This window comes from Columba livia, chromosome 20 (genome assembly GCF_036013475.1).
Source record: "Columba livia isolate bColLiv1 breed racing homer chromosome 20, bColLiv1.pat.W.v2, whole genome shotgun sequence".
NCBI lineage: Eukaryota > Metazoa > Chordata > Aves > Columbiformes > Columbidae > Columba > Columba livia.
This window is the reverse complement of record NC_088621.1, coordinates 2,332,779-3,442,032: the sequence shown is the minus strand read 5'-3', so window position 1 is coordinate 3,442,032 and position 1,109,254 is coordinate 2,332,779. Positions and strand designations below refer to the sequence as shown.

General features: G+C 46.0%; 43 protein-coding genes, 5 long non-coding RNA genes and 3 other non-coding genes across 141 annotated transcripts in view; 30 read left to right on the top strand and 21 right to left on the bottom strand.

Moving 5' to 3' along the window:
• The first annotated feature begins 2,814 nt into the window (after positions 1-2,814).
• Positions 2,815-22,713, top strand: TRPV3 (transient receptor potential cation channel subfamily V member 3). The gene is made up of 18 exons (XM_065036339.1): positions 2,815-2,955; positions 5,885-6,007; positions 8,183-8,287; positions 9,864-9,950; positions 10,696-10,853; positions 11,215-11,391; positions 11,593-11,733; positions 12,177-12,457; positions 12,764-12,940; positions 14,031-14,189; positions 14,648-14,749; positions 15,274-15,347; positions 16,028-16,193; positions 16,670-16,736; positions 17,097-17,368; positions 18,178-18,290; positions 18,923-18,993; positions 20,597-22,713. The coding sequence occupies exons 2-18, from the start codon at positions 5,889-5,891 to the stop codon at positions 20,689-20,691; spliced, it is 2,364 nt and encodes a 787-aa protein (XP_064892411.1). The 5' UTR covers positions 2,815-2,955; positions 5,885-5,888; the 3' UTR covers positions 20,692-22,713.
• A 1,325-nt stretch (positions 22,714-24,038) lies between these two features.
• ASPA (aspartoacylase) lies at positions 24,039-99,717 on the bottom strand. Of its 3 annotated transcripts, none has more exons than XM_065036374.1 (8): positions 99,319-99,717; positions 90,703-90,841; positions 30,851-31,103; positions 29,516-29,711; positions 27,588-27,681; positions 26,699-26,806; positions 25,030-25,139; positions 24,039-24,490 (listed from the first exon to the last, which is right to left on the bottom strand). In XM_065036374.1, the coding sequence occupies exons 1-8, from the start codon at positions 99,598-99,600 to the stop codon at positions 24,278-24,280; spliced, it is 1,395 nt and encodes a 464-aa protein (XP_064892446.1). In that variant the 5' UTR covers positions 99,601-99,717; the 3' UTR covers positions 24,039-24,277. The 3 variants fall into 3 exon arrangements, with proteins under 3 accessions (XP_064892446.1, XP_021142792.2, XP_064892447.1); XM_021287117.2 differs by lacking the exons at positions 90,703-90,841; positions 99,319-99,717 and adding exons at positions 31,801-31,900; positions 32,805-32,932; XM_065036375.1 differs by lacking the exons at positions 90,703-90,841; positions 99,319-99,717 and adding an exon at positions 32,805-32,820.
• On the top strand, positions 33,631-90,731 carry SPATA22 (spermatogenesis associated 22). Of its 5 annotated transcripts, XM_065036390.1 has the most exons (15): positions 33,631-33,807; positions 34,925-35,017; positions 35,421-35,549; positions 36,231-36,291; positions 36,427-36,522; positions 37,131-37,461; positions 37,785-37,911; positions 38,777-38,874; positions 48,260-48,342; positions 59,502-59,630; positions 61,038-61,191; positions 68,347-68,436; positions 80,173-80,288; positions 89,444-89,484; positions 90,596-90,731. In XM_065036390.1, exons 2-9 carry the CDS (start codon positions 34,975-34,977, stop codon positions 48,272-48,274), a joined length of 900 nt encoding a protein of 299 aa, XP_064892462.1. In that variant the 5' UTR covers positions 33,631-33,807; positions 34,925-34,974; the 3' UTR covers positions 48,275-48,342; positions 59,502-59,630; positions 61,038-61,191; positions 68,347-68,436; positions 80,173-80,288; positions 89,444-89,484; positions 90,596-90,731. The 5 variants fall into 5 exon arrangements, with proteins under 5 accessions (XP_064892462.1, XP_064892463.1, XP_064892461.1 ...); XM_065036391.1 differs by lacking the exons at positions 59,502-59,630; positions 61,038-61,191; positions 68,347-68,436; ... (1 more) ...; positions 89,444-89,484; positions 90,596-90,731 and adding an exon at positions 55,189-55,358 and having other exon boundaries at positions 33,632-33,807; XM_065036389.1 differs by lacking the exons at positions 48,260-48,342; positions 59,502-59,630; positions 61,038-61,191; ... (2 more) ...; positions 89,444-89,484; positions 90,596-90,731 and adding an exon at positions 39,830-42,724 and having other exon boundaries at positions 33,632-33,807; positions 36,237-36,291.
• Positions 99,718-105,075: 5,358 nt separating the features above from the next.
• Positions 105,076-124,691, top strand: AKAP10 (A-kinase anchoring protein 10). Of its 2 annotated transcripts, XR_010467260.1 has the most exons (16): positions 105,076-105,464; positions 109,622-109,669; positions 111,354-111,536; positions 111,839-112,393; positions 113,861-113,959; positions 114,406-114,490; positions 114,823-114,946; positions 115,777-115,913; positions 116,952-117,096; positions 117,824-117,997; positions 120,029-120,138; positions 120,920-121,002; positions 121,193-121,386; positions 121,575-121,627; positions 122,245-122,340; positions 123,362-124,691. XR_010467260.1 is itself a non-coding variant. In XM_065036346.1 (15 exons), exons 1-15 carry the CDS (start codon positions 105,287-105,289, stop codon positions 123,365-123,367), a joined length of 2,076 nt encoding a protein of 691 aa, XP_064892418.1. In that variant the 5' UTR covers positions 105,076-105,286; the 3' UTR covers positions 123,368-124,691. The 2 variants fall into 2 exon arrangements, 1 of the variants encoding a protein (XP_064892418.1); XM_065036346.1 differs by lacking the exon at positions 121,193-121,386.
• A 398-nt stretch (positions 124,692-125,089) lies between these two features.
• NLE1 (notchless homolog 1) lies at positions 125,090-132,035 on the top strand. 2 transcript variants are annotated; one of them, XM_065036372.1, is made up of 13 exons: positions 125,090-125,183; positions 125,439-125,582; positions 125,656-125,873; positions 125,964-126,043; positions 126,318-126,394; positions 127,598-127,695; positions 128,855-129,047; positions 129,476-129,611; positions 129,944-129,990; positions 130,143-130,345; positions 130,971-131,130; positions 131,226-131,296; positions 131,770-132,035. In XM_065036372.1, the coding sequence occupies exons 1-13, from the start codon at positions 125,175-125,177 to the stop codon at positions 131,780-131,782; spliced, it is 1,449 nt and encodes a 482-aa protein (XP_064892444.1). In that variant the 5' UTR covers positions 125,090-125,174; the 3' UTR covers positions 131,783-132,035. The 2 variants fall into 2 exon arrangements, with proteins under 2 accessions (XP_064892444.1, XP_021142798.1); XM_021287123.2 differs by having other exon boundaries at positions 125,140-125,348.
• A 5,997-nt stretch (positions 132,036-138,032) lies between these two features.
• Positions 138,033-175,177, top strand: ULK2 (unc-51 like autophagy activating kinase 2). The gene is made up of 28 exons (XM_065036321.1): positions 138,033-138,788; positions 139,998-140,090; positions 141,132-141,173; positions 149,439-149,471; positions 149,845-149,881; positions 151,049-151,222; positions 152,302-152,375; positions 153,254-153,355; positions 153,708-153,766; positions 154,074-154,156; positions 156,080-156,130; positions 156,507-156,595; positions 157,528-157,699; positions 158,532-158,592; positions 158,836-158,928; positions 161,839-161,976; positions 163,066-163,211; positions 163,441-163,521; positions 166,154-166,440; positions 166,554-166,747; positions 167,224-167,333; positions 168,144-168,296; positions 169,017-169,225; positions 170,524-170,702; positions 171,606-171,724; positions 172,075-172,232; positions 173,105-173,240; positions 173,338-175,177. The coding sequence occupies exons 1-28, from the start codon at positions 138,696-138,698 to the stop codon at positions 173,403-173,405; spliced, it is 3,234 nt and encodes a 1,077-aa protein (XP_064892393.1). The 5' UTR covers positions 138,033-138,695; the 3' UTR covers positions 173,406-175,177.
• A 4,023-nt stretch (positions 175,178-179,200) lies between these two features.
• LOC102085205 (aldehyde dehydrogenase family 3 member A2) lies at positions 179,201-187,356 on the top strand. 18 transcript variants are annotated; one of them, XM_065036358.1, is made up of 12 exons: positions 179,201-179,548; positions 180,483-180,655; positions 180,859-181,090; positions 181,191-181,276; positions 182,114-182,322; positions 182,450-182,567; positions 182,702-182,843; positions 183,011-183,177; positions 183,666-183,765; positions 184,636-184,886; positions 185,548-185,671; positions 185,959-187,356. In XM_065036358.1, exons 2-11 carry the CDS (start codon positions 180,494-180,496, stop codon positions 185,626-185,628), a joined length of 1,548 nt encoding a protein of 515 aa, XP_064892430.1. In that variant the 5' UTR covers positions 179,201-179,548; positions 180,483-180,493; the 3' UTR covers positions 185,629-185,671; positions 185,959-187,356. The 18 variants fall into 18 exon arrangements, with proteins under 18 accessions (XP_064892430.1, XP_064892428.1, XP_064892426.1 ...); XM_065036356.1 differs by having other exon boundaries at positions 179,201-179,569; XM_065036354.1 differs by having other exon boundaries at positions 179,201-179,590.
• Positions 187,357-187,789: 433 nt separating this feature from the next.
• Positions 187,790-192,758, top strand: LOC102085381 (aldehyde dehydrogenase family 3 member A2). 2 transcript variants are annotated; one of them, XM_065036370.1, is made up of 11 exons: positions 187,790-187,950; positions 188,493-188,665; positions 188,869-189,100; positions 189,202-189,287; positions 189,374-189,582; positions 189,710-189,827; positions 189,962-190,103; positions 190,271-190,437; positions 191,053-191,152; positions 191,539-191,774; positions 191,888-192,758. In XM_065036370.1, exons 2-11 carry the CDS (start codon positions 188,504-188,506, stop codon positions 191,903-191,905), a joined length of 1,470 nt encoding a protein of 489 aa, XP_064892442.1. In that variant the 5' UTR covers positions 187,790-187,950; positions 188,493-188,503; the 3' UTR covers positions 191,906-192,758. The 2 variants fall into 2 exon arrangements, 1 of the variants encoding a protein (XP_064892442.1); XR_010467261.1 differs by lacking the exon at positions 191,053-191,152.
• A 133-nt stretch (positions 192,759-192,891) lies between these two features.
• On the bottom strand, positions 192,892-200,199 carry LOC102084022 (multidrug and toxin extrusion protein 2). 2 transcript variants are annotated; one of them, XM_065036347.1, is made up of 18 exons: positions 199,828-200,199; positions 199,402-199,572; positions 198,984-199,085; positions 198,743-198,811; positions 198,351-198,499; positions 198,203-198,245; positions 197,842-197,886; positions 197,369-197,466; positions 197,093-197,190; positions 196,456-196,569; positions 196,256-196,323; positions 195,635-195,743; positions 195,392-195,467; positions 195,248-195,317; positions 194,842-194,974; positions 194,422-194,516; positions 193,808-193,952; positions 192,892-193,438 (listed from the first exon to the last, which is right to left on the bottom strand). In XM_065036347.1, exons 1-18 carry the CDS (start codon positions 199,975-199,977, stop codon positions 193,218-193,220), a joined length of 1,956 nt encoding a protein of 651 aa, XP_064892419.1. In that variant the 5' UTR covers positions 199,978-200,199; the 3' UTR covers positions 192,892-193,217. The 2 variants fall into 2 exon arrangements, with proteins under 2 accessions (XP_064892419.1, XP_064892420.1); XM_065036348.1 differs by having other exon boundaries at positions 199,402-199,607; positions 199,828-200,193.
• Positions 200,200-200,865: 666 nt separating this feature from the next.
• LOC102094502 (multidrug and toxin extrusion protein 2) lies at positions 200,866-209,431 on the bottom strand. The gene is made up of 17 exons (XM_065036349.1): positions 209,286-209,431; positions 207,387-207,488; positions 206,793-206,861; positions 206,317-206,465; positions 206,121-206,163; positions 205,406-205,450; positions 204,909-205,006; positions 204,575-204,672; positions 204,324-204,437; positions 204,043-204,110; positions 203,674-203,782; positions 203,513-203,588; positions 203,120-203,189; positions 202,816-202,948; positions 202,361-202,455; positions 202,046-202,127; positions 200,866-201,684 (listed from the first exon to the last, which is right to left on the bottom strand). Exons 1-17 carry the CDS (start codon positions 209,394-209,396, stop codon positions 201,449-201,451), a joined length of 1,698 nt encoding a protein of 565 aa, XP_064892421.1. The 5' UTR covers positions 209,397-209,431; the 3' UTR covers positions 200,866-201,448.
• On the top strand, positions 206,349-209,402 carry LOC110365882 (uncharacterized). The gene is made up of 3 exons (XR_010467267.1): positions 206,349-206,488; positions 206,729-208,813; positions 208,904-209,402. It is a non-coding gene; the product is annotated as an uncharacterized LOC110365882 (long non-coding RNA).
• Positions 209,432-215,625: 6,194 nt separating the features above from the next.
• Positions 215,626-259,758, top strand: NXN (nucleoredoxin). 3 transcript variants are annotated; one of them, XM_065036301.1, is made up of 8 exons: positions 215,626-216,006; positions 247,088-247,205; positions 248,426-248,559; positions 248,899-248,999; positions 249,520-249,626; positions 254,230-254,409; positions 256,026-256,150; positions 258,630-259,758. In XM_065036301.1, exons 1-8 carry the CDS (start codon positions 215,689-215,691, stop codon positions 258,810-258,812), a joined length of 1,266 nt encoding a protein of 421 aa, XP_064892373.1. In that variant the 5' UTR covers positions 215,626-215,688; the 3' UTR covers positions 258,813-259,758. The 3 variants fall into 3 exon arrangements, with proteins under 3 accessions (XP_064892373.1, XP_021156149.2, XP_064892374.1); XM_021300474.2 differs by lacking the exon at positions 215,626-216,006 and adding an exon at positions 216,197-216,520; XM_065036302.1 differs by lacking the exon at positions 215,626-216,006 and adding an exon at positions 223,394-223,500.
• Positions 259,759-260,920: 1,162 nt separating this feature from the next.
• MRM3 (mitochondrial rRNA methyltransferase 3) lies at positions 260,921-263,375 on the bottom strand. The gene is made up of 4 exons (XM_065036303.1): positions 263,071-263,375; positions 262,277-262,521; positions 261,727-261,894; positions 260,921-261,559 (listed from the first exon to the last, which is right to left on the bottom strand). The coding sequence occupies exons 1-4, from the start codon at positions 263,331-263,333 to the stop codon at positions 261,015-261,017; spliced, it is 1,221 nt and encodes a 406-aa protein (XP_064892375.1). The 5' UTR covers positions 263,334-263,375; the 3' UTR covers positions 260,921-261,014.
• On the top strand, positions 263,363-268,339 carry GLOD4 (glyoxalase domain containing 4). Of its 2 annotated transcripts, none has more exons than XM_065036305.1 (9): positions 263,363-263,496; positions 263,710-263,759; positions 264,240-264,360; positions 265,124-265,268; positions 265,447-265,583; positions 265,897-265,983; positions 266,216-266,329; positions 266,417-266,503; positions 267,082-268,339. In XM_065036305.1, exons 1-9 carry the CDS (start codon positions 263,407-263,409, stop codon positions 267,145-267,147), a joined length of 897 nt encoding a protein of 298 aa, XP_064892377.1. In that variant the 5' UTR covers positions 263,363-263,406; the 3' UTR covers positions 267,148-268,339. The 2 variants fall into 2 exon arrangements, with proteins under 2 accessions (XP_064892377.1, XP_064892376.1); XM_065036304.1 differs by having other exon boundaries at positions 265,049-265,268.
• A 151-nt stretch (positions 268,340-268,490) lies between these two features.
• Positions 268,491-271,994, top strand: GEMIN4 (gem nuclear organelle associated protein 4). Its single transcript, XM_065036297.1, has 2 exons — positions 268,491-268,620; positions 268,703-271,994. The coding sequence occupies exons 1-2, from the start codon at positions 268,518-268,520 to the stop codon at positions 271,894-271,896; spliced, it is 3,297 nt and encodes a 1,098-aa protein (XP_064892369.1). The 5' UTR covers positions 268,491-268,517; the 3' UTR covers positions 271,897-271,994.
• A 384-nt stretch (positions 271,995-272,378) lies between these two features.
• On the bottom strand, positions 272,379-277,859 carry TLCD3A (TLC domain containing 3A). The gene is made up of 5 exons (XM_065036306.1): positions 277,547-277,859; positions 276,910-276,993; positions 274,881-275,094; positions 274,611-274,706; positions 272,379-274,182 (listed from the first exon to the last, which is right to left on the bottom strand). Exons 1-5 carry the CDS (start codon positions 277,666-277,668, stop codon positions 273,913-273,915), a joined length of 786 nt encoding a protein of 261 aa, XP_064892378.1. The 5' UTR covers positions 277,669-277,859; the 3' UTR covers positions 272,379-273,912.
• An 86-nt stretch (positions 277,860-277,945) lies between these two features.
• VPS53 (VPS53 subunit of GARP complex) lies at positions 277,946-338,121 on the top strand. Of its 2 annotated transcripts, none has more exons than XM_065036298.1 (22): positions 277,946-278,119; positions 281,351-281,431; positions 282,867-282,916; positions 283,747-283,813; positions 295,543-295,629; positions 295,911-296,026; positions 297,124-297,243; positions 303,089-303,167; positions 304,080-304,223; positions 305,335-305,477; positions 306,402-306,543; positions 307,983-308,084; positions 310,749-310,843; positions 315,099-315,341; positions 316,788-316,935; positions 317,822-317,904; positions 321,388-321,466; positions 326,229-326,377; positions 331,464-331,533; positions 333,863-334,000; positions 335,815-335,919; positions 336,273-338,121. In XM_065036298.1, the coding sequence occupies exons 1-22, from the start codon at positions 278,009-278,011 to the stop codon at positions 336,441-336,443; spliced, it is 2,523 nt and encodes an 840-aa protein (XP_064892370.1). In that variant the 5' UTR covers positions 277,946-278,008; the 3' UTR covers positions 336,444-338,121. The 2 variants fall into 2 exon arrangements, with proteins under 2 accessions (XP_064892370.1, XP_064892371.1); XM_065036299.1 differs by lacking the exon at positions 277,946-278,119 and adding an exon at positions 281,139-281,263.
• Positions 338,122-341,379: 3,258 nt separating this feature from the next.
• RFLNB (refilin B) lies at positions 341,380-347,316 on the top strand. Its single transcript, XM_065036309.1, has 3 exons — positions 341,380-341,656; positions 343,139-343,248; positions 344,508-347,316. Exons 1-3 carry the CDS (start codon positions 341,453-341,455, stop codon positions 344,836-344,838), a joined length of 645 nt encoding a protein of 214 aa, XP_064892381.1. The 5' UTR covers positions 341,380-341,452; the 3' UTR covers positions 344,839-347,316.
• A 643-nt stretch (positions 347,317-347,959) lies between these two features.
• LIAT1 (ligand of ATE1) lies at positions 347,960-351,217 on the bottom strand. Its single transcript, XM_065036307.1, has 3 exons — positions 351,147-351,217; positions 350,611-350,775; positions 347,960-349,494 (listed from the first exon to the last, which is right to left on the bottom strand). The coding sequence occupies exons 1-3, from the start codon at positions 351,187-351,189 to the stop codon at positions 349,037-349,039; spliced, it is 666 nt and encodes a 221-aa protein (XP_064892379.1). The 5' UTR covers positions 351,190-351,217; the 3' UTR covers positions 347,960-349,036.
• A 4,542-nt stretch (positions 351,218-355,759) lies between these two features.
• RPH3AL (rabphilin 3A like (without C2 domains)) lies at positions 355,760-395,537 on the top strand. Of its 10 annotated transcripts, XM_065036804.1 has the most exons (11): positions 355,871-355,996; positions 359,043-359,200; positions 359,445-360,524; positions 363,848-363,958; positions 365,050-365,193; positions 367,146-367,275; positions 370,800-370,886; positions 379,910-380,084; positions 385,740-385,853; positions 386,283-386,465; positions 392,742-395,537. In XM_065036804.1, the coding sequence occupies exons 4-11, from the start codon at positions 363,882-363,884 to the stop codon at positions 392,774-392,776; spliced, it is 945 nt and encodes a 314-aa protein (XP_064892876.1). In that variant the 5' UTR covers positions 355,871-355,996; positions 359,043-359,200; positions 359,445-360,524; positions 363,848-363,881; the 3' UTR covers positions 392,777-395,537. The 10 variants fall into 10 exon arrangements, with proteins under 10 accessions (XP_064892874.1, XP_064892873.1, XP_064892879.1 ...); XM_065036805.1 differs by lacking the exon at positions 359,445-360,524 and having other exon boundaries at positions 355,864-355,883; XM_065036803.1 differs by lacking the exon at positions 359,445-360,524.
• A 14,403-nt stretch (positions 395,538-409,940) lies between these two features.
• DOC2B (double C2 domain beta) lies at positions 409,941-440,513 on the top strand. The gene is made up of 9 exons (XM_005511946.3): positions 409,941-410,477; positions 421,082-421,161; positions 427,355-427,429; positions 428,694-428,803; positions 434,883-435,009; positions 435,180-435,337; positions 437,421-437,502; positions 437,720-437,816; positions 438,387-440,513. Exons 1-9 carry the CDS (start codon positions 410,147-410,149, stop codon positions 438,521-438,523), a joined length of 1,197 nt encoding a protein of 398 aa, XP_005512003.1. The 5' UTR covers positions 409,941-410,146; the 3' UTR covers positions 438,524-440,513.
• Positions 440,514-443,586: 3,073 nt separating this feature from the next.
• OPNP (pinopsin) lies at positions 443,587-446,138 on the top strand. Its single transcript, NM_001310050.1, is given in 5 exon segments — positions 443,587-443,935; positions 444,493-444,675; positions 444,957-445,102; positions 445,314-445,553; positions 446,007-446,138. Coding segments are annotated over 5 exon segments (1,050 nt in total).
• Positions 446,139-447,944: 1,806 nt separating this feature from the next.
• Positions 447,945-475,821, bottom strand: TEX14 (testis expressed 14, intercellular bridge forming factor). Of its 7 annotated transcripts, none has more exons than XM_065036782.1 (31): positions 475,781-475,821; positions 474,800-474,938; positions 469,300-469,414; positions 468,826-468,991; positions 468,412-468,548; positions 467,676-467,757; positions 467,082-467,212; positions 466,868-466,981; positions 466,320-466,443; positions 465,815-465,993; positions 464,844-464,995; positions 463,850-464,040; positions 463,475-463,625; positions 462,212-463,179; positions 461,389-461,492; positions 460,812-460,891; positions 460,003-460,263; positions 459,338-459,438; positions 458,716-458,809; positions 457,916-458,006; positions 456,811-456,873; positions 456,179-456,303; positions 455,656-455,843; positions 454,741-454,792; positions 454,289-454,360; positions 453,393-453,470; positions 451,754-451,871; positions 451,463-451,561; positions 450,483-450,592; positions 449,199-449,262; positions 447,945-448,954 (listed from the first exon to the last, which is right to left on the bottom strand). In XM_065036782.1, the coding sequence occupies exons 2-31, from the start codon at positions 474,933-474,935 to the stop codon at positions 448,921-448,923; spliced, it is 4,380 nt and encodes a 1,459-aa protein (XP_064892854.1). In that variant the 5' UTR covers positions 474,936-474,938; positions 475,781-475,821; the 3' UTR covers positions 447,945-448,920. The 7 variants fall into 7 exon arrangements, with proteins under 7 accessions (XP_064892854.1, XP_064892847.1, XP_064892848.1 ...); XM_065036775.1 differs by having other exon boundaries at positions 451,463-451,558; XM_065036776.1 differs by having other exon boundaries at positions 455,656-455,840.
• On the bottom strand, positions 469,907-470,119 carry LOC135575937 (small nucleolar RNA U3). Its single transcript, XR_010467390.1, has one exon. It is a non-coding gene; the product is annotated as a small nucleolar RNA U3 (small nucleolar RNA).
• LOC135575936 (small nucleolar RNA U3) lies at positions 472,621-472,833 on the bottom strand. Its single transcript, XR_010467389.1, has one exon. It is a non-coding gene; the product is annotated as a small nucleolar RNA U3 (small nucleolar RNA).
• Positions 473,690-473,902, bottom strand: LOC135575928 (small nucleolar RNA U3). Its single transcript, XR_010467381.1, has one exon. It is a non-coding gene; the product is annotated as a small nucleolar RNA U3 (small nucleolar RNA).
• A 79-nt stretch (positions 475,822-475,900) lies between the features above and the next one.
• RAD51C (RAD51 paralog C) lies at positions 475,901-493,969 on the top strand. Its single transcript, XM_065036788.1, has 9 exons — positions 475,901-476,079; positions 477,822-478,080; positions 478,339-478,505; positions 479,473-479,606; positions 482,056-482,187; positions 484,350-484,416; positions 487,443-487,503; positions 490,023-490,083; positions 493,648-493,969. The coding sequence occupies exons 1-9, from the start codon at positions 475,962-475,964 to the stop codon at positions 493,747-493,749; spliced, it is 1,101 nt and encodes a 366-aa protein (XP_064892860.1). The 5' UTR covers positions 475,901-475,961; the 3' UTR covers positions 493,750-493,969.
• On the bottom strand, positions 485,600-503,918 carry LOC135575904 (uncharacterized). Its single transcript, XR_010467334.1, has 4 exons — positions 503,696-503,918; positions 502,342-502,397; positions 495,145-495,236; positions 485,600-486,753 (listed from the first exon to the last, which is right to left on the bottom strand). It is a non-coding gene; the product is annotated as an uncharacterized LOC135575904 (long non-coding RNA).
• On the top strand, positions 503,719-561,073 carry PPM1E (protein phosphatase, Mg2+/Mn2+ dependent 1E). Its single transcript, XM_065036787.1, has 7 exons — positions 503,719-504,551; positions 549,267-549,385; positions 552,988-553,187; positions 554,484-554,672; positions 555,252-555,395; positions 555,697-555,790; positions 556,042-561,073. The coding sequence occupies exons 1-7, from the start codon at positions 503,854-503,856 to the stop codon at positions 557,115-557,117; spliced, it is 2,520 nt and encodes an 839-aa protein (XP_064892859.1). The 5' UTR covers positions 503,719-503,853; the 3' UTR covers positions 557,118-561,073.
• A 630-nt stretch (positions 561,074-561,703) lies between these two features.
• Positions 561,704-584,796, bottom strand: TRIM37 (tripartite motif containing 37). 4 transcript variants are annotated; one of them, XM_065036786.1, is made up of 25 exons: positions 584,575-584,796; positions 582,917-583,018; positions 581,578-581,618; positions 580,778-580,894; positions 580,088-580,175; positions 579,511-579,633; positions 578,745-578,868; positions 577,815-577,882; positions 577,387-577,511; positions 576,510-576,560; positions 576,032-576,113; positions 574,513-574,589; positions 573,889-574,068; positions 573,053-573,167; positions 572,617-572,823; positions 572,010-572,146; positions 571,216-571,313; positions 569,879-570,082; positions 567,559-567,870; positions 567,257-567,382; positions 566,108-566,300; positions 565,283-565,401; positions 563,538-563,651; positions 562,682-562,766; positions 561,704-562,319 (listed from the first exon to the last, which is right to left on the bottom strand). In XM_065036786.1, exons 1-25 carry the CDS (start codon positions 584,593-584,595, stop codon positions 562,316-562,318), a joined length of 2,913 nt encoding a protein of 970 aa, XP_064892858.1. In that variant the 5' UTR covers positions 584,596-584,796; the 3' UTR covers positions 561,704-562,315. The 4 variants fall into 4 exon arrangements, with proteins under 4 accessions (XP_064892858.1, XP_064892857.1, XP_064892856.1 ...); XM_065036785.1 differs by having other exon boundaries at positions 561,704-562,338; positions 584,575-584,785; XM_065036784.1 differs by having other exon boundaries at positions 563,538-563,690; positions 584,575-584,782.
• Positions 584,797-586,030: 1,234 nt separating this feature from the next.
• SKA2 (spindle and kinetochore associated complex subunit 2) lies at positions 586,031-594,451 on the bottom strand. Its single transcript, XM_065036793.1, has 7 exons — positions 594,302-594,451; positions 591,247-591,336; positions 589,751-589,927; positions 588,275-588,361; positions 588,028-588,067; positions 587,015-587,147; positions 586,031-586,535 (listed from the first exon to the last, which is right to left on the bottom strand). The coding sequence occupies exons 1-7, from the start codon at positions 594,332-594,334 to the stop codon at positions 586,409-586,411; spliced, it is 687 nt and encodes a 228-aa protein (XP_064892865.1). The 5' UTR covers positions 594,335-594,451; the 3' UTR covers positions 586,031-586,408.
• A 331-nt stretch (positions 594,452-594,782) lies between these two features.
• PRR11 (proline rich 11) lies at positions 594,783-599,410 on the top strand. Of its 2 annotated transcripts, none has more exons than XM_065036789.1 (10): positions 594,783-595,013; positions 595,563-595,674; positions 596,063-596,216; positions 596,742-596,864; positions 597,153-597,413; positions 597,537-597,635; positions 598,109-598,218; positions 598,327-598,386; positions 598,472-598,568; positions 599,010-599,410. In XM_065036789.1, the coding sequence occupies exons 2-10, from the start codon at positions 595,565-595,567 to the stop codon at positions 599,076-599,078; spliced, it is 1,083 nt and encodes a 360-aa protein (XP_064892861.1). In that variant the 5' UTR covers positions 594,783-595,013; positions 595,563-595,564; the 3' UTR covers positions 599,079-599,410. The 2 variants fall into 2 exon arrangements, with proteins under 2 accessions (XP_064892861.1, XP_064892862.1); XM_065036790.1 differs by having other exon boundaries at positions 595,005-595,337.
• A 645-nt stretch (positions 599,411-600,055) lies between these two features.
• SMG8 (SMG8 nonsense mediated mRNA decay factor) lies at positions 600,056-605,607 on the top strand. Its single transcript, XM_021300467.2, has 4 exons — positions 600,056-601,786; positions 602,396-602,541; positions 602,923-603,798; positions 604,665-605,607. Exons 1-4 carry the CDS (start codon positions 600,118-600,120, stop codon positions 604,860-604,862), a joined length of 2,889 nt encoding a protein of 962 aa, XP_021156142.2. The 5' UTR covers positions 600,056-600,117; the 3' UTR covers positions 604,863-605,607.
• Positions 605,608-606,376: 769 nt separating this feature from the next.
• GDPD1 (glycerophosphodiester phosphodiesterase domain containing 1) lies at positions 606,377-622,416 on the top strand. Its single transcript, XM_065036792.1, has 10 exons — positions 606,377-606,623; positions 611,195-611,237; positions 614,376-614,511; positions 615,169-615,214; positions 615,526-615,644; positions 616,269-616,358; positions 616,923-617,056; positions 617,684-617,743; positions 618,579-618,630; positions 619,192-622,416. The coding sequence occupies exons 1-10, from the start codon at positions 606,488-606,490 to the stop codon at positions 619,312-619,314; spliced, it is 939 nt and encodes a 312-aa protein (XP_064892864.1). The 5' UTR covers positions 606,377-606,487; the 3' UTR covers positions 619,315-622,416.
• Positions 622,417-625,725: 3,309 nt separating this feature from the next.
• YPEL2 (yippee like 2) lies at positions 625,726-661,404 on the top strand. 4 transcript variants are annotated; one of them, XM_065036796.1, is made up of 6 exons: positions 625,742-625,861; positions 635,957-636,089; positions 638,924-639,236; positions 654,076-654,119; positions 654,904-655,012; positions 656,160-661,404. In XM_065036796.1, the coding sequence occupies exons 3-6, from the start codon at positions 639,120-639,122 to the stop codon at positions 656,247-656,249; spliced, it is 360 nt and encodes a 119-aa protein (XP_064892868.1). In that variant the 5' UTR covers positions 625,742-625,861; positions 635,957-636,089; positions 638,924-639,119; the 3' UTR covers positions 656,250-661,404. The 4 variants fall into 4 exon arrangements, with proteins under 4 accessions (XP_064892866.1, XP_064892868.1, XP_064892867.1 ...); XM_065036794.1 differs by lacking the exon at positions 635,957-636,089 and having other exon boundaries at positions 625,726-625,861; XM_065036795.1 differs by lacking the exon at positions 635,957-636,089 and having other exon boundaries at positions 625,779-625,876.
• Positions 651,112-651,920, top strand: LOC135575905 (uncharacterized). The gene is made up of 3 exons (XR_010467335.1): positions 651,112-651,247; positions 651,439-651,565; positions 651,685-651,920. It is a non-coding gene; the product is annotated as an uncharacterized LOC135575905 (long non-coding RNA).
• Positions 661,405-677,920: 16,516 nt separating the features above from the next.
• On the top strand, positions 677,921-692,860 carry DHX40 (DEAH-box helicase 40). Of its 4 annotated transcripts, none has more exons than XM_065036279.1 (17): positions 677,921-678,190; positions 678,887-679,032; positions 679,381-679,500; positions 680,619-680,849; positions 681,039-681,105; positions 681,719-681,850; positions 683,143-683,242; positions 683,663-683,749; positions 684,241-684,423; positions 684,944-685,024; positions 685,684-685,841; positions 687,892-688,006; positions 688,294-688,402; positions 688,710-688,804; positions 689,316-689,385; positions 689,797-690,025; positions 692,365-692,860. In XM_065036279.1, exons 1-17 carry the CDS (start codon positions 678,052-678,054, stop codon positions 692,502-692,504), a joined length of 2,202 nt encoding a protein of 733 aa, XP_064892351.1. In that variant the 5' UTR covers positions 677,921-678,051; the 3' UTR covers positions 692,505-692,860. The 4 variants fall into 4 exon arrangements, with proteins under 4 accessions (XP_064892351.1, XP_064892350.1, XP_064892349.1 ...); XM_065036278.1 differs by having other exon boundaries at positions 677,937-678,186; positions 692,368-692,860; XM_065036277.1 differs by having other exon boundaries at positions 677,937-678,186.
• A 2,597-nt stretch (positions 692,861-695,457) lies between these two features.
• On the top strand, positions 695,458-726,286 carry CLTC (clathrin heavy chain). 2 transcript variants are annotated; one of them, XM_065036270.1, is made up of 33 exons: positions 695,458-695,697; positions 703,529-703,736; positions 705,839-706,107; positions 706,426-706,587; positions 707,366-707,479; positions 707,859-708,032; positions 708,446-708,643; positions 709,243-709,443; positions 710,010-710,162; positions 710,470-710,592; positions 710,840-710,977; positions 711,104-711,268; positions 711,388-711,568; positions 712,369-712,532; positions 714,192-714,317; positions 714,888-715,030; positions 715,428-715,662; positions 715,994-716,116; positions 716,213-716,358; positions 716,525-716,708; positions 717,052-717,244; positions 717,584-717,741; positions 717,852-718,016; positions 718,111-718,218; positions 718,346-718,513; positions 718,646-718,795; positions 719,073-719,204; positions 719,355-719,465; positions 720,170-720,340; positions 720,622-720,843; positions 721,929-721,949; positions 724,886-724,961; positions 725,275-726,286. In XM_065036270.1, the coding sequence occupies exons 1-33, from the start codon at positions 695,656-695,658 to the stop codon at positions 725,397-725,399; spliced, it is 5,049 nt and encodes a 1,682-aa protein (XP_064892342.1). In that variant the 5' UTR covers positions 695,458-695,655; the 3' UTR covers positions 725,400-726,286. The 2 variants fall into 2 exon arrangements, with proteins under 2 accessions (XP_064892342.1, XP_064892343.1); XM_065036271.1 differs by lacking the exon at positions 721,929-721,949.
• A 1,608-nt stretch (positions 726,287-727,894) lies between these two features.
• PTRH2 (peptidyl-tRNA hydrolase 2) lies at positions 727,895-729,371 on the bottom strand. Of its 2 annotated transcripts, XM_065036294.1 has the most exons (3): positions 729,239-729,328; positions 728,796-728,939; positions 727,895-728,539 (listed from the first exon to the last, which is right to left on the bottom strand). In XM_065036294.1, the coding sequence occupies exon 3, from the start codon at positions 728,518-728,520 to the stop codon at positions 728,002-728,004; it is 519 nt and encodes a 172-aa protein (XP_064892366.1). In that variant the 5' UTR covers positions 728,521-728,539; positions 728,796-728,939; positions 729,239-729,328; the 3' UTR covers positions 727,895-728,001. The 2 variants fall into 2 exon arrangements, with proteins under 2 accessions (XP_064892366.1, XP_064892367.1); XM_065036295.1 differs by lacking the exon at positions 728,796-728,939 and having other exon boundaries at positions 729,239-729,371.
• On the top strand, positions 729,284-788,051 carry VMP1 (vacuole membrane protein 1). 6 transcript variants are annotated; one of them, XM_065036287.1, is made up of 13 exons: positions 729,284-729,419; positions 733,513-733,641; positions 738,084-738,185; positions 740,429-740,564; positions 742,363-742,453; positions 743,640-743,750; positions 754,270-754,437; positions 759,908-760,039; positions 772,071-772,151; positions 775,628-775,744; positions 777,032-777,093; positions 785,928-786,030; positions 787,244-788,051. In XM_065036287.1, exons 3-13 carry the CDS (start codon positions 738,110-738,112, stop codon positions 787,385-787,387), a joined length of 1,221 nt encoding a protein of 406 aa, XP_064892359.1. In that variant the 5' UTR covers positions 729,284-729,419; positions 733,513-733,641; positions 738,084-738,109; the 3' UTR covers positions 787,388-788,051. The 6 variants fall into 6 exon arrangements, with proteins under 6 accessions (XP_064892359.1, XP_064892364.1, XP_064892361.1 ...); XM_065036288.1 differs by lacking the exon at positions 729,284-729,419 and adding an exon at positions 729,760-729,779; XM_065036292.1 differs by lacking the exons at positions 785,928-786,030; positions 787,244-788,051 and adding an exon at positions 784,873-785,237.
• On the bottom strand, positions 772,800-777,402 carry LOC135575888 (uncharacterized). Its single transcript, XR_010467259.1, has 3 exons — positions 777,249-777,402; positions 773,682-774,133; positions 772,800-772,983 (listed from the first exon to the last, which is right to left on the bottom strand). It is a non-coding gene; the product is annotated as an uncharacterized LOC135575888 (long non-coding RNA).
• A 2,331-nt stretch (positions 788,052-790,382) lies between the features above and the next one.
• On the bottom strand, positions 790,383-806,609 carry TUBD1 (tubulin delta 1). 8 transcript variants are annotated; one of them, XR_010467254.1, is made up of 12 exons: positions 806,414-806,608; positions 805,052-805,246; positions 804,306-804,453; positions 803,889-804,105; positions 803,137-803,368; positions 802,184-802,348; positions 801,346-801,486; positions 800,665-800,848; positions 799,661-799,945; positions 798,312-798,445; positions 792,858-792,989; positions 790,383-791,000 (listed from the first exon to the last, which is right to left on the bottom strand). XR_010467254.1 is itself a non-coding variant. In XM_065036282.1 (9 exons), exons 1-9 carry the CDS (start codon positions 806,595-806,597, stop codon positions 799,843-799,845), a joined length of 1,569 nt encoding a protein of 522 aa, XP_064892354.1. In that variant the 5' UTR covers positions 806,598-806,609; the 3' UTR covers positions 799,374-799,842. The 8 variants fall into 8 exon arrangements, 2 of the variants coding, with proteins under 2 accessions (XP_064892354.1, XP_064892355.1); XR_010467255.1 differs by lacking the exon at positions 790,383-791,000 and having other exon boundaries at positions 791,700-792,989; positions 799,767-799,945; positions 806,414-806,609; XR_010467253.1 differs by lacking the exon at positions 790,383-791,000 and having other exon boundaries at positions 791,700-792,989.
• A 152-nt stretch (positions 806,610-806,761) lies between these two features.
• RPS6KB1 (ribosomal protein S6 kinase B1) lies at positions 806,762-823,132 on the top strand. Its single transcript, XM_065036284.1, has 15 exons — positions 806,762-807,006; positions 810,028-810,077; positions 810,978-811,098; positions 811,412-811,480; positions 811,747-811,894; positions 812,528-812,585; positions 813,349-813,449; positions 814,544-814,634; positions 814,827-814,917; positions 815,225-815,332; positions 815,625-815,687; positions 816,219-816,296; positions 817,862-817,969; positions 819,182-819,294; positions 819,843-823,132. Exons 1-15 carry the CDS (start codon positions 806,935-806,937, stop codon positions 820,078-820,080), a joined length of 1,509 nt encoding a protein of 502 aa, XP_064892356.1. The 5' UTR covers positions 806,762-806,934; the 3' UTR covers positions 820,081-823,132.
• A 1,879-nt stretch (positions 823,133-825,011) lies between these two features.
• RNFT1 (ring finger protein, transmembrane 1) lies at positions 825,012-833,817 on the bottom strand. Its single transcript, XM_065036286.1, has 9 exons — positions 833,622-833,817; positions 831,358-831,773; positions 830,962-831,038; positions 830,251-830,351; positions 829,462-829,615; positions 827,224-827,382; positions 826,624-826,689; positions 826,194-826,295; positions 825,012-826,002 (listed from the first exon to the last, which is right to left on the bottom strand). Exons 1-9 carry the CDS (start codon positions 833,720-833,722, stop codon positions 825,868-825,870), a joined length of 1,311 nt encoding a protein of 436 aa, XP_064892358.1. The 5' UTR covers positions 833,723-833,817; the 3' UTR covers positions 825,012-825,867.
• Positions 833,818-844,796: 10,979 nt separating this feature from the next.
• Positions 844,797-850,058, bottom strand: LOC110365885 (uncharacterized). Its single transcript, XR_002425795.2, has 4 exons — positions 849,920-850,058; positions 848,102-848,144; positions 847,491-847,554; positions 844,797-844,932 (listed from the first exon to the last, which is right to left on the bottom strand). It is a non-coding gene; the product is annotated as an uncharacterized LOC110365885 (long non-coding RNA).
• A 6,986-nt stretch (positions 850,059-857,044) lies between these two features.
• MED13 (mediator complex subunit 13) lies at positions 857,045-908,297 on the top strand. Its single transcript, XM_005511932.4, has 30 exons — positions 857,045-857,323; positions 859,230-859,464; positions 867,322-867,490; positions 879,830-879,975; positions 881,071-881,268; positions 882,143-882,337; positions 882,884-883,046; positions 883,343-883,453; positions 884,384-885,067; positions 887,302-887,518; positions 888,479-888,563; positions 888,845-888,966; positions 890,141-890,231; positions 890,405-890,619; positions 891,069-891,265; positions 892,469-893,385; positions 894,809-894,976; positions 896,052-896,275; positions 896,831-897,020; positions 897,523-897,988; positions 898,632-898,851; positions 899,473-899,664; positions 899,811-900,034; positions 900,481-900,623; positions 900,853-901,011; positions 901,107-901,292; positions 901,819-901,967; positions 902,203-902,376; positions 903,513-903,613; positions 904,295-908,297. Exons 1-30 carry the CDS (start codon positions 857,258-857,260, stop codon positions 904,425-904,427), a joined length of 6,540 nt encoding a protein of 2,179 aa, XP_005511989.2. The 5' UTR covers positions 857,045-857,257; the 3' UTR covers positions 904,428-908,297.
• An 86-nt stretch (positions 908,298-908,383) lies between these two features.
• Positions 908,384-924,489, top strand: INTS2 (integrator complex subunit 2). Its single transcript, XM_065036276.1, has 24 exons — positions 908,384-908,733; positions 909,151-909,289; positions 909,969-910,071; positions 910,315-910,428; positions 911,356-911,486; positions 911,582-911,755; positions 912,288-912,514; positions 913,068-913,193; positions 913,760-913,831; positions 913,925-914,039; positions 914,804-914,872; positions 915,102-915,236; positions 915,416-915,592; positions 916,261-916,369; positions 916,894-916,998; positions 917,435-917,599; positions 917,782-917,983; positions 918,530-918,655; positions 919,907-920,096; positions 920,332-920,574; positions 921,697-921,804; positions 922,188-922,293; positions 922,456-922,632; positions 922,922-924,489. Exons 1-24 carry the CDS (start codon positions 908,441-908,443, stop codon positions 923,089-923,091), a joined length of 3,576 nt encoding a protein of 1,191 aa, XP_064892348.1. The 5' UTR covers positions 908,384-908,440; the 3' UTR covers positions 923,092-924,489.
• A 279-nt stretch (positions 924,490-924,768) lies between these two features.
• BRIP1 (BRCA1 interacting helicase 1) lies at positions 924,769-971,650 on the top strand. 6 transcript variants are annotated; one of them, XM_021300432.2, is made up of 21 exons: positions 924,769-924,915; positions 925,457-925,560; positions 926,337-926,465; positions 927,072-927,183; positions 927,648-927,842; positions 928,143-928,270; positions 929,143-929,277; positions 934,715-935,008; positions 935,508-935,729; positions 936,257-936,456; positions 938,741-938,873; positions 939,357-939,508; positions 940,050-940,221; positions 940,338-940,475; positions 940,874-941,035; positions 956,973-957,132; positions 957,846-957,967; positions 965,995-966,107; positions 967,208-967,290; positions 968,938-969,156; positions 969,976-971,650. In XM_021300432.2, the coding sequence occupies exons 3-21, from the start codon at positions 926,373-926,375 to the stop codon at positions 970,845-970,847; spliced, it is 3,705 nt and encodes a 1,234-aa protein (XP_021156107.2). In that variant the 5' UTR covers positions 924,769-924,915; positions 925,457-925,560; positions 926,337-926,372; the 3' UTR covers positions 970,848-971,650. The 6 variants fall into 6 exon arrangements, with proteins under 6 accessions (XP_021156107.2, XP_021156104.2, XP_064892344.1 ...); XM_021300429.2 differs by having other exon boundaries at positions 929,140-929,277; XM_065036272.1 differs by lacking the exon at positions 925,457-925,560 and having other exon boundaries at positions 924,805-924,915.
• A 48,813-nt stretch (positions 971,651-1,020,463) lies between these two features.
• On the bottom strand, positions 1,020,464-1,077,686 carry TBX4 (T-box transcription factor 4). 4 transcript variants are annotated; one of them, XM_005511931.3, is made up of 11 exons: positions 1,077,399-1,077,686; positions 1,062,215-1,062,407; positions 1,058,122-1,058,210; positions 1,053,322-1,053,480; positions 1,052,352-1,052,446; positions 1,040,627-1,040,746; positions 1,038,777-1,038,924; positions 1,027,237-1,027,389; positions 1,025,201-1,025,289; positions 1,024,439-1,024,680; positions 1,020,464-1,023,090 (listed from the first exon to the last, which is right to left on the bottom strand). In XM_005511931.3, the coding sequence occupies exons 3-11, from the start codon at positions 1,058,131-1,058,133 to the stop codon at positions 1,022,468-1,022,470; spliced, it is 1,641 nt and encodes a 546-aa protein (XP_005511988.3). In that variant the 5' UTR covers positions 1,058,134-1,058,210; positions 1,062,215-1,062,407; positions 1,077,399-1,077,686; the 3' UTR covers positions 1,020,464-1,022,467. The 4 variants fall into 4 exon arrangements, with proteins under 4 accessions (XP_005511988.3, XP_064892844.1, XP_064892846.1 ...); XM_065036772.1 differs by lacking the exons at positions 1,062,215-1,062,407; positions 1,077,399-1,077,686 and having other exon boundaries at positions 1,058,122-1,059,237; XM_065036774.1 differs by lacking the exons at positions 1,058,122-1,058,210; positions 1,062,215-1,062,407; positions 1,077,399-1,077,686 and adding an exon at positions 1,056,156-1,056,305.
• A 3,198-nt stretch (positions 1,077,687-1,080,884) lies between these two features.
• On the bottom strand, positions 1,080,885-1,090,776 carry TBX2 (T-box transcription factor 2). Its single transcript, XM_065036763.1, has 7 exons — positions 1,090,271-1,090,776; positions 1,089,296-1,089,563; positions 1,086,727-1,086,873; positions 1,085,473-1,085,549; positions 1,085,222-1,085,391; positions 1,083,314-1,083,927; positions 1,080,885-1,082,472 (listed from the first exon to the last, which is right to left on the bottom strand). The coding sequence occupies exons 1-7, from the start codon at positions 1,090,633-1,090,635 to the stop codon at positions 1,082,026-1,082,028; spliced, it is 2,088 nt and encodes a 695-aa protein (XP_064892835.1). The 5' UTR covers positions 1,090,636-1,090,776; the 3' UTR covers positions 1,080,885-1,082,025.
• A 12,793-nt stretch (positions 1,090,777-1,103,569) lies between these two features.
• BCAS3 (BCAS3 microtubule associated cell migration factor) overlaps positions 1,103,570-1,109,254 on the bottom strand; it is a 284,160-nt gene continuing 278,475 nt past the window's right edge. For all 13 annotated transcript variants that reach the window (XR_010467329.1, XR_010467330.1, XM_065036752.1 and 10 more), the window contains one exon: positions 1,103,570-1,104,447. Coding sequence is in view for 9 of the 13 variants with exons in the window: in XM_065036752.1 (XP_064892824.1) it covers positions 1,104,299-1,104,447 (149 nt within the window). In the remaining 4 variants the exon portion in view is untranslated. The remainder of the gene's footprint in view (positions 1,104,448-1,109,254) is intronic.

The following is a 1,109,254-nucleotide window of genomic DNA, read 5'->3' as shown; positions in this document are numbered from 1 at the left end:
CAATGTTTTAATACTTCAGCTGTGGATTATTTTTAAGGAGCTTGGAGAATGAAATACTGACAATAAGTAATTTACAGTTATCCTCACTGTTACCAGCTAATGTTAATAATACTGTTTAGACAATGGCTTTCCCCCTTAGTGACTCCCTGTTGGAGTATTGAAAATCTTAGATTTAAATATAAAATCTGAATAATAATCCCAGTTTGACTGGGGTCATGGCATGTGTCAGCAGAACAGAAAATGCAGCTCTGACTTGCTGATGTCAGATGGCAGATCTCCAAATCCATCCCATCTGGGCTTTCCTTCGTCTAGTTCATTTTAGTTTCTAGTGAGTCTAGCACTTGATAGAAAAACAAAATAATAATGCCAAATAGGGCTTCCGCTGCTTATTCATACTGTGCAGATTATCCAAAGCTAATGTTTTCTAGTAGTTTTTCGTAGGAGACGCATGCCCAGTTATTAGTTTTCCTGACCTTTATGGTGTCTCTGTTACTAAGTGAAGCAGCTGGTAACTGCTGTACAACTCTGTAAAGTGGTCTGCAGAGCCATGATGGAGACTCTTGCAAAACCTTCCATGGCTTCTGAAAGCCTTGTCAGAAATGTCAGGGTGGAGCAGGTTTGGGAATGTAAAGGTTAAGCAGGTTAATGATTAAAACCGTAAGAAAATGTTTGCACAGATGTGACTTACTGTAGTTCTGACTCTTAAGTCACCCCTTAAAAATAGCTCAGTTCAGGCTCACAACACCTATATGTAACACGTGATGTTCTCATCTGTTTTCCAGAGATTAGCTAGAAACAGTCTGGGCTCGCGTTTCCTAAATCTGACAACTGCGCAGGAAAAGCCGCGCTTTGCTTAGTGAGGCAAGACTGTCCTCACTAGGGAACAAGAAGCTGTTAACACAGAGCAGGCAGGATGAAGTGTAATTCTCGTGCATGTGAACTGTTACAGCGCATACAATTTCCCACATGTTTTCATAGGCAGGTTTGAAACACAGCTCTGACTCTCTTGCTGTAGCTTGTCCCAGTTTTTCTTTTTGGGTAACTGCCACATTATAAATAGACCACACAGCTAGGTCCTATATTCTGCTAAACCGCACAGATCTGGGTGCTTTCAAATATAGCTATTTTCTGAGTTCAAAGTACTGCTTGCTGCCAAATTCATTTTCTCTGGAAAAGAACTTTTTAAGTGGCCTTTTACTGTGGTTGGTACGAGGGCTAAGGCAAGAGTCCTCAAATGCACCTTCACACAGGCTTTGCCTGTTTTCACATTTCCATCCTCAGAGTGGCTTCAGGTAAACAGTCTCTGTGTTGAGAACAAAGCTGATGTTCTCCCCAGCAAGATTAAATGGCAGCATTCAGTCCTTATTCCAGGTCGTTAGACCCAGCAGGTAAGAGACCATCAAAGCAGCTGACTCTAGATTTTAGCAGATTAGCTTAGGCACAGTCATTTGACGCGATGTGAACAACCTTTCCTGGCACAGACTTCGGAATATATCATCATGAATTTGTGTCAGGCGAAGCTGGATGTGTGCTCAGCACATGCAACCAAAGGTCTCCTCTCCTGCTGAATCAAACTGGCCTCGGCGCAGCCTGTTTCACCACGCTGCTCTTGGGAAGCTGATTCATTACCAGAAACGGTGTAGTGCTCCTGGTATTTCACACCGGAGATTTGAGGCAAACACAATACCCAGCAGTTCTGTCTTTAAAGATACCTGCTTGATGAACTGGAGGAGTTTACCTGCAGTTCGTAGATATATATTAAAGCCGCATTCTTCAGGTTAAAATGTCTGCTTCTAGGTCTTAGTACCCTAAGATATTTTCTGTTATTATTTCAAAATGTTCTGTCTACCTCCTAAAAAATCCCCAAACTTGACTCTTTCTTCCCTTGTCTACAGCTGGAGAAAAATTAGTGTTTTGCTGGCCTGCAGAGTTCACCTTAAACTCCCATCTGTTAATCAAGGAATGGAAAGACCAGCAGCTGTAAGTATATCTCTTAGGCCTCACTACAAGTTTTAAATATACTAGTTCTGGTGGTAATGGAAAGACTCTAGTAGGAGAGCAGAACAACTTACGATCGCTCTTCTGGTATGTCCCAAACCAGAAGTCTGCATTAACCATTGCTCAACAGCTCAAAATTAGCAAAGCTGAAAAATGCAATTCCCTGTAGTTGGCAAAGCAAGAAGTAACACCAGTACTGGTTGTGCGAAACACCCGTTTGTATTCTCCCAGATCCTAAGGGTACACATTCATCAAAAACTATTATAGATAGGGAAAGATCTAAACACGCCCACCGTGTTTTCACTGTGAAAGGGGAAGATTTTCTAAGGCATTTCTACCTTTTCAAAGTAATTGCAAAAATTTTTGCTTTCTGGAGCACTTAGCGTGATCATTTTCTCATTTTTTGCTTTGCGATTTCTGAATAGTTCTGTAATACATAATAAGCTAAGCATGACATAGAGGGATGTCATTTACAATCCAAATGCATGTGCATAACCATTTTCTTTTGAAAACGATATGTAAACTGCAGAGCAGTGATCGTTTTAGATATTCTACTGCTGCCATTAAGTCATCCTTGAGCGACTCAGCTTTAGTAATAATTCAGTGTATAATTATTGCGTGTGTGTGTGTCATCCCACTTTGGCAGCTATGAAGTAAAGAGTTTGTTGTCTAGCGAGTTTCTCTCTGCTCCCTAATTTCAGACGTAGCAAACCCTGCGAGGCTGCGCTACGCCGGCACTGTACTTATCTCTGCTTTCCAACAGCCGAGCAGACCGGATGACTGGAGAAGGGTGGTTTTGCGTTTTTAGGATAGTTTTGAGCTTGAATGTAGTTTTACTCATTTGACAGATTGACTTCTTCGGATGTTGTCACGGCGCCAGCGGGTCCCTACTCTGAACTTCATTTCTACAATTCAGAGGTGCCTGGTCTACACCAAAATGCAAGTTTCGTAAGCAGGGTAAGTTTTCTTGGGAGCTTCTGTGGGTGTTTGGTGTAGGTGTGATGCTTTTGTAGAGAGTGAAATCTTCAAGAGACAGAGACTAAACCTATCCTTCAACTGGAAAATGCTTTCCTGTTGTGCTTGTTTCTGTTTTTCTAATCTATGAACGTGTCTTTCTCCGGAGCCATGCCACGCTGACTGCCTGGGCGTTCAGAAGTGAAGAAAGATAGACCCAATTTCATTCGTATTTGTCAGCCTGATGCACTGTTACGCTTCCTAATTTCTGTGCCAAGGGGATCCAAAATTTACTATCATACAAGCTAAAGTTAAATAATACATTCATCTTCCGTGAAAGTCTCAGTTACTGCAGTGACTGTTGAAAGTAGAACACCTAGCCTAGAAGAACAGTTTTTATTTCAACTCAGTACAACTTTTTCATTTAATTTGGAGATGGGCTGATAAATAATCTTTTCCTTAGGCAAAAACATTGCTTTTCACAGAGTCTTTTTAAAGTTCTGTTAGGAAAAACCTTCATTGGAAAGAACAAATTTTTCACCAAGAAGAAAATGACTTTTTGATAGTACCCGATGTCTGCTAATGCCACTCAAAAGTTTAAAAATCTTACAGAAAGATGAAACTCTATCAAGTGTAGCTTTCTGCTGATAGGATTCTATACCATAAATAATGCACAAAAGTAAAAATGAAATTGTATCGTCTTTCCCCTCGGGGAGGGGATTTCTTTTTTAATAAGCTAGGAAGAATTAGGTCGTAGGTTCTGGAAAGCGTTGTGGTCTGTGCTGTGGATGTTCGAGGGACCGTGTGAATGAAACAGCTCTTGGTTGTCACTTCCACCCCTCTGCCCCAAGGAAGAAGAAAAGACCTTTTTCCCGTGATATCACAGCTGAGCGTTTCTTTTCATTCGTAGGATTCTCTCTTTAGCCACTTTGTTTATACTGTTTTTGAGTTACACAGATAGAGATGTCTGTGATTTTTCTTGTTCTCAGATAAGCACGATGTGAGTCTGTGATAGTGTGTAATGTCCCACTTACTGTAGGAGTGGCAGAGTTCCGTTCACTATTACAGATAAATGTCTCTTCTTATCCCCAGCATGCTGAAGGTGAGATACTAAGTGCTCAATATCCTCAGAATCCCCTTCAAAGTAATTCTTAATACTATAAATCAGTGCAGTATTTTTGTCTCATTGTCCACTTCAAATAAGCCACTTCGCTGTGGCCTGTAAGTAACAATTAACTAGATAATGGGAGCGGAAAATAGTTAGAACAAAAGCCGACACACCATATCGGGTTACGTAAGCTACACTGCTTAAGATTTGTCAGTCTTCAGACAGTTGCCCTATTTTTTTCTATATGCCATAGATTAGAGAAAATGATAGTGCACTGGAAGATGATGATGAAAGCCATTGGTCATTAAACTAAAAATACACAGAGTAAGGGAAGAAGCTTCTAAGCATAAAACAGCTCCATTAACTCCTGTGAGATTTGCATGGATATGGTTAAAACAAGAAGTGAGCTCCGTAGGCCATATTGTCAAAAGCTTTAGCTTGGTTTTCATCTAAGCACGCAATTAATCATGATTAAAAATGAGAAGCAGACGCTACCTCAGCGCTGTAGCAAGGTACTTCTACTGTTGTGCCCGCAGTTATTTACTTGCGCAGACTCCGAGATCTCATTTAAAATAGTCTTTGTAGCTGAGGCTACACAGTCAAATCTCTGATGTGCTTTTGAAAGCTGTAGACTATGTATACAAAAGGGAATCTTTCCTCTTTTTCCTTCTCAGATTGTTTCCTTAAATCACTGCTGGTTCAGCAGTCTTTCATTATCCAGTACGACTCCAGTGCTGTCTTTGCCTGCGTTCACATCTCCTCAACGATGCAGCCTGCTCGCAAGTCACTGCTAAAATCTCTGCAGTGAAAACCGGCTGCACGTGGGGCTTTGACTTGTTCCCTGCACAGAAACCTGTTGCTGAATCTCAGGAGCTCCAGCATTGCTCACAAATGAGAGGCTCTTCCCTGGGTCCTTTGTGTGCTTTAGAGATTTTAACCTGGGTCTTTATTTTGCCAGCTCTTCCTGCTACTCCCACTGACCCCCCCATCTTCACACACATACCAGCTGAGAAATAGGAAGAGAGTTACTCATTATTACTTACAGAATTCATGGTGTGGGTGTTTATAAATGGATAACGTGCATTAAGATCCTTTTGTGTCACGTGGTGGTGATTGTTCCCATCCAGAAGAGGCGCAATGTTTTCTTTTTCCCTGAAGAAATGTTGAGAGGTGTCACTAGGATACAAAAGTCCTTGATGTCATCTGTGTGTTTGCTGGGTTTTTTGGTTGTGTTTTGTTTTGGGTTTTTTGTGTGTGTTTTAGCTGAATTCAGCCTGGGTATCGTATTCAGAGTCTGTGCGTTGCTCTGCTCTTCTAATATGGTGAAAAACTTAAGGGCTTTTTCTCTGTTCACATCTGAAACCTTTCTTCACACCTTGTATCTGTTGCACGGATTTTCCTGGAATTTACAGCTTTTCTGCAATTATCTTGGATGAGAGGAGACCACTTAGATTAACTGTAAATATGCACAGACTTTAGGGCTACTTATAAAAGTCATTGTGCTCTTTTTGTTTCTCTGATGAACATATACTGTCATTGTGATTGGCAGACTCTCTTCAGTTTAATTTAGGTGCATGCTTGAATTGATGGTTCTTCTGGATTTATGGTATCACTGTTAATGGCACTTTTTTAGAACGTAATTGAATCAGTCCTGAATATAACTCTCCAACCTTGACCCATAAATTGGTGTGTATGCGCATAATACCTGAAAAATGAAAAACTTTGAAGAAATACCAGAAATTGTACGAAGAGACTGTAAATAGGCAATTTGGTTGCTCTACTTCATATGAACAGATCTTAAGTAACTGCTTTTATCCACTGTAGAAATATGATTAAAGATCACAGTGAAGTCGTTCCACTAATGGGCAAGAAAACAAATCCATCTGGTGTTCCTCCTTCAAACCAGCAAGAGAAAAAGCCGACTGAAAGCACTCCCACAAAGAAAAGGTAGGACTCTAGCTCATGCAGAATTTGTGCTAGAGAATTAATACAAGGATTAAGGTTTGTGTTTAATATGAACAGGGAAATATAAGCAGTAATTCATCCCCGATACTATGCTATTGAAGTCACCTAAGCAGAGTGAGGATGAATTTTCATTCCTAAACTTTTCACTCTGTGGCTAATTACTAGCTATTACGGCGATTTTTGAAACTCTGGAGGCCTAGGCAATTGTGGCTGTTCTGACATCTATAATTCTTAATAATCAGAGGAATCACTTTCCGCAGAAAAGGCGTCATCAGTTATTTGAGACCCACTGCCTGGGTGGCCCAATTAGTCCTTCTGTCACTAAATTCAAGAAGAGAAGCAATTTGGTTGCGTAAGGGGGAGCTGAGGTGTCTGAGCAGCCCACAATACAACTTATTCTTCAAGAAGGGGCAATTTGATGGGAGATTGAGTAGTTATAACAAATGCTGGCAAGTATTATCCTAGCCCTCAATTACATAAGCTCATACCTCTCAATCAGTTTTGTGGCTTCACTAACACTAACCCTGGGGTTTTTCCCACCTCTCAGCCAAGAGCTCGGGGTGTGGCTGACAACATCCCTTAACGTCAGGAACGAAGATCACGTGAATTTTAATGCAGAGGTCTAACGTGTTCTATTAATTATATGTTTCTATACTGCTGCACTTCTGTTGCTTCAAAAAATTTCCTTCTGCTGTTCAACCGAGCAGCGACTGCACTTCCAGGGGTGACGTTTCTCACTTGACAACTTGTATCGGCAATATGCACTTTCTCAAAAGACAGCGACTTCCCCTTCTTGAAGGTCCTGGTATCTGGGTGGACTAACAGCATATAATTAAGTACAGGAAAACCAACAGACATGGTGGGAGGAGTGCTGCCAACGCTGTCAGAGCCTGACTATGTTTGTGGGCAGCGCTCCTGAGCGTGCACCACGGCCACGTAAGCACTTGGGTATTTGTTGGCAACTGTCCACCTGCTCTGCACGGTGGCTTTGAGGTTTTTTTTGCCTCCCGTGGTATCCCCAGATAACCCACATGCTGGGAGAGGTGAGGTATGTCAGCCTCCAAAACAGGGTCCACTTCATAGCTGCTGGACATCTCTTGGATGTCAGAATTTTCCGTATGAACTCGCTGTTGCTGAGCCAAGGGCAGGTGATACGGTCCAGGAAAGCCCAGAGTGTGGCACTTCGGCCTTTCTGGAGCTTCACTGTGGTCTCCAACAGCTGTTTGCCTGTTGGGACAGCTCCTGCACATCATGGTCAGGAAATGCAAAAAAGCAAGATGAACCCATGTTTCAAATTGGAGACATTTTCCAGGTGACTACTGGAGCACTTTAGAAATGGAAGACAGTTTCTGAACAATAGGCCATGGGGGAGGCGCTGCATCTACCACTGAAACTCCTCTGTCTTTGGTGAAATGTAGCAATGTTTTAATGAGATCTCGTAATACCAAGCCATTGATTTTGCCTCTCAATTCTGCAGTCTTTTAAAGGGTGAAATCTTCCTTTTCTTCTCATGTTCACTTCTCTGTGTTTTTTCAAATTTAATTTATTTTCCCTATAAGTAGTAATTATTTATAGAGAAAATAAATAGTTAAATGTCACACACTGATTGACCAGTTACACATTCAGTCCTGGATGGTGGAAATGCCCAATGTCATTGAACATGTGACCTTTCAAACTTTCTGACTTAAAGATTATCACTGCTGATGTGTTTGAAATGATCTGTCCTGATGGCTCCTGGCTGGAGAAATAGGAATTAGAATGCAGTAGATTAAAAAACAGACGCATATATGTGTGCAGGCACATATGTATGGCGGTTCAGTAAATGCCTGTTGTTGCATTTAGATATTTGCACAGATGTTGGGTGCAAGGCTGCTGGGGTAGCTGCTTTGACATGTCAGGATCTGATGCCATTATCTTAAAAGATATCTTGGGATATTTTGCCAATCTGCCAGCGTGAAAGTGCTGGGCTTGGTGTTGGAGGTTGGGATTTCCTCAGGGGAGAGTAGATAAGCCTCTCTTCCAGCATCCTGCTAGGCATAAAGCCAGAAAATATAAATTGACAGCCTTGTTCTAGGCATGTGCGTGTAGTGCTTTGCTCATTTTATGGCTGAGCTTGTTTTTTTAACTAATATTTTTTAAATGCACTGTGTTCAACAGTTCACACTTTTTTCTGGAGATTGATGGGTTTGAAAGCAATGCAACTCCAAACAATACATCTCCGCCTGTGTTTTCAAAACCAATGGATTCAAATATTCGTCCATGGTAAGTTATAGATGCATATTCAATAGTCTTTCTTTTCAGCAGCTCCTTTTTACTCTCCTTAGACCTCAGAGCTAAAATGTCATGTGGCTTTTCTTAGCTTTGGGTCACTTCAAAGGCAGAGCTCCACTGGAGCTCAGTTGTTGCTAGATGACTTACCTTTATCTACTGCGGTCATTTACACTGAACGAATCAGGCCTAAGATTTGAATAAATTCAAATTCAGGCCTGTCTTTTTTTATCTTAGCCTCTGATGATATGTTAGGACAAGATCCATGCACCCATTTGTGTATTTTCTACTCCTTGAACACCACAGCTTAATTTAGCAAACCCTGTTCCCAGCTGTGTGCTGACACACTCCCTCTATTACTCGTTACCAATCAAACATCACGAAGATGCCGAGTCTGAAATATTTAAACACAGCTTTTTATGCTGAATGAATAGAGAAAAATTACGAGTGGGAAGAATGCATTTAATTTTTTAAAATGCGTGGGATACTAACTGCCAATAATTACGAATAAGGGAAATACGCATCAAATCTAGCGGAAGCGCAGGATGACCGTATGTTTTTGTGTCTGAAGGATGTCTGGTCAGCTTTTTGGAAGTAGCTGAGAGTCTTATTTTGGTTTCAGAGGAGAGGTGTCCAAATTCCTCCCTCTCACAGATCTGCACAAGACACATAGGCTTTGTCACCAAATTCCTCACTGTTTTCTGCAGAGAAGTGATGGACTGAATAAGAATGGACTCTGAGCCACCAGCTTCATTTCAAAGGGAAGGGATTATCTGCAGAGCAACACAGGATCCTTGCATTACTGTCCATATATCAATTTCATCAATAACTAATAGTTCATACTCTCTAGGTTATCAGCCTGAGGCAGTTCATCAAATCTGAAACTTACAGAAAACAAAAGTAAATGTAAGAAAAATTGTAATAAATGAATTTTTAAGTCAGATATGCTTTTGGAAATGTCAGGAAATCATGTGCAGCAATTACAAAGTACCAATGCCTTTGAAATCCTTTAAATTTAGGGCCCCGTCCTCTGTTTCCTTTAGCTGAAGTTTCATTCAAGTCAGCTGCAAAATGCTCTTGAGTTGCCTACAGTGTACTGGGTAGTAAATCTTTAGGTAAATCACTTTCTTTCTGTGCTTGCAACCCATCCATTGTTACAGATTTGCCATTTGTTTTGTGGCAGATGATAAATTGTACATATGAAAAAGAAGAATGTGAGCTGAAAGCATTCAGGATGATACATAAAAGGCAATGATCATTAAAAAAACCAACAACTTCCCATGGTTTCAGAATCTGTGATGAAATAACATTGCAAAACCCAAAACTAGTTGCTTTCCTAATAGTTTTTAAAAATATAATAAAATCCTGTGGGTCTCTTTGTTTTTACCACTTGCTGTAAAATACACAGGGGAGATAAAATGATAGAATTAAAAAGAACAATGTCAAATTAGGCTAATTTCAGCTCTGCTGTAGATTCTGCTTCCCAGTGTTGACTGATTCTTCATGCAATTTTCCAAAATGCCTTCCAATATCTTCTTGTCTTAGCACTTTGCTTTTCTGTTTCCTGTAGTGCATCTGGCAATGGGGAAGATATGGATTCCCCACAGTCTCTTCAGGATGACGTGACTGAATACAGCCCTAACGTAGACAGTTGTTGGTGAGTGAAGACATCAAAGCTATTTTCAATGGATTAAATCTGTGATAGGGTAGATACTACTTATTTTGCCTGCCATGTTTTAGAAATAAGGTCATATGTGTGCATGCATTTTTGATTTTTCAGTAGTTAAATTTTGAGATAGAGAACTCCAACCTCTGCTTTTCTCAAATCTCATATTTAGCGTGAGGATTCTTCGCATATAATGTCTGTTTTCTAGATGACAACGCAGGACCTAAACACCATGCACAACTAGGCGTGAGCTAGGAGTATTTTTGAGGGGAAAATACTAAATCATACTTATTCATGAATAATGTATGATCAGGAAAATTGTGTGCGGAGATGTGAGGTTAAACGTTCTCTTCTGCTGTGAGCGGGGTGGGTGCAGCTGGAGTGCAGCATCACGTAACTTTAGGCATTGAAATCAGTGAGCTGCGGACAGATCAGAGAAGCAGGCAGGTATTCCTTAGCCTTTGTTGTAGAAGAACAGATAAACTGGAAAAAAATGCAAACCAAATGACTTGAAAAATGTATGTTTTTATTATAAAAACCCTCTCAATAACAACTTATCTGCAAATAAGCAATCTGCAGAAACATTCTGAGATTCATGCCAAAATACATATGGAAGGGGGGCAAGTGTATCTGGCTGGGGCAAGTAATTGTATTTTTGTTTTCCTCTTATGTAAAAAAATAAAATAGACCATAGCAAAGTGAATCAGCAATTTCATTATTATTTCTTATAATTCAGTGCTAACATATCTCAAGGACCTGAGCAGACTCGTGCCCGGAAGAAGTTGAAAAGATACATATTTCGGGCAGTGTCTGAGGGGAATATAGAAGAGCTGCAGTGTCTGCTCGCAGAGCTGAAGGAACGAGCAAACGCGTGTACAAACATGACTGTGCCGGGTAAGCTGGGGAGTTACCTGAGGGAAGATTGTTCTGGTGGCATATGTGTAGTTCAACACTTGGAAATATCTCTGTGCAAAGAGTTTTGGGTCTGTCTGGAGTTATTGTGGCAATGGGATGTCCAAAAAAGAACCCAGTTACATTGGCTGCTTTATTAATTAGCACCACATCTCTGAATGTATCATCTTGCCAAGCATATGTAGCTTAAATACAAAGTGAACAGGATGGAGTAATTGTCTGGCAAATAATTTATGTTCATATATATCCCATAGTTTCCACCACTAATAAACAAAAGATTAGAGTTATTTTCCATCCACCTTAATAAATAATGATGATCTGATCTTAAAAATCACTCTTGTAGATTATCTGATGAAAAAATTCACGGCTTTAGACACTGGCAAAACTTGTCTGATGAAAGCTCTGCTGAACATCAACCAAAACACAAACGATATAGTGAATATGCTACTGTCCTTCACAGAAGAAAATGGTATTTCGGAGAGATTTATCAATGCAGCATACACAGAAGAGGCGTATAAAGGTATTGCCATCTGATACCAATTTCAGGTATATGGTTAAATATACCACCCACAAAAGTAATGTTTTCTTCAAACATTGTAATGATGGTTTAAATTCCTAAAACAACTTTTGTTCATTATCACTGGTGCTATCCGTTGTGAAACATCATGATTGTTTTGCGTATAAGACATTCAACGCTAAATACCTGTGTGTGTTGTTGCAGGCCAGACAGCTCTAAATATTGCCATTGAAAGGAGACAATATGAGATAACTCGGAGCCTTATAGAAAAAGGAGCTGATGTCAATGCTCATGCCCAGGGTATTTTCTTTAATCCCAAACATAAGCATGAAGGCTTTTATTTCGGTAAGTGGAAATGCGATCTCTCTGGAAAAGGTGGGAAGGAAGTACCCAAACAGTTCAGACAGTATGAAAGGCAAGTGTGAATCATTTACTGCAGCTAAACCTAGATTAGGTAACTTGTATCATAGGATTTAAAAGTGGCATAGTACCTTTTGTGAAAGTGACTTGTAGTGTATTATCAGCACTCAGAAATAATGGCAAAACATTTACCAAAACAATGTAAATGCTTGAATGACAAATAAAGTGCAACAAGTCTGATTCTGACTATTTTTCTCCAAATGTTTTCATGCAAATTAAGAGTTTTTAAAACAAGAACTAAATTCAATACAATCAATATGTAAATGCACTTTCGTATATTAAGATGTGTAACACAGCCACTATTTTATAATATCATTTGAGTGCTTGTAATAAAACCTGAATGCATGTTACATTTTATAATTTTGTAGGTGAAACCGCACTGGCGTTAGCTGCATGTACCAATCAACCAGACATCATTCAGCTGTTAATGGACAATACCAGGACTAATATTTCTTCTCAGGATTCCAGAGGAAACAATATCCTCCATGCATTAGTTACTGTGGCAGAGGACTTAAAAACCCAGAATGACTTTGTAATCAGAATGTATGATATGATTTTGTTGAAAAGTAAAGACAAAACTTTGGAAACAACAAGGAATAAGGAAGGTTTGACACCACTACAATTAGCTGCAAAAACTGGGAAATTAGAGGTGGGTATCATTTCAGTAACATCTGAAAGATATTAAATTTGAGTTAAAGCCAATTATGTACTCTGTCGTGTAGTTTTCCATGCTGGTTATGCTGTAATTTTGTTCAAAATACAAGCAAATATTTCTATTGCAATGTTGCTTCTACCCTTCAAGGTTTCCCTCACTGAATAACAGAATTACAAATACATTGAATTTCAGTACTGTAGCAAATGTAATAGTTAAAAAGTCGGTGGTTGGCAAGTGTGTATGTGCTTTCTCCTTTCCCTTGAACACATCTGCTTACAAATGGTTCTGTTAATGTTCTAGATTCTGAAATACATCCTGAGCAGAGAGATAAGAGATAAGCCTAACAGGAGCCTGTCAAGAAAATTCACAGACTGGGCTTATGGTCCTGTTCAATCTTCTCTTTACGATCTGACAGAACTAGATACCACCGCAGACAATTCAGTGTTGGAAATTATTGTCTATAATACAAATATTGGTGTAAGTTGCCTCTTTCTATTATTTTTTTTCTAGCAGTACACTCACTTCAGATGTGTTGGCCTCTACATTTGACTGAATTAGTTCTAAAACAGTAATATTTGGAAAAACAGTAATACTTCCATAAAACTTCTGTAGGAAGCAAGACCAGAAGTTCACATTACAGTCTTAGCTCAATCATAATTTACCAGGGTATGGCAGGTTATCCCAGCATGAGTCAGATAATTGTCCCATTGTCAGGTTGAGGTTTGACATATCACAGAATCCCAGAATGTCAGGGATTGGAAGGGACCTCGAAAGCTCATCCAGTCCAATCCCCCCATGGAGCAGGAACACCCAGATGAGGTTACACAGGAAGGTGTCCAGGCGGGTTGGAATGTCTGCAGAGAAGGAGACTCCACAACCTCCCTGGGCAGCCTGGGCCAGGCTCTGCCACCCTCACCCCAAACAAGTTTCTTCTCGTATTTAAGTGGAACCTTTTGTGTTCCAGTTTGAACCCATTACCCCTTGTCCTACCATTGGTTGTCACCGAGAAGAGCCTGGCTCCATCCTCCTGACACTCACCCTTTATGTATCTGTAAACATGAATGAGGTCACCCCTCAGTCTCCTCTTCTCCAAACTAAAGAGCCCCAGCTCCCTCAGCCTTTCCTCACACGGGAGATGCTCCACTCCCTTCAGCATCTTTGTTGCCCTGCGCTGGACTCTCTCCAGCAGTTCCCTGTCCTGCTGGAACTGAGGGGCCACAACTGGACACAATATTCCAGGTGTGGTCTCCCCAGGGCAGAGCAGAGGGGCAGGAGAACCTCTCTGACCTACTGACCACCCCCTTCTAACCCACCCCAGGTACCATTGGCTTCCTGGCCACAAGGGCCCAGTGCTGGCTCATGGTCACCCTGCTGTCCCCAGGACCCCCAGGTTGCTTTCCCCTATGCTGATGTATGATGTGTTAGGGCCTGAGCATCCATGTGTTTCTAGATCAGCAAGGACAGATACTGAATGCAATACAGAAAATAAATGCCTGGAATGATTTCAGTTTCCTTACAGGCGGCAAATTCAAATACTTTTTTGTTTCTTCTCTCCCCACCACCCCAGAACCGTCATGAAATGCTGACTCTGGAGCCTCTGAATTCACTCCTGCGAATGAAATGGAAGAAGTTTGCACGGCACATGTTTTTTATATCATGTTGTTTTTATTTCCTGTACAATGTAACACTGACGTTAGTTTCCTACCACAGGCCTAATGAAAATGAAGTGAGTCCAGCAACTTAACCTTGGCAAATTTTACTGCTTTAAAATGCAAGAGTATTTCCTGAGTTGTATTTAAAATGCTGAACCAAAAACATATATAAGAATATCTGTCTGTAGTGAGACCAGGTTCTCCCACATCAGGTCTTCATATCTGAAAAGTGGTAATAGAGGAGATAATTGCATTTACATTTTGTGAAAATGACCCAAAATACAAATACGTATTATGAAGACAGGTAGTTAAATTTCTAAAAGTGTGAAGAGACAGTTGGGGTTTTTTTTTAATTTTAAGAAAGAAACTTATGCTATTTCATATATATGTGTAGGGGGCCATTTCTATAAATCCAACATGAAAAAAAATCTCTGTGAAAGGGAAGAATTTGGGTACCCAGAGAGCTACATATGTGAGGCTTCCTGTTCACTTTGCCCTTTGCTCAGTCTTTCTTTTTGGACATGTCTTGCAGGCTCCACCGTATCCCCTGGCTCTGACGCGTGGCGTGGGGTGGCTGCAGTTATCAGGACAGGTGATGGTTATGTTAGGAGCAATATTTTTAGCCATAAAAGAGGTGAGTTTATTTAATAGCAAAACCACGACAAAACAGCTAAAGAACTGCCCTAGATTTATGAATACACCGCTGATGATGTTGGAAATATGTTTGGACTATCTTTACATGTGTAATGTCTATAAGTCACTTGTCTAAAATGTCTAAAAGCACAATATGTCACTTATTCAGAATTACTAGGAATATATATTTGAATATAACTGTATTATTCCGTGAAACAATATGAAGGGTTTTTCCTTTCAAATTCTCAAGATGGAAATTTTATATTTGTATAACATCCATGTTGTCACATAACTGGCTTTAAAGACACGGTTGAATTAGAACTTGTAATGGGGAAAAACCCTAGGGTATAATTTTTACCATATGCTATATGTAATTAAAACCAGTAACTAACTGTTAAATTCTGCCAGAGATGGCAGAAATTTAAACTTGGAGCTTACAGCCCTATAGAAAGATGTTGAAAAATCAGCTTTGAGACCCGTTTTCTCTTACTCCCGTCTCTGTATTTTCTGTATCTGTCTGCACAGAGTGTCGCCATCTTTCTGCTCAGGCCCTCAGACCTGCACTCAATTCTCTCTGATGCGTGGTTCCACTTCGCATTGTAAGTCTGTCATGCATGTATTTCATACTGTATATAAAATGCTTATTTATCTCATGGTCGCAGAGAACATACCCCTGTAGCAGATGCTATTTTTTTTCTCTAGATTATCAATTTTTAGCAGGATGGGTGTAATCTTACATACAGCTTTTCTGTAATACACATTAATGGCTGTGTAGGTCAGTAACAATACTGGGGGTTGATGTGGACAGACTGGAATCTTTATCCAAACTACAGTAGTGTCTTTAGCTTATCTTTGGAGCTGTATAGAGAGAAATGTGTTTAAGAACCCTGGTTAATAAAGCAGATCCAGTTTCACACTCCTCTTGACTCCTTCAAGGAGGAAAAATACGTCTTCAAGATACAATTAAGAATTATTAATGTCTTTGTCAGCAGAATCTGCATCGACCAGCTGGTTTGGGGAGAACAGTTCCCTTAAAGTAGCTTTAATAAACATAATACTACCTGTACTGATCTATAATACATAATACTACCTGTTCATATACAACCTGTTCTTATCTATTTCATTGTGAAACTATAATGGTAACATTAATGGGGGGAAAAGAATGCAATATGAATTTAGAATTGGGATGCAAAAAGTCTTGTTTTCATAATTTTCCAATATGTTGTTGGTTTTGTGCTAGTAATGTCCTTTTTACATACATGTGTTTATTTTTTAACAGTTTTATACAAGCTTTGCTTGTGATCTTCTCTGTCTTTTTGTACTTGTTTTCCTACAAAGAACACCTGGTGTGTCTTGTTTTGGCAATGGCCCTGGGATGGGCTAATATGCTCTATTTCACCAGAGGCTTCCAGTCCATGGGCATTTACAGCGTTATGATTCAAAAGGCAAGTTCGTTTTGTTTTGTTTATCTGCCTTATGATATGATACAGTCCAAATCAAGCACATTCAGCAATTCAGATGTATTTTATAGCTCATACTGGAATTTCCTATTTTCAGTTTATACATATTATTTCAGTAGACTACACTATATAACTTCAATGGCAGAAACGAGTTTATATCTTAAAAATAAGATTTTATTATATTAAATACATAAGTAACTTATGTTTTTTCGGCTAATGTAATTCTGCTATTTAATTGCATCATATGCTATAATGCCTATATTGTACCGAGTTACTTGCCTTTGGAAGTACACAAAACAGCGGCTCTCAGTCATGAGAGAAGAAATCAGAACTAAATCTTCATTGGTTTCTCACTGATACTACAGCCAGTTTGCGTAATGAAAGTTCCTTTAGTGTGTAGCACACCTGCAGAATTCATAAGCACAAAACTAGTTCTGATAAATATTTAATTCAATTTTTAGGTCATCCTGCAAGATGTGATAAAATTTTTAGTTGTCTATATCGTGTTTTTGCTGGGATTTGGCGTAGGTAAATATCACGGGAGAAAAGCGCTGATGCTCTGTGTGAGTAGAAATTTTAGCATTATTATGAATAAGAACCCTATTGTCATGCTGAGAGCTCGTGTTGGGATTTCTTCTGGATATTAAAAAGCCAAGTTTAGAGATCTAAGCTGTCTCGAGACTATCTGAACAGATAAGTAATTTGTCTCTTTCTCGGTTGCCTGCAATTTCATCTGGACGTGGGCTCTTTCTGCTTCCTGGGTATCCATCGTCTGCCTGCTGTGTTTGTTGCTGGGCAGCTCTAGCTCACTTTGAATTCTTTAGGATAAAATGCCATGTATACATAAAGCATTATTGTGATTAACATTTTCTTGTGCTTTCTTCTCAGCTCTTGCTGCACTGATTGACACTTGTCAAAATGGCAGCGAATGCCATTCCAACAGCAGCCTGGGACCTGTTCTTATGGATCTTTTCAAGCTCACCCTAGGACTGGGGGATCTGGAGATCCAGCAGAATTCCAAGTATCCTGTACTATTTCTTCTGCTCCTTATAACTTACGTTGTGTTGACATTTGTTCTCCTCTTGAACATGCTGATTGCGTTAATGGGAGAAACAGTGGAAGATATTTCTAAAGAGAGTGAGCACATCTGGAAACTTCAGGTTTGTTTGTTAGTTTGCTTAGTGAAGTATAAATGTATTGGCTGAGCTCGTTTGAGCTGTACCTATGGTAACTTGTCACGCTGACAGCAGGGTTTAGGTACTAACAATGATAATCCCCATTTCTATACGTGTACAAAGAATAGAAATCGCTAGTTTTAGTATTAGGTTATCCTACTAACTTCAGAATTAACAACTATCTTAAAGGTAATCTTATGGCTCAGATTTTCCGCCTCATGCACTGTCCCATACCTTTGTGACTGTCATTCCCCTTGATATATCACCAGGAAGGTGCATTTCATTATCTGCCCAGAAATCCGTAACACAGCATGCTCGGCTATTCCACCCCTTGAGCCTGAGCAGTGCATGAGTTCATTCCAGTTTCTCACACCTTCTCCAAGCCTGGTCTTTACCAAGGCTACACAGCTCCGAGTCTCAAGCCGTCATCGAGAACACAGTCATAATTAGGGCTGGGGTTGTTTTCTGCGGCGGGCAGCATCCCGCTGCGGGTTCTGCATATCCCTGCGGCCCGGTGGTGCATGAAGGTGTCACCATTAAACCCTGAACACCAAATTTAGAGAGAGATTTCTTGATTCTTGTCTGGGTGTTCCTTCTGTGCTGGGGCTAACTAGAGAAAACTGTGGGCTCCCTACCTGCACACACCAAATAATGAGTGTTGGAATCAGTGTTAATTAGGGATGGTGGACGGAGGCAGGACATGTAACAGTGGAATGCGCAAACTGGATATGCTATGGAATCAGACCATTTTGACTATAGTTAACCATACTCGTGTTACTGTTTGTTGTTAATAGAGAGCAAGAACTATTTTGGAATTTGAAAAATTCTTACCAAAATGTCTGAGGAAAAAATTCCAACTGGGAGAACGGTGTAAAGTGGCTGAAAATGACACCAGGGTGTGCTTAAGGTAAAGCGAAGGTACAATACTGTGCTGTCAGTTCTGCTCTCTATGTTTCTTCAAGGATATTTCTCCTCAAAGGCCTCTTGAAAATATTTCTACATCCCTACAAATTATCTTAGATGTACAAATATCCAGTTATTTCTTTTCACTTGTAACCAATTGTTTTAAAAAAGGAAAATTTATAGAGTTTTTTATGTAGACAATTTTTGGTAAGAAAACAGATTTTCACCATCATATGTTTTTAATGTAAAGCATTAAGCCTGCTTGCAGTAAATGTCACTTTGTTATAATCTCTTTTGAATGTTAGCTTAAAAGTAATTGCATTTAAATTGATTGCTAATTGATGATTCCTACATTAAAGAAAATATTACTATGCTGTTTTATGATAAATACTTAAAGATTTAAGGCGAGTTTCAAGACACTACTCATAATATGTGAAATTATAAAGTAGTCTTAGTATTATTCTAATCTTCATATAGTACATAACACTGCAAAAGACGTTCAGCCTTTTAGCAAAGCAGGTGTTGATAGTGAGGTATGACAATGCCAAAAGGAATAAAGAAATAACAGGAGAAGTGCAGCTGTGTAGCTGGGAGATAATGCATGCTAATAACACTATTTATATACAATATAAACAGGATTAATGAAGTGAAATGGACCGAGTGGAAAACACATGTTTCATTTATTAATGAAGATCCAGGGCCAACAGGTACTGCAGAATTTTATGACACCCTATTTGTGAAATTGTTTTTTTCTTATAAATCCTTTGATATAGTTTCATACCTTTAACAATATAAACTCTCATAATCTGTATATTCAACCACACTTTACTGCTAGGGAAACTCATGGCTAATACTGTAGGGGTGTTAAATTATTTTTACAGATTTGGAGAGAGGGTTGATTACAAACTCTCATTATTTACACCTTGACACCAAGACATTGGTTTTACCTTTATTTTTCTCTAAGCAGTTACACTTGATCTAAGTTTTACATTCTGCTGTGGCATTTGAAAGGTCTGAGGCCAGAGAACTTTTTAAGAGACAGAAAATATTATTGTTAAGAAGTTCACAGAATCCCAGAATGTCAGGGATTGGAAGGGACCTCCAAAGCTCACCCAGTGCAATCCCCCCATGGAGCAGGAACACCCAGATGAGGTTACACAGGAAGGTGTCCAGGCGGGTTGGAATGTCTGCACAGAAGGAGACTCCACAACCCCCCTGGGCAGCCTGGGCCAGGCTCTGCCACCCTCACTGAGAAGAAGTTCCTTCTCAAATTTCAGTGGAACCTCTTGTGTTCCAGTTTGAACCCATTGCCCCTTGTCCTGTCACTGGTTGTCACTGAGAAGAGCCTGGCTCCATCCTCATGGCACTCATCCTTTAGATATCTGTAAACATGAATGAGGTCACCCCTCAGTCTCCTCTTGTCCAGCTCCAGAGCCCCAGCTCCCTCAGCCTTTCCTCACACGGGAGGTGCTCCACTCCCTTCAGCATCTTTGTTGCCCTGCGCTGGACTCTCTCCAGCAGTTCCCTGTCCTGCTGGAACTGAGGGGCCACAGCTGGACAGAATATTCCAGGTGTGGTCTCCCCAGGGCAGAGCAGAGGGGCAGGAGAACCTCTCTGACCTACTGACCATCCCCTTCTAACCCACCCCAGGTACCATTGGCTTCCTGACCACAAGGGCCCAGTGCTGGCTCATGGTCATCCTGCTGTCCCCAGGACCCCCAGGTCCCTTTCCCCTACGCTGCTCTCTAATAGGTCATTCCCCAACTTAGACTGGAACCTGGGGTTGTCATAAAGTACTTTTAGTCCTTGAATAGTTACATCTAGAATTGCAAAATTGGGACCTGATTCAGCCTGATTCTCCCTGACAGCGCTATAGTCTGCTGGTTTTAACCCTAGAACATTCACATTTATGTTTTGCGATATATATTGGACGACAAGCTGCCCCTTGTGAATGTTGACCAGGAAATTCAAGATCACCACCTGCTGACGGTGTTGGAATCGTAGCAGAGACATCAGCCGAGTTTGGGGTGTCGGGTGTCAGAGTGAGCGACGGGGACTTCTGAGGACCTGGGAGCCTTGTTCTGGAGTTTGTTCTTGAGTCAGTTAGTATTTATATTGCTTAGCAGAATGATCTCGGTAATAGCGAAAAGGGGCAGACAGAAAAATTCCTGTATAAGATATGGTAGTAAACTGACAACTTGCTGCTTAAATAAATGCATGTTTTTTAACAAAAAATAGACGTGCAAAAACTTGATCTTCCGTGTACAGTTTCTACCATATCCTGTTTGTTTATAATGCATTTTTTTGCAGATCCAAGCAAAGTTCAAGATAATTCAAGGACTAATAGCAAAAATACCCTGAATACGTTTGAAGAAACGGATGATTTGCCTGAAACTTCTGTTTAGTTGTGCTGGTTTTGAAATGCGGTCGTTCTGAAGGTTAAAAGCATCAGCAGGGGAGGCTGAAAGCTTTGTTGGTATTTTGGACAGCTGTAACCAGCTGGAACACAAACTTTCAGTGACGCGGTCTGATTACTTTAACCCGTTTAATCAGGGCAGCTAAAATAAAATGGACTATTTCACTGGTTCAGTTTTGAGCCTCTTGAAAGCCGTTGCTGTCCAAGTTTGTGTGACGCTACTCAGATTTGGCCCTAGACTTTTTCCTGCATTATAAAGGTCAAATGTGAGATATTTCTTCCTTTTGGGGAACATTAAGATCGTCGTGATCCCAGTCGGCTGTCTTTAGTTTCGGAATCTTAACTCATGAGAAACATTTTGTACACTGAAAAAAGTTGTTGTGGTGAAAAGAAAAGCATTTCAACTCTGAAGACTACCCAATGAAGTGCGTTATTCTGAAATAACAATGTTCTGGATACATTTGAAGCTTTTCTATTGACTGTCAGTGTTACTGGAGGCTTGATCCCGCAAGCTGGAGAAAACCTCGTCAGGTCTCATTAGCTTTGCCTGATGTTTTCCTGTGTGTAAGCTCTAGGGTATCACGTGGTGTTTATTGCTTTTTATTTATTCCTGTGTATATATACCTTCCTATAAAATAATGGGGCAGAAACATAAGTCATGGTGGAGAATACTTGTGAGTTTGTTCTGGTCACCAGGTCTTTACTTTTCTTACTCAGCTTTTCCACGCTCTTGCATCTTGCTGCATAAAGAAAAGTTGTCTCATCAAGCACTTCAGGAAAATAAGAAGTCAGTATTTCTTCCCAAAATTAACAAAAGAAGTTAAATGCAATGCAGTCGCAGACTTTTAAAGCTTTTTAAAAATATATTATTCAGAGGACTATGTAATGCATTTCTGTAGCACTTTTTATTTCACTGCCGGTGATGACCTAGCACTATGAATTACATGTTTAGTTTTCTATTTTATGTACATATAAGAAGAAATATTTGTTCTATGTACTTTTAAATTTCACTTAATACATCATGCGTCTTCAGCATCATGGGCTTTCATCACGTATACCCATTCGGTGCCGGTTTTAGAGGTGCTATTTAAAGACTCAGGTGAATTCTGTATTTGAATGATAATATGAATTGCATTGGATTCTTGCAGCTAAGCCTACTGTGGGCAAAATGATGCTAAAGACTTTCTTAACACAGAAGAGAGCGCGAGGGAGCTCTGCAGCGGAAAGGATAGTGCAAAGCTCTTTGCAGGGATGGTGAACGTGGATCTTGGCTGCCCAGCCGCTCTCCTACAGATGCTGTATCCTGCGTTTCCTACCACGTATGGCCTGGATGGATGGGACCAAACTGAAATCTTCAACTCCGTTATGTTTTTGCAGGGACATTAATGCGTATCAAGAGACCAATGTAATATCTGAGCCTTGTTTGGCCTTCTGGGTAGGATATGTGAGCATGAGAAGAAAAATGCCTGTGGTCTTAGAATCTTTCATCTTTGCTCGTTAATTGTGCATTGAAACGGGCAACAGAGAACGTTGCCTTAGGACTGTGCCGTTCCGTTCGGATTCTTCTGAGTGCCAGTTTTTGTACAAAAGAAAAACATACCTCTTCACATCTACTCAGGAACCAGCAGAATCTGGCCCGTGCTGCGCTCTGTGCTGCTGTGAGCCGCTTGTCACCAAAACCAGGTTCAGGTGTCTGCGCTGTACTGAGGTCGCTCGGTAGGTACAGCCAGAAACCAGGGGAGGCACAAAACCACGTCGGGAATGTGCTGTGTCAATGTCCAGGTACAAAAGGGTGTGATAAAGCTCAGGAAGAAGCCGGGGTGTTGTTTCTTAAAGTATTTTGCTAAGAAAATGACCTCCTTTTGTGGCCACAGAGCCCTGCCAGATCACACAGCTCCTATCTCAAGGTCCTTGTCAAGTACACTATGAATAATGACTAGAGCAGATAATTCTGTACCTTTTATACAGTGTTTATTTAAATATAAAGAAATAAAGCTTGTAATTCAATAAACATTTTGTCCAGTGGTTTTATTTTATTGCCATAGGAGCTACACAAACCAAGAAAAAAAGGATTTTGGCTTAGTAGTGAACAAGAAAGACATTGCTTTTCAAAGGTTATCATTGGGGGTTATCTAGACAATTTTAAAAAGCTTTACATTTCATTTTAGTGTCTTTTTCTAAAATGTCATATGCTTTTGGCTAATTTATATCTTTGCAAGTATAAAACAAAACAAAGCCTAAGGCTTCCAGTTCAGCGCAGTTGGGGTTAGTCACAAATGCGGATAATACAAAAGAGTTTTAATGTGTGTACCCTCGCTCTGTTTCTCTCTCCCTGGTTTTCTTTTGTCTCATATTTTATATGTTTATCCAAGGAATTAGTTTCAAGGATCCCCTCATTTAAAAAGTGATGGTTATTGGAGGTTTGGGGTCATAAAGTAGAAAACCTGATTTTTTTTTTTTTATATATGATGTAGTTTTGTGGATTAACATCTTTCTATGTGACACTGGATTTAAGCTTTATAGCCTCTACACCATACGTGGTGCACTGTTTAATCATTTTATATAGTGTGAACAAGGGCAAGTGTAGAGTCTTGAATCTGGGCAGGAACAGCCCCAGGTTCCAGTATCAGTTGGGGAATGACCTATTAGAAAGCAGCATAGGGGAAAGGGACCTGGGGGTCCTGGGGACAGCAGGGTGACCGTGAGCCAGCACTGGGCCCTTGTGGCCAGGAAGGCCAATGGTACCTGGGGTGGGTTAGAAGGGGGTGGTCAGTAGGTCAGAGAGGTGTACGGAGAAGCCTTTTTTGGGTTTTTTCCCCCTCAATCGGGCACTTTCGTCCTCGAGAGACCCGGCAGCCCTTGCGGGAGCAGTGACGTCAGTGGGCGTTACCGCGGCGAGGGCGGGTGATTTAAAACCCGTCCTAACTCGACACCAGCACTCGGCTCCTGAGATCGGCTGAGCGGGGCAGCTCGGCGGGTCCCGTGAGCTTGGAGGAGACTGAGGGGTGACTCATTCATGTTTACAGATACATAAAGGGTGAGTGTCAGGAGGATGGAGCCAGGCTTTTCTCAGTGACAACCAATGACAGGACAAGGGGTAATGGGTTCAAACTGGAACACAAAAGGTTCCACTGAAATTTGAGAAGAAACTTCTTCTCAGTGAGGGTGACAGAGCCTGGCCCAGGCTGCCCAGGGGGTTGTGGAGTCTCCTTCTCTGCAGACATTCCAACCCGCCTGGACACCTTCCTGTGTAACCTCATCTGGGTGTTCCTGCTCCATGGGGGGATTGCACTGGGTGAGCTTTCCAGGTCCCTTCCAATTCCTGACATTCTGTGATTCTGTGAACCAACAAACTTCATAAAAGTATTTATTCTTCGCATCTATAGTAATGTATTAGAACAAGTAAACAATCATAATTAACATTATGACAGTATGTTTCATCTTAGAAGTCCTCAGTAGTGTTAATTAAATTGAAATTTAAAAGTAGATTTTGTTTATTCCATGAATTACGACTGAGTGTTGCTGGATTTCACAGAGAAGTATACCTTTTGTATGGAGAAATCTGTCATAATTTTTTAAGGAGTGTTCTGGTTTCGGGCTGAGGATCTGATGTGGTTTGCAGTGAGTTTCACTTTTACTGTTTTTACAAAAGCTTGTTTCTTTTCATAATATGCAGCTTCATTAATAAATGTTGGATAGACTGTACAATCCCCTTTATATGCAATTACTTCTCCATCAAGAGTCAAAAATAGAGGGTCACCATTGTTCAGTGGCTGCCAGTCTTGATCCTTAGAGAAAGAAAATAAACAGGAAATATTTACTTTCATGTTTTTGTATATTTCATGTGATTTCTGAGCTTATGCTCAACAATTACATTCTCTTCAGTTTGTGGCAAAAGCTTTAAAAAGAATTCCTTTTAATCTTCAGTCTGTAATTGCAGGTTCCTGGCCCTCTCTTTCAGGCCTGTATAGAACTCACTGGTAAAGGTGAACTAAAAGGAAATGGCATATGCTCACAATTGATTAAAAACAGACCCTCATTTTAGAATACAAAGTCAGATTTGCATTTTATAATATAAGATATCCTATTGTCTTTTTCTTTTCAATTGTAGGTGCAAAAGCGATTTTAGATTCAGTGATTCCCAAGTCAGTTATTGAAATATTGTTATGACCTTAGTGACAGAACTTACTATTGGCAAGGTCTAAAGTATTCATTGGCAATATTGTAATTTTAAATATTTACCATTAAAATATACTACGATGTAGCAGAAGCAACAGAGGAAGAATACTTATAAAATGTCATACATGGAAACTGTTTTAGAATTTACCTGCAGTTTAGGGTGAATAATAGCAATAATTTCATCGTTCTTATTCCTGGGATAATCTACTTTCTCCATTATTTTAAAAACCTCAATCGTACATGGTGGAAAGTCCTTTCCTAGAAAGAATAAATGTAATTTAATGTCAAAAGGAGCAACTGCCTTTTAAAAAGAACAACGCATTATTTATTCTCTTTAGAATGGCTTAACTCATTAGGTTGTACCTCATTGAAGTTTCCACACGAGTGATTAGCTCATATATCACAAAAACGTCCAGCTCCAGACTCTGGGCTCTCAAAGCCAAGCTGCAGAAAGGTTATCCAGCCGTGTATGGCACCATATGAAGCCAAGATCTAAATTTTGTGCGGAAATGTGACTTTTCACTGTATACTTTAAAAGATATATTTGGTAGATTAAGAAATCAGCGAAAGGCCTGTGTTTAATAGAGCTGCACAGCACTGAATGGTATCAGTGGTATTGAGTCTTTACCATTCCAGCACAGTAATGGAGACTCTGACATGTACAGCTATATTATTTTCCTGCTACTTTCTGACAAAATGTACTCTGACACAATTTTAAACACCTATTTTTGTCAGTATGTATTTTAGACAGTACACAGGTGTAACTAAATCTTACAAAATGTATTGACTTTAATTTTAGATAACAATGCGCAGAAGGTATGTCAATTAAATGTTTCTTTCTTAGGAATAATTTATGTATATTCTCCATGGGGGTCCTGGGGACAGCAGGGTGACCATGAGCCAGCACTGGGCCCTTGTGGCCAGGAAGCCAATGGTACCTGGGGTGGGTTAGAAGGGGGGTGGTCAGTAGGTCAGAGAGGTTCTCCTGCCCCTCTGCTCTGCCCTGGTGAGACCACACCTGGAATATTGTGTCCAGCTGTGGCCCCTCAGTTCCAGCAGGACAGGGAACTGCTGGAGAGAGTCCAGCGCAGGGCAACAAAGATGCTGAAGGGAGTGGAGCATCTCCCGTGTGAGGAAAGGCTGAGGGAGCTGGGGCTCTGGAGCTGGACAAGAGGAGACTGAGGGGTGACCTCATTAATGTTTACAGATACATAAAGGGTGAGTGTCAGGAGGATGGAGCCAGGCTCTTCTCGGTGACAACCAGTGGTAGGACAAGGGGCAATGGGTTCAAACTGGAACACAAAAGGTTCCACTTAAATATGAGAAGAAACTTGTTTGGGGTGAGGGTGGCAGAGCCTGGCCCAGGCTGCCCAGGGGGTTGTGGAGTCTCCTTCTGTGCAGACATTCCAACCCGCCTGGACACCTTCCTGTGTAACCTCATCTGGGTGTTCCTGCTCCATGGGGGGATTGCACTGGATGAGCTTTCGAGGTCCCTTCCAAGCCCTGACATGCTGTGATTCATGTATATACTACTATACAAATATTGTTAACTAGTATTTCAGATTCTCAAAACAACTGTAAATTAAGGCCAAGTATACTTACTGAATCTTCAGGAAGAGGAAATATCCTTAAGGAGCTCTACAGGAATTCTGACTTTCTGAAGCCACATTTAAGTGGTCTAGAGAACATCCTCCCACACCCTTTTACCTGTTTCACTGTAAAATGTTGTAGCCCAACCTATGTTTTTGAAAAATATTCTCCTGAATTAGTCCACTGACACGACACAGAGGGCCATATTCTTTCTTTACTTACTCTACCTTCATTAAAAAGTTGCACAAAATCCAGGCCGTGTTTGACAATCCTCCTCATTTTGTCCAAAGTATCGGCTCTAACAACGCTTTGTGGCTGGGGACCCACCTCCACACCTGTTTGCAGGTACAGGAAAATATTAATATAGCCATAATATATCTAAGTAATCTGTGTAATCTAAGCTTGCTTAGATTACACAGCAAAACTAGGAGCTCAACTGAGTCTGTGATTTATGTTTAAGAGGAATTACAGTTATGTGATTTTGTAAGGCAAGCAGAAAACTTAGCTCACCAGTCAGGTTTAGTTTAAAGAACTCTAAGTACATTTTTGAGTGTGCTACTCGGGTAAAAGAAAGAGTCACTATATGTATTAATTTATCTAATTCTTTTCCTCCTCCTATCTTTCCATGCTGCATTTTTGAGAACTCATTGTTTAACATGAAAAGCAAACTACTGGCGTTTTTTGCCTATAGTTATGGTTTTGATTCCAGAAATTCACCAGTTCCATGCAGAACATTTCCCCCTTTATCACGTCATCTCTTTTCCCCTTCTTGGCTAACAACCCACATTTCAGCCAAGGCTTAGTTAGAGGAAGTAAACATTTCTTTTCTGAAGCTGTTATTTCTTCCTTATCCTCATATATCATAAACATTTTTGGCCAGCAGTGGGTTAACTGAGTTTAAGGATTTCCATCCGGCTTCTATATTTTGTAAGCTAAGTGTAAACCAGAACTCTTCAGTAGAAGAGATAATCACACACATTTGTTTAGTAAATGTATTGTCAAGTAGCTACTGGTGATCAGAACATTCTATAGGATGTAATGAACAGATCTGGAAATGGGCATTTTTAAAAAAGAATGTATGGTGGGTTGAAACAGTCTTTTATTTTTCATATTTACCAACAGGATGTTTTGCTACAGATCGAGTTGTTGCATATTTCAAGCTAGGATGTTCAATCAGCAGAACAGGACAGCGTTCTGGAGCCAGAGCGTTCTGTGGAGATTGTTTAAAACATTTCTTGTTATTCAAATGTTTTAAAATGTTGTGCCACAAAAGATTACTGATGCAGAAGTGATTTATACAATGTCTTCAATATGTTGCCTTTATTCCCTAGCCCTCAAAGAAGTAGGACATCTTTAGAAAACGTACAAAGCTGGGTTTGTTGGTCTCTTTTCCATTAACTCATGCCAGGCGTGCTCCGCTGAACTTTGCTGTCTCCTAATGTAACTGAACACAGCTCTGGTCTTCAATTGCTAATAGGAAGAAAAATCTATTCATCAGTGCTCTGAAACTTAGAACCAAAATACTGTAAAGCAGATTTCAAGTATTTTTTGTGTTAAATTCTCTTATGGGGACATAGATTGTGAGTTAAGCCTTATTTTAACTTTTTTTTTTACATAGAAACCTATTTCAGGCCTCTTTCCTGATGAAGTGCCTACCATTGCTCTTTGTATAATTTTAGTCATAAGCTTTCTATAACTCAAATATATTATAAACCTTTAAATGGGATGCATGTAAAAAATTTTAAAAATCAAATGTTAAAATATACTTTCCAAGGAAAAATAATTAAAATTCCACACATTTGGCCTAATTTCACTTCATCAGTCAGTGTCTCAGTCACTCAAGGCAGCACTTTGCACACCTCACTCTATCAATACTTATCGGCTTCAGGAGCGGCAGAATCAAACAGCTTCCAAAGACAGATCACTGTTCCTAAAAAGTCTGATGAATGGAACATTTGTCATTACCAAGTTCCATTATTTTTTCCATGTCTTTATTTCATAAAATTCACATTTGACTATTTAGCACGTGTGACCCAAATTTATCCAAGTTCCTGACAGATGTGGAGTTCAGGATCTCCTGTGGCAGGAACAGGATAGCAAGCACAACTGCAACCCTGGATTCCAGCAGGGCAAACTTTGGCCTTTTCAGGCAATTGCTGGGGGAAATGCCATGGGCAAGGCTGCTTGAGGGTAAAGGGGCCCAAGATAGTTGGTTAGTGTTCAGGGACTGTTTCTACCGGGCACAAGATCAGGGCATCCTGACACGTAGGAAGTCAAGGAAGGGAGCCAGGAGACCTGTGTGGTTAAACAGGGAACTGCTGGGGATGCTCAAGTGGAAGAGGAGAGTTTATAGGTCATGGAAGGAGGGGCTGGCCACTTGGGGAGAATCTAAGGCTGTTGTCAGAGGGTGCAGGGAGGCAACTAGGAAGGCTAAGGCCTCCTTAGAATTAAACCTGGCAAGAGGGATCAAGGACAACAGGAAGAGCTTTTTCCAATATGTGGCAGATAAAACTAACAGCAGAGGCAATGTAGGCCCACTGATGAACGAGGTGGGTGCCCTGGTGACAGAAGATACAGAGAAGGTAGAGTGACTGAATGCCACCTTTGTCTATGTCCTGAGGAGCCCCGTACCACTGAGGGCTTCCTGTGTAACCTCATCTGGGTGTTCCTGCTCCATGGGGGGATTGCACTGGATGAGCTTTCGAGGCCCCTTCCAATCCCTGACATTCTGGGATTCTGTGAGATCAGTGTGAAAGCAGATTAAATTACATTCATTTTCATAGATATTATTCCAAGCATTCCTCTTTGCCCATCAGTCTTACTAATAGTAATTTTAATACACGAAGATTATGAGTTCAAATCTGAATTACCTGATATTATAATCAAATTAATTATCTGATTAAAAAAAATCCTATGAGTGATTAAATATTTTAAAAATTTGAAAAAGAAGAAATAGTATATTTAAAGAAACTACAAAATCTTATATAGTAATACAACATTACAACTAATAATCTATTTTAATAGTTCATTTAAATTAGTTTTACCTTGATATAATGAAACATTTGAATTGTAAAGTCATCCCTGGAGCTTTCAAGAATAAGGGTACCACCCATGTTAGAAGTGGTGTTGTGAAGGTCAAAAATAAGGTCATACGCATCATCACTACCTTTGGGACCAAATATCTGATTGATTTCCTGAGCCCTTCTCACTTCATATGGAATATCTTCCACCACTGTCCTGCTGTTAATATCAGTACAAAGAAATTAGTACACTCATTCCATGGCTTTACAGTCAACAAAATAAGTATACCCTTTTCTTCTTACTTTAATTCCATAACTGACTGGAGTTGAAATCACCTATTTAATTACCAAACTGTCAAAACTGGATGAACTTGTGCTTGAAAAAAGCAAGTAGGATTGCTAAACTGGTCTTACTATGATGTATCTCATACAGAATTTTTCAATCTGGTTTTAGCTGGAGGTTATTTACTTCTTATTTCTTTACATTCCAAAATTTCCCTCTATGCAGAAAACTAACTCAAAATTCATCAGCAAGCCTGGATCCACCTCCTGCTGAAGACAGTATTTGGATATTGAATGCCCGTGCCCTTTTATCTTGGACATCAGTCACAAGGTCTTTTTAACTTGCTTTATCTCCTGTCTTATCATATTCCAATCAGACCTTTGCAGTCAATTGTTTTGAGCCCTCCTGACCCTCAATGCTCATAGAAGATTTTGCTGCCTCAAATCTGTTCCTCTAAAGTTTAATGCCTGTAATCTCAGGTGACTACATCTGTCCTACTCTTTAAAATAATGGACTTAGCCTAAAGAAAGGTCTGAGCTCTGCTTCCTGTCTGAATAAGGGCTCTATAGGAAACTGATGTATGGCACAAAGGTATCTATTAACGTATTGACAGTGTACAGAGCTGTAGACTCAGTCTTGTTCTGCACAGACAGCAAATCTGCTTTTGATGACAAGCTTGGGATGTACAATACAAGTACAATACAGAAACACCTAATATCTTGCTGCCAGTATAACTGTATTCAGAAAAGCTCCAAAGCTGAATTGCACAAGATGTGAGAAATAATGACTTTGCAACTGAGAACAGCAACACTTCAGTTTACACAAATACAGCTAATCTAATACTAGTTTAAAGTGCTGTGTTTAAGATGCCGTGTTGGTCTGAGACTTGTTCTACTGGCAATAGTTTTAAAATGAATCTGTGCAATTTGTTCTTTTTGGGTTAAAGGTCAATAATCTCAGTTATGTGACAGTGAAAATAGTAGTGGAACTAGTGTTAACATTTTAATCTGGAAAGGAAGCTCCTCACAAGTTTAAAAACAGAAAATTAAAGCAACAGAAAATACAACTATTCTTACCCAAGATTATCAGGGTCAAAAACACGGTTCAGATCACAATCAATATATCTAGTACACTTCTTCACAGCTCTTGGGTTGGCGAGAAAGGGTTTCACCTCCATTCCCGTTCTTTGAATCTCAGCTCCATTCTCTTGCCAGTGCTTGACCAAAAATACCCCCGACAACTCATTGCCATGAGTTCCCCCGAAGATCGCAACCCGTCGGACCGGAGGGTTATCAGCACCGGAGGAGGAAGTCATGCTTTGCAGCAGCTCTAGGGATTGCAAAGGCAAAACAGAAAATAATGATCAAGTAAAAAAAAGAAAAAAACCAAATATTTTTACTCCTTTTAATAGGAAAATCTCTAAGCTGTTGAGGTCAGATGTGAATGAAAGCAAATTAAAGTTTCTCTAACAGTTTTAGACTCCCGTTGCGAGGCGGGGAGTTGCCAACCTGACCCTCCTCCCTCTCCGGAGCCCTCCCCTTCATTGACCGTATTTAGTAATATCTCAGAGACTGTTAATGGGACAGTTACACAGTTCAAAAGTTAACTTCTTCAGGCGATCTCTGCTAATATTTGATATATAGGTAAATCTTGTACTAATGGCAGTATTAAAGGACTTTTGAAATGTAAACTTCAATAACGCACTTAAATAACTCTGACTTTTTGCATTACAAACTAGATGTAACAAGTATTCTCACGTATGTTTGAAGTTACGTAAACATTACAGCACACAAGGGCAGAATGATTTAAAGTGAGCAAAAACAGTAAAATGTGAATCACGTCTTGGCTCTAGATCAACAAAGAATGCTGAAACATCAAGCACTTTCAGCTAGAAAAACAACAACAGCTGAGTTCCTCAAAGCATGTTGTTGCTTGTGTGACCTTTTTGTCTTGTAATATCTGAAGAACAGCGATGAGAAGGAACAGCAGCTGAAATTAAAGTGCGGTTTCTCCACGACTGACTTACGCAGCGTTCCTGGCTCTAGTTCTGCCTCGGGATCTGCTGACACAGACCTTGAACACACTGGAACAACTGTCAGTGCCGACCCTTCTGACTTCTGCAATCTCTTATTAAAAAGGAAACAGGTATAGATCACAATGGGAAAATAATTGTACTGTCCCCCCACCCCCAAAATGTTAATCAGCAACTTGACTCCTTCCATTTCCAAAAGCACTTGGGCTTCTGAAGGGAAACTTCAGCTGAAGAGCAGCTGTAACTTCCATTGCGAGGATCAAAACATTTAGAATAAACGGTCTTAATAGCAGAAAATACTTTTTACTGCTGTAAATGCCAGAAGTATTTGCAATTAGAATCTGACGCGCAATATAAATACAACAAAATGTTACATTGTAAGGGAATAAAGAATGTTTATTGAACATTTTTATTAAGATTATACTCCAGTGACTGAGTATTTGGTGAGTGCCTGGGAGAAGCTTTGTAACCCAGGCCGATGAACTGTAGGTTTACAAAAAGAAAGCTAAACATAGGACTTGTCTAGCCAAATTCTGCCAGGAATTTATTAATATTTCCTACAAAAGTTGCTCTCTATCTTTCAGCTTATGCAAACAGCTTTGCTGAACTTTATGGTGAGTTAATATAGACTGTTTACTTAAACACTCAACTGTGTTACTGCTGTACTTAGAGGCTGTCAGATATTTAATCATAGTAAGTAATTTATTAAACAAAGCGGTAAAGTTGTATTTTCCAGCACTGGGCAGTCCGTCCCGTCCTTTGACCCCGGTCTCTCGGTTGTGGTGCCAGAACGGCTGTTTACAGGCTGCTGAGAAAAGGACTCGCTCTCCGTCTTGGTTTGCTGAATTGAACCACCGCAGCAGTTTGAAGAGTTAACAGCAAAACGCAAACACGCAGGACTGGTTCATATAGTTTATCTTCCATTGCTGGTGGTACTGGAATGGTTATAATGCCTTACAAAGCCCCGAATGAAATACAGAGATCGTTTGTGCACTCACCTCATTTAACATGCAAGAAGTCTGGCTCCCAAGAAGAGCTTTTTTAGGACAGATACAGCGTGTTTCCGAACATGAGTTTAGGAACTAAAGCCATGGAGCCTTCTTTTATACCCTTAGAGCAACTTAACTTGCAAAGAGCTTTTAACTCCTGGTCTCCCAGGGCATTACAAGCACCCACAAATTCATGGCATAAATGCAGACACTTGAAAAGCTCTCGCTGTTCTGAATTAAACACTGGGGCCAATTCCTTATTCCTGCGCTTTACCAATACTTACACTTCAAAAATTCTGCAGGATCGTGTTTAGTTTATTAAGAATTCAGGTTGGTTTTATGTATTACAAATATCTGGTAGTGCATCTGAAAGCTTAGAATGTGGGCCATGAGCTGAAAAACGTATGCAATAAAAATAATGTAAATGAAATTATGTCTAGCTATCCAAGCTACAAAGCTACACATATAGTATGTGTAACGTGGCCCATCAAAGCCTTCCAAGGTACTGGCTTAAGAAAACAGATTGCAAAGGACAAGCTCCAACCCTGCCTAACGCCAAGATTTTACACAGGGACCTGTCAGAAGTTACACGGTTGAAAACACCCACATCTAGTTTTATTTATCCCCATGTTTGTGTGCACACATTTGTGCATATTCACCTCCTGGCCCCCGGTTCTCTAGGTGCTGAACCTGACACCACGTGGGCCGCCACCACCAGAGGTACGGAGATAATTAATTAAATCCTGCAGCCGACCAATTTAATTGTTCCCACCCCTGCCCTCCCCAGCCTGGCCCAGGGTGGGTCCCGCCCGCCCAACTGCGCATGCACCGGCCCCGCCCCTTCCCGCCCTTTTTCGCTCCCTCAGGCCGTTCGGTGCCTTAGTTTTGGCGGGAGCCACCTGAGCCCTTTTCCTTCGGACTCCAGCAGAGACTTCAGGCTCCTTTAGCCTCTGGCTGCTGCTGTGCAAAGCCCTGCGGAGGCTTACCCTGGTATCCCCTCTACTCTGCCCTGGTGAGACTACACCTGGAATATTGTGTCCAGTTGTGGCCCCTTAGTTCCAGAAGGACAGGGAACTGCTGGAGAGAGTCCAGCGTAGGGCAGCAAAGATGCTGAAGGGAGTGGAGCATCTCCCGTGTGAGGAAAGGCTGAGGGAGCTGGGGCTCTGGAGCTGGACAAGAGGAGACTGAGGGGTGACCTCATTAATGTTTACAGATATCTAAAGGGTGAGTGTCAGGAGGAGGGAGCCAGGCTCTTCTCGGTGACAACCAATGACAGGACAAGGAGCAATGGGTACAAACTGGAACACAAGAGGTTCCACTTAAATTTGAGAAGAAACTTCTTCTCAGTGAGGGTGACAGACACTGGCCCAGGCTGCCCAGGGGGTTGTGGAGTCTCCTTCTGTGCAGACATTCCAACCCGCCTGGACACCTTCCTGTGTAACCTCATCTGGGTGTTCCTGCTCCATGGGGGGATTGCACTGGATGAGCTTGCCAGGTCCCTTCCAATCCCTGACATTCTGTGATCTTCCATTCTCCATCACTAGCTTATGTTTTTTTCTACAGCTTTTGCTGTGGGGTTTGGTTGCTTATCTTCAAGAGAGGTCAGAAAGCAAAACAACACAGTCTGAAAATCCTGTGCAATGCCGAAACTGCCTTCATTAATGCTAATGTAAAGTTTATGGAGCTTTATTTTACAACTGTGTCACTTACTGGTGGCCATTAGGCTTCATAGCGCTAGCAATGCTGTTTAAATGGTCTAACAGCAATGAACTAGAAGCTGTTGTGACACCTCTTACTGATGTACTCACAGAAATAAAGACTAAATTATCCGTTAGTCTAGCTGTGGTAGATACTTACGCTTAATTCTTATAAATGTGTTTAACAGCTGCATATGGTTAACTTGCTACAGGAAAATGAATGCAGAGGTAATGTCTTATATTATTTATGTGCACCAGTGAGTGGTGTTATTAATATGCTGCTAAAAGCGATATGCACCAGTAGCTGACTGTGATAGAACAGCAACTAATGCTGCACAATTGTCTGTGTAGTACCCTCAATGTATGTGGTAATTCGGATGTGTTGGCAACATGAATTTGTTTACTTTGTCTACTTATCTAACTTCCATACAGCAAATCTGGAGTAACCAGTCCAGCATTGCCTGTTAACATACAGCAGAGACATGAAAAGGAGTTTGGCTGACACTTCAACTCGCAGCACAGCAGGTACCATCCATTCTTTTGTGTTTTACACTTCAGACCCCGTTGTGCTTTTATATTTTATATGTATAAATACCCAGCTGCAGTTTTCGTACAGGATGTTTGTTATTCAGCCCTAGAGCCCCATTTCCTGAGTGTCTCGTGGGCTTTGTCTGTTTCAGTGCAGCACAGATTTTGAATGGAGTTGGGTGACTGGTCACTGAGGGAAAAGTTTCATTCACTGGATTATTTGCAGGACAGAGAGCTGGGAATGTGAATTCTGCGAGGCAATGGCTGGTCTGCTCTGTGCTTATGAAATGTAATTCCTATGGGTGCTGTAAAATAAGTGTTAAGTAATTTTATTTACATATGTTACATGTAGATTGTGTATCCTATTGCTATAGTATTATTATTTCAATCTTAATTTTAGGTTGTCTGCCTGTGCCTCTGTTCAATCAGAAAAAAAGAACTAGACAGCCCCTCACTTCAAATCCAATTAAAAATGAGCCAGGTACCAGTTCTGGGACTCATGCTTACGACTTTTCTCCCACATCATTTGGTAAATAAGATACATTTTATTTTTTGTATGGCCTTTATGATTGTATTCTATTAAATTCGACATGGTCTTTATCAAGACCTATATGCATCCATTATGTTTATTTCTGAAAAGCTCATTGTGTAAAAATTGTCCTCCAGGAAATTTCTTTCTCCTCAATATAATTGAGCTTTTTATACTTTGTGCCTAGAGGGAGTTTGACTCTTTGTGTGTTAGAGAATGAAGTAGCACTGGCATTTAAATAGAGTCTCTTGAAACTCTGACCTTTTGTTTTCAGTTGATCTCAATCAACATTCAAGTCCTGTGTTACAAGAAGAAACATTTATAAGATGTCTTTCTTGTAATTCAGAAGAGAACTTCTGTTCTTCAAATTGTGCTCAGAAAGAATTCTGCCTTTAGTACTTTGTTTGTTTTACTTACAATAAAGTGAAAAAGTGTATTCAAAGTAAAAGCCTCTGTGCTAATAAGTCTAATGTCTGTAACTAAACCATTTTCTAGAGGAGCAACCTACTAGTTAGTAGTTGCCTTGTAATTACACATATCAAAGGATCCCATTCCTTTTATTTTTGACTTCTCATCGCTATTTGTGGAACATTAAGCAGATAACGAGCAGAAGCCCTAAGCAGACCTAATACCTGTCAGTCTTTTCAGTTTGTATCCATATTCAGTCCTTTGTCTTTTGAGAATTAGGCTGGGGAACTGCAAACCCAGAAGTGGCTGGACCACAGGAAGGAGCAAACAGTGGGTATGTAAAAGCAGATTATTTGTTGCTTATTGATTTTTATTTAAATGTTAATTGTTTCATAAACTGTGATCCATCTGTTTGGCTTACAATAAAGCTGCTACTCTGTCACTGATACTTTAAACTTCTGTTTGAAAGCCGAACAGAACATCAGATGGCTCTTTCCCTTATGAAACCACCAAATGCATCAAAGGCTAATTTAGCAAATGCTGGAAAAAACTTCTATGCTTGCAGGTTGGTGAAATCTTTAATTTTTATTATTCTTCCTTAACTAAATTTAAGTGAAAATATATCTTACATTAATCTATATTCTTGTAACATTCAGAGAGACCCTTTTAATTCTCAGGTTTTTACTGTAGTGCTTTTGAGCCAAAACCCACTGAAATGAATTACCTTTCTAGTGTACCTAATGAGGCCCATTAACTAGACCTAAAATCCAGCTTTATTATCAGGCCTAAAATTCAGCCTTACGATGTAGTTTGAGATTTGCCTTTACTTGAAGCTTTGCCCACTTCCTCGTTCCCATCCTTCCCCCTCCATTCCATTTTGCCTTTGAAGGAACTTGATTGACACATTCACACTCCTTTTGCCATTGGAAAGGAATAGGAGGAAAGAAAAAAAGGACAATTAAAACATTGCTGGAAATGTTCCTGCCAGCCCTAGGCTTCTGAATCTGTAAACTTCTCCTTGGTTTACAAAAGCACAGAGTAGTCTGAATATTTAACAGATATTTTTAAAGCTATACTAACAATACATAGGTTGCTTTTACATACTTCAGTTACATATCTGAGTATTCAGAATAGATATTGTAATACTGACCTGCGTCTTATGTTGTACTACAGGGCAGAAGAGAAGACTCCCAGTATGAAAGTTTGGAACAGAAATGAGTATACTCCTTTAAGTAACACAACAGATTCAAGATCTGATAGTGGATTTATTCGAAAGTTTGAGAACCTTTCAAATAGTCTGAAAACCGTACAGCAGCAAAAAACCCCCGATAACCATAATTCATCTCAGTATATCAAACCAGAAACAAACCAAACATATAAATCTAAAGGACAATGGCCAGTGAAACCTAACACTGTTTCAAAAAGTCCAGCATACAAGTTTAGCCACAATATTCAGCAAAATAAAATGAATGAAAAAATGTATTTTCCAGAAGACAGAAGTCAGGTAAACTTATGGAGAGAGTTAATATGAAGATACAATGCAGAAAACTGTAAGGAAAAATAAAATTGTGGAAAGATGAGGCTTTCATTAGTCCTCGCTGTCTTTGTAAACCCTTAAGTTTCTGAGAATTTAGAAATGAGATTTCCATACTGTAATAATCCGCAGTACTCAGCAAGATCGTATAAATTGGCAGGGAGTTGTTTTTATAGTCTGAACAAGTACTCTAATTTTAATGTAAGTATAGGATATCATAACATATAAATGTCTGTGTGCCTTTTAAAATGGCGTGTGTATCTCTAACTTGAATTTTCATCTTCCTCTGAAAGGAAGTTTCATCTCAATTAAAAATTAAAGAAAAAAAGAATTCTTTGCGAATCATATCTGCAGTCATTGAAAGCATGAGGCACTGGAGTCAATACACTTATAAAACTGCACTATTATTTGAAGTTTTAGGTAAGCATGGTAGATTGTGCTGTGACTGATAACAATGGTAGGACAACATCCAAAAGAAAATGTTATTAACTGTGGGAACAACTGCTGAAATACTTAAACACACAGAATACAGGCATGAGCACCACCTAATTTTCCTGCTGGAAGATCCATTCAGCTATTGAATATGACTAGAGTAGCTACAAAATTACTAATACAGTTATCCTTCAGCATTTAAGCTCTTTCTATCCTGTTTCTTTTATTGTTTTTAGTATGTGTTGCAATACATTTTCCTATTAAAAAGGAACTTCTGTAGGGAGGTACAGTTTTGCAGTAATTTTTAATGCAGTTAATCTGGGAATAAATTCAAGTCTGGAATACTTCTGAACACAGATGACCTTTAGTGTGTTTCACTTTGAATTTAATTGACGTTATCTGAGAAATGAACATGACAAAAGACTGAAATGACTAAACTTTAAATCAAGGTGAATAAGAATATACAATGTAATGGCATCTCAGGAAACTATTTTGACAAGGTTGCAAATATTTGAGGTTGATTTGTGTGTGAAGATCAATAAAACTTAGAGAATTGTGTTGTGCTCTGCTTAACAAGGGAATAACCCATTTACAGTGATGGTTATGAAAACCACACTTGGTCGCTCAGTTTAGACAGACATCACGTACAATGTTACTATTCGATGACTATGTAAAGCCCGTAATTTGTATTGGAACTTCCAGTGCTGCCAGCACAAGTTCCCACAGAAAGCTGATGCTGACTTGACATATTGTAGTGCTTTTGTGTAGTAAAAGTCGCCATGGTATCTTGGTATATTATAGTTAGTACTGCTCTGATGTTTACATCATGATTTATTTTTGCGAAATGGTACAGGCACCCTTGATTCTGCAGTCACACCTGGAGCATATGGGGCAAAGAATTTTCTTCTGAGAGATGGAAAGGAGACTCTGCCTTGTGTATTTTATGAAATTGTAAGTATTCTGTGTCCATACATAACACAGGCACCACTAGCTATCATCTCTTTTTTAAAGCTAATAATATCACAGAATCACAGAATGTCAGGGATTGGAAGGGACCTTAAAAGATGATCCAGTCCAATCCCCCTGCCAGGGCAGGAACACCCAGGTGAGGTTACACAGGAAGGCGTCCAGGCGGGTTTTGAATGTCTCCAGAGTATATACTAGAACCTGGGGTTTGCACTCCCTCAGTTTAGCTGTGAGGATGCTGTGGGAGACTGTGTCAAATGCCTTACTCAAGTCAAGGTAGATCATGTCCACTGCTCTGCCATCATCCATCCATCTTGTTATGTCCTCATAAAAGTCAATGAGGTTGGTCAAGCACGACTTCCCCTTGGTGAAGCCGTGTTGACTGCCCCAATGACCCTGTTATCCCTCATATGCCTTGAGATGGCACCAAGGAGAAGTCCTTCCATCAGTTTCCCAGGGATGGAGGTGAGGCTGACCGGTCTATAGTTGCCCAGGTCCTCCTTCCTGCCCTTTTTGAAGACTGGAGTGACATTTGCTTTCCTCCAGTCCTCAGGCACCTCTCCCGGTTCCCAGGACTTGGCAAAGATGATGGAGAGTGGTCCAGCAATGACCTCAGCCAGCTAGGTCATATGTCGTTCTGATAAAACAAAACATTACTATGTAGAAAGAAAGATGGATACTCATACTGTGTTGTTCACAAACTGGTCTAGAGCAATAATCCGGTCATTATTTAGGCATCCTCAGACTTCTGTTTCAGCAAAAAAGGTGGGACTTTCTGTTCAGCTTCGAAGTAACTGATAATAGCAAAAAAGCTGATGTAAATTCCTTCCACGTTTGAGGTAGTCCTCAGAAATCCACTAATATATAACAACTGGACCTTTTGAAAGCTTTTATGTTACAAAGGTGTGTAATTTTGTTTTTTATCATGCTTTCGCTGAAGGATCGGGAGCTTCCAAGACTAATTAGAGGCCGAGTGCACAGGTGCATGGGAAACTGTGATGCAAAAAAGAATATTTTCAAGTGTGTCTCTGTAAGACCAGCAACTATTCAAGAACAAAACACTTTCCAAGAATTTGTTAGAATCGCAGATATTGAGATGACAGCATTTGTAAAAACAGTGAATGAAATTTAATAGTCAAAATGGCTGTCCAAAACAGGTTTTCACTTCTCGTTACCCATAAAGGCTGGACATCCTAAAGCATTTAACCAAGCTAATACTGAAAATCTGATTAAATAACTGAAAATATCACTATGCCGTGTTTTCTAACAAATGCTAGTTACAATGTTTTGTTTCTACTGTTACTTTTCATAGTTTATCTTTCCCAGTTAAATATGCAATAACAGGGTTTCATTACTTAGTAGATCATCAATACTAATGCAGATTGCCATTGCTTCCTTCAATACCTATTTCAAAATGTTGACTGTATAGTTATTTTGAGGAGTACGTGGTCAAAATTTACTAGCTAACGAACATCAGAGTTCTGTTTGGCTCTGCGTATTGCATTAAAATTGCTCTTTGGTAGAAAGTTGGCTTTATTCCACTTCAGTTCCAACTAACAGGTTCCCTTTCCTTTTCTGGTTTACAAGAACATGTGTAAGGGCTTTTATTGAAATGAACATTATAGACACTACAGAAAGATTTCACAGGATGCAGCTGTGTATATTAGGTGCTCATATGGTTCCCGTTGATATGTTATCAGATTCATGGTTTTTAAAAATAATCAGTATAACACCTGTATAAAATAGCAACAGACCCTGAAGCTATAGCAGGATTGCCCAAGGACACAGAGGAAGCTGGAGGGAAATAATTATTTGAACACAGAACTTCCTTGCCTTTGCCATAGACGCATCTTTCATGAGGGATGGACCAAGTACGTGTTTATGTCTTTGCTTTCAAACATTAACTTGCAGAGATTTTTCCTGCTGTTTCTATTTCCTTTTCCTCTTAGCTAGTTCCCCTACTTCAATAGCTTTGTACCAGACCTGTTGGGAATTGTAAAACAAAAGAGATGTCAAGAAAATAGTAAACAGTATGATTCTTTTTTTCAGTTTTATTATACAGTGTTGGCAATTGGAAACTTCACATTTAAAATAATTGAAATATTGTATCCAACAAGTCAAATACAGAAAACAGTTAATATTCTAAAAAGGAGCCAGCTAGTCAACGCAGAAACACATTAATGGAAAATACAGCTTTTAGTTACACTTAAAAAATTATATATTTAGAATAAAACTTGAACCTGGTCCAGTAAATCGTTTGACTTGTAACAGGAAAACGCGTTTACACAGTTTAATGCGCAGACAGTCTTTATATTTTAAAAAAGTGATCTGTCAGTGTTAGCACATGGATTGTTAGCAACACCTCCCTTCATGTTCCAGGCGGGGACCTAAAGTAAATGCTTTACTAACTGTTTGAAGAACCACTTGCGTTATTGTCTTTGCTTTCTGTGCTAAGCTGGTTCTGAGCGTGGATTCAAGGACAGTCTTGCCTATCCAGTTGTAGAGGTCATATACATATATTTGATTTCCCTTATATATTATAAAATATTAAAGAAAGTTCCAAATGGAAGGATTAGCTTAGCTCATAAAAGGTGCAGAATATTACAGGGTGTAGAGCCTGATGATGTTCCCAACAGAAGCTGACTTTTACAAAGAAAAGGATTTGGTGCGGCAGTATTGTATATTGTAAGACTCCATTGTAACAGTAATTTAAAACTACAAAAGAAGCTTGAACTATGGGACCAGACCTGCAAGCATCTGTGCGTGTTGTCACCACCACACAAATGTTGTAGCTCTACTGATTTCAGCTGAATGACTGATGGTTCCAGTTCTGCACATGTGAAAGTTACGTTAACGAGTAATGACAGGAATAGGTTTATTTGTATCTACTAGGTATGTTATGGCTGTTAATAAAAATCTAAAATAATTTTACTTTCAGTAAGTGTTTAGATCTTTGCAAAAAATGTTTTCTACTTTACACTAACAAATCACTTTTTCTAGTGAAACATTAAGTGAACAGTCGTAAACGTTACACATAACAGAAAAAACCCTACATAATACAGTTTATACACATTACTCAACATTTTTCAGTTGTTGCTTGTTTTGTTTTCTTTAATTATATTGATCCTGTCTTGTATAATGGTTCTAGTGTAAAGGCACAGGTTGGTTAGGAAAGAAAAGCCTGCATCTCTGTCTCTCTGCTTGGCAATGATGATTTTCTTTTTGCATGTTGCTTGTTATTCCTCACTTTTCTGACTCTTATGAAAATGATCAATTTCAGCCGTTCATAAAAGAAAAAAGTAGAAGACGTTACTGAGAAGTGTATTATTCTACAGAAGTGACTTAAATATATTCTTCTTACTTCAGAGGTATTCCTTCCATCTATTTTCTTAAATATTTGGAAGATTTAATTCCTTAGTCACTGTTAGCAAAAATGCATAACATGGGCTCTCTTCCTCAGTGTACTTAACTCTATATTGAAATCTGTATTTTCAAAGGTTAGTAATGGAACTTGCCATGTTTACGTGTAGAATTTGCTTTTAGAATGCATGAAAATGTAACAACGGACAATTATTTCAGAAAACAATGCAATGTTCCTTTGAAGTTTAGAAGGGTGAGGAATGTAAACAAGACTGCAGAAGTCTTTGACATTTATTAAAATAACACAGTGATTGTTCTATCTGTTTGTGTTTTCTTACACGTCTTCAACGTGTCTCTGTCTGTCCCTTCATGTACAACTTCCATTAAAAAAAGCAATCAGGAATCAGTTGGACTCAGCTAAGTGAAGAATAATAAATTTGACCACTTGGTTTGTGCCAAAATACAAAACTAAGAAGTACAGTTATGAATTAAATAAAATCTATGTGATTCTTTCTTTTAAAATAAATAATAGAAAATAAAAGATAATAGAATTATAATTCAATTTTTATTTCAAATGAAAAACGTAACAGTGGGGTGAGATTAGAACCCAATGTTTCTTTTGCTTAAGGCAATCAAGTGCACTTATGTCAATGCTTGATAGTAATGAATTCAGTGCTATTGTGGAAATCAGACTTCACAAATTTCACATACAAACCCATGAACTATGGCCATTTGCTAATTCTGATGCAGCATCAGATTATTTTTATTAGTCTTGTCCAGTAGCATTTCTCCTCACTTTTTTTTTTTTAATAATAATGGGCTCTTTAATAATGGGTGGGACAGCACACAGGACTGGAATGTGGGCATGGATGGCTGTGTCCTTGTCAGGAAAGACAGGCCAGCCAGGCGTGCTGGTGGAGTTGCTCTTTATGTGAGAGAGCAACTACAATGTATTGAGTATTGTCCAGGCACGGATGAGGATCAAGTTGAGAGTCTATGGGTGAACATTAAGGGGCAGGCTGGCAAGTGTGATACTGTTGTGGGTGTCTATTACAGGCCACCAGATCAGGGTGAAGAAGTTGATGAGGCCTCTACAGACAGCTGAGAGCAGCCTCACAATCACAGGCCCTGGTTGTGGTGGGGGATTTTAACTTCCCTGATGTCTGTTGGAAGGACTGCTCGGCCAGCCACAGTCTAGGAGGTTCCTCCAGTGCCTTGACAATAACTTTCTGATGCAAAGGGTGGAGGAGCTGACTAGAAGAGGTGCACTGCTGGACCTCATCCTCACTAACAGGGAAGGCCTAGTTGAAGCGGTAAAGGTTGAGGGCTGCCTTGGTTGCAGCGACCATGAGATGGTGGAGTTCAGGATCGCATGTGGCAGGAACAGGATAGCAAGCACAATTGCAACCCTGGATTTCAGCAGGGCAAACTTTGGCCTTTTCAGGCAATTGCTGGGGGAAATGCCATGGGCAAGGCTGCTTGAGGGTAAAGGGGCCCAAGATAGTTGGTTAGTGTTCAGGGACTGTTTCTACCGGGCACAAGATCAGAGCATCCTGACACGTAGGAAGTCAAGGAAGGGAGCCAGGAGACCTGTGTGGTTAAACAGGGAACTGCTGGGGATGCTCAAGTGGAAGAGGAGAGTTTATAGGTCATGGAAGGGGGGGCTGGCCACTTGGGGAGAATCTAAGGCTGTTGTCAGAGGGTGTAGGGAGGCAACTAGGAAAGCTAAGGCCTCCTTAGCTTTAATTAAACCTGGCGAGAGGGGTCAAGGACAACAGGAAGAGCTTTTTCCAATACGTGGCAGATAAAACTAACAGCAGAGGCAATGTAGGCCCACTGATGAATATGCAGGTACTACTAATACATACAGATTAAAAAGAAACTTCTTTCTTGTATACAATTCTTTTTAGATATCCGGCTTAATTTTAGGCCGTGGCTACTGGTAGGTGCTTTTCTCACTAATCAAAATAATTGTACCAAAATATCATTATTGGTTTTAAAATTATTGGGTTCATAGAAGTTTTGACATTTAATAATATATAAAAAGTGAATTGAAGCTTTTAAAAGACTTAAGATTTTGAGACACAAAAGAAACTGGGAGGTAGACAGATGTTTTGAGGATAAACAGATTTTTGTTTTCCTAAGGCATTATGCCACTATATGTTTAGAGCAGTAAAAAGGCTGCTGATTAATCTTATTTCAATTCCAGAGTGTTCGCTGCTCGTACTTACGGAAGACTATCAATGCACTTCTGGTCTTTGTGAATCTGACCTTCTCTTCCCCATCTCCTTTGCTCTCTTTAGCAATACAGCTAAATGGAAGTGCTAGAATAATTTCTGCCCATTGCCTGTAGACAGGAATGTTCTGTTCTTAAACAGTAATAAAATACTATAAAATAGTAGGTATTGGAGTTGGAGATATGTGCTCTTTTGGTGCATATTTTGCAAAGAATGGTAAAAAGACAGACAACATGACCCCAACAATTGCCAGCATGTACCCCCAGCCAATCTGGCAGTCTCCTGCATAGTAGATGTCTGAGTTCTCACAGAATCTCTTCACAGTAGCAGAGTTGAAACCAAAAGGGTAAACCAAAAGCCCAGAAGCCATTATGAACACTGGAGAGGAGAAAAAGAAATACAACAATTATTAAAAATTCCTTGTTTTAGAAAGGCAAATAGATGTTATATTAAAATCATTTGAAAAAGTCATAGCTTAAACCTTCTGATTGTCAGATTCTCTTCACAATTACCTCTTATGGACAGCAGCATCCTAACGTGGTTGCAAGTTGGCATTGGGGTTGTTTTGATGAGAACTGTTGCCATCCTTAATTCCTTCTAGCAAATACACTAGCAGGTTAATCCAGTGCATAATGAAGAAATATGTCTAAGATACAAGCAAAGCTTAAGCCACCTCTTGATGTTGGAAATCCAGACTTGCCTCATGCAATTACACCGTCTGAATTATCTGTTAGCTTTTAATAGAACTTCACAGATTTTACAGTCTTTAATGAATATATGTTCTATTTAAACACCATGTCTTGTGCAATTAATTTAATGAAGAGCAGAACTAGTTTTCCAGCTTGGAAAATAAGACTGCCCAAGGTATAAATCATGACTACGATAAAGGTGCGTTAAAATACTCCGGGTACAGTTCTCAGAGCCTGGTTTTGCCCCCTCAGAAGTCCAAGGGGGCTGAGTTGGCCAATGCGGAGGGTTCTTCCATCCCACCTCTTGTGGGCACGAAGGAGGACCCGGGTAACTATAGACTGGTCACCCTCACCTCCATCCCTGGGAAACTGATGGAACTGACAGCCAATGATAGGACAAGGGGTAATGGGATCAAACTGGAACACAAAAGGTTCCACTTAAATATGAGAAGAAACTTCTTCCCACTAAGGGTGGCAGAGCCTGGCCCAGGCTGCCCAGGGGATTGTGGAGTCTCCTTCTCTGCAGACATTCCAACCCGCCTGGACACCTTCCTGTGTAACCTCATCTGGGTGTTCCTGCTCCATGGGGGGATTGCACTGGGTGAGCTTTCGAGGTCCCTTCCAATCCCTGACATTCTGGGATTCTGTGACTGAGAAACCATTTTTTCTTTTCTAGCCTTTCTGCTAATGAATAACCATTGTATATTAAATCTCTAGTCTATTCCTATATGGTTCAATTTTAAAAAGCTTTATTTTATGTACCACAAAGATCCCAGGAAGCAGTCCATTTTTCCTACCTTCCCATTCTTCCAGGTCGGTGTTTTGTTCAAATTCAGGGTGGATTTGTCAGTGATTCAGGAATAGTGCTAATCAGAATTAACTGTTATGTGTGAGCTGATAGATAATTCATAACTAGCAAACACCTAATGAAACATTAAGATTACAAAACAAACACTACATGCTATTCTCTGTAATTACATTTCAGGCAGGGCATGTGCATATTACTCCAATTATAATATTGGAGAGGCTTAATCTTCAAAGAATCCACTAAAAAAGGCCAATAACTCATTAGTCTTTTCTAATTTAAAAATTTTTTAATAAGCTTGGGTGCCAGATGAAGTAAAAAAGTTTAACACACTCAGCCTGTAAAGTCCCTGAATGATTTGAATAAAACCTTTCCTTATAATCTAAATGGAACCACCGAGTTAATCCCATGTAAAAAAAAGAGTAAGACTAAGAAAATTGAAATTAAAAAGAGAGAAACTGGAAGAGAAGCAAACTTGCCAGTCTTTTTCGCTCTAGGGTAACCCATGTGTGGGTTCAGGGAGAAACTGCCCGTCAGCGAGCGGAGGTCTCAGAGCAAGGTGCCTTTACCTGCCCTGGCTTACACAACCGCTCTCTTTCCCTTCACGCCTTTATGAACTGGAGGTTTATGGTGGTTCCCGAGCAACCGACACCGTGACCTCCCCCTTTCTCCAGCCGTGTGAAGGTGACACTGCAGGAGCCGGTTAAGGGCAAGGTCTTCCCAGCACAGACAACATCCTGAGCAAGTCCCACACTCCCTGAATTCAACCAGCTGTGGGTGCCTGGGGCTCACTAAGCTCAGCACCGGGTTCTCCGCAGCTATGCTTGTGCCTTTAGGCTCTAACACTACATAAAAACAGGAGCTAAAGCTAAATACAAAGAAGTAAGTTGCATTAAGCAGATCTCCCTTAACTACATGCATAGGACACCACTAAAAGCAACACGAAGCAGGACCTCTGTAGGCAGAAACAGAGGAAGCGACCTTGGAGAACAAGCAGAAAAAAGGGAGACTTTTCCTACTGCTGTTGCACAGTTTGTGAGTGTTAAACCACTAAACTGAGCAACAAACTAAATGGTCTTAATCCCTAGACCTGTGTAAATTGTGGCATTCACTCGTGGCTAATCCAGGTGGGAACAACGTGCTACCTAAGAGACTCTGATGTGCAGTGGATACCCAGCACAGCCCCACGCAACACCCAGGCTGCTCGGCTGCATGCAGAATCTCAAAATAGCCCCACGGTGCAAAACCTTCTGTAACATTTTGGCCCATTTGCCAAGGAAAGTGAGCCAGTTTTAGGAAAAACAGCAAGTGCTCTAAGCAAGAAGCAAGTCTAAAATTAAGATTTCAGTTTCATAGAATGTCCTGAGTTGGAAGGGACCCACAAGGATCATTGAATCCATGCATCTCATTCGGCAAAAGAAAACATTATATGGAATCGGAAGAAATCTTTTTATCATAAAAACATTTTAAACTTTGCTAGCTCTTAAAATTTGCTAGTTTTCTGACACTATCTCAACCCCTTCCTCCACTTATCTGTCCATATATATGTTTTCTTTGTGATTGGGTTACACAGAATTATTTTGAAGGTTGTGCTTTACAGTGTTTTGATTACCACTTGGCGCTGATGTTGTATGATTTAATGGAAGAAGCTTTTTTGAAGGCTAGAAATAATTTGTCACAGTCGAATGTAATGTGTTCACATATCAAACGGACTAAAAAGTTGCCCATGGTTTCATATCCTCAGGCATGTCAGAGAATGACCTCATTATTCTCATTTAGGTGCCCTCTTTCTTACAAAGGCTCAAAATATTGAATAGCCTGTTATTATCAGCAGAAGCCAAGCTTTCAGACGCAGTGCTAATGACTGCTTAATAGTGCTGTCTGTCAGCTGTGCAGTTAGCTGGGAGAGTGCACAAAGAAACAGTGGGGCTCCATTTAGGCTCCTCATGTAACACTTATGCCTCTGCATGGCTTTCCAACAACAAACATCACTTTTAAAGGTGTCAGAATACAGTAGCGAGTGCATCTTACCGTTATGTGTGGTGTAATCCTGCTGTCATACAAGATGACGAGAAGGCTAGACAACATATTTGGGTCTGTTCTATAGCATGAAGTATATGGAGTATAGAGGGGACTTGCTGGTAAAATGGATAGTTGGGGTTCTTTTGCCCCTCATTGCTTGACTGATCATTTGATTCATCTCCATCAGCTGTTGGGTCTTGTTAAAAACATGCATTTTTTGGTCTTAATATCTCACACATGGTGTTTGTTATTTTTAGGCCCTCAGCACCTGAGTTCTCAGCAGTAAGTTACAGCCACTGCAGGGCAGTTTGAAGTCAAGTCCACATGTGTTGCTTCAACTGTAAGTCACTTTTAATTTCTGCTTTCTAATCTGCCCTCCTGAACGCTTACAGTCTCATCCTCTCTCTTTATGTCACTGGTGTCCTACAGCCGGGCAGTCAGTGGCAGCTTTTCCTTTGCAGGGTTTGCTGGCCAAGGCAGCACCTCTGTGCTGAGCTCTTGCTCCTGGTGCAGGCCTGAAGCTTAAAAAATATGGTTTACCTATTTCTTTTTTAAAAGTAGATTCCTGAGTCTGTCGATTTTTAAATAAAATAACTTTAACAGGAATAAGGTATTATTAGAAAGGAGGACACTTCTTTTGAGGGAAGATGCCACTTTTGGTGATGGTAATAATGCTGAATCAATGACACTTCTACTCAGGGAAAACATCATTTTCTGCTATTTTAAAATCAAACTGTGACTCTTTATCATTGCAATGGTCCATTTATTTCATTAAGCTCCTGAAATACTGCTTAATTATTTACATCTATCACATATAAAGTTTATTTTAAGCCAGAAAAACTATAGCAATGCAGTTCTCTGGAGTGAGTGTAGAGGGCACCAATGTACAGCTCTCTTAAATGCCATGCACAAAAATGGCTATTTCCATTTATTTTGGCAAGACTGATGGAGTTTTTAACATATGAAACACAATAATTGAATATTTTTCTGTATTGTGAAGCTGGAATGTGAAAACTTGGCTAAGCTTACATATATCCTTAAATACTAGTGTTGAGATGGATGGAAATCCAGAGGTAGACCATAAAAATTACAGAGATCAGAAAAGGCTGGTTTATTTTATTGTATTTGTTAATATGTTTAAATGATCTGTAGTAGTAACACTGATCACTAAATACTAGTAAAATATGCTGTGTGCATGAATTATCTTCCTGAAATTACCTGCTGTAAGAAGATTAGTTAATCTTAGAAGTTTAATTTCTTGTGACAATGATGGATTAATTGCAAGACTGTGGGACATATCAGACAATCATTAGAATTCGGGCTGAATTGTGGGTGAGCAAGAGTATTATTCCAACCCTATTACAGATTATCACAGTCTTATCTCTTCTTGGAACATTTTTATTGACAGAGTTTAATCTACCAAAGCAGTTTTACACTCATCAAGAAGTTTCCTCTCACATATAATGCATTACCTCCCTCCCTAAAGCTGGCAGTTCTTATGCACAATCAGCTGACTTTGAATACCGCGTTTCCTCTCAGGTTTATACATTTCATTAATGTAATTATTCTATTAGCTCCTCATAAGTGTTTCTTTATGTTTACATGATTTTATTTACATCATTTTACACAAGATGCTGATCTAAAGCCCCAGACACCCTAACACAAAGCCAGAAATACAGCTAATGTGAGCAGCAATAAGAGAACCTTTCAACCAGTAACACAGCCAGATACCTTCAAACACATCATCTCTGTCCTCCTGCACTGCCTGGCCTATACTCAATAATTACCACTATCCTTCCCAAGCAAATATTCTTGTAGCACGCCTGAAGGGTCACTACAAATAGGATATTTTGGTGTACGTGGTGCAAGTTCTCTTGGACAAAAAGGAGATACCTACACGTCTTTTCCAACAATCGGAAATCTAAAGACAATACTAAATAAGATCCAGGGTCATAGTTGTTGTTGTTCACGGTAATAGCTGTGCAAATGGAAACAAGGTGGAATTTTGGGCTATCTGCAAATGAGGAATTTCCTTTTGGCTACTTCATAAAAGCGGGATTACCTAGAGCAATTTTGGTGAGAGCTGAAACGCATCTAAAATCAGCAGGCATGGTTTTAAACGCCAATTACGTATAAATAAAATGAACAGGAAAGTGACCTTGTCAAAGATGAAACAAACCAGACAAAATCCTACTGTTCTGGAAGCAAAACTTTGGAGGGGCAAAGCAAACAGGGACCACCGTTAAATGCCATTGTGCTCTGAATGGCAGGTGCACATCAGGAACCTATAGTTCAGCTCTTGAAAGCAGCCCTAGCAATTATTCCCTCCAAGGAAAGCAGAATGAAGAGCAGGGAAACGGGATAATAACACCCATAGGCTTGGTATCAAAATGTAGCTGTCTTCTGTTGTAACTGAACAAAGAGCTGGAACTCGGAATAATGATACAGCCACTTCGAACATATTACAGTTTAGCTCTTTTCCTTTGTAAAGAATTATTCCATTGGCTTCATTTCAGTCAAACATGTTGTGATTTGAAGAGCACGTATCAGGGCTGGGCTGTTGCCAAACAAGTAGATTACACCAGTTCCTTTTCTAGCTTTTCTAAATGGCACAACTCAGAAGTTAGCACTTAGCAGCTATAATATACATGTGGTTATAACAAAAGCTATGTAGCTTGTCAAAACCCTCTGTTAGCGAACAAAGGAACTGTATTAGTCTGTACAATGTCTCCAAACTCTATGTTAAAATAAATGCTGAGTATGTGACTACAGCTCACAAGCTCAAGAACTGCATCAGATATAGTAACTTGTATTTTTTATATGCATATATATGCAAAACTGCTGGGAAATATATGCATATAAAAAGCTGGACAATGCTTTCCATTTCAGTTTATTTGGTTTTAGCTGAGGTGGAACAGAAACAGGTTATTTTAAATAAAACTAGCATTGAAATAAGAGTGCCCATGCCCCTTTTTTGCACAAATCATTTTCTTACTGCTTAAATACCCCATTCGAGTTCAGTTGGCACAACGTCTTCACTCAGACCGGCCCTTATTGCCCAAATAGCCTTGTTCAGAAATGGCCAACAATTGTCCAAATAGCTGAATCTACCTCATTTTTTAACGGAAGGGAGTGCTATCTAACTATCCAGACCTGGGAAAAGAAATTCTCTGAAGCCAACACAGAGGTAATTGGGCTTGGTAATTGCTGCATTAGCTGCAAGTTTATTAAGGGCCACAAAAAGAAATGCCATCCCGGTGACCTTTGAGGTTGCATTTCACAGCATGTTTTCTACATGAGAACAAATCATGAACCGTCACTATTTCTGCCAAGTGAGTGGTAGCTATGGTGAAGATTTATAGATGTAATCTGGTAATCTATGGGCCTAATCAGGCAGTTATAGAGTTGTGTGTCATTTACTCAAAAAGGCTGAAATGATCTAGCGCTGTGTGGACTGTCTCTGGTGGAGGAGTGCGTTTTGTCATCTGCAAGGTTAGGAGATATACAGTCTATTTAGCAGACTGTGAAAGGGAGAGACAAGAGCTAATGTTTCTCAAAATAGCAGATTGTTACACAGAATTTTACAAGACTCAGCTAAGAAATGGGGGCTGTCAGATGTACTCTCATTTGGAAGCCATTACCATTTTCCTTTTTCGTGTGCCTTCGATAATTATGTAGATTTTCTGTTTAATTTTTTTGAAATTATGTAAGTCATGCTCACTTAATCTCTTTCAGAACAGCAAACACAGAAGCAGACTAATAATATCATATTAACATATTTAAGTGTTGGATTCTTTAGATGAGAGCAGCATGTTCAGAATGTCTTGTGCCTGTAATGTGCCTCCTTCCCTTATCTCTGTATTACATTTTATTCAGCAGTTAAGGAGTGCTAATAAAAAGTGCATATTTCAGTCATTCTATTTTAGGTAAACATAATACAGTGCACATTTTCTAAGCGATGCACATTGGTTAACTGCTCAATTCCATTTCTACAAATAGAAATATAGGTGGCAAACACTTTGCTTTTCAGTTAACCTATACAGGCCAGAAGCAGCGTGTACTCCAGCACAGGCAGGGAATGGAATAGATGGCTGAATATTTAAATTAATACTACTTCTTGCGATCTTTTGTCTAAGAACAAGTGCAGCTTCACCATGTGATGCGTTCCCTAGCGAGGAGCAGTGTCAGCCCGGGTCCGAACGCAGCTGGTTGTGGCGAGGGAGCAGACGCGTGTCCTTGCAGCATATTGTCTCTCCTTTGGACCCCACTCGCCCGGGGAGGGGAGATGCTGCCCAGCCTACAGCAGGTCTTGGCTCCTGCTCTGCCTGTCAGTTCCAAGCTCTTAAATAGCTATTTAGAGCAGGGGCTGAGGTCCAAAAGACAGGCAGTGATGTGTAGATCACCTGAAATGTCATGATTTGACATGACACATTTGCTCCCTTCTCTTCCCCACCTGCTCACCTCACAGACCTGTTTTAAATCAATCTTTTCACCTCTCCCAAGACTCACAATTTAAGCAGAGCAGACTCTCACCAAAACAGATTTATAATGAAGCTGGTGGCCATTAAATACTAGCCTTACATCAGAGGTGACCTTATTGTAAAGCATTGTATGGTGAATTTATTTTGACTTTGCGCATTCTATACCTTGTCTCCTGCATAGCGGAGACGCACGATGTGGCAGCCGAGTCAGTGGTGGTGGGAGGCCTGATGCCTGAGAATAATGCCCATGTCTCACTTCGTTACGGCTGCACTTCACATCCCAGCAGTCTTCAAGCCTCAGGGATATCGCATTCATTACCTCTTTCAGAGACACGTATTTTACATAAATGGCTGAAAGGTGATTAGAATCCCTGACAGAACAGCATTTTATCTGGAATGCAACCATGAAGAATACGTGCTTAGAACAAAAAAGGCATCCTACATCCTTCTTCTAATTGATTTAAGCTACAAAGGACAGATTCAGTTTTCCTAGGGCACAGGAAGTACCAGGAAGACAGAAATGGCATGTTTTCCTATCTCCTAATAAAAACTCCTTGACAGGGGGTTGAAACCTGAGTTTTCTGTTTCTCAGATGTCCCTGTCCTGTGAATGTCATCACTCAGCAGACGCACACGTGCTGCCACCTGACCATAAAAAACAGTTCTGTAACAACCCTCATTTCACGCTGCTGATTCCAGCCCACCATAAATCAGCAGCACCACAAGTAACAGTGGAAATAATTGTCTGTTCCTGAGCTCCCCTCTTGTTATGGCCCAGGTGCCGCACAGCTGTAGCCATACGGTAGCCTGCATCCTGCTGAAGTGGGGTAGAGCAGCACCTCCTACAGTAAATACCACCTGAATACGGGAACCTCTTGGATGCTGCGAACTGGGCAAGTGCAGCTTGTACTCATGCAGTGGTTTCCTTCACCTTTAAAAACGTTATAAAAGGCATCACCTCTGGCTTAAACCGGATGCTCATTCATTGAAAGCTGCCTGGAAATGCAGCAGGTGATCCCAGGGCTGATCCTCAGACAATCTGTCGGTGTGCTGCGCTCTGACCCAGCTCCCTCTCGCAGTGCACCCTCTCTCTACCATCCACCTTTTTGTTTTGGTTGGTTTTTCCCTGAGCAGAGGTTGCTCATACTGATTCCCAGCCGTGCAAATGAATTAGTGCAGCGCAGCCAACACTTTGACTTCAGCCGTGTTTCACCCCTCTGTTCTTTAGCCAAGTTTTACACGGGAACTTTCAGAAATGTGTCCTGTTAAGGCACAAGGTCAAACCAGCACCAGGCTGGTGGTGCTGGTCAGGATGCACAGCCAGCAGCAGAATGGTCTGCTTGTGAAAACCACCAGCCACATCTCACACAAGAAGCTGCTGAAAGAAAAGAGCCAAAACTCACCTGGCATCTTATTACTGAGAAATAATGTAGAAATCCAGAGCAGTGATAGAAATGCCCCAAATTACTACCTAAATAGAAGTGATTTGGGATATCTGATCATTTTTATCAGGTTGGCCCAGCTGCACCATTTCCCATCTCCAATTATACCAAAAGGGCCCACATTTCCTCCTTCATTAATACATTTGAAGGATTTAATGAGTTACTTCATCAGGTTAATAAATCCCTTCAATAACTTTATTACATTTTGATACAATTATTCAAGTAGTGCAGCTAACAAACGATCATCATTTATATTTCTTGACAATAAATTAGTTAATATATTTGGACCGTGAAATTCAAAATCCATAAATAAACTCTGGGGACGACTGGATGTCTTTGTGGGGGAGGGTGTTTTTCTCTCCCCACTTAGGGCAGCTTTGGAAACCCTCTGTCTCTTGTGCAAGTGACTTCAGGCAAGTGCTAAGGAGAACTGCAGGAGGTTGGTGCCTCCCAGCAACGTTCTGCTTCCCAGCGAGTGCCGAGGGAGGAGATGAGCTGCTCTAGGACATACCGCTGCCCATAGGGAGGTCCCTTAAAATGCATCAGGAGGGACATAACCCGTATTTATTTGCTCCAGCCCTTTATCAGGTTTAAAATCCAGCTTCATAAAGGCTGTTCCATTTCTCGAGGTGAAGATCTTTGGCTAATTTTGACAAGGTGCAGTGACACCATCAGAAAATAACATTATATTCTGGAAATTATTTTAAAACTAAATTGGATTGGTTGCCATGCCATTTGTTTTTTCCTGTGGCATCATAGTAAATTACATCATCAACAGAATAACCTGAGGGGCAAGGATGTTTTCAGAATCTTAACCTTCGAATGGCCAGCAGTATTATAGCTTCCTATTGCCAGAGTAATAATATTTATGGTATGTAGACTGCAAGAATGGAACCGTACCATTTATTTACTTATACTTGATAGCCACCTCCAGCAAGAACAAATTTCCCATTAATCACCACCTTATCTCTGTAAGAAACGTTTACTCTCAAGGACATCTGTATTATTCCCTTTGTTTTATTAATACAGAGAATAGCACTGCCGTGGATCATTTGACGCTGAACTTTATTTATTTTCTAGATTTTCCTCTTTAAGGGGCGCTGAACTGCTTAAATAAAATAAACATTGATCTTTCTTAATAGCCAAACTACTGAAGACCGCAGTCATAGCGAGGGACATGTGCTTTGGAAATCAATCTGGATATATTTTTATGTAAAGAAACTGCAAATCAGTTTCTCTTTCTTCTCTCTTTTTTAATCTGCAGAAAGTCCAGTTATAAATGCTGAGTTCCTCCCGGGGGTGCAGATGACCTTGTTAACATGTGAGAGTGCCAGAAAAGCAGCGCCCTCCACCCAGGGGGTCAGGGAAGTAAAGCCAGTTCCTACGTTCAGATCTTCGCTTGTAATAAAAACTGCATATTTCTCTTCCCTTTCACACAGTCTTTAGTTAGCATTTTTAAAATTACACATTACATTGAGCTCCGGGCTGGTTTGTTTTCCTAATTTTTCAAGAGCACTGCATCATATATTTTCATCTTTAAAAAAGAAATCGATGTAGGCCCAGCAGGGGACAATATCAGACAGCCAAATTCTCTTTCATGTGAGAAAAGCATTAGTGGAAAGACTTCCGCAAGCTGAAATTTGTGGAAGTTTCTCCCAGTCAGTGGGTTTGGTTCTGTTCGGTTTTCTAAACTAGAAGACAATCTCAGATAAGCACACACAGGTCGTGGCTCAGCTCGGGAGGACTGCGGCTCTTCCCGCCAGCAGCGGACTAACTTGTGTGCAATCTGCTTTGAAATAATGGAGTCGCAGTTTCCCATTTCCTTTCATTTGGGCTGCGAGTGCCGTGCAGCGCTCAGGGCAGCGGGGCCACTCCAGCCCTGTGATTGCACAGGAGACGCAAGCGGCATTTAATGGCTGCTTTCCCATCCAGCCGCCTCTCAGCTCTGTCTCGGCGAGTGATAACTGTTGGCAGCCGGAGCTGGTGATGCTGGTGTGTTTTAGACAAAGCAAAGCCAAAGGTTCCATCCCCAGCCAGCCCTGTGCCCCCTCTCCGTCTGTCTCAGCCCAGGACACAGTGACAGTGTCCACATCGCTTGTCCTGATCCACCCTGCAGGTCTGAGTGTCCTTCCCATGGAAACCAGAGCCTGAAGGGAAGGGGAAAGGAGAGGAAAGGAAAGGAAAAGGAAAGGAAAAGGAAAGGAAAAGGAAAAGGAAAGACCCGATCCATGCCCTCTCTAGCATGATGGCCCCTCTTCAGAAGTGCCCAAGTGCTTGGCAGGAAGGAGATATGCCCTGTTGCCCAAAAGCAAATAATTTATCTTACATTACGATAAACCTCATGCGGTACCAGAATTAGGTGGCTGGGCTCATGGAAGGGGGACCTATTCATATTAATTTGCTGTTTAATTAGGTGTCCAATACCATACAATGGTGCGACACTTGCTTGGATGGGATGAGACACCTAATTGTCAGGTGAACACGCCGTCACACCTGCCTCCTAAACTCAAACGCTGCTCACAAAGCAATTACTCTGCAGTCTGTCAAATGCAATTTAACCAGTAATTTGCTTGCAAAGTGAAAGCTGCGCTTTCAAATATAGTAAAGGACTCTATCCTCTGTCCTGCCCCTGTGCCACTGCTGGGTCCAAACCACGCTGGTCCTGCCGAGGATGCGGCCCAGCACAACCGTCCCATGTGGGATTTCGGGAACAGGTAGGGTTGGCTGAGCCATTGAGCACAGAGCACCCAGGGAACCCTTCAGTGACTCTGTGCCGGTTTGTCAGGTTACGGTGACCCCGTGGATCGGTGTGTGACAGTGGGGCTGTGAGGATGCTGCTGGGAGGAACGCCAGCTGTGCTACTGGGTTTCTCTGACTCCAGCGAGTGAGCAGAGCCCGGCCTCGGGCACCCCTGCTCAGCTGCGCCTGCCCAGTGCTCGGCCACCCTGCTGGGAGCTGGGACCCCCATTTGTCACGGGCATCGACACCGAGACTGCCAGCCCCACAGCACAGCAGTGAGAAACGCCCCAGGCAGGCTGGTGAGTCCACCGGCTTCCTTCAGGGATGACAAAAATAACCCCAGCGCACTTCCATCCTCCTGCATTTAAATGCTTGAGTTAATAACATTTATGAGGCAGCACAGAAAAATGAGCTTAAATACATCGTCTGTCATCTCAGGGTACTGAGTTACACTGTTACTGAAAGAGATACAGAGAAATGCGTCTAATAAACAGAGTATATTTTGCACAATTTACTTTGCATTTTCCTGCAACAAGCACAGGATAGTAAGGCTTCTAAATGATCATAATATATGTGCAGAAAGAGCAGTTCCCTGAGGGCTACTGATTAATCAGGGCAATGCTCATTTGTCCTGGCAGAAGTGATGTGCATCTGGGCAGGGCAAGCGGTGAACCCCAAGTGCATACAGCAGCCAGCAGGGGCCAAAAGTTTCCATTCATTTCACTAATTTTCCCTCTATGAAAAGAACGTGTTTCAGTACAGCACCAGGACATAACAGCACTTATTCTCTGTCCTAATTCCTTTAGGGTTTGGTCTGACCGAGGTATAAAGAGGCCCCACATTCATTTTAGAGACTATAAGTGCGTAAGAGCTTCCAAACTAAGACATCCCACAGCTACGCTGTTCAGGGGAGGACAGAAGGTCTCAGCTGCAATATCTGGTTACTGCACAAGGGACTTGGGAACAAGTTAGAAGATTTAAAGGCTTTTTCATCAGCTGATTTAAATCCCTGCCTGGATTTTTAGTACCCAAGAAACACGGCATGCCCACTGATTGCAGTCCTTCCTGCACTCCATCATCGTCATATTAATTTTGCGGTTTGGCACGGTCGTTGCCACCTAGAAGTTTGCAAGCCAGTGTTTGCTAGTAACGACGTGCAGCCCCTGTGCTGTACACGTGTTGCTCTAGTGTTCATTTTCAAATGAGCCACAGAAAGGACAAACTAAAAGCAGATGTGTCATACTTTTCTCTGTACGTTTGGAAGCTCAGCGATGGAAATATCTTTGTCAGATAAATGAATTTCAGGTCACTTGGATAAATAGATGCAATAAAATACTTTCTTTGTAGATGAAACCCGTACAAAAATGTGATCCAACAACTCTTCAAGGAAATTGCCGTGTAAGAGATCCAGCTTTGAGGCTTACCTCAGGCTTTTGCATAACAGGATAGTGAGTACTTTAAATTGGAGAAAATGCGATGGCATCTTCCAATTTCTTCCCACTTGCTTTTTCAATTTCATGGGATCAGCAGAAAGTGAAGGGAACCAAAGCTGAACTAATGCTGTGCCTTTGACTCCACCGCTGCCTGAACAGAAGGCAGGGATTGTTTGGCAGAGGAAGGAGAATGCGCTACCCTCTTATGGGCATCCCAAAATCGCCAGAAAATGGGGATTTTTGACTTGTTTTCAACATAGCATGAGAAAGAGGAAAACCAGGAATAAATGGAAAGGCTGCAACATAATGGGAAAATGGTAGTTATTTAGTTTGGCTACCGATTTATTAATGCATTGTAGTTATGCACTCAGGAATAAACCCTCACTTAAAAATGTTCTTCAGCTCTCACTGGGATTATTTACAGGAAATAAAAACAGTTAAAGAATTAGAATGAAATTCTGCCCATACTGAGTCAACAGCAATGTTGCCACAGGCCTCATCAGGCCAGGTTTTGCCCCAGATATCTACAAAGAATCACTTCTGTTGGAGTAGCAGATTAATATTCGACAACACCAGTTTATCTTTCCCTACAGAATCCTTCATTTTGATGCATCTGGCCAAAAATTTTGCTCCACAGGTTTGCATTGCAGTGCAAGACAGACACTGACACACTGTCCTCCTTAGCCTGTTCGCCCAGCGTGCCTGGTCCTGCTTGATTTAAGCACCTTCTGCAATTCTTATTGTATTTTATCTCCATGTTCCTTACAAGAATTCTCCCCTCTGAGGTATCTGCTTTCTCAGCAGCAACTTTAAGGCATTTCAGGCTACCAAAGAACTATAAAATTGACACTGTGCTCATATATATAATAAAGAACATGCTCCTTTCACCCTGTCCTTCAAAAACCCATAAGCATTCGCTGTACTTGAGTAGTTTGCCATATGCTTTTGCAAAGGAACAGTTTGCACCTGCCACCACAATACAGGAAAAATGCCAGCTTTGTAGGAGAAAACATTAACTAATTTACACAAAGCCTTAGGTGGTCTATTAGCCCTGCATAAAAGCAAGAACGTATAATTACTGGATCCACAGATAGAATTAAATTTGATGGACTACAAAGAAGCAATGAATGGAGCAATTAACAACAAAGCCCAACTCCTCTGATCAGGAACCCGTGGCCTGGCTGAATGATGCTGACAGGACAGAATCTACCCCTACAGTCCCAAAAGACACATCCACACTAAACCTTTAACTCAACGCAAACAGTTAAATTTCCATCAACAACACCGCAGCCTTCTCCTGAACTCCTGAGGATGGTGTAAGATACAAACCAATAACAACATAACCAATTCAGCACAGAACTAGTTGTCCGGCATAATTAATTTTGCCATATCATTCTTTCTCCAGTGTTTCTGGACTTGGATAGCAGCCACATGAGATGGTGCCTCCTCCACAGCTGATGCTGTTTTGGGAGAACACGGCGTTGCTCACTGGAGCACCACGTGCCCGACGGTCCAGTGCAGCAGACGCGGTCCTGTAAGTGTCATGGAATAGTTGCTCCGTAGGCTTAAGTTCATTAAGATAATTGTGACCAGTCAGAGGCACAAGCGCACAGTTAAATTTGGGCTGGCAAAACCCAGCCGAAAGAAAAGCATCTCCACTTCGCAGCTCTCCAGCCACGCAGGTTAACTGCAAGTATTTTGGCAGCGCCTGCAGCCAGGCGGGAAGCTGGGCTGTTTCTGTCACAGCTTCTGTCCACGATTTGATTTAATGCCCTCTATGAGCAATTGCATCTTGGTGCTTGTAATAAGAAAATGTCATAAAGGTACCTGCTGCCTGGTCCAACATCTTTTGGCATTGACAGTTCAAATTTACAGCTTTAATTCAGGAGTCTGGAAGCCTGGTGTTCTGTACACACTTAGGGAAGGGTTGAAGGAACAATGTTTTATAAAATATTCACCTGTGTTCAGTGACCCATGGAGGATATAACCCATTAGACCTTGTGAAGTGACTTGCAGGCAAATTCACAGTCCAGATTGTCCAGTGGCAAATTGTGAAGTCCTGCTTAAACCCCTGTGTGCCGCATGTCCTGACTTGAATGTTTTGCTTCCGTACAATAAAGAGCTGAGCTTTCAGCAGCTTAGTTGAACAAGTGCCCAAATGGGTTCTCCCAGCCTCTTGTAAGAATTCTCTCAGTCTTGGTTTCTCGACCATTTATACAACAAACTGCATTTCAAAATTGCCTCCTGTTCTTACCACTTCTTTCCTAACAAATATTTTGCTGAGGGATGAAGTAGCTGAAATACACAATTATCAATAAATTCACCACCAGCACCTGAATTGCTCTTGCTGTTTTTTGGGCAACTTCAGAGCTGGATGATGCTCCTCTATGGTCCCAAAATATGGGTGGTGCTGCCCCCATGAGATGCTGGGCTGAGGGTGTGTGTAGCTCCAGGTGTCTGTGGCATCCTCATTAAAGCCTCAACCTCCCACTGAGTCAGGAACTAACTAGCTTTCTCTCTCTCTCGACTAAAACCAGTAGAATTTAGAGGGTTAAGCTCTGACCTCTGTTGACTGCTCCATTTCCCTTATCAGCACTGGCACAAGCCCGTTTTCCAGGGGGTTCTGCATATTTCGGTGAGCCAGAACACGGGTGGCTCTGGGGCCAGGGGCAGGACAGTTTGCATGCTGAGAACAGGTCAGATTTGGTGCGCAAGAAAGACAGCTGGTTTTATCAAGCAGTTTCTGTAGCAATGGTTTGATTTTCCAGGTATTTATTAGCATTCTTTGAAATAGTTTATCAAATACTGTGGAGGTGTTATCTGCACAGAGCACTACTATAGATGTATAATGCTGGCACGGTAAGCCTAACGTAGCCCTGGATTTCTAAAAACTGAAAAATACTTCAGAGGAGAAATGCATATATAATTTCACAAATTTCAGGAAAGATCAGATCCTTTCTCTCCGTTCTACAAAGTCAATCAAGACATGATGTGCCTCGAATTTATTGGCGCCAGACCAGCTTGGAGCGTGGGGCATGGCAGAGAGGTGACAGCCCAGCCGCAGGACACGCCACGAGCATCCAGAGCAGGACGAGGTGAGTGACCTTCAGAGCAAGTGGGACCTTCCTAGTCCTGATAACCGGGTGAACCAGGCAGCTCATTACACAGACGCAGGGAAGACAGAGACAGAGAACACCCCTGCAGGCAGGGACTTGCTTTCTGCAGGGGTCATGATAGGTTTCACAAAAATGGTACAACTGAAACACAGAGCTAAGTGTGCCCATGTGAAAGGCGCTGACACGCACACCCCACTTGGGAGACTGGACAAAACGGCTATGGGATTTCCTTTAGGAAGAGCCGAGCTGCGCGTGTGGCTGTCACGCACAGGACAATGTCACCCTGCTGAGCGCAGCGGGTCGCAGGAACTGAGTAACGACGCGTTGAGCAGAGGCGAAGGGCGGCAGCGCCCCGGCCATTGCCCAGACTGCTCCCCCAGCACACAGGGAGCCCAACCTTGACACTCCTGCTCCCTTTGCAGCCCAATTTCACTCCCTCGCCTCTCTTACCGCTGCGTTCCCAGGGGTCACGTTTGGGACTGTTACAAAACGCAGGCACACTGGCATTACAAATGTCCCCAATCTGTGCTGTATATGCAGCTGTTTAATGAGGCCTGCTGTCATTACAGCAAAATGATTCGAGGACTTTCTTAAAAAAGCCTCTTATTTATAGTATCATAGATTACCTTATTACCTCTTTACTGGGAGGTGCTTTGAAATACTGTGCAAACATTTCAAGCTGGTCCCGAAATAATGTGCATTTAAATAGAATCTAACAAGACAAACAAAAATATTGGATGGAAGAAAAAGCATTTGTTGAAATTTGCTGAAATCTTCAGCAAAGAAGTATTTTTATGAAAAGTATACACTTCTGAGCAAGAGTTTCACAGTGTATCTTGCACATGGGAGTCAGTGCAAGTGATTAGTCAGAATTTGCTCCTACCAGAAAAACTACCTGAAAAATAACATTACAAAGCAAAGTTATTATTCACTCATAATATTCAGAAAGTGAGAGCTGCTTTTCCAAGTTGTTTTTCAAGAGAATATAAAAAGCCTCTATTGATATCTAGTTCTTTTCAAAGCTTTCCGTAACCCTGTGTATGAGCACTCCATGAACTCCAGCTACGCATCCCTGTTTGAACAAGAAGAATATCTGAAGTACATATCTGGTGAATAAAGGAGATAGCCGGGGCATGCTGATTTAAACCTGGCCAGGTCCTCATGTTCCTACAGTGGATAATTACAGGTGGAATCTCAAACAGAAATGTATTAATCAGAGTAGGATCTGCTGCCAGTGCCTTTCCCGTCAAGACTCAAACAGCAGCGAGGAAATGAAGCGGTAATGACAGGGCTTCCATTTAGCCTCTAAATCTTTTTTTTCTTAGGTATCCATATATTAATGAAATTTATATGCTTTTTAATGCAGGAGACATTTTGATGATCTTAAATACAGTCTCTAATTAAACATTCTGTAATTAAACTTCGTGGTTTATCTATGTAAAATGCCCAGGAATTACAGCAAGCCTTATTCCTCCAGGTTAAGCCCCGCTTTAACTTGAAAGACATGCAGGGAAAACACGCAGAAGACACAAGTTTGAACACTGCGTTTTAAAAGTCTCCATTCTCACATGCCAATGGATGACATTGCACCCCAGAAAAATACATTTTAAATAATAATTGTAATTAATTTGTGGAGGGTCTGGCTCCTGTCTTACAACAGATCTATGCCATACTCGCCTTTGTTTGCTACATCTGTGAAACATCCATTATTTTTCCATGGTGTAAACAATACCGTTTCTGTTGCTTTCCCTGCAACACAGTGCCATGTTCATTCCTCCTTCGAAAATTTCAGAAAGAGAAGCAATTTATAAGAATGACAAGAAAATGGCTTCTCATTTGTGTACACCACAGCAACGTGACACGCAGAAAGGGGCGCTGGTGAGATTCACAAATCCTCATTCCCACTGAGTTCCAAGCAGTCCAGATTAATCACATCGACCAATTTGATCATAAAGATTCTAATTCAGCACAGGTTAATTGAGAAGTCAGATTTCCTGCTATCACTTCTGGAGAGGAGGGAGATAAGCGAACACAATGACTCTTTATCAACAATATGGGGACTTCATTTAAAGAGAGAGCATTAGGTTACAGGCTGGAAGATTAGTAGCAATCAGGCCGCTCTCAGAAAAGAAAATGCACTGGGTAATAAAGATAGAAGGCATGAAGCTGGATGCATAGAAATGAGGTTCGATGCCAAATATTACAGATCAGATCTGAGCTATCTGTCAAGTTGGCACTGATCATCACCGATGCACAATTATTATTATTCACCTGTGATCAGGTCATTTACCACTATCAAGTCAATGGCTCCTCCCACCCATTCCATTCGTTAATGACATTTTAATGAAAAAAAAGTCCATCTATTACCTCTTTGAGATCACTAACCATTGTGTTATGGTACGTAGTATATGAAATACATTTACTTTTTCCCAGTCACCCATAAAAAGATACCAGCTATTATTCTGTTCTTTAGCCACAACTCCATAAATCTGAGTGCAGTTCTGCATTTAAAGGTGGCAGGCTTATTTTTCCTTTTTCTTTGTGTGCCATGTGTTTTCCATACCAAAAAGTGCCTGTTTTGTTGCAAGTGACAGAAGGAGAATTTAAAGGGATGCTGGAGGATCATAAAGACTCCCCTCTACCCAATCCCAAGCATGCATTTGCTTTATTGTTCTGCTGACTAAAGAATTAGAAACTATTAATATTGTCTCTGCTGGCAGGTCAGAAAAATACTTATTCTGTAGTCGAGCAGATTAATCCGAAGGGGGAAATAACCCCGCAAAGCCCTGCAAAAGCTGCCTGTCTCACCAATCCATTTCCCAAACCCAGATGTTTTCAATCTGTTAAGTGTTAATCTCACGATGCTTCTTTTTATGCCTAGTGAAATGATTTCAAGGTGTATTGCGCTATTAGAGAATTCATATAATTAGTGCAGTTATTATTCGTTATGAAGGAGCCTTTAGAAGGAAACCCTGCGAGTTTCTCAGTTCTATGCTCACATTAATTATCAAGGCATGTCAGGACCTCTTGCCATTAGCTGTTTGATGGGCTCTGGATACTGCCCAACTTTGGCTACACTTTCCAAAGAAACAGTGAAATCAGAGGCGGCAGCATACTAGGTAAGTTATAAATAAAATGCTGGTGTTCTGTGATGAGAGCCTGAACGAGCTGAAATTCAGCCTTCAGAGACGATGATTGAAGAGTTTTTGGTCAGGGGAATACACCGAGCACTTGGCCCCTCTGCACAAGGGCAGGGAATTTCTGGTGCTCGGCGCCCTCCCTCGAGAGCCGATCCGGGGGAAACAGTTCAATTGCAAAGCAGTTATCACAACATTACACCCCATGACTAATCGAGGTTCCTGGACAGAGCAGGCGTGGGCAGAGACTGAGGTCAGAGGTGCCGATTTGCAGAGCCTGTGATGGGTATGTCAAATACATTTGCAAATGAACACACTGGAATCCAGTCTCTGAGATTTACTCCAGCAAAAAATGGGTGACTCTATGAAATGTGGTTATAGTTAGACATTTTTCCTGAAAACTGGAGATATATTTTTACTTCTTACACACACCCTTCTTATGTCTTTTCTTGGCGTGACTTTGGTCCCCTCTGATAAGGCACTGGTTCGAAATACAACAGCTAGACTGTGGGTTTTAAGCTGAGACCTCTTCTGTGACAGGTGCTGACGGGCCCTGCTATCTGGGCTCACTGTGTGAAGAATAATGGCTTGTGAAAGGAAGGTTACAAATAAGGTCAGGAAGCAGCTCAGGACGCCTTGCATTCCGTGTTTGGGGATCTTAAAGGTTATAGGAGGGCTGCAAAACTTTCCTCCAGGGCTGCTGACTGACAGATCAGTGTCATGATTATAACCTCATTTTGATAAATCGTGTTGATCTACCATTTGCAAAAGGCTTTAAGAGCGCTGTCGGTGAGTCACGCGGTCCTGTGAAATACTAGATCAAATCCGTAGGAAAAAAATAGCGGTATATGCTTTGCTGTATGTCCTGCTGGTATAGATCTGCGGGGTAGCTGGTCTGGGAGCAGGACCTGCAACCCAGGGAGCTGCCCAGCCCTCAAGTGCCGCACTTGGGGGAGACTGTCCCGGTTTTGTGCATCTCCATGGACATCCCAGACACCCTAAGGGCCATTTAGCCCCCGAATCCTCAAGCAAAGTCCCTTGGTGGAACAAGCAGGCTGCAGATTCCGCCTGTGGGAACCGGCTGGCGTGTGGCACAGGGCAAGGGGGGCTTAAGGATGCGTCTTTTATAAGTTTGGTATGAGACGAGGGAGAGGAATCAGTTTTAAATTAAAATGAGCATTTTTCAACTCCTCCTTAATATTTATAAGGCTCTTTTTGCCTTACAGACAAATGCTCAAAGAGAAGATGGAAAGCTGTTCATCCTTATTTCTTGTGCCTTTAGCTCAGCTTCTCATTGTTTATACTACTCTGAGCAAAATAACTGTTCTGGAAATGCAGTCATTTACAAAATCCAGCCTACTAAGCCTTAAACAGCAGAGACATGTCCTGCTATGTTTGTTCCTTTGTTGTTGCTATGGCATCACCACACATTTTTCCATGTAGGAAAGGAAATCCCATGGAGACCAGATAATAAAGGCTTGAATTTCCAGGGCACAGTGTCCGTCTCGCCTCTTGACCTGTTTGACACCCTCTTTCACCAAACCCGCATTCACTGAGTCCAAATAAACAGCCAGCCATCAAAGGAAATATTTTGAAAGGATTGCTTGTGGTTAGCCTTGATGAAATATACATTGGAAAACCTGCATTTTAATCACATTTGGAGTTCTGCATTTCAAAAATGGTTTTGTTTAACTACATCAGACTTGTCACTCAGGGAAGTTTCCTTCCGTAGGATGCCTGCGTTTAAAAGACAAGTTAACCGAACCCAAGCAAATTTCCCAGGAGGCTGTAACAAACCAGCCCGGCATCTCACACGCTCACGTCTGAGCTCTGCGCTGCACCAGGTGCGTCTGCGGGCCGTCTGCAAGGGTGGGAGATGCTGCATGTGTGTACGACATCACCAGTTCACCACAGAGTCATCAGGATTCATCAAAACATCATCACTGCATCTTGCTTGCTGGGAAAACCTTGGCTTAGACTCTCCGCTTGACACTAGTTTACAAATATTGATCCTGTGTCTGAGCCAAAGTCTGCTCTGCCTAATAGCCCTGGTCATTCTGGGTCACACAGAATCGTTGTGCCTTTTTTATTCTTAGAAACAGCTATTTCATGGTCTTACCTAAAATTATCATTTGCACATGTGTCAAAATTCATGTGTTAATCCAAGTTTGTAAAATGCTCTGGGATGTTAATCCTATGTGATTTTTCATTCAGGTCAATATATAATACAAGGTGATTGTCATACTCAGTACCATTGATCTTCAACGTATTTTAATATATAGCTACTTATCATTTAAGTGTCATTTGCTGATGTAGCTATTTGGGAAGAATGGACATTTCATGACTAACTAAAGAGCAAAAGGCTCAGAATCGTCCTGATGCAAAATGACATAGTGTATTTTGGGTCAAATTTCTTGGCCTTCATTTGTTATCTGTCTTCCACTGCTGTCATTTTTGTGTAACATAATTCAAAGGCACTGGCCCAGCCATCCAGGCATATTAGAAGGGCCTTGTATCCCCTCGTCTTTCAAAACCACATATCCATATTGCATATAGGATATTGCAGCCAAAAGACACAGCCAGCCAGCACAGGATAATCTGCCACAGGCAACGTACAGCTTGTGGCCTTCCAGATTCTTCAGACAACACAGGAACACAAACACAGCCTTACAGACTTAATGGACTCTTAATGGATTTGATGGATTCTGCATCAGCAGTTTCTAATGGGACATCTAAAGAGGAAAAATCTCCTTCCCACAGAGATTCCGAGGAGGCGAACTCACAGTGCAAAGGCTCCTGTTTGCAATGCTTCGATGCTGTGTGAACTCAATGGCAAGACTCAAAGTCTTCGTCTCTTCTGAAAAGTCATTGAGTTTTCAGGGGATAATAACCAAGCCGTGTCCCCGCCATTGGCCCGTCACACATCGCCGCAGGCAATGGTGGCAAAAGGCACCGGGACACCCCGTGAAGTCTGTGACCTCCTTGGTCAGGGACATTTAACTCCCCAGAGCTGCTGAAGACGAGGCGCAGAAACTGGGGCGAGAGGTCTGCTCCTGTGCCCGGGGGAACGCTGTGGTTTTACACAGGGACTTGCGCTGCAGTTATCGAAAACAGAGCCTAAAATTCCATTGTTGAACCCAGAAAGGCAGCAATGACAATGTATTCCTCCTAATCACATATCCTTGACCTAGTTATTTTTGCATAAACTTCAACTATTGATAAATAAATTGGTTTACAAACCAGAGAGTAAATCACCATTCACTGCTGAGCTACTATTGTGCCTCTCATTTGTAAGGCAGCTTTCAAGCTTGCGTTTTAATCAGTTTGGCTTGGCATTTTGTTTTCCTACTATTATTTATGAACTGTATCTTATGAATGGATTATGTAAAGTAGTTTAATTCCAGTTGTTGCAGTTTCTCAGATGCCATCGCACAAAAACTTGCTTTGAGTAGAACACGCAGGTCCAGATTTTGTTCTCAGTTGTGCTGATAGACGTTAGACCATCATCCACTGAGAGCAAAAGGGATTTCCTCAGATTTACAACCGTTATGAGCATTTCGGAAAAAATCCAAGCAACGCTTTTCTCAGGGTGAGCAAAGGCACATCCCTGCCTCCCACCAGCACATTTCACACATGGGCTTAACCCACCTATCCAGTGTCTTCAGCTCACTAACTGAACCTGGTGACTCTTGTTGCAAGGAATTATCAGCTGCCTTCAGCTGTGACTTAATTGCTTTTGTTAGAATATGTCAGACACGCTGTGTGGATGGGTGGATTTTGCAACATTTGCTTTCTAAGATTTTGGATGCACCTAGTCACTCTCAAGCAACTAAAACCTCAGTGGCTAATTAAAGCGAGTGCGTTAGTCCCCTTTTGATGGCAGGTGTTAGCTCTTTTCTGTGGGTGAGCAGACAAACCAGCAGCTCTTAAGCTTTTGCTTGCAAAAACTCTCTCCAGATGCCAAAATTCTTGCCAATTATTACTCTCCATTTCACAGGTTTCTCTGATCTCTCAGTGTCTGACTTCGCACCTGAGCGTGGAGCAGAGAATGTGTGAAAACAAGAGCTCTGTTGCTAAGGGGCATTTGGTATGTATTTTTGCTATTTATTTCCCTGTACTAAATGATAGTTCATCTCTCAGGATGGAGTGTACAACGGGGTCTGCAGCAGCTGTAGATAAGCTGCAGCATCACACAAAGGAGGGAGAAAGAACTGTTATTACAGATGTCTTGGCTTGCTCAGGTTATTGCTCTGTGGTCACCTGGACTCAGCTCACTCGGCCAGGTGCCCAGTTCCCGCACTTGCCCAGGGTTTTGCTCACTCACCCAGTGTTTCATGCACTTGCCCAGCATTTTGTGCACTCATCCAGCATTTTGCTCACTCGCCCAGCATTTTGTGCACTCATCCAGCGTTTTACCGGAGCCCAGCCTGGTGTCGGAGCGGCCCCTGGTCCCTGGGAAGCCTCAGACAGAGGCAGCCTGTGCTCTGCCACTCGCACGCCAAACTGGTTCCGTTTTTCATCTCAGCACACGGAAATAGGTACAGTTAATTTGTATGACATCGTTGTGACAACACAGAGCTGTGAAGGTGACGGATGGCACAAACGCCATTACAGAGCAGTTTTTCACAGGTGACTGCAAGCATGGTGCAAGGCAAAAGGCACAGGGCTTTGTGCGTGTAAATGAGGCAATTACAACCGGAGGAATGCAGGCTGTGCATTTGCAAAACTGTGGCTCCCTTGTCTGAAGAAGTGCCTCTCAGCTGAGTTAGGCCTGGCTTTCTGGGCTTGCCTGGTTTTGCGTTCAGACAAGGAGAGCAGGCAGGACCTGCAGGGCACAAACTGGTGCCCGAGGCCTCACGCTGCACGGCCAACGAGTTTGGCTGGTGCTCCACTGGAGCCAGCGCATCTCCCCCCTGCTTAACACAAAGGTCCCAAAGACCAGCTTTCCTGGGAGCGGGGAGTAATCCTGCACAAGGCCTTCAAGATTCATTCATCCTTATTTAGAAAGGCATGTTATTCTAATGGCATTCCATGCTAGGCATGGTACAGTTTAAATGTTCTTCACTGGTTACAAATGTGACCTTCATTAACTTGTCTTTGTGCGCCTAGATCTACAGGAACAGCTCATTGCATTTTCAATTTAATTTAATTTGAATGATAATTTAAAAGTTGTTTGATGCAAATGTGACCATCTGCATCCTCGCAGCTGACAGAGTTTTTAAAGACGAGTTTGTTGGCAGGGCTGGAGGAGAGCTTGGTGGAGAATAAGAGCCAGGAGCTTTGCAAGGTGGCTTCTTGTGGGGTGTGGAGCCCCCCAGGAGCAAACTGGGAGTGCCTGTGGGCTGAGTGGGGAAGAGGAACCAAGCAACTGTTTGTTGTCAAAGTTGTAGGTGACCACTTAAGTGTGGAGCAGTGACCACAAGTCCTCAAGCCATCCCAGCCCACGGTGCCGCTTGTCATCTGAGCCACAACAGTAACTGCCCCGACCAGGCAAGTACTCACAACACAAAATGTGGGGGGATTCAACAGCAGGGAGGGGCTGAGCCGGGTTTTCCTCTGCCTTATCCAAAGACACTGGCTGTGGCTCTTGTTGTGGTTTAATTACTGTCAGTAAGACACTGTCCTCAAACTAAGAGCTCGCAGCGACTTGGGAGGGGAAGATGTAGAAGTCTTTTGTTCTGCTACAACTAAATCTAAGCTGTAGGTTTCTCAGAACAAGTATCTGCTTATTCCTCCCCTCTGCTGTTCACCAGCCGTCCTAGACACTCAAAAGTGGTAAATAATAATAATCACAACGGTGCTAATGGCTGTTTGTTCACAGTCACTACTCAGCTGCCACACTATGAGTAACTTGATAAAACAGAAACCCTGAAATGCTGCACTGACTTTTCTAGATTGTGGTCTGGGTTGACTGCTGGCTTCCTCCTAAAGTAATATGGTAAAATGGACTCTGTGTCCAACTCGAGCTCTTGAAAAGGAGCCAGAGGAACCATTTTGCCCCTAATGCTTCCCTGCTGGCAGCCTCGGCCAGGTAGGATGGACGGGGAGGTCCTGGCTGAGCCCTCGCACTGCAGCAAAGAGCTTCTACCTGCACCCAGGGAGTCATGCTTGGAAACTGGCATCCCATGGGGCTGACAACACCCAAATAAGCTCTACTGGAAGGGCCAGCAAAGCAAAGGGAGCTGGGGAAGGAATTCAAACCAGCCGCTTTCTGTCCTGTACCCTAAAAATCTCTTGTATTTCAAATAATGCCCTCTTTGGCACCTGTGTGCAACAGCTATTGCGCTGGTGCTCACGGGAATGTGGTTGAAAGCTTTTAGCTAAATTTGAAAAGCATTTTCTTCCTTGCCATTGCAAATATGCATGAGGGAAATGAGAAAAGTGACCCTTTCTAATGAGTGGTTGGGTTAGCACTGTCTGTGGCTCAGGAGACCTGGTTTTAGTTCTTAGCACAACCCTGTGTTCCTGAAAGGCTGAATTATCTTTTCTGATTTCTAGTGAAACTCAAGCATTACCAGCATTACCATTCCCATAAGAGCAGACCATAGACATCCCTGGTTTATTTTGGGGATGGTACTGTGTGTTGCTGTCTCCTCAAAAGCAAAAAATGTGTGCTGCTTTAGCACAAGAGCTTTAAGTGTGGTCTGTGCCAAGGCTCTATGGAGGAAGACAGATCCCTTGTTAAAATGAGTGTGCATGTTATGAACTGCAGAGTTTATTGTCTTAAACCTAGGAACTGGATGAAATATTGTTGGAAAACATCAGAGCAGCTTTCTGTTTGAGAGACTTAACTACTGATGCATTTATCTCAGACTTTTCTTGCCCTTCATTTAAAACCATGTTTTCTGCTGTTTCTCTTGTGCTCCCTAAAGCGCGACATGAGAGATCACAACATCTTTGACAGCAAGAGCAACTGCCCACAACTCCCCATACAGCTCAGCTGTTGTATTGCGTTGTGTTTCGGGCACCTCTAAGAGCTGCAAGAGCGGTCACCCAGGAATCCCAAATCCTGGAGATACTTGTGTGGCTGCATCTGAGGTTGAAAGATGCACAAGTGACTCTATTAAAACTCAGTCCCATTGGAAGTTCACCTTACAAGCAGTCTGTCAGCATCCCTTCCTTTCTGTCTGACAGGAGAAAACTAAATGTAGCACCCTGCTTTCCAACGGATGGCTCTTTCTCTGCAAATTATATTTTACCTTTATTTATGGGCATTAAAAATATTATTTAACTCAGCTTTTGGCAACAAGTAAGAGGTGTGCCTGGTGCCTGGTTTTCCTGTGAGATCAGGTTGAGTGAATAAGGTGAATAGAGAAGCTGAGGAGGTGGCTGGGAACAGGAGCTTTAAGTTGTGGCTGATTTCTGATCCTTCTGCTCTGTGTCAGTGCTGCTTCTCACCGAATCCATTAGAGAAACACTTAACAGAAAAAGGCAACCCCCCCGGGAGAGCCTCCACCTCCTGTAGAGATCTGGAAGAAAGCTCCCATCTAGCCATTAGAAAAAAGTACTTTTAGTTTTTAAGTTCAAATTATGGATCCAAACAACATATGCTGGAACTGAACACAGCCTTGCTGGGAGGGGATTTGCCAAATCTAAGGCTGCTCTAGCAACAAATAATAAACCTAATTAGGCTCCTTCCCTCTGGAGCATCCAATTTTGTGATAGTGATACAACAGGGCATCAGAGCATCTCTTCTTAAAAGATATTCAGAATACCAGTGAAGTGTTAAAAAACAAAGGCAAAACAAAAACCCCTTTTCTTGAGACAGTCAGTCACATTGTTTGTGGTTGTATTTTTCTACCACTGTACATCAGCCGCTTATAAAACATAAAGAAAGGAAAAAAATGAAACAGCAGCTGGTCTGACTCTATGTGTTGCTACGCAAGACAGAGAAAACAGCTATTTTACATGAATACTGATTGCAATGTAAGAAAACTATGGACTCTATTTTTCTCACAATACTTGGTTTCCTGGTATCAAACATCTCTTTGATAGAAACCTTATAGTTCGGCTTTCAAGAGGCAAAATCACTTTAACTGGTGTGTTAGAAGGACTGCAGATTTCATCTGTCACTGACAATCCTTCTGTGCTTCCTCTGCAAACACACAAACATCAAATGGTGGAGCTCTTCCAAGGCTGTCAGCTCAAATATCCTTTTCTGGCCTGGAAGATGCTTAAAATGGGAAGTTTCAGAAACAGAGATGAGAAGACTCATGTTTCACCTTCTTCACGCTTGCTGCAAAAACTCCCACTGTGTGCGTTGCCCCTCGCTGGTAGTTCAGCTGCAAGGCCCCGAATTCATCTCTCTTTTCCCTCTGGATCTCTGTGCTTTGGCTCTTCCCTCTGCATAAGCCTTGAAACCCGTCAGAGGGAGCGGATGGAGCTTTTCCACCCGCAGTTCTGCACACCCTGGTTGGCGAGTTGTGGCTGATTTAATCCAACGAACAGCCAGTAACGCTGGTGCAAGGGGGCTGTTAGTGCCTTTGTTGCAGGAGGAGGATTTTTGCCCTGCTAGGGCAGGAACCCCCCAACAGCTTGGTAGCCGAGCCCTTTCCCCCTCGCATCCTCATAAATTAAACATAACGGCTGCCGCCCGCTCCTGCAGACAGCCGTATTCTAATAAATCACATAAATAGAGTCTGGGAGATTCACTGCCCTTTATTTCGCTTGAGTCCTGTAACTCAGCTGTTAATTGGATCTGAGATAAAATCTATTTTACCGCCTGTTCCCTAAACAGGATTCTGGAAAACCCTCTCCAGAAGAATAACCCATAGCACTGCCCTCTTTGTTCTGCTCCTCTCCTGCGCCGTGCTGGAGAGCGCTAAGGCAGCATGGCCAAGCTCAAGAGAAGTTTCCTCCCCCGTGGCTCTCCTAAGCTGCTCCTGTTTGGCCACCTGGTGAAGATTCACGCTGGTTTTTGCAATGGCAGCTCAGCTGCTCCCACCTCCAGTCCCAAAGCGCCGGTTGCCAAGGGGCCTGGCAAAGCGTAACCCCTCTGGAGCAATTATACGAGGCTGTTGGGGATGTTCTAACCAGCAAGGACTTTATCCGAACAGTAAGCTTGTTTTTCAGAAGGATCTTAGGAAGTTCTGGTGGTTTAATTGGTGTAATGCACCTTTTCAGCTGGGAGTTTCAGCGATGAAACAGACATGGGATGTACGACCAAAATAGTGTTGGGAGTTTTTGGGGTGTTATTACCTTGAGGAATGGGAAGCCCAGATCTGTTTGCTTCTTGCCTTCCACTAATTGCAACACCTAAGGAATTTCAGGCCTTTTTAGGATGGCTTTTTAAAACCCGCACCTATGGAACTAAGGAAAGGGTTTTTTTCCAGCATTTTCTCTCAAAACTGAAATCCTACACATTTTTTAGCAAGAAGATTTGCTGCAGGGTCTCTTTTCTAGGCATTGTCACCTCTCTGGTCCTGTTCTGTGCGGAGCGAGTGGCACCACGTCGCGATGTCCCTGGTCTGTGCCTGGTGCTCACAAAGCATCGGGAGCAGAGCGGTGCCTTCGGCCGTGCACGGGTCACCGCAGCCGAGCTACAGCGCTTTGGCTACTGGTTTTATTGTTTATAGACCTCACCTGAACCAGTATCTAGGAGCAACAGCAACATAATTAGCTTTGGCAATTAACACTGCTTAACTGGAGCTGCTGCAGGACCAAAGGCACTTTTCGAGACCGCAGAGGCAGCAATTAGCATTTCATTAAAGTAACAAGCCTAGCTAGACTTCTGAGCTGGGGCTGCTGATCTAATTTTGGGACCCATCAGTAAACCCTGGGGGCACTGAAGTGAGATGCATCGAGTCTTTCAGCATCACGACTGAAAAGCGGGATTGGAAAGTGACAGGAAGATGTTGTTGTTTTCTTGGTTAGTTACTGGTGATCTCTGTGTTCTTGTGATGTACAACTCAGCAGCACCAACTCCATAACAAGGAGATGGGTGCGGTTGGGTCTGTACACCCCAAAGATTGAAACTGGGGCCTTGAGGGAGCCTGGGAGGCAGAGCTGGTTCTGGGAGGCTCTTCCACCTCCAGCTTTCAGGTTCAATCTAGTAGTAAATCCTGCCGTACCACTGCTGGGCATGCATTATATGCATCTGGAGCTTCCACATGCCAGGTTTCAAAAACCATTAGCTATAACGCGGTGACTCACATCTTGTGAAACCATCTTTCGGATGCTGCCATTATTTTGCATCCACGAATTGAGTTAGTGACCTTCAACAAGTTGTTAAAGTAGTTCCAGATCCTACAGAGAAGGCAGTTTCTCTCTCTTAATTCATGGCTGCTTTTCCTTGTATTTCTTGCTTGAAATACCCAAAACATGAGAAGCGTAACAGGATTTATTATTTGCAGTGATTCTCTTGATGAAAATCATAATGTAGCAGTTTATTGGGTTTTCCCTGGAAGAATCTCTAGTGCCCCACATTTCATACAGTGTTTAGGGCAGTGTTCATGCCATGTTAGCCTCAGATTGTGAAAAACACTTTGTATTTTGGCATATTGACATTTAAAACTGGACTGGATAAAAAAATGCACTGAAAAAAACGCTGAAAAACATAGTATAGCTGAGGAATGAGATGTATCTTTATAGGTATTCCTGGTTTGGAAGGTCCATGATAAAAATTTGCAGTACACATCCATCTCCACCATCACTTGTGCATATTAAACTCCAGCTAACATACCAAACAGTATTTAGTGGTTTTGCTAGGAAATACCACTATAGAATCAACAGACTGATTTTTTTACTGTTCTCTGGCATAACACAGGGGGTGGAAAAATCCTGCTATGAAGCTTTGTGATATCATAAGGGTTATTACCCAACACAGCTGTCAGTGTAACCTCTTTTCCTTGCAGCTTGCTTTGCTGTTTTCTGTGCTTTACTATAACCAGTAATTTTCAGTAACCCGGATCTCGCTAAAAAATAGGGACAGAGCTGTACTTCTGCAAAAGAGACAGATATGATAAAGCCAGGAACTTTCTAAATAGCAGTTTTATTGGGCAGTGTTTCTGTTGCAGCCAACAATGGGGAGAGCGTTGGTGTCTCTCTTCTGAATCAATGCTGTTGGGGTTTCAGAAGACATTCCTCTGGGATATGCACTTTGCGTTTCCATAAAGGCTTTCTCCAACGAGCCTATTTCTGTACATGCCAGAAAAATAGGAATGCTTTCCTGCTTCCTGAAGACAAAAACTGTGTGTTTCCCCATTCACTGTTTACTGTGAGAAGTTTTTATTTATGTCTGTTTATCACGCATGGAATTTTCGAGGCGGGGGAATAAGACAAGAGTCTCTAATCTGGTTTCCGTGAAGTTTCTGCCACTGAGCTGTGCGGAGGGGAAGGCGCTTGGCAATGGGACACCCATTGCCTGGCTGGGGACAGGCTCGCTCCCCGTGACGCTGGCGTTCAACTCTCTGACCCCGGCCCCGGTCACCATCGCAGCGTTTGTCACAGCTCATTACACAGCAGGAATGTGGAAGCCCAGTGACCTTTCCCAGAGGGACAGACAGAAAAGCTACGGCACAAAAGAGGGAGGAAAATGTTGTACGCTTTAGAATCATTGAATGTTATTGTGATGGAAAACACTGGGCTGACAACGGGCAGGGACAAAGATTTGCCTTTTAGGGTGCTGGCTGTGGGGTTTGGACATCTAATCGTTCAGCTTCCCTTCCTGTGCCCCCTTGGCTGCCAGGGGTTTGGCAGGCTGGGGAAGGGGTCCCGCTGACACTGGGGCACGTGGGACCTGGCGCTTTGGTGATGCACTGGAGCACAGATCAGAGGTGCGAGAGCTGGAGACACCCTGCGTGGCCTCCTTCTGCCAGGCAAAGGAAGAGGCTGAAATGTGACATTTCTAAACCTATTAACGAAGTCAAGGCAAACTTTCAGCCCTTCTCCCCAAAGCTCCTCAGGTTCTGTTGCGTGGGACCAGAGCCCCTGGGACTGCTCCCAGCTGCGACTCCAGAGTTTCTTCTTCAAACAGGTCCAGGTTTCTAACCGCCCTGTTCCCCCCTTCATTTCAGTTCCAGTTTTTATTTAATCTGACTTCTTCAGTCTTCTGAGACAAACTGATTAATTCTTTTCCCCTTCGTAGTCCCCTGAGTCCCTTGTTCAATCTTTCCCGCCTCAGTGAGATCTTAATAAATGCTGCCTGTGGCTGGAAGTGGAATTGGGTCTCAGAACTGTAATTAATTCTTTACTTCCTCCATTGCTTCAAGATGCTATTTCCAGCCACCAGCCCGTGCAGAAGTAGAGGTTTGCAGACTGCCACCAACTTTTGCTTCTGATTAATGTGTTGTATCCACCTTTCTTCCTTCTCGCTCTCTTGCATTTCTTCGTTTGCTTTGTATCCAGTTTACTGTCAACATATGAAAACACTGATGGGCTTCCATTTAAAATGCAATCTCAGAGACAATTGCTTTTCTCCTTGCTCAGTTATTTGCAAGCCTCTTAGTCCGGGCTGGCTGCTCATGACAGGACATCCAGACCCACTGCAGTAGCGTGACCGTGGGCTGACTATAATCTCCCTAATTGCCCTCTGTAGCCTCCTTTCCAGTAGTAGCTTGCAGGATTTTAACTCCAGCACACGGACTGTCAGCCCAGGGAGTGCTTTGGAGGCATTGCACAGCAATTTGGAAGGAGCTGCGTGAGCCACAGCAGAAATAACCAGGAGCATCAGAAGGTCTGAATGAGAAAAAGTGATTTAAAGGGTTTGTGGTTGCTGGCAGAACAGTAGAGGGGAGCACAGTGGATGCCTGAAGCCTGCGAACACTATGGACTTATGTAGGGTGATACCTCAGAATATAAATAGGAGTGGATTAAAATTAATCTAGGGATAATTGGGCTGAGTGGGGAAGCTGTTCCTTGCTGGTGTAGGAGCCGCCTCCAGCAGGGCTGGAAGCCCCCGGTGCTGGCCCTTCTGCCTGGGACCTGCTCGGGGTTTCATTCAATATGCCAGCGAGGGAGCGAATGCAAATGTATCTCTCTTTTGGGTGAGATTTATGCCACCTCCACATGCACAGCCTCCTGGCAGCAATAAATCACGGAGGGGGAGGGAATGCTGCAAGGAAACGGTTCCCCTGCAGTTTCTGTGCGACGGCAGGGAGATGTGGGGGGCTCAGCTGGCTGCTCCCAGGTGCCCCAGCACCACAAACGACACCAGAGAACACCCCCAAAAGCCTGGGGAAACAGAGAGAGGCGGGGTTTGCTTTTTAGCCATCCACCTTCCCTCCTGTGCCAGTGTTGTGTGTGTGCCCAGGTACCGGAGGCTGCGATGGAGCCATCAACCTCAACTTGGCAGACAGGTTTATTACAGAGATCAGCGCTTCCCCTGCTCTGTGCCAAAGTTCTTCCCAGCGTGTGATGAACTGGACACCCCCCAGATCCCCAGACATCCCCCAGACCGTCGGGCATCGGCTGCAGCGCAGACCTACAGCTAGTGCATCAGCAGGCGCCTCACCCATTGCAACCAGCCATAAATACACATGGGATGGAGAGCCTGGTTCAGCCCGAATCGTGGCAGACACAGGTGTACCCATAACTGGTACAGGAGCCTCAGCCACCGCCAAGCCACCTTACCTTACAGCCCTCCTGCTCCTGGGACTCTGGCTGGGCAGATGGCAGGACTAGAGACGCAGGAGATGCTGAGTCCCCTACACGCTGGCCACAAGCAGCAGGCACAAGGAGACACAAAGGGGACAAGTTCTCTCCAGTGTGTCATGCTGAGCCCGACGCAATGGCCAAGCTCCGCTTCCCACCAGCGTGACAGGGCTTGGCTGGGGGGACGAGCTCTGGTCTTTAGGATCTGGGTTCAACCTCTGGGAAAGGCATTTGGCTGCTGCCTGTAAGCACCTGACCGGGGTTTAATCCACTTTCAGCACAGAGCCCCGACGAGCCCCCAGCAGAAGTAGGACAGCTAAAAATACTCAATGCACAAAGAAAACGGTGATTCGGGTAGGGCTGAAGTAAGCGATTTATCTCAAATCAAAAGGTTCAAAAGGTGTGAAACGCGGTCTCGTCGGGTCAAGCATAAGAAAAGGAGCAAAGATATGAACCAGTCACAGGGCTTAAGAAAATCAGCAAAATCTAGAGATTTTGCTAAACTTCACAGCAAAAGCAGCAGAGCCTGTACCAGCAACACAGGGAGGTGCCTACTGATTTCCCCACCATATGCTGACTTTACCTTTACTGTCAGTCTAAATTCTGCCAATTATTAAATTATCCAACTTGCAGCAGGAACGCAGTTAGATGTGATCCAAATGGTGTCACTACAATTATGGTAATTATCTGAAAACAAGCCAATTACTTCCCTCCTCTTCATGCCAGTTGGTACCAAGATAGCAGCTGTTCGAGGCAAATTTGTTATCGCGTTACTGTACATTTGTTAAAGGTTGAGGTTATAGATTCTAGCCTTCTTTTAAATATTAAAAATGCTATAAAGTCATGGAGTGTATAACTTATTAGGATTTTTTCTAAATGTCAGGAAGAGAGAAATTTCTCTTATATGCCAAGAGAACTGGTGGGGAAGTGATTTACTAATGATTCCTTGCTGGAAATGTGTACTTTGCAATCAGCATACAACTGAGCTATAAATTAACCTATGTCAGCTTGTTACCTCTACCTAATAAACTCAAAGCACAAGTTTTCTGAGGATCTTTTGTATTTCTCCTTTTTCAGTTGTAGTATTCAGGGTGCTCAATGCACCAGGAGGCATCTTGCAGGGTTGGCCCCTACGCTGGATTCACGTTGAGCAGCTCAGTTTGTCAAGTGCTTTGGCTCATTTAAGCGTGTGAGAAGCAGCAACACCCACTCACGGAGCGTGAATGCGAAGGCTGGTTCAGCCCCACGAGCGCTGCCCCAGGCAAAGCAAGGTGGGCCAACACTGGGCAGAGCCATGGGAAACTCTTTGCCCGCATGAAGAGGCTCCTGAGAAGTCCTGGTATCAAGGCATCTTTTACTTTTAAACCCGTTCATATTAAGGATGGCCTTGATTAAATTGCCGGTGTCACAACATACAAAGCCCACCACAGCGGCTACTGTCAGAGGCGCAAATGAAGCGCCCTTGGACCACAGATCAGCGTAACCTTGTTTTGCACAGACCTTCCTTGTAGAAACTAGAGTCTTTCACCTCATGGTTGCTACCATATCCTCCCTTGCACTGACCTTACTTTTTTTTTCATGTGATGTTTTGAAATCTTTGGCTTTGATGTGCGTAAAACACTTCTTTCAATAAATGTCAAGGGCAGATTAAAGAAAATTAAGCGGCTGGAAGAAGAGCTGCTGCCTTTTGGCTTGGACAGCACTTTCACGACAACTGAACGCATCAGCTAGGAAGAATGTGTGTTTCCTTGTCCATGCTCAAGGTACACGCCAGTAGGATCTGTTTATATCTGTGGGCTTAACATCCATCCCCGTGCATCTGGAATTCCCTGCAGCTCATGTGCAGCTACACAGCCGAGGCACAGGGCAGAACTCGGTTCCCGGGAGCAGGGTAGTGGCATTACCCTGCTGCTTTGCTTGAAATAATTAGCTTTGCTCACAGATGACCTTCCCAGCAAGCCCTAAAGGCTGACAGATTTGGGTTATACTGGAGCAGCAGAGAGAAGCACGTTCCAGAGTGCTCCTCCTGCAGAAATCCCTGCTGCTCACTCCACCGCCAGCCTCAGGAACCCGCGCTGGGCATCACGGTGCCCACGCACCCACAGCAAAGGGGCTTCTCGCCCCCGCGGACCATGGGGGATGGAGGCAGCCTGGGCTCTACCACCTCCCTGGACATCCCCAGTACCCTCCTGCTATTTAACTGATACCATCTGCTTTCTGTTTTCCTTTCCAGAAAAGTCCCTGTTGCTGCCAGAGTGACCTGCCAGGACTCTCTCTGCACCTGGGGTTGTGTCCAGATCCCACTAACTTGGCAATATATGAAATACCACCTTGCACAGGAGACTGCAGGTACGCTATTCCTTACTGATCACCACTTGATTCTTTCTTATTACAATTTAAGATTTACTCATTACCTTTATCGTTTTGCTTCACATGAAGCTATTTTCACATTTGTTACCCATTATAACTACTCCGTGCAGATTTCTTCCTGTTAAGCAGCAACAAGATATTCAGCCACTAGGATTACATTTGATAGTGTTTAAAAAATATATAAAATGCAGGCAGCCCCTGCCCAATTGTAGCATTAGGTATGAGTGAGTGTGTAAACAGGTTTCTGCTTATCAGTCCCGCTGCTATCTGCTGCACACAAACTGCTCAGCCCCGCTAAATCCAATTTCCAAGGGGTTAGAGGAGGAAACTGTTTGCAGAAACACAGCAATACAAACCTGCAAAGCCACAACCGTCATTACACTGACGTTGAAGGGAGAAATGCCTCTTGACTCCTTCTGGCACCCGAAGGTGACATTTACTTTTGTGGCTTTGATGAGAATCAGCCCAGCTTTGCCATGGGATTGTTTCCTCCTATTCTCCCCTGCTCTGTGGTAGGTGGGTGACAGTGGCTGAGCCAGCGTGCCCGGAGCACATGCTGGTCATGGGGGTCTGCAGGGTGCCCCGGCCCTGTGGCACAGCCATCACCTTCTATTTTCCCCAAAACAGCTTGGAAACTTGATTTAGAAACACCAGCCACACACCGGCAGGAGAGACAGGAACAAGGCTCCCCTGGGGTGCCCTGCACTGGGCACAGGGCGAGTGGGTGAGGTCCTGCATTCAAGGTTCTGCATTTCGGAGTTTTTGCCAAAGGCCTGGCAGCGGACAGACACTGCAGCTCCGTCCTGGAGGAGCTGAGCCCTCCAGGTGCCCTCCAGCATCAGGGAGGAAGGAACACAGCACTGGGGCTGGACCCTCTGACCTGGCTGCTGTCGGGACAGCAGGAAGGACCCAGCGGCAGCAGGGCTGGGAGGTGCAAAAGGCAAAGGTGCCTCAGCCCCTGACACAGGCACGAGACCTTTGTGTGTTCCCAGACTGAGCAATCAGGCCGCCCACCTCTGCCCCAACTCCTCCTGTGTGAGCTGCTGCCCAGAAGTTCACTGCATCAGTAAAAATGCAAACTGTAAGCTCATTAGATATTCATAGATACTCTTTCTTGATTAGCTCACCATTAATACTTCAATGTCAGAGCTGGATGCATACTGCCTCCCTGCTCTCTTCCTTCCTGCTTAATTAATTTTGACCATCACCAACAACAGTCTCCGACAGATAGCAGAAATTAAAGTGGGCTGTTCCGTGACTTTGCTTGCTGTAAACAGCTATTTGCAATTCTTCTTCATACATCACCCACCCGCGACAAAGAGATCATGGTAGCAGAAAATGAGTCTCCCTCATAAAGACTTCAGAGCTCCAAAAGAACATTTGCTTGTTCGATAAAAATAATCCAAAAGACAATGCAGTAGGCACAACCCAGCAACGAGATTTGTGTCTCACCTAGTAATCAGCTGGCTGTTATGCCATTTAAAAAAAAAGGGGGGGGGGACAGAATTGTTAATTTATCTTTAAAAAGAAAGGGCCTTTGATTTAGGGTAGCTCATAAAAGCCGTAGTACCGCTCAGCTGTGAGGGGATGTGATAATCGCTGCAACCCCAGCAGTGGTATGAGCAGCTCACTTCATAAAATGCAGGCTGCATGGCTGCCTAATGCACAGCGCGCACGTCCACGGCTGATAACACGACATGCTGTTAATAGTCTGTTTGATTTTATTGACGTGCTCAAGATATATGGGGGCAGGAGAAGCAGCGAGGCAGAAATTAGACAGCAGCATTCGCTCCAGCTCAGCCCAGGGGACTGTCTGTCTTCATCCTACCTGCTCCAGGGCCTGGAGGGATGGGCAGTTCTCCTGCGTGACAGGAGGGCATTTTGTCACCTCCACAGCATCCTGACATGACACACACTGGGATTGCTATCGTAGTGTGTCTGTCTGGCACCAAAGCAGCACTGGATTTGCAGAACCAAAATTTTTGCCCTTCTTGGCTGCCACCCAAGCTGCACGCCACTGCTGCACAACAAGCCCTCTGCTGCGGGACATGCTCCACATCTCCATCCATTGCTGCAAACCATCCTGCCCCATCCTCCAGCCTCTCCTTTCCCAGGGAACAGACCGTGATGGTGGCCCAAGGCGAGCAGAAAGGCAGGAGCAGGGCGTTGCAGCTCCATCCCCTCCACGCAGTAACTCAGGCTGTTAAATGCCTGGCCAGAGCTCGCCATCTGCTTCCAGTCTTCTAGGAATACCGCTGCGTAATTCAATCAAAAAGGAGAAGATCCTTGTTTCACTGAATCGTAAGTCACTCTTCAAGTAATTATATTTTTATACCCCTATCAGGAGCAACAGGGGCTGTTCATTTTATGGGCTTTAGCAGCCGGAGCTGTGCTTCTGCCAAGGTTACGGCTGGGAGGAGAATGTGATTTAACATTTCCTCAGCCACCCAAGGCTTACCCGTGTTTTTAGCCTTTTGGTTAGGCAAGTGAATAAGGCCCTGCAGGACCAGGGCCTTTGCCCAGGAGTGCTCTTATTGTGGAGCACAGAAAATGCTCTGGCTTGGAGCAGAAGAGCTGACCAGACCATCAGTGTGAAGCTGATTCCCAGCAGGTGAACATGCCACACCTGCCCTTCCAGGGCAATGCACAGAGCAGCTCTGCAGCACAGCGACTGCTGCCTAACCAGGGAGCAAAACCCTGCTTATCCAGCAGCTGGAGGAGACACAGGGCTGCATCCCTCATGTGCTGCCTTAGAAAGGTCAGATCAGATTAGTGCAGGGGAAAAACCTACCTACTTGCTCCATCTGAAGTGCCTGGGATGCAAAAACCAAAACCACAAACCAAAAGGAGTCTTTAAAAGATTTGAAAAGGTAACCTTGCAGGAGCCTTCTGGTGCTCTTTGGGTTAATTTCCCCACTCTGGACCCTTCCCTACCCGACAGTGTGTGCCATCTCCCCATACAGCCATCCCTTAGCATCACTGTCCTTTCCTGGGTTAGTTTTTCACCTGCTCTTTCACCGCCCCAGATGTTCAGTCTTTTAAACAAATTTATTCCCTTCAATTTGAAAAGGGCTTCACCACGTTTCCATCTGTGTTTACACTCAGTGCGGGGTAAATTCCTCCTCCGAGCAGATCTGTTCCTTCTCAGCAAAGAAACACGACTCAGCATCGATTCAGACAGGAAGGCGGAACAAGAGATTTCCGAACCAGCTCTCACTTGGAAGCTGTGCTACCTGCCTGCACGAGGACAGACACCTCCACCAGCGAAAGGAACCAGGACCTGGCCCAGGGCCACCGCTGACACGTCTGTGCTCAGGTCTGGCTCCCCAGCTCACCCAGCAGCCCAGATCACACAGCACCGTTATTCAGGATGCTGAAGCCAAATGTTCATCTAGAGCAAGCAAAGCAGGACTGAAACACCCACATCCCAACGAAGGGTCTGTCCCAGGCTGCCAGGGCTGGAGGTGTTGGAAAAACCCATTTTATCAGACTTTCACAGCTCCTTTCTCAGGGAAACGCTCTGTGCATGCCTGCCGTCTCTTACAGCAGGGCTGGCTGATGAATTGACAACTGCCTGGGCAATTTGCAACAACACAAAGGACAGTGAGCAGCTGCAGCCCAGATTTATCACCTTGCTCACCAAGGCCAGGCCAACACATCTCCGCTGTACAACAGCAGCCAGTCCCCGTAATGACTTCCCAGGCGGATCTACGGATAGCACGAGCTTCATCTAATCTCAAGAAAACAGATTTTGAGGCATTTGGGGGCTCACTGCTTCACCCTAAACTGATCTCAGCCTTGAGGTTTCAGGGCAGCACGTTGCTGCTGGCAGGCGAGCGGACTGGCTGCTCCCATCGCTCTGCACTGCCCTGCTCGGTGTCCTGACAGCCCCGTGTTTGGCTGCCTGTTAAATTACAGCCAGGATCCAACCAGCTCAGCAAATATTTCTGTCTGACGCCAAGACCAGACACTGTCTTCCATGCTGTTTCTGTGCTTCCATGTTTTAGTAGATTGTAACAGGGCAAAAACTTCCAGCATAGACAGAAGGCTGGACACTGGGGCTGACCAAGACTCCCTGAAGTGCACGCATCCTTCTCTTGAGCAGAACAAGCTGGAAACTGCTCATGACAGTCCCCAGCTCCCTGTCAGTGTCAGAGAGGATGGGGAGGCTTGGGTTTTTTTCTCGGTATTACATTATACACTCAGTCCAGATGGATGAGTCAATAAAGATGAGGTGACCTCTACACAATTGCTTTGGGATGCATGAAATTCAGCTAGGAGCTCCATTCCCCACAGCAAGGGAGGATATCCAGGTGGTCCTGGAGGGGGGCTGCAAGGGTCTGTCTCCATCTTCCCAGCAACAGCAGATACAAACAGGAGGCAAGCCAGGGGGAAAAAGGGACAAGTCAAATCATTTATGAAGAGAAACATCAGCTGAAGCACGTAATCATTATAGGAAGGAGATAAAGAGACATGCTTATTCCCAATATTGTGGGCATGCTGTTAATGACAGCTATTAAATGAGAGATGCTCTGAAGCCTTGCAGGATCCCGTTTATCACGTCCTGCCTGTGCTACCAGCAGCCTGACCTTGCAAGGAAAGAAAGACCAATAAGCAGTTAAGCCCCACGAAAGGTGAACCATAATCAAAGCCATCTCTCCCCAAAAACTCACATGAGCGAGCCTGCTTGGAAAGGTATGGCTTGAAGAGCGCTGCGATAGCAGCCCTGAGCATCACACTGGTACCTTGGAAATGCTAGAATCGGGTAAATGTCCTGCATTGTAGAAGAAGGAACAAGTGCCTGCAAACTGAGCACAGGCAAAGGGAAGCAAATTCCCTGTAAAATCGGAGTGTGGTTTTCCCATCTGAAAGGCTCGGCTGTGGCACAGTGCTGGGGTGCTTGGGGCAGGCTGGTGTTTCCTCAGGGGCACTTGTTATTTTTTTGTTCCCATTTATTGCAAAGCACTGCTATTATTTACAAAATATACTTCTTTTTTAATGGACTGTTACTGCATTCAAGTGCAATAACTGGTCTCTAAACTCAAATCCCTAAGAGAACTGTTGAAAGAGAAGCAATTCAGCCACATATTAACACGACAAGGATTTCCCCAGGTTTAAGGGAACGGAAAATATGTTTTGTAAAAGCAAACTAGTTTTTTCTTGCAGCATGAAACTGCTCTTTTCCAATGACAGCAATGAAAGGATATTGCTTCTGTCATTGATGCCACTGGAAATGTATTGCCCCTCGCCAAGAAACCCATGAAAGGACATGGCTGGTTTATTCTCTAAACGAGACTACTGAGAAATAACGCTGCTCCCAGCACTAGCCAGGCCCGGCCTGAAGGGAGGGCAAAGCCACCAAGTCGGCAGGTTTGTGCCAAATGGCAAAGCCACACCTGGAGAAAATCAAAGCATATTTTGAGAACTAAACAGAAGAAGGCAAGCTGTCCAAATGCCAGATGGAAATGAATCCCTAGCTTCTCTCTGACATGAGGCTCAGCTGCTGTGCAGCACAGCCAGGATCTGGCCCCTTCTCTTTCAGCAGCTCTGCACCTTGTATGGAATGAGCTTAAAGCCTGGGGAAGGCTAATCTACACTTAACCTGTGGCACAGAGCCTGGCCGTTAGGAAAGCTGCCAGCCCTTCTACTGCTAAGTTTAATGGTCTGGCTCTCCGCTAAAGATTTTAGGTTTTAAAAGTGAAATAACGAAATGGCTCTCGAACTAAGATGATCTGTCACTCGCATGTATGCACTGAAGTGAGTGTGGAGAAATTACTGTTTCAGCAGAAGTAAAAACTGTGTCTGGTGAAAGGCTGGAGTTGATGTTTGTGGTTCCACTTTCACGCTCGTCGATCTGCAGATCTGGCAAGTTCATTTTGTTCCCTGCAACGTCCTCGCAAATGACACCTCCCAGATGGGAGCTAGACATGAAAAAAAGGTCAGTTGCTGCTTTTAACATGGGAATTCATCAGATTCTTAAACATGGTAGAATAATATCATCTGGGCTCAGGTGCTGGTGCCCAGCATCTCCACAGGGTTCAGAGGAGCTCCAGGACACACTGGCCCAAGGCCCAGCATACTGATGGGTTTTACTGAGCTGAATTCTGGAGCAAATTGGCAACAAAATGCAGCAAATCAGAGGATTTGCATCGATGCAAGTGAATAAAAAATGAGAGCATGTGTCAAGTCAGGCGTAAGCAATATTGGCGCCAGCGTGAAGCACCTCTCGGGCTGGGCTGTGACAGAAGCCCCTCTGCAGCGCCCCGGCAGCGGGCTCCTACCATCAGATATTTATTAGTTGTGTCAGGAATTAGTGAGAGTTCACTGACTGAATAATAACGTGCCAAAGGCAGCTTTTTGACTTTGCTAATGTAATTAAAGAAAGCAGGGGGAGGAAAGCCTTGCACTGGGGAAGGAACCAGGGCTTCAGATGTTGTTGGCCGCTTGTCTCTATTGCGAGGACAAGGTGTGAAATGTGGAGGGGAGAGGGTGAAGATGGCAATGACGACCTGGGCAGTGATGAGCATCATGCGGTTCCTCCCAGCTATGGACAGGAGAGTTGCTCTTTCCAGAGAAAGACAAAGGGAGAACAGAAAAGCTTCTGCAAGCAAGAAGGATCTTGGCTGCAGAATGCAATCAATTTTTGCAGGACGAAGCTCTTGGGACTACCATGAAACTTGGGATTAAAGTGCAGCTAAGTAAGGGAATTGTGTAACTGGGGGTTTCTGCCTGTCTTGCTGGAGCCTTAAGACTGTTCTGATTCTGTCGCAGCGATGCTGTGAAATTGCTTTTTGAAACCAAAAGAGCCTTAGAAAGGCCCAGGCAGGTCAGGATCATTTGCCCTCAGCACTGGGTTTGTCTTGAGCAGTGAGATGATGGTGGTAGGATTAGACAGAGAGCAGCGTGGGGTGAATGCAAAACTGCCCCAAAAGGCATCCCTCAGGCTCCACTGTGCCCTCGCCAAGGTGCAAAGCTCCACAGCCCCCTCCCGTCAGGCCACTTTGCTGGCACGTCTCAGGGATCAGGGAAAGGATCAGCAGCCGTGGGGCGACGGGGGGTGCACCCAGTTACTAACTGCCAATGGATCCAGTACCACTCGCCAGCAGAGCAAGAACCCTTTGCCTGAAAACTGCACGGTGAAAAGCTTCCAAAAAGCAACACAGTCCTGGTTTTTATCGAGGCTTTTCGGGTAGCAAAAGGAGCTGCGGAGGGAGGCTGCGAGTCCCTGCTGCCTGCCTACGAAGGCTCATTGTGTTTCCTAAGCAGCAGATACAATCTGCTTTGGTGCCAGAGCCCGGTTGCCAGCAGCTCAGTCTAACAGCAGACCCATTATCCTTCCCTCGGTCCCACCTGGAAGCCACTGGAGAGGTTGTAGAGGCACAAGCAGCCCCAGAGAAGATGCCTTTCCCTTACAGCCCTGGATGGTAGGAGACAGTTGTGCCTGGAACAAACTCCTATACTTAAAACACCAACAAAGAGGCTTTTGCTGACAAACGACTGTGGCAGGATCTCAGCTGCGCACCCATGTGCCCTCCCTGGACCCCTCTCATCAGCAGCGATGAGCTGCAGCTGGGGCTTGGGGCTGCCCCACACAGAAATGGGGCCAGCTCAGCCACCCCAGCTTTCTGGAGATGCTGCTGTGCAGCTTTAGGAGCAGGTATCAGAGCAGAAGTTTAATTTCAGTGAGCCAGCACCATGCTTAGGGAGCGAGCCCCATCTCTAATCTCTCAGGGGCAACTTTGACTTTGCTTGTAGGGTGTGAGAGCTGAGCAAATGTTCTGTATTTTATCCTTCCCTCTCTCCCTGTTGCTCTGCTGCTCATTTACTCTTTCATTAGCGATCATCTTCTTGTCATTTGTGTGGATATGTTGTTTTTTTTTTTCTAAGAGGTGGGTGCCAAGCATCAAGAATCATGTGTTCAACGTATGGTGGCAATTAGCCCAGCTCTGAACCCTGATGGCGTGTCTGTGTCTGCAATTAATGCTCTTCTCTATCTGCATGAGGTTTCTATTTTCCTTCCTTCTGGGGCTGGAAAAGACACAACTTGGATCTCTATAAAACAGCAGGAAAATGTTAAAGGCGCAGCTTGAGCCTGACTGCCCCTTGCTGTGGGGCTGCTCTTAGGACTGGGTCTTGTGTGGTTCTGTGCTTGGATTTATGCGAGTGTGGGTCAGGGTGTCCGTCTGATACAGTGCAGAGCCTGTGGAGATGGATTCTGGCTCTGTCAGGCATATTTTGGCATGTTTCGTGCTCCTGGCTGGATGCACCTGGCTCTTTATTGGGAGATTAGATTGCCTGATTCAGTGTTTTATAGTACTAAGCTTCTTTACTCATGCCTTTGGTGCTCTGCAAAATAACTCAAGTTGTTTTTGTGGGATGGGAAAACGGGAGCAAAATTTGGCTTTCAGGGGGAAAGTGAGGGTGGAGGTGGACGGAAGGTGCCTGTGGGACCTGCTGTGCTCCAGGGAAACCTGGGATTTGGGAGAAATGTGCCCCCCTTTTCCCCCCCACTGCTCTGCCAGCATCTCATGGTGGTTTTACAGGGTTCCCCTGGTAGAGCTGACTCAGCAGTGGGGACAAAGCTGTCCCCCCATCAAAAGTTGCTCTACCAAACCTCATGGCCTTGCTCAGCTTTCCTTTCTCTTCCATATAAATTGACCTACCCTAAAAACCCTGCTTTTTTGGGAGGAGCTTCTCTTGCTGTCACTCAGCTTCTTGCTGGGCTGCAGCTGATTTCTAATTAAGAGCTTCCTCCTGGGGGTGGGAAGAGAGAGAGGAACTGGAGGGGGGGCAGCATTTCTGAATCCAAATACATTAAACCATTTAATTCTGTTGACTCAGGGCTGCCTGACTCTGAATGGGAATTAATCCATAGCAAACCAAAATTAAAAAGCGCAATACAAAATGCTTAGCAAGGCACTGACAGGGTTTAAAGCAACCCATTAGCTTGCTCGAACGTACCCAGTAAATTTTCATTTGTCAATAATGCTTAGAGCCTACAGTTTATTTACAGCCTGTTCAATATTACCAAAACCCCTCAGAGCGCCTCATTTGTATTTATCTGCCACAGTCAGTTTCCTTTCCAGAGACTCTTCCTAATCCTTTGCTTTGCATCCGCTTGTCTCTCGTTGCAGAGTCAGACGCGGCAGGGATGTGCCACCCCCGTGGAAAAAAGGTAGGGCAGGGTCACCCCTTACCTCCTGCACAGGACACCACCTGCAAGGCCACCACAAGCCACCTCCCAGTGACCCAAACTGTCCCCAGGTTGGGGCTGAGACCCGCTGGCATGGGGCTCCTCTGCCCCACACCCAGGGGACCGTTGGCCACTGACACCAAACAATACAGAGGGGTGATGTGAATCTCCAGATTGTGGCCTCCAAGTGACACACCCGTCACTTGCGATGGGGACGGGGACGTGCAGCTGCCGGTGCCCACCCGCAGCCCGGCTGAGCTGGAGCAGCCGTGGCCAACGGGCCAGGCCCCTCCATCTGTTCCCAAATCGGCTCCCGCGGGATCAGCCCTGGCGAGGAGAGCACGTAACAGGATTTCCCCCAAAAGCCGCTTGAATGCTGCTGGGCAGACAGCGAAGTCTGGCCGGCCCTAAGGATTTCTCCAAAGAAAGGAGTTTATTCTCGGGCACAGACACGAATGGGCGGTTTAATCTCCTGTCATGGCTTGTGTCCAGTGCAGCTACAGGGACATCACTGGGGAATTTGGGGTTGTTTAGTCCAACAGTTCAGCTCCCGGAGACACGGCTCCCCGCAGCGGAGACTGCTCTCAGCGGGGGGTTTGTCCCTTGGCAGGGAGCACGGGATGGGGACAGGCCTTCCCCTGCCTCCTCCCCTGCGTTAGCGCGTCTCCAAGGCTGAAGTACAAGCAATTGCAATGGAAATATAAGCAAATGCAGTATCAAGAGTGCTGCCGGGGGAGATGCAGGACAGGCTGAGCAACAGCCTGCTGCAGCTGTAAGGCTGAGAGATGGAAATCTCTCCAGAGGCTTAACCGCAAAGATGGCCCCAAATGGGACCGCAAGCTTCACTGGAGGCACCTACTAGAGCTTGGGGGTTCAGCAGCACCCTGCCCGCAGGCAGCCTGGTCTCCCTGCAGCCCCTGCCCTACACAAGAGCCTGAGCAGGGGGCAGCGAGCAGGACCTGCACCTCAGGTCTGAAACAGAGCTGTGTATTTGGGTGGAGGTGATTTCTCGATAGATTTTGTAGGCATGGATACAGGAGGCAACCGCTAAAGCAAAGGGCTGATCTCTTTTTTTTCTCCTGGCAATGGGTAGGGGTTCCAAGTGCCTCTTGCTGCTGAGATCCAGGATGCTGTGAACCGGGCAGCACCCCAGGGAAACCCCATCTTTCCACCCCAAAGAGCGAAGTCCCCGTCACTTGCCTGCTGCTGTCTGCATGTAGCCAGCCAGGGTGCAGACTCTCTTCTCGCAGGCTCCGCCGGGCAGCAGGATGGCGACGACGGCCAGCAGCGAGCTGAGGGCCAGCAGGACACAGCCGCCCGCACACAGCACGGCGCTCGTCTGCAAGGACACGCGGGGATGTCAACGAGGTGATCCCCGCCACCGTCCCCGTGACACCTCCCCACGCATTTCCCCTCTTGAAGTGAGAAGTGGGGACCCACCATGGGCAGCTTCTCGCACCCATTCCCTTCCACCTTCTGTTGTTTAAATTCACCGTTAAGTCTTGAGCCTCCTGGCACGTGGCCCCATGGGGAGAGTGGTCACAGCCCCACTGCTCCCAGGGCAACAGCACAGCGAGGAAATACGGACTTATGAAAAAAAGCAGGATAACTGTTACTCTGCCCAGCGTCTGAATTTCACGTTCCACCCGGCAACAGGCAAAACCATCCTCCTTTGCGAGGACCATTAATTATTTAGAGCGATGAATTTTTCAGCAGAAAGGGGTCTTGGGAAGCAGGCTTGTTCCTCTCTCGTGTGAAGCATATTCTTTTTAATGATCTAGGTTCTTCTTAATTATGGCAGCACAAATCCCCTAAAAACTCACAGCTCCTGCTGGAAACAACCTATGAGCTGCTCAGGCTGATAATCCCCGCAGAAAGGTGCAAAGATGTTTTTCAGGACATAGCACTAAGGAAAAAGGCACAAACAGGATGGGTGCAGGTGAGCGTTACACTGAAAAACACGCTGGGTCTGGTTTGGGAACTGCCATCGGGGTTCATACAGGTGGCAGCAAGACTGTGGGGTCCCAGGGCCAGCAGCACCCTGGTGTGCACAGTGGTGGCCAAAATATGATCAAATCCAACCAAGCCTTGGCAGAGAGAACTAAGGTCTCATTTTGAATAGATGTGTTAAAACTTGTGTGGGCAAGGTGTAGGTAAATGGGGAGGTTTGTTTTCTGCCACATAGGCCAGGGATGCTGAGCCACTGAACAGCTGTGGGGCAGCTCTGGGGGCAGATGGGGCGAAGGTGAGCGGTTTGGTGTGGGGCACAAGGGACGTCAGTGGCGGAGCTGGCCCGAAATAGGTGGCAATATAGAAAGGCCTGGGTCATTTCAGGGCAGATTGCAAGACCTTGTTGCAAGCTCGTGGTGTTAGTCCGGCTCCCACATTACCCTGGTGTGCAATGGCCAGGGATGCTTGAGCACAAGGTGTGAAGTTCTTTCCCTAATGCTTTGACATTACTTGCCAAAACACTGGATAAGCTCTTGTAAAACAGAAATTTTGCTTTTGTTGTAACTTTTCCAGGGCCTTGGCTGGGAATTATCCCAAGGGCTCCTGCCCTGCACTGGAATTGCACCTGCAGATCAAACAGACGCTTCCGAAGAAAAATAACAAGGCCCATGGAGCAAAGGTACCAACAGTAGCAGCTAAAACCCCTCTCCTCCCAGCTGCGCAGCACCTCCCTCTCCCTCCCTGTTTGTGCCTGTTGCATCTTGAGCGGAAAGGAAAGGATGCAGGAAATAGGATACAAAGGTTGAAACCCAAAAATAGACGGGGGGGTAGAACAAACGGGATGCATTGAGGACGTCTGTGAGAGCCCAGCTCAGGCTGGGGCAGGAAAAAGCCCATTTATCCCAGCAGAGAGCACGGCTCCCACTGCAAAACCAGCCAGGGAGCGGCGGGACGTGGCTGCAGCTCCCCCAGCACCACAGACCCCTGTGACCCCCCGGGGACCCTGGGGCTGTGACCCATCTCGCCTCTGCCGCACTGGGAAAGACATAAAACCGTGTCAGATTTTCTGCTCCCACTCCCAGGGAGATTAATTGTTTATCCCCAAACAAATTAATAGTCCCTGGTGGGCCTGTAAATATGGCTTTATGTAGCATAATAAATTCCGATTAACAACAATCCCCTACGCATTATTTTAATATTTTACAGGTCTGACGTGCGCCATGGATGTGCCATTCACCAAGCAATAAATCTGCTGGAAATACTGTTTCATTCACCAAAAAAATCAAAATTAAAATGTTATACAATGACCATCCCGGGAAGAATCACTTATTATCCCTAATGAAAATTTTAAAAGTGAACCCATCTTTTGAAAGCAGCATCCACAATTTTTACAGTTTAAAGTGAAAAGGGCAAAGGGAGAAAAAATGGTCCAGTCCAATGAGTTAGTGCTGAGAAATGGTGCCCGGTGTGTGGCTTGGTGGAGAAAACCAACTTGGCAAAGCTCCTGCCATCGCGTCCTGTGCGCTGGGTCACACCACGATGCACATTAGTTTATTAATGCAATTTATTAATTGGAATTTGACCAACCCTGAGAGCTGCCATCCCAGATGGGCCCTGTGGTACCCAGAGCAGGAGGCTGAAGGCAAGTATTGGGTATTTCAGCCCTGCTCAAATGCTTAAGCACCTTTGCAAATGGCAGCAGAAAATGAATAGCCTAAATAATTAAGAAATAGGCTAAATGAGGAAAAGAAAGAGTGAAGGTGACTGTGTGTCTGGCTTTCTGGGGGTGTTTGTTGAGGCAGAAAAGGTCTCAGAAACCTTGAGTGAGCTGGGACAAAAATGGCTGTAAAAGCAACTGTAAGGGAAGAGGGGGCAAAATGAATCAAACCATTCTCTTTTCTTCACATGCAGTCCCTTCCTCAGAGCTCTATGTGATTAAATATTCCTTCAGAGAAGGTGTTTTAGGCTTAAACTGGATAGTGCTGTACCTGGAGAGGCAGAAACTGAATGGACACCAGGGTTTTTAACCTAGCTTAAAGAGCACACCAGTGCTGGATGGAGGTGCTGTGTGGGGACCTGGGTTTTGGGATTTGCAGCAGTGCTGGTGAGGACCCGAGAGGCCACCCCAGGGGCTGATGCTGGGAGGTGGATGCAGATGTTGGCAGCTGGGTTTGGTTCTGCTGTGTGGCTCAGGTTGGCCCTGGTCGGGCTCCTGCTAGAGGAGGAGCGGTCGCCACCGCCTGTGGGAGGGCAAATAAAGAGGGCTGGCAAGGATCAGTGCAAACACTCAGAGTATCTATCCACAGGGCAACAGCAGCACTGGAGCAGCAAAGCTGCCTCCTCTGGACCCCAGTGCCCGATCGGGTCCCCGCGTGTCCCTGCGCCCCAGGAGTCGCTGCCACCGGCACCACGTGGCCACCAGGTCCTTCGCTCCCCAAACCTTCCCGTGAGTTTTGCACTGGGACCTAAAACCCCTGATTTCATCCACACCTCGCTGGTGAGTGCCCTGCACCTGAAACAGCAGCGCCTTCTCCTCGGGCAAAGATGCAAGAGATCCTGGTAAAAAGCAGGAATGACCCACCTGGGCACAAGAGAGGCGGCTGCCTCTGCGGGAGACGCTGCGTGCACAGGGGTGGGTGGATCGAGCCTCGCAGCTTGTTCATATTTCCCCCACATAAGTCACAGAAACAAACATCCGCCATCTGGTCGGCATTAGAGCGACCGCCAGGAAGAGGATCCCACACATCCTCATCTTCTCCTCCCTGGCAATTACCTTCCCTTCGGCGCCATCTGAGAGCCGTCTCCTTCCTATTTGATCTTCCTTCTCCATCCCGCTCCCGTGCAGATGCTGTCCCCTGTCCCACGTCAGCTGATGGGAACGGTGGGAGCGGTTCCAAGCTCCCCAAACCAGCCTGGCAGTAACACGCAGCCCCAGGCACGGTGCTGCCGGGGAGGTGGCTGATGTCTAAGAGTCCCCTGAGCCCGAGTGGTTTGTGCTGGGGCACGGGGATGCAGAGGAGGCAACGAGGCTCCAGTCTGCATCCTTCAAATGAAGGATTTGGTTGATGTGGACTGGCCTGCACCGCAGCACATGCAGGGGGGTATTTTGCCCCAGCCCAGATTTAGCTGCTCATGCACAGAATTCATAAACAAAATTTAAAAAGCAAACAAAAAAACAGACATAGCTTAGCCAGTCCTGGCCTTCCAAGTAACACTTTTCCACTTTCAAGCTGATCAGGGTATTCAACAAAAACACCAGAGGAGTTAATGCCCAAACCGGTTCAAGGGAAAAAAAAGGGGGCGGGGCATTTTTTTAATTAGGGAGAAAATAAGGGACATATAATATGTCTGATGAATTATGGCTGTCTTTCTTCCAGTGCTTTTCCATCCAGGGATGCTAGAAAGCAGTTTCTAATGGCACTATTTTATCTAAGAGAATGATGGATAGAGGTGAAAAAGAAAAAAAAAAAAAGGAAAAAGTAAGACATTAGCACATCAATGGTGTGCCTGTGACCTCCATCAAGGGATGCAAACCAACTTAATGAAATTTTAATTAGGCAGCAAGCAGTGCGCTGTCACTGGGTACCAGATCAGACCTTCTTACTTGCACTCTGTTATTATCCTTCCTTGGGATAAGCCCCTTCCCAGCACCAGTGGCCAAGCTGGGCTCAGCATCCTGGGCCAGGCAGTGCCCCGCAGGTCACAAAGCTCTGCCATCTGGCTTCTCCTCACAGAGCCTGCAGAGAGCGGGACTTGCAGCCTCCAGAGGATGGAGGGAATGTCCCACCATCAAAATGTCCCTGCCATGTCCCCACCACCCAGAGCCGGACTTCGCTCAGGGCCCTACAAAGGGGAAACACAACATTCAGTCCATGTGGCAGAGCTGATAGAAATAATCTAGGGAGCAGCCTGCCTGTATTTTCCATCAACTTGATCTTCCATGGCCAACCCATAAACTGGTCCTGTCTCAGCACCCATTTCAGCCCAGTTTAGCTCACTGGTCAGTGAGTCCTGGTTATGGTTTGCTACTCAGGCACTGAAGCACAGGAATTACAGGTTTCCCCAACCCCAGGTATTTTCTGTTCTGTTAATGTAGGTCAAAGAACTCTGGGTGGCTAATGAAAGGAGATAACGTCTACTGCAAAGTAATGTGCATAAAGTGGAGGATGATTTCAAGACTTGCTGAGCACTTGCACCTCTTGCCAAGGTTGTGTAAGTGCAATTAAAAATCAAACTAACAGGTAGACAGGGTAAGCTGGGAAGGATCTGTTCTCTTGGGAAGTTCTTAGGATGAGAAGCTAAAAGTTGATTTGCTGATAATCCCAAATTAACACACTGGCCTGATACACGGCCTCTGGGAGTTGAGCAGACTCTGCTCCAGAGCCAGACTCGCATGTGGCTCCCTGCTTGGGTCACGTCGCAGGCTGGGAGCTCCCAAAACGCTGAGCTCTCCTTGTGCCAGGGCCTGTGCTAGAAGAGGAGGGATGGATTTCCCAAATATCTTCCCACCTCCATCAGCACCTCATGCACTTTTTCACCGGGAACAGGGCTGCTGCATATCTCCACAAATCTGACCCCAAGAGGCAAAAGTCGGATTACGTTGGGAACCCAGTGCTGAACTGACAGAGCGAGAAACCAGCAATGAAGGTTTATGAAAACTTTCAGTGTTTTCTAACAAAAGGTAAGCAGGGTTACTGTGCATCTTCACTAGGATGAATCTTTTCAAGTCTTGCTATGGGCAAAAACCCAGGAAAGACCCACCCAGGGAGTTCCTGGGGCCATGCAAAGCCCTCACCCTGTCCTGAGTGGGTCCTTTCATGCTCTGCTCCAGCAAGGCACCACTAGCTTCATTGGCAAATGGTCCACGTGGCTTTAACCTGAATACCATGGACTGACCAGCTCTTACGTTGTTTTAGATTATATGCTTGGCAAAGCCTGAAAATAATTGGAGGCTATCTGGAAAAATAAAAATAGCAATTTGAAATGAAGCAGCACTAGCTTCTGAAGTGCAGCATGGAGATGGGAACCCATGAGCCAAATGCTCCCACTGAAAAATAAAATAAATTAGCTCAGGATAAAGCACTATTTTGCATGCACGCAGGGATCTGGCACCGCAAAAGGTAGTGAGATGCAACAAAGCAGCTTGGAGCTCAAAAGCTCACCTGTTTTTCCCAGCTCTACCCACTGGCCTCCTGAGAGCAACTCCCTTTCCCCACAGCACATGCATCCCTTGGGATGCTGCTCTCCAGCTCTGACAGCTCTGGTCCCTCCTTTCCATTAATTGTCCGTGTAAGAGCCTTGCTCATAAATTGGCCAATATCACCATCACCTTCCTCTCTCCTCACCTGGCTTCAGCCAGACCCTCCCCAGTTGCCATCAGCTCCTGCAAAGTCTCAGTCTGCACAAGACAGCCCGACCACAACATCTCCAGGAGTCAGGGATATTTTATTATATCCCACCCCGTCAAATAACCATCGTGATGCTGAGCACGGCGCAAAACCCCAACAGCCTGAGCACTGACAGGGTTAAATTAAAGGTACCCATGATATTAAAGAGCTGCAAAGTAATTACGAAAGGAAGCAGAAAAAAGCCAGCAACTCTAAGCAGACATGAAGGCCCTCTTAAGAGAAGAAAGGCATGTTAATTAACCTCTAGACATGATTCAAAGCATCATTTGTAGCATGATTAACATAATCCCCCAAGTGCAAACACACAACTGGCATTAGCGATCATTTGCAGGGCTGAACGCTCCCCCACCCCTTCATCAAATCGGCACATTTGAACAGGGAAATATTCGAAACGTGGTAAGCGTGCATGTTTCAGGAAACAAAAAGAACAATGTTCCCCAGGGATGGACATCCCGGCTGCGGGCTGCTCCCAGCCCCTGTGTGCTGCAGGTGGGCATTGTCCCCAGGTGTGCTCTCAGCATCCTCCCCAGGTGTGCTCTCAGCATCCTTTCCCGGGTATGCTGTCAGCATCCTTCCCAGATGTGCTCTCCTCATCCCCCCAGATGTGCCTTGGCTAGAAGACCTCCTCATCCCTGTGTTGGTTTTTGCTTCTTTTGCCCTCCCATATTCACAGTTTCACACCCTTCTCGCCAGCCTCCACCGCTTCAGCAAAAACCTGGTGGCTGTTTTCAAAAGCTCCCGGATTCCCATCCACGTTAGGCTCTTGGCTTTCATTTAAAGAAGGAGCTGCCCACAAGGTTGCTTGAAAGATTGGAAATGAATGTCACAAGTTCTGAAAGCGAAGAAAAAAGAGTCGCTATTTCCTTGTCTCTCAGGAAGAGGAGAATCTCCTGGTTGAACTGGCTGGGGCTCGCAGTGCTCAGCTCCCCCTGTCCTGAGCACCGAGGCGTGCGGATTCACAGGCTGCTCATGCACGAGAGCCAAAGCTGTTGCCTGTCTTAGCAAAGCTGTCAGGAATATTTTATTCTATTCCACCCCATCAAATAACCATCACAACAGGTATTCTCATACTCATCACGGCAGAAAGCTGGTAGGGGAGCGCTTTCTCCTGAAAGAGACCGCGCTGTTTGCAGTTCATGAATTATTTGGTTGGCATTAATAAAGGTGACAAGGATGTGTCGCCAAAATCCCCTGTAAACTCCACTTGGTACCATGATATTATTCGTGCTTACCACAGCCCCAGCTCAGGAGCTCAGAGGCTTTGTGTTATGTTATTTTCTGGATCTAAAGTGTTTTCAGAGGTTATTAGATGGCTGAGGTTGTTCAAATGAGTCACTGCTGAACTTCACTCTTTAAAGTTTGTTATTACTTGGAAGTGTTTATCTGATTTACGTTTGCAAAAACTTCTGAACAAAGGCCAGCTCATGGAAATGACAGCATTTTTGCACGTTTTTATATAAATAGGAAGGATTTTATGCAGCCGGTTCTTTTCTTTGCAGTTCACAATATTTGCCTTCAATGACAGTTTTAAGGACCATGACAGGATTTAAGGAACCGCACGCAGACCTGCCATCCTGGGAAAGATAACAGCGCAGCTTCACGGCAGGCTGAGAAATTCAGCTCCTGACACCCATTGTGCCCAGCACAGCCACGACCTCTTGGGGATTTACCCCTCATGTTGGGGTTTCTGCAATGAAGCGACCTGGAGCAAGTCAAACCTTGTGTGTTTTCAGAGGTAGTAGTGAAATCACAGTTACAACCTCAGGGTAAGAAGGTAAGAATAAAAGGAAAGGACACGCACCACGGCCACGCTCAGACTGCACCGACCACCACGCAGGCACGAAAGCACCTTGGAGGTTTCCCTGCAGCATCCCAAAAAGAGATGCAGCCCCACGGGGACCACAGGACACACATGGGGTGCTGAGGGGATGCTCAGGGGTAGGATGAAGTGATGCAGGGGATGAAAGGGACACTTGAGAGCAGCAGGGGGTGATGCAGAGGATGGTCGGAGGCAGCATGTGGGATGCCAAGGATGCTCAGGGTGGGACAGGGATGCTGGGGCAGGTCTGGGAGACAGGATGAGGGGGTGTGGGGGAAACCTGGGTCAGAACGGGGCGTGTTGAAGTGATGACAGGAGGACCTTGAGGAGGTAAGAAGGACAGAGAGACGCTGACAGTGTGGGGCAGGTCTGGGGTGATGTAGGAGGGAGGTTGGGGGGGTGCCAGGGAGCTTAGGGCACCTCGAGGGGATGCCGGGGAGGTGATGGGGGGATACCAGAGAGCCCAGAACAGACAGGGAGGATACCGGGGAGATGATGGGGGGACACCGGGGAGCCCAGGGAAGGGCAGGGGAGATGCCAGGGAGGTGATGGGGGATGCCAGGGAGCTTGAGGCATGTGGAGGGGATGCCGGGGACCTCGGGGTAGGAGGGGGTAACGCGGCGCGGGGGAGGCGCTCACCTGCCAGGAGCCGGAGGGGATGTCTCCGAAGCCGCCGGGGCCGTCGGAGCCCTGGCAGCTGCGGGGCGGCCCGGTGCAGCGCCACAGCAAACCGAAACCGGCGGCGGAGCGACCGGGAGGCAGCAGCCAGGCCGGGGAGAGGAAGGCGGCGGCGCAGGCGGCCAGGAGGCCGGCGGAGAGCAGCGCCCAGAAGCAGCCGACGCCGCTGCACATGGTGCGCCGGCGGGGCAGGGAGCCCGCGCCCCGCGCCGCCCCCGCGCCCGCCACCGGCACCGACAGCATCGGCGGCGCCGCAGCGCGGCCGCGCAGCCACCGCGGCGCGGGGCGGCCGGCGGGGCCGGCAGCGCTGCCCGCGCCCCCTGCGCGCTGCCTGCGCGCTGCCTGCGCGCCGCCTCCCCCCGCCCTTCCCGCGGGGCGCGGCTGAGCCCGGGCGCGGTTGCGACACCCGCGGCGGGCGGGGGAAGCGGGGTCCCCCTCACCTGCGCACACGTTTCGGGGGCTTTTCCGCGGTTTGCTCTGCCCGGCTGCGGAGCGGCCCCTAAAGAGTCATTTTGTTCCTGCCGCTACCGTTAATATTTTTACCCCTCGCAGGTGGCCGCAGACGGCGATGCTACCGCTCTAGGGACACGCGTGGGGGCTGCGGGTTTGCGGGGAATTTCTCAGTCTCACCGTGGGGGGATTTAAAAACGCACACCGGAGCGCACGGCCCCTCTCTGGGCGATTCGTTTCTCGGGGTCTGCTCGTTCGAGCAACGTTAATTTTATCCTTTAATCCCGTAGGTTTCTCCAAAGACTGTCAAAGGCGGGGGGGCTAGCCAGGCAGAACCGCCGCCCGCGAATTTGGGTTTGCTTTAGGTAAAAAAGCTGCGCCTCCCAGTGCAGATGGATTTTTATAACAGCCATTCTGAAACTTCGTGGGTCAGCCAGGTTTTATTCCTGCTAAACGTCCCGCTTGTTTTGCAGCACTAATTGATATCTTATGCTTGTGCCTCGCAGATTTCACGGAGTTTCCTCCATCTCGGCTGTCCCCCTGAGCGGTACCACCAGTCGCAAGCCAAAAGAGACAGACCCTTTTACTAAAAAGAGCAAAAAAATCTATTTCTCCTGCCCTAATGTCCTCAGGCGGCTTTCACGCACTTACTGCCCATACCGCTGAAACAGAGATACGGTATTTGGGCAGCTTTTGGCTAAAGAAAAAAAAGGAGCTTTCCGTTCATCCCTAGCGTGCGTTGGTTGGTGTTTTAAGCCCAGACCTTGCAGGATGGCTCAGATGCCGGACTTGCCCCGGTGAGATCTGTGCAGTGTGGTTGGTAGCGCAGAGCTGGGGTCCTGGCACCCCCTCCTGGCGGCTGCCTTGGGGTGCGGGGCTCCCCGGGGCTGCGCAAAGTGCTGGGCAAACAATTTGCACTTTACAGCTGAATTCATGGACAAAAAGTCTGGGATAAAATGCTGCGGTTACACCTGGGGACAGCGGTTGAGCTTCACGGAGGAACATGTATTTTTCTTGCATTTAAAAGTGTTGGGGATGTTTGTTTTCCTGTAATTTCCAGGAAAGTTTTGAAGGAACAAAATCACACCTGGTCTTGTTTTTCCCAAGTATCCCTGGGTTGCAGAAATATCTGACTGCCATGTGCTGCTCATTCTCTTTGAAGAATTTAGAAAAACAAAAGGGAAAAACCAAACCAACAAACAAACACCAAAAAAACCCCCATATCAACAGAGATAGTGGTTTAAATCTAGATTTATCTTTTTTAAAAACTTGGTTTTATTCGACTGTTTACAACACCATAAATGGCCAAGAATTTGGGTAAAACACTGTGAATTGGTGAAAGGTCATCTGAGGTGAGTCCCACGTGACGCTGATGATACCACCTGGGTAGACAAGGTAGGAACGATCCAGTTTGTTTTCAGTAAACCGGAGTAGTTCCAGAGTGGCATGAACACTGCAGAAAAAGCCCTTTCTGCTGGGAGTGAGGCTTTTTTTCCCCCTTTTTCTCCCTATTTTGTTCTACATTAGACTTCAAGGTTCAGGTTTTAACCCACCCACTCACCCATGGAGAGTCAGACCGAAAACCCTCACTCCTTGTGCCCAAGAGCCAGGTGTGGAGGAACAGACCTTCCTCCTTGGGCATGTGCTCAGTGGAAAGAGACAAGGAGGGATTACAATGTTTTAATAAAATCAGTTAATTTATGCCAGGCTGGGACGTGGGATAATTCCCTTCTTTGAAACCCTCAGCACAGATGAGAAGCCAGAACCAACCCTCCCGTTCCCATTAAAGCTAATGGACTGAGGTCAGCCACATCCAAATTTGCGATGAATTTTACGTGCGCATGCAGCCACTTGTTTTCCCATTTGAAAAACAGAGAAAAACACAAGTCTGTAAATGCAGCTGCTGCGATGCAGTTTGGGAGCACCCCTGCTGTGATGGTATCTCTTGTGTCTTCTCCGTTTTACAGCTTCCCCGGCATCCCGTTGTGCACCATCACATGTGTGCGCCGCATCTCTCCCGTTCTCTCCCACCATTAATTCTTGCATTCTTAGTGATTAGTATCAGTATTGCTTATTTTGCAACTTCATCTAAGGTGTCTCATTATTTCTTTGAAATAATATTTGATAATTTTAAACAATGCTAATGGAAGTGTTTAGAATATATGATTTTTAAGCTTGTAGTGTGTTTCTGTACAAAGGCATCTTTGACTCCTTATACATTTTGGACATTATTATTGATTCCAGAGAATCAATGTCTAGGCTGTTAAAGTCCATAGTCATAGCTTTTATTATTCGTACTCCCAAAGTATCAAGAAGTCTATATATGAGATAGAATCCCGACATCATGTAAATACATGTAGAAAAAGTAATAGACTGTCCCAAAATATGAGAAATGGCAGCGGCCTGTAACATGGTTTGTTACATTCGTGTTTTTCTAAATGCTGTAATTGAGCAAAGCAGTTCCCTGTGATTAATTATCCGAGTCAAAGAGGCCAAGCTATCAACAAAGTCTTGTTCTGCTTTATTAAGTCTGTCCAAACACGAACATCCCATTTAGTTCTTTTCAAATATTAAAGTTTGTTTATTTTTCTAACCATGGAGAGGGAAAAAACAGCAGGCAGTGAGGCATTTTTATTTTCTTTGTATATGTTAATTCAGGGAGGTGTTCCCCAGCTCCTCTGATGTTGGCCAACCTATGTCCCGAAGTCATATTTCAACTGATTGCTCAGTTAATTAAACTGTCACGTTCTGTTAAAAACTCCACAACCTGATGTTATTTGTGCTTCCAGTTCAGATCTCCAGGGTCCAAGGCTGAGTGACTAACTGGATTGCAGCTTCAGCCCTTCTGCGTGCTCCCAGAACAGCGAGAAAATTTCAGTCCAGGAAATATAATTCATGCCAACCATGCCTGTAGCTCGAGGTTTCATCAATTATCTAGAATCTGATGCACAGATAATTGAATTATCCCAAAGACTTTGGCAGGTTGGATGAGGTTTTGGGTGAAGGAGCTGCTGCTTGGAAGTTAATTGCAACATAGAAGCTCTTCCTCGTCCAGTGTGATGGGGGTGCCTACAATTTACCCACCCCAAAATCACGTTGCAGTGCGATCTCAGGATCAGCGTGTAAGGTCAGAAAGAGTGTCCAGAATGCAGATTTCATGGGATTTTTACCACCAGCTGCAATGTGGGCAGCCTGGCAGACCAGGACTCCTTAATACATCATGTCCTGCTTCAACTCCAACGTATAAATTGAAACCTAAAGCTGGATCTGCAAACCCAGAGCCTTTAACCACACACAGTCACATGTAGATAAAGAGCAATCTGTGTGCAGTGTACTGGAGAACAAGGCTGGTTCTATTAGGGCTTTCTTTCTACTGTCAGTTATTATATTATGCATGTTTGTAGAGGACTGGGTGCAAACTTTTGTGACAGGAGATGTTAATTTAGTGGTCCCTGAGTCATCCCATTCTTTCAAATTTTCTCACCTTTTGAATATTTGATCTATTACCAGCCTCTTAGGTGATGCGCCAATTAAATAATTCAGTTAATTATGCAAAAAACATATATAATAGTTCATTATCCTCAAACCAGCCTCTGGGCACATGTACACAAATGTATCAAAGAGCATCAGCTAAGGAAAATAACATCAAAAGAGAAAATGCAGTTGGTGTGTCGATCAGCTGCACCATCGTGCCCAAGAGATGGCTCCAGCTCGGCCCTGAGAGATCCCCGTATACCTTTTATGCAATTTATAATTTATGAGCTTTAATTACTGAGCGTTTGTAAAGAGCTTCAGAACACGGATGAAAGATGCTGCAGAAATCTACGTAATGATTATTAACGACATAATTTTCTCATGGCTCAAGCACCGAGGGCAGGATAGTCACATCATGGGGGTGTGACACTGCATCGATCCATCATGACACCGGGATGGAAAGGGACAAACCGTGGCTCCTCCCTGTGGTCCCTGTGCCGCCCATGGGGGCTGATCCGGGACCCTCGTGGTGTCTTGCTCACGGGGAACACGGGACAAACTGCTTGGGATCAAGCCCAGAAGTCTTGTGGCAATTTGAAAGGCACGAGTTTGTGCGGTTTGCAGAGTGGATCAGGCGCGGGGTGTGATTTGGGGAGAGCTGCTCTCTGGTGCTGTGCCTCAGCTTCCTCACGCATGAACCAGGGTTTATAATAATAGTCTTTATAGCTTGTAAAGCATTCATACCATACACTGCTCTTCAGAGATCGACGTAAGCAATGTGTTATAACTACAAACATCCTTTGTGGCTGAGAGAAGGATAATTAAGAGTATTCCCGCGGCAGGATTCGGATACAAACGGAACTGGTTTATCTGACACTGCGGTGTCCCCAGGTCCTGACCCACGCCACGCTGCTCGGGAGGCTTTTCTGGTGACGCCGCACCAGTAACGGGGTAGTTTGCAGTGGAATGATGGAGCTACGGGAAGCCCAGCCACATTTTTTGGTGCCACATGAACGTGCTGACTGGTGCCACCTCACACACCGGGGGTGGCCTTTTGGCTTTAGGGGCCCAAGCCTTGGTCAGACATGGACCTGCGGCCTGTGGCTGCTGCTGTTGGCACTGAAAAGCCCCCACACCTCATACCAGGGCTCTGACAGATGTGGGGTCTGTTGGACTGGCACATGTTCCCTGTCCCATTCCCTGTGGCTGAAGGGGACATTTTGAGTCCACATCTCAGAGGTCTCCAGGCCACTTCGCACAGCACTTCAGCTCTTGCCAGTCCTGCCATGCTGCTCCTTCCTGCCCTCTGGGGAGACTGTCACCCTTCACCCAGGGGACGTGCAACTGGAACACATGCAGTTCCACTTAAATTTGAGAAGAAACTACTTCCCACTAAGGGTGGCAGAGCCTGGCCCAGGCTGCCCAGGGGGGTTGTGGAGTCTCCTTCTCTGCAGACATTCCAACCCGCCTGGACACCTTCCTGTGTAACCTCATCTGGGTGTTCCTGCTCCGGCAGCAGATTGGACTGGGTGACCTTTTGAGGTCCCTTCCAATCCCTAACGCTCTGTGGTTCTGTGTGCTCAAACTGCAAGAACGTCCCCAAAACACCTTGTTAAAACCCCTTTGCCCCCATCAAAGATGGCTGCCCCGCCGCCATGAAGCCCCGTGAAGCTTAATGCCCTTATCCAAGATGGCCGCCCCGGCTCGCGGATTGGCCCGCCTGCCCGACGCCGGGGCGGCCATGTTGAGTAAGGCAAGGGGCCGCGTCCGCATCCCGTCATGCTCGGCGGGCCGCCGGCTGCCCGGAAGAGGGAGCGGGGCGGTTGTTGACAACATGGCGGCCGCTGGCGCCTCCGCCGGAGGAAGAGGCGGAGGGAGAGGAGGCGGCGGGCGGAGGAAGGAGTCTCATTCATAGGGAGCCCAGCTCGCTGCCCTTGCCCTCTCCCTCCCCTTCTTCCCCCCCCTCCCCGTCCCCAGCGGCCGCCTGCGCCCCCTCCCCGGCACCATGTCCTTCTTCAGGCGGAAAGGTAGGGGGGCGGCGGGCGGGAGGCCCGGGGCTGAGGGGCGCCCGCCGGCCTCGTCCCCCGCACGGCCGCTGGGCCCCGGCCCGGCCCCGCCGGGGATGGCGACCGGGCCCCGGGAGGACGCTCGGCCCCTGAGGAGCGGGCTCGCTGCGAACGACGGTCAGTCCCGGGATCCCGGGGCCCTTTTCCTGCCTCAGGGTCGGGGAGGGGCAGGGGGGGTATAAAATGGAGCGGTATAAAATGTCTCGTGCAATTTTTGAACCTCTTTGACTGTTTGCAGAATGTTTTCTTCACAACGCCGATATACATTTTTTTCATAAAAACATAATAGGCTTAACTATGTTGCAGCAGTAGCTGGAAAACCTAATTGGAAGAGGGACTGCACCACATCGCACTGAGTTCTTCCTGAAAGCCAAAGAAATCGTTGACCATATGTTTTCTAACGCGTTTGTTGCTCTGGAGTAAAAGCTCAGGTTTTAAATTTAGGACTGCTGAAATATTTATAACATCCCTATAGCAGAAATGGATGTAGTTTAAATGTTTTTTGCGAGTGAAATGTTTCGGAGGCGCCCGAGCTGCGGGCTGAGATGTGCTGTGGTGCCCTCTCAGGCTGCACAATACGTGGTTTGAGTGGTTTTTGCTGAAAGTGGCACCTTTTAGGAAGGGCCTCTTGGGGAAGCAGCGCTGTTGTCTGTAATGCTGTAGTTCAGGCAATGCGACCATTGCTCCTCCAGCAGCGGCTCATCCAACGCCCTCCCAAAGCATTTCTCAGTTACTGAAGCCCAGAATGCGCGTCTTGGGAGGCAAGGCTGTAAGTTAGGAGGAAAGAAAGTATTATCTGAGATGATGTGTTTGCTCTTGACCGACATGTCCTGTTGTGAACTTGCTCAGCCAAAGTAGCAGCATCAAAAATATCATTCTTTGTGGAGGTTTTTGCAGTAGTCTTGGAAGAAATGAGGTTAAACTTCTGTTCATGTCAGCAGTTTTGAAGTCCACTGAAGGTTTTGCAAGTATCACAGTATGTTTGGGATTGGAAGGGACCTGGAAAGCTCATCCAGTGCAATCCCCCCATGGAGCAGGAACACCCAGATGAGGTTACACAGGAAGGTGTCCAGGCGGGTTGGAATGTCTGCAGAGTAGGAGACTCCACAACCTCCCTGGGCAGCCTGGGCCAGTGTCTGTCACCCTCACCAGGAACAAGTTTCTTCTCAAATTTAATTGGAACCTCTTGTGTTCCAGCTTGATCCCATTACCCCTTGTCCTATCATTGTTTGCCACCGAGAAGAGCCTGGCTCCATCCTCATGGCACTCACCCTTTATATATTTATAAACATTAATAAGGTCCCCCCTTAGTCTCTTCTTCTCCAAACTAAAGAGCCCCAGCTCCCTCAGCCTTTCCTCACACGGGAGATGCTCCACTCCCTTCAGCATCTTTGTTGCCCTGCGCTGGACTCTCTCCAGCAGTTCCCTGTCCTGCTGGAACTGAGGGGCCACAACTGGACACAATATTCCAGGTGTGGTCTCCCCAGGGCAGAGCAGAGGGGCAGGAGAACCTCTCTGACCTACTGACCACCCCCTTCTAACCCACCCCAGGTACCATTGGCTTCCTGGCCACAAGGGCCCAGTGCCATAATCCTTTTTGGAGTGTTTACATACTAATGTTAAGCTGCAAAATAAAACTTTTGTATTGCATATAAACCGCTCAAAAATAGCATCTGCTGCTTCATTGCTGGCGAGGATTGTGGAGCTGATGTTCCACCGTGATGCATAATCACAGGAACAATGTGAGCTTTGGTGAAAACTTTCTCAGGGAGAAAGTCATGAAACGTCTAATTGAGTATCTGTGTTGCTGTGATTAAAGGATCTTTGGTCAGAGAAGCAGTCAGGACTAAATGCCCGAGAGAAGCACTGTTAAGGACAGAGGAAGCTTTCATCTGGGTATACATAAAATAATATTGCTTTGTATAATCTCCATTTCAGATACTGCCTTTTAGAGAAGATCTGAAGCTGCAGCTGGGAGAAAAGCAGCAAATTAAGGCTTGTGATACAGTGTAGACTAGAGGCATGCAGTCCAAAACAATATGTGTTCTTGGGTTGAGCCTTTGTTGTGCAGGAGAATATAGCATCAGATAAAAGTTGAAACCACCTTTTAAATGAAATCAGTGAGGGTCATAAAAACATGACAGACAAAAAAATAAAAAACAGTAATGAGACTTTTTTAGCCTAGACCTTAAAATAAAGGTCTAGAAAATGGAGGATGGATATAGGTTGAAAAATTACAACAGTTGGGTGCATGAGGGCAGATTATGAAAGTGTTATCGGTGAAAACAGCCGGACTACACGCTCATTCAGTGGAGATAACGTGGAAGTAACGCACACAGTCCTGTGTGGCTGATCTCTGACGTTATGTATTGGTTTTTGTGCACATACATGTGTGAACAGTTTAGATTTCTTCATTCTTCTGTATTTCAATACATGAATTAAGATTCTTAGGTCTCGGGTGGCCGGCTTGCGGTGGTTTGATGCATCACCGCTTTGTGAATGGGATTTGCTGCTGGAAATTGTCACAAACTTTTAGCCCCCGGTCATCAGGTACCGCAGTTTTCTCTCTGGTTTTGCACAGACACCGAGTGACATCTGCTTTTTGGAGGGAAGCGAAAGGAAATTCCTCTGGTGCAACTTCGCTCTCTAAATTTTGGGTTTGTCGCATGTTGGAGTTCTGGTTTGTCCTCTGCTGTTACTTGTTTGGTTTTGTTCTGCTTGAAGCCAATGGGGACAAAAGCAACCTGTGTGTGAAGAGGTTGGAAACATGCACCAGGAGTTTGTACTACAAGTAGTAAGTAGGTAATTAGACAGGGAGGAACAACTGAGTAGTTAGTAGGAAGGAACAGATGTATTTAAGCTGAAAATAGGCATATGGAGGACTCTGAAACTTGAGAATCATTGCCGATAGGGATTGGTTTGATGAACCAACTATTGGAATAATTTTGGAAAGATAGTTTATAATACTGTATGGGGGTTTCTTTGTCCCCATCGTCCCTCAGCATTACTTCAGATGTGCAGATTTTTGCAGTTATTTTCCACCTGCATATCAGCACGTCCCCAGTTATGTAAAAGCTGGTTATTCGCACTGTCCACGGCTGCATCTGGCTGCACGAGTCCGGTTTTAGCAGAGTCCAGCTGTTGTAACGGAGGCTGAACCCTCTGTATCAGGTGGGGAATGTGCCGGCCGAGGGTTTGAATCCGAAATGCTGCGTTGCCGGTTCACAGACCTGCAGCACGGGCAGAGCTGCAGCCGCCACCCAGCAGCTCAGTTATGTAACAGGAGACTGGAGTTTCCCTTTAAAATATTTAAAAAAACATAGGTCAGAAAAGGAAGGGATTATTTTTCTTCTCTTTTTTAATCTGCTGGTGCTTTGTGATGTAAATGTTGGATTGTCTGGGTTAGGTGGCGGTTGGGTTTGGAAGGGCTGGCAATCGGTGTTCTGAGGTGACCTAGTTGTAGGAATAATCCCAGCCTGGAGCGGCCGGAGGAGGTTTCCCTGGTAGATCACGTTCTTCGATATCACTGCTTCATTTGTTCCTCGTGCTGTCCTGTTTATGTCCTCCTTCGGTTTCTTCAGTCTTAAACACATTTCCTCAATCACTTCCTTCAGGAGCTTCCTATTAAAAAACCCAAAGCTTTTCCATTACAACTTTTAACTGTTGTCTTCCCGTGAGTTGCTCGCCGTAGGCAGGTCGGTAGTTAAGCAGGATTATTTGTGAGCGAATTAACTATTTGCAGTTTGTTTCCGGGCTGTTTCTGTGGTACCCACCGTGTGTCATGGGCTGGCTCTGGCTTTGTGGGGCAGGTTCCATGTCTGTCTCTGTGCCCAGGTGTATTTTACTGCTCTTCCTCTAACACAAGGGAGACGTTGGGTTGAGATGTGTGATTTCTAGTTCACAGAGAGCATCTGTCAGTGTCCCACACTTAAAACACATCTATGCCATCCTTTCCAGTTATTGCTGTTCATTAAAGTAACCTTGAACATGGCCTTGCTTTCATCATATAGACAACAAGCATCCTAATGTTAATTTGAACATGCTGTATTTCATTAGACTTAATTCACAGATGATACGGCTTTGCTTTTGAAAGTGAACCGACAGAAGAACTTTGAAAGTCTCTGTCAGTGACTAGATGTGCAGATTTAAATATGATAGATAAATTATAGTTGATTTGCCTTTGGTACTTGCTGAAGTTGGGAATTGTGTCCATTCTCTGGTAAATGCCATTAGTCACCCAAAATAACATTAACATTTTCCTGTGTGTTTTACAGTGAAAGGCAAAGAACAAGAAAAGACCACAGATGTGAAAGCAATTAAAAGTAAGATCAATATTTATTTTGTCTATAAATTGAGATATCTAATATAATTTGCTATTTTTCTTTTAACCAGTGGAATAATTTCCTTATGACTGAGCACAGATGTGACCTATGCATTAATACCAAAATAAACCCCAAACTTAATTCTGAGTATTTATAGTAACTAATCTTTCCTGGTCATCTTGCTGAATCTGGAAGTACAGGAGGTTATTAAATTAAGTCAGACATCAGCTTTAATTCACAGTGATCGTGTAATTCAGTCACCTTTCAAATAGTGGTTATTTATCTGTAACAAATCACTTCTAAAGTTTCTTGCTGACGTGTAGCATCCTTTGCAGTTTGAAAAATGCAGCTTCACTGTGTCTAGTAGAGGCTGCATTGTCTGATTTAACGTTGATGTGGCTGTTGAGACTGAAGATCTGAATCTTGGTCTGGACAGCTGTTCCAGCGCTGCTCTGGGGGATGCAGAAATCTCGCTGCTCAGTCTGCTGCGGGAGAAAGAAATATTGACGGGAGGGAGGTTTATAAACCGTGGGGAAACAAGATTATTTACCCTGACAGTTTTTATTGCAATACTAAGAGGACTTGAGGTAATTTGTGTGAATCTGACCTGTTCCTTTTATATCTTCAGCCAAAATCCTGTTTCTGTACTTGTTAATGTGTTATCTAGGTATTGAGAAAATTAAAGGCGTTTTTCACCTTGTTGGTGTGTCTTTCGAGTCAAATACAGGAAAGAGACCTTTTAATAGCACAGCCTGTGATTTCAGTGCAGCTACAGTCTCCAGTAACTGACTGGAAGTTTAGCAGTAAAAGGCTCCGGTATGGTGACCCTGTAAATAAAAATAAATTTGAAAATGTATTGTATTACACCTTGGGAGCTGCCGCAGACACAGAGCGTTGTTCCAGTTTGGCAAGCAGCTACTCCGTGGGCTGTTAGGTCAGCAATGTGCTGCTGTCTGGAGGTTTTGGAACTGGTGTTTGATACTTAGATTAATTTTGCCTCAAATGTTCATGATATAAAATTAAATTTGAATCTCATTCATGAAAGCCTGAACACATATGAGGACCGTGGCTCTGGTTCTACATGAGAAGCCTCCAGCAGCTTTTCCCCGGTTACTGGCCTCAGCCAAGCAACTGGCTGCCACCCTTTGGCCTGATCATCTGAGTTTTGTCAGAGATTGCCTTTCTCTTAAAACCAAACAGAGGCAAATAATGTCTTTTTGAAAAATATTCTTGTTAAAACTCAATTTTCTCATTCAGGCTTTTGTGACACGTTTTAGCCTTCAAAAAGTTAATGGAAATGGATTTGCAAGAACGTCGCAACTAAGCTCTTAATCAAGTATTAAGCCGTTACAATAGCAGTGATAAAGGAAGCGGGAAGACCGGGGGATAATATTTCACATATAAACTTAGACTTGCTGTCTTTTAGCTACTGAATAAGGAAAATACAGGTGGTGGGTATCACTGATCTATTGGAAGCAAGTTTATTCTTGCCATAATAAAACTTGTTTCTTTCTGTGGTCTTTTATCAGACCCTTGATCAATGGCGAGACAGTAGTACGATGAGATTTTTAATAAGATTGACTCTGGAAAACTCTCTGGCGTGTCTTGAGGTGCTTGGCCTTGGATGCTGCTTGGGAGAGGTCTGGGGATCCTTGTCTTTTAATGGTTCCCGTCTTGGTTCCAGCTGCAGGACCAGTACATTCCCCTCAGAGGAGCACCAGGAATCACGCCTTGCTGGAGGCCGCAGGACCAAGCCACGTGGCCATTAACGCCATCTCTGCCAACATGGACTCCTTTTCCAGCAGTCGCACAGCTGCCTTGAAGAAGCAGCCAAGTCACATGGAAGCTGCTCATTTTGGAGACTTAGGTAAGGCTTCCATAACGCTGTCAATATTCCTTTTTATTCTATATTACTGGTGTGCTCGCCATCCTTTGGTTCTCAGGCAAGTACATATGGTAATTAAAAATGTGACTGTTCCAGTAGCATCTGTGTTATCTGAGAAGGGTTTTAATGGGGACAGCACATTCATTTGTTAAGAGGTTTGTTTACCTTGTGTACCACCATTAAGTTGGAATTGTCTCTTCATCAGTTGCATTGCAGGGCATTTTTGTATCCAATATAAGTGTCTGTAGTACATATGGAATTATTCCCTTTGTATTTTTCTTTAGGCAGATCGTGTCTGAATTATCAGGCTCAAGAGACCAAATCAAGCCTTTCAAAGACCCTTGAACAAGTTCTGCAGGACAATGTAGCGCTCCCTTATTTTATCCAGTTCATGGAACTGCGCAGAATGGAACATTTGGTTAAGTTTTGGCTAGAGGCTGAAAGCTTCCACTCCACAACATGGTCCCGTATAAGAGCACACAGCCTGAACACAGTTAAGCAGAGTTCGTTGGCGGAGCCGGTGTCACCCTCAAAACAGCAAGAAGTCGCGTCGTCTTCTCCAACTGGATTGCTCGAGGAGAGACTGGAAGATTCCAGCATGGTCTCTCTGCTCAGGACCAAGCCGGTGGCTTTGGACAAGAATGACAGAACTGGCAGCAGCCAGAACCACGTGCTCTCGGGTCAGGAGAGCGACAACTCCAGTCTTCTTTGTCTAAGAAAATCAGAGACGGGGACCTATTCTGTTCCAGCTGATCAGCAAGAATCTTCCAAGCTTACAGTATCAAATAGAAACAGCCCTTCCTCTGCACTAAAAGACTTGTCAGGAAAACTAATGAAAAGTAAGTGCCGTGGGTTTCCTTTCTTTAAAATTTGGGGGCATGGGGAACAGACCTGCTGCTGCTTTGTACCATGAGCTGCCGCACTCCTCGCTTGTTCTTAGTGAGTGTGATAAGATGTTGCAAGGAGAAAAATAATCGTGTATATCAGTAATGTTAACTTGCTGCTAAGCTAATGGTCAGTTTGAGCTATGTATTATTTGACTGTCTGGTTGTTCAAAAATAAATGTGCTGCTGAAGAGACTTCAAAATCATTATGTACTCTAATAAGCTTAGGTTACTTCTGTTCCTACACGTGTAATATTAAGAAATGAAGATGAACATTGCAATGTCCCCTCTTCCCTCACCCATCCCAGCCCTAGCTTAAAGGAATTGCAGAGAATTTGGATGATGGGACTGAGAATTGACAATTAACCTTCCACAGAAGGTAAATATCCTGTGCCATACAAAATGACAGAAGTAATCGTTACAACAGACTTGTAGAGATTCTTGTGTGGAACATACTGGTTTTGTTCTTGGATTTATTTGATAGAGTTCCTTCCCTTGTAACTGATCTGTTCTCATTGGGAGTCCACCTCTGCAGAGGCTACAGGCAGTGAGGATGAAATTCAAGTATTTACTTTTGATAGAAAGCTTCACACACAGTAACCTGTTTCTCTACTTTGCATCTACTCGGTCCTCCCTCATTTGTGCAAGTCTATAACAAAAAGGAAGCGCTCTGTTCTTCACACTGGTTCCTTTTGTTTGCTCAACAGTTTCCTTTTGTTGCATCCCTTTCTCTTGCAGTTTGTCTTGCTCACATAGTTACTGATCATGTAGCTCCACAGTACATAACCTCAGCCCCAAAGTATCTTAAACACAATGTTACTGTAGTCATGAAAAGCACAGCTGCTTTCTGACATGTGAAAAGAATTTGGAAGAACGAGGTTGATTTGGGGAAATCTGGAAAGTCTGGAGTATAATTTCTTTTCTTCTCTTCCAAAGCGATGTCCCAACTCTCTTGAAGGATGACATGTAAAGTGTGCATGTTTTGAGGCTTCCCATTTTCAGGTTTTTCTTTTTCCTTTTAATTCCTTTATGATGCGAGCGCTTTCTGTTCTCTGCGACGAGAGCGAGAAATTGGGAATTTCACTACAGTTCTTGCCAGAAGGGCATTACTTCTGGGACTTAGGGGTGCAGCTGAGGAAGAGGGTGCTCGTCTTGCCTGCTGGAATTCTGAGCTGTGTTCCTTTGTTCCATCTCCCATGTCCCTCCGTGCTGGGCTTGTTGTGACCTGGCTGGAGATACCATGGGCGCTGCAGCTTGGCACTAGAGAAGTATCAAGGAGTGGACTGAAAACCTCATTGGATGGAAACTTGTCACTGATGATTAGATACTTGCTTTTCTGAAGAGTGGGCCTTTGTTAGTAACTCCTCATTTTAGACATATGCCAAGGAATTTAAAGTTTTATTCTGTATTTCTTCCTTGTAGGTATAGAACGGGATGCAGTTAGTACTTTTACCAAATATATTTCTCCAGATGCTGCTAAACCAATACCTATTACAGAAGCAATGAGAAATGACATAGTTGGTAAGAATTCCTACTGCCTCCTCATTTCAGAGCTTCCTCTGTCCCCATCAAAATGTACCTTTATTACCACACACACTCATATTTCTTTTTATTTTAAGAATTTTAAAGGCGGTTGTAAAGAGATAGTGGATCCCATTACATGCATTGGTGGATCTGACCTTTCAGTAGTGCTGTGCAGTATCCCCAGAATAACGTTCAGAGACTTTGCTTAAATTAATGAAAGAATTCCTGGCAGTTGTGGCGGGAATCCAGATTTGAGTCTCAATCCTGTTTTTTAGCTGTAATATCATCATTCAGCTATCTGCAGTACTTTGAAAGCTCTTTTTGCACAGTCAGAACCAGCTGGTTCTAGTTGCACTGCAGTTTTTCATTAACTACTCATCGCTCGTGTCTTCCAGCTTGATCAGTCAAACACACGTTAAAATTAACTTGGTCTTTCATTGCAGCAAAGATTTGCGGGGAAGATGGACAAGTGGATCCGAACTGTTTTGTTACAGCCCAGTCAATAGTGTTTAATGCCATGGAACAAGAGTAAGTTGATTGAATGGCTCGGTTTCTTGTGCCTACTATCCTTTTGCAAAAGGTGGTTCTGTTAAAAAAGTGTGTGGAGGCAAAACCATATCACTTTTTTTGAGAAGTTTTCCTCCAAATCCATTCTCGTGATCATTTGTTGGAGTTGCACGTGTGCCCTGTTAGTGCGTTCTTGATATCTTCCTTGTGTCATTTGTAAACCTGTGCTGTTTCTTGCTTGTTTTTCCTGTATCTGACTAAAAGTATAAGAGTTCTGGGGCAAGAATTGGTTCATAAGGTGCCTTGAATGCTGTTGACCCTTAGTAACTAATGGTTATTCTGTCTGTGTGCAGGCACTTTAGTGAATTTTTGCGAAGTCATCATTTCTGTAAATATCAGATTGAGGTGCTGACTAGTGGGACTGTTTATTTGGCTGACATACTTTTCTGTGAATCAGCCTTGTTCTATTTCTCCGAGGTGAGTGTTAGGCTTTGTTTTGTTTCAATAATTCCTTTCTATCAAATGGAGAAAGCTATTAATTCCCTCATGGCTCTAATAGATACCTCAGATATAACCAAAAAGATGAGGTCTGTCTTTTTCTTGGAGAAAATGCATTAAACTTTTCCTGTCTGTGTGTAGAAGTATCTCAAGTGTTCAAACCTGCACACTGAGTTGTAGAACGAGTCAGTGAGTGTTTCCAAGCGCTCCTCTGCTTGTAGAGCCTTTCACATAGTCCCCTTAATCTTGCCAAAAGAGGCAGTGACTTTGAAAGCCTTAAGTGTTATTACAGATAACAAATAATTCACTCGTTTTACAATGGAGAGGGCACCAGATTGGAGTGCGGTAGGTTAAATGTATGATTTTGCAGTTGTGGTGTCCTGGGCCTTTAGGGAATCATCTGTGAGTCGTAAAATACTTGTCCTGAGAGTCAGAAAAGACGGTGTAGTTTGAAACAGCAAGCTGGGAAGCTGAGACAATACGCTCAGTTCAGTGTAAGCTAAACATAGCATGAAATTTGTCCTTCCTCTGTCTTTAGTATCATACAAATAGTTGTTTGGAAGCTTAATGTGAAAATCAGTACAGAAAACAAATGTCAGGAGTTCCTTTGTTTTTTTTAAATGAACTAAATCTGTCTGTGACACTTCACCTGAAAATTCAGAATATTTATATGCCCCAGTGACTATTTTGCATCAATATATGGACTATATTTCTTGTTTTAAATGGGAAGGAGCAGGTTTTTCTGTTCTTATTAAAGGTTTCTTGCTAAAACTTTTGAAATTTATCCTCTTTTTTAATTTCCCTTCTAGTACATGGAGAAGGAAGACGCAGTTAACGTATTGCAGTTCTGGTTGGCAGCAGATAACTTCCAGTCTCAACTTGCTGCCAAAAAAGGCCAGTATGATGGGCAAGAAGCACAGAACGATGCCATGATTTTATATGACAAGTGAGGGAATTCAACAGTTACTTGTTTTTGAAGCTCTGATTTTGTGCTTGTACTTTTGCGTTGCACTGTGCAAAAGGAACTTCTCATCTGCAAACCACACTGTGCAGTCGTGCACTGTTATGCTGAAATGCATTTTATTAAGGTGGCTTTCGATGTCTATGCACAAAATAACGTTTAAATGTTTTTATACATGTGGAGAAAATCCTTATAAGGACTCCGTTCTTAAACACAATTCAGAATTTTCATTACTCAATTACTTGAGCCAATTGATTGCCAGTTAAAAAGGTAAAGGATATAAACCCAATAGCAGATGCATCACTATAGAAAAACCTTAAGGTGCAGATGCTGCTATCAATTTAAAATAGGCTGTAGGAGCTGTTATCACACATAGTAAAAGCCAAATAGGACTTGTTAATATTTAAAAGACTTTCCTTTTTGTTAAGGAAGTGACCAGATCCCTTTTGATGTCAGACTTTCAGTACTGTAACTTTTGTCCTTTATTTTGTACTTAACCGTCACAGTAATGCAACTGGAAGATGGACATCAAAACTGCTTCCAGAAAAAACTTTGTTCTTAAGCTGAAGTGTGTGAGACTCATTGCTGTGAGCTTATTATTACCCTAATAGGAAATAATAATTGGAGAGGAAGCAAAACAATTCCCTCTGATCAATCATCCCCCCACTTCATCCACAAATTCAGTTTTCAATGATGTGATTAGTAGAGAAAATGCCGCTTCAGAGTTTCAGGTGTTCCCTGCTACAAAGCTGAGTGTGTCAGATTCTGCTCATCAGTAGCCGCATCTTGCTTGGTTTCTTTTTTCTGTGTCTTAAGGCCAAGGCTTTATCAAAAATATTTCTGTGAATTGGGGATGTTTTCGCCTGTACTTGGTGAGGATCAGTTGTACATATGATTTTGAAGCCAGCACCATCTGGTGGCTGCAGCACAATGAATGGCTTTCGGTGGGAAGGCAGGATACCAGCCACCTGCAGAGTTTCACAAACCCTTTGTGTTGTCTCATTCCCCCGCCCGGCGCTGCAGGTATTTCTCCCTTCAAGCCACACATCCCCTGGGGTTTGATGACTCCGTGAGGTTGGAGATCGAGTCCAACATCTGCAGGGAAGGGGGTCCTCTCCCCAACTGTTTCACGACTCCCTTACGGCAGGCGTGGACCACCATGGAGACGGTGAGATACCTTCTTCGGAACGGATTTTAAAGATTCTGCAGCGTGTTGAGCATCCACTTTAGCGTCTCTGATTTGTTCTGTTCTTTTCCTGACTTCCTCTTTACCTGACTAATATTAGATAAGAGCTTTAGCCAAATTTGCTGGCCTGTTTTCACCAGCCTGATTTAAAAAGATACCACTCACTGACTTCCGTTAATTCGCTGTGAAATGTTTGTCTTGGATGATTATTGCATTTTAATGGAAGTAACAGAATTTCATCCCATGTGAGTAGCTATCAACATCTTATTATGTACCTTTAGAAAACTGTCCTTCCTGCTAGCAGCAGTTGTTTGCAAATCCAGTACCAGTGGTGTGGCCAGTAGTGTAACTCTGGGCTGTGTGGGTACTGGAGCTTAATGGTTTGATTCTGGAGCTGCTGCTGATTTTTGAACAGTGTAGCAAAGCAACTGTAGAACTGTTGGGCTGTCAGGCCATTCTGGAGATAAAAAATACACTGAACTTCAGTTCCAGCTACTGGAGATTTTTGCTTAATACATAGTTGTTTTGCAGTAGGATTCAAATTTAAAGCAATGCAGTTGCTAATCCAGAATAATTCTGTGTGTGGACACTTTTACCAGTGTAGCATCTACACAGAGACTGAGACGTTTGTGTGTCCCCTCTGTTCTGCAAACGATCTACAGTAGTTGTGCAGCCGTGATTAAAGAGGATTCCTTCTTCTGTCTCTCAGGTTTTTTTACCTGGTTTCTTGTCCAGCAACCTTTACTACAAATACTTGAATGACCTCATCCATTCAGTACGAGGAGATGAATTTCCAGGAGGGAATATTGCCCTGAGTATTCACGGCCCTGGTAGCTCTCCTGACAGCGACTCTGTTGGGGGCCCGGATGGATCTGCCTCCCAGGTATGAGTTTTAGGGTTTGATGTGTTAGAGGAAATGCTGTGATCACTTTTCTGTATCAATATCAAAGTTCCTGTGCTGTAAGGAAGCATCTTGTAATTTGAAACTTCCCGTTCCACTTTAACATGAACCTCTGTGTCCTCAGGACACGTTTGGTTTACTTGCTGCTGAGTTCCAGCAGTGTTGGCGTGGAAGGGTGTGGTAGCCAAAGTCTTGTACTGCTTTTAATTCTGTACATCAAAGTTACATGTTTATTAAGCTGTTAATATTCACTGAAGGCTATTTTATGGCGCTATAACATTTCACGATGCTTTTTATTATAAATAACTCTTTTTGGATCAATATCATAGTTATAACTTTAGGCAAAAATTGACACTTGTGACTATACTATAGAACATAAATATAAATATACAAGTTTTGAGTGCTCGGTTCTATTAAGGTGTCAGATCTTCTGTCCCAAAGAGTCCACTCAATTGTAGGGCTTAAGGCATTTATTTACTCACACACAGAGCGATGAGGGTTAATATCTGACCGGAGGTGTTCACCAGGTTATCTCCGCAGACCTTTTCCTCGAGCCAGCTGGTCATGCTGCTCTGCCAGATAATGACCAGACTCCTGACCTTGCCACAAACTTCTCTGACACTTTATTACCACTGAGATGCTCTGAGCTGGGTGGCGATGCCTGAATTTTATTTGCATGTGTATAGTTTGATGTAAAGCTGAGCATAAAAGTCCCTTGCTGGGTAAGGCGTCCTGATTGTTCATTAAGCATGATTAGAGCTCCTTGGCTGCTGCTTTGCAGTACTGTGTAGCAACAAGAATGCAACTGGGCTCCTTTGGCATGTTCGCCCTCCAGAGTCACTGGGAAGTGTTTGCTCTGCGCTGTGCCCTGGCTGCTCTTTCCTTTTTGCTGCCTTTAGTGCTGCTTTTTGAGAGCTGGGTTCCCGCGTGGGCCCAGCCTCAGGAACAGAAACCCTCCCAATAATGGCAGAGATGTGTTTTTAACCACAAGTTGTCTGTTCCAAAAGCTCTCGCTTTGCTTAATTCATGTGTGAAAGGCGAAAGGAGAAGCAGATTCTAGCTTGTCCGTAACCGCGTCAGCTTGCAAACCACAAGCCCAGCTGAGAGCAGAAAAGCTGAGCGAGAACTGCTTCTGCTGAGTTGCTTTTATCAACGCTGCAGTGCTACTGTGGGTTTTAAATCCAGCATCTAGACCAACATTATTGATGTGCTGTGTTTCAAGCGACTTGGAAGCTGTGCTACCTGCTCGTAATATTTTTAAACCTCCTAATTTGCGAGGAGGAAATATTCCCCCCCTAGTCGCAAAGTGGGAATTAAAATCTGTGTTCTGACCATCTTGGAATACGCTGCTGCTTGAGAGGCTGAGCAGGAGGAACTGCTGGTAACTGGCTCGCTTGGACAATTTAGGAAGTGAAGCTTTGCAATTTATGGTGTGCATTCCTCCTTATCTGAACAGGAGAATCTCTGAGTCCCCGCGTATTTTTGCGTAAAGAACGGCGCTGACGCAGAGCAGCAGGTTCTGCGTTGAGGTGCTAATAGATTGCTGTGCGTTTGTGCTCTCCCTGCTGTTTGCTTGCGTTTTTTCATAATCTTATATAAATACTCCAGGTCAAAAGACGGATGTTTGTTCTTGGCGTATGGGGGACGCGCAGTGCGGTTGGGAGTTGCTCCCCGAGTGCATGGATGAGCGAAGCTGCCGCAGCTTTTCAGGTGGTTCGGTGTTGTGCACTCACAGATCTGTTTGGTCGATAATGCTCAGACAGCCCCACACACACATACGCTGACCTGTACGTTGTGTCGTTGGCTCTGCTCCTTTAACTTTGCCATCCTCTGTTTAAAAACAATGTCATACTGCAACGGGATTTCACTGCTGTGTAGATGCCCTCTAATCCTTTTATGCTTGCTTAGAGACTTTATGGAGGTTTATCTAAGTGTAAAAGCACTAAAATTGCAGTTTTGATAAGCCATTGGTTGTCTGCATTGGGCACTAATGCTTAGAATTTTTATTTGTAGTCCAATGTCAAAAAGGCTAATGTTAAAATCCTGAAAAATTTTGATGAAGCAATAATTGTAGATGCTGCAAGTCTGGATCCAGAATCTTTATATCAACGAACATATGCAGGGTAAGGTTCATTCAGCGCATCTCATTCTTTCTAGTTGTGTGTTTCACCTCTCTTTCGTTTCTGCTGTGTCCTCCTGCACTGAGAGGTCTCATAAATGCAACATGTTGCAATCTTAGTACGTCTTAATATTTGAAAGTTAATTTATTTCAGTATTGTGGTTTAACACCAGTGTCATAGTGAATGTTTCCCTGACCAGAAAAATATTTCCAATTGTTTTTTCTCTTTCTCCTAGTTATTATTCCTCTTTGAGTCCAAAATACAGCAAAGTAGTTCCTATTTGGGGTTGGAACAGAATAGAATAAGCTCAGGTGCCTTTGATAATGTAATGTGCGATTTTTATTGCTCCCTACCCCCATAGTAGAGAAGGGCTTGTGCTTCATTTCTTTAGCAGATTGCAAGCTATTCTTTTGTTTCTTAAGTTGTTCTTTGTTGTAAAGCTCTTCTGCTCTGTGGGTCTCATACAGAAATTCATTTCTGTAAGCTCTTTTCTCCCTAATGATGTGCTTTTACGATAGATTGAGCCATTGAAGCATTTCCCTACTTCTAGTTTCTAGAAGAATTTTTAAGATACATTTCTAATTCATATACGTGAGAAGAGCGGGAGTTTTTTTCCCCAATATATGAATTTTAGGTGGAAAAGGTGGTAATTGGGAAAATGCCAGTCTGGGGACACTAGAGTCTTCATTGTGATGGCCTTTCTTGTTTTCTTGACTGGTAACTTTCCACGGTGCCCAAGTTCTCTTGGTAACCCGTGCGGTTCTTTTCCTCCTCCTCTCTTCAGGAAGATGACGTTTGGCCGAGTCAGTGACCTGGGACAGTTTATCAGAGAGTCTGAACCGGAGCCTGATGTCAAAAAATCAAAAGGTTTGTTTTGCTCTTTCTCTCCATTTCTGTAAACATCTGCAGAACCGCCCCTACTGCAGTCAAGATAAACAAGGTTCTTGACTCTTTCCAGATGTGTTTTAAGGCAGAGATGCTTAGGGGATTGTCCTGTACTGAGGCAAAACGCATCTCTGGCCCAGTTTCCTACCCAAATTCTGCTTTTCTGGTCCAGCTGGACTCCTGGGAGTATGAGCAGCCTGTGGGAGTTGGAGCTGTCGATGGAACCTGGCAGGGATGAAACCCACTAACAGCTGAGCTGATGATCAAACCTTCAAAGATTTGGTCTCGAGATGAAAAAGAACTTCAGCTCTCCACACGCTTCCCACCCAGTTTGGGATCTGCTGTCAATGCCGCTTTGTGGCTCTGGTAAAGAGAAATGGCTGGGGCTCGGTGTCCCGTGAACCATGGCTCCACGCCATCCCTTGTCCTTCCCGTCGCTCTCCTGGCTTCTGTATCACCAGCAAACCCGTCAGAAGGATGTAGCAATTAGCGTTTGTAGAGCTGTGCCACAGTTTGCTAATATACCCTCCTTGCTGTTTTTTTATCTCGACCAGGGTCCATGTTTTCACAAGCAATGAAGAAATGGGTTCAAGGAAACACAGATGAGGTTTGTCCTCTTTTATGTTGTCCTTGTGACTTACTTTGCAGTGTATATTATGGAAGTGGAGTATTGAAGTTCCTAATCCTGCCTGTTTCTCTGAGGATCTTTTTGATGCTCCAACAAGAACTGTCAGACTCTGTGTGCTAAATATAATTTAATGTGTGAAACTAGTTTTATTTTTGCCAGTGCTTGCTGATTTAACTAATATAATGGTGAACTGTGTGCTTGCAGTCAAGGTTTTTCTTACTGTGGTGTTAATAAGATCTGCAAATAGGAGTGGAGATGCTGTTGTTCTTGGGTTTTTACTGTGGAGTGACCACTGTATGTGGATTACAGGCTGCATTTCTTCTCCCTTGGAGGGGCTTGGAAAACTGCCCAACAGATAAATATAAAAGCTTCACTTTGGAAGTAGCATCAAGCCATAAATACGATAGTTGAGGTTAATGCTGTACATGGAAACCTGGTGCATTTCCATCGAGGGAGGATACGTTTACTCCAGGTTGCTGAGTTGTGAAGGTTAACGGCGTCTCCAAGGCCGAGTGTGTGAATTGTACTGAAAGCATGGTATTTTTACTGTAAGAACATGAAGCTATCTGCCTTTTGGGATGTCTTTTCTCCGGCAGGCTCAAGAAGAGATGGCGTGGAGGATAGCGAAGATGATCGTCAATGACGTTATGCAGCAGGCGCAGTGTGAACAGCCTTCGGAGAAGGTCACGAAGGTAAGAGGGGGCGGAACTGCCTGCGTCTGAGTGACGCCGGCCTGTGGGGTGAGCAGAGCTCTCGCCTCTGGAACCCACACTGCTAAGTGTTCAAACGACACAGCGTCATGTGAAGAAACGGAGGTTGGAAGCGTTTCAGCCCATGTATGATGTCGGAATTTCTTAACAGTGGTTCTCTTGTGCAAGCAGTAAAATTGTCTTTTCATTTTGAGTGTTTACAAACTGCCGTGTCGGTTAAAAGGGTTATTTGTGTTGCAGGATCAATACTGTAATTCCTGTTTGAGTTCACACTTGCTGTTTCATGTTAATGAATGCTGGTGCAATCACCTAAAGTGTCAGTACAGCTCAGCAGCTGGAGCTTGTCTGTTGGGTGCAGTAACAGACACAGCAGCCCTGTCTGTAGGCTGATGGTTTAGTGTTGGACATTGTTGTTTAGCTACTTGTTGTTGTACAAATCCACACATTCTCTGTTGGTTTTAAAACAAAAAGGTTCTGATGCAACAGTTAAATTTTGTGACAATGATGACAGCAGTCCACCAAGTTAATGTCTGATGCTTTCTGGCTTCCAGGCATCTGACTGTGCTAAATTAACCTGTGCTTTTATTATTATTGAAGGTAAACATGTGCCCGCACCCAGTGATAAGACCCAAACAGATGGATCCATAGTTTCACTGTGTGACTGTTTTATTTTTAATAGAGGAGTTACAGTTAAATGATTTGTATAATGATTTCACTTAATAGCTCGGCTGCGAATGACATAATTCCAGGCTGGCTGGATGAAGAGGTCTCTCAGCACAGTATTTAGAAATACCAAGTGGCTGCAGATGCTCTGGATTCGATTAAGCCAGGACAGTTACAATCGTTGGAAGGTTGAGTGTGTTGTGGGATTAGTGGCTTTTCCTCTCCCAAACTCAAGGGTACCTGGCTGCAGCATTTTTAAACACAAAACATCTTCCTGTTGAGCGATTGCCTTGTACGTTTTAGGTTAGAATGAACTCTAACCCTGTTCTTCGTTTTCCAGCTATGATTTTAGAAACACCAGAACAGGAAATCTGGTTTTCCGCTTCGAGAATGAGTGAACTTTCCCGTTTGGTGGATTCTTTAACACAGCCAATAAAAACAAAGCACTGTTACTCCAACCGCCGAGAGCTCCCTCGTTTATAAGGAAGAACTAAAAAGAAGCAATCCTGTACCTCCACTGTAGAGCGTGAAGAAACACTTTTTCCTGTTGTATGTGGCATCACAATAATGATGGTTTTTAAAGAGATGAAGACGCAGTTTGCAGATGTGTCACTGAGAAACTGTGATCAGCTTCACAAATTCTTGACCTGTCTCCAAAAGACTTTTAAGCAAAATATCTGGAATGGGACACAAGCCACAACAAAGAGGGGAAGGTTTTGCTGTAGTTTCTAGTTCCACTACTTGTAATTTTCGAACACATAATTGGAAAGGCCACGGGGCGCATCCCCAAATGGGCCGTCGGAGAAGTGAACCTGAAAGGGTGAATTCGTTGGCAGCGAATGACCTAAAAAGTTTTAAGGTTTATTTTTCCTTACTTGAAATAGGTGCGTATTCAACTGTAAGATAAATGTGTTTGACTTCATAACTGCATTAACTCTGAAGGCAGCGCAGAATGAAGGGAGCGAAGCCTTGAGCTCTTCCGCGGGCGAACGCCCGTCCTGCCCTCCTGCCGCCCTCCCGAGGAGCCGTACCCTCCACACCACTCCATTTTCTTTCCTCTCCATCCCACGAGCAAGGAAAACAGTAATTGCTGCCATTCTCCATAGCTTGTTGTCCTCCAATCCCCAGAGTATCTTAATTCCAGATGTTTGGTTTACAAAGAAATAATTTTAATGACCTCTGGCATTTTCCTTGGCATTATCAACATTTGCAAACCCCTTAGCTGAAGTAAAAAAGCCACCATGTTACACAACACCTCTGCTTTGATTTGGTTTCTTTTCCCAGTGAATTGATTTTGCAGGGTATTAAAACCACTCAGTGTGTCACCATTATGTTATTGCATTTTTAGTCTACAACACTTTGATTTTGGGATTTCTATTTTACGATTGCTTTTTTTTCTCAAACTTGTGCAAAAAACAAAATCACTTTGCAAAGAACTCAAATCATCTCCAGTGTTCAGAATATCTTGATTGACTAGCAAATGTTATTCTGTTGCAATATTCGATTGTATAGAGACACTGTATTGTCTATTAAAAAAGCAAAAAAGGCTGTGTATAGGTTTTTGGTACTATGTACCACCTCTTATTTCTCTCATGCCTGAGTATTCATGTACTTAAAACATACTATATTTAATTGTGTTTTGATTTAAAATATATAAATATTAAAATTTGTGTCCGTTTTCTGTTTTGAGGGGATTTGACTTTACAAGTTTGTTTGTTTGTTTTAAAAGTAGGTTTTGGGGGCTTATGAAAGACAAACAAATCCTTAAGCAGTTTGTTCTTAGTATATTTGCACATTTTTCTTTATGTTTGAATGAATGCCCAGCCCAAGGAGCTGGTGTTGATGTGAATAAACTGTGTCTCATTGCAGCCCCGGCCCTTCTCACACGCAGCAACTGGGCAGGCAGCGGCCTCGGCTTAATTTCTTAGCGGAATGAGATATTTGGGATATTTTTTCCTGGTTTTGCTGCTATTTAGGAACTCGATAAAAAGCGCCTCTGTGGTCACTGTGGAAGTTGCCCCGGAGCGGCCTCGAACCCGTGGCCCTTGGGTTTTGCGCTGTTCCCACCGCCGGCCGCCAGGGGGCAGCAGCGCCGCGTGCAGGGCCGCCCGCCGGGAGGCGCCGCTTCCGGCGCACGTGGGGCCCGCGGACACATGGCCGTGGTGAGCGGGACCGGGATCGGGACACCGGGAGCTGTGCTGGGGGACCTCCTGACCCCCGGGTTCCCCGGCTGGGCTCCTCCTGCACCCCGGTCCCTTTAGGGTGTTTCTCCCCTCCGCAGGATCCACGCCGCGTTCCCCCGTAGCGGCTCCTTCTCCCCCCCGCGGGTACCGTTTCCCGGGTGGGGTGCTGTGGGGTTCTGTGGGTTATCCCCCCTCCCCGCGGGGACTCCCGGTCCTGAGCCCGCTGTCCCGCAGAGCATGTCGCCGGACGAGGACGTGCAGCGGCTCCTGATCCAGTTCCGGGACGAGGCGGGGGAGTCCCTGGGCTCCCCCTTCGACGTGCCGGTCACCATCACCCCGGACAAGCTGCAGCTGGTCTGCAACGCGCTCCTGCAGAAGGTGAGACCCCCCGGCACCCCCGGAGCCCAGCCCGGGCCACCCCTCGCTATGGCGCCCACCCTCTCTCCCGCAGGATGAACCGGTGCCTCTCGCCTTCTTCGTCCACGATGCCGAGATCGTGGTGTCGCTGGAGAAGACCCTGGCGGGGCAGAGCGTGGAGACGGAGAAGGTCCTGGACATCATCTACCAGCCGCAGGCGGTGTTCAGGGTGCGGGCCGTGACCCGCTGCACCAGCTCCCTGGAGGGACACACCGAGGCCGTCATCTCGGTGGCCTTCAGCCCCACGGGAAAGTACGAGGGTCCGGCTGCGGGTGGGGGGCTCGGGGTGAGGCGGCAGCCGCTGGGGCATCGCGCTGAGCTGGGTGGTTCCTCCCCTCCCAGGTACCTGGCGAGCGGCTCCGGAGACACCACCGTGCGCTTCTGGGACCTCAGCACGGAGACACCGCAGTTCACGGCCAAAGGTGGGTGTGGGGGTGTCCTGGGAGGGCAAATCCTGATCCCCCTCCCTCATAGACCCCCTGCCTGTTAGTAGGGACTGAGCAGAGCCTGGGTGCTGCCTGAGCCGCACAGCAACCTCGGCTCAGGAAGAGAGTGGCTCTATTTGACTAACAAAGAGGAGGGACACGGAGGGTTCCCCCCACCTCTGGTCCTGCCTCAGAGTGGCTGCAACGCCAGGACACTGGGGACAGACAGTCACAGGTCTCCACTCACTCCCGCTCGCGCTCTCTCTGACAGGTCACCGGCACTGGGTGCTCAGCATTGCCTGGTCACCCGATGGCAAGAAGCTGGCCTCGGGCTGCAAGAACAGCCAGGTACAGCTTGCCAAAATCTTTCTTTCTCTGGGACATGAGGGGTGTATCCCGTTGTTCTGAGCGGGGTCCTGTGCCCCAGAGGAGCTCTGCACATGGATGTGTTGCAGCAGTCTCTGAACTCTGCCAGGCAGGGCTCCGGCTTTGCCACCTTTGTAGACCTCGCGTCACTGAGCCCTGATATCTTGGGGCAGATGCGTTTCCCTCCGCGCAGGGAAGAGTCCAGGCTTTGGACGTGGTCCTTGGCAGACGGCTCCGTCACGAGGGAGGTGTCTGGAGCGAGAAGGGGTATCGCCCAGCCAAGCCAGGGCTGCAGTTTGCGTGACCCAGACGTGCAGCGGCAGCCTGTTTGCAGAGCTCCCGCTCAGACACAGCCGAATTCCCTCTTACAGGAGCGTAAAGGGGACTCTGCCCCAGCCCTGGGGCAATATCTGTGAGATTAAGGTGTGCACAGAAACGCCTGGGGAAGCGGGAGCACTTGTGTGCAATTCAGAGTGAGTCAGCGCCTTGCTGAGCCGCAGGCGGGCACACGCTCGCTCTGGCTTTTGAACAGTTCGGGAGCTGCCGAGCACTGCGGTCCCGCACTCGGTTTCTGAGCAGCCGCTCCAGCCGGCCGCTGCGATCCCAACCCCAAGGAAACGGGCCAGGCCGGGGTGGTTCTGCCCTGGTTTGGTGCTGTTCTGGCTTAAATCTAACCCAGGGAGCCGCTTGTCCTCCGTTTCCCTATTTCTCCCGGGTTCTTAAAGAGATGACTAATGACTTGGCTCTTTGGATGAACATTTATGTAGAGAGAGAAAAAACAAGAGAAAACCAGCATGTGTCCCACCCACAGAATCCAATAATAAGGAGCATTTAGCGCGCTCTGGTTTTCGTAGCGCTCTGCAAACATTCACTAACGCTCTGGCACGGAGCATCAAAGGCTCAGGCTGGCTTTTTGGGGACCCGGGTTGGTTTTGAGCAGAGGCAGATATTTTTGTAGCACCAGCGTTTTAGGCAGAGAGGAGGGCGATCGGGTCTCGTGGCTTTGAGATGTCAGCTGATTGATGCCGGGATCTGGAAAAGCATCTGCCCCCCTCCCTTCCCGCTCCTTGCCAATGTAAATGCAACCCCAAGGACACTTACGCTTTCTAAATGGAGCCCGCGCGTCCCTGGGGTTCACATGATGCGTGTGGCCTGACGCGACCCTCTTGCTTCTCTCCTGGACAGATATTTCTCTGGGACCCGGCCACCGGCAATCAGATCGGCCGGGTGCTCGCTGGCCACTCCAAATGGATCACATGTCTGTGCTGGGAGCCGCTCCACATGTAAGTGAAGGGGCCAGCCCAGACCTTCCCCGCGCTTGTGCGGAAAAGAGCAGCCTGACCTGGAGGGCACAGCTCCCATTGTGGGGTGCGGGCAGGACAACAGCTCCCAAAATGGGCTGGGAAAAAGGCACCCAGCTCGGAGGCAGCTGCTGCCCATGGTCCCCACGGGGAAGTCACTGCCTGGCTGTGCTGCTTTTCCGCTGCATAAAAGACGTACCTGCCTATAGAAAATAATGTTTTCATGGTGCTGGACAAAGATTTGAGATGCTCCTCCCCAGCGTGCTGAGCCGGGAGTAGGAAAACTGCTCACGTGTGCCCCCCTGCATCCTGGTTGCCTCTGTCATCCTGTTTATTTATTGTGAGGGCTGATCAACGGTGCAATCCCCTTATCCCTTCGATCAGCTCAAGCTCTGCAGGGGAGGGGTGGGTGGAGGAGGTCAGTTGTAGCCAATAATCCAAGACATTATAGAAATAAATAAATAACCGAAAGAAACGCCCCTGCAGAGCAGAGCCCTGAAATTTAATTTGCCAGTAGGAAACTCCAGCTGTTTGCAAGCAATTAACTGAATTAGCAAAAACTGATTGTAAAGGAGGATGAGGAAATGGAGAGGAGCGGGTGACCCTCCCAAGGCTCCACTTGTCTGTCTCCAGCCAGCTGCTCTCCCTGCTCGGTTCCTGTGTGACAGGAGGGGCTGAGCTCTTCCTCACTGCGGCCGGTGCCAGGGACAACTTTCTTTGATGTTAAAACCATGCTGAGTGATGAAGATGTTTAAAGGACAGAGGGCTGTGTCTCCCCAGCCCAGGCCCAGGGAAGGTGCCAGTTGTGGTCCCCTCGGTAGCCAGTGGGTTGAAGCTGCCTCCTGTGGAAACAAGGTCATTGCCAAAGGCTCGGGTGCCAGGTTTAACATGGATTGATGCCTCCAGCGTGCAACCCAGAGCTGGCTTGGAGGGAAGCTCTGTCTGCCTCTCCCCGGCCTTGTAGGATCCTGTTCTCTGTAGGTCAGCGCTCTGCTGCTCCCCAGCCTCTCTATGATCTTAGGCCAGAAGAGAAAGTTGTTTTTTATTGACTTCTGGGCCCTCAAATGCTCGGGGGCTGATGGGAAGAGCTTGGTGGAGCAGCTGTGTGCGCTGTGCAAATGGATTTGATCTTTTTGCACAGAAACCCAGAGTGCCGCTACCTGGCGAGCGCCTCCAAGGACGGCAGCATCCGCATCTGGGACACACTGATGGGCAGGTGTGACAAAATCCTCACGAGCCACACGCAGTCGGTGACGTGTGTGAAGTGGGGGGGTGACGGCTTGATCTACTCCTCCTCCCAGGACAGGACCATCAAAGTCTGGAGGAGCCAGGACGTAAGTGTGGCAGGAAGCCCCGGGGCTGCTGCAAAGGGCACTGGACACACTGTGTTGTAGCTTTGTCTGCTCCTCCTGGCACAGATTGTGCCCTCGAAGATGGACGTGCTGTGTCCTCTTGACCTGGCAGAGCCTGTTGCTTAGCGCTGTTTGGAAGGGTTAGCTCTTCTGCAATGCTTTTATCCCTAAAAGCTTAAAATGGGGTTAAAAGCTGAAAACGCCCCTGGAACGACCTGTTCTGGGGAGTGCCCTGCAAGGCCCTGCAGGAAACTGGTCTCTGAAGCTCAACAGCGTCTTTTCTCCCTGCTAAGCCTTGCTGCAGGGTTTGGAAGTTCAGGGCTGGTCCCTGCAGTGCGATGGGTCTGGGGTCCCGCACAGTCTGGCTCTGTCCTCCCCGTCCCTCTCTAAGCGGGTGGTTTTGTTTCCAGGGCGTCCTCTGCCGCACCCTGCAGGGCCACGCTCACTGGGTGAACACCATGGCCCTGAGCACCGACTACGTCCTCCGCACCGGTGCCTTCGAACCTGCCGAGGCCACCATCAACCCGCAGGATCTGAGCGGCTCCTGTGAGTGCAGCACCCGTGTTGTGGGCTGGGGGAACCGGTGGGGAGGAGAGCGAGGAGACCTGATGTCTCTTCTTAATGCTGCCATGAGTCAAAACGGTCCTGAGAGCTGGGAGCAGGTCCTGTGCTGGTGTCGGTCATGCTGGCAGCCATGCATAGGGTTGACCACCCTGTTTTCAAGGGCTTTTCCTCCCTGTGACAGAGAGAAAACGGGTGAGCAGTCACAAACGCATCTGCTTGGCCCACAGAGCCAGGGTTGGAATGGGCATCACAGGGTTATAAAGTTTCCTTTGACCAAATCTCTCTTCCTTCTCTTCTCCCTTTCCCTTTCTCAGTGGCAGAACTGAAGGACAAGGCACAGCAGAGGTATGACCAAGTCAGGGTAAGTCACTTTTGTCCCTCTGTGGTTTCTAACACAGTTACTGCTGGAAGCAGTCAATGCGCACCGTTGGCCATTGACCCCAACGTTGATGTGCTTCCAAGCTCTCCACACTTGGCTTGTGCAAGACTTGGGCTCTTTCATCCCTTTTTCAGGGCCAGGAACCAGAAAGGCTTGTCTCGGGATCGGATGATTTCACGCTGTTTCTTTGGAGGCCAGCAGAAGACAAGAAGCCACTAGAGAGAATGACGGGCCACCAGGCATTAATTAACCAAGTCCTCTTCTCGCCAGACACCCGGATAATTGCCAGCGCTTCCTTTGACAAGTCCATAAAGCTCTGGGATGGCAGGACAGGGAAGTGAGTTGGTTTGTTCGGTTACAAGGTGGTGCTCCTGTGGGGTCTGCATGTAATGCAGAGGTTATGCAGAGATGGGCCCCGATGTTGTCAGCAGCTCCCCAGTGTGTCCAGCACCTCTGTAGCCTGAACTCATGCAAATTCTGGGGCGTTTCTGCCCTTGGGAAGTCCTTCGTTGGCTCTTCTTGTGTGACGGGGTCTGGAGTGCTGGTGAGCTCGCTGGGGCAGCAGTCCTGCCCTTGTTCTGCCTTCTACTGGTGAGCTTGGGTTCCACGTTAGTAATTTTAAAGGTCCTTCACAATGCAGTCTGCTCAGCCAGAGAGGGGAAGGACACATCTGCACAGCAGGGCTGTCGTGTTGCCTGCGGGATGAGGGTTCTTGGCAGAGATGCTGGGATGAAGAGCCGTCCTCTAGAAGCCTCTGAGCCCATCTGGGAGGGTTTTTAGACAGGCTGAGCCGCCTATGGATGCTATAGCAGTTGAGTGCCTTGTGTGTGCTGGCTTGGGGTTTGCTGGGCATCTCGTGACACTGGCTGGGGAAGAAACATGAAGACTGGGAAGAAGGCAGGTTCGGAACAAACTCAGCTGCCTGCTCCTCTAACAGCTGCTTCACGTCTCCTTCACACCAGGTACGTGACGTCGCTGAGGGGACACGTCTCGGCTGTGTATCAGATCGCCTGGTCAGCCGACAGCCGCTTGCTGGTGAGCGGCAGCAGTGACAGCACGCTGAAGGTCTGGGATGCCAAGACGAAGAAACTGGCCGTTGATCTGCCCGGCCATGCAGACGAGGTGAGGTGTCTGGTGGAGCTGAGGTGTCTGGGAGAGGCAGGAACGACTCCTCCTGCCATGAAGGCAGAAATAGCTGAGTCTTTCCCCAATACTAGGTGTACGCAACAGATTGGAGCCCCGACGGACAGCGGGTGGCAAGTGGAGGGAAGGATAAGTGTTTGCGGATGTAAGTAACCTGTTGTCTGTCCATAGAGGATGTTGCAGCTACTCCGTGTGTCCTTCAGAGTCGCAGTGTCTTTGCAGAGACCTACATGGTTATGGCATGATCTTTCCTTGGAGAGAGCACAGGGCTGGGCCAGGTTCCATCCCGGAGACCTGACCTCCCTCGAGGCAGGAGCTGCTGCTGTCCCCTGGGACATGACTAGAAAGCAGAGTCCCTCCAGCTGAGTAGTCAGGGGTGAAATTTGACTCAGATATTTGGCTCCTGGAGAGGAGAAGGAGCAGTTGCAGCAGTCGGTCAGACCCGCTCTCACCTTCCTCCATCTCCCAGTTATGCAGACAGACAAATTCCCTTGAGCTGGTTGTCGCTCGACCTTGGCTGATGAAGGAACCTGGTCCCCAGGCCCCCGCTGTGCTGCTCTCGTACGGTACCACGTGGCATCGCTGGGGCTGGACCACAGCAGCTCTTTCTGTTTGCAGATGGCGCCGATAGGAGCAGCGACACGAAGCTGCTGGTCCCGTCCGAAGCTGCCTGTCCTCATCACAACCTGCCCGGGAGATCTGCGAGGTGATGGGCGACGGAGGCCGACCGGAGCACAACTCCCTGTTCCTCTTGGCTGCTCTCCCTCATGGACTCTTTCCTTATATTTATTTAAGGAAATTTTAATTCTAGTTCTTATTAAGAGCTGTGCTTTGCAGGATGGTTTCCTCTGAACATTACAGGAGGGTTATCTCATCTGCCTCCATCTCAGCTGGCATTTTATTGAGATTTCAGCCTCATGGCAGCCTGCTGCCTTGAAAGGGGCAAATGAAGGGTGGGGACAGCTCCTGCCCCTTCTTGCTGAGCGAAGAATCTGCAGAGAAGAGGCTTTTAGCGGTAACAGAAAGGGATGTCCTTATGTGACCTTCAGAGAGGGAGAGAGGAAGGGCACATGATTACACTGCAGGGTTGTGCTCGGCTACGTGACTGGGACAAAGATCTGCTGAGAATAACTTCTTGGGGCTTCTCGTTCTTCCAGTGAGGTTTTGCCTTTCCCCTCAGCCCGTTTCCCTGTGGGCTGTGCTGAGTGTTACCTGTTAGTGTTACCTGTTAGTGCTTCTCCGCATCCACAGCAGGTAACTCATTCACTCATCCATTCAGGGTGCAACAGGCATGGACTTCAAACAGCTGGTAGAGCTGTGCTGAGTTTTCAGATCTCAATGGCTCTTCGAAATAGGGGAATGAAGCACTTGTGCCTCTGAACAGGGGAGGGAGTGCCTGTTTCTCATCCACTGCTGGCTCGGGAGGGAGGAAGGGGGAAGGAGAAAAAGGGAGCAGGCATTTTGGGTGGTGTTTGTCCCTTGCCCTGGATACGTGCTGACAGCAGGGCTGGGACGGTCACACTACATGGCAAAACTTCCATTGCGCAGAGTTGGCTCCTTCTGGAATTTCCCAAATGCATTTACTCGCCCAGTGGGTGAGAGGGATTCAGTCTGTTATATATTTGTGCACTTGCGTATGAGCCTTTTTGTAAGTCAGTTCAGGCCTTCAGCAATCATGAGGCAAATAGACCCAGATTTAGTGTTTATTTCCAGGATGGTTGGAAAAAAAATCAAGATGTGATGAATAAGGCATAAGAATTATATTGTCAGATTTAGCATGAAGGCCAAAATATTCTCTGTAACCCTCATACTGCAGTTTCTTCTCCACGATTACTACAACTCAGAATAGGAGTCTGGGTATCAGATGCTTCCCAGCTACAGAAGGTGTATTTTAGGACTTAATTCCTGCTGGCAGGATTGCTTTGGAGAATTACGAAGGGATAGCACAGTAATGGCCATTTGCTTGTCTGCAACTGTTCAGGTGAACAAGAGACTGGAACAAAGGGTTAAATGTTTAATATGACTGAGAAGAAATTGTGGTTCCTGTTGTTGGTGTCTCTGCCAGCCAGCTCAGCAGGCTCCGTCTTCATGGGATGTTTTGGGAAGAGCTCAATATCCTGTACCCCGTACCTGTGCTTTCACTCATGTGCTTCCTCCAGCTGATTCTTGCTGACAGTCAAGGCCACGTTGCATCCATCTGCATAAACAAAACCTTTCGTAATTTGTTAAGGCAAATGTTGTGGGACAGGGTGGTTTAAAACCATAGCTGATAATTCTGCCTCCCCAGGCTGCCGTGTCCTTGGGAAGGAGAGGAGCACACATGCAGCTCCGGATCTCTGGTAACGGCCGAGAAGTCTCCCTGTTCCACAAGGTTTTTGGGGTTGCCTGTGCTAACGGACACATGCAGGAGTTGACCTCTGAACCTGGGTTTGGGCTGCTGAAAGCAGCGGTTCCTGCAGCTCCTGGTAACTGTGGCTCTTTCTGAGGGAAGCAGCATCGCTCCCTGCTTCCTCTCCCAAAGCGCTGCCTGGGGTCACTGCGCCCTGTTAATCCACGGTGTGTTTTGTGTTAGAAGTGGGGATGGATCAGGTCTGGGGGAAGCGATCCTGCCTGCGGGGACTGGCTGGGACATGTGCGTGTGTCTGTGTTCCTCAAGACCATTTCCTTGCCCACTGATTTCCAAACCAACGCTGTTACCATGCTCCTACCATCCCTTCTGACCCTGCCTCTGTAGCATTAAGCACCAAGCAGAGCCTGATTAACCCCCACCTTCCTAACGCAGGAGCAGAAAACTTCCAAAGCAAAGCATGACCGTTTGAAGAAAGAGAAGGCCTTGTGAGTAAGTTTACACCAAAATAAGCCATCTCAGCCTTAATCTTTCTGTGACCTGATCGTGGGCAGGTTTTGAACCGTGCTGTGTGATGGGTTTGCACGTAGACCAAATCGTATTTTCCCTATCTAAGCAGCTGCTACTATTTTTATCCTTCCTACGGTACCAGCCTGCGTGCATACCAAGCGCTGGCCCCGTTCCAGCCCAATTCCCAAGCAATCCCGTAACTCTCCTCCCAGTTTGATTCGAATGCGGCGTTTCCCAGCCCCGCTCTGCAGCCGGGGAGCAGCTCCTGCCCTTCTCTTCGGGGCTGGATCCTTTTTGGCAGGAGGCGAAGCGAGTGTGTGACCTCCCTCGCTCTCCTGGTGGTGGTGACGTGAGCTTTAATTAGCTAATTTTTAGAACTGCGGTTGCAGATTTGGGCTGATGGTGTTAGTAGCGGGGAAGACGTTGCGTTTTGTTAAAGGACAAATCTAGAAGGCAGGCTGGAGCTTGCTGATTGCTTTTCTGGGAAGCACATTGCTTACAGGAAACCTGCTGAAACACCTGAACTTTCCCTGTACCGTGTGATGCGAATATCAGTGTTGCTGCTGTGTTTCAATGCAGTTTCACCCAAATTCCTGGTTGAGCACACCGCACAGGTATGCCTACCACAAGGGCATCATTTCTCACTGGTAATATAAGAATAATTTTAAGCCTATCTGGAAGATGTCCCGCGGAGCCCTCTTGACACGCTGTGATGGCTCAGCTGATGCAACCATTAATTTTGTTAGAAATCCCCAATGAGAGGACAGTGAGGATAAGGACTGGGAAATGTGCCAGTCCTCTGAGAATGGTTTACCTGGCTCATAAATTCTTGGGTATGATGGAGGAAGGGGAGAAGAAAATGGTCAGATCACCTGAGTGACAAGAGCTGTGCGGTAGCACTCAGGTGAGCGGGACAGTGCCGAACTCCAGCCTTTTGGGTAGACTTAGACCTAATTCAGGCCTTAGCATCCTTCTGAAAATTATTTTCAGGGCTGTGTGTTCTGCTTACCCGCACAGGATCACTGGGCAAGCAGCATATGTGTTGTGCATGGGTCCTTGGAGCCACATGCGCATGTTCTGGTCAGCTCAACTGGTCTCTTGATTATTTTCCCCAGGTCAGTAATTTAACTTCTGTGTGCATGTTGATAGCCTGGGGAGAGACAGAAGAAATAAACTTTCGGTGAACAGGAAGAAAATAATCATTCATTGTTTTGTGAGGATGTGAGGAAAAGCAGTCATCTTTCTGCTTTTCTTTGGGTCAGCCCAGGCACTGTTCAGGTGATATTTCTATCTCAGAAAAGGCTGAATTTCAGTGATATGTTGGAAAAAGGCTTTCTGTGAAGACCATTAGCGCTTTTGAGGATGAAAGGTGTGGTGGAAACTCAGAACAGTGTTGTCTGTGTTCTGGGGAGCCGCTACCAGATGAAAGTGTACTTCTGTACACCTGAAGGTGCTAATTCCTTCCAAGATCTGTTGTGCTTGTGATCATGAGTCCCAACTCACATCTGAGGGACTAATTTGACTGAACCAACGTAGTGCAGCTGGGACAGAGCCACGAATCCACCTCCAGTGCTGTTAACTCTGTTTTCTCCTCCCTGGCCCCGCGGTCCTTGCTGAGCTGTAGGCTGGTGGGCTCTGTCAGTGGGCTGCAGCTCTTACACAGTACAATGTTAAAAATCAACAAACTCGGTGCTTTCACCCTGTGCTTTTGCGGGGTCACCGTGGTGGGTCAGGCACGGTGCTGGTGCTTTTTGAGCATGCTGAGTGTTTTATTGCCCTGCCTCGGGGCTTGTCGGTGCATCCCTGTGTGTGCTGCAGTGCTGGTGCTAAATGTCGAATATCTGTGTGTATTCCTGGAATATCTGTGTGTTGGTCGGGCGAGGGAGGAGCAGCACAAGCCCCGCAGGTTTATCCTGCATTGTTCTCCCAGCATCTCCAGTAACAAGGCTCCCTTTGGGGAAGGCGGGCAAATACAGTCTGCTTTGTCTCGCACTTCTTTCTGCAGCAGAATTGACGGTGCTGTTCATAACCAGGTTTATCATAGCCCTCCAGTGCTGGAAATACTGACAATTAAAAACCTTCCCAGAGAGTAATCAAGGACCCAGCTCAAACGAGTGTCTCGCATGCAAATCCCGCGGCCCTTCACCAAGTGGTTTTTCAGACTTCGGCCCTTCAGATCCCGTTCAAATCCCAGCGCGACAGCAACATATTTAGTTATTCTGGTCAATCCTCCCCACCGCTCCTGCCTGTTTTGTCCTTGCTGTGCTGAGACAAACCTGCTCGAGGGCTCCAACCCCGTTATGGGGACAAAAGGACATCAGATGTGTCTCGACTGAAGCAAAATGTGTCTCGTTTTTGAAGTGTAATGCAGAATGGGTGGCTTAGAAATTCCTGAAGTGGCTTTCTCTGTCCAAAAGGCATCTTGCTGGATTTTTGGGTTTTTAGCTTGCTTAAAATGCGGCTTGCGACATTGACTTTGGGGTGAGGATGCATGCTGATGCTCAGAGGATTAATACTGAATGTGGGAATTGGTGGATGACAATGAACAGCCAATTCTCAGGGAAATTATTTTCTGAATCAGAATATTTAACACATTGAGACTTGTGGGCTTTTTTCTGTTTTTAAATGGGCACTGTGAACGCACACTAGAAAGTGTCTGTGTTACTACCAACACATTAATATATGATTAACTTGGAATATTTTTACATATCATTTATTCCTTCCACAGGGCTGTTCTGATCTGCAGAAATTACTCTGTCAGCTTTGCTTTCTCTGTTTCATTTGCTAGGTTAGTGCTGTGGATGGATTTTGGATGGGAGCTCAGAACTTCAGAAAATAAAGGGAGGATTTGGTCCTGAGGGAGTTTAAAGCCCTTCGGTTCTCTTTGGCACGAAATAGATGTCTTAGGATTCTTCTGATGCCTCCATACAATGTCTAGAGCTTACAACAGCTTTATAAAGCTGTCGATATTCGCTTAAGTGTCTCCTGATGAATATTTTTTTATGCAGGTGTGTTGCCTTTGGGGAACTCTTTGGCTATGGAGGTTTTGAAACAGCAGGCAGCTCCAGTAGTGCTTGATTTGAGTGCCAGAAAGCAAAGGGACATAAGTGAAGAACAGGGAGAAGACTGTGTAACTCTGCTCAGTCTCTATTTTGATCTAATGGTGCTGGGGATGCTGGGGAACCTGAAACAGCTTGTGCAGGTGAAACTGGGATGGGGAGGTGGTGTGATGGAGAATGCAAACAGAGAGGAAGGGGAAGGGAGCAGTGGGGAATAGAAAGCAAAGGCAAGGAGTGTCATTATGTAGATCTGGAGGTGAAGGTCAAAGGCTCCACGTGACTGGTGTGTGGTGGCTGGTAGTTTGTTTTTTAGTGTTTGTGTGTTGCTTTCGGCAGCCCCAGGCTGATCTAAAAGTGCTGGGGGGCAGAGGCTGTAAATTAAAGAGGTTGTTCTCATAGGGAGACTGAGCAACTTGGAGTGTCTTTGGCTTACAGCACCTAGCGGGCTTGTTCCTCCGTTGTGTCTCCACTGATTTAAGTTCCTTGTACTGGATCTGATGTAGCATCTTGCTCCCTAACGGTGAGCACTATTGCTGCCCTGGCCCTCGCTGGAGCCCCCGGCCCTTCCCACTCTCCTCAGCTTCGTCCTCGCTGCCGGGTGGGCCTGAGGTGGCCGAGAAAACAGCTAAAGCAAAATAGAACAAGCATTAAGTGCGATAGCCAGGCATGGTGGGGCTGAACTGGAGTTTGGCCTCTCTGCTTGGGTGCTGGGCTGAGGACAGGGAGTTACGGGGGGTCCCCTGGGCCTTGGGTCACTGACCGACCCCAGCAGCCGTGGTGGGGTGTGGGGGACCGGAGGGGTCCAGGGGTCAGCGGGGCCGGGCTGGCCGCGCTCCTGAGGGGATAGCGATGACAGAACGGCGTCTGGCACTCCCGCCGGGTGAACCGGGGTGAGGCACTCTTTGACCGCCGGCGGAAGCAGCCGAGCGCTGGGGCCTGCGCGATGCGGCCTATAAAGTGCGTAGGGTGGCGCGGAGGTCTGGGCAGTCGGAGCCGGGGCTGGCGGGGAGCGGATCGCCTAGGGGAAGCTGGGGGAGCAGTGGGAGCCTCAAGAGGCGGTGGCGGCCTGAGAGACCCCCCCCGCCCCGTCCGCAACCTCCCTCCTTACTCTTCTCTCGCAAGGGGTGCGGCGGCGACAGCGGCAGCCACCCCCGGAGCTGCGGGCCGCACCTCTCCCCGCCTTGCTGGATGCTCCGGGGCTCGGTCCCTGAGAGGGGCCGCGGCGCCGGCAGCCCCCGCTGTGGCGGAGCCATGGGGGCGGGCAGCGGCAGGGCACGGAGCTCCCTTCGCCGCTGAGCAGGCCCCTCGTCCCGGCGCCTATGCCGCGCTGTGCCCTCACACCCGGCCCCTGAGAGCTTTCCCCCCGTCTCCCCTTCCCCGCCTTGCCCTCCACATGCCAGACGGAGCCCCTCGCCTCGGAGACGCCCTGCAGCAGCCCCGCCGGGCCGGGGGTCTGCGGCTGCCCCCGCGGGATGATCGGAGCTGCCCCCGCCGCCGGGGGCAGCCAGCACAGGGGCAGGATCCCGCCCCGCCGCCCGCTGCCGTGAGGCGGCTGTAGCTGGAGGAAGAGCCCCTTTGTTTCCCCTCCCGCCTTCTTTCCTTCCTGGGGCTTCATGCCCCCCTGAGGGATGATGGAGGTGGTGGGGGACTTTGAGTACAGCAAGAAGGACCTGATAGGACACGGAGCCTTTGCTGTGGTCTTCAAAGGTCGCCACCGCAAGGTAAACAGCGCTGGGCTTCGCCCGCAGCCGGGCCGGTTACACAAGCCCTGCCCGGCCGGGGCCGCTCCCGGTGGGTGACAGCTGGGGGGGGGGGGGGTGTCCTTTGGGGGAGTTTTGTCGTTATTTGGGTGTTTGGGGAGGAAAAATAAAGGCAGGACGGGAAGGTGTGGGGTGGGCTGAGGTACCGGGCGGGGGAACTCGGGCCTGGGGCTGCTGCGGAGCTCCGCAGCTCCCCCCATAAACCCCTTTATTTTAATTTATTTTATTTTTAATCCCCCTCCCCTATAAAACCAGCAACCGCTCTGCGTTCCCACCTCTCCTCTCTGCTATTTGGTAGCTCCCTGACATAACGGCGAGGGGAGAGTTGCAGCTGTATGGGAGGCTGAGCCCTTTGTTTGTCGGGAGGGTCATGTTTATCTCGCTGTTTGACGAGGGATCTAATGGAAAATTGTCTCCTTTGGGATTGGCTGAACATTTCTTAAATTCGGAGGTGTCTGGTTTCCTGGCGTGGCTTACTAATCGCCCGCAATATTCATAGTTACATTATGGTTTCTTGATGCTGTGGGAGTTTATTCTGGTGTTGGTGCCTAAAGTCCTCTGCTTTCCAGAAAAAAAAACACTTCAGATTTACCATCTTGGAGCGCTAGGGTAATGTTCACAACTTGGAGAGGCACAGTGCAGTGATTTTGGGGTAAAAGAATAGGGAGAAAGGAAAACAAACTTTAAAGGCCAGTGGAGATGCTTCCACATTATGAATAAATAAGTGATTTATTTTTAGATAATATATATAAATAGACAATATATAAGTTTACCTAAAAACTCATTGTCAGCTGCACAGAATAAGGCAGCTGTAAATGGGAAGTCCTTAAAGGAGAGTAAAAGTAACTTGATCACTGAGAGAGGACTAAAAAGCAGATACGTAGCAGCACTACCAAAAAATAAATGGGATATGATTACTTACCCCCTTTTTTTTTTTTAAATGCTTTTAAGTCCATGAAAATGCAGTGTAGCTGCAGCTGGATTTTAATAGCTGTCTGAGCTATTGTGGAATGAAATCGTTCTTGATGGTATCATGTGATGCAGTAATCACTGGTGGGTAGAGTAGGGGTGATCTCGCAACGTTTTCTCCAGTGGTTTGCTAGCTAGCTGTTAGTAGATAAAGCTAAAAATATATAAAACTGACAATAATTTGTGTTTGTTTCCTTCCAGAAAACTGACTGGGAAGTAGCCATAAAGAGCATTAACAAAAAGAACTTGTCGAAGTCACAAATCCTACTTGGAAAAGAAATAAAAATCTTAAAGGTATGTTAATTTGTAGTGATTTTTAAAGCTGCTTTACTTGAACAGGAAAAGAGACTTTTGACCTGGTTCATTCCAGGTCATGGGTAGTATCACAGTAATGGCTGTTCTGCCTGTTGTGTCTTTGTTAGTTCCAGAGGAAATCCAGTACTAAAAAGACCAAGAAAAAAGGAGAAAAATACACTTTTTTTTTAGTGCTGGAAATGGTCTCAGAACAGGTTATGGGTGTGCTTTTGTAGCTAAAATTGGAAAATTGTTGTAGAACCAGTCTCTGTGCTTTGCTTATTGCACATGTAGAAAACTTTGTCCTTCAGGATGGTTAATGTGACACTTCCCTAGCAGCGCATAAACAAAAGCCATACCTGAGGGTAGAACATCAGTCTTTGATCTTTTCCTCATCTTCTTTGCTCACATGCCTTGAGAGTTGGAATTGTCATGCTGAATTTGATTCCTGAAGCAGCTTTCCCGCTTCTGAGTTGTTAATTGACTTAAAATTTGTAGTGTGACTCTAATGAAGGAAAGAAGACAGAGCATCATTTAGTTTTTCAATGCTGTTTTACACAAATGTCTTCTTGAATGGTCTCTTGGTGTTCTTTGCTCTGAACTTCACATCTCATTTTACGTAGCTTTGCAGTAATAAGTAGTGCTGCTTTCTTGCCATGTTTCCAAGCTTCTTGGGATATGTCAGTATTTTAAATACTAATATCTACATACTATATTCTAGTATATTTATTGTATACCAGAAATTGTAGTGCTGGGTTTATTACTGTGCTGCAAGTACTTAGCAAAGACAGATGCTTTTTTTAACAGTTAAAATTCACAGGACAACTCATGCAATTACTTTTATTTGATGTTATTTTTGCCCAAATTCGTGTTCCTGTAAATATTGTCTAAATAGCTGGGATTTCCTCCAAATTCCATCAGATAGTCTAAAAAAGATATTACCTTTCTTTGTAAAATTTGGTTCACTTTGATTGTCAGCTGGCATGTTAAAATAATAACAACAACAGGCTATTTCCATAATATAAATATTTTGTTTTATAGGAACTTCAGCATGAGAACATTGTAGCTCTCTATGATGTCCAGGTAAAATATATTTTGATACCGTTTTCTTCCTTAAAGTTTACGTATGAAAATACAATTGGCCCTTTAATTGTAAAGTGGGTGTTTGCGGATAACGGCTGAATACACCTGATGGAAAGTGTACCAGTAGGAGTGTTCCCAGGATATACGTTAGGCAGACTCAGGTTTTATTGTGTGTAGCGCTAGGGAATGTACTAACTTCTGTTGACTTTTGGTACAAAGCGATGGTATTCATGTAGTAACAGACTATGCATCAAAACTTCCCATTTGGATGTATAGATTCTCTTCCTTCTGGGTCTTGTCTTCAGAACGTTGCATTCTGAATTATTTTAGCTGCTCTGAGAGGGAAAGTATAATCTCTTGTGCTTCTCAAAGAGACTGGGCTTTCCTGTGTATTGCTAAGTGGAAATGATCTCTCAGCATCCTAAATTTAGTACATTCAGACATATTAAAAGAAACTGGAATTGTTGACTGAGGGTGTTGGTGTGTGAGTAAGCAGCTGAATTTCAGATTTATCATTTACAGTTGTTTACACGTGAAGATTACTTAGTAAGCTTTGCAGCTCAACCTGAGGGTAGTTGACTAGATATGTATTTTGATAATTTAATATGGTGTGTCTTCCAAGCCTTGGAGAGGCTCTTGCTTCTTTTGATTTATGCACAGATGATCCACAAGGGAAGAGAGGATAGAGCTGTACACTTGTCAATGATATTTTCTTTACTTAAAGGTTATTTAAAAGCATAACTTCAATGTTTTTCTCTTATGCCACAAGAAAGGGTGTCCTTAGAGTGACAGGACTTCTTGAATGATCAGTCCTGTATTCACCTTTTGAGAAGGGAGTGTTCCTGCTTGTCACTGACTTGCATTTAAATAATATGAACAGTTAAAGCAAAGAGAAGGGAAAACCTGTGTCTCATACCTTGGATATATTTCAAATACATTCATGGCAAACATAAAGCTTGGCAGTATGATGCTACTTCTATGGAAGAAATTGCTTTGCAAAATGTGGTCTAAAGAATGTGACGCTTGCACAAATAAGCTTTTCCCTTTCTGCACAGGGTTGTGTTTGTGAAATATTATACATCATTAACTGGTACGATTACATTAATTTATAACCCAGCAAGAATGAACACTATGCAAGGCATTCACATGTCTAGTGGGCTGTCACACCTACTAATTTTCTTTAGCATGTCATGTTCTAGCATGTATTGCCCTTTTTGTTTACCATTGTATCAAGAACATAGCAGATAAGACTTGAGGATTTCAAGCAATCTATTTTCTTTCCCGCAGTGCTGGAGCCGGTGGAGTCTGTGTCACAGTAGGAAGTTCCCAGTGAGACTGGAGTTTTATTTTTGTAGTTCTGTTGGTCTGAAGGTTTTCTTAGCCTTAGACAGTTTGAAATAAGAAGATGCTTGTGTTTCAGATGCACTGTTTGCCAGACCATTTAGCTGAATAATCCAAGAACTGATTTACTGAGTTTTCAGATAGAAAAGATGGTGTGCAATGTGTGTGGCAATTTAATTGCAACAAATAATATTTTTACATCTCATAATACTAAATGAAATTCTTTGTACTAATGGCAGTACTACTTGATATCTGTAAGGTGGTTGCATGCAATGGTGACAGGTTTGATCTGCATTTAAGCATTTTACATGAGCAGAGCATAGGCCATTGGTGGTTGTGTCATCTCAGAAGGCCGGGGAGATGCACACACCAGGTGTGGAGACCAGCAGTTCTAAGAGTGAAGGCATTTATGGAGATACTTCAATGTGAACTCTCGATCTGTGAGAGACAAATGTTTTGCCATAGCAGGTCTACAAAAAATAAGAAGGTGCAGCTCACATCTAAATGTGAAATTAATTTTTCATGAAGTCAAATGCTCAAAAAACACACGAGAATATAATAGATGTGTAGCGAGGTATAACCTGCTGAGACATTTTTTACTTCTTGGGGAAGAGCTCTTTCTTTCAGGAATAAAAAGCTCTTGACTCTCTAAAATGGTGTGGGAATGCAGCTCTTTTCCCATGGTGTTGCTATGGGATATCATTCATTCTGCAAAGAAGATGAGACAGTCTTGAATCATGTTAATTGAGGAACTGGAGCCCACTGTTTCTCACAAGCAAGAGGAGTCTAAAATAACCTCTTAACTCACCAGCATGAAGTACATTGAGGTCCTTGGATAAAGTATTATACTGAAGTATAAAGGTATCAGTAAGTTATTTGGAATGTGCTATATTTAGGGCATGAATTTACAGTTTTGTGCAGTTCATGATCCCAAGTGTGTGCTGAGTAGAACTAATCTCACACAGTGCCAGACAGTGCCTGTTTTAGCAAATAATTTAATTCAAAACCTCTTTAGAATGTCAGCCATCAGAATGAAAGCCTGTAATGTATCTGGGAGAGAGCATTTTAGGAGACTGAATTAACGACTTCACTGCATGGAGTCTGAAGTTTGGTATTTGAACAGTAGTTTAGGGAGAACTAATTTCTAGTGTGTTATTGGAGAAACAGTATCTGAACAGAAATTGTTTCTTGTCTTAGCTTGTTGGTACATAGCAGAAAAAATAACTGCAGCTGTTCCTGCTGCCTGTGAGAGCTGGTGGGAACAAAGCCCGTTGTACCCGCACCTCAGCCTTTGCTCGTACACAAGTGTCTGTGAGTTCCTATCGGGGTGCTTGTGGAAAGAACCACGTTTATGTGTACCTGTTGTTTTACCAGTGGGAATTAAATATTGCGATTTGGATTACCCAAGGACTCCAATTGGTCTGGCAGTATTGCATATATTTCTTGAGGTGGTTCCTTCAAGCATTCTTGTGTGTGCTCTTGATCTTGCTGTCTCACAGCTCGGTCTACCTTTGTACTCTCGTCACAGCTGTTTCTGAACTGTCGTCTTTTTAAGGAGAATGTCTCAATATCTTTACGTTTTTTCCCTCAGCTCCTTGATTAAGGCCCTAGTGTTTCCACTGTGTGTGGAAATAGTCATACGAAAACATGCTGTCCAGACAAGTTTTCAGATGAAAAATCCTGCTCTGTAGAAACCGTGAAGGTTTTGAAATGCTCCCTGGCAGCTGATGCTCACTGCAGGTTTGGTTGTGACAATATTGGACTGCAAGGAATGACACCAGTGTAGGCGTTGAAGGTTGGGGACAACCAGTTCCGATTTGTTTTGGCCCACAGAACCCCGGAGCTGAAGTTACTACATAGTCCTTAGCTTACCTGTGGTGCCTAAATGCTGTAATTTGTATTTCAAAACTATTTGAGAAGATCTTAAAGTGTGCGAGCATGTTAAATTCTTCGGTGTGAACAGTTTTGCTTTTCCTTTGTGCTGTGCAGTGGGCCAGTCTCTTTCACTACCTCCCATATATATGAGTATCTGGGTAGGAACAGCCCCAGGTTCCAGTATCAGTTGGGGAATGACCTATTAGAGAGCAGCGTAGGGTTAAAGGACCTGGGGGTTCTGGTGGGCAGCAGGATGACCATGAGCCAGCACTGGGCCCTTGTGGCCAGGAAGGCCAGTGGTACCTGGGGTGGATTAGAAGGGGGTGGTCAGTAGGTCAGAGAGGTTCTCTTGCCCCTCTGCTCTGCCCTGGGGAGACCACATCTGGAATATTGTGTCCAGCTGTGGCCCCTCAGTTCCAGCAGGACAGGGAACTGCTGGAGAGAGTCCAGCGCAGGGCAACAAAGATGCTGAAGGGAGTGGAGCATCTCCCGTGTGAGGAAAGGCTGAGGGAGCTGGGGCTCTGGAGCTGGACAAGAGGAGACTGAGGGGTGACCTCATTAATGTTTACAGATACATAAAGGGTGAGTGTCAGGAGGATGGAGCCAGGCTCTTCTCGGTGACAACCAATGACAGGACAAGGGGTAATGGGTTCAAACTGGAACACAAAAGGTTCGACTTAAATTTGAGAAGAAACTTCTTCTCAGTGAGGGTGACAGACACTGGCCCAGACTGCCCAGGGAGGTTGTGGAGTCTCCTTCTCTGCAGACATTCCAACCCGCCTGGACACCTTCCTGTGTAACCTCATCTGGGTGTTCCTGCTCCATGGGGGGATTGCACTGGATGAGCTTTCGAGGTCCCTTCCAATCCCTGACATTCTGGGATTCTGTGAGTTAAGTACAGCATTTCACATAACAGAAAATGAGTGCTCGAGCTATTGTGGTACATTTCTCCATGGCTGATTGCTCTTTTTGCTCTTTTATGTGACTGATTGGCAGCTTGCATGCCATTTGAATCCGACAGGCACATGTCAACTGGCATTTAGGCTGAGACTTAACATGTAGTCAGAACTAACAAAATGTTCAGCCCTTTAGACATGAAAGCAGCTGAACACGTTAGAAGCTGCTGCTGTGGTGCACTCGCAAAGCACAACAAGAGTATCTGTAATACAGTAAGAAACAGCCTTAAAAAGATCTGGACCAGTCCTTCTTCAGTAAATCATTAGAACGTTTGCCAAATGTATTTAATGCTCAGAAAAAAATGAGTGCATTCCTGGTCAAAAAAATTAAGCAAATATAGCACAAATTAACATATCAGAAAATTAATCAGATAATAGCAGTGTACAAGCTGTCAGGTTAATTCTCATGCTCTTGGGAGTCCAATCATAAACTGCAGCTAAACAGAAGCTGTAAACTTGGAGCAAAAACCTAGTTAACTATTTCTGTGCCACTGTTTCTGCTTGGGCAGCTCACTAGACTTCCAGCTTGTTCTAAAGGAGGACTCCCTAATCCAAAAGAAATCCAGGGTATGTTCCTGGCAATATGTTAGAGTTCTAGCAACAGCTGTCAGCAGTAACCGTGGATGTTTTGACTTCTTTTTCAATTAATGTCTTTAAAATGGAACTACCGTGCTGAGCCTGTGATTTGGGTTGGAACTTCACATCCCCTGAGACAACTGTTGGAAGTCTGGGATTAAAACACAGCATGTTTTGGCAAATACATGGCCTCTTAATATCTTTCTAGTAGGTTTATCTGTTAGCTTTCAGAGTTGTAAAATGGTTTCCTATTAACCTTTGCTATCTTTTTCTTCAACTTGCAAGTAAAACCTAGATTCAGAATAAGAAGGAGCAAAAGTAGGTTTTTGTCAAGAAAACTTTAGGCAACAAAGCAAGGCATGCTGGGCAAAACTGTTCTGTAATTGTTGCAACACAACATACATTTGTTTAGCTTGATTATTTTTCTAGGTGGAAGTGTAAGCCAGAGCAACTCTGGCTGCAGGAATTTTGTGAACTGTATGTCAATGTAAATTTTTGAACGCCTTGTTTTCTGTTTCAGGAAGCAGTTTAAAATAGCGTGCTGGGACAGCTTAATTCCTGAGTGTTAGATCTGAAACATGCTGGTTTACTGATCGTTTCCTATTTGAGCACTTTGCTTAGCAAGTCAACAGAGACCACAAGTCTGGAGGATGATCATGGAGGCAGCTTTGTTTTTCAGCAGAATAATTTAGAAGGGAAAAATGCATCTGCAGAATTGACTGGTGTTTTCTGAATGTATTCTGAAAATGGAGATCACATTCCCAGTCAGGCTCGCTGAGAACGGTAATGCAAAATGTGAACAACTGTGAAGGGGTGAACAACTTCAGCTGTTTTGAACTAAAGTTTGCATTGGTCGGATGTTGAAAAGTGTCTGGTTATGAGTTAAAGTTGGGATGAGATGCAGGTGGGGAGCTTGGTACCAGTACTGCGTAAAATATTACTTCTGCAATACGAATTAGATGTGACTTTTGACCAGTCTGGGGTTAAACTCGTCATGGGGAAAACTCTAATCTGCTCTGCTAATTTAATAAAAAAAGATGATCCCAGCTACAATAAGGAAACACACTCTACTTCTTACTATGACTTTAATGCAGTGACTTTTTTGTTATTATTAATCAAGAATCTCAGTCAAAAAAAGATGAATAATGCTGTTTGCGGGAAATCTAGTGTAGTTTGTAGGAATGACTTTCTATAAACAGGTGAGGACTAGCACAACAGGACAATTTGTCAGCTCCGTGTTTCTGAAGGGAGCAGTTTCATTTGAAAGGACTTTGTTTCCAAAGGAATCCAGAAAACACATTCTCTTAGTTCTGTGATGGATGAATAAACGTCTGTCATGAGCTAAGCATTACATACTGCAATAAGCTGCTGTTTTTGTACAGAGTGTGTTGTGAGTGGAGGCACTGACGCTGTGGAACATCTATTTCTGATTCATGGGATTGCAATGTTCGGCTGGAAATCCACTTGCTGAGCTGCTTTCTCGTCACTGGCAAACGGACCGTTTCCCTGCTGTTTAGTTGTGTTATTCTTGTACACATCACAGTTATCTTTAAGTGGAGTGATCCTGAGCTGGCAGAATTTTCAGTTTGATAAATGGGGATCTCAGAGTTGCTGTTTGGCATCATTGGGGTTCCCGAAAGAGAGTTTGTGTCTTGGAAGATGTTGTTGGAAAGGAACAATGTAGAAAGGAACAACCTATATCATTATGTATCCTCAGTAATTTACAGAGCAAGTAATTACTTACCTTTTTTTTACTTTAATGTATACACTTAGGTTTTGAGGTATTTACAGGATTGCAAATGATGGTTCTTGTTGGCCACAGCTGTTACAGAAACACTGAACAAATGGGACTTCTGAAATGTGATCTACTGCTGCTTTAATATTCTATATTGGTTGGAGTTTGCCTTTCATTTCCAACAGATTTGACTAATGTTCCTAGAAACTTGCTTTCTTTGAAGCTGATTTCCAAACATAAACAAATCTGTGATGTGCTTGATGTTCTGAGCTGGAAAGAACCTCACATGCATTTCTGTAACACAGACGAGGGTGGCTGAACTAAATGTTTCCAGAAAGTGAAGCAGCCTAATACAGTCTTGAATTAACCTTAAAACATCCAGTTCATCTTGAACCGCACTTACTGCAGTTATTTGCGGTTGATACCTGTATCTGTGATGGATTGGTAGAAATCGACTTTACTGGTTTGTACCATCCATGTGCTCTGGGCTGTGGTTGGTAGTTGGTTTCCATAGCTTGGACCCATGGGCCCATTTTTCCTTTATTTTTCTATTGAAAGACACTAATTATCAGAAAACAGACCATGTACAGTTCCACTTCCACCTGGGGCATGTGCCCTTGTCTGCTGTGCCATCTCTTTTCTTTCAATGGTCTTAAAAACATATTTTCCCACAAACTGTCAAGTTTTGTTTGTTTTTGAAGTGAAAGGGAGGTAACATACTACGTAACTAAAACCATCACCCTGTTTATTGTCTATTTGCCTTATGTTTCCTTCCAGTTCCCTTTGTGTTCCTTCCTTTCAGTCTTACCTCACAGGGAAAAAATGCTTTTACTTTATAGATCTCCGAGTGTCTCCAACTTTGTAGGCTTAGCAAAACTATTTTATGCAGGAGACTTTGTGGAAAACAATGTTGATTATTGGCATAGACAGGTAGGCTCTTTCTTCCCTCACACAAAACAAATATTTGTCAAAAAGATAAATGTTCTTGTTAGTCGGGTTTACGCACAGACGTTTTTACTGCGTTTTTGTGGAGCCTGTAGATAATTTACAGTAGAAGTTAGCTAATCTGTCTTTCAGTAACTTCCACCCAGTTATGAGGGAGGGAATTCAGGTTGTAAATAGGTCAAAAGGGGTCAGTGCTTTGGAAAATCTGAGTGCAGAATATCCCGCCTTGGCCATAAGGCATTTAGGTCCGTGGCAAGAATGCACTTCTGCCAGTGACTTGCTGAGAGAGATAGTTTACAGATGTATCCGTTTGGGAACCGGTTCATTCCGTTAACCTCTCTGTGGTTTGTGACCGACCTTCGCCTGCTCAGCTGGCAGAACCAGAGCTCGTGTGACCCAGGAGCGGGGAACCACACTTTGGAATTCCTCCCTAGAAAACTGCTGGTCGTAGTCAAATTGTCTTGCTTGTAGTTTTGTCTAGTATATTTGTGACTAAATATCACTGTCCTGTTAGTGACTCATTTCAGTGATGTCTGATAGTGGAAGTTCATTTATTTCTAAGAGCTCTTAATAAGAGGTGTTGTTGATAGAATAGTCCAAGGCAGCTGAAAGCTAAGGGAGCAACATCATTTTTTTTTTTTTAATCTACTAATGCTTTTGAAAAATGCGAAATACTTAATGGTGGGGAACGTACGTATTTGCTACCCTCTGAAATAGTGACTTTAACATAAGGTGTCTCGGTTGATGAAAAATCTCATGTTACACTTGGTTAATGCAGGTAGTGAAGGCTTTGTCTTGTCACATTCTTAAATGGGATTTGTTGTCTTTCTCTTTTAGGAAATGCCCAATTCTGTCTTTTTGGTAATGGAGGTATGTGTTAACATGTATGTTTCTTTCTGCCTGATTTTAAAGATGATTTTTAGACAAAACTTCTGTTTTTCACAACCGCGAAATAGCCATGACTTGTTAAAACAAGCAATTCGGAAAACTGCGTTATTAATTTCCTGTGCACTGCTGAATTTATCAGCAGTGTTTGTTCCATGATTTGGTTTCGTTTTATGATACTATAAGTGTTGATGAAGTGTTACACCTTAAATTATTAATTATGAATAATTGACAAAACAATTCTAAGGCAAACAGCTGGAAAGGATCTTTTAATTTTCATGAAAATATTACAAAGTAAAAATTATATAGCAAGCATTTTAGTCCTTGTGTTTTGAATAAAAACCTTTCTTTTTAACAGTACTGCAATGGTGGGGATTTGGCAGATTACTTACAAGGTAATTGATTGCTGTATTTCCCGGTTAAGAAGCTGTTGCGTTACGTGTTTATGTTTTGTATTCCTGTGATCCATCGGTGTTCCTCTGAGGTTGTTTTTGCTGGTGGTTTAGATGTTTTTCAGTCCATGGAATGTCTACGATTCCACAGTGTGTGTCCACCCTGGTGTGATTTTAGAGTAATTGAATTGCCCAGGAATCTCTTGAGGGTCTGTTCTGTGTCCAGCCAAGGTCAGCAGCAAAGAGCTGTTGGTTGTGTTTGTGTTCCACCTTGCAAACCTGAAAACTAAATTTTGAAGCTGCAGGAAGACAGGAAGTGTTGCATTTATTCCAAATATTTCCCAGTGTTTTTAAATGCAACTCATAATTGCAAATAAAGCCCACAAAGTAGCAGTGAGGTGAATAAAATAACGTGCAGACAGAAAATGCTTTTTGCCACTGGTTTCAAAACAGCCGAATGTAACATTCCTTTATTTGTAAATGAGGGGGAAGGTGTAGCTAACCATAAATAACGTGCTGAAAAACATATGGTTTTCTCTTTCTAAGGTTGTACTTTGGGGTCTGCTCCCAGTGTTTTGATTCCACCTGCTTTCTTTTCCTATATGTGAACATAAAAATACTGAATTACTTATATAATAATGCTGTCTACAAAGAGGCATTTCTTGCTTAGGAGAAATTTCATCCTTCAACATTGCTCTGCCCAAAGTTACAGAATCATGACAAGTGGATTCTTTATTACAAACAAAATCTTGAGCAGAGATGTTCATATTTTTCTTGATGAAAATATTCTTCTCCTTGTGTTGTATCTCAGTATGTTGAAGGAATCTTTTTGTGAACAGCTATTGTTATGGTAACTGTGTATATTAAAAGCCTAATTCACTTCCCATTAAAATCCTTGGTAGGACTCATACAGTATTATCCTGTGTTCAGTACTTTTTCAGCCTACAGAATAAGATAATACCTTCTGAAGAGACTTCTTGAGCAGAGTGGTTATCTGCATCCCCATAATTTGTTTAAAGAAGAGGTTTTACAGCTTTAGGCTGTAACATGATTGTAGATACATTTAATGTTCTAAATTGTCAAGTTCTTTTATTTTCTTGACTCCTTAGCCTAAATAATAATAATAATGGTATTTATTTTCTCATCTGCTAATGTGGATGTTCTTTCCAGCCAAAGGAACTCTCAGCGAAGATACCATCCGAGTGTTCCTCCAGCAGATCGCAGCCGCCATGCGGATTCTGCACAGCAAAGGAATCATCCACAGGGATCTTAAACCACAGAATATTTTGTTGTCTTACGCCAGTCGCAGGAAGTCAAGCGTCAGCGGCATCCGCATCAAAATAGGTAAATACGCTTTTCTCTGATCTAAAGGTAAATCGTCACTGGTTGTTTCTGTACTCAGAAGTGTCATTGTAGTGAAAGCACAGAGGGTGTACTGGATATAGTGTGTATTAAATTGATGCAAATCAGACTGTAAGTCTAGAATGATGAGCTTTGTGCTGTAATGCAGATTCTCACTATTAAAATGATTGAGTCATAAAGACGTTTTTGATTAAATCTGTAGGAAAAAGAAACCCATTTAGCTGATGTTTCTGCTATTAAACCACATTAATTAGACATAAATCTGTAACCTTTGAGACTTCGGGTAGCCTTTAGCCCGTTTCAAAACTGTGTGCGCGTGAACTCCAGTTGCTATTCCAGCTGGGGGGTTTTGTGCTAGAACCTCTGAAGGGTTATTTGAGAAGTTTAGAAATGTAGGTTATGACCTATTTTTGGCAGATGGGGGTTTGGCACTGTAACTGGGGCGAGATGTCATCTCCTCAGGATGCTACCAAACTCCAGAGGACACTGCAGGAGTTCTAATTTCTCATTGTCTGTTAAGTGTCTGTTTAAAAGCACCTTGTTTTTACCAAGTTTCTATGCTTTTGCTCAACCAAAACATGAGATCTCTTCCAACTCCATCTTCTGAACAGCACAGAGCAGACAGAGCAACTTCTCTCACTGTCTCTACTGAATAGTTCCAGACTATTTGCCTGTGTGGAAAATTCAAGCATCGGAAACTTAAACTTCTACCTGATGTGATTTCACTGAAGCAGATTCCTCATTTTTAATGAACCATTTATATTTAGCGACTGACTTTAATCCTTTCCTGCTGATGCCAGACAGCCCGCTCTGCAGCTGGGGAGATGGCTGAGCAGCAGTTTGTGCACATTATGCCACTGCTGTTTCTTGGCTTGCTATTTGGAATACATCATGCTTTCAGTGGAACACATATTTTATAATTCCATGTAGTTTGCTTTATATTTTACCTGTCTTTTTCTCTCTAACTGATAATTGTAGCGGATTTCACTAAGATCATTTCTAGACTTTAAACATTTTAAAATGATCTTTCTTTTCATTGACAAATGTGTTTCTTTACATAGCTGACTTTGGTTTTGCTCGTTATCTGCATAGCAACATGATGGCTGCAACTCTGTGTGGTTCCCCTATGTATATGGTAAGCGACAGTGTATTTCAGATTATGGTGTTTATCTCAAATGTTCTCCTACCAGAACAAAATAATTTACTGCTTGCAGATCCACAAATGCCTAATGTTGCTTCAGAAGTATTGGGGAGTATTTCTTGAGATCGTTAAAAATCAGAGAGACGTTGAACATTTCTTAGCGCTGCAGGGAGGAAAAATCTTAGAGAATTAAAAGGCAATGCATTTTAGAATTCATTTTTTTGGCAGCATCATTCCCACTTACGTACTTTATTTTCCCTGAAAACAGGGCATTATCTCCTTCTCAGTTTCTAAGAAAGTAAAAAGCGATCAAGTACAGGCTAGAAGAGCTTTACACTAGTAGTTAAAAAACTACTTGATGTTTTCATTCTAGTTAATGTATTCTCTCACATGTGTGGTTGGTTTTGTTTGTTTTTAAAAAACTATTTGGAGTTAATTGCCATTAATTTTTACTAAATGTTGTGGTAGTCAATCAAGCTCTGAACTGTCTGACTTCGGCACTACCGCTACTGTACTGTACGGTCATGGGAAGATCATTTTGCTTTCCCTTGTTTTTGTGTATGTAAAATGGTGATAATGATATTTCTTACAAAACGCTTAGTTATATATCCACAAGGAGAACTGCTTAAGTCACTTATCTCTTATTCCCACACATACCGATCGCTAGATGCTTTCTTTAGAACATCAGCATTTCTAGTTTTCTGTGTTTTGAAGCTCTCATTTTAGATAGAACTGTTACCATTCAAGTCATGTGATGCAGATGAAAATGCCAATTTTGTCTTACAATAAAGTGGTCTCTGCTAATACTGTAGAATTCCTCTTGCTGTGGCTTTGCTTTCTTTTGCCTTCTGAGATTTTGCTGTTCTTTCCAGGCCCCTGAAGTGATTATGTCTCAACACTATGATGCTAAAGCAGACCTATGGAGCATAGGAACTGTGATTTATCAGTGTCTTGTTGGAAAACCACCTTTTCAGGTAACACTTTATTTCTTTTCCCTCTTTTTAGTCTCATGGAAATTCCTAGGGCTCTTCCTTCCGGTCATGAAAACAGAATTAGTGATGTTTGGGTGTAGTGTTGGAGCTTCAAAGGCCAGATCGCTTGAGGATCCTGAGGGAGAAGTTGCTTGTATTTGGTCTGTAATGTCCGTGTGTTCAATCCAGAGGAAATATGTAAAAATATGCAATACTGAAGTCACTGCTGTGCTTGGGGTTTTCTCCTTTAATGCCCGTATGCCAAAGCCACCTTTTTGTGTATGTGCGCATAGGTACGGAAGCTACTTTTCTCTGTGAAACTGAGCTTTAATTAATGTGCATTTTTATTTGACAGGCCAATAGTCCTCAAGATTTGAGAATGTTTTATGAAAAGAACAGGAATTTGATTCCTAGGTATGTCACCATGGCCTTTCCTGTCACTTAAATCTGTTGATTAAACACTTTTTCACCTTTGGGAATGCCTGGGATTCATAAAGATGTTGGATGTTGCTGGCTGACAGGGATGTAGTACGATACCAGTGACTCGTGTTGCATCTTGCCTTTGTACCTGGCTGAGTTGAAAGGGTCCTGTACAGTATAGAGTGTGTGTAGTGAAGACTTAGGGACCTGGCAGAATGCTGACTCCTGAAATGTAACGTGCTATGCATTATTTAATACAGGTATTCAATTTAATGCGTGCTTTGCTTTCTCTTGTGTGCAGTATTCCTAGGGAAACATCAGCTTATCTGGCTGACCTGCTGTTGGGTTTGCTTCAGAGAAACCAAAAAGACAGAATGGACTTTGGTATGTAGCTTTTCCTTTTGCTCTATTGACTTTCCCTGTTACTTGTATTCATGTCAGGCATTCCCGGGCTTTGTTTTTGCTTATGAAACTTCAGCATTGCTCTTTTTTTAATGCATGCAAGCTTGGTCGTGGTGTACTGAAAAACACAAATTGACTCATTCATCACATGTGGTCCTTGTGTATTTGTGATAAGAAGACTGTTTGGTTAGGCTGTGGAGAGAGAGGAGGATTCAAAAGGTGTTCTAGTTCTTCACTTGAGGCTCAAGACTCTCCTAGCTACAGTTGTTTTTCCTTTTCAATTCCTGCTGTGTTTTGCTCCAATAAATATCAGACCTTTTTTGTTGTTTGTTTTTAGTAATTTGGAATGTAAAACATCCATACCAGCATAATTAGGTGCTGCTCTTCTGAGAACCAGACAGGGGTGTTTGTGTGTAGATGTGACTGACGCAACTCCATTTAACTGCTCTATGTAAAATCCTAAGTAGAACTCAGATCCAGAAAAAGCTCATGAAAATTGGGTAAAATGTCTCAATGATAGTGACAGTATTGGAGGTTGATATATAAATCTGTATGTGTAGAAGTAATACATCACAAACGTGGACTTTGAGTAACTGATTCCACTCTGCGCTCTGGATGTGCTGATCCCTACAGTTTCTTCAAACATGGGAAATTCCCTGTGTCATTTGTGGTAGTGGGAGAACGCGTTTGTGCTAGAAAGAAAAATAGAAAGCAGAGTGGCCGTGATGAAAGTCGTGTTTTCCTTGGCTGAGCCTCGTAAATGGCCTCAAAGGGGCTGCTCTGGAATGTGCTCAGCCAAGAGAGTGAGAGGGAGAGTGCAGAACTGAGCCCAGTTGCCTGTTGTCAAAGTAAAAATAGCATTGGAAATCTTGTTGATCTTCCAGCAATATAAAGTAGAACAGCAGGTGTTGTACAAAAGCTCACGAGCACCTGATCCTTGTGTAGAAGTTAATCATTACATTGTTCAAGCGTTAGAGCTGGCCTCCCTTCTTATCGGGTGGTGGAAGAAAGTGGTGTTGAAGGAAGAGGAGATACTGCAGGTCTCAGATTCTTTCTTTTTCTTCCCTGTTATTTGCTGGGGTCTGATGAACAGCATTGTTTTTCCTCGACTGTCAGAACGTTAAAGTTCACAAAACTCAGCAGCTAGCTTCTGCCAGCCCCCAGTTTCTCCTAACTAGCTGGAAGTTGCTTCCTGGAGAATGCAACTTTCCGTGTAATCTCCTAGCCAACTGGTTATGCCAGGTCGATTAAATACATCTCAGCACGCCCATTTACAACAAAAGCAAAATGTTTCTGTTGTAACAGTAACAAGTTAATTGAGGAAATTGTTGAAGAAATTGTGCTTAATTCGGCTTTAAGCTGTGAACCAGCTGCTCAGGTCGTGTTTTGTTGGGAAGTGGGAAGGAGAACGGCTGCTCCTCCCTTGTGAGTTTTGGCCACCTAAGAAGTGGCATTAACGGGTTCAGAAATAAGCATTCAGTCCTTGGGAAAGGCAGAAGTGAAAATAGTTTCAGTGTTCGATGTGTGAGATGCTCATAGTTTTGAAGAGAAATTACAACTGAGTTAGTACCATATTGAACAATAAGGATGTAATTTCATGGTGAGTATAGAATGGCTTCTTGTGTGCATGACTCTTAAGTGCAGTCATAAAATGCCCCCCAGTAATTGTCTGATTTGCCTTGCTGCCTGTTGTTTGAAGTTATTCAATTGATTTTTTTGTTTCCTTTCCAAATGCTATAGCAGCATATAACATAGAAGGCTTTAATCTTTTATAAGCTCTTCACCCTCTGGCTGTGAAATATTGATTTTGGGAAGGCAACCATTTATCACTATCTGCAATGTAGTCTGTAAATTCTGTGCCGTTTGTACCTTCACTCACCACAGTTGTTGTTTCTTGTTCTATAGAGGCATTTTTCAACCACCCTTTCCTGGATCAGATTTCAACCGTCAAAAAGTGTAAGTAGTTTTGTTATTCCCCTTATTTGTGTAAATGGTGAATGGTAGAGGCTGGAATGGAGAAAGATCTGCCAAGTGTCACGCTAAGTGTTCATGGGACATTTTCCTGAGTCTGACTTGTTGTTGTGCTCTATTGTGAGCCTAAGTGTTGAATCCTTTTTTGTATTATGCCAGACTGAAATGTGATACTTATTTACTAGTTCCTTTGGCATTTCAAATGAACTTAAATACCCTCGTGTGTTGAAGGATGTGCTGTGCTTTTAAGTTGCATGAGGGTTTATGAATGAAAAGCAGTGAGGAAATGAGTTTGTTTGAAATTCAGCCTTTCAAAATCTTTGTCCTGTTTTTTTTTTCCCCTTGGGTTTTCCTTGTGTAGCGTGTCCTGTCCCAGTGCCCACGTACGCAGGCTCGGTCTCGGGCAGTTCCTGTGGCAGCTCGCCTTCCTGCCGCTTTGCTTCTCCTCCAGTAAGTTCTCTGTTTTACAGAACAATCTCTAGAAAATATTTTCTATAATGTTTATCCAAGAGTTTTTCCAGTTCTGGGCCCCTCAGTTCCAGCAGGACAGGGAACTGCTGGAGAGAGTCCAGCGCAGGGCAACAAAGATGCTGAAGGGAGTGGAGCATCTCCCGTGTGAGGAAAGGCTGAGGGAGCTGGGGCTCTGGAGCTGGACAAGAGGAGACTGAGGGGTGACCTCATTCATGTTTACAGATACATAAAGGGTGAGTGTCAGGAGGATGGAGCCAGGCTCTTCTCAGTGACGACCAGCGACAGGACAAGGGGTAATGGGTTCAAACTGAAACACAAAAGGTTCCACTTAAATTTGAGAAGAAACTTCTTCTCAGTGAGGGTGGCAGAGCCTGGCCCAGGCTGCCCAGGGGGGTTGTGGAGTCTCCTTCTCTGCAGACATTCCAACCCGCCTGGACACCTTCCTGTGTAACCTCATCTGGGTGTTCCTGCTCCATGGGGGGATTGCACTGGATGAGCTTTCCAGGTCTCTTCCAATTCCTGACATTCTGTGATTCTGAGTTACTGAATTTTAGATCTTTCCCATTCTTCAAACAGCACAAACTGTCCTGTTTGAGAGCACAGAACAAGGAATACCCCTGTCTTTTGCCAGAAGAATGGCATTAGCATTTTAGTTCTCTCTTGCCCTTATGTTGTACTTTCTGGGTTTCTTATTGTTGTTCTTTTTTGTTAAAGAAAAAAAATACATATGCATTTCAAATGCTACAGTAGCAAATATTATAAAATGCTTGTCAGTGTAATTAATGTTAGAGATAATTTTAGGGATGATGATTCTTACTCTAAAAGCTTCATATTTAAAAGAGCAATTCTACCTTCCATACCACTGGATTTACAGTGGGTTTTTTCCTTTCCTTTGTCCACCACCCCTCCAGTCTCTGCCAGACATGCAGCATATTCAAGAAGAAAATTTGTCTTCTCCTCCGTTGGGTCCTCCTAACTATCTTCAAGTCTCTAAAGACTCTGCCAGTACCAGTAGCAAGAATTCCTCTTGTGACACAGACGACTTTGTTCTTGTCCCACACAACATCTCTTCAGACCACTCATGTGAGAACCTTCCTTTTTTTTACATTTTAAAACCATTTCCATTCATACCTTTACATCTTGTTACTTTTTGGCTTTCGTTTCTCTAAATGTGCCTCGGTTCACATTGGAACTAATTTCTTTGATTACTCTTTGAATATCAAGGTGATTTAAAGTCATGGAAAATATTGGGGTCAGTTGTAACCAGTTGCTGATGAGAACCTGAGGGTTCTCGTGGTGGAGGCGGGACCAGTGTTATGTCCAGACTAACCAAACATTGATAGACAATGCTGTAGAGCTTTAGATAAATGGTAAAAACATAAGAAAAACATTTAATGTGAAAGGTAAGGGATAAAACTGGTCTTAATATAGTAGAAAGACTTGAATGTAGCACGTTGCCGTTTTATGACATCTCTGACAGCCTGAATTTTCACTAGGAAGCTCATCAGCTCATTCTATACAATGCCACCAACCCATGCTAAATATTTGACTAAATGAGTGCCTTGATTTCTGAAGGGTTTCTGTGATTTGTTATTGTAAATTTCCCAATGCTGATACCTTGTACTCTTAAACAATGTAGAATTATTATAACTAGTATAGAAAGAAACAAACCAACCGCCCACAAAAAACCCAAACCGAACCACAAACACTTGTTAAAGAAGTGCCTTCCCCAGTCACGTTTTTGTTGGTGGTCACATTTGAATTATTGTCATACATAAAACTGTTTGTGGGAAACTTAATATGTTAATAGGAATAATCACTTCTGACAAATTTCTATAACAGAAATATTGGAGATGTGTGGTTTTTTTAAGATTCTGCTCATGCTGAGGGTTTTACTGTCTTGTGCTTCCTGTAGATGACATGCCGTTGGGCGCAGCTGGCAGACGAGCTTCGAGCGAGTTCTTGCTGTGCGGAGGGTAGGTGTGCTGAGCTCTGTCCAAAAGACGTCTCATGTTCTAAAACGGATACTGCAGCTGGAGAAGGGGTTGCTGGGGTGTTGGCACCGATGGGATTACATAGCTGTCTATGGGTTTAAAGGACTATGCCAAATTGTATGTGGTATGAACATGTAAACAGCTCAGATTCAGAAAGTCTACGGCAAAGTCGGTAGTTTCTCTGATGGAAGACCTGCCTCTTGACAGTGGTTTTTGTTTCCACAGGCAGTCGCCACTAACTATTTCAGGAAGCTCAGGAACTGTGCAGAAACCATCCTCGGCCTCTTCTCGAAGTACTGCTTCTGGTACTCCTAACAGGTGCGTGATGTAGCGTTTTCTCTTTTAAAAGGATTCTCTACTGATGTATGTTGGGGTTTTTTAATTGTGGATGGCTATTGTAATCTGAGTTGAAATAGAAGCTCAACCTGATTTTGCAGGCACTCTGCACTTAGTGCATTGTCATATCCGATGGTTGCGTAGCTGGCTTCTGGCTCTGGACCCCCAAAAGATTCCTTAAGGGAAGAGCAATCTTCTGTCTGTTGAAATATTGACCTGCTTGAAAGCAGAAACTTCAGAGACATAACTGACTGGTCCTCTTTGGTGTTAGAAAGCACAGCACAGTCTTTGCTTAGTGAGTCAGGATGTTGAAAGCAGTAGTGTGCATTTTAAGAAGTAGCTGTGAGAGGAGAGGAACTTAGAAATCCCAGATTGCTCTGGATTTGTGTCTCGTGGCTGGATTGTGTTTGGTAACTGGGTGTGGCTTCTGTGCAAGCGATTACTGGGAATTTCGTGTTTGTGTCTCACAAGATACCAAAGAAGCCACACGAAAGAGATAAACATGGATTACAGCTTTTTCATCAGCAGGACCATTAATAAGTCCTCTTTCTTCCACATAATTGTAGATGTTTCTGCTATTTTGAAATAAAACCGGTATTCATCAGTGGTGCCCAAAATCTTTATTATATTGGAAAATGTAGAACTTAATCATGCTGTTTAACTACTTGTGTAATATTGAAACAGAAGGGTTAGATTTGTTATTTGACCAAGTGATGAATTTCATCATGTTTTCAGTATAAACAGAAAGAGGATGAGCAGCCAAATGAGGAATAAAGCTATTATGTTGGGTGTATTTTTGGCTTATGCTAATACTACAGGGCTGCAGGTCAGCATTATTTGTTTAGAAATGCTTGTCACAAGGAAAGTTTGCTACTTTGTGCTGATCTTTGTGCAGTTTGTGAAATGTGCTGACGTGGACTATCAATACAGCTTTAGTCTTACCTATTATGTTTAAGGGCAGATAATAGGGGTGGTTTCTCTGTAAAGATCTGTCAGCTCTGGGTTGGCCATGTACAACATATTAGAAATACATTATAATTTCCTATTTTAAATTGTGTTAAGCGTCACTGTTTAGAGTTACAGGTTTTATGAAAATCTGCCGGTTAAACTATTGGTACATCACTAAGTTAAGAGCTAAATAGTTGTATCATTAGAAACAGGTGTGTACTGTTCAGACATTTGTTGTTTGTACTATAACAGCTTGATTTAGTTTTTGGTTGAGTAAATTTGACTGCTTGGGGCACGGCCTGGAGGAAGCAGAGTGTGTGTCTGATGTTCTCCAAGATGCTGCTTTGGGGTTTTGGTTTTTGATTTCCTGAGAAATGTCATTTCATAGTGTGTGATTTTTTCTTTATCCCCCGCCCAATGAAACAGTGCATCTTTCTGATTAGTTGATCAAACTGAATGAAGTGTCCCCTTAGTTATGCTGCTTTATGTCAAGTAGAAGCAGCTGGAACACTTCTCAGGCTCCAGCCAGAATGTGCAGAATAGGTCGAGGCGGTTCATTCCCCTGTGGTTAGTTGCTAATTTTATTGTCTGGATCTCAGAGAAACAAGATTTGCATGCGACTCTGCACGCATCTGTGTTGCGTTTTCTCCAGCCAGTAACAAACCACGTCAGACCGGGGGATGCTGGAGCTGGGGAGCCCTGATGGGAGGGCAAGTACTGTCCTGTGCCTGCCCACCACGCCAACACAGCATTGCTGCCTCCACATCGCTCGTGGCTCACAGAGCTTGCTCGGCTGTACCTGCAGTGCTGCGGGAGAGCAGGAAAAGGCATTTTCCATGCTGAGGCCTTTAAAAGTTGAAGTGCCTTTATGGCCTCCTCTGTGTCACTGCCACAGGTTAAATAACATCTGCTTCTCTTCTGCCCAAGGTCGGGCTTCAGGAGCCACCCTGTGCCACCTCGGTGCGTTTCAGATCTTCCACTGACTCTGCTCACTGCTGACTTCCAAGTTACTCTGTAGTATCTAGAAACTGGGTAGCAATTGAAGGACAAAAAACTTTTCCTAAGGAAGTTCTCTTGCCTGTTAGGAAGTAGTATTTCATTTGCAGAGGTAGCAAAGCGAAGGGGACAAATAGAGTCAGAAACCCAGCTGTAGCCATGCAGTGCGTGCTGTAACTGCTTGTTTTCTAGAGATTGTGGTAGAACTTTTTTGACATTTTCTCTCTCAGAAGAGCTGATCAATAAAGGAACAGATATTAATTATCTTCCAAAAAAAGCCCATTAGATTGAAATTTATTCCACTGAATTTTCTCTTCCTTTAAAGTGTTGGTAACTGATTACATTGCAGTGGTATGATTTCCTTATCAGCCAGTACACTGAGGTAAGGCAGGGCACTGACACTGAGGTTGAACTTGGGTAATGTTAATCTGCCGTTCTGGTCTGTGGATTTAACGTTCAGGTGTGTGGCTTTGGTCATTTTATCAGGGGTTGCTTACATAACATGTTTTCCTTTTGCAAGTTCACCGTGTCTCTTGGGATATCTCTGGCTGTGCTTTAGTGGCTTTTGTGCACATTCCAGCCCCGCGGCTGAACTTCCTGTTCTTAGCGCAGCGGGTTTTCCTAGAATGCTATTTTGGAGTGTGGTAAACAGCGCGGGCCGATGGGCAGGAAACCCGAGGGACCTGGAGGTGGCTGCGGTGCGTGACCGAGTGCCTGGGCTGGTACTAACCGGTGTGAGAGAGGCAGGTAGTAACACACAGTTCCTGATCTTCTGCGAAGTGTTAGAGCTAGACGAGGAGAAGCTAAGACCAAGTTACATCCAGCAAGAGCAGAAGCAGCTTATTTGCCTGTGTCCCAGATTCTCTGAGCAATTCCAGCAATGGTACAATTCGGAGAGATACCTGTCTACCTGTATTCATCTCCTGTCTCCATACCTTTCAACCTCAGGCATTGTCAGCCTCCCGTATCCCCCCGCAGCGAAACGGCACCCATCCCGGTTCCCACTCAGCTACGGAATTACCAGCGGATAGAGCAGAACCTCTCCTCTACTGCCAGCCCCATGTCAAACCCCCACGGGTCACCAAGGTGAGTTTGGGCTTGTTTCTGTGTTGTTTTGTTTCTGTTGTTTGTTTTTAACTCCTTTTTCTTGGTTCTAGTTTGTGTTTGTACCCTGACAGATGTCCATGCTTTCTCGCTGATGTAATTTTTTTCCCCACACACAAACATACTAAAGAGATATTTTAATGATAACAAATAATGGTCCTTCACAATCTCAAGATTGCTGGGTGGGCACTTGACATTTTTCATGAAAACAGAATGAGCTTGTTCTTTCACTCAAATGCAACCCAAGAAGGTAAAAAGATGAAGTCTTGCTTCTTTATTCCTCTTTGTGTATTATATGGCATTACATCATAAAGTCAGTAATAGGTTATGTTTTGTTTTCACACATGTAGTGATGAGATTAACGCATTGTTCTGTAGAATATCAAGGAAACAATTTTTGGCATGCTAGTTAACCAGTTCGTCTTCTTACAAAGCTCCAGTGTGCCCAACTTATCCTCTGCCTTGTGGTCTACAGGACCAGGGTGGTGAAGGTTAAAGACTCAGACTACTCAGAACTCTAGAGATCTTTACAAAAACAAAACCTATGGGTCCTTGCATTTTTTCAGGATATCTGATTTTGTAATAGTTGCCTCACTTGGAGAAGTGTCTTTCCTCTAAATAATTGGTTTTCAGTTATCTGACCTGCATCCCAGACGAAATATTTAAAACTTTATCATAATCCTTGTTGTAGATTCCTTCCTTTTCCTACCATAAAAATGGGCATTTGTAGCAATACATTGCACTTGATTGTAAAATTAAAAATTTGATAATTGAGTTGTTTGACAGTTAGGAATCCATGTACTTAGGGATATCTGTTTTCATTTTCTCCAGTTAACAGACTATTATAGCATTAAAAATTAAAAACACTGTGTGAAAAAAAGGGAATTAAATCTTGCTTGTTTTCAGTATGGGAAGTTTAGCTGAAGTTATTAGCTTAATAAGCTTCAAGTCATAGTTTTCTCTTTAAATATCAGTATTTAACCGATCATTATACTGCTTAGGGGATTCTGAAGCTTGTATTGAGGAACCACGGTTACTATAGTGTGCGTAACCGCACTTTTCACCCTCTTAGAGCTGGAGTTGTGAGACGCTCAAATACCAGCCCAATGGGCTTCATGAAGATGGGCTCCTGTTCTCCGGTACCAGCTGACACGGCCCAGGGCATCGGGCGCAGGCTGTCCACAGGGTCTTCTAGACCATATTCTCCTTCACCACTAGGTAAGCCCGTCCAATCTTGGCAGTTAGTGAAGACTTATCTCAAGCAGTAATTCAGAAAACTAATTCTTGCTTGAAATTCTCTTAAAATCTGCCCAGCTAGGTCACATCTGCAGAAATAATTTATGTTAAATGACTTACAGAAGTAAACCCAGTAGGGTTTATTTTGCTTCGCCTTCACCTGTAGGTGAAGTATAAAGTATAAATTCACGTTTTGATGTTGTTTGCTTAGTTGGAACCATCCCCGAGCAGCTTGGACACTGTTGTTGTGGCCAACTTCAAGGACACGAGTCAAGGAGTAGAAACTTCTCAGGTGAGTGACTTTGGTCAGTGCGTCCGGTGCTATTTTGATGGAGTTTCTACAGCGTTTCGTTAAGGGGGAGGAGAGGCAACAATGCACGAGTACAGGTTAATAGGGACACTGGGTGAGCGGTGTGCCGAGTTTCTGTTGAAACATAGCCCAGCAGTGGCTCTGTCAATTCACTTTTCCCCATAACTAATTCCCTACACAACAAAAGTGCAACTGAAGTTTGTGTTTCTCAAGATGAAAAAGCAACTGTGACGATGTCTGTCTTTAAACAGGGATGGAGGTGGCTGGATTACCGTGAATGGTAGTAACGTGCTTCCCAGAATCTGGTTTTGCTAGAGCAGCTCTGTCATACTGCTCCTTAGAAAAGGGAGGAAGAACTGTCAGTGTACAGCGTGCAGCGTGTTTTCATCATTCCCCTAGGAAATCGACTGGGATCTGATGTTAGTGTTGCTAAGCATTCAGCAAGCTTTCCAAGTCGTAAATTATCGTGGCATGCCAGCAGGAAAAAAGAAAATCAAGGAGAAATAGGACTTGAAGATGTTCTGAGACTGTTCAAGATGGAATCACACTGTGATGCCAGAAGGATTAGGCATAAGAATTTGCAATTCAGCAACATGTTCTTTTGCTCTGTGCATATTTTGGGTGCAGTTTCTTTAACTAAAATACTAGGTATACTGTTTATTTTGACTTTCTAAGAGGTGGTGTTTGAAGCTGCATTGTGGGTTTTTTCCCTATTTAAACACTTTCCAAAATCATCTGGAGATGACATGGCCTTCAGTCTTGAAGTAGACACATTTAAAATATCTGGGAATGGTTTCATCCATATGAAATAAGATCTATGATGTCTCACAAATTGCCTTCGTAATTGCTGTGCCATTGTCAGTCTCAGCAGAAGACGAGGAATGAGCGAATCCTCAGATTTGAAATAGTCTCTTGAAAAAAGTATGTGAGGAGAATCCAAAGCTGTGTATGCTTTTTGTCTGTGTCTTTTCTTGGGATAGCATTTTGTAGGGCTGTTGGTTTAGTGACTTCGCCAGTGTCAAACTGACTTGTAACAGACCACAGCACTGTTTTTATGGCTCTAAGGGTGTTTAATGTTTCATTTCTTCATCTGCTTCCTGCATTCTTTTCCTCAATTTCAAATGACTGCAGTGGTATTTCTGTTTGTAACATACCACAAATTGCAGCAAGTCTGTTTCTCAGCGTTTCAGTGGCTCTGGGAAAGCTGTCTTTTGCTTCTGGGTGAAGTGAGGTCATCTGTACTGAGAGTTTCTAAGGACTGGAGGTTCTGTCGTAATGTAGCTTCTGAACTAATTGAGTTGCTCTCGCTGCCAGTGGCAGCAGAGGCCAAACTTCTAATTCAGAAGCCTTCCTATGGTGGCAGTGACACAGAACAGTAACGGGTGAGCTTTAAGACTGGTTTCTGAAACAACAGGTGAGGACTTTCGGTGCTACGAGAGGGATTTTGAACAAGCGAATTCGTGGCTGGGAAGTTGATGAGGAATAGACTCAGTCCCACTGCTGGAGCTGCAGGCGGAAGGGCTGTTCTAAAACCTACTGTTTAATGGAGTGGAATGAAATCAAGATGAAGTAGCTCATATTCGGAATCTAACTGGCAAAAGCATAGGCTTAAGGAGGTTGAAAGATGTGTCTTAACAGATGGGCACTTCACTGAGCAAACTGCAAAGGGTTTGTGATAGTTTTTTTGAGCATACGTGTACGACACGGAGCCTATTTCAAAAGATTGTCTTGGCCAGCTCTTGAAAATCTCGTTATGGTTCACTTTCATTTTGCCTTTTTCTTTTTTTATAGTGCAATTGTCACTTCAGTGTCAGCTCTTTGGGGCTGCAAAGACAGGCGTTTTATCTGGGAAGCTGTGGCCATAAAGCTGAAGTCTTATGTACTGTTTAACTGTGCACAGTTCCTCATCATGAGACATAAACATACCAGAAGGAAGAGACCATTTCATCAAATTTCAAGTTCCTTATTTTGAAAGGAGAAGGGCACCTTTGAATATGTGAGATGTTTGTAAGATTTGGTCTGGCAGGCTGAAAAGTAAATGACTGCCCAAAGTAATGATCCCAAACTGTTTCATTGGAATAATTTGGTTCTTTATAATACCCAGTTTTGCTGCAGGAGCCATGAGATGAGCCGCCTTTTGTGGCTGCAAATGAAGTCGTTATGTACAAAACAAGTCATTAACATGCGATGTTGCATTCATGCACTTGTTTGCAAGACTATAATTCCAGTACTTTAGAACCTCTATTCAGCCTACAGTCTTGGCGGCTGCACTTGAAATTTCAGTATCGGTTATGCCATTCCTGCCAAATCCAACCACTTTATTTGTCTCGATGCAGGTTGCCAGAGGTACCGCAGCTGCCAGTACAGCTGTCACCCTGAAATCTTGCCTGTTTGGCAGCTCAAACGTCTCATCAGTGTAATGTAGCCTTAGTTCGAAGAGCCGACAGGCTAAATCCGTTCTCCTTGCCATCTAGCGAGCTGATGATCACACACATCTCGCGATATTTACAGTCCCATCTCCTTTCAGTTTAATGTTGATCTCTGGCATTGTGGGCTTCATTGATACAGTTTCCAAGCAAGTAGAAATTTCCTTCATTGTTTTCCATCCCCACAGGTTCTCCGATACCACCATCTCCGTCTCCTCAGTCACTTTTGATGGGAGCGAGGTTGCAGAGTGCTCCTACTCTCACAGATATTTACCAAAACAAGCAGAAGCTCAGAAAACAGCATTCAGACCCAGTGTGCCCATCCTATGCTGGGTATGGATACAGTCATTCTCCACAACCGAGTAGGCCGGGTAGCTTGGGAACATCACCGACCAAACACATGGGATCGTCACCCAGGAGCTCAGACTGGCTGTTCAAAACTCCCTTACCAACCATCATTGGCTCTCCTACTAAGGTTTGTTAAGTTTGTCACTGTCAGTAAAATGTGAAGTGATGACACACTGCTTGAAACAATTCCCAAGAACATTTTGGGGTTCTGACTTTGCTTCTTGGTCTTGATTCTTAAAGGCAACAGCTCCTTTCAAAATACCTAAAACTCAAGCGTCCTCAAACTTGCTGGCCCTGGCTAATCGCCAGGGCTTGGGAGAGACTCCCTTGCAGCCTAAAGACATCACCGACCCAAGGGATTTCACGCACTTCCACTCGACCCAAGGAGCTGAAAAGCAAGCAGGAGAGCAGCACAGTAAAACCACGTTTGGCAGGTGGGCACTGTAGCATTTATAACTGTAAAGCTGGGTGGGTGACTTGACAGAAGAATGTACATTGCATGCAGAAAGCTTGCGGTGAGGAGATGCTGAAGTTTGTGTACAACAAAAACATTTTGTACTGTGTATAAATATAGCATGGACTTCCTGCAGCACTTTGTGTTGCTGTCTAGTTCTCTTTTGTTTTGATTATCTGAATATGGAATTTTCATTGCCTCTGTCCTGTTCAGTTTTTGCTTGAAAAATTTATACGATAAAGTTTGCAATATAAATTTTTGAGACAAAGTCTCTATGGTTCGCTCTGTTTCACTAGATCCATGATGAACTGTGAAATGTTGAGATTTTCTGCATTTTTGTTGAAGAGTTCTCTGTAATAAATACCAAGAATCTGAAAGTCAGCCTTGGTTTCAGGTCGGTTAGGAAAATCTTGCTGAAAAGAACGTTTTTGTGAATTCATGTGTTTTTCTGTCTAGGTCTGTTAGTACTGGGAAGCTGTCAGATCAACAGGTAAAGACGACCCTTGGTGGCCAGTTGTATCAGGGCAGTACGGACAGTCTCAACACAGAGCGGCCGATGGACACAGGTAAGGAACACACTGAAACATACAGATTGTCTTTATGTGCGGGGTTTTTATGGAGTGCCAACCAGATGCAGTTCTGCTTCCAGCTTTGGTAATGGGCTCTGACAATTTTTAGTCTCAGTACAGAAGGCTTTTTAAAAAAAAATCTTTAAGGGAATATGTTCCGTTTCTTTAGCATAGCCTTAAACATAACTGAGACGATAAAATACCTATTTCTGTGCTAAACACAGAAATATCTCAACTGCCTATACTGGTTAGAGGGGTTTGGTTTTTCGGTTTGGTTTTATTTTTAATACCATGTTTGTTGCTGTTTCATTTCCTAATTCTGCCTTGTTTTCACATGAAAGCCAATTTATGTAATTCTGGGTCATTTTTCTCCTCCTCCCTCCCCCAGCTTGTCCCTTGCCCTAAGTGGCCACCAGGAGTTCTCACCTTGGTTCTGCAGACAGGGCTGCTCTGTAGCCCCCAAACCTGTTGTGCTCTGCCTTGAGAGTTTTGCTGTTGTGTTAATATTTTGCTGCGGGATGGCATTGTCCTCAGGCTCTCACAGAGCCTCTGTTGCTCTTTTTTTAGGCAGAGAGAGATTGGAAGTAAAAAAAAAAGATACTTGAAGGCTGCATCTCGACTCTTTTTGTGTATCACCAAGTCTGTCCACTCAGCTGGTTTTATTTGCTGTCAGAACGTCTAACTAGTCCAAGTCTTGGATTAACATCAAAGCACATTGTGTTGCTGTGTTCCAGTTTGCTGCACATAATTACTTAGTGGTATGATTATATGTAATAGAGACTCACTTGCTGCAATTTCCTCTTGCAGCTCCAGCAGGGGCCTATGGAATTGCAGTGGCACCTCCTGCCGTGGGAAGCGGGGCGAGTTCTCGGGCTGTCATGTTTACTGTCGGGTCCCCTCCGAGCAGTGCCACCCCTCCCACCTGCACCCATATGGTCCTCAGAACAAGAACCACCTCAGGTAAGACTTTCCTAACTATAGGCTGTCCTCAAGCGGTATTTAGGCTTGTCCACTTCTGCTTACTGCCTCGTGCAGCAGCTCCTCTAGGCCATACAGTAAAAGTGCTCTGTAAAGTAGATTAATATCAGACAACCTCTGCCTTTTCCTCTCCTAAAGAGAGGGCCAGGGGTGTGGATTTACAATACAGTGGTGGGCAACCTCCTGTGTACACAGCTTTACTCCACCACAGGACATAGAATAGATCTTTGTGACAAAAGTGGAGAGGAAAAGTTAGATTTCTGATGCTGCATTTTTGCCTGCTGCTGTTCATTGTACCAGAAGCAGCACATAAGGGCTGTGAGCTGCCTGCATTTCCGCACGTGGCAGCTGTGTTGCCAAATCTCAGAGATCTGAAGGCGAAGGCCTCTGTCTGCTCGCGATGAGCAGGGCTCTGCAGCAGCGTGCTGTTGTGAACTGTAGCACAACCTTTGCTCTGTACCATTGGACTGTCTGCCTTGGAATCCCTGTCAATCGTTTCCCAGAATGTGTGTTATAAAAAGTCACTTCTCATTAAAGTGTAGCCCTTGCATTCTCTACAGAGCGATGCAAGGAACGGTGAGGAGAGCCTGCCGAGAATGAATCGGTGATGACTACTGATTTTCATTTGCTGTCATCCGCAGCCCCAGCGCTGTGAGATGGAACCACCTTTTAGACTGAATGTATGTGTTATTTTTCTTGTAGTTGGATCAAACAGTTCTGGAGGGTCTCTCTGCTCTACTAGTGGCCGTGTATATATGGGCTCTCCTCCTGGTATTTATATGGGTTCTTCTCCTCCGGGAGCCGAGGCAGCTCCGAGTCTGAAGTACATGCCTTATGGTACTTCGCCTCCCAGCTTAGAGGGCTTTATCACTTTTGAAGCTCCCGAATTGCCTGAGGAAACTTTAATGGAGGTATAGAAAAAATAATTTCATGTTTTATAATGTATAATGCTGCTAAAACAGAGACATGGTAAAAATGGGACTGCTCAGTGCACTTCGTAGTTTCCTCTTCACTATCTCACGTATTCCTTTTTAAGATCTCAAAAATATTCCTGTGTCAACTGTGGCTAATTTCTCTTTGGTAGTTACTCCTGGTATTTCACGTGTTCAAATAGGTAACCAAAGGCACGTGGCTGCTTTTGTTCACCGGAGCCTTCCAGAGAGGCCTCTGTTTTAGTGCCAAGTCTCTGGACGTGGGTGCTGACAGCAGCAATGTTCCTCTGGCCATTGTTTTTAACCACTTCTTCACAGCCAGTGGATGACATTAAATCCTACTTGTGGGAAGAGTGTCCTCTATTTTTCAAAATGTGTGGAGGAGTGATACTTTAAAAACACAAATTGGGGTAATCTTTCACCAGAATGTTATCCTTGGACTGTAAATTTCACAAGGCAGATTGCTGTTCTGGTTTGTCATTCACATCTTGCTGGAAGGTGTTTGGATCCCTATCAAATCTATATGTTATAACATGAATGTTTGACAGTGCACTTTATTCTTCCCACAGGCAGAGTTTAAAATTTATTTAGATCTGCATTGCTAATGAAAAGATTATAAATATTGCTAAGATATGTTTGATTAGTTTTGATGGCTAATTTTTTTTGAGCAGGGACTATGAATGTAGTATGTGTTTAGTCTCCAAGCAGCAGTGAGTTATCTCCAATTGAAGTTGTTTAGTTTAACTTGTAAAGTTTGGCAACAGCCACCATTTAAGACAGTGTAATTCCAGATCTAAGTGTAAATTAGAGTGAAGCAGATCAGTATGAAACTTTACATCAGTTCTCTTGTAGGTATCAGGTCTGTTATATAATAAAAACCAAATGTTCCTTCTGGTTTCTCATACAAGTGCCGAGCATATTTCTGGGTTGCTGATAATACAGTAAGAAGTAATATGTCCCGCTTGTGATTTCTTTAGTTGCTCAGGTTTCAACAAACATAGAACTCCATGTCCGAATTCCTTTGGCTTTGTTGAAAGACTCTTAAGGATAAGCTACAGTATCTTGAAATCATTAACAAAGACAGAACAAGTTACTATTTGTTGGTCTGTTTGGACCCGTTTGGTTCTGGAGTCCCTAGTGCTGTCTCTGCTACAGTGTGATTTCTGCCTAGAATTGACATACCAAGAAATCCTCAAATGATTAGCAAGAGTTTTAAGTGTACTCGTTTGCCTTATGGCTGATAATGGTTAAATTGTTGTCGTCTTTCCCTCTGACAGAGAGAACATACAGATACACTGCGTCATCTAAACATGATGCTGACATTTACAGAGTGTGTTCTGGATCTGACGGCAGTACGAGGAGGAAACCCAGACCTGTGTACTTCTGCGGTGTCGCTGTACCAAATCCAAGAGAGCATAGTTGTTGATCAGATCAGCCAGCTAAGCAAAGAATGGGGGTAAGTATGCGGTCAAATAGTATCAAGAGAATTAGTGAATGTTGAATACATCAAAAATGTATTCAGGCAAACTGTGCCCTCTTTTTGTTGGGAGTGGTTGTTTTACTGTATAGAACGTTTTATAGGAAAACATTTTTAACAACAGAAGACAGATCGGAAGGATAGAGAGACAGCTAGCAGACAAAGAAAAGGACAGTGTTTTCTATCCTGGCACAGAAGTTGGGGAAAATGGTGAGGAGTTTGGGCTGGAGGAGCAGGAGAGCATTTCTAAGCCTGGAGCTTGTGTTCCAGGTTCTGTCAGGTCTGAGCCCTCTCTTGTTCCTGCTGGAGGGGCTGAAGCGGTAGCACTGGGGTTGAGGTTGGGAAGGGGGAGACTGTGTCCAAATTTGACCTTTCTTAGTGGAACCAATCAACAAAATGAGAAGCAAGGAGAAATATGAGAAATTTGGAGTGGTGGGAAAGGGCAGTTCCACTTCCTGCCTTCTTCCTGCAAAAAAACATAAAATAACAAACCACCTGCAAAGTGTTTGCTTTTCACAACTCAGAATTCCAGGGGCATAGGAAATGACACTGTGAGAAAAATACACCCAGTCGCTTGTGGTAAGATGTTGACCTCGGACAGTGAGTCCCCACAAATAAATGTTCCTTTTTAAAGTGTCAGCATTAAAGCAGTTCGTATTTGCTGCTGCAGCTCCTGCAGGAGCAGATGTACTCTCCACTTGTGACAGAGCGTTTGTGAAGGGAAGGGTGGAGTTGCATTTTAAACATCTGTCTTCCTTTGCTGCCGCTACTGGGCCCTGTGTAGGGTTGTGATTAAAAAGTGCTGCCTGCCCATGGCTTGAATGTGTTCAAGAAAGGTCTTTTGATACATAAACCCTTTTTTTTTCCCCGCTTCCTCTCTAGACAAGTAGAGCAGCTGGTGTTATATATGAAAGCGGCCCAGTTACTCGCATCTTCTTTGCACCTTGCCAAAGCACAGGTCAAATCGGGGAAGCTGAACCCATCCACCGCTGTTAAGCAAGGTATACGCAACATAATCTAATTTGCTTTGCTTGTGGATTTTCGTTGCTGATCCATCACTCAGAAAGCTTAGGTTGCAACATTTGTTTGTTTTCTTCTGTACAGGAAGGTTGTAGATATGTAAAATTGCACAATTTTGATAGTTAACAAAGATACTGCCAGAAAACATTAAGAAATGGGCAGTTATTAACTTGAAAATGTTTGATACACACTGAGTTCATAGAAGAGACAGAGTAAATCAATAAAAGCACAAGTTTAAACAGGTTGACTTTGCTAGTGCTGGGAAAAGCTGAACTTAGGTTATGTTGTTGGGTTAGTTTTTGTTTTTAATTTCTTCTTACCTTTCTTTTAGTTGTGAAAAGCCTCAATGAGAGATACAAATTCTGTATCGGCATGTGCAAGAAATTGACGGAAAAGTTGAATCGGTTCTTTTCGGACAAGCAAAGGTTCATTGATGAAATCAACAGTGTAACTGCAGAGAAACTCATCTACAGCTGTGCTGTAGAAATGGTAAGCCACTCCTTTTACCTAAATGAGAGGACATTGAGATGAATTGCTTCCTTCTCTCCCATACCTTTTCTACATAACAGGAAAAGAGAAGGTATGTTACCAGAATTCTGCTCGTGGTCATTTTTGTTAGTTTTTTCACTCTCTTTCCTGCCCTGCCTTAACTGTGGCTGAAGTTCCTGGCAGATGCTGTTCCTCGGGGACGTTTCCCCCAGATCAGCACATTTGGTACATAAACACCAGGAAATGAGTTCCTCAGCCTCCCGGCCTGTGCGCTGAAATCTCCCCCACTAACGCTCACTAAAGCCTGGAAGCAACAATAGCAGCTTCATCCATCTACCAGCTCAATTTGAAGAACATCGGCCTGTCCATACAAAGCACAACCAGTAGCAAACGTGGAAGACTTTTCATGTAATTGATAAACTTTGCCGTGGAGCAGATGCAGTAACCATATAGGAAATTTCACTGCTTTTGTGGTGAGAGGGACGTCTTTTTAACACACTTGTCACACAAAAGACACGGGCAAATATTGTGTTTCACCCTGATAATGGTGTAGTCATGCACAACTAACTTGTCGTCTTTAAAGGAGAATGTAGATATAAGAACAAGCATATTTATTCAATATTGTAACACACCGAAAAACGAAAGATCAAAAAGCATTTATAGCTTACATGTGCGGAATACATTTAGTTAATACAGCACAGGTGCTCTATTCTCTCACACTTTTTGTTGTCTTACAGTTATAAAAACAGATCAGCTAAATAAAGGATCAAAAATAGTTTCATAATGACACTTTCATATCATTCCATTTGAATTTTTCATTTCATTACTTGCCTAACGCAGTTTATGTAACTGAATCCTCTGATTGATTCCAGGTTCAGTCAGCAGCTCTGGATGAGATGTTTCAGCACACTGAGGATATTACGTATCGATACCACAAGGCAGCCCTGCTGCTGGAAGGACTGACTAAAATACTGCAAGACCCTGCAGATATCGAAAATGTACACAAGTGTAAGTTTGTGGAATAATGAAAGTATTGAGATTTGCATGGAATTAATGTAAAAGAACACTGAAGTCATCACCTATTTTTTTACCCCTCTGTTTGCAGATAAATCGAGCATCGAGCGAAGGCTTTCCGCGCTTTGCTATAGCACAGTGGCTGTGTACGAGCAGTAGGGATATCCTGAGGACCAGATGGTGTGAACATAAGGGACCACATCAGTGATACTGCACTTTTTTCACTACGGCTTCATTGTTGTCCTTGTTCTGCCCCACGTGGAAGATGCTTCTTATATTTCTGTGGTGACTACCAAAGAAACAGCAGCGTATTCAAAGAGGAGAAATTCCAAAAGTACACTTGCCTTACCAGTCCAGCAGCTCCTTTTTCTTCCTAAAAGAATCTCTCTTCACATTTCAAATTGATCCTCGTACGTGTGCTTTGAACTTGAATGATCAGGTTTGTTGGTTGGCTTTTTTTTCCTTATGAAGTTTATAGAGTGGATCCTTCTGCATCAGGTACAAAAAGACATTTCCCTCAGAAGATTCCCTCAAAAGTTTGTGGAAAATACTTTTTAAGTTGTCAGTAAGATGTGGCTGAGTGAATGTGGGAAACCCGAACCACGTGCACGTACTGTCGGAAGCTTTTGGGGCGAAGCTGGCTCGTGTTGGAGCTCACATGTTGTGAACGTGGCTCAGCTTGTCATACGAAGGGATGGTAAGAAAGCGCTTTTACACTGGGGAACGGTCGTAACGGAAGAAATTGCGTTCCATCCGTGCAGAATCCCCGGTGGGTTTTCAGCTGATGCGGATACAATTTGATGATCTTCTTCCAAAATATTTTGTTTTGCACTAATTTACTAAAGCAACTGTATATTCATTTTCAAAGAACTATATATATAAAAAAAAAAATTAGAGAAAGAAGGCACAATGGACTTGGCTGAATTTCATTTCAGTGTACATAAAATTCTTTTCAGAATTTCAAATGTAGCTTCTAGAAGACTTTCAAACAAACTGTAAAAACTTGTATTCATGTGAACCTTTCCATTTTATACCTGTTTGTCTAATACTTGAGTGACTACTGCTCTGGACTTTCTCTGTAATAGCGATGTTGAGCTGGTTGTTTGCTTTTTATATAGATTTGGTTGCATCTTTTGTTGTGCATGCAATAGGTGCATTAGTGCCTGCAGTCTCTAGGGGTGTGATGACAGTTCTCTGTAGTTTGTCTCTCGGGCAGTATTACAATAAATACTGTAAACTGAAAGGTTCTGCGAGGAACCATGCAAAATGGGAAAATAATGTTGAGGTTGGAGATGCTGATAAATTGATGTAGAATGTCTACATACAGTGTGTGAAAAATCAGGATTATTATGTGTGCATTTGGGGGGAGAGGTGGGAAGCGTCATTTAGCCTTATAGGCATTATCATTCTGAGCATCCCATGAGATCATCCAGACAGCGATTTGCAAAGTATTTAGGCAGATCAGCTTCTCTGGAAATGGTTCCTATACTTTATTTTTGGGACTTATTTTTTGTTACTCAACTGCTTGAATACTTGAATAAACCATTCTCCAGGACAAAATCATTTTAATCCTCTTAAACACAGTGCTCTGAACTGTTGGACAAAGTTGTACAGGGCTTACACATCAAAATATTGTTTCAGTGTTCGGATAACCATGTGTTTCCTTTACTTTGACAAGAGTAATGTACTTTTTACCTTATTTATCTGTATGAAATTCCAACAGTTAATTTGAAAGTGTTTGTTTATATAATGTTTGTATTTTTAGGTCTTTAATACGGTGTTTCTACCTCTCCTTTGTAATTGCATGCATCATTCTCAAAACTAGGTAATAACTCACTGAACTGTTGCGTAATAGCCTTTTTATTATGGCCTGTATAAATGTATATTAAGGTAAAATAAATACTGACACTAGAAGTGTTTCTATGGTAAAACCAAGGTTCTGTGTCTCTCTAACCAAAAGCCAGTGGTGGTAACTTTGAAGAAATAACCTGGTGGACCTTGGTGCTCCGCTCAGCAGCTGGATGGGGCAATTTGCTCGAGTTTGTTATCTCTTCCTTTCACTTGCTTTAGGAAAATAATGTACCATGCCTTTTTTTTTAAAAACTTGGATTTGAAGACAAATCTGGTGAGTATGTTCCTGGGTAACAGCTGTATGTTCTTTCAACACGGTGTTTATTTGTTGCCTCTAGCAAAGAGGAGCTGTCTGGGCTGCCAGAGCAGCAGATACAGAGCTGACTGACAAAAGTGGGTGGTAAGTTACAATTTCCATCCAAGCCTTACAAAAACCAGGCTTTGTCCACCGTGTAGCCAATATCCTCGTGCAGCTGAGGTGTGCTGTGGGAGCTGGTAGGTGGCTGTTCTATTTCTTAGTTGTATTATCAAATGTTTATAATTTCTTTTTTTACAAAACCCCTTTACTTCTGCCTGGCACATAACGACAAAAGAGGATGAGGAAGGAGTGAGCGGGGAATGCAAATGATATGTCTGAACACGAATCCAAGAACAAAGCGAAAGCCTTAATGCACAAGTCTAGGAGATAGGCTGCTTTTCCCAAGAACTCACTGCTTTTTGTTGGCTTTTTCTTTCTCAGAATTCAAGCTCCTTTTCCTTCCCCTCTTGCCAGCGAGAGAGACTCCAGCTGCACAAACAGGAGGAGAAGAAAGGGGCTATTCTTGTTTGCTGCGTTCAGGAGGAGGAGACCAATGTTCACGGCCTGTCTTTCTGCATAAACTCATTCCACAAAGGTCCTGAAGCCGTCCTCTGTCTCCAGCTCTCCGCTCTGAACAGCAGGTGCTTGTTTCTACCAAATACTTCTATCTTTTTTTTGCCAGTCTTTTGAAAGATAGAGCTTGAAAGGAGGTATTTGGTGCGCTGCTTTTCTAGTTCAGCTCTCCACCATCTACTCAAGCACCACATTCCGTTCTTCTACTCTCTCCATAGTGTATGATGTTGACAGAGGAATCTAAAACATTTTCATTTTGACATTGGCTGCTTTTTATAAGCAAGAAGTTGAACTCTGGGCCCTTCCTCTGATGCAGAGAATGAAATCTAGTTAATTTAACTTGCAACTAAGATGCTAATAATTATTCTGAGCAGCATTTTTCAGCTGAGAGGTGCGAGTTGTTCCTGGCACTCATTGTGTTCTGTGTAGTTCTTGCCGCTTCCTTGTGCAGCAATGTCAGGTATTACTGTTGTATCTTCTTGTGACCCACTGGTGTCACAACCCTGTGCAGGACACAGCCCGGCTGCGCTGGAAAGGGACACTTGTGTTTTTGTCTAGAGCGGGTAAAGCTGGAAGCTGCTGCTTTTGAAGCTTGTGGAGGCTTTGAAATTCGGATGGGCTGGCTTGGGACCCGCCTCCTTTGGATTCCTACTTTCTCTCCTATTTTATGTGTGCTTTTTGTAAAAACTTTTGATCCTTTGACTTTTTGTGCCTGCTCTGATCTCTGCTTTCCACTGGTTTTTGACTGTCTAGGATGCCTTTCAGTCTTTAAGCAGATCTCTTATCCTGAACTTCCCTGTCCAACCTGTGCCTTCTTAGTAAGCACCGACATATCATAGCTCCTCCTCTCTGCAGATCAGTGAAGTGTAGCTCTGTAACCCCTCTCTTGAGGTCTTTAAGTCAGCTGGAGCCCAGTCTAACTAAATCTTGGCACCGCTTCTTCGGACAAACACCTTTTCAATAGGCTTTTGTATGTGGCAGGCTCCCCCCTCCTCTCTGGCTGAAAGCAAACGAAATGCCAGCGGTGCTGTTGAGTCTTGTTGCGGTCTTTGTGCCAATCATTTCCATTGTTTCTTTGTGTCGCTTTCCCATTTTCCGTGGCCCCAGCTCCCTCCACAATGCAGCCCACAGACCAGGGCTCTGTACTACACAGTATCTTGTTCTTGCAAATGTGAGATCAGCCGCAGCTTTCAAAACAAGTGATGCCATAAATGAACTGAGCTGCATTTATTCATGTGGGTTCCTTAAAAACCTCTCTGTGTTGTTAATCTTCTGTGCCTGCTTTTATGATTGAGTGCTGTTTGGGCTGCTGTATCCACCCATCTTCGTGTGCCGCTGGCCGGATTGTGTGACTTTTAGAAAACGCTTGGAACTCGGGACCAGGTAGACATTTAAGCAGAAATTGAGGATTGTCAGCCTAGCTAAAATCTTGAAGTTCTGACAGTATGGTGTGTGAGCTAAAAATGATTTCTTGATTAGATGTTATTTGGTGGACTCTTGAAACCAACTACTGCACAGCTTATCTTCTAAACCAAAGTCCTCCTTCCCCAGGCTCTGCTGGATGCTCCCCCAGCCTTGTCTCACCACAGTGCTTTGCTAAAACAGAGCCCAAGAGGGGAGCGAGAGCAAGGGGGTGTGAGGAATGGAGGGAGAGGGGAGTCTTGAGCTCAGCTTCCTCACAAAACATCTCTCGCTGCTCTAAGTGCTGCCCTGGGGATCAGAGCACCCCTGGCACCGCTTACCTCCCGATTCCTCCGGAGTTCAATTACTTTCCCATAAATAGTTCCCTTCCTTATTGTTTCTTAGTGACTGAATAAAAATAGAAACTACCGTCAGCTCCGAGGCGTGGGGAGCACGCTGCAGACCGTGTGTTTCACAGGGTGCCGTCTGGGGGATTCTTCGGTCTCACTCGAGATCCCACACTGCCCTGAAATCCACGTGTCTGGCCCAGCTGCTTCGCAGAGGATCAATGATATTTTGCAACGTTTAAAACATCCTCAGCTTGTTTCTTGTCCACAATTGGCTAAAAGATGTTCCTGACAAGGACCAGAAGGGACCGTCTCCCAGGGTGCAGCTGCTCTGCTGCTGTCCCGTTCCTGCGAATACCGAGGAGCCTGACGAGCAGGTGTCTGTGACAGCACGGCACTGCACCAGCCTGCTGGCCACGGGGATGGACTGGGAGCCGGGACGTTTGCCTCCTGCGTGCGATGCCAGGCACAAGCAGCACTGCTCCAGCGTGAAAACCCTCGGGCTAAAGGCTGAGAACAGGCTCTGCAGAATGGTAAAGAGCATCTCCCTGTTCCTGCAGAGGGTGACGTGCAGCACCATTTCCCCAGGCGCACAATAAGCGCAAGGACTTTTACTCTGACTGCAGCAGCATTTGTTCCTTATCTAATTTTCCTTAGACCTTCAGACAGCGTGGTGCCTGGACAGAGCTCCTGCCTGCAAGGATGCTAAAAGGATGGAGGCGAGCACGTTTGCATCAGGTAACGCTCCTGCAAGGAAAGTTACTATTTCTACCCACGTCTCCTTGAACACAAACCCAGCTCCTTTTCACGCACCACAGTGCAAGGGCTCTGTCCAGCCCAGCCTGTTTTTCTTTCACGTGTTGCCTCCTGCATGTGAGCATTGGCAGTTGCTCTTGTCATTCTCTTTCCAGGCTGTTTACTGCCGAGATTTGTGCAATAGCTTGTGAAATGTTCACGTGGTTGCTGAACCACAGCCCACGAGTTGCAAAGCTCAACTGACTTCACAGAAACCAGGCTTTGTGTTTGAGGGTAGTCACGGCTCAGGCACAGACTGCTGAGCGAAAGGGCAGCCCCCAGCCTCGGAGAGACACGCTGATCTGGGAAAATGTCATGAAATTTTGGGAGAGGAGCATCTGCTCCACAATAGCCCCATGCCCAGGGCAGGAGCACCCAGCTGTGTGCGGGGCAGAGATTTTGCTGGGTGTAGTTTTGGCTGAGGAGCATTAGCAATAGATGGCTTGTGTAAAAACACGGCAGAAATGGTCCTGCATAACAACCCGGGAGGAACTTTCAAATAATCCCCTTGTGTTACTTAGAACAAGTTGCAGCAGGACTATTTTTAACTGGAATGAGCCCAGCCTTGTCTCGGCTCCTTTCCCTGCTTTTTTTTTGGCTTGTTTCCCACGTGAGCGCTGTATCAAAGTTAATTTGACTGTCCTGGCCAGGCTCTTCCTGTTGCCTGTTCTGCCTCCTCCCGAACACCGACTGCACCCAGTTTTCCTTCACCGACTTAGGTCTCTCCCCCGACCCCCCGCAGGAGGTTGGGCAGGGGCACCACGCTCTGCGCTCAGCCAGTTCATGTGCTCTGCAGGGGAAAACCGACGGGTGAAGCTTCCCTCTGTCAATGACCTTCCTTAGATAAGTAACCCCGACAGGGGGACTTTGTCCCCACCCCGAATTCTCAGGAAATACGTTTCTCTGCCCTGTTCTGCATTGCACAACCTGCTGCTCTTCCCGCCCCCGCAGGGCACCGGCACCTTCTGCGAGCAACGGGCGCTGCTGCAGCAGAGCCGCCGGGAGCGGGGAAGGAGCATCCCGCCGTGCGGAGCCAGGTGCGGGCTGCGTGGAGCCAGGTGCGGGCTGCGTGGAGCCAGGTGCGGGCTGCGTGGAGCCAGGTGCGGGCTGCGTGGAGCCAGGTGCGGGCTGCGTGGAGCCAGGTGCGGGCTGCGTGGAGCCAGGTGCGGGCTGCCTGGAGCCAGGTGCGGGCGGTGCAGCCGCGGCCCTGGGCTCACGTTCCTCATCCGCCTCTGCTGTTCCGTTCTTTCCTCTCTCCACTTACGCTCTTCCCACACTCCCTGATCTCCTGCCTGCAGCTTTCGTGCTTCGGCCCCTTCCACCCGCCGCCGCGGCTCGCACCGCGCTCTGCTCCCCCGGGGGGCGATCGTTGAACCGGGGCCGAGCGCTAACCCGCGGCGGAGAGGCGGATTCGCCCCCTGGCCCTGGCCGCTTCCATTCTGGTCCAGCCCGGGGGGAGACATGGGTGTGGGCGGAGCGTGGCCTTGCGGCCTCTCCCATTCCACCTCGGGCGGCGTCACGTGGGCGGAAAGCGGAAGCGGCTGAGGCAGCGAGGACCCGGGTGGGCGGAGGGGCCGCGGGCGCTTCCCGGGAAGAGGGGGCCGAGGGGCCCGGTTTGCGATGGGAGGCCCATGGGGTTCCTCGGAGGGGCCGCCGCCTCCCGGCCGCGCCGCCCTCGGGGGCCCTGCGCTCGCCGCGGCCTTGCTGGGTGATGCCGGGACGCGGGGGAGGCGGCCAGTGTGACAGCCCGGCTGTGGCTCTGGGGTTCGCTCCCCGCGCTGCTCCTTCTCAAACTTTTCTAAATGAAACAGTAGGAAATTATTTAAGACTTGAGAAGCATTAGGGCTGCGTGATAGTGGGTATTGGGAGGTGGGGTTATGGGTGGGGGTGAGTGGCCAGGGCTGTGAGGCAGTGGCAGCTCCAGCCCGCGGGAGGGACCCCGGGCTGAGCTGGGTCTGTGTGTCCCCGCAGCGTGAGCGGCCATGGAGAGGATGCAGCGGGTCGTCGGGCAGGCGAGAGCCGCCTTCAGGTCCGGCCGGTGCCGCTCGCTGGAGTTCAGGTTGCAGCAGCTGAAGGGCCTGGAGCGGATGGTGCGGGAGAGGGAGCAGGAGATCCTGGCAGCCATCCATGCGGATCTGCACAAGGTTAGGGGCGGCGGGAGGTTCCTCCCTTCTGTGCATGGACCACGGTCAGCCCTGAGGAACATGGAAACCACAAGGGCTACCTTTGCGGTGCCAGGTGGCTTTTGCCGGTGTCCCCCTTTGTCTTGGATGATTTTGCCCTGCTGCGGTGGGTGCAAGCGGTGAGTGTCTTTACTGTCCTCTCCCCAAGCTCCCTGTCATTGCAGAGCGGGCCCAACGCATTCAGCCATGAGATCCTGGGCTTGCTGGGGGAGCTGGCCCTGGCCATGGACAAGCTGAAGTCCTGGGCAGCCCCCCAGCCCGTGAAGAAGAACCTGCTGACGCTGCGGGACGAGGCGTACATCTGCCCCGAGCCGCTGGGGGTGGTGCTGATCATCGGCGCCTGGAACTACCCCTTTGTCCTGGTCATGCAGCCTTTGGTGGGGGCCATTGCAGCAGGTGGGGACCCACAGCAGCCCCATCTGTCGTGGGATCATGGGTAGGCGCTGCAGGAAGCAGTGTGTGAGGGTTCAGGGGCTGCACTGGGTTTGTCTTTCAGGTAACGCCGTGGTGGTGAAGCCGTCAGAGATCAGCGAGAACACGGCTCGGCTGGTGGCCGATCTCCTCCCCCAGTACCTTGACCCGGTGAGTGCAGCCCCATGATTGTCTTGGCACCTGTTGTGCTTTCAAAGGGCTCCTGCTTGTTGGAGTCAAATCAGTTGCCCATTCTCTCCAAAGGAGCGTCAGCAGGAGATACGGGAGGGATTGAATTACTCTTACAGAGACACGTTGATATGTTCTTCCTGTGTTTGTGTAACCTAACGTGCTTATGTAACATTACTGCAACGTGACAGTGTTTTGGCATTTGTAACCCTATGAAGAGGTGTGTGTGTACATCTTGCTGCAATAATTGTTCTCTTGGACACTGTGCTGGGGTTGCCTCTAGGTAAGCACAAATTTGCATTGGATGCAGCTGTGCTCGTCCCTACCTGAGAACTGGCTGCTGTTTGCTCAGTGGCACTGTGTCCTGGGTTTTCGTGTCCTGCCGAACCACCATCGTAGCAGGAGGGGTGTTTCTCCTCTGTTTGTCTGGCAGTCGTGACGTCTGTCGCACTGTGTTTCTGAGGCTGTGGCTCTGACAGCAGAGTCCCACTGTGGGGCTCCCTCCAGGGAGTTAGTGCTTTCTCTAAACAAGGGGCAAGAGCTGAGGAAGGAGGTGCCCTTTGTTAGAGCCCAGTGCTTGTATGTGCCCTTGGTCTTAAAGTGTGGGAGAAGCTCTCCAGTCCTGGCCTCAACTTTATTTCTTTTACTTCATGAGGCTCAATGCAGCAATTGAAATGTCATTTCAGGGGAAGGAGCAGTTACCGTTCTCCTTTGTCCAGATCCCAATGTAGCTCACAAGAGAGTGCCCCGTGCAGAGCTGCTCCCTTGATGTCTTTGCTTTAAATCAAGGTAACTGTAAGGCTCTTGTTTGCCATGCAGGAGCTGTACCCCGTGGTCACTGGAGGAGTACCTGAGACCACAGAGCTGCTCAAGGAGCGGTTCGATCACATCCTCTACACCGGCAACTCCACCGTGGGCAAAATCGTGATGGCAGCGGCCGCCAAGCACCTGACGCCCGTCACCCTGGAGCTGGGCGGGAAGAGCCCCTGCTACATCGACAAGGACTGTGACCTGACTGTCGCCTGCAGGTCAGGCTGATGAAGCCCTCGGTGGGCTCTTGTCCCCAGACCGTGGGTGTTGCTCAGGGATGATCAGCTGGGCTGTGGGGTCTGGAAGGGGCTGATTGTAGAGAAACCATCTCCCTTTGTCCGGCAGGCGGATAACGTGGGGGAAATACATGAACTGTGGGCAAACGTGCATCGCCCCGGACTACATCCTCTGCGACCCGTCCATCCAGAGCAAGGTGGTGGAGAACATCAAGGCGACTCTGCAGGTGAGCGTGGAGTCCCTGGTGCTGCGGGAGTTGTCCCCGTTGCAGCCCAGGTCTGAGTTCAGTGGCTGCAGCCCTGGAGCTGTGGCTGTGGGGAGGTGTGTTGAGGGGTTTGGTTCTGCTGTGCCCTTTGGCAGGAATTCTATGGGGAAGATGTGAAGTCGTCTCCGGATTACGAAAGGATCGTCAACAAGCGTCACTTCCAGAGGATCGTGGGCCTGCTGAAGGGGCAGAAGATCGCTCACGGGGGAGAGGCTGATGAGGCCACCTGCTTCATAGGTGCTTCTGGCAGCTGTTGGGGGGCAGGTGGCAGCGGGTGCCTTTGGGGGCTGCGTGTGTCTGTGACCTGGTGGGTGTTGCATGCATGTGGTTGAAAGGACGAGGTTCTGTGATGGGCCACGTTCTTCTGTCCTGCTCACACCATCTCTTGCCCTTGTTTGCCTCAGCACCGACCATCCTCACTGACGTTTCTCCAGAGTCAAAGGTGATGGAAGAGGAAATCTTTGGACCGGTCCTTCCCATTCTGACCGTGAAGAGCGTGGACGAAGCCATTGAGTTCATCAACTGTCGGGAGAAGCCCCTTGCCCTGTACGTCTTCTCCAACAACAAGAAGGTGGGTCTGGGCTGTGCTCCCCTGCGGAGGTGTCTGTGCTGTTCCTTCCTGAACGTGGCCGGTCCGGGTCACAGCTCCCTGCAGGGCCTGTATTGGCCCATTTTTGCTTCTGAATCACAGCATTTGGCTCATGGGGATGCTGAGCGTCCCCAGAGCTGCTGGAGGCTCCCCGGCTCCTGTTGAAGTGCTTTGCCTTTGTTTTATTTGTGAAGTAGAAGCGTAAAAGGCTGAATTTTCTCTTTGGTGCTTGTAGTCTTTTTTGATTAGTTCATTTTAGTACATTACTGGGGAGGCAAACTCCCGGGTTTCCAGCTTTCACCTCCTTCCTCTGAGCTTTCCCACTGTCTTTGTGTTGAGGTTGCGTGGACAGGGCTGATCTGGGTCGTCACTTGGAGGAGGTGAACCCAATGGGGTGTCCTGCACAGTTACTGTTCTGGTCTCTTCTGGGAACTCTAATGTTTTGTTTGGTTTTCTCTTTCTTTTGTCAGTTAATCAGAAGAGTCATCTCAGAAACCTCCAGTGGGGGTGTTACTGGCAACGACGTCATCATGCATTTCTTCCTCTCAACATTACCCTTTGGTGGTGTCGGTAAGTTACTGCAGCTCCTGAAACATCACTTGATTCACAGTGTGACCAGGGAACAGCAGCAGCTGACTTGTTTCCAGGTTGCCCTGAGTCTGTTGCAGCTGCAGGGTCTCTGTCTCACAGCTCTCGATAATAAATGCTGGGGGTACATTAGGAAAGGGGCCAAAAGAGAAAAACCCTTGGGCGTGTTTTTGGGAAGATGGAAGCGTTTAGTGCAGATGGATGTGAAGGGTGCATCAGCTGCCATGGGACCGATCAGCAGTAATTGCAGGAGGAAGGGTGGGAGCTTGGAGAGAACTGGAACAGGTTACGGAACAGCCTGCGGGACCTTTGCAGAGAGGGTTTGGGTGTTGCGGTGCTCACAACCTGACTGAACCATCAGTGTGAGCAGAATGAGCTGTCCTGGAATTGTTAAACAGAGGTGTAACCACGGGGCTCCTCAGGAAACCCTCTCGCACAGCACTGGTGGGATCTCAGAGCCTTGGCGTGGTGCTTGGAGAGGGAGCTAAACCCAGGGAGGAGCTGGAGGCAGCTCAGGGGTCCAGGGAACAGCACGCACAGGGACACAACAAAGTACTGGAGAGTATGGAGTGAAACTGGGGTGAGGAAGAAGGATGAAGGATAGATGGACATCTTAGAGACTGAGAAATGCTGCAGAGAGTAAGGAGCAGTTGTCCCCTCTGAAGGAATATAGAGGAGAAGTTGTGCTTTAAACTGCAGCAAGGCAGATGCAGGAGAGGTAACAGGCATGGCTGCTGACAAGCAACTGGAATTTTCCTGTGTTGCTTCTTGCCCTGCTGGTGGCCTCCAGTGGCCAAAGGTTTGACTGACCGAGCCCTTGGTGTGACCCCCAGCCTGGGTTGTGTCCCTCAGGGAACAGTGGGATGGGCGCCTACCACGGCAAGCACAGCTTTGACACCTTCTCCCACCGCCGCGCCTGCCTGATCAAGGACCTGAAGATGGAGAGTACGAACAAACTGCGGTACCCACCTGGCAGCCAGAAGAAGGTGGATTGGGCCAAGTTCTTCCTCCTGAAGCGGTTTAACAAGAGCCGAGCGGGAGTGGTGATCTTTGCCGTGCTCATCTCGGTCCTGCTGGGGATCGCGACAGCGGTGGTGGCGAAGGTGAGCTCTGGCCCTTTGCCCTCTGCATGAGCGTGTGTGCAATTCCCTGAACTTTGGCAAGTTCCCTCTTGCCAGCTGCAGTCCTTTCTTAGAGCCCGACCTGTTTTATCTGTCTTGAGACTAAATATCTGTCCCGCCTGAAGTTACCAACATCTGCTTCTCACCCTTGGAAGTGCTGTCTAGAGTAGAAATGTCCTCACAGAAGTGTCCCCCACTGCTGTGCTGTTGTTGCTCTGCCTTGGTGGGTGACACCACTGGGGAGCTCCCTCCAGAGGCAGAGCTCGAGATGTTTTGGACAGGTCTTGAGAGCGATTCTTGATTCCTGGTCTTTTTTCAACGGTGTTCTGCGCTGCTCCACAGCCTTGTGGGTCTGTGCTGCAGGGCTGTTGTCCCCCAAACTCCAGGGAGGTGTCAGGGTGGATCAGGACTCTGCCCCTTGGAATGCTCGGTGCTGTCAGTGCTGTGAAGAGACATGCTGGAGCCCCGCAAGCTAGGGGAACAACCTGCTGTGTGTCTGAGCCCAGGAGAGGGTGTAAGAGCCAACAACTGGCTCAGGCCTTGAAGCCCCAGCCAGGGAGGGAGCCAGGCCCTGTGTAGCTGAACGCCTTCTCAGCAAAGCGGGGAAACTCGCGGCATCGTGAAATCCTTTGGGTTTTCTCAGAACCACCAGGCTGTGCTGAAGAGCAAAGCCCTCTTGCTGGTGCTGGCGGTTCAGAGCCTGGGCGGGCGCAGGCTGTGGTAAGGAGGAGCAGGTTTCAGAGCTCCGCTGTGGCTGTCACGCTGAGGTAGGAGCCTTTTTCTTCTCCTGTGTGTAGACCTGAGTAGAGATCGGGCAAAGCCTCATTAGAGTATGAACGTGGGGCTTGTTTTCCCTGGAGCAAGAGCACGGTGCTTTCCCTGTCCACAATGACCAGCAGTCAGTGCATGCTGAGGGGGCAGGAGAAGGGTGAGCTGGACCCTGGGGACGTCACCCTAAGCAGAGGGGTTTTGCTTCAGGCTGCTCTAGAGAGTTGGTTTTCCTTTCTTCAGCAAATCCTTCATAGGACGTCAGTGTTGTGTTTTGCTTTCACAGATGGTTTACTTCTGAAGAGAGGAAAAGGCACCATGTGCAAGTCATACCCTGAGCGCTCGCATTGGGTCTGTTTCCTTAAGCTGAGAAGTCACTTTTTCTTTTGTGCTGGATTATTTCAGTGGGCTGTCGAGCACAAGGAGTAGCCTGAGAGAGACACTAACCAAGCGAAGGCTCGGACTCATATACTAAAACACTGCGCTGAAACAGAGGGACCAGTGGGCACCAGCTCTCCTAAGGAGGACGCAGAGCAAGAAATAGCATCCCTACCTCCACCCTGTGCCGCGGCTCCCAGAGACACACACGCTGTGTCTGGCACCAAACCGCTCCCTGCCCTTCAGCAACAAACAGGAGCTCGAGTCTCGGCCTTGACCGTTGACGGTGTTTTCCCCGCAGTTTTCGGGATGGTCGGTTGTGCTGCGAACAGCCACACTCTGGGTGATGAGCCTGAGACAGACTGTGCTGGTTTTTACCAGTTGTGTTAGTTGTGAATCAAACTCACGAGGTTCCCACTTGCTGTTTAATTGAGGTGAAATATTCGTGGATCCCTACGAGCCAGGATCATCCGTGGCTGGTCAGGAGATGCAGCTCATGCCCTTTTTGGGGCTCCGGGTTTCATCGTGTGCGTGTAACAGTTAGAAAATGACAAAGATGGTACCTGCGCTGCCTGTATTTTGCTGATAAAGGTGTTTTATGCTCATCCAAAAGAATTTCCAGACCTGTTTATAGAAGCGGGAATTGCGAAGTGCCTTGTTGTGGGTTCGTCCACGTGGACGCCCAAGCCCTGCACAGCCACGCACTTGCTCCCCTAGTGGGACAAGGGAGAAGATCGGAACAGTAAAAGTGAGAAAACTTGTAGGTTGAGATAAAGTTTCATAGGTAAAGTGAAACCTGGGCGCATGAGCGAGCAAATTAAGGGATTTATTCACTACTTCCCCTCGTTGGGCGGATGTTCAGCCATCCCCGGGAATGCCGGGCTCCATCACGTGTGACAGCACCACCCTGCGATGAAGAAACTTAGCGACTATGATGAAAATTAACTCCATCCCAGCCAAAACCAGTACAAACCTGTTCTGGTCCTCCAAGGGAAAACGATTGGTGAAAGAGTGTGTACTCCTGTGTGTTTTTGCTGCTGGGTCTGCTGTAATCTTGCATTGGGAGATAATATGGGGCTTGGGGCAAGGATGCTGGAGAAATTTAAGGGGAAAGGAACTTAGAAATATTAATGCTTAAATAAGATAAAATTAAAAATTATTAAATGCAATTACACACTATGGAGTAGAAAATTATATTTACTGTGCAATAGGTGGGATTTCACAATGTCTGGTGAAAATCCATGCACTAAGCCTTTTTAATAATGATGCGTTTTGCAAGTACTAAATAAACAGAATTTAAATAACAGAGCGTGGTAAGTCCCTGCAGTCTCCTGGGGAATCCTGCCCGTCTTTTGCCTCTCCCGGCTCTGGCCACAGCTTGGCTGAACGTCACACACGTTGCAAGGTGCCTCTGTCCCGCAAAGGGCTGCGTGTCCCCAGTGCGGTGACCCCTGCTCGTGGGGCGGGATCCCCCGGAGCCAGGCGAGGCTGGGGCTGCTTCTCCTCTGCAAATCCACCCCCCGACCGCCTCTCATCTGCTGGCACCGCCAGCCTGGGGTTTGTTGGGATCTGGATGACAACGGGGGCTGTGTTCGGCTGCAGCCGCCTGTTGGACGCGCTGCCCCGGCCTTGTGTGCCCAACTTGGGCAAAGCCACATGGCCTCTCGCAATCCTGTGCGGGCAGCTGAGTCCCTGTCCCATCTGAATGCGGGGACCCGGGGCTGGTGGATACATCTGGATGTCTCTGGGTAAAGGGCGGTTTGTGTTTGGCAAGAGCCCTGGGCCCGGGCCAGCTCTGCGCTCGTGGGAGGAGAGATCGCTCCGAGCCGCGTCAGGGGAAGGGCTTGCGCCTGCTCGCGCTCGCTGCAGGAGAACGGCACAGAGAGAGGCTCCTCTGAAGGTAACTTGCTTTTTTGCCTTCTTTTTTAATGAGTCATCTGCTTTCTCAGTCAGGATCGGGGCAGTCGCACAGCTGTGTCAGGGGGCAGGGAAGAGCAGAGTTTAATGCTTGCGAGGGGACTTTGGTGTCTCCTTTGGTCAGGCAGGTCTCTCGTCCTGACCGAAAGCGAGAGGCGGCTCCCCGGAAGCAAAATGAAATCTCTGCTGTGTTTTGTCATGTTTCTGCAAAGCCACATGAGGATCTTGTGGTTATGGGGAAGATGGGTGGAGGCTGAATCTGGGCACGCAGCTCTGCTTCCAGCCCAGCCCACGGTTATCTCCGTGTTTTGGCACCTTGAGAGCAGAGGGTGGGGTGGCTGGTGGGTTTAGGGTGTCCCTGAGCTAGGAGAAAATCTACAAGCTGTGTGGTTGCCATGGGAGGTGCCCAATGCTGGGGCATGGGAGGGGGTGATCCCCAAGCAGGCAGCCACCGAAGGAGGAGAACATCTGATCTGAGCAGCCCCTGATGGCCCCATAGTGACCTGTGTCTGTGTGTCCCCGCAGCGTGAGCGGCCATGGAGAGGATGCAGCGGGTCGTCGGGCAGGCGAGAGCCGCCTTCAGGTCCGGCCGGTGCCGCTCGCTGGAGTTCAGGTTGCAGCAGCTGAAGGGCCTGGAGCGGATGGTGCGGGAGAGGGAGCAGGAGATCCTGGCAGCCATCCATGTGGATCTGCACAAGGTCAGGGGCGGCGGGAGGTTTCTCCCTTCTGTGCGTGGACCACGGTCAGCCCTGAGGAACATGGAAACCCCAAGGGCTACCTTTGCGGTGCCAGGTGGCTTTTGCCGGTGTCCCCCTTTGCCTTGGATGATTTTGCCCTGCTGCGGTGGGTGCAAGCGGTGAGTGTCTTTACTGTCCTCTCCCCAAGCTCCCTGTCATTGCAGAGCGGGCCCAACGCATTCAACCATGAGATCCTGGGCTTGCTGGGGGAGCTGGCCCTGGCCATGGACAAGCTGAAGTCCTGGGCAGCCCCCCAGCCCGTGAAGAAGAACCTGCTGACGCTGCGGGACGAGGCGTACATCTGCCCCGAGCCGCTGGGGGTGGTGCTGATCATCGGCGCCTGGAACTACCCCTTTCTCCTGGTCATGCAGCCTTTGGTGGGGGCCATTGCAGCAGGTGGGGACTCGCAACATCCCTGTCCTTCATGGGGCCATGGGCAGAAGCCGTGGGAGCGGCGAGTGAGGAGCTTCAGGGGCTTCAATAGGTTTGTCTTGCAGGCAATGCTGCAGTGGTGAAGCCGTCGGAGATCAGCGAGAACACGGCTCGGCTGGTGGCCGATCTCCTCCCCCAGTACCTTGACCCGGTGAGCGCGGTCCCATATCAGTCCCCAGGTTTCTCTGCTGCAGTGATGCGCTGGGTTGGGGTGACCCCGACACCCTGGTCCCACAGGAGCTGTACCCCGTGGTCACTGGAGGAGTACCTGAGACCACAGAGCTGCTCAAGGAGCGGTTCGATCACATCCTCTACACCGGCAACTCCGCCGTGGGCAAAATCGTGATGGCAGCGGCCGCCAAGCACCTGACGCCCGTCACCCTGGAGCTGGGCGGGAAGAGCCCCTGCTACATCGACAAGGACTGTGACCTGACTGTCGCCTGCAGGTCAGGCTGATGAAGCCCTCGGTGGGCTCTTGTCCCCAGACCGTGGGTGTTGCTCAGGAATGATCAGCTGGGCTGTGGGGTCTGGAAGGGGCTGATTGTAGAGAAACCATCTCCCTTTGTCCGGCAGGCGGATAACGTGGGGGAAATACATGAACTGTGGGCAAACGTGCATTGCCCCGGACTACATCCTCTGCGACCCGTCCATCCAGAGCAAGGTGGTGGAGAACATCAAGGCGACTCTGCAGGTGAGCGTGGAGTCCCTGGTGCTGCGGGAGTTGTCCCCGTTGCAGCCCAGGTCTGAGTTCAGTGGCTGCAGCCCTGGAGCTGTGGCTGTGGGGAGGTGTGTTGAGGGGTTTGGTTCTGCTGTGCCCTTTGGCAGGAGTTCTATGGGGAAGATGTGAAGTCGTCTCCGGATTACGAAAGGATCGTCAACAAGCGTCACTTCCAGAGGATCGTGGGCCTGCTGAAGGGGCAGAAGATCGCTCACGGGGGAGAGGCTGATGAGGCCACCTGCTTCATAGGTGCTTCTGGCAGCTGTTGGGGGGCAGGTGTCAGCGGGTGCCTTTGGGGGCTGCGTGTGTCTGTGACCTGGTGGGTGTTGCATGCATGTGGTTGAAAGGACGAGGTTCTGTGATGGGCCACGTTCTTCTGTCCTGCTCACACCATCTCTTGCCCTTGTTTGCCTCAGAACCGACCATCCTCACCGACGTTTCTCCAGAGTCAAAGGTGATGGAAGAGGAAATCTTTGGACCGGTCCTTCCCATTCTGACCGTGAAGAGCGTGGACGAAGCCATTGAGTTCATCAACTGTCGGGAGAAGCCCCTTGCCCTGTACGTCTTCTCCAACAACAAGAAGGTGGGTCTGGGCTGTGCTCCCCTGCGGAGGTGTCTCTGTGCTGTTCCTTCCTGAACGTGGCCGGTCCGGGTCACAGCTCCCTGCAGGGCCTGTATTGGCCCATTTTTGCTTCTGAATCACAACATTGGGCTCATGGGGATGCTGAGCGTCCCCAGAGCTGCTGGAGGCTCCCCGGCTCCTGTTGAAAGCCCCTGGGTTTGCAGAGCTCCCGTGTGTCTCCCACCCACGCTGGTGATTGCTGGTTCCTTGCACATCTCCTGCCCCTGCTCCAGGCTCTGTTGTGCCAGCTCAGGAATTTGGGTCAGGGCTTTGCCCCCACACAACCGCCCTCAGTGTGGGTGGGAGGACTGAGGAGCACCCAGGTGCTGGTCGATGCACCACCGCCTCCAGCCCATCCTGCTGAGATGGAGCCTTTTCATTTCATGGCTGTTCCAGCTGGACAGATCTTGTCCTTAAGTGACATAAACCTGCCCCATCTCAGGGAACAAGGCACAGCCTGCTTCCAGAAAGGGGGACACGGGCCTCACCCTGACACCCCCATCTCTTGTGGACAGCATGGTGTTGGTGGCCTCTCTTGATTTCCCTCTGTTCTGTGCCATCTCTCACCCTGGGCAGCTGATCAGACGGGTGATATCGGAGACCTCCAGTGGCGGCATGACGGCCAACGACGTCCTCATGCACTCCCTCGTTCCACACATGCCCTTCGGTGGTGTGGGTGAGTCCCTGCCTGTCCCCTACGCTTGGCCTCAGCCTTCCCACAGCAGCCTGTGGCCCAGGTCCCCTCCATTTGGAAATTCAGGAAATTTCGGCTGTTTTCTCCCATTAATACTATTCACACTGCTGATTCTCTTTGCAAAAAGGCTCATTAGTCATGGAAGCAGTGTGGTGGTACATCTGTCCGCAGCTGTGGTTCTGCTGTGGGATGAAGTTGGCCGTGGCCAAGTGGCTGGTTGAGTTTCCACAGTCACTGTAGAGCAGCTGCTCTAGGCATGAGAAGCACCACGACCAAGCTTTACGTGTGTCCTGGGGGCTGCTAAACAGAATTTAAGAGATGCAGCTGTCTCTGTGCACGGTGTGACCCGCCTGGGTTGTGTCCCTCAGGGAACAGCGGGATGGGCGCCTACCACGGCAAGCACAGCTTTGACACCTTCTCCCACCGCCGCGCCTGCCTGATCAAGGACCTGAAGATGGAGAGTACGAACAAACTGCGGTACCCTCCTGGCAGCCAGAAGAAGGTGGATTTGGCCAAGTTCTTCCTCCTGAAGCGGTTTAACAAGGGCCGAGTGGCATTGGTGATCTTGGCCGTGCTGGGGATCGTGGCAGCGGTGGTGGCAAAGGTGAGCTCTGGCTCTGTCCCCTGAGCCCCACCTGGTCTCAGCTTCCATCACCCTGTTCCCTCTGGCTCTGCTCCCTCCCTGTGCGACTCATCCTCATTTCTGTGCCTCTCCAGATGGTGTCCGCTGGATGAGAGGGGTGACCAGCACCCAGCAGCATGCCGGACCCGTAACCCATCACTCACGCCTTGCAGTCCTCGTGCTGAACGTTCTTTTCTGCAATTTCTTTTCTTCCGAGGCAGCCAACGCACTGAAGAGGTAGAAGCAAGTAAAACACACCTAAAGCAGAGAAGCTCTGACGTGGGCGTTCCTGTTGCTGCTGAAACTCCAGAATTGATGCAGACATACAACTGGTCGTGCAGCAGCAGGTGGAAGGGGGCAGAATCTGTCCCGCTCTGCAAACATGAGCCCAGCTGAAAGCTCTTGCGGAATCATTTGCCACAAGGATATCAAAACAAAGCCAGTTGTTACTGAGCCCATTGTCTACGTAAGGTCTCACATGATCCCCATCAAAAGCTGTTTCACAACGTTAAGCCTAACAAGGTGTGGGTCTTACTGGTGGGGACAGTCCAGGCTCGTTGTCCCCAGCAGAGAGGGAAAGAGCCTCTGGGAGCCTGCAGCATCCCAGCCTTGACAGGACTCTCGACAGGGTGATGTCTCATTGTAGGGGACCGACATGTGCACAGGCTCCCTGAGGTGACAACCAAAGTCTTCTGAACGGTGGCCACACTCTGCCCAAGGACTCAAGGAGCACCAGGGAGTGTGGCACTGCTGGTGCACTGTGTTTGGGGCTGCTGGGGACAACAACAGGGGCATTAGTGTGATCAGAGCCCCAGGTCTGGGAAGTCCTTGGTCTGAGCAGCCAGCCGTCTCATCTGTAATTTAATTTTGATTTTTTTACTGGTTTACTGGTGGGCTTTTACCTCTGAACGTGTAACTGACGGCTGACCTTGAGCCTCGCTGAATAAACCCCGTGTGTCACTGTGACGGCCGCCTCGGGCAGGGCGAGACCCGCGTGTCCTGGGTTCCCGCAGGGGCTGCAGCCCCCAGGTTGGACATTTCCCTGTGCTGACCCGAGCCCGGCCCCCAGCCTCCTCCCAAAGGAGCCAGCCCAGTCCAGCGGGGTTTATTCTTTATTTGGCGTTTGTCACGGAGCAGCGGTGTGAGCCGGGATGTGCTCGGCTCCGGTCGGGGGGTGATAGCGGCAGCGCAGGCTGGATGGGGTCGCTCCCCAACTTGGGGTGCCCAAAGCAGCATTTTGGGTGTCAGAGCAGCCACAGGGCCCGTTCCCATGTCTGAGCAAATGCTGCCGAATGAGCTGACCCTTTGACTGCTGTGGGACAGGCGTGTGCTGGGTTCTTGCGCTGGCCGGTCTGTGCTTTGTACATCCATCTGTCAGGAGGGGGTTTGTCCCGAAAACAAAGTCCCCAGCGTCCCTGGTGCGAGTCAGTGTTTGCTGGTTATCAGCTTTATGGCAATGCTAAGCACGAGGACAGCGATGGCAGCAGCTGCCGCCAGCCCACGCCGGACGAGCAGCTCCTTGGTGACCACAGCAGTGACCGGAGGGGACGTGGCCAGTGTGGCTTCCTGGGCCTCCAGCTGGTATGTCGGTCCCTCCGTCCTGGTGATGCCCGTGAGTACGACGCCGTTCTGCGCATCCACTCCCGCTGCGAGGAGAGCGGGGCAGTGTCACTGAGGGCTTTTCAGGGATTGAGGGGTTTGTTGGGAGGGTTTTGTCCAAGGTCTGAAAGCACTTTATGTGCAGCACAGAGATCTCCAGCCCTCGGCAGAGCTTCGGTGGGACCTCGTGTCTGCAAGGTGAGACCTACCCAAGGTGCCCCAGGTTGTCCCCGTGCCACCCCCCATCACCCTCCCAAGCCCACCCTTGTCATCACTGTTTTCCCAATAACCGAGGGCATCCCCAGTGTTATACTGCACCCCCGCTTCATGGGCTTGTTCCTGGCTTATGTGACTCCTTGGGGACTCTCCTGGACCCCAACCCCCCACCCTGCGCGGTGCCCAGCTCCTGGCCGTACCTACGCACCCCTGCAGCACCGCGGCGGGGGGGTAAGCGTGGGGTGGAGTGGCTGGCCCCACACTGGGAGGGGCTTTGCAGGAGGGTTCGGGGCCTGGGCTTGCCTCCTCCAGCGATGGCTGGGTCACTCCTGCACGACGCTGAGCCTGGGGAGGGAACACAGTGGGTTTATTTGGCAGTTCATGGTGCAAGAAAACTCCACCCAGCAAAGCCAACATGTCATCTCTCGTGAGGTTCATCTGGCTGGAAATGGCACAGGCAGGTGAAAGATGCCTGAGATGAGAGATGGAAACCCCAGAGCTGGGGCACAAGGCGATGCTCAGGACTGTAGGGTTGAGGTACATCTCTGTCACCCTGTCTGCTTTGAGCTTCATGTCCCCAGCCCAGGTTGGCACAAGGTGCACAGAGACACTTTGAGGCTGTCGAGTGCACATATGGGGAGGAGCTGGATCCATGGATATGGCCACAGTCCCAAACATGGGAGCGCTGAGTTTTGCTGGGGACCCAGGGCAGCCTGCAGGGTTGAGCCCGTGGTGCTGTCTGATCCTGCTGTGATCCCAGCCACAGCACCAAGGACCTTCCCGCTGGTGGGGCACAATGGGGTGTGTGTGTTACCTCCTCGGCCGCCTTCCTCCAGTCCATGCGGGAGATGTAGATGACGAAGCAGGTGCAGAGCATGGAGACACAGACCAGCATGCTGAGCCACAGGCCTGCGGGTGGCATGCCGGCGTCAGCCAGCCGCCATGGCTGCACCGGACCCAGCCAAGATGGCATGTTGGGATGGCGAGCCAGGAAAGGGGACGTCACCAAGGTCAGCAGGGACATGGGGATGGGGTAGTGGTGGGTGCGTGCTGCTGTGGGGCTGCCTGGCAGACCTGGCAGCAGTTGCTTTTTCCCAGTAAAACTAAAAGCCAGTCCACCCCAGTGTGCCCAGTCCCCAGGCAGGAGGGTCATGAGAAGCCATCGGTGGGGCTGGGGGTGACCCGCATCTACCTGCGGGGGGTTTTGGGGGATGCAGAGGGTGGGGGTCGGTACCTATGACGCCGATCCTGGCCACGAAGAGCAGCACGGCTGCCAGAGGCAGGCCCACGCCGTAGTAGCTCACGGCGTTGAGGATGGCACCAAATTTCTGCTTGCCTACACCACGGAGCACCCCGCTGCAGGCGCCCTGCGGGGACAGGGAGAGCAGCTGGTGCCAGGGCCGGGACCCCCACCTGCACCAAATTCAGGGCTCTGCCAGGTGGACCAGCTTCCTATCTCTGCCCAGTTATTTCTGTGTCCCTGCCTGGTCCTGTGGGTCATTGTCTTTTTATGCATTTGGTGTTCTCTAAGGGGTGACCCCAGGAGCTCTGCACGGTCCTGGTGCCCACCCTCGACCGACCAACCTGCCGCTCAGCACTGAGGTCCCCTCCTGAAAACAGCAGCATCCCCAGGGACTTACACACGTGGCTTCAAACAAGTGGAAGACAACGTAGACCGGCATGACCCAGGCCACCAAGTCAACGATCTCCCTGGGGACAGACAAGACAATGATGGCTTTTGGGAACCAACCTCCGTGCACCGAGGCTGGGGCAGGGGCACTCACTTGTCACTGGTGAAGATGTACCCCAGCACATCCTTCGTGGCTGCTAAAGTGGCCCCAATGGCTACACAAAACCCCCCTGAAAAACAGCAAAGTGCTGCTCCCAGCTCAGCTGTGATGTGGAACTGGGGGGCAGCTGAAGGGAGAAGAGGGGACACGGACAGGGGACACAGGCAGGGGATTGCGAACGCTCCCTGCTCTTGCTCTGGAGCCTTGGTGAAGGCTCCTTTGCGCGGGCAGCCTGACCTGTGCAGAGGAGGCTGATGGAGGACGATCTCTTGGCCGTTTGGACGTCACCAGCACCCAGCGCGTTCCCCACCTGCACGCTGGCGGCCATGCCCAGCCCCAGCGGGATCTGTAACCACAGGGCTGGGGCTCGCATGTGCGTCTGGGCGATGGGGACATCGCAGTGACAGCGGAATAACCACCCGGAAGAGAGGGGGACGGAGTTTGGGATTTAATTTGATGGGACAAGGGGTGATGGTTTTAAACTAAAGGAGGGGAGATTCAGGCTGGACACAAGGAAGAAATTGTTGCTCCTGAGGGTGGTGAGAGCCTGGCCCTGGTTGCCCAGAGAGGTGGTGGATGAACCATCCCTGGAGACATCCCAGGCCAGGCTGGACGGGGCTCTGAGCAACCTGAGCTGGTGAAGATGAACCTGCTCGTGGCAGGGGGGGCACTGGATGAGCTTGGAAGGTCCCTTCAACCCAAACTATTCAGTGATTTTATTATTCTAATTTAAAGCACCTCAGCAGGAGGGATCGGCAGGAGCAGGGACAGGCTTAAGTGCAGAGGAGTAAGACTGAGGTTTGGTGGAGCTGATTTTTGCTGGGTGTCTGGTCTGAAATAACAACCCTCAATCCTTACCATGAATGCAACCACAGACACCTCATAGATGATGGACTGGGCAGAGAGCTCGACAACGCTCAGCAGGCCTAGGGGAATGGAGAGGGTCAGCACTGGGTTTGGGTGCCCAGCGAGAGCCACTTTTGGCCCCCACGACTGCCATGGACACCCCTCTGGTTCACACCCCGTCCATCTCCTTGTGGTTCCCCCTCTCCACTGACCTATCAAGAAGCTCCCGATTTCGTAGGTCCACCACTCGATGCACATCATGAGCATGCTGGGGATCGCCAGGGAGGTGAAGCTGTCCCACTCCAGCAGGCACTCGCTGGACCAGCCTACAGAGAGGAGGAATGTCACCTGAAGGATGACCAGACTGGCCACGTGTTACCTCCTTGAGAGCCCCTGAAGCAGCTGGAGGTGCCGTTCCTGTTTGCAGAGCCACCAGGGCAACGCTGCTCAGCTCCATAGGACCCAGAACACGCACATATGAGCTCTGCTGATGCCATCCTGTGGGCCACAGAGCAGCGCAACCCTCAGCCCATCCCTCCTGGAGAGGAGCATCTAAGAACAACCTCGTGCTTATGCCTGTGCTCATCCGGCTTTGGGGCTGAGCCCTACAGAGCCTCAGCAGAAAGTTTCATTTCTGCAGAGTTAATGTTTACTGCCCATCAGGATGCTCTGCCAGTGCCTCGCGCATGACGTGCTGCCACCGAAGCAGCACCACGTTCCCACGGTGGAATGGGCTGAGGTTAATATTTCACCACCAGGACTAACAGAATTCACTTGATAGAACTGGTGGAAAATTCATGAACATTTAGGTAAAGCAGAAACTGGAGGGAGCTGGTGAGATGCTCTTACCTCCCCAGGTCTTCACATGGAGTTTCTTGCCTATAATGTACAGGAACAAGAAAATGGTTTGTGAATATTGAGCAACGGTGTTGGCCCAGGCAGAGCCCCTGCAAAGGGAATGAGAAAGGTGGTTGGCACCCTGCTCACACCTCCTTGGCCTCGCAGAATCGGAGCATAAGGTCCCACTGTGCCCCCGCGAGCGCAGGTGGTGCCAGCGTCCCTGAGAAGTCCTTCCCAGTGCCAAGTGTCACGTTTTCCCCTCCATGGGATGCAGGCGCTACTCACGTGATGCCAAAGTGGAGCACGTAGAGGAAGATGCAGTTTGCGATCACATTGACGATGTTGCCAATGATCCCGCTCAGCACCACCGGCCACGTGATCATCTGCAAACAGGAGGAGATGGGGCTGTGGTGGCTTCGCAAAAGCTTCAGGACATGCAAAGGTCCCCACCAGACCTGTGCTCAGCAGGTTTCCCATCAAAAAATAATCTTCCAGGAAGATGGAAAATGAGCGTATTGGAGGTAAATCCCTGGCGTTGGGAAGTGGGAAGGGAGGAAGGGAGGACCATTAGGTAGATGGATACAGCTGGCTGTGAGTTGGGGTGATCTCCAGGGTCAGAGCTGCTCTGGGGCACCCGGGCTGTGGTGGGATTAACGCTGCCTCTCCACAAGGAACAGCACAAAAGCCCCGGGTGTGTGGTCAAGGGGAGCCCGGAGCCAGAGCTGCCTGTCCGTGGGTGTGAGGGCTGCAGGACGCACCTGGTTCTGCAGGTATCGTGTCTCCAGGTTATACAGAAAAACTGCCTGAAAAGGAAATTGGTGGATGTGGTGAGGCCAGCGCCGAGCAGTGGCTGTGCTGCTGCAGTGGAGAACAGAATCATAGAATAGCATCCAGTGCCACCCCTGCCGTGAGCAGGGACATCTTCACCAGCTCAGGTTGCTCAGAGCCCCGTCCAGCCTGGCCTGGGGTGTCTCCAGGGATGGGGCACCCACCACCTCTCTGAACAACCTGGGTTGGTGTTTCACCATTTTAATTGTAAAAACTTCCTTCCTCTTGTCTAGAAGCAGGGTGGCTGGTCCCCATGCACAGCCAGCATCTGGGGTTTCCGCAGGGACTCACCGGCAGAGCGGGAACAAACGCCATCACGTAGCGCTGGGTCAACCTGGGGGGACACAAGCAGTGCAGTCAGTGAGGAGCCGCCGTCCCCCAAGCTCTGTTGTGCAGGGAGGGACGATGCAATGGTGTCTGGGCCACAGGACCACCTGACCTGGAGACCTCTGGGTCCTGGCGGATGAGGAGCAGGAGCTGCTCGATGTTGATGAGGATGGCGCAGCAGGGGAAGCAGCAGAGCAGGAGGATGAGGATGGCACGCTGCAGGATCACCCCCACGCGCAGCAGGTTCTTGCTGCCGTAGGTCTGCGAGGTGAGAGGGGGGTGAGCCCTGCACGGAGCACCCCTGACCACCCTGTGGGCTGCCCAGGGAGGGATTTGGTGTTGTATTTCAAGGATATATGGAGCTCCCTGTTCTGGGATTGCTGCCTGGGGATGAGTTTTCCCCATTCACGGGTGTAGCCAGGGCTCTGGGCAGCGCCTGGGCAGCATCAGCTGACGCTGGAAAACCCCATGTCTCCAGGATGAGTGCCAGCATCTCTTACCCACCTGTGATATCAAGGTGTCACATGCTGAAGACAAACCATAACCTACAGAGATGGCAGTGACGTTTATAACCTGGAAACAGGAGTTAAAAAAAAAAAAAAGCAAATGTGAGCGTTTAAAACTTTTATGAAGGGAGAGAGGCCAAAAGGAAAAATGGGAGTCTGAGATCTCTGTCCTTGTCTGCCTTCGTTCCCGTATCCCGTCCCAGTGTCAGCGGGTGGGAGCTGGTGCCAGGAATGCTTACAGCGATGGCCAGCGTGACGGACGCCAGCTCGACCTTGCCCAGGTGGCCACAGAATATGGAGCTGATGAGGTGTATCAGGAAGATCAGCAGCTGGATCAGGATCTAAGTGCAGGGAAGAGGAGAGACGGAGGTGAGCAGAGCAGGCTGTGCTGGGGGGACCTTTGGGACAGAGAGCGGGACGGGAAGGCAGCTGTGTGTCTACAGCTGAGTGCATATAATCGGCCAAGCTCCCCAATCCCCCCAGCACACCAGGTGAAGCTGCTCTGAGGTTTTGAGCCCTTTGCCAGGTGTTTAGCAGCACTCTGTCTCTTCCAGGAGGTGTTGGGCTCCGCTGCCTGAAAATCCCACTCCCCAGGGTCCCTGTGCCAGTGGGCTGCGGACACAGCCCCCCAACACACCATCCTCCCAGGTTCCTTACCAGTGGCCCCGCCAGCACCAGTAGCTTCTTTGCCTCCTCCCAGAAGTTGTCCGGGACCAGGCGCTGCAGCCAGCGGCGTTTCTTCCCGGCTGTGAGCTCCTGCTGGCCGGTGGCCATTGCCGCGCCAAAGTCCTTCTCCTCGGGAACACTTGCCTGCTTCGTGCCACCGCTCTGCCAGGGGAGTGACACAACCCTCTTCCTCCGTGCTGGTTAAACCCCCCAGGGTGAGCAATGTGTAACCATGGTGGGGTGAACTTCAGCCGGGACTGGACGAGCTGACCGCCCACTCCTTGCTGCTGCGACGGGGATGGGGAGCACCAGCAGCGGGTCAGGGCAGGACAATGAGGGTCTGTGCAGCGTGGAGGAGCCAGGACGTGCGATGCAAGGGATTGAGCCTTCCCAAATTGCCCCTAGCAGCTCTCATACCTCTCTCCTGCTTTCCTGTGGCTCCACCAGCCACGGGGCTGGACGGTCATCCTCTTCCAGCAGCGACGGAGGGTTCATGGGTCCGAGTGCGGTGTCCTGTGAGCTGCTGCCGGCAGTGACGGGGCTGCTGCCTGTCCCGGCCCCTCTCATCACAACACGGAGGTGGCCAAGACAAGCGCCTCCAGTTGTCAGCCTCGCACAGCGTCGGGTTTCACCGGCACTGCTCAGCCAGGACAAATATAGTGTTGTGCCTCGTCCCAGTGCAGGGCAGGGAGGTGGAGAGGAGCTGCCACCGCGAGACCCTCTCCTGCAGAGCAGAAGGTGGTCTGCGGCGGGATGGGGCAGCCCATGGGGCAGAGCAAGGGGGACTTCCTCTTAGCCCCAGGCTTCCATCCCAAAACTAGTGAGACTCTGAGTCTGCCACATCCTCCCCCCATCTGGGCAGAGGCTGCTGAGACAGAGGTTGACAGCTGGTTCAAGCTCATTTGTGTTACATCTTTTCATTTCCAGCCCACAGGCAACCAACACCATGTGCCAGGAGAGCTGTGGGGTGGCAGGGAGATGCTGTGCACTGATTGTACAGGGTTTCATCTCCAACAACTCAACTTGTGCCACACCACGGTGGCTTCACTGCTGTCGCACAGCTGCAGGTAAGAGCATGGGATGGGTCCCAGGGGCTGGGGTGGGCAGGCAGTGCTGGGGTGTTTGCATTAAGCCATATGGCAGTTCTTTGATGGCTCTGTAGGGCTGTGCATCCCACCACCCTCCTGTGCAGCTCATTAATAGTGTGGGAGCAACCCAGGAGCACAAACCCTGCTTTTGTACCTGAGGGGAGCAGCATGCTCTGTCAGCCCAGCTAAAAACAAGCCCCTGGCTGCTGTTGCACCCCCAGCCAGCCCCAAACGGTGGGGCTGGGAGGCTGAAGCCGAGCCCTGTGTGAGCCCATGATGCTGCACAAACCAGGCACACATTTCCCCTCTCACAGCTCAGTCGTGCCAATGACCGGGGTTATGCTCACACCACGGTAACAGCCCAACATTTACTCAGAAAACTTTATTGTATCAAAAATCCCACCCTACGAAAGTGCAAAGAATTGCTTTAGGCCCTGCGCCTGCCACGCTGCAGGGAGAGCAGGGCCAGCACCCAACACCCAGTGCAGGCAGAGCAGCCGGCCATCTCCTGGCAAAACTGGCATTTCTCTGCGTTGTCACAGCAGTAACCAGTGGGCTCTGCCACACTGAGATACTGGCACAGACTGGTGCGTGAGGAAATGTGCTGTGGGCAGCACGAGCCTCTGCCATTAGCAAACGACATGGACAAACACCCCCAGGCAGCAAGATAGCAGCACAAGGTCCCTGTCTCCTTCCCGGGCCAGTCCCAGGACACAAGTGACATCCCAGTGCAGGAGACGGACCAACTCTCAAGCACTTTCTTCCCAAGTGCTGCATCCTCACCCCCTTTACGAACTCTGCGTGTGGGATAAAACATTGTGAGCTAACCAAAAACCGAGCAAAGTGACTCTTTCCAAGGACCCGAGGGGGAATTCCTTCCCCCGCACCGTTCTCCTGGGACATCACCACACATGTCCTGCTCTGCGCGCAGCTCCCCGGTGCCACTGGCTCTACCGACTGCTGCTCAGGACCCGCACCAGTACGCCCAGCAGCAGGACAGCCACGGCGGCGGCAGCAGCCAGAGCGCGGCGGATGATCAGGGCCCTCCATGGCACAACGGGAGCAACAGGGACGACAACGGGCTCCTCCTGCGTGATGAGCTGGACATCAGATTGCCTCTCGCCCCCCGCCATGCTCGCGGGTAGAACCGTGGTGTCTGTGGTGTCCGTGTCAACCGAGACGTAATCTATGGGACAGAGAGGTGAGCGCTGCAGTGTTGGGATCTCAGTCTGGTGCTGCGCTAGTGACAGTCCTAAGCGTCCCTTCCCAAGGCTCAGGGACATTGGGACATGCCCAGAGCAGATGTTCCCAGGTAAGACAAACCAGGCTCTTCCCTGGCACAGCAATGGTGGTGACAGGGCTAGCAGGGTATCTTGTAGCCCATTGCTAAGTACAGATGTGCCACTGGGCTGGGACCAGCACCAGACCCTGTCCTTTTTCCAGCCATCTGGGCCAGCAGGACAGACACAGCTGCCACACTATGAAGGAAAGGAAGGGTTGGGTGGAGAATTTGGGCTCCCTCCCTGTTCTCAGCCCTGGTTACATACCCACAGCAGATGTTTTGGTAGCAGCTGTGCCATTGGAGTTCACGTCTTCCAGCTGTTTTTTCAGCCCAGCTCGCACTTGAGCCTAAAAACACACAAAAAAATTGCTTTTCTCAGAGCAAAGGTGTCCTGCCCAGCCAAGGAAACCTGAGCCTCCTCCCAAAGCAAATGTGCTCAGCACCAAACTGCTCCTCTGCTACAGGAGAGGGACAGATCCCATTTTGCTTTTGCCTTCCCAGAGGGCTGTGGCACTGTCCTGGGACAGGAACTCGCCTATAACACTGTTTAAGAGTTACTAGAGAGAGGCACAAGTCTCACCTCATCTGCAGCTTTCTTCCAATCAATGCGCACGACAAAAGTCAAGAAGGACAGGGCTTGCAGAGAGATGCAAACGACCATCCCTACCCACAGACCTGCAGCGATGGAGAGTTATTTCAGGGGGAGCTTGAAGAAATCCTGGTTTTACGAGATGCTGCCGAAACGCCCAAGGACTCTATGGGGTCAGATATTGCCCCATGTCTAACCCAGTCTTGATGTTCCTGAGACAAAACAGCTCCTGGGAGGTCCTATGCTGGGACTGAGCCTGGATTTACCGAAACATCTCAGCCCCGATTTGATGGAGGCTACTGAGCCTCTGCCAGACACTTCAGTGTGCAACTCAGCCCCACTGACACAAAGGAAGAGCTGAGCACAATTCCAGGCTCAAGTCAGAGGGATTGGTCCAACAGAAGCAGCATCAGCAGCTCATAGGATGTCAAACAGAAGACACGTACCCAGCACCCCCATCTCGGCTGCAAACATCAGGGAGATGCCAATGGGGAGGCCGATGGCGTAATAGCCGACAGCGTTGGCGATAGCACCCATCTTCTGCTTCCCTGTGCCCCGCAACACACCGCCACAGGTCGCCTAGGAGAGCAGGCAGAGGAGTCAATCCATGGGAAAGCATGTGCTATGGAAGGTAACGCCACAGGAGCTCTGGGGTACAACTTGGGGACTCCACAGCACTGTCCTGCAGAGCCCAGAGGGGCTTTGTGCTCTCCATTGCACCCCAACCCGCAGGCATGTGGGGATACTCACTGCTGCTGCATCAAACAAGTGGAATGGAGCAAAGATGGTCACCACTTTGGACACGAGGATCACGATCTCCCTGTTGGGAAGATGGATGTGCTGGTCAGTGAAAGCAGCACAGGCTGGTCCCAAGGGACTCTGGTTCTGCTACATCTCCCTCAGACAGCAAAGCTGGATCCCAGCCCATGAGACCCGGGGGGATGTGGGCAGCTTGGGTACCACTGCGGTAGTGTCCCAGTGCCAGCAGCATCTGTGTTGCCCGGCGACACTGGGCAGTGGGGAGGAACCCTTGAGGAACATGGTTGCCAGATGGAGGTTTATGAACTCTTGTCAACAGCTTCTGGGATATAAATCACATCCCCTGAGAAGGTAACAATACTCAAAAGAAAGCTGTTAACCCACTTGTCATTGGTGAAGATGTATCCCACCATGCCCTTTAGGGTTCCCAGTAACGTTGCAACTACCACAGCAAAAACTTCTGAAAGAAAAAGAAATAAGTCATATTGCTTCGCCACAAGGGCAGCAAGTCCTGCTCCTTTTCCCCTCCTCATGCCCTGGCTGACCTGCACACAGCAGCGCGGTGATGCAGGCGGTCTTGGCTTGCACCATGTCCCCTGATCCCAAGGCATTGCCCACTCTGACACTCACGGCCACGCTGAAGCCCAGAGGCACCTGAGAAGCAGGAGACAAGGAGGAGGTGAGTGGCGACAGAGCCTGCAGCAATGTTGTTCTTCCCCAGTAGGGACTTAAATTTGTATTGCTGCAGGAAAGGGATTTCCCGTGTGCAGCACAGCCCTGGATGAGCACAGCAGGTCTGAGAGTCATCACCTGCCTGGGACCGACTCCTGCATCCCTCCCCAGCCCTGGTCTGCAAGGCCATTGCTTGGGGAATCCTCCCAGGCTGACCTTGGTTTAATTCACCCAGCCCTTACCATGTACGCCGCAGAGGAGAGCTCGTAGATGACAGACTGTGCGCCCAGCTCCACCACACTGAGCAGCCCTGCAAAACATCCACCACATCCTTCATTATGTTGGAATTAAACTCCTCCTTTGCTAACAAGGAGGCAGCAACTACAGGGTCCCCATCAGAACCAACCCTGCAGTGAGGAGGCTGCTGGCAGGAGGTGCTCTGGGGACACAGGCGCAGCCACCAGAGCAGGGATGGCTGGAAGATGACCTGCTGAACCAGAGGAAAAAGAAGATTTGGACTCACCTGCCAAGAAGCTCCCAATCTCAAAGGTCCACCACTCAATACACATCATAAGCATGCCGGGTACCGCCAGCCGGATGAAGGAACCCCAGTCCAGGAGACAGTCCCTGGTCCAGCCTGCGGTGAGGAGCAGTAGAATGAATGCATGCTCTCCCTCTCCTCCTCCACAGACCTGCACCGTGGCTGCTGGTGACAGTGCCAAATCCCCAGCACCAGCCACTGGTATTTTTGAAGGATGAAGATGTGAACAGTACCTCCCCAGGTCTCTACATGGATCTTCTTCCACCACACATAAAGGAAGAGGAGAATGGCCTGGGTGTACTGAGAAACAGTGTTGGCCCAGGCAGAGCCCCTGGGGAGAGACAGACAGACAGATTTCAAACATCCTCCTCCGCCATCTCAGCTACAGCAGGAGGATGGCACCCATATGGGTGGCAGCCATACACGTCTTGCTGCAGGTATGGGGCAGATCCCTCCAGCTTTATCCTCCCAGGTGGGTTGGCTGGGGGCAGAGGACGGCAGAACTGAGCCCACAGGACACCCCCAGCGCCCTGAGCAAAGCCTGCCACCACCTCCGCTCACACTTACACCACGCCCAGCTTCAGCGCGTACAGGAACAAGGCGTTCATGGCCACATTGAGGATGTTGGCTGCGATCCCTGTCAAAATCTGAGGCAAAATGATCGCCTGGAAGCCAAGGAGAGATTTTTGGAGTTTGTTTCCCCAGCATTGCCCAAGCTCCCATGCAGTGAACACAGGGGACACCTTCATCACCACCCAGGGAGAAAGCCAAGGCAGCAGCTCCTGTTCCAGGCAAAGCTGGAGCGGGTTAGACATGCAGATGGCAGCGTGCAGGGCTCAGAGACGCTGCAATCAACCCAATGCAGAGTCGGGAGGCAGAAGTGGGGAAACGCAGCAAGCTAAGGGTGATTTCCACGAGTTCTCCAGGCCCAACTGAGGGTTGTGCATCACCTATTTCCCAGCCCAGCTCTCCCCAGAACAGAATGAACTTAGATGCCCAACTTTATCCGTGTTCCTGGGAATATCTTTAACCTATCACCCAGAACCTGGTTAGTTATACAATACCTGATTTAGCAAATATCTTGTCTGCAGCTGGTACAGAAACGCCGCCTGCAAAAGTCAGGATTCATTTCATCAGCATCGCTGCACTGTGGTTCAGTAGCCAGCTACCGTTCAACACACAGGCAGGTCCTTCCCTCAGCTCCTTCCCCCAGCTTCTCGGGGTGCCAGACACCCTGTTCCTGAGCTCTGTTTGAACTGTGGTATCAGCCAGGAGCATCCCCAAGCCAGGATTAACAACAGGCACCTCCCGTTCCCACTGGGAAGAGACCAGTTTCCCAATAAGCAATCTCCCACGCTTCCTTATCAGCATGAGAGAGCCTGGAAACCTTGGAAGCAAATATTAACTTGTACTTATTCCCCAGAGAAGTCCCTCCAGAGACAGAGCGACCAGCCAGGGCCCAGCAGCTCTGAGTGTTTGCAACAAGCAGCTGGGAGGTAAGAACAAGCCCTGGAGCACCCAGTTCCAATGTCCATCCCCAGTTACTTGTGCAGAGACATGCCCTGCAGTAAAAGCCTTTGCACAGCAAGATGAACAAGGGCATGTTTGCTGGTCCAGCAGCTGCTGGCCAGTGCACACCTGTTAAAGTCCAAGATCAAGGGGCAGGTTGTAAAACCCTAAACCATGCTGTTCTGTGATCCCCAGAGCAAAGATCCTCCCTCCTTTCCCTAAATGTCACTGAGGGATATGGAGCTTCTAACAGTTTTAGCAGCAACTTACAGGAAGCGCTGGGATAAAAATCATCACGTAGATCTGGGTTAACCTGGAAAGAGAGTCATTTCCCCAGTTAATGACACAGCAGAGCCAAGCCAAGCAGCCTCATACTCGAGCTCCACAGAGCCTCGATTCCAACACAACACAGCAAACCAGCCCCAGCCAAACACCTGGTCCAGAAGGACTCAACCTCATCCCTGACCTGGAGACCTCAGGGTCCTGTTGGAGAAGCAGGAGAATCTGCTCGGTGTTGACGAAGAGCGCCCAGCATGGGAAGCAGCACAGCAGCAGGATGAGGATCCCTTGCTGCAGGATGGTGCCCACCTGCTTCAGGTTCTTGCCACCGTACGTCTGAGATGGGAGAGAGGACCGAGGTGAGCGTCACAGGGAACCAGGGGGGCCGGGGCGGCGATGGGCTGGTTCAGCGCATTTCCCATGCCCTGCAGTGACTCATGACAGGCTGGGTGGGTACAATTGGCTCTTGGGGGGATTGCACATCCCTTTGCTACCCAGGCACAACCTGGGGAAGCCACAGGGAGGGAGCAGGCTTCATCCAGGACATCTGTAGCCCTGTGTTGGCTGGAAGCTGCCACTGTCCCACCCTTTGTGCACAGATCACAGGAGACACACCATCAATCCAACCCCGACAGCCACAAGAAAGGGGGAGCTGCTACTGACCTGGGACATCAGCGTGTCGCATGCTGAGGCTAAACCAGAGCCGATGGAGATGCCCGTCACGTTGATAACCTGGAGGAGAGACAAAGGACGTGGGTTGCAAGGGAGGGTGACAGGGGACCTGGCGCAAAGCACCGTGTTCCTCCCATCTGGGTGGGGAGACAGTTCTGCTGTGAGTTTTTGGGAGGTTTCCAGCCCTTCTCTATTTCTCAGAATAACATGTTCTTGTTACCTAAACAGCCTCTTCTCTGGTGTGGAAAAGAATCCTCTGGCAAGGGCTGAATATCTAAAGGACCACAAACAGTGCTGATCCTGGCCGCACGCTAGGTCTGGTGGGTTCTAAGAGCTTGTCCCAGGCTCCAGGTCCCTGGCCAGGTCTGGCCTTGCACTGGCACAGCCACCGACTGCTCAGTTCCCATCTCCTGCCTGTGCTCAGGGCAAAAGAGCGAGCAGTTTGCTGGATGAGATGTTCGCCTCACATCAGGCTCTGCTTACACACAGGGTCCTCACATATGTATTCCTCCAGGTTTTCTTCTTTTTTTTGGTGATGTGTAACTTACATGTTCTAGATCAGAAGGGAATCAGAGCAATACGTACGGACACGGCCAGCGTCACAGCATCCAGCTCAGCTTTCCCCAGGTGGCCACAGAAGATGGAGCTGACCACGCTGATCAGGAACCCCAGCAGCTGGGCGACAAACTAGGATGAGAGGAGGAGAAGACGGTGAGATGAGGACTGGTTAGGACTGGAGGACCGCTCCTCCCCCTGACCTTGGACTATGAACAGTCGGGGTTCCTGGTGTCACCTGTTGTCTTGGGAACCTATCCCTGCTCCCCATGGCTGCTGCACCAGATCTTGCGCAGACATCTGGTGATTTTGTCTTTCAAAGCAAGCCTCTACCTGCCCTGTGGTGTTTTGGTGCTACACAGCCAATCTGCCACATGACCTTGTTTATTTGTGGCTTAACAGCTTCACTAGAAATCCTCTTTTCCAGGATGAAAGATGCATAGAGAGGGAAAATCAAAAATCCTTATGTTTTTCTGCACTTCTGTGCATCTAGGAAAACTCCCCTCCTAAACCACAACGTCGTCTCCTCCTAGAGAGATGCCAAGTCTAGTCTGCTTGTTCCTTAGCTTAGCGATGCTGTAGCAGAGATTACACTCCAAACCTCATTTCCCCTTGGCAAGGGGACAGCTCCTCTACAGGCATCTGAGGCATGGAGTCATGGCACAGCTAGAAGCAGATGGTAGGAGTTAGAGACATTAATACCCACTGAAGGGTGGGCATGGCTGGGGACCATGCCCAGGGTCTGCTCACACTCCTTTCCACCCCGCAGCTGGCAAGCCAAGAGCACAGCGCTGCTGGAGAACCAGCTCCTGCGGGGTCAGAGGAAGAACAGAATAAAAACCTTCTCCTCTCCAGACCTCCCACCGCTGCCTGCAGATGCAGTTCATCTCCTCCTGCCAGGTCTGGGCATGCTCAACCTGCTGCTGGGAGTAATTCCCACTGGAATGGTCTGTACCTCCACAATTGTTCAGTGCAGGGTTTGCCATTAAATGAGCGTTAGCTAATGACAGCTGTAGGTTTTGTCATGAGGTTGTCTGTGCACATGGAGAACCAGGCTGTGCTGCAGATGGAAAGGTTGAGGGCACTGAGCTAGAACTGATGTCTTCAGCTACAGAAACCGAAACCCATCTATACTTCCTCTGCTGCCCATTCACAGCAGGTTGGTGCTTTGATGTCAGGGAGGGCATCTCTGAGTTCATCAGTTGTTACTTATTTACCAGATAGATTAGAAAATGCAAAGCACAAAGCTTCATGTGTAATGGATTTAGACCAGGGCTGTGGTGCACACTCCCCTCTGCAAAATGTGACTCCCACGGGATGCGTGTCCTGGCAGACAAACAGCAGCCCGGGGAGGATTTTGAGACAGCGGGCTGTAGGTACCTTTGCATCCAGAGTCTGCTGGAAGGCCTGCCCAAGGAGTTGGTGTCCAGCTAACTGACCTGCTTGACACCCAAGGGGTAAGTGGCAGTGCTGGAGATGCAGACTCATTCCTAAGAGCAATTTAACTGTTTATCTCCCCCTCCCCAAATCCACTGCTCTTCTTTCAGAGCCATGTAGGAGAAGAGCACTTGGACCGAGCTGGACAGCAACAGGAATTGCTGTGGTAAGGAATAAGCTCTTGGATGACAATTAAGGAACAAATAGTGGAGGTTAAAGTCTGGCTGTGCCTCCGGCAGGCACGGCCGGCGGGAGGGAGCAGAGCCATGTGCGAGGGAGCTGGAATCCCGTGCGGAAGGGCGATCCGGGGCCCGATGGCTCCTCCCAGCCCGGGATACGCTGCCAGGCTCCCGGTGCCCGAGCCCCGGGACGCTCCCCGGCTCTCACCTCCGCTGCGCCGCCGACGTTCCCCCCCGGGACTGCCGCCGCTCCGGAGGGGAGTGGGGTCCTGTCCCCATCCCCTGTGCCCCCCCGCCCGCTCCCGGCTCTCACCACGGGCCCCGCCAGCCGGGCCAGCTCGCAGCTCTCCCGCCGTGCGCCCGCGGGCAGGAGGCGCCGGGCGCCCCGCAGGCACCGCGCTGCTGCTCCCGCCGCCGCCGCCATGGGCCGCTCCGCCCGCCGCCTCCGCACACGCCTTATGGGCACGGCCGGGACCGCTCCCGCCCCCGGGGCTGCCGGCGGTGGGCGGTGCGGGCCGGCACGGTGGGGCAGGGGTCGCCCCGGGCTGGGGAGCCGCCGCCGGCCGAGGAGGGGGAGCCCCAGCTCCGTGCGCCGGCCCTGGGGTCGGGGAGCGCTGCGGAGGAGGCAGGAGCGGGGGCAGAGAACGCGGGCAGCCAGCAGCACACAGCGGTGTGTCACTCCCCTGGCAGAGCGGTGGCACGAAGCAGGCGAGTGTTCCCGAGGAGAAGGGCTTTGGCGCGGCAATGGCCACCGGCCAGCAGGAGCTCACAGCCGGGAAGAAACATAGAATCCTAGGATCATCTAGCCCTAAACTGTGTCCCTAAGAGCCTCATCTACACATCTGTTCAACCCCTCCCGGGATGGTGACTCCATCACTGCCCTGGGCAGCCTGTTTCAATGCCCAACAGCCCTTTCCATGAAGAGAAGCATCTTAATATTCACTCTGAACCTTTCTTGGCACAACTTGAGGCAGTTTCCCCTCTTCCTATCACTTTTTACTCGGGAGAACAGACCAACACCCTCCATGCTACAACCTCTTTTCCAATAGCTCTAGAGAGAATAGAATCACAGCATCATTTTGGTTGGAAGAAGCACCCCTACATGTTGGCTGTGGGGTGGGGACCCCCCGGGGATCCCACACACACTGACCAGGGGGGTCACCAGCAAGAGTGCATGAGCTTATAACCAAGTAGCTGTAATCAAACCTATTTCTAATGCATAGAAAATTACAGTGGAAAGTGGGGCTTGGGTTTACAGCTGTTCAAACGCTGCCTTGGTGCCTTATAGCTGTGGTGTCACCGTGCAGAACTGTAAAGTCTCGTTAATGTTTCATTTACTCCCTTGCTCCTTCAGATATAAGCTGACATAATGTGTAGTAGTAGTGATGAGTCACAGCCGCTTTGATTTTATTAATATGAGCCGTGATGAAATCAGTGTATTTCAGGACAAAAGAGTGCCTGATGCTGCTGCAGTCTAGTCTGAGCTCCTCCTGATGTTGCTGGTAGTCAAGGGGGAAAGAACAACTTGCAAAATCCACCTGGAGTTGTTTCTTCAAGAACTGCATGTTTCAGTGTAGCCAGAGGATTCCATTCGCAAATCACCAAAACCTTTTCACAAATGGGTAAGGAACAACGTAAAGTTCAATGTAAAGTTTGGGAGTGTATTTGAACTTTGGAACAGTTTCTTCTTCCTTTGGTGCTGTTCACATCACCATGACCCACCCTGGGTGGCTCAGGCACCCTGATGTACTGGCCAGCACAGGCTGGGCTCTGGGAAACACTTTGCTCATCTCTGTCGGGGCAAAGGAGAGGAACAAACGGACTTGCAGAACGGAAACATGCTGGGCCAGCGTTTTCAGACACAGATACTTCCAGTCGGATTCTTATATTCATGTTCCAGAGACTTAAGGCCTTTCTTGCCCTGGTTGCTGAGTGCTCGCACCATCCAGAGTGCTCAGTTGCAGACGGGACTGCTCACCACTGAACAGAGGCTAAATAGAGAATTTGCAAGCTGCTGTTAAGACAGCTAGTGTGCAAACCTCAGGCACATCTTCTGAGGGTAGAAAATGGACAGAAGAAATGAAAGATAAGCTGTCACTCCAGTCTTGTGCTAGGGAAAAAGCAGCAAATTTTGCTGGCGGTTGCTCCGAAGGGCATGAGTTTGTGCAGGGCTCGGTGAACCAGGGCTACGTGTTTTCTCCGTGATCCTTCCACCCCTGTGGCTGACAGAGCAGTGGGATGGTTGGGTGCTGGTGCTGGAGCCTGTGCTGCCTGCGGGATGACACTTGAGAAGCAGTGATGAAGAAATACAAGTAGTTAGCGGCAAACAATGTGTGTCCTGGCTGGTAGTGTGACCACGGCTGCCAGCCTGGCTGCGAGAAGGCCAGAGGGTTCCTGCGGTGCTGTTATCTCACGGGGAGGCAGGAGGGGCAGTGATAAGGCTCAGATGGTGCCTTCATGTTCCTTGACAAGCAGTGTGAGCGTGAGCCCCTTTGAAGTTTACTTGTGACCCTGCTGAGTTCAATACCCTGGGCTGGCAAAGAGGAGGCAAAGAATCAGGCAGAAACCTGGGGAAAAGAACTTTGAAAAGAATACTGGGAACTTTAAAAAGGCTTAGGGGAGAAATGTTACCTCCTGGCTGCAGGAGCCAGGCAGTGGACTGGCGCCTGGAGACCCAAACACATAAGATGGTCTGGGATTGAAACCCTCTTGTGTTTTGCTGCTGCTGTTTGAAATAAAGTCTATTTGCTTTCAGAAGAGCTGTTTTCTGTGATCATATCTGGATCTTAGTCTTGCTGGGAAGGAGCACGAGCACTCCAGGACCTGGTCTGATGAGCTGGGGTGCCCTGAGGTCTCTCCCATTGCCAGCACATCCCTGGCTCTGCCTCAGCCTCCCCACTCTCAGACGAGCCTGTGAGCCACCGAGGGGAATGTGGGTTGGTGCAAACTTGCAGGCAGAGCCTCGCACTGGATGCCGGCATGTTTGGTCCTTCACCTTCTGTGATGGGGACAAGGACCTTGCCAGCTGCCTGGTGAAATTCAGTGGGGTTCACGTGCTAGAGCCCCCAGACAGATGGGGAGGGTCAAAGGTACCGCTGGCCTCACACCGAACTGCCCTCAGCCAGCGAATATTAACAGTATTGCAACACCGGTTGGAGGAATTCAAAGGGTCAAATTCCTTTTGAGTGGAACATCGTTGAACTCGGTCACTTTAGACGTCCGGTGAATTTGGAGCAGGGCTTGGGAAGGCTGATCCCTCACCACAGGCCTGTTCGAAGGAGTTAATGTGTGACAGCTACGAACCATCTGGAGCAGGCGGCTGGTCCTGCTGGAGCTGGTTTCAGCAGCCAGGACCTGTGCAATTCTCAGCGATGCTGACGGGAATCCAGAAGAAAGCAGCTGACGGGAAGAGGATTTCTGTTTCTTGCATCATCTGTAGAACAGAATTACACCATTTTTTTCTGCAGATTCCCAGCAGGATGACTACCCAGGGCTTTCTCTAGATATGTATGGCCATATTGTGAAATGCAGCCAACATCCCGTTACTAAAATGTACCCCACAAATGTACCATGTCTGGAACCATTGCAATTAAGAGCTACCAAATAAGAAAAATGTCAGAACACAATGGATTTATGTCAAATGCTCAACTATATGAAGAGTGTCCCTTTCTTTTAAGAGACATTGCCGCTGGCTGATGTCCAGATACCGTGGAAAATCCATTCTCCTCCATGCTATCTGGAGTTCTGAATACAGCTAAATTAAAAACTAAAGAGCCTTTTGCAATCAAAGTAGTTTTTATTTAAGCGCTGCAGCATAGGATCAGATGATCAAAGCCCTCATGGATACAGCACATGAATTTGGGCCTTTTCAATGGGGAGAACGAACCAGAACACCCGTCTTTAAATAGCTCCCCTTGCGTGATGGTCTGACAGCAAAGAAAGTTACTGTATTCCGGAGTAGTGAGTGCATCAGCAAAACATGCAAATGATTTTAGACTATAGTGACCCTTACTGCAGGGCAGCATCTCTACTGGGTGCACAGGGATTCTTTTTTTCCTGTTTAACCCCATGTAAATGCTCTGAAGTCCATCCTACAGATCAACGAGGCTTCCTTGGACCACTGCCTGCATCTCCAAGGTATAATTAATGTTCAGTAATGTCAAAAACCATAATGCCTAATATTGTTTTAAATGCTGCTGGCTGGTGATGCAGCTGCTGCACTGAAGCGCTTACAGGACTTGCAGTGACATGGTGACCAGAAAAGTTGAACTCTTGCCTGTGAAGCAGGACAGTGGGCAGCTCCCAGTGGTTTCTAATAATCCTGGGTGTTCTTACTGCTAGTTTTCGGCACAGACAGTCACATAAACAGGTCTGTTCACACCACTATTTGTCCTAGCGTGCTAGTGCAGACATGCCTCTGTAAGAGAAGCTTGACACTGACGTTTATAGTGGCTGGAATTTGTCCAAAAGGCAATTGCCTGTTTAAAAAGAAAAGCAATGAGAAATTCGGTGTCTCGCTGGCGGCCGCACACTTTGCACGGTCCCCGTGTCTGCATTGCTGCGCGGCCGCCGCTGTGTGCTGCTGCCTGCCCGCGTTCTCTGCCGCCTGCGCTGCGATCAACCTGGAAGATCCACGTTAACCGCGATGGGGTTTCTTTCTGCTGTTGGTAAATTGGATTTTTCTGCTGTTTAAAAAGCGCGTTGAGCGTATCTTTCTTTTCTTCTTTGTGCCGCCGTGGGTTTAATTTGCTTGAGCTGATTGATGAGTGTGTATCCCACAGCTTGGGCTCATCGAGGGGTGGGAACGGGCCCCCTTTTCTAGCCGCTTTTCCTTCCCCTGGCAGCAGCCTCGGGCTCAGCACTTTCACCCTGATGCATTTCCCCAGTTTTTATCCTAATAAACACTGCTTGTTGGGGAAACAAATCCAGGCAAACAAATATTTGGCAAACGCTTTGGCAAAATATTTGCCAATTATTTAGTGAAAAGTACAACATATAGTAGTCAAAGGGGACACAGTGTGAAAAACAGTACTCAGGAAAGATGAATCAGAGTTAGGGATGTGCAGACTGGCAGCCCTGCAAGAGTTCGCATGGTTTAACCTCAGTTTAGTCCCCTCACATTGTGATGTTGTTCGCTAAGAACAGCTGTTTTCTCATTTTATTTTACTGTTGTTTAACAGAGATAAATGCTTTTTACTTGCTCTGTATTTCAGAGCATCTTCGTTCTGCTTTGTTCACTAAATAAGGGGCCAGACAAATTGACCGCAGCCACAAGTATTATTCTTACAAGAGAATATTTATATTGCCACATGGGTTGGTTGAGTTCAGGGGTGCAGACTTAAAAAACAGCTTCCCTGCCCCGAAGAGCCCAAATACTTAATTAAGGCAGATAAGGCAGGACAAATAAAAACAAGACAAAACTCCTCTTGCTTTGATCCACCTCTAGGGAGCAGGTCTTGGCGAAAGAAAAGAGAGATTGTAAAGCTGTAATAATAATAATAATAATGATAATTAATTGTATTTATAAAGCATCCCCTAATGGCTCTGGATGCTGTACAACAATTTTAAATACAACTGAATGCAGCAAGAAGAAGCAGCCAAATGAGGAGGCAAATAAGGAAGTGTCGTAAAAGTACAGGTGTCTTTTGCAGTAGCTAGCAAGATTTCGGAGCGCTGCTTTGGGGCTTTTTCTAAAGTAAAAACGGAGGCGGTGTCCAACCTGTGCGCACACGTTGTGTCCGTGCTGTGTCTGTGCAGCTGCGGGGCTGCAGAGGAGACCAAAAGCCTCCAAATTGAGCCCCCAGCCCATAATTTGGACTCAGCCTTGCACATCCTTACACATGTATTTTGTTTTTACTGGTGTGTGTGCGTGCAGAGGTGTTCGTGAGTGGGGTCAGTGGGTCAGGCTGTGCCGGACGGACACACGGACACATAAACACCAGCCTAAAGAATCCATGCCGCAGTAAATTCTCCAGGCTTGCAGATGACAGGCTTTGATTACAAAGAGCAAATCCATTTCAAAGCCTGGTTTGCATGTCACCGTTTATGCTTTATTTCCTTTCTGTATTCCAGCCAGCTAGACAGCGTAATTCAACGCAGCCGAATTTACTTGTGTTTACACTTCTGGATTGGCTTTCAGTTGTTTTTCCGCCCGCCATTGATAAGGGTAAACACGTATTTACATGAGATTTTGGAAACAAAGAAGGGAAGAGCCCTTTGTAAAGCTCGCTCGGGCCAGCTGGACACTGTGATTTACGGACGGGTGTCCCGGCCGGGGGAGGGTGTTTGTACCGGGAGCGGGGGCTCAGGGTGGGTGACGCGGGGCTGTGACCGGGACAGACAGAGCCGAGGCTGGAAACCCCTCCTTGGGTTGTCGGTACCGGTCACCCCCCGGGCCAACCGGGCCCAGCGGGGGGGGCTGAGGCGCGGGGGTCTCCCCCAGGGCTATACCCACGGCCGAGCCCGGCACCCACCCGTGCGTGGGGAGCCGCGGGGTGTTCGTGGGTGACCCCGGGGTGTTCGTGGGTGACCTCAGCGGGTCCCGGGCCGGAGGGGCCGGGCCGGGCGCTGGGCGGCGCTGCCGGAGGCGGGGGCGGGCGCGGGGGGCAGCGCGTCGCGGCAGCGCCCCCTGGCGGGGCGGGGCTGGGCTCGGCCGGCGCGGGCTGCGGCGGCTGCGGGCGGAGCGGGGAGCGGAGCGGGGAACGGAGCGGGGCGGGATGGCGGGCGCCCTGTTGGAGGTGCTGGGCGAGGTGCTGGTGACCGCGGATGGGGAGGAGGTGGCCGTGTCGGCGCTGGCCGCCCGGGGTGTCTCGCTGGTGGGGCTTTACTTCGGCTGCAGCCTCGGCGGCCCCTGCGCGCAGCTCGGCGCCAGCCTGGCCGCCTTCTACGGGCGCTTCAGGGGGGAGGCGGCGGCGGCCGGCGGGCAGCGCCTCGAGATCGTCTTCGTGTCGGCCGAGCAGGAGCAGCAGCAGTGGCAGGAGGCCGTGCGGGCCATGCCCTGGCTGGCGCTGCCCTTCGCCGACAAGCACCGCAAGGTGAGACCGCGGGGTGGGTGTTTGCGGGGGGAGCCCCCGGGCTTTGTCTGTGGCCGGCGGGGCTCGGCCGGGCCCCCCCGCGCCGCCGGGGCGGGTCCCGCGTGGCGGCGGGCGCGTGGCGCGGGGTGGGCGCCTTCCAGAAAGTTCCCGGGGGGAAGCGGGTGTGGGTGTAGGGGGGGGCGCTCAGCTGGTGTCCCGCGGGGCGATGCCGCCTCGCCCGGTGTCCCCGGTGCCCCGCAGGCTCCGTCCTCCGCGGGTGGGGGCTGAGCGGGGGAGCCCCCGCCTGGGGGTCGCGGTTTTGGGGAAGGGGGGGCGCTCGGGTCCCTCTGGGCAGCGGGGCGGCCCCCGCGGGACGTGGCTCCTACGAGCCCAAATTGCGGACCGCACTCTGCCCCGCAGCCCGAGGGAAGGAGGCCTCGGGGAGGGCACACAAGGGGCCGTGGGCTCCATCAACCGTGCGAGGGCATCGGGTGCTGGAGCCCGGCTGGGCTGGAGCTGCTGGCGGAGCTGCCAGGTGAGCTGGTGCGATGGTGTTAATTATTTGTCTTCATCGAGCAGCCGGTGCGTTCAGTGCTCTACAAGTTGCAGCCTCTTTATCTGAAGAGTTTAATCCGAAAGCCAGATACGGGACAAAAAGCGCTCCGTGAGCCACAGCCAGGGCCGGCGGGGAGGGACAGGAAGACAAGGGCTGGGCTTTCCATCCCAGCGAGCTCACAGCCTTGGGAGCTTTAAAAAAAGAAAAAGAAGTCTTTACAGCTCTAATCTCTGGAAGCTATTGAGGAAGAATTCAAAAGATGGTGCCCCACAGTGCCATTTCTAAACATCTTTCGGGCGAGTGATTGCGCAGCCGGTCTGAAAGCTGTTCTCCGTGGCAGCAGGGACTGGGGGGACCCTGGTACCCGTGGGGCTGGCTGAGCCCCCTCCGACATGTTTGGGCTCTGTGAGGCTGTGTGGTGACAGGAGGGAGCATTCCTCCATGAACCAGGCTCTGGACCATCCTTGCCAGCACGTTCGTTAAGCAAAGGAGTCGTTTAAGGGAAAGCTGGCTGTTGTCTGGCTGCGCTGTATGATGTTCCCTCTGCTCAGAAGAGCTGTAGCTGGTTTGAAACCCGCATTTGGCTTTTTTTTTTTTTTTTGCTCGTTTGCTGTGGGTTTTGGTTGCTAAGCCCCCAGTTCTGCAAAGGCTCTTGTGTGTTTAATGCCGTGCACCTGGATGGTGCTGCCAAAGGGCCCCAGTTTCCCCCTTTGGAGTCCAGACACTTCTAACTGGGAGCCTGCATGAGTGGTCACAGCTTGGGCTCTGAGATCAGTTTCATTATCAAGGGGATTTGTGACAGAAGCTTCATCCTTCACAGAAATTACAGCTTCATTCTGGTTTCTTTAAAACCAAACCCTTTTCCTACAGCGATGTGAAAATACTGTGGTTCCTATTAGTAGCTGTTCATTTCCCTACAGAACATTTCAGATTATTTAGGTGGTGGGATTTTTGCTTGGTGTATTTGCCTTAAAAGTTCTGCTGCAATGTAGTTTAGATGGTTGGGAAATCATAGAAGTGGAAGGTGGCATTAATTTCACATGCCAGCCAATGCTTCCATCTATTAGCTTGCAAGAAAACATGAAATAAAAAGATTATGGGGTCTTAAACTCTTATTCCAAGAAGCCCTGAGTTAAATTCAGGATTATTTTTGTGCAGAGTGTAAAGTAATTGAAGCTTGTGCTGTATATTTTCAAAACTAAGCAGATGTGATGTGGCTTTGGAGGAAGCTTAATCTATGGATAACAGAGAACCTATTTGTAAGTTATAAGGGCAATTATGTCAGGATATCAGATTTCTAAACAGGAGATTTATAACCTGAAGTGCAGGCAGTTGGAAGTTTCCTTGTATAATAGGCTGATTTTTAAATAGTTGGGTTAATGACCCGACTCTCCAGAAAAGAACAAACTTTCTGTTTTTCAAAAACATGCCAGCAAAAGCTGTGCGTGTCCAGCATATGTTCAATACCTCGCAGGCTTTATTTGTTTAAAAACAAAAAGCATTAGAAAAACGTAGGCAGTCCTTTTGAGTTATGGTTCCTTTGCACTAAGGGCTGCTCCTCAGCCCGATGCGAGACAAGCCCCACAGAATTATATAGATTTATGGGAAGAAAAGGATCTTGCAGATACAGAGCAGAGAGATGGGAGCGTTGGTCTGGGAGCTGAGCTCTGTTCTGAGCTCTCAGCCCATGGAAAGGCTGCGGATCCTCTGTCCTTGAAGGTTCAGGGCTTGCCTGCATGAAACTGCGGCCGATGGGGTCTCATATTGGTGATTATTGGGCTCCAAGAGCTCAGAGGTCCCTTCCAGCCAGCGCCTCCCATTGCGACTTGGTTCATTTATTTACTGAGGTTGTGAAAGATCTGGGGAGAGGTGTTTCCCCATCCCATATTGGCTGTAGCATCGTTGTTGCCCAGAATTATTCAATAATATGGTTATTATGGTCCTGATTTCCCGCTGAAACACTTATCAACGTGTGCTTTGTCTTTTCTCCAGCGTTTTCTGTGATTTTTTTTGCGTTTCTCCCTCTTCTCAAGCCTGTGCATGGAATGCTGATAAATCTTAAAAACCAGGCTCCTTTCTGGGCGTGCAGTAAAATTCCCACAGTCTTAAAAGTAAAATAGCATCTTGCTCTCATGGTTATTGGTGAAAGTAGTTTGGGTTGTCAAAGCAAACAGCCACTCTTCGTTGGATGCCTCAGTAACTCAATAATGCTGGGGTGCAGTTACCAAGGGCATTACAGCCTGCGCGTCTTGCTACAACCGGTTGAATTTGGGTAACTTTAGCATACAGCAATTTCTGTCTCCAGTAATAAAAGAGAGCAGCACAAGTCAGCAAACATCTGGATGTGGGGAAAGCCTTTGATTAATGAGGAGGATGGCGTTGTGCCTCCGTCTGAGCCACAGCCAGCCAGATTATTGGGTTTTATTTTCAAGAACAAAACCATAACACGCCAAATGGGATTGGAGGATTTTAACGCGTGATGCACATCCCTCAATTAAGCCGTTGGGCCCCGGATTCGGATAGCTATACGCAGCTGTCGATAATTGATTTGCCTTCTGATAATGCCTGGTGTTGCTGAGCCGAACTGGGGGGAGGGATGTTGCCCTGTGTCTTTTGTTTCGTTTGGGGTTTGGGTTTAACATCACCCTGTTGTTATCTGTTGGCGTGAACAGCTGCTCGAGTTCTGGCGGGTTGATTTAATAACAGCTTTAATTCCCCATTGCTACTGAGATCCTTGGGAATGTAAACAGCCCCCATCTGCCTACGTGCCCTCGTGTTGCCATCACCCATCATGGGGCAGCCCCAGCTATTGGGGGGACCCCAGACTTCTGGTGAGCTCCAGACGCCCATGCTCAGGGTGATTTTTGGGTCATATTTAAGGGCTTTCAGCACACAGGCTTTTGGAGGAGAGCGGGAGGGTGTTGTGCTGCTTTGGTGTGGGGTATCTTGGTAATTTTTGCCAAAAAACCCTAAATTTGGCCACATTCTATGTAGAGCAGGTCCTGTCACACTGACCAATGTAGGAGTGGCAGGAAGGAGGGTCCAGGTGCTGGTGGAGGAAAGGCTGTAAATGGGTCTGTGCCGGGAGAGAAGCGGTTTCTCTTCTGCTGTTATTTGCCTTTGCTTTTGTTTTTACATGTTACTTGGCCCAGTCGTCTTCCTCATTCCTTTTAATCTTGACTTTCCCAGTTAGTCGCTGTGCTTTGCCTCTCGTTCTGGGTTTACTTTCCGCAGTATTTACGCATCTGCTTGAGCGTTGCCCAGATCCTTCTTGAGAAGGCAAAGCTTTCTGCTCTGGTTTTAAATAAATGCAAAACATGTTGCGTATCTTTCTGCGATACCCAAAAAAAGGGCATTTGCTTTCCCTCTGCTTAAAAACGTTGCCTATTGTGGGAGCCTCTCTTAATAAGGTACCAGGTTTTTTGGTAGGATCTGTGCAAGAAATGGTGGGGAGGAGGTAGAAATGTCATTAAATTAGACTGTACACATTTTTTGGGGGAGGAAAAACCCTTGATTACTGTTTAAGATATACCCTTTTTTAGAGGGAATTGTAACTTTTCTTTTTGAAATCACCATCTGCTGAGATCTGGGAGGCAAGTGGTCAGCACAGATGTGGGATTTGTCTAACAGAGAATTTAGTAAATCACTTGAAGCAGCTTTTGAGTTTCATCATATAAAAATATCTAGGTAATCACTTTCAGCTGTATTCCCGACTTTGCGTTTCTGGGGTGGGAATGTATATGAAATCTTTGGCTCACGGAGATGCAGATTTGAAAAATATGGTCTTTTCATGACATAAGGCTATTGAGTAAGAAGCAAGGCATTAGCAGCACCAACTGCTTCTTTGTTTGCTTTGAAACTCGCTGGTTCTGAAACATAAGAAAGGGAGATGTATGAAAGGAGCGGAGAGAAGCCTCTGTGCTGTTTTTCATTGTGGCATCTTAATCCAGATGTTGAAATGAAAACGCTCATTTAAAAATGCGTGGTTGACAATTTCATTTGTTACTCTCAGGTTGCAGAACTAAGCCAAGCAACTTTGCTTTTTAAAGTAATCAGCGCATGGTTCTTCTCCAAAAATGCATTCTTTTAGGAGCTGAACATGTAAGAGCTTTACAAAAGAAGGTACAAAATACTGGAGCGTTTTTCTGTGTGATTTTGGAGAAGTACAGCAGTGAACTTCAGTTATGACTGAGGAATAAGCTATTCAGCATTTCCACATTGTGCGGACGGCGTAGGAGCCAAAACGTTCTCTAATTCTTGTTTTTGATGCTGCTTTTCAGAATTATTTCTGAGTATATTTTGCAGCTTTGCAGTGACCCTCCGTGCAATTAGCAGTCACCTCTCGTGCCTAATCCTTCAGTGAAATCCTGGGAAGCATCCACTGCTATCAGAAAGCTGCAAACCTGGGGCTGTGGTTTAAATCCAGGTCCTGCAATAATTGCAAAACCCATTGGCGCCCTTTGAGGTTGGATTTTCCTGTATATCCAAACTGTGGCCTCCCCGAGTGCTTTCCTTGGAGAATTAGTGTTTTAAATGTCTTGCTGATGTGTCATCTGTTGTGCTGTTCATCCTTCAGTCGGTGATTGCTCATGTTTGAGGGCCAGCTCTGAAAGTCCTTGGGCATCTTTCCATCATCAGGTTCCCCCTTGGACATCTTTCCATCATCAGATCCCCCCTTGGACATCTTCCCATCATCAGATCCCCCTTGGACATCTTCCCATCATCAGGTCCCCCCTTGGACATCTTTCCATCATCAGATGCCCCTTGGATGTCTTTCCATTCTCCGATCCCCCCTTGGACGTCTTTCCATCATCAGGTCCCCCCTTGGACGTCTTTCCATCATCAGGTCCCCCCTTGGACGTCTTTCCATCATCAGGTCCCCCCTTGGACGTCTTTCCATCATCAGGTCCCCCCTTGGACGTCTTTCCATCATCAGGTCCCCCTTGGACGTCTTTCCATCATCAGGTCCCCCTTGGACGTCTTTCCATCATCAGGTCCCCCTTGGACGTCTTTCCATCATCAGGTCCCCCCTTGGACGTCTTTCCATCATCAGATCCTCCTGACTCTGCAGTGGGGATAAGCAGCCGGAGCTTTTGCTGCTCGTACACGGTTGGATCTTGGACTGGGCTCTGCAAGTCCTGTCCTAAAAACTGCCATCAGGATTGTGACGCCTTTGGACAGTGGCTTCTTCAAGCAGTTTGATAACGCTTTAGTTTGAAATGCATTAAGCTGCCTCGTTTAATACTATAAACAGTCCTTTTGTACCATTGCCTATAGGTACTTGTTGTAGGTGTTTCTTACTACGGGGAAAGTGCGGTTGGAATTCATGGTGAGTTCATCGTACGGGCTTTGAGAATCGAGGGGGTTTGGAGTTTTTCAGTCCTTTCTCATGGACTCTACTGAATGTTCCAAAGCGGGTTAGCTCATGCGCTGGGGTAGGGTTTCACTTCTGAATTGCATCTGGGTAGAGCTCTCTGGTTTGCATTCCTGTTGCGGTATGGTTTTAATCTGAGTCAAGGCAGAAGATATTGCACTTTTTGGCGATCAGACCAGGGGATTCTTGCCCCAGTCCCATGCACCCTCCTCCCCGACAAGGCAGATTCGACGTAGCGATCACCTGCTTCTCATTGCTGCAATTTTGGTGTGAAATGTAGGGATGTAGAGAAACTGAGGGTGCACGGGAGGCTCTGATGGAGCAGGCTGAGCTCTAAATTCAGGAAAACAAGCTCGAGCAGAGCTTGTCTGAGCATTTGCTTGATGAGAGCTCGGTGCTGTGTGTGGGTTGCTGCTGCCTCCTCTCCTTCCCCTCCCACTTTTTATCAGGGAAACAAGTTCCAAGCAAAATATTCCAAAGTGATATTTAATTACTCTTTAAAATGCAACTATTTGTCTTATCAGCCATGTGGATTTCTCTTCGCTGCTTTGATTTGACAGTTAGTAGTTTGTCATTTTTAAGAAGCTTACACACTCCAGGAATCTGTGATATTTTTCTTTTAATGCTTTTGAAAGTAGAGATGTTGAATTAACTGCAGCTTTGAACTATTCACGGATAATTTCAGGCCCCCTGCTTTCAGCAAATAACAAGCTGACTCCTGAGCTTTCGGGATGGGTTGAATACTGAATTATCACGACTTTTTAGCTGCGTGTCTTCTCTAAGCCGGTTCCATGGCACATCAGAGCGTAATGCACGATGGATGTGAAACATTTTTCTAGACAGATCGCTTTGTGCTCCTGCCATCTCCAGATAAGAATGATTAGGAAGGGGGGGTGATGCCAGCGTGGGGAAGGCGCTTGGATTCGTTACAACTCGGGCTTCTTGCTCATTAATTACACGGTTCTTGGGGTGGGAGCCCCGGGGTGTTCAGCAGGGGATGGGGTTTTGTCCCTGGTGCTCTCTGCAGTGTCCCCTGTGCTGTCTGGGGCTGCTGCTTCTCTGCTGGGGCTCTGCAGGTAAAATAAAACACAATTATAGTTAAATCTGTAGGTTTTAAGGTAAAGACGCGGCCAGTGGAGAAATGGGGAGTGGGACAAGTTGACAAGTAAGCAAATTAGATGTATTAAATTCTCTCGTGGGAAAGCGAATTATACAAGTATTTCAGATTACGACATGAGCGTCTCGTGTGATGGCTGGTCGCATTTTCATCATCTCGGTTTTCCAAAGAAAATGTGGTGTTGTATTGATTTGGCTTAGAGAACACACGGTTAATGGAAGGGTGGAACTAAAAAGATGCGGGAATGTTTTCTGCATACTCTCACATCTGCCTTTCAACGCTGTGAACAATTGCAACCAACAATTAATATGTAGAGAATTTGCGGTCTTTATTCAGTGTGACTGACTGCTTCGGTTGCGTCAGGGCTTTGGCTGAGCTTTTGCAATCCGATCAGCCCCCTGCTTGGAGCCCAGCAAGTCCTTCTGGCCTCCAAACAAAGCGATGGAGCCCCCGGTGGGAAGCAGGGAGGTGGGTACTGGGGGGGTGAGGAGCCTGGTTCATAAAGGATGCGCTTCACATGAGAGGTGCCATCGCAGCTGCGGATACCAGGGGTGGTGCAGGGAGGGAGAGCATCTTCAGCGGGGTGAAGCAAAGTCGGGGCAGAGCAAACCGGGAAGCCTGGAGCAGCAGGGAGATGTTGCTGTGTGTATTTTGCATTCTTTGAAGATCTTGCAGCAGTTTTCTGCCCAGCCAAGGAGAGAAACTCCAGGGTCCTCTGGCAGCGTTTTGTCCGTCTTTGCAACTGTGGCTGAATCCAGCCTAACTTTAAAATACTTCAACAGAGAAAAGGTGCAAAGATCCATATTTAAAATGGATTTGACAAGGGTTACCAGGTTGTTGTTTCGTGACTGTGGCATAGAAAATAGCTGGTGGCATCTTCAGGTGCAGGTGGGGGCTCAGTGTGGCTGGTCCTGGCGAGGGGTCGGGTCCCACTGGAGGGGTCTCTGCGAGGCTGCGCTTTGACAGCGGAGAAGGGAGCGTTGTTTTATGTTTCAGTGCGAGGATTTAAGAATCTGGGTGAGAATTAGGTAATGTTTGCAGAAGAGAGTAGAAGGCAACTGGAATGAATCGCAACCGCGCCGGAGAGAGAAATTCTAGTTCTCCTTCCTCCCCAAGAGGTTCCCACTGGAGAGATGAAGTCATCGCCATTACTTCATTAGCGTTAATTCAGGATGCTGACAAACGGGCCCTCTTGATTTGTGCCGGCCCGATTGAAGGGACCGCGGCACGGCTCTCGCCCCGTGCCCGGGCAGCGCCGCGGCGTTGGCAGGAGCTGCCGCCGCGCTGATTCAGCTCAGCCTTTTCTTCTGAACCGCCTGCCAGCTCCGAGGTGGCTTTTATATAAATCCTGCTGCGCAGAAGCTGCGGGCAGACGGGCCGGCGAGCGGCAGCTTCTGCTCTCCAGGACCTCTCCATCAACACCGCGGTTCTTAACGGTACCCGGCGGCGCGAGCCCGGCTTCCAGAGCACACGCACGGGTGGAGGATCTCGCCCTCGCAGCATTGCTGCGCGAGTCCCCTTTGGAAAATGTGTGAAGTTTATTGTAATACGCGCCGAGGATCTTACGGTGGGATCCAAGCCGCTAAACCCTCTAAACCTGAGCCCGCGGCTTCATTGACAGGGCCTCTCGCTTTCCGCGGCTCCAAGCTTATGGTTTCACTGCTCCAATATTTTTCCATAGATGGAAGCATTCCTGCCCCAGCCTGGGCTAATCCTGACATGCCACTGCATCTGGATGTTAGCTCATTTCTCGCAGCTGACACCGTGCAAAGGCAGATGTCTGAACTTACTTTTGTTTAAATAGACTTAATTCAACCAGCACAAGTGCCACCCCATAGGTAAGCTGGGAGAAAAAGAAAAAAATCAAGTGTTTTTCCATTTTAAATGTGTGTAAGGTGCTCCGCGATGCTCTGCTGAAAGGCCCTGCGTGAGGGCCATGCCTTTGAATAAAAGCTGGAGACCTTTGCCACCTGTGGGGAAGGAATTGGAGCTGAAACAGTGAGACCCAAGCAATTGAACCTGAACAGATGTTGGCTCTCCGCCACTTTGATGGTTCAAAAGGATTATTCTGCCTCTCCAAAAAAATAAAAGGAACACAGTGATTTTATTAGCGTTGCCAGGGATCTCGGCTCCATCCCCTCCTGCTCGTTAGGAGTTTGCACGCTGTGCTGTTGGTGTGCGTGGAACTTTGGTCCTGGGCTGTGCTGTTGTGTTTGTGGTTCAGCATCCCCTTGTCTGGTCCTCCCTGGGCTGCTGGATATGCCGTGGGCCCCAGTTTGTCCTCCCCTCGCTTGGCCGCTGCTGTGTGCGGGAAGAAGACGACTTGAGCTCAACATGGAGGAACGCAGCAAAGGTACAACTGGTTTTAAATGAGCCCAGTTGTGTGATGGCATGGCAAGGAGAGGACAGTTTCCAGGTTTGTTGTTGGAGCTGTGAGGCAGTTGAAACCTCCTTTGTGTGGCTTTTTCAGCCCTCAAGAAGAGCTGTTGGGGTCTGTGGTGTCCCCAGCCCCACCGAGGGACCCTCAGCCGCTCCGTTTGCCCCTCCACGTGCAGCCCAGGGTCTGCAGCACTGTGGTCCTCGTCCTTGCACACGTACTGGGCTCTGATGGGATTTCAGCATCAGATGGGTCACCAGGGTGTTATAGAAGTGTTCTTCCCCACCCTGTTTTCCTGGCTGCTGTTCTGTCACTCTCAAGCGAGTCAAATCGAAGGGCACCAGGCGACAAATCCTGCCTTGCAAGTACAGCCTGGGTGTTCAGCTCGCAGGAATGCACTCCTTTTATCAACTGATAGCTGGTGATTTAAGAGGGCAGGGAGCTGTGCTTATTTCCTTCTGAGATGTTGATGACTCTACAAGCTTATTTTTTAGGGTGCTTTTTGATTTGCGTTTGTGGTTGTAAGGCAGAGGTTGCATCGCTGTAATGTTTGAGGCTACTTCTAATGAGCTTTTCCCTGTAATCTCGGTGCTCGGGAGCTTTGCACATGGCTTCATGCATTACAGAGGAGTCCTGATGTCTTCATCGGATGGGTAGGGAAACTGAAGCAAGAGAGGTTTGGGGACTGGATGCCCCAGACACATGAATTTGAGCTCTGAGTTGTGCTTTATTTCCCTGCCGCAGCCATTGCCCCCTGCTGCTGCCGCCGTCGTGCCGCACGCTTCCAAAATCGCTTCGTTCCAGCCTTAGAAAAGACCCATTTTTGTGTCCTGAGCGCTGGATTTCACAGATACAGAAGGGGAAGGTCTTAATGCCTGCAGCTTGATCTGCTAATCGGAAAGCATGGGACGTTTTTCCCAGCAAGGTTTGCTGCCTGGGTTTTTCAATGCAAGTTTGCACAAGTGTGGTTTATTCCTACAATGGGTCGTGGCAGCTGGATACCTCCCACCAAGATTACTGATAGTTAGGTCTGATTTTGGCGGAGACACACAGCAATAAATAAATTAAATAAGCGGGGGAGTTTCAGAGAGTAGTGCAGATGGTGGGAAACTGAGGGCAGGGACTGTTTAAGTGCTAACGTATGGCACAGCTTTGACTCCTTTTTTAGAGGTATGGAAGTAGCTATGAGCTGCTGTACAGACAATTTTACCTCCCCTTTGTCTTCAAAGACCTGCAGGCCACCATTATCACAATGTTTTCTGGGGATCCCCTTCTCTGTGTTAATTCGCTGTGTCTCCTGACTGATGGTTTAATTATTGCGGGTGACAGGAGCATCCAGATCCCCACTTAGCAGAAGGTGTTTATCAGTGTGGTGGTGCACCCAGGTGATGTCTGCCACCCCAGCTGCCCCCAGGATGGGTTTTTGCCTAGAGAGGCAGTTTTCAAGGCAGATAATTGCCGCGTTGTGAAGCAGAAGGGCTGGGAAGGGCTGTGTTGGGAAGAGCTGTCTCGGCAGGATGGTGAGTGTGGGAGGAGCGGATGGATGGATGGATGAATGGATGGAGATGTGAGCACCAGGCTGGAGCAGAGAGCGCTGTCTTGCCTGCACTTTGCTCCAGACAGCCCGGATTTGAATTGCAGGAAGGCTCCAGATTTTAATCCGTTTTAAAAATTAAACACCCTGGGAGCCCTGCTTGGTTTATGTTGCTTTTTGGCTGCCCCACGTTGGGCTGCATCCAACCTCCTCTTCTTGATGTTCGTCTCTGCAAGGATTTGCAGGCTTCACAGCTGAAAAAGTGGAGTTGTCTACCCACTGACTCTCCAGATAAGGAGGCCACAGAAAACTACCTCTGTCTGTGGCCATCCCTCTAATTATTAAAATAATTACCCCAGGCAGAGCCTGCAGCCCCACCGGTGGCTCAGGGTCTGTTCTGTTCAGGACAGGAATGCCCTGTTGGACATCAATCATGTCACTGTTTGCAGATGATGTAACTGGCGAAGATCAGGGGTTTTTAGGATTCCTGTGCCAGAAAGTGGCGGTGGTGATTGCCAGGCTTAGTAATGAAGAATTTGAAGTTGTGATTCACCCCTCAGTCCGTGTCTTAAGTATGCAGTGGTAAAGCTAGGAAAATCTGTGTATGTACAAAGTGTTTCCTCTTAGGGAGCTGAGAAACCCTTAAGGTACAGCAATTGTTTAATTGAGATTGATATATGCTCAGAACGTGCCAAGTCACGTCTTTTGTGGGAAAAACTCAGTTGCGCAATAGAAATGTCTTCTCACCCTGACACATTGAGGAGAAAATGAGGTTAAATCCATTGAAAAGAAAAATTCCCGACATTTTTTTTGTCATCTGCTCCAATGGCTGTTTGGGCCAGTGGAGGTTGCTCAGCATGGATGGCTCTTGGTGGGGAAGGTCATTTGTGAGAAGCAGCTCCTGGGAAGGAACATGGTTCTTTGCTGATGCTCAGGCTTCTGGCATTTAGTTTGCTCTTTTACTTTTTAATTACCCCAGCAATTAGCACAGTTACAGATTGCGTGTCTTGCCTTTGCTGTTGTGTATACGCACGGCGTTTGCCGGCCCCGAGGACAAGCAGCCTCGTGCAGAAGCGCATGGGCGCTGCGGAGACGTCGCTGTGCGTCCGTGAATCACCGTCCGTGTGGATGTTCGCTCTGAACAGCTCGTGCACAGCACCATGCTTTGCTTGGAAATGGAGAAATAAACTTAACAGCAGAGTTAATTATCCTGTTAAACATCATTCTCTATTTTATCAGTGCTGGGGAGCTAAAGGAATCATCCTCCATAAGTGCTGGATGCTCTTGCATTGCTTATATTCACATAATTATTACATATGCATTACAATTTTTGAAAATTTTGACATACTAAGAAATAATTGATGATGTTATAATTTTTTAGTTTCTTACTTACATCTACTAATTATTAGTTAAATATAAACTAAGCACTCTGTTTGTAAACAATGTGTTACTCAGTCTTCTCCCTCCCTCTTGTCTTGCAGAAGGGTCTAAAACTTTAAAACTATCCCCTTGATTTGCAGGTGGTTAGAAAGCATTTGTCACGTCAGTTGGTTAATGATGGATACGTCATTTATAACTCAATCACAGCATACGTTAAGTTAGCAGCTTCTCTTCAGCTTGTGCTGCCTGGGTGCACCTACAGACAGGCAAACGATAGGCAAAGCAAAGCTGTGCCCGCTGTTTTCCTCCACTTGATAAGTAATTATAATCAGCTTCGTGATATTTGAAGGCGAGTCAAAGCCTGCGGGTGACCCTGGGGTGTTGGTGCTTCGTTCAGAGCTTGCAGCCGTACGAACCGGTGTGTAATTCCCGTGGGGGTCATGCCACGCTGACGCTTGGTTTCAAAGTTAGGAACTACCATTTACTCGCACGTTTTCGGCATTTCTTGTTCCTGCTGGTGAAAGCACCGACCGGCAGGGAGAGGGATATTGATGGGAGCAGCAGCGCAGAGCCTGTTGTTGAGGTGAATGAACAATCTCGCTCCAGCTTCCCCGTTGGGAGCCGCCAAAGAGCACTGCAGGGCTTTTCCCCCCTTGCTTAACTAAATATTACTAAAGAAAATAAGTTTAATCAAGTCCAGACCTTGTTGCAGGAATCACCGTGCTCTTTTCCCCCCGTGCTCTCCTTCCCCTCGCCTGTTGTGTTGGAAGAGCCTCGTTTGCTTGGTGGGGTTTAAAGATCCTGCAGTGACTGAAGAAAAGAGCAAAATCCCTGGGGTTTTGCCGCTGTTACTCCTCTCCCCTGCCTGTCGCAGCCCGTCCGAGCCCGATTTCTGCTCAGGTATGAGCTCTTTCCCATCCTGTTCACACTCCACTTACTGAAAGAGGTTGGATCCAGATGGTTTTTCTGCAGAAAATATAATTTCATTGGAGAGAAGCAGGAGTTTGTAAAACAATCTGTGGCATTAGTAGCACCCCAGCTCCTGCACAACCTCCCTGCCCCCTTCTCGAGTCTGATTTCTGTTCTTTGGGGGGTGGTCAGTAGGTCAGAGAGGTTCTCCTGCCCCTCTACTCCGCCCTGGGGAGACCACACCTGGAATATTGTGTCCAGCTGTGGCCCCTCAGTTCCAGCAGGAAAGGGAACTGCTGGAGAGAGTCTAGCGCAGGGCAACGAAGATGCTGAAGGGAGTGGAGCATCTCCCGTGTGAGGAAAGGCTGAGGGAGCTGGGGCTCTGGAGCTGGAGGAGACTGAGGGGTGACCTCATTAATGTTTACAGATACATAAAAGGTGAGAGTCAGGAGGATGGAGCCAGGCTCTTCTCGCTGACAACCAATGGCAGGACAAGGGGTAATGGGTACAAACTGGAACACAAGAGGTTCCACTTAAATTTGACAAGAAACTTCCTCTCAGTGAGGGTGACAGACACTGGCCCAGGCTGCCCAGGGGGGTTGTGGAGTCTCCTTCTCTGCAGACATTCCAACCCGCCTGGACACCTTCCTGTGTAACCTCATCTGGGTGTTCCTGCTCCATGGGGGGATTGCACTGGATGAGCTTTCGAGGTCCCTCCCAACCCCTGACATTCTGGGATTCTTTGAAAGCAGAAATTTCCATTGCTGCTGATGCCAGGCACTCTAGCAGGGTTGCTTGCCCTTGGATGCAGTTCAAGAAAGCATCGTTCCTTTTCTCCATCGTTTGTCATCAGAGCGAGGGGAGAACCTTTCCCTGCATGGCCCTGCTGCCACGAGAAGGTGCCCATGGATGCTCCTCAGGCCCACTGCGCTAGAAACGTGGATTAGGAAAGATCTTGGTGGCGGGGAAGCTGAAGCATTTGTGTCCTCAAGAAAACATACTTCAACTTGGGGAAAAAAAAAAACCAAAACAACAGAAAAACCCCAAAACAAAACAAAAAAATCTCCTCCAGACCAACAACAAACCGAACAAAACCAAACAAAAATAATAAAAAAGCCCCAAACCACAACCAAACAAACCAACCCAAAGCAGTGATCTGAAGTGGAAAGGCTCATCTTTGTCCTGTGCTTTAGGTTTGTACATTTGTATGTTTAGTGGCATAAGGACTTCCAAGAGACTCGTAGCATGAGAGTTTTATTTTAGTAAACACTACTGAAGTCAGAGGTTTTAGTTAAAATCTCCTGGGCCTCAGGACGGCTTAAAAACTGGGGTGATTTGGGGTCTGCCCTTGGCTGTTCTGCTCTGCCAGGTACTGACACATGGGTGCAGTTACCAAGGGGACAGATGGGAGGGGAAACCCAATGATAGTGTGTAGATTTTAAAAAATAGGTTTTTTTAGAACTAAAATGGCAAAAACCAAAAGAGAAATATGTCTAAGAAGAAAAAGAAAGCCTAAAAGTAACTTTCTGCTGCTTGTAGGAGAAGCTGGACCGGGTGTTTTCTGGGTGCTGCTCCGTGCATGTCTGTGGGATCTCTTCAGTCTTGGTGGTGATCTCTTCAGTCTTGGTGGTGATCTCTTCAATCTTATGATGATATCTTTAATCTTGGTGATGTGCATCATTTAAGTAGATTCTGTTGGGTGAACTGATGTGTCTCTGCTTCCTAGATATCCACCTGATTTACCTGACCTCTCCTTATCCGCTGCCTCGCCTTGGCATAATGAAACTGCAACAGGTTGTTGGGGGAAAACTCGTTTTCCTAGAGAGAATATAGAGGCTCTCTGGATTTTTAGAGAAAATGTTTGAGCTTTACTGGCAGAAGAACCGGCCGAGCAAGTTCGCTGTGGCTTCGAGATGTTAGCTTTGTGGCTTTTGTCTACCAGAGCCCAGGCAGTATTTGATGTGCAAACATGTTTTCAGACATTTCTCATAGAGAAGGTGTTGGCAGGTCTGTTGTTAACACCCTTGCCTTTAGGCTCAAACTATTGAAAATTCAAGTTCAGCTTGAATCTCATTTCAATGGCTTGGAAGGCTGCAATCTGATGGGCTGAAAAATCTTGTCCAACTCCAGCCCTTATTAGGAGCTTAATCTGAAGCGCAGCCAAAGCCAAATGAGGGGGAGGGGAAAGGGAAAAAAAAAAGACAGTAAAATGGAACAAGAAATGTGCATCCAATTTACAGTATTCCTCTGCAACCTTAATTCAGCCCCCTGTATGCGTTATGATGCAGTTTCTAATTACGGGATCACGCATGGCTGTTTTCCATGGCACCCCTGCCCTCGCTTCTTGGGGAGGGCAGCCGGGGTGGTTTGCTGAGGGCTGGGGTTGTATGCGTAGGAAAACCAGCAAGGGTAAAGCGATGGTTAAGGAGACGGGATTCCTGCTCTGCTCTGCCGCAGGGCTCGTGTATGGCGCCGGGGAAATTGCTTTTCATGCACAACGAGGGACTTGATTTCCTGGGTCCCCAGGCTGAGCTGCACAAGTGCCAAGTGCTCTTGCTGCAGATGATCTCATGGGGAGTTGGTACGTCAAACATTTAAAATGCTGCTCGGTGCTATTTATTTTTTAGAAAGGGAGCTGCAGGCTGATTCTGGAACTGGGTGCCCAAAGCTTCTCTGTGCCTCTTTTGGCTGTAAACCGGAGGTGTTGTGAACGTAGCTCCCTAGGACTTTATGCAAATAAATACATGGTCGTTTGAGAAGTATCCCAGTCTGCAGCGGCAAGACGCTTTCATTTTTGCCTCGGAGCAGCACACGAAACGTATGAAGTGAGGAGGGCTGAGTGCCGCGCGTTAACAACTGCTCGGAATCCAAAACAGAATAATTCCTCGCTTGTCGAGCATCTTCTGTTCTCAGTACGAACTGCGTCAGGGCTGCGCACACGTGGTACGTGGCCATGTTTGGAGAGACCCTACGCAAGCAGACCAGATTAGAGCTACAGAGAAAACTCCTTTCCAGCACATCCCTGCTTTTCAGGGCTTGGCAATGGGAATATTTTCTTAATGCAGCCATTCAGATGTAATATGGTATAAATTATGGGACTGGGCGAATAAGGATTTGTGTGCGGGGGGTACGGGCATCGCTGTGTAGCAAACCTTACAATGAGGAGGAGGTCGAATGCCTTGATCCTGAAGGTGGTCATTAATTTGCTTTTCTGTAGCAGAAAGTGGGAAGTTTTTGCGTCATCCGGGAAGGACGTGGTGTGTAGTTGAGGCTGCTGACACCACGTGTCTGCTTTTGGCTTATCTGACCGTGGGTTTCATTTGATCTTCGGGTTGGACCGCTGTTGTGCGTTGGAGCCTTGCTCGCAAAATAGCTCCTGTGTCCATCGAAGAAAGAGGTTTTGAGGAAGTTTTATTTTCCTGTGGTTTTACGGAAGTCTATACCGTTGTCTGTCTCTAAGGAAGATGTGACGCACGATGGCTTTGCAGCTATGCAGCTCAAGAGAGGCGCGTAGCTGTCCCAGGGATGCTCCCGCACGAGGTTTGCGAAGCCGAGAGGTGGCCAGCATGCCTCTTCCTTCTCCAGCACCCCTTGGACTTGGTTCCAGCTTATCTCCGTCCCCTCAAAACACGGATGAGGACCTGCAAAGCTCTCTGCAGGAGGAGCAGCACGTTTCGTACCAGCCTGGCAAGAAGAGCCCTGTCAGCCGTGCCGCTGGGAGGACGGGCTGCGCTCCGCCGGGCTCTTCCAGGGCTCCGCGAGGTTCTGAAGGCAGCTCGCTTAAATCAGCAGATGCTGTCAGGCATGCACAGGCTAAATCTTGCTCTAATTCACTAATTATAAAAATTCCTGGCAGGAGCTCCGTGTGAGTCAGCTACAAAAAAAAAACTACTTAGGAAAAATAAAAGAAGTTTATGGTAGAAGGCTGATTTTAGCATGCAAAAAGAAGGAAGCTGAAGCCTTCTCTAAACCAGTTGGTCGCTCGGCGTTTGCCCAGCGTGGCTGTGTCTGGAGCGTGTGGCGAGGGGACAAGCAGAGCGGTGAGAGCCAAGGGCTCGTCCCTCCCTGCCCGCAGGTCTCTGAAGCTGGTGGTGCTGCAGGGGATGGATGGACGGATGGACAGATTCCTTTCCCCCGCCGCAGGACAGGCGGTGCCCACCGCGGGAGCTGGCATGGGAACACAGCAGCCCCGTCCCTGCCAGCCCTGGGGACGGGAGGGAGATGCTGCTGCCTGCTCGGGCTTTGCCTTTCATTGGGGAACCGAGGATGCCCGGGATCTGGTCAGGTCTTGAATTATCTGCAGAAGATGTTCGCAGCACCGTCTCCTATGGGAGCTGCCTTTTTTTTAACTTTATAAATGTTAGGTTTTCTTTTACTGTTGTTGTAAAACCCACATAACTAATTTCCCTTGGAATCTTTTGCAGGCGTCTGCTCTGAGTGTGTTTTGGCCTCGCCGCCCAGTGCTGGTTTTGAATCCCAGTCTCAGTGGTGGGAAGATTTTAGAATTAATGCCAGTTGTATTTTTTTTAAATAGAATCACAGTGTCCGCCTGCGGGTTTTAAACAAATATCATTGGCTTTATGTTTTTCTTGCAAGTAGCCGGTATCCAAAGGGTGTGTAGCCAACAACAGCAGTTCGGCAAGGACGCAGCTTTTCCCTCTTTGTCAAAAACGACCTAGTATTTATTTTGGTAACCTCGCGTGCGCCGCCCCGACCCGCTGCCGTGCCGATGTTCTGCTCCACCATAGATGGAGCAATATGTGGCTTTGCGTGGAGCTGAGCTGCGTGGCAGCCTGTCGAGGGTTTAGATTGTGGGGTGACAGTAAAACCCTGGCAGATGTATTGTTAACCTCCTCTCCCCCCCACTTCCCCCTTTTGCTCCTCCTTCGCCCCCCTTCCCACTAAGCACAGGCGATCGGGAGGGAAAGAAGGACAGAGAGAAGAGAGTTGGAAAAACTGAAAATGTTTTACTAAGGCTACTACTAAGAATAGAGAAAATAATACAAAATATACAAAACCAATCCTGAAAGTCTCAGCAGCTGCAGAGCCGGCACCCAAAGTCCTGGACTGGACTCTGCAGCCAACCGGAGCTGGATTCAGTCTGTCAGTGGGCCTCAGTTCACAGGGACGACTAGCAAGGTCCTCTCCTAATGTCGGCCATAAGCAAAAGGGACGAAGAAGGAAAAAAGGGACGAGATTCTCGTGATCTCCCACTTTTATATGAAGTATTCACGTGAATGGAATGTTGTACAGAGTTTCTTGGTCACCAGTTTCTCGTTGCCCCTCTCGTGACATGTCCATCCATGCTTATCAATAACTTCGCATTCCATTGCTAGGTTTACCAAAACATGTATCTGGTTCTCCAGGAAAATGCAGCTCATATGAAGCTTTAGCTGACAGGCAAATTCATTAAAAGAGAAACTTGTTTTTTAACAAAACCAGGACACAGCCCCAGCAGCAAGTGATTTCAAATCACACCTGGGGAATACGGAGTGGGAAACCACCCTGCCCGGTGCCTCTGGGGATGGATGCGTCTTTACAGGATTGACTTCTCAGCTGGGCAGAATGTCTTTACTTGCGCTGAATTTTGTGCCTCTGCTGGCTCGCTTTTCGCTTTTGTATTAGTAGAGGAATGAGAAGCGAGCAGAAGGGCCGTGCGGTGGTTGCACCAGCAGGAACACCCAGCAGTTGATTTTGGTGGGTTAAGGTTGGTATAAACGTGCCTTTCACCTGAGATGGGAGACAGAAAGCCTGAAAACGCGTTTGTATCTGCATGAAGCTTCTGTACCCGAAGAGCCGTCCGTATTCTGGAAGAGGTTTTTATTTATTCCTTAGAGTCTGGAGTCTAGAAAGCACGTGTTGGCCATGTAAACCCTCAGCTTTGCCATAAATCTGTGTTTTGGCAGTGCTTGTCCAAATGGAATATTATCCAGATAGGAACAGATAGGGGATTAAAGCAGAATCCTTTGCTATTTATGGACTTCCTTGGGGAATACGTTGTAATATTCTTTTGAATTGACAAAGAGGTAACCACAACAACCCAGTGCCGCACATGCTAAATCTTCCCTTGGCCCTCCTGTGGACCTGCCGAGTGGAAGGGGGGATGCGGGAAGGCATTTCAGCTTCTCGATCTGAAAGAGTGTTGCTCAGGCTTCAACCATCTGCCACCTGACGATTCCCCAGCATTCACAACAGAATGTGGGACACATGCTTATTTTGTTTTCCACAAATGGGCTGGATTTGGAGCTTTAAATCTCTCATAAACAAGTGCAGACTTGGAAAATATTAGTTAGTTTGTACTGTCTGTTGCAGCCTCTTTCTGTAGAAGTAGCTGAGTCCTTCCCCCCCATTTCCTAAGTGTCTTGACAAACTAAAGTCCTGCGTATCCCAGCGTTGTCCCCGTTGGTGTGGTGGTGGAGGAGCCCAAGCCTGGAAGGGCTCAGTGGAGCTCAGACCATCCTGACACCCTTCAGCGAACTGAGTGGCTAGAAGTTACCCAAAGAAAGGCTTTTCTCCTCTTTTTGAGAGTGTCCGTAATCCAGAGCGTTGTGTATTTGTGCGCGGGATTTACCTTTCGGTCTCCAGCTCTGCTCAGTGGAGCGAGTGGGTCATCAGCCCTCCTGGAGAAAACACAAAGACCCGGTCCAGCTGTGTTTGAATTTTATGCTGCTGTATATTGGGGCCCTGTAGAAGGGTCTGTGCAGGTTGGACCTGGGCCCTCGGCTGTGTCCTGGCAAGCACAGGGCAGCCGGACCCTCAGACATCCCATGGTTTGCCCACCGCCTTGCAAAACTATGTGTAGTTCATAATATGCAGAACGAACGCCACGAACTTCATAAACTGCAGACAAGCAAAGTTATAGTGTAGGGATGCAGCTTTACAGGCCAGCTGGCTCTGGTTTGGTTTCTCCAGGCTTGGGAGTTTCCCAGTTTTGGGTGTTTATTCCAGCTGCCCAGCCCCTGGGTTGTGTATTGCAGGGGGTCGGGGTTTGCTCGTTGTGCTCCGCGGTGGGGAGGGCGATGCAGAGACTCGGAAATGCTGGTTTCCCTTACAAAACCCTCTCAATTTTACTCAGGAGCAGCAGGTTTGCTCTCGGGGGACGGAGCACACCTCGCTCCGCAGGGCTCAAGGCAGCCCGTTTAGTCTGTGCTCGCTGAGAAACAGCAAACATCAGGAGCAAGTGGATGGCCGGTGCTCTCTCTCCTTTACGTGCCCATTTAATTGGGTAATACGCATGGCCTTGCCTTTCTGTTTACCTTAGGGTTTGTTATGACAAAGGAGATGGATTTTTCCTGGCTCTTGCACATATATAATAGTATGTAAACCAGGATGTTGCAGTACACGGTGTGAATCCCGCCGTGACCTGGGAGCTCGGGCTGTTTCTTCGGTGCAGCCCTCGGTGTCAATTCATCTACCTGCACCTTCAGCTCTTGTTGTTCTCTCCCCTCTTAATACAAACAAATTGCCCTCTAATCTTGGGATGATTTTTTTCCAGATTTTTCCCAGAGTCTCCGAGCTCTTATTTGCCACCTGGGGAACTGGCATTTTTCCCTTGTGCGTCCTAATTCCCGGGTGATTTCTGTAATTTATCAGTGCTAGCTTGTCAGCAGAGACTTGGAATAAAAGGCTTTGTAGTGTGCTGCTTAGCTGGCTGTATAAACATGAAAGCACCGGGATTTTAACTAGCTTGCTCGCATGGCTTTCCTCTGCAAAGCTTCAGCCAAAACACTCCACTAGATAAAAGAGATGCTGAGAAAGTCCAGGTCAGCTGGAGATTGTCTGAGAAGGGCTATAACATTGATCTTTGTTTTGCTTTTACTTTTATTTCTTGTAACTTCTCAGTAAGAGCGGGGAAAGAGGATAAGTTGTTTTCATCTTCCGGTGGTCAAAGATGGATGAGGCAGTGGGCTGCCTGGAAGGAGCTGTTAAGCAGGAGCCCAGTTGTGTCCCTCCCCTCCTGCATCTCGGGTGACGTTGGCTCCATGGTTCCTGCGTCCCAGCTGCCCTTCCCCACACCCCTCCTCAAATATCTGAGCTGGTGAGAGATTGCCTTGAGTTTTCCAAGCTCTTTGAACTCGAATAAATGAGGAGGGCCCTGGGGATGAGGCCTCTCATCAGCCGCTCGCCTTTCACCTCCGAGGGCAGGGCTTTGCGTCAGGTGTGGCATTAAACGCACAGGCTTTGCTGCCCCTTAGGTCACGCCCTGCTAAGCCTGACCGAGTCACCGGGTGTTTGCCATGGCGTGTGCAAATCCGGGAAACCAGAGTTTTAGATCTGAGCGTCATCCTGTAAGGTAAGCCTGGAAGGAAAAGAGATTGGCAAAAGTAGTAGTAGAATGACAGAAAAAAGTGATATCCTGCTTATCAAGTAAAGAACTAATCAGATATGGTGAGCAGCGATTTGTATACTAAAGACAACACTTAAAAGCAGAGGAAATGTGACATTTTGCCAATTTTACTTGTGACCTTATTTGGGAGGTCGATAAAGATGCATTTAAAAAGTGTGAAACAGTTCCCAATACAGTCTATGAGTGGGTCCATAGCTTGTTCTGCTCATGTTGGAAACCAGCTTGGAGTTACAAATAGATTATGGAAGGTTCTGGAGGAGCATATTGTTTAGAAAGCCATTTCAAAGTTGAGAAACATTGAAAGAAAGCAGTATGGGAAATGATTACTGATTTTTGTTCTCAGACTGACAGTAGTCTTAATAGTAAATAAAGGGCGAAGGAGGCTTTGGGGAGAAGGCAGGGTGATGTTTGGGTTCAGGCTCTGGGGTTTCAGGGTCTTCGTTTGCCGTTCTTTGTGCAAGTTTTCACGGCTCAGGAGCGTGTCTCATCTGCGTCCCAGATTCAGGTCTGCGGGGAGAAGTTTCTGGGAAGCTTTGGACAATATTCATCCTATTTTGGTCGGGTACCGGAGGGGTGTGCTGCTGGGTAGTGGGGTATTGGGGCTGGCATCTGTGAGAGCAGAGGCACGGTGCTCGTGGTGTGGGGTGCACTGTGAATTCTGTTTGTAAAAGTGGAGTCAGTTCATCAGCACGTGGTGTTGAAAATGCGAGACCCTCAGACAGGGAAAATGGTTGTGTCAGAGCCCCAATATTTTGCCCTGGTCATGAGAAAAACACCGTATTTGAGGCAGGGGGGAAGGTGCTGCTGTTTGGCACCCACGCAGGTGTAATTAGGACAACTTTACATGGCAGATGTGAAGCTGCCGCGCTGGGGCAGGGCAGGAGTGGGGCTGGATGTGCTCTGCCCCAAAACCTGGGGCAGCAAGTCCTGCCTCCCGTGGGTGATTGAGGGGCTCCCAGCACCCTGTCTTTGCACAACACTCTCTTCACGCTGACATTTTGTTAATGAGCGGCTGAAGAAGGTGCAGGTGAGGATTGCCAGGCCCTTGTGTTCTTCTTTATGCTCAGGCACCGCTGGGGAAGCAGCATTGGGGAAATGCTCAGCTTTCCACCCGACAGATGCGGCTCCCTGTGGTGCGGCAGTAGCTGGACTTGAGTTTCGAAGCAGCCAGAATATTCCTTACAAAACCATGTTACTGCTGGAATAGCCCTGGCTGGTGTCTGTAGTGTCAGTAAGAGGGGACTGAAGCTTGAGGAGGCCAATGTACTCACCCTAAGCCAAAATGTTTGGGGTGGGGAGGAGGCGGTGGGTGCGGGCTGGGTGCATGGCGGAGCAGCTGCCTTCCTCCTTTTGATGTGCCGCGGGGTACGTAACGAGCATCTGCCCTCTAACAGAAAACAGATTTGAGTTATAAAGTTGAAAAAAAGGAAAAAAGAGAGGGGGCAATTTTGCTTAATCATTTTCACACAGATCCAGAGGCGTTTGTGTCAGAGCGGGCGGCATCTGCTGCAAGGGCCGCTCCGAGTTCTCCTGCAGCCCAGGCACAGATGGATGTTCCAGATGCTGTTCCCAGCAGTTGGATCAATGACATGCTTATTCAGACTTTTCATTTTTTCAAAGAAAGAAAAAAAGTAGATCGTATTTCTTAAGATCATCTAAAGCATCAAGGATCTGTGATCCCTTTTTTGCCGGGGTAGATGTCACGGGTTAATTTTTCCCCGTTCAGGGTCTGGACACTGCATGAGATACAGAACAAAATTCCACAAAGTGAACCGGAATTAAGTTGCAGGTTTTGTTCTCATTAGTATAAAATCATAAAATCTGGTGTTTCTGATGTCTCTAAGGAAAGAAGGAGAATTAACTCCTGGAGAATGTAACTGGAGGACACTTAAAAGGCAAATTGTTCGCATACTTTCTTTAAAATTTGCATGAGTGTAGTAAAAGGTCATGGTAACTGCGGAGTCTTCTCCTCAGATCCTCGCCCGCAGTGGCTTATTGCAGGAGCCTGTTGCTAAGTGTTCCTGGAAACGGAATAGAGATGAAGCAAGATAATTGAACAAGAAGGAGGTGGGGGGGAATCTTGGAGCTTGTGGCCGAGCCCCAGAGCTGCCAAACGAGATGAGTATGTTGGAGTTTGATTTGGTGGCTGAATTTAATCAGTTCTGACCCAAGGGTGGAGAGAAGGGGGTGATGGAGCCTGAAATTCCCTGGCAGATCCTTGGAAAAATCCGCTTGGGTGAGAGCGGGTGATTTCGTTGTGTTTCCTATGGCCGGTCCAGCTCCAAACCCTTGGGACGGGGAGGCAGATCCTGCTCCTCGGCACTTTGTGCTCATTCCCTGGATAAAATCTCTGTTCTGCAGTGTGCATTTGGTTAGCCTGGGTTCTTCTGGATGGTCAGTAGTCACGGAAAGCAACGGGCTGAAAGAAGAACGCAAACAAATCAATCCAGGTCTTGAGTAATGCAGAAAGCCCTCAACTCCAGATGACGTAGAGCAGTATTTTCTGCCCATCTCTGGCCAGGCTTCCCTCTGAAGAACAAACTGCTGGTTGTTCTGGATGCTGCAGAATCGGATAAACCCCCATGCAGTTCCTTTTTCTTGCTGAGAAGACAAGGAAGCAAAAATTCCTCCCTAACTTTGGTCTTTCTCTATTTCAAGGTCTTGTAAAACACCACAGACTTTCCCTGTCTCCATGGATCGATTTCCTGGAAACAGTTTTAATAACTGTTTCTGGAGTGATTTCCATCATCCCAGAGCTTTTTACAAACTCTGAATATAGTAACAACTGAAACACAGCCACATCTGAGGAAGGTCGCTGCCAGCGCACAGCAGCCTTCGGTGTTTTATGAAAGAGCACACGACCGGCTCTTCATTTTGCACAGAACCTCCCTTTTTCCCCAAAAAAGCAGGATGACCATGAGCCAGCACTGGGCCCTTGTGGCCAGGAAGCCAATGGTACCTGTGGTGGATTAGAAGGGGGTGGTCAGTAGGTCAGAGAGGTTCTCCTGCCCCTCTGCTCTGCCCTGGGGAGACCACACCTGGAATATTGTGTCCAGTGGTGGCCCCTCAGTTCCAGCAGGACAGGGAACTGCTGCAGAGAGTCCAGCGCAGCCACCAAGATGCTGAAGGGAGTGGAGCATCTCCCGTGTGAGGAAAGGCTGAGGGAGCTGGGGCTCTGGAGCTGGACAAGAGGAGACTGAGGGGGGACTCATTCATGTTTACAGATATCTAAAGGGTGAGTGTCAGGAGGATGGAGCCAGGCTCTTCTCGGTGACAACCAAGGGGTAATGGGTTCAAACTGGAACACAAAAGGTTCCACTGAAATTTGAGAAATGGGCTGAAAATAGAAGAGGCAGCCCCAGCCTCCTGTCTCCCTGTTTCTCCCCGGTTGATGGCTCTGGATCCAGGACCCCCTTGTGTCTTGGTGCTGGGTTTTGCGGGACAAATCGAGTTCCCCTGCGTGTCCTGCACCCACCCACACTGTATTTCACAAATCCCCCATCCCCTCAGACCCCTCTGGGCTCATCCAGCGCTACTTGTTGGTCCGATTGTGCAAGGTTCCCTTTCAGAGTGACCACTGAAAACAAACCAGAAACCACACTAATACAGCACTGTGTGTATTAAACAACAACAAAAAAACAATCCCAATTTTCCCTGCGGGTTTAAAAGAGTTTTGTGTTTGGTGGGAACTCTGTCTAAACTCGGGGCTTTTCAGAAGCGCTTGTTTCTTAATGACCGGGGATTGCAAGGCGGTCGAGGTTGCTACCAGTGCTCGGTGCCTTGGAGCCAACGGTAGCGGCACATGCGAAGGAGACCCGGCGGGACGTGCGGTGGTGCTGGCAGCCGTCCCGCTCCCGGTGACGGATGAGCCCGGGGACCGAGAGACACCCTGAACTTCAATTCTACGTCCCAGGCTGCCACCCCTCCCCATAAACAGATGGAAAAAATACCCCTTCCCCGTAGAGAGAGAGAAATTATTATTTTTTCTTATTACCTTTGTGTTTACATAGCTGTTTCTTACTCAGTGCTAGTCATTTGCAGGCATAATTTATAGGGGCCATGTATGATACACTTCTAACATGTGTCTTAATTTTTTTCCCACAAACTCCCTCCATTCTCATTACTTTTTATGTGTTTGTCTTGCTGTCTTACCTACTAGGAAAGGGTGAAAAAATGCCAGTGAAAACAGGTAACAGAAAGTGGGTTTGAGGTGCTGGCAGAGCCCCTGGGTTCTGCACCCACCTTTGTGGGAGAACAAATCTTTATGATGTATCTTGAGATGCTCACACGCAATCCTGATTTTAAGAGGTAAAGTAAGGTTTGCACATGGAGAGGAAAAATAATATATATTTGAAATGCACGGAGGTGTATTTCCTAGTTCTGGGTACGATGCTGTGTCCTTAAATTCTGGATTATGTTTTGAATGCAATTTGAGGAACACCTGGAAAAAATGAGGTTTCTAAAAGACATCCTTGTTGTGTTGATAGACCAGCCTGTCTTGTAGCATCCTCCCTGCATGATTTGCTGCCTGCCTTATTATCTGTATGTTTAGACAAATGCTCCTTCACCCTGATCCTGGGATCAAATCAAGCTGCCAAGCCCAGCGCCGCTTTGAAAGTTGCACATACAAACCAAACAGGTCACTTCATGTGTCAGCTCTGGGCCCTGGGGCTTCGCTCTCCATAGATCACATTAACCACCCTTCAGTCCTGCTCAAATTAAATGTTTTCCTATCAGACGGGGGCTGCGGAGCATCCAGCCTGTCAGCCAACGTGTGTCCGGAGCGGAGGCGGCTCGTGCTGTGTGCCAGCCAAATGCTGCGTCACCCCCGAATAAAACGCTCAAGTCGCAGTCGGTTGAACGGGAAATCACAAAGAGGGATGGTGCTGGGTGACCGTGACGATAAGAGGAAGATGAAGGGCTGGGATGTGAGGTTGGGCTGGCCCGGGTCCCTCACCCCGGGGCTTTGGCCGCGGAACTTTTCAGGGGAACAAAGCGCAGCCCACGGCTGCCAGAAAACCCCCGCGGAGAGGATTTCCTCCTGATTTGGCTCCAAAGCTTTCGCTGTCGTGTTTTCACGGCTGGGAAGAACAAAAGCTGCGGGGTCGGCTCCTGCCAGGGGCTCCGCAGACCGGGCTGCGCCGTGCCGGGCTCCTGCCACGGAGCCAAAAACAAGGAGAGGGTGGAGGTGACAAACAGGACTTTGGGTTTGTTCTATATTTTGCTCGCGCTGAGTCGTATTGCTGTAACATGAGTGGTGAGGGGACCCTGCAGCAGCTGAGTACTGGGGGAAACTGGTCCTAAGGTTGGTTTTAACTGGGTTTTATCCCACCACAGGCAGCGTGGGGACTGATAACGCAGCAGCCTGTCCGTGCCAGCAGCCTCGGTGCCCTGCGCTGTCAGTCTCAGCCATTCACATCAATCTTGTTTATTGCAATTCCAAATCCTTCTTCCTCAGCTCATTAACGTTCTCAGAGCAGACGTCTCTCACCATTGTGTTTTGTAATTAGGTTTTGATTTGCTTTCAGAGAGAAACAGCAGCACAATAGACACTAATTCATTCCAAGCCTTGCTCGATCTCCTCCGCGTCGCAAGGTCAGACCTTGACGTGCACCATCTGCCCTCGGCGCATCCCCTGCGATTGGATTTCTTGTCGTTCCTGCTCCATGTCCCCTTTGGTTAAGGGGTTTCCCTTACGAACGAAGGGAGAGAAGCGGCAAAAGAGAGCTGGAAGAGGAGCCTTCGCTTGAGCTGAGCTTGAATCACAGGGACAGGCGTGACCTGGGTTTAAATCGCTGGGGCAGCCTGTTGTGGGGCCTGCTCTCTGCAGAGCCTGGGTGGCCACTGGTGCTTGTAAACCCTTTAAGGCACGACGTAAAAGCCTCAATTTAACATTGTGAGCGAGTGAGGACAGAGAGGTTCCCCGCAGTGCCGGGTTGTGGGACCGCGGCGGTGGGGACAGCCGTGGCTGGCTGTCCAGCCTGGAGCCGCTCTGTGCGGCGGAGATGGGCTCTGCTGGTCACAAGGGCGCTTTTCCACCCAAATCCTGCTTGTGAATTCCTCGGGCAGACTTCATGTTCCAGCCTATGGCTCTGGAAGGAGAGATGGGCAAGAGCTGAGCTCGTGTCCGTAATGCAAACCCTGCTGTGCTCCCGTGGGGCTGCTGGAGAGCGGGGTCTGTCCAACAGCTCCCCGGAGGAACTGCCCAGACCCTGGGGTTGGATTTCTAGAAGAAAATGAGCTTTGTGTTTCATTTAGGAGAAAGCAGCAGCCATCTGCGTTAGGAACACGTTCATTATTGCTGAGGGATTTGCTTTTGAGCTTTGCCTGGGTGTCCCCGGTCAGGGGGAACCAGGGGGTGCAGGATGAGCAGAAGCAGTGTCTGTGCTGCTGCCGGCCTGGACAGGTGCCTCCAAATCCTCTGGGTCTCCTGGGCAGAGCCAGCTCCGTATCCTATGGAGGATGGATGTACAGGACCTTCTACAGTCCAGGCTCGAACAACCAGGCAGAAACGCATCCCCCAGCGAGGGTGGGGGGACCACCTTCCCACCCGCCCGGGCTCATTTCATCGCAAGCAATTTCCTTTATCTTTGGCAGCGTTAACCGCTGCGGCTCAGGATTTATGTTAGCAAGCAAATGCGACCAAGGGCTGATAAATCAGTCAGCACAACCACAAATAGCGCCTGGCAGCTGTTGGGAGACGGGGATCCCTTCCCCGTCAGTACGTGGTGGAGCAGGAGGGGGCTTCATCCCTCGGCCGGGTGCCAGCCCTGCGCAGAAACAGCCCTGGGCTCCTGGGGACACCTCTCGTCTGACACCTTTATCTGGAAAAATTACTGCGGCTGCCTGCAGACTTCTCCCTAACGTGCCTCTTGGACAGACCTTTCCAAGTCACCAGGGTGGGGGATATAACCAAACCGCCTGCCGGTGTGGAGAGTGGCTTTGCAAGCGATGCAGCGTGGCCTGATGACTTGGGATCGCAAGTGATCATTTTCAAGCCTCTCGTGACTGGTCGTGGGTGGAGTTGCAGAGGGAGCCTGGGCTGTGGTTTCCAGGTCCTCCGGCACCGCATGGTGATGCTTTGCGCAGGGATAAGGTTACCGGAGGAATCTGGTGACTCTGGTTTTTCCACTGGACTGCGGCACTTAGCCACCTGCACAGGAGCCAGGGAGGTTTCTGTGAAGCTGATCAGCCCATACGGTCTTTATTTCTTTGCTCCTTCTCCAGCGGCCGTTCTGGGGTGAGGATGGAGTTTAGCAGGCGTGTGGCTTGAACCAGGAGCGAAGGGCACTCGGAGAGGATCAGCTGCTTTTGGGCTGAATAGTCTGTAGATTATTTCCACATCTGTGTTAGCTTTGGCTTGATCCTGCAGATTTGCAACAGCTGTTGGGAAGCGGAGCAGAGATCCCCTCTTTAAATGGATGATCAAATCCTCGGAGTGCGGAGTGTGTTATTTCTATGTCATCCTCTTCACGGCAGGAAAAACATCTTTTCAAAGTTGCTGAGGCAGCACTCTGCCCTGCAGCCTGAGCTATCATCCCGTCATCCTGCGGTTTCGGAGCAAGTCGTAATTTGCTTTCCGCATCCCACGCCCAGCCCGACACAGGACCCTTTGCGAGGTGGGCGGTTGTGCAGGTACGTGTACCAGAAGTGCCTGTTTTATTTTCTCCTGGGCTCCCTTTCGTGCCTGGACCACAACGAGTGGAGCGGGACCAAGGAGGAGCTCCTCCGCTTTCCAGAGCCTGCGTGTCTGCAAACCCTCAACGTTTTACCCTGAGAAAAACTAACCGGTATGATAGTTTGCCACAAGACAGATTAGGTCATCCTGGTGTTCAGATGCTTTAGGTGGAGATTGGATGTTTTTGCTCAGCTGCAAAAAAGTGGCGTGTGGGAATCCCACAGCGAGCTGTCTTATCCAAAAAGACCAGCTAAAATGAGCCAGGCTTATTTCCTATCAAAGTTCTGCTCTTTCAAGGTCCTAGTAGATGGAGATTAATAAAATCTTCCTAGATGGGCATTAACGCTTTCCTTCAGACCCAGGAGGGTTTTGTGAACGCCCCGTTGAAAGCAGGCTGGCTCACACCGCTCATTCAGGTCTATCTTTTGTAAAAAGGTATTGGAAGAAATATTTAATACAGTGCTGTTAAAACCTGAATGTGGACGTGACTTTCTCCCTCAGCTCCATCTCTGGTGAGCAAACCGAGGGCTCTGGACGTTGCCTCCCTTTCCTGCCCTCAATCGCCTGCTGCCCAGATCGTTGCCTCTTTGGAAATCGGGGATGGGGATACACAGAGATGTGGCCTCTTCTGGGAGGGAATCAGTATTTTCCGTACTGATGGAAGCAGCAATATGTTGTGTGAGGGTTTCTCCAGCTCTCACGGGTGGGATTCTCCATCCCCTCCTGCCTTTTGCTGGGTTTTATTCTCCAAACCCCAGCGAGTTGTAACTGCCCGCAGCCCGAGGGGCTTTGCAGAGCAGAGCTTAGGGGAGGGAAGGTTGTGATTCATTTCCTTCCTTTCTGGCTCTCGGCCGTGGTTTGGCTTTTGTTTAAGAGTTTGATAACTCACTGCTTGAAATTTTTGGAGGAATGTAAGTAAGGTGGCGATGGCAGCAGCACAGCGGGGAGACTGGAGCCAGCCAACATCTGCAGCCTTCGTCACCTCGTTCCTCCCCATCCCCATGAGCTTCTGTACATGAGTTGAGCTCCAGACTACCCTGTGCCAGCAGCACGTGCTGAGAAGCGTCAGCCCAGGAGCGTGTGACGCCCAGAGCATCGGTCACCGCCGTTGTGTGGAGCCGACCGAGCTCGCTGCAAAACACAGTGACCATCAGACAGCAACATCTGGAGTGGGGCATCCAAAACGTGGCCGTCGCGGCCCCTGTGGCAGCGTGGGATGGATGAGTTGGGCTACGCGGCCCCTGGGCTGGTGTCAAACCCGTCAGTCGGCTCCTGGGAACAAACCCGGGAAGCCTCACTTGCAGAGGAATTGTGTTTCTGTGCGTTGGCCTTGTTTTCAGCGCGGCTGTGTCTTGGCAGGGATTGCTGGTTTGTTTAATTAACATTGAAATGGGAGGGGAGGAAACAGCCAGGGAAGTGTTACCAATTACTTCAGAACAGTGGCGTTAAAAATATTTGTGCTTACCAATGTCTTCTAAACAAAGACCTCAAAGTATTGTAAATATTTAGCCCCATTTCACTTGCAAAGAGGCGAATGCAACAGGAGGAGAAGCTTTACTGGTGTTCATGGGTAAGGCCATGAGACAAATGCTGGTCTTGCCCATGGTACCAACGGGACAGTGGTGACAGATCATGTCTGTGTGGGCACTGGAGGTCCAGACTGGCCCAGCAGCTCTGCAGAGATGTCCTCACATGCCTTCAGATCCCTTGCTGAAGCACCAACTCTGCCCCTTTGCTTAGTTCCCATCTGAAAGATGCTAACGCCCCAAAATCTTCCTCTTTGCACCGCCAAGTTCACCTTTCTTCTCTCCCCTCCGATCTCTTTTACAGCTGAAGCTGTGGAACAAGTACAGAGTCTCCAACGTTCCTTCCCTGATATTTATCGATGCCGCCACCGGGAAGGTGGTTTGCAGGAACGGCCTCCTGGTCATCCGAGATGACCCAGAAGGTAAGACTGGAGTCCTCTCTGCCAGAGAAACGTGGGCACATGGCTGCCTGTTTATTTTTAATTGCCTTGGGGGGGGGGAAAGGAAACAAACAACTGTTGTCATACTTAACTAATCAAGGCACTGTATTATTTTCAGCATAAAATTTTCTGCGTTATTCCTGCCAGATCTTGTGTTTTGGTTTTGCCTGTTGAAAAGAACAAAGATTTTCCCTCCAGGATTTTTTTGTTTGAAGTGCTAATGAGGAAAAAGTCAGACTAACCGAAACGTTAGGTTTGGATTTTGCCCTGCTGGAGGCACATGGACAGAGAGACCGAGGGCCCAGACTTGCCATACATTGGGAGCAGAATCCTTCCAGAATACTGAGCGCGACTTTATCACTGACATCACACTTTAAGGATAACGAATTCCCCGTTATTTACAAATGCAACAGAGTAATGCTACTATTCTCCATTTCTGAGGTTTACTGTGCTGGGGGTTGATGCTAAATCCATCTTCTTCCGATTAGCAAAAACCAAAACGAGTAAAACGTGTGCCCGTACTCACAGCCCCATCATTCATCCATGGACACGTATTACCCCTCCATCGTTTCTTCACGCAGTAAACGCCGAGTGCAATGACTGAGTGTTTAATTCAGGTGGCAGGAACTGTGCAGCGAGTACAACCGTGGCCTGAGCCATCTGGGACGTTTCCTCCTGCCTGGCTGAGCAGAGATGTGCTGCTCGGGGAGCTGGCAGCAGACGGTGCCGAGCATGTGTTTGTGTGTACGCACACATGCTTGCTTTGGGGTGCAGAGGGTTAGTCTAAGTTTAGTTTATATGTATAAAAATCTCTATATAAACCACCCTTTATATATAAGGTTTTATAAATAAATAAGTATATATATATATATATATATAAATGAGGGTAGTATCGTTACAAGGCGAATAGTCTGACTGCATTCCTGAGCGCGTACCACCTTGCCTTGTAGAAACAAATGCTGTAGATAAGGAAAAGGTGCCTCACCAGGCACAGAAACAGAGCAAGCTTGATCAAGCCAAAGGTGCCTGTTTGAAAGAGGTGGCCCTGGCTCTGCTGCAGATCGTGGCTTCCCCGGCTCCCCCGTATCTTTGCAGAATGCGGGATGAGTTTTTTTTGGTGGTACTTTTTGAAACTGTGAATGCTGCTTGTGCATCTTGCTGTTTTGTGTCTCCTCTCCACCCCCATCCCACCCACTCCCCAGGTCTGGAGTTCCCCTGGGGGCCAAAACCCTTCAGTGAAGTTGTTGCTGGGCCTCTGCTAAGGAACAACGGCCAGACGCTAGACAGCAGCGCCCTGGAGGGCTCACACGTTGGCGTCTATTTCTCTGCACACTGGGTGAGTGTAGATGCTTGGAAGAGCAGTTGGAGTGAGCTTGGGTTGCCCTGGGGATCCCCCTGTCGCCTTGGGAGAATGAAGACCTCGGGCCAGTTGGCGTTGAAGCAGTTAAGATGCTCCAGTCATTCTGGAAGAAGCTGCAGCATTGCAGTGGCCTGTCACCCTCAGCTGGCTTTTCCGAAGTGGCCAGATTTTAAAAATGGATGAGGTTTTGTGGGCACCTTATGGACCATAAGCCTCAGCCACATCCAGGGCTGCTGCTCCAGCACAAACGAGGTGACATCTGGCTTTTCCTGGTCACTGGAGATGATGTCCTTATGCACATGTTGTGTTTTGCAGTGCCCGCCGTGCCGGAGCCTCACCAGGGTCCTGGTGGAGTCCTACCAAAAAATCAAGGAGGCGGGACAGAAGTTTGAGATACTCTTCGTTAGTGCGGACAGGTAGGGAAGGCGCTAACGCCCCGTGCAGGCAGAGCTGGCTGTTCCCCAGCCGGGAAGCTCTGGGCATTGCTGGAAATTTGATTTGAGGAGGAAATTTGATTTGAGGAGGAAATTTGATTTGGAGTATCACAGATTGGGCGTGATACCAGAAAGGCTGCCTGAATCTTTGCCTTCTGCCCAGCAGCGAAGCGCAACAGGGGGTTAGCAAGGAGCAGCTCTGTAATTTGCTTTGTGGCTTGTGGATCTGAACGATGCTTGAGCTGCTGCTGTCACCATGAGTTGACATTCAGATGCCCTGGAGAGTTTGGAATATTTTTTGGGGGGGGAAAAAATGCACCATGGATGCCTTCTTGAGGCTCTGGGGGATTTAAAATTGGTCTAGTGCTCCCCCGGTTGTGTCTGCCAGCAGCCCTCACTGGTGGGCTTTGGTGGAAGGGATTAAGGGCTTTGCAGGCCAGGTTTTTAATGAAGAAAGAGCCTTACAAGATGGATCCGTGCCCTGTTCCCCTCGCACACACAGGTCAGAAGACTCCTTCAAGCAGTATTTCAGCGAGATGCCCTGGGTAGCCGTGCCCTACGCCGACGAGGCCAGACGGTCGCGCCTGAATCGACTCTACGGCATACAAGGTAGGACGGGCCGTGCCGACACGCAGTTCTGCTCCTTTCGGTGAATATTTGTAACGTCTCCTTTTGTTTAACTAAAACACAAGAGCAGCAAAGCACAGCACAGTGCCCCAGGCAGAGCCGCTTCGTGTTCCTGCTCTCCATAAACTCACATTCCTACCACCTGCCAGGCAGGCTGTTAGTTGAAACAGGACTTCCATAAACAACCTAATTCTTCCTGGAAACTTGGAAACTGTTTTTGGCTTGGATGTTTTTTGCCTAATTACTGATTTATTTATTTTGCTTTTTCTTGGAGGTTTAAATTTCTTTTTCTTGCTGTTTTATGTATCGCAAAGGCAGGCCATCGTTCTCTGCAGGGGCTGAGGGAGATGGCATCTGGTTTGTGTTAGTGACATGAGTTACAGAAGAGCGTGTGTTTGATGTAAACCATGGCTGTGCCTTTACTGTACGTGCCAGTGCCAGAATTCCAGCAGCCGCGGCTGCTCGGAGGGGCAGGGGAGGGCTCTGTCTGTCTGGGTGGCTTCAAAGGGTCCCAAAGGCTGTAAAAACTCGCAGCAGCCCCCCCGGGGACCAGCACCTTGTTCCTGCAGGGCACAAACTGCCGTGCAGGGCTGTGCGAGGTGAACAGCCCGCAAGGAGCTCTTCTGTACGCACGTGTGGATTCTCCCTGTGGTTAAAAGGTCTTCTTGCAACTTACCGGTTTCTTACCCATTTCCATGTGGCACTGGTGAGGTGGGCACAGGCTGGTTTGTAAGGTCTGCAGGTGGGGAAGGGACAGAGGAGGAGGGGGAGCGTTGCCAGAGGTGGCCCAGGGCTTGGGGACAGTGGCAGGACAAATAATCCCTCCTCGGAGTCCCCTCTGAACACCCTTCTGAGTGAGCTCAGGTGCCGTCGCTCAGCTCCTTTCCCTGACCTTAAACCAAGAATAACCATTCACCTGCTTTAAATAGCCATCAGTGTGCTGCTTAATTACCTTCCCATGAGGCAAGAGCTTTCCAAGTTCATCCATCTTTTCCCCAGCCCTCTCACAAACCTCTCCAGTGCCGGTTTCAGCTGCAGGACTGCTGCCCGTCTTGCTGTAAATAAGGTGTCGAGCCCTGGAAACTGGAGCAGCAGGCATGCTGTAGCCAGGGAAACAGCGACAACAGCTTTCCCTCCGACTCCAGCCGCTGGCTCCTTAAATGTCTCTCGTCATTGTGTGCTGACGTGAAAATGTCAATATTTGCTGTCCCCCTGGGCCCTGGCCCCTTCCTCTGCCAGGGAGTTCCTGTGTCACCCCATGTTTTCAGCTGCTCTCCCAGGGACGCCGACCCTGGGATTTGGGCATGTTGGAGTGCAAACCTTTCTGCGTATCTATCACGGTTTTCCTGTGGAGTGGGAACCTCTGTCCAAGGATGATCCCACAGAGTCACATTGAAGTACGGAGACGGGATGAGTGGCACCTTGTCCTTGGCATTGCTGTCCCACGTCCTTCCCCGTTCGGGAGCTGGGCAGGCTTTGCAAAGCTGGGCTTGTGTTTCTGCACCACATCTGGAACAGGGTGCTGGGTCCCCTGCTCTGCTCCCCAGGGGCTCCACATTGTCATTGACCCCCACACGGGCAGCAACTGGGGATCTTCTGCACCGGTGTTGGGCTTGCCCACCTGTTTGCGGTGAGGCTGCCGCACCACCGGGGGCGAAATCTTTCTACAAGCACAGCGAGACGTCATGGGCTCAGCTCATCGCCGCTGGTGGTTATTCCACCTACATGGAAAACAGGATCTGTGTGGTCTCACATTTTCCCATATTCGTGGCTCTGATGCTGCGAAGCATCTTCAAAGCCCATTGAGCTGCAGCTCTGAGCCAGCGAGAGCGCGTAGCCCATTCAGCATCCCGGTTACCATCCCGGCACTGCGTCGGGTTGTGAGCACTGTGCACGTGGGGTGGTTTTCCTGCTGTTTTTTGTAAGGCTGGGAGCTGAAACAACAGCAGAGCTTGTCTTCTCCGACTGCTTTAAGTTCCTGAGTGGTGGAAAGTAGCAAGAGAGTCAAATCTCGTGTTGTTTTAGTGCTGCGTTGGCCCCTACAGCACTCAAAAACTCAGTGTAAAATGCAAGTTGAGTTATTGGCCTTTATTTGGGTTTACTTGAATGCCTCTATTCATAACCCCTGCGCAGTCGGTGGGCTGGACTGTACCCACCTATATTAAATTGCCTCTGGGTGCAGCACTATCTCGAAGAGACTCATGTCTTGTGTCCTGGCTGCTTAGAAATAATTCTCCATTTTGTTTGCTGCTCCCGGTCTGCGTGGTCCTGCCTCGGGTACAATCCCCTGACAGATGAGATTTCCATGTCAGATATGAGTTTTAATATATAAATAAGTAGAAGTATCGCCAGGTTTGGTAACAAATCATTTGGCCTCCGTGTTTTCATAAAACGCTGGCCCCGCGGGAACCGAATCCATTTTCTAATGCATAAAATCCAACTGAGCCCGTCTATGCTAATTCTCATCCAAAGCTTATACAATATTCATTGCAGAGCGTGTGATCCGTGATTCTTCTTGATAAGTAAATTCTGGTGTTATGACTCATGGCAATTACCAGGGCCCCCAAAAGGCACTAAAATAACATGTAGTGGCTGGGATGAGCAGGAAGGGGGGAAGTATTGAGGTTAGTGGGTGTGCCTAAGGTTACAGAGGGTTCCCCGGTGCTGCTGCTCTGTGTCCTGTGCAAAGAGGATGCATTTGCCAGGGGAGCAGTAACAAGGTTCACCATGCTAGATCCAGCATGAATTATCTTAAAAATCTTTGTTTTCCGAGTCACTTCTGCGTTTGCAGTTGGAGGTTGGGCTGGGTGCTCTGGGGGATGTGTGTGGGTCCACATACAAAAATCAGGTGAAGTCTGAAAGGTTTGAATAGCGGCTCTGGGATTGCACAACGATCTGTATCTAAATCAGGCGCTTAATTTTCTCAGATCAGCAAAGCTCATTTGAAATCCCTGCCCTGGAACGTGCTGCATTGTTCAGGTGACGGGGAGGGGTCTGGAGAGGATGGAAAAGGCGGCATTTGGAATCATAAATGGATAAAGACCCGAATCCTGCGGGATGCCAATGGCGTGCGCTTCTCCTGGCTTCAGTAGCACTTTGTGCCTCCAAGGGCAGGGCCAGGGTGTGATTTCCCAATTCCTTCCACGCTGTTTAACCCATCCCTGCCCTAGAGCTATTTGGAATACCAGCAGGTAATGAATAAGCCTTTTTTGTGATACAAAAAGGTTTTCTTGGCATACCCTTAGGATTTGCAAGCCCAGCCGTCCCCTGCACCAGCCCCGGCACACCGGCAGGAATGTGAGCAGCGCTGCCGGGCTGGAATGAGGGGAATGCGGCCGCTCGCCCGGACCTGCATGCAGGCTGCGACAGACAGACAGACATGTATTTCCTAGAGAAATGCCTAGAATTCAGGGCACTTGTGAGTAACCCGCTGTCGGACAAACACGGGAGCACATGGACGCTGGTCGCTTGACCTGTCTCTTGTGGTCTGATCTCAAACTCCCCCCTCGTCCTTCCTTGTGGGATGTTTCTTTGCCTCCTCGAAGAGAGAGGAATGGTGTGCTTTCCAGATGAAGACACCAACATGAGCCACTCGTGTTGACTCTCCCCGGGCTGTTTGGTGGCCAGAAAGCGTCACTGGTGCTTTATCAGATGGGACAGTCAGCAGCTGGTGTCCACCTGGCCAGGTTTGAACAGGGGACTTGGGCTAAGTCTCTGCTGCGAGCACGTTTGCCCCCCTTTTCCAACAGCAGCGGCCAAGCGAGGTGGGTGCCGGGTTCATTTGCGAGCGTTGGATGCGGTTTACGTGTGACAATTTTGCTGCGTTAGTCTGCAGGATCCCACTCCGCCTCCCCTCACAGAGGGGGATCCATGGCCCTGAGCACTAAATCGGTGGTGGTCTGGGGGCCTTTCCTTCACCATTGGTGTCAGATGCCTATGTCACTGGGCTCTGTGGTGCAAAAAGCATCCAAACCAGGTAATAATGTTTGTGACTGGTCAGACACAGCCCTGTGCTCTGGAAGTGGATGGGTGGTTAGCGCTGAGGAGGGGCGTGGGGGTTCACGGAGGAGTTCGTGGCTGCAAAATAGATGGTGTTGGTTCTGGGAAGGAACACACCCTACTTCTGGCTGCCATTGTCCATGATCCGCCCCACAGAAAGGTTTGCGTGTGTTCCTGCGAACCGGAGCTGGGCTGTTCCAGCGGCAGCCACGTCTCAGCACGAAGGTGACGGTGCCTGTGGGGCAGCGCTGGTCCCACTGCGCTCAGAGGCGTCTGTCCCGCGCTTGGCGAGAGGGGATGTGTGAGGAGGGTCTCTGCCTGGTCCCTTTGCATCCGGGAGCATCAGCGTCCGATGGCGGTGACGTCTGCCTGAGCTCGGGCAGGGACAGGCCGTGCCAGAGCCTGAATTCCAGCACTCTGCGAGGACGGAAACAGGATCCCGGGACCCCAGTTGTGCACCCGTGCGAGCTGTGGAGAGGCAGCGGCTCCCTGGGCTCCTGCCAGAGCCGGGGCGATAGGAAAGGGCTTTTCTGCCGCTGGCTGGTTCGCGTTTTGTCTGATCCTCCCCAATTTTTTCCCATCGCAGGCATCCCAACCCTCATCGTGCTGGACCCCAAGGGGGAGGTGATCACACGGCAGGGCCGGGTGGAGGTGCTGAACGACGTCGAGTGCCGCGAGTTCCCCTGGCACCCCAAGCCCGTGCTGGAGCTGACAGATTCCAACGCCGTGCAGCTCAACGAGGGCCCCTGCCTCGTCCTCTTCGTAGGTACGGAGCGTCCCGGGGGAGCGCGGCTGTCGCATGGGGGGGTTTGCTGGAGAACCCCCCTGTCCCCGAGCCTGCGGGGATGGTGGGGGGCCTGGCCTGGGGCAGCGCTCTGTCCCGCTTCCTCGCACACCCTTTGTGAGCAGCACACCCTCCTCCGCAGCGCTGATAACGTGGCTCTCGCTCTTTCCCTTCTTCCCTTTCAGATTTCCTTTTGACCCTGATTATTTATTCAGCAGAGCCCAGCAGGGAACGTAAGCACAGAGCCAAAAATACTCCCCTGGCGCGGGGAGGACCGGCCGGCCACGCCAAGCGTGATTGATTGGGGCCGGCGCTGCAGGCCTCTGGAAAGAGTTATTTTTATCTTGCTCTGAGCAAAGTTTTTCTATCACCTTGTTGCAAACCGGGGCTCTCGCTCAGCGCTGGAGGGGATGCCCGGCCTTGGTGAGATGAGCCGGGGCTCAGATGAAGCTGGTGCTGCGCCGAGGCAGGAATTGGGGATGGGAGCTCCTGTCAGCCCGTGTCCTGCCGGGAGACCCCCCAGCAGAGCGGTGCCCACGCTGTGCGAGTGGCAACACCCCCAGGAGAAGAGAGGCTGAGCAAGAGCCGGTTGGGAGTAAATCCCGACCGATCTCCATCTGTCCCCGGAGGGGCTGGCGCTGGGTTAGCCAGAGTGTGCAGGGCCGCCTGGAGCGCTGCCAGCAGCGCTTGTTTGGAGAAGAATCAATCCTTGCAGGCACCCCACAGCTCTGCAGGTTTCTCACTGTGGCAGGCAGGGGACAGACCCCAAAATGCAACGTCTCTGGTGTCCCCCGCTTTGCTTGGAGAAGCCAGGGAGGAGGGCACGGAAGCGCAGAGCAGGGACAGAGAGCGCTTCAGGTTGGGGCTGGTTCGGTCATGTTGCGTGGTGACATTGGGGACAACCAGAGCAGCACGAGCCGTATGTGACTGGGAGACCAGGGGCCGCTCTTCTGCCTTTTTTTAATGCCAAAAGTTGTCCCTGAATTGAAATGGTTTCATTTCGATGCTGCTCAAGGACACAGTCTTTCCTCTTTCCAGCTCGGTATTTGAACTTCAGTGGTGGCTGGTGTTTGATTGATGTTGCCATCTCTTTCTGCTCTACCTCTGTCAAATCAAAGCTGCCTTCAGAGCGCTGCTGCCGCAGAGACTCGAGCAGAAAAGCTGCCGAGCAGCCGTCCCGAGGCGGAGGGATGGTGGGTGGCGGGCAGAGGTGGCAGGCAGCCTCAGATCAGCACATTCGTTTGGTCTTCAAAACATCCTGACGCTTCTCAAACTGCAAAGCGGCTTTTTTGTGCCTGTTTGTCCCTTCGCTTCGTTGGCGGCACCAGGGAGTGAGCAGGGAAGTATTTCGGGAGCAGGAGCTGCTCTTCTGTTACGTGTTTCCCTGTCTCACATGAAAAGCGCGTTTCAGCGGCTCCCTAATTGCTACAGAGCCGCGCAGCTTTGAAGTTCGGCGCTGCGCATCCGGGCTCTGGTTTCCTGCGCGGTGCTGCTGTGGGACAGAGCTGCCAGCGCCCGCCCGCTTTGCATCCCTTTGATCCTAACCTCCTTTTTGACTCGCCTCTTTTGTTTTGCCGCCCCACCTCTGTGCCCTGCAGATTCAGAGGATGACGGGGAGTCAGAGGCAGCGAAACAACTGATTCAACCCATAGCTGAAAAAATCATCGCCAAGTACAAAGCCAAAGAGGAGGAGGCACCGTTGCTCTTCTTCGTGGCAGGCGAGGTAAGCGGGAGGAGAGCACAGGGCTGCATCCCGCTGTGCCTTTGTACGAGGACAGACTTTAGTTGGGTACTGCTATTGCCACCTTTCAGGTGGGTAAACTGAGGCATGGAGCTATTGCAGGTGGTTGGGGATGGCAGAGCAGAGCCAGACCTGAGTCCTGGCTCAGTCCCCGTGCTCAGGGCTGGATATTAGTGCTGGTGAAGGGGTCCAGCTGCGTTTGCTCAGAGGTGGAAATGCCTGACAGAGGGTGAGGGAGCACTGGGGGTGGGCAGAGCAGCACTGGGGGAGGTAGGGGGAAGCAGGAGCTGCCACACTGGGGCTGCCAGCCCCATGCTGCACTGCGCCCTCAAACCCTGCAGCCGTGCGGGCAGGAGTTGTGGCTGGGCAGGGGGAGAGGAGCCAGGGTTTGGGGTTTGGGTTCAGCACGGCCCCAGCAGTGCTGCCCTTGGGTGCTGCCACCTCCTTCTCCCCCAGGAGGAAGGCAGGGATGGGTGCTCCAGCCTCCCAGCCTATCAGAGAAAATGGGACATGAGAAAATGGGCCTCTCCTGGCCTCCCTTTCCCCCACACAGGCACTGCAGCAGGTTTAAATGTGAGGAAGGCTTTAGTGTAAGGGTCAAAAAAATCTCCTGGTTCCCCCTAGCCCTGTGGTTTCCTCCCACGGCACCGCTTGGGTGTGCGCAGGTGGCGGCCGCTGCGTGGCCGTGCGGCTGCTCCGTCCCCCGTGCCCACGTCACAGCCGCAGTGCGCCACGAGCGGGGCCCTCCAAAGCCACCCTGCGCACAAAAGGGTCCCCACGCCACACCCCAGCCCCCCGCCAGGCAAACCGCCATCTCCCGCAGCCCTGTCACCCGCTCCAGTCAGGTCCCACTCTTGCTGCCGTAACGGGTCTCTGAGCATCCCAGCTCAGCCCCACGCCCCTGAATGAGCCTCTTGTTGGAAAGGCTGGTTTGGGAGGGTCCATGACCTGCCCCCCTCCCCCAGAGCCTGCGAAGCATTTTGCTCCCGCTCGCCGGCTGTAGCTGAAACATTGCTGCTATTCATCCGGCTCCCGACGTCCCTGTGGCGGCCGGGCCGAAGAATGGGGAGCGTCCGGCACGTCCCATTCATCCGTCACCTCAATAGCCGGGAGCGCTGGCCCCGGGTCTCGCTGGCCCCCGTGCACAAAGCAGCTCGGCCGGAGCAGGCGCCTCCCATTCGTCTCCCAATGCCGTCTGGGCTGGTTTCGCATTGATTAAAAATGGGTTTTGGTCCCTTTGCAGCAATCGGAGAAAGGATGAGGCATCCCAACACCTGGCGGGAAGGGTGGGGGGCAGCTGAGCACCCCGGCCCCGCTCGCCCTTCCCTGCCACGTGGTCCGGCTGCGCCAGAAACCCCTGCAATGGAAGGGGAGGCGCGACAGCCGCCGCAGAGCCACCAGCCTGATTGATTCCTGTCACTGCCCTCGCAAAGGGGCTCAGAGAAACGCCCCATTTGCGATGCCGCGCGTTGTGGGCTTGGCCGGGAGCAGGAGCTCAATCGCCCCGGCTTCAGGTTTTGCACCACGCAGCCTTGGCAGAGCCAGATGGGTCTTTCCCTGTTGCCCAGCATTGTGTCTGGCTGAAGGGAGGGCACCCCCACCCCTGTGCAGCCTGATGCTGGGGGGCCTGTGCCTCTGTGTGCCCTCAGACACTGGAGTCTGCTGGGGAGGTTCAGCGTTGGCTCAAAGCTCGGCCTTTCAGCCCATTCCCCTTTTCTGCTTCGTTCTGGTGTGCACCTGGGTCCGTTCAGCCTCCACCACAGTGAGCGGTGAGGCCGCGGCCGTGCCGGCAGAGAGCTGGCAAGTCCCCGCGTTTGGTGCTTGCCCCCAGCTCCTGAGCTGTGGATGCTGAAATCTCTTCTGCCCCAGAGGCTCTGGGGTGGCCCGGGGAAGCAGCTCAGTCTGGGGGTGCTGGGAGCTCCGCCGGGTGCAGAAAGGGTGGGAAGAGCGCATGGTCCCATCCCAGCCTTTGTCTCTTCCGACCAAAATGATTCTGTGATGGGACAAGAGGAAATGGCCTCAAGTTGAACCAGGGGAGGTTGAGGTTGGATCTTGGGAACAGTGTCTTCCCGGAAAGGGCTGTCAGGGATTGGAACAAGCTGCCCAGGGCAGTGGTGGAGTCACCATCCCTGGAGGGGTTGAACAGACGCAGAGATGAGATTCTCAGGGACACAGGTCAGTGGTGCTGTTGGGTGAGCAGTTGGGCTCGATCTTGAGGGCCTTTTCCAACCACAATGATTCTATGATAGGACGTGATGAAATGAGCCCAGTTTGGTTTTGAGACAAACCGCAGGCAGCAAGGCAGGTGCTGCCCGCTGTACCCGGGTTCTGCAGCACTGGGGCAAGGCCCAGGCTCTCCGGAGGAATTTGTGGGCTGGACAGTGGTGTGGAAGCAGCAAACTGCTCCTGGTTGTCCTGACGCTGCTGACAGCTCCTCTCTCCCTCTTGTTTTGGCCTCCAGGACGACATGACCGACTCCCTGCGGGATTACACCAACCTGCCCGAGGCTGCACCCCTGCTCACCATCCTGGACATGTCGGCCCGGGCCAAGTACGTGATGGATGTGGAGGAGATCACGCCCGAGATCGTGGAAGCCTTTGTCAGCGACTTTCTAGCAGACAAGCTAAAACCTGAGCCCATCTAATAGGGGGCTTCTGCACCAACAGACGTTATTTAAAACTAGGTCTCTCTTCCGCCGCTCGTGGATTCTCCAGCGTGTCCTCACGCCCGACCCAGTATCCAACCTCCTTGTGGTGCCTTGTTTTACGCAGTGAATCCTTCTCCTAAGCAAACTCCTTGAGATGCACTTTCAGCAGGGAGTCGTTGGCGTTTGGAGACTTCGCTTGTGCTTCATGGTGATATATTCTCTAATAACCAGGCCAGAACTGTTCCGTATCGTTATTTTATAGACGGCACTAGCTAGCAGGCAGATCTTTTTTGCATGGTGTTCTTCCCAACGTATGCATCAGGCAGTGGATGGGTTTCTCGGGGCTCTTTTCTTTTTCTTCCCTTTCTTTCCTTTCCCACCACCCCTGCTGACTAAATGACTTTAAGGAAGCAATAAGGAAGCTGTCCCCTTTGCCCCTGGCCTGTCCTCCTTTTCCCCGTGCCCAGTGCCCTGTCGAGGCCAAGACAAAGTCTTAACTGCTGACAACCTCTGAAAGGCCACGGCGCAGCCGAGCTCTTCCTCCTGGGGGTGGGACCTTTCTGGGTGTGATGCCCACCTCCCACCCCGAGCACTGGTGGTTGTGCATGTCGGGGGGACATTCCCGTCCCCCTTTTTGGAGTCAGGAGGAGATCCAGCACCCCCGGGCTGCCCTCGCCTCTCCCTTGTGCTCTCCCCATCCCCTCTCTCCTCTGGTATGGATTGTCCTGTCCTCTCTATGTTAGTTGATTGAGCTGTTTTTCATAGGTGTGTCCCAAACCCAACGTTAATGGTGCTGTTCTTTAAAAAAATAACCAAAAAAAAATCCCAACAACTAAAAAAAATTCCTTCCCTAACCCAAGCAGCACAGCCAAGCCCCCCAAAAGTGACATTGTAAAAACTGTACATGGTGATTGGAACTTTGTAATAAAAACCGTTATAATAAGCTCGTCCCCGGAGGTGCCGCTTCCTGTGTCCGGCTGTGGGTAGAGGGGGCCATCCTGAGACCCGCGTGGAGAGAGGAGCCCCCAGCCCACCCAGGGTAGGTGTCGGTTCCCTTCATGGCGTTTCACTGCACATCACCCAGGGCTGGTGACACCCACAAGCTGTTTGGGGACACCGACACCATGGAGTGGCAGCGTGGCCTCGCTGCCCCACACTGTGCCCATGTGCCCCCTGGGCTCTGCTCACCCCCAGCCGAGGGTCCCTGGGACGAGGGCGTCCGGAGGGGTGTGTGAACAGCTGGTGTTGTGCGAGGCTCCGCTTTTCCTTGCAGCTCGTCAGGCAGCAGTGGCGGGATTGCGGCCACTCCCTTTTATTGCTGTTGCAGGAACACCCCCGGGCTGGGAAAAAGAACTGCACAAATCCCCGCGTGTGCAGGTTTCAGCTCCTGTGTTCAGTGGTGATTCACTGACCTGTGGGCTCACCTGTCCCAGGGAGGGCAGAAGCAGAATTTGGGCTGTGAGCAACCTACCCTTAATTAATTTATGTCCCCTTTATTAGAGATTTTTGAGGAAATACTCTTTTCAGTGACTCACCGCAGGGTGAAGGTCTCTGCAGTGAGCTCTGTGGGGCTGGACTTGGTGGTGGTGCTGCCCAGGTGGGGACAGACACCATCACGCGTGCTGGAGCTCGGAGACCCCAAACGGCAGCCAGCCCAGGCACCCCGGCAGGGTCACAGAGCACGGGGTTTGGGTAAGCACAGGCAGCTGTTATTTGGCCTTTCTCACCCCAAAACCAGTAGCGGTAAGGCCATGCAGCCCAGGGCTGGGAGAGGAAGGACACGTGTTGTCAGGGGCATCCGGGCCAGGCCGGCACAAACGCTGCTGTGGCAGCTGTGCCCTGACCCCGCGGGGGGAGCTGAGACCCCCCCAGATCTGCTGGGTGGGCCTGGAGGGGCCTTGCCCGGGGCTGTGACAGGAGGGAGGGAGAAAAGCGAGAAAAGCCGAAAAGCCGGGCAGTGGGAGGTGGCTGCTGGCGAGGGCCCCCCCGCCATCCATTCCCTTCTCTCTAGCATCACCGTGCGGCCACAGCACCGTGGGGCTGGCCCGGGAGCCCAGCGCTCGTCAGGCACAGCTCCAACCCTGCCAGAGCTGTTTGACATCCACTTACTGCAAACCAAACAGCACGAGCTGCTCTTTTATTAACAACACAGCGCGCCAAAGGGAAGAGATGCTTCTTCAGCACCCGAACCTCAGTGGTTTATCCCACTACAGGAAGCGTCTGCCTTTCGTCCTCCCGCTGGTGCCTCCGCAGCAGCTGTCTCTTCCCCTCAAACAGCAGGATGCCCGCGGCGATGGCGGAGTTCAAGCTGTCCACGCCTGGCACTATGGGAATGACCAGTCTCTTCCCCCCGGTGCTGGCCGCGAGGTGAAGCGCCTCCAGACTCGGGCCATGGGTCTCCCCACCGATCACCACGGCCACTGGAGTCTGCGTCCAGTCCTCATAGTAACACTGTGTGGCCAGGTTTGGGACACAGACATTGTCCGCTCCCTCCTCATCCTCATGCTCCGGAGCAGACGTGGGTTTGGATTTCCCGGGAGCAGAGCTGGCCTTGCCAGCTGCCCTCGGCGCAGACGCGGCCTCGGCCCGAGCACCTGGGTCCTTGTTGTCGGCCACGCAGACCCGGACACCGGCAGGAAGGTTGCTGGGAACAGATTCCCAGTCCAGGTTGGCGAGGACGGGCAGACGGAAGTGAGCGCCCATCCCTGCGCGGAGCACCTTGGGCTCCCATGGATCCACGCAGCCTGCAGCGGACGGGAGAGAAACAGCCATGCTGCGGCAGCTCCCACAAAGCTGGATCCAGCAGCAAATCACATCTGGGCTCTCTCATCACCTTCCAGCACCTCTTATTCCCTGCCTTACCCCCAAATGACTCAAAGTAAAATTTTTCCCCCCAGAGAAAGGCTCTTACCTTTGGTGAGCAGCACCTTCTCGCAGCCAGCGCCTGCTGCAGATCTCAGAATAGTCCCCAGGTTCCCCGGATCTCGGATGTTGTCACAGATGAGGAGCAGCGGCACAGAGCGGCTCAGCTGGGCGGCAGGGTAAGACATCTTGGTGTGGTCGGGCTTGGAAAAGATCCCTGAGGAGACAAAGCGCCAACAGGCTCTGGCTGACACACCCCAAGGAGAGGCTGTCTCCAATTTAGTTGGCCCAAATGTCACTGAAGACTAAGAACATCTCTTAAAAGAAGTTTTAGAAGAGTTTGTCACTTTACGAGGTTATTTCCCAGCAGAGCTGGGGCAACGCACTATTAACAATGAGCATCAGCACCTTCAGTGCCCTCTGGGAGCCACTTCCCCTGCTACCAGGCCAGAGAAAAGGGAATTCTCTCAAATGATGCCACTCTCGACAAGCTGCCAGAATGTCTAGAGCAGGGTTATGAAGAGACTCATTATCCTCTTATTAAGTGTGAAATAAGTTTCCCTTTGAGCAATGTTGTGACTGTTTCTAAGGCAACTCACCTATAAGCCCCTGAGGAGTCACCAGGTCAGACCAGCTCTTAATCTCCTCAAATTTCACCTTAACTAAGTTGGCTCGTTTTAGCGCCGCCTCGGGCAGCTCCTTCAGGTGCCCCACAGTGCTGAAGAAGAGAGTCTGCAGCACTGCTCCTGCCTCCAGAGCATCCTTGATCAGCCTCTGACCCTCCAACAGAACTTTCCCATGATGATCCCGAAACTTCTTTGACTTGGCGATGGTCACCACTTTTCTGCAGAGGAGTTAATGAGAGAAAACAGCTGTGACAGTGACAAAACCTTCAGTCTGATGCTTGCCCGTCACTGAATCACAGAGTCATTGTGGTTGGAAAAGCCCCTCAAGATCACCGAGTCCAAACGTTACCCCACCCCTGTCCCTGCCCCATGTCCTGAGAACCTCATCTCCGTCTGTCCAGCCCTCCAGGGCTGGTGACTCCAGCACTGCCCTGGGCAGCCTGTTCCAATGCCCCACAGCCCTTGGGGGAAGAAACTGTTCCCACATCCAACCTCAACCTCCCCTGGCGCAACTTGAGGCCGTTTCCTCTGCTCCTGGCGCTTGTTCCTGGGGAGCAGAGCCCGACCCCCCGGCTCCAAGCTCCTTCCAGGCAGTTGTAGATCCGTCCGCTCCAAGTCTCTCCAGAGCAGCGGTAACTGGCACCGCGGTGCCAGTCCCACCCAGAGCCCCCCATATCGGCGTCTGCCTCAAATTCCGCAGACCCGACACGGGCGGTTCCGCGGGCCCAGGCGGACACACGCACCCGGCCGGTGGGTCGCAGCCTCACCCCAGCCTCTTGTCACCGGGCGCCGCCTTCTCGTACCACAGCCCCGGCCCGGCCGCGCTCCGCTCCACCGCTGGAGGAGGCGGCGGCGGCGGCTCCCGGGGCCTCCGCTGCGCCTCAGCCGCTGCACCCCGCTCCTTCTGCGGCGGCAGCACTCGGACGGGGCTCCTCCGCAGCGCCCGCACCCCGCGCCGCCCCAGCGCGGCCTCCCCGGCCCGGCCCAGCACCGGCACCAGCACCGGCACCACCCGCCGCAGCGCCGCCATCTTGGCGCGACGGGCGCGCCGCGCGTGACGTCACCTCCCGGCGCCAAAGGGCGAACCGGGGCGGCTCGCGACCATGGCGGGGCGGCGCGCGCTGCACTTCGTGTTCAAAGTCGGGGATCGCGCGCGGACCGCGCGCTTCTTCCGCGAGCTGCTGGGCATGAGCGTGAGCGCGAGCGCGGGGCGGGGCCTGAGCGGCGGGGGCGGGACCCTCGGCCCCGCTGTCCCGGAGCGGCGGCTCCTCCGCGGCCCCGGCGGCCGTGAGGGGTGAGAGGCGGCACCGCCACCGCCTGCGGGGCCGCCGGCGCGGGGTGGGGCGGGTGTGGCGGCTGCCGAGGGGCCCGGGACGCGCTGACCCGATTCTCGCCCAATTCGGCAGGTGCTGCGGCACGAGGAGTTCTCGGAGGGCTGCAAGGCGACCTGCAACGGGTGAGTCACGAACCGCGGAATGTGAGGGGTTGGGAGGGCCCTGGAAAGCTCACCCAGTGCAATCCCCCCATGGAGCAGGAACACCCAGATGAGGTTACACAGGAAGGTGTCCAGGCGGGTTGGAATGTCTGCACAGAAGGAGACTCCACAACCCCCTGGGCAGCCTGGGCCAGGCTCTGCCACCCTCACTGAGAAGAAGTTTCTTCTCATATTTAAGTTGAACCTCCTGTGTTCCAGTTTGTATCCAGTATTCCAGTTTGTCCCCCTCCTCACCCCGCACCTGCCACCCCTGTGCCCGTATTTACACCTGTCCGTTTGGGTTTGGTTTGGTTTCTCTTCAGTACTTCCCTTGAAATCGAAACTTTCCCTTTTTGTGCAGCTACAACGTTTCCACTGAAACACAAATAATGCTGTATGACACCTATAGGCTTCATAAAATTATTTATAAACTTGCCTTCAGTTACGTTGTTTTTGTTCCAGGCCTTATGATGGAAAATGGAGCAAAACGATGGTGGGGTACGGGCCAGAAGACAATCACTTTGTTGCAGAACTGACTTACAATTACGGTGTTGGAGAATATCGCCTGGGCAATGACTTTCTGGTAAGGACCACGCTTGGCAGCGAAATCTTCCTTTGTACAATCGCCTTTTTTACTTTTATGATTAGGAGTCTGTTCAACATATAGGTGATACCAATAGCTTTTTTATGTTGTTCGGCCCCTTAAATGCTTTTTGTTCTTGTTTTTGTATTTGTCTCCGAGTTGGAAGGGCACAAACTGGAGCAGCTTTGTGCTCACTTGGGATGTAGGAAATGCTTCCTCGAGCTGCGGTGTGCGCAGGACGCTGGTGTTTGCTGCCACACCTGAGGTGGAGTGGTTGACTAAGAAGGGTTCGCTGTAGGAAAACAACTCTTATGCATTATTACTTATTTCTTTGTTTTTTACTAACTGACAGCCAATGAAGATCTTGTGTTTCATCTATGAATACGTGTAATTGTGTTTTCTCATTGTTGCCCCTGAGCTAATATTGCTCCCTCAGTTTTTGGGGTGTCGGGGAACAGCCGCATGAAGCCACAGACCCAGTAGGACAGCGAGGAATTCCCTTTTCCATTTCTGTACAACGCATTGAATCAGAGTTTTAAATTCCTTTTGGTGTGAAATGTGTAGATTAATGCATTCCTAATCTATGTGTGTTGCCCGCTAAAACTGTTTCATAGGAGCAAGACGCCTGGTTCTCAGGAGATCATATGGTTCATCAAAACTAATCTGATTTATTTCTGGTTGTTTGTAGAGGCAAGTTATTGAAAAGTGGGACTCAGGCACCATCCACCCTGTGAATTCTGTGTGTCCATTCTGTTCTCCTCAGGGCATAACGCTGGTGTCCAGCCAGGCTGTGAGCAACGCTAAGAAGCTGGGGTGGCCCCTCAAAGAAGTTACAACCGGTATTTTTGAAGCTGAAGCCCCAGGGGGATACAGGTTCTACTTGGAAGACAAGGAACAGCTCAGGCAAGGTGAAACACGCACCCTTGCTCCTGTTGGTGTTCATGAGAGATTTACTGGTGGGATGTTGGAATGGGCTGTGCGTTTGTCTCCGTGGAATTTTATGCCATTTCCCTTCTCAAGAATGGACAACTGAGTTTAAAACTATAATATGTTTGTAACTGACTTTACATTATTGCAATTTTACAGATCCTGTGCTGAAGGTAACCTTGGGTGTCTCCGATCTGCAGAAGTCTGTTAACTACTGGTCCGGTTTGCTCGGGATGAAAATATATGAGAAGGATGAAGGAAAACAAAGGGCTTTGCTGGGCTATGCAGATAACCAGGTTTGTCCTTAGAAAACTTTCTAGGTCTGATTTTTGGGAGTTGTATCTCATGATAGAAACCTTTCCTTTCTTTGGAACAAAAGCTCTTAATTAAAAGTAACTGCACTTCATTCTGTGCACGTTAATTAAAGCTTGTGTACGTTTAACTGCATTTTTTTAAAACAAAAGCTGTGGTTTGCTCTAGTAATTCTGGCTTGTTGGGAAATATGCATATGGGTGGTTTTGAAATCATCCGCACAACTGAAAAACGGGAGCGAATGTAACGCTGAGAGCAGCGTCCTTGCAAGTCAGGTTTTCTGTTTTCCTGTTTCAGTGCAAGCTGGAGCTGAAGACCGTTGCAGGAGCGGTGGATCACGGGACAGCGTTTGGGCGGATTGCCTTCTCCTGCCCAAAGGACGAGGTAACGATCGCATTTCCCTTACCCCTTTCATTATGCAGAGCTGACCAGCAGGAGGTTAATTGCTAGTACCAGCAAAGTATCACAGATGTGAACAAAATCATACTGAGCAGATACTTTGGTCGTATTTCTCGCAGTGGGAATGCGGTGGCGTTGTGGGTAATGGGGAACTGTAAATGAGAACAACCTGGTCTTCATCTGGCTAGGGTTCATTTTTGCTTGTTTTCTCTTCAAGTTGCCAAACATCGAAGCACTGATGAAAAAGGAGAATCAGAGAATTTTAACACCTCTGGTTAGCTTGGACACACCTGGCAAAGCCACAGTGCAAGTGATTATTTTGGCTGATCCTGTGAGTAATATTGGAAACAGTGATTAAATTAGATTGAAATTTCTCTCTCCTGGGTATCTAACTTACCTGCTCTTACATTTCATTTAGGATGGCCATGAAATCTGTTTTGTGGGAGATGAAGCATTTAGAGATCTGTCCAAGGTGGATCCTAATGGTGACAAATTGTTAGACGATGTAAGTGATGCCGTCTACACGTTCCTTGTCTTCCCGATTATAATTACCCGTAGAATCTGATTTTCGCTCCACGTGGGGTTTTTCTGAGAAGAAAGTTGTACAGTCTCATAGCTCAGTTTGCTTTCTTGCTAAGAAAAACAAATTGGGTTTTAAAATTCACTTAGTGTCCTGGCTGATGTTTTCCAGCCTCACTGTTGGGGACGTGTCTTGTTGGATGCGTCAACAACGCTTTGGTGTAAGTTCCTACAGGAGCGGTTTGTGAGCCGCAGTAACACCAGCGCAGAGGCTCCGGTGTGGAGTGTGAGCTCTGTGGGAAGGCTGCATTTAAACAATGCAGTTTTACTCTTGTATTACCATCTCTTTATTTGCTACAGCGGAGAAAATTGGTTTTCAGTGCCTGTTTTCCTTACTAGTATGTAAAAACAAAAATGGGTTATCCATCAGAACAGCTTTCCTCCAAATTAGAAGGTGTCCTTGTGATCGATTTGGGTTTGTGGGCAAGGCTGGTGAGCGTGAGTAGCCTGATGTGTGGCGACTCAGTTGCCGTTCTGAACATGTCGACGCTTTTCTTTGTGCAGGCCATGGCGGCGGACAACAGCGACAAGTGGTTTGCTGCGCAAAAAATGAAGAAGGCTGCCGCTTAGCTGGAGAAGAGGACTGGACTGCGCGTTCGTGCCTTGCTTTTCATCTGAGAAAAACGTTAATCCTGTGTAACGTGTTGCATTACCCCTTCCTGTAAGAGGGGGCTGTAATGTCTCATGCTGGTTTGTTTGATTTACGCTTGCATCTCTTGCTGCGTGTCTCTCCTTTCAAGCAAAGGTCATGTTCCCCTGCAGAAAAACGAAGCTGTGCCATAAGGAGCTGGTTCAGCACGTGGCTTCAAAAACGGGCCATCCGTTAAGGGGAAAACCTGACATTTCTGTGTTATACTTGAAAAATAGGTTGCTAGATTCATCACAGTGTCTAATTATCTAATTGGCTTTAGCCGTCTGGGGTTTGCAGCTTAGAGAGGAGATCTTCAGGTGGCCGTGGCTGTACTGCAGGGAGGGCTGTGCATGGAGACCTCGAGCAGCTCAGCTCTCACAGTGCACACCTGATTCTTGGGAACAGAAAAATCATCTCGCTAAAGCATGTGAATATTCTAGTTGGGAACAAACCCTCTTTCCATTCCAAGGTGTTTCCCCAGCGTCTGGGGTGAAGTATTCACCAGAGAAGCCTGTGGTGCGTTTCTTACTGGGGACACATCATTGATGTTGGAGGTATCGTGCCTGTCTCCTGCTGGCAGCACACAGGCCATGCCTTGGGGTGCATGGCAGCATTGCGCTGGCTGCTGAGGTGCTGGGAGGTGATTTGGAATTAACTAATCAGGGTTTTGCAATTAAGCTTTTGACGAGAAATTGCCTTTGGAAGTAACAGTTCGGGGTTCGTTCCGTTGGAATGAAGTCACTCTGCTTTTGCTAGTGGAGTAAGGGCTGGGAATTCGGGGAGCGATTGGCAGCGCTGTCCGTGTCAGGCACGCCGCCGGCTGTGTCATCATGCTTGATGAAAACCTGGAATAACTCGCAGGGAAAGGAGGCGAAATCAGCAGCGTTGGCAGTTCCCGAGGCATGTCGGCGCTTGCAGTCGAAGTTGTGAGTTCCAACAGCAAAACGTTCCTCGCTGCGGTTTTGTTGTTGGAGCTTTTTGGTTCAAGTTCCTCACTGATTTTGTTGTTTGAGATTTTTGGTTCAAGTTCGCTGATGATTTCCAGTCGTGTACCGTTGCGGTTACAAATGTCATGTCTGAGCTGCCGCTCACCAGTGTCCCCTGAACCCAATAAAAGCGATGTGGAAGGACGCTCTGAGTGCCCGCCTTCATTCCAGCCCCCCGCCCCGGCGCCGCACCCCCGTTCCTCTCCCGTCTAATTGCGTTCGCCTTTTTTCTGCGCACTAATTAATCCCGCGAAGGGCAGGCAGCGCCACCGCCGGGCCGCCAGGGGGCGCTGCGGAGAGGGGGGGGGGGCGTGGCCTCCAGCATGGTGTCAGAGCGCGCCGAGGCGCGCTGCGAGGGGGGCGTGGCTTCCCGCATGACGTCAGAGCGCGCCAAAGCGCGGGCCGGTCGCGCCGCCATGGACCCCGGTGGGTGCGGGAGCGGGGCCGGGGGCGGCGGGGGGAGCCGGGGCGGGCCGGGCCGGGCCGCGGTAACGGTGTCTCCGCGCAGGGCCGTGGGGCGTGTGCGAGGAGACGGCGATCCTGCAGGGCGGGTTCCTGCTGGCCGCCCGGCTCAGCCAGCGGCCGCTGCGGGAGCTGCGCAAAGCCGAGTGGCCACGCGTGGGACCCCCCATCACCGACGCGCTGGGGGAGATCGGGGCCCGCTGCCCTTCGCCGCTGCAGCACGACGCCTGGAAGAAGGAGGCCGTGGCCATGGTCTGGGCTAAAGTCCTGCTGCCGGGCTCCACAGCCACCTCGCTGGACGAGGGCTGGAAGGAGGACGGGTTCTTCTCCGTGGGCAGGATGATCCCCGACGTTAACCGCACCATCCTCTTCGAGCTGGTCAAGGCTCTCGGTGCACCCCGGCTCTTCGTGCAGCTGCTGCTGGCGCTGCCCCGCGACATGTGCCGGGACGAGCTGGAGCACATGGTGGAGTACGTCACCAGCGAGACGTCCCCGTCGGACATCACGTTCTTCTTGGACGTGTGGTGGGAGGTGATGAAACACAAGGAGGGACAGGAAGACGCAACGGCCTCTGCGTTCAGCGCTCTCATACGCCAGCACGGGCGCGAGTCGTCTCTGGATGATGGTTTCCACCCTGCAAAGAGGTTCAAGGGTGACCCTGCCTCTCTGAATGACCCCCCCGCTGCCACCAGCCTGCTCACGGTCCTGATGGAGGGGTTAAAGCAAACCTATGGGAGCATCGCCCTGCCCCGCACGAGGTGCTATGCCTTGGCCAACCTGGTGGAGCTGCTGTCCGTGTTCACTGAGCTGGAGCCGGAGCGCAGCCCCATCCCCATCGCAGAGTACCTGGACAAGGTGAGCTCTGTGGTCAGCCTCTGGAGCAGAGACGCCGAGAGCCAGTTCCACCACAACGGAATGGACGAGAAGGTGAAGGAAGCAGAGAGGAGCATGAGCCTCTTGTCCGCCACCAAGCTGTCTCGTGAGGAGCTGATTGTTGGCTTGGAATTTCTCTGCAGCTTGTTGCGTGCCTGGGGAGAGGAGCTGCAGGGCACCCTGAGCAGCTCTGAGGGGCTCTGCTATGAGAGCTACCGGCTCCTGGACACTCTCACCGCTTTTGGGAAGAACCTGATTTGCTTCTCAGAGACTAGAGACCTGGGTGAGGATGAGACACAAGTAGTGTTGGAGCTGACACAGATCACCAAGGACTTCCTCAGGGAGGTCAGCGCCAGCCTGAAGAGCAAGGCTTTGGACACCAACCTTGTGCCTTCAGTTGCCATGACAATCATTGAGCACAAGCTGGACCGACACGTGGAGATGTGCTCTGTTTTTGCATCGCAAACAACCTGGGCCTTTTCGAAGGATTGGCTCGACTGCCTTGTGAAAAACAAAGCTCTCTTCCAGAAACCAGAGCTAGTTTTGAAATTGCTGGAGACACTGGTAAACTTTGGCATGTCCCACCAAGACAGGGAGGCCCGAGAGCTGCAGATGCAGGTGACCCAAGCCATTGTGGAGTGTTACACTGAGCTTTCGTTAACTGACAAAAACAACGTGATCTCAGGCGTCCTGGCGTCCTGGGGTGGGCCAGGTCTGTCCCGCAACTTGCAGGTTGTCATGGAAGGTTTCCAGGAGGATCTGAATGTGACGTTCAACCAGATCGTGTCTGATCAAGGCCTGACCGGGGCCGTGGCTGCTGTGGCCAGGCTTGCGCTGCTGTACCCTGAGGCCACCGTGAAGCAGGTTTGTAATCTTGCTGTCGTCAATGTGGGGGCTCACCGGTTCCTCGCACAAATCCTCTGCTCCTTCCCAGCGCTGAGCTTCCCGGAGCCCCACGGCGAGCCGGGCCGGCCGCGCAGCCTGGTGGTGAGGGCTCTGGAGGAGGCGGTGTGGGGCAGGCTTTCCTCTGAGAGAGAGGAGCAGCAGTTCCTCGAGTTCCTGGCCTTTCTTATGCAGCCAAACTCAGCTGTCCCGCTTGTGTCACCTGCAGAGCTGACCAGAGCCTTTGTCCTTCCCTATTTGACATCAGACTCTGCTCAAATTGAGCTGAGCCTGCAGATCCTCGGTAAGGTTTTGGGGATACAGTCCTGTGCGGAAGAGCACTGGATCAAGTCCTGTCACCCGTTCCCACTTCTCCTCAGCCTCTGCAAGCTTCTAGATGGTTACACAAGGTACTGGCATCGGAATAGGGACCAGCCCTTCCCTTCACTGGAGACCAAGGACCTGCTGCTGGACGTTCTCTGCCAGCTCTGCGAGGTGCTGGGACCAGAAGCCGCCCCCTCCCCTGAGCTGTGGGTCCAGTCGCTGGCTTGGCTTCACAGGAAGGTGGCATCGCTGGACTGGACTGTCGGTCTCCGGCTGAAGAAGCTTTATGGAGACCACTTCAAGAACGAGGTCCCGGCAACGCTGTTTGAGATCTGCAGGCTTCCTGAGGACGAGTGGACCTCCCAGCCTTTGCCAGCTTACGGGCCGGGCAGTGGGCTCCTGGCGTGGATGGAGTGCTGCTGCGTGTCCACAGCGCTCAGGGACACGATGCTGGAGCTCCTCACGGTCAATGTGGACAACCCTGAAGAAGTGAATCTCTTCAGCAAAGGCTTCCTGGTGGCCCTCGTTCAGGTCCTCCCTTGGTGCAGCCGCAGTGAATGGAAGAGGCTCACGCACGTGGTGGAAAACCTGCTGCAGAGGCAAGTCCTGCACGTGCCCTACACGCTGGAGTACGTGCAGTACATGCCCTTGCTCAACCTCCGCCCGTTTGCCGGCCACCTCCGGCTCTCCGTGCTCCTCCTGAGGGGCTTCCAGCTCCTCTGCAGCTCCAGCTGTTCCACCTGGCTGCCGGCAGACGCTTGGCTGCACGTGGTCCAGCTCTACTGCAGCAGCCTCACGGACCTGCTGGGCTCCCTGAAGAGCATCGCGGGGTCCCCATCTCACCCCGCCGAGGACGAGGTGTCCTTTGCTCAGGAGGTGTCCTTCGTCTGCATCCAGATGTTCTGTCACCTGCTGCATGTCGCTGCCATGCTGCCGGAGAAGGGCTGCGGCGAGCCGCTGGTGGTGGTGGCTTTGGAGATCCTGTCGCAGTACGAGACGTTCAGCAGCGCAGACACGTCCCCCAGCAACGCGCTGCGGAGAGCCAACGAGAGGCACTTTCTGGAGTCCATCACGGACAACGGCAGCGACGCCGCCCTGCGCAGCACCCTCCTGCAGAAGCTCAGCAAGATGGGAGCCCGCTCGGTGGAGGAGCTGGCGTGAGAACCGCAGAGGAGAGCACGGACCCTGCTGCAGGGGCCCTGTGCCTGGAAGGGTGTAAGATCTTAATAAACCTTATCTATTTTTCTCTTTTGAACTCATTTCCTCCCACTGTGTTTTCTTCCAAGCAGCGAAGGGGCTGTGTAAGGATGGGGAGGAGCAGCCACTCTGATTTTCCAGCTGTGCAAACAGCTGCTGGCTGCACAACTCCAGCTGTGCCTGCTGGCGCTCTGGGTTTATACAGAGACGCTCGGTAGCCTCCGGCATCGGGGAAATCGTCTCCCTCCGCCTGCCCCGTGCTGTTCTGTCCCCGTCCCGGCCGCATCGCTGGGTTCACACGTGGAGGTGCGTGGGGTGAGCTCAGGACTCGCAGGTGTCTGTCCCCAAGTGCTGCTCCCAATCCTGCCCGCGGGCGGGGGTGCAGCAGGAACCCGCGTGGCCACACCCACACCCCGAAACGAACGGCACGTGTGGGAGACGACCCGTGGTGTGACTCAGAGAGGAAATCTTTATTGGTCTCCTGATAGGTGCAGTGGTAAACAGGGCAGTGTTAGTGCAAAATGAGATGCCTCATTGGCTTTTTTTTTTTGGCCTTACATAAGGCACATTACTTGGAATGAAAACAGCGAGATACAAACATTTTTAACAGGTAGCAAGCGTTTTATAACATCTGCTGGTCTCGGTCGTTAGTGTGACAGTAATGTTTCTACAATAACCGACTGCACGGTGGAGAAGGCCCTTTTATTTTATTCTTTCCAGAATACATCCGTGGCTGGGACATCTGACACCTAGAAGACCTCAGCCCTTCCAGCTGTGGTTTGTAGACAGAACAAAAGGCACCAAGTGGCCACAGGTCTCTGGGCACGGGGGTGCAGGGGCTGTGCTGGTGTGGTACCTGTCCTGGGACAGGGACCCCTGGAGACTGCAGGGAAGGGACCGAACTGCGGCTGTCTGACCTGCCCGCACCTGCGAGGCTTGGGGACCCCGTTTCGCTGTGACCAAAGGTGGAAATAGGCTGAACTGGTGAAGGACACAGCTCGGTCCCCTGCTCTGGGGTTGCTGGTTCTTCCTGCAGATGACTTTAAATACCCGTTGGGGGGATGCGGGGCAGATAAAAGTTTGGGGAGGGGGTTGGAAGCTGCATCTCCTGCCGCAAAGGGCTCTGCGTAGTGCCCGTGTGTTAGTGGGATGAGGACTTGGCAGTCTCCTGTCCCCGTCCTGCCCTTCAGCCGTGGGCGCTGCACATGTTCTAGGACAGCAGAACCGTTCCTCTGTCCTGGTGTGAGCTTCTCTCCCCTCCAGCCCCACTGGGGACACCAGAGCCCCCCAACCCCAGGACCGCCAGCCGCAGACACCAGCCAGTTGTAGTGAAAAGCACCTTTGGGTAAGTGGAGTCTGAAAAGCCTGGAGCCCAGCAGTGGGAGGCGAGCGGCCGAACGCGGCTGTGGTGTGGAGGCGAGGTCGGGAAAGGTCAGAACGGGCTGTGCAGCACTTTGCCACAGCTCTGCCCGAAGCTGGAGGCTGTAAACCAGAACCGGAGCGAGCTGGAGCGGTGGCGGGTCCGGCCCGCGGCTCCCCCGGTCCCCAGTGCCGCTGCCCGGGGCTGGGCACGCTCCAGCATCGCCTCCAGGCTCCCTCACAGCCCGCTCGGTGCTGGGGTCAGCCCTGAAAGATGGGGGATGGTAACAAACCCCTCTCATGTGACCATCGGTCCAGTGCCACGGTGTTTAATCCCAGGCGGAATGTCGTGCTGATGGGCAGATCTCCTCCTCGCTGGCTCCTGCTCTGGCTCCCGCATGGGGACACACACCAGGCACTGGTGCAGTGTGGGGACAAATCCTTCCCAGCCCCCGGGCACGGCAGTGGGGATGGCAAAGCTGCTTCCAGCGATGACAGCCCAGTGGCATCGCTGCATCCACCGCTCTGCTCCTGCACAGTCCCTGCAGCGCCGACGGTGAAGGTGGAAGAGCCAGGGGGGTCTGACCCGTCTCCAGCCCCCGCGCTGGGCCGCCGCTGCCATTATCTGCTCTTGCGGGCGGGCGAGCCGCCGTAGAGCTGGGCAGCTTTGCGGCAGATGAGCCTGAACCAGTAGAGCTGGGGGGCGATGAGGGAGGCGTTGGCGATGTTGCAGTGCATGGGGATGCGGAAAGGCACCAGGTAAACAGGGATCCCCGCCTGCCTGGCGTAGGCCGCGTACATGAAAGGGAAGAGGAGGATACGGCAGAGGAAGAAGGTCACCGGGATGAGGATCCCGTTCACCTTGTGCAGGAGCGTGTCCTGCATTTTGAGCTGGGGAAGCAATGAAGGTGAAAGTGAGGCGAGCAGCACCCCAAGGGCCCTTGGGCACTGAGCACCCAGCCGGGGTGGGTGGGGGAGCAGGAGTGTGGGGTGGGAAGGGATGGAGGGGTGCAGAGGGCTGGGGCAGGAGAGTGCGTGGTGTGGGGGGGTAGAGACAGCACCAGGACATGGCACAGCCCCCAATTTGGGGATGCTCCTGGGCTTGCTGCTTACTGGGGAAGAGGGATGGGACCCTAACAGGAGAAAGGTAGCTCTGTGGGGTAGCTTGGGGTTACAGCTGTGGGGCTGCCCCCATTTTGAGACCCCCCCAGCCCAGCTCTGTGTGAACAGGCGCTGATGGAGAAGGGCAGCCTGGGGCGGGGAAGGGGCACAAACTGCTGTGGGTTTCCCAGCCCCGAGCCCTGTCCTTCCTCACCCACCTGCATGAGGATTTTGCCCAGCGATACGAAAGGCGTGCTCAGCTCTGCTGTGAAGATGCAGCCCACGAAGAAGTCCCCCAGCTCTCCCCTGAAGTGCTGGAAATAAAGACAGCAGGGAACATGGGGTCCTCCCGGAGGGGTGGCCGGGAGCTCACACTGAGCATCTCCATGGGATCAGGGGCTCCCGACCGGCAGAGATGCTTTGCCAGACACAGCGTTGACCGTGAGCACTTTCAGATGGGTGTCACAACTGCCATGCCTGGCCCTTACCTGCGTGATGGGGGTGAGGATGATGAGGATGAAGAGGTGGTGGGTCACCATCAGCCGCTCCTGCAGGAGGAAGCTCCGGATGCTGGCCAGAGAGTGCTTCTTCTCAGCAATTCCCTTGTCCTGGCTCTTGTGCCAGTGGCAGAGGTACATGACGTAAATGTCATAGGTCATGTAGGGAACCAGGACCCAGATGTACTCGACCGCCAGCCAGTGCCTGGGGAGGAGCAGCACACACGGGCATCGCAACGGCTCAGAGCACCTCGCGATGCTCTAGAGGCTGGAAGAGAATCTTTAGGTTTGAAATAGCAGCAGCGGATTTGGGAGCCGATGGTAAGCTGTGAGGTTTTAACGTGATTTGGCTGTGCAGGGAGCAGGTACCTGGTACGGGGAGGACGGCTCCGTGCCAGGCGCCGAGCTGGGCTGAGCACAAACACGGCACTAACGGGAGATGGTGATTAGCCCTGCGGCCGGGTGTTTGCTGTGGGGACAGGGGGCACAGCGCCACTGGGATCCTGCACTAATCCAACGCCTCTGCTGCAGGGAATCCCCTCCCTTAAGCCCTGGGACACCCAGAGCTAAACCTGGTAGGAATAAAACCCGGGTCCCCCCTGCAACTGCCTAACCCCGGGGGCCATTTGAGAAGCACCCGGAGACCTCAGAGTTAATTAGAGATGCCTGGCCCAGACTTTGGAGAGTGAAGTGCAAAATATCCAATAGAGGCAATAAACCCCCATGAGACGTTTGTCTGTTGGGAAATAATTGCAGGCAGCTGCCTGTTCCCAAAACATGTCGGAATCCCGGTTGCACAACCCGGGCAGCAGCAAGCGCTGCTCCGCGGGGAGACCGGGCTCCTTAAAGAGTCCTGAGTGAAATCACACTCAAAAAAAAGAGAATACATAGCTTGGGGCCCAAATAAATCTGCTTTTGCTCTCCTGCCGACTCACAAAAAATGTTGTTGCCCGTGTTCCTATTTTGGATAGAAAGACGTAAGTGATGTAAAACAGGGAGGGGAAGTGACCAGCTATTGTGTTTGCAAAACCTGCCGAGGGCTTTGGAGGGAAATTATAGTGCCAGCAATAAAATGATTGTCTGCCTGTGTAAATAAATTGGCAATTTTTGCTACAACCTTTGTGATGCTTCCTGGCTCTGTGTCTTGCTGTCATTCTCCAAAGCCTTCCCTGCTGAGCACTGGGCTGTGTTTCCTCCAGATTGAAAGAAAATCTGGGTCTCTGACCACAAAGTGTTTTAGAGCAAAAAGGTAACACATCGGACTGCCTGGGTTAAGTGGGACTGAGCAACTGGATAGACCTTGCTAACTAGAGCAAGGCAGGGCATTTCACATCTGTGTATTAAGAAGTCTGCAATGACTGAGAGGACAGCCCTCCCTAAAATCTGGTGTGATGGTCAAATTCCAGCTCAGCATAATTGTGTTCTTCCCTCCGACAATCTTCCCTGCTATTCTGGATAACAGCTCTGGTTTTAAGTCTCCTGACCCAGATTGCGCTATCACTGCTGCCCAGAGCCGCTTCTGGGGCAGTTTATCTCGGAGCACTGAGGATGAGGTGATGTGGTTTTCCTCCAGAGCCAACTCCATACTGATCGTCTAGTTTCTGGACTCCTTCAGAATCCATTGGGCACAGAGAAGGCGATGCACCTCTAAAATCCGTTCTCACAAGGCCTGCTTGACTCGTTAGCAATTTCAGCTTCCAGCAAGGGTACTCCCTACCCCTTTAGAAGCGACAATGTCTCCATTTTTTGCTTGTACATTGCCCATGTTACAGCCCATCCCAGGAGACCCTCAATGCTGGCAGAGCAGCCCCAGCTCTGAGAGCACTGAACAAACCGGCGCCTTTTGGGGGTGCACAGCAGCGCATTGCCCCACCCGAAGCTGAGGAAAACGGAACATGAAACTGGTTTCTTTTTTTGTTTTCTCTCCCCTTTTCATGTGCAAGCCTTTGGCATAAAACAGGCTGCAAGGCGGCCAGGCACGGTGTCCACGTGCTGGACGGTGAAGCTATCGGACAATTACCTGTCATGCACCACGTCCTTGCAGTTAAGGACAACTATGATCCCCGATACTGTAGCCATCGTGGCTTGGACCGTTGACACCAGCCTGAAACCAAGAGAGAGGAAATGGGTCACCCCAAATGTCACCCCAGCAGGGCCACGGAGCAGGAGTGGCCCCAGCGTGGTTGCACCAGCAGAGCTGTTGGCACCAGACGCCCACTCCGTGCACACCCCGAACGCCTCGTCGCGGCGAGGAGCAGCTCTGTCCCCAGCCCGGGCAGCGTGGGACGGGACAGGGTGGCTGTGCCAGGCGCTGTCACCCGGGGACACGGCGGGGGGATGTTTCCAAGGTCTCGTCCCTTCCACGCCCGTGGATCAGCGGTAACTCTGCCCGGTTCCCCGCGGGCAGAGGGGGAGCAGCACCGGAGCATCCCCGCTCCCCGGGAGGGTACCGAGGGTTCGGCCGGGTAGAACCACCCCCGGCCCCTGCTCCCCGCGGGGGTCTGGGCTCGGCACTGCTGGGGGTCCGGCCCCCCCGCTTGCAGCTCCCCCCGCCGGGGCTCGGAGCTCTTGGCCCGTCCGGATCGCTCCCGGTCCCGGCCCGGTGGCGATAGCGAACCGCCGCGCTCCGGGTCACCTCCCGCCGATCCCGCCCGTACCTGCCGCTGAGGAGGATGCGGTCCTTGAGGCTCCATCCCGGGGCGGCCCAGCGCAGCAACCGGATGCAGAAGGCGAAGAGCCCCGGGAAGAAGGCGGAGGCGAGGGCCAGCGTCCGCCACATGGGGACGACCGCCGCCGCGCTGCCGACCGCCGCCGCTTGTCAACAGCGGGCCGGGCGGCAGGAGGGTCGGGCTCGGCACGGAGCGGCACGGCTCGGCTCGGTACCGACCAGGCTCGGTACGGACCGGGCTCGCCACGAATCGGGCTCGCCACGAACCGGCCCCGCCGCGCCCGCTCCCGCCGCCGGGACGCGCCCCGCTCCGCCGGGCGGCAGGCCCCGCCCCCGCCGCATGGAAACCCCGCCCCGCCACAGACCACGCCCACGCAGATTCCCGCCTACCCTCTAGTCCCCGCCCCTTCGGCCGGCGCGGCGGAGGGGGTGTGTCCTCCCGCATCCCGGTATGCCCCGCGGCCCGGAAGGGACGGCCGCCATGGAGGAGGACGAGCCGGAGCTGGCGGGTGGGCTGGAGGCGCTGGAGCTGGCGCCCGCCGTGCAGGCCGCCATCGAGCAGGTTCGCCGGGGCCGCCGCCGCGGGACGGGCGGGGTCGGCTGGTTCTCGGTGGGGCAGGGCCCGCCCGGTGAGGGGCCGGTTGCGGGCGCGGCCCGGTGCCCGCTCCGTGAGGGCCCCGGCGGGCTCTGCCCCTCAGCGAGCTCTGGGCCTTCCGCTGCTGGGCCCCGCGGAGTCCCAGGGTGGATGGTCCTGGGGGCGGAGCCCATTCAGCCCGGTTGCCGCCGCTCGGCCCCTCCCGGGTCACCTCAGTGCCGGGGGTGTCACCGTCCCTGCAGTGCCAGCCTGGGCCTGCGCTGCCCGCAGCCGAGCACATCGCTCCCCATTGCTTCCCCGTGGCTGAGGGACACGGGACATGCCAGTTCTGGCTCCTCTTTGTGCCCTTGGTGCGTAAAGTATCTCAGTGGTGTCAAACGGCACTTGACTCGCTTGGAGTCAGGGTAACCTGAATGTCTCGGCTTTTGTGATCATTATTATGTTCCAGCCCAAGTCGTCCGGTGTTCTCTGAAACCCTGTGTGGCACCTGGAGCCCAGCAAAGTCCGTGAGAACTCAGGGTAAAACCGTGTGTTGGTTGGAACCTGTGGCAGAGCCTGTGCCGACTTCAGCCAACCCTTCAGCATGAGGAGCTGTGTCCCATAGCAGGGCTGCGGACAGACACAGGAGCTGGCTCGCTAAGTATCACTCAAGAAAGTTTTCTCACTCTCTTTGAGTCTTGCAGATCACATTTGGTGGCTCTACCAAGAGAACCAGGGCAGAGCTAGTGAGTGCAGCACCAGAAGGCGAGGAAGGTTTCAGTTTCTCTGTGGGTGCTGTGCCAGATTTGGAATATTGTTGCTCCAAAGAGACACTGCACACAGTCCATCTTTGCGTGGGTTTGGCGCACCTGGGTAATTTTTGCTGAAACCTTGAGAATTGCTAAATTAAATGCCAGCTTCTAAAGGAGACCTGGACCTTGTGAAAAAAGGTCGTAGGTAGGCGCTGGATAGAGACTCGAACTCTTGTGGGTTACTCTGAGCAGTATTTATTGTAGAAGATTCACAGGAACAGCAGCGTTGGGTCACCTCCTCAGAGAGTGACAATCATACAGCAGTATAACTAGTCATTATATAGGGTTCTAACAGGTATTATGCAACTAAGCAAAATTTATCACTGTCTATCACTGTCGATATCTATCACTGTCAATATCCTCAGGTTCCTTCCGTTCCAGTGGTCTGCGGGTTCCACTTCTTCTTTCTTGGCAAGTACCGAACGAAAGGTCATCGGGTCGCAGGGCTAGCTTCTTTTGAAGTTCCACCTGTCTCATTTGTTATCCATAGTTCATCAGTCTAGCATAGAAATCAGCAACCCTAAGAATAGCATTTGTCAATGTCTTAACTAAGGGTACAAAGCAAGCATAAGGTAACCACGCTCGTGGTTCTGGGTAAGGACTATACAGGGGACAAGCTGAGACTTTCAGCCTTAGCAGCACAGCTTATAACACTGATATAGGCCTAAAATCCTAATTTCCTATTTTCCTACAACACCTTGTCTAGAAAAAAAGAATCATCTGCCTGTATGTTTGAAAGCCAGAGAAGCCTGGTGTGCTTTGTAGCATTGTACAACAAAGTGACTTTTTAATCAAGCAGAAAATGCCTCTTCAAGGTAAAATGCATCTTTTAAAGACAGTCTTGACTTGAGGTTGTGAGCAGTGGAGAATGCACCACATCCCTGGCTGAGTTATTGTAACAAGCAGTAAGGCTGTGGGCAGATATTCCCATCCTGAGCAAGGGGAGGTGTTGAGGATGGCGCTGCCTCCTGCCTCTCATCACTTCCCAACCCAGTAATCATCTTGTTTTCCTGAGTGTTCCTTCGTCAGCTTTGGGCAGGACCTGCCAGGTTCTGGTTAAATGAGCAGAACTGGCTGAGCTGACTGCTGCGCGGAGCAATGTCAGAGCACACGCAGCCTTGTTGCTCCACCAAACCTGGGGTGGTTGTTTCTGGTTAACAACTAGGACAAAGACCTGGGAGTAGCAGTCTTTTGAGCCAGTACAGCTGCCTGCAGCCTTGATCTCTGTCTGCAGTCTGGGAGAGGAGTTCCTGACTGGCCTTTATCTTCCACACCCCTTGCATCAGCTGCTCATAACGCTGGTGAGATCTGGGGTTAATGGAAGCTGCAGGAGCTGTGAGCCCAGAGCAGGACAGGCTGGTTGTGGTGCTGTGGGGTGATGTCGGAGTGGCCTCATGCATATTGAACTGCTGCCTGCTTCTCCTTGGCCGCAGGAGTAGCTTTGGGAAAGCTGCCAAAGAGGCGTCTTTCAGGGAGAGGTTTCTCTCATTTAAATGATCTGGAAAAAAACAGTGCTTTTACAATGCGAAATGTGTTAAACGGTGTAAATGCTGAGTGTGCCCAGGTGACGCAGGTTTCTGTGAGGGCTTTTGGTGACGGGGGTGACGTGTGGAGGTGACGCTGCGGGGTGAGCTACACTTTACTGGCTGGGGTTTGACCATGGAGCACAGAGCTAGTGGCTGTATAGATACAGAGTGAAGATGGTAGCAGAGAAGGAACGCAGCATATTTTAGTCTGCGGGGACAAAAAGCAAAGCCTGGCAGGTGCGCTTGTATCGTTTGATCAGCTTCTGAGGAGAGATGAGATCTGTTGGCACCACAGCTGCTCTTTTTCCTTTCCCGTGGGCAGGAAGAATCATTCAACAGATTCTGTTTCTCTCCTTCTTTTTCATGTGAAAGTGGCAAACCCAAGTCTCCAGGGAACTTGTGCAACCATTTCTTAATTCATCGTGTTTCATGTGACACGGCTGTGAAAAGCAAACCCTCCGTCTGTCACCACGGGGCCGTGCAAAACCCAGGCAGAGAAAAGGGAGCTGCCTTGGCGGGGGGGGTTCATTTCCAGACACCAACAGAAGCATCGCAATGGTTTGGGATGCATAATTAAAGCCTTGCATGTCGCAGGAATTCCTTGCACATGATGGGTTGTGCTGGGGCTGTATGTGGGATCTACATGGATATTATCTGCCTTTACCCAGGCTGATACGGAAGGAATTTTAACAGATCTGAGATCTCCAAACCACGGAGCTGCTGCACTCCTGGCCGCTCTCCGTGCACGTTTGTTAGAACAACACTGGGCGACGCCATCGGAACTGGGTGCTGAAGTAATTAAAGCAGGAGATACTGCTTAAAGTTACAGAAATTAACCACGATGGATTGCTGATTGTATTTGTTTTGCTCCCTTTCTCCAGGTGTTTCCCAGCCAAGATCCACTGGACAGAGCAGATTTTAATGCTGTGGAGTACATTAACTCTCTCTTTCCCACTGAGCAAGTAAGTAATTCTGGCAATGTGGCCCTCTCAGAGCAAGGGGTAACTTGATAGTAAGTGATGGAAGGCGTGCTTAAACCTGCACCCAAACCATTTATTTTAAAGGGTAGCACAGATAATAAGACTATAACATAACAATAATCGCTTCTTAAATTTGCATCTCACAAGCTTCTCTGTCATGATGTAGTTTCTTTCTACCCAAAGTGCTTGCTGCAGTAAAAATCCTGCTTTGATCTGTAGAAATAAGTTTTCTGTATAGAGGTTTCTCTTGCAGTAAATTTCATAACTTGCCTTATATTAATCATTGACCCCTCAGCGGTTTCAACCAAATAAGGCAAGTGTTGCCTGTGAAATGTCACTCGAGGGACATCTGTGTCTGAAACCTCTTGTTTCTTTTGCGGTGTGAAGACTGAGGTTGCCGTGGGCTCATATCTGTACTTTATGTGCCCCATATCATCTCCGGGGGCAGTTTTGGACTAAGCTATCGCAAAAAGCAGGTGTTTCTGCAGCTGGAGGTTGAGTTGTATGCAGCTCTGACATTTACCATGGTTAAGATCCTCTGCAGCACTGGCTTTTTTGGCTTTCAGCTGTTTCTAGGCAGTTTGCTGGTGGTGGTGGTTTGGCTCTTTTCCCTCTGCCAGTACTGGAGTCATTTCCCTGCCGTCCCCTCCTATAGCTCCAGCAGCAGCTGTGTTTCCACCCGTGTGCCGGATTTCTGGGCTCTGCAGGAGGGTTTTTTGCCTGGGGAAGGCGAGGGCTCTGTCCCTGTTGCCACTGGAGGTCACTGTCACCACGTCTGCTGACGGGGCAGGGCTCAGGGCACCCTGTGTGCCTGGTGCTGGGTGGGCACTGGGAGCCCTGGGACCCACGGGGCTACTCCCTGTCCCATCTCTTGCAGCTCTTCATTAGGGACGTGATTGTCCCCTTGTGCTTGGTGCTGCTGAGGCCACACCTCAAAGTCTGGGGTCAGTTTTGGGCCCCTCATGCCAGGAAAGCCCTTGAGGTACTGGAGCGAGTTGAGAGAAGGGAATGGAGCTGGTGAGGGGCTGGAGCACAAGTGTGATGGGAGCGGCTGAGGGACCTGGGGGGTTCAGCTGGAGAACAGGAGCTGAGGGGAGACCTTCTGATCTCTGAACTGCCTGAAAGGAGCTTGGAGCCGGGGGGGTCGGGCTCTGCTCCCCAGGAACAAGCGCCAGGAGCAGAGGAAACGGCCTCAAGTTGCGCCGGGGAGGTTGAGGTTGGATGTGGGGAACAATTTCTTCCCCAAAGGGCTGTGGGGCATTGGAACAGGCTGCCCAGGGCAGTGCTGGAGTCACCAGCCCTGGAGGGTTGGACAGATGGAGATGAGGTTCTCAGGAACATGGGGTAGTGCCAGAGTTGGGTGTCACAGTAAAGGTTCCTCTTTTCACTTCTCTCTGTTTTTTTTTCCATCTTGTAGTCTTTGGCAAACATCGATGAAGTTGTGAACAAAATCAGATTGAAAATAAGGTAAATATTTCTCCATTTCATTGCATCTCAAGTGGTGAATAGTCTGATTGTATTTATGAAGCCTTGGTGACAACATCTGTGCTATAGCTGGTAGGAATTAATTTGCTTAAAAGGCTTGAATAGGGTCACTCGCAAATCTAATAGTGAGACAGAGACAAAAATGACTCACTGTAACTATAATTCTTTTTTATACCTTTCCCTGTTGTATAATATGTGCCTTTCAGGTTATTTTAGCTGATGGTTTGCAAAGTAAAGCTTTGAATAAACCAATAAACTAAGAATGAACAAATATGACATTTTAATACAGTTTTAAGGCTCAGAGAACAAACTACCCAGAAGATAGTGTTGCCGAGAATTTAATCTGTTTGTGAGGTCAAAGTAGCAATTGTAAAAGCTCTCATTATGTATATTTTTATTGCTGTTATTGGTACTAAAAATACAAAATAAATATAAGTAAGTGTACAGGAAATACTTACATTTTCTGTGCCGTCTGCCATTACCAACCTGAAATGATTGAGACAGCACTTTAATATGTGGAAAGTGAAAATGGAAACGGACAAGGGATAACTGACAATATTGCTTAAGGGAAGAGAAATGCAGCAGGCCCTGATTAAATTAGGAAATGGATGGTGTATTTTTGCAGCAGGAGTTTTAAATTATGGAAGATCGCAATGTCCTACAGAGAGAGAAAGGGAAAAACCCTGTGAGTTTAGCATTGGTAGCACCAGTTTTCTTATTTTAAATCAGTTCTGTTGCTCTCAGGGTTCCCACAAATGGTTTGGGTCAGGCACACAAGGAATGAGTTTGACATTTTAGATTCTTTTCTCCAGGAGGCTGGATGACAACATTCGAACTGTTGTGCGAGGACAGACCAACGTGGGACAGGATGGCAGGCAGGTATGTGTGTCTCGTCTCTGGTAATGCCAAGGGTTCTCGTCTGGCAACTCTAAATTGGGGCAGAAACCCGCTCTCATCGTCAGGGAGATGTTTCTGTTGGCTCCTATGGTCCTGACTGCGTGAGCTGCTCGGTGAACAGCTGCTGTAACCTGCCTCTGATCGCCCTGCAAAGGGAAGTGAATGAGAAATTGATTTAAAAATCAAAAGCAAAACCAGGAGGCTTGCGGTTGTGCTGCTCTGAAGCTAATGATAAAATGAGCAGGATTAAATAGGTACAAGCACATTTGCTACTGAGTAAGGATCAATAAAAGGATATTTAGCCTTTTAACGAGGTTGTTTGCTGAAGTATCCCGGGTTGCCTGTGACTAAGCCTGATGACCAACTGCCAGTTCATCTTGCACGTCTCATTCAGCTGTCAGGTTTTCGCTTGTACTTGCTTGACAGATGCGTTTGCTCAGGGTACGGTATTGAACAGCACAGCCACGGCTGCAGCGTTTGTGAACGCTGAGCTTGCTCTGTTGCAGAATATGCCTAATCAAACTAACTTTTAAGTTGCATTCTCATCTTTTAGCTGTATTCTTTTGTTTGAATAACCTATTTTAGCATGAGTAGCCCAACTTGGCCTGAGTGGCGGTCAGGCGTTATCAGATTTTGAGGTAACACCCAGCGCTGCTGCATTTCCTGTACCTGTTCTGGTTTAGAACAGGAACATTGATGTCTTGAGTCATCAGCCATTCTGCTTCCCTTGTTGTCAACATTGACTCATCTTTTTAATACCAGATTTAAGACTAGGTTGCTGGGATGGGATCGTCATTCCCTCACCAGCGTGGCTGGCTGTATTTTCCACTTATGGTGCAGTAGCCACTGGTTACTAATCCCACCTCTACCACAGAGTCCATGGCCCTGAGTGAGCTATTTAACTGCTCTGTGCCTTCGTATTGCTTGCAAAAAATGCAAGAATTGATTGTTTTTATGGTTCCCTGACTGCTGCTGTTAAACTGGGGATGTGCTTGGGATGTGGCGTAACCAGGAGTGGAGCTGCCTCTAATCACCATGCGGGCATGAGATCCAAAATCAAGCAGGGAGGCAATTACAGAAAATGAGAAGGGAGTGGAAACTTGTGCCATACTTGGAGAGTTTGGGTATGATTGGAAAGCTGTTTGGGCCCATTTTGGGTGACAAATTTAGAGCAGACTGCAAAAAAGCAGGATCACAAAGAGCTCTGTCTGAGAATTGCCCGGATCGCCTCAGGATCTCAGGTACTGAGGATGAACGTGGTGAGAGATGAGCAAGCGGTGCTGTGGTCAGCTGTGCTTGCAGGATAATAGAAGTCTCTCTGTGCTGTGAGTGTTCAGGGAGCTTGTTTAGAGCTTTGCTTTATGTCTGTGCTTTCTCACTCTTTAATCCCTTCGAAGTTCTCCAAAGCACGTACAACCGGACTTGGACAAAATCCTGCTCTGAACCACAGGGGAGGCAGATCTGGCTGTGCAGCCCTTTGGTTAATTTGGTTGCGAAGGAGCCAATTAAACTTCTATCCAAGTAAAAACCTTCGAAGATGCATGTGTATGTGGTGTGTCTGTGCAGGGCTGCTTTCAGGCATCCTGGAGCTGCAGTTAATCACCCATATTCCTGTCTGTAGCTGTGAATTTTCCAATTTTCCATCACTTTGCTGCTTTTCAAGGTAGAAGCGGACTTCAAGAGACACCAGAGCTTGCGGCTGCACGGACAGCATGGGCTAAGACCTGACAGTCACCCAGAATGTCAGTTGTTTCTTACTTTCAGAGGTCCTATTAAGTACTGAAACCATTCAGTTATTGAAAGTGTTCATTCTCTGGTAAGAAAAATTGTTTGAGTCTGAAATGCTGAAATCATTCGCACCGTTTCGCACTCATACTTGCAATTTGGATGCGAATTGCTGGAATATGAGTGTTAAGAGTGGCAGGACTTGGCTTGGCCTCGAAGTTCGAAGCACTAAAGGAGCGTCAGCGAGCTCAGGCATCGTGTGTGGGCTGGTTGGAGGCACCCGCAGCACAGGAGTCATTTACAGTGCTGGGAAATGCACTGCAGTTTGAGACAGAATTTTGTATTTGTTTCCCCAGAAGCAGACAGGGGAAGCCTAGAGGAGGCATCTCCTGTCACCCCCTGCACGGTTTCTCTGAGTAGTTTATCTTGTGCGTAGGCGGGGACTGAGGCGGCCTTTTGGTATGCTAAGAAATTCTTTTGAAGCAACTGAAAACAAGGTGCCTTTAAGACAGCTCAATGCTGGGAGTTGGTGCTACTGAAAGGGTCTTTTCTTCTTATTTACCTTTTCTGGTAGTAGTTTGGTCCCACAATAAAAGTAGTTTATTCCTTCTACTGATCTTCTTATTAAATTTGTGAAAAAATTGTATCCTCAAGACCAATATCTCCTTGCAAAATTTGGTTGAAGTGTACACAGGGTTAGGTATTGTCTTGTGAAGCCCAAGATCGTTATTGCGTTTTGTCATATTAACCACAACTGCAAACCACCCTTGATGAATAAAGAAACAGTTGGCAACCAGCCTTTGCAATAGGCTTGAAACAGCAAAAAGTTTAATCTTCAGATACCTTTTCCAATTTGTAACTCTTTCTTGCCATGTGAGGTGTCTATAGCCTGTAATAAACAGCCGACCAGCTTTTGAAGAAGCCGTTCCTGGCTTTTGACTTGTTTTCACCCCTTGACGCACTGAGAACGATGCAATCCATCGTGGCCTTGAAAACGCACACCGTAAATACAAACGCATCTAAACTCTTGGATTTCAGTGGGAGTTCAGTGTCTTTGTGTGTTTATTGCAAGATTGAACCTGGAAGGTGTTTTGCAAAAGCCTCTTTGGTCACGTTCTCTCGTAACAACTCACGATGCAAACTGTGATCAGCGATTCACAGAACTGCCTGGTGTCGGAACTGGATGTGATGCTCTTGTCTGGAGAGTGAAGAATAGTTTTCATAAACATCCTTTCAAGCTCTGCCTTCCTTCCAAAGGAAACATAAACCTCAGATGCAGCGGTAGGAGAAAAAACAAGTTCTTGTTGAAGCCAAAGCAAGGCAGGGGGGGTTTCCCTGCTGAGCTCTGTTCTCAGTTGTCCTGGGGCCGTGGAGCTGCTCATCTCCTTTACCGACAGCATGTTTAGAGGCTGATGATACCAGACAGATTGCTAGAAGACAAACTGAGGGTATTAAACCTTTAGCAGCCTGCTTTTTCTTTGGGGAAGGGGTCAGTTGAGCCCAGCAAAGCAGCTTTCCCGCTGCGGAGGAGCTGGGCTTAACTGGGCCTTGTTGGGAGCTGCAGCTTCGCGGCCGTCCAGGAGAGGGGAGCCCAGCCTTGGTTTTGAGACCAGAGCGATGTTTTGCTGATAATTGATGGTGAGGGAGCGCTGCCAGGGGAGACATGTCTGAATAGTGTTATTCGCCCAGTTAGAACAATCTAAATCCCAGTTGGACCCAGTGGGGAATGCGCAGTACGCGGCTGTGGAAATGTGCTCGCCGTGCTCCATGAGGAAAAGGGGACCTTGGGGACAGCACATTCAAAATGTTGATTGCAGATCCAGCCCCGGCGTCCCTGTGATCGAGTCTCTCATCCCATCTGGCTGATCGGGTGGCAGTGGTGACGTTGGGGACACTTTTGTGCTCCCCTGGGTGCTGAGATGATCAAACTGGTCTTCAAGGTGAATTGTAGGTGCGACAAAGGTGTAACAGTAGCTTTTTATAGTCAGTTTTTGACTTAACTGTCTCCCAAATAGTCTTGATCACACACACTTTTGTATAAAATAGTATTTAGGTGTCTGAAGAAGCAGATTCTAAATCTGAAAATAGTCAATCAAATAGACGGTGGCCCCAAAAGAGTTATTTAGACATCTCTAAGGGCAGGAATGCTCCCTTCACAAAGCGTAGCGTTTCCCAGTTCAAAGCATCTGCCTTTTTGAAATTTTGCCCTAGAATTTCCTCCAAATGCAAAAGGCTTAAAATAGTCTGGCTCATTTGGCTTCCCCTTCCTGGTGCGATATTTCAGTAAATCTGTAGACAATACCGCGAACTTCAGAAATTGTCTCACTAATGATCCTTTTATGGAAGGAAACGACAGTCGTGGGTGGAACATTCCTCTGCAGGGCGTAACAAAGTTTTTCGTTGGGAGTCCCAGACTCAGGCTGTTTCGGATGCCTTGGGAGAGGCTGGGAATGCAGGAGCTGCCGAGGTTCAGCTGTAACAATACGCGGTTCCAGCTGTGCCGGCAGTCTCTGGGGAGCCAGAACGACCCGGTTTTTCCTCCGTTAGGTTTTCCTCAGAGCTGCCGCTGAGCGGGACTCTGGGCTGACCTTGTGAAGAGCCACAGTCCAGTTGTGGCATCATTTCCCCTCTGCCCCAGGGTGTCGTATAAAAAGTTCCCATAGGTTTTTCCACTGAGCGTTTAACACGCTCTGTATGGTTTTATTTGTCACTCTTCAGTTGTGTTTATTGCTGAACCTTCTGCATGGGCTGGCTGTAATTTTTTTGACAGTTGCTGACATGTCTTTACTGGTTGTTTGGCTGAAGCTGCTTCACCTACCAGGGTTTTGTCCTTGGAATAAAGTGGCCTCTGCATTTTCAGTCTAGTTTAACCCTTGATGGTACCTGTGCAACCAGGATGTGGGTGCCTGGGTCAGGAAAGGTGAGGCAGCTTCATACAAAATCTATTTTGGAAGGAATTGAGAATTCAAGAGGAATCCCAAGATGGATTGTGTGGATTGAGGATCCCAAATGGATTCGTGACTTCATAGTTTGAATCTTAAATATATTTTTGTTATCTCTGATCCATTTTTCCTGCCCTGTGCACACACATACATAAAGTAAATTACTAGAACTGAATGAGTAAAGATTGTGCTTTAAAGAAAAGCTTGGTTTATTGCTTAGTATCTCCTACTTTATTAGGGTCTGGCTCAGTTAGCACTAGAACAAAGTTAAGCGTTAAGGAGAAGAGGGATGTTTTCTGGGCTGGGAAAAGCTTTGCATGTTTCTCACGGCTGAAGATGCTGTTTGATAACTGGGGTTGCTTTGCTTGGCTCCTGCTTCTTTGCTCTGTGAGAACAGTAACAGTATATTTTTTTCATGACTACAGCAGTGCAAGAAGAGCGGTGGCAGCTGCCGTGGCTAAAGAATACAGATATACTCTCACTGCCCAGCCTGAACCCAGCACAGCAGCAGAGTTCCATTCGCCATCCCCTCCTCTGGTAACCGGTGCCGTCCTTCCTCGTTGCGTGTAAAAATAAACATCCGAGCTCCGCAGCCGTGGGGAGCTGTGCCTGCCCTGCCCTGCGCGCGCTGCGGTGTCTGTGGAAGGAGGAGGATGTGTCTGGCGTAGAAAAATGCCCACAGGTTATTGGGTTTGACAAGGTCATAGATGGAAATATGTTAAATACTTTTTAAAAAATTTCTTTAAATAGAGATCACGAAACGCTTTGCAGAATCGCTATAGGGAGGAAGAGGGAGATGAGGATGGGTGGTGAGCAGAGGACGGTGATGTGGGTGCCCGTGGTGGTGAGCAGGGTACGGTCCTCTCCTGCTCACGGGTCATCCCAGCTCCTCCAGTGCCCTGAGCTGTGGGGCAGCTGGGGATGGTGCCTCGGGCTCGGTGGCTTGTCCTCTCCTCGGCTCTGGGTGCTTCAGCCTCTTCTGACCTCCACCGGTTTGCGTGGAGGCGGCTTTGTTGACTGCAGGTTCTGTTTCACAGTAAGCTGAGGTAGTCAGTGTTTTCAGCTCTCCCACCGTAGGCACTTTTATTTCATTTTTTTAGTTAATTTAAATATATCTTTACTTGCTGGGCTCACGCGGTTGGCGTTGATTTGTCTCTGCTGCATCGCCATCCTCAGCCTTCAGAGCAGACGGGGAAAATCACCGCGAGCTCTTAACTGGTGAAGTCTAAGCCTATAAAATATTTGGAGGCTTTTTTGTGACACAATCCCCGATGTTGTAGGTACCATCTTTCACTTACATTAATTCTCTCTTGCATGGCTAAGCTTTATCTCCTGTTGTTTTGATGAATGGGCCATTATTCTGAAATATGAACAGACTAGTGTTAGATTTCAGGGCATTTCAAGATGGTGAGTGGATGAGGGTTAAATATTATGTCTTAAGCTGTGTAATTTTATATATTTTAAAAAAAAGGTCATGGCACAGACTCTGTAAGACTCCAGTCGAGTGATTAAAGTCCCATAATATTCTTTTGTAACCAATGAATAATAAACAGAAGTTGAGCTGCCAAAATAAATCAAAAGCGAGTTTCATTTAGTCATTTCCCTAGTGAATTATGACAGTTGGACAATGCCCTTCCCATCTAAGAGACGCAGTGAGCTTTTTTTTCTAGCCTAGAACATATTTATTGCAAAGGGTTTCAGGTGAATGGCATGCCAAGAAGAAATAGTGCTGTTTGTTATCCCGCTGGCTACCAGGCATGAAAACTGGCATCTGCAAGTGTATGAAGAGGTCAGGCATAACTTTTACCATCTGCTGCAAAGCCTGGCTCAAGGCAGAAGCAAGTCTGAGCTTGACCTTGCCTTGTGCTTCTGTGTGTTGAGGCGGTGGATGCTCCTTGTCGCTGTCCTGAGGCTGGAGACCGCCTCTCATTTTGGGCTGGTGAAAGGAAACGTTCTCGTGCTGGTGGCGTTGAAGGCAGCGCAAGTTGCAAAATCAGAGTGGGCTGTTCCCAGCCAGGGCCGTTTGGTTTTCATGTTGGCAAAGCGAGAAGCCCAGCCTGAAAATAGAAACATTGACAACAGGCAGGAGATTTTGTCTTGCTGCAGATCTTTTTTAGTATTTTCTTTCTCTTTCTCTCAGGCTTTGCTTAGAGGATTGTGCAACTTACACAATTTATGTTTAAATGGCCATGGCACTCTGGTGCACATTAGATGCATGACTAAAATGTGTAAAATCACACGCTGGAGCGAGATGGTGCAGAGCAGTGTTGCTCACAGCACATCGCCGCCTTCCTCTGTGGGGCAGCTCCGGTGTGCGGGGCTGGGCGGTGAGATACAACCGACCAGCTTGGAGGGTGTTGGAGCAGCACGGGAATGCGCTTCAGGAGTTAAAATGCAGGGTTTCGACCAGCAAACCTGGAAATTGCCTCTCGCTTCACCCCCCGTGTCTGTCAGTGTTCGTGGAGCTGTTCAGCGCCGGGGGGTTGATTTCTAAGCACCATGTGGGGGGTTAAGTGAAGGGGCAATAGGAGCAGCTTTAAGCTTGGTGCAGTGCTGGACATAATCTGCTTTGTTGATTTAAAGTGCAGCCTTAGTGGTGAGGACTGGAGCTGGTAACAGAAAACTCCGTTCTTTAGTGACAATTGCAGTGGTTATGTAGCATTTGATGAACTCCTTGGGTAGAAATCTACTAAAAACAACCCAAGGGTGCTGAGCCCTTGGGGTCTGTGTGCCGGGGCCATCGCGGTGCCGCGTCGCCCGGAGCTGTAAAACCAAAGAGTTTTCTCTAAAACGAAATCGGACGAAGAATCAGAGCGTATTTCCGTCCTTTCTCAACCTGGAGGGACTCATTTGTGGCAGAAATTGTTGGGCTGGTCACAGCGCGCAAGACTTGCTTTGAAACCTCTGCAGCTGGGGCTCCGTGGGGAATTGGGGATGGGAACTTATTTTTAGTCGTGGTCTAGGTTCTCATTGATCTGGGCTGTGAGTGCGGCAGCAAATGAAAGAAGCATTAACGCTCTGTATTCAAGAGTGGGGACCGATCCAGGAGCATTAAATTCTCAGCATCCTGACCACAGCCCAATTTGTAACATTAAAAATCCATTTGGATGCTGTGAATTTGGCAGATGTGTCAAGTGTCTATAAAATCCTTAGTAGAGGGCAGCTTTCTGATGTGAGTAATAATATCCAATTGAAACGTATATTGGCTAGAATCAAATAAAACTAGCACATTTCTAGCACAACACCAGTCAGCATATGGAAACTATCGAGGTATTTTAACCATAACTGGGGACAGAATAGTGTTAATTCAGTCCTCAAGCAAGCAAACTCTGCAAATTTGCTTCTTACCCCAGTCTTGTAGTAACACACAGCCCTCTTTTGATTCCTCTCTTTCCATATTTCCAACTACCTCAAAATTTGCTTGCATGAGGTTCCTGATAGGGAGAATAAAGAGATATTTAGAAATCAGCCCACCCGCTAACGAGGAGGAGGAGGCTCCATCCGCCTGTAGCGGCCGTGGGCATTCGGAGAGACCCGCTGTAACTCACTGAATTGTTTTCTTGGCTTGACTATTGTTGCTAATGCTGGTTTTGCGAGCGTTAATGTCAGCCTGGTGCTGTAAATCCCTGGAACGTGACCTTTGAGAGGACACATCGCTTCAAAATGGGATGAATTAGATGTGGTCTCGTCACACCTCTTACTTGGGTTATTTTCTTTCCTCTTTTTGCTGCTTGGAAGATCCGGTGTGAAAAGGTGGCACGAGGGATGACTGCAGGCTGACCTGAGAAATTGCTCAGGGTAATGCCAAGTAAAGCGATCTTTTAGGCCGTCTTTTTCTTAGTGATTCACGCTTTACCTTTACTCCCGATTCTTTTTCACTGGCGTGTTTGGACTCTCCCTGTTGCATCTGGAGGTGAAGAAGATCGGAGACCCACAGCTGATACAAGTGCCGTGTATTTCCCTCTGGCTTTGGAGAATTTGATTGAAACCCGCATAGCGGAGGATCAGACACACTACACCGGCGGAGGAGGAAGGTGATACGGAGCCGAAACCCGCCTCATATTGAGTGTTCTGTCTGGAGTCTCTCGCTGGTCCTGCCCTCTGCTAAATTTACTGGTTTGGGAGCAGGCGGGTACCCTGGGGACAGACATTACGGGTGTAACGGACGGGGTGAGCGATGGCTCTGCCTCTCCCGAGCGGTCGAGTCCTCCCCGTGCCGGGCGTTCGGGGACCTCGGAGGTTGCATGAAGTTTAATAAATAATGCTGATGGGTTAATTGTAGCTTGCAGGCTCAGTTGTTGATTAGAGTCATATGGTGTTTTTCCAGTACATCGCAACCTTAATTTCAACATCCTCGTTTCGACGGATTCTGTCTCCAGTCTCGTTTATTTATTTGGGGTCCTCTGCCCCCGAAATGAACTGCTGTTGTAGGAAAGGAAACACAATAACTTAACTTTTGTCCTCGTTTGGGGTGCATACATTTACATGTTTCCCAGTTGCGCTGGCGAGGAGATCAATAAATTAGTGATGCGAGGTGAACGCCGCGTCGAGCCGCAGATGTGAGATTGCTGGGTGTCGTTCATCACCTAAACCAGTTTTGCTGGAATAAGAGTAATTCTGAGTCTTTCTGTTGTTTTGGTTTTAGAATTTCTGTCCAAAACAAACCATCTATTTAGACAATAATAACAAATGCGGTAAGAAAATTCCCTTAAAATTCACAGTTCAGTGTCTTACTGGGAGCAGAGTGTGAAATGGATTCTCCCCAGTGCAGCTACGGTTTCCCCTCCACCATTTTACAGGTGAAAGAAGAATCGTTAGATACGTTAATAAACTTCTGTATTACACTTTGAACAGTTAGACCTACTTTCACGCCCTAGTGCTGGTTTATAATCCCTTAATAATGAACACCATTTATCAAATATGAGGTGTTTTCTCGAAACTCAAACTTACATTTCCTTGGGTTTGTTCCTTGCTTTACTCCATCTTTACAGCAACCAGGAAGGTGAAGATCTTTTCCATTATTGGTTAGTTTTCTTTGTTTCCTTCCTCTATATTCAGTATTTTACTTTCAGATGCTACAGTTGGAATGTTACAGCCCACAAGGGTTCATAGTTTTATTTATAAAGAACCATAGGAAAGTTTAATTGTGGTTTTAATGTAAGAAGTAACACTTCTAATTTGGTTCTGAACTTCCCATCAGGTCGACTTGACAGTGTCCTCTTGACTTTTCACACAGTGTTACTTTCAGCAAACCTTATGTAAGTTTGAAGAAATGTTTTCCTCTCTAAATGTAGACTATATAAAAGCCAAGCAGGTCGATGAGTTAGTGTGTTGTGACTCAAATAAGGAATAGGCGGCTCTTTTTTGGGAGAGCAGCTGAAGATTTATGTCTTAATGGCTGAGCAAATATTTGGAAGCAAGTTTTGAGACGTAAAATGAGTGTTTATGAGCAACTCGGATTTGCTCGGGTCTAAGTTTGCTCTCGAGTTCCGTGCGTGTTTATCTCCAATGTGGAGTGATTCTGTGAGGTGGCCTTGGCCGTGGGTGTGAAGGGGGTGACGGCTCTTGTTGGAGGATCCTTTTGTCGGCTGGTGAAATCCTCATCTCCTCTGGGGATCGAGCAGCTCTGCCTTCCCGAGGACCGCGCACAGCAATTAGCGTTTCACATTAGTGCTGAAGCAAAGGGAAACGCAGCAATTGGCGTCTGTGAAGAATTTCGGTTGGCCTTTATTTTTTGCAGAGCTCTCCAAATTGCAGAATATGCGGGATGGTTACTTGCTTAATAACCCACTTGAGTAACATGCTGCAGCCGCGGGCCTGAGTACAGAGACGTAGTGAAATCTGTTGAAAGGAGCATTCTTTAGTCCTTTGGTTTACACTTAATCCACATGCCTTTAAATGGAAGAGAAGGGAAATTCTCATTCTGAAACGTGGCTGAAGGAGAAGGTAGGTGGTGGTTGTTTCTGATCTAGATTCCCCTGCAGCACATCAGTGTGTCCCTGGTCACTACACGATCGCGGTGTGACACTAACAAAGCGTTAACTTTCACATCATTCAGAAGATATTTCAGAGTCTTTTTTGTTTTTCCCCCTCTGGAAAATGAATTATAAAACGTTTCCAACTTTTCTACTTTTATTATAACGCAGCTACGTTCCAGCAAAAGCTCCTGGCAGATTGTTCGCTCGTACGTTTCCAAATGAAGATGTGTTAAATTTATTTGCTGAAGGAGCTTGTAGCTTGTGCTGTAACCTTGGTCATGGGACTGGATATAAAACCAGAGGGACGGGAGCCTGTTTAACAGCGGGAAACAAAGCGGAGCTGGAAATATTATCAGACTTGGAAGGCAAAACGTGTTGAATTACTCCAGAAGTCGAGTTTTGGACACGTGATTTGGGACACGCGGCTTCGCTCGTTGAGTCCACGTGTGGTTCACGCTGGTTGTGTGAGGTCGGGATGCACCGCGGTTCTATAAAGGGGAGCAGGTGCCCCAAGAAGCCTTCAGAAAATAGCACAGAAATCCAGGCAAGGTCTGTTTCCCATACTCGACCCCCTTCACCTGCTGAACCCAAGGATGATATCCTGCTAATTCAGTGAGACGTTTAGGCGAGCACTCAGCGTTCTATATGTAATGTTGCATATTTTTTATTTAGATTTAATGGTGAGCATAGAGGTTTTGCGAAGGTTTCATGTTCCTTCACTAAATACATATCGATTGGCAGTAAGTTCTATGTGTTTTTCCACACTCAGAGAATCAAAATTTATTGCAGTAACCTTAAACCTATTCATAGTTCATATTACAGAAGGGCTTTCAGAGAATATATTGATCAGCTTTTGCCAGAGCGTTATTGTAAAATGGATGCTGAAAATCTCGCCTACTCGGGTTAAAAATCGCAACGTGGTACATTGACTTCTGATGTGCTGGCTGCATTTTCTTTGTAATAAACCAGCTCCCAGCCCAGGGGCTGTAGGTGCAACCGTGTATTTCTGAGAAGGTGAAAACCGAATGCAGGTTTTCTTTCTGCTCCGATCTTGTTTCTTTTCCAGGCCCTGGAAGAAGCCCAGGCGGCCATTCAGCAGCTCTTTGGGAAGATTAAGGATATTAAAGACAAGGCTGAAAAATCTGAACAAATGGTGAGCGGCTTTCTTTCTCGTCTTTGAAAGGGGAGACACTGACTTTTGCTTCCCGTTCTCATTAAGAAGGGAACATCTTTGTCTTTGCTCCTGCTGACTGGTGGGTAATTTGCTGTCGAGCGCGTGTTGAACCTGTACCCGTGTCCACGTGTTGACGTGGCTGTAGAACTAACGCATCTCTAATCCCAAAAAAGAGGAGAGCGTGTTTCTTATCTCCTTAACATTTTGTTGCTGTGGCTTGATGTTTAACCAGAGTCTTGTTTGTTTTTTTCATTCATTAGGTTAAAGAAATCACACGAGATATCAAGCAGCTGGATCACGCCAAGCGGCATCTGACCACGTCCATCACCACCCTCAACCACCTGCACATGCTGGCGGGGGGGGTGGATTCACTCGAGTAAGTAACGCGAATTTGTGGTGGTACTCGGCTGGCACAGCTGAGTTCTCCAGTTTGGCGCAGTGCTCTGAATGGGTCTGTAACAGCTGCTTGTTCTTCTGGAGGGATATTTGCTTAAGAGGTTCCAGTCTTGATTTTTGCTGGCTTTCTGTGCCGCTCTGAGTGACCTGCAACCTGTGTTGCTGTATTTAATGGTTTGCGGCCATCGATTGCTCGAATTGCTGTGTTGATCCTTGACGATAAGGACTTATTAAAGAGTAAGCTAGTCTGTCCAGTTTAGCATCTTCATTGCGGTGTTCTCTTCAGGGATTTGGGGGTATTTTTATCACTCTTATGTCTTAAACTGGAGTGAGGTTACTATTTCAGCAAGGTCTACTCTAGTTCTGAGAATGAATTCAAAGCAGCCTTACAGCTTGTACTGTGTATGAAGTGGGGTTAGACGTTTCTAATAATCCTTCATGGGTTTTTTTAATGTGCTCGAGGAACACACAAGCTAAGGAAATTCAGTTTTTTACATATTGCATCTGTGAAGCATCGTAGCAAATTCTGCATGAACGCTGGGTTGTTTGGAGTAAAATTTTACTTAGGCTCTATTGGAATGATCCTAAAGGATGAAGTAAAAATAAATAAACTTGATTTTTTTTTTCCAGTCGGTTCCCTGTGAAAGTTATTAACAGAAAAGTCAAGGCTAACAGCTTTCCAGCATAATGATTCTCCTCCCTGTGAAGCCTTAACTCGCACTTTGTGTGTGATGACGAATGGCTTAACTCAGGTCATTATAGTGAAATAACATTTACTGCCTCCGGACCCACACTGGGAAGCGGATGCATTCAGTAGTTTACATGTTCTTTGCCAAGTGTTGCTTTTGACATTTCTGCTTTTTGAGGCATTGTTAGATGTGTGCTGGATTGGTTTATTTTAGCTTGGTTAAGTAAAATTTTAAGGCTGCGTTGGAATGTTAATGAAGAGTTGTGTATTTTAGAAGAAGAAAGGTCAATAGGGACCGGCATGACGCAGTGTGGCTGAGGTAACCCGTGGAATTACCACCCAGGATTTTCGTTGAACCTGCCTTTGTAAATGTTCCGTTTCCTCTGCAGGGCTATGACCAGGAGGAGACAATACGGGGAAGTTGCCAACCTTCTCCAAGGTGTCGTGAATGTGTTAGAGCACTTCAACAAATACATGGGGATTCCTCAGATTCGACAGCTTTCCGAAAGGTAAAGTGATCAAACCCTGAGCGCTCGCATGCCTGCTGTGAAAGAAGGTCAGAAAATGCATTAGGTAGAATGGGTTTCTCAAGGGTCTAAAGGCTGGAGATGGTCCTTTGAGCTTCTTTCCAGCCAAAACAAACAAGTTAAAATTGGACAGAGTTTGCTCAAGTCTTGAGCAGCCTATTCTGTTAAATATCAGTAATCAGTACGCATGTAATCCATGAATGACCTGCGCTTCTCGTTGATGAGCTTTTTAATTTACCTATCTGGAGTCATTTGTGGAAGTGCAAATTCTTTTGAGATCTTCACGTGCAGGAGTTTGTGGTGAACCCTGAAGTGATGCCTTCTCCTGTCTTCTTAACAGCATGGTGATGCGGTTCAGCAGCATGGCATGAAGCAGAAATATATACATTAACATCGTGGTGCTTGGGGCCCCTTTCTGCCCAGACATCTGCCTTGCTGCTGTTGAATTGTGTCAGGGCGCAGAGCTGCCCCAGGGTTTGGGCAGTCAGGGTTTCTTTTGGTGCGTTTGCCATACTCAGTTATTCTGAGCACCCTGAGTTTCTTCTGAGCACCCTGAGTTTCTTCTGAGCACCCTGAGTTTCTTCTGCCCAAACCTGCTCCCATTGCCCAATTCTGCTGAGATTTGAGGCTTCCAGCAGATCTTCCCAAAACCACCTGCAGCACTGCTCTAAACATTTGTGCTGAGCTTATATAGTCTTGATTTTGTGAAGTTACATGTTGGAATTTGATGAGTTTAGGTGCAGCTCCAGCAGCCAGTGCCCACTGTTCTCAGCAGCAGGTGGGGGCTCAGTGGTGACTGAGCCACAGATCTCCTGGGGTCTTGATTTTGTTTGGGACGTGACTGTTGGGTGTCAAGGGAATGAGGCCCTCCCTGTTCTAGGGGCCAAAACCTCCCATTCCTGTATTACAGCTGGCCTCTCACATCACACATGTTGTTTGCTTTACAGCCCGTCGTAGTGCTGAGCGCAGCTCCGAGGTGAAAACAGCCTAATAACGTTAGGGATGAACCTTCTTAATGACAGGACCATACCTGATAGTGTTTCTTTTCAGTGTGAGAATTGCAGATCTGTCAGCACCATCCTCTTGATGCCAAAGATGACTTTGCTTGTTACAGAGGAGCCTTCCAGGCACAGTAATTAATGAATTTTTCTGGTGACTCCCTTTGCTAAGACAGCAGCTGGCTGCCTGTGCTGTTTAGTGATGGAAACAGTGTTTGAGTGATTTGTTTGTAATATTTTCATGTAAATCTGTTGGACTTTTCTTTACGGTATAGATCCCTCTTCCAAAAAACCCAGATGGAATCCATGAGACGGAGCAAAAGAAAAATCCACCCTCAATCTAGAGAGGGAGATGGGGCTTTGTTTCAGCAAAGCATTTGACTATAAGCATTTGCTTAAATGAACATGAACATCAAGGAAATATAAACATATGTCAGTGCTTTTCTGAATGTAGGCTGTTGTCTATTCCAACCTCATGCTCAGAAAGACAACTTGCTTCATTTTCTTCCAGCGTGGTAATGCCCTTGGGCAGAAACCTGCTGTCATTTGGCCATTTTAAGGCCAAATATAATTTAAGCCCTAGTGCAGAATTCTGGCTTGTTTTCCCTTTCTGATGGATGATTATTTAATACTTTTGCAGTTGCTGATAACTGGAGAAAACAATTCATGCTGCTGCTAAAAAGCCCAGTGGTTTCGAGTCACGCCAGAGAGACTGGCAAGGACACGGAGGAAAACTTCTTTTGTTTTATTCTCCCTTCGAGATAAGGATCTGAAAAGCTCAAGAAAGTCTGTTCCTCCTATTTTTAGAGTTGCCTCGACAGGGTTTTCCTTCCAGTGTTTATACAGGGAGAGTTGCACCATCTGGTAGCGATAGAAGCGGCTGCCTGTGGGGCGAAAGGAGAGCTGTGCGGGGTGGTGCTGGGATCGCTTTCCTGCTCTGACAATCGCTCCAGGGAGGTCTACGGCTCGGCAATATCTGCTCTGCAGTTTGACTGCTACACGTGTACGTATTAGGGCCCAATTTGGAGTTGGCTTTTCCCTCTCTGTGCGTGGAAATACTTCCACGATTCCTGCAAAATCAAAGGGATTTTGCCCCTCTGTGGAACTGCTGGGGTTTGGTATCTCCTGAATTGGGTTTAATGGGACAAGTGAAGCCTCTTGGATGTTTATAAAGGCAAGAAATGCTTTACTAGGTGTTGGCACAGACCCGTGACAGTAACCAAGGTCTGTTATATACAATAACTCTATTATATACACTGCTAAACAAGCAGATTCTGTTGCTTTCTTTAATAAAGAGCCTCTTTTTCTTGGTGTGAATGGCGTGAAGCCAAATACGAATGGGACACCATGAGAAGTTCCTGCTTGGTGGTGTTGGATGTGCTCTTTGTCATGGGCTGTTCAGTTTACGTTCCCGCTCCTAGATGCTGTGAAACCTGAAAACTAATGTGTTTTTCCTGTGTTTTCCACCTGTTCTGTCCCTTTGGAAATAACCAAACAAAACCCCACTGCAAGGATTCATTGGAAACCTGACCGAACTCTCAATTAATTGGCTTCTTGTGCGGATCCTGTTGAGTGTTGACATGAAAATGTCACAGCTCACATCCAAATGTAAATATTTTCCTAATCGTGTTCCTAAAACAACTTCTCTTATGGTGCATTGGAAGTTGTTTGTTGTAGTAAACAGGAATATTCTCTTATCTCTTGATCCTCTTCTGTTTTCTGCTTGTGGAGGCGAGGGTACAATTAGTGGTCACAAACCCACCCATGAAAGTGGTCGTGAAAGCTTAGCAGATAGTGGAAAAAAGCCTGGAAAGTATTTAGGAGAAAGATGATTACAAGTTTGCCACAGAAAAACAGGCTTGCTCAGCCTCTTTTTATCTCAGCAAGCTGCCAGGCGTAGTTTAAGATTTCTAGTAGCTTTGGCTGAAGGAATTGTGGTTTCTAGTGATTTAATGTCATTTGAAACATAACAGTGGGTTTTCTTGGGTTGTTGTTTTTAAAGGCGGGGGAAACAGAGAACAAAAGCCACTAATAATAAAACAAAAGTCAGAGGAACAGAAATGGCTAATGCGTGGGTCGGCAGCGGTTTGGCACACACGAGCAGCCCCAGGACGAGGCAGCTCCTGCTGCGGCGGCGCTGGTGGCTGCTGCCACCCCAGGGAGGGATAACGCTCATCAAATCCACCTGAGAAGAGGTCCCACATCTGGTATCAGAGGTCCCACATCTCAGAGATCCCACATCTGGTCTCAGAGGCCCCACATCTGGTCTCAGAGGTCCCACATCTGGTCTCAGAGATCCCACATCTGGTCTCAGAGATCCCACATCTCAGAGATCCCAAATCCACATCTCAGAGATCCCACATCTCAGAGATCCCAAATCTGGTATCAGAGGTCCCACATCTGGTATCAGAGATCCCACATCTCAGAGATCCCACATCTCAGAGATCCCAAATCCATATCTCAGAGATCCCACATCTCAGAGATCCCAAATCTGGTATCAGAGGTCCCACATCTCAGAGATCCCACATCTGGTATCAGAGATCCCACATCTGGTATCAGAGATCCCACATCTGGTATCAGACGTCCCACATCTGGTATCAGAGATCCCACATCTGGTATCAGAGGTCCCACATCTCAGAGTTCCCAAATCTGCTATCAGATCCCCAGTGCGTTATCAGCCCAGAGCGCCCGAGGCTGCTGAGCCTTAGCAGGTTAATTCACTTTCCATGAGTGGTTAAACACACTCTGTACATGTGCAGAATTGGTCCTTCAGGAGTGAATCCAGCCACAGGTTGAGGCTTTTACCGCTGCGTTTTCCACCCCGTGAGGATTATTCTGAATTATCGCGGGGCTCACAGCTTTCCACAGGGAGCGAAGTGTCTGTGTTCTCTGCCTAAAGTGATCGCCCTCTGAAGAGCTGGCACAAAGGTTTCCATGTTTCTGGATGGGTTCTTATGTAAAGAGCGATAGTTCGTGGGAGGGCAGTGAGGCTCCTTGTCATTGCTCACACCTACCTAAACATTCGGCTACTCTGATGCCTATTCCCTATCCATATCTTACAAAATATAAAGAAAAGGCTAAATCTCATTCTCCTGGTTTGCTTTTGAGAAATTTTAAAGCAGGACATATTTTTTTTTAAATATATATTTTAACATGCCAGTTCAGCGAGGCATTCCTGCAAGTTTCTTGAATTAAGGATATGAGAATCCCCGTTAAGACTGTCCTTAAGTACTTTTCTGAATCAGAGCCTAAACCAACAAAGCCCGCGGACGGGGCTTATAACTGCCTGACAGTGCCTGTGTTAAATTTGTTTAGTCTTTAGGAATCCAGCTGCCTCCCTGTGCCGTGCAGCTGTTGTCGAACGGGAAGGTCCCCGTAGCTGGTTGTAAGGAAAGAAAAACCACAGCTAACACATCCAGTTTATACAAACTCATTCATTTCTGTGACTCCTAATACTAAAGGCTTCTTGTTTCTCCATTATTTAAAAGATACAAATTTTCAGTCCATGTTTAGTGTCTTTTGTTCTTCTCTGCTTCCTAAGTTTGGAAGGGTTTGGTTCTGTGGTGGCTTCTCACATGAATTACTAGTGTTTATGCAATTTAGGCAGGATTATACCTGTAGTTGTGGCTGCGGGGCTGAGTTCCTCCTTATTGCTTAAATTTCCCACTCTTATTTCAACATCTAGTGAATCCCTTTTGTTTTACAGTTCTGAAGGTGTTAACTGGGGATCTGTTACACCTGGAGGGGTAGAGGAGTTTCTAAACATTCCTGTGAAGCAAAGAGCCTAAGTTAGAATTAAGTTTGACATTGCAGGCAGGAAGCTTTTCCAGCAAAATCCCCATCAATAAATCCTGGATAAGGCAGCTCATACATCCAGTTAAATCACAGATATAAAGTTATATTTCAACCGTCACTTTTAAAGGACTAGAATTTGCATTTGGCACCGTTAAAGATCATTCCTTGATAAGGTGGAGGAGTCTTAAACCAAAAAAAAAAGTCCAAATTCTTCTCCTCACAGTCTGAACAAACATTTTCAGAAAGTAAATGTAGCCACTCTTTGTAACAAATCAATCTAATGGAAAAATCCACTGCTTTGAATGATCATTTTAGACCTTAAGGCATTTCCAGTATAATAAAAAGTGATGGAAGAATTCAAGGGCTGCAGTGGGGTTTAAGTGCTGAACTGTTTGTTTTGGCTCTTTCTAGCACGTGTAGGCATTTCCATTTCCCTAAAAGTACCAATTAAGCCATATTGACTTTTATTTCTGGAAATTGGAAGCTTTATTCTCTCAGCTAAATAAAGAGCAAGATTGTGGTTTGTTCAAAACTTTTTCACCCATTTCGTACCTTCGCTCTTTTATGCTTCTTAAGACGTGGAGGATTTATGGGGTAAAACCGCTGCCAGCACCATTCACGTGGATGCGTTTTAAAGTAGGTCAGTGCACCTGGAGCCGCGAAAGGTTCGCGGTGGAGATTGAGGCATCGTGGAGCTTTTTCCATGTCAGAAACATACTCTTGTTGAAATGCGATCAACATGTGTAAAGATCAATTGATCACGTTGGCATTAAAGGAACCTTGCTGATCTCTCAGCTGATTAACTGGCCCTTACTCACACACTAAATTGCAGCGAGGACGGTTCTGCTGGAGCTCAGGCTGTAGAGCTGGAGTTGTCATCCCGGTGTGGTTCAGGGAGCAAACGCTCTCCCAGTTTTCACATACAGACCTTCTTATTTTGGAGATTTTTCTTTAAAACCCTTGTGTAGCTGTGAGTGTTTCAATCTTTGTAGTAAAGTTTGCAGCCGTGAAACAAGTCGTTGTCCCCTCCACAGGGTGAAGGCGGCGCAGAATGAGCTGGGCCAGCAGATCCTGGCTGACTTCGAGGAAGCTTTTCCTACTCAAGGTACAAAGGTAAAGTTCTCACTTCCCCTCTTCCTCTCATTTAAAAGTGTTGCTGAAAACCATTCAATATAATTCTCGTCGCGTTGAATCCCATTTTACTTATAGCTTGGATCTCTCTCTGTTTCAGGAGTTGTCTTAGAAAGCAAATGAGTCTTTCAGACTGAAGGGCTAAGGCACCAAATGTGCTTCCCCAAAATTATGCATCCAGACATTTGCGAACAGTTTTGGGGGAGGTGTGAATTTGAATTTATTTTAAAGCCAATACTAGTTCTGTCTTCCAAAGTACCAGCTCTGCTGGTTTCTTCATCAAACTAACAAGTTTAGGAATGAGAGAACTATTTGGAGAACAGATCTTTGATGAAGGGCAAATCTGTGTCCACGTGAAGTAGCATCAAAAGAGCATTTTTTAAAAACTTTTCTGAATTTTCTGCCTTCTCCACTAACGTCATGAAGTGCACAAAACAGACCAACAGATGCTACTTCAAGTGTAGCAAACTGATCATCTCTAGGCTGCTTTTTTCCCCATTAAAATGACCTTCAGGTTTGCAAACAAGGGTTTTGCTTGTCCCACTTGTCAGCTGCTTCTCTTTACTGTTCTTCGGAATATCTGCACTGATGAAAAGCTTTGTAAGAAGTGATGGGACAGCAGTTCTTCCTGTAGACGGAGCAGCTGCCCTTCTGCAGTGAGGAGCTTCTTGACTCTTGAGCTTCAGAAGAGTTTTACAGCCAGTGGAATGGAGGCTGCTCAGTTTTCATCCAACAGAAGATAAAGAATTGATGATAAAGAGTAGCAGCAGAAGCATCAAAAAAGAGAAGAATGATGGGAAAGGATAAAAACAAGAAAACCTGGATGCAGTACAATTTACAATCACCGGTTCAGCTATTTAACCTTAAATCATTTGTTCCTGTTTATTTCAACAGAGGCCTGGTGGACCCAGCAATGTCCTACGTGATGCGTGTCTGGTCGCCAACGTCCTGGATCCCAGAATCAAACAGGAAATCATCAAGAAATTTATTAAACAACACCTCTCGGAGTACCTGGTCCTTTTCCAGGAAAACCAAGATGTAAGGGAAGCTTGGCAAGCGACATTTGGATGTTGCACTTTGCTCCGTTGGTGTTCGTGAAGTTCACGTTTCCCCGGGTTCCTGTGGTGAAGCGTTTCTGAGCCGGTGGCTCTCGGGTGTGACGTGGCCCGAGGAGCTGGGAGGCAACGTCCCCTCCGCCAGGGTGATTTCCTCCCCAGCTCTGCACATGTTTTCCCCTCCTATCATAAATATATACATTCGAGGGAGATATATATTTTCTACCTTGTAAAGGGTTGAAAGATCAGACTCTGAAAATTGCAGACCCCAAAACATTTAAAAACAGCACCACCTCCCATCAAACAAACCAAAAAATATACCCAAAATGCATGAGAAGGCGGGGAGGGATTTCCAGGAAGTGGATTAATCTTTGTAGTTAATTTATAAACTTCCTGTCTTGATGCTAACAGTTCTTTTAAAATTTACTATAATCATCTTGGACTTGAGCAAAAAAAAACCCAATAACCAAACAAAACCCACTTTGGATCAAAGTGTATTTCGGCGATTTTGAAATTTTGACATTTTGTGACAGGAGAAAAAGGCTAAAATGCTTCATTTTAAATAGCATTTTTTCATCAAAGATTTTTGGTTTAATCTTTTTACGTAATGATGATAAACACTAATATTAGGGGGGGGAAAAATCACATCCTGCTCAGGTTGTATCAATTCTTGTAGAAGTTTGCAAGTCCACAGTCCCCAGAGTGTGAAAACCAGCGGAACGTGAGAACCCAGGAATTCCTGTGTTCTCATCCCACTGTTAACTCTGATTTCTCTGTCTGCAAAACAAGGAGGGTGGGAAGAAATAAATTATTATTGAGTTTTCAATAGTACCCCCATGATTTAGGAGTCCTGCAATCCTCATTTTCAACAGAACTTGCTCTCTTAATTGGCACAAGATGGTGTTTGCAGTCTGGCATGTGTTTAAGCGCTTTGAAGAACGACTGTTAGCATTCAAAGTATTATTAATAGTGGTCAAGTTGGCTTTGATCGATCGCCCGAGCCGCTCCGCGGAACTGCGGCAGCGCCGTTAAGCAGCCAGGCTGAATGTGAGCAGCTGCCGTTGTTAAGGATGCTGTTCTCTGTCTTCTTTCAGGTGGCGTGGCTGGATAAGATCGACAGGCGCTACGCTTGGATCAAGCGTCAGCTGGTGGACTACGAGGAGAAGTATGGGCGCATGTTCCCGCAGGAGTGGTGCATGACGGAGCGCATCGCCGTGGAGTTCTGCCACGTCACCAGGTGAGCGTTTTAAACACAACAGGTTGGCTTGTCTGCCGCCTGATTGATCGTATATCCATTTGTCCATAGACAAACATCTGTGTAGCATTGTCTGTGATTAAAAGCGAGTGGAGGGTGAGTGCCATGAGGATGGAGCCAGGCTCTTCTCGGTGGCAAACAATGATAGGACAAGGGGTAATGGGATCAAGCTGGAACACAAGAGGTTCCACTGAAATTTGAGAAGAAACTTCTTCTCAGTGAGGGTGACAGACACTGGCCCAGGCTGCCCAGGGGGGTTGTGGAGTCTCCTGTGCAGACATTCAAAACCCGCCTGGACATGTTCCTGTGCGACCTCACCCAGGTGTTCCTGCTCCAGCAGGGGGATTGGACTAGATGATCTTTTGAGGTCCCTTCCAATCCCAAACATACTGTGATACTGTGAGAGCGCGGACCCTGAGAAGTGTCACTGAAACGGCAAGTGCTGTTTGTTGAGAGAGTGAGGTGATGTGGACAGTTTTCAGTGTAACAGAGGTAAAAATCAGTCGTATTAGAAGCTGAGTGAAGTAGCGTGAGCTGACCACGCTGTGGCTGCCTCTCCCCGAGCTCTTTGCCAGCCAGAGACGGGACCAGCTGTGTCCCAGTAGCACCATCGCCTTTGTTCTGGGACCCCAACAGGGACACTGCGCTTCCTGAGCTTTGGTGCTGCGGGGTACGCTGGGTGTCAGGAGATGGGGTCCTGTTACCCACAAAGCTGTAAACATCTGTGGTTTTGTTCAAAGTGTGATCCAAGCAATTTTATGCCAGAGAGCATCTTAGGAATTAGCTTGAATTTTGTGGTGAAAAAGTCACTAGGGAATAGACTGAACTACAAAGTTAGGTTTCAGATCTTTCTATTTATCGAAAACCACATCTCTTTTTTTTCTGTTTTCACCCTCTCTCTTTCAGGACAGAGCTCGCTAAGATAATGCGCACAAGAGCAAAGGAGATTGAGGTGAAATTGCTTTTGTTTGCAATTCAAAGGACAACCAACTTTGAAGGACTTCTAGCTAAACGCTTCTCAGGTTGCACCCTCGCCGATGGGACAGCGGTAAGGGGATTTCTAAAGAGCAACTCCTTAGTCCACAGCTGCTTCGGGGGGAAGAAGCTCCCTCTCACAGTGGCTGTGGCAATGGGAAGTGGCAGGTTAGACCAGGCTCAGTGGGTTGTAATTGGGAACGTGATTCTTGATCTTGCAGACTATGATAAAGAAGATGGCATAAAGCTCAAAAAACTGCACTGTTTATGTGCTTTTTTGGTTCTCCTGGGCGCTGTGCTGTTTGCAACTGTTTGCTATGGAGAACCACAATGTAATTATGGCATGGTGACTGCATTATAATATTTGTTCTCTGCATGTCGATGACACATTATAACTAAAAGTCCCTTCTTCTCTTCATTTCCAGTTACCACACATTCACCACACGGTACCAGCTCTCAATGCCACACTGTCTGCTGGGTTAGTCTTATTTTCAGGGGCATTGGTAGCTTCTACTTTTCAGTGTCTCATTTGGTAGATCATAAAGGCAGAGCCAAGAGAAACAGCTCAGTGAGTATCTGGGCTTTTCCTGCCTGCAGTCTCAGCCAAAAGCTCTGCCAGCCAAGTGTCCTGGGAGCACAGAGTCCACGTGTGGCTCAGAAGCCACTGGTTTGAGGTTGGCTTCTCTGTCCAGCTGGTGTCTTCAAGCCTTCTTGGATGTGCTAATTCAGCCTACCAGGCAATCCTGCTGAAGCTGTTTGTAATTTACTGCGGATCAGTAGGTGCCGCTAATTAAAAAGAAGAGTCCTGTAAGGTTTTCCTCCTGGCTGAATTTAGATCTCTCAAGGATATGGCTTTATTTTTTTGACAAATTTCATACGAAATTTGCAGCTTTAATTAAATTGGCTTCGCTGGGTTGTTATCCCTTTGGAGAAGGTAGGTACAGAAATTGTTATCACTGAGAAAAACAGAAGGGGAACGCGTGGCTTGAAATGAAAGAAAATCCTCTTTGTCCCCCTTTGTGAGCTGCCTAGAGGCTACGGCACTCTGGATGTCACCATCTGACCTGTTTTGTATACAAAATGAAGGCCATAATTATAAATAGCTGTCTGGGGAGCGCACAGCGGGGACGAGTAGTGATGCAGGATCCACTGCAGCAGCAGTTTTGGGATCTGCTGTCGCGGGTCCTCCTGGCAGAGACCGCCTGCTTTGGCATGTGCGGTTTGAGAGAGTGGAAATCCAGCACTGGTCAAAACACACTTTCTAGGGACAATTCAGGGGGGTGGGTGGTTGTGTGTGCAAGAGGAGGGGGCTGTAAGAGGGTGCTGAAGATGAAGGGTGCTGGTGGAGTGATGGAGAGGGAGCCAGACCCCATGGTCATGTGCTCTGGTCTTTTTGGAGAGGCACAGCCGCTGCGGTCACCTCCATGCTTGAAGGGCTTAGTAAAGCAAAACTGTGTGTGAGAGGGGTCAAAGCAGACCATTCTCTGAGGAGATTCCTCTTTTTTTTAACAGAAGAAACCAGAAGTGCCACCTCCCTCCACCAACCCATTTCTGGAGGATGAAACTGGGACAGAGACAGATGAGATTGTGATTGAGAAAAGTGATACGGACAAAGTAAGTCTTTGAAGTTCTCCAGTTGTCAGGGGGGCAGTCTCTGTGTCAAAATCTCTGGTGGTGCCTAAGCTTTTCCCATCACATTGATTTGAAAGGTTTGTTTTTCACAGCAATTAATTTAGTGCAGTTTTGATCCTTCGTGCAGCATACAGGCTCCCAGTACGACCATGGTTTGTTCTGGCTCACTTCCCTGAAACCAAAGCAATCTTTATTTCAGTTAATAATGTGGAGACAACCCTGCCACGTGAGAGTGAGTTGGATTCTGTTCTAACCCGTGCAGCAACAGCTCAAAAGTAACTACAGGATTTCTGTCAAAGAAAGATGAACTAGCATAGTTGGGTTTTCAGACCCCAGGAGAAGCTCCCACTGCAAGGAGTTGCAATTTGTATTTTGCTTTGTCAGCCAAACAAACAAAGTCTGGAATCACCAGGCAACTCATTGAACTTCCAAGTGTCAGTTGCAGATTTTCACTCCTAATATATTACTTCTGGGATTTTTTTATCTCTATAGCGTTTTTCAATCCAGTACCTCTGCAAAGCAGGCAACACCTCACTGCTTGTAAAAGCACTGGTTTCCAAAGCCCTCTGCAAACATTAAAGGACTGAATAGCAAAAGCAATTGTTTTAATTGGCACCAGTATCAAAGCCTGTAAGCCCCGTATTTTTTGCTCACCAGACAGACGTTTTCTAAGTGCTCGCTTGCGCGTTGCTCAGGGCAGGTACCCTCTTTGTTCGGGGAGTTCACAGCCCTGTCAATGGGCCACTTACAGGCAGTACTGATGGGTGACCAGGGCCCCAGGACCCACTCCTGTCTGTGTTTTTGGGGTGGTAGCTGTTCACCAGCACAGCTGGGTGCAGCACATCCCCTCCAGATTTGCACACAAGCAGGGCAGCTCCCCTCTCCTGGGCGGGAAAGGTTGAAGATGAAGAGTTTTGAGTAAAGCTCTTCCGAGACACAAGTCCTGCGAATTTGAGACACTTGGGAGTGTAAGAGGGAGCACAAGAGTTGGGGGAAGGGGGATCCATGTTAAAAAAGAACCTCTTTTAGTGATCCTAACAGTTCATTTTAATCTGTTTACTTTGGATAGTAATGAAAGGAAACTGGGCCAGCTGCAGGCCTCCTTACTGTGACAACAGTAACCTTTTATTATTTCCATCAAACTCGAGGAGGAAATAGCTTAAACATCTGCAGCTTTTGGACAGGATTGCACACTCAAAAATATAGCTTCACTGCTACTGTTAAAAGATTTAGTATTCACTCCACCAGACATGCTGGGAGCAGCACGGTGCAAAGACACACAGAAAACCAGTCCTGCAGTAGGAGTTGGCTTTTCCAGCCTGGTAAATCATAAACATCATGAATCTGCAACCTTTGCCATCCTGGGGACTTGGCGACCGGTGGGTTTCTGTAATTCCCACCTATTGTTTTCCTCCCGACTCCAGTGAGCAGAGGGGCTGGGGCACCGGGCAGTGGCTCTGTCCCAAAGCTGTAAAAACATACATTCTCCAGCCATGCTGTTGTGAGAAGGTTAATGAAGACAGTCTCATAGAGGTGGTCTGCTCTCCATAAACCCACTTGCTCATTTTTGGCTTGCATGTGTCTTTGAGTCTTAATTATTTCTGAGAAGCGCTTCCCTTGTCATTCTTCGCTATTTCTGCAAGTGAATTCGCGCCACCTCCTCTGTCGTTTAGGAGAGCGTGTCCTTTAGGCTCTCTTGTTTTGCTTTTCTTATTCTAAAAAAGAAATTGAGCTGGAAAAGTTCATCTCCTCGTTGCCTGGGAGCTGCTCCTGGCTTTTTGCGGAGAGGCGGGAATTCCATTGCCGATCACCGCAGCCCGCTTTGCAGGCTTCGCAGTGAAAAATTGCCAGTTTGCCAGGAAACAACAAGAAAAATTGTCTATCAGTGAAAATAAAATCTAGCTGAAAATGAGCCTAAAGGCCCTGCCCAACCTGGTAGTTAAACGTGCACAAATTAAAGCATGTGAGTAGTCCCGGTGGCTTCAGTGTGATGTGTTTGGCCTCTGTGTAGAGCGCAGCACTAAAGTAAAATGAGAGTAAACCGGATGACTCCCCAATGGCATATGTGCTTAATGCTCTAAATGTGATTTTAAAATAGAAGTCTTTGCATCCTCAGAAACTTGTTTCACAGTGAAAGCAGTCCTGTAATGTTGCCTGTATAATTCCAGTTCCTCCGGTAATTTTGTTCTGTTTATCTAATAGAATTTGTCCAGATGAAATCTGGAACTTTGAGTTATTAATGTTCTAAAATGTAGGGATTTCTTCAATGCTGCTTCCAAATAACTGCTGCATTTCATTTCAGAGGTGGCTAGTGGAGTCTTGTTAGTGTTCAAAGGGTGCAGCAAAGTTTTATTTCCCAGCTGCATTAAGATTGTTCTACTGAAATCTGTTATCATGCAGCAGGCTTCTCTTTAATGATAAGAATATTTTACAAGTGAAAAGATATTTCCTTGGAATAGTAACAGCTTCGTAAGAGCAAGGGGAGGCTTGGACACACTGGGGCTGTGTATACTGTTCATTACATACTGTCCATGATTTGACAGTAGATTTATGTGTTGTAGTATTTCTAAAGAGTTAGATCTTTCTGGGCTGTTAGTTAATATTTCTCCTAGGTCTTAAACCAACACTCTGAATGTTTCCTTACAGCCAAAGAAGCCAAAGGTCCCTGACAATCCTTTCCATGGCATTGTTTCCAAGTGCTTTGAGCCTCACCTTTATGTGTATATCGAGTCCCAGGACAAGTGAGTAACCAGCACGCTCTTTTGGGTTTGTTTTTGAGTGCGTATTGCAGTTGGATTGAACTAGAGTCTGTACTCAAGCTGCAGAAAATGAATTTATTGCGAGTGTGTTTTCTGGTCTCAGCAGGAGCAGTATTTGTGGTTCGAGAAGGAACGAGCAGGGCCTTTTCTTGGGCAGAAATGAGCGTCCGGAGCGCTGTGGGTGCCGGGTTGTCTGTAATTGCGACGGCCGGCAGGAGCGGTGCCCGTTGCTGTTCTGCGGAAGAGGCTTTAGTGCTTCTGAAATTGCTTCTGTTCCCTCTGCAATTCCCGCTGCAGACAAATGCTTTTCTTTCGTCTCATGTCTTCCACAAATAGCAGGTTTGCTTTTTCTGTAAAATACACATGTGGCTTCGTGGCAGAGGAGTTTGAAGATTTGCTTTGTAGAAATAAGTTATTTGAGATCCTTAGATGAAAGCGGCTGTAGATGAGCTGGCAGTAAGATAACATTATCATCGCTCACAGATTGGGCTTTAATCCGCAGAACCCTTCTTCATCTTCCTCTTTGACTTGCAGCAAAATAACTGGAATGAAAGGAGCTTTCAGCTTAGAGCTCTGAGAAGTTTTGAGAGCTATCACCTTAGTTTTCTTGTGCACCTCAATTCACATCATGGTTTAAATAACAACTGCAGAGCCAGTGGGGAAAGGGCATAGTTGGAAAAGGTTTACTATGGTCTTTTAGTGCAGGTTAGGGGCTGGAGAGGAGAAAGAGGAGCCAGTTGCATGTAACTCATCTGTCTATGCCCTTCTATTTTCCAAGGACTTACACATGAGAAAATGAATAACCCAAGGCTCGTACTGCCCTGATTTTTCCATCTTGAAAAAGGTTTCCTATGTCGCATCAACATTTTATGCTTAAAAAAAAAAGAAACAATAAAATTAAACCTTGCACAAGGGTCTGTCGTGCTGGCTTTAGGTTCCGCTCTGCAGTATAACAAAGGGAACAGATATTTTCTTTGAGCACTAACTTGTATAAATATTTCTTCCCATCTCACTGGGGGCCGTTTTATTCACCATTTCCGTAATTCTACCCCGCTGTTCTCCTGGCCCTTTCCGTTGATTTCTTTTTGTCCTTTTCTTTTCCAATCTTGAGATGTTTTATATTAGCTTTATAGCCACGGGCTGCAAGGAGTTCAAAGAGAAACTGCCACAGTATTCCCCATGCTGACCCTGCCTGCCAAAAATTGTGCTCCTTCGTTATTTTCCTGTCTTCTTCCTCCTTCGGTTGAACTTTTGGGGAATCTGTTGCTGATGTCTGAAAGTGAGGAGTTGCTTAGGTAATTAATTGTATATTTGGGCTCTGAATAGTGTGTCAGTTTTGTTCGTCATTGCCTCAAGTCTGTGGCAGAAAGCAGCCCGGACCTTTTCTCCTGAAAAATTGTTTCCATACCCATTTAAAGAAGCACATTGCCAAAATTTGCAGCAATTTAAGAGGAGACACCTGAAAGAAAGACTTTGAAGACGCTGCTGTCCGCCCTTAGCTGCGCTGTAAATATCAGATTTCTGAGCAGCGAAGCAGGTTCCATTTCTGCCCCTTTGGGATCGGTGTCTTGAGCTCTTTGTGGTGTGTTGGAGCCGGGTCTGCAGCCCTGGGAGGACGCAGAGCTGTGCTTAAACCTGAGAAAATGCACGTGTGCTTTCAGATGGTTTGGAAAACGGGCTCTTTGTGTCCCTGGAAACTGTCCTACCAGGTGTCTCAGTGCCGTTGTCCTTCCCGTACCCACCAGATACCGACTGTTCACAGCCCGACTTAGCGAGCACCGTGTTCTCCCGTGCTGCTCAGGAGTTGCCTGGTTCCTCTCCTGGTTGCCAGAGATGCAGGAAGAACACTGAGTAGGTTGAGTGAAAGCAAAAAGCAAGAGGAATATAGGAATTAAAGGACTTAAGACCCAGAGTAACATTCCCTTTATATGATTTCATATTTTCTCTTGGTTAGATTTGGAGAGTTCTTGCTCCCAATAAATACACTACGGTTAGGAAATAGCACATCTGTGTTACCAGAGGATCTTCTGTGAGCTTTTTTGTAGAGCCTATATAGAGAAAATGCCCATTTTCTGTAGCTCTCCCACCTTCTTCATGTTTCATCTCCTGCCAAATTCTTTGTGCTCCCGTTGTACCACGCACCGGTTGTAAGAATTCCTGTTGTATTTGGGCCAACTGAGACTGATGTGTAAGTCTGAGTGACATGGACTGAGGTGTTCATTAGTAATATATTAGTTCCATTAGCGCACAATATCCTGCATTTTTGCCTGTATCAGCCCCCTGCTGAAGGAAGAGCAGCCCTTTGACAGGCCGTTTGTCCAGGTTGGGATCAGAACACAGCGCTGCTCTCCCAGCTATTCTGGACAGCTGCGTTTGCTCCCGCATCCCAGTTGACAAGACCTTGGGGAACCAGGAAAATGTAGATACATTTCATTTTGTTCATCCGGGAAAATGTAGATACATTTCGCTTTGCTTTGGAGAAGAGGAGAACATGTGGATAAGCATAAAGATACAAACCCACTGACATTCCTCACCGCGTCTTGAGACGGAGAGAATGCGAAAGAAGGAAAAGCGGCTGGTGAATGCAGCGAAAGCTCCACTTTTTCTCAGATGGAGCAGCGCAGAGGTGGAAACGCAGCTGGTTGATTTGGTGGGACTTTTGATGAGGAACGAGCTGCGGCCACTTTGCTGGAGAAGCCGAAGGGACGTGCAGCACGTGGAGCCCCTGGCAGCAGCGGCTGCTCGGGTCCCGCAGCTCCAGAGGGACGTTTTCCTTCTCTGTGGTCAAACACAATCAATACTTCGGTTCAGCCTTCAATTGCTCGTTCCAGAGTAGAGATTTATCACGTCAGTTGAGCAGCCTGATGTTTTTACAGTTCTTGTAACAAAGCCGAGGAACTGTGCGTATCTGTGGAATCGGAGCTATGTAAAGTGCTCACAGCAGCAAGAAATAAAAGCATGAAAAAAGGGGCTACTTGTCTTTGCAATAGCCTTTGAGCCTAGCCTAAGCCAAGGCTTAAGGTTAAGCCTGGTGATTTAAAGCCCTGATATTGCCAGCACATTTCTGTAGGTGAGTTTGGCGCAGGGGATCATCCAGGGTAGGAGCTCATCCCTTTGCAGCAATCTGTCAGGGAAGAGCCAGGTCACCTTTTCTACTTGTGTTGAGCTGGAATCAGCGGTTTTCTCTTCCACAAGACTAAAATAAATAAAGGGGCAAGTGGAGCCGAGACTGGTGTTAAACAGGAGTGTAAAATCCAGGAACTTCTTGCCTCCTTTTGGCCAGCAGAGTTGCCATTCTGTCATCTGAAATGTCTTTATATTCCTCAAAAGACTTCCTTGTGGAAGTTTGTGTGCATTAGTGTGTCTGGGGGAGGAGGTTTATTGCTGTAATTTAGTTCGTCTGTGCTGAGCTCCAGTGTCGGGAGGGCTGCTCTTGGTTCCTGACACGGATGTGCTGTTTCTGGGGGAGAAGGAGCAGAGGAACACACCGGGATCAAGAGGCTTCTCTGATCCCGTGGTGATGGTTCTGGCCCTCTGCCATGCTGAAAAGCCTTTTTGTCATGATGAAATGGTGGAGTGAAGTTTATTGTTGCCTAAAATCCAAAATATTTGAGTAAGGACCGGGTTATAATGAATCACTTGAGACAACAGGAGGGCTTTTTGTGCTTTTAAAAGGAGTTTGAGTCGGAAGCGCGCTTTGTGCTCACGCTAAATAAAACCTCTTTAAAGGATGTGTGAGGTTCTGCAAAACCAGGTGGCATCCAAATGGGACCAAGAAATGGCCAATTGCAGACACCATTCTGAACACATCCCTTTAAAAGCTGAGTTCCCCGGGCTCTGTGCCGGAGGCTGGTGATTTGGGAAGCCCGACTGTTACATTTGCCGGTGCCAGGAACGAAACTCGAGCGTACGCTTTATGCACTTGCATCAAATGTGCTGAACCCAGCCCTGGCAGGTTTGCGAGCTTTTATGTGCGACTGGAGAACAGATCGAAGCTGCCACTAAAACTCTGGAGTACAAAAGGTCGTTACTCATCGGTCCCATCCGCGTTATTGCGTGAGCTTTGTGCTGAGAGGGTGGAGATAAGAAAAGGCTGGAAAACCCAGCTGTTAAAACCTAAATGCATTTGCTGGTGTGTCACAAGATGGGGCATCTGGTTTGAAGCGTTATTCTCTCTCTTCTCCCCATTTCCTCCTCTAACATACTGAAATATCTTTCTGTTGTTCCTCCACATCAGGAATCTCGGCGAGCTGATCGACAGGTTTGTGGCTGATTTCAAGGCTCAGGGTCCCCCCAAGCCCAACGTGGATGAAGGAGGCGCCGTCCTGCCCAGCTGCGCCGACCTCTTTGTGTACTACAAGAAGTGCATGGTGCAGTGCTCCCAGCTCAGCACCGGCGAGCCCATGATCGCCCTCACCACCATCTTCCAGAAGTACCTTCGGGAATACGCCTGGAAAATTCTCTCTGGAAACCTGCCCAAGTGAGTTTCCCTTCCCAAACGGTCTCAACTGTCTGGCGAGACATCCCAGGGAGGAGCGGATGCTTTGTAAAAATGATTAATAAATACATCCTTGTGGACACTCGTGTTTCACTGTCAAATCAACACAACTGCATTTACTTCACGATTTCCTCAAAAGTTCAAATCATTGCACTGAGAAACAGGGAGAGACCGAATAGACAGTCACAGTATTGTTTTTCTTTTAATGGCCCCTGGCAAATAGCTTCATATTTGGCTTTGATTAGCAGTCAGATTTGCAGTTTCTTGAGGTTCCTTTTGAAACGCCAGCCCAAGTCTCTTCAGAGAGGTCTGGCTTTTAGAATTGCACTTACCCTGCCACTTGGGCAACAAAGTCGTGCTGTCTTAACTCAGCATTATAGGTATCACAATTTACAATCAGGGTGGTTTATCTGTGTGATGCTGAAGTGCTTACTTGTAACTCCCTCTGCTCTGTAACTTCTTCCATATGTATGAATAAAATATGTAGATGTAAATCCAGTGCAAGTAAAGGAAATCATTATGGGTTTACACCAATATGGGTAAGTGTGCAGGCTAAAGGAGCTCCCTGAGATATTGCCAACCTTAGCTACTGATATTTTATATGCTATTTACCATCTCCAGTTTGTTTCCCTGGTAAACCTGGGAGCAGCCGAATGTATTTCTGAAACCAGTAAAATCTTTTACAGATGGAAGGGGAAAGGGTTATATCCAGACAAGTGGAAAGATAAATTTAATGTGCATTCTCCATCAGACCTCAGTTGCATTCTTTATACACATTTTTTTGTGTGCTCCATTTTTCCTGTCCAAGATAAATATCACTGTCCTATTTTTTTTAATGGATTTGGATTATAGAGTTGAGAGGTAGGGAATTTCCTGACTCTAAACTGTTCTGAGTCCTTCTTTGTTGATACACAGCCATTAATCACTTGAAGATGGTGGAAAGAAGCCGTATCTTTTATAATTTACTGTGTCGATATCATCAGTTTTTAAAACAGGTTACCAGAGTTTCAAATGCATGTTGACATCTGTTTAGGGTGGAGAAGATAAATATGACAATGTGCCTGATAGCTACTGAGATTTTTCTGTAATCTTTAATTGGATTTTGAGTAACTGGCGGTGAAGGTGAAGGTAACTGGGGAAAGCTGTTCCACTCGCATCCTGATCCGCCGTGTTGTGAATGAGGGAGTTGTCCTTTGCCTGAAGACTTGACACAGAGTTCTGTTTGTCTTTCTAAAAGATATTCCTCAACAAAAATAGCAGCTGTGGTTTGATGTGGAGTGGCGCTGACCCGTGTTGCACAGCACATTGGACTTTGTGGTCATCAGGGCTTTTTATGGCGTTGAAACCTTGCGGTAGTTCTGCGATGTGTTTGTCTGCACACCCGCCAGCCTTACGGGTTTTGTCTTTTTTATATATTTCTTTTTCCAGGACAACCAGCAGCAGCGGCGGGCTCACCATCACTAGTTTGCTGAAAGAAAAGGAAGGCTCCGAAGTGGCCAAGTTTACTTTAGAAGAGCTCTGCCTCATCTGCAGCATCCTCAGCACCGCCGAGTACTGTTTGGCCACCACCCAGCAGGTGAGCACCCCTGGGGGGCACCCGGCAGCACCCCCCTCTGTCACACGGTGCTGGAGGAGTCAGAAGTACTCAGGTATCCCTGGTGGTGTCTGCTGCACATAGCATCCCGTTGATTATTGAGCTCTGCATTATTAAATCTATATTTCAAAGAAAGAAAAGTATTGATTTTCCTCTTTCTACATGAGAAAAGTCATTTGCTGTAATCCTGCTTTGCAACCTCAGTTTTGGATTCAATCCTTTTGTACTTGTTATGTAATCTGTTTTGGATTGGGGGCCAATTGTTTTTGAAGACTCTTCTCGCTGTCCGTGATCCCTTTTTTATAAAAATAAGAAAACCAGTAATTCAAAATAGGTTTGGGAAAATGCTTGCATGAAATATTGGGGCAAAGTGGAGTGAAGAGAGGCAGTATTGATGCTGATATGGTTTGCAGCCACAATGCTTCTTACATCCAGGTGCTTTCAAAATGCAGTGGGTTAGTAGATGAGCTGCGATGTTTGGCCGTACCAAGGCCTCTCCACCACGAGAACTGGCAATCCTCCTCCTCTGCAGTTTGGGCGCAGACAGGGTGTTGGAAAACATCTTTATTAGCAGGACAGGTGCCACGGTGTTAAGCTGGGACATTAGCATGTCAGACTAGAGTTACACAGATGACCTTGGAGGTGACTCCTCTGAGGACGCGGTGCCGCTGTAGCCTGTCCTGGCAGGTCCGTTTGTCTGGGGTGTCCAACAAGGAGAGACATCCACCATTCACTGCCGGAGTTTTGGATATAGTCTGGGCTTAGATTAGGTTTTAAGAAGCTGACATTTCCAGGACAGAAGTTTTCAAAAGTGATCATTTCAAATAAGAAATCTGACCTTTCTGTTGCTTGTTTTGTTTCTTAACAGCTGGAAGAGAAACTCAAAGAAAAAGTGGACGCAAGTCTAGTGGAGAGAATCAACCTGACGGGAGAGATGGACACATTCAGCATGTACGTTCAGCAGGTGCATCCTCCCAGAATATCTCAAACATCCCAGTTTGTCAGCCAGATGGTGCTGGAGTAATACAAGCCCAAGATCCCGTGTGGTAGAACCCACCCAGACACGCAGCCGTAGGCACAAGCGTTTCCCTGGTGAAGGAATGGTTGCCCTCTGGCCAGTCCCAGAGCAGCAGGACAGACTTCAGATGTAGTTGTTCCTCATCGTCCTCGCCAAAGTAGCAAAAGCACTGGAAAGGGGAAAGGAAATAGTGAGTTTCCATTTGAAACATCATTTGCATCTTGGCAGCTCAGGGAGGTGGCTGTTACATTTCAAGAAAGGAAGCTATTTCGGTACATTCCTTCCTGCTTTAACTTCCCACTGTTAATCAGCAGCCTTGTCAGTGTGATCAAACCCCATTTCAGATGACATAAAAGACTGATCCAATCTTATATTTGGGGATTATAATTGAGAGAAGATTATGACTCATTAAAATAACTTTTCACGTAACGATGCTAAAAATACTCCCCTCTAACATCCTCTCCTCTCTGCCACTGACAAACAGATTGAATATTCTTTGAGAGGAAAAAAATAATAGTTTTGCCTCACCTCAGACAAACTAAAAGCTTGGCAAAGCTGGGAAAATAGCCCCTATCACCAGCTCTCCTTCTCCCTAAAACTAAGAGTCAGCCCAGGCAGCAGAAAGACCTTTTAGAGACTTCCTTCCTGCGATTCCTCCTCTCTTGCTCCAGTGGGCAGGATCCCGCTGAATCCCCATCCAGGTTTTTCACGTGGTCTCGGGCTCCGTTCCAGGCTGCAGAGACTCCCTTCCTTTAGATATTTCTCAGAGCTGTTTAAGAGCGAATCCTTGACCAAAAGCTGGGGTTGCCGTGTCCACTAAGCCAAAGCAAGCAAGGTAGCTGGGGACTAGAAATAAAATACGCCATATGATGGGTTTTTCCCAAGTCAGGGGTGAGTTCTGTGTTTTCTTGTGGCGTCTCTGGCAGGAGCCACCTGCCCTGTGCCGCTGCTCTGTTTGCACAGTGCCCGTCATGCGAGGTGGTCGATCATAGGAGGCCAATATGACATGTTTCAGGAATTGTTTACATGTATAGTTCACGTCTGCCTTTTTGGACAGCTTTAAAGTTAAACTGACAGGCCTGATGTATCTTGTAACAAAGGCTTTTTAATTGACTTTCAGTCTGTTCCAGGATAGTGCTTTGTCCAGCCTTCTGTCAGTGTAAGTCAGAGCTATAAACCTCTCTGGCGTTTGCTCATTCAACATCAAACAAGTTGTTTCTTCTGGGATTTGATGTCTTGTTAAGCAAGGTCATAAAGAAAGTGATAAAACGTTGCTGCTGAAGCCTGGAAAGTGCTGCTTCCTTCACAGAAAGGAGGTGCAGAACCACCCCAGTGTATATAAAGGGGGTTTACCCTTGGGGTGGTGAAGCATTTTCCTTGGGAAATGTGGAAAAGATAATGAGCTCTTCTTGAAGCTCAACATGTGGAAAGATTTGTTGTGTAAATCCAGAAATCCACGGTTCCCACACCCCTCGCCCTATTGATCTGTAGTGAGATTATGGGCAGCGTTCAGAGACCCCCTGAAGGCCTGAAGTCTTGAGTTTACTATAGTAAGAACTTACTATACTACAGCTTTACTACTGCTTCCCAATCCATCGGCTTCTGTGTGTCTGTCAGAGATTGCGTGGGGATTCATTAACAGCCACTGAATTCCTGTTCTGTGCTGCCCAAGGCGAAGGTTGGAAGTGGCTTCTAACAGCACCAGGATCCAACCCTCCTGCATGTCACGGTGCTTTGTGTTTGCAACACACTTCTTGCTGCACCATTACCCATCTACAGCAGGTATTTACTTGAAAACACAGACAAATAGGTTTCTCTCCCTATTTGCAGTTTTGTGGCTTTCAGGCGAGAGCCCGTAGTTGGTGACGCAGCTTGGGACAGACTCCTGACGTGCGCAGACTGGTGATGAAATCACTTGCTTTCCCCTGTGAGTGTTGTGTTTCATTTTGGTGCTGAACCACAGCTCTTTGCTACGAGTCGCTGCCAGCCGTGCAGCAGTCAGCTGTGCCCAGGGGACAGTGGTTTCGGTCCGGCTCCCTTGGCATCGCTCAAGCTGGTGGAATCCCCCAAGGGAGTAAATCCCATAGCGCCCAGCAGAAGCACCAGCAGAAACAATCACAGGCTTTTTTTTTATCCTATTGCAAGTTCCAGATCATGTAACTTGGAGCCAGTGGTCACTTCATCTCCCGTATTAATTTTTCCAACTGATTTTGGATGAGTTTGCCGTTACAAACAAATTATTGCTCTGAAGGAACAGTCTTTACTTGGCATCCTGTGCCAGTCTTTGTGTGCTGTAGGAAAGGGAACAGCCAACTTCTGCGGCTTGTGGTAAAGAACAACACCCAGACGCCAGCAGCGGTTGTACTGTATCTCAATGAGGATGCTTAAAAATATTTTAAATAGTGAATTCCAGAGTTGTACCCAGAACTGCACAAAGAAGACGAGGGGGAGGAAAGTTGGTTTGAGGAAGCGCTGGTCACATTTCGTACAGGTCTGTGATTCCCATCTGCGCTCCCATCACGAGAAGAGCAAAAGGAAAATCCAGTTCTTACATACCTAATCCTGAAGTTGTAAACAGGCATGTGTGGCAGATTTAAAGTTTACACTGGTTTTTTAAACTGTACTTACTTAGTGAAATGGTCACTTATTGCTTCTAGCAGAAGAGGTCTGCAATGCGGGTGCTGGGTTACATGCCCCTGAGGGTGGGCTGAGCGTCTCGGCTGCTGGTTTAGGATCGGTTGCACCTTTGTGCATGTTGTAATATGGTGGCATCAAATACATCTCTAAGCAATATCATGCTGTTTAAAACAGGAGGAGGAAGGGAAATGTGTTTGCCTAATTTGGCCTTTAGCCTGGTGTGTGTGTCTGTGAAACCCCAGCGATGGATGGCGGCAATCCTAGACATAGTGTAAATAAGACATCTGCCTAATCTGCTCGAACGGGAGACACGTTCAGAACTCACACAGATGTGCTTTGTAAAATCCTCTTCGCAAGTTTCTGTAAGTGGAGAGATGATAAAATGTTAGTTTTATGCAGACTGGATTAAATTTGAAGCCAAGTCCCGCTCTGGGCTCCGTACTCAGGGGGTTTTCCTCTTTCTGGTGTGTGGGTGGGGGGTTACCCCGTCTGACACCCTTGATCTCCAGCTCCTTCGATGTGTCAGCACAGAGAAAAGTCAACTATAAAAATGTCGTCTCCACACCAAAGCTGTTTGTGCAGCTCCCTGATGAACAAACAGCGTGCAGAACTTCCCGGGTTCTGTTCCGTACGAGTTTTATCGGTGTGCATTCACAGCACAACGCTACTGTCACCTTGGAGGTGATTTTCCTGCTCTCACAGTCAAACCCGCCGGTTCTGGTGCTGTGTTGCTGAGCACTCGTCTCAAACTCCTGCTTGATTTTGGTTTTCTTTTGCAGTGTGATCTCCAACAGCATCCAGCTGTTAGTGCAGGACCTGGACGCGGCCTGCGACCCTGCCCTGACCGCCATGAGCAAGGTAGGGGATGGATTTGCTTTGGGAACGGGGACTCTTGTTTGCTTTGATCGCTTGATTTCACTATTGACCTGTCCTTTTATGCTGCCTGGAGACTTACCCATGTATTGATTTCTTGTTTTTTAGAGCAGCAATTGCTGTGTTTATAAATATATCCTTCACTCTAAAACCTCTTATTATTCAGATTAGAGCTTTCAGTCTTCTGCAGCGCAGTGAAACACACAGACAATTAAATACTTTCTGTAAGTACATAAGGCTTTCTCTTTCCCTTCCTAATGCTACTGAGAGCCTTTAAAATTGGGAAAACTTTTGTTAGTGTGAAATTTCAAATGCATCTTCTGGTTTGCTATCCTCTTTGTGTTCTTTTTGATTTTACTAGCCTGCTTGTTTGTGGTTGTTAAATGGAGGTACTCAAAGGGGAATGTGGAACTGAGATTGAGCCCCGTTGCTTCTGTGATCCTCTCAGGGACATATGGAGCCGTTCCTAGAGAGGCCCATGCGATTAGTGCTTAAGGATTTTGTTGCAGTTACACTGCTGGCTTTTATACGTTTGAAATGCAGAGCGGGGTTTTCTTGCCAAAGTATTGTGAAAACCCAGACTGCTTTAGGCAGAGGTGAAGACAACAAAAGTGGATTGAACTTTTTTTTTTTTTAATTAGAAATATTAAACAGAGAGCTCCATTTTTGTAGGATCAACACACTGTCTCGCTGCCATGAATTTTAATAGCTTTCTGCTTTATGATGTATTCCAGCTGTAGCCAGCCCCGCCACCCCCAGCTAATATTGGAAGTGGAATGCAGCTGGTAATAAAGCTTGTACGTGTTCCAAAGGAAAAGAGGATTTCATTTTCCCCAGTAAAATGACACGGTTAGGAAGGGCTCGGCGCTTCAGGTGGTGTGTGTGCTGTGTCGGTCCCTCAGATCTCAACCTACGCGGCGCAGCAGTAGTTGAATCACTTCGCTCTGACTGTTTATACCCAAGTAAACCACAACCTTGAGAAGGCAGCAGCTGGTAGGCCATTTATTTTTGTCTTTGGAGCACTGGTAAAATGCAGCACATGTGATGGGGCTGATGATATATAAACAAGTTAAGTGTTATGAAATTAGCTAAATAAATACTTGTCACTCGTGCACACATTCCTCTATTTGCATCAGACAGAGTTGCTTTTATGTGATTTTTACTAGACCTGGGTTTGGTGCAAGGTTTTTTTTCCTTCACCCTCCTCCTCCTTTTCCCTCAAGGCTGGGTTATTCTCACAGTTGAATAAGAAATGCATATAATTACTTAAAAGCAGAATTAATATTTGGAATATGTAAAATTTCAGTCTGTATTAAAGGAGAGAAGACTGTGTGGCAGATCCATTCCAGTTTTCCTGTACTGGGAAGGCACGTCCCTGCTCCATTAGGGCTCTTCCTTTGTTTAGCTTCTTTTCATTTACTTCATTCTAGTGTCCTCCAAGATTGAACGTTCCCAGTCCTTTGGATTCTGGAGCTTTTTTTCCCTTGCAAAAATGTTCAGTAACTACAGAGGTAAATTAAGAAATACTTAAAGCTCTAAATCCACTTTGGCTGCAGGCCACTTTGAGAGATTTAACACAGAAAATGGCATCATGGAAATTGCTCTCAGCTGGGAATGGTGCTCAGTTTCCCCGATTCTTTACCTTGTGTGTTCTGGAAGAAATGGAAAATGACAAGAAGGCCCCATATTACCCAATTTGGAGGCAGTAATCTTTCCTCAGACTCTACAGCAGGTGTAGAATGCTGAGACGTGGCTGTAGATGGGGAGCTGGGATGTGGGGTGGGAGAGGAATTTGCCCTAAACCCCTGTTGTCATATTCTGGATAACAAAGTGCTGTGAATGTGTTGTAGTGATCTGTAGCGGGCACTTAAATTGCCTGATGTGCTTTATTTTTAATTGCTGGGATGAGGGAACCGCTCATCTACATGGGATGTTTTTGTCCCAATTAAGTTTATGGATTGCGCTGGATAAGGTTTGATTTACTGCTGAATTAAGCATCGATTTATATGCAAAACTGTGCTTGTAAGTGGGGCTGGGGGACGTTTTAGTGACTCATGTCGATCACTTGCTGGTTTTTTATATTTTGCTAAAACATTCTGGCACAGCTGCAATTTCCTCACAACTCAGTGGACAACAGCGAGCGCTTAAAGACGGAACTCTAATAATCACTTCAGTACATACTAGAAGAGCCCTGAGAGCAGAGCAATCAGAGCTGCCAGCTGCTAATTAACAGTCAGCGTGAGGGTGTTTTAACCATGGCACAAGGTGCGGTCGGTGATGGCGCAAACCAGAACTCGTATCGGAAAACAAGGGTGGTGGTTTCAGAAGCTGCAGCACCCGCCGGTTCCCCTTCCCTCCCACCTCCTGCCCGAGCACACGAGGTCGAGGGAGGAGATGCTGGTTTTGGATGCTCCCCATGCCCAGTCTGGAACCAGTAACGACCCCGGCAATGGGGTAAGACTGGGCATGGGGAGACTCAGAGATCGATTAATCCTCCATTAAATCACAAAGCAACTCCTGTTGCTGGAGACCCATATCAGTGCTGGATGCGGAAAAGGGACCTGCTGGTTCCTTTTTTGGCTTGGCCACCCCCCTCCCAGCTCTCTGGGGACACAGGGACACGTGGGGACCCACAGCTGGGCAGAGCCAGGAGCGCCCTTGAGCCCCCGCCGTGCCCAGAAGGTAACGCAGCCCTTGCGATGTGCAAACCTCCCCAGTCCTGCTCAGGGTTTCTCTCCTCCTCTCCTTTTTAAGAGAACACCCTAAAATCTTGACAATCCTGTTTTTGTTGTGAAAACCAGCTCTGGTCCCGCTGTGTCCCCCGTGTCCTCGTGGGGTGCGGGTGCCTTTTGGCTGTGCCGGGGCACCCTGGGCACAGGGCTTCGCTGCTCCTGCTTCGAGCTCCTTTTCAGCGTGTGTATGTAGTCTGTGTGGATATCCCAAGAAAAACATAGGATGAGGGAAAAAGAGGAATAAATTTAAAATGACAGGAACAAAGCTTTACCAGAAGAGTTGGGCTCGTGTTTCTTTTGATGGCTTTTCAGTATGTGTACTACGTCTTTCATTGCAGCTACTGGTCTTCTTTTTTTTCCTCGGGTGAAACACACCCACATACACACACAAACAGCTATTTTTACTGTTCATGCTTTAAAGGTTCAGTTGTAAAGTATTACTTTTGGAACGAATACCAACAAAATGAAAAAGCTACTGTTTTATTGTTGTTGCAATAACTCATCTCGGCAGTTCCTTCCCACTTTCTGGCCGTTCCTCCCGTATGGGGATGGTCTGTTTGTTGAGGATCGCGGTCTGTCGAGAAGCGCCAGCCCTGGGGGTGTGCGAGTCCATCAAGGAGACAGGCACAAAGTGTTTTCTTCGGATGCAACAGGTACCACGAGGAGCAGAAAAGCAGTTTTCTCTTGAGCAGTCTTCTATATGAAAGTAAAATGGAATGAAAGCTGTAGAGCAGGCGGTGAGAGCGCTGGCCCTTCCAGCCACCCGGGTATTGCGAGATGAGCAGCTGGGGGTTGGTTGGGTTGGTTTAAATGAGGACAGCTTTGGTAGGACACATGGAGATGCTCTCAGACACTGAGGTTTTGCAGAGAATTTGGCTTTTCTTGCCCATTAAGTCACTCACGCCACGCGTTGTTTGGGTAGAATCGAATCAGCTGTGTTGCAGGGGACAAAGTAGCCGTCATTAAATTAAAACCTTACATGCAAAATCCAGAACTTGAGAAAACAAGTTTGAGGAAAAACACCCCCTTGAGATAAAAAGATCATCTCCTGCATGTGCTCCTTCTCCTGTCCAAATTTCACATCCATTTTCCTCCTGTTTCATCTCCAGCATGAGGAACAGCATCTCCAAACAGCTTGTGGGAGCACATTGCAGAGCGCATGGTCTGTGAACAATAGCAGAGCTCAAGCACTTCTCGGGATGCTCCTGTTCCTCCTCAGACGCTGGTATATACATGGGCGCTTGGCCAGGCCTTACCCAGTTACCTCTTGAGTTTTTCTTCATGTGGCTTATCCCATGTACTCCCTATATTCTGCACATCAGGCTCAGAGAAATTCAAGACAGTCGCACATCTGGCTCCCAGGGGCTATTCGGTTGCGTTTCTGCTGACGGTAAATGAAAGCAAAATGGGAGGTTGAGTAACTCTTCTTGTTTTGTTGGGTTTATGGGGTTTTTTTTTCACATGCGTTTGGGCTGAGCTGAAGTTGGCATCCCAGCTTGTACTGTTTTCAGTGTGAACTATGCTGGTGTAGAGCGCTTTGGATTTTAAGACTGTTTCTACCTCTTCCATCTATCTGTCATCAGTCTCACCAGTATTAAAGTCTTGGCTGCTATACAGGAGTCCAGACTTTGCAAGCTTGCAGATATTTTCTCAAATGCCTGTAATCAGGATTTATATGGGCACTTCATCCCAGCAAACTGGAAACTGTTAAATATTAAGGCAGTCTGGCGTGCTCCGAAAGCTTTTTTAATCCTCGTGGTCCCTGTTTGTGGAGGTTGCTGGTCACAATCTCTCTCTGCTCTGTTGCAGAAAGGGCCATTGTGGGTTTTCTTTGTGTTTAGTCATGGAAGGGTTTTGCTCAATCAATATCGTGACCTTGGTGGTGAATTGCGGAGGCGTCTCTTGATGATTCCTTAGAGATCTTTTGGCAGGAAGTTTGTCCAGTTTTCCTTACCTATCGCTTGAATCTTAATGAATTAAACAGTCTTCTCGGTTGTTTTTTCCCCTTTGTGCAGATGCAGTGGCAGAACGTGGAACACGTTGGTGACCAGAGTCCTTATGTCACCTCGGTGATTCTCCACATCAAACAGAACGTCCCCATCATCCGTGACAATCTGGCCTCCACGAGAAAGTATTTCACTCAGTTCTGTATAAAATTTGCAAAGTAAGTTACCAACAGGGCACAGAGTTTGTTGGGGTCTCTGGTTCTCGGTATTCTGTCTGTAGATGATAATCTGCTTTCCGGCTGCCCCTCCATCCAGGTGAGGTGGGACAGCAAACACCAGCAGCTGGAGAGGTTAAAAGATACTTGAATTTCTTGCCTCGAGCTTCCTGCTGAGACCGATTTTCTCAGACATTTGTATTGATTGGGTCCTTTTCACGTGCCTAAACCATCCCATGAGATATTGTGATGATCACTGTCCGCTCTTTGGGGTTGGATGTCTGAAAAAGGCTTTGAATGTCTGAATGTGGGCATGACTCCTGCAATGGGAACCTATTTTCCTCCCAGTGATAAGAGGCTGTGGTGCTTCAACATTCTGAGAAATGCGGTTCATCATTTGCCTCAAAATGACTTTTATAATAGGTATAGCACTGTAAGGAGGGCTGGTGTGATGAGTATGTTCTACTTTCACAGTCTAAAAGCTGCTTTTCTCTGCCAAAATAGTTTGGTAAGGGAGGGGAAACAGACATTCTGATTTTGGGGGATATTATGAGCGTCTTCCTGGAAAGTCACTTAATGTTTGTGCAGCATTAGAGAACCAGAGGGTGAAACAGGAATTCCCCTTGCCTCTGGATCCAGGGTTGAGGGTGCAGCTCTCCAGCATCTCTCGGACATCCAAACTTTGAAGCTGTGTGTATCCGAAACAAAAATTCAGTTCTTTGGGAAGATACTTTGGACTCTTCCCTGCTTGCCTGTGGCCAGCTGAGCTCTGCGTGCCAGTGGCCCCAGAAAAGCCCTCGGGAGGGCTCTGCCAGTTGTAGCTGCTGCTTTTGGTGCTGCATGTGACTGTGCTGGTGGACTTGGGAGCAGCACCGTGCAGATCATGTGTCACTCTAAAATACCTTAACGTTTCATTCATCTCTAATAAGCTAATCATCCTGAAATAAACCGTGTGGCCTGGCAGTGACTGTGTGGGTTGGAGAGCGGAGCTTCAGCAGGGAGGATGCAGGAGGCTCCCGAAACCACGAGCTGTCGCAGCAGGGAGCCCAGCCGGAGAGTTTCATTCCCTCTCGCTATCTCAGGGTACTCGTTAGTTTGCATTAAGGAGCAGTTACTGATAAATCATATTATAACGTTGCCCGTAATCACCATTTGAAATGCTGTCTCAGTGAAAATTTATTGCACTTAAGCCTTCTATGTGGTTATGCTTAAATTTTATATCACTAACACAGTGATAAATAAAAAACCCCATTTACTCAGCTGTTCACAGAACACTCTTAATACCTCAGCTTAGTTGCCTGCCTTTTAACTTTATTGCTGAGCACATACCAAGTAAACTCCGGATAAAATACTCGGCTCTCACATTTGAGAAAAATTCACATCTGAGCTGAGTGCCTTCGTCCCAATTCGTGCTGTAGAACAGCACAGAGACCCACAAAGCTACCGCTCTGCTCCAAAGCCCTTTTAGCACAGCTACAGCTCCGATCACAGCACAGTAACATTAAGACACTGCCCTGGGTTCGCTGTGCTGTGGTTCGGATGCAGAAATGAAAATTTGCTTCCTGAAGATTGTTTTTGCAAGATATGTAGAGCCTTTCTGTTCAACTTGGTTTTAAGGAGAACTAGCCCGGTGCTAAGGGTGCGCTGATCTACTTAAAATGCCGGTGCCATTTCAATACATACAAACATTTGTGTTTTGGAAGCTCTGAATTCTTATGGGATACGCTGGCTTGCCCAATATAAATACCTGGCTTTTTGTGTGCTCCACGCTGAAATTCCTTTTAACAGGCGTTGTGCTTGTCCGTACGCTGATGCCTGTATCTTTTTGAACCGCCAGCCACTTCTCAGCTCTAATGGGTTGTGTAAAGCGCTCGTGTTGAGTTACAGGACCACGGGGGAGAAGGCATCTAAAGTCACTAAATTTAAAACTGAGGGATCTGAGCCAAGTCTGGAAGAAGAAAAACGGCCATCAGAAATTGCATCAATCCTCTAACCCAATTTGTCATTTTTGCTTTGTTTTGACCAAGACGTAACTCTGACTCCCTTGAAACGGCGAGAAGCAGCCGGCTTTCCAGGAGGCACTGCGGGCAGGGCGAGGGGCTCTGTTCTCACCGCACCTCGCTCCTTATCCTTTGAAATCAAAAACCATAGCGGTGGAGCCGTAGCTGCTACGCCGGGATGTGTTTGGAAAGTCTGTGGCCTGACCTCAGCGAGGAAGAGATTAGAACCAGGAGGCAGAAAAAACAAACAGCTCTGCCCCTCGGCAAAAAGCAGCCGGTCCGTCCCGCAGGGCCAGGCGTGGTGGGTGACGGGAGCAGCGTCCTCCCAGCTCTGCAGCATGATCTTAGCAAGCTGGGTGGGAGAAGATGGTGATGAGGAGGCTCCTGGGGGTTTAGAGCTGAGCTAAGCCTGCGAGGGCTGGTCCCCGCCTGGGAGGAAGGCATAAAGCAAAACCCATTTCAGCTGCGGTGACACCAGGGTGCATTTGGATGGTGGCCTGGAGGAGCTCGTGTCCCGCCAGACGGACAGACAGACAGACAGTGGTTACATCTGTCTGCCGTGCTTAGGAAGGTGTTGTGCTTGATGCATCGTCAGTGCAGGGGATTAGGAAAACCCAGCCTTTGGCAGAGCTGGGGACGGGAGCCGCTCAGATGCTGTGGTTGCTGGGCATTAGGTTTGTGATCTGTCTTGTGCTGCATTATTGTTTCACTGGGGACTTGTCTGCTTCCCTGGAGGGTTTGCTGCTTTCAGTTTTATAGCCACAAATGAATTCTGGCATCCAATCTAGCTGTGTGGATGTGCAGGTAGTCGAGGCATTTAGAGTACAAACCCGCGTACAGAGCGTTACCATTGAATACACGCGTATTATTCACCTCAGGATTGCTGCTGCGTGCTCAGAGAGCCAAGCGTTGAGTCCAGCCCAGGCAGGAGACTCTGGTGAATTTTCCAGTTAGGTGCAACTGCTCTTGATGGTCTCTGCTAGTTAAATAAAAAAGAAAAAAGGGAAAAATATACCAGAGCAGCCCTTGGATCTTATGGTTTGACTTGTCTATCCTGCTGGAGTTGGGAGCTGTTTCCAATAAGGCAGCACGAAATAACAGACATGTGGGGATAGAAGGTCGCTTTACCCTCTGCATTGCTCGTGGGTGGCCTGGGAATTGTTTCATGCAAGACAGAATGCTGTCTATGGGAGACCATGTGGTTATATAGAAAATAAGATTTAAAGAAAAAGAGGGGAGGGGGTCCTTTGGCAGCTGGTCTGCCACCCTGCAGAAAGAAAGGCTTGTTGCCCTGTTCTCATACGCATCAGCTCCACACCTGACCGTACAGGGAGAGGGAGACTTGGACCTACGTGCAAGATCAAAGGTACAATTAATCTCTTCTGCTCTTCCGCTGGTAGCAAGCTGCCGCATCCAGAGCACATTGATCATGTTATAGGATTGCCTGAGCTCCAGCTGTGCTTGGCGCTCTCTAATTGCCCTCTGGGAATTAGCTGTACGCCCAAAAAATGGACTTCTAAACCAGACAAGTTACATCTCTGCTGCAATGCTTTCGTGCAAGAGGAGCCAGGGCTTGATTTCCTCCTCTAATTTATATTTTGTTGCCAAGGTTGTTTCTCTGGTGGCCAAATTCAGAGCTGTTTGGGGCAGCCCAGTAGCTGGTTCTCAATAGTAGTTTGAAATTGTTCTCCAGGAAAAGATGATTCACTTAGAGAGGTCGTGGTTGTGTCTGAGGGAAGGGAAGGAGCCTTCACTTGGAAGGACTCTTCCTCGAACCATTTCTTTCGATTTGCTCAGCAGCTTGGCACGCTCTGTGCCTGAGTTACACTTTTGTCATTCTTCCATGAGAAAGGGCAAAAAATAAATGTCCTGGCTTGGAAAACAGGTGGCAGGACAAACAAGTTGCTGTCCGTGCTCCTTGCTTTGTGGGAAGGGAACAGATGCAAATGGGAAGCCACCCGCTTAGATCATCACCATAAACAGCACCTCGTTCAAAGTGAGAGAAAACAGACTGATTTACCTGAGCTTGAGATAGAGCCATTAAATTCTAAGACCTGCCACCAGGTCACGGACAAGGTCCTGGAAATGTGAGCCTGGTAGGCGCTCAGCCAAAGGCGTGAAAGAAGCAGAGCACGTGAAAAAATAAAACAACAGGAGGAAGACAAGAGGACGAGCGGTGTGGTCCTAAGGACGCGGATTGTGTTGCTCACGCTGGTCCCTCTCCTCGTGTCCGGCCCCTGGTTTGTCCTGGGGCTGCGGCTCGACGGGGTCGGTGGGGCAGGACCTTGTTTTGCAGGTTCTCGGCCTGCGCTTCTCCAAAAGGGAGATTCTGGTTCTCCACCAGAGAATTCAACTACTGCAAAGCCTAAAATCGACAAGCCAAAACCTGAAACCAAAGGTGACACTCTGGGGAACATGGGCTAAGATGATGAATATTGGGCTTCTGTCCTTCCCAAATTCTCCCCGGTTTAGTGCATGTTCCTTTCTGAGTCTGAAGTCCGTGTTAGTGAAATCGCATGCTGGTGTTTTCCTTTTCACTAAGCTTTTTCTTGTCTTGATTGTGTTGGCAAGAAGCGCTCTGGAAAAGTGCCTTTGTGTGAACGTCCGAGGCCCAGCAAACCTCCCGCCTTGGCTGGACCTCGAGTGCAGTGTGGAACATGCACGTTATGGAATTGCTGGTGTGCGGTAAAATGCAGGGTCTGGATACAATCAGGATACTTCTACTCCATGAACAGCTATTCTAATCCTGGAGTGTTGCTGTTTTTATTACGTACCATAGTTTGTTTGCTTGTTCTCAACCTTGTACTGGAATACTTCATGTATAGTTTACAGCAACTTATTTACATAGAGTATGTGTGCAGCTTCTCAGTTAACTTAGAGATTGGTATGGGTTAAAGCACAAGTATCGTACCTCAGGTTGGTTTGTTTGTTATTTAGTGGATTTAATGTGGCTGGAATCAGCTTGAGAACGAGGCACTCACAGTGTCTGTGGAAAGCCATCCTGGTTGGTTTTTGCACGGTGTGTTACCCAGAGGACTGTATGACTCCAAATCCATGTAATTGTGTCATTTTCTCTCTGTCCTCCGCAGCTCCTTCATCCCCAAGTTCATTAACCACCTCTTCAAGTGCAAACCGATCAGCATGGTGGGCGCAGAACAGGTAAGAAAAAGTGATTGCACTGGCTGTAATTCAGTTCCGAAGTGTTTGTTACCGTCAGACTGTGGGTGCAGCTGCAGGGTGACCCCCCCATCTCCCACCCTGCCCGTGGGCTGGGACCCCACTGCTCTGCGAGGATGAGGGTTGGATGAGGCAGCGTTCAGCTGTCCCCGCACATACAGCTGCTCCCCCGTGGGATGATTCAGAGTAATAAAAGCAGGATCGTCCCTAATGGGACTGCTGTGAACTTCAAATCGGTGCCTTAAAAGCTGCTTGGGTTTTAGGGATCAAAGATGGGTTCTGAGCGGTGTGTGTCTGCAAAATGAAACAGGAGCTTTACATCAAACCCTTCCTCTTTCTTAATGGAAAGCAAATGAGCGAAGCACGGTTTCTGCTCATCTTGTGCGATGAGCAATAACCTGAGAGTGATTAAATGAAGTCTTTTCTTAAATAAGCATCTAAAGTGATGAACCCGTTGCCAGCAGTGGGCTTGTGTCTGATGTTAAAAGGTTTTGATATTACCATATTGGAATAACAGGCCCAGTTCGGTTCTTTAAGGCAGACTGGGAACATTTTTATTAGCCTGATTCACAGCGTGTGTATCTGATGAAAGTGGGACATCCCTTCCTGGGTTTGGTGTGCAGAGATCTGCACAAGCTGCTCTCCTCTCTCTGCAGCACGTAGGTCCTCAGTTGCTTCAGCATCTTTTGAACGCTGCCCTGGTCACTCACCAGCATCTTTCCACACACGTTTCTCTCCCCTGGTGCAAATGTTGCTGTAGAATTCGCTTTCCCGGTCCTACACGCAGCTTTTCCTGCTCTTTGCTAATTATCACATTGGAAAACTGGGCACTGGGGTCGTATTTATAGAGGTGTCTGGCACGGGGAACGAGACCTCTGGAGTTTTAAACTTTCTGTGGGTTTGTGTCTCTGACTTAACAACAATTCTCCATCTCGGCGAGCTTTGGCAGCGAATTGGCAACGCCTGGGACGGGTGATTGGGAAACAGGTGATGGGACAGAGCCTGTGAGTGCTATGGCTGCGGAATGCACAGAATTCCTGCTACACATGAGAGGGTTCGTGTGGGAAAGATGTGAATTCCTGGGAAAATCTCCCGTCTGTGGGATCCCTGGTAGACACGCAGGATCCAGCTGTGACAGCCGGGGCCGGTGCCGGGCTGCAGCAGCTCCGGGGCGCACAGACCTGCTGGTTGTGCTGTGGTTTCCTGGCTCCCCAGGGTGAGGTTGATGCCGTCGGTTCATCTCACGCAAACCGCGGAACAGGCAGCGCACGGCGATGAGACGCTGCCGCAGATAACGGGGTCCAGATTGGAGCCAGTGCGACCCACCGCCCCCTCCTCGGCTCAGTCCTTTGCATTTGAGATGAATTCCCACGTGTCTGAAAGCCGTAAATAATTCATGTTGTGACGGCTGGGGGTTCTGCGGTGCCCATCACGTTGTGTGTTGCTCCAGAACGAGCTTCCACCTGCTCCTGATAGCCCTTTGGCAGCAACTGCCCTGGCTGTGCCAGCAGCCCGGCGAGTTTCCACACTCGCTGCTGTGTCAATAAATCGTGCTCCTCGTCATCTAGTTTGATTTCAGGTTTCTGCCTTTCACTGCTTTTGTCTCACCTCTTCAAACATACCTCGTGCAATCAGAAGAGTGCGGTATTTGGGCTGATTTTGCTCTAAGAAACCTTAACCCACAGCATTTTGTCATTAGACAGTGCTTGTCTGTCTGGGCTGAATTTCGTAGCTGCTGCTTGTTTAGCTGCTGGTCTGGTAAAAACCAACATGCAGGTTGTGAGTTTCAGTGTACCTGTGAGCACAGGATATTGAGCAGTTCTTCATGTGGCTGTATTGTGTTGCAGTTTTCTTTTTAAAGAAAAAGAATTAAGTGGTTAAGTAAATGCAGAAAACTTGCCCTAATGGGTGGCCAGGTGCAGGAGGAAGCATGACGTTAATTCATTTGACATCAGTATCTAAGTAACGATATGGCTACAGATGATGGATATGGTTTCACTTTATCCTGTGGAGGGGAAGAGGGCTGGAAATCCGTGCCTGATGTGCCAGATGTTGAGCTGCCATAAGTCATTTCAAGCCAGCAGAGCAGCGCTCGGTTAAAATCAACGAACGCTGCTGATCTGTAGCCACGGGTGATTGTGTGTCCTTGAGCATGATTACGTGGGTCAGGCCCTCCCGCTCCTGCAGCCCCGTTACCAGGATTCCGTTCAATGCGGGACGTGTTAAACTCGTAAGGATGTTGGGTTATTATAGTGGTTAACGGAGCTTGGTGCAAAGGGCCTGAATAACAGGGTGTGATGAACTCTTGCAGCTGCTGCTGGACACTCACTCGCTGAAGATGGTTCTCTTGGACCTGCCCTCCATCGGGTCCCAGGTGGTGAGGAAGGCTCCTGCCAGCTACACGAAGATAGTGGTGAAAGGCATGACTCGGGCTGAAATGATCCTGAAGGTAACTCAAGACTTTTGATAACCTGCCAGCCAGACTGCTGGACTGGGAATCGGAGCGAGCGAATTCCAGGGGGCCCTTCCTTTGAACGCAGCAAAATCTGCAATCGCACATGAACGTACGCGAGCTCGTCCGGGTGTGCTGCCAGCTGTTCTATAGAACTGGCTCATTCGCCTTGGGTTTGCCCCCACGCTCTTTTAACATCACATTTGAGTTTTCATCCTCATTTTTCAAGGTAACCAAGGGCTCACTTTCTGCTTACTAGGAGATGTGGGGCACCAGATTCCCTCAGGAGCTTGTGAAAGTCAGAACTAGCATCCGTAAGCGTCTGCTTTGGGGCAAACCCTCCAGTTCAGGTTACTCCAGGCCTTTGTGCAGACTCCATCGCGCCGGGGAGCCAAGCCGGGCTTGAGTCACCTGTTTACTGTCTAGTGTAACAGCCAGTGCAAACATGTCTGGGTTACTGTATTCACCAGAGTCCTTTTTCATTTTCCAGACCTGGTGCCTGGAAAATGACCCAAAAGCGATGTGTTGTCTTCATAAAAAGTAACAAGCAAAGCAGTGTCCCTTTCCCCGCTGTTGCTGGAGTAAGAAGTGAGGTTTGATCCCAGTGGGAGCTCTGCAGTTGTACCCTTGGGGGCGATGGGATTGTCCCCTGCTCACCACCAGCTCTGGGAAGATGTTCCTGTGGGCGACTTAGAGGGACATGGGGACGGGCAGGACAGAAATGAGTTCTATGGTTCCATGCTTTTGGACTAAGGTGACTGAGATGTTATTAGATACATTAAAGCAAGTCTAAGTTTTTTTAGGAATGACCTGAAGAAAAATACCTTGGTACTGCTAACAGAGGAGCAGGGCAGACCGGTGCCTGTCGCATACAGAAACAGATCTTTCCTTGGGTTTTGTATGAGAATCGGAAAAGTCAGGGACTTAATTTGTCTGCCCTTAACATCACGTTGGCTTCATGGGGTGGGGGGGCACAGGCTGGGGGTGCTGCTGGTCTCTGTCAGTGCTATTTCAGATGTCCCTGCTGCACAAAGCACTTCTGGCCCCAGGTGAGAGCTCACGTCAGTGTAACGAGTAATTAAACAGCGATACAGGCACATACTGGTGCAGCTCATTCCATAGGAGCATCACTGAGCCTGTCGATGGCACAAACAAATTCATTCAGCCCCACAGCACAGCTGCAGGCGGGGAGGAGGGTGCCGGGGTACGCACGTCCCGCAGAGCTCTTTCCTTGCTACGCTGTCTGAAGTTCCAGCTTTTCATCTTGGCAGAAGATTTTTACAAGGGCTGTAAATTAAGGCTTTATAAGTGTATACATGGCTATGATGTTTCATTGGTCTGAAGTGCAGGGAAAGAAAGAAATATCTCGGTGACAGAATACAGTGTGGGGTGAGCTGGGTCAGTGGAAACATATGGAAATGTTTTCAGAGACGGGGCAGAGTCTGGTCCGGTGCACACACACGTTCACACACACACGGCTCCCCAGAGGGATGGGTTTGCTGCCCAGCGTTATCAAAAGATGTGTTCTCTGTGGAGCCCGCTGCTTATGTAATGAGAATATAACAATGAATAATCATCTTTCCAGCTTCAAGGCCATTTTAATTCTTTTTCCTGACTCGCCTGTTGCTGGGACTAAGAGGGTGTGAGCTCCGGGGCAGGTGGCAGCAGGGGGGTCACAGCCTCTTCCTTATTGCTTAAGCATTATATTTTAGGAGAAGCCAGTCCTGCTGTCACTCATGTACTTGAGTTGACTGAGCGCTGGTTTTAACTCGTAGACTTTGCCCGATCTCTTTTATTTCTTGTCTTGGCAGGTGGTTATGGCCCCACATGAGCCGCCGGTTGTGTTTGTCGACAATTACATCAAGCTCCTTGCTGACTGCAGCACAGACACTTTCCAGAAGATACTAGACATGAAGGTTAGAACCAGTCCTACAGAATTTCTGCTCCTTCACTAGTGCTGCTTTAAGATAGTTGGTGATGTTTTTCTGTAGAAATATAGAGGGATTTGGGAGTGGGCAGAACACTCTAAGGCAAGAGTATCCTCTGTGCTCTGAGACAAACAGTTTTTCAGTTCACGTAGTGTGCTCAGAGCTGCTTTGGCTCCTGGGGCTGGGCTCAGTGGTCTCAGGATCACCCAGAGATCACACAGCTCTTGGGTGAACGAAAGGCTGTGGTTTGAAACGGGCTTTCCCGCAGCTGTTCCCGTGCACGCCTGTTCCCAGATGGATGGCGTCCAGCCTGATTGCTTCTCTCTCCTTCGCTCCCGCAGGGCCTGAAGCGGAGCGAGCAGAGCAGCATGCTGGATCTGTTCCGCCAGCGCCTGCCCGCTCCCCCCTCGGGCACCGAGAACTCCGGCTCCCTCTCGCTGAGCGCCCCCACGCCCGAGCAGGAGTCCTCGCGGATACGGAAACTGGAGAAACTCATCAAAAAAAGACTCTGAGCAGCAGAGTTCCCTTCTGCTCACTCAGGACTAGCTGCAGTGATTGGGAGTGAAGCTCGTCAGATTTATGATTTATGGCGTGCAGCTGAAAAATCTGTGTCCGTCACTCCCGTGCCCTGTGATCTCTTAACCATTCAGACCAAGGGAGGATCTGACCAAGGTGTTTGTCCTTAGCTTAGCGGGAGTGAAACCCAGGACATGCCTGGGGCCACGTGGTGGAGAAAGCAGAGGTATCGGGAAGTCAGCAGCTATAAAAACGATTTAGGTGGATTCAAAGAATATCTGGCTGTGATTCACTCGTGTCCCAGCCTTCAGCCTGGCTGAGCTCCTGCAGCAGCGCCGAGGATTTGGCCTGAGAGTTTGGTGTTTCTGCTCACTCCCTGCTGCAGAGCTGTTCCTCTGTTTCATTATTTATTGGGGAGGGGGGACCAACCCCAAACCGTCACCACCACCAAACCACCCCCAACCCTTTAACAGCTGGGATCCAGGCATCTGCAGCTCAGCTGCATTAACGAGATGCCCAGGAGAGAGCCCCAGAGCAGGTTTCTCCTCTGCTCCCAGGACAGGCACGTACATAAACCACCAGTCAGACAGCACGGCAAATCCTTTTCAGAAGAGGAGGAAAGGGCTGAATTAATGCTTTCTGCACCTTGGCAAACCTCCTGCCAACCAGCCGGCAGCCTCGGTTGCTGTTAGAGCTTAAAGGCCAAACCAGACATGTGCAGAGTTCGTCTCCAGCTGCTTGTTACTGCTCTCGTGTGTGCTGGACTCGCCCGCTGTCCTTGCCCTGCAAAGAGAGATGCTGGAAATGTTGAGCTGTTTCCCAGGACAGGCAGCTCACACCAGCCTCAGCCTTTGAGAGCCTTCCTCTCCTCATCCTCCTCTGAGCCTCAGCTTGCAGCAGTACGGAGAGGAGGAGAACCAGAGGTGAGGTATTTCGGATAACACAGCCCCCTTCCTGGGGGAAGGCAGCTGCCGAGAGCTGGAGCAGCGACATCCGTCGTAGAGCAGCAGTAACAACGCTGGTGGGGAGTGACGGCAGTTTCTCATCACTCCAGTCGCACAAATCTTCCCGAGTCTGCTGTTGCTTCATTTATTTCCTTTCCCGATTTCACATCAGGTGACAAAAAAAGGAACAGTGGCTGAAAACACGTCAGGATGACGAAGAGCCGTTCCCCCAGGATGGATTATCTCAAGATGCACGTGCAGGATGGTTCACACGTTATCAAAGGCGATAGCCAGGGAGGAGGGAACATGGGTTTGCACAGATTCATTATTCCCATGGAGGGATGAATAATTTATTTGAGATTAATTTTTCTTTGTCTATGGCTGACTCTCTTAACTAAATTAAGAATAGCTGAAGACGATGTTAGAGTTATTGTCACGTGTCTTTCCCCGAAGGCTTCCCCTGTTTCATTCCCTACATTTCATTCTGGAGATAAGAGGAAATAAAACACAAAATGAATTTTTAGTTTCAGCCTTTGGAGAATGCTACAGGTCTGGGTGTTTGGAATTCCACTTCTAGAGGGAAGTCTGTGTTTTTCTGCTTACGGTATAAGGGTTTTGTCCCCCGGCTCTTGGGAATTTATCAGATTGGGCACGTCTGTATGCGTATGTTCACTGTTTGGGGTTTACATCTCTGAGGAATAAAGGATGATTTTTTTTTTTCTGTGCAAAATGCTGCTTTTTACATTTTTTGGCTGAAGTGTAATTCTGGCTGTATGTCGGAGTGTGACACTAAAATGAATTCAGTTATGACTGATGTTCATGGGCTGGGTGTTTTCTGTATGACCGCCACGCCGCAAACCCCCGGGGCCAGACCTGACCCCAGTCCCACGGTTCCCAGGGCTCCGCGTGTCCCTCTCCTTCCACTCCTCCCACAGCTTCTCTCTTTCCTGGCTTTTCCACCTTCCGCTGCTCCAGCTCTCCACCGGCAGCGTCTGCGTTCGCAGCAGCTCCCACACCATGCAGGCGGTTCAGCAGAGCCGACTTTGTCCACCTAAATAATCAGATCATTTCTGATGACTTCAACAGCTGGAGAGATTTCTGAGAGATCCTAATTTTTTCCTTTGAAAATTAATTAAGAGGTAGTGCCTTCTTTTCTTCCACGATGCATGACGTACGAGGAGTTTCTTTCACTTGGAGAATTAGTGACTCATTTGCTTTTCTCCTGCCAGTCCTGCCCCCTCCGCCCTTGGGCAGGAGCAGCCCATGCCGGGCGCTGTGGGTGTTTATTTCTTTTGCCAGATTTACAGCCGCGGCTTCCAGTGTCTGAGCCACGGTGGCCAAGTCTCCACCAGCCTTTCCTTGGCCACGGGCAGCAGACGCGGATGCGCATGGCTCTGCTGAGCTGAGGGCAATGAGCTGAAACATTTGTGTCGGGAAAGGCTTTGGCAAAAGGCGTTTCTCTGTGTGCCTGCTCCGCTGGAGTCGGTTACAGCAGCTCGTGCTGCCCTCACCCAAAATTTCCAGGTTACAGCCTGCGCTCGTTCCCTTCTCCCAGCCAGAGCAGCTCCAAGCCGGAGTCCAGGTGGGCTCAAGGACTTTGCCGGCCTTGTCCTTGAGAGATCAGGGGTGGCAGGGGCCTGGGGCCGGGCTATAAAGCTGATCAGAATTCAGCAACTGAGCGATGTGCCATCAGAGTTCACCCTGCAGCCGGACCCCTCTTCATTCCCATCAATCCCCCTGCTCAGAACTGCGTGACTCCCACACCCCGTGGGTCTGTGGTCTGTGCTGCAGGAACCAGCCTGGCGTTCCCATCGTTTGGAAATAATTTTCCATCGTTATCAAATAACACAGGGTCCTTCTGACTTGCTTCCCCCCCACCCACGGCGCTGACCCCCACACCACATCAATGTGCCTATTGTTACTTGCTGATTCAGCTGAGCGCACCCTGCCCTGGTGGAGAGTCCTTTATGGAAGGAGGATCCTGATAAGATACCGGTATCTGCTCTGTCCTGGCTGTGCGTAGGCAGTTGAAATGTAAATAACGTGGACAAACAGGCTGTGCTGTACAGGGAAAAGATTTCCAATGCCATTGGGGATTGCACAGATTGGTACGGTTTGAGAGGCTTATAAAAAGACAGGATTTCCGAGAGGACAGAGTACACACACCTTAAAAGCAGAGCTGCTGTGCACGATGGCTATCGATAGTACTTTAGTTATCCAGTAGTTAAAACTGGTTAAACGCTTCCTTTTCATGCTAGCAGGCAAATCTGCAGCTCTGGACATCAGTGCTGCAGGGGCTCCTCATGTCCAAGCCGGGTGTGAGACAGGACGGGCTGCGGCGCCCCTGGGCTGCTCCATTTCACCTGCCAAGCCCAGAAATGAGAGCCAGTAAGGGCACAAAAAAATAGTCGTTTGTGTCAAGCCACACCAAAGTGAGAGGTTTTTTGCTGGTAAATAAAGAGCAGCAAGATTTCCAGCTCTGCCCACCCCGGCAGGGCTGGCTGCAGCCCCCGCAGCTCCCCGGGCACCGAGACCCCTGGCACTTGGACCCCGATCTCCACAGAGCAGCCCTGGGGACACCCACAGCCCCCGGAGGCGGCTGCTGGGGGGTGCCACAGGTGTCCCCCCCGCTAAGTTGCACCAACACGGTTATTGGCGGTGTGGTTTTTAGCCCAGGAGCTGCACGGCAGCTCTGAAATAATGATCGTGTTCATCTGGAAACGGCTCCAGCGCCTTCTGAGGCGTCTAATTTCATAAAGGGCTTTTATGGGAGATTTTGGAGTGGGGAGCGATCAGCTTTCCCATCGCTCGCAGAGACCAGAACCTCTCTTTTTTTGGGATGCATTTAAATCAAAAGGAAGAAAACACCTGTCCAGCACATTTGCCCAGACCCCAAAGATTTCAGTCAAAGTTTTTAATGTTCTTTTTCTTTCCATCTGCATTTTTCAGCAGAGACAAACAGCCTCATAGTATTTCTTCAAAGGAATGTAAATTCCTTGAGGAAGTCTCCGGAGTTCCCAGCACCACATAGCTGCAAACCACAGACGCCTACGGCTGAAAGCTCTGCTCTGCTTTTAATTTTGGGGCAGGGAAGGAATTCTTTTCAGGGCCCTGGGCTCACTTGTGCCGGGCCCGTCAGGCCAGACTGCTTGTTGCTGCACAAGGAGTGTTGACTTTGGCCGCTGCAGGCAGTTGCTTTCCCTCCGCCAGAGTATTCCCCCACCGAATCTGATGACACGGCGCAATTATTTCATTAGGATTTTCCAAAAAACGTTCCCTCAGTCTCCTCTAGTGCTAGAAAAACCTTTTCCCTCTGTTTTCTTTTTTCAGCTTCAGCAGCTTGGCCTGAAAAATGCAATTAAGGGTGGCAGCGGTCTGCTGCCCGAGTCTGAATCCTTGGTGGAGGGGGTGATGAGAAAGAGTAGCGTGCGGGGGGAACTGTGGGTTTTGAAGGGTGTTACACTCCCAGGGGTGACGGAAGCCTGAAAGCTGCTGCTTTGCAGCCCAAACAAGGCCCCCGTTTCTGCTGCGAGCTGCCCGCTGAGAAAGCCGGGGCAGCTGCTGCTGGGGCTGAGCAATGGGACAAGGCTGCCGAACTGCAGAGGGACCAGTGTCGCTCTGTTTCCTGCCTCAGTGCCCTGTACTTGTGCCAGCATCAACCACCGTGGTCTGTCCCGGGCCAAACTGCACCTTACTTTGGGCAGAGAGCGAGGTCAGGCCTGGTCTCAGTGAAAATGCTTTGCTTAATAAATCTGGTGACACTATTAATAATTCCCCGTTGCTTTCCTGTACCCTCCAGCCCAGGCAGCTGTGGGGCTGGGAGCGGGGATGCAGGGATGGTGGCACAGGGATGATGGCAGCACTGGGATGATGGGGTGCTGAGATGATGGAGCACTGGTGGGAGACGGGACGGCGCTGGGTGGAGGTGGGGGGTTCAGGCCCCGCCCCTTCTTTGCCCCGCCCCTCTTCCCGCCCCTCCGCGGCTCGCCCCGCCCCTCCCGCCGCCGCCCGGGGCAGCCGGCGCAGGGCGCGGAGCGGCGGCGGCGGGCGCGGGTTCCGCCATGGTCGGGCGGCTTAGCCTGCGGGAGGTTCCTGACCTCCCGGACATGAGGAAACGGGGCGACGCGGGGCTTGACAGCCCCGACTCCGGGCTGCCCCCCAGCCCTGGGCCCGCCCCCTCGCCCTGGCTTCTCTCCTCGGGCAGCCCCGACCGCGCCGCGACCAACGGGCTACCGGAGCCCGACCCGCCCGCGCCCGCCGCCGCGGTGAGTACCGGTCCTCCCACCCCTCCTGCCGCCGGAGTGCGGGACCCTCCGCCCGGGACTGCAGCCCGGGGCAGCCACCCGTCCCAGGCTCGGTCCCACCGCGGCAGGTGCTGGGCCCGGTGTCCCGGGGGCTCCCGGCGGCCGGGGAAGCGGAGCTGCCTTTCGGAGCCCGCCGCGATCATCCCCCGGGAACCTCTTCTCCCCGGCCCTCCCGCCCCGGCAGCGCTCCGGGCGCCGCAGCGTCCTGCGGGGAGGAGAGGGTGGAAAACCGGCCCGGCGGTGCCGCGGGTACGGAGGGGGCTGCAGCGGGGCGGACAGGTGGGAAACAGCCGGCCCCCGTTTATCCCTTAACGGCCCCGCGGCGGGAGGGACACCCCCGGGGCACCGGGGCCGTGGCGGGTAAGGGGACCCGGCGGTGATTTCTAAAGCCTCCGGCTTTGGGGTGGTTCCTGCTGCTGCACGGGGAGCCCCTGTCGCTCCTGCCCCAGGTTGGGACAGCATCGCAGCACGTCTTTGGAAATCCCAGTGGAAAATGAGCTCACGTTATTCCAGAGACTGACCGGAGTAGGAAGTTTGTATATTGAACTATGGTTTCAGTTAATAGTATCAGATAGAGCTGTGCTAGTTTTTGCAAAATGATGTTTGAATGTTGATGCTGAGCTGTTGGTACAAATACTTTGGGAACTACAGGTCTAGAGGAAGGATCCCTTTCCTACAGGAGTGCTGCTGTGAAATTGAAAAAAGCCATAGGGGAAGTGTGTGTTGAACAGCAGAGATTGCCACAGCCCACTCGTCCCTGGATAGCAAAGCACATGGGCAGAGGTGGCATCAGAAATGTGGGTTACTTCCCTCTGGGGCTGCTTTGGCTTCCCCTGGCTGTGGGATGTTGCTGGGCTGGTGTCGGCTCATAGCGCTGCCCGTCTAGGACAGCAGCACCGGGGCACTCCACAAATCAGTGCTCGGCAGGAGTGAGTTAGTCCTTCCCAACGGATTGTGAGTGAATTAGGTTGGATTTAATGCCTTTGAGTAGTCGCCGTGGCGAGAAAGGAGGAGGTTGCTCACGGTGAGACGCCCTGCAATAATTTCCTGCTGTGATCCGCCCATGTGGATATCTGATGAACCAGCAAGGAGAGCTCTTTTATACACTCCTATAATGTTCCCTATAAATTGAACGTGAGTTTAGCAAATGGGCTGCAGTTCATGCTGTAAAAAGCTGTCCTGCACCAAGGGGCTGTATTTCTCTCCCATTTCCCAAGGTGGCTCCTCTGAATTAAGCTCCTGGAGTTAGGACTTTGGAAAATAGACGTTGCCACATCCTTGGCCAGACCCACAGGTTGCACCTGCAGGCATGTCTCAACTAGCACATCCTCTTGTGCGTAATGTGAACCTGGGCAGCTCTGTACCAAGGGCTGCATAAATGCATTTTCTTGAAAATATACTGAATTGTGACATAAGCAGGATTATTTTTTGCATTTTTTGCAGAATTGCGTGTTCTCTCCCAGCCCCATTCTCTCCAGCTGCCCTCCAAGGCTGTGTCCTTTATCCTTTGGCGAAGGAGTTGAGTTCGACCCTTTACCACCAAAGGAAATAAGGTAAATATTACGTTCCCGTCACCTAGTTTTGAAGGACTTAGCATGTCAATGAGTAGTTAGGCCTTATCAGTGCCTGTGAGTAAAGTTAATTTATTTGCGGTGCTATTGTTCCTTGCAGCTGTACATTCCTGGACCTGGACCTAGAGGAGTGTTCTGCCTCTTTTAATCCTATATGGTTATTTTCCAGGAAGACTTTCCTGTGTTTTACTCTCCCTCTTTTACTTCTTTGCACTGCTCCAAAATGTTGCCTTTCAACTGATTAACTAGAAGGTAATAATGAGGGAAGATCTTCAAAGCAGACATCTTTCTAGGACTGTTTTATTAGTGGAAAGGAATTTTGCTCTCGGAACCTTATGGTTTTATAATAAGCACTTTCTGTCTTATCAGCTGTGGCTGGTTGTGTGAACTAAGAGAAAAGTTAATATTCAGAGAGTGCATAATTATTTTTTTAATGCGCTGCATCACTTCACAGCCTGTGAATTATTCCTTTGAACATCATGATTTGCAGTAATGAGAAATGAAGTCTCCCAGGTGATTACTGTGCAAGCAGAGGTAGACTGATGCTGTCAAACGGAAGCATTAGCGGGGAGGGTAGGAGCCTGCACTGTGGCTGGGATTGAAGACAGCGCCATGGGAAAGCGAACACAGAGTTGTCACAGTGTGCAGGAGATGAAAACTTTCTTTTGCGATCCAGGCACAGAGGATTTTCTTACCAGCAGAGTTTGATGTGCACATTGTAGTATTTTCCTGCCAGCTGAATCTTCAGAAGTTTGCCTTCAGAGAGAGCCCCATGCCAGGAGCGATAGCAGTGAATGCTCATGTGACTCTTGGCGGAGGAGAAATGAGAAAATAATGTGTGCTTCCATGGACTTGGTATTCCAAGGAATTAGGATGCTTATCTGCAAAGCCTAAACGTGGCTCTAGGCCTCTGGGTTTAGGCACGGGAGTTTGAAGGAGGTTCTTAGGTTCATAGAGCTCAGGCTTCAAATGATGGGCGTGAGGACTGAGAAGGTGTTTGGTAGCACTGGCAGCTGGACAAAATACTGACAGCGTTGCACGTGTTGCTGACATAAAGCTTTTCCTTCTTCCCGTAAGTGAGCAAGACACCAGCAGCAGCATTTTTGTGATGCGGCTTTGCCCATGCTGAGGTGGCAAGTGCAGGGCTGAGGAGCCACCCAGGTATCCAGCAGCTCTGCTTTCCAAAAAATTGAGCCTGCTGCTCCGGAGCAGAGCTCACACGCATCTCTCTTGTATTTCAGGTACACGTCCTCGGTTAAATATGAGTCGGAGAAGCACTTCATCGACGACATCTACATGCCAGTGGGCTTAAGCGTTTCCTCTTGCAGTCAGACGGTCATCTGTGTCCCCAACTGCACGTGGCGCAATTACAAAGCGGAGGTCCGCTTCGAGCCCCGTAACAAGCCCCAGCGTTTCACCAGCACCACCATCGTCTACCCGAAGCACGCCAAGACTGTGTACACCACCACGCTGGATTACAACTGCCGTAAGGCCGTGCGGCGGTTCCTCTCCAGCATAGAGCTGGAAACGTCGGAGAACCTTGGGAACGACTGTGTCCTGGATGGTTGCTGACTGACAGCTGTCTCTCTTGCTCCGATCCATCCCAGTCCTGTGCTAACCCTCCACTAGCTAAAGCGGGTGCAGACCCCAACTTTCCGGTCAGGCTAAGGGAACCTTACCTGTCGCCACCTCTTTCTCAGCTCTTAATTTCTGCTTTAAGCATCAGAGTGGCCTGAACGCAGTTTTCTATGGGAGCATAACTTAGTAAGGAACCTTGTTTCTTTGCCTTTGAAGTTGTGAGTTCCCTCCCCTTCCCTGCAGTGCCGTAATCAGATAAAAATAAAGGGAAGTATTTTCCCAGGCAAAAAAAAATTGGCAGGTAAGAAAGAATGTGGGGTGGTGCCTGGCAGGTGGAAATCCTTTTGGTGCTTTGTGGTGATGTGCAAAAATAAGGGTGGTTCACTCTCCTGCAGAGAATCTACCTGGTCATTTGGTTACAGATAGCCAGCTGTCACTCGTTTCAGTTTAGATTGCGAGACTGTTTTCTCTAGAAGAACCATCTCTTGGAAATTGCTGGAAAAAGCTAAGAGAGAAAAATCTGAAATTCTGTATTCAACAGATACAAAAATTTTACCCTATGGCATTCATGTGTGGTTTGAAAGTTTTGAGTCAGAAAGAAGAGAGATTCTGAGTAGAGCAGGAGATAAACTCCTTTGCAGCTCCAGGCGGCAGAGAAGGGATCAGGTAGTTCAAGTTCTTTAGATGAGTGGCACGATGTGTCTTCTGTACTTATAATGACTTGTATAGCACTGCAGTCTGACACACTAGCATTTGTGTGTGTGTGGTAGGACTTGGAATGAAGAATATCAGGCCAAAAATGATCCCTGTATTGTTGGAAAGTCAGGACATGACAGTGCAGTGGTGGAAAAACACCACCAGTGTCTAGTTTTTACTGACGTCGTTCTGTCTGCACTAAGGGAGTTGTAACTGGGCAAGTTTCAGAAAATGTGTCATGTATACAGGGACCTGGAGTTGAAAAGGAGATGCTGGGATTGGGTGGGAGACACTGTTGTAGAGGTTGTGAAGAGGTAGATGGTGCAAGGGATGGGCAAATTTTTATTGCGTAGCAAAGTCCACAGCTGCAGCTCTGCTTCTCTGTCATTGCAAAGGTCTGTGTCCTCTCTGGATTTAATATTCAGGACGTTGCTGGGATGGGGCAGTATTTGCCTGTCTGTAGGCTGCTGTATAACTCCTCCAGTCCCAAGCAGCTGATGAGTTTGGGGACCAAAGGGAATAATTTCAGATCCTATGAAAGGCCACCTGGATGTTACATGCATTAATTTGTCATGCGCTTTGATGAAAATAAGACTGAGAGGTTTGTTACTTAACCCATATGATTTTTTGTATATTGATGGAGAGCAGTGTAGTATGGAGAGCACCTGCTTTGGGGAACGTGGCTTACATTGGCGGCAAGCATGGTGTAGCAGCTCAGAAACACTTTGTAGACTTGACTTAGCTGGATACAGCTTTTCCATATATTCCAAAACTCCTCTGAGGTGCAGGTCACCTTCTGGTGCAACTTCAGCCCTGGACCTGCTTTTAAAGAGGACTTTTCTAGTGCGCAGCCTCGAGGGTGCATTTTGTCAGGGGCAAGTTAGAAACTCTGGAGCCTGTTCTTGAGCTGTACCTAGCGTGTGTTTGTGCAAGTGTGACCAATGGTGTGGAAGTGTATTCTGGTGTGAACTGAAATGATGTGGGGGACTGAAAATGCAGCAGGAAGGAAAGTTTGAGTTTGTGTGCTTTGGGGTTTTTTGTTGTTTTGGTTTTTTACTTATTTATTGGCTCAAAACAGAATGTCCTTAATCTTTGATGCTTGCCTCAGAAAACCAGGGTGACAGAGGATGCCAAAGTCAGGTGGGCGTTGCTCCAGAGTTGTTAAGAGCAGCACAGTCTTCACTGACTACAGTATTTAGGAGATGTGCCTTAAATATATGTCGTCATTCTCCCCTAAACATTGCCCTAAGACATACTTGTATAACACAAGGCACAAATCGTCCCCTTGGTGCGTGGGGTTTCAAAAGGACAGAAGTCTTGTTTTGGGGAGGCTATTCTATCACGGCGTGCTTTGCAGTTTCATGTACCTTGCTCCTGAAGCACCTGGTGCTGGTCACTGTTGGACACAGGACGCTGGAAGAACTTGGACCCTGGATCGCTCCGGCAATGCTCTTCCAATGAATTCGTTTGCAGGAGACCTGAGAGATTATTTTAAGTTGTAACCATTAATTGTCTCTAGTTAAATTAGAAATTAAATTACCCTTACACTATGGTTTTAAGATAAAGCGCCTAATTTTTATAAAGCAAACAAAACGATGTGCCTCTTAAAAATGTTTTAATTGGTAGAGATACCTTTTAAATTATTTATGTTTCAACATTTGCAAAGCTCTGATTGGCTCTGTGCAAGTGTTCTGATGTCTGTGACATTTCCCACCCCCTCCCTTCTAATTTTCATTTTGTCTTTTACTTTATTGGTAATAAATGATTTGAAAACCATTATATAGGGAAGTCTCTTTATTTTTAATTCAAAGCTTTTTGGTGTTCATTATGGTGTTTACTTAGTAATAAATACATAATATATCCTGCCAATGCCAGCTCCCCTCTTGTTTCTCTTATATCATGTGTTGCTATTTACATGATCAAGGAAGGTGTTTCCTATATGTATTAAAAAGAAAAGCGGTTTTATCAGTTTAGTAAGATGCTTGAAAAAGTGCCTTGAAGACAGCTGAAAATCCTCTCCAGTGTGTACCGAAGTCTTTAATCTGCTATAGTTTTATTTTTAAAGAGAGTTTCTGGTATGAATTTCTGCATATCCTGCAAGTGAAGCACTTATTCTTTTCAAATACAACAAATATTTAACCACACAGGGATTTATTTTAAATTTTGGTTAGAAATGTGGATGCTAAAATTCTACTTTAGTAAATACAGCATAAAAATAAGACTAGAATGTGTTATGCATTAAAATTATTAAAATAGATGGTTACAACGGTTGTTCTGAGAGAAACGCTGTGGTGTTTTTCTGGATGCTTAATCTGTTCTTTCAACCCTTCCCAATTTGCAGGCGTGCTGATTTTGTTAGTATCTCTGGCCGAGTAGAAATGGATGCAACTGAACATCAATTAATTAATTCATAATGGGATTTTTTGCTTACTTTTTATTGTTCATCTGGTTATCTGCTTGCAAGAGCTCTAGATTTGCATGTAATGACATTACTGGAATCTGGGGAGCTGTGAAGCTATTCTAAAGCACGCCGCTGCTCCTGTGAAAGTCTGTGCAAGCATTTCAATATTGTGCACTGTTTAAACAGGAGAAAAGCCGTACACGCACATTAGTTGTTATATAATAACCAGTCCATTTGAAGAGCCATTAAGAAAAAACTTTAAAAATCATACCGGTATGTTTCAGGAGAGCTGCAGGAAAAACTTTTGCTCCTTTCAGATGTGCCGTCCAACTTGCAAATAATTCCTTTAGTCTGGCCTGGTCTGGTTTCCTTTAATATTGCAGAGACACTGGGTATGAAAGATGTTCCTTTACTATGAGTGGCTGAAGTAGGGGAGTACAAGGCTTGATTTTTAATTCATATTGGCCAAATGGGCTTCTGGTTGGTATGTACCACAACAAGGATAACCCCATTGTTCTAAGTGTGTTCAGTTTTCCTTGTGTGTGTGCTGCGCTGCTCCAGGATGTCAAATCTGAGGGTTTGATATAATTAATTTTTGTAACAAAATAAAATACCTGGCAATTAGATCACAAGCCAAGAGGCAAGCGCTGGATTCCAATCCCACTTCTGCAGATGGCACAGTTTCACGTACCAGGTAAGTTTGTGTGCCTGTGAATAATTTCAGCCTCGTTCAGCTGCCCACACTCCATGTCCCCACCTGCTGCAGGGCTGTGCTTGCTGATTTCAGGACACCAGGTGAATACCTGAAAAGCTCAGGTGCAATGCGGTGCATATAATTTTGAAATAAACCAAGAGCAATAACTAGGGATACTCCAGAACAAAGGGGCAGTGCAGAAAGGAGCGCTTTTAATTGCTGAAGTAGTCTGAGTTGCACCCATACTTTAACTAACAGATTGGTTTGCTTTTAAAATACAAATGTCCTGTTTTCCACACGGATATAGGACGGTGAGTAATCAGTACTAATCTACAGAACTCGTGAGATGTTGGGTGACACCACTGGTTGCAGCTTTGAGATTCTGCTGGCTCGTTCAGCGTTCAGGACCAGTTCACACTTGCTCCCCCCGGTAAACAACTGCAGAAATCTTCTTTACATACTGTGTGAGCGCGGCTTGTGCGTGACGGCCTGCGGGGAAGCAGCGGGGAGCGTCTGACAGTTGGGCACGGCTCAGCAGGCAGATGTTGCTGGATATAGGACTCGTACCGAACCCGTCTGTTCATCTTGTAGATCCGCAGCCTTTCTTCCTCTGCTGCAGGATCTTCGAGAATCCCGTCCCATCGAAGGCTTTTGTTAAGTTGAGCAGAAAGACCTTGATCTGTTTGTTTAGAGTCCAAAGTGGTGGAAGCTGATACCACAACCTTGTTTATTACTTCTGCATCCTTCTGATTGTTGCCTGCGTTATTTTGGGCCGAGTCAGGGTTCCTCCCAGGATCTGGGGTTTCAAGCGATGAAGGGGAGCGGGACTGCTGCTTTCTGCTTTTGCGGTGCTGTTTATCTGTTAAAAAGATAAACGCTGTTAGCAAAAATGTCTGCGTTGCCTCTGAGGCTTTCCTGCCTATTTCATAAAGAGGATGATGAGACAAGTTCTTGCTGTGCCTTTACATGCCCATTAACAAGAAGCCAAATCGATAAGAAAATATTAATGGCCTAAAAATCTTATTTTTAAGTGGGGAACATATTTATCTGAATGGCTAACATAATGATTCTCACACCTGTAAAATGTATTTATTGAGGCTGTTAATGCATTAATAGCACTTCTACACTGGCATCAGGTTCGCTCTGCTTGCCTAACTCAATTGAGGCAGGAAATTGATTCTTAGTTGTTGGGGATTTTTTTAAGCTGTTATCCATTAATACCGCAAGCAATGTGATTTTTTTTTTTTTAATAGTACAATTTCTGGAAACGTTCAGGCACCTTCTGTACTAAGATACTGGAAGTGAACAGCTATTCCTTTGCATGGAAGATTTTTTGAAATGAACCTCCCCTTTCTGTAGCTATAACTGATGGGAAGTTAGATCAGTGCTGTGGCTCATGCCCATGGAATGTCAAATATTTAAACTATAACACTGTAGCTCACCAAAAGAAAACCACTAAATATTTACAGCATCCCAAATCTCAGGCAGTTCAGGAAATTTCCTACTTCTTGACAGATGTCTTATGCCTCCTACTGCTTATGCTGTGTAGTTACACGTACTCCATCTTTTTCTTTTTTTGGACAGATTTGTAACTATATGTGGAAGAATACATATGAACAGGCTGTAGGTTCAGTGAAAGGTTTTGAAGTGCAAAGATGATTTCCTAGGGAACCTGTTTCTTTCTCTCTGTGGCAGGATGGAGGGAGAGCCCCGCACCGCATCCTCCAGACGACACAACCATGAGTCCCAGCTGCACACGCTGCACGTCCCTTCATGTCAGCTGCACAAACATGCCACGTTGAGCAGTGATCACGTACTACCCTGGTGCACATGTGGCTTTGCCCACTGACCCTTTCCCTCCCCGGGACCCCTGGACCCTGTGTGGAGTGTTTGGGGACAGCTGCGGGGAGCATGGTGGCTTTGTGTGCGACAGTGGCCTTTGCTCGCGGCTGCTGTGGCAGCCAGCCCAGCTCACCTGCCCGCACGGTGGTGGTAGCACTCCTGCATGGTGGCTGCTGCTTCTTCTTTGCCCGTGCTGGCTTCACGCCATGCGGTGGAGGGGGGCACGGGCAGCCCTTCGTCCTCTGCTGCCTGCCCGTCGCGGCAGAGCTGGCATGGCCCCCCACGGCTGTCCCCGAGCCTGGCAGGGAGCAAGGGGAGGAAGGTCAGCAGCCCAGCCAAGCCTCCCACCTTGTCCATCGCTCCCTCCACCTTCCCTCCCCTCAGTGCCTGTCCCCTCCACCTCTCCTCAGCACCTCCTTTCCCTTCAGCACCTTCCCCCTCCACTTCCCCCCAGTGCTTCACGTCCCCTCAGTGCCTTCCCCCTTCATCTCCCCTCAGGTTTTGCCCTTCCGGCTCCTGTCCCCACTACACCTTCCACCTCCCCTCAGCTCTTGCCTTCAGTGCCTTCCTGCTCCACCTCTCCTCCCCTCAGTGCCTTCCCGCTCCATCTCTCCTCCCCTCAGTGCTTTCCCTCTCCATCTCCCCTCTGCTCCTTCCCTTCCACCTCACCTTCCCCCTTCACCTCTTCTCCCTTCAGCACCTTCCCCTCCATCTCACCACCACCTTTCTCCTTCCTTTCCCCCTCAGCGCCCGCCCTCCAGCGAGGTCTCCAGGGCAGCCATGGCACAGCAAGCCTGAACCTGCCCGCTTGGCCAGGGGCCCAGCGCCATTGCTCTGTGTGAACCGCCCTGTCCGGCACAGGTTTCCTCCCCTGTGCCATCTGCATGGAGGGGTACTGGGGCTTGCCTGAGGCAATATGGCCACACCAGAAAGTATTGGCTTGTGAAATATTGCAGGGCTGCGGGGTTTGCAGCACAAAACACAAAAATCAAACCCGAATCCATTGCAGGGAGAGCAGCTCTCGGGGTCCTGCCTGCCCTTTCCTCAGACCCCAGCTCTGCAAATGAAGGCGCTGAAGGAAACTCCCCTCTCCCTGCCCTCCACCCTTTCCCACATCAGGGCAGCGAATGTACATGTGAAACAGCTTTCTGAGGTGGCAATAGCCCTCCTGAGTGTTTTGGCATAGGGCAACTCTCAAATCTTCAACCCTTGCTGCTGCATTGTGGTGGTTGGGTGTTTTGTTGGCCCCAGCACCAAGGGAGATGAGTACATTGCATTCTGAGGTGAGCCTGAACAAAACACATTCATGAGAACTCTAGCAACAGTCACTGAAGCAATGCACTGCTTATTTATCCTCCTCTCCCTGGAAATAGAGTGGAGGTTTAATCCTGGTTTGGTGGCTTTCTCCCCACTCCCCGCCTGTTTCTTTCCTTCTCTCCTTCTGATCTATTTAGACGTGAAATTTGGCAGACGCCGGTGGTTGCGTTCAGACAGGTTGTGATGAAATCAGGCTCCCGGGAGGCTGCTCCCGCGGCGGCTCCCGGGGCTGCAGGCAGCACTTCTCCGGCTGCCGCTAATGGGCTGATTTCAAAGTGTCAACAGCAGGGTTTCGTGGTGATGGTTATTACTAATGCTGTACAGCAGCCAGCAGGTCTCCAAAGCCCGCGTGTAGATGAAAGGGACGGTGACACAGGGCAAAAAGGCAAGGAAAACAGGAACGGCAGCGATGGGATGTAAATAATTCATCCAGACTGAAGAGTATAGTATTTTTAGAGAACAGCTGAGGGGATTACTTGTAGCTGCTGGTGGTTGTAGTTAATTTTATTATCATAAAACCTGACTTGCCAGCCAAAATTAGAGCCCAGTAGTAGGGGCTACACAGAAAGAAAATCTGCTGCTGCAGTTGGGTGGGTGCTGAGGTGCTCCCCAGCAGCAGATAATTTTGTTCTGAAAGGACATAATCTCCAGGCAAATCCTTTACCCTCTTGTTGCTTTCTGTCACTTTTCTCCTTGTCCTATATTTCTGTTTAAACCAAGTCTAAAACTCTGCTGTGCCCGGCACCACCAGACTCCAGTCCCAGTTGATGTTCTATGGGCAGTTCACAGTGAAAATACTGAGAACAAACTTTCCACAATCCTCCAAAGGTTTCACTTTGTCTTGACAGCAGGCATCTTTTGAAAATAAGCATATTATGATTTCATAAAATCTAAGTTCAATTTGTAAACCCTTGCCAGGCAGGGTAATTGCATTCAAGCGGTAGATCTAATCTACATGTATAAGGTTTGTTAGATTTGTCTTTCAATTTGCTTGAATATTCTTAATGCCCTCTCTAATTTTAGCTTGAATGTAAAATGAAGTAAAGGTACCATTGTACTTGTTTTCTTTGGTGAGACGGAGTGTTACGGTGACCTCCCATTTAGTATAAAATCTGGGTAATGCAACAGGCAGGTGCCTCTGAGAGGAGATTTGTGAACATGCCTTGTATCCTGACTGGAAAAATTAGTAATTTTATAAGCAACTATGTAGATCTGGTGACATGAGGAAGAATGGGGAGTTTGTCTTTAAAACAGGTTAAAAAGCAGCTTAACTTGCTATGAATCATCAGTATTTTTTAAACATTTCCTTTGTCATATATTCTTGAGCAGGCGTAGTCAAGAAGCAAGATTTATTTTGTTCAGATTAGGGACTGGATCATTGACCTTTTTCTTGAGGAATTAACTTAGAGGGACAAGTACAAATGGAATCACTGAGGACCAAACCGGAGAGAATTGCGCTCAGAGTAACAGCTTGGAGAGCAATCCTGGCCCTGCTGCGGGTTGCAGAGCAGCTGGACTGAGCTGGGGCGGTCAGGGCGATGCGATGGGGCTGCCAAATGTCGCCTTGCCAATTTTGAGCCTGTGTCCCTAGCAAACAGTCTTTCAGAGATAAGCAACCAGGCAGTTTGGCCTTTGGTTATTCTATGTGTTTAAAATAGCTCATAATAAATACTCAATATTATTTGTGTATTAAAACACCAACTGTCCACCTCAAACTCTTGTGTCAAATGCCGAACACACAGATAATGAGAATCCTTGCCTGTGATCTAACCAGAAGCAATGGCCAAGCTGTGGAAGGCAAAGCAGCAATGCAACACCTCAGATTTGATTGCCCAGCAGGACAGGGCTGAGAGCAGGAGCCCAGACCCCTGGGTGCCAGTCCAGTGTTCAAACTGGGAATCATTTGCTGCAGTTCAGGCTGCTTTTAAGCATCCCGAGTTCTTCTGGAGGGCACGGCCATGAGTTTAACATCTCTCCGAAAACGGTGGTCTTTATTTTTCGTTCCTTGAGAAGTGTGCCTGTCCAAGGGTGATACAGAAAGGCTGCTCCCCGGCGAGCAATTATGTGCAGTGCTGGAAGGAGCCTGGATCAGCTCAGGGCATCAGTGGTGCAACTGTCAGCCTCCCTGCTCGGCCTGCGGGAGAAGGCTGCTCTCCGTTACGGTCCTTGTCATGTGTACATTTAAAACCTCTGGCAGCTGTGATCTGGTGAATAATTCAGTGGAACCCATCATCGATAAAAGAGAGATTTTTGAAGGGTTCTTTGGGTGGAATTGGAAGTGCCTGCTTTCTGAGAAACGAGTATATTAAAAATTGACTTCCCGCTATCAAGCTAAAAGTCATATTTAGCCTTTTAAAATTTTTAATATAATGTCATATTTATTCTCTGTGACTTCCAGCTATCAAGGCTCAGCCTTGCAGTCGGACTCTGAAGCATCTGTGGTTCTGTGGGGAACCTGACGAGCAAATTCAACAGCAGAATGGATAGAGGCTCTGAGATGTGTGTCGTTCCCTGTGCCTCTTGCTCCCACCAGCACAGCTGGTTAAATAAGGTAATTTATCTTTTTCCTGAAGTCGTTTGAACCATGTGCTTAATTTATTTATATTATTGACTGTATGGAGAATTACCCTGGTGCGAAATGTCATCTTCGAGTGCTTTCTTCCCCAGGAATACAGGCTCTGCATTAATGCAAACACTGTTTCCTCTGGTGAATTTTTCAACACTTGCCTAAACCAAAAAGCAAAATATATACTCAGACTTGAATCAGATTTAGGTAAAAGGTGGCTCAGGGTGCCTAAGATCATCCTGTGAGGTTGGTGGGTGTGTGTAAATGACAGGGCTTGCAGGGCCACTGGGTTTCTCAAGAGCCAGCTCTGAGCAGGCAGTAAAATACCAGCTGAGAATCTCTCTTCTCTTCCTTTCTGTTTTCCTTCTCCCATTTTCTCTCCCTCCCTTCCTGTCACATGGCAAATTTACTCCCTGCATCCACTGGACATTTAGACAGTAATGAGCCCTAATTTCTGCGTTCACAGGCTTGTGCAAAGGAATAATTGTTTTCCTGTGATTTTTCTGGTGACTCACTGAGTGATCCCAGGCTGTCACCTCTTCCCCGTCCCCATCCTCTCTGTGCTGCATCGGGCAGTAATGAGCATTTGTACAGATCTCCAAAATGCAAATTGAGATGTATTTTATTAGGCTGAACCATGAGGGAGTGGGCTACAAGTGGTTGCTGGAAGTGGAAGAAAAGCCCCGCCAGCCCCCCGGTCCATCCCTCCCTGGGCAGCCAGTTGGTGGAAGCAGCTTGGCCAGGTTTATCTTGGCATGTTGTGTCCACGTTGTGTCCACACTGTGCAAAAGCGAGACCAAATTTTGCTGCTGATCCCAGACATCCTTCTGTAGCTGGTGTCTGCTGTTAGGATCACTCTGCACATTTGGGCCCTTAATTTCTAAAAGTCATGAGCTCCCTGTGGTGTTACCAGGCCCAGCAGCTCACCTGGCTTTGCTACAGGGTGTTCCTGTTCTGAAGTTTCTTTTTCCTTCAAAATTTTTGTTTCAGGGTTGGTGTTTGCTGTGGTTTGTTTGTTTTGTGCCGTTGTGGTTTATTTTATTTTATTTTGCTTTGGGGTTTTGCATTTGGTTTTTTTCTTGTTGTGGTTTTTGTTGTTGCTGTTGTTTTGGGGGGATTTGTTCTGTTTGGGTTTTTTTTGTTGTTGTTGCGGCTTGTGTTTGGATCTTTCTGTTTTGTTTTTAGATGTGTGTTGTTTGTTTGTTTGCTGCTGTTTTCTTTTCCTTCTACCGGCTTTCCGTGTCTGTAGTTTGTGTTTCTTTTTTTTCAGTGAGTTTTTCTTCTGCTCTGGGGGTCCCGGGCCGCTCCCAGCCCACACCTGCCCGCACTCCCGCCGGGCGGCTCCGCTCCGAGCCCCGGCGCTCCGGACCGGGCCTTGGCGGCGGCCGGCGGGGCGTGTGCAGCGCCGCGCCGCCAGGGGGTGCCCGGGCCCGCGGGGGGGCGCGGAGCGGAACCCGGAGCGGAGCAGCGCGGGGCGCGGAGCGGGCGGCGCCGCCGGGGCTGGAGGCGGCGGAGCGGCGCAGGTGCGCTCCGTTTCCGCGTTGTCCCGGCGTGGGGTGCGGGAAGGGGGGACGGCTGCTCCGAGTCCCGGCGTGGCCCGTGGTAGAGCCGGCAGCGAGGCCGGGCCGGAGGGCAGGTGGGTGTGCGGGGGCCGGCGCGACGGGAGGCGGGCGGTGCTCAGCCCGCTGCGCTCTGCCTGGGGGACGCACGGAGGCTTTGTGCGGAGTTTGGAGCAGAGTTTCAGGTGTTTGTGCTCGCTGACTGCCTGCACACCTGTGTCCGGGGCCCGGGGGGTGTGGCCCCTTCTGGCGAGCTGGGACAGGGGAGCAGCTTTGGGGGTGCCTGGGGCACCCAGAGCCGGAGCTCCGCTGGTGGGAGAATCTTACCTAAAATGCTGCTGAAATGAGTCTGGAAATACAGCCGGGTGAACTGCACAAGGCTGGATTTAGGTGGAGTTCTGCCTCCTGAAGGTAACTGAATAATGTGACACAGGTGTGAGGGAAAACAAGCCAGAAGTGGGAGGCTGAAGGCAACACACTCTGTCGAGAAATGATCGGCCCCAATGTACTTTGGAGAGCTGTTGCGCTTGTGCAGATCATTGTGTCTGTGTGGTGGGAGCAGCCACGTGCATCCTGTGCAGGATGGATTGTCGTGATCCTTTTGGGTGCACTGACACGGGGTGATGGGTACCTTTGTATGTGCAGGTGAGAATGACATGCTGTACCTACTTCCAGGATTTTCAGCTTGCTGCAGCTTGCGTCAGGTACTCCCCAGGGCATGGTCAAAGTCCATGGCTTTCTTTTTGCACATACTGACAACCTTCAGGGTGATAAAGGTCTTGGTGTTACTGCTGCCCGTGCTTGTCTGTTGTTCAAAGATGCCTGAAAGATCCTCACATGCCTAAAACCAATGCTATAGTTTAAGGATGGTGAGAAAGGACATTTCATCCCCCATCAGATGCAATGGCAGGCCTGTGGCTCGGAGCTGTGCTGCATAAGGAATTTTTGGCAAGGTGTGGGGTCAGGCTGCTCGGCAGAGTTTCTCCACTGGCTCTGAAATGGTGCTTTTCCTGGTTCACTTGAGGTTACCCGCAAAATAGGCTGGCATGCGGTTCTCCTGCGAGGATTCCTTGACAAATGCTGGCCCGTGCTCAGTATTTCCTATGTCCAAGTCTTTCTAAGAAACTCGATGCTTCTCTGCGGGCTGGGAGGTGCCACCCTGCCAACCTCCACCCAGGAGGCCTCCTGAGCTTTTTAGCATATCAGAATAGTGAAATGAGTCTCTGTAATTGGCCATTTAGATGCTAATTTGCTTCTCCTAGGCCTATGCCAGATCAACCTGCCCCAGAATGTGAGTCAGAAAGAGCCTGCTGTCTTCATGAATTATTCACTTTGCACAACGCACCTGCCTGGCTAGGGATCAGAAGGAAATAGGGCCAAAGCCTGATAAATAAAGATACACCTTGGCAGGTGGAACAGTGCTGGCTTTCCTCCCCAGCATTGCAGGGTGCTGGGGAGCCGGCAGACTGGCTTTGCTTGGGCAAAAACTGGTTCTTTATAGCTTACCATATATCAAATAGCCACGCTAATAAGTGCCTCTCATTAATACAGGATTGTTGATACCATGTGTTGGTTTTCCTGTGGAGCTGATTTTATCTTCCTGCTCACAGGACTGGCATGGACCTCCAGGGTATTGTATTTTATAAGCTTTTTAACAAGCTCAGTCTTAAAAGCAGTTAGGCTTCTTGCCACTGCTGCTAGGATTGGGAAGCAGCTCTTGTGCATGGGGAACCTTCTTTGTTTCACCCCCTCATCTTCACTTGTTCTTTTTCCAACTTGGCCTTTTGTGATAATGACACCTCTCACATTTCTATGTGCTGTGTTTAATTTGGGCTGGACCAACCACATCCGAGTACACGGCTCTGAATGATGTTTTCCCTATTTTGCTGGCAGTGGTACTGCTTAGATTGAGCTTTCCTGGTGAGACGGACTGGAGAAAGTCTGTCTGATTGAGTTCTTAAGTTGTTGTCCCAAAGCTTGCCAAGGCTTTGTGGTATTTGTTTGGACATTGTGTTTTCCTTGTCTCTGTTGGGCCAAGCCGCAGAGCTGCAAGTCAAGTCTGATCATATTGAATTCCTTGTGTTGCTTGGCTCCCCATCTGCTGCTGAGGCATTGCGCTCTTGTGGGGATTTGTCACAGGAAGAAATGGCAAAAGGCCGTTTCTCAGCTGGGTGCTGTGCACCAGCCCAGCTCCCTCCCTTCCTGAGAACAAGGAGCAGGAAGGCGATGAGGATCCTTCGGCTCCACGTGTGCCTCCTGCCCACATAGCCCTTCTGAAATGTCCATGCCCACAGCAGGTGCTGTGCTGCTGGAGGGGCTGACAAACTGCTAGAGGTGGGTGTGAAGAGGCAGTTCTAAGTGCTTAGTGTGTGAAAGAACTCTTATAAAGCCCTGACTGAGGCCAGCGCTTACACAGGCACAATTCCTGCCCTTCGCTGTCTCCGAGACTTGGCTGGATCCTCAAAGTCAAGTGTGTGTCTTCTGCCACGCTTCTACAGCCCCGAGGGTTATTCTGTCACTTTAAAGTTGTCGTGTGCTTTGAAATACAACTGTGGCACTAGGATCTTTAAAACATGAGGGAAGGCTTGTGTCTGGACTAAATAGCTTCTCCCTCCCTGCTGTGACTGGGAGGAAAAGGGACTGGCCGGCAGTGGGTGGGAGGCTGCGGCTGGGTTAACCTTATCCATCTCCACTAGTCATTTATCCTCTGTCATAGCAACAAGAGCAAACACTCCCTTAGTTGCTAAGGTTTCCCAGGCGTAATGGGGTCTGGTGCACGGAGCAGAGAGTAATTACTCTGCCTCTTTGAGGGAGCAGCAGCAAAAAGGGAAAACAGGGCAGCACGGTAACCTGGTGCAGGCTGGGAGTCCTGGGGGAGGTGACGCCCTCAAAGCAGGCGAGTTAATTACACCGGCACAGCTCGGCTGGGAATTGGGAACTTGTCTCCAGCCAAATGTTTAATTTTTATTTTTTAAATGAAGTATTTAAAAAAAAAATGCCTAATTAATTTCCTATAAAACCAAATTAATATAGACACGAACTGCTTAGCTGAAATAACCAGGCAAATGAAAGCTGACTGGAGAGCTCCTTGTGGGCCTGCATAGGACATTTTTGTATTTGCAGGGCTCTGAGGAATTCATGCTTTATGGGCACCTGTAATCAGCCCCGCTGCAGGAGGGCTCGTGCAGGCTGTGCATTTGCTGCCGTGAGGAGGTGTTTCTGCTGCAATCACTACTTCAATGTCAACAAGACCCTTCAGTTATAACTTTGATGTAGTCAAGGTAAAGTCAGAATGTGTTTGAGGTGGAGGAGTGGGGAGGGGATTTTGTGTAGTGAGATGATGCTGGAAGGGCACATGAGCTGAAAAAGCAAGCTGATAAATTTGGAACAGAAGGATGCTTAGGGTGTTAAATAGAGTGCTACAGTCTGGCTCAGGGAGTGTGTGATCCAGGAATCTCTGGAGGCTGGGAGGGTGTTCTGGAAAAGCATTGCTGTGCTGTGCTCTTTTCTTACACTCTTCTTTAGGATCTGCTCTTGGAGCTGGTCTGATAGCAGGTACCGTGCTTGCTGGAGCATTGACGTGACCTACTACGACTGTGCTCTGGGTGAAGATACGTGATACTCATGTTGCTGTTCTGCTGAGAAAACTGGCCTTCTTTTACAAAAGAGCCTGAAATTGTTTGAAGAGTGTCACGTCAAAGGGCTGTGTCCACATACTGCTGTCAGCGGGGGCTAGGTATGGGACATGCCAACAGGGCAACCTGCTGCCATCGCAGTCACTGGTGATGGTGCCAAATGTGCTGGGTGTTGGAGTGGGGATTGGGAGTATGTTCAGAAACACCTCCTGCTGCTGTTGTGCTGCTTTGGGATGATGTGCCGGGTGTGGCTTGGTGAGGGGAGTGTAAGGGTACTCGCCTGTCCCCTGCCTGTCCCCTTGGGGGTCCTGCTCTCTTTGCCATCTTGTGGTCACTCAGCAGGGATGTGGGGCCAATCAGCAGTGTCACCCTGTGCTGTTCCCTTTACTCAGACCCCACTGGGAGACTTCTCCTTTGCAGACTGAATCCTTGTTTTCAGGTGTCTTGTTCGGTGGCTGCAGAGCCCACATCTCATCATGGAGACAACAGAAGCAGCGTGGTGTCAGGGCTGCAGGCAGAGATGTGCTCAGCTGTGCATCCTCCCAAACGCCCTGGCCCCATGCAAAGGACTGGCTCGCTGCGGGGCAGCTCCTTCCTCATAGTGCTCCCCAGGCTTCTGTGCCAAGGGCAGCCAGGTGGACGCAGATTTAATGAGCTTTTGTTTCACATGACTTCCTCCATCGTAGGAAAGGAACAAACAGGTGGAGGGCTTTTAAAGCAGGTCATAGAGTATTGGTAAGAGCTCCCTTTTAATTCTTAATTCAGGTAAAAAGCGGGATCTCGGAGTGGGAAGTTTTTCTTCTGTAACATTGAGTACTTGTGCTTCCCCTTTATTCTGGATGCAGTGTACCTGCAGCTGGCCCAAGAGCTGGGGGTTTCTCTTGTGCTCTCGCTGCTGGAGACCAGCTGCTTCTGCCCTTCGTTAGCTTGGAGAGAGCTGCGGAGGACAGGGAGGAGACGGCTCGGTCAGGTAGGTGCTAGCTGGGGTATTTTTGAGGGAGAATGCGGTGAAGCCTGACTGCAAGAGAGGGATGTTCCACCACCGCCCTGGCTGGCGTGGCTTTGCTATCTTGGTGTTTCTGATTAGGCTGATTCCACTGTACTTCTTGTCCTGTACAGAGATAAGAGGGAGGATGCTTCATGCCTTCCAGATACTGGTGGCATTTCTCTGGCATCGTTCCCGTGGCCATGCAAGATATTCCTTTCCCTCCAGTCCTGCTAGTGCTCCTGTTTCTGTCCCAGCAGACCGTGTACTGCAGTCCCATGTCATTCTTCTTTCCTTTTACGAGGTAGTTGTGTCAAACCACACCAGGGTTTTTTCAGAGGAAAGGTGCAAAACCCTCTGCAATGCTGGTTTACATCAGAGGGAGCAGCAGACAACCAGTGCTGCTGGAAGAAAATGCTCCTATAAATGTTTTAGGGAATAATCCATCAGAAAACCATTTTGGGATATGATGGATCTCTAGGCTGCGTTTTGTTTTCCTTCTGTCTTGGCAGATGCTACTCAGGCAATGGTGGAGAACAGAAAGCGTATGCTGAGTAACAAGAGGCAAAAGAGCATGACACTGCTTGTTTTTGTTCAGTCACGCTGAGAAAAGCGCAGTGTGGTAGGAGGCTGGAGAATGTGTTCAGGTCTCTCCTGAGAAAAACGCTCAACTGATGTGCTCTATTCTGACTTGCCTTCAGCTCTGTTAGAGCAGATAAAGCTCTGCAGAGGGGGGGCAGATGTATTCAGTGCTTCCTTCCACGCTGAAAGCACAGCTGCTGGCAGAGCAAACTCCTCTGCCCTGACCGTGGTATGGGGCTCATCTCCAGTTCTGGCTTTTATGCTAAACATGGCACAGCTGCCAAGCGCCCGTCGTGTCGGTGCGGCTGTGTGCGTTCAGCCGCGCCAGTGGACGCGGAGTGTGTGGGCTGTGCTGCTCTTCAGGTGTGCGTGAGTGGGAGGGAAGAGTACGTGGTATATCTCCAGAGTAATTTAATATATGCATTTGTGTGGGGAGGTACATGTGCGTATAATTCTGTTAACAACACATCACAGGCTTGGAAAATCTCTGGAAAATCCAAGGTTAGCAATTCTGCGTGAAACTGTAGCTTCTTCTCTGTTTCTAACGCTGGCCTGGGGGCGGGAGCCTCCGTATTCTTTTGCTGTTAATTCTTGATTGGTCCCCTGTGAGTGAGCTGCTGTGGGATGTGTGTGGGGACTGCGTTATCTCTTTGCTTGAGATCGTGAAGAAGACGAAAAGTGCAGGTATTCTGGGACAGAATGGAAATGCAAACCCACAGCTTGTGTGGTACTGAGCAGAGCAGGGAAAGTAGTTGGTAAACTGAAGATGCTAGGGTACATGCGTTTCTTCCAAGCATGATCCCTTTCAAAAATTATCACCTTAACTAATGTAGTAAAAGTTTAAAAAATGGTGTGTGACACTTCTGTCTGTCCTGCCTGTCTCAACTCTGTGCTGAACCTTCCTTGCAGCCTCCCATCTCCGTGCCTCCCTTTGCTGTATGCTCAGACTGTGCTGCTGAGCGTTGTGGTGAATTGTTAGAGCCTTCACCCTTTCTATACATCTGTCCTTCTGCACTGAAAGAAATCTGTGCTTTGTGTGGAATTCCTCCTCTTCTCTCCTACCTGTTGTGTAAGTGCTGAGTTTTCAGACTCTCCAGAAACTGGATGGTCAGAGAGGAGGGAACTGATTCATTGCTTGTCACCGTTGTGGCTCTCAAGGCTGGCGTGGGGTTTGGCAGGAGACAGCTGCCAGTTCTCCGACACAGGTTAGTGTTTTCCTATGGGAGGGTGTCTGTGACACGTGAGCTCAGCCTAGGGAGAGAGGGTGGATTTGCGCAAGCTGAACGCCTGCCTAAGAGGCCAAGGCCGCGCAGCCCGCGATGCCGCTGTGCCTGGCACAGCAGCAGCAAGCTCGGTGTGGCAGCCACAGATAGCGAGCTCGGTGCGGCACGCTGGACCGCGGCACTGCTGGGGTGAGCGTGCTGCGGGCTGAGACTGGAACGCATGTTTTCTTGGGAACTGCTGCACGGTTTGCAGGTGATATACCCTGCATGCTGTTGTACCTGATTGGTGTTTGCCAAACAGCATTAAACACCTTATCTCTGCCCAGCAGGTGTGGTTTCAAAGCCGGCAAGTGTCTCTTCTGGGGAAGGTAAGGATTATTATGCATTAGGGCTTGTGAGACGCTTGCTGTGCTGGAGAGCAAGGCCAGCACAGGGCCCCAGTGGCCTAATGGATAAGATGGTGGGTTTGAGTCCCAGCTGCGGTGACTCACCACCTCCCAGCAGGTGCCTATGAGAACCTGGATGGGGAATGCAGGAATTGAGGAGCAGGGGGCAGCCTTATGCCCAGCTGAGAAGGAGGAGGGTCCATTCCGCAATGGGAATGGACCGGACTGAACCTCCCGAATAGGGCAAGCAAAACCAAACTACAACATTGTGGAAGGCAGTTAGAGGTGACTCGTTCACCCTCCATCAAAACAGCAAGCACAAAGCAAAAGTGGTCATGGCAAGAGCCTCCTTCCTAACGGCAGCGAGAAGGGTCAATGTGTTATGCAACCCTGCACACATTCAGAGCTGCCTTTACTGGTCAGTTCACGGTGAAATTGTTGTTGAACACAAGGAACCGCTGGTGTGATCGTGCCTGTTACAGGAGCTGCAGTAGGAGATGTGCTGCAAGAGATGCTGTCTTAGACATCAGAGAATGCAAACAAGCTGCTATTGTAGGCTGTAGTTATAAATATCAGGCTATTATGGAGGCAGTTTTAATGAACGAACTGACTTGCCGCTATTCATGCTGATTGTCGTGTGGGTTTTTGTTTGTTACCCCATTAAGAGGTTAAAAAAAAGGCAACTATAGCTTCTTTGTGTCCTTTAGGGTGGCATTGTCTGTCAGTGCCGCAGCACTGGGGTTCTGGACGTGATGAGGCGGAGGTTATTCTTACAAGCAATGCTTTTCTCTAGTTTGAAATGAAAAATCAGAACTGACAAAGAGTCTTTGGCATTTTTTCTGAGTATCATAAGATCTAAACTTCCAGCCTTGTCTTCAAGATATTTGAAGATGCTTATTGGCTTATGTTTTATGAGGATGATGGTATGTTTTTATGGCTGTCTGTGGGTGGCAGTCTGTCTGCTTCCCGTGTGTGTGACACCAGCGGATCACCACTGTTTTGCTTGCCCGAACAGTGGCCCTTTGGGATGGTTAATAAGGCTGTGCCAAGCACTGCCTTGTGCTTTCTTGAGGCCGGGGTGGCAGCTGTGCTCAGAGCTGGCATTTGCTTCTTACAGGTGTGATCCTGCAGCTCGTCCCCAGCCTGGTGCCATGGCCGACACGATTTTCAGCAGCGGGACGGGACAGTGGGTATGTCCCAACGACCGGCAGCTCGCGCTTCGTGCCAAGTGAGTCCTCACCCGCCTCCTCCCCTTCCAGCCTGAGCTCTGGCCTGAATGGTTTCCTGGTGTCTCTGTGGAGCACTGACCCACCAGCCTTATCCACAGCCTAAATATAATTGATCGCATCCCTCAGCTGCCAGCGTTCTTTTGTTTTAGGGACTTGTCATTTGATCTCATTTTCCCCTGAAGTTAAATTACTGCGTAACCTTAAGTACGAAAGGGACGGAGATGAGTCAACCACAGGAATTGCATTTATTTTTTTGGATGCTTTCCTTCTCTGGCAGCCATTACTCTGCCACTTCTTGTCTGAACGTCTGGGGTCAGCCTGCTGTGGAGTGTTAGAAAATAGGGGGTCACCCTGTGTCTGAGGGGAGTGCCCGAGTGTGAACAGTGAGCGCTGCTGCCACTTCTCCAGCCTTCACCTGAAAGCCTTGTTAAAACAGCTGTGTCTGATAGCACCCTGCATTCTGTTTGCAGCTGTGACTTTATCCAGTGACCTCTAAAGCCCTGCTGAATGGTAATTAATTGAGCTGTGAAAGCTTCCGCCTGTCCCCAAGTGAGCTGAGGAGAAATGTTAGCTGCTGATGTGAGGCACGGAAAGTGGCTTGCTAAAGTCCTCATGCAGGCCTGGGTTAGACCAGTGGAGGATGTTGCCCAATTTATATTTCTAAGCATGCCTGGTGATTTGTGTGTTTGAACCGAGGACCTTAGAAATGTGTGATCTGGAGGAAGGTGCAGATAATCCCTGTGTTCTGGAGTCTGCTGTTGGCATTTGTGGTGTCTGGCATCAGATCCCACCTCTGCAAGGGTTCCCCCAGGGCAGCCAGCCCCAGGGACATCGGTTGTCTTTACGAGTGGTAAAATACAAACTGGAGCAGAAAGGGGAATGAGAGGGCAGGGAGAGATGGCACAGCACTTGGTGCTGCTGGAGGAGTGGCATGGTGGTCTGGTCAGTGACAAGATATTCTCACTTTGGACATTAGCCAGGGAAGGCTGGTGCAGGCTCTGTGTGCCTGGCAGGTTTGGCCTGTGGGGCAGGTCAAAGGTTTCGTGCTTTCCTTTCACAGCTCAGTTCTTCCCTCCGCTCCCTCCCACAGGCTCCAGACGGGTTGGTCAGTGCACACATTCCAGACTGAGAAGCAGAGGAAGATGCAGGCTCTGAGCCCACAGGAACTTGAGGTCATTCTGGAAGTCATCCGCAAGGCAGAGAGGTTGGACATCATTGAGCAGCAGCGCATCGGGTATGGTCACGTTCGTTTGTCCGCTTTCCTCTGAAGGAAAGGTCAGTGCAGACAGAGGAGTGGCTCTCCTGGCTGCCTGAGCTCAGCCTGCATCAGTCTGAGCATCCCTTAGGTCAGTTATTTTCCCCTCCCATGTTGCTTGTTTGGAGGAGATGAACATTGGGAAGGAATTGTGATGTTTTCCTTCTCCTCATGTCTTCTTTGAGCCTTGGCACTTGCTGTGGTTGCAGCAGTCCCTGGTAAATGCTGCCTGTGCAATGGCAGCTGGGCCAGTGGCTCTGGAAGAGGCTGGGGAAGATGCGGAGCTGTGCCCACGGCTAGTGGACGGCACGGCTCAGAAACCGCTGCTGGCAGCCCAGTTAGGTTTTCCCTTGTCTGCAGCAGCCGCCTGGGATTTTTCCTGGAGTAGTGAATGAGTTTATGTTCTAGTTGGCTGAGCCCTCTGGAAGGGGGTTGCTAGCTTGAATTATTTAATTTACAGGCATCCTTTTGCTGCTGCAGATTTCCATTTGCTTTCAGTCCTGCTGGAGGTCTGGCCTCAGCTGTGTCTGTGGTTGTCCTACGCTGATTGCCTTTCAGGCTGGGGAGCTGGGCAGTCCTGCAGGGTTTCCCAGCAGCGTTATGTGTTTGTGAGACAGGAAACCCCAGTGACTCCCATCCTGTGTCCGGCAGGCCCAGCTTCCCGCCCCTGCGCTTTGCTCTGTCCCTGTGCAGTGCACAGGAGTGTTAACGAGAACTGGCAGTGATGTTTGTGTGATATGTGGGAGGCCCCAGCAGCACCAGGAGCAGCTGGTGACCCTGAGGGGCTGCTCCTTCCTGTGCAGTTCTTGGTGTAGCTGCAGAAAGCGATGGCCTCGCAGTTCCCCTGCTGAAGCGTTCTCTGAAATGCCTTGGTTAACTCCTGGGAGTTCTCTTGTGCTGAAGTCAAGGCTCATAAATCCACTAATGACGGCTCAGCCCGGCTGTGCTGTCTGACCTCATCACCACAGGCTGTACCTCTTTCAAACACACCTTGCCTTCCTCTCAGTATGGGACTTGGTTGATGGGACATTAGCACTAATGAGAAAGGGGGTTGCATGGGTAGCAGGACTGTGTTTTCTCCCTGAGCTGCGTGCACGTGCGTGGCTGCAGCTGGTCACTGCCTCTGATGAATGGCCCGGCTGTTATCATCCCCATCTACAAATGGATGCCTGGGCATTGCCAAGCAGCGATTGCATGACAGCAGCCTCGCTCTGCATGCTCTCCACATCCTGCATCCTAATTGCTTACCCCGCCTTCCTTCCCTTTCGGAGTCCTGCTGCTACGGACATTGTGCATACATATGTGCTTCTGTCTTCCAAGCAGGCTGTCGAGTGAAGCAGGGAGCAGTTACTGGCATTCCTGTGCTGCAGTCAGGTTCATTTTGGTCTGATGGCTTCAGTCTGGCCTTTCTGCCTGCAGTGCTGTTTTCAGGGAGTATATGTAAAAGCAGAGCAGGGCTTGGCAGGTCTGAGCCCTTTCCCGGTGCTGTCTGACTTTCCCTGAGCTGAGCACTGAATGCTTTTCTTGCTCTACAAGCAAGAAGTCCTTGTACTGAGACTGTGTGGCCTCGGTGACACTGAGCTCCTGGAGGGTGTGGGACCAGACCCCACTTGTGAGCTGTCTGCCCTGCACCCACTATCTGAGTCAGACCTGTCAGTGGTATTTGCAGTTTTGATTATTCTGAGCTTGGTGAGTGTTGGTAGATGGATTTTACAGAGGTTTGTATCCCCTGAAGACCAAGAGCCAGCTGATAAGAAACAGAGTGCAGAGGCTGAAGTGAAAGTCCATGTGGTCCCAGCAAGGAGCCCAGAACCACACAGAAGCAAAGGCGTCTGAGTCTGGAGCACATCTGTATGTTTTTTGCCTTAGTGCCATGGGCTTCAATTCCCAAGGTGAGTCCTGTGACCTCTGCTCTGCCCCGTTCCCCGCAGGCGCCTGGTGGAGCGGCTGGAGAACATGAGGAAGAACACGATGGGGAACGGCCTCTCCCAGTGTCTGCTCTGCGGCGAACTGCTTGGGCTGCTGGGCAGCACCTCGGTCTTTTGTCAGGATTGCAAAAAGGTGGGTTTGGTCACACAGGTTCTGCCTGTTCCTAGTAGCAAATCTGTCCAGAAAAGATCACTAGGCTTCTGGGAAACTGGATAGCTCTGCAGAGTTAACTTATCTTAGCCTACTTGTCTAGGTTGGTGCTGTCAAACCATCAGGTTTTCTTTTCCACACTGATTATCTTATTCCTTGGGATCCTAAAGTACCTAAACTGCACTGCATCCAGGAATGTGTCTCTTCAGAGGACTCGAGTCCATGTTCGAGTTCCAAAGCAGTGTCAGGTTTCCAGCCCTGTGCATCAGTGCCTGTGTTTGTGTGTGTTGTTGGCAGGATGTGCGGGTGCTGTTTGAGAGGCAGCATCAGTTTGCAGGGAGACTCCTGTTCTACCAGTGCCCCGTGGGACGGTCATTTCTTGTCTAGAGTCTGCATCCAAGGGGTTAATGTGGATTGCTGTGGAGATGATGATCTCCAAGGCAACCACCTTATCCTCTCTCTGCTGGGAGGCTGTTTTTCCTGCACTTGAAGCCCATCTTTCCTTGGGTAGGTACCTCTGTGAGTGACTTTGCCTCAGTGTGTTGCCTGGGGAGAGCTGAGGGTACTTGCTGGGCGCAGGAGTGTTTCTGAGCTGCTGCTGGCAGGGTGGAAGAGAACAGCCTGTGCTGGCTGTGTCCCTTGCCTGTGTCACCCAGCTCATCACTGAGGAGAAGCACTGGGCAGGGAGCTGCTGGGAGCTGCGCTGGGTTTGCTGTCCAGAGAGATCCTCCACTGGATCCAAGTTGCAGAAGGCACTCGACTGAGGCAGGGGTTGCGTAGAAAACTGCTAGTAAGGTGGTGATGGAGAAAATCAACACAAAACTTTGAACCTCTGTGTCCTAAAGCAGGGAGAAAGTAGTTTTGTAGGAAGGGCTGGGGAAGGAAGCAGCAGGAAGGTCTGTGCCATACAAGGTCTGGTTGGAACAGGAGCCCCAGGGCAGCTCTTGGGGAGCAGCGTGGGCTCTGCACACACACGTCTGCAGAACTCGGGCTGGGTGGCAGACAGGAGGCGGCTGGCTGCTTCCTGCAGTTCAAGCACGTGGAATAACAGGATGTGCTGTGCTCTTGCCGCCTTCCCTTGGCGGTTCTGCTCTCACCTTGTCAGAAGCCAGCGAGGTCACGTTGCTACAGTGCTCTCTGACCTCCTCTTTGTGAGCCTTGTACAGTCGTGAGGAGGCACGAGCTGCACAGACACTTCTGTGCCCTGTATGTTTGTGGTTGCAGGTGACGACCCCCAGCTGGTGGGGCTGTGTGAGCCCAGCGCTCTGGGACGGCTCTCACCGTTATTTTTTTTGGTGGTTATTCCCTTTGTTCCTTCAGTCTTTTGGGCAGTTCAGGAGGATTCATAGCCAGGGTGATTTAAGGTGAGACCCTACTTTTGCAGTGTGTGTTTCGCAGCTGCTTTCAGCTTGGCTGCACTTTCCATGTGCGTGTGAGCTCAGGGTGAAGCTGTTGGGGTGCCATGGGCTATTCCCCTTACTGCGTTTTGACGTTGGGGACTCGGAGAACAGTCAACCCTTCGGCAGAGCACACAGGGTGGACCGTTACTTTAAGCTTGTTCCCTCTTGTCCGAGGGTATCCATCACTTGTGCAGTGTTGTATGCAATAAGCAATGACTTGTCAGGGAATTATGGATTTTTAAAGTTCATATTTTTTCTTGCTAGCTTTGCTCTGTTAGCATCTCATTGCAGCCTGTTTAATTCAATAACAGGAGTTGTTGTAATGATGCATCTGAAATGTAGCAAAGAACTTACCTTCAGCAAGTCCCTTCTGCTGCATAGGGGTTCTATATTTCCTGTAGCTTGGTGGATTTTTGAAGCACCATCTTTTGCTTTATGGAGAATATTTTTGATATTAGTATTTATTACCTTAGAAATAAATGCATTATGGCAAGACAAAGATGTATGCAAATGCAGGTGTGTTAACAATAGCGGTAGTTAGATAAAGTGCAGTGTGTCATTTGCCATGCAGGATGTATCAGTATCATCTATAAAAGGTGAAGTATAAGCAGGAGGAGAAAGTGCTTTATCGTGTACTTAGTGAGGAATGGGGCTGTGTTTAATGTCCTTGATTTTTATGTCTTCTTCTGAGGGGTTGTGAGTGATGCTCAATTTTCCAGCTAGTCTGCAGAGAAGGGGAGGAGGAAAGCCCGTTTTTATATTGGAACTTTCAAAATTTATGGCCGGGGATAAAATCTCTTGGAAACTTCCACTAGAGGGAGTGATTGAATGTGCTATACGCGTGGGGATTGGGATCTTTGAGGGTATTTAAGGTGAGTTGCTGCATCAGGTTTTGGTTGGAGGGAGGGAGAATTTGGGGTAGCTCAGGTGGTGTCTGCTAATTGTATCTGCAATCCCCCTTGGCTTGGGTAGCGCCATGTTGAATATCGATGCACCAGACTCAAGAGGTTGTTCCTTATTTCTCTGGGGGCATGAGGATGAGGCCAAGAACAGAGATGGAGGGGCACCAACCTCTGCGGGGCTGCTGGTGCTGCCTCTGCTCTCTGTGCAGCAGGAGTCGGGGACAGAGCTGCCTCCGGACTATGCTGGCCAAAAGAGTTGGGTGCATTTATTTGTGTGATGAAGCCATCGCCTCAGGTACCATCGTTCTACCACTCTCCTTCTCCAGGGCTGAGTGAGCTGCTGAGACTTTTGTCGCTGGACACAAATCTCCTGGCTCAGAGGAGCAGCCTGGTTAGGGGGATATGTTAAACCTTAGCTGGGGGGATTAAGTTCACATGTCTCTCTAAGCAAGGTTTTGCTCTCCAGGGCTCTTTTGTGAGCGGCTTTTGCTCTGTGAGGATCAAAGAACTCATTCCATTTCTCATTCAGGCTGTAAGCCAAGCCTGATACACATCAGCTTCATTATATAATATTAGGTGATTCAGGTTGTAAATGGCTTGTAATGCCAGCGGAGACGTGAAAGTTCCCTCGTGCAGCAACAGAGGCCGTATGGCGCTATCAGGCGTTCTGCTCAGGAAACGTGCACACTGGCACAGCCGTACCCGCCTCCTGAGCAGCCACAAATCCACAGCTGCCCAGCGTGTGCCGAAAGAGAGGGGAGACCGTGGGGTGTGAGACATGGGGTGAGGGGAGGAGAGGCTTTCCAGTCCTGCACAAACTCATGCTCGTTTTGTACTTGGTTACAGCTGCTTTCCATGCCACGCTGATTTGGGTTTAGGATTTAGATGAATAAAAGACATGCTCTAGAAATATGCCTGTTGCTCACGGGTTTGATTTGCCCTGTCCAGTTCTCACCCTGCAGTCAAGGACTGCGCTGTAGATTTCCCTTTGCCTCATGTCACTATGGACCTGAAGCAGCTTCCTGCCATCAGTGGTTCTCCAAGATAAATAAGAAGATTGTGCCATGTTTAGGTTTTTAAGGCAAGAAAACCAGAACTGTTGGGACAGATGCTTCTTGACTTTCTCTCTCCCGTGGGCTCTGTGGCTGTGGGGAGCTGCTAACATCACCTTTTTTCTTCTTATTTTCTTCTCTACTTGTTTCAGAAAGTTTGTACCAAGTGTGGAATAGAAACCTTTGGAGCTCAGAAACGTCATCTTTGGTTGTGCAAGATCTGCAGTGAACAGAGAGAGGTAAAATGTAGCTGTGGAGAGATGGGGCTCAGCAGCATGTGCCTACCTGCCCCATGTCTGTGCTGAGTGTGTGTGCTCGTCCCTGTCCCTTCCCTCCCATGGGGAGAGGAGCTTGGGATGGGCTTTGGGAGGCTTGGCTGGAGGCCACGCAGGGTCAATGAATACACACAATGATGACAACTTCGCTTTTTGAGGGGGTGGAGGGGAAAAAAACCACCAGTCCCTACAGCCTGGGTGGCTTTGTGGGGATTTTCTATCTGTGGTCATAAAGAGACTGTTAACTTCTGCTGCTGAGCTCTTTCCCTCCTAGCTCTGTGGCAAATAAACTTGGCTAGCACTGGTTCTTTAATACAACTGGAGACTTCTAGAGCGTAGCTGCAATATTTGTCCTTCTAAAAATAACTAGGATTGCAGCTTTTAAGTCTGTTTGCCTCCCTGCCTGCAAAATCCCATAACTTGCCAGTGTGTGAGGCTTCCAGTGCAGGTCCCTACGTTTTTGTATCCTTCATCCTTGACTTTACACTGCAAAAGTAATAGCCTGCTTCAATTTCTGTCTTCCAGCCAGCATCCACCAACATCAGGCTTGCTGCTCTACAGTGAAGTTCAGTGAATTTGTTCTGTGGTTGCAGAAGGATTTTCAGTTGTTCCCATCAATTTATTTTGGGCTTTTGCTTGTGGTCCTTGAACATCAATCCAGTGCAGGTGCTTCTGACCACTGCAACCAACTGTGAAGCCGGGGAGCTTTACTAAATCAAGTTTTGAAGTGTTACGAGAGCATTTCTGTGGGTGTTTGAGGCACTGATTTTTTTTTTATACTGGTTGTGGAGACTTAGCATTGCTAAGGTTTTATGTAGGAGAGGTTTGTCTGTGTGGGAGCACTGGCAAAGTTCTTGTTCAGGTAAGATGAGAGGTACATGGATGCTGCTGGGCTTTAACTTCTGAACAGCAGCATGGGTAGGACAGGCAGAAAGCATTCTAGCTCCTTGGATATTGCTAATAATTTCATATACTGAATCATCCAGGTGTTTTGAATTCCAAATGAAGGTCCCAAAATGGAGAGCGAGGAAGGTCAAGATATATTCTGTGTTCTGCAGGGAGATGGATATAGGACTAAAATTGACTTTATTTCTTTTATTTTATTATTTCTGTATATTTCACATCCCACACTATATAATTGGGTTTTTCCCTATTTCTTATAAAAATGAGGAGCGGTGGTAACTGGACAGAGAAGAACATTGACCTGTCCAGTAAGTGTTATGAGTGGCCAGTGTGTGTGAGGGTACAGTCACCTTCAGAGCTCGCTCTCTCTGTGAAACCTGAGATACAGCCAAAGCGCTCCCCTAATGAAAATGAATGGAACTTGCCCTCTTAGATTAACTAAAAATTGCCTCTTCTTACCTCCCTGCCCTAAGCTTCATCCTTTTTCTTTTTTAATTCTCTTTAAGAGTGGTTCAGGTCCATCTCCTTTTCTGTTTGTGGTGATGCTGGTGCCCTGACCAGGAGAAGGTTGGAAGAGTCACAGTGTGGACATGCAGACAGGCATCGAGTCATATATCTTGTCTTCCCACATGCTCTACTTTTTATCCAGGGGGAAGGCAGGGAGGCATTGAGAATTAGCAGAAGCCTTGAGGCATGTCGGCCAGGGTGAGGAAGCTGAAGCAATATCAGAATAAATGCCTGGAAAGTGGCTTTGATCAGCTCCTCTGTCAGAGTCTGTGTGAGGAGGAGACGGGGCTCTTAGGCTGCTGGCTGGTACTAGTGCAGTTCTTGGAGCTGGTTCAGGTGTCATGATATTACAGAGTGTGCACTAAACTACCAGGTTTCTTTTAAGCGCTTGTGTTCGCAACCAGTTCCTTGTTGCCATCTGCTTCTGTGATCTGGATCTGTCTTGTGTTGCCATCTGCTCTGGACCAAACCCATTTGGCCATGCTCTTTGCTGAAGGTTGCATTTGCTGTCAATGAGTGCAGATGGATGTCTGCTCTTTGCTTCAGATATTCCCATTTCTGCCTAACCTGCATGGTGAATTGGTATCGGCACCATTTCATTTCCCGGGATGAAGGCAGGGAGCTTCAGGAACCCACTGAAGCACTTTGGGTTGTGTGACGCAGTAACAAGCCAATATCACCCTTCTCTCCCCTTCCTCGTGCACAGTGTCTGAGCAAGGTTCTTTAGCCCATGCCAACAAAGCACGTGCTTAAGTAGGCTTGTCCTAAGCCACAGAGCTTTGGCAACATCTCCCAACTTGTTGGGCTGTGCTCAGGCCACTAAATGTGGCCGTCTCCAGTGGGTGAATGTTTGGTGCTGGTCAGGAGTGCCCCCCGCAGCAGATGTGTTGAGATGGGATGTTTCCAAGCGGGGTGATTCCCTCCACATCAGCGCTTTGATCGCCACCTAATTTTCTGAGCCACTGCTCAAGCTATTTGGGGGTGATATTTGTGGAGCTCTCAGCTCTGTTAGTGAGTCTGTCAGACACTGAAATGAGAAAGGGCGGTCATTTGGAAACTTGGGTGGACTAAATAATGTCGGCTGGAGTTAATAAGTGTCATCTGGCTGTGACAAGAGCCTAGGACTAGAATTGTCCCCTTTAGCCTTTGCCAGGCACTGAGTGAGCACGTGAGTCTTGTGGCCCACCAGGATCCCGAGACAGGATAGTGAGGTTGGACATTCACACACACCAAGCTAATGTGTGCAGCATTGTTCACACATCTTGAAGCTTTCACCCCTCCATCTTCCATGTTATTATTTATCCCTGTAGGCTTGATTTAAGCCAGCGTAAGTTTGGTGACACATAGTAGTCATCGTCTTGCTGTGTGGACAAAGTCTGTGCTGGCTTCAGTTATGATTAAATCATCAGTACGCCTGGGTCAAAATGAAGACTAAAGTAACAGTCTCTTGTTTACATCAGTTTTTCAGCTGGCGTCGAATGTTTGATGCCCACAGGTCCCTTTCAGAATCCCAGCCTCAGCCACTCAGAAGTGTTCTTTGCTGCTTTCGGTTTCCTTGAAAACCTCCTCTGGGAAGGCTGTGCTGCGTAGCGATGAGGAACAAGTTGCTCTGACACTGTCTTATTTCTGGAGAGTGGAGCTGATTAATGGATTCTGCCTGCTGCTTGCGTCCCAGTGCTCCAGAAGCAAAACAGTGTGTTCGGCAGCACTCGAGCTGCTGAGCGTGATGGGTGCATGCAGGGTGAGGGTCTCCAAGGTGCCAGAGAGGTGCTGGGAGGAAAGTACTGTGTTCTGACAGAGCCTGGATGTTCCTGATGGCAAAGAGAACATCCCTAAGGACCAGCAGACACCCCTGTGCTGTATGCGCATCTCTTCTTCCTGGAGTAAGGTAGACGTCATCTGCTCTAGGCCAGAACTGGCCTGTTGGAGATATCATTGTCCCAGCTGTTTGCAAAAGTATCTACTAAAATCACCCTTTTGTTCTTCTAGGATTCCAGGGATGTTTTCCTTTGCAATGTCTTCTGAGGGTGGTAGAATTAAAGCAGGTGTGGATTGTGTTCTCTTGTCCCTGCAAACAAGGGAAGAAGCAAATTCAGTCAAGCTCACATGCACTTTTGGGGGCAAGAATCTCTTCTTCCCTCTTCCATGTGCTGATCCCTGACTGCAGCAAACGTTGGCCACGGGTTTGCAGTGAGCCTGTTTGCTAATTTGGCAGTGAAGCAGTGATGCACCCACGGGAATGAGAGTGCAAGGCAGAAAGGGAGCAGGTCCTCCAGCAAAACAAGCTCATTGCAGCGGCTGTCAGAGGAGCAAAACTGCCTGGGAGGAGCTGCGGTGCAGCTGGAACGATTCCCTGCTGCCGGGCCTCTGGCAGAGCACGTGAGCTTGAGAACAGCTTGGGCAGCAATGCCCGTGTTGAATTGGTCGCGTGTGGCTGAGATCCACCCGTCACCTCCTGGCCTAAAGGGGACATGGGACCTGCTGCGTTTTGTCAAGTCCCTGCCCAGCCATTCAACAGAGCCTTGTTTGGACTGATACCACCAGGTTCTGCAAAGAACCTTCCTGAATTACCACTTTATATCTATATATTTTTTTTATATCCATAATTAGCGATGCTATCATCGTAATTAAAATCCTCTTGGAAGCGTTTGTGCGCATTTACATTTGAATTGACACATCCAGAATTGTAGCGATAATGAAAACAGTTTAAGTAGGGTGGGGGGAGATAGCTTTTTTTCTTTTAACCCCCATCAAATATGAAAGAGAGTGTCAGCTATTGGGGACCTGTTAAAGTTTTAATTTGCCCCTTCTGCTTCCCTTTCCCTTTAGTTTCTTCTCCTTCACTAAATGGCATTTTCATGGCTGGCTGCATTTCTTGGTTTATCACAATAAACCATGCAGAGGAAGAAGATTATTGCGCTGGAGGAACGGAGTTGTCTCCTCCCTTTTTGCCCCAAGGGCTTCCCTTTTCACAGATACACTCATACCCTTTTGGACGTTAGAAACCAACATAGCCCAGGGTTATTCCTGCCTGGCATGATGATTTCTTGGCAAAACACCATGGTGATGGAGGGGAGTGTTTATTTTGGGTGACTCTGGATGGAATCGAAGTGATGTGCACCTGTTTGCAATTCAAAGAACTCATCAATAGCCTGCCATATTATTTTAGGGGGTGGTAGCGAGTGGTTAGACTCAAAATAGTGTCCTCTAGAATAGAGCCACAGGAAAAAAAGAGGCTTGATTGAGAGGGGAATGATAAATGGTTGGAGGCTGGCAGCCATTGCAGCTCGAGAAACGTTGGGGTCAGAGGTGCAATAGATTTTGCTATTCCGGAAACAAAGCTCCAAATAGCAATTTCACTGCCTTTTAATTTTCTTCATCCTCAAGTGCTGAATGTGGGAGTCGACAACAGATTGCTGTAAATAATGTAATTGGAAATCTCTGTGTTATGGAAAAGCAGATGAATGCAAGTAACGAAGCTGAAGAGCGCTCGCTCTTTCTCCCCGGCAGCGGTTTGCATCGTGCCGGAGCCGCGGGGCCGGGACAAAGTGAGTGTGTGGGCACGGGCTGCGTGAGGGCAATGGCAACCACGTCCTCCCGGGGCGGTGGCATTTGCAGGTGCCTTTCTCTCCATTTAAGCATTGAAGCCCACGAAAACCTGCTCCCTCGCCTTTCAGCTGCTGGGGGTTTGAGGCATTAACGCTGGTTATCAGCATGGGATGCTAAAGCTGCCTGTTTTCCTCCCGCCCAGCCCGCGCTGCTGTGAAGGAAGGGGCTGCAGGAGAACAGCTACTGCCTGGCGAACAGAACGTGACTTTGCAGCAAAGAGCCTCTCTAAGCATCTCTGCCTGGGGAGCTCATGGCTTGGTGAAGCAAATTCTAGGGTGACTGCAAGTATTTGTTGTGATTCCTTCAGCTGTGACCCCATCCATTCAGCAGCAAGTCCTAATGTTTTCTCTGTTTAGGAGCTTGTTTTAGCACTTGTCTGTTCAGAGGAGAAGGGAGAAGCCTGAGCAATAATAACATGCTTCTCACCAGAGCCCAGTGATTCTCTGTTAGGTCCCATTTAGAGGCTGCACTTGAATGAGCTAGATAAAAATACGCATCTGTTTCTGACTGTCTCATCCTGTAGCTGTAATGATGGCTTGATGCAACTTTAATAGGTATATTATCAGGGTTATAAAAGGCATTGAGCTCTCTGGACTTGTCATGGCCATGGCTGTTAAATTGGTTTGAAGTAATAAAAAGAGGAGTCTGTTGCTAAAGTAGCTCTTCTCTTCCGTGTCCTCCCCTGCTTTGCTTTAATGTAGTTCAGGTGTCAGGGGATGCAGAGGGACAGGAGCCTGAAGGGTGTCAGTATTTAGCGCAGATTTTGGTTGCGTTTGTGCTGTGGCTGCTCTGTCCCGAGCCACAGGCTGGGCCAACTTGTCCTGATCTGGGATAATGCAGATCCGGATCTTTACCCCTCTCTGTCAAGCACTCAGAGCGAGGGATGATCAATTTACTTAAAATGGGATTGTTGTAAGAGACTGGCTGGCGGTCCCTCTCCATGATGAAGTTCCAGCTCCACCCAAACTCAGGCTGCCGTGGGGGCAGGATTTTACCTTATGTGCCAATGGGACTGCTGGGAGCAAAACTCTCTTTTCCTTGGAAGGAGCAAACTCCTGCTAATAAATAAGAGTATTATTCTTTAATCACTGTCATAGATTTATTAATTTAAAAGCAAGCAAGAACTTTGCTGTCGGGCCACTCTTGCAATCAATGAAACTACCATCAATAGCAGTCAGCAGCATCGATTTGTTTTGATGCATGGATGCTAAAGCTAACCTGTGTGCCCGTGTGCAGAGCAGAACGTGAACCGCGTCGCTTTTGGATGGAGCGCGCTGCTGCCCCGGGGGGAGCAGAGGTACTGAATTAATATAGCAGAGAGCGTCTTGCTGCAGCTGTTTCAGAGCTGATCTCAAAACAATTTCAGTGCTGCTGTAACGAGACCGAACTCTATTAGAAGCACCAATTTATAGTGAATATATATGCATAGGATCAATTTTATATTAGTATTGCTACATCAGAGCTGGGTGTATTATATCATTAACTCTTTCTATAACTGGACTTGCTTTGGGGTAGTGAGAATCCTTGGGGTGACCAGCCTTTTCTTACAGCAAGTCTTGCTGTGTCTAATTGGTTTTATGGTGTGCCTAAATTGTAGTTCGCCTGAAGATAATAGGTCTCTCCAGTGCTTCAAATTAAATTACAGATGTTGCAAGGTCTGTTCAGAGAAGGACTGCGAGAAAGGGTTGTTTCCTCCGTGGCGGTTTGTGCAGGGAAGCTACGTGTGTCCCAGCTGCCCGGTGTGCGCAGGGAATGGACCCCCGCCCTGCTCGAGCCGTAGTGCTGATCGGGGCGCAGACCCCGTGGCCACAGCTGTCCCTGGTCTGCCCACAGTTGTCCCCGTTCTGCCCGCGGTGTCCTGCACGTGCAGCTGTGCCCAGCGCCTCCTGTTTTCCAGAGACTGGGGCTGGTGGCTCCAGCATCGTGCATCTGCATCTGAGTTGAGGTGAGCTGAGTTTCATGTAGAGACATCCATCCCAGATTTTAAAAATATATTGAATTTCCCGATTCTGGGGTTTGTGGCGATAGCAGAGCATATTCTTCCAGGTCTGTGTGGTACACTGACGAGTGCTGTTGTACAAGCTGTACCAAATGCTGTGCAGTCCCTATGTGCTAGCGGAGGGGACAGAAGCAGCCATGTCAGCTTGTGCCTTGACTGGCTGGGTCACTGATTTTGCTGTTTGGACACTGGTGAAGGAGCTGGGAAAGTGTCCTGCCTGCCAAGGCCCCTGCTGTAGAAGAGCTTGCAGCCATCTCTCCTTTGAGGAATCGACTTCCCAGCAGGAAAACGTTGGTGTAATTACAGGCTACTCTCACCTCCTTGTTTCTAGATCCCTCTGCGGTGCACACAAGCATCTCTCTTGCACTCTTACAGTAACTGGTGTGTGTGTGTGCTGGATCACAGTGATGCTGTGCTTTCTTCTGCTGGGTGCTCTTCTTTTAAAAAGCAAACTACCAGGTTCCCCTCTGAGTTCAAAGCACTTGGTGTCCAAGACCCCAAACACAGAGATTTTAGCTCTCTGTGTTGATGACTCTGGACTAGGAACCAGGCAACCTACTGAGCAATCTCCTCCCATCAGTGGCATGATGATGGTGGTGTGCTGCTTTTTGTGCCTGCATGAGAAGAATTTCTCATGAGTGCCAGGTGTTGTCACTGCCCTCTGCTTTGATTAAGCCCTAAATGCAAATTTCAAACTTATTACTATAATTAGGGATATCTGCATTTTCACCCATTGCCATCCTGGTGATACTATTATGCAAAATGCTTTGGGAACTCAGAGTAGAACACTGATGATCTCCTTCACTCTGGACAGAAGCTCAAGGTTTCTACCCTACTGCATGAAATAGAAAATTATATTTTTACTATATTAACTTATTTTTGCCCTGGCTGTCTCATTAGCTCATTATTAGACTGCTGGAAGGCACAAAAGAATTAGGTTTTGAGAGGCTGTTTCTCCTTGTCTGAGCTGCCATCCCTTTGCCTTCCTCTGGCTCACAGCAGGCTTTATATTAAATATACTTAATAGAGCTCCTTCATCATAACCTGCATTGAAGCTAAATTGGGGAGTAGAGGGTGTTCTTACAGGAAATACTGTAGTTTAGCGCTCGTGGTCTGTTTCCTGCTGCAGGTTCGGGTTATTTGAGTATCATTCTTCTTGTTCTGGGATTTTCAAGCACACTCGTTAAATTATCTGCCTTAGCCTAAATTGGTCTGTGAAACCAACAACTCCAAGGTTGTGCCATTCAGTGCCACAGGAGGTGGTGTTGCTGCTGTCCTGGCGTTGCTGCCCGCGTCCCTCAGCTGCTGCCGCTTGGTGACCCCGCAAAGTGACGTGACCCAGGCTGAGGGACCTGGCCCAGGAGGAGACTTGTCGGAACTCGCTGCCCTGCAAGGCTTGTTTTACTCTAAGTACAGCGTGTGCTTTTGCTGTTGCCACCCGTGGCACCTGCCTGCTCTCTTCAGGAAGCTCTTCTTTTTGTGAATTCCATATGGGAAAGTAACAGATGCGGAATCTGAACTGCCCACTGCTTAGTGCAGGGCAGGGAACTGCATCCCGGTGTCCTTGTAGTGAGCCTGGGAATGTGGGTTTGGCTCAAACGTGGCATCAGAGAAACATCTAGTCTTGAGCTGGGGAACACAAGAAGCTCGGTGGTTTGCACGGTCACTTTCAGCTCCTCCTTCAGTCTGCGCCTGTTGCTCATTCAGATTCGTGGTTTTTAGTGGTGGAAGGAGGATGGAAGTGAAGCTTGGCTGATGTGGGGGAGGCATTTGGGATGCTGTGGTGGTTGCCCGGTACAGGGCACCGGTAGTCTGTGTGAGCTGGAAGGTGACGTGTCCACAGGCTGTGTTTGAGTGGGGTCGAGGTAGCTCAGAGGGGATGGCTGGGCTGGGGAGCTCATGTGGGGCTGGTTGTGCTCTTTTGCTGTAAAAACCCAGGCTTAAGGTGTTGTGTCTCTATCTCCAACAGGTTTGGAAGAGATCTGGTGCATGGTTCTACAAAGGGCTGCCCAAGTATATCAAGCCTTTGAAGAGCAGTGGCAAATCCAGTGAGCCGCCTTCACAGCCGTGGCAAAGCGAGCCAGCCGTGCCGGAGGCAGAGAGCGTGGGGACCAGCCGATCCTTCACCTGGGCCAGGGGAAAAGGTTGGTTGTCTGCTCTGTGCCCCCGAAACGAGCAGGGAGCAGGGGAGAAGGACCTGCTGTTGCTAGCAGGATTCAGCTAACACGGGAGGCTCTCTGTTAGAAATAAGGCATAGTGAAGAGAATGTAATGTGTTTCCCATGTGGGCAGTGCTGAGTTTTGTTGGCTATAGTATATTTTTCATGTTTCAGTGTTATTTAAGTGCACATTGGTGGCCCAGACCAGCCCCAGTCCTCCTGGACTCCCTGTGCGGTGCCTGGAGCCTACAGGGGGTGAAACAGCAGCTCGGCATTGAGGAGCTGAGCACTTGGGTCGTCAGCACAGCAGTGGGTGGATGCTGCAGAATTAAAGCTGCTGCCAGTCTGCTTTGATTTCCCTTTGTTCCTTTCTGGTGTGGATTAGCAGAACTATCTGGCCTCTGTCGCCTTCTGTCTTTTCCTATTAGACCCTTTCAGTTGGAGAAGACCTCTTCAGTGTACCAGCAGCATACGCTCTTCCACAGCAAGTTAAATCTTATCAGCAGTGCAAGGGGAAATAACATTTTAATAGAGGACTCAGGAGGGTCAGGTTTACAAACCTCTTCAGGCCCCAGCTAGGAGAGCAGTCCCAGGCCTACTGTAACTTTTGTAATAAAAGACAAATTAGATCAACAATAGATGGTTGTGCTTCCCTCCAGGAGATGCTTGGAAGGAGGTGTCTTAGCAAATTAATTGATTGATGAGGTATTTTGTGTTCACACGATACAAAAACCATGATAAGTCAAAGATGTTGAGCCCAGACCTGGTCTACATTTTATTTCAGCTTTTTAGCTGAGTTTAGTTTTGACAGAAGGCCTCCCCCCAGATACTGGCAGGAGCAGGGGGAGAACAGCAGCGCGGCCTTTGGTCAGCTTTGGTGTGGGTGGCGAGCTGCCTTTCTCCCTGTGCTCTGCTTTTTGCCTGGCTGCTGTTTTATGGGTTGGATAATATTAATTTACGGTTTTATTTTCTGATGCTTTCTTGTTACCCTTCTCTGTTTGGCCGTGTGTCCTCTGGACAACTTTCTGTGGGCACTGCGGGCTGTAATTTATCCCTGAGGCTGGGAACATGTACACTTCACCCCTCTGGTTAACTCTTTGTCACCTGCCAGTTCTGGGACTTCTGCTGTTTGTCACTGAAACCTCAGCAACGTGCAGGGCAGCCGCCTTCCCCCGTGGAGATGATGTAGCTCTGATATTGCCGACGTAAATCTGCAGCTGGTCGTAGTCTGAGCTTTACGAGGCCGTAGCTGACGAGGCCGCCTGCCTAACCTCTGCGTGGCTGATAGCGTGTGTCAGCTCACGCCTCGTACGCCTTCGTCTGAGCGTGTCCTCTCGGCTCTGAGTAAAGCCCTGTTGCGTGTTTGGCAGGATGTTCTCGGGAACGAGCTCTGGCATTTAATGTGCCTGATGCTGACAGGCTGCTCTCGGTGGGGTTTCTGTTATCTTGGCCAGCCCTGTCTAACCGCACCGCTTGCCTCCCGAGGTGATGAAGGAGTCGGCTCTCAGCTATTAAGGGATTCAAGTCAGGTGGGACCAGCACAGGTGTAGCCGTGTCCCGGCACAGCCCCTGGAGAGCTTGGGAAAGAGGAACCAGTGCTGTCCTTTGACCATCCTCCATGCCAGGAGCTGCTTTTCCACAGGGATGTGACAAACCTTGAGTGTCCGTTTTCCCCCCCAAAAAGAAGGGATCAGAGCCAGGTCCTGGGTACCAACTGCTCCTCCTGCAGGAGGGTGGGAAGGCAACGGGACTGCAGGAATGTGCCTCTTGGAAGAAAAGCCAAACCCACCAGGAAGAAGTTTTATTTTTACATACCCATTATTTCTCTTCTGCTCACTGACACTGGGATTTGCCATTGCCTTTAGTTTTTCTGTAATAAACAAGCAGTTGCCATGGGAACCGTGCTATTAGTTAAGGCACAAATGTATTGTCGCGGGGAGAATAGCAGTAATATTTCTCATGCTGGGGAGCAGCTCTGCTCCGTGTGGCGGAATGTGGGTGGGTTTCTGCACTGGCTCAGGTGGGACGGGGCCGTCGGGGTGGGGAGCAACACGCAGCAGGGCTTTCCTTCCCCTGAACTCTGAGTTCTGCAGCAAAAAAATGTAAAGCATCTGGGTGGAGAAAAAACAGAGAAGTGTGATCCCTGAGCTGTTGCACTGTTTGGAATGGGGGCTGCCTGCTGCTCTGCTCGGTCTCTGCTGGTTTCTTCTGTTGCAATGGGCTCTGGTTGTCTTGCCAAGCGATGTGACGCCCTGGACTTGGTGCTGTAGAGACGCAGGAGCAGCGGGTTTGTCTGGTGTCTGTGCTGGATGCCAGATCCCCAAGTGATGGAGCAGAGGGGAGTGTGCTGGGGCAAGTCAAGCATGTTGCAGGTCACTGAGGGCTCATCCAATGAGTTTTGGCAGTGCCAAAGCTGTACGTGTGCTGTTTCTGTAGGGGAGAGCAGGTGGGTCCGGTCCCATCCTATTGCTTGTAGATGTCCCTCAGACACTCAGTGAGAAGCTTGGGTTGCAATTAAATACTTCATCTTCAACTCTTCCTCGCACAGTGACTGGGAGATGTTGGTGTTCTGGTGTTTGCAAAGGCTGATGATACGGGTGCCACAGGGGAAGATCTTTGTCCAAGGGCACGTGTGGCTGTTCAGAGCTGTTGCTGCAGGATGCCTGTGTGTTCCCATGGGTTTTTTTTCTGTATTTTTGGCATCTGCAAGAAATGCCAAGCTTGGTGTGTGCAGGAACTGAGCTCTGTGCTGTGATGGGCAGTGTGGCTGGCTTGTCCCATCACAGGTGTGCCCGTGCCAAACACATGCATTAATAATAGAGCACAACCCCAGCAAGTTCTCCTTTCCCTTGGCCTCAGCACAGCCTCCCCGCATCTGCTGCCAGGGTTAAGTGCAGCCCGGTAATTCTCCGCCATTCCCAGTGTCTCTGTGTGCCACGAGGCTCTGGTACCTCTGGCTTGGAGGTTGAACCACGTGTTGGAGGTATCTCTGGCTCCGGCAGCAGCTGCAGGGGTTCAGGCCCTTGATGAGGGACCCATTCCCTGTGGCAATAGTGCTTTTCTTGCAAGTTTTATCTCAGCATATTTTTTTTATGAGCTTTTTTTCAGTCAGCTGGAGATGGAAAGGAATAAATCTGTTACGTTCTCTGAAAGTACAGCTGTCCAACGACTCTTATTGATATATCAGCAACTGCTGGAACACCAGATTTATGACTTCTGGGCTCTGGAAAGTGCCAGCAGAAGGTCTGGGAGCTTTGTGAGAAAAATTGCCTTAAAGGGAAACATTGGTGCAATGGGTAAAATACATTCTTATTGGCAGCAGAGGGAATGAAAGCAGACAGGACTGCTCCTGTGGTGCCAGTGCCTTTGTGTCATTAATACTTTCCTCCTCTTGCACTGGTCCTCTCTGAGCTGCTGAATGGCAGAAGGGAAGGCAGCTAAAGTCACCTCCACTGAGTCACTGGGGCCTTCTCCAAATAAATCCTGACTTCCAGCATTTTTAAAGGATTCATGCAGGAAGGAGCTATTCTAAAGCGATGGGTTTTATGAATCAAGGAGGCCAAAAGAAGATGATGCCGAAGGGGGACAGGAGTGCATTTGCTGAGGGAATTGGGCAATGGAATGGTCAGAATGATTCTCACAGCTGAGATTTGGATTTTGTAGCAAAGAGCCTGGTGTGGATGGGTTGTTATTAAGAGTATTTGTATAGACCCCACCTCTCCTGAGGAGCTCTGGGGAAGCAGTGAAGCTGCCATTAAGATGGCAAAGCCCAAAACCAAACCTTTGCTTTGAGGACTTTCAGCCCTGTTCGTAACGGGGCTTCGCTCTGCCCGGGTCAGCTCGCAGCCCCTTTCATCACAGGTCTCAAGTCCCATTTCTGACAGTGCCTGGGGGATGCTGGTGCCCAGGGGGGCAGCACGGGCAGCCCCCGCCTCTGCACAGCTCTTCCCAGCAGTGCAGCAGCTGCCTGGCCAGCTCCAATAACACTGCAATAACACTAACAGCCAGCTTTAATATCCTCAGAGATGTTAACTCCAGAAAAGCTCTATTTCAGATAATAATTTTTTTACTTTTTAATAAATATTTTGTGTAGTACAGATCGCTACCTGAATACAGGAGTGTCTGCAGAGGTCCTTGGCAGGAACGTTTGGCAGCTTGTGCTCGTCTGTGTGAGCGCAGGGACACCCCATCTTCCCGCCCCGGGCAGCGTTAAAGGGTTTGCAGCTCTGCAAACCTCGTGTAGTGAATTTTAGCGCTGATACAGAGAGGTGGGCTGACAGATCTCTTTGCTGCCCGGCGGTTGTCACCTTGTGCCACCCACTGCACCCGTGTCCCCCCTGCGCCCCACAGCACCGTGGGGCCAGGCACCATGGGTAACGGGAAAGGGGTTTGATCAGCAGCAGGATGGGGAACTCATCTCTCGTAGAAATGTGAGCTTACAAGTACATGCTGGTGGATACAAAGAAATAGTTGAGGCTTTTTCTGCAACAGAGACTGTAGGTTGCAGTGTTGCCTGCCCTGTGGCCCACTGGAGCCAATATGGTACTTTCCACCAGGAGTTGTGACCCGCTGTTTGAAATGGCTTCTTGGCTGCAAGGAGAGCTGGTACCTGCCTTGGTCGGATGGACAAATGCTGTGGGTGCAATCCCTCAAACAAAAACCAGCTATTTTCTCGTTGCTTTCCTTCTCACCACCATCATTTCTGTTCCGAGATCAGGTCATTACAAAAACCCAGGAGATGGAAGAACACCCTTCTCATTTTACCCAGAGCAGCTGGCAGTCGAGTTATCTTTTACACTGGTGTAAGCAGGAGAGGTACTTGCATAATTGCGTGGAAAAGTGGAAATAACCTACCAATTTGGGAAATTGTGTCTGGCAAAATGAGGCTCCTTCAGCTCTTGTGGAAACTGGAGGGTGGAAAGCATCAGGATTAGGGCCAGAATTCAGGGAGGGAAAAAAGAGAAGAAAAAAGCAACCTTGAAATGGGGCAACAGTCTCCTTGAGGAAGAGGAGTGACCCTTGTTTTTAAACCGTGAGGGCATGGGAATAATATAATGCTGGGCGGTGTGCTGATGGGGATGTGTTTGCTGAATGGACAATGAGCTAATAAAGCTGGTTCTTTGTGTAATCGCTGCAGGGTTTTTTATTCAGTATTTGGTATTTATTTGGTGTTTTCCTTGTGGATCCCAGAGCCTCTACAGAGACCCTGCTGCACTTGCAATGCGGTTTGGAGCCAGCCAGCCCCCTCCCCACGTTACCCATGCTGGCCCAGCCATGGGGCTCTGGGGCTGGGAGCTTTGAGCAGCAAAGCACAGCACAGGAATGGTGTGGTCCCCATGGTCCCAGTCAGGTTTAGGAGAAAAGCACCGGTGGTGTGTGCATCTGCTTCAGCTGCTGGCACCACCAGAAGTGTGTGTGATGGAGTTATAAATCATCTGTGAAAAGTAAAAGCACATCATGTTTGAGAGGAAGGGCGAACAGCTGTGGGGGAACTGCAGGTAGGGCTCCTTTTGGAGAGGGAGACCGTGATCGGCGAGTCAGCATTTGTTTGTGTTTTATTTGGATCCATCTGGCACCTTCTTTGGTAAGTTATGAACATTGTGAATAACTGTCTCTCTCCTCCCCCCGATCTTTTCTGCAGTGGTTTCTAGCGACAGCGAGAGTGACTCGGAGTTCAGTTCCTCCAGCCTGGACGACAAGTCGTTACCTGCCGGGTCAAGAGGCTCACAAGGCAGAAAGCACCGACCAGGACTGGGTGAGGAGTTGCTGTTCCTCGTGACTGGAGGGTGGGAAGTGTAAAGTGCTTGAATGTCTGGCTCATGGTATGGTGGGTTTTGGCTCAGCCACCTGCCTGCCCCATGGCTTTAGCCGTGCCAGGTGAGGATCTGGTCCCTTCTCACTGGAACAGGAGCAATGGTCAAGCCGGTGGTGGGTTGCCCCATTGCCTGCAGCCTTTCAGGGTTTGCCACCTGGCAGCACATCTCTGCTCAGCTCCTTGCTCCTGACTTCATAGCACCGGCGTTGATGGTGCCTTTTTAGGAGCAAAACAAAGGAACTGGGCTTAGACCCTGTTCCGAGGGGCCCTGGCTGAGAGCGGGTAGGCTGCTACTCTTTTAGAACATGGCGCAGCATCTGCATCCTCTTCTCCATCCCACAGCAGCATCTCTCTGTTGTGTCCCCACAGCACCCATCAGGGAGCCCAGCCCAGCCGTGGGCAGCATGCTGGGGAGCACCCACTCCCCAACACTCTCGGGGAGCCGCAGCAGCCTGGGCAGCGAGCAGGGGGCTGCCCCCAGTGCCATGGAGAGCTGCCAGAGCAACCAGCCAGCAGATGGGCGCAACAGCGATGCTGTCAGCAGGGCCCCTGGTAAGCTGAACCTTCTTTCTGAGCAGATCTGTGATTCTGGGGCCAAATTGCCCGAAAGCACAGCTTTCTCTGAGGCACACCTGGCAAAGCCGCAGCCTGGGATCACCTTTCCCTGCTGCTTTTCTCATGGCAGATGCTGTCACCGTGTTACAGCTCACTCCTTCCTTCTTCCCTGAGTGCAGAATCTGTACTGCAACGTGAGTAATTGTCTGGGGTGGGAGCTGCCTACACCCACCCCCACAAGCAGCCATAGCCGGGTCTGTCCCTCTGCAAAGGCCTCGAGTTCCGATCTGCCCTGCAGCACAACAGATTGAGCTTTCACTGGAGCAAAGCAGAAGTCCAGCAGCTTTATGAGACTGAATAAAAATTGTCCTCATGTTAGATGGCTCTTAAAGCCAAACATGGCTCTTCCCAGAACTCTGCAGTGCAAAAAAAACCCAAAAAAAAAGATACTTTTTCCCCCTCAACAACCTTGGAACAATTAAGTGACTGTGAGAGCAGAGGCTGCTATCACATCTGATCTGGAGCAGCTGAAAGAGATGCAAATGTGTTCTCTCTGCAGTTCCCGCTAATCTATTCAATAACCCCTTAAGTTATCGTTTAGCGCCGCTCCCTCCAGAGCGTTCCTGCTGCCCTGTGAACCACCACTCCTTTTGTTCCTGAGCCTGTTTTGTGCTGTGCATGTTGAGGCGTAAATTGGATTAGAGGGAGCAGGTTTATCCGTTAGTGCAACATGGAGCCATAGTGCCGCTCCCCATGCTTCCCGCTAGAAATACCCAACATAAAATTGCTTCTCTGCTCTTCCATCACTTCCCAAGTTTCAGGGATTTGCAGTTTTCTTTAATTTTACTTTTCGCAAAGTAAGTCACATGAGTGATGCTTCTGCTCTGTCTCTCTCTGGATTATAGTGCTGCCCCAGACTGGGAGGTTTATTTTAAGCCCCCGCTGGCTGTGGTGTTAGAGACGACTGAGTCCCGATGTGTGTTGGCTCTGGTGCCTATGGGAACTGCACAGCAGGTTCTGCAAGATCGTTGCAATAGGACAAGGGGTAATGCTTTTGACTAAAAGAGAGAAGATTCAGGCCAGACATGAGGAAGAAATTGTTGCCCCTTATGGTGGTGAGAGCCTGGCCCTGGTTGCCCAGAGAGGTGGTGGATGAACCATCCCTGGAGATATCCCAGGCCAGGCTGGACGGGGCTCTGAGCAACCTGAGCTGGTGAAGATGTCCCTGCTCATGGCAGGGGTGGCACTGGAGGAGCTTTGAAGGTCCCTTAGCCCAAGCCATTCTGTGATTTTATGATTCTAGACTTGAAGCGGTGGTGGTGGACAGTGGGTGTGACCCCTTGGGGGCTTTTTCTGCTGGTGCTCCATGGCCATGCTGAGGGCCAATGGGTACACACCTGGACAGTGTGTTTGTGTAGCACTCAACACTTAGAGCTTTCCTGCCAGCTGTTTGAACTAACTGCTGCCTGGCCATGACAGCACAAACAATATCTCAGAGGCAGAAAATGCCTTTTTCCTGCTAAAAAACTTGCATGCAAAGCTTGGCACAAGGAGTTAATGCTTTCCAGTGAGGTCTCTCCTTGCTAGGCAGGGGAAAGCTAGAAATGACATGTATTTAAAAAATGAAAACTAGAGTAATCTCATGAGCCCTGTTAAAACAGTCCCTGAGATGCAGAGAGGATCCTGCTAAGGAAAAGGTTAAGCCAGGTTGGCTGCCTAGAGAATATCTGTAAAGATCTTTATTATGTCTGAGGTCATTTATTATCTTTCCCAGTTCCTGCAGAAGGGGCTGCTCTGCTCTGCTCAGCCACGGTGCCTCAGTAGGAGGGTTCCATGGCCCCAGGAGCTGGGGAGGGAGTTGGGGCGGCAGCGACGAGTATTTCTGCTCGTGTGTGCTGGGGGAATGAAGCTGGTGGTGGTTGCAGTTGGCAGGGGCGGCCTTGGGAGCTGCTGGAGGGTGGCAACGAGGATTCTGTGTCGTGTCCCATTAGGGAATCAGCCACCAGCTCTGCCAAAGGTCTCGGTGAGGAGGTGAGGCTGGAAGCTGAGCATGTGGTGTGAGGCAGGTGATGTGCCTGCGTTGTGTTTGCCATGGCCCTGTGCTCTGCCCTGTGGTGTGGGTCATCTTCAGCACCTCGAGGTGGGGAGGGGAGAAGGAAAGTGAGGTTGTTTTCCCTCCACACAGGAGTGAGCATGGTCGGTGTTTGTTTATTTCCAACAGCACTTAACGTGCCCAGCTGGAGAGACGCTGCCACAATGTGATCTATGCAGTGAACTATTGGCAATCACGATCCATTACGTATGAATTTAGTAATCAGCATTTTGCAGTGATATGAGTTGCGTGGCCTCGTGTTCTGTGCAGCTCCGTAGCCGGTGGTTTGAGCAGATCAGACATCCAGGAGGCTGCGATAGTGAATGGCCTGTGCTTTGCCAGCAGAAAATAAAGAGAAAAGCAAAATCAGTGCTGTAGCCCCTTAGGAAGTGTCCTGCTGTCCAGAGGAGCTCTGCCAAAGAGCAGAGGCCACTCCGGCTGTTCGTGTCTTTAGGGGGTGCTGGAGGTGATGGATGCTCTGTGTCAAAACTGCCAAAACTCTTGGCTGCATCCACCTGCCTGTGGGACAGTCCCTGAGCTCCACTCTGACACAAAACCAGAGCAAGGGGCAAAGATCCTTTCTCATTTAAATTGCTGATCCCCCAGCTGCAGACTGAGGATGTTAAAGGGAGATTTTGCTATAGTTTTTCTGAAAGACTCTGCAACTTTATAACACTGCGTTGAGAGCAAATTTTTGCTTCATATTAGCACCTCAGGTGTTGTTCTACCGGTGACTTTCTTTTCACTTCTTTTTCTCACCTCTGCTCTAATTCTGCTCTCAAGTGCGACTTTGCAGAACACTTTAGCATCCTTAAATCCCAGGCTACAGCTGGAACAGGGAATTAGGGAGTGGTACTGCAAATGCAGCTGCCCTGATAGTCCACAGCTCTTTTAAGCCCGAAGGCCAAGATGACAGCGTGGTTGTGCGGTCAAGGGAAAACAAGCAGCTATTAAGCAGAGGGTGTAGGTTTCCAGAGTGTTGCTCTGGCTCCGGCTGGGGTTTGGTGAGGCAGATAATGAAGCCTGGGGTTTGTCATAAAATGACTCATTGTCAGAGCTGCATTGGGATTTAGGCAACCTTAGCCAAAGTTGCAGAGAGTGTGTTGAGTTGAGAGGCTGCCATTTTTTTTATATATGTATATATATACAGATAGATAGATAGATAGATATATTTTACCACCTGCTTTCAAGCCCTTTCAAAAGCAGCATCATTTCTGAGGGTCTGGTGTTTCTTGTTTTTCTGAAGCTTCGGTTCCTGAAGGTGCCCGCTCTGACATGATACCTGTTAAGAAGAAGGTCATGCTCTGATTTTCCTGGAGAATATTTTATCCTAAGGAGAATGAAATTTGCACACAGGAAAGAAGCACAATCTTTCTTTTTCCCTCACTTGCCCCCAGCTAGGGATGTGACTCACCTTGTTCTGGCCGTACAGCTAAATATGTTAAGAGGTTCCTCAGTTAAAAAAGAGCAAAATGCTCCCTATTGTTAATTATGACATCTTTATTAAAGAAAGGGAATATTAAACAGAGTTAATCAGCATCTTACAGTGGTTTTCATAAGCCCATGGAGAGCTTTTAATAGAGATAATGTCTTTAAGCTTGGACCTGGCTGCTGCAGGGGGTAAATGAAGAGCAAAAGGCATCTCAGATGACTACCAAGTTCTGCTTTGGTGGGTCCCACTTAATGGCACTGTCCTCAGTGTCTTCTGAGGAACAGGTCAGTCCCGTTTGGTATTTTGTGGATCACCTGAACAACTTGCTGGTAGGGAATGGTGAGTGAGCTCGGCGTGGGCTGTGGGGCTGGAGAAAGCTGTGATTTGTGCTTCAAAGAGGAGGTTTGAGGAACAGCCACAAGATAAGCTAATGAACAAGTAGCCTATGTCTGAGTGCAAATCCCAGTCTCCACATCTCTGCTTGTTTGCCAGTGTTCTGCCTAAATCATTAATACTTCAAGAGTGGCAGAGCAGCTAGTGGTTAAACAGAGCCACGTTAAATAGCGGTGGTGCTGAGTCCGGGAGCTGAAGTGATGATGGCAGCACCTGGTGGGGTGTAGGAACCGCTGTGGCTCGTGGTGATGGGGTGGACCGGCTGGAAGGACCAGGAGGTCAGCAGGTCTGGCCTGGACCCTTCTCCCAGGGTGCTGGAGCTTCTGGATACCTGCCTGTGGCTGCTGCTTGGCAGCTGTCAGGGGAGAGGCTGAGCAGAGCTGAGCAAAGGGCCTGGAGCTGAGAGATGGGCAGGAAATGCTGCTTCCAGCTCTCCTCATTTGGGGAGATTTATGCCCTGTCTTTCAGGAATTCAGTGGATTTAGAAATGAGGTGGTGTCACTCTCTCCGTGGCTCCCTGGCTGGGGTAGGCATCAACTTTTGCTCATAAATATGCAATCTGTTAATACACGAGACAGGCAGAGCCGTTCTGCATTATTCTCAGGGCATCTTTGAAGTTAAAGCATTAACTTCTTTTTTTTTTCATTCCCTTCTGTTTCTCAGATGTCTGTTTTGCTCCCTCAGGGACGATGAGTAGGTAACATTTTGCTTCAGTGGGTCTAACTACTCCATTCCACGTAGGAAAAAAAATTGTCCTAACAGTAATTAGGCTCCGAATGGGATAGTAATTTCTTTAATGACTTTTCTTCACGGCAGTCTTTGGGGAGGTGACTTTTGTTTTCCTGCGCTTGGTGAGAAAGTTGCTTAAATGTTTTCAGGCTGCTCGCTCCCTCATCTGTGTGATCTGCAGCCAAACAACGTAGTCTCGCAGGGCTGGCTTTGCAGTGAAATAGGTGGGTATTTGGCTGCATTTATAAATAAAATATGTTTTCAGGTAGTGGCAGCATTAAGAAATTATTCAAGGTTTGCATTCTTGATACAATGCATATGTAAATATGAACCTCAGAAGAAGCACAGGCCCTGTTCCATGTTTTAAGGAATTAAAGTATTTTTGTCCTCGAGTGGTAAAACCAAAACATTTTCATCTCCTTTGAGCCCGCCTTGGAGTTAAGTGAATAAAGGCTTGAGGACGTAAAAAATAAATTACTTTCACTATTTCTGTAATTCTTTATGGAGTTTTAAATTGAAGACTTTTTCCTTGAAAATAGAGGAATGACAAAGACTCATTCTCTTGCCACTTTCACTCAATATATCTGGAAACAAGTCTGCTGCTGAAGATGAAACTCCTATTTTTGTGCCTTTTTTCACATTACAGAGGTCTCTGCTTTGGTCTTTGATCAAACAGCCTGTCTGGCCTCCTGCCCCCACGTCCTTAGACTTATTCTCTGCCCTTTGCAATACATTTACTCCTTGCGCTTCCAACTTTCTATTCAGCGTTTTGCACAAAGCACTGAGGGCAATAGTTGATGTAATCTTTCAAACGAAAGCATAGGGGAAAGAGCATGGGAGGTCAGTAATATAGAAGTTAAAAGTCTGGATTTTGGAGTCTTTGTAAACACATTGAGAGGTTTGATGGCGCGGGAGGTTATCTTTCAGCTGGGATGTCGGCCAGTAGCGGGTGGGAGGAATTTGCAGGACTCCCTGTGCCTTGAACATTCCGCATGAACGTAGTGGCTGGAAACACCTCCTGTCCTTTCTCCAGGAGTCAAGGTAATTGGTGGCCACTTCAGTTCAGAGTGGGAGAAATTCGTACTGGCCCACCGCCACCTTAGAGCCCCCCTGTTGCCAACCATGCCTGTCACCCAGTGATGAGCTTGAATCCATTTAGTCATGAGCCAGGGTGCCTTGTGCAGCAGAACATCGCTCTCCTGCGCCCGTCCCCAGACACGGGCGACATTCTGCTGTGGCTCCTGTCCATGGCCCGGACATGTGGGGACAAGGGGGTCACATGCTGTGTGTCATCTAGGTGCTGTCACCTGGTTTGGAAACCTCTGAGAGCTGAGGCTTGGCTTTCTGACTCAGCCCTCTGAGTGAAGCGTGTAGCAGAGGACTAGTTCTAGCAGTACAACTCCTTTCTCCTTCTTTCCTCATTTCTTTCCCCTGTCTTTTCTTTAATAAAGTTTAATGGGCCCTGACTGCTGACAGAGTGTGGAGTAATGATGCACAGACGTTCTCTTCATTATTATTTTTAGGAAGCATTTAAAGTGGCACTGAGCATGGAAAAGCAACCTAAAATAACTTTGTCAAGTCTCTCACTTCTTTCCAATCAAAACTTTTGTCTTTGTATATTTTGAAGGCAAACGGTCCGTCCACACCAGAACACGATGCTGATGAAGGTGAAGATGGAGCTGCTTTGCGTGGATCCACCATTCGCCCCTTGCCCACTCCTCCAGACCTCACTCCGGATGGCAGTTGCTGCTGGTGGTGACTTTATGGTGCCGGCTCTTGCACAGGCGTCAGCAATACGATGGCACCTGGGAAAGCACCTGCCAGTCCTCCTTGCCTCGCTGACCTGCTCTATGGTTTGGTCTGGTCTCCCCTTCTGACTGACACACACTTTGGGGTGCTGCTCGGAGAGGGGTGCCGTGCTGTGCGGTGCTGCCGTGTGGTCCAGAGCCGTGTTTGGGAAAAGGGGCACACAAAGTGCTCACGGGAGCTGCAGAAAGGTGCATCACCTCTGCTCTTTCTGGCTTGCCCAGCCCAGCGCTGCATTCAGCTCCTGGCTTTGCTGTCCTCAGGAGAAAGGGAAATTCACCCCAATGCCCCTGAAGTGGGGTGTGAGGAGACCACAGCCCTTCTGCTCCTTCTCAGTCCAGGGATGTCTTTCCCTCTGGGAATCCCAAGGGTGACACCAGGGCTTCGATTTGCACTTGATGCCCAGGGTGCCACCTCTTGTGTTTCTTGTCATCGTCGTTCTGGTTTGAGTTGGTGTGTGTTTGCTGGTGACATCCCAAACAAGCTGGTGAAGTTGTCTTCACATTCACTTCCCTGTCTGCTCAGGGAGACACTTGAGTTCATGAAGAAACTCTCAAAGAAGTTTGCTATGCATTTTTCAGTGTCCTGGCTCTGTGTGTGTCCTGTGGTGAGTGTGATGCTTTGGCAGGGGGGTCATGGGGACTGTGTGTGCTGCAGCTCCTGAGAACACCCACCACCCCACAGCCCGGCCACCTGCCTTTGCGTACCCAAATTCGATAACAGCTTTCAAATTCCTTTACCTTGTTAAGCTGTGCAGATTTCTTCTCCCACATACACACCTTGGCAGCTCTTGCATGAGCAGGGGCCTTTGGTGTCATCGTGAGTCAGGCCATAGAAAGCCGTGTGCCCCGGTCCTGCTTATTCTCTGGGATGGTCAGTTTTCTCATCTGTCAGGCCTTGGAGGGAAAATGGAATTACTTGACATATCTAGAGCCATTAAATCTTTGAAGGCCTGAACAAAACCCACACTAGGCAAGTAGGAGTCTCTGGATTTTTATTAAATGCTTTGGATTTGACCCGTCTTTTACTGAAAAAAACAAAGGATTTCAAAAAGTTCCCCCTGAAATCATAGCTTTAAAGGCAATTTGTGTCTGTTAATGTCAGCCTTTTCCCTTGGTTATTACTCTTTTGTTCTGTTCTTTGCTGCTGGGCGCTTTGTGTGCATGTAGTATATACTCTTACAAATGGCTGCAGTATGAAGATAAATGAGATTGGGTGCTGGAACGCCCTAACAGGAGATCGGAAATCAATCTTTGGCTTTTTTTCTAAATGAACATGGTCCAACAGAGGACCGTTCCCTTACTGCTGTTCCATCTAACATGCTGTGGCCGGTTGCTGGGAAAATCCTTCTAGCTCTTCCTCCGTGATCTGTTTCTGCCCTTTTAAAAAGGAAAATGAAACCTGTGGATGACGTGGACTCTTTGAGATGGCATGAAGAGGAACCGCTCAACGTGAGCTTCACAACATCAATGGTGGAGAGAGCAAGGGATGAAGGTGTTCTCCACTGCGGGATACTTTATGTCATGGTCTGTGCCTGGCCATTGATACTCCACCAGCTGCATTTCTGAAAGGGGAGATGCCAAAATTATTAGCTGCTTCTGGACAAGTAAATCCAGAAGTCGGCTTTTGCTGAAATACCGGTATGATTTCAGAGCTGAAGTCATGCTGTTTCTTCTGAGAGCTGTAGGGTCTTCAATTTCAGAAGTGTTTTTCCACCAAAAGAAGTCCTGTCTTGCCTTGGAGCTCTTGACAGCCCTACTGAGGCTGCCTTGCTCACACTGTCATTACCGCAGTGCCTCAGACAGCCTGGCCTGCCAGCCTGAGTTAATGCCTTAGAAGAAGGAAAAGGAAAAAAGACGCTTAAGAAATGACTCAATTTCCTTTAAACCTGTTACTTTCCCATCAAAAACTCTATGCCGAGTTGGAAAGAGTTTTTAAAATTGAGCATGGCATTTCTAACTCTTCTTGATTTTCTTGTGCTTCATTCCAGGGCAGGTCAGGCGTGTTTTCCCCCCACCTCGTGTCCCAGGGCTGTGGATTGTCAGCTCTGCGCAGGGACCTGGTCATGCCTGCTGGCTTACTGTGCCCCTTTGAGGCATGAATTTGGTTTTTAACTGAGACTAGGTTTTGTAACACACTCTCAGAGATAAATGTGGGACTGCCTTTGTACCAGTGAGACTGGAAACTTTTCTTTTTTACCTCTGTATTTCACCTCCATGGAGTAATTCCACCTGGGTTCGAACCAGAACTGTTCAGTCATCTGTGGAAAGAGTCCTCTTGGATCTAGCCCAGGAGAATGTGATGTAGTCATGTTTGAATGGGATAGAGGAACATCCTCAGCTCTGTGCACATTTTTTCTGTTAAAGATCGCTTTCCCCTTTGTTGCATCTCTCTTGGTTGTGTTTTGTAGCTTTGGGTGGAATATTATCCAAAACTTGTACCCCTTGACTGCCTTTTGAGGTGGCTCAAGGTGCACAAGAAGGTCTCAGTGTATGGTGTTCAGTCTGCTCTGGTCGTTTGTGTTTCTTTTATTATTTTGTTGTTCTTGTCTCCATCCCTTATAACTTTTATGTAGTGTTTTACTACTGGAAACAATAAAGCTTTGGCTCAGAAACAACTGCTTGCCGTTCTTGAAACAGTAAGAAGTTCTTTTTCCATTCCCAGGTTGCAGATACTCTCCGAATCTTTGGGCGGGCTCCAGCAAGGAAAGAAAATAATCCAGCCGGCGGAATGGTGATTCACACGGCTGGAGCATAATTGAATTCTGCATTTGAAAGTCATCTTTTGTCTTGCCCCTCTTTGGTACCTTGTGCTGGCAATGGCACGAGGCACAGGTCTGCTCCTCAGCCCCTGTGTGGAAGGTTTTGTGTGTTGTAACCACTAAGCATGAAGCAGCACCGATTGTCATTCTGTCAAGTGCTGTCCCCGTGGCCTCCCAAGGCTTGTCACTCGCTCCGATTTGACAATCAGGGTCCATTTAGCTTTGCCGACAAAGAAGCGTCTCCGCATTGTTCACCGAGCGTGTACGGCCCTGGCTGCTCGACGTTCCCTTCCACTTGGCATTCAGCTTCAAGGTTTCAAATGGCTTTTTAATCTGTTTTTGCTTTTCCCATTTTAAAAGCGCCTTGATAGTTGCTGTTGGGATTGTTTTGCTGGGGAACTGCCATTAGTCCAAGGATGGAGCGTGTCAAGGACTATCCACCTCTGTTGTTCCTTCTCCGCTCTGCTTGCCATGACAACAACCAGTAGATGGGAAAGTTCACTGCAGGATCTCTCTGAGTCAAAAACACTGACCGTGAACTGCCAAGTTTCCAGGTTTGGTTTTCACAGTGATAGTTTGAGGGGAAGGGGGATGCTTTCTCTGTGGGAACAGTGTGTAGTAGTGCAATGTAGCTGAAGCAAACAGTCTCCCATTGTTTAGACAATGTGTTTCTGCCATTACTGAATCGGACAGAGGAGGCCCTGGACTCTCAGCTGGAGTGTCTGGACAGTGGCACTAAATGGCAGGTGATCTGTGGAGATGCCTGAAGTTTATTTGTGCAATAAAACTTCCCAGCAGTTGTTCTTCTCCCTTCCTCCCCAGCCCTCCCAGAAGACGTTTCCCTCCAGGGAAGGGGTTTGGCGGCAGCGATGTCTCACCAGCCCACCTCTCTCATTTCTTCCTGCCACCGCTCCCATTGCTTTGTTCATCTCCGTGCTGCAGACTGCTCTTCCGCTGATAGCGCCTCGTTTCCTCAGGTGGGTGCGATTGAAGGAGAGTTCAGGGAAGTTCTTCTGAAGGGCTGATGCTGCGATCAAATAATGAGACTTCCAGCAGGCGCAGGATGGCAGGTGACAGGTAAGCATGTTGCGGGAAACTTTTGTCTTGAGCTGCTCATTCAGATTCCTTCCTGACCATTGCCTCTCATTAGCAGTATATTCAGGTAGTGCTAGAAACACCTGCCGTGCTTGAGAGGCATGAGATGAGGATCTTGCTGTGTAGCTTCATGGCAGCGCGGGGACAGGAGCACGGTGGGTGCTGCCTGGCAGCGACGTGTGTCCAGCGCACACCAGCACCAGGCACAGCCTCGTACACCCCTGCCCTGCACCTCCCTCCCTGCAGAAATGATTTCTTTCATTATCTGCATGGCAGAACAGAAAAGTCGGTGCGGTGCTGCGGCCGCCTGCACCCCACTGCTGAGCAGTCCCCATGCAGCACCCAAGGGTGCTCTGACCTGTGGCTGGGAGCTGCGCCTTTGAGGGGGGAATTCAGACCCCTTGAGGCAGAGGGATGCGCACTCTCACCTCTGTGCTCCGCAGAGGTTCTGTGGGTTGGTTTGAAGGCACCCGTTGCATTTCTTTTCCCTTCCACTCGTTTTGGTCTGGCACTAGGCGCTGTTTGTAAAATCTTGGAGGGATTATTGCTCTTGTTTTCCCTCTCTGGAATGAGTGGCTCTACATCATGTATTTATGTTTTGCCAGGAAAGATGGATTGTGGCTTTAAAGTATTTTTGTTGTGGACTGTATCAGTTTAACAGCAACTGTCTCAGCCCCCACCTCTCCCAGGTGCTTCCCTGTCACTCTGTAGCTGACCCAGTGCAGCAAACGGGCGTCACCACCTCCCTTCCTCATCAGCTCTCCTACCAGCCTAATCAGCGTAAGCAGTTATTATCTGGGGCTGGAGACTTGCTGCTAATCAGGGCCTTATCAGCACCATCTGGGCAAGGGGTGCTGCCAGGGACACCCGCCCCCTCCTGAGCGCCACTGGCTTCTGCTTTCAGAGGTGCCCTTGAGTGAGTATCACAGGACTGGGGATGCTTTTAATTGTCTGCAATTAAACATCCCACTCTGGCTGTCCTATCCCATCCCATCCCATCCCATCGGAGCAGCCCCTCGCGTGTGGGAGCTGCCCTGGAGCAGCTGCCTTCTGGGCTCTGTTTTTGAGAGCTGGGTGGGAGTGATCACATCTCAAGACAAGGCTGCTCTGCTCTGTGGTGACAACCCCCCACAGCGTCCCCCAGCTCAGCTGCTGGTGCTGGCTCTGCGGTGGGTATTTCTGAGGCTCATTCACCCCCAAAACAGACCGATACACACCCGGCCCCTGGACAGGGACAGCAGCTGGATCACTGAGAGCGGCTGAGCCCAGTGTTATTTATTTTTCTGCTGGTGAAGCCGAGCTCAGGAGACCAAGAAAATCTCAATGAACAGCTGAGCCCCGCTGCAGGAGAGCAGGGGTGAGCGACCATCAAGCCGCTGACGGGACAGACCTTCATCTTCAAATGACACTCATGCAAAATTAAACTCCTCCAAGCAATCATACCATGATCATTAAAATGGTGCCTCGGAGGACAGAAAAATAAACTGAGAAACGCAAATTAGGGATATAAATCTTTCTGGGTATGTCTGGGAGGTACCTTTTTAATTAGCATCATTGAACAGCCTTGATGTAGTAAGTGCTAAGTAGGAAACTTGCCAAAATTCTCCTGTTTTGATAGCAGGTGACTTGTGTTCTGTTTGAATTTCCACCTTGTGATTGTTTTTCTGTACTTGCCGGAGTTGCTGTGTTGTCTGTAGCGTTAGGAATTAGCTGCTGTCACCTGGGCTTATCCAATGCCACCGCACCGGGGACGAGCTGCCTGCGCCCTCCTGCCCCAGCCCTCTGCGCCTGTGGACGGCTTTGCAGCTGAGGCCTGAGGGACTGCAACGCTATTTCAACTAAGTATTGTGTGCTGGAGTTAATAGGTTTAGTTGTGGTTTTTGGTCGCTCATACAGAGCCACACGCCTCAGTCCTGTGCGAGGGACCATCCTTGGGGCACGGAGGAGCCTTCTGTCCCGTGTGCCCCCTCTGCACAGCTCCGCTCTGCGCTTTGGGGATGTATTTGCGTGATGAATGAGAATATCTGTGCGAGGATTTGGGTTAGGGAGTTACTGAGCTTTTGTTTTTATACCACCCCTGTGCATTGCAGCGCTCTGACGCTAATTGGTGCCATCGTAGCATGAATCTTTTTAACACTGATAATGATTGTAAGTTATTGGATGCTTGGCCTGGACCTGCCTGGGGATTGCAGGCAAGATGTCCAGAGGTGCTGCCGTCTCCCAGGCGTTGCATGGTTTGCATCCTGCTGTATGTATTCCAGCTGCCTCTGTATCATGCTATTTAGCAGATCACTGTTCCTGACCTGTCACTGTGGGAGACGGTGGGATTAGGATGATGGAGTGGCTGGAGAGGATAAACAATCATGATGCTACATCGGTGCAGCCCAAACAATGCTTTGCTCTTTCATGTTTTCTTCTTCTGTAGGTTTGCCATTCAAGTGTAATAAGATCAGTGCAGATAATTTGTGTATTCGTACAAAACATCATTTTCCCTCCTGTGCTTTACCAGCTGCACTGCAGTCAGAAAGGCAAATATGCACTTTCTTTTGCATGGCTATGAATGCGTGCATCTGTTCCTCGAAGATAGGGAAAGGAGGCCGAAATGTTTGGAAAGGAAAGGAAGAAATCAGATGCAGCCTGTTTCATTGCCTCTGTGGAGTGGGAAGTGGACAGGAATCGGATTTCTGCAGCACGGACTCAGTCCCACACTGAAGTCTCAGGGAGGTGGATGAGACGCCAGCCTGTGGGGAAGGCAGAGAAAGGGGGTTTGTTTGGTGGGGGAGCAGCCTGTGGAGGCACAGCCGCCCTGCTGCGGGGTGGGGATGCTCAGGGGAGCTCAGCCCCCTCGGTCGGGGTCTGCAGACCACCACGCGTGGGCACCAGAGCCGGGCATGGGGCTGGTCCAGCTGCCTGCTCGCCACATTGGCTCCGCTCTTGCCGTGCTGCTTCGCTTTGCCTCTGTAGAACTTGTCTGGGAATATCAGAATGCAGGCTGGAGCCGAGCTGGGCTGTGCTTGGTCCTTCCTAGCTGGAAATCACAGTTTCCATGCTCCCTGGGCTCTTTCTCTTCCTGCACCAGTGGTTGCATCCCTGAGCTTTCATCTCTGCATCCTTGAGCCTTCATCTCTGCATATCCCAGGCTCTGCCTGATGGTCCAACATCCCCAGTGATGGCAGGAGAAGGCTCAGGGATAGAGGTTATATGGCAGTGGACCTAATTTACTGGGCTGTCCTCCCTCCTTTTTCTTTTCTGAGAGAGGTCCATTGGAGAGGCGAGGGGAGGGAGGAAAAGGGGTTTAATTTTCTCCTGTTATCTGGTGTCTCCAGCTGTGAGCCATGCTGACAGCCCTGGCCTGATCAAACACTCGAGCAGCCTTGATTCAGCGTCCCATCTACGTGGTCATAAATAATGTAAGTGCTGTGCCCCTGCCTGAGCCCAGATCCTGGCAGTGATGTGCCAGCACATTCCCTCCTCCTGTTGCCACAATGTTGGGCTCCCACCTTCATTGCTTGTGACATGGAGTCATTAGGCATTAGCAGCTGGCATCAGTGCCTAATGACACAATCATGTGGAAACGTGTTCTTCCTTCAAGCAGGATTTTTTCAGCCAGAAATTCTGGTTCTCTCCCTCCAATTGAGATGGAGCCCCTCCGACCCCTTTGCCAGGCTTGTCTCTATTTCTCTTGTGCTTTGTGAGTCCAAAAGGTTCTAGATATGGGAACTGAGCACTGCTTCGGAGCAAAATACAATGCACGCTACTTAAAATAGAGGATAAAAGTTTACCAAAGCCACTGGGAGCTTCTCAGCTGCCTTCCAGCCAAGGGTCTTGACATGGTTTTTAAAAGTCTTTAAATGTCCCCATTTAATAGCCGGATGGTTAAAGCAGAGGGATGCTAAATGCCAGGCTTTGAAGCTGTACGAGGCAGGTGGCGCTGGGAGCTGTGCAGGGCAGGGACCAGGGCTGGTCTGTGCTGCGCTGGGGAGATGCCGTGCAGCCTGGCTGGTGAGTGAGACTGGTCAGATTCTCCCAAGCGAGCAGCTTCTTCATGCTGCTTCTTTTCTTTCCAGTTCCTCCAGCTGCTGGAAGTGGCAAGAAAACAAGTGGACACGAGTTGACTTGGGTGAATAGACCCCCAAAATATCAGATTATCTCATCTGAGCAGTGCTTTGATTTCCATGGCAGCATTGTTACCTGCACTAGCTAAGGGGAGCAAGGGCATCCCAGCAAACTTCCCACCCAGCTCCCCGCAGGATTTGCTGCTCTCGTTGCTGTTGATTAGTTCAGGCATGTTTAATCCCAAGGGCACTTCGAGGTTTAGCTCTTTGCATCTTGCAGGCCAGCGCATGGAGATAAGTCACTGCAATTTGGAAAGCTTTCAGTGGTGGCCAGGCTTGTGGTTACTCCAAGTTTTGATAGAAATGGTTTGGACACCAGCAGGCTGGTCCTTTAGTCTCTTTTCTTGTCAACAGCAATTTCTGGGGCTGGAGATGCTCAAGGAGTGAGTGGGCGCCTCCTGGTCACTCCTAACTTGTAATTGCTGGGTCTGCGAAGGGATTTGGTGACTCCCTGTGCAGCTCTGCATTCAAAAAGCACTCAGGGGCATTTCGTCAGCCTGCCCGCTGGACGCCTTGTGCCCTGTAATTGTGTGGGTGGGCTGCAGGACTCTGTGCTCAGATATTACCGCTCTGCTTCAGTGCTGGAGCAGGTTTGGCTGAGGAGGATGGGGGAAAACTGCTTCTTTCTTACAGCCCTGTTAATTGTGATGTTGCCACCAAATTGTTGCAATGCGGCTTTGAAGGGATTTTTGCCTTTCTGTTGTCTGTGGTTGCAGAGTCCAGATTTCTATGTTAAGAAATCAGGAATCAAGTAATTGAATCTCTCTCCCCCTTCCTGTACAATCAAGTAATTGAATCAAAGATCATGTGATTTTGAAAAAAAAAAGACAGAAAAGAGTTCATTTTGGATTCGCTTTATTTGCCTCTTAAATCCTGAGCTTTGCAGCCTGCTGGGAATGTTCTACTGAGCTCTTTCCACAGCTGTGAGTAGGATGGACTTAACTGTCCATTGTCCTGGGAGTTGGGCTCTCCGGAGGTGACGAGTCCATGGGGATTGGGAAGGGGACAGTTTTAGCCTGGGTGACCCCAGTGCTGGGGCTGTGTTGCTCCTGAACCCTGCCTGTCCCAGGTGAGGTATAACCTGTGTAAGACCTTGAGGAGGAGAAATGCTGCTGTGATGTTGGCATCTGAGTGGCCTGGGCTTGTGCCTGACAGCAGGAGACGATCCCTGGGGTTGAGCTGACAATGGCCATGACTGGTCACCCAGAAAGCTGCCGAGGATGCAGTTGGACCAGCTTCATTGGGATGCAAATGGATGTAAATTCATGTAAACATATGTCTCGGTGCAGGTAGCAGCTCGTGCCCAAATTATGCAAATGTTCTAATCCAATAATGCTAATGTCATGATTATCCAGCAACACGATGTTCATTAATATGGTTCCCTGGCTCTTACACCCATCACTGTCAACATGATTACGCTGAGGCAGAGACTTGCAGTGTCTCTGGCAAGTGGAGCTGGTCCCAGCAAGGGAAGGGGACGGCGGAGTCGTGGTGGGACCGGGAAGGATCATTCATCTGCCTGGCGAGGCCCAGAGGTGCCACATGTCCTGGGGAGTCCCCTATGTGTGCGTGGCTGCGGTACCACCCAGCTGCTGCCCTCTCCCCGGGAGGCCTTTCCTCCCAGCAGCAGACTGGGAGCAGACTTCGCAGTCCCCAAAAGCCTGCAGAAGAGCTAGACGAGCTTTTCCTAATATCCATCGCTGTGATCAGATGAACAGGACTAGCAGGGCCATCTAGTGACTCCTCTTGCTGCTTAATGACCTGGGAGGTGCCCCCCCTTACATGGGTATAATTTTAATGTTTGCAGTTTGAAGCGTGATGTGTCCACCTCACCCTCCATCTCCCTGTTTTTTTTGCTGATGGTTAGCCCTTTGCAGTTTTGTTTTCCCTTGTTCCACTACAGGGCTAGAAAATGTTTGGACTTCCCCAGAGTGGAATGGAAATTTGTCCTGCATTGCCTTGGGTTGGGTGACATAAGGTCAGACAGCTAAACAGCCCATAGATCGGAGAGGAGCGGGATCCTGCAGGCTGCCTTGCCTTCCTCAGTGCTGCTGGTAAAGTTGCTGTCTGGGCAGAGTCTGCTCATCTTGGCTGTGGCCTCAATTTCTCTGCTGTGAACCCGCAGGTGTCGGTGTAGCCGCTTGCCGGGGCACGGCAGGGCGTCCTCGTCACCGGCTGCTCCTGCAGCGTCGTGCCGGCTGACGGCCGCGGAGCTCGGAGCTGCCGGCCCCGGGGAAGGGCTCAGCGCATCACCCCGCTGCCTCCCCAGCCAGCAGGATTGCTCCCATGTACCTCCGGTGGGTATGTCCACGGGGCTTTTTGCAGTCCCAAAAAGAGCAAGTTTGTCTCCGTGGTGCAAATGTGGGCAGCCCTGCATGGTTCAGGGAAGCTGGGGCTGTTTTTCCCTCCAGCAGCCAGACCCCATAATAGGAAATTTCCCCTTCTTACACGACTCCAGGGTTTTTCATTTTGCTTTTATTTGTGTTGCATTTTGCATTGCTGGCATGATACTGGGATTTGTGGATGGGGCCAGGAAAATGCCCTGGCAGCGCTGGTGGATGGTTCCCTTGCAGCTCAGTGAGGTTCAGCCTCATGATCCAGGGATGGGCAGGAGAAGCCCCAGTCACGCCGGGAGGAGCAGCAGCCGGGGCAGAGCTCCGCCAGCCATCGCAGGGCTGTGACAGGTACATTTACTGTATCAGCTCAAACCGGGGGCTTTGGTTGGATTGCTTTTGACAGGATGTCGTTAGCCTGATGTGTATGTGGGAGAGGAGCAGCTCTAATGCTCTCTTAATGCAGCCAAATTGCTCTTTAATTCTGCAAAACCAAGATGTTATTTTGTGAATCCCCAGAGCTTGCTGTGCAGCATCTTGATGCTGCTGGTTATCGGTGGCCTTTTCCCTCTGCATCCAGCTCCAGCTTCTGGGAGCGTGGCGTGGGAGCAGCCCTCCCCTTGCCCCCCCAAAGCTTGGTCGCTTTCTGCCCTCACTTGACTTCACGCGTGTTAACTGTGGAAGCCCGTGGTGACTCCTGCAATGCCTCCTCCCACCAAAATGTGAGCAGAAAGCCTACCAATTTCCATGGCAACGGGGCCAGGCCCTAAATGCTGATGTCACTCCGTTTCTGGACATGTGTGTGGTCTGCAGAGCCGGGTGTGCAGGAGGCAGCGGTGCCCAGCCGGAGCGCAGCTCCTCAGGCCGACACTTATGCTTTGTCCCAGCTATCGTAGCGTAACATGCTGCTGCAGAATCAACATCAAGTTTTGCTCTTGGCTGCCTGGAAAGTCTCGAGAAGTGGTGTTGTCATCCACCTGCAGCTGGGAGACAGTCGGGAAGAGGTAAGAGCAGGATAAAACTACTAAGACACGTCAGTTGGATAATCTCAGAGGACGTTGACTCCAGCTCGGAAAGGCACTGAGAGCAGATAAAATTAGCGTAATAAGAGTTGATGCTACGCAGAACTCTCCCCTCCCTAGAGTGCAAGGGATTGGGTCTGCATTTAGCTTACAGACACATAACGAAAAGAGCCAGCACAATGAAATGTGGCTTTGCCTGATCTCACAGTGGCAAAGCCCTGCTGAGGCTCTGGGCTTAGGGGGAACCCAAAGACCATGAGGGAGATTAGTGGAAAAAAGTCAAAGGAGGCTCATTCCTAAGGAAATATCCCTGAGGACTGTCCCTGGACAGTGAGATGGGATGTCAGTGTGGGTGAAGCAAGACAAAGGCAGTTCGGGGAGGGTTTGTGCAGGAGGCTGTTTTGGGTCATCAGGCTCAGGGTCCTGCTTTGCCCAGGGCTGCGCTGGTCCCCTTCTCACTGTGCACAGATTCCCCCCTAGTGAACTGGTGTGTATTTAATATGTGCTCCATGTAACCCCTATTTACAAAAACTGATTATCCACTCTGGTTGATTTGCAGGTGAACGGTGTGTTGGAAATGGTATGTGATGGTGCACAGGCACAGCGTGTTCCCTCCCTGAGCAGGAGAGTAGACATTTCACAGGACTCCAAAAACCAGTGCATTAAAATGATAAAACAAAACACCAACTATTTTGGGATTCACATTGAAATGGCAACATATGCTACACATTGAACATCAGCCTCTACTGAAAGTTTAGCTATTCTGGGCCCATCCTGACTGGTGCAGAAGATGCACAGAGAGCAGATGCCTCCCAACCTCCTCCTGGCCTGTTGGAAGCTCCTTTGCGAGTCAATCTACAGGTACCAAAGTGCTGGTAAGGAGAACACCATCCCCCCTTGCCATAAGTTGGGTGTTTCATGAGGTCTCTGGGAATCTTAAGCAATATTTTGAGGGGAGCGGGCTCTGTCTTGCTGGCATTTGCCCTTTGCCTGGCATTCTGAAAGGGTTTGTTTGTGTCTGGTTTGTAATAGAGTGTGGGCTGTATTTTACCACAGCGATTTTGTTCGCAGCTAGTAATTGCTAGTTAAATCTGGTCAAATGATGGTTGTTAGCAGGGCCTGTTTGAGCACAGATAACCTCGAATATTATTTGCACAGGGGAGCGGTGGAGGCCAGGGTGCACCGGGATATCGGTGCTGCTGGGGAGCCTTAATCTGCACAGCCTGGAGTAAGCCTCTTAGGATTATTTAGCCAAGTTTCCTAGTTATCATTATTATTATTGCTTTATTTAGCAAATGCAAAGGGTTTTTAACCAGGTAGGGTCTGCAGTGCCCTCGTCGGGCTCAGCCAAGCCCACCCAGCAATCGAGGGCAGAGATCTTTCGGTGGAAGCAGCCTTGTTGCAGGCTCTGCACATCAGCCAGAAGACAGTGCTTTGTGTGAGCCAAGGAACAAGGCACATGTTGCTTTTCAATTAACCCCCTTCCCATGCGCACAGCCATGCCAGGGCTAAGCTCATTTGAAGAAGAAATAAATATGTTTCGTACCTAACAGTGGGGTGGACTGAAGATAACGTAGGTCCCGAGTCACCCCACAGGGACAGAGAGGTTAGGGATCCCCTGGTCCTGCCCTGCAGCCAGGCTGAGCTGGCACTACCTGCTGGCACCTTCCCATGCCTAAGGCTGTGGGTTCTTGCTGTGGCTTGATACGGGCTTAAAAATGGTTGAGAATAAGCAAAAAGAAAGCCAGGGCTGGTGCTGCCTGGTTGACGGTCAAACCTCCCTCCCAACCTGCAGTGGGTCCCCCTGAGTTCAAGGCTGAGTGAGATCCAGAAGTAATTCCTCCAAACGGAGCCTTTAATTTGGCATCAGCTCTTCCTGCACTTTTCAGGCTTGTGTCTTCTTCAGCAGCAGAGGGTTTTCATGAGGTCATTTGAGTTTGAGCTGACAACATATTAAATAAAGAACCAGTGTGTCAGTCATTGAATATCTGGTAAGTGATGGGGATGTGCAGTTCTGCTGCTACATTTTTCGTTTGGAAAGGAATTTATTAAACTGGCATCAACCATTGTTCTTGTAGATTTAAACCAGGAGTAACTAACAGCAGAATTTGATGCTTAGTGTTTGAAAGAAATTTGGTTGAACAGTGTCCTGAGGACAGCCGGTATTTTTGGATGTGTTTAATCTACAAGCTACTGTTCTGTTTGCTGCAGGAATGCTCCTTGGCAGGACGGCTCCCTGCTGGCATAAGGAAGCCGGGCTGATGTGTTGCGCCACTCAGGGCACGGGGTGAGTTAGTGGCACAGGCTTTGTTTGCGATGTGTTTCAGTCTCCGCTTGTGCCCCTTGTTTAAAGATAACTCCTGCATCCCACGTCCCAGCTCTTGATATTGGATGCTTTTGGCACACCAGCCCGTGGCTCCTTCTGATGTGAGCAGCTGAACCAGTTTGTTGCACTTCAGAACAAGCTGCTGAAGTGCGATGTTGCTTGTGCTGAGCTCGGGACATTGTCACGACTTGCGAGTGCCACTGGGAGGAGTCACAGCTGTTGACAGGGACGATGTGTTCATCTCCATCATCCTGTTCCTGCATTGATGTTGACCCTGTGATGACGATCTTCACCTTCTCCAAAAGAGGTCATCCCTTCTTCCAGGGATGGAGCATCCCCCTGCAGAGTGGTTCTGCTCCCTGCCAAGGCAGAGCTGTCCATCCCATTGCTGAAAGCAGCTGTGAGATGTTTAAATTCTCTCTCCCTCCCCTCTTCTTGGCCTGGTGAGGAAGGCAGTGTCCCCCTTTTTGGGAAAGCGAAGGCCATGTACGTGGGCAGTGCAGCAGGTCTGAATCACCCCAGCAGAGCAAGGGATCAAATCAAGTCACATTCCAGGGCATTAGACAGACGGTGGGAATTAAAAGCTTTACCTGGAAACTGGCTTTGTATCTCCAAGCCCTGCTTTTGTCTCCCAGCCCAACTCTATTTTTGTCCCTTTTACCTTCTGTGTTGTCAGTGTCACGTATGTGAGTGCCTGGTTGAGCAGCCAGCCCTCGCCACATTGGGGGAGCCCTTGGTAAATATTGGGCCATGCAGCCAAGGAGAAAACATTCAGACAGTGTGAGATGGTAGGAAAAGTGCTGTTTGTCAAGAATGAGCTGCTTTGGGACTCATTAAAATCTATGGAAAGGCTCCAGCTGCTTTCAGTAGGCTTGGGATCGGTCAGAGACTAGAAAGTCCCATCTGGGCTATTAGCAGTAAGTCTTGTTTTTATTTCTTTCAGTCTTTGGGGTCTGGGGACAGCGCTTCCCTTGGGGGCTGCTCCTGCCCTGGCAGCAGGGAGAGTTGCGTGCTTTGGCTTTGCTTTGCCCTCAATCTGGCCCCACGTGCACCCTACCCCATCATCACCCATTGCTCTCTGCATCCCAGGCTGAGCTGAGCGTCTCCCCTGGGCGCTGCTGCACCTTGATCCCGGCCGGGGCAGATCACAGAATCACAGGGGCTGGGATACTGCACCCCACGGGAGGAGGCAGAGTGCAGGGGTTCACCTTCATTCCCAGAGCCTCGATCTTCCGACCTGAAAAACAATCCTTTTCTATTTGAGTCCTGTGCTCTTTGAGGAAACATTGGAAATAATGATGCTTCTGTAACAACACTAATGACATTAGGCTCTCATATATAACTTGATTTTATTTATTTATTTGTTTGCCCTTTCTCAGAGGGAATTGCTGCTATTTTCTGGGCATCAGGCCCAATTTTTGCTTCGTTCTATCTGAGTCCACAGCGCATCCTGGATGCTGCACCCAAAGATGAAGCCTGTGTGGATGAGCACAACCAGGCTGCTCCAAACCCGGCAGCAGCTCTTTGTGTCGCCTCATCTTCTGACCCATCGTCTTGCCATCGAGGTTTTCAGCCTCGACCGCAAGAATGGGAAGCAGGTGGCATTTCTATCTGAATTAATATACCAAGGCTTCATATTTGTTTTGTTTTGTTTTCAGGGAATACTGTTTAATTTAGTTGTATGGATATGGGCTACGGGGGCTGGACTGTCTCAGGCCGGGTCCACTGTTGGAAAGCAGTTTGCAGTGCAGATCACCTCTGTGCAGGACGCAGGAGCCACCTCGAAATGAAAATACGGCAGAAGGAGGCAGGAGCGGCTGAGCAGTCTCCTGTTCTCCCAGGTCATTAGAGCATCCGTGTGCATCATGCCCAGGTACAGAGCGATGACAGGTTTAGATGCTTCAGGAGAGAAATGTTTGCTTCCCAGCAAGAGGCAAATTAGGTTAGTTTGCCTAGTGTCAGTATGTTGTGAGTCAGGGACATTCATTAACATTTACCGAAATCTGAATGAAAATTGAATTCTTCATGAGACAAAAAGGTTGGGTGTCATTTTGCTGGGTTCTGGGGAAAATCCTCTGAAGAAGGAAGCTTTATTTTTGATAGACATCTGCATGCCAGCCTGCAGGAGACTGCAGTTCGCTGTGCATTGCTACGGGATCTGTGTGTTGTCAGGTTACCTGGCGGTACCGGCTGTGATCAGCAGACATGGTGGTGGGTGACCAGCATACACAGGGTGTCCCAGCTTCGCGCCTGAGCCAGCAGAAGGTGTGCACTGGGGGAGTTGCCCCTATGAAATGTTTCAGACACATTTTCTTGGGGAGGGTGCATTTCTGTGCAGCATTTTGCACCATGTTCTCATGGTATTTCTCTTCTGGCACTCCGTGCTCAAAAGTCCACTGCCAGTAGCTTGTGGAACCGCAGATTTGTTCATTTGAACACAAGAGAAGATCAGGTAAAAGCACCAGTTTGAGACCAACTCCCTGAGCAAACCAGAGCTCAGCATTTACCGTGGAGCCTGTGGCAGGCTGTGGGGAGCCTGTCCCCTTCCCAACTGGTGACAGGGTTCTGTCCCTGCCCGGAAAGGTTTGCAGGGGGATGCTGAGTGTGTCCATGCTGGCTGTGGGCCCTAGCCCAGCCCATCGCTTGCTCCTCTGTGATGCTTTACCTGCTGCGTTGCTCTGTGCTGGCTGTGGGAGGCTGTGCCGGCCGGGCTGTGAGTGAGTGCCATGTGTTGCTTCAGTCCCCGGTGCGTTCCCAGCCCCAGAAGCTGCGAGCAGCTCGTGCTGAGCTCCGGTGGGGACGTTGCTGTGGGCTGGGGCCAGCTACAGCAGGAGGACACGAGATCTGGGCTGTCCCCAGGAGCAGCGGTGTGGCTGGAGCCAGGAACGGGCAGCGTGCCACCCGCGCCCCTGCTCAGTATGCGAGAGAGCATCTCCCGGCATGGCCCCACAGCCAGCGGGGCGGCACGGGGGCTGCCATGGTCCCCAGGGGCTGGGACAGCCCCATGTACCCCTCTGGGTATGTGACACAACAGGACAGCACCTTCTGACCCTACACCGTGACCTTCCCACTCCGGAGCGGTTTGGTGGGGACAGACCCCGCTTTGGCAGGGAGATGTGGGAGCGGGTGTGGAGAGGTGGGCTGCCACCCAACTTCTGCGTTGCTCCCCCCGGGCACGATGGGGCTTTTCTGGGGGAGGGGCAGGGGGCTGGTTGCCCACGCTGGTGGCCGTGTGGCCAGGACGTTGGGCTGGCCACAGCCCTCATTCCTCCGCTGCTGGGTACCGCTTTGTTGCTAGCTGGTGACATCACCCGAGAGCCCACCCCCTGCCTCTTATCCGTCTCTCTGTCTCGCTCACTTATTCACAGGCAGCGCTGGCAGGAGCAGGGGCTGTGCGAGAGCCGGCGGCAGCAGCATGCGTGCGGCGTCTGGGGCTCAGGGCGCGAGAACCACGTAAGGTGCCCGCCGGAGCCTCCTCCCCCGCCTGCCTCTGCTTCCCCCAGCAGAAACTTCACGGCTCCCTCCTGCGTGGTCCGGGCTTCTCCGGGGGGGCTTGACGCCGACAGCCGCATGCATGACACTCCGAAAAGGAGAGAAAATGACCATAAGTATCCAGGAACACATGGCTATTGATGTCTGCCCCGGCCCCATCAAACCCATCAAGCAGATCTCTGACTACTTCCCCCGCTTCCCCCGCGGGCTCCCCGCCGCCGTCGGCCGCAGCAGCTCCCTGCGCTCCGCTGTCAGCCAGCCCTCCGTCAGCCCCGCCGAGGCCCCCCGCGAAGAGGACGAGGACGTAGACCAGCTTTTCGGGGCGTATGGCACGACACCCGCCGAGCAGCCAGCCAAGTGCCCAGCGCCTGAGGAAGTGGTGGACCCTGAGGGCTACGAGTCAGATGACTGCAGTGAGTTTCTAAGTTTCCCTGGGAGTTTGGTGGGTGCTGGGAGCAAGGGTGGGTCTTGGGACTGGTTCCCCATCTCGCCGCCTGAGCCGTGCGCCCTTCCTGGCCACGCTCTCCATCCTTGGGGTTACATTGCAGCAGTGAGAAGCCCTTGGCTGCAGCCGGGGAGGATGTCACAGCACCTCGGGTGCTGCCCCTGGGTGGAGGGAGGCCCTGGGAGTGTCCCTGCTGCAGCCAGACTGGCCGCTGAACCCAAACTGGGGAAGTCTCCCAAGAGCCACCAGTTGCTGTGATTTGCCGTTGTGGTTGATGCACTTCTCTGCCTCGTCCCTGCTCAGTTCTGTGCCTCCAAAGGCTGCCAGCTGGGCTCAGCCCCTGTGGTTAATCCCTCACGGTGGTACAGCCTGCTCCAGCCACCCCGCTGATTAGCTGGCGATACGCTCCAGCATCGCCCAGCTCCAGATCGGCGAGATATGTTTGGAATGACAAATTTCGCCTGGAAAAAATCTCTGCCCTCTCCCTTGGCAAACTCCGGCGTGTCATTCCTCACCCTCCAGCTGCAGACAGAGCCCTGCACAATACCAGGGGGCTGGAATTTTGAACGGAAGGTTTTGGTTCTGGTCGATGCAGGTGTTTGCAGTGAGGTTTAACCCCTCCCCACCCAAAACGTCCTTCCCACCCAGCTCGGTGGAGCTCTCAGGCTGCACAGCAGCTGCTGTCTGGTTCTGCCAGCCCCGCTGGCTGGGATAGCATCTCTTTCCTGGAGGTCGGTTGAAAACCAAGGTCTGTGTTCAGCCCAGCCCTCAGGAGCCAGACCCTGCGAGAGGCTGAGCACCAAGTGTGAAGGCAGGAGAAGCCAAGGAAGGGAGCTGGTGCTGCTGAGCCATGCTGCGTGCTGGTCCTGGGGGAAGGGGGAGGCTGAGCTGTTTATGGCCCAGCGCCGGGCAGGCGGTGGCTTTCCTTGTGCAGAATGTCACAGCCCTGTCTCGGCATTGCTCCCTGGCTGCCGGGCACTGGGCTGGCCTGGGCTGCTACCTGCAATGCCGGCAATGCCGGACTCTGGAGCATGACCCCAGGGAGAGCTCCCTGAAGGGCTGCGCTTGCTGGAAGGCAGCACGGCCACCCCCATGTCCCCTGTGCCGAGCCCAGCCGTGGCTCCGGGAGAGGCTGTGGCTCTGGGTGTAAGCCCAAAACAGACACTCCCTCTATCCCCATCCCGGTGCTGGGGTCACACTCTCTTTGGAGGAGGCGAGAGCCGCTGCGCTCCCAGGGAGAGCATTTCTGCTAAGCCGCATGTGTCCCAGCCAGGCAGTTAACAGCGACTTTAACCAGATTTGGGCTATTTGCTGCTCTAATTATTAGGTTGTGTTTGCTCATCCTGGCAATAGAAATGGGAGCAACTGGGCTTCAAGGCCAGAGGTGTGTGTGGGAGCTGAAGTGCTTGGGGACAGCACTTCCCCTGGGTGGCTGGTGGGGAGCTCACCCAGGGTGCTGCTGTTTGCATTCAGCCTCACCAGCGATGCTGGAAGTGGCTCAGCTCGGTGCCAGGAGCTGGCGGGTGTTTGTCTCGCCCTGGCTGGTGGTAGGAAGAGTGTTTCTTGCAGCGTAACAGGTGTCAGGCAAACTGCTGTGGCTGTTTTGCCAGATGCAGTGGGTTTTTCTGGGAGATGGGACTGCCGGTACCACATCTCTGGGGACAGCACGGGATGGTCCCAGCTGCTCCCAGGGCCCCGTTTGGCATAAATGTGCAGGATGAGACTGTTTCTCCTCCATGTTTAGCAGCCAAGTTGCAAAGCTGGATAAGGGCTCTCTGGCCCCATTTCCCAGGCAGGGAGCCTGGAGGGGGTTTGTGCAGCCTGACTCGAGCCATCGGCTACGCTGGGGAGAGTCTCTCAGCTCCCCCATGGCCCCAGCAGTTGATTCAGGGCTGCTGCATTAGTCACCTGCACTAAATTTCCCCTGGGAAACCTGTCTCTGCCTGTACGGCAGGACAGCGTTGGGGTTTAGGTGGTGTCAGTTCCCTCTGGTGACAGAGAGAGGGGGTTTGGGGAGTTGACTGAGGTCTCTGGGGACAGTGATGTTGGAGCCCGAGTGCAGCAGGCACAAGTCGAGGGTTCCCTGGGCAGGAGCGTGTCTTGCCCAGAGATGCTTCCAGCGCAGCCCCCAGAGATCTGCAGGCAGAGGGATTTGGCCATGGCAGGTCCATTTAGGAGGAGGGGACGGCTCCTTCTCATTTATCCCACCTGCCTGCAGGTTTCCCTTCTCAGATGCCAAAGCAATGGTGCTGGCTGGGAGGAGCGGAGCTGCCCCTGCCTGGGGAAATGCAGCATTTGTCTGGGTTTCCCCTGCCCAGGGTAACTTGTCCGCCTTGGTGTTACCAGCAGCGCCCGGCTGGCAGGTGACAGGGGTGGGGGACATTGCTCAGCCCCCGCAGTGCTGCCGGGTGGTGTCGGGCAGGGGCTGGACCGGAGCTGCCGCCGTCCCTGCCCAACCTCAGCGCTGCAGGGTGGGTCCTGCCTGCCCCTGCTGCAGCTCACCCGGGCTGGCTCCCGGCACCGTATTCCTCAGTCCTCTGCTGAATGGTTTTACTGACCCCACCAGCAACCCCGGGAGGTGCCTGCGGAGCCGCAGGAGCTCCTGTCCTCCCGACAACCTCTGCCTGGGGTGGGGGCAACCCTGGGAGAAGCATCAGTGGCTGCTCCCACCCAAGCAGAGCAGCCTGACCCAGCAGTTTGATATACAGAGGGAGCAGGGATGTGTGTGTGTGTGTGTGCACGCGTATGTTTGGTGCTTTGGAAAGCCAAGAATCCCAAGGCTGCAGGAGGCAGGTGGAATCCCTCCAGAGATGGGCAGGGACCTAGCCAAGGTGTGATGGGAGGGCACCCATTGCCATGGATGGGTGGTACCGGTTGCTGGAAGGCTGATACAGAGGCTCGGGTTGGTGGTTCTGGGACATGTGGGGCACCACAATGCAGCCCTGCAGAACTCGGGAGCTGCAGAGATGCTGAGGAAAACAAGCATGGTCCCTGTGGGACAGCCATAACCAGCCTGTTGCATGCAGCGAGAAGCAGGGAACAGGCAGGGCCAGGGAGCTAACAGAGCAGATAAGAGCAGACATCGGGGCTGGCTCTGGGAGCACTGGGAGTCATGCGGAGCCTGCCCTTCCCATCACACCTGCCAGCAGCACGGCTGCGAGGGTTTGCAGGGTTGTGGTTGGCACCGTCTGCTGTCCCAGGGCCCTTGGGAGAGGGACTCATCGCTGCTCTGTGCCCCCTCTGCAGGGACACTCCAGGACTGAGCCCAAGCTGCACGGCGTGGGGCTCGTCCCACAGCAGGTTTGTCCGCAACGGAGCTGCTGAGGAGGGGGAATGGGGCAGGAGAGCTGGGAAAATACACATTTGGTGCAAATGCCATGGAAGGGCAGTTTGGTGCCCTTGGACCTGCACTGACTTCTGCTGTGAGCTGAGAGCACCAGCCCAGATTTAGGGCTGGAAAGGGGAGGATTCACTTCTACTGCCTAGGGACACCCTCACCTCACCTTTGGTTCCCCTGGGGTCCCCAGTCACCAGGGGTGTGTCCCACCCGCTGCCAAGGGAACTTGGCTCACAAGGAAAATCAGCAAATGCCAGCTAGGTGGCAATGTGCCACCTGCGAGGAGCTGGGTCTCGCCTCCCATCACCCCAGTTCCACATAAGTCGCTGCCCCTCGGGTGGCTGTGATCTCCCGGCTGCAGCACCAGTGGGAATTTGTACCAGAGAGATCTTTAAAGGTCTCTGAAATCTTGTGCAAGCTAGTTTCTAGCCCTTGACAAAATGTTCTGTTCCCCAGACCCGCTGTTCGGTTTTGGAGTGAGGCTGCGGTGCTGGAATTTCCTCCCTCCTCTGTCCGGGTTTGGCTCTGGGTTTTCAGATGGGGAGGCAGCCCGAGAGCAGGGGCTGCAGCGGGAGCTGGCGTTTCTGGCAGAGCTGCCCCTTACTGTTCCTGTCAGTGCTCCGGGGCTGGTTATACGTGTACAAACGCAGCCAATTGTACAGTGTACCCAGCTGTATTCATGGGAGGAGTGGGCTCGTGAGCTCCTGAGCTGCAGCAGCCTAAGACAACTTCTCCAAACTACAGCTGAGAGGCCTGTCCTGGTGCGCGGCTGCTCGTGGCGCCTGCTGCAAGCAGCGCCACAGAAGTTATTTAGGAAGACTCTGATTTTTAACAAAGAAGGTAATTAGGCAAGCAAAGCCGTCATGCAGATATTAATTACTGGCTGCCTGAAGATGTAAAAAAGAATGAAGGTCTTAAGGGGTGCAGGGTTTGCAAGTCACCTCTTGATGCTTTTGGCCAGTCGGGAGGAGGCAGGAGAGACAACGAGGGGAAATGTGCATTGAGACGATGAGGATATTTACTTCTGAAACGCAGCTCCTTAGCATATGCTGCTACTGCTATTTATAACCTTTGAATCGTCTTTTCAATCCAGATAAGGCCAGAACAAGTGTTTTTTACTCAGGAAACTAAACAAGCCACCGCTGATTTCAGCAGAGCCTGGAGGGTGGCTTTGCCAGGCATTCCATGGCTGGAGCTGCCCGCACCAAGGACGTGTGTTTAGGTACCAGGTGGTGTTGTACCCCAGTTTAAGGGCATCAGGGAGCTTGTAGCCCTCCCAAGGGAGGTGCGGGTGTTAACTGAGGTGATTTGAATTAGCTCCTGTCTGGTTTCTCACGGGATACGCAGGTATCGGGACGGTGCTGGCATGGGGTGAGCTCTCACCCTCTCCTGCCCTGCCAGTGATCTGGGCAGAGGCTGCACATGCTCCTGGTCCACTGAGGAGCATTCAGCCCCCGATGGCTGATGAAGAGCCATCTGCTAATGAAGGAGCCACATGGCTCCTGGTTAATGAGGGGCCTTGCTCCTGCCTGGCTCCCTCCCTCCCAGCAGTGTTCCCAGCCCTTCACCGTCCCCTGGTCCCCATGTGCAGGATGATACTTGGCTGGAGGAGGATCCTCCCTTCCCTGCTGCTGCCCTCATCCCTTCACTGACACCCCTTGCTCCAACGCACTCGAGCCCAGGGGGTTCCCGAATCTTTCATCTTTGTATTTAACACTGAAGGCAATTTTGGGGGGGTTGTTAATTGCAATACCGTATTTCATTAAAGGGAGAGAGAGGAAGAGATTTGAAGGCCATCTCTAAATTGAAATTGCTGAAAGTCTAATTGCCGCTGACATCAGGGACCATTTAGTGCTGTAAAACATAATTGCATCTCTGAACTGTTCTGAGCAGATAAGTGTTCATCTGAACACTCCTCCTGGAGAAGACAGAAGAGCTGATGAGCATCCATCAACCAGCCTCACAAAGAAGCATCTCCCTGCTCCAGAGCTTGCCAGGGGCTGGCGCTGTGTCGCCAAAATGAAGAACTATTAATTGCTGTAGATTTTAAGTGAAAAATCCATGACAAGGCAGGGAGCAGTTACAAGAAAGAGGAGTTGTACTCATTCCTCACTCATGGTTATGTTGAATTCAAGCACTTCCATGGAGCTCCTGAGGAAGGAGGTTCTCCTGCCTGTGTGCTGGTCCCCACTGGCTTTTTGTGCAGGACTGGGAATGTCCTGCCCTGACCAGAGTCCAACTGGCACCACACGGTCCAGATGCCGATGGGGATGTCTGTGTCCCAGCATGGTGAGCTCCCCCTGGACACATCCCAGAACCTTCCACAGGACACATTTTTAATAGAGTAGCTGCTGGTGATGCTGACTTTCAGAAGTGTCCTGTTTCCACCTGCCTCCACCACCTTCTCCAGCCGATGCCAAAACCCTCAGTGGTGCCTGTGGCTGTGGGTTTGTGCCACAGGTCGGTGCTACTGTCAGACCTGGGGACTCGCAGCCATCAGGGTCTGCAGCACTTCGACTCAGCACCTTGCAGGATCCATCGCTGAAAAGACCCGTAAAGTAACACGAGTCTTGAGCATCAGCCCAAACAGGTCTGTGCAGGGAGCAGGAGCACTGTGGGTGCTGGGCAAACTCAGGAGGCTGCTGGAGCCAATGGTGCTGTTTTCTGGGGGTGACCCTGAGGGCTTTTGGGGCTCCCCATGGCCCAGTGGCTCAGTCCTTGAATTGTCCTGGTGCCGATGGGCTGGGCTGAGTTGCTGCTGCAGGTGGGAAGGCAGGAGCGCACACAGCCACCCAGCAAAGCGATTTCAGCAGCCCTGCTTGGAAATGGCAAGAAATAATTTCTGTTCCTCTTGAGGAGTCATTTACCGACATTTTACATGGGGCTGTAAGTGCACAGAATTACTTGCTGCCTTTCAGGACCTTTAAAATTATCTCCATTGCAGAGGAAAATTAAAGCAATGGAAGAATAGGGACCTATCTTTTATAGTGCATTAAAAAATACCCAGCCTGAAGGTTACTGAACCTGTGCTTTCTGTAAGGGAGAGCTAATCCAGACAATCCCCAGCAGTCTTTTTACTGCTCCACTCTGATCTCCCTGGCACAAAATCCATGAGCAGATTATCTTGGGAGCAGCAATGCTGATAAGCAGGGGGACTTAAGGCTTTTGGACTTCTTTTTAATTAGTTCTATAGTGGGTTTCTTTGTGCACACCTCAATTTCTGCCAGTGTAGAGCCTTGCTGGGCTTCCTAATGGCAGTCGCGATGCGAAAGCTTCCCAGACTTTCCAAGGTAAGCAGCACACTCAATCATCGCTTCCTTCTTTGCCAAAGCTTTTGGGTCTGTTCTGCGAATGTTGGTGCCTCTTCCATGTCTTGAGCATCTCTTGTGCTGAGCAGCTCTTCTCCCTGGGGTGTCCCAGGCCACTGAGGGGGCGCATCTGCCACCATGCGTGGGCCAGACAAGGGCACATCGCCTGCAAGGACAGGGGCTGGCTAAGGGAGCAGAGCACAGATTTATCGCCTCCTTTTGCCTTTCATCCCGCAGGTATAAATAGAAGCTACTTCAGCCTCCCCATCACCCTGGGCGCTGATGGGAAATGTCAGTTAATAAACAATTTCTGCCGACTCCACCAAGAAGGGGGGTAGCGGTGCTGTGCCAGGACGCGGTGCTGCCCGCCGGCACGCTCGCTGTATCCCGCGGCTAAGCCCAGAGACACATCTGCCGGTTATGCTGGCCTCTCATAATTTTGTGGCCCACTGAATTAATCAAAATGCCCAGAGGTTAGTGGGAGAAGAGACTGCATTCCTGTGCAAGTCAGATTTATCTTCCTTTTTAGAGCCCGTGTTAAATGCCAAACCCTGGTCAGCATCTTCCCATCAATCTCTCCCAATTCAGGGAGGGGAAGGAGGGTCAGAACCTGCTAATGAGTTCAGTTCTCCTAATGGTTATTTTATCATTGGAGCAGAATAATTGTAATAATAATGATACATCCTGCCTGCTGTCTGGAGAGTGCAAAGCTGCCTTTGTAATGCCTGACAAACACATTTATTTGTATTTTTTTATTTGCAGCCTGTGTGATTAGAGGGCAGTGTTCAGAATAGCCCAGTCGAGTTAAATACATCTAGGAAGAGCGCTTCGAGTCTAATTGCTGCCGTTTTCTTTTTTAGGCACTCACTCTCCTAATTAAGAGCACAATCGAGTTGCATCTCAGCTGCGAGGACAGGTGGGAGGGGGAAAACAAGTGGAGAAGGTTTGACTGCTTTGTGGGGGCTCTTTTTGGAGCTGGGTGCATCCCTGCAGCGTGGAGGCTTTGGGCTGGAGATGGTGGGTCTCCTGCAGCTGGGCTGGATGCGCTGCTGGTAGGTTGCAGGAGCGGTGAGACCTGTGCTAGTGTATTGGTGTTGTCTTGTGTGGCCACTGGCTCGGCGTGCTGCCCGCTCCAGGAGCCCAGGGCTGGCTCCCAGGGGGTTTACATGGAGCTGCTGTGGGCTGCGGGGAGGTTGAGATTGGATATTGGTAACAATTTATTCCCAGAAGGGGCTATCGGGCATTGGGACAAGCTGCCCAGGGCAGTGGTGGAGTCACCATCCCTGGAGGGGTTGAACAGACACGGAGATGAGGTTTTTAGAGACATGGGGTAGTGTCAGTGTTGGGTTAATGGTTGGAGTTGATGATCTTGAGGCTCTTTTCCAACCAAGATGATTCTGCAATTCATGGCTGTGCTGATCCATCGCCCAGTGACACATCCCTGGGAGGTAATGGGGACCACAGACGGTCTGCTCTGGCGGGGACGTGTCCTCAGCATCAGCTGCCCACTGGGTCCTGGCTCGGGCAGCGCTTCCCCTCGGCACCGTCACGGCACCTTGGCTGCCAAACCCCATGTTACCCTGATCCCTCTTGTCATCTCCATACAGCCGCGTTTTAAAGCAATTAGCGCACATTCTGCTGATGTTCCCACATCCCTCTTTGGAATCAAGACTCGCCACCAATGAAGAAACATCCCTGTGTAGAGGAAAACCCCTCCAGGGCTGGAGGAGAGTTGGGGTGGGAGCCTGGCAGGGCTGGGGGACCCATGCAGCCCCGTCTGTGCCCTCCCATCTGCTGGCAGCTCCGAGGTGAGTGGGAACTGCTCCAGGTTTCCTCGTGGACCACCAGGACTTTAGTCCCCAACTGCAAAACAAGCATCTGCTGCCATGTGACAGTGCTTTTGGGTTTTGCCCATCTTGCCAGAGCGGGGTCCCCCACTGCCCTCGCCCCTGGGGCAGGTTGCAGCGCCGAGGGGACAGGAGGCTTTGTCAGTATTTCCTGCCCTGAGTCTGTTTTCACACCAAGCTTTTAATTTGTTTTAAAAATTGCCAAATCCAGCAGGCTAAGCCATGGGCCCCCTTCTGTGATAAAAATAAAATAACAGCTTGAACTTGGGAGGACCGGGCGGCGGGGCTGGGAAGCAGCTGATTAAAGGGCAGGTGGAAATGCTGAGGCTCTGAAACCGGCGGCTTCATCTTCCGCTCTTGAGCAAAAATGCAGATTTGCTGAATTTCGCTGACTTAGCTCTCGCCCGTGTGCCACGGAGCCTCCTGCTACACGCTGGGCTGTGCTGGTCCCCAGGTTTGGGCTCTGATGTTGTTGTACATGGCCGTGAGCTCCCCATCGCCGGGTCTCTGCTGTGCCTTCCTCCTCCTTGCATGATGTGGAGTGAGTTTGTTCAGTAATGGGTCTGGAAAGATCCATTTGGGCCAAACCCAGAGATGACACACGAGGTGTTGCAGTTTTGGCCTCATGCTGTATTATTTCCATCTCCCCTGAGCCCTGGCAGGTAAACCCCACTGATTTATGACTTGCCTAAACTGATAACTAATGTGCCGTGAAATTACTCCAGAGCAAGGAGGGGTACATTATTCTGCCAGAAATCTCTGAATATTTACTCTGCTTTGAAGGCGAGGTATTTGCTCCGGCGCAATGATTTTTATTTGCTAGCAGGCAAACCTGTAGCTCACTTGTGTTAGGGCTGGAAGATCGCTGTGAAATTGCAGCAGGAAGGTTTCAGCCCCCTGAATATCCACTGCCTCCCAGGGCACCTTGCTGCAGAGGCTATTTACACTGGAAAAAGGTACCTTATTTCCTGCCACAAAGTTCATCTAACTTACCTCCCAGGCAGCAAACCCTGCTTTGATATTAAGCAAAATTGTTCTGGTTTTTATTTGGGTATTTTTCCCCCTGCTCTCAACCCGTGTGTGCGGTGGGAAGGTGCAGTTACCTTGGAAACAGCGGTGGGATGCTGCACAGGGCCAGGTAGACCCCTTTTGTGGACGGTGGGTACGGAAAAGTGCGGGTTGTGGGGTCCAGAGCCACCCTGGAAGTTCCAGGCTGGTGGCAGGTGAAGCTGTGTCGGGGAGATGCTGCTCCGTGTCCAGGCTTTGGTGTGTGAATCAGATTCAGGAGCCTTTGAGAATGTTAAGTCATGTTTTTGGAAAGCCAATCTTTTTAAGGCTTTTCTTCTGCTTTGCATTAGCGCGATTTGTTCAGGTTGTCCAAAGGGAAAGAATTTCTCAAGTCAAATGCTCTTCTGCTGCTGAGACTCTTGTGGTTTGTTCTGGTCTCCTGCCCTTTCCCTGTGGTCCCATCTCAGGAGCTTCCTTGTTGCTGCATTCCCGGATTGCGGATGCCATGAGAAAATGCTGCTCTGGTTAAAAACTGTTGGTGTTTTTCACTTTAACCATAAAGTTATTTCTGTTCTCACTGGGTTTAATTTACAGTTTGCAACCAAACTGGAGCTGGGAAGGGATCCCATTGGTGGCTCATTTGTTTGAAGGTGTCGGTGTACGAATACGTGTTCTGGGAATTCAGCGGCACTGGATGGGGGAGATGTGCCAGCAGCGGGTCTCGGCCGTGTCCCAGCCGTGCCTGCATCTTCCCAGGGAAGGTCCTTCAGGTCCTGGGAACGAGAAGCTGCTGATCGATGGGGTGACCTGTGTGGAAGCCCAGCGAGGCAAAGCCATGTGCTGCAGCCCTTCATCTCTCTGGCTCCTCTCCCAGGGCTGCGCCAACCCCCTCGACCACCAGCCTCCCAGCATGGAGCTGTGTTTCATAACAGGCGTGACAGGAGGATGCATGATGTTTTACAACATCTGCAGCCATTCTCTAGCATCTTCATCCCCTCCTCCTGTGTTCCGAGGGAGAAGCGGCAGTGTTTGCTGGGCCCCGCGGGTTAATCACATATTTTCTCCTTTGCAGCCACGCTGGGGACGCTGGATTTCAGCTTGCTCTACGATCAAGAAAACAACGCACTGCACTGCACGATCAATAAAGCCAAGGTATGTCTGAGCGCTGGGCAAGGACCAAGTATGCCCGGAGCTGCCACCGCTGCCACCTTTGTCCTGCATTACGGGGCCACCAGAGCCTGGCCAAATGCCACAGTGAGGGCAGCATGTGGGGACAGCTGGGTGTCCCCCGTCCCTGGGCTGCACTGGGGGCTCTGGTGTCCCCAGCTGCAACCATCCCTTTGCAGCTCCACATTCATCCCAACACCCAGTGCCGCTGCCCTCTCCTTCCCCTCCAGCTCTGCCTTTCTGGGCGTTTCCAGCAGGACAGTGACAGCTGCTCGTCCCTGTGACGAGAAGGTTGCAGCTATTGATGCTTTTTAGAAGAGCACCCAACCCAGTGTTGTTATTTACTTGACCGGCTGTCAGTTTATAAATGGCTCTTTTAAATGCTGCTAATCGTTGCCACAAAGTGCTCTGCCTCAGCGCCTTTGCTGTCTGCGTGATTGAAGCAATTAGGGGTATTTTTTGGCACATTTTGGAGGAGAAACAGATAACTGAGGTTCTGATTCTGCCTCCAGGCCTGTGGAAGGTGCCTCTGGGCACTGCTCAGCTCCTCTCTGCTCCACCAGCACCAGGTCCAGAGCAACGAGGGCTCCAGGTCATCTAAGTCCCTGTAGATGTTGGGAAGGGGTGGAGGGTTTTTACAGAAGCCAGGAGAACCTGCAGGAGAATGGGCTGTGAGCTGAGCCCCCAGAGGATCAGCCCACACCGTTTGCCTTTGTCGGAAGCTCCTCTCCCCTCCAGCTGCAACTGGCTCATTTGCAGCCCCCACCCCAGAGCCCCCTGTGCTGGGGACTGGGACGCACGTCTCCACCCCACTGTTCTCCCTGGCTGGAATAAGACCTTGAGCACAAAAGCTCGGTTTGGGGGCTGAGCGTGGAGGCTTCTGCCCCTGGAGCTGCTCCTGGCTGGGGGACGAGTGCAGCAGCCCCGGCTCCTGGGGCAGGGACGGGACAGGGATGAGGCAGCTGCTGGGTTTTGCTTCCCTCCCCGCCACCCCCCTGCCTGTCGCCCATGAATTCTCCACCAGCCTCTGGGTCAGGCTTCCCTCGGCGCACTCGGGAGCGGTGCCAAGGAGGAGATTTCTAATTGGGTTTGCAGTGGGTGGAAGACAGCGAGGAAGGAGACCTGCGAGCGGGAAGTGATAGATCCAGCAGCAGCGAGAGCAAAGGCAGGGCCGGCAAAGGGAAACCCCGGTGCCCACCCGGCTGCACAGGAATAGTGGTCACAGACACCATCCCACGGGGCTGGGGGCACCCTGTGGCACTGGCATCGCCCCTGCTTATGGGGTGTGTAAAAAACCCCCTCACCTCTCTGACATTCAAGTGTTTGAATCCTGTTCATTTCCATTCTGCTCTCATTCTCCCATTTTTCTCTTTTATTTACATTGCCATCTGCTCGCTCTCATTTCATCTCTCGCCTGGGGAAAGCTGCCAAAACTTGACTACAAAAAGGTAAGGGCCAGGACCCCGGCTGCCGGCGCTGGGAGCCGGCGTTGGCTGTGTAGACATTAGAATTAGTGCAGACATTGGAATTAGTGCTGTAGAGGAGGCGACACGGTGGCCGGGACGCGCTGGGTCCACACACACGTGCACAGCATGGTCACGGTGCGTGACCCTTGGGTCTGGGCTGGGGCTGGTGTGGCCATGGTCTTTGGTGCGATGTCTCAGGCCCCCAGAAGGTGCCCTCAGGACGTGTCCCAACTCCAGCAGCCCCCAGAGCCTCAGTCACTCCTGGATTATTTCAGTTAAGGGAGAAGTGTTTTTCTTCCTCTCTTTGATAACCCTCCTAGACCCCTCTCTCCATTTAGATCTTTTTGCTTCTGTTTATTTTATTTGCCAGCAGTTTTATATCAGCCAGTGTCCCTCCTGAGGCACATTATCGGCTCCTGGGGAGCGGGAAGGGGGTTAGTGGGCTCTTAGAGGCACCAGTGACAGGTTAAATCCAATCAGTCATGCTCTGCCACCAATTTTCTGCTCTGCAGCCATCAGCTCCTGCATTGTGCAGGAGGTCGGGACAACCAGCGGGGTTTGTCCTACTGCCTGGGGACAGCTGGGGTGCTTCTTGGACATTCCCAGTGGGATCTGCGAGATGCTGGGTGTTTCCAGACCCTCAGGCCAGCCTGTATCCCAGGTTTGGCTGGAGCAGGAATAGGAAATGAGAGAGGTTTGCTTTGTTGTGGGAGTTACGGAAGCTGGTAGGGGTGGGACTGTCCCCACACTGTCTGCTTACACCAGGAGTGAAGCGCTTGGTGCCTTGGTTTCCCTAATAGCATACACAGATCTTGCCTGCTGATTTCGGAAGGCAGCGAGCACCCGGCATCTCTGCAGGCTCCAGCTGCAGCAGCGAGGGTCCCGTGTCCTCCCGGAGATGAGCGTGTCGAGTGCAGGGCAGCTGTTAACCACATCTGGATGTGAGGCCAGTCCCACCTCTGCGGGCTGAGGGGAGGCCATGGCACGCTTGAGGAGCATCCACCTCCAGCCTTGACCTCTTAGCACAGTCCTACACTTCTGCGTTGCCTTCAGCGAGTGCAGTTTAGTCTTGGCAGGTGGGGCAGTAACTGTGCCTGTCCCCACAGCAGCTGGTTGTCACCTTCACTGTGCTGTGTGGCACTTCAGGCACGGCAGAGCTCAGGCACATTGCAGCTCAGCTCTGATCGATGGGGGAATAAATCGGGGCGGTGTGGGAGCCCGTTTCTGGGTGTCAGCAGCCGCGTGGTAGGAGGGCTCTCCCCTTGCTGCCGGGTACGAGCACCGTGTGCTCCCCCGGGTGATGGTGATCTGTGCTGTCATGTGTGAGAAACAGCCAGGCTGCCCTGGGCTGCGCTGGACATCGCCCCCTCCTAGGAAATGTGACGATAGAAAATGATATGATGAATATGCCAACACCAGGATCTGTGGCCTTGCACGCCCTGCCGTGGTGCGGGTGGAGGTTTCATTTTCTGTTCCATCCTGCAAAGCCTGAGCTGCTGCATGGAGCAATATCATAACGTGCTACAGGGGATCTGCAGGGGTGCAAGGCAGTACAGATGCTGATAGGACAAGGGGTGATGGTTTTAAACTAACGGAGGGGAGATTCAGACTAGACATGAGGAAGAAATTTTTTCAGTGAGGGTGGTGAGAGCCTGGCCCAGGTTGGCCAGAGAGGTGGTAGATGAACCATCCCTGGAGACATCCCAGGCCAGGCTGGACGGGGCTCTGCGCAACCTGAGCTGGTGACGATGTCCCTGCTCATGGCAGGGGTGGCACTGGAGGAGCTGTGAAGGTCTCTTAACCCAAACCATTCTGTGATTCTGTTCTATGATTCTATGAGGCTCTGCTGTCCTGTAGCTGCGTTGGTCAGGAGGAAGATGCCCTGGGTGAGCTTCAGGCAGTGGTTCAGGCAGCTCCATGGCCCCAGGCAGGGCAGGCGCTGCCCATACAAGTGTCCCTGGGCTGCAGCCACCACTACAAAACACCCAGGAGTTCCCTTCTACCCTGCCAAGCATTTGGATGCTCCCCCCTCCAAAGGAAGCCAAGCGCTGGAGGTCTACACTGAGTGTTGCTTGTGAATTTGTTCATCAATATTTGTCACTGCAGGGAAATTCCTGTCTGCATGTCTCCTCTCGGCTGTGCAGGGGGAAGCACGGAGTTTGCCCCGTTTGGAATGGGATACCCTGACCTGGGAATAGGTGCTCAGGCTGGTTTTTGGGCAGCAGGGAGCCTGTTCACTGGGCGGACAGCTCATCCTGGGGCAAATGATGGAACGAATCTGTCTCCTGTGATTCCTGTATGCCTCAAGCGTGGCATTAATCGGCAGCCCCATTAGCCTGACTCGTAATTAAATCCTATTGATTAGCTAAATGTCACTGGCACGGAGAGCAGCTGGCAGCGGCTGGGATGCAGCGGGGCTGTTGCTCTCCGTAGGATTTCAGCGGGGTTGGTGGGGTTAGGTAGAGGAAGGGAAAAGATGAAACTCAGGCTCGGCTCCATCACCCATGCCATGATGTGCAATGCCATAAATTGGTCCCAGTAGGCGGACTGGTTGAAGCCAATGGGAGATGCTGCCCCCACGAACGAGCCTTGGGATCTCCTCTGTGTCTTGGCTTTCTTGAAGCAGCTTTAGTCTGGGGGTCACTCCAAGCAGGGGACACAACAGCTTTGGTCCCCAGTGGGTCCCTGGTAGGGGTGACCTCACATGGGAGCAGCTTTGGGGACCAGAGCCATCAGGGCTGTGCTCATATTAAACTCAGCCGTGTGCCAAATTTGTATCAAGAGACATGGGAGGAAGGTAGATGTGACTTTAGGAGCCATTTTCCAGGCTGCTGTCACTCCGTCTTCCACAGCACATCTGTTAAAAAAGCCTTTAATAGCCTCCTCAGAAGGTAATTTAATTGAACTGAATTGACGGGTGAATTACAGAGCTGCCTGTCTTTCTCCATCTATTTGCAGGGGAATTTGCTTGGTTGCTTCTGATTTCATTTGCCGTGCAGCAATGGGCCGGTGGAGCCTTTGCTTTGCCCAGCTGTGGCGGTTTTTGTGCCCAGTGGGTCCCCTCCAGAGCCGGGGGACAATCCCAGTCCCTGGCTGCCCATCCTGCCCATGGAGCCGTGGCCAATGCCACCACCTTCCTCCTGTCCTCTGTACCCACTGCCTCCCTCTCCAGGCCAGGGGCATCACTCCAGAGCACAGCAGCTGAAGCCGTTCAGCCTCCATTCGCTGCTGATATTTTTATACTTTTGGCTCTGCTTTAGAAGCAAAATCCTCTTTGCTGTGCACCATTTGGCCTCCCTTGCCCCGGGGCAGCATGCTCGTCTCCTGACCAGAGCCCTGACCAAGGTCAGGAGCAGCTTGGACCCTCGACCGAGTTGTAGAATAAGGGAGGGGGCCAGAGCTGTCCTGAGGGGCTGCTGTGGTGCCATCGGCTCAGCTGGGTGCGTTATCTCTTACATGTAAGTATGGAAGTGATTTGCCCCAGCATTTCCCTCTCTGATTTGCCCAAGCCCAGGCTTCGCTGTTTACATTTTCGTGGCACGCAGCCGTTCCACCAGCAGCCCAGCCGAGCGCTTTCCTGCCAGGTGGATCCCTGGCAGCTGCACATGCTCATTAATCCCGGGCACCGAATTCTCTGCTCGTCACGCAAAGGGAATGATGAATCTTTAGCATCACCCAGCCTGGTTTCTGTGCCTGGGTTGGGTGGGTACCTCTGCAGAGGACCCCTCCTCTGATCCAGGCAGAGAATTGCCTTCAGACAACTGAGAAATAACTCCTGCCAGGCTGGAAATGATCCAAGGACTTTTGTAGCGTAGCCATTATAATTTTCACTTAGGACCAGTAAAAATTAGGCTCCATTTTTCACGTTCCTGTGTTGTTTCCTTTCCCCATGGAGTTTGTTCCATGCGGTCTGTGTCATTATGGCTTTGGGCTGGGTTTGTGCATCACCCTTAGATGATTTTCAGCCCGTTGGTTGTTCAGAAGAAGAGAAGGTTTGTCTTCTCCCTCTACCCAGAGCAGGATTAACTCAGAGCATCTCTATAACAAACATGATCCCTATCATCTTTTAAGAGCTGTGAAGGTCTAGTAGAAAATGCACCAGGAGCGGCCACAGCGAGTGTTTCCTTGCGTTTGTGCTCTGTTACCCCCAGATTTCCCTGCAAATGCCATGACAGTCGGCTGGCACAGCCTCCTGCTGACCTGAAAGCTGTTCTGCCTTCAGCTGTGCCTTAATAGCGAGGAGTAGGTAGGTGCTATCGCACCCTCTGGGAGCGCTCAGAAGTAACACCACAACAGCAGAGGTGTGTGTTTGCTCATAAGCAATTATTAAATGACAAAGCCCTGTAATTTTAAACCTTGAAAATCACTGTGTAAATCTACTTAACCCCCAAATTAATTGTCGTCCGGGTGTCAGAGGCGGCTGCTGGAAGAGCAGGAGGTGCTTTGCGGCCGATGCCAAGTGTGGATGAGCAGCTTTCCCGCAGCTCCTCGTCGTCACAAACCGCAGACGGTATTTGAACGCTGAGCGTGCTCGGCTTTCGCTGCACAGCCCAGATCCTGCACCAGCTGTATTCTCCTTGGGAAACTGTGCAATGGCTCCGTGGACCGATGACATCCCGGGGAAACAGGCATCATTTGATGGGCTCCATGAAACCACCTGCCCAGCATCTCGCCCTTGTCCTAACTCCTGTGTTTTGCTCTTTCCTCTGCAGGGCCTGAAGCCGATGGACCATAATGGTTTGGCCGATCCGTACGTCAAATTGCACTTGCTTCCCGGAGCCAGTAAGGTGAGATACCATTTTGCTTCTCCTTCTCTTCCTGGGGCTGCACCTTTCATTTTGGAATCGGACCAGCGAGCTTCCCCAGGGGAAGCTGTTCACCGGGAGATACTGGTTGCTGCAGCTGGATCTCAGGTCCCTGCCTGGCTCTCAGGTGAGCAGGAGGGAGCGGTGGTGGGAGGTAAGAATTGGGTAGCAAGTGCCTCTCCAATAAAGCGCTGCCCAGGAGCGCGACACGAGCCCGACCCCTCGCCCTTGGAGCAGAGGGTGCGACCGTGGCGCTCGAGAAGCACCGAGTGAAATGATCTGGTGCTACAAACAAACCAGCTCTTTTTATTTTTACCCCTTTCTCTTTTGCATTTAAAACCCCTCAGATTATAATAAAGCAGAGTATAAATTGTAAGGGTAGTATTTCCATCTACTTAGGTTCAGCACTTGCTGGAGAGAAAAGTAATTAAAGATATTGATGTGTAGTGAGAGCTTGGTGTAACTGATGGGGATGTTGAATTTAAATGCTAAAAGTATGTGTTGCGAATATTAATTGCACTCTTATTTTACGCTAAAGGAAAGACCTTTTTGGGGGAGGTATATTTACTTGTTACGGTTCAGTTGAATTAATTCATAATGTTCAGGGCGGTAGAGGGAGTTTTTAACCACATTTCAGGTTCTACTGGAAACGGGAGAGCCAGGAGCGCTTTCATCAGCAATATTACCTTTCATTGCCATGTTTTGCAAATGCATTGATTAACATTTCTGCTGGGGGTGATGGAGACCAGAGAGGCAGGAGGGAGGCTCAGAGCCAAGGGTGGTGTGGGAGCTGCAGACTCTACCAGCCTGGAGTAGCCATGGGGACACAGTCTCCTCATCCTCACGTCCCTCTGCCTCTGTGGTTGCTTTGTCTCTGTGCCTCGTTTCCCAGCAGCGCTGCCCAAATCTGCTCCGGAGAGGTGAGCAGATCTGGGGTGATCATGGACGTGCCCTGGGCTGGACGTTTCTATACAATCGTCCCAGCAGCAGGACAGTCCCCAGGTCACCTCGTGTGTTCCTGTCCCAGCCTGAGCTGGATGGCTTTGCAGATGTGTCACCGTGTCTCTGCCCCTCTGCTCGTTGCTGCAGTCGGGGTGGATTTGGGTCACCCCATCAAGGACTGGCTGGGTTACAGGTTATAGCGCTAGGGCAGAATGACAACGGCACTGATTACCCCTTCATCCCCAAACTGTGCTTCCTTTTCTGGAAGGTGCCCAAATGATCACCGTCTCCTTTGCTTTTCCAGGCGAACAAGCTGAGAACCAAAACACTTCGCAACACGCTGAACCCCACCTGGAATGAGACGCTCACCTACTACGGCATCACTGACGAGGACATGATCCGCAAGACCCTGCGGTAGGGGCGGGGTGGTGAACAGGTGCTGAGCCTGGTGCTGGGGGGATGCGTGTCCCTTCCCCTCCCCTTCGGGCATCCTGCCCATCCCAGTGATGATTTCCTGCGGGGTTCATGGGGTCCCCCACACCCCAGCTCCCCAGGATGGTCCTGGCGGCTGCTCACGGCAGAGTTATTGCCCACCAAAGCCTGTAACACCCACGTGCTCTGTGCGCATCCATCACCCCCGTGGTGACTGACCCTGGATTTACGGGAGCCTGGGCTAGAGCAGCCGGTGAGAGCGTGGTCCTGCTTTGTCATTAACTTCATCACTCACTCGCTGGGCTTGGAGGTGGTGTGATTTGGTTTTAACCTCTCCTTGCCCAAAACTCAGGCACACATTAAGGCTTTGTGGTCTCATCTTGCTGAGCAAACCTCCCAGTGAAAGCTCTGAGTCCCTTTTGGGGATGAGGTTTTTAAGAAAGCTGAGGCATTGCTGAATTATTGTCAAACTGAATTAAGGGAGTTTGTATGAATGTATTGTATTCTCTGGGTTTGGTTCCGTCTCTGTGTGTTCAGCATCTCCCAGGGGCTGGGCTGCATTGTGTGGGGCTGGAGGTGAGCAGGGACGGCGCCATGGGGCCGTACGAGCTTGCAAGTGCAGCTTTGTGGGGAGCAAACTCCTGCGGATGCAAAGATTTCCATGTCTTGGCCACCGTCACACCTGGGTGAGGGCAGCGAGTGACCCGGCTCCTGCGTGGGGAGGGTGTGGGGCAGCCTCGGTCGCTCCATCCCCGCTCTGCTCTGGGACTGCTACGCAGGAGGATTTGCTGTAAAATCTGCTGTCAAACAAAGGAGGATTTTGCATCCTGCTCTGAGGGCTCTGTCAGCTCCGTGGCTGGAATCCGACCCTCCTTATTTGCAGGTACTCTGGGAGTTTATTATTTTCCCCACGATGAGAACACTAAGTTGCCTTGTAAGAGGTGCTGCTCGGAGGTGAATTTGGGCAGAACCTACCTGTTGTCTGCAATGTGCATAGAGATGAGAAATTTAGCACCGCGGATTATTATTTCGCATGGAAAGTATTAGTCATGCTGAAAGTGCTGCAGGCTTGTCGGACTGGAAAGCCTCTGGTTTATTATTATTATTGGTGGATTTTTTTTCTTATTATTTGTTCACTCCGGGCTTTGAAATTTTCAGCCTCTTCAAGCGTGGAAATCGGTTTGTAGAGGGATGTTCGGCTGAGCTGTTTGCAGGAATGTGCCAGGGAGGGGAAGGGCTTGACCCCCCCACCTTTTGGGGGCTCTGGAGGGGCTGCACTCAGCCATTCTGCCCATTGGGTCTGGCAGCGTTTCATGTGGGAACACAAACTCATGCCCATGGCCCAGGGAGTTCCTCTCCTTAAAAAAAGCCTTCTGAGCACCATGGCTCCATTTTATATCTTGCATGGGGGAGCCAGAGCCTAGAATTAAAGTGCTCTTCATTTTCCTTAAGAGCAATTCCCCAGCCCCCTGTTTTCTTTTCTCCGTCTTCATGGTTGAAGATATTGGCAAAGGAGATTTTGTTTATCCTGAGGCGGGTTTAGATGAGATGAGACTTCTCGCAAACCAGCCACAAGGTAGAAAAATCCATCTTTTATTTTAATTCCTTGTTCGGATTCTTTTCAAACACTGGGTATTAAATTGGGTAGAAGGATGCGAGGCTGGGAGATGTCGCGCCTCCTCATTTAGATACCTGATAAATTGTGTCGTCGCTGCCTGGCCGGGGAGGGACCTTTGTTCATATTAAGAAGGATGGATGGGCTGGGGTCCCTGGCAGCTGGGGCCTACAAGTGACTTTTTGTTTTGCTGTGGATTGTGCTATTTCTCCTTCATGAGCCTCTCCATAACACCAGTGACAAGCAACCTTTGCCCTCCTGGTGCCGCTTCTTGCAGGAATCATCTCCTGTGGTGTGTATTGTCCTGCCTTCGCTTCTTCGCTTCACCCACACATCGTCTTGGCAAAATATCTCTTTCTCTGCCAGGAAAAAACTGACTTCAAAGCTGCGGGGACGCTGGCGTTCCCTGCGCTAATCAGGCAAGGCTCCCGTGAGGCAGCAGCAGGTAGTTGAAAGAGCATCAGTGATGCTCCCCTCGGTCTGGGGGGTGATCGTTCCCTGGCTGCTTCCTTGGTGCTGAAATTCATGGAGGGGCAGGGAACACGATTGCAAAGTCTCTTTAATGTAAAAGTAATGGCAGAGATCAAAGCCGCCACCAGCCTTCGCCTCCCCGCTGCCTGGAGAGCGAGTGATGCAGCGGAAAAGCTGGAAAAGGACCTGAAAGTCTTCCCAACCCACCTGGGCTCTGGGTAGGACGTGTCCAGCATGGGTTGGTGGGTCAGCTTTGGCATGGAGCATCTGCTGCCTGCTGGAGAGCAGAATGATGGATCTGAGACACCCAGCCCCACGCTGTACCCCAACAGGCTGCCCCTGGTCCCTCTGCAACCTCGGCTGAGCTGGACAAGTGACTTTGCTGTGACAGCCCCAAGCCCCAGGAGCTGTCGGGGTTCACCTCCCCAGGCAGGGCCACCCCGAGGGAGAAGCGGAGGTGAAGGCAACCCAGCTAATTGTGCTGGCAAGCAGGATTTTGTTAATGAACCAACCCCCTCAAAAAAACACCAGATACTTCAGATTTCATGAAACACAGCAGGTGGGAGGATCTTGAAAGGTCTCCTCTGTTCATTGAGCTAAATATCCTTGAGTCTAGCCCAAGCCTTAATCGCAATGAAAACACCCACCAGCAAATTCAGAGCCGCTCGGAAGATGCTGGACTCAGAGGGATGGGGTGTCTGGGCTTGGGGACAGGTTCCCTGTCAGCACCAGGGGTGAATTCCACCCTGCAGACCCCGTTCCCATCCATGGTTCGAGCATGACCGTGCTGCAGCTGCTCAGCCGTGGTCCCTGGTGGTGGGCAGCCAGGGTGCAGGCAGGGGGGAGGCAGAGAAATGCTGCAGAGGAAATTGGAATAGGCAGAATACAATCGCCTACATTTAAATAATACGTGTAATATGCAATAAATAGATTGTATTCATAATAAATATCAGAGCTGGCCAGATATTGGATACAATTATTCATACCCAGATATATTGGCGAAGTGATGCATTATTCATATGATGCTTAGCTAGCCCACGAATGCCAGGGATTCTTTGTTTAATCATGTGTTTGACAAACATCATGACTCATTAAATATATTATTCAGAAAATAGTATTTGATCAGGTCTAATAGACGTACCGCAGACACTTAGAGATTTGGGGTCCCAAATCGCTTTACTTCAGCAGTGCTGAATGAGGTTTGCTCTGGAACTGCAGGCACACTCCTCGCTGCTTCTACCTCGTGCTGTGGTTTCTGTGCTCAGACTTTGAGGTGTTTTGTGATGGAGCCCAGCACTGAATCCTCCTTTTGGTTTTAGGAGAGCTGGACAGTCCCAGGACGCCACCTTTTCCTATTTTCCTTTCCTTGCCAGGTGTTTTCTGCCCGTCAGCCAAGCAGACATCACCTGCGAGTCTGCTCCCCCATCGAGAGCCTCCCAAGTTGCTATAGGGACCGTAGGGGATCTTAGATACAGGAGATGTGTCTTCAGGCTCCACTAACTATTATGTGCGTGTGTGTTGTGTAAGAGGGTCCTTGCTGACCCCCATTTTCCCTTTTCCATGGTGGGAAAGGGGCCGGAGCAGCGTGTACGAGCAGAAGCCGTGAGTCAGCGGCGCGGGGCTTGCAGTGACTCAGGGCTGGAACCCGGGAGCCCGGGCTGAGTAGGAGGGGGAATAAGTTTAATGAGCGGTGATTGCTCACTTGCTTCGTTTTCTTCCAAGGTGGTTTTCACAGCCCTTAACGGAAAGATCAGGACCCCTCACTGGGAGTTGTCAAATCAAACACTGAGCTCGAGGGATTTGGTTTAATAAAGAGAGACGAGGGATGGGGGGATGTTGGCGTTAAAGGGCTCGGGGTGGTGGGTGAATGTGGCTGCCAGAGGCATCTCTCGCTGTTTGTCATGGAGCTGATTTTCTAACCCAAGGCATAAAAATTCCATCACATCGATTTCTTGTAATAAAATTCAAGCCGGTGTAATTGCATTACGCCTGTTTCCAAAGGGAGGGCTGGAGCTGCCGGCTCCTCCGACTCCCGCTCGCTGCCTCTGCGCTGTGCCAGCCTGCCCAGTTACACACCCATCCCAGTGACGATGACCCACGGGCAGCCCGCGGCACCGGGAGGGCTGACACGGACCTCTGCATCTGAACCACCTCTGAGCATCACACACACACAGGCACAGAACGTGGGGATCCACGGGCAGTGGCCAGAGATGCTGGAGGGGAGATGGGGCAGGGGGTGCGGGGTTGTGCACGCCTGGCAAGCGCCGCCTCTTGTCTGGAGCTGCTGCTGCTGTTTTTGGTTTTGTTCTTTAAAAGAAAGAGGTGAGAGGAGGAAAAGAAATAGGAAATATTGCACTTGCATTTCAGATTCTTTTTGAAGATTTTACTGTTGCGGTGGGGTGTTTTTTTCATGGGTATCTATAGTAACGCTGCATCCAGCTATGGTTTTGTGGAAAGCAGCATTCCCGGTCTTCCTGCTTGTATTATTTTTTTCCGAACCCCTTTCCTCTGCCAGTCCCCAGCCCTGACGCTCCTTGTGCTGTGTGGATGAGCCATCCCCGTGGCTCCCTCACCACCTGCTTGTTCACTTGTGAGCATGAGGATGGCCAAACATCCACGGATAAACCACCCACAGATAAACCATCCGTGGATAAACCATCCAGGCTCTGCGCAGGCCAGAGGCGTGGTGTGCAATTAGTTACTCTGAGGTGGGATTGCAGGACGCTATTTATGTTTAATTACTTTAATTACCCCTCCTGAATAGGTCCTGTTTGTCAAAAACCTGGCAAGGTGAAGTGTGGCCCCCAGAGGCAGAGGTGCTACCTGTGAGAAATGGGCACCGAGGGGAGTGGATGAAAGAGAGGGAAAAAATCAAGCAGCAAAAGGACCACAAGCTACTGTAGGAAAATGTAAAAAGAGGGGAAAAAAGGAGAGAATGGAAGGGAAACGCCTTTTCTTGATGGACAGAGAGCCCAGCGTGGCTGCGGTATGGATACAGTATACGGGATGCTCCCTTTGGAACGGGACAAGAGGGTCTGGCTGTCCCCAGCTCCAGGCAGTGCTGCTGGGGGACGGCTGGTCCCTCACCAGGCAGCCAGAGCCCTCCTGGCCCCTCGCTGGGATTTTGGGACCTGCGAGCAAAGGCTCCCTGCAAGCTCTAACTTCCCTCTTCTGTTGTCTCTCCTGGTGCCCAGAGCTGGCTGGGAAGCGGCAAAGAAATGACTCACAAGCTTCCAGCTCAGGAAAAGGCATTTATAGCTCTTGCACCGATAACAGCCTTCTCTTGGCATCACCGTTACTGCCCTCAGCTGCCATCACAGGGCGCATCCCTGCCCTGGCCCCACGCAGGACCCCGGCCAGGGCTGGGAGAGCTTCATGTGGGCTGGGTCTGCAAATCCCTCCCGGTCTTGTCTGTGTGGTGGGAGGGGAGGTGGCGGACCCCTCGGTGTCCCAGACCACACAGCCAGGTCCCCAGCGCTGGGGGACACACAGAAAAGTGCCCAAAGCCTTTGGGTGGGTGAGGAGGGAGCCCTGGGCGGAGGCACGTTCCCCCAAGTTGTGCCATTGGAGACCAGGTGTAGGAAGAGCTGCCTCGGCTGGGCAGGATGCAGCTGGGCCGGCAGCAGCTCAGAATAGTTTTGCTTCCGTCACTGATGACTTTGTTGTTTTAATGGAAGAGCCATTAGGATGCTTGAGGCCCCAGGTTGCTTTTCCAACAGTGCCTGGGCTGGTGAGTGCACTGGATGCAGACACTGCAGCACTGCGCTGCTGCTCGGGGCTCAGGAGCATCTTCCCAGAGGGGGCCTGGTCCCCAGGGGGTGACAGCCACCCTGGCCAGGATGGGGTATGAGCAGGACAGGTGGCTGGGGGGGTCTCGAGGTGTCCCCTCGCTCTGGGGACCTGCAGTGTGACTGGTCCCTCATTCCATCACCTCCCCTCTCCGCAGCAGCTCCGCTCACCCTGTGCTTTTTGCAGGATCTCAGTCTGCGACGAGGACAAGTTCCGCCACAACGAGTTCATCGGGGAGACGCGGATCCCACTGAAGAAGCTGAAGCCCAACCAGACCAAAAACTTCAACATCTGCCTGGAGAAGCAGCTGCCGGTGAGTGGGGGGTTCTGAGCAGCATCCCCTGCCATGGACCCATGGACCCTGCGGCACATGGGAACGTGGTGTGGTTTGACCCCTCAGCCGTGACTGGGGATGGGGAGAGCATCCACAGCTGGGGCTGTGTCCCGGAGCAGCCCCCGGACTGGTTGCGTTTCCTCCCCCAGATAGATAAAACAGAAGACAAGTCACTGGAGGAGCGTGGCCGGATCCTCATCTCCCTCAAGTACAGCTCGCAGAAGCAGGGGCTGCTGGTGGGCATCATCCGCTGCGCCCATCTGGCCGCCATGGACGCCAACGGCTACTCCGACCCCTACGTCAAAACGTGAGTGCTGCTCCGCGCCGGCCCTCGTGCTGCCCCACTCACCTCTCCCCACAATGGAAATTAATTGGTCTCATTATGAGATGCAAATGAAGGCACCACGGCAGCAGCTTGCGTTCGCCTGCAAGGATATTATTCCCTGGTGATTATGTTACTGCACTTCAAAGTAAGGCGGATGCAGCATCTGTCCCGTGACGTGTGGCCGTGCTGGCACAGCCCATCGTCCCTGCCAGTTTGGCAGCGGTTGGGTGACCGTGGTGACCCGCTGCCGGGCTCAGCACCACCCGCAGCCACCACCCTGCCCTGGGAGAGGGTCTGTGTCAGGGACATGGCCCCGGGTCAGAACTGGTGGTGTGAAGCAGATGGGTACAGTCGCGTTTTGCTGGTGGCGACCCAGTGGTTGGTGGGTCTCATTTGTCAGTGTGGGGACAGGGATGCCCTGAGCAGGACAGTATCTGTGCCCAGCGGTCCTGGGCTGCGCTCAGCACCTGCGGGAGCCTTCACTTTCCTTCCCAGTGATACCCCTGGACTTTTCGCTCGTCAAACCCAGCGCTGCCCCTGCGGCATGCGGGTGGCTACTGGGTCAGGTCTGGTCCTCCCGCTGGTGGCACTGGGGTACAGGCACCCCCCTGCTGGGGACGGGCAATTAATTGCTCCTTTCCCCAGGTCCTGAGGGAGAAGAGGCTCCCAGCCCAGCGGCAGGGCCACCACCCGCACTTTGGAAAGGCTCTAATTACAACATGCGTGTAATTAGGCCAGACAGCAGTTTAATTGCAACCCATGGCTCTGGTGGCTCGGGGGCCTGGTTAACAGAGCTGAGGGCACATCTGCAGGTCCCGCTGATGCTTTCCAGTGTAAATGACTGGGAGCACCTTCCTTATTTAGAGAAGAAAATAAAAAAGCCATTAAAATCGCTGTAATGGGCCGCTGTGACGTGCCCTCAGCCAAGTGATCCAGGGCAGTTGGTGGCACCCAAGGGCTGTTTGGGGCTGTAGGTGATGGTTTGCTGGCGCTGGGCCCTGTGCCGCTGCAGCTCCTGGCTTGGTTTTTGGGGGGACAGCATTTTTCACTTGCTCTCTGCAGAGCAGGGGACTTGGCGAGGAGGGGCTGGCAGACCCGCACCCCACACACCCCGCGTCCCTGTCCCCAGCGCGCTGGCCAAAACTTTGCCACTTTCAGGGATGGTATTTGTTAAGGCAGATCTACTGGGATAAACTGCACCTGGGAGGCCAGAAATGGAGTTTATCAGCAGCACAATTTTACCTTCCTAGTTAATTGTTCTTTTGGAGTGGAGGTGTTTGCATAAAAAGCCACTCTTGCTTTTTTTAAATGCTCATGGGAGGCTCAGTCCCCAGTAACATAGTTCCCTTTGTTGTGCACAGTCGTTTTGTAGGTGCCTTTGTGCACTCTGCAGTAAATTGTATCTGCAGGGCTTGAATCAGAGCAGATAGACAAGTGATGCTTCTTGCGGTACAAGCCCTAATTTTTTAATTATGAGCAGGATCTGGAAAGTGTAACAAAGAAGCAGAACTGATGTTTAAAGGAGCAGCACCCAGATGAAATGATGATGGGTTGACTTTGGCCTGGCCCAGATTTCGGGTGCTCTCTCTGCTCACAGGCACTTTAACCTCAGTTGCTTTCCAGCCCTGCTGCTGCAAAGCATCGGTAGGAAACAGCCGGGTACGGAGCTGCGGCCGCTGCACTTGCTCCTGCTCCCCCTCACACACCTGCCTGCGGTTTCTGTCTCCTGGCAAAGCTCTGGATGAGCACACTGGTCCCAGTCTGGGCTGGTTCTGGGCTGGCAGGGATTGATTTCGGGAGCTGGGTGCATGTGTGCGGTGCCAGTGTCCCCTAGGGACTGGAGCTGGGATAATCCGTGCTCCCTGCTGGCAGCCGGCGACTCGGCTGGTGCCAACGTGGGGAAATGCGTTTTGGCAGGGGAGGGAAGCTGCAGGTCAGGGGCTCAGCACCCACCTCAGCCCCACTCAGGAGTTGGTCCTGCAGGTGTCCCCGCCCGCACTGGGGTGCAAGGTGGTCCTGGGCAACGGGACATGTGTGTGAACCTGCTGTGTTGGTTTCATTGCAGTTACTTGAAACCAGACGAGGACAAGAAATCAAAGCATAAGACAGCGGTGAAGAAGAAGACGCTGAACCCCGAGTTCAATGAGGTGGGTTTTTGCCGGTTGTGGTTCTTGCCCATGGTCTTTTCTCAGTCCTCGGACTTAGACGGAGGAAAATAAAAACCCAACCTCAATCATTAGGTGCGGGATGGAGTTGAGTTCCCTGGGGGTGGCAAAGGGCAGCAGCCCGAGGAGGAGGATGAACACCCGAGCCCCTCAGGAACCCGGCACAGGTTCGTCCTGACTCTTTCTCTGCTCCCAACAGGAGTTTTGCTACGAGATCAAGCATGGTGACCTGGCAAAAAAGACCTTGGAAGTCACAGTGTGGGACTACGATATCGGGAAATCGAATGATTTCATAGGTGAGTGGGGCACTCCACGAGGTCTCCTTGGCCTCTTTTTTTGTTTTATCTTCACCTTCTGTGTCTCTTCTTTTTTCATCTGCTCTTCTGCACTTCCTTGTCCTCCCAGCTTGTTTTCCATCCCCCCTATTCCTTTTTGCTGGGTTTCTGTTTTGCTTTTATCCCTCTCCTGATCTCCCTCTTCCCTTCTGTCTTCAGATCTCTTATTCTGAATAAAAAACAGGTTTACTGGGGAGGTTTCATTTATCTCTGTTGGATGTCTATGCTTGTTGTGATTTTGTTACTGGTCACTGTGATTTATTGCCAACAAGTGCCCGGTGCCTGTGACAGCCGCTACGATCGCAATGAGCATCCAGCCCTTGGCACAGGAACAAGCTGCCCGGGGCAGATCCCACACTGCAGCCGGGACGGGCTGGGAAAACTGGGCTGTGATCGCCCGTGTGCCACATCAGGTCATGGCAACAGATGCTGTGACAGAGGCTGCATGGTGTGGCTCCCTCCAGCATCCCTCAGCTTCCCCTGCAGGGCCACTGTTCACCCCCACCTCACCCTCTCTCTGTCTCTCTCCAGGTGGAGTCGTGTTAGGAATTAACGCCAAGGGCGAGCGGCTGAAGCACTGGTTCGACTGCCTGAAAAACAAGGACAAGAAAATCGAGCGCTGGCACACGCTAACGAACGAGCTGCCGGGGGCCGTGCTGAGCGACTGAGCCCCGCGGGGCTGCTCCCTCGGGCACCGCTCTGCCGCCCGCGGCCTTGGACTCCTCTCGGCTCCGGCTTTGGGTGCGGGGGCTCGCGGTGCCGGGAGAGCGGGACACCCCGCACCACGGCCCGGCGGCGGGGACACCCTGCCAGGGAACGCGGCAGCGGCCGTTTGCTCTGCTCGGCAGGTCCCGGCCCCTAAGGCTTTTCCAAAACGCCTCTTTGCACCCTGACACACTCACACACACACTCACGAGTGTGCACACACACACACACACACGTGCGTGTGCTCACGCACACAGACACCACACGCCTGCATGCACTGCGGCTCCGGCTCCTCTCCCGACTCTTCGCTCTACTGAATTACCTTCTTGCTGCCTTGCAATTCAGTGACAAAAATGAATGCGTCCGCCTCTGTTTGCGTATCTAATATGAGCAAAAGGCGTCACTAAAACCCGGAACTATTTTCTCAAGGCGATTGTGTCATATTTCTGGTGGTTTGTCAGTCTCTGTGGTTTTGGGCCTAAACAGTCTTTTATGCATTTAAAGCTCCTCTGTCTGAATGATTGTGTCCCCTGATCACCTCGGAAGACTGTTTGCTTTTCTTCCAGGGATGTTGTGCTCGTCCTCTCCGATAGCCCGCGTGATTTAGCCAGCAAGCTGGCAGGGCTCTGCAGACCACGGCTTCCCTCTCACGGTCCCCGTGTGCAGAAGTTTGGGACAAAACAAAAAGCTGAGCAAAGTCACTGACCAAGCAGCGAAGCCTCACGTCAACTGCTCTCCCAGTAAACCCAGGCTTCGGCACAGGTATTTTTTTCAGCAAAGACGACTTAAGGCTAAATTTTTGTAGCACTTTTCCTTTATTCATCCTTTTCCATTTCATGCCATTACTTAAAATCACTGGGGGCCAAACCAGCATCGCACTTGCAGATGCTCAGCTGCAGCGTGGCCGTCGGGTTGATCCATTTTCTGCCTCAAACAGCATCCAAAACAATTTTTTTGCGTACAGCACGGTAATAGTATAACAATATAATATAATTTAATTATAAGAATTTGTGTTCTCATCCTCCATCACGGTTGGTTTCTGCATCCTCATCCCACCGGGCGCCACCTCTTGTGCACACACGACGTGGTCGGCAAGAGCCAATGCCCAGTGGGATGAGCTAAAATATCTGTTAACTGCTACATCTTGCCAGAAATTTTTGAAGCCTTTAAACCATGTTTTCTTAGGAAGAGCTGCTGTTCGGTCTGAATTACCTCCAGCTTCTGAGCCCTGTAACTCTGTGTGTGTGTGTGTGTGTGCGTGTATGTTGCCAACTTCTGGTTTGGTTTTGGGTTTCTTTTTGGAAAGCAATTGGGTCTCTGGAAACCTACGTTTACTTTTTGAAGTGACGATCGTGTTACACCTTGTTTGATATGGGGAGGGGGGAAATAATAAAACAACATTCATAGGGTCTTTTTTAATAACTTGATATTTGTAATGCATTCTACAGATATGCATGGATTTTATTTGAATGCCGGCAGCGTGTCATGTAGGATGTTCCTGATAATTTTCTCTCTCTTATCACTGGTCCAGCACCTTAAAACCTGGTTTAGGTCTGAGCTTCCAGGAGAGCTATGGGGGCACTGGGTCTCCTGTGCCTCCCTTTTCTTGCAAAGTTACTTTTAATCCATCACTTGTTTCAGCACATTTTGCCATAAACCTGGTTTATGCCTGAGGAATAGGACATTGTTTGTGTGGGGGGTTCCTTCACTTTGTATCCCAGTCTTTTCTAAGCAGATGGTCCGTCTGTCCATCCATCCCAGCTGCATGCAGAGTGGTGGCCTCGTGAAATGTTTGATACCGATGTTTTGCTACCATGTGAAGGCTGCAGAAACTGCCCTTACCTGCATCCTAAAAGACTTTTTGTATTTAAGTATTATCTATCTGTGTACTTTTTGTCAGATTTGTTAATATTTATAATGAGAACCCCAAATAAAAAGGGGAAAAAAAGTGCATCCTTTCGATCTCCTTGCGTCTCAACCAGAGCATCAAGTGACCCAGAGACATGGGATGAAGAGCTGGGGCCGGGCGATGGTTGGGGAGGTGGGGTTTAAACCAGAGCACTGGGTGCTGCTCGGCTCTGTTCGCCACTTAAAATCTCTTGCTGCAAAATAAAACAAACACCAAAACCGAAACAACCCCTAACGGCAGGGGCTCCACGTCTCCTAGTTTATGTGGGGACCCGCTCTGCCTCGCTGGGGGCTGGGAGGGAGACTATTCAAGGAAGGACTAAAAATAAAATAATAAAATAAAATAAATCTCTTTTTTCCTGAAGTTTCCATTAATGTTGCCTTACTCAAGGCTCCTGTGGGTGGGTCAGCGCCACCTCTACCTGGATTCTTGACATGTCGGACACTCGAGCATCCTCCCCATGGCGAGGGTGCAGAGACGTCCCTGTGCTGGGCCGTGAGCTGAGGTGCCCCCGCGGCTGCTCCAGCTCTGCTGGTTAATGTATATTGTTTCAATCATTTTGGATTGATCGAATGTGCATTTTCAGAGGTTCACGCTCAGTGGGAGCAGCCGGGCTGCTCACTGGCGCTGAAGGTGATTCGCGCTCCCCTGGGAGCCCCGATGGTGTTAATTCACTTCGTTAGCACCGCTTGGCTGCACTGAAATCAAAAACCCGCCCCTGGTCCTGGCCGGGGGGACACCGGAGCTTCAGGTTCCAGCAGCACATGAAGATGGGCTGGGCAGATGTGGCACTTCCCTGCCCTCGGCCCAAATACCTGCAAATATGGCCCAAACTGAGCTTCCCTCATAGACAGATATATAGATACAGACACACTTTACACACAAACATTTTATATATACACACCCATATATATATATATATATATAGACACACCTCTGTTTGTGTCTATATATATATATATATAGACACACACACCTGTATATATATATATACATAAATGTACATATATATGTATACATATATATACACATATATATACACACACACAGACCTATATACATATGTATATATACATCTGTATGTATACATACACACACACACACGTATATACACACTCCCCTATATATATATAGATATAGATATATAGAGAGATATATATGTGTGTGTGTATATATATATATATGTATACACACACGATCCTACCTCTATCTATGTATAGATATAGATATAAATATATAGATATATGTAGGGGTGTGTGTGTGTATATATATATATATATAGGCGTGTATATGTAGATAGATATAGGTGTGTGTATATATATATATATATATATATATACACACACACACACTCACCCCTGTATATATCTATATATAGATATAATCTCCCTACAGCGACACAAATATACATCTGTATACACACACTATAGGTAGATGGATACTCACACATATACATGCATATGTGCACATGTATATGTGACCGAGTTAATTAATTATATGCCTGAGTCTGTACATTTTCAAACATTAAAGGCAGGGCATCTCTGTGCCACTTGGACCCACTGACGAGGTGTGGGAGCCAGACGAGCATCATAAATAGATATGCATTTATAAGTATATAAATGCAATTCTTGCATTATGTTTTATATGATCTATGTTGTAGTTGAGCAGGCAGTTAAACTCCACACACACAGCCATTCCCTCACCAATCCCCAAGCCCCTCACCAGCTACAGGGAGACAATTCTATCCCAACCGCAACCAGGACAGCATTACATATCTAAATATTTTATATAATTCATATATATATATATATATATATATGTATAAAATATTTACGCAGGCTATATTATATAATCTAGAAATACATGTTAAATATATACTATAATATATGCTGTATATATACATGTGCTGTAGATGTAACTCTCTACACACACGTATATGTATAGCTACACATTCACTTCTATAACTTATATTTTATTTATTGTAATACTGTAATTAGTATATCTGTTCATATATGTATAATAAAAATTTTAAGTATCACCTTTATATAATAAATATATGTAGGCAGATATTTCTAGATACATGCCCTCATATGCTATATATTTATGCGAGTATATAAAAATACACATCTTTGTGCAGACAGATACAAAGATAAATATGCCTGTGTATGTATTTATATATATACACACTGTATATATGATGATATTATAGATAAAAATACAATCACATGTATATAAATGTTTGTATTAAATAAGTGTATACTATATACAACTTAAAATATGTATATATCAAATATGATATATAAATATATATGAGTGTATACATTATAGAGCAAGGTACAGATACAGGCAGCTACAATTAATTGCACACACATGGGTGTGTATAGTAACTCTTTTATACTATAATATATAATATTTGTATATGGTATATATAGTACAAGAATGTCTTTATGTAATTTAATATGCATACATAGGTATACAAAATATTTTTATATACTAGATTACATAAGTAGATATTACATGGCATCTGTGTAGCATATATTGTATCACAGATATGTGTGAATTAGTTACAGATACAGGTAACATGCTCTCTCATACTCTTTCTTGTGTGCTCTCTCCACCTAGAATCTATTCCCTAACAATACACATGTACACATGTATATACACACATCAATTATTCTATAGAATATTATAAATAAAATAAAATGTATTTTCTATATTTTATGTTATATTTACTATCTATAATATATTAATCGATGTATTAATACCATTGCTATATTTAATAGCCATTTATCGAGCACATTTAGAACCAGCGCAGCTGAACGAGATGGGACCAGCCACACTTATGGGGGAAGCAGGGGGGCAAAAAACCCCCTATTTACTTAATTAAATGATGCACCGTTCAGATATATTTTTTTAAAGTCACTCTTTATCCCCTCCAGAATAAAGAGCTGATTATAAAAAGCAGGGGGGCAGGAGGACAAACCTTTCAGATTAAACAAAAAGCTTAAGGTAGTTTAATGCAAAGCTCCTCTGGGTCACGTCAGCCCCTCCAGCTTTATAAAAGAGGTTTTTCTTTGGGGACGGTCCCCTGAAGGGGCTCTGGTTCTCCAGCTCGCCATGGACCCCACCAACAGCCCCCAGGAGCCCCCGCACACCAGCACCCCGGGGCCTTTCGATGGCCCCCAGTGGCCCCACCAGGCCCCGCGGGGGATGTACCTGTCAGTGGCCGTGCTGATGGGCATCGTGGTGATCTCCGCCTCGGTTGTGAACGGCTTGGTCATCGTGGTTTCCATCAGGTACAAGAAGCTGCGGTCGCCCTTGAACTACATCCTGGTGAACCTGGCCGTGGCCGACCTGCTGGTGACGCTCTGCGGCAGCTCCGTCAGCTTCTCCAACAACATCAACGGCTTCTTTGTGTTCGGCAAGCGGCTGTGCGAGCTGGAGGGCTTCATGGTGTCCCTGACAGGTAAGGACATGACCCGGGAGACCTGTCTTGGTCTTTGGTTGGTGCCGTTGCGTTTAGCAAAGAGGCTTTGGGGAATGTTTCATCAACTCGCGGCTTCTTCTAAATGCAATGCTGTCTTGTGACATAGAACTCGTGTCCTGCAGCTGTTCTTTAGCATGAGGGCTTGAGTAGGCAGCTGGCTGACACCAGGTCACCACACACTCCATCTTGGTCTCCATAGGGAGAAATATCACTGGACGCATCATTGTCCTTGCTTGGGATGTGCTTTGCGGGTGCTGTGTCAGCACACAGATGTTCCCATGTGGACCAGAAACATGAAATGCTGCACAAAACCTTTCACTGAACACACTCCAGGGCAGAAACCATGGTCAGAACCACAATGCATCCCAGACACACCATTGCCAGCTTCATTTTCAAGGGCCAAATATCCTCCCAGCTCTTCCTGCTTTAAGAAAAACACCTGACCCTCGTTACATTTACTTCAGCAGCTCTTACTCACTGTCTGCAGGGCCCAAGCCCAGGCTGTCCCTCAGACACCAACCTCCTCCTCTCCCCAGGCATCGTGGGGCTGTGGTCCCTGGCCATCCTGGCCTTGGAGCGGTACGTCGTGGTCTGCAGACCCCTGGGAGACTTTCGGTTCCAGCACCGTCACGCCGTCACCGGCTGCGCCTTCACGTGGGTCTGGTCCCTGCTCTGGACGACCCCACCGCTCCTGGGCTGGAGCAGCTATGTGCCTGAAGGTGGGGAGATGTGCTTCAGATATGAGCTCAACTCCACAGCTGCTTCTCGTGTGTCATTTGCAAGGGCAGGGTGGTTGGAGAGCAGCTAGTCTGGTATTTAAAATGTTAACACCTGCATGCTCAGTCAATAATCCTCTCTTGGAGGTTGTTCCTCTGAAGTTTCTCACTGCAGGACACGCTGCAGCCGTTCTGATGTGTCTGGTGGACATCGGAGCCATGAGCTACTCTGGCTGTTATCAAGCTCATAGCTTTAGGTTTGTTTCACAGTTTACTTGTTTCAGGTCTGAGAACCTCTTGCGGGCCCAACTGGTACACGGGTGGCAGCAACAACAACAGCTACATCTTGACCTTGTTCGTCACCTGCTTTGTGATGCCCCTCAGCCTGATCCTCTTCTCCTACGCCAACCTGCTGATGACCCTGCGAGCGGTAAGTACGACAAGTACGGGTGAGTTCATGGTTTTCTGCTCTCAAAATGCTGGCAAGGCATATCTCCATCGGGATGAAGAGCCTCATGGCCACTTTTCTGACAGTTGATAGTGCTGACATCTCCTGGCACTGCTGTTGGGGCACCTGAGGGATGGAAATGCTGTTGGAAGTCGTTAAGAAGGGATCTCTCCCTCTTCAAAACTCCCCGCAGGCTGCAGCACAGCAGCAGGAGTCGGACACGACGCAGCAGGCGGAGCGGCAGGTGACGCGGATGGTGGTCGCGATGGTCATGGCTTTCCTCATCTGCTGGCTGCCCTACACCACCTTTGCGCTGGTGGTGGCCACCAACAAAGACATTGCCATCCAGCCGGCTCTCGCATCCCTGCCCTCCTACTTCTCCAAGACCGCCACAGTTTACAATCCCATCATCTACGTCTTCATGAACAAACAGGTGAGAGGGAAAGCCAGTAGGTAATGAAACCACAGCTTCACTGGGGCTTTGCAGAACAACTTAATGGCCTCATACATCATGGAGGAACCATCTATCCTATCTGGAAGTTTAGATGCAGGTTTGATCTGGGAGTTGCTGTATAAGCAGCAGGGTTTTGGGGAATAAAATGGAAAGGGAGGGAGCAGCCTCCAAGACCAAACAAGAGCTCATTTTCTGCTTCCAGGATTTTATGGGGTCAGGCAACTTAATTTTAGATCACAAACTCTCCATTGAACACACAAAATGAAATGTTTATTGTCAATAAACTGCCAGGATCTGGGAAGAGTTGGGCTGGGAATTAATACAGATCTCACCCAAAATACACCGAGCACCCACCCGCAGCCTCTGTCTCCAAGTCTCGAGGCAGACACCAGGTTCCTTCCACAACACGTACCCTGTCTCTTCCCTTTCCAGTTCCAGAGCTGCCTGCTGAAGATGCTGTGCTGCGGTCACCACCCCCGGGGGACAGGCAGAACCGCTCCGGCTGCCCCCGCTTCCCCCACAGACGGGCTGCGGAATAAGGTGACACCATCTCACCCCGTTTAACCGTGGCCAGATCCAGTTGTTAATATTAAAAAATAAAAAAATAGAGTAATATTTCCTTGAGGCAAAACATCCCAAGTTGTACTTTGGCCCCAGACCAGGCCGAATGCACTCAGCTGTGCCACCAGCTCCAAAGCTGCCTGTGGGACAGGGCTGTATATTGACCACCCCAGACAGACCCAGTCCTACTCACATTCCAGATCTCGCTGTGAAGTTCAAGGTCACACACAAACTCAAGGTTTACACTCACAGTAAAAATCCAGCAGGTATGTTTAAGCACAGACTCCGCTAATAAACATTAATAAACATTGACGAGTTCACATGCATCTGTTTTACCGGCTGATACCGACAGAAAACGCTTCACCTCCTGCTGCTACAATGGCTCTTCTCTCACAGCAAACGACACATGGGCCATTATAATGGATAGCAAGACATAAAACAGTTTGAAGACACAATTACATATCTTATTTGTATTTAAGGCAATAAGGAAGGGTGTTAAATCTACTGATTTTGCAGCAAGCATGAAAACCCAGGTTGTAACCGGCCCTGTGGACCCTGAGGGTGAGGCGGAGCTGCCGTTACCCGAACAGCTGCGTCCTGCAAGTGCCTCCAGAAATGGAGAGAAATTCAGAGACATTCGGACCCCGCAGGCGGGGGACAGGACACCCCCCTCAACCCAACCCGTGTGTCTCAACCTCCTTCTCCCCACTTGCTTTCCTCACATGCTGGCAGCTCAGAAAGGAATTAGAACAGCTCAGTATCACTGTTTTAATTTAATTAATTGGCCTTTAATTCTCAGGGAAGCTGAAAAGCATTAGATGGGCCTCCTCTGATCCTCTCTGCTGTCTTTCACTGGTCCTTGTTTAATTCTTCGTGTTAATTACAGCTTCTGTGTCCATGCTTTATGTTATCAGGATGATTTACATTCATGGTAAACTTAAATCTGGAAAAGTACAAGTAGCTGAGAAACAAATCTCTGCTGCGTTCCGGCCTCAATAAGGAGATCAGACAGGCTATGGGGCTACATGAAAGGCTCTCTACCAACAGAAATAAAAATTCTCCACATTAAGATTTAAAAAAAGATGGGGAAATGGTTCACAGTCTGCTCGGCATTTGGTCTGACAGATAAAATAGAAAAAGAAATCCAAGAAGCTGAGATTTCACATGTTGCAAACCAAGGGGATATATAATTACGTGCATATAAAAACGCACGTGCGCTTGCTCCACACCACCACGCTGCTGCAGCCCTTCAAGATTTAATTACTTTTTATTTAATTGAGCAAGCCTAGGAAACATAACAAGACATTGCCCAAAGTGAGAGGGAATGTCCTTTGCCTATTTGTCAGTTGTGGGTAACAAGCTGCTAAGGACAGAATCAGACAGCGAATCTGCCGTGTAGCTTTTGCTCCCATTCTCGTTGCCCTCTGCAGCTGGGAAGAACCTGCCTTGGAAAATATTCAACTTTTGCCTGGCCAGAATTGTGCAACACACAAACGTGAGCCCCGTCTCCCACGGCTGGCACTGCAGTTACCTGAGGTGCACAACTCAAGCTGCAGCCTCCTTGCTGCTGCTGCTTCTGCTCTGTCACTAAATGGAACAAAGATCTTCTATTTTTTCTTGATTTCTTCTGAAGAAAACATCTTCCCTGGAGTAGCTCTATCAGCAGGTAGTTGTATCCATAGTCTGATGATGGGAAACGTAGTTATTAACAAGTAAAACCAAAACAAAAACCCAAACCAACAGCAAAACACCAAACGACAAACCCAAAAAAGAACCCCCCAAAACCAGAAAAATAACCACATAGCACAATAACCTTGAAAACTTTTATTAGTGTCATTAAACTGAATTAACTAACAGTTACAGACAGGTGGAATTTCCCTTCACACGGTTAACACCCAGCTGTACGAAGGCACTAAAATCAGTGTCTGTTAAAAAGGGACAAGGACAAACCTCACACCTCCTGCACCTGAACAGTATCTATCACAAGAAAAGTTAAACGTGAAATTGCTGTGCCCATCCAGATCCTGACCCAAAGCTCTATTATATCCACATACTTTGGTTTTTGTTTTGGATGCGGCTGACCAAAAGTGTGGTTTAACCGAACAACAGGTATCTTTGTAATACTAATGAGGTTTTCTCACATTCTTGTCTAATGCTGGCAGGGAATTTATTGCTGCACTTGCAATCTCTGGAGAACACTGTCTTTTTCTCATTAGCTTTCTGCACAGCAATTAATCCCCTTAATCAGTCAAATCAGTTCAACACTAGATCACAAAAGCACTAAGAAAAGAGAAAACAAGAAATTACCTTGTTAAATTTAATGAGCAAGGAAAAACAGACACTACATGGGCTGTCGCAGCACTCTGCACTCCAGCATGGAAAAATTTAACAAGAGCCTGAGCAGAAACCGCAGCCCACAGAATTACAATCATTTTGTCTGTAACACTGAAAACTGCATAATGCAACAGAGCAAGAAATTATTTTGCTTATGAAAGCGTGTATGCGCAGAACAAAACCCCACCGGCCAGTGTCGTATCCAGCAAACAGTCCAATTCTGCAACATTACTGATGCTGCCTTCACATGCAATGATGGTGTAAAACCAGTTCAGACTGTGTGACAGAGTCAGTCATTGGATTTTCTTCCGTACTCGCTGCTGCAGTCCAAGGAAGTCTGAGCGTCACAATTTTTACGTGGTCAGAAAGGGCTGCAATTCACAGGCTGCATATACTGTACAAGCAGCAGTAAGCAGGTGCTGCATTAGAACTTATTCACTATCCATGTTAATCAGGCAGGAGAGCTCTGGTCCAAAACAATTATCCTGCAGGGTAAAAAAAAAAGGAAGAAAAATGACACATTTGTTGTTGTGGAGGTTTTGTTGTTCTTGTTTTCTTTTCTCTTTTTTTTTTTTCTTCTATCAAACTACAAGTTGAAGGGAATAGGATTTCATATCAATTTCATATCACCCCTTTTGCCTCCCGAGGATGCAAAACAATGTATCTCACACAGCCAGAGAATACACACATTTCTGCCAAAAGCCCAATATAATTCACCGAGAGGCTCACCTGAACGGTGAAGATGAAGTCAGCTGTTTCTGTAAGTGGAATTTCTGATCTTCAGGATGCCTGTCTGAAGAAACATGTAAATTCAGCTCAGAACCAAGAAGAACATATCCAGCCACTCAGCACTTCAAAGGGAAATCTCTGGTTTCGTCGGCACGCAGCAGCGTGTTGAACAGGCACCACAGACCTCTCTGACAGATCATTATGTTGCACCGGTAATCAGAAATCATTCTGTTTTCAAAACGTGAAACCCAGTCCCTACCAGCCCAGTTCTTCCAGACACCTGACAGAAAGCAGGGTCATACATGCTCACGCTGTGCAAATAACAAGCACGATGTTACCTCCAGATTTCTCGGTTTAAAAGTTACCATCAACATTTCCAAAAGTAACTAATGATTTGGGATGCTTCAACTCTGGGTGCCTTTCTGGAAAAGTGAAACGTGTTGTAGAGCTGACTGCTGCACAAGTGTTCAAAACCCACCACACTGATGATCAGTTTCTTTTAAGACATCCTGTGCTCCACACTGGGAAATCAAACCTTCTCTCCAGAAAGACAAGGCTGCTGCCTTTTTCTTTGCAGAAAAAAATGCCAGTTGATACTTTTTGCATAGTACTAAATGCACATTAACTTAATAGAAGTATGTCAGCCCTCTCCCTGTAACAAGAAACATCTTTAATGGAGAAATGTTGAAAATTGCAACCTTTTACTTTAGCTGCAGAGTATCAGTCAGCTTTGACAGTTCCTAATGGAGATCTGGACTTTTATCTCAAGTCTTCCTCCTAACTTCTAATTCCTATTAGCGGAAAGCCATGGGGGATGAGACCAGGAGACAGACGTTTAAGGGATTTGATGGCACTAGCACACACACATCACAGGTACGCACCAAACCTCACTGATAGTAACCAAAGTCCTTACAGTGTGAAGCATTTCGGTGCCTCAGCCAGAGAGGTTGAGCACTGATCATGACACACATGGTATTATCAGTTGTCTTTTTGGTGCTTTTGAGTAGAGGAAATGGCACTCTCGCTGTGAGAGAGGCACTCTGCAGCTCCAGCAAACAGTGCACAAAGCCATCAGTCTTCACTGACCAAAATTATTAGAAAAGAGTTTAAGACTAGAGCAGTTTCCTCTCCTTTCAAAGCACGGGGTAGAAACAGCACCCAGATGGCAGAAATCAAGAAAAGCAAAAAACTAGTCTGTGCGAGCCTGACAAATTCAGTGCTAACGATAAGATAAAGGTGATACTGCCCAGCACAGCACCCAGCAGCTTTACAGACGGAGAGGACCTTCTGAACTCCCTGCGCGGCGTTCCAGTGCTCCGCCTCGGGCCCCGGCTCCACCTTCCTCTACTCCCTTCTTCCTTCCAGCATCTTCCAGATCTCGCAGGCTTGCAGCCCTGAATGACAGAGTTTTGTGTATCACTCCATTTTTTGTATTTTCTGTTAGACAGGATGAATACCGAGCACTAAACCAGAAGCCTCTGGAGATGTCAGACACCTTTCTATTTTTACCCTGACCTATAATGAGCATCTTTCCCGTCTAACCCCCAAACCGCCTCTTCCCTCCAAGACTGCAGATGTGCTTTAGCTTTACATCCATACGGAGGCTCCAACGGTTCTGTACATTAACAGCATTAAATGCAGCCTGACTATGAGTGTGAATGGGCTTTGGATCGAGCCATTTATGAACGTGGCAGTTCATACACTGCAGGAACTGGTTTGTCCTGTTGGCAAGATCCTCCCGGTTATTGTAACATTTGCCTTCTGTGTTCAATGGAGAAAAAAATCCTGATGCCCAACACAACAATATCTTGTGTTCCTTAGTAAGATGCATGTTAGGAATTACTTAGGACTGGCATTTACTGTGGAGTTGGTCAGAGTCACTAGGCTCTGATCATTGGTTGTAAGAGGAAAAAAATTATTTGGGCTATTAATCTTTTCCTTAAAGTGACGGATATATGAATTCTGCCATTTGCTTCATTTCCTCCTATATGGCCATGACAATATAACCATCTTCCCAAACTCTTATTTGAAGTCTTGGCTAAAGAGCTTTCGTGATTCTGTTCTTATAATACACATTCTTCTCTATCTCAAAAAACCCACCATTCCAGTTTAGCTGGAGAGTTCAGATTGGTGTCTCCAGGCAAGTTCCCTGACACAGTCCTGCCTCTAGAGTGGCAGCACATTTTCTGACAAGTCCTGCATAGGTCTGTGCACAGAATATAAACAAAACAAACTAATGAACAAAGTAGAAATGATCAGCTAACCCAAGAGTGTGTCCCTGAGGTTGTTCTTGGATCTCCTCATCTCCAGGAACTGAGTGGAGCATTCGTTCTAAAACATCATCAAGAGTGGAGTGAGCCCTGCTAAATAAAAGAGTTAAAATACACGCTGGCAAGTTTAATACTAAACATTTAAAAATAAAACAGTCATATTATCAGGGTTCTTAAAAAGTTTGGCTTACTGTAGGCACTGAATCCTGTTAAAATATACTGGAACCATTATTCCAAACATTTGTAAATCAAAGCCAAACATGCCTTTTTGTACTTTTTTCATACCTTTCTGTTTCCTCTGCTAGATGAAATGACTCCTTTGTCCATAAACTCTCATTTCTCTTCTCATTTCTCTCAGATTCTTTTTTTGACTCTCTGTCTTCCATTTGCATTTGATCGGGAACTATTGACATAAACAGAAAGATTTTAATATGAAAGTTACGAAGGAAGATACTAAAGAAATTAAAATGTGCTTTTATTTACTGCGCTTGGGAAACTTCCAGTTGTTCACTTCTCAGTTATTCTTTCCTCCATAATCTGATTCTCTGCCAGTTAAGCAAATTCACATTATCTACAGTCAAAGGTGGCCAGTAGCAAGACCTAGATAAATATTTTACTGTTACACATTTTTAGATTCACAGGACCGAACAGTTTGCTTCACACTAAAATGAAAAATTCATGTGGAAATTAATCTTTAATCTCTCCCCTTACAATCCTAGATATGGGAGAAAAATCAAAAGAAAACCTGTGGATGTTCGCTTTGTTACTCTACTTAGCAAAATCCAATGATATTCCCCCTCCAAGACTTATCTCGCTAAGTTCTGTTCCCTACATCATGTGAATATATTCAGCCACCTTCTGCTAAGCTATGATAAGCAGGAAGCAGTAGGCTGTCACAAAAATGGAGTCTGAAATAGCTGTACTTTATGCAAATACAACAAAACCACAGCGACGGAACAGCCAGCAATACAGGCTGCTGCATTCCCAACCACCTGAAAACAAGATACTCCTATGAACAAACTCACAGTAGTTTCTATCCTTTGGGTAACAATTTTAAACGGGAAAAGATCTAACAAAGCTGTAGGATTAACACAAACAAGTGCCAGTAGCATATTCCCAAGTCATTCTGCTATTTAGCTTTTTTACAGACTAACTCATGTTCTGCCTTTTTTAAAAAATCTTTCTTTTTTAAAACTGCACTTTGGTTTCTGACTCACTGGAAACAATTGCAAAGCCTATAAAGATTTACGTTTTCTGTTCTTCTGACGTTACTTGCTGTACACCTAAAAATTATTCCCACTTATTACTATCTGCAGTTTCAGAAGCACAAAGATTCACTACCGCTATCTTTGTAAGAGAACAGGAAATATCATCCTGCTTACCCCAGTGGATGCTCTTTTCTTACACCATGAAATCAGAGGCATTATTTCGTTATGGTGAATAAGAAACATGAGCCATTAATGAGCACCAGCCACTTTCTCAACTGAACCACCCTCCCAGAATGGAAACTTCAGCTCTGTTTTCCATCAGCTGCCCACCATCCACACTGCTGTGGGTTTTGTCACTTCGGTTTGCACACAGCATACATGACAGCAGCATAATACAAGTAGAGGATTAATTCTGATGGTTCAGACCTGCAAGCCCTCCAGAGCAGATCCCTGTAGACTGTAGACAGTGAGTGCACAGCCAGCAAACACTGGTGCAGGGGCTACTATGTGCACAAACACGGCACATAACCTTACCAAGAAAGGGAGAATCCTGTCAAATTTCTGCTGAACCACAAATACCAAAAAAAAAACCAAAAAAAAAAAGGAAGTTTATAATATAACCGAACAAACAGTGATAAGTATTCAGAGTTATTTTGCAGCAATGCGAAAGTAATTTTCTATTTGCGATCTCTACGGTAGGACTATGATTAACTAACCATTTATTTGCACCCTGCAGTCATACAATCCCGTCTCTTTAAAGTCTCGAGTGATGGATTCTTGCTGCTTTAAATATTCTGTTAAAAACAGAATATTTCCTTATTGATCTGAATATTCTTTCTAAATTGACTCTATACAATCTGAAGTACCATATTACTTTATCCATCTAAATTCAGATGAAAACCTTTACATAATCTATAATTGGTTCATATAGTACATCCTACAAATTGTCTCTGGCCATTATTTATTCACTTGATGCCAGTGTCCGCATGTCCTTGTTTTGGTGAATGAGGAAATAGAAAGATCAGAATATGTCTGGGTGCCTCATTTCTAGAAGAACATAGAACCTACATACATTTAATTATCCCAGCCTCTGGTGTTAGTTTAGGAAGAGTTTATAGCTGAATAACCAAAGGAAATTCTTCTGTAAAACACACACCAGTAAAAATAACGCAGCATTTTTACACAGTGTTCTGTGTGAAGATATATGTGATTACAAAAAGAAACATAAATCACTGAGACTAAACTCTGCAAAAATACCAAAGGGATGTGGCCGCCTGGCTTGCATTTGTTTTAATGGAGAACGCACGTTGCTCTGGGACACCTTCGCAAAATTCAGTCTACACAAAGCTCACCTCAGTGTTAAATGCCACCTGTGCTCCATGGGTTAGTGGCTGGCAGCAGCAACTACCCATTACGTGAAACGCAGAAACTTCAAGGACTAACTCAAATAATTGCCAGTTATTTAAGTTGTTGATGCCTAACTTCCTAATCATTGACTTGACTGCAACTAATTTGGAAGCTCTTGGGTATTTTAGCAGTGGATGATTTGGGAGAAATCCTGATTGAACACAGCTGGCAAGCCTCATACCATTGTGGGTGAAGTGCCTCTTACCAATTTCATCCAGCAGCTCTCGGGCTGGTGGAGGCAGCTCATCAGTGCAGTGCTTGGATGCCTGCGAGAGCGCTGGGATAGAGAAAAATAAAGTCTAGTTAATTAGCAGTGATTAATCCTTAATAACTGTGATATAGACTTATATTATGACAGCATCTTGCTGACATATTTCATTTATCAACCTGCACGAGCAGGCTCGTTCATGTTTTGCCAAATATTCTCAAATAATTTCATAATGGAGAAATCATTTAGAGCTAGACTTTCACAGTCAGTTCTCACTCTGGTGTTGCAAAGCCAATAACATTTACACTTCAGATGTAGGCGGATGAGAGGTCAGAGTTCTTAGTCTGCAGGTACAAACACAAAATCTTTAACAGCAAAATTTATTTTCAAATCTGTTTCTCCATTTATTGATTATTCTATTTGGGCTGCGTCTGGGTTAAGAGACTTACCAGATGCCTTCCTGGTGCTTCTCAAGGTTGGAGCAACTACTGGCAACCCCTCCTGTGTAAGACCATGAAACACGAGAAGGTAAATTGAAGAACTGCTGGTCTTCAATCCTCCCCTTCAACATACTAAATCCCACATAAGGTACGGCCTTGATTAAAGCCTTAGTTGACCATTAAATTTTTAAATAAGCTCTTCCCTCAGTTCAGAATATGAAAACAGGGGTAGCATCCAGGTAAGCCAGATGTATCAAAAATTTTGCTTAGGCTGCTCTGCATTCACCTTTTGGCCACCCATAAGATACCGTCAGCAATGAAATCTTTATCCACTTCAACACTCTGTACGGACAACTGGACAGGAATTCTCTGAAACTACAGTTCCAACATCTCTTAGTATCCCATTCTCCGTTTTGTATCTTTATTATTAAAGCCAGGCACACTTATCTACCCCAAATCAAGAATTTATATTCACAGGCAAGTCCTCGCTGTCCTCAAAATGGAAACAGGTACTTCATGCACTTAACCCTAGGGAAAGATTTTAGACAAGGAAGTGACAAAATAAATATCTCCACAGAGCCAGTCAAGGCAGTGCTGCGCTGTTAATGAGCTTAATGAACTCCAACCGCCTGCTACGCAAGCAGAAAGCCACAGACCTGACCTAATGACAATGAACACAGTCACTAGTGTTCTGGTTGCACAAACTCTAACTTAATCTTTAAATGACAACTCCGTCAATGAATAACAATAAGAAAGGCATAGAGGCTACTATTTTATATATAATTATCTGAAAAGGTCACTAAAGTGACCTTGGAAATTGTTAACTCCAAAGAGAGAGGATTTTTTGATACAAAGTTGATAACATTGTGCCACATCTGTGCAGAAAAAGGACAAACTGGCGTAAGGTAAATTTTCTAGACTTACTGGCTTATTCAATTCAGATGAGCAAACTCCTGAAGCAGAGGGGAGTTCGGTGTTCCTTTCTTCTTCATAGGCTGTAGCAAATGTCCTGGATGCTGCAGAGGAAAGTTCTGGAGAACCACAAAAGGAATTATCTGAAGCTACTTCATGGAGGTGTTTGCATTTCTCAAAGGCTATTGGAATTTTTCCTTCTAGGGAAAAAAAAAAAGTACATTTATTTTTCTATATTGGTCACATTTCAACAGAAGCAGAAGAAAAAATTCTTGTATTTAACAGGCATCTGCACAAGGAACTCTGAGAAACGACTGTCCATACATGATCTCTAAGCAGAAGTCCAAACTGACTACCTAGGAGTTCCACCTCAGACATTATCTATGCAAAACTTTGATTACTTTATTGCACCAAATTACTGAAAGTACAAAGCAAATGATAATTCATTGCTCTTAAACAACAGTAAATTCAACGAACATTGAGATCAATTTATCAACACTCAAAATATACTGATTGATCTGTCCTCCCAGGGTACCTGAGCTGAGCGGGGTGCTGACGCTCGGTGTGCGACTCACGCGGGGCGTTTTACAATCCGTATCTCCGTAGTAGTTCTCCGGCTCGTAGGGGATACTCGACAAATCCTGAATGTCTGTCACTGATCTGAAGCATTGAAAGATGTTCTGACAGTTAGAACAGCCACTGCTTATACTTGGGAATCACTAAATTCTGCTATTTTCAGATTCTTTGAAGTTTAATTGTGTTCAGTCTTATCTAGTTTTCCAAAAGGGAGATATTCCATTTGAAAACTCAAAGAATTCTTGGAAGTCTAAAGATCGCTATCTTCAATGATGTTGCAGAGACACAAAAGGTTAATTATTTACTTTCCCTTTCTTTACAGGATTCATTTTAATAATTCTATAAACGCAGTCTCAGGAAACCGCCCCCAGAAAAGGCACAAACTTCAAATGTGAGCCACACTGCAGAAAACTCTCTTTTATACCAATCTCCCAACTTATCACAAGAAAATACTCCTTCGATACATCAGATAGTTTTCCCTGTCTCTGCTTTGGTCTGTCCCATCTTCCCGCTTTGCATCAACACAAAACTTTTACAATGATAATAACCAGCTTGCTGAAGTTTTGCTATAAAATGGTCTGTGGCTCTTACACATCTTTTTCTTTGCGATCTTCCCGCGGCTCCCACAGTATCCCTTCTTGCGCTGCTTCAACACTGCAGTGGGGGAAGAAAGGTCACATTCATTGATCCTCTCAGAGAATTATGAAGATAAATGTATTTAGTTTCCTCTCTCTCTAAAAGTTTAAAGGACTACCTTCCCTCGGGGGCAGACTGCAGCTCATAAAAACCTTTTGCATGAAACCTTAGAAGATGGAGCGTGCTAGGAGAAAAGGAGCGAAGAGCGCAACCAAAACCATTACCTTTTACATTAAAGCCGAGTGTTTACACACGTGCTCCCTGCCTCTGGTAACTCGGTTCCTCCTGAGAGGGAGGGAGCGCAGCACTGACAGTGGTACCAGCAGCTCTCGCTCCCACGCTTGGGAAACGTGAATAAAGGCTGGAGTACACACAGAAAGCAGAGCTACGGGCTGGGGGCTCTTCAGACCCCCAAAAATCATGGTCAGGAGACCAGTAAGGCGAGGACTGTTCCTCTAAGCAGAAGCACCCCATGCAGCAGGAGCTGGTGATTCCAGACAACATCTGTGCACGCTAGTAGAATACTAAATTGACAAAAATATTGGATAGAAATGCCTCATGTTTGACAGATGAGACTGCAAATCTCCAAGCACAGGCTAATGTTACCTCCAGGGAAGATGTGGTGAGCGTTCTCGCATCGCACTGATCCCACGGGAGGGGACAAGGCATGGGCTTCATGCCACTTGAGCTCCAAACCCAAAGCACAACAAAACTAAATCAGACAACCGAAGCCTTAATTTGAATTATCTCTGCTCTGTTTAAGACTGTAGTTTAACAGTGTAAAAGGAACTGTAATAGATACATGACTTATGTTTCCTATTTGAGTCCCTCGTTAAGCAAAAAAAATAAAAATACTGAATGCTGTAAAAAACAAAACTCATGAGACTTGTGAAAACCCTTTTAGTATTTTCTTGGCAAGGAACTATGATATGTAGATAATAATTTAAAACCACCATTGGCATCTTATTTGAATATCAGATATATAAGCATAATTAATAAAGAGAACACACTTTATAAACTAATTTATGCTTGAAGTAACAATGCAAATAAGACTATCTACCTTGCTACAGGCACATGGATAAGTTGATTCAGTCCTTGTGTGTTATTGCCAGAGTTCTGCGCTGTTGTGCTGCAGAATAGCATTTTTTCTCCTGAATACAAATAACAAATGTTCCCTGTTATTGGGTTTTGCAAGTGCAAAAGAAAATGACACAACTCATTGAACAGGAAATTGCAACTTTATTAAATTTTTTGGTTCTTGTGACCTTTGTTGTTGTCAAGAGACAAATGTGTTCTAAAGATGAATTTTCACAAACATACCACAGCTGCCAGACAGTCAACCACTGAAGCACTGGGGAATATCGCAACGTTTACAAATCTGAGTTGAGGAAACAGGCTAGAGAAACAGCGATGATCCTTCCATCATTCTGCACACAATGTCAGCTCTTACAGTCTTTAAGCTCAAGACCCTTCTAGCAATAATGTATAAATAATGAGTAATGTGTAAATACAACTGTAATTCAGTTTCCTGCACCATAGAAAGTTGCATAAAAACATTAAACTTAGCCCTAGGGTGTAAAACCAGAAGACTGCAAACAAGTTTTGGTTTTTTTTAACTGAAACACAGCAAGTACACCATCACTGTACTCAATAATATTTCAGTGATTGCAATGCCCAAACCTCATCTTCTGAAGCCCTGACTGTCCTGAACTCTCACTAAAATAATGAGGAATAAGAGATCAAGTGACCCTGAAGAATCAAGCTCCAGCCTTCTGACAGGAGTGCTGCTGACAAAATACAGCGGAACAAGACTCTGTCTCCCTGAGTCAAAAGTACCTTCAAAAGAAAGAGCACATTTACCTGAACCCTGAACACCTGATCCTGCATCTTCAGGGAACTGTTTCTGTAAAAATCCTTCACAAGCTTCCTCTAATTTGCCCTGAGCATTCAAGGTCTGAAGGGGGGAAAAAAGGGAGCAAATTCAGTTTCTCGCAGGCAAGTTGTGGAGGGCAGGACGACTCTCAGAGGATGATGCTCACAATAATCAGAACGGACAGACAAACTTTGCAAGAGCTTATCAGCAAACAGCACGGATTGGATTTAATAGTCCATACAATAGTTTTGAAATCTTCAAGAAATGAAGATTGTTCTGAGACTATTGAGTACTAAAATTGATAGAGCTGTGAAGGAAAGCTGAGATTATATACATTTTACTCAATGATGTTAAACAATACTGCAGTGAATCAAAATTGTATTTAATTTGATCACTCCAAGTTTCAACCTACCTCCTGCTCCTCACGTTATTTTGATGGTTTATAGAACCAAACAAAAAAAAAGGGGAGGCAGAAGGAGGGAATGTCAGTCAGATCATAACTAAAAAGATCAGCTGCCTTGGTGGTTCGGTGTGCAACACCGAGATGCCAGGCTGAACTGGTTTACAGATAACTAGCGGCAACTACATTTCTTGGATTACTTTACATACTCTGGATGGATTCTCAACTTGATGAGGAAAGACTGAATTCTCATTAATTACTATCCCAGACTCTGCTTGTTCATCTTGTGATGGTGACTGGCAGCTTCTCCCTAGGATGCCAGAATGGAACAAAATTATTAGGCAAAAATATGGAGTGATCTGAACCACCAATGTAATATCAATGAGAGCAGACAGTAAACCAACATTCTGTCAGGAATATCGAGAAATAATGACACTTAAATGCTCACATTGTTAATCTAGGCATGTGAAGCATTCCTGGTTCCTTTATCTGTAACTATTACAAAAGCACTACCCACTATGCTGCTACAGAAAAAACATCTCTGTAGTCCGACTGAAAGGAATAAAGTGTGAAAGCATACTCCTGGATTGGAAAGTTTTGCACCTCCCATGCTGCTACATGGGAATCAAGGATGATGAAGGGTCTCCGAGCTCACTGGACATTACCTCCACCTATTAACATGCAATACTCATCCTAGTCTATTATTTATGTTCACCTATGACTGAGTGATTGACCTTCTCTGGGGACAAGATTCTGGAAGATAAAATTGAAAATTATTGTAACAATAAAACAAAACAATCACTGAAGCTGAAATCTGCTGGGAAACGGAGAGACACAGAAATAGAAGAAATTATCTTTTGTTTCTCATCCTTACCTCCAGGGCTTCTGAATGCAGACTCCAGATCACTCTCCTCATATTCAGACATATCCTCACTGCCCAGATCCCAAAGCTCAACATTATCACCTGTCTGCCATCTATAGCTTTGTTGGTGTTGACTTTTTTGGACCCTGACATGTTGAAAGGCTTCCTTTATACTCTCTGCTTCACTCTCGGATGTACATTCACCAGCTGGATAGGGAGAGCTGAGCTCTAGTTGTCCTGAGGCCACTCTTCTGGCCATTTGCTTTACCTCAGCTACACAAAAATAATACAATTACCAATTCAGACAAAAGAAACTGGACCTTCAAACCATTCCTGAGTTTCATTGTGTCTGCAGACTTGGAAATGCTGAAGTTATACCTTGTAAACTCCTTTATCATGAAAAGAGCTAAACACTTCCTTCCTAAACACCTCCTAAACTGCATAAATTAGTACGGTCTTTAAATGAGTAATTTTTGTTAGTTCGCACTCTCCGTTATTCGTGGCTGTACTGCCACCCACTGGTCATTGCTATACTAGCCTTTCTAAATTAATATGGTGCTCCTCCCTTATATCCTCCAGAACAAGGCCAGAAATTCCCTGGATTTTATAACCAACCCATCTCACTGTGGTTGTGATTATTCCATGCCCTGAATGTGCAAGACACAGGATCCTACTCATTTGGTTTTCATCCAAGAACTGCCTAATAGAGCTTCAGAAACTCAGCCTCACAGACCTTTCATAGGCTAGAAAGCATGTTAAGTTTTAACGCACTGCAGTAAGACTCACTAACGTTAATGCTGAGTTAACACAGACGTACTCACTCCTCCATTCCGATTGCATCAGCCTTCCCTCCTCACTTATTTTTGTACTGTAAATTTCAGATCTTGATTTCGGACAGCACCTATAATAAACCATTATGAGATGCATCAAACTCTGTTAATGCACAAGTGTATCATGTTAGGTGTTCCCCAGTCAGTAAAAGACCAGAAGTTGTTATAATGCTAATTAAAAGGCTGAGAGCACACATTCTCTAAGAACCTAACACAAGCAGGAGATTGAGCCGCCAGAAGCTCAGAAAGCACAGACAGATATTTAAGTCTATTATAGATCAACCAACCAAGCTGTACACTAAAATCTAGATTTCGAAAGCTGTCAACTGCCTTCACATGACCTATCTATATAAACAGTGGCAGACAAAGAACACTAAGTAATTTGTTTTATTCAGGTCAGTAAGATCAATGGACAACTGAACATACTCAGAACTTCAGACTTGGATAACAACAACCCAATTCCCATCCTGAGTTTGTTCACATGACCATCTAACCACAGCTCCAGCATCTGACATATTTATATCCTAACCTACTAGAATTAACTCTCGAGAATACACTCAAAACTCACCACTTTTCTTCACTTCCACTCGCTGCAGAATGTGAATCACCTCCTCTCTGACACTGCAAGTTGAACTTTTTTTTGCATCTTCCAGATACGCGTGGGAGTAAATGCTGAAATGAGTCCAACAAGCCATGATTCAGCACACATTTGGCATTCTGGTAATTACTAGCTGAGGTGTCTATGAGATACACTAAGAACTGGGCCATGCAAACTTTATCCCTAGGTTATATTTTCAGTAGCACTGCTTGTGAGGAAGCATGACAACTCCAGGCCTTAGCCTAGGAAAAGCTCTGCCCTGGATTTATAGCAGGTTTCACATGTATGTAGGCAGAATATCATAACATGTAGTTCCTGGGAGAATGAGCGGATCTAAATGACTCAAGGTTATTTCAACAGCAAATCAGTACATTAATTTCTTTCTCTTTGGGCTAAGCATGTCAGCAACTTATATTTAATAATGCTCTGGAAGCCCTTACTAATGACAGCTTAGACCTCTACAATTAAGTATGCAAACACGTAAAAAAAACCCCAAAATCTTTCTCTGCTCATCCCTTTCCCTGACAGTCCCATCTCCATTTTAGTACAGGATTTATTCCCTCCTGAGCCACAGGACCAGTATTTTGCTGGGGGGGTTGTGTGGAGAAAGAATAAATAATACTATCGAACTGCTGAGCTGACAATTTTAATTCCTATATACAATGCATATGGTATGCACGTGTATTTTGAAAGACAGATTCACCCCTCCTCTTGGACACCATCCATAACTACATCTCTCTACGTGCTAAGGAACACAGACATGATGAACACAGTCACCTGCTCAACACTTTACCTCATGGTCTAGGCTCCCTTGATCATCCAGGCTTTTCACCACACTGAAACTGAGATCATGATGGTTGTTTTCATTATTACTTGTCCTCATCTCATGAAAACACTTCCACTTTTCATTTTTTACTGCCTCCATCTCCTTTGCTGCCTTTGAAGCAGCCTGGAAACTGTCCGCACACAGTGTTCCTTGCACCTGACATGTTACCAGTGGTGGAATATAGACACTTGATGGTGGCCTCACAGCCTTCCATAAAACAGTATTGACTCCAGAAAAAGGGTTATTCATATTTTGGGAAGCATCATCAGATCTGTTCCAGTGTCTGTCTTGAACAATTTGCTTAGAAAGCTGATTCATTCCAATTTCCTGGAGTAGCTTCTTTTGCTTTTCAGTGGCCTCTAATTTGTCCAGTTTCTTCTCTGTTCTGCACAGGGAATCTGCTGCCTGCTGCACCATGCTTTGCATTATCTTTAAATCGAGGACACATTTGCTGATGTATTGCTCGTTTTGGGACAGACTACTCATTCTTCTCACCTGCGCCAGCGTGCACAGGTCAGAGATCTCACTTATCCTCTCCTCCTCTTCCGTAGCGTACTCTGTACCCGACGCCAAAAACTCATCTTCCTCATCAAGTGGCTTTTCCTCACCGTGCACTCCAGGCGATGCACATGGGTCTCTGAGAGCAGCCTCATCTTCCTTTCGCTGCCCTTTTTCATCCTTTAGAGTTTCACCTAATCCAGCTCCTTCTTCCAGAAAGTCTTTGTGAAGTTCTGGATAACTGGCAAAGATTTCATTGATTTCAAAGCTACAGAGGCTGTCATCCGCATCGCTGACACTGAGGGTCACTGGGAGTTCAGAAGCTACATCAGGACTCTTGTTGTGCGCAACTGGCTGTGGACCGGTTGGTGCCTCATGGTCCACTACAGCACTATTCTCCTCCGGAAAATGAGAGTGTCTTGGGGCAGCAGAGCTGTCTGAAAAATTTAAGTGTCAAGCTATTTCTCCAAATGTCCATCAAACACACTATTTTCACACACTTAGGAGTTAATGTCTGATAGAGGTTACAGGAGCATTTAACACCTCTGCTGAAAACAGTGTGCCTGAACTTAAAATATTAATCAGACTTACAGTCTTGAGTTTACATCAGCAATTAGGGTGGTAGCTGGAATCCAAAGCTAAGTGCTCACATTTAACTATTTATATTAGACCTTTCTGGAGTGAGGAGCTTGCTAAGTGAAGGACAGTGATATCTTGCTAAAAGAAACTCACCGGCCTTGGTTATCTCTTCTCCCTGCAGTTCCTGTCTTCTCTTCTGATAGCTAAAAGCTGATGTCAAACAGATGTTCACATCTGCAAAAACAGTAGGCCCTTGTGCTTTTGAGAGTCCGTCAGCATGACCAGTTTGAAACTTAGTTAAGTCCTGTAGTACAAAAAAAATGCTATAAAAGACAACTATAGTAGCAGTTCTATGCGTCTGCCTTCTTTTTTAAGACGGTTTGCCTGCATGATCAGGAAAGGATACTCGGTGTTCAGATTACACACAAAAAAGCCTCCCACCCAGATTTAAGCAGAAGAACTTGAATTTGAATGAACACAGAACTCTGCCATTTTAAATACATGAAAGGCTACAATCCCGCAGGTCACCTTTAAGTCATTTTTCAGTATATACTGAATATCCTGAAGTTTCACAGAACGGTTCTTCTGTTTAGGTTCTAGCGCTGAGTTTACGATATTGTAATAGGGCATAGGAAGCCTGACGTCTGTTTCTAACCGTTGTCCTGAAATTATGAGCTGTTCAATAGATGAGTCTTCAAGACCTTTCCAGGGAGGGGTCTCTGCAAGACATAAATATAGACTTTATGTCACAAGCTGTATATCAATGTTAATGAAAGTAGAAAAGAAGATGAAAGAATCAGAGATACTGAAGCATGATTGTTTTTGTCTGCACATTCCCTAATTTACAACTACTGTCATGAACCAAACACGCACTCAATCCAGTCTGCCATCTCCTACTTATCTTATTTCAGCCATGGACACTTTAATGAGAGCTGACAGCAGTCTCTAGAGGACAGTTACACTGGAACCCATGCTCTGGATTCTTCATTACCAATGAGCTAATAGAGGGCTTAATTTTTAGGGTAATTGTTTATCCCATTTCACTGGCAAAATAGCCAAAGTCAATACGTAACATACATAACATTGTCTGTTAAGAACTTACAGATAATGTTTTGTTATCTTAGTGATCAAGAAGACTAAAGCTGCGCAGGCTTGTTTTACACAACTCAAAGACTTAACCGAAAGTTTTGCTGTGCTTGTGTGAAAAGATAACCAGCAGAAAAACACTGTACACAAGATGGTATCTCTCTAATACCAACCATTAATCTCATCATTTAGTTATGCAATTTTAAGTCTTCCGATTACATTTTGCAAAGGTTTCTGGTAGTCTTTGCTACTGCCACTAACATTTGTGGTTTTTTGCCTGGAGGTTCCTCTTCCAAGTTAAGTCTGTATGAGCCATCACAGCAAGGTCTGATCCAGTCACAGAGATGAATTAAACAGACATGTGGGGGCTTAGGGTCTGCACTGAAAACAGTTAGGGGGATATTCTAGTGACAAAAGCCTAAACCTATAGATATACCTGTCAAGGCCTCCTGCACTACCGTACAGAAGCTATAAATATCCGATTTGACCGTGACAACTTTTTCAAGGATTACTTCAGGAGAGCACCACTTATACAGCTGCACTGGGACAGGAATACGTGTCAGATCACTGTGTTCTCCATGATCTTTGCTGTATAAAGGGGAAAAAAGCTGTAAATTGGGACATACAACACACTCAACTAGCATGTATATATTCTGGAATTAGACATTTGAGTTTGTTCTATCTGCTTTTGGTTTAAATAACTAAAAGGTCCAGAGTACACCTGAAAATAAAAATGGGTAATATTTTCACACCAATGAATGTGTTTTGGCACATTGCAACAAAGACCTGGCGAAAGTAACACCTCCGTTAACAAATTTACACTCAAAAAGAAATGGGAGAAAGCTGAAGGTTTCCCAATGGGAATTTTACAAACAAACTTTAGCTCTGGCCAGGGCTCTCTGACCATGGACACAATACAGGACAGTGCCACCTAGCCTGCCAACGTTTATTTTGTAATGTATACTTATATCCAGAAGGTGGAATCTTCAACCATTTCAGGTAAGCCTCCATAAGCACAAGTTTAGTATAACAAGAGGAGACTTAAGTTATTTCCAACCCAGCAGCAGAATTAGTGACTCAAAAAGGAATTTCACCTCTGTTCTGTAAATTAGGTTCTATTTCTCTATGATGGTATTTTTATACTCTGCCAAAGACCTGCTTCTCTTACCAGTTTTTATTTTCAGATACTTATTACACAGAAACTACGTCCACCTGAAATATGCCATACTGCCTGTGGCAAAGGTAACGGACCTGAGCAGGAATAATTTGGAGTTCTTTACTCCTGTAATTGTTGCCTGACTCAGAGACAGGAGACCTCAGTCATTAAGAGAGGCACTTCAGCAGTGTTAGCACTAAATCTGACTTTGTGTTTGTCCCTTTCGAAGAAACAGTGAGGAACCTTCTTACCTCTCTATCATGTATTCCAAGTTGCACAACTTTGCCTCACCAGAAGAAACAATTTGAATCGCATAGGAGCTAAGTGAACGGTGGATAAACCCACGGGAGTGTAGAAAACGCAGAGCGTCACTAATTTGAAGCAGCACGTGTAAAATCGTCTCCATGTGCAGTACTGGGAATTCTGTACGCTGAAAAATAAACCAAACAGAAGTACCACATTCATAGTGAAGGTCTTTGAGGCTTGATGCAGGGAAAAACTATTATTGTACAGAATAAGGTAAAGAAAGCAAACAGGAAACATACTGCAGTAAAAGTCAAACAAATTGCACTTGCTAAATAATGTTTGTTCTCAAAATCAATTCAACTAGTAATACCTTAAGAAATAATTCAAAGATAGACTATGCCAAAATTCACTCTGAAGCAGAATGAACTCTTAGAATTTCTTGCCTTTGACTGCAGTTTCTCCAGTAACTTAGACAGATGTATGCTATTTAAAAACAAGTATTCCAATTACCCTTTCATGCAGGATGCTGTAGAGAGAACCAAAGTTAACCCTTTCATATACTAAACGGGTTTTCTCCAAATCACTGGACAGACAAACAGACATCAACTGTAGCAAATGAGGATGACGGAGTTTACTGCAAAGCAAGAGGAAAAAGCATTGTAAGGTAAATCTGAGACTAAAAGTCCTGGCCTTTTAGGCGTTTTTATCAATATGTGAGCACTTCTAACTTCTCAGTAAATTCCCAAGACTTTAAAAGAACTGTAGATGAGGAGGCATTAAGGAAACAGCACTTACTGTCAGACTAGGAGAAACTATAAATAAGCCATCCAAGAAATACGCAATGAAGCATTAATCCAGACATACAAGAAGAGAGTATCATCTTCTGCTGTTTTATCCACTGGGGAGCAAACGGAGTGGGAAGAGAAAAGAGGAGACACAGAGACCTGTATTTCTCGTTTGGAGCTCAAGAGTCCTCCCGAGGCTCAGCACGTTTCCTCACATCACTGGAGACACTCAGACCCCAGGAGCACTTGTAGCTACTGCACATTCTTTCTTACCTACTATGCTCCTGCTCTGCAATGAGAAGATCAGCCAAACGGAGCTTACTACAGTTCTGGTGGGGCTCAAAGCTGAGTTCCTTCACTGTAACTCTGCTGCCTCCCCACATTAAGCTACAAGAAAAAGGAATTTGTATGAGATGCTTTCTGCAGTACTTTTTCCAGTTGCAGGATTACTTACAAACTAAAAAAAAATCCCTTTGATTCCACTTACTTTGTCATCATCATGTACGGTCCAACATGGTAAGAAAATGTTGGTTCATCATCTGCCTGAACCACGTCTTTTTCGCCAATAATGGGGAGAGATGCCAAGTACCCCGGATGCCCGCTGCCTGCAAGGTAAAACTGAAACACCACCAGGGTGTAACCAACAGGAACATGCAACAGTTCCCCAGATGTGTCACATCTGCCGCAAGCCCATGGAAAACTCAAGTGCAATCGCTGCAATGGGAGCATCACCCAAAGTATCAAAATGAAAGCTTAAGAAATCTATATAAAAGCTTAACTTTCTAGTGAAGCTGAAACAGGGAGAGCAGAAACAGTCATTAACAACTCCCACAGATGACATTTCACATGGTAGCTTATAGTTTATATTGCCTGCTCCAAAACAGCTTCCTCGGAGAGGGCCCACTAACGACTAAAGGCCCCAATATTTGTGCTTTCCGCAGTTTTTTTCCCACCATTCTGATAGAAATAAGAATGCACTAAAAATGAAAAGTAACACAGGTGGGGTAATTACTGTGAAGAACACGTGACTCTGAAAAAGTGTCCTGATATTATCAGAACACCACCATCCATAGCATCTTACCTTCCCGAAACCAAAGCTGAAAATGTTCTTGGCTGCATTAGCTCCACCTTTTAGAAATCTACCCAGAGGACTGTCAGCATTCCTAAGCATCAAAACCATAAACAGTAACTAATATGCCAAGGCTTTAAGTAAAATACAAAAGAGAGAGAAAAATGCAGAAGTTCTGTAACCGCCATGTATTTAAAACGTAGCATTTGAGTGATGCCACACAGTGTAATGCAGATGCTGAAATTCCAACTTATTGTGCAACTCATTAAACTTTTATGTACACTGTTATGATACACACTTATTTAAAGCAAGATACCAAATTTTTATATATATATATAGATATATATATATGCAGGTATCCTGCATCTCTTTTTATTCACAAGTACATATTTTTCTTAACAAGTATCCGACATAAAAGCTCTTGAAATGGTTGGAAACACACCCCCAAAAGATTTACAGTGACCTTAAAAGATCAAGAAACAAACTACCTCATGTTACTGTCATTTTAATACTATTAATATCCAGGATTTCACATTGCTGATTTCAAGAGTACCTCTTAATATACAGATATCTACAACTATCAAGTTTCTATGTGGAACTCTAAGCACAGAAATAAGAAGTATCATAATTCCTAGGAGCGGTTTTAAATCTGATATTGCCAAAAAGACACAAGAACATGTTAAGATAAGAGAATAGGGACGTAGAAGTCTTTGTAGGTCAATCCCTCAGTGCTTGGGAACATTCTTACCCCTGAACCAGCCCCCCAAACCTGGAGGGGCTGCAGACCAGCGCCTGTGATGAGCCAGCCTTCCGGAGCAGATCAGCGGGGAAGTTCTGAAGGGCAGCCTGCATGTGGAGCGCACAACGCTGGATGAATTCCAGCATCTAGAGAGGAGGTGGAAGGGAAAAACAACAACAAAAACTTCAGAACTGTAAGATCCACCATTTAAAATTCATAGATCACAACTACTGAAAAATAACTCATTATTTGCACTATTTAAATAGGCATTTCAAGAAATGGATACATGGAAAAATTTGAAGAAAATAAATTACATTAAAATGTAAGAGAAAAAGCCAGGAGTTTCTCCCTGGAACGTTGGAGTTTCTTCACTTTAAGATGCGAGCACACACCAATCACATATTCAACACGTTACACACGTACCTGAGCACTGCTTTCTTTTCCAGCTGACATCGCCCAGCACTGCGGATTTCTTCCATCTTTATCGTGTACTCTCAGATCACCCCCTTCATCCAATAACTTGCTAAGAATCCACTGATTTCCGGAGAAAGCCGCTGCATGGACCGGGGTGCTTCCATCGTGACAGCGACTGAGGAACAGTAAAGCAGAAATGTTTCAACCTACCCGTCCTGCACTCCGCCAGCTGTGTTTCTGGGGGAGAAAGCAGCGTCCCTGGAACGTCTGTGTATATCTATGTACACCCAAACAACAGAGAACACGAAATAAGGAAAATTAGGCACCTACTGACCTCTGAGCATCTGTCTAAAACAGCAACAAGCATCTTAAGCACTTCTGTGTTTGTATATAGAGAATATTGTATACTACATTGACTAAAACCACTTAAAGATTACAGATTAGTCTCACTTTAAGAATAAAGAAGTTGTTTTCCTACTTAACTGATTAGCATCAGAGCCATAATCCAACAGCACATCCACTATTTTACCGAGACCCAGCAAGGCAGCAGTGAAGAGAGAAGTTTGGCCCATGGAATTTACAGCGTCCACAAAAACACCTACAAGAAAACAAATTATTATCAGAGTGTTTATTCCCTACCATCCTGAATAACAGACAGTGGCTTGTTAAGAGCAAAACTGACTGTCACATTAACTCCAAAATACTGGAAATATGAAAACATAATGATATTAACAGAAACTGCAAAAAGAAACATATGGTCTTCCAGATGTCTTTCTTTATGTAGCATGTATTGTTCCACAAGGTTTATACATCAAGGATCTATAAATATCACAAAGTATTAAATGGGATAAGCACAGATAACACGAGGGCTGCGTTAATAAGAAACTAATTTATTCTAAAGTACTAATTAAAAGATAAATAACTTGTTGCTTTAACCATCGTTATTTAGTACAATTAATGTAATTTTCTGAAACTAAAATGAAAAAAAAAAGGTGCTCTAAAAGGATCCAGATCCACAACAAACGTTGGAAAGAAAGATGAATTCAAGGTTCATCTGTTTTTAAAACCACATTAAAAAAAGGGGGCACAAACCACTCAGCCCGTGTTCTCTCCCTCCCGGCTCCCACCAGAGAGCCGGGAACGGTCATCAATGGCGAGCGGCTCCTGCCCAAGCAGCACCGCTCGCCCGCCTCGCGCTCAGAAGAGAACACCTCGCTCCTCCTCGTGGCTTGTGACGCCGATCACGTTAGATCACTCTCCTCTAGTGACCAACTACAGAAATGATCCCTGAAAGTATAGTCTTAACGCAACACCGCCGCCGCGCCCGCCCCCACCGACACGCACCGCCCTGCAGGACACGGACACCCCCACACACCCACCCGCCGGAACCCACGACGAGCCCCCCATCGTGTTCCCACCGAGCCCCCCCTCCCGCGGAACCGCGGCCCGCGACCCCGGTGCCGCTCTGCGACCCACTGTTTCTCCCCATGGTGCCACACGCGGGACACGCCCCCTCATTTGCATGGAGTAGCGCAGAGGCCCAATCAGACACGCCGCTCTCACGCACGCATGCACGCGGCTCCGCCTCCGCGCCCCCGCGACACGTGACGCCGTAGCCTCGCCCAAACTGGCCCGGGGCCGCGCGGGACCGGACGGAAAACGTTCCGCGCCGGGGCTACACACACCGAGACTGGGCGGGACAGCTGCAATGACAACCCGCTCCTGTCAGGCTGGGCAGTTGGGCGGGGAATAACCTAATGAAATTTAACAAGGGCAAGTGTAGAGTCCTGCATCTGGGCAGGAACAAGCCCAGGTTCCAGTATAGGTTGGGAAATTACATATTAGAGAGCAGCGTAGGGGAAAGGGACCTGGGGGTCCTGGGGACAGCAGGGTGACCATGAGCCAGCACTGGGCCCTTGTGGCCAGGAAGCCAATGGTACCTGGGGTGGGTTAGAAGGGGGTGGTCAGTAGGTCAGAGAGGTTCTCCTGCCCCTCTGCTCTGCCCTGGGGAGACCACACCTGGAATATTGTGTCCAGTTGTGGCCCCTCAGTTCCAGCAGGACAGGGAACTGCTGGAGAGAGTCCAGCGCAGGGCAAGAAAGATGCTGAAGGGAGTGGAGCATCTCCCGTGTGAGGAAAGGCTGAGGGAGCTGGGGCTCTTTAGTTTGGAGAAGAGGAGACTAAGGGGGGACCTTATTAATGTTTATAAATATATAAAGGGTGAGTGCCGTGAGGATGGAGCCAGGCTCTTCTCGGTGGCAAACAATGATAGGACAAGGGGTAATGGGTTCAAACTGGAACACAAGAGGTTCCGCTTAAATTTGAGAAGAAACTTCTTCTCAGTGAGGGTGACAGACACTGGCCCAGGCTGCCCAGGGGGGTTGTGGAGTCTCCTTCTGTGCAGACATTCCAACCCGCCTGGACACCTTCCTGTGTAACCTCATCTGGGTGTTCCTGCTCCATGGGGGGATTGCACTGGATGAGCTTTAGAGGTCCCTTCCAATCCCAAACATACTGTGATACTGTCCGCAGGCAGAAGGGGGTCGCTGGTGGCAGCGCAGCACGGCACTCCCAGTCCCGGGTGACCGCAGCTCTCTCAGCTGCTGCTGAATGTCATCACTCAAATGGTGACTTCTGGAGTCCAAAAAGACTCCAGGTCCCAGGGACTGCAGAGCCACGGACGTTAGAGCTAGTACAAAAGCCTACAAGTTATTCAAAGTCACCTGGAGACTGTGAAAAACCTCCTCTTGACTATTGTTAAGAAAATCTCATTTCCTAACTAGCTTACCTATTAGTCTTATTAAATTGTATGAACTTTCCTCGGATATGTAATGGCATTCTGCATTGTCGTGGTGGAGTGGGCATGACTACAGGATCCCAGCTCATTGCAAGAAGGACGACCCCCACCCTGAGGATAATGACCTGTTTCTCAGAATCTTAAAAGCTGTCCAGGAAGAACAGAAGATGCTCCTGGACCACCAAGACGAGGCCAGCACCCCGGCCTCTCTAACACTTCGGTGAAACACACCCCCATTATTTGGCATCATAGCTAAAGAACTGCAGCAAGACCGATGCCAGGGACACCCAGATCCAGAAAGAAACAAATGGATAACGACACCATAGAATTATATTTGCTTTGCAAAATAGTTTTGTGCGTGTTAAGCAGTGATTGGTCAAACCACCTTGTACATGAAGGCCTGACAGATGTAAGAACCACGTGGAAAACAGCATCTGGGGTTCCCCAGTTTGAACGGGACACCTCACGTGCATGAATAGAGGATTACTCTTGTAATTCTACACTTTGCATAACAGCTTCTCGCCTTGGACGGCACGGACCAGTTGCACAGTTTTCATGACACAGGCAACAACTGTCTCAGCCCGTGCTCCCTCCGCTCTGCACCACCAGAGGAGGCCCAGGCACCAACACCAGGCAGTGCTGCGCGGCGCCCGCGGGTGCTCTGAAGGGGATGATGCCTCGGGTTTGTCACCGTGCCACTGACAGCTTGACAACACCATTGCGTGCCTAGTGCGCCCAGGTACCAACAAACTGTCACAGAGCTCGGCACTGAACAATCCACGGAACACAGACATTAACACCTAAACTTGCCTGGCTGATTGCCTCCCCTGCCCCACCCGTGGAAAGCCCACGCTGCCACTGCAATCAAAATTCCACTGAAAGGCTTGGGATGCAGTGACCAGCTGAAAGCTCCACTAGGAGCTGCTGTTCACACGCTCATACAACACTCCACGCCTTTCTCACCGAATCTTCTATCTTTAAGACCACAGAAATAAAAAAGGGCACAAACCACTCAGCCCGTGTTCTCTCCCTCCCGGCTCCCACCAGAGAGCCGGGAACGGTCATCAATGGCGAGCGGCTCCTGCCCAAGCAGCACCGCTCGCCCGCCTCGCGCTCAGAAGAGAACACCTCGCTCCTCCTCGTGGCTTGTGACGCCGATCACGTTAGATCACTCTCCTCTAGTGACCAACTACAGAAATGATCCCTGAAAGTATAGTCTTAACGCAACACCGCCGCCGCGCCCGCCCCCACCGACACGCACCGCCCTGGAGCACACGGAGACCCCCACACACCCACCCGCCGGAACCCACGACGAGCCCCCCGCGTTCCCACCGAGCCCCCCCTCCCGGGGAACCGCGGCCGGCGACCCCGGTGCCGCTCTGCGACCCACTGTTTCTCCCCATGGTGCCACACGCGGGACACGCCCCCTCATTTGCATGGAGTAGCGCAGAGGTCCAATGAGAAGCGCCGTTCAGCCACGCATGCGCGCGGACACGGCCCGCACTCCACAGCGCTACGAACCAAGGGACGGCGTCGCCCGACTGCGGCTTCGGGCAACGCTTCGGTCGCGCTCGCCGGGCACCCCTTGCAGTCACCCCACAAACCGCCCTCTGCACCCCGCTCCCTCAGCCACCAGGCGCAGGCCGCGCCCGGGGCGCTGTGGCACGAGTGACACACCGCCAACGGAAGCGCACACGGCTTCGAGCGGGGCTGGGGCGGCCCCGAAGCCCCTCTCACCCGCAGCTCCACGCTAGGAGCGAGCGGCTACCCCCTGACCCTCTCCAGTGCGCGGCACTCGCGTCTCCAAAGCCACCCACCCGGCTTTCTAGGGACAGCGTGACATGATGGGGAGGGCAGCAGGGTCTCCCTGGCCCCAACAAGCTCTCCACCCCTTTCCGGCAGTACCAGAACGCCTTCGCAGCGCCCGCACAGCCCGACAGCGACCCCGGTTCTGCCGCAGCACAAAATCGGAACGCTCCTCGGCGGGCAGAAAGCGCCTCGCGGGTCAGCTCGAACGGTCGGTTACCCGTTATAACGTTCATCTGTTTTTAAAACCACATTAAAAAAAGGGCACAAACCACTCAGCCCGTGTTCTCTCCCTCCCGGCTCCCACCAGAGAGCCGGGAACGGTCATCAATGGCGAGCGGCTCCTGCCCAAGCAGCACCGCTCGCCCGCCTCGCGCTCAGAAGAGAACACCTCGCTCCTCCTCGTGGCTTGTGACGCCGATCACGTTAGATCACTCTCCTCTAGTGACCAACTACAGAAATGATCCCTGAAAGTATAGTCTTAACGCAACCCCGCCGCCGCGCCCGCCCCCACCGACACGCACCGCCCTGGAGGACACGGACACCCCCACACACCCACCCGCCGGAACCCACGACGAGCCCCCCCGCGTTCCCACCGAGCCCCCCCTCCCGGGGAACCGCGGCCCGCGACCCCGGTGCCGCTCTGCGACCCACTGTTTCTCCCCATGGTGCCACACGCGGGACACGCCCCCTCATTTGCATGGAGTAGCGCAGAGGTCCAATCAGACGCGCCGCTCTCACGCACGCAGGCGCGGCCCCGCCCCACGCAGGGAGGCCGCCCCGCCCCGAGCCGCCAGCGCCGCCCGCAGCGGCTCCAGCGGGGCCCGGCGCCCGCCCGCGCCCCGGTACCGGCACCGCATCTCCGCACGCAGCCCCCGGGCAGCGCCCCGCTGCACAGCCAGGCACCGGTGCGATAGAGAACAGCACCTGCTATTGAAGTTCTCCATAGTAAAAATGAAATAGAACCGCATCAAACACTGGGATTCATTTACAAAGTTTCCTGTTCCCATGTAGTTAAGAAACTAGGTGCCAAAAATACCAATATCTAAACCATACCCTAAGCATTTTGCAATCAGAATTATGTTAAAATTGCATTTAAATAATGTATTCCTAAAGTAGACTTTCAGGCCTTTAGTGTTACCTCATTTCCTTACAACTAAGAGCTTAGTTTTCAATGTACTTATTTTCATACACTATTTTGTGATTCAATAATTAGTGCCACTTACCAGGAAAGGCCACCTATAATACATTTTGTATACATATTTCACTCACAACTGAATTGTACAGATAGGACACTATTTTTTTTTTTTTACCACAAATATAAACATGTAGGAAAAGCTAAATCGCTCCTGCCAGCACTTGTCTACACTTAGCTTTTACCTTTTTTCAGCAGTTTCTTCACTTTCACATAGTTTCCTTGCCTGACATACTCGTGCAGTTCAGCCTCCACAGAGTCGCCTTTGACACTTCCAAGCTGGACGGGGCAGGGAATTGGAAGAGGCAGCGCATGAGCCATCTTCTTTCCTCAACAAAATTAGGAGAAAGTGGAAATCTAATGACACTGTGAAATACCATCGCTCAGAGAACTTCTTTTTGACTACAAAAACGACACTTCAGTAGCTGACACAATCAGTTATGGCTGTTTCCTCCAGATTAACCCCAAAAAGGAGGGTGACAGCAACCTCTCCCCCAACTTGAGGAAGGTCTGGGTGCAAAGAGCCATTGGAGGAGGAATGTTGTTTATACAAAACTGGGGACCTGGTGCCTCACCCCAGCCTGGGGTAAGGACTGAGAGACATCAGACTATGAATACTTAACGTAAAACAAAGTCTGTTTGAATTAGTCCCAGAATGAAACCTGATTACTGTATTAAAAAAAATTAATCTAGTGGGGAAGGTAGCCAAAGAGCCAGGAATCCATATTTTAAATAAATCAATAAGGATGGGGCGTTGTTAGAATTAGATGAATGAGATGGGTAAACCCTCAAGTACCCAACCGACGGGGAACAGAGGAGGAATTTATGTCTGGGATTTGGGGGGGGATATAAGCAGGGGCTTTTTGCCCTATTCCATGTACCTCCCTTTAGGTAGGACACCCAGTTTTGCAAAATTGTTAATAAAATATGCTTCGCTGAGGGACCCTGCCTGTTATTGCACTGGCAAGATGACCCTTTCCTACAAGGGGGATCACAGAACCACCCAACCACCTGCTGGGTGTGCAGGCCTCTCTGGCTGGATGAAGGCCAGACAAAGCCAGCACCGCTCCAGGGTCACAGGAGCCACTCCAGCTGCCCTTTGGCTGTTTCTGCCCCGTTCTCACGACCGGTGCCCCCCCTCACACCGCCGGTCCCCGCCGCCTCACCCGCCTCGGCGCCGCCGCCTCCGCAACGGCCGCGCCACGTGCCCGCCCCCTCCCCTCCCGCCTAGATGCGCAGCCAGTGATTGGCTCCTCAGCATCACGTGGCTCCCGGCCGGCGCGCGCTGTGGGGGCGGTCCCATGCCCGCGGCGGGGCGCGGCCTATGGCGGCCTTGGCGGCCCCGGGATGCAGCGGGACGTGGGCGGGCTCCCCCTGGCCCCCGCGCTGCGGGCTCGGCTCGTCGCCGCCGGCTTCCAGACGGCGCAGGAGCTGCTGGAGACCGGCCCCTGCGGGCTGAGCAAAGGTACCGGCGGGGGAACGGGCGCCCCCGCTGCCCGGCGGTTCTCGGTCCTGCCGCTCCCGGCCCCGCGTCCTTCCGCAGAGCGGCCGGCGGAGCTCGGTAGCGGGGGCGGGGTGAGCAGGGATCGTTCGCTGCGATGGTTGGTGCACATTAAGCAGCTCGGGCAGATGAGGTGCTTGGTCCACAGAGAAGTGGCGGCTCCTCTCAGCGAGGCCTTGAGTGAGGGCAGAGAAAGGGGCAAAGTTAATATCGGATTACTGAAAACAAAGATAGAAGATCTTACACCGAGTGATAGATGTAAAGGGATACAGGAAGGGAAGAACCAGAGGATTCTGTCTCTCTCATGCCTTTCTTTCCCCAAGGGTACGTGCTTTAAACAAAATAAACTTAAATGTAGTCAGAAAGTTGCCTTTTTCAAGAAGCTGTTATGATTCTGTAATAATCCCTATGGAAATGAGGAAAGGTGCGAACATGAGGCGTAACAACATAAAATCAAATCCATACCAATTCATTTTTCTCCTTCCAGTTGTTACCTGCATTATTTAAAAGCTGATAACTACTTGCAAACAGGCTGAACCTGCCAGTCTTGCTGTGGTTATCTACCCTAGACCAAACTCTATTTGCTTTTAAGATTTGCAGAGACATTGTAAGAATAAAAATTATTTTTATTATCTGTGCTAATCTGTGGTAATAGTTTTGCGTTGAAGATGGCAGTGAAGTAGCCAGATCGGACAGACGGATACCTGTAATAAGATGAACGCACAGGTATTTGCAGGTACTTCGTGTCTGTTGTGATGTCTGTGTGTCAGACCTAGAAATGATGCACAGGGTGCTCAGCCCTGCAACACCCTGGGAATTCAGAGCATGATCACAGTATCGCAGTATGTTTGGGATTGGAAGGGACCTCAAAAGCTCACCCAGTGCAATCCCCCCATGGAGCAGGAACACCCAGATGAGGTTACACAGGAAGGTGTCCAGGCGGGTTGGAATGTCTGCACAGAAGGAGACTCCACAACCTCCCTGGGCAGCCTGGGCCAGGCTCTGCCACCCTCACTGAGAAGAAGTTTCTTCTCAAATTTAAGTGGAACCTCTTGTGTTCCAGCTTGATCCCATTACCCCTTGTCCTGTCATTGGTTGTCACCGAGAAGAGCCTGGCTCCATCCTCCTGGCACTCACCCTTTATATATTTATAAACATTAATGAGGTCCCCCCTTAGTCTCCTCTTCTCCAAACTAAAGAGCCCCAGCTCCCTCAGCCTTTCTTCATAAGGGAGATGCTCCACTCCCTTAATCATCTTCGTTGCCCTGCGCTGGACTCTCTCCAGCAGTTCTCTGTCCTTCTGGAACAGGTGTCACTGTCAGAGTCTGCAACCCGACCGCTTTTATGGGACATTATTTGCTTCAAATGAGTTTATATGATAGTACATTCAGTGCAGAATAGGTGAATTGCTCTGCTGGATCTCATCCCTGTCTGTGAACAACAGGTTTTAATTTTTATTTGCAGGTAGCTAACTTTCACCTGAATTCTGAACGCGGGGCATTGTTGCTCTCTTTGAAAACCACATCATTAGTTCCAGAGGTGTTGACAAGCTGCGTGCATCCTTATACTAAAAGGATTAATATTTTTGTGTTACACTGCAGAATGATCAGGTGTCTGACAAAACAAGTTGAATTATCCCTACGTACTTTAAATAATTCTGTGTTTAAAAAATTAAGATAGTGTTTTCGTAATTTTGACTCTTCTAGAAATTGGAATCTCCAAAGAAGAGGCGCTGGAAGCGTTACAGGTGGTGAGGCAGGCGTGTCAGGGGGACGCAGCGAGGACGACGGGGGGACCAGGCAGCACCAGGACCTGCACAGCGCTGGAACTGCTGGAGGAAGAGCAGGCCCAGGGCTTCATCATCACCTTCTGCTCAGCACTAGACAACACCCTGGGAGGCGGCGTGCAGCTGACAAAAATCACCGAGATCTGCGGAGCTCCTGGTGTTGGGAAGACACAGCTGTGGTATTTTATTTTGAGATTACTTTTGTGCAACTGATGATCACTTTTCTTTGCTTAATGTAACTATGAGGATAGTTCATTTTCTTGTTGTCATGACTGCAATCTCTGATTCTTATACAGCATTATAGATCTGATCACGATAACGGTGGTACTGCTTCCCGCTCCAGGTATTCCCCAGCAGAAAGGTCACTTTAGGAGTGAGCTGGAAGGGGAGAGCTGTGGGATATAAATACTTTCTCTCTTTTCCATTTCCCATGGCAGTATGCAGTTGGCCGTAGACGTACAGATCCCAGAGTGTTTTGGGGGCGTCGCTGGAGAAGCCGTGTTCATTGACACCGAAGGAAGCTTTATGGTGGACAGAGTAGCGGATATCGCAGCTGCCTGCGTGCAGCACTGCCAGCTCATTGCCCAAGCTCAGCAAGAAGAAGGTACGTTGCCAAGTCCTTTTTTTCTGCCTTGTACGCTGGGATTTGAGTTGAATCAGTGTCTCGTAGGCTGCAGTTTTACCATTTGAGGGTTTGAGCAGCCGTGCTGGCTTAAGGGGTTCTTGCTGCCAACCTTTTATTTCCACCTGTATGTATTATACCCTGACGTGCATCAGTACGTGGAGCCATGCTGCAGGCTGAGCTGAACTACTTTAAGAATAATTCTTTTTCTACATGATAATTTCTGGGTTTTAGGTATGTGAGGTATTTGGCTTTTTTGTTGTTGTTGATTAGCACATTAATGATCAAATTTACAGCAAAACCCAAACACAACTCTGTCAGCAAAACTGAGGGGTAATGTGCAGCAATGCAGGGACAGGAAGAGCAGCTGCAGAATTTCTTAAGACAATTTGTTGCTACTGAAGCCCCATATTGTAGAACTGTAGCTGGAATTTGGCTCCTCCATAAGGTCAGTATAGCCAGGTTGTAGTTAATGAAGGTTTTATTCTATAAGTCATTGGTGTGTTGGGTATACTGACACAACTTTTTTGGAGTATTTTATGTGGCAAAGTTCTGTTTGAAAAGAGGTAAAAGGACACCATATTAAATGAGCTACTGCCTGTACATTAAACAATGGATGATTAATAGTCACTGTTCTCCTCTGGCAGTGTTCTGGCTTGAAAATCATCTACTAGGAAAGTTATTTTTTCAGAAATAATGTTTTCATTTTTGGAGCGCTCCCTCGGAGCCTCCGGTGTATCTGTGTGCAAATGCTGAGATCGCATCTGCTCACCACCACCTTGACTTTCAAGCCAGATGGAAAGTACGTTTCCCACACTCTTTACCTGGACTGTTTCTGGGGGTTTTGCTGTTGCTATATGTGGAAGGCATAGCTTGATAGAATGATCAAAGTCACAACAGGCTAGTACAGACGTCTGACTCATTTACTCATCTATTTATTTGTTCTCAGATCATCTAAAAGCTTTGGAGACTTTCTCTCTGGAAAGTATCCTTTCTCACATATATTACTTCCGTTGTCGTGACTACATAGAGCTGCTTGCACAGGTTTACCTCCTCCCAGACTTTCTTTCAGAGCATTCCAAGGTAAGGGTTATTGCAGACTTAGCAGAGGATGCCACTTGTCTTCACACTAAAGATTTTCAGGGATGTTCATCTGTTATAGTAAGAGTAACATGAGTAACACTTTGGTACCTCATCAGCTTGACTGTAATGTATTGGCTGATGCCAGAGTACAAATGTAAAGCTTGATTGCTTTTTCATTCCCATCCCTATTACTCTTGAGAGTAATTTGCTTTTGCTACGACTGCTGCTCGCATCCTGGATTTTCACTTTGAGGCAAAGATACTGGATCTGTGTTGCCACATGTTGTTACATTTCTGTGAGCACTGAGTTGTGAATCGTCACGAAACTGCCTTAGGAAAGAGTCTCTGAGCCAGGTGTGCATGTGCTGACCGTCATGCAGGGGGATCAGAAAGGCTTAGTGCCGTTTTTCGGTCCTAGAAGATCCCTGAGGACCAGAAGCATCCTGCACCGTGTTGGCATCCAGAAAGTGACTCTTCTCCTTCTTCCCAATACATCTGTTGCTACAAGCAACCAGAGCCTGCAGCTTGACTCTCAGGTGGACCACAGCCAAAAAGTTTCCTAATACCCAGTGTCTCAGTGAAATGCTCTTGTAAGGCAGATTTTCACCACCTCCCTTCCAGATTTCTAGATTCTGCACAGCAGATCACTCCCCAGCAAGATTTGGGGAAGACGACTTGCGCCTCATTCTACCAGAGCACAAATCAGTGCTGTTTTGTTAGATTGTCTCTCGCATATCATTCCCATTTTTGGAAGCTGTTATGTTCTTGAAAGCGCAGATGGGAGCTTTACTTTTGCTTAGTGTAGTCTGGTATTTCCCTTCCTCTGCCAGGTCCTAACGGTGCCCTGTTGTGTTTGCTCTTGTGGAAAGTACATGGCTTCATTAGCACAGTTACCCTGGGCTGCAGTTCTCTGGTACCATCTGTGCCGATTTATCTGTGCTTGGCCTGGAGCCTGAAGCGCTGAAGGTTGCAGGAGAACCATAAGACCTTCTGGTGGTTCCTTGGACGGGCTGTCAGTGATTTGACAGATGCTCATTGCAGTCCCGCTCTCGTTAAAATGAGTCTGGGCCCCCTGTGCAGAGCTGGAGCTGGGGCTGGGACCACAGGAAACCTCCAGGTTTTAGGGGTTTTGTAGAGAGTGTTATTTGGAAATATGAATTAGTTTGAGGTCTTGTTAATAACATGAGAAAGACCAATAATACGAAAAAGACTATGTTAGAAAATACTCTTGTCATAATAAACATAATTAAGGTCTAGTAGAGACAAACAGACATGGAGAAGGCAAGTGTTTCCAAGTTTTCTCTGTACAGCCTACTTTTGAATACTTTAAATCTACTTGTTTGCTGTTTTGTAAGTAGAACTGGGAGAAAATAAACTAAATTGCTTCCTACCAGGACATGTTAATCTGATAGGCAAGTTATATAACTAAATATACATTGCTTTGTAGCATGACTCGTGTTTATACTGTTACGCTGATTGCTCTGAAAGTCAAAAAGAACTTGTAGACACCGAGGAGCTGAGTGACATCCAAACATGTGAACACTGGAAGAATATCCATCTCCCTTCTGTATTTCAGACAAATACAACCAACAATCAAATCAAAACAGCTACAACAAATGAAGTTGGAATAAATCAAAATCCCAGACTAATACTTATATAGTGTCTTGAGGGCGATGGGCCAGCAGAGCATTGTGCTCTAGCTTCAGCTAATGAATGCTACCAACGAAATAATTCAGCAAAGCAAACATCTTCAGGCAAGATAGATACTCAGCTCCTTGCACAGTGCGTGGAATACCTTTAAACGTCTGTTAAAATCTGTGTTTCTAAGCTAGATCACTGATACGAGCCTTAGAATCAGAGGGGTTGTCAGTGACTGCAGGCAGCATGCATTCTAGTTTTGATTTGCATTTTATTTTTTGAGGGAGAAGGTGAAATAGTGGAGAGTTGATTGAAGTACAATTCTGATGTTTAACAACTTATTTTTTTCTGCAGCTTCTCTTCTGCAAGGCTCTAAGTCCAGCTTTGTTATTTTCTATTCAGTACCAGGTTCTTCAGGGTCAAGTCGGCTAAGGGAGCAAGCGAGGTCTGAAACAGGCAGAAGGGCAGCTCTGTGCTGAGTTAACTAATGCAGAGCTTAGTGCAGCGCTTTGTTTAAGCTGGTGCAGCTACGGCCTGAGCTCCTATCCATGCGTAATGCAGAACTGCACTTGGTGTATTAGCCTGTTTGGAGCTGGAGGCTCTTTTCCCTGCACTCGTGTGAAATACTGCTTATCGCTGATATATAGAGATAGACAATAGGTGTTATACTGTCGTGCACGTCTGAGTATGAAATAAAATATTGCCATTGCCTTACGTAAAACATTTCAATGCACTTAAAAAGACATCTTACTGCTTTTTGTCTCTGGTTTGCGGCATAGTAATGGTAGTTTTTCGTTTTGTTCCACGTCGAGGTCCGACTGGTGGTACTTGATGGAATTGCATTTCCTTTTCGCCATGACTTTGAGGACCTCTCACTTCGGACGAGGCTCTTGAACGGTCTGGCACAGCAGCTGATCATCATAGCAAATGATCATAAATCAGCGGTAAGCCTGGGGCAGGTTTAAATCACAAAAGGTGCAAAGAATTACATGTGATTTGTGATTGTGAACAGCAAAATAAAACTGCAAGAATGTCCTCTACGCTCATGTTTGCCAGTTTGGTCAGTAAATATAGATGGATCACACAGGCAAAACTGTTTAGGTGGAAAATTCCTAGATTTGCCAAAATAAGTAAAATTTGCATTAAAAGCATCCTGTGGATCCTAATTAAATGGTAGCATATCAATTTGTTGTGCTGTTTCACATCATCTTTAATTATTTGGTCGGACAAGCAATGCTCCCTTGGTGACTTCTACCTACAAAGCGCATGCATTAAGATACATCAGAGCACGTTGCAGTTCCAACGTAATTTTCCACTCCTCATTTGAAAATAAACTACTGTCTTAGCAGAGGAACTGTTCTTAGGGAGGAAAACCACTTTCTCTGCTAGTTTGGCTTGGAAACCCAGGGCTCCCTGCGTGGGCATTGTTTCCATGTCATTTACGCCAATATGGAGGCCAGCAAATCCTGAGCCGCGCAGCCAGCAGATGGCACTCAGAAGCTACTTCTCTTCCAGGAATTGTTTGGGCAAGTCTTTTCCAGCCCAGAAAAGCATTGTTCGGGAATTAGAGCTTACACAGGCTCAAAATGGTGCTTGTGCCTGTCACTGTTTCCAGGTGACTTGTAACCTTGTCACCCGCAGCCCGCTCGATTGGCTTTTGTTCGTAAGTGCTAAAAACAAACCTCGCCTTGTGCTTCCTCTGACGGCCGCGGGAAGGGAAGGAGCGCGGCTCGACGTGCCGCCCGGGTCGGGCGATGGGTTTGCACCCTCTGCCCTCGCCCTGACATGGGTTACGAAGCTTCTTCCTGCTGGTGGGGCACCAAGGGAGATGAATGCTCTACAGCTGCTTGATTTGCACAGCCTCCCGTTTACCAAGTGCTTTCCCTCTGCAACTGGGTACCTGGTGACCTTGAGCAGGAGCAGTTGTCATTTGTACAGTCTATTTTTTTATCTCTGATCAAGGGAACCGTATAAAACTTATTTCTATTGAACAAGTGAGGAGCTTAGTACAAACGCTTGCTAAATACTTGTGATCAGTCACAGAGATTCAGAAATTAACTCAGGTTGGCCCTCCTGTTCCTTTTTTGAGTTAGTTCCAGTCTAAATTCAGCTCATGTGCCAGAGATTGCTTGTTGGGTGGATGCTGGGTGGTCTGGAAGCTCTCATAGGGTAGGAAATACATTCCTTTAGTTTCTAAACCCTGGCTGGGTTGTGCTGGGATACCCAGACCAGCCCCTGTCCAGCAGGGAGATGGGGAGCCTATTTGGGGCTGTTATCATCCGTTTATAATTAGTTACTTCTCTAAAATGCACGATGTATGTCTTGGGGCTTTCAGCTCTGTAAAGTTTTGCTGTGTTCAGTGGAACTGCTTGCTTTAACACACTTCTCTTAACTGTTCAAGCAGGAATCATACAAGCATGTCAAACAATGAAAACCCCCAGGGTGTAAGATAGGTACATTTTTTTTTATTTTTCATTTTTAATGAACTTTGCAATTAATATTCCTGGCTCTTTTCTGTCTCACCCACCCCCACTTCTACCAGGGATCTAACCTAGACTGTCTGTGAACCTCCTACGAGTGATTCGTGCTGCGAAAACACTCCCCCGCTCTGTCTGTTCACTTGCATTCTGCTTTGTATTGTACCCACTTGCGCATTTTTAGACTACAAGGTGCAGAAATTCTGTTAATCACCGGGCTCATGCTTGCTTGGAGCAGCACCACCAAGTTCATTTATGCCTCAGTGGCTGGAATCTCTCTCTTCCTAGAGGGCTAGTACAAGTCATGAGCATCCCATTACAGATCCAAACAGTTCTTAGCACAAATACGGTGGAATATACAAGTTATGCAGAGTTTGCATCCCTTGGGAAGGAAGAAATGTAGGTTTCTTGAAAGTCCTGAGTGAAGGAAATCTACCTGCCATGCAAACTGAAAATACATTTTGCAAGGTTATCTTATTTTGGTTTGGTTCTTGGGAAAAGATGAGGCAGTTCTACAGATTCTTCTTGTTAACATAAAAGCTTCATTACAGTAAGAAAGAGTTTTGCCCAAGTAACTACTGATAAAAGCTTTTGAAAAATCCCTCTCTTGCTTCTGTTTCCTCTTCTAGGTAGTTCTGACAAACCAAATGACAACGAGGTTTGGACAAAGCCAGCCCATGTTGGTACCTGCTTTAGGTAGGTGTTTAGCTGGTGAGTGGAAAACTGAGTTAATCTTCCAATCTATGATTTCCTTTCTTTTGGCATCATGTACAAAGAAAATGGAATTGTTTGTTGAGCCCATCAGACCCATCTGGAACTGCCAGCATTGTGGAACTCTGCCGCATCCTATGTGCTGGCTGAGCTGTTGATGTGATTGTCTTCCAATCTGTTTCTGCCAAAAGCGGACCAGGTACACTTCAGCTTTTTAAATAATAAGTAAACCTCTGATAAATCAGGTAGTTAACACTGAAACTGGCTTGTGAATGATCGTGCAAAAAACGTAGGGACGGACTTGGGTGCAGTAAAGCTCTAGCGGGAATGTCGTGATGAACAGGTTAAAGCATTAAGAGGAGAACACAGCCTAACATTTGCACACCTCAAACTAAGCTGTGATTTCCTAAACTCCCTGAGAATTCACTGCCTCTCCAAACAGTTCTAATTGTTTATTTTGCCATTGCACTTGAATGCATTCCGGTAACACTTTGCAAAGGTGTTTCATGTTTGCTGCATAGCTGGAACTCTCCGCCTGGTGCTCTCTATAGTAATGATGTAGAGGGAGGTTCTACATGTGATCCTCAGCCACACAGTGACTTCAAGTGTTTTTTTGCTCCATTTTTTTCCTGAAATGAGCAGAATACCCCACATAGACTCTTCTCCTGCAGTCACAGTGGAAAATAGAACAGTTCTTCTTCATTTTGACAAATGAAGAAAAAGCACAGCGTTTAAATCTTATTTCAGGTTGTAACTTTGTAGTATTTTATGATGTACTTAAAGGGCACAAATTCTCTGCTTCAATTTCCGTGCACTAAGTAATGATTCCCTTGTTCTGAGGGGACAGTACAAAGGCAGAGATGTTCTCGGTGTCCGTACAGCACTGAACCATTTGGCACAGATGTAAGATAAAATGAACAATACTGACCAGCTCCTCCGAGACTGTGAAGAACGTGGAATTTTGAGCTGTGCATGCAGATAAAGACCCAGCTTCCAGTATCTGACCCTTTTTGTCATTTTTGCCTCTTGCTCTCTGATGTATCATTTTTGGCAGCCTTTCTGGCTACAAACTCCATTAAAGATAACAGATTCTGTCTTTTTTCAATGGCCAGTGTTGTTTGAGAGCTGTTGTGTTTATTGAGTCATAGGGACAGTAAAGAATGTGAAGACATTCAGAGTAGGTTATAATTCAAAGATATCACATATTGTCTTGCACATATTTTCTTTTACAAACATTTAGCTTGGCATAACCTCATATTGACCATAAACTGATTGTGACTCTCACCAGAATGGGTGTAACCACACAGTGCTGTTAAACTGAGTCGTGTGTACTCCTGCAAAAATGAAACTTGGTAGCAGTTGGTAAAATATTTAAGCTAAGAGATATTCCCCTGATCCTAAACCGCGATATCTCAAGTTGAGCATTTCAGAGTGGTGCAAAGATGGGAATTTACTCCATAGACTTGGTGCAAGTATTGAGCTGCTGGATTCCAAGGGGATTTTTATGACCCTCTCTAAAGGGATGCTATTTCAACAGTCCCATCGTAAAAGCTAAAGCAGCTCCTACTCCTGCATGGTTGGTTGTAGCCAAAGGAACTATTGAGGGAGGCATCGGCAGCAAAACCCCAAGAAAAATCAATCCTGTTGCCTCCCCTAAGTATATATTCTTTTTCCCCATTGATTGGTAAGCCTTAGAAACAGTCTGCTCTAAGATTTCAGAAGAGCATTAATCTCTAAACTCGTATTCAGCTTCCTAGCAGAAGGGAAGTTCTTATTTATGAAAAAAAAAGCACAGATGCTGCAAAGTATTAAGGCAAGAGCTTTATGAAGGGGACAGCTTTCTTTCCCTCTAGTGATAGCTAAGCTGGATGTTCCTAGACATTTCTACTGGATATATTTAGAAAGAAGGTCAAATATTAATCTACAGCCAGTTTAACACAGAAATATCTTATTTTACAGTAGCATTTTTCTCTCATATTCGATACAGTTGGAAACATTCTGGTGTAGAATTTGTACCCATTGTAAAATGCGTTTTGATCTCTGTCTCGAAACTGTGTCTGATAGCCAAAATCTTTAATCTCAGCTTGGATATCGTGGAGCAAGCTCTGGCAAGATGCCGAGAGGGTCTAGGTCTTCATTACAGTTGAATCATTTTCTTCTTTCTCCGTGCTGTAATGAATACCAGAGCACATGGGGCTGACCTGATGGAGACCAGCAAGGCAAGGATTCCGAGGTCCCAGGGCTGCGCGCAGGTGAGCGGGAGAGCCTTGCAGCGCTTCACCAAAACGACTGTTTTAAAGTGCAATCCATCTCTGGAGTCTCCTGGGAGAAACAGAGGAAAACATCCAATAAAACTGCCTATAAATGGACTGAGCTTGTGGTCAGGTGTGAACTGAAACAGTAGTTTCCTCTCAAACAGGATGACAATCCAAACTTCTCTTCCTCCCACCACTCTCCCCACCGCTTGCTTGCGGTTGTGTTCTTTTGCATTTTGCTGTCAGAAGCAGCAGACTGCTTCAGGGGCCATTAATACTTTAATAATCATTTACTTTCTCCCAAAGCTTACATCCCAGAGGGAGTGATGTTTGCTCATAATTATGCCTGAGAGACAGAATATCGCATTTTTGAAGTAGGATTTAGACATACTCACTAGACTTCTTCAGTAGTAATTAGAGAAATCGTTTCTTCATGCTGCCTCTTTTTTCAAGATTTGTCTGTATTTGTCCTTTATTGGGTATCTATAAAATCTCTCTATAAATATGGAAGTATTGCATCAAGCTTTCTATAAAACACGGTGAGCACAGAGGTTATTCCTTGTCTCTGTATATTTAATAATCTAGTTGTGAAATCCTTGCACGTATGAAAAAGATGTAGTTCATTACTGCGAGAAGGGTGTATATGTTTTAATCATGGGGTTTTTTTGGAAGACTGGTCTAATTTCAGTTCAGTTTACTGATGATGCTGCTATTACAGGAGATAAATAAAATAGCCTGTCATTTTGTGTCACGCAGGAGAAAGCTGGGGACATGCTGCTACTGTCCGTTTAATCTTGCACTGGGACAACAGTCAGAGGTAAGAGAAAATGCGGGCAAGGGAGGTATGTAATAATAATGACAAATGTGACATTTGAGAGCCTTTTCCAGACTGGCTTTGGTGGCCTGGCAGGTATTTGGATGTGACTCCTGGCCATGTCCCAGGCTGCTGAGGCTCAAGAAGAGCTTTCTAGTTCAGCCTAAGACAGCGTGGGCCCAACTGTCAGGCTCATCCTCCGCACCACGGTCAGCTTGCTCGCTGCTGTCCGTGCTTTCTGACAAGACACCGTGTCTCACCAAAACAGAACATCCTAACGGCGGTTGCTCAGACACAAAAGTTTAGGATCTGGTGGCTAAGCTGAATTTTTTTGTCGTTATCTGCAGTTTGTAAGCAGGGAGAGGAATTTCTGTGCTTCAGACTTTTAGGCCCCAGGCAGTACAAAGCCAAAGATGCTGAAGAAGGCTTTGCACCTACCCGGGGGTACTGGGGAGGATGGACCGCAGGCCCGCTGAGCCGCGGTGGCAGCGTTTGGACCTTTTTGCTTTTAAACGCAGCAGGATGGTTCTGCAAAACCGGACAGCTGTGCAGAAACCAAGTGACAGCGAGCTGCAGAGAGGGAGGGGGAGAGCTGCATGTCCAGTGCAGAGCTGACCTGTGGAAGATGGTTTTTAAAAGGCCAAAGGAATGAGGATGACCTTTCTAAAACCAGGATGAAGTTGTGTCTGTTGCGATGAGATGTGTTTCCTGGCCTTTCTCCCCTCTTCAGGATATTGCAAGCTCATTTTGCTTTCCCAGTCAGTTAAATTTGTCTTGTATATAGTATCACAATGCAGCAATTTGAGATTAAGAAGCCTTGCTTCAATTCCCTAATCTTCTGCAAACAACGAATAAAAATGCCACTGCAATGTTGTGCATAGTTTTACTTGTTAAACTTGAACAAAAAATGCAGTGTCGCTTCCTCGTGGAGTTTTGCTTTAAATTCTGAGTTTGAAGGCAATGCAGAATGATTACAGCAGGCTTTTTAATTTGGAATTAAATTAACATCACTGATTAGTTAACAGCCTTTATAAGAGAGAAGTTGCATCAACATGATTGCAGAGTGAACAAAAGTTAATTTTATAGATCAAAAGTAAAGAGCTTTTTTCTTCTTCTGCAGCACAGCCAGGAAGGCTGCAGATACAGGTTGCGGAGAGCAAGCCAAGGACAGACAAACGTGGTTTATTTACTGTTCTAAATATGCAGCTAATACAGAGTGGGGCCTGCAGAAGCACAGCAATTCCAGTTACAACTGCCTATCTGTGAAAAGCAGAAGTAGCTACGTTCTGTTGCATTTTTACACAAACCACCTATACCTGATGATCCATTGTGATTTTGTTCTTGGTTTTATATTAGGTTACTGAGACACAAAGATGACCATTTGAGAATCCATTTGCCTTTTTTTTTTTTTTGGCTTTGGCCATATATGATACCTGTCTCTTCATACTGTTGCAAATGTCAGAGTTTAATTATAAGGGTTCTCGATGCTGTGAGGAAAGATCCTGTTGAGTCAGAGGCACACAGCAGAGCTCCAGCTGAGCGCTTGGAAAAGCACGGCTCCTGCACCTTCAGATTCAGGCTGTTTTGTGGAGCATAACACGGCTTAAATGTTCTGAGGAATTCCCTGTGTAGCTAATACAAAGTGGCAGTGTTCCTCAGGCTGTAATTACGTGCTCTCTAATAGAATGGTACCGCAGGGAGGTGAAAAACCCCCCGAAATAAATAACAGGACCTTTGGCAGGGTGTCTTGATACAGAGAGCGAAACGCTTTCTGTACCGGCTTTACGTGAGTTTTGGGGATGTTTTCAGCCCTGGGACTGGCTGAGAAACCCCTTGCTTTGAGGGGCTTTGCAATTTTCTCTCTAGATCATGCAAGCATCTATTGGGCTATGCGCTGTGTAAGTACAAATCAGGATGCGTCGCTTAGAGTCTAAATGCACAAAATCAAAGAAGTGTTAGAGAAGCACAAGGGAAATGATTTTCTCAAGGTTATGCTGTATGTCAGTGGCAAGGTCAGGCCTAGAAATGGAGCATCTTATTCTCATTCTCCATTCGCTAGGTTGTATTGACAGGCTTGTGAAATCCCTAGAAAAAAACCTCCCTAGAAGTATTTGAATTCTTGAGGGTGTCTCCCAACTTTGAGAGGTCAGTGAACAAATGATTGGTAAATGCAGCAGGAAGGAGTTGTGCTCAGACCCCTTTTTTGTTTGCATTTTAAGAAAATGGCATTTGGAATTAACTCATAGTGAATATTATTCCAAAAATGTGACTAAATACTGTGATGAAATAAGGCTAATTAATCAGTCACTCATTTTAGTAGGTCTGCATTGTATTTGAGCTGACAGGTCATGTAAGGATGGGAATTTGGCATCCATGGTTTAAATGACCTATATGACAGTATATAAGAATTGGACTTGTCACCTGCCCCATGACTGGGGGAAAACTTGGTCTGGTCATTTGATGACTTGCAATTTTTATTATTGTATTCACTAATCATAATTATCTGGTTTTTGTTTAACCAGGTTGGCAACGTTGTACAAGTCACCGAGTCAGGAGGAGTCAACCATACCCTATTGCATTACAGTTAGTATTTCTTTTGGGATGGAAATGCAGCGATGGGGGCAAATTGTTACCTGTAAAGGAATTTTCAGACACATGAACAAATCTAAGAATGATGTTCGCTTTCTCAGTGTTGCCTTTCAGTTGCCTTCTGACGGTAACCAGCAATATTGCGATGTCTCCAGGTTGATGAGTATTTTGCACCTTTTCCCTTTAGAAAAATGACCCAGCGTGTTAGTCTTAGAGTGAAAGCATTTTGATTTCCAGATCACATTTACAGCCAGCCTGTCCCCATCTGTTCTTGTGTAAGTATTGCTGATTTTATCTGCCCTTGATGTTAAGTTTTGGCCTAAGTGCAGTTATGGAGAACAATAATGTGCTCTCTGAGCCTGGAACAAGCTGTTTTCTCCCTTGTCAGGTAGGTGGTTGTTTCCCCAGTTGCTCCTCTCTGCATCTGCTCCAGTTGAGTTCATCTTTTTAGGACAAGGGTGACCAGAATCGTACGTGGTATTCCAGAGGTCTCAATAGTGCTATGTGCTTACATATTTCCACATCTCTGCTTTAAGTTCATTGCCTGATATAACTGAGGTTGTATTTATCTCTTTCATAGCTCCATCCTACCAGTGACCCTACGACCAGCCGATCTGTAGAGATTTTTCTCCTCTGTCTGTATCATATGAAGAGCTTTCAGCTTATGGCTGGAGTTCTCATTCATCCCGAGTTAAATCCTGTGATTATTTTCTTTCGTGGAGTGCTCAGATACACGTTAATGAGAATGCATACTGCCTAAGCTGTATTTAGGTTTTAAAAAAACCCCACCGCTCGACTCGTATCTTCAAATATCAGATACATAGGTACATGCCACAACTATTTGCTATGTGTCCTCATGGAAACACGTTGCCATAGCATTTCCTGCAGATTTTAATGTTGCCCTAAGATGAGGTCTTCAAGCTATCAAATATAAATCACTTTTTTTTTTAACTCTGAATGTATTCACCTGGACAGAAGAAATACTGCAAATATACATATATTTCTTAACTCTGTAAAGACTGGAAGGGTAAGTGGGACGATGTCCCAAAGTTGTTTGGCTCATGTGATGTGAGTGCGCGGCCCTTTCCAGCTGACAAACAGATGGATTTTGTCTTAGACACTTCAATTGCCTTTTTCTTTCAGTTTTATATGCATTATAAAGCAGCTATGCTCTCTTCTTCTGTGTGAATGCACACAATCTTGACATACAGTTGAGAGTGTATCCTAATCAAAGATTTGTTAAAACTTAAGATTATCCCTGTGTTTTTTCTCTTAATCCTGTTGAGCTGCTTCAGCAGATGGTTTCTGTAAGGAAAAAAAGAATGTATTCTCCATTTCTTTCATGAAATTCAGGTCTGACGGTAACAGTCCGCTGTTATCATTTCTCATTCCCATCTCCGTAGTTAAGCTGGAAGATGTAAATACACATTCAGCGTTTCCAAATCTGATCTAGCACATCTATGTATAACCAGCACATAAAATAAGATAATTTAAAAATATAATAATAAGTTCCTCAAGCCTAGATCCTTGAAGATGTTTAGGCTTATGCAAATTAGATGGTTTAGTACCATTGACAAACCGGCTGCTCCGTGCCTGTAAGCTGAGGGAGAAGTGTGTAACTTAGTGACCGAGCTCTAGTTCCCTCTCAGCGTGTCCTTCCCGTCACGCTGGCAAGTCGGTCACTGCTCTGGGCAAGCGTGGAAGCCGTGGAACACCTATCAAATTAAGTGGAGTTTCTTTCACAGGGTTCATTCTTAAGTGCAGAGTATAGAAATGTAAATTGATTTATGCACAAGGGAGTAAGTAGATCATCCAATCCACCTACATTTCCCAGGTAACGTGGCCTGATTATTTAATCATGAAACATAGAGACCCAGGACCTATATTCTGGATAGGAATTGTCAGTATTTCCCTGAGCTGTGAAGGGTCTGCCAGACCAGCAGTGAGAATACGGCTCAAGTAATAAAGCCATCTATCTTTGTCAATCTTGATGCAGTCTGTAAATGCCAGAAGGTTAAAGAACAATTCAAAATGACTGCAGACTATCTCAGCTTTGTACGTCCTTGGCTCCATTAGCCACGTTCTTGCCATCTAAAAACCAGTAACAACTTCACAAATATACACAAAACTCTTGGATTTTTCAAGGCGCTATGCCCAGAAGGTACGTGCCTTTAAATGCAAAACATCCATACTAAGCAGCCTACTTTATGGTGTTCTGGCCTTTATAACCATTGGAATGCTTTCACTGGGAGTCTAGCGTGCTGGATTAAGTGGATTCTTGGCTACAGATCCACCTTTGTGCCTGAGGGGAATGGCAGAGATTAGATGCAAGCAGCAGTGAAACACTAAACTTAAAGATACCCCCTTATGCTATTTAGAATAACACTTGAGTTGCTTATAATAGCAGAGGGACTGCACAAATTCTGCCCTTGTGGCACCTCTTGCTGTTTGTTCCTTTGAAAACAGCAGGCTGCCTGAGGTGAGGCATTGAGAAACAGAAATATAGAAATGGGAGACTTACACAAACCAATTCGGACTGGGTTGTGTTTTGGTTTGGGTTGATCTTGGTGTAGGGGACACTGGCATTTTAGAAGAGTCAGGTCTGATGGTAATTCTACCTGCTTTTTCACACTGCACCAGCCCAAAATGCTCTCATCCCCACGCTGTCTCTACCTGAGCATTTAGGATCCCCAAAGCAATTTTTCAGATTAAACCCTTTTCCTCCTGAAGTCGTCACTGAGCTGGCAGTGCTCCCTGCACAGCGTTTGTCTGGAGACGGGAAGACAGTTGCAGGCTTCACGTAACATCTCAGCATTTCCATCTGCATCGGTGACACGCTTAACTAACTGCTTTTCCAGATCTTTCATATTTTAAAATCTTTTAAAATCATTTAATTGCGACCTAAGGTAACAGAAAATAGGAATGGTACTAAGGCAAAGAGATCACTTCAAGCTCTCTGCGTAGCAGCATCTAGTTTTCACTTCAACATTTATTAATAGTTTTTGGCAGCTAAAGGTTCTCATCCCTTTGTGTCCCATAAATTACTATGCTGGGGCAGTCTTTGCAGTCTAGAGACCGATTCAGATATGCTGCTCTCTTACAATGTCTCATTGATGTTTTCAGTTCATTAAGTAGCTACATAAAAATATCCTAGGTTGTCGAAGTGCAGAGTTTTGTTTCTGAAAATGATTGAGGCAATTAATCCAGTCATTGTGCTTCTGTGGGAGCTTGAGAAAGGGCTGAAGGCTTTGGCTTTTAATTTATTTAAATAGGCAACATAATTTAGAGAGAAGCAGGGCTTCATAGTCATAGGAGTTGTTAGATAAAATGAATAGGGAACCTGGTTGGTGAAAATGAAGTATCTTTAAAAAACAGACATAATTATTAGTTGTCATGTGTGTTGAAAATCGTGCAGTTCTGAGCTTGGCCTGGTCTATCAACGTTCTGTGGCCGCTCATCTAAAATAAATGACAGCATTATACCTGATCTTCTGGGAAGCAGTTACCCATGCAGTATATCCATAAAGTGTTATCACATGATGTTGCTTATATGTTACAGTCTCATGGTTTCCGAGATGTGCAGCTTCCAGCTGTCACTCAAAATGCAGAAGATACTGAAATGAACCCTCGCAAACGGCCACGGAGAGAAGAGGAAAAGTAACAGCGATTCCAGAGTCGAAGGTTAAAAAATGCGTGATGCCTGAGAACAGTTGCATAGTGAACATGCAACCAAAGGCAGCCCGAGAGACTCTAATCTAAACTCCTGCTCTGGATATTATTTTAACATTAAGACTGCAATATGCAAATTTCTGTTGCAGGAAATTCCTTTGTGTATGGCATAATTTTACTTTTATAATAAAATTCTATGTTTTCTATAACAAGGGGTTTCAGGTTTTTTTTGGGAGATGGAGAATACAACTACTTTGGGGAAAAAAAAATGAAATGCAAGCGTCTAATACATTACATTAATGATACATGTCTTGATCAATCATCTGGTTTTGTGTGTATCTGAATTTTAACAAGGTTTCCTGCGGCAATCTGCTCACATGCCTCAGAGCAGGGCAGAAGGCAGTGGAGCTGCTGATGGATGCTCTAAGATAAATAGGAACCTAAATGCTGTGCCAGACCGGGCCATCAGCCCTTACCTGCTGCAAAGTCCTTGATCAAGGACAACCGAAGCCGCGGGTTCAACTTCTCATTTATCTTATGGTAACAACAGAGAGGAAAGACTAGATCTGAAGGGCAAAAGATTTAATCCAGCACGGTAACGTCTTAGTAAGACTATTCTACCATCGCTTGAGCTTGAACCAAACTGCTGCACAGCCCTCGGCTTCCATGTTCTTTTCATAGCAAAGGATTCAGAACGAAGATGCTGTAATTAGGATCTGTTTTGTTTGTTGCTTTAATAAAGAGGAAACCCAGGTTTCTTAGGCACCAGCAATACATTAGCAGCTCCAGAATCTAAACCAAATGAAAGAATGAAAGTACACTGAAAATAAAGCAGGGATTTGTCCTCTTTTTATTAAGAGAAAACAAATCAATAAGATTATTAGAGGAGAAGAAAGGTACCGCAGTACAAAACAGTAATTACTTCAATTATGCGAAGTATTTGTCTGTACACATGCACACATACAACCCCTTTCTGGCATAGCGCTGGATAATGTTATAGCTGAGGAAACTCAGCCAGCAGGCTAAATGGAGAACTCAAGTTGTGGGAGTCACTATCTTCAATTTTTAATTTAGTAACACTAAACTGACTTTGCTTTGAAACAAAATTCTGTGCTGCATCTGAGTCACAAAACTTCTTTATTCAAAAAGCTGCAAAAAAAAAGTGGCTGTGATTTTTTTGGATCATTATAGTGTTTAGATATAAATTACATAATAAAATATTAAAAGGAAAAGTATTCCATTGCTATGCAGCAAACTGGGCTGTGTGAAAACTTCAAAACTGTGAGTCAGGGAGAAGCAAGGGTGACATAGAGAAAGAACGGCGGCGGGATTGTGACTCAGACAAACATTTCAATGCAGGAGACACAGGCAAACAAAAGGATCCTACCGCATGTGATGTCAGCAAACGCTCCGCTTGGGAACGGCGGCTTCCTACGTATTGCAGCGCAAGAGGAGGGGGAGCCAGCGCAGCGCACATGCCTACGTAGCCACAAGGAAAACCATCCGTTAAGAGTGTTGTAGCAATATTTTAAGAAGCACTGCTGGTTACAACTGATAGCTGCTATTTAACACGTTTGATATTTATGGAAAAACCCGTTTCTCTCAATTTATTGTGTTCTGATTGAATATCCTCAACACGCGCTTCTGTGTGTGAGGAGAGTAAGGATGTGTCTCCAATACTATTGATTTCAGTTGACAGGGGGTTTTTATTTTGTTGGTAGTAGAGTAGCATCCAGAAGCCCCAGCTGAGATGCTGATCTTGTTATACCAAGATAAATCGTTTTGTCTGAGTAAATACCAGATCTTCCAGTATTCCAGGCATCATTATCAAAATAAAAAAATTGCAGAGTTACTGGTTAACAGTGGGAGTTAAAAACATGCAAAGGAAGCATTGGAGCCTCTCTATGCTGAGATTTTAATTCTTTGGTTTTCATATTGAAGCTATTATAAAAATCAGCTCTGCAGACCAGAACTACAGAGAAGAATCTGTTGGCGGAGGCAAAATTAGATGAAATGAGGCAGATTTCGTTCTATCTGCTGGAGAGAAGGAAGCTGTTCCAGGCTTAGAATTGCATATAAAGAAAGAATTTGACCGTTGCCTCACCAATAAATCTTCCATGGCAAGCTGATATTTTCTTACATGTCCCTACAATTCTCTTGCTTGTCACAGCATCAGTGAGCAACAGTGAGTGGCACAAGAGAACTTTATGACAGCACAAAAAGATTCTAACTAGCCAATGTCATGGCACTGAATCAAAAATAAAACAGGTTATTTGATTTGCTTTTTAAGTCCCAATTTTCTGAAAGGCAAAAGCTTTAACTGTCATGCTGAGTTTTGAATGATTCCGTTTTGTAGGAAAGACATTTACTTGTGGTGTAGGAACCTACTTCGTCACCGCAACAAGAATAACAGTTTCTACCACAGGGCTTGGCAACAGGAAAACACTGTGGTCACACTGTACTCCTTCTCAAGCCCAAATCCTGCTTTGAAATTCTAGTTTGGACAGAGAAAACAACAATTTATTTCTTCCTGGTTTTATGTGTTCTGCACCTCTTTCCCTTATGAAACACTGAGAAACGAACTAGCTACCAAAGAGAATAAAATTAAGAAAATATGAAGAATAAATAGCTCATCTGAAGGTGAGAATGTGTAGCCAAGTTCAAACAGTCCCATGTTGAAATCAATTACGAACTGGTTGACTAATGTGGAAGGAGACTCAGCTGCTAATCTGAATGCTGAATGCAGTGCTGAGAACAGTACATTTAAAATATAACAGCTATTTTTCTGTTGAATTTCAGTTACTGTTCCTTTAGTTATTTGGGGAGACTGAAATTAAATTTATTCTAAGGTATTTAACGGATGAACAAAGGTGAAGTCCTTACCGCCTGCCTTTTGAACCCCACCCTTTTCCTGAACAAAAGAAGATATGCAAGTTGAAGGACAAGTCATTGTGTTCCAGCTTCTCAGAAGAGATTGTCTTTACCACGCTCACATTAAGCTGTATTATATTGTTTTAACACATTCTAATCCTGTATGAAATATATATGATTGTCCTGGTTTTGCTAAAAACAAGTTTCTCTCTCGGTGAATTTTGCCTGTCAGCTAAAGCTTCATATTAACTGCATTTTCCTGGAGAACCAGACACATGTTTTGGTAAACCTAGCAATGGAATGCAAACTTATTGATAAGCACAGATGGACATCTCGCCAGAGGGGCGACGAGAAACAAGTGACCAAGAAACTGACCAACTGTGTATAACATCCCATTCACGTGAATACTGCATATAAAAGTGCGAGATCACGAGGATCTCGTCCCTTCTGCTCATGGTGACATTAGCAGAGGACCTTGCTAGTCGTCCCAGCGAACTGAGGCCTAGTGAGAGACTGAATCCAGCTCCGGTTGGCTGCAGAGTCCAGTCCAGGACTTTGGGTGCCGGCTCTGCAGTTGCTGAGACTTTCAAGATTGGTTTTGTATATTTTGTATTATTTTTCTCTATTCTTATTAGTAGCATTAGTAAAACATTGTTAATTTTTTCCAACTCTCTTCTCTCTGTCCTTCTTTCCCTCCTGATTGCCTGTGGGAAGGGGGGAGAGGGAGGGGCAAAAAGGGGGAAGTGGGGGGGGAGAGGGGGTTAACAATACATCTGCCAGGGTTTTATTGTCACCCCACAATCTTAACCCTCGACAATGATTAAGTTTTGAAGTACGGTTTGATGCTTTCTTGTCCGAAGACAGAGTACCTTGAGGGAAATGGAATAAATAGAGCGCTTACATTGCAGTAACACAAATATTACAACAGAATATGTAAGGGAAATAATACTTTTTGTACAGGATGAGAAACAGGGAGGGTAACTGGTGATTCCCAACCAGTTTGAGCCCACAGCCCGGCTGCAGGGGAGCCATGAGGCACCGGGTGCCAGAGGTGGCAGCGTCCTGGGGCCGTGGACCAGCCTGTCCCGTCCTCCTCCGCACCAGTCGCCCTGCGCCGCAGAACCAGAGCCAGCTGGTACCTGCTCCTGGGCTTCCCCTCTCCACAGGCCATGTATTCAACATCGTGTGGCTTCCGGCCACAGCGTCACTTGGGATGACTGGGGACAGGGGAGTTGGCTTCCCTCGGTGAGGGCGAGATTTCTGCGTTCATGTTCTAGACTGAAGAATGAAATCAGCGGGAACTGGCCCCCTTCCCAGCGCTGAATTTCACCCACAAATGCACCCTCTGTTAAACTGTAAGATACTGTCTTGCTTCCTGCAAGCAATAAATATTCGTACAATATGCACTATCGATTTATTAGAGAGTTTAAGCTCTGCACAGTTAACTACATCTATAGGAATAATAAATGGTATTATAAGCAACAGATCAGTCACTACATAAGCAGTAAAAAGGTTAGATTGTATGCTGAAAGGATGCATAGAAAAGCATGTATTTTACTAAGTCATTCTTCAAGAATTTTAACTAATACTGTTCATTTTGTTACAAAAATTACTTACCATTTATTTAAATGGTGCCAGAGAAGAATCAGGACATTAAAAGAAAAAAAATCACATTTCAGTTTCAGACAATGGGAAGACAGAATGTTTAAAATGTAAAATATCTAGTAATGTATAAAGGAAAGTAAAGAGGGAACTCTACAGACCTCAATAAATGGTTCTAATTTGATCTAGGTGCTTTTCTCAAAGCCTCCCAACATGCTGTTTGAATACTTGCTCAGTTTGGCATCTCACATTGCATTATTTTGGAGTTTAAAATTTCTGATGTATACTTCTAATACTCTAATTTATTTAGTGTGAACCACCACCACTTTAGCAACATGGTTACAACTACACTTGCTTAGTGATTCTTTCCATATTGTGACTGGAGCAGAGTTATCACAGAATCAGGAATCTATTCCACAGTGAGATGATGAACAAGTCATTTAAAGTAAGTCTGTGGAAGAACCAACAGAATTTTTTAAATCCCACTAAGCACCTGCCTTAAACTTTGCTCTTATTTTAGGCTGAACTTCACCCTCCACTCCAAAAAGGCAGAATATGCACAGACCATTAAATCCCTAGAACAGATTATAAATAGGATTTAAGAGGTATGGCATTTTGTATTGCCTCCTCTGAGCAGAAGTGAGCTTCAGGCTCAGGAATTCCAGTAGTGCTCTATTCTCACAGCATGGTACTGTGGGACGTCAGCCTCTGATGAAATGTGTTGCAAAAATGGAAAGTACAGAGGAAGGACCTGGCACGGAACCACTGCCTGCAAGCTCTGTCGGCTGCTGATATCCAGGAGGTCTGCACCCCTCATCTCCGCTTAGCAGTAAAAGGAAATTATGATAATGAAGAGTGACTGACTGCTGAAGTGGATCAACCTTAACAAGAAGATATTGGACCCTGATGCGCTCCTGCCTGCAGGATGATCTCACGGTTTGACAAAATCCAGGCCATGTTACCAAGCATTCTGTGGTCAGTGCGTTTTGCTGCGGCAATCCCACGGGCTCTCATCTACGGTCACACTTCAAACAGTCAATCAAAGGTTTTATGATGTAACAAATTTGGTATTCGTCTTTGCCTTTGTTAATGGGAAACAAGGCACATTGTGCTATATCTGCTTCGACACTGTTCCAGACCTGTTTAGTCATGGCAAAGGGCTTGGCTTTTCGTTATTCTTTCTTCCACATACTTTTCTCCAACAGATTTCCAAATCTAACTAAATAGGCATGGGCTAATACCCCGTTTCTCACTACTGCTGTACAAAGGACCCCCTTTCCTAAAACGGGATCTGAATGGAAGGATGAAAAAAGGAATTTTCCATTGGAATGGGATTGGAAATTTCCATGACAGCTTTGGAAGCGGGATTCAAGCCTGAAATGCTGTGTTTTGCAGTGGATATAGATATTTCAGAATCATCTTCGACTATTAAACTGGAAAAGCTGATTTGACCTCAAAAACTTAAAAGAAAAAACAGTGAGAGAAAGAAATAGAGATAAGTACTTTGGTACTTATGAATATCCTAATACAGTACTTGTTACAGTAAAGGAGCCAGAAAAACAGTGGTAACAGGAGTTACTGGGTTTTTTAAACCTGCAGTTCAACACAGATTGAACCTAGGAAAATGAACTGGAGCTCAAAGCAGCTTGTCACCAAGAGCCTTTTCCCTGTATTCCTTTCGAATTCTTCCTGTCTTTACTCTTAACCAATTTAAATTATTTTAGTGAATTGAACAATAGAGTTTGAAGAGCTATAAAAAGACTTATACATATTCACATTCACAAGGTGACCGATATTGATCATATGAATACATATCAAGAATTTGAATCTCTTCCAGCAGCATCTTGCAAGCATCATTTCATATATCATCCCATATACAACAGTACATTCAACAGTAGATGTGCCTTCAAAACGAGAACAGCCAAAGGCTTGGAAATACTTGCTTTTCTGGTGGTTTCATGTGGCCAGGAAAACAGACTATAGCTTCCAAAATTACTTCTGGTTTACTGCAAAAGCCCTACTTTTTTTAGGTATTACTTTGGAAAGGCAATTTATTTACCATTGCCTTTTCCCATTATACCCTTTTGTACGGTGTTAGAGTGTATACCATAGATTTATTGAATACTGTCAAATCGTTCTTAATGCCTCTTCAGTTTTCCTACGTGTCAGTGTACAAGAATCACTTCCAAAGGTTACAATAAAAATAAAAAGCACTTCTTTTTGCACTCCATACAATTCAGGTCACCTCCCCACGGCCTGCTCAAATCCTGCTTATTTCTCACCAGTAAAATGAGAAAGAGGAAGACACCATTTTAAGGCTAAAATTAAACAGATTTCTTCCAACATCACAGTGTAAGACCTTCTTTTAAAAAAAATGCAACATGATGAAGCTGCAAAGGACACAAACACCTGTTAAGTCCTATCCTCTGATAATATGTTGCAAATCAGTTACTTCAGACTTGAAATTTTATTAATTGTGCATTTATTCACACAGAATCACACAGAATCACACAGAATTGACTGGGTTGGAAAAGACCTCAGAGATCATAGAGTCCAACCCTTGGTCCAACTCTAGTCCGTTTACTAGATCATGGCACTAAGTGCCACGTCCAATCTCAGTTTAAAAACCGCTAGGGACGGCGAGTCCAGCACCTCCCTGGGCAGCCATTCCAATGCCTGACCACTCTCTCTGCAAAGAATTTCTTTCTAATATCCAGCCTAAATTTCCCCTGGCAGAGTTTAAGCCCATGGCCCCTTGTCCTATTGCTGACTGCCTGGGAGAAGAGACCAATCCCCACCTGGCTATAACTTCCCTTCAGGTAGTTATAGAGAGTGCTGAGCTCACCTCTAAGCCTCCTCTTCTCTAGACTAAACAAGCCCAGCTCCCTCAGCCTCTCCTCATAGGTCTTATGTTCAAGTCCCTTCACCAGTCGTGTTGCTCTTCTCTGGACCCGCTCCAGCACTTCAATCTCTTTCCTGAGCTGAGGGGCCCAGAACTGAACACAATACTCCAGGTGTGGCCTCCCCAATGCAGAGCACAGGGGAAGGATCAGTGCCCTTGTCCTGCTGACCACGCTGTTTTTGATACAGGACAGGATACCGTTGGCCTTCTTGGCCACCTGGGCACACTGCTGGCTCATGTTGAGCTTCCTGTCCATTAGTACCCCCAGGTCCCTTTCTGTCTGACTGCTCTATTCCATCCACCTAACCTCATCACACAGGAACCACTCATACTGCTGCTGCCTGGCAAGCCAGGGTGCACCGAGCCGTTCTAAATTTAGCTTCCAGAGTTACCAAACACTAAAAACATTTCTTAATTGTACCAAACACGCCTCTCATAGATTAGTGCTTTACTTGATAATGCATTGTATTCTGAGTGTCCTTTTCGGGGCAGCGGCAGCAGCGTGGCTGCCTTGTGCGGTAATTGCCCACCCCGGTGTCTGCACAGAGCGGAGCGATAGCAGGTTCCTGGCTGCCCAACTCAGCCACACCACCCACAGCTGCCATATGTTCCACACCGCGGGTTAATAAGAATGGTTTTTCACCTTCCCTCCCAGAAACAAATGTCAGCATGGCGCTGAGCCATAAGCTCTTTATTTAATATTGAAGCAAAACAATGCTAACTTGACCACAGTGCCAAAACTTGACAAAGTATCCTGAGTACAAAGTTCTACTCCATTTCATTTTAATTAGTGTCCTCTGCAATTAGACAAATGATGAAAAGCACATGGGGACTGCCAAGATGAATCAAGGACATCTGGTAACTTTAACATTTCAACATGATACAGATAGGTATTACTCTCAAATATTCTTCGTGCTGTTTGAAACAATTAAAAAAATATACAATTAACAAGAATTTAAGAAAAATACTATTAAATGCTTTTGAAACTCTTCTTGGATAGCTTTAATTGCTGTTTGTCATGCAACATGAATCTGATCATACATTGTAGAATTAGCTGGTATTTCCCTAAGACATACTATAATATGAATTTTTAGAATTGACATCATAATTGATTATCTGGATTACAGTTTCTTAGAAACCCCAACTGCCTCTGAACTACTAGTGAAAAACAACTAATCATGCATTTAAAAGTGCTTTTTTGATACTTGCATTGATATGCATTCTCTTGAGGCTTGTGACTCACTGATGATGCAGTACCCAGAAACCTAGAAAAAATAAAACCAAAATCCAGCAATGACATCAGCAGCTGCAACTGTGGGCTCTCTCTTCATAAAGAACTATGATGTTTTTTACCCCTCAAACCCACGGGGCATTCCTAAATAAATGAATGTTAAATTGAAAAATATATCAATGGTATGCTGAAAAAAAATACTAAGAGGTATATTTCAGGAGAAGCTATGCAATTTTCTGTAACTTTAGTAGCTTTTGGCTGTGAAAGACTAAGACTAACTGTGACAATCACATTTTTAACTCTCATGGCTTTTACATATTCACAAGATTGCAATATGATCAGTCAATGCAGTTGCCGGAAATATTCTAAAATTAGTTTGGTTCTGAAATAACAATTCACCAAACAGAAGACAGATTTACAGCAGCACCTGACATGCAGAGGTAATTACTCCAATGCAGAGAACAACAGGTTACAGCAAGCTCCTGTCCTTGTTATAATCCATTAAAATTTGAGAATATTTTTGCATATGAGGCTCATGATTTGGCCATTTTTCAAGGTATATCTGACATTAAGGATATCATTCCCTCCCATGCGTACAAACTATTTTAAATGTGTGACAATTATACCTGTTCGCTGCTGGCATTTATGGATCTGACAGCTCTGAAAATAGCTTTTCAGCAGCAAGGAATCAAACTAGGCAAAACGCCTTTCACAAAAGAAAGACCTTTATTTAACAGCAGTGGGATACCATAGATAGAAAGAAGATACCATTTAGGTTAGAAAAGACCCTTAAGATCATCAAGTCCAACCGTTACCTGGCACTGCCAAGTCCTCCACTGAACCACGTCCCTCAGAACAACACCTACACAGTATTTGTATAGTTATAACCACGGACTGGCTATAACTTTTACATTTCAGTCAGTGTTTTATCTTCAGCCACTTATTAACTCTGCTGTGCCAGGACATCGAATGTGCAGGCATCATAGAACGTATCATTTATAAACCCACTTGGCTATACATATGCCAATCTTGCACATAAACGGGTGTTGGGATTTTTGTTGGGAATGGGTAAATCTGACTCCCAAGCTCTCCTGGGAACGCGGGGAGTATTTGGGCAGTTGGGGGGCGCGGGCCCCACACGGACCCGCCACAGGGTCACCAGAGGGGACACTTTCACCGAAATACCGTGTGTTTCACGGCCGGCCGTTTCCCTCACGCTGACCCACTCTGGTTTTAAAACCGCCGTTCAGAGGCTGCTCCTGGCAGCCGGCCCGGGGCTGCCGATGCCCCCACACCGGGGGGTGAGGCCGGGCCGCCCCCGGCCCCGCTTACCCTGCGGCCCCGTCCTGGCTGCGAGCCCGCGGAGGCGACACCGGCGCCGGAAACGATGAGCGCAGGGAAATCCTGAGGCAGAGATTAGGTAACAGGGAACGCGCTCTCAGGTTTCCTTCGGGTTCCTGTGAGGAACCTACGCGTCTGGCTGCCTTCGCATGACTCATCGCAACGGCGCGGCTGTCAGCGCGCCTGCCCCCCCTCCACCTGCCTCCCCCGGGCCGCTCTCCGCCCGCTCGGCCTGCCGCCCTTTCCCGCCCCCTCAGGCCGCGGCCCCTCGGCCCCCTCAGGGCGGCCCCGCTCCCGCCGCGGAGCCGCGCACCCCTCGCCCCCCCCACCTCCTCCCGCGGCGTGCGCGCCCCCGCGGGTCCGGCTCGGGAGCGCGCGCGCAGGCGGGCGGGCAGCAGGCGGCTGCCGGCGGCGGGCAGGGAGCTCTCTGCGGGCGCAGTGCTGATCCGCCGGCGGGCGGCCGGGAATGCGAAGCAATGGCCGCGGGCGGCTCGGGCAGCGGCAGCGGCGGCACCAGCGCGGAGGAGAAGAGCTACCGCCGCTTCCTCGAGCTGTTCTTGGGCGAGTTCCGCGGGCCCTTCGGGGCAGAGCCGGAGCCGGCGCCGGCTCCCCCCCCAACTGACGACGCCGCGGCCCCCGCTGACGAGGACCCCGGGGCAGAGGGAGAAGCGGGAACGGCCGCCGAGGCGGAGGAGGGAGAGGGCGATGCCGGCGACCCTCAGCCGCCTGCCCCACCGCCGCCTCCCCCGCCGCTGCCCCCGCTGCCCCGGCCGCTCTCGGAGTACATCACGGAGGAGGAGGTGGAGGGCGAGTGCCTGGACCTCTGCCTGCAGCAGCTCTACAAGTAGTGAGTGCCGGGCTGAGGGGAGAGGGAGCCCCCGGCGCGCTGAGGGGAGGTCGCGGGGCTGAGGGGAGAACCCCCGGGGCAGGGTGTGGGGCTGAGGGGGTCCCCTCAGTGTGTGGGGCTGAGAGGATCCCTCTGTGTGGGGACCCTCCATGTGGGGCTGAGGGGATCCCTCAGTGTGTGGGGACCCTTCATGTGGAGCTCTGTGTGTGGGAAGGCATGAGGCGGTGGAGCCCCCCATGCTGGGGGTGTGGGGCTGAGGGAGACCCGCCATGCTGGGGGGCGAGGGGAAGGTCCCCGAGGCAAAGAGTTACGGACTTGGGTGGTGCTTAATTGCTCAGGATCAAAGCTCTGTCCGGTTCCCCCCTGTCCAAAAGACGCCTCTGCTCTCTGACCCTCCTTCCCTCTCGCCGGGACAGGGAGTGAAGGGAACAGACAAGGGAAAGCCACGACCATCCATCTGGAGAGCAGCTTGCTTGGGGAGGGAGGGTGGCGGGGAAATGTCTCACGCTTTGGTGCCAAAGCAGGAAGGGGGGGTTGCCTGTGGTTGATTGTACTGAGGCTTGAAATCGAAATGTTCCTGCATGCGGGTTTGTAAATGGGGAAACCTCTGCCAAGAAAGAAGGAAGGAGGTAGAACAAGGGGGCAAGGAAAGAGAGGTAGTCCGCCTCCTTCCCCCCTCCAAAATTTAAAAAAAAATCACATTGAGAAAACCACACCGTGCATTTACAGACCGGGGAGAAAAGAGAAGTAGGAAGAAAGCCTTAGGAGAAAGCTATCCATAATCATGGGGCTTTTTCTACCATCAGCTGGGGAAAGCCAGCTCTCCTCTGTTCTGTACGGAGGCAGTTTCCAGATCTGTGCTTTCTAAAGGCTGGTGCATAAAAAGGAAACAGATGGGATCTATTCCCAGTGTGAAGTCTGTGGACTGAAACCTAAAGATCGGTTACCAGTGCCTTGCATTGTGCTCAGCTTTGGCTTTGAAGGCTCGAAATAGAAATGGTTGTTAGTGGCATTTCTTTAGGAACCTTTTCAAACTGATGCCACAGGAGGAGACAAATGAACCTGTGAAAATATGCACAGCACACCGGAGAGCTTTCTGCCATTGAGCTGGTAATTGTAACGAGAGGTGTTACTCGGTCACAAAATAAATAAATAAAGAACCAGGTTTTACAACTGCATGGTCTGTTTCTATTCAATTCTCATCTGCCCTCTGCATTTGTGGATGATAGGAACAACACAATGATAGCTGCAGAGGACAAAGCTCTCCTATTCATACACGCTCACCCTGACACCTTTGGAAAGTCTTTCTCTGGAACACAGCAGCACATTCATACAATGCGATAGAGAGAAGAGGGGCAAGTCCCTTTTACGTATTTGGTACATGTTTTTTGTTGTTTTTTTTAAATTATTTTTTTAAGACTTGTGAAATGAAAAGTCAGATTAGTTTGAAGAAAGTTTTAGAGATAGAGAAGATTATAGTATTTTTTTAAAGTGTATCTATGAAATGATTTTGAACTTCAATTCCACCACCCCTCCTCTTTCTCTGAATGTCCCCATGCCCCAGGACAGGCAGACTTAGATTCCTGTTTCTGAGGCCCATATTCATGGATGAAATTATTAAGCAAAAAAAGACTTTTTGAGAAGATTCTTTATGTAGGAATAACTCTTGCCGTGCCAGGTTATGGGGTTTTGTGCTTTGTTTCATTTTCCTGGCCTTTGTATAAATCTTTTGATGGCTACTGAATGAAGCATCTCCTTGGCTTTGTTTATGATGAAGTCAATGCAGGCTTCCTCTTATAGGCACCCACATTATGAAGCAATAAGCAATATCTGCCTCAAAATTAAGGAAACGGGGGATCATGTTATACGAAAATTGTTTTCCAAAGGCTTCAGTATTTTGACAATGTATAGGAAATACCTTTTCAGATAGTTAATTAATATTTTTAACTGAAGATTGGTAGATGTTGACTTATATCTGTCTAGCTAAGATAACTGCAAAATGTAATTCTTTACAACATTTAAAGATATTATAAGACAAACCTAATAACTTAATACAGAGAACTAAACAGAAATAGCTTTTTCTTGAGTGGTGATGGAATCTGAGGTAAGTGCAACCACACAAAAGTGTTTTTCAGGTAAAGTATTGTATTTTTGTACACAGTCCAGTCACCAGAGAAACTTGAAACTGTCACAAGAGTATAAAGCAGGCAAAAGTAGAACATCTTCCCCCATTACAGCCAAGGGTTCAACTAGTCAGATGATGCCACAGATGGGAAACTTCACGGATATGAGTAAAGCTACTCTTGTGCCAAATGGTTGTTATAGTGTTAAAAAGAGAAAAAAAAAAAAAAAAGGCACATGGAAACTCATGTGAAGAGGAATATTTTATTGGTTTGTCATTAGCAAGAAAGACTATTGTGAAGGCATGTTTTCCATAACTGTAACTATATATTAGTCAAATGACTGGTTTGCATTATATGTAGGATGAGGATAAAACCCATTACTGTGAAAAATCCAACAGCTGTTTGCTGGCTATTTTAAGCACACTGCTTTAGTTCTTTTTGAGGGAAGTAAGACCATCTCAGAAATGAGAACATATTGCCAATCATGAAAAGTATAATAGTTTTCTGTCACTGTGTAGAACAGTACCAAAGAGCTCCTATTTAGGCGATTTTCCTGCTATTTTCCCAAAGACTCATATTCCCCTTTGAGTTTTCCAGTTCCTGGTTTCTTTCTAGAGACAGTATATGCTTGGAAAATTAGGTTAATGTAATCTTTATATCTGTCTAAATGCCACAAAATGTGTACTGTGTGCTTTCTTAGTGGTGCTCAACAGGATGAAACTGCCTGGCAGGAGGTATGTTAGATGAAGGAAAAAAGTCAAGAAAGAATAACATTTTAGGAATTGCATCGGAACGTTGGCTGATAGCGTGAAAGTACATTTTGTGATTATCTTCTAGAACATCTTAATCAAGAGAAAGTTATGTGATTTATAGGTGCTATGTCGAAACAAATATACTAAGGACTTAATCTTACATCTGTTAAAATATGAGACCCCCATTGCTTGCTTCCATTGATTCAGGAGTAGATCTCATTTCTCGTTCATTTTAAAGGAAGAAGTTACTAACTTGATGTAACAAAGTTATGTATCATGCTCTGATCTTTTCCTCTTCCCACTGATGCTTCTATTAAATCTAATGGATTTAAAAAGCTGGTTCTTGACAAGGCATCTGAAAAACTCATCAACAAAGATGTGGTTGCTGAGAGAAGAGAAGGCCAGACTGAGTTAAACAGTGCAACCTTACAACTTGTGTTGCTAGGAAGAACAACTTTATCTTGCTCTTACGTTTTTTTCCTGTACAAATGAAGTAATTTGAAAAATTCTGCCTGCTGTCTCCATCACTGATGAGTGAAGAGACTGTATTTTCTCTCTTTAAAAAGCAGATGTAGATGATTTTAACTTGCTTTCTTAACCCCCATCACATGAAAGCTGGCATTGTCATCGCTATCTGTAAGGTGAAATTTGTATAGTATGCTACACTGACTTTCTTAACATCATATTAAATTAGCTGTTTTACTCTTTTACAGTTTGTCTTTTAACACCTGTTCTATTGATTATAATCTCAAAGCCCTTTTAGAAAATGTAATTAATTAATTGCCATCTCTAATACTAATCCCATGGACCAACAAAAAATAAATACCATCCTTTTAAAGATGGTACTTGTTTCCTCTTTTGTGAGGTTTTACAATGGAAATGATGAAAAGATTGGCCCATGTTCAAAACAAATGGCTGGAGTAGATTTTAGTTGCAGAATTTTCTAATGGTTGATGAGGAAGTTTGACAGAGACCATTAAATTTCCCACCTCCAACTCTGATGATTTTGTTCTTCACCTCAGCTTGCTCCTGGGTGGTCTGTGGTATGGCCTGAGGGAGGGTAAGGGAAGCAGGGTGCATTGTAGCTGTGTTAATGTTTCACTGGAGCCCCCTCCAACATCGCGAATCTCTTCCTGAGGATAGTTGTTGAGCTACAGAACAAGTGACAATCCCACAGTTCACACCATCTATCATTAAGGGGGGTGGTTAGTAGGTCAAGAGAGGTTCTCCTTCCCCTCTACTCTGCCCTGGTGAGACCACATCTGGAATATTGTGTCCAGTTCTGGGCCCCTCAGTTTCAGAAGGACAGGGAACTGCTGGAGAGAGTCCAGCACAGGGCAACAAAGATGATTGAGTGGAGCATCTCCCTTATGAGAAAAGGCTGAGGGAGCTGGGTCTCTTGAGCTTGGAGGAGACTGAGGGGTGACCTCATTAATGTTAACAAATATCTAAAGGGTGAGCGTCAGGAGGATGGAGCCAGGCAACAGTGACAGCCAATGATAGGACAAGGGGTAATGGGTTCAAACTGGAACACAAATGGTTCCACTTAAATTTGAGAAGAAACTTGTTTGGGGTGAGGGTGACAGACACTGGCCCAGGCTGCCCAGGGAGGTTGTGGAGTCTCCTACTCTGGAGACATTCAAACCCACCTGGACACCTTCCTGTGTAACCTCATCTGGGTGTTCCTGCTCCATGGGGGGATTGCACTGGATGAGCTTTCGAGGTCCCTTCCAATCCCTGACATTCTGTGATTCTGTGATCTGATAGAAGCGTATGGAGAAAGTTGAGAGAAGTTTGGTATTGTTGTTAATGCCTTACTACTCTTTAAAAGACCCTACTATGACATTCAATCCATATATTGGATGATGGTGATGTTGCAGCATACAGAGACGGGCACATTTCATACACTTCAGACTGGAAGTCATTATATTCTGCATATGGGTGGTATTTAGTGACAGTCACTTTCAAAACACAGCTAATGGTCTACACAGTGAGAGTTTCTTTAAGTTGGTTTTAAGGAATCTTCAGCTCATGCTCCCACGCATTTGAAAATACTGAATCAAATCAGATATTTTTATACTCCTTTAAAAAAAAAAAAAGAGTATCAGCTAAAATGAGCTATTTAAATTTCAGATTTATATTTGTAATGGTTAACATATATGACATTTCAAAACTTACTAATTTATGATTAAAAGGGTGCTGAGTTTTTCAAGTGCAATGGTGACTATACTTGGAAGTTGCTTTATATAGTATCGAAAAAATTGATTCTTAGTGAACAAATTATAGGAATATATGCATTCCAGTGCTTTTATTTCAATGAATGTTGCGAGTAGTACAACAAATTGACTTTAGTAAGGCATTTGACACAGTCTCCCACAGCATCCTTATAGCTAAACTGAGGGAGTGTGGTCTGGATGACCGGGTAGTGAGGTGGACTGCGAACTGGCTGAAGGGAAGAAGCTAGAGTCATGGTCAATGGGGCAGAGTCCATTTGGGGGCCTGTATCTAGTGCAGTGCCTCAGGGGTCAGTGCTGGGGCCTATATTATTCAATATATTCATCAACAATTTGGACGAGGGAATAGAGTGTACTATCAGCAAGTTTGCTGATGACACCAAGCTGGGAGGAGTTGCTGACACGCCAGAAGGCTGTGCTGCCATCCAGAGACCTGGACAGGCTGGAGAGTTGGGCAGGGAAAAATTTAATGAAATGTAACAAGGGCAAGTGTAGAGTCTTGCAGCTGGGTAGGAACAACCCCAGGTTCCAGTATAAATTGGGGAATGACCTATTAGAGAGCAGCGCAGGGGAAAGGGACCTGGGGGTCCTGGGGACAGCAGGATGACCATGAGCCAGCACTGGGCCCTTGTGGCCAGGAAGGCCAATGGTACCTGGGGTGGACTAGAAGGTAGGTGGTTAGTATGTCGAGAGAGGTTCTCCTTCCCCTCTACTCTGCCCTGGTGAGACCACATCTGCTTATATGATCCCATTAAAAGCAAAAGCAACAGGGCATGTAGTACACAGATAATGACAGTACTGTTTATTCCTATATTTGATGTCACTCTGAAATAATCTCTGGCTGTTCTGCATAATTTTCTTTCTTCATGTTGTTTTGTGTGTGTTGGTTTTGGGTTTGTTTCCACCTAGGAAGAACTTGCAGTGACTAGTAAAGATATGTGATAAATGAGATGAAATGGAGTTAGCGCTTTAAAACATTAGATGTTCTTTGAGCCAGGCTGCAAGACTGCCTTATGCAATGCAACCGTGATTACATAAGGCAAATGGTTATAAAAATAAATATGTCCTGGGCAATATGTGTCCATGACGTGTTAGTAACCTATGACATGCTACTAAACTGTAACTGGTCATTGCTGCATGTTATAACGTAGGTCCTCATCTTTGGTGTAGCTGAAATCAACCACTAAACAAATATTCTAGATTTTTTTTTGTTACAACATATTAGTCATTAGATAAAATGATTGCAGATTTTGGACTTGTTTTACAGAAATGTTTCTGCTGTGTCTTTGTACTTCATTAGGAAGAAACAACATTACCCACCTTTAATAAGAGACTTTATAAAGAAGTAATCATCAGAGTCATAAATTAGAACGGCAAGGGAAATAGCTGACCTTGGGTACTTCAATAATTAATACAGAAGTTAAACAAGTTAACTAGATTGCAGGATTACCTCAGTTTGTGTTTATATTGGATGGAAAACAGCTAAAGGCAGCTAATGATTGAGTAACTGAACCAACATTTTAAGCTGTAGTACTGCTCACCAGTTCTGAACTCTGCATGCAATTCATTGAAAAGTTTGATATTTTTTGTTGATAAAGCAGGATTAAAAAGTTGACTGCTAAACTTTGATTATGGGAAAATGCGCTTGGAGCATACTAGTCTGAATTGGGAAACATTTGCACTTTCTTGTAGCTATGATTACAAGAAAAGGAATACTTGATTAATTGGATAAAATTATGGGTAGCTCCTTAAAGTTAATTTTCTCAGAGGATATGATTTTGAAGCTATTTTTGCTGGACTTCTATGGTCCAGTAAAGTCTGTTAAATTGCGCCTAATACTTTTCCAAGGTTAGTTTCTTTTGCTCTTCATTTACAATACAGAATTTGAGTACTTTCTCTCATTTGAGCATATGATTTTTTCATAGGCTCTGTACTTCCATCATGATGTAACTAAAAATAGAAGCAGTGTATAAAAATAGGCCTTGGCATTTTAACTTCTTGGCACTGTCTCTAGGGCTGTTCCTTTCACCTCAGGCTATGACCTTCTTAGGGAGGTTCAAAGATCTGAAATGCATGTGGTAAGTTATTCCTCATTAGTGTTGTGAACACTGCGCTCCACATGTTATATTAATTAGCTTCTCAAGTGATTCTTTTACTTTCAGTTCTAACTTGAAGTTATGGAAGGCTGAAACCCCCGTGCTCTAGTTGAGAATTGAACAAATAGTTATGTGTTTTCTTTTTCTGTGGAGAAAAGCTGTTTCCAGGAGCATCTGGCAGAGGATGGTTCAGGCTGCGGGGCTGGAGAAGAGAAATAAGCCCGTAGTGTGTAACAGGATCCTCTTCCCCAGTGCATTGTTCATTGGAGAATGAATTTTAAGTGGTTTAAACTTTCCTCATTGGTGCTAACCTTTGGTTTGACTGATTATGCATGACCCAAATGATCGTATAGAATACTTAAAGTCTTGCTAATTATCATTGTGTACTAATTTTAGAATAACATTTTTGGATATTAGATGCTTGTGGTTTTGGTGTCATCAGCAAACTTGCTGATAGTACACTCTATTCCCTCGTCCAAATTGTTGATGAATATATTGAATAATACCGGCCCCAGTACTGCCCCCTGAGGCACTGCACTAGATCCAGGCCTCAGCTGGACTGTGCCCCATTGACCACGACTCTCTGGCTTCTTCCCTTCAGCCAGTTCACAGGCCACCTCACTACCCGATCATGTTTGAAAGCTATTTCATTTAATTTATTGTCCTCTGAAAACTGATGAAGTAATGCCATTTCTGTGTCCATGCTGCGTCTGTGCATCTTAACAGGAATAAAGACAAAGGTTGTAACAGCTCGAGAAATGTTATACTAAGAAACATGTGTTTGTATGTGTGTATACATATATATATACTTATCTGTCTGTCTAAGCTCTCTTAGACACCAAGTTTTGATCAGGCCCTTTATGAACAAAAAATATCTGGCCAGGCAAAAATTGGGAGGAAGAAGGGAGTTCCAGGCTGTCTTACAGTCTCATCCTCTTTATTTTGGAGGGGAGCAAAATATTAAATCTGGAAGTAACACCTTGCAGGGGGGCGGGGGGGGTACTTCTTGTTTTTAATTCTGAGAAAATTGCTGTCTGAAATAGAGATAACAAAAACATCTGTTGAGGAAGTACAGAAAGAAAAAGGAAAGCGCTTTGAGGAAGTCTGCTTTATAATTATAAAGATGTGAAAAACAGCTAATCAGTTAGCGTGAAATAATGAAACAGAAAGAGGAAGAAAATTAAATAATATCACAGCCTGAGTGACCCACCCATGTTCTTTCAATTAACTTTTAGAGAATCGTTGTCAGTCTGTGCAATGGGTCTGCAAAACATAGAAACTCATCAAAGTTTTTTGATACCCCCATTTTCTTGTGGCAGACTTCCTAACCAGAAAGCTGGTGGTGCACAACCCTGTTTCTACTTGCTTTGACTTTGGTACAGGATAGCGGGAGCTACATCGTTATCGTCAATTAGAGAAAGAGCCCGTACTTTCTGAGGCTCTTGCTTTCGTGTGGGTTTGCTATTAATATCTTGTTACCAGTTACAGATGCTTTTCAGGGAGCTCTTTCAGGTTTCACTCAAAGTTTTTTGGAAAGACTGATAAAATAATTCAGCTGTCTCCTTTCAGTGATGGAAGAGGGCTGACACCATTCGATTTTGCCTGTGGCCATTTAGTACACAGAAAAGAAAACATTCAGGGGTGTTAAATGAGGAAGAAAAACCTTTTAAAGGGTTGTTTCTATGCGGGTGTGAAACCTGAAATTTCTATAGGCTGAGGAAAGAGAGAAATTAGGTTTGTTAAAATTAACAAGCAAATAATAGCATAAGATCATATAGCAACTTTAATACTAGGTGCCAGCAGAATGTTATCCTCATTTTCCAGTATGCTCACGACTGCAAAAAATTAAAAATGCCAAATCTTCACATTATTCCGGTAGCCTTGTTGGGTGTTCTGTAATGGGATCTTGTGGGATTTTGCATCGATAGGCATCTGAGAGTTGTGTTAGTACTTGAATAAGGATACAGAGAGTTTGCTAGAAAAATATTGCTGCAAAATCGATCTTGTGCGGGTAGTCAAGAAAACGCAACAAGTAAATCCGTGAGATATGGTACCAGAAGCGGTACCGTAGAATTGTACCCAGCTAAAGTGTCTGCCTAGACCCTGGAAATACAGCCTACAGGAACTTGCGTTTACTTTTCTTAGTTGTTTTTGGTGACAAAACCATGTTTTCCACTGGAGCAGTAGGGAACACAAGTTTCTAGTGCAAGGTTAAGTGCCACAATAAAAATGATTGCAGTCTAGAATAGCTGCTCTTGTAGTAATGCTGGTGGCAACAACAAACATGGAAAGTTTCAGGAAAATGCCAAGCTAGACAAGGCATATGGAGGTTAATTGGTATCTTCTGCATGTCAAAAGCTTCCAAGTTATGTCAAAGGAAGTTTGGGCTAAATAAAAAGGCACAGGATATGACCGTCAAAATTTTCTACTTTTGAATCCAAGAATAAACGAACACATCCTGTAGTTTCATAAACGCTTACGTTTTAGAACTGTGTTAATTAATTTACCATATAGTTATCCTTCGCTTCTTAGTTACCTGCTAACTTCACACCTAATGGGCTGTGTTTAAACATCTGAGTAAAATGTTGATTGAACCTGATAACCTGATCAGTTCCATTTAAAGTCTGGACAGCTGAAATCAATGAAACTAGAGGACTGATGCCCCATCTCCCTCTCCAAGGTGAAAATCTGTATATTCTTTTTGATTTCTAGATGCAAGCTGCACAGTTTTTCTGAACCATATTTTTTTATTTATTCAATAATATAATTGTTAAAAATAGCTGTAGTGTAACAGCTTTAATATTATTATGGATTTACAGAATCGCAGTCTTTCTTAGGTGTCACTGCTCTCTTTTACCAGTGTTGAATGTTTCTTCCTTGACAAAGAAAGTCTGGCAAGGTGAAGAAGGGGTCCAAATGTTTTTGTTCAACTGATGTTTCTGTGTTCAAACCAGTTATAGATGCTTTTATACTTCCAGGAGCAGTTTGACACGATACATCTATCATTCTCTATCAGTCTCTCCTGTTTTATAAAGGGGAAATAAGAATTTATCGTTGTCTAGAAGTCTCATAAAAACCAGAAGTGCATTGACATAGCAAGCTGCCCAAGAATCTGGTGTTAATGAACTTTGGTTGCTGCTTGTTAGAGATTGCGAGGAGGACAATGTAGTTAGATTCAAAGGTCAATGACTGCAACTAATCTACTAATTCCATCCCCTAAAATACATCAATTTGGATGGAATTGGTAATTAGTGGATTTGTTCTTTCTCATACATAAGAGATCTGGTACTCTTGCTGCCAGCAGAATTTAAGTGTGGAGTGGTATGTTGACTTTATATCACAAAAAGGAATGTGCAGCTGTGTTAAGTATACTTGTAACTCCCCAAATTCCGTGTTTCAGCCTACGTGCTTGGATATCCCCTAAAAGAAAGCATTTCACAAGTGTTCTTTTGTTCCACAGATTCATCGGTTCTTTCCACCTCCCAGGTCCAATTAGAGTTTACACGGCTGTTGTGTGAATACAGTTAATTGTATGAGGATGATGCTACTCTGTAGTTGCTTGCAAAGGTTAATTATTAATTTGTTAGAATCGTAATCCAAGAAAAACAAAGATATATGCATGATAAAGCAATATCTTTTTAAAACAGCACTGGTAGCTAGATACATGGCTGATTAATTTTACTGTAACTTTTACTGTTGCTTTCCATACATAGATAGAAAACCATCACCGTACTATCAATGAAAACAGAGACTACTAGTGTTAGTATGGGTAGAAAATACAAGCTGCCAGTCTCAGGTCAAGGGTGACATGATAAAGAAATTTTACAGTGAGGTGTCTAAAATTCCTACCCTTATCATGACACTGGTGGGAACAACAAACCGGGAAAGTTGCTGAAAAATGGCACCATAGACAAAGCGCTTTAGGAAGTGTTGCCCTTGATATCATGCTTGAAAATATCTTTCAGTTAATTTTATCTCTGCAAACTATTGGCCAAGCCATGATGTTCAATAAAAAAATAAAGCACACAAACACGCAGATCCTGTCTATGGCAGCTTTTACCTATACCCAAGAAAGTAAACAAGCTTGTCCATGCTCACCAGTAAGATAAAATTAGTTTCCTTAGTTAAAAATAACATGCTTGTAAGCATAGTAAAAATATAAAATCAGTCAATTGATATGTTAGTGTGTGCGTATGGAAGTTCTTGTGCTGATTTGTTCAGAATCAGGCAAGCAGGAAAACTCTGACAAAGGATAGAATTTTCCTTTAGGTCGTGTTGCAGAGAATGCTGTGGGGATGGAAGTAAACTTCACCTGCTCTGATTGATATCACTGGAGGATACAAGGGGGAATGAAGAGCCAGAGGTGATTTCTCAGTCAGGAATTAGGCCTTACCACCTGCAGGGAATAGACTCAGTGAAGTATATGAGGCATCTTATTAAATGCTTGTTTATATGAAATGCTATATAGTGATAGTCACAGAATCACAGAATGTGCACCTCTTGTAGTTGGCTCCTCCACCCTTTGCATCAGAAAGTTACCCTGGTTTTTACTGTGTGCTTAAACTTTGCCAAATTTGATCCTGTGATAACACTGAGCTGTCATCTCCCTCTTTCTGAAAAATATCTAAACTTGAAGAAATCTGGGTGGTATATAATCCTAAATAGCCACATTGAATATAAATTCTTCCTATCAGTTATATCTCTATTTGTATGAATAAGTTTCATTCGAGCCCTATTGATCACAATTAAGGGTTGAAATCAGAAACTGACTTTGATTAGCTCAAGGAACTGCAGTGGGTTGTACTCACTTTCTGTTAGTGAACGTGACAGTCAGGTTCAGTTAGAATCCAAAAGTGCAGCAGGAAGACTGTATCCCAATATTTTAATGTGACAGCTACCAAGGGAATTACTTCTTGAAGCAGAATAAGGGAAACTGGAAATGTTGAGGGGGTGGATGCAGACAGATATGACAGGATTCAAAGAACCTGGGGTTCCTGGCGGCGTAGGCCTTCAGAGACCACCCACTGAGCTTTGGCAGGTGATAATCTAGGAAATTATAATAGTCTTATTTTAAATGAATCTGTTGAGCTATTTGATCTGAGATCTTCCTTACACATACAGGAATGCTTTTGCTGCTAGAGCTCCGTTATTTTACCAACTTACATTGAAGACAAGAGATTTCAGAATGGATTTTGTAATGAGGCAGCATCCAGTTAAGTAAGAGTATGACCAAATTCTGCGGAAGCTGGTGTCATGATGCCCCTGTGAAAGAAGAAAGTTCAATCAACTTGGATCTACTTTTACTGACTGATGCTGGCATGTGTCCTCGTACTCTGCATGTGCGTGCCTATGTGGGTAATTTTATTGTAAAAATCTGGCATGCAGAAGAATCATTGAGGCTAAAGATCTAAGCTTTAATCCCCCCTCCACTGTAATGTTTCTACAGAAACTTCTTCCAGCAGAGTAACTCTGTGCACATGATGGAAATTACTGTTTGTAAACATTTAAAATAAGGTGTCTGCATTGTACTACAGAGCCTCATGCCTTTGTCGCAAAGCCACAGACAGATTTTCGTCTTACAGCTAACCAGATTAAGCGTTCTGGCTAGATGTCTGTATGCTCTTACAAAAGCATTCCATCTTCTCCCCCTTCCAGCCCCAGCATGCCTGATCAGTTATTTTGAATCTGAAATATAAAGTAGTATGTATGTAACTGGGGAAAGAAATGGAATATATTTATTGGTGGCAAGGGAGTTCAGCCTCTAGTGGGGCAAACTGCGATGTGCATAATGAGGTTCATGGCATACGATTGAGTGCATTGTGAAGGAATTCATGTCAGAGTGTGGCTCTGATAGGACTTATCAAAAAGTACATGCTACTTATCTATCTTTGGCAGAGAACACTAACTCCATTTAACTGTCAGCGCATCTATAATCTTTCCAAGCCTGGAATTGTTGATAGAGTGCCAAATATCTTGGATTATGTATTGTCAGAAAGAGTAAGATCTGTGATTGTAACACCAAACAAAGCAAATGTAGCTATTAAATGAAATAAAGCTGGGCTTTTAATACGGCATGACATAAGCCCAGATTTTTTTTTTCATTTGGTAACATGAGCCATTTCTGTATTGTATTGGAGATAAGATAGGGGGATAAAGATTTTGGGGATTATAGCTACAGATAAATAGCACTGACAAAACTAGCTTTTTTTTTGTTATTTTTGCATGATGGAAGTCTTAATTTACACACTGGTGAAATGTTCTGGTCAGATAGTACCTTTGTGGCATTATGAACATGGTATTAAAATACATTGGCGATGAGACAATGTTATAGCATTCAGCAATGAAAAAATAATGTCCAATAGGACAAAACAGCCTAGTGCTGTGAATGGTGTAATCAGCAAGTTGGCTATTTTAATTCTAACTCTCCATATCTCCAATCAACATCTGTCTGCTTGCAATTGTGTCTTTAAAAGCATACATACATACACAGACATGTGCAGGCTCTGTAAATAAATATATTTTAATTTAGGGTTGATAGAGACTGTTGTTTCTCTCTTAAAACTGAAGTCCTGTGTTAATTCTCATAACATTTGCTGCCAACTGCAGCACCAGTTTTCCTGACAGCATCTTCCCAGTGCAAATCTAGTGGAGAAAGCGGTTAGCTCAGGGGGTTTTCAATTTCTGGTTGTTGTTCCTGTGCCCCATTCCCAAGTCAGTGCTCATCTAAAACTGCACATGGCTGGCAGTTCCACTGGTGATTTACATGGTAGTGACAGTCGCATGTGAAGGACCAGACCAATGCCACCGATTCCTGTCATTTTGGTTCCTTGCCAAATGAGTAGATACTCATCACCTTCAGCTCTCTTGCTAGAGCTGCCATTAACTTCTGACATTCTTACTGTGAAGGCAACAGCACTTATATCCTTACCTAAATGTACCTATACCTTATATCCTTACCTAGCTGTTAACAGGAACATTTAAGGCGGATTAATAATTCTTATCCCCTGCCCAAACAACAACAAAAAAACCCCACTCTTGACTTGTTTTTTTCTTCACCTGTAACAAAGCCCTTGGTCAAATAGCTCCTACAAGCCTACATTTTGCTTCATTTCCTTTCAACTCAAGGGTTGTAGCAGTTAAATCTAGTAAAATAAATGTTGATTGATGGGGTTTATTCATCATGCCAAGTTAATGAGGCATCCTAAATATATTTTTGAATGTGTAAAATCCATTGGGGGTAATTGCTACTGTTGGATAAAAGCAGCAGTGTCGTCTTGATTCACTTGCCTTGGAGTCAGGAACTAGCTGAGCGAGTCACTGTTGATTCAGAGTTTTTCAACCTGCAGTGGTGCAAACAGATTCTTTTTCTAAATTCTCCAGAGAAGAAACGTGACAAAGCAAGCCGGTCTGGTTTTTGAGTTTATTCCCAGAGATGCAATAAAACAGAGGAACTGGATCCAGAATTTCAAGAAGCAAAATAAATTCACACTCCCATTTCTCTTCTGCTGACATACTTTGCGTACAGGATCTTGACTGAGAGTACTTTGGTGGCTCATCAGCGTCCGTGCTTTATTTACCCGTGTTTCCCACAGAAGTGGTTTCTGTTCTAAAGAAAAAGAAAAGGGTTAAATGTAAATGTTCTACCGTGTATTGATAACAAAACAGTGATCTTGATCTCTGCACAATGTGCAAGTCTGCAGGCAGCAGTTAGAAAATGTCTGCCAGTTTAGAAATGTTTGTCATAATACGGGGAATGACAAAGGCAATTAATAGGCTGGGATTCCTTTCACATGGGCTGCTCATTTGCCTCTTAACTAGATTCTTCCTCATTAGTCCAAAAAATGCAGGTCAAAGAATGTGGTCAAAATGTGGTCGTTGTGCTCTGTGTGTTGCTGTCCACCTTCAGGAAATTTGAGCCAAATGAGTGATTATGGACTCTATTAATTATCAATATTATTTGTGCAGGGAGAAGCAAATTAACCTTTACTTGCAAAAATAACTCACTAGAATATCTACGTATTCAATCAGTGAAAGGCTTGTTATTTGTGTTAATATCGTAGTGTGCTTTGCAAAGTTCAGGAGAATAATATTTTAACGTCATATTCCTTTGGATATGATGATCATACTAGTTAAAGTTTCCTGTAAATTGAAATGTTATTTTTAAGGTCGTTGTTCTTTATGCATAAGAATGGAAAGAACATGATGCATTTGAAATGGAAAAGAGCATTGCTATGGAAAATGTCAGCATAAATTATTCCTCTCATGTATACGGAGGTTCTGATGTCAAAGGTAAATGTTTGGGTGTTAAACACCTTGGAATTTCTTTAGCTATAGTCAATGTTCTCTCTATTGTCTTCTGAGCATCAGCTTGTCTGATTATGAGGTTCTCAGTTATGAGAACCTGACGCCAACATTTATCATTTTCCTGCTTGAGTACCGCGGTTGGACTTAAATGATCTCAATAGGTCCCTTCTAACCTAAACCGTGTGATGAATCTGTTCTATGACTCTGTGAACAGGAGAGCGAGGAGCAGCACCAGTGCAAGTGGCAACACCCTTACTTGTCAGAGGAAATTTTCCTGGTTTTCTTCGCCTTCCGTTCAGGTTTTAAATTACCATTTTTCTTGGGAAGTGTGCAGATGTTCTTCTAACCCAGTCAATTCAGAGTCCCCCATTTTATATGTGAATTTAGGATATGTCATTTAAAAGAAAGTGTATATAGCACTGTTTAACTTTTAAATGCTTAATGGATCAAAATAATGAAAATAAATTGCTCCTGCATTAAGTATAGGAGAATGTCCATGAATTTTAAACAACTGGCCTCAATTATCCTTCCTGCTGTGGTGCTTTCATTCAGATAAGCCTGCAGCAAAGCACTTGGCCTAAAGATGCTCATATGCTGTGGTCTCTCCATGGAAACCGTCTTAAACCATAGAAAACAATTCAGTTTTAAAAAGGCTGAATCTCCTTTCCATTTTGCTCCTAAAATAACTTTTATTTCAGCCTCACACGCACTGATTGCAAGTTAACCAGGCCAAGGCTGAAGGATATTCTCAGAACCACTTTAAGGAGAAAGTTGGGGACATCGGTGTGACTATTATGCCGTTGCACTTCAGCCATGGGTGTTATCTTGAAGAGTCTCTATTCCTCCACCACTGAATGTTAATGTCATGGCCCTTTTGGAAAGCTGAGGATTATGAGCTTTGCTAATCTCACATTGTGGAATCCTGCTGCTTGTTAACCGTTTACATTTTTTTCCAGATGCAGAAATTACAGTTAAAGTTCCCTTTTCAAGCTTTTTTGGCAGCTGCTGGTCTGGTTAATGTGAACAACCTTGTTTGTATTTCCCTGTTCTCTCCAGACAAAAACAAATTCTCTGAAACGCATAGGAAAGAATCACCATTTTGGTTTGGTCATAATTAGCCTGAATATTAGGCCCAGCAGACAGATTTAATAGCTATTAAAATTAAATTTGTATTATAAGTTGCCTCAGAACTGAATACCAGTTCATTTCTAATGCTTTTTTCCTCTGTAGCTCTCACATAGAGAGTTTTCCTTATAAGAAAACAAACCAAAATATTCTGCCCATATGTCAGGGAAACCCAGCAAAGTATATTTTGCAAACATGACAGCTTGATCCAAAAGACATTAAAAAAGTCTTTCCTGATTTAGTGAGTTTAGGTAGTGAGCACTGTTGCGAACAAATTAGAATTGTACTGATATGCTGATGACATACAAAATCCCCACTGTTCACAGGGTGGGGATCTGGGACAAAAAGATAAGTCAAGACTTTCCTGAACGAACGCCAAATCCTTTGTGAACTGTCTGAAATGCCGCTACTGAAATGACCGGATTATGTTGATTCCTTATCACTAAGAGAAACAGCAAATGCTATACAATTGTTCCAGTCATGTTGCCATGACATGACCTTTTTTGGGTAAATTATGATCTCCTTTTGGAATCGGCATTACTTTTATCTTAATTTTCAAGGCTCCACCTTATTTTAGTCATTTTGTTTCCTCTTTTTTGTGGCCTGTGCTCTACCAGCTCCTTGCAGTCTGATGTCTCTTTGTGCAGCAATCCGTCTGTTCACCTTTCAGACCTTCTGTGCCCACTATATTTTCTCTGATCTGGAATGATATTCTGTTTTCCTCTCGTCCTTTAGCTCTTTCTTCAAGATTAATGTTTCCGTCAGCCTTCTGCTGCTGACTCATTCCTGATCTCTTAACTGACTTGCTCCCACAAACTGCAATAAGTCAACCTGTGAAAATAATTTACTTGGTAGAGAGAATGACCAAGAAAATATCTGGATAATTAAGTAACATCTTATAATTTCCCTTGCTGTTCCATGTCTGTCAGGCGTCCTCACCATGAAGCTTAAAGATTGACCCTATTTTGTGTGTATTCTTGTGTGTGTCCAGCCATGGGCCTGTAGAACCAAGGCAGACACTGAATTTGCTCTTTTAGAGGTGATTGTCGCTTGTTCAGAAGCTGCACAGCTACTTTCCTTCCTGACAATTCTGCTCCTTTTTCTAGTGTTTTTCATCCATGAGCTTTCAAACTCATAATTTATGTCCCTGACTGTCCCGACTCATTTTTTGTTGCTTTATGGGGAAAAATGGGATTCTGCAGTTGATTGATTTACCAAAGCAAGCCTGTAATAAAGCTGGGCACAAGCCTAGGCTCTCTTGATTTCCTATTCTTGCCACTATAATTTCTTCCTTTGCCAAGCAAAGGCACAGCAAATAAAATTCCAAAGGGTTTTGTGGTTTTGGTTACACAAATGTTAGCATCATTTTTGTCTTGTAGGAATATTGTCTCTCTAGTTACTCTGAGATACTTAGAATCCCTCAGGAAAATTAAACATGTTTCTTCCTGTTTTTCTTCCTCATCTGCTTTCATGTTTCTGTAACTTCGGGTAGATACTTGAGAAGCCAGCCAAATTTGGAAACCGTTGCTGTCAGTCTAAAGTACGTGTTGTATCTGGAAGAAAAGTGATGAATTGTAGGTTGGTGAATAAGAGCGGCTACTTGATGCTTTGGTTCTGTTGTCCAGGTGTCTGGATACCAAAACCACACACGGGGTTGCAGCTGATGCCGTGTGGGTGCAGAGTGGTTTCTGTCCTTCGGGGCTGCAGGATGAGGAAAAGTGATTTATCTTCACTTAGTCGTTAGCAACTGAAAACTTCCTCCTGCCCAGTGCTGTAATAATGGAAGACAGAAGCCAACCTGTTCAATTGCTGGTAGTTACTGTAGCTGCTGCTACAGCTGTCTGGAGGGAGAGATTTCAAGTGTGCAGCAGAAGAACGAGCAGGAGATGGTGGAGCTGTGGGGAGCCAGAGAAACGGTGTCTGACTTAAGGCACTAAAATGTCTTGTAGTATCCCTGCTCCTCAGATGCACCAGCCTGTGAATGGACCGCTGAGGGGGTAAGAGGAAACCTGTGTAGCCTGAGCTGCACTTTGAATTAGTATTTCATTTTCCAGGACTGCCAGACCAGTGCTTTTCGCACGCCCTAAAATGTAAAACAAATTGGAAATATTTCAGAATTGTGAGTATACACAGTCTAATCCGTTTAATTGCTGTCTGACAATATGAAATCAGTTCTGAATGTATATCATTCAGTAAAATAATAATTACCATAGCAACACACACTACATCTGAAACATAGCTCTTCCCTACAAAAGCCCAGAAACAGAAAGCCTGAACTCTTCACACAGCTCTAAGAGCAATTAGTGAGGTTTCTTCCCTTTTTTCAAATCACTGTATTTGAAAGAGGCCGACAGATGTCAAAAGGTAAACAACAATCAAATGTTGTTTCTTGTACTTCATCCTTAATGAGGGATAAATCAGTGTATTATATCTTCTATGGCAGAAATTGTAGCTGATTTTGTGCACTGAAGATAAAAGCGCAGTACAGACAGGGTATCAACAGAGATATTAAATCATCTTGGTGCTTCTTAAGTCCTACTCACACTTGGCCCAAAGGAAAAGATGTTGTGTGACCGTTTCCCCCAGGGTTTTTTGTTGCAATTCTCCTTCTGGTGTCTCTGAACTGGCAGTAAAGCCCCTGAGCAGGCAGCCACCAACACTCTCAACAGGGTCTTCCATGGCAGGTTAGAATTTTAAACTGTATTTCTTGAAATACAGTGGGTCAAATAGAGATGGGACAGTATTTTATTCTGTCACTTTCCTGTTTGTAAATATATAGAGACTTGTTTTTGTGTGTGTGTTGCTAAAGAATATCAGCGAAGTACAGGGTGGCTTTCTGTGGGTGTCCTCACAGAATGAGGGAAAATACTTTGTTTTGAAAAAAAAATCACACAAATCTTCCTTTACCTATTAGATCCTGATAAGATCTGTGTTTCTTTTTCCAAGTTTTACTTCTCTGTGAAGAACATTATTGAGTTTGACAGGTATTTGGAACTAAAGGTGTGTGCAAGTGCATGGAATCAGCAAGCCAAAGTTAATCCTCATAATTTAGTGCAGTTCAGTCACTTTCTATAATGATGATGGTAGCATCTCTGAATATTGCTTGATTTTGTTTATGCGTGTACATGTGCGTATACATGAAGAGTGTCGTGTTTTTCTTAACGGCTGCTGTTGCTGTGAGCGCAGCTCAGATGCCCGAGTTCACAGTTCTCAGTCAAAAGATGTGCAAAGGACTGTAGACTACGAGATAATATAAATTTTTACATTCTATTCTGCGTGTTCAGCGTAGCTTCATATCAAACAACAACCAATTTTCAATTTTTCTCTAGATAAATGCAGAATTTTGTCCTTTTTCACCCCTCTGATGACTTAAAACAGCAAGTGTCTGAAGCTATTGCATTTCCAGCAAACTCGGTCTTTGTGTGTGTGAAAATACCACTTAGATAGCTCTGCCTGCCTTTTTTTTCCCTAATCTTTGTCCTATTTATGGTTTTGTTACAGTAGATTTCAAATTTTTATCTGTGTTTCTGTAAGGAAGAATTTGTAGTTTTCAGTTGCTTAGATCCACAGCAGCAACAAAATCCTCTGGAAGGACTTTTTCCAGGAAGCAAGAACATGTTTATATTTGCAGTTTAAATTGCTTCTTTATTCACTTTTTTTTCCCCTAGCCTGTGCTTTCTGTGTTTCCATAACAACAGAAAAACTCTTTCTATAGGGCCTTAGTATTTTTTCAGCAAAATACTTGTTTTGTTTCCCCCTCTTTTATCTCTTTTTTGGGGCTGATATCGAAATGAGTACAAATTGGAACCAACAGTGGGAAAACCAGTCCTCTTTTTTCTTGGTAAGGTTTTCATAGGTCAACATTGCTTCTGACTTGCTGTAATCAAATACGTTTTTTCCGGGGAATGTGCCCACAATCTTCACATTTTCCACAGTTTTTTTTCTGATTATTCTGTAGGAATATATCATAGCAACTCCGTCTCCAGCCAGAGAGCACCGAGGGGAGTTGCCAGCACCTCCTGAGCTTTGGCAGGAGCCGATGGCTTCAGATTCTGCTCCTTAAGTCGTGTTCTGAACAGGCGGCTTGGCCAAGCCTTGGCACCGGTGGCAGACTGCAGCGGATGCACCTTTTGGCAGTGCTTTCTGATTAAACAGCCTTAATTCTATTATTTTAACCACACTTGTCAGTTTGAAAGCATTAATTTAATTGTGTGTGTGTATATATATCTCTGGAGAGGTTACTTGTGACACAAAGTATAAAACACAGAGAAGTTTCATGATTTTCATTGATTTTTTTTTTCCCTAAGCTATCCTCTATTGCTATTTCTGCTTTAAATTTATTTAAACCTTATGTTTGTTAAATGTCATTAAATTAATGTTTATCTTCTATCTCATAGTGTCTGGTTTGCACCATATCCTTAATAAGAAAAAAAAGCGGTTAATAAGCATACACTTACCAGTTAGAAAGCCACTTTGGAAAACTGTGTTGATATGGATGTATTTTCTCTGATGTTTGTGCATAGCTCTGGCTTTTTATTTTTTAAATATTCCTCATAAAATTATCACAATGTTAAACTGAAGGTATTTATAGTAGCTAAAAGAGCTTTGTACTAACAGATTTTTGTGGGTACCAATTCTAATATGTGAACAGATGGTAGCACCTGCATAGTTAAAGATGTATGTGTCTCTTTGTGCAAAAAAACCAAGTCCTATTGTGTTTCTTAAGACTGGTTGCTGAGAGTTTACTTCCAGAAAACATTGCAGCAGCCTCAGTAAACACGAACGCTAGGCAGAATCCACGTATTGGAAAAAGCTCTTCCTGTTGTCCTTGATCCCTCTCGCCAGGTTGAATTCTAAGGAGGCCTTAGCTTTCCTAGTTGCCTCCCTACACCCTCTGACAACAGCCTTAGATTCTCCCCAAGTGGCCAGCCCCTCCTTCCATGATCTATAAACTCTCCTCTTCCACTTGAGCATCCCCAGCAGTTCCCTGTTTAACCACGCAGGTCTCCTGGCTCCCTTCCTTGACTTCCTACATGTCGGGATGCTTTGATCTTGTGCAGGTAGAAACAGTCCCTGAACACTAACCAGCTAGCTATCTTGGGCCCCTTTACCTTCAAGCAGCAGAAAAGGCTGGTTATTTGGGAAGGTGAGTTGGGAAGACGTGTGCTGCATACGGAGGTCACCACAAAGAAAGGCCAGTTCATTTTCTGTCCGCCCTGTTCTCATTTTGTGTGTCAGAGCTGTAAACCACGCTGTCAAGCTGCAAGTGGATTGAGGTCTTGGTTTAACAGGATGCTTTGAATGTTCCACTGGATGCAGGTCTTATTTCTGGTGGTGTTTCAATGTTTCCTTTCAGTTTCACAAAACTCATTGTAGTTGTTATTGAAGACCTCTCCCCTGGGCTTTGGAACTGATCATTATTCCTTACTCCATTTTATTTTCCACTTTCACTAGCTTCAGTAAGTATCTCGAGATGAGGATTAAAAAGATGGGTTGGAGGTCACATCATCCTCACCAACTTGTAATTATGTCCCTATTATCTCTAAAATCAAGACTGATCTTATTAAGTAAGGAGATTTCCCTCCCACTCCCTTGGGCACGCTAACCTGATTAACACAAGGTCATTCTCAAATTCGGTAAGTTGCTTGAACTACTTGTTTTTGGCATATCCTAACAAATACGTTGCTTTCCGTCCTGTGCAAGTAGGCTGCCCAACACGTCACATTTCTGAGCTCTGTATATTCTGCTGTGTATGTTGGCCGCATATCTTGAAGATCAACGCAGTACGCTGCCATCTCCAGTTTTATTGGTGGCCCTTCAGATTAACCTTCGCATGGATCATGAATCCTGGAGCAGGAGTGCTCTGCTTTGTCCTGGCTGCGTTCCAAGGCAGTTTTATTCTCCATGTTATTTTTCTTTATTTCCTTACTAACAACAGCAAAGCATCTGGGTACATTCATCAGTCTTAGAGTTCAGAGAGTGAGTTAGCTACCGTGGCATCCTGGCAGACGTCTCAGGACAATTTCAGGACATTGGATTTCATTTATTTCGGATCTCTGCTCTTAATTTTTTTGTTTTCTTGCTCTTCATAGAGAATTGCGGCTAAACCACTGCCTTGGGCCATTTGGTCTCTACTTTCTGTGCTGCTTCATGCATTGTATATTAAGCATCATGGAAATCACTGTTAAGTTCAAAACTATGTCCAGTTCTCCAGCATACAGCTTAAATACAGGCTCCAGTAGGTCTGCACAAAAGGCCACCCTTCAAAGCATGGAATTCTGTCCAAGGGAAGAACATAAACACCAGGCATGTTCTTTGATATTCCTGGGTAATGGAACACTCTTCTGGAAGCTCTCCGATAAATTCAGCTTAGAAAGTGTCCGCAAAACTGTTGTCCACCGCTGCTCTCTAAATCTTCTTGGCATCCAAGTCATACGCAGTAAGCTTTTTCAGAATGTAGTAGTACACTTAAACATGTTGGGCAATCAGCTGGGAAGGAAATTATTAAGAAAAAAATAAGACTGGTTTTGCCTTTTGTGTTGCTAACTGTTGCCTTAAACCGTAGGCGTCAGTGTGAATGTGAAATGTCCCAGGCGAAAGCACTGGCAATTTACCTGTCTCCACATGACATTAGTAATTATTGATCAGCAGATGCAATACGAACAATTCTGTGCTGTTTTAGAAATGATGTAGGCGTTGGATGCATTTACAGTAATTACGTATTTACAGCTAAAACCAGAACTGAGAGAAAAAAGATACAGGACCCTGTTCACAAAATGTCATGCCCTCCTCTTTCATGCCTGGAAAATAAAGCAAATATTCTTCTTGTCATCCATGTGCACCAGGCACATATGCAGTTATTACCTTCATATAATGGACGCACTGCACATTTCCAACATCCCATTGGAGTCTGTTTGCTATTTTTTGCCTGTGATTTGAGTTTAAAAGTAACAGATCATTTTGGGAATAGCGGGAGAGAATTTTTCGGGAATGCACGTAGCCTTTTGTGACTCCGCATACTCTGGGAGACTTTGCGCCACTGGGGCCTGGTCTCTGCCTGCGGGTTTCACCAGGCTCTGCACAGCCCTGCTGTTTATGGGAGAAGTGGTTTCTAATAAGCATTAAGATATAATTCATTCTTTCCTAATCCTCATGGGGAATGAACAATTCACTTCAGTAATTCATTATAATGATATTATATTCTAAATGATGGCGCAATAATAATAAATACATTGCTGCACAGTATAAAGGGGAGGTTTGAAATAAAATTGTCTTCTCTAGATGTCAATTTTGTGTTGCCTAGTTGTCTGATCTCCGTTTTATGTATGATTGTGAGCAGAGCTCCTAATTGCCATTTCCAGCCTTACAGATAGCTGTGATTTGGGGACAAAATTACACATGGCCTAATTCTGCAAGGTGCTGAGATAGCTCAGCTCTTTGTCTTGTTTTGGAGAAATCGGCAGGTTCATCATGGGTTTTATTTGCTGTTTTTATTGTATGAGAAACTTTTGTAGAGGAAAATGAGAATAGTTCGCTGTTACATTTTTACAGGTATTTGGGCATCAGAGCTGGATGCTCTGGAAAATCAGCAAATCACAAGTCAGGGTGTTGGTAAATTTTAGACAAATTTAGAGTACGAAGGTGGTGTCTCCTGAACTCAAAGATCTCATTTCTGAAGACTTGTTGTACCCGTGTTGTTCCAGTGCCAGACCAAGGAGGAGGAGGAGGAGGAGGAAGAAGGGGTGTGTGTGTGTGTGCATGGGGGCAGTGGGACACTCTCACTGCTTCTAATCAGATTGTTGCTCATTTTACAGTTTTGCCCTGTAATATATGTTTTATACCAGAGATTATTCAGCTCTTGAGCCTGCTGGACTCTGACATTTTCATTATATTAAAAGCTTATGCAAAGACAGCAAATGAAACACCTTTTCTTATGAGTGAAAGTCAGACAGACAAATCCAGCTGTTGCATGTAAAAATAGCTACAGATGTCCTCAACAGGATAAAGGTTTTCACATGTTGTTATAGGAACAGAAATTCAGTAAACTTTAAGATTAGATGTTGTCTATTCTTTCTAAATTTCCATTAAAAGAAGCATCCCAAATAATTAGCTTTTTTAAAAGAAGCACTCAGATTTAATAGGAAGAAATTGTTGAGTGTTTACAGGCTGTATCTACCACTATTGCATGATATAAACCATAATGTAACATTTTTTAATAAGTGCTCTAGTGTCAGCTTGAAATATGCTTCATGTTACCCAAATGGCATTTCGTAGATCTCTTCGTGTGGGACATGTCTTACATTATACACGAATTGTTAACACACACACACACACATTAAACTGTATAATCACATTTTTCATGGAAATAGTTGTATTGCGGCTGAAAATCTGGAAGTACGAGGAGGAATTGATGCACACAGAATCACAGAACGTGTCAAATGCCTTACTCAAGTCAAGGCAGGCCACGTCCACCGCTCTGCCATCATCCATCCACCTTGTGTCCTCAAAGCAGATGCTTTGTTTTTCAGGACTAGTATTCTGACTTGAAAACATAAATATTTCCCATACAATTAATGGATTTCTTTAGCACGTGTCAAATCAGCTCGTTCTCTATTTGCAGCTGCTTTTGCATTGAGAGCAATTTGCATTCTGGGTATTGCCCCACAGTTCCTTTCCCTAAATGCAGGGGATTGATGTATGTGGCAACAAGACTAATATTTCATTAGAAAAGCTTATCGTTCTGAGTGCTGCTTGTTTTGATATGGCTTAGGCTCTGTCTCCCTTTTTTGACCTACATTTCTTTGTGTTTTGTTATCTGTCCTAATTTCCTAATAATATAAACAGTATTTAAATAGAAATTTACCCCCCAAACTGTGGAACTTCACTTCGGGAAGACCCAAATTAAGTGCGGAGGTGTAATAGTTAAACAGGAAAATAATTTTCCAGCAGACTTGTTCTCAGCTATGCCAAATGTTATTTCTCCAGAATTTTTACTGTCTCCTACCTTGCACATCAAGTCTTTCATGAACAGCATGGATTTTTATTTTAGATCTAGTTCACATGAGGATAGTCCATCAGAGACATCCTCCCTGGAATGTAATTAAAGCAGTGTCCTATCTGCAAAGGAATCCTATCCTATCTGGAGAACGGACCTGATTGTATAAAATAATTCTGCAGCTTGGGAAGGACTTGGCCAGATTCAGTTCAGGAACACACAGTTCCCCCTCACTCAATGACCTTTTGCATTGGCTTTCTCATTCCCTGCTTTTATTAGCAGATAATAGTCCAGTTTACAACCACTGGTAAATATTCCCATGAAAACAGTCAGTAAGTCAGCATTAAAATCCACTTAGAATTAAATATTAGATGTAGTTTCAGTTAATGCCGTCGTATTCATTCAGTGGGACTTTGCCCAGTGCTTAGTAAACAAATCCAAACAAATGGATGTGAGAGCTTTCCGAGTGCAACTCTTCTGGGTTGCCTGCCAGCCTTTCCATTATTCATAAGCAAGATTTTTTTAATAAGTTGACCTGTTTAATGATAAAAATGCCTGTGAGTATAATTAAATTGAATTCTGTGCTTAAAGTGACCCTCTGATTCATGGGCATTTCCAGCAGAAAGAACAAAAATAAAATTAAAGCCTTATTGAAAGGTACATTAATTAAGTCTCTGGGTTCTGATTATCACCAGCTGGGATGAGAACAGTGGATAGGCCAAGAATATAATTTCTTTACAGACAGATGTAAAAGGGTTGGTTCTTCACAGTCTTGCATCTTTTTACAGCCAGAAAATGAGCAAACTTGACTGAGGAACAACCCGAAAATGTTATCGCCAGTGTAAATGCCTGGTAGATTTTGCTTCGGGAGAGAGTTGGTTTCTCTTTCCCTGGGTGTTAAATGGAAACGCGAGACAGAGCGGGGTCTGGGCCGGAGAAAAAGATGCATCTTCCCCAGGCAGTCAATATATTACTTGGTGCCTGTTTTGACTGATTAAGTAACTAATCTGATTCTAAAGCAATGCTTTTCTATTGCTTTGGACTAAGGGCCTGATTACAATTCTTAATTAGTTCCCTAAACTCCCATTGATTTCAGTGAGAGTCAGGACACACCAATATCTTTGTGATCAAGCTCTACATTCCGTAGCCAGAAGACACGGTTATGTAGGGCAGGCGCTGGAGGGGCACACGGCATCGCACGCTGTTACTGCGGGTTACGTTATGAGGTTAATTAATAAGGGCTGTGCTCTGGAGATGCTGTGTCTCTTGAATTACCCTCCTTCCTTTTCAGGAAAAGAGCTGAGGGAAATTTCACATGGTTTTAATAGAATAGAAAACCCATAGAAAATAGGGCTGAAAAGCAGCTCAGGAGGTCACGGAGTCCATCCTTCTGCCTCAAGGTAGAACGAGCTAAATCGAAATCCTACCCTGAGAGGTACTTTTCTGACCTCGTCTCTAGATTCCAGGCAGCGGAGATCCCGCAGCCTCCTTGTGCAGGTTATTCCAGTTCTTGGTGGTTTTAGTTACAGGTGGGAAGTTTTTCTTACCACCCAATCTGAACTTCTGTAATTTTTTTCTGATATTGTTTATCTCTTCCTCATTAACTCAGAAAACAATATAATGTCTTCATCTACCTCATTGTTTCACATGCAAATTATAATCTTTACTTATGCATCATCATTTATTCATGGGTAACGTTTTCTAAACTTTTGATTATTCTCATTGCTCTCCAATTGCTGCCCTCTGACATTTGTGGGTTTAAAATAAGGCCTTTATTTGTAGGGTAATACGTGATGCCCGAGTGTTCGCAGGCTGGAATTCACTGGAGGGCTGTGCTGGCGCAGAACCGGGGCCCAGCAGTGCACTGGGGCGTGCATTCCCTCCTCAGCCATCTGCCGCTTTTATTACAGCCTCCAAATCCTTCATACTTTGATCTTACATTTTTCTCTTAAAATCTGAATGTCTTTTTTAAAAATTTCTTCCCCAAAGGGAGGTTAAATTATAACCAGTAAAAATGTTGGAGTGGCTAAAAGAATGCGCCTTGCAAAGGAGTCGTCTTGATGTGAAAATCGTTTGAATTTTGTTCTGCCAGCTTCGATCTGTTCTTTCAGGAAACTCTTTTCAACAGTGTTCTCGTGCGTGCTCCTTGCTATTTCTGTTTCTATCCCGGATCTCTTACGCACAGAAACTGATCGTGGAGCATTGGGGTTTTTTGTGCCAAAAAAGCAAATGGATGATGCTTTTAAATCTCTTCTGCATTTGCCAAGCTGAGAATCCCGATATCTTCTGGTGAGTGGCTTAGGCTTCACCTAGGTCTAAGTTACTAAGGTTTGAATTTACTGGCCATAGTGGGAAAAACTTGTGAGTACTTATCGACTGTTCCGCTGTATGATGATGAACTATATCAAGTCTAGCAGAACTTTTAAATAAATTACACTATTCTAATTTTTTTCTTTTTATATTGAGTTATATTAACTGCTGAGTGTGGCTGCGATGTGTGCACCGTCCCCTTTAAGAGAGGTAAAATCAGGTTATCAGGAATGGCACATAGTGGTATTTAAAATTTATGTGACAACGATAGAATGGGCTTATGTATGTTTTATTTGTTTAAAAGCAAGGCAAGATCGTAACTTAGAGTTTACATATTATGCATGAACAACCTTGAAATATTGTGCTAATGGTATAAAGGAGAGGGCAGTGGAATGGCTTTAAGAACATATTCCGAAGTTAAATTATGCATCTTGCCCAGACCGAGCGCTGTGTCTGTCTGGGGGCTGATGGAAGCTCCACTGGAAGACTCAATCCCATCCATGCAGTGCAGCGGACTCAGGCTAAGAGCCTTTGTCTGTCTCAAACTTATGTAAATTTAAGTGTCTCCCTGAGTACTCCCACTTACTAAGGGTTTCATCAGGAAACAACACAATATTAAATACATGTGGTGAGAAATAAGCTTACCTTTTTTTTTTTAATTGGTTGCTGCTTCACATTCCTTAAAATACTATACTTCAACAGGCATTTTATTTCCAACAGTGAAACTTTGAAGCAAATACATATAGACTGGATATTGGAACATACCGTAGGACAGCCAGGACTTTTTTTCCCCTCTAATTTCTGACCATTTGACATTTCTTGTCTTTTTCTGCACCTTCACATCACAACAGTCCCTTTTGGAGGAAATCGTTTGCCCTGGAACCACGTCCCAACAATGTTGGGAGGTCGTCCTCATTAATCATCAGCTCGTCATGGGCAGCGCCAAGCCGAGGTGTGAGCGGAGGAGTTTGTGTTGCCTGTGCCTGAACTTTGGGGTGGGAGGTGGGAGAGGAAAAGATAACAATGGAGAGGAGCAAAAGTCTGATTATTTCTACAGTCTTGGTCCCATATTGCAGGCTGGGGGGATGCAGGAGCTTCTGCAGTCCTGACAATGTTACCATTTCTTATCAGTCTTCCTCCCTGTTTTCCTTTAATGAATTTTGGAGAGCAGCTGCAATGAAAGAGAAATTCTTTCTAATTTGGAAGTAAAATATATCAGCGTGTCAATCTCCCTTATGAATGAAATGCCTGAGACATTTGCATGATAAGAAAGATGTCTTTAATTATTGTAGTAGCAAGTATGCAAATTAATCTCAATCATTCTATTAATTTTTTTTCTTTCTTTCTTTTTTTGGTAAGGTTTTGCAGTTATCTAAACCTGAAGAGTTACTCAGACATGTCTTATTGTATGCTTTTATTCTCTTCCTTGCAAACTTTCATAACTGCTACTAAACGTCGGTGAAAAGCTTTGATCACTGAGGTGTTAGAATCAGTAAGATTTGCTATTGTTTTCAATTGAGATCACATTAAACTCAACACAGGCACTAAAATGGGCATGTATACTCCTCCTTTTCCAGCCTAAACCAAGTTTGCTAGCGAAACAGACATTTTCTTTCTAACAAGACTGGATCTCTATATAAGAAATTGCTATAAATGTTAATATTTGGTTGCAGTTTTTCTATTTCCCTTCTTGCCAAGCAGATTGGGGCCACGCATTTTGCAGGAGGGAGAATTCTGCCGGAATCTCCTTTGTTCCTTTCTGCGGTTCCTGCGGGAGAGGGGGCGTAGCAGCAATGGAAACTCCCCCATCAAACGTGGAAACCCCTTTCCCTCATGCCCAGGACTGTGATTGTTTCCTGTGATGCCGCCTAGTGAAGATTAATGACATTTTCATCGTTTTGTTTAAGAAAATAGGGGAAGATGAGAGAAAGGAAGCGTTAAACCAAAATTAGAGTGTAGCCCCCTGGATTAGCAAGCTTAAGAAAATAGGTGATTTCTCCTTCCGTGTTGTCTAAATTCATCTCACTTTTTTCCTGGGATCACGGTGACTCACAGCTAAGAGGCAAAGAGACTCATGAAGAATTGTGTGGTGCTGCATTGTTCTTGACAAGCTATGCTAAACACCAAGAATTACTATATAGCTAGAAAGAGGGAACCGGGGCAGTCTCCCTTATTGGATTTTTCCGAGCTGCTGCCATGGGCCGTCCCTGTGGGGATTAGTGGGACCTGTCTTGGTTCTGAACGGCAGCGCCAGGTAGATTCGCATTCTTCTGGGCATTGTTTTCCCTTTCTTTGTTTTGTGGTTACTTGAACTTATATCTCTATTTTATTGTCATAAGCGTTTTCTTTTACTGCCCTCTAGCCCCTATGGAAGTGTATCAGTGCTAAGGCTTGAACCTTGCTGTAATTTGCTTGGGAATGAATAGATATTCTTGCTGTCTTTTATACCGATAAAAATCTATAAATCAAATGCATGGTTTCAGCAAAAAAGTGGCGTGGCTGATGGTTATGTAACCAGCCTTGATCAAAAAGAACAGGTTGAATATTAGAAAACACAGCGTTTTGATGAAAGGGTGAGATTTTTGTCACCAGTCCGTTATTGTTTTATAACAAAGCTGTAACGTATTGTACTTGTTTCATTTCCCTGATCCCTGAGGCGTTCATATTGCTGCCTTTGCATTCCTCCCTATTTCATATTGCTACACTTTATTAATCTAATTTGAATTAGGATTTTAGTTTTGAAATAGAAAAGCAGAGCTAATGAATACGTGTCTAATCATTATAGATGGTGTAGGACTCAACATACCTTTTCTTCTTCTTACCCCAATCCACAAAAAGGGCTGCAAAGCTGACCCTGGCAACTCCAGGCCTGTCAGCCTGACCTCGGTGCCTGGCAGGGTTGTGGAGCAGATCATCCTGAATGGAATCACACAGCACCTTCAGGATGGACATGGGATCAGCTCCAGCCAGCATGGATTTAGGAGGGGCAGGTCCTGTCTGACCAACCTGATCTCCTTTTATGAGCAGGTGATCCACCTGGTGGATGAGGGGAAAGCTGTAGACTTCAGCAAGGCCTTTGACACTGTCTCCCATAATTTACTCCTGCAAAAGCTGGTAGCCCATGGCTTGGACAAGTGCACTCTCTGCTGGGTTAAGAACTGGCTGGAGGGCCGGGCCCAGAGAGTGCTGGTGAATGGGGCTGCATCCAGCTGGCGGACAGTCACTAGTGGTGTCCCCCGGGGTTGGTTTTTTTCCCCTCATACTAAAGGGAATAGTTGAGTTTAATTATGCAGGGTGCTTCATTTGCATGGCTGGGAATTTTTAGTGTCTTCAGTTCGTGCCAAATCAAGCCCCTAACTTTTCATTCTCAGTAACTTCAGGAAAGATTTGGATCTAGATTACTCTTTCATACCCCCCTGTTGTTTTTCATCTGCTTGTTACAGTACTTTTTAGCATAAGACTTTAGAACAATATCTGTGACCCCAGGGATGAAGTAGGATTCTTCCTATATTCTCTGTATATTGCGGCAGCAACTGCTCATGGTCCATCCCACGGCCAGCACTGATATTCTGGTTTGTGACCCCATCTTGTCCCACTAACCTGAGACAGAGAAATGAGAAAGTCACAAAGTGCTGTGGAACTGAAACAGGAGACAGATGAGTTCACTGGAGTAAATACCATCATATTTTATTAGATAGTCTTAATTTCGTAATAGAGTGTCCTTTCCCATCACCTTCCATCCAAGGATTAAAATATAGTTTCCAGGTATTAATGAATTAAATTTCACAGTACTCTTCTAAAGTTGTAAGGCAATAAACCTATTTGACATCTGGATGGATGGATGGGTAGAGATTAAATGATTTACTGGCAGAAGTGTCATTTGTCAGAGGCAGAACTGGGAGCAGTGCTCAGTCCCCTATCACGTTACATCTCCCAATTTACCGCCGCTGTGTTATTACGACTTAAATCTTGTTTTAACAGCAACTTTTCCCGTGTTATCTCTGAGCTCAGCTGGTGTTCCTAATAATTTTTTTTTTCTTGGTATATTATTTTTCAATCTTACCAATCGCAGTTGTGTCTTTCATGTTGACTCCATGCATCATTAAAGAGCTCGCTCATGTAGGTGCACCACCTGGGTTCGTATTTGAAAACTCTCTGCCCTTGAGGCAATTTTTGTGCTGCCTGACTGTACTTCTGATAGATCCAATTGCCTGCTAGTAGCAGTCTGTTACAGCTACCTCCAACAAAAAGAATTCATTGCTCTATTTCAGTGTGGATTTAGAATACAGGTTTTGTTTTCTTTTTTACATTTGGTGCGTTGTTGACAGTTAAAAATCCTCGCTCTCTCATGGCTCTTCTCATGGTCTGTCCAAGCTCCTTCACAGAATTCTCCATTTCTACTAAGAAAACATATTTGTATTTAATCTCTGCTTGATTGCCTCCTCCTGAATTTGTTCTTTTGTGATTACATAATTACTATTCTAGTTTACTGCTACCCTTGGTCCAGAACTGTGCCTTTCAGAGGTCTCTTTCCTTCATTTTTCACGGCCATTATCACTGGTACAGTTAGTACCAGCCGTGTGTTTTGGGGGCAGAATTGATCACATTTGTTATTTTTGAAATATTACTGGGCTCAGTGTTTTAACAATGGCTTTTTGTGTTAGCTACAGGCTTTTGTGTGACCTTTGATCTTCTACCTCTTTTCATTATCCTCCCTCTTCCTTTTCCCAAGGAGTCTGTGGTGGTTGTTCATATTTAAGCACACATGTATATATATATGTATTTTGCCTACAGATGTTGAGTTTTTCCTTTGAGTCAGTGTCTCAGTTTAATGCTAAAGAATGGTGAGAGAAGGATGATGTAGATTGGGGGATGAGATACCAAGGTAGTCAGATGATTCTAACCATTCTCATCGTTATTGCAAATACAATCATAGGTGTAGAAAATCAAGATGATATTCACATTATTCTAGTTAAATTTTAGCTTGGAGAACTTCAATTCCCATATAGATTCCTGCTGTTTTTTTCTACATGGTCCATTTTTTGCTCTTGTGTAATGTTTCTATCCATGGTTAGCAATTCGCTGGTGTTCATCCAAGGTAGCTTGTATGTCAGTGCTTGGTAGAAGTAATCATTTATTTTTAGATTCTAAATCATTTGGGGATATATAAAGCACTGTAGATATAGAAGACAATAATTTGTCTCTAAAAGCTCCTTATTTTTTATTAATGTTTTGATTTCATATTCTTTCTGTCTGCATATCACTGGCTCCCTGAATATGTATTAGTGTGTAACTGATAGTGAGACTCCTCAGTAACTCCCTTACCTGACTATGGCTGTGACTCTGCTCCGCTGGAAGCAGCTTTATCCCACTCATCACCGGCTGACTCAGTCCTCACTCCTCTATTATTTACAATCCCGCGTCACAGAGCTTCAAACAAGTTCTGTGCTGTTTGAGGAACATGTCTTCTCATCCCAGTAAGTTTTTGCCAGCTCCTGAATTAACTTCCAGATGATGTTGCTTGTTTGCATTTATCTTCCATAGAAATAAAGAAACCCTAAGTTTTACGCATGTATGTATTACATGATTCCATGTTCTGCTGTATGTTTGACTATACGCTGGGTGGATTTAAGTCCAGGCACTGGGCAAAAGCGAGACAATAACAGATCTTCATCCCTCTTCCACCTTTATTTTACTCGGGCTTGTGTTGTCTACAGGCTGTTGAGTGCTGCCTCCTTTCTTGAGGTATTGTGTAACAGATTCTTCCTTATATTTAGAGCTCATCTGTCTTCTGAAGAGATCAGGGGTTTAATAATAAACTTACAGGAACAGATCACAATCTTCTTGGGGGGGGGGGGGCGGGTTAGAGAGGAAGAGGAGGTGTTGGGTTATTCTTCCATGAGCTGAATGGTTGGGGGCAGCATTATTGCCTCTCAGGTGGGTGAACTGAATCTGCTAATCCACCATTACTCATACAAAATAAAATGGAGCAAATAAGATTTTTAGAAAAAAAACTGATTATTTTGCATAAACAAAGCCCCAGATTTTGGTGAATGGGCAGGTAGAATTTGCGTTGTTTTGAGAAGTTCATGGCAGAGAAACAACATCTATAATCTTGCGAGATTACTTTGTAATGTCACAGCTGTAAGAGGTGACAGCTCTTATTTTCAGTTGACCTTATAACAGTGATTGGAATGTGTACACAGGTTTGGTTTTAAACGGTGCTGGAAATAATTTTAGGACATGTTTTCCAAGTTTTAAATAATTCACTGTACCTTTCAGGATGGGAGAAGAGGCTACAGCACTGCAGACTTGTTCAAACCCCTCAGCTTGTTCCGAATCAATTCATACAGCCTTTGTGCGCAGAAAGAGCTATATATAGCTGCACACTGCAGGCGAGCCGTACGGTGCGCAGGCTCAGCACCGGCTTTACGCACCGCAAAAGCCACATTCTTCATTTTGGGAGCGTGGTCACCCCTGTGACACACGGCGGCTTCAATACAACAGTCCCAGGAAAACCAGAGCGCAGATTTTTAAGTGAGCCCCTGAACTGGTGGAGGGGGAACTGAGCGCAGGGATCCCCATCACTTGAGCCTGTGGGACAGTTTGGATCCTCATTACTACAACCTAACACAATGGAACCAGGTTCAGATGCCTTAACAATCTGACATGGCCTGGAAGTGGGATTTCCCCACCCTGTTTCTTTAGTATTTGGTCAGATTGGGTTTTTTTAATTGTTTGGGGGTTTTTTGCCTCTCCAGGTTTTCTTTTCTTCCTTTTACTCCTTAGAGATGCTACAGTTTGCAGCATTTCCTGCCGTAAATAGATCCACACAGAAAGCGGAAGGTGAACTATAAAAGGAAAACTGTTTGGTTTAAGCTTATGTAGCTACAACTACTCCCCCAGTTCTTCTCTCGGCAGCACTGGAGTGTAAATCTCTCCTTGTCATTTGTGGGCGCGGTTCTCCCTGTGCAGTGACTGTGGATGGTGAGGATCCCCGGTGCAGAACCCTGTGATATCCATACCAGGTGGGAAAGCAAGACCTTCCCCCAGATTTCCACCCAGACATAGCTCAGCAGAGGCACATTATCCCAACAGTCAATCAAGAAAGAGCACAAACGCAACCACTGTGTTCAACATAATTTGTCAAGTATTGTCAGGATAATTTCCATCCTGTTGGTTCTTTTTTGTGTTCAGTGTTTCATGAAGCGATCTCTTACAAAAGAGACACAGAGGAGAGACAGGACTTGGGATTTCAGTGTTCCACCCTTGAATGTGAAGTTGGATTTGCTGTTGTAAAGCGGAGACCTCTGTGCTTTATTCCCAGCTGAAAGGAGGAGGGATTGTAGGCAAAGGAGAAGAGAAACACAGTTCAACACTATGAGATGCTTTGAGATCATTAACTGGAAGGTATAAAGCCATGCTAAATAACATCTAAATAAGTAAGCTCTGGTTAATAATACTAAATAGCAGTTTGAATGTGACCTGTTCAATCAAATCAAAGTCTATGCCTTTTTTTTTTATTTTTTTATTTTTTAATAATGGACTGTATTTAGGAGACGGTCTCTTACCTGCTTTCATGAATGTGATTATTGAAGATGGATAGTAGTAGATTTGGCTGTTGTCTCTTTAGGAAATCTTTTAAACCAGGATTGGAAGCAGAATATTTTATAGTCTGTGGAAAAACGTCCAAAGGCTGCCATTGTGTCATTCAGGCAAGAGCAACTGAAAGCCCTAATGCATTTTATCTGCCGTTCTGTTCCTCAACACTATAAATAATTCAGATCTGTTGGCTTAACTACTACTGGCAACTGTTATTTATTAAGAATGACTGAAATAACCATGTGGCTCAGTAGAATAGAATGCATTGGGGACTTTAATGTGAAACAGAATAGCTAAAACATTTTGATTGTCCTGTAAAGAAAAAACCTAAACCCCTAAACCCGCCAATGTTGTTTGCACTTCTGCAAAGGACAAGTGACAGTGGGAATTAGGATTTGATCTTTCCACAGTGAGTTAAGGTTTATTCCTTTGAAAGAGCACAAGCCCTGATCTTACAGCCCCATTTACCCACCGGTGTCTTATTCTGTCTGCATCAATGTCAGTGATTTTGAAATTGAGTTTCCAATGAAATCTTCATTTGCCCCACTGTATAATGTTTGAATCTACTTGTATGTTTGTCTGTAAAATTATTTTTAAAGGTACTGTGTACTCTTTTGTGTTTGCTTTTAATTTGATTATCTCGCATGTCCTGCTCAAGACAAACAGGTAAAAGAGCAGCAGCACCTTCCCGTGATCAGGGCAAGCGAATTGTTGTTCTCTCATTCCATTCCTGGTTTAGGGTTAATTAATAATATCTGGCCCTTCTTGGGACTGTTCATCATTAGAGCTGAAATTGCTTTCCAGAGGTCAATATCATTATCCCTATTTTGCAGACAAGACCTGAAGTTGTCGGAAGGGGTAAGAGCAGGCGGGTATCGCTGCAGCAGAACCAGAACGTTGCTGCGGAGCGGCAGAGACTTGGCTGTACATCATAAGATGTATTGCTGTGTAACACCAGAACGCTTTTGCAAGTCAACTGATTATAAATGGTGCATTTGGAATAAATTTTGTATCACAAAAGAGTTGACATCCAGGACTCAGATGACTAATTATCTAATCTTACATCTGGCATAAACACCCAAGCCATTTGTATGATGAACTGCGTTTCACAAGAGCGAGAGAACATTCTCTGCTGACTCAGTGGTCATAAATCTTCTGGCGTGTGTTTTGCCTTATATTTTGTATTTGTTCGATGGGTTGAAAGAAGTGATCAAATGTCTTTTGAAAATCCTGGCCTGCAGCTTTTATTTTTTCTCCTTTACATGAAAACAAATATTACAATACAAGCACAATTATTGGGGAACTAGCTCTGCGTGGTCACTGAATGCTGCTCATCTGAACAGGCCCTGTCGATTCATTGTCTTCACCCCTTGTAAAATAAGTCATTTTACATTTATTTGCCTCAATGACGATCTGCAGTAGAGCTATAAATGAAAAGAGTGGTATGTGCGGCTGTGCAGCATTTTGTTTCATTTGTTTGAAATTAAGTCATTAACTATAACAGCACAATACATTTTTCTTTTTGACTAGTAATCGGAGGACTTTGGCATGTTAATCTGATCTGAAATAGAACAGATGCTCTGCATTGGGCGATTCTTATTTAACTTCTATTTCTAAACACATCGAATTTGTATGGTATATCTCTTCAGGTTAAGGGAAGCATCAATGGAAGTTTATTTTTAACAGAGAGGAAAAATAGGAGATGCATCAGTAAGTGAATGATATGTCTGAACTTTTAGGGCAAACACGTGCCCGCTGTAACTCAGCTTTCTGCAACATGAACTTTTCTACATAGTGGGTCATTAATATTTTGTAGTAAGAGAAGTCATCAAGAACTCCAACCAGAACATAAAATACCTGAAATAAAAAGAATATATGTAAGTATCTTCAGAGCAAGTTTGGGCACACATTGATTTTAGACAGCATCTCATTCTGGCTTGACAAAGTACAGGTTTTATAAATTAAATTTTATGTATACTGTGTACGGTTTTATGCTGATGTTGGCACACTTTCAGATGTAAAATTAAATTACTTTTTCCAATAAGGCAGCATAGATTGAAGCATGGATTCCTTTCTTTGCTAATGGACCTAGTAGAAAGATATTGAATTATGCTGACTTCCAAATTGACTGAGAGCCAAAGAGAGAAAAATCAATGACATTTTTAATGTCCTGGAGAGCTTTTAAACAGGCCACACTCACCATGAGGTAACTGGTGTTGACATTGGGTTTCCAGTTAAGAAATGTATTTCTTCAGGTCAGCGTGCACCTTGTGGGCTTCGTTACCGCTCCAGGCACGGAGATGCTCATTAAGCAGTGACAGGTTTTTGGAATGGCAGCCGGAAGGCTCTGGTTCCAAGGTACGCGCGTCACTCCGACGCTGAGTGTTTCTGTTGGAACAGAGAACGCAGCCGATAAACTTGCAGGGTAACCCTGTAAAACAATAGCAACAAAACCAGAAGGATCTTTCATCTCAGTATAAATGTATGGATTATTCCAATACATTTTCTTTATTTTGATTAACTAATGAGAGGGTAAATACCATTTTTTTTCTTTTTACTATGTGCTTGCTTTTTCATAGGTGAGCCCTAGGGATTTAAGCTTTATAACAAATGTCCATCAAAGAGGTGGCTTGCTAGTATTTTTAAAATTTTATAATAACATTTGTATATTTTTGTAAAATGCGTTTTATAGCAGCAACTAAAATGTAATAAAAAACTATCCAGTCCCTCAAAGTCTTGCCACTTGGGTAGAAAAGGTTCTGATTTAGATGGGGGAGACTCCTATAAAGATACATCCTCAACGTCTCACTATTGTAACTGAAGTTGATGGATTCTGGTCCATTTCTATAATAAAATGGTTTCCTTTTGCATTCCTTCCGAGTCCAGGTTTACCTTTAATAACAGATGGATATAATACTGCTGTGAAGGACTCCAGTCCTGGAATATGATTGTCAACAGCAAACTTTGTGTCTTCAATTCTCTGATGTAATGAAGAAAACTATCACACAGTCACTTCTGGGAATTCAATTTCTTGCAGTAATTTGGCTTTCAGCTGCTGGAAGATTCATCTTGAGTTTTTAAGGGTTGTTCATGTTACAGCAGACGACTCCTGTCATTTTAAAAGCAGCTTTAATGCGGGTGGCATCAGCTCCACAGAGATTGAAATATAAGTAACCTCAGAACTGCCATATTGTGAGAATGAGTTAGAGAATCATAGAATTAGGTTTCAAAGATAATATACAGACAATCTGTTCAGCCGAACAGCTCTGCAGAAGCTGGTTTATGTAGTTTGGATTCTTCACAATTCACCCCTTCAGTGTCAATTGTGTTTTAGTGGCAGTCATTAAATCACAAATGCTTCTGAGTGGTTTGTGGTCAGCAACCATTTATTTTTGAAATGTACACTGGCCTTCACGGCATCGTACCACATCAAAGAGACTAAGGCCACCTTTGTATTTTGTTTTGCTTACATGTTGTTGGTTCTGTCTCCTGCTATGTGCGCTCGCCCCCCTAGAGGAAGGGAGCAGTGACTTGCTACCCAGCCAAAAATGAATTGGAGGTCTCAGTCTAATTTGTGTGTTGAAAACTGTATGTTTAAACTCAAGGCTTTCCCTTCATGACCTGTATTGTCAGGTGAAATTCGAGTAGCATCATTCCAAAAAGTCAATCCCAAAAGTCTGGTTGGTCAGGGAATCCAGGCTTTGCTGCTTGGTTGGGGTCCTCCCGCTGATAAGCTTAACCCTGCAGGCCAGTTCCAATGGAATTCAACAGATGTGCTGAGGCCCCTGAGGACCTGTCAGTGGTCTGAAAACGGGCGGCAGGATGGGTGAGAATGGGGTGGGCTGGTCCAGCGGGGTATTTTCACCTCTCTCAGTCACAGCTGCCAAGTGTGAGCTTCATAGAAGGTTTTATTCTGTTTTATGAGACAGACTTTCAATGATGGCAAATAAGTTGAGAACTTGTATTATTCACTGTCAGCAAAATCTCCAAGCCTAATGAGAACTTGCAGAGGGAAATCATTGTTCTTATGGAATTAATTCTATTCTCATTCACTGTATTTATCTGTGGAGCCTTTAGGACATTTCTGAGCTCGTAGTCTCTGTAAATGCTTTGACAAGTAAGATACAGCTATTAAAAAATACATATAGTGATAAATAATGTTGAGGCATCTTAATCCAGCTGCTGAAGATGTTTTCTGATGAGCAGTTCACCTCTATATTATTTTTTAAATGTCCAGTTAAGATAGACTCAACTGCAGGAAAATGTCTATATAAACTTGATCATACTTACTAGAATATGGCAGTGAGCACAATGCAAAAGGTTAAATATTTGGTAAAAAAGCGATACCACCACTGTGTCTGTATAGAATAAGGACATGGTAAACACATTGGAAAGAGCGTATTTTTGTAATGGTTGTATATTATATTTGTGTTGCTTACAACTGTCACCGCAAGGACAGAATCACTTTGGATGTGACCAGGCAGCTGTCTCTGGGAAGCCTATAGATAGCAGCTTCCTTGTGTAGCACATTTTCAGCTCCTTCAAACGCATTTATCAAGCATCTTTACTGCCTCAACACTGCCAGCTCAAATGACTTCTCAAGGAGCTCTGGTTATGCAATCTTTTAAAAGGTGCATTGTTTTTTCTGTTTGTTTCTTTTCTGCGTGTGTGCTGGGTTTTTTTTTAGTAACTCACTGCAGCAGCTCAAATCTAGTGCAAGGTTTTGCCATGTGCCAGGGAAATAAACACACTCGGTTTGTCCACCGTGAGCCGGCTTTGAATACGCATCAAAAGTTTCTCCAGCTGTGCAAAGCCACAGAACAGCCCGGTCAGAGCGGAGCCCTGAGCGATGCTCTGTGGGCGAGGGGAACCTGCAGAGACTGGGGCTGAAATAGCGTCTGCTCGGCATAATTACAAGATACATCTGTAATAATTTGGGGGTCTAAGGGCTGCTTAACAACATATTCCTCCCTGAGTCCTGTCTGACTCAGGGGTTAGACAAACCAAAGCCCCTGGGCTGGCACCCCCGTCCTTCTGGGTGGCCACCGAAACAGGATGGGGGGTAAACGGCCCAGGGATCTTGCCAAAGAATTTCTCTGCTCGTTAGTACTGCAGTTCACAGCATGGGAACTCTCAATAATAAAGACTTTAAAGGCTTCTTCAAAGAGCTTCCAGGCTGTATCAGAAGCTCCATCTGGAAGAAGTCTCAGGAGGCTTTGGAGTGTTTTGTAAATACAGGCTGGGGACAAATGAGGTTTTTCTTCAACTGAATCTTGCAAAACTTGCTTTCTAACAAGAACTTGCAACAGGCCACATGAACGCAGGAGTGTTTACCAAACTGCATCCCTTGTGTAATGTCTTTTGGAAAGGGTGCAGTTAGCTTGTCATCCCTACTAAGTCTTTTACTAACACAGTAAATTATAGGCCTTATGGGAATGTGCTGTGCTTGGTTCTTTTCAGGTCATGTTCTTGGCCCTGCATTGCTGTGTGAAACTATATATGATGCTTTATACTGTTTGCCTGTGGATTTGTTTTGTGTTTCAGCAGATTGAATAGCATTTCTATTTAAATCGTGTTTCATTCTAACTAAAACAATTGCCGTTCTGCAGTGTCAGGGGATTCTTGAGGTAATAGGAACACTGTGTTTTGTGATTTACTGACCGGTTTGGCCTTTGAAAGGCACCAGTACGCTTCGGCCCATTTTTCATGCTTTGTTTGGGTTGGTGATGCCTCACCAGTTACACCAGACCACGGCAGCATCAGCTCTTCTCACACTGGTGCCGCTTGGTTGCATATTTTGGTGATGGGCAGTAACGCGCCTGTAGCATCATTTTCCCATCAGCAGTGCTGGTGCTCTGGGAACACCAGCTTTACCGAGTTTTAAGAACTTGGTGTCTTTTTTTTTTTTGTGGTTTTCCCCTTTTGAGATGTATCAACTTTTCTAAAAATGTGTTTACTTCGTGCAGTTGTTGATGGCCCTGAGTTGGCTGCCTGCATCAGGCTGAACCTGCCTCTCTGGAGCTCGTCAAGTGTGAAAGCTCCATAAATCTTGTCTAGATTGAAAACATCTCCCGCTATCATCTTGATATTTTTCCCTTCAGTTGTTCCCTTATCTAGAAATCTCAGAGCATTTTACAAACGCTGAATTAAGCCTTCTACGGCATTCCTCCTCCTCCTCTCCCCAGGAAATGACATTATCATCCCTGGTTTGTAGAGGAGGAATCAAAGGTCTGAGTGGCAAAGTGACGCGTCCAAGCTCAGCCGCCGAATTAGTGGCACAGCTATGAATAGACAGAGGCATTTGAGCTCTTGGCTCTCCGCTGAACAAGATTGTGCCCTCCCAGTTTCAGTTTGTCATAACTTAATGACTAATAACATTTGAGCGTCTAGACTGTGGCAGAAGAATGTGAGCGGCCGGCAGGCAGGTAATCCTCAGTTACAGCAGGACGCAGCGCGCCTCCGTGTCCCCGTACATCCTCTCTGCTGCTGCTTGTTTTGTGTCAAAGATGCGAGAACGGGTGAGAACCACCAGCAGGGGCTTTGCTGTTTAGTGGGATGCCGTAGGTGATCACTGGACTGTTCGCTTTTGTGATAGAAACAACAATCCTAGACCTGATTCTCCATTTGTCTTGATGTAACAATAATGAAGTGTCCTGGTAGTGGTTTGACTTCAACGTCTGATCTATTTAAAAAGAAGTAAAACAACCTCCAGCGCAGTCTGCTGTTCCTTGAAGGGGAGAAGTAATTCAACTAAAGTCCTCTCAGGAGCCGAGTAAGAGAAGTAAATGTTGAGTTGTGCTAATCAGGAAGAGGAAATCATCTGTCTGCATCTGGTCACTTCCCTGCTTACATGGCATAGTCCTCTAATGGCTACATAAGAAGCTTTGTGATGAACAAATGTCAAGGGCAATTAATTCTTCGGCAGGCAGCTGTTATTATTAGGACAAAGAGTGGCCAGACATAGAAGGAAAGCCTTCAGCTGATTTATTTCCTCTACCTTTTCCATCAAAAGTGATAAGCCACTCAAACCCCAACGGTGAACTTTCGCACAATACGAATTTTAAATTTGCCATCTCTTTTTTTTTTTAGTAGCAGACCTTATATTAGATCTAAAGCACAGAGGAATAGCTCAGAGAAAATGTTTGGAAAACCTTCCCCGCTTTAATGCTATCAGGAAGGAGCAGAGTTGTGTGTTAAGCTGGTAACATAATAGTACGTGGGCTGAGCTAAGCCCACTTCAGACTGTTTTTCTCAAACTTAATTGATGGAAACGGCCCACTTTTAGGCTTGATTTATTACCTTAGCAGAGTTATTCCAGGATTGCCGCAATGCAACTGGGGTGTTCTGAGCACACCCACGCTGCCAGAGAATCAGGAAGGATGTACTTAAAATCCTCTAATTTATCTAATAACATCTTTAGCGGCTTTTTGTGTAGGTTTAGCATTGTAATGGAAATGCACGCTCTGGCTGGATAAAGAGATGTGGTGGAAACCGCTAGCGCTGGCTGAAGGGACCTGGGAGTAACATTTGGAGCTGATTGGGGACATACCCTGACCAGCTGGAAAGGCACCTGTCAATTTTGCGGCTAAAATAACATCTAAAATTTCAGGTGTGAATGTTCCTGGCTGTGGCTCTTCACAGACAGGGGGTTCCCAGCCCCGGCTGAGCGGAGGTTCCTTGTGTCTGGGTAATTTTTCCAATGCTGTTTGGGTCTAAAAATCTCTATTTTAGCAACTGTTGTTGCCTCAATTCTTAACCAGGTTCCCTCTTTGCCCGTTAGTAGATGTTGCTGCGACTGGTGTTCCTGTTCCAAGCGACTGGTGTCCGCCTTGTGTCTGTAAACGCGTTCAGCGCGGATTCTTCTGCTGCACCTTATTTAGGCTGAGCCTTCCTCTTTCTCTGCAGTTTTTCAGAACGTTGCTAACCGTTGGCATAGTTATTCTATCCCAGGCATTGCAGCCTCTCACTGCCGTCGTAACATGGAAATTGCATGTAGCATGAACAGTAACCAGTATCACTGCTCTGGAGGATTGGAGCTAATAATAGACATGAAAAACCTGCTCTTTGTGAGCTAAATAAAGGCAGAAGGTGATTTTCCATCTCATCTTGACTACAGGCGCCAGAAGCAGAGGAGGTCCCGCGGTGTTTCCCCCTCCCCACCGCGCGTTGCTGTGTGTAAATGGGATCAGAGGTGCCGTGTTGTGCGGGCAGAGCCAGCCCTGGGATTTCCTGATATGCTGAATAGTAAATAATAAGGGTTGGAGGACTTACTTTACGTACATTTTCTTAATCTGTTACATACTCCTGGACTAGCAGATACAAAATTCTGTTGCTTATGGACAGTTTCTGGGACTGAAATGAGCTGGGAGGTCTCTGCAGGGTCCTGCAATGGACACGTCTTGGTGCAGGACATTGATACCCCCAATGAGAACTATGGAAATGGGAATTTCAGGCTGTGTCAGCAAGAGACACCTGGAGAAGTTAAGGCAGACTGGTGGGAAATACAAAGTTATGCATAAATTAAGAGGTATTAGACTCCTCTTGAATGAGAGAATGTACATTAAAATGGCCTTGGATTGCTATAGATTAATTAACCTTGGGAGATATCAGGTTTAATTAAGCTACAGTGAGTTAAAGCCACTTTGCTCTCGATAGAGATCATTCATCAGGGAGCTTTTTAACCTTGTGCACATCAACTTCATAGCTCCTGTGGGTTTGCCTCGACTTTCAGTGTCCCTTGGTGAGGTTTTGGACACTTGGAAATCTGAGAATCTCTCTTATCTTTTGGAATCCTGACTCTAATTCTTAGGAGAAACTAATGGGCTTTAGATAAAAATCGATAAGGCACATGTAGAAAACTCCACAGGGGGGTCCAAGTCTGATTTGAAAAGCATTTAAATAGACGTTATCAAGTGGAACATTAAAGCTTAAGAACAGGGAACATAAGAGTGAAACGGGGTTACTGGAATCTGTATGGTGGGTTTGAGGTCTTGCTGCAGGGTTGTGGTGCCGTCTAGCAAAGAATAATTGGAAGTTTAACAAACCTTGGTTCAAGTTCCTGTTGGTTTATAGAAGAGTATTGTTATGTATTTCCCTGACTACAAGTTACCTTGCTAAATCAGATGAAAATATCTTTTTGTGAGTTTATTTTTGCGGTTTTTTTCTCTTTTCCAGTAACTGCCCTTCATTTTTGGCTGCTGCTTTGGCGAGAGCAACGTCAGATGAAGTCCTGCAGAGCGACCTTTCGGCACACTACTTACCAAAGCACGTGGACAACGCAGACGGGATCATACGTAAGTACATCTGCGCATGGCAATGTACAATTTACATGGCGTGGATCTTTCGTTTTCACTGCATACTGGAACACTTTGCAGGTAATTCAGAGACTTTTAAAGCCAGCATTGGCTTCAGTGATCCATCTAGTCTGACCACTTGAACACTACTAGATTTTCCTCAAATTAATGTCTTTTACCAGCTACCTAATTGAGGTTGCACTAGGTTTCTTGCAAAGGAATATCCCATATTGATGAAGAATTCACCACCACTCCTGATAGAGCTAGTGGCTAATTTTAATCAAAGCTTTCTCATCTTTGAATCTGTCTAGTTTCAATTTTTGCTATTGAATTCTTTCTCTATTTTTAAATGCCTTTTTCTGGTTGTATTTGAGTCTTTTATTGAATTTTTCTTCTTAAGACCAGATGGAAATCACTCCTTTATTTAAGAGCACCTTAATAAGTCTGTATTGGGTGACTCTGAATTTCTTTATAAGCACTTTAGGCTTTGTGGTCCTGAGAAAAAGAACATGCTATGGGTTCCCCTTCTGTAGGTATTGCTGCCTCCTCCTACTGAGCAGGTAAATGGAATAGATTTGTCATTGTTCTGGCTGAGCACCCTTCATTCATTTCAAATTGAGATCTCTGAGACTTGCATAAATATTTGACAGTTTCCAAGGAAATGTTGACTCAGCCTCCACACAGAATATCTGAAGAGTTGAACGAAAAAGAAAATAAGCATAAACCGCAAAACCCTCACACCTACAGAAACTGACATTTAAATATATCTAAGTCTGTAATACACAGATGCAAACATAGATTGATACATGTATGGGCTATAGCAGGCACTAAAAATATGACTCCAGATGCAGCGCGTTGAGGTAAATTGTCATAATTGAGGTATTTGACAATAAAATACGCCTTTAAAGATGCAATATGAAGTGTTAAAATATGAAGATAAAAAGGGAGAAGATCTTCTGGACAGTAGTAAATCACTAGTTTCATATGAATACCACAATTCCTAATAATATACCATAAGTGAAAATGTTTGAAAATGAGCATTAGCTCCAGCCATGCAAGGTTTGGCTAAGAAAACCACAACAAAACCAGGGGGATTCATGCAGGGCTGAAGGAGATTTCATTGCAAAAGGTCAGCAGTTCCCCTCGAGCTGACTTTCCTGGCAGGAATCCTTTGAGAAACCCGGGCTGGTTCCGCTGTGACCGCCAGTGCCCGACCTGCTACCACAGGGAGATTTCGTGCTCTGAAAGAAAACAAAGGGAACTGCAGCAGGTGATGAAAATGGGATTTCTTCATCTTGAAAGTTTTGTGCTCAGAGTTCACAGTTTCTCCTGATGGTGTCTGGACTGCTGCAGAATGCAAAACCAAGCTCCATTTAGCCGCCTGGTCTTGATACCCAGTTCCATGTCAGTTTTTCATATGAATCCAGAAAGATTTTTACTCTGTATAATACAAGGAGACATTTACCCGATTTGCCTCAAGTTTGAATTTGCTAGAAGAAAAAAAACTGATTCCAGATGTCCTTAGTGACATATTTCAGTCTGAGCAGCGTGACATGACAAATGACATCGCAGGCTTGGGACTGGTAACAACAGCTCTTGGTGCGCTGGTGGAAAGGAAATCAGAAGCTTCATGGAAGAAGAATGCAAATCTTAGGAATGCAAAAATATGGGCCTGATATATTCAGAGTGACTGGAGTTCTTAGATTAAGGAAAACCTTGGTCATTGGCTTGATAACGTGTCTACAAACCCGGCTACTGATCCCTGTTGTCACACTGTCCACGTTTTCAAGAAAGGTCTTAAAATGTAGGTACTAAAAAGCAGAACCTGGTGACTGGTGTTCTCTCTACCCTGATATTTGTTCTAAAGTCAGTTGTCTTTGGGAGCAACAACACCCGAGTTGTATTTCCCACTAGCTGTGTCACAATTAAGCGCAACTTCCAACACTGGGGATTTGGGAGCAGCAGGAGGGAAATGAGATGCTCGGTGACACACCACAATGACAGCTGAGTCAGCTCTGCCTCAGCGCTGCAACATTAACAATTGATGAGTAATCTACAGCTGTGAGGGGGTGGTTTGACTGTTGTTACGGGCCTTTCTCCTGTTTTACCCCCAGGAGCAATTATTGGTGATGCTGACACTCCGCGTACTCCCCGCTGGGGACGGGTGGTGGGTGTCCCAGCGCAGCGATGGGTTTTACTCTGTCAGAGTGATGCTCTGAAGCGTGACAGCCACGTGACACGGAATGTGCACCGTCCCCCTTCACACGTGTCCGCTGGGAAAAAGAAAATGGAAGAACAATTCTGTGGGGTTCACTTCTGAAAATGTAATTTGGACGTGTCCCCTCTTTAAATATAGTACCCAACAAAAAGATTCCTGGTGTTGCCAGTGAGAGAGTGGAAGTGTTGCGGGAATCAGTACCCGTTGCTGTGGCAGTGGTGGGATGACCCAATGGTTTGATTTCCAGCACTTGTTTTTGAAGCTGTGTGATCAGGAGGCTGGGGCTCCTTCTTTCCATTATGTATATAGCTGATTTCCAGCTAAACTGCTGCTCTTGCAGATCAAGCTGTAACCAACTCACAATCAGCAGAGCCAAGGATCCTGCTCCCTGCTCCTGATACCCCGTATCTTGTGTAGATCTAGTACAGAAATTAGTAAATGCTGCTTTTAGGTTCTTCACAGAATTTCTGTGAACTGCAAGATGCTGTAACTGTCCCCTCTGCTCCCTGTACTTGAGCCGTTCCTCCTCCAGGAATGAGGGATGCTCGTGGATTGCTGCTGTTTAGCTTTGAACATCTCTGGCTTTGGTGAATGATCATGTACAAAGAGATTTTGATGTGTTCAGCTCTTATGTTTTCTTCCTGTTTTCCTCCCCTGAACTTCAGAACAATTGTCAAGTGCCTCAGTTTTTACATTTTAAAATGACTATTTATCAGGAGTAACAGTTCAGCATTTTCTTCAATTTAAGACCTTTATGGTTTTCTCATTTGCTCATGCAATTTCTTCGACACACAGTCCAGTCAGGAATCTGGAAATAAAGTTGTGAAATTAAGAAGGTACCTGAATGTGCACACTACTGAATGTGCACACCTCCGAAACAACGTCAAGTAACACTCTTAATTTCTGTAGGTTATTTGCCACTGTATTTCCTCATTGCTGCAGAGAACTGTTGTTTGGAATAGACATTTTGGTCTAAAACCAGTACAATGTCATTGCAATGGGTTGTGGTTTCGGTACATGATGCTACACGCCATGGCAAAGTCCCTGTCAGAGCTGCTGTGACACAGAGTGACACAGGGCAGCACATGCAGGGGGAAAAGTACTTGGTTTTCATATTTCCTGATGCTGCAAATGAGTTCCCTAAAGGCACGGGGGAATGTTTAAGTTAAAAAGACAAACAAACAACCAGCTGCTTACTGATGAATGCTGATTATGGCGAGTTCGGCTTCCTCATTCATGTGTCAGAGCCCAGGATTTCCCTGCTGACACCCATTTCAACTGCTTGGCTAAAATGGTTTTGTTTCATCTTTGTAATGTATGTAAGAAAAAAATTCTCACTTAATAACGCTCTCAGCCTTTCATTTGTGGTTTTTGCCGTCCCCAGAGATCGAGACAGTGAAGCTGGCCCGCTTAGTGTTCAGCAAACTGCACGAGATCTGCAGCAACTGGGTGAAAGACTTTCCGCTGCAGCCGAAGCCCCACCGCTACTACGAGACATCCATCCACGCCATCAAGAACATGCGCAGGAAGATGGAAGACAAGCACGTCTGCATCCCGGACTTCAACATGCTCTTCAACCTTGAGGTAAAAAGAGATCGGGTGGCAAACAAATGCATATGCCCAATACAGTTTCCATTCCTGGGGAACTAGGCAGATTTTACTGTGCAAGTGAAAGCTGTAGCTGTGAGGGACCAGAGGATTGACTGCCAGGAGGCAAAACACTAAAACACACCCAAAAAAAACACCACGCAAAAACCACCACCACAACCAAACCCAAACTTGTGGTGTTCACAAGAATCTAGCGACACAAATCCTTTGGTGGGACTGGGCTCAGACTTGCTTCCATTAATTTCTTTATGAGGCCATTGGTCAAACACTCGTGCTCGTTCTTCCTTCATATATAAATCTGGACACTGAAAAACAGCAATTAGAAGAAAGTGGCAAGAATTTTACCTTTAGGATCACATGGCTGCATAATTAATTCTTTGTTACATCCTGTCACTTTAATAACTATCTTCTGCCCCATCCACGTTCTTGCCTTTAAATTATATTAATGCAAACAGAGACAGATGTTTCCTCTGCCTGTCAGTTCTCAGCTTTCTTATTCCAACGTGTGTTGGAGCCCATTACTTACAGATTACAATGTACAAATATTCCAGTCATTGAGCTGCTGTCAAGGTTGAATTGGCGCTGACAGGGGGTTGGTGTGTTCTGTGTGAGAACAGGCACAGGAGCTGATCGCTCTTGGTTCAGCATTGTTTCTCTGAACAGATAAGGGGAAGCTGAGAAAACTGACTTGAAGATGAGTGATTTTGCTGTATTTGATTTGTGAATGTAATCACAATTATCTGATGAGAGACTACATAGAGTGCTTTTTTAAAAAACAGGCATCTAAGGTGATATGGAATGGATTTTTAAAAAGAGAAGAATGAAAGCAGGGACTGGCTGGCTTCACATCTTAACTGTACTGGCATTTTATCCCTGGTGGATTCCAGACTTGATGTAGACTCCATGCAAACCGTATTGGATGTTCTCGCTCTGTGGTTTTGCAGTCACAAAAACTCCTGCACAGTTTGATGGGAATGGCACTTCCTATTTGAGTTGAGTGACTGAACTGTAACAAATGGGACATAAGCAGCACTGAGCGCGCTACACGGGTGATTCTTGCAGGACGTCTCTTGCAGTTTGCAGCTGGAATTCACCAGCAATAAGGTGAAAATTTCCCATTGATGCAAGTGAAGATGGTCTGAGTGGTTTGTTTTTCCAAGTGCAATTTAATGAGGACACCACAAATCTCAAGTTCAAAAGTTTAAGACAATCCAATGAGCTGTTTGCATTGCTTTCTCCTGAGTGGTTTTCTCCATGTGTTTCCATTGACAGGACCAAGAAGAACAAGCTTATTTTGCAGTGTTTGATGGCCACGGCGGAGTGGACGCTGCCATCTACGCCTCCATCCATCTCCACGTGAACATGGTGCACCAGGAGATGTTCCAGCAGGACCCTGCAGAGGCCCTGTGCCGAGCTTTCCGCGTGACCGACGAGCGCTTTGTCCAGAAGGCAGCCCGAGAGGTGACTGAGTTACCTGGACCTGACTCCAACAGCGTTAATCTGTATATTGTGTCCTGGTCAGCAGGGCTGCTCCGAGCGCTGTGCCCTCAGCACAGAGCTGTCCGTGTGAGCCCACAGAGCTGGTGCTTCGTGTTCCATAAAGATGTTGCCCTCAGCTTCTCACAGTGTCCAGTTCATTTAGCAGGATGCTGCTGCTGTTCTTGTGTTTACCTGCCAACTCAGTTTAGTCCTTGGGGTGGCTTTTTTTCCCTCATCTCTACAACACACATTGTTCTTAGCTCCAGAAAGCAAGAATAAATGGATAACTCGCCCCTAGACCTCCTAAACTTATGGAAGGGCTGAGTTAAGTGCAGGGAACTCAAGATGTTTACAAATAAACCTCCCTCCAAATTCATTAACATCACGCGTTTCTATCAGCAGATAGGAAGCAGACACAGGAACGCACTAGAACAGCAGCGCAGTGGCACAGCCCCGCTTCCGAAAAGTCATGGGGCACAACTGATCACTTGCATTCAGCCACTTTGAAATGGTTCTTATCTGCTTACTGAAAGCTGGCGGTGTTTTTTTCACCCTTTCCAGAGTCTGCGCTGTGGAACCACCGGCGTGGTGACTTTCATCCGAGGAAATATGCTGCACGTGGCTTGGCTGGGGGACTCCCAGGTGATGCTCGTGAGAAGAGGCCAAGCCGTGGAGCTGATGAAACCCCACAAACCAGATCGAGAGGTGAGAACGGCCTGTTTTCAATACCCCCGGGCAGCGTTCAGCACCAAGGCCGACGGGTATCAGCTCTATGTGAGACGCTGGGACGCTGAGCGTTGCTTTGCCAAGGTCTCTTGGAGCAGCAGCGTGTGTTCCAGTTCTCTCGGTTGGTTTGGAAGTTGGTGTGGATTTGTGTGCAAATCCTTTGTTCTCATCTCCCCACGCCGTGTTTGTGAAAACCCCAGATATTTATGGGAGCGTTCAGAGTGCAGTGGCAGCACCAGGTGCTCTGTCCAAACAACTCTTGCGTTGTCTTGCTGTTTAGGATGAGAAGAAGCGCATTGAGGCACTCGGTGGCTGTGTGGTCTGGTTTGGAGCCTGGAGGGTGAACGGGAGCCTGTCAGTCTCCAGAGCTATTGGTAAGAATGGGCTTTCTCAGGTTTCCTATTCTTTTTAATTAAAACTTCAGTTTTCTAGTGATCAGAACAGCTGAAGGTACACCTGTGAGCAATGACCTTTTTTTCCTCTACAGTTTGAGGGAAAAATTTCCAAATAATTTCTTTAACTTGGGGTCAGGGTCATTGGTTCCATGCTGTGTTAATAAAAGGGCTTCCAGATGCTCTGGCTGCAGCCTCCCGGTCTCGTGTACCTGTGTGTTGTTTTTCCACAGGGGATGCTGAGCACAAGCCATATATCTGTGGGGACGCAGACTCTGCCTCCACCGTACTCGATGGCTCTGAAGACTACCTCATTTTAGCCTGCGACGGCTTCTACGACACAGTCAATCCCGATGAGGCGGTCAAAGTGGTGGCTGACCATCTAAAGGAGAACAACGGCGACAGCAGCATGGTAGCACATAAATTAGTGGCATCGGCTCGGGACGCCGGTTCCAGTGACAACATTACTGTCATCGTGGTGTTTCTCAGGGACATGAACGCCGCAGTCAGTGTTAGCGAGGAGTCGGACTGGACGGAGAACTCTTTTCAAGGTGGGCAAGAAGACGGCGGGGAAGATAAAGAAAACCACGGAGACTGCAAACGGCCATGGCCCCAGCACCAGTGCTCAGCACCTGCAGACCTCGGGTACGAGGGGCGCGTGGATTCCTTCACCGACAGAACTAGCTTAAGCATAGGCTCCAGCGTTAACCCCTTTGATGACCAAGGCTATTTAGACCTGACAAAAACAGAAACTAGTCCTAGTACACCGATGAGTGCCAAATGTCTGCCACCAATTCAAGGGTTTAGTCCTGGCATACCAAAGAGCGTGAATTCCATCAACGGCTTAACAGTGAAGAATGAAGCGCCAGAGCGCAGCACATCATCGATGTGCGGACGGAGCGATCCCAGGGAGCGCAACGCTCCGCTTAGTTTGGGCGCTGCAGGGCAGAGCAGCTACAGGGTGAAGGGTTTGTGCCCCGTCTTCTCTGGGCTGGAAGAGGAACTCTTCAAATCCTCGGGAAGACGAGCCGCGTTCTTTCACTTGCGGCTCTGCAATGGGAAGAGGCGACGAGGAGCCAGGCTCAAACCAAAGTTTCACACGTCGCTCTGGGCTCGTGAGCCTTCGCACATAGAAAGATCGAGTCCGTCTGTCCCGGCGCGGGGCCGCGGCAGCACGAGGCTGCCGGCGCGACGCTCCCCGTGGTGGCGGCTGGCTCGGCAGAGCGCGTGCAGGGAGAGCGTGTTTTTGATGCGAAGGCAAAGTAATTGTATACCAGATTCATACCTTCATCAACGCTGTAAAATGTAACCATCTCCCTCGTGTTCCTCCGTCAGACTCACAAAACAGACATTCCCAAAACAAAACTGGCATCATCAGAAAGCGAAAAAAAGGTGGGCATTTCCGAACTGTACTCCAGTCCTCTGCAAAGCTCAAACCGTGTGTACATAGATTTAAGCATTACTAATAACAAACGTAGTTGTTTCAGTCTCAATCAGTTTGCTGGTGGTGCCACCCTGAGCAACGCCACAGCCACCCGCACACACCCGTTGTCCAGTCACATTCACCCGTGAAAGCCGAGCAGCTGGTTCACGTCATTAGACGCAATTAGGGAACGGTCGTTAACAGCGCAGAGAGCTGAGCCTGCCTGAGGTGCGGCTGTGGAGCAATATGTGCGGAAAGACTCCGGTTTAGAACTGCCAAATCTTTTTCAAGTGGGGGGGAAGTTGCTGTAGAAGTGAAGGTGTGGGGGGCTTTTTGTGTTCTGCTTTCTGTTTCTTTCAGGCGAGCGTAAAGACGATTAGAAAATTACATCCACTGTTGCAGGTAAAAGACTAAAAGCCATACAGGGTTTTACCAGGTAACCTGGGAACGGACAAACTAAGCTCCTGCTACTCTGTTCTCAGACTCCGATTGAGGTACAGACTTATAATTTACCTTTTTTTTCTTTTTTCATGTAACATAAGATGTGGAATATGAAGAAAACTTGTTTTTTGTAGTTTTTAAAAAAATTATTTCATATGGCGAGATGTGCAGTGTAGGGAATTTCGTATCTTTCTGGTGCTTTTAGTGGCACTTTTCACATTTGTCCGTTTAGGAAACTGTTCTCAATTACTTTTAATTGAACATGATTGTGCTTAATACTTTGAGCCAACCTCTTTCCACCATAACTTCATCTCAGGTCTTAAAAGAAACCAGTCAGTGGAGATGGTCAGTAACGACACCACTGTCACTCAACCCGTCAAACCAGAGAATCGCTTGCGAGAGATAATGAGCAACTAGATGAGCTGTTTGGTTTTGGTAAAGATTTCTAGATGGCAAAGGCATAATTGAGTATAAAGCTGCTGCAGGAAGGACGCTGCATCTGCGAGCAGTTCAGGTTTAGCGAGAGAGGAAAATTCACTGACAAGCCAGAGCTTTGCTTTGCTCAAACCTGGGTTCAGAAAGGAAAGCGAGAGATGCCCGTTGCCCTTATTTTCTTGAGCAGAACATTATTTATCAAAGCGGGAAGCACGCAGGACTCGCCAGCTCTTCCCGGCGCTGGGTGCTGTGAAACCCTGGGGGCAGCGGTTCATTGGGACGTGAGGAAGCAGACGGTTCCGTCAGCTCCGCTAGATACACATCCTGTTACTATTCTTCGTTACACTGAGACGTCTGGAAGAGTCTGAATAAAGTCTTCATAGGCATTCATTGTACAATGCGTATCATGTTAGCAGTAACAATTTAATAACGGTATTAGCATTTAGCTAGACTTCGCAGAGTATTTTAATATTAAGTAGTCAGGAGATTATTCAACGTGACAAGATGGTGAGGTTTGAATTCTGCCAATTTCCGCTGCTTCTATCTTTGATGCACTATTTTAAAAGCAATCTGACGAATAGCAAAAGGCTTCGTGAGTAACCAGGAGCTGGAGCGTGGCTTTAGATTCCTTTGATCTTTTTCGGGCTTTTTTTTTAATCTTACGGGATCATTGGCTCTTATCTGTCATCTTATTAAGCCTTAGCTGTTGTCAACGTTCTCTTTAGCTGCAGCATATGTTCCAAGTCAGATTTACTGAGGAAATTTGAGAAACCGTGAAACGGTAAAATATGCAACTCCAGGGCATCTCTGCGGTGCCTTTGTTTTAAATTATTCACAGTAATAATGACGCATTGAAAGTCCATCTTAGAGCTGACTGTGCTTCGGAGAGAAAGGTGGCGTAAGTGCAATTCCGCGTGCGAGTAAATGAGAATGGAGAAGCGTGACGGATGATGAACTTCTTCCCGGTCTGCAGGACGAGCACTGGACTGCACACGTGCTGTTTGGGGAAGGATCGAGCTTTTTAGGTGTGGATTCATAAACGAGAATTCTGCGACTCATCCCATTTATCTTGCTAGGAGAAAAATCAATCTGCCATCGTAGTTGCAGTGTGGTCAGGTAAAACCATTGTATCGATAGCAAGTGTTCATTTCTTCACTAACTGCATATTTATAGAGTAGATAGGAATCATTTTTAAGGTAAGTCCTTTAAAGTTCTATAATATTACAAGTAGTGGTTATTGGTCTGATATATGCTGCTCTTGATTCTACACACTAGACAAACAGCAGTGCTTTGTGAAATGCAGTGTTTTAATGCCACTGGTGATAGGAAGTAGTTCTCTTCAGTTCAGAATCCTGTGCCCTTATTTGCTGCTTGCTAACGTAAGCAATAATCCCTCTCTAACGGTATCTACGTGTTCTGTATTCGTACTTTGTCTATCTGGTGACAATGTAAAAATAGTAGGCTAATATAAAAGTATCTAACTGTATTTATTAACTGTTGATGCTGAGATTCAGTCTGTGACCTGTGTTTTGTATTTTTATTGTGTATCTTAGTGGTGGTGAAATTTGTATAACGAATCTTTCCAATAAAGAGCTGAAGTATCCCTTTTCCGCGTTAACACAACCCGCATCAGTTTCAGTTGACGTGTTAACCGTGTTTGCAGGACTAGGAGGTAGGTAGTGAAAACATTGATTTGATTTGTTTTTAACTTGTGTTGGTTTTGAGACGCGGGCTCCAGGCTGTTTGTCTGAAGCCGCTCAAAACTTGCTCGTAAGCTCTTCACTGTGAGTACTGGCGGGATTGGCGCAATCCCCACGCTGGTAGTTTCCTGTGTACACTTTGTAAATGTGCAACTCTGAGGAATGTCTGCGGTGCAGAGAGCAGTATAGCACCAGACCAGGGAGCTCTTACCCATTTCGATTTGCACTAAAGGTGGGTGGAAACGCATGTATATAACTTTTCTTTAACCTAGAAGTGCCATCAATTGTCCTTGCAAGTTAAAACCATTCAGTATTTTATTTCGATTGCATTGTAACGCCGAAGGACAATTAACTTACACCACATTTATAGTGGTACGTCGTCATAGAACCTCCGCTCTGTTTTTGGAACACTGTGTGTCAGTGAGAAACGCGTTGTCCTATGGGCAGATGAGGCACAATGAGCTCTGTGCTTAGAGACATGGCTGCTGTAGTTCAGGTCCACTATCTCCTCACTAAATCCTCCTGACCCTGGCAATGTTCTGCGGGGAAAAACAAAAAAATAGAGAAAGATTGGTCTAAATTAGGGGCTGTTTTAGCACAATTTATTCACTCGGCACTAGTCACATAAACAAAGCCATGGGAGGGGATACTGCAGCTTTGTTCATGCCTGTAATTTAGGGCAATCTTTCTTTAACTCATGTCCTCTTTGCAACAGGAACGCAACTTTCTACCCTTGTATCATGTGCAATAAGTAATAACAAAGCATTAACCCGGCCTCTGACTGAAACATCCGTCTCCTTTGCCAGCCCTCGCTAACCAGGCGATCGCGCCGTACTTGCCAGCATTAAAGCTAAAGAAAAAACACCCCCTTAGGCTCTAGTACAACTGTTGTATGTCGTGATTGCATCTCCTTAGGTTCTTTTTCTCTCTCCTTCACTCTAGAAGACAGAACAGGGACAGGGGCCAGTGGCTGAGGGCACCGGGTGCAGGGAACCAGCCCGGGGTCACGGCTGCGCCGGGTGCTCCCGCGCCCCTGTCCATGTTATCTCATTCATGGAACTAACTGTTCTTTATGAAGTAAATAGATTAAAGTGAACCATTTAACAGCATTGGGAACTTTCCATTTGCAATCTTGTTCTAGAGTTCACATACGTGTTTAGTTATAACCATGTATTAGTCATCCATATTTTATTTATGAAAGCTGTTTATACAGAAAAACTGTTTAAGTTTTACCAATATCTTAATAAAACAGTAATTTAAACCACACTTCAGAAAGCCTGTTTATTTAATATAGCAACCAGCATCTGAACTAAGTGTCTTTAGTGTGGTGAGGGCAGATTTCCTCTAAGCCTTCCCAGCCTGTTTTCTACCTCTTGTTTAAACCCCAGCTGTGTATCAACCAGTTCTCCGTGAGGTGAGCAAAGCAGGATGGCACCAGCTCCACAACCCATCTCAGGGCTCAGCAAAATCATTTCCTTCAGCCTGGGCCACTTATCAAGAGTAAAGCATCTCTAAGGGCTGGAGAGGCAGAGCCCGGTGATTGCTGCTAATTGAGCTGGGTACAATAATCAGCACGCAGTCCTGCAAACAGTAAACACAACACCCTGTCCTCAGGTGCTCAGCAGCCAGGACAACCTGCACAAGGCAGCTCGGAGCTGCAGCTCCTGCTTGCCCTAAGAAATACCAAAACTTACTGTGGATCTCCCTCAATTCCTATTTGAATATACAAGATTTGAACATTTGGGCTGGATTTAAAAATCCCAGATGGATTTAAGTGCTTTTCCTTGAATAACTGAGGAAAGAAGTGACAGGTACATAGCAGGAAAAAGTTCTTACAGTGACCTGGTGCTACAGAGCACACCCAGACTTCCCCACACAAGCATCTAAAGCTTCACACCAGGTTTCAACATCCATTTTATTAACAAAGTGCAAACAGTTTTAAACTATGAGTTGTACAGCGCTTCCACTGCAGCACATTCACACGGAAAGAACGTCAGCACAGCCGCTGGGACGAGGACAGCTCTCGGTTACCATTACTCATGCTTTGTCGCTAACCGGTTATTCAGCTTCACAAGTAGTTTATAGCAGCTCAAAAAGAGTGAAGGGTTTGGCAGCGTGTTCAGCTGGTCCACACCACGGAATGAGGAAAAGAACTTGTGCACCAGCTGCCTCACCGCAACTCTCACCGCACAGCAGCTGCAGGACTCAGCAGCCTCACACAGCTGGTTAAAACAAGGACATTCACACGTTCAGGGTTATTCCAATGACACAGTAAGACATCCTGGAACGACGCTACAGCACCTTGTGGACACCGTTTCAGCACAGCCGGCAGAGCCAGCGGGAATGCAGCCTTTAGTGTGAGGCCCTCACAGGTCATTGTGCCCCAGGAACAGGTTTAAGACGACTGTAACAGAACCCCAGGAGAGGAGGTGACAGACGGGTGTGCGCACAGCCACAAACAGCAGCTCCAGTGAACCACCGCAGGTCTTCAGGCCCTGAGCCCAATCTCTATCTGCTCCAAAGAGAGGCAGCTGTCATCAAAACACCCAACCGGGAGAAGTTTAAGGCTTCAACTAAATACAACTTTAAGAGTCAAAAGCTCACACCAGGTACTTAAATCCACTCAGTTTTCTGCTGAAGATGACACAAGCACTAACCCCAGCCAGTCCTCCCGCTGTGCTGTGTCATTTTTCAAGCCTGTGTGCCCCACGGAAGAGCCGGGGGGCCGAGCTGCCTGCAGTGAGGGCACAAACACCCGCCTCCCTGCTCGCGGCAAGGTGAACGTGGCCTCACTTCCGCAGCGGCACAGGAAAAGGTGCATCCCCGAGGCCACAGCCACCTCACAGGCCAGCCAAGGCAAACAGCTGCACTCACCTGGTGCTGTCTTCTCCAGTAACGAAGCTGAGATCATCAGAACCGACTTGATCGCCCTCTGGGAAGGCTGAGCACCGCTCGGAGGCTGAAAACAGAACAAGCAATCAAACACAGCAAGTTAACGTTCCTCCACCTGCAAGACCTGCTGTGTTGTACTTCACCCTTAACATACTGGTACACAATGTGCTTGACACAGAGCTAAGACTGCCCCAGGGTTTGAGGTTTAAGGTATCTTTAAATCGAGCACAGATACAGGCAATGTTTTGATCCTTCCGATGAGCTATGAGGTTTTAGTGCTGCTGCAGACACACAGCACAGCAGCAAACTCCAGTTACCAGGCTGAGTCATTAGGCCATGCTGCTAATGCGGCGTTGGATGCTTATTCCGACCAAAAGTCACCTTCACCGAGCCTCAGCTGTCACCTCCCAGCTTTTAATTTGATCAGAAGGTTAAAGGTTTTTCAGAGAAATAGAGGATGAGTTTTTGAAACTCCACTGAAGCGCTCGAAGCACGTTCCTGCCAATTAAGATGCAAATCTGTGTGTAAGGCAGCAGTTGCCTCCCTGGAATCAGCCCACTTACCACCATCTCGCACACAGGGAGCTCCGATTCAGAACTAGAGCTACGGGTTTTCCAACGCTTCCCTGAGAGACTCACCTAAACTGACTTCTCAAGGCTAGAAACAGTTCCCCCCCGTTTCGATCTGGTTTTAACAAGGATCCCAAGAGAGGAGTTCCAAATCTTATCAGTGCTTGCTTGAGCTTTAATACGAACACCTCCAGAGCACGAGCAGCGACCTCTGCTTTCGCAGGCCCGCGGGCGCGCTGGGGAGGGGGGGCTCACACCGGCACTTGTACCTTCGCTCGAGGACGGGACGCAGAAGCCGTGGTTAAACCCCTCTGCGGCAGAGGCAGCATCCTCCTGCTCTTCGTTTTCTGTGTCACATTCAATGTCACTGTCGCTGCTCATTCCTGGGAGGAGATGAAGGACATGCTTCTGACACACCCCAGCTGCAAAAAAACCCCAACAGGCAAAAACCACAAGGCAGAAGTGACGGCAGTAAGATCTGTGCAGCTAAAGCGGGCAACTTTTTCACATGGAAGAGTTACCAATATCAAATACCAAGAGCTGGCAGGAGAATGGGAGAAGCAGCACATTCAGAGCTAAATGTATTTAGCAAAGCACTGAGGAATGTGACAGGGCAGCGGGGACCAGCTTTGCAAACAGCCTCATTTTGCTGAGCAGCTTAGCTCTGGAGGACACTTCCAAAATGTCACCAGCTGAGCTCAGGGGTCCAGAGCTGCGCTCCCCTGCCAGCTGCTCCGTCTACCTCAACCATGGGGACACAAAGTTTGGTGGGTTTCTTGAACAGTTCTGAGGCAATATGACCCGCTGAGCAGAGGTACCTACAAGCAACTCCATTCAAGTCTCACACATCTAAAACATGCTTTTCCTACGAAGAACGGCCATAGCTGTTGATCAAAGCGGTTGCTTTTGTTTCAGCAGACCTCGAGTGCACATCGATAGCGGTCAAAACTCTCCCTGCCGCAGGTTTAAAAAAGGGTTTGCTCCGTTCCTTTACTTAAGAGCTGACACTCATTGCTAAGAAAAAGCAAGTAGCGAAGGGAGATGCCAACTCCACTGTAGATTTTCCTCTGAAAGGAAAAATATCGTAATATTTGTTTCCTGGGGTTTTTAACAATGAAGTATTTCGGGTTTTAAAACATTTTCCTATTAGGCTCTCTGCTATAATAGGAGAGCTGCGGGAGCACATCACGATCACGCTGCAGTGACTAAGAGCAGACATTCAGTTTTGTCACTGAGAGACCTTCAGTAAATGCCAAGTCCTACACAATATTGCACACTGCAGATAGAGATGGTTGCTGGCACCTTAATATAGGCTTTGCGCTACAATTCAGTCATTGAAATTCAAATTAGTGCAGGGGTGGAAGGCAGGAGAGTTTTAGAAAGATAAGAAAAAAAACTCTTCTACGTGGACTTTCAAAGAAAAAAAGCCAGTATTTTTTTTCCAGCGTGGAAAAGATGCAGGAAGGGAGGGGGAAAGTTTCCTCCAAGTCTCTAAGGAAACTGGCTTACGCACCACAACACCCGACACGAATGAAATGTTGGAGAGATTCTAGTGTGGACGTGGAGGTACTTACCAGTGTGGCTTGTCCCTGAAGGCAGAAGACTTAAAAGCCAAGGTCCCTGGCTACTGTTTTAATTAGGTAAGAAATTATTTCCAAGGCCATGCAACTCAACAGCAAAGCAAAGACCTGGAGACATACCCAGAGGTACAAAAAGCAACCAGGAGTCCAGAGAAATAGATGACACCAGCGTTATCTGCTGGGTGTTTGCGTTCCTGCTGCACCGTAATATCTGTTTCTCCCCAGACCGCAGCCACACAGACGTTCTCTCCTCGTTCAGGTTTCTACTACAGCTGCCAAGTGTTACAGCCAAGTTCAACAGCCATGAAAATGGGTTTTGCTGTTTGGGTTTTATTCCCTCTTTTTGCCTCCCATTCAAGGTAGTTCCCTTACAGGAAGGGATCGTCACTACAGTGTTGTCACACTGCATCTGCCCTCTACAACATCCCATTTACCTTCTTCTGGCCCTGCAGAAGCACCTTCAGAAAGCATCCCCTGCAGGTCGGCAGCTCCCGAGTTGTTTTCCAGACCACCTGCCTGGGCCCCTTCTGCACGACACCCTTTAGAATTTGACCTTGAGAAAGAAATTAGGAGAAATACAAACACCACGTTAGAAATTCAGCTTTAATCCAGCTACGGAAACAAATCCTTCTAGTGCCACAGCTAGTTTTACTCGTTGCTTAAGACTCTCGCATATCCACTTAAACTTCCAGATTTGACTGACTGAGAAATATTTAAAAGCTAAAAAAAATAAACCTGGAAAAGTTTATGGTATTTTCCAAAAATGGTGACTCTTGCCATTTAGGAAAAACAAAAACCAAACCAACAAAAAGCCCACAAAAGCCAGCCCTGAGTACTCTGTTGCACTTCGCTTAGTCAGCCCACGGGGAGTTATTATGAAACTGCTGAAAAGTAGAGTCCCAGTGAAAAATATGGTCTTAAATGAAGAAATCCAAAGTGGTAACTGTCAGTGAGAGGATATTTTGCAAGGACTAGTGGGAAAACAGCCTGGGCCTGCCTTTCAAATCCAAGTGTCAGACTAAATCCACAGCTGATCAAAAGAAAGAAAAAAACTTCAAAAAGAGACAACTTGTAAACTAGTTATAAAACCAGAAATTGATATCCAGAGGGAACAGCAGCAACCAAGTCAACTTCAAAGCAACTTCTTTTCCATGCTACAAGCACCTGGTTTTAGTAGATTATGGTAGTTTTTCTTTCTAGATCAAGGGGAGGTGGGGGAAGAGATAACAAGAGGGGAAGGGGGGAAATAAAACCTTTACCCTAGAGCAACAACTTTCCTGCTCTTCTCCACAGCAGTTAAGCCACTTAAGCCAGAAACTCCCACATCGGAATCTGAACTTTCACAAGGCCTTTCCTCCGGCTTCGGCAGCACCTCGGGGGCGTTGCCGTTCGCCAGGGGCCGCGGAGGGTGAGGGTGATGCCGACCGCTCAGCTTCGAGCTCCCTAAGCCTCCTGAGAAAAGAGAGAGAGAAACTCAAAGCACATCCAGCCTTATTTCAGAAGATTAAGCATCCAGTTGTTTTACATCACCAGTTTGGTTATAAACACGTGTGGGTACAAGCCACCTTCCCCACCCTCACTCCTAAATCATTTTCAAGTCAATGTATGGGCAACATACACCATCTGACACCTGCTCTCTGACACACAGAGACTGCGGGACGTACAGACCGCTCCTTCCCCACCTTGTGTGGTGAAATGTTGTTTTCCAGTACCACAGACGCCCTCCTCACTGCTATTTTTCCCAGCTATCAACACAAAACCATTTGCTTCTACTCTTGGACAAGGGTGGAACTGGGCACAAAGGTCAGTTACACTGTGTAATGACTCCATGGTATTTTCCAGTTTCTCACCCAAGATTTCTATATCATTATTTTATTATCAATGTATATTATTATCAATGCTTTCAGCATTATAAGAAAACAATTGTCAAACCCCATTCCTTCTCCGAACACAAGGGGCACAATCACCATTCCTGCCCTAGGTATTTTGTTTCATTGCCCTTAAGAAAGGGCATCACAAATCTCAGGAGCAGCATTATCACACAATTCTTTCATCACAAGTCTCCAGAGTTTCCTTGAACTCACATTAAGTCAAATCACAATTTAAACCTGGGTCAGTGCTTTTTGATCTGTGATTTTCACTGCAAAGTTAACTCCTGAAACATCTGCAGAGAGACCAGCAGTGACACGTAACACATTTATGTTCCGATCAGTCAACAGCGTGGCACCGTTTCACAGCGGATCAGCTGAGGGCCCGCACCACTACAATAACATCAACTGGGTTGGAAAAAGGATCCACTCAAGTTTGAGGAAAACTTCAGTTGCCAAGTAAAAAGATTTCCCGAAAAGCTTTTGCACAACAGATGCAAAGACGCATCACATATCCCAGATAAAGGTGACCCTGTTTACCTTCAGAGGTTTGCCCATCGCCCTTTAGACGAAGATTGCTCTCCCCACAGTCCATAGCTCTTCGTAAGGACAGACTCCCTGCTGCTCCAGAACGAACGGGTTTGGGTGAATTTTTCTTACTTGCAGCTGCAAAAAATATTCAAAGACTCAGAGGCAGTGCAGGTTTTACATTTCTGGATTCTTAGAGCTGAATTTGAGTAACTATAAAAGGTCTATTTCCAGGTGCCTGGATTTACAAACCACCTACACAACTGACATCTGGAAGTGTGACGTTTAAATCCCCCCCTTTTCTAGGCACTTACAATTCCTTATGTAACAACTGGTCACTGAAGACTTTGTCAGCAGTTCCATTCCTATTTCTTGCAGTTTGCTGCAGCTTTCTGTTCCGCAGGCAGCTAAAGCACCTTGCTCAATGGAGAAGAAGCTGGGCTGCCCATCACAGGAGCCGGCGTTGCTGCTTCTCACTTCCGACAGCTGGTTTTTGACATCAGACATTTTGCTTCGAACTTCGGCCATCTGAGTTTTAAGTCTTTTCAGCATCTTGAGGTCGGGTGGCACGCGCCACATCGCCTGGTGTCTCCGCTGCTCTCGCTCTTTTAGAGAATAAGATGATGCTTTACCAAAGGAAAAGTTAAAGAACACAACAGGTAAGTAAAACTGTTCTCAAAAACAGACTAATATTTTTAACAGCTATAAGAATTCTACCTATAAGTTATAAAAACAAGGGACAGACATGTTCTGTACTGGTGTGGCACTGTAACATTGAGGCTGCAAGCACTGCACAGCTACTGGGATAGCAGATTTTCACTCTTTGCCATGGAAGAACCCCAAAACCAGCTCACTGGAAGAGCCAACGCTCTACTGCGTGAATTCAGGTGACACCTGAGCTACTGCTCTATATTGCCACACAAGCTGCAGGTCACAAGCCTGCTTGCCAGTTTAAGTCAATTTTGTTACAAGTTTTTACAAAATTTGTTGAGTGCGTGTATAAGATTCTCATCCCACCAACATACCATGTTACCATATAGAACTCAAAGAAATCTGAAACTAGGGAAGGAATTCCCCCAACACCAGAGGATCAGGTTGAGGAGCCAACACCTGCGTAAGCCCACATGCTGCTCAGCCAGAATTAGAACAATTTTGATGTCTAGTTGAAGCCTTAGAAATTCTGTAAGTGTTTTGCTGCAAATTCAGCTGTTCAAAACCATAAAGCCCAGCGGCTCTTAGAAACCTTCACCTTAGGAGGTGAAGTCTGGCAAACTCCCAATTAAACCTTCGCTGACTGACTTGAATAAGCTCCAGAAACAGTCAGACCTTGAGGGAACCTCCACAAAACAGGTAATTTCAGCTGCGTGACCAGTAGCTAAAGCTGATCAGGAAGCCATTCAGCACAACAGGAGAGCTTAATCTTGCTCGGGTAGCCCAGCACGAAGCGCAACACCCTCTCTCAGGGTCCTTTTGTCACGTGCTGCCTCCCCTTTTCACACTTACGGAAGCAGCTTCCATTTTTGGAAATACAGATGACATTCAACTGAAAGTTCTGTTTATGTGACTACATTTCAAAAGCTAATCGCAAAGGAACAAACAGTTTGAGCTAGCTTTTAGATTCAATAACACCAATGTCATCGCTGCAGCAAAAGCAAGTATTTATTTGCAGCAAGTGCACCATTATTTCTCTTCTGTTCTATTTAAGTCACTAAATGGTTGTTTCAGAATGACCTGAAATAAGATGCTGCACTAGCCAGCCAGCTAGCTCCAAATAAGTTCCAATCATGGTAAATGTATTATTGAGGTTTGATTTAATTTTAATTCGTCACTAATAAAACAAGAGAAACTAGCAACCTTCAGTAATAGCCATGGGTGCCAGAACTGCCAACTATTTGCTCTTCTGCACATGAAGTTAATTGCTGTTTTCGGTTGAAGGGTCCTAACTGAACCACAAATACTCTTTGAAGTCTTCAATTATTTAAATGCCATCACTATTTTTGGCTGCTGACATTTTGATCCATTTTTCTCCCACAAGTGCTTACATGAGCTTCTCCAGCCTAATACACACATTTTTTCTAGTTCCGTTTTAAATCCCTTTTTCATAGAAAAGTAAACTCCAGGAGCTGTTATTGTTAGTATCTGCTGTGCTCCTTGTAGTCTCAGCCACCAAGTGCACGAACTGTGTGAAGCGCGAGGTGTAACTGCTTCCCCAGCAGAGAGCTGGTTTGTGGTGGTTTTGTCTTTCAGTGCTCAGCCCTTTTAGAAAAGGACCTTTCTTCATCTCCCATAGTTGTAGTGAAAAGAAATCGCAGGAACTGCATCTCTATAAGGTTTTTACGCAATGCAGACAACCAATTCAGTCACATCCCCCAGAAAAGGACAAGAAGACCCTCCTCGGTGCACATTTCTGTTCTCAGCTGAGTCATCTGGCACTCTCAAGCCGAGGTCAACCATTAAGACTCCGAATGCGTCAGCACAGGCAGGAAGATGCAGCACACAAGGACATGGAGTTCAGCTGTCAGTGAAATGTGCTGCTTGTCACCTCTTTTCCCCCCTCCCCTCCTCAAACCTGCTTCTAACTCCAGAGACATTTCCAGGTTGGAATTAAATCATTTGATATACGTATACAGTTACCTCTGTTCTGCAGAAGAGAGGCAGGCGGACGTGGCTGAAGGCCCCAGAGGTTTTCCATACCATTTCTGTCCTTCAGATCCAACAAGTGGATTAAAATCAAGGGATCTATATCTAGTAAACTGCTACTGGCTGTTGAGCCCAGAGCGCTTCCTCCCCGCCTTGAAGGTCGTCCACTCACGCTGGTGTAGCCGTGGCCACTGGTACCTAAGGAAGAGGTACAGAGAAAGAGCGTGCATATACGTGACCAAGGTGATGCATTGTTCCCTGTAAAAACAAAGAGTTCTACAAGAAGATTAGGAATGAAAACATTCCAGGAAACTTAAGACATCAGTTATTATTTCATGGATTTATGGGTAGACTAGAAAACAAATCAATACAAAGAGCATTTATTCTGAAGAAATGCACATAAACTTTCTAGGTGTGTGTCTCCCTCCTCCTGCTTAGATTAAGGGGGGATCTTCAGCTGAGTTCCGCTCTGTGTTACGATGCTCCCATTACATAGTGGCCAAGGCACTCAAAAGATGAAGAGAGTCTTCAGACAAAATAGTTAGATCTGCGTGATTAAAATGGGATAGTTTAATAGAGCTCCCACCACAGACAGGTGACACTACTAATATTCATACCAGAAAACAGGGCGAGCAGGTAAATGCAAGAAGCTTGAGCGAAGAGATTGTCTCAGCTTTTACAAGTGTGGTTAAAAACTACTTTATAAAAGTTCCTAAATAAGTGTTGTTTCTACAGCCCCTGTGTAAATACCACCTCAGTGAAGGCCACTTCTGACATCTTTGCCATAAATATATTCAATATACATGTATTTTTCTTTCAGCATCTTACTAACCTATAGCTAATTTGGGCTATAATAATCTCCAGGGTGCAAGAAGTCTCAGAGCGCCTTTCCGTTATTGCATTTAAAATGTATTCCTGCTTGACTTGTAGGGATTCTTTACTTCATTCCCTCCACACACTTCAGGTTTTACAGTGCACTAAAATCTAAGTGAATGCGTCACGCATTCAGACGTCACACAGACGTCAGTAAGAATTCCTTGTTGGTCTGCTTTTAATCGCAATGGAAGGGGTTTCAAAGAGGCAGAGAAGCATCTCTCTAAACTTACATATCGTTTTCGAACAAGCACATTCAGAAGATCACACTTTATTCTATTGAACCTCTGAAACGTTTCTGCTACACTGCAATAATCAGTACAAACCACATGATGCAGCATTTCCCAAAATAGAAATGCCTGCAGAACACGCAGCTTGGCGTTGTTTCCAAAAAGAACAGGGGACGGAATCCAGCAGCACTTTGCGTACACGGGGATTCTGAAAGCGGTTTTTCATACCTGAGGCTCCAGGAGTAGCGGCGGCTGCGGCATCCTCCATGAGATCTCCTTCTTCCAACTCCATATTGCTGCTGTATTCCACGTCATTTTCTCCAGACCTTAGGAGATGATTGGGGTGCAAAAAGGAGAATACAGTTATTAGCTTCTGTCAGCTCTTGTTAAGCGTTATGGCACATACCTTGAAAACAACATGAAGCACTGTAAATAGCATATTCTGCATTCCAAATGACACTAACTGAACAAATCAAAGTGTGTTAATTAAATGACTGACTAACCAGGAGTCCAAAAGTGTCATATATATCTAGACTGTAAAATCTGATCCTACAAACTTCTATATTTGTATGTGTTACAACACATCCTCATGTTTTAACAAAGATTCTAGGATTTGACACTATCATCTCAGTTAAAAACCTTAAATTCTCTAGTTTAAGCAACTGTCCTTATTATCACTCCTACTACCACGACGACAACATTCTTAATACCAAACCTCTCTTTCGTTACAGTGCAGAAACAGATTTCTTAATAGTGTTTTGGGAAAGAACCTTCACAGACTATCACTTGTCAAAGACAGGATACAACACTAAAATACGAAAGATAGGAACTAGCTGGCTGAAAATTCACTATTTAGTATTAACTATATCAGTTCATGTTGTTTCCAGTACAGAAAACATGCCTTACATCGCACGGGAATCCCCCACACCACAACTGAATAGCAAACGAATCAGTTTGCACTGGAATTAGGATGATTACCCTGGGAGACAGAGCGATGATCTGAAAGTGATTAAGTTACTTACATAGTTTCTTCATCGATATCATTTTCTTCAGTGTTACTAGTTGCTGTTGAACTAGCTGAAGAGCTGCTCCCATCCAGGTGGTTCACCTCGTCTTCTCCAGCAAGATCTATATCCAAGTCACCATCAGAGAGCTCGTGCTACAAGAAAAACAGAACAACCCTTTATAAAAATAAATACTTCAATTGCACTTCAACACGTTCAAGAAAAGCTATGAAGAGAAACTCTTCCTCCCCAGAGTATCACACCACCATACAAGAGTTAGGAGGGTCTCAAAGCATAATAAAAGCTGGTAACAAACACAGAGAAGTTGGATTTTTCAGATGCAACTTGAAAACATTTTTGTTGTAGGATGTATTACAGAACCACAGAATCCCAGAATGTCAGGGATTGGAAGGGACCTCAAAGCTCACCCAGTGCAATCCCCCCATGGAGCAGGAACACCCAGATGAGGTTACACAGGAAGGTGTCCAGGCGGGTTTTGAACGTCTCCAGAACAGGAGACTCCACAACCCCCCGGGCAGCCTGGGACAGTGTCTGTCACGTTTCTACTGCTACCCTATCATAAAAAGTCACATAAACAAAGAGGCAGGAAAGAAATAATCCCTACGTTAAAGTCTTCATGCTTCTCTTCATCCTCTTCCTTGTTATCTCGTACCAACCCTGGAGCAGCAACATTCTCAAGCAATGCTTCAGTGCTTTGTCCAGATTTCTTTGATCTTGTTTCTGGACCATCGTCATTCTGGGGACTAAGATGAGTGTCTGGAGGTGAAATGCCTCGTGATTTCTGAGTCCGGGAAAGTTCAATCGCAAGCCTCTTAAATATTAGAAGGATACACAAAAGTATACATAGAAGACGACAATGGAGCATCATCACCAAATCAAGTAAGTTTGTTAACTTGCATATATACTATTTGAATAATGCTAATATGAAACTACCAATAAGTAACCCAAATAAACACAGTTATCAAACACAAACACTAATCTAAACCAGGTAATCACTGGTCAGTAAAAAGTGATTTTACATAAATATACATCACACTTACTTCTTTAAGGTTATTTATTTGTTGGATGTAACTTGTCTGAGCTGCTTCCAGTTGAGCAATGTACCAGTGTTGATCTCGACACTTCTGGAAAAAGGTCGGTGAGCGCACTTGGAACCTTCAAAGGAACATTTGAAAAGGTGGGGGGTTTTGGCTTTTTTGGCTGGGTGATTAGTTTTGTGGTTTGTTTTTTTTTTCCCCCCCACAAAATCCAAAAAGCCCCACATATGAACATCATACAACCTGAAATCTAGTGACGGAATAAACTTAGACATCATGTACTTCTATATTCAATATACCAAATACACTGAATGACAACAGTAAGTATTTGTAGGAGAGGTAGTTGTCTTCACAGCCAACAGTAACAAAATCAACACACTACAAAGCATTTAACAGGAGCAAGAGTCTGACTGTCCAGAGAACACTTCAAGTAGATGGATAAAGCTTTATATTTTGTCATAGCATGGCAAGTCCCATTGATAGCATTAGTCTTTATATTACAGACATCCTTCATTCCCAAAGTTTTCCAATGCTCACTATAACTGTTTCTAAAGAGAGGTAAAAACCACACTGTTCCTTTAATTCAGTTACTTACAGATCTCTAAGCCAGGCTTATTAGTGTCAAGCATTGCTACTTCTCAAAGAAAGACATACTTCAAGTTTCTACAACTCCCTTCAGCACATTTTCTTTAAAGCTGATGACAGTGAAATCTATTTGTGACAAAACATGTCACCATTATTTTAAATTCAACTCCTTAATTATTTCCTATTTCAGCAGTAGGTGTGACACATTGTGAAACGATAGCGGAAAAGAACCCCCACTGAGTTGTCTTCCTTACCTCAGGATCACGGTGTCGTTTTGCCGGTTTAAGTAGCCTTCATTGGCCAGCAAGTCCAAACGGAAGAATCTGTTGTAACCCCAGCACTCACCAACTTCAAAATCGGAGGCAAACTCCCGAATTATGTTTTTAGTGGGATCGTTGGTGGACTGGTGAACCATTTCCACACGGTACTCATACCTACGCAAGGGAAGATCACAGGTATTAACACCAAAACAAAGATGTCAGAATTGCTGAATACGTCAAGTTTAACAGAACTGTGATTCCTGGGAGGCTTGCGGGCCCAGCTGAAGGGGCGATTCAGTGTTAAAATCTGGTTGAAAACAGTACAAGGAGGAGGAAAGTAGTAGTAAGGAGGGCTAAACCAATACTAGGGGATAGATACTCTTACTGGTTGTTTTGCCAGCTTGCTTTCTATATTGAGAAAGCCACTGAGTAATAACTTTAAAATATTATCTTTGGGCACAATTCAAAGCTCAACGGACAACAGAAGTCTCACTGTTCTTTTCACAAGGGCTCTGCATCAGTCCCTGGCAACGCTACAGAACTTGAGGTCATTCTTTGCAAACCTCTGTAGATGCTTTGCCAACGAAGAACAGCTGCTCTTACTACAGGTTTGCTTACTTGGATGTCTCTGGCAACCCAGCTGAGAGCTCCAAGAACACAGAGAGGTAGTAGCCCCGTACTACTCCATTTCCGTCCTTGAAACAAACAGAGAGATAAATTAACTTTTAAAAAGTGAAAAGCAGTTGTCTACTTTGTATGCTGCACTGTTTTTATCCTCCTGTGACCTACAACTCTTAGTGTAACTTTAATCAAGGGGAATCCGCATGTGGAAGCACATATGCAATCCAATATCAGTATCTCAGATATAAATCTCAAAATAGAGCTTTAATTACTCTAACACTTTAGGGGTTCAGTTAAGTTAAAGACTGAATAGACAAACACTTGTCAGTGTATCAGAAAAAAAACCCATTTATTTAACATATAAAAAAGCTCAAAAATCTACTTAGTTTATTACAGTCCAATTCTTCTCGAATTCTCAACATGAAAACAGCTCCGGTTAAACATTAGTTCTGAAATATTTTACGTACAGCTCCATTGCAAAGCCACTTCATTTTTCAAAGAAGTGCAATTTCTTTAGAAAAAAACATGCAACATTAAAAAGTTAGGTCAGTTAACTCAGAAACAATATTAGAACCACAATAAATCAAGGAAAAATATGGCAAAACCTCCATCACACTCACCCTCATCAAGGATGAAGAATGGCTCAACTTGAATCCTCTAGGTTGAAGAAACATTCCAACTTACCATTTAAAATATAATTTTTAATGCCTTCTGACAGCAAACCTCATGTAGTCAATTCTGAATTTACAAAACTCTGAGAACATACACAGGGTTTACAACTGCACTGCAAGAACACAATTCTGTGCATACGTGGGCTTAAGAGATTAACCCAGTTCTCTGAAGATGCCTTGTAAATCACTAACAAGCTCGTATGGCACCACTAAACGTGTATTGCTCCAAACACAGCTGCAGTAGCAGCCGGAGCTTCCTGGAAGCACTGACCAGACTAGTGGACTGCAAAAAGATCACAGGGTGTGGGTTGGTATTCCAACAGGGACAACTATATTGCTTCAGTGGGCTGAATACTCTGATTTCTGAAAGGACATCACACACATTTTAATGTCAGCATTTGAGAACTGGATGCACAGCAAACCAGATTTCCCTTCAACTACTACCTTGTCCTACTCGCAGCTTCCCAAATAAGGATTATTTACAAACATAAATATTGTAGGTTATCCTGTACCTCAGTTCTGCAAGAAACATCTGCAAAACCCACTCAGACAGACAAAAAGGGTAAACATATCTATTAAAGTTCCTACGCCATATTGCTAATACCCATTTTTAATTGCTTTTAAATTAACTGGATTAACTATACTGAGAATGTTTGTGCTAGTTACCTGGAGGCAGAGAGGGAAAACTCTAGTGGTTGGTGACCAACTCTACAACCTTATTGTGTTATTTTCATACAGCTTTTTACATACAATATGAAACTGAGATCTCCTTACAAGAGAAACTTATGGATGCTGGTTAAATGTTTTGGATGGGATAACAACTCTAGTTGAAAAATATAACTCACTGGATAAACTTTTAATCTCCAGCAGAGTCCTGACACTTGAAGAGGTGGACTGTAAACAGGATCTGCTCGCTGCCGCAGCGTGCTGTTGAGAAAGGAGAAAAAACACTTGCTATTGGGACAAAACAAAACCCTCCATGAAATATTAAGCTTCATATTCACTTGCACTCTTACACTCTAGAATGATCCTCCTTGCTGCACACAGTGTGTAGCAGAATGAGGACTAAGCAAAATGTTCAGTGTACACACAAATTGTGTGTATATATATATACAAATATTAAAAAAATTGCCTTTATCATGGTAAATCTCTTTAGCGAATTGTTCACCTGGTAAACAAGAGATTTTGATTGAATTTCTACAGCTTAGTTCATATCTTAACAGTTTTCTGTAGAAATTATTCCATGTTTTAAAGAATATTATTTGCGTGCAGAAGAAAGAAAAAGCTTCCCAATATTTTCTGTAATTTCAGATATATTCTTACCTGAAGTTTTCCAAGACAAATGTAGTTGAGTCATAGGCTGGAACCAATTCACTGGGGAGGGGCAGGAAAATATAGATATACACATAAGTTGAAAAACACGACATTAAAAATCTCAAGTTTTGGAATCTTCAGAAGGATTTAAGGTGATTTAGGTCACCAGAGCCACTGAAATTCACTAGGACTACACTTTTTATGAAGAATTGTGTTCTGAAGCGATTTTGGCTATATATTCTGAATTAAGGTGACCTGCAGGGGTGTCTCATGAGAGCCTTGCAATTATATACTGAATGACCCAATAATAAGAGAAAAAGGACAAATCAGCAAACTAAGTGTAAAAAAGAACAGAAATTGTCAGCTGGAACCCGCTGTCCCAGCTCCCCAGCAAGGACTACAGACATCAAATAAGCTCAGCTGGAACAGAAACACCTACTTGCCCCGTAGGTTACAAAGGAGAGTAAGTTAAGCAGTTTATAATTTTCAGTGTGTGTGGACCCAAATTCAGAGATATCAAGTTTAACACAGAAAACAGGCACAATCGTGTTACCCCCCAGACTACCATTGCTCATATCGCTGAGCAGTACAACTCCCCTTTGCTATCGACGGGTATCAGACAAGCTCTCCAGCAACCTGTCCAGCAGCCACCTGCTCTTTCAAACCCACACATTAAACCACAGCAGTTCCCTCCCGTCCCAGTTCTACAAGGGAGTGACACACATAAGAACCGATCGACCTCCCAGACTCACTGGAACATCCTCCTCCTGTCATACAGTGGTACAGTAAAATGGGAAAGAGATACTCTCCTCTAAGATACTTCAAATATTTTTAAACAAGATGGCTTTCGAGTTCACGCACCACAGGAAGGAAATGCAATGCTCACCTTGTGAAGTCTGGGGGGACAGGAGTAGTGACAAATGAGGCCATAGGCTTCCGATGCACCTGCTGGAACATCATTAGGATCTCTGAACTTTTGGATATCAGTTCACTCTTACTGCATGATCGTAACTATATGGGGGAAAAAAAAAAGGAGAAAGAAAAAACCCATATGTCATGAGTAGAAACCATAGCTTTTGACCACTTTTATATGATTTTGCTATTAATCTCTGTACTAGTTTTGCAAGCAACAGAACACCTTTTGTTATACCTGGAAGATATACTTCTTTTCAAGAGGAAATTCTGCAACTTAAATGAAAAGATACTCTCAAGAAGCAGCTCTATCCAGCTTAAAATAAATTAATTAAATAATAAGAAAGGCCAGCTGAGGAGGGAATCTATGGAACACAACATTTCTACTCCTTTCATAATCACCTGATGTTCCACTTCTTGAAGCAGGGATTCCAGAAGTTCCGTTTCTTGGGTAAGCGATGTCTTCTGACCTGTTTAAAGACAGGAATGTATGTTTCAAGAAGACACAGTCACTGGATTTTTAATAACTTGAGCTTTTTTTCTTAATTTAACCTGGAATCTGCTCAAAAGATTTCTAAATATACCAAGGTTGATTGAGAAAGCATTTTAAAAGCAAGCCTACGTTTTTAATTAGAGCTGTAGTGAAGAACTCACTTGAGGTTAAGACAGTAATGAAACATTCTGTGTGTCCCAGAAATGGCAGGTTTGTTTTGGGGTGCTTTTTTGGACAAAAAGCAGGTCTGACTTCACTGAACTTGCTCTCCTCCAGACGAGCTTCTCTCTTGTATTAGCTGACACTTTTCTCCTAACCTCCACCATTTCTCTCGACTTGAATGTTCAAGTGTTTTCTTCACCAAAGAACAAACCAGGTTTAAATGTGTTTGTGCATTTCAACTAGCATGAAGACCATGACAATAAACAAAAAAACCCTAAGTCACATATGCCTGTTTCCTGTCATGGGGATTTGCTTTGTCTCCATCACACATTATATACCTGAAGAGTATTTGGCAGTTGTTAAAAAACAGGTATTGCACAGATAAAATGTTAACCTGTCCATCCAAATAATTAAAGACATTCTACCACAGCTTTAAGGCTGATCTTTAATCAGTACACACAAAAACAGATCTTGTGACTGATTATTGTATTCAATATAGGTACAACGTACAAATCCCAGATTTAACTTATAAAGTACTGACATGAGTTTGAAGAGGAACATCACCAGGTCACATCTAACAACTTAGAAGTATATCACAGTAACTAAATAATTAACTAAAATCTCTGTTGTAGGTAAAAGCTTTCTGTCAGCACTTAATAGAGGAAGAAAATACCTACCCATTAATGTTATAAGCTTATTCTTCAGCTGAGTGTCTAACCGGGCAATCATCATCTCCACTGCATTCCTGATTTCCCGAACTCGTTCATCCTTCGCGCTCCGCACGGCCTCCACATTCCTCTCCTGAAACAGCAGTCAGGAAAGACACAAAACCCAAGCCTTCACGCTTCTGCATGTTTCACTCATTTACATGTTGACTCTGCTCTCTCAGATGTCAGAAATGCCCAGGCCTCCCTAGACTCACCTCCAGCCCTATTTTTCTATGAGAACAAAAATAAACAAACCCAAAACTTGGTCTTATTAAAGCTTGCAAGTTTAGAATAAGAAAACAGGAATGTGTTCCAGGCTATTCCTGCTGCCTGTTGTGAGTACCTCACCGTGCCCTCTGGTGGGTGACCACAGGTTAACAGTCAAGTTGAGCAACGTTTTCTCACCACATAGAGATCTGGCATATGTGGATTCTTTAGTATCAAAATTTGTAACTGGAACTACCAGTTTCTCTTCCATAACTTGAACTCACATCTTTCTCTACCTGGCAACTACAAAAATGAGTATTTAGAATATGTTGATCTTTCCACACTGCATAAAAAAAGACTCTCTATGGGATAATCCAATTATCTTCACAGAAGCAACAGCTTCTGAACAGCTACTGAAAAGATCCAGAGGACCTGAAATGGCACTGTTTCCATTTCCCACTTCACAGTTATCATTTGACAATGGCTACAAGACAGGAAAACTTATCATCACTTTGGATTGATTTCTTACCACTTCTTGCACCAAACTGATCAATTCCATGAGCCTCCTCCTAAGCTTTGCCACTTCTTCATTTACTTTTGTGACATGCTGCTCATAGATTTCTGCCAGTGGCTTAAAAGTGTGTCCTCCATGCTGTTAAAAAAAGAAAAAGGAGGGGGAACAAACAGAGTATCTCATTTTAACTTTATCCCACTCCTATTAAATTACTGAAAGAGAGGGGAAGAAAGCCTCCTAGTGTATCACTCATCTTGGAAAAGTTCCAAAGCAGATTGTATGTAGGAAGTCTGTCTTTCACTTCCCTTCATAAGAAGTCATGAATTTGGCTTTCATACCATTAAAGCTTCCTTGTCAAGAGTTACCTGGAGTCTTAACAGTCCTCCAAAAATAAACTACTTCATTCACTGTACAACTAAGAAGTCAATTAAAGATAGAGGACTTGGGGTTTTTCTTTACAGTATTTGTGTGGCTACTCAATGGCCATAACAACAGTTCATAGCATTTCTAGTTCTTCAAACTGCTGCCAAACATCGTGCTTGTGGTCTCTTATTGTAATACACCACATGCATATAAGCAAGTCTCTTCTTACCATTCCTCCCCAAAGCGCACACTGGTGGCAGATACACTTCTTACAGGTCCAGCAGAAAACACTAAGCTTTTCATGATGATTTTCACACCTTAAACAAAAAATACATGTATCATCAACAGAAATAGCCATGAATTTTCTGCAAACCCAATTTAACATTTTCACTTGTTTTGCTACTGAGAGAAAAACACAAAACATCAGCACAGTTTTGCAAGAATACATATAATGAAAACCTTTTGTAAAATAAAGGTTGCTCTTAGTATTCTCTCAGGAAGTACTTCACAAAGTACATTACGAAAATTGGATTTCTGTGCAGCAGATAAAGGCTATCATCAATGAATCACACTCCAAATTATCCAAGTTAATACTTCACATTATCAAAATCACATGTACGGTCACTAAGAAGGTATAAGAGCCTTTCCAAGTATTACTACCCTTCACGTTTCCCACATCTCTCATTTTAACTATATTGAGTCAAACTAGAAATTGCAGTAGTTTTCTAGGCAGACACTGAAGAGCTTTCTCATTCCATCAAATATTACAGAAATGAACTCTGACTTTTAGTCAGACAGTGAGTACGACTCAGCTTTTAACTAAAAGTTATCAATTTGTTCCTTGATTTTAATGACGAGCTGGAGTTAAACGCCCGTTGCTATACAGCAAACTGCAAAATGCAAAGAACGCTCTATTTACTTGTCTTTTTCATTTTCTTCGTGCTTTGTGAGATTGCACAGTTGAAGCGTATCAAGCTGTTGTGTGACCTCTTCTGCCCAACGACAGTTGACGAGCTCTCGTAGCTGCAGCGGGGCTCTGCAAGAAGCATTGCTACAGTTAGAGCAACAACTCAGCTCGGGAGAAGCTCAAAGAGAAGCATTGCAGTGAATTCAGTTCAGCAATTCTACACTACTGGAAAAGTCACAGGCAAAAAGGGGCTGCGAGGAGGAGGAAACCACAATGAACCACCCCACACTGACACACAGGACAGCTCCATGGGGAACCCAAGAACTATTTCCAGATTTCTTCTGGGTAACACTCGGCAAATAATTATGTTTCTCAGTGCCTTCTCAACTTCTCCCATTATTCAGCTATCCCCTTTGTAGGGCTTCAATTATCCCCTTTGTAAAATGTAGATATATTTACTTTCATTCACATTTCAGTCTAAAAACTGAAGTTTCTGATCTCTGACTCTTACAAGAAAAATATAAAGAGTTCTAAGGGGGACATCATCTAATTACTCATTACATCAACTATATGCACTGAAAACAGCAGTGTGATAAGGGAAGAACAAAGATTTTGCTTAGCTTCTCACAAAGCTAGAATATACTTTAGAATAAGTATTATAGCAGGGTAAATTTTTAATGTAACAGCAGGTACATCTCAAAAAACAAATCCAGCTTAAAAATTTAGTGCAATCTGCACTGAAAAAAGACCGCTCGTAAGAGCGCAGTACACCCAAATCCTGGTAATTATTTCTGATATTAAAAATACCTTACCTACAATGAGGGCACTGAGCTCTTTGTTCAGTGAGCCAACGCTACGAAGGAAAAAGGAAAGAGATTTTTAAAGAGACTGTAAGAAAAAACTGCAAGTCATTCTATCATTAATTAGGAGTTACTTCTTTTTATTACAGTCTTCCTATATTTTTCCTTTTTTTACAGATTTGTAATTTAACCATTCAACCACTTAGTCACAGCAGAAGCTGCTATTTGTATCTTAGTAACAAAGCAACCACTTTTCTTTAGGTGTCAAAGACACTTCAGTTAAAATAGTATACAGAGAATTCTGAGGTATGAAGTATGCCATTAGAAACCACACACCTGGCACAGACTCCCACAGTTGTAGACTAAAAAGCACATTTCGGCAAAAGAAAGTGCAAGATACAGCAAGCATATTTTTGGAGTCTAAATTATTAGTCTTCAAGGTAACTTATTTCTTCCTCTCAAGCTATTCCTATGCAAGTTAAGATACTTGCAGTTCGATGATCAAATCCAGAAGGACCCTTTGAAAGTTTCTCTTCTAGAAAGCTCCAAAGACAAGTAGCTGAGGAAAAAACTTCATCTGCCCACTAGAGCTTACAAGTGTAAAAGTTCGGCAGTTGAAGGGCTTTATTCGTCAGCGCGCTGCTACATTTAACCATTCCCAGGAATAATCTCTCACCGCCCAACAACAAGATGTCATCTAACATTCTTAGCATGTAACAAATCCTTCACCTATAGTTCTTGTCAGAGCTTTCAGAGCTAAAGATGATTGCCTGTTCCAATTTCTGGCAATACCACCAGAGGTCTGAAAACCCACTACACTAACACATAACAGCATCTGGACTGATGCAACCGAAGCATTATCCATTGGTACCCATGACCTTGATAAATTAATTGAGGTACTCTGAATGCTGCTTCAGCCAGCTGTACCAGAATCCCTCGAGATCACATCTGATCACAGCACGCTGGTTTGGTGAGTGTTTTAAAACATCTCCAAGATGGCACAAGGTTATGTTATAACCTTCCAGTGTTCCATACTGACAGATGCAAAGTACAGGCACTGCCGACTCTCAAAAGATCCTAAAAAAGGGATCATTACATGTCTGTTTCTGAAAAGCAATTATTCCAGAGAACCTCTATAATTAGCAGTACTGAATGCAATGCATAGCCTGCCTGGTTCTTCCTCAGAACGTCGTAAAAGATTTTGAAAGGGAAACTAAAGAGGACGGAGCAGGAAAAAGGAATCCTTGGAAGACCAAGAAAAGGGGTAAGAAAGAAGCGAGAATGCGTTCACAAGAGCAGTAGTTTTTAAGTTCATATGTTTGTAAGAATAAACTATAATAAGCAAACTCACCCGAATACAACTGAAACAGCACAGCTTGGAGCAATGAGGACACAGGCGTGCATCACGCAACTTCTCCATACAAATAAAACATCGGAATACTTCGGCAATGCTCTGCAGGAGGTAAATTATCGCTATTGTTAAGTCACATACTTCAAACATATCAGAGTTGCATTTATTTTCCAGGCAGAGTGCCAGGTTTCACAAATGCAGTCCCATTCCAAACAGCCATGGATAGTGCATCTCAGAGCAAGCCCCTGAGTCAAACACCACGGCTCTGCTCCTCACTTGCTCCTGCATACACCAGCTCTTAGTACCCATTTTACAACACTACTCTTCTACAAGGAATAGCATCTTTGTTTGGTTTATCTTTTTGCAAGCGGGCCGTTCTGTACCCAAAATACCATTCCCACTTGTGTTCCCATGGGATTGAACCACTGCCAGAAGAAACCGCTGCACCTGCAGATTCTGAACCCACGAGTTTCAATGCAATGGCAATAAACTAATCCAAATGCATGGTAAGTACATGTGTGCATTATACAGAATGCTAACAAGAAGGACATTTTTTATGTTTCTAAGACTTTCATTTAAGGCCTACCATTAGCACTAGCTCCACAATTTCTATACTCTCTCATACCCTATTTAATCAACCCCTTGGGCAATAAAAATGTAATTTAACATATTGTTTTACTATACCCATTTGAAGAGAGAAACCGTTTGTTCTAGAATACATCCCCCTCATCTCTCTCCATTCTTAACATGAGAAAAGTATACTGAAATGCCAAACAATGTTTCCTTTCCCCATTGACAGATTTTTCACTGATAAATAAGTTTTACATTGTGTGTTATACAGGAGTTAGACCCCTTCTGGCTTTAACTATGGAACTTCAAAAGATTCTTCAGATAGGATAATGCTTTTCTCTACAGAATTAAAATTATAATATGAGGCATATCTTCCATTCACAGATACCACAGTATCTCCCATACATCAGTGTCTTCTTTGTTGGTTGCAAAGCATTCAAATGCAACACATACATTTACAGGAAGTTACCACACAAGGTATTTTAGGATATTTTCAGATATTCTTCTCGTTTGGCTGCTGTTGAAGCCGCCCAGGTCACAGAGAGCCAGCTCCCAGTGTCCTGCCCTCACAAACGCCAGGGGTGGTCCTGTCAGCCCCGGGTCTCCAGAGCAGCCACCTCCGATGCTCCACCAGTTTATCTAACCCTAACTATGTAAAATAACTGCGTGTCACCTAGAAACGCCACCTCTTCACACCCCGCTCCCTTTTCACCCAGCTCGGCAGCGCCCAGCCGAGCCCAGCCCTGCGCATCCCTGCCCCCCGCAGAGCTGCAGCTGTTTTCCGCCTCCCGGGCCGCCCACCGCTCGCTGCCGCTTTCGCCTCTTTCCCCTCACGGGAGCGATGGGGACCCGCCGAGGGCCACCCGCCAGCCCTCCCCTGACCCGTGAACAGGCCGGGATGGCCTGTCCCCAGCTCTCGTTGCAGAGGCCCGGCCCCACCGCTCGCCATCCCCCGCAGAGAAGGCGCAGCCGCCCGCCCGGCTGCCCCGCGGCCTGGGGGAGCAGCCCCGGGGGGCAGCGCTGCCCCCGCACCGCCCTTCCCGCCTTCCCTGAGAGCGCGCGAGCGCAACGGCCGCCCAGCCGCTCACCTCCACGCTCTGCTCGTCCATGACCGCGGTTCCAACGGCGGGGGAGGCTCTCCCCGGCCCCCCTCCCTACCGGGTGAAAAGCGAAGGCACCGGGGCTTCAGGTGCCGCTGGTGAGAGGCTGTGTCCCAGCCCCGATGTGTTCGCGGGGAGCGGGCCGGCTCCTCCCCCCGCGAACCCGCCCTGCGGCCGCTCAGGGCGGGCGGGGCCTAGCGGCCGCAGAGCGCTGCGCATGCGCGGAGCGGCCCGCCCGCCGCGCCGATAGGGGGCGGAGCCTCCTCTCAGGCACGGGGACTCGACAGCGCCGGGACCCGGTAACGGTCAGGGGACCGGCGGAGTTCCTCAGTGAGGTGACCCGGTAACGGTCAGGGGAACCGCGGGGCTTCCTCAGCGAGGGGACCCGGTAGCGGCTCAAGGGAAGCGCAGGGCTCGGGCTGGATGCTCACCGCGGTCAGCGGCGGCTCCCGCCATCGCTGCGGCAGCATCGCGCAGACGGACGTGAGAGACGCGGCCGCTTTCTGACAGGAATTTCCAACGGTTGGGTTGTCAGACTGGGCTCTCTGGAGCCCCAGCTGTGCGCTCGGTTCCTCGGTGCCTGTGACAGAGTTCAGGGGTGAGTGCCAGCGAGACAGCGCTGAACAAAATGCAGCTGCAGGGCTGGATTTCCACAGCTCACAAGGCCACTGTCCACAGGGCTGCACTTGAATTACACACAGCACAACCGTACGAGCAGTTGTTGGCCCACTAACAGGTACCTGTAATTGTTTTAGGCAGGTTTCACTGATAAATTAAATCTTTAGCTCTGCTGAAGGTAGGGTAAGGGGTGAGTCTGGTATTGAGTGTGATTGATTTGATTAAGTCTAAATATTAAATCAGTTTTTGATTACCTTGTAGGTAAAAGGGCCCCCTCAGCAGCAGACATCATAAAACCAAGTTATCCCTCTGCTTTTCTCCCCTTTGTTCTGCAATAGACAACCTGTATTCCCACCAAACTCTAAACAGACCAACCAGTTCATTGATGCAGTTCAGAAATGAGCATTTCCCAGCCTGAGGGCACTAATTTAAATTCCTCTCCTTTGACAGCCATCACTTTTCATTAAAAACTGTAGGAACTTAAGAAACTTCAGATATCTCTCAAACTGGGCCAAAATAAACATAAAAACATTAAACAGTAAAAAAAAAAAATCCCATTTTACTATGCTTGACCAAACATTGCAACAGAGGTTGTTAATTCTTTATCCCTGGAGCTGATCGGATGCCCTGCTCTGAGTTGGGAAGGACAATCGCCAGAGGTCCCTTCCAACCTCAGCTATTTTGCAAGTCTGCAGTTTCACTGAACTGTGAAAAAACCCCAAGATGGTTCACATCAAAGGCAAATGCAAAGGGTCAAGGCCCAGGTTCAGGGTTAGGGCAGGGCTTAGGGTCAGGAGTCACATAAAAGCATAATAAATCTATGGCCTTAGCTTTCATCATTTATTCAGGAATGTAAGTACAATTAAGTTGTTTGGGGTATTGGTCTTAAAAACCCACTCAAGAATGTAAGCAAGAATATGGAAGTGTCACATGGCTAACAGTACTCTTTAAAGTAACCAAAAAAAACAAGAAAAAGGGCATCGACTGTAGTTCTGTAAATATCCAAGATAAAATACCAATCTCAAAGTTTTTTAACTCTCCAGTTTTAAGTATTATAAATAGAATTTGGACACAAAACCACTAACAGCTTTCCAACAGTGGACTTAAAACTCCAAGACACCAGAGAAATAACTTGCTTGTTAATAATCCAGGACCTATGACTAAGACGCTTGTGTGTCAAATTAGAATGGACTTGAGCTTTCGTTTACACAATTAGTTTAACATTTCCTTGCTTGTCAAGTTCCACAATAGCAAGTTCTTTCAAGATTTGTATTCTCGAGTCCGTGGCTTTCATATTCATCTTGTTCATCTGCGAAATACTCAGTGCTGCTCTGTAAGACAAAAGCAAACTACTTAGCGAAAGAGGGTATCAAACATCAATCAGGTCTGGCAGAAAAAGGCTAAAAAGCACATACTGTTTAATGAATTATTTTTGTGACTGCCCTGTAATTCTCATGCTTATTCAGGTTTTCATCATCTTTTCATTGCTACTTCAAATTGAGAACTGTCATTTGCTAATCCAGCCCTATGGTGAAACCAACATGAAAAAAAATCTGTTTCAGAAGAACTGACATTCAGTTTTGAAAATTATCAAATCATACAAGCCATTTCTATACTAATTAATTTAGGGGGGTTTGCATGATGGCCTAACACTTTGGAGTATGTATGGAACTAAGAATGGTGTAGGTGAGCAAAATCAAATTAAGAAGTTATAGCAGCAAATGGTTAACTAGCTGGTTTTGTTTAATTTGAAAACGCTGAATTTCTTTGCAGCTTATAGAATTCTTATTAATGAATGGCTTTGTCTTACCTGTTCTTATTTACAACGAAGTGGTTAAATAACTCCCTGTAGAAATTGTTCAAGTCTGCTAATTTAACAGTACTTCTGACACTCCTTGGTACAGTCAAAAGTATTTCCTCAGTCAGTGGTTTGAATTGTGATTCTACAAATGAGACAGAAGGTATTTGTTTCTTCAGAAATGAGGCCAAAGATAGAAAGTATTTTCATTACTCTTCAGAAATCCCCTAAATGAGTCTAAAGGAAGATTTTCCAGCAGGAGGAAGGAGAGGAGGAAGATACCCCTTCCAAACTATCACTGCATCTGCAGATATTTAATTTGAGATCTGGTGTGGATTAATAAATGGGGTCAGTTACTTGTTTTTTTTCTTTTTTTTTTTGAAGAACTAGGAAAATTCCTTTCTCTAAGTAGGATAAATGGATTAAACAAGACCTATTTCTATGGTAAGACTAGTACGCCATTTCTTCCAGTTCATGAACACAACGGTATCCACTTCAATCCCACCAAAAGAAGAAAAACTCCCAGAGACATGGGAACTATCTGTGGAATATAAGAGCTCACTTGCTTATATTAAAGTCTAAATTCTTCACATAAATGCAGAGGTTACAAGTGCTTGGGGGTGAAAACACTGAATATACTGTGCATCAGAGGCTCGATTATTTTAAGTAAAATAGCTCAGAAACCATAGCCAGGTCTCAGCCTGTTCCGACTTCCTGTGAGATTTGCCCCTGTTGTACTGGGGGTAAAACAGCCCCTATTTGTCAGGTGACGTTATTTACAATATCTGCCTTTTTCCAAAAGGATAATAGTTTAATTACTTCCTGAATTCTAGAAGAGTAACTTGATATGTTTAAATATCACAGAACCATTAGAGTTCAATACTAGAGATGGAAGTCGTAGGAGAGACTGATACTAGTCACAAAGGTTACTTACGGGGTGCAGGGCAAGAGATCAGTCAAGTTGTTTTTTACCAAAAAAACCCAACAAAAACCAACAGTGGGAAGACTATTCTTTCAGCACTAACCTTCAGATGAGCCAGGAATTGTAGATCCTGAACAAAATGCCTAAAAATAAACACGAGAGAATGTCAGGATTTGTTAGGATTGATTAGTATACAATAAACATGAAAAGTTTGGTAGAACTTCAGTCCCATTTCTGAAGAATTCCATGCATTTGAGAAGTACTAAGTGACAAAAACAGCCCTTCTGACATCAGCGGAGCTGCTCAGGATTAACGGTTTCTGGAATCCTGACACTATGTGGCCTAATTACCTCGTCCGCTGGCGATTCCATTTCTTTAGCAGTTCGGCAGGTTAACTGCTGTGCTGCAGCCTGCTCTTCTTCTGACAGAGGGAAGCGCTAGAAAAAAAGGCAAACAGATAACTCTGATACTTCCAGCTCCTAGGGTGATGATATTTACAGAAGAACTCCATGTTTGTGCAGCCCTCTTCTCATGGAAACTAATAGACTCCTACTTTCCTTCAAATAAAAGCAAATTTACAAGCTCACTATTTCTAAAAAGATCCAACCATAATAACCCTTTAACATTAATACTATAAATGACTCAATGAAAATAAGATAAACTAAATAAAAAGAAGTATTTCACATAATGACTTAATTTCTCCGTAACAGTTTAATCCATCTTTGGTTTAGGAAATACTCAAAGGAGAAGAAAATCTTTATCTAAATAGTCTAAATATAACTCAAGAGACAAGTATTCCACTTTAGCCAAATCCAAATATGAAATTATTCTTGGCAGCATATCCTTGGAACACAGAGAGAGAAAGTATTTTTCCTTTCTGTGACATGTAACTACTGTCTTTTAAATCATTTTACAGAACATTTTATCTGTAAAGACTTAACAGGAACTTGGCTGGAGCTGCTGACAGATTAAACACGATCTTGGGTCGCTGTCATTAGAACATTAGTGAGAGCTCAGATCTGGGAATGTGGTTTAGTCCCACCAGTTCTGTCTCTGCCACTAGACTATCAATTAGCTTTTAAATCATCTTATTTGTAAAAGGACAAAATTAATGCTTTCACAGCCTCTTCAAAACTGTAATGAAGCAGTGTCTGAAAACCACTTACAAAAATGTGTTGTTTGTTGGATTTTTTTAATAGACATTATCACAGGATCCCAGAATGTCAGGGATTGGAAGGGACATGAAGAGCTCATCCAGTGCAATCCCCCCATGGAGCAGGAACACCCAGATGAGGTTACACAGGAAGGTGTCCAGGCGGGTTGGAATGTCTACACAGAAGGAGACTCCACAACCCCCTGGGCAGCCTGGGCCAGGCTCTGCCACCCTCACTGAGAAGAAGTTGCTTCTCAAATTTAAGTGGAACCTTTTGTGTTCCAGTTTGAACCCATTACCCCTTGTCCTGTCATTGGTTGTCACCGAGAAGAGCCTGGCTCCATCCTCCTGACACTCACCCTTTAGATATCTGTAAACATTAATGAGGTCACCCCTCAGTCTCCTCTTGTCCAGCTCCAGAGCCCCAGCTCCCTCAGCCTTTCCTCACACCGGAGATGCTCCGCTCCCTTCAGCATCTTTGTTGCCCTATTATGATACTGAGAAAAACTTATTTCTCCCATCTTGCAAATATTTCCTCAGGTAAATGGTCTTAACTTCTAAGAGTCTGCACATATAACAGTTTCCAATGGAACTACTCACATCTACCTAAAGTTTACACAAATGCGTGTTCATTTACAGGGTGAGACCTGAGTGATTAAAATTAAACTACTACCTCGAGGTCAGTATGTTGCTGTAAGGCCTGAACCATCTTCATTGTGTTCTCGAGAGCAGCGCGGATGCCCTTCATGGATTCTCTCTGCTCCGCGGAAACTTTTTCCAGCTGCATACATAGCGTTTTATAACGAGATTTCACCACCGAGAGCTTTTCCAAGAGAGCAACTGGATTCTCCTATGTAGAAATTAAAAGTTCACTTCATTTAAGAAGAGAAAATTAATGTGGCCACATACCAATTAAAAGCGCAGGCATTAGAGACACTAAAATATATGACATGACCCTTTGCAATGAAAAGTGTGGCTGTGAGCGTCTGTTTCATCTATACATTTTATTTTTCATAAGCAAAAATCATAGTGCTAATAAAACAGCACAAGTCTGTGGTTCGACAACAAAAACAGGAGGATGAATTTATAGTGTTGGTGAATTTTAATGGCTTTTCTGAGTTGGAAAGGTTAGGGACTTTGAAGGAAAAAGATGATTTTTCCACTATATGTCACATTATACATGGAGAAGGGAGCTTATTTATAAAATCCTTTACATGCTGCTATTTATTATTTTCATCTTCCTCTCATCTCTCTCTCCCAAATCTGAATTTAGTCATTGCTTATTATCAAGTTTATATTGGAGCAAGGATGCATTTTAGCTCAGATTGGAATCTGTCTCATGAATTTGGGTGTTAACACAACTACTTATCTGTCAAAGCAAAACCTGGGAAAATTTCACTATACAAAGAAATCAAGGAAGTTTTATTGGTTCACAGAATCCCAGAATATTAGGGATTGGAAGGGACCTGGAAAGCTCATCCAGTGCAATCCCCCCATGGAGCAGGAACACCCAGATGAGGTTACACAGGAAGGTGTCCAGGCCGGTTTTGAATGTCTCTGGAGTAGGGGACTCCACAACCCCCCTGGGCAGCCTGGGCCAGTGTCTGTCACCCTCACTGAGAAGAAGTTTCTTCTCAAATTTAAGTGGAACCTCTTGTGTTCCAGTTTGAACCCATTACCCCTTGTCCTGTCATTGGTTGTCACCGAGAAGAGCCTGGCTCCATCCTCCTGACACTCACCCTTTAGATATCTGTAAACATTAACGAGGTCACCCCTCAGTCTCCTCTTGTCCAGCTCCAGAGCCCCAGCTCCCTCAGCCTTTCCTCACACGGGAGATGCTCCACTCCCTTCAGCATCTTTGTTGCCCTGCGCTGGACTCTCTCCAGCAGTTCCCTGTCCTGCTGGAACTGAGGGGCCACAACTGGACACAATATTCCAGGTGTGGTCTCACCAGGGCAGAGCAGAGGGGCAGGAGAATCTTCCCCCTGGTTGCTGCACTGAATTCAAACTCAGCCAGTTATGCTGATATATGATACAAGAAATACTTTACAATAAAAACCTAACAACAAGATAAAAGAACAGGCACATACATTTTAGGATTAAAGAAAAATACCCATTTATCAACCACCTTCATGCAAAATGCAATAAAATTGATTAATCTCAAAATACCTCTTCTGCGGGATTATCAGGAAGACTTTTCATTATTTCAAATTCCAGTCTGTGTTGAATATAATCCAGATCAGATTCTGCCTTCTGGAACTAAAATATTTAAGATCAGCCACAGTGTATTAAAAAACAAAAACTGCAGCCAACCCCCAACCATTCGCCTTTCCTGTGTTTCCAGGAAGCAGAAACCTCTGTTTTAAAGGTTCATGTTTTATAAAAATAAGTTTCTATTCCTCCGATCTGGCCCATTAGCTGATGTTTGCCAATTGTGCTGACAAACTTCAGCCTGAAAAACAGCAATAAACTTTCAGACTTCATATAACCGTTTCCCTCTCACGTGTAAGAATTACACACACACTTGCAAATTTACCAGATTTACCAAATTGTTCTCTTCGCATCTTGCCGTTAGTACCTTTTTCATGCAGCTCCCCAAAATCCATAATAACATTTCCATCTTCTCCTATATTACGTGGCCTTGCAATGCCAAAACTCTCCAGTTGTTAAGCAGTACAGCAAAGAGAGAAGTTATACCAATAGAAAAGAACACGCATATTTGTTAAGCTGATCTTCACTGAATGCGGGAGATGTTTGATTTTTTTCTTCTGAAATATTAACATATTTTTTGTCATTTTTTAGAGCTTTTCCTTGGTTAGTTGCTTTTCTTTTCAAACATTAGAAGTTCGGCAACACTCAGTTACTTACACAGCAGAGATAATGAATAAGTGTTCAGGATCCAAGCATATCAGAAATTTTATTATTAATTATGCTAGGAATGCATTCTCTCAGATGGTTATAATACCCAGAATACATTTTATTATTCCCCAATAAACCAGCCTGACAAATAGATAACTCAATTGATGACATCACATTTCTTTCCTTGGGATAAATAAGCCACCAGAGAACTGTCTAATTGCCTTGTAAAACACTCTGCTGATAGCATTATTACTTAATTAGTTTTAGTCTGCAATTTTAATATCTATTAAGGACTTCTGCTGTAAAGAAAGGCAGTTTTCCCAGTTCACAAAAACCTCACGAATCTCTTACCATAATGGTTTGGGATTTTACAGTCGCAAAAGAGACTACAATGAAAGCAAATTAAAGATGCTCCTAAGTGTGGTTTTCACTATTTATATTGAGATTAACCCTGAAGTAATCATTACAACTTTGTTAAGGATCGAAATAAGTAGCTAAAGTGATAAACTTCAGGAATGTTTGGATGTCACCTGTAGTCAATATTCAATATTGATAATTTGAGATGTACAGAATGACAATAAGCTGCTAATACTATACTACTGTGATTCGAGACATTAAAAATTGAATGTGAAACTGAATACTTATCTATTTCAAAGCACGTTTATAAGTACTGCTGTATATTCCTCCGTTACAATCCATTTTTCCTTTATAAATATTTATTTCTTGCTGTATTTCATGAAACCTACACCCGCAAAAATCTCACCTTAGTGTAACAGATTAGGTCCATTTGTATGATGAGTATCGTACAACAATCCCACAGAAAATGCAGGTTGTGAAATGTATATTTATAATTTACTCACGGGCTTAGAAGAAAGTGTTTGAAACTGAGCCAAGCGACCATGGCTGGGTTTCTGCTTTCGGATGCTTTGACAATACTATTGCACTGCTAGCTGGGAAGTACAGTAGTGCAATAAAGTCAGAGCATTCGTTAGCAGCAAGAATTCTGCGCAGGTAATCAATACACTCAAAATACGGATTGGAAAAATGAGTCAGATAGTGGTTTCTGTGGATTATGGAGAACTGGCTCAGGTTAATATTCACCAAGTCCTAATACACACACAAGAACTAACAAATTACAACACATTATAATTATTCATAATGGAGTGGAGAGAGATGATCGCCAACGCACACAGAGCAACAACCCGAGCCAGCTCCATCCCATCACGTTTCCCTAGAACACATGGTAGGAAATCAGGATGATACACACTGATCTTTCCTCTTTGTAGGGGATTTTTCGCTAAGGAAACGCAGAGTTGATGGATTTGTCATTCAAAGACCAGTCAACACTTCTTGGTAAGTAACTAGAAGACGAGTACAAAATAACTAAATTAGCGGCAATCCCATTTTACAGTTGTTTTGGAAATCGCGTTAGCTCTTAGACATACAATAGTGACTTTTGGCTAGAAGAATAATAATAATAACGTCGATAGCATTGCTGGCCAATGCCCTTTTAACATTGCACTGCTTTTTGTGCATGATCACCAGTAGTACAACATAAAAAGGGCACTGGACAGACACCACTCGAAGAAAATTTAGGTCCACTGTGCTGAAAATGCGGCGACAGAAGCTGATTAAATTGCAGTGAACGAAGCACCCCCAGCTCATCCGGCAGTGGACCCACTTGATCCATCCCGCCACCTCCACCCCCCCGCGCTGCCGGCGCGAATGAAACAGCCCAACCGGCCTCTCCTCCCCGCACACCCCCGCCGGGAAGATGGGCCAGCCCAGGTGAGAGCTCCACCTTCACCCCTGCTGAGAGAAAATGGACTAGTCCGGGAGCGCTCTGCTCTAACGCCGCCCCCCCCACGGCAACGGGGAAATGAAAAGGACCGGTCCGGTCCGGCCGCGCCCTCAACGGCCCCGTTTCCGCCGCCATGGAGGGCGGTAAACGCGCCCGGGACCGCGCGGAACCCGTCCCCTTCTCCCCCCCCAGGTGAGAGGGAAATGGCCGGGCCCTGCCCCCGCGCTGAGGGGGTGAATGGAGCGGCACCAGCAAGCCCCGCCCCTCCGGGGGGGTGGGGGGGAGCAGAATGGACCGGCCCGGCCGAACTCGCCTGACCCGACCGGCGGGCGGCGGTCGTCCCGTCCTGGGCTGCGCGGGCTCCGCTCAGGGCCCGGATGGGGCGCGGGCGCGGCTGGGGGCGCGGAGGGAAGGCGGCCGCTCTCCCCTCGCTTCCCCAGCCGCGCCCGCGCCCTCCTTTCCCTCCCTCAGGCGGCAGCCCCGTGCCCTCCGAGGCGCTCCAGCCGCCGGACCCCGGCCCGGCCGCCCCTCAGCGCGGCCGCCGCCCGCGCCGCCCGGACTCACCATGGTCTCGAGCCTGGTAACCGCCGTCTCCATGTTGAATAGTTGACATTCCTCAGGCGGCGGCGGGGAGATACCCACCCCCCGCTCCGCAGGATGGGAGAGTCGGCGGCCCCCATTGGGCAGCTGTCACTCGCCGCTCGTTTTCCATTGGCTGGACGCTGACAGAGCGCGCTCGCCATTGGGTCGAGAAGAATGTAAACCCTTTCCGAGGTAGGGGGGAGACCATTGGTTGGTAGAACAGCAGCAGTCAATGATTGGCTGGGTGGGGGAGCGCCGCGAGCCGCCATTGGTCCAGAGTAGAATCTAGCGGTGATTGGCTGGAGTAGGAGGCGCAACGCCGCAATTGGCGGGAAGGGGAGCGGCGGTTGAGCTGCGCTCCCTCTCCGGCGGGGCGGGGGAGCGCCGGTCACCTCCTCCGGTTCCCTCCGGTGCGTCGGTGCTCTCCCGCTTTTCAACACCATTGGCCTTTTCTCATGTCCTGCAGCTGCTGGGCGGGGCTGAAAAACCTTTCACCCGATGGCGGGGCGGATCTCCTTAGCGAGCCCGAGGGCGGGGCGGAGCAGCGCCGGGCCCACCATTGGCTCTTCGCGTCTGTCCAACGGCCAATCAGCGCGCGGCTAGCACGGGCGGCGGCCGGGACGGCAGAGAGCGGCGCTCCCATTGGCTGCGCGCGGCGCGGGGAGCGGTTTGAATCGGCGGCGCCGGGCGGGAGGTGAGCGGGGCCGAGGGGAAGGGTGGATGGGGAGGAGGCTCTGGGTCCCCCGCGACACCCCCACCGTGTCCCCGGTCCCCCAGGACACCCCCGCCCCGTCCCCCCGCCCCGTCCCCCCGCCCCAGCCGTGTGAGGAACCGGCAGCTCCTCGGTGCGGGTGGGCGGGGTTGAGGTAACGCTTGAGCCTCCGGTCAGGGGAGCCCAGGGCCCTTCCTGTGGACTCTTCGTGTCTTTTGCCTCGGTTCCCAAGTGTAACTTTCCCAAAATGCAGCGTTTGTTGCTTCAGGATAAAGAAAAGCTGTCAATACAAGCCCATCTGCAATGGTACTTTTTACACTGTTTGCTCCTCTCGTGTACAAATACAACCCGGCGGGTCTCAGGAACTTAAGAATCTATTTTTTGTCAGTTGTGTGTATTGCTTGTAGCGAGACAACTGTGAATAACTTGTGATGGGTTGTTGAGATGCAGCCCTGTGTGGCAATAGCTCTGTCCTCACGTGAAGGCGGGTATGTTCACATACATTAATTTTAAATTCGTGGTTTTTAACAGTAATGGCAAAGTATAAGAAACGCCGACGAAAACAGAGAGCCAGAGCAAAATTTGTGCTTGAAAAAAATATAGAAGCTGCAAAGCCCCAGGACTCAGTTTGTTCTTCTCCTTGGTAAGACGCTCAGTTTGAACTTTTCCTTTCAACCCCATTTTTGGGTCCCAATAGTTCATGGGACTGAGGTAATGGGGTGGTGCTCGGAGCCCATCCCCATCCTGGCATGGACAAATTACTTTATCTTGTATATCTTCTAGTACTCTATCATTAACTTTAACATGTAAGAAAAGCAATTTGGACAAAAATGTATTGCAAATATAATATTTTTCTTCCCCCTTTATCAAAGTGTATCTCTGTCTTTCCTGGTCTCTGTGCTCGTGTTTGCACTGTAATCACCTGCTGCTGTTGGTACTTGTGATTTCCAGGTGGTTGGTGACAGTTAACGTTTTTAAAGGCTGAAATGATAAATACAATTATGGCCTCATTTGGAAATGTTCTGTCCCAGGTCAGCAGGTGATCTTCCTCTGAACGTATCATCTGTCCCAAGCCATCTGTCCTCACTCTGGTCATTGGCCTTGCCCAGTGTCAAAAATGTGGTAAAACCCTTTACGACAACAGCATTGTTGTTGTACTGTTGGTGCCAGAACACGGTTGCACAGGTAACTTTTCTACTTCTCTATTTTTCGCCAACGTTTGAGTTTGTTCTTAATGCTCAGGGCAGGATATAAAGTCAGACTCGAGAACTAAGCTGTAGATTTAATTATGTCTATTGAAACATCTAAAGCATATTTTATGTTTACTGTTGAAGGAATAAATATGAGAAGAATGTGAAGGCATCTGTGGAATTTAAATCCATATGTGCATTTGTAGGGTTTATTATTGAAATATCAGGAGGATTTGCAGTGACACAGGGTGCAGTTTTTCTTTAATAGCAGAGTGATTGTGTGAGCTTTTCAGGTCAAATGTGAATTATACTTTAGAATTCCTAGATGAAGTTAAAGTGTTTTTGGAGAAGGTCACCCAAGGAACTGTGTGTTGAAATTCTGTATCTTCACATTGTGTATCTTCACTGTTCACTGCAAGGTGAAGACTTTGTGATAGAACTTTCAGTGGTAATCATAGCCCTGTCTCTGGAAACCTAACTGGGTTGTGAAAATGCTTATCTGGTTTATCTTTATGCTTAGAGTTTTAAGGTGGTTAAAGACACCATATTTCCGTCACAAATCTACTTAAGGGAGCTGAATACGTTCAGAGAGCAGCTGGAAAAGTTGGAAACTGAATTTTCCAGACTACAAGGGACACTCCAGGTGAGTCTCAGTCTCAACGGGGATGGGGAATGTTTGCTTGTGTAAGCACGTAAGAAACTGTGGTCAGTGCAGGTGAACTGAAATCTTAAGAGCTTCTCATGGGGCATTGTGTCACTTCTTGGCATTCAGCGTTTTGGGTAAACTGTGGTTACTTCATGGTTTGCTAGTGAGTCTCATAAGAGGCTTTTTATGTCTCTCTGGATCAACTGAAGTCAGAACCTCTGTTCTCTGAAATTCTCTCTACCTTTGTCAGTAGATGTAATATTCTCTTACTTGTTTTGCTTTCAGACAAATGGAGTTGCAGCCTTGTCTTCAGAAAATTCCCTTTGTCAAAAGTGTAATAAACCGGTTCTGGGTGTTCCTGTACAAACACCAATGGGCCCATCACCAATCTCCGGGCCTTCTGCACCGCAACAGCAGCCTGTGTCTGCGCCCCCGCCTGTATCTGCGCCCCCGCCACCTCCTCCGCCTCCACCACCGCTGCCCCCACCAAAACTGCCCCCGGCACCTCTCCTCTTCAAACGGGGCAACGGCTCCAAAGCACCTCTGGTAGGCACTGAGGAGGCTCCTCTATTTCTTCATTCGTGTCTGAGTGTTTTGGACCTGGTTTCATCAGGAGGGCGCGTCTTTGTGAATGCCCCATCACTTGCCAACCCTCATTTTTGTTTTCAGGCCCCAGCACCGAAAAAAGACGGGCCGATGCAGATCACTCTCAAAGATCTGCTGAATGTAAAACTGAAGAAGACGGGCAGCAACCTGAGAACGGACAAGGTAAACTGGAGGATGGATGGATACATGGGTGGTGGTGCATCGAGACAAACGCCACCCTGGAACCCCCGTATTTCCTGGAACACTTATCTTAGCCCCGCTAAACATTTTTCACTAAATTAATTCTTCTCTTCAAAAAACCCAGTGATCGCCTTAAGTAATCCTAATTCTGCACCTGGGCATTTGAAGTGAAGAAATTCAGTGACTAATTCCCATCTTGTCAGGCGTGCAGGACAGTTCTCATTTCACATTAAGGGCATGTAGCTCTCATGTGGCTTCATGTCTGTGTGTTATCAATAGATGTCGGGCTTCCTTCTCCCCAGCTGAAATCTTGTTTGCAAAAGTCTGGGGGTTTTTAATAAATCTATTCTTTAGCCAAGGCACATTCAAAAAGCATAAAAGTCAAAAACCACAGAAATCTTTTGGAGTATAAATATTAAAATTTATTTGTGGTAACGCTTCTTTTCTGACTTTAGGCAGAATCACCAGTGAAGGCACGCAGGGCGTTAATTACAGTCTCAGATTTACAGAGTGTTACTCTGAGACCTAAATCCAAGCCATCAGCTCACGTTACAAACTCCTTAATGTAAGATATGTTCTCCCGTTCTTTGTTGTTATCTCTTCTGTTTGAAACAGTGATTAACATTGCTTACACAGTGGAAAACATTTTAACAATTTTGTTTTGTTCTGCCAGTACCCCTCCTAAAAATCAGTTAGATCTTCGAAAACATCTGAAGAAAGTCAATATACAGAGGTAAGTTCCTTTCTCTTCTCTTGTTTTCTTCTCCTAGAAAAAGCAGAGAACTAACCATAGTTCCCCATGTTTGCAACCTTTTCAGAAGTCCCGGTGGCACTCCACTCAACAGCAAAGAAAACATTGAATGTGGCTCTGGGTTGACACCAATAATGACACAGGCACTGCGGCGCAAATTTCAGGCAAGTCATGGTGTTGCTCGTTTTGAAACTATAACCTGGCTTTAAAATCCATGGGATTTCACCCTGATCTTTTCCCTATGGTGCAATGCCATTTGTATGTATTACACTTTACAGTCTCTCCGTAATTCATACCCAAAAGTGCCCATAAATAAGGCCACTTGTTTTAGTGATTCACATTTTAACGGTAAGGAAAGTGCCGAATGGAAATGCCGTTGCCTGGCTTTCAGCAGGTTGTTTGACAATGGTAAGAAGAAAAGTTGCTTTTTCGATGGGACTTCTAGTGCCTCACAAAATGTGATGGTTACTATGCCTTTTATTTTAAGGATTTGCTGTGTCGGTTTCCTTTTATGCTGTCAGTTAAGAATTACACTATATTTTAGCTCAGTCATAATTAGTACTAAGTTCATCTTCCAGGATCTGAGCCCTTTCTTATTTTGACAGATGGCTCACCCGAGGAGCCCCTCGCCCGCCCGGTTCAGCGCCCCAAACGGCTTCGATGAACAAAAGTAGGTTTATGGAACAATGTATTTTTCACTCATGGTCAGGAAGCCGCTTGAATCCCATTTTTATCTCGCTCAGGCAAATGTATTTTTAATTAAATCTAGTGTGTATGAGAACGGGACATTATTTAGCAGATTTCTGCTTTTTAAAGGCACTGTCTATTTAATGACTCTCAATCTGGTTACATCTTATCTGTTAATGGCAAAAAACCCATGAACTCTCTGAAGTATTTGCTACCTGGCTGCTGCTGAAGCGTGGGCTATTTTGTTCCCAGCACTGGTGCTGCTTCTGGTATAAATATGTATTTACTGAAATTTGGTATAAATATGTATTTACTGAAATTCTGTTTTGTTTTATCCTTTTTTTAACAAGAAAGATCTTGATGGTAATTACACAGATTCAAAGAAAATAAGTGGTTTCGCACCATAACATTATTGAAGTGAGAGGCTACGAGTTTCCACAGCAACTCAGTGATGTGGGTAAGAACGTAAGAAGCGATTGCCACGTGTCATCGCTTCGGGCTGGTGGCACATCGCACCGCCCAGCTTGAAGCCGAGGACCCAAACGGCTTCCTCAGGGTCAAGTTCAGCTGCAGCGGAGGACAGGGCCACAGGGACCCGTTTTCTCCATCCGCTGGAGCCTTTTTCCAGAGAGATGATGCTGGATGTGAGTTGGCAGAGCCATGACCCGCCACCCTGGCGAGGTCTGTCAGGGCGCTGCCCTCCTGTCCTGCCCCAATTCTGGGGGAATCCCGGCACCCTGGCCGCAGGATTCCTGCAGTTGATGCTGTGCTGTCCAATACTCAGCCGTTACACCACGGCATCGCTGCTGGCTCATCGCAGCGTGGTGTCGCAGCTGTCCCTTGCAGCCCTGCTCCCTCCGGCTGTGTCTGCGCAGCCCCCGGTCCCGCCTGGCGCCGGCTGGGCTCGAACCCGCGGCCCCGGGCACAGTCGCATCCCCTGCCGCCTGGCCTCCTCGGCGGTCGCACGGCGCATGCGCGGGGGCGCTACCGCTTCCGTGCGGCGGCGGAGCGCGGCGCGGCCCGGCCATGCCGTTCCCGGCGGCGCCGCCCGGAGGGGCCGCGGTGGGGCCCATGGGGCTGCGGGAGCTGCTGCTGAGCGCCACGGCCGCCGCCGAGGCGGGGGGAGGCGGCGATGAGGAGGTGTGCGTGGTGGGGATCTTCGGAAAGACGGCGCTGCAGCTGTGCTCGGAGAAGGAGGCCCTGGTGAGCACCGTGTGCGACCGGCAGGTCTTCCCGCTCTTCCCGGAGGAGGAGGACCCCGAGCTGGCCGACGGCGACCCGGGGGAGGAGTTTGACCTGGCGAGCAAGGACTACAACCACCTGGAGGCCTATTACAGCCAGGAGAACCGGGTGCTGTACCTGGTGCTCACGTCCATCTGTGACACATCGCAGCTGCTGCGGGCCTGCGGGGACCTGGCCAAGGCGGAGAGCAGGGAGAACCGGCCCGGGGGCCCGGGGCCGCTGCCGCACGCAGAGGCTCATGAGTTCTGGAAGCACCAGGAGAAGCTGCACTGCCTGAGCCTCCTCTACCTCTTCTCCGTGTGCCACATCCTGCTGCTGGTGCACCCCACCTGCTCCTTCGACATCACCTACGACCGCGTCTTCAGGGCGCTGGACGGGCTGCGGCAGAAGGTCCTGCCCTCCCTGAAAGCCGCCATCAAAGACTGCCCGGTCGGCAAGGAGTGGAAGCTCAACTGCAGGCCATGCCCTCCGCGCCTCCTCTTCCTCTTCCAGCTCAACGGGGCGCTGAAATTGGATCCCGTCCCAAGCAGGGGCCAGGACCCCTGCGGTCACCTGGAGAAGCCGCCCCCCAAGAAGCACTCCCCCAAGAGGAGGCTGCAGCACGCTCTGGAGGATCAGATCTACCGCATCTTCCGCAAGAGCAGGGTGCTGACCAACCAGAGCATCAACTGCCTGTTCACCGTGCCCGCTAACCAGGCCTTTGTGTACATCGTGGCCCAGGATGGAGATGATCCGGTGGCCATGCTCCTCGAGCAACTCAGGAACAACTGCACCATGAGGGAGACTGACTCGCTGCTGGCCCCCACGCTCTCGGGACCCAGGAGGTATCAGATGATGCGGCACGGCCGGCAGCAGCTGTCCTTCCATGCGGAGAGCAGCAGCAGCAGCTCCAGCTCCTCTGGGCAGCTTGTGGACTGCACCCTCAAGGAGTTCTTGTGGCAGCACGTGGAGTTGGTGCTCAGCAAGAAGGGCTTTGATGACAGCGTGGGGAGGAACCCGCAGCCCTCTCACTTTGAGCTCCCGACCTACCAGAAGTGGGTGGCCACAGCTCTAAAACTGTACGAAGTAACCATTGACGCCAAAGATGACGACCCAAACTCTCTCACTGGGGAGCTGAGCTCAAAAATCATGAGCAGCATCAAAGTCTTGGAAAGCTATTTAGATATCGACACCAAGTTCTCAGAAAACCGTTGCCAGAAAGCTCTTCCCATGGCCCACAGCGCCTACCAGTCCAACCTGCCCCACAATTACACCATGACCGTCCATAAGAACCAGTTGGCGCAGGCCTTGCGTGTGTACAGCCAGCACGCCCGCGGACCGGCCTTCCACAAGTACGCCATGCAGCTGAACGAGGACTGCTACAAGTTCTGGAGCAACGGGCACCAGCTGTGCGAAGAGCGAAGTTTAACCGACCAGCACTGCGTGCACAAGTTCCATCTGCTCCCAAAAGCAGGTAAAGAAGCTCACTGGTTGTTTGGTTTCATGGTTTAATTTTGTATCTGCTTTAAAACAGCTCGTTTTAGGCTGAGAATACAGACTCTTGCGTGTTTATGGAAGGTGAAACGTTGGCAGCTTTGAAGCTTCATCGTTGTGCGGTGGGATTAATTGTAGCAGAGCTGTTGTGCAGGTTTCATTGATGTTGGTGTTAGGAGCGAGTCCACCTTTAGTAGTAACTTTGCTTTTAGTTGTAACTGATTTTTCTTGCTAATTAGACACATGACACTGGAGTCCTAACAAGAGATGTGTAAGAGAATAGAAGTTCTCTAGGAAGTGTAAGTGGTGTTGTGCCCCCCTTTTTGTGCTTTTTAATAGCAGGCAGAAGAAGTGTTATGCCTTTTAGGAAGAGATTGTAAAAACAAATAAGGTTCAGTTTAGTGGTATAACCTACACTGGAACTTCCTACTGAAAGTCGGAAAGGGAGGGGGTTGCTTGACAAATTGGCATTGCTGGCAAATAATTTTGCATGTGTATAGAGCAAGGAGGAAGCAGTGGATGAAGGGAATTAAAGAGCCTTTGGCAGTGGTGAGCAATTTATTTAGGGTTTGATTGCTTTTGCTTTTAGGGGAAAAGCCGGAAGCAGACAGAAATCCCCCAGTTCTGTACCACAACAGCCGGGCTCGTTCCACTGGTGCCTGCAACTGTGGAAGGAAACAAGCTCCTCGGGATGATCCCTTTGATATCAAAGCAGCTAATTATGACTTTTACCAGGTAACTGTTACATCTCTGTTTTTGCTTCAAGCAGTGCTTTTGCTTCATCAACAGGTCTGTATTCTGAAGTGACTAGAAGTAAGTTTCTTCTTGACCTTCTCAAGTTGTAAACGTTGCTTGGGGAAGGTGTTTCTGGGAACACATAGTTTGCACGATGGGCTGACCAGTGTGGGCAATTCCAGTGTGTGCACGTGGATCATCCGCGTTTCAAGTGTGTTGGTTGATGTGGATTTAAAGTCCATCATGTCTGTGGGCTGTACTCCCATCGCTGCTTTGGTTCTCAAACCTCTTGAATCTTAATTGTAGCTGCTGAATGTGATGATTCTGAACTATCTCATCTCAGAGACGGAAGATGAAAGTTAACCATTTTCTTTCTCATAGCTGCTGGAAGAAAAATGCTGTGGGAAACTGGAGCACATCAACTTTCCCATATTTCAGCCAAGCACGCCTGATCCAGCACCTGCGCGGGACGAGTCATCGCCCGCTCCTCCGGAAGGCGAGATCGAGAAACTTAAAGAAAAAGAACCTCAGACCCAGGGAGAGAGCACAGGCCTGAGCTTGGCCCTCAGCCTGGGCCAGTCCACGGGCAGCTTGGGCACTTACCCGCCGGATGCCCAGGGTGGAGGGGACAATGCAGAAAGTCACGGGCAGAGCGGAGACTCCAAAAGCGAGAAAAGGCCAAGCCTGGTAGACCGTCAGGCGTCCACTGTCGAGTACCTCCCTGGGATGCTCCATTCTAATTGCCCCAAAGGCCTTTTGCCCAAATTCTCCAGTTGGTCACTGGTTAAGCTGGGGCCTGCTAAGGCTTACAACTTCCACACAGGTTTAGATCAGCAAGGCTTTATCCCGGGAACAAACTATTTAATGCCTTGGGACATTGTCATCAGGACAAGAACCGAAGATGAAGGAGACTTGGATACCAGTTCCTGGCCTGCACCCAACAAGGCTGTTCCTGGCAAAAGAAGCGCGGTTGTGATGGGAAGAGGAAGACGGAGAGATGACATAGCTCGAGCTTTTGTAGGATTTGAATATGAAGACGCGCGTGGTCGGCGGTTCATGTGTTCAGGGCCTGATAAAGTGATGAAAGTGATGGGAGGGGGGCCGAAGGAATCCGCCATCAAAGCCCTCAACTCTGACATGCCGCTGTACATCCTGTCCTCGACTCAGGGACGGGGACTCAAGCCACATTACGCTCAGTTCATGAGGCTCTTTGTGGTGGTTCCTGATGCTCCGCTGCAGATCACGTTGACGCCCCAGGTAAGAAACGGGAGAGGGAACCTGGTCACTGCAGAGACAGGTTCGGTTGTCGCAAGATTAATTGCAGGACTGGAAAGCACAAGGGTGATGGGCGAAGGGTGCCAGAGGGGTGCTACGAAAACCACTTTCCGACTCAAACGATTTCCATCAAGTTCTCTAAGGCAGCAGTTGCCAAAAGTATCTCTTTTATAAACAGCTGCGGTTTTTTAAATTTCCAGATTGACTTATGCCAGCTTTATACTTTACCTAAAGTAAGTTTTAAAAAATATCTTATCAAGGATGAATTCATAGCATTTCATACAGTAATAATTGCTTCTTTTTTAGAAGATGAGTAATGACTGCGTAAGAATGAATTCATCATTTTTAATGTCATAGGGAAAAGCAGTGACTCATTGCTGAGATTAATTATTATTTGTTACCCTTTGAATTCAGGAGGTGAAAAGGTGGGTTTTTTTTTTTTAATTTGAGATTTTTTTTCCCATTTTCAAGTGTTATTAAAAAATGGAGAAGAAGCTCCATTTACAATCCTTCCAAATCTAGATCGGTTTAAAGTGAGGTTACAGCTCAGGGATATCCGTGCTACGGTGTTGAAATCCACTGTTAACGCAGCGTTTACTGCTGCCCGAGAGGCTCGTGCTTGTGCTGTGGATCTCCGTGGTAGGAGCTGATATGTAACCTTAAATTCAGCATCTTCACTGTGATGAAACTGGAAGTGTATGGATGTCTCAATAGTGGGTGTGCTGAAGTGGGTAAGCTATCTGAAGGAAAAGCTTCATAGACTTCCTTGGATTTAATTTGCTCTTAAGTTTGGGGTTTTTTTTTATTCTAATGATTTATTATCTCCTCATATTTCCTTTTGTTCTCAGGTTCAGCCAGGGCCACCACCTTGTCCTGTATTTTACCCTGAGAAGCAAGAAATAACCCTTCCATCTGACGGGCTGTGGGTGCTTCGATTTCCGTACGCGTACGTGACAGAACGTGGACCCTGCTTTCCTCCCAAAGAAAGCCAACAATTAATGAGTTACAAGGTTCTCCGAGGAATACTAAAAGCAATTACACAATAAGAATTATTTGGGTAGATTTTAGTTTAAAAATACTATGGTCAATCCAAATCATGGATTTAGATGCATGTCTGTTAGCAAACAGCTGTCAGGGCGATCTGTATTTCACTGGAATAGTCAGATTGAAAATAAGGTTTGATATCAAAGCAGATAAAGGAATCCAGGAGACACGTAAAATTTCTGTTTATTAAATTTGTATTTGTAAAAAATAAAAGCTGGCTATCACAATATACTGAGCCTGTATTACGAGGTGTTTTGATGATAGTGCTTTTCCCCGTTGTATCTTCCTACATACATATTTCAGAATGTTTAAAAAATGAGCATTGTCTGAAATCAGGAGTTTCCTTTGTCATATTGAGGCAATGGTGGGCAGAATCTTTTATTCTAAATAAGGTATTTTTATGGCAACAGCAGACGCATTTAAGTGGCACGTGGGAAATTGTGTCTTCGCTCTTGTCTTAAAAACAAAAGGCATTGCGGTTCTGATTTGTAGATTTGTATTAACACCGTGGCCAGAAACTGTGCTTATCTACATCAAGTTGAAATATTTTACTGCATTTGTACTCATGGATGAGATTTTGTTAAAAGGCTGACTTGTATTTTGGAATGACAGATCTCTTTGGAAACTAAACCTGCTGGTAAATTTGTGGAAAACGTAGAGCTGTATAAGCTTGTTCATTATAAGCAGCTTAATTGTCAGTATAGCTTGACTTGTAGTGATTAAACAGACTTTTGGTTGCTAAAAGAATAGTTTTGACCCAATTTGCATTACTAAAATTGGATTTCTGTGCAGCAGATAAAGGCTATCATCAATTAATCAAGCTCCAAATTCTCCAGGTTAATACTTCACGTTATCAAAATCACATGTGCGGTCACTAAGAAGGTATAAGAGCCTTAACAAGTATTACTACCCTTCACGTTTCCCAGATCTCTCATTTTGAATATATTGAGTAAAACTAGGAATTGCAGTAGTTTTCTAGGCAGACACTGAAGAGCTTTCTCATTCCATCAAGTATCACAGAAATGAACTCTGACTTTCAGTCAGACAGTGAGCACGATTCAGCTTTTAACTAAAAGTTATCAGTTTGTTCCTCGATTTTAATGATGAACTGAAATTAAAGCCTGCTTATATACGGCAAAATGCTCTATGCAAAATCCTGTTAGAATACAGTAATTCTACTGCATGACAGGATTTGAGACCTGCTTTCTGTTCATTCCTGCTGAGCTGGGTGTGGAAACCACCTCCCTGTCTGTGAACAGACACCGGCTCCCCCTGCACGCCTTAATGAATTCACTTTTACCAAGCACTTAGCGACTCCCGAGTGCAATCGATAAAATGAAAAGCACTACTGTGGGGAAAGCGAAACGGGGAAATTAAAGCGTGTAAACGGAATGGCTCGCGTTTGTTAAGGGCTGCAGGTGGTGCGGGGCCGAGCCCCTGAGGGGAGGGCGCTTGGCGGGAAGGGAAGGGCAGGGCAGGGGGTCCCGCGCGCCTGCGCAGTGCCGCTGCCGCCGGGGTGAGGCGATGCGGCTGCGCGGCCGCAGCGGCTCCCGCAGCGCCGGGGCCGGGCAAGGGGTGGGAGGGAACGGGCCGGGAGAGGAGCGGGGCAGCAGGCGAGAGGTGCAGGATGTCGGCGACCCTTTACCTGCTCTCTACGCTGGGTGGATACGTCCTGACTTCAGCTCTTCTCCTCAAGTGTCCGGGGCTGCTCCACCGGCCCAAGCGGCAGCGCTTCCGCTGCCGGCACATCTCCCACCGCGGCGGTGAGTGAGGGGCTGCCGGGGGGGCGCCGTTCCCGCCGCTTCCCGCCCTTCCCTCCCTCCCCTCAGGCGGGCGGGGGCTGCGGCCGCTCCCCGGGGGCTGCAGCCCGACCCGGCTGCGGGCGCTGAGCGGCTCCCGGGCCCCGCGGGGCCGCTTCCCCGCGCCCTCAGGTCGCCCCGGCCCCGCAGCGCTGTCCGGAGGCTGTTGCGGGGCTGCTGCGCGGGGTTCGCAACGGGTTCCCTTTAAACCTTCCCCCCGCAACCTAATTTTAGGTGCCACCTGCTGACCGGTGCTTGATTTCAACGCCGAATTAATCGCTGAACTCAAAACGCGTCGGTCGGAACCAGCTTGTTTGCCGCGGGTTTCTCCTCTCAAACACATTTGTGTTTTCTTCCTAATGACTCCGAGTTACGGCATTTCTCTTCCGAATGAGAAAACTGACTGTTGCTTAGCTCAGGGACAAAAGATCAATCTTCTTGCCTCTTAACTGCTTACCCTGTTTCCCCAAAAAATAAGCCCTAGCAGAATTTTTCAGGATGCTTGAAATATAAGCCCTACTCCAAAAATAAGCCCTAGTTACAGCTCATTTAAAAAGTCAATTTAAATAGCGTCCAGACAGCTATACATGTAAAAAAAAGTAATAAGTTTTGGAGCAAAAATTACTATAAGATCCTGTCTTATGTTTGGGGAAACAGGGTATTTGCTTTGCTTTCTGGTTGCAGAAGAAATGCGACTTGCTGGGATTCTCTTCTTGCTCCCTTTGCTGTTGGAGGCGGTTAAAGGTGAAACCCGTCCCGTTTTGAGAGCCTTGTGCCGAGGCCTCTTTGGTGGGCTGGTTGCTTCCATCTAAAGTAGCTAAAAGATGCCTTTAAAGTTTCTTCTACATTTTCCAAAGCACTGGGAGGAAAAAAATACAGCAAATGGTATTTTCCTGTTCTGTGAAGGTCAATTTTTTGCTTTTCGTGCTGCCTCCTTCAGTTCATGGAAATAGTCGGGTTTCTAGTAAATGTTTTTCCCAAAATTCTATGGAAGGTACGTCCGATGCTGAGTTCAAACAGTTTTCCATGTTGTGTTTAGTGCCAGCTTGTGCGGTGTTTGATCGTAGTTCTACCCAATGGTCCTTAACTACTGCTGCTGCCTTGAATCATTAAAATATAAAAACTAGAGCTGATCTCTTGTAGATTTTTATTACTTGCATTTCTTTCATTTTGTTTATATGGCAGATTAAGTTTCTCTATAGTCTCAAGTATAACATAAAATGCACCTTTTGGTTTGTAATGTGTACATTAGCTGTTTCCTGGTAGGTTTGTGTTTTCGATCAGCCAACAAGGGTTCACATTTTGCTTGTCACCTGTTTGTCCATTAACTCACAAGGTATTAAACGCTTGCAGGTGACTTCATTGGAACTTGGTGTGATCTCCTTAATCTTTTCTTCTCTCTTCCTTGCGTGGTAGCCGTAGTTGGGATACACAGCCCTGAGCCCGATTGCAGGTGTTGCGCTAAGCGCCAAGAGCACAACAGGAAGCCTGACTCAACGGGAAGATCAGTCTGTAGGTGGTGAGAGCCAAAGTCCACGTGTCTTTTAATTGCTCCGCATATACTGCGAAATACACCTGCGGTACAAGTACAGCCCTTAGCATCTCAGCAGCTTTTTGCTCATCGGGTACTATGAGACCCAAGATCACTTAACTCTTTGCTCTCTGCAGTGTTTACCTTGTAAATTAAATTCCTAGGGGACTTAAGTTCTCATCTGGCTTTAGTCATGCTGTAGCTTTAGATGTGGGGTCAGGTTTCCTGTTGCATTACTCCTATTAACTTTGGAGATCAAGATAACACTTGTTTGGCTTTTTCCTCTCTGAGATAAAGCCTTGTGTGTGAAGCTTTTTAATTCTGACGCTTCTTCATGCAATAATTTTCTTATCGCTTTATAGCTTGTCAGTGGAAGCATCCCTGAATTATTTCTTCACTTCCGTATAATTTTAAAGTTGATCCTTTCCGAGATCAGTAATTAAGCCTTGATACTCTGCCTTGGAGTCCTTTGTCAATACCAGCTGCATGGACTGGATTGCACTGTCTTTGAGATGGGGTAGCATGGTGATTTTTTTACAGAATCACAGAATAGTTGAGATTGGAAGGGGCCTCTGGAGATCATCTCGTCTGACCTGAGCAGGGGCAACTAGCGCAGGTTGTCCAGTTAGCTTTTGAATACATCCCAGGATGGAGGCTCCACAGCCCCTCCAGGCAGCCTCTTCCAGAGTTTGATCACTCTTACAATTAAAAAAAGGGCTTTTTTCTTATGTTATAAACTGAACTTCCTGTATTTTGATTTGTTCCTGTTGCCTCTTTCCCCTGGACACCACTGAGAAGAGTCTCGCTCAGTCTTCTTTATTCCCTCTGATTTGTTACTTGTACATGTTGGTAAGATCATCCTGAGCTTCTCTCCTCCAGTCTGAGCAATTCCAGCACCCTCAGCTTCTCAGAGTATACAAGAATCTCTCATCCCTTCAAGTTCACAGCCCTTTTCTGGACTTGTTCCAGCAGATCCGTGTCTGTCTTATACTTTGGAGCCCAGAGTTGGACGTGACTCTCCAGGTGTGGAGTAAAAGGGAGCGATCACCTCCCTGCACCTGCTGGCAAGGTTTGTCCTAACGCACTTCTTGGCCTATATCCGGGGTAAAAGTCCAAATCAACAACTTGTAAGGGTCATCTCCTTGAGCCAGTGCTTGACATTGACTCCCGCTTGTCCCGTGGTGGGGCTTTCAAAGTCAAGGTGTGCGATCATAATCATTCTGGCTCTCAGGATGCTGAAGTGTGCTGGGGAAGGCAATTTCTGCACAGGAAACACGTGTAATTCACAACGCAAATGGACAATAAATGAATCTGTAGGTGCATTTACTTAAAATGTCAGAAACCCTTCAGTCAGCCCAGGCTTTTCGTTTTTAAGGAGGAAAAATGAGTGAGTACATCGAATTGCTTGCTTGTCGTAGTTCCCTTTCCTGAGTGTGGTTTGTGAAAGCCACGTTGCTGATTTAGAATTCCTGTTTCAGCTGATCTCTCAAATTTTCTTTCCTTATTTCCCCAAAACACTACGAGTCAGGCATTTTGTTACCTGCTGGTTTGACTTTGCCATACCTACCTCTCTGACATGTTTTGTTTTAATTTTGGAAATAAGTCCCCCGGAATGTTAGGATACTGTTGTTTTGTTCACGTATTGAAGACTGACTCAGGTTCTTTCCCCCCACTTCCTTATCACTCAGGATGTTTGGGCTGTGTTGTCACAACTGATAAGTTATCTAAACCCTCAATTTTGATTGCAGTTAATTTATAACTAATCATCCAGGTCCTGTGAAGCGTTTTGCCATCTGTAAAGCAATCATCAGAAGTCTTTAATGAGATTCTTATGCTCTGCTCTATTCCTTGGTTGCTTTTGACATGCAGCCTATTTTTAGTTCTGCCATCAAATTCCATAAAATATTGGTGAATGTCTAATCACAGGAGCTGCTGTGGACTCCCTGTGCTGCTTTCCCTTAAACCACGTGGATTTTGTCATTATCATTCTAAGTCAGTTAAGTCTTTTGCTTTGTAAACTTACCAAAGCAAGCCAACCTGATAGCAACAATTATAAACTGCAACTTGTGTGTGCAGAGAATTGCGTTGCTTTAATTAAGTAATTAAACAGAGACTTGGATAAGTATGTACTGGTAAGGTGGTGGTAATAGACAAGGCCTTAATTGAAGCTTTTATAATTGTTGTTTACAAAGTCTGTCATTCATCACTGGCAAAGAGTCGTTAAAATTTGCATAGATATCCTCATCAGTACCTGTTTCTTCCTGAAGTTGTTTTGGTTTTCAGTATCCAATATTGCCTGTTTTCTGGGGGAGGGAGATGGCACAACCTTTTCCAATCCCTAACCAGGCTGATTTCTGTGCAGAGAATGATGGCTTAAGAGCTTCGGAGTTTACTCTTGCCCAAGAGAAAATGTAACTGGCCTGTCCTTTCATTTCTGAACTGGGGTTGGTGTGTCTCATTCCTTGTGGATGAGAACTCTTCCTGCGAGCAGTGTAAACCTCTATTGACAGACTTGTGCTGTATCCTTGCACTGGAAAAAGAGATTGTCACCTCTTTGAGCATCAGCTGGGTTGTGTGTTTAGGGAATGTCAGCTTTAGAGTCTTGGGCAATTTTTCATTTAATTGTGGTTTGTTGTTGCTGTGGGGTTTCTTTTTCTTGCCGCCTTTACTGGTATTACTGCTCTAACTCTGAAGCAGACATTTGTATATACTGTTCCCATGTGGATTGTATTATCATAGCCAAATACAACACCTTTAAGGCAAAACAGGGCACCCAGCCTCTGGTGAAATAAAGACTTTGTTTTGTGTATTCAAAGTGCTATACAAATCCATTGAGTCTCCCCGGTAGGTTAGCAGCAACAGGGATTTCTGACTCTAGCTTCATACTCATTCATCCAAATATTTCCTCAAAATATGTAAATTTTTTAATCCATTTGTTGTTGTTGTTTCCATGGGGATTAAGGGGGAGGAAAGGATTTTGTACACGTTTATGTTGTTTTTGTAGGTGCTGGAGAGAACCTGGAGAACACGATGGCAGCCTTTCACCAGTGAGTACAAACGGATGATCCCTAAAGCAGGGCTGTTCTCGGTGGTGGTGGTGGGTGGAACGACGGAGACAGACAGGAATTCCGTCAGTTGTTTGGAGCACAGCGTCCTGTTTCTGGAAGGCATCTCTCCTTGGGATGACTTCTGTGGATTGCTAAACATCGCTCCAGTTTAAACACAGGGGAATCAGGATACCACAAACCCTGATTTGTACACAGTAATGTAGGAAACCAGAAATAAAACTCCTGAGGCCTGATTCCTCCTGTGCTAGCTAATAAAACATGAAACAATGCTGCTTCCATGTTTCATGGCGATTACTTCCATTAATTTGTTTATCATTATGAAGCTCTTTCTCATAACTAATACCATACAGTGTTTTTTTGATGTTTCTCAAAAGGTATTTCAGATCGTAGCCTGTACCAATACGCTGATTAGCACACCAGGCTGGATTTCAGGGAGGCTGAGTCTGTTGACAGCTATTCTGTCTGTAAACAATTATCTTAGATATTCCACAGTTTCATGGTGCTCAGTCCCCTCCTCTACGCAGAAGGTTAATAATTTGTCTCCTTGAATAATTGTGACTGAAATCCTAATGTTAACTGACTTCTAATACACCGTCTGTGAAGCTATTAAAAACGTTTGTGTTATGTTTTTCCCTTCATACACATTCTTCATTTGCACAATGCATGAAAGCCTCTTATCTAGGGGTTTAAAATTGAGTTGGTACTGGAAAGCCTTTTAAGCCTCTGGGTTTTAGCGGTGAATTCTAACGCGGTTCTCAAAGGCATTTGAAAAAGCAGCATATCTGAAACTCCAGCTGCCGATAAGCAGTGACCAAATTATGGAGGTTTCTCTTTGTTTCGTTGGGGTTTTTAATTTGCCTTGTGCTAAGCAGCCTCATCGGTTTGCACATTTCCTTGCAGGCTGAGCAGTGCCAGCTTTCCAACCAAACGGCGCTATTCAAAGTACTGCAGTATTTTCTATCTCCATGGAAGCTTAGCATAGTTTGGTGTGTTCTGTCTGCTTTTTTCTTTCTTTCCTGCTGGCCTCCCTTTTTCCAAGTCTGCTACCACACTTTCTGGAAAGCGCTGCTCCTTTTTTAACCATTTCTTAATTTTAATTTAGTATCATCCTGGTCTTATATGCAGAGGGCTCCTACAAAGAAAGTTTTACCGTAACCTGTTTTTATTTCATTCCCTACTAAGCTGCAGTACTTAAAGGACTGGGCTAGGAAACAAAGAGTGTTTTATGATAATACAGACCTATCCCTTTGATTTTGCTTTGTTGACAGTAACCCAAGTATTGACAAGAAAATAGTTCTGTTTGTGCTCTTTAGCAGTGATTGGAGAATATTTAACACTGTTGCATGATAATGAAGGAATTGTTCTAGTAATATACAAACTAAGTGTAGGGAAGGGGGAAGCCTTATTAGTAATTTCAAGTTCTATACTAGCTTAACTTACAGATATTCTGGAAAGCAATTGCAAGCTTTTCATACCGAAGACAGTATTTTGTTGTTTGTTTGCATTATAAAATGCCTAATAGATTGGGGGGGGGGGGGGGGAGCTGTAATAATGTTATACTGTATTTAAATGCTTCTGTGGTGTTTTTAGATTTTAAAATAATTGATTTTAAGCTGAAAGGGAAACTCGCAGTATTTTGAAGTATTTAGGGATCTGGCATAAAAGATGTCATAAGAATTTAATTATGAGTTTAATTGCCCTTAATACAGCCATGTACTTTAGGACTGTTGTGACAGGAAGCTGCTAAGAAAACTCTCCAGACGTTTTCTTATTGTATTTCCTTCTCTCTTGTGAACACACTTGGTTTAGGGAGGAAGCTTTAAACACTGTAGTTACAGCAATACAATTACATAGTCAACTTAGTATTTACAAACTCGCTACATTGGGCTACATTAGACCTCACCTAATGAAATTTAGTTTCCAAGGTGAGGCTTTTCTCACCTATTTCCTGGCGTGTCCTTTTACTTGAAAACAGTTGAACAGGAGCAAAGAGCTCGGTCACCCAAATGTGCAGCTGTGAGTCTGCTTCACAGCTGGAGTTGTGGGACAGGTGGATCTGAATCCAACACGTTCTTCTGAGTCTGGACTCTGAATCTGGAGCAATGGCCACTTGATGTGTTATTGCGGAGCTGCAGGACAAACTGATTTCCAGCTGAAAAAAATCAGCACTTTCAGGAAGCTTATTTAGCAGCAAGCTGCTGGTGAGAGCCTGGCAAATTCTCAAATTGGTTAACAAGGCAAGTTGTTGTTCTTGTCTTTCCATGCAGCATCAGTCCTGATTTTCTTAAGCAGTAATATTTCTAATAAATTTTGCTGGTTAAATTATAATATGTGGTGCTAGATGGGAACATCTTCTACGAATTTGGCAAGTCGCCTGCAGCATATTGAAGATGCTTTTCCTCCGGAGGAAAAATTACATAGAATGAGCTGTATGTCTTCCATGTGTAATAGGATTTTGTTCCTCTCCTAATTCTTAATTAGCAGCACTGGAAAACAGTTAACAAATTGGTTTTAATTTGACAACCCCCTTCTTGATCATTATCCCAGCTGGACCAGAAATTGTGTTAAACACTTATGGGAGTGTGTTCTAGGTTGGGGATTTTTGTTTGGTTATTGCATTTGTGAATGGTATGGCACGTCTGTGCTTAATAAAGCCCTTTTTTGAAGGGAAAGCCCATTACTGAAGTTGCAGAGGTTTGGGTCTGGTATAGGCTGAGCTCACAGACATTCCAGGTTTGTCTGGGGGATAAAAAGAACATCCCGATGTTTTGAAGGAAGAGTTGGGGCTCCAGGCTGGGACTTCTCCCTGTCTGCTGGAATGAAACCTTCCACGTATCTTTTCTAATGAAATGAGCAATTCTCGTTGGAGTGAAGTTTTATATTTCTGTTCTGGTCTGTGGTTTCTTGCACTTATTTTTCATTACTATTATTACAACTTCCTGCTTTCTTTTACTCCTTCTATGAGCTAAGCTTCTATTGAGTGGATTTGGGATTGGATTAGAACTTTTCAAAGCAGGTACCTCCAGTGGGATTAGTTTAATTGAATGACATATATGCGTTAGGTTTGGATCTGTGCAAAATACACATGTGGTTCAGGGCAGAATTCTTTGCTTCTAGTGCAGTGAATATAGGGACAGACATGCTGGAGCTGGATTGTCACCTGACGAAAGACGAGCAAGTGGTTGTGTCCCACGATGAGAACCTGAAGAGATCAACAGGAGTTGATGTCAACATATCTGACCTCAAATACTCCGTAAGTTGAAGAAACAATGTTAGTGCCGTTGTATGATGTTTAAAAACGAGTTGTTAGGGTGGCTGGGGGTGGGCAGGAAGGTTGTGTGTGTGTGTCTGGTGCCCCAAATCGAAGGAGAGGATTCATCTTGTCTGACTTAAAATAGCATGGTGAAGGGAGAAAAACCTGTATAGTGAAGGGGGAAAAACCAGGACGTTTCCAGAGGATGATGAGCTCCATCCGATAGCAGGTTGGATGAGCAGCTCTCTGTGATGGCAAAGGAAGCTCAGGAAACAGGTTCCTCCTTGTGTGACCAGCTACTGATGGGAAAGCCAGGAGATGGATCCCACCTGCACAGACAGCTTTAAAAGCCTGTTTTACAGAACCGGCTTCCCATCTGATATTTAAGTGGAATTCTCGGAATTTTTAGGCATCTGGAAGCGTTTTGCCTTATTCAGCTACAGGCAACACAAGCCTAAGAATGCCAAATAGTTCAAGTAAGAATGAACAAAGTGCTTTGAAATCACATTTTAGGCAAGAAATTTTTAAAAATACATTATTTTTGTATTTAAAGCTAATGTACATGGCTTATGAATTACAATTTTTTGTCATTTTTGAGAAAAGTCATTATCATCTTACTGCATTTGAATTAATGTTCCATTTCCCTTTATTTTTAAGGAACTTCCACCATATCTCTGCAAGCTGGAGGTCACATTTCAGAAAGGTAAGTTTTTTGTCTTTTGCTGTTTGAATTTACAGTAACTGATTTTCCATTATTGTAGTGTGGCAATTTCTTATTTTGGCCAAGGGAGTAGAAAAGTGGATTTGCTTATATAAGTACCTTGATAAGAGAAGCTTTACAAGGGAAATATAATCCTAGCTTTAGAAACCACTTTTTTTCATGCCAGTTGGCAGTGACTAAGTTTAAGATTGTGGGACTGTGATTTGAATGAAGCATACAGACTAAAACTGAGTTAATTAGAAATGTTTATTAGAAATGGTCACAGCAGGGTCAATGTTCTTTTTTCCCCCCAGAATCTCAGAGTGAGGGGAAAGACAACCGGATTCCGCTCCTGAAAGAGGTGTTTGAGGCCTTCCCGCAAACCCCCGTCAACATTGACATCAAAGTGAACAACAACGTGTTGATCAAAAAGGTACGTGAAAATCTAGACTGAACCAAGACCAGATGTCATGTAATGATGTTGAAATTCCAAACGTTTCTTGGAGTTGGTAGCGGTCTGTAACACTAAAATTTATGTTCTTGGACTGCTTCACCCTTTGTGTTAGATCTTGCTCCATGGCTGAGGTTAATACAGAAGCCAGAGAAGTGATAGTGCAAGATATTCACAAGCAGCTCTCTACTGACCCTTTATCTTGCCATGAAACCACTGCTATGGTGCTAGAGACGTGTATTTATATTTCATGTGAAGGTTTGCCTACTAAAGCAGCATAAAACATGATGTCAGTGCAAAGATAATTGTTTGTTGCAGCAAAGGAAATCTGCTTTCCGTCAGATACTGTTTCACCACCTAGCTTTCTTAAATTATTTAGGGTATTTTTGGAGATATAATGTTTTTTCCCTTTATCTGTTGACTTGAACACTTTCTTCCCAGTCAAATCGGCATGATCATCCTAAGATGGGAGAGAGTGTAGAAGAACTATTTGTTGTTTAATGATTTATGTAGTTGAAAAGTAGCAAGTAGAGTTTCTGTGAAATAATTCTGCATGTAATTTTCAATGAATACATGTTAGGCTTCTGGGTTTTGTTCATATTGCAGGTTTCAGAGCTGGTGAGTCAGTATAAGCGAGAGCATTTGACGGTGTGGGGGAATGCCAGCTACGAGGTGGTATCAAAGTGTTTCAAGGAGGTAAGAATGGGTCCAGCTAAACTTCTTGTTTGCTTGTTACTGTGTGGAGACAAAAACGTACAGAAAAGCACCTTATAAATCAAGATCTAGCCAGTTACACCACGCTTGTAGGTGCAAAGAGAAATCTTGCACTTAGATTATATTCTGCTTACTACGCTGTTACAATAGGTCAGGCACAGTTAACACCCTTACACTCTGCAATAAATTACTTGGGGAGTTAAGCTTAATCATGTTTTATTCTTGTTCTGTAAAATATAGGGTGTTATGATTTTATGCCAGGAACTCTCAGAGCCTGTTATGCGCATCATTCATCTGGTACAAAAGCTGTTTTTCTAAGGATTGCTTATTGTGTGTTTCTTTTTATGAGAAGAATAGATGTGGCCACTAGTTGACACACAGCTATATTGGTATAAAGCTGGTTTACAGCTATAGGTTCTATAAATCAGTGGCAGCCTAATCTTCAGGTGCAAGTGCTAAACTTTAAACACTATGAGTAGATTTAATTGCAACAGACTCAACAATCTCCCAAGATAATTTGGACTCTTTCTTTCCTGGTTCCTGCAGAACGCTGACATTCCCATCATCTTCTGCGTGCAACGTGTCCTCCTGCTTCTTGGCCTGTTCTACACAGGTCTGCTGCCCTTCGTTCCTTTCAAGGAAGAGTTCTTGGAAATCCCCATGCCTTCAATCATCCTCAAGTGAGTGAGAGTGGGTCGGTGGGTGAATGATAATGGCAGCTTGAGCATTGGTTCACTCAGTACCCTTGGGCCAAGGAGCCTGTTTTCTTAGTTTAGGCACTTTTATATATCCCTAAGAGAAAGCTGCGCAAACCTCTGTGTTTAATCCATCTCTAGCCAGCTCTGAGTTACTCAGTTGTAAGTGCCTGCGTACACCAGAGTTTCCTGTTTACAGCATCTCCTGTAAATATCGCCTTCCTGCAGCTGCCTGTACAAGGCAGCTTGTGCTGATGCCATACACGTGTGTGGCAGTGCTGTACAAATAACACTCTTGCACTTTCTCCCTGTTTCTCAAGAAATTAGCCTGATTAAGACCAAGAGGCAATCAGTAATAGGGTGGATATGAGATTTTATGTGCTCTGTGTTTCTCGTACTTAGCTCAAAATGCTGCTGCACACCCATCTCTGCTGTGTCTCTAATGGAGCACTTTTCTCGTGTGTAACCCAATTCTAAGTCACCGTCTTAGTGAAATTACTGCTCTGATTTGAGAAACTGCATGATTAATTCTTCATGTTCCTTTTGCAGGAGCATCTCGAGTAGTGCTTTAATCTATGCTCTGGTAAATTTTTGTTTTCTTTTCCTCAACAGGCTGAAAGAACCACAGAAGATGACAAGAAGCCAGAAATTTATAATCTGGCTAGCTGACACGTAAGATTTTAATTTTATTACATTTTTATTTATATTTTGCCTATATATTAACAGTTGGCTCAAGCAACTAAGGCTAGCTATTGCTATAGCTACTTATGTAAATTATAGCTATGTAATTTTTTTCAGTTTCTTCTAGCATTTTTGTCAGCGCAGATAAATCACACTCAAATCGTATGTAGGTGTTCCTGTATGCACTGAAATGTGTTGAGGTGCAGTAACGTGGGCATTATTCCAATTTAGTCTATTTAGTTGCTGTCATTAAGTGTGTTGAACTAATTAGCATGCAGGTAGATTCAGAATGTGGCTTTCACGTTTCATGGGATTGTGACTTTGATAATGTCAGAGGAGAAAGCGTTTGGTTTGCATGTAACACTTTGCATTTATAGAACATCTGTGCTTTAGAGGAAACTTAGTGATACGCTTGCAGAGGTTGAACATGATCACAGTAAGTCTTCTGGCTCTTGTCTCTGACATCTGTGAGTTTGATTTCTTGAGTGGCCAGTAGAATTTGGGTATGGTTTGGTGCAAAGGATGAAATCTGTTCTGAAAGCAAAGGGATTGATTCATTAGACGTGGTTCAGGGTACCTGTACCATGGAGGAATCGTCTGCCAGATTTGATCATCAGAAGAGTTGATACAAATATCTGTAGCTAATGCACATTTTTGGGTGTCTATGTTAGCCAGTCTTGAGCTGCTTGAACTATAATTAGGTTTCTAATTGTGGAAAATATTGAATCTAAATGCTCTGTGGAAAATTTATTACAGAACATCAACAGGCATTGAAAATTTCATATATACCTCAAGTTCTTGAATAACGTCTTTCTACTTTCCACAGATTGCTAATGCGAAAAGCACTTTTTGACCACCTCACTGCTCGGGGCATTCAGGTACGGTGTGGCAATGTGCTTTTATCCTAGTGAGAATTTGAGCCAGACAGGTACGGCCTTATGATGCATTTGTGTTCTCCCCAACATGTTTTGTTGCGTTCCTGAGACTGTAAGTTGCTTTTTGGTTCCTGAGCCGTAGCTTATACTGTTCTGTAGCTTATACTGTTAGTTTTGCAGTTCTGTAGTTGCAAAGGAAGACCTGTATGCTTGGAAAAAATCTTTTTAAATCTCTTTGGGATGAATTGTTTTTCCTACTTCACACTTAAGCCTAAAATCTGCTGAACTGCTTACCCATTTGGGGCTTTTCAGATATTTCCAAAAGTCAAAATGTTATTTTGTGAAGTCTCAGGTAATGAAATGGGGTCGGAGTCAACACTAGAAAATGCCGCCTTGAAGGAGGCGAGGGGGAAGAAGTTGGATATGTTTGTGAGCATCACAGTGTAATCATTTTCAATATATGCAGCATCATCTCTATCACATTAAACAATTTAGGTCAAAAGTCACCTTTAGAAAAACGTGAGTGTTTCCTGTAATAACTTGTCTTTCTGTCCCGTCTCACAGGTGTATATTTGGGTACTGAATGAAGAACAAGAATACAAGAGGGCGTTTGATCTGGGAGCAACTGGAGTGATGACAGACTATCCAACTAAGCTTAAGGAGTTTTTACACAATTATCCAGCATAAAGGAAGAAAACAAAGGAAGTTCTCACAGAATAGATTGTGAGCCAAGGATTTTCTTCGTTAAAAAAAAAAAAGAGCAGCATACGCAGATCATTTTGTTTGAAAGATGTAATTGGATGATCTATTGTTGTCAAGTTGCTACCTAATGTAAAGGTTGTCTATTTATTTTATAACTTTAATTACATAGTTTACATATGTAAATAGGTCGTTTAGCAGCGGCACACTTCACAAATAGTGAAGACTAGGATGGACGTTGCAGGCTAGGGTACCTGTAGATACTCAGCATTATTTTACCAGTCACAAGTGTATCTAAGCAGATGTTAAGACAAGTCAGTTATTCCAGTTATATTGTAGTGGGCAGAAGCTAAATAACTTCTGGAAGTGTGCCCTGTGTGTACGCACTTCTTGTGTTGCTTTTAGTTTTCGGACAGGTTGTAGGGCAAAAAAGCAAAACAACACACAGGAGTAGTAGAAACCAGAATCTGGCTAGCCAGGTACTTCTGGGAAGTGTAGGCAGTAAAGGTGATCACTTTTTAACCAAAATTAACTAATTTGGTCAGTAGAGATTTACTCTGTTATTCTTACTGATAAGAATGTTGAGCTTGAGTTACAACCCTATTTAGACCCCTTTCTGATGTGATGGAAATACTGCCACTTGTTGGTCAAGGTCTAAATAGTGTATTTAAGCCAGGTTTTGGGGTTGCCGCTGAGTTCCACTGCACAGGTCTGGATTTGCCCCTGGCTCTGACCTGCCTGTCAGGCTTCCAGAAGGGAAGATTGCACTTATTATAGATCACACTTACTTTGAAATAGTTTCTTCACAAAGGAAGCCAGTGTTCTAGAAGTCTTTTACACATTTGTAGCTCTGACATCTGCCAGCTTGATGAATGAGAAGTTGGTTTTAGGGTGAGGGACCAAGGAAGACTAAGTTTGGTCTAGTTTTGTTCCTATTAAACAGATTCACTCAAAAGCAGATTTATATGCACGTATAAAAAGATCAAGTGTCAGTCTATAATGTGTGTAAATTTTAGGCTTTTTCTCTCCACAAAAGTACATTAAATAGTCATTAAGTTTATAGACATGGAAGTAACTTTACTGGCAAAAGCCAGGAAACCCCAGGTATGGTGGAATGGGGTTAGATGGGAAGGTATTTCTAGAAGCTTCTGTGCTGTTCTGTCATCATGAACAGGTGTTGTGTGTGTGTCAAACAGATTTGAGCCTGCGAGGCCGGTGTGTTTTGGTGTTGTCAGGATGGCAGACGTTTTCAGAAGGAATTTAACTAGTGTAGCTTAATTACACATGGTGACATGTATACAGCTCAGTCATTTAATCATCAGATACTGCTGGAACAAAACTTGTTTAGTGATAGTATCTACTTTTTTAAGGAGCTTTATGAGAAAATTATGGATCTTAATAATGAATATAGTACCCAGATGCAAGAGGATATTTACTGCAAGGTATACTCAGTGCTGTAGAAGCTTTTAAAGTAGGTTTTTTCCCTTGCCAGCTCAGATTTGGAAGGGCTTGTTTCCCTCCTCTGGCTGCTGTGCTGTACTTGGAATCCTGGAGCATCTTTGCTGTTTCACGATGTCCATCAGTGTTAGGACATCCAGTCCATCTGGATGGATAATGTTTGTTTCTGCATTATAATTCCTTCCCGAGGAACATTTCTACATGGATGAAGTAGAAGAAACTACTTCATTTAATGATTAAAGTGGATATGTGATGATGGTGGCAAATGAGTTAATGGTGTCCTAAATATTTGCCTGGTTAAGATGGCTGTAGATTCAATTTCCTCTTCATTTCATCAGGCTTGCTGTTCATTGAATGGAAGAGAGGAAAATGTAACTTCCTAACTGTTCATAGGAAAAGGAATGGAATTATTTCTTGTGTACTGAGCTTCTTGTTTCACCTTCAGACCAGTTATGTCTGCTCAGATAACTGCTAATAATCATAGTCATAGTTCTGCCTGCTTTGCAGTAGTCACAGAATAGTTATCGAATGGGCTCATAATTTGGTTGACGAGGCAGTGTGTAGCTCCAGGGAGCTTTTAGGCAGAGTGGCTTCCTTCAACTCAATTTTATTGCTATCACGTTTCCAACATGCCCTCCTTTGTTAAGATGCAAATACCATCATGGTTTTAGAGAACACTCACCTGTTATAGCTTTATTTTGGGTAGGAAAAGCTAAGTTTTAAAATACTGGTCTTTATTTCTGGACTTGATCTCTCAAGGGACAGGTGATGACTTAGTTTCTCTCTCAGGTTTCCCTTATCACTGCATAAATGATTCTGCTTTATTCTTATATTGAATGACAAAACACAGTTATAGAAAGTACAAACTTCATTTTAATGTTGTTTTAAATCTTTTTCCTCTTTAGCAGTGGTGTTGGAAACTTCTCCCTTCAAAGATGCTCAACGTGTTTTTTAACCACTAGTCTTCCAACATCTGATGTAGCTTTTGACTGTGCTATTTATATGTGACCTCTCTTTGATAAGTCTGCTACTTAATATCTGAAATTGGAATGAGTCAAGTTACATGGGAGGGAGGGGTTCGGTGCCAGAAAAGCTGCTGAATTGATTCAGTCACGGATTTGGGCTTTAGTACAAGAGCCAAAGCCTCTTGAGACAGATCACGTTGCATGGATGAGGCCGTGATCCGAGCACCAATGCACAGGGCGTAGGCCATGATAACTGTTTGTAACAGAATAATATGGAATTGAGGTAACTGTAGAATGTTTGTTCTATCAAATCATTGTTTTGAATATTCCAGAACTTGCTGTGTGATTTTTAAACCACTTGTACAAAAAAAGCATTTGTTGAGAACTTGCACAGCTGTCCAGGAGGATGTTCAGTTAATCTCTCTCCAAGGAGAGATTATTTTCAGGTACTTTTAACTCTGTATATTGTTTAACACTTACTGTGTTCTCAATCCTGTTGCAAAATATTTTATGTATGGAGGATGATGCATGTATTCCATGCGCTTTTAATTTGCAGAAAGTCTTGTGGACCTCTCTGGCTCCAAATCTACAAGGTGATTTTTTTTTCTTGTAAAGAAAGATTCACGCTCTTGAAATGTGACACATTAAAACATCTTTGCTCATAAAAGATCTAAAGCTAAATCCTTATTGTGACTTCTTTGCCTAGAAACATGATTTCTGAGGTGATTATAGTGTAGTAAACATTGTCTTTCACAATCCGCAGGTGTCTGTGTCTGACCTGGGGACAGCAAACCACCCGTGTTTAGCGTATGTTCGTATTGACACATATTGTTTTGTTGTCCCATGTTGGGCGATGGTTTGATATAAATATGACGCTCTGATACCTACGTTCCTTTCCTCATGATAAGCAGGTTAACGTTTCCTCTAGTCCTAGAGGTAAATTTCCAGCCAGGATCGCCACTAAATTACATTGAATACTAGGTTTTAAGGTCAAGTGTAATTTTAAAGCCTTGAGGCTTCATATTAGCCAAGAGAGGTGAAGCAAGGTTTTGTATGTAACATTATTTAGTAACTTTTCAAGGTTTTTGGCAGGCTGATGAGAGGATTTCCCTGATTGCTCCAGGCAGTATTTTGTTTCTTACTACACATTCTAAAAGGTTAGTAAACCACAACAGGGAATTGGGAAGCATTAATGAATATTCAGATATCTTTTAGCATGTGGAGTATTTGTCTGTGATCACTTCAGGTTGTGCAATGTATATATCTGCAGTATTAAGACTTGGTACTCAGAACTAAGAATATTTGGAACGCTCTTGCTCCAAAGTAAGAAGGCTCAAGGTGCAGCTGTTTTCATATATTTTTCAGGCTATACTTTTCCAAATTGAGCAAGATCACTGGTGCTGGTTGGGATCTCAGAGATGCTGGTTTGTCCCTGGAATTTCCTGCGTGTGTGGGGGACGGATCGTTTCCCCGGCTGAAAAAGCATGCGAAATAAAAGCCACCAAACCGTCACAAAAGCAGAATGTCAACTGGGAGCCTGTTCTCCTGCCTCTTGCCGGAGGAGGCCGCCACAGCCCCGCTTATTTCTGCTGATTTTCAGCAGGAATCTGCTCCGTCCCTCCACACAAACCCTTCCCAGCAGGGAGAGCTGATGGGGACACTGCACTGCAGGGCTGCATTAAAGTAAAGCTCGTTCAGTTACAGATTGTGAGGTTCTGCCATGGTTCTGGGGCTAGTTAAGCTGGACTAGCCTAGTTCCTCATTGTAAGATGCAGAATATTGCAATGGGAAGTCAGATGAGCAATTGGAACGCTCTGGATTTACAGCTTTGTGAAATCTTTGTGATTCAGGGAAAAAGACAAAGTGCAGGGGACCAAAAATAGCGATGCTGCAAGTCGGGGGGGGAAACCTACTGCTGTTAATAGGTGAAAACACCTTTCTTTGGTCTGACGTTAGCCCAGTAAAGGTATTAATGATGCTAATAAGCCGTGCTCCCAAAGTTTGCAGCCAAACTCCATAACGCAGAATTGGATGTGAAAATGGGACTCCAAGCTTGCATGAGAAAGTAACCAGGACCCAGGTGCAATTTTATTCATCCAAACCAAGTGAAATTCTGCTAATGAAGCACTGTTACACTAAAAGCTTCTGGTTTTCTTAAATCATAGGGATTAGCACATAATTTAAAGGAGAAAATTGGGCTTTTTTATTGTCTTATTTTGCTATGACCTCAGAGCTATGTGAACCCCTAAATTTCCATTATGGTGCTGAATTTGAGGGTATTTAGTGGTTATGAACTAGCACAGTGCTTGGATATTTGTTAATGACGGATGTGAATTGTACTTGGTAGTACCACTAGCTTATGGGGAAAAAGTGTAATTTTGCATTTTAAAATTTGGTCTGTAGAATCCCTTTGCTATCTGGTGTGTGTTTTAGCGATGCGACCAGAGGGCTGTATTTTACTTGTGTGGAAGAAAAAGACATTTCGTTTATATCACAAGGTAAGTGGTTATTTTTCTACCCCTGTGTAATTTTAAAAAGTCACAACGAATAGAAATATTGCCTTGTATCACCCCTTATTTCCTGTGTATTAGAGTCCATATGTTTGACATATAGAACAGATCACTGCCCTTCCAGTTACCATGAATTACCAATTACTAGCAAATCGCTTAAAATATTCTTGAGAATTTGCTACAGCAGCAGAATATTAGAACAAGAATAAACTTGTAAAGCAAGTATCGTTCAGCCAATATGATACGTGACTTTTATCCCTAGATGTGAGAAAAGGACCGATATAAAATGTTATTAAATCTGTACTTTATCCCGTGATGAGCCCACATTACCAGCCCTCACAAGACCGTGTGCCCCGCGTGTGGAAATTGTGCCATGAGAAGCCTTTGAATCAGCTTGCACGCTGTTTGTCTCTTAATTACGGTGTTTTGAGGTAATTGCATTTCATTTTGCCCTTGTGCTTTTTCTGGTTTAGCTGTGTGTTTGCTGCCACATGCATATACATTGATATGTGCGTGTACATAGTGGGTATAAGATTGCCAAGATCATGGTAAGCAATAGGATGAAGCTAATGGAGACTTCCAGGAGAAATACGTAATATCTTCATTGACAATTAGTCCTCATGCTAATTATGATGCTATGGCGTGTTTCAGAAGTCGGGTTTATATTGGTGGAAGCTTATTTGCCAGCTGGGGGCTGTCTGTGGAGAGACAGAGAGCTGGGGGGAGAGTCCAGACCTCTGTTTGCTTAATGAGGACTAATTACCCAGGCATTTCAAGCCTGAAATGAGATGGTGGTTCCCCTTGTCCCCCAGCCCAGGGTTTCCCAGCGCATCCCCCTTGTTCTGGGTGCGGGGTGAGCATCTGTAGTTGAAACACCTAAAAACTGCAGTGCCTCCTGACAAATTTTCAGGGTTTATGAGTTATTTTCGGGGAAAACTGGTCATTTAGGTAAACGTTGCCCGTGTCGGTTTCCCCGGTGCCGCGGGCCGGAGCCCCGGCGCGCTGCGGCAGGCTTGGTGCAGTATTCCCCGCGCAGGCAAATGCTGCTTTTTTTCACGCGTGTACAGAGCATCCAGCGGCCGCTGCTGCTGCCCGGGGAACGCCGGTGCCGCGCCGGTCCCCCCACCCGCGGTCGCGGCGCCTTTAAGAGGAACCGCATCTGTTTGTTATTCCTCCCCCCGCGCGCCCCACGCCGGCAGCGCCAGCTCCGCTCCCATTGGCTGCCACCGCCCCAGCGCCGCTCCCATTGGCTGCGGCCGCCCCAGCTGCTGTCTGCGCGAGGCAGCGGCAGGGAGGGCGGGGGGACGATGCGTGCGTCTGTGTGTGCGCGGCGCGGGGGGGGCGGGAGCGCCCTGGCCGGCTTAGCACTTTGATTGGTTGCGAAAAAATGGGCTGCGGCTGGTCGTAGCCAATCGCCGGGGTGTTGCTATGTGCCAGCGGGCGGTTATTGGTTGGCGGCGGTGCCGCTCAAGTCTGGCAGACTTGCGGGGAGCGCCTATAAGGGGAGGGAGCCGGCAGGAGGGGGAGGGCGCTGCGGGGCTCCCCGTTTCGCGTCGCTCCGTCTGCGCTGGGGACGCGCTGGAGGCGGCCGCGCCGCGGACAGTGAGTGCGGCGGGGGTGAGGGCCGGGCGGCCGGGCCGGGGGCGGCGGGGCCGGGGTGAGGCCGCCGCGCGGAGCTGCGCCACATCCGCGTCCCCCCCCGCCTCCCGCAGTGGGGCAGCGGGGGCGGCTGCGCGGACCGGGGGGGGCGCTTCCCCAGGGTCTCCTGAGGGGAGCGGGCCGGGGCGCTGCGGGGCCGGCAGCGGGTGAGCTGGGCTGCCGCTGCGGGGCCGGGAGAGGGCAACAGGTCTGGGCCCGGGAGCGTGTCCAAGGGGCAGCTGGGGCGAGCAGAGGGAGCTGCGGGGCAGGGGTGCCCGCCGGAGGAGGAGGAGGAGCGGGGCCCTTCCCACCGACCGTCTCGCTGTGGCGAGTAAACGCACAAAAACAACCTGAGCCCCCGGGTGGGATCCGCGCCGGACATGGAGCTGTGCGGGGGGCTGGTGGCTCCGGGGGAGGTTCAGCATCTCCCTCCGGGGCTGCGGGCGCCTCCTGGGCCGCTGTGAGCAGGGAGAAGCTGCTGCTGCTGCTCTATTTACCAACAGAGCTGCCGAGTCCCTGGAGACCAGGCCCTGCCCAGCTGCTCGGTGCTGCGCGGGTGACATCACGCCTGGTGTGGCAAAGCGGAGGTTGCGGGACACCGGGGGCCCTGGGGGATGCTCGGCGGGCGGTTTCCTCTCGGAGAGCGAGCTGGGGTAGCTTGGCTGGGCTGTGATGTTGCTCTGGTCCCTGGTTAAGGGTGCAGCAGGTTCCTCTTCTGCACAGCGTGTGCTGAGGTCCGGGCTCAGAAGGTGCAATTCGTGTCAAGGGTCCTTTTGCCTTGAGCTTCTCCATGGAAACTTCTGGGTTGGATCCAGAAAAGCCAGACAAGTTTTGAGATGACAGAAGTAGCCGTGGAGTGATCTGTGGGTCATAGCTTCAGATTTTAATGCTGATTTTTATTTTTTTTTTTTAAGCCAAAAGCATTTGAAATGTTTCAATTCAAAATGTGGTTGTAATGCTGTAGGAAAAGAAGTTGAATCACAGTATCACAGTATGTTTGGGATTGGAAGGCACTTCAAAAGCTCACCCAGTGCAATCCCCCCATGGAGCAGGAACACCCAGATGAGGTTACACAGGAAGGTGTCCAGGCGGGTTGGAATGTCTGCACAGAAGGAGACTCCACAACCCCCTGGGCAGCCTGGGCCAGGCTCTGCCACCCTCACTGAGAAGAAGTTTCTTCTCAAATTTAAGCGGAACCTCTTGTGTTCCAGCTTGATCCCATTACCCCTTGTCCTGTCATTGGTTGCCACTGAGAAGAGCCTGGCTCCATCCTCATGGCACTCACCCTTTATATATTTATAAACGTTAATGAGGTCCCCCCTTAGTCTCCTCTTCTCCAAACTAAAGAGCCCCAGCTCCCTCAGCCTTTCCTCACACGGGAGATGCTCCACTCCCTTCAGCATCTTTGTTGCCCTGCGCTGGACTCTCTGCAGCAGTTCCCTGTCCTGCTGGAACTGAGGGGCCACAACTGGACACAATATTCCAGGTGTGGTCTCCCCAGGGCAGAGCAGAGGGGCAGGAGAACCTCTCTGACCTACTGACCACCCCCTTCTAACCCACCCCAGGTACCATTGGCCTTCCTGGCCACAAGGGCCCAGTGCTGGCTCATGGTCACCCTGCTGTCCCCAGGACCCCCAGGTCCCTTTCCCCTACGCTGCTCTCTAATATGTAATTTCCCAACCTATACTGGGGTTCAGCCAACCCCTTTCCCCCACAATTTGCTAAAGTGAATCTGTCTCCACTTTTTTTCTGGCCTCTGTCCTAGAACAGAAGGAGGACGGCCCAGTGAAGGGTGTTCTGAGCTGCAGACTGTGGGGAAGGGTGGGCTGGTTCCCCTGCCCTCCTGACACGGCCTCCCCAGGCCCCGCTGCCTGCTCCAAATCAGGATTTTCTGCTAATGCGTTTACAGTTACTTAAAGCTTATGCTGGGGAGCACATAGACGCCTTTGCTGAGTTAGGCGGTTGTAAACAAGCCGATACTGAAGGAGCTCTACTTATAATCCATGAGAGGATTCTGCCTGCAGAGGATGTATTTTGTGACTTCATTCTTGCAGAGCACTCACACCAGTGTTTTGTTTTAAGATCTTATCGAGTTGGGATCCACACCTCTCGTTTCTTGTAAACATTGTGTGACATGTAACGGCAGTGGTTGAACAGCGAATTAAGATGTTCTCCTTTTCTCACCGGATCCCTAGTTCTTGTCTCCTGCTAAAAGTGAGCCTGTGCTTTGAAGTGAAAGTTGGAAATGCTGTAGGGAGGGCAGAGATGTTGCTTTCATCTCAAGAAGATGTCAGGTGCCTATTTTTTTTTAAGCTTTCTTTGCAGGTGTCACGTTCATGGTGCCAGGATTGGAATAACTGGCAAAAGTGTGTTGGTCATCACGCTCCCCTGTGTCCTCTGGATCACCAGATTTTGAATGAGTGATTTCCTTTCTTTGCTGTTTGTGGGTAGTTGTGTCAGGGCTGTATTGAGGAAGCCAGCATCAGTACCTGTAAATCCACATTCCCTCAAAGGCTCCTTGACTCACGCATTGAATACCTGTTGCTGAGAGAGAATTTAATTAAGGAACTGGTCACTCTAGTGTAGGTCCTGGCTGGCAGTTCAGAAGGTCCTTGATCCAGTGTTGTACTACATGAGCGCTGCAAGGATTGCAGAGGAGTAAAAACCATTTATTTTGTGTTCTTGCATCACGGCCTTGCCTTTGACTGCGTGCGTGGAGGCCTCTTGAGGAAACACCAACAAAGCCAGGCTTTTGTTGGTCAGTAACTGGCAAACCTTTGCTTGAACCTGAGCAGGGTCTTCCTTAGAGATTGGTTCTGAAGGGCTGGAGCGGTGGGGATCACAGAGCAGAGCCTGGAATGGAGAAACGGCCGGTTCAGCTCTCTTAGCTGCTTTGAAGCCATGATGTTCAAGGGGGAATGGAATATCTGGGTGTATTTATCACTTTGAAACCAGAGCAAAATATACTGTTGCCTTTTTCTTTTCCCCTCCTTGATAGAGCTGTAAGTTGGTCCTTTAGGATGTTCCCTCTTTCCCATGCTTGCTAATTCAGAGGTCTTGTCTTCTGGATCTAATTACAGTCACTAAAAACTGAGAATAGGTTTCCTTTTCCTTCCAGAAGCCAAGGCGAGCCCACAGAAGAGATGGACTACTGTGACTTGGGGATTTTTTGGTTCTTTAGAAGAGATCTTTGGCTGGTGAATCAGCACGTCTGTTGGTGGGGTGATGCCGATTGAGCATCTGGACCTCTTTTTTCCCTAAACAAAGATGTTTCATAGTTTGTCTTCTTTGGGGGGGAGGAAAATGCAGTTTTCCAGGTGTGCTGCTGCTCCGGAGCGCTGGGTCCTGGGCCTGAACCATGTTCCCTGTTGCCCCCATCAGACCCTGCTCCTCATCCTGCACAAAACCCAGCAGTCACTTCTATGATTTGTGCTGTGTCTTATTTGCCATTTTGTTCCTCATTTGTCAGGGCAAGTCGTTGTCTTGCAGGACATAATAAGCTGATTATTCGTGTGTTCTGGCTTCGCAGCCCTCGACTCGATAGCCACGTCTGCCAGGCCTGTCTGGGAGTGTTCTTTACCCGCCGACACGGGATGTGTCGGACGTCGGGAGCAGCTTCGTCTCCGGAAGCGTCACCGGACTGGCCAAGCCACTTAAGGCTGCAGGAAATAACATAGTTAATGAGACTTAGTTCTCCCGCATCTTGTACCTGACAATCTCAAAGCACTTGACAATGCTAATTAAAGCTAATCACACTCCTCTGTTTTTAGTAAATAGCTATTATCCCTGCTTCACTCTTGCTTTAACAAATGATAGTGCCAGGCAATGTGAGTCACTGGAAGTTATGGGAATCCAACCCGTAACAGCTGCTTTCCGGTCTCCTTGCGCAGGCTTATGTGTCTGAGCAGAGATCGTTTCTTTTACACCTGTTCAAGTGTCGGGATAGTGTGTTAAAAGGTGCCGTGTTTTGCTGACTCACCAAAATACGTGGCGCTTTTTTCTTCCTGCTATTGTGACTCGTAAAGAACTAAACTCCCTAGGTCGAGCGAGGTCTATTAAAAGCTTCAAAAGCCGAGGATGCTTTGAATTTGCCCTTCAGAGAACTTTTTGATGGGCTGAGAGGGGAGGCAGAGCGGTGTCAACGCTGCTCTCTCGCTTCTCCTGTTTCACATTGGCGGTGGCTTCACTACAAGGACAGAAACGCAGCGCGGTGTCGCCTGCGCGTTCACAGCTCAGCCACGGAACTCGACGTTTCGGTGATGAAATATTCCTGAAGGGTGGCTCGAGCAGTATGTTATTAAAAACAGATTGTCCAGCATCACATATAAAATAGATGGAGTTAATAATTAACTGTGGAGAGGGGGAAAAAAACCTCTTTAACGAGAATCCCAGGAGCTCCCAGCTGAAGAGCTGCGAGAGGTGAGTCAGTTCACATACCTTGGCAGGAACCGCAGGTTCATGGGGAAATCCAGGAGGAACTAATGACAGAAACTGGCAGGGTAGCAGCTGACTGGCCGTCTTACGCTAGATTTAGTTATAAAGGAACTGTCGTGTGAAGGCTCGAGCTATAAATCTTCACCTGGCTTTGCCTCCTTGACATACGAGTTGCTGCTCCGTCAATGGAAATGAAAGCTAGAAAGATGGAGTTAGTACCTCATTAATATAGTAACCGTTGCATAAAAAGTGTTACTGGCAGAGGCCGGTCAGAAGTCAACATCTTATCCTTGGCTTTACTCAGAAAAGGAGACCAATGTAGGTAAATAAAGCGACTCTCCTGTGACAGCCGCACTTGTGCGTGGTGTGAGGTTGGGTGAGAGATGCTGTGGGGAAGAACCCTCTGAGCAGATGGAAACCTCCAGGATTTGACCAGGGGAGCCTGCAAACAGTCAGTTGTGACAGGCAGATGTGGCAGAACCTTCTTGCAGCTGCAAATGACTTTGAGGATGTTGGGAGGATGCTTACAAGAGATAATGTTCTCACCGTGTTCCCTGTCAGCACCCAGCTGTTATCAGGGAAACAGGTGATCCATCCAGCAGACCAAATGAATTAAATCTAGTCATACCTGCGTTTGCCAAAATGGAATGTAATAAAACAATCTAAGGAGCACAAAGAAATGTAATGATAAGAGATTATTTGGGTAGCTAAACTGTTCTACAATTAAACGAGGAAGAGAAGTTGGGAAGGTACAGAGTGTTTGCATTTTGTCAGTAATTGCTCAGTTGGGGGGACAGAGCTTTTCCCTGATGTCTTTTGTTCAGCTTGGAACTAGAATAGCAAGACGAGGCTCATCTTCATTTATAGAACCCTGTATATGCATAAGATTGGCAAAATCTGGTGTCCTTGATCTGTGGCTCCGGGCACGACCATCAGGTTGGATGTGCTGCTTTCTCAGGTTGGACGTGCTGCTTTCTTCAGCAGGAAGATGGGTATGAGCTGAAGAGCTGCATCTTCCTGTGTGTTTGAGCCATTGCTGTTGTTTCACTCGAGTGCATCGTATCCACTCGGCCAATGCAGCTGAAGGACTGTGAGCCCGTTGCGGGGGATGCTGGCTGGAGGTTTCCTGAGACGTAAAGGAGGAAATGAAGCCATTTGTGTTTTAAGTTAATTCAGCTCGCAGTCCTTGTTTATTTGTGGCGAAAGCGGGGTTTGCTGGTAGGAACCAACCCAAGTGCTGGCTTGTTTCACGTTTTCCATGGCTGACTGTGATGCTTTGCTGCTCAGATGTTTCCTCCTGCACTGGGTAACGCGTGCTGGCATCTGTTGCGACTGATTTGGACCGCGCTGGATGGTACCTGCGCGGTGAAGGTGGGCAGCCCGCAGCGCCAGCGCTCGCCATGCCGCTCCTTATCAGCAGCGCAGGCTCCTCTGCGTTGCAAAGATACGGCTGCCAGGCAACTCGGGGGGAGTGGGAAGCGGATTGAGCCGGAGGTGTCAGTCACTCCTCGGCAGAGCCGAATCCTGCAGTCGCTGTTCATGCGGTTTGGTAGAAAGACCCAGAAAAGATAAAAAATGTTGGAGCCAGCCCTGTGAGATGATGCCTGTCCTGGCTGCTTTGTGCCTTCTGAGATGAAATTGTAAAGGGAAGAATTTGATTACAATTTCCAGAATGATTTCCCTTCCCTGCGTCCCAGTGGTGTCTGGCGCGTCTGAGCGGATTGTTCTGAAATCGTTGTTCTGAAGCGCGGGGAGAGGCGAGTTAGCGGTTCTGACGCTGAACGGTCCAAGTCCAGCCGTAGATCTGTAAATAAATTCAGAAAGGTGTCGTGGTCGTCTGGTCCCTGTAGTCTGCAGCCAGGAAAGAAGCATCTCTGCCCTGTGTTCGCTGAGCTGTTTTAACCTGATCTTTGCTTTCTGGTCAGTGGTGCGCTGCGGTTCAAGACAAGCAGCTCTTGCTGTGGATGCAGGAGCCGCCTGGACTCGCTGCTCACCTCGTGGTTGCACTTGAGAACCTGAAAATGCACCGATGTGGGTGTTACCTCTTTAAAAAAACAAGTGAAACTTTAAAATTTGATTTAATCTCCAAATTGGCAGAAGGTAAATCAACTATGTGAAGAACGGTTGTTTTAAAATCACTTTGGTTTTACTAAGTTCTGGATTAATGGTGTATACAGTGACAGAGCTAGATGGACTTGCACCCAAAGTGAGTTTTAAAGATTTGCTCTTTGTTCCTTTTAAGTTTCAACTCATTTTATGTGCCTTCCACATCATCTCCATGGACAGTCTCTCTATTGGAGAGAGACCAGGAAGGTGGTTGTAGGGCTGCTGAGTCTATTTTTGATGGCAAGATTGTTGATAGACTGACATATTGCCTATTTCTAAAAAAGAAAACAAAAATACAGCACCTTTAAAAGGTGATTATAATAATGGCAGTGACAGTTTTAGTGCTGATGCTGTTCAGCAGAACAGTAGCGCAGTGTTTTTCCAGGCTGGGGTATGTGGAGCGCGGCAGGTGCAGCACGGTTGGCGTCCCTGTCCCTCATTCACTGTGGCCAGACAGTCTCCAATTGCTTTTTGCTGAATTCCTCTTTTTTTTTAATGCCCTCTAGTGGTTACCTGGCAGTTGTCTGCAATATTGTTTGCCATCACAATTGCCTTTTGCATCCATCCATCCTTCCAGCTCCTTTTTCCCAGAGTCATTAGATGCGAAGGGCATTGTCCCCAGTGCGTGCAGAGAGAACCAGCACCGCAGAAACAAAGTGGCTTGGTAGGAGATATCCAGAGGAATAAAGGGGGTTAAATATCTTTCCAGTTGGAGGCTATCTAAAAGAGAAACCTGCTCCATACTATTATTTGTATTGTGGTTGTGTCCATATATCTGATAAAAGCGCAGAGGATTCCCGTTGGCCATCTTCCACCCTTTTTCTTGGTATTTTCCTGTCTCCGAGGGTTTGCAAGGTTTGGAGAATGAGCTGGGGAGTGCAGGCATTAGAGAAGGACCCGGTTCGTGTGTCAGTAGTGACTTGTGTTGATTGCACTGAGCTGCGTGCCGTGTCATCTCATCGAGTGTTGGAAATTGGTGCATTTCAGAACCTGATACAGAAGGAGTAAAGATACGTCATGTACACCCACATCTTATTTAAACTCATTTCTTGGCTTTCCCTTGTGTTCTGCGTTTAAATTCAGAATGGTCATCCTTTCTTTTGGGGCCTTTCACAATGTACATCCCACCCTCCTGCCTTCAGATGATCTGGCTCCATCTTTTCCAGAGCTGCCTCCAAGCAGGGTCTTTTCTTGCAATACCACATCGGGGTACAAAGCTCCTTCACTGGAGCTTCAGCACCTGGAATCCTGAAACTAACTTTTATTCCATAGGGAAGACCGGCAAAACTGGGCATTAAACCCAGGCTCTAGTCGCAGCTTAGAGACCAGCCTTCCTCTTTGAAACCGCAGTGCGTTAAGTAGTGTTTAGGCAGCTTCCAGGTCAAGAAAACCCTGGTAAGTAAATGTGTTTAACTCGAGCATTTTCTCAGGATCGTACTAAGACCCTACAGCACAGCCAGCTGCTGCAATTGTTTGTGACCTCGTAAAAGTGGAAGACTCTCCAAACCCCATTCCTCTTGTTCTTTCATTGCATTTGGCATACGTACATCTCTGATTCTTTCTATATTAATGAGAAGAAACACTACAGAAGGAAGGCCGGGTTTCCAAAGATATGGACTTTTTTTCAGACCTACTACAGGCAGCTTTCTGTAGCATTTGCTGTCTTTTAATAAATACTTAAATGGACTAAAGTTTATCTTAAAAATCAAATAATCCATGAAACAAGCCCTCAGACCCAACAAACCTGTTGTTTGCCCTGCCAGAAGAAACAGGAACATTTGCATCTGAGCTGCACTGCACATGGGTTTTATGCAAAATTAGGCTTCTCTGTGGTGGTTTTTGTTCTCTGCCATTGTGCCATATGGACTCGTACAAGCAGTAGCCTTGTCTGGCAAGCGTTTGGCACGGACTTGGCATTTCTCGGTTTTGCGTTTCCTGAATCATTAACAGCTTCGTGTTGCACAGGTGGAGGGTGAATGCTGAACCAAAAAGTTGTTGGAACTGCACAATGTGTGTTCTGGTTTTTGCTTCGTGGAGGTGGCGTCCGCTTCAAACGGAGCGGGGCAGCCCGGGCACACGCAGTGCGCGCAGCTCATTCTCTCCCCGATAACCACAACAGATGATGCTGGGAAGCTTTTTCCCCTAGAATTCTTTCCTTTTCTCTAGACCAGTTTTCTGACTTCCTGTGAACTAACTGATATGCAGAGATTTCTGTTCCATCCTGAGTGCATCCATCCCAGAGATAAATTTCTCTTGAAGAAGGACAAAAGGCAAATACTGGTTTATGTTGCTGGTGACAGATACTTACCTCTCTCTAACAGTGCTGAGCATGACGATAAAGTAATCAAAGCTCATCGTTCTGATAAACCAGAGGCACAGCCTAAAATCATCCCCCTGCCTTTGTTCTGCGGTAAAATGAATGCACCGTTAGCTGTTAAATGTAGTTTAATTCAAAGGTGTTTGCTACTAGGCCAGAAAAAAAAACACCAAAATTAAAAATTTGGGTTTGCATTGCTGAGAGCCACAGATCCTATTTGATACATTTTGAGATAATATTTGAGACAGAAATGGGTTTTACAAGCTGCTAGCCATGCTTATAGGATGTAAGAAAGTATTTGCTATTGTTTTTCCCTCTCCTATACTATGATGAGGACAGAGCTTTTGTGCGATAGTGCACAAGTGACCAGGCTGTTGGGCTCAATGCCGTATGAAGGTAGTGCCTTTATAAAGCGTGGCTGCCACATATGAGCTTATCTGAAGGGTTTTTTCACGGTAGTTTCTTACTGAGGTTTCCCACCAAGATCTTAACTCGCAAATCTTCATTCTCACGCCTGCTTTAAGCAGAGAGATCTGTTCGATTTGCCTTCTCAGCACAGTACTGAGAACAGGAATTGCAATTAATCTTAATCTGGGCTCTGATATCATCTCACTTTAATATTGTGTTTTTGTCTGCTTCGAAAAGGTCAAATGTTTTTGTTGCTGTTAAATGTGTTAGGAGGTCAAATACATGAACACTCACGAAATGCTTTTGCAGAAAGCTGCGTGCAGCAGATAATTTGTTTGTGTGTGTTCATTTCTCTGTTACATAAACGCAGCTGTAGGATTTCCTGGTTGACTCGTTGTTCTGGTGCTCAGGAGGCCTGGACGGAGGGGTCGGCAAACAACAGATAAAGAGATTGCTCTTATATTATTCCGGTTGGGTACCGTTTGTGTCTGCGTTCGGCTCTGATGGCTGTGGGCTGCTTTCTCCAGCCATTCTGCTGCAGCACTAGGCAGCTCATCAGAAAATAAGTGTTTGGCACAGCAGGATGGGAGGGAAGGAGTAAAACTGGTGGTGGGTCTGTTCACCTGTCTGTGCTGAAGAAAAGGAGAGGCGGGGGATTGCAGCATTTCATTGCAAATCAGTGGAATCTCGGGTTTAGGCACAATCTGTTTTCTCATTCAGAAATGGGGTGAGGTGATTGCCAGTCCTCGCGCTTTCCTCCAGATGGTCTGTCCAACGTAATCTGTTCCTTCCAGACAGCGCCTTGGAATCCAATTGCGTTTGGCCCCAGAAAGAGCACACTCGGTCTCCTGCTTCCGTGCGCTTGGAAGACAAGGCACATGGCTCACAAATTCCAGGTTCCCAGTTCTGTGGCGGCTGGGATATAAGGTATCGGCTGCTGAATTCGGGGCTTGGCATTTGGGGATGGTTCTGTTGTCTTGTGAGTGTAAAGGCTGGTGTGTGGCCAGTTCAGCAGCGCGAGGATCCGTTGCTTTTACTTACATCTAGTCAGCAGAAAATAAGGACGGATTCTGCTTTGGTTTGCATCTTGTTTCTGCCCCGTTGCAAACTTAAGGTTCAGTCATCGAAGCCCTTGTCGCTGTGGAGGGGAAAACAATGCTATCTAATGCAAAACTGTTATAACCTGAAACTATAATACCTCAGTTTTGACAAAATTGCACGTGGAGGACTCGGGCAGGATACAGGTGAAGGCTGCCTGATTTCTCTTATTTCTCAGATTAGTGCAAAAGATAAATCTTGCTGATGCCCAGAGATGCAGCTGTGTAGCAAATAGCGCACAGGCAGTCTGCTCAGTGACAGGTTGGCCACAGGAATTCCTGGCAAGAGCCTTTTTGACTGTACAGGAGGAGATTTAGATCCTAACCATCTGCGAAGTGAGCAGTTCTGTGTCAGGATGGGTCTTCCAAAGCTCTCACCGTAACTTTAATTGGAAAAGGTTAATCTGTTTACTTAGTGTTTGCAAAGAGCTTTAAGGATGAAAAGTGCTACGTAAGTGCTGACTATTATGATCATGATAGATATGCTTTATCAGCAGTTTGCAGGATGAGTAAGTCTTTTTCTTCTTTCCCATTTGAGTGTGAGGGACCTGCCTTCTGGAGAGCAGAAGAAAATATTTCAGAAAAAGGGGAAAACGGGTATCCTGTTGTTGACTGGTGCCTGTCCCCTGTTGAGCACTGTGCACGGTTGTAGTATCATGGACCTTATCACCAAATGATGCCCGTGGGAGCCTGTGCCAACCTTCCCGTGTAGAGTTTGGAGGATCTGTTCACTGGGCAGCTTGTGGCCCGTGTTCCTGGCTCTCAGGGGTGGACCAGCAGGTGATGCTCTCAGAAGCGCTAAAGAACTTGGGTGTCTTGAATCTTCTTTTTCAGTGATGCTGAGAAGACTTAAGGAGCAGAATATTGGAGACGGGTGTTTCCATAATGGTGCTTTACCTGTGTGATGAGGGTTTTTTGCACATCTCGCTGTCTGACGGTGAGGCTTTCCAGCAAGGAGCTATTTTAGCGATGTAGCAGCACAGTGACCTGGGCTGGTTTTATTCTAACCTAGAAGATTATCAGCTGTGATTCAGGCAAGTTACGCACGCTGGCTCAGAGACCAGCTCTTAAGCTCTTGTACTTTTCTGTTTTGTCCACTTCCGAAATCCCCATTGCAGGTCAGGTGTGGGGGGTTTATTCTTGTTTTTCTTGGTCTTTTTGGGGTAACGTTGTTCCAGTATTTGATACACAGAGTGCAGACTCAGAAACTGAACAGAATCACATGTTTTATGGCAAGGAAAATCCTCCTGGGAGGAGCAGCCAGAGTTCATGATTAATTTCTAGAGCATGCATGCACGCCATGTTTCGGGGAGGGAGGGGAGCTGCCTCCTTTATCCTTTATGCTTCTTCCATCCTCAGAAGGAACACTTGTAGCTGGTACGGCTTAGAGTTGTGGGATCTGAAAAACTGATTTCTGCCAACAAAAAGAGGCCCAGACTTGAGCTGCCTTGCAGGTTCTGTCAGATGATGTCAGATTGTAAAATGGTGTTTCCATCCTGAATAGGATTCTTAACTGTCTCTTGCTATCAAGAATAGTCTTTGGAGGCTGATCCTCGCTTTGACTGCTGTCAGATGTTCCGAGTTTAAAAAAAGATAATAAATGCTAGAGTGTGGTTTATAGAGTAGCTTCTACATTTGGAGCCTGCCGGGAGTTCTAAAGGAGAGTGTAATGCAGTAAAGCTCCATTTCCCATGTGGAAACTGGGGCAGAATGGAGAGAAGAACTGGTTTGGTGGCTCGTGCGCTTTTCTGGTGGCTGAGGAGACCCAGGTCCCGGCTTTCCCGCAGGTTTCTGGGCTGTCCCATCAGCGGGTCACGCTGGGCAGCAGCTGGCAGGGCTGACTGGGGGTCCCGGTTTGCTCCCTGTCCGGCAGGACCCAGCTCACAGAATCACAGAATCGACTGGGTTGGAAGAGACCTCAGAGATCATCGAGTCCAACCCTTGGTCCAACTCTAGTCCGTTTACTAGATCATGGCACTAAGTGCCATGTCCAATCTCAGTTTAAAAACCTCTAGGGACGGCGAGTCCAGCACCTCCCTGGGCAGCCATTCCAATGCCTGACCACTCTCTCTGTAAAGAATTTCTTTCTAATATCCAGCCTAAATTTCCCCTGGCAGAGTTGAAGCCCATGCCCCCTTGTCCTATTGCTGACTGCCTGGGAGAAGAGACCAATCCCCACCTGGCTATAACTTCCCTTCACGTAGTTATAGAGAGTGATGAGGTCACCTCTAAGCCTCCTCTTCTCCAGACTAAACAACCCCAGCTCCCTCAGCCTCTCCTCCAAGCGCTGGTGCGGAGATGGGCCTCGGTGCGTGCGGCTCTGCAGAGGCGTTTGGGACAGACTAAGCTTGGTGAAAATAATACTTTTAGCATCTTTGTGGCTCCTTAGTCACTTGCAAATCCATTAACTGCTGAAAGAACAGAGATTGCGGGGGGAAGATGGTAGATAACAGAAGCAGGGAGATGTGAGGGCAGTCAGCAAATCAGTAGTGGAGCTGTGAATGAAACTCTGTCCTCTTTGATCCAAGCTGCAGACATCACACCCATCTCCTGGCTGCTCTGACTCTTCTCTGCTCTCTCCATCAAAGGCTGGATCGTTCTGTGGGCTCGGAGACCATTTGGTGAGCTGAGTGTTCTGTCTCTGTTCTTTTTTTTTGAACTTAGGTTTGTGCGAATTCCCCCGTTCCCTCTGCCCGAATCTCTTCCTCTGAAGCGGTCACCAGCGTGTGGAGCCTGCCCCACACCCATCACCTGCCAAACCACGGCCTTTACCTGCGTGTTCCGCTGTTTCCCGTGCGACCCGTCCTGCGGGAGCGCCTCCTGGGCCACCCCCGAGTTCACGCAGCGCTCCGTGGCTCCAATGGTGAAGATGACAAGGTCCAAGACTTTCCAGGCGTATCTGCCTTCGTGCCACAGGACCTACAGCTGCATCCACTGCCGGGCTCATCTCGCCAACCACGATGAGCTCATTTCCAAGGTACGTGCGTGGCCTCGCCCGCAGGTGCTGGGCGGACGCCTCCTCCCCGGGGAGCGGAAGGTGCGTTCGCCCTCGCTGCAGGTCACTTGGCGTGGCCTGAACCGGTACCGCCATTTTTTTTTTTGCTTGGAAATTGGCTGGCAGCCTGAAGGACCTATTTGCGAGCTGCTGTTTTTGTTTTAAGTGATTCCCGCTGCCCTTAGTTATTTTTTCAAAGCTTTGGCTTGGACTAGATGGTCTCCAGAGGTCCCTTCCAAGCCCAACCATTCTGTGATCTTGAAAATAGCTGTAGGGGACAGTTTTCCACCTTTGGGCCTCCAGAGTGCTTACAGGTGGTCCATCTCTCCCATGATACCACCTCCTCCTTCTCATTTCCAGTTGTAAAACTGCACTACCTGATGGCCAGGACTGTGTGAATTACCTTCCTGATACTTCTTGTTCGTGTACGTGCTTTTCAGCACAGGCAAAGGGTTGTTGCATGGTTGTGATTTGGAGGCGAAGTGTTTGGAGATGTTCTCTCTGCTGAACTCAGAGCTGCACCAAACAACTACACTAAAGCCCCTAGTGTTCTCTGATGCTTCTACCAAAATACAAGACAACTTTCCAAAGACTGAGAGTTGTTGCTCAAACCCTCATATTGTTGCCATTCTACTAACAAGACTTTGCAGTGGAAAAGCAAGGGGTGGATGGTGGGCTGTGCTCGGAGCTGGGGAGGGTGGAAGGATTCTGTCCCGTCTTCTGATCTGTTGCTCACAAGGGAAAAGGGCTTGAGGATAAGCTAAATTAAAAGCTTTCAGAGCTGGTAGGTCAGGGGCCTTTACAGAAGCAGCAGGCCAGTAAGAGGATCTCTTTCTGAAGTGTGAAAACTAAACGTTCTCGAGTGTCTGTTGGAGCCTGCAGTGCCTGGCTGTGGTCAGGCATCAAGTTTCCAGGTTCTGGCTGCCTCGGCAATCAACTATTTAATAAAGTTCATTCAGTTTATAAAGTTTGTGTTAGGAAAAGCAGACACACCATAAGATTTATTAGCTGAGAGGCAATAGTGCTGTGAGCTCTGTGTGAGTGTGCACACCTTAAACCAGTTCAGCTTCTCAGAGCAGCCTTGAGGGAAAGGCCGGGGTTGGAAGGGACAGAGGTGCTCTGCCCGTCGGAACGTGTGTGCTGCTTCCCCTTCCTGTTGGCATGGGAAGGACTGGAATGTGTCACCTTGCACCAGGGGCATCTGCCCTTCCAAGCTTGACATCTGAGCAGCCCTGGGTGTCCTTTCGGATTCTCCGTGCTGGGTGCTCAGATGTCTCCTCTCCCATCAGAGGCCACCTCCATCCTTTTTCTCTCGGTTGTTGCGTGGGCCAGGTTGATCCGCACCTCCATGGTGGTGTCTCCATGCCGAACAATTGAATTTAAATATTTTGGTATGAATAATGCTGATTGCGGACTGCTACAATTTTGGTTTTTCCAATTTGTGAATAGGCAGGCTTGCTATTAGGACTCACTTGTGAGTCATTCTGGGCCTGGTGAGGGTTCCTCTTGCTCTGGTACAGTTGCAGTTGTTCCTAGCAGAGCTGTCCCTGGGGACCGTCAAGCCTCGGGCTCTTCAAGAGGAGGAGTTTGTACAGTTCCTCCACAGAAAGGAGGTTTGAAATGTAAATGGCAACAGCAACCTGGATGTGAAATATGTTGAACCCCTCAGACCTGCTACGTGACTTCTGTGCTCAGTTGAGATATCTGTAAAATGGGGTAGTCACTCCCCTGCCTTTCTGGTGGGAGTTGTTACCAGCTGGATTCTCTGTTGGAATACGATATGGTTTACTGTACAAAGAAGGAGACTTGTTTTACTTATTGCTTTTATGGTGGATTAGAATTTGCACTCTGCTTTTTTGTCTTTCTGACGCGGCTGGTCCCCAGCCAGGGCAAACACAAGGCTGTGCGCGCCCGGTGCTTTCACCTCTGACGTTTCCTTCCCCTCCTTGTTCCACGTCCGCGATGGATCGCGTCCCCTGCACGGTGCAGCCAGCTTTGCAGGTAAGCAGCTTCCAGCAGGGCAATGCCAGCGCTGCAGGCTGCTCGGAATTTGAGCTTCCAGCCGTCGAGGCATGAAGTAACTGCCCAAGAATGCTGACTGCTAAAACGTGGACACGGGAGGGAAGGTATGAAAGCACAATATGAGGCTGTGTGCATTGAATCATGGAAGTATTAACTACGGTGTGCTACGGTGCTTGTATCTGCTCGTTCTGAAAGTTCATTGTAGACCGCGGTGTAAATTTGTAATAGCGTTGGGACCACATTGCTAGTGGGCAATGCAGCTTGGATGTAAAAGGTTTAGGGGTTTAGGTTTTATTTTTCATAGTTCTAAACCCTGTAAGATACATTATTCGTAGAACTGAAAAACTTTATAAAACAAGTAATTGTGCAATCGTAATTTGTACAGCTGGCTGTTAAACTGAGAACAGAAGGGCAGTCCCTGCCTCAAGGGGTTTCCAATATGTGTAGAAACTTTTCCCAGGCAAACTTAAATAGTCATCTTTTTATCTGTTTGAGTTAGATTTTAAACGTCTCCCTGAGGCCTTCTGCAGTTCTTTCATCACAGCCTGGTGTTAGCGTCTGAGACCCAGGCGGTGCAATTGCCATGCTTGGTTTCCATGTGAAAATGTGGCAAATGGAAGGAAGAAACGAGCACCGCGAGGACTGGGAAGGGAGGGGAGGATTTTGTCAGACTGGAGTGTTTCTCAGACTGAAGCATATCCCATCTTGAACCTGACTATGACACTTTAATCGGAACAGCCCAAATGACACCATCTTTGGAAGAGTTCCCTAGAAAACAAGCTTTTATGTAACAGCAGGGTGTTGGTGGTTTGGCTTGATGAAGTTAATTCCTCTGTTCCTTTTGCCCCAAGTTGCGCAGAGACCACATGAGAGCCATGAGCTTTTAGCTCCTTTGGATACACACGAATCGCAGCATTGGCTTGTGCCGTTGGCTGGAACACGAGCTGGAGCTGAATCCCAGTATTGTTCTGTGTCAGTCAATACTTTATTTCCTCTTCATCTCCAAGTTTCCCCCTTAGCCCTTCAGCACCAGTGTTAACTTACTCTGACTTCAAAGTGTTTTGCCGGGACCACGTATCCAAAACCTCTTTGACAAACACGCCTTGGCAGGACAGTTTTTGCTCTCTTTTCTACTTAAGGAAAACCTTGTGCATTAAAACGGGTGGAAGGTTTCTCAATAAGCTATTGCTATTTAAAGAAAATAATCGATGCAGAGGCTTTTAAGAAGATCCGAAGCTGTTACATGAAGCCGGTTACTAAAATGTTGCCTTCTTACTTGGCCTTTTATCTTCTGCAACTGACGGGAGAAAGTGGTTTGGTATGTCTGATTTGTAATAAGATCTAAATTGTGGGTTGGATCGTCTGGCCAAGAAGGGCCTTATAGACTTAGGAAATATAAGGTGATAAGATAGATTGGGTGGACTAAGTAACTAGTTTCCTTTTATACGTTCCTTTGGTGTTTGGGTTAGCATGAGTGGAGGTTCTTGTTCCCTTGTAGCGAAGCATCATTTAAAAATCTCTGCCAAATTTAGTACATTCTCTTGTTTCATTGCTTTTTCCAATGCCTAAGTGGACTGAGACTTGGGGAACTCAGCCTTGCCCTGCAACAGATTCATCTGTGACCTTGAGTAAGTCCCTTCATCTCTTTGTTCCTCCTTTCCCCACCTGTACAATTGAAATGCTGCTGGTTTGTCCAGTCTGCTTGGAAGATAAAGCTTTGGAGCAGGTACTGTCTGCTCTTATGAATTAGTACAGTGTGTCCTAATCCTCTTTGGCTTTACTGTAAAAACAAAAACACCTTGCCAGGCGACTGTAGTTCAAAAGCGTATTTCAATGCCTTCCAATTGCCAAAAAAATAAGTGAAAGATACTTGTTACGTTTATCTTTCCCAGACACAGCATTCCCGTGGCTTTTAGAATGTTCGAGAAACATCTATATTTGATAATCAATGGTGGCAGAACTTCTCTAGGAAGGAGATGGAGGGGCTTTTCTTGAGAAATGGGCCTTCCGCGTCATTTTCTAGTGGGGCCTGGGGGAGCAGCCAACGAAATAGACATTTACCAGTGTAAATGACATCTTAAAGTGGCAGATGTGATGCTGGTTTCTACCTGCTCTGTGCTCTTCACATCCTTCGTCAGCCTTTTCTATTTGAATTCATACGTACCTGGTGCACAGTAAAAAACAGAGTGGAGCAAGAGCAGAAAGGCACAGCCCAAACAGAGCCGTGGTGATGTCTTTCTTGCTGGCTGTTTTTTAGCTATGTGAACAGTAATTCAGCAGAAATGTCCCCGATTATGGAAATATGTAGGGAATGTCTTGTGGGCTCCTGCAGTTTCTTTTTTTCCATGAATTACTGTGATCCAACTGCTCAGCATTATGCGGTGCTGTGTCCCCTGAAGTTAGCCTGGGGCTTGCTGAGGAGGTTAATGTTTCCCTTTGATGTCTTCACGGGACCCTTAGTGAACATGAAATCCTTCAACACAAAAGGCTGCAGCTCCTCCAGCATGGAGAATTTGGAGGAAAACAGAGAACTTGTGTGTGCCTGAATTTCTCAACTGGGGTTGGATTGCTGGCTGGGGAGCCCATAGAAGATCCTCGCCATGATCTCAGGTGGGAGTTGCAAGATTTGTGGGCAAATGTGGCTCCTGGTCATTGCGACCTCATTGCTTCCCTGGCGAACAGGCTGCTGGAGCCTGAGCTGCTTGGTACAACAGCCTCTCGCTGAGCTTTACAGCATCAAACTTTGCTCCTTTTTGCAACTGGGGGATCTTACAAGGATTTGGAGCTTTGGTGCTGGCTTTCAGGTCGATAAGTTGTGGATTAATTCAGCTGCGCTGAGGCGTTTGGTGCAACGTGCATAGGTGAAATAAGCAGCAATCGTTGGGCTTTTTGGTGTTTGCTTTTGTGTGTCTTTTTGGTTTCTTCTGAGTCCATGGTCGAGGCAGCGCATGATGTTGTCAGTGCTTCGCTCCTCACGAACCAGCCAAAATGTTAATGTCAGTTCACCCTGAAGACATGGAGCCATTTGCTGGGCGGGGGGAACGTGCACTCAAGCCAAAACAATCCTAAAATTACAATGTGGTGGTTTCAAAACTTTAATTTAATGGAAAGGGGTATTTAGCAAGTGTCCAAGGCTGGTCAAATGAAAATAATGGTGTGTGGGGTGAGGTGAGTATTTCCTTTCCCTGGGTAAAGTTCTCTACTATTTTTCATCACACGGGGTTTCCTCATGCTTAAAAAGTAGATCTTGAGTTTAAGTTCCCACCTTCATGGCGATGAACTCGTAAGGCCAAGAGCAGCTATCACACCATTCATCGTGATTGCAGCACGTCCTTCAGAAAAAGCATTTGGGCTTGATTTGAAAACTTCAAGAGGGAAAATTCAGTGCTCCCCTTGGTCGTTTTTTCCAGTGGTTAATCATCCTTACTGTTAAAAAAAAACGGAGATTTGAGTTTAGGTTTGTCTGGCTTGTGCTTCCCATCATTGGCCATTATTTTCTTCCTTTTGCTACAGAAATAGATCTATAGTACCTACTGTTTCTCCCTATGAAAGGTTGTGGTACACAGTAACCAAGGTTACTCTTGATCACTTTTTTTGATAGGCTAAATAGATTCAGCTTTGTTATGGCACAATGTCATTTTTTCCACTTCTGTATCATTTTTATGGTTCTCTTCTACCTCTTTAGCGTTTCAACATCTTTTTAGGAATGGGAACAGGGCTGTTCTCATTGTTCCAGGCTCAGACTCAGCAGTAACATCTTCACAGCATAAACATTTCATAATTGTATTAGTTCTACTGGCTCAGCACAGTGAGCCTCTCTTCATTTATTTGCTCTTAGCTCTTTATGCACCAGGTTTATCAATTTTATGCACATTTCTAGAAGCTGTCCAGTAGCTTTTGGATCCTGCTTTTCAGCTCTTGTTCCTTAATGAATTGTCACTTGTAGATATTATTCAGAGCTTGCTTTTAATTGCAAGTATTGCTAGGGTTCAAGCTGTAAGTGACAAACAGCAAAGCAGTTCCGTGATAAGTCGTTGGGAGTTGTTTAGCTTCCCATTGTCGCTGCTGTGAACTTGTGTCAAGGTATCTTGTAGTTCTCGCCTTTAAAATGAAATGCGGGTTGAGAGGACTTCAGTTCTCAGTAGAACAATGTGTCATCAAAGTTGTTGAATAGGAGCCTTTTCTGTAGCATTTTGACCAGGAGAATTGAGCGTTGATGAGGCGAAGATGAACTCCTGCAATCAAACCCATCCCCAGGACCTTTGCTGGGCTGTGGTTTGAGTGCTTCTCATCAGCTCTGAGCAGCCTTATTTGAGGGGGAATAAACAAATAAAAATGCCCTTTGCAGGAAAAAGTCAGGATATGAAATCTGAGCTGTGTGCTGAGTATTTGTAATACCTATTCCATAGTGCGGCTACCTACATCAGATCTTTCTCTCTTGTGTAATTGCGTCCTCTGGGGCTCACCCTACAAGTTCCCGGGCTCCCTCCATTCCTACTGTCTGTAATAGGATCTGAAGACAGTCAGGATGTGGTTGTTGAATAGAAAAAGCTCAAGGTAATTTGTACATCCTTGTATAATTGTGTTTATACAGCAATTAATTGCTGTGTGATTTTAAAATATTTCATTCTGTTCCAAAAAAGAAGGAAAAAGGTCATAATTCAAAATGGTTTAGAATTCCCCGTCAAGTAGGAGGGACGGGGTAAATATGGATTTTTCTAATCCATCACTTTCTTTGTGGAAATAACTCTCATCTGCTGCTTCCTCTGCCTTAGAATTGATTACCTGGGCATAAATAAAATACTGTTCCCATTTATTATCCAGGGAACTGCCAGGGACAAAGGACAGTGAATCATCAGGGGTTTTGCTGCAAATCCTGAACGACTGGAGCACGGAGCTGATGGGGTCTGAGCCTTCCTGGGTCTGTTGGGTGATTCAGTTGGCAGAGGAGATGCCAGCAGGCTCAGAGCCTTGCTGATGGGGTGAGCTTCCCATGCACGCGTGTGCTTTTAATCTGATTTATAGCGGTGAGAACAAGCCCAGGAAAAACGCAGGTATGAGCCTCACAACTCTGAGACCTCTGGTTTAATGTGCATTTTAGTCAGGGGCTCACATGAGCACGCATCCGCAGTAACAATATAAATTTCAGTACCAAACGCTTGTTTTATAGCGGACACGAACATTCAGAATTTAGGCAACAGACTGAAGAACGAAGGATAACTTTTGATGAACCTTCTCAGCAATAAGGTGAATATACAGCAGCTTCATCTCACTGCGGTGGATCTTACCCAGGGCCAGAGAGGAGCTGCCGCCCGGGACGGATCTGCTGCTGCTGAAAAGCAAGTCTGCTCTCATTGTCAGCATTGCTGCTATTTTGAGCCGAGCGCCTGTATTAATGGAAAACAGCGTTCCACTGATACATGGGCAGCTGCTATTATGCTGCTAATTCAATAACTTGTTGCATTAGCAGTTTCCATTTCCCATCCCAGTTCTGTTTTCTGTTTATCTCTAAAACCCATGCGGTAGCAATAATTAATGTGGAAAGAAAGGGCTTTACCCTCCCCCTGCCACCCCTTTTTAAAATGATTTGATTGTTGGATGCTTTGAGCCGATATCAACCCACAGGAAGACAGCAGCGCTCAAAAACGGGGGAAAGTTTTGAAGCACAACAGTGGCAGCAGTCAGAGACCATCAGCATCGCAAGAGATGCCCCAAAATATTGTGAACTTTTAATAAATTTGATATGTTGTTTTTTTTTTTTAATTTGCCTTCAGTTGTTTGTGTCTTTAGTGTTCACATTTTGAAATTTCACTTTGAAACACATTTTAAAATAAATCAAAGCGGAGTCCAGCAGCCCAGGGCTTTGCTGGGTAGGCTGGATAGCCCAGGGCTCACCATAACATGATGGGATTTAACAGCGTCGCATTTGAGCCGAGTCTAAGTCTGGAGGGGAGCCCACCAGGCATGTCAGCGGGAGAAGGGGACAGAGAAGGTTGTAGCTACATTTTGGATTTTGTCATGCTTTACAAAGCTTTGCTTCAGGCTCTGGCTTAGCAAAGTGGAAAACTTTGCTTTCCTGCACTTGGGGAAAAACAAAACCCTCGATTTTTAGGCAATCTTTATTAGTTGCAAAACCTCCAAAGAGATCTCTCTTCTGCGACTGCAATGTAAAATCTCCTTTTGAAAGAAATCTCCTGCTCTCCCCTCGGGTGGTAATGGACAGTCGTACTGACACATGAATTAATAACTGGGAATGTGCTCCGGGATCCTGACCCATTTAAATCACTTTGTGCAGCCTGTGTGCCCGGGAGCGACGCGGCCCCGTCCCTGTCACCTTCGCCTGTGCTGACGTGCGTTCGGGAGCCGCTCTGATGAACGGGACGGAGCAGCGTTCCACGGTTCTCATGGGATCAGGTGCCTGTAGCATCCCGCGTGTTGTTCATCTTCCAAACATCATCTTTTGGTTCAAGATGCGTTTTCCTCAGTGTTTTTGAGATTCTTGTGAACAGTCCTGATTTATTTTCTTAGTTTCAATTCCTAGAAAAATGGAAAGAAGGCAGAATCTCTGTTTTAAAAAAATAAATCAAACAAAACTGGTTTAATTTGCCTGGATTTTGAGCCAAGCCGAGTATTTTGAGGCTCGGGAGCTGGGGTGCTGGTGTGGGGCCCTGCAACACTTGTATTTCGGAGCGCAGCACAGTCTGTGATGTGAAAGCTCTTGCAGGTTCAAGTAGATCTGAAAGTGGCTTCAGCTGGTGACCTTCTTTCAGCCTTTTTGGAGCTTCTGCCCTTCAGTCCTGCTGCCCATGGCATGGGGGGGTCAAGGACTTAGACCCAGCATATGGGCACGCAACAGGAATCGATGCTTCCCCCAAAAGGAGGATGGAGCAGAAGCGTGAGGTTCTGCAGTCGCTGGTAATCATTACATTGACCTTTTCCTTGCCAGGGTCAGAGAATTTATTTCCCGGGAGGTGATGGCAGCGGGGTGACCCGCTGGTGGTTTTGTGGGTGTGTGTTCAGACCTTTGCACTGTCTGGCCGTGGCGTCTCCCCACCCGTCCTGTGCGGTAAAGGGCTGAGTTGGTTCCCGTTAGGACAAAAGGCTCATACCAGCAACACCCTCGTCCCTGCTCCTGTCGGGCCTGGAGGGAACAAAGGGGTTGAACAAACACTTGCTGTTGCCAGGAGGCAGAATTAAAAATTGTAGTAACATCTCCCCATCAGAATAAAACATAAATAAATGCGGTAACATCTTTCATCTTTGCAGTCTGTGCGCCTTCCTTCTCACATAACCTGAGACACAAAAACGCTGTAAAACTGCTCAGAGGTGGCTGTTTTTAGGATGAAACATGGCAGACTTGTAGTTATTTGCTGTTATTCGCGCAGCAATGTAAACTGCTGGGGAATAAGGCTGTGCTGAATTAATTGAATTACTGCAGAGATGTGTTTGGTCTACTAATTCCGTATCGACTTTGGGCTTTAAATAGCATTAGGGACCCATGTTAAAACCCAATTAATACTCAGGAACGCAGTTTGAACAGGGTAAGGTCACATCCATGCGCGAGGTGGAATAATGTAACCGGTTCCCTTGACATGGGTCTGTATCGCGCATAATCGGAGCAAAATTGAATCTCGGTTTAATCTGATCATTGACTGTCGCTTCTGTGGGGAAGAACAAGGTGGAATTAATGAACCCTGAGGAGGTCTCTGTAGTCTGCGCGGATACAGGGACCAAGTAATTGAACTCGTGCTCCCTTGGGAAATACTTGAACACGGTGCAAGTAGAGGGTTGAAATGGCTCTTGTGCAGCCCCCGGAATCTGCAACAGGTATTTTCGTAGTTAAATTCTCCCAACTTGCCACTGCGCCATGGCTGATGAGTAACCTCGTCTTAGTATCACCAGGCATAGCGGTTCCTCTGAACACATTGCAGGACTTATCTTTTTAATCAAATCATTGCTGACGTAATTAATCGGGTTTATGAGGTGCTATTAAGGCAGAGCATCCTGTGCGATGTTGGGTTTTAGGTGGGATAGCAGCCGATAGGAGCTGGGATTGAGTGCTCGAGGGAGCAGGAGGAGCGTGAGGACAGCCCGTGTTTTGGAGCACGTCTTTATATTGCAAACTCCACTTGGGTTGACGTCATGCGTTGGTCATACTTAAAGGTCTCTTCCTATTCAGGTTATGTTATAGGTGTTTAAGGGCTGTATTAGACATTTAACGGTTAAATCAGCAGCAAGAATAGATAAATCTTACAGTCAGTGTTGTGCAAATGACAGTAGTAACTTAAAAGCAGAAGTTGTACGTGTAGGTGGGAAGTGATAACAGGGCTGTCTTGGAGTAGATTGCTGGATGATTTTTTCTTGCATGGACTTCGGTGCCGCTTAAACCCGGGAGCTCATAAAACTGTTTCTCTTACTCACTGAACGGCTCCGTCCCAGCGGGGATATTGCAAGCGCAGAAAATGTCCTTTTCTGCAGCGTCCAGATGGCTGTGGTCATTTGGCTTCTCCCGGTGCCGTCATTTCCCATCGCCCGGGACATGCCGACGGCGTCGCTCTCCAGCGCTGGCTTTGGGCTCTCGATCCCGTTTGCATCCTTGCAGCGAGAATTATTTGTGGCTTTGAAGAGCGTAGCACGGAGTGGCACACTCTGTTCCTTCTTCCTCTTGTACCTCTTTGGAACCAGTTGCCTTTTCATTTTTGCTTTATTGGTTTGTTAAAAGGCTGCCAGCTGGATATAGGTAAGCGGGGGTTTTCTCTGCTGCAGTCTGCAGAGAACAAGCATCAGTACGGAGCCATTTAGTCCTGGTAACTGCTTCCTATTTTTCCAGATGATTCCAGCCAGCTCTTTTTGTGTTGAGCCTATTGTCAAACGCTGTCACAAAGACTTGGGGTATTAATCCTCTCATCTGTTCCGCGTGCGGAACTGCTGAGTGGGCTGTGCGGTGAGTGAGACGCTGTAGGTACGAGGGAGAAGGGGCAGGGAGTGGAGGCGTGTTTGGAGCACGTTCAGAATTCGTGCCTTTCCCTGGCTGTACTGAATAAATGTCAAAATTTCCTTCTGTGTCTCTACCAGTAATGGGAATGTGCAAGTGTCTGATGGGGTGGGAAGGCAGGTGGAACAGGGTGGAGCGATGGAGGGGATGAGCCCTTCTCTGCCTGCGTCTTGTGGTCATCCGTGTGCTATTTGTCTAAAAAAGAACGCTCTGAAGGAGTTGTGCATCTCGCTCGGAGCAAACAGAACGGCAGATTCAGCACTTCACACTGATGCCAGCATATGACAAATGGGCTGAACCGAACTGACAGCTGCCAAGGTCACGGGTGTGCAGTATATAAGGATTCAGCTCTGGGTCTCAGCTGAGCCCATCTCCAGCGAGCAGAACGGCTCTGCCGCGGCGGAGCTGGCGCTTCCCAGTCGCTGGCTGCGTGTCCCACGTCCTGCTGCGGCAGATCTGGTTTCACAGCGTCCGTGGAACCCAGCTCCCTGTCCCGCAGACCGTCTCTCGCCGGAGCTGCAGTTCTGCACTGTGCCGCTTTGCCAGCAAATTGAGTTGGGAACGTCCTACTCTGAACAACTTGTGTCTGCCCCATACCGTGATGATTAGGTAGTCTGTGTGATTGTCCTTTAAACTGGATCCATGATCATGTTACAAGGAGAATAAGAATTATTTCCTTCAAACCCACCCGCCCCCCACCAAGTCTTTGTAACAATAATGATTTCACAGATGTAATTTGGAATCAGCACAGCTGAGGGGGCCGTAATGAGCGTCTGTAGATTGGGTGATAGGAACTTCTAAAAGCAGAGCAGCTGCCAAAGGCATCTTAACGTGGAGCTTCTGCTGTAGCGAGAGGCAGCTTGGCAGGCGAGGACCCGCAGCCCAGCGCCTGAGCCAGCCTGGTTTCCCACCTCAGGCCCTGCAGCTTTTACCTGTTTCTGAGTGCAGCACCCAGGAGCGGGGAAGGTTTTTGAACGTGAGTACTCAGGAGGAATAAGCTGTTGTGCATGTGTTTTTTTAGAGGGTTTGGGAGGGAGGGAGAGGTTTGTCACTGGCATGTACAGATGTGTTTCCAGCCAGACATTGAGCGTTTGCAGTGCAGTGAAAAATATGTGCTTGGGCTTTCAGTGGGAAACAACAACAAAAAGTCCTTTCCATTTCTTTCAGCTGGGAAGTGATGCCAGGAGCTGTTGTTTCAGAGAATAAGAAGCCTGGGTTTATGAGCATACGTGTAAGATACGCCTTTGAATGCGTATCGTGAAAATCTACACTGAGAAAATGTATAGCATACAAAGTAGGTGACTGTCACTGTTCATTGAAAACCAAGCGTGTCATGGAAATATCTTTGTGTGTTTCTTAAAAAAAGGAGCATCTGTTTGTATATAAATATATTTGTTCCTTCTGATTTCATAGTGCCCAGTACAGCATGTGCCAGTTTTTCTGGAGTCTCAGAAGAGAAGGAACATCTCCAGAAAATGCTGAGGTTACAACACCCAGATAAAACCTGCTTGTGCTACCTTTATAACGATACAGGCGGGTTAGTCTCACAGAGAGCAAATGCACTGGTGAGCTGGGGATGCTTGCCAGACTTCTCTTGCTTCTTCTTCTATGATCTGCCAAATCGTTAGCTGGCTGGAGGGTGAATTAAGACAGGCGGCAGCCCTGAAAGCCGAGCAGTGGTATGTTGAAAAGTTCTGCTTGGGCAGGGGATAATTCATGTGATTTTATAGGTTTTTTTTGGTGGTGACCACCCTTAGATACCCTGAAGTGCTGGGAGGACGGGCACCTCTCAAAGGATGCTGCTGTCCCCTGGGAGCGGGCTGGAATGTGTCCTGTGAGCCCCGAACACAAAGCTGATGGCTTTGGTTTTGCTGTTTATTAAAGACAGGCCTTTGTACAGCGGTAATGGAAAATCCTATTTCTGTACCAATAAAAACTTTGCTCCCATGGTTGTTGTTATTGGCAAACGTAGTCACTTTGGTGTTTATGGAAAAGTATTTACAGGGCAGGACTGGGTGGTGAGCAAGCTTCATCTGCTTTCATTTTGCTTTGATGGCGCACATGTTGCTGGGGGAACCTTCTCTTTCATCCCTCCACCCCATCCCCTGTCTGTCCTCCAGGCCGGTGTCCCTCTGGTGCAGCTGGACAGCCCGTGTCCCTGCAGTTTGCTGCAGCAAGGTAGAGCCTGGCCTAGCTCTGGCTTAGACTCTTTTTAAGGCCTGGGGGGGGGCTTAGCTTTGTGTGGGTTCCTGCTTTACCACAGGGGACACTGGAACAATGCAGCGTGTGTTTCATAGCGCTCGGGCTACGCCGAGTTGGCGTGTGGGGTATCAGCCAGCTGACAGCAACAATAATAAAGAACTTGAGTGCCGCAAAAGGATTAAAAGAAGCTTCTCTAATAAATGCAATTACACAAACATGCTTGAGCCATGTGTCCTATTTAATTCCTGCCCAAGAAAAGAGGCATTCCTCAGGGCATTGCTTTTGTCTGAGTGAAAGAGATATCCCAGTGCCTCGGGCGTCCTCTCTGAATCCAGAGTGGCTCTTCTGTGCCGTGGGTGGCAACTGATGTTGGGCTTCGGATTCCTCTGAAGAGCAGCTATTGCTCCAGAACCGAGTGGGTTCTTGGCCAGGCAGAGCCCTTGCTGCCAGCCAGACCTCACAGGCAGCGTTGTGTTTGCCCACAGAGGTGCCTCTGCTCCGCGGAAAGGGGCCGATTGCAGATGTTCTTGCAATTGGGGATCTTCCAGCGGGCCCTGGCCACAACTGGTGATGATCTGCTGTGGTTTTGCTGCTGCGTCATTCTCCCTTGTCCGTGTGCATCTCTGTCCGGTTGTATCTCATGCCTTATCGCTGTCTACAGCTACCTGAAAGGAGGTTGGAGCGTGGAGGGGGTTGGTCTGTTCTCCCAAGTAGCAAGTGATAAGACATGAGGAAATGGCCTCAAGTTACACCAGGGGAGGTTTAGATTGAATATTAGGAAAAAATTCTTTATGGAAGCTGTTGTCCGGTATTGGAACAGGCTGCCCAGGGCAGTGGTGGAGTCACCATCCCTGGAGGGCTTTAAAAGACCCTTAGACAAGCTTCTTAGGGACATGGTTTAGTGGTAGAGTTAGGTTGTGGTTGGACTTGATGACCCTGAGGGTCTCTTCCAACTGAAATGATTCCATGTTTAGATCGAGTCCTGAAGATGTCCCTGGTGTCAGTGGGGATATGAAGGCTTGCAGACAGCTCAGCAAGGTTGAAGTCTTTTGTAAAATCACTAGAGCAGAGGTTGTATTTGTGTGCACAGCGCCTTGCACAAATAGGTCCGATCTCTCCGTTCGGTTCAGCATCCATCTGTGCGGTCGTCCGAAGGGGAATTCACACGCAGTGGTGTTTAAAAACTGCGGCAGCGCGACGGGAAGCCTCCGTGAGATTGCAGTCAACGTTGGGCAGCAAGGCCATAAACAGAACCGAAAGGGTAAAAATAGACATTGCTGGGATACGAGAGGGAAAACAGCTTCACTCTTGAAAAGCACATTGGGCTTGTCCAGCACCGCAGTGCTGGTGATACCGGGTGAGTTCCCAGTGGGCGGCTGGTGCCATTTGTGACATGGGTGCTGGACCAGACTCTGCTCTTCAGGGCTCATCCCCTGACATTGCACTCTGCTCGTTCCATCTCAGAGGCTGTATCGATGTGCATTTCTCAGGCCCTGGCCAACAGTTGCTATAATTACCATTAATGCAGTTGTAGAGGGCAGGTCCTGGTTTAGCCTTTTGTCCGTCAACTAGCCAACTGAATTTTGTTTTCTTGCCTTTCAGTCCTTTCAAGGAAGCCAAGGACGAGCATACCTCTTCAACTCAGTGTGAGTATAACCTCGGACGTGTCAGCTCTGCATCTCATAGGATAAAATTAACAAAGCCCTCATGAAGAAGCAAACAAAAGGATAATCTTCTTTTAGGAAACCTCTGCCTGAGACTTGGGAGCTTGCTGAAAATGTTTGGAGAATGAGGCAGGAAGCAGCACTGATTCATATTTGATTTTATGTTGAGGTTTCAGATAAGCAGCTTAGGAAAAGGTGGGTTTTTTGATTGAGAAATAAGAGCTAACAGATGAGTCATTCTCTTCTCAGAGCGTGGAGTTGGACCAAAGAGTCAAAGTTTCATAAATGTGGAGAATGAATAATGTCTATATACACATTTACTTTTTAGAGCTAGCATAAAAATTGAGTATCATTTTCCCAATAACTGAGAGCGGTTTTGCCGAGATCACTGCTGGGATGTCTTTCAAAAGAACTGCTGACTTCAGTTACATTTTTCAAGTTTCTATTTGGGACAGTAAAAGTACCATTTTATCCATTTCAAAATGAAATTCTTTCTCAAATGCATAATCGGTGCAATTTACCAGAAGGTTATTAATCTTCTGTCCAAAGCTTTATAGAATTTTGAGTCACATAAAAATTCTATTTTACCTTTTCATTGTGTTCTGGAACTGCAGGAGACCTTTGTTTCAGGCCCAGCTGTGGTTCTCAGCATGCTGAACCTCTTGCTTGTGTTTTTAAATACTGCAATAAAATCGCTGTCAGCTTCATTGCAGCGTCTTGATGTGGAAAGACACACTAATAGGGAGCATCTCTCCTTTTTCCCCAGAGTTAATGTGGGTTGTGGCCCTGCAGAGGAGCGGGTGTTATTAACAGGATTACATGCGGTTGCAGATATTTACTGTGAAAACTGCAAAACCACACTGGGTTGGAAATATGTGAGTATCAGTATAATTTGCTTTTCCTGTGGACATCTTTGCTCCAGCCCTTTCCGAAGGTGTGTGCATGGTAACGGGGTCTCGTGGAAAGACCATTAACTGGGAACCGCCGATGCGGGTTCTGGTCTGTAACCGCGTCATTTTTCCTTCCTGCATTTCCATTTTCCCTCCTGTATTGTGTTTGTTGCATCCATTAAGAGCAGGAGCTTTGCAGCTAATTTTTTTACTAAGAATATATACACTGCAGGCCTGGTTTTGGTTGGGCGTCCCTTAGCGGTACTTAACACAAGGATAACCTCAGTCAGTCTTTGTGGTTCATATTGTCATTTTTCCCAGCCAATATCAGAATAACAGAACGATCCATATATTGTTAATCCTGTGTCCTTCCCACTGGAAATGCTCTTGAACACGAGTTTTATCTGTTTGCTGTCTGTTGCTCTTCGTAAATTCAATTGCCTCAAATAAAGGCTTACGCTACATCCTAATTTCTGCTTCAGGAGGCACGCAGTGTACTTGTTTGTCAAAACATTTTGGCCAGTGTCTGTACAAAACATATATTGTATCTGTGGCCTCTGGACAGAAATATTCTTTAATAAATCAGTTGGAAGGCTATAAAAAGTAAAGCATCAAAAATTGATGTGGTAGGAATTCATGCAGAAACACAGCATGGATCTCACAAATGGAGAAGGACACCGAGTACATAAATTGAGGTTATTGTAAGACAAAATACAAAATTTCATAAACACAGCAGTGAGCCCAAGCCTCTGTGACAACAGAACGACATTCTCTCAGGTGCGTTTGGTGCACACAGGTAACGCACACCTGAGCCGAACCGAACTGTGCGGCCTCAGGAACCAGAGTCCCACCTGCGCAGGGATCCCGTGGATTTCCTCGCCTAGTTCCGCAGCGTTGAAGCAGCGCGTGTTTCCGCAGCTGCGAGCACACGTCTGTCTGTAAAGACGGCTAGAAACAGGATTGGAGACTATTCCAACATTAATTTTCCTGAAAGCCAAGAGGGGAACCTGCAATTTGACTGTTGTACTCTGTAGACAAGACTTGTACCAGCATTCCTGGATCTGATCTGTAACCGCGACTTTACCTTCAGATACCGGCTTGATCTCATTCTTTCTCCCCTTTCTTTTTTTAGGAACACGCTTTTGAAAGCAGCCAGAAGTATAAAGAAGGCAAATACATCATTGAACTAGCTCACATGATCAAGGATAATGGCTGGGATTGAACGGAAAGAGCCCAGCCCTACCAGCGTGTAAGAGAATGCCATCCAACCGAACATTATATCCAAGAGTGAGAGAGTGACTGAACGCTTGGTTCCATGCATTTAGAGGCTCTGCAATTTGGGAGCATCTTCACACCCTTCTCCATCTTTATTGGTGACTGGCCTCTAAATTTCTGTCTCTCTGTCTCTTTGCTTTGTATCTGTTTGTGAGTTGACCCTGGCTGCTTCTCTCTGTGTTCTGGCGTTGGCTAAGAGAATGCACCGAACGCCCGACAGCCATTCCATGTTGACGAATGTTTAAGTACAAACTGAAGTTGGCTCTGTGGTGGCGTTTTATCAGAAGGTCTCGGTGCGGGAGGAAGACCTGAGTTTTGGGCAGGAGAAGGTGATGGGGGTGGGGAGCGGGCCCCAAGGGGAGTCATCAGAAGTTGAAATTCTTCTCCTTTAAGTCCTGGTTAACCAAGGCTTGAAACTATCTACTTGTCTAAATGGACAGAAAAATACCTCACGGCTGCGTTCTCTCCGAATCGTAAAACCGCTGCTCCATCGCTGGAGCTTCAGTCTAAGCCGGCTGAGCACAAGCCACAACCAGTTCCCCCTGCAAGCTGATCGCAGTTGTGTGTTTCGTTTGCCATTTGTGAACTTGTTGTTTGGAGGGGGAGGACCCGAATGCTGGGGGGATTCCCCGGCTCTCCTTTTCCTCGCCGTTTCAGGGTCGGTAGGTAGGCCGAACATCCCAACAGAGCACAGCTGTGGGGAGCATCCTCACCGCTGCAGAAACCAAATCCTGACTGCTGAGCCCCTCAGAGAGGAGGAGAAAACTGCTTAGGGCGCAAGGGGTTGGAGCTGCAGCTTAGAAGACATGGCAGGGGTAAATAAAGGCACGTGCTAGGCAAGAAAGAGGAAATCACATAGAGAAGGATGGGGACAAGCTTAGTCACACAGCCCCTTGATTTCCTGGCCTCCGCTGAGCATCCTTGGGGGTCTTTTACCAACCCCTCGCAAGTGCATGTAGGAAAATGCTGTTACAGAATCTTTGTCTTAAATCCCAGGCCCCAGCCATCAGCTCCACCTTGGAGCTGACGGGAATGGTGCGAGAGTGGGGAGCGGAGGAGCCCGGCACTTGTAGCAGTGTTGCACAGGTGGATATTTCAAGCCATGAGGTATCCTCCCAAAACCTTCCCCCTTTTTTCCCCGCTCCTGGGAACCTGTTGCAGGCACAGGGGGACGGGAAAGAAAAGAAACGAAACATCTTCCCCCTACCCCTGAAATTGTCCATGCCCTGGAGTTTAAAGGGGAGGAGGGGTAGATGTGGGTGTTGTAACTGCAAGGAACAAGTCCTTCCCATTTTAATTTTTTCGTTTTAATTAACGTGGACCTTCCCGAGGTGTTTGATGGGGAAGGGACCCGGTATGTGAGAGGGGAGCTGTGTTAGACGTCAGTGACAATGTGAAGTTTGCTCTGCAACAGTCCAGCCAGTATCTGGTGCATAACTCCAAGGCTGTTTAACTGAATTAGTTTTTATCTCTCTGAGTGAGTTTTCTTTTTGTTCGTGGAATTCTTTCAAGTAGGTTAATCCACTGGGGGAAATCTGTCTTAATCCAGAAGGAAAGAGTATTGTGCAGGGGTTTGTAGCTCCTTATGAAACCGACGCTGTTGTCACCCCACGCCACCACGCTCTCAGTGGGCTGTGGGGATCAGGACAGAGCTGGCGGTGAGAAAGTCATTTCAAATTAAATAAGGGGGTGTGAGCAGAGATGCTACGTATGGATCAGGGTGGACTTTACCTGATGGGTCCTTGTGCTGAAGCCCAGACCTGATGGCCCATCTCAGCAAAGGCTGTTTCTTCTCTTGAACCCATCACCTGCATTCCCTTCAGTGAAAAAAATCTAATAGAAATCCAAATTCTGCAGTACACACCACCTTGTTGACTTGGGCACTGGCCTGGTCCCATTTTCCCGTTTTTTGTTGCTGATCCACAACGATTTATGAGGTTTTAGCTAGTGGGAAATAATCTGTGTTCTTTGGAGAGCTCTTCAGTCTCCCCAGGTACGAAGCCTTAGGGGGATCTGTTTGGAGCTGGGAGAAGCAAGAGATCACCCCAAATCATTCATGTTTGAGGGTGAGAAAAAGAGCACACATGGGCTCATGGTTTTATGTTGGTATTTAGAGTCATCACCCATTAAAAAGCTATAAAATGATAGGGCTGTTTAGAGGAGTGCTCTGAGAAACAAGAACCCTTACTGCAGAGCGCTACCAGGTGTAAAGGTTTTTATCCGTGTATTTGGGACAAGAAAGGACGATGATCCGTCAGATCAGGCTGGTTTTAACTGTTCACAGGGGTTACGCTTTTAATGGCAACCAGTCTAAGCTTGAATACAGCGAGATCTTAATCTGGTTTTAATTGGTGGTGTCCCATCAGCATCCACAGATTCACGCTTGCTGAGAATCTCACCTCAAGCCCCGATACAATAAAAATATGTGCCTGTGAACATCCGCAACACCCAGAGAATTATCCACAGAGTGACTTTAATGCACTGTCCAGGGACATAAAGAAAAATAGACTGGTGAGGCTCATTGGCGTTTGTTCTCTGCTGCGTGTCCATTAAATACAAAGCGCTTCTTATTCCGCTGCTAACTCATCTGTCACTTGCTGCATCGAGGCACGCGGCAGTTTTGGGAGCCGGTGGCCCCGCGGGTGATGGGATCTGTATGTTGTGCCACCACAGGATCGATGGCTCCTACACTGATTTATTCAGAGCATAACCAAAGAACCTCGCTCCCCACGTCCCTCCAGTGCTGCTTTCCCGGTGACACCCTTGACAAAACACCAACCGCAGCGACTTTTGCTGCTTTGTTCTTTTGATGTGGCATTTAGTCTGGCGAGCTGCGTTATCCTGGAGTTTACATCACCCCCATCTCCCCCAAAGCTCAGGCTTGACTAAGTTTTTCAGTTGTTTTGGTGGATTATCTGGTGTGAAATCCTGATCCCTGTAATAAATATTCAGATGATAATATATACAAAGCGTGAAAAAAAAAATTGTGAAATATACTTTTGTAAATACTATTTAATTTTTTTTTTTAATAATATATTTGGTGCTGTTTTCCCAGAGCCCCCCCCCGAGAGCACGTTTTTGTTGTTTATAAATGATACTGTTTCCTTCTGTATTTGTTCAAAAATATGTTTAAAGGGAAACAAATATCATAGTATTCGTTGTCCTCTTAAGTTGATCCGCTTTTCCTCTGGATGTGGCAGGAGGGGAATCGCTCCGGCTTCCAGCCCGCAGAATTGGTGTCCGGGGCGGGCGGTCCCGGGTTGGGGACAGCGTTGGTGGCAGGTTGGGGACAGCAGTGGTCCCGGGTTGGGGACAGCAGCGGTCCTGGGTTGGGGACAGCAGCAGTGCCGGGTTGGGGACAGCGTTGGTGCCAGGTTGGGTACAGCAGCAGTCCCGGGTTGGGGACAGCAGTGGTTTCAGGTTGGGGACAGCAGCAGTGCCGGGTTGGGGACAGCATTGGTGCCAGGTTGGGTACAGCAGCGGTCCTGGGTTGGGGACAGCATTGGTGCCAGGTTGGGTACAGCAGCGGTCCTGGGTTGGGGACAGCATTGGTGCCGTGTTGGGGACAGCAGTGGTGGCGGGTTGGGGACAGCAGCCTGTGGTCCCCACGTGTGGGACGCGAGGTGGCTCTGGACACTTGGGGAGGGCGCCAGGGGCTGGAATTACGTGTGAAACACCTTCATTTAGCACCCGAGAACCCGTGTGAGTTCCAGTGGACCAGTGGGTTCCATCTGGGCTCAGCTTCCCCGGGGGGATCTGGTTTGGGGGATCCAGGCCTGAGATCTTCTCTTGCACCAGAATTGGCTGGAGTGAGGTAGATGTTGAGGTTGAGGAAACAGGATTGAGCACAAGCTGCAGCCTCCGAGTCACTGGGAGGCAGCAGGGATGGAGGATGGAGGTTGCTATCTAGTCATTGTTTTTAAAACATAAGTCTTTGGACATGGATCCTGGTTTTCTTTGGGGTTTTTTGTTGTTTGGTTGTGTTTTGGTTTGGTTTGATTTCCTTTTTATTTTTAAACCAGGCTGCTCCATAACCGATTAGAGTACAAGTTTACCTCTGGGGCAGTCAAGTTCATTTGCTCCCTGTTTTCCTTTCTGTCTTTAACGTCCCCTTTTCCCCCCTTATATATTTTTAATTCATTGAGTCTCGTTCATCCCAAAGTTGGACCAACAGCACAAACCACTGGACCGCGTTTTGCTGAGCAAGGAGCTGTTTTCAGTGCTGAAGAACTGTTGCACGCTCTTTAATTCTCCGTTTTTGGTGCACACGATTTAAAGACACACAGAAAACAAAACCTCTGAATGAAACCTCTTGTTCTTGCGATGATCAAGTGAGAGTTTTCTCTGTATGCGTTTGTGTGTTCGTCACGCATTTCACCGCACTGCCGCGTGGCGGGGGGAGCATCGCGTTTCCATGGGAACCCGTGCTTGGGTGACGAGGTGACACCCGAAGTGACACCCAAAGCGACACCCGAAGCGGGGGGTGAGCAGGGTGGCAGAACCGGAGCTCGGTTCGGTGGGAAGGAGCCTCTTCTCCTCTTGTCCCAGGTGAGACGCCTCGCAAGTTTAATGCTCAGAAACAATGACGCTAGACAGAGATTTTGCAGAATCCTGTTTAAAAAGAGGAAGCAGAAGAGGGGAAACAAAATCATCTTGAATTCAGAAAACAAACCAACATATTTAAACGCAAGCAGAATGGCATTGTGTAAGGTACAACCACAAATAAGCTATTCTCGTAGTTACGAACTCTATGTATCCTTTGTTTTGTTTTTCGTAAGGAAATGGGAATGCTTTCCCCACTGACAAAACCGAAGGACGATATTTCCAATACCAGCCTGTCTATTGATGCTCTTGTGTTTACAAACTGTGTATACTTTTATTTCTTTGATCTTGTTTTAATTTTATTTTTTTGGGCATATTCTTTCAGGTTGTTTGCTTCCGTAATAAATGCAATCGTTTGTTTTGAAAGAATTGGTTTTCACCTTTTCATGTGTTTGTACATTGTAAATAGTTCTTCAGTATTAGAGGGAGGCGTATTGTTTGTCATATTTACAATATGTGTTGGTGCTCATTTGAGAAAATAAAATTTTCAAGTACTAAAACGGCTGGTCCGTGTCTCTGTTTGAATCTCTTACGCTCCGTGCAAATTGGAGGCAGCAAAATTTGGTTAAGAAATGTTACATTTCCCTTGAGAACAACCACATTATCCTCTTTTCCATAGTCACGGGCAAGAATCTCATCGAGCAGAGCAAACAGCACCAAGTCGAGGATTTAGTACAACAGCAAACCCCAAATAGACCAAGAGATGGTGCTGACCCGCCCGACACCATCGTCCCCTAAACCAGAGCAGCGAGGGAAGCACATTGGTGAGGAATTACCTGATTTTAAGGTATTTTCCAAGCAGTAACAATAGCAAGAAACCCATGAAATAAAATCCCATCATTCTCATCAACTCATTTCCCTGTGGACGAAGGGTTTGTCAGCACCGTTACGTAGCAGTGTCCACATGGATAGAATGAGGCCGGAGATTCCCAGAGGTCAGAAAACCCCCCGGGGTTTGCAGGTTTTGCGTGTTGGTGGAACTCAGTGTGTAGCTCTGTGTGTTGTAAAGTCATCGCATGGTGACTGTAGGAGGTACCTGCACACAGTTAAACCGCGGTGTTGCTCGAGCCATCTGGGTGTTTGCAAGTCAAACGTCTGTTTCAGAAGTTCAGCAAACGGGATTTTCCCGGGTTCGATCCACACTAGTCCTGAAGCAAAGAAAATCAGAGCGTGGGCAGCGGATCCTGCGCTTTGCGGTGATTCTGGGTGAGCTGTGTGACCCTCTCCAACCCACCCCACGCCCTGTCCCCATGCCCCACAGGTCACCGTGCCGCCTCAGTGCCCTTAATTCCCCACGTGTCTGAAAAAGCAACTTAACCCTCTTTGGAGAGGATGTGATGGTGCCGGCTGCTAAAGAGCTCAGGTTGGACCCAGAAAAGCTGCACCTGAGAGGCCGGAGATGAGGAGGAGTTTGTGGGAGGCAGGGGAGGAAGACGCGACTGTGAACGTGCCCGTAGTGTGGGCAAACAGGTTCAGCCCATGGGACACTCAATGGAATTAATTGCTTGCCCGACAGGCTCAAGGTGTAATTTGAGTTCTTGGTTTCGCCAAAACCTTAATTTGCCGTCGTGCTGGGTGTGTGCTGGGAGGCTGCTGCGGCATCCGTGAGAGACGGGAGGATGGGAGCGGGCGCTGCCTCCGCCCTGCGCGGCAGGAAGGTCTCGGGGGTGATGGCATCTCCGAAAAATGCGAGGCCGGTCGTCCCGGCACGGCGCGGTGCCTGGAGAGGAGCACGGGCTGGCGCGGGCGGCTCCTGGGGCTGTGACCCCGCCGGGCTGGTCCCTGCAAACCCGCGGTGCCGCTGAACACGAGCAGCAGCTGCCGAGTCGCTCAAAGAGCCCGAAGGTTTTAACCCCATTTCCATGCTGTGGTGTCAAGACAAGCAATCCCTCCGTTACGAGGGCAGCTGCCCAAGCGCCTGCGTCCCTATAGGGAAGTTTTCCCCGCAGGAAAAAGGCGTCGTGCTCAATGTTTCCCATCCCGAGCACCCGAGTGAGAGCAGGGGGGACCACTCAGGGGTTTCTCTTGGCAACAGTCCCAGGAAGAGCCTCTGACCCCGTGTCAGCCCTTGGGCTCCATTAGGATGGAAGTGGAGAAGAGCCAGAACCGGGACGTGGCCTCGGGCTGTGCCTACACCAAAAGTGTGGAGGAAACTCCTCGGCGGGGACATGGTGGGGAACACGGGGTGTCCCCGCTGCCAGGGCGAGGGGAGTCGCAGGGAACAGCCGCTATATTTGTGATATGGGGCAGCTCTCTCACTGGCTTCCATTAGGTGTATTATTAAACTGCAATTAGAGCGCGAGCAAGCCAAAGCGATCTATTAATATCCCGGTGCAGATAAGCTGACTCAGACAGCAGCAGACGTGGGCTCCGGCGAGCGGCTGCGGCTTCGCTGCTGCAAACTTGGCCCACGGATCTGCAGGGGTGGAGGGAGGGGGGATGGAGGGAGGGAGGGAAGGAGGGATGGATGGATGGACGGATGGATGGATGGATGGATGGATGGACGGATGGATGGATGGATGGACGGATGGATGGATGGACGGATGCTGGTGCACGAAACCCCCTTCTCGTTCCCACGGAGGTGCCACCACACGAGGTGGCGGTGCCGCGGGAGCCACCGTGACCTTTACCCGCAGCCAGAGGACAGGCTATAAAGAGCAACAGTACGCAGCATGGGGCAGCTCCCAGGGCTCCTCTCAGATCCGACCAGTCACAATGAGGTTTTTTTTCAAAAGATGATCACGAAGCTATAAATACAGCAGCACCGGTGGCCTTTAATCCCGGTTCTAGAGCAATTTGACACCACTTTGCTCCTCGGCCCTTTTTTTGGGGACACAGGAGCTGGGGATGGTTGCTGCTGGTCACTCCTCCATTGGTTCATTCCTTTTCCTCCTTTCTCGCTCGGGGTTCAGCCCCACAGACACCCCCGGTTCCCCCCACGCTGCCTCTCCCACGGGGACAGCAGCTCCGACCCGAGCTGGGGATTTTCTTGCTGACAGGCAGGATTTACAGTAGCACTTTCAGGCTGCCAAACACACGGTTATTTTTACCCGGCTCCAGCCCGGTGTATAAATAGTGTCAAGGCTGTTCCCCGTTGCTGGCCTGCCTGGCTGAGCAACATCCCTGGGATGTGGGGTGAAGGAGATGTCACCCCAAGGGTGGGCACAGAGCTGCCCCTTGTCCGAGCCATGCCGGGGGTGGCCACATCAGTTCAACATAAATCAGTGCAGGAGACACATCTGTCAGTCAGGTCACCCCAAGTTTGTCCGGGGGATCATCCCCACAAGGGAAGGTGCTGGGGGGCTCGGGGAAGCAGGACGGTGGGGACGGGGGTGACAGACATCACCGACTCGCCTTCTATGAAAAAGAAATACATGGAGATTTTCCAGTCTGCCCTGTGATTTATGGCTCGGGATGGAGCAGCCAGCTCCCGGCCGGGGCTGCCCTGCAGAGGACGTTTCTGCAGACGTTTTGTTCTCCACGTATGGAAACTTCTGATGAGGTGAAGTAAAACGCTGGGGGAAAAGAAAATAAAATACTTTAGCAGGAGGCCGCCCTTGGCTCGTGGAAACGTGCCCCTCGGTGAAGGGTTTCTGTGCGAGCGTTTGGATGCTTTACAGAAATAACAGAAAGCTATAGGAGTGCGCTTTTATGTAGCTCTGCTTCCTCGTGAAAGCCAGACGGGTGTTTTCTTTTCCACTTGGACAAGGATTTTCCCATAATTGTGCTATTTTTATGAAGGTTTCAGGACAGAAATCAAGGGCCTCTCCTAGCCCGGTGTTGGAGGAGCTGAAACGTTGGAGGATTCAGCCTCTGACGCAGGTTCCCTGTCTTTGCCAAGTCGCTTCGCTAGGACATGTCTCATCCAGTCAAAATGGGGTTTTGCTCCATCCTTAACCTCCCAGGGATGGTTTTTTTTGGAGTTTCCTGCCCAGAGGCAAAGTGCCCGCAGTGCAGATGCTGCACAGACCAGGGTGCCCATGGGGAAAGCACCGGAGCCTTCATGGTGCAAAACTCACGCTCAGAGGGCACAAAAATAAACACCTCATCGAGTCAATATGAATTTCCAGCCGCCAGCCAAGGGGCCTTTATCTCCCAGGTTGCAGCTCGTCAGCACCCGAATTGCTGCTGATGAGATAAAGCCGCAGCACAGGGTAATGAAGCACCAGCAGCTGATGGTGGAGATAGTGCTGGTGAGGGATCAGGTGTCCCCATCACAAAGACATCCCCCAACCCCTGGGTTTTACTGATTTCTGGAGAAACGAGGAAGTACTTCTGCTGGGAGGGAGATCTATCATGAGTGTTGGTGTTGCTGAGGTCCCGGCTTTGCGGCTCAAGCTCATTTCCCAAGGCCGGGTTTTGTGGAAGGTCAGTGCTGCTGCACAGGGACTGAGAGAAGGAGCTGGGGGGAGCAGGTTTTATGGAGCAGGAGCTGAACTGGCTGAAGGGATGAGTCCCTCTTGTCTCTAATCTGAGCTCGGTTTCCCTTCCGAACGTGCTATTTGAGCTGTTTATTGAGCTGCTGTGGCTCCGTGCGCCCGGTTATCAGGGCTGCGGGAGGAGGTTGTCACCGGGCTGTGATGGGGGTTGTTAATGTGGATCCTCTTTGCAGGCTTGTAAAGGTGAATTTAATCTTTTAAACACTGATGCCTGGTGGGGACGAGCTGGCAGCTGCCAGCAGCTGGATGGCTCCGCTGCCAGCGCCCCAAGCTATTAGCAAAGCTGCAATAATGTCCTTTATTTAATTGTAGCCACGTCATACGCGACATTTCTGGATGTGACTGGTTGCACGTCCTTTCCTCACCCTGTTCTTTCTGATGGGTGCCTGCAGAAATCACGGGCTCTTGATTTGCAGCACGAGCTTTTGGCAGCTCTTTGCTCTGGGGCTCTCTAAATAAAAAGCCCACACCAAACCACCCTTGTTGGTGATGCTGGCTGATGGAGAGACGGCTTGTTTTGGATTAATTGCCCACTAGCAAGAAAAGCTATTTTGAAGCAGAGGCTGGGAATGTTTGAGCTAATCCCAGGTGAAAGCTGATTAAGGGCTGGGTGCTTTGGGAGATCTGGAGCAGGTCCTGGTGGCGCAGGGAACGCGGCCGTGTCCCCGCCTGCTCCAGCCGCGCTGCCCGGCCAAACCACCCGCCTGGCAATGATTAACAGCAGGCAAAGCTCAGCCCTGTGTTTCCCAAGGTGTCGGAGGGGATTTCATTGCACAAACTCTCGCCAAAGTCCGTGGAGCTTAAGCCTGACCTTTGGCAGCTTTTGGCAGGTGCGAGCCGGGGAGAGAAGATCTTAGTGCTCGTCTCCAGGCTGATGAGCAGAGGTGTCGCAGAGGCACCTTTGTTGTGCTTCAGCTACATGTTACCCAAGTTGGCAGCTACAGGTTGCCTGAATCAGCAACGTGGCAGCAAGTGCCTTCGCCCTGTCTGTGTCCGAGGAAATTATTTAGATTTTCGCACTATTTTCAGGGCCTGGTCAATGTGTTTCTGCAGGAGACGTGAGCCCCAGCAGGGTCAGCTCTGCTGTACGATCCAGACACCCCGCGTGGGCAAAGCCCCTGCCCGGGGGCAAAGCGCAGAGGCTCCAGGTGGGATCTGGAGGATGCACCAGCCGTGGAACTCGCTGTGCAGACTCAGCTCTCCCTGGGGAAGCTGCTCCATGGCTCATTCCCATGGGTCTGTCCCCTCCGCGTTGGGGACATGATGTGTGGCACCCGCATCCCTCCAGCATCACAGCGTCCGGCACAGGAGGGGGGCACAAAGGTCTTTGCAAGAACAGCAAATTTTGGGTCAGTTGCCTTCAAGGATTCAGAGCAGCGGGTCTTAAAGAAAGCCCTGGGGGTCTCCCCAGCACTCAGAGTAACCCCCCCACCATGGGAAGAGCTTTGCAGACTGGCACTAACCCCCAATAGGCTGCAATTTGGGCCCTCCTGACTTAAATATTTGCTTTTTATCTAGCTTGCCCTTGCCAAGTGGCCGCACAGCCCCAACCCAACAGCAGCCCCTTGTCCCAGCTCATGGCTTCGCAAAAACACGGCCCAGCAAACAGGCGCCGGGTCTTGTGCATCGCAGTGCACGAAACCGCAGAGCTTCCTATATGTATAAACGCTGAATTCTTCACCTATATTGTGCCTGGCACAGCCCAACGCCCCTGAGCGTCTCCTCCAGCTGGGTAAATATTAAGCAGGCTGGAGCTCGACTGCAGGCAGCGCTTCAGCAAACAGCATTAGGTGTAAACACAATGTAATTTCCTTTCCAGAAAAATATTTACTTACCTCTCCGGTCACTCTTGAATTGAAAACACAGTTGGTGCAGCTGCTAAGAAATTGCTTAGATCTGATTTTTCTTCATTTTTCCCCAGCTCTTCAAGCAGTTTTGGGCTCTGGGGACATGCGTTGGCTCCATGCGGAGCTGCTGCAGCTCCACAGTAGCAGCATTATAGTGAAGTCTGAGGCATTTTTAAGACCCTATTTCAGGTGTTTATGCGCTGGTGCATATACATCACACCTTGGACTATGAGTCCTTGTGCCTTTTCAAAGGCTTTCAGCATTCTAAATATTTCTGAGGCTGAGACCTTGCTGCACAAAGAGCCCCAAAGTGCCCCTGGCTCCCTCCTCCGAGCCCATCCAGCCCCAAACCCCCCACCCCAAACTGAGCTGCTGCGTGGGGGGCACCGAGCCCTGCGCTTGTCCCAGTAATTAAGGGAGTTTTCCTCCCCGCACCAAAGCAAAATCCCAGGCGACTTCTGCATGTAAATTGTTGCGTATGTGTATTTGCATATATATGAATGCAGCAGGTAAGTGGGGAGCAATGTTTCTATTTAATGATGCTCAACCACCCCCTGATGCCCATGGGGAGTGAGGAACTGCAGCAAGAGCCCAGCCCGGGCTCCTCTCCTCATGTTATTGCTGTTATCTCACTCTAATGGTGCCAGCAAAACGTTTTCCGAGGATGTGGAGAAATCCCGCATCCCTGTGGTGCGGGGGCAGCCAGGGCAGGCGGTGCTCGGGGAGCCCGGGTGTTCAGGTATGGAGCATCCTTTGCTCCTATAAATGTAGTTTGGGTTTTGCTTGTTTGTTTGTTTTCAGGAATTAGTTTGCCGTCTTCCAAAGAGACCAAAAAAACTTAAGTAGTTAAGTAGCCTGCTCCAATCAGTGTTTTTCTTCCCACTAAAAGCAAAGAGTACTGCTAAATCTTATTTTTAAAAAGCCTGGTCTGCAAACTGGGACACAAGGGTTAAGCCGCATCCCTTTCAGGAGCAGCTTTAGCCCTGTGGCCCCTGGCTTGCAGGGCTCTGGAATGCACCCAAAGTTGGGTGCTGGGGTCTCAGGGTGCTGCAGGGGAGCACAACTGCAGCCCCAGGGCTGAGCCAAACCCTCCAGCACTGACGTGGCTATTTCTATCCAGATTAAAGGGAAATTAAAATTAATCCTCAGAATCCAGGGAGATCGCTGGGGTTTAGCATATTTTCCCTGATCATTCATTATTTTTAGTCCATGCTTTTTATTTTTAGCTTCTTGCAAAGGCAGCAGGTACTCGAAATCCCCTCCCTGTCCCAGCGTCCTCATCATCCGAGCAGGAGAAAAATGGGGGGAAGGACGTGGTCCCCAAGCAGCTCCGCTCAGGCAGGAGGAGGATGGGGACACATGGCCCTGCAGAGGAAGCACATGCACCGGGATATTTTCATCGTCACCTCAATTTAAACCCACCGACCTGCCGGGTCTCAGCTGAGCTGTTCTGCACTCACAGCAGCACAGGCGAGCTCAGAGCTCGGCCCCGTCTCCCTCCCTTCTCGTACCATGATGCTCTTTCTTAAATCATTTTGCTGCGTCACATCTTTGCTTCCTGCGTTTGCATTTTGTTAGTGAGGAAAAAAACCTCGCTAAAGAGGTGGGAAAAAACCCCTTTCTGTTTTCCTCCATCACTGCTGATGCCTGCCTGGGATGGGGGGAGATTCGTGGGGTGTGGGGAGAGCCAGGCCCAGCAAATCTGGGGGTGAGAACCACAAGAACTTGTATTTTTTGTTGACTTTCTGGGTCTTTGCGTTTGCTTGCAAAAAAATCCCTACTGTGATCAGGGAAAATAATACTGGCTGGGGCTGTCTGAGCAGGATGCTCAGCATCCTTTAAAACAAATCTTTGCTGCGGTCGGTCTCTCAGCATCCCGTAAACTGGAACAAAAAAAGCGAGGTTAATGTTTAATCAGACACGTTACTTCCTTTGGATGACATCAGCCTCGCGTGGTGTTTGACGCTAGAGCAGATCACGGCAACCCCAGGGTTGATGTTCGTCCTCACGAGGTTTGCGGAGGCGGGAGGTGCACACGGGGCTGCGTTGGTCTCGGTGTGAGATGGGAGCAGGTGAAGCCACCTGCCAAAAGATGCAGATCCTCTCCCCACCACATCCAGCTGGGCAAAAAGGCAGCGAGGCGGCACACGAGGGCTGCGCGTTGCTGGCGTCCTGCGGCAGGAAGAACACGTGGATGTCGGGGCTTGGCCAAACTGGGGCCCAGGCACGGGGCTCTGCGGGGTCTTAATTAAATCACTTCCAGCCAGATTCGGTAACGAGCCCTGCACCAGCATGCACCGCTTCAAAATGCCGCTTATAACCCACTGCTGCTCTCTGTTAAAGGAATAAATCGGGGAGACCCTGTGGGGATCAGTGGGTGCTCAGGGTTGCTCCCAATGACCAGCAGCTGCTTCGCCATCGCCAGGGGTGGAAGGGAAAGCAAAGGGTTTGCCAAAAGCTGCAGGATGTGGCTGAGCAAGAGAATCCGCTGGAAGCTGAACACAGAGCATCATTTTTGTGGGGTAGCAGCCAAACTGTTTGTATTTTGCAGAGTGTCCCTGTATGTTTGTATTTGTGAGTGGGGTGTCCTTCCGTGGGCTGGTGCAGCTGCTTTGGGATCCAGTGGCAGGAGGAGCTGGGGATGCTCTGGAGCACGAACCGAACCCGGCTCTGCAGAGCTCTGCTGTGTTTGCGTCCCAGAAACAGGCTCCATCCCCTCTCCCTGCGTAACATGGGCTGCATGTGACCTGTCCTGCTGTCCTGGCCACTGATTTTATTGTATCTCTGGGTAGCGATTGCTTCAGCAGGTCACGGTCTGTGGGTGACGCCGGAGTCCTGTGCTGGCAAAGGGAGAGTTACACAACGGTGCTGACGGCAACACCATCGTCCCCCGGGGCTGTGACGGGGAGTCCTTGGGCTTTGCTCATACACGGTGTGGTGTGTGGGGACAGCTGGTGGCATCGCAGAGATGGCTGGTGGCATCGCAGGGACCTCCTCCTGCAGCGCGAGGGACGCCCCGGGCTCCTCTTGCCAAATGCACCGTACCCTCGGGTTTCAGGCGGTGTGAAAGATTGATTTCTTGATTAAAGTTTAACGCGTGGTATAATTAAGGAAATCCTCCTGGTTCAGAAAGTCATTAGGAGACGATTAATTGGGCTGAGGCCGGGAGTCGCCTCCTGTGCAGGAGCAGATGCTGCTGCACCCACGGGCTCCCAACGGCCGTGGCAGATGTGGATGCAGCCCAAACTCTGCAAACCCAGCCCAGCGAGCAGTGTTTGAGATCCTCTCAGTCACTGTTCACACTCCTTCCAATAGCAGTTTAAGGCCTTTCACTTCAAAGCATTTAATTAAATAAAACAGTTATGCTCTAGCTGCAGAGTCACAGGAAGGCAGGGCTGGCAGATCCCACCCTGCAGTGGGATCCGTGTCCATCCCACCACCTCTCAGACACCCCTAACATGGTTCCAACCACCCCACGTTGTTTCTTTTCCCCGATAAGCTCTCCCATTCTTGCACTTGTTTTATTTGTGGCACTAAGAGCAGAGGCAGCAGCTCCGAGGTCTCCTCGTTGGCTTGTGGAGAGATGTCAGGTCAACATGGACATCTGAAGCTCACATCAGGAACTGGTGTCTGCAGCTCAAACTGATTTTATTCTTGAAATGTTAATTGGATAGTAAATTGTAGATCTGTCAAATAGATTGGGTGAAAAGATCGATTAGGTGGAGGAGACCATGTTTCAAGACAGAAAGAATGAATTAGGTAAGATCAGTGATTCAGCCTGTCAGTGTGCACCAGTGCGAGTTATTAACACACATCAGACATGTCTGAGCTTTGCATAGGAGAATTATCATGGATGGAGGAGATTCTGTTTGCACAGATGCTTTAGTGCATTGTTTGTAAGGAGTTTAGCTATGCTCAACATTGAGCTTTAGGTTAGTTTAGGCCCAATATTTGAGTATTGAACGGGAGGGAAAAAAGTCATTCTGCAGTTTAGGTGGTTTTATACAGTGGGTTTAAATGGGCTTAATGAGCTGTGTGAGATCACCCCTCTCCAAGTACCTTCCCAGATTAGTTGTTAGTCAACCGGCAATAAGTCTCCTTCATTTAGTGTTGTGTTATAAATCCCAGCGCTCAGTTTAAGCAGCGAGTCCATGCCGGACTGGCCATTGTCCTTGCTAGTAATGGACTCAAGCTGCAAAATTTGGATTTGGAGCTCATGGCTGTTTGGATTTAGGGGTTTAGCTTGCCCGTTATAGAAATAAGAAACAGATGGGATTTGCAGACCTGGGTTGGACTCCACGCTTCTCTTAAGGTCAGTGTTGTTTAAGTAAACTCAGATTTTAAGTCAGATTCATTTCAGTCTGTTCCTGCCTGCTGCACTAATGGCACCCGCCAGCACAAAGTATCCCCAGGGCTGGAACCCTTAAAACACTAAGTATATTCTGTGTATCTCAGAAAGAAATATTACCGCTGGTTCTGCAAGTGAAGCAAAATTGGTGGCAACTGGGAGCGTTTGTAGTCAGGGCCAGGAGGGTCCTTAACATGCATTTATACATCAAAGTTCCCATATTTTTAGAACTTTATAGCTGAGGACTGTGCAATATTCCTTTTTCATCTAATAAGGGTTCTGCGAGACACATGGAAGGGCAGGGCTTGATATTCTTAGCAATTTACACAAAAAGAGCATCTTGCCTCAATGTGTTGTAGCCTCTGCTCCTCGGGCAGCTCGATTCCGAGCGAAGCTGCGGCTTCGGCACCTTTTTCAATCACGTCCAGGCACCTTCCGTTCGGAACCATCACTTCAGCTGAACAAACTACTAAATTTAGTAGTGAAATAACAGGCTCAAATTGCATTTTGCAGAAGGTCGGATTAGAGTATCTAATGGTCCTGCCTGGCTTTCAAATCCAAATGCCATTTATAATGAGCCCGTTGAACATCTCACGGTGTGCAGTGGTGTACGACTGTCTGTGTTTTGCCTTTGTGTGTTGCTCAGCAGCAACAACACAGAAATTCTGCCCTTCCTTGGAAAGGAGAATTTCCCGGAGGGCTTTCACTTGTTCCTGATCACTTGTGGAGTTGGTTTTAGCTGGCAAAAGAGATTTACAGAAGCGTAGCATTGAGGATTCGCGGACAGGTATTGCCTCAAATGCTCTGCAACTAATATCCACACCAATAGATCAGCAAATCATGGGCAAAATAAATCAGCTGCTGTTCGCAGGGTGTCTATTCAACAGGCCTGTGGCTTTTGTCAGGGATGCACAAAATTATGAGATGTAATGAGAAAACAGTTTGCTGTTGGTTGAGCCTGTCAGGGCAGCTGAGACAAGGGCAATGGCTGGGGACACAGCAGCCGCGATGCTGCGGGGAGTGAGGAGCGACGGAGGGCAAATGTTCAGTCTATAAAGCCTTCCAGCCTAATGTACAATTAGAGGAAGGAAAATGGACTGCGCATTAAAATTCATGAAGGAGCGCAATTTGAGATCCATGAATAACAGGGCCACAATTATGCAGGACCGCAGATTTGGGTTTGGTTTTGCTTTGTCCAGAGCTGGTGGAAGAAATGGAGCTGTGACCAGGATGTGTGCGGCTGCCACATGCTCTGCCCTTGCTGCTGGATGCTGTGGATGACATGGAACGGTTCAACACGGGGACAAGCGGTAATTGGAAAGCGCAACCTCTGGTTTGTAGATTCGCGGACAAAATACATGAGTTGTTTTTGGTGGTGTGTTTGACAGGCCTGTCGCCTTGTCCCTCCGTTTCAAGGTTGACGGTTGGGTCCCAACAGAACTCTTAACTCGGGGACGTGGCACTTGGGCATCTTGTGCTTTGAACACCTTCTGTGCCATGTGTAACCTTGGTCAAGTCACTTAACCTCCTGCAGCCCAGTTTCCCCCTGAAACATCAAATCAGAACTAGCGTGGCCAGCAGGACCACGGCTTAAGCACCATGAATCTCAGGTCTGCCAAAACAAGGAAATCAGCCGGTAATCACAGGTGAGCCTTCGGCTGCAGCGCACGGTGACGGCTACGGGAAGGGGAGGAGGAAAACAGGTGTCTCCCGTTCATCACCATCTAATGTTGGGAGAGCAGCGAGGAGATCTGGCTTTTCCTAATGACTTATCATGAGACGAGCTCATGCCAGGGGTCAATTCTGCACCCCGCGTTCCCCTCCGCGAGGAGGGAGGCTGGGAAAGCAGTCAGCTGCTTTTATTTGATGGTCTTAATATAGAACAAAAGTGTAGTGTTTTGTCCTAGATATAGCACTTGGGGAAATAAAACTACTTTGGGTGGTAGGAGGTGCTGTTACATACCAGCGGACAGTTCCAGGATAATCTGGGATTTCTGCTTATTTTACAGTCATAGAAATATATCTAAATCACAGTCATGGTGCACTCTAATGGGAATGTTGAGCCTAAAGTGAATTATTGATTATTTTCCACATTTGATAAGGAAGTCAGAAGAGAAATTGATGTCTAATACGCAGAAATAGATTAGAAGCCTCCCATGGGTTATAACAGAAACGCAGGTGTGAGAAGATCTTAAAACGGCCATCAGCTTTCATTAGACAGCTACAAAAAGCCTTGAATTAGTGAAATACTTCAGGTGGAGATCTGGTCCATGCCTGGTGGATTTTGTTCCCTGGTTGCTCTCGGTGGTGGGAGTGTGTGGAACAGCCCATAATGACCCGCCTGCCTTCCTCTTCTTAGGTGAACATGGGAAGAAAATGTTCCAATGTAACAGGAAAATCTCAGGCACTGTTTGAAGATGGAGGTATTCTCCAACCCACCCTACCGCAGTCTCCGGGGAGACCGTTCCCACGCCATTCTGCATGTATAGCTCTGTACAGATAATTTCACTGATCCAAACGCTGCTTGGAGAGTTTGCTGTAAAAGCTGTTTTTAAAGCCACAGAGGGTGCACGTCCTTGGTAGCGGCTTTGTACGAGCGTCACTGAATTGTTTCCAGTGTTCAGCTCCTCACCTGTCTGGTTCATGTGTGCAGGCTGACAGATGGACGGACGGACGGATGGATCGTGCTCTGTGTGAGAAGGCGAACAGCTGAGCCAAAGCCTAATCCTTCCTCGAGCCCGTGACCTTTTTATTCACACTGGCACCTGGCAGGAGCACCAATCATTCATGTGTGTGGAAACAGCTGCAGGGCTGACACTGGAGTTATATTTAAAAAGGGTGATGCAGGCGTACGTGTGCGGGTGGTAAATTAACAAAATCAATTGCTGGCCCGTCATAGACCAACTTTAAAGACAAAAGAAAACAGGCTTTTAAGAGCTCAGGCTTGCAGTGAGTGAGCCAGGTCTGTTCTACCAAACACTATGGGGTTTGTGCAGAATCGCTGGGCACCGCGACCTGAACCCATCACTGCGACTCATGGCGGGTCAGGTCTGTGGCCACGTGAAGATCAAACCCGGTGCCCAGCGCGCTCGGGAATGGCTCAGGGTGATGGTTTCACACAAGCCATGTGGCCAGCGGCAAGTGGGAGAGGGATTTCTGTAGCCACATCAGCCTTCGTGCCACCAGGGCTGAGCCAGGTCTGGCTGAGGAGCTTCTACACCAGCTTCTGCCACGCTGGTGGTTGCAGCCGGGATGTGCCCTCGGGGTCCATTGACATGACAAATCCTTTCCCAGCATAGAAATACGGGTATTTTATTCTGGTCAAACAATTCCCAGCCTGGACCGGGCCACACGCCGTCCCCTGCCACCTGCTGAAGAAAACAAGCTGGGCCAGAAGCGCCGATCGCTGCCAGCGCTGTTTCCTGCAGCCTTTTTTAACCAAAACCTGTGAACGCCGTTATGAGTCACCCGGCTGCCCTGGCAGAACACAGCACTGTAGAAATTGTTGTTTTCCATGGAGCTAAACACAAGGCAAACCTTTTCATTATGTAGGAGAAAGCCTACGGCTTCTGATTCCACCTTCAAAAAGAAGCAGTTTTTAACAAGCGGAGCAAAATTTGAAGTCGAACTTGTCAGTTTGTAAATGTTTTGTAGCAGGGCGCTGTGAGATGGCAGATGGAGGTGTAAAAGGGTTTTGTTTATTTGCTGTGTCTAACACCTTCTTTCTACAGCGCTCGTCCTCTGGTTTAAGAATAAGGCTTTTTCAATAATGACTCGCAGACAGCGCCACAAAAATCCGGCTCTCAGGAAAACTGCTGGTTGTCTGACAGGAGAGCAGCTCGTGGCGAACATCAGTTTATTCTGCTTGTGCTGAAGCTACAACTTGAGGATCTTTCTTCTAGAAAGCAGCTCTACTTAGAGATTCCAGGCACAAGGCAATTATCTGTCTTCACTCGCTCAATGTAATTAATGGACGTGGTGTTCTCCACGGGTACCGAGGGATGGCGTGTTCATTGTGGAAGGGGCTGCTTTGTCCAGAGCAAGGAGAAGAAAATTCCCCAGGATGTGAGTTCTTTTCTCTGGGAAGATGGATGAACCCGTGGTGTACAGGTAGGGACTGGAATATCCTGCAGATCCTGCTACATCGCTGCTCATCCGAAAAGAGAAAACATTCTCTGCTCAGAAGGAAAAAAAGACACCTTTAGGAATAATTCAGTACAGGAAGCTGGCAGGGCTCTATCACCTCGCAGAATTTGGAGTTTTGTGCAAAGCTGAACCTTAGGAAAAGAGCAATTTTGGTCTTTCTGGCTCACCTGAAGGAAACGGGGCTGCCCTGTGCAACGCGGCTGCCGAGGGAGCAGCTGCAAGGGTAGAAACACGTTTTGAGAGTTACTGGAGCAGGGAGTTGTGCTGGGCTTGCTGGTCCTTCCCCCAGCTCTGCCTTTGATTTGTGGTGTGTGCAGACCCCTTAATTCGTTTCTGTTTTGCCCATCTGTGAAACTGAGATAAGATCACAAGGGAATTGTAGAGTGTGACTCATTAATGTTTATTAGACAGAGGAAAATCCTTAAATGAATGGCGCTGTATTCCAGGAGGACAAAGTTCAAGACTGCAAAGGGGTTGATTAAACCCAAATCTGCTATTCCCAGGCTAGGAGAACAAAAAAAGACAATTGGAAAGCTTTACCCACCCCTAAGTCTGCCCGAAGCAGTATGTGATTTAAATAAAATCAAGCAGAATGCGCAAGTGTGCGTGCATTCATGCATACATGTGTTATCTATAAAAAAAATTAAAGAATTATTATTAAATGTGTGCCAAGAAGTGTAATGAGGGTGTGTTTGAAGTTTCCAATCAGGGATAATAAAGCAGTGTACGTGATTGCCAGTAACTGAGTTACTCATAGCGACACGGCATTAGAACATCGTGAGGCAATAAATGTGACACACGTTGATAAAGGGATGTCACAACATACGGCGTATTGGCACGTTCTGTTATGTACTGAAGCGAACAGAGCTAGAGATTGGTTATTATGATATTGCTGCTGGACTGATGTACTTTTTATGCTTATAGAGGAGCGTTTAAGAAATTGTAGGTAATTGCTACAGGAGAGCCTCAGGCAGAAATGCAGGATTTATACAGTTATTCAAAGCAGGAATCGTCTGCACGTTGCAAATAAAGACCATTTTGCGAATGAATTGTCAGTAGCTGATGGACAGTTTGTGAACTGCTGGGATTTGTCTCTCTGAATTTTGGTCAGATGGCAGCAAACACCTCAGAGCAATAAACCCAGAGATGTAATACCAGGTATCTCTCATAGTTGTGGTACTGTAATGAAACAGTTGCTGCGATGTTCTCTTCTCTCTGGCTACGTTAATAAGAAATGGCAGAAAAACGGCTTATCTGCTGTGATTTCACAACGCCAGTTTGTAGACAGGCTAAACAAACCCATATAGGTGAGATACATCTGAAGTTGGTGACATCAGGGACTGATGTGACGCTTTCCAAGCTTCAGAGCACGTTGCAAATGTTCCCAGCAGGTAAATATTCCTTGCATTCCGTGTCCCAGTATAAATTGAGGTGATTTGGGAAAACTGGAGTCAACAGGTGACCACAAACTTACCGGGTGATTATTGTGACCGGTACAACCCAATGAGGAGCGAAACACGAGCACACGCAGGACCGTAAGGGGGACAAACGGCATGACGTGCAGACACAACACAACGCCAAAATCGCGCTGCAGCAGGAGCAAGGGGCTGGTTTAAGCGGTTGTTTTGGCCCGCAGGCCGGTGTCCCCTGAGCGTTCAGCGCTTGCCACCTTCAGGCCGCGCGGGAACCCACGGGTGTGCCGGGAAGCCGAGGCCGCGGGCCAGGCTGGGGCGGCGTGTCCATAAATCACGGACTTTGATTCCGCGGAGCTGTTTCCCCACCGTGTCTCTTCGTGCACCGTGTTGGTGGCGACGGGCTGTGTGACCTGCTGAGAGACAACGGCTGGTTGTGGCACCCAGTCCCAACCCAAATCACTCAGTATTTCTGTGTTTCTTTATAATTCTGTATTTTACACCGCAGCTTAACTGTGCCAGACCCCGAGGGACCTGCGCTGACCAGAGGGAGCCCCGGGGCGGGACCGGGAGAGCTGCTGGGTCTCCCCCGCGCTGGCAGCGTCCCTCGGGAAGGAGCAAGCGGCACTGTGAAAAACGGCAGCGGATTTGAGGAAATAAACCACGGTTTTGGGATGAACAGCGGGATCGCCCGCCTGGGGCAGCGCACGGACGAGGGGGGCGGGGCTTGAGGTGGGGCGTGGCTTTGAGGTGGGGCGGGGCTTGAGGAGCAGACGGGTCTCGGGGGGCTGAGCTCAAGAAGGGGCGTGGCTTACTGAGGGGGCGGGGCGTTGAGGCTACGCGCGTAAACAGTAGATGTCATCAGCGTGCGGCGCCGCTTCCGGTCACGTGCAGGGTGTTGTACCCGAGGGGTCCGCTGGGCCCCGCGGGGTGTCCCGGGGCCTCCTCCGCCGCCATGGCGGGCACCGGCCTGCCCATCCGCCGGTACCGCCGAGCCCTGGTGGAGGCCGTGCGGGAGCGGCCCTTCCTCATCGTCACCGGCGAGACCGGCAGCGGCAAGAGCACGCAGCTGCCCAAGTACCTCCTGGAGGCAGGTAACGGCGGGGGGGACCGCGGGGACGAGCCCAGCGCAGCGCAGACAGTGGTGCTGTCCCCTCGGGGAGCCGGGCCGTGTGCGTGTGGGGAGAGGAGGCGGCTGGAGCGAAACTTCCAACTAAAACGATGTGTCCGTGTGTATGTGGTGTAGGAAACAGTTGTTTTGCAAATATGATAGGCTCAGCATCTCTCAGCAAAGCAATCTTTTTAATAACGATGTTGCAACACGGGGTGTTCTACCTAAAGGTAGGCACACATAATAGGGCAAAAAGCCCCTGCTTATATCCCCCCAAAATCCTGGCTGCAGTTTTCCTCCCCCGTTCCCCATTAGTTGATACTTCAGGGTTTACAGACCACCCGACGCCTGCCTCAGTTTACATACAATACCTTTCCCCTTATTAATCTATTTAAAATATGGATTCCTGGTAGTTTGGCTACCTTTCCCCCTAAATTAACTTGTAAATATAGTTATCAGTATGCATACAGGTATCAGTATATATTCTGGGAAAAGACCGTGTTTTACATAGTTTTACATAGTCTGATGTCTCTCAGTCCTTCCCCCTGCTGGGGTCAGGCGCCAGGTCCTCAGTTATGTAAAAACAACGTTTCCTCGTTAAATGTTCCTTACAGGTGCTGTTGCACAAACCGCCCCTGAGCGGCACAGCTCAGTGTCCCTGTTCTCTGTCCCTCCCCAGGCCTGGCGGAGCACGGGGCCATCGGTGTCACCCAGCCCCGGCGCGTTGCCACCGTGTCGGTGGCGCAGCGGGTGGCCGAGGAGATGGGCTGCTCGCTGGGCGGTGTGGTCGGGTACCAGGTCCGCTTCGACGACTGCACCAGCGAGGTAGGGCCGGGCTGCGCGCCGGGTGACGCTGTCAGGGGGGGTGGTGGTGGTGGTGGTGGCTCAGTTTGCTTGTAGAGGTGCCACCATGGGGTGACACGGCCCCGTTGCCTCTCCTGGGGCTTTGTGTGCAGGACTCCAAGCCTTTTCTGCCCCAGCTGTGGTGAAGCTGCAGTTGTATGTCTCATATAACTCACTTGATCAACCCAACAAGCAAAATGATGCCAAGCACTTGCGATGTGGTGCATAAGCCTCAGTGTGTGTTCTGGGCAAAAACGTGGGCTTCGTAGAAGCTTTTACTTTGAAGTAGAAACCCAGGATAACAGCTGAATGTCTAATTAAACCTTGCAGGATACTGCCATCAAGTATATGACCGATGGCTGCTTATTGAGGCAAATCTTAGCAGATCCCCTTCTCAGCAAGTACAGTATCATCATTTTGGATGAAGCTCATGAGCGGAGCCTCAGCACTGTGAGTGTCACCTTATATTTGTTCTTTTGAGTCAAAGTCTCTCCTTTACTGACATCTGCTTATTCCTTTCTTTCACTTCTGCACAGTCCCCAGGGATTTTGGCTGACTTTCCATGGATACACTTTATCCTTTTGCTGTCCTAGGACCATACAATTGCTTCTTCATTTATTACGTGCTGCATGATCTGAAAATCAGCCTGTAATCCTGTTGGAATTGTGGTAGCTGTTGCATTTGAAAGCAGTTTAAACTTGGCTGGTTATTGGATACTTTCCCAAAATTTCCAGGAGTTTGAAGCCAGCACAGTGAACACAAACTTAAAATCCTAACTTAATTAGAATCCTAATGGAAAAACAAACACACACACAAGCAAAACCCTGAAACACCTCTCTCACTCTAAGGCATAATATGTCTTAGGGATGTGTTTATGACTGTGCAAAGAGATTATGGGTTTTGGGGTCATGGAAGTATCGAGACTGACCTAAGTACCAAAAGTTATCAAATGTCACTCTCACCCTTCCGTGGCAAACAAAGAGACTCGGGTCAGTCAGTGCTCAAGAGATTGTGTTGTGTATCAACCCGCCAGTCCAGCAAACAACGTACCAGTCCAGCTGGGGGCAAGGGAACACGCTTTCTGAACCCCAGTTCTGCCCTCGCACATCTGCGGGTATTGCAGGTCATTGAGCCAGGGTGATGTAAACAGTAACTGCTCCATTGCCTGCTTCTTACTAAAAGGAGCAGGTTTTTAATCCAGAGCACTGCAGAGGGAAAGAAACTTGCTGAAGTCATAACAACAAATAGTACAAAAAAGGTGATGACTTTTTAAAGTGGGTCTGTGGTAGTTGCTTGCAAATTACTTGACCATGTGAGTATAAAAAATGAAAACCAAAGGATTTTGAGCTACACACATTCTGTTTATAGGCTGTGAGAAGAGCTGATAAAAAATGGATTAAATTGTGCAAAACAGGGTAAGGGTGTTTATTCTTCTGAATGCTTAGGCCCTGAAAATGTGATTTTCTGTCTTCACTATATCAGTGGCAAACATGAGTCAATTCCAGCTTTGTCAGACCCTTCTAAAAAAACTGGGGTACTAACATAAGTCGCCTCTGTTTTTCCATCAGGATATTTTATTTGGTTTGCTGAAGAAACTGTTTCTACAGAAGGAACCAGCAGGCAGAAAGACGGCCATGAAGGTGGTGGTGATGTCAGCCACCCTGGAGGTGGAGAAGCTCTCGGAGTTCTTTGGACACTGCTCAGTGCTGCATATTCCAGGAAGAAGTTATCCCGTCAAGGAGATATTCTGCAACCTGCTCAGCCCGCGGGACACGGGCAGCTCTGCCTATGTCACAGAGGTCTGGCCTGGTTTACTTCGTTTCTGTGTTCTTGGGGTCTTTCACAGATGATAATTGTAACAAGAATTAGCTGGTGTATTGCTGTGCTCTTGGCGTCTCTGCAGAACTTAGGGAAGAATTGGTACGATGAGTTTTAGAAAGATTGGGTGAGATTCCAGCTGTCACTGGCTTGTTTGCTGTTTGTTTCAGGCTGTAAAAGTGACACTGGATATCCACTTAAATGAACCAGAAGGTGACATCTTGGTTTTCCTGACAGGTGAGCATTTTTGTTTCGATAGCTGATGGTTATTACGGTGAAGCGTGGCATTGCCAGCAAAACCGTCCATCCTTCCAAGGACTCTATTTTATCCCAGAGCAGTGAGCAGAGAAGGGAAAGCTGCAGGTTGACACATGTAGTCCTGTGAAATGACAGATTTCAGAGCATGTTTAGGTACGACTTTGCCTATGAGATCAAGTAAGAAAAATATTAATATAAAAAGAAAAAAAAAGAAAAGAAAAAAAGAAAAGAAAAATATAAAATATTAACTTAAAAATTTGCATATACTAATTTCTTCATGTGCCAAATTTACTCTGCTGGTGTTGTCTATGTGTTTTATTTTGGTGTTAATTCAGGAAGGGAGAATTCCTTTAGCTGCTAAACCCCACACCAGTGTGCGGGCCAGGCTTATGCAGTTCTCTCTTGGTGAGAGGCACTGGGGAAAGCCTGGGTGTCACCTCCTAAATGAACTCTCACAAATATTGCTTCCTCGTTGTAATGGTGTTGATGACTCTGTAATATTGGCAAAACAATCTTGTTTGAAAATGTTGCAAACTTGTAGGGCAGAGTTTTAACTGTGTAGGTTGCTTAAATGCTCTTTTATATTTTTTAGGTCAATTTGAGATAGAGAAAGCTTGTGACTTACTTTTCAAGAAAGCAGAATCCATCGATTACCGGTATGAAGTACACGACCGGTCTGTTGAAGGCCTCCTTATCTTACCGTTGTATGGGTCAATGTCAACAGGTAAGAGCACGTAATGTCACATGGAACTTAATTCACATCTCTGTTAACTGCAAGAGTTGTTATAAACAACATCCTAATAAAATATTCCTGTTGTGATTGGAAAAAATGGCATTCGTGAAACCATTTGTTACACTGCTATAGCACTATTCTGTTGGGTTTTTTTGTGGAGGTCATAAACTATTCTCAAGCTTCAGCCTCCAGTTAAAATTCCTGTCCACTGGAAATGGCTTCACATGGCGTCGGGGTCTCCAGCTTAGGAAGGGATATCCTGTCACTCAAAGTTCAGATGTCTTACTTAGGCCCTCACATTTTATTTTACGTGGAAAAGCTATTGCCAGCAGGTTTTTGGTGATGAGAGCAGACCTGTAAGGGAAGATAGTCCAGTGTGACACAGCACAGAGAAGTGCAGGTTATCGGGTGAGTCAGTCTGTTTTGTTTGGCAGCAATACCACAGTTAGTTTCGAAGAGTTAAAAACAAAGGCCCTTTGACCTTTGCTGCACGCAGACACTGTGTTTTCAGATGAACTCGATGGTGAAGTGCGTGGGTGTAGTTCGTAGAATGCCAAGAGGCTGAATAAGTGTAGAGAGGAGCAGGGCGGCCGGTTCCAGGCTGAGGGGAGAGATCTGGTGACGATCTGCAGAGAGGGAGCAAAGCTTTTACCTTTTTGAAAGAACAAAATCAAAAATTGCATAAAAGAAAGGTGTAGCTCCTTCTTTACTCAATGATTTGAATATTTCTATATTTGAATATTTCTAAATACACAGGAGAGACCTTTTGTCAAAGAGATGTTGATGTTTTTCAAGAATAATAAGGGAGAAAATCTAAGGGGAGAGTTTAATTTCCACCTCCCTTTTTTTTTTTCCCTTGGAAAGCCAAATGAATTCATGAAAGCTGCATGTGCTGCTTTGTTACATGGTAAAGTATTTGCTGGAAACACAGGGGGCTTAACTGATATTCACCTTCACTTTAAAACCCTTTAAATCCTTCACGAAGATTCTATTAAGACCAGACGTCTTGTTTGTTTTTCCTGGCTCTGGGTCAGGAAGTACCCAGGAGAATTCGCCTTTCTTGATCTCAAAATCTTCTTGAGTATGCAAACAATAAAGAAGATATTCTCTGATTTCGGACGTATGCCAAAATAATATCAAATCTATATTTTAAAATGTTAGGTGATTCACTTTCTAATTTCATCCAGATTACTTTTTGCTACGTGTTTGGGTAAGTTTGCACAGTGTTCGAGATGTGGTTTGAAATCCGAGCAAACAGCTTGACTGACTACCTGTCATTTCAGATCAACAGAAAAGAATATTTTTGCCAGCTCCCACGGGCGTCAGGAAATGTGTGGTGTCCACAAACATTGCTGCAACATCTCTGACGATTGAGGGAGTCAGGTACTGTTTCCTATTCTTCATAAAAGCTGTAAGAGAGGGAATAATTCAGAAAATTCTACTAGATTTGAGAAAAGACATCTGACATCCTTCTGCTACTATACCTGCGAGATTATTACCTGTTGTATTTTTCGTGTGTGTAATGAATAAAAAACCCCTTGATATTATTACAGATAACTAATATTATTGGACCCTAATTTGAAATCAAATCTCATCTCTACTAATCTTGAGTGTGAGAGGTTTTATTTGTAACATCCCGTAGACTGAACAGTGTCAGGGCTGCAGGTGACCAGCCAGTTCAACTGTTTGCAGCGGTTGTGGGGCAGACGTGTTCTTGCTCTGGTCGTGTGCCCGTGGCAGTTATGTACCTGTCTGCTGAGGCCTCTGCTGTTCTCCTCTCTGACAGAGTGTGACGTTTTTCAGGTACGTAGTGGATAGTGGATTTGTGAAGCAGTTGAATCACAACCCCCGAGTTGGCTTGGACGTACTGGAGGTGGTTCCCATTTCAAAGTAAGTTTTTTAAAAGGTCGTTTGCTTGGTGTTCCTGGGAGTTGCTCTGACACTACTGCGTACCGATTGATCTTTGAAATATGAAAAAAGGAGGGGCGGTGGCTTTGAGGCTCCCTAATTTAAAGCCGTTTTGTTTGCTCCTAAATAGAAAGTGGTTCAGGACATTGTATTTCCTATAAGTTACAGGCATTAAGAAGGAATTACAATGCGTTGTAGTCTGAAGAGCAGCTCACACGTCAGCTTGTGTTTGCTGAACACAGCAGCCTGATTAAGAGAAATTTCAAACCATCTTCCCTTGCACAGGAATTCTTCTTCATTCTGCTGGTTCTTGTATAGCTGGATTTCTCAATTGCTGCGCAGTATAATATATCTTCCATCTACAAGCACGGAAATTGCTGCTATTTATCGTAACTACAGTGGGGTTTTTTGTGTGATAGCAGAAGGGATCAAGAGTTTGAGGCTTTTTTTCCCCCGTCTGTCTGTACTGGCAGGAGCGAAGCAAAGCAACGAGCTGGCCGAGCTGGCCGGACATCATCCGGAAAAAGCTACCGGCTCTACAGCGAGGAGTTCTGGGAGCAATGCATGCCCGATCACACGGTCCCCGAGATCAAGAGAACCAGCCTGACATCCGTCATCCTGACCTTGAAGTGCCTTTCCGTGCACGATGTCATCAGGTAACCCCCATGGAAGGGGGATTATCGTTTTCTCACGGAGTCTCGGCAGCGCAGGCACCAGCAGCCTGTTGGCAAGAGAAGGGATTAGGTCCCTGGCCAACTGTGACACTCCAATACAATCAGCTTTTCTGCTCTTCTCCTCAGTCTGTAGTTCCAGGTTGGATCTTGAGCTCAGGTTCAGTTAGAGAATCTGCCAAAACTAACTCCTTGCCTCCAAAATTAAATACTTAATACAGTTCCTTTAAAATATTGAAGTTATGTCCCAAAAACTTCACCTCTGGGGAACTGTTCAATTTTCGGATCGCACGTGTGCAGAAAATAAAGCTTGTCTTTGCGTCTGCCGTGCTGGGATCTGTCACCATCGTTCTTCAGCATGAAGCTTCGTATGTAGGAACACACCCGTGCACTTTGGTCAGAAACCTGGATTGGAAGGTTACAAAAGTGTTTTAATAAATATGAAAATTAACAAAGCTATACTGAGTCTGAACAGTGAGATTTTCTACTTCTTTTTTTACTATAGATTTCCCTACTTGGACTGCCCTGAAGAAAGGCACATTTTAGAAGCTCTCAAGCAACTCTACCAGTGTGATGCTATTGACAGGTAAAAAATAAAAGGGTGTAGTCTCTACAAGAATTGAGAATCTAGTGGTTTAACTGGTGTCAGTGAGTTGTTCATGTGCACTGAAGGACTTCCCCCAGCAGTACAATAGGTTTCCTTATTAGAGCAGGAAGTTAACTACTGGGTTTTAATATACTTTGTGTAAAATTAGCGTTAGGGCATGGCTTAGGACTCGAGAGGTGCAGATTAAGTTATCCGCATTGTCCTGGAGTTCCTGAGTGACCTCAGACAAGACCTCAGCTCTGAGCGCGGTTCCGACAGCAGCTTTGGCGTTTGCTGTGAGCCCCATCCAAGAACTCCAGGCAGGAAGCGAGATCTTATCCTCAGCTTCCAGGAATTCTTCTTGCAAAAATATACATCTTAGGCATCTGATACACATGAAAAGCTGGTTTTGCCTGCCGTGAAGCAGGCATAAGCAAACTGGAGAAGGGTGAAACATTCTTTGGCTAGGGAGGCTTGTGGTGTGGCCAGCACCCATCTGGGCACACACAGACTGTGGAGTTAGATCAGTCCAGAGGGAAATGCTGCTTTCTTGCTCTTTTTCTGTATATGTTGGCTGACATTGTGCGTGCATGTTCTGATTTACATTTAAACGTGGTTTTGTTGAGCCTGATATTTGAATCTTGGTTTCCTGGGATAAGGAGAGGCCACGTGACAAGGCTGGGTGAATTCCTGGTGCAGTTTCCCCTCCCTCCCAACCTGACCTGTGCTGTCATCAAAGCTGCTTCTCTCGACTGCGAAGATCTGCTGCTTCCCATCGCAGCCATGTTGTCTGTGGAAAACGTCTTCATTCGTCCAGGTGGGAAACCCCATCGTCCCAAAGCAGCTGCGGATGGGTGAGGAATTGTGCTTGCGCAGGGCTGTCTCAGGCAATGGTGAGGCCGCACACACCACTTCACCAGGAGGCCTTTTCTACAGGGCTTTTGCTCTCAGTAGTTTTCAGTGCTAATAGTTTGTGAGGCCACAGTATCTTGTAGATGTATCTCAAGGTTATGAAGTGGGAACTGATGCTGTATTTTGTGCGTCCTTGAGAGTAAGGATGCTCTGGCCGGGGAATAAACTGGTTTTAGTTGGGCCAAACACTGGTGGGAGACATATGTATTTACCTTAAACTAATGTTTTAAATAACCCTTACGTTGCTGTGTGAAGAAGGTTCCTCAAGGAGAGTGCTTCGTCTCCCAGAGTGTATTGTACCAGATCTGTAGTGAAGAATCATAAGATTAAGACAAATATACAATGGCACTTTACCCATATGCTTTACAGCTTTCTGTGGTCTTGGAGTCAGGGCATATTGCACACTAGGAATTGGTAACAGTGATTCCAAAGGCTTCAAAATAGCGTGGAATTGGGTTGCGTTTGTCCCAAGGCTGTGAGCTGGAACACAACATATGACTGAGCGAGTGGATTGCTGGGAGGTCATGAGAGGGAAAGCTGTGTTACAGCAGGGAAAAGAGAAAAAATACCCAAAACCACCAGAAAACCAAAATACAGCACAGCAGATGTCTTGCTGTTGGTCTAAGTACAGTCAGCTGATTTGTTTTTAAGAGATGGGGTTGCCTCTGGATTGGCTTTTCTGTTCCATAACTCTGTTTAACCATATTACCTTTTAAGTTACTGTGAGAAGCTCAGCTTCATTTCCAATGTTTTTCTAAACGGAAAATGTAATTCTGCTGTGGTTCCAAACTAACACCTCTCACCAGCGCTAAACTCAGTCTCCCATGTCCTCCCTACTCTCTCCTTTCCCCTCCAGTCCACCCCCAACCTGTCGCCCCAGCTGCGCTACATATATAGTCTTTATGTGTGGCACAGCCTTTGTGGGAGACCTTTGTCCTTTCTAGTCACTCATTGGCTTTTGTCCAGTTATCTCTGTCGTCTATTAACCGTGCCCGTTAGTGCAACAGCTAAAGACCGTGCTGGCAGTGCTGATAGCCTGGGTCCTGCTCTGGGGTTTTTCCCTTTCCCACAAATGTGCTTGTGCTTTCCCATCCTCCACATGGCGATGTGCCCTTGTTATCTGGTCAGCGAGCTAACGCACACACGTTCGTTACTCTCCGGCAACCCCGTACACCGGGACGCAAACACAGAGACTCCCATCGTGAAGGAATTTGCTTACGGGTGATATGTGTATGAACGGGCCTCCTTATTTGTGATACCAGCAAACTTCTGCCGTCCCCTGCAGCACAGCAGCAACGCGCTGGCATTTGCAGCCGTATCCCTCTCTAGAAAGGGGGTGGGTTGTGCTGGGGAAGAAAGTCTTTGGGTTGAAACTTGAAATAACACTTTGGAGGTGTTGGTTTTGCCTGGTACATTCCTAGCATTTAGTGAGGGCAAATTCGCACTGAACTCACAGATGACATTTTTTCGAGGCTCTTATTTATGTTAAGGCCCCCCCTTAGTGCGGCACTTGAGCACTAGGACAAAAGCAGAGTTAAACAGATGAGATGTGCCGTGATGGGGTGCTTTCAACAGTCTTGTTATTTCTCCCAGAGCAAAACTTTCTCTGGATCCCTGTGAGCTGTTTGTTTAAAGCTGCTGTTGCACGTTGGCATCTGAGTTGGTTGTGAGAGCGCAATATGTAGAACCTTTCTTTCGGAGAGACGAGAAGTCTTCATCTCTAGTGCTGACTGATGAGATTAATCACAGATTGAATAACATCTACGTGTTCTCGTTCAGCCACAGCACAAGGGGAAAGAACTGTAAATGCAGGTGTGGAGGAGACAAATCTAAAAATAATGTGAATAAAGAGCCAGGACTGTCAAACACGCTTTGGAGAGATACTAACAGAAAATTAAGTAGGAGCGATAAATAGAAATGCCTTTGTCGAAGTGAGATATAACTTGCTTCCTCAGGTGATCCTCAGAAGCAAAAGGAGGCAGAACTTCAACACCAGGAACTTGCCTCACAAGTGGGAGGATGCAACGACTTTGCCACCCTCTTAAATATTTTTGAACAGTGCAAAGCAAGGTATAAAACGATTCCTTACAGTAAGTGGTTTTGCATTGCTCATAACCCTCAGCTCCTGATGGTTTTTAAATACATTGTGTATATGCACATGCATGTACATGTACCTAATTGCAGATTTATTCCTTGTTGGGATCTGAAGTTTCTATCAAGACACTTATTATTTAAACTCACAAAGTATCTGGCTGTGTAGGTTGCCTTCTTTGTATGACCATAACAAAAAATAGAGGCAATTTTCTGCCTTCAGCTTACAAAGGGCTTCTTTATAATACAATTATTTCTATTCTCAGCAAGTCTCCTTCAGCTTGGTGCCACGAATACTGGATCCATTGGAGAGCTTTAAAGTCTGCTTTTAGTGTGGAAAAACAACTTCGGGAAATAATCAGTAAACTGAAACAGGTAAAAAATGTAATTTTTATATACGATTGAGTTATATAAGTTTATATTTGAGACATGTGCTGGACCACTGAGCTTTTGCCAGATGGCTGCTGCCTTTCTCTGGTAGAAACTATTCCACTTAGGTTTTTATTAGAGCATCCTTGTTGTAGGTATGGTGGTGATTACAAGCAAGAAGGAGGGTTTTCCTCCTTTCCTCATGGTTTTTGCAGGGTGAGAAACCCAGAGTTTAAAATCCATTGGATGGAGGGGCCATAGCCCCTTTTTCTTTAGGAGATATCCTGATTCATGGTGTTTTTTCTTTACATAGCTGCCAGACTTCCCTAAAGAGACATTTGAAGGCTCCAGAACTGAGATTCTCAGAAGATGTCTATGTGCAGGATACTTCATCAACGTAGCTAGGAGGTAAGTGATAAAGTGTGGAGAACGGAATGGAAAAGGTATTATGCACGTTCTCTAAAGATGCAGCTGCATGTTGAAATGGAGCAGTCGGGCTGTTGACAGCAGCAACTGCAGCTGCAGGTGATGTTTCTGCGCGGGGCTGGCAGCCCGGTGGAGTCTCTGGTTTGACTCTCATTACGTTCCTGGAGAAGAAATGAACTTGAAGGCTGATGAGTAGTTCCAGATACTAAATGAAAAGGCTTGGAAATGCCCAGTTACCACGGCTGTCAAAGATTTCAGTCCCAAAGCCTGCTTATTATTATGTTGTTACATCTGCAGTGTTACTGTGGTAAATTAGATTGTATTTTATTCCTCATTTGTTTTTTTACAGTTTAACTCTGGAAGGATATTCCTCTGCGTATATATTTGAGTATTTTCTTCTGTGCTGCTGCTGATTTGCTTAGTTGAGTGTTGCTGTCTAATCACAGCAAAGTATGTTGCATTATACATTTATTTCTTTTCACAAACTTTTCAGATCTGCAGCCAGGACATTCTGCACGATGGATGGACACGGCAGCATTGTCTATATCCATCCCTCATCTACAGTAAGTTAACAAATTCTCTTAATAAAGGAGCAGAGGATCTAGACGAGGAATAAGAGGCAGGTCCCTGTGAAATCTTCCTCTTCTTTTGGGCTCGTGCTAATTTGTGGCCAAGAGAAGCACTGTTGCAGGGTTCATTTTGAGAGCAGGGAGGAGCCTCACTTCTTCAAATTCAGGAAATGTTTGGCTTATGAAAGGAGTGAGACACAGACCGAGCTTTGTCTCTGCCTCTTTGGATTTCCTGGGCAATTTTAAGAAAGTCATTTTGCCTCCATTTCCCTGTCTGAAAGTTAAGGTAGTATCAGCTTTATGCTGTTCTTGCACCTGAAGCAGTGGAAGATATTCCAATGGAGGGTGCTGTAGAAAGAAAAGTTATTTTTTATCAGTACTGAAGTAACATTTTCATTTGTTCAGCTGTATAACCAGGAGACTCGCCTCGAGTGGATCATCTTCCACGATGTCACAGTGACATCCAAAATCTATGTCCGGACAGTGTGTCCCGTTCGCTATGAATGGGTCAAAGACTTGTTGCCCAGATTGCATCAAATTGATGCGTATGAACTGAGCAGTGTGGCGCGTGAAGAAGTCACCGAAGAGGAAATAACCAAGTGGAAGCATAAGGAGGAGCTGAAAAGGCAGCATGGTGAGCACCTTACTAGTCCATATTTACGGGATGTGTAGTTTTCTTGGTTGTTGTGGGACATGTGTGTGTATATTATATCACTGAACGTGTTCTGGACTGGCAGGTGTTAATCTGGATGTGCTTAACACATTTGATATGTGTAGCTTTAGGTGTTTTCTTGTCTTACTACAGCTCTGCGATCCCTATTTTCCTGCCTCGGCTGTGTGTGTAGTGGTGTTTGCATACCGGTTCTTGCTGTGCCTCCCCATTTATAGCTGACAGGAGCAGGAGTTTAACACAGAGCTGGATAAAAGCATTTTGAGTCTAACCACTGTTTAAGTTTGCAAAAGGTATCTAGCCATAGATAACCAAAATAATACTGTCCTGAGAGGGAAGGGTCCTACGGGCTGTGAGGGGAGAGAAAAGAATACACAAGGCAACCCAATAAACCGTCCCAGAAAACCCCACCAAACAAAAAGCGTAGAGGAAAAACTATCACATTTTGGCGAATGTCTCATTCTGACAATGAACTTAATGCCATATGTTTAAATAGTTTTAATTAAAACTGGTGCCTGCTAACTGATCTGGCTGCTTGACATTCTTTGAATTCTTCTGTCAGCAGGTTTTGTAAAGCAGCCAAGTATTCAAAGGGCCTCTCTACTCCCAACTGATGCTTCCAAACCATTAATGTACAGTGCAGGCACTGGCAATACAGATTTTCTTCCATTTCCTTAAGAATAGAAAAAATGTAGACCAGCATCTCTTTCTGTCCTGCATTATTGTGTAAAACAACCATTTTAAATGATAAAACCATGAATTGGATTTGGTTATAAATTTGCTGGAAAGGATATTCGTGTTATTGGATAACACAGAGGAGCTTCATCTATTTATCTGAAGTCCAAGGAGCTGAGGTTTGTTCTCTTTGTCCTCCCTGAGCTTTTTGACTTCACCAGGCAATACTAAATTCATCTGAGATTAACACTGGCTTTACAGATGTTGTATTTCTTGGAACTTCATGAAAATAGGTGGTCGAATAGCTGACAAAGGCTTCCCTAGTGCCCGGTGGAAGGGCCGCAGCATGAGCTGAATTACTATTTGACTCCATGACAGAATAATCACAAATCTTCCAAGAGCGAATGTTGATTAAAGCTTCTTGCTCGTATCAAAGAATCTGGCGCCCGGCCCCAGAGACCTCGGAACAGGCCGCAGTAGCTGCTTTATTCACACTATAATTAAGTTTTTGGAGCCTTTGAATGATTTTTTTTTTTTTAATTATTGTTTTAAATTTTATTTTGAACTGAAAATATTTCTTGCTTTTCTTTCCTTCTGGGAGAAACACTCCCAAGGTCGCAGCTCAGTGGGAGAATGTGCGTTTCTAATGGTGTCTGATCTGGAGTATTGACTTTTCCCACTCCTTTATCTGTGTGTTATCCTCCCTCTTCCTCCTGCCTCTGCACATTTTAAGATAGTTTAGTCTAAGCTTTTTTTTTTTGTTTTCCTGCTGCCAGTGCTGCCTCTTTCCTGCCTAAACTGAGCGTGAAATGTGTTCTATGGAACCCATTGCTTCTCCAAATTACACAAGATGCATAACGTGTTACAATTAAAAAGAAAGATACGCATTTGGGGGCGCGATGAGCCCACCTGCAAATACTGACATGGGAGTTAAGGCTTTTATTTGTATCTCCCCACTGTGGTACAGTTTGTCCTCTCTGGAAGTCATTCCAATGACTGACTGGGACTTGAAAATCATTTGAGATTCTGTTGGGGGTTTTGGGGTATTTTGCAAATAGGAGCAACTGGAATCACAGTATCACAGTATGTTTGGGATTGGAAGGGACCTCCAAAGCTCATCCAGTGCAATCCCCCCATGGAGCAGGAACACCCAGATGAGGTTACACAGGAAGGTGTCCAGGCGGGTTGGAATGTCTGCAGAGAAGGAGACTCCACAACCCCCTGGGCAGCCTGGGCCAGGCTCTGCCACCCTCACTGAGAAGAAGCTTCTTCTCAAATTTAAGCGGAACCTCTTGTGTTCCAGTTTGAACCCATTACCCCTTGTCCTATCATTGGCTGTCACCGAGAAGAGCCTGGCTCCATCCTCCTGACACTCACCCTTTAGATATCTGTAAACATGAATGAGGTCACCCCTCAGTCTTCTCTTGTCCAGCTCCAGAGCCCCAGCTCCCTCAGCCTTTCCTCACACGGGAGATGCTCCACTCCCTTCACATCTTTGTTGCCCTGCGCTGGACTCTCTCCAGCAGTTCCCTGTCCTGCTGGAACTGAGGGGACCAGAACTGGACACAATGCTTTTGGGTTTTTGTGACACAGAAGAGTACATTTCTCTTTCTCTCCTCTGCCTCCAGAAGGAACCACAGACAATTCTGCAAAGAAGATGGAGAGGAGGAATAATGATAAATCAATCCTGGATGCCCGAGCTCGCTACCTTGAGAGAAAGCAGCAAAGAGCACAAGGTTTAAGCGGCGCAGTGAAAGAAATGGGATGATCCTCGGGGCTGCTCTGCTCCCGCTGTGGGTAAAGGCCGTTCAGCGCAGTTGTTCGGGTGCGTTTGCATAATGCAAACTGAGTAACTGGAAAGAAGGAAAACTTCTGCTTTGCGTTAAGTCGGAGTGCCGAGGCATAAAAACGCAATCTGCCTCTGCTGCATCCAGCAAGGAAAAGTCACCAAGAGGAGTTTTGTTGCTGCGTGTCACTGTCAATGGTTTAGTGGCCTGAAATGTGGGTGAAGACATGGTTCTTACTGTGGTGCCAATTCTGTGGCATTCAGTCAACTTGGAAAGGTCTCGGTGGTCTCAGTGCCATGATTAATAAAACTTTATTTGTTTTAATTATTTTTCCAAAGGAGTGGAACTGTCACTTTTTATCCATTTTACTTTGTACGGTTGTGGCTGTACAATCTTCATGCTTATACATTACTCAGGAAAATGTGTAGGAATTGGTGTTAATGGTGGAACCATCCTGATCTCAATTCAAAAGGGCATTTACCACTGTCGAGGGTTAAGATTGCGGGGTGACAATAAAACCCTGGCAGATGTATTGTTAACCCCCTCTTCCCCCCCCCAACTTCCCCCTCCCTCTCCCCCCTTTCCACTAAGGAGAGGTGATTGGGAGGAAAAGAAGGACAGAGTGAAGAGAGTTGGAAAAAATTAAAGATGTTTTATTAATGCTACTAATAAGAATAGAGAAAATAATACAAAATATACAAAACCAATCTTGAAAGTCTCAGCAACTGCAGAGCCGGCACCCAAAGTCCTGGACTGGACTCTGCAGCCAACCGGAGCTGGATTCAGTCTGTCACTGGGCCTCAGTTCACAGGGACGACTCGCAAGGTCCTCTCCTAATGTCGGCCATAAGCAGAAGGGAAAAGGGCAAAAAGGAAAAAAGGACGAGATCCTCGTGATCTCGCACTTCTATATGAAGTATTCACGTGAATGGGATGTTATACACAGTTGGTCAGTTTCTTGGTCACTTGCTTCTTGTCACCCCTCTCGTGACATGTCCATCCTTGCTTATCAATAACTTCACATTCCATTGCTAGGTTTACCAAAACATGTGTCTGGTTCTCCAGGAAAATGCAGTTAATATGAAGCTTTAGCTGACAGGCAAAATTCACTGAAAGAGAAACTTGTTTTTAGCAAAACCAGGACAACCACGTGCATTCTCTGTCCCAGGCACTGTTGTTCCTACTCTGTGTTGTGCTGTACCATGTACAGCGATGGGTCTGGGTGAAGAAGTCTTTGTATGCAAAGTGTTTAGTAAATGTCTTCACATTCCTGCTGCCAACTTATAATTTTTGTCAGGGGTGACTGTGTGTTTTCTATTTGGAAAAAAGCCAACCCAACACTCGGCCAGGTTCTGTCCTGCAGTCGGTCAGCAGGCCCTGCTGTCCTGTGGGCTGCTCTTTTGGATTTATTTCAAAATAGATGCATTTTGGTCGGAAGAACAAGTGTTTCAAATGTGTCGAAGCTATACATAAGGAAATAATAGCTTTTTTCCTCAATGGAAATACATAAGAAAGCAAAGAGCTGCGATGCTTTGTCACTGTAAAGTTTGTTTCTTTCTCAGTGAGGAGCTAATCCCCTACTGCCACCTTAATAACCCTAAAGTATTACAGCGCTCTAGTGCGGAGTTTGACTATTTTGCTGGGTTTTTTCACGTTCAATGAGTAACATTTTGCATAAGACAATTTCCAAACAACGGGAAGAATGTCATTTCTCATGTCTCAGTTGTGTGCGCCGTGTGTCACCGTCCATTGCTTTTCAGATAACCAGCTGTTAATGTCGCCTTGAGAGTAGGTGCAAAATGTTTAGCATTCCCCCTGTACTGCCCAGGCTGTAGCTGATCATCCGCTCTCAGAAACCTTGGAATTCTCTTCTGGGCAATACAACATTATTCTTCATAAGGAAGGCAGTTTGATAACTGTCCCTTTTATTTTGTTTTCGATTTACATGTGCAATGTCATAGCCACTTGCAAGTCAAGTGACATCTGCACCACGCTTGCCTGGGGCTGTGCATCTGTTGGCAGAGCTCTGTGCTTTTAAACTTTTATTAGCAAGGGAGGTTTCTTCCCTTTGAGTTCCAGGGCTCCTCAGAGGTTTTGAAGTGATGAATTTAATACAAAATGCTACAAGGCAATAACTGTGAGATCGCAAAATAAAGACAGATACAGAAGCCGTGGTTGGGTCCGCAGGGGTCCCCGTGTGTTCCTCTCCGTAAAGCCCTTGGAAGCTGCAGTTCTCGGGTAAAAAGTGTGAAGTGTCACCTGTTTGCAAGGGCTGGAGTTACATTGTGAGTTAATGGACAGCAGGAGGAGATTTGAAGTTTCAATATGTTACTGTACTTATTAACAGAGTGACATGGGAAGCGGCCCGTCCCTGGAGTTCCAGCCTGCAGCTCTGGTGATGCTCACTCACACCCCGTCATTTACGGTCCTTCCCCATTTTGTTTTCTGGTTTTAATTAGGATTAATTAGGAAAAGCACACCCTCTACCCATTAGGGTGCTGTGCAGCAGCAGAACAGCGAGCCTGACACCCGGGATGGTGGAAACACCGCGGGCAGAACCGGAGCGGGGGCGGGCGGGGCTGCCCGGGGTTGGCGGTGACCGGGGAGGCCCCGGGGCCTTCAGCCGCCGCCCGTCTCCATAGCAACCACCCCGGTCTCCATGGCAACCGCCCCCAGCCCCGGGCGAGTCACCTTGTCCGGCCGCTCCGGTCCCGGCACGTGACCCGCCGCGGCGGCGAGCGCGGAGCGGAAGTGACGGAGCCGCACCTCGGTCGCATGATGTGGCAAAAAAAAAGGTCGGGGAGGGGAGGGGTGGTGAAGCGCCAAATAGTCCCTTCCGGTGGCGGATCCGTCCGCTGCTCCTATTGGTCCCGCGGCGGGTGAGTCACGCCGCTCGCCGGGATCCTTCCGCCCGGCCGGCGCAGTTAAGGCGGGTCCCGGCAGGTGAGAGCAGGCCTCTTCCTTCCGCGGCGGTATCCTTCCGCCGGTGGGGGCAGCTTCCGGATCGCCGCGGCTCTCCCTGCTCGCTGGCCCGTTCCGCCATTGCGGTCCCGCTGCCCCGCGCCGCCCGGACCCCGCTGAGGTGCGACTCTGGTCCGGCCTCGGACTGGAGCCCCAGCCCGCTGCCGCCGCCATGGCCCAGATCCTGCCGATCCGCTTCCAGGAGCATCTCCAGGTGGGCGCGGAGGGGCCGGGCCGGGGGAGCGGGTGCTGGGGCGGGCGGGCGGGCCGCTCCCTCAGCCGGGGAAGCCGCCCGGGACTGGTGATGGGTGTGGGGCCCCGGGCTTGTCCGCGGGCCCTCCCCGAGCGCTGTGAGGCGGCCTGCGCTCCTCGGCGGCGGGGCGGCCTCCCTCCCTCCCTCCCGCGGGCCTGGCCGCTGTCTGTTCCCGCCGCGCCCGAAGGGCACCTTCCCGTCCTCCCGCGGGGAAGGGCCGGGGCGCTGCGGGGCCGCGTGTCCCGGGGAGGCGGCGAGGGGCCGAGGCGCGGCCGCCGGGCATCCTGCGCCCGTCCCGTCCTCCCCCCGTGGTTTTCTCGCTCCGGGGGCTGCGGGCGGCTCGTCCCGGGGCTGTGGGCGCCGCTGGCGCCGGGCCCGCGGCAGCACCTGCTGGGCGGTGCGGCGGTGGGAGGGGAGAGTGCGGGTGGTCCCGAGGGGGGAAACCCGCTGCTGCAGGGGGCAGCGGGAAATCACCGGGGAGCCCACGTTGTCTCTGTGTATCGCTTAATTTTTTATATTTTCTTCAATGAAGCTAGGGCTTCTTGAAATCGTAAGGGCATATTAAATGGCTTTATTGACGTCCTGACTTGTAATGTCATCTTCTGGAAAGAAAAAAAACCCACATATTGCAGTGAAAGGTAGAAGTGACTGCGGGCTGCCCTGCGGTGCAGCCGTGGCAGTGCAGGCGCAGGGTGCCAGCTCTGCCTGGTGCCCGGTCTCTGCCAAATCCTAGGTTTGGGTGTCATTAAACCATCACCAGATGGTTTATTTCCAAGTGATGGCTTTTAGGTTTTTGTTTTAAGGTGACATTCTAAAGCCACTAGTAACAAATTCTCAAATAGCTCTGCTGCAGGAATGCAAGGTTACCTTCTCAAGTAAATAAACGTGCAAGTCCAGTGTCTCTTGGCGAAGCTGGAACACAGGGAGGGGTCTGGAAGGAGTAACGTAGTTGTGCAATGTGCACTTCTATCCGAGGAGTCTATGGGGCGAAGTACTACGAGCTAAGCTTCTCTAGAGTTGCTGTAGCTGCAATTGTATTAAGTTTGGCTTCACTGCTGAGGAGTGTTTCTTGAGGAGAACTAGTATAATAGGGGTTATATTGACGTAGCTAGGCAGGGTCTCCTGGCTTCTATCAGCCCACCCACAGCCCCGCTTCCCCGGGATGTCAGGGTCTGGATGCGGTTTGTGCTCATTGGGAATGGTGGGCACTAACATAGTGATGGGTTTGTATGGTTTGTGGTGATTCTTTTCTAACGCAAATGGAAAGAGTTTGATTTCTAGACACCTTGTCAAAGGAACAATTGCAAAATACTTATTTTTGTCCTGTAAGTTACCACCATCCATAATGTTATTTTTAGATTTTAAAAAAAATGCTGCCATGATTGTGTTCTAGCTAGCTTGTTAACTGTTGAGCATTGGATAATTCTACTTCAGTATCAGTTTAAAACAAGGCCAGAACTTGTAGCTTAGGTGTTGCACTAAACTCTGCTTTAGTGGGCGGCACTGGCTGAAGAATCTCCTGAGTTGCTCAGAGCTGAAGCTCCGGTCGAGAGTTCTCGCTGGTAATGGTGTAGGCTGGAGCCAGGTGTTGAGAAGGGTCTGTGTACGCAGGTGAAACTCATCCCTATGGGTAGCCCAGCACTTAACAGAGTATTGTGGAAATGCATCTATGATACATTATTTAAGATACAAACACTGCATGTGACCCACTACAGGTCTCTAATGACACAAGTACTGTTACGTAAGGAAACTCATCAGCTTCACTCTAGAAGTGTTGACAGGTTTCAGGCCAGCACTACTGTGGAACATGACTGTTCTGACCGAAGTCTCTTTTATCTGTCTTTGTGCTTTTCTTTTTTTTCTTCTATTTTTTTTTTCACCTATTCCTGCTTAATGTAGAGCCCTGGCTTACCCAGGATGTTTTACAACTGCATATACAAGCTGGTCTTTCATAAGACTGGGTGTCCAGCCTTCTGAGCCTACGTGCACGTGTCTCTTGCCTGTAACGCTTCAGTTTGCTGTATCTACTGAACTTCCTCATTGCCTTTCATTGAAAAAATTCAGAGGAACTTGAAATCTTGGAGGTGCTGTTTTCATGCTGAAACTTCTGACTTGCTGTTGGAGTAAATCTTGAGAGAGGAAACATTGATATTGGTCCAGAACTCTTTTAGTGTATTCCAGGCTATTCATAGGATGTCCTCAGGGACTCAAGAATACAATTTCTTGAACTGTGCCTGACCTACATTGTCCGGGGAAACTCGTCATACAGGTGTTGCACAACACTTGCAGGTTTGTAGTTGCTGCTTGGCCAAAGTGTTCAACGGCAGCTGTGTTCATCAAAAGGCAGGTGGTGGTTATGAATGGGAAAGTTCTTGCAAGTCTACTATTGAAAGTTGCTTATAATGAGAAGACTGGCAGTCAGCACTACATGTAGTATGACACTAGTTCCCTATGAGTCCACTGCTGCAGGTCAGAAAATGGTCGAGTAACTGGACAAAGGTTGTCCCGCTCTCCAGTTTCAGCCCCACTGTGCTGCGTTGCGCTGTCCAAGGCACACGGGTGTTATCTTTGTGTCAGCATCATGGCTGGTGACATGGGAGTGAGGAGTTACAGGCTCCAGCAGCCCTGTGCTGTGTGCTGCTCACTGTCTTGTCTCTTGGGTACATAGTACAGTGGGTTTGTACCCGTAATTTGGCCTGAAGATCTAGTCTGGGCCTGTAAGGTCTGGGAAGCAGTTAGCTGACGAGGACTAAGCAAGCTTTCTGGGTGGTTACTGAGTGAAGTCTTAACAAAACGTGCAGTGAGGCTTCAGGTCTTGTTTGTGTCCCATTGCATTGCTCTGAAATCTCAGTAGCTGCAGATACGTCGGCTGTTATCTGTGCGTTGTCTGTTGTAGATGTCTGCCTTGCCACAAACGAACGTCGGCATCGCGCTGTGGAGAAGCTTTTTCTTGGGAGTTTTCAAGGAGAAACTTGATTCCTGTGCTATCAAAATTACCGGACTTGTGTTATAAAACTTTATAGTGCTTCTTCTTTCTTTCTAAGTAGCCATGAGGAAACAGTCTACTGGGCAAGTAGTGGGAGGTCAGAGTTCAATATGTTGAATAATTGCAATTCTGGCTGCTCCTGTCCAGGTTTTAGGGATTCCATAAGTTGATGCCTTGGTGTACTTGAGGGTGAAAGTAAAACGAGCGCTTGCAGGTGCGTGGAGCTTTTCTGAGGTGATGGGTTTCTGATGAATAAGAAGCAACCAGACGAATTAGCAGGTGGTGAACTGTGATTGCCGTTTAATTTCACCACACTACCCTGAAATATGTAAAAACAGAAGTTGCATCAGGCACACCTCTGTACTGGTGTGACTTAAGGCATTAATAAATACTCTTCTGAACCTAAATATATATTTTTTAAAAGGAAGTTATTCTGTAGACTTGTCTAGACAGTACAGAAAACCATCAGCTCATGCTGTGCAGTTATGCTGAGACAGAACCACCCTTCTAAATGAGGAAAAGGGTTCTGGTATCTATTGGTCACTGATGGAAGAAACCTGAGTGGCAGCTCTGCTGTTCTGGTGTGGTGGTGCTTGGGTGGCCTCAGAATCATAACGAGCTGTGCCACAGAGCGAACAGAATAAAACTGGACAGCCAAGGCATCATAGAATACAACTTAGAAATTTGCTACTTCACTATCAATGACAAAAACCAAAACGTTTCCATGGATTGTGCTGCTAGCGAGACAGTTTAATATAACCTAAACCACTAAATCTCTGCTATAACAGCATTAGTTTGAAGCAGTTAAGTCCTTTGTTGATATTTTAGGGCAGGGGCCACAGGACTGCTGTGCCTCCTGATGTTTTGGTGGGCTGCCTGTCCTCCGCTGCTTAGCGGGTCCGAATTCCTAAAACTAGACAGCTCGGAGCATTCGTACAGAGGGAAAAGCTGTAACAAAGGATGCTGCGAAGAATTGAAGTGAATAGAGGAGTGTGTGTGTGTGTGTCAACTAATTGGATAGGAACAATTAGTTAAGCGGTTGATAAGCTGTTTCTTTTGGCGTCCCTCACAGCAGGTACTCAAGTCTTGGTGGCCATGCTCATTAGCACTTCGTGCTGGGGCTCTGGTGATTTAACCAAAGATACGTAGGGGCAGCCAGTGGTTCTGAGCTCAAGTTTTGGCAAGTATGGTCTAGCCTGACCTGTAACAATCACTCAGTGTGGCTGTGGCTGCTGAGACTGGACGGCTACCTCAGCCTATGGAGGGTGAGGCAGAAAATAGGAAGGATATAGAAACAGAGCTCTTGAACATCGTAGAGGTCTCTTATCTGTTGAAAACACAACTTCCTAGCCTGTCACAAGCTGTAACTCTTACCTTGCACTGGTAAACATGAAGCACTTTGGAGCTGGTGACTGGCCCTGGGACTCCGGTGTTACAGAACTGCAGGCAGTAGCTCTAACAGATTGGCACAGATATAAATACTTTGTGTGGCGTCAGTTTTGTGTTTAAGTTTCACGTATGGAATTAAAGAATGGCTGAAATATAGCCTGGTGCCTGCCTTGTTTGGTCGAAGCCCAGTAAAGCAAGGCCTTGCAATGGAGCTGACGTGACTCGCTGCACTTCAAGGAGCTCTGCGCTTCTCCAAGGACTGGGAATATTTCTGTTCGCTGGCATTTCCCAGCTACGTGATTTCTTGCCGCGTGTAGATAAGGAGTCTCTGGACAGAGACTGAGCAGCTGCTAGTGGCTTCAAGAACAGTGGTTATATCCTGTCGAGGTGAAATGCGCGCTCAGCAGTTCTGCGCCCTTCCTCATAGGCAAGGAGAAATTATTTGACAGCTAAGCAAAATGTCACACGAAAGCGAGTGTTCCAGGAAGGGGTCAACAAAGAGACTCTTGTCAGCAGTTTTACCATTCAGTTTGATGTCAAACATGCGTGTAATACAACAGCTTTTCTGGGTAAGTTACCAGGGATGTACTTGAATTATCTTCCAGTCAAAAATAATTTTAGTAATCAGACTTCTACTTACCACGTTATAATGATTCACCTCTCAGGTAAATGTTGACATAGAATTTGATGGTTCAGTACAGCCTGCAATTGACTGAAGTATCCAACCTCGAATTAAATGAATCCTTCAAGGCAACGTCTTTGAACAGAGTTGCTGCTGTCTCTGGCGGCTGCTTTCATGGTTCCACTCTAATGGAGCAGCTATTTCGCAGAACGCTTTCTTTTCAACATGCTTTCAGGAGACTGGTATAACTGAACTTACCAACAAGTGCTGGTGTAAAATAACTTGAACTGTAAATGGGTTGCCCAAGCACAGCTAGCAAGTTCTGCTTTCGTATCTGCTTGAAAGGCAAGGAAGTGGTTTTCATAGTATAATGCAGGAGTATCTTATTCCTTCTTTTTTTGCCAAGCCTTTAAACTTCTTCCTGAACTGGTGAAAGGTAGTGGACCTTAAATGTGCAATATTAAATGTTTGGGTTTTTTTCCTCTATGGTAAGAGAAGGGGTAGAAAAATCTGCTGTAAGCCTCTGTACTCCTTTAGTTGTAGTGTAAATTTAGGAGTGTGCACATAAAATAGTATTGACATTTTCATAATAAAAGCCTCCGAATAAATACCTGCTGTCATGTCCTCTAATAGCAATCTTAGTCTCTGTTTACTTTGCTCAGCTTTACAGACACTCCTGCCTCGCTCACCTGAACTTTAGCCTCCTGGGGGAAGGAAATAACCTATAGTACAGGGACGGATCTGTACTCTTCAGAGTTCTGTGCATCGGGTCTGAGTACAGCCAACAGAAGTTACCATCGGCCTTGGCAGCTGAGCAAAGCAAGTGGCATTCTTGGCTGGTGACACTTGTGTGATCAAAGCCAGAGACTGTCATGGTCAGAATCAATGTCCTGCCTTGGTGCTTGAAGCAGACTTGGGTCTGTTGAGATTAAAAGATGAAATGTTGGCAAAAAGAGCTTGTGTACTTAAAGACCTCACTGATGCTCATACCTCCATCAGAAAGCTTCTCCAGGCTTTAGAGCTCCACTGCTAATCTAAATCTTTTCAAAGACATATCTAACCTTTGGAAGTGGACTTAAGTTTAAAAAGGACTGCATCTTCTGCTGATAACTAGGGTTGGCTATCTCAGACATGACACCTAGCAGATGGCAGTTAGATCATGATTAAGATGATTAAGTCTTGCCATATCTAAGCAACTTTGATACTGTGGTTATGTCTAGACCTCCCTGAGAGGTCTGCCATCTGCTAGGACTTGCTGCTTCGGTTTGTTCTGTTGACAACGTTGGAGTATAGTGCTGTGATTTACTGCCAGGCGGAGTACTTGGCACTCTGGAACTACCCTCCTCTACCAAATTAACAAGGAAACTGGTTGCTTGATAAATGGCTTTGCACTTGTTAAGCTTGCAACCCTAGCAAAAAGAAATGCCACATCCTTGTAAGTCTCTCCAGCTCTACCAGATGAAACTCTTACAACTTTAAACCTTGTCTGTGTGCAGGGGTGTGCCGGGGTTGCGTTCAGCCCAGCCCATGTGGAAATACCAGGTGTACCTGGGGTGCACTACCCAAAGAGAGGTGTGAAAGGGAGGATGTAGATCATCCATTGAAGTGTCTCTTGGGAGGCTGGTTCTGCTAACTTGGTGTGCCACAGCTTAGATGTTACTTGTTCCCTGCATGTGCTGAGAGTCTGAGCAAAGGGAAGTGTAGTAAAACACCCTGTTTATCAGAAACCGTGAGGAGGCAGGAACGGAGCAGCTGGGGCGTGGTTGTCTCGGAGCTCACACAGAGCACGCCTGATAAGAGCTTGGTGTTTTGCTTCAAACGAGTACAATAGTACTCAAATGGCTTTGAAGGTCTCACCCTTCTTGGGGGACCTTGGCCTTGAAGTTTAAACAGTGTCCCAGAAAGAAAATGGCTGAAGTATTAGGAGTGATAACTCCTCGAGCAGTAGAAAACTGATCTTGAGTCTTTAAGGGGTATCCACTGTGTATCTGTATGTGGGGTCAACTAACCATTCTGTATTTCCACTGTTAAAAATGGAATAAACTTTGTTTTGCTACTGACAACCTAATATACTAGCCTGTTGCAAACACAGTTAAGTGATATTGTAACTAAACTGTGTTTAGTTGCAAGCCATGTTTAAAGCTAAGCGTGCAAAGGTTTACAGAAGCGGACTGGCTCAACAGAAAAGGAGGTGGTTTATCAGGTTCTTCTGTCTGTGGATGACCCATTTCTGATTACTGCAATAGTGTCCATCTCATATTTGTTAGCTCTGCCTCCTGGGTGCTGTGCAGCCTTGGTGCTGGACAGGACTAGGCTGATTGCTAGACAGGTAGCTTTTTTTAACTCTACAGGGATAAAGATAAAGCTCAGACGCTTCACGTGTGATGTTAAGCTTGAAACAGTGATAGCTGCCAAGCTCGATAGAATGAGTGGAAGCAAAGCTGGCGAGAGTGAGCCCTGAAGCCACAGCTCCATCACAGCTGCTGGAGAAGGCAAGTTCAGTGTGCCTTAAGCCATGTGAGGGGTTCAAAAGCTGAGTTCTCAAAGCCATAGGTTGTAAATGGACCTTGAAGATGAGATACCAAGTGCTTGAATGCTGCAGGGCTTCTTCAGAAAGCCTGCTGGGCTGAAATGGAGTTGGACAAGAACTTGTGTGACATGATGTTATTGGGTAGTATGGTTATATTGTCACAAAGATATGTGAAGCCTAGTTATCTCTTGTGACTTTCACAGAAAGCTGTTTGTGACTATACTAAGATAGTAACAATGCTAAACCGTTTTTTTTCCCCTTCCAGCTCCAAAATCTGGGAATCAACCCAGCGAACATCGGGTTCAGCACTCTGACAATGGAGTCTGACAAATTCATCTGCATAAGAGAGAAAGTAGGAGAACAAGCTCAAGTGGTGATCATTGACATGAATGATCCCAGCAACCCTATTCGACGACCGATTTCAGCAGACAGTGCTATCATGAACCCTGCCAGTAAAGTCATTGCATTAAAAGGTATGAAGTCTTGATAAAGAAATGTTTGAAGTGGATGGAGAGCTTTCTGTTTGACTGACTTAAGTTTCTCAGGCAATTTATGTGGGTTGATCCCTCACCAAACTTCCACAGCTTAATGGGAACTTAAGTTTTATGTGTGTTTCAGTTCTTCTGAAGGTAGCTGGGCTGTAAGTTTCAGTTAAGGCTTCCCTCTATTTGCTGATCATTAGGATGAGTTTTTTGCTTCAGTAAGAATGCTTACAGCTTCTGAGCTGTGAGAACTGGAGGGAGAGCTCAGGCTAGAGGTTCCAGAAGCATCTTGAAGTCTGGAATCACCTCAGGGGGAAGTGAGACCTGATCTCTTAAGTGTATGAGGTCTATTAACTAAGCCTCTCTTTACAGAGAGGAAAACTAAGACTGGGGAGGAGGGTAAATATTGCTGAAGGCCTCAGTCTGGCCTTGCTGGAAGAGGCTGGTGCACCAGTTTGTGCATATTTATTGTATCAGTCAGCGATAAGAGAAGTAAAACTATGCAGGGAAGACCTGTGGAGCGGATAAAGCACAAGGTCAGCTAACTTGGTATCTCTGGTGATACAGAGAGCATGCATTCCTCTGGACTCTCCAGAAATGTTAATCTCTTTCCCAAGAGGCCCAAGAATCTCAAATAATGTCACCGTATAAATGCATATAATGCTAATGGAAAGATTTATATGTGTTCAATGTAATTTAAGTTTGACTTTAATACTGTGCTACTATTTTGTCACAACTTTAATGCTTTCTTATGTGTGCAGATGGTGAGTTATTTCGATTGACTGTACTAGTTTCTGTCCTGTCTTATGAAAAGAGAAAGCAGAACCAAATAGCTCAGATCTACAGTGTACATGGCTGAACAGTGGTGTTAAGCAACCGAAAGCCTAAAATTCTGAGGTTTTTTTGTGCCCTCCCAAACAAGGGAATCCTTAAGATTCAGAAAATGAATCCACCCAAGAACTTGAAGTGTACTTAAGCTATCACGATCTTGATATTATGCTTTTTATAAACAGGACTGACCCCTTTAGGTCTAGATTTTGCCCCTTAATATGCCTTACATAGCATGTAGGACACCTGCTACTTGAATGCCATGTCCCTTGGCTCTAAAGCTCCAACTGCACTAGAGATGGAAACAAACTGCTGGTCTGTAGCCTGAGTAACGCTGCCGTAGACAGTCTGCTCCGAGGGTGGGAGAAACTCCTGAACCTGCATCTTATGTCAATAGCTGAACTAACGGTGGCTTCTGATTAAACCAGTGCTTGGTGAGTGAAGGCACTTGCCCACATGGCATCGTGACTTCAGCAAGCTGAGTTACAGTTAGGAACTGTAACAGGTGTTCTGACTTGCACCTAGTTTCACGTGATCTTTAATATTCCTCCTGGGCTATGCTAGCATGTGCTTCAATAGCTGTCTCCTAAAACGAGCAGAAGTTGGTCAGAACCTTCCTTCTCACCAGGAAGAAATAATTTCTTATATGCCACGGGATTGTTAAGACTCTGGTACAAATGACTGCAGGTGGCTGTTCAGGATGTATGTGTGGGCCAGTCTGTGTAATTCGGAGAGTTTTTCCTCCTATCTTCTAGAGCTTGTGTTGGTCACTAGATTCCTTTCCTTGTGCAGTTTCTGTTAGTCTGTTTTGCAGCCAGTAGCTCTGTGTATCTCATTAGTGCAGCCCAAGGGTTTTGGTTACTGAGCCCTCTGCCAACTTGACCATTCCATGTTTTGCTTGTTTTATACTTAAAACAGATGTGGAAATAGTTTTTCATGACCCTAGCATAGCTCTCCCCACAACTTTCAAGAGACTCAGCATTGTTGTAACCTCGTTTTGGTGTACATGAAGTATTGTACAACTCTTTCATGTAGCTGAAGCTCTTGGCTCCTAGCAAGTTGTGTTCCACATCTGTTTGATGGCTCAGTAGTGGCAAATTGGTAAAACTAGCCCTAGGAGTGTGGTCTGGTTAAAAGTAATAGCTGATCACTGAAGATACTAACAGTATGTAACAGCATTTTCTTGAAGTCATGAGGGTTTAATGTCTAGTGCTTGAAGTAACAAGTGAAAACTGCAACCTGGCTAACAACGTTGTGTTCTCTAGCTGGAAAAACGCTTCAAATATTTAACATTGAAATGAAGAGCAAAATGAAGGCTCACACAATGACAGATGATGTCACCTTCTGGAAGTGGATCTCTCTGAATACCGTTGCCCTTGTAACGGATAATGCCGTCTACCACTGGAGCATGGAGGGGGAGTCCCAGCCTGTGAAAATGTTTGATCGCCATTCTAGTCTTGCTGGCTGCCAGATCATCAACTACCGCACGGATGCCAAGCAGAAGTGGCTGCTGCTGACTGGCATATCTGCACAGGTACTCCGGAGCCTGCCGTGAAAATCCCAGAGCTTGACTCCTTTCCTTCTTCTATAGGAGCAGGACTGATATGTTTTTCTTTCCTGAAAACATTGTTTAGAGTGTAAATGCTTGTCTTGATCTTCAAATATGAAACTTAAGAGTAACTGCAAATCTACAGTAATGGTATGAACACTAGTACAAGTGTGAAATGATGCTTTTGCAAGAGAAAGCATGGCATGGTACTTTGGCTTGATATGACAATGCATTTACCAACACTAACTTAAATGAAATTACTAGCCAAGTAGCTGTTTCTGACTCTTGTTCTGTCTTGTCTAGCAAAATCGTGTTGTGGGAGCAATGCAGCTATATTCTGTCGATAGAAAAGTGTCACAGCCAATCGAGGGACACGCAGCGAGCTTCGCACAGTTCAAGATGGAGGGAAATGCTGAAGAATCCACTCTCTTCTGTTTTGCAGTAAGAGGGCAAGCTGGGGGTAAGGTAAGACTTGGTTCTAAACGTGTTGTAACTTTTAGTGACTCGCCTTGGTTATCAGCTTCCAGGAGATCAAGGGGTTTAATGCACCAAGTCGCCTTTAGGGAAAAAAAGCGAAGTTCTATGTGTCAATCTGGATGCTATATGTCTAATGTGTGTGGAAGCTTGTGCATACAGAGCTTCGTAGCAGGGACTACTTGATGCAGCAAGGGTCTGTTTTGTGTCATGAAGTAAGGTGGCATGTCATGATGAGTCTAATTAGCTCCTTGAAACACGTGACACTCAGCTTCCTAGGCTAAGCTTAAGGGAAAAGCTATTGTAGTCTGTCTTTGCTGATCCTCGGTATCAGGCTTAATTTATTTCCAAATTATTGAATGAAAAACAAAAACCACTAGTGTTACAATGCTAACTAGTGGTCTAATATTAACACTGGAGTTAATGTGAGTTACTTTGTGGCAGCTAAAAGTAAAACCAAAGCTGGATTCTGAGAAACATCTTCAGAACTGTCTGTAGAATGCTAACCAACTTGAAAGGGTACATATAAAGCGGCCTAGGAGAAGCCTTAAATGTCTAAGTACCTGGGGTAACTACAGATCATGCTCAAGCATCTCCCTCATCTATGGTACATGAACACTGTATGCCACACCTTTAGCCAGTGAAAACATTTAGGAAGACTGACTTAGTTTATCTTTGCAGCAAAAGAATTGCTGTATCTTCATTGTTGAATCTATTGTTACATAAATTAAACACAAGTACCAGCAGACTAATCTTATCTGTTGCACAGCTGCATATCATTGAAGTTGGCACACCACCGACTGGGAATCAGCCGTTCCCAAAGAAAGCAGTGGATGTCTTCTTTCCTCCTGAAGCACAAAACGACTTTCCTGTTGCCATGCAGGTACGACAACCGCAAACCAGAACACGAGAACAAGTCTGTGGCATCTCTTGGTGGATGTGACTGCAAAGGGGCACTGGAAGCCAGGTGGTCAATATATTGACCTGGGCTTGGCACTAAACTGGTGTGACTTCTGTTCCTGCTTCAGTAGTGTTAAAGTAGAGACTGAAGCAGCTTGTTTTTATTTGTGGAAGAAATATCCATATGTATTTAACTGTGAAGCTCTTAAAACATAGTTCTGTTTTGATAGTACTCAAGTATTAAGTAAAAATAGACGAGCACTTCTAGTTGTCCTGAAGTGGCACAGCTAACTGCTGACTCTTAAAAGCAGTTACTCATTTTATCCAGTACCAAATTTAATTAATCTATTCGTGTTTTGCAGATCAGTGACAAGCATGATGTGGTGTTTCTCATAACAAAATATGGCTATATCCACTTGTATGACCTGGAAACTGGCACCTGTATCTACATGAACAGAATCAGTGGAGAGACCATATTTGTTACTGCGCAGCACGAAGCAACGGCGGGAATTATTGGAGTAAACAGAAAGGGACAGGTAAGGAAGTCTGGCCTGGAAACCACCTTTTTTAGCTAATCCCGCTGAGCCTTAGTGATACACTACACTGTTCACGTTCATGTCTAAAGGTTTTCCGATATTCACAAGACAGAATAATATAATGAGGAATGTGGTAGGATCGGATAGTTGAACAGGAGTGCAGCTTGTCTGGCTTCTGGTTTCTTCTACAACTCAGATTCTGGTTGTATCACTTTGGTAATTTTGTCGTGGCAGTCAGTGACCTAAACACTGCCCTGCTGTTGAGGACAGAACTAGAATATTCTCTTCTTCTTGGGGCAGATTATCAAAAAGCTTTCTGTATATGCCATAGCTTTCCTTTTAGGGGTTAGCTGACCCCTCGGCTTGCTTCTTATATTTGAACTAACTTTAAACTTCCTTGATGACTTATTCAGGTGCTCTCAGTGTGTGTGGAAGAAGAGAATATTATTCCTTATATCACGAATGTGCTGCAGAATCCTGACCTAGCTTTACGTATGGCTGTTCGCAACAACCTGGCAGGTGCCGAGGAACTCTTTGCCCGGAAATTCAACGCACTGTTCGCACAAGGGAACTATTCCGAGGCAGCAAAAGTGGCAGCTAATGCTCCAAAGGTAACGGATCAATATTTAGAGTAGTGCTGAGCTCTACTGGCTTAAACTTCTTGCTTCAGGAAAGCTCACTGAATTGCCTAAGTGGCAAGACCAGAATTGTCGCTGCTTCTGTCCTCGTGTAGTAATAATTAATGTACCTGTCAAGAACCTGTACTCAGTGTGCTGAGAGTACTGATTGTTTTTCCTGATGATCTCAAAGCTTTACGATTAAAGAAGTCTCTATGAAAAGACAGCCTCTGTGTGAGGCTGCGCCTGGAAATGGGACAGAAAGGACAGACCAAGAGCAGAGATCATGCCAAGTTCAGATGAGAGGAACTTGCTTGTGTGGCAAAGGTGTCTTAATTCTGTAGGACAGTCCTCTGAACTTATATCTGCATTGTTACTGAAACAAGTCTAATAGGCTGCTGTTGTGCGTTTTCTGCCAAAATGTCTCCAAGGCAATGACTGAGCTGATGTTCAGCTTTGCTGCTGCTGACTTATTCTGGGCTGGCAAAACATAATGTTGCTGCAGCAAGCATTTCTAACTTCAGCTTTCTGGAGAAACTCTTGCCAAGCCACAATAGCAGAACAAAACTAAAACGTGTCTCTGTTTCTGTCAGGGAATCCTGCGTACTCCAGACACCATACGGCGGTTCCAGAGTGTTCCAGCTCAGCCAGGGCAGACTTCCCCTTTACTCCAGTATTTCGGCATTCTGCTTGACCAGGGGCAACTGAATAAGTACGAGTCGCTGGAGCTGTGCAGACCGGTGCTTCAGCAGGGACGCAAACAGCTCTTGGAAAAATGGTTGAAAGAAGATAAGGTAAATTTGGGGTAGATACCTTTAGAGCCTGGGGAGGATGACACATAACTGCTTGGCAGGCAAACTCACTGGGCAACTCAATGTGCTGGTGTGATCAGGCAGCTGAGCAATAGGTGTTTCCTCTACATGAAACTATAACCCATGTTACTTCAAGAGAATTGATCAAGTACTCCAAGAGCTTCACTCTACTTAACATTACAACAGAGTGACCTTAGTACAGGGAGCTGCTGCCATTCTTTACCAAACCATTTCAGGCTTCTTTGGATACTGACTTGCATGTACTTTGAGCTATGGTTACATTGCTGTAATTAGCTGAAGAAGAAACATAGTGATATGATGTATCACCTAATTCTTTTTAGCTCTACAAGTGCATTTCTGGGTCCCGTAGATGCACATAGGGAGCAGAGCCCCCTAGATCACTGCTGAAAGAGTTAATGCTATCAAGCTAGGCCTCATTTTTTTTTAAAAAGAAGCCCAAAAGGAAGACAAATGAGGAAGAAGGTAGTAATGCATTTCAGCATGACACTATCAGGGCGTACTGACTGTATTTATATCTTTGAAAACAGCTGGAGTGCTCAGAGGAGCTGGGAGACCTTGTGAAATCTGTAGATCCTACGCTAGCACTTAGTGTCTATCTGAGAGCCAACGTTCCAAACAAAGTCATCCAGTGTTTTGCTGAAACAGGACAAGTCCAGAAGATTGTTTTGTATGCTAAGAAGGTAAGAGGAAATGAAGTTGTCATATCGGTCTTGTATTTAAGAATAACTGGTATATGTTCCAAAGTAGCTAAAAGTAGTTATGGGGAAATCTGAGAGCCTGTGTAGTACCTGCTTCGGCCTAAGGTGGTGTTATGAATATTACTGCTAGAATTTGTACATGTATCCTTTCATACTTCCTTATGTAGCCTTTTCCAAATGAGGAAATCCTGGCTGGGTTATGCAAGATGCTGACTGTAGCTTTTACTGAGCTCCATATTTAACAGGGCATGTGTTCTTGCTGAGTTTTTACTCTTCATTATCTCTTCAGGTTGGATATACTCCTGACTGGATTTTTTTGCTGAGGAATGTGATGAGAATCAGCCCTGATCAAGGACAGCAGTTTGCCCAAATGCTTGTTCAAGATGAAGAGCCTCTTGCAGACATAACACAAGTAAATAATTCTATTGCTGTGAAATGTTAACTTATCCTTTCACCATCAGAGAAAGATTTTTGAAATACCAGTTCAGATTTACTTTACTGGGACAATATTGTTTCTTGCCTAGTTTTAAGAACACTAAAAAAAGGCTTAGTGCAGTGCCAGGATAAACAGTTTAGCATTGGAAGCTGCACTCACTGTTACTTTGTTTAAATATGCTTCCAGTTTATAATGTAAAGCCTATTTTTTTTTTTTTTTTTAGATTGTGGATGTCTTTATGGAGTATAATTTAATTCAGCAATGTACAGCCTTCTTGCTGGATGCACTGAAGAATAATCGTCCCTCGGAAGGTCCCCTGCAAACACGTTTACTCGAGATGAACCTCATGCACGCCCCTCAGGTTCGCTCTCAGGGTTCTGTTGGATCGGGCTTGTCTGTAACTAGACCAGCCACTACATTTTGGTCCATATCAAATGCAAGTGATAGTATTTATGAACTAAATGGAGCTTTTCAATACTCATTCTAGGTTGCAGATGCCATCCTGGGAAACCAAATGTTCACTCACTACGACCGGGCTCACATAGCTCAGCTGTGTGAGAAAGCTGGTTTGCTGCAGAGAGCACTTGAACACTTCACGGACCTGTATGACATCAAGCGTGCTGTAGTTCACACTCATCTTCTCAATCCTGAGGTATGAGAATAATATCCTGAATCTAGCAAAAGTCAGGCCATTAATAATGGCTTTCAACATTAGGCTTCAGAGTGTGGAGTGTTCTACTTGGGTCTAAAATGGCTTATGTGTCTTTGCAGTGGTTAGTGAATTATTTTGGTTCCTTATCAGTCGAAGATTCTCTGGAGTGTCTGCGTGCTATGCTGTCTGCTAACATTCGTCAGAACCTGCAGATCTGTGTCCAGGTAGCTTCAAAATACCATGAACAACTGTCAACACAGTCGCTTATTGAGCTGTTTGAGTCCTTCAAGAGCTTTGAAGGTAAGTGAAGTTCATGTTCTTGCCTCTAGCAAAAGAAGCCAGTGATCATCTCATCACACATTGAATATGAAGGACTGTCTATCTGCTGAAATCTAGAAAGCCATATTTAGCTGAAAGGTACCTAGGTCAGGCTTCAGGACAGCTCTGAGGCCTAAACCTTAAAGTTCCCATGTTAAGGGGAGCACCAGCATTCAGTGTTGCATGGTTTGGTTTTCTGAAATGCTAGCGAAAAGTGTGGAGCTGTAGCCAAGCTAAAAATTTAACTGAAGAAGGTTCTGGCCTTTTTCCTTCGTCCAAAATGCTTATCTTAAATTTGTGTAGCCTTTGGGTTTTGGGCTTTTTTGTACTTCTCGACAAAACTAGCTGTGTATAGCCTCATCAGCACTGCGCTGTGTCAGTGGTCAAAGCTCTGCAGGTGTGTGGCTGAACAGTATCTTGCTGAGCTTTAAAGAAAACCTCCTTAAAGACTGAGAACACAGCGTCATCTTGGACTCTGGAAATTTGGAGAATGGTTAGTGGAATACAATGATATTTTACATGAGTTTCTTGTATAAGCGGCCTATTTAAAAAAAAAATCTGAATTTTGACATAAGTGACATTGCAGTCATATGTCTAGGGGAAGGCCCATCTAATTAATGGGGAACAACAACAGGCTCAACTTGGCTAGGACAGTTTGTAAGCAGCTGCAGTAGTCAGATACAAATTTTCATGTGATTGTAACTTTGAAGGCTTGGTTAAAGGCTAATATTGATCCAACTCGAGTGCTTTAGCAGAATAACATCCTGACTGTTTCCCTCGAGGTTTGTTTTATTTCCTGGGCTCTATTGTAAACTTCAGCCAGGATCCAGATGTGCACTTCAAGTATATTCAAGCTGCATGCAAGACAGGACAAATTAAAGAAGTGGAAAGAATCTGCAGGGAAAGTAACTGTTATGATCCAGAACGTGTTAAAAACTTCCTCAAGGTAATGTTTGGGTAGCACTGGGCTGTCTTGGCCTGTTTGGGGTTCTGATAAAACATAGTGTGTGTCACTGGTGAAATGAGGGAGGTCTGTGAAAATAGAGGTGAGCCTTAAAGATCTATCTGTCCTGTTAAACCAGAGGTACCTGGTATGTTGGCAGTGCCTCCTGATAGAGCCTGGAACAATATCTGAAAAATGGAGGACCTGTCAGATAAGTTCCTTGCTGCTCTTAGTAAGGTCAACCTGAGTACTTTTAAACTATATCAATAGCACCAGCTCATCTAGAACTTGTTACAGAGGTCTGCTATAAAGTAGAAAACAAGTAACTTGAAGGTTGAGAACAACTGTAATGGCAAATGAGTTCATAACTTAATGCTTATTTACAGTGTAATCAGCTTCAAGTGAGTAACTACAGAAACAACAAATGAGTAGTGTGATTTTATAAATGTTGTAAGAGATCAGGGTGGATTTATCCCCACCTACTGAAATTTCGTCCAGGTGAGTTGCAGTTCAGCTCTGCTAGGGTGTGCCAGGCACTGCAGATAGATGCTGACTGTTCCTGTGAGGATTCGGAGCATTGCTGAAACACTTCTGAAGAGTGGAGAAAGATGATGTGCTCCAAGTTCAGGCTCTGTTGTTAGTGCTGAGCTTATTGACAAACGTAACATTGCTAGAAATATCTGAGAAACAGTGTGGGAGGGGAAAACTTTATCTGGGAACATTTCCTGCCTTCGTGTTTGTTGGTTACGTAGCATAGTCTTAGATTTTGCTGATCGTATCTGAAGGTGGCAAAGCTCTACAAATGAGAATTCTATAAAAATAACCTGGTGTCACCGAGGTGTAAGGTATGTAAATTGATCTAGCCACCTAAGATAAGTTATCAAGCTGTCCAATTCCTGATGAAAGCTATTGTTTTTTGTGCTGTTCCATGTCTGGAATGTGCAGGACATGTACCAGGTAAATCTCCCAGTACAGGCCTCCCTGTGTAAAGTCCTTAAGTGTAATTTAAATGTAGGATTATATTCTGGGATGTGCATGTTAGAATAAGCGATCTGAAGTATGCATCCGGAATACTGTCTGCCACGTAGACTAAGCTTCTGTACTTGTAATCATTATAATCCTATGTTGAAAGTTGGAATGCTTTTAGATAACTTATCTCATTAGCAATTTTAGTACTGCTACTAGCTTGATTCATACTGTTCTCTAAATCCATAGTTAGAAGGTATCACAAGACCCATGGCAGCTGAAGTCAGTTCTGTGTGTGTGTTACATTATGATCCACAACTTAATCTTGTCTTGGTTAAATTCTGTTTGAAATCCCAGAGTGCTAATCCTGCACACCAAACACCAGTGGCAACTAAAAATGCTGTCTATAGCTTAGGCTTGGTATAGTTGTACTGTGTTGTAAAACTTTGTAGACTCTGCCCTGCAAAGGAGCAGGATTAAACTTCAGAAAGCTTCTTGCTGTAGGCCCCAAAGTGGCTGTGAGTACTGCTACTTGCTACGTATTGCAAACAATTAGTTGAAAAATAAGGTGTCATTATTTGGTTGACTATTCAATTTTGGCTTTCCAAATTCAGGTGCTTTAACATTTTTTCGTGACTATCTGCTTAAGTCTGAAGAAAAAAAATCCCCAAGTTACTGAAGCTCTTCTCTTTATAGGAAGCTAAACTCACTGACCAGTTGCCACTCATCATTGTATGTGATCGCTTTGACTTTGTCCACGACTTGGTGCTGTACTTGTATAGAAATAATCTCCAAAAATATATTGAGATTTATGTACAGAAGGTAAGTTACAACTTGTCATTTGGCTTTAATGAGTCAAACTGATCTGTCTTTCTGGTATTCAACTACAGGCATTGTATTGTTAAGTATTCTGCAAACAGCCACGTACTTGAGACTGACATTGAAATACCTATTAGTGGCCTCTGCTAAGTTAGTGCTTATGTCAGATTTCTTATTTATTCTTCAGTCAAGCTGAGCAGTAACCTATGCTAATGTGTCTCCTGAAGGAGGAAAAGCTTGGTAGAATAACTTTGGAGTTCTTAGGGTGATTTAAACTTCCAGCATTTTAGGGAGAGGAAGTTCTCCTTTCTGTGTCCTGCAAGGGCAAACTGGCTTGCTCAGGAGCTCTTCCCATGGGGACAGTGCATGAGTGAGTCCTTGAACCATGTTGTGAGCACCTGCTGACTGAAGAATTGCTTCTCAAGCTTGTTCAGAACCTCAGGAAGCTGGAAGTCAAGTCAGGAAGATGAGATTAATCTTAGCAAGCAGCCTTCACATGTACTTCTAGGGATAAGTATTGACTTGTCTCTACTGCATGACAACACGCTGACTTCTTTAAATGATCCTGTTTAGGTGAATCCGAGCCGTCTGCCTGTTGTTATCGGGGGACTGCTTGATGTGGATTGCTCTGAAGATGTGATAAAGAACCTTATCCTTGTAGTGAGAGGTCAATTTTCGACTGATGAGCTTGTTGCAGAGGTTGAGAAAAGAAACAGGTATTAAACTTGTACAAGTCTCTTAACGTGGCCAGACTGGTAATGGTTCACTGCTCATCCACCAGTGCATGTCCTCGGTACAGAGCTCAAGCTGGGACTGATGTATAACAAGCTACCATGGGCTGAGCAAGCAGTAAAGGTCTGCTTTACTTCTTGGCTGATGTGGGGACGTCCCTTGCGCGGCCTCCAAATAATGAGTTGTTGGCATGTGAAGTTCTTCATAGTGTCAGAAAGTTGTACCATTATAATAACCAGAACGCAGGTCAAAAAGGAGAACTGTAACTCTGGTTACTGACTCTTGTCTGCACTGAAGCTGGTTTCTGTAGCGAAGAAATTGTGCAAGTGGATACTTAATTATTCACTCAGCCCCTCTAATATGAAAACCACTTCCTTCTAGGCTGAAGCTGCTTCTGCCCTGGCTGGAAGCAAGAATCCATGAGGGGTGTGAGGAGCCCGCAACTCACAATGCACTGGCCAAAATCTACATTGATAGTAACAACAACCCAGAAAGATTCCTGCGTGAGAATCCTTATTACGATAGTCGCGTTGTTGGCAAGTACTGTGAGAAGAGAGACCCTCACCTGGCCTGCGTGGCTTACGAGCGTGGACAGTGCGATTTGGAACTTATTAATGTATGTATGCCAAGGCAGCAGACTCGTGGGTTAAGTTTTAGCCTGAGTATCATGGGATAGATATTCAGGTTTATGACTGACGAAAGTATTTATTTCCTAGAAAGTATTAAGCTAGGAACTGGTCACTTCTAATAGAGCAGGTTTAATCTCCCTCTGCAGCTTAATGAGAAATGGGAGGGTCCCCGGACATCCTAGAATGGGAGGCTAATAAAAGTGTCAAAGCCTGAGGTGTCTAGTCTACATGTCAGGGTTATTTAATGTTGCGATAACATTAGCTCTGTAGTCTCAATACCTGTGGCTTCACTCTAAATAAACTTCTGCCTTTCACTAGGTGTGCAATGAGAACTCCCTCTTCAAAAGTCTTTCCCGCTACTTAGTTCGTCGTAAAGACCCTGAGCTGTGGGCCAGCGTCCTACTGGAAAGCAACCCTTACAGGAGACCGCTGATTGACCAGGTACAGCTGACAAAACATTAAAAACTGTTGCTGGCCTAACTTGACTTGCTAGTCCCTGACTTAACTGGTTTGTCAATGTCTTGACTCTTCCTACAGGTTGTGCAGACTGCACTGTCTGAGACACAGGACCCTGAGGAAGTCTCTGTTACTGTGAAGGCTTTCATGACTGCAGATCTTCCTAATGAGCTTATCGAACTGCTGGAGAAAATAGTTCTTGATAACTCCGTGTTCAGTGAGCACAGGTGTGTGAAGTCTAAATTAAATCACAGGAAACTTGAAATTATACCTGGTACAGGTGTTAAATTGCTGTACTGTGGAACAGCAAATAAACTAATATCTTCTCCAGAGGGGAGGGTGAATTTTTTGATCGTTACTTGATATGTATCAATATTTTTTCTCGCTATTTAGGAATCTGCAGAACCTTCTCATTCTGACAGCTATTAAGGCTGATCGCACCCGTGTCATGGAATACATCAATCGCCTGGATAACTATGATGCTCCAGACATAGCCAACATAGCTATCAGCAATGAGCTTTTCGAGGAGGCATTTGCTATCTTCAGGAAGTTTGATGTCAACACATCAGCTGTGCAGGTATTTTTAAAATCTCAGCCTGTAATAACTCCTTGTGACATGCGCGTCCTCACGCAGGGACTTTGCTGTTAACTTGTGACTTCAGTACTTGGCATCAATCAGCAAAGCGACCAGAGCTGCTCAGTGTCTTGTCTTATGAAGTTGAACATAAATTGTGTGTCGAACCCTCTAGTAAGTGAAATTTCATAAGCCTAAAATCACTCACACTATGTGGGTTGTATAGAGTAGCCCATATTTTAAAAGCAGCTGTGGATCCATTGAAGGACTAACATAAAACACAGCTTAGCGTCTTGTAAAACTGACCTTTGCAGACAGTGGCTGATCATGGTAATCCTTTTCTTAGGTATTAATAGAGCACATTGGAAACCTGGATCGTGCATATGAATTTGCTGAACGCTGCAATGAGCCTGCTGTGTGGAGTCAGCTGGCTAAAGCACAGCTTCAGAAGGGGATGGTGAAAGAAGCAATTGATTCATATATTAAAGCAGATGATCCTTCCTCATACATGGAAGTTGTTCAAGCTGCCAATGCCAGTGGTATGATTAAGTTTTATTTAAACCTTTGCTGCTGATGTTGTTCAGCTCTTTTCTATGGCCTGTTGCTCAAAATGCAATTCTGCCAAACCTGTATCTTGATGCAAGCAGAGGAATCTGGTGAAAGAGAATGGGAAATATATTTGCAGATAATTGGTCTTATAACTACCTTTAGCTGGCTGGAAACTTCTGTCAGAGCAGTTCCTACTCAGGAGGTCTTTGCATGAAGTTAAACACCAAGATTTATTTAGTTAGGCCCATTGTAAGGTGACTTTATTAATGTGTAATAGCATATTGTGTTCTCAGTGGTTGGAAATAATCATTCTGGACTCTGTTTTATAGGAAACTGGGAAGAACTGGTGAAGTATCTCCAGATGGCACGCAAGAAGGCCCGGGAATCATATGTGGAAACGGAATTAATCTTTGCTCTTGCTAAAACAAACCGTCTAGCAGAGCTAGAGGAGTTCATAAACGGACCCAACAATGCACATATCCAGCAAGTGAGTAAGATGGGGTTTTGGTTTTGCTGAATCGCAGCAGAGCGCTACATATTTTCTGTAAGCCTTTGACTGAAAAGCTGCAAGAATAACCTGGTTCTGCTCTCCTGTAGGTTGGCGATCGCTGTTACGATGAAAAGATGTATGAAGCAGCTAAGCTGTTGTATAACAATGTGTCCAACTTTGGCCGTTTAGCCTCGACTTTAGTTCACCTAGGTGAATACCAGGCAGCTGTGGATGGTGCTCGGAAGGCAAACAGCACTCGCACATGGAAAGAGGTAAACTTCCCAACTGAACTAGTTTAAGGGGCTTGAAAGCTGCAGCTTCTTCACAAGTTTGGATTATAAGCAATAACGCAATTGTCTATTCCAGGTCTGCTTCGCTTGTGTCGATGGAAAAGAGTTCCGTCTGGCCCAGATGTGTGGTCTCCATATTGTAGTGCATGCTGATGAGTTGGAAGAGCTAATTAACTATTACCAGGTAATTAACTGACTCCTGTTGAACAGTAAAAGTCTAAATTATTTTGTGGAAACTCTGTCCAAACCTGGAAGTTTAGTGCCAGGTCGGTTCCTAATGTGAAACATCTCTAATTGTCCGTATTTCTTAGGATCGTGGCTACTTTGAAGAGCTGATAACGATGTTGGAAGCAGCACTTGGACTGGAGCGAGCACACATGGGGATGTTTACAGAGCTAGCAATTCTCTACTCCAAATTCAAGCCTCAGAAGATGAGGGAGCACTTGGAGCTGTTCTGGTCCAGAGTCAACATCCCCAAGGTGAAAGTCTGAGGCCTTAAATGTAGCTTACAACCCACTTACTGGCACTGTATGTACTGTAGCTTTTGCAATAGCATCTCTTCAGATTATTAGTGTATGTTAACTGGAATTTCTAATATGCCTTTTGCTCAGGTTCTGAGAGCTGCAGAACAAGCCCATCTCTGGGCTGAACTGGTGTTCTTGTATGATAAGTATGAAGAATATGATAACGCCATAATCACAATGATGAGTCACCCAACAGATGCCTGGAAGGAAGGCCAGTTCAAAGATATCATCACCAAGGTATTACTCTTTTAGTGAAAGGAGGTAAATTTCTTGCTGTGTGGACTTCAGTTCTCTTCCTTCACTAGTAGAACTGTTTAAAATTTTAAGTTCTTGATGTTGCCGTGTAATTTCAAAGCTAGTCAACTACAGTAATTAAAGAGATTTCTAGAGGCAAGAATGAGTCTTGGATGGGTGGCTCAATTGTTCTGGAATATCTAAGGTTCTGTCTGTCTTTCATTTGGATTCCTCCACAATCAAGCTTCTGCTCTGAATGTGCATCCTCACTCATCTCCAGGTGGCCAACGTGGAGCTGTATTACAAGGCAATCCAGTTCTATTTGGATTTTAAACCTCTCTTGCTCAATGATCTGCTGATGGTGTTGTCCCCTCGGCTTGACCACACTCGTGCTGTCACCTTCTTTACAAAGGTAATTTTCCTGCTATCTAGATGAAAGAAAAAATTGTAATTGGAAAAGCAGTTAGCTGTAGTAACATTTTAAAATACTTGGCTACCTCAGTGCCTCACACGAAGATGCTAGGAGACCTCTACTTAAATTTATTTACTTGATTCCTTGAAGGTTAAACAGCTACCGCTGGTGAAGCCTTACTTGCGCTCTGTTCAAAATCACAACAACAAATCGGTGAACGAGTCCCTGAACAACCTCTTCATTATTGAAGAAGACTACCAGGTACGTCCCTCCTTGAAAAGGTCATATCTGGAACGGGTGTTGGCTTGTGTGTTGTATACGCTTCATGATAGAAGCAGCAATTCCTGAATTTCAAAGGTCTGTTCAAGCTGGCTTCTGCATCAGTATTAGCCTGATATTCTGGGTATGCGCTTAACATCTTGAAACACAAGTTTCTGTCTTGTTTTCAGTGGATTTTACCTGCTGGCTGTTAGCTTGCACTCTTTAAGTATAGGTTCTTTGCCAATTCAAACTGAACTAGTGGTGACTAGTGAAGGATTAAGTGGAGAACTTAGTGTCTTTCTGGAAGCTTTTTGGGTCATTTGGTCATTCCTACTGGGTGTAGTCTGGGTACTTTGTTAGGAGCGTGACCGATCAGCTTTTATCTGAGGCAAACTGTGGGTGCTGATGGAAGAACTCCCACCGTTATGATGTCTGGCTGTTCTGCTGTTTTCAGAGACCAACTGTCTGGTATTCAGAGGCTCTTAACATCAGCAGTCACTACTGAAAAATACTAACTGGAATACACAAAAAGAAAACCGCACACCCCCCCAAAAAAACCCCACGCAAAACCCTCTCTCCATGTCTGCCTAGAATACTCCCAGAAGCAGTAATACAGCACCAAGATATATAGAAAATGCTTGCGTCTTTGTGGATGTATTTGTACATCTGAGGTGTGAATAACTTTGTTTTCCTACTTAACTCAGGCTCTTAGGACTTCTATAGATGCTTATGACAACTTTGACAACATTTCTCTTGCTCAACGTTTGGAGAAACATGAACTAATAGAGTTCCGAAGAATCGCTGCGTATCTCTTCAAAGGAAACAATCGCTGGAAACAGAGCGTAGAACTCTGTAAGAAAGACAGATTGTATAAGGTAAGACCACTCTGGATCTGGTTTAATGTACCTGGCTGCTTTGTAGACCTGTGACTGTGTAGTAAAGCTGCATCTTTTTGGATACCACCAAGTGGTGCCTGATGCTAACCTGGCAAATCTTGTTCAGAGTGATGGCAGATGGCCAGATTTTGTGGAAACAAGTCATAGAATGCCTATTCTCTGCTCATGTCGGTAACAGATTGCAGCTGATTTCAATACCGCATCCATGTCAGTGATCGTACTATGGCACCTGAGGCTAAACAGACCCTCTCCTCTCATAGGATGCCATGCAGTATGCTTCCGAATCCAAAGATACTGAGTTGGCAGAAGAGTTGTTGCAGTGGTTCTTGCAAGAGAACAAGAGAGAATGCTTTGGTGCTTGTCTGTTCACCTGCTACGATCTCCTGAGGCCGGACGTTGTCTTGGAAACAGCGTGGAGGCACAACATCATGGACTTTGCCATGCCGTACTTCATTCAGGTCATGAAGGAGTACTTGACCAAGGTAAGAGCAGGTGCTTCTCCAGCACTCAAAGGCTTGTCAGTCACTGTGGTGTATGCCTCGAGACTGTCTGCTTGCTACTAACATCGATATGGGCTTTGTCAAATGTCTGTCTGTCCATGTCCACACTTATTTTTCAGTCCATCTGGGGAGAGACTTCGCCCTCTAAGAGACTGAAACACTTGCAGACTCCACCCTGTCTACCAATTTCAGAACCTACCTCAGTAGTATTTGCCTGACCATGGCTAGTGTCTTAAAGTAGGTCCAGAATTCAGGCTTTTCATAGATCCTGTCAGTCAGGAATCCTCGCTGGGATCAAGCTTTAACTAAATTCTAGACTGTATACTAAAAAAGCTTTATAGCTAGATCTTGAGTTAACTTGGTCCGCTGTGCATTTAACCTAAAATGTGGCTCTGATACTTAATGGCACTAATTATGACTCAGCCTTTGTTTGAATGACTTAGGATGGGGAAGGTGCTTGGTAATGCTCTGACAGACTTGAACTAGATTTGAGTTAAATCCCAATTGTCACTAGCAAGATTTGCCCAACTTAAGCTTTTTAGTGTATCTTCCAGTAAATTGGTATAAATTCTTTCATGATTAAAGTTTCCTTGTGTGAGAAGCAAAAGCCAGGCTCAGTGCTTGAGCCAACGAAGACCTAAGTGCCTGTTTGTCTAGAAGGTTTGCCTGGCTGTCACTCCAAAGGCAGGACTAGTGTGTAGTCCTAGAGCAATTTGCTGTCCTTAAATGTTGTATTTTGGGGGAGGTGGGGAGCTCTCTAAGCAGTAACGTTGCTTCTCAGATAGGCCTGATGAACCAAGCTAATATGAGGCCTCTGAGCACAGTAGCCTTTAAAGGTTAAAATTTTATGATCTGCTAAAGGATTAGGGTATAACCGTAGTGTAGCTGATGAAGTAAGATCTAGCAACAAGCGGAGCTGCCTTTCTAAAGCAGATACTTCTGGTGTATCTTTGTTTTTACTCACCTGTGCCTTAATTATTTCTTCCCTGACGCTTTTGTTTCTACCTTTTATATGCTAAATATGGAATTTTATTTTTCTAAGCTGCACCTTCTGAATTCCTTTGCAGGTTGATGCAATAAAGGAAAAGGTGAAAGTTGATTCTTGTTTTCCATCTTTAAATCTGGAGGACTAAGTCTAAGGATTCTGCATGAGTTTTTTTTCTTTCCTACGTTTATTACACTGCTGCTACTGCTTTTTTCCCCCAACAAAATATCACTAAAGCATATGCAAATTGTGTAACTTTACAAGTAGCTAGTGCTGTAGGACAACAGTAGATTCATTTGCTACTAATAAGCTAATAGATCCTCAGGAAGGGCATACAGGTTATCAGTTGGATCACAGTCGACCTGGTATTGAAACGATATACAAGTGTCACTATTTGATGGCCAATCTGACTGGAAGAAACTCTGCCAATAAGAAATAACTCAGTCTTGGACCACTCTCTGAACCGTAAATCAATATGTCACTTGCTAGTTTAAGGACTGTGATCCAGTTTCTGATCTCTTGACCGTTACTAATGTGTGCTGACCGTAGGCAGAGTAGACAGTAGCTGCTTCCAGAGGGACTCTTCCTCGTCCAGGTGCCCGTTTCTTATGGTGTTAGTTGACTCCTTGTGGTGCTCTAGTTCACATAGCAACTTAACTTCAGCTATTAGACAAAGTCTGTGGTTTTCTTCCCTGTAGTAAATTTCCTGTAGTTGCACAAAAAAGAGACTGCCTTCCAAGCTCTTCAGCTTCACTAAAGTTCTCTTGCTACCTCATTTAAAAAGAAAAAAGGTAACGTTTATTGCTTTTCTGAGGCTACTCTGAGGCTTGCCTTTTGCTGTGCAGTTTTGCCCTTCTGAAGGGCAATCTCTAAGGTTTCTGTCCATCTGCTTCTGTACAAACACCACTCTGATTCTCCTTAGATTGGAGGTCGACCCTAGTGTGAGTTTTCCATTAATATGGTTGAGCAAAGGGTGAAAAAAATGACAAATGACTTGATGGACTAAACACAAACTGCTTCTTGGTGACAAGATGTGTGTAATTTATTACACCACTGGAACTCAAGGCTAACCTGACTAAACTGTGTAGCGTAAGGTCCTTCAGCAGCTAGTAAGTGAGGCAGTAAGAAAGCGTGTGTGTGAAAAAAGGTAATTGAACTGCAGTGTTTGCATAAACTACGCATGTGTAGCAGTCATTGCAATTACATCCCACTACTCCTTAAGCTCCAAGGCATTGCTGTGGGCTGCGTGTGGTTTTTTGGGGGGAGCCTGTATGGCAGTCATCTTCAGACCTCACTCTTGCTTCAGTACTTTTGCCTCTTTTTCATGCACACATAACACGATAACATCGAATGCATGTTACTTTTCCTCTGCAGCTTATTGCAGTCCCTGTGGAAAAGCCTTTAAAACAATCTTGCGACAAGTGTGTAGGATACTGAACCTGGTGATGCTCAAGCAAGTGGTGTAAGAACCATCCTGCAGGCTGGTGTCAAACTCATGCTTTTTCTTGTAAATATTTGTTGAGCTCTGAGGGGAGGCATCAAAACTGGGTCCAAAATGCATTACATGTCCTGGGCTGGACGCTTCCCAACCGTGCGTAAGCCAAACGCCTCTGCTTAGTAGCAAACCTCACATTCTCCTTGGATTTGTATCTCCAAACGTGTGCTTCTGTGTTCAGTGTGGTGTTATTTGAGTTAAAAACGGTGCAGTTCTCAGCACGATGTCTCGGAGCATTGGCACACGCTCCCATGCACTTTGACAGCAGCAAGCCAGATACTGGGGTGAGGCAGCAAAAAGGGCTCGCCAGGAAAGCCCAGTCAATGAGTGAACTCATAGAGCTCAGGTCTTAATGCCGCTTTCTGGATTTATGCCTCTAATTGAGGTTACAAATTAACAGGTTTATGGAACACGTGTTATAATTCACAACTAAATGGATAAGAGCTGTTAAAGCTGCCTGCAAATATTTGTTCGTGTAGCGCAGTTAAGCTGAAAACCATTCAGCTCCAGGATGTTGGTGTAGCTGAATAAGTAATGCTGACCCTGTGTAAGTACAGGAAACCTTGATTTCAACTCCTTTATTAAGGACACAAATGAAATGAAAGACTGATCTGGTTTGTGAGTTGTCTTATTGTCTGAAAAAATAATTGGCATGATTGTTTCTGACTTTATTCTAAATCTTATCTCCCAGGTAAAATACCAATACCTAATTTTTGTGGTTTTAGTTTCAGGGCCTGCCTTAGACTGTAGTAATGCTGAGCTTCCTTGGATCTGTTTTAGCAACAAGCAATATTTCACTGCAGAATAAGTTTTCTCTCTTGCCTTTCTGTAGGGGCGGGCTCACAGCACAAGTGCACTCACGGCAGCAGAGTGAAGCTGGCTAGTCTTGTCTTGTTACTGTGTGTTAATTAAGCTTGACCAAGTTGAGTATTTGTGGGTTTAGGCTGACTGCCACACAGTTCTAGAGTGGAAAAAGCAAGTCTTATACACATGCATTCTCTGCATTTGAACTTAAATTGCATGAGTGAATGGGTTTGGAAAGTGAAATCTTGAGGCTCAAGTGACATGTCGGATGCTCTTGCAGTCTGCTGTATACAAATCCCAACTCCAGATTACTTTGCCTCAATGTTCTATTCAGGGAAACATCTCCAGGTCTGGGCATTATCTCAGCAATTGCTCCAACACCAAAGGTCTCCAATTGACATTGTGCTAAAATCCAAGTTTTTGCCCTAAGGCTGTTGCTCTGGAGCAGCGGTGACTGAGCTTACTGATGTCAAAGTAGCTCTAGTCCAGTATTTCCTACCAAGCGTCAGCCTGGAGCGAGCTCTCAAAGAACTTCCACAAATCCCTCAATTAGGAGTTTTTTCAGGAAATGGACAATCTTGACTGCACCAGTACCAACATTGCTACTTGAATTGATCTTAACTTGTAAATGGTCTCCTTTTCTTGATGGGTGTTAACCTACCCCTAAGGCTTTTCCACTTCTCTGCCATGAATAAACACTTCTTTTAGAGGAGTTTTTTAACTGTTGGTCTCAATTCCAGGTGGACAAACTGGATGCATCAGAGTCTTTGAGAAAGGAAGAGGAGCAAGCTACGGAAACACAACCTATCGTTTATGGTAATGCTTTAGTTCATATGTTGTCAGTACCACATTGTGCTTTTAAACCAACGCTTCTCTGGTCATGGGTTTTCCTAAGGAAGTCCTTGGAAATGGGAACGTTCTTCATGTGAAATAAAGTCTTAAGGGAGCGTGTTCCCAAATAGTAGGTAAGAGTACTGCTCTAGTGCTGCTGTAGAATTTAAGATTGTCTGAGCTTGAAGTAGGGGGTTATTGTTAACCACGCAACTGTCTGCGGAGAAGTGCAGGAATTCTGCTGACCAGCAGAACTCTCGGTACCGAGGAATAAAGGTGGAACGGTTCTGTCTTCCAGGTCAGCCCCAGCTGATGTTGACAGCGGGACCCAGCGTGGCAGTTCCCCCACAAGCACCTTTTGGTTACGGCTACACCGCGCCTCCCTACGGGCAACCGCAGCCGGGCTTTGGGTACAGCATGTAGGATGCAGCACAAGTCAGTTCGGAGCTAGTGTATTTTCTTACTGAAACTCCACCGTCCCTCCCCGCTTTAACTCATAACAGGGAAAAGCAAGAGTTCTGCCTCGTGTTCTTGTAACCTTTATTTCATGAAGGACTGTTTTTTCTAGCGCAAACTATTTGAATCACTTATGTTAAATCTTTTTCACATTCCATGTCATTTAGACTTTACTTTAAAAGGGGAATAGTTTAAACAACCTTGTTCAAGTGGGCTTTTGCAAGACTGCTTATTACCATTAAGTCTATTGTGAAGATTCTGATTTGCACTCTATAGTGTTAAACTCTAATATTGAATCTTAATTTCATTGTATGTGAGCAGCTTACAGTATGTACTGTCTATTCTAAATGCATTTAAGTCTCACTGTATATTCGGAGAAAGCTAAAGCGAAGATACTTGTATTTGACCTTGCGAGACTGCTGACAAGAAACAACACTAATCAGCATATCCCACCCTGGTTGGATTGCATAGCTCTAAAAGAAGTTAAAACGCGTACAGACAACCTTGCCTGACTTAAAATGAGTACAAGTTTTTTTTTCTTAACCTATGCAGGTTTTTCCAGTTATGCATATAGAAAATGCTAGTGTCTTTTTGCTCACTCCATATGTAACAGATGACCTTCTGTTGTGCTGTATCCTGTGCTTTTGTGGGACATTCCATTCAGGAACAGAGCACCATGATTCCAATCTGTGTATTTACTAACCCTGCCCTGAGGTTTGTGTATGTTGGATATTGTGGTGTTTTAGATCACTGTTTTGAGTGTACAGAAGAGAGAATTCAAGCATATTGCTGTTCAGTTTTGTTTGTGCAATTTGAAATTACTCAATTTAAAAAATAAATTACTGGACTGTGGACATGCTGCATAGTGGTAGCTTCACTTTACTGTCTTCACAAAGGACCTTTCAACTTGAACCAAGTATTACAGTGCTCGTAGTTACGGGGTGTGCAAGTGTGTGTATGTTCAAGGGTATGAGGGGCCACTAGGAGAGCAGCAGAGACCATTAACTAGTGGTGTCTTGCACTGAGGGGGCAATACAAGAAAACACAGAATGCTTTTTCTATAGAAAGATTATGCCAGAGAGAAGAAAATAGCACTTTTCGATAGTTGGCTGCATTGTGGTCAACTACAGCATATTTGCCCGGAGGATACATTAGGATTGTGGTAGGGTGTGTCAGTTAAATCGAGATCATGTTCTAGGTATGCAAGTTGCCTTAAATATATTTAGCTTCAAATAAAATTGACTTAAATGTTTCTCTATGAATACTGTCATATGTGAGTGCAACGGCTGCAGAAGCTTCTGTCCCAAGTGAGGAGCTGTCCTGGGTGCTGGGCTGAGGCTGAGTCCCCTCCCTGCTCGCTGTGCTGCAGGTTCTGTGTGTCATGGGGGGCAAAGGCAGCTGGGGGCTTAACCTACTGTGGGCTGTAGGTCTTTGATCAAAAATGGGCGTAGCAAGAGTCTGCAGTGACTCGTGTTGACCTTTGGACAGTATTACGCCTAAATAAGAGGTGCAGTATAAAAACTTCTCTGTGTTACACTTCTTGCATTTCAACCCGTCCGCCTCTGTAAACCTGACTGAGACAAATCCTCCTGTTATCTCTTTTACAACATATTTCATAGATGCTTGACTAGAAGATGTGGCTGAGGGGCTGTAAATGAAACATGCTCAACAGCAGAGTTCTCACAAAACAGCTTTGTTGTAAAACTGACTTGTACAAGTTAAAAGTGCAGGGGGGCTCCTCTGAGTGTTGGAGCTGCAGGGGTAGAAATTACTCAAGCCAAGATCAGCGTGCTCTGAATGTCCAGTAACATCCACAACAGAGCGCTTCCTTAAACCCTGTTAATCCCACGTAAACCAGGATTTAAGTTAGTCCCTGTATAACAAGCTGTTTGTATGTAGGGTAACTCTACCTCAGTTAAACTGGGCACAGAACTCCTTGCAGCTCCCCACAAGCACCATGGCTGCACGGATTCATCCAGAAAGGAGCACAACTTACAGCTTCTCCCCAGAACTGGTTACAGGTTTAAGGTCTGGGCTGCAAAGCCTGTTCAACCAGGTCAGTCTCATACGAGTTCCAAGCTATTGCATCAGTTACTCTGTTAGAAACTGTGCAGGAAATGGGCTACAGCTACACCCAGCTGTGTGGGGCTATTTTTAACAATTAAATAACTGAAATTTAAGAACTTAGCTCTTAAACAAACAAACCAACCTTCTGTAAGGCAGAAGGTGAAACAGTCACTTTTAGTTCACTTAAACTTTGCTAATGCTTCTATTTAGCCAGTAAACTAAACTGAGGATTTCACATTATCAATGGCACAAGTCTTGAATATACCAGATTCCTTGTTATGGAGTGTAAAACCCTGCTAGTTTTACTTTCCTCAACCCCACTGATCCTTGTGTTTTCTTTCTCGCTTCAGAACGTGACACAGAAGCAAGACAAAGTCATGACTTGCAAATCAAAATCTCTTACAAAAACTGGTTGCTTTATTTATACTGAGAGAACATAAGAAACCCCTGCTGAACTTGGGATTTCACACACTAACGCATCCAGATTTCTTTGGTCCCCAGTTTAGAAGAGTTTTAGATGACCAGAAACTTTATCTACGACATCAGCTGGTCCTGGTCCAATCCCAAGCACTGTCCGGGAGCCCGGCGCTATCTGGGTCCGACCTGCGTCTTGTATCAAGCTCACGGTCAGTCCGAGTTGTTTCGCGTCAGCCAGGAGCTGGATCAGAGTCTCTTCGTCGGGCGCTTTGAGCACCACTTTGGGTTGCCCGCAGTACTCCCACTGCTTCAGCAGCTCGGGGTTTCTCCTTTGGACTTGCTTGTAGGCGGAAACGGCCGCGTGGGAACACTGCGCGGCCACTTTCCCCTTGCCCATCTTCAGGTCGTTGCGGACGATCAGCACCATCTTGAACTCGCCGGACTCGCCCATGACGTTGGCGTCGCTGCCCAGGCTGTTCGCGGGCGCCGCCGCTCCGGCTCTGGGTGCCCGCGGGAGCCGCCCGCGGAGGCCCCAGCCCAGGCAGATGCCGCAGGCGACTCCGGCGATGACGCTGAGTAGCCCGGGCTGGGCGAGAGAATCCATGATGGGTTTGGGAGACCGGCTGCGAAACAGAGGAAAATAAACAGAATTTACTCGAGTGTTTTTCAGCTTGTCCGAATCACGGTGTTCTGAGTCGGGAGGGACCCACGAGGATCAGTGAGTCCAATCCTGTCCCTGCACAGGACACCCCACAGCTCACACCGCGTGTCTGAGGGTGTAAATCAGTGCGCCTGGTTATTTGAAGACAGTATTTGTTTGGGTTTTTTTAGTCCCATCTTTATGCATTGGGGAGGGGTGTTTGAAGCCGCCTTCCTTACAGTGTCTCCCGCTCTCCCGGTGCAGCTTTTCTATGGGAAACAGGGCAAACCCCCGGTGACGGGTCCCTTCCAGCCCAGCCGCTCTGTGACTCTGTGGTGGCGCCAGCTCAGGGGGCAGAGCCGCAAACCGTGTTGAAGTTACACCTGCGCACGGTGAGAGAAACGGTAAACCGGTGAGGACTGCACAGTGAACACCTAAAGCCCGCTTTAGAGCTGCTGCCCGGGGGGAGCGAGGGCCGCGGCGGGGCCGCCTGTCGCTCCCCCGAGCGCTGCGGCGGCTCCGGCAGCCGCGGCCCCGCAAACCGGCAACCCCGGGGGAGCGGCTGCACCGGGCGGGCCGGACCGGGCAGGAGGGGCCGGAGGAGACCGAACCGAGCCGAGCCGAGCTGAGCCGGACCGGACCGAACCGCGCACCGTGACTCGCCTCGCCCCGCCCCGCTCACCTCCACGCGCCACCAGCCGCCCCGTCGCCGCCCGGAAGTGACGCCACCAGCGCGCGGGAGGGCGGGCCGGGCCGGGCCGCGCGAGAAGTGACGCGCGCCGGTGGGCGGGAAGGGGCGGGCTCGGCCTGTCCCTCACTTCCGGGTTGGCCCGGGCCCAGCAGGAGTTACCGGCGCCGAGCGGGTGAGTGAGAAGCGGCGGACGGGGGCTCGGCGGCCGCGGGGCCTTCCCGGGGGTGAGGGGCCCGCGCCCCCGTGCCCTCAGCCGCACCTGCCAGGCTTCCTCCATTCTGCCCCCTCAGCACCGGGCTCGGGGCCGCTCGCCTCACACCGCCCCGGGGTTGCCCCCATTCCTCGCGGCTCTATGAGGGAGCGCGGCCGAACCGGCTGTGGGGTTTGGGGGCAGCTCCGGGGCGGCGGGGGAGGCTGTGGAGGGATCCGCCAGCGAGCGGGGCCGTCCCGGGGCGCCGTGACCCAGCGGCGGTGCTGTGCGAACCGGCGGCCGGGGGAGGCCCGGCCGGGAGAGCGGCGGGCGGGGTGACCGGTGGGTAGCGGCGGGGTGAACGTTGTGAGGGGGAAAGGGGCGGGAGGGGCGAAGGAGCCGGCCCAGGCCGCGGGGGGAGCGGCCGCGCTGCTGCTGGTTCATGCCCGTCCCGCCGGGACCTGCTCAGCCCGGAGTGCGTCATGTCACACCGGGCGGAAACCTGGGAACCGGGTGAGTGTCCCTGCTTTGGCCCCAGGGACGGTGTCTGATGACACAGGGAGAAATTCATCCTTCCAGCTGCAGAGACACGGACACTGATGGTCATTGTCAGCTTCTTCGGGAGAAATATCTCGTGCTTTCCCAGCTGCAGCCTCCTTCCTCTTTGTGCCTTGCACGGACTTGGGTGGCTGGGCCCACATCTGTGAAGACTCTTAATGTTGACTGAAGCACAGCAGCTACATGTGTTTGGGTTTTAGTTCTCTGGCTGATGTCATCTAGTGATGACAGAAGGTAATAAAGCAGTAAGATCCCTGTCTTGTTCCAGTTTTGCCTCTTGGATGTTCAGCAGGTCATGTCGGTGACCTGAGGGAAGGGGCCATAAGTTTGTCTCATAGTGGCCATTTATGTATAAAGTGCTGTGAATCTGGGTTATCCATGTTCAGCTGCACACATGAAACTTCTTTGGGGTTCTCTCCTGTCCTTGTTCTCTCTGCTGCGTGACGTGGTGCTTTATCAACAAGTGGGTATCTTGGTTTAGTTAATGTTAATAATATGGGTTGAGCACTGTGAGCTGGAGAGAGTGCAATATTATACATTTACACCTTGAAGCACACAAGTTTTGTTTGAGCAGCGGCTTTGGTACTGTTTTACTATTATAACTACTGATCTTCTAAGGTGGTTCCACCCCAGTTCCTGTCAGATAGGTCTGTTGGGAGCTTTTGTACTTCATACAATCTGATAGCATATATATGCTCTTCTTAACGCCTTAATTTGACTATTGAAATGGGCTTTGTTATGTCAGCCGTGGTTCCTTTCAATCCATTATTCCTGCAGCATGGGATGGACTTTTCTTTATTCCTTGTTGGTCATTAGTGACAGCTGTAACGATGGCTTCATCTCGTGTTTTCAGATGGGAGTTTGAAAATACGTGTTGTGCAATGGGAGGTGAGCATTCCTCCTTAATTTGGGCTGAGCTCCTTGTCCTACTTAACAGCTGAAATCAATGGTTCCTGTAATTTCTGTGGGAAAGGATGGGAGGAGATGTAGTAGCCTTTAAGTGGGCAGTGGCAATGAGGAAGGTGAGTGTACCAGAAGCAAACCTCCTAGCTGGAACGTCTATGATCTTTCTACCTTAAACCTTTGTTCCTGTGGTTGTCTTTGAACATCTTTTGAATGTCATAACTGTTTCTGACTCCAGCTTGTGAATACCTCTCTTAGAATGTTCTGTCTTATTAGTGCATATTTTGAGATCTCTGATTTCTTAACAAGCTTTCCTCTTAGAACCAAACAAAAAACTACTACTCCTGATGTACAGTAGGAGCAGGCCAGTATTTTTGATATAATGATGATGGGATATATTACCTACAGGTTAGAACTTTAACTTCTGTTGCTTGTGAAGCAGCGTGTGTTGGATGGACTTTGCTCCTCCATGCGAACAAAGGGCAGGGCCTCGAAGCTGTTGCAACACTGAGCTGCTTGGATTCCTGCAGCAGGTGGGATCCCCCGTCGCGGGGCAGCACCTTGTGGCGCTGCACAGACCAGGTGGCCCCGCTAGATGTTATTAGTGAGGCAGGAGGTTGTTCAGTGTATTTCAAACCTGTTAAAAGAAGGTTCTTCTCTCTTGCAAGGCTCAGAATTAGCCTCTGATTCAGCTTGTCTGGGCAGTGTGTTCTCAGTGAAGGACCAATGCTGGCAGAGTGTAGCCTGAATTGATTAGAGACTGTTAATGTCTGAAAAGCAGAATTTGTCATCTCGGGAGTACGTTTCAGCTACTGTTTTCTATGGGGTTCATTCGATACTCTGTTCGTTCCCCGTCATCTCTGCTGTACCTCCTCCAGCAGAAGAAGCACTCTGGATGTAATGGCTGGGCAGGTTCAAGCATCGTGTGGGGAAACCGTCACCCAGCACCTACAAGACAGGCTAAAGGCAAAGCTCCCGCAGATCTGCCCTCTCCGCGGCTGCTGCAGGACTCAGAGCTGCCGGTTCCTGAGCCTGCATTTATACTCTTATTTTTCTAACTCTTCATTCTTTCCTAGTCAAATTTTAACACGCCTTTTATTGCGGGAGGTGTTAACATCTTGTGATAATTCCTGTGACCTTTCTTTCCTCAGTGCCCTTTGGCAGCGTGGCAGAGCTTGGCTGCTGCTTCTGAAGGGAGAAGGCAGGCTGAGGGCGGCGAGACAAACCTCTCGGCAGATTTTGCGCATGGATTTCTGTGTAGCCCTCTGGAACTGCGGATGTGAAAGATGCTGTATCTATTTAATCAGCTGAATATTAATTGTGGTCTTTTTTTTACGGTGCTGTGTGGCCCCTCTCTCCAAAGTCTTTCTGCTTGTATCAGTCTTTCCAAGTTAGCTGTTTTTGTGAAAGGGCTGCTTGACCACACATGCGTGCCCTCGCCAAGAGGTGCCTTGTTGTGGCACTGATCAGGGCTGTGCTTGTCACCGAATCCCTCTTTGGGAGAGGGTGTGAATACCGTGTGTGACAGTGCTGTCTCTTTCAGTCGGGATAGAGCTGAGCTGGGGAACTGCACTCAGTGTAGCAGCACAGCAGTCACGCTAAGGAGTCTGCTGTGATCTCCTCGGGTCCCCCTCTCAGCAACGTGTTTCACCCTCTCTGGTAACCCGAAGCGGTTTTCTCCGCAGCTGGTTGAGCGTTGTCCCGGTGAGCAGCAGGGCAGCTTTGTTCTGTGATCTGCTGCCTCCTGCCAGTGTGGGGAGCACACAACTGACCCGTGATCCGCAGCGTAGCGTGAGATGCTGCACCGATAATGTTCGCCTTCCTGGTTATTTCCATTTCTTTTATCTTATTTTACTTTTTTAAGCTTCAGCGAGAGACCACTGCAAAGACCCAAATGCCCAGAATTTTCTTTCCTACCATCTTCCATACCTTTTCATCTATATTTTGTGTAACGACTCTATTAATATTATTATAGCACCTGATTCTACTGCTGGATCTACACAGTCAACCATCAATATTCATGTTCCTCCTGAGAAAATCCACTAGGGAGAACAGTTTAATATACATGGCCTTAACAACAGAGACACAACTCTTAGTAACCTCAAAAGAAAACTCACGGCATCCCTGAAACTCGTATTACAACAATATTAAATAATTGTTTCCTAAATGATGTTCCAAAGTCTTTTTGGAAAAATGGAGATTTTAACTCTAAATTGTAAGATGACTTTTTTGAAACAGTATTTGGCTAGGAATTGGAAAATAGGTCTGGTGCACAGAGGCATAACCCACAAAGTGGAAACCTGTGGTCTTTAACTGGATTACTTTTCCTTGGAGGGATTAAGCTATTTTAGTTAGAGAAACATTTTTAGTATGGGAATAAATGCACTCATATCAAAGTAACCCATTATAGCTAAATCTGTGGAGATTTTGAACGTCTTTCAAATATGTCCTAATTTATTTTAATTGAACACTTCCCACGAGTGTTAAAGGGCTGGAAAAGATCAAGCGGTTACTTTTTCTATTTTCTGTCGTCTTTAGGAAAGTTATTAACCTTCAAGTTAGGGACTGTGTCAGTTCGGTGTCACATGATGAACAGTATTATCTTACTCTGTAGGGACAGAAGGTTTGGAGGAGCAGTCGCTTTGGTCTTGAATGTCTGCAGAGCAGAGGACGTAGTTGCCTGTTCCGCTGGCTTCAAAGACAGAAGCAGTGAAGAGTGACGTAGTTGTACGGAGCGGAAAGGGTACGTAACGTTTCATTTCCAGGCTGATCTCATCCTTTACCTAAATGTGCTCACGTGCGGTCAGGCTTTGACTTTTGAGGGAAAGCGCTCTGCAAACTGTTACTTTGCCAAAAAACTATTAACTTATTCCCTGTGTAAATTGTTGCTGATGTAGAGCGTTTGACGACTGAAACAAAACTGTATTACAGGTGTGCAACACTGTCTGCTTTAGTGCAATTACTTATTCACCTGTTAAAGTCTGGTTTTTAGTATTTTGTTTTCTTTATTGTGACTGAAGAACAATGATATAGGTGAAGGAGTGGTCGGCAGAAAAGTTGAGGAGTGAAAAGCAGCAGGATACTGGCAGGATTGGAGCATTTGCCCTAAAATACAAGAAATGACGAAAGACTGAAAACGGTGTGTTGCTCAGGTGTCTGGGAGAGAACATCAGCAAAATGGTCTGAGTTATAGATCTGGTTCTAGCAGCTTGTGACAAGTAACTTCGATAGAGATGAGAGTCAGGGTTCTGAGGCCTCTTGAAGTAAAAGTGATAAGAGTTAGTGACTCTAACAATGTCTGGGAAAGCAGTGATATCATTAAAACAGTGTAAGAGCTTCCTTGTTCTAGCACATTGCAAAGGAGCCCTCAAAGAGCGCTGACTACAGAACGTGAGGCCCCGTTCTGCTCCTCCCAGCGAGGTGCGAGCACCCAACTGCCTTGTCTCAAACCGCTTCCTTTCACATAAGCGCTCCCAACCCTCGGATGCTTCAGCAGCCTCTGGGGAGCTGCAGAAAGAGGAGACTTCTGTCCTTTTCTCTGGTTACGGAGTGTGGAGATTGCAGTGCCTCATTTTGTTATGTTCTCGTGCTCTAAAAGCTTGTTATGCTTTGTGTCACTTAGGCTGTCAAGTGCCAGTCACAGTTACCATAAGCCCGTTCTGTTGACCAATTTACATTTTGACTAGCAATAATTGTCTTTTTGTGTTTAATGTTATGGATGGCACTAAAGCTGAATATAAAGCTGAATAGTGTATTGTGGGCTATTTGTTCAGCCCTACAAAGAAGTTCTTGTGTGAGCGCAGCTCTAACTCATGATCTAAGCAACTCTGATACAAAAACTGTTCAAAGTTGTTTTTCTCACTCTTTTAAATAGTTTATTTTTATGTTTTCTGGTAACTACTCCATGTACTAGGAAAATTTATTTTTAGATACCGACTCTGTCTTTCTCAGCATTCATAAGTGAAGTTCTGTTGAGCAGGTGGAATTTAATTTCCCGTCATGGTGTAGACTTGAGGATGTGGACTCATTAAATGAAGGATAACTACATTTTGGGCCAGACTCCCACTCCAATTAATCTCCATGGGGAGACACTAGTGCAGGACTAGTGATTCTAATAGGCGTCTAACAGAGCAACAGATCAGAGTGCTGAGCTTTCAGGATGCACGTCCTCTAGTTCCTTACGCTAAGATACTTTAAGTATAATTAGACTTTGTTAAACCAAGGAGTTTTTTTCTGAAACCAGTAAGGGTTTGGTTTCTGAATTGCAGCCCATTTGGACTTGTTATGTCATAGGTATCAAATCTAGTCAACATGTATTCTTAAATACAAGTTTTTTGAGCTTTTCTGCAGCAAGGTTGAACTTTAAGACCTTCTTAAAAATTATTTGCCCTACAGAAGTGTGCAAGGGGATTATTTATCTGCTTTGCTCTAAGTGTTGACTTCTGTGCTTGAGGTAGCATTACACAAAGCTAATCCCAGATTAGTGCCTTTCCAAGCAGCCAGGGTAAAACTGACTCTTGGTTGAGCTTGTGAAACCTTTAATATGTCTGTAACGATGCACCTGAGCTCCCCAGAGACTGATGATTTTTATGTGCTGCTAGGATGTTTAATGGATTGCAGTGGAATTCAGATAATGGAGAAGCAGTCTTGTGCGCAGCCTTGGCTTTTAGCATCAAACACAGAGAGCAGTTTATATCGCACAAATTAACTTTCTTGAAATGTAATTAAGCTGAGAGCAGAGACTAAACCAATTGAGACTTCAATTTTGAAGGCTGGATTTGCACAAGGAAAAAGGGTGAATTTCAAGGTGAGGAACATGTGGCTTCCACTCAAGTTTTTTTGTTTGTGTTTATTTAAATATTTAAGCCAACACAATGTGACTGAAGTTCCCTAAAGCAGAACATTTTTTTGGTGTGGCTGGGTCCGGAACGGCTCTGGCAGCTTTTGCTTCCTAAGCAGTTTTCTGTGAACATCAGACTTTCTAAGTGTGGGTGCCCAATTGTCGAGGGTTAAGATTGCGGGGTGACAATAAAACCCTGGCAGATGTATTGTTAACCCCCTCTCCCCAGCCCCACACTTCCCCCTCCCTCTCCCCCCTTTCCACTAAGGAGAGGTGATTGGAAGGAAAAGAAGCACAGAGTGAAGAGAGTTGGAAAAAATTAAAGATGTTTTACTAATGCTACTAATAAGAATAGAGAAAATAATACAAAATGTACAAAACCAATCTTGAAAGTTTCAGCAACTGCAGATCCAGCAACCAAAGTCCTGGACTGGACTCTGCAGCCAACCGGAGCTGGATTCAGTCTCTCACTAGGCCTCGGTTTGCAGGGACGAGTAGCAAGGTCCTCTCCTAATGTCACCATGAGCAGAAGGGACGAGATCGTCGTGATCTCGCACTTTTATATGAAGTATTCACGTGAATGGAATGTTATACCCAGTTGGTCAGTTTCTTGGTCACTTGTTTCTCGTCGCCCCTCTCACGAGATGTCCATCCGTGCTTATCAATAAGTTTGCATTCCATTGCTAGGTTTACCAAAACATGTATCTGGTTCTCCAGGAAAATGCAGTTAATATGAAAGCTTTAGCTGACAGGCAAATTCACTAAAAGAGAAACTTGTTTTTAGCAAAACCAGGACACCAATTTAAACGTTGCTCCCCGCAATTTGAACTTTTTGCGTGTAACGTGTTTATGATACACACGTGTGTGGTTCACGTTTCTCTGGTGCTTGTCTGCAGTTCAGGGCAAACCCTCCCTGGCGAGAGGCTGCAGGTGATGCTGCAGAGCTCAGCCCTCAGCACTACTTCTCAGCCCCTTGCCTGACTGTGCAACCCTGCAGCATTTTTCAGAAGCGAACTTTTGCAAGGCTGTTCCGTTAATTTTCATGGCAGTTTTGCGTGCTCAGAGGCCCAAGTTGCAGTGAATAAAAACTGTAATGTGCAAGAGATGAGTTTCTGCTATCTTGCTTAACTAGATGGGTTTCTATTTCTGCCCGTTTCAGGAAGGAGGTGTTGGAGGAAGGGCTCCTTCCCGAGACCTCGATGCTTTCAGTTCTTGGGTTTTAAATAAAACCACTTTAATAATCACATTCTAGCTGTCTGTATTACAAGTCATGTGCCTGTTTAGAACACCTAAAACTGACCTGTGAAACCGCGGTCATATTAACCAAATGCAATATGTAAAATCTTTTAAGATTTTATTGCAAAAATTGACAAGATTATTGCAGTCTGAATCAAAGGGCTGATCTCACTCCTGTTTACCAAACCTGAGTTGCTCTTGGCTCTCAAGCCTAACATAAATCAAAGGGGAAGTAGGTTTTTTTTCTGTAAAACTTTAATTTCCTCCACTAGACAGTTTTATATAACCTGTCATTTTAATATATTTACTACTTTCCAACAAAAGCAGTATATCCAAAACTGTAAATCATGTTTGCTTACGGGGAGAAATGTGATGCAAATAAGATGCTTTAGCTTTGTGGGACAATTTTTCCACAATAAAATTCCAGGAACTGTCTTAAGATTGAAGAGAGGATTTTTGCAGCGAGGAGCCTGACTGGCTGTTTCCTTGGGTTTGATTGTGTAAGAACTGTCAGCTTTTTGGGTTTTTTTTCCCTTTTTCTAGGAAAAAAAGAAAGAAGCTTTTGCAACATTCTGATTCATGCTGGCCTCCAATTATTGCACTATTTACTCTCCTGGATAAAGAAAACCATAGCTGTTCGTTTGCACTTTTTAAGGTTGATCTCACTAGTGAGAGGCTTCTGACTTCTGTTTGCATAGTAACTACCTGGGAGCTTCGTGCCAGGACTCAGTTGCTTTCTAATATGAGAATCAAACATTAAGCACCTCTCTCAGGATTGAACTGAGGTTTGTATGAAGCTCTGCTGCTTCTGGAGCCCAAACAGTGGGCTGAGTAGCAGAAGGGATTGTTCAATGAGCTTTTGTTCAGTTGTTAGAAGTGAGGGAGTTTTGTCATTGAAGCGAAAAACTTAGATTTCCGTAGGTGGGAATGTTTTAATCGTTGTCATTGTGGGAGTTGAGTCACTTAATCCTTTTTAATGGTGTAATGCAGGATAACTGTGATTTGGATTTGGAGAAGTGCTGGATGTTTGCCTGTATCCTTTGACTATGGAGTAAATGGAGTCTTCATAACCAGAAACTGAGACGTGATGGTTTTTGTTCTGCTATTAGATCCCCATACGTGACTGATCTATGAAATGGCAGAGAATGGAACAGATTGTGACCAGAGACGCACAGGAATGATCAAAGAACAGCACAATGGAAACTTTACAGGTAGGTAGGAAATGACTTAATGTTCTCAGCTGGTCAGCTTGGTGTGTAAACCCACAGCACGACACTCCAGGGGAATTTATCTTGGTGCACGTAATGCCCAGATAATGCAAAGAGCCTCAACGCCTGAATCAGTCTTGGAAACCTCAGTCATCTCTAAACCTGAAATCCGGAGGATTTATGTATTGTAAAGACACAGAATAGCTTTATGCTTTGTATTTCCATTCCGATTTCTCTTACGCTCTTTTCTTCCTCAGAGTTGTTATTCTGTAGTTGTGTGTGTGAGCCCCTCGGTACCTCCAGGGGCTGCAATGGGACTGAGCAAAAAAACTAAATGATGCTGGCAAATATGTGGCTGTGGAAGTCAGGCTGTACAGCCCCACCCTTTGGCACTGAAAAGTTAGGACTTGGTCATAAAAATCTGTTTTAGTCTGGGGGAAATCCAGTTTTTAGGCTCCCAATTCCAAGCTTTTCTGTTGACGTTTAGCTCTGCTATCAATTTCAACAATAAATAAATAACAAAACAGTTAACTGCTTCATCTCCTGCCTTGCCTCTGTTTTTCCTACTGGTATGTCTGAAGTAGGCTTGAGTTAATGTTTAGGGCTCTTGAAAAATAACCTGAGAACATTTCGTGAAGAGCCTCGTGTCACTGAATTATCTGTGCTGTGCAGTATAGCACAGAAATGATAATCATTTCAGTTCGTTTCCTGTCGTCTTTGAATGTGCCAGTTCCATATTTAATTAGGTTTTGTAACCAAGTGATTTCTCAAGTTGTGTGCGGTCTTACACCATTGTCTTTTATGACCTTTAGTAAAAACAAGGTCAAAAAAACAAGGTTGAAGAATTTTTATTAGACATTAAGTGGGGAAAAAAGGATAAATTCTTGAGGCAATGAATGTGGCAGGATTTAAAGAAGAGCTGTGTGTGTATGGAACAAATCACAGCCTTTTACTGAAGGGCTTAAATCATTCTGTAACTCCGAGGCAACGTGGATGTTACCCTCTATTTGCCATTGCAGGATTTCTGTTAGTTCATCTAAAGCAACTGATGCTTACAGCTCAAGAATACAAAATTAAACGGGCTGTGTGACTGGTGAGGTATGTGATCTCTATGTAAATGTTGGCATCTGATCAGGCAACCAATTTAAATTACTGGAGTAAGACTGAAATAATACATCTTGGGTTACAATATGCTGCAGATCCAGATTAGATTGAAATTAGTAAAAAGCTGTTACATTTAAAATATTAAATATTTTTGCAACGCTTTCCGTGTATGCAAAACAGAATACATGTTTTGATTTGTGTAGTAAGTGATGTTTATTTTGGTGTCTGGATACAAGAGTTATTTTTGTGTATTTTCCTGTTGTTTTATGATATTAGATTATTATATTCTTTTCTTATTTCAGAATTAATTTTCCTTAAAAGTTTAAACATCATTACCACTCATTAGCTTGATGACCTTTGAACAAGCATTCTCATCTGAAAAAATAGCTCGGGTTTTTATGAATTTCGACTGTATTATAGGTGCAAAATACCACGTTTATCAGAAGAACCTTTCTTCTGTACTAGCGTGGCAGTGTGCAGTGACGGGTGCGACAGCAGCGCTGAGCACGGCATTAGAACCAAATCACTGCAGTGAAATCAGCCAAATCCATAGTGTCGGGCCAGCACAGGACGTGGTGTAAAAGCAGATGGATCCTTTTCACGGGAGCGCTTCCTGTCTGCTGGGCTGGTTTTCGCGACGCTCACCATGGCCCCAGGTCGCCGTCGCGGGGCTGGACGCTGTTCTCCAGTTACACGGTGACTGTGGTGTGTAAAGAGCACACGTAATTCAATCCATTTTGAGTGGAGAAGGCTGAGAATAGCTTTGGAAGAGAACCAGACTCAAAAGTCCAGAGTGAAATGTGTCTCTGTAGCTGCGTCTCTGCGTTGACCTCATGTGTTAGCTGGTTTGTAGCTGGGAGCGCGGCACCTCGCGCACAGGCCAGAGTTTTTGTGCCCTGGGCCAGTTAGATTCTCGAATGCTTGTCAGCTACATGGAGGGAAAAAACCACCTGATTTCCTTTGCTGGAGGCCCCCTGATTTCTGATGGCCTTGGAGGAAATGCTTTGTGATGAGTGGAAAAGATGACGGGGAGCTCACATTGCCTTCCTAAGAAAAGGAAAAACATAAAGTATATTTTGGGGTGGGATAGAATCTGAACTGTCGGTCTGCGCTTTAACATTTCTGTTGCTTTTCATTTGCAGATTCCTCTTTGTTGAGTGAACGGAAGCGAAGGGACCGAGAGGAGAGATTGAATATTGTCCTCTGGAAACAGCCACTTGTTACCTTGCAGTATTTTTTCCTGGAAACTCTAATAAACTTGAAGGAATGGACCATAAAGTAAAGATAATTTCTTTAACTTCTACTAAGCATTCTGGGGAAACCCATGTTCTGGTTCAGTAGGTTGTTCTGACATCTTGCTTTCCCTGATGATTCACAGCTGTGAAATTCTTCTTTGAGAAAATATACTTGTTTTTGTACCTTAAAGGTGGCTACTGGAACATATCCCACTTCTAGCTGTGTACCCAGATCTCCTGCCTAAATTACAGCAGTGTAAATACAGTAAGGTGGCAGTGGAAGAACATTGCAAACTTCCTTTCTGAAGAGTTGAATATTGCAATTTGAAGGAGTGGGACAGTGTTTAGGGATCCTTAAGGCGAGAGATATTGTGCTTGTGACTGCAGAGAAGTGCTGATCTCTTAATGTATGTGTTAGAATCGCTGACTGATCTCGCAGTAGCGCCTCTAGGGCAGGGCTGGGGATTATGTGGAACCCGCAGCGATGTTTATGATGCTGCAAAGATGTCCCGCCTCACCCTCCAAAATCTACCCCCCAAACCTACTTATTTTGCTACGTGCATTCTTTCAGCTCTCATTAGGAATTGTTTCTCTGAGAACTCTTTCATTGGGGTTTACATCAGCCATTTTTGACAGCCTTCAAGCATTTCTTTAAACCCAGCAGTAGTTACATTTGAGGTCTTCTTTTAAACTGACTATTTTCTGGCTTCCTAGACATCAAATTCCGTTACAGATAGCACTTACATCCCCTGTCGTGCACAAATCTCTGTTGTCTAGCACTAGCTATCTTTACAGAAAATAACAGTGACTATTATAAGCTATTAAGGGTCAATCTGAGGTCTCAGCTTCATGTTCTCCTGTGCTCCACTTGAGTAAAATGTGATTTAAATTATGACAATCACTCAAAACCAATTGTCGTACTAATATAAGCAGCACAAATTATATTAAAATTAAAGGAAAGTTAGAGTGACTCTGAGCTTGCTTAATATAAAACATTTGTGGCTATTTTCCTCTGTTACAGGTCTCGTATTTCTATCTTTTTCTGTCTGTCTGGATAACTTACATTCATAATTTGCTGTTTCATGGCTGAGATCTTTAAGTGATGTTGGCACTTGCTTTTTTTATATCAGTAGATGACAGTATAATAGTGTTTCCCAGAAAATAATAGATGTATTTGCTAGTCTACTGTGTGTGGCCACATACACATCAAGCAGAACGTGCGTGTAAAACTGAACAGGCTCAAAAGTAATTTGATGTCAAATTACAGAGGAAAACACTTTTCTCCCCTTACTGTAGCAGCTTCTAACGCTTTGTAATTAACTAAAATGTATTTGTTAAGCTTTGAGCTGTTGTGAGAGAGATTAATTTCAAGGGCACTAAAATAGCGTGCAGGTTTTTAATTCTTGCTGTCCCTGTGGTTCTGCCCACCAGCACAGTTTGGAATTGGCACGTCCGCGTGTCCCCCCAGCGCCTGCTTGGCCCGTTCTTAAGCAGTGATGCTGTTGATGGGCCTGTGTTGGTCACCGGCTCGGCTGCACAAGCTGAATGTTTGTTTTCAGACAGTTACTTTGTCTTTCTTAACAAAAAAGAAAGAAGAAAAAAAGGAAAAGAGCATAGCTGAACTTTGATCTCACTTGACAATGAAGTAGAGATTTTTCCATAAAGAATAAAGGCTCCCCAGATATTTTCTTGGGAGGCTTATTCTTTTATAATAGCAGACCTTTCAGCTGCCATTGTCCCTGCTGACTACATCCCCGCAGACCCAGTCCACAGGGATAAATAAGTTATTTTGAAATGCATGCTAAATTATGAAAAACCCTAATTGCCATTTGTCTTTTAAGATTGTGGCATCGGCGAAGTATCCTGGTGTGTCTTTTACTGACGCTCGCGGTGCTCACAGCTACGTATTACATTGAAGGAACACATCAACAGGTACGAGGTTTTCAAGTTACTTTCCTTAGTGACTAATCGTTCCTGACCCTGTGCTAATTTTGACATACCAGGTGTTGAATGGAGTCTTCATGAAATTGTGATGCATCTTTTGAACTCCTGCTCGCTTAGGATATTTGTTTCTCATGTCATGACTCCTCTCTGTGCGTGGACGAGTTGCGCCTTAGAGATGGGGGTTGATCAGCTGTATCGTTTGATCAATTCCTGAGCGAGCACACCTCGGATGCCACAGCGCTCCTCCACTTCTGCTGTTAACGAGCTTTTAATAGCGGTGTGAGCTCTTGAGATATAGCATTAAACTGAGACAAGACAGAGCTTTGTGGTTCTCAGGAAGTGTTTCTTCTCTGTTGGTGCAAGAGTGTCCTGACCAGCGAGGACAGGCATAGACGTAGGCATAAAACGGTTTAATGGTTCCAGTGTGGCTCTGCAATGTTTCTCATGCCACCTATTGTTTTCAGATGGTTGTTGAAAAACTATCTTTGTGCTTTGGTGAATGTGCAGACTGATGCTTTTGCATCACTTGAAGTATAAGCTGCTACTTAAGCATAAGGTGATGGTGTTGTCTACACCTTTCCCCTCCCCATTTCTCCGAGTTTCAGGTTTTCCCGGAGGGCAGACAGCCCTTTTCAACCCGCTGCAGCGGGACCCTGAAATCAGCAGGTTCCCGTTGTCACAGGACTTGCTCGCAGCCGTGCTGCGGTGCTGTGTCCCTGGTGCCCCGAGGGACACGCGGGGCTGGAGCAGCACTCCTGCCTTCCCAGATTGGGCCTTCAAATGCAGGAAAATTCGTTGCTTCAGCTCGTCGCATTCTCACTCACTCAACCCTGTGCTTGAGACCTAAGCACTTAAGCACAGGGCAAGTTGGTAGATGGTAAATCTGGCCTGTTCCTGATGGGCAAATACCTCCTGCATTAAAAACTGCCCTGGCTCGTTAAAAACTGCGCTGGTTGGTGGCCTCACCAGCACAAGGTCAGAGCTCAATGCACTTGACATTTGCCACTAGATGGCTCTTGCAAGCTGGTTTTGGGGCTCACGGCCCCTGAGCTGGCCGCTCACACCTGGTTTGCCTGTTCTGCGATTCAACCCCCTACTATTGAACCTGAATTTTTCATCAATCTCCTTGGAAACTTGCTGATCTTTTTCCTCTTTTGTGACTTTTCTCCTTCAGTATGTGCGGTATATGGAGAAGAAGTTCTTCTGGTGTGCCTACTGGGTAGGACTGGGCATTCTGTCCTCTGTTGGACTTGGAACAGGTCTCCACACCTTTCTGCTCTATTTGGTAAGGATATTTCCATACCATCTTCTTTCTGAATAGAGTGTTTTAATTGTTGCATATTTTAAAATATGTGAGTAAAGAATATTCCATGAGTCCCAAACGTTAAGGACTGTAATAATTCTGCATTGAAAATAACAGCAAGAAAAATGTTTGTCTAGAAAGACAAAATAATATCTGTTCTGAAAATGTGTATGATGTTGTTTATCTCAGCTAGGAAAGTTAGGGAAATGTTTGGGTGTGTTTTGCTTTTGGCCATTGGATTAGTTCCTTGTTTATGAAACCACTGTCCTGGATTTAAGAAAACACTTCATGGCCACAAAATAATTAAAACCAGTTTATGCAACGAATGTCATCTTGTATTTGGAACAATTACAGATGTTTACTTTCAGAACTGCTTTAATCGTTAACAGTAAACCAGAAAACACTACAAGAAACAAGAAACTCGTGCTTTTCCGCCCAGCAGGGCAGCGCCTGGTAGCCGGAATGGCATCTGTGCGTTTGCAGCGCTCCCACTTACTCCTGGTGTAACTTCTCTCCTAAGGACGGTGGAGGCAGAAAGTGCAGGAGAAAGGAAACCATTGCTAAGCAGGAACGAGTTGATGCATTCAGAGCCTTCTAGACAAAAATATTGCTGTCAGTCTAAAGCATTGGAAGTGGAAACTCAGGAAAACTGAGTGTCTGAACGTTTTTCTGTGGCACTGGATACTACTTAGCAGTGAATTGAGAATGTACAGATGGTTCCGACTTGCAGAGTTGATGCTGTGAACAGCTTAGGGACAGGTTTGCTGCAGAAATCACTTGGTCATGGTTTAAATCAGCAAGTAGGAAACAGTTTAAATGATCGTTTTTCATATTCTGCATTTTTTTAATATTTCATTAGGCTATCAACCAGCGAGAATCAACTAAAGATTTCCTCTAACCAAAGATTCCACGTATTTAGATACTCTCTTCAAAGCGGTTTGGAGAGCTTACCATACAGTTCCTATTCTTAATTTTTACACATGTCTGAAATCCAGTAAATCAGAAACGTTGTGCACCATTTCTAAACTCTTCTCCTGTGCAAGATTTCATGATTAGTGTGGACCGTGAATTTTGGACAATTGTGCTTTCTGGGCTTGGGGGCTCTGCCTGCTTCCCAACGCGAGGGGAAATATCTGGTTTTTAGCCACTAGATGGCAGCGGGAGAGTAAAAACACAAGTTCATTGCCCCGCAGCCTGTTGCCATTTTAAATACTTGCCCTGTTAATATTCTTGCCAATACAGATATACCAGCAATATGTATGTGTAATGTGCTCCTAAATATTGCCTCAGTTTGAGCCCACACCTTGCGTGCAGGAGAACATGGGGTGTTTACTGAAGGCGATTGGTGCAACTTTTAGGGGTAACTTATTTCTGAATAATACTCTGAATTTAACCCACCTGGACACAAAACAATTAGGAGCTCCAGGTTCCAAAATGAGGAGTTTTAAACTGATTTGCTGTGTTAGTTGTGCAGCAGTTGCCTCTAAAGGTAGAAATATGGCAGTTTAAGCAGGAAACTCACTATATTATCTTTTACTATAAAACTGTTTTCCACGTTCCATATACTTTAATTATATTTCTTCATATGGTAAAACTTCTTCTTCTAGCATTTAAAATAAATTAAAAGCTATAAAAGAGTAAATCCTCTTCTGCTTTAGCGCCTAGGTTTGCTGGCAATAGAGAACTGACTCAGTAAGTGTTTTAAAATTGCTTTTAATTAATTGCTCATTTTAAATGTGTATGTAGAGTGAGGTTGTTGGGAATGCAATTACATGCTGGGAGAACAATGCTCTTGGGCCCACCCATGTGCTGCTGGGCTCTTGTTGATTCTTGCAGTGTTGTCTGTGCCGTGAAGGGCTGAGGAGCAGGAATTGCTGGCATGTGGGCACCTGTTCAGACACCGCCTGAGCTGCTTCAGCTGTGACACAGGTGCATCTTTTGTAAATATAGCCTTTCATTTACAGCCTACAAATACCTTCATATCAGACTGTTCAGAAGTGCAGCCCGTGAGCTGGGCAAAAATCACGGTAGTTCTGCAGCACATGCAGTTTATGATGGACTCTTTGCTTTCCCTGGCCTGGTTCGCTGCTTTTCCAGTGTTGAAAACTGTTGTTTGTCTGGATTTTTCAGAGCGTCTCTGGGCAGTTGCTTTTTGGAGCCGCATGGATTCCAGTGCCCGGGGACATCCTGGGGTTTGCTGACAAGGGACGGCTTGAAAGCGCTTTGCTTGATGCAGATTTTACAATCTGAAGCGGTCTCAGTTTGGGGGGAAGTTACTGCCCCTGGTTAATGCCAGTTCACATCTGATTTAGATTTTCTTGGTCACCAGGTTGTTCCTGCCGCTCGCTCTAAGAGGGGAGAGGTCAGTTTTGCTAGTTTGACAATAGGCTTTTTATTGCTATTTCTGTGACTCAAGAACTCTTGATAATACAAAGGGTCTGAGCGTTGTCTGCTATGTTGGCTCCTAGTTTAATGCTGCTTCCCCAGTTGTAGCCAGCAGTAAATGTAAAGTGTGACATGGCTTTTTTTTGGGAAACAGTTCTCATGCTGTAAATTGGCACCGAGCACATCGGCAAGGCAGGAGCAGGGAAGCGGGCTGCTCTTCCAAGAATCCTTTTTATTCTGCCTCTTTCAAAACAAGTCTGCTGGCTTATTTTCCCAAAGTCCATTAAAGGTTTTTGACAATTCTTTAAAAACAACACTTTAAAAATAGTAATAATGGTGTGGTTCTGTAGGAAATAAAACTATTATGATTAACGACTCTAAGTACTGTTTTTAGCAGCGCGCAGCTGCTTTTTTTGCTTAGTCCCGAGATGTTTTCTCTTCTGTTGGTGGTGTATTAAAAATATAAATGGCATGAATCACCTAGTTACCAAAAGAAGATGACTGAGGGTAACTCGTCAGGAATTTCTTGTGTTTGTACATCTTGGAGAGGTCTGTTTGCCGCAGAGCTGAATGGGATGCTGGTGGGCAGCGGGTTGAGATGGGACAGGGGACACTAGATGGAGCGCTGGGCTGGGACGCCGACGCCGTTGCCATCTTCACGCAAGGCTCTGCCTCGTGATTCGGTTTCAGTTCAGCTCTGGCAAGCGGATTGCAAAAGATGCGGCCAAGGCAAACAAAATCAGCTTAGAATGAATGCCTATCAAAAAATGATGATAGATATCCCCTCTGTGTACGGTCTGTTACAATCTAACGGTGGGGGGGGGGGATGGAAGTGAATTCCTTACAGGTCAGAGGGCAGAGCTTTGGCTGTTGTTTGCATTTGGGTTTTGTGTTTTATTTCCTAAGTATGGATCTCTGCTGATGGAGCCAAGTGGAGCAACTGCTGACAAGGTTGTTGCCGGTGGCCGCGTTGTGGCCCAGCACAAACAGGAAGCGGGAGGTACAATGGGGACGGTTTGTGTGCGGAAGTCGCGCAAGAGTTCAAATATTTTCAGAGCCGTAACGTGGGTTTGTCACTTAATTCCTACCGGGAGTCCTGGAGCAGCGTGGAGGAGACCGTAGCAATCATTTCAGGCCATGAAAAAGAACAGAAAGCTGCATTTAAGCAGAATTGAGTTGAAAAGACAGTGTCCTTGCTGACAGCGCTGGCTTTAGAGAGCCAGTGTGAGTTTATCTGGGCTTGAGGGTTCCGTGTCTCCTTCTTGTTCTGAATTAGTTCCAGGATTTGGCTTTGAGGAGCGGTCACATCGTGGCCTTCTGAAAGTGTGGTAGTTCCCAGCTGAAATGAGTCGCGTTTTGGCCCCGTCTGAACTGGTTTGGGTTAAAATGTGAAGATTTAAAATCCAGATACCTCGTGCAATAGTGAGCCCATTAATTAAAAAAAAGTTGGTGTAAATAATGAGAAAAGCCAAAGCAACAACAAACCCACAGAACAACCAACCAACAACAGAACGGCACCAAACTGTTCCTGCCAGCACTACTGAAAGCTTTGAAAAATCAAACTTAATTCCTTTTAGATGCTTGGTTCCAGGAGCTGAGCTTGTAAGGACACTCGTGATAAAATTGCTGAAGTGCTTCTGGAAAGAAAAGCTCACAAAACAGGGCTTTCTCCACTTTTATGAAATAAACAGAATAATTTGGAAATGCATAGAACTTGCTTTTTTTTCTCCATTTGTTTACTTGTGACTTGAATCCAGGAGCGTTCTCATAGCGATTATCAGCTCCAGAAGTTTTGCTCTTTCCACGTGGATTGTTCAAAACTAGTGTGAGTAACCCAGAAAACTGTGGGCTCTGTGTGTAAAGCAAGGAAGAGGCAAGCGGAGCAGCCTCGGCTGGGGGGGCACGGCAATGCTCCCCTTCCCAGCGCTCTATTCTTTTTGTGAAGTGAGCTGTTCATTCCCAGTCCATATTGTTCTTCAATTCACATGCCAGCTCATGAGCCTAAAATAAAAAGAAATAAAAACCGGTTCTGACTAATATCTGCGCTCAGATTACTGCTATTGACTTGGTAAGGTAGCCGAAAGCAAAACACGTGGTGGGTGCAGAAGACAGACATTAATTCTGAAGCTGAAATGGATCCTGTTTGTGTGAGGGTTGTTTGTGACTCTTACTCTCTTTTGTTTCCTTCATGCCTTTAAATGTATTTCCTCCAGCTGTCCTAAGCTTTTTACAATGAGCTGGAACATCCTGGAATACTTGAGTCAACATATAACTTCAAAAAAATTACTTTTGCTGACCATCTCTTGATGGGAACTCCTCTTACAACTCACACGGGCTCTGTTCTGCTTGAAATTGGAGCATTTATATTAATATCCTGATGAACTGCAAGCGTCTGATGAATTAAACTGGACGCTACTGCCAGAGCGGTTCTGTAACCTGGGTGTTTCTATAATCTTTTGGTGGCTTGCTTGCATTTAAAAAATCTGAGATTAAAAGTGATCATTTCAAGGAGAAAAATGTTCATTTGGATACGTAAGTGCACCCAGTGTTGTTGTATGTGTGTTGGATACCTGCAGACAACACAACCAGCACCTCTGGTTCAGATTATTCCGTGGAAGAACAGTCCTGTGACTGCTGCAGCCCGGCCTGGGGACAGCGGCCTGACCCCCAGCCCGGTGTGTTAACGCCAGTCCCAATCGGTGGTATTAATAACGTAAGTTCTGCTGGGTGTGAGCCTGGCGAGCGCCGAGCAGCCGCGGCTGGTCCCGCCAGCCCGCTGCGAGGGTGGTGGAACAGCTGGAAGCAATAACCTCCCGTCTTGCCCCACCGAGAGCGGCCGGACCGCGTGAGTCACAGCCCAACTGGGGAGACTGGGAGCTCCATATACGGCCTCCAGTGCTGCTGGAAGCGCCGTACGTCAGAGTCTGGATGGTTTATCTAAAGCTGGAACTGTGGCAATAAACAGCTAATGCGAAGCGGCTCCATCTGTACAGGATTAGCCACCTTAACTCGACTTTTCGGAAGTCCACAAAACGTTGATGTCATGTTAGTATTTAAGCTATACTGAGGGTCTTGGCCGGCTGTGGTGATTTGAACTTGTGTGAGCTAAGGAGTTAGTGAGATGATTGCTGCACCCTTTGCTTCCTTTTGAAGGTTGATGGACTTTACCTTGTAGATGCTGATGCCTTGTTTTCATTATCTGCTCCACTTCCTCCTCCCTGGGTCTGTGTCACATTCTGCTTTCTCCTCCTTTGCTCCCTTGGAGTTTCTGCTCTTGTTTTTTTATGCACAGCCTGAACTTGTTACTTTTCATGTCACTGCTTCCTTGAGCAGGCTGGAAATAATGATAACAGTGCAAGATCTCTCATTTGAGACGTTAAAGTCAATCGTCAATTTGAATAGATGCTGTGATTTATTCTTCAGAAATAATAAGTGGGTGGCTAGGGAAGGGCAAAGAGAGAATGCTTACAGTTTATTTTTGTCTTCCGTCAGCACCAGAGTATAAACTTGGATTATTTTAATTGTGCCTTTCCCTGACGTGAGTCTGTTTGCTCCTATAGAAAGTAGCTTGGCCTTTCTAAACATCTGCTCTTCGTGTTACTCCTCAAAGTAGCAACGTGGCCCCGTCACGCAGGCGGTGCTACCACGTGCTGGCCCCCTCGGTGGTTCTTGTTCAGTCATATTCAGAGCTTGTGGCTCATCGTTTGGAATTTCCATCAGCTCTGCGCTGTGGGGCGAGTCTGACTGAAGTGGGAATAGAAACTTGCTAACAGACATGATTGTAAAATTAATACGTGGCTTGAAATGCCACGGCGATCTGCTAAAACTGGCCCTGACCGCTTGATGGATGTTTGTGTCACTTGAGGATGCTCTAGGTACGGATCCTTCTTCGCTCTCAGCCCCGTTTCACAGCCAGCAGCGCATACCAGACATTATATAAAATCACGAGACGTCTTAATCTCGTAACGCAGACAGACAGACTAGATTGACATATTTACTAGTCACCTCCAGATCCAGCTTTTCCCCTCTTAGTCACAGCGCCGATTTCTTTGTGGGTAGTTGTCCAGTGCTATTGGAGATAAAGAAGATGCTGTAACTTGGTGTTACTTTCTTGAGAGGTGCAATGACTTGAGAGATAAGTATGAGATGAGTTGCAGCCTGGGGCAATGCTCGCAGGATGTTTCCCATGAGAAGCAAGCTTTTGTTTTTCCAATTTATCTTAATCAAATATAGCATGACATGTTTCCCCCCTGTGGAAGGGCTGAGTCGTGAACCCAGTATGAAAAGCAGCGTATCCATGGAGGAAAACACATTTTTAGTGTATTAAGTTCAGCGATGAGTTCAGCGTAATATTTGTCTTGCCGGCAGACATATCACACTTCTTTGTGAAATGTTGCTAAATTAGAGCCAGTCTAAAATTATATTTTGACCCAAAATAAAAGGTTAAAATTAGACGTAGTTGTTCTTGTGCTCGTGTGGCTTTAGCTGTGCTGTGAAGGGCATGGGGGAAACCAACACTCGCTATGCAGTTTGTTTAGAGCCTTAATTGTGTTCACAGTCTAGGTGCACAGAATGATTAATAATGTGAAAATATGATTCAGATTTAATGGGATATACAGTCATTTTTCCTTATGGTAAAGACCATTCTGTTGTAAGTATTATACATATCAGCATGTTCTTAAGGATTTTAACTTCTTGATTTTTTTTTTTGGTTCCATGTGCCTGCCCTCTCTTTCTACTTGCACCGATGGATTTCTAAGCATGATTTATAGATAAAGATGATACTTTCTAGAAATTTCCTAACGCAGCATTTAAAGTAACTTATTTCTAAGATTAGCAGTGTCTGTTCTAACCGGGGTCCCTTCAGTCACTGAACAAACCTTCCTCGGGGTTGTGAAGAAAGGGATTTCCAAACTCCCCAAAATTACTGTTGCTAAAAAACTGATTTATGTGGAGTTGATCTTCATGAGCAGATCTTGTCTGGTTTGATTTGTAAATTGTACAGATACTTCGAACAAATCGCATTCCAGCCTCACCACAGGCTCCTTCTGGTCATCAGTAGGGGCGAGCAAATGCTTCTCACCCGAGTCAGCAGAACGTTTCTCAATTTCTTCTCTGTTAGCCCTCGTTAGTGCCTCCTGCAATTCAAAATTAAACCCAAAAATCACTGGAAGAGGGCGAGGGAAAGGCAGTTGGCGTTCAGGATTTTACATGCCTTGAATTTCAGTGACTCTTTCTGGTTTGGCAAGCGGCGCGTCTGCTAAATGGGCTGGTTTTAGTATTTGTTGTCTGGTACGACAGTTCTGCAAATGTCCTTTTCAAAAGCAGAGCAGCAGTTGGAGTCAAACATGGGATATATTAGAGGTTTTCCTAAAGTGTTGAAATAATCTGAGCTATTGCGGAGAGACAAAACACTGAGTATTTACTGCAGCCCCACACGGAGGAGGAGGAGAAGGAGGGTGGAGAAGGTTATTATTTGTGAAGAGGATTAAAAAACGGCATGAGAGTTAATCCTTCTGGCAAAGGGAGGAGTGTAAGGAAAATATCTGAGTGTATATTGACTGGGATTTTCCAGAGATGGCACATAAAGCTCATTCAAAGTAGGTTCCCTATTCCGTTCAGGGTTAAACCATCACTATTGCTAAATATAAAGCAGAATGGCACCTCTATGATGAAACCTCCAGCGACAATCCCACTCCTCCTCCTCCCCACCCCATTGCAACCCCGGTCCTGTTCAGCCAGCCCTTGTCTGGCGGAGCTTGGGAACTGGGGCTTTGCGAAGGCACCGAGCTCTGCGGAAGCTTTTGGGGCCGAGCTGGAACTAAAGCAGATGTGGGTGATGTTTTGCTGGGAGCCCTTGGCTATCGGAGCAGTGGCACAGCTGGGAGGACACGGGATGGTTCTGCTTCCCTTTGGCTCGCTCCGAGCTCCAATACTCCACACTTCACCACTCCCAATGAACCGTTTATGGTTTATTTTTTATTCCAGTTAAGATGTGGCTGCTGTGGGTTCCATAACTCCAACTTTTTTCCATTATAGAATTGTTTACATTGCACTGGAAGAATTATGCCCAGTTGGCCTGGTCTTGAGGTGGCTCGGCAGTTTACAGTTCTTTGTGAAACACCTCTTTTTCCATTGGCTACTTGTAACACTTTTGCAGACATTTGGTGAGACTGGGAGAGCTCTCTTAACAGGAGGCAACGTTTGGAGACCATAAAGCCATTTCAAGGATGGCAACTCTTTTGAAAGAAGCTGCTCATGCAGCAGCCTCCAGTTGGTATTTGTCATTGCACGGTCGTCTTCACACACCCCCTGTGTGCGGTTTGGGCAGAAATGCTGGTAGTTCTGTCCCTGACACCTTGGAGGGGGTTGGTGGTCTCTATAGTAGCGACTAAATTTGTCTCTTGCTATTATAAAACTGAAGCTAACAGTGTCCCGTGGCAGCTGGCCGTAGTTACGCTGTAGTGTGGCGTCTTCCAAATTTTGTGGAACCAAAAACCGTACGTCTTGATTGGCACACCGTATCTCGCTGCCTTGGCAACAGCTTCACCCTTCCTGTCAAGGGGACGTAGGAAATGGTCACTTACAACTCAAGTACGTGGGGATTTCCTCTATGCAAATTGGCCCTTCAAGATAATTTTATTGCAAATTTCTGCAGGTGAAAACCATGATTTAAGGAAGATGGCTTGGGAGACCTTGTGTGTCCCAGGGTGCTGTCAGACTGGGGACGGCGACGCAGGGATGGAATTAAGTTCCTCACTTTCAGAGTACAGTGGACAAAGAGGTTCCCGGGTTTGCCATAAATGTACTTTACAGTTTTAGGGAAGTTTCAACTCTCTCTTCACATCTGTCGTCTGAGTAAAATACACGTACATTATTTCTTGAGATGTGAAGGTGCTGGGGAGAGGGATGATCTTGCTGCAAGTACCAAACAGTTGTCCGTTGCCATTGGGGCCTGTAGAGACGTCGATAGTACGAGTTATTAGTCACTTGTTCATTCATCCGTTCCTTGTTCTACTTTCCACATCAAAATCTCTCTCGTGTATCAACTTCTGGATCTCTTCTGTTTCAGTTTTACTTCAATGAACCTTTTTTCCGAAGAGAGACTGTGCCTCATTTATCTCCTCAAGAGGCTCTATCTGTGTATTCATTTAATCCAAAGTATGCCGAAGCGCTTTGAATTAGTCTTCTGCAAAGCAACAAGGAATATATAAAATAATTTCCTTGCTATCAGAGCAGCTTGTCTTACACCAATTGCACGCCAGAAGATTTTTACTGTGAGTTGTTTACATATAGCAACAGTAGTCACAGCTGTCACACAGAAAAATAGAACTGATTTCTTTTTTAATGCTCTTAATTCACCGCCTTTAAAAAATTACATTATCAATGCAATTGCTTAGGTCTAGTGCTCCGGTCTCATCAGGGGGACTGGAAATGTTGATGTGAGTGAACCCGACTAAAATCTTCTTCCCAGCCAGTGTGAAAAAAGCATGGAGCTTCACGTCTTGTGTGAGAGCTGGAATGTCACCCTTTAATGTGGAAATGAAACCCGCAGATGCTCTGGGTCCCGAGTCCTGCATTTCAAAGGGCTTTGGAAGCCTTGGGCAGGGAAGGGCCCTGCTGGGCTCTGCCGGCTTCCCCTCCTTATTGTCCTTAAATGAAGCTTCAGTATCAGGCTCCCTTATTTGTCTGACAAAACATGACTCATTTAAAGGAAAAAAATAGAATGAAATTGTTGACAGCATGTTTTCCAATATGGCATCAAAACCTATCAATAAATAGCAGAAGTTAAGCTTTGTGTAATTTGTTCCGCACGTAAAGTAAACTTTAAAATTTATTTAAATCTGTGACTTCTATGAAAAGACCGTAGTTTTACTCAGTACTTTTTTCCCCCTCCCTCCCTGACCAGTGTTTCCCTGACCTTTTGCTAAGTGATTTATTTTTTAGCTCCAATGTTTAGTGTTCAGGCCATCGACCGTTTGAACCACTCCTGACTTCTTTTGTATAAAAATAATGGCAATTCTTTCAGGTTTTTGAGTATGTAGCAGTTGAATTTTTAACTTTTATTATAATGAAAATAAAATGCGTTTGAAATTGTGTTGTTTTTTTTTTTCAGGGTCCACACATAGCATCCGTTACTCTTGCTGCTTATGAATGTAACTCAGTGAATTTTCCGGAGCCTCCTTACCCCGATCAGATTATCTGCCCTGATGAGGAGCCGGCTGGAGGATCCATCTCACTCTGGGCCATCATCTCCAAAGTGCGGCTGGAGGCCTGCATGTGGGTAAGCTCTTAGAAACCTTCCGCAGTTCTAATTGATTTCTCTGTTCAGCAGTACATAACAGTTCCTGAATTAGCAAAACGACGATGGTTTACACGGCCAACGCCAGCAGGTATATCTGCAATATGTATAGTTGCTTTCCTGGTGAACTTTCTCTGTACTAGCCCTGGTTAATTTTAATCTCAGAATCACAGAATGTCAGGGATTGGAAGGGACCTCCAAAGCTCATCCAGTGCAATCCCCCCATGGAGCAGGAACACCCAGATGAGGTTACACAGGAAGGTGTCCAGGCGGGTTGGAATGTCTGCACAGAAGGAGACTCCACAACCCCCCTGGGCAGCCTGGGCCAGGCTCTGCCACCCTCAATGAGAAGAAGTTTCTTATCAAATTTAACTAGAACCTCTTGTGTTCCAGTTTGCACCCATTACCCCTTGTCCTATCATTGGTTGTCACCGAGAAGAGCCTGGCTCCATCCTCCTGACACTCACCCTTTATGTATCTGTAAACATGAATGAGGTCACCCCTCAGTCTCCTCTTGTCCAGCTCCAGAGCCCCAGCTCCCTCAGCCTTTCCTCACACGGGAGATGCTCCACTCCCTTCAGCATCTTTGTTGCCCTGCGCTGGACTCTCTCCAGCAGTTCCCTGTCCTGCTGGAACTGAGGGGCCACAGCTGGACACAATATTCCAGGTGTGGTCTCCCCAGGGCAGAGCAGAGGGGCAGGAGAACCTCTCTTTAAAAGAGAAGAAAAAGGATATTATACTGGGCTCTCTTGTATGAGCTGCAGCACTGCTTTTCTAAATGCTGGCAGAAAGCGCTCGCGTGCTTCAAAGCCGTTGATGTAAAAGGTAAGTTTCAGCAAGTGTATCTGTGTCCCAAATGATCTGGCAGCTGTCAGGTCTTACCCTGCGTGTCATTAAGCACTGAATAATTTCCAAAATGTTGAGCCTGGAGTTGACTGAAGCTGCAGTTACTCACACAAAGAACTCGGGCCCGAATATCGTAGCTGAGCTGTTTTTCTGGGTTGCATCCATGGACTGGATTAAATAAGAGAGTGTTATATTGCACATATTTCTGTGTTTTCTTTCTGTTTCTCGGCCTGTTTCCATCATGGCAAACTTCACTTAAGCCAACCTGCTTTTCCTGTTTTAAGTGAATTGGGGTCTTAGGAAACACCGTGGTTGGAACTTCCTTTTCCCTTCTTTTCCTTCTGCGGCTTTTTATAGACGTTTGATCTTTGGAGGGTTTTGCTCAGCTATGATGTTTTTTTCATTCCGGGTAGATTATTTTGAATTGCAGTTTACACAGATGCATCTGCTGTGAGCTGCCAGCCAAATTAACCTTATTTTACTACTGACTTCCTGTTCTGACAGATGATTTAATTATTAAATTCTTGGTTGTCCCATTCAAATGTAGAGAGAGGAAATCCTGAAAATACACGGTATCTGATGTCTGTCCTTGTATTACTTTTAATGATATAAAAAGATACATTAAGGCAGCTTTGCTCACTACAACTTTAAGTTTTCAGCAGCTGTGTTTCCTACAAAAACTCCAGCTGGGTTGCGCATGTTACAGACTGAGTCGTGTGGAGCAGTACCCAGAGTCAAGATAATACAGGGAAAGTGGACTTACAGCCCTCTCAAGATGCAAAGTACATCTTAAATTTCACTCTCTTTAATAAGAAGAGAGTATTGCCTGAATGCTCGATGAGTAGCTAAACATACAAGTACATATAAGACCATAAATATAAAATATCTTTTAATTTTCTTCCTCGTCCCCCCCCCCGTCAAGTTTGTTTAATGGAGACTAGCGTAATAAAAATGGCATTTGCAGCTACGTTTCTAGGGTTGCAAAATAGAAGTGTAGCTCAGGGTAAACATCTATTGCTTAATCTCCAGCATGTCAAATAACTACGATGAGAATTAAGTCGTTTAGAAATGAGTTAATAGAGTTACAAGCCCTGAAAACTTGTGTCCTCCTGAGCAGCCGGGAGGGAGAACAAGTTCGGTCTCCGCCGTGTTTCTCGGTTCAGGCCGGGGAAAGGACAAGGGCACAGGACCAAGAGAGACTGTTTCTATTCCTCTTTTTTCCCCCGTTTTGTTTCTTCTCGCTCCCCCGTTCCCCATCATCCACCTTCTCGCTGAGCTCTGGCTCCACCGGCGGTTCCCCCGGGAGCATCCTCTGGCTACCAGCGGCTCTAGTGTAACGTTATGCTTTCTTGGAATGTTTCATGAGTGCATAAACATTGCCTGCTAATTTCCTGTAAGCCAAATCAAGTTGGCAATTGTTGCTGCTTCTTCCAGTATGTTTCTTTTGTCGAAATTCCAGTTCATTTTTTTTTTTTTTAATGGAAGTTGTTGAAGAAACTTATTCTCGATTGTGTCACACTTAAACCAAATGTCCGTCTTAACAGGAGAGTAGCGGGGACTTCTAGAAAGTGAGCAGGCTGATTTTGGCAAATCAAAACCGTATTAAAAACAAGCAAACAATTAATTTTCTGCTTTTAAACTGAAGTAAAGAATATTAAGTTTAATTCCTAAACTGGGTACAATTGGATAAGCTCATAAAATGCCCCCCCCCGCTTTTTTATTTTTCAATGGAATCAGCAACTTCTAATTGGATGTAAAATCTGAACTTACCAAGATGAACCCTGGCTAGATGCAAAAGAAAAGGGATTACCGGCTGTATACACAGAATGGACTGGGTTGGAAAAGACCTCAGAGATCATCCAGTCCAACCCTTGGTCCAACTCCAGTCCGTTGACTAGATCATGGCACTAAGTGCCATGTCCAAGCTCAGTTTAAAACCCTCCAGGGATGGTGAGTCCAGCACCTCCCTGGGCAGCCATTCCAATGCCTGATCACTCTCTCTGCAAAGAATTGCTTTCTAATATCCAGACTAAATTTCCCTTGGCAGAGTTGAAGCCCATGGCCCCTTGTCCTATTGCTGATGCCTGGGAGAAGAGCCCAATCCCCACCTGGCTAGAACTGCCCTTCAGGGAGTTATCTCCAACACGTGTGCTCCTAAGGCAGCACACACAGCACTGCGAGGAGTAGGTACCATAGCACCAACAGTCTATTTCCTTTAGGCTTGTAAAGTGAAATCGTGTCGAAAGGCTCCAAAGTGAGATCCGGCCACTCTCCGTGAGGGGAGGGAGGGAGGCAGGAGGGTGGCAGCAATATAAGTTTTCTCGTGAAATGCTGAAAGCAGGACAGTCCCAGCGGGGCCTTTGCAGACCTCTGGCTATAAAGCTGCCCAGACTAAGTATCCCGCAAGGGCTGAGTGTGGAGATTTATCTGGATTTGATTGTGATCACAAAAACACCAGCGGCTCTTCCAGCCAACTTAAACCAGGTACAGGTTTTTTTTTTTTCCCAGAGATTAAAATCATTACTAGTCCCCTGCATGTCAGTGATAGCCGTTTTTTGCTGATAATGAGCGTTACGAGGATTAAATATCACTGTATCTAAGGAATTATTAGGTGAAATGAAAATGATGCTTTTTTCAATCGCTATAAAAATTGGCTCCACCAGTCCTGGCCTGCAGAAGGACTCGGAAACAATCTGGTAGGTGTATGCCAGTTTTCACAGCCTTCTGTCCCGCGGGGACGAGGAATTCAATAGTGCCCTACATTTGTAATGTGCTGCAGCCCTTTTTTTAATTGTTTTTTACAAGAAATAAGGGGAAAGAATAAAACTGTTTAATTGCTCAGGATTAGCAGAACAGGCGGCCTGTGTCCTGACCGGGATCAAAACGCTTTAAAGACTCTTTCTAGTGGAGTCGTTTTGCACTTTCCTTTTCTAAATGTGTGTAAAAGAATTTAGATCAGCATTTGCCTTTCCAAGTTGCTGTTAGTCCAAGGAATCTCCATGTAAAACTGGCATTTGGAGTTAAATGGTGAAAACGGACAGCTAATGTTACAAAAAAGCAGTTAAATAGTTACTGCTTTGGATCCCTTAATTGCTGCTGCTTTTTTTTAAGTGCACTTAACGAACCCATCTGTAGCAGACATGAAATCATATGATTTTTGTTGCACTTCTGAAATGTTTTGTAATAAAGAGCATGTGACTTATCCAATTTAAAGCAAGTTCATGTCCAGTACATGCATGTGAACCTCTTCCTCAGTTAACGAAACGAAGCCAAAGCAAATTGGCAGAGCCCGGAGCAGCAATGTGACTTTTTGTTCTTGCATCACCCTGAGAACATAACCTCAAGTTAATTTTTCTGAAGCATTGTTGCTACTGTTTTCAGGCTTATCTTCCCCTGTGCCAGAAATAGGCAGATTAATGAAGTTCAGCTTGTTGCACTCGTTTAAATTTTTCTTCTGTGGAAAACAAGGGCATAAACAGATGAGGCCACGCACTTTATATGCTTGAACTGAGAATTTCGCAGCGGGGGTAACTGCGGAGAGCAGCGGTATTTAAAACCACAACCTGTTGATTTGGAATATCCACAGCAGCTGGCGTTCTCCCTTGAATTCTTCCTCACTTGCAGCAGCATATAGAGCAGGAACAAAGGCAATTGGAAAGCTTTCACCTTGCTTCAAAGGGATAGAAAAGCATTTGGTACAACTGACCCTAGGAGAGAAAAGCCAGCTGCGTGTAGCCGAGTTTTTAGCACTTTTCCAGTGCGGTGCCCGACTATTGTGCTGTTACCTGTCCTATATTTAAACCATCCTGAGTTTAATCCAAGTTCCTGTTTCATTAGCCTCTGTTTATCCATATGTTCAATCTTAGACGCCTCTCTTTTATTTTCTTCTTTTTCTTTCCTTGGTTAAGCTAACGTTGCATTTACCCACAGACTGAAGTGAGTCACTTGATGTCCTGAGAAAACAAAGATAATTTTCCTGTGGTGAGAAGGGAACTGTGCTTTCATCTCAGCTTCTCTTGGCTTTCTTTATTCCATCTAAAGGAGAGACAGAACTCGAGATCACCCTTGATTTCCTTGCTCATAGCTGTTGTAAAACTCGAGCCTGTTTTCTAATAAACACTTGCACAAAGTCTCATGACTGGACAAGTAAAACTACATGACGGCACCGGGGAGGAGTTCCCGGGTTATTTTGAGGGCCGTGCGGGGCAAAGGGCCGTCACGTGTTGGTAGATGTCGGGGGTGCTGAGTCAGGACAAGCGGCCACCCCGGCGCACCGGGAGCTCCGCGCAGCCCCAGAGCTCCACACGTCGCGTCCTTTTGGTGACAAGCTGACCTGAGTGACAAGCCACTGACCTGCAGATTGATAGTCCCGTGCTGAGAGAAGCTGAATTTGCTGGATGAGGGAAGGGGGGGGAAGCGGAGTTTCAAAGCAACAGCTTTATGTTTGAAATTGGGAGAAATCTGAGCTGGGGGATAAAAGCAAACTTCTCCAGGCAGTTTGTCTCATCACTTGTAATAATTTGAAGTGTCCGTGGGACTGCGGGTATCACATGTTTCCTATTTAAGAATAAACACGAAAAATAAGTCAGAATTATTCTTTTCCCAGGGTGCTGGCACAGCCATTGGAGAGCTGCCCCCGTATTTCATGGCACGGGCGGCCCGGCTCTCTGGTGCTGAACCTGATGATGAAGAGTACCAGGAATTCGAGGAGATGCTGGAACACGCGGAGACTGCACAAGTAAGAACAGTGCAAAACAACACAATTAATAAAACCCAGAACAACTCGATGGAGTAAATAACCATTCCGATGAAATGGGAATGGGCCAAGAAGCAGTTGGTGTGAGTTCACAAGGGACTTCCCAGGGGTGGAAAAAGATCCTCCAGTGGGTAGAGAAACCTCTGGCGCTGGGAGGACAAGAACGCAGCTTGTCGAGCACGTACCATAGCGCAGCCAAAGAATTTGCTGCAAATACTGCAGTTACTTAGGCTTGCAAGGGCAGCACAATCAAGGTAGGGAGAAAATGGGCTCACAAAGTGGTGACAGAGCAGGGGCTGTTCCACGGTCACGGTTGTTACAGCTGCATTTAAAGCAGATGATTTTCAGTCAGCTCATCCCCTTCAGGTGACATTTGCCTGTGTGTCACTCGCACCCCGGGGGCGGCGCGTTACCCATTCATCAGCCCGGGGAAACATATTTTTCCTGATGTAAAAATGCAGCCAAACTGCTCTGAATCCCTTTTTGTTGCTCTTGCAGTTTCTTTTCTTGATGGATTAAATGCTGCGTGTATTGCAGCATAGTTACAACTGATGCTGTACATCAGTCAGATATTATTGTAGATAATTTTTCACTCAGGTCAGGAGTTTGCATCCTGTTCTCAAGTTATTGATAGTGTTTTAGCATAAATGAAACATTCATTTTTCCTCAAACTACTCACCACTGAATTTCTCTTCTGGTTTTTTCCCTTCTTATCCTGTTTTGTCTGCCATTAAGTTTGAAACGGGTCATGAGACTGCTATTAAAAAACCAGCAGATGCTATTTACCATGAACTGCTCTCTTTAAACTGTTCCACCAGGGTATTTTCTTCATATAAATATATACTTTACTTTTTTTCCTCCTTCGCTTCAAAAAATAGATGAAGCTCTTCCATGAAAGACAGTGGTTTTTCTGGAAATACTGAGTGCAATCTAGTAATTTTAACATTAAACCGTGTGTTTTCTTAGAGCCTCCCCTTACTAGAAAGTTCCAAAGGGTTTTTCTGCTATTGCAAATAGTAAATTCTTCTATTTCTTTAAAGATGCAGCGAGGGGGAAAAAAATCTGCTTTGTTCTTTGTCATCAGTCCTTTCTTTGCAAAATCAGTCCCCAACTGTATCAAACACCAAGTTGTGGTAAAAAAGAAGCCAGCTGCAAACACGACTGGAGAGCTGAAACGCTCTCTGTGTCTATTGAAACGCGCCCAGCGAGTTCTGTGCGTGTACAGTTGTGGGAGCAGCCAGAGCTGGTTTCCAGAACGCACAGTAAGATTCTTGGGAAGAAAACTTTTGCTAGAGAGCGTTTTGTTAGGACAGGCCAAAATATAGCGAGCCGTATGCACTGCCCTCAGTGAGCGGACGGCCTCGTGTAATTCATTAAGAAAAACGAGGGTGTTATTTACCAGTACTTTTCTTGGCAATTGGATTTGGACTGAAGCGTGTTGTTTTGCGGATGGATGGCCAGGAAAAAGAAATTCTTTTAAAACTCCACTTGTGGTTTGGTTTCTATAAAACTCTTTTAACATGAGGCTTTGACAATCCGATTAAATTGTGTTGCGCTCATAAAACTGACAGTTCAGTTTTTTCCATTTGCTAATACGACTTCCTTTTTGCTTTTGGCTTCGGTCGTGTTTTTGCTCGATGTCTGTGGGAGACAGGCCTGCCTGTTCCTATGACCTTGAGTAAATCCCGATCTTCAGCATAGTTTATCGCTATTTGTCCTGTAATTGCTATTCACGAGCAGTTAAGATGTCTATTTTTAAGCGGCTCAATAGCAATTTTTGTTACCTCCATCAGCTTCTCCCACTCACCAAAGCCGTGTTCAGAGAACACGGGGGATGTGACAAGTGTCGTATGCCTTGGAGACTACTACAAATGCTTGACGTTAAGTGACAGGAGCCTTCTTTCTGTATAAAGGTCTCGCTTCACCCTGCCTTTTGGAAAGGCCTGAAAATGGGTGTGTTGGATTTGGAAGAACAGCTTCCCCCTCCCGTTCTGGCATACGAGGCAAAGCCGAATGCCGCGACGTTGTTGCCTGCGTGTGTTTCCTTTAGAAAGCTCGTCGCTGCCGTTTCTCAAAAACAATGGTGATTTTGAGAAACAGATGAGGAGCTCCTATGGTGAGAATAGACCACGAGTGTAACATCCAGCCTAAAGGATCCATGAGGGGAAACGCGCTGCTAGCTTGGCGCTTTAAAAGAAAAACAATTTAAAAGGGCCTAAAAGGATTAACCAGCGTAAAGGTTTAGCGCCCCATTCAAAGTTACATGGAGTAAAATACTATTTAAAGAGTCATAAATCTCAGATCTAAGTGACCTGTCTCCTTGAGCTCGGTTTTGAGAGAACTCATGAGCCTGCAGACGATGCCTAAGCCTGCCTCGTACTTTCCGTGAGCAATTCTGCTGAAAAAGCCCCTCGTTTTAAAGGAACACCCACTTCTTCTTTCAGTACGTGCACACCAGTTGGTCTCAGTTACATAAAGGGAGCGTCAGAGCTTCTCTTGCCTCGTGGCTGCTCTTGTTCAGATGGAGTGACTTTGCCCCGGAGAAGGAGTGTGGTTTACAAACCAGGCTCTTTATTTCTCAGAGCTCCACACAATGCAGAGCCCAGCATGCTAGAGCCACACAGCAACGCCATCTGCTTTCTTAACACATGAGTATTTTAAAACTGCGAACGTTTGACACGGTATCTCAGTTGCTGTTCACTCTCTTCCAGTCGAATTCCAGAGCAGAGGAGGTTTTTATCAGACCTTTTTGCCATGGGCAGCATCTCCAGCGCCGCCGCTCAAACCAACCTCTCAATTAGGGGAAGCGAATCCACCGCTTAGTGCTGGGGCAGCACTTTGGTAATAACACAGTGCAGCGGAGCTGGGTACAGTTTCATGTCTACAAACACGTGTGCAGGGACTCTTGTGCCAGTTAATGGTTGCTGGTTGGTTAGCATTCTCATCTTTTCGCTGTCGTGCTGAAACAGTTAAAGCTGACGGAGGTTTCTGGTGAAAATGAAGCTTCTAATTGCCAGTTTCCCTCAAGGTACTTAGTGCGTAATGCGTGGGCCCTTGCTGTATCATGGTACTCCTCGCTAAGAGGAGAAAGTCCTGATATCTGTGCTGTATATCTAATCCTTAATGACTCGAAGTGTTTGGATTCATTAAGTGGCATATTTTTAAGAACTAATGATTTACACATCAGGCTTTGCTTCTGTGCAGCGCTGCTGCAGCCAACTTTCCATGTAAAAATATTTCCTAGTTGCCTATGTTACTATCAGCCACCACTGTTTGTTTACTGTCCAAACCGTGTCCTGGCTCTGAAAGAACCCAAACTTGGAAAGGGTTAACTCGGTCGCAGAGCTGCGATGCAGCCGGGCCCTTTGCAGATGCCCCAGTGCCATCTGCACACTGGCTGTCAGCTGTTGCTGGGCCCTGGTTTTGCCTCCACTGAACCTTTACTGGTTGTGGTTTGTCTGGCCATCACATGACTTCTCTGAAAATTCCCCCTCCCCTCCATTTCCAGTAAACTGTTTGAACAGGAGTGACTCAGACTGAAACCAGCTTCCCTGTAACCACAGGGCTTGTTAAAGAATTTGTCAACGTGGACTCGAGAGGCTTTGTATTAAACTGAGCTGCCACTGCTTCGGTTTGCATTGCGTCAGGAGTTCCACCGGACAACTTCCTGCTCGGAGAGTCGGCTCCTTGTCTGCAAGGAGTTAAACTGATGAACTTTTGCGATAGTGACGGTTAGATGCATGTTAAACCCATCTTTCCAGCCTTTCCGAAAGGTTTGGATTGCTTTTCCACATCTCCATGTGGGGTTTCTCTTTGCGGGAGCAGAACAAAGTACGTTACCACACCCAGGCACGGTTACTGGGAGAACCCAGCGCTGTGTTCTGACACGACACTGTGACTTCATTCAAATGGAATTATTAGATTCAACTAACAAGCAGAATGTTACTTAATTAACAGTGTAGAACAAGATGGCCAAATTAAAACTGGATCTCTCCCGTGATTAAGCGAACAGCTAGCATCTGATAAGTCCCTGCTTGAAAAGGATTCGCTGCCTGCTGGCTTGTTTAATCAAAAGGTTTAAGAGGTATTTGGTACAAGAAAAAAGAAGTTAAAGCAGACCGCAGGCAGGTTTTTCTAAAGCACTTATCAAAAATGGAAGTGGTAGAGACACATACAATAACTGGAAAACCTTAACTTCTTTTTTTTTTGCTTTCCCAGAAATAACTTGTTTAAACCCAACGTCAAATTCCATTCAGAATTGCTCTTGCTCAGGCTTCCAGTCACCCCCTTTCCTCATCAGCTTCCTCTCTTTATTAATTGTGCTGTACAAGGAGATGGCTGGTGCTGGGTGGCCACCAGGAGGCTGGTCCTCACCCTCTGCATTCCCAAAGCTGGATGCCTGCATTTGTTAATATATGTGGGAGATGTATCTTGCCTCTTATCTTGACCCATAATTAAATGGAAATTCAGAACTAATCAAACCCTGCCGCTTCACTTTAGAAATTTCCTGTGAATTCTGCAGCTTGAGAGTGAGATGGCAAACTGATAGTAAACTAGTAGTAAAAATGTGATTTCTTATTTTCTTTTTCACAAACAATATAACTAGCAGTGAATATACTCAGTAACGCTTTAAATTGTTCTCCAAAATTACCAAGTTGAAATAAGCTTTGGAATGAGTCAATGAAAGCTTTAAATAAGAGAACTGGTTATAGAGACCTTCCTGAGAAAAGCGGCAGCGAAGAGTTAATACCGGCAGAGAGCAGACAATAGGAGCTGTGAGTAACAAACCTCCCTTGGACACTGGCAAGAGAATAGGGCAGCCTTGTGCCTGCATTGTTCTATTCATTTGCACACCTGCTTTCAGATAAGGAAAAAACAGCAACCAGCATTATGTTAGGTTTGCTCATGGTGATCTGGGGATGACTTTTTCACCTTCTTCTTTGAACGGGCACTTTGTGGTAAAGTCTGTTCCATGGAACTCGTTAAAGTTAAAGCGGCTGTCTGTCATCTTAATGTCTAAGTACATAAATCAGAAATTAACCAGCCACTGAAGAAATGTGGATTACTTTGCAATATTTTCACTCAATATTCATACATTAGATCAGAGGTATTTTTTCAGTAACAAATCTCTCACTTTTCAACAGAAATGACCCTTCTCAGAAAGTGTCACCGAGTTTACTGGAGATCTTGCAAGCTGCCTTTGCGCTGTACTTGTGGAGAAGGTGTTAGCTGAACTCCACCATAGGATTTGCGTGTCCTGCTCTGCGTGCGTCGGGGATGCCTCACACAAGTTTCTAAGGGAACAATTTGGTCCTAAATATTTGATATTTCACTCCCCAGTATTCTGAGAAAGACCAATAAATGATCAAAAGTTTGGGTCAGATAAGCCGCTTCAAAAATATTTTCTCAGGGAGAGCCTTCAGTAACGGATAGAAATTAATTATGGTATCATAATCAAGAAAATGGCTCCTTTTTTTTTTGCCTCTGCTTCCAGACACTGTTTAAATATCTGTGTTATACAAGAGTCTGGTATGCAGACCACTTCTCCGAGCTGTCTGGGAACCTCTGCTGCTTCCCAGGGAGAACAAGCAAGAGGTGGGTTGAGCGTCGAGCATCACCCGCCTGTGGCCGGACTCGGGAGGGAGATCAGTGTGTGCAAAAGGATTTCTCAGCTCTGTAAGAAGTCACTCGCTTTTATTCCACAAGTAATTTTCCCGCATATGGGCTTTCTTCCTTATTTCTAAGCTCTCTGAAGAGGAACAGTGTATTTTTGTCAGCGCTGGTGACTTTGGCTCTGATTTATCAGATTGAGAAGGTCAGTCTATTTGGTTATCAAAAATTGCTTCCTTTTGTGATGATGGTGGCTAAAGCAAAGCAATGATTCATCCAGCCACCATAGGCCCTTCCCTACAAAGTCTGGATCTTAATCCGGCCCAAAGTAGGCCTTAATAATTTGTAATGGATTAAAAAAGAAATGGACAACATCCTGGAATTGCTTGTCGCACCACTATAACTAGACGGGCAGACCTGTGGTCACAATAACTGATTGCTATTGTAGCTTTGGGATAAATGAGCACTCCCTGTGCAGCTGCGATGGTATTTTAAGCAGGCGGCACGTCGGTGGCGGCAATGCCAGCGTCTCCCTTCAGCTGCAGGAGCAAAGGCTGCGGAGGTCGGCGGCTGCTGTGTGGGAACCGGAGCGATAGGATGCTCTTCTGCTTCATTCTTCCCTCCGTAGGTGGCTGCCAGTATCTCATTATGGAATCACAGAAAAATTCATCTTGAAGGGGACCTGAGGCAGCTTCTAGTCCAGCACTTTGCTCAGAGCAGCGTTATCTATGAGATCAGCTCCGGTCCCTCAGGGCATCATCAGGTCTGGTCTTGAAACCATCCCAGACTGGAGGCTGCACAGCCTCTCTGGGTAATTAATCACTTCCAAGCTGGACCATCCTAACGGCCTCACTGCTTCCCTGACGCCAAACTGACAACTCTTTGCCACGACATAGATTGCAGTATCTGCTACGAGATGTGAATATACAAGTAGTTCTTCAGCCAGCAAAGAAATAATAAATTTTATTTGGCATGCCACTATAAAATTGCAAAGTGCCAAAGGAGACACGTTGCTTTGTGCTGCTGCACAGACCCGGCTGGAGGTGCAGGGGATGTGGTTACAAGGGCCACTGCTCTCTGTAGGACAGATCTGATAAGGCTGAAAGGACGTGCTCCTTCCTCTTCCTTCAGACTGCTTCCTTTAATTGTCTTGTTCTTGACAAGATGACTTTATTCGTGCAGTGCGGAGCAAAAGGACTTTTTATGTAGATGTCTGAGATCTTCAGGCCTGGTTGTGGAAAACACTGGCAGTAAGTTTGAGGTGCCTACTGCCTTGGTGAGGTGTGCAATAGGTGTTCATTCCGGTGTGTCCTTCCAAACATGAGCATGGTGCTGAATCGTGACAGTCTAAACTCTTGAAATTAAAGCTCCTGAGGTGGTTTAGGGGAGGGGGAGAAGAGAGGGAAATTAAATGTTCTTACCAAGGTACAGTTGGTTAATGAAGAAAATACCTAGAAGTTCCTAATGTGAAGTGTGTTTAATGCAGAGATGGTTGACTGCAGTGGAACCGTTACTTGGGCTTCTTACTTTCACACTTTTACTCCAAGACAGGTAAAATTAAATGACCGGGGAAAGCAAAGCTTGCTGTTGGAATGAACACTTCACTCTGGTATGTTCTGTTCCCATATGGCTTGCAAAGGATTCAGCTCTGCCCACCGCTCTATCTGTGGTTTCTTACATCTTTTCTTTCTCATGGCGGTTTTAAAATCTGATTATGAAGACAACAGGTTTAACTGTATTTTCTATGGAAAATTCTTCTGGCACAAGAACTAATTGTAGTTACTCATATGTCTGAGTTTACAAAGTCCCAGAGATGAGCATCTTTCTGATTATCTTTGTGGATTGCAGCATCACCCCTTAACATGCAACCAACCTCAAGAATTTGAACACAAACAGATGTGGAAATAAATCTGTGCGTTTGACTCAACAATCTGCATTATTCGGTATTCTTGTCCTAGGAAAAGCTGGTAGAAGAATTCTTCTGTATATTTGATTTCTTGTTGACTTGGGATTCGTACGTAGTATGTCCTGTGTGCTCATCCTTGCCTACAAATATTCTGAAGAATCGTTTGAAACCTTCCTGGCGCTAAGTCCTCAGATCTCTAGCACAGCCTGTTTAGTGAGTTTTGTAGGAACTGCACTCTTGTCTTCCACAGTTCTTCGGTGAAGCCTGTGAAGTCGAGGGCCCTGGTTCAGTCTTCTTCATATTGTACTTTCTAAAGCTGTGCTTTCATTTTCAACACAGATGTGTTTTTCTCTTTTAACTTTCCCATATGATCACCCCATTCCTTTTCCTGAATTTAATGTCTCGGAGAACCCAGACTTCTTGTGAAGTGAAATTTATTTCCTTCCCAAGCTTAGAATCTGAGCCAGCCCTCTTAAACTGGAATGTCTGTCCTGTGCCTGTCGTATGTAAATACCTTTCTTTATCGAACTGGGGTGCTCGCTGAGATCTGCCACCTTCCCTTAGGAATCCCTCAGGAATCCTTGCAAACCTGGTGTAACTTTGTCTTTTGACTGCCCCATTTCCAGGACAGGGCTTTTCTTTCCCAGAGTTTTGAGTGATAAGTGAGTTTAAACCTTATCTCTCTGCAGGCATCAAGACTGAAATAGCCCCTTTTAGTTTGCCCCTTATTTGCATTAAGCTGGAAGTATTTATGAGAAAGCTGGAGCAGAGATCCAGGGCCACAGCCCTTTCCATACGTGTTTAGAGGAACCACTGTCAGAATATTCCTGCTTGCAACTTACGGGAACCTTACTCATGAGATCTGTTACCTTTGATGTCTTGCAGGAGAGGTAGGAAACAGTTTGGTCACTGAGTAATGATGTATTTGTAGTGACAAGCAGTGATTTCTGTTCTCCTCATCTCAACTCCATTTACTGCGTTGATCATTAAACGTCGTTGCTGATCGGTTGCTTTCTCAGCGTGGATGGATGTTGTAACCTCTCAGCCCATAGGTAGCTGTCTGGCTTCTTTAAAACTGCTCCTCTGCAGTTAATACGTTATTTCAATGAGTTAATAATTCTTCCCGGTCCTCTGAAATTCTAGAATTCATTGCCTAACCACAAATGGTCATTCTCCCATAAGTCGTGTTTGATTCCATTGTGTTGTAATAGAAAGCCAGAAGAAACAAAATATTGTGCAGCTCATTTTTAACATAACTCAGATTTTTACAGAAAAAGGAGCACTGTCTTTGCAGGCAGCTTTTTAAATGTTAATGGATTTATAATTTTAATAATCTGCGACGGTAGCTTCATACGTCATCTTCAAAGGCTTTTCGGGGCTTCACATCCTCGGCTCTCCGGATGATCTCTGTCCAAGACTGGCAGTGGTCAGCGCTGCTGCTTTGTGACGGGAGTCGTGGCTCGGTGCTCCTACAAACCAGTTGCAGCTTCATGGTAGTAAATAAACAGGTTACATAATTGTTATAGGCTCATCTGTGCCGCCTTTCAATAAAGTGTCTCCTGCAGGGACTATGGGATTCGATCCACCGCTGGTTGTTCAGAGCACCTTGGTAACTGTCAACTCGTTACTTGCTATGGACCCATCAATGATCTTGTAGAATAAGAAAAAAGAGGCTTTGCCATTTCAGCGTGAATAACAAATCGTGAGCATTCTGTTTTCTAAAAACAAATCAGTGTTACAGAGGGAAAAGAGTAAAAATTGATATTGTTTCTTTTTTCTTAAGCTTGTTAACTAAACCTAGTGAGACGTTCCACTCACATACAGAAGAGCACGTGCAACTTACTGATAACAGAGGGAGAAATAAGAGAGATTTAAATTATAGATGGAAACAAAATAAAACAGGGGTGGGATGAAGCCTTGTCATTAAGACAGGGTTGTCCCTTCTTCCTTTTTAATAGGGATAAACGATCGATGTTAAATTACACCCAAAGATGTACCATCACGTGTATTTAAAGGAGGAACGGTGTGGTAAATCTGACTTAGCAGCGAAACATGTCATTGTGCTTTATTGTCCCTTTAGGTTTGGAGGCTTGGGAGGTTTTTTATTTTTGCTTTTGCAACATGTAACAATGAAACGCTGGTACCAAGAAAACGTCCCGTTTTCCTGACGGCGGCTGTGGAGCAAAGCTCCGCCAGCCCAGCCTCGTGAATCAGTGGTTCAGCCTGACCTTTTTCTGCCTCTTCTTTCCATTGCAGTTGTTGAGATCTGATGATTAACCCAATGAAGTCATGTTTAATCATTTAACCTTCGCCTGTATTGTAGCACTCACAGGAAACCCATTTCCAAACCAAAAATACGAATCATCTTTGAAAGGGACACGGGGAGCCGAAACATCCCAAAATGTTCTAGGGAGTGAATCAGATTAGCTGGGAGTCGAGTCCAGTCTAGATACCTTAATTTTGGGGGAAAATGTTTTGCCTGTAAGTAGCTGAACTTTTATGTCTTTTATTTCTTTATTTAAAGCAGTAAATTATGGAAGTTGTTTTGCTTCTATTTCAAATGCTTAAAAAAATAGAGAAAAGATTGTTCCCTGTGCAGGCTTTTAACAGAGAAATTCTGTTGTGAAATAGGTAAGAGTTGTGAAACTGATGATTGTGTTCTCCGAGAAATGAAACAAAACTTTTAAAGTTGGGGTTTTTATTATTGCAGATGTTGCAGAGATTTGAAAAATGAAATTTAAGGAAGCGACCAAACAGTTTTTCGGAGTTTGTTTTCATGAAAGTAAATGTTGAGATTGCAAAGACGTAGCTCTGTTGCAATTCTGATGCGTGTATTACCGTGCCAGTTATTCCTAGTTGTGATTGCATTAGATCATGGACTATAGGGAAAAAAAGTCCTTAATTTATCTGTTTGGGTTTATTTGGTTTGAAAAAGAGAAATTAGAAATTTGGGGCTGAGATTTTTAGAACTCCAGCTGTGCTTTCCATGCAGTCATTTGTAACACACAATGGATGTAAAAATATCGAAGAAGCAGCAATCTGTGTAATAACTTAAAAAAAAAAATAGTGAGGAAAATTTACCCCAGTGTTCGTTTGGGGTTTTTTTGAGAGATAAACGTGTTGCACTTTTTTCCAACACTGTCATCATTGTCTTTATAACAAAAACTGTGTGTTTTAGCTGAGGGGGGGAAATAGTTTTACGGCAGCCTTGAATTTTGCAGCAGTTTGGAAATGTGAGGGAAGCTGTTTATTTGTTAAAAAGTGGATGAAAAATGCTGTACTGTGCTTATCCTAGAGGAATACAGCCAATCGATATAGAATTATAACACTATATTTTATTAAACCAGCTGTGCTGCAAGCTGCATTAGTTTATAGATCACTTGCTACAGAGTTTGTTTCCAATTCCAGCTTGTGAAAATTCATACAACAGCGTATTAGCAATGCAGTCAAAGATAATGGGGAAATATGTTAACATGAGAATAGAAACATCTCCATTGAAATACGTCATGGACCTATTTAAATAATTGGATTGTAGTGTTTTATTTTAAAGATAATTTACAATGGGATTTATAGAGCTGTGAAAAAAATCCTTATTGGCTTATAAAAGTGAAAATATTGTTATAACCCCACGAGCATTGTGAAATGAACAAAATAGGAACTGAAAATGTCATGGTCACATTCAGTTTTGTTGTGGAGCACAAGAGGAGGCGACTTATGAAATTCCTACACCAGGCACCACTTTTTCAGTTCACCTTTTCAAAGCCAAAATTCTGGGTTTGTAAATGTTACTGTTATATTTTAGCACACTTTTAATTTTAGATTAATTTGTAGAGACATTTTGAAGATATAGTTATACTTCTGTATTTGGTTAAGGAATTAGAATACCAGTTGATTTCTGTGGTTAGGAGCTGTGTGATCACACTCTGCACATCTCGCATCCTTTTCAGTTCTGTCCTCAGCCATTAGTGCTGCCCCGTATTAGTGACCATATATTAATTACCTTGTTTGAGTTTTGATTACTAACTTGGAAATAATGGTGGGGAAAATTCAGTTTGAGGAGGAACTGCTTTGGATGTTGCAAGATTTTTTGGACTTAGTTCTCTGGTAAATTACATTGTTTTGTTCTTTATACCGGTTTGTGCCCCAATGCACACTCTTAGCTAAAAAGCATGAAAAATGGTATTTTCCTTGTCATGTGGGCATGTTCTAGACCTGCTATTGTAAGTTCATTATAAGTCCATAAGCTGGAAGAGAAACAGAAAAACAAGTTTTCGACAAAGAGCGAATATTTCACTTATTCCATTTTGCAATGAGACATTCACAGTCCCAAGATGTTAATCCTGATGAAAGGCAAATTCACCCCTGACAGACTATTCTAAAGGGCTTCTATGAAAATGTAAGAGATAGGTGCTAATTAGGAAGCCGTAGAATGGAGGATATTGAGATCACATACAATTTGGGGTTTCCCTCGTTAATGCTTCCTTTTCTCCTTTGCAGGATTTTGCCTCCCGGGCTAAGCTGGCTGTGCAGAACCTGGTGCAGAAGGTCGGGTTCTTCGGCATCCTGGCCTGTGCTTCTGTAAGTTCGGTTCTGTAACAGATTGAACGTATTGCAGGGGAATTAATGCTGGGAACTGTGACTTGGTTTTATTTTATTTGAGTCCGGATGGATCATCACACCTTCTTTGCTGTTTCTGTGTTCTCTGTGGTACTGGCAAGTACAGCGTGGGGAAACTAGATTAGTACCAAACACAGTGAATTCTGCAGAAAAGCACAGTTAACAGTGATTATCCCCTCCTTCGGCTTCACTGGTGGGCTTCTTGACACTAGTTCTCTTTGGAAGATAATGAGTTTGAAACAGTTCTGTTTCCTTTTTAATCCATCGGAAAGGAATGGTACAGCAAGGGATCCCCTTTTTCCAAAAGATGAAGCAATTCATCCTGTAGTTCAGTGTCATGTGGTGAAACCTGATCAAAACAGGCCAGTTCACTACGCATGCAAAAGGCTTCTTTCAGTAAGGGGGGCTTAAACTACAAGAAGCTGTACTAAGATGTTAAGACTCATTTCTGTTTTGGAGCAGGGATGCTCCTTTGGTGTTTGCACAGGGCTGCTCGGCGTTAGTGCATGTTTGGCAGATCGGATCATGAGCCCACAGACAGTTACCCCCTTGGGACTTTCCCAGCCCAGATTATTGGCTGGTGAGATATAGCAAGAGCTGTATTCTTACCTATAGATTCTGCTGGAACCATATTCTCATGTCTTTAGGTGTTTATGTCCTATGGCTTACAGTACTTGACATCTTCAGATCCAAAGTTATACAGAAAGAGTGGAAAATGACTTGTATAAGCTCTGACTGGGATATCCGTCCACGGTAATTCTCCCCAGTCTGCTCTGGAGATATCTTTGGGTCACTGGGAACCAGAGAGAGCAGAGTGAGGAAGCCAGTTTCAGAATCGTGGCTCTATGAACTACAAAGTACTTGTAGGTTCTTTTTCCTCTCTGAGCAAGAGGTGATACAAGCTGTTTTAAGCAAGATAATATTGTTCTTTTGGGACTAGAGAAAGATCAAACCATTTGAGGTTTAAATCTCTCTGGAAGCTTAATGCAGACTGGTAGGAATGGTGTGCCTTTTTCTCCCCCCCCCCCCCCCCCCATTCATTCCACTCCTGTCGAGCATCTCTCTTAGTTTCCTAAATTGTAGAGATGACAATGTGAACTATTTGCTCAAATGTAAGTAACGTGTGTTAGCTGGAAAGAATTAATCTGATTATAGTTGCTGGCATACGACTTCTATTTACTAATCTTTTGAACTCTCTTAATGTTGAGAGTGGGGACATAGGTTACAAGCTGTTCTTTCAGCCTTTCCACCCTGCAAGCTCTTAGGCTGCTCCTTCCCTCCCTGCCTCTGACTCATGACCCTGCAGTCCCCGTCCTGAGCCATCGCCCCACGGGCTGCTCTGTCCTGGGAGGGATGAGTTACCCTGGCTGGACAAGGTGAAATGTGGAGAAATGGAGAACATGAGGAAGGAGTTGGTAAATATGAGAGGTGATGTGTAAACTCTTTGTAGTTCCTGCTTACTAATACCTAAACATTTGCTTAACTTCTTACCTCTTGCTGTGCTGTTCTTCAAGGTGCTCTGAGCTCCAGCTTCCTTCTGCTTATATAGGCTGCCCCGGGCTGGGGGTGGGATGAGGAATCACTAATTCATCGCAGGGTTTGTAAGTGTGTTTACAGAATAAGTGCAGAGCAGCAGGAAAAAGGGTGAGGTTCAGTGTGGCAGAGGCATTGAAAAAGCACAGGGATGCGAAGCTGTAGGTTTCTGTTGCATCAGTAGGTGAGGAAGGCAGCCCCCACGTGTGCTCCTTGTGTTCCTGTGTCCACCTGTGAGCTTCAGGACTTTCCTTCAGGGCTTCTCTTGTTTGTTGCTGCTTCTGTGTGTGCTCAGAGGTGTTGTTTTTACTTGCTCCCATTATAATTGTGATCTTACTTCTGGATTTTGGACAGTATTTTAGTTACTGCCCTAGCCACAGGTTGTTCTGTCAGGCAGTGGCTTCGAAGTGCTGTGTAAAAACAGGCAAATTGAATTTAAAGCTTTGCAAGTTTATCCAGTGAAGTCAACCAAGTGTAATGCTTAGGGGCAATAAGAAAGCCATATTATTGTCTGGGGCTTAGTTCCTATGTAAGGGCAGCTCCAGGGAGCGAACAGAGCGAGAATTAGCCCTGGAAGATCCTCGCTGTGACTTGTGAGAATCTGCCCTCCTGTCTCTGTGGGCTTTTTGGCAACTCTCAGCACTCTGTCTATGTGTTTTTTCAAAAACAAAGAGAAAACCTCGCTGCCCTGCTAATATACCCTCATGTGGACTCGTTGAGTAAGTTTTCACTGTGATACGTTTGATGTATTGATGATGCCCACAGTTATTCCTACCTAAAGCGTGTTGCTCCCTCTCTGGTGATAGTAATGCAGTAATTAAAATGTACTGTGAACCTATAAGAAAACTCCGACCAACAAAGAGCAAACTTGAGACCCAGAGCAGACTTGGCGCAGAGGAGAATTATCTGCCTGTGGTCTAAGTCAATAATTTACCAGCCTCCTGTGCCCAGCACAGCTGTCATGGGGAAAGAACCATTTTAGTTGAAGCGGAGCATGTTTAGAGACCGTTCTGGGCCACGATTAGGGACCGTTTCGGATTCCTTCCTATGCAGGTGCTGTTGTGGGTGCTCATAAATTTGAATTGCTGGTCTATAACAGCCAAGTATAACCCTCAGCAGCTTTCTCAGAGACCTCCATGCAGTCAGTTGAAAAGTTACTATCTTTTACGGGGTCTTTGGCAATCTACGCTCTTTATTTTTGTGTTTATGTAACAAACACCACAAATACTGCAGGATCTGAGCCCAGTAATGTGCTGCTACTGTGAGTGACACACAGCCCGCGCGTTACTCAGACCGTCTGCCCTCGTAGTGCCTGGAGTGTGAAGGGTCGGAATTTGGACACTTTCTTGGTTTAATTTCAGAAATATTTTACAGATAGTATCACAATACCAAGTGGCAAGCCAGCAGTTTAACAATTAAAAAAAAAAAAAAAGGTTTACTTTTAAATGAAATGCATATGCTTAATAAAATCTAATCAGTGCTTTTAAACTGGATACATATGACTATAAATGCCAGTTTTTAATGTACTTTCTCAGATGGAAGTCGCTGGGGACCATCTGAACGCTGGCGTCCAAGAGGGATGTGCTTGTCAGGGAGGAAATTTGATAAATCACTCAAAATGGCTTTGCTGTGGTTTCTGTGCGTTGCACAGGGAAAGCTTTTTGTTAGCTTGTTTAAAATCCGGGGGTAAGGAGGGACCATGAGAATGGAATTGTCTCCGATGTTGTCTAGCAGAATCCCAGAGACTTAAGTTATGTGGTGTGACGTTAACATTTTTGTAAGTATTAAGATACAAGAGCTTTGGATCAAGTTGAATAAGGGGAAAATGTTCATTTTTCAGAGTTTCAAAGTCTGTCGCATTCCAGGGCAGCAATTCCTGAACTTCTTTCCCTTGCACTCCCCAGATTCCAAACCCCCTGTTTGACCTGGCCGGGATAACGTGTGGACACTTTCTGGTTCCCTTCTGGACCTTCTTTGGTGCAACCTTGATTGGGAAAGCAGTAATTAAAATGCACATCCAGGCAAGTACTAAACCTCCCTTAGGGCTCTGGGCTGAAGAAGTTTTACTGTTACACTGTGTTACTTCGTAACGAATCCTGGAATCTCCCTCCCCGGCCTGAAGTAATGGAAATTAATTTGGTGCAAAGGATTTACAATAAAGGACCTGCTAGGCTTCTTATGCTCAAAACTTAGGCAACTGAATAATTTATAGCTACAAACTAATGAGCTCGCTGCCTACACCGCTCAGGAAATTGGTGGTTAGCCAAGTTATTTACCTATGGGTTTTACCAGACTGAAAGGACTTCGTACTCATAATGAACTTGCCTTTTTGCTAACAAATACTCATTTCAAAGAACGCGGCCACCAGCCTTTACCGGTTAAGCGGCACTTTTAGATGCTCCCTTTTATCTCGGTTGAGCGTGTAGAGAAAACCCCGCTGGTCTGCAGGTCCGTCTCTGGGCGAATTGTCCATGCTCGGCAATTTTTTGTATCCTCAGCCCATGTTATTTTGAAAGAGCCTGATTTCAGAGTATGTCCAGTCTTTCTCGCTAACTCAGAGCCTTACCTAATACTCTGCATTTGGCAATCACAAGCTCAAGGTGCTTGCCTAAAATTTCAAGTGTCTCTTTTAAAGTGTGTCAGCGTTTTCACAGAATCAGCTTGTGTTAGAAGAGAAGGGACTGGTAAAATTAGGAACATTTGGATTTTACACAAAATAAGCTACGTGAAATTGAAATTATTCTGTTTCCAATAGTCTATTGCATTAGACACTGCTAAGTTTTTTGGCAATCTAAGTTTTTCTGAACAGTCAGGTACCCAATGGCTCTCGTGTTGTTCTTCACTAAGTACTTTTTGTTACGTTTCTGTCTGAAGTAGATCAACCAGGGGACTAAAAGATGTATTATTTTCACTACTGTGATCTTTAAGTATATGTGTTTGTGTAAGGGGATGTGGATTTCTCTGCACGGTGATGACTGTTTTTCCATTAAAACATTGTTGACGGAGTAAAGTGACCTCGAGCTTCTGGGAATTTCAGTTTGGGGAGGATGCGAATGGTTAGAAACACAGGCTACAAAAACATGGCAAGGAATGAAATCTGTGAGGAAGTAGAATAATAAAGTAAACGTTTCTCTCTGCTGCCTCTTTTTGGAGAGAGTATTGAAAACTAAAGATTTTGAAAGGAAAGAGAAGGGCAAAGGGGGTGTGAGCTCTGGAGTGGGTGGAAAGGAACATGAATTGTCATCCCCCATTGTCTCTGCTTCCCTTTTCATTGAGTGTTTCTCTAACTGATGTTTTCCTTCCTACAGAAACTTTTCGTTATTGTAACATTCAGCAAACATATAGTGGAGCAGATGGTGGCCCTAATCGGGTGAGTAATTCTCGAACACTGTAATACCTTTAGTCATTAAGTAAAAAAAATACCAGAGGAGTCAAATTAGTTGTGCTGAAAATTGGGCTTTGGTTCCAAGCGCTGAGCTTTGGCCAACACAGAATTTAGGTCTTATTTGCAAGTTCATTCCTCACCTCAAAGGCTTCAGGTACTTCAAGAAAGATAAAATAGCCCTGAAGGTCAGTCGTGGGTTGACTTTCACCAGAAATACGATACAGCTCTTCCAGTTAGAATCACCACACTTTAGGTGCGATAGGCTGGTTTGTGCTTCAGTGTTGTCGTGTCATCCTGTGACAAAAATGAAAGAAGTGTTGTGATTTGTGCAGCGTCCCAAGATGGCAATAAATACCTTCCATCATTTGAACTACCAAATACATTTAAAATATGGATCCATAAAATAAAGTCTAAGGCATTTCTACTTTTCCAAGGTCTTTCCCTTGTTATATGGGGCAAACCGATCGACACTTTGCTGTCCAAACTCTAATAACTATTTTCACACAAAAGCCAAAAAGCCACACCCCTCCAGAACAGTTTCAGGGGAGGAATGTCTGGAAATCATTCCCTTTAAAATATGTGAACTCCAAGCGCTAATGCTGTACAAAGAAAACGGGGTGTCAAAGGAACATTCGAGGCCATTTCCCTACTGAAACAAATCCCGACTTTATTACTTCCTGACCTTCTGATTGGGTGTCTGGTTTGTAACAAACTTCAAAATTCATTTGTTGCTTTGAAAATTCTTTACCAAAAAAAAAAGGGGGGGGGAAGAAATGTGTCTATTTTAACTATGATTAGTTAGTTTTTCATAGTGTCAGTCACACCGGGCAGTTTCCCGCCTGATCTGCTCTGCTCCTCGCTCAGGTACAGCTCAGACATTTACCCCCCTGTAAATCTTGGAGCCAAAACTGGTAGTTTTTTCCTACTTCATCTGTCTTGGAGATAATTTTGCATCAAATTACTTCGAATGCATTCACAAGACCTCTGCTGGATTCTGATTTTATTAGATGGTTGATGTCAGAGTTAAAAAATGTTCTCGGGAGACAGTTGGATTTTTGGAATGTCCCAATATCCTTGACTTTTCTCAAGCCGTCTGCTCGCGTTACCTCATCCATTTCTTTCAGAACGGAGTATAAAATATGTTAAACAATAGCTTGCATTAAACCCTTCTTATTAAATTAAAATATAGATCTATTTAGTGGTCAGTAACTTTATTTTCATCAAATTCTCTCCAACAAAATGACTTGTCTGGGACATTGCTCTTACACAATAAGAAACATCTAAGCACAACACTTCAAAGTAATGAAGATTAATATACAGGGTGACTAAAATCTGGAGAGATTAAATAATGAGATAAAGTCTGAGAATATTGGATTTTACAAGCCAGAGAGAATTTCTCGATAGCTACATGAGTCTCATTCAAGAAGCAGAAACGCTTCACCTGCAGAGCCAGCCTGTGGCCCCAGAGCTGTTTGTGCCCCTTCCTGGGCTATTTGGTTTTACAATTTTCTCTAGTGTCTGTTACAAAGGATCTTCAAGTACTCCTTATATTAAATTAATAAAAGGAATATAAATGTGGCAGGAATAGAAAACATTTAAGCGGTAGCTCGTGTGATGGGGAAGGGGCAGCAGGTCCTGTTGGGGGAGGACAAGGGAACGGGGATGGGTTTGGGAAACTGGAGCGAGCGGGAGGTTTGAAAGCAGAGCTGGGGACTGGGAATGACCAGCCTGTTCTACCAGTGAAGAGTTTGAAGTTGTGCTATTGCTGTCTCCAGCGTGAGGAGGGGATCATGTTTTCTCTCGGGTTGCGTTACGTTCATAAGCTTTTGTGAGGAAAGATGATGTGTAAGAGTTTTGCTGTCACTCAAAGAGTCGACCTTGCCGCCCATCCCCGTGAAATGCCCTCCTGCTGGTTTTGGGCCCAACCCAGCAAATGTGAAATGTTTCATTATCACGTGTGTTGTGGGTTTTCTTTTGGCTCCTAAATCTTTCCGTTTAATTTTGTACCTGCAGCTGCAGGGTTATTTCTGAAGCCACTCGGAGCACGTTGCTTTTAAGCATGATCATATTTTCTTTGAAGTGGCAGTTTCAAACGTGGATTAAGAATTCCCAGAAAACTACTAAAGAAATAGTTCTCAAAGCACACACCATTTAAGAAAAAAAAAGATGGATTGTCTACCATCAATTCTGGGTAAATGTTGAGAAAGAAAAAAATGTTTTTCTGTTTTTAATTTAGCATGTTCTGTGTGTGTTTTGTGAAAATGAGCTAATGACTTGAGAACTTACAGTAGACATCAAAAAGTTCATAAATATATTTTACATAGTGTTAGACAGCTCGTGGCCTTCACCTCGGAAGCCTCTGAACTTCAGTGGCAAGTGGTGGCTGTGTCTTTTTTGGGTAGATCCCACCCCTGGGCAGAGGTTCCCTCTGATTGTTGAGTTAATGATGAACCAGGTAGAAGCAGAAGGTCTGAATGAGAGTTACGAGCGCTGAGAAATGCTGGTGTTGCCCCAGGGACGCTCGCTGCTGCCTGGACTGAGCCTGCTGGGTTAAGAGAAGTGGAGACCAATCTGTTCAATTAATAATCTGAGTCAATAAACTAAATGGAAGTTTAAATAGAAACTGGTGAAGTGCATGTAAAAAAATTAATTGCATACTTCCACAGGTTTTTAAAAGTAAATTTGTAGTGCCATGTTCTGTGGGTGAGAAGTGTTAACGCTGAGAAGTGTAATTGGACAAACTCAAAATCTACCTAAAATATCGGTGCTTCTGAAGGGTTCCTGGACCTGGTGGGTTTTGTGGACCATTTTCCTGCTCCCCAGCTGTGCAGGCCCGGGTGGGTTATCGCACGTCTCAAAGGGAAACAGCTTTTGGTAACAGGTACTTGAACCGTTGCCTTGACAAACCAGTTTGCTGCTATTTATTGTGCCATAATTCTTTGCTTCGCAACTTAATCTCGGTTGATTCTCGTAAGGAGCGTGATGTTCCTTTCATGAAAAAAAGTACAAATGAAATCATGGTGACTGATGTAACTGGAAACTTTGCTTAAAGATTGTATATTTTTTTCCAAAAAATAATTTACCATGTAGGTTTAGGTTATAAGTCAAGAAACTGTTGATAGAAAGGGCTGCATGAAAAATCAGTTGTCCTGGCGTAGTAGGCAGAGCCTTTTTTGGGTTCCCCTGTGGTTGTGGTTTTGGGGCCCTGGGCAGGGTCTGACCCGGCGCGGGCTCTGCCGGCTCATCCCGCTGCTTCCACCGTCTTCATTAAAGGATATTTTAAAAATAGGTTCCAATCAATATTTAAAATAAACCCTGTGCAGTAGAATTCAACCGAGAATAACCTGAAGTAGCTGAGAACATGGATAACCGAGCAGTGACTGCAAAGTCTGCTGAGAGGGTTACACTGATCCACCTGGCGTTTCTTGGTACAATAAATCAGGGACTCTCCTCCCATGGGTGCATCAGAAACCTGTGGCGCTGTGCCCTCAGAATCAGCCTGTGCACCACGGATCAGCTCTGCACAAAAAAGGCTTTAGCGCCTTGAAAGGGCCACAGATGTGGATGAAATCGGAGTAGTTTGGTGTTGAAAACCTTCCAGTGGGTCACAACAGAATTATAAAAGTTTATTTGCAAAAGGCTTGTAGGATTTAACTCTGAACAAGCGAGCTTTTTTACTAAATCATGTGCAGAAATAGTGCAGTATCTTTTAAATAGAAGTTTCCTTACCAAGAGGAATATTGGGCAGAGTTAAGAACCAGAAGTACAGAGATGTTGCAATTCCTATTTTTGAAAGCATTGATTTTAACGTAACAGAATGTCCCAGGAAAAAATGTTTTGCAGGCAGCTTGGTTAACGTGGGTATTGGAGTGTAGCTGCAGATATATATGATGTCAAACGTGTAACAGTTTTAGTCTAGGAATCTTCAAATGGGTTGTTTTTTTTTCCTTCATCTCATAAAGCAAATGAATCTGCCAAGTAGCCTTTTAACCCCCAAAATGTTTCTGCTGATCCTGACCACGAACCAGATTTATTTTGTGCAATTTCTGAACGCAGATCACATCTGAGTTTCACCAAACGTGCTGAGGCCCCAGTGGCGCTGAGAGGAGCTGCAGGCTGGAGCACGAGGATCCTTGGGAGCAGGGTCCGGCTTAGCTGAGTCCGGCTTTGCTGCAGCAACTGTGGGGCTGGGGACCACTGAGTCACCAGGGGCTGGTGCTGGCGGAGCCTCAGGAGGCGGATGGTTTAAATACTGTGAGAATCTTTATCAGCACAGGAAATGACAGCTCATTAAAATACTAACCGTTAAGCCTGTTTAGATCACTGTCTGGAAAAAAATTAACCATTGCAGGTTCAGCTGACTTGCAGGAAGAAAGGTGCTCTGTGGAGGCGGTGAACAGCACGCTAATTAATCAGCTTTAATTGTCCACTGGCATACAAATATTTCTGCTGGGATCTATTTTTCAGTGGTTCATAAACTAAGCTGCAGAATTTGGTACCGTGATGGAGCAAACCCATTTAATTCAAGGGAGGGGTGGCTGAAATAACCCCATGAGATGCCTCTAAATGCTTTTGAGCTGCGGGACGGTTCTTGTGTTCTTACAGGGGGACGTAGAACTGTGAATGTACCACAGAGCAACTGTGGGTGGGAGGAACCGGGTTTGGGCGCGATGATTTAATGACGTTTCGCATCCTGGTTTGGAAGGTGAAAGCCTTTGCTCCGGCCTGGCTGTCAGGAGCAATTCTGATTTAAATAAATCATTTTAAAAGAGCTGGAGGTCCCGGGAGGGAAAACTCCATCCCAGCACCTCCTCCTTCGTCACATTCTTCAGTGCCACTTAAGTCCCTTTTTTTGGAGCAGGAGATAATCTCTGGCCTTGGGCAAGATCCTGACCATCTGCGGGGGTTTGTGCTGACAAAGCTCATGGTGACATTTGCCTCTTCGCTGGGTTTTCTGTTGTTTCAAAATGTCTTTCCCTGTTGTCTTCATGGGGAATCATAGCGCTGGCATTTCCTAAAAGGATGTTTTTTCTATAGCCCAAGTAGCTGGATCTGAGCAAAATGTAAGTGCTGGTGTTTGTCCCCAGCCCCGAGGGGCCGGCCGGGGACAGAGCCTGCGTGTCAGAGCCTGACAAATCAATCCCCGTCTTAACAGTTAAACGGTTTTTCCAAATTACCAGCTGTGGATATTAGAGAGATCAGCCATAAAACGGGGTTGTGACTCAATATTGCATCACCTTTCCAAGCAGGGTTTGGGGGGGGCCAGCCTGGGCGCCTGTTTGCTCCATCTCTTCGATTATTACGGTTCTTATTTCCCTTCAGATGATTATTTCCACGCTAAAATGGGATTTCCATCGTTTTAGACCTGCAGTGCTTAATGTTTCTTGATCATCACAACTGGGAGACTGACTCCAGTTGTTCCTGTGAGCTGCTGCTGAGGGTACGAAATTCAGAACTGAATGCCACCGCATTTCCTATTCATATTTTTATTTTCCATCAAAATCAATGCAGTTTAAGAACTGCTTAATTGGCTTCTTAATCATTTGCTGTTAGAAGCCTCCTAAAAATGAGAAAACGTCCCCAGCAGTTTCAATTCCTTGTGAAACATTTCATTTTAGCAGATAATCAGAATGGATTAAAACAAAAATTGGTGTTTAATACTGATCTCTGAAATTCCTTCTGAATCAAAATTTCTTCAGAGGTATTTTTAATAAAAGAAACAAAATCCAAAGCGTTTTTTTCTGAATCTCATTGTAAAACTGGAGCAAGTCCCTTTGTTTTTCGGTGGAAAGGCCAGAAGTGCCAGAGCAGCAGCTCTCCCAGCAGCGCACCCTTGCTCCGCTTACTGCAAAATTTAATAACAACGACAGCAACTAGTGAATTGTATTTCAGTGCTTATTTTGACACACAACTTCTAGTGAGTGACTTTAAAATTTTAATTGAAGTCATTAAGCAGCTCACTGGGAGGATGTTTCAAGCCTTTAAGAAGGGCCAGCAGGTTGTGTTTGGGGGTTTTTGTGTGTTTTGTTTTGGTAGATAGAGACTACAAAGCCAAGTTCTGTTGGGCACTAAGGTCCTTTTATTTTCTTATCCTTTCATATTCTGTATTTGAAAGACAATAGACTCGATTCTCAAAGGAAAATGCAAGGAATTGGCTTGAGATTATTCCCCAAAGTGGGTTTTCTTCCAGCACCTTCCCCTCTGCAGTCCATGTGGATTGATCAGGCTCCCCAAACCACAGCAGGTTTCAAGGTGCATCTCCAAGTCCTTGCTGAGTGGTGCAGAATTATGATGCAAATCGGTCCCTTTTTTCATGGGTACCTGTAATCCTTGAGAACTGAGCCCGAATCTTCCCCCTCTTTGCTCAGAACAGGGTTGGCCAGTGGAACTTGGAGGTTTGTGGACTGGAGGTACCACTAGTAATTAAATACAACAGAAACTGATTTTTTAAAGACTTGCAGATCGAAGATGCTATTTGTGCTTTGGGTGCTGGCTACATATATGAGCTGGTTGATTAAATGATTGAATTTTGTCAAAAGACACCAAGTAACTAATACTGTCCCACTGAAATGGGATTTCAAGGATTTTATTCCTAGTACTGTGGATTCATGAGTTTTCTAGACGTTGGTCTGCTTCGATTTACTCCTTATTTATGCAACTTTTTTTAAGTATTAAAGTCTCCATAAATGCCCAAAATACCTCAGACTTTTAGAACCCAAGGTCCTTGTGTTCAGGATCTTACAGTTCTTCGAAACAGCTTCAATAAAATGAATGTGCACTTAACTCTTACTCGTGCTTATAGGAGGAAAAACAAAAATCAAACTGAATAATTTTAATGAAATAAAAACCTGACAATAGAGTGCTGATGCACCAGGATCCCTTTGAGACTGAACGGGTTTTCATGTCTTTGTTCTGTTGTTTAATGCTAATTGGGCACTAAGTTCAGTTTTCAGGAAAAAGCGGAGACATTTGAGCAACCATTCTGTTAATCGTTCATCTCTCATCGTTTAAATATTCCGCATTTCATAATCATGCAGAAGTTGAAAAGTAAACTATTACCTTCCAGTAGCTTTTCTGGGCTTTCAAGTGTCGTTTGAAAAAGAAAAGAAACCTCAGAACGGGACTGAGTTTTAAAACGGTGACTCGTAGGGATCATCAGCGAGTCACGAGCAGAACTTGCACCGGGATGAGTCGACTTTGGAAGGGACGGTTCTCAAATAGTCCGTGAAATAGACGTTCTCTCGTGTAAAATGTCCAATAGATGCTTTGCCCTCTGCTTTTTTTTTGTCTGAAATTTTACCAGTCTAGGCACAGAATTCACTCGCCCGTTTGTATCACTGTGGTGGTGAATCAGGAGGGCTGCAACCTTTTTCTTGTATATTTGTTCAAAAAAGTTATTTGCCCCTGGCTATTGATGGCAATGGGCTGAGTGGAGGAGTGAGCTACTCTGGTTCCTCAGTCTGTGCATTTTCATACATTCTTAAGATTAGAAAGGTGTTATTTTTTAATTGGCCTTTAGCCTTGAAAAGGGAATATTGTGTCAAATCGGGACACTGAGGAAAATAACAGAAAGATGTAGCCCTGCTTCAGTCCTTGGGTTTGTAACGGTGTCCTGGTGTCCAGAGTGTTTTACTAAATCCTCCTGCAGTCATTTTGTAAAGAACAAAAACCCAAGTTTTAAAATGTAGGTGACTTTTTAAATGCAGAAGACCATATTAATATATTTAAATTAAAAATATGTGTCTGTTCTCTTTGGAATTCAAGTGATGTTTGTCAGCAACGGGACCTCTCCAGCTGGAGCTGGGCTGTTGGTGTCCGTGGGTCAGCCTGTGGCTGTGTGTCTGTTCTCACCGCACCCGCTCACCCCGTGGTAATTTCTCCTGCACAGCATTTAAGGCTTTGGGGTTTTAAGTGTCATGACAATTATTAAAGCTCCTTGGACCTCCTGCCAAACATCCCGGTGTGTAGAGGTTTAAATAAAAATGAGCGAGGGTGTTTCTGGCTGCGTTAGGAGCTGCCGTGAGTCCGTCCAGCGTTAACACCTCCACGCTGCAGAGTTTGTTCTCCCCAAACTGCGTCCGTGCTCTGGGGAACGTTCATGTGAGAACAAGGTGTTTACGGACGGCTTGTAGCTTTAGTGCAAGTCATCTGCCATAACCCAGGGCATGATTCAGAGCAGGGTTCATAGTTCCTTCTTTGTTCCTTTGTTAATCACTGACTGGGGGAGGCGCCTGCAGAATTTGCTCATGCATTCTTGGTGGGGAAGGATGACGCACAGATTGTCCTAATAAGGACTTAGTTTGAGAAAGGGGCCGTCTCCTCGGAGGAGATAGGGGCAAGTCATAGGGCGAGCAGTTTCTTTTTTAACGGAGGGATGACACAAGCACAAGTCATTTCCTTATTAATCGGTTCAAACCAGTTCTTACAGGAACTGCTGGTGATAAATGTGGGACTTCTCCGAAGTCATTCATTTCATTCTCAGCGCAGCCCCCGCGGCTGCTGCCAAGGAAATGCTCGGGCTCACGGCTCCGCTCTGCCGGACCAGCAGCCCTGCAGTATTTTCATTTTTAAGCACTTTTTGAGGATCTGGGGAAATACGTCCCTTGCAGAAGCATCAGATAAAAAGATGAAATACGCTTTATTTTGTGGTTGTTTTCTCCAGTAGCAATCAATGCTCTTCTGAGCTGCCTGTAGCTCAGGCTGAACTTTATTCTGTTTGGGTATAAGTGGTAAGTTTAAAAAAAAAAAACTATGTTTTTTGTGTTTTTTTTTTTTTCTCTCCTATTTTGTCTTGTTCTCTGGGATGAACTTTGCACCAGTGCTATTCCAAGTATAGGTCCTTCTCTTCAGAAGCCATTTCAAGAATATTTGGAAGCTCAGAGGATCAAACTTCACCACAGACCTGACAGTGCCGTGCCGCAGGTAAGAGCTGCTCTGCCTCGCCGCTTCAGCTGCCTTTTCGCTGAGCACCTTACCCATGGAAATCTTGGTTGTTTTTCCAAGGTTTGCAGGGAATAAATAGATTAAAACCTCATTTAAAAAAGCAACCTGGGAATTTAAAAATAATTCTGTAACTCTATGAAACTGTACTTAAACCTCTTGGAGAATAATGAAAATGATAAAGCAAGACCAAAGTCTTGCCGTTGTATCAGAGTGCCTACTTTGAGAGAGAAATTTAAGCACAAAGTTGCATTTGCATGTGAAATGGTAGCAAACTGTGTGCAGCATCAATGCTTGAGAAGCCAGTGGGGTCTGTGGCTTAGTGGCCAATAGGAGAAACAAAATCTCCAAGTCTTTAGTGTTCGAAAGGAAAAGAAATTAATGTGTAGAGCTGGTACAAAGGGGCAGAAGTGCCCTTTCATACAAATTCCTTTAAAAAACATACCTTGAATTTTCAGTGGAGACAGCAACTTGGACATGAAATTCCTTAGGGTACCGAGGCATTTTTAGATAAAATCCATTCATCTAACTCACACTTCACATTTAATACCGGAGGCTCTTATAAACGTTTCTTTGCCCGTTTCTTACCAAAAAAGAGACGAAATTAGGGAGGGTCAGGCTGGACTAACCAAATATGCAGATTCCTTCTGTGCACATTGGAGTGGGTTTTGTGCAGTGCGCTGCTGCCCTCCTTTGACAAAGAACACAAGTTCAGAGCAGCCCGGAAAACGCTGGAAGTGCCGGGGTCATCGGTGAATTCTGGTGACACCAGCAGGGTCGGACACTACCGGGAAGAGAACACGGTTTAGGAAAAAACCATTGTTAACCAGTGACCTTATTGTTTTCTTTGCAATGAACGTGACAGGGAGTGACAGTCTGAACTCTGAATTGTTAGCGCAGACGAGACAACACCAGGAGTAATAAATAAATCCCTTTGCCAGGACCCCAGTAATGATCAGGGTTCATCGTCTGCCCCGCGGTGCGTTTGGCAAACCCGGCTGCTTTGTCTTTGACGGGACTAAAATCAGCTTTTCAGAGAGAGCTGCAGGAATCCTGTCAGCTCGCACTCGGTTCCTGGTTTTAATTTGATAAATTACATAATAAGGTTGGGCTTTTCCCTTTCGCCCAGAAAATGGAGAATGCTCCATTGTCCACTAATCTTGAGTTTCTTCCTTCTTCTGTTTTGTCTCTTCAGGGGGAAAACTGGCTATCCTGGATATTTGAAAAATTGGTGATTGTCATGGTTTGTTATTTTATCTTATCTATAATCAACTCCATGGCCCAGAGCTATGCCAAGCGACAGCAACAGAAGATGTACTCTGAAGAAAAAACCAAATGAGCTTGGAAAACACCCCTTGGAATGGGTTTTAGCAGACACGAGAAATGAAACATCTTTCCATATGTTTAAAAATCAGCATTATTCAAAACAGGGGAAAACTTTTTAACATCAATTTTCAACTAGAGCAAGTTTTTCTTTAATTTTGAAAGTAATTTGGATATTAGAGCAGATGTTTCGTTGACAAACTTATAAATGTTAAGGTAAGGTATTGACGCTTTACATGTCTGAGTTGTGTTATATGGGACGGACAATGTGTTAAATGGAGCTTGACACAAATATTGTCCACCCAAATTACTTCCAAAACCGGTGATTTAATACTCTCCATTTCCTGATTTAACTTCAGACTGACCTGAGGGTAACGTTTGATTTTGAAGGGTGGCTGTTTTGCTATTTTTTCATCACTTTCAAGACCATCCCAGTGTATATAAATGACTACAGGCTGGATAGAACCCGTTGCATGTCCCTCATGGTAAGGCTGCTCCGCCGGAATTCTCGGTGTCCCGTTGCGTTGCACGTGCTCTCGGTTGGACGAGCCGCCCGCCCTCTGGAACCTCCTGGTGTTACCAGAGCCGATCCTTGTCAAAATGCTGAAGTTGACATTTTTTATTCTGTATATTTAGAATGAAGTTTAAACTTTATAAAGTCATCTTTGATCATTCCAGAATTCGTGTCAGTCTTTTTAAGCTGTTTTCTTTCCCTCTCCACTTTTGTAAGCTCAGTTTCTTTATTAAGCCTTAATCCCATGAATCGCATGCTCTACTCATCCTTCCTGCACAAATGGTGCTGAAGCCCTTTGTTCTTTATTTTTCCTTTTTCTTTTTTCTTAAGAACTTCTTAGCAGAGGAATTAGAAGGCGTATCACTGGCTCAAAGTGTGGCTCACTGGCTACAACAGACAAGTTCACTAGTTAGCGATATTTGTTACAACAAACCCTTCTCAGATGTTTGCCAGTGATCACAGCACCACGGGCAGTGAAGGAGAAGAAGGGGGGGAAGAGGAAAGATTCCAGCTGAAAACAGATTTGGTGTCAAACTCAGCAGAACCTTAAACTTAGGCTTTAAAAAGCAGATATTTTAAAGACATTGTTATGAATCAGTGTGTGTGCCAGTTGTGATGTACAGGAACATAACCAAAATTACAGGGGGTCTTTTCCCTCTCTAGTAGTTTCCATTCCACTGCTCCTCTACGTGTGTTATTACTCTAATTTTTGAACTGTTGTTTTTTATTTTTATCCTAGGGGTAAGTAACAAGAATTAATTTGACTTTCAATTAGTGTTGCCAAAAGGTGGCACATGAGGACACAGCAGGTTAGGCTTTGCTCAGGTTAGATTTAGGTTTTAGGTTAGGGCGGATCTCGAGGAAGGTGTGAGACTCTGTATTTTGTGCAATCCCGCCTGAGTGTCGCTCTTGTGTTGCCAACCGCCGTGCCATGTCCATGGCCGTACCATCCTGTCGGATAGCTTATCAGACTGATGTTGACTGTTGGATCTCATGGCAACAACAGTCGGTAGGCTGTCTGACATTTTGGTATCTCTCATCTGACCGTTTGCTCATCCATCTCCAACTGTTTTCATTGAACATCAGTAGCATATAAATGTTTAGAGGTGCGGACGGGAGCTCAGAAGTCACGCAGTGCAGCCGTCTGCCTAAGAAACATCTTTTAAAGTCTCATCTCTGTGTGTGAGGTTTGTAACGTTTCTCTTGTACGCTTCATCGATAACTTCAAACTGTTACTGAAGGAATGGGGAGGCTTCTTAGCATGAACTTCTCTCAGCAGAGCTGCTGACTTGATTAAAGTTAAATCTCTGAGTGCCGGGAGGGGATACAGAATGGTTAAAAGCACAAAGGCCAGTCATTTGTCCCGGTGATTTTTACAACATGAACAGTATTTCTTCAATCTTGGCCCTAGCAGCTTTTTCACTTTTTGACCAGGTACAGCCTTTGAAAAGAATGTGCTAAAGAACTTGTTCTAATACAAAACACATTCAAAAAAATCATAGCTTGATTTGATACTTCACGTTTTCAGTCTACTAAAACTTTAATGTTGCACTGTCAGCAGTTCAGAGCTGCTTGTTTCACTTTGCTTCGGGATACCTGGGATCAGTGAAACAGCCGTTGCTGCTTTCCCCGGTTTCCGTGGCAGCTCCTTTCCCTCCAGCCTTAGGGACACTGGTATTTATTTACTTCACGCAGTGCTGGTTGTGTCTTTAGGCCTTTCATGAGAGTCAATTAGATTTATGCCACGTAGAGGCCCCTGTGTGCTGTCAGATTGAAATGAGGAGACTAACAATAAGGAAAAAGCTCTTCCTAGAGCTTAAGCCAATAAATCTTACCTTTCTAAGACAAAAGCTTTTTCCCCACTTATTTTAATATATGTTTACATACATATAGTGAGAAATATTGTTCTGCTGCTCATGTTTGTATCTGTCCATTCCGATAAGCTGTGCTGTTCCTTTCTAAGCTTTCCAACATGACTTAAAGAAGGGATGGGTCATTCTCCTTCCTTCAGCTGCTGGGAGATAATGAGACTTGGTAAAAGGTAAAATATAATAGAAATGGAAGTTATGCAAACCTAATGAGATTTGCAAATGGATAGTTTTATGTTTGCTTAAATAAACAAACAAGTAACTGTTTCCTGGTGTTTGTTTCAGCTGGATTGTTTCCGTTTGTGTATATCGAGCTCAGTTGTTACACTGACATTTGTTGTCCCAAGCATTATACAGTGAGTGTGAATCTAGGTGGTGTATCTGCAACTGCATTTTGTGGCTTCAAAGAAGGACCTGGAGCCTTTAGCATTGCATCTGCAAACACGTGTTTTGCTCCCTTAATCCAGCGTTTCCTTTTGTTGGACGTATTTCCAGTTACATGCTGGAAGCAGTCAGTCATCTAGTTTAAAGTGTGTTACAGAAAAATCCAAAGTGAGCTCTGCGAGAGGAACAATCTTTGCTTGACTCACTGTATTTTTAGCTGATTCTTCAAATAAAGTATCTTGTTGTTTTTTTTTCTTGGAATTGCTGAAAATCACACGTAAGTAACAGCCCTTGTACCACCTAATGTTTGGTTAAACACCAAAGATGACTGCGAGGTGGTACAGATGTTTTTAGTCTCATAGCCTGTGGAATGTGGCTGAATCTGCTCTCACAAGTGCCCTGTAAATAGGAAGCAAAGCAGGAGGTTGGCCAAAGTGCCAGCCTAACGATGCGGCACAACCGAGCTGATGTCAGCAGGATCGCAACTGATCCTCCTCTTAACTCCACTTGCTCGCTGCCAGACCTCTGAGTTGTGCCTCACCACCGCTGTGCTCCGCAGGCCCTGTGACATGCCGTGTCATGCCATGACATGTGGTGTGTCCCTCGCCCCGGCAGCCACCATGTCCCCGAACAGCACAAGGATTGTGCTGCTGTCAGCAAAGCTCAAAAGGTCACGCTGGTCTGCAAGAGAGCAGCACAGGCCGTGTCAGATGGAATCCCGCAGTTCACACATCCCTCAGCTCCATCGGCACCAGCAGCACTCCCCCTGCTCCCCGTCCCTGCAGGTTCTCACCTCCACCCCAACGTCACGCTGATTCTTGTTCAAGCAGCTCCCTCTGAAATCACCCAGCTGCCTGTTCGTGCTAAAAGACACTTGTCATTAATACTTGGAGATGGCTTAACACTGTTCCAGAAAGTCCTTCCCTGCTGTGCTTTTGGGTTTTGTTATTTAATTTGGTAGAACCAGCCTCCCTCTCACTGCAGGCAGTGCTGGCTGCAAGCACAAATGCTGTGGATGTTTCCCTGATTATCAAGCACAAATATTAGTGAGCAAAATTGGTTGCAGGTGTAAAAGTAAGTGGTGATTGGGTGTGTTCCTTGGAGGTAAAAGTAATCCAGTTTTCTTTAAAGCACATGGTTAAAAATACTTTGTAATCAGTAGTTAACAGGTTGAATTTAATTATATGTGAGGTAATTGAAAATGCTCTCTGAGATTTAAATTTTTTCTTGTAAACTTGTATTTTTTGGTTTTTTGGAGGGGGAGAAGAAAGAACAGTAATTACTTTGCCCAGCCTTCCCCAGATGGCAGCACTAAGGGGCTGTGAGGGTGGGAGGCAGCTGAGGGGTCAGGTCATTTCTGGGGCCCAGGAATTGCCGCAACCTCCTCAAGAAACGGGAGCAAAGCAACAACCACCTTCCCTGGGATCACCTGCTAACGCACCCAGAACTACGTTGCATATGCTCTTACAGGCTCGTTTTTAAAAGGATTATACTAAGAAAGTCTTTGAGCCTGCTGTGACTTTCCTAATTCAAGTGTCTAATTGAGGACATGAAATGCAGCATTTATTTCTTTATCTGTTTCACTTGTTTATTGATGCATCCACTCAGCTTTCATAAAAGGCAGCGGAACAGTTTGGTTTGGTAGTGGTGTGAATGGCAGAGGCTGAAACAACCTGGGTCACTTGTCAAAAGAGTGAAAGGAGCTCAAGCACAGAAATTGTCATCACACGTCCAAAAGGCGTCTGGCTGTATCACCTTCCAGGTACAAGCGACAAGAGCCCAGCAACTGGCGTGTGGCAGGAACTCAGCAAAATGGTATTTTGGTCAAAAAAGCCAACTATTATTCTCTGGTGAATTTAAAGTGAAGAGGCTGTTGAGCTGTGCAGTCATCGAGCCTATTTCCTGCTGGTGATGTTCAGTTGTGGTAAAACATGTGAGCCTGTTGAACGGGCCAAGCTTTGTTTTAGTTTGCCTTTAACGCTGCTGTTTAGTGTGCTGGAGCGTTTTATTGTTATTATTCATGCATGGAATGATTCAAAGACCACTGACCACATTAGCATTAAATCAAAGGTCATCGTTCTTTAAACCTCATTTGAGGAGCTGTTCAGATACAGATAAGTAAGTGTGCTGAATCTTCTGAGTTTCAGGGGAGTTACTCCCAGCTTAATTGTTCTTAAGTTTCCCAAGAAGCTCAATTGAGTTGCCCAGGCAGCTGGTAATAAGGAAACTGGCTGCTGCTTCCTGATGAAAGGTGAGAGATGGGCTGTGGCAGCTCAGGGTATTGTTCCCGTTCTGATCACTGCCCGTGAGCCGCACCCTCTCCCCAGCCTCACAAACCGCTGTTCTGTCCTTGTAAAAAGCATAAGTCGTGTCTTTTCTCTGTGACTGCTGTGCTGGTGCTGCTTGTGGGGTCCTGCGAGGGAAGGGCTGTGTGTTTACTACACGTGATTTAAGGCGTTTGGGGGTTGGTTGGTTGGTTGGTTTTTAATGCTAATGTGACAGAGCAGGCCACACAGGTCTCATTCTGCCTTCCCCTGCTGTCCTTGTGGCCTTGGCAGTGCCATTCAGCTGCTTTTTCCTATATGGAGTATTGCACTTATCTCAAAGATATCTCAGATGTAAGCAAATTCTATTAAATACTCTGAAGTGTTCATTACCCTGGTTTTTCACGAGGTTGTGACCACAGTTATGACATCAATCTGTATGTAGCCCACTTTTACCTTACGTGGATAGCAGCCGATCTGCATGGCACTTCTGCGGTCTAAAGCCTTTTCACAGGAAGGTGGCATTGACTGATGTTGAAAAGGTTTGTGTGCTCAGCCTTTCTTTTCTGTCTCTGAAAGAAACTGGACCTGCATGAAGAGAAAACACACATTTAGATTTACAACATGATGCAGATCCAGCCACGTTCACAAAAGCTCTCTGGTCTGTTTAGAAACCAGCCTTCTCTCAGTGCCTTCTGTTTGCTGTGGCTGTTTTCCTAAGAGCTGTAATATTTAGTATATTTTCACAACCACAGCTTTCCTTTCTCCGATTCCTTGGTTCCCGTGTCTCAGCTCAGTGCAGCTGCCCTGTGACACAGCCACGTGCCTCCCCGTGTGTTACGTAAGGAGACTCCAGGTGGGGAGCAGCACGCACCAGAGAAACTTCTAAGGTGCCTGAAGCTGGTATTTTGTTAAGCTCAAACTAATGGATGCTATCAAAAATTTCAAAGCGGTATTTCTACTAAATCTGTGCTAATACAATTGGTGATTTTAATTCTGTTGCCTCCCTTAACTTCTGTACAAACCTGGTTTAAACACTTCTGCGTGTGCACAGCCACCACGTGGCTAATCACACTGCAGCGTCTGTGCGCGAGCTCCGGTCGTGCTGGTTGCCCACAAAGAGCTGGTGTTTTTAAGTGAAGTGTGGAACTGTGCTGTGCTGCCCTTTGGCAACAGATTTCGCCTGTAACTGAGAAAGGATCGTTCTAATTAAGTGAATAAAGAAAGAGTTGTGAGTGTTGTTTGGCAGACCTGATCCTGAGAGTCCTGGCCTAAACCTTTCACTGATGTCTCTTGTAGTCCTGTCTGTCCTTGGTGCTGAGCGATTTTTGGACAAGGTGAGGCCTGCTCACTGGACTTTTGTTCAGATTGAACAGGGCTCCATGTGGGCTAAAGAAAGTTCAGGTGTCTCCCGTTTCACAGCACGCATTGGGTTTGTACCTGTTTTTTATGTAAGAATAATTCAATGTGGATATACTGGCTTGGTGGAGAAGCCTAAATATTAGAGGAAAATAATGTGATAACCTGAGTTAATGTCTGGCAGGGGGGAATGGAAGCTTTCTTTTTGGGAGAAGAGTATTTAATTGGATTTATGCTCATCAGTTGCCAAATTTATGTTTTTAATTGTTTTATCAATCGCATTAGGTTTCTTCCCCAAAATTTGGCCTACGAAGGAGAAATCGCTAGTTTAGAGCATCAAATAACCACATAAATACAATTGCTGACCAAATGACTCAGAAGCGGGTCGTAGTAGGGGCTGGAGTTGCCCAAAGTGGAGTGGGGAGGAAATTTCCCAGTATTTTCTTTGCAAGTGGCAGAAGCGCACGAGAGCCAGCAGCACGCAGGCGGACGTGGAAATACGTGGTTTTGCACTGGGTATTGTTCTGAGCCATCTGGAGAGCAGTAGCTCTGAACTGTTGCCCAGCTCTCCCTGTACTTACTGAGGATATTACAATGAACAGCTACAGCTGCCCCTGCCAGCCGAGTACAGAGTCAGGATTTTATTACACCTTTGGCGTGTGGGATAAGGCTGCTTTCCATTTGGCTGCCTTGGCGGTGTTCTGCTTACATGCTCCTGTAAATGATCTATTACATATTGGAGGCTGCTGGGCAAAAGTTCAAATTAAATCATGCCATCTGACCACAATTACACCATTCTCAGGCAACTGAAGTGTATTTTTGTGAGCCTTTAAAATAAACATTACGTTGTACATGTAACCAAATATGTACAATAATCATTTTTGCAGAGCGCACCCATTTAAATGCAAATATACTATATAAGATGGTATTTATTTCCCGTCACTTATAACTAGTGAAACAAAAGGTCATAGCTCACTGAAACTCAAGCAATGTTTATTCTATCTTTTTTGTATTAACCAGTGGCTTATTTTAGTGTCTTTGCTTATTGCTCTCACTTTTAAAATAAGAATCTTGGCCTAAAGAGCACCCTCATTTTACTTATTTTTCTCTCTTATGGTGTAACATTCCACATTTTTATAATTTTGCTTTACAGACTAGAAGATAAAGTCTCTGCAACCCGTTTCACACAGGTTAGTACAGAGGCCTCTGCCTTTGTTTTATACCACTGGACTCTCTTAGATGTCACAGTTTAGAATCTCTGAGGCTCGTACGAGCCGTGGGGTTAATATTTAGACTTCTTCCCTGATCTTTATCATGGTGCATATTTATACCTCTAAAAATTGCCTTTACACTTCCTAATGAGCAGCAGGCTCCCTAATCCCTCATCTCAGGCTCTCTTCACCTTTGTGCTCAGCAGTAACACTTGTTTGACCCACCACCCTGTTTGTAGATGTTGGCGTTTCTGGGAAAGGGTTAAGCAGGTTCTGCTGATTCACGGGAGGTGACTCACGGCCCCACCCGGACGGAGGGGAAGTGCCTGTCTAGAGGGAGAGCATTCGTACAATGAGAAATCAGAAGGGACCATTGTGAACCTGGAGTTTGACTGAAAGAGCCGGAAAGGGGCTACAGTTAAAATTCCGGATTATCAGCTCCACGTCCAGAGTTAAGAGCTGTTTGTGGAGCGTGGGCAGAGGTGGGGTAGGAAGCAAGGAGGCTGGGGGAGAAGCCTACGCCGGGATTTGGTGCCTGGTGGGGCTGTGCCTGCATTGTCGTCCGAGGCGGTGGAGGAAAGGCTCTCTCTGTTCACTTGGAAGCTTTTTGTGCCGTGTCGGATCCACGAATCACATTGCTGATGACTTTAAAGCGTGCAGCAAAACTCAGACTTGGTTAAAGTACACTTCGACATCTGGATGTTTGGTCTCTCATTTCATTATATTTATCTATGGCTAAGTTTATTGATAAAAGCAGAAGGACATTAACTATTTGTTCAATATTCTTTTGTACCTCAGTATTTCCCAGTAGCATGTCAGCTGGTAATTGGAATATAACTTCTTATTCATAAAATCCTAGTTTTTGCGGAAACCACAGATTTTTGCCCTTAATCTTGAGCTGTTTCAGTTTGGTTAATCTGAGCAGGTAATCCTCTTATATATTTACACTAAGATTCTGTCCTTTCTGTACCAGTGCTCAGTCTAACCTTACAAACACCAATATATACTTAAGTCCAAATAAGTTGTATCTATGACTACATGAGTGTCCTGTCACTTGCCAAACAGTTACTATGTTTAAAGTATTTTTAACAGATTAAATTTTGTGTGTGGCCAACTAAAATTCGTCCTATTCATTAAATGTATTTGCTGTATTTAGAGTCCTTGAATCAACTTCCAAGTGAGCTGCACCTGTCCATTACAAAAACAATAGTGAGATTTGACGCATTGTTCCTGGGTTTATGGACATCCTGTGGGTAGTTTGCCCAAAACTGGCCAGGTCAAGGCCACTGGCTCTGTTGTCCCCACCTCAGCAACGGGCTTTGATCTATCTAATTAATTTTGATTGCTAATGAAATAAAGGCCCTCTTCCAGGCGCAGACTATTTACATAATTAATTTTCTCAATAAAACAGAAAATTACCTTCTAATGTAATTGTAGAGGTTGAAAATGTGATAATAGCTTTTCACTTCCTGTCCCTTTGACCCTCTCCACATCCTGGGGAAAAAATAGAGGAATCCAGCCATAGATCAAAAACTGAAGGCTCAGTTTGGGAAAGGGTGTGAGAATTTCAGAACAGAGGTCAGCAGTGAGCAGCACTAACAGGAAGAAGCCCAGAGATGCCTGAACCAATTCCTGTCAGTCTCTTCTCCAGAGCAATGGAAGGGATTTTAACAGTTAATCCAACAGTTACACTCGTGCAATCTGTGCTGGTAAAATTTGGCTGATGGGTGGGATTTTTCTATTGCTGCTTTGAAAACCTTTATTTTCCTGTGGAAGTAGTTTTCCTGAATCCTGTGAACAAGTTCTAACAGAAGTATCCTTGTAATGAACCTGTTGGTCTCCCTTCGAGCTGCAGCATCTTTCCTCGATGTTTTCGTATGTTAGAACTAGAGATTAAATGAGGATTTTTTGGTTTTGCTTTGGGGATATACATCTTTGCTGTGTACTGTGTTTCCTGATGTGCCCCAAATTCTGCCATCAAACTTAAAACAACAAATGCCAAATATCCTGCTCCATTAATGAAAAGTTACATAAGCCATAAATAACAAATTTAAAGAAGGGATAAATGGATCTATGTTGTTCATGGGTGCAATAAGCTCCTGCTGTATTTGCTTCCTTATCAGAATTATAAATGCACGGAGATAAAGTTATTTCTGCAATAAAGTTACTCATTGCTGCAGCAGTACAATAACCCTTTGCTCTCTTCCTTGTTTCTGAGAGGACTTATCTCTTCTTAGCTTTTTAAAAATCATTTACCTGTCCTACAGAGCAATGAGGAAGAATATGCATTGCTGGGACTTGTTTGTTTTCAGACATGGAGTTACCTATTCTCATTTCTGTTACTGGAAGACGGTCTGATAGCTGTTGAAAACACGAGGGAAAATGATTTCTATGTTGCTAAACATCCTGTGCCTTTTGAAGGAGGGAGGAGGGAGAAGCTCACCATACTGTCTCCTTTCCTGACCCTTTGTTCCTTACAAACTTGTACTGCTTGTGCTGTTTATCTTAACTTCTTGTGCAATCGTTCCTCCAGTTTCTGTTGTGAAAATCCCCAAGTTAAAGACAATGGTTGCAACCAACAAAAACACCACCAGAAAAGCCCTTTTGATCAGAACAGTCCCCCAGCTCTGAGCTGCCAGGAAGCAATTTAGCGGAAAAAAATATTTAAATATCACAAACAATATTCTATAACAAAAGTTATATGTAGTTTGAACTTGCAAAGAACTCATATTTTACTGAGCAGTATAGGGCTTTAAGTATGGCTGGAGAGCTGAACTGTGATTATTGTGTCTTCTCTTTTTGGGAGGGAGTTGCTACAACAGGAATTAGAGCAGCTGAGTGCAAACAGAAAGCAAACCAGAGAAAGTTGTTGGATTATGTACTGTGGTCTGCAAGAATATTGTCAAAATGTTTTGTCATAAATATCAAGTGTCTTCTTATATGAAAAGTGATTGGGTGTGTTTACCCTACATGCTTTCTCCTCTTTGCCTTCCCTCTTGTGTTCTCCCCATCCACCCCACAGATGATTCTGATTTCCCTGTATATTTAATGATTTAGCTACTGAATTGAAGCACCAATACAGCTTAATTTACACAAGTTATTTCTCTGCATGAAGTAGGACTAGACTCAACTGTAACGTCTGCTGACGGTTGCCTTGCTACTAACAGGCAGTTGAAATACTTTATTTTTCTTTTGGGAGGCATGAGAGATGAACATTGCTTGTCTATAAGCTGTGAGATGGATCAGCATCCACTGAGGTTTGCACCGACACAGCCATGCTGGTGATCAGCTGGTACTAAGGGTTTACTCGAACAATTGGGAACTGAACCTCAGTACTTACTTATTTTCTTCAGATTCAATCCTGTGGTTACTTGAATCTTGTCCAGAAGTGTATTTGCAATTCCAGGTGTCGTGTGCCGGAGCTGGTTTGAGAACAGGTGCTCCAGGGGGGATTTTAGTGCTTCTGTACCTGGTCTGGACAAAAGGGAAAGGAGGTAAATGAAACCAGGAAAGGAAATAAAGGTAACAGAGAGTGTCAGCTGCACTTTAATGAAACCTGGCAAAATTTCATGGTCACTTCTGTATTTACCACTGTATTAGTTCATTAAAGACTTAAAATCTAAATGAGAATCTCTAACAGTGCAAGATTACTGTGTGGACATCATAAGCCATATTGCAAACATCTTTAACATATTTAGCATGTTACTATGTGCGTGCTCATCTCTTACTTAAAAGCTCAGAGGCCTGGTATGAAACAGCACTAAAACATAAATGGAAACTATGATATTTGTCCACTTGTCAGGGGAAAAGTCCTTGAGACTGATTTTGTAATGTTTATTTTTGGCATGTCTATTTAATAGTGAGTGGGATTATTTCTATGGGAGAACAGTGTGATATGAGGAGAGGAATGGCAAGAATTCCAAAAGCTTTCCTTCCCATTAAGTGAAAAGCTAACAGAGGCAGCAGAAGGCTCGGGGTTACGACATAATCCTTCAGTCTCCTACACTTCTTTATTTTATAAGCATCCAGTCTGTGCCCCCACAAGCTACCGCAACCTCCTCCTCCTGCCTGGTGCAGCAGAATGGCTGCAGCTTCCCAGTGGCACCACCTTGTGGTCGTGGTAAAATTTGGGGAAAAAAAGCCCTTTTCTTAAATCAACTTTGAAATTATACTATTATATTTATCATATTATATTACAAGCTCTTACATGTGAAACCTACCAGCAATTCTCCTCGCAAATATGTTTAAATAAATAACAAATGAATAAAAACCCCTGCTTGCTTCTAATTTACAGGAAGAAGAGCAAGAGTTGTAGTTTTGCCTGAACCTTAGGTTGCCTTTAACAACAGCCAAGATGTAGGTAACGCCACTTGAAAACATGGCACAATGAAATGGCCAGAAAAGCATGTAAGTCATTATAATCTTTAATATAACTTGAAGATGACAGGAAAACTAAGAACCCTTCATACCTTTTTGTAAAGATGGCTCAAAACTTCCATTATTTTGTCAAGGTTTAGGTCCTTAAGGAAGAATTTAGGTCTTACTTTGCTTTAAAGGAACGTATGGCAGACTGTCATCTCTTGAATGATACCCAAATGCAGTTTGGATTAATAATTCTGATACTGTGCATTTTTATCAATATGGAAGCATTGTATTGAAAAATAGCTATTTATTAAATATGAATAATACCTGCTCATATGAGTATGTTCAGTTCTGATTCAGTTCTTACTATTCTAACACATGCACACACTGGTTACAAGACTGGAAAACAGCTACAGTCCAGTAATTTATGTACTTCGGGAAGGCGATGGAAAGTTTTCCAGCGCTGGGTTCTTTCAGGAAAGCTCGATGTCAGGCCATTTAAAAAATACTCAAAGGAGGGTGTAACTGGAGATAACTTGTTCCAGAGCTGTGAAGCTGTCCAGGAAGTCTTCCTCTTCGATTCCAAATTTAGTGTACTGGTGAATATAGGCTCTGGGTGTTGAAAGCACAGTAGGAAAATGGATAAGACATTGGAAATCAGTGAAGAACCTGATACATGAAATCAAATTGTACAGGTACAATAACTTTGAATCAAGGTTGGTTTCCACCCAGTAACCAGACAGGTTAGTTTCTATTTGAACTCATTTTGTAACTCATACTTATTTATAAGTCATGACTTGCTTCTAATGGCTTTTGTAAGTTTGTATATTGCTCAAGGAAAATTGCAGCTAACAAAGTCTAACTGGGAAATGGAAGGAGAAGCAATTCTGATATGAGTAAAGTAAAGTAAAGAACTCCCCTAAATGCTTTTCAACTGACCCAGGAACTTGTTTCTTGGCCCATGCAGCATGTCTATACACAATTTAGAAACTATATAATCAATGAAAGAGTTTCTATATGTTATTTTTAGAATGGTCACACTGGAATGCACTAAATTTGGGGACATTTAGTACTAAGAAAATAATCGAGTTGACAGCACTAAAATATGTGGCTTCACTTATCCACAGAACATAAGCACGGTTCTGTGTTCTTCACCCTGCCGTCATGTTTCAAGCAGAAAAATGTTTCCACTGAAGTGTGGGAACAATCTCCATGCTTTTTCACCACTACTTGACTTTGCTGAAAGAGCGAGCTCTCTTTACAAGGAATTTGCTAACGCTGAAGATACTAGCAGTTGTAAATGAGGTATCAGCATAATTATTTTCACTTACTTGGAAGCAAACATATTCCAAGCTTTTCCTACAATGTTGTCAAGAGGTTTCAGCAGGAACTGGCTATTGCTGACCAAAGAAGCAGACTTTTCATACTTGTTAAACGCTCTTGGTGTTTTCCACGCGTTAAAAGCGTCCTGAGGGTTAAGCCAGGATGTGTATAATGAGGGATCTCGGAAACTTCCTGGAGCAGAAAGAAGACAGCCTTTTTGGCAAACGGAAAGCTACAAGCTGCTACATCTTGATCTCAGTAGTCCTGTGTGACCTAATCAATGCTTGGCAGATCAGGTCAGGCCTTGAAAAAAACCTGCAGTGGGCAGCGTGCTGAAAATAGCTGTTTTAAACAAATCCATTTTATTATCTAGGAGCGTACTCAGTACTTCATCTGCAAGCTATGCTCATCAATCCAGAAGCGGCTAAATATATTTTCAGACAATATAGCCAAGAATCCTATCATATATATGGACCTCAGCCACTTCTTCCTTGAAGTGCTGTAAATACAACAGTCTTAAGCAATTAGACAACGCGGCCTTGGACATTAAAATGTTTCGAGAGGGAATATTGACCTCAGTAGTCAAGTATGTGGCCTTGGGTCTTTTTCACTTTCGTCAGATATGGTTGCAAAGAAAACAGTGAGATGTGAAACAAGAATCGCTCAGGTACTGTGTTTTTCCTTCTTACCTAAGTCTACGCTGTGCGTATCTTTTCCTCGTAGGATAACCAGGTTGGCAATGGAAGTATTGAAGTGCAGCGGCTTGTTTGTGGGATGACTGGAGGGGATGGAGAAGCCTGGACGCGGTGGTCGTACTTGCCAGTCAATACCTATGAGATTTTGGCAAAAGAGATATAGAAGCAAGTTAAAGTTTCATGAAATATGGCTTCAGACTAGCTAAAGAGTCAGTCGGTAACTAACACTGTGCTCCAAGCTGAGATCATATTCGGGTTGGTCATTTCTGCATGTTAGTTAAGCAGCAATTACACAATTCTTAGAGAAAAGCAGTGCTAATCCAGCAGTATTTGCCTGGTAGTCACTAGTCTTACCAGAGAAAACAGATACCTGTTTCTATACTTAGCAATCTGCAGCCCGTTCTTTGCATAACTGGAAGCTGTACTGAATTACCCATGTAAATGATACAGGAGAGCTAAGCGTGATTTTTATTGGTAGAAGGTGTAAAAAGAGAAAGCGTAGCAGAACTAACTATCCAAGGAATGTTCCAAATGAATCATGTAAATTAAGTGCATGGCCAAAAACTGTTGGTTTGTTTTGCGTGTTTTCAAGAGTTATAATTAACTGAGATGTCTAGGAGCAGAAAAAGGAGCAAGCTGGGAGCTGCTGTGGCAGCTGAGTGGATGAAGGAGCAGCTGGCTATGCAGAGGCGAGTTCCTGCTGTCTGAGGGCAGCAGCTCATTTCTGAACTCACTAAAGCTTGTCAGTGGGCTCCACAAAACAAACTTTATTTCATCTGTAAAAATATATGCTTGAAGTGATGGATACGGAAGATGAGTGAATGCTTTTTACCTTCCTCCATTTGAGCATTAGCAATGAGCATCTGCCTTAAATGTTTGAGGAGTCCAGGCCAACTGAACGTGCTATAAGCGAGCGAGTTTTCAGGCATCTGTGGTATGTTACGAAGGCCCAACATCTTGAATTCGGGATGTGGAACTAACGTCTCCATTAAGTCTCCTGAAAAAAGAAATTAACAGCTGCTCACATACGACAAAAATATTGCATCGGCTGGCTAAAATTGGAGAGTGAGGAACTGTCCACAGATGTAGGAAGTTAAGGTAAGAAACAAAGCAGGATACCTAAAGTTTTAATTTGACAAATATGTGGATACAAATTAAACCACGCAAACTTAGTCTGTGCTACAGAGTTCTATACAAGCATGTCTACCATCTCGACATGCCTTGCTCTGTAGTCTGGCTCAACATCTCTAAGACGCTATGCGCTGCTAAAGAGATTCACAGACACATGGGAAAGTTTAATTTTACAAGCAAAACTCTTGGCAATATGGGTAACTTTCTCTAATCCGTTAAAGATACAAACGCCAGGCTGTTGCTACCAAGCTGTATGCTAGCCTGTCTTCTGAGCTAAACACAGAACTTCCACTTTGTCTCAGTTTATACAGACTGCTGACCTAATGCAAAATGTAAAGCTCGTGCCAAAATTACTGTCCTGCACAAATTGCCTCTGGAATGTGAATAGGTACAAGGGTGTCTGTGACCACCTGAAAAAGGAGAAACTGGGTTCTTTTGGTAAAGAATGAAACCAGAAGCTGGGGGATATATTTTTAACTCTTCCTACAAATTTGGGATTGAACTTATAACTTAGTATTTTGCTTCGCTTTTCCTATCGTAAAACTTGGGATGTACCCATACTTGAGGAAGGAGATGAAGAACTTAAATTCACAAAAGGAAATGATTACACCAAGATGTCTGAGAATGCACGAGACAGCTCTATTATTTAGATACCTAGTGGGTTTCTGCTATAGCGTGAGCCACCTTCTGCTGTGTAACTGGGCTGGAAAACACTCCCCAACTGATGTGCAATGACTTGATTCACATCCCTGAAGGAGATCTGTTTAATATTCATCAGCTGAGCACAGATCTTGTGGATGACATCATTTTCATGAACGAGAAGGGCATCTGACGACTGGTACAGATGTGACAGGGTCAAAACAGAGTTGTAGTTTTGAACGATGACCTGGAAACAAACAAATGAAAAATACACACAAATAAGAGCCAAACAACTTACTCTCTTTCTAGTTTGTAACCCCCGAATGCTGTCATTTCCTCAGTTCTGATTTAGGAAGTGCTTCGTTTTCTTTGCCAAAGCACAGACTGAGGTCAGGAGCTAGCAGAGCGTTTTCATGGAAAGTGAGCAAGACCTGTGAAAATCACGTTATCCTCGCTTCATACAAACATGCTGGAATAACATCTATCTGGGAACTGCTTATAATGCTGAGGTACTATCATAACGGGAGATTTCTAATTAGCTAATAGAGCTTCTCATGAAACTGCATTATACTTTAGCACTTACATTATCAAGATTTTTTTTTGTGAAACGTACCAAACATTAGGCAAAAAATTCATTAGCTATGTTACTTTCTGTCCTTTAGAACTTTTAAAAAGTAAACTGTATCTCTCTTCTGCAGGTATTTTATGTGTAAAAGCAAATAGAGATTATAAACTTGTAGAATATCTCTGGGAAATACAACATTCACCTCACCAGTGCCGTAGGGCCAGATAACATGGTTTAATATAAATGAGGTTGGAAAAGCATCTCTTAAACACCGGGTCACGAATGCTCCCAAGCCAGATCCTGTACCGCCAGCCATGCTCATTATTGTGAAAAATCCACCGAGACGATCACATTTCTCTGCTTCTTTTTGTACCAGATTCATTATTGCTTCTTTGTGTCTAGGCCCGTGAACAGAATAACTGTTGAATAAAAGACAAAACAGTGAGATGGCAGGTTATATCAAAATAAAAGCCACACGATGAAGCTTGTTCATCAAGGATACTTTTCTTAACTCACACACTCTGTATCTCGCACAGCTGCAATGATACCACTCCCAGAGTCCAGACGGCTCATCAGCCTCTCCAGTTCCCCCAGCAAACCTTGAAACAGTTGTTCGTACCCGTTTGCCCAGTTGTTCCCAGACCCTTGCTTCTGACAGAAGTGCGACCGATCATCGTATTTCCAGCAGCCAGACCTGGCAGCTATTGATAAGGTTTGGCTGATCACTTTGGGTTCCATGTCAACAAGCACAGCTCGGGCAACAGGCACTGGACGGGAAGAAACACAAAACTAAGAGTAATGTGCCAATATTAGAGCTTGTTTGTGTAAGACTGACAGACTTGCACCAGATTGTGTTCTTCCCACACACATAAGCCCAATTATTAACTTAACGGGACAGAACAAGCAGGTACAGAAAGGACTTGGCGGTGCTCTGGATTTCTGGAGAACCATCTATTGCTCCAAAGACAAATCTGAACTCTAGAGACCACAGATCTTTCAGGAAATAAACCACTTAAAGTGTCTGACAACACCAAATTCAGATAGTCTGGGTCCTACTCCATGCTGTGATCTATCTAGAGTAGAAAATGCAGACGTTTGGAAGGAAAGATCATGATGGATATATTATATACATGCTCAGTTTCCAGCTGTGTTACTGGCAGACTTGTTCTGCGGCCTCAGACGCTGATTTTGCCTCCATGGTTGTTAGCAACGCCGTGAAGGCAGAGGATTGTGACAATCTGTCAAGACTCAAGGTAAAACCCATTCTTCAGCTGGAGGTAAAAGACTTCTAATATTTCTGTCCTCTTATCTGTATTAGGCTGGAAACCAGACCTTCTGTGGGAAAGAAACATTTAAATGCTGTACCTTCAGATTCCTCCTCCCTGAAAAAGCGTTCCTTGCAAGCATCACGGTAGGATTCATTCTCCTTCTTGGAACACAACCCATGTGTGCCACGGACATCAGCGCAGACGGCGTTAAACACCTCCTGGCCAATCTGATTACCACACTGGCCAAGCTGGACTGTGACTATTGACATCCTTATTCGACTTGTCTTTAAGCCTAAAAAAGAAGAGTGTGCATTCAGTAATTGCAAAAAAAAAGAGGGAAAAAAAGCTCTGACAAGTAGATTTCTGATCAGTTTTGCAGTTTTTGAGAACTGCTAGTGGGAAGGAAAAGGCTGCACTAAAACCACTGGCTATTTCTGGGGAAAAATGGACTGTCAGCACTTTCCCCTGAATGTCAGAAGAACGCAGATGGCCGGTTACAGGAAATCAGTCAGTTTAAGTTGGGATCCATCTGAAGGGAGCTGAAACCAACCACACAGCAAGGAATGTCTTTGCTTTCTTACTTTTGCTTGGCAAGCCAGGATAAAAACAAATAATTGTAACTCCAACAAAGTTATAGGATTAGGGTCTAAAAACATAACAAGAAACTAACACATGCTTTTAAAAATGTGAAACCTGTTCAAAAATCTACCTGGTTTCCAGTCCTGCGCTGCTATGGGCCTGATGCCAAAACCTGCTGAGGTGCCAAACAGATTCCCCAGAGCGTTCCCCTTGCTCCCCACAGACCGCAAAGCTTTTGATTCAGTACCAGTATATTTTGATGGGGTTTTTTTTCCCCATTTAGTATTTTGCAGTAGCTTTGGCTTCTCACTTTTTCTCCTTTCCAGAAACGCAATCAATTTTTTCAAGTCACTTCATTATTCTGGGCTGCTACTTTTCATTATCATCCCAGCTGTGCCGGAGCGTTCTCCAGACAACAGCCAGTGTGCGTGTCTTGATCCTGCTGCATTTTGCAGGCAGGTATGTGCTATTTTTTTATTCTTGTGCTTGATTTCACCGCTGCTGCCACTCTGCACCTAAGGCCTGTGTGTTACAGCAAAGCCGAGTTGTTCCTCACCACAGGATATAAATAAATCTGTGAATGATTTTCACGAAAAGGCTCGTGTCCAACCCACTCGCGCGGCACAGCCCTGGCCGCAGCCGCCCTGCCCGGTGGTTTCCCGCCCACCCGCCCGCGGGGCCGCCATGTTCGGTGCTGCCCGCCACCCGGTGCTCACATCGCTCGGCCCCCTGCCCCGCTTCCAGAGGCTTTCTGTTCACCGCTCCCCTCCCGCCCGAGCCTCCCCGCCGGCACAGCTGCCCTCCGGGGTGTTTCTCCCCCACCCCCAGCCCCGCGGGCCGCCCTCCGCCCCGCCGCCGCCGGCCCCTCCCCCGCGCTGACCTCGACGCCCCTCGCTGAGGCGCTGTGCTGCCGATCGCGCACGCGCAGCCGCCGCGTGCCCCTTCCCCGCCGCTTCGGACCCAGACGCGCCTTCGAACAACCCGCTTCGCGCATGCTCAGAAGAGATCCGGGCAGGCCGGGGGCAGGGGTCAGCCGTCCGGGCTTCACAAAGCGCAATGCGCATGCTTCTCGCGAACGGCTTCGCTGAGCCTTCTGCGCACGCTCTGTGCCAGGAGCAGGGAAGGCGGGTGCGCGTTACGCATGCTCGGTGTCGGCGCCACGCCCAGCCGGCCAGAGCTGTCCCCCTGCGCATGCTCAGTGCGGCCGCAGCCAATGCCGGAAGGGGCTGTGCGCCTGCGCGGTGCCCGCAGTCGGGGCGGGGGCGCAGGCGCGCTGGGGCTGGGCGGCCGGTGATGGAGGCCGTGGCGGAGTTGGGGGGTGCGGGCCCATGAGGCGGCCCAGGCCCCGCGCACCCAGCACAGCCGGGAAGGGGCGGCGGCGCCGCGGCTCACACCCGCGCCATGGCGGGCGTGTTCGACATCGACCTGGACCAGCCTGAGGACGCGGGTTCGGACGAGGAGCTGGAGGAGGGGGTGAGAGGGGGGAGCCCGAGCCGGCGCGGGGAGGGAGTGGGAGGCCGCTGCGGGGAGCGGCGCCAGCGGCAAGGCCTGAGGGGAGGGCGCGGGAGGCGGCCCGCGGGCAGCCCGCCGGGGACAGCGCGCCGGGGACATCCGGGCGGCGGGGACAAGCGGAGGCGCCGGGGGCCGCGCTGCGGCGGCGGGAGCGGGCGAGGCGGAGCGCGGCGCAGCGGCCGCCGCCCCGGCCCGCACAGGTGAGGCGGCCGCGCCCTGTCCGGCCGGAGGCGGCCGCGCTGCCCAGCAGCCGCGCCGGGGGAGGCAGGGCTGGGGCGGCCGCGGGCTGCGCGCCCGGCCCGGCCTCGCAGCGCCCGGAGTTCCCGTCCGGCGGAGCACACGGGGCGGCTCGGGCCGGCGGTTCAGCCCGGCCGGGGGCTGCGGCTGCGCCAAACTTGCCGGAGCTTTTTCCCTCGGAAGTTTGGCGTTGGGTTTCCCCGCACAAGTGCCGCAGCTTTCTGGGTTGTTTTTTTTTTCCCTTTTTCTTTTTTTTTCTTGTCACATGTTGTAACGTCAGTGCAGAAACGCTAATCTTTCTGGAACTGGGTAAAGTCGTTGCTCTAGCGCCAAAATTAAAAGCAAAGCTTTCAAATGCTGCATTAGACACCCGTATGGATCAGCGTGCATCTCCATCTCACGCTTGCACCAGCGGTTCACCTTGTGATCTGTAGTTTGTCATTTTGTAACGTTCATATGGATTCTGTTAAGGCTTTGGGGGAATTTTATTGCAAGATCTCTGTTTATATTTTTCTAGTGCTGCTGTCGCTTTTTTACATTGTTTCGTATATTAAACATTTGCTATTGCTTAAACTGCTACCGCATTTATTTTTTGCTGTTTAAATGCTAATGGAGCTTTGAGATAACCAGATACTCTGTATCACAGTTGGAACACCCACACTACATTTAAACCGAGACTTTGTTTGACAGCTGAAGGCTTGAACGCTTCTCAACCTGCAGGAAAATCACCGTCTGTCACTTCAATAATCAATAAAGTACTTGGCTTTATAAAATGTTGCTTGCATCACATTGTTAATGTTGCCAAGAACAGGTTCTAAGGGGGGGCGTCAAGAAAGTTGAATTTGTTCTTGCTCACATTCCACTAATTCAGTCTTAGGGAATAGTTTTTCTAAAAATCAGTACTTACGGTGGGTTTTAGAAAGTTGGTATGACTGAAATTTTCATGGACGTGAACACCTGTTGGCAGCTTGATTTGCTTCTCAGGTGTTGTGGAAAAACGATAAAGGAGGGTTAGAACAGACTTGAAATTAGAACTGAAAAGAAGGGAATATAAGAGCAGGAAAAAAGCGGGAGCGTCAGGGAAGTTTAAGGGGAACAGTGTTTCACTGGGAGTTCTCTCTGTAGGCACGTGTGTGTCTTACAGGGATCAGGAATGGCGGGCAGAGCAGTTGGGATCACTGAACTGGCACTGAGCGAGGTATCGAGTCTGGACTATCCTGTTTAATCTGTGTGGTGCTGTTTGTAATAAATGCAACAATAAGCATAGACTGAAGGGCCACTAGAATACCAGTGTGTTTCTTAGTTTTGTGAAATGAGAAGAAACCCTGAAAGAAGTAGAATGGCATCTAAAGTGAATTTTGTTCGAGTTAATAAGAATGAAAACCATAGTTCACAGGGGCAAGAACAGTATGTGTAAACTTTGCCAGAACCATTGAGTAACTCGAGTTGTTGTTCTAGGAATAGGATGGGTGTTTATTCTCTGTGTTTGAATTTTTAAAAATTAATTCGTTGGCATCTAACAGGAGGGTCAAGGGCAGCTCTAGTGGGTTTTATTGTGAAACAGATGACAATAAGCTGGATTCCTCTAAGGAATGTTACCAGGAGGACGTGAGCAGCATCTCTCTGACCTGGTAGTAGGTGGAACCAGGAGTGAAATTCCCCTCTAGATCACCCACCAAATAGAACCACCCTCCATAAACTTTAACGTGTTGAAGCTATTGGAAGTTTCCGTCAGTTAAAAGTGCACTCTTTGGCTTGCTCTGCTTTTTGCAGATCTCCAGATGCGCTTTTTTCCCCCTCTGATTCTCTGAATTTCACACGTCTCTCAGTGTATCAGTATCCAGTCTCAAGATCCCAGGCTGTTTCTCACTAACTTGCAGTTGTTATTTTATGTACCTTTTTAAAAATACAAATGTAAAGGTATCGTCTAAAGCTCCTAAGAAGCTTGCCCATTAAATTCTATTTGTATTCTTTCCAGCTGTCTGCTTGGTTTGCACTTGTTTTGCCATGTAGAGCCACAATTATAGGGAAGTATTATCTTGCATAAGGGATCAAGTTGAAAATTCCTCTTCGAAATTGAACTGCATTCTTTAATGGTGACTCGTTTGATGCTGAAGTGCCTGCGCCTTCTTTAGCAATACTTGCATGCATTAATCCATCTGAATGATTATTGGTCAGAAAAGGTATTTAACATTAGAGTAAAGCTTAATTCTTTCGTTACGACTGGGATTTGATTACTCTTAATAGAGACTAATAAAACCTTCTCAATAGATCATTTGGTTTCAGGGTGTATGAATCCCAGTTCATCTATTCACATAATCTTTACCGTTCTAATTTGCGTAATGCTATAATAGGATTTTTAAATTCATACGTAAGAGCAACTGTTAAAAAAAGGCAGTTCCTTAACATTTTTCAAATGCATTTGGGGGGGTGTGAAACTGTTGCCTCTGATGTTTAAGTGATGGAGTAACGATGCAGTCAGGTAAAACGGGGGTTCCACCTGTCGCCGTTGGGGATACGTGGGAATATGGCAAATCCTGTACGGAATTTAGTAGATTTCTTCTGCTGATAATTTCTTATTCCTGACCTTTAGGCTTATTTAATTATATACATATAAATTCTAATTATATATAATTACTATATGCGCAATTTAAGAAGCTGTAAATCACATCAGTGCATTTATTTCTAACACTGCTTTCTTTCTTTTATTATAATTAATCTTCCTTTTACCCCTCCCATCCCCAGGGTCAGTTAAGTGAGAGCATGGACCATGGAGGAGTTGGCCAATACGACCTGTAAGTTGCTGCTAGAAAATGTTCTGTACCATTCATGCCAGCTACGTAAAACTTCTGATTTTGTTACATTGTTAAGTTCAATAGCAAATTTGTCATTCTTGTTCAATTTTGAGTTGTTTCTAGTAGTTTCACTATTTCTTAACATTAAAATTTGTGAATTGTATCTTGAAATAAAATAATAATAATAAAAAAAATCTCTGGCGAAACTTGCTGTTGTCTTTTAATCCTTGGTTCTCCTAATGTTATCTGTCGTACCCGAATAATATTCATAATATCAATGCAATGCGCTGTCTACAGAACCCTGCCTGTTCTGTTCGTTTTCTAAAGGCTCCAGTTGCAGGTTTGCGTAGCGTCTGAGGCAGGTGAGGACTCACAAGCTCTGATTTGATGTTCAGGAGCATAATTTAAAAGCATCATTAAATTATGGTTCATTCTTTTGTGGCATGTTCAGTTGTGAGACTTCTTTTTATTACAGCTTTTTCTGCAAGGTGTTTGTTATAGAAGTTTTACCATGACTGTTGGGGCTGTTGGATGTCATCTGGAACTTAAACACAGCTTATTTACTTGAGGTCTTGTAGGAATATCTAAGTTAGTTTGAGGCTTTGGTCTTTTAAACTTAATTTTGGTGTTATACAGAGATTTATTATGCATTGGGAATCTGAAGGAAATCGTAAACCTATAAATCCCCCAAATTTGCAGGTAATCTTTTCTGTGCAATGTGCAACTTACTGCTTTGCACACACCTAAATCAAATGCTGGGAATTCTCCCAGTCTCCAAAGCAGTCGTTCAGTTATGCCAGATACACTGTATGCTGTTGAGAAAGTAATTTGCTTGCTTACTTTCATGTGACCCTTTCTGAGTATCAGGTAGTCTTATATTCTTGTTTTGGTTTTATCCAGCGGCATGGAGCATTGTGAGAAATTTGAGATTTCAGAAACTAGTGTAAACAGAGGTCCAGAAAAGATCCGGCCCGAGTGCTTTGAGTTACTGCGCGTGCTGGGCAAAGGCGGCTACGGAAAGGTAAGGAGCTCTGTTCTGCTGGAGGTGCTTAAAGGGCTTGGCGAGGTCTGATCTTCCCATCCTGTTGTCTGAAAAGTTCATTCTACCAGGAGGGAACGTGGGGGCTGCCGAGGGGGTCGCTGGCAGAGCCTCGCCAGCCCGCGGCTCTCCAAAATGCCCCAAACTGGTTCTGGCTCCTGTCCCCGGCTCTTCTCCTTCAGGCAGGGTTGCAGTTTCTAGGTGATCTCTTCTCTCTGTCACTGAATTTTGTTGTTAACTTGTCATGGCTGATGTGGTCATAACGTGTGTTTGCTTTTGTCTTGGTGTTGTGTAGGTGTTTCAAGTACGAAAAGTAACTGGAGCAAACACCGGGAAGATATTTGCCATGAAAGTTCTTAAAAAGGTAACTGGGATGTTCATGTTTCACTTCTGTCTGAATCTAAAAAAATCCACCTCTCTCTTTAGCTGTTACATTTATCTAATTACATAACATACCTAAAATTAAACTTTATCTGTGATGTATACAGTTATCCAGGTTAAATGGTGACATTTTCTTCTTTTTCATTATGTTGCTGACTCATGTGTAGTGTTGTGATTTAGTAAACTCAGAAGGGAATTAACTATAAAAGCCTCCCTGTTCTTGTGCTCACATATCGCTGCTTTTTGTAGGCAATGATTGTAAGGAACGCAAAGGATACAGCCCATACAAAGGCAGAGCGGAATATACTGGAGGAAGTGAAACATCCCTTCATCGTAGACTTAATTTATGCCTTTCAGACTGGTGGGAAACTCTACCTCATCCTTGAGTATCTCAGTGGTCAGTATATGAAATTCTGTTACTTGTGTAATTGAGAATTTGGATTTCTTACTCTGCTTACAAAAGCCCAACTAACTATTGGCATGGGGTCTTGAAAATGTAAAATAGGTTAGCATTAAGAATACATAGAAAACCAAATAAACCCCCTAATTCAATAAAATAACGATGAGTGAAACGTTACTTTTCATGACAGTACAGGAAAGGAATATTTTTTTTAATACTTTTTTTCCATCAGGCTTGTAATTCCTGTCTGATACACTTAGATTCACATAGTTATGTGGAGTACCTGAGGTTTTAGCCCTTGCAGGTTCTCCGGCAGGTTCTCTTTCTTTCACGATAGGGAAACAGACACAGATGAGAAGCAATGTGCTCAAGTTATAACAATAGGAAAAAACAGGGACAGAAACAGTTATTTTTTTCAGCATGCTGGTTTGATTTCTTTTGGCATTTCTTCAGTTGATGGAATTCTGAGAGTAACAGACTAGTAAATTCTCACTTGTTTTTTGTGAAACAACTTTCTGTTGAGCAAAACAATACCTGTTGCTTTTTGTTTTTCCAGAAAATGGTCTTTTGACTGACTAAAAATGATAGAATGCACTTCCATAGAGTATAATCTCATTTTTCTCATGGCAGGAGGAGAACTATTTATGCAGTTAGAGAGAGAAGGGATATTTATGGAAGACACAGCTTGGTAAGTTAAATTAATTGTTTGGGGTTTTTTTCCCAAGTGCCTAAATGGTATATTCTGACTTTAAAAACTATAACCCTGCATTCATTTCATAGCCTAGAGAAAAGAGCAGTTCACTGGGCTGTGGGAGGATGTACATGTTCCGTACTTACCAGTTTGTGCCAGTGTTGTTACCGAAGAGGGTCCATTGCTGAGGCCAAACTCCACAGAGCTGTGGTAATGGAGGTGTTTTGGGTGTTGGAGAAAAAACTTGCTGGAAATGCCTTTTTGTTGTTGTTGTTTTTCTTGATCCACAGACAATTTTCCCAGATACAGTTGTATCTTTCCACAGCACATGCTGGTAGCGCCTCAGAAAAGCTTTGGTGTCCCTCTGGGGCTGTAACGCTGGTCACACTCTGGGTGCTGCCCGCTACCTCCTTAGCTTCATTTTTTGTTCTTCAACTTTGCCGTCTAGATGTGGTAACACAGCTTGACGCATATTTTAACCACTAACTGGTAAATTTGGATTCCTCTAGATACGTTCATGATAAGATAGCTACTGAACAGGTAAACCTCAAGCTAATGGCGTAATTTTGCAGCTCATCTGTATTCAGTCTGTGCGCCTTTTCGCAAACCAGCCTCAAAGGCATAGTTTCTCTCATTCATTCTCTCATGCACTTCTAATGATACTTTCAAGGAACTGTTGCTATCTACATAATAGTCTTAGTCCTTAAGACGCTTCGCACGATTGAATATGTCTAATTTTGTGGCATATGTTTCTTTTCAGCTTTTACTTGGCAGAAATCTCAATGGCACTGGGGCACTTGCATCAGAAAGGAATCATCTATCGTGATCTGAAGCCAGAAAATATCATGCTTAATCATCAAGGTAGAAATACAGTAACCGTTACGTTCCAGTCATTTGAAAACACGTTTTCAAAGGTCACAACACTTCAGTCTTATGTGAATTTCCTTAGAACAACGGCATGTTCATTAGCACTCTTGCCATAACCGAAGAATTGATAAAGCTAATTGCTTGCCATTAGACACAGTTTTAATAGGCCACAGCAAGCTCTAGGTTCCAGGTCTCTAGACACAGGCATTTTTTGAATGGTTGACATGCTATTTGTGCAGCTCTGGAATTTTTCTTCTGCTGGGTCTTTGTGAAGTACATAAAGATCTGTGTCTTTAATGTAGTATCAGTGGCATTGTAGTCAATGGGAGTGACCAAAGAAGTTGGTTGGGAAAGACAATTTAGGTAGGATGTCAAATAATCTGTAGCTAAAATGAGTTATCTTGCTGTTGACTCTTTACCTGACAGTAGTAGCAATTCCTGAACGCACCGATTAGTCTGGCAATGTGTACCATCCACAGAATCACAGAATGTCAGGGATTGGAAGGGACCTCGAAAGATCATCTAGTCCAGACTTGCTGATAGTACACTCTCTTCCCTCGTCCAAATCATTGATGAATACATTGAATAATACCGGCCCCAGCACTGCCCCCTGAGGCACTGCACTAGATCCAGGCCTCAACTGGACTGTGCCCATTGACCACGACTCCAGTATTTTCATGTTATCTTACTTACTTAGTCTGTCTTTGTACTGAATTCTTCAGGGCACTCTACATTTTGTTGAAGTTTGTTCTCTGAACTTCAAAGCAAGCAATACAATTCTATAGCCTACTTATTCTTATATGAATGATACATTTTAAATACATTTATCTGTATGTGAATAAGCTTTGGTAGCTTGTCATGGTTCTCTTCAAGTTGCAACACTTAGGCAGGTATAATGCAGAGCTTTTATATGTAAGTGTGATTACTTCATTCTGTTTTATAGCTATATTGCTTTGTCAGACCATTGAAGATACCTGGAAGTAGTTCAGAGTTATTACATATGCATGTTAAAAATTGCTATTTTTTAACGTTACTTATCCAAATGTCAGAATTCTGGCAAGTCTTAAATTTTGTATATTTAATTTCAGGTCATGTAAAATTGACTGACTTCGGGTTATGTAAAGAATCTATTCACGATGGAACAGTCACACACACATTCTGTGGAACAATTGAATACATGTGAGCTGCATGATGAAACAGAGAAGTATTACTCTGGTCTGGGGGTAATGGCTGAGTTTTGCCTTTTTTAACTGATCGTTTATATGTTCGGTCACTTTACTTGATAAATGTGGTTTTGTTTGAAAAGTAGTAGTCAGAATTAGCATTAAGCTTGTTAACAGATGTTCATATTTTCAATTTTTCTGATTATAGGGCCCCTGAAATCTTGATGAGGAGTGGGCATAATCGTGCTGTGGACTGGTGGAGTTTGGGGGCATTAATGTATGACATGCTGACTGGAGCAGTAGGTGCACAGTTACAATTGCATGTATTTCTCTTTGTAGAGCTTGTAGTTACCTGTATTCTAATTCAGATGCATGCCTAAATATGTATATATTTGTACATATACAGACTGCAAGTAAGAAATACCTAAAATACAGCTACACTTATGTTGATTACAGTCATGAGCTGCTCTCATCCAGACACTTGTTTGGAAGTCCCATTTGCAGTAGTTTTATCTGCTTTATAAATTACTGAAGTGAGTTGTGTGTGTGCAAATAAGAGACCTGAACAAGTCCTGTTTTTCCTCCCATGACTGCGGTGCTTTCCAGCCTCCTTTCACTGGGGAGAACAGAAAGAAAACGATTGACAAGATTCTCAAGTGTAAACTCAACTTGCCTCCCTACCTCACACAAGAAGCCAGAGATCTGCTTAAAAAGGTAGAGTTTAAATGAATGTCAGTACTACACATGTATGTAGAAAATATAAATATAATGATGCAATTATGGCTATTCAGTCCATATTTGTTTTACTGCTTATAAGCCAGTATTGTTTTTACGTGGTACAGAAAGTGATTTTCCTTGAAAACACAACTGTTTTCTAACGAATGCAGATTTTGATTGTTCTGTACTCATTCTGCATGGGATTGGTTCAAATGGTGATTCATGTCAGAACTAGTTAGTCATAACGGTATAACTAATTTTTCTCTTTTGGATGTTATTTCTCCTTAAGCTGCTAAAAAGAAACGCTGCCTCACGTCTAGGAGCTGGTCCTGGAGATGCTGGAGAAGTTCAGGTAACTCCTGCTTAACTCAAGAATTCTTAAATTACCTTTGAGGGTACATTAGAGGAGGAGAGTGTGTCTGTGTTGAAGTGTAACGAGCACAAAGGCAGCCCCACGTGACAACTGATCAAAATTGGAATGCTTTAAAACCTGCCAGCCCTGGCATTTAGTGCAGCTCTTCCCAGGGAGAAGTGTCGTTGGTTTGCAGTCACTGTTGCACAGTGGAAAGGCAGAGGCCTAGTTCTGTTGCTTACAGCTTGACTTGACGTCCTTATTGCCCAGCTCTGATATTTGTCATTAATACAGTGTATCGTCGTTATTTTTAGATACCTAAAAATGACTGACTTGGGGGTATGGTATCAATTTTCAGCTCTTGCAGCTACTTGGGTGTAGTGCTGCACAATATATAACACTAGATCCATGTGTGATTTTGGACAGAAAGACACCACAGAGAGGGTCTGAAAAGAACATGCTTCATTCTTCAGTTTCTGTGATTTGTACCCAGAAGGCGGATTATGACTCTGCTATTGCTGACTCTTGTAGGCTCACCCGTTCTTCAGACACATTAACTGGGATGAGCTGTTGGCACGGAAGGTGGAACCTCCTTTTAAACCCTTATTGGTATGTACTCAGAAAGCTGTGAGATGTTCCTTGGATGCCTTTAGGAAAGGTCTAAACCAATGTGGAATCTAAAACTTAGAAACGTTTGCTCTTACAAACTGGAGTGCCATTGATTTCTGGTACTTTATACAGTTAAATGAATCAGCTCAGGTTCCTGGTTCTCAGATTCACTCTTGTCAAATTACAGAGAGAAACTATTTTATGCAGATATATTTTTTTTCCCCTGAGAACTGATACTGGATGAACATATTTAAAAAGCTCTTTACGTCTCCACGCAGTATGAAATGCTGGCTGTCATGAGCGTGCTGTTCTGTCATATTACCCTCTAGTCATGGTATTCGTCTGCCACTGGAATAGGATCTTGCTTTTTAATGTGAGAAGGTGGCAAAAAGCAGCTAAAAGCTGATTTATCCTTCTGTTGAGTCTCCTAGGGGAAGAAGGTTCTGCCTCAGTTTTAATTCCTCCTGCTTCTAATCTGTAGGTTAAACAGTGCAGTGCAGTTCTCTCTGAATTTCACCTTCTAGACACCATCCAGTAAGTCAGTACTTAGTTGAAACTAAGATGATAAATAGTTGACAAGCAAAAGTAAATGAAGTCACCTAATTAAGCAATTTGTATGTTTGCTTATTAATATTTACAATGCATCTGTGCATTGTGGGCAGTAATTAAAGTTTACCTCGAACCAGTGATGTGATGAATAAACCTCTATTGTCTTGTGTTACACGTTGATGGTGTGGGGTGTCTCTTTTTTTCCCTCTGGGTACAATCAGGGGCAGCAGCAGTGGGTGTTGCCACCCATTTAGTTCCCAGCTACTAATAATCTCACTTTAAACTGACGGAGCATGCTACAGCATGCAGACTCCAGACCTTATTTTCCCCTCATTCTTTTGAATGAAATTCAGAATAACAGAAGACTGATATTTCTAAACAAATTATCTGAAGATAGTTACGGGTTTTTCTGTTATTAGCAAATGTTATGAAAGTCGCTTGTACAAACCAGATGGTTTTTGGTTGCGGGAAGGCCTGCACAAATGAATCCATATTGCCTTTTCAGTTACAGAGGAATGAGAGAAGGGATCTTGGAATTAATCTGGTGTTCTTTGACTGAAGAAAACAATATTGTACATAGTCACTTATAGCCAAGTTGTCATCTCTCCCTCACACTATAAACGCTTCTATGTCAGCAAAAATGGGATTAAATTATCTGGAGACGCTCCCAAAAACTAATAGTTGCAGCTGTTCTGTGCTGGTTGTGAGGAGGGCTAAACTTGCAAGAAAATGGCTTGGTATTGCTAAAGGTTTTATGTTTGTAATTTGAGAGGGGTTTTTTAAGGCATATTTTTGTGTTCCTTTTTGATCCATAATTTTTGCCCCTCCCCCTTGCCTTTATTTCTCAGTGTCAGTGCCCATAGAGATCCCACTGGCAGCGACAGGATTCCGACACCACTCCAGGGTTTTACTCCAGCAGAGCTCTGCCAAAAGCCTATGGAATGAACTCCAGCCACCGCTAAGCCATTTGGTTGATATCTGTAATATAAACCCTTAATCATTTTGTTTTTGCAAAGCAATCTGAAGAGGATGTGAGCCAGTTTGATTCAAAGTTTACACGTCAGACACCTGTTGATAGCCCAGATGACTCTACTCTCAGTGAAAGTGCCAACCAGGTCTTTCTGGTAAGTTAAAATGTGTAACGACTGTGCAGAGTTATGTTATGTTACTTGGAAACAATTAGGGTGTTCCAGGTAAATTAGTTCTACTGGATCTCACCACCCCATATTTGAAGCAAACGATTGTAATTTGAAACACAAATTCTGCAACAGGGTTGAAATGTTTAAGGGCTTTCCAAATGCTTCGTTTGATTATTGCTGGTGTTTTCTTTACGCAGATAAAACAGCCAACAAAAGTTGCTCGCTTTCTGAAATGTCAGCATTCTGATTCATAGTTGTATTATGAACCCTGGACACGTGATTGCTTTCATAGTCACACAGAGAGAACAATGTCCATTCTGTAGATCAAAATTATTTAAATTGAGCATGCCTGTGGGAATCTGTGATCTGAGCAGAAATATCTGGGGTGTGCAGAACTCCCTGAAGTCCTGCTCTGTGCTTGAGGAAGTGGAAAGAAGTTCATATGACCATGAGCCAGCACTGGGCCCTTGTGGCCAGGAAGGCCAGTGGCATCCTGGGGTGGGTTAGAAGGGGGTGGTCAGTAGGTCAGAGAGGTTCTCCTGCCCCTCTGCTCTGCCCTGGGGAGACCACACCTGGAATATTGTGTCCAGTTGTGGCCCCTCAGTTCCAGCAGGACAGGGAACTGCTGGAGAGAGTCCAGCGCAGGGCAACAAAGATGCTGAAGGGAGTGGAGCATCTCCCGTGTGAGGAAAGGCTGAGGGAGCTGGGGCTCTGGAGCTGGACAAGAGGAGACTGAGGGGTGACCTCATTCATGTTTACAGATACATAAAGGGTGAGTGTCAGGAGGATGGAGCCAGGCTCTTCTCGGTGACAACCAATGGCAGGACAAGGGGCAATGGGTTCAAACTGGAACACAAGAGGTTCCACTTAAATTTGAGAAGAAACTTCTTCTCAGTGAGGGTGACAGACATTGGCCCAGGCTGCCCAGGGGGTTGTGGAGTCTCCTTCTCTGCAGACATTCCAACCCGCCTGGACACCTTCCTGTGTAACCTCATCTGGGTGTTCCTGCTCCATGGGGGGATTGCACTGGATGAGCTTTTGAGGTCCCTTCCAACCCCTGACATTCTGGGATTCTGTCTACATTTACTCTCCTTTTTGTAATTTTCATTTACTATTTCATGACAGTCATAACTGCACATGTGCTTACAACTGTAAATCTTGCCTGTAAGTTACAGTGCATTCATTCCTGTTTTGCAGGGTTTTACGTATGTGGCTCCATCCGTACTTGAAAGCGTAAAAGAGAAATTTTCTTTTGAACCAAAAATCCGCTCACCTCGCAGATTCATCGGTAGCCCTCGGACACCAGTCAGGTATCTCTTCTTTTCCATTTTTTTGTAATACACTTTTTGGCAAGTAGTTGAAATAGATCTGCACTAGAAATAAAAAATGCGGCCTTTCTGCTCAGTAAGCCCATCACTTCCATTAGAAGTGCAGCATGGATCCTATTTTACAAACCACATGATTAGAGACAAATCTGTGGTGTTTGGCAGCACAAGCAGCACTAATTTGCGTGCTGTTCACCGCTGATCCAGCCTCTCAGTCGGGTGACTTTGGTGCACTGTTCCTCTAGGGCTGTTTCAGAACATCCTGAGTACTTATGTGCCGCTAAAGAATCATGTTAGTACAGAAAATTCTTTCTGCAACCACCTAGAAATATATCCCGACTACTCAAATGAGAGAATTTGACAAGAGACTGGTAGAAGCTAGACATGGGAACTCTCTCAGACTTCTGGAAGTGGAAGGAACAATTAGAAATGCTTCTCAATAGGCATTTGAGTTCAGCTTCCTGCAGAGTAAAGGACGTACCTTGGTGCTGTGTGTATCCTCATCTCTGATTTTTATATTTCTTGTTTTAAAGCCCTGTAAAGTTTTCCCCTGGGGAATTCTGGGGAAGAGGTGCTTCTGCCAGCGCATCAAATACTCAGCCACCTGTGGAATATCCAATGGAGACAAGTGGAATAGAACAAATGGATGTGACAGTCTGTGGAGAGGCCTCAGCACCACTTCCAATCCGGCAACCAAACTCTGGGCCATATAAAAAACAAGCTTTTCCCATGATTTCCAAACGACCAGAGCACTTGCGCATGAATCTATGACGACACAATTGTTTTTAAGCCTTTGAAGGTGGAAAACCAAGAACGGACAGAAGCCCCCTTGAACCTGAAATACGAGGGCTTGTATGGTTTACTTTTAAAAAGTGACAGTATCAAAGAGTCAGTCATTGCACAGAGCGACTTGGAAAGCAAAGCAAAACGGATTCTTTTTTTCTGTCAATCAATGGTGCATAAAAAAACTTTAGAAAATGGTATTGCAGAACTCTAGGCACATCATCTAACTGATTCGCAGTGACATCTTCTCACCTTATCAAGGATTTTTCAGCTTGCTAGCTCGAAACTGACAGTATTAAGGGTCAGGATGTTGCTTCAGAATCACTGGTCTAGTCGTGAATGTGTCGAGGAGGGTTTAGCCCTTTCACTAGGCAAAGTCTGAAACGCCTCTATGCTTGCGTCTGAGGAATAATTAGCATGCAAGCTTGGTGAAGCGGTTTCCTACAATGGGGTGGAATCAAAGATGAAAGATGAAATTAATTGGTATTTCACATTCGAAACATAATGAGTTTTTTATATATATAAAAATATATTTTTTTCAAATAGATTTTTTGATTCAGCTCATGATGGAAAGTATCCCAAAATTAAAAATGCAAAATAATTGGTTGCTGTGAAGAAACTAAAGGCTCTAGTTCTGATTCTTCTCCTCGTGAAACAACAAATCACTAAGCGAATCGCTCGGTGAGCAGCGTGGCAGTGTGGGGCGGGAGAGAACTGTTTCACTTGCTTACCCAGCTGAAATCCGTGTTCCTGCAAAGACAAGCGGATCTAATCAAACGGCGCTGCTGCTATGGTCTAGGCTTAACTGGAAGCCAGGGGCTCAAATACACGTCCTGCTTATTTCATCCTTGTCCTCAGCAGACATTTCACTGGGAAACATCACTTTTGTACGCGCTAGGCACGTAGATGGAGACAGCCGAATATGCTCAGATTCTTACCCATAGAAAAGAGCAGGAAAAAGCGCATCGAAATACAAGGTCAGTAGAATCACATAGGAAATACCCCAGGAAACATACGCAAATTCTACATGTTCTAAGGAAATAAACCTTTTTGTAACCAGTGGGTAAGAATTTGAGGATTTTTTTCCTTTTTTTTTTTAAATAAAATTTTGCTTATAGGAGTTCCCTGCCATTATACATGTCTAAATTATCAACATTTTTTTCTATGCTGGGGCAATAAATTTGCTGATTGTATGAGAAGAAGTGTTAAATGGCCTTTCAGTGAATGTCTTCCACAGTGGGTCAGAACTTTAGCAACTTCATTTAGCGAACATGTTCTAAGGACACTATTTATGTTTTGGAAATTGTCACAATCTGTACAAATGACTTACAGGTACAAAGAATAAAATAAAGGTAACTTTACCTTAACTTAAATACTTCCTGCCTTAAAGAAAGCATTTCCATGAACATAGCTGGTGAAAGGGTTAATATCTGCAGAGCTTTACACTAGTTAGAGTGTGTATGGTGTGTGCGTGTGTTTATGATCATGCAGCCGCATACAAGTCCTGTCACTTTTTGCCTGCCACACGTCGCATTATCTTTAGTCAAACTGTGCAAAGTCTACTTCTAGCGTTTCACAACAGTAGGGGTTTTTTAATAGATTCTGCTAAGTCTGTGTATACTGAATCTTTTTGAGCCATAGGATCCAAGCCATAAAACTCGAAGCATATTGAATCCAATCAGAATGCTGTTTTCTAAAATTTGCAAGTCGGGAGGATTCACTGATATCTTGGTGATACTAAGAAAGAACCAAAAAGAGATGGTTATGATTGAGCAAGAGGTTTTTTTCTCTTCCTGATAAGCCTTTTGTTGCAAAAATTCTTTAGTTTTATAGGGAAAAGCAAGTTAACTTGCGTTGACATAAATTGTACTGGAAGATCGCAGTTGTTCATCTGATAATACGGCCACTGGTGACGTGTTGTGACACTGCAATCCAAGCGCTCTCGTGCTTGTATTTTGCAGACTTGCAAATACGCAACACCTCAGGCAGTGCCTCTCTGTGCCACACGTGGGTTTCCTAACGTGTTCACCGAGGATAAAGAAACTTAGTCTAAAAAAGCATAGATCTCTCTTGGTCCTCATTAACAGCTAACAGTTGCTTTTTGGTTGGCTGGATAGAATTGTCCAGTAGAATTGGTTTAATATGGCTGGCAAGAATGGCAAGAGTTGTTTGTCTGAGTTCACTGATTAATTACAGATACGATTCATCGGTATTCAAGTTAAATTCCGTGTACTGTCAATGTTTCATCCCGTGGGTTATAAGTTCAATTCCCTACCATAACTGTGAAACTTTTGGAGTGTGACTCAGACAGCAAGCACACACTATGCAATATGGTTTATCCTGTATTTATTTGTAAAAATATCAGACATAGATCCTCTATATATATATAATAGTGTCAAAAATCCTAGTTGTGAACTAAGGGGAGTGGAGTTCTTGCTCCTGTTTGGCTATTTCAGATAAGTGCAGAATGCATTGAATATTGGAGAGCTTAACAAGTGCTTTCTTTTGTTCATTTAAAAATGTCTTAAATTTTTCATTAGAGTATAGAATCTTATTTTTTTTATTTTGTACAAGCTGCGCTTTTTTAATTATAATCACTGAAAAATTCACTATAATTTGATTTTATAGGATTTTTGTAGCATTACAAAAATATAGTAAAACTGAGGTTAATACCTGTTGTGGCTAACCATATAAAAGTATTAAATCTTAAACTTGAACAAAAGTCATATTATTTTTTACTAGATGTTAAATAGGGAAATATTTTGTTCCGCAGGTCATTATCACAAGAGGTTTCTAGCTCAGCTGTGTTACCAGCAGTTGTTCTTTTCCCATTTGATGCAGAAATGATTCTGGTATAAGATATTCAGAATTTCCTCATTTTTCTCTGTGGGAGTGATGCATAACATTTGATGCCATTCGTGTACTAAATTGTAATTTTGGGAATGCTGGAATAATTCCTACCAAGACTGTCTTAATTGTGCCATCCTGACATTTGAATGTCATCTGGTATTAGCTCATAATAAAAGATAAAAATAAACGAGTCAATTGTTCTTTCGAATATCCCTTTTTTTTCTTGTCTTGCTATCTGAAAGCTGAACTGCTGGATGGAGAACATGTAATATTTGAGTCTAACTATCCATGGATGTTTACTTTGGGTCTGTTCTCCTTCTAGTATCAAATCCCAACCTTCTTCACTGTTAATCCAAAAATGCATCAAGCACCGAGGGACACTGCTGCTGTTCTTAGGACAGACGCTTTGTTTCCAAGAAATCCTGTCTCTACAGCTGGATAATTGCTGTTTCATTTTCCTAGTTTAGAGGGAAGCCCTTTGTCCCAAGGGTAAAGAGGAGACGTTATTAAGAACAACGCAAATTATTAAATATTGTTCCTGCAGATCCTTGATGATATATACTGTGTGCAATTCCTATGTATGAACTTTTACAGATTGTTCTCTTCTAGATTAACGTGCCTTTGTGGCCGTCTTCAAGAAACAAACCTGAGCTGCCTTAGTAGAAATAAAGGTAATCTCTATTCTAGTTTTCAACTTTCATAGTTTACTGGAACTAAATATATTCAACTGCTGAATAAGATGGATGTGAATAGCAATTAAATGCAAATTTAAACATCCGAGTGACCTATTTTTTTAAAGGAAATAGGTAGGCCCTAAGTAAAACTGTGGATCTAAATCATTGTATTTCCTGGCAGCTTTGAAGGGAAAGGGAGGGTTGGAGGAATTCCACCTGAAGCAGCTGACAGATGCTGGTTCTGCTGGCTCTGGCTTACCAAGGGCTGGACCTTCACCTGCATTCTTGGGCTCTGAAAAAGTGGCTGTTTACTGCCATTTGTCACCCTTTTGTCTGTTCTGTCCCCTGCAGAGCCAGATGTGCTGGGTGTCTGTGTGTGGGAAGGGGCAGGTACCCTGGCCTGAGGGGCTGGAGAAAGAAGAGCTGCATCTTAATCGCACGATGCTGACGGGCGGATCAGGAGATGTCATGGATGTAAGTTACTCACTGTTTTTTTCAGCTTGTTCTGACTGCAGCGGGTACAGGCACAAGCTGTGGCTCTGGCCAAGCTCTGATTCTTCCCTGCCACGCTCTGGACTGCTCTAACACCATTCAGCTGCACGTTCTCCCAGCTAAGTACCTCACCTGCTGGGAAAGGCTTCCGTGAGAATCAGTCTCTTCTACTCCCATAAGGTACCAATTACAGACTTAGAAGCTTTTGCCTGATTTCTTTAAGCTGGAGGCTTTTTCCCCAGTCCTTCAGATACCACGGCGGAACAATTATAGGGCACATTTACTGTAAACTGCAGTAAACTTCAAACAAAAATACAATTAGCAAACGCACAGCATGCTAGAGCATAAACCCAGGTTGAACATGAAATGATGCCTCTGAGCTTGAATCTCCCCTCTTTAGATTTTGATTCAGAACAGTAAATTCTCTACACTCAGCTGTACCTTTAAGGGCACTCTCCTGTCAGGTGCTCTCAGCCCTATAAACCTGGCCATGTCAGCCGCAACGTGTAGCACTCAGTCACCCTGCCTGTGTGATTGCTACATCATTCATCAAGTAAGTGGTTAACTTTTTAATTCTGCTTTTTCCCTAATTTACAAGTTTCCTAAAGGTACTCAGTTCAGAAAAGCTGAAGTTAATGGCAACTCAGGTTAACTTTGCTGCAACAGAATAATTTGAGTGGGTTTTTTCAGCCTTATCTGAATAGCAAGGTGAAAAAAAGACGAGGAAAACAAGGTGCGATTTGTAGGTAAGTTAGCTCTATAATTAGCTTAAGGACTAGTCATGAATAAGTGGTAGCAGTTGGAGGTTTTTTGTTTTTCAGAGATTATCGTTCAACAGGAAAAGTACACCTAGCGGTGAGCTGTTGTCAGGTGTTTTCATATAAGTTACTACTGAAACAATGATGAATCTTGCCTCTTTATTCAACATGCACCAAACAAATAGATTGAAATGCATTTATTCTCTCTGATTTTTATGCATACTACAAATTGCAAATATAGTATAAAATAGATTCTCCCCTGTAAGAAAGTCTGGTTCCTGCTATGACAAAAATATAGTATTAAAGATTTGGTTTAAAAATACCAACTTTATAAAATGCTTTGTAAAAAACTAACATCAGTGGTTGGTTTATGTATTAAGCCAAAGATCCATTAGGAGTCTACAAGAACCTGAAGGGGAAACGTCTTATTCCTGTGGCTTGTCTCCAGGTACAGTGAGAAATAGTTGCTATTACAGACACATGAATAAGAAGCTAATTTCTCCAATCCATTGGGCCAGCATTAAAGAAACTTTAATGCCAAGTGTGACAAGTAGCTCTAGTTCTCACTGTAGCCCAGAGTATAAAATTTGCTTATAATCTTAGTAAAATTGGTAGGTTGACCTTTCAGGTTAAGTCATGTTAGAAGGATAAATACAACTTAGACTTAGTACAGTCTGGAACTCTGTTAAAGTTTTAAACAAAATATTGAATTAAGAAGCTGCTGCAAGAAGTAACGCAGCATTTTTCAAGGACTGGATTATTTCCTGCAGGAATCACAAGAGAAGCAATGCTGGCTTTTCTGCATTCATTCGGAAAACTTACTTTTTGTGCTTAAGAAGGTCAAGTTAACATTTTCCGCACTGTTTTAAATACTGAACATTTCATAGAAGCTTGATATCTAGAATTTAGAAACTCATTCCTTGTGCCACCTACAATTTAATCTGCAGTAAACTGAAAAACTTTAGCTTGGACAAACTGTAAACCGAGTTGTTTGACACGCTTTAGAAAATCTGTAGATGCATAGATGTAGCTCCATCCTTCCACTTGTTAACATGGTCTGAAATAACAGTTCTGCAGAGTGGACACGTTTTTTCTCTATTAAACCATAAAGAGATGCATTCTTCACAAAATGTGTGCTGTAATGAAAAGAATGAGAACTTAGAGCTTTTAAGCTCTTCCATTCATAAGACGGTATACTATTTGCATAGCCTGAACTCTAAAATAATCAAAGACACACGCTCTCTAGTCTAACTTCATGTAATTTTGTTTATCAGGTCTTTAAATTATTCGGAAGTTTGCAAAAAATAATTGTGATGATGTGTATTACCTGACAGAGAAGCAGAATAGGCTTCTGAAATTCAGCTTGGCAGATTGAACAAATATCATCCGACTCAGAACACTGTCTCTTGCTAGCTGGCACCCCATAGTTCTGGAAAACAAGATATTTTTGGCAGATATTAGTTTCTGGGGGGCATTGGGGAAGCCAAAACAAAACACAAGAAGTCTAGGATGGAAAGGAATTGGGAATAAGGGCTGTTACGTCAGGGTTTTTTGGTGTTGTTCACATGACAGATAATCACGTAGTCAAGGAATTCAGACAGTGAGATGGGAGAAGTATGCAGGGTTTACTTTAAAAATGCAGTTGTCTCTTGCTAGAACAATACAAAGTAATAGAGGAATGAGGTATTTAAAAAAAAGATAAGTATTTTCATGGAAATTTGGCTTATTGTTTTGTATGAAGATAATTCAGTACTTACTGGTCGTGTGCAAAATATCCGTAAGACCTGCCTGAAGTTCCCCAGTTGTCCAAAAAAACTCAAAAGCTGAAACGGGAAAGAAAACCTAAGTTATGCGTAGTATTTTTCTCTGTAAACTTAAAAGCTTCCAAGTTTTTGTGCAGATTCCAGCACTAGAAGTCTCACTGCAAGGTTGATGTTGGCAGGAACATAAGCCAAGCTGTAGTTCAGACTGTGACCCTATTTTAGTTGCTTAAAATGTAACCAAACTAAGAACTTGGCCTGAAGTTTTTTTCCCAGTGTGTCTGTTCTTTAAAATAGTGCTGAGGTTCTGAAATGCACTCGAGTGCAAATATACCAGCATTATTAGCATGTATGCAATAGTCTTTAGACTTGTAATTAAGATACCTTAGACTAGAAAGTATTTTTCATGTTCAAAGCTGAACGTTTACTGAGTGTGGTATCCTGGGGTGGGTTAGAAGGGGGTGGTCAGTAGGTCAGAGAGGTTCTCCTGCCCCTCTACTCTGCCCTGGTGAGACCACACCTGGAATATTGTGTCCAGTTGTGGCCAGTGATAATTACTGTAAAATAGTTGAAGAGGAGAATGTAAAGCTTACGTACTTTTAGGATGAGGTAGAGAAGGCCCAGCAATATCCCAAGGGTCGATGTTTGCCCGCTGTCCGGCTCCCCATAGCCAATAAGAAAACGGAACCAAACTGGTATGGGGACAAACATACGGTAATACTGGCAGAGTTCTTCTAACAGCATGTACCAGTAGCCCTAAGCAAGACATGCAAAGGAATCGCTCAAGATTAAAAACACAAAGGATTTTTTAAATATAGGTAAAAGATGCATTGTTATTTTTTGTGTAATGTCCTCTCATGATACCTTGAAACAACTAAACACGGAGCCTGAAGAAGAGTGACGACCAGATGATGAGTCTCACCGCAACTCTACCAATAACAGTAACACAATTGATTGCTGTACTGCAGAAAATCGAATTATTAGGCTAAAACAGGATGGCTTTGTCAGATGCCTGCTTACTTAACAATGCTATCAGACTTAATTTCATAAGCATTATAAAAGAAAATAGAAGTTACATGAAAAAGGAAAGTAAGACAAATTTGGTTGTGTACATCAGCTTGTCATAAGCAGAGTTGTGTCCTGCATTCAGGAAATAAAATATGAGAGTAAGCCCCATTCTTTTATTATCAAACATAAATTACAAATTATTTTCCTGAAAAGATAAAACCTACCAATACATCCTGTTCAAACGCTGTCAGGTACAAACTCTACATGTTCTTTCTTTTTTTTTTTTTTTTGTTTTAAACAGTACTAGGATTTGCTATCTTGACATAAAATGTAATTGTTTTTTGCATGTCTCGCCTTGGGAAGCAGATAAAAATAGATACCAAACCAACCAGTGTAGTCTTCTATCAAAATTCGTGGTCAATTCGTGATCAATGAGGTGGAGTCCAGTTGGAGGCCTGTATCTAGTGCAGTGCCTCAGGGGTCAGTAGGGGGGCCTGTGTTATTCAGTGTATTCATCAATGATTTGGACGAGGGAATGGAGTGCACTATCAGCAAGGTGGCTGATGACACCAAGCTGGGAGGAGTGGCTGACACTGGAAGCTGTGCTGCCATCAGAGACCTGGACAGGCTGGAGAGTTGGGCAGGGAAAATTTTAATGAAATGTAACAAGGGCAAGTGTAGAATCTTGTATCTGGGCAGGAACAACCCCAGGTTCCAGTATCAGTTGGGGAATGACCTGTTAGAGAGCAGCATAAGGGAAAGGGACCTGGGGGTCCCGGGGACAGCAGGATGACCATGAGCCAGCACTGGGCCCTTGTGGCCAGGAAGGCCAATGGTACCTGGGGTGGGTTAGAAGGGGGTGGTCAGTAGGTCAGAGAGGTTCTCCTGCCCCTCTGCTCTGCCCTGGGGAGACCACACCTGGAATATTGTGTCCAGTTGTGGCCCCTCAGTTCCAGCAGGACAGGGAACTGCTGGAGAGAGTCCAGCGCAGGGCAACAAAGATGCTGAAGGGAGTGGAGCATCTCCCGTGTGAGGAAAGGCTGAGGGAGCTGGGGCTCTGGAGCTGGACAAGAGGAGACTGAGGGGTGACCTCATTCATGTTTACAGATATCTAAAGGGTGAGTGTCAGGAGGATGGAGCCAGGCTCTTCTCGGTGACAACCAATGATAGGACAAGGGGTAATGGGTTCAAACTGGAACACAAAAGGTTCCACTTAAATTTGAGAAGAAACTTCTTCTCAGTGAGGGTGGCAGAGCCTGGCCCAGGCTGCCCAGGGGGGTTGTGGAGTCTCCTTCTGTGCAGACATTCCAACCCGCCTGGACACCTTCCTGTGTAACCTCATCTGGGTGTTCCTGCTCCATGGGGGGATTGCACTGGATGAGCTTTGAGGTCCCTTCCAATCCCTGACATTCTGTGAGAAAATACAGCTGTTTGCCTGCACAGTCTGAAAATCCTCCCATGTCAGTTACTGTTGAGCACATAAAAAAATTCACCATGCATCAGCTGCTCCATGCGAACTGCCCGTATACACATTCTTACGTTGCAGCAAATGAAAGGTTTCTTCATTCTCCCCCTTAGAGACAGAAATAAACCCATTTATCCGATGACATAATACAAGCAATTGTTTCAGCTCAGACTGTAAGCCTTCCTTGGCACCCAGCAGGGAAGAATGTGAAATCTACAGGGTTTTGTCACCCACAGTGTAGTGGTGGATCATATACAGACTTTTAAGGAAAAATAATTTTCTCAGGGTAGAATTTAATAATGAGCTAATTTTACCATAAAACATTCTTTATACGGAAGCAAAAGTATAGCTTGTTTCCTTACCTTGGATTTAAAGGACATCATAAAAGCAGGCACCAAGAGAATCAAGCACTTGAAGCCCATGAAGAGGAATTTCAGAATAAAGTCTGTGACTCCCACAATCCAAAGTACCTCCCAGAAGTTCATAAAATCCACAGTAGGATTTAAGAAGATTAAGCTACCAAAAGAAGTATTAGAAGTTAGTGGAGCACCCTATTTAGAGGAAAGCATAACTAGAGATTATCGTGGCAGGTTTCATTAGAAAAGGAAACCTGGTTTATGCAGTGGAAGAATATTTGCTGAGAAAATGAACTCTTTATGGTAAATTGATCATTTTTATGATCCCTGACAACCTTTGCATTTTGGAACCCTCTTTCCTGTATCTTCACCACAACCCCTATCCTCTAGAGTCACCTTGCTTTCTCATTTAGCAACACCACCTTTGACTGATCCACAGCCAAGACTGGAGCTACAGAAAATAATAAACTGGTGACATAATGTCCAGAGCCCCAGAATGCCACAGTCAGTGTTCCCAAGGCAAGGTGGCACGGTCAGAGCCAGGAATCCAACCCAGCTCTGCTCCCCACAGTACAGGAGTAACGTTAACTTGAGTATGAGGCCTCATCTTGCAAACTCCAGCATCCTGTTTTTAAGGACAGCACCTGTTCAGTTTGGCACAAGAGGAGTAATAAAAATGAAAGGGAAACCAGGGCCACAACTAAAGAAAACCAGCAGCTACCCATGTAAAGCGTTCCCAGTTAATATTTAATTTTGCGTAATTTATGGTGCAAGTAGGGATTTTCCTCTACTTACCTGTAATACAGTGACTGAGAATGAAAGGTGTAATAGAGGAGGAGAGATGATCCAGTCAGGTATACGAGTAACCAAGCACATTGCAGCTTGGAGCACCGCTCCTGCAAGATAACCGTAAAGATATATTATAGCTTTTATCTCAGTGTCAGTGCCTTAAATATATCTCCAAAGCACTAAGTCTGTTGCAACTGAGCAGAGTTTTAGCACTAGAAGATTTTATCTCGGTGGTTTTAGGCCAAATAAAATAGGATAATTCAATGGAAAGGTAAAGCTGTAATTTTAGAGTTTTCAATATAACAGTTTCTATGTGTATCAAGGGTTTTTTCTAAAAACACAACCAAAACCCACCCCACTCTGAAGAAACAACAGTTTTTCCTTTGGGAATGAACATAGACAGCTGCAAGTTCAAACTGTCAACTGCTATTGGATTCTACAAATATAATGAAGAAGTTCTTCCATCACTTCAAAACTTTTATCACTTGAAGCTATTTCAATATTCAAAGTCAGAGGAGGAAAAACACCTTTTTGAATTTTCCAAACCTTATCTGAGCAGCTCTACACTGTACAGAAGCATTAAGACTTCCCTCTTGATACCCTGACACCTAATATTATTAGGTAAGTAAAACTATTTCTGTTCATATTTCTTTCAAAAGTTGATGGATAAAGGTCTTGGTTAACTTACAGAATTTTGTTGCTTTGGGTGATACTTACTCTTAGAAAAACCTGATTTACTATGCTTTTGTTTGCATACATATAAGTTGTTAGCAGCCCAATTCCAACAGAAATGCCTATTAGGAAAAAAGGGTCAGTTATACACAAGAAAATAAAATATTTACCAAACTGGGTTAAAAAAACCCGCCACTTCTAATGTCTTGTAATTACAATTAATAGCTCGGACTATCAAGGCAGAAAAATTAAGCACATTGTACATACACCAGCAAAGGAAACAGAAGCCACTGAAATGTGGTTTAGAAAATATCTCTGATTAATAAAGCAAATAAAAATAAAGCTAAAAATAAATAGAATTATATTTCAGGCAGGGTTATTAGTATATTTACTTGGGGGGGAGGGATCTGTTCTCTCAGACCTTATTGTGTTATACTGTACCAATTATATGCTGCATGATCAGTTTGACACACAGAATCACGATATACGGCAGACTTTTGTGCAGCCATCGGAGCAGGTATTTGAGCTCGGACAGGGAGCTGCTGCCGTGTTCCTCCAACTCCGGAGCGGAATCCTCGAGCGCCCTTGCTTCTCCCTGGGCATGTCCGTGTGAGTGACTTTGGAAACCTGCCCGGGAGTGCCCGGCACCCGCGTTTTCTCTGGCTTCTCCCACCGTAGAGTTCAGCTGGATGCGAACATCGCTCTGATGGCACGAGCTCTCTCCTGACAACCTCGCTGCGTGGGCGCTCTGAGAAGAGGAAGAGTCGTCCCCGCTCCCTTGGACGTTGTGGAGATGGCCGTAGCTTGGTTGCATGGTGGGATTTTTTTTCTGGTCCAGATTCTTGCTACTGTGTCTCCTATGGGATATCACAAGTCACAGTTGGACGAAAAGTATAACTAGTTCGGGGGAAAAATAAAGATTAAGAATGGCAAAGTAAAGATCCTCTTTGGGACAGATACTGGCTTTGTTCTGAAAGCTGGCGTGCTGGGTTTGCACCCTGCCTCCGTCGGGCAACTTTCTGTGTGCCGTACTAAATTACTTCCTTTCATTCCCATGCAGATTTGCTGGCCTGCAGTGAACCCGCCTGCCTTAGCAAAATCTAAAGTTGCTTCAGTGCAACTCAGAACAGCAAAAGCTCCTGAACAAGGAGCCCAACACTAACTTGTGCAGAAGAGATCTCGGAAGTGCTGCATAATTACACAAAAATAGTAACAGCAGTAGGCCAAAGAAGGAGCAACAATGACGGGAAGGAAGCAAAGTGCACATTTACATGCACCCATGAACCGGGGAGCATTTGTTCAGACAAGTCGAGTCAAAAGCCAGTGCATGCTCAAAACTGAGAGCCATTATGAGATTAATGAGATTATCCTGTCTAGGTAAGTGAGCAGAACCAGTTTAGTCCATTTTGTAAGAAGTACTTAAAAGAACCTGGACCATATGGTCTGGGTGAAAAAAGAAACGCAGCCAGGAAGCTGTAATCAAACAGCAGGACCCAAATACGTTTTTATTTCTTTCCTCTGACATCTTTCTGTTGTGTTCCCCGGGCAGTTTTTCACTTCTCTATCAGTCTTTGCATTGGTCAAATAGCGTTAAATCTATTTCTCTGGACTGGTGTGACGTGAGAGGAATTATTTTGGAGAATGCTTTGAAGCCAGGTTTGCCACAATGCTTGTCACTATCAAATAATATTATTGAAATATTGTGAATCCTGTTATAATCCTTTTTCGATAATTCAAAGTCTTCCAGATTCCCCTTTGAAATTATTTTTTCCAAAGCACAGTGTATACACACAGCTAGTTTCACTGCGGATACAAAAAGGTTAAAGCAAAATTGGTGTTGCCCTGCAACAAGTTCTTAATATATTTGCACAAACCTAGAATTCTTTAGCCTTTAAAAGGGAGATGCGATGAGATCCGAAGAGTAAATTGCATGAATTTAAACAATATCTGAATAGGGGAACTCACTGCTGCTTAGACGTGCTGCTGCTGCTACTACTACTATATTTTTGTTGGCCCAAGATTACATCACACCTCAGCCAAAATTCGTGTTCTGTAGTTTTATGCACACGAGTAAAGCAAATAAACTGGAGACAGTATTAACTTATGTGAGCGGTGTTAGTCTGTGTGTCTGCAGGATCAGGCTACGAATGCTGTTTCTTAAAACATTAGGACTCATTAGGACTCTTCAGTTAGTGTTTTAGGGCCCGCTTCTGCAAAAACTGACACTTTGGTGTTTAAAAAGAAGTGATCCCACTGTTGGAGTAGGACAGGTTCCCTCTGCCGAACGAACTTTCAAATAACTAAGTTATTAGACGCGATTTCAAAGCATAAGAAATCCGCGCGCAGCTGCCGGCTTCCAGAACCTCTTTCCCGCTAATGAGATAGAATAAGATCTTGGATAAAAGCTCTTTTTTTCCTCGAACGTTCCTCTTCTCCCGGTTGTGCCTCCCACCGCACCCGGGGAGGCGGTTTCCCGGCTGTGCCGCTCCCGCCGGGCCGCGCCGGCCTCCCCCGCTCCCCGCACCGGCCCCTGGGGGCGGGTCAGCGCCGGGGGTCCCGCCGGCCTCCACAGAAGCCCCGGTGCAGGGCGGCAGTGACCCCGGAGCCGCGTCCGCGCTTCCTTCCCCCCACACACACACCCCGCCCGGGGCTCTGAGGGAAGCGGCCGCCGGGAGCCCCTTTCCCGCCCTCCCCGCGCCCGGTACCTCATCAGGCGGTCGGCGCCCCCCGCCCGCCGGGGCTGCCCAGGCCGCTCGCCGCCTCCATTGCCGAGGCCGAGTGGGTGGGGAGGAAGAGGAGGAGCCATAAAGAGAGGAGGAGGAGGAGGAGGAAGGCCCTGAGCTGGGCGTTGCTCCGGCAACGAGCGGCCGGTTGGGGCCTTCGCCCCGCCGGGGACGGTCCCGTGTGGGGCGGTGAGGGGGGAAATCACCTCAGCGCCGGGGACCTAACGGGGTGGGGGGGGGTAGCGGTTCTTGTTGCTTTTATTTAAAGCCTCAATTAAAATTAATCTGCGACAGCAATAATAACGAAGGAAATTAATAAATATGTTAAAATATATATAAGTGTATATACATATTGCAGTATTGTTGCTTCTCGGTGGCGATTAGTGCTCACCACAGCGAAGTCCTGCTGGCTGGAAATTGGCTTTGCCTCCTAGGAGACCTGAGGAAAATGCTGCCCTAGTTAATGCTGCTCTAGCTCTTAGGAGAAGCTTAAAATTAAATAGATACAGGGTTTTCTTTCAAAATGTGCTCTTGAATAAATTAGTTTGCATCCAGAAATGGCATCTGTTTTCCTTGGCTCAGATGTTTTTCTCAAAGTGTTTAGGTATGCAGCTCACACAGAAACCAGTGCCTAATATCTGAGCAGTTCTAAAAAACAGTCCTGCGTTGTTTTGAATTAAAATAGGAATACTGTTTTAATTCAAAATTTTGAATACAGAAACGCTGTGGGGTCAGTAACCCTGGGAGAGGGAAGGGACAAACACTTAGACATCAGATCTCATGAGAGGAAAAACTAAGTGTTTAAAAGTCCTAAGTGGTGTTTAGTAACACAAACCATCTAACCTTAAACCTTCTCTTTTCTACTTGAGGAAGAAGCTGAAAATGCTGGACACATCTCCATTCCTGCTGGAGGTACGTTAAGGAGACATCTGCAGCAATTTGGTCTGCTTGTAGGATAGGTTTGGAGTCTGCATCTTGAATTTTTTGACTGGAAATTTCAGGCCTTTTCCTCTGTATTCCACTTGGCCCGTGGCTGGTATGTTGGAGGAAATGTGGGCTAGAAAATGCCTAAGTATTAAGCAAACCCTCAAACCTGCTGTTGCTGTAGGCCCTCTGAACTAAGATGACCTTCTAATTTGCATAGTACTTCTGTCTAATTATCTCAATACTGCTTAGTAGCAGCACCAATGCAGATATCAGATGCTCAGCTGGAAGCACTGTAAAAATTATATAGCTATGTCCCCATCTTTCCAAGGATAACACAAAACTATTGTGTTTGACTTACGCTGTGCCATATTGTTCATTCTCTTGCTCTTCGCTCCGTTAGTCATCCACATACTGTTTGGATTATGAAGGACAATGTGAAAAATCTTAATTTAATTCTCGAATCAGGAAAAGCAATTATAACTCTTTTATTTTTAAATAGTACTTTATGGTTGGAAATTATGCATGCCTTCTGTACATTGCTTGGAACTGTATAAATATAAAAGCCTCATTCAGCTGTGTCTTTTTTATGATTATAAAATGCATTAAAGTACAAATGTAGTTTTAAATCAAAGTTGTTCTCAAACTACTTCTCATTGTTATATGCACTGGAAATACAAAATTAATGCATGACAGCTTGTTAATCAATAATGTTTGCTCATGCAGGTCACCTGCTGATTTATCTCCGATTCACAGCTCATTCGAAGGTATGTAACTCTTCAGTGATGTTATTTAACAGGTACGTTTTCATGGTGCTGTTAATGACCTCTGGATTTAGTAACTACTGACACAAGAAAGATTTCAGAATTCCTCCTAATTAACTGTAATGTCACTATTTTTCATCAGAAGGTGTGGAAGGAACAGGTCCTTTACAATTAGGTGTACAGCATACGTCTTTAGTGAAACTTAAAGGAACTGATCTCGGATATGTGGAAAGGAGACATGATAAAAATTTGTTTTCTTGCAGGAGTCTGTAAAATAGCAGAATGTCCTGAATATTCAAAGGCTTTATTGTTTGTCTTCACTCTACACAAAATGTTGGTTGATTATGGAAGACTTTTGTAAAATTAAGAGGGTTTAGTTTAAATTGATTGAAGGATTTGAAAGTCTTGCCGAGAGGCTCAAATAACCCTTAAAATTTGAAGGCTTCCTGGGCTTTGAATGCTCAATCTTTTAAAAACTAGCTCCTGCAATTATACAACCATTACTTCAGGTTTAATTTGAGCACAAGAAAACAGCTCCTGTGCTCCCATATTTAAGGCACTGAGGAACAGAGACTGGTTTTGAAAAGTCTTTACTGGAGTGAAGTGGTGGGGGATTTTAACTTCCCTGATGTTTGCTGGAAGGACTGCTCGGCCAGCCACAGTCTAGGAGGTTCCTCCAGCGCCTTGACGAGAACTTTCTGATGCAAAGGGTGGAGGAGCCGACTAGAAGAGGTGCACTGCTGGACCTCATCCTCACTAACAAGGAGGGGCTGGTTGAAGCGGTAAAGGTTGAGGGCTGCCTTGGTTGCAGCGATCATGAGATGGTGGAGTTCAGGATCTCCTGTGGCAGGAACAGGATAGCAAACAGAATTGCAACCCTGGATTTCAGCAGGGCAAACTTTGGTGTTTTCAGGCAATTGCTGGGGGAAATCCCATGGTCAAGGCTGCTTGAGGGTAAAGGGGCCCAAGATAGTTGGTTAGTGTTCAGGGACTGTTTCTACCAGGCACAAGATCAGAGCATCCCTACACGTAGGAAGTCAAGGAAGGGAGCCAGGAGACCTGCGTGGTTAAACAGGGAACTGCTGGGGATGCTCAAGTGGAAGAGGAGAGTTTATAGATCATGGAAGGGGGGGCTGGCCACTTGGGGAGAGTCTAAGGCTGTTGTCAGAGGGTGTAGGGAGGCAACTAGGAAAGCTAAGGCCTCCTTAGAATTAAACCTGGCGAGAGGGGTCAAGGACAACAGGAAGAGCTTTTTCCAATATGTGGCAGATAAAACTAACAGTAGAGGCAATGTACACCTTCCTGTGTAACCTCATCTGGGTATTCCTGCTCCGGCAGGGGGATTGGCCCAAATGATCTTTTGAGATCCCTTCCAAATCTGACATTCTGTGATTCTGAGCGAAGGCAGAGGAGCCTGGATTTCAAGTCTGATCATGTAAGCTTTGTCAAGCAGACTCACATGAAATTTGAACCTGATATTTTTTATAAAGCAATGGCATCATCTTGTTCCCCGACGTTTCTAGGTGTTTTACTAGCTGGCTGTTTACAGCAGCGTGCTCGTTTCCATTAAGTCATCCTGAACTGAGAGTAGTTCCACGGCAATGGTGTCATATAATTGCTTTAAAACTGGTGAATTAGATCCCAGACTCTTAGATTTTGTGTATAGGCAGAGCCTTGAACGGACATGAGATAGCGGAGCCACAAAGGGCAGTTGTAATTCTTGCTCCCTGCACAGGAGGGTGCTCAGCCTTTGCCTTTATCTGCAAGAAAGAGCGATTCCCATGGTCATTAGAACCAAGTGGAGAAGCTGGTTTCTGAACTGGTCTTTTCTTGTAGTGACGCTGAGGGATCTGTTAAATACATTTACTCAAAAATAAATTCAGCTGTTAAAGAATTTTAGAATATGTGTGTTAGTTGCTGTTGTAAGACCATTACAAAGGTATTTAGGTTAGAAGATGTACTGTAATGATCATCCGCTGCGCAAGACGTTGGTATTCTCTAACAGGCATGCTGAAAGGTGCCAGAATTTCAATAGAATCTTTGAAGTTTCTCAAAACTATTTTTTTCCCAATCTTATATGTTAATCTGAAGGTGTGAATCCTTGTGTGAATTGTTCTGTTGCATAATGACTTCCCATGTATGTAAAAACCTCCCCTGAGTGGATTTACTGGGAGGGGTAGATAGGTTTGCTAATTTATATTCAATCAGTAGTACTTGCTTATAGTTATGTCCATAATTATTCTTTATTTTCCTTGGTAAATATTAATATATTTTAGGTTCAAAACCCAAATGAATGTTCTAACATAACTCATAAATGCAAATCTTTAGAAGTTACATTGGTTTATTAATTTAGGTTAGTCTGTGTTCTAGGGTGGGAAAGGTTTTTATTGGCGCGCAGGGGGCTTCTGTGGTGCGTGGTCAACAGGAGCAAACCCAGTTTTACTGAAGTGAGTCCTGTTGGCTCCTCATTACTTCTCCTAAGTACCCAGTTAACTGCTTTAGCCCTGTTCTGATCAGGGTGGCAGCCTTTACCTCTGAAGAACAGTCTGCTTTCTTTGTACTTATTGAGATCATCTGCCATAAAAAGTTTTGACTGAATGTAACCTGAACAAATGGTGAAATAAAGAATCTTCTGGCACTGGTTACCACTATATGTGTAAAAAAAATTTGGTTTATAAGTGGCTGCAAATTGACCAACTTTCTGTTTACCTTTTTAGAGATCAGTTAACCAGAGGCCTTGGATATCGTTATCTGGTCAGACTTTAGTGAGTGAGTTAACACGTTCTGTCTGAAAACGATTTGTCAAACCTCTGTGAAAGGTTGTAATATTCTGGCCATCTCAATGTATATCCATTTTAGTTGCTAAGGAAAAACGGTTGTTCTTAAAAAAAACATTACTACCATAGGCAGATTTCCAGATATTTCCTTTCAGAACTTTCAGAATGAGTACAAACATAGAAATACAGTAGGCAAAATCTTATTTGTCGTGTTGAACGGGATTTGCCCCATTGACGTCAGCATATAAATATTTGCTTCACTTCAGTCAATATTTACCTCACTGGTCAATAGAACTTGTTTTGCGCTTCATGAGGTTAATATTTACTTACTGTTTTTAGTTTGGTGGCAATATATAAAATTCTCTGTTTCTAATGCTTTTTTCTAATGATGTTTCTAATGAGTTTTTCCCCTGTGCATTTCATAGGTATGTCATAGTTGGCTGTATGCTTATTTTTCAGTGGTTTAGTTATATTGTAAGTGGATATATGATAGTATGAGGTGTTCAACTTTCAACCTGCCAGAGGCTTTGTCTGCAGCATATGGTTAAGAGATAGTGCCACCTACTTGGTGTCTGCTCAAAGGAGATAAGGCTGTTGTTTGTTAAGAAGACACATTTGTTATCTTGCTGTAATGTACACTTTCCTTGCAGTGGCGCACTTAAAGCCAGTTCTGAGAAAATTCAGCATGTTTGCACTTATGTCATGAAACAAAATTAGTGTCTTTCTGCAAAGATCTCCAATTCTGTCCCTTAGAGTGATTTTACGATTTATACAATTGCAGATGAGGGTGAGGCTATTTAATTTCATTTAATCTTATGGTCTGAGTCTTCAGTTGAACTATAGTCTCTGAACTAAATCACAGCACGCCCATATCCCTCAAACTGTCAAATAAAACATCTGTTTATGATAAAATTAACCTTAAATTAAGAATGAGTTCTAGCTCACTCAGTACTTTTCTTCATTAATGGAGAGAATTAATGGAAGACTACTCACTGCTTAACTGAGAACTACTTACAAAGTAAAACACTGATGAAGGGATATTGGAAATAATCTTAAGCTCATATATAACCTCTTCCAGAAGACATTATATCTATTAAGCGTGTAAGCTTGCATGATTCCAAGTGCGGAGTTTCTGTTTCCAGCAGAAAAGGACTGTCTCGTCCATCGATTTCAGCCAGGTCTCTGCTCACAGATCAGAAGTACAAATAAAAAGTTTGCTGAGGGCCATTCAAGCTCCAGCAAGTCAACAGACTCATTTTTTTTTAATGTAGCTGCTCGAGTGCCAGAGTTTATAAGTGAAAATTGTAGGACTTGGTTGTCTGAATTTAGACAAGAAATCCATAAATAAGTACCGCAATAAAAAACCTTTTTCGGGTGGTGCAAGAAGTCCTGGTAACTGGGGGGCCTGAGCATGTCTAGTGGAAATCAGGCTTCCTCATGGGTGTAAGTAAGGATCTGGATGTGTAACTTCAGGCATTCCAATTTGAAAAGTTTGGTCTACCACTCTGTCATTTCTGCTTTCGATGCTGAGTTCATCGCACCACACTGCTTGTTGGTTTTAAAATCATCACAGTTATCATTTTGACAATAGCTTCCTAGAGAAGACCAAATGGGGATGTCAACTGTGTGAGCAGGGGCTGTGGACAAGGAACATGTGGTTGAGTACGTACAGATACAGGTAAATTAACCTTTAAATTAGACATCATAGCACCGTTAGGACTCCAAATATAACAGATGCCCCAAATTTTTGCATATGTGTGTGTATGTGTGCATACATAATTTTCCAAACTTCCCAGTCGTGTTTTCCGTCTTACGGAACTTCTCTGTACAGAGGACATTTCTTCGTGCCTCTTGTCGGGAAGGGCCTGCAGAATGTGTTCTGCATGGTGTCCAGCGAGGCCAACATTGTGTTTGGTGCTTATGGAGAAAAAACAACAATTCAAGGCTTGCAGATTTGGTGTGTTTAAATTTCTTAAATGCGTCACGGTGATAACAGCAGCTGAACAGCGTTTGTCCTGTGTGTATTTCTGTGTGCAATAGAACATGGGTTTTTTTCTTTTATTGTATAAGAAAATACGAAATGCTACAGCAAAATAGTATCTGTGAATCCTACCCAGGGTCGCTCAGATATCTGTGTAACATTTTATAGTATGTTCAGAGAAAGATGTGAGAGTGGATAAAAGACATTAGGAATGAAATTATGGTCAATGAAAATGTTTTGTATTTTTTGTTATTCAGATCCCAATTCAGTAATTGTTCTCTACCACACATCATTGCCATGGTGTTAAAATATAATTGTAAAATGCATTACTCTAATCCATAATTTGAACCTTTATACAGGTCACGTAATTGTCTACAAACAGAGCTATTTGTTTGTAACTATTTAGCAGGTACACAGAATTCATGCCTATTTTTTTTTTTTAAGTTGAACCTAACCAAGTTAACCATTTTTCAGCCTCCAATGCTGCAGCACAAATGGACTTCCTTAAATCTGGTTTGCTTGCAGACAGAGGCTGACACAGTAGATTTAGTACAGCTGCAGTATTAATGTTCAATACTCCCATGCTGCACAGTTTTCCCACATGCTACATAAAAATGCTGTGCAGTTTCTCTCTCCAAGGCTCCTCTGTTAGGGCATTAACTGACTGTAGGCCTCCAGTTTGGTTAATGTTTTCATTAATATATAATACAGCTTTACGCACTCACTCAAATTACTATTTATTGTAAAATAATAATTTTACTCCATATTGGCTTAAACATCAATTTTCAAACTGGAAATCAATGGAAAATAAATCTGGGAGAGGACTGGTGAAATGAAAGATACAGAATCATGGAATAAATGAGTTGCTAGAGAATAACACGTTTATATGTATTCTTCACTAGTTATAAGAAAATAAAATGGAAAATATTCCACAATTATAAAGGAAGCAGCGTGGATTTCTGTATCTTGTAATAGTGGGAAGTGGGAAAATGCTCAAGAATCTGGGTCATCACTTTTAACATCTCATATCACAACGCTGAGTTTTGTTAACCCAGTTTCAGAAGGGCAGCTTTCGGATGTTTTTGAGGCAGGTGTAGTGCAATGGCTTCAGAATGTAGCAGTGAGTTTTTGAAGGTAGGTTTGTAAGTTGTGTTTCAAAAGGTCATAGAAGGAAATGCAGGTTTCTTCAAAGGCCTGAACTGTAGGATCCTGATGGTTTGGTTGTTGTTGAGTTTCTGGTCAAAAACAAAATGGACCAAACCAGGTGTCAGTCTTTGATTTTTCCTTCCGCTCACATGCGATAGAACTCTGTGCTTTCCCAGTTGGAGGCCAACCCGCCTCCGCGGCATTTCACCCTTCTGGCAATGAATGGCTTTGGTGCCTGGTTGCCTTTACCGAACCGGAGAGCAGTCCGCTACGACGAGCAAAGCATTTGAATTCGTGCTTCAAGTTAAACTGTTTGCAAGATGTGCATTTTACAGGCTGGATTTCGTTCAAGAAGATGTTTGGAAATGTGAATAAATTGGTTTATGGACTAGGTAGATTTCAGTGTCCTGTGATAGGTAAATAACAACAGGAGTACAGTCTCCTCCATTTCTTTTAATGTCAAAAGTTGTTTTGTTATTTTTATCATCTAAATAAATATTTACTAACATTTATTTTACCAAGAGCCCTTTTTAGCAACTGACGAATTTTTTTGTACCTTTATCAATTTTTCAGTCCATGTTCGGAAATAATTTTTCCCCTCTTTATTCAGCTTCTAGTGGTCCTTCCCCTACAGAAAATGCTCAGCTTTGATTTCTATGGTTTCCTATGGAGTGGGCAGTGGTGGAGCAGGAGCAGTGAAAAATTCTTGCTGGTGCTGCTGCTGCATCCCCGGCCAGGAGCACAGAGTCCTGCAGCCACGGAGCCCTGCGGGGAAACAGCACTAACATTCTTCATAAAGCAGAGAAAATAGGTACAGGCAAGTATTTTAAATTGGACTATAATGAAATTATTGTTTATGGCCCAGTTTCTACCTTACATCCAGAATCTGTCATTTAGGTGATTGGGCCAGCAGGTGGCAAATATAATTGAATTCAAGAAAATAAATAGGGAAGTAGGCTGGGGATTGTTTGCTAAAAAGACGACATCTAGTTTACTAATTAGGAGGATTTATAGGATGCTGTACTTAAAAATGGATGATTATTGATAGCTTCTCTTAATCATGAAAGTTACCTTACAGTTTCCTGCTGCAGCCACGGAGCTGCTGCTTTTCAGAGGCGCAGCCCAAGTGTCTCAGTGCATTGGGTTGTGCTTCTGGCTGCAGTGTAGACATAGGGGTAGAAAAGAAAGAATCATATCTGGTTCTGTGTGAGCAATAACCAGAAACAACAGACCCGCTGCACTAGACACTGTTCTTTTTCATCTGGAAACTCTGTGAAAGGCTGCACAGAAACAATGTTATTAATTTAAAGAGGAGGTAGCAAAAGATATGGTATGTTACATCTCCCTTGGAATTACGCAGCGAGAGTAAGGAAGTTGCAATTTCTTTTAATTGATTGCAGTGTAAAAATCACAGGACTGTAGGAAACTGAGATGGAGATTGCTTTTGAAGTCTTGGACTGGATGATCTTTCGAGGTCCCTTCCAATCCCTAACATTCTGTGATTCTGTGATTCCTGCAGCACAGGGACTGTGCTGGACCTTTCGGGTGGCTCCTACAAATTAAGACCTCGTCATGTAGCAAAACCACGTCCTCTGTGTCGTCATTTCGCATCATGTGCCCATGAAGGGTCCTTCTGGACTTCGTTCTAAAGGAATAATTATACTATTTAAATATTAAACATTGAAGTTCTTCTTTTATTGTTAAACCAATATTATAGTGGGACAAAACTGATTTACAGTTTATGGTGTTGCATTCCAGAATTGCTGGCGTTGCAGCTGATGTCCTGTTTCAGCAATATTGGCACTGCCAGGAGGCTCAGAAATGTAGATTTTAATCAAAAACTTTATTTGAGATACCCTTCACTTAAATGATAAATTAATATTTCCTTGTAAACTTCTAAGCTGTTAGAAAGGGCAAATGGCTGCAGCTTCCTTTGAAACAATTCAAAGCCTGTTTTTTGTCAGTATGTGATTGCAGTATAATGGAATTGAAAGTTGTGTGGGTTTTTTCGCGCAGATTGTTATTTAATCACTGTATATTAGCTTTCATTGCCCTTTTGATATATTTAAGCTCATAAACTTCCCATTGAATAGATTGAATTTACCATTACGTTGTTACTTTTTATGAATAGAATAAATCAATATCAGATACATTAGTTTGCACTGAATTGTTTATTTGAAGGGATGTTTAATCTTCACTGAAAGAAAGTGCCCAGTCCTCCACTTTAAAACTCATTATTTGGTAACACTTCGAGCTACAACCTGCCTCAACCAGCAAGTGCTAAACATGTTATCCAGAGATACAAGGCTAATAAAATATCCTAACGTTCTTGGAGACGAATTCTATTTTGCAGTATTCCCAATATATAACATTTAAATACTTGCAAGTTGTTTGATTATTTGAAGCACAGTATTAAAAAAATATCATTTGGTTCGTTTTATCATTGACTTTTAGGGATGTTGTTTCTTGCTTTTTTTGCTTGTTTCATATGTGTTTATTATTATTATTCAGGTGAAATTCCACATAGACAATTGCAAAAGTACATATAGAGAGAATTCCTCCATCAGTGCAATCATTTAACAGCCCAGGCTTTGGTCTTGAGGGAAGGAATTTGTTAGGATTCGGTGTTGCTTCTGCAGTCTTTTCCTCACCAATTATCTATGCATCTTTATTATCGTATTAAGGAGCTAATTAAATCTGGTCAGGTTAACCTTTCTTGATGATTAGAAGTAGGCGTCTCAGTCACTGAAGAAGCTGATCATTTGGGGTGGAACATCTTGTTCTTGTTTGAATAATTAACTTTGTGTACATTCACCCAGCATTAATCGCTTGAACCAGACACCTTTTGGAATAAAGGTGGAGTGCCCATAGCAGGTTTTCAAATGCTGTGTATTTAAGTTATAAAGAAGGTGCATTTCCTTTCGTTCCTCTCTCTGAGCAAAACAGAAAGATATTTGGAATTCAGGATCCAGAATAAAAGTTGTCCTTTCAAAGTACACAATGAACTGTAGTTTGTTTTCAAATAACTTCTGAAAGCAAGTCCTCCGGGCTGATCAGCTCAACTGAGTCTTGTTTCCTTGCTGAAAATTCTTCAGCAATATCATCGCAATATTTTCCTGGTATTTTTCATTCTTTTCCAATTATTACTGTTATCATTTTATGACTAAAACTGTCTTAGTTTTGTGGCCTGTTATTATTTTTTTGAATGCTGGTGAAAGCTTCTTGGCCATTTTCCCTTCCTCTCAGTTCTGATTCCTGATGCATCTCCCAACTCTGCCCTTATGTTCCGACAGAATTAGGAAAAACTCCTCCCTAATGTTACTGCTTTTTCCTCAGCATGTGTTGATATCTCTCTTTCTCAAGTACTTTCTCTCTTCGTCTTGGTATTTTGCACTTTAGCTCAGGAGAGGCTGAACGGGGATTTGGGCTTTTGAGCTTTTTCTTAATATTGCAAAAGTGGGTAGAAACTACCTTAAAATCATGGTGGGTGGGGTTTCTCATCACTGACCTGTGGCATGAGGATGACTGAGAGAAAATAAATTCCTGTTCAGCAAATTTAGCTTCTCCTAAAAATCCAGGCTCCATCCTTCCAGCTGGAAACAAGATCATATAATGAGTTGTTACAAGCTGTTAAAATCTGAGACCGAAGAGGGGGAATATGCTGAAGTTATTCTATGAATTGTTCCGTTCTTTGTGGGAGGCTGTTAAAATAAAGCAACAATATAAAAGATGAATTATATACAATTTAATGTAAAGCTGTTTGATGTCATTATGATATTTCTTCCTTGATTGTCTAACATTTGTGTACTTTTTAAAAGTTTTACATTTTTTTGGTTCTTTCTGAACATTATGAAAATTGTACTGAGAGGAGTAGATTCATCTACATAAAATTGACTGCAAAGAGCAATTAGTCCTTCATTAATATGCAAATTTGGTCCAGTGCAAATTCATCTATATATGAGGCTTAAATATGCAAGTCAGTCTTGCTGTGCGAGAAGCCCAGATGCTTTTATTTACTTTGAAATTGAGGGATTTGGTTAATGATGTTGTTGACAGGAAAACTTGAATAAATTTGATGATCACCATCTTTCATATTAGACGAGGCCCATGGAAAAAAATTACCAAGTAAAATAGCAATTTTATTTGGTAATTTCCTATTACCAATCTAGTAATAAAATGTAAGATACAAAGTAATAGAACTGGATTTCCTGACGTGGTTAAGCTGAGACTTAAACTGTTCCCCAAAGATAGAACCATTTTTCTTAAACTTTGTTTTTCCAGAGGGTGAAGACATCTACATAAGCTGTATGAATAACGTACTGCCTAGAGATTTCATATTGGAAAGTTAGCTCTGTTGCTTGTTTCATTTGCAGAGAGTATATAAGCCTGGGAATTAAAAAGCAGGAGCTTTGGAAATGGCCGTCGTCGTCATCTCCTGTTAATTATCTGTGTAGTCGTCTCAAGATTCAGCGTTGAGGCCTTTGCTCTGAACTCCGGAGCCAGACTGGAAGCTGTCTGAACCCATGGCCAATTAGATTTGGATCACCTAAGCTAATTAATAAACATTTTCTTAAAGATCTTTCAATCTTTACAGCCCTCAGAAACACAACTTCCTCGCTGCCGTCACTCAACACGGATGGGCTCAGAGAAGCAAGATGTTTTCTTTCTGGTAAATGTGAGACGTGATGTGTGTTGCCCCTTTCCTCCTCGCTGCGGCCCCATGTGCTTCAGCTCTTCTGACACAACCAGGATTTCCCTGCGTTTTCCCTTAATGTTATATGTGCATAGGGTTCCCTTTGCCTTTGTTACTCTTGGTTCATCACCAAGGAGAGGGTGCCACGCACTATTCCTCCTGGTGTGTCTTCCTTTATCTTTCTCTCTGGTTCTCTCAGGCCTAAATTCACAGAATCACAGAATGTCAGGGGTTGGAAGGCACCTCGAAAGCTCACCCAGTGCAATCCCCCCATGGAGCAGGAACACCCAGATGAGGTTACACAGGAAGGTGTCCAGGTGGGCTGGAATGTCTGCAGAGAAGGAGACTCCACAACCCCCTGGGCAGCCTGGGCCAGTGTCTGTCACCCTCACTGAGAAGAAGTTTCTTCTCAAATTTAAGTGGAACCTTTTGTGTTCCAGTTTGAACCCATTACCCCTTGTCCTATCATTGGTTGTCACCGAGAAGAGCCTGGCTCCATCCTCCTGACACTCACCATTTATATATCTGTAAACATTAATAAGGTTTACGGATGTCCAGATTGCCAAACTGCTCCCTAAGCTTTAGCTTAAGCAACCTGGTCCTTTACTTCAATCACACACACCTTTTCCTGGGCTAAATTTGGCCTCCTGTCTTGCCTGTGTGGGACTTTAACATTTTTAAAAGAACACAGAAATGTAGTTTAAATGGGCTGAACTCTATGGCAATTTATAAAGCTCTAGTTGTAACTGCTCGAGGACAAATTAATAGATTATGCCATTTGTTTCCTCTGACTTCTTGGCACAGCTGTTTGGGATATAAATCCACACAGTGGTGAATAGTTAAGTTTCCAAATCTTTAGTGTGCTGCACTAGGCAAAAAGTTTATAGAACAATACTAAGGAAAGAAAAAAATTAATGAGACATTAAAATTGATGTGCTTGTTCACCACATGGTGTAGTCCTGCAGGAAACCCCAAAGCAGGAAAACAGAATCAGAATTGAGTATTTGGGGGGAGCAGGAGAGGGGGCTGTTAGTCCTGTAAAGGCTCTGGTTATCCTAGAAAGGAATCTGCCCTTTCTTCCCCTCAGAATAAGTCTTTGACAGCTGTCAGAAGGCACATATAGAGTGTATATTTGCAGTGTTTAATAGTTTAGGTGACAAATGGATTAAAAGGTGCAACTTTAAAACCACAACCTAAACTTAATTATTTTTTGCCTTTGCAAACAGTTTCTAGTATCGTTCAGTACCATCCACAATGATCTTGGCTTTCTGATCTAGCTCCCAAAAGAAGGAAAATATTAATTTTCAAATATACAAACAATAGGCATCTCAGTGCAACCTGAGGTTGTCTCCTATCAACCATATAATCTTCCTCTTCCAGATTAATAAACACTTCAGCCTTGGAGTTCATTAGTCCAAAATATATTTATTACCTCATAAATTCTAACCCCCTTCAGTTATCATCTAATTAAACTGCAGTACTGTGCATGCTATCTTTGGGGATGTATTAGTAATGAAATTATCTTCTGAAACAGTAATTACATATTTTGTGCATTCTTTTCCATACCTTTTTTTCAGAGGCGATGTGATGAGTGGCACACACTGCTCCATTGTTTACAGCTCCTCAGACCCTGTAAGTAGCCAAGGATAAGCACATTATTCCCCCCTCCACCCCACTTAGTAAAAGAGGGAGAAAAGTTTGTGCATTTTTGTATTTGGAAAAGGGAAGGACCAATACCACTAGGCTAGGAACAGTTATGAAACATGATTGCGCAAGTAATTTTAGCTCATGTTTTCTCCTTGCTCTTTGAGGAGATTGTTCACAGGAATAAAACGTACTTATGGGATCTTTCCTGTAAGGCAGTTCTTACTGCAACTGCCAAAAAGTGAAGATCATCACTTTATTTGCAAGAGAATATTCATTTATGGGACTTCACTGGTGATGTAGATTTGGAAAAAGGAAAACAGTCTTAAAGCCTTTCCCAGGAGAGAGATTTACTTACATTGTTTTTGCAGTGGTAAGTGTGCTTACTATATTCTAGCTTATATATGTATTGGGTTTATCTGTGCTTGTGCTTTATCATGGTTGTCCTCCCATCTCGTCGTACACCAAATGACTGTGTACTGACAAGATTTCTTTTGTTCTTCTCTTTTTTTTGGTTTTTTCCCCCCACTTACTGCAGAATAAGGTATTCCGAGTCCTGGCCAGTGTGCACTTCCCCTGCAACAAAAGAGGCACAAGAGGCAAAAGAGCTTGCACATTCCTTCTGTGTATTTTAAGTAGTTTGTCTCTCTAGTTCAAGTACATCTGTTGAGCAATAATACAGCACATGATTCTAGTTGACATAAGCTCCTGCTCTACCTGACAGACATGGGGGTTTCATCTCTGTTGTACTTCCAGATGCTGTAATCCTTAAGTTTGTGTTTTCAGAATACTTGCAAAGAAAGAGGTGCATGACGTCAAGCTCTTGTATCAGAAGAGACATTCAGAAGGGTAATATAGTCTGAACACATTTCAGCTAATTTACAGGCCTGAAATTGGAAGGTGAATTCAGGGAAGGGAAAAGACAGGTGGTTTTGTTTGGTTAGTTGGGGTTTTTTGTTTTGCCTATTTATTTTTTTCCCCTTGTCCTCTGTATTTTGCAGTAATTTTCTTGAGTCTGTAAGTTCTCATGAAAAACATTGTGGCTGAAGGTGTGAAGAAGGCGACATTAAAGTTTTTGCCCACTTATGGCAGTTCCTCTGGAGACAAACACAACTCAGAAGACCAATGTTATAAGGTACCTGTAAGTTCTGGTTCACATTCTAAGAGAATGTTTTTAACACAAGTAGAGCAAATAAGTGTAAAATCTAATTTACTTGTCCTAACCCTATCAGTTTTACTTTTTGCCTTGCTTACCCTTATTTTTTAGAGGATTTATCACAGAATATCTATACATGCAGAGTATCTATAGTTCTGGCAAAAGGGAAATTTGTGAGGGTAAAAAGGACGACTGGTGATCCTGATCGGGTGGGGAAAAAACCCGAAAACACAACAAAAACCCAAGCAAAACCAGACTCTGAGGTTAGATTTAGTTCTGTATTAGTTGTTCCTTTCTTGGAAATCCGTACTTGTGCCAGAATACCCATCAGTGTGATGTAGACTGACAAAATTTGGTCATAGCATCTCAGATAGTTGGTGTGTCCTTTTGCTGGAAAGAAACAGCTGGATATTTTCTGTCAGAATGTGACCAATCCACCTCTGTTGTTGTCATTTTAATTGCTGTGGCTGTTTTTTTTAAGTCTTCTACAGAAGGTCTTTGTAGTGACAAGCGAACAGTTTCCGCTTCATAAGCAAATATAAAGAATGCCGCTGCTAATTGGAGAGGGAGTAATGCAGTTATGATTCCATCAACATCTAAGTTACTTTGTTAAAGGACACATTTTAGTTGTGTTTATGTTGCCACACAAAATTTTACTCACAGTGAATTTGGTGAGGAAGATTTTATAACGGAAAAGACTGATTGTAGGATTGGGGGAAAGGGAGGAAGGGATAGAAGTTGAATACTGTATACGTGGGTTACAAAAATTTAAGATCAGCGTTTTATTACTCTTTTTGTTTCTTTATTATAACTCCTATTTAATTGCTCTCTTGTGGAGTAGCTTGTCTATCAAAATTGAAAGACTCTGTCACAGCCTCAAAAAAGCTCACTTTAACCTGCCTGAAGAACCGTAGCCACAATTGAAGAGGACTCTTTGAAAGTCACCAGTTTCCCAAAGGAAGGAGGTTGTAATTCAGTAATTTAGTCGTCGTTTTTTTCCCCCCCCGCTAGACATTCCACATGTTCTACCTGTAGACCTTCCAGCTCCTAAATGTCTCAAGGACCTTGTTTTAAACCTTCCTTTTTCCATAAATTACAGTTCCATGGAATACCCGGCTATGGATTCATAGCTTTACAGTGACATCCCCAAAGTTGTTTCCTTTCAATGCTAATTTACTTCTTTTTTCCTACTTACATCTCTTTTCTCAGGTGACAAAATCCTTGCAGCCTCATTTTGAAAGGTTCTCCCTTCTCCGGTTCACCAGCTGGTCAGGCTTTAGAAGACAGAATTTTCTAGCATCTAACCAGGAAAATCACAGCTATTTACATGAGGAGAATCGTGGAGACGACAGGGCTTCCCCCCAGAACTCTCTGTGTAATTGCTGAAGACATTCCAAGCCACTCTAACGAAGTGCGCTGTCTGCCAGTCATTATGCTGCTCTTGGAAGACCATCTGTTGCACTTCAGATACGGCAAGGTCTGCTATCATTTATTGCACCAAACAAATCCGTTTCTTTGTCTGATGCGCTGTAACTCCTGGATGTGGACTAGAGGTGGTTTGAGTCGCAAAGTGCGGGATATTCTCTTTTGTTGCACTACAAATGAAAGGTACTCATTCACCTCGAATTTCAGGAGACAAACTCATTTTAATGCTTTTGCATCATTCCAGTTTATTTGGCAACAAATTGCTAACAACAACAAATCTGAAATATATTTTCTCTTGACTCAGCCAGAAGCACATTGTAAGATTTTTGTCTCTGGTGAATGAACCTTCTCTTTGTAGTAGTATCCAGATTTGATATATACTGACATTTGAATTAAAATTACCTTATTTAAACTAAATTATTTAATTATCTTATTTTTATCTGAAACTAGTAATTCAAGTTAAAAAATAGAGTTAGCAGCTAGAAAGATTAGAAGCTTTCTTCTGATAAGTATGTGTCCTTGCTTGCACAGTCTTTATTTATATGAATTAATTAGGATCCTTTCCATGAGTAAAAGCTGCAAGATCAGGCATTAAACAATGATTTGTTTTGTTTTTCCTGCTGCAGATTTAAAGAGTCTGTACAGTCATTCAGACTGGAGAAAATAAGCTTTGTATTTTCACTCCAAAAAAGTTGTGTTCAGAGATTTCCAAGCAGAGAAATACATGGTTGTGGAGTGGTCCGATCTTTTTCTCCTTCCCTTCTCCTTGCTGCATAGCAGCTCATGTTCTGGTCAGAAGGAATAATATGTTAGATCGTGGATGTCTGTAGCCCCAGAGATTCTGACAAGACTATTCATGTGCATTCATACGTCTTAACCAAAGCTGACACTAAAGAGAACAAGGATTCTCATATTCCTCTTTTTATTGCTGTGCATTAAACTCAAATCTTCTCTTAGAGACCTCTGCTAAAAAATGACATTTTCACCATTTGAAAAGAGCATTCTTGCAAAATCTAAACAAAGCAGCTGTGTATCAATATGGCAGAGAGCAGAGCCTCCTGCGAAAACTCTCACTGCAAATCTAAGTTGTGTTTTACGGCAATTATGGACACCTTACAAATGCTGTAAGAGAAATGCTAATGGGAAATAAACAATCCCCCTAATCTTATCTCCTATGGGGGCTTTGCTATTGTCATTTTTAATTAAAAAGTGAGTGGTCTTCTAATTTCTTGAAACTATATGGCCTGCCTTTATAGGAACACTTGGATTCCAGTAATATGAGTTAGTTTTTTTCTGAGAAACACATTCTGGGTACGTATTCTGCTGTAGCTTTTATTCCTGACATGTTTGTATACATGTAGTCTGGTGTACAGTAGGTGTCTGCAGTGATCTGGTCATATTGTTAAAGCTGGATAGGCGTTTTTTTACAGCAATGATATTTTTTAATCTTCTTTTAAAGTTGTTTGGTAGTAGTGACTCGTGCAGACTAGGTGGCTCTGGGCATCTCGCCATTTTTAGGTAGTTTAATTTGTTAAAAATTATCTTTCTTCCCACCCAAATCCCCTTGACACCACTTGGAGAAGAGAACTCTTGAAGAGTTGCCAATAATAAGTCCTGCTGAGACCTCTGTATCCTCCTGATAGAACTGCCGGTGCCAGCCAGAGACTGACTGGCATGAGTTTGAACTCTACACTACTTGATATATTTGCTTCACGTGGGCCAATTACAATAATTACCACCGCTGTAGCTCAAGTTGGAGCATTCGGTCTGCACTTCATACCTCAGGTTGTTGGCAGTATGTTCAATCCTATAATCTCCATTTTCTTTTGAACTAATTAAGTAGAAAATAAATACTTTGAAAAATGAGAAGAGAGTCTGAATTGGAAATCGAATGCTAAATAATGTCATTGTTTTTTGTGTTGTGATTGTTCTCAAGCTGCTTTTCTCTCTTTTCAGTCTTTACTGCTAAAAGGCAGCATCTCTTAAGGTTGCCCAGAGATTGTCTGGGAGATGCCGCAGTGCCCATTGACTATTTATATTAAAGAACGGAATGTCTTTTAATGTGAATGAAAAAGCAATATGAAGTCCTACTTTCTGTTCTGATGTTTTTCAAAATACGATTATTCCTTTCAAAAGAAATGTTTTTGGCTAAAGGGGAAAATCATCCGTCCCTTCCTACTTTGGGCTGGATGTCCCAATGGGACTATGTGAGAGTGGAAGGGTACAGCACCAGGACGAGTGACTGGCATTTACCGCCCAATTCCCAGCAATTCCATCGGTGTAAATCTGACGCAACGGGGATCATCTCACCCCCACCCCCACTACCCTTGTCTTTCCAAAAGACTAGTTAATTTTTAAATTGGATCAGTAGCGTTTTTTTTTAAACTGGTGAAGTTGATATTACACAGAGATGAACCTAGGAATGAGCAGAAACTTACTTAACTGGATCTTTTCTAATATGAATGCACTGCAGTGCATACTGAAATTTATATGAAAATTTCTTCATGGAGTTTCCCTCTAGGGAGAGGAAGAGGGAAAGAAAAGGCTACATGTGACAGATGCTAATTACGCAGCTTAATGCACTTCTGGAAGTTGCAGAGATGAGAACTGTAATATGTAAGAACCTATATAAAAAAAATAGAAAGCATTTTTAATAGCATTTTTTTCCACTTTTTAAAAAAATCTGCCTCCTTTTAGCATGTACAGTATGCAAAGGGCAAGTGATGTCTCAAGTCTAAAATTTGCTAAACATGGCTATGAGTGTTATCCTGGGTCTCACTGTTGATTAGTGCTGTACATGTAACTGGGAACCCGACGCCTTTATAGGGTGTGTAATTCAGACAAGAAGCAGGAAGGGAATGACTCTTAACATACCTAGTTGATGCATTAGTTTTCTTTCCTTTTTTGTCAATATTTTATTCTTTATCCTGTATATTATATTTACTGGAAAAATTATGTTCTGCACTTGACTGGGCTAGGATCCTATGTAAGTATTTATTGTGACTAATGTGTAAGTACCAATGAACTGGATCTCAAAACGCATTTCACAAAGAAGTAAACTGAGACATAGAAGTTGGGTTCCTCGAAGCTGTGAAGTGAATCCACGCCAAACCCAGTGGTAGACACTAGATTAATCCTCTTCCACACGTTGAGCTGTGCTGTTTCGGGCAGAAAAAAAAGGGGGATTCTCTGCTAGTGAAAATGTGGTGTTATCCTGAAATCCATGGGGAAGTGTGGGAGTACGTCTGCTGTGCATCCCGAGTCATCACGTTGGGTTTCTGTTCCCTCTGCCAAATCCCAGTTTCACCAAAGAATACTTCATCTTCTTCGATGGAAAACCATAATGGTTCTTGTCTGCTAATGTCAAATTCTGCTTTCTTTTGTTTCCCTACAATATCGGTTTTGCCCTTCAGGAGGTGTGATCTAATAGCGTGTCTCTGCGCAGTGAGATAATTGCTCTAACGACTGGAGCGATGCGCTGGAACTTCGGAGGGTCTCTGCGAGCCGGTTCTTCCTCACACCATGGTCTTTGTCTGTGGCCACCATGGAGAAAGCCATCTGTTCCACTCAGAAAGGGGTTTGGTTCCATGCGCCCTCCTCCCGCATCCCGACTCCCTCCCAGCTGCCGTGTTCCAACGAGCAGTGAGGGAATGAATCTCCTGCGTTAAAAATACTCTGGTTCTATTTAGATAAAAAGAAGAATCTTGCTTGCCTACACTGGCATGCAAAAATAGCCTTAGTGTGAGTAAATCTTCAAAGTTTCTCTTGGTGAAAATATCTAGCCTCACCTTTTTTTTAACTTATCATATAAATTTATTTATAGCATGTCCTTCTTTCCTCCTCCTCTATCAAGACATTTGCAGAAGGTAGCTGCTCGTCTTGTTCATGAGTCCTGAAATAATTTGCAGGGCCTTTGAAACATCATCATGTTGCATAGTTGTGATGCAATGTGCTGCTGTTGCATGAACGTATCATATTTTAATGTGAATATCACGTTAGCTGAGACATTCAAGCCTTTTTTTTTTTCTTGGAGCACTTTACACTGGTTTGTATTTTCACTTTAACTTTGCAGTCAAAGAATTATGTATATAGTAACTTAAAATTTTGCATTCTACATGCAAACTGTTGCATGGAAAAGTAATATGTAATATGAGAGGATTAACGATGCATATACTTTCCAAATATGTCTTAAAAATAGCTTTCACTGTCACTGTAGCATCTTAATTCTGAATAATGTCAAAGTCCTTCTGCAAATCTGTGCGTATAGTAACAGAGGAACCACCTACTTCATCCTCACAAACTGCACAATATGAATCTGTGCACGAAAAAAAATTGCATTTTGGAGCACAGTTCTGCTCCAGCAGATACGATGTCTGTGGGACTAGTGAAAGCATTAATGCTCGCATTAAATATTAATGCAAGCTTTCCAAATACTTGCATACATTTTTAAAAAAGGCTCTGAGATCCTTAGCATGGAATTTGCTCCCTGGTGCAAAGTGCCAGCACGGTGTTGAGCACAGATCTGGGGAACCCTCTGCCAAGAGGTGGAATTTGCAAAACTGGAGTGGGGTGAGCGTGTCCTGTGCTGGTGGGACAGCCCGTGCTCGGACTTTGGCCCCGGGCTGACCGGCGGTGGTGGATGCATGAGGAACGCCTCCTGTCCAGCCCCGAGGTGATGCCCACGAGGGGGTGGGCGTCACGGCAGCCCCCGGCAGGGGTGCGGTGGCATTTTGGGGGGACACAGCGAGCTCGGGGTGCCGCGGGCCTTGCGGGGAGGCGGGACTCGAACACGCGGCCACGCTGCCCCTGCGCCACGGCCCGGCGCGGCCGCTAGATGGCGCCATCCCAACGGGGAAGGCGGACGGCTCCGCAGCGCCGCGGTGGCCCCTGGCGGCCGCGCCGCGCCGCTACACCCTCCTTCTCCCAGCAGCGACGGCGGCCATCGCGGTGCGGGCCCACGTGACGGCGCGTCGGCCAATGAGAGCGCGGCAGGGGGGCCCCGACTCTCGTCCCTGTGGCCGCCATTAAAGAAAAAGGGGCTCGGAATTAAACGGGAGAAGAATCTCCCCTCCCCCTCCGGCCGCGACGCGACATGGGGGAGACGCGCTGAGGGGAGCTGGCTGACCAGGATGCCGCGGCCGGGCAGCCGCCGACAGAGGCACCGCTGAGGGGAAGCGAGGAGGAGACCCACCGGCGGGGGCTTCGGGGCACCGACTCCGCCAGCAGCAGCAGCGGCCGCCGCGTCCCTCTGTCTCGGCGGCGGCGGGGCCGGGAATTGTGGGGCTGCGACCCCTTCCCCCGCGGCCCTTCCGGCTGAAGAGAGCCCGGGGCTCGGCCGCCGCCTCCCCGCCCTCCCGAGGAGCCCTCGGGGAGGGGGCCCTCCGCCCACTGCCCCCGCGGGGCCGCCGCAGCGGGGCGGCGCGGAGCGGAGCGTTCCCGCGGCACCTCCGGAGACCCCTCACCTGAGGAGAGCGGGGGCCCCCACCCCGCCGGGGGGTCTCGGGGCTCGCTCCCCTTCCCCGCAGAAGAGACCGCTCCGTTGGAAGACTAACATTTGATATTTTTTTCCCCCGCCTTCCCCCCCCCCTCATTTTTTTCTCTTTATTTTTTTTAGGGACCAGCCCAGCTGCGAGGCTGGTCCCTCCCCGCCTCGCCTCCCCTCCCGCTCGCAGGGGTCTTGCGGGGTTTGGCGCGGTGGAGGGGCCCTCCCTGCCCCGGATCCCCCCCCCTTCCTCCGGCTCTTGGCGGTAACTTGGCGGGGTCCGGGCTCCCCTGAAGAGACCCGCCCAGCTGTGTGGACTTTGTGGGGCTCCCTCGGCCCCGGAGGACAGCTGGGGAGGGCGAACCTCCCTGAAGACACTCTGCGATTTCCCCCTTCCTCCTCCCCCGAAAAGACTGGGGATCGGCCTCTGGGAGACTCCTCCATCCTCCCCGAAGAGACTTCGAGGGTCACCCGCAATTTCCTCCTTTCACCCCTTTCCCCCTCCCTCCTTTTCCCCACGGAAGGATTTTTACCCAACGGAGGATATTTTGGTTTCGCCCTCTCTGCGAAGAGTATTTCGCTTTGGGGAGGGGGGGTTTCCACGGGGGAATTTAATCCCCCGCTGGGCTGCTGAGGAGACTTTTGCGGCCTTTCTCTCTCAAGGAAAACCTTCCCCCTCCCCTGCCCCCGCAGATGTTTTTTTGGGGTACACCCCAGGAAATTTTTCTTGTCCTGCCTTTACGAATTCTTCCGACTTGCCTTGCTTCTGGCCCCCAAAGTTTGTTTTTATGATTTTAAATTTTAATTTATTTGGATTATTTTTGGAGCAGGGGAGAAGAATCTGACTCCCCCCTCCCCCCTCCACCCTGTTGCCCTCGGACTCCGAAGAGACGAGCCTGGATTTTTCTCTCTCCCACAGCCAATCCTTCCCAGTCATTCCACAATTTGCCCCTTTCTCATCTGATGACTAAAGGAACAGGAGGAAGAGGAGGGAGGTTTCTGGATTAATTGCCCCCACTGGATTATTTATTTTTTTCCTACTTCTCTTGCTTGGCATCTGAGAAGAGAGCGAGGAGGGATGTCAACTGATTTTTACCCTTAGCCCCCTGGATCAATTACCCCATTTTTATTCTCTTGTTGGATCAATTACCCCTTCACTTTACCTCCTCTCCCTCCCCTCCTTATGCGAATGAGAAGACAAGAGGAACAGGGAGGATTTTGATCTTAATCTCCCGTCGTTGGATTACTTACCACCTCCCTCTTTCTGTTCTCCCCTTCCACGGTGGCTTTACCCCCTCGTTTGATATCCAGAAGAAGAGAAAACGTTCCGAGTTTCTCTTAATATTTTTTTTTTTAATTATTTTTTTAATATATTTTTTTTTACCCCTCTCTCCGATACCACTCTCCTCCCGGCTTATTTATCCTGCCACTATTTCGCGTGCGTGTGTGTCTGTATGTAAATCCCTTATTTAATTGTATCATTATTTGTGCGTGTGCATAGTCCCCCCTCCCCCCTTTCCCTCTCGGTGTCTGTCTCCTCTCTCTCTCTCTCTCTCTCTCTCTGTCTGTCTCTTTCTTTCTTGTCGGAGGCTGTGGGATAATGGCGTGTGGGTTGTGGCTGTGAGGATGAGTTCCTGCTTCGTGCCGAACGGGGCCAGCCTGGAGGATTGCCATTCCAACCTCTTCTGCCTGGTAAGTCTGGGCCACCGGCACCCACACGCACGACAGACACAGAGTGAAAGAGAAGAGGAGGTTTGGGGGAGGGGAGGAAGGGGTAGTGGAAGCAAAGCAGCCATTTTTAGCAGAGCTTCTGTTGGATGAGTCCTCAGAGTAGGCCCTGCCTGGAGCCAGCCAACTCTCCCATGCCCCTCTGGTTCCCCCTCCATCGCTGTCTGTCTTGCCTCGCCCCTCCCTCCGCTTTCTTCCTGGATGGTGGATCCTCCCTGCAACTGCCTTTTCCTTCCCTTTCCCTGCCTGCAACTTTTCCCCCTTTCTCCATCTCATTTCTTGCGGAAGGTAAGGAGATCCGCTGCTCCTTCTTCCTTCATCCCCACATCTCGGGGAACTTTCTCTTTTCGCTCCCCACTTGTGACATCCCAGGCAAATCTGAGCCGAAACCTCCCTTTCTTCCTTGCTTCTCAAGCCATCTCTTGCTGCTTGTTTTTATTCTTGGAGGTCTGCTTTTGGTGACGGACTCGCAGTGAAGCGGTGGTATCTTATGTTTTGTTGTGCACCATTTTGTAGTCTTTTTAAACCTAAGGATGAAATCGTTCAGATTGTTGACTTTGGTAGCTCCCAAAGTAAATTTGATTTAACTGGACTGTGATGCAGTTTTTGGTGGCTGTGCCGAGCTGTTTCATCTGCTTTTTAATGCAAATTAGCTAATCTTGGCTGACTGACTGATAGTTATTATTCTAGAGGTTGTTATAAGTAAATACCTGTGCCGGGCTGTGGTACTAACATTTTTTGGATGGAGTGGGACCAGGGCAGCCTGACCATGTCAGCAGCTTGCACCAGGCCTACAGCTCCCTATTAGTGGTGCATTTTAAAATCTTAAAGTCCTTCTAAAGTATCAGCTGTTGCAGACTCCCAACCTTCCGTCTAAATTGCTTCTCCTTCTGAAGGGAGGAAGGCTGCCATGTTAGGTTTAAATGTTGCAGCAAGCTTTTGTGTGTTGTGGTATTGAGAAGAAAAAGAATTAGTGACTTCTTTGCAAATGCCAGCCTACCTTGTTCTCCCTTCTCAAAGAGAACCCGGGGCAGTGCCTCCCCATATGCCTTAAGGTGACTGTGCTCGAGCGAAAAAGCTTAGCGCTAAAAACTAGGTATGGTATTGCACTGTAGATAATCCAGGAATTGTCTTATTTCCCATTACATGTAGTAGTAACTCTTCTGCTTTATAAAGTGAAATGAATTTTTGGCTAGGAGGGGATTTAGTGGATCATAACCAATGTGGACGCAAGTCAGATGTATAATTTAATGACAGAAAGAGGATTTAAATTCTTAAAATGTGGTGTGAGAAATGGAAAGTGTGATAGCTCTGGGTAAAATAAGTGTACTCGAGAGGCTTCCTGTGTGAGATACAGAGATATTTTACACTGGAAAAACTTGTGGAATTTTCTGAAGTAGTAGATGGCTGGAAGAATCTATGCTTGAGTTAGATTTACTGTATTACCTATTTCCTTAGAGTAATGTTGGATTTCAAAGGTACTGTATGCTTAAGTAAGCAAAAAGAAAGATGTTCTTTGCTAAGGCAAGTGTTTGGTAGATTGGGCAGCTGCAGTCTGCAAATCATTACATTATTCACTTGTCTTTTGCTGTTTTTTTAAATTTCAAATCTGGATTTTTCTCTGTATCTTACAGCTGCAGTGAAAATGAACAGCTCTTGCTTTTCTACAGTTATTAAAGGAGGTTTTAAAACAGGGTGCCTGATTAGTTTATATTACGAATATGGTTTCTGTTAAATGTTGTTGGATTAATCCCGCCTCTCTTCCTTTCACCCACCTCTTCCTGTGCCATCATCTCGTTGTAGCAGGATGGTTCTGGTGGGGATGCACCTACCCCAAGTGACTGACTGGTTCTTCTTTTCCTTCCCGTAGGCTGATCTAACTGGGATTAAATGGAAGCGATACGTATGGCAGGGTCCAACATCTGCCCCGATTCTCTTTCCGGTCACGGAAGAGGACCCTATTTTGAGCAGTTTCAGTCGCTGTCTGAAGGCGGATGTGCTCAGCGTTTGGCGCCGAGACCAGAGACCTGGACGCAGGGAGCTGTGGATATTTTGGTGGGGTGATGACCCCAACTTTGCTGACCTTATTCATCATGATCTCTCAGGTAGGAGGAAATGAATTCCGTATTTTGGCCAGGGAAAGGATGCTGTTGCTCAGGGCTGTCTCCTGCCAGCCCTTAGAAATTCTGTACTAGGTGAACTGTTGTCTATAGATAAGATAAATTTATTGCTACAGTCTGCTCCAAATTGTTATGGCTGCGCAGTGTTCCAACAGCTACTGTCTGTGTTTAGGTGGTCTTGGGCTGCTAGATTTTCAAGAAACAAGTTTTTGCTCCCCACTTGTTTCTTTTGAAACAAAACCCCAAGCCTATGAAATTTGGCAGCTTCTTCACGAGAAAGCTGTGCCTGGAATTCAGAAGTGTCTTAAACATGTTTCGCTAAGATCCCTTTTGCTGGGCAAGTAGAATGTCCAAATTCAAATAGTAAACCCCGTTTTTTTTGTGTAATAAGAATTGTAGAGATCTCGGCAACTCTTGCACCGTATGGAGTTGTTTTGATTGGAAGGCAAATCGTTGGTGAGAATCCCTCGGAAGAAGGTGTCCCAAACTGCCTGGCTGGTTTTGTGCAAGAATCTCTAAACCTTGTGTTTTTATGGTTTCTCTCTCCCTCTTTTCCCAGTGCTCTGAACCTGTACCTGCTTTCAGACTTGGACTTTTGAAAGACTGACAATATTTATATTTCTCAATAATGTACTTCAAATTTGACACCTTGTTTGGAAAATGTTTACTTGTTGATTTCGGTTCCCAGAGTAGTTGGCTTTGCAGTTGCTTATCAGTAAGGTGACCAAGTTAGGTTTTTAAACTGTGTAAGTCTAGTGGAGAGACTGTACTAATTCTAGACATAAAAAAGGCCACATCTCTCCAATTTCCTTTCAAATAATGTACAGTATTCAGATTACTGAAGTGTAAAATGAGACCAGGGTTTGGTGACCTGGTAACCAGAAGTTGTTAGTGCTGTCTGTGGATAAGCTGAAGAACAAATAAGAGTTTGAAGTGCCGCTGAGGAAGCTGACTTGAAACAATTTAATAATGTGTGGCATTTTCATACAAAAATAATAGGATCTAAAAAATAATTAACACATTAAAATGATGTTTATTTCTTTGAATTATTTACTTCAAAGATTGGGATGTTGCTCGTATTCCCATCTGTCCTGGAACTAGAAACTTTACATCTTAAATGCCACTTACGTTGTAGATTACTTGATATTTTAGTGCATTTAAGGCTTCTTTATTTTGCCCCGTGAATAACCTCAGTCTTGACCTGCAGGGAACATCCTTTGTATGTCTGAGATGTAACTTAGACTAAATGCTATTTTTGGCCTGGGCCTGCCCTCAGCAAAGACCAACACTTGTATGGAAGTATCTATGTAAATTTTGTATACTGCCGGCTGGTGAGATTCAGTTGAGACAAATATACTTGGGTTTGGGTTTTTTTTGAGTGGGAGATCAAATAAAAATTAAACCACTTGGAGAGTGTATTTGTGCGTGACATGGCCATCAAAATTATTTGTTTGAGCAACTTTGTGTTCTCTTTTGAATCTATCTACTAGTGATACAGGGTGGAGGAACCTTTTGAAAATGGTCGTGTTTTGTAGCTGAACTTTTAGATCAGCGTGTAGTTGTGCTTTTATGGAATTACACTTTTACGCAGGTAGATAAGCACTTATCATCCTAGGTGCTTACCAACTCTTAATCTCTTGCAGGGTATAAGGGAGAGCTGGTGTTAGAGTCTCCCAGCCATGCTTTTGGAGTTGTTTTGGGTGTTTTCCTTGTTCGGGTCGCCTGTGGGTGTCTGTGCTCTGGCAGCGAGGCTATCCTACACGTCTCGCCATTAGATATTTTTCTACATAAATGCTTATCATGAGACCGTGACCTATGCTATGTGTGGATGTATCCGACATCTTGGTTTTTGCAGGCATATTTATGTCTCCTTTTTAATTAAAAGGAGACATTATGATTTCTTGGAGTGTGTTAGTCTGCTTGGCTCTTCCAACCAGAAGTTGATAAAGATATTAATCAGTTAGATTGTGGAAGAGATGGCTGAGCCTGCACCTGCACTTTTTCTCTTTCCATTACGCAAAATCTTAATGTGAACCTCATATAAGAAAGAATTATGGCCGAACCCAAACAACGTTATCTGACCTTTGTCATAGACCTAATGGATTTTTTTCATTGGTGGACAATTTCTCCCTGTAATGCGCACTGCCCTGTTCTCCCGATGATTGCTTGTTACATTTTCAATGGGAAGGATAAATTACTTCCTGGCAGAGGCTCGTTACCTGCAAAATTCATTGGAAATGGTTTGCTGCTGACGGTTGAGGTGCTGCCTCCTGTAGAACTTTTCTGCGTGGTGGGTGAAGAACTGTTGTGCAGAACAGGGCAAGGGAGGGAGAGAGGGGCCAGTGCAGGTTGCGACGTGTCCCTTATTGCTGATGGACAAACCGCTCTTGGGAAGTGCACCTTGAAAGAGCTGTACTTAAAAATATGCCAGAGCAACGTTAATAACTTTTGATTCTGGCTTCCTTTGGTATGAAACGATGCCTGTTAAGGAGAGGTTGGTATTTTGACTGGTTTTTGGTGACTTGTAGTTTCCATGAACAATGGACAGTCAGTGTCTAGAACACATCTTGGTGATCAACCCTCAGGGATTTGAAATGCGGGAGCCTCCAAGAATCCTTTTCCCAAATCCCACGTTCCCAAAAATCACTTCAAGAGGGAACGCACTGTTTTGTGGGTGTGCATCTATGCAAATCAGATTTAAAAAAATACCTCTCTCTCTCTTTAGCCTGTACATTCTAGAAGTTCATTCTTTGCCCCGGAGGTGTGCTTGAATGTCTGCTACTGGCTATATCTGAACTCTCGGATCAAGCCTTGGATAACTGTCTTGTTGATGGTCAGGGTTTGTTGTTGCCTGGGGGCATGTCAAAAGGAGACTTGTTCAGAGATGCTGATTGATCAGTAATATTGACTTCACTCCATCATTTTTTTTTTCCCCTTCCATAGGAAGCTGCTTACTGTATATAATACAAAAAAAACCCCAAAACCCGCGTAAGTGTATTTCTACCCCAATGTAGCTAGAGGCAGACAGAAGTTAGTGAAATGTTGTTTTATCTTCTAACAACCTCAAAGGTAATGTTTTTGTTGTGACAGTGAGGCTTGATTATAGTAATTCCTGCAATTCAAACCTTGAAGTAGGACATCTCTTCACATTTCAGAAAGCCACGGTCTCTCACTGCTCTGGTCAGCAGTTATTTTATCAAATAGGTTCTTTCTTAGTTTAAAGTGTTTTTTTTTTTTTTTTCTTTTAAATTGGCAGTAGATGAATTCAAACCTCTGAACAGTTGGGTATGAATTATGTACAATACATAGACCCAAGGAAATGGTTACAATTTGATTACTGCTTGGATAGGGAAATGCTTCTATATGCCTTTGACCTTCAAATTGCATCTTTTCAATGGTGAGCTATAAGATGCGTCTTTTTTGATCTGGTGTCTATTACATTTTGTTAATTTGCTTTAAAAATTAAAGATTTTTCCTTGTACCTGTCCTGTATCAAGTCAATCAGTCGTTATTCGCTGAACAGTCTTCCTCATGCTTCTGTGAGGGATAGATGTGTAAAAATGATGCCAGTCTGAGCTGTACGGTGGAAACAGCAACCGTTGCGGCAGCAAAGAGTTCTGTGTATTGTGTAGTTCTCAATATATGTGCCCTATAGGTCAAATCCTCGTCTCCAAACAAATCTGGGAGTTGGTTGGTTTGTGCTGACATCAGCATTTAGTGTCTCCTTACTTCTAACATTAATCAAAAATTGCTGAAGCAGCCTTTGTAAAACTTCTGTGACTTGGTGTGTGCACCAGCTCTAAGGTGGTGTTTAACTTTTTCCTTTTCCTGACTGTGGAGTAAGGTGAAAAATATTTGGTCACAGTAAACAAGGATTTTGCATCATATTATGTTGGTTGTACGTACAATGACATGTGCATAATATACCTGTATAAATGAAAGCAAAGACTCCATGGGCACTAAGGGTAAGATTTAGCAGTGGAAGTAAAATATAACTGCATATGGAGTGACTTAAAGACAGTGCGAAGGGGGATGTTGGAACATGTAGCTAGGAAGTTTTTCAATTTCGCTTTTCTTGTGGCCATACAGACCAGACCAGCCAAACTTACACCCAACAAATAGTGAAGGAAAGTTGTTACCTTGTTATCCTTGTAAACAGGCATAGCTACACATTTTACTGATTCAGGTGAACTGAATGTAAAGTAGAACATAAAAGGACTGAAAGCAGGTGTTCAGTTAAAACTGGATGGTGGTACGTCAAGGAGGGCTTGGCTGAGAAAGTTTATTTATTTGTAGGATGAAAGTTGCTCTTTCCTGGCCATTGTTTCCATTAATTCTTCATTTCCTGATAGTTTTTAGCTTTATTTAAGGAAAAGTCTCTGCCTAATATGTGGTGTAAAGAGAGTGGGAAATAAATTCAGTGTAGTGGAATGGTACGTGTACAGCTTGTTTAAGGCTTTGACATGAAGTATGTCACGGAGGAGCTGAGTGGTTTGGACAGCTAAGAGAACTAATGAGAAATCAAATATTTGTAACCTTCAGATTGCCAGAGCACTTCTGTGGATAATGCTTGTCTGAAGTGAAATTGTGGCTTAACACCTTCTTAAAATGAGTCAGCAACTTATTTTGGTTTATTGTCACTATCAGAGTGAACATTTGAAGCTATTGTGTTGAAGAAAGATAAGAAGACGCAAGTGCCTCTTCTCCCTCTCTTTTTAAAAATGGTTTACTTGGTACAATTTCTGTTCAATAGGACGATTTTTCTCATGCTGAGGAACAATAATTTGAATGAAGAAGAAAAATCTTTGGGAGATGTGAACAGATGTCATATTTCTCTCCTTCCATCCACCACTCTAAAAAAGGAGGAGGGGGGGGAATGACTAAATAGACTTCAAAAAGACCCAGAACACTTACTGTTATTTTTTTTGCATGAATTTGAATAATGTTCTGAAATGAGGATATCTTTAACTGTCGTCTTCTTTAACCTTCCCTTTCTATAGCAAGATGCACTTTGGTTTGAACAGGTGGTCTTATTTTAGGTACCAGACGTTTTTCCTGATCAGTCGGCCTGCTTACAGCACGCTGTCTTTTTAAATATCGGCTTTAATTGTCATTTCCACCTAAAACCTTAATAATGTGCTTATCTAAGAGCTCTCTATTTCAGCAATAAACTAGGAGAGCTTGTAATAATTACAATCTTGTGGCAAGTTCTTGCATGTAAACTTTTGTTCATAACTTGATTGTCAGCACAACTATTAATGTTAAATGAAAAACGTGGCACTTTGTAGTGTCTTCAGAAAACTGAGACCTCTCCTTTGTGTCCATAGTATGACCACCCAAAGACAAGTTTTGAATTACATTTGTGTCTTTGCGATGTCAGCATCTTACTTCTCGTTGATGCGCTAACATATCAAACCAAAATTAGACATAAAGGCTGGAAATAGTTCTATTTCCTCTTATACTCGGTAATTGATGCAGAGGATGTTCTTAGAATGATGTTTTAAAATTACGAGAGCCGTACAGAAACCCAGGTATTTAACCTTTGAAATGGTGTGGAGTTTATTGTGCAGTTAAAGTCCAATATCATTAAGCTTAGTAGTTAATGTTTGCTCTGTTGAGCTGCTCGTTTGCTGCTGGTGGAGCGGTTTGTGGGACAGGGTGACAACCTCTCAGCTGGGGAAAAGTGTCTCCTCTTGGCACAAACATTTTATACCCTTTGACTTTGGACCTTTGTTGCATTTTGTTACGAGCTTCTTGTACGATGTTTCTTTGGGGAGTTACTGTATTATCTTGTAGCTTTATGGTTTCCACAAACAAGCTTTTGCTGAACTTCGAAACTGGAGTAGGATGGTAGAGTGAGAAACTCAGGGTGAGGTCCCTTGTTTAGGAAATGTGGATCCTTTTCCAGAAAATTATTTCATGAAGTAATTAATCTTTAATGGTGTGCGCTTCTTCATTTATAAATTAGGAGGCAGGTCTCTTTACTCTTCTGTCCCTCAGAAGAAGGATGCTGGGAGTAATTGTGCTGCCATCCAGTGAGACCTGGACACGCTGGAGAGTTGGGTGGGGAAAAATTTAATGATTCTGTGATGTCCACCACCTGCTCATTGTAGTGGTGTCTTGAAATACCTTTCTCTATCATCTTTGTATTAAAGATTGTTTATTGTAATAATCTGTAAGTGCTTTCTTTTTTTTTTTTTCCCCTAAATAAAACTCCTAGGTGTCTGGTTTTCTACATGCTCTCTAATTTAAGGATATTGAGACTTTAGTTAATACTATTGCAACCTTTTAAGCTTGTAAGTGGCTTCTAGATAAAGGTGAAGGGGGATTTATAATGTAAGGACTTGGCTTTATTACTGCTGTTTTCTGGCCATTGAGCAGAGCAGTGGAAAGCTGTTTGAACCCCGATCTGCTGTGAAGGAGAGCTGAACGGACAGGCCGCTACTGTAAGAACTAAACCTGAACCCAAGCCTTGCTGCTCGGAGGTGTGCGGGGCAACGGATGCGAGATAGGAGCACCCGCTCTGGCTTTGAGCTCTGAGTAGGGGCTGGAGCCAAAGACCTCCACAGGTCCCTGTCAACCTAAATTATTCCATGACTACCCAGAGACTAAAGTAAAAATATGTCTCCTTATCTGTGTCAGACAATCTTCTAGTCTCTGCTGCTACCTGGAATATAAAAGCAATAGCATTACAAGAAAAAACTATGCTAGGTTAGTCCAAGGTGACCAGTAGCAGATCCTTAGGGATAAATGTAAAACATGATATATAAGGAATTGTAGGCATAAAGATTGCCTGATTGCCAGTGTTTTAAGGACAAGATCTCAAGCTTTCCTATGTTATCCTCCATATTAGTGTGTTGCCAGGAATGAGTGGTATTGCATAAATACTGAGAGATGCTACAGGAACTTTCAAGTGTCTCTCATTTTACATCTGTAATGCCATTATAATTCTTTGGACCGGTACATATCTTTCTAGGGCCTGTAAACTATGTTCAAACACTGATAATGAGCCAGTGGCTGAAGATACTACAGCTTCTTTTAATGAATCTGGCGTTCTGATTTGGCAAATCAACCTGGCTTGTATAAGTTGGATTCCACTACTGCGTGTGATTTCTCACTGTTTCCCTTCAGAATCCTATCAGTATGAGCTGGGCTTTGTTTTTCCGCTTGCTGTTTTTTTTTCTTCTGTTCTACGTATAGATCAGAAAGCAGGACTAGCTTGCTTAAATATCTTTCTTTTTTATTTTGAATTAAAAGCAAAAAATGCAGTTGTGAGAATCCTCTGGGGAGAATCAGGTTGCTCTTACTAGTTTTCTGTATGTAGCTGTTTTTCTCTCCCTTCCCTTCTCTAGCAAATCGTCGAACACTGAGGGTCAGTTTATTAATGATACTTGTGCCCAGCTTTCCTCAGTCAATGGCAGCTAAAGATGCCAAGATATATTAAAAGTTTGGCTTTGGGCAATTTATTTTTAAGCATAATTGTCAGCTGACTCTTCAGGATCAGTAATTCAGGCTGCCCCGAACATGAACCACCTTGCAGATAGATCTTGCAGGCTGACAGATATAATGCACTGGGGCTGGTGGTTTCCTTTTTGTGTACAAATAACAGTTGAATCTCTTTCTCTTGTGGGAGATGAGATATTTTTATAGCTGATTACTTTTAGCAGTTATACTATTATAATGTGAGTAAAGTTATTATCTGAATGTTACAGGCTTTGTTTGGTTGCATGTTATACTGAGAGTGTCTTAAAAGCTTGTGGGAGAGAAAAGGATATTGTGATATGTGCATGAAGTAATAGGATGGAATTCAATGCTAATTTATTTTTTCCCCTTGCCTTATAGAAGAGGAAGATGGTGTTTGGGAGAATGGACTTTCTTACGAATGTCGCACTCTACTTTTCAAAGCCGTTCACAACCTGCTGGAGAGGTGTCTAATGAATCGGAACTTTGTACGCATTGGGAAATGGTTTGTGAAGCCTTATGAGAAAGACGAAAAACCTATAAACAAAAGGTAGGATGGCTTATTTTGCTTTATTAAAGATGTCGTAGGGTTTATTTAAGCTTTGTGCTAGAAGAAACACTTAACTAAGAGCACTCTGTTTATGATTTATTTTGGAACCTGCATCTCTGATTTTCTTTTTCTTTTTGAAATTCTTCAGAACTTCCTTATGATGAAAGGAAGTAACGCTAAAGGTAATAGGCAGTGTTTCCCTTATTGGTCTTCATATACAGACCATGGATAATAAGGATATTGGAAAAGAAGGTAGAGTCTTCTGGAAAGGAAGAAAAGGACAATTGTGTGTAGAGGCACCTTCTCTGGACTTGCCAGTGTAGTGACCGGGACTAATTCTGCTTGTAAATACTATGAAAGACTCATTCTCTGAGGAAGCGGGATCTAGAGAGCTATTTACAGCCACCACATGAGGTTTGGGTAAATTGCATCTTACGGGGGATGCTGAGAAGAGGGTTTGAAATGTCAGCTTGTGGTCAGAAAGAAGGTTGTCTGGGAACACTGGTGTTAAAAGAATACATGTGGCCTCCACATTGAGGAGGAGTGTGAAAAGGGAATTTTTTTAGTCTAAATTGGAAGGACTTCTCATGGTTCCAACGTGGTTTGACACGGTCTATGTTGCCTAGCAATAAATAATGAAATGAATAAAAACTAGGTTAGCTGGAACAACTTTAATCGCTGTTCCCAAATCAGCTTTTAAAATCCAAAGTAATTTAAGGCTTAGACAATGTGTTTTTTTTTGCGGGGGGGGAGTTGTGTGTGTATATGTATGTGTTAAATCTTGCACGCAGGAAATTTTGAGACCGGTGGCTTTGGTTTTTGGTTGTGGAGTTGGCCATTGTTGGCATCTTCTGCAATAAATTTAAACTTGAAAGAAAGTAAGAGCTGATCTGGAGCAAAAGAAGCAGAAGCACATGTTTGTGTGTGTTTCTATTACTAGTTGTGAGCTGCTGCTTTTAATTTATGTATAAACTTGTGCTTTAGTTCTAGGCATCTCTTTCTCCACCCTGGTCAGGGCAACTGTTTTCTCTCTGGGGTGGCCTTGTCCATCCGTTTCTTCTGTGTGTTGTTGATACAAATCAATAGTAAAGAGTTTACTTTTAACTATTTAGGCCAATATTGTCTTGGCACAATCTGGGCTTTCCTCGTTTGAGGAACTGGTTTTCCAAATTGCCATTTGAAACCAGCATTAGTTATGTCATGGCATCTCTTACAGTAATTCTATAAAGCTCTCTACAGCAGCTGGAAAAGCTGATGAAAGCTTTTAAAATAAAATAGCAGCGTTTGTTTAATTTGGAAACTCTGATTCTTTTTTTAAGAAGGTCAGAAGGTCGGCATGCTTGATGAAAATAACCAAAGGAATTGTGTGCTTACCCACAAAACAACTTCATCGCTAGTAGTCCAGGACTACCAGAAAAATATGTAGAAAGATTTACACAGATCTGTGTGAAACAATTTGTAGAGAAATCTTAATGTTTCATACCAGATCGCTCAGTACCATGTGATATTCCGAGTACTGGCTTTTATGAAATGAAGTGAGGGAAATGCTCAGCATATTGTTCTGTACGCTTTCCTTTCTTTGGGGCTGTTCTTTGCATTAATATGCAGAAACCCTGAGATCAGATTCACGTGCCTGTGTAATCTCAAGGCACGTAGTGTCCTGAGGATGTGAAGTCTGCTCCCAATCTGCTTCAGATCGCGGCTCATAGTGCCCGGCACTCTGGGGCTTGGCCGGCCGCTGTGTAGACTTGTTCTCTGTGTGTTTTAACTGCAGATTTGATAAGGTGGGTTGTTCTTGCTGACGATCTTTAGTTTCAAAGACCATGATTAGAGACTGAGTAGTCAGTGCTCTTGACGGTGGAGGTAACTTCTTATCATGTGCTTTTGGAGATCTGAGCAACGTGTGGGACTTTAGTCCCACTTTTTCACTTTCTTTCTCTTTGAAGGATGCATGGATAGAGCTATTTCTTTCATTTGAAGCTGATCCCATCTGTTTTTTTCCGAGTTGTGTTTGAAAGCGTGTGGTTCCAGAAGAAGTGAGCTTTTCTATTATCTGCTCTCCCAACAATAGAAGTCAGTTGTGTTGCACTTTTTGTTTCTATGTGGTAGTGCAACAGACAGAAGGTTGTGATTGCCAATAGGCGTTTGGCTGTGATGACAGATCCTCAGGCTCCCTGCCTGTTGCTCTGTTATTTTCCTCCTTGTATAAGGTTATATTAAAAAAAAAACCAAGTATTTCATTATTGCACATACATTTTAAGGGGGCAGTCCTTAATGTTAATAAACTGATGCCACTGTGGCATGTGAAAAAATGGCCATGAAAATAAGAAATAGATGGTTTTAAGTGTTCACTGTTTTAGTAATCACGTAATTATAATTAAAGGTAACAAACACGGTCTGCTCTGTCTTCCCTCCCCCTGCTGCTCCCCAGCCTAAAACCAGCATTGAGAAAAGTGAGACAGTCGTGTATTTGGTGAAATTTGATCTGTTAGAACAAGTCATTACCATGCCCGAGGAAACTGTCTGAGGTTTTCAAGTATGCTGGTTCCATTTCTGTTTATAGATAGGGCAGGAATGGCGTAGTTGACTCCCTAAAGTGTGTGCGGTGGGGTTTTTTGTTGCTGCTCGTTTGTAAGTCATCAATTTTCAGGTTTGGAAATGGGCAATGGGGGTCAGCAGGAGAACAACAGTAGAATTAAAGACTAAAGGGAATGTTTTGCTAGTGGTCTCAGTTGTAACCAAACGGGAAAAAATCATTGCCTCAGTGTTTCTCATAACGTTTTTCAGTCACTTAAAGCAAGGTAGATTACAGAAGCTCAGTAGTGTGGTTTAGATGACTGCATATTAAATTACAAAGTTTGACAAATAGCAATGTCTTTCTCTTTTCTCCTTTCCAACCTATCGTGGTGTTATTGCCATGTTCAGAAATAGGGTTGTGTATGCTTTCTTCAAAAATCACCCTGTAAATGTTCGAGACGGAGATTGTGATCTGCTGCATCCAGTTGTCTGTCTACCTTTTCTGGTTAGACTGCTCAAATAACAGCCTTTGCGAGAGACTTTTCCTCTTGCCAACTGGATGCTAAAATAGTCGCGTATACCTGGAATAAATGTGATTAGGAAAGTTGTCAGATCAAACACTATTTTAGATACAATTCCTTAATGAAGACTAAATCTGAGACTCCTAATGAGGCAAAAGTATGAGATGTATACGTGGAGGATATCTCTTGGAGTTTTAGTAATGAGTACAACTTGCTAAACTTTAACACAGTTGAAATACCAGTAAGCAAATAATTGAGTAATCCTGATTTTGTGGGAGGATCTGATAGACAACTGAAATCCAGAATACTAAAAGCTACTGTGTTACTTGTGAGGTTGCGCTGTGTGTGTGTGCGTTTCCTTTTGTTTTTCTGCTTGTAAATAGGAAATAGTATAATCAATTGTAGTGGGTGGCAAACCAGAACTTGTATCTGACAAATTCACTTAAATAACAAAATGCTGAAAAACCACACGCACAAAAAACCCACCACACACCCAAAACAAACACAAAAGCCGCCCCAAAAACAAAAACTCACTTGGAAAAGCATAACTGATAAGCTTATCATAGCTTACAAAATGAAACTTGCTGCACAGGTTTCACAGGTAATGCTGTTTGATGTTAGTCTGGGTATGGGATTTTATAATGCCAGTCCACCATTTTTACATGAAAATACTATTTTATCTATAATAAGTATATGACTTCATGGGAAATGACTGCTGAAAAGTATTCTAGATACAAATTTGGTTCTGTTATAAGCCTTTGTACACGTAGCTATCTTGATTTGGAGGTTTTCTTCTCACAGATCTGAATGTATGTGGTTTTTTTTCTCTACCTCATCTTGCTGGGAGGAGGAGTGGCTGCAATTCCCAAGTTTGGTGCAGATCCGCAGTCTCCGATGGTTGTGGCTGCTTGGGGGAGGTTGTTTTTTCCAGTGGGGCCATGGAAATGCTCTTGCTGTCTGCATCAGGGACGTTAATATTGATAATGTAATAGCAGTCACAGAATCCCAGAATGTCAGGGATTGAAAGGGACCTCCAAAGCTCATCCAGTGCAATCCCCCCATGGAGCAGGAACACCCAGATGAGGTTACACAGGAAGGTGTCCAGGCGGGTTGGAATGTCTGCAGAGAAGGAGACTCCACAACCCCCCTGGGCAGCCTGGGCCAGGCTCTGCCACCCTCACTGAGAAGAAGTTTCTTCTCAAATTCGAGTGGAACCTCTTGTGTTCCAGTTTGTACCCATTACCCCTTGTCCTATCATTGGTTGTCACCGAGAAGAGCCTGGCTCCATCCTCCTGACACTCACTCTTTATATATCTGTAAACATTACTGAGGTCACCCCTCAGTCTCCTCTTGTCCAGCTCCAGAGCCCCAGCTCCCTCAGCCTTTCCTCACACGGGAGATGCTCCACTCCCTTCAGCATCTTTGTTGCCCTGCGCTGGACCCTCTCCAGCAGTTCCCTGTCCTGCTGGAACTGAGGGGCCACAACTGGACACAATATTCCAGGTGTGGTCTCCCCAGGGCAGAGCAGAGGGGCAGGAGAACCTCTCTGACCTACTGACCACCCCCTTCTAACCCACCCCAGGTACCATTGGCTTCCTGGCCACAAGGGCCCAGTGCTGGCTCATGGTCATCCTGCTGTCCACCAGGACGCCTTTCCCTTACAATGCTCTCTAATAGGTCATTCCCCAACTGATACTGGAACCTGGGGTTGTTCCTGCCCAGATTCAAGACTCTACACTTGCCCTTGTTCTATTTCATTAAATTTTTCCCTGCCCAGCTCTCCAGCCTGTCCAGGTCTCTGGATGGCAGCACAGCTTCCAGTGTCAGCCACTCCTCCCAGCTTGGTGTCATCAGCAAACTTGCTGATAGTACACTCTATTCCCTTGTCCAAATCATTGATGAATATATTGAATAATAGAAACAGTCCCTGAACACTAACCAACTATCTTGGGCCCCAGTTCTGCTGCAAGAGATCAGCTGTTGTCTTCTGGTCTTCGCTGTCCTTAAGACAAAGGGAGTGCCGTGCTTTCCGTCCTGAGCCCACATTCCTGCCTTATCCCCGTTTGTCTCCCTTTGCCCGTTTCCCATGGGTCCCCTTCCCGTAGGAATGCTCCGATTTGCTTCTTGCTCCCTCTAGAACGGTGCTGGGAATTATTCAGGAACAGCATGAGGAAATTGCCGGGTGCTAGAGCTCAAAAGCCTCTTCACGCTCGAGAGAGTTAAATATATCAGGACAACATGTAGCCACAGGTTTTGGTTTTATTTCTATTATTTGATTTGAAACCTTAATAGCTGAAACTACACGGCTCTTCCTTGATATTGTTGAAATATTTTCTATTAAGCCTATTCAACTCCCTTTTTTTCAGTGTAAACTCCCTCCCTGTGTTAATCTTTAAGTCAAACAATGTCAACATTTTTTTACAACGGCTCTAATGAGGCTGTCCTGGCATCACGGACCGGCAGGCGAGCAGGTGATGTTTTTCCTTTGCCTGTAGACAGCTGGAATTGAGAGCTGCTGTAAGTAGGACAGTGCAGGATAAACAGCAGGAGCTGAGAGCATTGATCACATGATTGTCTCTTTGGAATATTGGGTTGCTACAGAGACTACAAGCAGACAAATTTAGCACTTTGCATCACAAAGCAGTTTTCTCTTATTTAGCTTAAGTGACAGTGGTGGTTGGTTCATCAGGAAAAATGATGTGGCTCTTGGTTTTTGGATTTTGAACACAAAAATCCGTGCTCTTTTTGTTCACTGAACAGTAAGATGATACCAAACCCACACAGATACTTCCGATTTTGTTAAATGAAAATTTTACAATGTATTTCAATTTTGAACTTCAAAAAAATCTGGCGTAACAAGATGTTTGTAAATGTTTCAGAATGGGAAAGAGCAATACATTGAAAGCTGTTACACTGCCTTTGAAACAGAGTCATGTCTAGCTGTTATCTGTTTTCCAAATATGTTCTGGATTCTTATTCTTTATAGCACACATGCATTTCATTGTCAAAGCTCAAATTCAGAAAACTGAGATTTGCATCCTCAATTGTTAAAGGATGCTGAAGTGGAAGATCATGTTTGTTAGTCTCATTTAAGTTCTGAAATATAGGAACGTGAGTGAACTTCTTTTGTAATATTGCTTATAATCATTGTATCTGGAGAGATACATACTTTTTAATGTGTGTATATATAAACTCCTAGTTGCATTCTGAATAAATTAGTTTTGCTTCTTTGTAAGATGTCATGCTATAGTTTTACAGAAATAAAACAGTTTTTTGTTTCCACCTTGTGTTTATTGGGATGAAGCTAAGCTCATTAATAATGGAGTTAATTTTAAAATGTGGAGGTCTTTAAGGTGCATATGACTTATTCTGGAATATAGGTCACTTGCCACATTTCTATTTGTTTTAGTGCACATAACTTCACTATGGAATAAATAAATATTTTTAACTCGCAGGTCTAGCTATAATCAAAGCATCCTTAGCTATGTGAAAGATATTTTGGAGAGCCTTTTGACAGTAGCCATTAATGATGTGCTTTGAACTGGAAGGGGTTTTTTCTGCTTTGCTATTAGCTATGTTTTTTGCTTTGTGTTATCATCAAAATCAGCGTTCTGCTATATTTACCTTCGTGACCATAGGGAGTTACTCAGAGCTGCTTAGAAGAACGTCGGCTGTTCCATCTCTTTGTTAGTAGTTGGAGAAGCATCTGTATTTTGAGATCTTATTACTTCGTGTTAAGATAAAGATGATGTTACTTGCTAGAAAACGTAGATGTGCGTTTGTTTAGATTTCTTTGTGCTTTCACATTAAGGATATTAATGCCACTCCGTCAGCTTGAAGTGCAGCTCTCGCGATGGGGCTGATACAAACTCTGCTGTTATAGGGGAACTTGTAGCCCAGGGCAAAAAAGGCATGTTGGTGAATTGATTAGTGATGATTCAAATTCTTATCATAGAAAGTAGTGCTACAACGTAATGAGTATTTATGATAGCATGTTCTTCCTAGAGAACTAGGAACTCATTTCCCTTATCTTCTATTTTCCTCAGCCTCCAGCACTTTAAAAAACCAAAACAACTCCCCCGAAAATAACTCAAACAAAGCCAAAGAAAGCTCCTGAAGTATTTGATAATGGGAACAATTTGTGTGCGTGCCTTGTGAGGTTGTTGTTGTTGGGGTTTTTTTTGTTAGTTTGCAACCATTTTTGGTGCTGTGGAAATACAAGTATCTGATTTTAGTATTTTACTCATTTTGCTTTTTAAAGCAAAAATTTCCTGCTCCTTTCTAGTCCAAGTTAAGACTGTGGATTTTTGTAATTCGGGATTATGGGTGGTGAGTGGAAAGGGAAGGTGCTGTGTGTACACCCAAGCCCGGCTGTTGAAGCGGTGCAGGTGTGAAGGTGGCTGCACTTCTGCATGAGCGCATCGCAGCGTTGGGGCTGTACCTGCAGCTGGATACAGTCACCAGGAACTCCTCTGAACAAGCGCTTACAAAGACAAGGTGGTAGATGGATTATCTTAGGGGGGTTGCTGCTGCTTTTCTTCTGTGAGCTCCAAAAGCCTTGAGCGCCTTGGCTCATTCCTCCCTGTGATGTGAAGCCCCAGAGGGTTCCCTAAGAAAGAACAAGCGTGTGCGGTGGGACGTGTCATGGGGTAGAGGCCGATGGAGCGTGTTGAGTGTGTGGTCAGGGCTGTGACTCTTCCAGATTTATTCTTTGGCGGTGAAGTTTTGGTTTCTATCTTGTTGCTTTAGTATTGTCCCTCAGCCTGGTTAAAGAAACAAGAAAAGCAACAAGCAAATAACTGAATGTGAAGGTTCTTGGGGCTTTGTGGTGTGTGTGTCACCTTCAAACTTTTTTCTTTTTAAATTTCCTATTTAATTCTAAGACTGTGTTCTCCAGCACAAGAATTAACTACAGAAGTCCACCATCACTTTTTAAAAAGGAACTTCTTTGATTTGAGTTTATTTAAGTGTCGTACCAAAATAGTCTGTAATGAGGAATAACTATTTGGAGATGCTTCTATTTGGGCAGCAATGATGCATCAATTGGAACCTCTCAGCTGTGCTGCTGCTGGTTGTTGTCAGCCAGTCAGGGTGTATTGATCCTTGGTCAAAATGCCCCAAAGGACTCAGGGTGCTGGCTGAGATGAACCCATTTTTGGCAAACATTTTACAACAGTCTGAAATAATGATGCTTGTTAGAGATATCAAATGGTAGCTGATGTGTTTGTGCTCCTGAACACGGTGTGTTCTGTCCCACTGGAAGGGAAAGGGGACAGTCCTAATTGTGGCAGCCATTAGTTCTGGACAGTAATTTTACTTTGTAATGTCCATTTTTCTCATCTAGGAAACAGCAGTAGCAAGTATATAGTTTCTAAGGCTATGGTAAATATTTGGACAGGGTTAGCAGAGCTTTGGCTGCTCCTGGTTCAACTCAGAAGTAATTTACAAACACAATCCAGGAAAATATGAGATGGTAACTTGAAAAAAAAAAGCCCAAACCATTTTCTCTTTCAGTTGAAACATGGGGATGCATTTTTGATTTTACTGTACTAATGCAGCTCATGGTTGTGAGGCTCTTTGAGATAGAAAGCTCTATGGAAGTACTAATGTGGGGGGAAAAACCAGACCTAATTACCTTTTTATCGAGGAGGTATTTTCAGATTTGTTAATGGAGATGTAGAAACCTCATGTATATGTAAATTTTCCTGTGCTTTCCCCTCCTTCCCTTCAGTTTCTCTTACAAAGGTGGAAGGAGAAAATGTATTGAGTTTTTTCACATCAGTTTCTGTTTCTTTTCACATAGAATCACAATCCTTTGTCTCGGAAATGAAAACAGCTTTGCCTTATATGACTTGAGTGAAGAGGGAGCATGGGGGAATACAAATTGTTGTTTATGGAAATGCATGTTAATGGGGCATAGGTGGGAACCGAAGGTCGCTTAAAATAGCTTCACTTCCAAAGAGTCTTTTTCTTAGGTTGCTCTCAGTATTGATGTTCATTCTGGCTGGATTTGTCATGTTTACATGAAAATTCCTAAAGAATGCTCATTCTGCTGACGCTTCCTAACAGCTGAATTCAGACTTCAGCTGGAAACTGGATTATTGATATTTAAATGCCGAGATTAGGACTTTAATGAAATTAGGTTAATTAGAATGCCTGTATTTCTACTATGAAACTGTTTCCTATTGTGCATAAAATGACTTTGCTTCACCTCTGAAAGTACTGAAGCAAAAACCTGGGGTGTTGCACATCATTCTGCTGTTTAACACATTTTATCCAGAATTAGTGAAAATATTATGCTGATTGGATTTTGTAGAATGGATTGTACTGTAACCGATCCCAGGGGGAGAAAATGGTTTTAATTTGTGGAGGGTTTTTTTTGTATGGGTTGGGTTGGGTTTGGTTTGGTTTTGGTGGGTTTTTTCTTGGTTGGTTGGTTGGTTTGTGTTTTTAATTTGGCTTTTGCACGATGACCTTGAGTTTTCCTTGCTACTTAGGGCTACTTTTGCAGTAATGAGTTGAAATGCTGCTGTTATCATGCTGATGCTTCTCTTTGTCTTAGTTTATCTGAATTCCGTCAGATTATGCCACAATTGTCTGCCCTTCATCTGTGTAATAATGTGGTGTTTACAAGAGACAGAGCTTAATTGCATTTAAAGTGTATTTAAAGAATATGTGCTTTTATTTTTAAACTTTGCCTCGCATCCTAAGCTTCTAAATTATGTGTCACTCAGAACCAAGAACACTATCCACTCTTTCACCTTAAACCATCCAATATGATCTTAAAATAAAATTCAATTTGAAGATCACTCTTCAGCTATTTGCATAAGGATTAAAGTTTAATCAGATTTCCATATAGGAATTTAGTGGTGTTTGCTAAACATGTGACTTCACGTGGACTTGAAATCATCAACAAGATGCTGAGCTCCATCATCTGCGCTGGGGAGAACAACTTTGCTGGGGTTCTGTTATTTCATCTGCAGGAGCGTTCTGGCCAGAGCTGGATTATTGAAACACTTGTGCGAAGTAGCTGTGAACGAACAGTGATTCGCACGTCAGTCTGGATCCTGCCTCTTTCTGTCCCCCAAACACACCAAGTTGAGCAGCAGCTCAGCTTTGCCAGCTGCTCTGCTTGGTCAGGGCCGGCTGGAGCGGTTCCGCCTCCACTTCACTTGTGTTGAAGTTCCTGTAACAAACCGTGTGCTGCGCTTCCTGTTCCTCCGTCAACCGTTTGTGGGTTCTCTCATCCCTGAAGTGTTTCAGGGCCCTAATTTGAAACCTGCTGGTAGGCAAAGCCGCATGTGTAAGCCCAGCCTTCCTTCTCACTGCGGTGACTGCCCGCTGGCTGCTGCTTGAGTCACTGAACCCATTCAGATCCATTTTCACACATTGAACGGATCGTGCCAATTCCCGAAACTCCTTTTTTTCCCCCTACAGTTGGCTGTCCCACCATCTACCTGGGGGTGGAGGAAAGAAATGACACTAAAGATGTCCCCGTTAACTGTGCCTGTGCAGGTGGCGTTTTGAAAGGGCTGCTCGGGTGCCTGGAGTTCAGTTCTTGGTGCTCTGGAGTTCAGTTCTTGGTGCTCTGGAGTTCAGTTCTTGGTGCTCTGGAGTTCAGTTCTTGGTGCTCTGGAGTTCAGTTCTTGGTGCTCTGGAGTTCAGTTCTTGGTGCTCTGGAGTTCAGTTCTTGGTGCTCTGGAGTTCAGTTCTTGGTGCTCTGGAGTTCAGTTCTTGGTGCTCTGGAGTTCAGTTCTTGGTGCTCTGGGGCTCTGCTTGGATCTTTTTTCAGGCCTGCAGAACTCACAGTGAGTTCTCACACCCTCATTTCACCAGGTCAGGGAGCACATACACCACCCTGGGCCTCAGCTCATGGGCTCGGATTTGATTTTTTGGAGACAAGGTGTTGCTCTCACATGCGGTGTCTTTAGGGTACAGTAGTTCATGGAGCGTCTTTTCCATTTGACCTTCCAAATAATGCGCTAGTATCTGCTCTTTTGACTGACTTAATTTAGTCTATTTCCCTTGACGTGTTTGTTTATTTTCTGAGATGGAGCAGGTGCTTGCCGCTGTCCTCCTTACAGAGAAGGTTTTCTCTTCTATTCAGTAGATTATGAAGTGCTTTTGAGGTTCTCCTTGACTTTCATTCTTCTATTACTGAGATGGTGGACCTAATTTAGTGTCCAATGTGAACCGCATCTTCTTGCTTGTAAACATCTGTTCTTTTCCTATGGGAGTGTATTAGTCTGGCAGACGCTTGAGATAACTTGTAGCTCACGTAAATGAAAATTACTGTGCTGTACAACTTCTTTAAAAAGAAAAATAAAAGAATATTTGTGAGATGGAACTGGGTATGGAGATGTGCTGCTTCTGCAGGGATCTGCTTATTTTGTCTTCCTGCTCTAGTCGTGCTCTTTAATTAAAATCAGTAAAACATATTTCACATAAACGACTGAACTGATTTGGATGCAACGTAAAATATTTTGATAGTTGTACTTGCAGGGGTTCAGCTCTATTTTTGTAACAAAACAAGAGCGAGCGGAGCTGCAGAATTGGGAAGTCTCTGAAGCGTGATCTGGGGAGGCAGATGATTTCATGGAGCTGCTAACTAGTAACTGCGGACAGCACTGTGAAAACAGCGTTTACTTCAGAGTTACAAGGAGGAGATGTGTTTATTGTTGGAGTGTGTTTTGCTATAGAGGACTATGTGTGGGGTGGTGTTTTGGTATACTTTGTTTTTCCTAAGACTCTGGACCGAGAGAAGCTATCAGTGAAGCGTCTGCTATTAAACACTGATACTTGCTTTAATAACTTTAGTTAAGAATGACTTAAGCTTTGTTTTTATTTGTTAATTGATTGTATCTTCCCTTTTGTGCATAGGTAGGAGATTTCATATTTAGCTACTTGTTTGGCTTCAGGAACATGAAGAAATGATTCAGTTTTAAAAACAAACAAGCAAAAAAACCACAAACGAAGCAAACCCAACACTTCTCAAAGCTATTGCCATTCTTCCTGCTCTTAAATAATTGACTTGTTGGCCTAATATTAAATATAAGTCTTAAAATATAAATTCTGTGTAGTGGAACTGTGACAGGATAACCTAGATATGACCTCATTGAAACTAATATATGTTCAGAAATGTTTGTATGTTTTCAATAATATATAAGTTTAGCATTTTCTTGCTCTTTAGGTAGGAGGGAAATTTGGTTACTTCGTTAATTAACATTTTTGCCCTCAAACTAGTGAGCAAGGCATCAGCTTATTTTAAGTTCTGTACTTAGGAATTTGTTTTCCTCCGCAGCGAGCACTTGTCCTGCTCATTCACCTTCTTCTTGCACGGAGACAGTAACGTCTGCACCAGCGTGGAGATCAGCCAGCACCAGCCCGTGTACCTGCTCAGCGAGGAACACCTCACTCTTGCCCAGCAGTCCAACAGCCCCTTTCAAGGTAGGGTTTGTGGGTCAGTAGTGAATATTGAAATAAATCAATCCTTGAGTTGCTCAGAATGAGGACTTGTGGCACAGATTGGAAGCGGGAGCAGAGGCGTTGTCTGGTTTGCATTGGTTACGTGTTCTCCCCAAATGTCCCCTGTCTTGTCGCAGACAGAAGCCAGTTGGTGTGTCTCGGCTCTTCTGCAGGTGGATTATTTCTATATTCACCTCTTGGCGTGTAGCCAAATAATTTGTCTTCATGGCACAAACTTAATTTCCAAGTACTGTCCTATTGGTGACTTAAGTATTTTGCTTTTTCAACGTGTTTCATAACAGCCACATATCTTCATCAGCACCTCTTTTAGAAATCCATTTCTGATGCAACATACTTAACCTATTCACTCCTCCTGCTCCTTTTTATTTGGCTCTTCCATGCTTGTACATTCCTTTGGTTCCATTCCTTTGGTTCCAGCGGCAGATGCGTGCTACGCTCTCCAAGATAAAGGAGCGATGGGGCCTGAGTCTGGTCAGTGGGCTGTTTGATCTCTCCCTGTCTCAGACACGCTTGTGTTCAACAGAGCAATCTGTTCTCCCGCATGACCACACACTGCCCTTGTTTATTAATGCTCAGTGTCCAAACCTGCTTTCTTTGACTGCGATTTAGCAGCAGCTGTGCTTTCCCAATGTGGACAAGACTAAACATGAAACAGATGACTTCCCTGTATGTACATGGTGGTTGTAACTGGACCAAGTGGAATGAAAGGAGGAGGAAGCACCTTAATGTCATCAGAATTTGAAATAGTGTTTCTTTATCCCACCTGTGTGTTAGAGTTTCCTTGGTAGCCAAGATGGAAACTTGCTTGTTGCTTAATTAGATTAATTTGGAGTTGTTATTTTGGTACCTTGAATCTTACAGCACACGTACATTTAACAATATGTATCTATTATCAAGAACTTGTGCAGTATAGTAAAAAGTGATCAGGGTGTGTTCTGACTTACTGATGGAAAGCTGTTTAATTGCAGTGGCTGAAATAACAGTAATGTTATTTCAGTGGAGGAGAGAGGGGTTTCTTCAGATATCATCTCAGTGTATTTTTATTTATCTTTTCAGTTATTCTGAGTCCCTTTGGATTAAATGGCACGCTCACAGGGCAGTCATTCAAGCTTTCTGATTCATCGACAAAAAAGCTTATTGGTGAATGGAAACAATTCTATCCTGTCACATCTAACTTGAAGGAGGGATCTGAGGAAAAACAGGAAGAAATGGATTGGGAGGATGATTCTTTAGCTGCTGTTGAAGTCCTTGTTGGTGAGTGCTCTGACTGCCTTTTACTTACTGAAATAAACTGGCTGATTAGGTCTGAAAAATTCTGAACGCTAAAGTGACCCCATTTTATTTTTTTTGCAACTATTTGCAAGTGCTCGTGGTCTTTTGTTTTTCTGTTTGATGCTCAGGCCTGCCTAAAATGAGCTGTGCTTAGAGTGGGTTTTGCAGACCTATTAGTAGGAGGTATCTTTATGTGCCCTGAGAAGCAAGATTGTTTTAAAAATAAATAAATAAAAATCAAAACCCCCTAGATTATCACTGTTGACATCTGAGATGCATCAAAAGCATGTCGTGCTGTTTCAAACAGAGCAGACGTGCCTTTCAGGGATGTCTTCAAAAACCACAATCCTGGAGAACTTGATGTACTCAGGCACTGCATTTATCTGCTGCTGTTCCTAAAATCTCCGCCCCTGGGACGCAGCAGTTTGTTCCTCTGCTGTGGGCTATTGACATTTGATTTGCCAGCTAATGTAATCACTTCTCTGTAATGAGTGTTCAAGCTTGTGTTGCATTGATGGCTGGAGACCCTGCTGATGGGGAGGGGAGTATTGTCAGTCTTGTGTGATGCTAAAAAGCACGTTCTCAGTCGTCTTGATAAAACAAAATGATAGAAGCAAGTAGTAGCATGTAGATGCCAGGGCTGTCTCTGCCTGTACGTATAAAGCCCTTTTTATTCCTTCACCCAAATCTTCTATATAAAGCAAATCATAAAGCAATGATGAGGGTGATAACAAAGACGTTTTTTCCAAGAATAATGCTTTAGTGGGTAGAAAGAGTAGGTAAATTCTGAGTGACTGGTAAACCACTCCATTTGTTGATGATGTTAAATATAAGACGGAGTTGCTCTCTTTCTCAGCTGGTGTGCGAATGGTGTACCCGGCGTGCTTCGTTCTGGTCCCGCAGACAGACATCCCTGCTCCCAGTACTGTCGGGGCATCTCACTGTTCAACTACTTGCTTGGGTGTCCACCAAGTGCCTCCTTCCACCAGAGATCCTGCCATGTCCTCAGTGACCCTGACGCCACCCACATCCCCAGAGGAAGTTCAAACAGGTAGAAGAAAATCAGCTTCTGTGTGTGGAAAATAGTTTCGGTGGCTTCTCCTTTAAATCTAGCGGTGTTTGGAAACGGTTCAGGTGTTCTCTGTACAGTTGACTTAGGACTAAAGAAATGTGACTTTTGGTAACAAGTCTGTTGTAGTAAAACCAATTTTTATTTTTCAACTGTGGGCAAAATTAACTTTCTTTTTAAATAATAGTGTTAGATTTGCCAACAGCTTTGCTCAAGTGTTCCCGATGTATGAGCAATGTTATTTTCTTTTTCAGATCTATAGTTTCTTGGAAGATAAAGAATAGCCAGCCCAGTTGTAACATAGACATATGTGGTGCATGCTTTTTTCCCTATGAGAGGGAGCCATGTTATAATAATCAACTACTGTACCTAAAAACAAATTTTCTATTTGTTTTTATTTCATAACATTGGGTTAAGAAGATGCTTTTCTTCCTAAGATGCTCCTGTGGGGGTTGAATTGGAGCCATTGTGGTTGTGAGTGTTATCACCTCATCACCTAAAACTGTTTCCTCTGGTGCTGCTTTTCAGTTGATGCTCAATCTGCCCAGAAATGGGTGAAGTTTTCTTCAGTTTCTGATGGGTTAATCTCTGACAGTACTAGCCATCATGGTGGCAAAATCCCTAGAAAGCTCGCCAACCAAGTGGTGGACAGAGTTTGGCAAGAATGCAATATGAACAGAGCACAGAACAAGTACGTACTCATTTTGTGACATTAAGAAACCCCATGGTTGGTATCTTGTGTGTTTGTTGTTAAAGATGCTGTGGCTGCTGGTAGAAGGTGCTTTACTTGTAGTCATAAAATGTTTTCAATAAGTTAATTTGTTCCTGACTAGTAGTGTGTTTAGGTATCAGTCTAACATCTTAGTAAAAGGCTATTTATAATTTCTTTACTGAATCCTGTGTCACAAAGCTGCTCTTGAGGTTTGATAGAAGATAAGGAAAGAACATATGTTGATCCCTAATAACTCTCCCGATATTGAATCATAGGAGGAAGTATTCTGCTACATCGAATGGCCTGTGTGATGAAGAGACAGCTGACAAAGTAGCATCCTGGGATTTTGTTGAAGCCACGCAGAGGACAAATTGCAATTGTTCAAGGTACGGGACTTGGCAAACCTGCCGTCCAACAATGTACGTTGAGGTTGAAGTGCTCAGGAGAGGCCTTGCAATGACTCCTTTAGGAGTAATTAAGCAATAGCTGCTTGTAGGAAAGCTGTACCAAAATTTGTATCCCGTGTCCTTAATGTCATTGTAGGTCTTGAAACTCTGCCCAGGAAGACAATGCAGAGTCTTTATTCGAGTGAATCATCTGAGTGAACCTACAGGCAGTTCAGTAAAAATTCCTTGGGCTGGAATTCCTTGGACCTGTATATAGTTGGAAACTATCTCATGGGCAACTTTCTCGGGCTGCAACTGAAAGGGAATGCCTATTTATTTGGGAATTAAGAACATTTTCTAGAAGGCTGTGGCACTGGCCTCGAAGGGAGAGAGTTGTTAAGGAACAGCAAGATGACATAGGGGTTTTTTCATATGTAGGATGGAGTTTGGCTTCTAGATTTTTTGGTGTTAACTTTCTGCTCCTTAGCTCATAGAGACTTGGACAGCACTATTGGTTAGTATCAATGCTTGAATTCAAGAAGTCATTCACTAATTCGTATGTTGTTCTACTGATTCATCAGTGTTGGCAGAAGTTAAAAGTGACAACGTGTTCATGTGACTATCTATTTCTGTTAAAAGCAGTTACAAAATACTGTCTTCAGTTCTGAGGATTAGGTGCATGTTTGGCTCGTAGAACAGCTTGTCCATTTTTTATTTAATGGTATTCTAAAATCTTGCAGTGCTGCTCAAGTCATTCAAATTAAGTTATGGTCAGAAAGAGGCAGCTTCACTTCAGAATGATATCAGTTTCAGACTTCTATAATTGGCTGTTTAATGGCTTAGAAGCTGGTTCTTATCTAGCAAAAAAGAACATGATAGACTTATTTGAAAGATTAATGTGGAGTATTTTCCCCTATATTAATTCTGCAGGCACAAAAATCTCAAACCAAGAAATTCGGGTCAACAGGGGCAGGCACCACCTGTGGGCCAACAACAGCAAGCGGCTCCGAAGCACAAGACGAATGAGAAGCAAGACAAAGGGGATAAGCCACAGAAACGCCCTTTGACTCCTTTTCATCATCGTGTATCTATCAGCGATGATGTTGCCATGGAGGCAGATTCAGCGAGTCAGAGGCTCGTGATGACTGCACCAGACAGTCAAGTTAGATTTTCAAATATCCGAACTAATGATGTAGCAAAGACTCCTCAGATGCATAATGCTGAAATGGCAAATTCACCTCAGCCGCCGCCACTCAGTCCTCACCCGTGTGACGTTGTCGATGAAGGGGTCGCTAAAGCCCCTTCGACTCCTCAGAGTCAACATTTCTACCAGATGCCAACACCAGATCCCTTGGTTCCCACGAAAACAATGGAAGACAGACTCGATGGCTTGTCTCAGCCTTTTCCAGCTCCGTTTCCTGAAGTTATAGAGCCTACAATGTATGTTGGTACTGCAGTGAACCTGGAGGAAGATGAAGCTGATACCACTTGGAAGTATTATAAAGTTCCAAAGAAAAAGGATGTGGAATTCTTACCACCTCAGCTTCCAAATGATAAGTTGAGAGATGATCCAGTAATACCTGCTGGACAGGAAAACGTAACATCAGTTACAGAGTAAGTAGTGCCTGATAGTACAGCAATAATGTGAGAAGGTGAGGAATCTGAGAGGCCAAAGGTGGTAGTTTCTTGTTATAAGTGAGTTTGTCACTAAAGTGTAATGTTGGTCTCATCAGCTCGAGCAATAATACTGAGTGTGAGCCCGACTGGCTGTGCTGTGGGCACACGAGAAGGTGATGCTGGGGAAATGTGAGTACAAAGCACACTCAGGTGTGTAGTAACACTTGCCAGCTTCTTCTCATTGGAACTCTGATGTAGCAGATGGCAATGAAGTTTATTTTCTACTGTAAAATTAATTTGTAGCCAAATTATGTCTATTTAGGACATCAAGTCCACCAAAAAGGAAAAAAGGGAAATTACTTTCTAATCTTAATATTTGCTTTCTTCATTATTTTTAGAAAGTAGCAGTGGTCTGGGCTGCAGACTTATCCTATCCTATTAAAGTTTCTTCTACCTCAGTTCTGCTGTTGCCCTTATTCAGAAGAGCTGCTGTTTAAATGGCTGCTGGGAACAATGAGGAAACTAATCTGGTTTCCTGGAAGATGTTAACTTTAATGTAGGCTGCAACTGCTTTAAATATCTGAAATTACCTTTGGAATAAGTAACAAACCGGTGTTCTTGCACATGGTGCATTCTCTCTGTGTTGTTCTTCAAAAGGCCTAAGGGTTTGAGGTTATTCTAAGAAACAAGTGACTGGTGTGTCTGTTCCTGCTCTTGGGTGGTGTCACATGGGAAACCCTCGTTCATTATACAAAGCTTGTCTGACTTAAATACCGAGACAGTCAGACGAGATCATGGTTAGAACCTCAGCCTTTGAGCTCCAGGAAGTGCATTTGACAACATTTCTTATTTTATTTTCTTTTGACTTAAGCTAATACTGTCTTGTAGTAAAGTATGTGTAGTCTATAGCTATTTTAAAAAAAGTTCTTGTTGAATAAATAGAATTTCTCAAAGCTATCGTTATCTAGCACCAGGTTTTAAAATGTTCTACTCTGCTGCTGTCTGTTTCAATCAGGAGAAAGAATTGGCTGCTTTATTGATACTGGCTAAGTTTTGATAAATTATGGAGCTTCGGGGCAATTGAGGAAAAGAATAATACTAGTGCTTGTAGTATGAAAACTTACATTTGAGCTCTGTTTTACTGCAGAATGAATCAACGTGATTTTCTTCAATTAAAGCAAAAATAACGCCCCCTCCCCAAACGAACATCGCCACTTGGCCTTCTGCGTTCTGTCTCCTTTGCTGTTGTTACTGCATAAGAAATTCTTGGTGTCACCCCCTTTCCAGCCCGTCCTGCGGGACGTTGGCGGGTTGACCGTGGGGAGCAGCAGGTGCTGGCGGGGCTCTTAATAGCGGTGTCAGTTTAATGTGATTGGGACCTGGATGCAAAGGTGACAAACATGGGCTTAGGGTTGTGATCAAGTGATAAAAAAATGCATCTCAGATGCACCCAGAGTTGCTGCTACCGACACCCTGTTGAGTATCTGGCTATTAATTTTTCTTCCTCTTTGGTCAAAAATACTGGAATTTGCTGCTTCCTTTTGCTGTATATTTTTCCTGGTGTTAAATTCCTTGTTCCTAGAAGGTTGTTCCCGTATGAATTTGTATTGATATAAGTGATATAAATGGACTGTTATAGTCATAGTGGAATTTGTGTGCTTTAGTAGTGGTTATTGGGCTTTTTGGATAGCCAGGCTTTGTGTACAGCACAGTATTGGTCTATGTTAGACACAGCCGGGCCTGGGGAGCCTTGCCATACTTTCTACATTTAAATGAAATAAATGGTCAGGAATTAGATTATCAAAGTAAGGAAAATTCAGGTTTAATCACTTCTTTCTGATCATTTGTTTGAACGTGGATGGGGAATGGCAATGAGTAATATTTTTTAACCTGGTGAGTTTCTTTTAGTGGATATAGTGTAATACATTTGTACTTTATAATAAATGACAGCTATGACCTGGGATAAATTACTAATCTTTATCTGAATTGGCAGTGCTGGGGAGAGGTGGGCAGAATGAGTCACGCTGCTGTGGCTGACGTGCGTGAGGAGGTTACATTAAATGACTAATGGTTTAATCTTTTTCCCAAAAAGTTTCTGAAGCCGGGGTGGAAAGGAAGAAAGTGGGAAGGGAAGAAGAAGTTGTTCTTATAAAGGCTGTGTGACAACAGAAACATTTCCATATAATATATGAGAAATAATATTTTGTGATTTTTATTTTCCTTCCTTTCAGATTAATGGTGCAATGTAGGAAACCTTTAAAGGTTTCAGATGAACTGGTGCAACAGTATCAGAGTAAAAACCAATACCTAGCAGCAGTGGCAACGGAAGCTGACCAGGAACCCGAGATCGATCCTTATGCCTTTGTTGATGGCGATGTGGAATTCCTGTTTCCTGATAGTAAAAAGGACAGGCAGAACATGGAGAGGGAAGCCGGCAAGAAACACAAAGTGAGTAAAGAAGTGAGGATACAAATGAGCGATGCGATTAAAACACATTGCTTCAGTCACCAAATAGGATTTAGATCCTTCTCTATGTGTTTAGAAGTACAGTAAATATATATATATATATATATATATATATATATATTCTAGCAGAAATGATCAATGAAATTATCAATTATTATTATCAGTGAAATTACACCTGAAAGTTTTTTGGTACACTGGTGATGCTATTGCCGTGGTGTTTATGGCTTATGCTGGGAGAACGCTGCTGGAGCTGAGCAAAAACCGATGTGGCTCAGTCACCTCTCTTGGAATGGGTGACAGCAGGTGCTCGGGGAAGGGAGGAGGGACAAGGCGAGCGTGTTGGTCTGTTGGTGTGTGGAAGGTTTGGGCTTGGGTGGGGTGAACTCTGCCTGGTGGCCTGCGCAGGGAATTGAATTTGTGTGTGTGCTTTAGCTAGTATCAGCTGTATGAGGCGTCTATTAAACCAAAAGCACACCCTCCAAAAAAGGAGAAAATATAACTGCATTGGGAGCTTGTATATTAATTAAATTTGCTTCTTAGGGCTAGTTGTGTGTGTATGCACACCTGATATTGAGAATTTTGTTCAATAGCTCGTATAAATAATGCATAGCATTTGATATCAAGTGTTTTTTCAATAAGGTGGTGTAGCAAGGATCCACAACTTGCTTTTTAAATTTATCCCCAATGCAGAACCTGAGATTTACATTCTTGTTTGTGCTTATCCTGAGTGTGTTGTTGGCGTTGTCTGTGTTCTGAGCTTCCTTCTCCCTGAGCAAGTACCATGAACCAGACCCCCGACTGCACCTCGCTGAGCTGGAAGGATAATGAGAACCTGATACTTCTGATACGGACAAGAATTCCCATAGGGAGATAAAAATGCCCCCCACCTCCCCAGTTAATTTAAAGCAAACTTTTCCACCTTGTTGTTTTTTTTTTTAATAGGCTGAGGATGGGACATCTAGCGTGACAGTTTTATCCCATGAAGGAGAAGATGCTATGTCTCTATTTAGTCCTTCTGTCAAGCAAGGTAAAGAGGCTTTTTTTTCCCTCCTCTTTTAATTGTGCTCTGTTAATGATCTCTTGAATAGTCAATAGATTCTAATAGGCTACTGAGCTTCTACTTTATGGTTTGTATTTCCCTGTCCCTTCAGAACTCGGAGTCTGCTTGGAACACAGTTGATTGGCACTGAGAACATTTTTTGTTTTCATTATTTTTTTCCCCAACTGTGGTAATAGTTCTTAAGAGGTCTTTGTTTTTGAATGAATGTATATTGCCAATGTTTTTGTAATGTTTACTTTTCTTTATAGATGCCCAACGTATTGCTGCTCATGCTCGCACTGCATCAACGAGCCTGTTCCACGAAACAGACTTAGTGGTGTCTTACACTGACCTGGACAATCTCTTCAATTCGGATGAAGATGAATTAACAGTAAGTGATGTGCAAAAGCAGTGGCAGCTGCTAGACAAAAAACTGCAAGGAACAAGTATGTCTCTTGGTGGTTTTGGGTTGGTTTAGGGTATTTTTTTGGCATTTGTAGGAGCGGTTGCAAAACACGCGTTTAAGCAAGTGCCTTGGCTCCTCGATAGCAGACGTACTGTTCTGGTTGACTCATACAATCACATTTTTGAGTCAAACAAGCTTTTATATCCTTACTATCCAGACAGTGTGTGCTTCTTGAATATACCTTTAGTTATAATTTTACAGATTCAACACTGGTACTAGTGCTCTTTTCCTATGGTCTAGGTTCTGTTTAACTAGTCCACAAAGGTAACACACAAACAAAACAAAAATTTCTGAAAGAGAAGAGGCAGTTAAACACGTGGACCCTCTGCCAAATAAGCGGCTTCATTGCAGCTACTGTTATCTTGGAACAGTTTCTCTTGCAGTCTCTGATGGCTCTGAATCCATTATCTTTTGTAGTTTCTATTTCAATACTGTTTGTAATCAGTTGTCTTCACTCCATGCATAATCCTAAATCCCCTTGCCCAGATAAAATGCCCATCAACTTTAACGGGAGCTGTAGCTGAGTAAAGGCTGACGGATCTCAATAGCTGTCAAAGGTCATCGTTATGTAAAGGAAGTGTATTTGCTCTTAAACATGAAGGCTCTTATTTTCTGTAAACTTTAGTACTGTCTGAACATTGTAGTATATTTCTTGTTCTTTCAATTTCAGCAGCTTTTTTTTCCCTGGACCTCTTGTTCCAGGATTTGTCTTTATCTTTTCTGTTCCTGTGATAACATCAGTAATGTTAGCATGGCTTTGGGAGCACGTATGGGCTTTTTTGATAGATCGTGGGCAGCCCTATTTAGCTCTTTTTAATATGTTTGCTAACAGTCTGAGAGTTATTTTATAACTGGTCTTTCATTTTAATAGCATCATGATTTGATGGGAGAGCATTCTCTGAGTTACAGGTATTAAGGGAAAACAAGCGTAACCTGAACCGCTAGCATTGGGCTTCTGATTTATTTTAATTTTTTCTAAATATTATAGAAAGTCTCAGTTTTGTGTGTCCACTGCATGTGAAATTTCCTGTTAGCAGGAAATATGAACACGTGTTCATGCCTGAAGTGATTTGATTACAATACTTCTTTTCTCTCTTAGCCCGGATCCAAAAGAACAGTGAATGGCGCTGATGACAAATCCAACTGCAAAGAGGCAAAAGCAGGAAATTTAGACCCACTGTCATGCATAAGTAAGCTTTATTTTTTCTTTGCTAAACAGAATACTAGGTTTAAACATTTGATTGCTAATACGTTGTGGGAATTTGGAAACATATGCTTCCTTTGCCCTCCTGCAATTTTAAGACAAAGGAAATACTTCAAAATGCATTCATGCTCTAAAGCTTTACTTCTCTTCTGAAATTAGGCACTGCAGATCTACATAAAATGTATCCAACTCCACCTTCATTGGAACAACATATTATGGGATTTTCTCCCATGAACATGAATAATAAGGAATATGGCAGTATGGACACTACACTCGGAGGAACGGTACTCGAAGGGAATAGCTCCAGTGTGGGAGCTCAGTTCCGAATTGAAGTGGACGAGGGTTTCTGCAGCCCCAAACCTGCTGAAATAAAGGTCGGTAGTGCTGATAGTCCCGATAAATGTTTCTAATGATTGTTGTTCAGTTTATTACTTAATCCTGAATAGGAGCTATAGAAAATCAAGTGCAATTTGTAACTCGGGTCCTGCATTATACTGGGGTAGGTAATACAGATTCTAGTAAGTAGTATATGGTATTTTACTACTTATACTTAAGAGTAATACATAATTACCCATTAGTAAGCTGAAGGAATGCATTTCAGTAATTATAGTTCATTATTTGTTTTGTGTTGGCCTGTTGTGTTTTGGAGAACCACGAGTGCGAATGATGTGTGTATAAATCTAACTTTCCCTTTTACAGCTATTATCAAGGTAAAATATCAAAGAACTACTGCTCGAATGTAGTCACATTTTTTTGAGAAGCATTTTAGTTGCTGAAGTGATCTAATTTACATGCTGATGCTTTACCATGTCTTAACTTCTAGGATTATTCTTATGTTTATAAGCCTGAGAATTGTCAAGCTTTAGTGGGATGTTCCATGTTTGCACCACTGAAGACACTTCCCAGCCAGTGTCTTCCTCCCATCAAGCTGCCGGAAGAATGCATTTATCGCCAGAGCTGGACCGTGGGCAAGCTGGATTTGCTTCCTCCAGGACCGGCCATGCCGTTCATCAAAGACGGGTATGACCTGTGCCACAAGTGTTTAAGCTTCGTAATGCAGTCAGTTATCTGCACCATAGGAATTGCACCCCCCCTTTTTTTTTTAATAAACCTGTAATGAGAAATATTTGTAAAGACACACTGTTTTTACAACTGACAAGAGGCTTTAAAAAAGTCCTTACGATTAAACCTTACTGTAAGAGACTGTCTTCTCATATAGCTTCTTAACTGTGCATACATTTTATTTGTTGTCTCATTTAAAGGTTTCCTGGGGAAGCTTAATGGTGCAAGTCCAGTTTTAATAAGTAATGAAGATGGTAACAATCAAGATAAATGTAAACTTGGGACTTGCTTTTGCGGTGGTGTTGTAGGTACTGTAAGGGCGTAGTAGGTGGTGCTTCTGTTTCTTAAATTATTTTCTTAAATAGCAGTAATCTCAGATGTACTAGGACTAGGAAACCATTTCCTTTGATTGGAAGCTCTGCCCAGCGTGACATTGCCTGGTAACAGCAGCAGTGCAGGAGGCATTTCTGTGAGCTGCATTTGGTAGTGATGGTCTTGCTGGCAGCTCTTCTGGAAGGAAATATTTATTCCTCTTTCTCTCCTGCATCAGTAGCTGGTATAAATACATAGTCTGCCTAATCCATTTATTGATAAAATTACAGGAATGTCAAATCTGGGAGTAAAAACTGGCGTTGCTTCTCTTAGGGTCGTTCATGAGCAATATGTTTTCAGGTCTCATTACCCTTATAGGTCTTTGGAGATACTCAGCTGCTTAGGAAAGAAAATGTTAAATGTTTCCAGGTGATACTTTCCTCATGGATCCAGCTGAATCTGCTCTTGATAGACCGCGTGTATTTTCTTAGTGTGTGTCAACACAATGTGTAAATAGAACATGAACAAAAAAGGTGTCCTTTAGACTCCATACAACCATACAATTTCTAATTTATTCTGACCACACTTGTTTCCTGGAAGCTTTGTGCAAAGATGAAAGGAGGTGGGGAGAGATTCTTTAACAGTGCTGCCAGTGGGAGTCCTGCAAAGTCATTTAGAACAAATGCTCTTGAAGTTCCTTAGGGAATGAAACTCTTGCTGTGGATTATGAAAGACTAGTTCAAAAAAGCAAATATTAGGAAGGTCCTTCTTTAGAAATTTGAGACTTAAACTTCAAAACCAATGTGCTGGGTACTTAAAGTATTTTCTTCTTCTTGTGGCTGCTATTAGTGATGGAAGCACTATGGATCAGGAGTACGGCCCTGCCTACACACCACAGACTCATACTCCGTTTGGGATGCCACCAAGTAGCGCACCTCCCAGTAACAGCGGAGCTGGAATTCTCCCTTCTCCTTCCACCCCTCGTTTCCCAACTCCTAGAACACCAAGGACTCCTCGAACACCTCGTGGGGCTGGTGGCCCTGCAAGCGCACAGGGTTCAGTCAAATATGAGAACTCCGATTTATACTCACCAGCTTCCACGCCGTCAACGTGTAGACCGCTTAATTCTGTTGAACCTGCAACTGTGCCTTCCATCCCGGAGGCGCACAGTCTTTACGTGAATCTCATCCTCTCGGAGTCTGTCATGAATCTCTTCAAAGACTGTAACTTCGACAGCTGCTGCATATGTGTTTGCAATATGAACATCAAAGGTGCTGATGTTGGAGTTTACATTCCTGATCCAACGCAAGAGGCCCAGTATAGGTGTACCTGTGGTTTCAGTGCTGTTATGAATAGAAAATTTGGCAACAGTTCTGGACTGTTTCTTGAAGATGAATTGGATATTCTAGGACGTAACACAGAGTGCGGCAAAGAAGCAGAAAAGCGCTTTGAAGCTCTCAGAGCTACTTCTGTAGAACATGGCAGCGGAGGACTGAAGGAACCTGAGAAACTGCCCGATGAGTTAATACTGTTGCTGCAGGATCAATGCACCAACTTGTTCTCACCATTTGGAGCAGCAGATCAAGAGTCCATTCCCAAAGTCGGTGCAGTTAGCAACCTGGTACGTGTAGAAGAACGGGATTGTTGCAATGACTGCTACTTAGCCCTGGAACATGGACGGCAGTTCATGGACAATATGTCGGGAGGGAAAGTCGATGAAGCACTTGTGAAAACTACTTGCTTGCACCACTGGTCAAAAAGAAATGGTAAATATTGAAACCAGCTTATGTTCTGCTTACCCACCTATGAATTCTTTTAAGGGTTCATTTTTTTTTGTGGTTTTCCTTAGTGAATATTGGATGCTTAAGGCTGTTTTTCCACCTGCACGCTTGCATAAACTTCTATTTTAACAGCGTTCAGAATAACGGTTCCTTTTATGTTCTGTGTTGGTACCATACACCAAGTGTAGGCCTTGCCTACCATCAGTAGTAAATTCCTAACCTAAATCCAAAGTGTAATGTAAGAACGCAGTAACTGCCTGCAGCACTTCGCTAGACTTACGCTTTTAAAGCAGCTTTTGGTGACAGCGTCTACCGAGGCTCCGTGGAACGAGTGTACGTAGGAAGCGTAGGTGGTTCAAATGGTGACTGTGTTGTCAGGGCTACTCTGGTACAATTAAACAGGATTTATGATTCAGTTGGCTTGCCCCCTTCTTTAAGGGGGGGAGGTATTTTAGTGGCATGTGTGGCAAATAAAGCATTATTGTAGCCTTTGCTGGATGTTGGATCTGCCAGAGATACTTGGATTTTTTCCTTCTAGGGCCTGACTAATGATATACGGCCCCATGGAATACCCGTTATTGTGTGTATTTGCATACTTCTCCTCTCAATAATGGGCTTTTCAAGCAGCAGCTCTAGCAGGGTGAACAGTGAAATATGAAACTTTGGTAGTAGTTAGTTGTGATTCATCATTGTTAATGAGGATGAGGAGAACTAACAGTAAAACACAGCCAGGTTTCTGTGTCGGTGGGGGATTAAGTTTAAAAGCCCAGGCTGTAGATAATTCAATATTTTTCAGGCACCCAGAAGACTCAGCGTTATTGTGACCCTTGGTATTTAAGATAAAAAGGTGTAAAGATACTTTTAAACAGAAGGCTATGAAGTTATAGCCATACCAAATTTTGCATCAGCTTTTTATTCTTAAAACGCTGTACGTGTGGTGGCACAGTGGTGGCCAGAGGCTGACATGGGCTGTGATTGTCCAGGCTTTCCTCAGCTTCTGTGGAGTGAGCACTGGGTGGCAGCCTCCTTCACTGAGATGGAGAACCCTGTAGTTTAAGGGCTGTAGAACTTGTTTGTATTTTTTAAATTTATTTTAGGATTTTTTCCCTTAGTTTAAGTGGTAAGATGCTAAGGCTTTCAAGGGAAAACTCTACAGAATAAGAAATAATTTTAAAAAATCTATCTGTGTTTTTTACAAGTGGCTGAGAGTGGAAGAGGGAGAACTCTCCAATCTGTGTGCTTAACTTTTGTATCGTGACCTTTGGGTGGCCCGAGTGCACTTTTCAGAAGAGAGTGACTATGAAATCAGGGTGCTTTAGGGTTCTGGGTAGTTTGTGGCGTGCTTTATTCTCTCCTGTTGTTGCAGCAGGCCTTGATAATTGGTGGTTGTTTTATTTTGTCCTTTCAGTTGTGGACGTGAGCATGCAGTGTTCCCAGGACATCCTTCGGATGCTCCTGTCGCTCCAGCCGGTTCTGCAGGACGCGATTCAGAAGAAGCGAACGGTGCGGTCGTGGGGTGTGCAGGGGCCCCTCACATGGCAGCAGTTCCACAAGATGGCTGGCAGAGGCTCCTACGGTAACGTCCTGCCTGGTGACAATCTGCTCCGGCCGGCCACCAAACCCCGCGGGCTGGATGCTCCTTGGGATGCTAAACAGCTTAGCCTTGGGATGCTAAACAGCTTTTGGCCTTTCTTTAAACTAACAAGAGCTATTGGACGTTTCTCTTGAGAAAAACAGGAAATATTTATATTCCTTAAAACAGTAAATGAGTTAAAGATACATGTATTTAAAATTAACAGCTTCAGTTGCGCTGTTTTGTATACAGCTGACGCTTCTCTAAGTGAGGGGCTGAAATTGCAGAGATGGATTTGATGTTGAAACCAGTAATTGCTCCGTGTTTTTTTACTCGAAAGAATACTCCACTTTAATTACTCTAAAAATAGCGTAGTTAAAAATACTAGCTTTGAAATGCTTGAAAAAGTGCATTTTATTGCTCAGTAGTTTCAGAACTATGTTGAAGATCTGGGGTTATCCCGTGTGTAGACTATGATAAATATTTGAAGTGGCCAACACGTGATGCACATTTACAGCTACAAGGTAAATTTTGTGCACTCAAGATTGAAACTGGCTCTTTAGCATATGAGGTTGATTTACCACTATGTACCAGAGTGACCTTTCACCAGCAGATCTTTTGTAGCTATATTTAGAACATGGCAATAATACATTTAGGGTACATGTAGATGCGTGTTTAAGTGTGTTTCCTTTTCCTTCTGCGGTCCTTTCCATATCTGCTCAGCCTGTTTACATTTCTTCCCCCTCTTTCTGAGGGCTCTGTGGGGAAGGCTTCCTGGGCGCTAAAAATCTGTTCCAGTTGGTTTGTTTACTGATAGAAATATTAAACAACCGTGGAACTTCTTCTTGAGGCCTGTTATTTCAAATAAAAAGAATTAGCTGATGCTTTTATGCAGAAGGTTGGACCACGCGCGCAGGGTTTTCATTTCTATCTGTTAAAATAAGAACTATTCCGTTTATAATCGGTGCTACTTCCTGTTAGATGCTGAGAAATGCCAGCGTTTTTTCTGCTCGCGTTTCCTAGAAGCAGGGTGTTAATTTCTGCTTAATATATTGGAAAATGTGTCTTCCTTTTCCAGGAACCGATGAGTCCCCGGAACCGCTGCCAATCCCAACATTCTTGTTGGGATATGATTACGATTTTCTGGTGCTGTCCCCGTTTGCTTTGCCGTATTGGGAGCGGCTGATGTTGGAACCTTACGGATCTCAGAGAGATGTTGCGTATGTTGTGGTGTGCCCTGAGAACGAGGCTCTGCTGAACGGAGCAAAAAGCTTCTTTAGGGATCTGACTGCAATATATGAGGTACATTATTTATGGCAGTTACCAGTGAAATGGACTTTTAAAAGACTGTTTCTAATACCTACTCATAACTACTTATCAGGCTTGTCTCAGACGATGTAAATGCTTGCACAGAACACTGTCTGGGGAAGCTGCTAGAAAGGATTTTAGGAATGGGCACTTGGAAGATAAGGGTTGTTCATGCTGCTCACCATTCCTTTTAGTAAGAGCTGGTGTGAGAGTCTTTATCTGATAAACGCCACTCAGTGGTAAAACTCTGTATTACCACTTTAATTGTTTTAGCTACATTTAATTAATGCATTAAATGCATGTATTACTTGGATTGGGATTAAGATTAGAACAGAGATGATGTATCAGCCTGCTTTTTCTTGCATTTAGGAAAACCTGGAAACAAACCATAAAATCACTATTAATCACTGGTATAGTATTCTAGAATTGAAATGTTACTTTGGAATATCACCACTAAACTATGAGTCTTCGGTCTCTACATGTACGCTCCTTTGTGTCATATTTAACAGGCTTACAAATTCATTATCTTCAATCTTCTCTTCTTTGCAGTCTTGCAGGCTTGGGCAGCACAGACCCATCTGTAAGTTATTGCCCGACGGGATCATGAGAGTTGGTCCTACTGCTTCAAAGAAACTTTCGGAGAAGCTGGTCACGGAATGGTTCTCCCAGACAGCTAATGCCAACAATGAAGCATTTTCCAAACTCAAACTATATGCCCAAGTTTGCAGATATGAGCTGGGTATGGTATTATTTTTAGTGTGTCTTAATTCATACGTTTACCTCTTACTCCATTCCAGTAGAGAAGAAGCCATAGTGTTCATTCCGTGAGTCTTATTGTTTGTTGCAGTTTTCTGGTTTTAAGCTTGGGGAAAAAAACAAAGGAAAGAAAGAAATCCGTACCCTCCTATTTATTAAGATATGTGCTAAAATGGCTCATTATCATCCAGCAGTGTCTTTGGGAAACACAGTCTTGCTGCCTGGCAGTGACTTTTGTCTTTTTTGTGTTGGCGACTTAAATTGTGAAGCAGTGTTTTCTAGCAATTCAGCACGTCTGAAAAAACTATTTTGAAATAGATTTCTGGATATTTCTGAGAGAGTCTTAGAATTTAGAAATTGGATACAGGTGTATTGGGAGGTAAAATGTAGGCTAAGGTTTTGCTCTTTTGTTAAATTTGTTGACTTATACAGACGCTTAAAAAAAGTTGCAATATAAAATTTATGCTTTTTTTTTCTGGTTATAGGTCCTTATCTTGCTTCTCAGCCTTTGGACAATTCTTTACTATCCCAAACCAATCTGGTCCCTCCCTCCAGCCAGCCGGCCCCTGCTCTGCCCGCGGTGACGGCCGGCGCTGGGAATCCCAACACTCCATCGGCTGCTCCTGCCGCTCCCGCCAGCAGCACCGTGACAGCAACATCCAACAGCGCCATGTCTTCTGCCGCTACCACCGCTAATTCCACGCTGACCACCACTGCCCCAGCGTCCTCTTCTGCCACTATAGGCAGTGGGATGCCAACAAACAAGCCTTCTTCCTTTCCGCCTTTTCCCAGTATGAACAATACGGCTCCGGCCTCCCTGCCCGCGCAGGCTGCGACGGTGCAGAACGGGCAGGCGGGAGGGCAGCAGCAACAGCCAGCGCTGCAGACAGCTGGGATGGCTGGAGATGCTGCTTCAGCGCCTGCACAGCCCCATCCAGAGGTTTCTGAAAGGTAATGAACTGCAGAGTCAAACCTGCTTTGGCTAAAAAAAACCCCTCAGCTCACTGAATGCTGCTCTCGTCCCCTCAGTACCAATCCTGTATTTCTGTTCTAGTCGCCAGGCTGCTTTTTAGGGGGAATGAGAGTTCACTCGTGGTGGAGCTGCACTTTTTGGTTCCAGTCTTAGCTGCAGTTCTAATTGCATCTCAGTGTCTGCTGCGGTACAAAAATAAACTCTGTTTTTTCTTCCCTCTTTAAAGACAAAAAAAATCATCAAACTACTCACTTCTATATTTTAAAGGGGGTTAGTGAGAATATGTAACCACCATCTTAAAGTTCTGCTTTCTGTTATCAAAGTTATAGCAGTAAAGACAGCTCTGACAGAGAGTGACCTTGTCGGTGTGCTTGTTCCCCGCTTGGAGCGAGAGAACTTTGTGCTGTTCAGCTTCTGTAGTAAAGAAGGCTGAAGAAAAGACAGGCAATACTGAATTGCTGATAAGCTCGCATAAAAAATAGAATAAAAGGACTTTTTTACACCACAGTTGACTTAAAGGTCTTTCAGATGAGTATTTGGCAATTAGATCTTAGTTTTAAAGTAAAATAAATAATTATAAACCTCGGCTTTTTGTAACTGGTTTCAAAATTTCATTTCCAGCACTATGGATCGTGATAAAGTTGGAGTCCCTACAGATGGAGATTCACATGCTATCACCTATCCACCTGCAATTGTGGTTTACATAATTGATCCTTTTACCTATGAAAAAAAGGATGAGAACAGTAGCTCATCTAGTTTGTGGACGCTTGGACTTCTGCGCTGCTTTTTAGAGATGGTTCAGGTTCTTCCTCCTAATATCAAGAATATCATTTCTGTGCAGGTGAGCCAACGTTTATAGAAACATGCCGAACACAGTATCTTTGGGTGTATTGTGGAGGCAATAACGCCCTGGAGGTGAAAGTTCTGTTTGCTTTGTAAACATTACTTAGAGTTCCACAGCTGTTAAATCGTTAAGATTGTAGTTTTCAGAGCAGTTTGGGTGTTCTTAACCAAAGCCAAATAATGTAGTAGATTCCAAAACTCATCAGTCTTATGTCTGAGGAAACTGAGTGAAGTACAGGAAAGCTGCATGTCCCATCGCTGGAATCGGATCCGCCAGCCTGACCCCACTGAGCTTTAGGCAGCGCTCCTTGCTGATGGATGGCTCACCTAATGCTGTCAGCAGCTGCACAGCTCCTTCTCAGGGCACCTTTTGGAGGAATCTTTTGGATTCTCCTCTGAACAGATTCTTCTTTCTCTCTGGAGAAAACTTCAAGGAGTATAATTGCTTGAAATCCCACATAACTTTGGAAGAAGTGGCAGGAGATATCCGAGAACCAGAGAAATTTGATTGCAAAGTAGAATTCTAAAAGCACTGTACCCAAATACTATCTCAAAAGCCACTTAATTTGATGATGAAACAGTAATTATATTTTTTTTTCCCCTCTGTAATCCGTTCTAGATTGTCCCGTGCCAGTACCTTCTGCAACCTGTGAAACACGAAGACCGGCAGATTTACACTCAGCATTTAAAATCTTTGGCATTTTCAGCTTTTACTCAGTGCCGGAGGCCTCTTCCAACTTCCACCAACGTGAAAACTTTAACTGGCTTTGGCCCAGGTTTAGCCATGGAAACTGCTCTGAAGAGCCCTGATGTGAGTGGTGTTCGTGTTGTGTAAATGTGAAGATCAGAGAAATGTCCCTGTTTATTAAATCACTGGTGTCTTTCACATTAACTAACTAGAGTTCTTAGGAATAATTGCTTCCTGAAACTTCACTGTCTGTTCTGTCATCTTTACAGAGACCTGAGTGTATTCGACTCTACACCCCTCCTTTCATACTGGCTCCTGTAAAGGACAAGCAAACAGAACTAGGAGAGACTTTTGGAGAAGCTGGCCAGAAGTACAATGTACTTTTTGTAGGCTACTGTTTGTCTCACGATCAAAGGTGGCTCCTTGCATCCTGTACAGATCTCTATGGAGAGCAGTTAGAAACTTGCATAATTAATATCGATGTACCGAACAGGTAAGAGCAAAACTGTTAAATTAATTTTTAGCATGTATGTTATCTTTCAGTGCCCTGAACAATTAGTTTATGATGCTGTAAGAATAACTCTTGACTTTTGTAGACTTATTATATTCCAAAACTAGCTAAAGAAAATGGGTATTTTCCGTATTACGTGTGTATTATTCTGTGTTAAATTTCTAGAAGAGCATGATTTGGTTTAGTGTGATTGTTGAGTGGTTTTGTATGTGTGTTCATACACACATCCCTCCTTACACTGGCTTTTTATGTCAGCGTTTAATCAAAAAACCCCAAACAAACCAAAGTTGCAATTGATGTATTTCAATAGTGATTTTCTTGGGTCCTGTCTATATTCAGGTCTATAGAAGTAAGAAGTTCCAAATATGGCAATAGAAACTTGTTGCAGATGGGTTCTAGCTTTGTTTTCCCTTCTTCCTTTGTTCTAGAGCTCGCAGGAAAAAGGGCTCTGCCCGCAGACTTGGGCTTCAGAAACTCTGGGAATGGTGCCTGGGACTTGTGCAGATGAGCTCTTTGCCGTGGAGAGTTGTAATAGGCCGCTTAGGAAGAATAGGACACGGGGAACTAAAAGGTAATGTTAGCGTTTTTAGAGTCTGAAACTTGATTTGAAGCTTGCATTTTTCAATAATACAAAGTGTCTGTCCCTATTTCTGGAAGAAAACCCAGAGATTTTTAGAGTTCCTTTTCGTATTCAAAACTTAACAGACATGAAGTTTGCACCTCACACTATTGTACGTAAGATGTATATTCTGCAGCAAGCACCGTTCTTCTAGACAAACCTATATCCCTTATGTCCTCAGACTGGAGTTGTTTGCTGAGTCGCCGAAACCTTCAGTCCCTTAGTAAGAGACTCAAGGACATGTGCAGGATGTGCGGGATCTCGGCTGCAGACTCTCCCAGCATTCTCAGTGCGTGTTTGGTGGCAATGGAACCACAAGGGTCCTTCATTATTATGCCAGGTATTGGAGAAAACTCTCCCTTTCCCTTTTTTGGCAACGGAGATAATAGTTTGGGTTTAGCAAAACTAAGGAAATACTTGAATTCTCTTTCGAAGATTCTGTATCGACCGGCTCTGTATTCGGACGCAGCACCACTTTAAACATGCAGACGTCTCAGCTGAACACCCCCCAGGACACGTCGTGCACTCATATACTGGTGTTTCCCACATCTGCATCTGTGCAAGTAGCATCGTCAACTTACACCACTGAAAACTTGGATCTGGCCTTCAACACAAACAATGGTTAGTAGATTGGATTTACTGGGGGTACTAATTGACAGGAAGCTCAACATGAGCCAACAGTGTGCCCGGGTGGCCAAGAAGGCCAATGGTATCCTGTCCTGTATCAAAACTAGCGTGGTTAGCAGGACAAGGGGCCATGGGCTTAAACTCTGCCAGGGGAAATTTAGGCTGGATATTAGAAAGCAATTCTTTACAGAGACAGTGGTCAGGCATTGGAATGGCTGCCCAGGGAGGTGCTGGACTCACCATCCCTGGAGGTTTTTAAACTGAGACTGGACTGGTAGATGGACTGGAGTTGGACCAAGGGTTGGACTTGATAATCTCTGAGGTCTTTTCCAACCCAGTCGATTCTGTGATACTTGTTTTAAAAACAAACCAACCAACCCCCCCTTGTTACTCCCCTTGTAATAAGACTGTTGATTCTCATGAACCACAAGATTTACATGGAAAATCGCTTAATTTCAGAACATGTTGTCATAGCTTGTACATAGGGAACCTGTAGAAATTCACTGTTGTTCTTTTTCAGATGGAGCAGATGGAATGGGAATCTTTGACTTGTTAGACACTGGAGATGATCTTGATCCTGATATCATAAATATCCTTCCTGCATCCCCCACTGGATCCCCTGTACATTCTCCAGGGTCCCACTACCCCCATGGAGGTGATATGGGCAAGGTAACTACTAAAGTTGAGAGTCGTGGGCGTGTTTTGTTTTTCTCCATCTGCTAATTTCCTTTTGTGGAATGAAGGGTTCCTATTAAAGGTTTTGAATCAGTGGGATATTGGATTGTGTTTGCAAGATTCACATAACGCTTGGATATTTCAAAACGCATTGTGTTTTGAAATCTACAGATAATTTCTATCAAGTTTGTGCTCTCCTAACCTTAAACCATTGCCTGTTGTTTCGCAGGGTCAAGGTACAGATCGATTGCTGTCAACAGAATCCCATGATGAAGTAACAAACATTCTGCAGCAGCCGTTGGCCCTTGGCTATTTTGTGTCAACTGCCAAAGCAGGTCCATTGCCTGACTGGTTTTGGTCAGCGTGTCCTCAAGCACAAAATCAGTGTCCCTTGTTTCTTAAGGTACTGTAAATCCAGCAGGCTGGGCGGGGAGTTGTGCAGGGATCTGAATTATGACAGTTATTACGTTTAAAATGAAGTTGCTGCATGTCTCTTGGAATACGTCTGCTTTTGCTTCAAGAGGTTGGGTTTTAAATTGTAGAGCTTGGGCTTTTTGTGTTCACTTTTTTTAAGGGAAGAAAAATGCTTAATGGAGTTAGCAAATATTCGGAAAGGTTCTGCTCTTCTCATGGTGTCTTTTTGGTCGTCTGGCCTCCTTTCTGGCTTTGGCTTTGTGCTGTGCTATTTTGTAATAGGTTGAGTTTCTAGACGGATCTCTGGTTAATGTTTTACTCCCATGTGGACTGGTGGTAGAGAGGGAGATTCACGAGTGTAATGTAATATCTCATTTACACTGGGTAAAAAAAAAATAAATGAAAGTAAATCTCTTTATGTATTGCACAAAGCATGAAAGCGAGGTTTTCCATGATGGCTGTTGCCAAGTGATAGCCATTGTATCATCTGTCTGGATATTGCCTGATCCTCTTATCTTTTTCTGGCACAGTCAAGACATACTTGGCACGTTTAAGGCCATACATTAGTCTACAGAGAAACTTTCTGTATTAACGTTTTTCACTTGTGACTTAAATAGCCATCTCTAATACTAAGCTTTATTTTCTAATGATATAGATACATCTTCTTCAGCCCTATTTGTGTCTGGATTAGCAGTTCCTCTTGGCCTAAGCTCAGCTGTGTCTTTGGTATAAGACATTTTTTTGAATAGAGGATTTATTATTTACCCTAAGCAGCTCTACGTATGGAATATAAATAAGCCAGTCTTACGGAAAGCAACTGAAATTCCAAGTCTGTATATTACTAGACATCTTCAGCTACTTGAGTTGCTTTTTGAATGATCACTTAATGTAGCAGAGGAATTTAAAAAAATCCTAGAATTTGTTACACTATTTGCACTGTGCTTTTAGGAGAGATCTGCATGCATTTCCCCTATATTCTGATGATTTCTGAGCTTGTTGATGGCCTAAGGGTAAGATTTGGTTTGGCTTGTGTGCCAGAGAATGGAAGGTCAGCAATACAGAGGGAAGGAGACGTGCTGTAGCTGAATGGCTCAGTAACTGCTGGCATCTCTTCTCCTTTCTTAGGCCTCTTTGCACCTCCACGTGCCTTCAGTGCAATCAGACGAGCTACTCCACAGTAAACACTCCCATCCACTTGATTCTAATCAAACTTCTGATGTGCTCAGGTATTTATGATTGATCACTTGCAAAAATATTGTGCATTTCACTTGTAATACTGCTGCAGTGAAGCTACATATTTATTTTTCTTGCTGTTAGTTTCTTCTTTGCGCTGCTGATATCCTTAGTACATCATAGAGACAATATACATTGCTGTGCTTTGATTAAAAGATGGCTTTATCGTAGAACGGTACAATTAAACATCTCTAAGCCCTTCTTTAATCAGTGGTGATTACAACTGAAAATATTTGAAAGACAATTAATTTCTCAAGCTAAAAGAGAATTCGAGGTGTAACACAAAGGTGGTGCATAAAGGAGTGGAAGACAGTTACAGATGAGCCAGGATCTTGCACATCAGTGGGAACACGGAAATGCTGAAGTACAAGAGTCCAGAGAGACTCATACAAGCATAGGACACTTGTTGAGAAAATGTTGGATTTTTTGGTGTCTTTTTTAGTATGTGAACATCTTGACGTTAATTAAGCATAGACAATTAAAACGACAAATTTCCACTGACAGAAAGTTTAGCTTTGAACTCCTTGTAATAATTCTGAAGGCGTGTTATTTCAGAACGTTGGCAAACCTAGTTTATGTTTTCAACACCAAAGAAACTGGATTATATTAAATCAGGACCGTAAAATACCAGTGAGAAAATCTGTTGGCTTGACGGAAGCTTGTTTGCTTTTCAGGTTTGTTCTGGAACAGTACAATGCACTCTCCTGGCTAACCTGTGATCCTGCAACCCAGGACAGACGGTCGTGTCTCCCGATTCATTTTGTGGTGCTGAATCAGTTGTATAACTTTATCATGAATATGCTGTGATCTTCATCTGAATTTTGCAAGACAAAAATGAGAAAAGGGATATTTCACTGCAGGACTAAGTTATAATTCTTCTCAGTGCAAGTTGTTTGTGATGGGGTATGAATCTTGTTACTTCCAGCAAATATTGTTTTGACTTGTGAGAGGGGCACCTGCTGCCCTGCTGGCTTTGAGTCATCGACTGTGGGGACGCTTTAGAATGATGGTCAGAAAGTGTATTATAACATTTTTAGTAGCAAAATTAACCATTTTTCCCCAACCACAGTATTTGTGAAGAGTAATGAGCCATAGTACCCAGTCATGGTTAATGAATATTAAAAGCATGGAAATGAGAAGAAACACGAGGAACAATAAGTTTCAACCTATGGCTTCGGAACATCAAGATGTTCTTGTATTGGATTATAGTACCTAGTATTCAAAAATGCCTGCATCTCTTATTTATTGTAAGTTTTTAAATGTATAAATTGTCTTATATTTCTTAACCTCTTTTATAAAAATTTTCCTAGAAGGTTTATACTGCCTTCTTGCTTTAAAGCAATTGGTCTAAAATATATGTAATCGTCTTAATTAAAAGTTGCAGTAGGTTGCTTTTAGAGTATTATTTTTTTGTAAGGGGTGGGTGGGGACAGTAAATTTGTATTGTCTTGATGTACAGTTTAAAGGGGATAGAGGGGTTAATGTCCATACCATTGTGTGTGGGGGATTTACAGCTAAGCTGTAGTTGCAGAGTACATGTACAGTAATGAAGTTCACTGTGTTTATATAAATTGAAAAGGTACCGGGTCTTACAGCATTTTATATCACACCTTTACAGAGTAACAATGGCAATATATAAGTGATATTGTAGGTGGTTTAACTTGTAGTGAGAATAAAATGAATAAACTCTTCAATTGAAGTTTGTCTTATGGTTCAGAGCTGTGGCTAGATTCTCAGATCTGTTTTCAGCATCCAAGTTTAAATATTACAAGAATATCCAGCGTGCGGTGTCGTTACCCAGATGTTCTTGGCGCTGTGGTGGCTGCGTTGTTTTCTTCCACATTAGTGATAAAATGTGAATCTGATGCGGAACACACAGAAAACCGATCTCATCCAAAGTCTCCTGGAAGGCTGAAATTTAGCCCAGCTCTAACCATTTTACAAACGCAAAAATAGTCAATCTTGACTTTAAGATTGGTGTGTGTTTAACTCAGATGTGGTGTATATAGATTCTCAGTGAATTCTGGTATTCAGATTTTATTCCACTAGTAAAAAAAAAAACAGCACGAAACCCTGAACGTTTTTCCTTTCTACCGCATTTTTGGCACTGCGGCGAAGGCCCCGAGTATCGGCGTGTGGCCTTCCCCACCTCCCCTTCCCAGGCTCTGGCTGGGGCACGTGCCAAGGAGGCTCAGCCCTCCGCAAGGAAGGGACTGACAAATCCAAGGCTTTCCTAAACCTCTCCCTTTAGCTACAGTCACCATTTTTTCTCAGTAGTTCCCTTCCTTTCTCCTCGCACATGCCAAATGTCTGATCCTGCTCGAAAATAGCCCCTACGGGTGCTGAAGAGCAACTGCATTTGCTTTTTCCGGGTTCCTCAGCTGACTGCCAGATTAAAAACTGAACTCGTGCAGCGCTCCCGTGAGCCTGCTGCACTCACCCCGTCCTGGGTCTGTGCGCGGTCTGTCTCGCCGCTTTACGCTGTTCAAGGGGCAAGGTTTAAGATCCGTTTGTGCACCCGCTCTTAATCCCCTACAAGGAAGAATTCGCTTGCATTTACTGAACTTACTGTGTTCATGAGAATCGTGTTTCGTAAATGCAAAATAACCTGCCTGAGATCGTTTTTCATATAAAGAGTCTCGCTAAATCATGTATATACAATATTAGCAACTTTTTTGGTTTTGTATAAAGTTGTACAATTGGTGATGAAAATTTTCAGTCATTTCTTCAAAATACCATGAGTGCAATCAGAAGCTGGTGTATTTTGATAAACAGAGTTAAAAACTGGGTCTGTGCATTACTTCATCCCAGTAATGGTAGTGCACCGCAGGTTAAACAGCACATTTTTGTCTTACAGAAGGTTTTTTTTTTTTCCCTCATTTGGCTGAGATTTTTTGAAGTGGAAATGTGCTCCTAAAACTGGAATTTTTCAAAGCATATGTCCTGTCTTTTGATTCTTTGTTTGTTTGTTTTTTGAAGCTGTGTTGCTAAGTGGTCATTTTTAACCCTGGCTCAGTTAGGCGAGTTCCAAGGGCTGGGGTTTGCTGTGGCTTTCTTTGTGTGAAATCTGATTTGTATTCAGAAAGGTAAGTGAATCAGCAGCCTGAACCTTGGTGTAATAACTGTATTCTGTTACCAGGACCACAGCCTTCCCTGTGAAACTCTCCAGCTGTGAAAGCTGCCAGTTCCCTCTCCCCCTGAAATGCAATTAAAGCGAATTTTAATATTATAACCACTAGAAAAGATTAGAAGGGCCATTTCTGGAGTGATAGTCACCGCCGGCAATGTACATATCAAACCTGCCAGCACCATGGAGCCAACGATTACATTGGGTGTTACTTTTTTGTGAGCTACTTTCGCTGAACTATTTTAAGGGCACATAATTAAGGTTCATAAATTGTCACAAGCCAATAACTTGGGTTCTTTAGCAAGTACAAGCTTAAATATTGGAAAATTTCAGCTCTGGCTTCTCAAAATGTCTTACAAGAAAACGTTGCTCCTGGCAGTGCTCTCTTAGGTAGTGGTGGAGTTTTACCTCCTTTTAAGAATCCCGTGGAAGAAGAACCTGAGATCCTTCCATTCCTATTTAAAAATACGTATTTTAGCCTGGTTATTACTGTATTTAAGCCATTTATCACCTTTGACTCACAACTACTTGAATCAGATTTCTGAGAACCCTCTTGCTGACCAGCAGGCTTCCAGTTGTACTTGCCAACAACCCTTCTGTTTTAAGTAGCTGTAACGTTTCGATCTTTCCAACATTTCCTGAAATAATGAAAAGCAAATGAATTCATATTTAAATCCTCAGCTATGTTCTTACTTAGCTGTCAGTTATGGCGCAGATTATTGTCTTTCTGTATTTACCTCCGCTGGTAATTTTAACTTCATGTGTTGCTATGAAGACTTGCAGATGTCTTTAATCAAGCACTATTTGTTAATACTGTAATATCAAAATATTATGTCGCATTATTTTACAGCTTTCAAAATTAAGAGTAAAATGGTTTTTTAAAATGCTATTGCACCATCTAATTTGCTGCACAACAGCACAGCATATCAGTCTGGTTTGATAGCAATGCTGCGTAAACAACGTTCCGATCTGGGTTTCTTGTGAGAATTCGTTAATTAGGTGACGTTGTAGTGACGTTACTGTCTCAACAGCCTCCAGCTGGGGAAGCTTTTTCTGTTTTGTCTTATTTTTTAGTAAAGGACCCAGGACTATGCTTCAAAGTTTTTCATTATTACTGGTTGTGGGTGTACTTTTTGTTTTCAGTGGAGTAAAGCTTAATTTACAGTAAACTAGATTTGGGACCTACCACAATCCTCAGGGTCACTTTTTCAGGACGTTACTCATCTGGAGCTTTAGGTTTATTTCTGAGCAAACTGGACGTGAGGACCTTGCAGAGCGCTCGGGTTGGGCTGACACAGCCTGTGGCCTCGTTACTGGACATGTCACCTTCCCCTGGGACCTTCTCCCACGGCCGAGTCGTATTTATCATGACAAAAAGACGAATATAAAGCGATTAAAGGAACAAACACTATTGCTGCCGAATGCCATAAACACTGAGTTGTACAAATTGTGATTGAGGAAATGAGAGGAAAAAAAAAAAAGAAAAAAAAAAAAAGGTTTATACTTTTTAAAAAAATTTCAAATGGAATAAATTATTCATGAAGCCTTGATTGTGGTGTCGCCTTATTTAGAGTGGGGGGGGGAAGGGGCGGGGCCTCCCCTCAGCCTTCCCGCCCGCCGCCCGCGCTGACGTCACTTCCGCGCGCCTCCCGCCGGTTGGTGCGCGGGGGGAGCGGGCGGCGCCGCCGCCGCCATGGCCGAGTGCTCGGGCCTGCAGTTCGTCAGCCCCTACGCGTTCGAGGCCATGCAGAAGGTGGACGTGGTGCGCCTGGCCGCCCTGAGCGACCCCGAGCTGCGGCTGCTGCTGCCCTGCTTGGTGCGCATGGCGCTGTGCGCCCCCGCCGACCAGAGCCAGAGCTGGGCGCAGGACAAGAAGCTCATCCTGCGGCTCCTCTCGGGCGTGGAGGCGGTGAACTCCATCGTGGCCTTGCTCTCCGTGGACTTCCACGCCCTGGAGCAGGACGCCAGCAAAGAGCAGCAGCTCCGGTAACGCGGAGAAGGGCGTTTTCCGCGGGGAAAGCCGCCATGTGGCCTTTGCGGCTCGTTTGTTTGTCGTTGCTGCTCAAGTGCCGGGATGAGCTGGTCGATCGTGTCCCTCTCCTTTGAGGAACGCTCAGGGAAACCCCCATTTCTGACAGTCCCTGTCATGATGTCCTTGTGGGGAGCTGCCCAACCTGGCGGGACTTAGGGGTCAGGTTCCTTGGGTGGTGTCTGAGCTGTCGAGGAACAGAGGCCCTTGAAATTTTGGTAAAAATTCAATTTCATGAGGTACTACCGCTACAACAGTCTTCTCTGATTGTTGACGTGACAGGAGAAATCCCCACAGAATTGCTGTCTTCCTTTAACTAGTAACCTTTTTTGTGTTTGCAGAAGGGTGTAACAGGTGTTGGTTTGAATTCGTAGGCACAAGCTCGGAGGAGGCAGCGGAGAAAGCGTCTTGGTGTCGCAGCTGCAGCACGGGCTGACGCTGGAGTTCGAGCACAGCGATTCGCCTCGGCGGCTTCGGCTCGTGCTCAGCGAATTACTGGCGATTATGAACAAGGTAAATTTCTCCGTTTCTGCGCACTTGTGAATTTTGCGCTCTGGGCAGGTTGATGCTCCGTCTGGTTCTGGTGCCGCTGTTGTGTGTGAATGTTCTTCTCCAGATATGACCCGCTTCACCAAGACTTAAAGTCTCGTTCTGGCTGGAAGTGGTTTGTGATGGAACCTCTTGTGACCGCGGCTTCCTAGGTGAAGTCTGTCTTGCCCAGAACAAACGAGGGTCGTCTTTTCTAATGTCATACAGACTCTGTATATTCTGTAATATACTCTACTCAAAATTTAATGTGATTTTTATGATGCATCAGCGCAGAAATCGTGTTTGAAAACAAAATTATGATGTTTCTCCTTCCAGTTCTTTACTCTAATTGCACTGTCGTATTGGCCACTGTGTTCCTCTTTGCTCCTCCCTCAGCGTTTTATTTTCCGTGTGTAAACTTACCATGTTTTTAGAATTGTCAGTGAGCTATTTCTCTTTCTTCTGGAAAGAAGCAATGATGCCAGCCATTTGAAGTAGTTCTGCTAGTAAATACATCCTATTTTAAACACATTTCTTGCTTGTTCTGTGTTTATAGCAGTACCTTTTTGACAGTTTTTAATGTATTAAGTCTGCTGAATTTAAAGTCATAAGAGACGAATTGCTTCGTGAAACCTGTTAAGTGATGATGAACAATGTCTTGTAGGTGTCGGAATCAAATGGTGAGTTTTTTCTCAAGTCTTCTGAGCTCTTCGAGAGTCCTGTTTATCTGGAGGAGGCAGCAGATGTTCTCTGCATTTTGCAAGCAGGTGTAGTATTCTGTATTTATAGTGTTTTCTAACTTCTTACAAATGTAAATAAACCCTCAACTTTTGGGGCTGTGTGACTGGCATGAGGTTCATCTGGGCTGTTTAGCTCTGTGAAAGAGGAATAGATCACAGGTTGATTTTTCCATTCATCGATTTGAATGTGTTATTGAAATGCATATTAAAAGCAAGGCTCTAGTTGTTTCACAGCGCAACAGTGTGGCTTTGAAAACTTTCTTTATCCAGAGCTGCCGTCGCTGTTGCCGATAGTTGATGTGGCCGAAGCTCTGTTGCACGTTAAGAACGGAGCCTGGTTCCTCTGCCTGCTGGTGGCCAACGTTCCCGACAGCTTTAACGAGGGTGAGTTGCAGTTTCTTCTCGGCCAGCTTGCTTTTTCTAAAGTTTTGAAATTATTTCTAGTAATACAGTTAATTCTGGGCTAAACCTTGTGTCATAAATATTTGAATGGGAGTGTTTGGCTTGTGAAGTGTAATTTGAATGCATTTATATTTAGAGGTGCTGATGGGTTCCTCTTCTCATCACGTTCATGCCCTATTTTTGCAGCCTGCTAGTAGACTCATATTGCACCCTTTCATCTGTAGGTCATGGGCAGTGAATGGCTGGGACTCTGAGCCTGCTCTGACTGTGCTAGTAGCTCTTGTCCCTCAGACTGAGCCATATTACGGGGTGAAAAATCCATATTGGTGTTTTCTGTTTAGCATCCCTTACTTCGCAATAAGATTTCAGTCTCCAGGGCTGCCAGATGCACAGGTTACATTAGAAAGAGATCAAGCAGTAATTGAATGATGCGTAAATCTGTAATGACCCTGTGATGGGTCAAACTGGGTTCAAAATGGGTTCAAACTGGAACACAAGAGATTCCACTTAAATTTGAGAAGAAACTTCTTCTCAGTGAGGGTGGCAGAGCCTGGCCCAGGCTGCCCAGGGGGGTTGTGGAGTCTCCTTCTCTGCAGACATTCCAACCCGCCTGGACACCTTCCTGTGTAACCTCATCTGGGTGTTCCTGCTCCATGGGGGGATTGCACTGGATGAGCTTTCCAGGTCCCTTCCAATCCCTGACATTCTGGGATTCTGAGATTTCTCTGAGGAGAAAAACCATTTCCTTGTTCTGCTTATATACTGTAGATCATGAGTTCTTGCCCAAACAACATCTGTGTGGCCCAGCGAATAAATCATATTCAGCTGAGCAGAAGAGCTTGGCTTTGTTTTTATGTGTCTTTTTCTCAGAAAGACCAGATTTCCTTACACCTCCTGTTGGGTATTTAGTCTGTAGGGGTTTGATTAAGAACGGTGAGCGGCAGGATGAGGAGAGTGTTGGAGGCCGTCGGAGAACAGAAGCTCTTCGCCACCTGTGTAAAATGAACCCTTCTCAAGCTCTGAGGGTCCGAGGCATGGTGGTACGTGTCGTTAGTCTGTCATGGGAATCAGAATTATGATGTTTACTAGAGCTTTAAAACCAACAAAGATGATTGAGCCTGGGCATTTTATGTAGGTGGAAGAGTGTCATCTGCCAGGACTTGGTGTGGCTTTGACCTTGGATCACACCAAAAATGAATCTTCAGATGATGGAGTGAGTGACCTGGTGTGTTTTGTGAGTGGTTTGCTGCTTGGAACAAATGCAAAGGTTCGAACTTGGTTTGGAACTTTTATCCGGAATGGCCAACAGGTATGAAAATCTTTGAATATTTTGCTTTTTAAAAAAGTATTCTTATGCTGCTGTAACTTTTCTGGATGTGGGCACCTGTATTTGAATGCGTATAAATCCTGTCTCACGTCTTGGAGCAACCTTTACAGGTAACCTCTTCTTGTGGGACCAGCAGGTCTATAAATCACGTTTCTGAAGGCAGCAATTCGCTTGTTCCTCTGAGAGATGTTTAGGGGTGGAAACCAAGGAACTGTGCATTTGTCATGTTTACATGATGAATGTATTCTTTCTCAGTGTTCATGATAACAAGTTGCATCTTGACTTGCTTATTTGGTTGAGTTAGTTACAGCTTGTGTCTCAGTGTAATAAGCTGTTGTAATACGATTGTGTGTTGCCTGTTGCCCTGGCACTGAAAACTGTATTTTAAAAAAACTCCTCTTTCCCCCCCGCTTCTTTTTTTTCCCTTGACTTCATTATTAAGGAAGCTCTTCTGTAATACATTGTTTGATGGGTTGAGTTTGACATTGTTCTCATCTTTTGACCTCTTACACAGAGAAAAAGAGATAATATCAGTTCTGTGCTTTGGCAAATGAGGAGGCAGCTGCTCCTGGAGCTCATGGGAATCCTTCCCACGGTTCGCAGCACACACATTGTTGAAGAAGCAGATGTCGATACGGAGCCAAACGTGTCCGTGTATTCAGGACTGAAGGAAGAGCACGTCGTGAAAGCCAGCGCATTGTTACGTCTCTATTGCGCTTTGATGGGAATTGCTGGGCTGAAGTAATGGATGTTTTAATGTGTTTTTTATTCACTGCCTGTTGGCTTAAGCAGAAGTTGAGAGCTTTGGGCACTTTTAACGCGAGCTGCCTCAAGAAATGTGGTGCTCTCTTTAAAAATCAGTTCTGCTGACTTGTTAACCAAGTCTAGGCCTGAGTGGTTGGAGCGGCGTGTAGAAAAGAAAGCAGCTCAAAATTTTAGCAACATACACTACATGAATTTAGAATTTCTTTTCCTCCGTGTTTACTTTTTAGGAAGTGTTAATGTAGCATCTTCACGCATTGTAAGTTTTAATTTAGGTATTTTGTACTAATAAGCAAAATTATATCTTGGGGAAGTTTTCTCACTGTTTTTATTCTCTTAACAGAGATTTTTATGTCTTTTAAGTTCAAAGAGAATTGCCAGTTAATCTTGATACTCATTTATTGATGGCAACTTGATATGCAGATTAAGCAACAGAGAAAAACCGTTATTTTACCCTTGTGATGAGACTGGAAATCTCTTCGCTTTTAAATAAGCAGCGTGGTGGGTTGTGTTCTTTTTCTGTCCTGTTCAGGCCGACGGATGAAGAAGCCGAGCAGCTCCTGCAGCTGATGACCAGCCGGCCCCCCGCAACTCCAGCTGGCGTTCGCTTTGTGTCCCTTTCCTTCTGCATGCTCCTGGCCTTCTCCACGCTCGTCAGGTACCTCTCGGGAAAGGAGGAGCTTTGGAAAGACGTTCTGTTTTAGCACCGTTAGGGTGGTGACCTCCCCAGAGCTGCGCAGTTTTTTCACTCCTCATTTTTATACAGATCTCCGTGTGTTGGTTGAAGGGATTTGTCTCGTGCTATAGTGAGGAAATTGATATTCTGCTCTGCTCTCCCCCTTGTTGACAGCAAATCTTTCGAGAGGGGAACGTTGGTATTAGCTGAGTTTGGAATGGTTTTTGAAGGCTCAAGTAGGCCTTACTAGTTCACTTTTCCGTTAAACAAGTTTATGGCTAAATTCTTTAGAGACCCTGTTCAGAAGAGCAGCAATATAGGTGTTCAATGGATGTAGTCTTGTGTGTTCAAGACACGAAATTTCCTGAGAGTTGGACTGAAATTTGTGCTAAATATCAGTGCTTATCAGCTCTTTGATGCTGAAGTGAAAATAACAAAAAGTCTCTTGGCATAAGATTCCACAAATACTGACTTTTCTGCTGGTTATTGGTAGTAAAACGAGTGGTAGTTCTCAGGAAAAGGTTCTTTTATGAATTTTCTTTGCGCAGCACCCCAGAGCAGGAGCAACTGATGGTAATGTGGCTCAGCTGGATGATAAAGGAAGAAGCTTACTTTGAAAGGTGAGAGCAGGCTGCCCTTGATTTGGAATGATTTTAATAGCACATTTCCTCGTGTCCTCTTGGAAATTAACTCTTCCTCTTGGTTATCATTAGCATTTCTGGCGTGTCAGCTTCTTTCGGAGAGATGCTTCTCCTGGTAGCCATGTATTTCCACAGCAATCAGCTCAGCGCTATCATCGATTTGGTCTGTTCCACTCTGGGAATGAAGGTACATCCTGAACTGTTTCTAGCACATACAGATCTCTGATGAAATTAACTTTTAACTGTGTATTTATACTCTTGGATTTGCTTTAGCTTTGATATAAAGTTTTGCTAATATACTTAATAATATCACAGAATCCCAGAATGTCAGGGATTGGAAGGCACCTCGAAAGCTCATCCAGTGCAATCCCCCCATGGAGCAGGAACACCCAGATGAGGTTACACAGGAAGGTGTCCAGGCGGGTTGGAATGTCTGCAGAGAAAGAGACTCCACAACCCCCTGGGCAGCCTGGGCCAGTGTCTGTCACCCTCACTGAGAAGAAGTTGCTTCTCAATTTTAAGTGGAACCTTTTGTGTTCCAGTTTGAACCCGTTGCCCCTTGTCCTGTCATTGGTTGTCACTGAGAAGAGCCTGGCTCCATCCTCCTGACACTCACCCTTTAGATATCTGTAAACATGAATGAGGTCACCCCTCAGTCTCCTCTTCTCCAAGCTTAAGAGCCCCAGCTCCCTCAGCCTTTCCTCACACGGGAGATGTGAAACAGTGTCTCATCAAATGGAAAATCTAGGTGGGTGATTTTTAGGGTAGAGAAGACATGGTGAACTTGACGTTTGAAAGTATTTTTGCTTTACATTTGAAGTATGGATGCAAATGTTTCCTGGTATCCCAGTGAAGACAAGTTTTAAAAGGTTAAAAGTTGACAATTTATAAAATAAATTTAAATACTTATAAGAAAACTAAAAGTTACAAGTACTTTGTTGTTTGTTTCAGATTGTTATTAAGCCCAGCTCGCTCAGCAGAATGAAGACAATCTTCACGCAGGAGATTTTCACTGAACAGGTATTTTATTTTGTGAAGCAGCAGGAAATAGTTCACAAATGTCATACATGTGCTACAGTTTTACACATGCTGTATCAACCTATTTAAAAATGTTCTTCAGCTCCCAAACAACCAAAAATAAGTAAATGCCAGAAAGAATGTAGCTTTGCGACTTGTCACCTTGTGTTTATGCACAGTGATAAAGTGGATATTTGTGGTGTTTTTCTTGTTAATGATGACTTCCCTTTAGGTTGTTACGGCCCACGCGGTTCGTGTGCCCGTCACGGGCAATCTCAGTGCCAACATCACTGGGTTTTTACCTATTCACTGCATTTACCAGCTGTTAAAAAGTCGATCATTCACCAAGCACAAAGTCTCCATTAAGGTATGACCTGCATTTTATTTCTGTTCCTAATTTTGAATGTTGACTAGGCTTTGAAGGCAGCATTCATGTGAATCTTATAGCCTATTAGCATGTAATTTAAGGAGGAACTGTATGTTAAGTTAGGATACCCTTGCCCTTGAGCTTTGAATGTGGACGTGACACGGCACATTATTTTCTAGGACTGGATCTATCGGCAGCTCTGTGAAACCACCACCCCGCTCCATCCTCAGTTGCTTCCTCTTATTGATGTCTATATCAACTCCATTCTCAATCCTGCAACTAAATCCAACCCAGAGGCCACAAATCAGCCTGTCACGGAACAGGAGATACTGAATGTTTTTCAAGGACTCTCTGGGGTAATTGATTTGTTTGCTTCTTTCATGTACTTTAATGCAAACATGTGGTTCAGTAGTTTGTGTATAAGCTTGATGCAGAGTTTGTAAGGTGCCTTAGTTTTTGTCTTTAATGTCCATATAGTAAACTGCTGATCCTGCTACAGTGACGGTCGTGTGTTTTGAAGTGACTCGTTAGTGCTACTCAGATTGTCATTTGTCCCTGTTTTGCCCTTTTCCTTGGGAACCAACCAACTCATCATGTTAAAGATGCAAAGGGAAGCGCTTTGTGGATGGAAAAGCGGAGGCGTTAATGTAGGATTGGTATCATTTAACTGAAGCGCTCTAGTTGGTTTTGAAAGAAGCATTTTCATTGTGATAGAAGTAAGAGAGTGGCCACTTGGACACATGCAGAGGAGTGGCAAGCATTGACTTGCTTGGAATCCCAGGATTACTCCTTATTAGTGTCCCAAGATACCAAAAATACATTTTGTGTTTGAAACGCATTTAAAAAAATAAGGGGAAGGAAAAAAGAAGTCCCCTGCAACTTTGAGCTTGGACCTCCTCTGGCTTGATGTTTTTGTACAAGGCTCATTGCCTCATCTTTCTTCATATTTGCGGGTAAATCAGGTGGTTTTTTTCCTTAAGGATCAGGAATGAAACATGATCTTTGTATCTGGTTTTATATACAGGGGGAAAATACTCGTCTTGGTCAACGATACAGCATCACAACGCAATTGCTTGTCCTCTACTATGTGCTGTCGTACGAAGAAGCACTTCTGGCAAACACAAAGATCCTGGGTATGTGTGAGTGCGTCGTGGAAAACAGGTTAACTGAAAATTAGGTGCCAAGAGAGGAATTCTTGCAGTAACCGAAATTCACGTTGCTGTCGGACTCAAGCACAGCATAAAAAGTTTAGATTATTATACTAAATACAGGATGTTGTGTGTGCTGAGAGTTTGAATTCCGTGTACCAACTGATAACTGGCGCCTTTTTTTGTAATGAAAAACCTTGAAGAAAGAAAATGCTGATTTGAGCTGTGACCTCAAGGTCTCTTGGACTTGGTCAGAGATAGTGTGGAGATCTTGCAAACAAATCTGAATGCCAGGAAGGTCTTTAAATGGAAACGTTCATAGAAATGGTTTCCTGAAGAGCTTGATTTAATACTTTAACAGGAATGAGGTGTGTTATTTGAGATTTTCTCTATTTTACCTGGATAATATAGAGACAAGTGCTTTACACTTTCTTTACTGATTCAGTTGGGGAAATAATTGTTTCCAACTCTAACTATTACGTGTTGTTTCTTGTCCTGTTCGCTTATAGCTGGTATGCAGAAAAAACCCAAGTCTTACTCCTCAGCATTGATGGACCAGATCCCGATCAAGTACCTGATCCGGCAGGCGCAGGGGCTGCAGCAGGAGCTGGGAGGTGAGTGTGGCGATCCCGCGTGCATGGACAAGGAATGCTGAGCGCGTTCCCTGCGCTGCGCCTGCCGTGTTTCACAGCCTGCCTTCCTTTCTTTTAAAACCCGTCAGTAATAACTGGTGAGATCACAGCCGTGTTTGAAGAGTCCAAGTTTGAGGAATGCAGTTCTTTTTAGAGCAGTTCTCACCTACTTCGGGTAGGTTTTAGAGTAGGAATAACCTGAGAATCATAATTACTCCAGACTGAGTTTAAGAGTTGCTGTGGGGTTCTCCCACCTTTCCAAAGGTAATTTTTCCTTTGAGTTAGAATATCAAGCTATTAACACGCAAACTCATTGATTCAGTTGAGGTCTGTTGTCGCAATGATAGGCACAAATACGTTCAGGTGAAAGATGTCGCTACTTAAATCTCAGATGTTCACTTCCTCCACACCCCGAAAGGTTTGCATTCCGCACTGCTGCGCCTTCTTGCAACCAACTACCCACACCTCTGCATCGTGGACGACTGGATCTGTGAGGAACAGATCACGGGCACCGATGCCTTGTTGAGGAGGATGCTGCTTACAAACATCGCCAAGAATCACTCTCCCAAACAGCTCCAGGAAGGTAAATAATTTCATGTGCAGTGTTCTTTCCAGACTGGATGGAATACAGGAGGTTTGGAAGCGTGTAGCCATTTAATTAATGTGATCATACTGCATTTCTGTAATGAAAATGTTCTGCTGCCAAGTCAGAAAAAAACGTCAGAAGTGCAGTTTTACCAAGATCCCATTGTCTTTATTTTACAGCGTTTTCCATGCTGCCTGGAAATCACACCCAGCTGATGCAGATCTTAGAGCATTTAACGCTTCTCTCAGCCGGCGAATTGATCCCATATGCAGAAGTATTGACATCAAATATGAATCTCCTGCTGAATGCTGGAATCCCTCGGAGGATTCTTCAAACCATCAATAAACTTTGGATGGTTCTTAACACCGTCATGCCGAGAAGGTAGGCTCGGAATAGCGTTTGTCATTGCAGATAGGTGGACTGTCACTTTCTGTTTCAAAAATAATGACCCAATGCCTTTGGCTGGGAAATTAGAGGTTGTGACTGAACAGAATGTGTTGGAGTTGCATTCCTTTTTGCTTGTTGAAATGTTTAACTTCTGCATGTAAAAGGACAGTACTTCTTGTTCTCAGGGGAAAGAAAATCTCCAGTTCGCTTAAAATATAGGAGTGAAGTTTTATAGTGTGCGTTGTCTATGGCAAATTGCTGCTGAAACGTGAAATCACCTTGGTAAGAATGTGCCTGTTCTGAAGATCTGGATGTGTGATGGCAGTGAAAACAGTGCGGCTGCTCCGTTCTCAGTGAATGTGATTTAACTATATCTTGGTTAACGTCAAGGGCTGCAAATGAAGTTTGGGGCTCTTGCTTCGTGATAGGCCTGGAAAAATGCAGCTAATTGAGATGAGCGAGTGTCCAGATGCTGATGTGTGATCCTTGTTTTCTTACAGATTATCTAATAAAAAAATCATAAAAATGATCTCATTTTAGGTTGTGGGTGATGACTGTTAACGCTCTGCAGCCCTCAGGGAAAATAGTCCGACAGCAGAAATACACTCAGATTGATCTGATGATCGATCCTCTGATTGTACTGAGATGTGATCCCAGAGTTCACAGGTGAGTGTCTCCCTCCTTTTGGCTTCTCACAGTCAGTGGTGTGAGCCGTGCGCGGTCTCAGCGTGCCGTGCTGTCCAGCTGAGTGTCCTGTTGCACAACCTTCCACCAAGCGCTAGCTGGGAAGCTTTGGGATTTGTACGTAGATCATCCATCCATTTTAGATCTGTGCATGTGAATTTGTGTGTGAAATGTCTGCTGCCACGCGGTGGTGGTGCTTGAGGTTGTAGGTGTCACATCTGCCTCACGCTGTCCTCTGCCACCCCCCCGGGGTTCCAGCTTTTTGGGGAAATGTTTGATGGGGGTGACAAGGGGAGATTTGCTTAATTTCCCCCCAAAGTCTTTTAGTAGCACTTAGAAATGAGTTCCTCTACATGTCAGTGACAACAGAAAAGGATGTGTGGTGCTGCTTTATGGCTCCGATGCAGAAGAATTAGCTGAGCATCTTAGTAGTGAAAATGATCATAACTGATAGCAATGGGCCAGCTTTTAAGGAGAATATGAAGTAATGCAAACAATTAGAATTTGTAAATGAAAACTTTACTTTTTCATAGTTATGAAGAAAATTGCATCAGTTATTCTAACAAAAGATAGGGTTAATAATTTTAACTGTACTTCAGCCCCTTGGTTTCCCCCTTGTATATTCTTTTTCATGTTTTCTGTCAGTTGTGGTTCATTTTTCCCGTTTTGTATTATCCTTTTGTTCATAATAAATGGCTGATAGTGAACTTGATTTGTTCTTCACGTTCTAGTTTGTATGCGGTGTCGCTCTTTGCCTTTTAGCAATCGAGCCCTGAATCCAGTTTTCATTTGCGTTGCTGCAGCTCTGCCAGACATACATCTCTGTTGATAACGTCTCTAATCCCCAACCCCGAGGTGACATTTTAAAATGTTTGTCCCTTCAGCCCTGGATGCAAATAGAAAATCCTACCTTTCTAGACTGTTAGGGAGATTTACAATGCGATGAAAACCACCATCTGAGAATTGTGGAAGCAGTTCAGAGTCTGTCTGCATTATTTTTGCCCATCAGTCAGATAATTGTTTTTCCTTCACACACAGCCAATGCTTTTTGGGTTTCCTTTGTTCAGAAATGAGCCTCTTCAGCAGTTCTTGGTTTCGTAGGGTGTACCCATCCGTGTGTGCGCACGAGAGAAGTGGACTAAGCCAAATGAGCCTTTGAGGAATGTTTTTGGTTTGTTCAGGTTATTCCTGCCTGCTGAAATGCCTTTGTTTTGTCATGTGTTCCCATATCAGGAGTCCTCCTCTGATGGATATAACCTTACATATGTTGAATGGGTATCTTCTTGCTTCCAAAGCTTACCTCAATTCTCACCTAAAAGAAACAGCGGAGCAGGACATTAGACCGTCACAAAACAACACGATGGGTCCAGAGGCCCCAGAAGTTACCAGGGAAGAATTAAAAAATGCATTGCTTGCTGCTCAGGTAAGGGGGAAGAAATAGATCTTAAATGATGTCAGGTGAAGCGTTTGGGTTTTTTTAACGTTCTACAGGATTTGTGATTCTTGAACTGAGTTGGTTTTATTCCATATAAAAAAAAAATCTATAGCTAGAAATTCCAGCCAAGTGACAGTCTTCTGTTCCTTCAATTGTCATTACTTTGATTTATTTGATTTAATTGGAGTCCCTTATGCGTGTTCTATCGCCTTTTTCCCCACAGGACAGTGCTGCTGTGCAGATTCTTCTCGAGATCTGCTTACCTACAGAAGACGAGAAAGCCCAGAGCAGCAACCCCCACAGTTTGCTGAAGAGCGTTTGTGGTGCCACGGGCCCCAAGAGCCCCGAGCCAGAAGAAGAAGATAGTTTGCTGTGCAACCTTCGCGAGGTCCAGTGTCTGATCTGCTGTCTGCTGCATCAGATGTACATCGCTGATCCCAACATAGTCAAACTCGTTCATTTCCAGGTCTGCTTTGCGCTGTTTTAGTTCTTCCATGGTTTTTTCTAGTTGAGAAAGAGCCAAATGAAGTGGTGGAAGGAAGGGAGTTGAATGCTGTCGCTGTGTTCCTCAGGAATTATAACGGCCCACTTTTCTGCTCCCTATCTCGCCAAATTTGTAACATCTGCATTTCCTCCATATTTTCGTGCTTGGACTCTTGTAGCTGAGGAGGGAGCACCCAAGCTATGCCTGTTCCTTATCGTTAAACACATGTTTCTTCTCAAATTTAAGTGGAACCTCTTGTGTTCCAGTTTGAACCCATTACCCCTTGTCCTATCATTGGTTGTCACCGAGAAGAGCCTGGCTCCATCCTCCTGACACTCACCCTTTAGATATCTGTAAACATTACTGAGGTCCCCCCTCAGTCTCCTCTTGTCCAGCTCCAGAGCCCCAGCTCCCTCAGCCTTTCTTCATAAGGGAGATGCTCCACTCCCTTCAGCATCTTTGTTGCCCTGCGCTGGACTCTCTCCAGCAGTTCCCTGTCCTGCTGGAACTGAGGGGCCACAGCTGGACACAATATTCCAGGTGTGGTCTCCCCAGGGCAGAGCAGAGGGGCAGGAGAACCTCTCTGACCTACTGACCACCCCCTTCTAACCCACCCCAGGTACCATTGGCTTCCTGGCCACAAGGGCCCAGTGCTGGCTCATGGTCATCCTGCTGTCCCCAGGACCCCCAGGTCCCTTTCCCCTACGCTTCTCTCTAATAGGTCATTCCCCAACTGATACTGGAACCTGGGGTTGTTCCTGCCCAGATTCAAGACTCTACACTTGCCCTTGTTATATTTCATTACATTTTTCCCTGTCCAGCTCTCCAGCCTGTCCAGGTCTCTGGATGGCAGCACAGCTTCCAGTGTCAGCCACTCCTCCCAGCTTGGTGTCATCAGCAAACTTGCTGATAGTACACTCTATTCCCTTGTCCAAATCATTGATGAATATATTGAATAATACAGGCCCCAGCACTGCCCCCTGAGGCACTGCACTGGATACAGGCCTAAGCTGAACTCCGTCCCATTGACAACGACTTAATATATCTTAATCGAAGGAGGATTTTTCAAACACCTTTCATACATCTGTTTTCTTAATCACCCAGGGTTACCCATGTGAGCTGCTGGCACTGACGGTGGCGGGGATCCCGTCCATGCACATCTGTCTGGATTTCATACCCGAGCTCATTGCCCAGCCCGAGCTTGAAAAACAGGTACAGTCCAGTCATTGGGTTTGGAAGCACTGCGGTAGTTAACCCTGGGGAAGTATCGGTTAAGGGGAGAAGGTAAATAGGTCACTAAAAAAAGCCCTGTCCTAACTTGCCTGGGATATTAAGACAATATCTGTAGCACTTTTACCTTAAATTGTAAATTGTGTGTTACTTTATTGCTTATCGTTAGTGTCTGCGGGGGAGATTCTGAAACACTAGTGCTGGTACTTTGGTTAATGTTAAATATATGTGGGTTGTTTTTCTCAAATTCAGCAGGAAAAATTCACAATAACTAACAGTAACTATTATTAAGGCTTTTCCTTTGGATAGGAAGTGCAAAGCAATCTGTAACTTTGTTGCTGATTTCTCTTTTGCCTACTGAACAGATATTTGCCATCCAGTTACTCTCATTTTTGTGTATCCAGTACGCGCTGCCCAAATCTCTGAGCGTGGCTCGTTTAGCGATCAATGTGATGGGAACCCTGCTCACAGGTGAGCGCATCAGCATCCCCTAAATACATAAGCGTGTAAATTAGAATTGTCTAGGTTGGATGCAGCTTTGTCTGAATGCCGCTGTGTTAATTATGAGTGCGAAAGTAACAATTCTTGACTGGATTTTTGTAGTAATTCCTTTTTGCTTATTTCCTTTGCTAGTTTTAACCCAGTCGAAGCGCTATGCGTTTTTTATGCCGACCCTGCCTTGTTTGGTGTCCTTCTGCCAAGCCTTTCCTCCTCTCTATGAGGATATTATGTCTCTGCTGATACAAATAGGACAAGTTTGTGCCTCTGATGTTGCTACGCAGACAAGAGACTTCGACCCGATTATTACACGTAAGTGAAGTATTCAAGAGTAATGTCATGGTCTTGGGGAGGAAATTGTATTAATGTTTCAGAAGTCTGAGTGCAGTTGGAATGCAGTGTGAAATTTACAGAGGTGACTCAAAGAGAAATGTTGTTGTGTCTCTAGAAATAATCTCCGGAGTTAAACCGGGTGCATGAAACAGGGATGGCGCAAATTTGGGATTTCGTAACATAGATGTTTGTGTCGTGGGTGTAATACAACAATTTTAAAAATGTAATTATTTATTTAGGTGTAATTTCCTTCTACTTAATTTTCTAGGGCTCCAGCAACTCAAGGAGAAACCACATGAGCTGTCAGGACTCTGTACCGATTCACTTAACAAAAGTTACTCAAGGGACGTCACATGCTTGGACCCTGATGTTCGGTTGTGCCAATGTGTTGAAAATACAATCATTGAAATAATTAACATGAGCGTAAGTGGAGTTTAGGAAGAACACACAATTGTACTGTAGCTTGTCCCATGGTCTGTGGTGCTTAAAATTTGGAGAAAGCTGCAAAAGTGGATTGAGGAACTGGAGCACAAGACGTCCGTGTTTTTCAAAATTCAATTCAGTTATGTCTGAAAAGAAAACAATTATTTAAAGAGGCTTATGTTGCTTCCAGTGAAAAGTTTTGAGTCTGATATCAGGGGTTGGTAAATAATTTCCAGTGTAACTGAGCATCACTTTCAGGCTCGTTCAGTTTCTGAAGTGATACAGCAACACACTTGAAAGGGTTTTATAACACCCTGAAAGTAGTGGATGCGTCATTTGTTGAGCAAACAGCAAAACAATAGGTAGGAAGAAGTGAATATTCACCTGCTTTTCTGAAGTTAAATGAGCTCTTGTTCAGGGCCTTGCAGAGCAAGATGGAATAAAATATTCCAAGGAAGACTTGAAAAATGGCATAACTTGCACCATGACACACAGCCAGCCTTCATGAAAAATACGAAACCGGTCTAAAAGTTGATTAAAAGAGAAGTACTGCTGCCAAAATGAGCTGTATTTATGTGATTTTTAGAGAATATGCATTTGTAGTGCAGCTCAGGTGGTTTAGTTTAAAAGAGATGAGGAAGACTTCAAGAAGTGCGTAGGTATCTTAAGATATCATTAGGATAAGATTAAAAAAAAGGAAATCGGTGTTGGGAGTGACGGTGACAGAAGCTGAATTGCCCTGTAATGAAAGGAACGATGGATTTCAGCCGTACCAAAGTGGTTTCATGCAGCTTGGAGGACAGGAAGGCTGAATCCTTTGTGCTTCGTGCCTGAAGCTGCTGGTTCTGCCATACAAACGCTGCAGGATTTAGCCTCGACAGATGTGTTTTGTGGCTTTGCAGAAGGGGTGCAATATTTGGGAGCTTCTTGAAGGTTGCACAAGCTCTTTTTGGAGGCAGCACGTGTTTTTGTGACAGAAAATTAAAGTTTGGCTGTTGTGCCAGAATTGGGTACAGTACTTCGACATACATGAACTGCTAAACTAGTCAATCCAGCACTGGCTGTTTCCTTAAACGATGGCATCCGGGGTCCTTAAATCAGTGATTTTTTTTTGCAATTAAGACCAATTTTTATTCTAGAAATAATGGTCTGATTCTTTGGTGTGGCCCTGAGGGAGTTTTGTGTAGTTTGGCTTCTGCTCCTGCAGGACAGCGATGGGGGAAGCCCCACAAACACTCAGGTTTGCACTCCAGCACTGTAACCATCTCATAACAAATATCGTTTTTGTCATCTTGATGTAAAGTATGTAAATAATCCAAATGTATGTATTTTTTTTTTCCTTCTTTTCTGAGTGTAATTTTATATGCTGTAGTGGTATTTAAATAAAAAAAAATAGTGTATGATTTGGATCAAGCCATAGATATTAATACTTTTACATTTCAAAGGGAATTGCCTGTATTGATTATGTGTTAAAGCGTTTCCCCGGGCCTGTCGTGTGCAGCAATATTTAAAAGCCACTGACTTTACTCTTCTTTTAGTTTCCAAGACACTGCTTTCTGCGCACTATGCTTAAAACAAGATAAATAACAACAACAAAAGGTATCAAAATATTTTACAACAGGATTCCCACACGGTAAACGCCTGGTTGCCTAGCAACTAGTCCAACCGGAAGTCAGCAACGCCTTCCGTGATTGGTTCTCATAGCGCAGCAGTGGAAGGGGGGGCAGCGGCTCAGTTTGCGATTTGCTGATTGGTGGCTCAGGACCCTTTCCTGTCAGCTGATTGGCGGCGGGGCGGAGGCGGGAAGGACGGACGCTGAAGCGGGCTCTGTGGCCTGAGGTGAGCGGCCGTGTCGCCGCTTCTCGCCTCCCGCGGGGCGGAGCGCAGCGCGGCTGTGAGCGGACCGGGCTCCCGCGGGCTGGGTGCGAAGGGATACAGTGGCTTTCCGGGGGGGACAAACCTCTTAGAGAAGAGAAAGGAAACGCCCGGGTGCTTCTGTGTAGGCTGAGGCGACACTCCCGGGCGAATGACAGCAGCCGCCCTGGGCCGCAGCGAGGCGGAGAGTTCAACCCAGGGCTGGAGCTCCAGCAGGGCCAAGGGGGCGCCGGGGTTGCCCAGGGAGCGGAGCGGAGCGGGACGGAGGGTCGGCCGCCCCGCGGTGTCCCGGATGGTGCCGCTTCCCGCTGCCTCCGCGCTTGGATCCTTCCGACCCCCCCCCGCCCCGCCCGGGCCTTGCTTTTCCTTGGGCGAAGCTCAACTCGAAGTGCTCGTTCCAGCGAACACCGCGAATGTGTCGGGAAAAACCTCTTATTGGGGTGCGGTTCCGATTTTGGAAGGAGGGGCAGGGTGTGAACTCACGTCAGCGATCTCTTTTCACCAGGATATTTTTTTCCTGTTGAGAAGGTTGATGATGAAGCTGAATCATGCCATGCGTTGGTGGTTTTGTGATGTATGTGTTTACTCATTAAAAGTCAGATGACACAGGTTAGTGAGTTAATTTATCACAGGGAATCTGCCGATTTAAAGTTGTGCAATTATTTTCAAGATGCTGAAAACCTATAAGAAAAATAATTGTGTCGTTTAAGCCATCTATGTGTTTTCAGTATTTTTAATTCAATAATTTAAATATTTTAACATGATAGGGAAACTGACTTTCTTTTGTTCACTAGAGTGGGAGAAATGCGAGATAATACAGAATAGTAAAGTGACCAATACCTCGTTTTTCCCTGAATAATTACTGTATTACTGGCGGACTTTAAAACGCCTCATTTCTAAAGTCAGGGTCCAGTTTTATTATTTGATTGTTATAAGATGAGCATAACGAGCTACTGTGGTCAGCTGCGTCTTTGTCATTTGCAATGTATTCTAGTTCAAACTAATCGACCTGGAAAATTGAAGAACTGATGATTTTTAGTTATTAAATATTCAAGATTTCTTTTTCCCTGAGGATTAGCATTCTTTTCCCAACACAGTTCAGTCTGAGAAACAGAATCTGAAATGATGCGTACGGTTCATTCGTACTTTTATTTAAATTGCTGATGTTACTCATCAGATTGTGGCAACTTGTGTTTGTAACAAGGGCCGGGGCTGAACGGATGGTGTGTAATAGAAACTCCTATATGTCATTTCTGGTAATATCCTGAACCGCTCAGCCCCCTTATCAGGTTAACAGTTTCTACTTGTTTCTGTTGGTGCCATATGTTGTTTCAGGCTTTGCCTGGTTGTTCCTGTTGACTTGTTTATGCTGGTTTTTATTGCAGTTCTAAACCTGAAGTGAGCAGGAGTAAAAAGTGACAATGTCTTCTGATGTGTCAGAATATACTATCGGGGGAGTCAAGATTAGATTCCCTTGCAAGGCATATCCTTCACAGCTTGCTATGATGAATGCTGTAAGTCGAATTTATATTAGTTTGCTAAACGAATGGCTTATGTTTTCAGAGCCTCTAGTATCTTGAGAATGTCCCTTGTAACATAATTTACTGTTGTCTGTGCTCTACAAGGATACCTGGCCCATGGGTAGGGAATACGTTTAGGAAGTACGTTTTGGATTTGTGAACACTTATGCTAAGGAACAAGTCGTGTTATGCGATATTTATGAGTATTTATCTAGACATACTGTAATAGAAATTTTATATAATTTTGCAAGTATATAAGGAGGGGATGATTTAGTAGAACATCTGTCTTTTAAACAGGATGTAATATTTCAATAACTTCTCACTTTTTGGAGAGATTTTACAAATTAATTACTACATTTAAATATTTTAAAACAGTTTTAACCATTTTCAAGCATGTTTTCTTTGTGGGACAAACGGTTTGTCTGACAGATGCTTTCAATGTTCTGGTTCTGTAAGACTAGAGGAAGCAAGATATTGTTGTTATTATGGCAGGCAAGTATCTCACAGCCCCTGCATGTGAGAGAAATACAGCTAAAGTTTGTTGACCTTCTGTTATTATTAAAGGTGACTCTGGTTTTGTTCTCATTATTCTCCTTAAAGATTGTCAAGGGCTTAAATAACAGGCAGCACTGTTTGTTGGAGAGCCCTACGGGAAGTGGCAAAAGCTTGGCATTGCTTTGTTCTGCGTTATCATGGCAGCAGTCTCTGTATGGTAAGTTGTGTTAGTGTCTGTTTCTGCAGTTTTTATTACCAAAATATATTATAATGAATTGTTGTGGTTTATCAGCCCTTAAACATTTGGTTTCAGGTCTTTGTCCACCATTATACATATTGCTTTATTGGCAACATAAACCAGTAATGCCCAGTAATTCTAAGCTAGATTTAGATATCTGTTATCATAAGGCTGTTGGAACTGTGAAAGAAAGTACTTGTGGCTTGTAGTTATGCAGACTGAGTTGAAAAAGAGGGGTATTTTCCAGTTCTGCGAGTTGTTACAGTTCTTTGCGCTGTAGTTCTTCAAAGGGTGGTGATAACTCACTCAGAATTTGTGGAGACACAAGGTTTATAACTGGTACCTAAACAAAAGCTTTCATCTCGACTGGTTTGAAAGTACAGCTCTCGTGTAGGCTTGAGTGTTTTTAAAGGAAAATAAGTGATGGTGTCCTTTATGTTTAGGGAAATTAGTGCTCACATCGTCATGTGAAAAGGAAGAGAGAAAGCCAGAGAGCTCCCTGCCCTGTCGCTGTGCGTGTCATTCCCAGTCTAAGAGCAACGAGGCCGCAACGAGTGTGAATCCTGGTGCTTCTTGTTCTTCTAGTAATTATGAAACAGGCAGTTCTGTAAAACCTGGAAGCCCACTGACAAATACAGGTAACTTCACACACAGGCAGCTAAAAATCTGTTCTGGAAGTAAAATGCATAGCCAATGATGTCATTTTTTTTTTCACTTTCAAGTCAGGGACTTTTTTTACCATTGTAATAGCAGAGTATTACATGATCTGCCCTGCATAGAAATCTGTATGGAAATGGTGGTTAATACACCTAGAAACGTCTAATAGTATTTCCTACACCATCTGTATGTAGTGAATTCTATTTTTGAAGTGTTGCTGTTATTTAAGGCATTCCTAGTCGTGGATGTACCTTGTAATTTTATTTTATTTTTAATCACAGGATGTAAAGAAAATGAAACGTTAGCTTCGAAATTGTCAGCCAAAAAAAGGTTATCTGTGTGTAACAGTGAGAATGATGATTTTCAAGTGGACAGGAAAAGGATTCGCCCTTTAGAAACTGAGCAGCAGGTGAGCAAAGTTTATTGGCAGTAAAATAATGCAGGCGCAGCTCAACAAAGCTGTCAAATCCCCATCAACGTTACAGAGAACAGTGGAGTCGTGTCACAGTCGTCGTTTAGATTGACAGGTTTTTGTTCGTTTTTATTGTTACTTGTTACAAAGGAGTCCATTGTTGAACTAAATAGTTCATAATGTCACGTCCTAAATTATATCTTGCATATTTAAACACCCATTATCTGCAAAATATATTTATCCCCAGTTGATCTGTAATATTAAGTCAAAGATTCTAGAGGTGGAAGTGTCCTTGCAAACATGTATTAGGAATTCAGAGAATACTGTGAATGTATTAGAGTTCTGGTTTATATCCCATCAAACGTGTTTATGGCCCAGTATGCGGAGTGCAATACTGCTGTCACTTTTTCATCTGTGCTGGTACTGCTGTCACATGGCTTATGGCTTGTATTGGGATGTGCACTGTAAATAGTTTTTATGTGGTGTTAGAGTATTGCTTGGGTAGTTACTTTTGTCTAAGTTTTTAGAGCAATGTGGCTTGAATTTATTTGTTGTTTTAGTGACGTTTTCTGCTTATTTCTCTACAGTATTATAATTTCTATCAGTTTTGTAACACTGGGAAATTAAAGGAGAAAAGCTCAGCAACAATTACAGGTTGTTGTTGTTTTAACTGAATTTCATAATTAAAACTTCATAGCTTTTCCCAAATAACACTTGTGTGGCTTAGATTGGGCCAAACTGTTAGTTCATATTAGCAACACACTGTGTTACTGAAACAGACTCAGTGGAAAACAGTTGAAACAAAAACCCAGCGTAAGCACACACTTCTGTCCAGTGCATGTGAACATGGTACTTTTTTTGCCCAGCAGGTTAGAAAACGTCATTGTTTTGCAAAAGGAGTCCAGATGGTTGATGCCTTGGAAGTCTATCAGCAGAGGAAAAATGGAGAGCTGGTTGTGCACTCTGAAAAAAGTGTGAAAACTGCTACTTCTGCTCCCAGAACAGTAAGTAATATAGTAAGATCTTTCTCATCAGGACTGTTAGTTCAAGAGCAATTAAAAAAAATATTTTACTGTAAAAAGATTATGCATATATGCAGCTTGTTTATACAGTTTCAGAAAACACGGTGCCTCTGGATGCATTATAGCCTAATGTAAATGTTCCCGAGTATGGAAGTTGCTTTGAAGTAATATATTGTCACTGTCAGCAGCGAGAACTGTGGTGGCTTTTACTCCTGATGATAATTAGCTTCTATTTTAATCAGTGTATGTTTCAACCTCAAGAGTGGTTTTCCTTTATACTTTGTAAACACAAAAGAAGCCCAAAGCTTTGGTATTAGCTTAAGACACTGGGAGCTAAAACTTTTCTTGTCAAAACTGCATCTGTGTTCTAGGTTGTTTAATGGGAAGAAATTTCTACTTGTTTTGGAAAGTTCTGTAGATATTTTGAGTAGAATTTGAAATGGTTTGTGCCACTGAGCTTCAACTGGTCATTTGAAACACAAAGGCCAGCAGAGTGTGCTGTTGATTTTCAAATAAAAAGGCCTTTCTTCCTTCTTTGATTGTCAAATTTGCTTTGGTACTTTAATGCGGGTGTCTGAAAAACTTGATTTGCAACTTCTCGAAACTTCATGCAGTGAAGAAAACGACAAAGCTTTAGTATAGATCAACTAATTGTTAAATAATGAAGTAGTGAATCATAGTCTGATTTTGCGAAGAAAACTCTTCATTTTTGTAACAGTAGTTGAGCTGTACGTGAGTGTTTTGATGTGCTGTCCTTGGGTTCAAAGTGTAAACACTACTGTTTACCAGTTTACTGTTTACCTTTAGAAAGAAGTAACCTAAGAAGGAATAAAAGTGTTTATTTCTGTCAAAATTTCTTTTTAAGAATGAAAGAATAAGGTATTATTTTCCTATGATTACCTTTTACTTCAGCAGACTGAGATCTTGTCTGGTATCAAGAAGGAGTTGCAGAAAGGTCGGTCTTATTTATCGTTGGTAGTTCTGTGGCCTAACTACATGAACTTTAAGACACAGGGAGCATCACAGCGTAAGCTGTTAGGCATAAAAATGCTTTTCTAGTGTAGCTTATGAAATAAAGTCAGCTGAGGTTATGCTCAACGCTCTTATCATAATGGGACTCTATATTTAGGATAATACAATAACACAATCAAAATATTTTCTCAACCAGTGAGATAACTTTGCCTTTTTATAACTTGTGTTTTGCTGTAGTCAATCCTGTGCTTAAAGCAAATTTAATTTCTTGTCAGGTCCTTTTTATAGCCCAACAGAGAGGGAATGGGCTGGCTGTTGTAAGAGCACGAGAGGTGCTGCCCAGCATTGCTGCATCAGAGCAAGACCTGTAGATGAGTGGGTGAGGATCTGCTGCCCTGTCTGCTCGGAGCTGCTTTCAGCCCAGAGCCTGGGGATCTGTTTCTGTCCCTCTGCTGTTAATTCTTGCAAGAGAGGGCAGTTCTAGTGTGAGTTTAGCTGAGAAATTATACCCTCCTGGTACTTTCTTGATTACTTCTGTCAAAGCCTACGGTCTGAGAAACTGGGGCAGCTGGGTTAAGGAATCCCCATTTATACAAGTTAAAAAAAGTAAACAGTAAATGGAGAGTAGTGTAACAAACACTTGGGGTATCAAAAAACAACTGTGAAAAGAATCTGTCTTAATGTGCTAGCCCATTGCAGTTTAACATATTGCTTACAACCTTCACAATGGAGTTTGAGTGACTTCTGTTACACATTCCAGGAGACTGGCAGCCTGTTACAATCAGGGTCTGGACTCCAGAATAGGCTAATTTACCACGATGGGATGAAGAAAGTTGTGGATTTGTATTACATGCTCTCACCTGACACCGTATCTGATCCTTTTCCCGCTGATTGACATTTTGAATGAGCTCTTTGAAGCAAGTTCCAGCTTAATTAAAACGTTTGCTTGGTTAGCAGTGATCTGTGAAAGCCTATGATAAATATTGAACCGGGTTCACCTGCTGGTGACTGGGAGAGGATAAACAGCTGCTTTGTGTACTTTAATCAAGAGGCTGCAGCAGCAGCAGAATACGGTGCTTTTTGAGGGCTCATAAAGGAATAGTTGAAAAGCTCTGGTAATGTCACTGCCGATATCTCACTAGATTTGCTTGTGTGATATTTCACACAAGAGGTATTCACCGCTGTATCATTTAGGTGGCTTTGTAACCGGGAAATGTAGATGAAGACATGAAGAACTCTTATCTCTTTGTGTTTCAAAGATCATAGCCTCAGTGTTTGTTTAGCTCTGGTTTACAGGTAAGACAGGTTGGTGGACTTGATTATTCTTCTTTAAATCAGACTTTCACATTTTTGCCGTATAAATATTGATGTGATAGGCTGTTTTATCTACCCTCTGACAGAAGTAAAAACAAGCTGGATTAGCCTAAGGTCCATATAGTCTGGTGTCTGATCTCTGACAGCATCTGTTACTGGATGCTTCTGATTAAACACTGCAGAAAGTAGAGAAGTATCCTTTTTTTTTTTCCCTCTCCCAAATGATAATCTCTATCCCAGATTGAAACAGCTGAAACCAGACTTGTTCTGAAGCTAGAGGGTATTACAAAATAGTTTTCCATTATCTTAATTATTTCTACTCAGCCTCCTCTGATTCCTTAATAAACTCCATACTGGAGTTACCACTTTGCTTGTGCTGTAGTAATGGGAGATTAACAGCACATTAGATTTCACTGTGTGATCTTGAGAAGAAATTCTTTTTATAGAAATATACAATTAGAGTAGTTTGGTTTTTCATAAAAGCAGCCTGGCTCCATCTTCCTGACACTCCCCCTTTCCATATTGATCCCCATGAATGAGTCACCCCTCAGTCTCCTCTTGTCCAGCTCCAGAGCCCCAGCTCCCTCAGCCTTTCCTCACACGGGAGATGCTCCACTCCCTTCAGCATCTTTGTTGCCCTGCGCTGGACTCTCTCCAGCAGTTCCCTGTCCTGCTGGAACTGAGGGGCCACAACTGGACACAATATTCCAGGTGTGGTCTCCCCAGGGCAGAATAGAGGGGCAGGAGAACCTCTCTGACCTACTGACCACCCCCCTTCTAACCCACCCCAGGTACCACTGGCCTTCCTGGCCACAAGGGCCCAGTGCTGGCTCATGGTCATCCTGCTGTCCCCAGGACCCCCAGGTCCCTTTCCCCTACGCTGCTCTCTAATAGGTCATTCCCCAACTGATACTGGAACCTGGGGTTGTTCCTGCCCAGATTCAAGACTCTACACTTGCCCTTGTTCTATTTCATTACATTTTTCCCCGCCCAACTCTCCAGCCTGTCCAGGTCTCTGGATGGCAGCACAGTTCCCTGTTTAACCACGCAGGTCTCCTGGCTCCCTTCCTTGACTTCCTGCGTGTCGGGATGCTCTGATCTTGTGCCCGGTAGAAACAGTCCCTGAACACTAACCAACTATCTTGGGCCCCTTTACCCTCAAGCAGCCTTGACCATGGGATTTCCCTCAGCAATTGCCTGAAAAGGCCAAAGTTTGCCCTGCTGAAATCCAGGGTTGCAATTGTGCTTGCTATCCTGCTCCTGCCACATGAGATCTTGAACTCCACCATCTCATGGTCGCTGCAACCAAGGCAGCCCTCAACCTTTACCCCTTCAACCAGACCCTCCTTGTTAGTGAGGATGAGGTCCAGCAGTGCACCATACTCTTTTAATTATTTCCATAAAAAAGATCCATCATAGAACAGCCTTCTGTTTGTTTATGTGTATATTTATTTGCACTGCACTTCTGCAAAATAGCTGCCTGATTGGTCCTAGTATTTTTCTCTTACTTTTATGAGGCTTAGCATTAGCAGTGAAGTTTTACTGATATGGCACCATCTTGCAATTCTGGGTATTCTTTTTACCTCTGAAAATATGATCTGACTTAAAATTCAAAGATGAAAATGTTCTTAAAGGCCCTACACAGTAACTGCTTCAGTTATATTAATTGTTGGTATGGTCAAGTGGTTGTCATTATTTCAAATAGCGTAATAGACTATGGACGATAGAAATATCAAGGTACAATTTGCATTGCAGTTTTCTGTGTGAGTACAAACCCAGCATTGCCACATATGTAACATATACCATATGTCAGCTGTTTCCTGCTTCGCCGTTGACAAGAGCCCCATTCATAACTCTTCTTTTCATCCTTTCGGTGAATAAGTAATGATTCAATAGAGAAGGCAGGATATTTGGAACGGGCTATTTAATGTGGCAGCACACCGTAATGAAATCTGCTGGTACTGGCAACTTGAGAGGGGAATGTAACAATTCCAGCATGGGTGTAACTTCATCTGCTTGGAGGGCCTGTTTATTTGGCACATCAGTGAACCTTTTATCCCCGTGAGTGACAGCTCCAGCAGGGTTACGTTCGCTGCCGTTCCAGCACGTATTGTAATATTTAATGGCGGACAAGGCTGAGTAGGACTGAGGGTAACACGAACTTGCTTTTCCCCAGGGCGGAGGCTGCAAGACAGCCTGATCCCCACAACTGTGGTGTAACACACGGCGTGACTTAGCCTTTGTTTATCATGGATAATCTTACTGATGACAATTAAAAGGGGAAGGAGGAGTATTTGAGTGGGCAACTACATGTTGTTACTTGCACTGTCACCTGAAAACCAAATACGAACTCTCTTACGCTAGAAGAATTCATTATTTTTTATGGGAGGTGTGTGTGGGCATGGTTACTCATGAGTTATTTTGTTTTCTGTGTGTGTTTTCACACTAATTATTACAATCTCACGACAGTTGTTCCAGTATTTTACATTATGAAAGATGTTGCTTCTCAAGAAGAAAAAGATTGGCTTTTAAAAATATTTTACAGAATTAGGTTCTGTTTAGAATTATTCCCTAGTTTGTCTTGTATTTTCGTGGTTACTAGGTGGCCCATGATACAATGGCATGGCAGGTATTGTTCTAATGGAGAGTATATGATGGAATCTGTTTTATCTGCAATCAGATTTCTTTAAACTGTCCAGATTCCTTCTGCTTGCTCTAAGGAAAAATTTACTTATTTTAATTTGAGAGTCTGATCTCAAGGTTTCTTCACTGAAGGTGCTGGACGCTTCTTGGTCTTTAACGGGAGTGTCCTTATGCTGAAGCTTAAATGCGAGACTTTTATTTGCATTACTCACATGTGTAAATACTTCACTGGGATAATAATTCTTTCTGTGATTGAGTTATGATAAAGTTGTATCTGCTGATTGCTGGAAGTTTAAGATTTTCAGGCACGAGGTCATGGTGTGTATGCTTCTACATTTTTAAACTTTTTGTAGTTTGGTAGGCCAGCCTGGTGATCTAACAGGCTCTCTCGAGCTATCCTAGAGGGCATTTTCTAAGTAGACCGTAAGCAGATTTAGCACGTTCGTCTTACCATGGGATTTTATTAATCTTTTTTTGTTTTGGATTGCAGTCTTCAGGTCCTTGCACTGAATGTTCCTGTTCTTCTGGAAAAGAAACTAATAAAGATACTAGTAACACAAAGAAGAAAGAAAGTGGAGATCAGTCGTTCATTCCTAAAATATATTTTGGAACGCGCACACACAAGCAAATATCCCAGATTACTAGAGAGTTGAAGAGAACAGCGTATTCCAGTGTCCCCATGACAATTCTTTCTAGCCGGGATTACACCTGTATTCACCCAGTGGTATCTAATAGTGGTAGTAACAGGAATGAAATGTGTGTAGAATTGCTGGAAGGAAAACATGTGAGTAATTTTGTTTCAGAAAAGGAGCATTCATTTAAACATATTAAACTGGAGGGTAGTTGAACGGTTGCAATGATCAACATTTTTGATTTCTTTATACTATGTTGGTTAAATGCCTCTAGAAATTTGGTTTAAATTAAATATTAATTGTTAGAAAATGTTGATACATGGTATCAATTCTGAAAAAATATACAATGATAGGAACAGTATTACATTTATGAATGCTTGGTTAATGTTCTTACTAAGACTTAAATGTCTTTGGTTGTCTTTTTGGGAGAAGGAAGAAGTGTCCTTTACCCATGTACCTTTTTGGAACATGGATTTGCCTGTTTTCTTTCTGACATGATGTGGTTTTCGTGATTGTCTGACATAAAAAGTAGCTGTTAGAAATGCTCCCAGGAAATGAAGTCAAATGCACGTAACAACTTGGACAATTTAGGTTTGCTTGTCTTTCATTATTTTTTGTAACCACTAACTATCTGTGTGCATTTGCTTTTAGGGCAAGTCCTGTCTTTACTATCACGGTGTTCATAAAGTCAGCGAGCACCATGGCCTGCAGTCTGCACACAACATGTCCCAGGCCTGGGACATTGAAGATCTCGTGCACCTGGGAAAGAAGCTTCGTGCTTGTCCATATTTTGCAGCCAGAGAACTCATGGTGGGCGCAGATATTGTGTTTTGTCCTTATAATTATCTCCTGGACCCGCAGATACGGGAGAGTGTAAGTATGTTTGTGAGAAGATTACAATAACTGAAGTTAAGGGGAAGATAGAAACATAATGTTCAGTGGCTACAGTCCACTGAAATCCAATTTATATCCAAAATATTATCTACAGAATAACTCCTGGGTTAAATAATTGTTTTTTCTCTCTTCTTGAGCCCTGTCCCCCACCCCCAAAATGAGTATTTCTGTAATCCAGGTAGCACTTCCACTGGTGTCATACTCTGGCAGATCAGCCGCGTGTGTCTTTTCAGTCAGTGGAAATGAAACCTTTGCAAACATCACAGTTGTTTGGTTTATGGAGAGTATAGTAGGTTCAGTTTATATTCATTCAGGCTGAGATAAGGCTTTCCCCGCCTCCCTGCCCCAAACCCCCTGGTTATTTTCTAGGTTATAGAAATTGTATCAAAAAGCCATTGCTTACACTGTGATGCAAACTACACACTTTTTAACAGGATCCTGTTAGTTGCTTTTTCATGTTACCGTCTTTCACTTTGTTTTACGGGGATAATAATTTTCTTTTTTAGATGGATATTAACCTGAAAGGCCACGTAGTCATTTTAGACGAAGCCCATAATATTGAGGACTCTGCTCGGGAGTCAGTGAGCTACGGAGTTACAGAAAATCAACTGAGAGCTGCTCAAGAAGAGCTTGATTTCATGGTCAATAACAACATCAGGCAGATGGACCATGGGCCCCTCCGGGCTGTGTGCTGCTCTTTGACAAAGTAAGGCAACTCTTTATTATTCCATTTTATCAACTCATATTTTTTTAAATTACATCAAGATTCCTTTTGCTGATGCAATTTTTTGGTTACTACGTTGCATCAGATAAAATGCAACAGCCATCTACTTCAAACTGTGCAGTCACTGGTTCTTTCTTCAGTTGAGGAATCCAGAGGGGTTTCTTTTTTGAGGAATCTAATTCTCCTACTTTGGATACTTCAAATGTTAAATTTTAGTAAAATATGAGAGCAGCATGGCTAGAGGTTTGATTGCCTCAAGCTTTTTAACCTTATCAGAAAAACTAAGGTTGATTGTCTTGGCAAATCAGCCAACAGCAGAAAAGCAGTTGTTGGAAAGCACAAGACTGGGTGTAAATAGCCAGTAATCGGTAAAACGCTGTTGCATAGTGACATGGCTTTGCCAAACGCATGGATAATTAGAAAAATCTAATTTCAGCTATAAAGATCCCGGGCCCTCATTCCAGAAAGCACTTAAGCATGGGCTTAGTACCATAGAGGTGCTAAAATGACCCTTTGGAGGAATTTGAAGACATGTCAGTAGAAGGATCCTGGCGAGCTTTTCTCATGAGGTGCAGATTTAGTGGGACAGAGTTCTGTGTGCGATGGAGGAGGATGTATCGACAATGGGATTTTTCTGATTGGGAGGGAAGGAGCAAATATACTTTCTCAAATTGAAGGCATGTTTGTAACATTTGTTAAGTCTTCCTGAAAATGTTGCATGCACCAATTTTCACTTCAAAAGTCATAGATACCTTTCTGGGAATCAAGCTGATTTTATTTATGCTTACTCAGAATCACAGAGTGTCAGGGATTGGAAGGGACCTCAAAAGCTCATCCAGTCCAATCCCCCCATGGAACAGGAACACCCAGATGAGGTTACACAAACAGGACAGGAAATCTGGAACTGAAACAGTCCCTAAGCCTTGTAGCTCTAGTTTCTGCTGATGAGCTGGTTTTACAGGTAGATGTTTTGAGCGGTTGCAGGAATGACAGCTGTCGTTCTGATGCCGGCAGCCGGGTGATGGAACAGACAGCTCCGGCATTTCCCGAGCGGGGCAGCCCGCCCGATTTGCCAGGTGCAGGGAAGGGCTTATAACTCTGCAGGGACGATGGAGGACGCGTTCAGTTAGAGAAAATTTTCGCTCTGCCACAAATGAGATGATGTGCATGTTTAGGTCATGCTTTCAGAAAGTCCTATCACGTTTTGCATTATACATATGACCTATTAGAGAGCAGCATAGGGGAAAGGGACCTGGGGGACCTGGTGGACAGCAGGATGACCATGAGCCAGCACTGGGCCCTTGTGGCCAGGAAGCCAATGGTACCTGGGGTGGATTAGAAGGGGGTGGTCAGTAGGTCAGAGAGGTTCTCCTGCCCCTCTGCTCTGCCCTGGTGAGACCACACCTGGAATATTGTGTCCAGTTGTGGCCCCTCAGTTCCAGCAGGACAGGGAACTGCTGGAGAGAGTCCAGCGCAGGGCAACAAAGATGCTGAAGGGAGTGGAGCATCTCCCGTGTGAGGAAAGGCTGAGGGAGCTGGGGCTCTGGAGCTGGACAAGAGGAGACTGAGCGGTGACCTCATTCATGTTTACAGATATCTAAAGGGTGAGTGTCAGGAGGATGGAGCCAGGCTCTTCTCGGTGACAACCAATGATAGGACAAGGGGTAATGGGTGCAAACTGGAACACAAAAGGTTCCACTCGAATTTGAGAAGAAACTTCTTCTCAGTGAGGGTGGCAGAGCCTGGCCCAGGCTGCCCAGGGGGTTGTGGAGTCTCCTTCTGTGCAGACATTCCAACCCGCCTGGACACCTTCCTGTGTAACCTCATCTGGGTGTTCCTGCTCCATGGGGGGATTGCACTGGATGAGCTTTCGAGGTGCCTTCCAATCCCTGACATTCTGGGATTCTGTGATACAGCAGAAATATTTCTTAAATAAACCTGACATGTTATGTCAGAGAAAGAGATTCTATTTTAATCCTTTTTCTTTATTGTGAAGATATTATATGATGATAAAATATGGATGTATAGGGACAAGTTTTCCTCTCACTTCAATGGGCTGCATCAGGAGCAGTTATGGAAAAGTTGGTTCAACAGTGAAAAACTGGCAGAAGGAAGAGCAGAATCTTTCTACTTGCATGTAGTAACATTCCTCATCGTCATAGAAGTCTGGTGTAGTTTTTGAGGTCTCTTTTATTTTGTACCTGCAAAGCATCTCTGAATCTCCAAAGTTAATGGTGAAATTATTTCTGATTTCTCTGTTTTACAGCTGGTTACGGCAGAGCTCTAGTCAACTGGTAGAAAGAGGATATGAAACCTCCTGTAAGGTTTGGAGTGGAAAAGAAATGCTCCCTATTTTACACCAAATGGGAATCACTGGTATTACTTTTCCCATTTTACAGGTAATGTTGTATGCTATATAAATGAGTACCGGAGCGCATAATATTTGTGTTAAAACATCTTAAAATGTACATAAGATAAATGCTAACAGATCTTTTAGTTTACTGCAATGCTGAAAAGCTGTCTGAAAATGATACCTGATGAAAACCAGCAGGGTTTGGGCTACTGGAATTTGTGGAGAATCGAGGTTTTAAAGGGTCTAACTCCTTGTGTACCATTGAACCATCGAGTCACTGATAGTTTTGTCTGTTCTATCCATCTGCATTTTTATTGACTGTTGAAATGTATTTACACTATTTTCAAGCTTATCTCTCTATGTAAGCCAAATATGTTAGAAGTGTTACTTTTCCTTTCCAATTCTGTCTTCAGTTTGACTTTGTAGGTGTATCAGGTGAACTTTTCAGACTGTGCTGGTGATTTTGTATTAGCTTGGTTTTGATACTTACTTAGGATGTTGTTTCTGTGCAATTTGTTTCCTCTTGCAGAAACATCTTGCTACTGTTCTGGAAAAAGAAGAAAAAATATCAGTGCTTGGTAGAGAGGAACTTATTGAGATACCAGTTGTGAGCCCTGCCACTCAGATTGTGCTGAAAGGGTTATTCATGGTGCTTTTATTTCTTTTTAAAGATAATAGCAGGTCAGTGCAAATATATAGCCTGAGCTATGTGGTGGTTTTTAATTCAGCTGCTTTGCCAAACTGCCTCTTTCATTTGTGCGACACCTCGGTTGTGGTGTCTGGCTTCTGAGCAAAACTAACATTTCCAAAAGCTTTGGAAAATCTATTTATGTGGGAAGAATTTAAATACTACCTTTTTTTATTCGTTCCCAAAGGAGTTCAAATATTGAAGAAGTTTATTTGAAGGTTAGGTGTACAGTTTCTTGCCAAGTTAAATATGCATGGGTTTTGTTTTTCTGCATAGCACTTATCATTTGTCTGTCTTGCTATCTTGACTACTAATGCCAGCAGTTACTAAAAATTTCAAATTCAAACCTTGTTGTTGAAGATTAATTATTGTAATTTTATACTTTCAGAAAAAAAACCCAATGAAACGTTATTTTTTGAATACTTAAATTGTAAATGCATTGTAGCAACACTGTCTTTGCCTTGTATGATCTTAACACTTAAAGTTTGATTGCTTAATTGTAGTGTTTATCGATATTTCTATGTCCCTATGTAGGTATGCAGATGACTACAGAGTTGCTCTACAGCAAACCTATGCCTGGATGAATGAAAACCAGCCTGATGTTTCAGAGACAAGCGCCTTGGTTACAAGGCCCAGGCATAAAAGGAATTTGCGGCAGAAAACCATGGTCCACGTGCTTAATTTTTGGTGCTTGAATCCTGCTGTGGTAAGTTGAGCGTCAAATAGGAGACCTGAAGTCATTTGAGTGATAACAAGTACATAAAAGATCTTACAGCGATCGTATTGGTTGTCTGAGTTTCTTCTTTTCTTTCTCCAACGTAGGCATTTTCAGACTTAAGTGATGTTAGAACAATTGTTCTGACATCTGGGACACTCTCCCCAATGGATTCATTTTCTTCGGAACTTGGTGTGAAGTTTTCTATTCAGTTGGAGGCAAATCACATTATTCGGAACTCACAGGTGAACTTTCGCAGTGTTGTTGCCTCTCTGGAGGTGTCATGCTTACTATTGTAAAAGAAAGAATGACTGGTAAATAAAAACCATTACAAACCCATTCCATAAGTAAAGAGAAATGTACAGAATGGACTATTGCTTGGATTGATGTGATTGTACAGTAATTTCAAATGAAAAAAGGGGCAATTTTTAGGCACGTACTCCCCTAGAAAAGTCACACTATTTGGTAATAGCCACCTTCTATCAGTTAGTGCACTTTCTCTCCTCTTTTTAAGTACTGAAATTAATTTGTTTAGAAATATCTGAGTATTTTCTCTCACACATAACATTCCATTGTTTGACATCATTTAATCCAGTTTGCATTGCCTATTTAGAATGAACTTTTTTCCCGTGAAATACGCCAGGTTTGGGTTGGCACCGTGGGAGCGGGCCCGAACCGGCGGAAGTTGTGCGCAACGTTCCAGCACACGGAGACCTTTGAGTTCCAGGATGAGGTGGGAGCTCTCCTGCTGTCCGTCTGTCAGACCGTCGGCCAAGGAATTCTCTGCTTTTTGCCATCCTATAAAGTAAGGAAATCTTCATTCATATTTGTCCTTTAAAACTGCACACGCTCTACTTCAAAATGGACTGTATAATCTGTTGCGCTCACATCAACATATATAAATGTTTACAAAATAAATGTGATAACACATTGTGCTGGACCACTCTCCATCATCTTTGCCAAGTGTTGGGAAACTACTGCCCAGGGAGGTTGTGGAGTCTCCTACTCCTAATGAAATAAACTTTATGTGTAGAACTCGGCAGCAAGAATGCCTTTGCATGTTCTTTGTGTTCTGTTTGAGCGCACTATTCATACAGTTAATTTCTTCTTTCCTTGTTTCCCTTTCCATTTCACTGCCCTGGACATTCTAGTGTGTTTTTCCCAGTCAGGTGGGAATTGCCCACTGGCATCGGCTGAAAGGAATCAAATTTCTCAATTTCAACCTATGTAATATCTAATTTCATTGTCAACAGATATCTAATTATGGTTAATCTGTACCTCACAGTAGTTCTGCTTTCTGCTCTATTAGCTCTTATTGTTATTTATGGTCAGCTCTGAGGAACAGGAATATAAACCTACAATATCATTCTGTAATTCATGCCCATTTTTCTTGTGATGCTTGCAAGGGTGTGGCTTTTTCATTTTAAACCATCATTTATGATTTTAAAACATCCTCTCAACAAAACAAAAACCTCTCAAAAAGCAAAACAAATCCTGCCAAATTAACAAAAAGCCCAGTAAATAGAAATCAAAGCTTCAGACCATTTGGCTGGTCTCTAAGGTTCCTTAACAGAGAATACTTGAAAAAATGAAATAAACTGTATTTCTTCTTTTTTACAAGACGTTCACGTTAGTTTTATTATTTAACAGAAAAGGCTGCAAAGTCAGAGGGTTTTGTCTTCACTGAGTGTGTGTAAAGAATCACAGTCGTCAGTGCAATTACTGACAGTAACCATTAGGTGACCACATTAGACCGGGTAATATACAATCACTGAAAAAAGCAGAATACTGCCTACAGATTTATATAACCCGTCTCACAAAGCTCTGCACTTATATGCAAAGTTAACAATCTGGAAATAAATCTTGCCTTCAGTTTATTTAAGAATTGAAATGGGAGCATATTTCAATTTCCACTATCATGGTTATCCTTTTGCTACAGTGTATAATGTTGAACAGTACGTGATGGTCGATCTTACGTATACAGACCTGACAAACATTTCTGTTTTTATGAGAATAGTAATCCGAATTGAAAGTATCGAGAGACTTTGTAATGACATTTAATAAAGCAGGAGGTTGCTGGGCAGCCCTGGGCCCCTTCCCCCTCGCTGCCCTTCTGCTTTGCTGAAAGGTCACTCAGCTCAACATGTCGGGTGGTTTTTTCCTTTGCGGGAACACTTCCACCCTCCCAGTGAAAGTATTGATAAATAGAAATTGCAGACAATTGAAGCGTGATATTTTAAAATCACATTCCCAATATGTTTCTATGGATGCCCTTTTTCATTCGGCTTCTTTTATTCTGGGCTGGGTTGCCTTTATGTCTGAGATTAATATGTTGAAAACACAGAATAATGTAAGCATAAGCATATTAGTACAGGGAAAACAAGGTCTTTTTCTTTCACCATCATACAGAATGTTGCTTACCTGCACATTTGCATTTCAAAACTGATTTTCAGAGATTTTCATGGGGGAATTGCTAGGTCTTTTTAAAAAACTGCAACTCTTCAAGAAATAATTCAAGATCTGATTAATATATGTGGTCATGTACCTCACTAAATTAACTGTTATGAGTTAAGCAGATTTTTTGAGGGCTCATCTTGTTTTGCAAATCGCTAATTATTTGCTTGGTAAACAGAGTTAATTTTATTTTTCTGCAAAGCCTATTATTCACTTAGTTCAGCTAGCAAAGTCTATGTTGCTTTCCTTGTTTATATACAAGAAGAGTGCTAGAGATGGAAGTTGCATCACTGCACATTCATTCACTCCAGTTCATCTTGAATTTCATAGACTAGTTTCACTTTAATAGAATACAGGTGTATATTCTTTTTGTTGTAAGAAGAGTAAACGAACATTTTTGGGCCTCAGTCTATGAGAATAAGAAGAATCACAGAATCATAGAGTATCAGGGATTGGAAGGGCCCTGGAAAGCTCATCCAGTGCAATCCCCCCATGGAGCAGGAACACCCAGATGAGGTTACACAGGAAGGTGTCCAGGCGGGTTGGAATGTCTGCACAGAAGGAGACTCCACAACCCCCCTGGGCAGCCTGGGCCAGGCTCTGCCACCCTCACTGAGAAGAAGTTTCTTCTCAAATTCAAGTGGAACCTCTTGTGTTCCAGTTTGAGCCCATTACCCCTTGTCCTGTCATTGGTTGTCACTGAGAAGAGCCTGGCTCCATCCTCATGACACTCACCCTTTGGAGGAGTGTCAGCAACTCCTCCCAGCTTGGTGTCATCAGCTAACTTGCTGACAGTACACTCTATTCCCTCATCCAAATCATTGAGGAATACATTGAATATGAATTGAAGGTGTTGCACCTGCCTCAGGAAGCAGAACTTGCAAACTCCGCCTGATATAGGTTGTGATGAAGGATGCTGGGACCCCGGCGCCAGCACCCACGCAGGCTGTTATCTTCCTCTGTGCCCCTCCGTCCCCTGGTTTGTGGTTTGGTTTTTAATCAAAGCAGCTGTAGCAGAAGGAGCTCAGTGCAGTTTTGTGGGAAAATTCTGCCACCTGGTTATCTCTGTGTGATTTGGAATTACTAGGTGTGAATATGAAAAAGCAATAGTAGAGAAACTTGCCTTTATCTTAATCAGGTATTTGAATGAACATATTTTCGTTGAAGACAGACTGTTTAAAAACTGCATATAGCAAATATCCGAGGTTAATAAAGTAATGGAGGAAAATACATGGATGAGGAGACAACTATGCATCAGATACTTGTCTCCACGTTGGATAGGTGTCTGTTTATGGTATGAACGGCTGTGAAGCCCTGTTTCATGAATGGGATAATTTACAATAACATGCAAATTTTTGTTGTCATTATCGGAGTTCTGGCACATTGACTTTTTAAAAATAAGCTTAATCTTAACATTTACTAAATTGCAAACCTCGCTGGTGATACTATGCAACAAAAATGCATTTATGTGAAAATCAGTAGCAACTCCAGCAAAAACGCTCTATAAAAGAGAATATCAGAAGGTGAAAAGATTACTCAGAAATCTAAGATGCTTTTAAACAAGATTAAGATAAGGACCATTAGGGTTCATGTCGCCGACCTGTCTGCATTAAGATATATCTTGCCTGGTGCCTGCGTCTTAGATGATTCATTCAATATGTGTCATATCAAAGTCAAGGTATCCAGCAAGGAGAAAAATGCTAATGGTTATAAATTTTAGTGCTAATCCATCATGATGAATTAAGTGACCTTTCTTTAGTAGCTTTTTTACAAAATAAGCTTAGGACAATAGTGTTAATGTTGGTGGTTTGGTTTTTTGTGTGTGTGGTGTTTTGGTTTTGTTTTTTCCTATGAGGCATTGCTGGTTAATTTGCATCTGCTAACTGTATTTCTTTTGTATCTGTTGTCCTTGAAAGAGCTTTAACTTTTGAGGTCAACTGGCAGCTTTACTCCATAGTTGCACAGTGTTGCTGTGTATTTTGCATTATACTGGATTTAATTGTTTTGTAGAGGGAACTATCTTGGCCAAATGGGGAAAATTTCAAGATAAACAGCAAAGCAGTCACTATTTCTGTTTCATGAACCCCTTAGAAGTGGCAGAATTACCTAAATCTACCTTTAAAAAGCTGTTTGCTATACTCTTCATGAAGTGTCTGTAAAACGGATACTTTTTTCCATACCAGTTGAGTTCAGAGTTTAAGTTGGGTCGGTCTTATCCCACGTTCCTGTTCTCTTGGCCAAGCACGATTTTCTTCAGTGAGCACAGACAGGAGCGGGTGTCAGCAGATCCGTCTGGACCGGAACATCTCTGGTGGTGGTTGGGGCTCCCCTTCCATGGCCAAGATCAGCCAAAGCCGCAGTGAAGCTGCAGACAAGTGCTGTTCACCCTTCCATTGACAAACCATCTTGGCAGTATCGCACAACTTTAGGCGAGCAGGTCTTAATATTAATTAACTCTCTGAGCAGCGCAGAGCATGACAATAAATCTGACTTGTGCTGTTTTCAAACAGGCTGAGAATCTTCAGGTTCAAATAACTACTCAGTAGTAATTTTGAATAAACAGGAGGGACCTCGGTTTAACCTCTGACTGTTGCACAGTGCAGCGAGTCTGCACTGGGTATCAGAGCAAGTCCTTGAATACACTGTCTGCTGGCCTGGACATAAATGTGCCACCCCTCTGTATGACAGCCTGAGGGAGGGATACAGTTTCAGTATTAATTCGGAATGTCTGGCTCTTCTTAGTTTAAGACAGACCCCTTTTCTTACTGAGATGTGTATGAAGTCTATGTCAGAGTGGCAGAAAATGAATTGGTCATAACTTGAAAAAAGAACAGAATATTTTCATTTCTAAAACTTTCCTGAAACACACTTTTGTAAATAAATTACAAGAAACCCATTTTTTTCCTGCCATCAATAAGAAAAAACAATGCTGCCTTCAGACAACTTTTACTTATTTAATAAATGACTTCAATAAATTTACAAAAGATGGTAGTCTGTTTAGCCAGGCCTATTAAAAGCATTAAGATTTGAGCACTGGCTGTTAAAATGAGTAAATGGCAATATCACCAAGTTAAACAAATGCCAAAAAACATTTTCCAGAGTACTGGGATTGTAACAATACCATTAATGAGGGCAAAGAGGTTTTAATGCAATTTGCACATTCTAAAGTTTCAAAAAGAGGTTTTGAGTTAGTGCATTATTAATGTTCTGAACATCTGGAACTATGTAAGAGCCGCAGACATTGAGCAAGTGCAGGGTTTCCCCACCAGGTCTGATGCTGACTGATTTCCTCCCTAGCGAAAAGCTTGTTTTAAGACGTTTGAGACAGTAAAATGACAATATCCAGATAAGAGATAAACATTCCACTGTGTCTTTTTGGCTTGTAATGTGTATGGAGGAAAAATTGGAAACCATTAGGTTTGTGCAGTTAAAAGGCGAATCTGAAATTGAATAGGAAGATGGTGATTTGCACCGCAGATGGTTGCTCTGTGCTGCAGTCGCATGGATTGCAGAACCCGTGTGTGAGGAATTATCTAGTGGTGTCGGGTGGCTTCTATAAGATCACTTACGTTTACTGCTAGGTGTACTTAGGTATAATATGCAGGGATAAATGCTTTATCAAAAGCAATATTCTCCTTGATATTCCTGTTGACAGCTGTAAGACTGCTTGGAGGAAGAGATTTACCCCTGCGTGTAAATATTTGCAGGATGTGGGGATCTGTTCACACTGAGGATGTTTTATGACAGAAATTTTCCTTTGAGGTTACATAAACGTTAACTTTCTGCGTAATTTTAAGGTTAAATAACGTTATTTACACTGCTCCATCTTTAAAATGCTACAGGAAATAGAATGTTTCAGTGTGTCATCTACTTTCAGTTGTTGTAACTATAGCTAACATCCAACATCACGTTCATTGGGGTGAAAAGAAAGGGGCCTTTAAACAGGCTGGCATATCAGGGGTAAGTTATGAAATAATTGTAAATTAATAATGATGCTCACTTTCTGCAGAGCGTTTGCTTGCTGCTCTCAAGGGAACAGCGTTCTCTTACTCCAGAAGCCGTATTGGTTTGAGCCGAACAACTGCAGCGGTGCTATTACAGTGTGTAAGGAACCCTAAAAACAAGATAAGACTTCAGGGAATAGAATTGTCGTCCTTGCTATCTCAAATTATGTGCAAGTGCCTAACGATGAAAGTAGAGCAAAATGATGGCAAAGTAATTAAACAAATGTGAGAAACGCTTTGTGTCTCTTGCCACGGTAACGATGGCGCCGTGGCCCCGGGAAGGTGCTGGGGTTGGTTTTGGTGGCTGCGGGCGCTGAGCTTGGGCTGGTGACACTGAACTGACCCGCTGGGCGTTTTCTTCTTTGAAAGGAAAGGCTTATTGCCAGATTCGTAGTAAAGCGATTTCTATCTGATGGGTCAAGGAGCAAGTTGGGCTGCATCAAAGAGAAAATTTTGTCTTTGGGGATGATAACTGACAATCTGAATAGTTGCGCAATATTTGTTTTATTTCTTAAAGAGTATGACAGGATCTTAGATGACCGGCTATGGATAATTTTCCTGGTTTGGGGGAAATTAGAGACAATTCAAACGTTAGATAATGCTTAAAGACCTTAGAGGAGATGAGCCAGCAGGTCGCTGCTCAACAGGGAGGTTCTTCCCCCTTTCCTTGTGATGGCTCTTGTGCTACTCTGAATTTTGTGTCGGCTGAGTCAGGTCTCTATTTGGACTCTATCAAAGGAACAAAGGAAAAGTTTCTAGCACCATGTTTATTTTTCCTTTTTCCTCCTGGTTAGTTTTCTTCTGGCCTTGTGAACTGCGTTGGCTCATCGGGGGGTCAGAGACGTGTCAGAGCTCAAGGGAAGAGCTGGTATTGCACACTCAAGGAAAGGAGCACGATCATCCCGTTTACTGCTAGAGCTTGGTTTCAGAGATGAAACATTGCTGTGCTTTTTTAAATCCACATTTTTCAGTGATTGCCCTTAATAAGAGAATCTATAAAGCCACTCGTTTGGAAATTCTGATCTTTTTATGAGATATGGTTCTATTATGAAGTTGCTAGCGTGAAATGGCAGTGTTGTTAACTGTGTGTTAACCAAATAAACCGGCGAGTTAACTCAGGTGAATATTCTGGGTGAGTGGAAATTTGGGTGAAGCGATTCCAAAGGAATGAACTGTTCTGACTTCTCGTTCTGTGGAAACCCGCAGAACCGTGGGGCCGGCGGAGCCGTTTGCTGTTTGTACATCGTGCTCAGTGCAATGGGACAATTTACACATGGTCACCCTTGAGTACGCAGCGCCCGTCGTGACCAAGTGCTGTGGCGGGTCAGTGCTGTTGGCTCAGGGGAAATTTCTAGGTGTTGGTTGGGTCCTACCTTATCTTCTTGAATTACTGCCTGCAGAGAGTGAACAAATCCCCTTTCCGTGGCTTACTGAACTGCGGTGACCAGCAAGGGACTTGCAATTATTCAAGTGCCCTGTGGCACTTGCTTTCTACATAGAGCAGAGATACTTTCTGATAGCATCTGCACATCGGAGAAAGTAGAATCCGTAGCGACAGTCTGTGGCAGATTATTGGGTATTATGTCTAAAAAAATTATATGCCATACTGGTAGATGAGTGTTTTGCCTGTGAATTTCACACCCTGAGAGTTGTGCAGTTGAATATTTTATTATGCTGTTAGTTTAAATACCCTGAGCATACAGCATCAGGAAAATAGACTGAAAATCTATTATTGTTTCTCACTTCCGAGCTCTGACTTGTCAAGTGTTGCAAGCTGAATTGTTGTATCTAGTTAACACATGCTCCCATTTCCGTTTGTAATTAACACTTTCTGCTTGCATATTTTTCCTACCATTTAAGTAGTGACTGCACTGAACATGAGTTTTCACAGTCCCGAAGTTTGCACTCTCTGAGTGATAGAGTCCAAAAGTAAATAACAGTTACAGTCAACATGGTTTTTTCCTCAAGAGCTTTTCTTTCAAACTGTATCGTATGTGTGGTGAAGGTACATCAAGTGTATACAGTTGGGAGACAGAGAACTGTTCCAATTCATTCTTATCATTCATGCTCTTCTGTCTACAGAACCCTATCTCATCTCTCATTTGTTATAGAAATGTTGGATACGTAGTGAACTTTAGCAGATTGCTTTAAAATTTTCTTTCAGGAAAGTCATGGAATAGTTTCCTGCTGCGTAGGATTAATTGCTTAGTGTTCCCTCCTTAATTGCTGCCGACTCAAGTACATGTTTCTTAAATCAGTGGCCTAGGTAAGGGTCATCATTTGTGTTGTTGTGATTGCAGAAAGTTTTATGCCTTTGCATTACTGTGTTTTAACATTTGCTTCATTCTTTGACTCCGGTCTGGAATTGTACTGATTTTTCTGTTCAGTGGTACTACTTCCCAGATGAGATGTTTTACATGTCTCCAAGAATCAGAGCTGATATTGTTGCCTGTTATCATAATTGATCACTAAGTAAGTACCTATTCAGAGCTAAACATGATGCATAAAATACATGGTTGTTGCTGAGAAATTGTCTTAGTTCGTTGACATGCACTGATTTCACAGAATGTCAGGGATTGGAAGGGACCTGGAAAGCTCATCCAGTGCAATCCCCCCATGGAGCAGGAACACCCAGATGAGGTTACACAGGAAGGTGTCCAGGCGGGTTGGAATGTCTGCAGAGAAGGAGACTCCACAACCCCCCTGGGCAGCCTGGGCCAGGCTCTGCCACCCTCAATGAGAAGAAGCTTCTTCTCAAATTTAAGTGGAACCTCTTGTGTTCCAGTTTGCACCCATTACCGCTTGTCCTATCATTGGTTGTCACCGAGAAGAGCCTGGCTCCATCCTCCTGACACTCACCCTTTATGTATCTGTAAACATGAATGAGGTCACCCCTCAGTCTCCTCTTGTCCAGCTCCAGAGCCCCAGCTCCCTCAGCCTTTCCTCACACGGGAGATGCTCCACTCCCTTCAGCATCTTCGTTGCCCTGCGCTGGACTCTCTCCAGCAGTTCCCTGTCCTGCTGGAACTGAGGGGCCACAACTGGACACAATATTCCAGGTGTGGTCTCCCCAGGGCAGAGCAGAGGGGCAGGAGAACCTCTCTGACCTACTGACCACCCCCTTCTAACCCACCCCAGGTACCATTGGCTTCCTGGCCACAAGGGCCCAGTGCTGGCTCATGCTCATCCTGCTGTCCCCAGGACCCCCAGGTCCCTTTCCCCTACGCTGCTCTCTAATAGGTCATTCCCCAACTGATACTGGAACCTGGGGTTGTTCCTGCCCAGATTCAAGACTCTACACTTGCCCTTGTTCTATTTCATTACATTTTTCCCTGCCCAACTCTCCAGCCTGTCCAGGTCTCTGGATGGCAGCACAGCTTCCAGTGTCAGCCACTCCTCCCAGCTTGGTGTCATCAGCAAACTTTGCTGTATAACAGAGGAACAATTACCAACATTTCTGAGGGAATATCCATATTTCTTAAAACTATTTAATAGCTACAGTTGTAAAATGCCTTCCATAAATTAAAAAATATTTTCTCTGTTATTTTTAATAGAAGACAAAAAGCTAAAACTTGTTACTCCTCCACTCCTGGAGCTTGGGTTTTGACTGGTGAAGAGGACAACAGCGCAGGATGCAGATTTCAGTCGTGGATTTGATTCCAGACCACCATCTAAATACTTTCTGAAGTCTTTCTTTTTTTCTGGAGAGCTTTCTGTGCATGAAGGATTGCGCTCTCGCTGGAACGTGGAAGCGTAATGATAGCCTGGGGTGAATGTACAAGCAGTTCTTGTAACACAGAAAGCTGTTGTCTTGGTTAATTTTAAAACCACAAAAGAAAGCCTGTTTTGAACCAGGTTGTTTAGAAACAGCTGCAGTGGAGCTCAAAGACTAAATACTTCAAAGGCTATCCCAATTTTCCGGTAAAACGTTGGGTTTTTTGGGAAAAGGTTTTATATAAAAAAGCTGCTTTAACTGTAGAAGCAACATATTAACCATGTTATTCTAGAGTTTTTGGCGTGCAAAACATTTCATTTTTCATTACTGTTGTCGCCGTTCACATATTCCATTATTTAAGGAGGTTATTGAAAAATTGATGGTATGTTGGTACCAGAGAGACATCCTGTAGGCTGCAGTGTTGATTTATGGCACATGGAACACAGTTCAGTGCTTCAGTTTCCTGCTGGTGAGCGGCACTTTGTCATCGTCCCTAAAGAAAAATCATACCAGTGAAATCCCCTGTGTTTCCCCCAAGTGGAGTGATGCATACTTTTTCTTTGAAAATGATGATGAATTATTCACCTTTGATTGTGCTGGAGTGTGCACACGGTGATCAGAATCTTGTTCATAATACAGAGTTTTTCACCATGTTCGGGGTTTAGTTTAATTATGTAGTTGTTGCATGGGAGCTTGTATCTATTTTTTTTTTCCCCTTCTTTTTTCCTTCCCCACAGTGTGTCTGCCAGGCTGGTGGGGACTAGCACAGATTTTACCCCCATTCCCTAGCATATGGAGGTATCTCAACACATGAACCTTGGACCTAAATGTTTGTTTTCCTTTCATGTTTGTTTAAATGTTTTCTTGAAAAAAATCAGTACTTCTAAACTTCAAAAGACACTTTTTCCACACAAGTTCTTGAAAATCAGACGCCTACATTGTTTTGGAGTTTTACGCTTCAAGGTGATTTTCTATTGCGAAGGAATTAGAAAAGAGATCTAAGTGAAAAATCTCTTGAAATAGCACATGTAGTAGTGATATGGATTTCCGATTGAAGGCGGCTTTCTCCTGGGAGCTGTGGTGAGGAAAGACCCCGTGATCCAGACCACCTGTTAGGAAAATGAAAAGCCTGTGTGATCTTTCTTCATAACCGTGGAAATATAAGATGTCAGAATAAATGTGTGACTCAGGTCAAGGTCCCTTCGCGCCCCCCTGGATTCCATCTCTAGACACGAAAAAAAACCTGCAGCTTTTCCTCTAGAAGGTAATAATAACCTGCTGAGCAGCCATCAGCCTCAGCACTTTGGGTTTAATTTTGGAATCATGACTATCTGTGCAAGCTTCAGTTTTTAAAAAACACTTTTAAAAAGCATTTAAGTACTTTTGCTTTAAATATATGCACTTTTATTTTACACACTTGATGAGATTTCGGCTGTAATAGGTGGTCAGGGCTAGCAGTTGAATACATATGAGAAAATCTTCCTCATCAGCTAAAAAGGAGAGAGGTTCTGAGTCGGTGTTTTCCTTTGGAAGCTGTACTTAGGTGAGCATCCGTTCTGGGCTCATTCCTTCCCAGCGTCGACTTGTATTTCAGGACTTTTCTAAACTCTTTCCACATTAAAATTCCTCTCTGTTGCCTGGTATTCATATTCCTTCCAACAAAGCAATCAAAGTCGGAACCCTATCATGTTCCCCACATTCTTTAATTATTGCTTTCACAATAGAATGCTGTTTCCTGATGGCAGAAAAATGGTGAATAATAATTTTTAATATCTATTTTTCTGGTTTGCAGTTCTGGCGCATTTCATTACAGAGTCTCTGTGACACTTTGGGAAAGGAAATCAGACAGAAACCGATCTGGAGTTAGTGCCCCGTAAACCAGGTCTGGCTCAAAAGAACGTTTCTTGGCGCTGCTGGTCCCAGCCCCACGATGATAATAAATACTTGGGGAAACGTGCAGTAGGAAAGAGGCGTAGCCGCTCCTCGATAAGAATAGCATCTTTGTGTGGCCTGTTTCCATTCAAATGCTGCGTTAAATCGGCTTATTTTTGGTACGTAAAGAAAAGATTACCTGTGCATGTGTATTTATAGGGATATTTGATCTTTTCCTCCAGTTTCCCATTAACAGTGGGAAATTAACATTCTGGTTTGAAAGTAGATTTTACTTAACAAATGAAAAAAATTGGGCGGAGATATATTCATACTCTCTTTCAATGAAGCTGGTTATCATTAGAAATGGAGAAAATGAATTTTGAAGCTTAAGATAGTTTTTTGTGAATAGATAGGTTAGTATTTTGTATGGGCTTAGTCATTCAAAAGAATGAATTTTAAATACCTCTTTGTGTTACGTTGGTTACCTCCCATAAACACGAAGAGGTTTCTGTGAATCAGGCTGTTGCTTAACCTTTCATGAAAAACTAATTGAGTGCAAACAACTGCTTAAATAATTCAATGGACTAAGTTATTCTTGGCTGGTATAATCCCAGCCTAGTGCAGTGCAAATGTCTGGGTGTCAAGCAAAATGGAGGGCTTTTCTTTTTTGGTGAGGAATGCGATTAAGCTTGGTGTCATCAGCAGACTTGCTGATAGTACACGCTATTCCCTCGCCCAAATAATTGATGAATATATTGAATGATACAGGCCCCAGCACTGCCCCCTGAGGCACTGCACTAGATCCAGGCCTCAACTGGTCTGTGCCCCATTGACCACGACTCTCTGGCTTCTTCCCTTCAGCCAGTTCACAGTCACCTCACTACCCGCTCATCCAGACCATACTCCCTCAGTTCAGCTGTGAGGATGCTGTGGGAGACTGTGTCAAATGCCTTGCTCAAGTCAAGGTAGATCATGTCCACCGCTCTGCCGTCATCCATCCATCTTGTTATGTCCTCATCAAAGTCAATGAGGTTGGTCAAGCACAACTTCCCGTTGGTGAAGCCATGTTGACTGCCCCTAATGACCCTCTTATCCCTGATACGCCTTGAGATGGCACCAAGGAGAAGTCGTTCCATCAGTTTCCCAGGGATGGAGGTGAGGCTGACTGCTCTAGAGTTACCCGGGTCCTCTTTCTTGCCCTTTTTGAAGTCTGCAGTGACATTTGCTTTCCTCCAGTCCTCAGGCACCTCTCCCGTTTCCCGTTTGCCCTTTGTGAAGACTGGAGTGACAAGTTTGCAGAAGGATCTGTCAGTGTATAGATTTTGTTGGTTTTTTACTGAAAGGAAGAGAGGAGGCAGCTGATGAAAGTGAAGTTTCTGTGATATATAAAGCGACCCGTACTGTGTTTTTGTTGGCAGTCCAAATGCTGGGAAGCATTCTGTACTAAGACAAGCAAACTGCTTTTCTTCTTGACGTTCTCTCTGAATGGAAGGGTCTTCAGTTGAGGTAGAGAAAAAAAGCCTCTTATTAGTTTGGTTTTGACACCTGAACAAAAAAGCAACACATTGGGTTTTGGCAGCTGTTTTACACGCCATAGCTGGAAATGATCTTAAAAAAAACAACAAAACACATGACTATGTAACTTTAGCCTTGAAACTAAAGGGACAATTCTGGTATTATGACATTGTAGCTGCTTCTAAAACTGACACCACCTGTTCCTCCCTCCATTTCACATAAATGTAGAAATTTGGTGTCTGTGTGTAAATGCGCATTAATGGGCTGATACTTGGGAGCTCATGCAAGCGTGTGTCATCATAGCAGCACTGTCTGTCTCTGGGTGTGTTGTGCGTTAGATCATAACCCTGTTTTCTGCAAGCGACAGCTCTTCCAGTCCCACGTGCAGCTGAGCCCTCTCGGTTCCACCAAAACTGAGCCTCGTGGAGCTGCTGCCCCGCTGGGCTGGCTGGAGGGGCACTTTCCATTGCTGAAGTTTTGTGCTGACTGCGTGTAGAACTTCTATTTGACCCTTCAAACACGTTTCCAGCCCACTGGAGACACGCTCTGATTTGAAGCAGTGCTTATTCAAAAAGAAAATTCTGGTAGCAAACACATGAAGAGCTCTGCATGGGAAAAGGCTTTTAGATCAATGTTAGTCCCCTGGGAATCTCTGACTTTTTGCACTAGCAGTGGTGCCAATACTGTGATTTTTATTAAGAAAAACCTAATGGCTGTTTCCTTCTTCCCCCCAGTTACCCTTCATATCTGAATAACAGCAAAAGGTAGAACTTCATATCATTAAACAATACGTTACTTAGAAATAAGGTGAAAAAAACTACCCAGGTTTGGAGAAGTGCTTTTTTTAGTGTATAATGGCAGACTTTTAAGAGGGTTACAAGATATTTGTGTAGAATTTGTACACCTGGAAATACCTTTTGTTCAGTTATCATTATACGAATGTATGGGTAACAAGAGAGCATATTGTTTCAAAAGTGCGCAAGAATATACAATACAATTGTAACTGATAGTTGTAATTATATAGTCAATAGTTGTTAAACTAGCCAGTAAACCAGAGTTATTTTACTCTGTCAGGTGCTGCTTAGATCACTATCCTTTTTCTCCTGTACTGCTCTTGAACATCCTCTCATATTTTTAAGTGTTCCATTGCTTCCCCAAGCACTTTTTGATGGAGGGATTATTTCTGTGATGCTTTTTTACTCTACTGGCAAGATGCAATCCATTCATTACATGAATCAATGCTAAAATGTTTAAGGAATAGTCTATGTAAAGAAATTTAGTAGCAGGTGCTTGTAGAAGAACAAGATCTAGGGAACTGTGAACCAGAAAACCTCATTGTGTTTTAGTGTTATGTGTTAGACCCCCTCTCATTTCAGGTATTTGCTACTTCAAACATCACTGTCCGGAGGTAGTGAATACTGCGGAAAAAGGACAAGTTAACTTCTCAACTGCATTAAGATGCTGGAAATTACAATTAAGTTGCCTTAGGGTAAAATACATTAAACAAATCTTTGGTCTTGTTCCATGACGTGGGAAATGCCTAATGCAATTTTTGGCATCGTATAAGATGAAATGGCGAGTGGAGCGGGGCAAAGCTTTTCCTTCGTGGGCCCAGGGTGAGAGGGTTTTGCTGAAGAGTGGGACATAATGGCAAGAGATGTTGAGAAAAGAGTTTTCCCCCCCATTCCCAAACTTCAGAAGCTGACAAAAACAAATGGTGAATCTAAATACTGAGCTTGTGGTTTCTTACAGCTAAGCTGAGAAGAGGAGACTGCGGGGTGACCTCATTCATGTTTACAGATGTCTAAAGGGGGAGTGTCAGGAGGATGGAGCCAGGCTCTTCTCGGTGACAGCCAATGACAGGACAAGGGGTAATGGGTTCAAACTGGAACACAAGAGGTTCCACTTGAATTTGAGAAGAAACTTCTCAGTGAGGGTGACAGAGCCTGGCCCAGGCTGCCCAGGGGGGTTGTGGAGTCTCCTTCTGTGCAGACATTCCAACCCGCCTGGACACCTTCCTGTGTAACCTCATCTGGGTGTTCCTGCTCCATGGGGGGATTGCACTGGATGAGCTTTCCAGGTCCCTTCCAATCCCTGACACTCTGGAGATCAGAGCTCACAGGTGTCTTTGAATCGCAGCAAGGAAAAAAAGAAAGAAGCTGCCCAAGTAAACATCCTTCAGTGCATGGGGAGATGACAGCTGCTTTCTAACAAGATTTTCTGCTCTCCTGGAGGAAGACCATTTGTTAATAAACCATTTGAGAATCCATTTTTAAGGGATTTAATAAAATATACACGTACTACCTTCCACTACAGGAACTATTATTCCCTTGGGTAGGAGAAGTGACTGGCTGTGGGCATTAATGGTCGCTTCCTGTGATTCCTGGCATTATCTTGCTCCCATTTGCACTTTTTCAACATGAAGTGAAATATTTTTTTATGAGAATCCTGCACTTGATTCCTGGCTCTTATGAGGCATGTATGTGTTCTATATTTTATTTATTTGTATTCAGTCATGTCCATAATTCTTGTTGTTTTAGTGGCCATGTCTGTAGCACAGGTATTGTGTGTTTGTTCATTCTTTCCTGGGTACCAGAAAGTTTCCATATCCAGCAAATTCCATTAAATGGAAGAGGTAATAGCATTTGTGTGAATTAAATGAATTGTTGTTCCGTTCTTGCCAAAGATTTTTGTGAATAATTCATCCATTTCCATCAAAAACTGAAGATTTCCTATTGTGATTGTTGCTGTCAATCAAACAAGAAGCCTCAGCCTATTATGGTCTAATAGATGCCTGGAGGGCCTGGGTAACCCACAAAAGAGAAAAGAGGAAGGTTTTCTATTGCCATCTTTGCAACTTTGAATGTAAGTTTCTAGTTTGAATGGCATTTCTCTTGCTTGAGGAATACCAGAAGATGCTCTTTAGTGACCGCTCTCATAGATTTAGGAGGTTTTGCCTTGATAACTCAAAACTCTGCACTATTTCTAATTGTAAAAATGACAGGTACTAGTTCTGCTGCAGTGTTGCATCACTGTGCAAGGGTGTATGGTGGGGAAAGTGGTATTCAGAAATACAAAAACTGAATAATGCGGCTTCACTGCAGTAAGTGTCTGTGAATTTGAACAGTTCAAGTGATTAATCTTTTGTTACAGCTCTTCCATGTTTTTCTGTTCTTTTTCAGCTCTTGGACAAATTAAAAGATCGCTGGATGCACACGGGGTTATGGAGAAACCTGGAGCTGGTTAAAACAGTTATTGCTGAGCCTCAAGGAGGGGCGAAGAGTGACTTCGATGAACTGCTGAAAATATACTACGATGCAATAAAATGTAAAGGAGAAAGAGGTACGTTCTTCAGACATGCGAAATAGCTGATACAGGCTCTTCAAGCTTAAAAAAAAGGTTTTCTTTAAGTGCGTAACAATTAGAATAAGGTACGGATAAGTAGTTAAATTAACCTCAACTTAATAAGTTATTATGATAAATTTGGAAGATTAATTGCTATTTACGCTGTTGTGTGAGGATATAGTGAACTACAGGATGATGCATCATCCTAATAGTGGTATTCAGGAGGCAGGGAGCTGTGTGAGGACGTGCAGTTGTGCGGCCAGCAGAGCGCAGAGTCGCTTCGCAAAGGATCGGGCTTACAGCGCATTGCATAGCTGTGATTTACCGTTTTATATTAGGGCCACTATAGGATTTATCCTGAAAATACTTAAATATTAGTATAGAGAATAAAGAATGATAGTATGTCAAATGAGAAGTAGGACAATTTTTGGAGTGCAAAATTTAAGGTTTAAAATTTTGTTGTAAGTACATACGGTTCTTGCATAATTAAGCACCAATATATTATGTAGTGTAAAATTATTTTGCTAGTTGATATTCAAAATCACAATAGTATTGATCTCATCCCTCTATTAAAGTCAACATTTTAATATCCACTCACCTTTTCCAGACCGATACACGGTGTATTATGCTATATTACGTGTAGCTCTTTAAAGATGTTGGTGAAACTTGCCCTGGGTATGATTTGTATGTTCCTCTCTGCCCTGTTGAAGATGGAGCGCTCCTCATAGCCGTATGCAGAGGAAAAGTCAGCGAAGGCTTGGATTTCTGCGATGAGAACGCCCGTGCGGTTATAACCATTGGTATTCCATTTCCAAATGTGAAAGACCTGCAGGTAGGTTATCAACACCTGCTGCCTCGTGCGATGTTCTTTCAGGGCTTGCACAACTTTCTTGAAGCACCTCTTCAGCCACAACATGTTTTGTCTTCCTAAAATATAACACACCGTACTTCAGTATAAAAACATTTACATTCAAATAATACTTAACAGTTTTTCTAGAGCTAGAAAAGCTTTGTTTTAGAAGCGTATGCTGAAATGACCTTTTAGAAATATTTGGTCTGTAGTATGGCTGGAACTCTTGCAATTTACTCCAAATTATTTCCAGAAACTCAGGAGTTTGGGTTCTAAATAATACAAAATTAAATGAAAAAGAATGTGTCAAGAGTGAGTTATGTTCATAGTGGATTATGTTCCTTAAGATTAAAGTAGTCTATTTGATTTTACCTTGACTTCAACCAAATATGTAATATAATAGGATCACAGGCAGTACATCCCATTACTGATAACTAAATTCCAAAAGAATCAGTGTTGTGTTGAGCTATTGTTTTAATTAGACTGAAGAAAACCTCTAAATTTTTAAGTAGGGACAGGGACACTAGCTGCCAAATTGCAAGCAGCTGAAGGTTTGAGTATATATATTTAGCTATGGTAATGCACAAAGCACTGCTGTGATCAATTCTAGATGAGAGAAGGGCAGGCACCGGTCTCTGAGCATCAGACCTGAGGAGCTGGCTGGTGCACGGCACTGCTCCTACAATAATGCTCGGGGAAATTGGTTTTACTTTGAACGTGTCTTTTGCTCAAGAGCTTGGATCCAAAGTGATCTCCAGCTGGCAGCACTTCCCTTGCAATTGAACCGTGTTCTGTTTTGTCCAAGACTTCAGGGGTTTTTTTTAGTTGCAACCTGCCTATGATGCAACTTCATCTTTAACCTTGCTTTTATAATCAGGTCTAAATCCTTTGGAATTGAGGTGGGAACAGAGTTGGGTTTTAAAGTGAAAGCCACTGTTCAAATATTCGCATTAAACAGCAGAAATAATTTGTGATAAGGCTATCAGGAAGTATATAATTACAGTATTTCATTCAAATCATTTTCCTATTTGAGATTGTTTTCAAAGCATGTAATTAGAGGGCAATATGCAGGGTGGGTTTTTTTTTTTGTAGGATTTTAAGATTAAAACCTGGGTATTTTAAACCTTCCAGCTTTGAATTTTTGGGAGGAGCTTGAGTTTTCAGCAGACAGAAGAAAATTCAAAATATAGTGACGTGAGTCAAGTTAGACCTACATAGACATGGCAGGTACATCTGTTGCTTTTACACAGCAATAGGTGCTTAGTAGCTATACCAAAAGAAGGAACTGGCAAGATGATTAATAACGACATCACTTGAAAAACAGGAAATGGAAGTGATTAACAATTCCCTTGGATTATCTGTGAATTATACACTTCTGGGATTGGTTTAAATCACTAAAAAGTGTTCCACTTCCACACAAAAATACACTTGCATGTCTGCTTTTTGGGTTACCAAAAGTCCTCTTAAGACTCAATTCTCTAACCCCTTACTCCTGCACGTAGCTTTTACTTGTGTGAGTAATCCCTTTAATACTTGTGGGACTGTGCACAATCACAGGGGTGCATAGAATCGTACCTTTGGAGACCAATGTTTTATGTTGGCAGTTTGATGTTGGCTCATCTCAGCTAATATTACTTGTCTGTGATCAACCTGCTTTCTAAGTATAATTTATGATTTGTAACTTGATGCTAATACCACTGAACTGTAATATTAGAGAACATAAATAACATGACAGAAAAAGATGTGTAATCCCATATACATGTTATCTAACATATTATTCATTAACTTCTGTTATATATTTTGAATTGTAGCATTTTGGATCCAGATATCAGCCTCTACTTGGGCAAGAAACTCATTGTCAAGCCTGGTGTATAATATCCAATTTTATTCTCTCCATATGTTTGTGCTAAATATATGCCACAACTTCTGGAATTAAATGGCAAGCGTTTGGTCTTCTTAAGTAACAGTATGCTTTTATAAGTTACATTATTTTCTGTAGAACCTTTAATGACTAGAATTCAGTTTCTTTTCCAGTTGCCTCACTTAAAATTTTATGTGTATAGTGTCTTGTGTTCACTCATTTTTACAAAGGGAAGAGTCTAAAGCACTTTGTTAGTGTTAAGGAGAAAGAAATGATTAAGGCTCAGAAGTGTACTCGATAATAAACGATACTGATTTAAGAAAGAGAGGCCAAAACCCTAATTCTGACTTACTGAAAACGGTTTCATATTGCTGAAGAGTCGGGTTGCTAAAGCAAAATATATATAAAAGAAATGTTAAAGTATTGCTTAAAGCTATGGTGCTCTCAATGGTAGGCTTTGGCTCTAGTAAAGCAGGAAAATTTATTTTGGAGCCAAAACTGACTTCTTTGGCTGTGACCAGGATTTCCTCTGCCCACCGCTGGGACCTGAAACTGGAGGTAGGAAAATCTGATTTTGGAGCCAAGTGTGACTTGTTTAGTTCAAGTCATAATTTACTGTTCTTACCTCGGGGACCTGAAAATAAAGAAACTCGCTATGAAATGTTGATAATGGGTGGCTCTGAAGTGCAAGCGCTGAGCTCGCTTTCCCAGGGCATTTCTTCCCTTCCACCTTTCCAGATGCTTTTGATCGTCGTACAGTAGAGTCTACTTAATCATGTAACAGCTAAGAGATCTTTACCAAAATACAGAGGAAAATGCAGTCAAACCCTTTTACATCAATAGACGTGCAAGGAAAATAATCTTGATAAGGCCAGGATTTCTGTGTGATGACATTACTCAAGAGCTGTGGCTGAGTTTGCCGTTAATGAGAAGTATTTCCCACAGCTACTACAGGGTGAATATGAACTACGATGGCAAATATTTTCTTGATTATTTCCAGCAACGTAATTTGTGAAAGGTGATGGAATACATCATTTCAATTACAATTTTTCTAGGTTATAGGTAACTCCATGGTGCAAAGAATTTGCAGCTATCTGGCTGAAGTTTCTTTCTCCATTCTTGAGGGCTCAACAAACTGAGATACTTGTATCATTTTGGAAGAACGGCATTTTTCTGAATATTTCAGTTGAATTCTAGTCTTCGTGGAAGTTTTTGAATCTACATGCTTTTCCCTCATTGAAAAGAGAAAGAATGTAGATAAATGGCTGCTGAAAGAATTCATTTCTTGCATCCTATTTTCTAAGATAAGAAAAACTTCTAAGAAAACTATTGCTGTTTTAGATGCTTAACCTGAGTTGGGCAACATACTGTGCGCTTCCCACTTTTCCAGAAATAAGGATGGTTGTAAAAAGTCAAAGCCATTCAGACTCTTTTTACATCCAATGGAATTAAGAGAAAAATATTGATGGCAGAGTATTGATGTGGGGGTAGCTGTAAAATCCTATGGAATCCAGCATTCCTGGAGCTAGGAAAGGTAACGCTGAGGTTAACTTAGCATGTAAGATGAGTGGATGGCATTTCTCTTCTCCCGGTGCAAGGTTAATGTCAATATGTTGGCACAGATCACAGAAATCATCCCTGAATATATCCGCAAGTTAAGCCTTTGGATAGATAATACAGCAAATCAAAACTTTTTGTTGACGTTTAATAGTTTACTTTTCTGATCCATAAAAAATTCCAAAGTGATTTTCTTGTGTTTATCTTGTCCTTAGCAAGTAGCGTTGACCTTTCCGTTTTTACTTCACTGTCAAAGCATGTTGAAAGCTCTAAAAGTGAAGCTATCACCTTGGGGATTTGTAAGGATGACTGACACTTCCCACTTCACCTGAGCCGCGGTGGCACCGAGCGGCCGCGGCCGCCTCGTACCTCGAGGGAAGCTGTTTGGGTTTTTCTTTCACTTCTGCTTCACTGGAAATGGATTGAATTTTCTCTTCAGAGGAGAGTTTTGGTTGCATTAGATTTTAATCAAGTCACTTGTTCGCAGTCTCTCAAAGCCTACAAGACCGAGATGAGTAGATGGGCCCGGGGTGGATGTGCTACAAGATTTGTCAAACCGGAAAACTTCCAGATCTCTGAGATGCCGCATGGTGTAGTTGACGATACTAGAAGTGTTTGGTGGTTACAACATTACATAAGCTTCCCATCTCCCTAACACTGGGATTAAGAGTGAGAATACTGGGGAAGTGTTTAGTCATAAAATACCTTGTGAGTTCAAAATAAGAGGAATACGGCTGTGCACGAAGCGCTAGTGCTGGTTTTCTGCCCCAGAAGGGACAGTGGCCGCTGGCAGACTCCAACAGACAGTAGTTTGCTCTTGGGTTGGTTGGCTTTACCTTTGTAGTCAGATCTCACATTTAAGCTTTTGGGTTATGGAGAAACGACCTCTCAGTGTTTTTCCATATATAGTTTCTTTCTTGCCACATTCATGATTTGTTTTTTTTTCCTGGTTTCAGTAACTTCTCCTAGTTTTGATTATATTCAATCCCATGGATGCCCGGTACCTTTCCAGGTGCCCTGTTTGAGCGCAACACTCTGCAAAATAGCTCAAGTGAGATCTCCATCTGCAGAGATGTTCTTTCTCTAGTCTATTCACTCTTACCAGGGGAAGGCATAGAAATTTTCAGGCAGAAAAGGTCACCTGAACTATTTTTAAGTTTCCGTGGCTTTGCTGCGCACGCTGTTGATTTGAGTTGTACCCCACGTGCCGGGCAGAGCCGCAGGGTTCAGCCACCCAAAGATTCGTCTGTCCAAGTGATTCTGGGAGGACGGAGCTTCAGAGCATCTCAAAGATAGTTGAGCAGCACAAGGTATTGATCATGTCTTATTCACCATATATATGGTCTTGCTGTGCTCACAGCCGCGGGGCTTTCCTGTTGTTTTTTTCGAGCAATGCGGTATTTGTGTTCACACTGCACTTGGAATGCTTGGAGTCTGCCAGAACATTTTTTTCCCTGTGGGTTAATAAACTGAGACATTGTGTTTAGATACAACTTTTGGTAGGTCTGCTGATGAGCAAAGAAGTTTGAAGCATATTCTACGACTCGCCCAGGTTATTTAGTCTTAAATCTCACAGACGTTGTTACCGCCTTTCAAGTTAAATGCTGCACTATTTAATGCTACTTCCATTTAAGGATTTTCAGATGTAAAAGAAAAGAAATGGAGTTTCATGTTCTTTACTTTCCCACTCTCACAAACTTTTACGATTGCTTGGCATTCAGCAGGGGGAAAGTAGATGGCAAGTATATTCTTGAAGAATTCTAATTATTGCTATTTCAGGTGGAAGAGAGACTCTAACTGGGCACAGGAGACTTTTAGGTTGGTAGACTTGCTTAAGAAACATTTTTATGTATTTTTTGGGGATGGAAGCAGAGAATGACTACCTGATATTTTTTCGGAGGTGGGGAATTAGTAGATCTTGAATGTGAATATGTCTTTTAAGAGCTTTTGTTGATTCTGCGAGCAATGGCCTTTGTTTTCATTACTATTTTTCCTCTCATAAAACCAGAGAAACAAGTCAGTGGAATGCCAGAAAACACATATATCCATTTTCAGACTTTTTATTTCCATGGAGAACAGATGGAGGAGAGTGCTGGGGAGTGAAGGGCATGAATTTACACGTGCGCATGTACTGACACCATCCCCAGCTTATTTGCCTTTTTCCTTTTAGGAGTTTTCTCTTTCTGGAACGTGGGTTACAAACCACAGGTTCCAAACTGGAGGTCGTTTTTAATCTCCCAGAGACAACAGGAGACAGTTGAAGATGTTTGTGGAGTGATGTCTTATAAAAGAACAGGCCTGGCTTCTCAACTAGTAGTAACAGTTAGGATGGTTTGGTTTGCTTGTGTTTTAGAAAGCAAAGTGTAGCGCTGTATTTGGTTAAATAAAGTAATGCATCATAAAAATATCAAAACTTTGCCAGATGAATTTAAACTCTAGTTTTTGAGCTACTCTTCTGAGCTTTGTGTCATAAACTGACTGATATAGTCCATGGTCATCGCAGTATAAATCCACGTTCTCTACCTATATGAATCCTCAGGACATCTGTGTTTCTTTATGGGAAGCAATGTTACTACAAGTAATTGTTTTAGTGGTTTACCAAACACTTGTGATATAATATAATATAATGAATGTCGTTTAATGTTGACATCGAAGAAAAGCTGGTATTGCTAATTCTGATTGAAAAATACATTTGACAATTCTTCTGAATCGTAGCAGAAACCTCAAAATGTTTTTCCAAGTCATAGAAAAAAAAAAACCCAATTGTTCATGGCATTTCTTTTCTGTTGATATTTCTCAGTTAATATTCCGTAGTGGAAGATGTCAAACTAATTAAGCATTAAAAGAAGGAGCGGTTAGCAGGTATATGTTGTTAGACTTGGGTTAATGTGGATGTGACCGCGACCTCCCAGACAGATCAAAGCCTAATCCGTCTGACAGCGACAGGATGGCAGAACTTGCCACGGGCCTTGTGCTGCTGCCACCGCAGCCATTTGTCTGCAAAGCATGCCCGAGAGCTAGGGGTATGTTTTTAAGGATGAACAGGTAAAAGTAAAAGGCTGTCTTCTGACATTTTAACTAATCCCTTCTAGCCTGTGGTTTACTGCGCATTGCGGATATTTGCTAGCAGGAGAGACTGGCTTTTTCACATATGCAACATGTCATTTTGAATTGGGCGCTGACTTGATGCTTCATAATGTGAGAGTTATACAATGAAATAGATTCTGATTGCATTAAAATGACATGCCCTGGCCTTTTACCTTTACTAGTCTTATAATGCAAACTGAACTCTCAGCAATGTAAGTTGTCATCTCATGCTGAGACACGATCATTTAAGTGAGAAAACAGAAATATTTTCTATTAACCCTTTTTCTAAGATAGGAAAGATAGGTTGTTAAGATGCATTACACATTTAGCCCAAGAGAACGTGGATTTTTGTATAATTTGAGAAATGAAATGGCATTGATGTGCAGTACAAGCAGGATAGATTTGCATAATGCAAAAATGTATTAGAAGAGTGTCTAAGTAATGTGTTGTATTCACAGCGTAATGCAATACAATGCAGGTGATCTGACTGGTTTCCATTCTCCTGGTACTTCAGTGGTTTGATGCACATGATTAAAATGTCATAATTTTATCAGTGTAAGACACATGACCGGTTACTCTAATACTGTTTTCGACAGTCTGTTAGCACAGTGAGACACTCTGGTTAATCTACTTTTATTACAAATGGCCAAAATGTTACTGATAACAGAAATTCTTCAGAAGAGGAAATTTTTAGAAAGTTTAGCAGGACTAGAAGACAAATCCAAAGTATGTTCAGGAGACTGTCATTGGTTATGTTTTAAAGACTTCAGTGAAATTTTCCATCATCATACCTTATTTCAAGAGGTGAGGAACACCCTTTTGTTCCTCCAGTGGTATTGCCATTTGGAGAAGTGCACAGATAAGCTTAAGTTCCTTTTTAAAGAACGGTTTTACTGCTCTTAAAATGTTCATAAGAAATCATCTCCTGTTTTGAAATAAATACAAGGGCAACCTCCGATGCCAGTCACTAAATCCTGAGTGACTGCAACAAACATTAAATCTGTGAAATCAAACTGAATTTACTTTCTGGCTGTAAAGACTGAATTTGTAAATTTGACAGGCAATTTAAAGGGCATAAGTACATAAAGTAAAATTTCTTATCCAAATGCAACTTGAAAGTTACCTGTCAGAAGAAGTTAGAAGTCTGCTGTTTTCTCTCCTGAAGCGTGTCCTTTCACTTGTCAGTTTAGAAAGGTTAATACTGTACAAAAGAGCAATGGAAAGACCCTTTTTGGTGTGGTTTTGTGGGGTTTTATTTAAAAGAAATTCAGTCCCCCTCCTCCCAATAATAACAAATGCTTTTGATATATGTTGGAACTATATGTACTGGCCAAAACCAAAATTATTGTTCAAATTCAGATCACACACTTTATATAAAGTTCAAGCACTGGAGCACACTTTATATATCCACTTATTTAATCAATGTTTGCTTGTTTTCCCCCATTTAGATGATTTCCTTTTCAACGTAATTATTAAAACCAATATTTTGTGATTTCTTCATCAGGTTGAATTAAAGAGGAAGTACAATGACCAGCACAAAAATACAAGAGGCCTTTTACCAGGGAGCCAGTGGTATGAAATTCAAGCTTATAGGGCTCTGAACCAAGCCCTGGGAAGGTGAGATAAACTGAACATAATTAAAAATATATACATTTGTAGAACTTCGTTTTGGTGGCATCTTGAAGGAGTAATTCCTGATAACACAAAGGGGATAAATCAGGCTGGAAAACTCGTATCGTAGAAACAAGATCTTCAGCTGTTCTGTACTGGTAACTGTCTGGGTTTCAGTCTGTGCATTTGAGTGTTGTTATAATTCAGAATTTTTGTTTTACATTCGAACTCCACTTTAGTTTGGTTGCAGGTTTTAATTGCTTGTAGTCCAGATGTGCAAAAAGGAAAGCGTTTGCAGAGACAAATAGCTCTTGAGCTTACAAACCAAACGAAAATCCTTAGGTCTTTTCAAATGTTCTAATTATTCACACTCTTGGGGGGCTCAGAACAATTGTTCGATGTTTAGGCTACGAGTACATTTGAAAGAGAGAAACAGCTTTTTGTTCTTTTTCTCCAACCATTGTGAAAGGTCAATTCAATTATCGTGCCCACTGATCTCTTTCCAGATTTACAAGAAGCGGTAGAGCTTACTTTCTCAAATGAAAAAATTCCCCCCACTTTTATGAACAGGCTAGAATCAATTCATCCTTCTCCAACAAAATTTATCATATACACAGGTAGTTATAGCTGTCTGTCGCAGATCATGCCATACATCTGTCACAGAGCTACAGACACAGGTTTATAGGTAAGGAGAGAAACGTCAGCTGGAAGACTCCTGTTATTTAAATCAGACCTAATACAAATGCAATAACATAAATTGAAGTTTAGAAAGAAAATTGAGAGAAAAGCATCTACAGAGTAAAATCTCTTTGTAAATGTGTGTTGTTACAGGCCTGGTTTATTAGATTCCTCTTTGGGGAATAAAAGCATTAGTTAAAGTATTTGTGCGGGTTTTTCTTAAACTTGTTTTCATTCAGTACATTCAAGAAATGAAGGAAAATTGAGCTTCTGTGGCATCTCTAACAATTTTTATGCAAGACAGTAGGAAAGCACTTCTTGTATATTTTGGCATATTCCAGCTGACTCATTACAATCCCTGTCATCCGATCCCCATGGGTTTTAGCATATTCACTCTATGTTTACACTGTTTTCTTGCTCTCCTACAGGTGTATAAGACATAGGAACGACTGGGGTGCTCTGATTTTAGTTGATGATCGCTTCCGGAATAACCCAAATAAGTACATAACTGGTGAGCTGCAAAAATCTTCCTGGGAAATTACTAATATTAATAAATAGTGAGAAATTAATATTACAGAAATATGGTTATACAAATACAGATGAGCAGGAAAAGCCTTAATGAAATATATCACCCCTAGGGTGAAATCGGTGTGCTCAGTTCGATCTCTGAAATGCCTGTACACCAATGCGTGCAGCATGGGGAATAAGCAGGAGGAGTTAGAAACCTGTGTTAGGGCAGGAGATTATGACCTGGTGGCAATTACAGAGACATGGTGGGACAGCACACATGACTGGAATGTGGCCATGGATGGCTGTGTCCTTTTCAGGAAAGACAGGCCAGCCAGGCGTGCTGGTGGAGTTGCTCTTTACGTGAGAGAGCAACTACAATGTATTGAGTATTGTCCAGGCACAGATGAGGAGCGAGTTGAATCTATGGGTGAAAGTTAAGGGGCAGCATGGCAAGGGTGATACTACTGTGGGTGTCTATTCTAGGCCACCAGATCAGGGTGAGGAAGTTGATGAGTCCTCTACTGACAGCTGAGAGCAGCCTCACAGTCACAGGCCCTGGTTGTGGTGGGGGATTTTAACTTCCCTGATGTTTGTTGGAAGGACTGCTCGGCCAGCCACAGTCTAGGAGGTTCCTCCAGTGCCTTGACAATAACTTTCTGATGCAAAGAGTGGAGGAGCTGACTAGAAGAGGTGCACTGCTGGACCTCATCCTCACTAACAAGGAGGGGCTGGTTGAAGCGGTAAAGGTTGAGGGCTGCCTTGGTTGCAGCGACCATGAGATGGTGGAGTTCAGGATCTCCTGTGGCAGGAGCAGGATAGCAAGCACAATTGCAACCCTGGATTTCAGCAGATCAAACTTTGGCCTTTTCAGGCAATTGCTGGGGGAAATGCCATGGGCAAGGCTGCTTGAAGGTAAAGGGGCCCAAGATAGCTGGTTAGTGTTCAGGGACTGTTTCTACCGGGCACAAGATCAGAGCATCCTGACACACAGGAAGTCAAGGAAGGGAGCCAGGAGACCTGCCATTCCTATTAAGGAGCCACTAAATCCTTAATATGCAAAAAGTATATTCTGTTTGTAGTGTTATACAGATAAAATAAGTGCAGACAAATTAAAACAGGTCGTGCACACTCATCTTTTTTTTAATAAAGACAGACATTGCTCAGGAATGCATTATATATCTGTGTTCCTGCCCTATTTACTACAGGTGGACAAAAAGATGATGTAAACAGCTAATGTTGCAGTGTAGTCAGCAGGTGGAGCTCAGCTGCTGTGGTACAAGTCAAACTGTTTTCTGGCATGTCTGTTTGTACAAAAAATACATGTAAATTATCTAAGTGGACAGAGGTAATACATGTAGTAATACAAATAATCTGTATGGCCAAGATTTGGTAAGATTAGTAGTTTTTCTTGAAAGTAAAACTTCACAAATGAGTCAAGATGACCATTGATTAAATTAAGTTCCCGGCCCTGGAAAAGAAGACAAACATTATATTAGTTTCATGAGTAGCTTCTTGAAATACTTATGACTCTGTGTATACTATATGTATGTAGAAGTATTTCCAGTATTAGGGTACTATTTACTGATGTGTAGTACCTGATATAGATGATGTAGTTCTGTGGTAACATACCTTTTTTTTTGCCCCTTAGGATTATCTAAATGGATTCGTCAACAAATCCAGCACCATGAAAATTTCAGTAGTGCACTCGAATCCTTGCAAGCATTCGCTACAAGAAACCAGAAAGGCATTGATGCTTTGTCAGAGTGCAGCAGTGAATTTCCCCATGTACCTTCAAACTCAAAAGACCTGTCTCAAGCCTCTCAACAGGAGTCAACGATTCATCTGTCACCAGATGTTCCTGCTAAAGGTGAGGAGCAATATTTGGTTTCAGAAATTAATTTTACTACAACCATCAGCTCAGTCAATCTTACAGTGTCAAATCAGCCAAGTCACATCATGGCAACAAGGAAACAAAGTATGTTCATTTCCTGCGTGAAAAGCTTCCTCAACAATTTTAAATGTGACGTTGCATGTTACTTCAGAAGAAACAAATAGTTTTTAAAATTACAGAAGTGCTATGGTGCAAAATGATAATTATTCAGAAATGTATATGAGCTGTGCTCAACAGACTGTAATTAATTGCCATTCCATCTGGTTGTCTTAAAACAATTGATAATGTTTGATAAGTTTATAGTACAATCAAAATTGTTTTTACTTTATTTTTCCATCAAAAACTATAAAGATCAGCATTTTTGCAAGACGAGTGCCCTGGCTGAAGCTGCATTTGTTGTTTAGACATTGCAGTGAGACACCTTCCTTATAATCTCTTCTGGTACCAGCTTTACAAGAAAATATCTATTCCTACCTAAATTTTAGGAGAACTTATGACTTCATTTCAGGCAAGAAAGATGTAAATACCGTAAGAGCACAATAATAAAAAAAATACAAGTTTTAAATCAAGTCATACTTTAATTTACATGTGCCAGTTAATCTATTGATTTAATCAAGACAATTCATGTGCAAAGATAGTTGTAACATCTGGGCTTTTGTTTGTATTGGATCTTAATGAGTATTATAAAATAACTGTAAACCTAATAAAACACTGGTAATTTTGATGTGCTAAACGTGCTGTAAATCAGCAGGGGAAGGCATATACAATTAATTAATGTTTTGTGATTTTTCACAGGTGGCCAGAAAGTTGATGTAGAGACTCATTCTCACCATGTAACACAAAGACGAAAACATATGGACTCCACACCCAGAATGCCAACAACTAAAACAGAGAGAGAAAGAAGGAATGGGGGGACTAATGCGGATATTATGAAGGAACATTGCTGCTTTAAACCACTGACTTCAACACCTCTGCCTGAAGCCAAGAACTGTGTGTCCACAGCGAACAGCAAACAAAAGAATGTGGCTAGGGCTGGTGAACTTATTGACAGTGTAAATCAATGCCAGTCATCATTAATTTCCGAACAGAAACCAAGCGCACCAGAATCATGTTTAGAAACAACTGATGTTTCACTTAAAAACCCTGAGGCCGCAGTTGCTGAAGAGCGTTCGCGTGAGCTCCAGCTTCCAGTTGAGCCCTGCAGTGAGTTCCCTGCAGCAGGAGGGAAACCTGAACTTTCAGTGTTAAACGGATCTGCAGAAGCTGAAGAGGAGGACGAGAGTATCTACTTCACACCTGAACTCTATGATGATGCAGAAACAGAGGATGAGGAGATCAAACCACTGGTTCCAACCTGTAATGCAAATGAGAATCAGACTAAATGTGGGCACAGCACAGCTGCTACTGATGTCTTTGCAATTAACACCTCAGAAACACTAAATGTAGCTAAAAAAGAGATGGGTGATAGCAGAAGCGCAAGTTTACGTGGAGTAATGCACAACGAGGGGAGTAAGAATAGTGCGGTTAATAATGCAGAGATGACTAGCGAAACAGAAGCAGGGCAGGTAGCATCTCAGGAGATGGACACCAAGAAACGGAAGATCAGTCTTTCCAGATCACGAAATAAAGGTGCGTCGTCTTCTCTGTTGAACAACAGTGGCTTGTAGTGCCCCGGTCACAGCCGCTGCTCTCGTTCCATGTGTGCTGCCAGCACACTCCAGTTGTCATTAGACTTTCTTGGTTGTGACTGTGAAAGTTAACCTGTAGTCTTCTATAGACATAATTAAGATTCTTTATCCTAACTGTGTGGTGAAAGGGCATCATGTGTGGAAATTCTAAACAGAAGCCCGAGTAGCAATTGGCTTGTAGTTACAGGCTGGGGTTTGTCTATTCCAGATTTAATGAAACGGCCATTAAATATAATCAAACAATTGGGTTTTTCTCAGAAAGCAAAACACCCATATAATCAAATTGGTTTTTTTGCATTTATTAGGGCTTTTTTTTTAATTAAATATGAGAACAGCATCTTTGCAGATCAAGTAATATGATAGATTGAGCCTGGATACTGAAATAGGTGTTTTCTTCAGGATTTTGTTTCCTTCACATTTCTTTTGTCAGAGTGACTATCAGAAGCTGCTGTAGTATTTGAACAGTTTGATATTTGACGATGATGAGAGGCTTTTTCAGTGGTCTTTATTTGCTTTCTATGAGTTGAGGTTTCTTTACAATTTCCTTTTGCGAGAGGTTCTAATTTCTTCTGGTCACATTCTGTTAGTATTCGTATCGAAACGTGTTCATTTGTATGCCCTACAAACACATTTACTATGCAATATATAACAATGAAAATTTGTACATGAAGATCTGTTAAGTCTTCCTCAGTCTACTTTTTTTGAAGTATTTTAAACATTTCTTTCATGTATTGCAATGAAAACAGCCAGGATTTTGCTGTAATAAAGCGTACTACACCTGATTTTTTTTTCATTAGAAGATTGTTCATTTCCATCATATATTAATATGAAGATGCAGGATTTTTAAGATCTGAAGATTGGTTTATAGGTATTGATGTATTTTGACTGAGAGCAGAGATGACATTAACTGCTCATTTGCCATAGCAGCACCAAGCTGGGAGGAGTGGCTGACACTGGAAGCTGTGCTGCCATCAGAGACCTGGACAGGCTGGAGAGCTGGGCAGGGAAAAATGTAATGAAATAGAACAAGGGCAAGTGTAGAGTCTTGTATCTGGGCAGGAACAAGCCCAGGTTCCAGTATCAGTTGGGGAATGACCTATTAGAGAGCGGCGTAGGGGAAAGGGACCTGGGGGTCCTGGGGACAGCAGGGTGACCATGAGCCAGCACTGGGCCCTTGTGGCCAGGAAGGCCAATGGTACCTGGGGTGGGTTAGAAGGAGGGGGTTAGTAGGTCAGGGAGGTTCTCCTGCCCCTCTGCTCTGCCATGGTGAGACCACACCTGGAATATTGTGTCCAGTTGTGGCCCCTCAGTTCCAGCAGGACAGGGAACTGCTGGAGAGAGTCCAGCGCAGGGCAACGAAGATGCTGAAGGGAGTGGAGAATCTCCCGTGTGAGGAAAGGCTGAGGGAGCTGGGGCTCTGGAGCTGGACAAGAGGAGACTGAGGGGTGACCTCATTCATGTTTACAGATATCTAAAGGGTGAGTGTCAGGAGGATGGAGCCAGGCTCTTCTCGGTGACAACCAATGACAGGACAAGGGGTAATGGGTTCAAACTGGAACACAAAAGGTTCCACTTAAAATTGAGAAGAAACTTCTTCCCAGTGAGGGTGGCAGAGCCTGGCCCAGGCTGCCCAGGGGGTTGTGGAGTCTCCTTCTGTGCAGACATTCCAACCCGCCTGGACACCTTCCTGTGTAACCTCATCTGGGTGTTCCTGCTCCATGGGGGGATTGCACTGAGTGAGCTTTCCAGGGCCCTTCCAATCCCTGACATTCTGGGATTCTGAGATTCTGCAATTCCTACTCTGGAGACATTCCAACCCGCCTGGACGCCTTCCTGTGTAACCTCATCTGGGTGTTATACATTTATACTGAAAGTTCGATTTTAAAATTTACTGCTACGTTTCTACAAATTCAATTACATCACGTGTTTGCCATTGACCTAGAAACCTCCATTAACTTATTCAGACTTCATGTGAAATCAGTGCCATATCAATTGATATTATTTTTATATTCCTTAAAATACCCTAAGTAATTGTATATTCCTGTTTGCAGTGGCAACATTATAAAAGATAGTACTTTGAACTTCAGCAAATATTTTGGTACTGTAAATGTAGGGGACTCGAGGTGCTTTAAGATCTAGCTTAGCTAATGTCATCAATTGTCTTTCAGACGTTCAAAGGTGAATGAAACTCTGACAATTAAATTTTTAAACTTATTAAGGAGTAGTTGCTATAACCGATTAGACAGTCAGCTGTTGAGACAGTAGCTTTTATATAACAGGATATTGTTTTGTTCAGCATGTTACCACATTTGGCAAACTTTTATCTTAATGCGCCTATCGGGAATACCAGTCTGACCTCAATCTGAGTAAAGCCTTAATAGTCGACGTGCGGGATGCTTGCAGGAGGTGGCACGGTCATTTTCGCAGGCTGTATATTTGTTATCGCATGTTAATCAGATTCATCATTCTGTTTAATAAAGATTTCATCTGCCACGCGAATGCATAATCGGCTATGTCTGAGTGACCGCCTTTTGTCTTGAGCAGATTGCTAAAACTGTATTAAGCATCATTAGACAAAAATGACGACCTTATTAATTTGTCCTTTATGTGTTTTCCAGCAGATTGGACCTCATTATTATGCAAACACAGTACACAGAGCAGCACCAGAAGTAGCTCATTAATGTTTCTTTCCCTTAGTACGTAACAGATTATTATTGTGAAGTGTGCATGAAATAATTGCTAATTACATGCCTTAAATTGTACAGTGATTGTCTGTCTAGATTTTTTTCATGTGGTTTAAGTGCACTGTCGAAGGCCGTCAGAAGCTACAGGTTAACAGCACCAAAGCAAGTAAACCAGGGGAAGCGAATCACAGAACATGCATTTTATCACACATTTTCCTGCCTGTAAAGAGTAATTAGGACAGCTAAGGATTGCTTTGTGGTTACCTGTCATTACGCTTCTTATTGTAAAAGAAATGACTGTCAGCTGGCAAATAATTGAATAGATATGTCTCCCAGTGAATAGGTGCAGGCAAGTTTTAACTATTGCCTTCTAGTAACAAACCCTGTAGATTCTGAAATGGTAAGTATTGAATTACTACAGTTTCCTTATTTACACACCACTGAAACCTTAGAGATTTCCAAATACTGCCCTTTCTACTGTAGGTTTTTGCAGCTACGCGTTGCATTTCTTAGAGGCTCTCTACCCAGTATAATTCTGAAAATTTGTAAGCGTGATAGAAATTACATGTTAGGATTTGGCATTGGTCTGTAGTTTGACAACTTTGTGCTAAGTGTGTAATTGGTTTAAGCTGGTGGTGCTTCATACTTATCCACGGCACATCTTCTGTAATCTGTCTGCCACCGGAGCTGATAAGACTTGGCCACAACTGAAGTTTTTGCAGCGCTGGAAATAAAATCCTGATCCATTAAGGGTTTGCATGGATTTAGCCTTATAATCTGGTTTAGAAATTGTGAGTGGTCAGATCTTAGATACAAGCTTTGTTGTCAAAAAGATGCCGTGAAAACCATTACATCAGCTTAAATTTTCTTAACATTGCTTTTGTTGATAATATAACCTGAAAGATGTAGTGACTATTTATGAAGAAAAGTATTTGTGACTGGCTATTAGTTATTATATATGAGCTTTGAAAAATATATCTTTGAGAGTTAGGAGGATAATAACATTCATCTGACATGACTTACATTAAACAATTTTTAAGTCTAACTGCATTTGGTTGGTATTAAATAGTTGCTTATGTCAGCTGATACCACCATTTAAATATGGTGGCGGCTTCATACAATACCAGTTAAAAGAAATGGGGCCTGTTAGCTGTAAAATACTCTTTAAACGTTTCACAGGTAATAGATCATTACTGAGTATTTATGAAGGACATACTTGTCTTGCAGCTCCAAAAAATCAAAATTAAATTGTTCTGCAGAGACCAGATTCTCTTTACTGTACTATTAGCTGTTGGGCATGTGAATAGTTACTAAATCACTTGACTGATAAAAACTGAAAATAGTTGTTGACATTACAGAAATAAGTATTCATCTTACTTGGATTATCTGAAATGACCGAGGATGTACTGCTGCGAACAGGCACAGGTATACTAGTAATATACTATTAGAGGTTCTGCAGTCATGATTGTAATCGTTTTTAACAAATGCTTTCTACATTTGCAGTGATAATAGTGCACACTGATGTGTATGTTTGTGATATAATACAAGCTCATGTGAACGTATGCCTTTCTATAAAGCATGTGTAAGTGCTGCAGCTAAATGTTAAATCAGGCTGAAAAGGACTCTTAGTCACAATGGTTTGACGTTGCGCTTTTCCTTTTGCTCCGCAATCTCAGAATCCCAGAATGTCAGGGACTGGAAGGGACCTCCAAAGCTCATCCAGTGCAATCCCCCCATGGAGCAGGAACACCCAGATGAGGTTACACAGGAAGGTGTCCAGGCGGGTTGGAATGTCTGCAGAGAAGGAGACTCCACAACCCCCCTGGGCAGCCTGGGCCAGGCTCTGCCACCCTCACTGAGAAGAAGTTTCTTCTCAAATTTAAGTGGAACCTTTTGTGTTCCAGTTTGAACCCATTACCCCTTGTCCTATCATTGGTTGTCACCGAGAAGAGCCTGGCTCCATCCTCCTGACACTCACCCTTTAGATATCTGTAAACATGAATGAGGTCACCCCTCTGCAGACATTCCAACCCGCCTGGACACCTTCCTGTGTAACCTCATCTGGGTGTTCCTGCTCCATGGGGTGATTGCACTGGATGAGCTTTCCAGGTCCCTTCCAACCCCTGACACTCTGGGATTCTGTGATACTTGTACAAATGCAAACTTCCATGGGCACTGACAGAAGGGGTAACTCTGGAGTAACTACTGAGTAGTTAGGTAGTGCATGGCCCCATAAACCCAGTACAAGGAGGGCTGCAGAACGGGCCTGTAAAGCACAGGGACGGAGCAGACTCCCAGCTCATCTGATCCATTCTTGCTCCCAGATATTCTCATGATACAATTTTTACTTCTTACCCAATCTGATTTTTAAATTCCTAAACTAGTATTTCTTCTCTTTCCACAGTTTGTTAATTTTCATTAATCATAAATATCTTTGGGCACGTAAGGTGTTGTTAGGAGTGTGAATAAGAAGATACTCTCTGCAGAGTGTTAATGGGCTAATGTAGCCACATTTCTGTTCCAGTGTCAGAAGATGGTGGCCGTGGGTGAGAAGCATGGTCAGCACAGGTACAATCCAGACAAGAGTGTGAGTAGTTTAGGGGAAGCCGATACATTAATATATTGTCTTTCAAAGCTGAAAGTTTATTTTTTCCTTTGTCTGGGTCAGAGACAAGTTGAGTAGGTTCTGCGAAGTACCGTGGGCTCATTTCATAGCACCTACCATGATGCGCTTTTACCATGAGGATCTCTTAATGGCCTTGATCACTGGTGCTGACAGATTATTGCCACTTAGATGTGGCACTGGAGCCATAACCCGGTGCCTCTGGCACTTTAGGACAGCGCTGGTCAAATGGGTTTATCTGGGAAGGAGCCTGCCAGGCATGCGGGAAAGCGCGGCTGCTCCTGGGAGTGGGGAAAACTGCGGACAGCAGGGATAGAAGAGTTCGGTGCTCATAGGCTAATTAATTTTTAAATTCAAGGCTGGAATTCCACAGCCACTTTATGTAGTTTGGTTTTTTTAAAATAGATAAATAGCATTAATGAAACACTAATTAATCTCCTACCTCCCTGCTCATGCTGGCATTCTGCCTGCCAGAAAAATTCTGCTTAGTTGTCAGCCTTACTTGAAAACCACTGTATTGAAATTCTCTTTAAAATAGATATAATTTCTTTAAATATTTTTGAGAGAAGGAGAGATTTAAAAATATAGGAACCAAAAATTAGTGTTAGGCTTGCCTGACATATATTAAAATTTTCTTAAAGTGCTGGAACAGTCACCAGCACTGTGATTTATTGCCTGCCTTGTACTGATAATCAAGTGGGCTTTCATCAGATAAGGCCAATGCCCAATGAAGCTGTGAGTGGCAAAATGTAATGATTTTCCCTGCTTCCTTTGCAGTGGTGCTGTGTTGCTACAAAAATTGGGTCAAGTTTTGTTTCTATAAACTCAGGTTTTGCAAGTGAAGGAAAGCAAAGCCGGAGCTGGGAAGTTCTGTCCTTCTGCAACTCCCAGGTCTCGCTCTGTGCCTGATCCTCTGCCACATTGGGGCAGCAATTTGAGGAGCTGCATGGCGAAACGTGTCCCCGGAGCGGTGTGGGGTAAGACTGTTGCCATTTTTGTGGGATTATTATTGTACCGGGGCGTTTCAGGGATCTGATTTGTTCAGTCCCACGAATGGTTTCTATCAACAAAATGAGATGTGGGATGTGAAGAAGCAGAAAGTGCAGCGATAGCTGATGCTGAAAAGTTACGAAGAACGTACAGTAGCAGCTGCTGAAATTGCAGATTCAACATTCTGATTATTTTATATTCTAATGAGCAGCCATTGTCACAAGCTGGTATTTTATACTGATTATGTCGGCCACATAGTGCAGCTGCCACTGACCCCTCGATGAGCAGTAACAAAAACCCTCTTTGTTATCCGTATGGGAAATATCTTGGCCATTGTGGGTGTGAATTCAAAACAGAATGGCAATCATGCACAGGAACAAAATAAAAGCTCCAAGATTCATTGACAGGAGTCTAAACATCGCGTATAAATGATTATATTCAAGTCTTTTAAAAAGTTGTACTTCGCTGTACCTTGTTACACAATTAAATTGTAGCTCAAGTAGTTAAAGCATCCGAACGCCTTACAACTTGTATTCACTAGATGCATCTAACCTTCTCATCATTAATTTTTTACACTGAGCTCTTCCTTCCTGTAAATTTCTGTTCTATTATAAAATGTAAATCTCCAATCAAGGTAAGAATATCTGTAATTTGACTTTTCTTTTATTCTTAAAGCGAGCGTACTTTCAAGTAGTTTGACACGACGTTTACGGAGTCGTAGCCATTTTTCACACTTTAAGGCCAAGCGGCTGTAGTGGAAGGGAAGAGTGAATTCAATTTGTTGCAGATGTTTTCTAAATCCGATACCTCTGGGTTCTGTAAGCCGTTCCTCCTAGGAAATTAGAAGGAAACTGATTTATATAATGTGAATCTAATATTCTAGATTTACATAATTAAAGTCTATGGTGTATGTCAGACCATGAGACTGCGGGTGCGGTGGGCAGGGATGTTGTCCGCAGCATGTCTGGCTAGTTCGCTGTCAGCATTCTAGTTGGGGAACTTTTCTAGTTATTAAATTGCAACCATCCAGCAATAATACAAGGTAGGGGGAGTGTAAAGACAGACAATTACCACCCTTCTTCCAGATGTAATTTGTATATGGTATTGGTTATCTTTATTAAGTTCATAGCTTCTTCCTCTTGATGGAATACAAACATTTGGCCAAATTCTTTGCCCGGAGTAAGCAGAGCCAAGGATAAACTCAGTTCCTTCTCCTCTCTGAAGGGCTTGAAATAATAATAATAAAAAAATTGGCGAAGATTTAAAAGTTTTTCATGGTGTTTATAGCTAGATGCGTGGCTATACAAAGATTTAGCCGTGTATTTTTTTCAGGGGAAGAATAAGGCTATCAGATAAAATAATACCTCAGCACTTTTGAATTCACGTAAATTGAACGTGACTGCAAACATATTCGAGCTGTGTCCTGTGTTTTCCTCCTGCTTAGATGGAAAAAGCTTCTACGTATATTTAGCTTGTGTTTATTAAGTGCTTTGAAATGGTCAGATTAGTGTATATAGAAGCATCCGTTATTATTGCTTAGTGGACTTGTGTCAGTTTTCTACCATTTACATGCTTCCATGATTTATTTTGAAGTACATAACAATTTAAAAATAATGAGTCTTTTTACTCTAATTGCTGTAGAATCTTTCATGTATACGTAAGACCTCTCATTTATATATTTCTTTTGTTAATGCAGTTTAGCAAATGCTTGGTTTAGCTTTAGATAAAGAACTATGCTTGGACAGTTCTGACATCTCCATTTTCTATTTTATAAACCAGCTGTAGTTCACACTTGTGGAAACTCGAAGTGTCCTTTTATTTTTAACAGCAGCCCAGGGGATGGTTGAGAGAGGCACATTTCCAATTGGCCTTTTGTTTGAGCAGCTTCCAAAACATCATTCTGCCTTTTTTTCCCCCCTTTTTTTCTGGAAAATTTGCCAAGTTCAGCTCAGATTAAGTTGCTTTGTTAGATTTGTTCTTTTAAGCATCTGGATCAGAAATTGTATCCCGTACTATGTAGTAATGAAACATTTGGAAATAATCTGAGAAATTGTATAGTAAGTCATGATAGATATGGTACATTCTTTTTTCTAAGTAAGAAATATGCAGCTTACAGAGTAGTTTGGCATTTTTTTGAGCAAATATTACTTTATTTGTACCACCCTACCAGGAGATTACAGCTCATTCTTCTGGGACACAAGCAGGCATTATTTGCTCTTAAACTGCTGTCATCCCATTTATCACTGTAAAATAGTGGTTTGCTTGATGCACATACAGATATATATATCTCTATTCCATGCCAAATTTTAACATTATAGGATATTTCTGATGGGGAAAAAATATATATAAATAAAGTTATTTTTATTGTAACTCATAAAGCCGGTATACTGCACGCTGGTGAATGATTTGCTTTGGGTTTTTTGATGCATTGCATTACTTATGCTTTTTAAAAGATGAAACTATATTGTATGTGTAAGTTGATCATTGGAGCTAAAAAGCGCATTTTACTAGTTTAACATAAATTATTAGAATTTATAATAATAGATAAAACGTTCTTCTCATATCATAAACTTGAGAGGCACTATACGAAGTCCATCTACTCATACTGTACTTTCAGTATAAATTGTATTGGACAATAGAGTTTGAGGAGAAGCAGATCTGAATTCTAGTGGTAAAGAATGTGCACACCCTCTTAATTAGCTGTAAGACTACTAAATTGAAGAAATGTTTGTCCTTTAAATACAACCCCTCGGAAAGGGCAGGGAAAAAGAAGAGAAGGCACTTTGGATATTCGGAAAGGAATCTGTATGTTTTGCATTACTTCTTAAGCAAATGCATTTATTCGCTGAGGAGAATTAATGCCGTAGCCGCAGCATTTGCTGCATTCCTCCGCAGTCTGGCTGGGATTACGAACCCGGCTTTATTTTGGTGTTTTGCTAAATGCAGATGTCTGAATGTTAATTATATTCTGTAGCTCTTTAACTTTTATTAATTCATTTCCCAGCTATTTTGTTGCTTTGAAAGTCATGCAAGCCAACAAGAGAACTACCATGAAAGGAACCAGAAGGTTTCCTTTCTTACAGCTAGATTGGAACTATCAGCTGATAAAACAGCCCCCAAATCCAAACCACTTGCTGCTTTGGGTTCTGTTATGAATGTCACCTTCAGGGAATGAATCGGAGCCAATTTTCCTCTTTGAGAGCGGAATTTTTATTTCCTTTCTCTTTCAAGCTCGCGTTATCCAGCACCGTTTTGTTACGTGGTGTCTCTTGTAAAATTTCTTCCTCTGCACTATGTGTTTCAGCCTTTAGATTAGAAACATTTACCCTGTCTTGAAAGACACCAACATGGTGAGTAATCAAAGGAGACGAGTTAAGAGAGACCTTTGTCAATAATACAAATTTGTCCTTCATCTCGAAGTTTTATTCAGCAGCATTCAAGGAAAATGTGTTTGTTTGACATCAGCTTCTTTAAACTCTTTGCGTCAGATACTCTTACAAAAGCACAAACGTTTGATCTTTCTGCGTGTGAACAACCAGTTTCCCCGGTGGGATGGCCGTGGGGCTGGAGCCACCGCTCTCCCTGGCACTGGAGACAGTGTCCACAGCAAGTTCTTAGTCCGATTTCCAAACTCTGTGCTTGTTTTGGGTTGTTTTGCTTTTTAAGTCTGTTTTTTGGCTCCCTCTATGTCACCCAAGATGATGCTTTATTTTCTTCCCCCCCCCCCCACCAAGTTTTGGGCCCATTTGCTCAATGGCAAAAGTTGTCGTGTTGACGAAGGAGAAAGTAGCGTGAATGGTTGTACCGCCCGTACCAGGCAGGAAAAAGCAGATGGCTGCTCTGTTAATGGGGCTTCTCCACTTGATCTCACGGGGAGAGAGACCTTTTCATTGTCCGCATTTCTCAAAGCTCATTGATTTTTCATTCTAGTGGGATTTATTTGCTTTTGAATCACTGCTGTGCTGTTATCATTAGATGCTGGACCTTTCACCGGGGTGCACATTTCACTACGTTTTTTTGATACTTGTTCTGTTAGGATTCCTGCACAGAACTTCTTTCTTCCCCCTTTGCATTAAGAATGCTCATTACATTCAAAATAAATCAGGCATGGCATTTTTTTGTTTGATCGTTTAAAATAATCAAAATGCCGTATTTTTACAGTTTTCGCTTAGCAGTCCAAAATATTAAGGTAAAACTTTACCAGAACACTTTTATTTTCCTCTTCGGCAGCCGTGGGTTTTTTATATACCAGCGTTTTCCCCGGATTTCTTTTTAAAATGCGTTTCTTTAGTTTAAACCAAACACCACCAAAGGTATTCTGGATGGGGGGTTAGCCGTGTTGTACAGCATCATTCGAGTTCTTCATCCTCTTCTGAAGGAAACCGAGATGGAAATGCCTTGAGACCAACATTGCAAGACTGAACAAGGTTTTCTAAAGCTGTGTGCTTAAGCAAGAACAGCTGCGGTCTTGTATTGCTTCTCTTTCAATTAATCAAACCCACTTCCTCCACTCTATAGTTCCTTATGGCCTGGATCTGGAAAATACAAAAATGGGGATTTAATAGACATTCATGTTTACTTACTTCTGCATTTGGGTTTGTAGGACAATTGAATGTAACTAGAGTGTGATTTTTCTCTTCTATTTATTATCTTACTGCTAATATTTTTATAATAAACTGAATTCTGATCCTTCAGAACTGAGGTCAAGGGAAGCACAAGATCATCTCGGTCTAACACAGAAGAGCCTGTCCTAGAGAAGAGCCCTGCAAGGAAAGCTTGACTTAGCACAACGCTGGGGATGTGACCAAGGTTGGGGGTTCACAGGATTTGACCTCCGCCTATTAAAACAAACATTTAAAACATTTAACATATTAAAACAAACATTTTTTTTACACAGCTTGAAGCGGCATCTGAATGGAAGTTAAAGCGTTTTAGTTAAAACTAACGTGTCTGCAGTTTTATTTGAAGGTGGAACCAGGAAAGGCACATAGCAATTAATTGTCATTGAAATGCGCATCCAGGGGAGCGTGCGGAATGCTCAGCGTGAAAGACCGAACTTGGCCGTATCTTTGACATGATAATATTTTAGGCTTTAGTTTGCATCTGTTTTTTGTGTCAAGTTGCTTTCTACTTATTTCTTTGCTTTCGTTGCTTCGAAAATAGCATGGAAGACAAAGCGAATTAGATGAGCGTACAGTCCAGGTGGTCAGGCTGTACAGTAAAGAAGCGTGATATAAAGTCTATACAAACATGCTGGCTTCCCATTCTTTTGCTTTGAATAGCAGCGCATCTGCAGAGCTATATAAATATAAATTAGAGGTGTCGATGAAAGATTCTGGTCTCATTTTATAGTAGGGACTGCTATCATAAACTCAGTACAATTTGTTGAAATGCTTTTTAAGAGCTATTTCATAACGTACCAAGAGAGCGTGTGTGTGTCAAGTAGAATCAGTATCACAGAGAAAAAATCATGGGGATACCTATGTGGATTTGGGGGCTTATAGTAAAAAAATTCTCTAAATTGCAAAAGGTAACTGAGGTAGAAAAGGTTTTGAGTGAGTAATATGTTTGCGAACGAATGTATAAGTTGCTGCTTATCTTGTCCCAAATTAGATTAAAAGCCCTATTCTAGAATCTAGTCATAAGAATTTATGGGAATCTCTGTTTCCATACTAATATTTTTTAGGTATAAGAGAGGAAATACGCCTGATGATATTAATTTGCTGTTAACTAATATAGTACAACATCAGTAACCGGCAGTTAATCTATCAAACTCATGCCATGACATCTTACTTGTTGGTTTAATATGTTATAAGCATGAAATGTGTTTCTCAGGTATGTTTTACATTTGCACCAGGTAATGGAAAGTACAATATATTACGTGCTTGTGCCCCAGAGGAAACTTTTAAACAAAAATAATTGAATGCAATAAATCTTCCCCCTGCCGTCCTTCTGGTCGGCCTTCTGCGCTGGATCTTTGGGTTCATACTTATCGTGAGCCCTGGTGGTGGTGACGGGAGAGCCGTGCCGATGCGGGACCGCTGCCCTTGCCCACCAGATGTTTGCTTTACGCTCCACGATTGGCTTCGTTTTCTCTCTCTTTTTTATTCTCCATTTCTTCAATAAGTGACGTATTTTCTTCTGAGATTTAGAGTCTTATTACAGATTGTTGTTACTCTTGGTAGTAAGACTATAGTTTTTCAAATAATTAGGAACATCCACAAGCTAATAAATCTGTCCTGAAATGTTCATTTGGTTGTGTACGTTGTATAGGTTTATATTTAACTGTGTCTCCGCATGAATGATTTACCAGGTGTTTATTTTCAAAAGTTTTCATCATACACAGTGGTGAGATGATTTGATGCACAGTAGGTTTAATAACTTAAATGCTTAGATTATTATTCCTGTTTGGTGCACGGTTTATTAACTCCCTTATCAGACACTAATCTTAAAGACTTCCTTGTCCTGTGAATATGCAACTTGTTTTAGTCGGTGCCAAGCAAGTGTAACAATCTTGTAAGTCACCTTCAGAGCATCTGGTATAGCACTTGCTTAGTTGCTTCAGAAGGTATAGAGCTACATAATATACCATCTAGTGAATATGAGATTAAGTATAATAAATATCACCGACTTCTAAAAGAAAAAATCAATATACCACTTCACAGAATCCCAGAATGTCAGGAATTGGAAGGGACCTGGAAAGCTCATGCAGTGCAATCCCCCCATGGAGCAGGAACACCCAGATGAGGTTACACAGGAAGGTGTCCAGGCGGGTTGGAATGTCTGCAGAGAAGGAGACTCCACAACCCCCTGGGCAGCCTGGGCCAGTGTCTGTCACCCTCACTGAGAAGAAGTTTCTTCTCAAATTTATGTGGAGCCTCTTGTGTTCCAGTTTGAACCCATTACCCCTTGTCCTATCATTGGTTGTCCCCGAGAAGAGCCTGGCTCCATCCTCCTGACACTCACCCTTTAGATATCTGTAAACATGAATGAGGTCACCCCGCAGTCCACCTCACTACCCGCTCACCCAGACCACACTCCCTCAGTTCAGCTGTGAGGATGCTGTGGGAGACTGTGTCAAATGCCTCACTCAAGTCAAGGTAGATCACGTCCACCGCTCTGCCATCATCCATCCATCTTGTTATGTCCTCATCAAAGTCAACGAGGTTGGTCAAGCACGACTTCCCCTTGGTGAAGCCATGTTGACTGCCCCTAATGACCCTCTTATCCCTTGATCACAGAGTGGCTGCTGCTTTGTTTTTCTTTTCTTAAAGCAGCTTAGCTGTGTTTAAATTGGTGATATGTTGTACTTAAAGTTTCTAAGAACACATAATGGAAGAGTTTGAGAAAGAAGCAATGGTATGGATTTTAAGTAATCCAGTAAAAATAAACGTAGCCCAGGCTTGCAGTGCTGGTTCATCCAGCTCCTTTCCCCACCCAGGTGTTTGTTCAGCAGGAAATCTCTTGGGAGACGATGAGAGAGGAATTTCACCCAGAGCTGGTTGGACAAGTCCCGTGTCGTGTCGTTGCAATACCAGAGCGGTCGTGCTTTGTTAGAAACTATTTCCTCTAAATGCTTTAAATCATAGCTTGAGACTATTATTGATCTCTCAACACAATGAATGCATTTGGGCTATAATATAAATATTAAAGACATTTTCAGTTGTAGATGGGTTTGTAACTTCCTCCGTGCTTTTATCTTTTATAGAACTATTGATGTTATACAAATGTAGTTATTTTAATTCTGATAATAGCACAGAATGAAAAATCTTACCATTGCTTCTGAAAGTATCAATGCTGAATTGAAACTGGTTTGGAATCTTCTGCTTTCTAGAGGTCTATTTAAAAACCAAAAAACTTAGTTTAAGTCCCGCTTAGTTTAGAATGCAAAATATGACCAGCAGACTAAGACATAGTAGCTGAAACCAATTGCAAACAGATGGGATTTTCTTATTCTGATTGGCCACGTGTTGCCATAGTAAAAAAAATGAAAAAGCCAGTCAAAACATAAGTCATCTAAAGGAAATGACCTTGATAGTTCTCGACTACTATATGGAACTTTTTAGAGCTAACACATAGAATATATCAAATATTCTGGAAGAATGGCAGGTATTTGTAAAATAAGGGATATAGTGTTTGTACAGGTAGTTCAGAGGGAAAACGCAGCTTTGGAAAAAAAAACCAAAGCACACAAAAAGCTCTCCCATCTCCACAGGTGTAAACACAAAGTACAGAACTGGTGCAAGTTTAAGATGAATCACGCGAGGCCGTTCTCCTGGGCATTGCTTCACGGAAATGAATAATAACTGTAAGTGTCTGAACAATGTAAATCACACTTGCACTTGGAAAACCTCTTAAAATACAAATGTGCTTTATTTCTAATAGACTGGGAACTTTATGGCTTTAAAATGTGCAGTTTTATGTGACTTGCTTTAAGAATAGCTCATATTCACTTACTTTTTAGACCTCAAATTCCCATATATGCATCGCTCCGATTATTTATAAATAGTTAAAGAGCTAAGAAGTACTGTTGCTATATGGAAATATACATTAAACTTTTTGTAACGGTATGCAGACTTATGATGCTGCCCCACACCATCAGTGCTTGTATTGTTTGTTGTTGTATCTTTATCTATAGGGTGTATCAAGGCATTAATAGAGAGAGGACTCGACTGATTAGTCTGTCTAGAGAGCAAACCCTTGGCAGCCCATTTCATGTTGGCTGCACCCGCAATTATGGCCTTTGGGGAACTTGCAGCTTCAAATAAGAATAAAACCATATTCATAAAAATTATTTATATCCTTTCTCCAATGAGTATATTTACAAATGCATAATATGCACATATAAACCATACAGATACACCGTGTTCAGGTATTTAGTATCTTGCACTACCTCCCTGTCATCTTTAACGCTGGGATCTGGTACTACAGATTGCTTTTAATTGTGTTACATATTTTAAACTTGTTGTAGGACAAAATCCATACCTTGGCAAATCCATTTAGCCTCGATTTTAAACACTCTTTGCAACATTTGAAAACGGATTGTGCCTTGGGGACTGCCTCGACGGGCTTTGTGTGGATTAATACCAGAACATGCAAAGTAAGTTGACAGTAAAACTTTCACTTGTGTTTGGCTGAGCTCATGTAAATATGATACTGATGAAGTGTGACTAAATCCCTAGTTAAAAACTTAAACTCCTTTTGTACACAAGTTTAAGATTATTATGTAGTGTCATTATACATGCAGAAAGCAATTGAGTCTTTTCCCAGTGGAGGTTTATATATCCTATACAGGTTCTTGTCTATTAAAAATATGTTAAGTAACACTGAATGTATTGTTGAAAGTATCAGCCAACTTCATAGTTCAGTTTATCATTTCATTCTTAATTTGCACTACTTGACATCTGTGATATAATTGTTATTTGCCTGAAAATACAGTAAATGTATTCGTTTTGATGATGGCATTTTCAATAAGGTTTCTCAATTACTAGGAAGGAAGTCAAGGAAGGGAGCCAGGAGACCTGCGTGGTTAAACAGGGAACTGCTGGGGATGCTCAAGTGGAAGATGAGAGTTTATAGGTCATGGAAGGAGGGGCTGGCCACCTGGGGAGAGTCTAAGGCTGTTGTCAGAGGGTGTAGGGAGGCAACTAGGAAAGCTAAGGCCTCCTTAGAATTAAACCTGGTGAGAGGGGTCAAGGACAACAGGAAGAGCTTTTTCCAATACGTGACAGATAAAACTAACAGCAGAGGCAATGTAGGCCCACTGATTAACAAGGCGGGTGCCCTGGTGACGGAAGATACAGAGAAGGCAGAGTTACTGAACGCCGCCTTTGTCTCTGTCTGCTCTGCCGGGGGCTGTCCTGAGGATCCCACACCGCTGAGGCCCCAGAGGAAGGCAGGACAGTGGAGGAGTTTGCCTGGGTTGATGAGGACTGGGTTAGGGAGCAGTTAGGCAATCCGGACATCCATAAATCCATGGGTCCGGATGGGATGCACCCGCGGGTGCTGAGGGAGCTGCCTGAGGTCATTGCTGGGCCGCTCTCCATCAATTTGGCCAAGTCTTGGGAAATGGGAGAGATGCCTGAGGACTAGAGGAAAGCAAATGTCACTGCAGTCTTCAAAAAGGGAAAGAAAGAGGACCTGGGTAATTATAGACCGGTCAGTCTCACCTCCATCCCTGGGAAACTGATGGAACGACTTCTCCTTGGTGCCATCTCAAGGTGTATCAGGGATAAGAGGGTCATTAGGGGCAGTCAACATGGCTTCACCAAGGGGAAGTCGTGCTTGGCCAACCTCATTGACTTTGATGAGGACATAACAAGGTGGATGGATGATGGCAGAGCGGTGGACGTGATCTACCTTGACTTGAGTGAGGCATTTGACACAGTCTCCCCACAGCGTCCTCACATCTAAACTGAGGGAGTGCGGTCTGGATGAGCGGGTAGTGAGGTGGACTGCGAGTTCGGTAAATGCCATTGTTTCTGAAACTAGATTTTTAAAACCTATGTCTTTCTGGTTTCCTGGACTATATTGGTCTCTGCATGAATGGTAAATATCTGAGGAGCATGTTTAAACCACTTTTAAAAGGAGAATAAGTCAACAATTTCTAGTGGTTTGCTTCTCTTCAAAAAGAAAAAAAGCACTGTGATTTACTCTAAGTGCATGAAACTTCTTTAGACATGTTTAGAATTTGCATGGCATGCACTGTCTCTTGCTTAGGTATTATGCTGTTTACAAACTTTATATTCTGATGAATGAGCAAGCAATCAGAGTGGTTTGAAACCCAAGTATTATTTGCACAATGCAGAGAAGCTAAAATTTGAAAAAGAATCCATTAATCGTATAAATCATTGAAGGATGTGACTAGACAGACATTCTAGTTTGGCCCCTTATGCAGAGGCGAGATCAAATGCAATTAGAACATGGTTGTCAAATGTTTGTCATCTTAAAAATCTTTGCTGAAAGAGATTCCCTAAGCTTGGTAGCTGCTTGGGCGCTGCTCTGCCTTCAACTAGAAAGGTTTCCTATATGCAACCTTAATCTTCGCTGCAAATTAAGCTCGTCTCTTCTTGTGTACCCAGCAGCAGAGGAAAAGAGCAGCTTTTCAGTGAGAGGGAATCAAACGCACGTTGAAAGATTTGGGAGGAGTCAACATTGGGAACAACGTGATGTTAAATTTAGTACAAATGTTCAAAAGAAGAGCATTTAATAGCTGTTGAAAGACAAGTGAGGGCAGCCCTTTATTGTTGTTAACCTCTCTCCTCCAGAGTTGTCATAATGAAAAATACTATATTCAAAATAAGAAATTACAGATAGTAGCAAATCCTAAACAACCGTGCCCTCCTGCGTGAGCCTCAGTGTGCAGATCCCGCTCGTGTCACTGACCTGGCCCAGGTGAACAGCAACGGGATCCTGGGCCGGACGCAGCTGCGTTGTGCTTGCAGCAGTCGGTGTAACAGAGCTGTGTTACGGGCTGGGGAGAGGGGAGCATCACCAAAATCAAGGCAAATCAAAACCTGAAAAGGATGTTTTTGCCTGTAATTGTTATTCAGTAAAAATCCGATGCAGATCCTGCTGGAGCCCATTGAAAAACTGATGTAAAAAGGTTTAGATGGGACTCTTAAGCAAATAGAAAGGGAACTTGTCTCTCTGTGAAGGAACATATTTATTATGAGTGTTCTTAATTTCTTAGGCCAATCTAATCTCTCAAATCCAAGGTTCTATATAGAGAGAAGAAAATAAAACCATCAGAGTAGGGCAATAAGGAAATAAATATACTGCGGTGTGTAAAATGTTGTTAGTACTCCAGCGCAGTCTGTAATTCTGTTTTTAATTTTTACTCTACCAGATATTCCAATTAAATTAACTACCTTTTGCGCATGGTAGTCAGCATAGAGTGGATGTTAATTTGTCTCTTGTATTTGAGAGGATATTGTAGTTAATAGGCTAATGTTAGAGTAAGGTCTCTCCATAAAATATTAATCTCTGGATTTTAAGTGGCCAAAATGTTTTAGAACTAGACCTTGCAGGGGTGTTGGTACCTCAAATTTCTCCAGTCTTTCTGTTGTGAAGAATAGGCTTTTTGGTTTAATTAGTTTCATGGATCATGAACATTCATCATGTACCCACGCAATGAAAATAATAATAGTGTGGGACGAGATGGAGGGGGAAGAGGAATAACCTGGCGCTGCCTTTCCAGCCTCCCGTGTGTCTTCTGAACACATATTTCAATACAATCATTAGACATATTTCATCATCTATATTCCCTTATTGTACTTAACCTGGGGTCATTGTGATATTTCTTAGTTTTAATGCTTCCAGATTTATTAAAGGGTTGCCGATAAATTCTTGCAATCCAATGTGACTTATTGATTCATGTATTTGAAAGATCTTTAATATCCTCTTTGTATGTTTGATTCCTTAAGTGTTGTAAAACGGCAGAAATTGGTAATGGTTGGTAACAAGATCTCTGGGCCTTAGAACTGTGTGTCATTCATTGAAAGAGGATTAGGAGAGGCATGAGCTCCCAGCCCAGGAGACAGTACGGAACAAAACCACCAATATAATTATGGATAGTACACACAATAGGTGGTTTAAGCGTGTCTGTCGTAACAACAGGACTTGGGTAATCACATATACCACCCTGGGAGAGGGCAGTTATCTTGTAAAAGAACCCCTTGGTTCAAATGCAGAGGAAAGGCTGTGATCAAATGCCTCCTGAATTACAGATGTTGACTTTCATCAGTTTATTTGATTAGGATCACAATGGGAGAATGATGTGCTAAAGCGAAAAAGCATTTTGCGCAGGAAGGAAGAACTTGCTGCTACTGGATGGCCAGTTAATTCCTATCCAAACGAAAACTGCATCTCTCTTTCAGAAACTGAGTCATTGCCGAATTGCGGTAAAGCCAATAAAAGGATGAAGGAATTATATATATACAAAAGCAAAACTTGTCGAGGCACATAGCATTTAGACTGAAAAATGATGAATCAATTACTTCATTAAGTGACCATGCAGGAAATGCAAGTAGCTGATACAAGCAAGACTTGGCAGTCAGAGCACAGAGAGCTCGGGCTTTTTTCTAGGGTGGTTTTATAGGAAGAAATGATCAAAAATCAGGAGTTGTACTGTCATTCTGCACTCTTGGTGCATTATTTGTGTGTGTGTCAGAATATCAGTGCGAAAGAGTGCTCAGATAGGATCTGTCAGCGTGCAGGCAGGAGGAAGAACATGAAACTCACTTTTGGAGAGAAAAGCTTTATTGCTCTTGCAGTGCATTCGGGTACATTTGCAGCCTCCTCAGTCATGCATAAAAAGGGTCAAAACACTTTTTATCGCTCTTTGGGTTCGCAGAATTGCGTTACAGGATGGTATTATGCCCGACTATGATTACTACCAGACATGCATTTTTTTTCTATCAAGAATTTGCAATAAAACCAGCATGAGTTCATGTGAGTTTTTGTGGCGTTCATCCAGGATGGTTTCCTGGTGAACACCATGCCAGATATTTAAAGCAATAAGGATATCTGCCTGATAAGTTATTTTTCTCTCTGGAATCTAATGTTCAGATCCTTCTGTCAGCCTGAGTGCTCTCCAGTTGCATTCCAAATTGAGCTAATGATCTTGCAATGCTTTAGACAGAAACTGGAAGTGAACATACAAAGTGCCAAAAGAAACTATGAAAGTCTAGATGTAGCTCAGTAATAATTCACGGCTGATGACATTACCAGAGGTGATGAGTTTCACACACGTATGTATTTAGAGGAAATGTATTATTTCATAAAATGGAAAACTGCAAAATCAATAGGAACAGCTACAGGATTGAGTGCCAGGAGTGGACATGGCATCCTCGTTGGATTTAATAAGCTAACGCTGCCGGATGGTTTTGTTCTTAGAGCGTTGTGTTCTCAAACCCATCCCTGCATTAATGTGCATTAACTCTGCTACCGAGAGCTCTGCATGAATCTATTCTAGTTCGTGTGTTTGGGAATATGGAACACGGATCCCATTTCATTTCTGTCAAAGCTTTGCGAAGGTACCGATATCAAATGACTCCTGATCATTGTAAACATGTGCCATATGGGTTCTTATTGATTGACATGCAAATCTTTGACAGCAGAAATCCAGGCCATGTCAATCACGGGCTGGCAGTGTGACAGTCACTCTTCTTTTTGCTGTGATTAAATTATAATGCCATTAGGGGTTCGCTATGTTTTATGTGATAGTAACATTGACAAGAGAGCTCAGGAGCTCTGACGCTGGGAGGAAGCAGCACCAGCAACTGAGGATTCTCTGCTCCTGCCTGCCAGGACTGGTACCCACACACAGAAAGATTCAGCAGCCCCGCTCCTTCCCAGGGGCCTCCATGGGATGCTCATCTTTCACACACTAATACCACCTGTCACATTATTTGATGTCTGGGCTCATTTTCTACGCTAATTTTCAAACACATGCTACGGTTACAAAATATTTTTTCCAATAGAGTGTATGCTTTATTTCCGGTTTCTAATCTACTCCTCTGATTTAATATTGGTGTCTTTGTTTTCTTGGACGTTTGGATATTCTTGAAGCAGTATGTGAGAGGTTATGCAAGATATGACCTATTTAATTCTTCGGCTCTTCATCCCTTGAGTCTGCATCGTTTAAGGACATATCTATATATTTTTTTTTAAATAGATGTGTATGCACACAAACACACACACATATTTATATACATAGATACATAAGGATACAGGTAGGAGGCTGTGCCAGATCTTTACCAGGACTGTAGTGCCATGTGCCAGGAACCTGTCAGCTTGACAAACTATTTATATAGATCATGGTGCCCAGTGATAATGCATTTTTATAATATGGATGTTGATATGCATTTTCATGTTCTGTTTTGTGCTGATATGAATATTCACCCTTTTTATTTTTAATGGAAGGGTGGGAGGAGGTTAGCTGGTATAGCAGCCACTATCCACTAGAGTCCTTCATGAAAACTGTCAATGGTTTTCAGCAATATTTTAGCTTCAATACAACAATGTGTACCAATAATACCTTTTGTCTTTAGGACCTTGGAGCTTTTAAGTTTTGCAGACTTAATAATGCCTATGACGTTATTAAGACCCTCTATACAGAGAATAAACCAAGACTGATGATGGGTGGGTGCGATTCCTCTCCTGTTGCCACACAGCAGCCCGGCTGCAGCGACACGTGTGTCTGGGGTGCCTGGGGTCTGTTCACCAGAACATCCATCAGAATATTAATACCACTTTAAAAATATTAAATAAAGGCCAGTTTCAAATATTCTTTCTACAAGTATTGAATGATGCGTGCTTAATTGACTTATATTTCATACTTTTCAAAGCTTTCAGACATTTATTCCCCTCCTAGTCTCTTACAAATTGCTCGAGTGGGTGGATCAGCCTTTCAAATTTCTCCCCAGTTTTCTCTTTAGTGATGCAAGGCAATAAAACTCGTACAGATTTGTGGATTATAACCTGGGAGAGATCATTTTAATGCTTGAAAACAGTATGTGAGTTCAGACATAAGCACAGCCCTTGGGTTGCTGAAGAAACACACACTCTTCATTCAGCTGCAGGTGGCAGCAGAACCCCAGGGTTATTTCTACCCAGCCCCAGTGTCTACAGGGAGGATATTATTAGAATATAAAAGTTGATAATGCTGTTGAAAGATTTGTTTTTCATCTGTATATATGCAGCTTGAATTATCTTTTTGCAAATAGGACTAATTTTTTCTTTACTATGTTACAGAGCATTTTGCTCTGGCAAACTTCTAAGATTTCTATCCTGCTGCCTGCAGATGAATGTTTATTAGCTTAATTGTATGTCGAACTCTATGCTCTGTATAAAGGCAGAACAGGGAATGTTGAGCATCAGTAAGTTTAGTCCTGTGACTTGAAATACAAGCGGGTAATTTGCCGGATATATTTGTACAGAATCCTGTAAAATTCTGTAACATGGACAAAATATCTACAAGTGGCACCACAATCCAAAATATAACCTGCTTGTAGGTAAATATTTGAAGTTATCCAGTGAAATGGGGAAAAACTGTAAAAAGATGTAGATAGAAAGTACAGGGGGGGGTGTGGTTTTTCCTTTGGGAAATACAAATAGGGGCTATTTGAAAAGCACATGACCTGGTTAAATTGTTCGCAAAATTATTATCCTAACTGCAAAGTGTTACTCCTGGCTTATTTTCTACTGTGGGTGCCTGTCCCTCATGGCAAGAATAAGAATCAGACCTACTGGAATGCTTGTGCTGTCCCCTGCTTTTTGTTTTATGTTCTCTGATAAGTTGATTTGCACGTCAGTGTCTTAAAATCAATGTTATGTGACCTGGTCATGTGAATTATTGTATTGAACTTCTCCTTAATACTGTAGTTCTTCCTAAAGCAAAGGTGCGGGAAAAAGCGCAGTTGAGGACAAAGGAGCCGTAAGCCGGAAAATGGATTATTTGCTTTCTCTCCACTTTTTCGTATTCTCCACAGTCCTCATTGAGAGCAGAGGGAAGTTCAAAGCAAACTTTGAATATTCTTTAGAACAAATAAGCAATTCCCAGCTTTCATGGACTGTTTCAGATGTTGGTTTTCATGTGCCCTCATCACACATCCCACTGTTCTGGTATTGTCAGTGCTGCATTGAACAGAAATAATAACCCAGCTTTATAATACCTTGAGCATTGGAAGGGCTTTTTCGTGGATGATAAAGGTTTCCTATAGAATTTAGTTGCATCAATGTGCTAAAGTAATGATACATAATACGGAAGAGCTTCCGATATGAGGTTACACCCAGTGCCACAACAGTTTGGGTGTTTTTGAAGATGCTTTTATTTGATCACTAGTTATACTGAACTTTTCACAGGTTTTATGAGCAGCACATTGCTAATAACAAAGACTTTGGATAAACGTGCCAGAACAACAGACAAAAGCACAGAACAGGCCAACAGTCAAATGCAGATCGTTGAAAAGGTACCACTGAAACAACCTTTTCAAATTATATTTTCAATGGTATCATAGCAAGAAACCCCAACCCCCAAACTCTTATTCCCCAAGTAAACATTAACTGAAGAATAATGTTTCAGCAGGTGTGCTTATATTGCTGTTCAAACGGAGAACCACTCAGCGCTGCACAATGCTCAGCCCTTTGAACAGGCCGTGAAAACAGGTTTTCTTCCCACATTTCTATTGGAATATGTCCTTGGGAGGAAGGTAAAACGGGCACATTAACCCATGGTGCTACACTTGTGTGCTTTAGTCTTTAATTTTCATTTAAATATGATGAATTTGTGACTATTCCAAATACTTTCACTGGTTTTATAAATAAACACTTTGTATATGTATTCTCCTCTATTCTAAAAAGTTTCTGTTCTGTGATTCTGCTTTTCTTTCTAGCCATTTTTTTCCTTTACATTTGGGCCCTTTGCACAGCGGTGTCAGCTATAGCAGCCTTGCTTATGTACCCAGGTGATTATTGTCTGGCCATCAAACTAGCAATAAAATTCCTGTTTCATGCACAAACTTTATTTTTAAGCCAGAAGAATATTTTTGCAAGGAAATAGTTCTCTTTGACTCTCATTGGGAGCGGTTCACAGGATCAAACCCCAATTTACTTTCAGAGATGCAGTTTGCGCATTCCCTAGGCTGTTTTACTTAAAGGTTTCAATCTAAAGCCAATTATTCTGGCTTCAGAGCGCGAGGTTCCCAACTCATTTAGCTGAACTTCTCTGGTTAAGTGAGAAACCCTGGTGACCAGTGCAGGGGCTCCTGTGTCCCTGCAAACACTTTAATGTTTGCTTTAGGTTCTAAACAAAATGTAGTCTTGCCTTTATAAATGTTTTATGGCTTCGGTAATGTCTGTACTATCCTCTTGTTCTTCAGACACTTTGGAGATCACGTAATCCGAAAAGACGGGTATTGAGCTTCATCATAACAAAAACTACCACACTTGCTCCTTTAATTTTTGTAAATATTTGTCTTAATGTATTGAGATGACTCTTCTCACACTAATGGCTTATGTGTTATTTGGTTTTATACCGCTTTTGAAAGTGGGACAGAAAGACATTATTTCAGGTATCAAACACACCAAACTTCACCCTTCAGATCAGTGTTTTCAGTGAAAAAATTGAACAGTTTTTCCTAACAGAAACTCAGACAAGTCTATAAACCTTTTATAACTTAATGAACGTTTCACACCAGATGCTGATTCTCTAGGTAAGCAAATCCATGGTTAGCGAGACACAATCTTTTCTCATGATTTAAGTTGCTGAAATCAGATTGAGACTTCCCAGACTTGAGAGTGGTCACATTTTTCATAGCTTAACTGTAAATCATCTTTCACTTAGAAGATTTAGAGACAGACTGAGGAGCTAAATCTTTTAGTTTGCCTTCCTAACTAGTCAAAGCCATTAGATGAGCCTCATTATGGTGTTTCCTAAAGGATTAGATAAAACAGTTTGGTAATGTTCAAAGTAGGACAAATACCATTACAAGTATAACAACTTTATCCTTCTAATGATTTGGCTGTAGAATTAAGGTGTGATTACAAGACACTTGGAAATTGCTTGGACTGACGGAGTCGATCATCAAAACCTTTCAGCTGAGAAATTAACAGTAATAAATGATACCGCCAATAATCAGTCGTGCAATTTTGAAATAGTGGACTGAAGTACTTCTATCCTGATACCAGAAGTGCCCAGAAATGCGGATCTCGGCTGGTGGAGGCTGCGCGCGTGTGAATGGTCCTGGGGACGCCAAGGAGCCTCCTCACATACCAAGGGTTTGACTGCTTAAATATTTGATACACAAGTGAATACACAAGTGAATATTTGATACACAAGTGATACACAAGTGAAGACTAGGACCTTTCAATAGGAAATAGAAATTCAGTTGCTGTTTAAATTATAGTAATAATGAGAATAATAAGCTATTGGCAATGTTGTGTAATTTTTTTTCTGGTTTGAATGCATTTCAGTTGAAGTTTTCACTCCTTTCATTCTTTTTGAAATACTAGTATTAAAGCAATGTTACTCAGGCATCTTTATTGCTTCTTCAAGCTCAGGGGGTTTATTTTATTCATCATTTAAATGGTGGTATACTCCCCACTGAAAATGAGGTTTATTTATATGTATTTTGATTATGTCTGCTCCATTTGTATTAAACCAATTTAATGCAACCTCTTAGTTGAAGAAATGCAACATAATATCACAATCTAGAGGTTTGTAAGGCAGCTGTAGATGTTATATTAACCCTAAAGCAGAACCAGGAGTAAACTTTCTTGGTTTTCCCCCTTCTCAGCTTTTCCCTTTTGGAAGTCAAGAGAACTTCATGTAAATTAATGGTTCTTTTCTTTGTCATTTAAAAGAAAAACCCTGAAAGTAAGATGTAACAGGACACTGCTCACTGACCTTCTTTAAACATGGTGCTTTGTAAGTTGAATCCGTAAGTGAGAAATATAGCACTGTCATATTACTTTAGAATTGCTTTACGTCTTTTTTCGGTACAGACACCAAGATAAAGCAACGAGCACATACCGCGGTGTTATCTCAACAAAGAAAAGGGGTATTAGTGAGTTAACCTGGTCAGTCTGGGATCTTCCTTGAAGAACCATTTCTACTTCTTTTAGATAACAATTTAAACAAAAAGGACAGATCTGGTTGTCTAGTGACATTTTACCTGGATATATTGTTTAACCCAAGAACGCTGCTTTGTGTGTGCCACATAGGGAGATCTGGCTGCATTACACTCCAAAGTCAACACTACTTGCAGGAAAAGACTCTGGGAATATGATTTAGTGTTCTGGTTACGAGGTCTCTGCTGGAAAACAGCAACTGAAAGATAATTCTCCCATGCACGCTCATGGATTTCCCCCTCTGTAAAATGGTAGTGTAATTTATTTGAAAGCTGCTTTTGTTTTATTTTTGATAGTATAGAGAAGCTCTTAGTATTATGAGCTTTGTCTGATTAAGTGCGCAAAATGACAAACAAGGTTGTCCTGTGCTCATCTTCTTCCTTCTTTAGACAGATAATCACCTTTAGAAGCCTGGATCCTATTCAGCTACTCTGTCAGTCAGCAATACCAAGACCCCAGTAAGCCGCATTTATCAAACTAAACACTTGATCTGTATCGGCACATCAGCTGGTGGCGAGGCCTAAGACACAAGATGAAAGTTGCAATTAGGATTTAGGAGGACATTTTATTATCTGAGATTTGAAATAGGTTTTCTTAGTTAATCCAAACATCTTTCCACTCAGATATGTTGACAGAGCCCTTCTGTACATGTACTTACTGCAGCTTAAGTGGGAACTGCAATGGATGTTGCCAAGATTTAATACCTCTAAAAGGAGAATACTTGTCAAGGGCAGGACACGGCGGGTGGGGTTAGAACACAGCCTGCGCTCTCCCTGTGTGCACTTCTGCTGCAAATGGCCTTTGAAAGCCAAATAGTAAGTTCTGGCACAAATTTTTACTGTCTGGCTTTTCCTGGAAAATAAAAACTATTTCTTAATAAAGGACAATTAGTAGCTTAAACAAGATTAGAATGTACCTCAGCAGCTTTTATAGGTGTCTAGTACATGCAAGTCCGTAGATTGTATGGACTCCGTATGCACAATGTTACAGAGAGGGTGCTTTCCCCAAAGCCTAAAGGGTGGAATAAAACACTCATGCTCCCTAAAAGTGCCTCTGTTCTTTGATAACAAGATATTCCTGTTGGCATTTCCCTGGGACCGGAGTGGCCTCATTGGGCTGTTGGCACCCCCTCCAGCTTCCGAGAGTGCCGTGTTTGGATTTGCCGTTGTCCTACAAGTTGGAGACTATTCCTATACAGAAGGAGCTCTGAAGATTGTCTCTTCATTTTGCTTTGTCAGTGTACAGCTCACCAGACTGTGTCTCCTAGATCTTCGGTGTCTCCAACGTTACCTGCGAGTTTCTTCTTACTCCTCTCTATTTGAAATGATAAAAGGAAAGCACACACAAATTTCCAAGTTTCATTTTATTGTACAAATGTCAGCACGTGAACTGAAATACCGCCTATTTAAATTTTCACAGCAGTCTCTATAAATAACAGATAGCTGGCAAATACTCTCCAACAAAAGCACCGAGGTTATCGTACTAAATGAAATAGTTTTTCAATTTTCAATGTGAAGCCAGAGTGATTTCTAAAGATAAGGCAAAACTGTTGGCCTTTGTTGGGCAGAGAGAAGGTTCTGAAGGTGCGAGGGCTCAGTGCGTTGTCTGGACAGCAGAGGTCCTCAAGACCCTGCTCTTCGTGCTCAACTGGAAATCTTGCGGCAATTACGTTCCATTACTCACTTTATAAAACCATTTTGCTCCAAGACTCTGTCATGCAGTTAAACAAAATGTCATCTTGTTTTCCTTAAATTTTTTTAAAATTGCTGTGAAATATTATCTGTTATTATTATTTCTTTTGCACTGTTGCAGCATTATTTTAGAAACACACTTGAAGGGTTTCAGTGCCCCTTCATCGAGCCTTTTGAGGAAACATAGAGCGGTATTTTAGCAAAGTGGTTCCTGTGCCTCATTGGACATTAAATGGCAGCGCATGGAAGCATAACTTTTGAATTATTATTAGAAAACATACAGGTAGCTGAAATTTCATTGTCAAATTGAACTATGCTATCCAGAAATCATCAGCTCATATTCAATTAAGACTGTAGCTAATTTTTACCTAACTGCAGAGACACTAACTCAAATTATTTGCAAGTGTACAGCAAGTAAAGAGTTGGCATGGCCTATTGAATTTCTGGGCTTGGACAAAATGTGGGTATTTATGTGCTTATACACGTAACTTTATTACCAGCGTCTCATTCATGGATTTATAGAAATATCTGACTAAAGGCAATGGCATGGACGTGAAATGACGGATGTTGAGAGTAGTTTTTCTCCTACGTAGTCTACTGGCAGAACACCTCAACTAGCTCTATCTGGCCTGAAAACCCTTCCAACTTCACTGCTGGTAACTTCCCTGTAACCTGGACAACTAAGCTTTGAGTAGAAAGCAAGAATATAAGTAACTGCAATTTATTTAAAAATATTTTCCATGATTAACACATTTTTAATGTCAGGAAACACTCAGATTTTGGCTTCATCTTTAGATATGCTGGAGAATAGGTTTTGTGTCGGAATAGCCGCTAGCTTTGTGTCTCCGCTCACAATTATTTCCAAATTGTCGCAGCGCTTACCCGTGCTACCAATATTGACTTGCTTGGTGATTCATGGGTTTTCAGAAGGCCAAAAAGAAAGCAGCATTTCACTTCAAGCTGGTTCATGACTGTCTTTAACCTGTCGTGTTTTCTGGACAATCTCACGATGGTGCCTTTTTGTAAAAGCTCTCTGAATGACGGATTAAGATCTGCCTTGGATTTTACATGGATTAAGTTTTAAATTAACATAAAAGAATAACAATGTGAATCAATTTGATCAAAGAAAAAGTGTCACTAATTATTTAAACAGGACACTTAGTACAGAGGTTTAAAGGCAAAGAAGCGGATTTCCCTTGCATGTGGATCAAATCAGAAGTATCCCATAATTGACTCTTTACAAGACCTTGCTGTAGCGTAATGGACTAGATATTAAAGCCTTAAGTATTTAAAGCTAGTTTCCGTCTTCCTCTAAATGGAGGTCTACCACTAAGAGCTATTTTACAAGTCTGACACATTAGCTACGTCACTGTGAAATACACTGGGCTCTGGCTTCCCTGGGCCGGAATTTCAAGAGCTTTCAATAGTTAAATGGTGTGAAATGGGTGGCGTTGAACCTGTGAGAAGGAATGAGCATCCGAAAAATAAATTCCAGATGGGGATGTCTGTTGGAAAGGAATGGAGATAGTGGACGCTCCTCTTTTATAAGCATTTAACGAACGTTATCTTCGCCACCTATTCTGAATGTTGTTGGTGCCTCTTGGGAAAACTCCCAAATAAAAAACTGGTTTGGACGTGGAGGAATGTTGTATTTTCTCAAATAGGGAGCACAAGCCAATTTTCTTTTGGAGGGCATGCACAAAAGTCGCTCCAAGAAAAGAAACTACCATCTAATCCAGTCCTCTTTGTTTGCAGAAGGACTATTGAGTGACTTACACTGTCAAAATATTAGAGATGCTATTCTGAAGGCAACTAAAGGTTTATCCAGTCTTATTAAAACAATCACATATAAGACAGGAAAATGCTTCAGGTGCTCCTGTTAAAGGGTTTACAGGATCGAGCCAATCTTTTTTGCCTTTTTTTCTTTTTTTTTTTTTTAATATTACTAAACATAAAATGCTACGTATTACATTGGGTAAGATTTCTGTCAATAGAAACTTTTATTTGTATTGATCTGAGTTGAAGTTATTGCTGTGCTTTGTGCTAGAGTCAGCGAACATCCTCCATGCTCTTCATTTTCCATTAAGCCGTGTACCCCAGGCTTCACCTTTGCAGACGTATACATGGTACGGTAGTGTTACACTGATATAGGAAAGTTATGTGCTGTGTTTCTTAATCACTTTCTTTTAGTATGGAAATAATTCATATATAAATATTCCCTTACTGTAGTGGTTTATACTATATAGACTCATAGGATAATATTGCTTGGCAAGCAAAATAATCCTTAATATGATCCAGAATTTACTTTTAGCCAATTTCTGTCTTCTAATGTAAGGTAGAAATCAAATCATCCTGAAATCAACTGGAGATCAGTCAGGGAAGGAGCCTCGTGAAGTAAGAAATTTCGTCCCATAGGCACAATTGAAAATTCCAAGAGATGTGAAAAATTTGAGTATCTTAACTTCAATTTGTAACATCTGTGACTTAAAACCAGACATAAACAATACTGAATGAATGATATTTTTTTGTGTTTCCTCAAAATAACATTGTAAATATTAAAGCCACAAATTATACTTGAAAATGAGACTGGACATTGAGCATGATTACTCTGAAAGATGAAGTATTTCGTACACGAAGATCAAAGTACGCTGCTGAACTCTTTCAAAGGAGAAATACTTTTTTAAAAGTTAGTCAGAAACTTTGGCTTATGGATTTAACCATTCTTTTTTGTGTTGGGTGAAGAAAGAGAGCCAACTTTTCAACTATTTATTTTAACAATTATTCCTAGGCTTGTCGTCTTCTCTGAGGAAAGGACCTCCCGTACTTTGGCTAAGCCGTGTGCTCGCCGTGGGAACCTTGGGGTTTCCTCATTCAGCTGCAGTCAAGATTGGAGCAGCTAATAACAAGTAGCTTAACAAAACCTCATTTTTTATATTTGGCAGGTTGACATTGTCTGCCCAGCAAGGCTACTGCTAAGGTTAGCGTCAGATTTTAGCGAACGCTGGTTCTGCAAAGCAACTTCAGTTTTGTGCAGTCCAACCATGTACATGATCAAAGGTACCCACATCCTCTCCAGAACTGGCATTTTCATAGTCTAGACAGGGCCCAAGAAACAGATTTATCTCTGAGTGATTTTAGAGTTTCTTCTGCTCCATCCAGATGCATTTGCAGACACCAGATCAGTTCTCTGCCTCAGTGCAGTGCCCAGGTGAACCAGCTTTGCATGGTCGTGTAGGGTGATCATTTTGGGGAACACCAACAAGACAAGTCTCCAAAAATCCCACTGCAGAGGTTCCTCCCCCTGCTTGGGTTCCATTCATACCCAGGTCTTGGATCCCTCCATTTTTCCTTAATGATTTCAAAATGGAACACAATGGAGATCCTGGGGCACGTATTTTTTCCAACGACCCTCCAACTTTCCGCATCCTGCTCCCACGCCATAGCGGAGATATTCCAGCTCTTCTGCTGCTTGGAGTGTAGGGGTCTGAGCTGTTAAACCTTTTACATCTCAATGGTGAAAGTTATAGATCTTTCTTTAATATTCTAATAGTTAATACTACTTAAGAAAAATCTCTTGGCCTAAATCATGTCAGAAGGAGACACTTAGACCCTCAAGGATCCTGAGCTTCATTGCAGCAAAAAAAGGGCTGGTGAGTTGCTATTTCTTCCAAAGAAAGTAAGACCAAGCAAACCCTTAATTCTTCACTTGCTTTTAAAATTTTACCACTCGAATTTTTCATGAGATTTCTGCCTGAAGTACTTTTCTTGGGCTATCTTTGCTTTACACCAAAACAAATATTTTTTTAAAATCTGTTTTCCATTGATTTTCTTACCCAGAAAAGCAGCTGGGAGCTAATAAAAGTAGGAAAAGTGCTCCAAAAGAAAGGACCGTGGCTGTTGTGGGTTTGCAGAGCTGGGCTGGGGAGCAACAAGAGCTGCCGTCGCTCTTCTGCCCTTTCCCCATTTGCAAAGCTCAGCTGGAGACCTGGACACGTACCCACGCTGGGGCTTCATTCCGATAGCATCCAAACAGAGAGACTGAACTAACATAGACATTAATTTCTATTAAAAAATTAACCTAAGTAACCAACAAGAAACATATGAGAGTAATCATGAAGAAAAGCCTGATCTCCGCAAAAAGAAAAACAAACTCTCGTGCCAAAGACTCTTTCCCCAGACGCATTGATACTTTCCTTCAGCTCACCAGACTGCATCAGAACTGATTTGATATTTTAAAAATCAATGATAGTTTTTAAATTTCTATGTGTGTATATGCTTGGAACACCTGGAAATCCTACTGAAATAAATAGCACAAAGTATAATAGGTACCACTTGTTCAGAAAAGAAGTGGAATGAAGGCAGGAGGCAGGATCCTGTGTTTCTGATGTTCACCTGAACTTAGCCTCCATTGCCAGGATATTAAAACTACCCTCATCTGTCTTTTATCAAAACACATACATGAGAAAAGCCACTAAAATAATTAATTTGAAAGGTATGCAGACTAGTTCTGAAGATATGCAGACTTTGAATATGTTGGCTAAGTAAAGCAGCAACATGCTTTGCGCCACATAATTCTGGATGTCTGTATTACCTTACAACTCTTCTAGTCCTTCCAGTTGAAGCCAACACATTGAAGTCTCACATATCAGTTGTATTTCCCAAATAAAACTCTAGACCATGTAACCACCAAGATGTTTCTTGTCTGTCAGATAGACCGTAGACAGTTTCACTACCTCTATTAATTTATCCAGCATGGAAAGCACGAGCTTGTATAAGCATTGACTTTCTTCTGAATTAGCTGCCGTTTAAAACTTATAATTGTGTAACTATTGATGTATCCAGAGGTTTCCTTGCTAAGATTCATTCATATACTATCTCCTATCAGCTTCCACCTGATTCTTTCCTTGTACTCAAGTTTTTGTTTTGGCCACTAGTGTTTTAGTCCCGTCTTAAATGGTTATGGCAGCATTTTGTTTTCAGAGGAAGTTCTGTGGAGAACCACAGAGGTTTTCAAATCTGAGACAAGCAGCCTGCTTGTGATTTGAAACAAAGCAATGCCTTCTTTTAGCTTTGATTTAGTTTCTAGGCATTCTACAAATGCCCTTAGAATCTACCAGACTAAGCTAATGTAAATTTATGAATAATATCCTCAAGATGCAAGTAAAATTTGCTTATGTCTTTAAGCTGTTAGACTCTCTTAAAGACCGCAGCCAGTTAGTATGCCCCAGGCTCTACTTCCCTCGATCCAGCTTGCCCTTTAGAACATTAATTTAATTGTGTTAAATTTCCTAGGGGTGTTAATGGAAGATGTTGGAAGGAAAGGTATGAATCCTGGTTCATAATCACAAAAGTTTTATTTCATCTCCAGACAGATTATTTTTAAGCAGAGTGTAATTTGGTTTTAATTTCCTCTCCATTTTATTTAACAGAAAAAGCTTTCTGCATTGTTATTTGCTGTTGCAGTTCATCTGTGCATTAAGAGTAAAAAACCTTAATCTTATCGTATAGAAGGCCCGCATGCTACTTAGAAACTTTAATCCATCATCCTGTGTTTATTTGTCAGCTGTTTAGATTTCGTTCACTTGGAGTCACAATCTTTTCTCTCCAACTTGTGTGTGAAGTATGAAATCAGTTCAAGATGTGTATATAAGTGTGTGTGTGCATGTCTCAGCTTCTATTCTGACAACCAAAGATTGACTCCTTTCTTTCTTGGTTTTCCTGAAGAACACGACTGCAAATCAAGATGCCTGGGATGGAAAATATATATGTATAATTATACTTGGGAACCTCGGGTTTAATAGATCCACACAGGCAGATCAGATAGAGCCAGTGCACACCACTGGTTTGAACTCTGTCATCTTGAATATTCCTAATGAAAAAGGGCGCTGCCTTTTCACACTTCTCCCTCCTACTTTCCCTTGACATATACTTATATATGTTGTAAATGAGTTGTTGACTAGTGTAGATGACCATTCATGTGTGAATAAAACTGTCCCTTGTCATTTTCCAAATTATAGTTATAACATATTGAGTTAGGTATAGTATTTATTTGTATGACATTTCAGCCTTATGAGAATCTTTTTAGTCCTTTATCATTATAGCTAATGTTTTCTTATTATTATCACATTCACAGCATGTCAATAATCTTTATGCCTACGCAAACTGAAAGAGTATTCTGAATGTTACTCAAGGTTGCTCCTTTCTCCAGTCATGCATGGGCTGATCTATAGCAGAGATTCCAAGAGTGGTTTTTGATTGAGTTTCACATTGAAAGCAAGGCTCACATCCTCAGTCCCACGGTTTTTCCCGACCACACCACCTTGTCACCTGTGGGAAGTGCCACTCAAAAGGATGAGTGTCCCTGGAAAACTCTCATTTTTTGGCTGATGAAAGCTGCTTTCTGCCTGGAGCCAAGTTGGTGCAACAAGCTCCAGAAGACTGCAGGGAATCCCAGTTGTTGCTTTTCCCCATAATCAGCCAGGAAAAGGCTTTTGAAAGGCTCTGGAATGAAGTGCAGAATATGGCCTGGCCCATCTGCCCCGAAACCGTGTGGCTGAATGAGGAGAAGATAAAGGAGGAATCCTGCCATCCAAACCGACTAGTTGGGGCAGAACAGCTGACAGGTGAGTAACGCAGCTGTCAAATACTTACCACAACCAGTATATTTCTGCTCTTAATATTAAAAGTGTGTCAGACTTTCCATTATAAACCACTTATTTTGTGGGTTTATAGCTTTGCCATAAAAATACACCTTGAGTTGAGTCTTGGCATACAGCCATCTGACTTCTTCTAGCACAATATTAATTCAGAACATCTAGACAGTGTTTTTAAGCACCAGTATCTGAAAAGTTGTTGCTTCTTTTATTTTTCTTTTCTCAAGTACCTTGTTTTCTGCAGGAATTACAGAGATCAAAGATGGCCAGAAGTGATTTCAACAAGAATCTGCAATGTCTGGAAGCCCTTTTTGGAAAGACCTGTGATAAGAAATATCTGGGGACATCTACAAAATGCTCTGGCAGATGGGGAGGCTGGATACGAACCTCCAGGACTGAACTGGCAACATCACTGTCTTGTCCAGCAATTCAACTGCTATCACCCAGAGATCTTACCAGAAGAAAGTAGGGAAGTTTTGCCCAGCCTGGACCTTCCCAACACAGGTGAAGAGATAAATAAAAATATCCATTTAGATATGAAATCAAAGAATCTTAGGTGAGTCCATAGTATAACAAAATGATTCAGTCAGTCATCTCTGATAAATGGGAAATGAGGAAATACTTGTCATTTGAAATTTACAGATGCTCAGATGGGGTAATTCAGATCGGCTCAAAAACTATCAAACCCTCTTCTTCTGAGCTTTGGGTTTCAGGAGGGAGCACATCTGGTCTGTGCAGTTCACAGCCCTGCTGAGTGACTGGAAAGATGGACAGAAACTGGGGCTCCCAGCAGCCAAACCTGAAACTCAAGTACTGTTTATAAAATGAATGATGAAAAGGGGCAATCCTAATCCGATCCCCGGCCTTACCATACAATTAGGAAAAGTGATAATCTTGGTTTGTAAAACAAGGAAAGTTGGCAGCTGTGGAAAAATTAAAGGAAGTAGTACAGTTAAATATTAGACTTATGAAAAAATTGGCCATAAAAACTGTTCTGAGACTGGCCAGGAAAGAGCCTCAGAAATGTCTGGGGAAAGTTCTTCAATCAGTTCCGAAAATGTGAAGACATGAAGCTGAAAGTGCTGAGCTCCGGAGGAATGGGGATAAAGTTATAGCTTTTCTCTAGGTTTGGTCGGTTTGCTTTTTGAATGTATATTAGGATCTGTGAAATGAATGGAATAAAGTATCTTTTCTCAAACTGAAGTTATTGGACTAGGTGGACTGAAAATGAATGAATGGCTCTCAAGCAGAGAGAGTGACACATCCAAAAGGTGGGGAAATTGATTTTGAACATTCATCCTCTTTTGAGCAAGAAATATAACTAAAATGATGGATAAGCTGTGGAAGGATTTGGATTTCATTACGACTAGTAACAGAGTAATGCATGCTGGAAGCATTGTCTTACAAATTAAATCTCCGGATATTTTAACTATGCGGCCCAGGTGAAGCAGAGTATTTGTAGATAACTGATCTGCAGGGAGCAGATTCTCCTGGTGCAGCAACGAACTGGTACAGCTGCTGCTTGTTGCAATACCTTTTTACCCAAGTAAAGGCAGAGTGACAAGGATCACATTTGAAGGGCCAAGACATTGCTGAATCCTTAGCTGCTCAGGTTAATTTTCTCTTGCACTAAGAAATTTAAATTCATTTAAAATGCAAAACTCCAGAATGTTCTCAAGTGATTTCCTCGCAGCATAGGATGTGTAGGTAAGTATACTTGCTCTAGCACAGTAACTTTAACTTTGAAAATCCAGCAGCTCAAAGGTCAATACAAACCATAAAGGTCCACTAAGTACTTCCAGGCTACAATGAGTCTTGAAGCCTCTGCTGAAGCGAGAGTCACCGCTGCTGTTGGGACTTGTGTCAGCAGGGATAAAGACACCACGGCTACCCCACAATCACAACATCACAGTACTGGTTACGTTCCCTGAAAGGTTTTTTTTCCAGTTAGAAAAATCAGTTCTCTGGATCCAATAAATATACAGCCTGCACACTGTGGTCTACCACAGACTGATTCTGAGGGGAAGCAACCCATGACACCGCACCTCGCTATTTTGCGAAAGCAAAGCAGTAAGAAGTGCTACTGGGCATCAAGGAAATGAGCCGGGATGGGATAAGTGAGCTTTCAACAGGTTTTGGACCTCACTTGCAGTTCTGATTAAAGTCAAATGGTGGCCCAAGCAGATTCTGTGGAGCCAAGTAACAGGAAAGGGGGGAGGGAGCAGCTTTCAGAGCAGGACAAGACCTACTGCAATTTAAAAAGATGTCTTTTGGCTCAGCACCTGCTGCGTTTTAGGGGATGGGGAGAAGGTATGGTACAGCATGCCTGTTTCGGATTAGCTCTAGATGATATCTTGGTATGAAGTAAAACATTTGAACAGGAACTGACGTCTTTACAAATGGTCTGTAATACCCTGAAAGTCATCAGCCTGAAATCAAATCCACAGACAAGTGAATCGTCGCAAGCAGAAGTAATTAATTATGAGTGCAGGGCCAGCCAGGGAATGGTTTTCACAGACACAAAGCAAATGGAGGCAGGACAGTCCTGAGCAGCTCTCCAGACAACAGCAGCAAGGGGTGGGGTGGGTTTGGGGATGGTTGCTCCTGCTATTTCAGGCAGTTAATTCGTGGCTTTGTTAATATTGCAAAACCACTGCATGAGTTTGGTGCGAAGGGACCCGTTTCAGTGGCTAGCATAGCGTCATTTAACATTTTCAGTGTTTGAAAAACGCTCTTGTAACTGCTCGTGTTTTAGCCTCCCCACATTTCAAACACCTCCCAGGCTGGACACAGATGCGGCTCACGGTCTGGGGGCAGCCTTGACAGAGGAAATCAAAGCACTTGAGAAGATGGTGGCTTATTACAACAAAAAGTTTATGTTCTCGGGAGAGAAATTCATACTCTGCTCAAAGAACATCTGACAGTGGTTAAATCTGTCGAACATTTTCATGGCTGTTTCTTTGGAAAAGGATCTGTGGTTTGGACAAACGCTCGATGGGACTCTGCAGGGCACCTGGGGAGCCCTGGGAGGACCCCAAAGCCCTGGGGGCAAAATGGCTCTTCTGAAAGCCCCAGTTCCCTCAGGACAGGGAGTTGGAGCGGTGGACAAAGACATCAGCTCCTGTTCTGGGATTCCTGCTGTGGGCATAATTAAAGACTTTTCATTTTTCATAAACAAGCATTATAGTTTCGAAGAAACACATGGCTCTATCGTTCATTATTTTCTCCTGACATAAATATGCTGCAATATATTGAATTTTATTAATTTGTTAGTGTTCAAGGAGGTATGCTGCTACTACATTCTCCATCTCTAATGTTAGATGAAGCAAAGAAAATCTGTACCTTACTGAAGGATTGATACAATACCATGTGGCTGAAACATATGTGATCTGTCTAGCTGGAAAATATCTTTATGATTTCTTGAGTCTACGCATGCGAACTAAGTAACAGACCAATAATTTTCCTGCTACTTTAAACCAAGTGCAATGGGATTTTGAGGGTTTTTTTGCTATAGCAAACAGAGATTGAGCTTTAGAGTTTTTGTATCAAAAGCCATTTCCTAAATGTCTGTTTTTCCTGTACCTGACCCATCCTGGAGCCATCGTGTTGCATTTCTAGTGTAATTGGCATGTGCAGCAGCGGACCCTGATACCGGAGTTACAGAAGCAAAGGCAAATAAGTGCATGGGTTTAAACACATTTGTGTTAAACACAGATATCTCAGCTTCTGGACATCATAGGCAGCTGAAAACTGAAATGCCAAAAGCTGGGGAAGTGTCTACTTATAAATAATCTGATTTTAACACATTTATTTCATTTTAAAGCTATTTGAAGCTTGCTTCAAGCAGTAGGAGGGCTCAAACGCTGGAAAATCAGTTGTGTAAAGATTTTCATCACTCTGTAATACTCCTGTTGAATGAACTCCCACCTAAATCAGTGGTGCTGTGGGGTGACTATGGGTTCTCCAGTAACACTGACCCACTTCAGCTGGGGTTCATTGCATGGAACATGAAGCAGGGGTGGGTTTTTCGGGTGTAAGCTGTCGATATGTTTTGTACAAAGTGTAAGTGCCAGGTACATCTTAAATACAGGTAAGGAGAGCATCAGAAAACTGGTTCTGAATGTGGGAACTCTCCCACAGAAACAAACACGTTACCGTTGAACAGGAGATTCAGTTACTTGTTCTTTGTGCCTGATACTGGGGCCTCTGCATCAGTGACCCCACGTCTGTGCTTGGGATGCTCTTTGATTCTGGAGCAACTCCAGATCTTCTGAGCATTTAGACAGAATTCAGAGTAACTTGTGCTTTAAAACATGACCTATTGGGGGCTGTCGGGAAGATCTGAGGTTTCTTGATGTTTCTGATTTGGGTGACTTGGTTTCCATCCCTATTTCACCTTCATTGTGTCTGCTCAGCTACTCAATGTAGCAGTTGCTCAGTGTAGCAGCTACTCCTTAGAGTGCCCTGTCCTCCAGTGGGATGCTCAGGGTAGAATCGTTAGGACACAGAGCTCAGCCACGCCTGTGCTGCCTGGGCTGGGTGCTGGACACTGGGCTGGGTGCGGGACACTGGGCTGGATGCGGGACACTGGGCTGGGTGCTGGACACTGGGCTGGGTGCGGGACACTGGGCTGGGTGCGGAACACTGGGCTGGGTGAGGGACACTGGGCTGGGTGCGGGACACTGGGCTGTGCTGTGCAGAACGTTGGATTTGGGTGATTTCTTCTGGATCCCTTTAAAGTCCATTAATCTTTGCAGAGCTGGGACTTTAACAGCTAATGGTCCATTCCAGCAAAGCACTGAGCTCCCTCAATTCAAACCATCTTGCAGAATGAGGCCAAGGATTCTGAGTTAGGAAGAGGTGTGAGGAGAGCTTTATTAGTATGGCACATATTTAACCCAGAGGAAAACCCACAAATTTTACTCATTTTAAGTGTATTTCACACTTTTTGACTATTTGAAATAACCACATTTGTAAAAACTTCTTTTAATGAATAGAGCTCTTTATGTACAAAGGCAAACCTTTTTTCCCCTAAGTACAGTACTTTTAAAATACTATTTCTTTTGTAGGTCTGGCTGCTTCCATCATCTGTTCATTACTGCTTACTGCTACACAACCCTCGAGAACTGAAAACGGGCAATTTGTCTTAAAGGAGTTCTGCTGATCCATACGATGTATTCATCAGGACTGATAAGATACATAAGGAAGGGACTTTATTAGGTAATGCCAACTCTGATAAAGCTGTTCTTCAATGCAAGTGGCTGCATGTGAGTGATGGGAAAAAGCTCCCTGGGCACAAATTCTGGCCCCACTGAAGTCAGTGGGTGTTCTGCCATTTGACTTCACGAAGCACGAGTTTCACCATGTGTTTAAAAGAGACATTTCACTAGGACTGTTGTCAGGATGCTGGCAAATGTATCATTTTAAAGCTACCTTTGCCTATTAGAGTGTTTGTTTACCTTACACACACTTCTAAGTAATTTGACATAAAACCTTCTCATCAATTTAATTTTATTTCAAGTTGCTTTTGAATTGGTTCATTTTATTTCTTGACCCCACATGGCAACGTCTGGGCTAAAAACATGGTAAGGGAGTGTTTGCATATTTTGTATTGCTGGGATTTAAACTGAATTAAAGAAAAACAGAAAGGAAAACATTTGCATTTGTTTATGTAATTTAAAAATCATATAGAGCTGGGCCCAAGCTAGCGAGCATATCCCTTTAATGAACACAAACCTTCACCTTTTTTGCAAGCACACCATAAATGGCGAGGCATATATGTTGTATCTACCATATCAATGTCATTTTAGAGTATGTAAAAAAAAGAAATACTCTATTTGTCTTAGGAAATATCGAAAATTTTTATAGGGAATTCGGAAAATATTTTTTTGGCGAGCATGAAAGGTAAAATCCTGCAGCCCAAAGTACAGACATGGGCACAGAGACTGAACAGACGGGCTGCTGTAAAACAACCATTTAATAAGGCATTAAAATGCCATCGACTTGGACACATAAAAAAAAAGCTATGAAAACAAATGCCTTTCAAATAATTAGGATCTTATGCTTGAGACCAGTGTTGATCTCTATGCAGAGATTTTCCTGCTGAAATCAGACCAGTCTAAGTCTGATCGTCTAAGGAAGGAATTAGCAGCGTATAAATCGGCTGCTGCTTGAGATTTTTCTGTTTCTGCCATACACGACCATTCATCACAATGATCACTTCAGGCTTTCTATCTCCTCCTTTCTCAAGTTTTCGGGAATACATGTGATTTAGTGTGCCAGGATAATTTTTAATGGAATCTCAGAGTTTTTTATCACGAGCATGTGAAAAGGTTGAATTATCAATGTTTATCCACACTAACAGATGCAGCCGGAGCAGCAGCAGAACCCATTGTTGTTGTTGAACATGTAGTGTGACTTTTCTTTCACTTCAACTAATGTATTGATTTCAAGATTTAACAATAGTTTGTAGTGGTAGCCAGTGTGTAAAATATATCCAAGTGTGATATAAATTTATCCTTTCATGTAATAAAAAAATCCTTCAATAATTATTTTATCACCCATAATGTATAGAAATGCAAAAATGATTATTACAATTGACCCTTTGTGTCTGTATATTTAAGCCTGGGTCACTGCTGTCATCATATTCTTCATTAGCACAGCTCAGAAAAGCTACGCTATTTAAAAAGAATGTATTTCGAAAATAGGCGTCTATGATAACATAATTAACATGATAAAAGAAAATAATAGGGTTGTTGTCTAAGAGATGAACATCAGACTCTCAACTTTGGAAGTTGGAAGTTAGTAGATTTTATTACAAAGTAGCGTTAAACGAAAACTGTTTTTCTTATATAACAAAGTTAATCTTTTGATCTCCATTTTATTGAGCATTAACATCAAAAATCCTGGAGAAATTAATGTGTGTCCCTTCTGTATTTCATCTCGTTTCCTGTTTTGTCATTAGCCAACAGCCCCTAAGGCCCAGATTTTAATTCCTAGTCCAGCATGTGTCTTTCTTTCAGATACTCTTCAATTTTGTCTTTTTAACACATAGAACTGGGCCCATGGTCAGAGTCCTGAGTGTAACTTTCATAACCATCAGAACAGGAGATATTTGTCCTGATATTGTGATTCCATCTGTTAATCAGCTTTACATGACTTTCTGCTGGCCTGGTTTTCCAAGGTGTGAAAATTCATGCTGCAGCCGCATTTTTATGGATTGCAACCATAATTGCAGAATAAGATTCTGAATAACTGGTCGGGTTACAAAGCTTTGGGCAGAGTTTTTAGGTTCCTATGAATCGCTGTTCAACCTTTGTTGCCGTTTGGCTACGAGTACATCCCAATTAGTGACCCTTCTATCTCGGAGTAGCAGTATGTAACTGTGGGCTTTTCTTACTGAATTTTTTTCCCCTAAAGTCGGTCGTAAATGATTAGTCCAAAAGAGTAGCATAAAACTTCGAACTAGTCCCCTGCAGGAGTCGGCTGGAGGAAATTAAAGGATCAACAACACAAGGGAGGCACTGAGGCAGGATTGTTCGGGCTGCAGCCACAGGCTCTCACATGCACTCAGGAAATTGGCTTCATCAAAAGCCGAGGATGCAGGCGTGAGGATGAGGAGGATAATGCAGGTGATGATTCTAAATCATGGCTCAGTAGCACATCATTTTCCACAGGAGAAGTTGCCTCCCCATCTCAAAAAAAACACCCCACGTTTTTCTACCTAACAACTGAATCTTCTCCTTATGAATTAATAAAAGTTCAGCACAAATCTGAGCTATAAATCTAATATAACAATAAATAATGAAGACTCCGTTTCCCCACAATAATATGAGTTGGAATTTTTTTTGCACAGGTAAAAGAAGGACTTGCTATGAGCTCCGCTGCTCATTTCAGAGCGGCTGCTCCATGCCCTGTGCAGGGATCTGTGTGTTCGTGTGCGTGAGAGCTGGAAAACACGACTTGGGAAGGCTTGAGACTTAGGCCAGGCTTTTTCTTCAGTGTCTTAAGTAAATTCATGCTGCAGAAACGTGGATCTTCTGGGCCTGAGACGAAGCTGAAACCTTTTGAGTGGAGCAGGAAAGAATCACAAGGGGGGAAATGCATAAATCTCCATCTGGAGCCGAATACGCTGGGAAGGCGTAAAGAGCTGGGGGAGCGGGAGTGCGAAATTCCGAGGGGAAAAGTGGAGAAAGAAAGAGGAATGTCTCAGGAATGAAGCTCTTATAATGTTCAAAACTTTCATCGGAAGTAAAGCGCTGGAAGGCTATAATCCAAATAAGGAAATTGGAACAAAAATTAACAATATTCAGCTATTCAGATGTCAAAAGAAATAGCAGAGTTATTGGTGTTAGAGGTTATTGCCAGGAGGGAAAAGCTCAGCATGTCTTGGGTAATTAAGCTTCATTGGAGAGCACGGATCCCTCTCCAGGTAAGAACTGCTTTTATAACATAGCATCTTTCGCTATTGTGATTAAACACCATTGGCTCTTCTGCATATGAAGTCTTAAACACTTTAGTCCTTTATCATGGGATTTTACTGGCCAGGCATGTGTGTTCTTATGGCAAAAAGCATTGACTGCTATAAAAAAAGAAACCCAAACATTTCTTTTTATTACTTGACTTGCTTTATTTTTATATATATTGAGCCAAATTCATCCCTTGTGTAGCTCAGTTGAAGCCAATAAGGATAGATTTGGCACATGTCTATATGAAAAGGTGGTGACAATTAAAATATATTGTTTAATAATGAGAGCTATGGTAGTGAAGTGTCTTTGTGTCTATGAAATTATACACCACGACGCTGTGTTGCCAGTATAGAGTGGGACTAGCAAAACATCTAAGACCAGTTTCTGATGGAAAGGCAAAAGCACTCCAGCTTTTATTATTACGATTAAATATCACAAAGGCATTTGAACAAGTCTAATTTAGGCAACATCTCCAGAAGTCTCATTTATAGTGTAGTATTTTCCCATAGAGCAAGACATTTTAAAATATTTATTGAATGTTTTTATATGTGGCTATGAAGGACAGTATGACTGGCTGTTATTAGTAAAAGAACAGTTTTTATTTCATTTATATTTTAGCGATTTTCAGTAATATTACAAAAAAGAATGTACCCTATTAAATGAAATGTGTGGACAGCCATTATTATCACTTTATATTGGCAATTCCCTCTTGTTCCTCTGTGTGAGGCGCTGTACCAACACATGAAAGACATTGTTGAGCCCCTGAAGGTCTGAAGACCTCGCCTTTTTGGGCAGTTTAGCCAAAACCAGCCAAATCAGCTGAGCAACACAGGAATTTTGTTTGCCTTGCTGGCGTGGTTGGCCGTGTGCAGCTCTTCCTTGTGTCACTGTTGATAAGTTATAATGACTTTTGTAAGCCAAATTCACCATCCCTGGAGGTGTTTAAGAGCCATATAGATAAGACTCTTAGGGACGTGGTTTAGTGCTAGATTTAGGTTATGGTTGGGCTATGGATCTTAAGGGTCTCTTCCAACCAAAATGATTCGATGATTCTAAAGCCTCCACTGTCTACTGACCGTCACCATTCTGCTGCAGGGACTCAGGTGACGGCTGCTCACAACCAGTGGCGACGTCCCCAATCCCGAGCTCTCCGTGGGTGCTGCCGTGACACCCAGCTCAGCTTTGTTGTGCATCGCCGTTGTCCCGAGAATTTGGTCGCACATTTTGCTGGGTGCTGGGTCACCTTCTTGCTAAGACAGGAGATGGAAAGAATAACGAGACCCGTTTCCCTTGGGCCTGGAACCTGAGGAAAAGGAGTTTTCCCCCGGGGCCTCCTGCTCCTTCCCCTCGGCGCTGAGCCTTGGCAGCCGCTGCCATGCTCCCTGTCACTTTGCTTTAGGGACCAGGGTGGGAAAGGTCAGAGTAATAAGAGGACAGATATTTTCTTGACCCAAGAACTGAACTAGCTCTTGTGGGCCCTGCCCAGCAACGCCTTTGCTAATGGACTCCACCAGAAAAGGCAGCTCTTAAATGAGACTAAATATGTATAATATTGCAGATGCAATGAGTTGCTGAGTTCCTGCTGAGTTGCTGAGTTGCTGCTACTGGTCTTCTAAGGAGTCTCTGACCCCCAAAAATGAGGGGGGGGCAAAAATCACAGAACAAGAAAAAAAAAATCATTTTTGCTGTACTTATTGCTCATTCTGAATCTGTTTTATAGAAATCTGGCCTTTGGCATCGCACTCAGATAATATTTTATTAGAAGAAAGCATGATTCATCGAAATGGTACACAGCAGTATCTATGGAAAGGAAAACTGGGAAGGACCCAAAAGCAGCCGGGCTGTGGAAAACCAATGCGAGGAACCATTGCCACACGAAGGATCTAGAGCCGCAGTAAGAAACAACAGAAAGGAACTAAATATTTCCAAGGAAACACCCGAGCTTGGTGTTGGAGCCAAGTGAGGAATTGTTACTATGTTAGCCTGTCAGGAAAGGATATGTGTGGTAGGAAAACACCCTGTCATTTTGAAATCAATAGTAATTTTTTTATTAGCATCAATGCAATGATCAGGACTGATGCATACACCTGTAAAATCGAAACTTAACCAAAGGAGTAATAAGAGATCCCCAGAGGAAGGGCATGTTTAGTCTGTCTTATATAGGATAAAAGTTACTTTTCTCCTTTTTTTGCACCTTTTCAGATACCTATTTTCAATCTATGGAAAGCAGAGCTGTGGTATGCATAGATCTTTACATATTATGAGAACAGAATTAGTTAAAAGAAGTCAACTTGGAGAACAACCCAAACCTCTCTCCATAACACAAGAGCTGTTGACTCCGCCCTAGGTGCTACCTCAGCATACACATATAAACACTTCTGTAACAGGCATGTGCTCGGTTCTAACTCTAAGTGTAAATGGGGTCCTTCTCCGTGATACTCGGCAGAAATCCCAGTGGAAGTTTGTCCTGCTTCTAACCTGTCTACTTGCCTTCACGGTGATAAATGGTGGGAGTGAGGGGGGGAAGACCAGCTGAGCTTTGAACTGGTTGTGTCTTCAAAAGGGTGGGGAGGAAGAATGTAGATCCATTTAAAACAGGCTTTTTATGTGGCTAAAATCTTCGGTGTGCTTCTCTTCTTGGTCACCTTTGGTGTTCTCATAGGTAAGGCTTAGACCAAACGCTTAGACCTAAAGATGTCTAAATAGGTAAGACATTGTGGGTACTTTTTTTTACTTTAAATTGAATTGATTACCTATCCCTGCTTCCATTTTTGTCCTGTACATAGTTGCTCAGTAGCTGTCACCTTGACTTTCAGTCTAGGGATCCACCACACGCTGACTGTTTCCCATTACTTCTGATGCACTGAGCGAGATCATCACCTTTCCAGGATCCCGCATGATTGATTCCTCATGTCCAGGGCAATCCGCTTGAAAATTTCAGGCTAAAATGGGTGCTTGGATTTAGCCAGGATAATAAATGGTTTGAGCCTTATTCTTCTGATATTTTGAGCTATCCATAGGCATATTAGATTCACAACTGATATTAAGCACAACATAATGTATTAACTTCAACATTTTATTCTTCTCTCAGTTGCTGAGGTACACAGGGCACAAGCAAACCATGACTAGCAATGTGTGGCTGTGTCACCCATTGAAAAGACGTCGTGGCTCCTACCTAAACCACACACTGCACAGCCAAGCTGGGCTTGCAGAAAAGATTAGAAGGCTGCTCTTGTTAAACCGGAGCCTATAAAAGCTTTCCTATTGACTTCGACAGAAAGAGGACCAAGCCTTATGATTTTGGCATGAAAATATGAAAATACTCTTTTTCATCTCTGCTGAATGCTGAACTCCAGCACACATTGTTTTCTGCCTTACGTAAGATAGAGGCTGCTACGGAGAAATAGTAGTTTTGCACATAATGTTCTCTGCACGTTGTTCTCTAGTAAATATTGTCGCTCCTGCATCTGAGGCTCAGTACACTAATTTGGCCCAGTTTCCTGCTATAAGTGTAAACCTCCCAACTAGAACATTCGTCAAATTTTGTCTTTCCGAACTGTTGAGATCATGGGTGTCCAAGTAGACGGTGCCAACACTCTACACAATTCCCTCCTCCAGTCTGTAAATACAACCCCCACGAAAATATTCATCAAAACTGTAACAGTGTGCGGCCAAAAGACAAAATAATTAGTATTTGCTGAAAAGTAAGCTGTTTTCATTCTAGTGGATTTTGGTCTTCTCTCTTTTTTTTTAAACAGGTTTATAATTAAGATAAAATTATCTTGATTTTAATTGAACTAGCATTCTCAGGACTCTGCACTAATTTATATGTGTGTCTATATATATATATGTGGGCCAATGCCCACAGTGACTGGTTTATAGGCAGAGCCCAAGAGCCAGTTTCTCTCTTGCCACTTTTCACATTAAAACACAGTTCATGTCGGACAAAGTTTTTTTGCTTTCGTTGTACCACTCCCAATATTTTCTTCTCTTTCATTTTTTAATACTGATCCTACATTTTGTGGAAAGGAAATTAGTTCAACCCCTTATTCTCTCCATCAGCAAGTCACAGACGCGTGACTTCTGTTCCAGTCAACTATCGCAGCAATAAAACCCTCAAATCACATAGAATTTAAGCAGCCTCTTGTCAAGGCCATGGCAACTCCTTGGAGCAGATATTTAAATTAAAATACTGTAAATCTTTTTGCTGTTCAAACGCCACTGCAGGAATATGAGTGGCCAAGGAGTTGTTGTGGTTTTGGGTCTTTATTATTTTCTCCTGCTGGAATTTTCCACTATAACCATCCTCAGGGGAGTTCTCATCTTCAAAAGAAACATTCTTTCTATACAAACTGCAAAAAGAATTATTTAATGACATCATAAATTAATATAGAGAGACAAAAATTTTCCAAAATGTAGAGAGAAAAAAACTCAGTGTTTGCCAAAAAACACCCCGGCTCTTCCAGACTTAGACCTCTTGGAGCTTGTGAGCTGCCAATGATGCCAAATTGAATGGTGGGGTTTTTGGCATGGTTTAAGTTTAGCTTGTTTAAATTTTGGCAAATATTCCTGTTACTCACATATTCAGCAAACTGATACAAATATTTGCTCTATCTAGCGTGAAGTCCAAACTCGGCGCTGCCATAAGTGCTGTTGGACTCTGTGGGTCTGAGCTTGCTCGTGCCAATATTAAATTTGGACATTTACCTTAAAGAAAAACAGGATTTAAGAAAAAGAATCCCCTAGTGTTTTAGGTACAGATTAGAAAACACCAATGGAAAACAGACCGTGTGCGCATCCAGGTTTTTCCACGCTTGCTAATTTTTGCCTTAATCTGATCTGAAAAGGCTCTAGTTTTTCTGCACTCGGATTGCCGGTCTCTGTTCCGATGCAACGAGCCGTCTAACCAGAGCTGGGCCTGAAACAACCTCCACACACATGAAGTTCTCCACATTCTTGAGAAATAAATCTGTTTCAACTGTCGCAAATCAAGCCCTGACGCAGTGTGTGTACTTGATAATGCTGTGCAGGTTGTTGGGATTGTTTTATTTTAATGATGTTTGGTGTTTCTGATTTGAAAAACAGAGAGACCGTTAATGTTCTGCCTCCAAAATGGGCCAGTCCCAAATCCTCAAGGATGTGTGGATGTTGCTGTGCTGGTTCTGAACGGGCACAGCTGGGCAGGCCGGGCGCATGGGGGCAGTCACAGGATAATAATAATAATAATAATAATAATAATAATAATAATAATAATAATAATAATAATAATAATAATAATTTTAAAAAGAAAAAAAACCACAAGACCAACCAACAAAAAACCTCAAACAAACAAAACCAACCAACCAACCAAAAACCCCAAAAGAAACAAAAAACCCCAACAAACCAAAAGAGAAACCGTTAAAAAACCACCCACACGCACCAAAAGAAAAACCCAAATAAAAACACACAAAAGAAACCACACCAAAAAGTTACACCAAAAAAACCAAAACAGCATTTTTCCATTCTATTAAAAATATATGTATATATATATATATATATATATACATAAAAAAAATTATATATGTGTGTGTGTATATATACACATATATATGTATCTATCTATCTATATATATATATATACACACACACATATGTGTGTGTGTGTGTGTATATTTATTTATTTATATATGCTCACTATGGATCTGGGCTCAGGTTGAATGTGATTTCTAAGCTCGCTGCTATTTAATTAATGAATAATTGAATGCTTTTCTCAAGGTCACATTGAAGAGGGATCCCACTAACTGAACCTGAGCCATTTAGGAACGGGAAATCTCGTCTAAGTGGCTGCGCTTGATTCCTCTCTGAGTGGAAAAAGATGCTCACTGGAGAATGATTCATCCCCTTTTAATCTGAATGTCTGATCTCTCTCCATTGCCTATAAAAGGAGCCCAGATGACCAGATTAGCATAAATTTTGCACTTTTATGTGCTAACTCAGCCTTTTTACTATCGGGCCCTGTACTAGCAAATATCATGTGCTATTTTTATAGCTAAAAGCTTTTGATTTGCCACAGGATTCACGGGGCACTTGCTCAGCTCCAGTGGCTGGTTTGAGCCTGAGCCTCAGCTGTGCCCGGACAAAGGCAGCGCCTGCAAGTCCAAACTCAGATTAATTACATGTTCGAGCCTCCTCTACATCCCCTGCATTAACCGAAAGATGCTAGAACAATTAATTCTTATAGGAGTTACTGTTCTTAAACTGTGTTATATTAATAATTATTACATTGATGAGCAGAAGGTACATGAAAAATGGTTAAAGATAGAAACAATGAGTAGTCATTAAAAGTGGCATCATTTTTCTGTTCATCATATTTATAAAACAGGCCAAAGATCCAGCCCAGCTTGTGATTTAGACCCTGGACTGCTGAGCCCGTTATTTTGTAGGTTATAGTGGCAGCATTTGTCTCGTTCGGTGTTGATTCAGTGTCACTATGAGAAACCGACTGAGCATTTCAAACAATGGTCGGTGGCACCCTCGGACCCCTTCCCCACCTCAGCCCCTCAATTGATCTGCACACAAGTACAGAAGCATCATTTTGTTGATTTTGCTATCATGCCAGCGACTGCTTTTAGCTCAGTCTGGTAGTGCTCAGTGTATTCAGATCAACTTATGTGTTCTTTTAAAACACAAAGGAAAATGAGATATCGCAAGCAAACCATAACCCCTTGGTCTGAGGGCAGGTAAAGTTTGATGGTGTAGCTATGAGATGGTGGAAAAGAGAAAGGAGTCAAGTGCGCGTCTTGGGAAATGTGAGATATTGGTATAGGAGGAGACACAAGAGAGATGAGGCAAGCAGTAGTTCACCACGGAACACTTTTATACTAATTATTGAAATGCACCCAGAGACAGCTTATAGTAGTAAAATGACTTTATGTTCTGATATGTAAAATAAAATGTCCATGCTATGTAACAAACATTTTTAAATTCCATACCACCTGTAGCTAATGTGGTTTCTAATAAAGATTCATCTGTAGTATATATGTTTTTTATCTAACCAGTTCTTAGTTTTTACATCAAAGGTGTGTAATAAAAAAAAAAATCTTAAATAGATGTCTTTCCAAAAAAAAACCTTGCAACATTCATTTTTATTAAGTATTTCATTCGTAAAAAGCAAAGCTGAATTGGACACGTGGCCTGCATTTGTGATATATATATATTTTTATATATATATATAAAATATATATGTATATAAATAGCTATTCAGCATGCAAAAACGGTAGTGATTTCCAAAAATCCGATTACAAAATCCACACCGGTCACACACATCGTCTGCTGAGCGGGTGTACGAGACTGTCCTGGTTGAAACGCGACCTCCACGCCCTCCTCCATCAGCCTCTCTTCCTTGGAAGGGATTCACCAAAACGCCGAAGCACCTCCCGACTTCCACATCTGTATTTCAGCTTTTTACCTCTGCCAGTTTGGGAAGCAAAGGGGAAAAAAACCAAACACCCCGCTGTGCGTGACTAAAGCTGAAATATTGCGCTTTTTAGTGGAACCAGACTCCCAGCGTCACCTCTGTGTGGCCGTCCCTTGGGTCAGCATGGACACACGGCAGATCGGAGGAGGACACAGCCCTGCTCGGGACACTTTCGGGCAAAGATCAGGGGAATTTGGTTCCAGAAAGAGCGCAGTTTGCTCTCCCACGAGGCCGTTTCGTGCTGTGGCTGTCACTGAGCGATCCCTCCTGCCCTCACAGGGACATTCTGGATGGCAAAGGCAGCACTGGAGGAGTCAGTTCAAGGTACTTCCACAGTAAACAACGCTAGCGATGTATGCACTGGCTACAGATTTTTACCTGCTCTACAAATATTTGTACACTGTAAAGCCTGACAGGTAATGGGAACTCTTCCCACCCCACAATTAAGAAAATCTTTCTCTATGCCTCCTTTATGCTGAAAACAATTCTTTCCGCGTTAGCTGCAAAAGAAAAAAAACATAGCACAAAAGGCGCGTTTCAGCTGAATATGAAAGAAATCAAGGACCAGCAAGTATAGCAATCATTTCTGGAAAGTATTAGCAACTTTGAAGCTTAAACTTAAACAAATATTGCAATAAGCTAGTGGGATTCAATCAACAGATGAGAATCTGAAGACACTGGGTCTGTTCCTAATGCTGCAATTGATTTGCTGTTTGGCCTCGGGCGTAACGCTTCACTTCTTAGGTTCCCACAGCCACAAATGATGGTGGTGTGGGGGGAAGAAGAGACATCTGTGCATCAGTGCCTTCTCCTCTCAGTGCCGCGGCACGAACCCTGCGCCGTGCCGGGCGGTACCGGAGCGGCACCGCAGCTCCTGACCCCGCGCCAAGCGTCCCCGCCGGCCCCGCGCTCCTACGGCTCCGTCACTTCCAGAGGAAGAAGGAATTTCTACAGACAAAAGGAGCCAAAGAAGTGCTGCTGCAGCAGTCCTTGAGCTACGCAACCCAACAGGTTGAGTTTTGGGATGCCGTGACTTCACCAACCAAGCACTATAATTTTTTCCCAAATAGGTAAAATTTGCTCATGGATGTTTAGTATTACAAGCAAAAGAAAATGCCTAGCTACTTCACTTGTTAGTCATGAAAACGGTTCCTACTGGATCAGTAATGAAGACGTGAGAATTGATTTATTCGGGAGTCAGCAAGAGGCTGATGAATCGAGCCCACCAAGACAGGAGATGTAATTCTCTGTGTGTCTGAAGATACAAGCTCTTCACCCACACAGACCCCTCTGGAAATGCACATTTGTCTCACCGAAGTGCAAGTTACCCACAGGTATCAACACCGATCAAACACTGTCCCGGAGCAGTAACGTTGGCTGTGGCATCGCTCAGCCGTCAGCGTCACCCATCAGTCCAGTTCTCCACAGTCCCCATCCCTGAATGATACGGCAGCGACGACTCCCTCGCCAAGGAGAAGCTTTGTGAGTACAGGAATTCGTTTGCAGCGTTTAGGTGTGGAGAGGGGGGTTTTCTCTCGCACACCGACGGGTGCACCCTTTCCCTCGGGAACGACGAAGGCGGAACGCGCTCCCGGACCTGAGACTGGGACAGCTGGTTGTAGACGCTGAAGTGGCTGTTACCTGGCGGCTGCGAGCCCTGGCCCGCGATGGACGGGAGCCGCGGCATCATGGTGGTGGCGGTAAAATGAGCAGGGAAAGGCTGGTAAGGGACAGTTTCCATTGTCTGAACGCTGTAGCTGGTGTAAGGTGCGACAGAAGTCCACATATTGCAGCTCAAGGGGGGAGGCGGAGGCGGCAAGTCGTCGACCGCCGAGACGCCAGCGATGTCGGGCCCAGAACCAGAGTACATGCAGGCTTCCCGCGGGGCCACCTCGCTGCAGTACGAAGGGCTCAGCATCTGCTGGTCGTATGGCGGCGGGGAACGGAAATAGTGATCGTCTCCTACAGAAGAGGAGGCTTCCAGGTAGGAGCGTTTGCAGGGCAGGTCCAGGTGCCGAGCGCTTTCTGCAAACAAAGATACAAAGTGTGTTTTAGAGCAGGTCCCGGAGCGACGGCATTTAACAGCAACCTGCTAAGAGCCTGCGGTGACTTTGTGAAGTCCCCTTAGAAGCCGAGCATGCAATCTGTGATTATTTCACTAACCAACCAGTGCTCTTTTTCAGATTAATCCAGTTAAACCATTTCAGTTTGGAAAGACAATGTACAACATCAAAAAGACATCGTGTTGCAAATGTCAGGCTAATCCCCTCGGCCTCAAAGCATTCTGGTGACATTTATCAGGTTAAGTGAGTGACTTGGGCTACTGCTCTCACATCAGAGATTACTTCGCATCCATCCAGATAACAGAGGTCCCCGACACTCTCGCAGTGTTATTCCTGACAAATTCAAGAAGTCTCTTAAAGGGTCTTATCGCAGCCTGCCTTCCTGTCATTACAAAAAATGACTATACATTTCCCAGATATTCGTGTCAAAAGCTGTAGAAATATTTCCAGATAAAGGAGCCCTTTCCCAGTCATCAGCCCTTCCCTCAGCCTTACGCTGAGAAGCTGGAGCCCCCCTCCTACAAATTACAGTGACTATGGCCATGTTTGCCAGCAGCATTCTGTTAGTCATTAGGAATATTCTCTGGGTGAATTAGTGAATTCATCTGCAGATGAAACATCTGCTGAAGTTACATATTTGTCTTGCAGTCCTCATTACTGGTGCTGTTAGATTCCTCATTTGCCCATGATCAGAGGATCCTTCACAGCTTAAATGAATTAGCGGCCAACGAGATGCAAATACAAGGCTTTTTTTCTGTGCAAAATTTTTCCATTTAAGTTAAAACATGCCATGATCTCATTTGATTATGGATTCAAATGAAGAGAAAGTAGTTACAGTTCATTTAAACTTGAGAACTAGTGGGTGGGAAGCAAGGTATACTTACACCCAGCAACCACAATCCCGCTAACCTGCAGACATCAAGAGAATCACTCAAGGCTTTGTCCTCACATTTATTAATGTTAATGACACCGTCTGAACATCTCAGGACAGATAAGGCCTCCTCAAAACACCTATTAATTCAGCTGATTCTAACAATGGATAATTTTCCAGTGTAGCTTCATGTCATTTGAGTTTTGCATTCTGATTATTTTTTTTCAGCTTTGACTCAGGCTCTAAATATGCTTTATGTGTGACAAAACCACTAATAACTGCCCCAAAACCCAGCTCTTGGGTCCTGACCCCCCCAAAACACTTCAATCACATCCGTATCTTTGAAGATCGAGGCCTAAGAGGCTGATCCAAAATGAAATGGAATTAGCAGTAAGTTTGCTCATGCTGGAATATCTTTCTAGCTGTAAACATGAGTTACCTCTTCTCTTTAGGCAATGATAGAAGAGCCCTGAATCCCTCTGTGCTGTGAAGGTGTTGAGTGGCAGATCTTGAGCATCCGAAGCTGCGAATTGCATGTGAGCACCGTTCTCATACTGATAATGTTGAAGGGTCTGGTGATTCCCGTGAAGTGGGTTAACATCTGGCTTTGTTGAAAGCTGGCCATGACTGGACACCAACCTCTGCCTCATGATGCTTTTGGAAATCACTGGATATTCTTTGCTAAAAGGGGCAAGAAAAAATCTTACCAGTTAGCAATCAGTATTAACAAAAAGATGAAATATTAGTTTGGCTTCCTTGGATCATCTCCATCCAGTGACTACAACACCCTTTGCCAAATACAATGAACTCAGGGTCATCACACTCTGCTGGGTGTGGGCAGGTGTTAAGATACATTAATTATCACACAGTGTGCCACTGAATTACAGAAAGAGCTTTTCAGGGGTATAAATGGCATTAAAAGCCCTAGTGCCCTCAAGCACAAGCAAATGGGATGTCCCCATGGCACAGACACCTTTTAACAACTTCCCCAAAGAGCTGCAGGGCAGCAGGAGCAGAATGAGGCTAAACCCAGCGGTAGGGCTGTATTTGGGCACAAGGTCTGAAGGATGCGCTGGCTGGCGGTGTGTCGGACACTGCCGGCCCGTACACGCTGCCTGGGTTCAGTGCACACACAAACAGGTGTGAACACACGTGTGCACCCCCAGCAGCTCCCGACCCCCTGGCTGCCCCCCAGCCGTACCTTTGCAGCCGTGCCACGCGCAGGTCGCTGTCGTCGCTGCCCCTGAATCCCTTGGCGAAGGGGTTGTTTTCGATTTTCAGCTGGGTTATCTTCAAAAGAACAAAAAGCAAGCATAAAGCGTTTGAAAAGGGCTCAGCGCTGGACGTGCCGCAGCGGGTCTGAGGCTGGAGATGTCTAGGGGCCGCATCCTACGTGATGCCTCTGAAATGCAGAGTCCGCGGGAGCTTCAGCATCTCAAGATGCGGTGGCAGAGACGGTGTCTCTGCTTTCAGCACTGAGAGAAACCGAGCTCTGAAGTTTGGTGACAGATGTCGCAGAAGCAGCTTTTAAAGCTCACAAAATCGCTAATTATGAATGAGGACAGGAACACAAATTTCCTTAAGTTTGGGTCCTGTGTTCTTATTCTGGGCTCTCGTTAGTGAGAATATATTTGTCTGATTTAAGAGATTTCCTACGTTAGAGACCCCTGTTCCTTACAGTGTGGCTCTCCCTTGTTTCCATAACAATTTCATAAATCCTTGCATTCTGCATTCAGAGCAAGAGCTGGGCAGCACAGGGGCATTTTCCCCAAATCCATCAGGTCCGCTCCATGCTGCCACCCAGCTACCAGCCTCCCCCAGCAGTGCTTGTACAGCAATGACAGTGGAAGTATTAAGTTTATGAAGCACTTTGGGAACCTTAAGGATGAAAGGCACTATTGACATGAGAGACATTTTAAGTAGGTATTAAATAAGCTCTTTTGAGCCTTTTTGGTTAACCATGTTTGGACAACTGGTCATTTTACACCAACAGCTACAACTTTTCAAACAGGATTCACTTCAGTGTCCAAATAGGGACTTTTTTTTTCCTCCCCTGTCTTACCATAACACACACATCCATGTTCCTGCTCTGAGTCTTTTAACTGGCTCACTAATTGCAAAATCTTGCAAGGACTCTACGCTTCAAGCATCAAAGGGCAGCGTGCTTGGGAGGAAAAGGTCTGGTCAGATTATTGGGGAGGAAGAATTTCACACACGTTGCTGTTCTTGTAGTAATTTTCCTGTGAATGTGTAGAAAAGGACCTGATACAGTAACACATAGCAGATGTCACATTCAGGTGCTACTTCACTCTGCATCCTTATTTATGAATCCCAAAGTACTTTAAAAACTCCAATTAATCCTCATACAACCCTGCAGTTGAATTTGACCATTAGTTAATCTGCAGGGGAGAAGGGGCTTGTGTAAAGGCAGGTAAATCAGTAGCAGGATTGGAAACAGAGCTTTGTCACCCCCTGCCCAGTGTCCTCTCCTCTCCCTGCCCTGGGGACTCTTCACCCGCTGTCACAGGGAGGTGGCGATTGACTGTCACAGTGTCATCTGTCCTGCTGGTAACCTGGGTTGGTAAAACCCTCAGACGGGATCACTACCCACTGCCACCACTACCATAAAAGAACCAGAGAAGCCAAAACCCTACAATTTACACCCGAAGTACAGATCGAAGCCTTTCATCTCTTATATCCCCCCAAAACAACCCCAAACCCCCTCCTGCCTCCATGTGCTGACCGCAGAGCTGTGCTTAGCTAGGGTTTTACGGTTACATTCCTCCTCTGTCTCACTAAGTACACATACTATAATTACTTTTCACTGTAGATTTATGAGCAAGCTTTACCAGTCGTTATTAGATCTGCTTGCTGTTTTGAACGACATCTTAGCGCTTACGAGCACACCGAGTCATCAGTGTCTGGGCTCGCAGGGTTTGCCAAGATATTGTTGCCCAACCATGGTTCTGCTGCTCCTCAGCTGCATCCTCTGGGTCCTCACTCTTGCTTAATGTTTGCCAGGCTGGGATGGAAACTGGTTTTTTAAAGCAGATTTTTTCTGCTGCACAATAGCAGCATAATAGGCTTTTCCCCTCCCTTCCAGCAAACAGATCCTGCACAGCAGAGGAATCACCGCGCCGCTGCAATCTGGAAGATCATTTTGCAGCTGCCGGTAGCAGAGGGCAGCGAAAGTCTGCAAACCGAGATAAAGCACCTTGAGGCAGAAAAGCAGCCTACCTTGTGATTCTGGTAGGAGGTCACCGATATAAAGGACGTCTCTGGGAAAACGTGGGTGCAGAAGGCTGTGTTCTTCGACCCGAAAGCGTTGTTCTCATCCGCCTTCACGATATGCAGCCGCGGTTGGTATTTATGCATTGAATTAAGAATGATCTGAAAAACAATTGGTGCTAAACTGAGAAATCCAATTAAGAAAAGTAAAAGACAAGCCATAGCTATTGGCCAGACTTTACTAGCAGGACACAAAAGCCCACTACTGCTCAGCTTTAGCTTTGCTTTCAAATTAGAGGGGAAAATGACATTGTATAAATGCACATGAACAAAGACTAAAAGGGTATCTGCTGCTCTGGTAAGCAGAACCAAACTTAAAGCTTTCCTAGTAAATCCTCATTTTCTTATTGCTATTGGACAGAGTCGGTCTGAGTGGAAAAAAGAGTCGTAAATTTTTTTCCCAGCTCACGCTGAGGCTGTACAATATCTATAATTCACCAGCAGACTGGTCTATAAAGATTTCTAATAAATACTTTACTGAGCTGAAAAATACACAGTTTAGCAGAGTGAAAAAAAAGAAATCAGAGAAATCACAGGGAGGGGGAGGAATATAAATAAAGCTGAGCCCAGCGCAGGGATGGTCTGATGGGGCATCAGGGGTGAGTGGGGCTGCCCGAGCCCCGGCCCCCCAGCATTGTTCTGCCACAAAGAAGGGATGTGCCCAGATGCTACAGAAGAGAATGGTTTCAAGAAATGGAATCTGTTTTAAGAAATTGAATGGTTTTTAAGAAGAGCCATTATTCCTTTTACTGGGCAAAGAAGAAATACTGCTTTCTTCTGGTTTTCTTGGCATGGCCCTTTTCAAGTTCTTCTTCGCTCTCCAGCCAAGCTGACACCCCTCCCCGTCCTGTGGTCCCCGAAGCAGTGGCAACGACACAGCCGTCCCTGACAGGGACAAGTGGGGAGGACTGCAACGGGTGGTGCCTTCAGCTGATGGGAGATAAATGGATGGGTGGACGGACAGATGGATGGACACAACGCAGCAGAGCAGCATCAGTTCACACTAATTGTGGATCTAGCCAATTTAAAATGAGAATTACTAAGAAACAGAAGGCGTTTGCTCCGTGATCGGCTTTTGTGCTCAGGAACCCTTTCTATTTCATGCCCGCCCACGTGGGGGAGAACTCTGTGTTCCAGCTGGGACGGGAGGCAGCGAGGAACTTGTGCTCTTTAAACCCCTTCATCTGGCTGCACGTAACTCTGCCCACAGTAGCTGGCTGCGTTATATACCACTTAAATGCAATTTTTATTGTTGACATTTTCCAGACAACCCTCCCTGCTCCCCAAGAGAGAGAATGAGGAATTTTTGGCATTTTATCAGCTTTGCATCAAGTCTCTTAACCACTTTGTGGCTGCTGATGTGCGGGGTGTAGACCTGGGAGGGTCAGCTCAGGTTTGGGTTTGGAGCTTTTTCTCTGCTTTCATGTATCAGCCACTCGTAAAACAAAGCCAAGCTGAGTAACACCAGAAGGCCAAGACTTTCATAAGAAGGGGCATTTTAATTTTCAATAATTAAGAGTTGAGCCAAGCTGATAAATAACGATTGTCTGGAGCAGAAGCTGAAGAGTGCTGAGCTTTCCTCACCGCCTGTCCCAAACTCTCCAGGTCTAGCAAGGGGGGGTGACTTGTACCCAAAGTCTGACCAAATCAATAGCAGGACAAAGAAAACAATCTTAAACTGAGATTTCCAAGAGGAAAATCAGGATCCCAAGTTTGGATACACTCTGGATGAATAGTCAGCATTCTCCCTCCAAAGTAGTATCCACTGGACTATAATGATCCCTTTAAAAATATTTCTCTATTATTCTTTTTTTAACCTCTTTATACCCCAGGAGTCCAAACAATTTCCAAAATGAACACGACATTACTTTGTGGAGCCTGATAGAAATGTTCACTAAAGGATTTTGGACAGATGCTCAAGGTTACGGTTGTGGCTGCAAACCTGCCTGGAGGTTCATGGTGAACTGCTCCATATTTGCGGGACATTGGGGGAGAGAACTCTAAATGGCTTAATTTAGCCCAGTGCGTTTACAACATTGAGCATTTCTGTCCCTTGCACCAAAGTGACTATTTGTCCCTGTTGGAAAGTGCTAAATTTATTCGAGAGCAGGGACGAGGAAAGGAGACCCAGTTGAGATATGCCAGATCAAAGCCAAACACTGAGCATAAAACATGATTAATAGACATGAGAACCGCAGAGTGCTCAGGTTAATGTCACTGAGTCCGTGTCCATGGATGTGGAACAGCTTCCAGCAAAGCAAAGCCCCATCAAAACACACCATTCTCATACCATGCACACGCATCCTTCTTACTCACGTTTGCTGTAAGCCTTGTGCATTCAAATATTCTGCAAATCATTCCAAAAAGCCTCCGAGCTCTCACCTGCAAACCAGTTTGCCTGTGCACACTGAAATGCCAACAATTCAGGCTAAATAGTTTTCAAGGCTGCTGTGGAAAATTGGTCACTGGCTAGAAATACACAAAACAAATGTAAATTCCACCCTGATGACGAACATCAGTGGAAAGATCAACTTAGAGAATTGTGTCAAAAATGAGAAGTATTTTAACCGATGGGGCAGAGCACGGCTGCTGCTGGTCGGTGCTGGGCAGAAGGTGATGTCGGGGCTCTCAGCCTCAAAGATGATGCTGAAACAATAATTCTAGGTTTACCTGCACTTGTGTTTTTCATTGTATGGGCACAAGGAGGTTAAGTCAGAGTCAGACACTGTCACAAACAGCTTTAAATTGTTTCCAGTACAAAATGTAGGTAGTTTGAAATAGGCAAACTACTAAAAAAGAAACGGTGTTCGCCTCGTCTTGCTGCTGACAACAGTTTCAGATGTATTGGGTAGAGGGAAATGTTAAGGTGATAAAGGACAAGGACACAAAATTAGTGAGGGAGACTGGAAAAGAGTTTCTTAAGCAGCACTGGAAGACATTGGTTTAGTGACTGAAAGCCTCTCTGCATCTCAGGATCAAGTCTGTGTCTATGAAAGAAACAGCTCAGCTTACATGAGATGGGGGTATATGTAGGTGCTTAGTAAATATATATATATTTTTGTATTAAAAAAACCCAAACAAACAAAAAAACTCAGCCAAACAACCAACACCAAAACCAACGCCAAAACCAAACCACCACCAGAATCCTCAAATGAGATGGACAACCCCAAATTTATGAAGTGGATATTGGCTCAACATCCCAACACAGGCCCCCATGAGGATGCCACCTCCTACCACCACTCTCTCTTTCTGGAAAATACACGTCTTCAAGAAAGAAAATGGCTGCTAAAAATATACCCGTCTGGGTACCGGCAACCTTTGCCAAGAGCATCAGCGCGGATGGCACCAGAACACTGCAATAAACCACCCGTGCGGCTGCGGGGACCCAAGCAGCTCCTCAAGCACTTGAGACACTTGTCACAGCTCTGGTGACCCAACGCTGTTGTCACCGGGAAGCAGGGGGGGGTGTCCCCCGCGAGTGTCACCCCCTCATTGCTGGCCAGAGAGGAGCTGGAGCAGATCTCTGGGGTGATGTCACTTCTCCACATCGCACGTGCGGACCAGATTGCGAGAGAGACGAGCTCCAAAGTCAAACACGAGCTAACACAAACATCTTTTCCTTTATTTACCCACCCCCCCCCGGTGCCCCACTTTGTGCTGATCACATAGTTGGCAGCTGGAACTTAAACCCTTATATAGTTCAACTTCTTTATTTTTTTGGCATTCCCCAGTCAGCAACAAATGTCCAAAAAAAAAAAATGGTGTCATTTGCTCCTTCCATTTAATTTTACTTAGGAAAACACACGCCTTCAGCATCTAATCTCGCACACTGCTGAGTAACGTCGGCTTCAGGCCTTGAAGACGTTTGCCAGTTTGCAGGATCAGGCCCAGAGGCCAGAAGCTTAGAAGAGTAATGGCACCGTGTTGCTCGTCGCAAAGCGAACTCCCCTTGAAATCACCAGTAAAATGCATTTACTTTCATATGAAATTTGGGGAGTTGATTTAAGAGTGCTCCCTGTTTCTCCAAGGTATCGAATGTCATATGATGCAGTGGTTGCTATGGCAACTAGCCTTTTTATATTGAATAGTAAATGGCTACGAAAAAGCCACATAATTTTATGGTTGCTCCCAGGGGATCGCATAACTAATATAAAATCTCTCATTTTAATATATTTTCTGCTTCTTTCTTCCTTCCTTCTATTCTTTCTGAAGTGAAAAAGCCTTTAAGCTGAGCCTGGCCCTTGTCCCACACCAGAACATTGAGCTGGGGCATGAAGGACCAGAAGAAAAACCCCAATTCTGTCTCCATGCAGATAAAAGAGCATGTTAATCATCGAGGCTCTTCCAGAATTGCAACCACTGCTGCTGCTCATCTCGATTAATATTTAGAGCATTTAATGGTATAGGCCATCCCAAACCTAACTTTTCTTTACATGTAAATGTTTCAGAGATGCCACACAGCATCAGTACAGGAATTGCCCCAGCTGGGCTGCCCGGGATGAACGGGACAGCGCTGGGGACCCATGATGGGAGCCTGCAGAGCTACATCACCCCACAGCACAGAGTTCAAATCCTAGAACCCATTTAGGATGGAAAAACACCTTCAGCACCCTCGAGTTCAACCAAATAAAACACTATATTCAGGCAACCTCTACAGCAGCTAAAAAGCTAGCTCTAAAGTTACCTAAACCTCATCCAAGTTATTTTCAATCACCTCAAGGGAGCTATTGGTGTCGCTCTGCAGCACCCGACCCACGGAGGGGACGTCTGGCCCCCCTGGGGCTGATCCCACCCGAGGAGCCTCCCAAACCCACACTTTTGTCCTGGCAACCTGCACAATGGGGAAAAAAAAAACCCGAAAGGATGGAAAATCCTGGGAAAAGATTCAACATGAGCTCAGACGAATTGTTCCTTACGAGAAGGCCAAAGCTGGGCTTTTTTTTTTTGCCTCGGTCCTTTTTTATCTAATGTCAGCTGAAATTCGCAGCAGTGTTTCCTGGCCTCGCGCTACAGCCTTGGTGTGGAGGAGAACTCAGCACCACATCCAATGAGCGTTTGTTTGTGCCTGGTTGGGACAGGGCAAACCCAGGGCTGTGGTCCCAGGACACCCACCCGTGTCCCCCGCACCCCCGTGGTGCTGCCTGGCCTCTTGTCACTGGGGGTGCCACAGGCCATTGGAAAGCTGTGACCTCCTCAGCACCCTTCTCCAGGCCAGCTGCCCTCCCAAGACTGGAAGACGATTTCAGGCTCTGATTCTAGCTGAACTTTGCTAAAAGCTGCTGTATTTGACTCATATAAACCAGCAATGTAACAACAAAAAGACTGAACACAAGAGAAGGAAATCTTCTTTTCAACCAAGAGCTCCACTGGTCGCTCCTTACCCAACTAGTTAAATTGCACATGCAGATCTATCCATCCCTGATCTATCCACCCCTGCGAAACACATGCTGACCCCAGCGGCACAAGCCCCGCTCCTTTTTCTTTTGTAGGAACAAAGCAGACAATATAAAACTTCACATATGGCTTTATGATTATTTTGGGCACCACTATTTTGCAGATTGGCTGTAAGACATTGCTTAAAATGAATGGTTAAAAAACAACAATAAAAAGAAAGAAAATAACCTTTTCGCGGCTATTCTTTCATCAGAAGACTTAGTGACGCCCCCCAAAATATTGCCTTCAAATTTAGGACTGGACAAAGGGTCTTAAATGGACTGAGAAAAAAGAGTTTAGTAATGGGAGACGTATATATACACAAATATGCATGAAGTTCTTGTATATTTCATATATATATATATATATATATATATAAAAGAAACCATATATTGCTCTATATAAAGAAATCTTATTATATATACATATAAGAAATCTATAGCTGAGAATAAGGATGTGAACCTGCTCTCTCGCTCCAGAGCCGCTGCAGCACTGCTCTAGTGGGGACACGGGTGGTACAACCGCGTCTCGTCCCCCAGCCAGGATGTTGCCTGGATCTGCTGCAGCCCCGTCCCTTCGGCCGCAGGCGGCACATAAACCTCAACCCAGCACCCGGCGAGGAAACGGCTTGGCCGCAAGTCATAAAGCAAACAAATAATAAAAAAATCTAAATAAAATGTAAGGTTTCATGAGATCACTAGGACATTAACCTAATTAAAGTGCCTGAGTGCCCCTGACGAGCGAAGACAGAAAAATGCTAAAGTCGAATTAATAGCAAAATGAGAGGGAAACACCACGACTAGTGGTCTTTCAGTGATAATCAAATAAAACCAAGTATGCAAATAATAAATCTGAAGAGAAATAACAAACTCATCGGCATTAAAGAGTAAAACCAGCAAATCGCAGGTTTGGGTGAAGGAAACCAGGGATATCACTTCAAATGTCATCACAAGTGACAGATCATCTATAATATCCTGTAGGTTTAAATCTCAGTAGGTTACATCTCAGAAACTAAAATAACATCACACTTTAAAAGCAGATAAAGTCAATTCTGGCAATTAAAAGGCACCATCAGCAGCCAAGGAGTGAGGTAGATACAGGGTATGTAACATAACCAAGCTCAGCAATATTGTGTTGGGGGGCATTAATCTAAATCTGTGCTGTTGTTTGTCACAACCTCCACTTCTAATCCTAATTTATCACTTGTCTTCCCAACCCAACCCCCCAAAATATCTTTCTATATTCTGTAGAAAAGAAAACAATTTCCAATTGATCTGGTCCCAGCTGAAGCCTGCCAGAAATACCGATGCGATGCTCTCGCCCTTTCCAAGCTGGCCTGGCTGCAGAAGCCCATGAGAAAAGCTGATTCCTCTGGCAGAGGTTTCATTTCAGTGGAGACATTTAACAACAGCAACAACAACAAAAGCAGAACCCCCTGATGCAATGTGCTGGCCCCTCTGTTGTTCCCTGGTGTTACTCCACACAAACACCAGCCTAACCTGGCTCTGTGTGTTCACAACCTGCCTAAAATCAAGGGAAGAGGCGGCCTGAGAGAGTAAAATATGGGTTTCTTCTAGATATATTGCACCTGGTGAGAGGGGCTGCCATCCAGCTCATCATTAACTCCTCTAGATACCGAAAACCCCATACCCAGTGCTGCAAGCGGGAAATAAATAGATGACTCTTGCTTCAAAGATCTGCCAGTCTCAGCAGCTTAAAGACCTTGAGCCAGGAGACAAAGGCAAGTCCAAACAGCAAAATAACAAAAAAGCCTGATGAACTGAAATGAGTTGCACAGGAGAACCACCTCACTGCGGGTCCAAAGCAAAGCCCCTTAGTAAACCCCCCCGTGCCCCTTCACACCCGCCCGGAGCATCCGTCACCCGCAGCTCCTGGCCATAAGGACCATCTCACGAGCGCCCTCCACCCTGCTGTTTACATACCTTAAACCTCTGAAGAAAGTGGAATTCCATCCATGAGCATTTATCACTACAGAGATACTTGTCAGGACTCGCTCAATATTTCCCCATGTGCCCTGAGCTAACCTTCTGAAAGATATCTGGGTATTATGTTACCCTTTCCAACAGAGAGGTTATTTTTGTGCATCATCTATGGCTGGTATTAGCTGACTGATCTGTTAGCACTTGCAATGACATAACCTGGTTCATGATGAAGGAGACATTCCCATTTTTCTCCTGGAAAACACAGCTGGGTGCTTCTCATGCAGAATGCACTGGGAATGGGCAAGGAATGTGCCAACCTTGTGCAGCTTGCTGGCACTTAAGAGAGCATCTTTGTCTCTGAAGATGGAACATATGCAACTGCCTCTCATTCACGTGGCATTAAAGAATAAAGCATCAGCTCTGCCAGAATCGCTAACTCTGTCACTCACCAGTCCCACATAAATCAGAGGCTCTATCAGGCTGATTATCTCTGCATGTAAAGATTTGGAAATACATAAATTAAGATTTTACTCTAAGCATAGGTGGCTTACAATGCTTTCTTTAGGATCAGACAGACCTCACTGGAATTAAACATTACAGCGGCTGCTGATTTCTTAATCCATTCTCAACATGAGCATTTCTCAGTTGTTAAGCCTGGGGTGAAAGAACCCTTTCATGGTCAAAAAAATGCCCCAAGAGGAAAATATACAGCCCACATTTTCAGACCATGGTGCGTGAGCTGGGCACAGGCTTACCTGCCACAAAACCTGCTCAACCAGAGGGGTTTGCGGGCAGATTACAGAGCTCTGAACTTCTTCTTATTTAAAATCTGCATGTGTCTGCGTTGAAAAATGCCTCCCATGCCTCCGACTGTAACTAATAATTTACCACAATGGATAACTGGCCAGTGGAAGAAGTAGGAGTGAGGTTTTGGAGGCTGAGGAGGTTTCTGGGCTGGGTGTCAGAACGCGAGGCTTTCCAGCGCCGCCTGCGAGGCATCCCCTCCCATCAACAGAGTCAATAATCTTCCATCTAATTCTGGGGATTGTAGCAAGGGCTTCAGCTCCGTGGCTTATTAATTAAGCTGTTTAACTTACTTATTTTAAGCCTCAAATGTACCTACACTTCTCTTTATGAACTCTGTGGGGCTGCTGACGTTCAGCAGCTATTACAGTGCACAGAGTCAGGGCACGGATTCATTTATCAACAAATGCAAAATTTCTGCCTGTTTTTCGGGTGAGAACCCATGTGCCCAGGAGCCAGGCTCAGAGGAGCTGTGCCCCACGCCGTGATGCCTTTGCCCTTCAAACCTGCACCCACGCCACGCAAAGGGGCTGCGCACAGGGACGGACCCCAGCAGCCTGTCGTGATCCAGCTGCGTCTGCAACTGCGACCCCATAAAATCCACTGTTAGTATTACTAAAATCCTTCTTGTGAGACCCCCATAACACCATCCATGCCCAGCGGTAACGAGTAGATGAATAACCAGGGGAGCTGGAAGAGCCCCTTTCATTTTTTCCTCTAAATAAGCATCTACCAAAAAAACGGTTAATCCGGAAAAGGAACATTTAGCGCAAAGATATTTTGCCATGTGCCTCTCCCCCGCCTCCTCGCCCCTCCTGCCCCTGAGCAGCAAGTGATTTCTGTCTGCACCAGAGCACGGCAGGGGCTGGAGGGGATTGCTCACATGCAGCAAAGGGATGCGGGCACAGCCGGGCTCTGCAGGGTTTTGGGATATCAGCAGGAGATGCACCCTGAGACGGTGGGACCCAGGTAGGGAGCCCAGCACTGTGACACCCTTGGGTGTTGTGGAGGGTGCCAGGGAGGGTGAGCTGGTGCGGATCTGCCTGGGCAGCTGCCCATGCACCAAAAAAAGCACCAGTGGCAGCCTGCAGAAATCACCACTCCGTGTGGTTTTGAGGTTTGGAGGAAATCAAAGACAAAAGGAAACGGCAGGCAGGCTTCGCTGGAGCATGAGAAAGCAAACAAACCCTGTGGGTTTTCTGACTTGTTTTTCTTAGGGAGCTTTAGGAGAGCGTTTGCAATTGCTGGGAACGAATTCCTAGAAATGAGAAGCTGCTATTATTATTATGTACTGCCTTCGCTGTGCTGCCTGCGCGCAGGCGCTGCCTGTCCCAGGGACACCAGCCACCCCTGTGACAGCTCAAATCCATGCTCACCTGGAGCAGAGACCAACTCTCCTCCTTGTGCAGTACTGCTTCTCTAAAGCAGGTAATTAATTTAGAAGCCTAACGAGGAACTGTCTGAGGAATCCCATTTAACCAGGTTGTCAGTGTCTGAACTGCACAGCGACCTGGGCACTTAAAACGGGTTATTTCAGGCATTTTTTCCCAGCGGCATGGGACAGAACGTGCTGGGCTGTGCATGGGACAGGATGGCTCACATGGCACAGGGGGCTGAGCCCAGCTCATCCAGAGCATCATGTTGCAGGTATCGCCCCAAAACACAAACCAGAGCCCCCTCTGTGTCACTAGGGAAGCTTTGTGGGAGAACAAACTTGCTGTTTGTTAAAAGGAGGGGGGAAAAAAATCTTCCCCATTAAAATGCAGCGTTAAAATCGCAGTTAAAAAACGACAAAGTCAGGAAAAGCAAACATTTAAAGTTGCAAAACCAACACTGCACATCCTGTTTGTTTTACAGCCACATCGAACATCCTGTATGTTTTACGGTTTACATTTTACAACATAAACAGTCATATATTAAGCTACACAGTTAACCAAGAGAAAAACACAGGAGTAAAAAAAAGCAAGCAGGTCTGTCCAGCTGCTGACACCAAAACATCGGCATTTGTGGGCTTTATGTATTTTTTACTGTGCAACCCCTAACACAGTTTTGCTTTCATTTCCGTGGTGTTTTCCCCCTTAAAGCAGAGTGAAGGGGCAAGATCGCCTGTGATTAATAACATCAGCATTAAATGGTCCTGATTAGCCTTTGAAGTTCACACGTGTTCCTCTGGGGTCAGTAGGCTGGGGACGAGGGTCAGTTCTGCCGAAGGCTTTGCGCAGGGCTGGGTTATCACCGTGTCACGTTGCCAGAGCCCAGCTCTGCCACCGCACTGCGCGCTTGCTTTTTAAAGTTCGAAATTTGCAGAAAATTCTGAAAGCAGCAAAAATTCTGGATTTTTAGCCGTGTTTTAAGCTGCCTCTAGAGTCAACCCCATGAAGCTCCACCTGATTTGGCTGTGTCAGAATCGCACATTCTGTACGGCTTTAGGTGGCATCAGGACCATGGATTCCAAGGGGAAACCTGCTCTTTGGAGGTTTGATGCATGATCATTTTGACCAAGACAGATACACCCCCTCTCACACTACACCCTTCTTCAGGACCTTTTCACAGCTTCGCTCACTCCCCAAACTGCTGCTGCTTAAAAGACGGGTGGGTTAAAAACCGCATTTGACATACAAAGTAGATTCTCTTACCTGTGTTTCTAGGAGGAGTCGATGGCACTAAACCTTAAAGGATTTTAACCTCTATCTTCCCTTCCTCCAGCCAGCGAGGTTTATATATTTGAACGTGACTTTCAGCTTGGACAGTATTTTTATATCCATTATCTAAGCCCTCGTTTGCCTGGCAGGCTGGGAGGGCCCTTGTCCTAAGTTATTAAACGCACTATGGTAGATAACTGTGCACTGCCCACTTTCTGCACTTGCAATACACATGAATTAAGATTTTCCAGATAAAATATTTCATCTTTTACAGGGCTGCCAAAGCCAGCCTGGAAAACAGTGAGTTTATGCAACCTGTTTCTGCGAGCTCTATGTGCTGTGCGCGGCAACAGCCAGGCTGAAAATCCCACTGCACTGCCTGGGAAGTTCCAGGGCAGAAAATAAAAGGTTGGTGGCATCCAACAAGCGATGACTGAGCAAGTAGGAGGCTGCGTTTCCAAGAGCAGGGAAGCACGCAGACAGCAGCTACAGCCCCCCCTCCCTCAGCATCCAACACTCCCCACCCGGCTGCACTGGCCACACAAAATAAATGTTGCTCCTCGTCATTAAATTAACTGCAACATCCCAAACAGCATCCCGGTCCAGACACAAATGCAGCATCGCGGGCCCGCCTCTGACCGAAACCCTTGCAGAACGTCTCTCTTACGTGTCCAAAGGGATCCAGGTGGTTGTTGGTGAGCTTCAGCTTCTGAAAGGACACCAGCTGCCGCATCCAGTGCGCTCCGGTGGCCGGTGAGTCGGGGTGCACGTACAGCCGCCCTGGCATGGCCGGCTCTGCCTTCCCAGCTACCATCCTGCAAACACAGCAGTTACAGACCCTGTCACTCAGCAGCCATCATCAGCCCGGACGTAGGACAGTGATTTGTCCATGAACTCAACCCAACAACCCTTCTGCCAGGTCTAGAGAGGCTCGTGAGGTTTTGGGGCTCCTGGTTTCAGCATCGCAGGCCAGCAGAGTGACCCCAGCTCTGCTCCTTGGAGAACTCTACACACAATTGTGTTGGCATCGATCAAGGTGGAAATCTCCTCTGGGTTTTTGCATGAAGGCTTCAAAAGCCATTTTGCAAGGGGCGATGGTCTCATACAGTTCCCCAGGAGAAGGTACCTGGCACAGGAGCGGACACAGATGTGGGTGTCCCCTCTGCAGCTACGTGGGGCTCTGGTGGCCCTGGCCAGCAGCAGCTTGGGAACAAGGGGCTGCTGCCCCCCCCAGAACATTGTGTCGGCACACGGTGCTGCCCCCCCAACACCAGCCCTCATGGACCCGCTTAATTGCAACTCCCCTATTACTGAGCATTGTTCCCCTCTTAGAAAAAAATAAATAAAAGCAATAATATCAAAAACAACAGAGACTTTCCAGCAGCAATAAAATGAAAAGAGGAAACAGCTCTAGGGCTGGCAAAAGCTAAATTAAACAGACTTAACAACTGTTCATCATCTCGGGCTTAATGGTTAAAACACAAAGTGGCCGCCGTGCTGTGGAGCCCTCAGTTCACTCTCACCCAGCGGCACCCCAGGACAAAAGCGAGTAGAAAAGGGTTTTTTTAAAACTAGAGTGGCCCTAATGTGCAAGTAAATTATTACAGTTTTATAGGATGTCACCAGGCTCATTCCCATTAAGATGACTGTGAAGTTTTCCATTGCTTGTCTTTTCACCGGGCAGCAGTTGGTGGAAGGGTTTGGGAAAAGCACAGGGAATGGTTGTGGTGTGAGAGGCTGCTGGGCATATTTGGGGTAAAAACCAGAAGAGAAAACAAGATGCTTCCTTTGTCAGAAAGCAAAAATCGTAGCTGTCTCTCGGGTAACTAACTTTACTGTCAAAGGCACAGGGAGGAATAAGAGAAGAGAACTCTGGAGGAAGAATACAAGAAAAAACCCTCTGAGTTGGATCTGGCACTGGACTGTGATGGGGGCATCACTGCTCCCTTTGTCTGCAGGACCAGCGTGGCAGAAGCAGGGCTTTGAACAAACCACCCCACGTTTTGCTTGATAGCTCATCTCCTAAAAGCAAAATATTACTATAGAGGAAAAGAATTTAAAGCTTTTCTTGACTCACATAGATACCTAATTTTTACAGCCAAAATGGATAATTAGATCATCTGGTCCAGCCTCTAGTATAACACAGACTGTGGCTTTACCCTCCTACATCCACACATGGCCAGACAAACTAGGCATCTCCTCCGAGAGGACATCCAGCCTTGTGTGCTTTGGAAATGAACAGTCCAGCACCTCCGTTAGCAGTTTGATCCAGCACTTAATCACCCAGCCTGTTAAGAATGTTTTAGTTTCTATTTGTCTGGTTTTAACTTCCAGCCATTGGCTCTTGTACCTATCTCTGCTCCATGAAAGAGAGCTCTGGGATGTTGGCATCCCTTCCATGGGAAGATATGTACATTGGTTTCTGAGTTTGCACAGCAAACAGTCGATCCAATTGCAATTCTCTTATGGATTTTAAAAAATAAATAAATAAAAAGGCGAACAGAAATGTTCTCTTACCATTTATTGTCACAGAATTTATACCGGTGGTCATCAGCCGGGACGATATCAATCAACAAGATGTACTTTGTCTTGGGGTTCATTCCGGTCACTTTAACCTTGTAACTAGGAAACATCCTCCTTAGGAAAAGCAAAGGGTTAACATGTTAGTGAGAGACCTGGGGAAGTGCTGGAGCTGATGGAAACTTGGAGCAGCGCCCCAAAAGGCAGATCTACCATATGCTGAATTCACGCTAGGATAAATTTATACGTCACCTGAATTAAATGCACCCTTTCCAGAGCATGGGCTGCACAAGGCTAGTGTAAAGATGGAGCACAAATATGGCTGAGGGTATAGAGAGCGGGCTTATGGGCCAGTGCCAGGAAAAGCTGGGTGTGGAGAAAGATATTGGGGGTCAATAGATCCCTCCTTACGGAAGGCTCAGACAGGGAACCCTCACTGCTCCAGGAGGCTTATGACAGGCTCAAAAATGTACGTTTCTTGTTGCCATGAGCATGCATGAAAAGTCATGAGATCTCACTACACTCCAGAAGAAACTAAGTACACACAGTTCCCCCTTTCACACGTTCCAAATGTCCACAACACCACGTCCCACCATGTCATCAACCTGCATTCCCTTCAACAGACTGAAAACTAAGGGTTAGTAAAGCCCGTGGGGCAGACTAGGAGTTAAATCCTGCTATGGTGTGGATGGCCACTGCTCCTCTGGCCTTCCTGAACTTCCCAAATTCACAGCACACCCTTGAAGTTGAACTTGTTTGAGCCAGGAGCACTGCAGAGCTCTGCGCTGAAAATATGCCCATCCCACTGATTCACCATTGACTTTAGTACCCAACACCAAACAGGGAATGTCACATAAACCCATTTATCATGAAAGAATATTTTTATGTCTCTACATAACTAAAGAATCTTGGAAATATCGAAGAATATTTTTAGTAAAGCTATGGCCATGGAACTAGTATATACCATCACTGCCTGGTCTCGCAATCCAAGGGAGGTGGCCCTGGTGGGTACGGCACTGCCATGGGCTTCCCGAGCCCTGGAGCTGGGATTTGCAGGATCAGGCACTTCACGTCCTTTGAGCAACTATTTTCTTGGCTCCATCTTCCCAACCTCCTCCTCAATGCAGTAAAAATAATAAGTCAGTTGAGCAAACGAGCTCACCACAGCCTTCAAGCAACCAGCCAGAGCAGAAAATTCTCCTTTCCACCAGCGTAAGGGGACGGAGGATGAGAATTGCTACATCCTGGAGCCATTCTAATTACGCTAATTAATAGAGGCCCAAATTCTAACGTTGTTTCTCTATGAGACATCGAGGCCACCTCGCTCCCCCACTGTAGCCCTCCTCTCCCCATGCGTTGCCGCCGCGTCCGGCTGCGTTAGCCCAGATCTGCAGCACCATTTTGTCGCTGCGTGGGGAGAAGGCAACAAAATGGGCCCTGTTCGAAATCATTTCAATTGACTCTTTTAACCGCCCTGCATAAATTCCAGATGTTTACCATGTAATTAGCCGGGACTAAAAAGGGGTGGTTTACCAATGTCCGTATTTGATTTTCATTCATAAACTCTGCACTCCTCTTAACCTTGTCCTCCTACAGGTAAGCACCTGGATAAATACAGTAGGACATTTCAAATTGTGAATACACAGCCCAATTCACACATTGAAAAAAATTGCATAAGGAATCCAATCTGAATGCCAAGACTTTTTTTTTTTTAAATTAGGCCTTAAAATTACATTCAAAAATGAAACAAAAAAAGAGGAGGAATTGATTAAAAACCAGAAATGAGATGGATACTGTTTGACAGTTACTGTGCCGTACCAGGCGAACGTTCCGCATCAGGGACTTTTATAACATCTAGCTTCTGAATTTCATTTTTTCCTCAATCATTTCATTTACTGTAGCACATCCAAGCTGCTAAAGTAGCCCGACTGATATATTGTAAATGTGAAGTGCTCTTTTAATGGCGTTTAAAATTAAGCTTCAGCATATGGAGTTCATATAGCATGGACATGCCTGAGTTTATAATGTTCTTTAGTATAGCCCTCTAAAATAAATACAAAGAGCCAAAGTACTACCATAACATATACAGTTGAAATTCTTTAAGGATAACAAATGGGGGCTCGCATCTGATTGAAGGTGTTGCTTAACTTGCAAACCGCTCGGTATCTCGCAGTGGTAGCGTTGTGCTCCGCGGTCGGCAGACCCAGCTACAACCCAGTTTGCCAACTCTCCACATTCTTTTCCAGAAATACATGGGGTAGATTTTAGTAATTTGGCTGCGCAGAGACATTTCATCATTATTATTAGCTGCCACATTTTGGTCTTTAAAAAAAAAAAAAAAGAGAATATGCAACTAATGTGCTGTCCAGGGACTTGTCAGTTTAATTTTCTTAATGAAAACATATTTCCAAACCCCTTGGCAGATGCTCGTTTAGTAAATATCTCTTTGCAACACGATACAAACGCGGGTTGCGCGTTTCTGGTGGGAAGGCATGACAAATGGAAAAGCTGGGTCCAAGAAAATGCAGTCATAGACTTTCAATTAAAAAAAAAAAAAAAAGGAAAGCAAGCACCTAATATCATGTCCTGGCCCTTATTAAATGTCCCGTTTGAAAGAGGGGAGCAGAAAACCAGGGCGGAGGCGCGGGGCTGCACCAGCCCTGCCCGGGAGTGGGGCTCTGCCTACAGTGGGTCTATACAGCTCCCCGGCAGCCCTGGGAAGGGGCCAAAAACCTGCCTGCTTCCCCAAATTTACTACAGGTCAATGAACCTCCTCACAGCCACGGGCCCTCCGCTCAGTAGTAGCTTTGCATAACTCTGCCAAATCTCTGCAGGCGGGAGCGCTGGGGCGGATGGGCGGCTCCGCAGAGGATGCTTCGCTTCGGCCAGCTTTCCCTGACAATAGTTTGCTTCATCATCTATTGCTCGGGGACCAGCAGCGGCAGAAAAATAACCCAGCGCTGCAATTAAAAACTTGCCAACGTCTTGTCAAGCTCTGGGAAAGCTCAGCCTGGCTCTGGTGGGAGGTCTGAAGCAAGATCCGGGCAGACCCGTGTTTTACCCACCCTCCGTCCCGCCACCGTGCACAGCTCCAAACCGAGTGGGAGATTTGCTGTGGGAAACTGGTTAAAAAGATGGGGAATTTGGGGCTTCCCGGAGAGCACGTCTGAGCAGGCAGTGTTGGATTCCCAGTGACAGCTCCTGTGCCCACAGCAGCTGCTGTGGCTGCGCAACCGGGGAAGCTCAGCCAGGTTAAGCACTGGGTACATGTGCAGCACAGGATAAACCAACTATTAGGCGAAGTTTAAGCCACCAGTAATCGGGAGATTAAAAGCAGCAATTCCCAGCCTCATCATCTTTTGTTCAGACCCAAAGCTCAGTCAGACACAGTGTCCTGGGGCTGCAGCAAACACCCTGAACATGCAAAAGCCACAGCCTGGGGTGGGGAAGTCCAGGACCAGACCAATTTCTTCCCCTTTATGCTCCTTTTTTTTCAAGCCACACTCAGTGCAACAGCTGCAACAACATGGGGCAGCCCCACATCTCCCCTCTGATGCGCAGGGGACACAGCACAAGCAGCCAAGCATCAGCCCCGACAGCCCATTCTGCAAACCCCACTTCTGGCCACGTTCAAACCCCACTGCTCCCTCCAGTTCAAGCCAGTGACCAAGGGACCATACAGACTCCTCAGCACCATCCTGCTGGTCTCCTATGCTCCTCAAAGCTGGGTTTAGTGGCTCTGCACGTTTCCAGCTACCTCCCCACGCAGCACGGCCACGATGCTGCTGTGGAACGGCAGCACATCCCACTGCCCTTCAGAAGGGAAAATATATACAAGGTTTTACATTCACCTGAGAAAGCTGCCCTCAAAAAGCAGTCGCAGGAGAAAGGACCTTGTGCCTCACTCCTGTGCAAGTGAGACATCTGATACGGCATTAAAATAGCACAGTCTGGCACCCCGGGTCTGAAGCGCAGGGTGATCCATGGGGAGGGCAGAGGGGCTGAGCCCGGCGCTGGGGACCAGGGTGGCAGGAGCAGGGCTGGCGTCACCGGGCCGGGGCACAGCACTGCCACAGCCCCAGTTAAACCCTTCTCCACAGTGCTGTGCAGATGAAATGTAGCAAAAACAGTAAAAGCCAGGAAAATAAACAAGCAGCACAATTCTGTAGCCCTCCCAAGCTTCAAAGATGATGTGCGAGTGAATTATTTGTTCTGATAATGAAGCAGTCATTGCTTAGCTAAGTTTATGCTAGGCACATTTTATCTCTACATGATATTCACAAATTGTTTTAAAATGAACTGTTAGAATAAGCATCTCTTGTTTATTTATTTATTCTATTACCATCAAATCCCCTTAACCATGGAGCAGTTACTGACATGGAGCCAAAGCTTCTATTATGTTCAAACAAAGTTTAATTAATGTGTAATTGGTTGGTTGGATTTGGAAGCGAGTGATAAGAGGAAAGCTTTGCTTTCATTTGGGGCAGCAGTTCCCAGCCTTTCAGGCTCTCCAGGCTTGGCCACTTCGTGGGCATCTTACTTGTGTTTTTATCCCCGTGTGAGCAGCCCTGGTTGGTCCTGGAGAGACAAGAGACTGCGAGGCTCCCAGAGCCAATAAAGTGTTATTTTTTGGGCAGGGGACAGCAATCCAGTGCAGCCAGAAAAGCCAAGAGCATCAGAGCTGATCAAAGCACTCATCTGAGCACCAACACCCCATGTCACGCTGCAGCTGGAACCTGTGTGTCCTGGGAACACTGGCTCATGTCGTGGTACTGCTGGGTGATGAGGTGGCCTCTGCAAACCCCTCAGTCCTCAACACCCTCCCAATCACAAGGATTTGATCTGACCTTCCTTGCTCAGATGCACAGTTACTTTCTCATGTTCCTCCTGACGCGTTAGCTGGGAAGGGGTTTCTCTGACTAGCACGCAGGGAAGTCACAGGGAACCCACCTGGTATTTCCACAGAGAAAACTGCATGGAAGGAAAACACGCAAATCCCACTGGGGCAACACAAGCCATGTCCTCATCAAAGGCTGTCAGCACTCTCTGAACCCACGCGAATGCGTGGACTAGTGCTCACCGCATATTCCTGTGGTGTTGAAGGTGGTTCAGATACCACTGACCACTTCTGTCCTTTCAAGGGGTCAAAATGTCCCACAGCCCTTCAGCAGCTCAGCAGCTAAAGTCCTGATTTCAAAAGGAGTTTTGATAAAACAAAAGATTTCCAACAATAGACAGTAATTTTACAATCCTTGATTTTGGGGTGGTCAAATCAAGACACAGCTGGATTTTCAGAAGCTCCTGTGTGGTGCTATCAGAAAAGGAGATGTTTAGAGCATATTGGGTTGTGAATGTATCAGAAAATAAAACAAGAAATCACTCGACATCTTGGCTAACAAGCCGTATAATGGCTGAAAGAGCACCTCCTCAGAAGCTCTTGGGCATGCAGAGATGCCTCCGGCAATGGTTTCAAGGCACTAAAGCAGACAACGTGCCTACGTCCCTGATAACGACTAATGTGGCCCCAAATTCTTCTTGAGAATTGGCCATGGCTGCTTAAGGATCCTTCACCTCATCTCCATTGTTAGCAGGGAAAGGAATGGTGTGCAGAGGCTTCAAGAACCATGTTTCCATTCTGATGACCCTTGTTCTTTTTTCTAATTTCCCTTCTTTTTGACAAGTATTTCTTCCACTGACTTAACGCATCTTTAAAAATAATATTATCTGGGGCAGATTAAAACAAATTTGGAGATGTCAGCTGTTTCTTTTAGCCTTTTAAATGGCATTTCCTTTTTGATAGATTCTTGCTTTCAGAAAATACTTTAAAGAGATCAAAGAGTTTTTCAACAGGGTCCCATTTTCCCAGTGTATCCTAACCCTCGGTCCCTTATTTCTCTTATCACCCACGCCACTCCACTATGACTCTCTGTATACAAAGTAAGAGCAGTTAACTTTGAAGTGCTGGATTAGCCCATGCCAGATCCTTGCCTCAGAATAACAAACAATACAGGTTCAACAGGAGTTCTCATCAGTAGTTCATTTTTCAGCCCCAAATTCACTGTCACTAACACAAGCAACATTGAACTCTCAGTCTATGGACAGATAGGAGAGATTTATCTGGTGGCAAGACCATGACCTAGTGATGAGAAGGTCAGACAGTTAAGGGATTTTTATATTTTGGAATGGTGAGGTTGTCTTTTTTTCTTCTGGCTAGCGCATCTCATTTTTAAATAAAACATTGTTTCTCACATACTTGAGAACTTGGTGAGCTGGATGGCTGCTTTCATGGTCTACAGACATTTCCTCTCTTTGCCCCACGGTAACTTGAAACACAGGCAGGCTTCTTGCCGCTGTGCTTTCATTTTGCCATCAGTGAAGCTGAGCAGAAAAGGTCCCAACAAGCTGGAGGACAGGAGAGGCGAGTGCCATCAGCCTCTGGGGACACCAGCAGCACTGCCCCCGGTGCCAGGCCATGCACCGGCTCATTGGTGCAGAGCAGGACATGATCCACAGCCCCCGTGCCTGGGAGCCTTCAACTCAGAGCCCAAGCAATGGTGGGAGATCTTTCCCAGCTGGTCTGGGCTTGATCAAACTTTTCCCTGCAACCCTGGCCAGCTGCAGCTTAAGGATGAGCGGTCAAAGTTTGGGAACACCCTTAACCACGAGCATCCCGTGTCTTTAACAAACCAAAAGCAAGGATTGCTGTTTGAAGAGAGAAGCGTATTAAAAACTCTAATCCCATCCCTGCCCTACTCGGTGTGCACGAGCTCTGTCTTCCTTGCCAAAGCTGTCGACATCCTGAGCAGCACAGCCAAGAGCCATTGGAGTCTGCTCCTGCTCCTCGCTCCCAAAGTAGGAGTTTGCCCCAACAGGGTAATTCCAGGACCCTGAATTTAGGACTAAGCAGATCAAACATTCCTTAAATATCTACTTTATTTTCCAAGTTTTAAACTGATGGCTCACATTCCATTGCTGATCTCAGATATTAAGGTTTGCTTTTGGATCAAAACCCTTTAGCAGAGATTCTTGTAGCTGCCTCAAAAGATTCTGGACAAATATTTCCCTTTAATTGTAATGAGAACTGGGCATCCATATGCCCCACAGAGCCATGGAAAATTTAACTTTTAAAAGATTATTCACAGAGGAAAGCTGCAGCAGCTTAGCCAAAGCATTTATACTTCTTCAGACCTTGATGTCCTAAAAACTAGTTTTATTTTGGTTTACTAAAGTTGATTAGGAACAGATTTTTTTTTAAACTGAAATAAGCCACTTTTAAAATGAAACTTGAACATCTAAAGGAGGTTTGCATCTTTTCCACATATGCAAGCTGCTTCATTGTTGTGGGGTTTTTTTCCTGCACAGTATTTTCCTACATATACTTCTTAAAACCTGCTACCATAAAGACTGAAGCTATCTTCGTACCTGTGCACATCCTGCGTTCCAGCCAAAACTCAGTTTCAGTATCCCAAGGCTCCTGTTCGCATCACTGGGGTGGTTGTTCTACCCCAGAGGAATTACATAGTATTTTCTGTTCAGTAACTGTTCAAGAAAATGTGACCAAACACCCTGTGACCTGGTATTTTTTACTGATTAGCCATGAGCTGCATCAGATGGTTTGTTTCTGGCAGTATCTGCAGAGAAACTGCAACGCTGCAAAGACTGGCACCTTGGAAAAACTGGGGAAAAGCTAGAGCTAAATAAAAACTAATAGAAAGAAAGAAGTCCTTAGCTAGGAAGACTGTGTATGCAAAGATTAACTTCCTGCAGAAATAAGGTTTGGAAGATGAGATTTCATGAAGAATGGTGGGAGGCAAAGTATGCTTTGCTGCAAGGTAAAAAATATATATACACACATCATTTTTTTGTTAAATAATAGCACATTAGAGCAAAAAAATGACGTTGGGGAGCAAGATTTACAATGAATTCTCTCGTTTGCTTTTGCTTTACCCACCCCTCACACGACTTCATGAGCACGGAACCCCTGAACCCCGCGGGAAAGGTTTGAGCCTTGCTAGGACAGGCTGCGCAAAGCCCGACCCGCACATCCAGAGCTACGGGAGGAATTCAGACGTACACCTGCATCTCCAGTACACCCTGTCCCCTTTATCACCATCTAAATTGCTTTTATTAGTTCGATTCAATAGCACCTCCCCGCCTGGAAAACGCCTTTTGTTGTTTGTGTTTCTTTAAGTAAATGGGAGAATTTGTGAACGATTATAGCCTTATTTATAAACACAGGCGTGCACGGCTCGGTGTGGGCGCTGGGCTTGTTCACCCTGCCCGGGAAGGCGACCCGGCTGCGCTGGGACCGGGAACCGGGAGCGGCCGGAGCCGCCGGGGCTCAGCGGGATGCGGCTGCCCGGGGAGCGATCCGGACCGGAGCCTCCCGAGCAGCGGGGTTTTCTCTGCAAACACTGCCCTCCGAAAAAGCCGCTCTACAAAATGCCCCTGGCGATGCTCAGCGCTCACAGAAATCACGCGCGACCGGTTTCCTTCTCGCCCCCCGTCCGGTTTAGGCAGCCCCGGGTACCCGCAAAGACGGAGCGAATTTTACACTATACAGAACTCAGCCTTTAAAACGCAGCAACATGAACTCCGCTGAGGTAGAAATCAGTAATTAGAACAAACCTCACACAGGAGAAACAAGCAAAAGTTCTGATTTATGGGGCCCAGCGTGCCATCCTATGGGCGCTGCGATGGGCAGGATTTTATGTCTGAAGGAGGCAAGTGGTTTTATGCAAAGTTCAGGGAACTTTACTAACATAAACTTTTTATCTTTTGATGATCCTTTTAATATAAAATAATACCTTTTTTTTTCCCTCCCACAACGAAACAGTCGAACATTAAAAAGATAGTGAGTGCATTTTAAAGATGTTTCCACTTTATAAATCAAGCTTTCTTGGCAACAACACGATTTCTATTTCAATGCTGAGTTTGCTGTGTTCTCCTAATGTCTCCTACAGATCAGTCCTAAGAGGGAGTAATAATCCCCCAAAGTAATTCTCAGCCCTAAATTCTCGATAATTTATAGTTGGCTCGTTCTGTGGAGTTCTACAAAGAATGAAACAAATGACTCCCCCTCTCCCCCCCAACTAAGTTATCAATATTTGCCTTGTTTATACAAAAAGGCTATTTTACACCATTGCCATGGAATTAACGCTTCCGCTGAGCTTTACATTTCCTCTCCATTGAGTGAACTTGTCATTAAAGTAACTTGTTGTTGTTGTTGTTTGAAATTTAAAAACCGGGCTTCAATTTCTTTTCGTTTGTGCCCCTTGAGGTCAGACAGACCAACATTTAAGTGATTTCAACTAACTGCATTCAGGGGCATCTCTGTGCCTGCTGGGAGGGGGATTAGGGTCCTAATTAGTGCCCGCAATTAGCCGTTTTCCCTTTCCCCCCACCCCCAATGCTGAATGCAAGTGCATACAGATCCCCATTAACCATCAATTTTTATTTGGGTGAAGAGGAGGTTTATTATTGCTACTCTTTATTTAAATAGCGTGGGTAAAATAAAATCTGCACGAAGTAATAATATTAATTTCGTTATTTGCATTACAATGAAGGGCATAGTCCGGATTTTTGGCTGCCCTGGTCTCAGCACGGACGCGAGTGGCTCAGCCTGGCACTCGGTGTGAACGAAGAGATTATAGCGATCGCAGGATTTAAATCGTTCGATTTGTCTTTTCTTCCGTTCTCATGCTAATTATTTAGTGCATTTTTGCTTTTGGGGCTGCTGGAGAGCCCGGCCCAGGACAGCGGGTCCCGGCTGCGGTCCCGCCGAACGGGCTCCAGGGCTGGGGAGACTTTGGAATCAGTGCTAACACGGACAAAAACACTGCCCTTTATCTTGAAACCATTTGCAGTTGGAGATGGAGAAAAGAAACGGAGTAACTCTTGTGTTTCATCAACATTTCAGCCACTAAAAATATGTATATACATATATATAAATAAAATACTGTTCGCTCGATGGTGCTGTATTCATTTTTACAAACGGAGAACTTAGCTTGATAACTTAAAAAACAAAGTTTAGTACATCCTGGAGTCAATCCCCCCCATCCCCTCAGTCCCATCCGCATGCTCCTGAAAGGTGACTACGTGTGCACTGCCAGCTCCACCGGACAAAGAATGTGGGACTGAGCCCTATACATATGGATTTGTTTAAACAATCCACGTTAAGACTTACAAAGAGATAACATGCACATTTGGGATGCTTAGGGTCTAGAATTTGGTAAAGATATTACACGTCCCGCACAGACACACTCAGATACTATAAATTAAGGGTGAAATATTTGAGGTCTTGATCCCCTAGTCTTAGCTGACTTAGGTAGCAGACCTATCAAAATGAATGCGGCTCTTCACATCAGTAGATGCTACAGAACGAGCCCTAAGATTTTATACACCAAAATGTAGTGTGATAAGGACAGAGTTACCTGCACAATCGCTTCATAAATAGGCTAAATAGCAAACAAATTGAAGATCCCTGGGACATACACCCCCTCTCCAGGCAGACTAATGGGAATATCTTAGTTATTAGAGTAAAGCTTTCCTACACTGGCCAGCTGCTGGGGACAGGGAAAGGAGAGGGAAACCTCTCATCAGTCCCCAAATCCAAAGCCGAGGGTTGTGGTCTGGGTCTCGCAGTGTGAGCAGCAAAGAGTGGAAAAAAGATCCACAAACACACACCCGAGCCCCCCGGGCTGCCCCGCACCAACGATCAGGGGCCACAGGGAAAAAGGACTGCAGAGGTACTGATTGTGGATTTTTTTCCCTGCCTTCTCCCCATTATTTGAGTGTCTCCCCGCCACGGCTCTCTAGGACGATGTATTAATAAAATCAGCAATTGCAGGGCAGGCAGAGCCACACAGCTGTGTTAGAACTAAATGGATTTTAATACCTGAGTCTGGCAATATTTCCTCTCCAGCAGCAGCGACACAAGCCCGCTGCCGCAGAAACCAAGGGCAGATATTTCAGTGCCCACAGCGGGAGCTGGGTAGTTTTGTTGGGAACCGTCTGGTTCCCGAGCTGGTGATGGTCTGAGATTTAATTCTGGTGGTTAATTTTCTGATATGAATTGTGCCATCACCTGAGCAGCCCGGGTGGGAACAGAGCCCTGAGAAGGCACAGCGACGAGTTCCCGGGGAAGCAAAGCTTCTGCGAGCTCTTGGGCTTCCTCTGCCCAGGCCTGGGTATAAACACTGACGGGGTTCAGATTTACTAAAAATCATTGTTTGCAAGACAAGGCAGAATTTTTTCTCCGCACCTACCAAGATAAAAGTGGTACCTGTCTCTCTTTCAGTTTTGAGATACAAAGCATAACCTAAGCCTTCATATTGCTGAAACTTTGGTGCAAAGTATCCCAGCACAAGTCTTACTGCACTGTACAGAAGAGAGGAGTGGGGTTTCCTTTGTGGGAGAAAAACAAAAATAAATAAAAATAAAAAAGGAGAGCCACAATCATGCTAATATTAATTAAAAAAAAAAAATAACAAAGAGAATTGGGACTAAATACAGCAAATGACTCCACAACTGTTTCTTGCATCCACAGTCTCATTGCCACAAACACATGCACAGTTTACACCAGAAAAAAAATGGTCTTACTGAAATTGCAACCACAGTATTTTTTTTTTTAATGTAGCAGTCCTGCAAAACCCAGTCTTGACAAATATAATATTTCATACGAATCACAAGCAATACATATTCACGGGGAGTTTTCACTAACCTGCCTGCTTTGGTTATTATCATTTCGGTGCCAGCTTCATGAAATTTCTTCCATAGCTCCTTCTCATGGAGATAGACTTTGATATTTTCTATTGTCTGGAAAAAATAAAGATAATGAGAACAGCAAGGAATGACTGAGAAAACCCAGTAGAGGGGCTGGGAAGGGCCACGGGGCCAGGTGGCTGCGCACCCAGGCCCAGCACCGCAGCCGAGGCGCCGGACAAAGCCACCCCAGCGCCGGTCCTGTCTGTGCGGGAAGAGGATGGAGTCCCAAAAATTCCACTGCCCTTTGCCAAAAAATAAGAGAAACAAACCGAGGCCGGTTTTAATTGCAGATTTGCACATCCAGGAGGGACACTGCGGTGAAAGAGATTTTTTTTTTCCCTTTTTTTTTGTCTTTTTCTTTTTTCTTTTTCGTAGGGGTTTCCATGCCCCGATGGCACAGACAGACCTCGCTGTCGCCCTGTGGTTCCCAAAAGCCGTGGCCAGGAGCATCCGCAGGAACACCCGGATCCGCTGAGCAATGTGCGCGTCCAGGGCCGTGCTTTCTGCGGGGACCCGTTCCTTTCCGCGGGATGCCGAGGGCAACGCGGGGGCGCCGGGTGGGTACGGAGGCCGAGGGCAGAGAAACCACCATGGGCCGAGAGGCTGTGGTCGGACCCGGCGTTTTAATTACGGGGGGAAAAAAAACAACGAAATCCACCGCCAGGCCGGATCCTGCTCGGGAGGAACGGCCGCGGCTCCGCGACCCGACGGGCCCCAATGACCGCGGGTCTGTGGCACTCCGGCTCGCCCTTCCCGACCTGCCGCACTCGATGGTGGGCGCAGGGCAGCCTGCTCTGCACGGGGGAAAAACATTAAAATAAAATGAAAGAAAAATGCGATTTCCTCGCAATTCCCCCCGAGTCGGGGTGGCGCGTAGAGCGAGGAGCTAAGCCGTCGGGCAGGACGCGGGGCCGGGCGGTGCGTACCTGCTCGGGGTCGGGGAGCTGCGGGCTGCTTAGCGGCGTGTTGCTCCCCCCGGCTACGCCGAGGACGGGGGAGCCGGCGGAGGAGTCCGCATGGCCGGCCGCGGGGGCTGTTGGAAACCCTTCCTCGGTTTCAGACAGGCTTTTCTCCTGGAGCATTTCCTTGGAGAGGAGAGAGTCGCACCGTTAGCTAGCAGCACCGGGGGGCACGTCCAGCCCCTGCCCGCCCCCCAGCACAGCCACCTGCGGGGTCAGGCCCTCCCGGCCCGGCCCGCGGTCTTTCCGCAGGCGGCAACACTCGGCGAGACTGGGACGTGACACCCCCAGCCCCGGGGGAAAGCCGGGCAGGGACAGCCTGTCCCCGCGGGGGAGCCGCCCACGCGTGGCTGAGCCGCCGCTTGAGGCCCGGGCAGCTCAACTCAGATGTGGCCGCAGCCCCGACCCTTCCTTCTCCCCCCCGCTTTTTGCCACCGTGCGGGGCCGGTACCCGTCGGAGAGGGCAGCACTGCCCGGCCGGTCGCTCTGCCCCGTCCCGTCGGAGCTGCGGGGACTCCAGGGGCCGCGGCGGAGCCGGGCAGCGTAAACAGGCAGAGTGCTGAGCTCCGAGATAAAAGGGCCCCTCTTAAACTTGGACGGAGACTGGGAAAAGCCAATAAAGATAAGGCCTGACAGCTCCGCCGGGGCTGCCGCGCATCAACCCCGACTTTTACAGCGCAGAGGGACGCCGCTGCCCACCCCGCTCCCTGCTCGACGGGTGGACGGACAGAGGGACGGGCGGACGGACAGAGGAGGCTGCGGAGTCCTGGCCCCGCGGACCGAAACCGCCACTCCCCAAGATGAAAACCTGACGGACCCCGACGGAGCGCTCCTCTGCCTCGGTCCCCTGCTCTGCTCCGCCAAGGGAGAGAGCAGGCCTGATACAGCCAGTTCCAGCTACAGCAGAGCTCTAGGGAGAGCTCCAGCCAAGGAGACGGACAGCCGGCCCGCTCCGTGCGAGTGGACACACACACGCTCTCATGCACAGCGGCACCGTAAGTGCCGCATCCCCCGGGCACGGAGCGCCCGGCAGCCCCCGGCCGCAGCGGCTCACCCGTTACCCCGAGGGCAACGCCGGTCCCCCCGCCCTGCTCGGGAGAACAGAACGGGGCGGCCCGAGCCCTGGCAAGGTGAGAATATTCCAGGCAGCCAAGTCGCACCGCGGGGCCTACTGACCCGGGGAACCACAGGTGGGAGATGGCGGCGGAGGCCCCCCAAACGCCCGGATACTGCCCGCCGGACGGGGACCTTGGTGCTCCCGGGGACAGAGCCGGGTGGCAGGCCAGGGCAGCACTGGGGCAGGCTGCTTGCGGCTGCCCTGCCAAAAGCTGGGGGCTCGGCAGGCTGCAAGGAGCCCCACACCCGTGGATCTGCCGCTCCCTCCCTTCCTTCCCTCCGCACCCCATGAACTCACACGGCCGGCCGGGGGACAGGAGGCACAGCGAAGGGCTCCGGGCTTCGCCTGGGGGCGGCTGCGGCATGAAGCGCATCCGCGGGGCAGCGCGGCGGCTGCGCGGGGCACTCAGGCCGGGCGAGACTCCGCGGCCCCTGATGGCAGCGGCGTGCGGGGCATCCCCCGCTGCGCGGATTCACTTTCCCTTGATCTTGACGGAAAATGTTCCATAAAGATCCAGTTTGGGGCCTTTCGACTCCCTCCCTCTTTGTCTCCCCCCTCCCTTTTCCCTTCCCCTCCTGTTGCTGACGTTGCCGCTGTCAATCACGTCCCCATAGACCGGCTCTGGCCCGCTCCGCCCGGACCGACCCGCTCGTCCCGGCCGCGGCCCCGCGCCCACCCGACGGTCCACATCGGGGAGACCAGCCGGGGACATCGGCCACCCGAGCCCCGCACAAAGGGCCCGGTGCGGCCTTCCCCAGCCTGCCAGGCCTGCCTCGGCGCTGCGCCGGGCCTGGCGGCATGCAGGGCCGCTCGCTGCTCGGGGGGAATCGCGGGGTGTGGGGGAGACCCCCAGCCCCGCCGCCTCCTCCCAGCTCCAGTGGTCCCGGCGCTCCCCACTGCCTGCCAGGGAGTCGGGCCAGGGGCTGCAGCGAGGGCAGGAGGGCCGCGGTGGGCACAGGCCACGCTGGAAGTGAGCTTGGCTCGGTGGGCCGGGTGGGTACGGGACTGCGGGACTCTGTGGCAGGAGCCGCGACTGCCCGGGAGAGGCGATGGGGAAAAGCCAGCTCCGGGTGGGGGTCACGGTTCAGGGAGGGTCGGCAGCCTTCAGCAGCTTCCCCGGCCTTGCTGCATAGGCAGTCAAACTGCCTGCCTCCCTCCAGTTTGCGGCCCGTCATCGGGTGTGTGTCTTCCCAAGAGCCCGGGAAGTGGGATACAAGGCTCCCCATCCTCCCCTGATTGCGACAGAGACCCCCGAGCCTTGTTCTGGCCCTGCGCACCCCCAGCCAGGAGCCCCCGAACTTTCCAGCCACGGGCACCGCCTGCTCGAGGCTCCCAGCGCCAAGCCAAACACCCAAACCAGGTGGATAATCCCCGAGTGCTGTCGCAACTGAACGGGCCACTTCAGCTCTGCTGTCGCGATTACCAAAACACACACGCTACCACCCTTCCACAGCGCTGCTCTCGGGGCTGCCCGTCCTGTGCTGAGCGGCCTCTCGCATCCACTCGCGGCCGAAACGTTCCCAAGGCTCCCGCGCTACCACCTTTAGCTACGCCTATCGCGACAGCCCCACCGCTGCACACGTAGCACGACAGGCCGGCCTCTGTCTGCTCTGCATCGCGCCCCCCGCACCCTTGTGCACCCTCTCCGCGCCCACCGGGAGGGAGGCAGGCGGAAGCTGCTTACCCGAGCCGGCCAGTCCCGGGCGGGCACCGAGGTGCCGGTCGCCTCCTGCAGCCCCGGGCTCACAGGGACACCGCCATGAGCCGGCGGGGCTTCACAGGACAGGATTTTTATCGGGGTTTTCTTGAAAGTGAATTTAAACCCAAACTCACTCCCACCGTCACGTGGTGCCGAAATTGGGAACAGGAGCAGAATAAAAAATAAACTGGGGTCAACCTCTTAATGAACTTTTTTCCTACTCCTACGAGAAAAAAAAATATATATATAAAGGGGGGGCCGGGGGATGCGAGCGAGCGGCGAGCAATTCCCGCAGGAGCCGGCGGGCCGGGACCGGCGGCAGGTGAGACCAGGCCGGCAGCAGCTCCGACGTGCGCCTGCGAGGCCGAGAGGAACCGCTGTGATTTTTGCGGGACGTAGCTGCCTCTGAGCCACAGACCGTCCCCGTACCCCAACCCCACCGCCGCGGGAGAGCAGAGCCGCGGAGGATGCGCGCAGCCGGACACCGCAGCCGCCCCTCCGCTTGGACCGCTATATCCCGCCACCGGTTCCCACCTGCGGGCCGGGCTCTCCTCGCAGGTTGCGGGGCCCCGGGGCGGCTGCCGAGGCCCGAGCTCCACGGAAAGGTGATTTTTTGTTTTAACTCTGCGGTTGGTGCCGTTCTCCCAGCTTTGTTTGGGTGAGCCTCCCTCCACCCCTATCTCCCGCAGCCTTGGACTGGGACAGTGGGAATCACGGGCTCTGCCTGCACTTCCTTAAGTTAAATGCATTTCCCCTACACACACACCTGAATAAAATAAAAGGTAGAGACGGTGATTCCCAGGTGGGGAGAATTTAATTAAAACAAAGCCGACGCCTTCTCCTCCTCCCGCCAACCCCCTGGCCTCCCTGTCGGTGGAGACGGGGATGCTGGTGCAGTGGTGGTGGCCCCATTCCGTTCGGCCCCGGCTGAGGGTGTCAGAGCTCGGCTCCCCCGAGCCGTGAGCCCCGGCAGCATCCACCCACGGTGGGGTCGGTGGGGCGGCTGGGGAAGCTGAGGCCGGTTTCATTAACTCCGGACCAAGGGGATGGGGCCGGCGCCGAGGGGCGAAGCGTCCCCGCCGGACGGAGCCCACGGGCTGCGGCAGCGCCGTGCGTTTCCCGGAGGCTTCGGCAGTTCACGGCGAGGCTCAAAACGAGCCCGACTGTCATCACCCGGTAGATAAACGGCCGGATCCCCGACGGCAGGGTGGCTCCTATTCACGGCTCATCATCGCCGAGTCAAAGGAGCAGGCAGGGGGAGGATAAGCCCCGCTTTCAGGGACCGGCGCTCCAAACCACTCATCACTGTCACCGAGCTCGCTCATGCCTTGGCCCTAAACACCGGCGATTAATAAAAGTTTACAGTCGCTTTTCTCCAATAATTACACTCAATCTGCGGGCCGGGAAACACCGAGCGGGCTCTGATCTGCGGGGATGCTCCACCGCTTCTCCAGCCTCGGTGGCCAGCGCTGCTCCCTCTCACTCGAACCTCTTCCCCCCCAAGAAAACCTGCTTCTCTTCCCCCAAAGAAAGCCTGCCAGCCACGACGGAGACGAGGGGAGAAGCGAACCCAGAGCCTGCACCCGACCGTACCGACGGCGGCCGCGGCTCCGAGTCCCCGTGCGAGGCGGCGGGGGAACCCGCGGGGTCCGGCCACGGCTCCCGTGAAGTCTGGACCCAGCCTCGGCCGCATGGGTTGGCATAGATTTATTGGCCTGAGCGGAAACTCACCGGTTTACACTGCCGAGGAGGGTTTGAATGGATGAGGACTAAGAAAAAGTTGCCGAATTTGGCCAGTAATAAAGCTGGAAGAATGGAGTGCTAATACTGAATTATGCATGTACTCGGGAGGAATTACACAGCATCAGACTCGAGCTTCTAAACAGGGACAGTGCCAATTTTCTAATAACTGTGTAATATGCTTATTTATACCATACAAGGACTTACAAACCTCATTGTGCATAGCAGCTGGGTCATATTTCTTTATCCTTCCATTCCTCAGGATCGCTTGCCAAGAGACTGGTACCAAACACTTCTAGGCTGAAAGGAAAACACAAAATTAAATCGCAAAGAAACGATGACAGGAAGCATGGGTAAGATACAGGCTGACATGCGGCCCTTTAATCTTAAGCATCTGCCTAAAATAGAGGCACTAAAGGGGTATTGAAAATATGCACGATTTTAAATGCAAGTGATTTTCTGCTTCTAAATCGTTCAGTCGAATTATCCTCGCGTATTTGCCTGATCTTGACACGTTTGTAGGCTTCTAAGGCTTTGTTTTAGACCATTAAGTAAATATTTTAACGAATGTTTTAAAACTTTGTAAACTAATCTGTTACTTAGCCTTGCACCAAGCTCCACTGAAACTGGGGAATTAAAACGAACAACCAGATTCCGATTTGGTTTTAAATATTTAGGGGATATTTTATAGTTTTGTCCCAGTGTATGAAGTGTACTTAGCGTTTGTAATTTCAAGCAAAGCTATGTAGGGTGCAAACCGGCAAAGTTCACTATGTAACCAGTACTAATTAAACTACGAACGAATATTCATGTATCTAGACGTTTTTCAAAAGCCGAAGTATTTTACAAATAAAAGCTAACAATTGTGGAATTGTTTTAATTTTTAAAACTTACACTATTTTTGTCTAAAGGCTCTGGACTTTTATTTTTGAATATGCTGTCTTACTATTTTTTAAAGTAGCATATAGAGAAACAACATTTCAAGTCCATTGCACATTTTATATGGAAGGCACTTTACCATAAGCTCAGCAACACCCTGTGTAAGAATGAACAGTCCAGAGATCACTGCCCTGGCGAACGTCAGACCAAGATAGTCCCCAATGGTGTTTCATAGCCAAAGGTCTGATTTCATTTCAACATATCGGAGAAAATAAATTGTCTGTTTTGCAATTATTTTTTTTTGTTTTTTAATGAAAAGAGCCCTAAAGCTACATCATGCTGGAGCATGAGAGCAGGCAAATGGGGCCATGCCAAAATGGAAATAATGGTTTAAAAAATTAGAGCAGAACAATACCCAGCGCTCCGGCCATTGTGATTTTTCACAGCCTGGCTGTAAGGCAACAACAGCCGCAGCTCCACTCCCTGTGCTGAGCCAAAATGGTGCTGTGGGGACAGGGCCCCGCCATCGCTGCTCTGCATGCGGCAGTCACCGAGTACAGCAGGTCAGTGCCTCCGGGCACACAAGCCCCCAGTAGATGTGCCATGGTCACTGGTAGTGCTGGAAAACCTTGGCCAAGGCCTTCAGGACAGCCCAGGAGAGGAGGGATCATGCAGCAAAGCGGGTCAGGGCACATCGATGAGTGCACAGCAAGGGGAGAGCAGCCCCAGGGTGGCTCAGCGGTCTGTAGGGACCTTGGCAGAGCAGGATGCACCAAACCTTCCAGGTTAGCTGCTCTGGAGCACATGGGCTACGAGGAAAAACTGAAATGCACTTAAATCCACCAAGCGACAACACTGCAAGTCACTTCTCACCAGGCAGGAAGAAAAGAGGAGAGGCTTGTGTCGGGAGCCTTGCATCAGAGCAAGAAACTGCCTTAAGGTATTGCAAAACCAGACCAGAGCGCTCTGAGAGCAACGTGTTGTGGTTCTGCACGGAGGACTTGGCATCATCCACCCATCGCTGCACAGGGGATGAGAGGCTCTGAACGAGCCCTGCCCAAAGTGATTATTTCATTTGTGCTTGAGATGAGGACGAGGTTACTGCTATGGGAAAAAAAAATATCACTGTTTTCCAGGGGAAGAGAAAAATGGTGGTTTGGGTGTGAAGTTGCCAGCAGGAGGGATGAAGGCAGCCAGCTGCCAGCTCTGTCTCTGCCCTGGAGCTGGGTGCAGCCCCTGTCCTATCCCCCCAACATGGCACCGCCTGCTGCTCTGCCATGGCTGGCTGGGTCAAACAGCCACGTTTGAATTTTACAGCCCAACGTGGACCCTCACCTCTAGGACAGACCCCGCTGACCAACAACCCAAGCAAGGCAACACAACAATGCAGGAGCGTGTGCTGATAGTGGCTGGTGAGCACCACTGCACTTTGGGACAGAGGCTGCAGCCCACGCTCTCACTGATTACCTTCGTACTCCAGATGCTACTTAGGCAAAAGCATCATCTCAACCACTGGCAAAGCCACCGCCTCCCAGGCTGGTGCACACAAGCTTTCCCTCCCTGCCAGAGCCCACGGCTCTTCTTGGCCAGTCCTTTCCCCTTGGGCTGGGGCCAGACCCTGCAGCATGGCAGTGGGTTGAGGCCAGGCTTGGAGCTTGGGATCCTTTGCCAGGGGCAAACAGGGACCCTGGGGATTTAAACACTTGCCAGATGCCTACAATAGTAATGTATCATGCTCCTGGAGGTCAGTCTGGTCCCAGGTTCTTGCTAAATCACCCAGGACAGATTTAATGGGCATGAGGCTTTCAGGGTGCAGGACGGCAGTTTTGATTTTGAAGGGTGGAAGCAGTCAGTCTCCAAGCATAAGGGCTCATGGGCCAGAGCAGAGAGGCACAAACACGCGTCCGGATGTGGAGCTGCCGGCGAGGAGGCGGCCAGATGGGATGGAGGAAGGTGAGGTGAGAGGCAGATGAGAGCGGGGAGGAAGGGGGTCTGGGGACCAGGAGGCTGCGGCTGGAAGGGGCCGCCTTGGGGAGGGGTTTTGCTTGGCAGGACAGTGCGATGGCCTCGGATTGTGAGGGGGAAGCAGCAGTGGGGCCAGCCCCAGCACTGGGAGGCTGCAGAGCTGCTGGGGAGCTGGCGGTGGAAGGGAGGGAAGTGGGAATCAAAGGTCCTTCCTAGAAAGCAGGTCAGCAAAGTCCATCAAAATTCACCACTGCATCCCTCTGCTATCAGAACACACTGGAATAGGATTTCCCATGAAGAGGGAAGCCCTCGAGCTGGGTTCAGTTCCCAGTAACTCTGCTCACCAGTAAACCCCCCCATATCACCAGCCAGCCTCTGGGATGTGGCAGTTCAGTCACATCCCTCCCACGCCTTGGTCCCACTCCCAGGACACTGCAATGAAACACATTCCTCAGGCTGCAGTGGGGCAGGGCCTGGGACAAATGCCCTTCTCCATTTTGGGTATTTTCCTCCCCACCCAACAAGCAGGGTTACTCCAAAAGCAGGGCTCAGCCTTCAGGGTGGAAGAGCTGCAAAAAAGCATCACACTCCTATTCCTGGGGGTGTGTTCTCAACAAAAGCAAATGGGAATAGAAAGGATAGTCAACCGGTATGGGGCCCAGAAGCTGGGAATTTCCTCCTCATGGGGCATGACTTGCTGTGGAACCCCAAATACTGCAGATGGAGAGAAACTGGGGAGAGGGGAGAGATGAAACGCTGGAGCAGAGTGTGCTCCCTCCCCTGCATCTGCCCCTGGCTCCAGCAAGGGGAGAAAGGATGGCTGAGATTCATTAAATAAAGAGACAGGAAAACCTTGCTTAAGGAGCTGTCTGGGAAAGGGGCCATTTCAGGCCTGCTTTATGCAAGTGCCAGTGATTTGGGGCCAGAATAGACAATCACTAAACATTCCTCTAGGCTCCACTGTGCAGGAGCAGCTCTCAGTTGTACCAGTTAGAGAAAGTCGTGGGGAACTTAATGGTGCTTTTCTGCCTGGGACAGGAGACCAAGCTGGGCCCATCAGGATAATGAAAGGAAAAAGAAACCCCAAATTAGTGGTTTTCCTCCCCACACAGCAGCACAGGACATTGACCTGTCGGTGCAGTGAGGCCAAAGGAGCTCCAGCTGGAGCGAGGGCATTGCATGTCCACAGCTGTGCTGAATAGTTTGGGCACATACATCTCACCATGCAGTGGAGCGGGATGGAAAAGGGACTTCTTGGTCAATCTGCACCTGTCTTAAGCCAATGGAATGAAATCTGGGGAGAAGCAGGAGCAGTGGGCACACCAGAGATACTGTTCTCACCCACAGAGCCCTGGTTCTCAGTGCAGCAGGATGGAGAAAGTTTGCACCACTGAGCTTCAGCACAACCACTGCTACAGAGAGAGACCAGGGGCTGCTACTCCACTGTTCCCCATGCTTACCTGGGAGCCAGCTCCAGGAGGAGGTGAAGGGGGCTCTGCCCTAGCCCCCAACCACCCCCCATCACCACAAGCATATGCCCAGACTGGCAGCAGGAACACCTCTCTGATCCTGACACACAGAAAGCAGGAGCTGGGAGTCTTCCTCTCCCTTCATTTTCCATGTTCCTCACTGCTCTGGATTAAACCTTCAGCCCTAAAAAGTATAAAACAAACAAACATGGATAAGAAATGTTGGTCAGTACTTTACATACAAGCATCCATCTCTGTGTACCACACATAGTCAGCACTTCCAACAAAGGAAGATACTGCAGTTTTGCCTCTGTGCTGGTGCCACCAAAGCAGCCCAGGAAAGCCACAGAGCTCAAGATAAATGCCCTGAAACTGATTAAATCAACAGGGAACACCTGATACTCATTCCCACAAGGTTACGGTAAAGGTTGGGAAACGAAGGAAGTGCTGCACTGGCATGCTGGCAGCAAATCAAAGGAAATGACATTAATTAAAGCATATGTTAGGAATAGGAAATTAAGCTAAAGCAACATTTCATCTACGGCGTCTTCTCTGGGCACTTCAGAAAGGGTATAAGTTTACTGTAGAGAAAGAGAAATGAGGAGGCTGGTGCAGAGGATAGATATGTGGGAAGTTAAAAGAATTAGAGGAGAGTTTTAAAAGCTTTAGACTATACACTCAAGGTCATGTTCACCCCCTGTATTTATTTTGAATTGTGAGTGAACAGGAGGACTGAGAGTGCTGGCTGGCACCATGGGAAGCCCCAGGCTAACGCAGACCCTGGTGTCTTTGGTAAAGGGCCTCAGCCCTGAAATCGCAACCCTCTGCACTCCTCCCTGCCCACGTGCACCAGGCACAGGTGGACCTTGGCACCCGCCTGCCCAATTTTGCTAAAAAGACTCATTCTTTTCCAGTTTTGCCTTTCTTCAGCTCACTCAACACCAGAAAAGCTCAGTGCACCACCCTAGGCACCCAGGGACAGGGGCACCACTGTCCCCTGCACAGAGGGGAAACTGAGGCACAGTGTGACTAACAGTTCAGACAAGTAGCAGGTGTGGGGGACACCGTCTGGGGCTGTATCCCAAACCTGCAGGGATACACAATCAGCCCCCCAGGCCCTCCAGCGCTGGGTTTGTCTCAGCCATAGGCCCTTCATCCCACTCTCACCCTTGGGGCTGGTGAAGATGCTGCAGTCCCGACCCACAGGATGCGTTTCTGGGCCATACTGACTCACCAGCCACCAGTGTCATCCCAGGTCACCCAGCTTTTTTTAATCAGCCATTTCAAGGCTGCCTGCCTGCCTCACCCTGTTGGGGTTGCAGATGGGGCCAGCCCGTGGCCATTTCGCTGCTCCACGTGGCCCCCGAGCAAACTCACCCCGAGCACTGGTGCCTGGTGTCCAAGAGAATCACAGGCCCAGATGTCCCCATGGCAGGGAGTGACACCCCCACTGCCCAAACAGTCCCGGGAGCTGTGATGTGCAGCAGGACTGGAGCATGGCAGGCTTTCCACCCAGTGTACTGAGCCTGCTGCACTCATGCTTTTCCCCATCCCCACTGCACCCACTGCACAACTGGGGTGGTTGTGGTGTGCGCAGGGGAGCAACACACACAGTCAACACTTGAATAACGAGCTCTGAGTGAGAGAAACCGGGTGGCAGCCTGACGCTAGGCATGCTCCTCCTGCACGCTGATCTACTCCCAAACTGGCTGCTATTTTTCCCTGAGAGCCATAAATTGTGTGTTGGGGCCAGTGGCTTTTGCGTGGTCGCCTGCTGCCTCCCCACCACGGGTATCCCTGGGATGAGTTACGAGGAGTGAGTGCTGCAGCCAGGGCTTTGCTCCAGAGTCCCTACACGAGCGAGGCAGCACAGCTCCCTCCATGCACACACGCTCCAAAGCCCTTTTCCTCCCATCTCCACCTGGGACCACGCTGCCGTCCCAGAGGGATCACCCCATGGGACCCCTCTGCTTCATGGCTTCCCAGGGAGGGCTGGCCACGGCGGCCGCGGCGCGGTGTTTACCTAGGGCGAGTGGGCAGATGGCTTGCTGACAGCTTCAGGAACACCTTGTAGCAGTTGCGGTGATTCCTGAGATCCGTTGCTTCCCATTTCAATTCACACATCATGATTTCTAAACCTCAGCCTGTACCTTCCCAGCAGAGCTCCCCACGTCTGCCCCGACTGCATGTGCTCACCGCCAGCTCAGGAGTGATGGAGAAGGGGAACCTGTGGCAGCAGCAGCCACCCTGTCTCTGACACTGCCTCCTTTGAGGCCCCAAAGAAAGGGGCACAAGTGGCACTGGAGCAGCACAGCTTCAAAGAAGCACTTTGAGGGTGTGAGGGGCTGCCAAGTGCTTCTTAGGGATGAAGAATTCTCTTCCCATCATCTTCTCCAGTGGAATAATGGTTGCAACTGCATTGACTGAAAACAGAGGGTAATGGGCTCTGAGGTGGGTACCTGTGGGTGTCTCCTGCTCTTGATGCAGATCATCTCCACTTTGGATGAGACCTTGCCATGAGTCACTTGGGACCCGCACTAAACCATCTCTGCCGGGCTGCGGAAGGCTGGTCAGGCCCCGATGCCAACTGGGATGAGTTCACAGAGGCAAAAATGGAGCTGGGACCAAGCTTGGCCACGGCGGCTCCTAAACCCCAGGCAGGTTTGCTCAGCAGGATGTTCACACCCAGCTTCCCCACCCAGGACAGCTGCTGGCCCCACTGTCCCCCGGGGAATTGCTCTTGGGGTCCAGTGGGATCTCAGAGCTGGTTGCAGTTGTGGGGGCCTCTGTGCTCCCACCAAATCCCCTGAGCAAGTGTGAACCAGAGCATCTCCTGCGTGTACACATTGCCTGCCCTCCCTGTGCTGCACTGTGCTGCTGTGGTAGAGTCTTGGCCTCAGGGTGAAAAAGGAGTATGTTTTTCCAATTAAAAGAGCCAAATGCATTTTCCTGCCAGTATTTCGTCCAGCCTAACATGCGATGTCTACATTTTAACCTTGAAGAAGCCTCTGGAGACGCTGCAAAATAAATCAATACTAGCCCACGTGCTGGAAAACAGAACCAATAAATAACTTCAAAACAGCTTTTCTGTTTACTGTATGAAATTCCCATTCTTGGCCATGCTCTTCAAAACAGCACCTCAAAATAAAACAGAAAAGAAAAACAACCCCCCGAACCTTCCAATTAGCAGCGCAGCGTGAGGCTCGCCAGCCAGGCAGAGCTGGTTTCAGGTTGCAGGTGCAGGGCCAATTCTCCACTGACCTCTGGGCTGGGATTTGGGATAGAGATTGCCTGTGCAATGGTTTAAAAATATAAAATAAAAACATTTTTTAAAAAAATACATCCTGCATGGTTTCCTATGGCAGAGGAGGTGCTGGAGGAAAACCAGTGCCTAGGCACTCAGACATGTGCATCCCCAGTCTGGTCCCCAAGCCCTGGCCCACAGCTCCATGTGCTGGACCCAGGGCTCCTCTTGTCCTTCCCGGCCATGGGGGAGTGTGCCCCATAAGCAGCCCAAGGTTTTTAATCGATGTGTCCCCAAATGTGCCAAATGGTGGGGGATAACCCTGGCCCTTGACCTGCTGCCTCTGCTCTGCCCAAGTCACCTGGTCTGGGGCCAGCCAGGGACTCACCAGTTCTTCCTCCTTTATGACAATAATAAATGCGTCTTCAGCTTTAGCATAAAATAAGATTTACAGGAGCTATTAAAAGGAAACTTAAAGGCATTTTTCTGCATCCTGTTGCAGAGACATCTCATGTGGGAGGCAGGTGGCTCTGCAGGACCTCGGTGGGGAGGTGCTGCACGTGTGCGGGGACAGACAGTGACGCTCAGGCAGCAGGGACCTGCCTGTGCACACAGGAGGTTGCAAACCCTTCATCGTGTACACTCAGCATGTGGCAGTGGGATAAACTACCAAGAGCCAGCATTGCCATCAGCAGCCTGTGCTGGTGACACCAGAGCTGAGGTGAACACTTGTTGGGGTCAGAACACACACGGGCATCACCCACAGGGATGAACCCACAGCATCCCCTGCACAGGGGCAGGTCGCAGCACAGAGCACCATGGTGCTGCATTGAGTGGCCTGGGACAGACAGGCAGATGGACACCCAGGGCCCCAGGCAGCTGCAGCAGGAAGGGTGGCAGAAGGCAACTCTCTGCTCTCCAGCCTCCTGCCCCAACACAGTGGGGATGTAACACCCACGGGGAAAGCACATCTACTGACTGAAGGATAAACTTAAGCCATTTTCTTCATATCCCTCTATTTCTGTTCCTCTCCCCTGAGGCTCCTTGTTGTCAGCGTGCATTATGCAGCCAGGACAGCTCTATTAGTCATACGCTTAATGACTGGAAAAACACACGCAGCTGTTATTAGCAGGGCTGAGCCGCACACGCACAGCCCGCTCCACGAGGACAAGCGGCGCAGGGTAACCTGATGGAAGAGCATCTGGGACAGTGTCCCATGGCATCCCCTGGGACCGGCCCCGGAGGAAGTGAAAGGGTTTTTTACATGGAGATTCAGGAACAAAATCTCTGCTGTCCCATTTCCACTCAGAACTGATCCTCCTGGAATGGGAAATGTGCTTCCGAGGGGGCAAAAGCAGATGACGTCTCTCTGGGCTGGGCTCTGCCTATAAAGCATCTGGCACATCCCAGGAACCTTGGATCTCGTTCCCTGAATGCTCCTAGCAGGGAGGAGCTGAACCGGGAGTTAATTATGTCAGAAAAATCAGTGCAACTACTACAGTGGGATAGCAGCAATGTTGGCTTTTTTAATCGGATACCAAAAGAGAAACACAGGGGGAAAGGGATGCACAAGCCTGCAGCTCATACACGATGCCCTCCAAATGCATCCCACTCCTGTCCCTGTCCTGGAGGGGAGAACACCTCACAGTGCCACTAGCCCAGCCATAGGCATGGTATATGTCACATACATCACACGCCTGCAAAAACACACTGTGGATATAAACTGGACAGATTTAGCGACTGTGGGGCCTTCTGTTCTTCCTTACATCTCTGGACCATTTCCCCACCCCTTAAATGCTTTACATTATTTATTATGTTTCATTTAACCCCAGCCACGTCCTCCAAATAAAATTTATTTTGCAGCTGTCATTCAGGTTTACTCCGGCCTTAACCTCGTAATCCTATTGATTCCCTCATTATTCTCGGAGCACGGGATTGATTTCATGCCTTCTGTGTTATGGAGAAGCCTTTGCTCATTAATCTCACGTGCATTTACAAACAGTCGATCCTGGTAATTCATTATTTTCTCATTGCCTACACAGTCAGGCTCTCAGACACTCTCAGTTTGTCTGCTTTGCCTCCTTATTTTGGGGTATGGATGGAGATAGTACATGATCCCTCTCCTAAAGGGCATCAACCCTGTACCCCAAGGCAATAGTGTGATGGGTTCCCATGCAGATGCAGGGTACCCAAAAACCTCTGGGCTTGTGCACTGCATCACCTTTATGAGATGCCCTGGGACAGCATCCTGCTCAGAAAGGTCGCTGCAACATACTGGGCTGGGAAAAAACAGTGAACCAGAAGAAATCTGGGTTGGAAAGGACCTTGGGGCTCTCCAGAAGGACCAATTTCAGGGTCAGAGCATGATACTCAGGACGCTACAACTGCGTTGTGCATGGGGCAGCAGTATCTGTTGCTGGCGCTCGGGCTGCGCAGAATAGAAGTACCACTGATGTACCCACGTGCATGCCTGCAAACACAACAGGAGTGTGTTATTTATACAGTGTGATCAATCATCCTGAGTATTTAATATAGCCCCATCGGAGTGCACAGCGCTGTACAGTATATGGAGGAAGACATGACCCCTGTCATAGAGGCTTAGAATAAAAAATAGGCAGACACTATAGTTCAGACACGTAATAAATCCCACCAAAGGGCCAATCTCAAATATTTCAGCTGTTTCCCCCTCCCCCCATAATATATAATTGTCTTTGTTGGATCAATACAGAGGGGCTTTGTGGAAGGAATATGTTTTAAGAGAAGATTAATGTAGTGAATTATATATGCAGCTAGGAAGAATTCCAATATTTAACTTCCAGGAGGAGAAGGAAGGTTTTGGTGATCAAATCCTCCTCTCAGGATGGGAACGCAGCACCCGATGGGCACAGGGCAACAGGGGAGGTGTAAGCACCCCTCATTGCCAGGGACCTGCTCCTTCAGGATGGTGGCAAGAGCCTTCCTGAAGGCACAGACACCTCTGCCCCAGTCAGGGGATCCAGTTGTCCCCATCACACCCACCCACAAGGCCACATTGGATGGTATCAACATGTGCCAGACGGCTGGTTGATGTGAGGTCAACACATTGTACAGCAGCATCGCACCTTGCCCTCTAGATGCAGCCAGCAAACCAGGCAGCACAGGGGAAGCAGGAATGATTTTTGGTTCCTAAATACATATTATTTATCCACAGTAAAGCCCCTGTGATAATTTCCCTAGGTACATTCACATACACACCCTATCTGTTGCTCGGAGCATCGTACACAAATGAATACCCCTAATCTTATTAATGTGTAATGACAGGGGGGTTGAGCCCTAGCTCCAGTGAGTGGTGCGGAGCTCACTGAGTCTCACCAGTGAGGTGTTCATCACACAAAGTGCATGGCTATCATATGGAATACATTTACCTGAATCTATTTTTGATTAAATGCAATAAATATTATTGATTTGGTTACATACCCTCCGTATGACAGTCTGTTTAATTTATTTTTTCATTCTGAGAAGGGATGTTGCATTGATCCAAAACATTAGCTCTGACTACCACCGTAAATTCCCATTTTAGGGTGACCTGCAGCAGTCTTATTAATATTTTTACACTTACCCAGTGGTTGCCAGGTTAACCCTTCAACAATGCGCCCAAATTGCGCTGTGCGGGCAGGAGGGGTGACCTGACGCAGCACAGGGAACTGCAGCCAGTGCGGGGGACATCACATATTTTAATGCCACCACTGGAAAGCCACCAGCCTTCCAGTAGCTCCCAAACCTGCTCCCAGCACCTCTCAGAGCCCCATCGGTTGGCATTAATGCTGAGTCAGCATCTGCTCCAGGCTGGGCTCCCTCCAGGAGCCCTTCGGCAGATGAGAACACACTCCAGGTACTCATAGCGTGTCCAGAACAGGCTGTTTGCTATCTGAAACCCACAAAACCCAGCATGCTGGCATTTGGACCAACACTACTACAGATTTCCTTACAATGGCTTCTATACCTTTCTTCTTAACAAGGGCGGGAAGCAATCCCAAATATTTTTTATATTACTAATAAACTGAAAAAAATGCTTTATGTTTTCAATATATTTTCAATTTACTGCCATGGTCAGTATCTTGATTGTTATGTGTATTTTATAAGCAGCGTCAATGATAACCAGATTTAGCTGTTGGTTTCTTCATAAATACTACGTTATCCACCAAAAGTTATCTCCGGTAACACCGTGTCATTAAAAATAATGCTGAAAAGCATCAGGGAAACACGAAAAGCAAAAAAGTATAAATCACTTCCAAGCACGTCTTAGAGATACCGGAATTTCTGAGCGTTTATTTGGACTATAAGCTGAGTTTTAACACACATTTTAGACAGATCCCACAATCTTGGTATCCACAAAGCCCTGAAGAAATGCACCAGCTCGTTGCAGGCTCATCCCACTCATGTCAGATCAGACTATGGGAAACTGTTTCATAGGCACAAATGTGACACAGGAGGAGATAAACCATTGCACCACCAACCTCCAGCTACACAGGGATGTGCAGGGGTGGGTGCTGGCACCCAGGACCTATACGCCCAGCAAACCCCACGCTATAGCTCTGCTAAAGCCCTGGAAATAAAAACCCCAACACAAAGCCGTGGCAGCACCTTCACCTCCAGCTGGAACCTGGAGAGCCCCAGTTCCAAAGCGTTTTCCCATGGCACGCAGGGTTTCTTGCTTTTAAAAAAAAAAAAACACCAGCTTTCATAGCTCCTTTTCATCTAATATTTAATGTGTGAGAGTTTCTGCATGCCCAGGTTAGGTAAACATTAGGGAAGATTGTTTATAGGAATTATACACAGAGTGGTGCTGCTTTAATTTATCAAAAAAGGGTTTGTTGAAATAAATTCATTTTACAGTGAAACTCACTTAAACCTGTGAAAGGGATGACTTTGTTTAAATGAACCTGTTTGTCCTTCACCTTGAAGGACAGTTCCAGCAGCACCACGGTACCATCTTCCCATATAAATATTCCCCCAGTCTCCCAGAGCCCCAGCAGAAGCTCTGCCAAGAAGAAGGTGCCTGGGCTGGTGGTCCAGGGATGGGGAGGATGTGGCCATAGGGTTCAGGGACCGCAGTTGGGATGACACAGTGTTGCAGGAGAAATGCATCTCTCAGCAGAGCTCAAACCCTGCAGCTGACCCCCAAATCAGGAGGATGAGGGATGGGGAGAGCCCTCCAGCCTCGGCCTGCCCATTGCTTCATCCGACACTGCTGGATTGCTGTTAGATTGATTGCCATGGATACCACTGCTATTATCAGCTTGACCAGACCACTCTTATTTAGGGAAATAATAACACGCCGTTAGCCATTTTTCCCCTTTCTTGAAATTTATTGCAAAGTGAGGAAAAGCAGAATCTCTGCTCTTGCCTCCCCTCTGCTGGCTCCGGGCAGCTGTAGCACTTGGCTCTCGCCCAGGTTTGCTGCCCTGCTTTAAAAGAGTTCAGCACAGTGGGGCCAAACCGGGACTATGCAAAATACAGGGTAAAAAAACCTATCAGTGTTTCTCCCTCATGACACAGGTCAGATTAACAGGGGGAAATTAACGCTAGCATGTTTGATGGAGATGTGGGCAGATGTGTTAACTTGAAGCACGCAGCTGTAAAGAGTTAATCTTAGTGTGGGGCGATACTGGGAAGCACATTCATCCATTCATTCATTCAGGAGGTATCAGCCAGGTACAGGGCTTAGATCAGTTCCCTGAGTCTGGCCTAAAGGTATTTATAGCTTAGAGCTGAAGGGGGGAAAAATAGCTGCACAACCACACATCAGAAAAAATGAATGGGATAAGGGAAACTGCACTTTGGAATTGATCTATGCAAAATCCACCAAGGCAGAATTAATATTGTCTTGTTAATAGAGGGAGCAACTTGGAATTATATGGGAAAGGTGGGTAAAACCTGGAAAGTATAAGAGCCAGCTCTGATTTCAAAGTCCATGGGAGCATTCCAAGGCAGAGCTTTAAAATTAGAAACAGCATGCAAAGTTACTTTTCCACTGAAATGTCATGTTTTCCTTGAAAAGAGCTTTTTCCATCTCAAGAACGCGTTTTGTCACCAAGCAGTAAGTGCACCTCTCCCGACAGATTTGCTGAAGCAAGAGCTCTTGGAAAAACTGGAGAATCGCATCTGGGGGCTTGACAAACAAATAAAGGCCAAGAAGAGAAGTCTGGGCAGCACATTTCCATCCGGGGAGGTTTGCTGCTCTCCCTCTACCTTTACACTTGGGGTGGGGGGAAAAAAGTGTGCATCCATCCTTAGGCAGCCTGGCTTTCCGACTCAGCCCCTCCACTCCCATGCACCACCCCAGCGCTGTCCATGCTGCTCCTTTCAGGGCAGTGAAGACACAGTGCCCAGAAGGGTATTTGGCTTTTGGGAAGCTTATTCCAATGAGCCAGACAGTGTACCAGAGTGTGTGGCTTATCTGGTATTTCTTGCTTGAGGAAGAGCCAAAAAGGACCCAGGATGGAGCAGACCCCATCCCCAGCCTTTCCTGGGAATGTGGGAAAGCCCCAGCTTTGGGCACCAGTCACTCTGTAAGACTGAGGATCCACCAGCATCACCCGAGCTGTGACATGCAAAATAATCAGCCTATGGCAGACACCTTCACAGCTCTGCCAGGCACTGAGTTACTCACCATCCTCTCATTTCCAGATGGTTTAAATGTCCAGCACCACAAGGATGCTCTGTAGTGCTGTGGGATCCCTTGTGTCCTCCCAGAACTGGGTATGTGACAGCAAGTGTCCCCAGGCATACTACAGAACACTACAGAGGAGAAGAAGATGAAATTTAGGTAAGCAAATGTAAAAAAGGGAGGCACAACTCCAAGAGGTCACTGGTCCCTGTCTTAGAGGTGACTCCATTCCCTGCTGCAAGGCTGGGCTCTGTGCTAATGGGACAAAAAGGGTCTGGAGAAAGAGCAACCTTGGTGCTATTTGCAGCCAGTCTCCGGGTCTAAGGACAGTGGGACAAGTGACATTCCTTGAGTGTGTCCCCATGGGCAGTCCTGTGCCATCACCCTTTCCTGGAAAGCCATAGACTGATTGTGGGGGCAGATCCTGGAGCACAGGGGGGTTGCTGGAGGCCAGAGCCTCCCAGTTTGAGAGGATGCAGCTCCCGTGGGGCTGGCAGGTGCTGCTGGGCCACAGCCCCCCCCGTCCTGCCTGCACCTCTCCCTCCAGGCCATCCCAAGGCAGCCCCGCTTTGAAGCTGTGCCGGGGCTGGCAGCTGCAGCAGTGCCGGAATAAGATGGCTTTTAAACTCGGAGTGAGATGAAAAGCAGCCGGAAACACATCTAACGGGTGACTGGAGGGCTAAGCCTGCTTTTCTCATGCTCGCTTATCCTGGGCTGCACTGCTGGAGCCCGGGTCCCTGGGGAGCAGCTTTCTCAAGCTCTGCTGCCTGCCCCAGTCCTTCGCTGCTCCCATCCCTCCTCTGCCAAGAGGTGAAGCAGCAAAGATGTAAAAAACATTTTTTGTCATTAAATTCCCATGGAGTTTCCTGCCCTGACCCCCAGGAGCCCACATCAGGCTCTGAAGCACCAGGCGAGGTGCTTTGCCCTAGGAGCAGCTGTGGCTTTGGAACAAGGGAGCCTCCTGTATTGCTTTTTGGAGTGATTTGGGTGGAGAAATGGGAGACACGGTGGCCTGTTGCTGCCTGGGAGCCAGCAGCATTCAGAAGGCGTGTACAGCATGGCAATGGTGGGAGAAAAACCATTCCCTGCCCCAGAGTGCTCCAGGCTAAACCTGCGGTTCCCACATTTTCTGGGCACTGACCACTTCTGCTGCTAAACTCTTAACTGAACACGCTATAAAACCCTGCCCAGACAGCCCCACTTCTCGCAGCGGCAGGTCACTGGCCAGCCGAGAGCAAGAGCTGACAGAGAGCAGAGCTGCCAGGGACGAGCACACGGGGCCGGTGCGGAGCACATCACTGCGCACCCACCGCTTAACGCGGGGAGACGCGAGGAGCACCCCTGGGCAACATCAGCTGAATCACTGCCCTAACAGAGCGGCCAAGGCTTTAAATCAGGTTCAAAATAGCCGAGGACCTTGAGTGGCTTTTTAGCTATTAGATTTCTTCTCTCCCTCCCCATTAAGCTTAATGGAAATGGTTCTGAGAAAAAGCAAACCTGAAATGCCAGGGCTCTGCAGGGATGCAGCCGTGAGGGCTGAGCACCCACAGCAGCAGCTCAGAGCTCATTGGAGTTTCTTCACTAGGAGACATCACCGGACCCCTGCAAGGGGCTGCTCCTGGCATTAGGAGCGCAGTAGGCTGGGAGAAGCACGGATGTAATGAGATTTGTACTAATTCATGTGATTGTTTATAAGAACAATGCCGCGCTAAGCCTGTTAAGCCATTCTGGTTGGACACAGCTATCCGCTCCTGCCAGCCACAGCAGCAGGCTGGCCCAGCAACACTGCTGCTGCACTGCGCACCATCCAAAGCCAGAGGTTTGCTAGGAGAACAGAGGACGCTGAGCAAGATCTTTGCTATTTCTCCTAACCAGAGCCCTCAGAACAAAACAAATATCCCACTCCAGTTTGATGAGGAAGCCCTTTCTGCACAGCGCCAGGCTCTGCGAAAGCAAGTGTTGCTCCCATGCACACTCTGTGGGGCACACGGAGCTGGGACAGCAAAGCAGGAGCAGCTTTGGGGCTTTTCCACAACCCCACAGTGGCAAACCCACCATCTCTGGCCTTCTCACTGGGTTCTCAATCAATAATTTACCTCCTCAAAGGGCAGCTGAAGAAGCACACAGGGTCCAACCTCTGTAGTAACTTACTTTTCATCCCACAGGTCACAGTTTGCGCAAATCAGCGGCATCTCAGAGATGTGCCTGACTTTCCTCTCACCACCTTGATGGAGGAAATTGTTGTTGTTGTGTGTTCCCTTTCCTCTCTTTTTTTTGTAGTTTACTTAATTGAAAATCTCCTGAGCCCTCCTCATGATGCTCCCAGCAAAGGAGAAGGTTACTCCAGTAATCAGCTCTGTGGTGCCAAAGAGTCTGCACCAAATTCAGCTCTGGCCTCCCCAGCTCTGGGGGAAGCAGACATAAATATGGGGCTCTAATCTCAGACATGCTCGTTGATAATCTGCTCTGCAATTTGCAGATAGGGTAGTCTGAGTGCTCGCAGGCTCCAGGGCCATGTGGGGAGGGCAGGGGGAGACAGGACCCAGGTCCCCTCAGAGGGCTCGGGCTGTTTGTGCATCTTTCTTCAAACCATTCACAGCACATGCGGCCACCAAGGCACCCAGTCCCGATCCTGTGCCCCCTGAAGTGGGAGTTTTGGCCTTGGATTTGTGGCAGTCACTTAGGAAATCACAAATAGCCCTTTCCCTTTTTGCAGGCACCCTGGGCCTCAAAGTGGGGTCTCCCAAAGTGGGGTCTGTCCAGAGAGGAACAGCAAGAAGCGGGGGACAGTGGGACCCCCCAGTCCTGAAATGGGGTCCCAGCAAACTACCCCAGCTCACAGGGAAGATCAGGATTTCCCCTCATGTCACCAAAGCACAGCAAATAGCAGTATAACAGCGTGACAATTCTCTCTGGAAAGCTGAGATTTCTGCCCAGTTCTCCCCCCACCCCAGGAAAATGGGCTTTTAGTGCAGGTGAAGGGCTTCAGCTGCATGATCTGTCAGCTGAGGGTGGCACCAACCAGGAGGGAGGCACCTCTGCTTGAAAACAATTGGGAAAAAAAACCAAACCAAAACAAAAACCCCACCACAACACACACCATAGTCCAGCTGGGATAAAAATCCCTGCAAACGCTCCCTCTCGTGGAGGCTGGCTCTCCACCTCTGTCTGCGAGACCGGGACAAGTCCCGTCCCAGAATCTGTCCCAGGGATGAGGGGCTCTGCAGGAATTGGGGTCCATGGGAGCTGCTGACACGCTCCCCTTGCAGCACCACCCAGCATCCCCCCAGAGCCAAGGCCTTGCTGCCCAGCATCCCCCCCGAGCACGTTTGGGATGGGGGAGCTCAGGGCTGGCTGCATCCATCACTCTTGAATTTCAGATGCTTCTGAGGCTTTAACAGCCAAACCACCTTCCCCTCTTGTTGCCATGGGGAGAAAGCACATGTGTTTAGCATGTGGAGGAACAGAGGGTACCACTGGGGATACCTGCTGGGATTTACATTGGCTGAACCCCTGTATGTGCCATTTATCTCTTTTAAAGCCATTTTGAGGGTGTCCCTGAGCCCCAACATAGCCTAGGCAGGGAGGACAGCTCTCAAGCTGGAGCAGCACAGGGACAACAGCATCACAGTGCCTCTACCAGGTCATTATTTCCCAGCATGGGGAATTATTTCCCAAAAGTCTTTAACCAATTCTCCTCAGCTGCACAGGATTTTGCACTGACAACACCTTTCTGCTGGGAACCAAGCCAAGACCTCCACAAGGTCATTTTGCAAAGACAATTAGGTAGTCCCTCGACAGCGCTGTCTCATTTTAATTAGATTTTATTTCCAAAGAATTACTGAGCAAGCCAGGCCCAAGGCTGAAGGCAAGGACCATTTACAGAAATCAATGGGAGGCAAAGGACAGATGTACCTGTGCTTATGTCACCAATTACAGTGATGCCAACTTGACGAGGGAAAGCAGCAGCCTTTCTCACATGATTTCACCCATTAATTCTTCAGGCAAAATAAACCCCAGCATGCAGAAGACACACCATCACCACTTCTGCCTGCTTGTTCATGCTTAGATGCCTCAGAGCAAGTACTTGCAGCTTTTTGAGGGGGTCTATAGGTGTCACATGCACATTTTTGGCAGAACCCACAAAGCTGGGGAATAGCACAAAGCCCTTATCGATCTGCAGGACGGCTGCTCCTACGTATTTGTGCACACACACAGAACACATGTAAAGAAAAAGTGAACGTATACACACACAACAGCCCTTAGCAAGGGGAACCACGGTGGCACAGGCAGCAAGGACAGGCTGTGACAGCAAGAAACAGACGGACCAGAGGATGGACACGACAGGGGATACTTGAGGGGCCACTGCTGCAGACCCCCCATCCGGTGAGGTTGAGAAGACAAACCCTGTGGATGACCAGGGGGTGCCACCAGTACGGGCTGCTGCACAGCTACCCCCTAGGGGATGCCCCGAGGAGCCCCGGACCGGCCGCCACCTCCCGGGCACCCCCCGAGAGGCCCCGTCACCGTTTCCCCGCATCTGGCCGCCCCCGCGGCGAGACTGCGCCACCTGGCGGCCGAGCTCGGGGCAGCAGCGGGCACAGCCTGGACGGGGCGGCCTGGCAGAACGTTTTGGAGCCCAAGGCACATCCCGAGGAAGAAAAACCACCTTTTTGGTGTTGTGGTTTGTTTTGTTTTCCCCCCCGCGACCCCAGCGCAAAGCTGGAAAGAAGAGCAGCGGAGAGGGCAGTTGAAAGCCCCGCCGGCTGCTTCTGTCTAGTCGGATGTCCCGAGCAGACACCCACCGGGGCGCGGCCGCGTCTCCTCCCTTCCCGATGTGGCTCCGGGGAAGGTCTGGGAAAAGGCCCGGGCAGGCGCCGCGGGGCGACGGGGCCCGGTTCTCCCTCGCCATCACCCGCCACTATAAACAACCGGAATAAACCGAGAGCCTCCCCTTTCCCCTTTCCCACCCTGCCTCAGAGCAAACGGTGCCTGCGGCTAAGAACCAGCTTTGCATCAAAATAAACAGTTACTTTTTGCCTGATAATATTTGTAACCCCCACAGACACACGCGCAGATCAAAGCAGCTCTGGGAACAGCCTAAACAGCTGCTTCATCCTTCCCGCAGCCCCAGACCATGCCCGGACTGTGCCCCCGGGGAGTTAACGGGCCAGAACCGACTGAGGGAGGCAAAGAGGCCTTTGGGACGCCAGCGCCCATAGAAAGAACGCGGACAGAGATTCCGGGACGGAAAAGCCCTGGAGCAGTCAGGGGGGGCTCACCCGAGCACGCTGCTGAAGAGACAAGCTGTCCTCCACACCGGGGCTCCGAGGACGCCTCATTGGGGTTCAGGACCCTATCCCCGGCGGGGCAGGATGGAAGAGGAGACCACAGCAGCCCCCCCAGCGACCTACCGACCTTGCTCGAACTAGCGGCAGCAGCACAAAATAAGAACGCACACCGAGCAGCCCCATAAATCACGTCCGGCCGCAGGTGCGGAGCCGCTACCCCGGCTGCGCATCCCGCCCCGAGCGCACAGGTGCGGCGGGGTACGCAGGTGTCCTACGCGGCCGGGCCCGCGGGTGCGCAGCGCTAAGAGATACCCGGCCGGGGGGAGGCAGCGCTCCGCAGAGGTTCCCGGTGCTGCCCTTTGTCTATTGATCCGCGATCGGGGGCGGCAGACAGAGCGGCGGCCCCGCGGGTAATTGGGGCTCCAAGGCCGTGACCGCGCTCGCCTCCCTCCTCCCCGCCCCTGCGCGCCGCGGGGGGCAGCGCCGGCGGGTCCCTAATTGGGAGCCGCAGCCGGGGGCTCGGCCCGCTCCGCTTTGTCCCGGCCGGGGAGGCAGCGCGGCGGCAGGCAGGCGCCAGCCCGGCACAAAGAGCTGCTCGCCCCGCTGCCGCCGGGCCGGGGCTTCCCTTCCCCGACGGCTGCACCCCGTGTTCACAAAGTCGGGGCTGGCAGAGGGGCTCAAATGTTCGTTGAAATGTTCCAATGGGGAATCTGAACCTGCCTGTGGCACTGATGGGCCCTGGGAGCCCCCCACATCTGAGGGAGCTCCTGGCACAGGGCAGGAGCCTCGCATCACAGCGTGCCTTGCTTCATAGCATTGCCACCCTCCCTGCCTTTCCCCTGAGGTGTGCAGTGGTTGGTTCCTGTAAACCCCACACCACAGAGACAAAAAGCCATATTTTCCCACTCTGACCAGCAATCAGGGCCTGAGCACACCCAACAAGGTGTCACCACCTCGCTGTCACCTGCCGCGCAACAGTGACCTGACGTGACATGCTCAAGGATACGCACAGGCACAGCGCCAGCAGCACAGCACTGTAGCCCTGGTGAGGGCCCGGCTTGGCCTGAGAAACCACAGCTGGTCCTGTGCAGGGATGAGAGCAGCGGCAGCGTTCCCCTGCACGGGCCTGTGAGATGCGCTGGCCGGTGTTCCTGTTTACAAACACCCGCCCGTGGAGCTGTTCCAGCAGCGCTATTGTGCTGCACAGTGGCTTGGTGGCTAAGTTAGCTGGGGTTTGTCCACGGGGGCCACGAAACCCTTAGGGTAGGAATGCTATTTTTAGTGTCTAGCCAAGCACCTTGTGCATTTAGCCAAAGAAACTCAAAAGCTGCCACTAACACTAGTGAAATCCTCATTATTTGGTGATCTCACCACATTGGTGGAGGCAGCACCTCTCTTACCTGCTGGTTAAACACCAACACCTTCTGCCAGACAGGGATCACCGGAGCACCCAGCACTTCATTCTGGGGACTTGACAGTGACCACAGCACACGGCATGGCCATGCCAGGTTTTGTCGGGTGCATTTCAGGGTGCAAAGCAGCAGAGCCATTTGGGGTGCTGTGCTGGGTGTGCCCTCGCAGGGCCTCCCAGTGCCTTTTCATAGCCGAGGAAAATAATCCCAGCGCAGTGCATGACTAATCAGTAGCTGCTTGTCACACTGTTTGAATAGGGTTTCTCAGAGCCTGGGTTTGGCCACAGCAGGCCTGGAGCAGCTCAGCTCCTGCCGAAACGCCCTGCTGCCCACGCCCCATGCCTGGGGGGAGCCAGGCCCTGCTCCCTGCCTTCCAGAACCATCCCTCGAGGTCACCATCGTGAACCCACACTCTGCAGGGAGCACTTTCCCATCTCTAGTGAAGAGAAGCTTTGTGCTCAATAGGCAGGTTGGGACGCCCTGCCGGCCCCAGTGTTTGGCCCTTGAGGAGGAAGCAACGTTTAAACCTTCATTGTCCCTTGGACCAGGCTGGACAGCGTGGCTGTCTGCAGTGTGCCAGGACAGCAGGAACCTGGCATGAGGCTCTGCCAGCGCTGGCTCTGTTCAGCAGCACAGGCACCATCTCCCTGCTGTGCTTGCTCTAGCCAGCTTAGTCTAAACCCAGCATGGCCAGGAGGGTGGTGGCAAGGGCTGGTGAGCCCTCACACTGGCACATGCTGTGCCCCCTTGCTAAAAGTAGAGCCTGTTAAATTGTTACTCATCTGAGTGATGTTTATTCAGAAATGATCCTACAAGCTTAATTATAGTAACTACACTTCCCTCCTTCTGTTTAAGCAGTTCCCAGCCTGACAGTTCCCCCCTGCACTGACAGAAAAGGCTCTGCTCCTCTGGGGGAGCCACAGTAGCTCCGCTCCAGTCATCGGGGAGCACAGCCCTAGCATCTCCCCTCAGATGCTACCACGATGGGGTGGGGGGTTCCACAGCCCGTTCCCTGCCTGCAGCCACCTCCGGAGTGCTGAGGTGGGGGTCCGGGGGAGCCCGGGGAGGAGCCGCGGCCGCCCACGACCCTCCCCGTCGGGGCCGAGCGGCGGCAGGTGCACGGCGGTTCCAGCAGAGGGCGCCCTGCGCCCGGCGCTGCGCCTCCGCGCCCGCGGGGACGCGCCCCCGCCCCCACCCGCGATTGCGTTCATAAATCTTCCCCGGAACGGGAGAAGGGTAATTGGTGAGGAAAAGGGCTGTTTGCGTCCTCCTCGACCGCGCCCTGCAACGCCCCGAGCGGCTCCGAACGTGGGGGCAGATGTGGGGACCCACAGCGCCCGCCCCGGGGCAGCCCCATCCCCGACGGTACCGCTGTGCCCGGGTCATCCCTTCCCCGCCGGTGCCGACGTGACTAGAGCACCCCGATCCCCGCCGGTACCGGTGTACCTGAGCGTTTCCCGTTCTCGCCGGTCCCGGTGAGCATCCCCGCAGCACGGCGGGACGGTCCCGGCATGCCCGGGCCATGCCCTCCCGGGGCGGCACCGGCGCGCACCCCCGGGCAGTTCCGCTGCACTCCGAGGACGATGCGGGTAGATCCGCATCCGCGCGGGGGTCCCGGCGCCGCATCCTCCCCCGATGCACCCGGAACATCCCCTTGCGCACCCGCTAACTCCTCTGCCCTCCACCTTGCCCACCTGCCGGGCCCCCCTGCTGCGGGACGGCTTGTGGGGCGGGCAAAGGCCTTGAGCGCAGAAATCCCGCACCGGGCTGAGCCGCTGGATGTTCCCCGTCCCCGAAGCCCCCGCAGAGCGCTGCGCCGGGGAGGGCGGCCGCGCACCTCGGGGGATTTTCATCTTTCCCCATCAAACGCGGTGCCCGGTAGCCCGCGCTATGGCCGGGGAAGCCGCCGAGGATGCGCGGCCCCTACCGCCGCTGCGGAAAACGAGCTCCGGCGTGGGCCGGGCCGGCCGCGCAACGCTGCGCACCTGCGGAGGAGCGGCGGCCCCGACGGGGCGATCGGCTCCGGGAAGGCGGCGGGAATGAAACAAGCGGGAGCCGGCAGGACTTCTCCGAGTAGTTTTTTTATTGAAAGATGTGAGAATTCATCAAAACTGGACAGACAGATATCCGAGTAACCAGCACGTTGCAAATCATGTATCTTTTTATTTTAAAACAAATATAGAGCACAGTCCTGTGATATTTAAATTTATTATACTTCTTTTTTTTAATGTTCTGGAGTGAAAAATAAAAACCTGAGGTTTATTCCTGCATTCTCTATACCCCGCACTGTAGCGATATTTTAGTTATGTTTTGGATTCATGTTTGTTGTTTTTTTTTTTCTTGCAAAAGTCCATTAGAGAATTGAAATCTTAGTTTCAATTACTCCAAAAATTTGTTTTAGTGGTGGTACATGATTGTCCTAGAGAACAGGCGGGATGAACAATATTTTAAAACACAGTTAAAGAAACCGATATCTCCTTCAATCACAAAGAGCTAAATAGTTTTCATTTACAATATATATGCTCATGTAAAATGAAAAAAAAAAATAAAAACAAAACTTAAATGCGATGAGTTAAACTCTAAATATTATGTACACACCAATGTACAACTCTGAATAAATTAATACCAATTTGCATATTCTGGGATCCTTATAGCTTATTTACACAAATTACCATTTATTTCATAAATATCTGCCCGGGTACCCGCAGGGCTCCCCCCGCCGTACCAGCTCTGCGCGGCGGCGGCTGCCGAGGCGATTTATTTGCTGTGTTTCCTTTCTTATTTCTTTTAATCATTTTTTCCTCCCTCGCCCCTTGCACAGATGAGGTTTCAACCCCGTTCACCTCCCTGGTACTGGGGCCGGGGCCACCCCATCCATCGGGTGCCTCAGCGCCAGCTTGTTGACCCCCCCAGAGCTGCCCAGTGCCCGGAGCGGGGGAGTGGAGGGGCTGGGGAGCTCTGCGGCTGTGCTGGATGGGGGTAAGCCGCTCCCAGCCCCACAGCCCGGGGGGCGGTTGAGCCTTGTGCTCCCACCTCTCGCTCCTGGCTGTGGGGTGGTGGATCCGCTTGCTCGGTGGGGCTCCATCCCTCTGCTCCAGCCTCCATCTGCCCCCAGCCCTCTCTCCACAATAAATATTTATACTGTGCTGTACAAAATACCAGTGCTTCTCCGCCCCGCCGGGAGGGCTCTCTGCCCACCCCACCGGTCACTTGGGGGACTCCCTGCCGGGTGACAGCTCCCGCTGGCTCTCCAGCCCGCTCACCAGTCTCTGGATGTTTTGCAGTTCATTGAGGGACTCCTTCAGAGAGCCCTTGGGGGAGGCGGTGGGGCGCTGGCTGCCCCCCTTGTGCAGGGGCACCTCGGGGAGGGGGCTGGATTCCCGGCTGCTGCCGGCCTTGGAGCCCTCGGAGCCGGGGTTGAGGCTGGCGGGCAGGCCGGTGGTCAGCAGGTTGGTGCTGGGAGGGATGGTGACCGGGAGCTGGTAGGGGCTGAAGCGCAGGCGGGGGCGGCTGCTGCCCAAGAAGGGGTTGCGGGAGAGCGGCCCAGCGGCCGCCGCGCTGGTGGCCGGCATGGCCGAGGCGGCCGCCGCAGCCGCCGCCATGTAGGTGTAGGGGTAGGGGAAGAGTCCGCCGAAGGTGGGCATCGGGATTCCCTGTGGAGACAAATAGAGAGGGGTGAGAGATGTGCCAGTGTGCCGCTGCATCCTCCCTCCTGCCTGTCCCCAAGACAGTGTTCCCTTGAGAAAAGCAGACACCCTGGTGTAATAAAAACACAGCGCAGGGATATTCCTGTAGGACAGGCTGAGGGAGGGGATACAGCTGGAGAGCCCCATCCAACCCAAACCGACCTGGACCCAAAACCCCCTCCTCAACCTGCCCCATCCCTGCACCTCCTCACACACTGCATGTCCCCATCTGTGCAGCATCACAGACCTTTAACCACATTAAAACACACTGTTAAGTATGTTCGATAAATTAGGGTAGTTCAAAGACATCTTTATGCGTTTCATCATAGGGTCTGGCAAAAGCAACATGAGTGCAGAAGCTGCTTTGGGGCTGGCAGGGAGATGGGGACGGACAGGTCAGGCAGGGCCATGGCTCCTGACTCTGCCCCTGCCTATGGGGACCCATACAGCTGCAAAAAATAAAAAAAAGAGGAAGATTCCTTCTCAAATCAGGCCCGAGGTCAATATGTCCCCCATGTCCTGCCTGTGCCACAGCAGGCAGCACGTCAGGGGTCTGGGGGAACATCAGCCCCTTGGCGCCATGGGCTGCAAGGGGCATGGAGGAGGCTGGGGGCACCAACAGTTCCTGACTGGCACTGGTCCGCCTTTGTGTCCCCACGCTGGGGGTGATGCCGTCCTGGTCTGCCCTGTGCCCATGAAGCGCTCTGTTCAATTGAGGAGCTTTGAGGAATGACGTGAAGAGGAGAGCCCAGGGCCTGGACGGGCAGTGGGAGGGGGACAGGGACACAGGGTGGGTGTGGGGGCTTACCTGAGAGGCCAGCATGTGCTGGGAGAGGTGGAAAGGGAAGGGGGTGGTTGTCCCTGCTGCGCCTGGGGCGGACGAGAGGGCTCCGTTCTCCAGGCTGCCCCCGCCGGCCACCGAGGCCAGCAAGTGTCCCATGCCCATGGCGGAGAAGGCGCCGGGGGCCATGGCGAACTGTCCCGGGTGGATGAAGAGGGGCTGCCCAGCGCCCAGGGGGCTGAAGAACTGCTGCCCATGGAGGCCGGAGAGCGTCAGGCTCTGCAGGTGCCCGGCACTCAGGTGTGGGGGGCTGTCCGTGTGCACCATCAGTGGGGCGAAGGCCTCCTTGCCTAAGCCACCACCTTCTGCATCCTTCTTGCCCGGGTCTGGCTCTTTCCTCCGTCCTTCCATCTTGTCCTTCTCCAGGCCCCGCGTGCCGAACAGGCCCTCACCAGGACCCTCCCGGGGGGACACACCATCCTTGACCTTCTCCGGGCTGCGCCTCTCCTTGCTCCGCTCCTCTGGGCAGCGGGGGCTGCCACGGGGTGTCGTGTCCTCCCCACCGGGGCTGATCGCTGCTGTCGGCCGCTCCTCGGGCGCCTTCTCCACCTCTGCATCACTGTCGGCCCCCGGCTTTTCCTCTGCAAGGGAATGAAGGGGCACAGGGTCAGAGCAGAAACACCCAGGGGAGGTGAGGAGCGCATTGCTTGTGAGGGCCCTGGTGTCGGGGAGAGATTGCGGTGGCAAAGCCCTGATCGTTCTTAATGGGAGAAACTCATTTTGGGGTCAGCAATGGGCCCTCACGCCATGGTTGCTCTGGGGAAAGGGGATTAACAACAGCAGTTGCTTTGCCAAACAGGAAAAACATGTTTGATGGAGAACCAAAACGTATTACGGCATCGTTCTTGTTAGCTGCGAACTCAAAGCGGGCTGTGGAGTGGGGGATGAAGAGAGCACGGGCGGGTGGACAGCGCTGGAGGAAATGGTCCTGTATATATTTAATTACATGGAGCTGATCAACAGAGTACACAGTGGATTTATTCCAAATGTGCAGGTTGACGCAGGTTAAAGAGGCAGTCTTAAGGCAAGAGATATGGTACAGACTTTCCTAAAACGGGCTTCAATTTAAAACACCCACTGAGCTCTCAGAGGAGGAAGGGGGTGAGAGCGAAGGGGATGGCGAAGGCGAGGGGAGCAGAGCCCCTGCCCGCCCGGCTCCCGCTAAACGAAAACAACATTTTGGTGCGGGTTAGGTGAAGCTCTGCAGGCTGGGGCGAATATTCGGGGAAGCCTTTGAAAGAGGAGAGGGGTGTAATAAACCCTCCCACCAGCTCGGGGAGGAGGGGGTTGCAATTTTGATGAAGGTTTGCAGGGAATCGGGCTGGTGGAAAGTTTAAAGAGCAGCAGATTGATAGTGCGGCAAGACAAAACCCAGCATCTAAAAACTGCAGCGTGGGAACTGCTAGTTTATGTTCATTTACCAGCTTGAAGCCCTGGAGTTACAACATTTTTTCCCCTTTCAGATGTATTAATGTTTTTTTTCCAGGGGACTCTGAGCTGGCCATGAAAGGCAGGGCAGGCACCAGAGGGGAAACGGGCAAACACGTCTAGCGCACGGGCTGCTTTGCCATTTCATCTTGTTTACAATAACGTATAAACAGGAAAATGTTGCAACCCACGAATGCCATTCGCGTTTGCTCTGTTCTTGTCCTTTCAAACCTTGCGCTCCTTCGTGCCCATCCCGATCTTTTTTTCCCTGCTAGTTCGACCTCTCTTCCCCACAGTACCCGGCACCCACCGCCCCCGAGTGAACAGAAACCCGACGTTTGGGCAAATTTGGGAATCGCGTGTCTTTCCAGCCTCCCCCCATAGTTTTCCCCCGACGCCAGGGAAGCCAGAGGAGGATGGGAGCCGAGCCGGGGGTCGCCCCGTTACCTCTGCCGCTGCCCTTGAGGCGCAGGGGGCTGGGGAGGGGGCCCACGGGGGAGTGGAGGGCGTCGCGCACCGCCGAGGGCTCGCAGGAGGAGGCGTCCGACTCGCCGCCGTCGCGGTCGGGCTTGCAGGGCTCCTCGTACATCCGCAGGGACGGCAGCGACAGCTGCTTCCTACGGGGCGAGAGGCAGCGTCGGGCACGGCCCGGCCCTCCACGGGCGCGGAGCAGGGGGGGACACACGGACACCCCTTACCTCTTCTCCCGCCGACCATTGCCCGTGTCCCGAAAGCCCTTGGCGAATGGGTTGTTATCGATTTTCAGCTGGGTGATCTGTTGGGGGGAGACGGAGAAGAAAGGAGGCGTGAAGCCCTTGCCCGCCCCCCGCAGCTCGCCGCCGTCGGGGAGCACGGGGTGCGCTGCACAGGCTGCGAAACGCACCGCGGCTCCGCTTTAACACACCGCATGCTTTATTAAAAATGATGCTGAGGTTTGGGCTTAAATTATTAATAGAGTCTTAATGATAGGAAGTTATTTTTCACGGCCCCCCGGAGAGAAGATGGCGACTGAGCCGCGCGGCGCTGGTTAAAAGCTATTCTTATCCCTACCCGTCACGGGCTTCTAGGGCCGGCGACATTAGGGCTCTCAATAATGCATGGCTCTGAAACTCGGCCCCGAGAGGGGCGCTGGAAAAAGCCAGGGCTGCCCGGCCCCGCTGCAACCCCCGCCCGGCCGCCTCGGCCCCGCCGCATCCCCCGCCTGCTGCCGCCCGACCCGACGGGGCCCACCGGCCGGTGGCTGCCCCGCGCAGCTTGCGGCGGGCGGGCAGACAAAGTGTTCTTTAATCGATTGTGACTCTTCGCCATAAACTTTACGAGGGAAACAAGCCCACCAGGACCCTCAGACAGAGCTGTCAATTAGCATCAGCAGCCAGGGGTGGAGGTGGGGGTCAGCTTTTGGGTTAAAACACACACACACAACCCTTGGAGGGGGCTGGCAGAGGCTCTCCGCTCCCCACCAGGCTCTCCTGGCTCTGCTGCTCACAGGGTAACACTTGCTAAATCACGAAAGCAACTAAAATTAGCTTATCTGGCTCTATTTTTTTGGCTCCTCCTGAGCCCAGGGCACCTTCTCCACGAGGCTGCCCAGGCCACAGAGCTTTTCTCTGTGAGCTGGGCCTGCAGCAAAGACTCCTGCGGCCCAGAAGAGGAGCAGTGAAGTCCAGGAGGAAATTATTAATCGTAATAATATAAATATTAATATTAGCAATGGATTTAGTATTAGCAATAGCAATAATAATAGTATGAAGGGCACCTCCTGCTCTGAGGGCTTGGGCTTTAACCTTTCTACTGTTATTCCCTTTGGCCACTCTCCCCAAAAACATCCTCACAGACATGCACGTACACAAATACACCCGAATAAGAGGTAAGGGATGGGACAGGAGTGAGAGCAGGGGTAGGGACAGGGAATGGGCAGGGACAGGGAGAGCCGAGGCGCTGCCGGGCCGTACCTTGTCGTTCTGGTAGGCAGTGACGGCGATGAAGTCGGTCTCGGGGAACACGTAGGTGCGGAAGGTGCTGTAGGGCAGCTTGAGGATGTCGTTGGCCCGGACTATGTGGAACCTGGGCTGGTACTTGTGCATGGAGTTCAGGATGGTCTGAGTGGGCGAGAGAGCACAACCCGCAGCTGCCGTCAGCCTCATGGTCCATGTTACGTGCGTTTAGCTACCTCCCCCAGAAAATCCCTATTCTCCCGAAAACAACCAAAAAAATATTTCACCGTGAGGAAGGAATGCCGAGGGATGCCAAAGGGGAGATTCTTTTTTTGTTTATGCCATTGCACGATCTGCCCCCAAATAAGGAGGTCAGGGGAAGGCAGGCACGGCAGCATCTTTGCGGGTGTTAAGCACGGCAATAAAGCAGCAAGAGGGATCTCCCCCTTTTATTACAACCCTGCAAAAGCGAGGCGAGTTTCCGACACATTTCTCAGCGCTTTTCATATTTCCGTCCTTTAAAAAAAATAAAAATACTCTACCTCACCACCACAAAAATGTAACGGTAAAAAGCCTCTCGATTCGTGCCGGTGGCGGCAGAAACCCGTGCCAGCCCCAGCCAGCGCCTGCGACGTGAAAGGAGCGTTTCACCATGAGCCATGTTAAATTTATGTCTCGGAGCAACGCTGCAGAAGGAACAGACATTTTTCTTTCCCAACCAGGTGTCTGAAAGCGTCGCCAACACTCAAAGCCATTCTCTACCCTATTGCCTTTTTAAAATCATTATTTTCTTTTTTAAATTCCAACCGAATCTAGCGCTATTTGGCTGAGGATTTTTGGAAGCGGCTGAACCCCCCGAGTCGCGCCCCGGGGGCACCTCCGACCCCCTGCCCCTCATTGCCCGCACCGCTCAGCGTTTTCCTGCCCGATAGTGATTAAATAATTCCCCAACCTGCTGTGGTAGGGCTGAAATGTAGTATTTACCGACCGGAATTGGTAGGGGAACGACGAAAGCTTGAGTAATTATTGTCAAATAAAGACGGCCAAATGGCTAAATAATTATCACTTCATTTCGTTTTAGAAGGCAATAAAAAAAAATCCCCCCCCCTTTTTTTTTTAACCCCAGCAATAATCACCTGTCGGATCGCTATTATATTGATATCATCTACACGGGAATTATCGCGAAAATGGTGCAAAAAGTATCATTCAGCCGTGCAAATCTGCATTTCTTTGAAAAAAAAATAATCATCCCTCTCTGACCAGATGGGCACTGGCTAAACCCTCATCTCCCAGATTTAACACAGTCCGGATTTTGGACAACGACAGATAACAGAAATCTTTAATTGAAGGAGGCGAACCGTTAAAAACACTGAATCAAACTAGTTTTTCCCCAGTATAAAAAAGCAAGCTATTTTTTTAGACTCTGTATCGATTTACCTTCCTGTCTATAAATAACCTTGTAATGTATTATTTAAGAAAGACTCTGTTTCCTGCCCTAAAATCAAATAAAAATAAATAAAAAGAGAAAAGTTCCCGGGCAGCTGCTGAGCGCTCGCCCACCTGAGCGCCGTGTACCGCGGCTCTGCCGGCCCCGGCTCCCCACTAATTACCGTATCACCAACGCTGGACCATGAACTTTCCTTTTATCGCCCTAAATGCTTGTCCAGAGGCTAAAGATAGCCGGCTTGTGCGCCGTGATTTTTTCCCCCCGTGCATTCACGCAGGATCACGCTCTCCTGGCGTTTTGACCCCGCTTTCTGCGGATCTCTGCAAATTGCCAACACGCTTCCGTTTCTTTCTTCTTTCTTTCCAAATCTCTATATTTTTTGTTTTATTTTGTTTGGGCTGTTGCTTTTTGTTTTTTTTGTTTTGCCTTTATTTTTTATTCTGTTGGTTGGTTGGTTTTGCTTTCTTTTTTTAACCTGCGGCAGGTGATGTAGATATGATCAACAGGAGAAATAATAGGAGCGTTTGGGAACCTTTCAGAAGCAGCCGGTGAGGAGCCGCAGCTGCCAAGGGCTCCGGTCCTGCCTCCCGGCCTCAAAAACCCACCGCAAGTGCTGCCGCCCCCAGCATCGCGGTCCCGGCCCGGTCCGCAGCGCAGCCTGGGTTGAACCTGCCCGGCTGCCGCCCCGTCGGGGCTGCCCTCCCTGCATCCCCCGACACGGCCTCGGCCCCGCACATCCACCCCCCCAAATCCCGCTCCCCGCAGAGTCCCAAGCGCTGGGGAAAGGCGGCAGAACAGGCCGCGAAGGGTGGGGATGAGAGAGCCAAGGGGATCCCAAGGCTGCCCACAGTCAGGCCTTCCATTTCCCCTCGGGGGAGTCATCCCCAGGACAGTGGGGAGCTGTCCCTCGGTGCCGGGTAGGAGCAGGAGCCGGGGGGCTGCGGGACAGCCAGGCCAGTGTAGGGCCCGGCAAGGCCCCGCCGTCCAGCCCAGCCCCGCTTGTGCTGTTGCCGTGTGGGGAGAAGCCATTAAAGCCCAGCTGTTTCCCCCGGACAGAGTAGACCGGCACCGGGTAGACCCCACTCCTTCTCCGGGGGTCCCTGCTCGGGGGGCTCTGCTCTGCCCCGCAGCCGCACTTACAAAGCCGTGCTTGTCCGAGATGTTGTTGGTGAGCTTGAGCTTGTGAAAGGCAACAGGTTTGGCCATCCACTGTTCCCCCGTGGCCGGGCTGTCGGGGTGGATGTACATGCGCTTGGGCATCTCCGGGTCGGCCTTCCCGGCGACCATCCAGCGGGAGTTGTGGAACTTGTACCGGCAATCGTCGGCCGCCACTATATCCATCAGCAAAATGTACTTGGCCTTCTTGTCCAGGCCGCTCACACGCACCTTGAACGGGGGAAACATCCTCCTGCGGAGAGACCCAGAGCGGTACAGGGCTGCTCCCGCCTGCCCGCAGCCGACCCCCGACGGCCGCGGCCCCGCCGAGCCGCCCCGCACCGCCCGGCCTCGGCGGCTGCTCCGAAACCACCATTTTTTAGTTTAGCTTCACTGAGGATTTCCAGCCTTTCTAACGTCCCGTTGCTTCTCACCCCACTCTGCTGCCCTCACCCAGGGCAGAAAGTTGGGAAAATGCTAAAAAATCCCATTCTGGGAAATAGTGAACGAAAACGCATCCTGGATTTCAGCCCATTTCCCTGTCCTGCGACGAATCTCTCACCCAGCACCCCGCCAGCCCCGGCGCTGCCCTCCCCCGGGGACGAGGACACGGGCAGGGACGGGGACGACCCCGGTCGCGGGGAAAGTTTGGCAAGAGGAAAGGAAGCGGCGGGCAGCGGCGTAAACAAATACAACGGGGGATTACGGGCGCTCAATTAGCGCGCACAAATTTAATTTGGGATCGCACTCGGAAAACTAATAATTGGGGCGTATGGGGAAAGCCAGGAGTGTAAATATCTCCGAACAAAAAAATGCAGGGATCGAAATTCCCCGCGTGAATTAATCGAGGCGGATTTGGGGAGCACCGGGGGAAGCGGGACGAAACGGAGGGGCGAGGGCGCTGCGCGGCCGCGCAGGTGCGGGGCGGGCTCCGCGGGGCTGCGCGGGGCCGGCTCTTACCTCCCGGACTTGGTGATCACCATCTCGGTACCCAGCTTGTGAAACTGGTCCCAAAGCTCTTTGGCTTCCAGCGTTACTTTAGGGTCGTCTTCGACCTCCTCCTCGGGCTCCAGGCTCTTGAGTGAGCGCAGATGGGCGGCTTGGTGGTGATGTCCCAGGGCCGAGACGTGCAGCCCGGCCTCGGCCGCCCCGGCCAGGCCGGGGTCCGGCATGGGCTTTGCCAGCGCCGCCGGAGGCAGAGCCAGAGCGGGGAAAAAGGAAGGCTGGGCGGCTGCGAGGAAAGCGGACATGGGGAAGTCGGCCGGCCGGGGTGCGTGGAAGGGGTGGTAAGCCATGGCAGTCCCTGGGAAGGCTGGATCTCTCATCGGTGCATCCACAAATCCAGGAGAAAAAGAGGGATTCCCTTTACAAAAATGTGTGTGTGCGGGTTTAATTTCTTTTTCTCTCTCTTGCCCAGCGAACTCGGTCGAGTCTCTGGAAGAGGAAGGAAAATCAACAACACACACACAAAAAGCGCGCACACACACACAAAAAAGCCAAAAAACAGCGGAACTAGATCTGGAAAAAAAATAAAAAGAAGATGAAAAAAAAGAGAGGCAGTTCCCGGCTCCTGGGACTCCCGGTCTGCGGAGGGGAGACAGTAGGTCCTTATTTTTTGTTGTTGTTCTTGCAGCGAGGGAGAGCGAGCGAGGGAGAGAGCCCTCCCGGTAAAGTCCTTCCCAACACTAAAATAGAAACAAAAGCCGGCGCGGGGCTGCGCGGAGCGGCGCGGGGCGCGGCGGGGCAGGGGCGGCCGCGCTGCCCTCACACCCCCGCGGGCCCTGGCTGCGCCTCGGCGGGGCCGGCCCGGCTGCGCGCTCCGCGGACGGCGCTGGGGCGAGGGTTGCTCATGGCTAAAGGAGCCGGAGTGGAAACGGTTAGATCTTGTCCTGATCTCTGTAAAACTGTGACTATCTCACATGTCCTTCCTGCTCTGATCCGCCCGCTAATGAGCCAAGCCCCCTTGATTGCTGATTTTACGCGTTTCAGACCAATTGTGGATCTGCATAGGCGTGGTTTTGACAGCTCCGGCCAAGCTCCGGGGCGCGGGGCGGGGGGGTCGCGGAGGGAGGGAGGAAGGGAAGAAGGGAAAAAAAAAAAAGGAGAAGAAAAAAAAAAAAAGGAGAAGGTGTCGGAAGCATCGGCAGTAAGAAAACATGTCAACAGAATAAAATATTAACCAATGACAGAGAAAAGTGCTCGAAATCCCACCCCCGGCTCCTTTCCGCATACCGGGTCAGCCCTGGCTGCGCCGCGGCCGGGGAGCGGCCGCCGCCGGTGCGGGGACAGCGCGGAGCCACCTTGGCGGAGCGGGGAGCGGCGCCCGGGTCCGCCCGGCCTCGGGGGCGGGGGGGCGGCGGCAAAGGGCCCCCACCGGTCTGTGCGGGGGCGGCGGGCCGGGGAGGGGGGAGCGGCCGGGAGTGCTCGGCGGCTGCCGTCTTACGACAGATCCTGGAGAGCGGATCGAGGTGGGGCGCGCCCCGCCCGCCGCTCCGCGCACAGCCGCGCACCGCCGCGCAATGCTGCGCAGCGCCGACGGGGCGGCCTTCGGGAGCCCGGCGGAGAGCGGCGGCCGGCGGCGAGGCCCCGAGTGGCGACCTCCAGCGCGGGTGAGTCGCTCCCTGCCGTCGCCCCCCGCCCTGCCGGCAGCCGCACCGACGGGTGGGATGGGGGGGTCCGCCCGCAGCCCCGTGCCCACGGCAGAGGCACAGACCCCGCCGTCGGTGCGCGGCCGAACGCCGGCGCGGCTGTGCCCAGGCGGAGGGGCTGTTTACCGGGCAGAGGGAGGCAGATAAGGCGGAGAGAGACACTCCGGGGCTGTTTGCAGAGGGATTAGGCCCGGTCCCGCCGCGCCGGGGCTCGGGGGGGCGGCGGGCGCGGTGGGTGTCCCCGCGGAGAGGTCGGTTTGGAGATCTGCGCTGATTAACTGAGGGCCGCGGTGGCTGAAGAGGGCCCTGGCGCCAGGCGGCTGAGCCCTCACAATAAAGACCCGTCTCTTGTCACTTCATATTTACCCCCAAATCTTCAAAAAGCGCCCTGCCATCCTTCCAAGGCTCCTGCCCCCGCCGCCTGCGCTGCGGTCCGGCGGGACGAGGGAGTGGGGGCCGGCCCCCTCCTCTGCCCCCCGACCCGCTCTCCCCCTCGGCCCTACTGCTCCGCGAATGCGCGGCGAGGCGCGGCCGCAGCAGCTCCGAGCCTTCGGGGCCGCGTTTCGCTGCCCCTCGTGCAGGGTGGGACGCGGGGAACCCTGGCTGCCCCCTCCCCATCCCGGTTCATCCTGTCGATAGCGATCCTCGCTCGCTGCCTCCCTGCTCCACGCAGAGTCCAAACCCAAGCCCGGGTTATTCTCGGGGGCGGTCACAACCTGCCCGTGTCCCGCGGCAGGTTCACCTCTGCCTGCAGTGCCCGCTCCCGCCACCGCGCCCGACGGGGCGGGCACAACGCGGCCCCTCGGGGCTGCCCCAGCCGGGACCGGCCGCGGTGCGGGGTCGGGGCGGGGGGGGGGGTGTCCCGCTGACCATTGAACGGAGAACAGGGACTGAAATTTAGACCCGATTTGGACTTTGCTTCCTCGCCGCCGCGGAAAACTGCTGACGGCAGCTTTGGCAAAAAGGGGGCTTGCTTGTATTTTTTTTTTAATTCCCCCTCACAAAGTAAAACCGGAGCCTCTCATTGCTCCGGATGGCATCACCCCATGCCGGAGGCGACTGTGTCGCAGACACTTTGTCCACAGCTCCATGGGGCCGGCCCATCGGGGCCTGGAGGCAGCGGGGTCGACTGCAGCAAGGAAAAGTCTCCTAGCCCCCAGCCCAGGGGGCCCAGGACCTCTGGTCGCACCCCCCACATCGGTAAACGTCGCAAACGCACTCGCCTGCAGAATAAAACCGACCCAGAGCAGCCTCGTCTCCCCGACCCTCTGTAGCATTGATCACCGATGGGATTGCCGGGGGTGGGGGAATAACGGGGAGCCAGGCACTGACTCGCTGGGGCAGATCCAGCCGCAGCTCCAGGATCCTGCGCCCATGCACGGCTGGGCCACCCATGCCCGCGGCCGGGCGAAATCCGGCATCGCACCGTCCTCCCCGTCTAGGAGAGATGAGCTTTGCCCCCCACCCCGAGGCCAGCCTTGCCCCGGGGGTTGGAGACAAGGGGTGTCCCTTTCCCTTCCCGCCCCAGGTCGCTGCAGCACTCGGGGCCACCGTTGTCCGGCTCCCGGGAGCCGCCCTGGCCGCCTGCGGGCCCGGGGCTGTGCTGGCGAGCGGTCCCCGGGCTGGGACGGGGGCGACCGGGCTGCCCCGGGGATCCGTTGTGGGCCAGCCCGGAGGAACCGGGCCGGCCCCGCTACCCCCGCGCTCCACCCGCTCCGCAGCGCAGCCCCGCTCGCTCTTCCCCTTTCATCTCTGCCCATCTCCACTCATCATCCCTTTTCTATTTTTAGCCGGTAGACTTAGGCCTTGGCGCCAGGCCGTTTAAGACCTGTCAAAGTCCTTCATATTTCCCTCATGTCACATGGACCTTTCGCTCCCTTCCCCGCGCCATGCGAAGGCCGTAATTTGGATCTGTGAGCTGGTGAGCAAATGCAATTTGCTCTTCTCCACCGCTGTGTTGTCTCCGTGACCCCAGCCAGCAGGACGGCTGGTGTCCTGTCCGGGGCACTTACACAAATTGCGGGTGATTGATGAAAAATAACAATTCTCACAAGCAGCCGGGCCTCTGCCTTCCCCTCCTCCCGGCTGCACCGGGCTGTGGCGGCCCCGCGCCCCGGGGAGCGCTCCCCCCCGACGGGGCTGCGCCGGGCGCACCGGCCGCGGGCTCTCCGGCTCCAGGCAAAAGGGATTTTCCTGCGTTGAAGGCGATCCATCGACCGCCCCCATTCCCGGACCTGATGCCACGGCAAGGGACTCCTCCGGTTCCCGCGGAGGGCGGTCCGACGGGGCCGGGCAGAAGAGTTCGCTCGCACCTTCCCGAGCGTGGGTGATTCAAATGAGAGTGGGAAAGGGACGTGCCGTGGAGGGAGGGGGACGGTGCCGCTTGGCTGGGCTTCTCGCTGCTACCCCGGGAGCAGCTGGACAGACAGACCTGCGGACGTCTGACACCTCCGGTTGCACCGTCCGCAGCGAACCCGCAGATGCGGGTTGGGGAGGTCCCGACCGCGGCAGGAGCCCTTCGCCCTCACAGGAGAGGCCCGACGTGTGCTGGGCCTCCGCGGGACTCGGTGATGCATCCAGCCCCGGGGTTCCCCCCTTGGCGAGGGACGGCCCCGCAACGCCGACAGCTTCTCCGGCCCCACTTCTCCCGCTCCACCTGGAGAGGAAAATAAACCCACGTGTGAGGAAACTGCCCTCTTTTGCTCGTACCCACCCGCGGCAGGGATCGCTATCCTCCACCTCCTTTCCCCGGGGCGTCGCATCTCCCCTCACACCCCTCGGCGGGGTGGGAATCCCCTTGTCCCCGGGAGATGCCGGGAAAACGCCTCCTCACACACCTTCCCGGTGCTCCGGTGCCCGTCACGGGGGGCGGAGATGGGCCGCGCTGAGCAGCGACAGCTGCCCGGGATGTGCCGGGCACCGGGGCCGCCTGGTGCACTTTTATCGACAGCGACCGAGAGAGATGCCCGACCCGACACCAGCCCCGGCACCGCCGTCCTCCCGCCTCCCTCCTCCGGCTGCGCGGGAGCGGAGCTGCGCGACCCGTCCGTGCGCGGCCCGGCGAGGGGAAACCCGAGGAGCCCCGCCAGCGCTGCAGTCCCCGGGCCGCCCCCCCGAGCTCCCTCTGCTCTCAGACTGTTTAGATTTCTCTCCAGCTTTAAAGAAAATATTTCCAGTAATCCAGATTTCTGGAAAATAACAACAGGCAGGGAGACGCAGACACAAACGCCGCTGAAGTTTATCCAGAGTTTGAACGACTTATAAACACATTTCCCAGCCTGTTTGTCAGGGCGGGCAGCGAGTGACCCCGGCCCGGCCGGGCGGCTTCTGCGCGCCCCGTGCTGAGGGGGTGGCGCATCCTCCGCGCCCCGCCTGCACCCCACTGTAGTGGCGTCCGCGGGGCTTTGATCTGGGAGCCGCTCAGCCCCTCCGCTTAATTGATTTTATTATTTTTTTTAATTACGGAGCGCCTTCCTTGCGTGGTGGCGGCATGACCCCCCCGCCCTCGCCCGGCCCCCCATCCCCGGGGCTGCCCGGCTCCCCACGTCGGGGCCCGGCGCCTCGCACGCACCGAGCCCGCTGCCTTAAAAGGAGACGGGAGCTCCGGCCGGGGCCGTGCCAGCTCGGGGGGGACCGCGGCGTGAAACCCGAGCTGGCACCGCGGGGGGCGGGCGGGGACCGGGATGGAGCGGAGGGCGGGGAGGGGGGGAACATGCAAATCCCTCTGTTTAAAAAACTTCCATTTGAGAAAGTGTGTCACATCCCGGCGCGGGCGCGTAATCCCCGGGCTAATGGCATTACCGCCGCCTCATCGCCGTCATGGGATGGAGCCGGGGGCGAGCACCCCCCGCCCACTGCCACGCGTGACCGCGGCTGCGCTCCCGCGGGGAAACGGAGCCGCAGAGCCCCGCAGAGCCCCGCGCTCCGGCGGGCATCCCACGCCGGGACCCTGGAGGTCGGTAACGGCCCTTCTCTGGGCCCCTTGGCTTTGGGGGCTGTATCGGCGTTAATCGGGGTCCCGTTTTCCACCCATGTTCCCCCAGCAAAGTTGGTCCCACAAGCTGAGAGCGGGAGTGCCAGGGCTGTGCTTCACGGCCGGTTCATCTCCCAAATAAAAGAGTTCCGCAAACTGCGTATATTGACAAAATAATGCTGTTAGGACCTGCGCCTGCCTCCTCTGTGAGATTAAAAGTGAGGATTTGGGACTGTCCCCCAGGCTGAGCTGCGCTGTGCCCGACCCCTGGCATCAAAGGAGGGGCGAATGAAATGCCCCTGGGTGCAGAGCGCTGGTGGGGGCTCACACCTCGGCCTGTCCACTTAGACAGGATCCGGCAATGTGTTTGAAATCACATCTACAGCAGGATCTGACGCTGCTGTTCCCGTGTCACGTGAGTTGTGGTTTTGGTCTAGGTTTGACTTTGAGGATTGCAGAAAATCACTGTCCTGTGTTTACAGGAGAGTGCATTTCACTGCTGAGAAAATAAAAACAAAATAAATCACGGGCAGGAATATGCTTTGCACCTGTCCATTTCACGGGTGTTTCATCATGCACGAATTTGAAATATAGCCAGCGCTGCACAGAAGGGCCCACTCTCACCGCTTATATTCACATTTCCTCGTAACACCAGTGCTTCTCTGAGCCGCAGAGACACAGAGAGGTGGAGTGGGACTCTGGAGACAGGACAGATTGTTCCCATCTTTTAATTTTTAAAACAAGTCTGCAAACTCAAAGTGCCAAGGGGCAATGCGACATCATGGCCTTGGCTCCAGCACCGTGCCCGGTGAGGTGCCCGGGCACCTCTGTGCTGTGTTTAACTCTCCTGCTGCCCAGCTTTTTCCTTGCCTCGCTGTAAGTCTTCAGTTTTTGCTGCGACTGCCCTGGGGGATTTGGAGGTCTCGGTAGCAGCACAAAGCGAGCTCACTAAAACTTGCCCTCGAGTGCTTCCTCTCCCAGCTTCTCGCCCGCTTGTGCTGTGCAGCGCTGGCACATCGCTCTCCAGGCACCTTTTCCACAGATACCTCCACCGAGACAGCACCAAATAACAAGTAAATAACAGCCCCGACGCCAGGCTGCCGTCACAAAGCAAGCAATTGCCCTTCGCGCAGGTCACTAATCTCTTGACACATGGTCTTTGAGACCTGGGCCACTGGGAGGGAAGCTGAAAGAGAAGAAAAGATAGTGGGGACAATGGCAGGGCCGCCGGCCAGCTAATAACCCCTCTCCTGGCTTTGTCTGGGTACACTCAGCGCCACACCGGGATCAGTTCATCTCAGCAGAAAAACCACACTCCTGCACTGCAAAGGGGCCGCTGTCAGCCCCCACCGTGGGCACCGTGAGGGTCCCGGCTCGCCGGGCTAAGTGCAACGCTCGAGACACTGCAGGTATTAATAGCCCCCATTTTGTAGCCAGCAGTAATTCCCTCCTGTGTTTTCCCCTCCACGCTGAAAACAAACCCTTCACTTGATCCGTTTGTCCTCTCTAGTTGCCATCTGTCTTCCATCCTTCAAATCTCACCTTAAAAACAGTGCCTCTTGAACAAATCCTCCCCGCCGTCCCCGCGCGCCGTCTCGCCCGGTGCAGGCCTGACACTACAAGCGCTCATTGAAGTGAAGGGGATTTGAGAGCGCGCAGGACATGGTGGGATTAAGGCCACAGATTGCGCTCCCCGGGCTGCAAAGCAAAACCCCAGCCCTGCGGCTCTGCCTGCCTGGTGCCACCAGCCCCATGCCCAGGGCTCTTCTGCTCCCTCCGCTCGGCTGCTGCTCCTTCGCATTGGTGCGGTGGGGCTGTGCCAGCCGGTGTGTGGGCATCACCATCCCTCTGCCCTTCATGGGCTGGCGGGTGGAGGGAGGCATCTCAGGGACCTCCCCAAACGCCTCCGGGTACCTTCCTCTGCAGACGGACACAGGAGAGGTCACCTCTCAAACCCTGGTGAGGACACACATGGTGTTTCAAGCGGGGGCTGCTGGTGGCTGCTGTTTGCACAGATGCGCCAGGTGCTGTCCCACCTCGCGGCGTGCTGGTGTGGGACCCACCGCACCACCCACCGGCAGCATCTGCGGGGCGGCCCCAGCCAAGCCCGTGAATTACAAGCACATCAAAGCACCGGCAGCGCCAGCACTAACAACCCCGGGAGCCGGCTCGGAGCGGACAGTGCCCGTGCAGATGTTCATCAGCAGCTTTTCTCAATTACAAAGAACAGCAGAATTTAGCAGAAAACCCAGCGAAGGGAAGGAGTTCTGGCTAGTGGAGGGGCTGCAGCAGAGCCCACGCAGCCCTTGCAGCTTCACAGGCTCTAGCGCCGGTGTTACATTACCCCACATTCCCCTGCAGACTTGTGGGGGTCACCTGCTCCCACCAAATCTCAGTTCTCTTCAGACAGACCCCACCTTGCAGGGCTGTATGGGCATAGAGGAGAGCTCAGAGATGACCACATCTGAGCCAAACCTTTGGAGCTGCTGAGATTTCTACTGGAAAATAAACCCACATGATTTCAAAGCCAAGCGCACGACCTACAGCAGGGTGACACATGGTGCTTTTTGGATGAGCCTGGCAAGGGCAGCCCTGATCCTGTCCAGCTCACAGACACCCTGGACTAGCAGGAGCAGCAGTCTCGTGGTCTGGCCAGCCACCTGGGTGGGACAATGGCATCACTCCCTCGTGATTGATGGACTTTCCCCTTCCGTGAGCAAAATTCAGTGTACCCTAAGAGGTGGCTGCAATAAGGACACCCCTTGTGTGGGAGGAGAAGCTGTGGGATGTCCTCTTGTCCATCCCTCCTGCGGAGGGAGGTGGGGGAGAGGGTGGATGGGGAGGCAGGGACAGGGCCGGCTCTTTGCCCCGGGCTACAGGTGCTGCCTCTGCTTTTCTGCTTGAATTAAGCCGCTGGTCTGAACGTGGCTCATAACCTTCAGCCCACAGCGAAACCTTGCCAAAGTCCTTTCCGCAGGTTGTTCAAAAACGAATGCGCTCACCCATCATTTTCCCCAGGGCTGTCTGGTACGGCACATCGTGGTGGCCAGAGAAACGCCATGGTGCTGGACTGGTGAGCTCTCCTTGCTGGGGGATGCAGAGACACATTTGGGGGTCCCCATGCCCCCAAGCCCCAAGGTGTATTTAAGTGAAAACAGCAATTTCTTCCGCTGTCCTACTCCCCACTGCATGGAGCAGGAGCAGAGTCCCATGAGCTGGCACCTCTCACCTCCCCAGAGAAGGAGCCAGGGTGGGAGCAGGATTAGTGCCCAGCTGGCACGGGGCTGCTGCACGGGCATGCCTGGCACCGGCCTTTTATTACCATCCTATAATAATATTGTAAATACTCACTGGGAAGTAATTACATCCTATAAAAGAAGCAGCAGTCTGTGGTTTGAGCCAGGATCGGTTCATGACATTCGTTTTAAAGAGACATTTCATGTCTTGTTTATAGATTAGATTTTAACCTGACAACCTTTTAACATTGTATTAAATTAGAAATTAACTTTGTATGACTGCTCACTGTATAATTGACCTACTGATAGGCTGAGCGCTAGAGAATATTTAAGATACCTTTCAGGCAGCAAAGTTCCCAAGAAAATTCAGAGCGTCCTCCTTGATCTAGACCAGGGCTTTGCTATTAATTAGTGTTTATGGTCAGGTGGCAGGAACACTGCTTTTCGGGGAGGGAGGGCTGGCATGGAGCAGCATCCCTGCTGCATCGTGCCCAGCCCTGGGGATGTGAACAAAACCCAGCGGGATGGGGGGAAGGAGGCAGAGGGGACAGGTCAGGCTGTGAGTCCCCGACCCTGCCCGTGGTGGTGACCACCCAGCGAGGCCAGTGGTCACCCTCCTGTGGCTGCCCCAGCTGGAGCTGCTGGGAGATGAACCCATTGGGGATGGAGCTGCCATCTTCGAGAGAGCTGGATCCTGAGTGCAGGCTGGGAACTGCTGCGCAAGCTCTCAGCAACGCCAGGAGCGCCGCAGGATGCGGCACCTTCATCTCCCGATGCAGCATCATGTCTGCGGCTGGAGCTGCCCAGGGAGGCAAAACCAGGGTGAAAACCCAGCCAGTGCTGGGGAAACCAACCGGTTTTATACCAGAGGAGAGCAGGGTGGAAGTGCTGCCTGGCTGTGCCACAGCTCCCGCAGGGGTTCCTGCCGCCACCAGGACCGAGGCGCTGCCACTGCAGACACAGGCTTGTCCCGCTACCTTTCCATCTGTGAAACAAGCCAAGCAGCGCATTCAATTATTTTTTCCTAGCACATAAGCCACTAATCATTTATTGCATTAAAAAAAACCCTAATCTCCACAACTTTTGTTCCTATTTTATCCAATTTAAACTTGGGGGGGGGGGGAAAAACAGTGTCATTCTCTCTTTTTGCAATCACAAAGACCCCATCTCAGCTCCATCGACTCGCTAATTGTAAGCACTCAAATGGCTGGGTTTAAAGTTACACTTAGCAGCTGTGAAACATTAGGGTGAAGTGATTACAACCTACTGGAGGATACCGAACATTTTTACAATATCTCAGGAGCATAAGGGAAAGACAACAGGAAATGGCGCAAACTTTCCTACCCTGCACAGCAACAAGCCAGAGCAAGGAGAAAATAAATGCAGAGACGTGGCGCGGACGCGGTTTGGATCCTCAAAAAGTTCCTGAGGAAGCCCCGGTGAAAGCGCCACATGTTCAGCCCCATGCGTGGTGGGTCAGAGAGGAGGGGGAGCAGCGTTCAGGGATTTCACAGCTGCACTTTGCAGCAAAACCCTCCTCTGGGTTCTCTGGTGAGGAAGGAGGATGGAGATCTTGGCAGTATTTTGCCCTCGGTTGGTTCCCTTCGCCTCCTTGCCAGCAGTCCCTGTTGTTGGGCTGGCTGATGCTGCTCAGGATGGGACGGGACGGGATGGGACGGGACAGCAGGATGGGGTTTATCTGCTCACCTTGGGCAAAGCGCCGCGCTCCAATGGGGCTCGTTGGGGCTGAGCTTCGTCAGCAAAGCAAACGATGCTGGAGCTCCATGTGCTCTGCAAAGCACCGTGAAACGCCAGCCCTGTTGGTTGTGTCCTGGGCTGGCTTTGAGATTTGGCTTCATCTGAACTTCAAGCTGTCAAGTTTGGAGAACCTTTGACTTTCCACTTCTTTCCAAACAGCAAAACATTCCCCTCCCATGATTTAAGCATGCTACATGCGTGTGTTCGTTACAGAAACCAGGGTAGGGTAAGAGAGCACTTTTTCATGTTAATTCATGAAATCTGAACTCAACTTTTAATAGAAGAGCTCCACTTCATGCACAGAGTGATATACAGTCTGCCCCGCTTTAAATGAGACGTTTTGCCTTTTGAACTCAGCAGGAGGCTGCTGCTTACTACTACTGGAAACAGTTTAAAAACCTGCAAGTCCGGCATGTCTTTTGGGCTCTTTTCGAGCCAGTGGTTTATATCATGGCACAACATTCTTGCTGTGCTGCCTGCCAGCCGCTGCGTTTGAAAATCCGGCCTTTCAGAAACTCACCTGGATCATTTCCACAACAACGGGAGACACTCATCTGAAATCCTGTGAAGCCCAGGAGCCTCTGGCTATTTCTGCTTTAAGTGGAGTTTGGATCTGGTCCCTAGATTGAAAACCCGGTTGCATTAAAGTCCGGACAAACCTCCCTTAGGAGCAGCTTCCAGACACCATCGCGGAGCAGCGATTTTCTCTCCTGGTGCCTGAAAAGAGTTATCGCTGCTGAGGTTTAGGAAAGGTGGAGTTGGAGGAGAGCACGTGGCACCCAGTTGAAATGGGGGTTTTTGTGTGTACCCGAAATGCAGGGGCCATCAGCGGGAGCAGTGGGGGACACGTGGAATCAGCCCCTGTAGAGTTACTGCTCAATAGGACCCTATAGAGTTATGGTTGCAACACACTCAGCTTTCGCTGCCTCACTGAAGAGCTGGAACTCAGTGGTTATTCTGCTGGGTCATCTGTGAAAGTATCAAATTAAAGTTAAATTAGCCACCTCATAGCAGTTCTGCTCCTTTTTTTTTTTTTTCCCTAGGCCTTCTTAACAGTTTGGCTACGGGGCTATCAACAGTGGGGAATTTAGGACGTTCTTTTCAATGAACCAGACTGAAAATATTTTGGTACGGCCCCAGTTTGTAGGTTCCCCCCCCTCTTCTTTTCCCCTTTAAACAAAACATCCTGATTCAAAGGAGCTTCTTGCAGACTGGGAATTTCCACATGGCCGTATTGCAGCACTTATAAAAAGTGATTTAATGCCTGCCAACAACAAATACATTTCCAATGACACCACTGTGCGTTACGCGCTATCCTACTTTGTGTGTTGAGTAAGAACCAGCGACCGAGCAGTCGGAGGCAGACGAGCCGTCGTCCTTCCCCTGCAAGAACTTTGTCCCTTACGGCCGCTCCTCGGAAAGCCTGAAAGGAAACAAGCATCCCGGTGACAACGCAATCCCTTCTGTATGTGTTAATCTGGATTTTGTTTGAACTTTTGGAGTTGACCTTGGCTTGAACTGTGTTAAAAACCCTGACCGGTGTGGACTGACTTGACCCTGCAGTCCCATTTGTCCGCAGTGCCAGCCCTACCCTCAGCCCCTTACTTTAAGCCATTATTTTACAGACATAAAAGAAACACAGCATTACAGCAGATACAGCCAGCGGGCCCGAGCTGTGAGTACTTACTTACGGGCGAATTCTCCTCCGGTTTCACCCCAAGGAAGTATTTTTTTGCTTGAGAAACGACTGACTGAAAACCAAGCAAAAAACTGACATTACTGCTGCAGACTCTCGGTTTTTATTAGTGGTTTCTAAGCCTGAAGAGAGGGGGGAAAAAAAAGAAGCTTCTGAGATCTGAGTCGTGGCGTTACAGCTAAAAACAACAAAAAAATCTAGCCCAAGGCTGAATTTGGTATTTGGTGTTTGGGGATGGAGTAGGAAGAGGGTGGTCGGTTCTGCATCGCTCAGTGTGGCTGGTTTGAGCTATAAAAGTGCGAAAAGATTTGTGGGTTTAGATAGTTTCCTCTCATTGCCGTGACTCGAACGGCTTCTATTAAAAACAAGTAGAGGGAAGGAAATTTCATAAGCTGACAGTCCCATCTCACTCTCTGCTTCTCGACACAAGTTGGCCGAGATAGAGGAATTCATGTGGTTCCTATGTGTGAGCCCATGACTGTTTTATCAGCAGAGTTATGTGGTGCTAGTTTTGACTGCGCACATTCCGCAGGGTACGGGGGTTATACAAAGCCTCGCTGGGTGATCCTGTAACACGCCAGATGGGGCGGGTGCCTCTGCTTCCAGCACACCTGGTCCTCGTCCCACCCAAATCAGAGGGACGGAGCAGCAGAGCCCCAAGCAACGCAAGGAGCTGGAGCCGCGCTCAGACGCCCCAACACAGGCGGGTGTTGAGTTTCAGAGGTGCGAGACACACCAATTGTAACTCTTGTTTTTAACAGTCTTGGCCTTGCACATGGGGACAAGAAAGCGGGGAGGCAAAACCAAGCCAGACTGGCTGCATAACATCCACTGATGGCTTCAATTAAAGCCCTCGAGTTAGTAAATATGCATAGTCTGGTCCAGGAAGATATACGAAGCCCACAGCCAGCCCAGTAACACCCCATGAACATTGCCATTTAAGCAGTGTTTTGTTTAACTTAGATTTATTCAATGACACATGCATTTCTGGACAGATATCTGAGTTCCAATGACCAACTTTTATAACCAAATATGAGAAATTCGTGACTGCAGTTAGTCAATTAAGTACGTTTCTAAAATACATGACTAGAAGAAAACCGGAGCAACAGAGAGAATTCTTCCAAAGAACAAAAAGAAACATTTCCATTTGCAATACTCCTGGCATTGATGAGTATCAGTGGGGAAGGAGGGCAGCAAGGAGACGCAACGAGGAAGGAATAACATTATCAACCCTGTCCACAGAAAGTCCTCCAGTTTTCACTCTCTCCAGTTCATGCGTTAATACTCGGCACTTTTGCAAACAGCGAGAGCTCCTCTGAGTTGCGGAGATTCCCTTCATCTCTCAACACAAAAAAAGCAGAGAATGGTCGTGAAGCCATGTGCTTGACCCAAAATGGCTTAGAAAGATTTCTCCTCAACCAACCTCTTCCTGAACACAGCGAAAAAAGAAGCCGCGGAGCTATCAGGATTGAAGGCGGAGTCTCTTCATATTGCACAGGAACACAAAGTCAAGATTTTGTGAGTATGTTTCAGGAAGGTTTAAGAGTCATCAATATTTATCAGGGTAATGAGAACCATCCAGCGCAGCAGCGAACTGGCAGGTGACACATTGGGATAGTTTAGGCGGAGAGGCGGCTCGTTACCGTGTCTGCATCTCTCCTTGGCTGTTTGGTTAATTTAAGGGAATCCCGTGGGGAAAAGGCTGAGGGGCTGGTTTTCGTTAGTCGGGAGGGGCGACCTGTAGCCATCGAAGTTGCGTGGGATGCTGCCGCTGGTGGAACCGGAGCTGTTACTGAGCGTCTCTATGCTTCCCTCTCGCTGAAGCTCTGCAATGGGAAGAGAGAGCAGGTCCTGGTTAGCGTTTCACATAAACCCAGCGTGCCGTTAGACGGCCGCTTTATTGACAAATCTGTTTATTTATCATTGCTCTAACATTTGCTCGTCATCCACCTCTTTTGGGGTGATTTGATGGATCACTCCAGAGACATCCCAGCTCCTGGTCCTGCTTCTCTGCCAGGTTCAAGCTCAGCTGAGCCAAAGCGGAGCTGGATGGAGACCCAGAGCAAACCCTTTCCTGGGGATGAGGCCGCTGATGAGGCCCCACAACATGTTGGGACTTGGTGGTGGGGATGCTCACGGCTGAACTGAGCAAGGTGTGAAGGGTACGGTGGCAGATCACGAAACATCTTTCCTCTACAGCAATGATGCTGAGATGGCAGGGAAGGGGGAGCGGCCTGTGATTCTCCACCTTGGGAACACCAGGGACTTTCCACAACCCTTTATCCTGCATAAATGGACATAAATAACTCTGCTTTTTCAAGCCAAAGAGAAAATATCCTCTTTCCTGCAGGCCTGAGCTGTGCCTCAAAGCAAAACAGAAAGCAGGCCGAACTGCAGCTCTCCCTTTCCCTCCCATACGCATCCAGACATCTCCCCTCGCTGACCTCCCAAAGCCTTTGCTGCTCCCTAATCTCAAAACACAAGGATTTTTATGTGTGCAGAGCATCGTTTCTAAGCGCGGCCTCTCTGTGAGCCACTTGAACCCTGCGGCTGAGCCGGCGGCAGCATCGGCGCGGCCGGCACTCAGCGGCAGCATGCAGCGGTGAGATTTGGCAGAGCCCCACGTACGACACGGCAGGAATCCTCTCCCAGACACGCCACCAGGAATATTCCATCAAGTCACAACACGCGGCCCTGAGCGTGACTTCCATCGGCTGCTTCTGCGCTGGAGGGGACGGGTCGGGGACAGAAGCTTCGGGCTAATTCCTCTGCTGCCAAAGGGGGAAGAGGAAAAACCCCCTTGCACACGGCAAAAGCAGAAAGTCAGTTCTTTGCTAAAACCAAAAGCACCCTGCCCCGGCATCCTTGGGCGCTGCACAGCTCCCGTTTGCCACCCGGGCGCCGCAGGGACAGCAGCCAGGCGAGCGGACACCCAGAAAAAGGGCTCGGGGATTTAATCCTTGATGGTGGAGGTAACTTGCAATGGAGATAATCTGCCCAGGATACATGAAAAACAAATCAGCAGGAAACCGGTCACCCTGTAAGCAGCGATGATAATGACCTCAGCTGTATTAATCACAATTTCTTGCCAGTATTTGGTGAAGGAATGTCCATGTCTAAACCTCTTCATTTTCCTCACATCCTTACTCTCCCATGAGTTCAGGAAGTAAAAACAGTAATTTAAATCAGAAATGAGTGGCGTATCCCACACTAATACTGCGCTTATCCTGTCTGATTTGGGGCTTTTATCTCCCTCCGCACACAGCTGGCTTCGGTTAAACGTCCCACGTCAGAGCTCTGGGGCGCTGGGCAGCGTCGCCCGCGCCGGGCAGGCTGGGGCTCCCCAAACCCGGGCTGCCGGGCTCCTCGCGGGGCTACTTCTCTCTCTTTTTAAACTATAATTGATTTTCAGGCAAATGCTGTGTTTTCAGTAACTGTAGCAAAAGCAGGGAGAGGGAAAGAGCGAGGGAGAATTTGTTTCCTCGTGGCTCCCGCTTGGCTGTTGCTGCTCGGCTGCCAGCTCCTGCCTGTCCTTCGGTGACTCTGTCCTTCGGTGACTTGCATGGGACTGTGCACCCCGCCGGGATGGGTTTTTGGGGAATTTGGGCTCACGGGGTGGCTTTCCGGGGGCTGTGGGATTTGTGCAGCCGGCAGCACTTGTCACCTCTGCGGGGACTGCCAGGGGGTGGCACTGCGGAGACTGATGCCAGCCAGGGAAAAAGCACCGACCAAAAAGCAGGGAGGCAGAGCGGTGGGCACAGGGCCTGGCTGGGGAGCCGGGGGTCCCGTCCCTGCGGCTGCTCCTGCCCTGACTGCTGCCGGACACATAAACCCCTTCAATTAGCAATAGGGAGGGACAAAAGGGCTAAAAGAGATGCAAAGGCTCAAGAGCAACTGGACGGGAGGTTTTCCAGCCTCCCAGCTTGCACAGAGCCCACTCTGGGTTCAGAGGGGATCAGGCTAAAAGCAGAGGAGCTCCCGCATCCAAGCTGCCGTCCCGAGCGCTGCGGATGGTGAGCCATGCGTTGCCCTGGGCAAACGCGTCCGGGCGCCCTCAAACAGCCCCGCGTTGCGGAGCCGCTCACTCTGGAACTAATTACACGGCGGGGCAGACGAGCGACGTATTTTGATACCTAAGAAAGCATTGTAAAAGTCCCGACCGCCGCAGCAGAGAGCACCGCTGTGCTCAGGAAATTGGGCTCTTGCCCTTGCCCAGGTCCGGCTCTTGTGCACGGCTGGGTCACACGAGACGTGCAATTAGCCATTACATGGTCACCAGGGACTACCTGCGCTGCACACATGACCCCTAGGACCACAGTCGCCACATCTGCCTATATTCCCTCAAATTAGTCCTTATTTTTTTTTGGCAGCTGTTTCATTAATAAAAAACTATAATAAAAAATATGTCCAGTGCAAACCATGCTGCTTCTCCCCAGACATTCCAGCAAAGGGCATGTGCACAGGAACATCGATGCCATTCCCATGGGAAGCTCAGAGAAGACCGGGAATGGCTCCATGACATGGGGACACCCCTCCTGTTACGGGGTAAAAGACTGGGGGACAATTTTACGGCGGGGCCGGACGCGGCTGCTCGGCGAGCGATGGCGTTCACTCCGGTGGAGTTACGCCAGGAACGGGCTCGGCCCCAGCATGTCTGAGGGTTATTGTATCTGCATTCCCCCATGCATATACTGTCGAGATGTATTAACTTCCTTAAATGTACCAGTAAAACAACCTCTTATGATACACTTTAATGAACTTGTACAGTAGCCAACAAATTGTGCATCATATAAAACCCATTCGGCCTTATAGACTCTCTGGCTATTTTGTAATAACTGCAATTTGCTTCTGCTGAAGCAAGATAACCAGGGTTGAGAAGTCAGGCTTTGCAGAAACCTAAATATTTGATTTGGGGGGGAGTGGGTGGGAGAAGGAAGAAAGGGGCCTCTGGGAGCTATTTATGGGGTCAAAATAACATGAGACCTGCTCTTCTTGTAGCATTTCTACCATCAAGGAAATGAAATACTGTGAGAAGACCAGCACTTGCATTATTTTGGCCCCATAAATGGCTCCCTAAGGCTTTCAAAAGCCCGTGAAAAACAAACACAAATACAAATAAATGCTAATACTGGAAACGTAAATACTAAAACCTGCCCATGTCCCCAGAGGAAACAACTCACAGAGTCCTGACTGCCCTAAAAACAAACAACAACAATAAAAAAGATGGGAAAAAAGATGAAGGAGCAGGAACATCTGCTGAAGCCATGAGGAGAAAGTCACTTCAGGGGAGCTGGGAACAGCCCTGCGTGCGCTTGTGACGGTAACAGTAATGGGCACCGCTGGCATCACCCGGGGTCCGCGCGTCACTGGGATTTTCAGGGCACATGCGCTTTCTGCTGTGGTGACAATAAAAATCCTCGCATGAGGAGCAGTGGCCATTGGCAGCGGCCGATGGGGTCCCCAGCCATGCCGGGGGGTGGCTGTCCCCCTCCCGTGGCCCTGCAGCGTCTGGGGGGCTGCAGAAACACCGATGCTGCATGGAGAGCGACGGGATGTTAAAGATGTTGCAACGCAAACGCTGGCTGCTCTCTGCTTGGCGGATGAGGAATGGAAAACGAAACCTCCCACGAAATATTTCTGCTGATATTCGCAACTGCCATGCTCCAGCCTGATGGTCCTTTCCCTTGTTCTGCTGGCCAAGTCACTGCTGTCCCTGAGCTGGCTGCCAAAGTGGAGAGAAGGAAGAAGAAGAGGAGGAGGAGGGAGGAAGAAGAGGAGGAAGGAGGAGGAGGAAGGAGGAGGAGGAAGGAGGAGGAGGAAGGAGGAGGAAGAAGAGGAGGAGGAAGAAGAGGAGGAGGAAGAAGAGGAGGAGGAAGAAGAGGAGGAGGAAGAAGAGGAGGAGGAAGAAGAGGAGGAGGAAGAAGAGGAGGAGGAGCAGCTTCTCTGGAGACAGCCCCGGCTCCTCTGCTCCGGGCCAGCGGTGCCGTCCCCCATCCAGCCAGGTGGCTGCACCCTCAAATTCCAGAAAGCTCCAGGAACTGTCAAAGGACCCCATCAAATCTAGAACAGCACAAAGCCCTGCCAAGCTCCAATGTGAAACCATTTGATAGGGTGCATTAATTCAGTGCCTGAAAAAAAAAAATCTATATAGCCCTCTTTTGCCCGGAACACTCATAAATTATGCTGCCGTTCTTATGCGTGCTCTCTCTGTAGTGGTCCACTTGAAGCCGTGGTATCTCCTTTATGTCTACTCAAAAATCTCATCTCCAGTGCATTATTTCTTCTAATGGTTTTTCCTTTCTCTCTGTTTGCTTTCCCCCGTTCAGCACAGTTTCAAAATATCCTCCCAAATCATTTGCTGGAAGGGCTGACCCTGTCCTCGTACCTACCGGGGGCTGCCCGGGCTGTGCGCAGCCGGGATAAATGATACAATGACAGCAGCCTGATGTGTCAGGGCAGCGGGGAAGCGGCAGCAACTCTGAATACAAGAATTATTCTTCATCATCTCAAACTGTCACAACACATTACCCTCAAAGCCGCAGCTCGCTGAAGGAGTGACCCTGGACTGAATGGGAGAGTGCTTGGGGAAAGAACTAATTGTAGCCTCTTTTCACACGTCAGTCACTTTTCACA

Excerpts from the sequence above, each read along its gene's own strand:
- TRPV3 (XM_065036339.1), top strand. The coding sequence starts at position 5,889 with ATGATTAAAGATCACAGTGAAGTCGTTCCACTAATGGGCAAGAAAACA. Across the intron at positions 12,458-12,763 it reads CAAAAACTGGGAAATTAGAG|ATTCTGAAATACATCCTGAG; the intron begins GTGGGTATCATT and ends TTAATGTTCTAG. Across the intron at positions 15,348-16,027 it reads GCGTGGTTCCACTTCGCATT|TTTTATACAAGCTTTGCTTG; the intron begins GTAAGTCTGTCA and ends ATTTTTTAACAG.
- SPATA22 (XM_065036387.1), top strand. The coding sequence starts at position 34,975 with ATGAAAAGGAGTTTGGCTGACACTTCAACTCGCAGCACAGCAG. Across the intron at positions 36,523-37,130 it reads AAAAACTTCTATGCTTGCAG|GGCAGAAGAGAAGACTCCCA; the intron begins GTTGGTGAAATC and ends GTTGTACTACAG. Across the intron at positions 37,912-38,776 it reads ACTATTATTTGAAGTTTTAG|GCACCCTTGATTCTGCAGTC; the intron begins GTAAGCATGGTA and ends GAAATGGTACAG.
- ASPA (XM_065036374.1), bottom strand. The coding sequence starts at position 99,600 with ATGCTGTCGGTGCCGGTGGCGGGCGCGGGGGCGGCGCGGGGCGCGGGC. Across the intron at positions 90,842-99,318 it reads TCCCCTCCGGCTCCTGGCAG|ACGAGCGCCGTGCTGTGTGC; the intron begins GTGAGCGCCTCC and ends GTGTCCTTGCAG. Across the intron at positions 24,491-25,029 it reads TTATTCACCCTAAACTGCAG|GATCAAGACTGGCAGCCACT; the intron begins GTAAATTCTAAA and ends TCTTTCTCTAAG.
- AKAP10 (XM_065036346.1), top strand. The coding sequence starts at position 105,287 with ATGTCCTTCTTCAGGCGGAAAGGTAGGGGGGCGGCGGGCGGGAGGCCC. Across the intron at positions 112,394-113,860 it reads GTCAGGAAAACTAATGAAAA|GTATAGAACGGGATGCAGTT; the intron begins GTAAGTGCCGTG and ends TCTTCCTTGTAG. Across the intron at positions 117,097-117,823 it reads CGTGGACCACCATGGAGACG|GTTTTTTTACCTGGTTTCTT; the intron begins GTGAGATACCTT and ends TCTGTCTCTCAG.
- NLE1 (XM_065036372.1), top strand. Across the intron at positions 127,696-128,854 it reads TGCTGGGAGCCGCTCCACAT|AAACCCAGAGTGCCGCTACC; the intron begins GTAAGTGAAGGG and ends CTTTTTGCACAG. Across the intron at positions 129,612-129,943 it reads GCAGGATCTGAGCGGCTCCT|TGGCAGAACTGAAGGACAAG; the intron begins GTGAGTGCAGCA and ends TCCCTTTCTCAG.
- ULK2 (XM_065036321.1), top strand. The coding sequence starts at position 138,696 with ATGATGGAGGTGGTGGGGGACTTTGAGTACAGCAAGAAGGACCTGATA. Across the intron at positions 154,157-156,079 it reads AAAAGACAGAATGGACTTTG|AGGCATTTTTCAACCACCCT; the intron begins GTATGTAGCTTT and ends CTTGTTCTATAG. Across the intron at positions 167,334-168,143 it reads AGAGCGGCCGATGGACACAG|CTCCAGCAGGGGCCTATGGA; the intron begins GTAAGGAACACA and ends TTCCTCTTGCAG.
- LOC102085205 (XM_065036358.1), top strand. The coding sequence starts at position 180,494 with ATGGAGAGGATGCAGCGGGTCGTCGGGCAGGCGAGAGCCGCCTTCAGG. Across the intron at positions 180,656-180,858 it reads TCCATGCGGATCTGCACAAG|AGCGGGCCCAACGCATTCAG; the intron begins GTTAGGGGCGGC and ends CTGTCATTGCAG. Across the intron at positions 182,323-182,449 it reads GACCTGACTGTCGCCTGCAG|GCGGATAACGTGGGGGAAAT; the intron begins GTCAGGCTGATG and ends TTTGTCCGGCAG.
- LOC102085381 (XM_065036370.1), top strand. The coding sequence starts at position 188,504 with ATGGAGAGGATGCAGCGGGTCGTCGGGCAGGCGAGAGCCGCCTTCAGG. Across the intron at positions 189,828-189,961 it reads ACATCAAGGCGACTCTGCAG|GAGTTCTATGGGGAAGATGT; the intron begins GTGAGCGTGGAG and ends GCCCTTTGGCAG. Across the intron at positions 190,104-190,270 it reads TGAGGCCACCTGCTTCATAG|AACCGACCATCCTCACCGAC; the intron begins GTGCTTCTGGCA and ends TGTTTGCCTCAG.
- LOC102084022 (XM_065036347.1), bottom strand. The coding sequence starts at position 199,977 with ATGAGAGGGGCCGGGACAGGCAGCAGCCCCGTCACTGCCGGCAGCAGC. Across the intron at positions 195,744-196,255 it reads TGTCTGTGGTTGCATTCATG|ATCCCGCTGGGGCTGGGCAT; the intron begins GTAAGGATTGAG and ends CTGTGGTTACAG. Across the intron at positions 195,468-195,634 it reads CATCAGCCTCCTCTGCACAG|GGGGGTTTTGTGTAGCCATT; the intron begins GTCAGGCTGCCC and ends GCTGTTTTTCAG.
- LOC102094502 (XM_065036349.1), bottom strand. The coding sequence starts at position 209,396 with ATGGCGGCGGCGGCGGGAGCAGCAGCGCGGTGCCTGCGGGGCGCCCGG. Across the intron at positions 206,466-206,792 it reads GCGACACGCTGATGTCCCAG|ACGTACGGTGGCAAGAACCT; the intron begins GTCAGTAGCAGC and ends CTCCCATCTCAG. Across the intron at positions 204,111-204,323 it reads GATTGGGAGCTTCTTGGCAG|GGCTGCTCAGTGTGGTGGAG; the intron begins GTGAGTCCAAAT and ends GATGTTTTGCAG.
- NXN (XM_065036301.1), top strand. The coding sequence starts at position 215,689 with ATGGCGGGCGCCCTGTTGGAGGTGCTGGGCGAGGTGCTGGTGACCGCG. Across the intron at positions 254,410-256,025 it reads CTGCCTCGTCCTCTTCGTAG|ATTCAGAGGATGACGGGGAG; the intron begins GTACGGAGCGTC and ends TGTGCCCTGCAG. Across the intron at positions 256,151-258,629 it reads TCTTCTTCGTGGCAGGCGAG|GACGACATGACCGACTCCCT; the intron begins GTAAGCGGGAGG and ends TTTGGCCTCCAG.
- MRM3 (XM_065036303.1), bottom strand. The coding sequence starts at position 263,333 with ATGGCGGCGCTGCGGCGGGTGGTGCCGGTGCTGGTGCCGGTGCTGGGC. Across the intron at positions 262,522-263,070 it reads CCCGGTGACAAGAGGCTGGG|AAAAGTGGTGACCATCGCCA; the intron begins GTGAGGCTGCGA and ends ACTCCTCTGCAG. Across the intron at positions 261,895-262,276 it reads GACTCCTCAGGGGCTTATAG|GGATCTTTTCCAAGCCCGAC; the intron begins GTGAGTTGCCTT and ends TTGTCTCCTCAG.
- GLOD4 (XM_065036304.1), top strand. The coding sequence starts at position 263,407 with ATGGCGGGGCGGCGCGCGCTGCACTTCGTGTTCAAAGTCGGGGATCGC. Across the intron at positions 265,984-266,215 it reads TCTCCTGCCCAAAGGACGAG|TTGCCAAACATCGAAGCACT; the intron begins GTAACGATCGCA and ends TTTCTCTTCAAG. Across the intron at positions 266,504-267,081 it reads GTGACAAATTGTTAGACGAT|GCCATGGCGGCGGACAACAG; the intron begins GTAAGTGATGCC and ends TTCTTTGTGCAG.
- GEMIN4 (XM_065036297.1), top strand. The coding sequence starts at position 268,518 with ATGGTGTCAGAGCGCGCCGAGGCGCGCTGCGAGGGGGGCGTGGCTTCC. Across the intron at positions 268,621-268,702 it reads TCGCGCCGCCATGGACCCCG|GGCCGTGGGGCGTGTGCGAG; the intron begins GTGGGTGCGGGA and ends GTCTCCGCGCAG.
- TLCD3A (XM_065036306.1), bottom strand. The coding sequence starts at position 277,668 with ATGTGGCGGACGCTGGCCCTCGCCTCCGCCTTCTTCCCGGGGCTCTTC. Across the intron at positions 275,095-276,909 it reads AAGGACGTGGTGCATGACAG|GCACTGGCTGGCGGTCGAGT; the intron begins GTAATTGTCCGA and ends GCTCCTCCCCAG. Across the intron at positions 274,707-274,880 it reads TCCTCACCCCCATCACGCAG|CACTTCAGGGGAGAGCTGGG; the intron begins GTAAGGGCCAGG and ends CTTTATTTCCAG.
- VPS53 (XM_065036298.1), top strand. The coding sequence starts at position 278,009 with ATGCCCCGCGGCCCGGAAGGGACGGCCGCCATGGAGGAGGACGAGCCG. Across the intron at positions 282,917-283,746 it reads AAAATCAGATTGAAAATAAG|GAGGCTGGATGACAACATTC; the intron begins GTAAATATTTCT and ends TCTTTTCTCCAG. Across the intron at positions 296,027-297,123 it reads GGGGGGGTGGATTCACTCGA|GGCTATGACCAGGAGGAGAC; the intron begins GTAAGTAACGCG and ends TTTCCTCTGCAG.
- RFLNB (XM_065036309.1), top strand. The coding sequence starts at position 341,453 with ATGGTCGGGCGGCTTAGCCTGCGGGAGGTTCCTGACCTCCCGGACATG. Across the intron at positions 341,657-343,138 it reads CGCCCGCGCCCGCCGCCGCG|AATTGCGTGTTCTCTCCCAG; the intron begins GTGAGTACCGGT and ends CATTTTTTGCAG. Across the intron at positions 343,249-344,507 it reads TTACCACCAAAGGAAATAAG|GTACACGTCCTCGGTTAAAT; the intron begins GTAAATATTACG and ends CTTGTATTTCAG.
- LIAT1 (XM_065036307.1), bottom strand. The coding sequence starts at position 351,189 with ATGGAGGGGAAGGTGCTGAAGGGAGAAGAGGTGAAGGGGGAAG. Across the intron at positions 350,776-351,146 it reads AGAAGAGGTGAAGGGGGAAG|GCTCGGGGACAGCCGTGGGG; the intron begins GTGAGGTGGAAG and ends GCTCCCTGCCAG. Across the intron at positions 349,495-350,610 it reads TACCACCACCGTGCGGGCAG|ATAAACAGCACCGCAAAAGC; the intron begins GTGAGCTGGGCT and ends TCTTTTTAACAG.
- RPH3AL (XM_065036799.1), top strand. The coding sequence starts at position 362,612 with ATGCTGTTGTACCTGATTGGTGTTTGCCAAACAGCATTAAACACCTTA. Across the intron at positions 363,959-365,049 it reads CAGCTCGCGCTTCGTGCCAA|GCTCCAGACGGGTTGGTCAG; the intron begins GTGAGTCCTCAC and ends TCCCTCCCACAG. Across the intron at positions 370,887-379,909 it reads TCTGCAGTGAACAGAGAGAG|GTTTGGAAGAGATCTGGTGC; the intron begins GTAAAATGTAGC and ends TATCTCCAACAG.
- DOC2B (XM_005511946.3), top strand. The coding sequence starts at position 410,147 with ATGACACTCCGAAAAGGAGAGAAAATGACCATAAGTATCCAGGAACAC. Across the intron at positions 428,804-434,882 it reads ATGATCCGCAAGACCCTGCG|GATCTCAGTCTGCGACGAGG; the intron begins GTAGGGGCGGGG and ends TGCTTTTTGCAG. Across the intron at positions 435,010-435,179 it reads GCCTGGAGAAGCAGCTGCCG|ATAGATAAAACAGAAGACAA; the intron begins GTGAGTGGGGGG and ends TTCCTCCCCCAG.
- TEX14 (XM_065036782.1), bottom strand. The coding sequence starts at position 474,935 with ATGGCTCATGCGCTGCCTCTTCCAATTCCCTGCCCCGTCCAGCTTGGA. Across the intron at positions 466,444-466,867 it reads GCAGAGCAGGAGCATAGTAG|TAAACTCCGTCATCCTCATT; the intron begins GTAAGAAAGAAT and ends CTTGCTTTGCAG. Across the intron at positions 461,493-462,211 it reads AAGGGAGCCTAGACCATGAG|CATTTACTCCCACGCGTATC; the intron begins GTAAAGTGTTGA and ends GACTCATTTCAG.
- RAD51C (XM_065036788.1), top strand. The coding sequence starts at position 475,962 with ATGCAGCGGGACGTGGGCGGGCTCCCCCTGGCCCCCGCGCTGCGGGCT. Across the intron at positions 478,506-479,472 it reads CCAAGCTCAGCAAGAAGAAG|ATCATCTAAAAGCTTTGGAG; the intron begins GTACGTTGCCAA and ends ATTTGTTCTCAG. Across the intron at positions 484,417-487,442 it reads CATGTTGGTACCTGCTTTAG|GAGAAAGCTGGGGACATGCT; the intron begins GTAGGTGTTTAG and ends TGTGTCACGCAG.
- PPM1E (XM_065036787.1), top strand. The coding sequence starts at position 503,854 with ATGACTCATCGCAACGGCGCGGCTGTCAGCGCGCCTGCCCCCCCTCCA. Across the intron at positions 553,188-554,483 it reads ACATGCTCTTCAACCTTGAG|GACCAAGAAGAACAAGCTTA; the intron begins GTAAAAAGAGAT and ends TTCCATTGACAG. Across the intron at positions 555,396-555,696 it reads CCCACAAACCAGATCGAGAG|GATGAGAAGAAGCGCATTGA; the intron begins GTGAGAACGGCC and ends CTTGCTGTTTAG.
- TRIM37 (XM_065036783.1), bottom strand. The coding sequence starts at position 584,595 with ATGGACGAGCAGAGCGTGGAG. Across the intron at positions 583,019-584,574 it reads TGGACGAGCAGAGCGTGGAG|AGCATTGCCGAAGTATTCCG; the intron begins GTGAGCGGCTGG and ends TACCTCCTGCAG. Across the intron at positions 562,339-562,681 it reads ACTGGAGAAGACAGCACCAG|CTGCCTCTCTTTGGAGCAGA; the intron begins GTGAGTGCAGCT and ends TTTTGATGACAG.
- SKA2 (XM_065036793.1), bottom strand. The coding sequence starts at position 594,334 with ATGGAGACGGCGGTTACCAGGCTCGAGACCATG. Across the intron at positions 591,337-594,301 it reads TTACCAGGCTCGAGACCATG|TTCCAGAAGGCAGAATCTGA; the intron begins GTGAGTCCGGGC and ends TAAATATTTTAG. Across the intron at positions 586,536-587,014 it reads TTCGTTGTAAATAAGAACAG|AGCAGCACTGAGTATTTCGC; the intron begins GTAAGACAAAGC and ends TTTGTCTTACAG.
- PRR11 (XM_065036789.1), top strand. The coding sequence starts at position 595,565 with ATGGCAAAGTATAAGAAACGCCGACGAAAACAGAGAGCCAGAGCAAAA. Across the intron at positions 597,636-598,108 it reads GCAACCTGAGAACGGACAAG|GCAGAATCACCAGTGAAGGC; the intron begins GTAAACTGGAGG and ends TTCTGACTTTAG. Across the intron at positions 598,387-598,471 it reads AAGAAAGTCAATATACAGAG|AAGTCCCGGTGGCACTCCAC; the intron begins GTAAGTTCCTTT and ends CAACCTTTTCAG.
- SMG8 (XM_021300467.2), top strand. The coding sequence starts at position 600,118 with ATGCCGTTCCCGGCGGCGCCGCCCGGAGGGGCCGCGGTGGGGCCCATG. Across the intron at positions 601,787-602,395 it reads CCATCTGCTCCCAAAAGCAG|GGGAAAAGCCGGAAGCAGAC; the intron begins GTAAAGAAGCTC and ends TTTTGCTTTTAG. Across the intron at positions 602,542-602,922 it reads CTAATTATGACTTTTACCAG|CTGCTGGAAGAAAAATGCTG; the intron begins GTAACTGTTACA and ends TCTTTCTCATAG.
- GDPD1 (XM_065036792.1), top strand. The coding sequence starts at position 606,488 with ATGTCGGCGACCCTTTACCTGCTCTCTACGCTGGGTGGATACGTCCTG. Across the intron at positions 617,744-618,578 it reads ATAATCTGGCTAGCTGACAC|ATTGCTAATGCGAAAAGCAC; the intron begins GTAAGATTTTAA and ends TACTTTCCACAG. Across the intron at positions 618,631-619,191 it reads TCACTGCTCGGGGCATTCAG|GTGTATATTTGGGTACTGAA; the intron begins GTACGGTGTGGC and ends CCCGTCTCACAG.
- YPEL2 (XM_065036794.1), top strand. The coding sequence starts at position 639,120 with ATGGTGAAGATGACAAGGTCCAAGACTTTCCAGGCGTATCTGCCTTCG. Across the intron at positions 639,237-654,075 it reads ACGATGAGCTCATTTCCAAG|TCCTTTCAAGGAAGCCAAGG; the intron begins GTACGTGCGTGG and ends CTTGCCTTTCAG. Across the intron at positions 654,120-654,903 it reads GCATACCTCTTCAACTCAGT|AGTTAATGTGGGTTGTGGCC; the intron begins GTGAGTATAACC and ends CTTTTTCCCCAG.
- DHX40 (XM_065036277.1), top strand. The coding sequence starts at position 677,952 with ATGTCATCAGCGTGCGGCGCCGCTTCCGGTCACGTGCAGGGTGTTGTA. Across the intron at positions 683,243-683,662 it reads CTGACGATTGAGGGAGTCAG|GTACGTAGTGGATAGTGGAT; the intron begins GTACTGTTTCCT and ends GACGTTTTTCAG. Across the intron at positions 690,026-692,364 it reads GGAGCTGAAAAGGCAGCATG|AAGGAACCACAGACAATTCT; the intron begins GTGAGCACCTTA and ends CTCTGCCTCCAG.
- CLTC (XM_065036270.1), top strand. The coding sequence starts at position 695,656 with ATGGCCCAGATCCTGCCGATCCGCTTCCAGGAGCATCTCCAG. Across the intron at positions 707,480-707,858 it reads ACTTTCCTGTTGCCATGCAG|ATCAGTGACAAGCATGATGT; the intron begins GTACGACAACCG and ends CGTGTTTTGCAG. Across the intron at positions 710,163-710,469 it reads TTGTTTTGTATGCTAAGAAG|GTTGGATATACTCCTGACTG; the intron begins GTAAGAGGAAAT and ends TTATCTCTTCAG.
- PTRH2 (XM_065036295.1), bottom strand. The coding sequence starts at position 728,520 with ATGGATTCTCTCGCCCAGCCCGGGCTACTCAGCGTCATCGCCGGAGTC.
- VMP1 (XM_065036287.1), top strand. The coding sequence starts at position 738,110 with ATGGCAGAGAATGGAACAGATTGTGACCAGAGACGCACAGGAATGATC. Across the intron at positions 743,751-754,269 it reads ACACCTTTCTGCTCTATTTG|GGTCCACACATAGCATCCGT; the intron begins GTAAGGATATTT and ends TTTTTTTTTCAG. Across the intron at positions 777,094-785,927 it reads CAGATGGTGGCCCTAATCGG|TGCTATTCCAAGTATAGGTC; the intron begins GTGAGTAATTCT and ends ACTTTGCACCAG.
- TUBD1 (XM_065036282.1), bottom strand. The coding sequence starts at position 806,597 with ATGCGCATTGCGCTTTGTGAAGCCCGGACGGCTGACCCCTGCCCCCGG. Across the intron at positions 801,487-802,183 it reads TAATGCTCAAATGGAGGAAG|GTATTGACTGGCAAGTACGA; the intron begins GTAAAAAGCATT and ends AAAATCTCATAG. Across the intron at positions 800,849-801,345 it reads TACGCACAGCGTAGACTTAG|GAAGTTTCCGAGATCCCTCA; the intron begins GTAAGAAGGAAA and ends TTTCTGCTCCAG.
- RPS6KB1 (XM_065036284.1), top strand. The coding sequence starts at position 806,935 with ATGGCGGGCGTGTTCGACATCGACCTGGACCAGCCTGAGGACGCGGGT. Across the intron at positions 810,078-810,977 it reads GGAGTTGGCCAATACGACCT|CGGCATGGAGCATTGTGAGA; the intron begins GTAAGTTGCTGC and ends GGTTTTATCCAG. Across the intron at positions 815,333-815,624 it reads CCAGAGATCTGCTTAAAAAG|CTGCTAAAAAGAAACGCTGC; the intron begins GTAGAGTTTAAA and ends TTTCTCCTTAAG.
- RNFT1 (XM_065036286.1), bottom strand. The coding sequence starts at position 833,722 with ATGGCTCCTCCTCTTCCTCCCCACCCACTCGGCCTCGGCAATGGAGGC. Across the intron at positions 831,774-833,621 it reads GGCGCCGACCGCCTGATGAG|GAGACACAGTAGCAAGAATC; the intron begins GTACCGGGCGCG and ends GATATCCCATAG. Across the intron at positions 831,039-831,357 it reads GATCATGCAGCATATAATTG|GCATTTCTGTTGGAATTGGG; the intron begins GTACAGTATAAC and ends TTTTCCTAATAG.
- MED13 (XM_005511932.4), top strand. The coding sequence starts at position 857,258 with ATGAGTTCCTGCTTCGTGCCGAACGGGGCCAGCCTGGAGGATTGCCAT. Across the intron at positions 888,564-888,844 it reads TAGTCCTTCTGTCAAGCAAG|ATGCCCAACGTATTGCTGCT; the intron begins GTAAAGAGGCTT and ends TTTTCTTTATAG. Across the intron at positions 903,614-904,294 it reads CAAACTTCTGATGTGCTCAG|GTTTGTTCTGGAACAGTACA; the intron begins GTATTTATGATT and ends TTTGCTTTTCAG.
- INTS2 (XM_065036276.1), top strand. The coding sequence starts at position 908,441 with ATGGCCGAGTGCTCGGGCCTGCAGTTCGTCAGCCCCTACGCGTTCGAG. Across the intron at positions 913,194-913,759 it reads GCCTTCTCCACGCTCGTCAG|CACCCCAGAGCAGGAGCAAC; the intron begins GTACCTCTCGGG and ends TTCTTTGCGCAG. Across the intron at positions 914,040-914,803 it reads GTTCCACTCTGGGAATGAAG|ATTGTTATTAAGCCCAGCTC; the intron begins GTACATCCTGAA and ends TGTTTGTTTCAG.
- BRIP1 (XM_021300429.2), top strand. The coding sequence starts at position 926,373 with ATGTCTTCTGATGTGTCAGAATATACTATCGGGGGAGTCAAGATTAGA. Across the intron at positions 928,271-929,139 it reads CTTTAGAAACTGAGCAGCAG|CAGGTTAGAAAACGTCATTG; the intron begins GTGAGCAAAGTT and ends TTTTTTGCCCAG. Across the intron at positions 936,457-938,740 it reads GTGTGCTGCTCTTTGACAAA|CTGGTTACGGCAGAGCTCTA; the intron begins GTAAGGCAACTC and ends TCTGTTTTACAG.
- TBX4 (XM_005511931.3), bottom strand. Across the intron at positions 1,027,390-1,038,776 it reads ACCTGGATCCCTTTGGACAC|ATCATTCTTAATTCAATGCA; the intron begins GTAAGAGAGACG and ends ATTGTTTTTCAG. Across the intron at positions 1,023,091-1,024,438 it reads TCATTGCCTAAAGAGAAGAG|AAAGCGCTCGGCACCTGGAC; the intron begins GTAACTCATGTT and ends CTTTGTTTGCAG.
- TBX2 (XM_065036763.1), bottom strand. The coding sequence starts at position 1,090,635 with ATGAGAGATCCAGCCTTCCCAGGGACTGCCATGGCTTACCACCCCTTC. Across the intron at positions 1,086,874-1,089,295 it reads TCTCGGACAAGCACGGCTTT|ACCATCCTGAACTCCATGCA; the intron begins GTAAGTGCGGCT and ends TCGCCCACTCAG. Across the intron at positions 1,085,392-1,085,472 it reads AATGGTCGGCGGGAGAAGAG|GAAGCAGCTGTCGCTGCCGT; the intron begins GTAAGGGGTGTC and ends CTCGCCCCGTAG.